Source organism: Monomorium pharaonis, chromosome 6 (genome assembly GCF_013373865.1).
Source record: "Monomorium pharaonis isolate MP-MQ-018 chromosome 6, ASM1337386v2, whole genome shotgun sequence".
Lineage (NCBI taxonomy): Eukaryota > Metazoa > Arthropoda > Insecta > Hymenoptera > Formicidae > Monomorium > Monomorium pharaonis.
In genome coordinates, this window is record NC_050472.1 from 5,094,143 (window position 1) to 5,980,923 (window position 886,781).

General features: G+C 36.2%; 47 protein-coding genes, 3 long non-coding RNA genes and 3 other non-coding genes across 94 annotated transcripts; 25 read left to right on the forward strand and 28 right to left on the reverse strand.

Moving 5' to 3' along the window:
* Positions 1 to 5,422: 5,422 nt before the first annotated feature.
* LOC105831653 (semaphorin-1A) lies at positions 5,423 to 264,171 on the forward strand. Of its 2 annotated transcripts, XM_012671923.3 has the most exons (15): positions 5,424 to 6,107; positions 53,028 to 53,208; positions 147,326 to 147,422; positions 148,789 to 148,840; positions 191,370 to 191,540; positions 241,837 to 241,924; positions 252,171 to 252,275; positions 253,320 to 253,408; positions 254,489 to 254,630; positions 257,282 to 257,630; positions 258,577 to 258,659; positions 258,791 to 258,889; positions 259,920 to 260,204; positions 262,707 to 262,850; positions 263,829 to 264,171. In XM_012671923.3, exons 2-15 carry the CDS (start codon positions 53,112 to 53,114, stop codon positions 264,143 to 264,145), a joined length of 2,118 nt encoding a protein of 705 aa, XP_012527377.1. In that variant the 5' UTR covers positions 5,424 to 6,107; positions 53,028 to 53,111; the 3' UTR covers positions 264,146 to 264,171. The 2 variants fall into 2 exon arrangements, with proteins under 2 accessions (XP_012527378.1, XP_012527377.1); XM_012671924.3 differs by lacking the exon at positions 262,707 to 262,850 and having other exon boundaries at positions 5,423 to 6,107.
* A 188-nt stretch (positions 264,172 to 264,359) lies between these two features.
* On the forward strand, positions 264,360 to 269,112 carry LOC114254470. The gene has a single exon (XM_028190947.2). The coding sequence runs from the start codon at positions 264,395 to 264,397 to the stop codon at positions 264,941 to 264,943; it is 549 nt and encodes a 182-aa protein (XP_028046748.1). The 5' UTR covers positions 264,360 to 264,394; the 3' UTR covers positions 264,944 to 269,112.
* Positions 269,113 to 273,777: 4,665 nt separating this feature from the next.
* On the reverse strand, positions 273,778 to 292,835 carry LOC105831652 (transcription factor E2F3). Of its 7 annotated transcripts, none has more exons than XM_036287838.1 (8): positions 291,373 to 292,835; positions 281,905 to 282,002; positions 281,631 to 281,788; positions 280,909 to 281,047; positions 280,609 to 280,822; positions 280,241 to 280,517; positions 279,718 to 280,078; positions 276,889 to 277,010 (listed from the first exon to the last, which is right to left on the reverse strand). In XM_036287838.1, the coding sequence occupies exons 2-8, from the start codon at positions 281,981 to 281,983 to the stop codon at positions 276,889 to 276,891; spliced, it is 1,350 nt and encodes a 449-aa protein (XP_036143731.1). In that variant the 5' UTR covers positions 281,984 to 282,002; positions 291,373 to 292,835. The 7 variants fall into 7 exon arrangements, with proteins under 7 accessions (XP_012527373.2, XP_036143730.1, XP_036143731.1 ...); XM_012671920.3 differs by lacking the exon at positions 291,373 to 292,835 and adding an exon at positions 289,578 to 291,350; XM_012671921.3 differs by lacking the exon at positions 291,373 to 292,835 and adding an exon at positions 289,248 to 289,565.
* Positions 292,836 to 292,965: 130 nt separating this feature from the next.
* Positions 292,966 to 296,194, reverse strand: LOC105829888 (protein archease-like). Its single transcript, XM_012668962.3, has 4 exons — positions 295,907 to 296,194; positions 295,643 to 295,667; positions 295,132 to 295,336; positions 292,966 to 294,563 (listed from the first exon to the last, which is right to left on the reverse strand). The coding sequence occupies exons 1-4, from the start codon at positions 295,956 to 295,958 to the stop codon at positions 294,387 to 294,389; spliced, it is 459 nt and encodes a 152-aa protein (XP_012524416.1). The 5' UTR covers positions 295,959 to 296,194; the 3' UTR covers positions 292,966 to 294,386.
* Positions 296,195 to 298,698: 2,504 nt separating this feature from the next.
* Positions 298,699 to 301,281, forward strand: LOC105829877 (PEST proteolytic signal-containing nuclear protein). Its single transcript, XM_012668952.2, has 3 exons — positions 298,699 to 298,851; positions 300,204 to 300,403; positions 300,638 to 301,281. Exons 1-3 carry the CDS (start codon positions 298,815 to 298,817, stop codon positions 300,881 to 300,883), a joined length of 483 nt encoding a protein of 160 aa, XP_012524406.1. The 5' UTR covers positions 298,699 to 298,814; the 3' UTR covers positions 300,884 to 301,281.
* Positions 301,282 to 301,320: 39 nt separating this feature from the next.
* On the reverse strand, positions 301,321 to 303,300 carry LOC105829897 (40S ribosomal protein S26). The gene is made up of 3 exons (XM_012668974.3): positions 303,176 to 303,300; positions 301,937 to 302,245; positions 301,321 to 301,403 (listed from the first exon to the last, which is right to left on the reverse strand). The coding sequence occupies exons 1-3, from the start codon at positions 303,176 to 303,178 to the stop codon at positions 301,371 to 301,373; spliced, it is 345 nt and encodes a 114-aa protein (XP_012524428.1). The 5' UTR covers positions 303,179 to 303,300; the 3' UTR covers positions 301,321 to 301,370.
* Positions 303,301 to 304,034: 734 nt separating this feature from the next.
* On the reverse strand, positions 304,035 to 311,240 carry LOC105829867 (zinc finger protein 160). Its single transcript, XM_036287836.1, has 8 exons — positions 310,219 to 311,240; positions 309,875 to 310,072; positions 307,229 to 309,193; positions 306,948 to 307,052; positions 306,717 to 306,878; positions 305,067 to 305,320; positions 304,673 to 304,753; positions 304,035 to 304,423 (listed from the first exon to the last, which is right to left on the reverse strand). Exons 2-8 carry the CDS (start codon positions 310,055 to 310,057, stop codon positions 304,126 to 304,128), a joined length of 3,048 nt encoding a protein of 1,015 aa, XP_036143729.1. The 5' UTR covers positions 310,058 to 310,072; positions 310,219 to 311,240; the 3' UTR covers positions 304,035 to 304,125.
* Positions 310,262 to 312,615, reverse strand: LOC114253753 (protein aveugle). Its single transcript, XM_036288416.1, has 3 exons — positions 312,562 to 312,615; positions 312,340 to 312,453; positions 310,262 to 310,456 (listed from the first exon to the last, which is right to left on the reverse strand). The coding sequence occupies exons 1-3, from the start codon at positions 312,613 to 312,615 to the stop codon at positions 310,262 to 310,264; spliced, it is 363 nt and encodes a 120-aa protein (XP_036144309.1).
* Positions 312,616 to 315,766: 3,151 nt separating this feature from the next.
* LOC105828319 (E3 SUMO-protein ligase RanBP2) lies at positions 315,767 to 331,029 on the forward strand. Its single transcript, XM_012666588.3, has 13 exons — positions 315,767 to 316,005; positions 317,383 to 317,608; positions 317,686 to 317,862; positions 317,932 to 318,244; positions 319,451 to 319,755; positions 319,832 to 319,929; positions 320,006 to 320,129; positions 320,706 to 327,026; positions 327,201 to 327,422; positions 327,569 to 327,925; positions 328,501 to 328,826; positions 329,386 to 329,511; positions 329,853 to 331,029. The coding sequence occupies exons 1-13, from the start codon at positions 315,934 to 315,936 to the stop codon at positions 329,925 to 329,927; spliced, it is 8,742 nt and encodes a 2,913-aa protein (XP_012522042.1). The 5' UTR covers positions 315,767 to 315,933; the 3' UTR covers positions 329,928 to 331,029.
* Positions 331,030 to 332,510: 1,481 nt separating this feature from the next.
* Positions 332,511 to 336,667, forward strand: LOC105828320 (3-ketoacyl-CoA thiolase, mitochondrial). The gene is made up of 8 exons (XM_012666589.3): positions 332,511 to 332,666; positions 333,715 to 333,881; positions 333,978 to 334,109; positions 334,591 to 334,855; positions 335,450 to 335,625; positions 335,730 to 335,930; positions 336,094 to 336,248; positions 336,329 to 336,667. The coding sequence occupies exons 1-8, from the start codon at positions 332,648 to 332,650 to the stop codon at positions 336,411 to 336,413; spliced, it is 1,200 nt and encodes a 399-aa protein (XP_012522043.1). The 5' UTR covers positions 332,511 to 332,647; the 3' UTR covers positions 336,414 to 336,667.
* On the reverse strand, positions 336,433 to 341,540 carry LOC105836824 (odorant receptor Or1). Its single transcript, XM_028190927.2, has 6 exons — positions 340,047 to 341,540; positions 338,824 to 339,359; positions 338,476 to 338,575; positions 338,306 to 338,413; positions 338,087 to 338,242; positions 336,433 to 337,819 (listed from the first exon to the last, which is right to left on the reverse strand). Exons 1-6 carry the CDS (start codon positions 340,302 to 340,304, stop codon positions 337,766 to 337,768), a joined length of 1,212 nt encoding a protein of 403 aa, XP_028046728.1. The 5' UTR covers positions 340,305 to 341,540; the 3' UTR covers positions 336,433 to 337,765.
* Trnag-ucc lies at positions 339,570 to 339,641 on the reverse strand. Its single transcript has one exon. It is a non-coding gene; the product is annotated as a tRNA-Gly (tRNA).
* A 149-nt stretch (positions 341,541 to 341,689) lies between the features above and the next one.
* LOC105836825 (dihydropyrimidine dehydrogenase [NADP(+)]) lies at positions 341,690 to 349,757 on the forward strand. The gene is made up of 16 exons (XM_012681118.3): positions 341,690 to 341,921; positions 342,547 to 342,657; positions 343,911 to 344,243; positions 344,538 to 344,846; positions 345,015 to 345,341; positions 345,592 to 345,802; positions 346,195 to 346,379; positions 346,724 to 346,939; positions 347,015 to 347,179; positions 347,411 to 347,563; positions 347,644 to 347,764; positions 348,008 to 348,270; positions 348,681 to 348,857; positions 348,922 to 349,146; positions 349,235 to 349,392; positions 349,490 to 349,757. Exons 1-16 carry the CDS (start codon positions 341,874 to 341,876, stop codon positions 349,560 to 349,562), a joined length of 3,075 nt encoding a protein of 1,024 aa, XP_012536572.1. The 5' UTR covers positions 341,690 to 341,873; the 3' UTR covers positions 349,563 to 349,757.
* Positions 349,758 to 350,616: 859 nt separating this feature from the next.
* On the reverse strand, positions 350,617 to 354,521 carry LOC114254462 (phospholipase A2-like). Its single transcript, XM_036287940.1, has 5 exons — positions 354,299 to 354,521; positions 352,939 to 353,232; positions 351,682 to 351,841; positions 351,219 to 351,371; positions 350,617 to 351,010 (listed from the first exon to the last, which is right to left on the reverse strand). The coding sequence occupies exons 2-5, from the start codon at positions 353,219 to 353,221 to the stop codon at positions 350,932 to 350,934; spliced, it is 675 nt and encodes a 224-aa protein (XP_036143833.1). The 5' UTR covers positions 353,222 to 353,232; positions 354,299 to 354,521; the 3' UTR covers positions 350,617 to 350,931.
* Positions 354,522 to 355,536: 1,015 nt separating this feature from the next.
* LOC118645938 (reticulocyte-binding protein PFD0110w-like) lies at positions 355,537 to 364,237 on the forward strand. Of its 4 annotated transcripts, none has more exons than XM_036287938.1 (3): positions 355,537 to 356,317; positions 358,222 to 362,779; positions 362,881 to 364,237. In XM_036287938.1, exons 2-3 carry the CDS (start codon positions 358,291 to 358,293, stop codon positions 362,883 to 362,885), a joined length of 4,494 nt encoding a protein of 1,497 aa, XP_036143831.1. In that variant the 5' UTR covers positions 355,537 to 356,317; positions 358,222 to 358,290; the 3' UTR covers positions 362,886 to 364,237. The 4 variants fall into 4 exon arrangements, with proteins under 4 accessions (XP_036143831.1, XP_036143832.1, XP_036143829.1 ...); XM_036287939.1 differs by having other exon boundaries at positions 358,222 to 360,747; positions 360,817 to 364,237; XM_036287936.1 differs by having other exon boundaries at positions 358,222 to 364,237.
* A 917-nt stretch (positions 364,238 to 365,154) lies between these two features.
* Positions 365,155 to 368,884, reverse strand: LOC118645939 (phospholipase A(2)-like). The gene is made up of 5 exons (XM_036287941.1): positions 368,672 to 368,884; positions 367,455 to 367,760; positions 366,208 to 366,358; positions 365,760 to 365,900; positions 365,155 to 365,551 (listed from the first exon to the last, which is right to left on the reverse strand). Exons 2-5 carry the CDS (start codon positions 367,747 to 367,749, stop codon positions 365,479 to 365,481), a joined length of 660 nt encoding a protein of 219 aa, XP_036143834.1. The 5' UTR covers positions 367,750 to 367,760; positions 368,672 to 368,884; the 3' UTR covers positions 365,155 to 365,478.
* Positions 368,885 to 370,853: 1,969 nt separating this feature from the next.
* LOC105839522 (phospholipase A2) lies at positions 370,854 to 375,923 on the reverse strand. Of its 2 annotated transcripts, none has more exons than XM_036288552.1 (5): positions 375,808 to 375,923; positions 374,602 to 374,907; positions 371,924 to 372,083; positions 371,470 to 371,610; positions 370,854 to 371,237 (listed from the first exon to the last, which is right to left on the reverse strand). In XM_036288552.1, exons 2-5 carry the CDS (start codon positions 374,894 to 374,896, stop codon positions 371,150 to 371,152), a joined length of 684 nt encoding a protein of 227 aa, XP_036144445.1. In that variant the 5' UTR covers positions 374,897 to 374,907; positions 375,808 to 375,923; the 3' UTR covers positions 370,854 to 371,149. The 2 variants fall into 2 exon arrangements, with proteins under 2 accessions (XP_036144445.1, XP_012541362.2); XM_012685908.3 differs by lacking the exon at positions 375,808 to 375,923 and adding an exon at positions 374,996 to 375,146.
* Positions 375,654 to 381,309, reverse strand: LOC105836826 (differentially expressed in FDCP 8 homolog). Of its 6 annotated transcripts, none has more exons than XM_012681126.3 (8): positions 380,282 to 380,423; positions 380,055 to 380,197; positions 379,299 to 379,590; positions 378,769 to 378,939; positions 378,535 to 378,588; positions 377,919 to 378,172; positions 377,340 to 377,575; positions 375,654 to 376,891 (listed from the first exon to the last, which is right to left on the reverse strand). In XM_012681126.3, exons 3-8 carry the CDS (start codon positions 379,561 to 379,563, stop codon positions 376,666 to 376,668), a joined length of 1,206 nt encoding a protein of 401 aa, XP_012536580.1. In that variant the 5' UTR covers positions 379,564 to 379,590; positions 380,055 to 380,197; positions 380,282 to 380,423; the 3' UTR covers positions 375,654 to 376,665. The 6 variants fall into 6 exon arrangements, with proteins under 6 accessions (XP_012536580.1, XP_012536574.1, XP_012536576.1 ...); XM_012681120.3 differs by lacking the exon at positions 380,055 to 380,197 and adding an exon at positions 380,972 to 381,309 and having other exon boundaries at positions 375,656 to 376,891; positions 380,282 to 380,491; XM_012681122.3 differs by lacking the exon at positions 380,055 to 380,197 and adding an exon at positions 380,972 to 381,309 and having other exon boundaries at positions 375,656 to 376,891; positions 377,919 to 378,160; positions 380,282 to 380,494.
* Positions 381,310 to 382,058: 749 nt separating this feature from the next.
* On the reverse strand, positions 382,059 to 388,895 carry LOC105836829 (protein FAM122A). Its single transcript, XM_012681130.3, has 5 exons — positions 388,753 to 388,895; positions 386,201 to 386,264; positions 385,529 to 385,914; positions 385,022 to 385,162; positions 382,059 to 384,838 (listed from the first exon to the last, which is right to left on the reverse strand). The coding sequence occupies exons 1-5, from the start codon at positions 388,860 to 388,862 to the stop codon at positions 384,610 to 384,612; spliced, it is 930 nt and encodes a 309-aa protein (XP_012536584.1). The 5' UTR covers positions 388,863 to 388,895; the 3' UTR covers positions 382,059 to 384,609.
* A 1,078-nt stretch (positions 388,896 to 389,973) lies between these two features.
* LOC105836828 lies at positions 389,974 to 394,384 on the forward strand. 3 transcript variants are annotated; one of them, XM_036288551.1, is made up of 6 exons: positions 389,974 to 390,068; positions 391,550 to 391,840; positions 392,277 to 392,385; positions 392,620 to 392,967; positions 393,172 to 393,490; positions 393,577 to 394,384. In XM_036288551.1, the coding sequence occupies exons 2-6, from the start codon at positions 391,572 to 391,574 to the stop codon at positions 394,098 to 394,100; spliced, it is 1,569 nt and encodes a 522-aa protein (XP_036144444.1). In that variant the 5' UTR covers positions 389,974 to 390,068; positions 391,550 to 391,571; the 3' UTR covers positions 394,101 to 394,384. The 3 variants fall into 3 exon arrangements, with proteins under 3 accessions (XP_036144444.1, XP_012536581.1, XP_012536582.1); XM_012681127.3 differs by lacking the exon at positions 389,974 to 390,068 and adding an exon at positions 390,219 to 390,991; XM_012681128.3 differs by lacking the exon at positions 389,974 to 390,068 and adding an exon at positions 390,999 to 391,468.
* A 3,314-nt stretch (positions 394,385 to 397,698) lies between these two features.
* Positions 397,699 to 402,473, forward strand: LOC105840970 (lysosome-associated membrane glycoprotein 1). Its single transcript, XM_012688060.3, has 5 exons — positions 397,699 to 397,889; positions 398,902 to 399,323; positions 400,131 to 400,353; positions 400,438 to 400,626; positions 400,729 to 402,473. Exons 1-5 carry the CDS (start codon positions 397,841 to 397,843, stop codon positions 400,866 to 400,868), a joined length of 1,023 nt encoding a protein of 340 aa, XP_012543514.1. The 5' UTR covers positions 397,699 to 397,840; the 3' UTR covers positions 400,869 to 402,473.
* Positions 401,474 to 403,510, reverse strand: LOC118646189. Its single transcript, XR_004963741.1, has 3 exons — positions 403,376 to 403,510; positions 403,237 to 403,306; positions 401,474 to 403,137 (listed from the first exon to the last, which is right to left on the reverse strand). It is a non-coding gene; the product is annotated as an uncharacterized LOC118646189 (long non-coding RNA).
* On the forward strand, positions 403,104 to 410,408 carry LOC105840969 (ADP-ribosylation factor-related protein 1). 2 transcript variants are annotated; one of them, XM_036288557.1, is made up of 6 exons: positions 403,104 to 403,296; positions 403,370 to 403,540; positions 403,923 to 404,004; positions 404,668 to 404,839; positions 405,116 to 405,238; positions 410,323 to 410,408. In XM_036288557.1, exons 1-5 carry the CDS (start codon positions 403,204 to 403,206, stop codon positions 405,213 to 405,215), a joined length of 618 nt encoding a protein of 205 aa, XP_036144450.1. In that variant the 5' UTR covers positions 403,104 to 403,203; the 3' UTR covers positions 405,216 to 405,238; positions 410,323 to 410,408. The 2 variants fall into 2 exon arrangements, with proteins under 2 accessions (XP_036144450.1, XP_036144451.1); XM_036288558.1 differs by lacking the exon at positions 410,323 to 410,408 and adding an exon at positions 406,163 to 407,105.
* Positions 405,627 to 420,535, forward strand: LOC105840301 (AP-1 complex subunit gamma-1). Of its 6 annotated transcripts, none has more exons than XM_012687193.3 (15): positions 405,627 to 405,823; positions 410,924 to 410,985; positions 411,306 to 411,498; positions 411,581 to 411,727; positions 412,225 to 412,540; positions 413,241 to 413,258; positions 414,115 to 414,525; positions 414,614 to 414,844; positions 414,926 to 415,147; positions 415,323 to 415,450; positions 415,555 to 415,804; positions 416,050 to 416,323; positions 416,399 to 416,559; positions 416,641 to 416,733; positions 417,179 to 420,535. In XM_012687193.3, the coding sequence occupies exons 1-15, from the start codon at positions 405,765 to 405,767 to the stop codon at positions 417,278 to 417,280; spliced, it is 2,667 nt and encodes an 888-aa protein (XP_012542647.1). In that variant the 5' UTR covers positions 405,627 to 405,764; the 3' UTR covers positions 417,281 to 420,535. The 6 variants fall into 6 exon arrangements, with proteins under 6 accessions (XP_012542647.1, XP_012542648.1, XP_012542649.1 ...); XM_012687194.3 differs by having other exon boundaries at positions 411,315 to 411,498; XM_028190951.2 differs by lacking the exon at positions 405,627 to 405,823 and adding an exon at positions 410,323 to 410,433 and having other exon boundaries at positions 411,315 to 411,498.
* A 218-nt stretch (positions 420,536 to 420,753) lies between these two features.
* Positions 420,754 to 423,703, reverse strand: LOC105840299 (COP9 signalosome complex subunit 5). Of its 2 annotated transcripts, XM_036288553.1 has the most exons (6): positions 423,363 to 423,703; positions 422,881 to 423,033; positions 422,573 to 422,807; positions 422,138 to 422,332; positions 421,417 to 421,765; positions 420,754 to 421,011 (listed from the first exon to the last, which is right to left on the reverse strand). In XM_036288553.1, the coding sequence occupies exons 2-6, from the start codon at positions 423,030 to 423,032 to the stop codon at positions 420,842 to 420,844; spliced, it is 1,101 nt and encodes a 366-aa protein (XP_036144446.1). In that variant the 5' UTR covers position 423,033; positions 423,363 to 423,703; the 3' UTR covers positions 420,754 to 420,841. The 2 variants fall into 2 exon arrangements, with proteins under 2 accessions (XP_036144446.1, XP_028046751.1); XM_028190950.2 differs by lacking the exons at positions 420,754 to 421,011; positions 423,363 to 423,703 and having other exon boundaries at positions 421,222 to 421,765; positions 422,881 to 423,032.
* An 866-nt stretch (positions 423,704 to 424,569) lies between these two features.
* LOC105840300 (23 kDa integral membrane protein) lies at positions 424,570 to 429,892 on the forward strand. 4 transcript variants are annotated; one of them, XM_012687189.3, is made up of 5 exons: positions 424,570 to 425,127; positions 427,311 to 427,499; positions 427,812 to 427,976; positions 428,264 to 428,476; positions 428,541 to 429,892. In XM_012687189.3, exons 2-5 carry the CDS (start codon positions 427,326 to 427,328, stop codon positions 428,712 to 428,714), a joined length of 726 nt encoding a protein of 241 aa, XP_012542643.2. In that variant the 5' UTR covers positions 424,570 to 425,127; positions 427,311 to 427,325; the 3' UTR covers positions 428,715 to 429,892. The 4 variants fall into 4 exon arrangements, with proteins under 4 accessions (XP_012542643.2, XP_012542642.2, XP_012542644.2 ...); XM_012687188.3 differs by having other exon boundaries at positions 424,573 to 425,271; XM_012687190.3 differs by lacking the exon at positions 424,570 to 425,127 and adding an exon at positions 425,279 to 425,704.
* A 1,291-nt stretch (positions 429,893 to 431,183) lies between these two features.
* LOC105840303 (23 kDa integral membrane protein) lies at positions 431,184 to 446,700 on the forward strand. Its single transcript, XM_012687206.3, has 5 exons — positions 431,184 to 431,400; positions 443,404 to 443,601; positions 444,061 to 444,237; positions 444,693 to 444,896; positions 445,447 to 446,700. Exons 1-5 carry the CDS (start codon positions 431,341 to 431,343, stop codon positions 445,519 to 445,521), a joined length of 714 nt encoding a protein of 237 aa, XP_012542660.1. The 5' UTR covers positions 431,184 to 431,340; the 3' UTR covers positions 445,522 to 446,700.
* Positions 446,701 to 448,023: 1,323 nt separating this feature from the next.
* LOC105840298 (CD151 antigen) lies at positions 448,024 to 456,327 on the forward strand. The gene is made up of 5 exons (XM_036288555.1): positions 448,024 to 448,309; positions 453,444 to 453,635; positions 454,096 to 454,269; positions 454,603 to 454,809; positions 455,464 to 456,327. The coding sequence occupies exons 1-5, from the start codon at positions 448,250 to 448,252 to the stop codon at positions 455,536 to 455,538; spliced, it is 708 nt and encodes a 235-aa protein (XP_036144448.1). The 5' UTR covers positions 448,024 to 448,249; the 3' UTR covers positions 455,539 to 456,327.
* A 461-nt stretch (positions 456,328 to 456,788) lies between these two features.
* LOC118646188 (CD63 antigen-like) lies at positions 456,789 to 464,728 on the forward strand. Its single transcript, XM_036288556.1, has 5 exons — positions 456,789 to 457,723; positions 461,190 to 461,375; positions 461,841 to 462,014; positions 462,357 to 462,569; positions 463,176 to 464,728. The coding sequence occupies exons 1-5, from the start codon at positions 457,664 to 457,666 to the stop codon at positions 463,248 to 463,250; spliced, it is 708 nt and encodes a 235-aa protein (XP_036144449.1). The 5' UTR covers positions 456,789 to 457,663; the 3' UTR covers positions 463,251 to 464,728.
* A 3,983-nt stretch (positions 464,729 to 468,711) lies between these two features.
* On the forward strand, positions 468,712 to 475,818 carry LOC105838287 (CD63 antigen). The gene is made up of 5 exons (XM_036288389.1): positions 468,712 to 470,002; positions 473,481 to 473,672; positions 474,131 to 474,298; positions 474,557 to 474,769; positions 475,374 to 475,818. Exons 1-5 carry the CDS (start codon positions 469,943 to 469,945, stop codon positions 475,446 to 475,448), a joined length of 708 nt encoding a protein of 235 aa, XP_036144282.1. The 5' UTR covers positions 468,712 to 469,942; the 3' UTR covers positions 475,449 to 475,818.
* A 72-nt stretch (positions 475,819 to 475,890) lies between these two features.
* On the forward strand, positions 475,891 to 480,078 carry LOC118646098. The gene is made up of 3 exons (XM_036288391.1): positions 475,891 to 477,428; positions 479,185 to 479,547; positions 479,667 to 480,078. Exons 1-3 carry the CDS (start codon positions 477,371 to 477,373, stop codon positions 479,969 to 479,971), a joined length of 726 nt encoding a protein of 241 aa, XP_036144284.1. The 5' UTR covers positions 475,891 to 477,370; the 3' UTR covers positions 479,972 to 480,078.
* Positions 480,079 to 481,030: 952 nt separating this feature from the next.
* Positions 481,031 to 484,399, reverse strand: LOC118646027 (vicilin-like seed storage protein At2g18540). 2 transcript variants are annotated; one of them, XM_036288256.1, is made up of 8 exons: positions 483,193 to 484,399; positions 482,886 to 483,050; positions 482,623 to 482,652; positions 482,283 to 482,483; positions 482,033 to 482,062; positions 481,691 to 481,930; positions 481,439 to 481,501; positions 481,031 to 481,355 (listed from the first exon to the last, which is right to left on the reverse strand). In XM_036288256.1, the coding sequence occupies exons 1-8, from the start codon at positions 483,323 to 483,325 to the stop codon at positions 481,291 to 481,293; spliced, it is 927 nt and encodes a 308-aa protein (XP_036144149.1). In that variant the 5' UTR covers positions 483,326 to 484,399; the 3' UTR covers positions 481,031 to 481,290. The 2 variants fall into 2 exon arrangements, with proteins under 2 accessions (XP_036144149.1, XP_036144148.1); XM_036288255.1 differs by having other exon boundaries at positions 482,283 to 482,522.
* A 142-nt stretch (positions 484,400 to 484,541) lies between these two features.
* LOC105834769 (zinc carboxypeptidase) lies at positions 484,542 to 488,221 on the reverse strand. 2 transcript variants are annotated; one of them, XM_036288254.1, is made up of 7 exons: positions 487,334 to 488,221; positions 486,712 to 486,860; positions 485,917 to 486,429; positions 485,749 to 485,836; positions 485,412 to 485,611; positions 485,078 to 485,162; positions 484,542 to 484,894 (listed from the first exon to the last, which is right to left on the reverse strand). In XM_036288254.1, the coding sequence occupies exons 2-7, from the start codon at positions 486,853 to 486,855 to the stop codon at positions 484,701 to 484,703; spliced, it is 1,224 nt and encodes a 407-aa protein (XP_036144147.1). In that variant the 5' UTR covers positions 486,856 to 486,860; positions 487,334 to 488,221; the 3' UTR covers positions 484,542 to 484,700. The 2 variants fall into 2 exon arrangements, with proteins under 2 accessions (XP_036144147.1, XP_028046670.1); XM_028190869.2 differs by having other exon boundaries at positions 486,712 to 488,221.
* Positions 488,222 to 488,294: 73 nt separating this feature from the next.
* On the forward strand, positions 488,295 to 492,161 carry LOC105834770 (CD63 antigen). The gene is made up of 5 exons (XM_012677473.3): positions 488,295 to 488,481; positions 489,462 to 489,692; positions 489,939 to 490,097; positions 490,163 to 490,381; positions 490,561 to 492,161. The coding sequence occupies exons 1-5, from the start codon at positions 488,401 to 488,403 to the stop codon at positions 490,666 to 490,668; spliced, it is 798 nt and encodes a 265-aa protein (XP_012532927.1). The 5' UTR covers positions 488,295 to 488,400; the 3' UTR covers positions 490,669 to 492,161.
* Positions 491,336 to 716,942, reverse strand: LOC105834768. 5 transcript variants are annotated; one of them, XM_036288250.1, is made up of 16 exons: positions 716,476 to 716,942; positions 711,326 to 711,780; positions 625,984 to 626,064; positions 624,643 to 624,865; positions 557,002 to 557,112; positions 517,088 to 517,221; positions 509,749 to 509,839; positions 503,925 to 504,173; positions 502,943 to 503,207; positions 502,300 to 502,756; positions 501,458 to 501,725; positions 500,602 to 500,971; positions 500,110 to 500,387; positions 497,886 to 498,128; positions 497,453 to 497,603; positions 491,336 to 494,943 (listed from the first exon to the last, which is right to left on the reverse strand). In XM_036288250.1, exons 2-16 carry the CDS (start codon positions 711,364 to 711,366, stop codon positions 494,663 to 494,665), a joined length of 3,243 nt encoding a protein of 1,080 aa, XP_036144143.1. In that variant the 5' UTR covers positions 711,367 to 711,780; positions 716,476 to 716,942; the 3' UTR covers positions 491,336 to 494,662. The 5 variants fall into 5 exon arrangements, with proteins under 5 accessions (XP_036144143.1, XP_012532922.1, XP_036144146.1 ...); XM_012677468.3 differs by having other exon boundaries at positions 500,107 to 500,387; positions 716,476 to 716,941; XM_036288252.1 differs by lacking the exon at positions 491,336 to 494,943 and adding an exon at positions 495,181 to 495,379 and having other exon boundaries at positions 500,107 to 500,387; positions 716,476 to 716,940.
* A 98-nt stretch (positions 716,943 to 717,040) lies between these two features.
* Positions 717,041 to 724,556, forward strand: LOC105834761. Its single transcript, XR_001138923.3, has 3 exons — positions 717,041 to 717,338; positions 722,157 to 722,365; positions 723,550 to 724,556. It is a non-coding gene; the product is annotated as an uncharacterized LOC105834761 (long non-coding RNA).
* A 40-nt stretch (positions 724,557 to 724,596) lies between these two features.
* Positions 724,597 to 724,669, reverse strand: Trnav-uac. Its single transcript has one exon. It is a non-coding gene; the product is annotated as a tRNA-Val (tRNA).
* An 823-nt stretch (positions 724,670 to 725,492) lies between these two features.
* On the forward strand, positions 725,493 to 725,564 carry Trnad-guc. Its single transcript has one exon. It is a non-coding gene; the product is annotated as a tRNA-Asp (tRNA).
* A 1,378-nt stretch (positions 725,565 to 726,942) lies between these two features.
* LOC105834760 (CD63 antigen) lies at positions 726,943 to 732,793 on the reverse strand. Its single transcript, XM_012677456.3, has 5 exons — positions 730,309 to 732,793; positions 729,263 to 729,451; positions 728,154 to 728,318; positions 727,442 to 727,669; positions 726,943 to 727,178 (listed from the first exon to the last, which is right to left on the reverse strand). The coding sequence occupies exons 1-5, from the start codon at positions 730,369 to 730,371 to the stop codon at positions 727,116 to 727,118; spliced, it is 708 nt and encodes a 235-aa protein (XP_012532910.2). The 5' UTR covers positions 730,372 to 732,793; the 3' UTR covers positions 726,943 to 727,115.
* A 148-nt stretch (positions 732,794 to 732,941) lies between these two features.
* Positions 732,942 to 740,116, reverse strand: LOC105834771 (superoxide dismutase [Cu-Zn], chloroplastic). 2 transcript variants are annotated; one of them, XM_012677474.3, is made up of 5 exons: positions 739,962 to 740,116; positions 736,357 to 736,435; positions 735,728 to 735,937; positions 735,237 to 735,487; positions 732,942 to 733,189 (listed from the first exon to the last, which is right to left on the reverse strand). In XM_012677474.3, exons 2-5 carry the CDS (start codon positions 736,420 to 736,422, stop codon positions 733,087 to 733,089), a joined length of 630 nt encoding a protein of 209 aa, XP_012532928.1. In that variant the 5' UTR covers positions 736,423 to 736,435; positions 739,962 to 740,116; the 3' UTR covers positions 732,942 to 733,086. The 2 variants fall into 2 exon arrangements, with proteins under 2 accessions (XP_012532928.1, XP_012532929.1); XM_012677475.3 differs by lacking the exon at positions 732,942 to 733,189 and adding an exon at positions 734,050 to 734,552 and having other exon boundaries at positions 739,962 to 740,115.
* A 9,752-nt stretch (positions 740,117 to 749,868) lies between these two features.
* Positions 749,869 to 756,049, forward strand: LOC105834904 (superoxide dismutase [Cu-Zn]). Its single transcript, XM_012677756.3, has 3 exons — positions 749,869 to 750,690; positions 753,684 to 753,908; positions 755,094 to 756,049. The coding sequence occupies exons 1-3, from the start codon at positions 750,517 to 750,519 to the stop codon at positions 755,346 to 755,348; spliced, it is 654 nt and encodes a 217-aa protein (XP_012533210.1). The 5' UTR covers positions 749,869 to 750,516; the 3' UTR covers positions 755,349 to 756,049.
* Positions 756,050 to 758,056: 2,007 nt separating this feature from the next.
* LOC105834912 (probable small nuclear ribonucleoprotein Sm D1) lies at positions 758,057 to 760,954 on the reverse strand. Its single transcript, XM_012677767.3, has 4 exons — positions 760,795 to 760,954; positions 760,516 to 760,592; positions 759,223 to 759,420; positions 758,057 to 758,654 (listed from the first exon to the last, which is right to left on the reverse strand). The coding sequence occupies exons 1-4, from the start codon at positions 760,806 to 760,808 to the stop codon at positions 758,572 to 758,574; spliced, it is 372 nt and encodes a 123-aa protein (XP_012533221.1). The 5' UTR covers positions 760,809 to 760,954; the 3' UTR covers positions 758,057 to 758,571.
* Positions 760,955 to 761,419: 465 nt separating this feature from the next.
* LOC105834852 (probable malonyl-CoA-acyl carrier protein transacylase, mitochondrial) lies at positions 761,420 to 764,506 on the reverse strand. The gene is made up of 2 exons (XM_012677650.3): positions 762,575 to 764,506; positions 761,420 to 762,249 (listed from the first exon to the last, which is right to left on the reverse strand). Exons 1-2 carry the CDS (start codon positions 763,429 to 763,431, stop codon positions 761,808 to 761,810), a joined length of 1,299 nt encoding a protein of 432 aa, XP_012533104.1. The 5' UTR covers positions 763,432 to 764,506; the 3' UTR covers positions 761,420 to 761,807.
* LOC105834867 (flightin) lies at positions 763,737 to 768,032 on the forward strand. Of its 2 annotated transcripts, none has more exons than XM_036288257.1 (3): positions 763,737 to 763,818; positions 766,785 to 767,036; positions 767,417 to 768,032. In XM_036288257.1, exons 2-3 carry the CDS (start codon positions 766,831 to 766,833, stop codon positions 767,658 to 767,660), a joined length of 450 nt encoding a protein of 149 aa, XP_036144150.1. In that variant the 5' UTR covers positions 763,737 to 763,818; positions 766,785 to 766,830; the 3' UTR covers positions 767,661 to 768,032. The 2 variants fall into 2 exon arrangements, with proteins under 2 accessions (XP_036144150.1, XP_012533138.1); XM_012677684.3 differs by lacking the exon at positions 763,737 to 763,818 and adding an exon at positions 764,608 to 766,003.
* A 511-nt stretch (positions 768,033 to 768,543) lies between these two features.
* On the reverse strand, positions 768,544 to 769,677 carry LOC105834903. The gene is made up of 2 exons (XM_012677742.3): positions 769,361 to 769,677; positions 768,544 to 769,204 (listed from the first exon to the last, which is right to left on the reverse strand). The coding sequence occupies exons 1-2, from the start codon at positions 769,394 to 769,396 to the stop codon at positions 768,803 to 768,805; spliced, it is 438 nt and encodes a 145-aa protein (XP_012533196.1). The 5' UTR covers positions 769,397 to 769,677; the 3' UTR covers positions 768,544 to 768,802.
* A 366-nt stretch (positions 769,678 to 770,043) lies between these two features.
* On the reverse strand, positions 770,044 to 781,149 carry LOC105834859. Of its 2 annotated transcripts, none has more exons than XM_012677665.1 (3): positions 781,047 to 781,149; positions 775,002 to 775,216; positions 770,044 to 771,935 (listed from the first exon to the last, which is right to left on the reverse strand). In XM_012677665.1, the coding sequence occupies exons 2-3, from the start codon at positions 775,180 to 775,182 to the stop codon at positions 771,211 to 771,213; spliced, it is 906 nt and encodes a 301-aa protein (XP_012533119.1). In that variant the 5' UTR covers positions 775,183 to 775,216; positions 781,047 to 781,149; the 3' UTR covers positions 770,044 to 771,210. The 2 variants fall into 2 exon arrangements, with proteins under 2 accessions (XP_012533119.1, XP_012533124.1); XM_012677670.3 differs by lacking the exon at positions 781,047 to 781,149 and adding an exon at positions 780,898 to 780,990.
* A 12,850-nt stretch (positions 781,150 to 793,999) lies between these two features.
* Positions 794,000 to 795,101, forward strand: LOC118646262. Its single transcript, XR_004963801.1, has 3 exons — positions 794,000 to 794,078; positions 794,549 to 794,742; positions 794,942 to 795,101. It is a non-coding gene; the product is annotated as an uncharacterized LOC118646262 (long non-coding RNA).
* A 13,135-nt stretch (positions 795,102 to 808,236) lies between these two features.
* On the reverse strand, positions 808,237 to 816,296 carry LOC118646124. 3 transcript variants are annotated; one of them, XR_004963711.1, is made up of 6 exons: positions 814,982 to 815,054; positions 813,544 to 813,772; positions 812,109 to 813,023; positions 811,805 to 812,043; positions 811,565 to 811,726; positions 808,237 to 811,051 (listed from the first exon to the last, which is right to left on the reverse strand). XR_004963711.1 is itself a non-coding variant. In XM_036288427.1 (4 exons), the coding sequence occupies exons 1-2, from the start codon at positions 815,679 to 815,681 to the stop codon at positions 813,744 to 813,746; spliced, it is 729 nt and encodes a 242-aa protein (XP_036144320.1). In that variant the 5' UTR covers positions 815,682 to 816,296; the 3' UTR covers positions 811,985 to 812,043; positions 812,109 to 813,023; positions 813,544 to 813,743. The 3 variants fall into 3 exon arrangements, 1 of the variants encoding a protein (XP_036144320.1); XR_004963710.1 differs by having other exon boundaries at positions 808,237 to 811,726; XM_036288427.1 differs by lacking the exons at positions 808,237 to 811,051; positions 811,565 to 811,726 and having other exon boundaries at positions 811,985 to 812,043; positions 814,982 to 816,296.
* A 22,263-nt stretch (positions 816,297 to 838,559) lies between these two features.
* LOC105841103 lies at positions 838,560 to 840,582 on the forward strand. The gene is made up of 3 exons (XM_012688222.1): positions 838,560 to 838,723; positions 838,785 to 840,188; positions 840,234 to 840,582. Exons 1-3 carry the CDS (start codon positions 838,560 to 838,562, stop codon positions 840,580 to 840,582), a joined length of 1,917 nt encoding a protein of 638 aa, XP_012543676.1.
* Positions 840,583 to 840,949: 367 nt separating this feature from the next.
* Positions 840,950 to 847,914, forward strand: LOC118644148 (nodal modulator 1-like). The gene is given in 19 exon segments (XM_036288417.1): positions 840,950 to 841,095; positions 841,576 to 841,719; positions 841,802 to 841,902; positions 842,302 to 842,453; positions 843,192 to 843,318; positions 843,321 to 843,354; positions 843,424 to 843,577; positions 843,672 to 843,743; positions 843,745 to 844,078; positions 844,162 to 844,438; positions 844,546 to 844,724; positions 844,940 to 845,411; positions 845,526 to 845,718; positions 845,778 to 845,923; positions 845,990 to 846,023; positions 846,025 to 846,117; positions 846,186 to 846,339; positions 846,342 to 846,547; positions 846,669 to 847,914. Coding segments are annotated over 19 exon segments (3,726 nt in total). The 3' UTR covers positions 847,377 to 847,914.
* On the reverse strand, positions 847,389 to 851,523 carry LOC118646118 (general odorant-binding protein 72-like). Its single transcript, XM_036288418.1, has 7 exons — positions 851,497 to 851,523; positions 849,494 to 849,667; positions 849,196 to 849,286; positions 848,641 to 848,729; positions 848,440 to 848,542; positions 848,179 to 848,243; positions 847,389 to 848,094 (listed from the first exon to the last, which is right to left on the reverse strand). The coding sequence occupies exons 1-7, from the start codon at positions 851,521 to 851,523 to the stop codon at positions 848,077 to 848,079; spliced, it is 567 nt and encodes a 188-aa protein (XP_036144311.1). The 3' UTR covers positions 847,389 to 848,076.
* A 3,213-nt stretch (positions 851,524 to 854,736) lies between these two features.
* On the reverse strand, positions 854,737 to 857,601 carry LOC118645948 (cytochrome P450 4C1-like). Of its 2 annotated transcripts, none has more exons than XM_036287995.1 (4): positions 856,253 to 857,601; positions 855,445 to 855,663; positions 855,047 to 855,156; positions 854,737 to 854,827 (listed from the first exon to the last, which is right to left on the reverse strand). In XM_036287995.1, the coding sequence occupies exons 2-4, from the start codon at positions 855,599 to 855,601 to the stop codon at positions 854,765 to 854,767; spliced, it is 330 nt and encodes a 109-aa protein (XP_036143888.1). In that variant the 5' UTR covers positions 855,602 to 855,663; positions 856,253 to 857,601; the 3' UTR covers positions 854,737 to 854,764. The 2 variants fall into 2 exon arrangements, with proteins under 2 accessions (XP_036143888.1, XP_036143887.1); XM_036287994.1 differs by having other exon boundaries at positions 855,445 to 855,697.
* Positions 857,602 to 858,187: 586 nt separating this feature from the next.
* LOC105840621 (uridine 5'-monophosphate synthase) lies at positions 858,188 to 874,798 on the reverse strand. 2 transcript variants are annotated; one of them, XM_036288477.1, is made up of 4 exons: positions 874,537 to 874,798; positions 860,017 to 860,162; positions 859,265 to 859,748; positions 858,188 to 859,165 (listed from the first exon to the last, which is right to left on the reverse strand). In XM_036288477.1, the coding sequence occupies exons 2-4, from the start codon at positions 860,155 to 860,157 to the stop codon at positions 858,363 to 858,365; spliced, it is 1,428 nt and encodes a 475-aa protein (XP_036144370.1). In that variant the 5' UTR covers positions 860,158 to 860,162; positions 874,537 to 874,798; the 3' UTR covers positions 858,188 to 858,362. The 2 variants fall into 2 exon arrangements, with proteins under 2 accessions (XP_036144370.1, XP_036144369.1); XM_036288476.1 differs by lacking the exon at positions 874,537 to 874,798 and having other exon boundaries at positions 860,017 to 860,622.
* Positions 874,799 to 886,781: the final 11,983 nt, after the last annotated feature.

An 886,781-nucleotide genomic window follows, 5' to 3' on the forward strand; every position in this document is an offset into this window, starting at 1 on the left:
TCAATTTTCTTTCATTTTTATTAAAGAAATGTCAATTTTAAAAGAAGAGTCTTCAAGTTCGTATTTCCGGAAAATAGGAATAATTTATAGTTTCCATAATTTTCGCACAGAGGTTTTCTAAATATTTAAAATGACTTGAAAATAAATCTGTCGGATGAAAGATGAGAGCAATTTTTAGTCATTCAGACAGCATATGTTTCTTTCCGTTACACATTTCAATCATTCAGACGTCATATGTCGCTTACCATTTTCGAAAATATCACGTATATCTACGCGTATAGATTGTCGCCAATGCGCTACTTTGTCTCGAAGGTCGATGCGTTTCTGCGACGAAGAAGAAGAAAACGTTGTGCCATGTATATAGGCTGGTTCACCATGCCGACCGGCACCTCCGCGACTCACCTGCGCTGAAACCTGATGCCGACGATAAAAATGAAAACAGGTTACACGGCAGCTCGCGCTCGAATGGCCACGCTGTACCTCCGAGGAACAGACCAAGTTGCTTCAAGGAAGAGGCCATCTTTTTCATTATCGTATGCGTCTCAAATCAACTGTGCTTCCTTTCGATCCAGTGAATTCATTCAAATATTCTCAAGTTGACTTTTCCTTAACCGAAATATCGAGGCACCAACAACCTTCGAGTTATGAATTATTGAATACGAACAAATCACATATCTGAAATAGTAATAAAATTAATAATAATTTCTTCAAAAATAATCTTGAACTTTTTACTTCCCTAACATACTTAAAACTTGTAATTATTGATTGAAAAATGATAAAAAAGTAATATCTTCTTATGAAATTTTAGATAAGAAAAAATTAGCTAAACCTTGATAAAATAATTTTATCTGCAGATAAAATATAATTTAATATAATTTGGAATATCTTTTATATATTGATTATAAAATCAAGCTTTAATTTTTTACGATTAATTGTTTTCTTTATTGAATAATTTTTCTTATCGTAATGAATCGAAATTTATCGTCGATAATTGGGTACAAACATTTGATTGTGTACGCTTTTGATTGATTTCCCTTTTGCTATTAACCTATAATCAATGTGCATAATAGCCTGATAATCGCATAAAATTGTGATTTATCGCAACATGATATTGAAGTAAGCGAGTAAGTTAAAGGCTATGCGAAAAATAACGTTAAAAAATTTGTTTTTTTATCCTCAAGGAGAAAAGATATTTAAATTCCTTGTAGAATTCAAAGAAAATAATTAACTCTCAGCAGACCAATCTGTTTTTCACTGTTTAATCAGACCAACTAAGTCATTAGTGAATGGTTGTTTTTTCAAAGGGATTTTGGGCTCAAAAAAATTCTGATGTATTATTTCAAGGGGATGTTAGCGATGTTAATTTTATCGATTTGATCTATGTATATAGTAATAAACATCAATTATATTTACAAACGATTTGTACATTAATAACCTACATGTGCACAAATTTTGAGACAAAATTTTCTTTTATACATTGAGAGAAGAAAGTTGTTAATTTGACTAAATTTTTCAATTTGATTAAATTTCTTCAATTCAACTATTTATATATTTCAGTCAAATATATAAATAGTTGAATTTAATCAAGTTGAAAAATTTAGCCAAATTAACAACTTTTATTAGTTAAATTAAAGTTTAAGTATTTTATATATTTAAGTTAAATGCATAAATACTTGAACTGAAGAAATTTAATCCAGTTGAAAAGTTTAGTCAAATTAATATTTTTTCTCAGTGTGCTAAAGCTTCTAGGACTATTTCTACAAAAAACCGTATTATTCTTTTTATATAATTCCGATGGAGAAGTTTGCCTGTGTTTAACACGCACAAAGTTCAATATTTTTGTGTGCAGCGAGGCCAGCGAGTGTTATCACGAGTCGACCGCAGAAGTCGATACCAAAACTGTAATTTTCTAATTGTTTTTACTTTTTGTATGAAATTGTTGACTCCACTTTCCGTTATATTTTAATTGTGGAAAAGGACAATTTTGTATAATCAACAAAAAGATTACTTTGCCTGAAGAATATCGCATTTTAATCAGTAAAACAGACCTGTCGCCAGCATTCCCTTATTTAGGAATTTGATTGTACTTTCTAAATTTCGTAGAATGAACATCATCTAAAAGAGAAAATTGAGTTCGTGCAATTTTTCGAATGTTTTGTTTCCCTTTAATAGGAGTGAAAATTCACTCTTACAGAATGAAAATTGAGCCTGTGCAAATTTTGAATGATTTTGAATGATTTTTCACTCCACGAGATTTGGCGAGTACAATATCTAACCCGAAACGTTTTTTACACACGTTTTTTCATTCAAATTTGAGATTGAAAGAAAAAAAAAATTAAAAATCTGAGCTAATTAAAAAAAACTCGTTAAAGATTCCAATTTAAAAAAAAAAAGAAGGAATGTAACGTCCAAGTTTGATTTTGTAAACTAGGGAAAGTAAAAGTAACCTGATGGATTATTATTTCTAGAAATTATTTTATTTTCAATTTTGTATATAAGATTAGCACTAATAGTTTCCATAGGCAGGAATAACCAGTTTAAAATTGTATTCCCTTTTTAAACGAGGTATTGATGCAGCAAAGTCACAAACAAGGTCGATATGCGACAGAATTGATCGAAGAATAACGTAACAAGGGACGAATTCGCCCATTATCACCACGCCCGTGCAGCGTCGCGCAGTCTGCAACGATACAGTCTCTCGCGCTTGCTCTTTGCCACATGCTGCTGTTCATTGTCCAGAGACTCGCTCCTCCCTCCCCCCCGTATATGTATATACCTCTCTACGTACATAGCGGCGCATGTTCCACGTACACAAATACGTGCGCGTGCGCGCGCGTACACGCGGCCGTCTATTACGGTCTGAAATAACTCGTGGCGAAAGAGAGCATGCACGCACATAACTATGTTATATCGTTTAACATGATACGCGCGCACGTTACACGCGTCACCGCTTTGTCTCGCAAACGCGCTTCCGTCGCGCGGAGAGCGGAATTATCGCCGCGAAAAAAAGTCCCTCGGGATCGCGCGAAAAATCTCGACCGAAAGGAAAAGCGAGCCCAGCGTCCCCCCCCCCCCCTCTCCCTCTCGCGCACAGAAAGTTTCTTTCTCGGCTTTTTACGGCCGATTATACGACCGATTAGCTCACTCGTCTTGGCGTTTTCGGTTTCGCCTTGCGGTCTGGCGTGGTATCGACTGCAATATAATGTAATGATATAATAACAGAGAGATAAACGCGGGCGAACGTTAACCGACCCCACGCCGGTAGAATCGGCCCTTAAATCGATTAAAGTAACCGCTCTGCGATTAAAGTAAAACCGCTCGCGGAGAGGGAGGGTCTCCTTTAGGCCAAACGACCCCCATACGGTCGGCGCGCGGTGGCTTCACCGGTACGCAAATGACGTGCATCGGGGAGGGAGGGCCAACACGTTCCTCTCGTCTCGAATTACAAATTAACGAGGGACTCCGCGGGACTCTCTCTCTCTCTCTCTCTCTTTTCTCTTGTAACTCTGTGTAACGCACGCCGCTGTGGTATTTCGCGAGCGTGTATATTAAACCCGCGGACACGCGGTGAGCGTAACACGGCCGCGTTGTCGTTGAGTTTTTAATGCGTTATCAAGGATTACGGTGCGCGCGTGCGCGTTATCAGGGCGCGGCGGTATTAAATGTTTGATTTATTCCGTCGAATTGTTTGAATTACGCGCGATAACGTATATGGGCATGGCCAATTACTCCTCGGCGCTATAAATGATCGGTCAATTTTAATTAATTACATTATTGTGTCCCATTCCCCTATTAATTGCATCTCGCCCTCTAAATATCCTCGCCTCTCCCGTGAAATTTCAAGAGGGAATTTACGTTTTAAATCAATTTCAGACTTTTTTTAAATTGAATTTTCCCTCTCGCTTTTATAGTTCGACACGTGAGCAGCAAGATTAGATTAAGTACGACGAAGAAGACAGTCAGAAATTTTGCTGTAATTGTATCGATCGAATTAGTCACCGATTGAATTAATCAAACTTCAGTCGGAGTCACACAAACTTAAACTTTATTAATTTTATTTAAATTAAAATATTGTCAATCGATTATATCGTTCAACACAAAAATTTCGTTATTTTTTTTTTTAGCAATACAAGAACAAAGGCTTTTTGGCTGAGTAAAATCCTGTTTACCAAAATGTTCTATCACGTTACAGTTTCCAAGAATTTGCAGTTAAAGTTAGAAAGAGGGCTTTTAATATATGATAACGTGTTAAAGAACTTTTATTGCAATTAAAATTAAATGTATTGTCAAAACTTTTAGTTCTCTTAAAAAGAATTTGTAGTTAGGTATAAATGTCAAAAAACACTAAAACAGCATTTTTCTGCAATTTTTATTGCAAATTTTTCACAATTATGACGTGATAGAACAATGCCAGTATTTTAATTGATTAATCAATTTTGTTGTGCGCAAATGTGGCTTTTACAAAGTTGTATTTAAATATGATCAATTGATTAATGAATTAAAAAAACTAATTTGATAAACGGGATCATATAATTATTTATTGTTACATAAAATTCTATCTACATTATCTAGATTATTAAAAAAAAAGACTTTATCTAGATTAGAAATTATTAGAATATATATCCCAAACAGTACACAACATCCAATAAACGTCCGATTTCTTTATTTTGTTCAAATGCCCATAGATGTATTATAAATGTTTTAAAAACATACATTATTGAACGTTCAAAATATATTCGTTTTTAGACATTTTAAAGATGTTTATTTTAGTTATTTAGTTAGTATATTAGTTAGTATATTTTGTGCAATTAATAAATTGCAAACAAATTAATTTCAATTTGCATTGAAAACAAACACTTTGCCTATCTTTTCTTTTTTAATTTTTTAAATGACCGAAATATATCTAATTTTGATAATTCGTCTTTAACATGTTCTGAATATTTAAGAATCTGATTTGGATGTTTCAAATATGGAACGTTCATTGTTAATACGTTTTTAAAACGTCTGTGTGTGCTGTTTGGGTTACATCTTTATCTTATCTCACTTCAGCCCTCAAAATACAACAGAAAACAAACAGAGCGTCGTTCTCATGCAATCTTATTTATCGAACAGTTCGTTTCCTCGACGTTTTCCCTGAGATGCCATTGTTTCAGAAAAATTATTACGTTCGAAAATCAGTCGTATGAACGTCGAGCTGTCAAAACTCGCCTCTCTCCCCCAAGCTAACGAACAGTCAACGGACGAGCGTCCGAACGTGGCGCGCGACGCGACGTAATAGGCGATAGAAGGAGTGGGGGGCGAGAGGGGAGGAGTACAGTGCCTCGACCGCGCGGCGGCGCAGGCGCAGCGCCGCCGCCGGCGGCGGCGCGCGGCGCGGGAGGGAGAAGAGGGGGAGAAGCGGCGAGGCGACCGAGCCGCCGCGCGGCGGTCAACGGCAGTCAACGGCAGTTGCGACTCGAGCGGCGAGTGGTGTGCGTTGTCGTTCCGTCCCGTACGTGTTTTTCCGCGGCCGGAGACTCCCGCTTGCGCGTTGTCAACGCTCCCGCGCGCGACTTCTCCTTTTCTTTTTCTTGGTTTCTTATATCGCGGCGGCGTGCACGACGCGCGCGCGCGCGCGCGCGAGAAAGAGGATTCACCGGTCGGCCGCGAGGATCAGGCTGCGTCTCGTCTTCGGAGGCGGTGTGCGACGACGGTCTGCCGGAACGTTGCCGGAGGAGAGTGACGCGTTCGCGTAAAAAGAAAGAAAAGGAGGCGGAGTGGTGTTCTTAGTGTGCTACACTTTATTGTGCCAAACATCGGAGTTTCTTCCGTGCCACCTCTCGCCCTCCAGTTTACGATTTCTCTCTCGGCGAGTTCTCCGTATATACGTGAATAGTTCGCACGGCGGAACCTTGGTGGACTTCACTCTGTGCGTCGAAGAGGGCCCTTCGCTGCACGCGGCTGCACGACGCCCGGCGAGCAAGAGCGTTTCTCTCTTTGGGGGACTTTCGTTGCGGCGAACGCGATCGGCTCGGCGGCGGCGGAGGAGGCGGAGGAGGCGGAGGAGGAGAAGGAGAAGAAGGTGAATACTCGGCGTAACACGGCGCGCCGTTCACCCGACTTGCTCGGTAAGTCCACTCTGTTCCCCATTGTCTCCGCGGGCAGGAATGCCTCGCGCCGATCTTCCCGCGGATCTTCTGCGGGGGTACCGGGGGGTGTCACGGCGACACACAACGCTCCGCTCATTCACCATCGCTCTACGCTCGCTCGCTCGTTCGCCCGTACGTCGCCGTGCGTTTCACGAGGCAAACGCGTCGCGTTTCCTTGCCGCCATATTTTAAACCGGCCATATTTGAAATCTGATGATAGCGAGTCCGGGCGACGCTGGCGCGATAAGGGAATTCGAAGTTTCGTCCTTTTTCGCTTTCGGCGTGAAAGGTGCCCGCCGAAAGCAGTCCGTTTCAAAGAGATCGGTCAGCTGAAAGGGTTTCTAACGGCGCGACAGGCGGGAAGCGGTGCAACGATGTGTAGAAAGTACAGACGCGACGAATTTAGAAGCGTCTGGGTTTTCCTCTTTTTTGGGGGGGGGGGGGAATTTTTTTTATTTAGCAACACTCGGCGCGCAATTTACGTTTCGCTCCCTCGCCACTGACTGCTCCGACTTTCGTATTTCGCGCGATCTTTTGTTCCGAATTGTATATCCGTTGTCGTACAGAGGTTGTTTATGTATATACAAAGCGAAGTAATATCATCATTTATTTAATATAAACTTTTTTAAAAAGTCAAAGTTATTATGAAATTTATATATTACGATGCGACAAATTTGGAGAAAATTGCTCAGTTTTGGAAACGAAACTCGATTTTTTGTTTGCTTCGTCAAATTATACAAAGTTTGTTTGTATAGAAAGCGAAGCGGTATCACGGTTATTTTATATGAATCTTCTTAGGAATTAAATTGAAGTCATAAAATTTATATATTTGATAAATTTGCAATTACTCAGGTTTTTTAAATAAAAATTAGCAATTTTTAAGTTATGTATTCGTCGAAAAGTTATACAAAGCTTGTTTGCATACGAAACGCAGTAGTATCGTCGTTGTTTAATATGGATATTTTTAGAAATTGAAGTTGGTACACTGAGAAAAAAATATTGTTGATTTGACAACATTTTCCAACTAAATTATAATTTTGTCAGTTCAAGAATTTATGCGTTTAACTTAAATACACAAATTTCAATTGAAATATTTATATAGTTAATTGAAATACATAAATATTTGAATAGACAAAATTTAATTAATTTTGAAAATTTAGTCAAATTAATAACATTTTTCTCAGTGTATTATTAAATTAAAGTCGGTAACATGAAAATTATATTATTGGAAACTGCTCGATTTTTTAAGCAAAACTCGGCACGCATATTTACATTCTACTCCCTATAGTTTTGCTCTGATTTTATATTTAACGCAATTTTTCAAATTGTGCGTATCCGTTGTCAAGTTACGCAGAACTTGTTTGTACACAAAGTGAAGTGATATCGTCATTGTTTAATATGAATCTTTTTACTTCGAATTGCTCTGTTTTTCAATCAAAATTCAGCACGCAATTTTTTACATTGTATTCCCTCGCTGGTAACTTTTCTCTGACTTTCATATTTAATGCAATTTTTCGTTTCAAAAATTGTATATCTGTTATCAATTATATGGAGCTTATTTATTATGTACAAAAAAACGAAGCGAAGTGATATTGTTTTATATAAACCTTTTTGCAAATTAAAGTTGGTATCATTAAATTTCAATATCATATAATGCGACAAAACATTATTGCGACAATTATTCGGTTTTTCAATCAAAGCAATTTACATTCTATTCCTCGGCTGTAGCTTGGTCCTACTTTTATATTTATTTAACGCAATTTTTTTGTTTTTAAGTGCGTATTGTTCAGTTATATAGAGCTTGTTCAAATAACGTGAAGTAATATTACTGTTATATGTGATATAAAACGTTATTTATTCATTTCTTGCACGCACAAATTGACTGATTTTAGCAATTTTTTAATTTGCTTTTATTTCAGTAATTATCGATGTTTTATTATTTTTATATTAGTTAATTATTATCTTATCGATTTTATTGACCGTACAAAACCGTGACGGATCTCATTTTAATGATACGCTCAATCTTTCCTTCATAAAAATATATGAAGCCCAACGATAGTTTTCGAGTTGTAAGTAAAAAAGTGATGCTAACCAGAAAGTTGCGATAATAAAATATGTATGTGTGTGTACAAGTTCCCTTGATATTTTTGCTAAAAAATTCTGCTACGTATTTCTCAGAGAATCTATCATTTAAGATAGTTCCGAGTTATGTCGGACCAAAAAAATGTGTATATCAACATTCATGACATATTGTGATGTATGACACGTAGTGATATATAAAGCTGAATTTTTTTTCTTTTTAAAAAAATTATTTTTCATCGCGTATATGAAACTTTAGATATAATTCAGGTCTATTCTTCTCGGTTACGGTTTCTGTTTTTTTTTCCTCTCTCCCAAATCCATAACATAAAGTGAAGGATTGGACAGTTAAATATAGAACGGATAAAACAATTCTGTATTTATATCAAAACCGGACTTGAACTTTGCGAAGCCTTGTTAAACTTTATTGATACATTTGTGTTGAATTTTTATATAATACTCGAGTATTAATTTACATAATTTGAATATTTTGGACTAATTCATATTCAATATTTCTTAGTGCTAGCATGATACAATTTATGGGTTGAATATTAATTAGTAATATAATAATAATGTAAATAATCGCGTCAGGCATAAATTTAAAAATAAATGAATACAATGTATTAATTTAACATATCATTAATGTTAATTTTATTGAAGAACTAGGTTCCCACAATTTACTTATGTCGCAATAATTTACACAATATTTATGTTTCCAACATGTTCATTAGTTCATTAATTAAATTAACATCAAAATTTTAGTGGAGCAACGCGAAAAATTTTTTTCGTTGGGTAAAAAATCTCGCCGCATGCAATTCTAATCTTCTAAAGTTAATCGCCGATTAAATTAATCGAAGTTTGATCACCCTAAGGGACCGAACGTGGGGTCCGTTGTCTCTCTGTCGCAATTAGGAATGCTGGTAGCGTTGAAAGCAACGTGCGACGCGCTGCATCACTCGACGCGGCAACGAACCACCCGTTTATCCTCGTTGTCGCGTTGTCCCTAGTTCCCTTTGTCATAAATAAATACACGCACGCAACAGCGATGCTCTCGATATCGCGCGCGCGTACTCCCACTTTTTTTTCAGTGTCATTTTTCGTTTTCCTTCTCTCTTCCTTTTTTTTTCGCCAACGCGGTCCATCGATTGCAATCGTTGTTCCGACAAGAGCAATTTGTCAAACAAAAGTTCGACCCGGGTGATGTAGGCTTTTACGAGCGACGCGAGTATATATACGATAAAAGTCGAGTCAGGTTGAAAGAAGTTGACGTTTAGCGAAGTTTTCGCGTCGATTCGATGCCCGGAGTAATGGTGATTTTAACGTGAGTGAATAAGTCCGTATCTTGCGAAATTTAAAGGAAGCACGAAAAAAGGAACTACAGGATTTGGCACGAAAATAATCGAGAAATTGAATAAAAAAATTAATTAGGAAAATTTAATTGTAGTTTTTCCGATGCAACATTTGCAAAAAATAAATTAAGAGAAGCGAAGACGTTTTTGCTTGCTATCAAAAACAATGATAGAATAATAATTGTTTGCTAATATAATTGTCATAATTTTTTTCAAATAAGAGATCTATAAATCTTGACATTTGAAATATTAATTATAATGTAAATATTATATATTCTGGATTAATTTATCATTAAACAAAGATAGATTAGTAAACAAGTTACACATAAATTAATTATATATAGTAAGTATGTGAAAAAATTAAGTTAAGTTATTATTTTAAAAAGTAAAAACGAAATTTAGCTTTATGAATATTTCTTTATTAATACATCTAATCAATATAACTTTTTATAATTGTCACATCTGTTTCAATGTTATATTTGGATTACGTTCTTCGATGAATTTGCTAACATGGTTAGCAAAAGATATTTATATCATTTCTTAGCAAGAGATATTTGTCTTAAATTAAATATTGAAGTTATTAAATTGAAAATATCAAGAATAATTTTATTATATATATATATATATATATATATATATATATATATATATAAAATTACAGCGTAAAGGAAAGAAAAATTTCGTACACTGAACAATGTTTCCCTTCTTTTTCGTCCCTTCCCTTTTTTTCATATCTGTAAATCTTGTTAATAACTTGTATGTAAAAAAAGTCTCGTGACTCGATATTTCTGTTAAAGAAGACACGATTCCAAATTTATTAAGTAGTCTCGCCACGTTCTGCTCATTTAAACATATCTTAGATACGACAGACGGAAGTATTCTTTATCGAGATCTCGATAACTGTAACAGACATCTAGACGCCACGTAGGATACGTAGGATTGTAATGAATGAAGACGTTCGGTTAACGAATACGGTGGGGGCGAGCGCGCTTGTTCCAATGGTTTATGAAGTTTTCTTGCGTCGCGAGAGCAGCCACGCCGTGACCACCAGCTTATCGTTCTCGAACACGCGTCGTTACGTTCGAGTCACGGGGGCCCCTCCGGCGGAAAGCTCGAAACCGGTTTCGAGCGTACAGAATCGTGTTGAGTAGCCGGTCGGCCGTATGCGCACTCGCGCATATGGACTCGCTATGACTTTCTAAATTTCCGTCGTGCGCATTAGGTCCTGCGATCAGCCGTCCGTTTGCATTCCCAGCCGGGGTGTCTGCCTGGAGGGAAAAACGTGGAAAACCTGAAGTTTACAGATTTTACCTGGAACTCTCTTTTTTTCTCTCTCTCTGGCGAAAAAACTCGGGCAGCTCTTGGGGGAAATTTTACCTGGACCCACCCTTTATCGAAGTTGCCTCTTCGAAAATCTCGATTCTATATTTTACTCTTTATCTGCGCTATGCCATAGTTTTGTTTGGGATTTTTTAATTTCTAGATATATTTTGTTTAGAATTTTAATTAATTTTTCGTATTTTGAAAATTATTCCTCATTTTTCCGTTAATTGTATATTTATGACAGTAAGTTATATTTATGACAGTAGAAATGTGAACGGAGATCTGAAAAATCAGACAATTCTCAGGAAATCTCTTTCCAAGTATGTTCGAGTAGACTTCCTGTTATCGTTCATTTCGATTTCTTGTGATATTGCGATGACTGTTGAGAAACGATTTTGATAAAATCACGATTAAATTTGTCGTAGCAAAAAAAAAACGTGAGTAAAAGAGAACCTCACTACTGTGACTCATATGCTCAAATCTCTTTCGTTTGATGGACAATATTTGAAACAATACTGTGCAGGTATAAATAAATGTTGGTATTTTTGTGTACATTTGGTTCGATACTCTTTTGGGAAAATAAAAAATTTAATAATTTTAACTTGTATGTTGATTTTTATATCTTCTAAAGCAATCGATCGAACTGTCGCAATCTACACGCAATTGATTATAATTACTCAGAGATAAAGTATTTATAAAGTTGTTAATTTTCTCATTTTGCATACTGCATCGAAGATCAATATTAAGTGATTTTTATGTGAGATATTATGAACGAAAATAAAAATGTCAAATTATTAATATTGGTTAAAGCGATTCCATCCAATAAAAAAACGGTAGAAGGCATTTCAGGAAATCGGTATCTTGTTTTTATTTGATGTACTTCTACAAATATCCAATAATACTATTTGTTTTACATAGATATTTATACGCTATATTTGTTATCTCAGAACTTTCCGATATCGAAAGATATCGGATCGAGTTTTGATGTATGGTACGTTTTTATTTTTAATGGAACATCATCGCAAACGACGGAGCATTTTCGCTATTTTAGCGAAGAGATAATCGAGGAGTAGGAGATTCGAGATAAAGATGAGCATTGATTTGCAGTATCCTCATTAGTGCGCGAGATGTCAGCTACAATAATTGGCTAATTAGGACCAGTATCCGTTTTTCAAGGTTTTGAATAAAGACCCACGGTGAAAGAAACAAAAATTAATTATACGCCACGCGCAGGAGTATTATCAACATTTTCATTGTTGTTCCGTCCAAAAGCCGAATTATATTCTTTCGTGCGTTCGCGTTACATCTGATACGCCCGATAAAATGAGTTGCAAGTTACCTTTCGACTGGCGTGGCGTACATAAGCTGCTTAATGGTACGGAGTATCGTTCGTATTTGTGCCCAAACTGTCTTCATGACATTTTGTTGAATTTGTAATGACGTTGCAGCGCGCGCAATGCCGCGAAATATCACAAGAAGACGTTTATTTGCTGCAGTGTACGCGCGTTTCTCAGAGATATTCAAATATAGTAGTGACGCGCTAGTAACGTCTTAGGCTGTGAATGTCAAAACTCTTATAGCGTTTTCTACTGGAAAAACTAGTGCAACACTGGTGCACACTGAGTGCAATTTTATTGTTCCACTGTGAAAATCAGTTCACATATATATTTTCAGTGTTTAATGTTCTACTGACAAAATTGGTGCAGAAAAATTGCACTGAGTGCAACTGTTGCTCCACCGTCCGCTCTTTCGAGACGGTAAAAGGTGCCAGTGCAAATTAAAATAGATGTTATATTCGTGCTTTAAGGTATTACATTAAAGTATATGTTTTCTTTTTATAATATTTTTAATCAGTATTTTTATTGAAGTCCCTTTTTGTATAGCGTGTAAGAAAATTTAGTTGGCTATTTTAGTAGTACCGTTCGAACTAAAGACAGTTGGGGTTATTAATTATGCTTTGTTAATATTAACCTTAAAACGCACTTTATTAATATTAATCTTTAAATTATTTTTATTTTTATATTATTGTAGACGTAATATATAAGAAAAATTTTTGTGCACAAAAAATTTGTACACATTTTACGATTGCTACATTATTGCAGATAATTTTACAATTTTTAAAACAATTTAGAATTATCAAAATCATGTAGTTTCTTTTTGTTTGCATAAAATTTTTTTTACATATCACTTTTACAAAAAAATATAAAAAATAAAGAAATACCCATAAAAGTGAGATGCAAGAAGTAAGTTATAAAAAAATTAAAAAAACAAAAAAAATGTTTTTAAAAATGAAAATATAAAATAATAAAACACAAAAAACACAAAAATGTGAAACGGGGATAAACTCTCGTTGCCTTTTCGTCGGTTATTCCTGGATTTGGAAAATAGAGATTACTTCTCTTTATTAAGTTAGATCCGCTATTTTAAATTCTATAATTTTTGTATTGAATTTGTTTTTAGCAAAACGAAGAAAAACTTTTTACCACCAAACTCAAAAATATTTCTATACCGTGAGCTTAAATGCAACGAGTTAATTACTCATACATAGAAGGGATATTGGTTGCACCCTTAAAATCGCACCATTGTTGATATTAAAAAATACGTGTCTATTATTTTTGTTTAGAAATATACCAGTTTCATTAAAATAGGCGAATCACACAAAGATAGGGTTATTTGTGAGTAATGTTTATTTATAAAATAATAATATTTATAATCTGTACATTTAGAAACATAAATAATCTAATCTAATTGTTAAATTAAAAAGAAAGAAAAGAAGTAGACACACACTATCAAATTTAACTTGCACGTCAAATTTATTATATTAGAGTTTCTAGGATTAATTACTAGTCTAATTTTTTTCACAATTGTGTAATTAATAGAATATTGTGGCAGATATATGTATTTTTATCCGGATAAGATTATTTATAATATAATCCAGGTATATATTGCAAAAAAATCTGCTCGATTTCGATGGTATATGAATTAATTATACAAATATGTATAAATATTTAATTCTCTGCTTTATGAATAACTTAACGAATAATTAAGACTGTATGCGTTTATCTTGGAAATACATTAAATTTTTGTTATCTTTAAATAGAAAAGTATGAGGACTCGCACCGACTAAATTTAAAACTGAATCGATTGAAGTAAAATTAGTAAAAACAAAAAGGCTCTTCTAACAAATGAAAGATGGCTGATGCAACGATGTGAATGAGTATCTTCTTGGTATTTTAAAGCGCAAAGGCAAGTTATCAGTGGGACAAGCGAGAACACTCTCTAAGCACGTAATTTCATTAAGGACTTTGTCAAAGAAATTTGTTATATGATAGACTGTCGTGTGAAACTTGTGAACTTAGTACCCTGCTTTTAATAAATCGAGTTTTCAATTAAGCAAATGCTAATATTTTGCGTTCGTGGTTATAATTTATTAGGAGGATTTTTATGACATTTTAGAAATTCTAACGTTTTAAAGATTATTACTAGTAAAGGTATTTATACAGGATGTCCCAAAACATGTGGGTCAACGCTCGTAAAAAGGTAGAAGGGATCGAGATGAACATAAAAGTCCTTCTTCGATCCCTTCTACCTTTCTACCGTTTGAAAGTTATAATGCAATTGAAACATAACTTTGCCAATTTTCGAAATATCTGAAATTTATTTGAATACTATATGTTATCTAGTTAAACTATTTACAACTGTTTATAATGTTTCATTTGTATGCGTGTATAGTGCTTAGTTTAAAAATTACACTGTTAACAATCAATTAGAAACAGTCGCAAACTCGAAAATTATCATTATAAGCAATTACGATGAATTCTAAATACAGCACGACACAAGTGGATTCGAGATAATTTGAAACTTGAGCGTATATTTCTGATCGATTATTAATATTATGATATGTTTTTAAACAATTCGACTGCACAAATAGAGCTGAAAAATTACAGCATGTAACAAAACGAAATATTAACATTTTTTCAATTGGAATTTGATACATTAAAAATTGGAAATGCCAAGTTGATAAAGATTCGTTAAAGTCCTGTCGTTAAACTCCTATTCGTTTTCTGTAAAAGAGAGGGGAAAATAAAAATGATACGCTTGATTGCGCTTATGGAAATGCGCGCGGTTCCGTGTGAGAGTATTTCTGCAATTTCGCCGCCGAAGGAGCGAAAGCATCCAAAATACTTACCGCGATAGTTACGTGGAATTTAGATGTTTCTCTCTCTCTCTCTCTCTCTCTCTCTCTCTCTCTGCCTCTCCCTTTTTCTCTTTCTTTCAACATGTACATTCTCTCTTTCTCCCTCTTGTCTTCTTTCTCGCGCATATTTTCGCAAGAGCATACGACAAGCCCGCGCGATATTATTTTCTGCGCGTGACCGATTACCGTCCTTCCTACGATTTCCGGCTAAGTACATTATTCAAAGCACAGCGTTATGTATCTCACTCGGCTCATTAATTCTTCATTAACACGAGTACGATACGCCTGCCACTCAGCGATTTGCGTTATAACTTTGTAATATCATGAGATCGTGCTGCTTTATGCGGTCGACAGCGTTATTCGAAATTGCGGTTGGTTAGCACGTAGCTCACTATATCGATAAATTGTTCCTCCTTTTAAAAGCATTCGATACTTTTTTACAATGTAGTTATTTTCTATTTATATATAGACGTACATAAATGTTTCATTTTTTACACAGCTGGATTTGACATTACTAAAGTAAAATAAAATTGTAATAATTAATAGAAAAATGCTTAAAATAAGCACATATCGAAAAATTGAAAAGATTTGTTTTGTATAAATGAAATGATATTTGTGTGTATGTGTGTGTGTATGTGTGTGAAAAAGGACATTGACGCTAGCTCGGATGTAGACTGGATATATGGATACCGATTTTATGTTTAAATGATGTTAAGAAACGAATGTGCACTGTGTTTTGCCGTAAAGAAAATCTAGAATGTCAAGAAAATAGGTCGGGATTGTCTCGTCTCTAACATTTACACCAGCAGCGTGCTGCAGGTCGGAGAGTAGTGTTGGCAGAATGCTACATTGCCTTGCAAATAGTCCGAATAACATTGCGGCACGCCATAAGTAAACGCATTCACACGATTATATGCAGGATCTGGCAAATAAAGGAAAAGCACGCGGTATTTAACTCGCTTCATTAATTGTTTTCCGCGTTTTATTGCGAGATATACATAAACAGATGTTTAATCTACTGATTATGCATTTTACGTGACATTATTAAAATTTGCAAGTTGGTAATTCGCTAATTACAATTCGTATTACGTATTCTTTAAAAATTTCTATGGTTTTTTGTTTTTTAATGTTTTTAAAATTGTTAGTTTATACACATAAGAATGCTTGATATTTTTTAAGTACAAAGTATCATTAAATTGTGTGGAATTAATATTTATGTTATTATTAGATGCTCAATTACTAGTAGTTAATAATTAGCTGCATTGGTCTAGATCTAGATTAATTCACGCGAAAATACAACACTACGTATAATTACATAATATTTTCGTTTAATTCTCGTTATGTGGAATTAGGCGTATATACATTGTACGTACATACATATGTAAAACAATACGTGAGAAACTAAAATAAGACTCATAATTAAATATTTAAAAATTATTATTATTTTATTTGTGAGTTAACCAAATTATTACATCGTAAACATACATTATATTGTTTGTTTCCTGTGTCATTATGTATTCATGACGGAAGAGGTAATAAAATATTTATTATAATATTATCTATGAAGAGGTCAATGTATTTTCGCACAGTAATATTTTAATTCCGTGTGTGTTTACGCTATTTCCTAATTTGTCTAATTTCGGATTTCGCTTGGCTTAATGCTTTTAGCATAAACACTAATGTGCTTATTTAGTCACAAAATATAAATACAGTTTTATAATACAGATAAGAGTACATAAAATTTACTTATTAATAGTTTTTAAGCATTAGTAAAGAATACATAATATTGTATATTTTAAAATTTTTTAAAATTACTTTTGTACGAAAAATTTATCTTTTTTTTTCTGATATCTGTTTGAATGTAGTTGTATGAGGTTTCTCTAAATTGCAAAGCTTTATTTTAAACAAAGTAATATTGAAAAAACGATTATTTCCATTATAATAAAAATTACTTTGCAAAATTGTGCAGTTTAGTTAGTTTTCAACTTTAACTAGTACAAATACAATCAATTTCCTCGCAGCATTTTAATAATTCGTGAAATTAAAAAGTTTGAAATTCCTTCCCAACGAAAAGGAGTAATATCGCTGTGAACAGCTGATTCTACACTCCGGCGTGTGCGATTCATGTAATTCCAGGTCGGTTGCGTTCGCGAAAGAGAAAGCGGTTCGTGTATGGTCGTCAATAAAAAATACGAACTCCGCATCGTTGAAACTTTTCCTCTTGTGAATTACAGTGCTACCTAGACAAAACAGTGAAGTTTTTCTTTTTTTTTTTTATTTTTTTTCATCAACACATCGTTGATGGAAAGAACGAAGAAAAGCAGACGACTCGGAACGGAGCCAATCGCGTATTTATAGCATGGTGAATAGAAACGCCGCATTGGTGCCATCCAAGCGCCACGTTTTATTTCTTGGTTTCCTTGCTTCTATTGAATTGATTGACAAACGAAAAACTCGTCATTTATTTACCCGTTAGGTGATTTGCATGATTCCATCGAATGATTGACAAATGATAAATTTGTCATTTATTTATGATTAGATAATAATTTTATTGTAAAAAGATTAAATTATAATGACAAGAGAGAATGTACATATATTTTGATGTTTATTTAATGGCAAATAAATATATACCAAAATTTACACTAATATTCTGAGCGAAATATTGTATATTTATCGCTTAAATTACAAATAAAATTGTGTTGTTATATAAAAATATATTTCTTTTTTTAACATTTTATAAAACTGAAATGCATATATTTTACTATTTAATATTATAAAAATTGATGATTATTAATAAGTATATTTTAATAATATATTATGCATTTAACTACGACATGACAAAATATGTTAAATATGTATGTAAAATTATACTATTCTGTTTCCTCTCGTACATAATTATAAAATTTATAAAATTTTGCGTTTGATACTGTAAGTAAAAAATAGAAGGAGATAAATATTTTTATCCTAATATTTTAATATTTAATTTTTTAATTTGCTAATGGAAATATGAATTAAATGTTTCATTCAAGTGACCCTTTTGAAAAACGGATTTGTTAAAGATAGACATTTATTTAAAGCGTCAGTTATTCATAAATGTCATGTCAATTTAATACATATGACTGACACCATTGTGTCTATTTAGTGCTAGAGTTATTGCTCTTATTTTTGGTTCGCCGTCCTTGATACGTAGTCATCTGCTTTATCATTTTGTCGATTTTTCATCGACGAGGTTATTGCTCACGTCACATTTCCACTTTCAAATATGGGATTTCGCATCACATTCTTTCGATGTCGATATCCGAACAAGACATCGATTTCTTTTATTTCATTTGACACTTTACACGGCGCTATCTTCGTTGATATCTGATTACAATTTTCGTGATCTATAATTCTTCCTCTCGTTCTTGAACGTTTTAATTAACTGTTATCACGAGAGAATGAATTAATTATTTAACGTATGGAATGATATTCGATACCTTCTCAAGTGTGAATACTTGTGTAAATTTTTTTCTTCTTACTCCAAAATACATGCTGTATCTTATTAGTAGGGAGATTGTTACGTTCTATCGTTTATCTTTCCTTAGAAGTCGTGTCTATATTTGATATTCAAAAGCGAATGCTATAAATTTTTTGCTTGCTCATCCTTGTATTCAATTATAATTCACGTTACGATGCTTCGGTGATAAAATTTTTATTTTTAAGTTTTCAGACGACTCAATTATATAAAAATCAAAGTCAAGTTTTCAAACGATTCGACCGTATAAAGATGAAAATTGCTCCAAATATCTGAAACTGAAAGTTCTCGAAAAATGTTTAAAGTTCTTAATGTCTTGAATAATGCGCGTTTATTCGATAAATTTTTAGTGATATTTTAGTGTAGAAATAATAAAGTAGAGTTAAAATTAATAGGAGGATTAAAATAGAAAGGGACGTAAGGCAGCGATTGATTGATTCCGGGGGATGAGGTAGTAATGACAATGCCATTGTTCGAGTCGTGCTCATATTTGATTAGAATTTCCATTACAGCATAGTTCGACTTTTTTTTTCCTTTCGCGACTCGCCTTCGACTGATCCTGCGAACGAATCGAATGAACGAACGAACGAACGAGTACGACTATTACCGACTCTGTCGTCGGTTGCCAGAACGAACGAGTGTGAAGGTAGAAGGGGAGGCCAGGGGAGGGTTATTACCTCTCAAGGAGTAAGAAACCGGCGTGGGCCAGGTACACTCCGGACGAGAAGTTCCGTGATGTAATTCAAAGAGTAAACTCTCATTTATTATCTAAGCCTGCTTGTGTTTCTTTCTTTCCTTTGGGTGATTTGAGGTCGATTTGTTTCTTAACGTTTTGCAAGTTTTTGAACAATAAACCTGTAACGGTTGACTTGAAGACCGTAGCCGAGACACATTTTATTATTTGATCAATTACATTCTGACTGACTTTAAAACCGGAATTTTAAGTTAAGATCAAATTATACAGATACGCGATGTAAAAAATTGTAGAGGTGCAGCAAGTGTGATAGCTTATCTCGATATTTTCGCTAAGAAGCGATAATCGCTTCTATATTTATTAGGAAGCCACGCTTAAAAAGACTTTCTGTAGCGCGTTCGTGACGTGCGATGTTAATCTTTCGAATGCGGCCTGAAATCTTTGAAGAGTTCAAAAGCGTCGTTGTTTTTTTTTTAAATCAGTTTTTGCTACCCGTATTGTTTAGCGTTATGGGATCTAATTTTGAAGGCTTAAAAGGCTATAAAAAGTTATAAAAGGCTATAAAGAAATTCAGGCTTTTATCGCTTCAGATAATTTAGTGTCCGCCTATGCGCTTGTATTAAGTCGTATAACTTATCCCGTACATATTTTTGGTTACCTTTTCTTACATGGGCGATTGCGCAACGTGTGTATGAAAATAATGCTACGAAATAATACTTTTGAGGCATGAATTTATTACGGGCCTGTGACCGAGCCGATTATCGGCAGCGTACAGGTTGCTCGTACGTAATTGCATGATATATAGATGTATATAGGCGAGTATGAAATTATGACGTACGCGGTGAACCGCATACCGCGTGCTTGAAAGCTATAACGAGATACGTGACGCGCTTACATTTACACGGGTATAGCCCGGCGCTCATTTCGCGACTTACGCACGCGAGGAATGCAATCCACGTGTAATGATAAAAACAATATTAAATACATGTGGCGTAACGCCTGGACAGATTTACGGCGCTGTGTTCCTTCCACCTGTGAATTTCGCCGAATTCGAAGTTGATTTTTCTTTGAAAACCGTCGAAAGGCTGATACGCGCGTTTTAAATCGCAATTTTTTTTTTTTTAAAAGGATTTTTCGTACACTGGATTTCGAAAATATAAGCAAATGAAAGAGAATTACAAACGAAGTTGTTTTTTTTTTTTTTTTTTTTGAATTTTTCAATCGCCAAGTTTCAAGGCACGGACAAATGAACGAACGAATTTGAAGCGGATTTCAATTGAATAGTTTACAATTTGAATATTACTTATAGCGAGTTTGACTGGACGCACCAGTGCGCACTGATGCACATTAAAACCGTTGTATACGAAACAGCGTAAAGTTACATGTTTGTAGGAAACCCTTCAATTTCGCGTAGAAATTTACGTGCGCGTTTCTATCAAATCACGCTTAACAACATATATATTACATGATGATCTATTGCAAAATCCGATTTAAAATGGTTGATAAATAATGAAAGCGGAAACTAAACTGAAACATGCATGATAATATTTTGAGTTGCGAGAGAACACCATGCTTTTCCGGCAGGTACGAGATACATGATGGTGGCATATCGCATCATGTATTTGTGTCCTCGCTGGCTTAAAATTAATACGTTGGCAGTGATTAATTTTAATTGTCGTCCATTAAAATAGATTATTGAATTTCTCCGCATTGTTTCAAGCGCATTCCTGTACAACCATTCACGAACTCGTCATTCGTGTAATGAAAATGCGTTTGATGAATATCCTTTGTATATAGAGCACTGCTTTGTACCATGTTATTTTTTATTGGTAATTAATTTTTTTACTCTTTCTCTTAGGAAATCAATTTAGTAATTACGTCGAGATCGTTTTTAAATAATTGACGATTAAAATTTAAATATTTTTTGTGCATTAAAGCAAATTTGCCTCTTTAAAAAGGGAAAACGAATGATAAAGTCACATTTTTCAATAAATTTCGAACAGTCTTGCCTTAACAGAAAGATTGTTTTACAAAGATTCATTTCAACATTAATTTAAAAAAAGTTTGTTACTTAATGATAATATTAAACTGGAACACCTGACGTTATTATTATCTTTAAATAACACGCAAAAGGTAGACATTTTTTTATTAATCAAATGAAAAATAAAAGCGATAAAGAGGATTAAGGTGTTGCGCAGCTCGGGTTTTGGACAAACTGAAATTTCGTGTACAGCCTGTCGTGGTTTAAATACCGCTATAATATACTGCGCGGGTATACCGAGAAGGATTTAAACGCGCGCAGAAAAGTCGTCGTCGACTTTCACGTTGCTTTATTATGCGTAATTGGCTACTGCATTCGTCCGTGGAGTTTCACGACATCGCGCACGACGTGAATGGAACTTGCGTAAAACTTTTACGCAAGCCACGGCTCCTGCACTGACTGAGTTATTCCGCTCTCGTATTTTCGGCTACGTACATGTATGTTTCTAGGCACTGATGTGAGAAGATATACATTTCCGGAATGCGCAAGCGGAATTCGTACAGTACGGATTATGTGCACAAAAGGATAATATGATTGTCCACTTGCATTTTGCGATTTATGTTTAACGACGTATGTATATGGGAAAAACGATTTTGTTAAAGTTTCTAAAAATTTAGTTGAATGTAGACCAGAAAATAATGTTGGATTATCAACATAATTGTGTTGCTCAAACTGACTGCTAGAATGTCAAAAACTTTTTGCATTACGGTTGAATATTCTTCACAATTATTTTAATGATTCAACCAAATTATTTTCAGTATTTACGCGTTTCAGTTAAGTCTAAGCATAAATACTTAAACTTAAAGAAATTTAATCAAGTTGGAAAATTTAGTTTAACCACAAAACAACCTCATTTTTTTTCTTAATGTATTTAACTAAATTTTTTAATATTTCAACAGAACCATGTAGCCTTTCAGGTCTCGAAATTTCAATTTTGTTTCTTCTTTGTGTAAAAACAAAGAGAATAAATAATTAAATGTAATTATTTCGAAGCAATAATTTTCATTCGTACAATGTTGAAAGAAGGGTTTTGTAGGAATACAGTAACGTTTATAGAAACGTTTAAATCGGGCATTGTCATAGCTATAATAGGGCTAAATATAAGTATCGGCTTGATATTCACCAGCCCTGGCGGGTGTAATCTACGCGCGCGCTTATAGCCACCGCGAGAATCGGCGTGAGAGGGAATAGAATATCTATACCTTAAGTACAAAACAACGGGCTTAACCAGGCGCTACCAGCTATGCACGGGCAGGCTCCGTCGAACGTTAAACTTTTCCTCCAACCACCTTGCGCAGCCGGCAGCAGCCTCTCTCGCATTCCAACAGGTGCGAAACGCGTCACTGCGCTTCGGCGGAAGGGAAGACGCGCTTTTATCACGTAGAATGCAGGCAGACGCGCCGTAGGTTGCCGACGACGAAAGCAGGAGGAGACGGGAATGTTTACGTAGCGTCTTCCTGTACGTGTACGCGCGTACATTTACATGTATACGCACGCGGGGAGGAGGTGGCCGAGGGGGGGGGGGAGGAAGAGGGATGAAAAGTAGTCCGCGGGGGTTGAGCGCGGAACGCCGCCGCGAAATCCCTTCCTTTGTATCCTCCGGCACGGAAAATTCGCTAATCCCTCGAGCTGTTGCTCGTAAACGAACTCTGCTGCTTGACTCGTTTCGACACCTTGCGCGCGCTGAAAGGACAGGAAATAATAACGGCGCGCGCGATGCATTTTTTCCGTGCGCACGTTATGCACTTTGTCCGCGTATGTGTACGAAAAAGAGAAAAGAAAAAAAAAACAGTTTACGTAACGACACACACGCGACGTGACGTAAAGTCCCTCGTCGTCGCGCGCCGAGACAGCCTCGAAAATTTTAACTCAGCGAAGTTATAACCTCTCGCGGCATCAACAATTGACTCTTTATACGCGCGATTGATTTTACTTTCGTTTACGACGCCGAGGTTTTTCGGACACCCCGTATATACATCGACGAGTGCAAGAGGGGCTGATCGTGACGCTCGAGCACGAACGTCGCCGCGCGTTCTCCAACGTAACGTGGCAAACGGCCGGTGATATATAAGAAGCTAGCCCGTGGCGTTTATGCCACGGACTGTACGCGAGCGAATGGTTAGCCTTGAAATCGGACTGTGCTCAGGACCGCGTCGATGCTTTCCACTGTCTCTCCCGTTCAGCCGAACCCCGCGCGCGGGTTGTTGTGTAACGTGGGCAGTCACGATGCGCTTTCGCCCTGCGCTTCTTTCTCTCCGTCCGTCGGCATGTATCCACATACGCGTAATACGAGATGTATATCGGTCCTTTCTCTCCCTTTCTATTTTCCCCGGGTATTCTAGATAACATTGACCTACGAGATGCGGCTCTATACCCACCATGTTATGTTTCGATGTTTCAGGAGCACGTGAAACACCAAGTATACCGTGAGTGACTTTTCTTGATAGACTTGCTCCTGTATAAATTTCAAAAGTCATTAAGATATTATCAATGTGCAAACAGAGAAAAAAAGTTATTATTAGTAATAGTATAGTTTTAATTTACGTAAAAGTAGGGATGGGATAAAATATAACAGAAAAATTAATATGCGGGATGTTTCAAAATTGCTGAGACCTTACTTCAGTGATACATTTTTTAAATTAATTTTTTTTATTAATTTATATAGAATCAATTCAATCTTACAATTAGTGAAATTGTCGAAGCAAATATTGAGAATAATATTTAAATTAAGAATGATTTTAATCGAGAAATGTATTATTATTCTCCACAATGCGCCGATTTTTTGAAAACAAATACACGTATAACGTTTTAATGTTTTCAGAGCGTTTTAATATTAATATCATCAACGCGAACCGATAAAGTATATATACGAGATATACAATTTCGGAGATGGCATTGATATTCTGGAAACAAATTCACATAACGTTTTAATGTTTCTGAAAGCATTTTAATGTTTTTTTATTAATATCAATAATCTAATAGATGATAAAGAATATATCGAGATATTCAGTTTTGGAGAGGGCATTGAGAAAATATTTTCAAAAGTCAAAGAATGCTAAATATTCAAATATATAAATGAAGGGGCTCATTTTCCATTCGGAAACCGAATACGCCTCACTTCCTATCGACGAGAAAAAAAATTAATGGCTGTTGACGTTGACGAGAAGGATCGATAGCACATCGAGAGTCTCGAAGGGGCTGACAGATGATGAGTTGGTGGAATGTATTTTCCCATTATGTCGTTATATATAGTATATTTAGTTTGTTTTTTCATGGAACAAGAATATCTGTATAAATGTAGGCGCAATACAATTAATTATTCGCATTAATTTTGTAATTTTAATAAGTTTTTATTATATAATTCTCAAGAAACTATAACAATTTAATCCTCTGCAATTTAATCTATTTTCTACCAGTGACTCGCTTGGTCCAATCGAATAGGTGGTTGTTTTTCAAAAATTTTGGGCTCTAAAAAATTTAAAAAAATTCTCGTACACTTTTTTAACATTAAAGAATATAATTATATAATTATATGACTCAACATTTTTTATACATTTCTTGTATGTGTCCGAATTTGAGGCAGCAAAATGCGTGTTTTGCAATAAAAAATTCTGGAGACGTTTTTTATCTGCTAACTTCAAACAATCTAACTTTCGAGAAAAAATAATACAATGTTGCCTGCTTCAAAAAGTATAATTATTTGGTGAACTAAAAATCGCTAATTTGATCTACAGAAAATGTAATTTCGCGCGGATATGAGTTAAAAGATTTGACGCATGATCGATTTTAATGATTTAGACAACTGTCCACTCACAAACAAGTTTGCACATGAGTTAAATCTTTATCGACACTTTTACCGTCATCTCGCTCATCTCCGATCTTCTCGCCGTCAGTTTTGTTGTCAGAAAGTTGCCGTAAAATAAATCTTGCGATCTCTCGTGTGAAGAGAACATAAGCTTCCTCTGCGGAGCGTTCTACCCCTCTTGAATATGAGTCTGTTCTGAATTTCTATGTCTATTATGATGAAAATAATAATTTTGCACTTACATTACATATCGAAGTAGAGGCTAAAAATAGTAAAAAGGCATGATCCACTTATACTTTGACAACAAAAAGCTGCACCCGTCCAACCAGATCAGTTGTGGCGAAACACTCGAACTTCAGCTGTCGCTGTACAAAGCGCAATTGACGAAATATGGCGTCACTTGACCAATAAGTCTTCTCACTATCGACAACTTTTTTTATAAAAGGAAATCGATTGTTTCCATTAATCGGCCGATAATTCAAAATTGTCTAGACTTTCAAATTCCCGCGGTTAGATTATGGAGTGTTAGATTAGAGTGTGTTAACATAACTCAATGATAAGATCATTGATCATACATTTCAGTGAAATACTCTGTGGAATATACTTCTGAAATATATTTCTGTAAAATATACCTTATTTAAAGAGATAACATCCAGTGTGCGTAAAAATAAATAATTTATTTACTAGAAATAAAATATTTAATTCGCCCTATTTAAATAAACCATTTATTAGAGAAAAATGATTAAAATTTTTTTATGGGAAATAGTGTATATTTTACTTCAAAAATTTTATTCCTAAGAAATAAACCAATTAATAAGACTAGAAATATATATTTCGTTTTCATAAATAAATTTTTTTATAACAAATAAATATCGAAGAAAACGTTATAAGAAATATTTGGTTCTCAATACTTCGACATTTTTCTCTCGGTGTACGCAAGACGTAAGAAAAAATGTTAGAAAATTATGACATTTTTGCCTTAAGACAAATTATCGAAAATCAGCTGATTATCGAAAGAAATTTGAATTGATAACAGATAAATAAATTTCTGAAAACAGCACGTAGTCTAACGTTACCTTTTCCGGAGCTAAATTACATTTTGGAATTTCACATCATGTATCCGTGGCTTTGCTAGCGCGCCTTGGATGTAGTCTGCAACCGATAATTTGCATCCGTCTGTTTAGACAAGATTGTCTATATGAACGTATAGTGCGCTGATCTCGGGGAAGTTTCCCTAAACGCGCCACGACGAAGTTACGTATATGCCGGTTATTACCCGGACACCTACTTTAACGTGTTTACGTCAGAGAGCTGCGTCTGAGCTTGCAATATACTTACATCAGCTTCTGTAACACGTGGCGCAACATGAATTTTCGTTAATATCGTTACTATTCGACGGATCGTTTATTATTTTATTTATTGGTAGCATTGCTACAGGATAAATAATGTTATTTTAGTGACACTTGCCATATGCATTTTGATACTTTTAATGTGAATTTAATATAAAATCAATATACCAATATAATGTGATGCCAATGTGATAACTAATATGAAATAGAAATGAAATAATACAGGAAAAGATGATTCTCTTTTTCGAAGTTTTCACATCGAAATAGTTATACATTATTACTCCTATTTCTTTTCGATCCATTGTGCAGTGCCGTCATATTTTTATAAATAACATTCCACGTATTAGATACAGTTATTTTACATAATTTGAGTTTAGACTCGATTGGACAGCTACAGCTTAATAGATATAAATATTATATTTTTAAAAACGTTTCTCACATCTCCGTAGATTTTTTATTGGAAGTATCATTAGACGGAATTATCAGTTGTCACATTTTATTTTCAATGTTTCTTTAAATTTGTTTTTGTATAAAAAATCTGTATGTCCATTATTTCTGTTCTTTTAAAGCTGAGTAGTTTTTTAAGTAAGAGGAAACTCACTTTTTCAATCACTTATAACTTAAAAAGTACTTACTAATTTTCGCCCTTTTTTTTAAGAAAAAAAAAAAACAGATTGATTCTTATTCATCAAAGAATCCGTAAAAGCCGACTTGATAACTCCGGAATAGAGATGTTCTTTCTGTACATATTATTAAGTTACTGGATTCTTTAAAGCCTATACCTCATGGAAAATTCATCTTTTCATCGCGTCCCTCTTTCAAGTTTCGCTACTTCGCTTTATTAACTTGAAATTTAAGACTGTCTTCACAGACCGCTTGCCTCTCGCTGGCGTTAGTTAAAAATTTAATTTTAATAAGGGCGCCGTTTTTTTCCCTCCGGTGCGCACTCTTCTTCCCGTGGCGAGTTGGCTCCGCGGTCGCGATTGTGCGCGAGATGAAAAACATCCGTGGGACAACAGGCGGATTAGACGAAGCGTGGAGATCAAGCGGTCGCGCGGGCGCGCGCGCGCGAGAGAGAGAGAGCGAGAGGCAATGGAGAATTGCAAGCGTGAACTCGCGGATGAAAGAAGACGAGACGGAGAGGGGGAGAACCGTTAGACGTACTTGCGGTCGCTATACGGTCGTTTCCGGTCTTTTAGCCGCGGGTCGCCGCTTCGAGAGATATGCTCCTCGCGCACCGACATGACTGCAGTGTGTATCCGCGGTAAACGATCCGACGCAACGATGTGTTGTGTGTCCGGTGATAGCCGGAGGTTTACTTGGATTATATTGAATTAATAATAGCTCGACAACTATATCAAAGATTACATATGGGGATAAGATGGATATCTGAAAAATTATATCTAGAATTTTGAACGAGTTCGAAAATACCTTTTATCATACGTTTTTCTGAAACGATAAGTACAATTGGTGGATAAGATAGAGATTAGAAATATTTAGAATTATTATTTTACTTTAATGCTCCTTTGATACGCAAAATAATAAGGAATTGATTGATGTAAGAGAGCACGATAATTTATATCTTTAAAAAGCACGTGTGAAAATGTTCTAAGATTATTTATTTTCTGAACAGAGTTAGTGCTCTATTTTGTTTGCAGCAAAGGATTAATAATTCCTATAAATGCATAAAACGCGTTACGTGACGAGCGACGATCGTGTAAATAATTGAAGTTATTATACCGAAAGCTTTTATACTTTTCACTAATCTACTTTATCTTAATATTTTTCTTGTTATTTCATTATTACATAATAGCATTAATACTTGCGTCACGGATACTTTTATGTCTGTATTCATAATATCGAAAGTATCAAGTAGTATTAAATGTGATTAATAATGTATTCATTTTGTATGCGAAATAATTGAAACATCGTTTTACATGCTAAAATGGGGATCGTAAGGGATTTCTTTTAAAATCTCTGTAAAAGCGTCTATTAAGTTATGCATTAAAGATGCGATCTTTTAATTAGTGTTAATCTTGATTAATTAAATTTTTCTTTTTCTACTTTCTCTCTCTCTCTCTCTCTCTCTCTTTCTCTCTCTCTTATAAATAAAATAAGATTTTAAAGAGATCGATTTTCTGCTAACTCTAAAACTGTTAAATCGTACAATCAGCTATCACACAACGCTAAAGTCTTCGCATTAAAAAAAGAAGTCTAAGATAAAGAATGAAACTTTTTGTATTAGAGTTTTGGTATTTGAGAAAATTAATTTTGAAAAAATGGAAACATGTGAAATGATGTAAAAAATATAAAATTCAGAATAAATTTAACATAATATAATATAAATGAGACGAAATCAAAATAGCATGAATTATACAGATTCATGTTATATCAATTTAGAAACGTCGACGTTCAATCAACATATTCGCGCATGTTATATACCTCATTTACGATTTTCAAAGTTGTTATCAGGTAAACGTAAAGGGCCAATTTCTTTTAAATAAACTCAAACCATTTCGATTGACTAAATTACGACGTAGCGGTCTGGAAGCTTTTAAGCTCGTAGTGAATGCGGTGCAGCACTGGCAACGCAAATAAGCCGCACTCGTTACAACCAGTTTACAACCTGATATAAACTCGCCGGTGTGAAGTGCATGAGTTCATAGACAAAATGATGAAAGTCAGCTATACATCATGGTGCCGTTAACTGAATGTCTCCCACGCATCCCGTTTAAGTCCCGTATTATTCTACATACGGTTGATTACATTTTTATTTCCGGAAATAAACGTCGACTTGAACTCGTATAAAACAGACGAACGAATCAATCCTTGTTTTAGATATGAAGTATCTAATTCGTGAAACTTTAGTATCTGGCCGTCTGTCTTTACCAGAGGCTGCTTTGATAATTCGCAAGTATATTTTTTTTTATGTGTAAAACTGGCATATTTCGTGGAAACTCACTAGTTATTGAGAGTTCTGGCTTTAGTTTGTACTTCAAATTAAAGTTTCTCATTAAAATATCACAAGTGTTATCTTGTTTAAAATTAACTTTGCGTAGAACTGGAACTTGCAATGAATTCCACTTAGGAAATGCGTGTATAAAATTAGATTAGAAAACTGGAGGTTAAATTAAACTGTGCACTCAAGGAAAGAGTAGTAAAATACTTCTTATAAAGATAATTTATCTTCGTTAATTATCTTTCTATCCAACATGCAATTTTGTGCAATTTGATAGTAAACCGTTTTCGTATACTTGGAATGAAAGAATGCTTTTATCCTCATCACATGAGATTATTTTTATAAAATGCATTGGATCTAAATAATGATAAATTTTTTACCTTTATATTTATTTAAATAAAAATTTCTGAAAATTTATAAGATTTTAAAAACTGTACCAATTATTTTGAAGTATAATTAATATTTTGTTATTGTCAAATATGTTGCCTAAATCTTTATTGTTATTTACTATTGTTGTTTATTTTATTGTTGTCCATTATAATCTAATCAAATTTAAATAATTTATTATAATTTATACACGTACAGACATATTTTTTTACTACACAGGAAAAAAAGTAATAAAGCCAATAACATATGTGATTGCGGGCTGCCAACTACATAAAATACAATAATATTTGATATTAATGCAAGTACAACGTTGATACTGCAACAGCATATAATATATTATTGTATTGAGTATATCTGTCGTTGGCAGCTCACAACAACATATCTTATTGAATATATTACTTTTTTTTTCAGTGTAGTTCTTGAACGTAGCTGAGAAAAGCGACTTCTATATTTACCAGATTAGATAGAGCATAGCTGTTTCAGATTATATATATGTTTCCTCTTCATAAACGCCCAAAAATTGTGGTATCAGGAGCTATAAGCTGGCAATCAGCTGTGATGTTATTTTTGTGCTTTATAACAGTAAAATTAGTCGGGAACATGTCCAGATAATGTCAGGCTATAAGAAACAATGATGGAGAATGTGGCAACATATTAGACAATGACAAAATAGACCAGTGAATATATTTCAAAATGGTTTTTAAATTTTCTTACGGTGTACTCTTGTGGGACAGACAACGTGTACATACATTGCACTAAATTTATTTACATGTGTATATCAATTACTTTACTATTATATTTTATTAAATCAAAACTTGGCTCATACGCATGCATTGCAATAACCACGGTATGAATTATTGATATATTAGAGTTAACTTAAGTTAATTTTATTTATATTGGTTATCGATTGCTTTTAGATATCGCCGTTTTCTTTTTGCTTACGAGTGGCATGAATAACGCATGAGTATCTAGACATGTTGCACTTACTCGGAAAATAGCCATGTAGATAGGTAAAAGCGTCCATGATTTTGTCATCGCGTTCTAGTCGATCGCTTTAGTGATTGTTAGGTCAACGATATTGGCTTTGATTTTGGCGGGCGTCCAACGCGTATGTCAGGTCTTTATCTTTTTGCAGATTGAAATATCTGCGGGGACTTTTCTCTCGATAACAATATCTAGATAAAGAAACTAGAGCGATGTATATTTATGCATATTTGTGTGATGTGTTTTCAGCGAAGTGGAGAATATTATAACGTGATACATAATTAAGTATTTGCTCGAGTACGTATCGTTCGAAGGGAAGAAAAAATTGTTTTATTTTATATGTGAAAAATTGGAAGGTAAATAAATGGAAAAGATTCTGGGTCTAATTCACGTAGGATTTCGCGTATAATGAGAATTGACACCGAAGATATATTTTTAAACACTTTCGAGGTTAAATTTCCACAGCGAAAATCTAGATTAGAGTAATATTGTTCTACGAATCCGGGGGATTAAATCTCAATAAATAATTAAATCTTTAAAATTAATTTTTCACGGATCACTGTTTTAACAAGCTGCTGTCATTCGATTATCAATTTTAAGTGAATGAGCTATACTGAGAAATCGTTACTGGACTGAAATAATAAGCATCAAAATTCAAATCGCATATCGTGGACTTTTCACTCCTGGTAATTCCGCTTCCTGCAAAGTGTACCCTGCATGCGGATACCAGCTGGCAATACTACCCTCTATTCCTTGCACACTCGTTCGATTCGCCCTAGAGTAAGCCCTCCATCCGCTCGTTTTCTTTCTCTCTCCCTTTTCGCTCTCCCCTTTTCACTTCTCCTTCTCTTTCCCCTCTCTTAGCATACGTTTTTTTCTCATTCCCTCGATTTAACGGCTGCATGCGTAACGCGCAAGTACGACCGCATATATGAAGCGCCGTGCACTGCGAGGCGGCTGATTACTGCGCGCGTGTGTTGCACCCTGTGTAAATGCACACATGTGTACGAGTCCTCTCTCACTCTTACCTTCAATGGAACCCTTTGAGGTCAAATGCGCGACCGTCTCTTATGCCTGGCACATTAGCCCCGCGTACTAATGGTTTCGAAATCGATGGTACATATTAATTATAATCACTTACGAAATTAATATTTTGTCGCCATTAGAAAATGTCACAAGTATTTCAAGCTCATTTATACATGTGGTATCAATATTTATAAATAAGTATTTGTAATACATTTTGTGGTCTTTAATTTTGTATCTTGATCATTGATATCTGTCGATATCTGTGGATATGTCATTGAAATGTTAAATGAATCATTTGATCTTAATCTCTAGTCTATTATTAATTGTTTGGATTGCTAATGATGTGGAACGAAACATAAAAAACTCTCGTAATATTTATGGGTAATCTATTCTCAGATCAAAAATAAATATGAACAATTTTGGCATAACGAATATTGAAGCTTTAGTAAAATTTTTAATTTATTAATATGTATTGAAGATTTTCAGAAGTATTAAATATCCTGTTTTTATATTCTTGTGAGAGATGATTTATTCTTACCGAAATTATCGTGAAAAGTTACCATTGTACTTTTTTTATATAATATTATATGTTTTTATAACTAAACTTTAAATTAGAAAAATTGAAGTTTTCTTAAAGTAAAAACTTATCTGAAATTAACAGAGACATGATATTTTATCTTTTTTTTTCTTTTTAAAAATTTGAAGAGAGAATATTTTCTTTTATTTTTAAGAAAGAATATTTTATTCTATTAATTATTAATTACAGAAATTATAAGAATAATAGGTATTTTAATTAAAGAAAGATTAATTTCTAAAATCATTTAAAAAATTTTGAATAAAATTAAATGACATTGTTTATTTGTTTAAAAGTAGATATTAAATCAATAAAAAAAGTTTATTAATATAGAAAAGAAAACGGAAACATTTTTCCAAAATATATTTACGTCTCTCATGTATGTGTGGAATTATCAATTTTATATTATCAAATTTTGGTCATGCGATCAAAGTACTAAGTCTGGGTGGATAAATTACTTAATATCGAATTAGTGGAGAATACCATCGCCGCTATTTAACAATGTACGATCAATTGTCATCTAATATTTAATACGCACGTGGTTAATAGATTTCAATTATAATGCGCGCTCGATTGTGCTATGATATTCGACGCACCAGCTATTAACAATAAAATAAGCTGAGGCAAGAGAAGATTATATTTTAACATAAAATTGTTAACATAAAATTTTATTGATTAATTTATTCTTAGTTTTTAATATAAATTTTTAACGAGTGTTTACGTAAAATTCAGTTAAAGCTTTTCTTATATACACTGAAAAAGTTTATTCTAGGAACCAAGGAGATACCTTAAAATAAAAGGAAAATTCTAAAGTTCCTGTTTAAATCGTAATATAATTAAATAGCTATTTTCAAATTTAGATTTTTTTATTTTTAAAATATCCTCTTGGTTCCTAGAATACAATATTTTCGATGTAATATGTATTTTTTTTACAATTTGTCATTTGAATTATTTATTTTATTCTTTATTTATTTCCTTTTAACTTGAAAGTGAGAAAGTGAATTTCTTATAAATATATTTTTCATTAACAACGAATGATACATAGCTATAGCTAATGCAATTTTATTAACTTTAAAGAGAGTTTGATTATATAATTACTTGTTGGGTTTAAAAGAGGAACAACGATCTTACATATTTGCGATAATTATAGAGTTAATTAAGATCGATTTGCCGATTTCCTCGGTGTATTGTAGTTCATACATCCACGCGAAACCAACCGTTCATACCGGAAGTTCTCTCTAATTCGAAACAATACATCGTCGGTAACGCGATTTATCCCCTCTTCCCCGAACATTCGATTTGTCTCATTGCAATCCCGAGCTACCGTGCACCCTCGAGCGTGCATCAGTTTAAATTCAGTTGGACGGGAAGGAGCGGGCGATGCGAGTCCGCGTGATTATCCTGCAGGCATGTAACCTACGTGCAGGATAACGCATCGCGGATCTCGACGCTAAGAGTCGCGGCAGGGGGGAAAGAAGAGAGGGAAGAGAGAGAGAAAGAGAGAGAGAGAGAGGGGGGGGGGAGAGACGTGTGCAAGGTAGTGCCGGTGATTCGTCCGACCGTATGAATATTCAGGGCTCACCTTCTCGGCGGCGATGAAAATTCGATTGCCCCGTAGCTACAGGGGCTCGACATGTAGCGCATTGCAACTCGCGACGTTGACGACGTCGACGTTGACGACGTCGACGACGACGACGACGACGACGACAACGACAACGACAACGACAACGACGACGACGATGATGACGATGAGCGTGCACCATGTACCTCAACGTCGTCTTCGCTTGGTGCTTCCGTTGCGCGCGACGCCTTGTATTACGCCGGTCGATCGATAGTGATCGCGAGCGTGAGGCACTTGGAAACCGACGATTCCCCATTCTGTACCGTGCACACGGACAATGATACGACAATGTTCCCCCGATGTATTGAATGATCGGACCTCGTGTTTAATACGACGTGGGTACAGAAGTTATGTCTTTGTCCGTGGCGCCGGTGTTTTCTGATAAAGTGATAGACGTGGAATGTCGTATATTTTTCCACAGTACACAATGAGGCAACGAGAATGTGAGAGAGAAACGTGAAATATTAGGGCAAAAAATAGAAGAAACGTAAAATATTATTTTGTTCCATTTATTACAAAGTTTAATTAAAACTGTTTTCTTTTTAATCTAAGAAGGAATAATTTTCCTTATAATATATTAATATATTTCTTCTTTACACAAATATTCCAATTCCACAACACGATTTTGAGAAATGTTAAATTAAAAATTAGAGAACACACACACATTTATATTGGAAAAAAATTAATTTGTTTAAAATTGAACATATTATTGGAATTTTTAATTCCTCCAAAAATGAAATTTATTATAAAGATTAGAATTAAGGGGATGCTAAACTGCCCGTCAAACTTGATCGGGGTCAATAATGTAGAGTCATTCCTGCATATCGTTAACAAGATTTCATATGTATGTTATAGATTCAGAAATTCTTTTCCAGAATTAAAGTACACGTATTAATATCACCATATGAACTGGATTTTATACCGAGAATAAAAATATTTTTCAGACTGCTTTTTTTTCTATATCTGCTCTTAATCTATCGAGATTTGCACACTGAAAAAAATGTAATATATCTAATAAGAAACAAGTACAATGTTGATACTGCAATAGCATATATTATTGTATTGAGTATTTCTGTATTGGCAGCCCGCAATTGCATGTGTTATTGGCTATATTACTTTTTTTTCTGTGCAATTATAAAAAGTTCATGAAACTAATCTTTTTTTCTAGACTGTTAATTATTGCTCGGAAGAAATTTACGACATACCGCTTTCTATCGTTCTAAGAATAATAATGCTTAGTTTGAATTGCACGATATTGTTCATATATGTTATCCCTAAAAGAATACGGTTTTATTTTGTACATATATACCGTAGATTTTGTATACTAAGCGAATATTGTCATCAAGTGACAGCTCTATCAAAAATGAAATTTTTTTTTGTTTTTGATATTAAATTGACCATCTATTTCCCTAGATTTTGGTGCGTACTTTAATTCTGTAAAAAAGTTTTGCGATTCTATAAAGCCAATTAAAAGATTAGTTTAATTAAAAAAATGTCGTTAAAACAGATGATTTTAGGATCCCCTTAATATCAACTAGAGAACATGTAAAATTATTATCGTTAAAATTAATTATTGTTGTGCAAAGAGCGATTTTAGGTTTTTGAGATACCTGTCCGTAGGACCAAGGGTTTTGCGGCGTAGAAAGTTACCCTTGGACGTGTGATTTATATGAAATCATATATTATAATTAGCCGCATAGTCGTGTTTACGCTGTAAATAGTCGTACACCGCACACCATAACGGCTGTATTACGCGACATGCGCAACTTATGCAACTCTGTAATGAACTCATCAAGTGCGGCTAAAAAAATTAATGCTAGAACGCCATTTTAGAAAGTTGTGTAATAATACAACGGAGGAAATTATCGGAGAGTAATTATTGCTCGGAAGAAATTTACGACATACCGCTTTCTATCGTTCTAAGAATAATAATGCTTTTTAGGTTACGCTTTATTTTACAATAAATATAGAAAAAGATAAATTATGTTGTGGAGGAAAACAGAAAAAAGAATAATTTCCAATCAATGCGACGACACAAATATTAGAATTGTTAGAAATGCTAAGCATAGATAATCAAACTTTCTTTAAATAAATAACTGCTTTAAATAAACAAAGTAAACCTGTGAAATATTGTGCGGGACAATATCTCGCATAATACTGAAGTAATAAAGACATTATTTCAAATTGAAATACGTATCGTCATTAGATCTTCCGTGAAGAGTATCATGAACTTATCCATGTCGTGTACCTTCTACTCTATTTGATTGCTTTATACGGAGAATCTGGTAAGTTGTTCTTAAGATTCATTAAGATATGAATAAAACAAGGTGCAAGAGTAACATAGCGTACACGCTTAATTATCGCACGTAATTACCACTGATGTAAGAAGGCTTAAGAAACGAAGTCTCGCGCAACGAACATGATTATCAGCATCGTTGTATGGTAAAGTAGACGCGAATTTGCATGCATCTTAATCTCAATGTACTTCTATAATAGTTTTATTGTGTCACGGCCGTTGATTGAATATCTGTGACATTATTTAGAAAAAGAAAAAATATCGTGACTCATTAAAGTCGTCGTCCATGGTGTATCATATGCAGTTTCGCCGTTTGTTGAAATAGTTTAGGGATTAGTTTATATTAAATTTATTTTTTAAGATATTTTGCACAGAATGTTATGTAGAATTTTAGCAAATTATAATCTTTCAGTATTTTTTTAACTAATAAAATAGATATTCAAAAAATGCTACACTTTTTGTAAAAATGTTTTTATAAAATGCAGGGCTCTTGGAAAAATAATTCTATAGAAGAGAAGGCAAACTTTAAATTCGAAAAATTGAATTATTCTTCTGATGTATTTATGAAAGAAAAATATAAAGTGGTTTTTCTTTGCATATGTTTCTGTAGACAAACTTCGACAGGCGACTGATCTCGAATGCACCTTATAAATTAATTGTAATTTATCATTGAGCAACAATGCAATAAAAGAAAACAGAAATAAGATATACTTTTTTACCCGAGTGAAAATTGTTTTAATAAAATAATATAAATCCAGCAATAGTTTTTAGTAATAAATTTTAGCTCATAGAGGTAAATTCTTCACTAGCTGGATTAAGCCATTTGGATTTGACATTTCATGAAGATTTCTAAAAGTATGACGACTTTGCGGTTGACGCTTGTGTATACGACTTTGTGCACATTTTTATGACAGAAACTTGAAATACGTATGTAACGCTGAAGTGTTACACGCGCATTTTTGCGTCTGTGTGCTTATCTATGGACACATTTTCTCTCCCTCTCTCTCTGTTTTTCTTTTTCTCCTTTCTCTCCGTATGTAACTAGCTTTATCCATTTATTTCATAGCAACGCCGATTGCAATTTTCTCGCCATTCCTTTATTGGATTGCGAGCTCTCAGTGAGGACGAGATATATCGATCTGTCGCCATCAGATGTATCTCGTCGCAATAAGATGAATTCTGTAGCGCAATGTACGGGGAGCGCGAGGCCGCGTGACGATGGCTCGAGGGAAAAGTGCAAAAGAGAGACTGAGGTCGCGAGACGATGAAGGGCCGAGACGCGAGAACCGGCGCGATCTCGATAGCTTTCTTCCATGGCGAAGAAATATACCGGTGGGATAGAATCGCATCTCGTGCTTTCGTGTAGAAACGCAGAAATTCGAGCCCGCCTCGCCAATGTGCTTCTATAGTGGTTCAATCGTATTATCGTTCGATCGACGCCATCACTATAGATACTGCTCGAGCTTGTCGCTCGGCGAATTGACTAACAGAGAACATGCTCCAATATCCGGAACGAATTTGATTGAAGTATGTCGTTAGATTCGATAATTTAAGAGACATCATCTCTCCCGCGCACGTCTCCCGTTTGAATCTCTTGAAGATCGGAGAAACCGAATATTTAAAATAACAATTGAAAGGCTCAACCGAGGTTCGACAGATTAAAGCTCAAGTAACAACAATGGACTTATGAATCAAGCTAGATTTTAATACTAATCTATATCAGATTATCCTTGATGTCAAAATGTTAAATAATTGAAATGGCAGATTCTTTTTATGTTTAAAACTTGTATGCGGTTTTAATAGCCGATTGAAATAATTTATTAATTTTTATGTGTAACTGGTATTTAGATTGTTTTACACTTTGACACTGAAGACAAGCCTGATGACAAATATACCTGCCATATTGATAATGTCGAAACGTGTATGCTGGAAACGATAGAGGAGAAAGTAGTATTAGAGCCATTCTATCTCCATTATTAAGTGATGAATTCTAGTAATAATGAAATTATTTATTTAATAGCGTATTGTTATATGGTGGCGTTAATGTGCCAATATACAATAGCCGATTTATAAAGCAATTTTACTTTCGAGCGTTTTAATTTTTTTTTTAAGATGCATTTTAAAATTTCATTATTCATACCTTTTTATTCTTTTTAAACTTGAGCGTATTATTACACGAATGTGTATATACTTGAATGTATTTTTTTGTTATTAAACTTTTTATTCGATTCTAAACCTTTTGAATTGTTTAAGATTAAACAGTAACATGGGATTTTACTAATGTTGTAACCCCTTAAGTGTACTGATGTCTCAACAGGTATAATACTATCTTTCAAAGTTTTCATATCAAAGTAGTTATTCGAGTTGATTGTAGTATTACTGCTAATCTAATACAGTTAACATGTATATTATGGATTTTCTGCACTGCAGTCTATATGCGGAAGTCTATACGCAGTCTATAAGCTTAATACATACATTGCACATATACTGCAATATTTTCTCTTTATTTCAAATAAATACATAATTTTGTGTAACATTGTATTTTTTTTTTTTTTTAATTAAAATCAAATTTTAAATATATTCTTGTGATGAACTATTACCATTTGTGTTCCTCTTCGATCCGTTAAGCAATATTGCCACGTTTTTATAAATAATATTTAACGTAATAAACATCATATAATTTTAAATGTAGAATCTATTAAATCACACTGATGAAGGCAATCGTTAAAAGTTATTGCATGAAATGTAAGTGGATGGCCATAATGTTACTTTTTCATTTGCTTATAAAATATAAAAGTTATATTATTTATTAAAAATTTGTATATCTCGTTTATTTGAAACTCATATCATGATAAAAATAATATTTATCGAAGGAAGTTAATTTTATAAATTCTATCCAAGGAATCATTTTTTAAATCTTGAAATATGCATAAATAGTATATATATTTTTTGTCCTTCGTCTATAGTAATGTCTTTTATTCAATTCTATTTACATGTCTTTTGCGAGAAAAGATACGATTATGGATTCCCAATACATGTCATTCTCACCATATGACCATTACTCTGTAATGTTAGATTTCTGCAAGTAACGCTAAAAGCACATTAGATAGATATTTCTACAAAATGTATCGGCACTATGTGTATCAGAACTTCCAAATTTGTGTAACATGTCATACTGATGTGACGTAAATGGATTATAGACGAATCGAGAGATATTGATGCTCATAAATCTTTTTAGCACTTGAACTTAGTATTTTCATAGCATATATGTGTACGAGCAGAATCCCACATTTCAATTATTATATCAGATACACAGAAGAAATGCTTTTTCTGAAATATTTAATTATTTTGCTATAAATACAGATATTTCAAAATTTTGTCGAATTATTAAATTAATTATGTAAGATGCTGTCAGAATGTTGAAATTGTTTGCGATATTGCTCAAATGTCTTACATAATTATTTTGCTGATCTAACAAAATGATTTTCAGTTTTGTACCTATAACTAAATTTTTAGATACTGCAAAACTATTCTTTTCGTGTATATATGCAAAAGAAAACATTTTATTTATTTTATTATTCGTAGTATATATTACTATGATGTATCTCATAATAATGTAATATGATTTGAAAATGTGTCATGAGATATCATCAATCTATTATGTTGGACAATTTATTTGTTTACTTTAATTGCAGATAATTCTATTAAAATAAATGAAAACTGTATAGATGTATTTTTTAATCACTCAAGAGACAGAGAAAGAGAGAGAGAGAGAGAGATGGGGGGAGGGAGGGAGAATGAGTAAATAATGTAAATTTCACATGTCGAAATTTGTCGTCAAGTATTTGTAAAATTTACGAGCATGTTTTACTGACAGTACACACTGCCAATTTCTATGCTAATGTTAATTGCGGTCGGGCAGCGGAAACGAAAAAGTATGGACCTCACGTACGAATAGTAATAGCGGCGGCAAAATGGAATCTGATATCTGCGAACGTATATTACCGGGTCGCAGGGCTACTCGAGAGAAATCTTTTTCACTCGCTTGTTTACTTTTGAACATCCCCCGAGCGTACATACAGGACAGTGTTCCCGGGCAGATCATCGGCTTGAGATTTGATGGGGGAACTCAATCCCGAGTATATAAACGTTCGCGAGATGATTATTACTTGGGGATTTCTAAAAATCGCTGGGAAGGAATTTATATTTTCACAGGAAATCTTAAACAATTTCATCGCGCGCGATTCGGTCGTTCAGGAGATAGGAGGAGAACACGTCGGTGTGTCTTTTTTTTTTGCGACATCTTGTACGTCCGAATGCGCGCCCTGTTTGTTAGCCGAGGGAATTTGCTGACGGTGCACCATCGCGGTCGCTATCAGAACGCACGCGTGCACGGACGCAATCTGCAAATGGTATCGCGCTACGCGCGCGCTCTCCCTCTCTCTCTCTCTCTCTCTCTCTCTCTCTCTCTCTCTCTCTCTCTCTCTCTCTCTCTCTCTCTCTCTCTCTCTCTCTCTCTCTCTCTTTTTCACTTTGTCTCTATTCGCGACGACAACGACGACGACGACGACGACGACGACTCCTTTTCCTCTTTTACTCGCGGCCGTTGTTTTACCAAGTTAACCAAGCGGATTTTATTAATCGCGCCGATTATACGCGCGAATCGGCATCGCGTGGCTTCTGCTGCCGCTACCGCAGTGCGCCCCGCGCGAAATACCCGGTGAAATCGCGCGCAAGCGAGCAACGCTCCCGCTTCGTATATACAGTCGGGATTCTTCCCCGAGGAAATTACTGGCGGTCCGCAAATGGACCTACGCCATATAGAGCTCGTTCCCTCCCTCCCTCTTTTTCCCTGACGCTCCTCGTGCTCTTTCTACAGTGTTCTCTCTTTCTCTCGCTATCTTCCTGTATCTCTCTCTCTCTCTCTCTCTCTCTCTCTCTCTCTCTCTCTCTCTCTCTCTCTCTCTCTCTCTCTCTCTCTCTCTCTCTCCGTGAACGCGCGCCGGGTATTCTTCGCGCGATGCTTCCGTGCCGATGAATCGAGCTAATCCCGCGGGGCGAAAAATCAAGAGCGTTACGTCTCTCTCACGAAGCGCTCACTTTCGCGAATTACTCGCGATATGAGGAACGTTTGTACGTCATTGATACCGAGGAAAAGCGCGTTCACACGTGGATGTTCGGTGTGACTCTCGCTGCCGAACGATTAATTCCCCACGTCTCGAATTTCAGAGATGGGGACATTTTTTTTTTATTTTTACCTCTCTCTCTTTTCTCTTTTTCTCTCATTCATTGTCGCGCGTGCTAAATTATCATTCGTCCATTATATTCGGCAATTTCCCCGGTGTGCAGTTCGCCCCGCACAAAATTTCGGTACTTCGGGGTTTTTTTCCCCGGCGCTCCAGCTGTGTCCGCTCATTTTTATTGCATGCCGCGATATCATCTGGCCATTTTAATGATATCACCTCTCATTTTCTTTGTCGTTTTGCAGTGGCTGAATAAGCTTTCGCATTACATTAAATAATATTTCGAAATAACTTTGTCAGCTGATTGTGACAAGATATTCGCGTGTAAATATGATATTATACGATTGGAAATAAGCGCAAAAGTGGAAAATTGTAATTTAGGTCTATTGTACATCGTCATCGAGGCTCTAAATGCTTTATTTTGAATTGCCGAAAAAGCTTGCTGATTACTCGTCACCTTTTCGTGTCCGATTTTTTTTCTGAGAATAATTAGCATCTAATTCACTTTTACTAAAAGTTTTTAGGTTCGAATCTGTAGTCAAAATCTTAAACATAAAGATAAAATTAAGATTGCCTGTTCGATCTGCAGCGGATCTTGATGCTAAATATAATTTTTTTATTAATTTAATATTTCATAGCTTATATAAATTAATTATTAAATTAATAGAAAAATCATCTTTTATCTTAATTTTATCTTTATGTTTAAAACATTTATCGGTCGAATAATTAATTTACCAAAATTTTAAAATTCAGAATGACGAATTAAAACAAGTTCTCTTAGATTTAATATTTTTATTTAATTAGGTGACAATTTTTTAAAATATAGTTTTCATGGTTAAAAGTTGGCTTTGGAAATGAACTCTGAAAGTACTCGCTTAATTCTTGCGGAGAATACATGCATTTTTCACTTTTACGAATATTTGACGAGATATGCACATATCACGTGGAGGGGTGAAACTCACAAGGGTGTTGAATTTTTTATGAAGGATCCTATTTTTCATTTTTAAAATGAGGGAAGAAGTCGCTTTATCTCTATTTTTGCGAAAGATCCTAATTTTAGAATTTTGATTGGAAGACGCGCATGTCCCACCGGGCGCGAAAGGGTTAAATAATATGCGGAGAATGACCGTGTGCTGATACGCTGTCGCTCGTTAATGACAAAACGTGTCGGTTTATCGAGCTAGAATTCGGTTTACGGGGATTATTGCACACACCCGCGAATCCCTATAAAGTCCAGGGCAACCGTGTAAAGCCCGAGCGCGCTTTTCTGCATAAAGGAGAAGGAAGAGGTGGAGGAGGATCGGCGCGCGCAACGTAAGACGGAGGAAACCTCTGCGCCTCGCGGATACAGACGGGCGTGTGCAGCTCCGTCGTATTTCGCTCCCGCTCTGTTCTAACTATATAAGCGTATAGCTTTGCTGCAATCCGAGCTGCAGCCCTTACTCGGTTCAAGTTGCAACGTCCGTTGTAACCTGCAGCTATGCAGCTATGGCGCCTCCATTGCGCGACCCTAACGACGAGCGAAAACGACGCGGGCTGTAAAACGCCCACGGACCCACACCGAGAGATTATTTGAACGGCGGTAACGACTCCGATTCGCGCGGCGAGATCGTCGGAAACGTCGGTTACAGGTGCCGAGGGAGTATCCGCCTGCAGCTGTGCGAGAAGTACTATATAATATACATATATATATATATATATATATATATATATATATATATATATATATATATATATATATACATACACATTTGGAGGCTGTAGGCGAAATTATCGCGAAAAGCGGTTCGCGATATTTACTGTTATAAAGGAGAGTATCTGGAAGCGATACCGCGCTCGGTTTACGATTTCATCCGGAAGCAAAAGCACAGCGCGCGCGCTCCCCCTCTCCCTCTCCTCCCCGCCGCGATAAGCAAACCCGATATCCATTGTAACGCGTTATTATAATCATAATTACACAGTTGCCCAGACTTTGACGTAAATGCACACATAATCGCGCGATCGCTCCGCGAGATTGATACACCGTACGCGCTCGGGTGACGCGCGGCGTGATGAAGCGATGCCATTTAAAGCGCGGAGTAATATCCTTAAAAGCGTTTAAAAACTAATTCGGAGACGGGAGAGGGCGCATCGCCTCGAACGAAACATTTTAATAAGCGTTATTTCTCTCAAGACTTTGTCCTCGGGAGAAAGAGAGAGAGAGAGAGAGAGAGGGAGGAAGAGACGATGATAACCGTTTCGCTTTGTACGCGTACCCGCGTGAAAGACGATCGCTTCGTAATCGCTGCGGCGAACGATTATGTTACACGTGTGTCGAGAGTCACTTATTTTGCGCGACGGCCATCCGCACCCTCTTAACGATCCGTCAACGAATCGTGTTTCTGGGTGTTAAAGTTTAATAGATGGGGGGGGAAAGTCTAGCTCTAGGATAGCGGATACACGTATACGTGATATTATTAATCGGCGTATGTGCTTGCGTAAGAGCCGAGACCGAGCTCTCCCCGAGCGGGTTAACACCACCCTCGCGAATACTTATCTAGCGAACCGCGATTTTCCCCACTCTCCGCCATACAGCGGCCGCGGCCGCCGCACACGGTCGTGATCACACGTATATACGTAATGGGAGTAATTCGCGTAGAGCGGCCGGGGCGAAATCTGAATATTCCCCGTGATTTGGACCATTTCACCTGGCCGTTTCCACGGAGAGGTCACCCGGGGGGCACCAAGACCATACCCCGGCCCGCGCGTTCTCTCTCTCTCTCTCTCTCTCTCTCTCTCTCTCTCTCTCTCTCTCCGCAGTTCTCTCGCGCACCGCTTCTGAATATTCATTCACTTGAGTGGAGTTGGCTCGGGCACCGCGGGTCGAGTTGCTTTAAATCGCCCGCCACGCTCACGGGCCACTCCTCCTCCTCCTCCTCCTCCTCCTCCTCCTCTTCGTCCTGTTCCCTTCAATTTCGCTCGCCTCGTTCCTGACTTCGCCACCTGACCAAGTTGCCATTGCACTTGGTGCCGCTAACGCGCGGGCGTTACGACGACGACGCTCCTCCGGCTGAACTCTGTAATCCTACGATTTACGAAGTACATCCTGGCGAGGCGGCGACTCGGAATTCGGGGGTTTTTTTTTTCCTTTTTCGTAAAAGTCATTTGCCGCACGTTTGCATAAATTTGAGCATGCACTTAAGCCCTCGCGAATATTAAATCGCTGATTTCCCGATATTCTTCCGCGGTTTGTCAGTTCTCGTTTCGGGAACTTTATATCAAATGTGGCGTTTCTGGGAAGAAGTCTTGAACGAACGATAAACTTTATGTTACTCGGGACTCCCATGAACCTCGGGATTTCGAAGTCCAGAAGATATCTGAAACGGAGAAATCAAACGTCTCCGGAGCGTAAACAATATTGCAGTGAAACGAGTAACTTAACAGTTCATGCGAAACCGGACGCGTCGAGATCGAGTTTAGAACCTAACGTCATAAAATTCTTTTCGCACAGCGGACGGGGTGAAATTATTTTCTTTTCTGTCTGGGATCGAGCACTTTTTATACAGGCTTGGGGTTATTTGTGCAATTTTACCGAAAAAGAAATTTATATCCCCATTTCCCGCTAACCTAATTAAGATACGGGATATATTGCGTTATTTACAAGAACTGTTGAGCGCTCTGGATTTGCCATTTTCTCAGAATAATTACGACTCATTTATTTCTCGAAATATTCTATTTGCACGCGGTCGTTACTGCGAGAGAACTCCGGTATGGAGGGGTTGCCCTGAGCTTCGCCGGTGCGCCGCACTTTGAACGAGATCGACGTTACTTATTAATCATTGCCTACCTGCCAGCTCAAAGACCACCGGTAGTCTCATTCATTCGCTCTGTCGCGGGATATCTTTTGCTCCCTTTTGGCGTCTTTCAACTGCTAGACTTATCTCCTCCTACACTACTCTTTTCTCTCTCTCTCTCTCTCTCTCTCTTTCTCTCTCTTTTTTCCACCTCTCTCTTTTTGTCGTTTTCCTGCTGTTTTTCGTTTTACAATCTGTACGTTCGAAAGGGATTTGGAATGGAAAGCAAAGCTAAATCGAGCGGTTACAAATGTTATTTCCGCCCTAGCTAAAATCAATGAAGAACAATTAAGAATAAAGCAAATATTTTTAAGTAAAAAATAAGAATTATCTGAAAACAAAAAGATTATTTTAATGTCGACTAGACTGGCCAAATTTTATTGATATTAAGTGGACAGCGTTTCGACCTTCGTTCTAAATCCTTTTCAAGTGTACAATTAGTAACGTCAATTCAACAAGAACAATGTAGAATCAAATGCAAATCCAAATGCTGAGCGCCGTATTATCACTAAAATATAATAAAAATGAGGTAAATGTGATTAAAACTATACGCAAACACCTTTGGGCTTACATATTTTTAAAATCATATTTCCTAATTACATATATGCATAGCACTTTTTATTTTTACTACTGTAGAAGCTAACGCCTCAACTTCGAGGAAAGTAACAGCTGTAATATCTTAACTCCATTTCAATAAATTTAGATAAAAGATAAAAGTATCTAGTCTATAAAACTTGATTTCTACGACTCGTTATCGTTGCATGATTGAACGCTATGATAGAAACGGAGAACTTGCAAGTGGGATGAGAACGTAATTTGAAAGGATAAGTGATAAGTTAACTGTGGCTTCCTTGCCATAGTCACGAAGCAAACGGACTGGATCGATACTCGGTTCGAACTTGTGCACACTGGAGCGTACAAAATGCACAATGGCTAAGGATATCGGTTGATATCGTCTTGACTTTGACGGTTGTAGAGACTGCAGTCAGCATCCACGGAATAGAGAAATTGGAATACGAAATAAGATTCACAAATACGTGAAATGTCTAAGAAAGTAGGCACTGATAACAAGAATGTTTTCTTTCGTAATTCAAAGTGAAACGTGACATAGGAGAATATTTGTTATATTATACCGAGAGAAATTTACTTTACATATTCTACTAACAAGATGTATTATCGTAAATAGATTATACAACTCTACCTTTCAATTAATTTCGAATCGGCTTTCGCTGAAATTTAACTTGAAGTTTAATCAGGATGAGTTCGTAAAGTATGAGTACGCTCTACTTAATTATTAAACAGAGTTATGTATTCTTCGATAAATTTGAGGTTATTCTCTTTTTAGCAAAAACTTTAGCGATGATAATTATTTCACGCAGCTTCGACGTTGACAAAATAAATACTATTAAATACTGTTAAATTTGTTAATTTTGTTTGAACCGAGTACGTTCATACATTAATGATAATTTTGACATTTTATAAGACTCTATCTATAAATTAAAGTAGAGAAATCCAATAAACGAGGAAGAGAGACACTATAAGTTACATAACTTCTCACAGTCGCCTGGGATTTGGCCAACAAGGCCATCGTTAAAACATCTTTACAAGAAACTTGTTTTTCTTGTGATGGAGACGGTTGAGCTTTAGATGATATCGTTTAGTAAAAGGTTTTTTCTGCCTTAAGTTATTTTAAATATATTATCATCTTAATATCCGCTTCTGTCTTTATATCTAAGTTCTTCGAACTTTAGAAGAATTTTTATTGACTGATATTTTCAGCTTTTTTAATACGTGGGATCTTTTTAAAAAGAGATAGCAAATAAAAAGAAAAAAGAAATATATATATATATATATAAACAAAATATGTAAGGAAAAATATATATATAATTGAAGTATAAGAGACAATACATGTATTCATTTAATTTTTGAAAGACTTTGAAAAGTCGTCATTTTTTATATGTAATACATGTTTTATTTATTTGTTTACATGTATAAAAAGACTTATCTAATTATCTGGGTATTTTAGAGAAAATCACATTCTATTGTATGCAGAAGTTACAGTTTAACTGCCATTTGCATCTAGTAGAATACCAAATACCAATAGAAATTTGGCATAATCTAATTGTATCTTGAAATCCTAGTCACGTGAGAATTAACTTTATGTAGATTATTATCTGCATTCGACAGCGTATGTTCAGGTCATTTTCTTCTGCTGGCAACTCCAATGTTTCCCTCGTCCTTTTAGCGTGGAATACGAGAATGAAAAGAAACTTTTCCACTTTTCCGAAGACTCATCCAAATCAGAAGTAGCAATTTCTTTGAACGTGAAAATTCACCGGAAGCGGAAAAATCGAGAGAACTAAAGACTAGGTAGTGACATAGATTTGGGTTACGAGATGAAAACAGATAAGAAGATGAAGATATGCCAAAATGAAATGGGAAAGAAAGTATACCGAGTAAAAATAAGCCGTTTTCGGAGAGTAGGACAAATTTTTTTCTTTTACTTACACAAAACAAAATATCTTCTTTATTATAATATAATAGAATGTTATTTCTTTTTGCAATTTTTTATATTTTATTGCTTAAATTTTAAATATTTTGCAAAGTACCTGAAACAGTAATAAATGTAATTTAATTATATCTTTTGCAAAAGTTTGAAACGTAAATATTTGAAATATTATAAATTTAAATGTATACGAGACTACACTAAAAAAAAAATTCTTTATAGTATCAATGTATATATGACGTTTATTGACTAAAATTCATTGATATAATAAACCTTTTGTTAATAGTATAAATATTACATTGAACCTTTTCATTAGCCACAAATAAATTTATAACGAATTATTTTTTATTACACTGAAAAAAAAAAGTAATTGGTTCAACAAAATTCAAATTTTTTATATAACAGGATTTTTTCAATACAAATTATTAAATAAAGCTTTTATAATATAAGAACCTAAGTAAAAATCGACTGTTAATATAAAATTTAAGAAAAGTTGGAAATTATAATCGTTTATTAAAATCTTTTATATTTGGATTGTGTGATGTATTTTTTTGCTGCAAAAATGTTTCCGCAAATTGAAGTCAAAAGTTATTTCCGTATTCGATGAGAAATGTCGTCGCTGCTCGCCGTCGAGCGCGGTGGTTTCGAGCACTCTGAGGGGAATAGACGATGACGAGTGTACGTACATACGTGCCTTTGTTGCATCAATAAACGAACGAATAAACAGACGGATAAACGTGCTGAAGCCCTTTAGGATTTCCGCTCGGATTTTCAGTTTAGGATTTTAGTTGGAAATCGGCGCGCATGCGGCGCTCTCTCACACAAGACGAAGGTGAGTGGCTTAGCGAAACGCGCTGTTTTTACTTTGATAGCTCGGGCTCGTTGAACGGAGAGCAATCGCGCCGGAACTATCTACACGGTCCGAGCAATCACGCTCGTACCACCATTTGTGCCAATGCCGTTGCTCTTGTTGGAGCCAGTGTACACGCACAAAGCGCATGGATAATTAGACCGTGCTCTCGCTGCAGCAACGGAGCAGCAATAGCGGCGGCAGTAGTAGCGGCAGCAGCGGCAGCAGTTTCAGAGTACTCACGTTCTCCCTTTCCTGCAGCGTGTTGGTCAAAGTTTTACTTGCGAGAGAGAGAGAGAGCGAGAGAGAGAGAGAGAGGGGGGGGGTGCTTCTCCTTGCCGTTTCTCTCCGTTTCGCGCGTCTCTCACTCGCATTTCAAGGTGTGTGCTTCCTGCCCACTTTTTCGAGTGTTGCCGTAAATCTTCGACGGTGCTTTTCGTTTATTTGCTTATTTAGTTTTTATTTTTCTCTTAAAAAAAAAACGAGAGAAAAATGAAACGAGTCGGTCAAATTTGACATCCCACATTCACGTGACATATTACGATGGATATTTAAAGCGTCCTCTCTGGCTTCCGTTTTTATTTGTCATTTCTGGTAATTAGCAGAAAAATGAAGGGGAAATTGCGATTAAGTTTGGAATGCATAATTACCCGTGGAATCGAGGTGAAATTATTCAGTAAATAAATGTTTGGCTGCACAGGTAGCTGTATTCTCATGTTTGTAGTACCTCACGATTGTTTACAATAATTATCTACCTACTAAAGTTCGATACGTTCGCTATACACTCCGAATATTTGGTATCAAATTATATTGTGGTCAAGGATGTAGTTCAAAATAACGATAGTAATGAGATAGCTCTACTCTAAACAATTTGCATATTTAGGAAAACGAAACTATGACAAATTAATAAAAATTATACGCATCTGCAAAAGAGGCGATTATATATTTAATTTACAATATATATATTAAGTACATCAAATGATCGAATGTTAAATTAATACGGTTGAAATTTGCTAGTTTCGTTTTATTTTATAAATAATCATCGAGAACATCTATAAATACGTTTTATAAAACAATAATATATTAATGAGTCTTTTACCAGTGGATACTTCAAATTTTGTCGGTTTTGTCGGTTGAATAACAGCGCGGAATTAAAGTTCGAATGATACCGAGGTATTCTTGCAAAATGTCGCGTGTCTAACAACGAAAGCTCCAAATATCATCTATCGCTGCTCCATTCATCAACCGGAATATTTGTATGACCTACAAATTAAGCAAATTTCATATTCCCAAAGCGCCGCTTCCCGCCGCTACCACGACATGGATATGATAATCTCGGGCTCCGAAATTAGAGTTGTAATCACGTGGCCGTCTTTCTGCACTTCCGCGTCCACGACCCGCCCGTATATGGGACGTTGAAAATTAGATGTCCTTTCCTCCCCGCATCGAGAGAGCGGCGAACAGCAATCGCAGGATCCGGCGATTGAGCGGCGGCGAGCTTTCCCGTTGTTTGTAAACGCCGCGCGCGGCCGGGCTCCCGTCTCTAATGTAAGAGAAAGTCTCTCTCTCTCTCTCTCTCTCTCTCTCATTTTCGTGATGCGCGGGAACACACTCGTGGAATCGGAAAGCAGAATCGTCGTCGTCGCTACCCTGCACGAGAGAGACAGAGAGAGAGAGAGAGAGAGAGAGAGAGAGAGACGCTGCAGGGAAGTGACTCTCGATCTGCAACTCGTCCCTCGTATCTCTCAAAAGTAGGGCGAGCCACGCCTAGCGAGGCGCGTGTTCTTGCTCTCTCGCAAACATCACGGCAAACACACGACGGGATCCACGGCGAAACATTCTTCTCTCGTCTCCGCTCTCGAACATGATTCACGATCTGATTTTATTAGATCGCGCGCGGGCGCGAGCTCGCGCGCCCTCGCGCGCATGCAGCTGCCGCGCCGCGAAACGATCATGAATTTATGATCGTCTACCAGATGTCGAGTAACAATGCGGCGCACAATGCCGCATTGGAATGCGCGATTGATCGCGGGAGATTAATTAATACTTCAGCGGCACGATGCAACTGTTATCGGGCCTCGCCGATTGACGTTGCCGCGCCGCGCCGCGCGCGCCGCTTTACAAATCCGCGCGAGCAAATTAGGGGGGTTTAACCGGCGTGGCGCGGCACGGCGGCTGCAGATATTAGAATCTTGTTTCCATTTGCTTTGCTGAACTTGCGGAGTCGAAGAAAAACGAGCGTCGCGCGTAGCACGGAATGATAATTTCGCTCCGGATATTTACAAGGGCTCCCCCCGGATGTACCGGGTGTTCAGAAGATTATTCACCGATGTAAATAAAGCTGTGTTAGTTAAAAGGAAGGGTAAGGGTATTGGCAGCTGCAGGAGCCAAAAAAAAACTATTGATTTAGTGGATTATTACTTTGGGAATTGAAAGAAGCAAGACTCATATTTCGTATTTATAGCTGGCTTATCGATTTTTCCAATTCAAATTGCGAAACTTATCGTCGGCCAAAAACCTCCCAGTTCCATTTTTCTACAAGATAAATATCTCAATGTTGTAAAAAAAAATAGAATTGGCAGGTTTTCAAATTTAGTTATATATGTGATAATTTGATATGAATAGATAAAAGAATTTAAGTTTTTATTAGTGCTGTGCAGCTATAAAGATATCCTCTACCTCGAACGGATTTGTCAGCAACTGTAGACAAATTAAAAAAGCATGATTCGTAGAAATCTTCGGCTACTTGAAATTATCTACACCCACACAGAAGTTCGATGATGTTTCTTACGAACACCTTATATATATATATATATGTGCGAATATACATATTCGATACTACGTTTAATCTTGAACGTATTCGAGATAGTAGACGGCAGTACACGGCCTCGGGACAAATAGAAACTCGAGCTGGCGACCTCTCTACATAATGCATAACATCGTCGTCTTCTTCATCGTAGTCGTTGCAGTCGGTGGTCGTCTCCCGTTCCTTCGTTAGCCTTTTATCCTCGCTCGTACTTTCCCTTACTTATTCCAAGTAGTAGCTTTCTTCTACAAGAAGATATGCATATATAAATTGTGTTCAAAAAGGGGAGCAAAAGACTTGCTTCTTATGCTCTCCTTTTCTTCGTCGTAAAGAATACACGCGTTCAATTTGGAGTATGTACGCGAAATGTCTTGCATATGCGATTCAATATTACGGAACTAATTTTTCCAGTGCTATATGCTCTTTGATTTTGAGAGAGCGACAATAATGTTGATTTACAATAATTGTGCAAAAGAAGATAAAACCTGCGACATTGTCGTCTGGAAAATAAAAATTCTATGGATTAAAATTCTAATTTTTGGAAGAAAATTACAATCAATAGTTAAGGTTCCATTTTTGAGAGAAAAAAATAAAATTGAGTTTTTTTTTAAATTGTTTATTTAATTTGTTTTAAATATTGGATCGTTAATTACTCATTGATTTTAATAATGATCTAAAACTTGTGTGTAAAATAAAAATAATTGTTTGAAATTCATTATTTCTTATAATCGTCTTACGGATTAAGGGAAGGACAAGAGGTTTGTTAGTTAAATTGGAGGTGAAATTTGTGAATTTATTTCGTGGCAAAGAACGGGGACACAGTTTTCCGTTTTAAAAAGGTTTTCATTATATTCAAGATGTAGAAAATTAATATATAATATAAAATTTATACAATTAATTATTAGAAAAATGTTACAAATGTCACAACATAGTAAATAATTTTAATTTTTACGCGAAAATTATTATTTTATAATAACATTTTCTTAGTCTATTTTAGATTCAGTTTGTAGATTAAATTTCTAACGGAAATTAAATCTATAATAATATTATAGATTACTTCGATCGCTTATGGAAATTTCGAAATTATGGTAAAACACGAAGCACTTGAAATTTATGGGTCTTTGATAACAAAAAATTGATACATTTTGAATAAATTTTATATTATTTTATATTATAATGTACATTTTATATACTTAATTAATTTTCTACATCTTTATAAATACATATAATAGTAAATTATACCAAAACGAAAAACTGTGTCCATTGAATTTTTTTCTCTGAAAAAAATTTGCAAATTTTGCCTTCAATTTGACCATACAAATCTCTTGCTCACCTTTGAGAAATGTTGAAATTATTTCGCTTATAAAGCAACGCGCGTGAAACTATAATAATACGTCTTTGTTACTGTAGTGTGAAGTTTATGAACTTTATAACATCACAGGTCACTGTTATATGATTGCAGAAAGGACGATCGGTGGCGGCGACGATGAGGTTTGAAAGTTACCGTTGATTCGTCGGACATCCTGCAGGGCCATTTGTTTCCAGGATGAGCGCGTCGCTGCGGATTTTGGCTCTGATCAGCTTAGTCGCGCAAAATGTGGCTTGGCCGCAGGATCCCATTCCTAGACTGCACCTCAAACATCGTGAGTAATATTTAAATATATTCGTCTATTCCAGCGTTCAAGTGCAAACAGCCAATTTATATTGCTATTTTCATTCAGAATTCCATTGATCGCTAAGTGATTTGTTTTAGAATTCTCTATTTTTGTTTCTTTATCTTTTTACAGAATAAGTAGATTTGCGTATTTAACATATTATTTATTTCTATTTTTTATACCGTCTGAATTCAAAACAAATTTCGAAAGTAAAGGAAATCATTTATTCTTTTCAACTACAGATTTAAGAAAAAGACGGTGAGAAATAATTTTTTAAAATACATATTTGAAGCATTCGAAGCTTTTATATCTCAATGTGCAAAAATATTGTTCTTGAATGATAGTCAGGTAATATATTTTGGCAGTTGGTTATCGTTTTGGTCTCAATATCTACCACAAGATAACCTCCGTTAAGTTATCACCTTCGCCACAGCAAATTGAATTGGGAACTATCGCAGAATTAAGTGCTATTTAGCTAATTTACCGCTCTATCTCCAATTTTAGCACCGAAACCGTTCGTTCGGGTTGAAAGATTAAGACGTTCGCTTAAGTTAACGTTTCCGGTTTGACAAAAATTATACCGAACGAAAAAATGTATTTATTATCTTATTAATTATTATATTTTCAGTTCCTAAAGACACATAACTTCGCAGAAACTATCGTAGAAATGAGAGAAACTTCTCAAGCACATATATTTTGATTACGTACTTTTTATTAGTTTACCCGGCAAAATGAAATAAGTACGGCGGTCGGCAAAACTAATTATCTAAATTTCAATATCCGCGCGTATCTTCGTGCTGTGCGGAACTCAATAATGATCCATTACTAAATTTGGCTCGACGCGATGCCGCACGGCGACCTTTTGCGAAACGGAATTTAATAAAATGTAGCCACACTTTCGCCACGCTATTTTATACATTTATCGAGTTACTAAATTGACGGTAGCCAGCCTTTCAGAATATACATAGGCGTTCAATTAAAATTAATCTAATTAATCAATCGAAGCGTCGATAGAGTCACACTTTATGCGCCAACCAACCGCGAATTTATCGCGCACCATTACCTATGGCAGGCGATCATTTTCCATTCCGACAGAAAAAAAAAGTGTAATAATGGTTCCATCGTCACGTTATAAAGCCAAAATTCACGAGCGTTGATCAAGATCGATTCCATTCGTCTTTTAAATTATATAAATTTAATGTTTCCTTCTCCCCTCATTTCGATAGCAGCTTTCAACGCAATTTAACGGTCGCTTATATTAATTATATATTTAATATTAATAATAGGTATTACATAAAGAGAAGTCGGTGACGTACGTTCCATTTCAGCACCGTTCGCCGTGGAATAATTGACTTTGAGTTCAGCACACGTCCACAGATTTCTGCGAATCCCGTGAATTTGTAATTGGCGGAGCTCTCTCCTTGTCTCTTTGCCCAATTTTTTAAAAAGGATAATTCTGAAACAACCACGAAAGGAAGCTTTTCGATCCAGGCTCGCGACGACCGCACGTTAGGAAGTCCGGAAATTTATTCAAAGCGGGCGCACGTTCTTTCCAAAGTCATTCTCGACTCGGTGGCCGAAAAAAATTGGTTAAAGTGAACTCGAAGAAGGATAACGTAGATAAGAACCCTATCCACTCGCTGGCCGTTTATCACTCGGGCAATCTCCAACGCGCTGGTTAACCCGCGGCTTAATTCCCATTCGTACGCGAAAGGAGAAAAAGAGAGCGAGACAGATAGATAGACAGAGAGAAAGAAAGAGAGAGAGAGAGAGAGAGAGAGAGAGGGGGGGGGGAGGAAGGTGGAGAAGAATCGTGAGAAACGGTAGCGACGGGAAATGGTTTGTCTCGTCTTCTGGAGATCGCGACGACGACACCCAGGGTTATTCTGCGACGACGAGGTCGCCCCCGTTTCGGGTGGCCGGCGCCGACTTTCATACGTGTGTCTCCTGCATTCACGCGCCGTCGACGACGCCGTTCCGCCCATTCAAAGGCACTTCCGCGCGATGTGAGCAACCCTAAAGCAACCGCACCTGTGGATTTGGTTGTCTCACGGCGCGAGACGTTACCCAAAACGGGGTAGAGAGCGGTTAGGCTAAACACAAACGCGCACATATGCGGTGTACGCTGGGTAGGCGAGCGTGAGGAGACGAGCGGCGGGAGGGAGGGGGGAGGAAACGCCTAAATGCAGGTTTCGGCACGTTTCTCGGTGCAGACGTGCAGGTGTGCGACGTGTTTAAAATATATCTCCGAACGTATCTCTGAATTTCGCTTCGCTAACCCGTCGCGCAAATTTCATTTTTAAAAGAAGCAACTGTATATTTTCAGTTGTATATCTCGATTGTTTGTCCTTTTTCTCGCTCTGTATTCCCCGTATTCGCGCTCGCTTTTCGACGGGAATCAGATCTGTCGCTTAAAAAATTTATTTCAACGAGCAAAAAAGAGAGGGGAGGAAAAAGGGAAACGTCACAAAGGTTGCCGTCGTACCTCGGGCCATAACCACGCGTCACTTTTTATCGCTGGCAAAAATGCAATCGATAATTTCCAGTCAAATCGTGGATGACGGCTTTTCGGAAGTTTACTCGAGCGGAAGGGCAGAGAGGGAGAGAGAGGATCACACGCCGCTGCGGCGACGAGACAGCGCGCAGCGCGCGCGCGGGGGTTAACGACCCGGGGTTCGAAATCCGCCGTGTCGGTGGTGGATCCGCCTCGGAGCTTTTGACGCGGATCAAATATTGGCGTGTGTCCTGTCGATCGGCTCGCCCACGCCGCGCCACGCCGCGGCACGGCGCCGCGCGGCCCGCTTTGGTAAATCCTATTGAGTATTCAATTACGGCAGGGCGGCGAGGAACGAGGGGGAGGGTACATACATACATACATAGATACGTACATACATACGTAGTCGGCCGGCCCTCGTTTGAAATGAAATTGAGCGCTCTCTTTCTCTCTCTCTCTCTCTCTCTCTTCCCCCTTCGCGTTTCACTCAAATATCCGGAAATATCCTTAGGAATATTTTTAGAGCATCTGCATGCACACAAAGCTGCGTCGGAGGCGAGATTCTGGAGCATCGGGACTGCTCGCGCGCAATTTGTTTGAAAGAAACATAGCTACCAGCAGCTAGCTTACGCGCCTGATGTGCGCAAATGCGTCGACAATGTTTGCAAAGAATGCGCGCGAAATGTAGTTGCACATCACTAGGGTATTATCCCTGATATCCTGATGCGCGATTGGGGACCATTTTTTTATACGCATTTCTTTCTTTCAAATTACTAGGAGCGTTGCAATTAGTTAAGTAACGTTTGCATACAATTTTTTAATTCTTTTTGAAACATGTTAATGTTACGAATAAAAATGATTTAATAATTCGTGTGTATTAAGCAACACGTTGGGGAAAATGGTTGAAACGGAAAATAATAATAGAAATATTTATTTAAAGGATTTGTCTATAAAGAATGCTATTTGAAATAAGTATTTTGTATAAATAAATGTAAAAAGCTAATAGCACCTAACAATTATACTTATGTATTAAGTAAGACTTTTATACTTTTTTCCTATTGTTTTATTTCCTAAGAGTACAAAGTGAAAAATAAACAATGAAAAATAAAGTAAACTTATTTTTATCCATAACATATCGAAATGTAAAATATCTTGCTTTAGTAAATTTATATATAAATATTAAATTTGCTCTTTTATATTTGCTGTGCGAAAACTTGTTTCAAATAGCGATAATTTTTATAGACACATCTTTTCAATAAATATTCCTATTAAATTTATTGCATTCCCCCCCCCCCCCCCGCTCACAGCGAGCGACGGGCGAATTGGGAAATCTAAGCTTGTAGAGAGCCAAACTCCATTTTTTTAATTTTAACGAGCTTATTTGTCCTATTACGGTACAATGCAATTAGAATTCGCGACCGTGTGTGCGTCAGTGCGTATCGTCTCTCCTACCGCGGTAAGAGTCGCGTCTAACGACGTTCGATCGGGGGATGTAAGTAATATCTCGACTCGAAGCGGGGTATGTAGGTTAACCATTTGCTACGAGAGACGGAAGCCATATACTCGACTGGCTCTCGCCCGAGAGTAAGCTCGTTAGGACTCGGAAGAACTTTGTTAAGCTCCGAGAAACATCGCGTCAACAACGGCAGTGTCTGCATTCGAGTTTCCGTGCATGTGTGTGCATTGCACGCTCGCTCCGAGCTGCGTCTCGAGCTTTGCGTGCCGCTAAGAAGGGGCCTTTCCTTTCGCCTTTCCATCCCCCGCCCCGATCGCCGAAGCTTGAATTATTCTTCTGGCGTTCGCGGCGCGGTTATAGCACGTAGGATATTCTCGGGCTTCGCCGGTCTGGAAGTTCGCTAAGTAGCGTAAATGTACCGTAAACGATAGCCCAATATAACGTATCCATGCCGTCGGCGATTTCCTCTCGACAGCTAATGCAATTCCATTTCTGAAAGTGTGGTAGCATAGTAAAATTTATTTTCACCGAATTGAGCTAAATCACCCGGTCAAATTAGCAGCGAAAATGTAAATTTTTATTGTCCGTTGTCGCCGGTTCTTTCTCTTTTTCGTTACCGCGTCGAATTCGTTTCGCGGACGTAATAAAGTTTTGAAATTTTTACTAAATCGATTTACGTTACATTTGAATATTTTATAAAAATATATTAAGTATTAATAATTATTAATTAATTTACTAAAATATTCCCTCTTTGTTGTGTAGCATTCTGCTGTTTTATTATTAAATGGTACGTTTTTATCGTGTGGAGAATTTTTTTTTTATACGATTAATTTATTATTTAAATTTTTTAATTCAATTCATAATTTATTATTATATCGTAATATTATTTCTGCTGCTACTATACATATGCAAACACTTTGGTATATCACTATTACTTCAATGAAAGATGTCGATGAGTTGCTGAAACGTGTTGAGAACACATGTAGTGCTATTCTAACGTCATATCTACCAACAGCGTCCTGTCAACTGTCGCGTTACTAACTCCGGGTTATATTTTTAAAGCACATACTCAGGAACATATGAGATTCATGTAGTACCGTAATAAAAATAGTCTTAAAGAAACGTTTTTTTAAAAAGGCGTCGTCTGCTTTTTTTTCTTTTTTTATTGTTTTTGTACTATAAATAGTAAAGTAAATAAAAATAACTAAGATGTTTACAAAGCATTTATAAAGCATTTATTACTTATTTATAAAACATTTTTTATGATAAATGTAAAAATAAATTATTTAATCTCGAACATTGATAAACCGCGAAATATCGTCGAATCAACAATCAATTGAGTTTATTGGAATATCAGAAACATAATTAAATCTGTTGTTTATATTTATTTGATTTAAGTGTTTGAAGTGTTTAAACGCACACATGTATTCTTAAAAAATGCCAAAATGCTTTGATTCCAGAATATTTTATACTTAAAATAAAAATTTTCATAATTCTGTTTATTTCTTTTTCTCGATTTCTTTTATAGACTGACATATTTCAGTCTAATATTATATGTCGAAATCTCTGACTTCTTTCCGCGCTCTCGACGAGCTCCTTTTATTTATACAACAAGTGCATTTTGTTCACAAGAAAACACGCTACATAGCGGTGGATATTTCTATCTATATATTCTATATTATAAGTGTTTTACTTTACAACACGGTTTTAGTGTTTTCTATTCTGTGTATATAATGCTTAAAAACATAAGTAAACGTATTATTATGTAATACGTATTAAACGTTTTATAATAAAACATTATGATGTTTTAATCTGATGTATAAAACAGTTATTCTGTTTTATTTTTTTATAGTTGAACCGATAAAACACTTTAATGTTTTGTTTTAAAACACTTTATAAAACACTTAGATTTGTAAGTGAAACGTGTCGCGTTGTTATCGCGCTCGATTGATAAAGAACGTAAGTATTTTGCTGCTCTTTTTACATCTCCGTTTTTTTGTCTTGATGGCGACGCTTAATTGACTCAGGATATCACCACCCTAGTCTAACCCTAACAAAAAACCAATAGCCGTCGTTAGGCAATTTTTATCGCGATGCGCGGATACGTCAAACTATTCGCGGCGGTTTCATGTTAAATCCACCAATAAAAAAATTGTTAAACGGGGGCTCGAGTGGAGATCACGAAGGTCGCCAACGAAAATTCGGCGATCATCATCGTCATTCGATTCATCACGCTATACACGGACGCGATTTCGAAGCCAATCAAAGCGACAAAGTTATACGAAACCACGGTGTGCGAATTATTTATACTCCCACTATTTCCACATAGCATTCTTGGATAGAAATAAAGACTTGATTTTTACGTAAAGTTTTAATCCTAACAGTCTTGAACTTTGATGAGATCGAAAACTACGTAGGTTTGTGGCGCCAGATTATATCATATGTAATTATGAAGTTGATTTAGGTCCGGAAGCGATATGGGGGAACTGCGTCTGTAACTAGGGAGTAACTTAATTCTGCATTAGAGGTGGAGTATTCCATTTAGTAGCTAAAGGCATATCTGGACGGTAGGAGATTTACATTCACGCAAATACCCTTACGTCGGAAATAAATGAGAACTCTCTGCTGCGAGATCAAACGTGAACTATTCTATTCTCGCGTTTTGATATGTATGCGAACTCGCCGTACATATATATATATATATATATATATATATATGTATTCGACAAATATCTGCGCAGCGGCACGTTCGCTGACCGTCTCAAAGAAAATATTTCTCTTTGCTTCGAAAGCTCTGTATACAAATTTTGTATCGTGCTCGAACAGCGAACAATAACTGGCTGAGATAAATATAAGGGATGGAAATTAGAGACCTTTTTTTTCTTTCTCTCTCTCTCTCTCTCTCTCTCTCTCTCTCCTTCGTCCCTTCTATTTTTCCCTTTTTTCTTTTTTTGTTACAGTTAGTTTCCGATATATCGTGATAACACATTTTAACCGCTAGAACAATTATTACAATTATAATGAGAAAAAAAAAATTATATTATGTACAATACATTATAAAATAAATTGGCAACATCTGCAGACAATTTGGCACACTAATTGGATTGTTCTTGAGCGAAAATTAAGATATTTTTTATATGAACTGAAAATAAAGGAATTTAAACTATAAAAACAAACAAGCAGATTATTTTTTTATTTTAAATTATTAATTAGTATTATGACGGATTTTATTTTAAAATAGCATGTGAATATAATATAAACTATAACTTCAAAATGTATCTCTTATTATATTTGAACAAATTATCTCTCTTGCAAACTTTTTATATGAATTTAATAATGTATTGTGATATGTATAAATATTATCATTTAATGTAAAATGGACTAGAAAGTATTGTAAAATAGATATTTAACGTGAATTATTCAGCAATTACTCTTGGAAAAATATTAGAATCGAATTATGTCCACGTTAATTTTTGCTAAAGCTACATTAACAGAAAGTTGATTGCAATAACTGTATGGAATTTATAAATGAATTATGTCCGTGCGATATTAATTTTTTCGCAAGTTTTTTTTCTGGTATCTGGTTGTGTTTGAATTTCTCGAACGTTGGTCAAGAATCCCGCGTGGGTACTGTAAAATTCTGAAAGTACTTAATTTAAAGTTTAATTTAATTAATAAACGTCGCGCGCGAATTAAACTGTTTGGTTGGAGTGTGCTTTCAAACTCTAGACAGCTAAGAAAATCTTGCCTTTGACTTCATTTCAAATGGACCTAACTTTAACGCGAACTTAATTTAGAGATTTAAATACCACGGCGAGGAACGTTGGGGATAAGAGAGAGAGATACGACAAATAATGGCATTCCATTAAATATTTCTAAAGAAGAAGTTGGTCCGCGCGTATTTATCGAAGAAAATCTTCGGTCAAAGCGAAGTGCAATAGTTCCTGACATACTTTGGCTGAAGAATGTTGTTTGGTAATTGATCCCCGAAACTAATGCCAGTTATCACACTTTACCATCAATAGGAATATACAACATATCTCTATCGTTTTCGGGAAATCTCGGAAGCGAAGAGAGGTCTTTATTCAAAGCATTCTTTAGTGTGCCTCTTTTTAATCAAATCGTGAAGATGCTAGAATAAATTGACTATGTTATAATTGGCTGTTTGAAAAATTCATATTTTCTTGGTTATGAAATGATTTATATACTTACACTGACAGAAAAGAATGCTTAATTCATTAAATTTTTATCTGAATAGCACTAATAACGTATTTTGTAGAAAATCAAAAATATTTATTTAAAACAAGTAATATTTTCTAATTTAGAAAATATTTCTTATTTGAAATAAATGTTATTTATTTTTTATAAAATATGTTATTAGTATTATTCAAATAAATATTTATTTGAATCAAGCATTCTTTTCTATCATTGTATTTTAAAAATAATGTATGTTTATAATACATTGTTTTTCATTGTTAATTTGTACGAAATGAGAAAATTTTATGAACCTTTTCTTAAAAATAATTATAATAACTTTCAAATACTTACATTAAAATATCTTATTAATATTATTATTAATATTAATGAAATAAGTAAATCGGAACGTCAACTTTTAGTGAGATATTTTTGAAACTATCCTAATTATTTTAAGAACAAATAATTCAATATATAATGATCTCACGACGTTAGGATTAAATGACATTAAAATCTATTCGATAGAAGCAACGTAAGAAGTTTCGTTACGATGTTAATTTTAAATCGGACCTAAGAAGGACGTAGGAAGTTCAATCTGTCACATTACTCAAAGTAGTGCGAAATAAAATAATATAAAAGCAGATGCTAGCGCGCTGCTAATTAAAGATTCGCCGATTTAACCGGAGCGAGTGAACTGATGGTCAATAGCTGTACGGTTTAGGATATTTTCCCGTGGCGGATAACCGTCGCTATGCTACCAGCATGAGGTTGTCGAGTGGATTCTCGTTCGTTCAGCCAATAGTCCTGCGGCTGACGAGCGATTTCAGAGCGGAGCGAGAGGTGTGCAGTAAAAGAAGGAAGAGAAGAATGCTTTCGAGGTGATTGATCGTCTCGCGAGGACGACGCCCCTTTCGTCCTCGCGACCAACGTTCATCCAACCGATCAGTGCAATCCCCCCCCCCCCTCCCCTCCTCCCGCACCTCGCCGCGCCGCATCGTATACCGCAGGGCCAGTCGCGTCGATTTGTGATCCGCACTCGCTGTACGGAACACCTGTGTAATGTCCGCTCGATTAGCGTGTCGGAAAAAGACGTCGAGACGTCGTCCAATGATAAGTCACATCTTTGGCTTCGAAATAATTAAATATTGATTGTATTCTCTATTTTTGCCTTCATTGAAATTAAATTTTTATTTAATTACGTTGTTTGTTGGATGAATTTTTTAACGGCTAAACTATTCACCTACTTTAACGTTGGATCCTATCGCCGCGTCACATTGCATTCGCTGTTTGGCACAGCGATTCTGTAACGCGATAAACCAGGTCGCCTAGTTGCGGATCCTGTGAAGACCGTAATTAATAACAGCTGGATATATTTAGTGCCGTCTGACATTCGCAGTTCGGCGGTCGATACCGCTAGGAAATTGTTCGCATAGTGATATAAGGCGAGGGAGGGGGGGGGGGTATATACATCGCGAGAGTATAAATTGAGCGGAGAAAGTATACCCGCATGCAGGAGGAAGTACGCTCTCCTGCATGCGCCACGACCGAAGGTGAAATTAACGATTTGATCATTTTTATCTCGCGTTAGGCAACGTGTTTACGCATTTTTTTTTTCAACGAATATATTTCCGTCATTTTCTTAAGGAAAATATCACTAACCGGTATATTCTGTACATTCATATTATTACATGTCCGGTAATTTCATGGGAAACTATATAATATTAAAATTATTGTCTACGTTAGTGAAAGGTTTACAATTTTCAATAAAGACATTTAATTTAGAAAATGGATTGGATAAAGAGTACGGTATTTTAACGTCTGATTTTACATGCATATATGTCATTTTTTATCTAAAAAATTATCAGAAAAATTGTGACAAAATTTTAATTGTTATCTAACTTTCGTGTAGAACGTTTACCACTGCGAACCTTAACGTTTTAGCTAGCGATGTTACGCAGCGTAACTTCCAAAGGATCTGAAATATAAAACTCAAACTTTTTTTTGACATATGCGTTATTTATGACCCGATGAAAGCAGATTTCAGTTTGCTGAAAAAATTACGATTTTTTGGGGAAGGAAAAACGAGTTTTACAAAAACTAAAAAAAAAAATTGATGAAAAAGAACCGTAAACGTGATATGTACACTTGGCTGCCGTTAGTTGTAACATGTTTATCAAAGTCATACAACTACGGGGACTGTCACGTACACGGTTACAGGTGCGTAATCCGTCGTTCGTTTCGCGAAGCCGTCGTCGCGAGAACAAGCAAAAACAGATACGTAACATTCAAGTTGTTGCGGTCGTTGCCGTTCGCGCAGGTATGAGCGAAGACGCACGCGAAGCAGGCAAAACTGTGTGTGCGCGTGTGTATGTAGATATCTCAAATAAACCGGAAAAACGATACATCGTAAGTTCAGTTAATACGTCGTTGACGGGTGTCGACTCGTTAATTTGTTGCATTAGTTTGTCGCAGCAGCGTTGCGCCAATAGCAAGTTTTCACAAGCGTATAAAACGAAAAGCTAACTATCGATAAGCATTTAAGCGGCGATAAATCCGCGACCCGACCGATATCGCATGGACATTTCATTCGGATGATACGGAGAGAGAGAGAGAGGGGGGGGGGAGGGGAGGGGTGAAGGGGACGGCGCAGAGATAGCCGCGAATGCTCGGAATATTTGCGTGTATGGTATATCCGCAGTTAATCCCGGGTGTCCTGAAACGAGATGGGGGTAACGTTGGTAATTACTCTGTTTTGTTCCCCTTTCCACCCACGTGCAATTTCGTCTCCGTGATAGAATTTACAAATGAGGAGATAAGTGACAATTAAACGAGCCATGTTCCAAAGCTACGGTGAGCCGACTTTTTACTTTTATAGATTTGTCAGTCAATTTAGAATAGATCTTCATTAATAATGCTTGTCGATCAATTACACATACATAAATCGTAAGGTATTAAAAGAAAAGGAAAGGTGCTTTTCCGAGAGAATAACTTTCCCAAAATTAAACAGCAAATTTTACACACTTAATATAGTTTAGTTTCAAAATCACAAACGGATAACGAATAATCTAAAATTAATCTGCAAATTTCGTATATTTGATCTTAGCTTCAAAAATACAAGTGAATGGAACAAATTTTATTTATTTAAACTCGAAGCGCGTATTTCCCTCGAATATATTTATAATACGCAAACTGCAAGAGATATCCAGATCCTTGCGTCAAAGTTGAGAACTGTGACATTTGACGGCTTGACTTCTTGACTTGATCAAAGAATCAAGAAGACGTAATAGATACGAGTTTTTTATGCGAGTTTCTCAACAAACGTACCCGAACATATTAATACTATATATTTTTAGTTATATTCAGATACCTAATTGGAGCCGCTTATTTTTCCCACTTTAGCAAATCCGCGCCTGTATCTGATATTGATAAAGGAATGAATCGCTGCGCGGGAGTGTGCGACGACGCTTGAACGTTTAATTCGTCCCTCCCTTCCCCCCCCGTCCTCGCTGTCACATAAACATCCGATATCGAAAAGAGACGAAGCCGGGTATAAACGCGGTAAAGCGCGCGCGCGCACGCAACATTGCCCTGGAGAAAAATGTGCAGGTATACATATGTGCGTGCGTGTGTGTGTATACGTCGTCGTCGTATAGAAAATTGCAGATGCTGCACGCCCTGGTACTTGCGAAACGACGGTATAGCCGCGGGACATCGCTTTCCCGAGATACACCAATATGAAATAAAAGAGATAAACGGGACAAACGCAGTACACCGACGGCGTACATGTACACGTATTTACACATATACGTACGCACGAATACGTGTACTCACACCTATGCGAAGCTTTAGATGGGAGAAGGGCTCTTTTCGAAATGCACGTCGATAACGAGCGATACACGCGCGCCGCGTACGAATTTTCCAGATTATACAGACGCCTTCGTGTGATATTAGGTTCGTTCCTCGCGAAAAAGAACGTCGGAGCGATGAAGGTGCGAGAGAGAAAGAGAGAGAGAGAGAGAGAGAGGAGAGATCACTGATTCAAATCTTCGTGCGTACTTGGTCTTGGTCCAGGAGCTGTCGAACGGGACGGGACGAGATGGACGGATCTCCGTCTCGTTCATTTTTCGCCGGTGCGAAATTGTCGCGCGCGAAAATTTCACGTCCCCTCGCGCCGTTGAATTTTAACTCGATCGCGCCCGGTGATCTACGGTTCCCTGGAAACCGACCGATAGTCGTTTCATGAGTTATGGCTCGCTGGACGCCGCACACTCGCTTCGCCGCGCGACTGATGCCGGCCGCGCGAACGAGCGCGTTGTGTGTCGCCCGTTACACGACAGCAGCGGCGCGCAACCCTCTCTCCCGCGCGCGCTCGTATATAACTTTTCATCCGTATTATTTAATTCTCCCCCGAACGAATAAAATCTCCGGTTTTATTATTCCGCGAAATTATTAAACTAATAATAATTGCGCGGCGCGGTAAACAAATTAATTAGAAAAATATTCCCCGTCGCGATAACAATGTAACTTTTGGGTAGAGTAACGTGGAATTTTCTTTTTTTTTTTTATGAGCGGAATAAAATGTGGAATTTAATTTCGGCCAAGGTATGAATTATTATTGACCTAATGTACGGTGTGTATATGTTCTTAATGGTTTGGACATTGCACGCCCGCGCATTATAGTGGTATAATAAAAAGTTTCGAAGTCGCGACGTGATTATTATCTTTTTCATTTATCGCGAGATGAATTGAACGGTGCGTTAAATGATTATGCAAAAATCTCGCCGGTATCAAAAGCTTGTCATCGCGCGATCATTAATTTCCATGTTTATCGGCATCCGTTAGCCCATAAATAAATGTTAACATGGACGGCTTTAAATTTAATAAAAGAGTCGGTGACAAAGGGATAGGTGGCTTGCGAACGATAGATAGCGGCAGCCGAAAATTGGAACACTGACGGCTAAAAATGTACGAAACTTGTGTACGTATGCTAAACGTTATAGAATTTTTAACAGCTGACAGATTTTATATATATATATATATATATATATATATATACACACGTACGTATGTGTGTAGCCAGCTTAACAAGAGAAAACGCATATATATTCCCGGAATGATTTCTAAACGGAGGGTATTCGACACGCATTTGTGCGTGCTCTCACAGCGACGCATCAGTACCGGATATGACAACGAGTATAATGGTGAGCGGCGATAAGTGGATATTAGGCTTTCTAGGACAGAACGCTTTTCAGTGTAATTTATGATTTTCGCAATTCACGAGATATAGCTGCTGCAAGTGACCATTTCAAACCAGATTTTAGAATACTGCCCGTAGCTCAGTAATTAACGCGAAAATTTATATGACAAATGCGCTACATGTTGAGTTTTCACGCGCATCTGAATTTTACGTTAAAGGAAAAAAATATTTTTAATTATTAATTTAAAATATTACATATGTATATCTCTGCATATAATATAAATATTAATTTCTATTAATTGCTTAATTAGTGAGTAACGATTAATATGGATGTTCTCTTATTTTACGTTTTTTTTTCAACGTTCGTACAATTAAATGTTAAAAATTAATTAGAATCAATGAGGAAGAATTTAAAGGGTCCTTTTAATAAATCTCTTTAATAAAAATGCAAGACAAGATCGAGATTTATAGTTTTTGGATTTTTATAAATAGAGATATATAATTCATTTACATGTTAATTCTGCATTCTTTCTTTCATTTTTTTTTTATTTTTCACAAACACGGCTTTATTTAAATTTTTCTTTATGTTAGCTTGAAAAATAATGCAACGTTTAGATATTATTTATGCAATACCTAATGTAAATATTACATGCTGTTACATGTGGCTTAAAGTACGAACATCGAAAAATAGCGAATCTGCATTCCAACTATTTTCGTTACTGTATGTACACTTGGGATTCAAGTTACCATTGCTGCTGTTTGTGATATTCCTGTGTTTTTTTTTCCAAAAGGGCGCTGTTTTGTGGCACACAATGGTTTTTGTCATAATTTTAAGCGGAAAATGAGGCAGATGAAGGATAAAAGAAAATAAAATCGCAGATTTTTCTAATATTGCACAAAAATTATATTTGCTCGTTTGTACAGCTAAAATTACAGCTTAAATATATGACGCGCTATAATCCAAAATTTAAATGAAAATATCATTACCTGATCTCGCTTTGTTCACAATTGTACGGTATGTTTATTAATACGCTTATCGATTTGCTATCGCAGCAATTTTCTATAAATATTATTGCGCGCTTGTCTCGCGCAAATATGAAAATATGAAATATTTTAATACGCGCATACGTAATACTCGTATAAATTCACTTTGCGGATAAAAATAAATTTGAAAGTAAAACATTACAATTTTCGTTCGCTTCATCTTACACCAGATTTTTTTCTTTAAACGTTAATTTTATTTCGTTAACGATCGTTAAAGTGCGCAGCGCGAGAAATAAATTCTGCGATGACCAGAAATTTTTTTTTTATAACTCGATTTTTTTGGTACATATTTCTCTCGTTTCTCCCCGCAATAACGACATGCTTATTTCTTGCGGCAAAATTTTCAGTTCGCTGCGGCAATTCGCATTTTGTAGGACGACTCGTTTGCATTTTCGGCGTGAAATCAACGCCGTGCAATATTAAAATTACTCAGGTTGGTTAGAAAAGGAGGTTGAGAATTCGAAGTGAAAAGCAGCCAGGTCGCTTGTGTTCGGCTCATATTCCGGCTCAGATGTACGTCCGCACAATCCTATGCAAAGAAGCGACACTTTTTTCGATAAGGCCTGCCACGTATACGTCTCGTATTCGTTTGCGTACGTGGGCTTTTAATCCGCTTATAAAATGAAATGTTATATTTTAAATAACACCACTGATACCTTTTTTACGCAATTGCGTATAAAATGACTTTTAATTTTATTTCATTGTCCCATTATTTATTAATTATTTAAAATATCCATTAAAACGATTTAGAGAGAGAATTGTATATGAATATTTTTAAATTACTCTAAATAATCAAATTCTATATAAATAATATATTTTTTGAAATAAGAACACTAGCTTACAGTCAAAAATTATTTTAAACCAGACAAAGGTATTTCTCATAGTTCATTAAAATGTTGAAAACGATGCCGAAATTTCACCAGCACGCATCAAGTTTTCAAGATAATTAAGGTTTCGGTATTCAAGAAAATTTTTTGCTAGTTTAAAATAATTAAGAGAAGTATTCTTTTTACTGCACTTTACTTTAAATTAGCGTAATTAATACTAGATTTACTTTTTCCGTTTGTCTAGACTCTAGATAGTTGATTATTCTGAAATGTCTGCCGTGTGAACTTAAAGGGGATAATCTCGGAAAGTTAATCACGAAAAGAAGTAATGTGTTACGTGTGATGCGTTCCGCGTTACACCTTTTATGATGATATCTGCCGCAGAAATCAGGTGGCTCAGGTAGCGTAAAAGAGCGCGCCGAGGCATTTTTGGAATAACGTTGCTCGCGGGGAACGGGCAAATGCGGGTTGCGTTTCTAATGAGCTTACTTACGTCTGGCTGTGTGTGCGCCGGGAGTCTCGGGCGTAGTCTCCGCTACGCGAGGAACGACACAACGAGCGTAATCGTGCACCATGACGAGCCAGCGAGTAACACCTTTGCTGGCGCTTCCTAGGGCAAGAGGTTGCCTCTCTCTCTTTCTCTCTCTCTCTCTCTCTCTCTCTCTCTCTCTCTCTCTCTCTCTCTCTCTCTTCCTTTCTCTCTCTTTCTCTCCTCCTCTTCCGCAAAGTAGTTCTCCGTATTACCCGTGCATCTACTTCCCGTTTTTCGCCCGACGTGGGATGGCAATTACGAGACTACAGCCGGGTAACGTACCGGCGCCCCGTGAGAGCGTCTCCTTTTAAAACTCGCGGGGGTGGGGGAAGGAAACACCCGCATCTTTAAACATCAGACTAATGCCGCTACACGTGTTTGCGTACGCGCGTGCGTGTATACGTGCCTTACTTATATTGCAGGTGCATGTATTGTCTGGTCGATCTTTCATACTGCCTTTGAAACAGACATTTCGGATATTGCGTTCTATACGGTGTTTTTAAGATAAAAATTTGTAATATTTTAACATTTTTATAAGCCTTTGTTTTGTTTTTTATCAAAGAACGGATGAAAAAAGCGCTATCGCGGAAAGTATTTTTCCAATATCCTTCGTCTTAGATTGAAATTTTTTTGCCCCCCCCCCCCAAAACATATTTTGCAGGGAATTACACTTTCGCTGGAGAAAAATATCGTTTATTATTATCTTTCTCTCTGTCAACTGACGTTAATTTATTTCGTGAGACGGAAAACCGTTTAACACGTCTTAACATGTTTATGCTAGAGTTGAGGTAATGCGTTCTACAATAACTTTGTAACTGCGATACATTACGGAGGCCAAGAATTGATATAAGTTCCCTCTGAGGTGGTTCAAGTTTTGATTGCTTGTAATGTAACTACATTGCATACATTGAAAGGACAGGCAGTCTGATTTGTTAAAATGTTCGCAGGCAGGGAGAAGGTGATCGTTATATAACTTTCGCAAAAAGAAAACACACGTATCTTGTTAATGCAAACATTTTCGGTACGCGAGAGTGAACAAGACCGTTAGATAAAACAAATACGTGGTACAAAAGCGAAATGTTGTGCTGGGGCAAAGAGCCCCGGCGTATGGATTGTATCGTGCACTTCACGCCATTTCTTAATCTTTTTTGTAAAGCTTGCTTTTAGCTTCTAGCACCAAGCAACTTAGTGCGGTCCGGTACACGTGTGTAACGCTTTTGTATCGCGAGGCATTTGAGAAGTTGGAATCATTTGTAACATAATACAGTGCAACGAATGGATAATGTTGCACGCGACCTTAAAGAAAAACTTTCCGTTTTGGAATTTACGATTTTGTTACTCTTATTTTCAAATTTACTTTCGCCGAGCACAAATGTGTAAACAAAAGTATGCGAGATATTCCATAAAATAATATCAGCGCGCGTAACGATTGATTATTATTTTATGTTTACATAACACACGCAATGTGAGCGCGGATGCACGCGCATTGTTTAATTCTTTGAACGGTATTGGCATGTTGTGATGATAAGATACATTTAGATAACATTTTACGATAGAAATATATATTTAAACGAATAAAATGTGAACCATGAAACTCACGCACGCGATATCACGGGAAGCATCGACATTACGTTCCCATTGCAAGTCCGTCTCGTAAATCGAGCATTATCGTTGAATTATCTCTGCAAAAATGTTCGGTACGCGCTACATTCGCTACAATATAAACACAGATTTCAAGAGCTAAACGGTATTTAATTGAATTTACTATTAGCAGTGCTCCTCGTGACGTTGCCACCGATTTATGCGCGTACGTATGTTAAACATAGTACGAGTATGCTTTTAACAAAAAAATAAATATATATATGTACATGCATATGTATAGAATAATGTTCAAAAAATACGTGTACAATTAATAAAATAAAAAAAATATATTTTATATACATATAATCTCAAGAATTCCTCTCTCCTGAAGCGTTTTGAGAGGTACATAACCAGGCCTTCGGTATTCTCATATTTCGCTGGCGTGCGAATGCGAGCGCGGAAAGTTTACGAGCCGGCGCGGCGGAGGCGTTCCGCCGTTTCGCGTCACTTTCGTCGGCACCGACTTTACGATCGTCGTATTTATAAGATCGTTGGTTTATACACGTGGAAACTTCTTACTTACGCAGCGTACGTACGTACGTACGTACGTACGTACATACGTACGTACGTACGTACGGCGCGTGAGAAGCAGCCCGAGACATTACGAGAGCAGCTCCATGATGTGGAGTGGAATGAAATGGAATAATAAGAGAAGAGGAAGAGGAAGAGGGGGGGGGGGTGGAGGAAGGCTAGGCGGGCGAAGGTGAGAAAGGAACGAGGAGCGAAAGAGAAGCGAAGGAGAAGACTATGAGGGAAGAGGGTAGGGAACTCGAGAACTCGTGCTGGCGTCGAAACGCGGCCGAGTATCGATTGTCCTATGCTCGACGTGTCGACGTTTTTCTCCTCTACTTCATCGTCTTTTGAGCCTTGGAGACGACGACGCCTCTTTCCACGTGACTGGTTTAATTTCGATCATTTCACTCTTCCGAGGTGGGCGCCCTTTCACCCCTCACCCCCTTTTTATCCTGGATTATAAGTCGCCCTTACTGTAATCATGCACAAAGCATTGCTTATCTGAATATCCCGCGGGATAAAAGTTCGTTTCGTAAGCGATCGCTTTTTTTGCTGTAATTTACGTCTATCGCGTATAGATAGAGCAAAGGTAACTGTTATCGTACAACAAACTTCCGTTCTTAAATCTTTTTTTTCACAGTTTTCTGAACAAATAGTATCTGAACTCTAATACTCTAAAATAAACCTTGCCCCCGCTATTTTTGGACTTTTACTCTTCAGGAGTTTCATTAACTTACTTTTTATTTACTTTCTTTCCTAAAATTTCACAATCAATTTAATTAATGGTTTTCGCACGTACTCTTGCTCGCGAAACGATTGAACGTAAATTGTTAGATCCACAGGTAAGAACCAATCACTCGGTGAACAGGCTGCATTCCAAAACCGATAAAATACAAGTGTTGCAGTATTTTAGTAAGCGATAAGATACCGTAACTTAAATACAGTGTCTTAGAAAAAAAAATAGAATAAAGGTGAGAAAAAGTGATGCAATAATCCGTTTGAATGGAACTAGTGACTGATTGTGAAATTTAAGGAAAGAGCTTACGATTAGATAAAGACAAAGGTAAATGGTTCGTGAAGTAGGTTTATTAGTTTGGGTACTATTTACCGAGAAAAACTGTTTGTAAAAGATTTTAAAATAAAAATGTGTTGAAACCGACTGTGTTTTCGATATTACATAGAACGCGTTGCATTACGAGTACTAGTCATTATTATTTGATGAAAATTCTATCCTCTTTATGATTGAAGATTTCTTTCAATTTTGAACAGTCAGTTCTCAACCGTCTTTTGTAATGAAACCTTCGCCTCGCACCACTCTGGCCTCTAATAAAAACTTAAGTCTTAAACTTAAGTTGTTTATGATGTTTCTTTTCATAAGAATATTACGCCGTGTTTGCACGTTATTGCACGTATAACATAATATGTGAACAAATAATCGTGGCGAAATATGGAAGATTTTTACAAGATCTAACGCATATTGCTTGTACAATTAAAAAAATTAAATATATGTACAATAATTTAAAGAAGCAAAGAGATATTATCTTTGATAGTGTAAGTCAGAAAAGAGGCCAAGTGTTCTACAATTTTCGAATATTTAGCAATTAAATCATTATTGATTTGCTCATCGAATGGCACGTGGTCTTTTGTTACAAATTTTATAATTGCGTCGAAACGGAAAATCATTATATTTTATATGCACAGTACAGTATATACATATAAGAGGGAAGAGAAGTAGGAAACGTTTTTACAGAAAGGATTTCCTTTTCGTAAAATGTGATATTAATCTTCCGTAGTCCGTGGATGCTTATTCGTAAGAAGTATTTCTTTCGAATGAAATAATATTGATATAACGCGAAACGATATATTATACATATCGTTAGAATACATACGAAATGTCGACGAAATGAACAAATGAACGGAACTCTCGAGAGTTCGCCTCCGCCGTGTTTTCTCTGCCGTGTTTCCCGTCGCGGACAAAATGGAAAGAGGTCTGAGGCGGGACAAAGTTAAATACGCTTGGGAATGTAATCTCACAGTAAAAGAGAACCGGCAGAGGAAACGGAATGTAAGAAGCTACCGCGGGAGCCCGCGAGGGGGGAAAGGGGGAAGGCTTTTTTTTTGCGATAATAGCGTAATAATCGAAATGAAGTATCAGAGGGATATTGTGCGGAATTTAATGAGGGAAAATCATTTTATACGGCGCGAAAGAACCTGCGGCGCGCGTAATCAAAAAGAGCTGCTCTCGCGCGCGCGCGAACGTACTATTGTTGTTTATGGTTTATGGAAATGTTAACGATAATTGCCGTTGTCGGGACGAGGACAAACGACGGGGGAGGCGGGGTAGGGGAGGGAAAAAATCAAACGACGAAAGCTAACAAACCGGCGGCGCGTCGCGACGCAACAGCAAACCGCCGAGAAAACCACCCTCTGGTCTCGTCTGGAATAAATTTGTCGACAGAGAGAGAGAGAGAGGGGGGGGGGGAGCGGGGGAAAAAAATGAGAAAAGTAAGGAGGGTGAAGTAGCAAACTCAACTTTTAATGCGAATCAACGGATCGCCCGCCACCGCGAACTCGGCGAACTTTCACGCGTGACCTATCCCGGAAATGAAACGCTCCGGCTAGAAACAATTTTTGATAAATCGCCTCGCCGCGAAACGGCCACTCGCGGCGTCAAGGCGGAGAAAAAACGTTTTCCGCTGCTGCTGCTGCTGCTGCTCCCTCTTTTTTTTTCTATCTCTCTCTCTCTCTCGCTCCTTCCCTCTGACCCCGCCTTTCCCATCTTCGTTCTTCCTCCGCGACTCCTAGGGATACGTATCCAACGATGCAGTTTTATATCACCGCGAGTACATATATGGCATGTATATTTTCGATTCATATATGTATTTCATATATATATAATATAAAGTACACATACATTTTTATACACACACATATATGTATATATATATGTATGTACTCACATACGTATGCGGTCCGGGCAGGCAGCTCGCTTTGCATACCGTCGACTCGTCCGCATTCATTTACACTAATGCACCACAATTTGCGTTGCATTTGTCGCGGTGCGCACTGTAACGCGGCACGACGAATGCGCGGTCTATCTTTTATCTCCGTATTACGGGCGCGCAGGTACGTACGCGCGTATAACGAAATGTCTTGGTAAATCGCGATGCGACTGACATGCATCTGCGCCGGAGGGGGGGGGGGGGACTAACTGCGGGAAACAAGTAAAACAGACGGGATACACAAGCTTTTCCGATCGGTTACGTAAAAATTACTTTCACCGGAGAAAATGCCGCGCGTCTCTTTCTCCGATTATTATTAACGTATATATCGGCAATTAATTAAATATTTTCTAATAATTGACTGTGAGCGAAGAGCCCGTTTGTCGCAGAAGCTTCCTCGATATCAGAGGCATTACGTACGTCAATTTATTCACGATTATCTGCATTATCATGTTTAAAAGATCATGAAAGCCGATGACGAATCGGTATTTCGTAATATACTCGTGTAAAGAATTTTAAAAGTTACATTTATAATATATTCTTGCCAATACATAAACACACTTGATTTCCATATCCGAGGTTTTTTCAAAAAAAAGAAAAAAAAATTCTTTTCATTTTGCGTTCAAATCAAAGTTACATCCCGCGTGCTTTTTTATTATGACGAAAAATCGTCTATCCGTCATTTGTGACACGATTTACGAGACGCGCTCCGTGTAACTCGCCGAGTGTTCTGCTCGTTCTGCTTGATAGTAGGCGAGCCACGGGCAAGCCGGAAATTGCTACAGCGGCGGAAGAAGAATCCGTCGAATCGAGGACGCGCTTGTTTTCCCCCGTCTACAACGCTAAACCGATCCTCAACGGCGGTGGTGCTGCGCGCGATTTAACTCGAGTTCGACTCGAGTCTATATCGCGCCCGACGCGTCGACATCGAAGGCTCAATCCGGTTTATCCGGTCGCGCTATGAGGCGATGAGATAAAATCAATCCGCGAAAAAAAGCCGCCGAGCAATTTCCGTTAACCCCTTAAGCTGCCCATTATCTACGCAGTTGATGACTATATAATTGCCAATATTGATATTATATTCGCCCGGTATGTAACTGCTCGGAAGTAATAATATCGGCTCGCCATCGCAGAGACGTAAAACCGATATCTAACAAAGCTGCGGCTGCTGCACCTGTTTGAACACATGAGAACATTTCTGCATTGATTATGTTAAATAATATACTGGTGCAATTATGAGAGAAAAGGCGCGAGTATAATATATCAATTTTCATAAACCTTTAAATTCAAACTGATTGTCACGATTATTCATGTATGTGTACGTGCATATGTGTTTTTGTAGAGATTAAAAATTAAAACGATATACATGTATGTATTTTTTAACATATTTTGTATCTATATGTTTTTAACGTGCGTTTAAACATTGAAGTAACTTAATAAACATAAAGTTATTACAATGTTAATGGCATAGCACAAAGGTAGAAGCAAATTGAATAACTGTACTATACATACGTTGTATTGATTTTAGGTTTGCGACAAGAACTCTATCATAGTTTATATTTTAATATTTTACACACAACGCCAAACATCATTAATCTTATGTAAATGTCGGTAAACGCTTCCGTCCAGAATGTTACTTTCTCGAAGATATGACCTCTTGCACAAGAAAATTCATTTTTCTTGCAAGCCTTTTTCCAGAGTAAATAAATCCATCATACATGTCTTACAACGGAAGAATTTGCTGGCTTTGATTTTTTTATATTAATCGCGTGAAATTTGCTGATTAAGAATTTACATTTACGTCTTATATTAAGCGTTGTAACATTTTTTACACGGCTTATATTCAAATAAAACATTATTGAATTATTAAACGATAATAAATACGCATTAATATTTGTTGCTGTTATCACGTAATTATACAAAAAAAAACAATAGCACCGAATTAAAATTTGTTAAATAAAAATATTGATACGAAAATAATATGTGTGATAAAGGAGAATATACGTATAATAAACGTGCAAAAATAAATAAAAACCTGTTGCTAGTTACGATTACCTTTACGATAAAATACTAATAAATTTTAAGTTTTAATTTACGAGATGTTTATACTTCTATTACGTTAAAAGAATTTAATAATTTTAGAGAACTAGATCTTAGCATTTCTGCAACATAAAAGGGCAGTAAACGTACAAAGTATCTTGATGATTTACCTTCAATTTATGTACATTTACGTACACACATAGAGATGATTTTACTTTTCGCGCGCATGTAAAAGAACGAACATCAGTAACTAGAATAATTTGAATCACTAGGCTGCTGATACAAATTACGGGTTAAATTGCAATTAATTAAAGTTACATTTTTCTCGACAATAATCTAATTATATATTATATATCCACGGCAAGGAAGAAACAAGAAACACGAATTAGCAAGCCGAAAGCCAAGTTTTAACGCACGCACATGCACACACCCTTCCTTCTCTTCATCTTTCTCTCTCTCTCTCTCTCTCTCTCTCTCTCTCTCTCTCTCTTTATCTTTTTTTCTTTTATCTCTGTCTCCGGCGGCATTAGAGGCGATACGGCGCGCGAAAGGACGGCGGAACGGCTCGAAGCGGCGCCGTATTAATTAACCGTGGGCGCGGGAGCTTCCTCACGTACGTCTAATTTGCTCCTCGGCGCGTTTCCTCCTATTGTACGTATCTCGCGCACTTACCTACGCGAGAGGCGCGTATATATGTACATATGTACGCGGGCGCGGCGAGTGCGAGGTGCAAAAGGCGCATCGCACGCGGGGAGGTGCATTGCTCTCTCGCGCGCGGTCCGCGCTTCTCTTCCGGTGTGGCCACCGGTCGGTCGGTCGGTCGCTCGTCGTTGTAAATCATCTAGCCCGGCGCAGCAGGTTGCACTTGCTGCTGCAACTTGTCCGCGGCTCCGAAGGCGCATATATATTCGTCGCGATGCGCAACGGACCGAGTTGTAAAGTCTCGTTCACGGTGTCCTTTAACGAGCGCGTTAGTTAAATATTTATAATTCGTACGAATTTATTATTTTTACACAAGTAGGAGATGTGCATCGTACGGTTCTGCTCGTACCTTAACTGTATTTTATTAATACCATAAATTTGGCATTAGAAAAGAAAGGAACCTTTGTTTCTTTACGCGTTTTTTTTTTAATTACGTAAATATTTTTAATTACATTTTTTAATTGCATAAATATTTATTAGAATATTTAATATTGACGATGAGATATTTAATGAAACTTTTTTCTGTTAACGGAGCTCTTTTCTGCCGCGAAAACTGTAACGTTCCAGATAAATGCGTTAATTAAAAAAGAAATGCAATTTTTTTGCCCGTCGCGTTGATTTCGTTCAATTTGTCAGGGCAGAATCATGCTATTTGATTCATATCAAGACATTTCTCGGCATTTCCGCCTCTGTCTCATCGTGCCGAGTCACGTTAATAATATTCACCTCGAGCACGAAATTCTTACAGTGTCGTGAATAGACATTAAAACCGCTCAAGGATCCTAGATAGCCTTAATACACCAGCTACGCGGCCGGGAAGACCAGGAAGTTTTGCCTCCTGACGTGGTATTCGTGTGCTCATTCATCAGAGACTCGTAACACCGGGGACGAGCGTGTAGGTGACGTCATTTTAGGCATTTAACAGTTTTCTCCCATGTCTCATGTAGCATGACACACGCGCGCGGCAGATGTAACCCCTTTCGATAACCTTGGGTATATTCCGCGTATTACCTGCTCCTCGCGGTAATTTTAAACTAATGCAATCTCTTTCGCAAAAGATGATTCGCGTGTCCGAGATCGTTATTACTAACACTATAAAAAGCTAAGTCCTATTTAGCGCTCTGACGACACAGCACAAATGGAAGAGTTATCACGATCAATGTCTAAAAATGTCCCTCAGTTTACGAGTCGGATCAAATCTTTTGACAATGACATTTCGGTGGCATGCGTCACAAGATGATGCCGATAGTAATGATCTGCTGCAAAAATAGCTAGTTGTCGCGATAATTAAGACCGATCTATTCCCGCTATAATTCACCACCACTACCACCGTCGCGCGTATATACGTGAGGTGGTTTTAATTATCTCGCGAGAAACACGAAACGTTCGAACGCACGTACTATTTCTGCCGCATTGCTTGATATTACGTGATATTTTGCACAGCACACAGACACCGTAGTTACGTTTCCATCAACCCCCGTACCTCTTCGCCTCGTAAAATACGATGTTTTCCGACGCTTCACGTTAATGAGTAAACTTTCCGAAATCTAATATATCATATTATGTGGTTCGCGGAGATAATGGACAATGTAGGCAATGTGTTTTTCTTCATCTTTGTCTCTCTCCCTCCCTTCTCTCCTCTCCCTTTTTTTTCGTAATAATTTAAATTTTAAATTTATGGTCACTTTCAACAATATTCCACCTATTGAAGTCTTTTCTCTAATATCTATATTTCTAATTTATTAGATTTATTATAAAGTACATTTTTCCTCTACGGATTCCGTGTTGATTTTAATAACAGATGTAGCAGCAATGAGCTTTGAAGATGAGATGAAGTTCAGATATTCAATTAAGTACCCGTATTATTTTTTTTTTCTTCACTTAATTTGATTTCTTAACTTTTGCAATTTCCTAGAAGTTTACCAGTTACGTTGCTGTTGCATTAATTTGCTGAACGATTAACTTTTCCATGCGGAATGAATATTCGTAATTGATCCGCATATGCACACATGCTCGCGTTAGCTCCAATGAGTTTTTATAAAAATCTATCATGAGATTTAAATTGTTACTGCACTTTACCATTCTCTTTATTAAACACAGTTGATATAAACGAAATCATAGTACACACAAAAAACTGTTTCAAAATTGTGTCACTGTAATTAAAGGAAACCTATGTAATGTTACGCATGCTGTATAGATTTTTAATTACTCAATATGGTTTTGGAAAACGCAGTCATATTTATTAAACATTGTTTTTTTTTTTGTTTTTGTTAAATATCTCCCGTATAACATACGGTTAATTGCCGATTTTATTAAAAATATTTTTACACAAAGATAATATGGGGTCGACTTCAAAATAAAACAGCATAAAGCGTGCAAAAAAAGAAAATCTCTTTTTCCTATATGTCAGCCAGCTTCCAAACAGGCAGTGGAAAATTGGCAAACGCGAATACACAACGTATATCATATTGAAATGAAATAAAAAGGATAATACGAGATAAAAAGGACTGTTAATAAAAAGGACACGGCGGGAAAGCTTACGTTTATTTCAGCATATTTTTGTGTATGGCAAATATAGTATTTTACCCGATAAAATATTCCTTCCGGTACCACGTTTTCATCAGAATGCTTTCGTTCTGCGTTAGTCACAGGGTATCCCCCTCTCTCTCTCTCTCTCTCTCTCGCGCGCGCGCGCGCGCGCGCGCGCGCAAAATCTCAAAACGGACGGAAGCATCTTTTCATCGCGGTGTTACGTCACGTGTGTTACGAGAACCTGACGACGGGGACTGATAGATGGTAATCTTCATTAATCGCACATCGCTCGCCTGCGCGCGCCTTAATTCCGCTGAAAAGCCGAAGGGAGTCATTGCCAACTGTTGGAGTAATTACTCCCGTTGCGGTCGCGCTAATCTATAGAATATTACGCGGTTAATGCGCAGCTCGCGGTTGTACGCAGCAAAATTGAATCCGATGCCAAAGCTCGAATTCGCAATCTCGGAGTCACCGATCGGTCCGCTCGTTCGCTCTCTCATTTGTCTCCTCCTGCCCCCTCCTCCCCCTTTCCCCATTTTCCACCGTGTCGCTTATCCCCTGGTATCGATCGCAAATACAAAGTCCCGTGATTCCGGTGCCGATGTATCTCGCGCTCGCGGCGTACCGCGAAGTTCCGCCCCCGAAGTGCGAAGTGGATTCGCGAGAGCGGGAGTGGATTGCCGCGAATACCGCGCGAAAGATCTTCCCCATTTTACTTTTTCTTTCTTTCTTTCTTTCTTTCTCCCTCTCTCCCTCCCTCCCTTGCGAACTTACGGTAGAGACAGGAGACGGCAGGCTCTACCGTCCGGGCCGGTGGCTGGCGCGGGGTTGCATAAATATTATGCAAATATCCGGCGGCGCGCGAGACCGTTACGTTCCTCCTTTCCTGCCGCCGCGTTCGCAAAGTGTCGTTGCTTATTTCCACCGAGATACGCGCGACTCGCGTGTCTCCCTTATCGCCCCGAGATAGCTTGGCACTTTGCATACGCAGCATAATTCAACTCGCCCCCGAACCTACTTCCCCCCTATAGCCCTCTCCGCCCCGTTCTTTTCTATCGCGCCCTATCACACTTTCCTCCTCCTCCTCCCCCTCCTCCTCTACTGATGCTCTATCGTTCCTTATGGCGACGGTGCTTCTTCTTAGCCCGCTCCTATCATCGCGCCAATCCCCCCTGCGACTTCTTCTCGCTTACGACGACCTTACGTCGTCGTTTCTGCGCAGTTCGATCCACGGTTGAACGCTCCCGGTGCTTCGGGACTTGGAAACGAGCCGAGAGCGAGGTAAGGCGTCCCTCACACCGGGCGAAGGGTACCGAGAGGAGAATTTTGCACCTTTGTACCGTATACGCGTATCTCGTACATACGCCACATATAATGCGACTGACGAATTAGATAGAATGTGGAACGTCCGTGGTGGGTTCGTTTCCCGTGACGGATGACGGTAATAAACAAAGATACACGCGAGCTGCACTTATGGCACTTTAAGAATTCAGCCTTTTGTGATACAACAAGGCGGCGCGTATACGCGAGTTTCCCCCCTCGTTCGCCGTAAACGGTTACTACCACTGTCGTAACCGTTCCTGCGTGGCAAATTTTTCCCACGCGGCGCACGAGAAAAATTGCGCGCACCGGGGTCGCCGATAGAATTATTTAACGTTATCAAATTTCGAAAAACGTTATCGGATATGTCTGTATTACCCAAGGAATTCTTTGTTTTGCAAGACTGTCCCAGGGGACAGTTGCATTTTTCCTCTCTTTTTCTTCGAAGCGTATGTTAGATAAGAGAAAGAAGCGACAGAAGAAATAAGCTATTTATCGTGGAAGTTAAATTTATTCCAAACTTTCGTAGCCATGATCAAAGAATAAAATCTTCGTCTCACGTGGTTTCCGTCTCATCGATTTATATTTTAATGTAACAGCAGAGCCATTTATTATTGCAGTTAAACTTTCCGTATTGTACAACAATAGTAAGTTGGTTTATTCGATCGATAAATATAAAGTTAAGATTTCCTATTACGGTCCGCAGCGAATCTGAATATAATTTTTCCATTAATTTAATATTTTGAGTCTATATTAACTGCACGCCGATAATTTTATCAGTCTTGAAACACAGTTATTAATTTTAATTATTAAATGTCGATTAAAATATCGATGCTTAAAAGCATCTTTAAGATTCCTTCTTTTCTGAAAAAACTGTAAATAAGTTAATATAAGCTAAGAATATTAAATTAATAGAAAAATTATATTTAGCACAGCAAGATTTGCTGCAGACCGAAATAAACAATCTTAACTTTACCTTTCTGTATCACATTTCGATAACTTGGGCAAATTACCAACTTTGAAATAAATTAAATTATCTTCTAACAATAATGATTGACATATTGATATTATGTTTGATGTAAAAGATTAAATATGCACAGGGTGGGATAACTTTTATCTAGTCCAATGTAATTTTGAACAATTTCGTTTTAAAATGATAAATAAAAGATTTATGGACCCTACATACTACATAATTAAATTATGCATGCTATAAGAAGTACTATCTTTATCTAACACTATCTTAACAAATTTTGTATTTTTTATTGCAAATATTATTATTTTTTATTATACTTTGTTATTATCTTTTACTTTAATTAGATTATAAAATTATAATTAGAAATTTCCCAGTAGTAACAGCATGATAAAAATGTGGGATTTTTTGTCGAGTTTAAATAGATTTAATTTAATTTTAATAAAGTTTATTCGAAATTGCAATTATATTTACTTCGAGATTGTTGTGACTCTGTGCTAATGAAATATCATTATCAAGTTTATGACATCGTTAAAAATTTAAAGAAAAGGTATCTTTTATATATCATAGTCTTCCGTAATGTCGATTTATAAAAATTGAAAAAAAATAGGGATTGTATTATGCGGGAGAATAATAGAAATTTTTGTGCACAAGACCTAAGTCGTGAAGAAAATTGGTTGACACGTATCTACATAGTTGCAGGCTGGTATCAGCCTCACAGAACGCTCGAGTGCTTTGCCGTCTTGTTGGTAACCACTTGGCTTCTTCTCTTGACGAGGTCTTTTCATTCCCGACGACTATCCTACAAAATTGGAGCGCCGGGAGGATAGCGATTTGCTGGCGCGACCGATCTTCTCTCAGAAATTTACGAGCATATGATAAGAGCGAACGTGCGATGATTCTTTCAAATGAGGAACGACGTAAATATTACATGCCGCCATGCTCTTTGGGAATCGTGGCAGTCGTTTACAATAACTAAATGAAAAATGAAAAAGCGAATGTAAAGCGTTAGTGATGCGTTCGTGCTACTTGGAGAGAAAAATGCATTAAGTTGATTGATCAAATTACACGTATAATTTCTACGACTTTATGATGATTATTAATGTAATTACTTTGGACGAAATTTGGGACGCATTGTTACATAATTTGATTAATTAACTCAACATTTGTTTGAATATACGTCATTATATTTCGATTATTCAACCAAGCAATTTTTTTTTCCATTTCAGTGAAATACAAAACCTTTCTTTTTCAATTTTATCATATGTGGAAATATTCTAAACAGAATGTAGAAAAACTAGAGATTATTATTACTTTGAATTTTAAAGTGAGATCCATACATTTAGAATTTTTTAAATTTATATAAAATCTCAAATATCCTACATTACGTATTTAAAATAGATTTACGTTGTAATTCGGTTTTATATTACGATGTATTTTTAATTTAAGAAAATAATAAGTTAGCATTATTTTTTAATATTATTTTTTTAACAGATATAATATTAAACAAAGTAAATATATTTTATTCAGGCTATATTTAATTAATACAAGAAATATTATCAAAACTTTGCAAATATTTTTTGTAAAAATGTAGTATAATGGCTTTCATTTTTAATTATTTCCATTTTATAAATTAGATTTTTACGCAAACTGTAAGTTGAAAGGGAAATATATGTTTTAAATAATTCGAGTGAAATTCTATAAAAGAGTATGAGACATCTGTTTAATTTCCTGCTCCGTTAATACAGTTGTTCGGTTTTATCAAGTTATTGTAAAAAATAACAAAGCTCTTGGGTAGATTATGAAACAGTCAAAGACAATAGATGGCGATCTAGTTGATTTTGCATCGTATATGATTGGTAAATATTAGCCCTGTGCGCGTTTAAATTTATAGGGTGCGACGAATTAGAGTGGGCTTCACCGTGTTGTTGATAATCATAACTTTACATTTCTACGTAGTTTGATAGGTTTTGTGTACCTACAACGTCGATACACACAAGCGAGGGAGGCAGGCAGGCAGGCAGAGCGTAAGTTCTTTACATATTTATCGCAGCGCGCAGGCTCTGTATATAAAACATAATTCAAGCGACAAGCAGCAAGTCGTGCTTTGCAGTCACAATTCTCTAATTAACATGAAGCGCGCGCAGTGTAAAGCGGGAAACTGTACTGCGTAAAAAGAAAAATTACATTACGTTCGGCCGGACGGGTATTGTTATTCCTGCGCTTTTTTAGTACGCCAGGTAAAAATGTGTAAAGAGAAACAACAAAGTGAACGAGCTAAAAGGTACACCCGCGCGCTTATGCGTTAGTAACGGCCTCGTAAAGCCCTCGAGTGGTGCGATGTTACGTTACCATTCATCCGGACACATCTTCGATTGCCGCTTTCGTTAAAGTTGTCTGCAAATGACAAAATTAAATTATCCCGACGGTTATTGAATTATTCCCTTCTCTATCGCGCCGGCCGTTTTAATGGCATTTTCGGTGAAATGACGATTAAACGTGAAATATTCGATTATTCGTACCACACACATAGAGATCGTTTTCAAAAGCCGGATATATTTCCAGGGCCACTTAGGGGCATCGTCATTGGCATCTTCAGTCTCTTGCGTTTTTGATTGGAATGCAATTTCCTTAATACCCGCCCGTAATAGAATTTGTCTTCTTCTTTGTGCCCGTCGCTCGTTTATATAAAAGAGAACGTGCATCGGAGTAACAGTGCGCTTACTGGAATTGGAAGCATCGAGATTGTAAGCGGCGGAAACCGCAATGTTGTCGAAGGAAATCCACGCCGTTATTACGCAACCATAACAGTGCCACGAATGAGATCGCGCTCCTTTACATGAAAGAGATTGTACACGTGCTGAGGGATAATCGGTTGCCTTAAATTGGCTGGTCGGCTGGCTGCAACGCGGAGCAGAGAACAAAGTAAATGAGATTCTAAACAGCAAAGATTAAAGCGAGAATGCTGAGAGCAACGTTGTTTGTCGCTGCGATTGTCAATGTTTAATTTGCGACGGGCTACCTAAGGGCTAGCGGGCAACAAAGACGATGGAATTTCCAAAGAAGAAAATTGATATCAACACATCACGGAAATGCACAAATGAAAATTTTAATTGTAGGACAATTTAGAATATTGTTTATTCACTTGGAAAGAAATCTGTGTACGGTGTAAAATTTTCTCTTAAAAGATCTAAATCCATTTATCGCACCTGTCCCGATGAGAATCACAGCAATTTATGTGTAAAACAGAGCATAAATAAGATGGACGGTCCATTAGTAAGAAAGAAATACTTTCTCTTTATTTTCCTTTAATTGCTTTTACGATGTATATATCATTATCTGCATTGTTATCTCTATTAATTTAATAAGGAGACTCTTATATGATTTTTAAATTCTTGTAATTTGAGTCGTAAAAATTATTAAACAGCAACATTGGTATTTGAAAATTAAAAGAATTGCTCTCTTTTCAAGAATTCATTCGGTGATGAGGTGAGATATGTGGAAAAGATAAAGTAAAAGTAAAAGAGGGGTAAGAGAAATAAGTGACTCGTGTTTTTGCAAAATTCTTTTTTCTGCTTTGTTTGAGAAGAATAATTATTATTTGAATGATCTATATATATTCTATATTCCGAGTTACAAGGATTTATAGGATCCCTGGAACTTGGAATGGAGTAGAACGAGGATTTTAAACAAAGGAGAGGAGAGACGGGTACTGTGAGATTATCAATGCTCGCTTAATTCGCAGCATCAGTCAAGGAGTCAAGTGGGTAAACAGGTGGAAGCGATGAAGCTACGTAATTAGAAATCAATATCAACATCATGGTACATTCGCGGATATACTCAAGTTTCAGGGAATTGTTGTTTAAGCATCGAGTAAAGCATTGGTGAAGCCACTCAACCCTGATAAAGTCCCAGCGCTCCGATAAAGATTAATCTAAGCGCAGCAATTTGTTCGTAAAACGCGTAAACAGGATAGATAGCAGTTTGGAAAGAAGGAAAACTTTCTCTAGGGGGAGATTATCATACATTTGCCTGCGTTATGTACAGAGTGCCTCAAAATTTTATGGCCAAAGCGTGCCAAATTGTTCTACAAGTATAATGTATTATAGGTAGATCTTAGAACGTGTAAACGCAGCTTTAAACGTAGTATAAGAAAGGAAGATAATTCGTTAATTTTTCTCTCCTAAAACACCAATTACTCCTGCGAATGCAAATTTTTCTTTCTTTTTTTTCTCTCTCAATTCGAGGAAAAGTCTTCTTTTAGTCTTCTCTTTTATTCTTACGTTGCTAGATTTTGCTTGCGGGAAATTACGCAAGAGAAATTATATCGAACAAGAGTCAATACGTGACAGTAACTGATTGGAAGGATCAACGCTCGATTCGCTGATATTAAACAAGATATCGGCACGAAATTCGTAGTATCGAATTCAATTTTCCAACGTTTGTCAAATTTGCACCGATAAGGAAAGTCGATATTTTTTAAATTGAAATATTAATTTTCGTTCTTGCTACAGCTGTATATTAACCCTTTAACGGCCAGTGGGACATATACGTCCCACCTACTTTAAAAAATCGTAACTTCTACAAAAATGAAATTATCGACATTATTCAGGTCTCGTTTTAAAGAGGAAGGATGAATCTATGTACGAAAAATTCGGAGAGTATGCAAGCCGCACCCCTTCAGCTGCACACCCTGTCAAAAAGCTCGAAAATTGCTGAAAAATAATAACCATTAATTATAGGCAAATTTACTTTTTTACTTCAATTTTATATATACATATGTTTTAGAGTAACGCGTCAAGAATATGTGCGAAAAATTTTCTTTAAAAAAAACCACCCCTAACTATAATAAAATACCAAAAACTATTCTTAGCAATGGTGATAGGCCTAAAAGTAGACTACGAAATAAAAAAACACAGAAAATTTTAATAATAAATCAGGGTACATTTTATTATCATCCCTCCTCTCGCCTATTACGAATCGCGGTGCTTTTTGTTATCGTGAGTCCCCTCTCACAATTGCTTTTATTTTTCAGTTTTTACCTCAGATTTATAATCGGCAACCTCAAAAACCCCCGTGTACCACGTTTGAAAACAGTTTGTTTATTTTTAACATTTCGAGTCGGCCATATTGGATCCGCTATTTTTAATTTTTCAATTTTGATTTCAGATTTGTAATCAGCGACCCCAAAAACTCCTTATACCAAAAAATCATCTAATTCGAATTGGCAGAAATAATTCGGCCGTTAAAGGGTTAAAGCATTATGGAATCTTCATCGTAATACGATTATTCGTCGTATTACTCGTGTTAAAACGTGAACAATTTAATCATTAAATTTCACGGCATCCCGTATATATATTGTTTGCAATATTGCAAAGCGTTTCTATCTGCATCAATATCACGCAAATTGGACGGTAATGCGGGGGCTGTAATGCGAATTATTGTATTTATCAGAAAATGTGGATGTACAGACAATGTATAACCTCGATTTTATCTATTTGGGTCTCTTCGAAACGATAATAGAACGGTGCGCGGCGAAAGTTTAATCCGATACACCGGTTAAATTAATCACTCGGGAGAAAGTTCGACGGGAAGGGCAGGCGACCAGAGAGGAATAAGATTTATCTGTATCGGTTGCGACCTGTGTATCGGCCTTCTAAATTGCTTCGACTTTCGATAAACTCTTTTCAAGCTGTGCGCGCGCGCGCGTATACACCTCGCGATAACTTTTCCGTGGATAAACCGTAAGACGCTATTTGAATACAGAAACGTTTCCCGTCTTGTGATTCTGAATGTAACTAGAAGTTTCGGCAATGCAATGTTCGCTCCTTCCAGTCTTTTGCACAACTACATTAGTTGGGTGGTGTAAGCTCTCTACTATGTAGCTTACATCCAACTTAATTGGCTGAACACGACTCTAAAGTTTAACCTGGGAAAACAAAGGTGAAGGCCGCTCGTATTTGATTGCGCCGATTTTTTTCATCGACAAGAAACTCGGTGATAATAGAAGATAATTACGCTTCTTCATCATCTAACATGAGCTTTATTGACAGTTGTTATTAACTCGAATTAAAGCATGAAAAGAATTTTTTTGTTATATTTTATTGCAAAATTTGCTGCAAATTTTGCTACGTTTGCTATGTGATAAGCTTGGATCAATTTGACAACTTGTTAAATATAATGAGTAACGATAGAAATTTTTTAAATATACCAAAGATGTTTCATAAACTTGTTAATAGAAATTATGTTATGTTACTATATAGCATTGTAAAATGTTCTAAAACAAAATTTTCTTTGTCCAATTAATTATTTTATGTTGCACATAAAATAATTATGAGGGTAGATTGAAAATGTGTTGTGTAATGTAAAGTTTATACAAGGTATTGTTTACGTGGTAGTTATTCTATTTAAAAGAACAAAGAACCTCTTTAACATAAAATTAAATTTAAATTAAAATTTAACTATATTGTCCAATAAAATCAAATATATTTTATATTTGTATCTGTATTTTTTTTCAGAATAAATTTTGTAAGAAACTTCCGTGCAGTATAAGATTTTTATATAATAGATTTGTAAATACAGGATGTTTTCTAGAACAATACTATTTTTTATCTTTATTCCTTATAGTTCGCTTTGAAATATTTTGGTGTATAAATACCAGTTTTATATAAAATCTTCTTGATCTTATTTGATACATGAAAAATATATAATTATCTTATTTTCTCGTAAATAAAAGATAAAACAGTTATATCTATTTAAAAATTCATAAGACTGCTATGTAAGACTGCTATGTATGCACATATTTTATAAGTTTCTTTTTCTATTCGTGCTTCAAAAGATAATAATTTTGTCAAATATTTTTGGAAATGTCAATTTAAATTAGTAAAGAGTAAAGCGATGTAAATTGTTGAATAACTAATAATTTTCATAATTATTACATCTGTTTTTTTTAAATGACGTACGATTAAAGAAATGTACAATTTTTAGTAGCTATTTTTTACTGAAGTTAAAACACAAATGTATTAATAAATATATATCGACTCTTTCATGATTATTTATTAAATGTTTTTTTGCAACAGTAAATTGCAACGTAGCTAAGAAAGAAGTAATTAAAAGCAGTCGTATTACTCGTAACAACTCGTTGGCAACTGAAAATGGTCGAAAGTCTAAAATGACCCTTTGCAGCACAGCGGTGGGCTACCCTGAGCGCGTAAAATTAGGAATCTCCGTAGGAAGCACGTAGGCTCATTGTCCCTCGGTTTAATAACACGGCTGGGAAAACGTGGAATGCACGAAACCCCATTGGGGAAGGTTTCCGTAAGGTAACATGGGTCTCAGAAAACTCGCGCGCGCGCGCGTGCAACACTGGGAGCGGGAAATGGTAGCGTCGTCGTCGCCCCGCTCCGTGCGCGTTCCACCGTGCATTCCGACGCGGCCGGCTCACGATTTCATGAATGGGATGCTACGGCCGTAAAAAGCCACCGGTGGGTCAACTCGTACCAGTTGACTCCGATAATTGCGAGCGCTCGAGCGGAGATCAGAGGGCAAAACGAGCCGACATTAGCCTGTTAGCCTATTAGTCCGAGTCAGCGCGCTCCTTGCACTCCGCCACACACGAGACACACCCGCGCTCGCAACTCGACACCACTTTCGATGCGACACCGCTTCCTCCCTCCCTCGTCCCCTCTTCATCTTCTCTTTTGTGCAATGTGGCATATCCCTTTCTTCCCCCCCTCCCTCCTCCTCCTCCTCCTCTTCTTCTTCGCCGTTCCCCCTTTCGGAAGGGAACTTTGTAAATTGATGCAATAATTTCTTGCCGTGTAATCGCGTGATTCCATATCTGATGTAACTTTTCCATGATTTTTCTCGTCAAGGCTCACTTTGCGGTCTTTTTCAGTCTTTCGTAATACGGAAATTATCGATAAATTTTTACTAAATAAAACAGAAATTGAATTTATTAGAGAAAATTATATTAAGATTGCGAATAGATAAGATTACCTATGTGTGTAACTGAATTAACATTTGGAGAACAAAAGAAAGCTCCTTTACACGAGCGCGAATCTTATATTTCTATATTATAGGAATCCGTTTTTCTTATCTGATTTATAAATTAATTTACGTATTTCATCAAACAAACAATTTGAATGCCGGCTTCCGTGCGCGCAACGATTTCCGTCGCGACGCGGGGGTTTCTGTCACATGAATAGCTCATAATTCGTAAAATGCGCCTCTAAATATGAAACATCTGAAAGGGAGGAACCTTACAAATTACGGACTTGGTCCGCTCTTACGTTGAATGCTTCATCAGTTTTCGGATGCCGGGCGGATTCGAGATTTTAGGACCTCGTAACCAACACCTGACTCTCTCTCCACGGAGACCCCCCTACTAAAGGTCTGAATATCCTTCTTACACACGTACACACATACACGCGTACGTATACACGCGGCTTACCATCCCGCTGCCGGCCATACCGTGCGCGCGCGTACGCTCATTCCGCTCTCGGCTCTCTCAGCCACTATTTCATTTTGTCCTCATGGTCCGTCTCATTTTCCCTGATATTCTCCGCGTCGTTGCCCTACACGAGCAGCGGCCCCGTGCATACGTGCTTCCCGCCGAGAGTAATCACCGGTCGGTATTGGTGCGACGACGGCGAACAAGGGGGAAGAGAAGAATGCGCGGCATCTATCGCGCGCGCTGGCATATCTCGGGATCTCGGAGTGTTACATACTTAACGTCATCCCACATGTCTCTCTCTCTCTCTCTCTCTCTCTCTCTCTCTCTCTTTTCTCTCTGTCCCTCCCTTTCCCTCTTTCTCTCTTTTTCTCTCTCTCTTCTCCCCCGACGTGTAATCGCTAATGTGCAGTAATCAGTCGGCCTCATCCCGCGACACACATTCACCCTCGTTGCTCTCTTGGTAGCTCGATGAGCAAGGGTGGACGGAAGGGGGGGGGGAGGTGAAGAAGGAACAGGGCAGAGTAAGGTAGAGGAGAAAGCAGTAATGAACAGATTCCGACTTCGTGACTTTAGTATTTGATCCACCGTTCATTGAACCTGAAGCAGCGCAGGATTTCACGAGGTAAATGCGAATCCTATTCTCGTATGCAGCCTCGAAGTAGACTTTGGTAATTATACTAAAGTTAGGCTCCGCGAGAAGAGCAAGATCGATTTTAGTATGACAGAGTAAAATGAATTCTGTATTCTTCCGCAGCTGTTTATCAGATTCGTTAAATGAACGATTCCTAATGTGTGATCTATGTTTTATTTTTTTTTTTTACGTCGAAGTTTTTCTTATAAGCAGTATGCAATTTCTAGCAATAAAAAGTATAACTTTGTTTAAATTTAAACTTTCTCCAAACATCAAATAATTGCACTGATAAATTGCACGGCGACTTTAATATATTAATTTTTATAAGAAGAAGTGCAAAACCCCATGTCGCGATAAAATTTAAATTTTGTAATAGCGCGATTATGATTTCCAATCGTAGATCTAGATTTATTGTTGACGATAAATATCTTCTTTATTACTCATGTAGGTAATGAGAGAGGATAGCCATCTAACTTTATTAATATTCGTTCAATAGCGGCTATGAATATTATCGTGATTCATAACGCTGTTAGTCATCTCTTTCATCCTCTGACTTAACAGCAGGGTTTTCGCTGAAAAATGTATTGGGAAAACATTCATAGAAAGCATGCATATAGCATACAGGTATATATTTCTTTACTCCCGCGTTTTCGGGATCAAATTTATTAACGGCTTTCATAATCTTTACGTAGGTATCTACCCATAATTTTCTGCTTTTTATGGTATTGCGTAGGTATTGCTAGAATAAATCTAACACTGGTAAAACACTTTACATCACTCGGTGATGTATATTACACACACACACACACACACACACACACACACAAGCGCGTGCGTATGTAAAATAGACGATCTTATAATTTTAATACGAACGATTAATAAATTATTAATTTATATCAACAATTAATGACGCATCATGTTTTGTCGAGCGGTTAGTACTTAAGCATTAAATGAAACAAATTAGAAAATACGCAACACACATTTTGAATTACTTAAAATCTTGAAAGCTTGAACCATTTCTCCAAATATTTAACATGAGAAAGTGAAGTTACATTTGAAAATCTAATGGCGGAATAGATTTCCATCTTTTTAAATGGAAGTGTCACTTGTGTTCATCTACATCTTGAAAATTCATACATGCTCATAGAGAGCACGATTCCCAATGTAAATAAGTAACAACAAATAAAAATGAGGGATCTCCTGTGATTTCGGACAACTTCTCGTGCATACTTCTTTATTCGAACCGAACAGTTGGAGGCGATCGCTCTGCCGGGGGATGATGTTTGCTTCTTCTTTCTGTCCGTTCGCAGTTCCGAAAACAATGTGTTATCGCGCTGCGATGAAATTCTTCGCCCGGACATCGTTCATCTTATCGGGGGGGGTGTGTACCCGACGACGTCTGGTGCCGGCGGTGTGATTTCCGACCCCGATTTCGCCCTTCGCGGATGGCACCGCGTCGCGTCTTTATAAGTTGCGGCGGGAAACGGGTCCGTCAGCGAATCTCCCGAAACTGCGTTATTGATCTACAGTCCCGGTTGTACCTTTGGTAGCGCAGATAAAGTGAGCTAACTGAACTTACCCGTGTTTCCATATATCCCGACCCGCCCCTCCCCGTCTCTCTCTCTTTCTCTCTCTGTCAGGATTATTAAATGGGGCTTTGGCAAGATCGGCCGAGTCGAACCGCCAATTTCGACCGGAACCACTTGCACCATCCCCTTTCCGCCCCGTTACCCTTTCCTCGTGAGTGGTTTCTATTGGACTTTGTTGGATCTTCGCGGAGAGAGGTATCTGCAATCCATCTGTGTGACGCGACACACGCACATGAACGACGTACGCAAATGAATGTGTGCATTGGATACTTGCCATACGAAGCGGTAACAAAACGCGCAATTTTTTTTATCTCTCCCTTTTTTTCGTCCACCAATTTTTCTTGTAATTGTAGTTTTTGTTAAGAAAAAAATATTTTTACCCCACGAAAATGTCTCTGTTATTAACAGCATCGGTGAAAATGGAACAACACGTATTGCATTTGTTTGCTCTCACATATTTACCGGTTATGTAAAAGAGTGTTGCAAAATATACATATACTCTAATTCCAACAGAAAATGAAGCTGACAAATGGCAGGTTTTGAATTGTCCTAATGGAGAGGAATAATTGAAACTGAAAATTGCCGCGCGCCGCGTGTCCCCGTGTCCGCAGCTTTTCACAGCCGCGGGACTAGTCGCAGCTGCGAAACTGTGCACAAATCTCAGGAAACGATATATACGTGGTGTCCGTATGCGCACGTGGAAAATCTGAAAAGATACGTGTTTACATATGCATGCATCCAACATCCAGTGCATTTGTATTTTCAACTCTTGCACCTTTATTTTCCCCGCCGCGCTATATCTAAAATAGATGCACACGCGGAGGGTTTCTATTTTAAAAAGCGCCGTTCTCCGCAAACAAACAGACAATTCTCCCCCCCCCCCCCCGGACAGAGCCGAACGCCGCGCGCGGTGAAAATGAAACGGAAATGCCGCGGAATTGCGTATAACGCCGCACGAAATGACGGGGGACGCGTGTCAAAAGACTGGGTAAGTGATTTAGCGATTTAATTGCCGTGCGCGCATCTCCGTGATTTCGCTGGGGGGGATCGCCTCGCTGACCGCCGTGGTGTACGCCATCGCGCTCACCGATAACCGCCATGCGCTCGCATTCGCTCACGTGAGAGATCGTAAGACGCGAGTCACAGGTGACTTTTCATTAGATCGTTTCGTTCTGCACCCGCCCCCGTCACCGCGACATCCCCCTCTCCCGCGGCCGCTTGGTTTTTCCACCTCCTTTGATCCCTTTCTTCCTTCCTCCCTTCTCGGAAGGGGTCCTCCGAGGTAGCGTCGTTCCGCTCCGTGCGGTCATTCGTTTCGCTCCGGGCTGCCAAACGAACCCTGTCAGTCCCACTGCTGCGGGTTTTTTTTTTCCTTTTACGAGCGAAACCGAGCGCGGGGGTACAAGTTCTCTGTACACGAGAGATTAAATTAGCTCTATGTCATTTTGCCGCGTGGCGCTTGAATTAGCATCTATTGAATAAAGCGAATAAACAAATCCTTGCCATAAATATTTTTGATCTCACGATTCGTCCTACGCGTGCATAAAATGTGAGAAAGTCAAAAATGTTTGAAAGTCGATGTAATTAATAGGTAATAGATTCTAAACTTGAAGTAGAGAGTGAATAATATATCGATATATTTGTTTATCGTGAATTGATTATAAAGAGGAAGTGAGCGGTTCTCTTATTTTTGGATTGCCAAAGGCTGTGAAGATATATACAGGAGAATGTGTTTAACCTACTTAGAGTTTAACTTATTTAGAGTTGCTGGGGAAAGCAATCACATAATTGAGTAATAGATTATTATTTTGAAAAATAGTGGACACGTATAATTTATATATTATTAATATTTTGTTCGCCATAAATTGATCGTAAATATAATGTAATCGACTCCCTTTGCTTATTTTCGGAAAATGAAACACATAGAAAAGTGTTTTGCTGAAGTTATTTGGGGAGAGAAGTCGAGACACAAAACAGTTAATTATCAAATCGTTCCGCTATAATAAGTCGAAAAGCTAAGGAATCGTGTCTCTTGTGTTAAAATTATGTATCCAAATACACTTTCACGTTTATTTCTAATAGATCGGTTAAAAAAAACGGGATAAGATTAATCTTTTGTTGATATAAGCAAACTTGGCGATCTGTATTAAATAATACAAATAAAGGGACATTTTTTATTTCTATAGATGTTAAATTAATTAAAGATGAATAATGATATTATTGATAAATATGCTGGCTAATGAAAAATATTATAGATATAGTTTATGCAACTCTTTTGGAAAATTTCTTTGAAATATCGTAAAATTTACTTTCTCTTTCTTTTTCTCTACAAATCAAATACGGATATTAATTTGCGGCAAAAATTTAGCTTATCAAAATGATTTCGTTTAATGAACAATCCATTTCGATTCTATCAAGAGAACCGCAGGCGAAAAAGAGTTGCGGGAACCTTGCGGTGCCGTCTGTGTACATTCAGGAGAAATTTAATTATGCGCTACCTTTGTAGAGAATTCATGAGTCTGGTGCAAACCGAACATCAATTTCGAAACAAAAAGTGATTTCGCAAATTGTCAAACTTCCGAACGAAAACTATCCGAGACGGCACTTCGCGCGCGATAAACCGAGAAGAGCCGCTCTTCTCCCATGCAGGCTTTCGGTTAACTCGGTCAGTAATGGGGCAGTCAACGCTCTGCTGAGTCTGTAAGGGAACTTTTTGAATAGGCAAAATACGGGGCAGCCCGTGATCGGCTCGATTGTACCGGCTTGTCGTTATACGTGCGAACAATTTCGAGAAAGAAGAAACGCCGGGCGAGCCGAGATTTATCCCGCCGTATCTCATCCAAGGCGTGACTTATCGAGCCGCGAGTTATATATATATATATATATATATATATATATATATATATATATATGTACATATATATCTTTCTCTCTTTCTCTCTCTCTCGATATGGCCGGATGTACCCGCCGCCGCTGCTGCCTCGTTTACAATTCATGAAATTTTCATTATGTCATCAATAATTATTATTGCTTCCGTCCGGTGCTGTCGTGCATCACTTTCAGAGATCTCTCCGTGCTACTTTTCCCGCGAGCAAAGTTTCAACGAAGTGCAAAAGTGAAGCAACTTGTTACTTACGTACGCCTGGCACTTGTGGCGGAGACAAAGTATCGGAATTTGCAAGGCTATTGCGCGTGGCCATTTATAAGGCAGGATGTCATCCGACGAACGGACAGGCAGAGACGGTTGCGCGTTATCGCGTTTCACCCGGCCATTTCTTTAATCTTCAGTTCCTCCCGTTTCAGCTTCCCGGCTTGTTGCGCGCCTCACTCGGTGAAAATTGTTACAAATTATTACGCCGTCAAAGCGGATTAAATGTCATTCAACCCCTCCCCCCTCGCGCGCGCGCAGGGTATTTATTTTTAATAGCCTAAGAATTTAATTGTTGCGACTCGCGTGTTGCGCGCGTGACGTGAATTTGAATGCGGACAACGGAGGTCTGGTGACGCTGATGATAAGTACCGAGAGGCGCCCTGAATTATTGTAACTGAAGATAAATTGCGTGTGCACTCACTGTTAATCATGGATTACCGTATAAGCGGATACAGCTAAGTTCCTTAGGATACATGATCCATTTTCAGGATTTATTGTACAGAATTGTTTGCGCTTACTATAAAACTGAATATATACATATACTCCATCTTTGTAGGTTAATTCGCGTACAATTTGTCGCGAGCATTTCATAATGTAATAATTCTAATTATCATATACATATTTTAACCATTGACTTCACTTATCCCCTTTAATTCGTCGTTCCCTCATTTCTACCGCCTCTAAAATTCCGATATCAGTATATTGCATAAAAATATTTCCGATTGTATATCTTTTATTTGCCCTGGTCTGTTATTTTTCAATACGATAACACCGTTAGTTAAGTTAAACTGTACACTAGTATCACCACGGACGCAATAAACCCGACCGAGGCGCATTCAGCCGCTAGACACAAATATACACCGGGTGATCCTGCGGATTTTCGCCTTTTGCACCATAAAGCCGTTTAAATTTATAGGCATTACCGCGTTTTAGCCCCGCGTTGTATAACTATATATGAGCGGCAAGGGGTTAAGGCGTTACAATGGGGGGCTGCTATTAAACTCCCCAGTCACGGTTTCGACCGAAATGTCGGGAGGCTGATGTTAAACGCGGCTAGAATAAAATTCCCCGGCGGTTGCCGCGAACCGTCCGTTTCCTATCCATTTCCTCCGCCTCTTTTTCCGCGCTTTTCCTTCGCGGTTTTCGTCGGAAGGGCCGCGCCTCTGTTTTTGGCTCCTTCGGGCTAATCGGCTCGGGCAACGGAAAAATTTGTAGCCACGTCGCACGGCTGCAATCGTTTAGTTACTTTTTTATATAGAAACTTGGTTGGCGTACAAAAACTAAATATCAACACGCGATATTGTGTAAATAACACACGGGCACGAATATCGACGAATTTCTGATATATTACGTGCACTAATTAATTTTTTTACTTACGTAATTATTATATTAACAAGCAAACGAGACAATATTTTATTAAAAATTATATTTATAAAGAAACGAGTTTGAAATATATTATGATTAGTTATTATGAACAAGTTTATTATTTAAAAATAATCAAAGTAATAATTAATTCTGAATTAATAAACAGATCTTCACTTATTATGTAGCATGTAATTATGTATATCGTTATCAGTATTAGTAGTCTAATGACATAATTACAAAGGGCCTTTTGTCTTGCACTTGATTCATAATTACAAAGTTTATATAGATAAAATTGGAAATTCAACATAAAACGAATGTTTTTAGATGTCGGGTTTAAGCTCCTTAAGAACTTTCACCTTCAAAGTACAAAGTACTAAATATACACAGGCAAATCTGATATTAAATGCGATTATATTTGTTGCAAGGCAAAACTCGCTATCTCATTAACTAAGTAAAAGTTGTTCTAACCCCCCTCTTTCGTGAAAATAATACGGTGTAAAAATGACGGAATTTCGTAGAAGCATAATGTATCGCGTGAGAATGTGGAAAGTCCATTTGCAAATAATAAGACGAGAGAAAAAGGGGACAGGTTATATATGAGCTCTGTTCTCCGCGTTCGAACGTGCAAAACTTAAAAAACCCAATTATCTTTTTTTTTAAGACAATTTTTGTTCTCTCATAATAAATTAAGCGCGGAGGTGTTGACGGGACTCCAAAACTCCGAAGTAATGAGAAGGAAAATAGAGCGGCCGCTCGTGCGGATTCTTGTCTACGGGCTCTCGTACGTTTCTTAACTGGGCCACGTGATTTTTCAGTTTCCATTGTTTTTCTCTCCCTCGCCTCTCATCCCTCCTTTTTCTCTTCCTCATTGTTATCGAGCGCGCGGTTTGGAAGGAGGGACGTTAATTCCTTGCAACTGCTTGACGGCGGAAAAGTTAGTAGTTAGTTCGGTTTTGGTTTAGCAACTTGCGCAAAAAAAAAGGCCCGCGCTTTCTCTCGGCACCTGCTGCTGCTGCTGCTGCTGCTCCGCAGAAATAAAAGAGCCGCGCGGGGAAAGAAGCCCCGACACGCTATTTGTTGTCGGGCAACTATCGAATTCAAATAGCAGCAACGAGAGCTTTGTTCGCTGCGTTTTCTCATCTATTAATCCTCATCCTTGCGCGTTTCTTCTTTTATCTTACAATTCGTTTATATTTCTCGCGTCACGATTTCATAGCATTTTGAAATGTACTTTTAAGTTAAACCTTTTTAAAATGTTGATTTTAAATATCAAGATCTTCAACTCATCTTTTACTAAAAGATTGAACAAGTTTTTGACTACAAATATTATTTGTGTCTTAATGTAATTTATTGTACAGGGATAATTACGCTTATCACTTCTAAGTAACGTTCGGTGTTTATTGTTGCGCTGAACAACCTTAAAGTACTTTAACAATTAAACTGTGAAGTGAAATACGGCACGATAAAAGGATTTGTTGCGAGGAAGTCCACGCGAAAACGGCTATTACCTGGCTGAGCGTGTTACGAGCTATAAATTAATTATAGCTCAGTATTCATAACTAGGTTCCGTGTTTGTAACAAAATATTGCTTAAAAGTTATTATTAAGAAGGAGGGAAATTATTTTAGAGGCACCTTTCGCAGCTTTTTACCTAAATAGTAAAATATATCTTATCACCTCTTTCATTTCCTTATTATAAAACAAAAATATCGGATTTGCACAGATTAATTTATAAATGCACCCACATGTATCGATATTAAAACTAAAACTCAATGAACACAGATTCTATTTATCTCGTCAAAAAAAAAAAACCAGTGTAAAATACAATTCAACTAGCGCACGTTTGTATACATAATTCGCCGTTCCATGAAACCGTCGCTAATCACTTCATTGTTCGTCGAATATCGCTTGCCGTACAAAATATCGTCCACCAGCGTCGCATGACGTGTAACGTGACTTTTTTTTCTGCACGACGCACGCATTTTATCGTTTCTGCCCAAGCGCGCGAAAAACGGAGGCGTTTGATGAAATTCAGCCCGGCAATCTGTAAATCGTGCGTGGGGGGCCGACGAAAAGGTGCCTTTTCTCTCTCTCTCTCTCTCTCTCTCCCCAGCGATAGTCGGCGACAAGGGTGGCGGAGGCGGAACGTGCAGCGCGCGTTCTCTTCGTCTTTATGTATGCGAGTAGGCGGTTTATAACATCGCTTTCGCGAGGCACGCGAGGGTACGATAAGCGTTTTCGTTCGATAAAAACAAACATTGTCGCGCAGGACCTGCCTCCGTCAGCAAAACGCGTCCTTACGAGATTCGCCTTACGGTATATCCCACGGATATACCACGTCACGCGGCGAACGAACGAACGAACGAACGAACGATCCGAGCGGCGCGGCAGCTCTTAACTGAATTCAAATGCAAAGCAGCAACGATGGATTCCGATAGAATCCGATCCTCCGTGACCGGGTCGCCGATTCCATTCCTTTAAGTAAGATATTTGTATTTTATCCGGGATATATTGCGCCCGGCGGATACGGCGGCCGCGACGCCGCTGTCTCTCTGGATTTAACTTTTCACCGACTGACAAACTGAAACGAAACACGACGACTTGATATTTTACCGCCGCGACGCTGTGGGATACGCCGCTGTCAGCTGGCGTTTATTACCGATGTGTAACGCGAGGTGAAGTGACGGGATCGTTTTCTTTCTTTTTTTATTTTTATTTTTATATATATATTTTTTTATTACATAAGTGCGCATGACATTTTGCCTATAGTTTGCGCTAGAAATGGCAGATGAAATAACAGAACGTAACAATAAATGAAACGCAAATGAAACAGTGATAAAACAAATCTTATCTCTTATCTGTATCGGATATTATTCTAATTTTCCATTTTATTTATAGACTTTTTCCTTTATGAGGATGGTATGAGTTAATACCAGTAATATCTCACAAATTAATAAATGTTAATAAATTTAAGTGAATTAATTTTTAGTAATCAAGTTTTTTTAAGAACTTGTTGATAATATTTTACCTTTTATTTAAATTGAAGTAAACTCTTCTTTGATTTTAATTTATAAATTATATTTAAAAAATGTTTGAAACGAAATCTGCAAAAAATTAATAGGAATGATAGAGCACTGCGACTAATTTTTACTAAAAGAAAATAGATTTTATATTGGCTGACAAATTCAAAGATAAAAAGAGGTTGGGAAACCAGTGTAATGTCTACATCAACGTCGTGTATATCTTTATGCAATTCTAGAAAAAGATATAACTGACATAAATATACACGCATAAGTATACACGGATATAGTTTTAGCAATATATTTATACGAGTATTCTTTTCACTGCGTTTTGCACATATCTAGTATTTACATTATGATTCGTCGTTGGATCCATTTTTGAAATTTGCGTAATTTTTTTTATATTTGCATTTAACATTTATTGTTTGTACTTTCTTTACACTTATACGGTACACTTATCATGCATATTCTTTTTTTTTTAGGTAACAAATATGAATGAAAATATCGATTTTATTTTTTTATTCTCCATTGTTGACAAGTACGTTATTCTGCAAAATCACAAATTTAAATATTTATATCCCAAAATATAATATTTAGTTTCAAAACGTACGATTCAGTAAATAATAGAAAATGACGAATTTTTTTGAAAGTTTTTGTTTTGATATTTTTTTCACAATTTAAGATAGAATATGTTAAATTTTTATATCAAAATTATATATTTAGTACCAAGAATAATTCCGCGTTAAGTATTTTAAGATGTAAAGTATTATTTACCCTTTTAATTTCTCTACATAAAATTTATTTTTCTTAAATAAATACTAGGGATGATTTTATAATAATTCCGAATAAAATCAATAGCCATAGAAATATAAGCGGCATATTGTATCGAAGCAACATTTTTTACGAATAAGCGATTTAAAGTATTTAATGGATTTAAATCTCACTTTTATTTTATGTCGAAAGCAAAAAGGGAGAAAATGTCCATTAAGGTTTTAAAATTCTCGGAATAATCTATCTCATTATGATTTGATCTGCCCGGGCCGTAAATGTATTAGTTAGAACAATGTTTCTTCCCAGAAGGGCATTCTGAGGGGGAAGAAAATGTACGTTCCCTTGTCTGTATTCGGAAAATCATGAGAGCTGAGCTTATCAGTTTTAAGCGGGCGATAATTGAATATCGGTTTTCGATATCTCATTATTTCGCTACTTAAATAACCGCGGCTATCTGAAAATTGTTTCTTTTTCTTTCTCGCGTTTTTTATGCGGATTTTAAGGACACGCGCGCGAACGTACGATACCGAATGTCAATTATACTGTTAGTAGCTATCGAATATTCGGATTTTATCAACAAATTTACCGGCCCGGCGGCGCGTTCGCATGCCTGAGCAATAATGGCTTTAGTTAACAACCTTTATAAGTGCCAGCTCGCCCTGAAACCGCTCTAATCATATAATACACGCTTACCACATGCATTACGTAGTGATATTCATTGCGATAAAAAGTAATGCGGCCCGTATATTTACAGTTTCTATTAAACTCACGACACAGTGAACTAAGTATACAGCTGAGAAGAAGTGGAGTTTGTTCTAGAAATTGTTACGCGAGTTACGGATCCGTACAACTCGCACGATACGATGCTGAATAATAATGCCGAGGGGAGAATTCTGTGCATGTGCGTTACGCGAAATCAACAATATTAACTAACGATAAAGTGGCAATTATCGGCGGATTTAAAAAAAATGAAAACTGCAATTCAAGCACGGTCTACTTCCGGTAACGAGAAGTTAATTTCACTGTTATTGATTAGAAACTAGGTTACTCTTCTGAGTTTATCCATGTGCTGTTCTGTCCTATTTATTCGCGTTTTCTATCGTTTTCACGTCTGCAAAACCGCTTTCTTACGATCTCTCGAATTGCCGCGTTTGGATTTGTCCTAACATTCGGGCGAGTTGAAAACTCCGAGGCGCAGGAAACAGCCCGCGATATTCGCGAACAAAGGAACTGCAGGATTTTTGGGCGGTTTTTTATGTTTAGTCTTTAATTAATTTTTCATGGGGAAATGTGCAATATCTCCTATAAAAATCCAGTAACACACTTTATGCACACGGCTCTCTGTTTTCAACGTGGTATGCCCGTATCGTACGAGCTTGAAATTTTTGCTTGAGATTTCTTATGTTATTGTTCTTACATAAACAAGGAAAATCTTAATCCCATAGGAAATTAGTACCGAGTATTGCGTAGCTAAGGAAGAAATGGGGTTTCGGGGGGAAAACTCGTCGATCTCAGTTGCAGTTGTCGAATAATGCATATCGGGGAAGGCGGTTCAAGATACGGAATATCCAAGGAAATCTGCATTCGTACGTGTATGATGTACTTTCGTTTTGTATTCCTCAGCGGGAAGATTCAAAATCGATTTTCAACGGAAACATCCGTGGTAATTTTTAGTTTCTGCCAATTAACAGTCGACTGCGAATATGCATTAAGATGAATAATGGAAGAAACGTGCTGCAGATTCTTTATTTACAACGGGGCAAATAAATTGATGAAGTTAAAAAAAAAAAGGGACAAGATTCAACATTTCGTATGCATATTAGAAACATCCGCTGCTGGGACACCCCGATATTTGAAGAGTGAAGGGGTATCAAATACCGCGAGGGTCTCGCGAGTGCATTACGGTTATTATTGCGCGGATTCCTAAAATAAACGATCCCTCGCGCGGCGTGCTCCCGGGGAAAATATTCGCGGAGGATAACCGGAGGAGAGACAGACGTCGTTATTCCGGCGCCATGACAGGAATGTCACGATTCCACCCTCCGCGCGCGCGCGCACGTACGTATGTCGTCGGGGGAGCGACGCGACGGATGGGACGGGAGCGATTACGCGAATTTCGAATGCGAGCCAGAAACGCGTCCCAGAACAGACTCCAATCAGACTGACGCGAATCGGGCTCCTCACTCCGGCTCCTCGCTCCTCTTTTCTTTCAATTTTAGCATACGCCCACCTAGTAGAGAGGCACCAGCAGCAGCAGCAGCAGCAGCTCGCTTTTCTCGCGTCTGGCCGTCTGCCAAGCTCCTTCCCTTCGTGTTCCACCATGGAGACGTTTCATTCGACGTTCCTGTGCACCGCTGCACTTTGCTTCAATGTTACCCGGTTTGCCTATGAATTCGAGTGCCACGGCCACCGCGTATTGGATATTGTTGCATTCAATCTAGAACGCCGACCTGACCTTTCTCTCTCTCTCTCTCTCTCTCTCTCTCTCTCTCTCTCTCTCTCCCCCCTCCCCTTCGCCCCTCTCCTCTCTTTCGCTCTCTTATTCATCCATGGTCCTGTGTATGTCTCACCTACCAAAGGTAGTAAAGTGGAGCCGTATTTAGATGAACATTAGGACGGCCGGACTCGGCGCGGACAGGATGGTTCGTAATTAATGTACATGCCACGATGTCAGGAAAGTGCATCTGGGTAAATAATGGCGAATAATATCAGCATTTATCCCCCCACCTCCGCTCTTAGAAAAGATAGATGTTGGTAATGATATATTAGATGCATTGTTAGAATTTACCCTAGCACTATTCAATTTGACTAGTGAATATTAATTGGCGACATAATAATATAATAGTTGAATTATGCACATTCTGTGGATGATCTATAAACTGTAAAATAACCGCGGTCCCGCGATTACTTTTAACATTAAATTTATCAAGTATCTAATTTACTTTAGCCCGTATATTGTCATTATCGATAAATTATTAATTCTTAAAAATTATAATATTATAAAAAAATATAATGTATCTAATAGAGCATATTTTCTCTTCTTAAATCAATTTCTTACAGTTTAAGAATTAATTTATTGTCTAAAAATAAAGTTGAATTTATGATAAACATTTCAAATATAAAACTATGGTAATACTTTGTAATTAAGATTAATAAAGGGTATCATTTAAAATTTATATTAAAAAAAATTTTCTTCAAATATAAAGACTAAATGAGATACAATTATTTATTTAACGTGTAACGTAAGATTTTTACTCTTTTTTATACATGTTACTATTTTAAGAATTAATTAAAACAAGATGTTTTACAAGAATAAATATATTGTACATAAAGGTTTAGTTTACATGTGTACGACTTTTTTGTGATTTTTATTCAGCGTATTCGCAAATACGCAAACGTAATCGTAAGTACTTGCACACGGTGCGTGTATATGTACACGCAATGCACACAAATTCACCTAGATATCGCGCTTGGAAGCGCCTGAAATGGCACAAGTCCTAACACGGCCAAGACAGCTATTATTACTGATGTAAGGCGAAGACAAATCGCCGATGCGAAAGCGAAATTACAGTTCCTGTTACAACTGCGATCAAAGTCCTGATTTGTGCCCGCACAACTATGCGCGTGTGAACATCGCGTACACACTTTTCACGTACTCGATACGGAATTCAACTTTGGACGTGGTTTACAAAATCAGTGCGTTCATGAGTTACAATAATAATAGATTATTTTCGGTTCATGATCAAAAGTACATGCAATTGCATGTTCCGTATTATACTTGTAAATCGCTGACGAGGTTTCTGCGTCTCGGTTATTGCTTCATGCTTGCAATCTAATCTTGAATAACGAATGTTTGATTAAGTAAGTTTTGTAATTAATTTCAGAGTACATTAATTATAATACTTTTTAAACGCCATTATTTATTTGTGTGGTTTGTTAATATTTGTGTGATAATTTATATAATTTAGTTTTTCCAGAAAGCGTTATTTTTTACAACAGTTTAATTTTGACAGTACATTTTAAATTAAAATGTTTTAAAATTTTTTGTACACGTTTTTAACGTAATATCTTTATATATTAATAACAATCATATGTTATGCAACATGTATAGTCTATTCTTAGTAAATTAAAATTAATTTTGTTTGCTTTAGAGTAATTAAATTTTAAACTTTTGCATTGTTTTTCATATTCAAATTATTTCTATTAAATGGACATTAATATTTGATTAAAAGCATGTGAAAATTATATTAAACTGAGAACACTTCTTCGCTCTAAAACGTATATAGTCGAACTTCCATATAATTTCCAATCAAATCTCTGTAGTTTGCCACCCCGCTTCTTACCCTCCTATTTCATATTTGCTACGTGATCGCGTAAGCAGGCAACGAAATAATTTGGAGAATCGAGTTTCTCTAGCTCATATTAAGTCACAAATTTATAATATTGCGTATATTTCTTCACTATTAGTCGACTATAGATATCATTACAGCTGAATAAATAATAAAAAAAAAAACGACACGCTATTCTCTCGCAGGTGTTAATCCTTTTAAAATAAATAAAAGCGGAAATTTTTTACTTTTAAATAAGACCAAATGAAAATGCGCCAATGAAACGTGAATAATTGAAAAATGAAACTTGAATATTTATAGCACGTCACTGTTCTGCGCTGGCGTACGAATCTGGATATTCTATTTGAAACTTCCTCTCTGCTATCAGAGATCTTTTTTCAGAATGGTAAATTTAGACTTATTCGCAGAATACAGCTTGAGGTATATTTACTTAGTAGAAACAATAAAAAAACCATTATTAATTTAGAAGTTTTTATATTCTGTAACAAAATAGGAAAACAAATTCCATACTTTTCTTTTTATATGATTTTATGTGTAATGGTGAATGGTCTTAGAAATGAAACGTAATTTATCAAGCATGAGATCAACAAGAACTGTGTATTTAATGACTCTGGTATTAGCTCAAGACCGCAGAGAATGTAAAGCAATCGTAGTTTAATTAAAATTCTTCACATTATGATTATGTGGTCTAATGAATTAATACGGTGAGAATACTGCGAAGCAGAATAACCCGGAATAACCTGTATTTACATCCGGATTTAGCATAAATAAAGATAAATTGTTAACGTGAAACACCGAATATTCTCGATCTAAAATAATGCCAGTATATCAATTACTGTTATAAAAATCCTGTACTTCTAATCGTCACAAGTCGTAATTCTTAAGTCGTAGAAATTATCGGAAAATGAAATACATAAGATAAACGTTTTTTAAAAAGCAATATAATCTCAATTTTTTTAAATTTGGGATTGAAGTTAAAATTTCAGATTCATTATTTAAGAATCTGTTGGTAAACAAAGTAATACTTTACTCAATTCAATACAGTCTCCGATATAGCTACGTCCGAAAAATCGATACATGTATAATCTGCATGGTCAACTTGGTATACAACAGAGTTCTCTGTTCGAATGTTTGAATTCTATAATAGTTTCGCATTCTGGTCAGTCAGTTAGAAGCTCAGAAGTTATGTTCGAGCTAGCTAATAACTTTTTCCTAACTGTGCTTAAAATTAGCTTTGCCTGCAGTAATCTTTGATTAATGACACTATTAATTAATGACACTATTTAGTATTGCATTGTCCATCTCATTTTATTAATAATACTATTTATTAATAACACCAATAACAATGTGTAATAATAACCAGTTCTACATAGTTTGCGATTAATAACAATATATGGTAAAATAATGATAGCTGATAAATAAACGCTAATAAATTCAAATCATATGAATAAATATGAGTAATAATAGTTAATAGCAATATTAATAGAATATCTAATTTAGGTTTGATAATTTATATTATATACTTCAGTCTCTCTATTTAGTTCTATTGACAAAAAAAAACCAAAGAATCTAGAACTTAAAGAAGGGGTATTTTAAAAGCTTTTACACTTATAACTAAGGTATATTTAACAATCCTGCGAAATATGTTTAATAATATTAAAAGCACCAAACATGCATTTAAAAAATTAATGTATATGTGTGTGATAAGAATATAAAATTATTTTACTATTCATTGTGAAATTAATTATGAAATGAAAATTTATTTAAAAAAATAGACTGGGCAGAGCAAGTATTAAACGTTATAAAATATGTTATGGGCTATCTTCCTTCTATATAGCCGTTTAATACTTCATTGTTTTCATAAAGATAACAATCACAAGAGCCGATAGACTGATGAAAAGATTGCCACTAAATTATTACCAGGATCCCCCGTTTCATTTCGCATCTTAAAAAGAAGCAGATATTTATTTAATGCGCAATAGCCGGCGAAGATTATCGGTTCGATCGCTTGTGCACGTCAAATCGCGTTTCGAGATGAATCCATTCAGGAGCGGATGGAGCCCTATTCGTACTTCCTCGCCGGTCGATCGGCGCTCGAAGTCGGGGCTCGGTGGATTTGCCGCTCTGATCAGCGGTGTCAAGCGCAGATCACAGAGAATCGCGGTATCGATCTCGAGGATATCGGAGGTCGTTACCGGTCAGCCCCTAGAGACTGGTGAAGCATAGATTTTGCCTCTGGCGGCCCCCGAAGGAGAGGCGGAATATGGATCATGCCACCGATCGCATTCCGGAAGCGAGTAGATGGATTCTGCCATTGGTCAGCGACGGCGAGGGATGTGTCCCGTAGTCGATCAACTTCTCGGGTCCAGCGGGCGGATTTTGTCTGCCGTTAACACCCGCAAGTTGCGGTAGGTAGTTCTCGTCCCTGATCAACTCCTCCTGGAAAGCAATAGTCGAATTCGCAACTGCAAAAGCGGTCAAGGAGCGGTGGGGATCGAAATTGTTGATCAATTTGGTCCGAAGCCAAATTTAATCAAGGTTTTGGTGTACATATTTGACTTCTACATTATATATATATATATATATATATATATATATATATATATATATATATATATATATAGACGACCGTTATTGGCTTTGATATATTTTAATATATACCACGTATCGCGATATTACAATTGTTTAGATCAAATGCATGCGTCGGTAATTTAAACGAATATTTTCTACATCTCTTTTCGAATTCTTCTCCGTAAGTGTTATTTGATTCAAACTTGTTAATTTTTATTATTAATTATCGTTAACGTATTAGAAAATACGCATTCGATTCTCATCGCGAGTTCTAGTTTGTATTTCGAAATGTCCCGATGTCAAAACACTTTGACGTTGACAGTTCCATTAGAAACACGAACAATTTCAGGATTTGGAACGCGCGGCGCAATTTGGTGTGATCGCACCGCAATTAATTTCGCGAATTTTGCCCATTAAGAGTGCTAACAAGCGCGAATTTTTGCTCGGGTGTGTAGTGCCGATTAAAGTGACGGACGATCGCCGGGACGTATCAATTATCGCGGGCTGTCGCGACGCCGTTTCGTAATCGACGCCGCATCGTGATTTCGGATCCCATACAATTACCGGCGCCGCAGATAAGCGAAAAATAATTTTCATGTTCTAATAAATCAAAGCGTAATTGGGATGTACTTTTCGTTAGTCAATTAATTATATCGAGTAAAACGCGATTGTGCTTATGCATCCGTTACGTGATTACCGGGAAACAATTATTGCTGATCTCGTTCGTTGAAACACGCGTACAATGTCGAGTGGAGTATTGAACAGATAGATTTTGAAGTTCCTAGGCGTAATTTGATTTTGAGAGCTTCTAGAGTCTAGAGTATTGAGACCCCCCGGCTAGATGTTCGAGAATCCTTCTATGTTCGAAAGATCATTAAATTATACGCATACTCGAATTGCTTGAGAAAGCGAAAACTCTTAAAAATCTTAACAAACTTCGCAGGCTTTGAATATCTAGGAAAATTTTGAAGTATTTTAAGAGGAGGTTCGTACGATTAAATTGGATGCGCGAAATTTGAGAATTTCTTTTCAGAGGAAGGTATAAATGGACACAGTTTTTCTTTTTAATGCTATTTACTATATTTAAAATGTGTATAAAAAATTGATTTTAATTAAGATTTATTAAAAATATAAAAATTTTTTTGCCATTAATGCTAAGGAAATAATCTACTATTTTCTTGTCTATACTTTTTTCAAGAAATTCTTTTCTACAGATTAAACCAAAAATAGACATTAGAAAAATATTATTACATAATAGTACGACATAAACGTTAAACGTTAATTTTGAAGACTGATATTACTCGTGTTACTATTATTTTGATTATAGAAACGTGACAAAATGCAAGGCACTCGAAATTTTCGTATGTGTCTTGATTAACAACGAAAACTTTTGTACTTTTAATAAATATAGAATGAAAAAGGATTGAAACGATAATTAACAATAAATAATAAAGGATTGAAACGTAAAATATTACAAAGAGGAAAAGATACATTTTCTAAGTGTTTCAAAATTTTCCAATATTTTCGAAGGGATTTAATGTGTCTCAAATTAATTTCTACATAGAAAAAAGATAATCTCAACTATATAAGCATTATTTTATATACATATTTTATATTCATGTATATAACAAGAATTGAAAGTAGTATTAGTTCGACCTTACTGACCAAATTTATTCAAAAATCAATAATCACAACGTTTCGATCCTCGATTTGGGTCTTTATCAAGTGTGACAAGAATATATAAAATTTTTAAAGAATGAAGAAATTTTATATGGCTTTATGAAGCAGTTTTCATCTTTATTCAAAAATAATTTTTGCGAGAAGAATATCAGACAGAGAGGAATAATATCTTTAATCTAAAAATAAAAATGTTTTAATACTTCTTTTATTCAAAATAGATCTTTTACTTATTATTGTGCTGTTTTTACATGACTATTGTAATATGGAAATAAAAATATATTACTTTGCTAAAATTTAGAATTATTAAACGCTTCAAAAGATTTTATATTCTCACTTGCATATCGAGCAATGATTGTTAAGTTGATACTAATTTTTTTTCCCCTGTGTTAAGTTCACGTGCTGGGCCTAAACGGAAAGTTCGCGACTGCTTCTGTCAAACGACATTGTGTGATACTTACGTGTAATAAGAATATACAGCCTTGGAGAAAGTAACCAAACTTCACCCGAATCGACGTGCGAAGTTTTTCGGTCGAGGAGGAGCGTGTTACGCGATATTTGCAAGTGCGCGGGGCGGCGGCGTTAGTCGGGCGTTACTTCTCGCGATCCGAAACATTAAACTTTACCTTAACAAATAAAAGAGCGAGAGCGAGCGAGCGAGAGCGCGTAACTTTTAAATCCCCTTAAAACGATCCAACTTTTGGATTCCGTCCTCGGCGCCGCGGAGTGCTCTCTCTCTCTCTCCGCGCCGCGCGAAGAACGCTCTCTCGCCGCTCTCGCTACCGCAAGAGTCGGCGTAGAAGAGAATCGCTTCGTAGGGCCATTGCCTCGGGGACTCTATCCTCCATGGCCGACCTTCCATCCCGAGAGAGGAAGGCAGGAGACCCTTGCCCACATTACATGTACGTGCGCGAACGAACGAGTAGCCGAGCTATGCAGCGCGCTCGGCGCGTCCGTGTGTGTGTATGTGCGTGGACACACGGTGAATAATAAATAGAGGAGCCAGCATGGGGGGGGCGCGCGCGATAAAGCTTCGCCACGCGTTATTACTATATTACACGTGAGGGGATTTCTCCCCGTACGTACGGCGCGAGTTTGTGTATGTATGTGTGTGCGCGCGCGCGCGCGAGGCCGTGAGACGACGGCGTGAGAGAGGTAGATCGCGTACATACATCTGTGCGCGTGTACACGCCCGTGCGAGAGCGAGAGCGAAAGCGTGGCGTCAATGTGGATCACGCGAGCTCGCGTGCGAGATCCACACTCTCTCTCTCTCTCTCTCTCTCTCTCTCTCTCGCTCTCCCGTCCCGGCCTCTGCGCGCCGCTCGCTTGTCTGTCCTTATCCGCCGTCCCTTATTTGTGGCCGTTTCCTTACGACGCCCTGGGCAGCGAACTCCGACGTACGCCTATCTACGCGCGTGCGAGAGAGAGAGAGAGAGAGAGGGACTAGCGAGGGGACTGCTCCGAATCTGGATCGGTTTACATTCGAACAAGCTCGCTAAGAGATGGCAAGAAGAGAGGAATTTATCGCGATCCCGAGGATTCTTCGGAAAAACTTTTTACATAGACTACACACACGCACACACGCACGCGCGCGCGTCACACGCTATTGCGGTAATTGGTGTTTGCTCGCGACTCGACGTTAATGTAAATATCTCATCATTCTCAAATCCAATTAAAACTATGGCTTCTGAGTTAATTACAGACGACGATGTGGGGCATATGGAACTGCAATAATTGATACTTGTAAACACGAGTGTTTTGCAAATAACATTTAATGAGGATAGCTCGAGAAGTGATCGCGAAGAGTGCCAATGCTGATAATTTTTTTGTCTTTGAAGTTTATGGGGAAAACGACTGCGATCGATGACGAACAGAATATATAAGTCATAATTGAGCACACGTTTCAAAAGAATTTTTTTTAAAAGAGATTTGAGGTTTACACATTCAATAGAGGATTATTTTTTACATGACATTCTCAACGTCAGTGCGATTCACTAGGTTATTGAAAGATATAAAACGATGCAGCAATCAATTTATAAATAATAAAATCTTTTTTTATTGTACGCGAATTCTAATTTTATACGGACGTTGCAAATTATTTTTATACTGTACTCTTCGCCATTGAAAATATCTATAATAGATTTGTATCAATTCTTTTTTACAACGCAAACAGAAGAAACAAATGAGTCCAAAACAAAAAAGGAAACAAAGCGTTTAACACAATGTTCATGTCGCTTAAAACGCATTCGAGCCCAACGCTACTTCCAGTTCAGCCTGTGCTAAGCTTAAAGGGAGAGATGGTCCTCCCTTCCCCTTCCTCCGGCCCTCCCCTGTTTCTTTCTCTTATACGCTCTCTCTTTCTCTCGGCTCCCACGCTATGTGTTACTCTTAATCTGGCGACTGTGGCATTTTAATTTCCACCTGACTCGGCCCGCATATATTATTTTCATAATTCAGGCCAACCTTCTCGCCGCAACGCGTCCACCAACGGTTTCGCTCCCTCGGCCACTTCAAGCGGACCGAGGCACCCTGGCGCCGCAGATGAGTGGCTTTTCCCGGCGGGGGAAGGGGGAAGGTTTATAGATTGTACGAGTTTCGCCTCTAAGTTAGAAGTCGTGGCTACTTTGCCGATGTGCTGGCGACATTTCTTTTTAGATTGCGTCTCTGCTGAGTTTTTTTTTTCTCTCTCCAGAACTTGCCCTACTTACAACAATGCGGGAACATAAAAGGGGAATGGAAGGATTTACCGGGGAAACGTTTCTCACTTCATCTCCACATGTGATATTCTCACTGATCCATCGAGTCATCAGAGAATTAACTTCGTCCCTTAGTTCAACGTGAATAATGCATTTTAAGAGGCGGAATATTTGTGAGATTTATGAAATATAAATGGAAGTTTTATTCCTAGATGAAATTATTTTAAGAAATAGTCTTGATCTCTCTTATTTTAATTGGTTCTAATCTCCAATTTGCAATCTTTAATCTTCAATGCGTATAGGCTGGCACGAGCTTAATGCATTTTGTCTATTCAAGTTCATTTTATGTCGCTCATTATCGCTAATACTTTTTTCCCTCCCAAAAAGAGCGAATCGCGCTATTAATAAAATATTACATCAAGATAATGAAATGAAATCCAATCTTTGATGAAACTTTAATCTACGTACTTATCGTATCCATGTAAAAAAAGAAATGTGAAAAAATCTACAACGATTTACCGTAATCGAATTAGTGGGAGTTTTATTGAACATTATTAAACTTAGATTTTTGGCTTTATCGTACAAATGACACATAATGAATATTTGATATGAAATTTTATGGCGATATACTATTACTATGTACGTAATATTTTAATAAAGTGACAAAAGTAATATGGAAGTTTTGTATCCCAAATTCCGTTACAAATACTATTTACATTCGTATTTATCTGTTTGCACTTTGTAGTATACACAAATACATGTGTCTCTAATATCACTAAATGTACTTGTTATTAAATGCAAGTTTTATTTGACTTTATTAAACTCAAATTCACTTTTATCGTATAGATGACACAAAATAAATCGATATGGAATTTTATTACGATACATTTACTATGGGCATTGTTTTAAATTACTAAAAATGAAATTAAAGCTTTCTCGAGGGGGGGAGGGAGCTTTGCACTTTGAATTCCGTTATAAATTCTATTTATATTCGTATTTTATCTATTGATGCTTGTAACACGCACACATGTGTCTCTTTATACGTTTTTTATATGCGAAATAATAATTGGTTGTAATATCTGTATGAGTAGAAATATTCATCCTAATTACGCCTGTGTACGCCGCATCGACCTAAACTAATCTCGCAAATCGCAGTGATAGGTACAGGTGTGTGTAAGTGTGTGCAGTCGCTGATCGATATGCCTACATAAATTTTGTCGGAGATTGCGCGAGTCGCATAAGTTCTATAGTAGGTACATCTGATTAGATGATACACGATATTGCAGATGGAACCGCTGATACTAACTCATTAACGGTTAATGCCTTGTCCTTGGAATGGAAATTTTACTATGTGTAATTCACGGTAACCTTTTGTTGAACTTTGAAGTATAAATAATAACATTCGCCCTATGCAATATTTTTTTTTTTTTTTACGTGTTTGGCGTCACAACGCTGCTTTCAATTTATAAAACATATTTCGGTGGTGCTAGGCAACGTGGCGAGTTATTAATGTAAAAACACCGTAATATTAATCCAGTGGTACGTGTATACTGTTTTTCAATTTTTTTTTATTATAATGAATGGTTTCAAAATTTTATGCTGGTCACGCTCTTATTAGACAGACTTGTACACGGAAGTTTTTCAATAAAGTAATCATATATTGTTGGAAAACTTTTATGTCGAATCAGAAGGAAATAAACGAACACTGTTACATTGTGTTTACTTTGTCTCCCGTAAGTAATTTTATGTGTAATGTGCGAGGTGATTATATAGGTATATTATATACCGTAATGTATTTTATTACATATTATAGTATTTATATTTTATACTTTATTATATATTATATATTTTTATTATATATTTTAGTTGTGTGTATCGCAAGGATATGTCTGAACGAATTGAAAAAAAAAAGTTAGACAGAGTTTGAAACTTTAAATTGATTTAAAAGTTTCTGTATGGCGTTGGCAATTTCGAGACATTCTATACGTATCATTTTAACAGGATATGTTATTTCAGTGGATTTCACTGCCTTAAGCTCTAAACCAACTGACTTCAGTATTAAACGGATCACGTTATATTATTCGTGCGCAAGTATCATATAACCAGTATAGGTTTTAAGGATGATTATGACAAGCAACCACTCAGAGTATCATAATGTAAATGGAATAAGAGTAAAATAAGGTTTCCCCATTTTCCCTGCTCTAATTCTACAAACTTAAACCAACTTAAAATTTCTACGGGCAACTATTCCAACCTTATCTTGCTCTTATATGATTTCTCGTGACAGATGTGAGATTCCACTTGTTGTAAGAATACGACGGCATGAATGCTTTAAAAAGATTTATAAACGCTTCTTTAACAAATAAATTTGAACATTACTAATGACACACTTTACTAATTATGTCAACGAAAGAATATGATACAAATGTAATTCTCAATTTATCGAATTCTAAATTGGAAGTGAAATATCTTCAATATCCAAATGAGATATCAAGCACATGAATATTTGTCGGTGCTCGAATAGCAAGAGATATAACCAATGAGAGATATTAACCTTTTTGTATTACATTTCTCCTCCAATAACTTGATTAGACGTCTTAAACGCGTTCTGTTACATACTTAAACTTGGCATTGTGACAAAGTGCCTGTTGGTCAATTAACGCGTTAATCGGTGCACCGGTGGTCGCATTGCGATACTGATATTGTGTTTCATTGATACACGCATGGAAATCCGCGCTCGAAATGCTTGCATAGTCGCTCGAACGTTGTGGTCATAACATATTACTCCGGTTAGCCCGTTCATTTACGGTCGAGTTCCTAAACGCATTTGGGGAATTACAGCTATTGCAAATAGACAGCCAATTAAAACGAGGCAGCGGGGGCTGCATTTGTTAAAAAGCTTATATACTTAATCGCAATTGTAGACCGGATATACGCGATATATATTATAAGTTATCGCGAAGCATTCGGATTCGAGTCGACACGCGGCGACAGGACATGACGTGGATCGCTGAGGGGAGGGGGTAGATCTCCAAGGTCATCGAAAATTGTTCATTCCGCGGCCAGCGCAGGGGTTTTGCCAAGGGGCGGCGAGCGTATGACACACGGGGGGTTGCAAATGGCACCCGCAGGTAAGCCGTGTAGGTATGACGTGTACGGCGACACGCGAATTAACAGTTTATAACGATCGATCGCGCCGCTCCGCACCCTGGATTATAACATGTCAGCGGTTTTTTAGCATTTCCCCTTTCTCCGTTTCTCTTTCTCTCTCCTTTTCTCTTTCCCTTTCTCTCTTTCCTTTTCCCTCGTTTATTTAGATATAGCATACCGCAAAGCGCAAGGTTATATTGTGCGGGGGAACGCTGCCGCGAAAAGTTGACGCCGTTTCGTCGAGCGATTTCTTTCCCGCGGAAGATTAAAACAATATGAAGGAATGCGATAAGTGCCACGTTGCAGCCGAGTTAATATCATGCAAGGAAAGTTTCACCGCGGTGTGTTTGTGAGCTTTGAGAAACGATCGCGAGTAAAGATACGTGCGTCCGAGGAAAATCACTTGAATCACGGAAAAAAAAAAGAACTATCGTTTTTCTCCAGCTTTTAAATTAACAACGGTGACTGCAGGATAGCGTGTTTTATTATACATGTATAATACGTTTCTCATCTTCGCGGTATCTCCTCTCCCTTCGTCCCTCACACATGTCAAGCCAGGTGTTTGTCTTTCGCACTTGGATGTACAAACTTGCATTGGCTTACCTTTAACACACGCACACGCTTTAACCGTGATCCATCCAAGGTTAAGGCGAGCCTTTCATTACGAAGTCGGTGGGAGTTATATCGCGTGTGCATTTCGTACAGGGGGTTACCTTGATCCGCAAAGACGTTTTATCCCCCGCGGCTGTACGCCGACGTGATAAATGGACCTACGATCGACACTTCGCGAGCGTGACCATTATCATATTCGGATCGTATATCTCGTGAATTTCACGGCAGGGACCTCATTTCCGCGACTACGGAAATTCTAATGCGGCCATATATATCCTTAATTTGATCCTGATATATTAGCGCGGCTATTTGTCACTTCTCCTGTAAATGAATTCGTCGGGTTCAGCGAACGTTGGAATACGAAAAATGGTTAAAGGGCACCTGCAACATTTACAACGCTCTATTTTCGCGGTCGTTTTACGGATCCGATGGAAATGCACATTCAAATATTATGGAACATATATTCTCCCAACTTACATTTATAAAAGAATTATATATTTATAACGTATAAATAACATATAAATTTCTATTAATTGTTTCTCTGGCTTTCTTGCTGTCGAAGCTAAAGATAAGCTTTTTTTTTTAAATACATTTTTGGACAGATTTATATGTATTCATCTCGTAAAAATATTATTTTTTGCTATTTGAGTGGAAACAAATATTGTTTTGTACTTGTATTCGGCGGGATCTCTTTAACTGCTATCAGGGTTGTTGACTCATTCCGACGGCGACTAATGCGGAGCTTATTAGGATGGAAAGGCTGGGTTTTGCTGATGGTTATAACGTAAGATTATGCGGCGAATGCAAAGCTGCGAATTTAACAAGCGTCCGAATGGTCCGAATAATAATTTTTTAAACGTACGTTTCGTTGCGTTAAATGTTTGTGCCGAACCTGGCTTTAGTTTTATTATCGCTTTAGAAATGAATATTTTCGTTTTGCTCAACGAAACGTTTTGCTTTTGACATTTTACGCTTTTATTAAAAATAGGACAACACACGTGCGCGCACGGAAGAAAAGGTTACACGTACAAATACTTTGCTCTAAATTCCAATTCAAATTTCTAATGTAAGTTTTTTTTTTTTACATGTGCCGTAGATGAAACTTTCGGTACATCTTTGCATATCCATATTTTATATTTAATGCTATGATAAACAAATTGCGTACATACGTGATACATTTGAGATAAATGAGTCTAATAAAACATATTACTGCATTTTTAATATTCGCCTTTTCTTCCTAAGCGTTTGAAAGATGCCTAAAGCAAATTTAACAATCACGAAATTTGATATAATTACTATAGGAACGTACGCAATGTGATTTTAAAACGATATTACATTGATTGTAATTGAGGAGACACTATCGCAGATAAGAGTCAAATCGAATTATACGGAATAGTAGGATCTTTACGGTGTATAAAACATTCTTTCTGGAAAATGAAACTTGATTCAACTCGAATTAAGCGCACATATTCCACTACGCTTGGCAATCACCCGCCATTTGTTCACGGTGATGTTGTGCGTCTTCACGGAGATCGGGACCCCGGGTTGTAAACGATGAGACAGAGAGAGATCGGCAAACACAAGACTGCGTACGGCAGAGTGTTGTATCATATTTGTTTGCGTTCCATATGCATTACGTATATATGCACACGTAGAAGAGTGAGAGCGCGCGGTGAGACATTGGGAAGCGTCAGCTGTCGGGGTAGTCTTCTCGGGATATTCCCACGAACGTTCGCGATTACGGGGCGGCTGATCGAATAGCGATCAATCCGTCAACCCCGGGCACGCTTCTCCGGCTATGACGGGGTATCGCGCCGGGATCTCACCGGGGCGATCGATGCTCACCGTACCGGGAGGGTAATCACGTGCATTTGTCACTTTCGAAAAATGCGCTCAATCCTTACCGATACGTCACTTCGTATGCTCTTCTTCCATCCGTACGTAGCTGCGTAATACCTGTCGCAATTTTCCCTCGCGCCAGATCTCTATTTTTCTTCGTTCCTCCCCCGCGGAAACGTTCATTTCCCCTCTCGTTAGTTTCGATCATCGGCATTCTTTCCATTGGAAGCTGATGCGAATGCGCGAAGGCCACGCGAGCAATCAGCAAGATGAAAAAGAAGAGAGAGAGAGAGAGAGAATGAAAAATAGCAGAATACTGAGCGTAATTATCGGGACTCAGCTCGATTCGTCGTTGTCGGGTAGACACGGATGGAGCACTTGCAAATAGCTTGCATTGAAAAAAAAAAAATCGCATTAGGGGAATCTTATTTCTTGATTGCGCCCGTAATTTATCGCGGGCCGTCACGGTCGGTGGGGGGGAGGGGGGGAGGCGGCGGCTGGTCGCGTCGTCGCTACGCCGCGCGTCAATACGATCCGGTCTTTCCAGGTCGCTCGAAATCGCTCGATACGTATCAACCAACGCGCTTTACTTCTTGTTGGAAAATAATGCAATTAGCGTTTACTCTCTCGTGCCCCGCGCGATCGACACCGCGCGATACGCGTGTTTTATACGCGGTGAAATCGCCACGATTCCGATTACGCGATTAAAAACTCGGATCTAATTATGGCTATTAGCGCAAACATTTATTACGTCCGCGCGACGGACTTTCTAATCGGCTGTGAAAATTTCACGTCGAAGCGTGCCGCATTTTATCAAAGTTTTACACAAAATTTCTTGCCGCCTTCCCACCCAAGATATACTTTGTCATTTTTTGTTGTTATTAACTACTTCCTTCCCATGTTCTGTTTATGAAACAGAATTTCTATTTTTCTTTTATGTATTTTTATTTTTTCAAAATACTTTTTTAAACCCTTCATTGAAAGCAATAAAAGATAAAGAAGATGGAAAAATAATAAATTAAGAATCTCTAGTTTGACATTTATTGGGATATAAAGAAAAACATGGGCAAATGGATATTTATTTTAACTATACACACACAAGGTGTTTGATTAGCGTCATTCCCGTCTCTACTTTAATGCTGTCATATGCAAGAATAACGAGTAAAATCGATGACTCAACAAATGACTTTCTTCTTGGTATTGTAGAAATAGGCAATATGCGCAATTGTATTTTTTTAAATATCGCATCGGTGCATTTTCTTCACACCGATCGATTCAGCCTAGGAAAGCATCGTCGTATTTACCGATTGTCATCGACAATTTTGCTAAATAACCTCCCCAATCAACTTGGAACGACATAAGTAGATCATTTGAAAGTGTCGGATCTAACAAGTGACATATGGGTCATTTGTGAAATGAGCGCACTTTAGTCATTTTATCTTTAACAAATCTTATCATGCATTTTCGCAACTAGGTTGAAAACTTTGTACGTGATGCACATCCGATATTACTTTACTGGAACGATACACAGAGATTCGTATTCACGTACCGTATTCCGTGTAAAATGTGCCGCCTGATTCCGAGTTTTATTTCTATAAAAATCGCGTATAATATTATCTGAGGTTAAAAAGCAAAAAAAATCACACTTACCGAATGCGGAATGTAAAATCGCGAGCTGCTTTGTGCCGTTTTGCTAATTTAATGAAAAGCGGACATCTAGATATTTCATCAGATTCTGAAAAAGTGACGAGAACGTAGTTGCGCCTTGAAACATTAAAATCCTTCGGGGTTTGCACGATACTTAATGCGAATTAAATTAAAAAAAATTTTTTTACACATATAACATTTTTTAATTCAGTTTCATTAGATATTGCTATGTTTTCTCGAACGTTTTGTGATTCAAAAAAGAAGGAAATAACATTTTACAGAAACTAATTTTTAAAAAGATTAATACGTTTTCAATACATTATGTCTAAAAGTAAATTACCTTAATGAGTTTTCGTATCAATTTTCAAGCTTGTCTGGCATACATTTTATATTTTGTATATAGATTTACAATGTCACTGATTTTTTAATTATTTAATATGCCGCTTTGTAAATATTAGACAGACGGAAAAGCGCTCTGCAAAGTTAATATTTATAAAAATGCATATCTATTTGGCTTTTTACAGAGAATCGAGAATTCTATATTTACCCGTCCGAATTGGTTGCGCGAAAGAACGAATATTAATGTATTACATATCGGTATCTACTATAATATTTGGTACTAGTAAAATTTTTGTATGTTTGTGCTTCATATGAACATACGGATATGTTAACGGCAAATATTTTCAGACAGAAATATTAGGCAACATTAAAATAGTATTTTGCTTTGAACTAAAAAATATATAAATATTATATATAATTAATTGAAATAGATATAATTGTAAAGTATGAAAAAATTGTAATTTACCTTATCTTTTTATTTCGTTCGGGTCTGGAAAACTCGAAAAAACGTACTTTATTTTCTTTACTATTTTATGTAAAAATTTTTTTCTCTTACATTTTTATGATTTCGCTTGTTAATGTAAAATCATTTTTCTGTGAAAATTTTTTATTTTTTATTATTTTGTACAGTTTTTTTTAGTAATATTGACCCAAACGATATGAATAGTAAAAAAATTCAAACGGAAGAGTAATACGACATACAAAATTGTTTAAACCGAAATAATAAATAATTCTGCTATTATATTAAATTTTATACTGTACAAGAAATAAATCCATGATGAAACCGTCCACTAAATTTCCTTGCATACATAGTATATATCTGCAGTATATAATTTATCTAATTTTTATAGTATTTACGTTTATCTTTAGATCAACACAACTTCATGTTTTAGCTTTCATATTCCCAAATGTTCGTGAAACTTATCAAAAGCGTTTTATTCAAATGGGAAAAATTTCAACTTATTACTTATCTACACTATATATCCCGCTATGTAAAAAATTGCCTTCATTCTTGCTGTTTCAAAGTGATGTATTTCCTTAAAATTTCTCCGCCGCGAAGACGTAGTACGTTATTAACGAAATCCTTGCGTGCGGGAATAGTGAACTGTCGGCGGCGCCCGACATGCCGACATCTTCTTTTCTGGTCTTCCGTAAATTTTATTAGGTTAATGGAAAAGGGACGGGAGGCGAGAGGAGAAAATATGCCATTTTTCTATTAAATTCTATTTTAAATGAAGCTACTGATTTGATTTCTTCGAGAGGGGAAACTCATTTCCAGCCGGAGAAACTTCAGCGCGCAAAAATAATAAATAATCTCCAATGCTCCGATATACTTCCTTTTTCTCTCTCTCTCTCTCTCTCTCTCTCTCTTTCTTCCCCTTTTTTTCCTCTCCTTTGCGCTCTCCTGTCGGTTTTATTAGATAAATTCCGTGGATTTAACGAAACCTTTTCGTGCAAAAATAATGAATTGTCGGGAGCGCTCGGCGTACCGACGTGTCCCTTCGTTCTTTTTCGTCGTCCGTGAATTTCAGAGCAGCGCGACGCGACGCGGTGCGAAAAATCACGTAGATGAGGCGGCGGGTCCGCTGCACCGCCTTCCTCTTTACAGGTGAGCCGTCGTCGCCACCGCCGCCGCCGCGAGAGCCGTTGCTGCGCGCCGTTCTCCGGGTGTCTTACTTTGCATTCCGCACGGTGCATCGCGCGCCACTGCCGTCGCGGTCGCGACGACGTGTACGTGTTTACACGTGCACGCAGCGTTGGGCGCTGGCTGCGTCGCGTACATATATATATATATATATATATATATATATATGTATATAATACGTGGAGAACACAGGGCGATTCGTGACTGCCGACGCTGCAGAAGCGCCCGGCCGTCTCTCTCCTTCCGTTTCTCGGACTTTTTTTTATATTTTGAACAACCCCGCCTCCCACACACCTTTTGTTCATCTCTTCCCCCTATCGGGGATGAGGGAGGGGGAGAGGGGTAGAGCTTTTCCACATATTCTCTTTCTCTCCGTACATTCGTGCGTGCCTTTTCCCTTCCGCGTGCCGCAACGCGCAGTGATATAAACCGACTATACGATTCCGCGCGGACATTATAGCGTTCGTATAAGGAAAGCCCGATGAGATGTCTCACGGACATAGGCGCGGAACCACAACACCGCGTGCGTAAACAACAATAGTTTCCGCACGGCAGCTACGCCGGCATGCGAACTATGTCAACCATCCTCGTGACGTAATCTGCGTATACGGCACGTGAGCCACCGTGCATGGATACTCCAAGGCTCTTCGTTTCGCGCATTCTTTTTCCGTTCTCCGTATTATAGCTTTTGATTTATAATCCTTACCCTCGGGGGCGCCGCTGCGACGGATTTATTTGTTTTCATGCCGCTTGTATTTCTCTCATCACGTTCCCTCTCGTAAATAATCCTCGGATCTTACGCATCAGAATTTTGATATTAGGACAAGTAATTTTTATCGTACGTAATTACGATATTAGAACTGGTTTATTCTTTGAAAATTTGACGTACATGATTAGAAAATTTTTTTAAGCGCAAAGAATTATTTTTAATGTAATTTTCACGTATCCTTACACACACTGAAAAAAATGTTGTTAATTTGATTAAATTTAATCAAATTAAATTGAATTGAAAAATTTACTTAAATTAACCATTTTTTTCCAGTATATATGTGTGTGTGTGTGTGTGGACACATTTCGTAATTTATAATTATTTTAAAAAGATGTAAATATCGCGACAAAGCGTACGCACGTAGGAAAATGTTAATTGCAAAAGTAATTGTGCAATATAATTCTAAATGATAACGTGGCAACGTTTCTCCGACGTATTCTTTCTTCGTACTAATAATTAGTAATGTTCTCAGCGAGTCTGTTTCAAAATGTTGAACGCAGTTTGTGATTTTTTTTGGTCATTACTTATTCTTTTACGACAAGAACATCGAGACACTTAAGGACCTTTGCGATATTATTTATTTTAACATTGCACTATTAGTGCGACTTCTCTCAAGTAACTTTTGCTTAAATAATACATCCGTAGTCCAGATTTTCCGCACGTTGCAACGGAAATTCGGTACATCGAGGCACTCTACTTGATTGAATGTTAATCAAAACCCGCTATTTCGAGATACTGATTTATAGTGCATGAGGTTCTTAATATGGTACCAAACTGGATGTCTGGGCGAAACAGTTTCTGTGTGCGCATAACGCGGCGGTTATAAATCATTGTTAACGCGTCACGCGAAGCGATAGCCGGGAAACCAAGGAGACACGCAGATGTGTAAATCTCGATGATACATCATTTGCCGCTTCGTCTTATTATTTAGCCTCGCATTTGCATAAGTTTCCAGTTTCGTATCGGAAACGTTTGCATCAGTTACGTCTCGTTACATTAATTACCGACAAAACTGTTATTACAAGCAAGTACGTTACAAGAGGGAAATACTAATAATGCTGCAGAAGTACATCAAAAACATAGCAAAACAAATTATCCATTTAATGAGGAAAGCTCTACGGCCAAACGACGAGCAATAGGAAGATGTTTTGTAAATTGACTAATTTAATTTCAGCTTAATCTTAAATAATTGAGTACAATGAGCGTTTTGATGACTTTATTAAATCTTTATCAGTCTTGCAATAACGGCGTAAATAAAAAAATTTATGTCACAAGATGTAAAATTAAAAATAAAACTTAAACAATCGTTGATCCTTGTACGTTGCATATATCCATTATTTTAATATAATTTATCCATTTTAATTTTGAATAAACAAATTACAAATCCCATGTGTCGAAGTGCAATTGATTATTCTTCCTTGAAAATAAAAGCGAAACAGAAGCGCTGTCATAAACACATAGTTATAGTTTTTCATTAATGATCAATCTTGTATTTGCTTTATTATTAATATTCATATCATTATCCCACGCTTAATGAATTAGTTGGGCGCCAAAATTGAAGAGTCCGAATATTCCATTCTTAGCCTTATTATTTGCAACCTGCATCTTATAGAGTTAGAAGCGAAAGGGGGAGAGGGGGAAGGAAGGAAGGAAGGAAACACGTCAGATGCTTAACATGACGTAAGTTGGGAGATAAAAGAGAAAACAGCGCGAACGTTTTGTCTACTTGTCACTTTGTTCGCTTTGTCTGCAAAAGTCGGATGCATTGTTATACAGCCGTTTATTCCATTTTCGCGTCGCCATTACGACGCTAATTTCGTCGTATCGCACGACGAATGCTATCGCGCGGCACGACGACGTGCCACAAAACGTCAGAATGTGACATGAGGACATCTGAAAGGTGTCGTGATATTTAAAACGTGTTTTGATTCCCAACACGCGACGCTCACAATTGTGGCATCCAAAATCGGGACATCTAAGTTGTCGTAAAGATGTCAATGGGACATCTCGCGCGTGTTCCGCTTTTGTGCTTGCACGTTGTCTGGGTCTCGGTTTAATTTTAGGGCTTGCTCTGTTTAAAACACAACGCGCAAAAGTTCGCGGAGGAATCCTCTCGAGCAATTTATAATCGATCTTTCCTTAGCGACAATATCGAGGGAGCTAATTATTCATCGTAACTTTGCAATTTTTCGACATTACATCCCTCTACAACTAAATCCCCAACTTGAAACCGTATTAAAGTTTGGTTAAAATTAATTAAAAAATAAGGCGCAATTTGCGGAGGACTCTTCTTCCTCCTCAGCCGCTTTCAACGCGGAAACTGCTGCCGCCGCGATGTTTTCGCTAGGAAAACTTTAATTCGAAATTAATCAGAGGGAGTTCGTCGCAAGAGTAAAGGCGGCGGGGAAAGGTGACACGTTTATTTCTATGATACACAAAATGATTATACCTCATACCCTACACGGAAAGAATTTTCTCTTAAAAATTACCCTGAAAATCGTGGTAATTGTAGGACAATGTAAACCTTGAAGAATTTTACTATACTTTTGACAAAATTTACTAGAATTTTAATAAAATTTGGCAAAATTTTGTAAATTCTACTATATTTCTAACAAAATTTACTGAAACTTTGCCAAATTTTATTAAAATTCTTCAAGGTTTACATTGTCTCACAATTACCACGATTTTCGGGTTAATTTTTAAGAGAAAATTCTCTCTCCGTGTATAGCACAAAACATTGGCGCAATTTTGGGAAGTAATATTAATGCAACATCCCCAATACTGGTCCAGTATTATAAAGTGAACGCTTCAACTTATTTAACCAATCTGTTTAAGTGGCAATATTAGTTTAATATCGATTCAACATTGAGTCAATATTAGATCATTTAATCTTTCATATTGGACATTAATTGCATTATAATTTGTAACCAATATTTTATGATATATTGGAAAAACATTGACGAATGTACTCCCAATGTATTGTGCTGTCAGAAATATTCATTCATTCTCAGGTTCTTTTTTCTTTTCAATTGTTTATAGTTCGAAAGTTGCACACGGATGTCTCGACATTATCGCTGGGAATAGTCCGGCTGCAAATTTCACTCTCTCAAATCTGTACTCTTATCTTGCACCACTTCTCCTTATTGCCTCAGAGACGATAGAAATTAGCGCGCAATCGCGCGGTTACGTAGCCGACAGACTGAAAGCGAGAGAGAACTAGAGAGAGGGAATTGAGAAAGAGAAAGAGAGAGAGAGGGAGAGAAAGCCAAACGTGAAAGTAATTAGTCGTGCCCATCACCAGTTTCCGGCCATTATATACGATCACGTGTCACGTTTCTCGCGAGCTCATTCTATGCGCGGATGAGCATATCGCGAAGCACAAAGAACGACTAGTATATATCGCCACGCAAGATCGATTATGCCGCCTACCGGACTGCCGTCGCGTCGTCGCGCCGGCTATATCGCAGGAGGAATAGCGAACGGGACGTTACATGGAGACTGACGGTGATATAATGGGGAAGAAAAGGAAGGGTAAAATAAGGGGTGGATAAGGGACTCTCTCGGGAGGTGAAAAAGAGAGTAGGGGGAGAAAAAGGGGGGTAGGCGAGAACGGACGCGAGATATACGGAAAGGAAAGAAGCGAAAGCGTGAAACGATAAAGATAGAGTGTGAAGTGGTGGCGCGGAGGGGTAAGAGGAGGAGGTGGTGGCAGGCGAAAAGGAAAAGGAGAGGGTTGCTCGAGGTTTCCGTCTTTCGCCCCGTCGGGTTAGGGTAGGTTAAGGGAGAGTGGCACCGGTTGGTACTCGGTGCGCGTCCGCGGCGCGAAGGGGGTTCACCTTGTAGTCGCGTGACCCGATGATTCACCGAACTTCCCCCTTCGTCTTCTTCGGTTCGCCATCGCCCTTTCGCCCCGGCGCGACGACGCGCTCCTCTTCCTCGTCGTCGTCGTCGTAGTCGTGTGTCCCTACCTACGCCGCCCTGCCCTTCCCTGCCGTTTCCCGCATCGACTCGCACGCGCTCACGATATCCCTGCGGGCCATTCACGATCGCTTTGCCTGCCGTCTCGTCTTTTCTCGTCACGTTTTTCGCTCAACTTCCATCGATTTCCCGCGTTCTTTCTTTCGTTCTTTCGCGCGCGCGCGCGCGCTCGGGGATACGTCGCCCTGTGAAACTGTCCTCCGGACGATGGGCCCCGAGGGATTTTATTGCAGCGCTTCTCCTTTCGAGAAATGTGAGCGCGATATGTGTCCACGTGCGCGTCATAGCGAGGAGAACGACACTTTTTATTTCAAGTTAGCTACTCTGTAATACAGAGACTCTCTCTCTCTCTCTCTCTCTCTGTCAAATTTTGCAAATAATTTCTTCTTAAATTTTGTAAAATATAAATTTTTATTTCAATATAAGTTTTAAATACGAAATTCGAAATACATATTTATAAATATTAATAAATTACAGGAAATATTAAATAAATTAGATTTTTAAGAAATAATGAAATTTTTATTTCATTTGAAATTGATTTACGGTCTACTGGAGTTAAAAATTAATAAAATTAATGTGTGTTCAAAGTTACACCGCAAGTGCTCATTATGAATTAAATTTTCGCATTAACGGGTGTAAATCACGATAAAATTTCCCGTTGAGAATTATTTGTAAGACCGCTATTATCGATTTTAGAAGAGGGTGGACTGAAGATGAATAATGATCTAAAAATCTGTTCCTAACAGCTGACGAAACTTTATCGTGACTCATAGTTTTCTATAATACTTCTTTTTTTTTTTCAAGAACGAATTTCTTCGTTGTATTAGAGGCAAATGAAGTTTAAAATCAGAGGCCCGTGTTTAGTTTTAACTACGGCTAAAGGAACGTATTATCAGCCTAATAAATCAAGCAACAAATGAAAACCTGAACAAATGAAGGGGTTTGGCCCCGTGGTAAATGTGCAGCGGGAATATGGGCCAACAAAGACGCTGGCTCTTTAATGCTGATGAAATACGAGGACAGCGTACACCCGGTCGTTATACCTGAACGTGTTCGTCGAGTATAACCGCAATCGATGACGATGCCACGGCCGGCTCCATCAGCATACCGGTGGCCACTCCGCCGATATATTGCCCCTCCAGGCTCAATGAATCACGTAAATGTTGTTCCGCCGAGCGTGGAAATATCCTATGATTATAGTCAGCGTTAAGCGGAGAACTATTTGATCGTTTCCGTAGTTTGTGTCTACGTACGTAACCGTAGCCGCGTTAGAGCTGGTCGCGCAAACTTGCCCTCGACTTTAAAGTTTACTAGCGGCCTGCCGCTAACGGCAATGGTCGACATGAGTAATTTTGTACGGCGTACAGTTTATCGCCGGGTGGTTTTCTTTCTTTCTTTCTTTCTTTTTTTGTTTTTAAGCTCTTTGTATCGCGCGCGCGCGCGCGGAAACTTCCTTCCCCTCCCCCGCGCGCACGCTAATGAGATGCAAATACGCGCGAGAAGCTTGTATGCCGCGCTTCATCCCTCCGTTTATAAAGAGTCGACAAATAGCGGATCGAAGTAAACTTAAGGGCGTAATAATGGAAATGGAAATCCCTAGGGCACCAGGAACACATGAATATTCCGCCGGCGATAGCGCGCCACGCGCATTTTCATTCACGCTAACCGGAGCGCATGAATAACCTAATGAAAAAAAGAGCTCTCGTTTCGTACGAGCATATTCGCGTTCATGAGGGATTATCGCATCGGATTCCGGGTTGCATAAATTATACCGTGCAACCCAAATGATTGCAATTGTTTCTGCGATCGACAAGATATGAATGGCATTAGCACAAATTACGACTCATCAAATTGATATTTTGTTGAAGAGATTAATTATCGAAAACCTTGTAAATCTGTGTATTAAATCAAATGCATACTAATTTTTTAACAGAATTTGTTCGAGGAAGAAAAATAATTTCTCACTAAACCAATGTGTGCGTATTTATTGCAAAAAGATTATATTAATATACTGTTCTAGAGAGAGAAAGAGACAGGGAGAGCAAAAATTAATTAAAATTTTAATTCTATATTGCAAGTTTAAACGTATAATTATTGATTTATAATATTACGTAAAATGAATTATCTTAAATCATATATATAGCTATAAAATTGAGATTAGTGTTAGCAGCTGGTAGCAGCAAAATGCACCTGTGAGAATTCAATTCGATTCAGTTAAAATTATAATCAAAACATTGAAGTTAACATTCATTAAGCTTGTCTTTCGCGGAAAGTTTCTCATTTATTAATGCTTTTGCAGCGCGTAGACTCCCCCCTCCTCCCACCCCCGTCCTCTCAAAAAAGTTCAATTGTGTCCTGTCGATTTCAATATTGTAAACCGCAATTTTGCAATATAATTGACACGTCGGTATAAAGTGTTACGGTGTTTCAAAAGCGACTCCGCAGATCGGAATGTTAATCCCGCGCTCGGACGCGACACACAGGCTCGCTTTAAATTAAACAACTTGCCGCAACGGGACGGGCACGAATTCCATCGAGTTACTTCTTGTTCTACGTTTTGCGCCCGAGAATCACGATTGTCCGCGCTATATCGCGGGGAGGAAATTAGTCATGCATACATCGGCCAATCGGGAACGATACGATCGAGAGTGAAATGAATTTCTACGACCTGTCTTTCGGGAGATATCACTCTGCCGGTCTCTCTCTCCCTCCCTCCCTTCCTTTTTGCATTCGGCCACCGGCTACCCCATAGGTAGCTTCGATTTTTTATTTCATGGAAAGCGTATCGCTCGCGCATTTAGATGGGAGCGATTATTACCGCGAAAATATAACGGTGAGTGCAACGAGTGTGTACACACATGCATACGTGCACGCGAGACACACCGCGAAAATATGCATAAATAATGCGGGGATATTCGCGCGCGGAGGTGTGTATACACTCGTTGTATATACTTGCACAGGTATTAACTCAACGCGTCATTTATGCCGGACGGAATTCAGTTGGCCGTTTATACAGTGGAATGCCGCATAGCCGCGGGTTAGTTATCCCCGCAGTATAAATAACAATCTGCCGGCGTATGAGCTATTAAGAGAGCTGGCCGAGGCTGTGAAACGCATTATTTTTATTCTTCGACGAATCGCCGTTGTCCGTCATATTTATTGGCCTCACCGAAAGCTAAACTTGTTGCCGTCGTGTTGACGTGTACCGTGCGGGACACAACGAAATAAAATAACGGAAAGCGAGATACAACGAAATAAAAAGAGAACGGAAGAGGGAAGAGAGAGAGAGAGGAGGTGACCACGGCGGTTTTTGAGATCGGAACTTTGCGAAGTTTTGTGGGAAAAAAAGATACATGTCTTTTCCGCGATAACAAAGTATCGTAGCGAATGTATTGTCAATTTTAATAAACCGCTGCTACGTTTTTCCAATCGTTATTCGAAACGTAATCGTTACTCGAATCTCGAAGCTCGAATGTGTGTAAAGCACCATGTTGCCGCGAAAAAACAAATTTACAAGTCGGATCTCCGAAAGCCCAGGCAACGCGGACCCGACGCGAAACCAATTTGTCTCGTCCTCCGCGTGTTAATTAGAAACCAGTTTCTGGCACACGCGTGCTGTCGTTTGCGTACTTTCAACGATGCAAATCTCGTAGCGCGGGCTGCACGGCACCGCCAACCAACGAAAGAGAGAGAGAGAGAGAGAGGGAAGCATATCGGCGTTCGCACAACATACACACGCATACACACGCGCTACGATATTCTCGCTACCTGGTATATTTCTTCTCCGCCAACTTATACGGGAAAAGTTCGGTTTGCAGATCAGCGAAATTGAAAGAGAAATAAAACAAACGCAGCGGCGCCGGGCGCCGCGCGCGTGCTCGCCCCGCCGCAGGATTGGAGATAGTTTTTGCAATACGTAGTTGAATACGGCATGTCACCGGCCGCACAATGCATCCGGCGGACAAAAGCTCGCGACAAAGCAGGGCGAGCGTCGATAAGAGGAAGCCGACGTGGGTGGTGACCTAAGGGGGGAGGAGGGGGTTTAGGGCGCCCGGGACTCCCGATTTCGGCTTGCAACGAGCGTAACCCATTTAAGCGCGATAACAGAGACCGTTGTCGTTTTCGTTACGATCGAGGCAAGAAGCCCCTGCCTCGTACTATCGCGAAGCTACTGTTCTCGGGTCAGGTTTATCCGCCGTTCGCATTTTTTCCTCCCCCGCCTCCCCCTTTCTCCAACTTCCGCGCTTCTTGTCGGCGAAAGTTGGAGCCGCAGCCGCGCATCGAAAACGGAAACCTGTGGGCGACTTCGAATTTCGAATGCTGCGTGACACCGGCGAAAGGATCTCCCGTCTGCGACAGTTGAATCGGAGTTTTTTTCCTGTGAAATCTAGCATTGTTTAATCATTAAATCAAATCAGTAATCGTTAAATCGATTCAATAGCGAAATATTAGAGAAAGATTTGATAATACTGGTATAGATCTTAAATTATTTCTCGGAAACTGAGAACATTGTACTTAATATTAATACTAATTAATATTAATATTAATAAAAATATGATCTGCTTAGAAAATTAAAGAAATGAAAATTTTTGTTCATTCGTTTTCCTACATCTGCTAAAACCGAGTTCTTTAAAAGCGAGGATAAAGTTTGCACGATTCTTCTTGCAAGTTGCATAGTTTAAATAATAATATATTATTGATAATATAAAATAATTTTATGTATTTGTAATTTCTTAAAACTGTTATATTTTTCTCTTTCGTATTTTTCTTATATTGCGGTAACTAAATTTGTCGTGGAGCATAAACCTGTACATTTCTGTGTTACTGAAAACAAATCGTAGATAAGTGACCTGTTCTCTTTTTATAATATAATTTTAAATAATTTTTTTAAATTATTTTCAGACTTAAATTGCTTTTATTTTTTTAAATGTTCAATTTAGTTTTTCTATTTTATCAATTTTGTTGTTTAATACATAGAAATGTATTTTATTATAAAATTGCCTTAGTTTATCAATTTATTTCATAGTAAACTTTTTTTTACGGGGCCAGATTTGAATTTTTCCATCATTGCTCATCACGCCCGTTTTGTGATCCAATTTCTCAGACCTTTATTTTTCGTCGTGTGCGGAAGTAATTATTACCAAAATGTTAAAAAGTATTACAAAAATTGGCTGCGCATAATCTGATAAGAGACTTCCTGGTTTACATTTATATTTTACTTTTAGCTCGTGTTTAAGAAATATTATTCAAAAACACAATGCCAGTATTGGTGGCCCTTCCCTCCATCGCGTTACTCGGTGTACCACACGAGTATATACTCGAGATAAGTGGATTCGTTATACTTTTTCGACGGGGAAAAATGGCTCGCCTAGAGAGCCATACCGACGAGTTGTGTGCACTAATATGGAAAACTATTGCGTCACCGCGTCGCGTCGCATCGCGTCGCGTCGGAGCGCGTGCTCGAAACGCGATGCGGAAAAATATATCCCGCGTGCGTGCGAGGTCCCGGGGCTCGGTGAGTAGCGGCGCGTAATTTCATAAAATGTCCTAAAGCGGACGTAAACAAGGCTGCATTTACTTAGGTATACGCGAGCATACGGGAGCATACGTTTTATGATGTCGGGTTTATTTAGCATTAACACGAATTTAACAAGTAGTCGCGAATGTATAATTCACAAACGTCACGCGAACGTAAAAATATGCGCGCGCGGAGAGATGAGAGAATATGGTGCGTTCTCGCGGTGAAGATTATTACGAGTGAAGGGAGCCTCGGTTTGCGGATGCAAAACACATTTTTGCATCACTGTGCATAATCATGGGCTTTCCGTCAAAAGTCGCCCCTCGGCACAGTTGAAATATCTCTGGAGGAGATTGTCGGGGGAGAAAGTTCGATTTTATCGCCGTCGCACTTATAAGCGACTAAAAAGTCTCCATATCCCGAAGAAGCGCTGAGAGATGTAACTTTTGAAAAGGTAACTTTACCTCGAGGAAAAAAATTACTGCAGCCTGAAGCCTTTATTCTTACAATAATAAATTGAATGTTACGACGGTTAGAGACAAATTAAAAATTTTAATTTTCCAAATTCTTATACAAAGGATATACATTTATTTTATTTATTTATTAGTATTCTTGGAAAGAGCTTGTCTCTCACAAATTTACTTTTACAGGTGCGAGAGTGTTATTGTCTTTTACTTTCTTACTTTTGCTTTTTCCCAGCCAGATATATAACACATAAAAATTCTTAATGGCACTTTGATACGTTCGACCGCAATCCATGCGCGAGCGATATACATATCTCCCTTGCGTTTTTGTGTCATACGGCGAGCGGTGGGGTAGAAGAGCGCACCACTTTGTCGAAGTTGCCGTTGCGCGGCAATCCTTTAACCACCGTCTCGCATTTCCTCGCGCGGGGGAGGTACGTTTTTACACCCTCCCGTTTTCCATCCCCCCTCGCCCCTCCCGCTTCGAGCGGTTTTAAGCGGTTTCCCGCGGCGAGAGCGGCGCTTTCTCATTTCTATGGTTCACTGCTGATGAAAGATAAGTCTCGATATTTCATGTTGAATCGAGGCGTTCCGCACACTCGTGTAGTTTATTTACCTCCGATATACGCGAGAAATCGACGACATCGATCGCCGGACCGATTTCTTCCCGAGAAATTCTTCAGCTATCTCCGAGACCAAATCGCTCCGTGTTCGTCTTTCTCGAAGACCATTATAGGTCATATTTCTATCTTCTCTCTCTCTCTCTCTCTTCTCAACCTGCTAAATTTTCAACCGCGATTTGATTATTTCAAGCATTGATTTAGGTGACCGGATAAATGTTTTACGTGAAACGTGATTGATGTCGGCGCCAAGAGTCGACAATGTCAGAGTCTCTTGTCAATATTTAACATCAATCGTATCACGTCGGCAGTAAATATCGCATCCCTTTATTGGAAACAAGACCGTGTGTGCGAAATAGCGAGAGGGAATTGCGTAATTGTCCATGGTTTCATTTTTAGAGGAACTATCTTCTCTTCCTTCATTTTCCATGTTAACGTCAATATTCGTAGGTGGAGTCCAAGTTATTCATAAACGTATAAAATCGCATAAATGCATACATAAACTGACATTTAAATTGACATTTTTATTGTCTTTACGATAAATGTACTTGAATTTAATACATTAGTATATTAGATTTTTTTAATTTTGAAATGCTTCTTGAAATATTTTTGCTTGTATTATGAATATTATTCCTTCAAATAAATGTTTAAATTTACTGAGTTAGGATTTAACAAATGCTAACTCGTAATGCACAATTCATGTAATTTCTGCTATACATTTTATTATTTAAAATACCTGCTTTTTCGATTCTTCAATACTACGAAGAGAGATTGCGTCAATCAGAATTAATTTATATTAAATATGGGAGAAAAATAAATTTTAGTCTCTCTTTTCAAAGAAACACCGGAAGAATTATCGCGAATATTTTAACTAAAATTTATTATATTTATTATTTGCAATTGCGATTCATAAATAACGAGCGATATATATTGCACCGGTGCGTGCAAAATTAATTACGTCAATTTAATGCAATCTTTTTTAAATTCATCCCAATAAAGATACAATATTTTTTATTTAAAACATATTATACATTATTACTTAAAAAATATATATAAAATCAGAATATTATTGCACATACATTCGAACAAAAGGTATTTAATTTTGAGATATTGAAATATTTTATTTCTATCTCTTCGAACAATTTTTCATGATCGCCACGTGAACGAGACTTGATTTTCTCCATGATCAGATTTACTATGCATTTAATTTAAAAAATACTGGAACGTTCAAAGCTGAAATCTTTAAATATTTCAGTGTTTCAAATCTAAATTATTTAAAACATACTAAAACACTTCGAGTGTTTAAAAAAAAAACGGAAATAAAAGTAAACCATTTTAATATCTTATTAAACCCTTCTTTTTTGAGGGTGTAACTTTGTTGTTCCCCTATAATCTTTAAAGTCGTAACTTTGACCGAACGTAAGTACAGCTGTGCAACACGGTAAATATCCGCGAGAGGTTTATAGAGCCTTTTAGCGATGCGTTAAACGCACGGTAAATCTGATCATGAAGAAAATCAGTCTCGTTTACGCGGGCGGTTATGAAAGATTGTTCGAGGAGACAGTCGTGCTTAGCGAGAGGCGCTTAAGATGAAATATGAAACTCCACTTCCGATGGGGAAACATACCGCCGCAGTCGCCGTCAACCCTCTTAAGTGGATAATACACGCTCGTCTCCCTTTCGCGGAGATTAAGACCGAATTTATTAACTGATTTCCCCCAATTACTCTTATTCACTTTTCATCGCGCGAACACGCGACACCTTCCGATCTCGTTCCTCGCGATGTAATTTCAATTCAATACTTTCCGCTTGATTCCGTTGAATTTTACGGCGACGATAAAACGGTGGAATTCCTTGAAGAGCTCCTCTGCGATTCATCACGTTTCGCGACCGGCAAATTGTATATCTCCGCTAGACAAATAACGTTTAACGTAACCCGTACGTGCGAGACTCGTTCTCTCGCGAGTTAATAGCGAGAGCGAGGTTGTAATATAATATAAGCACCGGTCCTCCCCATGTTCGCCGTATCGAATGGTACGTTACATCCTACTCACTCGCACTATTTCTGCAGTGTCGGCGAATACAACGGCTAATTAATCTGTCCTTTGCCCAGAGGTGCTCCCTTCTTCCTTTGTCTTCGCGAAGAATACGACCGTACATTTCGTTATCTCTGGATACATTACTGCCGGATGTGCCAAGTTACATAACGTGCTTCCGAAAGCAGCAGAACCCAACTCCGAGACTTAATCAGTATTTCATGTAGACAATGTAGACAATTATTCTTCTTATTATAATGTTTTCACATTTAGGCAGTGTAGTATTCGCAATCTGCTACACAGAAAAAAAAATTAGTATCAAATCGGCAATCATATGTGAGCAAGAATGTAAAATCCTTTTTAAAGAGTTTGATTATCTTAAATGTTAAAATGTATTTTTATTTTCAATATTATAGTAGCCATCTAACGAGCACAATATATAATTGTTTTAATAATAATAATAATAATATTTAAAAATTCTAATTCTTGAAGATATTGTTATTCCTTGTCCGATATTTTTTTTCCATTCGTGACAATTATTTTTGATAAAAATGGATATATTTTTTTCGATATACTATACAAAATTTCTTCACGTAAGCAAGTTATGTCTATTTAAGATTATCAAATGCTTTCAAGAGAATTATACATGCGAGACAATAATTGTATAGACTAATTTTTTTGGATGTTTTACTACCAACAAAAAGAAATAAAGATTTAACTGTCAAGGTAATTTTTTGCCCGAGTGTATTTAGCACGTTGGCAATTTCTTCAAATTAGAGAATACAAAAATCTCATTTTTACAGATTTATCGTTATTGGAACCAATGCTCTTAAATAAGCAGCACGTTTCCCGAATTCATAAATGTTATTTGTAATCTCCCGCTTCGCGCTTATATTCATATATTAAATTTTAAATCGTCAAGATATCACTATTACACTTAAATATTGTAGTTTATTTGAATCTCCGTCATAAATCTGCCAAGTATAGTCGTTACTCGCGTACTACAGTAACAGCGTCAATGAAAGTATTGAGTCGCTCCGATACTTCTCTCCAAGGTAATGGATAATGTGAGCGCTTACTCTCTTAATAATTCAGAAGATATCTTCACGGTGAAGGATGCACAGTGTGCTCACTTGAGATCTCAACGTTTCAATTGCCATTGTATGCCGTACGATACATTGATTTGAGATAGTATACTTGTACTTTTTAAACGACGCTCTATATCTCCATCTGCTTTTATCTGCTTTTATAATTCTATCCGCAGGATTCTACGAAATCTGACATTATTATTACGGTAATAAGTCGACGTGATAGTGTCAAAGCTGCTATGAATAACGTCACGGCGTGAGAATTCGTGAGAAATCAAATGATGTGACGACACTAACGATTATTCATTTCGAGCAATGGTTTTTACGTTGCGGTTTGATCTAATAATTGAAGCACGTTCAATTATTAGATGTGATTGAGCTATCGTCTGTGAATAATCAATGAGTGCTGGGACATTATTGCACACGCGATTCACGAGCCGCTTTTAACCGGAGGCTTTTGATTGACCGCGCTATAAATCCGCGCATGTAAAAATTGCTCGCACACTGCAGATCCAAGTGCGTGAAAGTTCCTCATGTGCGTGATTTGATTTTTCGCATAAAAATAACAGCAAAAACACGTTAGCTGCTCGTTTAAATATGTAGTTCATTTTTTAATGCAATACGATGTATTATTTTCACACGGAAAGCTAAATCATACACACGCGAAACGTTTTTTACGTACTCGGATTTAGAGTGCAATAAGAAATTACGAAACACGGAGTGTCCTGAAATTTTCAAAAACACCTGCAGTGTTACTTCACAAATTAGTGATTTTTTTTATTGCTTTTGTTCCAGTAATTTGTAGCGCATAACAAGAATATCTATCTGCATTGCATCAAAATAAAAATATTTAGCCCCATTTGCAGATTACACAATAAATAGATGATCTGCTTTCCTTACGCTCGTCAAAAATATACAATAACTTCGCTTTTCTACCTGAAGTACGCTTTTGATCGATTTCACAGCTGTCTCATTTTTTTTTTCGCCGGTCCAATTGTGCTCTTTTATTATAAGAGCCGGTAATAATGCCGAATGTTTAACGATGTGGAATTAATACGACTGGATCATCTGAAGATTGATATGGGGAACTAAATAATCTCGTTTAAAGAAGGCCGGACTCAATGGCTGCGTTCAGCAGGAAAAGCAGCTTTGCGATTATTATAAGATTGTCTTTAATATGATTGATTTATAGTTATATTATACATGTAAATTTGACAGGAATTAAAAACAAAAGCTGTTCCTTCAAACATACTTTAGGTTAGTTCAATTGCATACGTATTTTTTTTTTTATTACAACTGAATTATAACTTACATAAAATATTGATAAAAAATTGAATTCCGAAATTACCGTTTTGATAAATCTCCTTTCTTCTAGAAAAAATACGTTTCTCGATCGCGTTGTTTTCGATTTCGCAAATTTATAAATTCGAGTAATCTAGAAATTTCGTTGACGCACGTTCATCATTGTTTTACTTAGGGAAGTTTATTTATTTCCTCTATTGTTTCCCTTACGGAGGTGCTTATCTACTTACATAATATTTACGTAAAGATAGAAACTCGCGGAAGATTAAAGCCTCCCTCCTCCTCCCTGGTGCATAGCGCCGCGCCCCGTCGCCAGTCGGGCTGCCGATGTAAAATTTACCTTAAGAGTATTAGCGGTGGTAGCGAAGCTAAGACTTAGGCACCGGCGATGCTCCTCTCGTTGCCACATGGCGCGACTCGTCTCGCGCGATATTTAACCTCAGTAATATCGAGCGCGAGGGGGCTGTTTTATCCGACGCGCGCACGAAGCGCGCGAGAGAGAACGGGCGACGTGACATTTTGTCGGTGCCGCACGGCCGAATCGATCGTCACGCTTGCCTTTGTTTGACTTAATTACCACAGTGATAGATCGGTAGATAGGCACCGCACGTCCGACCGTCGCGCGCGTCGCCGACAATCGAGCTCCCAGCAGCCGAGGGTTGTTGGCTCGGGCTGAGATTCCGCCGGAGCAGACTTGACACGAACGTTCCGAACTATCGAGGCATGGACGGTGACGAGATTGATAGAACGATAAAAGTAAACATTTTCAGCGTGTACGCAAGAATGATTTATAACATTATGGTAGTATTTACATTGAGAATATTTTATAATACGTTCATATCCCGTTCGATATATCGGTTGAAATGTAATGATTATTATTTTAAAGCTAATACTTTTACATTTGCCAGTTTCGCTTTTAATATAAATATTGTATCTTTTTTTTTGACATTTTCATTTTGCACAAAACGAAATGGCAGATCTGTTACAGATTAACCTGCGAGCCGTTTTTCCAATGATAAAGAAAATGACATTTAATTAAAGAGAAAAAAAATCTCAATTATAATAATTAAAAATTAATAGATTTTTTTTTAAATGTAAATACAAGCTTAAAGTACGTTTCATTTTTTAAATGTTTTTCTTTTGCTAGAAATGACATTTATGTCTATACGTAAAGTGACTCAGAGCTAACGGATCACCTTTCACCTATGGATTCTTTAAAGAGTTTTTGAATCGATCTTCTTTAGCAAAACGTCGAGAGAGGTTATCATTTATCATGAGATTTTTAACTTTTAACATAAATATATAATCCTGGAAAAATATGAATCTTTTTAAAGGCTTTTAAAGTTTAAAAAATATTAAGATTTTATTATTTGTTTATGTATCTTGAGAACTTTATTTTTAATTATCGGTATTTTTATTTCGGAAAAGTTTTAATTAATTGAAAGGAGAGAACGAATCTGTGAAAAGAGAAAAATAAAACGGTAACTCTGAAACATTGTAAACAAAAATGGAACGTAAATAATCAAGAATATATCAACCAAGGTATGCATTATTTAAAAAAAAAAAAACATTATAAAATAGAGTTAATATTCGAGAGAAGGAGAAACGCCCATTTAACTTTTGCTTATGCGAAGAGGATGAGAAATCTTGAAAGTCGGAATTAAATTTTCAAATTAAAACATTAGTTTACAAGTTAAATAAGTTTTCCTTACTTTAGATAACATTGTGTTTTTTTCTTATTAAACTTTCTAAACTATAATATATAAATGTTTAATGTATTAAAAACTGAACGGGAAGTGGAATACATTTCGTGGAAAGTTATTCCGAGGTCATCCTTTGTGCGATATCAGAATATTTTACGTTTGCATGAATGCCATCTAAAGCTCCTCAATAACGGAACCGTATCGGTTCAATGTCGAATTATAACTACATACTAGGGAAATGGCAAGGAATTCGTTCACATTGTGACCGTTTTAGATCACACGGAATAAATTACATCCGCTATTCGATCAGCGTTGAGCTCTTTGCAGCGTTAAGAAAGTATCGATTGCGTAAAAATGTGCCAAGTAGAATAACCGTAGGATAGAGGTGGCGATGCTGCAGGTGGTGGTTGGTTCGCTGAGTAATGCCGGCCGCGCGTATAATAAGCCAATATAAATGCAAATGTCCGTGGGAGTAGGTATATATTTTGTATTTAGTGGCTTAAGTGAAATAACACGGCGAAATTATGTGGGGCTATATTATTAAAGTAAAATTACTGCGCAAATAAAGGCACGTCACCTACGTGCGAGACACGCTCGAATTGTGTATATACGTACGGTGTACGCAAAATTCGTGCATATGCATTCGAACTTGAATATGAATTACATTAAGCCTGATCTCGTTTCGCAAAATCTGTCCCTTCGTGTCGTCTTATCGTGCAGTCGTTTATCGCGGCCGCACGCTTGCATGGTCGATATTGTTCACGTCAAACGCGTGAAATATCTCGACGCGACATTTATCCATTCGGTGATTTGCTTGGGGAGGTAAAATGTTTCACTGCGATTAGAAAATTGTTCAATTTCTTTAAAAATATGTCCGCGCGTTTGTAACTTTTATACACAATATGCATTTATTTATTAAAATAATGTGTATTTGTTGAGTGCGAAATATATAATCTCGGCTGTGCTGTGCATAACGAAACGCAATTTTTGTCTCTTAAATTTGAGACGTCATCTTCATGGAAAGCGAGTAGCCGAGTAGGAAAGAGGAGAGGAAGAAAGAAACGGAGGAAGGAAACCTACGAAAGTACAAAGTAACCAAAGTAACTGTGAACCGGCGAAACTTTTCGTACAACATTAGAAGTAACGATGCACGTCGTAGGATCGTGTTCGCAGCACACCCGGGTCCCGTGTCTCTGACAATTGGAATCGACTCACTCTGTCCGTATCGCGCTTGTGCCTCCATTTGCACGCATGTCTCGATCTTTAACTATATAAAAACTAACTACAAAGTTAATTTTGTTTTTATCCAGAAAGTTGAGAATTGAAAAACTAATATTCGCGCTCTCAAGTTAGCTTGGTCAGACAGGGGCGCATTAAACAAAATTAATATTTCTTGCTTCCTATTTTTATATAACCTTGGATGAAGAATAATTCATGAACGCACCGCGATGCACAGACTCGTCTTAATTGGTACGTCGACAATGCGAGACCGTTGAAATATCGATAAAAATGTATTTTATTTTAGAAAAAAGAAACGATCCGGTATATTTTTTTTCCAGAGGATTCATCCTTTCGACTGTAAATTTCTACCGGTGACTGGCGACTCATTTATATTTGACCTAAATTGCAAATGCAGTAACAAGATTTCCTCTCCCGGGAAAAGATACGGGGGGTATATTGCGCGGTCCTCCGCAGTTGGCTTTGTTTAACGATCGATTACTGATTTTAATTACCGATTTAGAGCCGCTCGACAGGTGACGTCGTAAATCGGAGTCTTGCGAAATCGCGTGTTTCTGCTTTCAGTAGCTGGCGGATCCGCTGTCACGTGATGAAAATTAAACGAAATCGAAACGTAGCCCGATCGATCACCGGCCAAACATTGATAGAGGAAGCAGAGCTTGTCGATAAGCATCGACCAGCCAAGGAAATTGATTCGAGTCAATGCGGGCCGAGACTCGTAAGCCACGAGCCGATATCAATATACGTTTCGAAAACGACTCGACTCGTCGAGGAGTCAATTTCGTTTATCTATGCCACGGTCAGGTCTTCATGCTGTCTGTACACGATACACGGGGTGTCGCGGAACTACTGAGCGTTGACCATCGTTTGTTTCACCAACTGAAGGAGACATCGATAAATCCATAATTTTGTAAATAATCGTCAAAAAATTCCGTCGGAGATTATTTTCGGGAAAAGTCCAAATTTTCCGCGGATTTTATTTTTTTATCCTTCAAAATCATGGATTTTCGTGAAATTTCCTATCTGTACTCGGGAAAGCTTTTGGAGAATTTTAGTTTTAAATTTAAATTCTCTTTTTTTTTTTTACAAAGATATTTCTTTTGTTATTTTTTTTTCCTCGATAATGCAAAATCGGTCGGCAATAAATGGTATATACATCCATGTACATTCTTCTGTGACAACACGAATTTTTATTTTAAAAGTGCGACAATACTGCATTCCAAATTTCTGGTGAATGGCATCCCCCTGTCAACTTTCAGTGAAACTAGATCCACACATTTATGCCTTATTTTGTTTCTATTATTTTTTGTTCGAGTACTTTCTCAGTATTTATTACTCAAATGGCTTTTCTGAATAATTAAGAAGCTATATGTAAAAAGAATTAAAAAATATAATAAAATAAATTTACTTCAAACTTATTACATTGAAAAATTCTCTAATTTTACCAGGAATTTTGAATAAAATTCCTAGAGAATCCGGGAATTTTCCGGAAATTCTTTCACAAAATTTGAGTAAATACGTTATCTGATCATTTAGAAGCACATATTGGCTACTTTCGACGTCTTCAATGAAAAAAGGATCGAGTTTAAATTTGCACTGTTGAAGAATTTTAAGTTTTCGAGAGAACTTTGGATACACTATTGATTATTATAGAATTATAGATTATTCATTTTTGTGATCTAGATATGCTGCATGACTTATATGTAGCAAGATAATTTTCACATCTGTCGTCTCTCATATTCACAAAATAATTTTGATACACGTTCAGGAATCTTCACGTTTGATTTACAAGTAGTTGAAAGTATTTTCGGTAAATCCCGGGACACCTTGTATATTTTTTAGACGAGGATCGATCCCTATCTGCATCGGTCGCGTGCCGATGAGAGGCGGTGACGATGCTCGGGAATAAGAAATTACGTCGTAAGAGTCGGCGCGTGCCAAACTCACCCTCCGCTATAAACCATGATTACAATATGTGTACATACATCTATGCATATGTATGCAGTAGGCAAAGTGCAATCGCACAGCTAAGAACATGGCATCCATATGCATCGCCAGATCGTAAAGAACAATGCTGCCGAAATTAAGGCAACATATACCGACGCGGAGGGAAATAAGTTCGCCTTGCAAATGAGCTCAGAACGATTTCTTGGATTTTACTTGATAATAATAAGGGCTGAATGCTAGGTATAATTATATTATCTTATCATTAGAGCGTTGTATTCACGAGAGCAATTTTGGAAACCGAGGTACCCAGATGGCTTCATCAACCACAAATTCCGACGTAGATAAGCGATTAACGACGATCATTCGCACAGTGATTGTTTATTGATTTTAGCGAATTTGCGCTGAACCAGTTGTTAAGAAGAAAATTACGAAAAATTTAGCTCGTTATGCAATGACCTGCTATTTCGATAAACAATTATAGGGCAAATAATTTTCCAACGAGGGAATGGATCCAAATATACTTTTGATCGAATATTTTATTAGAGTTTTATTAGTATATATAAAAGTGGATCCAGATCAGCGATAATTTGTACGAATTATTGGAACGATATTTGCACGAATTATTGGAATTTTATTACTACGTAAAATATTTGATTTAATTCGTATTTTTTATTTAATTTGTAGTACTCATACGTCCCTAATAGATGAAATAATCAAATAGTTTCAGAAAACATTTTTTAATGAATAATCAAATAGTTCCAGAAAAAGTTTTTATATAAAATGCTAATAAGAAAACGAAATACATTTTGAATTAAACAGGTCTGCACAAAATAGCAGAGTTAATATGTATCTTTTATAATTTCCTTATTGTTTTAGGAATTAAAACAGCTTGACATATTTTAACTTCCGCAAATATTATCGGTTCGTTTATTGTCAGACGATATCTAAATTTACTTTACGAAGATACATCCCGACATCTAAACTTTTTGGACTTCTTTGCAAAGACAAAAAGTTTAAAGCACATTTCCAATACGTTTACACATCTACTAAATCCATTTCCGATAAATAATTTAACAGACTTATCACCACAAATTTTCTTCAGGAGTACAGAACTTTATGAGACGAAAATGTCTTAGATAATATAATAATGTAATAGAAAGTATCATATTTTATATCTTTACGCATATGTATATATGTATGTAACACAAATTGCACAAGAATGATATTTTTGATGAAAGAAATTCGAGAGAATTGACAGAATCCAATAAACGATAAAGAAATTATTGGTTGACTGATAGCTCTGAAATTTAATCACTTAATCCACTCGCTGCTCGTATATATGCGTGTATAAACGTTTTAGACATACCGCAGCTATATGAAAAATTGACTCATAAAACGCGTTCTATTGGAATTAACACAAATTGACCGCTAAAAACACAAAAAGTAACGCTTTAAAGCCTAACAAATATGAATGGAGAACGTATTCTCGTCACTGTAAAGATATCCCTGCGGATCGTTAAATATTAAAATATTGCAAAGTTTCTTAATATTCTGCGAGATTATCAATCCCAGGCATGTTCTAAAGAAGGCTAAAGATACTAGTAAATAAATTTTGTAAAAATCGTTGCGATATATTTCTACATTTCAGACAATAACATATATAATAAGCAGTAGTATATAGGATTTACTTTCAATTATAATATGAAAGAATGTAAAAAATGTATATTTAAAAAATTCTTTTTTATTAATATAAATAAAAAGTGTCAAAGAGAGTATGCACGTGTATAATAAAAGAAAAAGAACAAATATTAAATTAGTCTTTCTTTCATTAAATATATTTATACGTGAATATAATATTTAATTTTCATGTACCAATTATATCGGATAAAACCAATTTTTTGACGTACGTATGTTGGCAATATATCCAAGAACCGTCACGCGTGATACGAGTAAAGTAATTTTTCATTGAAAGATCACATTTTTCTGTTACATGCATATAAATCTTTCTCCCTCGAGAGCAAATAATAAATTTGATCTGAAGCGCGGCACGAAATACCATTAAAGGAATTTAAAATTTTTGCTATATCATTGAAGTCGCAGAAAGATTGGAACTCGGAGAATCTCTCTCTCTCTCTCTCTCTCTCTCTCTCTCTCTCTCTCTCTCTCTCTCTCTCTCTCTCTCTCTTTCTATCGCTCTTTCTCTTTGCTTACGGTTCGTGATTTTTTTATTACTATTGTAAAGCGAGACGCATTGTGTGTCGAGATATGCAAAAAAATAGCTATTCCTTCTACCGGTGACAGTCATATGCATTGCAAGTAGGATTATTCTTGAGCTCTTACAGGTCTCAACGACAGTCTGGTTCCGCTCTTACGAATATAGAGAGCAGATCAGTGTCGAACGAGAATGCTATCCGACCCGATTAACGTATCGGAAAACTCATCCGCGCGATCTCACGTATTCGATGATACGGACTTTAAGCCTTTGCTATGGCGACTCCGAATGCTATTTCAACTCCACCTCTTTCGTCTGTCTCAATCGTGACTACATACCGTTACGTTTCGCATTTCATGCATATCAAGCAAATTTTATTATGCTAATTTCTAACGTCTATTGCATTTTACAAAAGGATATATACATCTATTGTCGTGGATTAATTACAAAGTAACAATAAGAAATAATGATGAATCATGAATATGCAACTTATTGCTATGTACAATAAATTTCTGTTATATTACTTAATTTTTCCTTTCCAAAAATAAAATCTTATAACCGTGATGACTTTTATTAAGGAAAAATTCTTTTTTTTTTACAAATGTTTTTTTATTTTGCTCTTAGTGAGATGACAATTGCAATCGTACTAATACGATGAAAAAGAAAGTGCATAGTTGTTGAAAGGTCAAACGGAATTCGAATTCGCGCGCAATGTCGAAGCGGTCGGTAATGTGCGGGGCATTGCTGGGAGGGGCGCAACGACGGGCCCCGTTCCCAAAGAAGAACGGCGGAGGCGCTGATTATTATTGTCGTCCGCTCGCTGCCATTGTTGATGCGCGTGGCTCTCGACCATAGATATATAGATGGAGCATTATCTAACTGTTTAGGTCCCAAGATCAGCGGGACAATTATCCCCCCCCCCCTTCACGCATGCGCAATTGATTTCTTTCGGCGGATTGTTATCGTCTGATTGGCTGTTGAGAAATATGCAAAAATAATAGAAATCTTGTAGTCGCCAGTAATGTTAAACGATAATAATAAGTTCTTTCTTAGTCGACCAACTGGCTCGATTTTTATTCGTGACAATTTACATGAATTCCAACGTTTACATAAATTCCGACTCGGAATTAAGAGTAAATCGCAAATTTTGCTCCGAACACTCGCTGATATCTACTTTGGTATTTAATTTCTTTATATTATATCAACGTGTCTTAACGCTGTGAATCGATTTACTTGGTTGAATTGTATTTGTATATGTATACATCTTTGTTTTGTATGATGAAAGTTATACACTATAAATGTTTGAGGTGTTTTAACATTCATTCACAGTCAAACTTAAAAGTCCCTCTTCATTTATCCGGAACAATAGTAATCTATTCACCAAAATTTATGTATCTATAAATAGAAAGAGAACCGTGTAGAGAGGTCTCGTAAAGAATTTTTATTCCTGAAGAATCCTCCAAGTCGCATTGGTACACAAAAGATCAGAAGAACGCTCTCCCGCTCTTCCCTTTCTTATTTCTCTTTCCCCCTTGCTTTCGGTACATGCCGTAATGCGGTCGCATACGTAAGTGAAAAAACATAACGCGGAATATTCAGGGGAGGAGGCGCGCTTCGCCGACTGCGCTCGAAAGGGGCGGAGGGAGAGAGGGAGGGGAAGTTCGGATACGGTGGTCGTAGATAGAGGTGGCTGGAGGGAAGAAAGGGTCGTGAAACAGCGTGGAGTGCCGACCGTAGTCAGCAATGAGAAAGAGAGAGAGAGAGAGAGAGAGAGAGAGAGAGAGAGAGAGAGAGAGAGAGAAAGAAGGGAGAGAGAGCGAGATGCAGAAAGACAGGGGTGGAGAATCCGAGTGAAGAGCCGCCGCCGTCGTTGCCGCCACCACAAAGTAGGCGCGGCGCTTTTATATCGTCGACTAAAGGCTAAGAGAACGCTCTACCTTTCAGTCTTTTACACGTGCTTCCTGGATATCTTCTCCGCATACTTGCTACCACCCCTCGTGCCTAACCCTTCCCCTCTCTCCCCTCCCCTCCCCGTCCCGCTTATCGTAACAAGTTCTTCTGTCGACGAGATGCAGCCGATGCATCTCGTCATTATATCGCGTTTTTCCGCCGTGGATTCCACACGGAGAGGGTCTCCCCTCTCTCCGACTTTTATTCAGCTACCTTTTATCTACTCTACCGGATCATTTGATTAGTTTGGAGCAAAGGGATTAAAAAAAGACGCTGCAGTGGCTTTTCAGCTTTTAAGCGATCGAGAATCAAGCCTTTCTGAGAATAAATCTTGGAGATCCGAGTAGCGGGGAGCCTTAACTCTTTATTTGATTCCGAATGGAATGATTTTAATAGGCTTGTAATTTTGCGAAACGAGATATACCTGTCGCTGAAAACTAGAGCTTGCGACAGTGATGAGTTCGATGAGGGAAAAAAAAAGTCACTTTAAAATTAATCCAGGGAGCCACGGATGAAAGGTGGCTTGACAATTTTGGAATAATCCGCGTACTATTAGCGCACATGCACGCGAAGCTACGCACGTGCGAACAATGTGTACACGAATGGTTCATTCAATCGCCGTGAGAATTTAATAGGAAGATTGTAACATGATTCGCGATGTCCAACGTGTATTACGATTCAGATGGATGAATGATCAATTTACAGGAAAACACATGCGCAATTATTTCATATAAAATCCATACTCGCACGCTAAAAATATTATTTACCGTTAAATCCTATGTAGATTAGTTTTTATTAGTTATATTTTTTTACATTGAATTTTTGAGTAATTGCACCGATAATATTTTCATGTTACAAATAATTTTTCAACAGTATATTACAGAATTGTATTGAATATAATACTTTAATATGAAAGAATAATAATGAATAACAAATGTTCTAATCCGTATAATTAATTATTATTATATTTGGTGCATTTTTTAATATCATTACACTTTTGTAAAAAAGAATTATTTTTTTATTTCTTTATTCAAACAAGTAATTTTTGTTGTGATGTGATTTTACAAGAGTTTTTTTTAAAGCGTATATTGTTTTGCATTAAACAAAGGCAAGTTAAAACAAACGTTGAAATATCCAGGAAATAGATAATGCGGTTAGTCACTTTTCTTCTATAAGCGCTTATTACAATTGTAGATCGCACAATCTCATCCGGTTTCTGAAGTTATAAGAATATCATATTTTTCATGGTTACCTTTCTATTCCTTTGTGTTTACGCGGAGACTGAACGAAACGTCTCTTTTTGTTACAGGTGAGGTGATTGGCCAGCGTTTTCTGGGCAACGAGAGCCACGTGGAGCACTTCAAGCTCCTGGAACGTGCGACAACCTCCATCCTGATTGGTGCCAGGTAATTGTTACATGATTCGATTCTTCGTCGCGTCGTTCTCCCTTCGTGCAGCTCTCGTGGGGGTTTACATAAAGAGATAGTCATCGGCTAGACTCCGCTCCATTGGTGCCACGAGCCCCAAGTGGCCAACGCGTCGTCGGGCCGAGTCATTCATTCGATTACGCATCAGCAGCGGGTGACGCAGCATCACGCGTATTAGTAGCAAACGGGGATGCGGTTTACGCGCAACGCGCACTGTTCATTTGTATTCAAAAGCCACGAAGACAGCATGCGGCATACCGGGTGTATCAAGCCGCTCTTGGACTACGAATTCCTCGACCAATTCCTCTTTAATTAGAACTTGGCCTTAGTGAAGATCCCTAATGAGATATAATTTTTTTTCTTTTTTTTTTTTAAAACCTTTTGACTCTTTTAAAATTATTCATCTTGTTGAGTGAAGGTCAAAGTAAAATTCCGTTAGAGATTACGTGAAATTAAATGCGGAATACGATTGCATTACTTTTTTCCCATCTTTGACGTTTAATTTTCTTTATTTTCGGTTGTTTATAACCTGGATACTATCGGTCCCTCGACCTCACCGTTGAGAAAAGTCGGTTCCAAATTGGTCAAAGAACTTGTAGAGGAAAAGTGGGTTTGAGGTACCATCTTATTATCCGCAAGCGATTCAATCGATACGGAGCACAAAGGGAAAGAAAGTTCCCAGTCAAAAATTTGTTTCGTATTTCAAGAGCGACGACCGCTCTTCGTTTCGCTCATTCTAGCTGTAGGTGTGTTATTAAAACAAAAAAGAACGCTTTTGTACTACCTAATATTATTTTGTCAACGTACTCCAGTTACACCGTTAAAGTGGCGCGGGCTAGAGATCAATAGCGTATCTCTTTGCGGAATCCGATACAAATACATTGGCTAATGGAAATTTGATACTGATCAAAAAATAATTTAATTTTTTTCCCGATCGCGCCAACCTCTCTGCGCCAACAGTCAGCGCCAACGTTTCTGAGTCATAAAATCAATTACGTCCGAGATATATAGCCCGTGTCCTTTTTACGGCTGCAATTTTGTCTTTGCAGTTTTTCCGCTTGATTTATTTCTCGCGCCTCCGTCCTCCTTCCTCCCGCACGCGGCTCGGATTTACAAGTCGCCCGAAAACAGTTTTTATATATCTCGTCGAAAAGAAAGCCCACAATTTATCTTTTAAATATATATCGTGCCGTTTAGCGTGTCGTTTTTGCCGTTTTACTCATAATTGCCGATGCTTACTCGCGCTTCAATCCGAGTTGTCGACACGGAGAGAGACGCACGAAGCGCAGAGATTACAGCGGACGATTTATGGGCGGGATTTAAACGCTCTCGTTTCGTTTTGCAGGAACGCCATTTACAACATAAGTCTGCACGACCTAACGGAGATCGCCGACCAGGTGAGTACTAATATAACCGTTTCCAATATTCAGAACTCGGCAAAGGATGATTTAAATTTGAGGACCAATAGGATGATTTAAGTTACCCTTGCCTTTCCGCTCTCTCTTCCCTTCGGGCTACCATATTTCAAAAATCGTCAGAGCTTATAAATTGATGAGTTGCGAATAATTTACACGAGAGAAATTTTAAGAGAAAAAGAAACACCGAGAGAAAATTATTTTTGATATTTGTGATTATTGAATTTTAAAATAATTATAGTTGTGATGTAGCTGAAGCTAGCAGCCAAACGCCGAGCAGCCAGGGCCGAACGTCATATAGGCGTTTCCAGGGAACACCATTCAATCAAACGTAAAAAATTCCCTGGTGAGATTTTCATTCGCGATTGTTATTAATTGTTCAGTGGTTTTTTAAATTGTTAATTATGTTGGTCAAATAAATACAAGGAACGCTGTCTTCAAATTTCTACGAAAATATTTTTTGAAGTCTAGAACGACTTAATTAACCGTATATGAAAAATTTTTATGAAAATGCATTTTTGCAAAACATAGTTGATTACCAGAATAATACAAAAATTTTTTTTTGTAAACTACATTACCACTTTTTGCCGCACCCAGAGCCGACGACGAGGACGTAGCGGTTTCACGGCTCCAAATAAAAATCAATTTTTAAAATATTTATAACAATTAGAAAAATGCACGTCCTCCCGTGAATGATCAATCAGTCGATTGTACGTTACGGAAAGATATTTCCAGCCAAATTTGGAGGAAATCGTATTTTGCGTTTAGGCGTGAGGCACGGAAAACGATAAAAATTAGTTAAAGAAATTTATAACAATTGGTAAATTACAAGTCTTGTCGCAAATGATTGATTGTGTATTATAATGACTAAACTCTATGCAAATTTTTTAAAGTTTGTTAAAAATCTCATAACCAGAGAATTTTCAACGTTTTTTTGAATGGTGCCCGCTGGAAACGCTTATATGACGTTTGGTCCTGGTCGCTCGATGTTTGGCTGCTAACTTCAGCTACATATAGTTGTGAGCTACATTTTACAGTCATTACTGTTATAATGTCAGTTCTAATAATGTACAATGTGTTACACGGATAAAAAACAGTTTAAATTACTTTAATTTAAATATAGTTGACATCATAAATGGCACTCATTTCTTTTATCAGTGTAACACATTGCACACTAAAAAGCGGGGCTTGAAATAGCTACAGCAAATTCTGAGGAAAATAATGTCAATTAAATATTTGATTAATATAATAAGAAATAATTTTACTTTTCTAAATATCAGTAAGTACAATATTCAACCAATCGTTTGGTAATATTTATTAAATCTTTAGAAAAATAAAATTATTTTTTGCCAGCTTTTTTTAGTACTACTTATTATTGACGTTATAGCACAGTAACGACTATAAAAATGTGATTACTCTTAATGATTTTAATATTTGGTTATTAATGAAATTTATTAATAATAATAAAACTTCAGTGAAACAACTAAATCTCTTATTAATATAATTAAACATCTAATAAATATATTAATAGTAAACCAAACATATATAACCAAAATAATAGCAACCAATCGCTTATTAAACAATTAGCAAGCGGTTTATTAAATATTATTAAATATTTGATTGTATTAACTGAGTATTTAATTGAAGCTACTTTACCCCAAAAGCTATTAACTATCATCTACAAGCACGATTATTGTCACTGTGCTTTTTTGTTCAATGCAGTCACAAGTACAATTTTCCGTCGGTGCGAAATCCATTTTACGATTATCGCTCCAATTAGTTCTATTACGTATGCACATCTCAAGACAGAGAGGGGCCAGAAGTCACGAAAGCGATATTGATCTCGGTAGCTCGCGAAACTACGAGGAATTGGCACTCGGGAGAATCCGCAGAAAGTAGAAGGGGGTGGGGTGAGGTGAGTTAGCGCGAACGACGGTGAATCTTGGTGGCGGCTTTCCGAGGCGCGGCGTAACGTAGCGAGAAGAGATCGATCTGAGACAGAGCCCCTCTCGGGGGGCAATAACATCCCCCGCCTAGGAATAGAATCGTAAAAGTCACCGTGCTCCGGCTTGCCCTTAAGGCTCGCGGCCGCCGACCGTCGGCGATCGATTCCCGATTTGAAGGATTTAGCGGTAATGGAAGGCGGCGGAATGGAGGCCGTGAAACTTCGGCGATATCGCGATATTGGGTCGATGCAGTTTAGCTACTTTCGGGGGGGAAAAAGGACTGCGCTTCCGGTCAAATCACCGTCCCTTCGAATAATCTTTCTCTCGCGAGGGATAAACGGAATCGATTTGATCTCTCGCGGCGAGTAAACGGGATGATTTGTAGGACTTTGGAAATGTTTTAAGCTGCCCTTACAAATATATAAATACTTTATTTATTATTTGTTTATTATAACATTTATTTATATATTTGTAGATTATGTACATTACATTATATAATTAATATTACTCACCAGGCACAAGAATTTCTCGCTTGATTTTTTTGTCAGAGATCTTTTTTTTATAGCCAATACTATGATTTATTTACTAACTCCTGTATAGTTCGTAAAATAATTATATTATTATTTTTGTAACAAATTATTTGCAAATGAAAGAGAGAGAGAGAGAAAGGGAGAGAGAAAACGACTTTTACTTCCGGTATAAATTCTTTCTCTAGAAAACCCACGTAGATACACAGAATGTATATAATAGAAACGAAAACAGATTAATTGTCAATTTACGATAACGTAATATCGATAAATGAAATCAGATGAATTGTATGGTGATTTATGTGAGATACCTCGACGAAAATGTGAACGTTTCATATACAGCGTTGAATCTATACTCTTTTCATTCACATTCATTTACGCGTATTTTCAGCTTAGAAAACGCTGACGGTTTTGTTTACCACGAGTGGAAAAAAATTTGAATAAAGGATAATGATGTATCGGGCATTACACCGGCAAACCAATTTACCGTAAATTGAAAAGGGAACGTAAAATTCAACATTAAATTGTTATGAGGGAAATTTGCATGTCATAACAAGATATACTCGGAATATGTGACGTATTCTCGCGTCGGCATTGTCTACGTGCACAATATGTTAATGTATAATTAAAAATCAATTAGAGAAAATTAAAATTATTAAAATTATACTTAACTGCGCCAGTATCAAGAAAGGGGTTCTGTGAATGAATAAACGCGCGCTCTCCATCACGGTCGAGCGCTTCATCAGAATCGTAATTAATTAGAAGCTAATTAAATTGTGATTTTAATCACCGTTCGCTATTTGGAATCGTAATTTCCCCATAAGTTGCCCTAGAATCTTACCGTTTATTATTGAAACGCTTCAATATGGGATATGCGAGTTAAATTAACATCTATACCTTCGATTTGCATACACGCCGTTGCCACAGCCAATATTCAGAATTAATAATAAATGACGCGGACTATTTTAGCGCGATAAGTTGTTCGGTACCGTACAATATCGAAGCTGCAATTATTTCTTTTCACATGAAAACAGGAACGGCCCTTTCGTTGTACTTTTATATTGGGCTTCGGACAACATATGCAATATATGTTAATTATGTACCTCCTAAACAATTTATTTAATCGTTTGATCTCATTTTTATTCAGTCAGTTTTTCTTATCAGCACCTACTGGTTTTCTTTTATACATGAGACGTTTGCCATCGCAAGCATGTATAGTTTATGTTTTGATTTATTTATACGGATATATTAATATTTGATAAAATTTTTATAAATCTTTCATACTATAATAATTTCTTAAGGATGTACGTGTCACGTTTCAAAGTAATGTGTGTGTGTGTTTCGCAGCACCAAAGTTTAAAAATTTGATGGACTGTTCTATTATTACGTTTGAATATCTTCATGAAACTTGAGCATAATTTTCTTATTGATTTAAATCTCGATTCTATGTGAAATTGCATTTTGTAATACTGTTTGCAAATTTGAGTGACATTACGAATGAAATTTAATTTCTTACGTATACTGGCAAAACTTCGATAAATATTTGTGAATAAGTTTATTTGAATCTTACTCGGTTTAATTAAAAGTTGTTTACTTAATATTACCGCAAAATTATTTAAATCAAATTTTTTATTATTTTCTCTTTTTACAATTGGTAAAATAGGGTCCAAAAATTCGGATATTATCATCAAAATTTGTTTATCGTCGATTAGAGTAAAAACATAAATCTAAAAAAAAAACCCTACAGTTTTTAAATTTTTATAGCAATTGCGGTGCCAAAAAACATCCCTTAGACTTCGCATGTCCGAGAAATATAGTTCGTCTTTAGATGCTGAGTAATGAAAATTGAAATGAAGATAAATACCCGCGGCGGAGTAACAGTAAACTGCGGAGTTAAATAGTCAAGCGCGTTTGACGTGATTTTCAAAAGCGTGACGGGCGCCGGTACACCCTGGAAGACTGCCATTTCGATAAACAACAATTTCGCCGGAAACGCGCGCGGAACGTCATTCGCGCAAGAAAGACGTTGTTGACATCGTAATCCCTCCCATGAAAGTTTTCCGCGGGGGCTAATTGAGTCGGCTGCCGCCGCCGCGCTCCCGGGGCTTGCGGATGGCGTCGCGAGAGTTTCGTCGCTTGCCGTCGTCGAGTGCCGCCCCGCCAGCACGAACGAGTGTCATTTCCGTCTACACGATAAGACGAGATAATGGAGAGGGGATTCGACTTTCACAGAATTTGTGTAGCTCTCGCATTGACGAGACGAGACGCGATCGAGCGTCCCGCCGCGGAGATTACATCGCCGAACGAAAATCAATACAACGGGAGATTCGGCGGTTGATTTCCGCCGGTCCTTATCTCCACTGTTTGTCGTCGCGAAGATTGCTAGCCTTAAAACGTTAATCAAGCGCGGGATAATCGCGTAACGGGGATGAATTGAGAATTAATTCGTCCCGAACTGTATACTCTGTCGCGAACGAATTACGCTCGACGATATAGCGGGCGAGTGTGCATTGAGATAGATTTCGCGCGGCGACAGTTAATGCACACAGTGAGCGCGGTGAAATTTCGGCCGAGAAGAAAGACGGTAGCGCGGCTGTAGGCTAATTTACGTGTACCGGTAATTTATGCTCCGCGCCGCCGCCGCGATATAAGTCCCGGGTAATATCGCGCGCGCTAGAGAGAGAGAGAGAGAGAGAGGGGGGGGTGTATATGGTATAAAGAAACTTGGATCATTTCCGGAATAAAGGTTCGGCGCGTAAATTTATTCATGATTCATCTAACTTCGCCGTTCTACCTTTTTTCCGCCGCCCGCCGCGCCGTGACTGTGAAAGCCAGCAGCACCCCCGGCGCGCCCCGAGCGCGCGCCACCCCGGGACTCGGGCTAACAAATTTCAAACTAAACTAATACTTATCGGCTACGCCGATAGTGCATAATTTATGTCCGGTAGCCAGCGCGCTCCATCGCGCTCCTCTCGAATCGATATGACGTCTCGTTCGCGCGAGAGATGCGTCGATGATTTTTTTTTCTTTTTTTTTTTTTTTTTATACACCGCGCGCTGCCTGCCGAATGCGTGCCCTGAATTTTACAGTGGGAGAGGAAACAAGCGAAGAATTTTTTACAAGGATAGCCACACGCTGCGCGTAAAGGCGCGCACATCCCAATATGTATTGGGATCGATACTCAAACAAGAGAGAAAGAGAAAGAGAGAGAGAGGTGAAAATTGAAAAAGAATCGAGATGAACCGATAACGCAGGGCGCATTTTTCGTATTCTTTGCCGCTATTATTGTGGATGAAAATTTCGATGTATTAGTGCGAGCGATTTGAAGCGGAATTGCAACGGGTGCAATTGTGAGAGTCGGAAATAACCGAATATCTATTGAATCGCTCGGCTGTGAGAACGCGTGCACCAATGCCAGTAAAAATTGGAATAACACATCTAAGGAAAAATGCTATAAAAGAGCGCGCTCGTACCTGCGGAGATGTACCCGATGATTTTTCTTACGTTGTGTAGATAACTAAAAGCCGAAGGTTTACATTTTGTCAACGATTCGACTCGATGAGCTGCGGCACGAATGAAGAACCGGACATTTTCAAGTGTCACTTTATTGCCAAAGCTGAAAAGAACATTGTACCGACAGCTTTTTTCGTGATAACAATTCGTTGATAGAAATATATTTCAGCAGTATTATTCCGCAAATATATGCGGACGTATACTTATTTAATAAATTAAATACATATAACGTCCTTTATACATAACGTTACCTTTTATATTTACTTACAATCTGTTTCGCACCTTCTGAATTAAAAAAAAAAAAAAAAAAAATAGTAAAAATCGATTCTCTGCAAGCTGCGTAAATATTTAAAATTTTTTAAAATGATTCACGTGATTTAATCTACTTTTTTCCATTATTCCTCCGCCCCTTCACGTAATGTTAGTTCTTCAATACGTATATTTCTTATGCTTTATGCGAAGAAGCTGTCAGTTTATCGAGAAATAAATTTTTTACATGTACGCCGGCGCGATGCATGGATTCTTGAAATACCTACCTTGATTCAATAGTACACAAATATACCGGGGACAAAAATGAAAAGTATTCTAGCATTTAGAGCGAAAATATTTTGCGAAAGTTGCATACTTAGAACTTCATAAATCTGTTTTTTTTTCCCCGAAAGAAAATTCCACGGTATTGAAAATTCGGTGTTTCTGTTATCTTTTCTGACAGTTAAAAGCTCTTAAATATCATTTTTTTATTTAGTAGTGTAGAAAAATAAAAATAGAATAACATACAGTAAACACAAAGAGAACTGATGAAGATGTTATATGAAAATAATCTTATGTGATAAATAAAGGAGGACAGTTCGTGTAATAATAACACCCGGGCTACCCGTTATTTAACATATTTCTGTGAAAGCAGCAACAATAATGTTTCCGCCGACATTTTATTTCCCCGCAAAAATGAATCTTCCGTGTGATTCTCGTATTTATGCGTCACATTAAAAACATCCCGCGACAAAACAATAAACGCTTTGGAAATGCTCGCTATTTGCGCGATCTTTTTCAAGCACGTCGAAATTGATACCGTTGAGCTTGTTCTTGTATAATCGCGCGTGCAGTTTTTACCTTAAAAAAATGTTGAAAACATTTGGGAACTTTTTGTTAACATGGAAAACGTTCTTGACGCTTCGACAATTCAAAATACAAATGCATTCTGCTATTCGAATGCTTTTAACAGTCATTTTACAAAGATTTTATTTATAGTTAATTAATTAATCTCGTCCATTAGTAATATTTTTGTTGACAATATTAATGTTTGATAAAATACAGAATGTATGATTATTGAAAAGATTATTTAACAGGCAAAACGCGGCCATTCTGCTTAATATTCAATTTTGTAAATAATTCCATTATATTAAAAATAAAAATTATGATGTTTTTAAGCTTGAAAATATGAAAATTAATTAAAAGGATATATATTTTTCTACATAGTAATAAAATGTTTGTTGCGATAACATTAATAACATATCGATCTAATAATTTATGAGGATACGCTAGAGTCGAACTAAATTAATTTTTTTACCCGGGCAGTGTTTTTTTATTACCTGCGCACACGCTTAAAATAAACTGCATACGAAGCTTATGTATGCAATATGTGTACCAGCATTGTTCATATCCGGTTATTCGGGTATCCGAGGAAATAGCCGAGTATCGCGCGGTCATTCTCGCTATTACTACGCACAGTAAATTAATTTAGGTACGCGTTGATTATTTATATGAGCTTACCATGCCAACAATGTAACGTATCAACGTGAAATGACCTCAGGAACCACGGGGCGTGACGATATCAAATATATCGAAAATCGATTAAATCGAGCTTGTGACTTCGGTTACCCGAGTATGAACTTGAATAACGGGCACTCGCGGCATCTGAATACGGAAAATGCCCTGTTGACGCATAGTGACATTATTATGCATTTTTTTTTCTTCGTTACATTACATAAAATATATATCATTATATTATATACAAATTTGCGAGGGAAATTATAATTATGATAATATCTTTCAGCGTAATATTTAGATCATCTACACTTTTACAATAATCATTTGCATTAATTATTGTTCATTAATTGTCTACATAAATTGCATAAAATGGTTTTAACTATCATAAATACGTTTGCACTAAAATTGATTTCTAAATAATTATGATGATAAAATTCTTACAAAATTTATAATGAATAGTATAATAATGATTAAAATTTATGAATTAAATATTTCAAGCGCATTACAGATTTTTGCAATTTGAGAAATGATCCTTAATTTATTTTCTCTCCATTCGTTTAAATGAGACGCCTCTACCGCAAGAAGTAATCTGTCAAATTGGCTTTCCAATTTTGTCGCATTAGTGGTTTCGTAATTTAATAATTTGCGAAACACCATTAATGTTTTAAAATAAAAAGTCAAATTTTGACAGCTGAGCCACTCATGGGGCAAGCGTCCCAAAGCTTTCTGCTGGAAAATGATTATGATAAACAGATCTGAAACTATCGTTTTCGATTTTTACAAAATAACATTTCTTTCGTATTAACCTTCCCGAATTCATCATCGTGATGCCGTGTATTCCGAAGGTTAAACGTTTCTGTCATTAGCGCAAACTGTTTTTGGTATGTGCAGCCTAATGCAGCTCGCGCCACGTTGCAAAGTCGACCAACTGCAGTCTCTTTCCTTCTCTCTTTTTCTCTCTCTCTCTCTTTCTTTCTGTCTCCCACTGTTTCTGTCTCTTTATGTATCTCACGCCGCTTCTCTCGTAATCGACTAGAGTGAGTGAGAGAGAGTGAGAGAGGGGGGAGGAAGAGGGAGGCAGCGGCGCAGAGCAGATCCGAAGTGCCGAGAGTGAGAGGCGGCTCTGACCGGTCATTCACTCGGGGATGGTCGCGTAAAAACTTGCCGCTCTACCTTCTACACGCTTCTCGACCGTGTGTACTTTATGCCCGCACACGGGCATACCCCTACGTGCACATCCCACACTATACGTGGCGGCGGCGAGACGGACGAACGGGAAAGAGGCAGTAGGAAGAAAGTGGAGATAGACAGATGCGTAGCGGGGCCGGTTGTTCGCCCGTTTCGCTCCCCGGCATTTCGTGCGCGGCATTTCAGCCTGCGACAAATCGTCGTCCCGCTCGAATTGCAGTGTCGAACTGCAGGTCTGATCGGCAACTCGGTACCCAACGTACGCGCATTCAGCCGTTGCCGTCTGCCGGCTCTTGATGGCCGTTGATAAAAAAAAATGCGCCCGGTATACCGTAAGAAGAGGCCGGGATGCGCCTGCACATCTCCGCATGGGGTACACCGTTAGCCCATTAAGAGCCGTAATCACGGCACAAAGCATTTTAGAACTTAGGCCGTAATCGATTTTGCATTCTCCGAGAAATGTTCGACTTGTTACCGAGATCATCAGATAATAATTCTTATTGGCGCGCGTCTAAATAATCGCCCTCTTTCCAATTTTAAAAAGTGAATCGTTATTAGATCTCGCGTGAAGAAAAGATCGACAGTGTTGCTTGTTAACGGATTAGTTGTACTACTTTTTTTCTCTTTTGTGTAATTCTCGAATTACATAATGATTTTCATAATGATTCGTCAGTCGCAATGCTGATCTCAAAATCTTTCGTAACGGATTACTTTCATTCAGTAAAAGCGTGCAAATGCAAATAGGCATAATTGGTCGTAACTTGTTTTGTGATAAAAAAGACTCGTACGCACAATACAATCCATCTTTCCCTTGTTTTTTTTTAAACTTATACAAACAACATTTTCCATTCTTTCTTAATTAATTTTAAAATAAATGGAAACTTTTAGAAGTAAACATATATTCGAACGTATGCGCGCGCGCGCGCGCGTGTGTGTGTGTGTGTGTGTGTGTGTTTTATCTGAGTAAACAGAAAATAATTACAAGAGTACACTTTTGATAAATTAATTATAATTGTTACGTTTGCTCAATTATCTCTTAAAAGATTTTAATTACACAGAACATCAAGCCAATTACGTTTGTGAAAAAAAATTTAGTACTTTATAGACGAACTCGTATGTATTAACAAAATAATAATTTAAAGAAGGGTATATAATGAAACATTATTCTTGTATACAAATTACATTCTAATCTCATTATATCATTTGAAGAGTTGTGCAGGTACCGCGATGTTCGAAACGAACGAAACAAAGTGTATTAACATTTTGAGAAACGAACTTTCGAAAGTTTAAAAACTTCCTAACTCTTGCGATTTTCTGCGGGTGGTAGTTTTATAGGTAGGTTCCAGATTAACCGTGGTTCCTATATATCGGCCGTCGATTTTTCCTTTTATATACCAATTTTAGATCAATTTTTCTTCGTCAAAAAATTGGATGCGTCATCTCTTCTATAACTCTTTAATCTTTGATAAATTAGACAGTGTATTAATTCCAAATTTAATTTAAATTTCGATTAGAATAAAGGCTGTTTAGAATCGCCCGAGGCACAAGGTTTTATTACATGCTAACTTGAAAAATATAGTTTGCGCAAGATCCTCTACATCTTCGTTTATCTTCAAAGTCATTCGATATCCTCGTAAAATAAAATTGACTTGTTAACACGATCCGCCGCAGTTGAAGAAAGAAACCGCGATAGGCGAGACGCCCCCGTACATCGCGAAGAGGAAATCTCAAGTGACGTTTACATAAAGCAATTTTCACGTGATGTACAATTAAGAAGTTTGTCGGCCGCCGTCGGAATTGTGCGCGAGCCGCGCTAATTGTTCCTCCCCAGTGATATCGACGTTATTCAAATTAATCAAAGTAACTATCACGTTGACGGCGCAGTTGCGCTGCGACTATTAATTGGATGGCTTTTTGTTCGTTAGGTAACCGTCGTAATTTGCCAACGTTATTCGTATTGTCGCTCATTAAATTCGCCGGCCGCGTACACGCTGCGACTACTTGGGAATCGACCGGGCAAGAAATTCGTCTTCGCCGCACGCGGTATTTCTTTCTCGCTCTCTTTACGTGTCTATAAATTCTACGGTATGGTTGTGCTTCATGGTAAAAAGCTAGATAGCCCTCCATGAGGTCGGTGAAACGGTAACTCACTGTAAAATATTGACTTTCGAGAAATATAGTGAAGGCATCTTTATCACTGAAAGGCAGTCTTCCACACCAATCGAATGATATATATATATATATATATTTTTTTTTTTTTATTGAAATACGAAATGAATAATTAAAGATCAGACACACTTAAATATATAAGAAGCAAAAAAGTATACGTAGAAAACAATACGAATTTCAAAGAATGAACGTTTTACCAGGAAACTACTCACTAACTCAAAAGTAATAATCAATCAACGTGCTGATTGAACAGCGGACTATATTACCTTCTAATTTTTTTAGATTTTTTTTCAATGTTAAGTAGAAAAATATATCCCCCCTCCCCCCCAAAAAAAGCTGTAGATAAATGTGTGCATCAATCTCTGTAATTCCTGCGTCCCGAACAGAAAGAAAGCATCAAGAACTAATAATTACGTCTTTTAAATCAATCGCCACGACGCATTGCATCGCATCTTCCTTTTAACCGCAGAAACAGATTTGAGCGTACATAAAAAATTCGGACGGTCTTTAATTCTCCGCATGGGTCATATAACTTCCCGGGGGGTCACGTCATATTTCTAACAGGGGGGGAGGGGGAAGTTACACGAAGACCACATAAAAGACCGAGCACATTAGGGAGCTACAGTAAATTTCTGAGTGGGGGCCCACCCAAACTTCTTTTTTCCCCACAACTAATAGCGACGAGTGGGCACACGAGCTACAGAGGTAAATAAAACTCGGGAGAGTTCACCAAACGAAAAAAAAAAAACCGAACCGAGAAACTCCGAAATGTATCATGCGGAAACATTTGCTTGCCCTCAAAGGGTTTATCGTATTTGTCGATTAGAGTTGAAAACAAAATCACGCAGTCTCGGAGTAATCTTTCTTAATAAGAAGAAAGCGAGAGAAAGGGTGAGAGAGAGAGAACCCCCCTTCCCCCCATTGCCTTTAATACACTTTTTCCATTTGGCGTGAGAAGTTTTCCAATCCACTTCTTAAATAACTCAAATCGGTAACTTTATCCGAGACAAAACTTAATAGAAAAACGGCGAGTGGCCTTTGTACTAATCTTTGTACTAATCTGATGAAAAATACTCGAGTGGGAATAGATGGAATTACAATTTGCATTGAGGGTTGTTCGAGTCTGTCCCTCCCCCTCCCCCAAAAACGGGAGGAATTTTAACGGAATTAAAATGATCCGTTCCACCTGTGGAACGCTTGCTGCACCTAATGGCTGTTTCATAAAATTTAAAAGTTACAAGTTTCGCGACGGCGAGTTACCGTCACGTCGGTAACAAACTGTAAGTCGGAACGTTTCCCGTTTCATATAAAACCGTTTAAGTTTTTAAAAGTGCAAGGTCCACCTCGCGCACACTTCTGGGACACTTTTATTAGCACAACGACTAAATTAGTTTTGTAATCCGTAAGACACCGTAAGTTTGAGCTTGCGCTCGAGTCGCCTGAAGGATTTAACGGTTGACTCTCTACACGACACGGACAAACTGTTTAACAGCAGCAAACTTTTTCCATATATAATTATGCGTAAGCAATTTAAAATATATGCCAAGTTTTTAATTTTTATCCTGGAATATCTCCCGAATTAATCCTTAAATTAAAATTTTATTATGAATTTAATAAAATTTATGAAAGCGAACAATAAAAGCGACGAATAAAACAAAGTTTTGTCTTTTATTTGGCATTTTTGAAATTTATGAAAAGGTGCCTTTTTCTCGCATTATCAAAAGTACTTGTAATTTAAAAAACTGAATTATATTTTAACTTTCTTTTTAGAAAAAGGTATATTTCATAATAATCAAAGAGTATGTAAATGGTATAGCTTCAAAAGTTGGGGGCATGCTATAATAAAAAGTCTTGTTATATAACGAAGGCAGTAAATATTTAATGAGATACGTATAACGCGTCACGAATGTTCAATATTGTTAAAAATGCAACTAATGACATGATACGCATCCTGTCAACCTAAAGAGGGGAGATCCTATTGACATGTGTATCACGAGCACATTTCAAGGTTTTGTAACACGCACACGGAACACAGCCACATTGTTGGACGATTCGTAGCGAGGAACAATGTTAAATGTAATGTCGGTGCTGGAGTGCGTGTTTCGATTCGAAACACATCATCTTGCACGAGGCATAATTCAGCCACGCCTTTCTTCGTTCTTCGTATGCAACCGTATATAGCCTAGACAGCAATGGTTAGTGTATTCCGAGTTTGTATAAATCCCGCGGGAGATATTTCACTCAACCAGTGTGATTTCTTTCTGACAATGAGGTATACATCTTGAATGAAACGTAATGCATTGCTTCTTTGCTTATAACGTGTTTCAACAATAGAAATCTAAAATGTTCTTTCTTTTACTTTATTACTTCCTTAAAAATCTGTTTAGAATTTCTCTCTCTCTCTCTCTCTCTCTCTCTCTCTCTCTCTCTCTCTCTCTCTCTCTCTCTCTCTCTCCCTCCCTCCCTTTCTCTCTCTCTCTCTCCCCCCCCCCTCTCTCTCTCTTTCTCTCTCTCTCTCTCTCTCTCTTTCATAATTAATTTTAATAATTGTTTTAACTACAAGGGAAGTTTTATATAATATTTAAATAACTCTCTTTTTTAATACACGCCATTATGATTTATTTATAAATAAAGATTAAATATATTTTATAATTCTAAATTTTATTAATTGCAAAGCATCTTTTATAACAGCTGCAATGATGGCGGCTTCTACAATGAATGAAAATATGCTATAAATACGATTATAAAAATAATATAAATTATAGAGAATAATGCGGAAACAACAGGAATAACGTGGCAAAATTTTGTCCCGGCAGTCTATGTGTTTGGCGAATGCATAATTACATACAGTCAGTCACAAAAGTCTACATAAATTAGTAATTGCATATTAAAGCTTAAAATGATCACCCAACATATTGAGTGAAAATGTAATTGAAATACAAAGTGTTTAATAGAAATATTGATTTCGCGATTTAATTGGGAAATAAATTATTATCAACGGAGCACATTTCGATCGCATTTCCTCTGTATATGTATTATTACGAAGAGAAGAGCATTGTTGCGTGTAAATACATAAATTTATTTTTGCATTGCTCATGTGTATCAAATAAAGAGTATATAATAATATAAGTCAAATTTATAAATATTTAAAGTGTTAAAGAAAAAAACAATTAAAGCGCAATTAATTTGCAAATGAGTTACAAAAAATAATTTATTTTTGCTTTCCATTCCTAATATTTTTAACTTTCCATTTCTACTGACAAGTACGTATTACACGATACCGACTCGTAAATGTGATATAACAAGAAAGTAATGTTTCTAAATTACAGTCGCTACTAATCACTAGATAGATTCGATCTATAGCGGATTTCTATATCAGAAATCAAGGCACTTGCACCGTGCCTAATAATTACATAGAAATTCGAACATGGTACTTTCTTCTTTTGTTGGATCTATAGGAAGCGAGAGAGAAAGAATTGAAAGAGAAAAGTAGATCTAACAATAGTCGGAAACATCGCTGAAATGTAGAATTATCTTTGTTAGAAATTACAACGGGAGAAAAAGCAAGAAGGAGAAAGGGTGGCAGAGAAAGAGAGATTTACTGCAGCTCTGAGAAGACTGCGAATTTTTTTCTTTTTCCAAACTCATGGTCTATTCAATAGAGTAATTTCCGTTGTAGGGATCTCTTGAGTACTTTTGACTAATTTTTGGACATGATTAAAATTATTTCATATATGCACTTAATTTGCTAGAACTTCGTTACCGTGTAACGAATATTTCCCACCAGAGATAAAAATTAATGATTTTGAATCTTAAAAGACTTAGAAGCTTTTTGACTCATGTTTTTGAAATTCCTTGAATTCTTCGAAGAATTAGTGATTATTAATTTATGATGATTAATCTATTAAATAATAGATGAAAGAACTTATGGAAATTATTTTTTTATATTTTTAACATATTTTTTGTTTTAAGCATTAATATTTTAAATGCTACTAAGCTAATTTAGACAGTGATTTATCTTTATTAATCCCATAGAGTGCAACTCATATTTTTGTATGTTAATATTGCACTGGGTAAAAATTCACTCATATAATTAAGAATTTTTTAGCTTATAAATTTTTTCTACCTTATAAATTACAAAGATGTTAGAGTAACTAAACTAATGCTAAAAAAATTATAAAATATTATATTAATTTACCAAAATTTTAATAACATAAACATAAAAGCAGTACTAAATTTGCAGTACTAAATTAGCCTGAGTAAAAATTCATCCACGGTAACATTCTATAGGTTTAACAGAAATTTGCACTTGTTTGCATATTAAGATATCTGTACCCAATTTGGCTCTCTCTCATCCCCTATTTTCAAATAGTTACACAATGAATTTTACAGATAACGCTAATATATCGCTCAGGAAGTCGATGTATTTATGCTAGTTAACTGCTTAATATCTTTTTTCTACGGCTTGTAATCATACTTTATTCAAATTGTGTTCTTCTGAATTTAAAATTTCAGAAGTAAGTTTCTGCTTTGTGTAACTATCGTGTAATAATTATAAATACCCACAATTTATATTATTGTAATTCTTTATTTATGCTTTTCAACACTGTATTTATTTTAGGTTTTTATTAAAACATCTTGTTTATAATTAAAGAAAGCTCTTTGTATTGTGAAACCATTATGGCCAGGGACATTAGTAAAAACACAATATGTCTTATTAATATACAAGAAAGTTAAGCTTTTGTTTCTTTATTTAATTTCATTTTTTATTAGTAGTTCTTATTAGTAGTATTTGGTTTTATTCTTTATTAGTAACTTTTGTCTTTTTCTTGCTAGTTGAAGCTTTTTGATAAGTTAAAATAACACCTCTTATAGTAAATAAAAACAGTTTCACTATTTAATGAATAATTGTATGTGTAATTTTTTCCATAAGTATGTTAATAAATGCTTAATTAAACATATTGATTCTGTTATTTCTCATTTTTTCAAAAATATTTACGAAAAAAGGAAAATACATAGCTGGCCACATTGGGTATGTAATCAACATAGCCCAAATGCCATCTTTTTTGAAATCTTTACTATTTACATAAATAATTGAAAATGTTTTATATATTTTTTTAGTTTCAAAAATGTTTCCCATTTTAAATTTAACCCTTATTTTTCAATTTCGTATTCATAAAAAAATTACAAAAATCTTTAAAGCTTAGAAGGAGCACATTGGGTATCTTCTACTGTAAGGTACAGGTGCCTTACAATAGAAATTATATGAATAAATTCATATGCTTTAGAGAAAATTATGTAAAAGAAAGTCTCGTAAAAAGCCATTTATTTATTTTTTATTTTAGTGGACAAATAAAATTATTAAAGCACAATAATTACGCGAGAGACACACTTTTTCAATATTATAAAAAGAAACTTGACCGTACGTTAAGTGTAAACGTGATATTATTTCTACATCGTATACACGTGTACTTGTGTGTATTATTTTTAAATAAAGATATGAGGAAGTAAGAAATTTACATAATATTTAAAAAATGTAAAAGAAACTGAAGCGTTTATTTAATTTGTTTTCTTTGTTTAGGTAATTTAAATAAGAATATTAAATAAAAATAAAAATTTGATTTGCTCATTATTCTAACTTTGACAATTTTATGATATTCTTTGGAAAAAAAAAATTGGAACTTTTTAAAATGATAATTGTGAATAATTGCTTTCTTCGTCAGTAGAATTGATATTTTTTTGTATGTAATACAGAATGCGAGTCACATCTTCAAACTGAAAATTGTCCCTCGATGGGTTGTTAGGGGAACCGAAGGAGTAGAAAAATTTGTCGTGCGGCGTGTTGAAATGCATATAACTCACTTTTATACTAGCTTTAATTCCTCCCGGCGGGAATACGGTAACGCGTTTCTCATCTTTTCACCAGAGGAACTGCGACTTGAAAAATATAGCGGGATGATATTTTTCGCACGAGCTGATTTTTAAAGAATATTTCGTCGCAAAATGATGTAGATTCCACCTCGAAAGTCTTTCTTCTAAGACTAATTCGTAGTCTCACACACACACACACACACACAGTGTACATACATACAGTATATGTCTGTCTGTATAAATACATTTTAGCTACATTTTCAAGAAAGTATTCAGCCATAAATTGTGTTTTTCGTTAACTAATATTAATGAATATCACTTGCGTCTTTTTTAACATGATTGTGAAAAACCTGCTACTGCTGTTTAATTAACAGATTAATTCTTTTTGTTATTAATCTGGGATTATTATAGTCTTCTTATAAAAAAAAACAAACACAAATAGACCGTTTATACCATCTGATTTATTTATACTTAATTTTAGCACGATTACGAACGTAATCACATTGAAATGAGAAACTGTATACATCGGCAATTCCGGTGCTTATTGAAACATCCAGTATTTAAGAGAAAGTGCCGCATTAAATTCCAAGTGGGCTATCATAAAAAAAAAAAATGCCCCTTAGGATATAAACTTGCGCAACCACTTCTCAGATCGCGACCGACTTTCGACCAAGTTTCCACAGATTATAAATTGCACGATTCCCGTAGCCGGATCGGAAAAAAATTCAACAAGAAGCGGGCCAAAGTTGGACGCGTTTTCGTACAAATCGAACTTTCAGGAAACACTGTGGCCGACACCAGGTCGTAACATATACAACCGCGCCGGTTCGCCGCGGCGCCGGCTTCCGGTCTGAGATAAATCGCTCGCGAAGTTTCCATTTTCATAATCCAAGAGCGATTTGCGGGAGTTTCGCCTACACGTTCTGGAACGTAATTTACGCGGAAAAATCCAAATGATCGACCGTTAATTTCGTTCGCAGCTTCTTGCAACTCGTAGCAGAGTTAAATCACTCGGTAGGTGGTGCAAAAGTGAGCGAACTATATATTTTCTTCGCATTTATTCTTGGAAAGTACAGATAATTGAGAAAAATAAGAAAGTTGATGTCGAATCCTGCGGGGGTCAAAATCTTCTTGAAATATCATGAACGAGATGGAAACCTTGATTTTAATTTTAAAGTTTTGAGAATTGAAATTGAAGTCCTGCAAACTTTTACCACCCTTATAACACTTTCCTGGTTATAATAGTTGGCACTATTTATTCTAATCCCTTCTATTTAGTAGAGATTTTGAAGCACGCAGAAATTACTTTAACGAATTATTCTTGAGAGTTTTTTTATTAACGAAATACGGATATACATTAGTACACATAAATTAAATTTCCTCAATTTGAAGCCATTCATCTTCTCCTTTAGACACTTTATGGTCAAAATTCAGGGTACTAAAATCTGAAAAGTTACTTTGAAATAGTTATACCTCTAACGGGAAAGAGAACGAAAGAAAGAAAGTGGTAAAAGTGGTAAAAAAAGAACTTTGATTAGATTAATAAAGGCATTTAATCAAGTCAACGAAAATAATTACGGCTACAGAAATACATTTGCAAGTGGAACAGGATAAGTTGTTATCTGCATCAAAGTGAAACGTGATTTTTTTTTATTTATAGCAACCAACAACAAGAAATAATTACGTCCGTCTGTTCCGGGCATCTCATTTAGCGGAAACGTAATTACATACATTTTTCAGTGCCACTCAATATTTACGCCATATACCACCATATTTTTAAATGCATTTTTAATACATTTGATTTTGGATAAATTGCGAGGTTGACTATAGTTCACTCGGTCCCTTGTTATCCTCTTCGTCTCTTTCTGTCTCAAGTACGTCCTTGTGTCTGCATATCTACAAGAAAAATCTGCTGCGTCAACGAAAATTCTGTTACCATCAAATCCTTTTTCTGAATAAAGTTCGGAAAACTTTATTCAATTTGGTAGGTTCTGACATTTCTTGAAAATCTGTGTTAAGTCAATATCGTTGAATTAATTATAGGAACGTTATTCGTATCTTTTTGTGATTAATAGGTTTTATATAAAAAATTAATGAAAATCTTTCAAGCTTGATATCGACTCCAAAATTTAACAAAAGGTTTAAAAATATAATTTAAAAGTTTACTCTCTAAATCGGAATCGGTGTATTATTCATTGAAAGATAGCGCCTAGTCTGATTTCAGTGCTATACTTATAGCTACACACAAAAAAATGTTTTGCTGATATAAACAGATTTCTTGATGTCACAACTAAAATGTATCGCTAATTTTTGTATCGTGTAGAATTTTGGCTGTCGCGTATTTGACAATTCTGCTTTTATTAGCTGGATTGATTACATACAATGCATATACATATCATACATAGTATTTGCTAATTATTTATCTTTGTTAGTTAATTTTTACACACATATAATTTTTCTTTCAGTAGCAAGATCATTTTTTTGTATATCAATCAATGATATGTGCCTATCTTTTCGATTTCGATCAGTGTGTTAGCACTGAAAGAGAATTATAATATAATTATACCATTGCGAATCAGTACGGTCAGATTTTACTGATATAGATTTAGAAAGCAGGTTATTAAAAATTAGATCATAGCATTAGAAATCGAGTTAAGAATTAATAATTTAACATATTTAAAGAAATCAAAAGAAGAAACCGAGTGCGAAAACGAATACACGCATTTGTTACGGATAAAGTCATATTCGCGAATTTTTGTCGTTTAAATTGCTCTCATAAAATTATTTATAGTTAAATTATGAATAATATATTAACACTTTTTATTTATACTTAAGGATCCCATTAACCCAGCCGTTTGAGGCAACATAACTGCATTAGACGGTCGTGCGAGAAAATTTGATCTGGTTCCGAAAAGCTCACGGGGGGAAACTGATCGGGGAAGTTTAACGTTCCGGAAAAAGCGTAATATCTTAGCCGGAGCCGTCCTCCCCCGAAGCACTCCTCCGTGAGCACGACGCATCGCGAAGTATAATACAGTTCGGCGTAACGAAGCGAATAGAAAGCCCCTGTTGGCTTTCCTCTTTCTCGCGCGAATGAAAACATCAAGCCGAGAAACCGGGGAACCCTCGATATTTTCCGGCCAGCTATGGAGATACGGTCATTTGCTCGAATTCGAGTTGGCGGAGAGAGAGAGAGAGAGCGAAAGAGAGAGAGAGAGAGGAGAGAGACTCTCATACGCGATCGGTTCCATTTTGCCGAGTCGGGCGACGCCCCGGTCGACGCGGCGTCTTATACGTTTCGCCGTGATGCCCTTTCCCGCTTTCTCCCCCGGGAGACGCTCGACTCCGCTCGTTGCAGCTGATTGCGGTTCGACCTAACGGAAGCCCGATTCCGAGTTAATACCGTCGCGATAATGTCACGACCTCGGTCTCTCCTTCTGAAACGACAAGTAAGAAGAAACGGCCTGTCCTCGACGTACCCCTTCGTGCGTATATACGGTGTCCTCTTTTTTTTTTTACGGGCTTGTTTTTCACAGGAGCCGTTTGGCACCCGCCCCTCCCCCTTTGCCTTCTTTCGTCTCCCCATCTTAATCCGCCGCTACTTACTATCCGTCTCCTCTTTCCTTTTTTTTTTTATCGCTCTTCTTGAATACATCTTGAATATATCGATCTCGCCCTCGTAGGGAGATAATAGGATCGTTCTCGTCTTTCTTCATTTCTCCCCCTTTTTTTTCTCTCTGTTCGATACGCTGCATTAAAGTTTTTGTCTCTCTCTCTCTCTCTCCCTCTCTTTCTCTGTTTCTCGCTCACTCTTCTCTTGACTTCCTTTTCTCCCGTGACGTCTATTCATTCCTACGTCTCATTGGGACTCTATTCTGACCGAAAAGATCGATTCGCGAAGAAGGCAGGAGTTTTGCCTCTGACGAAATCGTTGGCAAAGGATCGTCGCGCCGCGTCGCCGCAGGATTGCCGCAGAAGGCAGAATACGGGATAATCTGGAGGGGTGCGAGAGGAGTCACATTTTCGACAGGGGTGAACGTTTTTGTGCGTAGAATATCAAATATATGACGTTGCCGAGCAAGTAAAAATGTATTTATGTACGTGGTAAGAAACAGCGTCGAACTTTTTTCCGAGAACAGAATCAAGAGGTCTTCAATCCTTAAAGTTTTACCGAAATTATATTGTGAATAAACAATGAAGAAAGTACTGACGATATTTTGAAACATCAAAATTTTTGCACACCTTTTTTTACATTTTACGATTTAGATTCAACAATTTATTTGAACGTTCATGGTATGACAATATGAATATTTTAACAAGCACCGGTATTGTGTCACGGAAACAGATTTTTTATTCTCCAAAAATGATACATGATATTATGAGTGGAATACTCTTACTGAAAAATTTTTAATATTTGATTGTAGTTGAGATATACGCTTTAAATATATATTTTTTTTAATAATTATGAATTTGAATCTTAAAACACAATATTTAAAGTATAAAAATTCTAAACTATTTATGTTATATATAAATTTTGAATTATACGTTTAGGTACGCATATATGTATATTATACATACACACTTTATTTTACTAAATAATAAAGTTAATGAATTGAGGTAATTGATTGTTTATTAATTATTTGTTTATAATGAAACATTAAACTATTAAATAAACAAGTATATTGTATTACTATTTGAACAATTATGAAAAATTTATGCGTCTAATATTATGAATAATTTTTTTATATAGAAATTATAGAAAAAACAGTTTTGATAAAAATGAGTTGTATTATATAATGAATAATATCAGATTGGACATCTTTCGTGTTAAAATTTATTTTACTTCTCTCGTATTTAAAGTGAAGTTTATTTAATAAAAAGTTTTTTCTGACAACTGACAACAATTGTGAAATTATAATAGTATTCCGATTTTATCTCTTTTCGTGTGTATATATAAATAAATATGTATTTGTCAGCAAGTTTATCACTTAAAATTGCAAACATATTTCTGTCAAAATATCACACAAAGAAAATTTCAATAAAACGTAAAATCGCACAACGTGTTAAGAATATATGCTACAGCTTATGATATTTTACTAATTATTTATTATTTAATTAAACTTATTTAATAGACTTTAGTATTAAGATAGTAAAATCAATATATAAATTTAACAGTACAATAAAGTACGTCTTTTATTTTAATCGATATTATTTAATATTATAGGAGTTCAATATCTAATCGAAATAAAAGTCAAGATTAATAAATTTGATGATACAATAAAAAATTATTTTTTAGATTCGAAAACTAAAGGGATATCGTAGTAACAAAAGTAATAACAATATAAATTTTGAAGCAATTATATAAATGTTTTGGAAAATAAACATCTTTCATTTAATTACATAGGATTGTAAATTTCTAATATAAACATATGCTCATAAATTAATTTACATGTATTGTTATAATACATGAATATAGTCGTATTTTAGTTATAGATATAATTGGTAATAATTGCTTGGCAGTTGTTTGGAACTGAACTCCAATTATAATTTACTGTTTGTGAAAAATTTATATTCTACAAATAGTTGAAGATACAATTATTTAATAATGTATTGCATATATTTATTAGCGTCACATATGTTTGATATACATATAATTCAGGGCTACAAAAGTTTATGTATTCCCATGAGATCGTCAAATGGATATGCATTTACGAATTATATAAATTATGTACTTACAGATACCTCAATGTTTGAACATAAATATTTGGCAGTCCAATGTAGAGCGTCATCTTTTAGTAATTAATTGGTACTTGTAATTAAAACTGTCCGTTCCGAATGGTCATCGTAATTTGCCGTTATCTGCTCAACTTATTAATCTATTTTAACTGCCGTCAAACGAGCTCGCGAATATTTATTGTTGCATTTGTATTATAATTGCTATCTGTTCGAAAATGTGTTCCCGGAAATAAGTCATTCGTCACGATTCATCCGCGTCCTATCATCGGTGATAACGCTGAACAAGGGTCGCTTATCACTATTAATCAAGTCTGAGATTTCGCAATTATCTTAACAATTCCGGACGCATCACTCTCGTAGTAAACACTGTCAGTATACGAACATCCAGTCCGAAATAATTTGTGCATTAATTTACCGTGTTAAAAATACATCACGTATATAACCTTGCGAAGAAAAGAGCACCTTCTGCAACAGTATTTCATGATTCTTTTGTAAAAATTAATATTTGTACATTGTATTATATTATAACATAACAGTATAAATGATGAATTTTCAATTTAGGATATAAGTATCGTTTTACATGATTGAAAAGGAGATTTTATAGCACCGTTGCATGTTCAACGACTTGAACGCATCCTAAGTCTATAGATAATTAAATTGTATCGTATTAAGTACTACATTAGCCTTTCGTGATGTAATGTTTAAAAAGGCGAATTTCGCGTACCGTCGACACTGCACTGGTGTGTGTCGACTTATTGTCATGGCGCACCGGTCGCGTGCCATCCATATATTTCCGCTTAACGCACCATCAAAAGGGGGAGTCCGGGGGCAAGTTTAATCTATTTATCGCGGCTGCCGGCTACCCCCTTTCTCCCTCGGTCTTTTCTTTTTCGTGTATAAGTGCACTCGGGGCTTTCTAGCAGCTACGAACTTCCTCTGACGTCCTCCCGCCCCCCTCCTTCATCGGGGCTCTGCCTTCAACAACTCTCCCTCTCTCACCCCCTTTCCTCCCCCCCATGTACATACACAGTCCTACACGCGTGTGCATCTCTTGTCTGCCTCGCATTACTTCATAGCGGCTTGTAACTATGGGCTTTCCTGCACCTTCGTGTGCTGCAGGCGGCACAATTAGTGCGCGCCATTAGTCAGCAGCAGCCTTTTCCTCCTATACACAAAATTGTGTCCCGGTAAAGGCGCCTCTGTGTCTACTCGAGAGAAGAGAAAGGGTGGATAATAGGTACGGGGAAATCCCTTCTCTTCGGGGGTATGTGATGCGCCAACGGTAGGACGAAGCGTGGCGTGCTCAAACAGATATTAACATGAAAGAGAGAGAGAGAGAGAGAGAGAGAGAGGGGGAGAAGCAAGAAAAAGTACTCCACTCCGTTACACGGTGACGCTCTAAAGTTGCGCTAAAGTGTCTTCTTTCGTGACCGTGGATCGTCTTTTGTCATGCAGACCTCGTGTGTGCCGCGCAAATCAACGGATCCATTGCACTATCGGTATCGGGTTGTCGGGGTGTGCTTAAAATTTAATTTTGCCGGAGTAGCGGCGTCGAATTCTTTGGTTGGACTTTGAAGAATTTTTGGAATGCTGGCCTCAATAAACGGGACCTTGTTAGGGTCAAATTAGAGCGTACGTGACCTATTAATATAGTCCAACTATAATGGAATTTCATTATTGCCAAATTGATTTTTGAAACTCGAAATATTTTTTGTCTCTTTCAAAATATATGAGCGTGGAAAGAATATGAGGAAATATGGGGAAAGAAAAATATTAATAAAATTCAAATTTTATTATTCTTCTTTGACATGTGTTTTTTTTTTAAATTTTAATTTACAAACAAGTTGATTAAATCTGGAAATATGTGTGCTAGAAATGCACATTATTAATCAAATTTTGTTTTATTTTATTTGAAGTTGAAAAAAAAGTTTGCACTTAATTTATTGGATAATCTATTTGAGAATATCTGAAAATATGTATGTAATTTTATTTCATTCTTTTATTACGTTATTAGAAATATTTTTAATTTTCTTTTTTTTTTATTACTTTCTAGTTCTTGTTTTTTTAAATTTTTTAATATTATAATTTTGTCATTTATAGTGAAACCATTTATATAAACATTTAAATTTGCAATTTGATTTAGGTATGCAATTATTCATACACCCTCGAGGCATTTTATGGTCGACGACCGTAACAAAACCGTCTCGATGTATCTTTTAAACGAAGTAAAAGAATCAATATTACTAAGAATACGAAACATCATAACGCAATAGTTCGTGTTATTGATTCTATATTTATAAAAAGAAAGTCAAAAATACACAACAAAACGTTTGTATAACGTTTTTGTTCGTACTGCAGAAAATACATTCAATTTCGAAATTGAAAAGTTGTACCATCGTTGTTTCCATATTCCGAGCTTGCATGCTTTTCGACACGTACTTTTGATTTCCTTATAAACAAAGTCTTGTACGAATAAAATTCCCCTTCATATTTTTGATGTTTTTTTTTTGCGCGTAGAATCTTCATCGGTCATGTCACTTATTTGACATAAAAGTTAATAAATACATTAAAAAAACGTTATTACTTTCAAAACTTAAATATTATTGAAAGTTATGATTGTATTTTTGCGAGATCAAATTGCCATATGAATGTATGTCTGTACACGTGTATGTATCCGCCGAACAGATATTCTATTTTCCACGGGTACGTAAGTGAAAAAAGTTTCGGGGCGGGGAGGGGGGATGTAGTGTCAACCAATGTCCGTGTACAAATATTACCCAATGACGCGCGCAAATACACGGCCGCTGTTCCCCTGAAAGCGCAAGATACGATAGAAAGCTTGTTTTCAAAGTGTATTTGAGGGACCTTTCCGCCGCGCGTTAACTCTATTGTGAGCGCTGCAAAAGCTCCTGCCTTTTCCCGGCTACGTAGAAAATAATGGCTGGTAAAGGCGCCACTATGTCTACTGTTAAGGGAAAGCCCGCGGTATGGGGATAATACGCACATGCACCTTTTTCAAGTCGGGACGACGGGAAGGCCGCGGTATATCTCTCACGTCGGGACGCCGGGAAAAAGAATTCGTACGATCGCACTGATATTATCTGAAAATATAGTCGACCACATATCTTTGGATTTTTTATATTTCGTCTTTTAAGTCGATCCTTTGACTTTTCCTTGCTTATATAAGAATGATAGTCGATTTTATTATTTTTCCTACGCGCTATATGTATTGCAGAATATAATATATTTTGTTGCTCTTCTTCGCTTAGGTTTTTAACTTATAATACGTATTATTTACTTATATCTACAATATTCAAATATTATATATTATTATTAGTAATTGTCGGAGGACTAGAAGCACACGGAATTGTATTAGTTTCGTTTAGTTTTGTTAAAGCTTTATGAACTCAAAGAAATCGCAAGTGTCACGCAAAGTTTTCTCACTTCAGTGAAAGAGGTGGAATTTACATTTCTAAACGCTATTGTGAAATGAAACTAATGATGCAATGCGAAATTGGAAATTAGAGATGAAAATGTATGCCAGCGAATTCTTGACAACATCGCTCTCCTGGGAGATTTGGCCCATTGTAACAGCGATCCGACTGCTGAATGAAGCTCGAAAATCAGCGCCGACAATAAAGAAACACGCGAGGTACGGGCGCGCGCGAGTGCGCGCGAGAGCCCTCGAGGCACTCGTTTTCGAGATACTGAAATTTCGAAAGATCCATCAGGCAGAAGAGTACTCCCTTTATGATCGCACATTGTGCAAGCCCCGCAAGACGACACCTGCGTCATTCATAAAGGCCGGATTACTCGACTATGCGCACGTCGTAAGAGTATTAACTTCACTCCGCGTATGCTGCACAGTTGTTTCAAAACTGCAGATGTAATCTTTCTCGGGCAACTTGGAGACAATATTTTTGCAGAAATTCGAAAAAGAAGATTATTTCCTATGTAATTTTTTTTTTTTTAGTATTTTAATATATATTTCTAAATAAAACGTCAAAAATTGAACTTTTTTTTTACACGGAAGGAACAATTTTGCTAAAGTACCTAACAATGGAATTAAATAGAGATATATTCTACATAATTATTTTAATGATTTAACAAAATTATTTTCAGATCTGCGTGTCCAGCTAAATTTTTAGATACTTTAACAAAATTGCTCTTTCCATGTATTAATGTAAATGTTTTCTTGAGATTAAAAGATACAATTTTATTTTTGTTTTGATACAAAAAATTGAGATTAGCAAATATTTTTTGTTCTTTAATTATTTAGAAACTTCAAAGCTAAAACAGTTATAAAATCGTATTACAGTAATTAACAATTTATAATTATAAAGAAATGAGAAGTGCAATTTTTCAATCAAAATAGATCTTGGTGCTTTTTTATTTATTGATTATTAAAGGTATTTTTTAGTTCTATAAATTGAACCGATATGGTTATTGGATTTAAAATGCGATTGTAATCCGAGACTAAGAATACATTCTAAATTAATTTTTGATCGTCAAATTTAATAACGATTGATGTTATAAGTATCTTAAAACCTATTAAAAGAACATTGCGAAAGATATTCTAATCGAGAATCCGATTCTGAACTACTAAAAGATCTACAGTGGTGATAAAATTCTATAGTTTATTCATATTAAAGGCAAATTGTTATCAAATTGACCAGCAAATCCGTGAAAATGAAGGCACGAATGCCTTTAAAATATTCTGAATATCGATTAACCCGGGGAGACTAAAAAGGCACCAACATGCCTGTTGGTATAATCTGACTGTGTATGCGTGTCAGTCAGTCAGTCAGTCAGGCAGTCATTCAGGCAGTACGAACAGTTACGCTCATTTTCCGGACGGATTTGCCGGATGTATGTACGTATGTGTGCTCGCAGTTTAAGCGTTCGTTAGGGAGACATCAAGCGGGAGTGCGAATACGAGCGTAGGAGAGAGAGTGGCACCCTCTTCGCGCGCACTCTCGTGCATCTCGTGTCAGCTCGCGAGGATGGAGCGTCGTCGCAACGCAATGCGAAATAACGAGTCTCAAGTGTCGCACTCCAACTCGCCGCGCCGCGCGTCTCTCGCTTTCGAAGTAGGAACGCTTTTAAAACACTGGTTTAAAACATCCGAAACACTTTCCCCGTGTGCTATTCATGTCGCGCGGGGTTGCCGCGTTTATTTTAAGTCCCCGTTGGGTCCTCGACGGGCACATAAGTGTTGCGTCGATTCGATTAACGTGGATGTAACGTGTTTTTACAGCTCCATCGTTAATTTTATAGCTGGGTTTTCAAACCTCTCGGAATCCGCCGAATTATGCAAAATAACATCAATTTAAGGTGACAGTCCCATTTATGAAACAAATTTGTGAAACAAACGTTTTTCAGACATACATGTATTAATAAAATTGTAAAAAAAATTTTCACATTTAATTTTTTTTTTTTTTTTTTGTAATTTATGTAATATAAGATTTGTCTTCATCACGGCTCATATTTAGGAAAAAAAGTGGAAGATTACCTTTAAATAACCTCTCTAATGAGCTTGTTAAATACCTTTTTAATAAATGCTTGAAATCATGATACTCTTAGATTATATTTAATACGTTATATAAACATAATATATGTATATTAAAACCGTACATTAATATACATTTAATTATGCCGAATTATAATTGGGACTTATGCATAAACATTTTTCCGAAATTCACAATCGATTTATTGGTTAAATTTATACGAATTAATAAAAAATATTTTTATTTTAAATAACCGATAATTAGGATAGACATCTCGTATGTTTCATTTTTTTATCATCGAATTTTTACAATAGTTTAAAGAAAAAATAATGTTTAATTTGCTGTTCTGCATCAATTAAAGCTACGCTACGTTTTAAGCCATGTGCCACATTTATTTCGAAACTTCTTCAAATGTTCAGGAGAAACAGAAAACAACAGCATCTAGCTTGTATAAGTGTAATTACTCCGGTTTTACTTGAATAAAAAGAAGAGAAATTTCAAATAAGAAATTGATTTTAAAAAGCTGTGGCAACTATTATTTACTAACACTTTAAAAATATCTTTGCAGTGTAATATACTGTGCAAAACATGGTACCACTGCACATAAGCCAACATTGCACCCAGCACATATGTACTTCGTGTCTTTCTATCTCGCTCTTTTTATTTTTTCCCTTTTGGAAATATGAGTTGAGACATACTCTGTATCTTGCCGAAAGATTTTTAGGGACTTATGAAAGAAAATGTCTTTCGAGAGGTTAATCTTATCGGAGTTTCCTTTCCTCACTAAAAGGTTACCGCCATTGCACACTTCGGGCGTGCATTAAAGAGTTTGATCTTTCATAAAATCCAAAATATCAGTTCAACAATGTTAAAGAAATGACGCATATAAAACGTTATAATAAAACATCTCAGCTTTTTCTTTTTATACTTATAGAACACAGTGAAACTTTTTTATTAGGTTTATAAAGTTCAAAAATATTTTATTAGTAACGTGAATTTTCGAAAATTTATTAAAACAGATATAATCGAGGAAAATACTTTTTTTCCGCGCATTCGAAAATACGTGATAAAATAAATACCCCACACGCGTGTCCCTTTGTCCACTAATACCCAATTTACAAAAGTTTATCGTGTACACGGCAAAAAATATTGTCTGTAATATTATTTGTTTCTGTCTTTTATTATATTGCGGAACCGTGAACTAAACAAAAAATTTATCAAAAATTATTATAGAAAGCTTTGGTAAATGGATAGGAAACCAAATTTCGGTTTAATAAACGGAACACTATGTGGCAACTCCAATATTTTGCTCCATCAGAATTTTGAGTATAAATATATATTTATACATATATATACACATATATAGATATATTTAGAAGAAATATTATTATTGTTAACTTAATAAATATATTGAGAAAATTTATTTTTATCAAACATTTCTACTAAGTAATAAACATACATGTAAAATATGAAATCGTCGTGGAAACGATTTGATAGATACTACTCTATAGGAACTGTCATAATAATGTTCGATTGTCATGTCGAGAAGGTCGACATTCGACATTGCTTCCATTTCGGTGTGAAGAATTTCGAAAGATTTCATTGCCGATATCCTACGATATCTTTTCATCCATATAATCATGAATTCTTACGAGAAGAAAGCTTCAAGGATAGAAAAACCGTAATGAGATCTTTAGTCTGAAAAGAAATCTGACTTTTTCCATTTAATAAGAATCAACGCACAACGTTGTCATGTTATTTATGTACTGCGCTAGAAAGTAAATGAATACATCTAGTTTTTAGCAATGCATTTTCTCGCACTATACACATAAACAGTTATATTTCTCAGAAAAGATACATAGCGTACAGAATTCTAGATTTTGTTTGCGCACTTGCCAGAGATAATGGAGGTGGGTCTAAGAAAAATATACGATCCTTTTTAATATCGAGGAACTAACGATTATGGAGTTATTTAATATTTAACGGTATAATAATAGACGACGATAATAATAAAATAATAATACCTATGAGAAATAATAATTAGGAGCTTTACGTTAAATTTAATTTTGATAAACAGGATTTTAATATTAAATTTTTTTAATTTGCCACGATATCTAACATTAAAAACTTAAAAAAATACTGGATACTATTGATTTATTAGAGTTTCATTAAACAATATTGATTTTAAATTTGGTATCATTTACAACAAAGCATTATAAGAGAAATCACATTAATAATTTAACAAAAATTATAAAGATTTATTAGACAAATCTCAAAGAAATATATTGTTAAAAATAGAGTCTACAATTTTCTCGAATATATTAAAGTTTTATATTTTAATTTAAAGTTTTATGATATTTAATAACTAATGACTAACTAGCGAAAATATAGCGTAGTTATATTTAGTGTATAAAACATGTAAATATAATTTTAAAAAGTTATAACAAAAAAATAAGTTGATTGTAAGAATAAAAAAGTAATTAAAATCTATTGTTTGTCCGTATTTCTTCGTTTTACGTAATTAACTTTAGAAGTAGCAGTATATGTAAAATGACAGTGAAGTATATGTATACTTTGCTTCCTTTTTTTATTCGTATAAATAGGTAATAAAATATTATTTGTAATAATAAATATTTATTGTATATAAATAACAACTTCTATAGACTATAGAGATTAGAAAGCTGGTTTCCACCGCTTTTTGAAAATAAATTTAATTTTACAACAAGAGAATAATAAACCATCTACAATATAATATTAATTACAAAAATTATGAAATGTTACATGCAATTTAATTACAAATGCATAAATGTATTATTTTGGTAAAAGACTGCCTGTTGTTTTGTTTGAAACTACAACAGGTATATTTCTTCTATTAAATAAAATTAATAATTAAAATTAAAAAATTTACCATATTTTAACATCTGACATATCTGTGTATGTCAAAGAGTATTCGTAATCGAAAAACTTTGTTTTTTTATTATGAAATATTTTGTTTTGTGAAAATAGTCAGAAAATGAAATTGGAGTTAATTTAATTTGCGTATTTATTGTCGTTATATGTTTTCAACTTTGGTACAGCTCTTTTGTAGAAGCGAAATAAATAACAATAATTATTAATTTCTCCGACTTTTTATTAATACTGGTGCGCGTATTCTCCGTTAGCCAAATCCAATTATGGATTTCTAGAAGAAAAACGCACGTTTACTCGGGAAATGTAGCGCAGCTCTACTTCGCGTAGCAGTCACGAATTCGATTCCTTTCGCGAAATTGAAAAATCGGTCTATTTTATCGGCCACTCGCGAGTAGAGATTAAATTAGAAAAAGGTAGTATCTTCTTCTGTTGGTGGAACATATCCACGTTCTGTTATTCGCTCGCACACTCAATTGCATATGTGCATACTCTGGCTTATGCTGTTCCTACCGTATACGATTTAGCGCATTACACTGTACCACAATGCGTGCTTGTTGTATCTTGTATCGTATTCACAAATGGTACATAGACTTTTATAAAAGCACACAGCACATGAAGAGCCTAAAAGAGAATCTTAGAAATAGAAAGACAAAAATCACACTCCTAATTCAAAGCTAAATCTTTTATTCTTTTTGTTAATCTATTAAATGTCGTATATTTTTGACTTTTTTTAAAAATATAACTGCATATTATAACATAATCTTAAATTAAATTTACATGGTGATTTTGATTTTTAATATCAATCATTATTTTATTCTAGAATCAATATATAAATAAATTTTATATAAAGTTGCATTTTGTTTTTAGAATTTTTGCAGAACAAAATATTTATTATCACATAACAATAAAGATTATCCAATATTTCAATATATAAAATAATCTTTCTTTGTAAAATTTAAATATTTAATTATTCACGTTGGTAATATTTGAATTTTATGCATTTTATTTTTGTAGGTTTACTAATTGGGACATTACGTTTTGTTTTATAGTACTATATGACTAATATACGCAACATTATTCGATATAATTCTGTAACTATTATTTGCAACACACATGTGAGAACATTATCTATACCGAGATTTACATATTGCAGCTTATTAATATACTGCTACTAGAAATAATACAAAAATTATTCATGATTAATAAAGTGCAGAATAATCCGCGCTTCATTAATATTGAAGTTTTCGACTCGAGTTACAATACGATATTCTGCTGCATATTTAGTTGCGATATAAATAATGTAGGTATAAGCATTGCTGCAGTATAATAGATTCCTGACACAATAGTCATCACACGTATGTCGTAATGCTATTATAGTTTTAATAATGTCTTGGAGTTATTTATGAGCGAAAGAAAGATTTATGAAAACATCTACATGTGCATGTTTATTTCAATTATATATTTAGACATATCTCAGTTACTTATAAAGTTAAAATCAATAGTAATATTAAAATATAATTAGCGCGTTGAATATCTTTTAAATATTAATATACTTCTAGATTAATTATGAAATTTAAGGGAGGTGTTCAATTTAAATTTAGTTTTATCAATGTAATTATTATTTCTCGTGTCTAAAATCGAACAAAAAGGTCGCTGAACTATTAACCAATTTATGCTGCACAGCTAAACTTTTTATATTATAGTAACCGTAAAAAAAGAACTTTCATCAGATGTCCCTTCTTTGTATGCTGAACGACGATATGTACAATCAGTTTTGACAAGTTTAAATGTTTCATATCGTTATTTTCGTGTGCCCAAGTTTGCTCCTTGAGTCTAGTCTTGCGAATTAGGAAAGTTTAATCGAAACTGTAGGGCGGAAACTTGTCGAACGCCGGAAAAACTTTCGCGGCAGGACGCGTGATGACCATAGCAAATTTAGCCGTCGGGTGGAAGGTTGTCACCCACCAGCTGACGTCTTCCGCTAGTTTGGAACATTGAAAAAAAAAGGCGAATTGTTTTTCGGCGCTCCTTGAGAAGAAAATCAATTCTCAAGAAGTGTCATCGTCGTCGCGCGAATGACCCGTTACAGCACAAGTGTAGTCATCACAAGAACACATCCGATAAAATTGGCAGGTTGACTTGCTTTGAGGTTTTACCGAAGAGAAAGAAATCATCTGCAGTAGCTATGATTTAAAAAACATTTCTGATAATTTTGTATGTAAGGATATCCCATATGTGAAAATGAAAACTGTGTTAAACATTTTAATTAAATTGATAAGGAATTTCGTTGATAAATCTGATAATATAATTGAAAATGAAATTAATCGTCCAGGAAAAACGAAACTGTGATGGAATTTTTCGTTTCCCGTAAATTATTTTTTATACAAATGCAACTATTTTTAAAACATTAAAGGAAGAATATTAGAAAAGTAAAAAGCAAAATTTATATGTTATTTAAATGATGAATGAAAACGGTAATTTTGCAAAGCGACAAAAACAGAGCAAATAAAAATAATTACATGAAAAGAACGATTTTGTCGCATTATCTGAAAATCTAGCTGAATACAGATCTTAATAGAATTTGTTGGACTATTAAAATAATTATAAGTGACGTTTAAACATGGTAAGTAATGCATATAAAAAATTTTAATATTTTAGCGATGAGATAGTTTGAGCATCCTACATAATTATTTTGATGGTCTAACAAAATTATTTTCAGGCGTATATTCAACTAAATATAGTCAAAATAACTTTAGCAAATTTATTCTTTCCACATTTATATATATAAGCTAACAGAAGCTAACACAAAGAAATACGGAAAAAAGATACTAATTACATGCTTGCGATTATACATTTTTTGTAAATGGAAGTTTTTCAGGCTTTTGCGTAACCGTTGTACAACGGTTAATAACAACATTGTAAAACAAAGCGCAAATAATTTGCAAGCAGTAACTACCCATGATATAAAGGATTTACATTATAAAGTGATCATAAAACTGTCTAATATTGTACTTTTATGAAAGCAATACGGAATACGATGATGCGATTTAATGAATTTTCTGCGTTATTTAATTGCGATAGAAGCGATTCTCTCAAAGCCGTTTTTATAATGAAATACTTCTTATAATGAATAATATTGTCTTTACTTATATAGGATTTTTAATTACGTTTTAAAACATATTCTTTGTTTAATATTTTTATATTTGTAATAACAATTTTTGTTACAATTTTGAAAAAAAAAAATTGAAATTGATGAAATGTAATACATATACTGACGAAAGTTTACTATAAAAGGGGGAAATATGAGTGACTGCATATCTGGTTAGGTACAAAAATAGAAAAGTACAGCGCGACTCTTTGTCTTGCGCGGAATATCTCGAAGGTGCGGCGGTACAATGGTAAGAAAAGACTAAGAGTGTTCTGTTTCAACCGCGTTATTAGATTAAATACCAACTCGTGCAATATATACTTGCTACTGTACGGCAAACGACAACCGCTCGCCGGTTAATCCGCGGGTTAAAGCAAAACCGTCTCCGCCGCCGGCATGGCGGAAAATTGAAAAGAGAGTCGGCTGACGCAGCTCGGCGTCCCAGTCCGCGAAATTACACTTGTCTGACTTCATTCTGGGCACACAATGGCAACGGAGAGGTAGCAATGGTATGCGGGTTAATGGACAACGTTTAAAAATCCGTTATTGAAATTACCATTTGCGCATGGCGGTTGTCGAGATCTCATGGACGGAGAGGATTAAATTAGAAAACAAATAATTCAACGTATAGGAGGATTCTAGTTAAACCGTAATTGTCTTTTTTTTTTTTTAATCTCGAGGTAATATTAGGTTTATTCAATTTTTAATAATTTACTGTCTAAGAAAAGGGAAAAAGGAGTGATGACAGGAGCAATTTTTGAACGAGGATTATTACTTTGAATTATTTTTTTATAAAATTTTTATTACAACAAATAATTCTTCGGCTGATAACAGAGATAAAAAAATAATCAAATTCCTTGAATATTATTCTAATCAAATTTGATTAATTCATTAATTTCTAAGATATTAAATAATTTTATAAGTTTGCATGTCACTTCTACAATTGTCGATTGATTTTTTTTAAATATTTGCTTAACTTACTGTCATTATCTTAAATTTTTTTTTATTTGAACGTATATTACAGAAACATGCATGTGGCAAACACACAAATGTATATAATGTGTGATAATTAAACTGGTAGTAGTTGCTATTTGAATTTTACATAAAATTTGCATCCTAATAACGGCCTCGACAAAGTTATAAATAAGATGCAATATGTCGGAAAATGGCGAGGGTGGTCAGCGGTGAGGACTCGCGAGCATTAGTGGTGTCTATAAATTCTAAACTTTGTAATGTAATTCAAACGCGACAAATGTAAGTTACTCCGACGTGCGGAATGATGTATTATCGGGCGTCACGTGCTATATAATTCATTGTTCGTTTCTTGTTATTCATTATTCAGCGCATTTGTCTACGCGTTTGTCCCGGATTATAATAACAACATTAGATCGATCGAGAACTGCCAGCTGAAGATATAAGTTAATTTGTGAGCGGTGTATAATCGATTTTTATAGCGTGTGTTAAGCCAACCCCCACATATTAAAATATTAGTTCTGATATGAGTTCCCATTTTAAAAAGATAAAGAGCTCTCTGTAGTTTAGAAAAAGAGTTCTGTTGATTAACGGTTTTGATTGCATTTTTGGGTAATTCTCGACGAGTTTTAGCAAAAAGTCTTACAAGTTAAAGTGATTGGATGACATGATAAGCAGATACATGTCATTTTTAACTGATTTTGAAATTTTGTTAATAGTGCATAATTCTTTAATTTTTTTATCTAAATTTTTTTATTTGTCAAGAACTCTTCGAAATAAGTAAAATAACAATAGAAACATCTCAGAACTTTTGTATCTTAAAATCGAATTTTGAACAATTTTTAATTTTTTTTTTTAATTAATCGAAATTTTTGTTTATGCTTTAGGAACTCTAGGTAATCGCAAAAGGTATTGAACCCATCAGAACTATTCGATTTGAAATTTCGATAAGAAGTTAGCATCCTATTTTTTTAATTTTAATTTCCGACTGTTAATCAACAGAACTCTTATTCTAAACTACAGAGAACTCTTTATCTCTTCAAAATGAAACAAGAACTCATATCAGAACTACCGAATTTTAATGTGTGAGGGCTAACTCAACGCACACATTTTTATAAGTGTTTCTATACTTTATTGAAAGAAGAAATCAATTACAAATCAGTGAGTTTGTAAGCACTCGACGGCTTCGGAGTGCCTTGTATATGGAAAATCGAATCAGCAATGTAATTATCAACAAATTCTATTATTCAACTTTCTTTAAATATTAAATATTAAATATAATATAAAATATGAATATCATAAATCAAGGGGAGAGAAATCTGCAGATTTTTGAATATTTTTATATTAAATCTTTTAAATTTGTTTGAATTTCTCTCTCTTCCTCTTTCTCTCTCCCTCTCTCTCTCTCTCTCTCTTTCTCTCCCTCGACATAAATATGATATATAATGCGAAAAGGGGAAAGAGGTGGAAATAAATTTTACACGAGCAAACATGTACTTTTGTTTTTGTACGACCGCATTCGGTCGTTATCAATGTGCCATTTTTATCCGAGTTAAAGGGGCAAAGCAACTTGTTGGCGTGCCGCGGAAAAGTTTTTACGAAATGCCCGCGACTAATGCCTATAGCCGAATTTATTCGTAGCTTTGGCCGCGTGAAACAGACTGCAGTTGGAAACACGTATATTCCACTTACTACAGAAGTACAAATGTTTCACGGCACCTCGCTATACCTCCCCGCCGCGATACCCTTGAATTACCCCCTATCTTGTTTCTTGGTATTTCGGCTAAGGTGGATATTTCAGTTTGCGCTTCGTTAAAAACTTTCGGGTTTACCTGACTGTAAACGTTTTTTGCACAACCCAAGATTCCGGCGAAGTATGAGAATACTCTGGAATATGAGAGTACTCTGGAATTTCGTTCGAGAAATAATGCAAGAATTGTAGACACATATCGATAAGCGATCCTTGTAAAGTGTAATTCTAAATTTATGTATTCTATAAACTTTAAGCATGTTAGATCGATCTCAAATAACCTTTAATATGCAATATCTCCAACATGCCGTATTTATTTAAAGTGACAGACGCGTACTAAAATTTCCAATGCAGTTCTATATATCTCCAGTACTTCCTTGGAATTTCTTATTTGATTGGAAAAATTAATTTAATATTAGAATAAATTTGCGAAGATGAAATCATATAACTAATAACGTGCATAAATGAAATGATATAATTAATAATGATATATTAATAAGGTGAGGATTCCAATCATGAGTCATCTAAGATTGAAATTCCATTAATTCCTGTACACTTAATAAATATTTAACTAATATTACAATTTTACAGGAAAATGATTTTATTTAATAAATTGAATTATAATTTTTGGAAAAATGTTTAAAAATATTTTATGTATAAATCCTAATTATAGATCGGCACAATTAAACGTACTTTTTTAAATATATGTTTAATGTAAAAAATACAAAGGTTGATATAAAGATTAATACAAAGATACTCTCCACTAAGAGTATCAGTGTAATTTCAAGAAAAATTAATAATATAGAGAGATTAAAAAGATTATTGAAAGTTAACTTTTTACTTTTCTTCTTAAATATCAGCAACGACCACGGGAAGATAGATTATATATTACAATAATTACAAAAAGATCAAGGCTGAAAAAAGTAAAGAAACTTTTTCTGTATAAACTTTCTTAATAACATGTCTTAATACATGTATTTATAAAACACATTTAATTTGACAAATTTGATCCATAATCGGGGATCGTCGCTACACTATCATAAATCTTCTTCTCGTGTCAACTTGAAAGAGTTCCGCGCATAACTTCGCTGCAAACGAGTGCACTACCCGTTGCCTCAAGACATCAATCCGCGAACAAAATAAGCCGCGGACGCTTCAGATGTGTTTCTCCCAAAGACAGTTAATAAAATCCCGAGACAGAATCGGGCACAACTGTAGATATGATATATACGCGTCAGATACTTTAATTCGTCGGATATCGCCTCATCGTACGTTTTAATTAAAACTTCCGCGGGCACGAAAAGAAACTTTGATCGATTGGCAAAAAGGCCGGGATTACTTAATTCCGTAGAAAAACGAATATAAAGGAGACTCGTCCTGTCGGGCGAATCCTTCCTTCCCGTTTACTCCCGGATAAGCACCACTTCCCGTACCGCTCTGGCGGCCTTCTTCTCCCCTTTCTCTCCTCTGTCCGTCGGAAAGTTACACTGACAGTCGGAATATCCGAATCAAGTCCGCGAACAAAGGGGTAACGAAAAAAAAAAAAAGAAAAAAGAAAAGAAGAGTCATGGGAAGTTCTCGCGGCGCCACATTGCGCCACGCCGCGCGCCGGCATGATGTCCGAAGTCGAATTTATTCGCGGGTTAAAGCGTAAAATCGGCCGCACCACCACCACTACCACCACCACCGGCGGCAGGCTCGAAACTGGCGGGAATCGTATTACTCGATGAATATGCAGTACGATTTTGCGGTCGAAAGTTTTCAGTCGGTTGTAACTTGCGCCGCGCTGTTTCTGCTTCCGCTCTCGTGCCCCGTACAGTCCTGGGGAACTGACGGCGACGGCGACGGCGACGGCGACGGCGACGGCGACGGCCGGGAGATTCGCAGTAGACGTATTCTAATTAGGACAAAAAGCGGAATACATCACGCGGCTGTTCCCTAAATCACATCCGCGTCTGAAATACCGTTCGGCTTCTTAATTGGTTCCTCTCTCTTTCTCTCTCTCTCTCTCTCTCTCTCTCTCTCTCTCTCTCTCTCTCTCTCTCTCTCTCTCTCTCTCTCTCTCTCTCTCTCTCTCTCTCTCTGGCTCCATGTCTACGCGCGGCAAGAAATCATGTAGGATCCAGAAATTAATTAAGAATCGCGTACGGCGGACGGCGATTAATTTATGTTGCGAATTAGTCGTCTCTTTAAAAAGCAACGGCGGTATTGGGCACTCAATTTATCTTGATATTTTAAGACGCGGTGGTATGAGAGAATAGCTAATTGATGGATTTTCGATACTTGCGTGGAGAGATTATTATGTACACGAAGAGTAATCAGACGGGTAATGTTTCTATTCGAAATCGCCATTCCTTTCGCAATTCTAAACTGACGGTTTTTCTCTTTTTTTAAGTTAATTACAGTCTGCAAAATGTCAATGCAACTGAATAACATTTTGTTTTAGAAAAAATGAAAATTGAAAACCTTTAAAGCGAATATACGAAATAAAAATATTTTTAAAACGACTGCTTTTTGGGTCGTGAAATATTTTCCACTTTTTTGTTTGCGTATTGATTACCGCTATTGCAACGAATTTGGTGATATGAATAATTTTGGATAACAAATTATTCAAGAGCTTAAAAAACGCGAATATATTATTAATATTTTGCAATTATTATTTTTCTTGGAAAGCTTCATATGAAGATATTTTTCTCCACAGTTTGTCACGAGCAAATATATCTTTCACGGCACTTCTTTAATTTTTCATTTATAAAAATTAATATTTTGGTAATAATAACTTTTTGTATTCGATCGTCAGTATGTTTTCATATTGTTATTCTCGATCTTTCAGAAGAAATGTGTCAATTTTATTTATATGTTTCGTTATATTTGGAATTTAGCTGGATAAGTGGAATTAGATTTTAGGATTTTATCGATTCAAATAACGACAAGCGCTCGAAGATAATTTGCCTTCCCGTGACATAATTCAATTTCTCTATCGTGCTAAATGTATCCTCGTTACCCAATTTCCCGATCGAGCTATCGCTTCGAATTACTATCTAATTTGTTATATTCGATATATACTCTATCGCCATCCATCAACTGAAAAAAAAAAAAAAAATCATGAAGAATCATGCGCAACGCGACGAAATTTAATCGTCGCGCAAAACGAAATATTCGAAAAACTAGAACGTACGTACTTTAAGCAACTCGCTCTCGCGAGAGAAAGGGACGTTCCACCGGAACGTCGTTCACCCTGGCTCCTAAATATTTCTACCGTGTGAAAAACCCACGTTCTCAAGGGCCCCCCTTAACAAACCTATCAATCGCGATAAGGAGAGTTCGGCGGCAAGTACGAGAGTTCTCTCGCCCCCGAAGAAAGACGGGGCGGAGGGAAGGGGAGAGATTCCTTCGCTCAAACACGCGCGCGCGTTTCGTTGAAGCGTGACCGGCCGAAATTATCGAGGAAACTGGAATTTCCCGGTCGGCCGTGAGACGTTGCAAAAGATATAACGTTAGCGCGCGCCGCGCCGGGGAGAAGGAGCCTGAATATAGCCTGTTCAAGGATTTCTGCCTAGCGGAGTATGCAGCTGCAGCTCCTGTCGTAACCTACCTACCTTCCCTTACCTATACCTGTCTCTCCTTCCTTACCTCCTCGCGGCGGCGGCCGCTCCTCACCTTCTTGTTGCTTCGTATACGCTCCGTGTCGCTCGACGTTGCCTCGGGGCCACGGAGGTGGTTGGCTTGAACAAGGAGACCGAGTCACGGCAAGCAACGTTGGACCTTCTTTCTTTTTTTTTTCCCCCCCCTCCCCTTCCAACCGAACGAATAATATAATGTCGTATAATTAGAGTTGCGGCGGGCTGACCTTTTCCCCGTCGCCGATTCTTTTTCTCGAAATAATTCAATGCTCTATTTCGTACTCGAGCTGTTTTCCATTCTCCCGCGCGTACCGTTACTTTCCTCTTCCGCTGGATAATCCGCGCGCATTATTTTCATTTTTCCTGTCGTTCTTTGTTTTTTGTGAGTCGCGCAAAAGGATTAATAATTATTTTTATTAATGACTCACTTGATCGATTAAATCCAACCCATTTGCCTTTACCGATCGATAAAAGCGCAATCAATCTGTGTACCGGAGACAAAAGGGGAAAAGTTTACGTTTCTGTCTTGCAGTGACAGTTTATGTAATTTTAATACAATTTTGATTGGGGCATTACGATTGTTTTCTATCAATAATTTATTAGTTGTTGTCAGTCTACCTTCTTATGTGTACCAGGTTTCAAAGCAATGCATATTGCGATATGCTAATACAATAATTAAATTTTAAATTAATTTGCCTCACTATCCAATTATATCGAATCCAATTAACGAAATTTTTTTCTTAAAATCAATCGTGCGCGGCGCATGAAATTAATCATTTATTAAACGAGTAATTGATATCCGGCTGTGTATGTAATAAAGCACCGAATATCCCGAATACTTTGAAAATTGTGCCTCGATTTCCTTTGAAATTCGCGCAATGTCGTCCGCGAGCATGCGCGAAAGCTTCATGCCGCCTGACATTCGTATTACAGTCCAACTGTGAAATCCAAAAATCCGATTAGCCCAAAGCTCTTTACCTCTTTCGAATATAATCGCGCTTTATGTATTTCATTATTTATTACTTCGGCGAGATTCATTTGTCGCTCGCGCGGTGGACGCGCAAGGGAAGAGGGAACTTTGGAAAACGACGCGTATTCGATTTTGGGAAACGTGCCTCCCTCTCCCCCGCCCCGAAACGGGTGGATTATATTGTTATTCATCGCCGTGTCTCGATGCATAAGGCTAATAACGCGGTATGTTACCCTGCCAGTCGGAATAATAATAATGCGCGCGCCAATGACAAAGGTAGACAAGCCCAGGTATGTACGTCGTCATTATTATATCGCGGGAGTGTGTTGTCATCGGATTAAGACTCTCAAAACCGCCTTGCACGGCGCGGTTACTCATTTATTCCGCCGGGATCGCGCGAGGGAATTCAGAAAGATTTAACGTCGCATTACATTTAATTCTCTAAAACGCGTACAGCCCCGCGCGTTATAAATTATCCTCTAAAGTCGACTTCGGCGTTAAGGCGACTTTACATTTTTCGCGGATCCGGCTCTAAATCTGCCGAACGAAGCGCGTAACTCGCGAAATTAATGCGATACGAGGGGACCGGGGGGGGGGGAGGGAGGGGGGAATTGTTATTATTAAAACGAGTCCCTTTCGCCTCGCGCGAAAGCGCGAGAGGTAGATTTAGGTTCAGCGACATCGTTCTCCGAATCGATAACCGTCTCCTCTTTCCTCCTGTTGAGAGCGAGGGGGGAATCGGGAGGTCCGTTAAGTCTCAATCTTCATGCAAGAGTATTAATCTTTGGCTGACCTCTAATCGGCTTTCGCTATACAAACTCGCGTAGGTACTTCGCGGGGCGTACGTGACGCGAAGTCGACCGGGAGTGGTAACCGCCAGGGGTAGTAAATGTTTGCACGATCTCCTGTTTCAGAGATTGCAATGGTCCAGCACCGAGGCGCACCGCGAGCTTTGCTACTTGAAGGGGCGCAGCGACGACGAGTGCCAGAACTACGTGCGGGTGTTCGGGAGACAGGGCCCCGATCGCTTCCTCGTTTGCGGCACGAACGCCTACAAGCCGCTCTGCAGACAATTCACGATCAAGGTAAGCTCATAAGTCCCAAAACACACACCGGGGTGATTCTTAATTGCGCGGCTGCGAGACTTCAAAGAGTAAATCGGGAAGAGTGATTTCAAGAGGGGGGGGGGGAAAACACGCGCACGGTTTTCCGTTTGGCTTTTATTTTTTTGCGCATATCGCAACGATTTTCTTCAAAAGCCCTTGAGTCTTGAAGAAAACATATTTTGTGAAAATCGAACGATGCGGTTAGTGATACGTAGCTTTATTTTGAATAACTTTTAATCTTGCAATCAAGTGCGTTGCAACAGCAATTACCACAAAACGCGAATAAAAAAGAAATCAACATTTATTTCATTTGAAGAGTAATAAAAAATATTGAAGTTACAAATTTATGAAGTTAGTAAATTTTTAACAAAACATTTTTTCTATTTTTTTTTTTTTTTTAAATAAAATATTATATTGTTATTCACAATTCGGTAAGCGCCATAGAGAAAAATGAATAGATCGATTTATGCGGTACGATGGATTATTATAAAATCGTATAAACTTAAAATACAGAAAAAAATGTATTTGTCAATTTTTTGAATTAATTTTCTTTAAAAATGGCGTTTTAAATAAAACAAATATTTATACTCTATTATTTGACGTTCAATTTTTCTTGATTCTATTACCAATAAAAAAAACTGTCGAATAATTTCAATATTATATAGAACATTTACTCCTTGTTGACAACGAAAACTGCTGCAAGCATTTTCCTTCGTTTGTCGCAAATTAAAAGGTAAAATAGTCTCTCTGGTGCAATATAAAGAAATTGTTTTATACTGAAATATTGACATGCAATTAATGATCCCTATACTTTTCGACGTCGACACTCTTTCGCCTGTCGAAGCGAGTCGAGAAAAATACGAAGCGTATAACGTATCGTGTAATATCAAGCGATATTGCGAACGAATCGGTTAATGTGTGAGAAGAACGAGCGATTGACTTCGACAGGTAATTTTCTCGGAGGGATTCGAAAACGTACCCTGGAATTTAACCGCGCAATTGGTAAACCACATTTAACCCTTCGTGTTTGTAGAATATATACGGGAATGAGACGCCCCAGGGTTACCGCAATGGCATCGTTATATCCGTAACGGTATTGCTAACATTTCCTGAAAGTTTCATGCAATTCCGGCACATGGCTTTCAAATTACATAACGCTTTCGTCGTGCATACGTGCCGGACCCGGAACCTTTATATCGAGTTGCAAAACATCGTAACGCGCGGCGGTAATAGTTATATTTCATGAAATGATACTTCACTTCGTTGATCAGTTCGAGAGACACATAGACATTGTGGGGTGTACAGTTAAGTAATGACAATTATACTGATTTTCATGGTTTAACGTATTACAAAGTACAAACAGAAAAGAGACGAAGAGAGAGAAAGAGAGAAACAGAGAACAAATATATATTTTTAGAGAAAATTAGATATTTTTTTATTATAAAAGAATAATGCATTATCAAAATGAGTTCTACTTGCTTAATAATGCAATATATCTTTTTTTTAATAATGTGTCACACAGATAAAGTGTAAAATCTTCAAAAGAAAGCGTATGCGTTGCGTTCTGTATTGTATATGTGTATTTATATTTAAAAGAAATTTATACATTAAGAGAAGGTTGAAATGTTATAATATAGTTGAAAAATTATCAAAAGCATAAAGGGGGAAAAACCGCGGAAAACGCGCGGAAACTCTCCACTTTAATAATTTTCTCCCTTGTTCTCAAGTAGCTCAATTATTCGCTCTGGCAGTAATTTATAAAGTCTCTCTGGAATTTCTTTTTATTCTAATCTTGCGCCCGTTCCCCACATCTTTGATTCATTAATAGCTTGAAATTGCTTTCCAGCAAAATATACAATTTTTGCCAACATCCCCTTTAACAATCTGCAATAATATTCAAATCTGGAAAACGTGCCGGCCATTTTAAAACACAGAAACGTTTTCTTTCGAAAATATTGTTTTATAACTTTTATTGTGTGCGCTGCAGCATCCTCTCTACTGGACAATAAAATTCTAGTAATACGTCTCTTTCTCCTTTTTTGTTTCTCTGTCTCTCTCCAACTTATATTTTTTTATTATTTTATATTAATATATATAGATGTATTATATATATATTAATATATATATATGTGTGTGTGTGTGTGTGTGTGTGTGTGTGTGTGCGTGCGTGCGTGCGTGCGTGCGTGCGTGCGTGCGTGCGTGCGTGCGTGCGTGCGTGCGTGCGTGCGTGCGTGCGTGCGTGCGTGCGTGCGTGCGTGCGTGCGTGCGTGCGTGCGTGCGTGCGTGCGTGCGTGCGTGCGTGCGTGCGTGCGTGCGTGCGTGCGTGCGTGCGTGCGTGCGTGCGTGCGTGCGTGCGTGCGTGTGTGTGTGTGTGTGTGTGTGTGTGTGTGTGTGTAATTACATAAGTTTCTTCAACCATTTTTTTCTTTTTAATTGAAGATACTTAAACTTTTAAAGAATACGTTGGACGTTTCTAATTTTAGTTGAAACAACAACTTGTTGAACAATTTTCATTGAATACAAAGTTAAAGATGATTCAGAAAACTACTTCTTTTTTTAGAGAGTAATGTAAAAATAGTTTCCTTTTATATACATCTTTTTTTATTTTTTGATAAATTATAAATAAACTTTTACAATTTCTCTTCCTTATGATGACTGCAATAAAAAATATTTTATTTCCAAAATAATCTCTTTCCCACTTTATATCTTTTTACGTTTTGTATTTTTTTCCTTTTTATTTGCTCATTTGCAAAAACGAAGGAGAAAAACAGAGAGAAAAAGAGACAGAGATTTTTTTTAAGTCAAGTCAAGAACTATTATACTTAAATCATCAAATAGTCTTTTTTAATTAATATTGTTTACAAAGTTTTTATATAAGTAATTAAGATTTAGAATCTTTTTGAATTTGAGTCTTTTTTACGGATTTATTTGACTTAGAAAGCAAAATAATTAATTAGTGATTGCGATCGAGGCGTGTAATCGAAAAAGAGAGCAAATGAGTGGAATCAGTGAATTTTATGGACGATGCTTTCGCCGCTGGACGCAAGAAAAGTTACGAATCGAATAAGTTCTCGATGTGGCGCACTTGTATGTAGTACATGTAGAGCGCGAACGCAGCAAGACGTCGCGGCGCCCGGCGTCTTAATAATGGCACGTCGTGGAAACGCGTCGTCATGGCGGCGACCAAGATGGGCAGTGGATAGTGTAAAAGGAAGGGAGAAAAAAAGGGAGAAGTGAGGGCGCGAGGTCGTGATTTATCTGCTCGTATATCTTTTTCCTCCTTTTCTCCTTTCCCTTTCTTATCCTCTCTTTCTCTCTTTCCCCTCTCTTTCTTCCGATCTCAAACAGATGACGGGATTGCTGCAGGTGCATGGAGAGACCCCGTAACTACCGTCAAGGTGACGAGATAAGGCCATATCTTTATGCATTTATCTGTGACTGAATCCGCGCGCTTAGTACAAACGAAATACAAGATGAATAAAAGATAACAAGTTATGTAGCATATTTATTGAATGAATATTTTAAAAAGCAGTACAGTTGTCAAGAGAATATTAATTATTGAATATAAAATTTTTAAGATTGTAATATTCATATTTTATGAATTATTCTTTTTATATGGAAAGGATAATTTTGCTGAAGTATCTGAAAATTTTGTTAGACATTTAAAATAATTTTGTAAGACGCTGAAACTAGTTAGTGGCTTTATTTTTTTGTAGCATTGCTTATTATACTTAAGCAATTACATCCTACATAATTATTTGGATAATCTAATAAAATGTCCAACAAAGTATTTTTAGACTTGTATCTAACTAAATTTTCAGATTCTTTGGCAAAAACGTTCTTTTCATATGCATACCGAAATAAAAGTTTTGTCGCTAAAATATTAAAAATATTCTATCTGGAAACATTGTTCTCACGAATACACGCTATATCCACACATATTTGTTCACGAAAAGAACGATTTTATTGATTTTGCTGAAAAATCTAAAAAATTTTTTTAATCGTTTAAAATTATTTTTAAATCTACGTCTGGCAAAATTTTTAGACTTCAGCAAAACCATTTTTCCATGCACGAAAAAATATCTGCAAAGAAAATTGTTGATAACGTTAAGCTTTGCTCTAAAAAACAAAGTCGCCGTGTACCAATGTGATCAAGACATGAAAAGTACTAATTCAAAATGTTGGAACTTGTATATAAAAATTATTTCTTCTTTTTAAGAATCTTTTTTCTCTTTCGTCGTTTGTATTTTATATGTATCTTTGACAATTTTCGTAGTCACCCAATTTAGATGAAAATAATCTTCTTATAAGTAAAACGAATCGATAATTAGGATCAGACGTTTACATCCGACGTTGGGTGTAAGTAACGGACGTGAAGATCGGTATCGAAGGTGCGCGAATCTATCGTGGGCGAATGGCAGTGACATACGCGGTATGAGATTCGAGTGTTGCCGAGATCTTCCGGGGTAATCAACCGGCGGGAACGTTTCCAAAGTTCCGTTGGGAGAAGACGTATCGACGAGTCTTCGTGGAAGTAACTAGCGTCTCCTTAGGACATCACGACACCTTATCATTCCGGGCTTCCCGAGCGAAAGGGGAAATTTATTTTCCGGATACCGTAATACCCCCCCTCGATCCGTGATGGAAAACTGATGCACCGCTCCTCCCCCCTCCCCCTTGTCACACTTCTCTCTGTCCCTCACGCGAAAAGGGGTCTAATTTTCGCGTCCACGCGAAAGCCGGCAATTTTTACTTCCGTATTATGCGCCATTAAAAACTCATCCGCTGCAACCGCGTGCGCGGCGGTAGCGAATAAATCATACGCAAAGTAGGTCTGCTTTTCGCCGGAAGTTTTCAGTAAACACGCAAGATTTACGTCACGAGAGAATTTTTCTAGAGGAAGGAAAAGAGGAGAGGGTGGGGGGGGGAGAGAGAGGAGAGAAAAAATCAAAAATTTCACCGAAATAAATTTCAACGCACGATTCGATGACGTGACGGCGCAAGAACGCGCTGTTTACAATTGCGACGATCAATACGATGCAAGATAAACGGAAAAAATAGCGGCGACACTCGCGGCAACGAAACTTGCTTTGCAGATGTGGAGGATTTTTGCCGTTCTACTTTTTCGCTGCTGCGACCGCCTACGCACGTACAGGTGTACTTTTCACTTAAAAAAAAATTTTTTTTGAATATAGAATTTATGGGAGATTCGCGCACGATGGAAATTTCAAATAAACGAACAAAGACTTTTTGAACTTTTAGATAAACAATTGCTGTTTATTCGCGTAGAATAAAACACGCGCCGCTTTATGCAGTGAAAGGATGTTCCACATATTTTTAAGTCGGGATCGGGCATTCTTCCTTAATCGTCACGAACTTTAAATATGTGATTTTATCACCCGTAATTCATTAAACTTACGGCAGATTGTATTGAAGATTGAGATTGCGTTACACGATTACGGAGATTGGCGCTTCTACTAACGAGGCTCGGTATGCTTTGTTTTCGTCGATCGAGTTATTATGTTTAAAGTTTAATGATAATTTTCAACTTTATCTCACGACATAAATCATCCAACAGCGACCGGGAACGTATAAACAGGAAGATTTTGATATTTAGGAGAAAAGTAACAAAAAACCGTTGAAACTTCCCAATAAATTATATAAAATATTAAAATTATCTTAATTTTTAAAATAATATCGCATGTACAGCTTTATATTCATATTTTGACAGAGATTGTGTACCGAATTTATCATTTTATGGTAATTTTATGATCGAAATTTATACCGTTCATATTATTAATTAAAAAATTTATTTTTTTTATAAATAAAATGTTACAAGGACATTTCACATCTTGATTGATATTTTTTGTATTTAATCCGTCTTTTTTTTCCAACGAATAACAAACACCATGTCATATATCAACGTATTACTGCTTGAAAATATACACTGACAGAAAAGGATGCTTGATTCAAATAAATATTTATTTGAATAGTACCATATTTTATAGAAGATTAATACTATTTATTTAAAACAAGTAATGCTTTCTATAATTTAGGAAATATTACTTGTTTCAAATTTTTATTACTTAAAATTCTAACAAATGACGATTTAACGCTAAATAATAATGAAAGATTCGCTTTTTACGAAAACGAAATTATTTTGTTCTCTTAACGTTTTCCCATTGCATTCAGCAAAAACATACTCATTTTTTTTGTATTACTCTATATTATTTTTGAGATGTATAATCAAAAACACTTTGCAAAATTAAATCGAGAATGTAGACTACAATTTGTTATGTGAAAAAATTTTACCATAATTAGTCGTAAAAAATTTTTTTTATAAACATTTGGAAGCTGAAAATTGTGTTTACGGGCATTAAAAGCCGAGATTAACAACGATTATGCATTCGCGTAAACAACTCGATAATGGAATATTTTAAAACGGAAAGTTACGCAAACCAGATTACACTGAAATATACGATACGATTTGGAAGTTTAATATTATGATGTCTTTAACAGTCTCGCAACACTTCCTGAGAAGGTATCTAATACACGGGAAGTAAAAGCAACGGCATGAACTACTAATTGAGCCGGGAACAAAGCGCGCTCTGGTTATGAAAGAAAGATTAAGCGCCACACATAAGAATGCGACCGTAACATCATTTTTTGCGGTTTTTCCACGATGTTAACCAAGAATTGATTTTTTTTATGGTAATCATTACGCACCCAGCCGCTCTAATCAACGGGTTAATAACGTAATAACGGTGGGGAAAAAAAAACAATTTGTTCTTTACAGTGTTGGCGGTTGGCGAAATGTTGACTTGTTGTATTTTAATCATAGCTGTACCAAAGCTATGTGAACCTGGAACCCGACTTTACAAAAACTAAAAATTAACAACACAACTCGTTTATACTTCGTTTGTACCCGTTTGTACCACCTTTTATTTTGTTAGTACCTCAAAGGATAAACAAATACAAAATGGTTAAAAAATAGCCAAAACCCCACTTTAAGATAATTTAATTTTATTTATGCCATTCGAAAGAGAATCGTTTGTACCCGTTTGTACCTCCATTGAAATCGTTTGTACCTCAAAGGGACCGGAAGTACAGGCTTTTCAAAATTCGCTCAAGAGGTAATTTTGACATTTTTGGAGATATCGAGAAACGACCAAGGCCATTCGAAAGAGAATCGTTTGTACCCGTTTGTACCTCCGTTGAAATCGTTTGTACCTCAAAGGAACCGGAAGTACAGGCATTTCAAAATTCGCTCAAGAGGTAATTTTGACATTTTCGAAGATATCGAGAAACGGCCAAGGCCATTCGAAAGAGAATCGTTTGTACCCGTTTGTACCTCCGTTGAAATCGTTTGTACCTCAAAGGAACCGGAAGTACAGGCATTTCAAAATTCGCTCAAGAGGTAATTTTGACATTTTCGAAGATATCGAGAAACGGCCAAGGCCATTCGAAAGAGAATCGTTTGTACCCGTTTGTACCTCCGTTGAAATCGTTTGTACCTCAAAGGAACCGGAAGTACAGGCATTTCAAAATTCGCTCAAGAGGTAATTTTGACATTTTCGAAGATATCGAGAAACGGCCAAGGCCATTCAAAAGAGAATCGTTTGTACCCGTTTGTACCTCCGTTGAAATCGTTTGTACCTCAAAGGAACCGGAAGTACAGGCATTTCAAAATTCGCTCAAGAGGTAATTTTGACATTTTCGAAGATATCGAGAAACGGCCAAGGCCATTCGAAAGAGAATCGTTTGTACCCGTTTGTACCTCCGTTGAAATCGTTTGTACCTCAAAGGAACCGGAAGTACAGGCACTTCAAAATTCGCTCAAAAGGTAATTTTGACATTTTCGAAGATATCGAGAAACGGCCAAGGCCATTCGAAAGAGAATCGTTTGTACCCGTTTGTACCTCCGTTGAAATCGTTTGTACCTCAAAGGAACCGGAAGTACAGGCATTTCAAAATTCGCTCAAAAGGTAATTTTGACATTTTCGAAGATATCGAGAAACGGCCAAGGCCATTCGAAAGAGAATCGTTTGTACCCGTTTGTACCTCCGTTGAAATCGTTTGTACCTCAAAAGAACCGGAAGTACAGGCATTTCAAAACTCGCTCAAGAGGTAATTTTGATATTTTCGAAGATATCGAGAAACGGCCAAGGCCATTCGAAAGAGAATCGTTTGTACCCGTTTGTACCACCTTTTATTTTGTTTGTATCTTAAACGATAAACAAATACAAATTGGTCAACAGATGGCCAGAATCACGTTTTAAGATATTTTAATTTAATTAATGCCATTTGATAGAGAATTGTTAGTACCCGTTTGTGTCGCTTTTATGAGACTTAATTTATTTTTTGACAGTATCAAAATTTTCAATATATTATATGATTAACATATTAATATATATATATATATATATATATATATATATATATATATATATATTGTTAGTACCCGTTTGTGTCGCTTTTATGAGACTTAATTTATTTTTTGACAGTATCAAAATATATATATTAATATGTTAATCATATAATATATTGAAAATTTTGATACTGTCAAAAAATAAATTAAGTCTCATAAAAGCGACACAAACGGGTACTAACAATTCTCTATCAAATGGCATAAATGAAATTAAATAATCTTAAATTGGGGTTCTGGCTATTTTTTAACCATTTTGTATTTGTTTATCCTTTGAGGTACAAACGATTTCAACGGAGGTACAAACGGGTACAAACGATTCTCTTTCGAATGGCCTTAGCCGTTTCTCGATATCTTCGAAAATGTCAAAATTACCTCTTGAGCGAATTTTGAAATGCCTGTACTTCCGGTTCTTTTGAGGTACAAACGATTTCAACGGAGGTACAAACGGGTACAAACGATTCTCTTTCGAATGGCCTTGGCCGTTTCTCGATATCTTCGAAAATGTCAAAATTACCTCTTGAGCAAATTTTGAAATGCCTGTACTTCCGGTTCCTTTGAGGTACAAACGATTTCAACGGAGGTACAAACGGGTACAAATGATTCTCTTTCGAATGGCCTTGGCCGTTTCTCGATATCTTCGAAAATGTCAAAATTACCTCTTGAGCGAATTTTGAAATGTCTGTACTTCCGGTTCTTTTGAGGTACAAACGATTTCAACGGAGGTACAAACGGGTACAAACGATTCTCTTTCGAATGGCCTTGGCCGTTTCTCGATATCTTCGAAAATGTCAAAATTACCTCTTGAGCGAATTTTGAAATGCCTGTACTTCCGGTTCCTTTGAGGTACAAACGATTTCAACGGAGGTACAAACGGGTACAAACGATTCTCTTTCGAATGGCCTTGGCAGTTTCTCGATATCTTCGAAAATGTCAAAATTACCTCTTGAGCGAATTTTGAAATGCCTGTACTTCCGGTTCCTTTAAGGTACAAACGATTTCAACGGAGGTACAAACGGGTACAAACGATTCTCTTTCGAATGGCCTTGGTCGTTTCTCGATATCTCCAAAAATGTCAAAATTACCTCTTGAGCGAATTTTGAAAAGCCTGTACTTCCGGTCCCTTTGAGGTTCAAACGATTTCAATGGAGGTACAAACGGGTACAAACGATTCTCTTTCGAATGGCATAAATAAAATTAAATTATCTTAAAGTGGGGTTTTGGCTATTTTTTAACCATTTTGTATTTGTTTATCCTTTGAGGTACTAACAAAATAAAAGGTGGTACAAACGGGTACAAACAAAGTATAAACGAGTTGTGTTGTTAATTTTTAGTTTTTGTAAAGTCGGGTTCCAGGTTCACATAGCTCTGTACCAAATATATTTTAGAAATAAAAGCACGCAGAGATTTTTCCATTAAAATTTAACCTCAAAGTAATGATAGTCGTGGGACATTATGGACTTCAAGGAATTTTACTATATTTTTAGTAAAATTTAGTTAAATTATTCTACCATTGAAATATTTTAAAAATGCATAAAATAGTTGATGAAATTTTGCTAAAATTTTATTACATTTTAGAAAATTTAGAAAATTCCCTCCGTATGAACAAGTGTTTTTTTTTACGATAAATGTTTGTTAAACAGTTCGTTACAATGTAAAGTGCGAGTAAAATTTGGAGAAACGACGGATTAAGCGCGAGTATATTTTTCTCATTCATCGAGATAACGAAACAAAATGCGGAGTGGAAATAAATTGATTGTTGTAGGTGAATGTATGATTCGATTAAATCGAGCACGCGCTTGAATTGTAATTTTAATATTCAAATATAGATATGTGTATCCAATAAATCACGTTACAATCGGCGGGACAGAGCGAGACCGGGGGAACGAGGCAGAACGATGTGAAAAATGACGAATAGAAATGAAATAAATTTTTGCCGTTTTGAAGAAGGTTCGGACTAGCGAGGATAGCGGAAGTTCATAGAGCAATGAGAGTAAATTGGCAATTATACAGCGGGATAATCTACTGTTTGTATATCCCATAGGGAAAGATTGTCACGTTAATGAACAATTTGCTGGCATAACGAACTTACCTCTCGCGCACGACATTGTAACAGCTTTTTTTTTTTGTAATCTTTATAAAGCAAGTTTGTACACATCCGCAGTGACGTGAATCTTTTATGCCGCGAAGCGCATATCGAATCGGCGCACTCTGTGCGCCCGATGGATAGCTCGATTTTTAGCTCGCAACGGATATACCCGCGCGCCGCGATTTCGAGCCTCGTGAGTTCGAACAAAGCTAATATCTCACGGTAATCGAATAAATTTCCAATTTCTAGCCGCCTCATTTCATGGCATTCCATTATGGAACGACAATGAGACTATATAGCGAAGTGATGTAATGAAAGATGGTTCCCAAAGTTCGTCGATATTTCAATATCAGCTGTCAACCCATAATTCATCGCAGCACACATTTTACGGACGTTTGAGAATGGAATTCAATATAAAAATATATCCCCAAGACCCATAAATGTCCTTTTTTATTTACGAAATTGTTTGTAAACAATTCCATTTATTCAATAAAATATCGGGAATTGAGATAATATAAATACATCTAATGCGCGCGAGAAGCTTAAAAAATATATAATTTACGTAAAATGCATAAAATAGTAATATAATGTTTGTACATATTCCCCATCACGAATGCGAGAATAAATAGTTGGAAAGGTCTTCTTGTAAACACGTAAAGTATCTCGCTGATTGAGTTAAGAGAAACATGTAAAAGTAAACTTGCGTATCACGTAACACCGTAAGCGTTCAATTTCGATGTCGCACGGAATTCTTTAGGCGTCAATCTGCCCCAAGAATAACCCAAACCGATATTCCCCCTCCCCCACCCCCCCCCCGTTTCCCCAGCGAGATCCGTGGGACTCGTGATAGAGTGGTGGGCGGAACGGATCTCAATTGTCGTTTTCCGCCTAATTCTCACGTCCAGACGAGAAAATTCGACCTGTGACTTCTATTCCAGTCACGCGGTCTGATATGGCATCCGAATGTGAGAGTCGTCTTTTTCGGTCCATCTTCTTCCTCTCCCGAGTCGCTACCTTCCGCCTCGTTCTCAACCCTCACGGTCACACCTTCTCCCCTTTCCCCCTCCTCCCTCCTTACCCTTACACCGCGTCCTCCCGTTCTAAAGCGCTCTCTCGGTACGCCTTTAATACTCTATTCCCAAAGCATCTATTTCCGTGGTCCTTTAGAATTTCTTTCGTTTCTCGCGCCACGTTCTCGCTACCGCTTGTCTTTGTGTTCCGCCGGAATTCATTCGTCCCACGCCATTCCGGACGAGACACGGCAGTTTAGTCTCCTCTTTCTCTCTCTCTCTCTCTTTATCTTTTCTCCTTTTTTTCTCTCTTGCAGTTTTTCCGCGTACTTTTTTCGCGTCACTCCGTTCGGGATTCTTCTCTACCTTCGATATCCTTCGAAAATATGCGCGCGGCACGCGGTGTAAAATTTGTCCAATGCACGAGAACAAAATAATTGGTATAGTTGTATAGCATGCAAAAATAAAGATACGGCTTCGAATTTTTTAACAAGACATGAAAGTTTCAGGTAATATTTAGCTTTGTGCGATACTGTTTCACTTTCATTTAATATATATGTAGGAAAATCGAGTTATTCGGGCTGTAAAATTTAATTTATTCATTGATATTTGGTTTGTGCATACGGAAAAGTTGATATAAGTTATAGATTTTCTCTACGGAGTAAATAGATTTATTAAATTCCGCGTGTTATTAATTTGAAACGCTAAGGCTCTCACATTTTCTCACGTCGAGAGAAATAATTTTTATTGTGCATATACCGAAAATTTGTTATGAGAAATGGAAATTTTTTACAAATTTACAAGTATATATTTTTTTTTATCTGAGCAGCAGACATATACCTAAACTTAATAATCTATAAACAACAAAAAATACAGACTATTTGTATTCAGTCAGAATATTTTTATCTCCCTATACACGTCGGATATATTTTACACTGTTTGACCGAATCGATATTTTTAGAAGAACGCTTCGTTATCCAAGCTTAATTCTATGCTGCCGCTCACGTAAAATTTTTGTTTGTATCGCATATAAATGGCTCATAAAAAATTGAATGATTATACAAGTTGATCCGCAAGTAGACGTTAAATTATTGCCGGTTCTTAATCTCCCTTAATTTTTTGATCAAAGATCTTTATCGAATTATGTACGGCTATTAATAAATGTTTGATTAATAATTGAAGGCAAAGTTTCTTTCGTCACTTGAACGTATCTCAAACACATGAATAAATAATCTTACCTTGTTACTTAATTTTATGCGCTATTAATTCTAAAACATTCGGTTCAATAAGAATCGGGATTAATTACATTGTTTCTTAATTAGAAAGCTACAATTAATAATGAGATCTTTGTTTATATTATTCCGTAGTTATTTTCATTGCGGAATTAAATTTTAGACTAGAGTTCTCCGTCTCCCTTTATTTTCCGCGATAATTGCAAATTATCCTGCAGTTAATGTGGTTAACAAATAACATTATTTGGCTGCTTAATTAGTGTTTCTTTATTTGCTGCTTTGTTTACATGTGAACAGACAAATTTATTATTAATCTGTAATAATTGAATTTACGTAGTAATGAATTATATAATTATTTACGAGCGGATTTCAATATTTAATCTCACATGGCTTTTTGCTCCGATTCGTTCTCCGTATTCATTCCTGATCTCCTCAAATCTTTTCTCTCAGCTGCTTCCACAAAATTCCGCCGAATTCCCCTTTGTAGAATAATTCCAGTTTGCATATATCTTCCTTCGCCCCTTTAATCTTACCTTGATTCGAGGATGATGACGCTCTTTCTCCCATTTGATGATTTGGCAAGCAGAAATATTATCATTATTAATACGTATCTTCTCAAGTAACACGAAGATACTTATTTTCCTCACGTTGCCCTCGTTATTTTACGAAGCACCGTGTGCCGAAGATAAATTTATTCCTTTGTCAGAAATCACAAAATTATATTATTATATACGCAAAAGTGTACAATAATATCCGCGCATAATAATACAATTATTATTATAACAATGCAATTTATATATCAGTTTATATTCATCCAATTCATATAACAAACAATGGGAAACAGTTCAATGTGTAATGCAAGAATGTAAGATAAATTCAGATTTCCCCTTTTCTTTTTTGCTTTACGATAGAATATTTTTATAAAAGATCGTTCGCCTTATCCTTCACGGAACACTTTTACCGTCAATTTTCTTAATAACAAGTACCCGTTTGAGTTTAAGTATCCTATCTTCCGCCTGCACATATATAACTGACCTATTTTCAGCCGAGCTGCTTTGATACTCGGTCCAGGGACAGTACCTTGTTCTGAAATTTAACATGCGCTTGCTAAATTATCCGCACGTTGATGCGCCACTTACATCCTACATTTCCTTGCGCCCTGGCCCTTTTTCATCTTCCCCCGGTGCCGTTCTCCACGGTGTCGTTGGTAGGCGAGTGCCCGCGCGGCGCGCCGGGCTCCGTACATCCGCGCGAAAAATCGGGCAAGTACTGTACTATCACATGTTATACCCGCTTCGTTCCACCCGCCGTTGCGCACGTACGGTACGATAAGCTGCCTCCTCGTCATCAAGAGCCGCGACATCGCATGTATTTTTATGCCGGCGATGCCCCGTAGATAAGCCCAGCCAACGAAAGTGTCCGACGAGAGATATTTTTCGCTCGATACTCGCGAATGGAATCGCTCCGCGGAAACTTTATATTTGCCCTCGTGCCCGTAGACGGTGTTTCAATACACCACGTATTTACGATACGCTAAATTACTTGGAATACCGGGAAATTTATTTAGCTTACTGCGGAGTACCGTTACAAACGTAAAATGGACTCTCATAAATAAATGCACGTGAAACGTCCAGTCGGACTGGCGCATCACGTTTTTGCGACACAAAAGCGCTTTCGATGCTTGCGGTATTGATTTTTCGGTGGCGAAAATTTAATAAAATGCCAAAATACGCCACACCTGCGCGGGAAAAATATTAAAAAATTAAACAGCCGCGAGTTGGTTTGGAAGTGTTATTTCCAAACGGCTAATTTGTTTATTTTGGATGGATTTCGGACGGAACAGTTCCAAGCGCGGAAAACTGTCTAATATTTAAAATTGTCACGCCAAAACAATGAATTTAATCCGAAGATTTACTTAAAAAATTAATTTTGATATTTTTTTTTTTTTTAATTTGTCATAAAAATATAAAAATACCTTTCTTCTGCATTATTGAATTTTTAACTTTTGCAGCGTAATGTCCCTTTGTTCTAATCACAATAAAATTGTAAGACTATCGCGTTGCAGAGGAAATCAAGCGCAACACGATAAAAAAAGGATCTTACGCAGGAATCGGTATTGGAACAAATAAACGTAGTTTATACGTATCTGTCAAAAGCTTGAAATGTACAGGTGGAAATATACGTTGGAAACAAAGTCACTTTTTTTTTGTAAAGTGTATTCATGTTGAAAACTCGCGCTATCACGTATCCAATTTCACGTCCCACAATTTAAATTTCAACCAACCGCTTTTGCCCTTTTTTAATACATATATATTTTCTGAAGTTTCCGAGGTTCTTTCTACAAATAGTGACTCTTTAGAAAAATAGAGCGTTATTAAGCTTCCTTTAAACAAAATTTCTTAGCTCTCGGTGTCGTTTTCAACCGCGGCAAACCTCGAAAGTGGTCGTTCGCGAAACGTTTTTGTTAACAAACGTGCTTCAAAATAGCACGTTTAGTAATGCTTAACTTTTCCAGTATCATTATTCTATAATTTACGGGGATAAAGGAACGCACGGTCCGTTCTAACGCTACATAATATCTGGATGAAACTAGTTTCTCTCTTTTTAAATTAAAAATCCACCACCGTTTTAGCCGAGCTGTATTCTCTAACGATGCTGGATGTTGTAAGACCTAATAGACAGTTTGCGCAGGGAATATTGATTGGAATCAAATTGTACGAGGACCGCGCGTTCAGCCTGAATTTCTGAACGAACAAGCACGGAGTGTATCGCCGTTTCATGCTGACTTGGCGTTTATCGGATTCCTTCCGACCAGATTTGCCTAATGATTCCATCCTTTCCATAAATGATCCTCAGAATTTTCCCGCAAACAATTTATGCGTAAGTGCATGCGTTACATCACGGAAACGCGTGCGCGATGCGAAGATTAATGCGATCCAATAATGGACGTTGCCGATAAATATAATATCATGAGATTTTGATGCCCCACAATTTCGATTGATACCCATAATAATAAATCTCATCGAATAACCATTTGGGACTTAATGGTTTTCCATTTTTCTGAACTGAAATTCGATGCTCGAGCATTTTCCTTTCCGGGTGCTTTTAAACTGCTTCCTGTTGTACTTTCTTTCTTTATCCTATTCAAAAGCCCCGGTGAATTTTGGCCGATATCTCATTCGACATAATAATTTTTCCAATACATAAGAGCGGAATGCCTGCATCGGAAAGTATTTCTTAAAATACTACAGTTTGGAGTTGAAGTTTTTCTCGATTTTACCATTAAAAACTACGTAACTCGAATAGTAAGAATTTTTAAGTTATAATACAAGCGTCTCTTCGTTTTCTAGAGATCTTGAAAAAAACGTAAGAAACACACACCGCCACACCGTTTTTCGAGAAACGAGAACGAGTGCTCTCTCGTGAAAACATTAGCATTCGCTATTTTCAGATTAGCCAAGAGACACACATCTTAAGAATTAAAATTTATTATTCTTTGACAAATATTTTCTATTTAAATACGAAAACTAACATGAGAAATCGTAATAATTCATTAGAGATGTTTAATACCATTAGTATTATTAATTATCACTTTAATTTGATATCACTATTCTATTATAGTTTAATTTAGAATTGTATTTTAAGACATGGAGTAATCAGAACGTGCAATTTAAAAAAATTAGAAAATATATAAATTATATATAAAATAATACAAGAAATAGTACATCAAATATTAAAATCCAACTTTGACTATTCTAGAACACTGTTCTATTTAATTGTGTTATTAATGTAACGTTTACTTTTATTTATAATTGTTTCTAATTGTTTATTTCGAGCGTCTTAGACATTCTTCTAAAATATAACGAAGAAGAAGCGATATTACAATAACAAATTAACGATGCAATTCTAATAATAGAACGATATTAAAAATATAATTAATTTAATAATAATTACAATTACTTCCGAAAATGTTCTCAGTTATGAATATCTAAAGAAAAGAATTTGTATTGATCTGTGTGTACTCACGGCAAATATATAGGGACGATGTAAAACGAGATCTGAATATACATCGGCCATTATTTCATGCGCTTTAGTGTCATTTCTGGAGCGACGAAGCTGTTCCTTTATTTAAACTTTCTCCTATCATGAATGCATTTGATGCAAATTTCAAGTCTCTCATGTACTTGCCATATTTTCTAACATGATCTTACACAATTTTTGGCACTCGGCCAAGATACACACACACATACATATAAGTGCATGTGATGCTTAGGTACATCGACCTATACGTTTCCAAAGTTTTACTTGAAGCACGAAAATATAACTACCTTTCACGAAAGCTGGTTAGATGTTGCACTTTTCAATCTGTTCGCTCTTTTCTTTCCTTGTTATGGTCTTTCGTATATAGTCTACGAAGCAAAAATATAATGGTCAAAATGTTATCGGAACTATTTCAGGTAGATACAGTTACATGTGATTATCCATGACAACATTAAATAATTTTCAAAAAGAAATTTCTTTTGTATTATGTGACACAAACATTTGCTTCGAATTAGTTTCAAAATTGAAAATCTTTAATGATTTATAATATAATTATATGCGATGCAAAGATTATTTTACTTTTAACGATCAAAATTTCTCTTTTCTTAAATAAGAGAAAATAATAGAAAATTTTCTAAATGTAATTATATACAAGATAAATTTAAAATAACTTATTATAAATGTAAAATGCTTGTCTTTAATGTTTTAAAAATTTGTTTTTAATGTATTGTTTATAGAATAAATGCAAGGAACATTATCTTGATAAATATATGAAGTTCTTAAAAAATTTTAATAACATGAAAATATAAATTTTAATTTAATTGTATAACAAATGAATTTTTTTATCGCTAATTGCTATAATATTAAAATTAATCTATCTTAGAAATATCTTTAGTATTTAAAGAGTATCATTAAATTTTAATATTAGAAAAAACATTTTTAAGATTATTAAAAGGTTTCAGTATAAATGTCCGGGTTTAAAAACGCGTTCGGACACTCAGATTTGCCTTACAGTTCATGGCATAAAAATATTTTAAATTTCCATGAACTTTAAAAAAGAGAGAGAGAGAGAGAGAATTTATAAAGATAATTTATATCTCATATTCATTTCAATATTATGCAATATGTACTAAAGTGCGCTCGCTGTCCGAAATGCATATACATACGATTTATCATAAAGTGTACTTACATTATATTTCCAGGCTTATTTTCAGACTGTTTTTAAAAACATATTTTTAAAATGGAAATTTTATGTGTGGCAAAGGTTGTTTTCGAATCAATCTTGCGCACGTACTCAACGTACGCACGCACGCAGTTGAGAAATAAATATTTCAATTAAAAAACTCGCTATTAACATAATTCCGATTTGTGTTTGTGAGATACCGGTACTCCTGAGAGAACTTCGTTGATCACATAAATAATTCGAGTATACCTTTCTCTCCTTGCCTGCATTACACAATGCGATATGGCAGATTGCAAATGCACTACCACCTTATTATTCAGGGTTTTAACATCTTCGCTCATTTCGCTCGTGAAACATCGTTGGAAACGCAAAACCACATTTTCCCCTTCCATTTAATTAGATTTGAGTTAATTCGCATTCTCTTTTCCGAACATACAAGTTAGAGGAGAGTGCATACATATAAATGCCTGTTTCCTGCGGTATTCCGTTCGTCTGTTTTACTATCTCGTGGGATCGGGCTAACAAATCTCGCCTCGTATTTTCGTCACGGTTTATTCAGACGTAGTAACATCGCTTTCCATATGTCAGCTGTTGTCGGTATACATGTTTCGAACATTTTGATTTTGACGTTTCTCGATGTTACGCATGTTTCACGTGTTGTTTCGATAAAAAAAAAAGGGGGTATTTACGATTTTCTGCTAGTGATACTAAATTTTGATAGCGAATATTTGTCCTGTCGATTTTTTTTAATTCCGAGTAAATTGAAACGTTCTCCCCGTATTATATTTGCATTTTAAACTATCGTGGGTATAAACATTTTGAAATCGCGCATCTTTTCTTGTCGATCACTTAATCCCAAGTTCGTTATAAATTTATTACATCATTAATTTATTACGTCATTAATAAAACTGGAAATTACCGACTTATTGTCGAAGTAACTTAATATCGATATTCTTCAAATTGATCTTGATTTATTGTTAACCCGTTAATTTTGTTAATAAAGTTAATCTGTTAATTTGCCTCTCTACATATTCGTGAACATAGTCGTAAGCTAAACACTCTGTATTTCTCTGCATAATCCGTCAACGCAAGATTATCTGTATTCCATTGTAGCAGTTACACTCTATAACCATTATATCCGTAACCAGCTTGTCGCATGTCGATCCTAACGCGGTATAAAGCAAGCGTAATCTCGCACGCTATACAATGCAACAGTGTTGCGGTTAGATAATTAAAAATTATCTAGCTAAAGATAAGACAAATTAGATCTAAATATATTGTAGATAAGATAAACATTTTGTTACATTTATTTACAGGAGAGCTTGTATCATTTTACTTCGATAATTTTAAGATAATATTCCTGTCGAGGTACAATTCGGGGTATAAAAACAATATATTATATTTTTATTTATAAATCTATTAAAACAAGAGTTCTCTCCAAATAATTCAAACTAACAAAAAATATTTGGAAGAAATATGTAACTCACATTATAATGATTGACAAATTTTCTTGTTTTCGAACTATTTATATAGTTTTTGGGTAATTTTTACATTGCTCCACTATTTCCGCAATTTGTGTAATCTGTTGTTATCGCTTCAAGGAATTCTTTTGTTAAAATAAATGATAATTTGGATGTTGAAGCTAAGAACAATGCTTATACTCGTTGTTCACATGAACTTAGATAATTTGAAAGAGATAATCCTTTCTTTTTTATGTAACATAAAGCTAATATATACTCTAGTCTAGATAAAGATAATAGAAAGGTGATAGAATTTCTTCTTCTTGATGATTATCTAGATAACTCTATATAGATAAAAGTAATATTTAACTTTTCATATATACTGATAAATAGGAAAAATGGTGGTGAAAACATACGTTTCCTTTCTATTATATATTTTTTTTTTTCAAATAATATAATATTTTCTTGTAAGTACCTTGTCAAATGTATTGACAGTGGAGAAGACCTGATCTTAATCATCTGGCAGCATAACGTCAATTATCCTGTATATAAGCGAGCATAATTAATAGGAGATGGCAAATGACAGGTGATTCGAGCTTCGGCCGCTCGGCAGTAATCGCGTAAACAGACGCGATGCACTCGGGATATAAATCGCAAATCATCGTCCTAACTTTATCGACCTATTGCTGCGCATCCTGCAATATCGCCACACTCGTTATGCGAACGTGTGATTTATGATGTTTGGAACAGTCATCGTGTCTTGTTCCAGCGAAAGATCAAGGATCAAGCAAACATTTAATTGTGAAATGGCGAAAACAAATATCTACGAATGCTGCAAATCATGCAGCGACTTCCACTCACGTTTTCGTATTTCTTAATTATTTTCTTGATGAAAAAAGACTGTAATGAAAAAAAAAAATTTTTTTTCGGATTGTCCGTGACTTTATTCCAACGTTGAAACGCGGTAGGCCGTCTTGATGAACCTTCCGTACTTTATCCGACGAAACTTTAAACTGCTACCCCATATTCGATAACGATAAATCAACGTTCATTCGCGTAGTCGTTAGAAATATCGATCCCATTACCGTCGCAAGCAGCTTTAGCCAAGCACATTCTCTTTTTCGTCCCTCGACTATTACCCTTTATCGTGCAACGAGATAATTCAAAGCGACTGCTGTAACTCGCTCCGGCGGAGTAATTAGTATAACGAGTAAAAGCCGGGAGTCCGCGCGCTGCTTCGTGCGACACGATCCGTGCTCTTTTAATAACTACTAATCCGCTAAAAAGTGAAACGAACGAAGAACAAACGAGTTACCTCTCGCGTAATCGGGACGAGAGCCTGCATCGCCGATTTATTCAGTGTTTAACGCGAATCTTTAGACACTCGGCGACACGCGGCTTTTGTTTCGTTAAAAAGGAATGAAACGCCGGCGTTATGCTTCCTTTGATTGCATTCAAATCCTTTGACCCCGCACCGAGGCAACGGTTGTTGTTGAACGAATATTTTACCGTTCAAACAAGAGAATATTGCGTGCACCAAAATTGAGACAACAAAGTCTTTTCCGTTCGTAATTCTATTTGTCTTGTAGTTGTTGACAAAAACTAAGGATAAAAGTAATCATGGATGAGGGAAATTCAAAGGAAAACAAAATCGTAGTAATGAATAGCGCCGAGCAGTAAACGTGCTAAGAAGAGGATATTTATACCGTTCTCATTTATTGATCTCCGCTCTAAGAATATTACGCAAGTTTTGGAACAATTTTGCTCGTTGCAGAGTATAATTGTCGCGAGTAGAAATTGAATCAAGTCGTCTCAAAATAAATCCAGTCTCTTCGAGGAGCGCAAAGAAATGGGCACGAAACGTCTGCTAAACTCTTCGCCACTCGCAGGTTAGAGTGGGGGGGGGGGGGGAGGCAGGAGGGCATCGATATACTGAGAAAATAATAATCGTAACCCTTTCTAAAAGGTCAAGTTTCCGTAATGTGTGACCTGGAGGTCGGGAGGCGAGCCGCCGTCACCTTAATATCGCGAACACCGGTGTGTCAAATTCGTCCGTGACTCGCGTTTAGTCGCGAATCGGGTCATATCGTGTCATATTTACGGATAGTCAGCGAATATAATGAGCCATGCCGAATCCCTCGCTTTCTGGCGCCATTACTCGAGGCGAGCAGCGCGTTCGTGGGAACCTACTTTAAGTAGAAATCACAGTTGATTGCTTATACGAGATGTCCCAGGCCCATCGTACCACCTTTTACTTGTTAGAATCGCTGTTGAGTTGGAATTGATATTTTCTTGAAAAAAAAAGGGGGGGGGGACATCGCGAAAGCGAACAGCAGTAAATTTTAAATTGTAAGTAACCAAAGGTAGACGATTTCTCAGAAGTTAAACTGAATCGCTATCCAGTTTTTCTTTAATTCTGAATAATTTATAAACAAAATCTATAATTCATGGATTGGTTACAAGAGTGTGCGATATGTTGAAAGTTGAAAATTCATGATATTGACATTTTCGTTAGAGAAATATTAGTTTTAAATTTATCGAGGAATTAAAAATTAACAAACACGTAGTGTGATTGCACTGCAGGATATAAAAAATTGCAATCAACAAAAACTATTGTCAAGTGAAAATTTCATTTGAAATTCGTTTCCAGACTTTAAAGGGTCCGCAGAGACAAAAGGTGCGATTGTTCAGGTGTAATTCCACATAAATTATGAGCATAATGCATGACAGGATATCACGGGACGTCGTGCCATCGATAATCGCTTAACATCATAACGTTGGACTCGACATGGTCTTTTTTATAATTTCGCTGTTTATTCGGCGGAGTCCGTCGACGCTTCCTGTGTAAAAGCGACCAGCAGCATGACGTATGTCAGTTATTTGAATGAAGTACGTGCCGCGTGACGAGTGACAGTAAGCCGCTCTGATATATCCGTCCCGCGCACCCTCCCGTTTTTCGTTTTGTGGAAATGAGAACTACATATACGAGTAAGATACTCGATCGCTCACAGCATTCAACATTTTCATTCCGCATTCCGCACCACTCGCTAACCGCTGGAATACGTGCCGCCGCGTCCTGCTGTGCAATATACGCGGCGACGCTATAATGTTGCAATGGTAACGTCCTTTAAAAGTACAAAGCTGTGACAAGAAGCCCGATACCCGAAGAGCTCGTCTTTTATTTGCGGATCCCTTGATAAATTTCGAATTAATCTTCTTTTGTAACGAAAATATCGAAGACCGGATTGTCTTACTTTATCGCAAACTCGCAATTTTTCAGCAATATCTTTGCAACTTAATCCTATTAGAAGCTGACGTATAGTCTACTTGAAACTAATAAAGGAAATAAGATGCACTAACATGTTCATGCCTTTGAAGTTGACTTCCCGGAAAGCTCTTTATTTTCAATCGTTCGCAAATTATCGATTTTTCTTAAGGAAAAATATTTATTCCAGTATTTATTAAGTAAACTTTGATTTCACTTTGTTATCCTAAAAAAGAATCTGTAATGTAATACGTTATTGATTTAAAATATTATTAAACATCAAGATTCGACCAAGAAATAACATTTTTCGATATTTTTTGTATTCTTATTCAGATGGTTTAATATCTAACTTATTGTATGATTCAATTCGTTACATTTAATGTTAATATTTTACATACTTTATCAAATTTCTTTAAATTTTAATTAAGGAACATTAAATTCATATCCAGTATCTTTAATGAATATTTTAAACGATAAAATTATTAGAAAAAAGTAATAAATAATTCAAGTAAATAATTCAATAAATTATCGTCTTTTACAGATATTAGTTTGTAGATAGAAATTGAATTTAAAGAGAGAGAGAAGAGAATTATGAATTTAACAAGCATTATATTATCTTTAAATCAGTTAATGAAATCATTCATTAAGCTTATAAAGCGTAGTCATCGAAAACAGATATTTTGCGAAATGTAATAAAAAGTAGTATTGTACAGTAACAATTACGAAAGAACAATATTATTTTTGTTAATTTATTATTATATTACATGATTACTTTTGTGCTTCAATTTACTTAAATTTGAGTCGAATTAAAATGTAAAGATTATTAAACATTTTTACAAAAGAGATAAAAGCTATAATTCCTTTATTTCTCTCTCTCTCTCTCTCTCTCTCTCTCTCTCTCTCTCTCTCTCTCTCTCGCTCTGATTGTTACTTGCTATTATTAAAATAAATATTTTTAATTTTACTTCTCTTTATTTAATGCAATAATCTACTTTTACTATATAGAGACATTTGTTTATTTTATAATATTTTACAATTCTGCAATGTGTGTGAGGGAGACCGATTATATTAATCTTGAAAATCACATGTGTTTATAAATGATAAATATTTAACCAACATATCAGAAAGATCGATACAAAAATGCAAGTTTAACATATCGATGATATTACTAATTTCTTTTGATTCTATCGTTAGTTGCGAGTTTAACGGCAATTGATTTAAAATTATTGCAAGAGAAAAAGAGAGTTCCGCATTAAATGCAGATGAATAGTCACGACTGAGTCACGTTAATATTACGCGTGGCAAAACGCGTGCTGAAAATAACATGAATCGGGAATTTGTCATAGAAAATGGATAATGAAAGAGTCAAGGTAGTTTGTGCAACGTACATACATGACAGCAGACAGCGTTGCATGCATAGAATGCGGCAACAAAACACGCCCTGTGTGCTATGGCGGCTCAACAAATCATATTGCAGCTCCGAAGTATGTGGAACTATAATATATGACACTATAAATGTAACAATTAAAAAACTGCGTCGCATATTTTCGTCCAGCGAGATGTGTGCGATCTCTGCATATTACATTAAAAAAAAGAATTTTTTTATTCTACATATGTATGATGCACGATGTACACCTACACTTACTAAATCAATATCTGAAAGGAGATATTGTAATTAACGTTAGAGTTAATTAACGACCGTGTTTTACAAATGAAGCAAAAGAATAAGGTTACTGTAATTTTGTTAACAGCTGTAATAATAACGAATGTGACGCGTCGTTTTGATCTGAATACCTCGTTTCTAGTTATAGTATCATCCTGAGTTTTCAATTCACGACACGTCTCTCTCATCCATTTGTATATTCCATATACACAATATACATACAGCGTCGTACGTTTATCTCTTATAAAAATATATATATATATAAATGCGAATACTGTACTATACGTTATTAACTTTAATGCCCTTAATCTACTGTGATTTGTTCAAAATTTTGATAATAATGTTACTATCAATATTTAAAAGAGCGACCGCAAAAACAGGCCTAAAATCGCCTGTTTCGTGGACATCGAAGTTTGAGTCGATTTTAATCTTAAGTCGCGGTAAATAATTGTACGTCATGGAACATCCTCTGAAAATTTCAGATTGAGCATACCTTTTATTACTGAGATATGAGGGGTTAAATTGGTCACTATACACCAATGAAGGGTATGTCATTTCATCCGTTCAACACAAAAAATCTCGAGGTTATTTCTCATATAAAAAAATGTTTCAGATAAGATTTGTTTATCTGTTAAAAGACTAATTTATCGTGACCTCAAATCGACGTTTAAAGGCCATCACACAATGCCAGGCAACAAGCAATAGGAACAGAAATGATGAAAGAAAAAAAAAGAGAAAGGATCTTCTCTCTTCTTCTCTTTCTTTATTTCCTGTTGCTATTGCCCGTTGCCCGGCATTGTGTGACGGCCTTAAGTCAGAATTATGTTGAACGTATAAAATGACGTAACCTTTATTCGTGAATAGTATCAACTTTAATCTTTTATATCTCAACAACAAAAGGTATGCTCAATTTGAAATTTTTAAGGGATGAATGTTTGATGATATACAATCATTTACTACCAAAATCGTATCAAAACTCGATATCCACGAAACGGGCGATTTTTGCCATTACCCTTTAATATTTCGTTATTGTATTAGCGCAAGGGCTTTGTTGTGTTTTACATAATAGTATGTTTATTTAAAAAGTACGTTGCGTATATAAATATTTAAAATAAAATACTAACCACATTTGGTACGGCATTAAATTCGTTTAAATTGAAAATATTTTAATAACACGTTAATATTTTCATGGTATTTTAATTCTATGTTTTCAAAGTAATCGATTGTGAAAATTTCTGTGTGTACCTAACGAATAAAAATAAATACTTACGTATGCAGTGTGAACTTTGAAGGCCACGCGCGCTTGGAATTAATTTATGCTCGCAGCCATTCGTTTCTCACATTCGGCGATTAGCCACATCCGTAACGTGGTGCAAGATAATGTTACGAATTTACGAAACAATCTGATCTTTGGTCTTGCACAACTACCATCGAAATTGTTGCGAAAGGTGCAATCCGCCGGACAATTGCCCGAGTAATTTCGCATATTTACAGCCCTGCGCACAAAAGGCATCCATTTGCGCAAATTACGCTTGTGCGCGTAAGTTGGGCACGTCCTACATACGTCTTGTACATGTTCCATATACACACATATATATATATATATATACATATATAGGTGCAAGCTGCATGCCGTTTACGCCAGAGATATGTGCGTGTCTGCAAGCTCCATTGAACCGCACGAACGTCTCGTCAAGCGCACGTAGGCACTCCATGAAGCTTTTTCACCGGATATACGACTAGATTATACAAAGTTCTACGGATGGTGCAATGGAGGGTGTATTCACGCAAACCGCCGTTTATTAATTTTCGACACCCGGGATATACCTACACGTGAAAGGGTTGAATCAAAGTCGAAAAATCATCAGAGATGCACAAGAGTATTTGAAAACTTTCAGTCGGATTAGCGGATTCGACTAAATATACAATATGAAGGTTTTGATTAAATCAGTCCAATTTCAGATTCCCTTTTTTATTTACAGATGCTACTTTTTCTAGTTAAGTAACATTAAATCGTAATAAATTCTCTCCTTTAAGTGATAAAATGATTTGACGATTCAAGTCGCGAGTTTGAAAACTTTAAATACTTTAAAGTTGAAAAATTCGTTAAAAAAAACACGAAGTTCTTATTCACAGGTAAATATTTAAAAAAAAATGTGAATAATTTTATAAGCACTATATGAAATGTTTGCATTATACTCGTTGATTGGATTAAAATTCATACGCAATGAAAATAAAGTGTGACGTGCGGCAAAACATATTGCACGAAAATTTAATATGAGGTGCTCGAAATAGAATGTTTCCGACAAGTAAAAAGAACATGCGATACATATTTAACAATGCCTTTTTGCAATTTAGTAGACTTTATTCCTGCAAAAAGTCTCCGTAACAAAGTATAACAAATTATAAAGAGCTTTTATTAAGCTCTGTTGTACTTTCATTAGTTAGACGGTGAATCTCATTTACGTGCGAGCGACATTTTTCGTCGGTTTAAGACACAATTGCACGTACACATCCGCGTCGAAGTATAATCACGAAACTTTTCTCATTAGCAATCATCATCATCATCATAAAACGGGCAACATTGTGAACAACGTTCGCTCGGAACAACTCGGGACAGCATCACGGTTTGCGCCGTCGTCTATCGAGCTCCGCTCCGGGTTTATTTTCGGCGATATTTTCTGAACTTCAACCGCGACACGTTATTAAATTAAACTTTATTAGATCTCTCTCTCCCCGCCACAAATTTTCGGTGAGCGAGCTTCAACAATTTCGTGACATTATCCCAAGTAAGACAAGTTAAAATTTGCATTTAATGAATAATCCAGCCAGGCGCGTCTTCCGACCGGTTCATTCGCCTGCGGACAGTTATTTTCGCCTACCGCGGGTTTTACTATCTATCTACCTACCTACCTACCTTACCTAAAGGTACATCTATCATTGTACGTATAGCGTGCGGGCGCGCGGGTTCCCAGGAACATGTACCGCTTTACATTACGGCATTGTGCGCCTCCGCGCGTGTACACATGTGTAAGGAGTAGCGCCCCGGCGAATGAACTAACGGTTAAATAAAGATTCGCCGAGGACAGTCGCTGGTTAATTGGAATAATTAATCGGCTCTCATTGTGCCCTCTTCTCCTCTCCCTCCCTCCCCCCCACTTCCCTCCTTTTGTCTTCCTCGCGCGCGTTGCGAGAATAGAGGTTTCGCGATACGTATACAGGAAGACCAGCCGCCCGATTCCCAATGGAATTCCGGCTGAATTCACCGTCTTGCCAGACGGTCGCTTCCGCCCCGAAGGAGGTCGTCCCTTCGTTCTTGAGAAACGTCTCGAGTGCTCGCGGTCTGATTCGATCAGGATGCCCGGAATATATTTAATAATACGTGCATCGACGTTTCTCCCTCTCTGAGAAAGGATTACAAGGGACTTTTCCGTCAATATTGATTAGATCGCGATGAGATCCTTTAAATTTAAAATACTCACCGATGACGGGGAGTGACGGCGACGACTAGCGCCGTTTCTTCTTCCTTCTTTATTTCCATTTTATTATATATAATTATTCTCTCCTCCGCGCGTCACGTCACTGAATTATTATTCAGCTGTTTATTATTTTATTGCCATTTTCCCCGCGTACTTCAATTCGTTTAATGTAACGTCCGATCATCGCGTTATTCTCAATTAGCTATCACAGCAGTCCGAAACCTTTCACGATTTTGCTTATCATAAATTCCATTTGCTCAATAATAATATGTATTATATGTATATAGATGCGTAAACGGCAGCGAAATTATGCTATTAGTTTGTGCGTGTGCATCCCAATGCAACGTAATCTCCGTTGTTGATCGAATCCGGTCGATTTTCTGAACATAGTTAATGACAAATAGCTCGTCACTAACCGCGCACTGTAGGATCTATATTATCAATACTGGTTAATACTATCTAAGTTTAATTGGACATGTTAAAATCACTTTGAAAACGGAAAAGGAAAATCAACCGCGCGTTTATCGAGTGGAGAATTTTTGAATTTGAAGCAAAGCATACTGCAGACTAAGGGATTCGTCTGGCTTTAAAATATTATTTTTTAAATTGTTCAAAATTAAGCTCATATGTCTGTCACTTTTTTAATTACTTTGGATGGCTTTCTCTTCATAAACAGAATTTTTTTCTACAGTCTACTTCAGTGACATATTGCGTTTTTTATTATTCAGTTTTGCCTATATATTTAATTTATTCTAAACAGTGACTGTCGTTACGTGTTTCGAAAATAATGTTGTTTTTTTTTTCCCTCCCCCCGTTACTATTTAAGCCCATGAGGGCATTCCGCGGCGCCTCGGGCTCCGCAGAGCATTGTTGCGGAACCATCGGTATGAAATATTAACTGCACAACACGTTAAAAAGTTGAAACGTAGCGGCGGACCAAATTTTTAAAATTGTAAAACATTTTTCCGTTTGCTGAATACTAGATGACGGCTTAGATCTTAATCCATTCCATTACAAAGAAAGCAGAATTTAAATCTTTATGAATCTTGCAATATTTCAAGAAGAATAACCCAATTTGACAAGTATTTTTTTTTAGGCTTATATTACATTTTTAATTCATTACATTTAAAACGATATAAATTATATAAATTTTAATATTTTTTAAATTAACATTTAAACCTTATCAAAAATTATCGTAAATTACAAAAGGAGTAATTTATTTAGTTTTGATTTACATTATTTGTTTCTTGCTTATAAAAAGTTGCTTATAAAAAAATTGAAAACTGATATAAAAGGACATACTTTTTTAATCACTCTTAAAACTTGTTGATACGCCACACAAATTATTCTCGATTATTTTATGTCCAGTCGATATAATTATTAATTATTACACACGCTGAGTCTGTTTGTTTGCTTCAAATGCATAAATAAATGCGGCCAACTAATTAATATAAAAATATCCCATTTTTGCGAAACCGTGGTAATAATACCGGGAGGTGGCTTAAGCGGATAAACCGGTGATTTATTTGCGCGATTTCATCGATACAATTTTGTTGAATATCTACCGCATGCACACTTAATTATGTATACTATCGATCCGCCGAATTGGTCGGCAGTAGTATCAATCCAAATATTAAATATTTATGAACTAGTTCGCTTGCGTGATCGCACATGCGTTATTCACCGCGGTATTCGTCGAAGAAACGATCGATATTTTCTACTAATTTTGGAAACGCGGTGTAACGTGCAATTTCTCATTGTCACCCGTTAATTGCGCGTAATCGCGATCGCGATATGAATTCGCGATCGATGCGCGAATCCGTCCAGTGTATCTTGTGTTCATTTACGTCGAAGCGATCGATCGAATTGTGTACGTAGGCTTTTACAAATATTGATCCATCGAGAGTGATATGTATATGAATTTGCATTCTATTTGTGATTCATATGTAAATGACATTTGGTATATCTATCGAAACAAGATAGCGTCAAATTGATTTTGTAGCCGAAAATAAAATCAGTTAAATAGAATTAAGGAGCTGCGCGATGGCATTCCTATTCGGGGCATATTTTAGAACGTACTGAAACTAATGTAAATTTTAGCGAAAACCTATCAGATATTGGCAGATATGAACTTTATACGTTGAATTATATAAAATGAAACGAGTCGAGTTAATAAATTGCGAATGTGTCATGCAACTGCAGTATGCAGATACAATATGTCTAGTTGAGCGTACGCAAGCAATTATCAGTTAAGCAAGAATGCAATATATTTTTTAATAGATTTTGAAAAAAGCTATTGTGTCAGGTTTTGAGTACTATGCATACATTGGATATTTCATATCCAATTATTTTAAATCCTTTCCAAAACGATTATTTGCCTCGCGCAAATTACATTTGCAGAATGTTATATAAAAAGGAACGTATATATTTTTTAATGTAACCCATATTAGATTAATTTGTTCATGTATCTGATAAGAAATATATATCATGTACTTACTTTCGTAAAGTAAGTCCTTAATTCCGTATCTTTCAAATTTTAAATACACTTGTCGGTTTTACGACAAATTTTTATTTTGCAGAATTGAGAAAGTTATTTTGTCGAAGTAATTACACAGTTTTTTTTTCTCTCTCAAAAAGTAACTAGTTACCGCTACGTGTTGCCAACTTTGAAGCGTAACACGTTACAGGTACAGTTAGAGAGTAACGTGTCATGATTTTTCAGTTATTTTTCCATTAACTTCTTGTAACTGTTTGTGTCTTGCTATTTCAAATACAAGTATGATATATTATTTTAAGAACTTAAAACCGAAATCTATTCATAATGTAATTTTTTAAACAGGTTAATATAAACACTTGGAATCGAAATACTGCGATGAACATTTTTCAGCTAAAAAGCTCGAAATAATTAACAGGTATTCTCGGAGAGATGACATATCGCATATCGCTTTAGTTTATCGAACGCAGTCTATATATTGACGAATTAGTTGTGAGATATAAAATGACCATTAAATTAGTAGTTACAAAAAATTTAATTAAGTTACAGTTAAAAAGTAACTCCAATTGTAACTTCGTTAGGTACAAGTAACGAGCTACCTCCCCAGCCCCGGCGTTTTGTTACTATGCGTACACCACCGTAGGTCATCCGAGGGTGACCTACAATCGGATAATTACGATTTATCCGTGTGAATAAGTCACGTTTATTTTGCGCGATTGTCGGATGCGCTTAATTATAACTATCGAACGCGTCGATCTGGCCGAATCGATGTATCGCTTTGAGAATTCAATGATGAGAAAATACTCATTCCCGCGGCGTTTTTCTCGTTAATATACAACCGCGGTGATTGTATTTTCTGAAAACGGACGGAAAAAAAAGGGAGAGAGAGAGAGAGAGAGAGAGAAGGAAAGGATGAATGGCGCGAAAATACTGCAGTACGCGGTGTGGCGGTGTGCGCGCGATCAATATTTATTAAGTTGGGAACAAATACGACTGTTTTTCATTGCGGCGAATTCGACGCGCGCGGCAATGCGGCCTGTATAATCACAATTTATTCGTGCGGTCTCTCCGGCCGATGCACGTGGCGTCCTAGTTACAATGCGTTTGATTTGGTCGCGCATACGTGATCAATTGACCGACGATGGAAACAAAATTCCGCATCGTACGAGCCGTACGGGTTTGCCACGGGTGTTTCAATGTTCGAGTGAGTGTCCCTTAGCGGGGGACCTCACGAGCAATTTTTATCCCGCCATACGATACGGTTCTCGATATAAGAGAATTCCCAAAATATACTCCAGAGCCCCAAAACAAACCGAGTAGAAACACATATCACGCTAAACGTATCGGACGTATATATACTTGTCCGAATCGAAATAATGGAAGAGATCGCGGTGTTGTATATTTTTTTTTTCCCCACACTTATTCCAAATCGCGTGAATCATTTTAAGGTACATTAATTTATAAAACATTTCCAGATCTACCGTCAATGAATGCGCGATCCGCGTATGACACGTGTCGAGATATTATATCGGGAAACAATATTCGCTTAAATTAACGCGCGGTATACAAACGCTATGAACGATCGTAGATACGCGTTAACGACAATTGATTTCGACAACAACGAGATTTACGTATCTAAATTATTTAGATTCGTAACGTTGAAGGTGTAACGGATTACGTGGTGGCGTGTCGGAGCTGGACGATGTCGCGTGTTATTACGCAAACTGCATGCCACGGCAATTACTCCCTTATGAATTGTTAAATAAATTTTATTTACTTATTTAAGAGTGTAACTGATTGTAACTGAGTATACAAGAAACATAAATGCATGCGCAACGTTTCTATTTTTTTGAGGATTATATAAGAATATGCTCGTTTAAACGCGGAAGACTCTGATTTTTTTATTATAAATTTGGCTTTTAGACAAACATCTGACGGAACGAAAATTTATTAGAATGAAAAGTTCTTAAGTATCCTGATCTTTATATTAAATCTATTTTATGTTTCTCTTAGTATTTATTTATTTATATCCATCTTAAAATGGAATATTCACTCTGTATATTCGGACTAAATGAAATAATATAAAACGATATTATCGCAGATTTAGATGATGGATATTTCTTGTTATATTTTCCGTGGCAGAGATGTCTTTTCAGAAATTGATCCTAATGAAATTCAGAGATGCGAAAATATTGCATACTCTGCGGTACGTACACACAAAAGTTAAAGATAAATTTGTGGAAGGACCGCGCCTCGTACAAAGTATATATAATTTATTATAGGTTTACAAATTTAATTTTCCTGCATCAGTCTGATCGAAATCACGACTTCGTTACTTGGAATAAATATTTAGATTACACAGCCCGTTCGGAACTTGCAGTTGCCTCTTGTGTAGGTTTTCTGACGAACTTGTGTAATAAATTTTTCTTTTGCGAAAAAACTTTTGTAAAAGCGGAGACCACGGTTTATTACAACTTTTTAATTTAACGTTATTTACAGTCATCTCGCAAATTAAAGATTTATTAAAGTTTGTTTTAGGTCAGCGCTGTGCAGAGCAACGGTTTATCATTTAACGATGTTTATTTGTTTACTGGGACTTTACTTTGAGTCATTTATATGTTAAAAATTCTCAATAATACCATTCGCAGTTTGTAATATCTGACAATTGAAAAGTTATAAATCTAGGACACTCCTACGCGACTCCGTCGAATCGTTTCGATTCTTTCAAGAGTTTCCGTTATTATTATCTCTCTTTTAACTTTTTTTTTTTTATTTATTGCGGTACATTATTAAATTTGTAATATCGAATTGTATTCAATTCGAATTATTTTTTCATCATTTCTATATCGTTATTGCTTCTACTTAATATGTAATATCGTTAATTAATAGAATCAAACCATTTAATTCAAGAAGTATATTCAATTTAATTCAAATTCAGTTTATTATTTACCAGGTGCATATGTTAACGTGAACACTGCTTACTTTAAAACTAAGTAATGGATAGATAACACGTATCTAAATAATTTCAACATGGAAGTTAAAAATAACAGAGTGTTTAACTTAAGGAATTGGTTTAAATCCTTTAACGTTTAACCGTGTTACTTATACAAACACATATATTTTCGAAACACACAGATTGAATAATTGGATACGCTTAAAATGAAATGGCAATCCGTTGGCAATGCGAAAGTAAAGTTCTATTAATCGCTTATGTTGGCGCATACTTTCACTTAATTATAAATGACGGAGATATGATATAGCTCCAGAACTGTAATAAGGACTGCCGGACCGGAGATAAACGTCAGTCTACACTGTCTACAGCGTATACCTGGAGAGTAATTTCTGCGGAATTTCTAATAGACGAGGGTCATGAGTCTAAATTATTAAATAGCTAATCACATTTAACGCAAACAATGCCACTGGCCGCATACACGTTTTTATCGCATTAAAGGGAATATGAGCTATTATCCCGCGCGCTTTAATAGATACTTTTCCGTCTTTTTCACCGCTTAGGAGAACGCAGCTCTCCTGTCGAAAACGAATAGGGCATTTTGAAAACCCTTCTATCTCGCGTGATATTTAGATCGTCCGGATCGGCGCTTCGTGATGTCTGAATACTCCCTTCTCCCTCTCGCCGATCGGCAAAACAACCTCCCCGTTTTCGCTTATCGTCACGCGGCCTGTGCGCGGCTCGATGACGATCGATACGTAAATTTCCGTAGGAATGACACAGGGCGGATGTAACGCCCGACTAGAGCAGGAGTTAGCACGGATAGAGCCGGGGGGTATAAACGCGCGAGGCAATAACACGCGCGTCCCTCCGCGCGCGCCAAGCTGCTCGCAGAAGGAGACGGCCGGAGAGATACGGAGGCGTGCAGCACGATGTTTTGGAGCGTAGCCAGGGTTGGAGCCGGCTATCACGAGCGTACCTCAACTAACGTACCTAGCCCGACCTAGCCTTTCTCTCCTCCTTCTCCTCCTTCTCCTCCTCGCCCTTCGTGGTCCGAGCGCGGAGGAGGAGTGCTCGCGTAAGGGTGTTTCGCCCTTCCGTTTCACCCTCCGACCGACACCTCACCGCGTTGCACCTAAGCTCACAGCCCGGCGGCCAAATGCTCTATCGTCCACAACCTACAAACCCATGCTAAATACTTTATCACGTAAGTACCCCTTGTTAATGTACCCCGGTTGATCTTTCGACTTTCTCATTGGCCACCGGCCACTCGTCCGCCGCTACGTGATCGCACATACGCGCGCAGAATTGCACACAGCCGCGGTTTCGTCTCTCTTCCCTTTTTTCCCCTTTTTTCCCCTTTTTTCCCCTTTTTTCCCCTTTTTATATAATCACCTCGGCAAGAAGCCAATTACTAAGTGCTATCGGATATCAGTAAAAGGCTCCACCGTTTTCCGTTACACGTGTCCGAGCGGCGCGGCTATGTACGCGTGAAGATGTGGATGTTTTATATTTATATGCACGCCGCATTAGAAGGGGTAACCGTGACAAAGTATTTACGATAATTCACCTGACACGAAACGTAAATCTCAGACAGAAGAGATTTTCAATGTCAGCTAGGAATACGCCTCGACACGGTTAAATTCGTGATGTATGAATTGCACTTATTTTGAATTATTTTCTAATTACTCCCTTTTTTTCTTCGCTTCTTCAAATTAATTTTAAGCTTATTAATTTAACTTTGTTATTTATTAGGCGCATTAATATGAACGTCGCTCACTTTAACATTTTAAACAATTCACTCATAGAAATAACCTGATTAGATACCGTTATTTTTTTATATTATTTTTGTGTGAAAAAAATTTTGTGTGTGTCACACGCAGTGTGAAGATTAAAAATAACAAAATTTTATTTAACTTAAGGAATTGAGATTTAATCCTTTTGAATCTTTAATATTTAACAGTGTGAAGAACTTTAGGAAAAAAAACACATGAAAAATTAATTTTTTGTTTAATTTTAAATGGAAAAAAAGTTTCGCTTGAATAGAATTTTAATTTTAAGACATGTAAGAAAATGGAAGTGCAATAAATGATGACTCTCCTCCTCACATTTCCGCGAGAGAAAAATTGTCTTGGCCAGACACTATAGTTAAAAGGACATTTATAGAGCCCCTCGCTTGAGAGATTTGGTTTTTATTATGGAAGAGAAATACGATTTATTACTTATCAAAGCGCACCGTTCTACTTCCTTGTGCGTAGGGAAGTTCGATTCTGCTTTTTATGACTCTATCATATACGTATATCGTCATAATATAAAAAAAATTTCTGAATACATATACTATAATTCTCATAATGTTAAAACTTGTAAAAAGTTTCTAGCAGAATTTAATGTAATTGAATATATTTGTTTTGATCTTGATAAGGCAATTATGTTATTAAATATGTTATCTTAAATATCTTTATAAACTGTTTGCAAGTTATTATTCTGGTAAAAAATGCACTGTGCACTGTACTCGTGCATAAAGGAAAGCGAAAAGATTGTTCAAACAGAAATGTTCTGACTTTCTGTGCGTTACACAGACAATTACTTTTTACAACGTACTACTCGTATATCCGCGTGCACATATTTAAACTTCCAGTTCTTTTATCTACTTACTAGTTTCTTTTTAAGCTTTTCTGTTATTCTAATCGAAATATATGTATGCAAGGTGCTCCACGGAACTGTGACAAATCTCGAAAACCGTAAAGATAAGGGAAAAGAGAGTTACAAAATAAAATGAAATAATATCGCGTATTCTGTCTTTTATATTATCATTGTGCATTTACATTGCAATTGCAAACAACGAATTTCTTAGTTGAGTCGATGCAGTTGTTCTATTCTGAAGAAAAATTTTCATATGTATAGAAATTAAAATATATTAGAAATTTAAATATAAAAATATGAGATTATGTGATATTTTTAAAATAAATAAAAATGACAATTCGATAATATTCCATTTATTTCGCATTTACGGTTGAAATGTCCAACAATAAAAAAAGGTACGATATACGATATTGTTGGCTTAGCTAAAATCAATGATTGCCATAATCCGCTTTAAACCATCGAACCACAGCTGATATTACATGAGCCTGGATTTTATTGCACAACTATATACAGGTGATAAGTGATACTTCAAATTTTAAAAAAAAGTGATACATGTGTTGGTTTTCGATTTGTCGTGTGAAGTGGGCAATTCGTCAAAATTGTTGGTCAAATACAAAACGTAAAATAACAATGTCTAAACAAAATTTCTCTCATACGTTCCGCTTGTATCATCTGCCAGCGCGTATTCATAACAATTTGGATGTTACAAACTAACAATCCTCAAAGGGATTGTTAGTTAGTTCATGAAGTAACAAAACAAACAAGTATCAAAACAGATAAATAAGAAGTAAATTAACATATTAATTTTGTAAACAAGAAAAAATCAACGGAAAGAATTATAATTATCTTGTTTTAAGTCAAGAAAAACAGTTTTTTACATAAAGTTTTTATAATTACATCTCTAATAACACTTTGAATAAATGCTGGAAATCCCGAATTGTTTTAAACATTATTATTATAAAGACTTGAAAAATATTTAAATATTTTAGACATACATTTTTTAATGACGATTGAAAAATAAAATAATTAAATAACGATAATAAAGAAACCTTATCTTTCATTTAAAGAATTGAGAAGGATAACTTGTCTTTCTAGGTGTGTGTATACCATCTAGAATGCTAAGACGTTCATTACGTAATAACTTCTTCTTCAGACGTAATGACAATTTCACGGTCGACGAGTCTCGCGTTAACGTCATCGTGCGAATATGTGCGCGATTAAAATTCACCGGCACGTCGCGCGTATTCGTCAATCCCATGTTGATCGTCGGAATAACGATATCGGAAGGAGGACGGAAGCGGCCCGCACGCTCTCTGACCACTATTGTGATGTACTGTCCGCCACAGATATATTGGCATTTGTGTCTTGTCGCATTCGCTTCACCTCACGGCGCACGGGCGACCGCTGCAGATGCGTGTAATTCGCGCCGAGATTACCCGCCGATCGTCCTCGCGTGCCGATATCTCACGATTCGGAATAATATCCTCCGAATCACGGCCGGCCGATCGCCGATATTCGATTTCTCGCTTCGCGGTGCAGTAACTTTTTTATTAATTCCGAATAGGATTTTTGCGCGGCTGAAAATTGAATGATTGCACCTGTTATAAGAGCCATTATAACGCGGAGACAAGTCTTTTATGCTCCCAATCAAGGGGATTGAATGCAAATAACGTAAAATTACACGGAAAATTTTTTTTTTTATTTAAACAAAGGCTCAACGGCCAGTAACTCAAACCAGGCGAAAAAATTAAGGGCGACGAGGTAAACTGATCTAGTCCAGTTTGGCTCATCGCCCTTAATTTTTACCTTAAATTACACTAAAAATGCATAATACATGGAATTACAAAAACGGCAAATTCTAATCGGGTCAATCGTTCAGTGTTTAAATTGTACAAAATTAATCTATTTCACCGTTGGTTCAGTTTGCGCTCGCAAACGCGCATTGATGAAAATCTAACCTGGTACACATTTAGCAAGTTGAAATGCCCGTCAGTGCAAAGATCAGGTCAGCGAATCGTGCGGAAGCTTTAATTGGTTTGTAGACAAAGGAAGGTAGATTTTTGTGTCGCCATTTTATGAACGTAGGAAAGGAGCGGAAAATCTGAATATGTAAAAAGAGGGGATTAAAATGCACATTGAGAATGATTTTATTTTATCACTGTAACCACTAAAATTTATAATCCCTTTGACTTATAACCCCCTTTATTTTCCACTAGTTATAATTATATCGTGCGAAAAAATTTTGCTACATTCTACATTATTATATGTATGTATTTTTTTTTATGTGAATAATTCTTTTTCTTATGTTCTTCCTCCTCGCTTTTATGACTTTTTCAATCATTCTCATTTCATGGTTTTCAATAGGAAGCGCCGTGAATAATCCAAGAAGAATAATAGAAATCGTTACATGAACGACTCGTGAGATTCATTCGTGGACGACCAAAATCCTTCCTTGATTACTGATGGCGAAGTCGTTGGTAACAACGTTTCGAAATATCTCCTGATTGAGTTGCCCCGTACCAGGAGAAATAAACGTAATTGCATCTCTTCGGGGAGGAGAACGGGGAAAATTATGATAAGTTGTGAGATGCCGCGTACTCGCATGAAAATTCGCGATGAACGATCGATGGTACACATTACGAGTTCCGAGGTACAGCAACTGTATCATTAACATTTATTCTGGAAAAGATGTTATGCACGGCGTGTGTACGCTTTCTCTCGAGTTTATTTGAGAAATCTTAGAGAAGTTCAATCACACACATATATTAAGGTAATTGTCGGATTTGTTTTTCTCGCTCGTGTGCCTCCGAGCAAAACGTTTCACGTAGAGAGAGAAATTGCTTATATATTCTCAATTTATTAAAAATGTAAGATAGAGAAAAAAATAAACGTTTGTCATTTAAAAAATTTTATTCGCGTGGGTAAGAAATTATTGTACATTTTGTTTGGGATATATTTATATTGCAATGTTGTTTCTGTCTGATTAAATTAGGATTGTTTCAAAAAAATCCATTCTCGACAATAGGAATTTATAATTTAAAGCAATCATTAAGTATGCTTTTTTTAATCAAGGATTTTATTGTGTAAAACATAAAAGTTATAAAATTGATTGTGTAAATTTAATTAACCTAAAACGTTTATTAATAATTTAAATTAAAAAACGTAACTATAAAACTGTAATTTTCAAAAAATTATTTACAATTTTAAATTGTTTAATATTTTTTCCTGTTCTTAACTTTTTGTTTTAATATTTTCATGGAATAGAAAGAAAATAATAATAAATATAAAGTAACATATTTATAAACTGAATACTTTTTTAAATTCACTTATTGGAAAATGATTAGTATTTCATTGAAATTGATGAAATTTTTAAAAAATATGCAATGTATAAAAGACACGATATATATTTTTTTATTAATGTTATCAAGACATCTGTTTATTTACGTAATTGTATATATTTTAGTATTTTTTTAACTATATGTTATTCAAAAATAGGATAATCCAATAAAGTTTTGAAGTCAACTGTAGCTTACTCGATAACATGGAACGCTGTATTTTAAACTTTATTTATTCAAAACTGCTACTTGGTAAGATAACTTATTCTGCATAGTATTCTTCTCATGCAAGTTATTCGAGAATATTATGGCGTTTTATCGACCAAAATATTGAATCCTAATGCCTGAACTAAAAGCATCTAACTAATATTGTATTAAAAATTCTAGCTTAAATTTAATTTAATTTCTTTTTAGTTAAATAACTGATTAGAAATTAATACAAAATTTAATAGAATAAAGTACTTAGAAATTGCTAATAAACATTGATGGATTTACGCTCCGGATGTGTTGCTAAGCCTCAATTAAAAAATCTTGAAGATTCTATATCCCAACGGAGACGATATTCGCGTGAAAGACGGATTCCCTATATCTTATCACCGAAGTTCCTACTTTTCGTTCAAATTTTGAGTGCCACATCGAAAGATAATGCCGATGGTCGACGTAAAGTCTCCACTACTCGTTCCATGAAGTAGGGAAGAAGTTGCAGCAGCGGCTACGCGATAGTAGTTGGAAAATAGTAGTTGGACGAGATTTAGCGATTTATGCTCCGACCACGCCTGCATTTCGTCTCTCCTATGAGAAGAAATTGCTAGACGCGAGTGAGGCGCGGACGGCGGAGAAGAAGAAAATCTGGTTCTCGTTCAAACGAAAACAGTCCCGGTATGTAGGAACGGTCACGGCGTGTATATATATATATATATACATATATATACATATATATATACGTTACGTATTTGTGGTGCACGCGGACCTTTGGCGTAAATCTCATGTCGGAAAAACTTCCTCACCATCGTCTATTCCCTCTCTCGTCCTTTCTCTCTCTGCCTCTCTGTCTCTCTTCGCTCTCGATCTCCCTTTTTTCCCCCTTATCCTCCCCTTGAACTCCCGCAACGTTCGACTCGTTCTATATCGCGGTCCATCCACCTATCTATCCCACCTCCCACGAGAAACACACTCTCGCGATTCCTATGCTCTCTTTTCTCGCTTTCGTCTGTCCGGCTTTTAGCTTTTAGTCAGCCATTTCAGTGGTGGTTCTCTCAGTGTACCGGTGTACGAAAAGAGCCGCGATCGGCCGACGGTTGCGTACCGCTCGTTACCGTCCGGGGTCCTTTTCCCTTTTCTTTAGCTCTCTAAGGAGTCAAGACCTACGGGGATCTAGAAGCGAATTTCTTCTTTGCCGTCACAATAATTATTCTCAACTATTTGGGGCCGATTTGAACATCCGTAACGTCGGGTACCGACGTATGATGTACTCGATATTTCAATTACTGCGAATATGAAGAATTACGTGCGATAAAGCAGGCAATTTCTGAAAAAATAATCTTCCCTTTTGGTATTTCTATCCCCCCCTTTTCCTTCTCTCCGCAAAGAAGTATTGACTCCTTGTCGAGAATCCACCAAAGAATCTGCAATTTATAGAAAGTACACTTAGCGGGGGGGAACATCCCCTCCCTATATTATGTCTGCAAATAGTTTTTTTCTTAATCTGTTGAATTATTTATTTCCCTTGGATACTTTTACTTAGATACTTCAACTTCTAATAACACCTCCTTTCCCGCCTCTCTCCCTCTCTCTTTCTCGGTGTAGATATCTCAGCCCCTTCTTGCCGTCTCTCTCCTTTTTCCAGCTTCGCGACACCATCCACGATTCCCTTCTATTTTCTTGCGCATTTCTGCTGATTCCTTTTCCCTCTTCACGAATTTATTTTTCTTGTGTTCCCAAAGTCTCTTTCAATCCGAGTTCTCTTTCTTGCTGCATTTTAGAGAAAGAGTCCTTTCTTTCCAGCCCGGATGAAACAATCGACTCGTATATTAACACATTATTAAACACTAAAAGTATTTCTTTTATATTTCAAGTTTGTGAATAACTTCCGGACAAAAGTTTTGTCAAGTAAAAAAAGGGAGGAGGGAAGATTTTTGTCGTTCGTTCGTATCTTCGAAGCTTGAACATTTTATTGCTTAAAAATACGAGAGCTTCATCGCTCATCCCTCAGCGTCATCAAACAAAAATCCATTTTGAGCTGGCCAAGAGAGTCCGCGAATAAATACAGAACATTGCGGGGAAATTTGTAACCGAGTACCACGTGTAAACATCACGGAAGCGTATGAAATATCGATTTCGCGGCGGCATTGTCGCTACATGATGGGTATTTGTGAAATTCGACTTGCTGTATGAAGCGCTGGGAAAACTCTCACTCCGCGACCGCCTTATAGATGCGCTTTGTAATGTTTGCCCGAGTTTTTCAGCGACCCGAGAGACAGAGTTAGCGAAATATCGAATGCAAGCTTTTTTTTTTTTTATATTAAATCTCGATTGTTACACGAATCAGAAAATACGAAATCTTTTTACGAGATGTTTGTAAACGTGTATATGCAGATGTGTCGTGTTCTTTCGTATTATTGACAAATGGAATGACAAAAGAGATTTGCGATTTTATAAAATTTTACTTTATACGAAGTTGACATTATGACTTTTTTACTAAGCAAATAAAAAAAAATTTTTTTTAGATAGAGAAACGTTACCGAAGCCAATGACTACACTGAGTAACCACATTTCATTTGTTAAAAATTATTCTGAAACTGTGTTTTAATTTTGTTTTTAATTTTATTTGGCATAGATTTTATTTCAATTTGTCTTACTGCTGGTCTTATTTATACTGCAGTATTTTATCTTTACAAATAAATGTATGATTACAATATTTCTATATTAATTGTACTCGGATTCTAAATACATAATAAAAATTACGATTGTGGTCCATTGTAGCAATCTTTATAATTATACATATATTAATAAGAACTATTTTATTTTCAATAATTTTTTAAGGTCGCTCTTGTTCGATTCATATATATTGTAGAAAAAAAAGAGAAAATAACAATGATAAATATGAAGAAGAAACATCAAAGAGATTAACAAGTCTATTCTGTTCTATTTGAATATCCACTTCTGCTATCGTATTGTTTGAGTCAATATGATCGAAAAGCTCTAAAAGATAAAAAAGTTCCACGAAAAAAGAGATTTTAAATTAACGCACGAAATCAATCTAAATTCAGAAAAAAACGTTTTACCTAAATTATTAAAATATTAAACTGGTAAGAAAATGAAATATATATGTTTTGGGTCAAACAGAACGCGAACAGAACAGCAGGGTTAGATGACTTACGAATAAAATTTCCGCACAGCGTAGTTACAGTGAAATCCATCATAGCTTCATGCCACAATACAACGTGAAACATCATTGTAGATACAAACAGATTAATAATGCTTACTCGGTCACAGCGGGAGCACCAAAGGACTCAGTACGTTGTCACTTTACCTGTTTAGATCCATGCTGCATTGTCATCGTTCTTTCCCGGCGTATAATTTGGCATCGCGTGACTGCAACGTCTCAATACCGACGGTACTTGATTCCACCATTATTAACAAGCTGCAATCTGACTGTATGCTTTATACGGTGACATTGTCACTTTGATCATCCTCGAGACAATGCCGAAACGCTGTCGGAGATCGTGCTGTAAAACCGGCTTTTCCCTCGTCACTACGAATTACGGAGAATTATAGCGACTATATCCTCTTCCTCTCTCCCCAGGAAACCCCGTAATCCTCAGCCGAATTGGCCCCCAACGTGGAGAAAAAAAATAATTAAAATTTTCATCGTGATACCAGCGCCGTGATAAATGGCGAACTAAAACTTCGTCGAGATTAAATAAAGACGCAAATAAAATTAATCTCCTCCCATGCATTGGCGCGGTATCCTCGTAGCATGTGGCGTGAAATTTTTATAAGATTAAAGTATTATTATTGTTTGTACTTAGAACTGTTGTGTACCTAATTATTAACGAAAGAATACTGAAACGAACAATATATACATGTATGGTCCTTCGATATCTGATATAACAATTGAGATGTTAAAAATCCTCCACCGTACGTTCGTTAAAATTCATACGGAAATGATCTTTTCTCGATAAGCTCAAAGCCCTTGCAATGCAGAAGAAAGGAAGCGACTAATAAATAACGAGCGTATAAGGATATAAAAGTTACAAACGTAATGTATTCTTTTATAAAAGAAAGCAATAATACGAGCTTTTATACTTTTCTTTTTTATGTATTCCGTACCACTGTTCTCCTCCTGTGAGTGAATACGTCACGTAACGTCGTTATGTACTCGTTGTTTAGCCCTTAATTCTCTTTCTTACGAGATTTTTTTTTTTGTCTCCTTCATCTCGCGTTCGTCTTACAGGAGATTGTACGCGCGCGCCTCTTGGGAAGCCGACCGCATTTTAGCACGCGCGGCGACGACGTTTCGGTGCGTTATTAATCGGGACAAATAACGTTACTCCGAAGTGTCGTTACTTTGATCGTCACGGGAACGATGCCGGAAGCAGAAGCGCGAGCGAGCGGTACGATGTACGCGAATTTTCCCACTTGATGCGAATTATGCCGCAAGTGTATACACGTACGGAGGTGAAGCGCAAAATTATCTCAGGCAGCACTCCGCAATTCTCGTTTCACGTCGGAATTTCGCTGTACTTGTACAAAAGCAAGCCCCGTATCCGTCAGCAGACGCGGGATGCAGTTGTTTGCCAGCTGTCTCAACGGCACATCGACTCATCCTCCGCTGATCTCATTGACTTACAAATTGTTCAATTAAGAACGACCTTTATAAACATCCGCGGGAGATGTATTTTAATAACGCGATTCAACAATTGCGTACCTACGACACGAGACTGAAAGTCTTTTTAGAAACTGAAGGACGGAACTGCGAATGGAAATTATTGGAGAGTAAAATGGTGGTATTCTACAGATAGAAAACGTCTTTGTACAGAAAATATTTTGCAAATACGAAGGTATGGATGGACATAGGGATTTATGTGTAGGTAAAATAAAATATACACAATTTATTTAGTCGCGTGGAAAAGAGAAAGAGAGAAAGAGAGAGAGAGAGAAAAGTGACTCGTGTAAAATATGCATAAAAACCAAGATTTTTCCATAATCATATTTGACAAACTCTCTTTGATAAGATTAAATTTCTGATTCTTTTTTTCAACAACAGAATTTCTGCTCTGTACAAAATCTATTTTCATGAAGCGCAACATGTCCGTAAATACATTGCAGATTGCAAATTAGAAGCTATTACTCTAGTTTAAAAAAGACAAAGAATATTGGTTTTCAGAGTTTTTTCTAACGCAATCCTCTTGAAAATATAATAGAAATTTCGTGTTTTTTTTTTCTATTTAAATTAATTATAGATATCAACGGAACTAATTGAGAAATTTTACTAGTATAACCTAAAAATCTTTGAAATAAATAGTTAATTGCTATTTTTAGTTACACGGGGTTAATTTGAAAAAATAAACGTAAAACTAAAATTACAAGCATTGCAGTTCAAATAATTTGGTTATTTAATCGTGGTTCCCAAAATGGGTCATAACTGTACCTTCTTTTTTCTTAAAGTAGTTGTCGTGTAACTTTCCAACAATTTTTAAAGAAAAATTGCCAGAATAGTCAATAAATTGTGCCATTTGTATCAACATTTGTAAAATAAACCGAAACAAAAATAGCGAAACGCCACAAAGCTAGATATCCCTTTGTTTACCTATTCGCTCGTCTATTTACACCTGTATCGATGTATTAAATGTACGGCACATAACTTCCACTGCGATTGCGATAATCCGAGCGGATGGAACGGTGAACGGTACATTGTCACGCAGGAACGCGCCGCATTGTGTCGCGATCGTTGGGAAACAATGTGTCGACGGGGAGGATGGCAGGGGAGAGTGACGGAGAGGAAGGAGGATTGAAAGGGGGAGGAGGCGAGGGACCGTGCAGTTTACACTCGCAGAAAGTTTTCGAACTTTGCGCAAATTATATCGCGACAGGCCGAATGTACGAAGATGAAACTCGCGGTCGTTCCCCGCGGTGTTTCGCAATTACAGCAATATCTCACGAAATTTACAACGGAAAATCTCACCGTGTAAACCAAGCGAGTAATTAATGAGTATGATTATATCGCGAGATTATATACGCGCGCGCCCCGCGAAAGTGTATATCTCTCTCGCGTATCGCGATCTAAGGGGTACACCTTTAATTTGTTCGGTTTCGCAATGGTCACCAGGCGGCCAGGAGCTGATATTGTTTAGCGTGAAACGGGATGTTAATTAAACAGTCGGCGCGCTGTATAAAACTTGAAAGAGGAAATTATAAAAACGTATCGAATAATTAATTGTATTACTTATTGTGAAATTCTTTTCTACGTTATATATTGAGTATGTTCATCGAAGGTGTCGCAGAGAGAAAAGATTATATGTTACGATCAGGTGTCATACTATACGTTACGTTGTAGTTAGTTGATAGTGAACAAAACCATGATTCAAGGAACGCAGATTTTTAAGGGCGCGGAGATTAAGCTGTAATTACATTTCATTTGAACGTTATGACTGCATCTACTTACAGGCTGTATTATAGCTCCATCGAGCGAGATTAGAGCATTATGTGCATGTCCATATGTGCAGAATAATCCTGTTACATTCAGTATTCCTACCTTCGGTAGTATTTGTACTCTGTATCACCAGAGCCACCCTGTAATTTAATCTAGATATCGGTGTATTGTAATCAATTGTTAGTGAATAATATTAAAACGGCTTATTATTATTAAATTATATAATAAAAGAGTTTATCATATATTTAGTAATTTTGTACTTTGTAATAAGAATCTAAAATTGAATTGGGATTAACGGTAAATGGATCCATTACTTTTCGGGGGGACTCTTACACAGAAAAGAAAAGTAATATAGCCAATAACATATGTGATTGCGGGCTGCCAACTACATAAAATACTCAATACAATAATATTTGCTATTAATGCAAATAAGTACAATGTTGATACTGCAATAGCATATATATTATTGTATCGAGTATATCTGTAATTGGCAGCCCGCAATAACATATCTTATTGAATATATTACTTTTTTTTCAGTGTAGGCAAACGACTTTTTTAAAAACAATTAAAGCAAATTTGTCTTAATATTCCATGCCCTTTTCTTTAAGTTACTAATGTATTTATATTAGACGTGTACATTTACATTAACGTCTTAATCGTCGTATATCAAATACGTGGAGAAGGATGGTGATGGGACATCTCATAATAAAGTTTTCGTACTTGCTACAAATCAGGCTGTTATCATATTTTAAGGTGTGAACACGCCTACGTCTTCGTTATTGTCTCCTGCGGCGCCTCGCAATTGTCTTGCCGCAAAATTTACGGCAATGTCTCAAATTATTCCGCCCGTAAAGTTTAATATTAAAACACCAAAAACAAATACATTGTTCGCGTATACAAAGCACTGTAATGTGAGTGTAAAAGATTTCGATAATACGTTTGCGAGATTACATTGAATCAAATATTTTATACATATATGTATATAAATTCTATTCTAAGAAATCAAAAGTAAATTAAGAAATTCTTTAAACAATTTTAAAAAATACATCTAAATAAATATATACAAGATATATTTATAAAAAATTGATTTGCTCTTTTTTTATATATTTCTAAAAAAAACTACAATATTTAGCTGATAAAGTAGATGGCACTTTTGGATAACGAATTGCCAAGTGCTTTAATAAAAGATACGAACAAATGTCAGTATTTTCAAAACTAAATCTTTCTATCAATGACTCCAAAAAATCGATATAAAGATTAGTAATGACATTTAATAAACGAAAAAATTCATATGGATTCAGAATAATTGTTATTGCACGATTCTCTCTGTTCATCTCTCGCGTCTTGTTACGAAACTGCTCGCCAGATGAGAATAGATGGAGCGGAGATACGTGGTGAAGGAGACCAAGAGAGAGAGAGAGAGAGAGAGAGAGAGAGAGAGAGAGAGAGAGAGAGAGAGGAAAGCCAGAGAGAAGAAAAGATTTAAGAAGAAAATGAACGGAAGAAATATAAAGGATCCTGGAAAGTACGTGAGACTCGACCGACGTCTCGAAATATCCCAGCTGCGGGGCCAGCGCGGTGCATCGAATAGCCGTTTGCGTCGAATGGCCCCCGCTGCGTTTCAATTTCTTTACATGCATTGTCGAGTGCATGCACGAGTTGCCGTGACACTGTTATTCGGGATATTACTGCGGCCGGCCGCGGCGGTCTCGCTCGCGCAACTTTTTTAATTGTCTTACGCTGCGCCAAGCGGATTTTCCGATATATATATTTTTTTTTCCCCCCCTTTCGACATCCGACGCGCGTAACACGTTCGTGAATGCGACTTACAATGAACAACAACTCGAAACGATTGTCATTACGGTTCAATGACGAGCATTCGTGTCGCGAAACAGAAACTGCTCTCTCTTTCTCTCTATCGGACAATTGCAAAATTTTCTCAACTTAATGTGCCTTTTTAAGTGAACGATATAATTCTGCAAATGCAATGCACTAGAATTATTTCTATCTTAGCTTTTTGAGGGAAATGAACAATTATTTTAAAGATGCAAAATAACAATAGAATCTCTTGAGTGATTTTCATAGATTGAAAAAATTTGTAGAACTAATTCTTATGTTTTTTTTTTATCTAACGCAAATGACAATGGACTCTAATGTTAATCAACTATATCTATTTTGTTGCTGCAATGCAATAGAATTACTCGAGACGTAAAGCATTGTTTGTTTTTATACACGGAGAAAATTTTATATCAAAAATTACGATAGTTGTCACGGACCATGAGAAGAAATTTCAGAGAATTATACCACAAGTAGTATAAATATATATATACTATGGCAATTTGATGAAATATACAAAATTTTTATAATTCCTTCCTTAGTTTACTCTTATTGTTGCCACAGTAATTTTTACTCTAAAATTTTCTCCGCGTAGAATTTATTATTAATTCTTACTAAACGAAGAACTAACAGAATTAATTATACACGAAACTCTCACAAGAATCATTAGATTTTCCTGATTTGTCTCTTGACGTACTAAATTTATCTTCGAAGTTATTTTATTATCCCACCAAGAGCAAAATATCTCGCAAATGTCGGGCTATACTTTTCCTATTAGATAAATATAATCCGTAGTTAGTTAATTAATTTTTTTTTTTAACTTCTTCCGACGATTAGAAACGCGACACTTTGTTTATTCTACCTATTCCAGACTCCGTAAAAGAAGAGATGAACGGGGAGGGGGACAAAAATAAAGGAATTTATAAAAAAGAGCAACGACGAGCAGATCTCCCGCTTGTCCTACTCGCTTTCCAATCTTCTATTGAGTCAGTTTATCGTACGACCAAATTCGCTCTAGATACGAGCCGTTTGTAAAAACCCGTGGGTCGCGAGCAAACTCAATCACGGCCGCGCGGCGCGGCGAGAGACAAGTACGAACGAACGACGAATACGGGATTTCGGGATTTTTTTTTTTTTTTTTTGGTATCGATACGTTAATAATTCTATTACTCCGCCCGCCGCTATTACTCCATCTCTCCTCGGAGTACAATAGTAGTTTCCCACGAATCGTTACGTAACTCGGATTTATTTGCGGGGTCGTGTAAGAACGTGACGCATATATCGTAACGTCACTTCGACACGTTTGTCACGGGCGGGGGGATGATATCCGAAATATGTATAGGGCGCGCGAGACGAGAGTGCGCGTATAGTAAAACGCAAATTGGTACATCAATCAAAGGGGGAGAGAAATATTATTACAGTCGCGGTAAATCACGGATACCTCGCTCGTCGATATTCTCGCACGCGAATGAATGCCGCGCGCGCGCGCGCGCGCGGCAAAAATCAATATTAAACACGCGTGAAAATAATGTTAACCGAGAGTGATATATTGTCCTATCCAGCCAGAAACCAACGAACGAGAGGACGAGTGTCAATCACGGCTACGCGGTAGTTAGGGCGTGTATTACGAGTATTCCGACCGGTTCGTTACGTTTGTTTAATTTTATCAACTAAAAATTCGTTTGTTTCTTTAAACCCGCGGCGCATTTCGTACCGAATTGATTTCTTCGCGAGTCCGCGCGCGCGATCGAGGTCGAATCTCCCCCGCTTTACGGTGACAATTAAGGAGCACCGGCGGAAAGTATTAAAAACGGCGAGTCGATGCGATCGCGCGGCCGTTGTTTGACATAAAGCGCCCAGGTCACGCTCGTAATTGAATCGGCATAATTATTTTATTATCGTATCAACTGTCGTTTCGACGGCAAACCGGTTTCGAAAGTTTGACCGGTGCGAGCCGAACGAATTACACTGCAGTATTTCGATTAGCCATTAACATGGTTAAAAAGACACGCGCGCGCGAGCGGTAATTACGATTGGAATTAGTTATTAAATTGCTAATATCTTCTGAAATATTATTATAATATTATCAAGCCGCGCTCTCTGCTTCCCGCGCTTATAGGCGCGCGCGCGCGCGCATACGCGTAACGCGCGCCCACGGACGTATAAATGCAAATGAACATTTTTCCATGGGAGGCTATGTTGCATAAGAAAAATCAATTTCCTGATAGGAAGTTTCGAGCTGTTCCTCGCGTCTCCGTCACGTTTCCGGGAAATAGCGTGGCTGACATTAAATTTCCCCCCTTTTTTTTTTCGCTCGTTGCGATACTCTTCATGTGCAGAGTGATTCATTTATCTTGACGACCTCAAATTACGTTTGAACTACTTTTTGTGTGGGGGGGGAGGGGGAGGGAAACGAGAAAAACTCGTTTCGAAAAAAACGTTTGCTTTTATATATTGCACACCCGCCACGATATGCAAACACGTCGTAATTCAGAACTTCTCGTTTATATTCCAGGATGGAGCGTACGTGAAGAAGAGCGATATGGATGGTCTCGGGCTTTGTCCTTACGATCCGACACACAATAGCACAGCGGTTTTCGCCGGTGAGTATCTTTCGCAGCAATTCAGAATAATAGTCATAGGTATGAAGCACCCCCCGCAAATTGATGTAAACGCGCCTCTCTTTATTTAACGGAAAATAAATTTTTTTTAAAACGGTTCTATCGACAAATAATATTTACTTTCGCGACAACTTTAGTATTCTGTTAGCCTTCTTTGGACTTTTATTATCGTCTTTTCGCCAAGAAAATGCAATAAATCAAGGGTGCTTTACACTTACGGCCGAGGCTTTATGTTCAACTTATCGCATAGACCTCTATGAGGTCCAATTGAATGGATTGATTGAATCGAGAAACCGCGTGGATCAATATTTTCTCAAATCTTAACTTTGAAGAATTTTATTTTCCTGAAACATCGGACGGACTCCGGGAAAATGAATTTCCGACGTGGTAAATCTCGACGAGCAGTGATTTTCTCTAAAATATTTATTTTGCTCTCGGAGGAATTTTAGATGATATTCCACAAAGAATGGTTTTTCCCGCCCATCGAGACGCGACGGGTAGCAGTGTTATCGAAATATTTGTAACGTGAAAACGTCCGCCTGCCCCATCCCGGCTGCGGAAAATATTTATCGAGAACATTTTTATTACATTTTGAAACATATGCCGCGCACCGGACACACACGCGCGCGCGCGCGCACACAGATTTGACGGGCGACGCGTGGCTTTGACGACGGTGAGTGCCACTTGAGAGATTCGACCGCTCTACAACGAGTGAAGTAGCTTGTGAGAACGAGAAGCTCGACGCGAATATCACGAGTCCTCGTGCATTCCGCACAGGGCCGATTGAGATACAGGCATGATTTGCGTCTCTTATCCGGAGCGTATGCTGGAGATAAATATGCGTGAACCATTATGACAGAGACTACTCTTAAAAATTATTCCCTCTCCTTCATCACCGCGCGATTTCGTATGCTTTTTGTAATATATAATTTGCAGAGTTGATTTTATTTCTCTACGTCAATACTTTACGTTGTTTTCTGTCGTTTTTATAACTCAATATTATTTCGTACTGTAAAGCATACTTTTAAATTTACATTATGTTTAACGTTCTCTCTTAGTAATTTTATTTTTATTTGAATTTTTCGAAAATTGTGCTAAGAAAAAAGTTATTATTAACAGTTGACTTTTCCCATAATTAATCTTTAATCAGTGATGCCGATGCAAAGATCCGAATCGTCCTTTTTCAAAGGAAAAAATATCTCGAGATCGAAGCACTAATTTCTTTATATTTAATGGATTTAGCCGTTTGCTTGCTCGAAATATTTCTATTTGTTTCTCTCAAAAAGTTTCTCTAGAAATTCTTTTATCTTGCTGTTAAACTTACTTTTAATATGTTTGCTATTTTTAGCATGAGAAGGGAGATTGGTTTCGTAAAAACCTCATGTGCTCCAGTTACGCATTATGCCCCAGTTAAGGGTTAAAGATGAATAAACTTCGCGCGTGTTAAAGAAACGACTAGCTGAAATTATTCAGAGATGTTCTACCTCAGATTAGTGCGAAATCTGTTTCTATTTCCATTGCGTCCATTAATTTCAATTTTATTTATTTATTCTCAAGCTAGACAATTTTGAATTGGCAAACAGTAGAGAGAAATATTTCACGCTACGTCACGTTATGACCACGTAAAGAATTTCATTATTTTTTTTTTTTTTTTTTTTGCATATTGTATTGTACATAAATGTAACGTATAAATATACATGTTACATATATAATAATTAATTTCTCTTGTAAACAATAAGACATACTTAATTCAATTATCTAGAAGACTTTTTTAATTGAATTGATGTTATTTTGTTAAGACGTTGAGTCGTTCAGATATAAAATAATAATCACTTTTAAGTTTAAAAATTTCATCTTAATATTTCTTATAGGACTTTACTTAAAATTGTGTTATAATAGAATTATATTAATTTTGTATGAAACAAAAAGTTGATTTTTAAAAATGAAAAGTACAATACATAAGTAATTTGCTCGTTAAATGATGACGTAGTTCATCAATATTAGAACATTAATATAGTGCTGTTAGAAGATATAAAAGTTCGATATAATTTGATATAAAAACGATATCCTGTGCGTTTGCCCGAGAAACTTTTTACCTATGTGACGTATAACGTGCACTTTCATACGTAGAACGTTATAATTTGCTGATTACGAGGCACGTGCGCACGTCGTATGTTCGCCAAAGTGCAACGGTAAATCAATACTCTGGCAGTGCAAACGATGCCTTGCTCAATGAAGTCGTTTTACAAACATGTTTGATATTTCTACGTGTAAATGGCATGTCTGTGGGACGCAGCATCCAAACTATAAAAGATTCTCTATACATGTGAGTTTTGATGGAATAATTGAGAAATTACGAAAAGAAATTAAACGTGCGAAAATGTCCTAAGTTTTTTTAATCTCCGTTTATATGCGAATTGTCTATTTAAAAATTTTGTGTAAAAACCTTTCTTAAAAAAATTAGAAAAATTTTAATATTAAAATTAATATATAATATAAAAATTAAAAGGCAATATTGTTGTTAATAGTGCACAATAGAAAAAGAGTATGTGTATGTACAATATATATTGTTACAATTTTTTTGATACAACAAAGATCTTCCATTATTTAAAAAATCCTGATTTTCTACTTCTTTTTCTATCTCGAATCTGTATAGTCTCTTATCGAGACCAATAATTCAATCGAATGTGTAGCGATACGTTTGACATCAATATAATCTTGTAATTTGGAAAATTGTAATAAAATCGATTATAATTTTCGATATCTGCGCTGCAAATTTTGTTTTATCAAAATTTTTTTCTATAATTTTTTTCTTATTATTCTTTATATCTTTATATGCATTCAACGACTGTGTTCGTAAAAGTATATTTACAATATCCAGTATAAGAAATAACAATTGCAATTACTCCATTAATTGTGGATTAATTCTCTAACTTTATTAGATATATTTAATTATTAATTATTACGTAATTATTTCGTAACTTATTTATATTTTTCGATTCCTAAATATGGATCGCTTTTCATATTTAATTGCATGTTGTATTAATGAGATCTACAAATAAATGGCCAGACAAAGTATGAAGTAAAATATAATGGAACGATATAAATGATTAAAGCGTAAACGTGTATGCATATATGTTGTAACTCATTTATTATCTGTTATTTCAAATATATTATAATAAGATTTTTAAAACTAAAACAATATTAAAACTAAAACAATATTGCACATTTTTTAAATTATAAAAATTATTAATTATTAATATGATATATTTTGTATATTTTAATTTTAAGTACATAAGTTTAGATTTTTATATATTTAAAAAGAGCTTGTATAAAATTCAGAATTTATATGCGATACAAAAGTTATTTTATTATCTTATTTTATTTTTAACTCTTTTTAATGTAAGTGTATCGCTTATTTTTAATTGTTGCTGTAAATTTATTAAAATTAAAAAAATTTTAAACTTTTGTTATATTTTGAATTTAACAAGTGAAATAATTTACAAAAATTGTATATATGACTTGTTTTATTTCGTTGCCTACAACAAAAAGAATCGAGGAACGTTTCAATAAAGTTTAACAAAGTTAAAAATTCATTGTTTGAAACTTTTTGTCAACAAAAAATACTTTTCAAAATGTGCTTCTTTATATTATTTTGAATGTACACATTAATTTTTCAATATTGTATTGAAGGGTTATTTTAATTTTCTAATTTTTTCACGTATTTTAATATTTCTTAGTTTTGTAAATTCACTCTCCACTTTAATGATAATACATTCTTGCAACGTAAAAGTAAACAATAGATTGGATGTTTTTTTTTTTTTTTAATGACTCTTACATGAATGAATCTTATGTGTTCCACTTTAATTTGAACATACGGACGATCTTTCCCGCATTCCTCAACAATTTTCGCGAATTTAGGTTACCTGCTCCAGAATCCAAAATACGATTCGTGAAACGGTTGGCGAGAAGTTTTCCTCTCAGAAGATATATATTCTCTCGCGGGAAATAGAGAATACGTTCTATCATCGTATCCGTTGATTTTGGGGGAAGGTGATCTGACGGAGTCTTGTCGTTTCGGAAGGTCTTCACTGAAAATTTCGTCTCTTAGCTTTACCAGTAAACTCTTTGTACTGACACTGCTTATATTGCTTCTACTTCGCGCAAGCTACCGTCCCTCCTTACGCTGTTGAGGAATTTCGTCATCTCGGGAAATCCTTTCAGGCGCTTTATTCCTCGACGGCGAAACCTCCAGCATTTATTTTCGTAAAACCAGATCAGCGTGAACATTCGCTGGCAATCGGTGTACGTTTTGCCCGTACAATCTTTATAATTATATAAATAGTATTGTGTACTCTTTAGTACGTTTAATCTATTCTTTCAATTTGGTCATTTTTGAGATATGTAATCCGTCTTTTTAAAAAGGATGGTTTGATTATTACGTTTAAATTATTTATAGTCTATTTCGTATTATAAATATTTAAAAACATAAAGAATTACTGTAACACACATAAATCGGAGAAACGGCAGATCGGACGCACGTCAGTTTTAAATATCTTTTTTTTTTTAACCGTTTTTCAATAAAAATATTGCCTTTTTTCGTGACAAAAGCCGTATTGCGTAGTTGGATTTCTCACGCGTGGCTTTTATTCGACAAAAAAAAAAGGGCAATTCTTCAATCAAAACTCGCGTCGTTGTTCCAAATCGCTCGGCGCTCGAAACCCCTTTTAATTCCCGCGTTATAATGCATATTACCCTGCGTTAGCGTACATTCGGAATTCCTGCTTTCAGCAGCGACCCTGCTAGGCTACCTGCCGAAACTTTCGTCAAGTTTTCGCGGCGAAACGACACGGCACCGCCGGCGTAATGCGCCGGCGACGCAACGGTGCATTAAATCACCCCCCTTAAGTATAGCGCGCGTATGCACGCACGCAGCTCCAGAGATCTCTCGACGACGTGTTACGTGTCCCGCCCGTGCGCAGGGGGATGCGAGCGCAGGGGCGGGGAGAGGGAGAGAGGTCGGGGGATGCATCGCGCGTACGTATAGCCCAAGCCTCTTTCCCGCAGGTATTACGCGCGTGGCGCACGATATTCGCGAGCCTCGGCGTTGCCACCGCAGGCTCTACCGTAGATTTGTAGCCTGCAACGGGGCACGTTCATCCCCCTAAGTCTAACGTCTGCCTCGCCCCCGTTATATATGACCATCCGGCCGCTATATACACTTATCGCGCGCATACGTTGGCCGGCCTCAAATCCCATCGTGCTTTTTGAACGTGAAATATGGGAGGCCCCCTCCCCCCTCCCCCCCCTCCCTGCCGTGCGAGGAGAGCCGCAGCGGCGGCGGCGAATCCTTCGAGGATCTCCCTTACGGGTACACGGGGAGGAAATGCAGTAGCACAACGGATGCTGGATATACCCCGTATACTGTGTATACTGTGCAGCGCATTACGTACTCCGTGCAGCAAACACACATAGCGATCGAAATCCATGGATTTTTCCGGGGTTTGCCGCGACCGATTGCGCGCGGGACACTGAGAAAAATTGTCCGCGTGCAGGATTACCTTCAAGATGACGAGCTCTCTTCCCTCGAACGGGGAGGCAAATTCTCTAGCAAATTGAAGGGTTTACTTTCAAGCGCGTCGTTGAATATTAAAGGAACAAATTTAAACCGATCCCTTTGGGGGCCAAGTATCATTTATTTTGAACTTTTATATGCGGAAATTTATTATGTAAACATTTGAAAAACGATCTCAATTATTTCCTCATTCTATGATAGAATTGTTCACTTTCAAAGTGAGAGCAGCATCCATATTGACGTATGCGCCTGGTAATGATAAATCAATTTGAATCTCAAATTTAATTATATCTCTTATTATTTAACGTAATAATGATACATTAGTGAATTTAACAGTTTGTGCACATATTTGTGTCTATTTTTGAAAACGAAATCTTTAAGATTGATATTTAATTATTTTATTTAACTATGGAATAAAAATGTAACATTTATTGAACTTTATTTTTTATAATCAAATTAAAACTACTAAAAACTGGATTTCTATTATACATATAAGTATATGCTATATTTTTTATTCTATCATTACTAAAAAGAATATTGTTTAATTCACTTAAGCATTACTAAGGCATTGTTATCGAAATATGCAAACTGCAAATTTCTTAAGTTTATTCTTTTTTTTTGTAATTAACGACAAAAATGTTTACCATAATCTGAATTTTGATCCTACAAAGAAGAAAACGATGAAAAATTGATTTATAATGGCTCATGCAAAATAAATAATATTTTAACGAAAATCAATATTTTACTAGCTTTAGGCAAATAACTTTTAAACGAGTAAATCCATCCAAATGAACTTTCGCATGAATGTTTATTAGAGTTTTATTAACAAATGTTCTTTTCCATGCACAATTTTGATGAGCAGTTCAAATACTCCGGATATATTTATTTACTTGTTATCTACGGTATACTTAGTAGGTAAAACGATAACAATATGCTAGCAGTTTGGCAGCGATATATTACAACAGATTGACATCAATTGCATCCGCATTACGTTGCCGGCGAGCCTGCAGACATGAACGCATATCGGTGGTGGAAATCGAGCAGATCTACCGAGTGCAATATTATGGCGGGGAGATTGACGATAGAAGTCGAGCAGATTTATTGTTGTATAAACATTTAAAGCAGAACAACGGTCTATTGCCCTTAGTCCGCACTCAGCAAATTTACTGCCGATTTCTCTCTACTGTCAATTTTTTTATTATGTTCAATTACTCCGTTTGATCTCCGAAATTCCACCGATATTATTCAATGTGAAAAATTTTGCATCAAATCTGTTGCTTCCGCTGTTGCTCTTGTAGTTTTACAAGATATACTCTCGAGGCTCGGCTGTGTAAGTTTGTGAAGGGACCGTAAACATCGCGTCTCAAAGTTCCTCCCGGCATAGAACGGCAAGGAGAAATTTATGATTTCGGAAACGACAGCCAGAATAAGAGAGAAAGAGGGAGAGAGTTAAATCCATACCTTTAGAGAAAGAAATGTGTTCAGAAAGTATGTGCAAAGTTATTCCAAACCACTCCACATTTGCAGAAAATAAGCCTCCCGGAGCGCGGAATCGGTATTACAACACCGCTTGAAAATTGCATGCGAATGTCAGTTCTAGAATGCTTGATCTTCTCGTTTATGCTAATACGGGGGTTCACAAGCTTGATAAAAATTAATTCTCATTTGCTTACATATGGTAACGTTCTCGTCCTGGGAATCGTGTCCTCTTTTGCATAGGACCGTTTGGAAATGCGCGATACGAAATGAGATTGAACTTGATTGTTATTTTATTTGGCAACAATTTTTACTTTACAATTGTTTATTTTCTCTTTTTCACAGGCGTGTTGTTATCTCTCTTGCCCATAACGTGCTTATTTTAACATTAGTGTAATCGTGGCGTAACAGTAAATAAGATATATTTGTACTGTAATTATTTGGAGGCAAATGTTTGCGAATTTACGTAATGAATTATCCTATTTGACTGATTCATTAGCAGCTGGTCCGATAAAAATAACAATCACTTGTTACACCATTATTTTTATTTCTTTTATACAAATTATAATTCGATGTATATATTTATTACGTTTGTTCACGTTGTGTGCATGTACTGCGTTTATTCTGGCTGATTCTGTATGTACAATGCTAATGAAAATGTACGTATATATCTTTGATGAAACTCAATTTTAACGGGTATTTCAAACACCTGTTCTACTATATTTGCACGTTTTATTAAATTTAAAGCGACAATTACAATTGAATTATTTTAATAAGAAAATCTTACCGATTTAATTTAAATTATAAAGTAATTCTTATGAAGATTTTTTTCTTCAAATTTTAGTTATAAATAAATCATACAGATATTATTGTGGATCTATAGCTATACGACCTCTCTCTAGACAGATTATTAATTATTTCCATTTTATTTCCCCTTTACAGACTTTTTAATCCATTTAAAATAAATTTTCTTTTTATCTGAAAACACTGATATTTGATATAAAAATTTAATCGCCTTCCTAAAACTTGAAAAAAATTAAAGTCCTCTTCTAGATTAAAGAATTTTAAAAAATTAAAACAACGCATTTAGATGCTAAAAGATTATTTCGTAGTTGTAATTTTAACTTCATTTAACAAATATTTTACGATGAAATCTCCTTTCACACGAACGTAATATTAATAGTACTGGAAGGGTTTCTAGCACTCTTTGATGATTATGCATGTCCTTCTAAAATGTATGTTCTTCTCCGGTTTTAACATTAATATTATCACGTTATCTTCTTCCCTCTATACCAACCCCTTTCGCTTAAGTTCCTTTACCTACTTTGTGTTTGCACGATACCACATCTATTATTTTCCCTACAGTTATTTTCTCTAAGTTGTGAATGTTATAAGAGGCAAATTTCAAGGAAGAAGCAAATACTAAGTACAGTATAAGTATGAGTTACATGACGATAAAATGAATGCAGCTAAAGGGAGTTTAATTTGACATTTATTTTTATTTATTCGTTCGATTCAAACGAAAGGAGAATAGGAATAGAACTTGAATGTGCGTCAGATTCTTTTTTCATTATTATAATATTTTATTTTAATAGTTTTATTTTCTTGCTTCTTATTTTCAATCATAAAAATTGACTAATTACGGAAATTGTTATAAGATAAAACTTGTTACGATACATTGTGCTTCGCTCTCGTAAATATTGTTAACATACACTATGCTTACCTTTTTATTCGATTACATTATAGCAATTATTAAAGTAATCTACAGGTTCGCGGAAAGGTATATACGATTTAATGCGACTTACACACGCCAGACTTTCATACATTACTTTAATCTTAAACGTTACGCTCATGCAAGATAGTTGTTTCTATTGAATGCACCTCGCATGATATTCGGATTTTAATCATTCTTCGTCATTATCCTCTATACCTTTTTGTATCCATTCTCATTAAGTGCAGTGCGCTCTCTCTTTTTCTCGCTAAACCTTTTTATTAAATGTCTCCTCTTCAATTTATTATCGCATTTTTGTATTTTATACTTGCCATTTATCTAATTAAAAAAATAAATAACAAATAAATGAGTGTAAAAAAAGCTAATAAAACGGCTAAATTTAAATGTCAACTTAATAAAATTTCAATAAAACCAATGTTTTAAGTATTATCAGAATAAAAATATATCAAACAACATACCAGATGACGCATATAAAAAATAATAAATAAATGTAAAAGGTAGTATAAAATATTTTTATTAAGATAATTTAAAATTTGCTCGGTTTATTAGCTTTTTACATTTATTTATTTGTTACTTTTTGTAAAAATTATGTGATACATATTTGTAAAAAAAATAACGAATGTTCATCTATAGAAATTGCTTAAAATTAATAATTAAACCGCGAATATATTTTGCATCAAAATAATGATAGAGACTACTGTATATAAACATTAATCGAAAAATGTTGTATTAAGAATTTGTCACAAAAAGAAAAAAATAGTTTTTCATTTAATATTCAAGATTTCAAAATGCTGTTGGACTTTATCAATGCAAGTCGTACAATGCAGTTCTAAGGATCAATTTTTTCAGCTCTGCCAGGTTCTTACGTCACTATTTTCTATCGAGAAATTACGGAAGAAAGAGTATTCGACGTGCAGAACAGAAATCGATGAAGAGCATTTCGATGTTGTATTAATTAAACTTATCGGCATGAAATTTGCAGACGGTGTTACCGTAACATTTTTTTTTTTTTTTTTTTAATTCATGCTAACGTGCATGCATTTATTTCCTAAATTAATACGGTAAAGAGTCGTGAATTCTGTAGAATATTATTAACGGAATTAAGCGCGGTATAATCACCCTTAATGAACCCAAGATACGGCATCGTTTAGAGGCTCTAAGGCTCCGTCGCGCCGGTCCTTCGAGGGCGCTTGGTAGCGTAAAGCGAAAGTTCGGTCACGACGTAGAACGTCATCCCCGGGTGCGTGCACACACTCGAGCCATCCTACGGATAGTACGCCGTCGACGTAAATTCAACGGGCAATTTCCGAGAGACGCGTTAGTAGGAGGAGGATAAATTAACACTGAGAGCCCGCTGTATTACCATCGACCTGATGGCGCCTCGTTTAGCTTGCAAATGTGGAAGGTGCGACTGACTGACGTGGAAACGTTTATGCATGTTTCAGAGGGACAGTTATATGCCGCGACGGTGGCTGACTTCTCCGGTGGCGAGCCGCTGATTCACAGAGAGAAAATCCGCACCGAACGCTCGGATCTCAATCAGCTGAATGGTGAGCATTCTGAAAATGGGAATACTGCGCGATAGTTTCGTAAATTTTGTACACGGAAAGAACGGTAAAAATTTATCTGACTATAGGTCTAAAAATAATTTTTTTTTATTGAACCATCAAAAAATTATGCAAGACACTTAATCATAATAAGTGATATTGCAAAAATTTTGGGCGTTCTTACAAGTTTGAGCGTTGTGCGTAATTATTTGATAGTCTGATATAAAACTATTTTCAAACCTACATGTAGTTAAATTTTTAAATACCTTAATAAAATTATTATTTCCGTGTAAGTTTATCCGTTTTGCGCGCAAACGATCTTACACAATATTCAATTCTAATAATTCGCAGAAAGTTCACTTTATTTTTTTTTTTTTTTTTTAATATTTAAATAATTTCTCAATGTGCATGCATTTACTTGCGTAAAGATTTTTTATACTGCAAAAGACTAATTTTGGATAAATGTAAAATTGGAAAATAACTCTGCGTAATCTGCATCTTAATATAGAAGCACGAGATAAAATGTATCGATTCAATTTTTTTGATAATTACAAAATTCTCGTTAATTCAATTTTTTTCTTCTGTTATCTAAAATTTTAATAGTTGCTAGCACAATAATAGTCGAAATACTAGAATAATGTGAAAATTATGATTCTTTAAAAAGTAAAAAAAATTTCCGTCACACGAATGTTCAAACTACCAAAGCAACAATTTGATTTTGAGCATCACTATGTAAATATATTGAAATACACATCAGTTAAATTTATTGAAATATGAATTTATAATACAAATTACAATGCATAATAATTATAAGAAATTATATTATAAATTATGTAAATTTGTGTACATTATCATATAAATTATGTAAATTTATAAGAAATATGAAGTTATTATTATCTGTAACATTTAGCTCGATCTTAACAAATGGAACAATTTTGTTTTTATTATTTACTTTTATTATTGAATAAATGATAAAAGAGAAAAATTGTACTGTAAAATACATATTACATACTATAGAATAAATTCGATGTAATCTCACTATTTCAGGTCCGAATTTTGTCAGCTCATTCGCTTATCAGGATTACGTATTCTTCTTTTATCGCGAAACAGCTGTGGAGTATATGAATTGCGGAAAGGTGAGAGATTGTGGCTTTTAATATTTCTCTTAATCCTGAATTTTATTACTGCATCAGTTAATGAAAAAATAAAAACAACTTAATATCATTTTTTAATAAAAAAAATATATTTTGATTATATCTGAAAATAAAATCTAAAAAGTATCAATTAATTTGCAATTTATAATTTTAAAATCTTATTACTTTAATAGTGTTTTTTTAAAGTCATTTATTGATGATTATTTAGCGATTGCTGGTGAAATAATTCTATATTTATATAATTAAGTAAAAAATTATAATATTGATGTTATGTTAGTTATTGTTAGCATTTAAAAGATGTCAAACAAGACATAAAAATGTCTTTTAGATGTGCGTATTGTTTCAAAAGTTAATCTCCGTTTTTCATTACGCTTTGTCTTTTTTCCAATTCTTAGAGAACTAGTATAAAAAGATAAGTAAAATTAAAACCTTGTACTATAAATGAATTTTTGCCACGTGCTAATTCAAAATTTAGTACAATTTTTGTTATTAAATCTTAATGTAGTTTAAAATAATTTTATAAGACTTCTTATATAAAAATAGTTTAATTATTTTACCTTGCAATCTATTAAATAATCTATAAAAATATTAATCTTAATTATATGAGTATTAATATGAGAAAAAATGAATGACATTTGAGAGTTACAGTTAATTTATATCAATAGACGTCAATAGAAATGGATTAATTTTAATTTCAGTTTAACTTTCTGTCTTTTTTAGTTCTTAGAATTAGAAAAAAAAGTTAAATAGCGATTAAAGTAAAACTGTAATTAACAGAAACGGACAATTAGAACGAAATATTGGAATTTTCGCTAAAAAATAATTTGTGCATACCACGCATATACAAGGCAATATTTTTTTTTTTTTTTAGTGCAATATGCACGTACCTCTTTATTTTTAATTTATCGGAATTAAACAAATTTCCACTTGTATGTCTCGTGTCGGGCTCTTTAAATGGAGAAGGGACCTCTCAAAATATCTGAATCCGTTCGTAAAAAAGACGTGGAAAAATATAAAACACACGGAGACCGGGTTGCTTTACGAGTTTCATTCACATTGCAGTCGGTCTACTCGCGGGTTGGCAGAGTCTGTCAGCACGATAAGGGCGGGCCACACGCATTTAGCGACAGATGGACGAGTTTCCTGAAAGCGAGACTCAACTGTTCGGTACCGGGAGAATACCCCTTCTATTTCAACGAAATACGTGAGTATGCATATGCGCGGTCCTTTCGCGGCTTCGATCGTGAGTACGCTCGAGTAGTTTCAAACGAGGGCTCTCGCCACGCTTCTAAAAGGTCCTCGTAAAAGAGCCTCTTCGATTCTGCGCCGCGTTAGTTCTCACTTAGTACATACACCGCGCGCGCTCCTCTCTCTCTACTTTTTAAGTTTTCTGCGATTTCCGCCCGATATACTTTGGCGTTCTACGATATACTATGAGAAGGAAAATGCAATTTTAAGGACTTTAAAAGTTACTTTTTAAAAGAGATAGGAAGAATGACTGCAGCGCTGGATTTAATGTTTTATGCTCCTGCTTTAATGCATAGTCCAATTTTGCAGTATATATTGCATCACATGTTGCAAATACATTGTATATTCCTTTAAATGTAATTATATATCTTTTTTACATAAATCGATATGTCTCATTATATCGTGCGCGTAAAAATATTAAAATACAGTCACAAAAAAATGAATATTCCACAAAATATATATTTCATATTTTCATATAAAAATATCTCAGAATAAAATATAAAATATCTCATAAACTATTGATTTTTTTCATGACTTTATCTCTTAATATGCAGAATAACCTTGCTTTTACATGCCAAATGCGGAAAGAGAGGGAGAGAATAAAATTACGTTAAAAAAATATTATCTTTTCCCATTTGTAAAAATATTGATGACGTTAATGTCTTACAAAAACACGTATTATAGAAGATTTATTGCATACATCATATTTTTCTCCTAAAAAAATCTTTATTTGAAACAATATTTTGAAAAATATGCTGTTGGTTTTGTTATGCTTCTCATTTCTTATCTTGTCAAATATAAAAATGGTACACAACATGGGTGTCCGTGTTCGCAAAATTAAAATTGCATGCCGTTGTCCACTTTTTTGCAATGTTGGCATACGTATTACATATAATATTTCTAATATTTACATTTACGTGGATTGAGTAGAGTTGCAACATTGCTTGCAAATACAAACATTATTGTTATTGCACATTATTTACCCGTTAATACAATAAAAATAATATCACGCTGCAGAGCAATAGTTGCGTTTCTAATATTTACACGCAGAGTTTTAACATAGGAGAAGAAAATTGTAATGCGTTGTTTGCAAGTATATATATAAATATATCTTAGAAGCATTATATAGAAAACATGAGGAATCCTATTTGCAATAATAAACATAAAATCGTATTATAAATAACATTATAATAAGCACACATTTACATATTTAATATATAAAAAATGTTTTTCTCTATTTTCGCGTGATACTTTTTGTTACATTTATCAGTTTTTGGATTTCTCATCCATTCCACACGTACAGCGCAATCGGATAAGTCACTCTAGCGATCTATCGTACAGCGAAATGGACTAATCTCGAGTGTGAAGCACAATAGCCGTGCACTATCGCGTTTAGGACCAGTAGGAATGGAGAATGAACGAGAGGAGTGCTCTATTCTCGTAGAATATTGTCGTCGCGAATATCGAATTGAAATCCCTATGTTGGCTTCGCGAAGTTGGCGCGCCTCCAGATGTCCGGGAGACGCCGCGAAATCACAGACTGCTCCGCTGATTATTCAAACTTTGTATCTAATCGCGAAACTCGGATAAGACTAATGACGGGATAGGTTTATTAATGTCGATGCATACTTGAACTCTCTCTTTATGAAATCAAAACAATAATAAAAAGGGCTCTAAGAATCAAACGCAATTATTTGTTATTTTATATAAGAAATTTTCTATTTCATATATAAGAAAGTTTTTGAAATTCATTTTTTATCAAATTACATGTTAAAAGTGCTTATTAATAAAAGTTCATAAGAAACAAAATTATTATAATTCATCAACTTAAATCTTTTAAACATAAAAATTGCTTATTCAATCTGCAGCAAATCCTGCTGCTGAAAATATTTCTTTTATTAATTTAATATTTCTAGTTCCTATAAATTGCGCACCAATTTTGTCAGTCTTGAAACACAGTTATTAGCTACAATATCCAGAAACATCTTTAAGATCCTCTCTTTAAAAAAAAAACAGTATATTTATTGTAAAAAATAATATCGTAGCCAAGATAAATCTATTAATTATCTCTCCAGAGTTGACGGCAGATTTATTGAGAACCTACGGCTAATTAGAAATCTTGAATTATTGTTATTAAAGAAACTTAGTATTCTCATTCTTTTTTACGTTATTAAGATCTCTTGAAAAAGAAATTAATTAGTGGCTTTTAACACAAATTAACTGTGTTACAGACGTTTTAACGTCAGCTCCGGAAGGTTAGTAGAATAATTATGAAAAAAAATGTACAAAAGAAAAAAGTGAATAATGTGAAATTAAACAATACCAGAATCGAATCGTCATCGTTCAGTACGTCAACAATTTCTTCAATCCGATATTCGTAGATCCAATTCCGGACGACCAGAAAACCATTGTAAAAAAATATTATAAAATTCACTTTGACTGAACCTTGCAAATCATTTCCCTGTGCATGCCGTTTTTTTTTTTTAACATCTCATATAATTTGTGAAATATTCTTTTGATCAGGTCACGTTAGAACACTTGCATCTATCAGCGCGAGGTAGAGGCACAAGACAAAAATTATTTTGAAAAATGTTTTGTCTTATTTAGAGTCGACGAGCGACGTCACGGATGGCCGATACGCGGGCAAATCCGCGCGATTGGTGTACGGGGTTTTTACGACCCCGGTGAACTCCATCGGTGGCTCGGCTATCTGCGCATTCTCCATGGACAGCATTCTCGAGGTCTTCCAGGGCGCTTTCAAAGAGCAAGAGACTATAAACAGCAACTGGCTGCGAGTACTTCCGGAAAAGGTGCCCGAGCCCAGGCCGGGTGCTTGCGTCAACGACTCCAGAACACTTCCGGACATTACGGTCAATTTCGTCAAAGCGCATCCCCTCATGGACGACGCGGTGCAATCCTACTTTTCGTTACCTGTGATAACTAAAACCAGTTTCAAGTAAGCAATCCAATTGACTAGTATTTTTTATTAATATATCTTTAATTCGTACTATTTAACCCAAAATATATTTATTTTCTTAGTGACATTGTATTTAATTATTTTTTACATTTGATGATTTTGTCTTTGATGTGAGATCTTTTTTCTCTGTAAAAATTTTTTTATTTTTAAATCACAAATGTTTGTAAAAAAAATTCAACTATGATCGAATAAAGCTATTCTTTAATTAATTGTGTTTTCATATATCAGTCTGTATTCTCTTATTTTTTCAATATTTTTTAGCTCTTATTGACTTAAAATAACTTAAATAATATGGTGATATAGATTTAAATTTGAATGGCGGATTAAATACGGATTTTTTTGTTAATATTTTTGAGAAATGTTGACAAAATTAATCAATATTTTCATGTATATTTTCAAATGTCAAACTTAAAAACATGTATTACATACATGCAAAATATGCAAGAATTCTTCTCGTTACACTGAAAAATAATTTACTAGATTGAAATAAATATTTTTTTAAATAATACCAAGCAGAAGTTTTGTAAAAAATAAATAATATTTATTTTAAATAAGATAATATTTTCTATAATTTAGAAAATGTATAATACATTTTTTAAATAATAATTTTTCTTCTAAATAATAACTTTTCTTTATATATTTTTTATCTCTTTCTAAATTATAGAAAATCTTATCTTATTTGAAATAAATATTATTTATTTTTTACAAAATTTCTGCTTCGTACTATTTGAAAAAATATTTATTTCAATCTAGTAAATTTTTTTAGTATAAATTTTGTTTCGAATTTTATTGAATTTTCTACTAAAGTTATTTCTTATTATTTCAAACTTTCACTTTTTGTTAGATAACATTAACGGCTTAATACTTTACAACGTACTTTACAACGTACAACTGGTATTAATACGTGGAACTTTAATGTTTATAGTTATAGATTTACCAAAGTTGCCGTAGATCCTCAAGTGAAGGCGCTGGATGGTAAAGCTTACGATATACTCTATATCGGCACAGGTATATAAGTATTCATTTATTTAATTATGTATAATTAATCAATTATTGTATTTATAAATAATGTGTATACATTTGTAATAGCGATAATTTATATTTCTGCGAGATTAACGAGATTTACTTGTTGCACGCAGATGACGGCCGCGTTTTGAAGGCGCTTAATACACGCGCCCCAGAGTCGTACGACAATGTCGGTCAAGTTATTGTCAGCGACGTCCAAGTGTTACGATTCGGTAAGTAAATTCACTGTGAATTTTGCAGTCGCGTTGTCGCGAGTTTAACGAAAAACAATATTTCTTTTAGTTTTACAGTTAATGAATGTAAATACTGTATTTTTATGTTGCTATAACTACATGTATGAAATTACACAATTATATATATTATTGAAAAATGGATAGAAATTAACGAACGAATTTTTATTAATATAAGTATTAGCGCAACATTTTACAAAATTTTCGACAGACATTTAGTATTTAAATCCTTTATAGAACAGAAAAGAAAGAGAGAGAGAGAGAGATAAAATTTGATGGATATAGCCAATTTGAAGAGATCAATTGCAATGCAATAACTGCTTTTTTTCTTTATATTTTCAGTGCGCTTGGTTTTCGTACAATCTTTTTCGTGTACGAAAATGTGGAGTATAATCGAACGAAAGAACGAGTTGGGATTGAATAAGAAATTCAATGCTTCTTTTAAAAGTTCTTAAGAAGCTTTACATGCCGTATTCTTCTCGTTATATATGTTTCGTTATTTCCGATAAAAATTTAAAGAGTTGTGCTTATAAATTATATTAAATGGCAAATGACACAACATCGTTTTCACAAGCTAATGTATAAGACGCAAAGTCTTTTTTTACGTTTAATAATAATATTCTCATTAAAGTAATTTTTTTTAATGTGTCATGCTTTACTCCTTATCGTATGCTTTGAATATCTTCTTTTTTTCTCGATCCATCTTATTATCTCTCTCCGTAACACATTATAAAATTATTTTTCTTTACTAAATAATAAAATAAAATTAAATAAATTAAAATTAATAATTATAAATACTTTTTAACTCAAAATTTAATTTTTTATTACGCAAATAGGTTATTTATTTCACTTTTTAGAATTGCATCTGGATTGTAAGTGTACGTAGATATATTTTTTGGCAAACAAATAGAGAAATAAAATAGAAATAAAAATTTATTTCCATGCAATTTAAGAGCGCGTAACACGAGTCACGTTCTTGATAATTTTGTATCTTGATAATTATTTGTTGCAGGCCAAGCGATTAAAGACCTTCTGGTGGTTCATTTGGCCGGCGAAGCGAGCAAACTGGTTGTGTTCGCAGACTCGGAGATCCGTGCGGTTCCCTTGCATCATTGCGATTCGCCTGCTGCGGCTACCTGCAGATCCTGTGTTGCCCTGCAGGATCCTCATTGCGCCTGGGACGCGACCGCGAACCTGTGCGTGGCGGTGCTAACAAAACTTCACGACAACGACGCCGACAAGACGCTGTTCCAGGATATCCCGACCGGTAGACACAGAAGTTGCGGACGCGAGCCAGGTACTTGCCTTTGACATATTGACTATATTATATGTTATCAGAACGCTCGTGTGGGTTGGAAAATACAATATTACGCCCGTAGATATAGTGTACCGCTATCCAACCGCTTCAATAATTTTATTTAATTATTTTGTGATCTTATCCTCTCTTCCTCGTTTTTTGTTTTACTTTCTTTTACTGCGACGAATGCAAGAAAAGTCGTGTAAACTAGTTCATGCAGTATGAATTTTCCGAACTTGAAATTTGAACGTTTTTCATTTATTTGTAATTATTTATAATTAATAATTATGAGTTATAATTATAAATCATATTCATAAATTATAAATTATTAATTGTTATTATTATATTGTTATTATAATTTATTATCATTATTCTATGTAGTTATTATTCATTATAAATAACTTTTTAACTCGAAATTTAATATATTATTTTATTATATATTATGTAAAAGTGTTTCTATTTCATTATTTAGCTTTCGTATCTGGATTTTGAGCATATATAAAAATATTTATTTTAGAAGGAAGATAAAAAATATATAAAGAAAAAAATAAAGTAAAAAATTAAAATATATTTTATATGCTTTTGTGAGCTATTTGAATATCGAGGAATCATTTACTGAAATTTGTTTTTGATTACTAGTTCAGAACAAGATCGTGTTTACACTCTAGCTCGCGTTCATTTCATATGTCGTGTATGAATTCAACATACGGATTTGAAAAAGTTGCAAAATTTTCCCGTGCAGCTCTTGACGCACCATCGTCTATTCAAACTTGTACTTTCAACGGGAACGATCAAGTTTGTTCCCCATCATCATCCAGTACAATCCTTCTTCCGTTATACGAAGGAAGAGAGAAAGATCGTAAGATTGTAAAATGAGAAATTGAAAATTTAAATAGAAAATCGAAAAAGGGGTCATCTTTTTGATTCGTACAGCTTTTTCAAAAGCTCCTGTATTAAGTGTATTTACATTAATTATACTTCCTCCACTTTGTTCTCTTGTCTTATGAACTTGAATATAAAACTCTTTTATTTTAAATGCGAAAAATGGAAGAGAGACAATTCAGCTGATAAACAAATCTAATATGTGACAATTGAAACGTGTGGTCGTTTTTTTGTGGACGCTTTTTTGTCAAATATGCTGCTAAAGAATGGGTGATGAAATATCAAGGGGTTCTTTTTTATAATTCTCAGTGAACGTCAAACTTCTTCAGATCTGACTTTTTACTCTTATGATTTTGCATGAAACTTGAAGTTTTATGAAAAATCAGAGAAATGAAATTAAAAAATTCTTTAGAGAATAACGCTTACCATTAAAAAAAGTAATGCATATGTATTAATATGTCTAAAATATATGGCTAAATTTTAATATAAAGAATTCTTGAAGAAGTTTAAATTTAGCGTCAGGTCTGAAACAGCTAATATTTTTCGCAAGTTCAACTATGCTAAGAATACTGCTCGCACGGCTAACACAGCTCACGATCAGCTATTTCATGGTATACACATGTATTCCTGCGTATACTGAAAACGTATATGTATATCTTCGCAGCGTTTTCGGGTTAAACACATTGGATATTCGCATCAGATATTAACGACGCTTAATGTATATCACGACTTACAGCTCTGTTCGAAACTGAAATTTTAAAATTGCAAATATCACGCATATGAGAAGTTAAAGCGTAAATTATTTAGCGAAAGGTAATATTAACCTGGAGTGCTCTATTCATATATTTTTTGCACTACTCTGAGTGAAAATTCACTTACAAAATTAAGAATTTTTTTACATTTTTTTCTATTTTATAGGTTGCAAGGTATTAGAAGAGCTGAACGAACACCATTTTAATGCATACAAAAGATCTTACTATATGTTATTTTGAGCTCAAAAATTTAATAACGAAAACTGTATTAAACTTTAATTACCACTTAAGTAAAAATTTACCTACAAAATTTAGAACTTTTCATTCTTTTAAGTATTTTTTACGTATTTTGTATCTAATAAGTTACCAGGTGTTAAAATAACTGAACTAACACTATTTCAATTATGAAAACAAAATTTTATCAAATATTATTTTACGCTATTAAAATTTTTACACCAAAAATTGTATTAAATTTAAATTAACACTTGGATGAAAATTTTGTATTGATTTGTGTAAAAGATCAACATAACTGATAATTTGTGGTATTAGATATTTAATAACTTCATGCTGATTTTGGTATTTTTCCGAACAAGTTAAAATTTGTTGAAGTTTAGAATTGAATTCAGCAAATCAAAAACTAAAAAAAATATTGTTTTTATTTGTCACTCCAGGGACCAAAAATTAATCCATTCTCTCTTGAATGTTTTATTTCAAAGTCACGATATACGAGAGTATGCTATCTAAATCCGAATTTAATATCGAATGCGAAGGCATACATTATATCTAGTATACGCTGCAATAATTATGCGAACTCATTTTGTACGTAATCATCTATCGTCTATCATCATATTGGTCAATGTTACTCCAGAGGTAACGAAGTCCGTCCAGCCGGCGGTGGCGTCCGAAATTGGGCGCGATGAGCACCCCGACGAACGAGAGAATGAAATCATCATCGAATTGGATCGGGAAAATCAGTACGGCCGTACACAGCCGAGGGCCAATGAGCCTCAAGGTAACCATCTGCGATATTGTCCATCGTCATATCACTGATATTATAGTTGCCTTCAGCGTTCGAGGTCGAAAATCCCTTTCACGTTTAATACAATCCCGCTTTAACTGATTCTCCTCTTGTGATATTTTGTTCTCCAAACCGGATTCATTTTTATGTTTGCAACTAATCTGTTTTATCAGCTAACATACAGAATGGTCCGATATTGATGGCTTAACTGAGAAATTAATGGTTCTATATGAAAAAAATAATAATGTAGAAATATTAATTTTTCTTTTTCTTATACAGAGCTTCGTTTTCAAGAGGAGATTAAATTTCCAAAAATGGAATGTTATAAATATCTCTACATCAATGTAATTTTATATCATCATTATCAATACCTTTTCTATTTTGCATAATTTTCATATTATTGATTAATTTGTGCTAATATAACTTTAAATGTTCATTCAACAATTATTTTGCATCATTATTTTAAATTCAACTATTTTCTCCGTTGGTAGCAACTCTAAAGATACGTCGGATACATTTATGTTGCAATATTAATAATTTTATGTAAAATGATATTACTAATTTATATGAACATTATGTATATGAATGTCCTTTTTGGATTTCTTAAAATAATTCTCTTAAAAGCGAAGCTTCTCATATAAAGAAATCTTATTCTACATTTTTTCATATAAAATCATCTTTTCCGATTATACGTTGTTCAAGGTGTTTAATTTTGCTGCCAATAACGAACCATTTTGTCGCGTTTGTTATATTTGTGCGGGTAAGGTGTCTGAAAAAAATCAATTGTATCTTTACTCTCTGTGCCTTTGTTTCTCTGCTATATGATTTATACTTTTTATTTACTCCTATTATTGCTTTAGTTTTTTCTTCCTCCCCATTCCGAAGACACCAGAGACAATACGCGCGAGCAGTTTTCGCAAGGGACAAATCCTAATATTCGATGTTGCTCAACTTGTTGCATTCTGATTGCAGGCGTGACCGTAACACCGGTAGTATACTCGGCCCAAACGTTGACGGGTGCGCTAATAGGAACCTGTTTCTGTTCCCTGGTGGCCGGTTTTGCCTTCGGTTTCTGGTTCTCCCAGAGGCTACGCGGCTCGTCGTATCCGGAGCCGTCTGAGCAACGGCAGCAGCTCAACCGGCTGACGGAGAGCTCGGAATCGCCCGGCTTCAACAATAAGTCCATAAACCTCGTGCTGAACGTGCCGCCCAAGAACCCGAACGGCAAGAACGCGAACTCGTCCGCGGAGAATAAGCCGGTCCAGAAGGTGAAGAAAACGTACATATGATACAGAAGGCGGCACAGGGCCGTTTGAGGCTTGCCGCAGGACCCCACGGGTTCCGGCGCATCTTCCACCTCCTCTTCCTCCGACCTCGCGGAATCGGACGAGCGTAACGACGAGGACGGCGACGACGACGAGGACGACGACGGGACGACGCCGACGAGCCTCACCACCGGTATCGCCACGGACCACACCAGCAACACGCATAAGCCGGATGACGATCGCTACGAGGATCACTACGAGAGGGTCGTTGAAATGAACCATGACGACGAGGTCTGCACGCTCGACTACTTGGACGGCTACGATACGCAGCAGCAGCAACGATGTGGTACCGCTCACCGGTACCATCAGTCCGAGTTCGTCGAGACGACGCTGATGAACGCCGAGATGCCGACGACGTGCGAGGACTCCGGCGGCAGCGACAGCGCGAACAGTCTCGACGGTCTCTGTGAGCGTCGTCCCGAGGACGACCATCCGTACGATGCACCGCGGCACGCGGCGTCGGCGGCGAGCAACCACGCGCGGGATCACTACATGGTGCCCACCCGGAGTCCACGCGAGTTCAACGAGAAGATCCTGTCGCTCTTCAACCCGCAGTTCCTGCCCAACTTCAACAACATGGTCACGTACATGGCCGCGCACAGTCCGCCGCCGCCGCGGTCTCAGTCCTTGGTGGCCCAGTACGGTGCCCGCGATAACGACGACTTCCTGCTCCGGGACAGGAACTGCCACGGTAAACGCGACAGCACGAACTCGATGTGCTTTCGGCGCGGACTGGCGGCCCATGAGGCGCCGCGGGAGTGACGATGCCTTCGCGCCTTCGCCCCGGCTTGATTATGACTTGATTACGAGTAACATCTAGCAACGTGACTTTTTTTTCGTGCTCCAAAGAAGTGACCGGAGAAACTGTACGCACCCTTTACGGCGTACGTCACGAAGACGTGAAACTGTCATGGATATGGTACTACGTACAGCGAAATCCCCTCCTCCCTCTTTTCCTGGTAGCTTCGTAACGTGGACATGTAACTGAAGGACGAAAAAAAAAAACACGCAATCGTGATCACATATAGCATAATATGTATTACATTGACGGCGAATAGACTCGTGATAAACGAGATCTACTTTTTTATGGTACTTTCAAGCTTTGCCAAGTATCGTCCGTCGCGCGATTCCATGCGAACCACTGTGGAATCACTTCTGTATAGGATTCAATTCAAAATCTTCTTTTTCTTCTTTATTCGTTTCGATGATGATAATAATAGGAGAAGTCGAATATAAGGGAAAGCGTATGCCGGCAACAACGACGATGACGACTGAGAGATTGAGAAACCGTAGTAATGTAATGTGATACCATTATGAGGACTGTGTTCGTAGCAGTGGCCTGTTAGGTGCTTAGACTGATGCAAGATTAAACGAAAAAAAAAAAACAAACACTTGTGTAGAGACATTTTAAGCATTCGCGCGAGAGACGAGGCGTGCCTTCCGTGTATTAATTGTTGGCAGATCTTGATCTATAACAGGAAACGGAGTGTTAATATGGCCGGTATAGATTCGGGCAAGTGCCTCATTTATGCGTTTTGTTTAAGATATCCAGTAGAACGGAGCAAAGTATAGAAAAAAAGGAAGAGAAAACAGGAAAGAGAGAGATCTATGTAAGACTAATTTGAATATCGTTGTGCACTTATTGCCGTGCTGTGAGTACTGGTAATGGCGAGAGGGATATACGGACGAGAGCGTGTTTATCAATAACTTAGCTCTCGCGGGCATATAGCGGCAACAGTATATAGTTTCTTCGAGGAGAATATGCATGTTAAAAAAATCTATAATAGTGCAAAAGTTATTGTTATATTGAAATGCGACAAAAAGAATATTGAAAGAAGAATAGAAGAAAGAAAATTAGAATAATTATTTACGATTAGGTCAGTAACTTACCGACAAATAGAAGATTCGTGCAACATTTTTCTTAGCAGACTTGGGCTAGCTGAGGAATTGACGAAGGAAGGATTCCCTTCATGAAACATCGTGAATTAAATGTAGTTTTTAATTTTTAGCGAAATTAATTAAATTATTTGAATTTTAAATTTATTATTATTATTTTTTTTTTTTAATATAAAAAATATTAATCACGATTTTATATTTTATGTTGATGCAATATTAATTGACTATGAGGACATTCATATAGAATGTCCGAGTATTGTTTGAGAAAAGTAGCACCAATCTTGTGTACAATACACTGCCATGTGTACAATTAATTTTTAGTTAACTGAACGTATTATTAGGCGTGTATAAATTTAATTCGTGTAACTTAAAAATTTTTTATTTTTTTACGTCTCGTTAACGCGGCAACGCGATCCTCGAAGAAACTTGTGGACGGAAGGAACCGGAATGTATGCAAGATTAGATAACGGCGTAAACTGGTTCTGCTAGCGTTACAATAACAATTACGATATGATTACACGTGCGCATTTACTTGACAGCTCAATCGCGGACAGAGTGCCTCTAACGATGAGCGTTTTGAAAAGTTTTTAGAATATCAAAGGCGGCCAAAAGTGTACTTTCAACACACGAAATTGTAAAACGGTCTGTGGGTGAACTACCATTTGGTCCATCTACATACCGATCATATTTTTTTCTTGAATAATAATTATTTAATATATTTAATATAAATATAATTTTATATTAATTTTGATTAATTTTTTTCTTGCAACAATTTATCTAAAGTAATGTATTAGTTTGAATAACATTTATTTAATTTCTTAATTATATTTAAAATACTACAATATAAAAATAATTAATACAATTTCGTGCGTGTTTGAAAAGTACTTTCCGCCCTTTTACGTGCTACTTTTTCATCGCTCGTTAACCAACACTGCCGCGTAAATTCTAACACGCCTCGAGCGAACAGTACAGTAAGACACCTTATCGATTTTCACCAATTGTCTCATTGTGAACGTTGGAGCGTTTTAAAACATCAGGGTAAAAACGAAACGTTGTTCAAGTGCTTTCGCGTTCGACGATAGGGCTCGATGTAGATAGCCGCATGTAATGAACGGTAACTGCGTGCTGTGTAAGCAAGAAGGGGAGGAAGTCGTGTAAATATATAGAACATGTTTTTTATCGTTGAGATCATTTTAAACGAGATCGAGGATTCATTCGTTATGCTACTCGTCACGCGGGCAGCAGTGATACATTGATATTATATATTGCATTTTCATTGCTGCGTATATACATATATATATATATACATACGTACATATATACAGACATATATAAATATGTGTGTGTATATATAAAACATATATATACTCAAGATATTAAAATTTTAAACCAGAAGCGTTGGAAACACGGAGAGATGTTAAGAACATTTTCTAATAATTATTAGTAAAATTCTATAAGAATTTATGATTTTTAATATATCTTTATAATTAAAATTATAAAATTATTTAATTATTAGTAAAATTAATTTACTATTTATTATTACCAAATATCAGTCAATTTTTTTTACAAAATTACTTAATAAGTAAATAAAACAATTTTTTATATTATATATAATATTTAATTTTTTACAAAAAATATTGTTAACAAGAATTTCTTTTGAGATTGTTTATATTCCGGTGGTTTATCGGTCTAACTTTTTAACATCTTGCATATACATATAAGTACATAATATACACACACACATACATACATACATACATACACACATGCACATATATTCATGTGCATTTATGAAACACACATATTCGTTTTTAATTCGCATAGACTATACGTGTTATAGTCTATTATTTGGAGAAAAAACGATATGTGTTAAATAAGAGAGGCAGCTAATTAGATTTATGCGCTGACTTTGTAAAAGTCTATCTTTCCTTAAATAAATTTTTGCCATGCCCCCGTTCATCGCGCGTTCGACCGATCTCGGCTGGCAAAGCCTTTTACAAAATGTAACGGTGTTTGTGTAATAGAAACATCCGAACTAGGTACCTTAACACACAAGATATATGACAGTAGAAAAGAATTGTTATACATTAATATTTCTAAATTTGAAAAAGGGAAGGACGTATAAATTTACATATGTATACAAATGTACTGTTAGAATAACATTTGCATATACAAACAATGTACATAAATAACGCTATGTTTAAAATTGATTTTATCGTGCTTTTAAAGCTAGCCCTGTGTCATAAGAGCGAAGAGAGAATGAATTTTCAATTAAAAATAGACTAGAAGCATTTAACAAGGCTTCTCGTACTTGCGTTAGCCATCTTTTTATAATATAAAGCGCGAGAAACTACAAGTAGACTCATATTATCATCAAGACATAATTTATAATGGAATTGAATACATCAATGACTTAACAGAAAAATATATGATCGAGTAATTAATAATTTAACATATTGTTTAACATGTTTGGTATCAGTATCACATATGACAAATCATAATTTACTTGATAATTTATAATTTTTATTTTCTATCATAATAAATAAAGTTTACCTCGTTATTATTAAATGAGATGTAAAAAATTATGCTGCGTAAGTAACACATATAATCTAAGATGTTAATTATATCGCGCTTTTGCAAGAAAAGTGACCTAAATTAGAAATAAAATTTTTGTAAAAAATGCGTTATTCATTAATTAATTAATTAATTATAATAGTAATAGACATAAGTTAATTTAGAGCTAATCATAAAGTGCTTGTTTTAAAATTCTCAAAAAATAATATTGATTTAATTATATTAGACCTAAAAACTAGACTGCCTCTACTTTAATTTGGGTCATTTTTATGTTAAAAAAATTTTTTTTTATTGAAATCTATATCACTTTTCTTGATTGAAGGCCGATATAATATTTACTACACACATCACACAATACAAAATTAGACATTTTGTGCGATATGACAAATTACAATTTATGTAATAAACTATAAGTTTTACTTCCCACTGAAACAAATAAAGTTTATCTCGTTATTATCAAATAATGTGTAGCGTGATCTGAAATTTAAATTATATTTAATTAGATTTAATTATATAATAAACTTAACTGATTATATAATTAAATATATATAAATAGATTTATTTTGAGCATTTATTGTTTTGAAGTCATGTAAGACTGAGTGCTTTGAAAAAATTTTTCCGAATTTAACGCGATAACGAACGTATTAATCACATTTCAGAATATTAAACCATAAGAATAAGAATAAAGATGTGGGATTTTCTTTTTATATCAGCACAGAGAAGTATGAATCTCGAGTAGAGCAGTATAGTCTGTGATTGTATTTCAATTGTCGATTTTGTTCCTCCTCCTATCATTTCTTAATTATGATTTGTTAAGCAGGTCATAAATACTCAATGCTTCACACGATTAAAGATTAATTCAACTAAAATTGTTGTGAAAAATTTTCAACACATACAACACGACTGCAAAAATTTTCAAAGCTTTATCTTCGATTAAAAAATATAGATTTTGAATAATTTGTAAAAAACTATGAATTGTTCATGTATACGAAGACACTTCACTTTAACAAAAGTATCATAATTTAAGGAATTTGGCTTCTGTTAGTGCACGGTATCAGTGCGAAAACTGAATGAATTATTGCAGCAACTGCTTCATGTAACTGCCAAGAAAAAAAAACGTGTTTCCGGAAGCAACGTGTTTGGACCAGCGGAAACCAAGTCGAGAGTCAATGTACAGAATTTTCATCAGCTAGAAGAGTTAGAACAAAAAGGCGACACACACACACACACACATATATACATCTAGCTTGCGCAAATGCGAGAGAGCGACGTTGTTGTTAGTGAATACGATATAAAATCGGGCGGCTTATAATTTTAGACTATTATTTGGTATATATATATATATATTTGCAATATATATATATAGGAGAGAGGAAGATGAACAATGCGACGAACATAACGATATGAGACACGAACGAAGACGATATAATTACGTGACGCGGTAGCCGTAGACTGTATCGCTCGCATTAATTAGATAATATAATCGCAACATCCCATTAAGGCCGGGACTGCCAACCGTTTAATAAATACTGACCTGGCAGTGAGCGGAGCTGCGAGGAGAAAGCCGATGATACGTGTAGATAATTAATTAATGTCTCTTTTTATTCATACCTGGAATAAAAATAAAAACGATTAAAACTTAAATTATTTTATTCTACATCACCGTTGCTCCTAACAGACCGGGAATCGTCACGTCTCAGAGCAATACACAAAGAGCGTATTAATCGAACGTACATTTCGCACTATCAAAATTTTGAAAAAGTAATTTTTTATCGGACTATTTTAATGAGTTCGTACACTAGAAATCCATAAATTTGACTTTCAATTTGATTTAAAGTTCAATTTTACTTAGGTGAAGAAAACTTTTTTACATGTAAAACTCATAAATTTTTTACTTATTTTTATTTGCTAAAACTACAAAACTTTATTGAATTCTTGTTTTGTAATGCTACATTTGCTGTTTTTTTTTTACATAGAAATTCAGACATAATAAAATTAACATGAAAAAATCTCAATATGCAGTTGAGTGTTCTTTGAACAAGATTAAATGCATTTTTTTATTAGCATGCGGCAGTTGCAAAGAGCACAACGAAAGAAAGTTCAAAAAATCCAAATACGATCATGTTAATCATAAAACGATTGCTACTGAACGCTGGATGGCAGTCCAGGCACACATCTTTGTTGTGCCAACGCGACGCGCGTCTCTTTTATGTATATAATATTGTATGCTAATTAATCCTCTTAGGTAAAATAGATGAAAGCGTGCTACATTAAGCGAAGGTGACATGTAACATTCACCTTTGTCGCTGATCGAAGTAACATTTATTTATCATCAATTAAAGAGACTATTTCGGATAAACGTTATTCAGTTTCAGGCAACATGCATGCGTTACCCTCTTGTTTTTCTTTATTTTTTTTATAAAAAGCATTGACGAATAATATTCTAACAGCATTAATATCATCTATCTTTAAATCGACTGTCTCATCTAATTAAGAAAAATCACGTAAGATCTAAAACTGCATAGCATAGTAATTTTTCGAGTCATTTTTCGATCTTTGTAACAACGAGTGTAAGCATTTCTAGAGAATTATATGATAGATATAATTCAACTTCCTTATTCTCTCTTTTTACAATTTTTTAATTCCAAATATTAAATATGTTATTACTAAAGTCTCTTGTATTAAAAATTTACGGATGAATATAAAATTACATTTTACTAGATACAATTTACTAGAGTTTAATACTCACGATTATTGCGCAATCCATACCCCAGCGAGATAATTATTTATGATTAACATTTATATTTCATATTGTATTTTATTTCTATTAACGTTTTACAATTTTTACGTGGGACAAGGAAACTAAAAAAGCACAATAAGATTTGTACTATCTGAGAGAAAAATCGAAACTTTTATATATATCAAATAGTAAAAATAGAAATATTATAATCATAAAAATGACAGAAAATGTACAGTAAAAAAAGTATTAATATATCCCATTTTCTCTTCTGAGAAATAATTTTACAAAAAAAAGAAAATATTATTGCAAAGTGGTTTTCTACCTAGAGAATATATTTTTTTCATTTGTATTATTGAATAAAGCACTTTTGGTAGCAACATCTTTTTATATAAAATTCTGTCATAAAAAGAAAATATCGTTTAATTTACTGTACATGACATTAAAAAGAAATCAGTGAAAATTGTCTTATAAATGTGTTTTAAATTTTTAATTGATTTCTTCAGTTTGATAAAAATTCGCAAAACAAACACTGATAAAAATTGTTTAATTTATTAATTTAAATTTATCACTTAACTTTTTTTAGAAGTTTCATCTATATTCTATATTATCGAATTACTTAAATTAGGAAATCTTGTTTTAAAATCGATATTCTATAAGCGTTTTTTAATTCCTTGTCGTAAAAATATATTTTAGATATTTAAATGTCACAGCAAACAATAATTACAGCAAATAATTATTTAATTTGAAAGATACGACGATAATGATTTTGAATATATGGTGATATTAGATAAGACAATATTCTGAAGTTGTTATCCCCCGAGAACCATTTCCTGAATCCTCCTTCTGATCAAATAATTTTTATCTGAAATGTTAATTGATGATATGTGAAAATATTGTCTGCGAATGTCTCAAAGATGAGGCACAAAAGCGAGTCATCCAACAATGGATAATTTTTATGGCCGATTGAAAAATTTTGTAGATATACATATAATTCCTCCTCACACACATACACACATCTTCCTAAAGCTAATAACGCGCTAATATAATTGTATGTAATTTCTACATATATAAATCGTCATAATTACACGGCACCACCATACAACGTATAGTATATCAAGTTTGTCACTGTACGCAAGATAATGACACATTTAACATTGTACCTATCCCCAAAAATGCGTGCGTAGTATGCAAATTAATGGCGTAACTTGCGTACTATGCATATCTAATACTCTAGTATACTTTGTACAATAATACTCGTCTTTTGGGAGAACGATTATGATTAAAGAAAGCTTCGTTTCAACGTAACTAAAGAGATCAAAGTTATTTTAACGATTACTCCGATATTTTTCATGGATGAGATCTTTATTACTTATTTTCCCTATCGTAGCATAATAAGGAAAGTCTATGCAATCTTTCCTTCCCACGTTTCCTTCCTTTTTTTACAGATTTGTATTTTCTAATGCGCCAATTGCGTGCGCGCGCGCGGACTTACTAGCGGATCGGAGTGAATTAAAAACTCCGCTTATTGTAAGTTACAAAAAAACTTGTACAATATCAATAATCAATAATAAATCAATAATAGAAGCTTTGTGGTCCAAAATCAAAATGAGTTGAAGTTGGAAATTATTCAATTGTACACTGAATACGAATTATAATTGTAATAAATTGACGTTTCAGCTTAAAGGAGAATAAGATTTCATCAAAAGCGAAACCCAAGAATAAAAACGAATTAATCTGGCTGGAAATAATTTATCACTACAAATAATTATAAAAATATTAAACATTTTTAATCTATACTTTTTTATACTACGCATTATAATACTTAAATTAATTAAATTAATTCAATCAATCATTCTTTTAATTTTTCTAATAAATCTAATCAATTTTTTGTTAAAACAAAAACTTAATGAGAAAATTTTCTTAGTTGGACACTTTCCATAAAATTTCTTTTATATTTATCAAGAACTTTTTTTTATATAATAAATCTTGTAACAGTCGATTCTATTGTTACGCTTAAAGCTTACACGCGTATTTAAGACATACTCGGATCTATCTAAATCTTGCTTTCCAATCCTAGAATTATAGTTTAGTTGTACTAAATAAATAATATAGAAAAGGGCAATGACATCATCTTGTGAGATATCTTGAAGGCATATCAAGTAATAAGGAGGCGGGCAGACTGGCTAACAGGAACAGGAACGATGGAAAGACTCATCTGACCACATTCTCATTCCTTTCACCAAAGATAAAGTCAGAAAGTTTGGAGAAAGAATATCTGGCCAGATGGATTTGTAAAGGAAATGAAATCACAAATTGAGTGCGATTATATCCGCATGGGGTGAACCAGTCAACGGGATTGTACATGGAATAATAATGCACATCTCAATACGATGTTACATAAGATTATATTTTGCAACTTTCTTCTCTGCGGTGTTCTTTTAGTGGGCTGGACCCATTAAAACGTGACAAAATGTTCGTTCGTGGTAATGATACATCGATATCTTCTTTTGTTCTTCTGTTTCTTTTTCAGCTTCCAAATTTCTCCTCTGATCGATCGATCAGTTTAATCGTGTTTGCCATCAATTTCGAACAGTCTCTCAAATATATACTGATCGAAAGAAGCGCGTATACGTAAAACGCGTTGTCACAAAATCTACACTACTCACGATGGCGAACTAATAAATCTTCCTTTCACGCGTTCACACACTCTTTTTTTCTCTTTCTCTCTCACATACTTTCATATTCAACACACGTATACTCCACTTTCCTATTCAACCTCTCGTCGTCTTTTCGTGACCATATAAAAAAAGCGCTCGATGTTGGTTAGTGTAAATGGAAAATGAAAACAGGATTAATACAATTCCTCCCGGCCATCGCGAACGGGAGCGCGGCAAACATTGTGCAAAGTAACAATCTGCAATTGCGATATTGATTAGGTCACATCATTAACCGTCTCCTCATTTCCATATGCACGTACTTTTTTTCGTAACATTTGTAACAACGCGAATAATATACCGATTTTATTGAGACATTTCGAAAAAAATCTAATCCAATAAAAAACTGTTGTATCCGAATTAATGTCTCCTTAATCTTAAAAAAGATAAAATCCCATGGAATTATCGCACCACAGATCATGAAAATATTACATACAATAAATTAAATTATTCATTACTGTTAATATATTTAACATTCAATTTTTAATTCGAGTTTTAATATGCATTTAATGCAACAAGCAATCTCGTTATCCTGCACAACGTCCCTTCGCTATAAATGTAAATACACACTACGCGTACATGTACATGTACGCATATATATGTGTATATATACATACATATTTAAATGAAATTATAAACTAATATTTTGTTTTATTTTTAATACGTTTCAATAATTAATGATAATAATAATAATAATAATAATAATAATAATAATAATAATAATATTAAAACTAATTCGTACTTTTACGATATAATTACATACATATAACGAAATGTTCGCAATGTCTATTCATTTGTTATATTCTTTACACGCTCATATATAAGTATACATATATATGTGCATGTGTGTGGGATGTATATAATGTATACATACGTATATTTATGATGCGAGCTTACATTTGTATAATTATTTCTTGTAAAGTATTTACAATTGCAGAAGGGTATGATCATTATTTTGTGTAGGCACTATGGCTTTGGACGTACACCAAGTTGTACATTAGGGTACATCCTTTGAGGGACTTGCAAATTTTTCCATTATATCCTTGAGATCTCGAGGAACAAGAAGAAGTGTCTCTAAATATGAAACCTCGCTCGATAAAACAATTCCAGCACTGCGTTTACTCGACAATATTCAAATGTTCACACCGGCAAGAAAATCTCTTTAAAAAAGAATCCCGTGATCAAGTCCAGAATATAGTGTCTTAAATCTCAGGATCTTAGACGATATGATTGTTGCGAATTGGGATTAAACGCGCATTTAAATATGACAATATAGTTTAAGATCTTTCACTCATTTTTCGCCACTCTGTATATATGTATGTTTTAACTTTATCTGACGTGCGTCCCCGTGACACTAATAAAAAGCTAATCAGCGTTTTTTACTTCTCCTATAAATCGGCTAGAAACACAATTTGTAAAACGACTACTTATCGTGTTTCACATTTCCCATCTATAAATAACGAGGAATAAAATAATGTTTTTAAAATGAAAAACGGACGTTTATTTATCTTGATTTGCCATTTCTCGACCGGTCAGAGTTACAAAAGTACTGCGAAATAAGATTACCATACTGTCGAACGATTCATTAACAAGGCAATATGTATCCATTAAAAAACATACATCGTCCGCGAGGGGGAGGATTCTACTGTTGCATATAATGTGGGAAATCATCCGAGTCCCAATAATATACGCACACAGTCGCATTTCGCACGCGCACGCAAAGTGATCCTCACATTCTCGTTTTTTCCATCTTTCTCTCACCGTCAAACAAAACTTCGTACCAGAAAGAATTCGATGACTTCAACCATCTCATTCATTCATTTTGCAATTGGACAACTACGAAGAGCAATTAGATCGTTGTCCGACACGAGTACAGTCTGTCCTCTCTCTGAATTCCCACATACACTTTTTCTTCTATCTCTTAGTTCAATTTACAATATTATTACAGATTGCACGAAAAAGCGCCTTCGCCTTTCAATCCTTCTCTTTTTCTTTCCTTACACACATACGCAGGCGCACACACATACAAATACACAAACACACTAATACACACAACGCGTACATTCTTTTATCTTTTCAACCCTCTCCTGCCTCTTTGTTTTTGCAATCCATTCCGCAAACGTGATCATCGCAAATCGTATATCAAGCCGGAAACACCTATTTTAAAAATATTGTGATATGTTTGTCCTGTGTCTCGCGGTTCTCAGTTATTTCGCATTCAGAGTTTCTGATCCACAATAAAAAATTAAAATACAACCACGAGATATTCCGAGATGAAACGTGCGTGCAAAAAAAAGGTTAAAATTTTCTGATGCAGGTAATATCAATAACATTCCTTATAATTTTATCTGTGACGAACAATAATAAATTGACAAGTATAATATTATTCTACAAAAAAATATAAGGCATTCTGCAATTTGCATAATCTGTCTTTGATTTCTGCAGTATAAAATTTATGAAATTGCACCTAAGCGTGCCTCAATTATCTCACGTTTATCATTCTTTTAACTCCCTTTGTACTTACTTTTGTAAGTACAAAAAGTGTGGAAAATACTCCAGATAGAAAATTGCGTGTTTGAGGAAACATGTATGAGAAACAATAAATAAAGAAAAAGATTTTTGCATGCTCGCGATTTCTCACGAAGATCGACGCGCGGAACGAAACTGCTAACCATCCACCACTGCGTAACGCGAAGGCGCATTGTAAAACTGACGAGACGATTCCGTTCATTTGAGGAGCAGCCCAAAACGACACGAATGCTCGTGCAATATAAGCGATATTCCTAGAATTTAAAATCGAAGAGATCCGAAAGACCCTCCTCGGTGCCTAACGAGAACGAGTAGTCGTTTTCGGAGAGAGGCGGCTCCAAAGTTAATAGTTCTCCAAAATCGAGAGTACTCAGATCTGCAACAAAAGTAAGAATAACGATAACGAATAGTAATGACAGTGGTAAAGTAAATGAATAACAAATGTGTTGTAATATCAAATGTAGCGTCATTTACGTTACAACGCTCGCAACAATTATTTAAGAATACACACACACACACACACACACACACACACACACACACACACACACACACACACACACACATTCTTAAATAATTGTTTGCGACAGTTGTAATGTAATGTAAATGATGCTGCATTTGATATTGCAACACATTTGTTATCGTTTATATACATAAAGATAATATATATACAAAGATTCTTCAATATTTAAGTAAATCATATATCATAGGATTCTTAATTATATTAAAAAATAAATGTCAACTAATGCAGAATATATATTTTAAATTTTCTTGTAACGCACAAGCACTTTATTTTGTTTAAAAAGTTTGCAGTTACAAAGCATTAAAGGGATAATTAATGCATATTGTTAGTTTCTAGAATTACATATTAAAGGCAGCTTGTCAAATATGCTTGTAAGCTTCTATTAAATAAGTTTCGAAAGTAACAATGCGGTTGTTTCCATAATATCATTTAGTTACGTAAGAAAATTGCTGTTTGTGGAATCTAAGTAAAGAAATGCTGCAAAATTCGGGTCGATCACATTGATTTCCAAATTATGTATACGTTTTCCTCCAAGAATTTTAAGAAACATTTATAACAAAAAGATTTTTTTATAGAAAATCACGCTTCCATACTTCACGTAACAATATTAATGTGGTAACATCATGTAAAACATAATCGTGGCCAATAGTTAGTATAAATGAATGACGTACCTTCGCACGACACGAGCTTTGCTGTTTGAAACCGTTACCTAACTAGAACTCTGCCTGTGATGTGATTTTGATAATTTTAACACACAAGTCACAGCCAGAGCTCCATCAGGGTACGGCCATCGTCCATTGGTGAAAAGGCAGTGAAGTATTCAAAAGAAAGGTATAAAATATTACTGAATTACATGGAAATATATAACTTCCACTACCTTTCTTTTGAATAACACTTGTCCACAAGTGATTATTAAATTGTAACATGCAACACACGTTCTTTTTAAGTAAAAAAAAAATGATGCAATAATATAACAATTGCACAGGATAATTATTTCGTAACATGTTTCGCAAAAACTTTTGACATGAAAAGATCCGTCGAATAAATCGGATTGTTTTTAGTAATATAAAAACAAAAAAAAAGTTTAAACATGTTTTATTTTAAAAAAAGAAATACAACTATACATATACACAGGATAAAGCATTAAACTAAATAAAGCATTAGAAATTTTGCGCAAGTAAGCTACAAGAATTAAATAAAAAGAGAATGTAAAATATGCAACAAAATATACAGTACAACGATGTATATTCATTAAAATATGAACAGAAGTATTTAAATACGAAATTATAAATACGAAGAACGAGAAATCACATTTTTCCTTGTACTATATGTTGCAATAAAATATATTAGAAATTCCCTTGTTACACAATTATCGTGCGTAATAAGAATATATATAATTTAAGCTATTTGTTCCAAATTTCTTTTGTAGATAAGTTATGACAGTTCATTAAAAACTACACCTATTTTTTAATCAATAAATTAAGAAGAGTTTTTGATATTTTATCAATTTGTATTATTAAAATTACATAGAATAATACGTATAATATTAATTTATTTGTATGCATAGTACAAAGAAAAATATTAAAAAAATAAATTTTTACTTTATTTTTGACATCATAATTTAATGTAATTGCAATAAGAAAATAGAATTCTTAATATCACAGATATTATAAGAGAATGTATTATCACATAATTGAATACTGATATCTCTTTCAACATTTAATTTTATAAGTACAAAAATCTTAAATAAAAAAGAATAAAATGTTATATTTACACAATACATTATTAGGTTTAACAAAAAAAAATTGATTAATGTATTCGATAACAAAAAAATGTTACAAAAAACAATTTCTAATTTTCTATTTTTCCAATACATTTGTTTTATATTTTAATTTGTTATAATTTAATCAGTCTTAGCATATTCAAACATGCACTTCAATTTACAGTTTAATAACATGATTCATAAAGTTACATAATCTGTGAGAATGTTCATCATTTTTTAAACTTTCGATTCCCATGTTGAATTCCCAGATATAAATTCTAAAATGGGACAAACAGCTGACCCCCAAAAAATTCTTTAGAGATAATAGCATATTAAAATTTTTTATATTAATATAGAATTTTTAAAACTATAATTATAATATCAAAACTTGTTCTTGTACTCTTCATTTATGAGGTAAACAGATTGCCCCGCTTAGGAATCGAAAAGTTAAAATATAAATTTACGAAAAGAATACATAATTTATAAAATTAAAAAGTAACAAACAGTTTCCTCGTGTAAACAATATAGAATACATAATACTCTGCAAATTACTCTGCAAATTACTTTGCAAAAATATGGACAAAGCAAACTGGGATATCTATAAATCTAATAAAAAACTTGAAAATTAAATGTTTTTTTCTAATTTTTTTCAAAATTAATTTTTATTTCCGCATTAGTATAAGATGGAAGAAAGCTTTTTAAAAAAGAGAGAGAAAGAGAAAGAGAGAGAGAGAGAGAGAGAGAGAAAGAGACAGAAAGCCAACTAAACTAATAAGCATTATTTCCTTCAAATCTTACCTGGGCTGATTTGGTCCTCTGTTTGGAGTTGGAATTTGCCACCGCCCATTGGTCCATAATCATCGGATTCGCATAAGAAGGCATCCTTCATGCTCGATAGACTGGTAACTGCAGTTATTATAGGAGTACTCAAACGAGTATTTATGAAACTCTCGTCAGCGGTAGGTACTGGATCGATTCGCACGTCGCTTTCTCGATTAACCAACAATTCAGGAGGCAAACAAGATATATCGGATTCTTTTGATTGAGGCACAGATTGCGTTGTCACGTACCCGGCATAGGGTAACGTTTTGACTGTAGGTTCATCAGGACACAGAAATACATCTATCTCTCCATGTTCCGACTTCATGTGCATTTGAAGCTAAAAAAATATCGATACAATTGAAATATAAAACGCTATAATATAATAGTAAATATCTTTCTTGAACGTCAGAGAATACAAGATAATACTTTTGTCTTATGAGAGAGAAATCTGAATGCAATAATATGTATAAAATAATAGCAAACTTTATTGATATTTTACCTTTTGTTGACCGTTGTTATCGATCGGATGTGGGACATGGAGGGAGGATTCCCTCGGGGCTTTCACAGCCATAATAACTTGGTCTTTGTACATTGAGACTGAACGTAAATCATGATACGTCACATAAGCGTATTGTCTGTCTGCGTTGGTAAATTCACGGAGGTTCTTAGCGGCACCGTGAATCAACTGATCCAGGGTATTCTCTTTAGCCTCCAAATCCGCGACCTCCCTTTTGAGATTGGCGATGTCATTCCGATTGTTCGGTAACTGACCGCCCCTGTAACAAGCAATTAAGGTCACGAGTGTAATCTCCCAATTATACCGATATAAACTGTAAGATATATGTAATATATTAGCAGATAACGTACTTCCACTGGATATTGTTTTTGCTTTTCTTCTCTAAGATACCGATGCCCTCTAAAACATTAGTGATGTCGTATATACGACGTTTTTGTACCTCCAGCTTCTCCGACGCTATATTCAAGTCCACCACGCCGTCCTGACTACTCTCGACCAAGTGAATGAACTTCTTCGTGAGTAAGCTCAAAGACGTGTCGTACCGTGTCCTCTCTACAGTTTTACCTGCAATGTAACAAACGATTCCCTTCTTGGATGACACACGGGGGGGAAAACAGGGAAAAGAGTCATAAAGTGAAAAAAACATTTACTTTTGGTAGGTGTGTGACCAGCTAGAGAATTCGAGCCGGATCTTCTACGTTTACCCCGGGGTGCTTTGAAGGCGGACTGGCTGGGACCAGTTGTCCCCACCTCCAAGTTCAGTCTTCTTTTTACCGCTTGAACTGATATCTGCCAAGATAGAGAACCAAGTCGCAACTTCGGTTAGTCAATATCAAGACATTTGGCTATTAAGTATAAAATAGAAACAACAATCTAATGTAAACTATGTTTTACATGTTATCAATGAATCATACAATAATCTATGAAACACTAGAGATTCAGATTTTATCGCAAATAATGAACATTACATTCCTTTTTTTACATTTTTCTTTTATTAATACTAAAATCATGTTACCACATATTTACAATCTTATAACTTTTTCTGTATCATGTTATTTTATTTATAATAATTTAAGTGCTTGCACATATGTAAACAATTTCCATATAATCTTGAAATGTATTGTGTCTAATCAATACTGTTGATTTAACTCTTTGAATACTTGTAACAAATGGATCTTGCATATACAAAATCTATCTGCCCGACACTTAATTTTTCCTTTATTACTTTGATTTACTGTTAAGGCTACATGTTTGCATGTCTGTAGCATTAAAAGGGTTAATGTCTTTGTGTATATCACTAATATACATTGAGATTACCATAAGATCCATAGAAATTTTACTTTGAGATCAATTTTTAACATCGTCATCTTACCTCAGCTCTTGGTGGTGGTTGCGCAGGTTTCCTCGTCATCTGATAACAAGGCGTCTGCCCATACTGGTGATCCTGCAGATGAGGGCTTGGCGTCTCCTCCGCCACTTTTGGAGGTTGGATCTCGTCTAGAGAACCGTCATCCAGGAACTCGGCCTTCACTGCAGAAAGACATCACCCACGTGAGTTAAGTTCGAGAGTGCGCTTAACGACAAGTGCGACAAAATAACGCATATGCGAGACTCAATGGATTATCATCTCCGCGGGAGCTACTCACACAGCTTCGTCTCCACCATGTCCGGGGTAACCGGCCTGGCCGGATCCTCCAGGATCACTTGTCTCCTCACCCGAGGCATCCTGGCGATACGGTCGTGCCTGAAACGATATCCGAAACACACACACATATACAATTGGAACCATACATTCCATCAACTGTCAAATCACGCACGCTAATTGCCTCCTAATTAAACGATCACGCGCAATTAAACAATTCACAAAGGTCCACGGTATAGGCTAGGGGTTAAGGAAGATTTGAGCGCGGGGCCGACACGCCGGCACGGCACGCACCCTCGACCGCGCCAAGTGCAACAGATTGACGCGACCGGGCCAGCATTCGGGCGACTCACGAAACCACGAGAAAGAGAGAGTGTACGTGTGGAAGTGAAACGCGCGCGAGCTAATCCCCCCGTGCGGCGAGGTGAGACCCCCGCCGATAACGAACACGGACCTGTCTTCGAGCACGCTCTGCATTTTCGGCCGTTAACCGCCGTTAACCGCTGCCGCCGCTGCTGCTGCTAGCCGCGCGCGCCCGTACCTCGTCGCGCGTAACACGTGCGGCGAGTGTCATTTTTAAATACCAAGGTTTTTGGGTGGGAACAGGGGAAGGAGGTGGGAGGGGAGGACGCGCCACCGTGTCGACGGCGGTGGCGGCGACGACGGATGGGCGACCTGCTATCCCCGCGCATCATCGGGCGCAGTAACGGAAATAATAGGAGGGCGACGCGAGCACCACGATATTAGCATCTCTCGTTCTCGTTCTGTCTCTCTCTCTCTCTCTCTCTCTTCGTTTCCCTCTCGCTCTCCCCACATCCCGCCCGGCTTTGGCGGAAGGCGCGATCGGATTGCGCGGCGGCGCCGCGCTTTAGGTCGGACGCGCACGAGATTCGCGAGCGAGCGAACGAAACGAAACCCACAATGAAATGAAAGTGGCCGGGGCGCGCGCGCGCACGCACGCGAAGTCTCGCGGAAGAAGTTGAAGAGAACTCGATTCCCGCCCGTCACGTTCCGAGGAGAAACGGCGAGAAAGAAAAAACCGGGTGACGCGAATTAAATTCGAAATACGCGTGAAACTTGAAAGGCGAAGGGAAGATTCCAATAAAATAGAACTGGAGAAGCTAATAGATCGAATGGAACTGAACTTGAAGAAAGCTTCTGCTTACTACGTGGATATCGAATTTCGCGAACGAAAGAAGAAAATAAAGGAATATATAGAAATATAATAAACAGTACAGACAAAGAGACGAAACGAAAGAAATTTAATTTCCCAATTGGGTCTAAGGTTTTAAAGAGAATATTGAAAGTGTTAAAAAAAAAGCAAATCTTTTATGTAAAATTTAATTATTTTATAAATAATTCTCAACAAAAAGGTTAAACTTGAAGAAATCGATCAATGTTTGTAAATATTAAATTTCGAGAATTTGAGAAAAGCTGAGACGAAAAAAATTTAACTAATGCATTATTGGCCGACTTACGTGTCCTTTGAAACTAAGCAACATTTGTTTTGAAAGTTCCCAAAAATGCCTTACGAGATATTTTATCATATCTTCTTTATATCATATCAAATGGAACACCTTGTATATAAGTGATCTAGACAATATTGAGCTTTTTTTACATACATTATTGTCTTTTGGGTTTCTGAATCAGATCCTTGATAAAAATAATCAGCATGTCTCACTTGGTAAAGATTACTCATGTAAGCAAGAGAATTGAACTTGAACAAATCTGACACATCAAATAAAATTTACAAATGAAAGAAAAAAATGGAACAAAAATAAAACAATATATAGAAAGGGGGAACAATTTTTTCTCTCAATAATCGGGCATCTAAAAGCATTTAAACAGATAACAAAATAATAAAATTACATATTCTAATCTATCTGCGGCAACGAAAATTATCGAATCGAAATTATGACATCAATTACAATTCTTTTTAAATATTTTCTCGGCATTCAAAACGCCCGTACTCAGCTGATCGCTCGTTGTTATCTTTTAAAAGGCACAAGAGCAATATTGTCCTATCATTACCAAAGTACTTTGTTGATAAGTCTCAGAATATCATTAATCATCGACACTTAATCAAGATCCTTTAAATTTTCGCCAAGTGTGCAATTATAGGCAGTTTTATCTCTTAAAAAAAAAAAAAAAATAAGAAATTCGTACGACATTTTTAGAAATTTACTATAGTAATGGTTACTGATAGACTCTCGGTATGTAATTTGGAGGCTAGACACGTTCCATGTGTAGAACTTTCCCCAGGTACTTAAGAATTGACCTCGTCGTTTGTGTCAACCGAGGCGTCCACACATGACCGCCGTATTCACATCCATCAGAAGCTATAAATAAGGAGATTACGTTCTCGAAAGTCATTTCTCGCACAAGTATACCTGTGCGTCGATATAAACAACGCTACGGTATGAACGGCGTCGCCGGTAGATCTCGCGATGTTTGCCCACGCAAGTTGGAACGTAACGCGATAAAAACAGCACGTGATTTTAATGTCAAGATTATTACCGGCTGCTTCACTTGGTGAATCAATACATGTATAATTCAGCATAAGTCTTAAGATATTCGTCTGTCCGCATCTGCACCGTGAAAAACGGACCGCGGCTCTTTAGGTATCAAGTACAAATGCATTTGTTTCTGTTCTACAACGATGATTCTCAAGTCACATTTCCAGCAAATTCAACCAGCATATTCGTAGAAAGTAAACAACTTTGTGTTAAATTTAACACATTTGTTCCAAATGGATCCATCCAAATTTTTGTTTAACGTCAAATAAATATGTATTAAAAAGCAACAACATATTACGTAAAAAATTAATACAAAAAATATAAAAATTGTAAATTGTGAAAGCGTATTTTATCGATAAAATTAATATTCAAAGCAACACGTGCATTTTATTCATTTGCCTTTGATGTCTTTATATGTTAAATTTATTGTTTTTTTACGTTATTTTTCTTTTTCCTAAATTGTGTTACTTTAATATTAAAAAATGTTAAACATGTCAATTTGACACAGTTAGAATATTCAAATATCACATTGTGTCAAATTAACATTCGGATATCTTGAAAATTCAATACAAAAATTTTAACAAAAATCGGTTCTAACACAAATATAAAATATTCTTTTCTATAGCAGTGCAATCAGTAAAGCTATTCACATTCTCCCTCATCAATAAATCGATTGTTACCGTTACAATCAAGTAAGAAGACAGAATTCAACGAATACAGAAACTGTAAGAAATATATGAGAATCAATGTATCGTACAAATAGTTCTTCGCTTTTATAAATAATTTTGGAAGAAATAAAAAATTTATCTCAAAAATAATTAGTCCGAAGGAAACATTTCTCATATTGAAAAAAAGTACATTATTCTGTGTGATGTCGTAATATATTTCATGATTTAATTCTTACATTTAACAGATCGTCAAAAAAAGATATTAAAAAGTTAAATCCAATAAAATAAGAAGCAAATTAAAAGTAATTATATTGCGAGATGACTTGAATCGAATGAGCTAACTTAAGGGCCTCACATAGCAAACGCTTGGTATGCGCCTGAGAACGGACCCACGGTGTGCTCGGCCTGGGGAATTTTAGAAAAAAAGAGCAAGCATTCCACAGAACGAGCCGATCGTTCCGGGTGCGATTTAAAAAGACGGCGACTCGCGTCTCAAAAAATATAACCCGTCCTGCGCTCACGATTTATTCGACTCCGATTACAGAAACATTTTTGTAACATTATAAAGCAATATTATAATTCTTTTGATCTATGTTTCTCTTTGAATAGATTAATTTCGCTTGTGACGACTTCCTTCGTTATTTACATAATTTTATTATACAACAGATAAAATCAGGACTGCTAGTTCGGAAAAGAAATATCTCATACGAGGTGTCTAAAAAAAGAAATATGTTATACGAGGTGTCTGTCCTCACCCTTTATATTTTAGAATGATTCATCAGAATTATGAAAAACCATGAAATACCGTGAGATTCGATTTCTACTCTATTATTCCTCTTCAATCTTTTTGAAAGAGCCTTTCAAAATCGAATACGTATTTCACATGGTTTTTCATAATTTGAAATCATTTCCGAAATATAGATGGTGGATACAGATTTCATAGACTCAAAAAATGATGGAAAAATTTGACATGTATTACATATGTGTGCGTGTGTGTGTGTGTGTGTGTGTGTCGTTTTATTTATAGTTTATTACATACGCGATTGACCAAGATTGATACCAACTAAAATAAAAAAAATATTTAACATAATTTAATTTACCAGAGCCTGATATATCGTCTCTCTCCTCATCTTTCCGGGCCTGCATATAACGTAAAATTTGATAATATAAAGATTATGTGAAAACACTTAAAAATTATGTACCCAATAAACATCATATGAGGGACGATTCAACATTAGTACTCTCCAAATACAAACACACGTAAATCGAGAAGAAAAAATTTAGAATTGATATTATAGCGTCAATAAGAGTCAAAGCGACTCCAGTTCGAGTCTTCCGCCAAATATACAATTCGGGATCTCCCGAGGCCAATGGCGTCAAGATTTGCGCCCGGAAGGTTGGGTGCAATGCACGACGCGGAGTCATTGATTGGTCGGCATCTCGAAGCCAAAGTATCGAGTATCATACGGCATGCCGGTGCTGCGCGCTCGATGCAGCGAAAAGTATTGCAACATCGATTGAAAAGGCAACCGCTTCCTCAACACGCGACATCATCGGGCTATTTTTGACACGACGTGGGATGGGGGGACATGATCGCGACTTTTTTTCTTTCTTCCCGCCCGATCAATTGATTACTCCCGGGGATGGCCCGCCGAGAACACAGGCAACCCTGGCGAGTTGGCAGAATCGCCGACAGTGCGCCGTCATCGACGTCAATCCCGGAAATGCGTTCACGCGCGTTGCGACGGAATCGCACGAGAAAAGTCGGATTCGACCACTCACTCCGGAGGTTTAGCTAATAGCCGCCGGCAAAGCGATTTTCACGACTTCGCTCCGTATGCTCGCAGCCGGGCGCGACGTGGGCACTAACGCCGGAACCGCAGCGCGTCGAAGACAGGAAACACCGCCGCCGCCACCGTCGTGCATGTGCGGCAGCGGCGACGGCGGCGGCGGCAGACGTCCGCGAGACGTGCGCTGTGCGAGGATGCAAACGAATGCGCAATGTGTCCGATCCGAGTGTGCACGAGGCTTCAGGCGGCGCGATACCAGATGTGACGAGGCGGGGACCCTCTCTCTCTTTCTTTCCCTTTCCGATCTCCCTATCCCTTATTTTGTTCTTCCGCTCGCAGAGGTCTTAGGTCGCGAGCTCTATTGACACCGAGCTAGTCCGCCTTTAGGATAACTTCGAACAGACCTTTGATTAATTTGACTACGAACTTATTAAGTAGCGAGCAGTAAACGTAACGAGTGTACCGTCTTGTGTTAACACAGAATTATTTTTTTGTTTACATGCGAAACAAAACTGGAGAATCAACGAAATTCAATAATCAAATAAGCAATTCTGCAGATTGAATCAAATTAAATTAACCGGAGTTCGGTCAAAGTTGCGATCACCTCTATCGTCGTAGATTACCTATAATCTCGATTCAACTTATTCTTTATCTGTTTCTAATTCTTGGAAATAGAAAGATAAAAAGTTAAATAAAATTAAATCGAGATTAAAGGTAATCTGTATTGGTAGAAGTATGTATTGGTACTAATCTTTATGTTCTTTAGATTTAAAGCGACACGTGGAATTTGAGACGAAAATTTCAAGTCAAGATTTTTGGAAACTTTGTTCAAACGAGTTTTTAGCAAGTAATTTTGATTTTATAATTAGAATTTTTTTTCGATTTACTCTGTTTAGTTTGAAGAAAGTGTCGAGAAATATGTATTTTTATTGCAGCTTAAGCCAAGGTCCACTTAGTGCTACAAACGCTTTTTTTATTGGTCAATTCGTTAAATTTTTTGTTCCAACTGGTCAATAAAATGCTTTGAAGCGTTTGTAGCGCCACGTGAACCGCAGCCCTAAGGCGTAGTCTACAATGAAGATTTAAGCCTTAAGCCATAAGAAATTGACCAATCACAGTCGATTTTTCTAAAAATACCCAATTGTGATTAGTCAATTTCTTACGGCTACACCTAAGGATTCAGAAGTCTGACAATTGAAGAGTGATCCACGTATATAAAAAAAAATGTAGCTTTACGGGCCAACTAAGGAAACTTTCGAAAGGTGAGACAGAAGGACAGCACGAGAAGCTCATTTAGCGTTTTTCTCGCTGCTCTTATCAAAAGACCTGACGAGTGCCACGGGTTCTGTCCGACGTAAGCGCGCAATCAGCTGTTAACATCGATCGAAGGCCACGCGTTGCCGCCGGCAGCGTTCTCGCGCCGTCGCCGTCGCGTCGATCGCTCGAATTCTCGATTTTCCCTCTCGAAACAAGCGAGACCCGGATGAAAAAGCCGGCTATCGCGCCGCGCGATTAAGCGACCAATGGGCGGGCGAGCGTAGGGTAAGCGACGCCTCCCTATTGGCGGAGCTGTCGGTTATCGCGCGCGACTCGATTACTTTTCGCACTCGCATTTCGCGAGAATCGAGATACGAGAGGCGCGGGCATTTGAGACGAGTCGTCGGGAGGGCAACGGGCGAGCGAGCCCTCGAGCCACCTTCGCTCGTTCGACGCGAACCACTCCACGGACCGGTCGTCGCTGCTCGTCTCCCTCTTCGCGCCACCCTTGCGTCAAACCGGCATTCGAGGAACTCGACTCCGGCGCCGGTGAATAACGAGAATCGAAGTCACGACCTCGCGCTCCCCGTACGCACGCACGCACGCATACACGTGCCGGCTCGACACGGTACCGGATCGGAAAGGAAGCGAGAGAGAGATAGAGAGAAAGAGAGAGAGAGAGAGAGACACTCACACACGCGGATATGCATACACGCGAGCGCGCACCGTCGCGGTGAACTCGTTTAAAGAGCCAAGACGACACCGTCTCGTCGGTGATCGTCTAGTAGGGAGGCGCGCCAGCGGCGCGATCGCACGTTGCTCCGAGAAACGACGCTCCCCGAGGACGACGCTACTCCGAAACGAGTCGAGGAAAGGCAAACGAATCGCGCGACTCCCGGGTGCCGAAATGCCTGTATACCGTATGAAGAAACACATCTCGTTCGGTTTCGCCGACGAGGACGACGACGACGACGATCGACGCGTCGATCCCGCGCGAGAAAGAGAGACGGAAGCGGCCGGTCGGCGGCGCGCGAAGAGGTAGCGCGCCCGTTCACTCTCTCGCCGCCGTTCCCGTCCCTCTTCCTCGCCACGCTCGCTCCCGCTTTTTCTACTTACTTGGCTGCTCGCGAACGTGTGCCGCGCTGTATTTTGAGACCGGAGACCCGTGCTCTCTCCGTCTCTCTATCTATCTCTCTCTCTCTCTCTCTCTTCCGGGAGAAGATTCAGCGAGCCAGCACGCGGCGCGCGGCGCGTGTCGCAGGACGGTCGGGCATCCCCGGGTGGACAGCCTCTCGTAGGCGAGCACCACGGAGAGGCTAGACCGTGCCGGACGGAACGAGGAGCTCGAGCTGACGACGTTTACGACGTCGAAGGAACGGCCGGCAGACGGACGGAGCACGGTTGCCCCGTCGGCCCTTCCTCGTCGGCCGTACCAGCGAGATGTACCTCGGATTTATCGGCCACTCGCCCTCTCCCTCGATCTGGTTGTGATCGTCACCGCCGTCGTCGTCGTCGTCGTCGTCGTCGTCGTCGTCGTCGTTGTTGTTGCGGCTTCACATACTCTATCGCCTCTGCGAACCTGTCCCTCTTTCTCTCCCGGAGTGCGTCTCTTTTTCTCGTTTTCTCTCTCTCTTTCTCTCGAGGCCGCCCGTTTCTACGAGTGTGCTGCTGCTGCTGCTGCTGCTAGAGTACGGTGTCCATTTTCTGCGCGATCCAATGCTGCCGCCGCCGCCGCCACCGCCACGATTACGCTACGCACAGGCGGTACGACGCAGGCATGCCAGGCAAGGCAAGGCAGGCAGCAGGTAGCCAAGGGCGAGCAGGCGGCTCCCCGCGGAACGGAAGGGCGTCCCAGGAAGACACGTCGGATCGAGATGGAACGTTTTCGGCCGTTTTTCACTGTCCAGAACACGGCGTGGCGGACCTCGGAGCGAGCCCCGCCTCGGCTCGACTCGGGCCGACCAGGAGGCCGGCGAGCAACGAGAGACGAACCTTCTCTCTCTATCTCTCTCTCTCTCTATCTATCTCTCTCTTTCTGTCTGTCTCTCGTTCAATCTCGCCCTCTTTCTTTCCTCTTTCTCTACGCGCGATGTCCTCGTTGCGTCGCGCGTAACGAGACCGGCTTGCGGGTGGACCCGGGCGATCGGCCGCTCGTTCCTGCCGCGACCGAATGCCAACGAGGAGATAGACGAGGGCACACGGGGCACCGTGGCGCGCTGGCACGACTGGCCGATTCGGGCAACGAGAAGCGGAGAGACCGACGGAGTGTGTGCCGCGTGCGCCGCGCGCCGGTGCTCCGCTCGACCCCGAGAGAGGGAACGCGGGCGAACGAAGGAAAGAGAGCGAAGAGAGGACGGAGTGCGCGCCAGCAGCAGACGGAGAACCAGCCGCCGCGTGTCCGTGCGTACGTACGTACGTACGTACGTTCGTTCGTTCGTTCGTCGCAAACGCTGCGGGAGGAGGAGGAGAAGGAGAGAGAGGACAGGTGGAGGAGGGAGAGGGCCTCTCTTTCTCTCTCTCGCGCGCGCGAGGTGGTGTACTCCGCGCCACCAGCTGGGTGTCGATGTATATACGGGAGAGACCGCGACGAGGGATCGGTACCGTCGCGGCGCCGCCGCCGCCGGCGCGTGTATGTGCGTCAGCGGAGAAGCGCGGACGCGCGACAGCGTGAGAGTGTGTCGGCCGCTCGGGCGCGACGCGCATGCGCCGCGTGCCGTTAAACGTGCGTACGAGCGCGCGCGCGAGCGAGAGAGAGAGAGAGAGAGAGATATGACACTTCCACGAGTGTGTATGCGTGAGCGAGTGACGGTGGCGGACAATGTTGTGCTCGCTGCATCTCCCGCGCACTGCCGGCCAGCTTCTTCCTTCGCGGGAGATCACGAATAGGGAACGGAAGGGGGGGGGGGGGGAGGGGATATGGAGGAGTGTGGAGGATAGTAAACAAAACTTGCGTGGCGCGGGAGGCGCGAGACGTGAAGGTTAAGCGGACCGGAAGTGTCGAGGGGAGAGTGTCGCGAGATAAACAAAAACAATAATTCAATAACAAAATAACAAGAGGACGTGTTATCGATGTCCTGCTCCTCGTCGAGTTAAGGAAATCGGTGGAAGATCCGACGGGTTTCGCAATCGATAGAAATCTCTCTCTCTCTCTCTCTCTCTCTTTCTCTCTCGCTCGCTCTTTCGCTTCGAATTAGCATTCGACAGGTGACACTTTAAAGTGACGCCAGGAGCAAACACTTACCGGAAACAGTGCGGCGCAGCGGCTCCCTCGGGGAATTCTCTCCTTTCGCCGCACTCCTCGCGCGACGGCGATTCAGGCGGACGCGGAAGGCACTTCACTTCTCTTTCTTTCTTTTTTCCCCTGTCCTCGGGGACGCGCGTTTCACGCGACGACGACGGCGGCGGCAACGCGTCGACCCGCGCCGCCTTTCATAAGTGCGCGCGCTCGCGACCGTACGGCGGCGGCACCCTCGCCGTCGTAGCGTGGCAGCGTCGTCGGTCGCCCGTGTCCGTGTCGTCGGCGGCGGTAGCGGCCGTGTCCGTGTGCGTGCGTGCGTGCCGCCGGCGTACCGGCCATCTGCCGGTCGCGCGCGACAGCTGAAATACGCGCGCCAAAACCGTCGCCGCGCGCGCGCGCGCGCCGCCTCCTCTCGCTCGCCGCGTCGCGACGTCGGCGCGCCGCGATTCCTATCAGCCGGCGTATGCCACTGTATGCCACCCTTCCCCGGAACTAGGTACCGCGACACTTGTCCATCGTGAGTCGTTCGTGCGGATTCCTCTCAAAAAATAAAAATAAATAAAAAGAATAAAATAACCACCGCTCCAACGTGCGAGCGACAAAAGCGTCGACAACAACGCGACGGTTAAACGCGCGACCGCGAGCGTGCCATCGCTGCCCGTCGAGATCGTCGGGCCGGCTGTCCGTCGCCCGAATCGAGCGTCCGCTTCGTCCGGTTTACTCCCGCCAAAACTCCACCGGCGGTCGTGCTCCGCGCACCGCCGTCCCTGGGCGACCCCGATAACGCGGCGCCCGCTACCGCGAGATGACCGCGCGCGCCGCCGTGGGTCACTTGCCCGCGTTTCCGTCGACGTCGCGGCACCGGTCAACCACTTCCCGCACTCGCGCGAGCATTCCCGCGTTCCCGGAGCGCACCATTACCATACCGGTCCGCCATGCTCTCGGGGGTGTTGGCGAACAAAGTGAGCCACTGCCGTCTCCTCTCTCTCTCTCCCCTTCTCGTTTCCCTTCTTCCTCCCCCTCCCTTCCCCCCGCGTGCGTCCTTCTCGTTATCCTTTTTCTTCCCTTTCTCTTTCGCGCTGTGAAACGCCGCCGACGGGATTCCAGGTCCCTTTAATCCGGGGGCCTTACCGGGCCAGCGGGTGCCGGAGGGGGAAAGAAGACGAAGGGGCAGCGGGCAGCGTTACGCGGGCGGCACTCGCGAATTATGCAATTTACGTGACGTATTAATTTGACAACGGCCGTGCGAGAGAGAGTGCGGTACGTGCCGTACACGCACACACATACGTGCGCACGCGTGCCTTTCGACGATCCCTGCCGGACACTGATGCCCCTACGTTTCTCGCCTGGTCTTGCCCGAAACTCGCCGCAGCGCGTACAACGCGATCGTCCCTTCCTTCGCGAATGGAGGGGCATTCGGTTGCAGGGATGTAGCGGGACGCGGAAAGCGGAGCGCAGGGCCCCTCCCGAGAATGTCGTGTCGCGTCACGTCGAAAAACGAGACGAGAAAATCGATGAGTAAGAGGGTAAAAGGGAGAAAGAGAGACGGGGGATAAAATTATCGCCGGCGAAGTTATACTCTTTATTTCGGTCAAATTATCTTCTCAAGGGATGAGGCTGCCTCGATCCTATTTTTATTTATTTATTTCGTACCACGAAAATACAACAATACAAACAAACGTATGCTGAATAATTCAGATGTAATAGAACACAATTCTATTAAGTCTTTTTTTACAGTTCTACATAAAAATTTTAGATATAAATTTTGCATAATTGAAATTAACACGGTGCTGATATACCTTTCTATCAAATTTAACAAAATCTACGGTCTAGCGTTTGAAATTTGAATTTGTTTTTTGTAACTTTGTGCACATTGCGATAAATATTAATCAGAGAGATACAATGCAAATGTTAGCATATACAAAACACATAAAAATCGACTGATTTAAATAAACTTTATTTTAATGATGTGCGTGGAATGTTGCGCGCGCAATCAATTTACATATGATGTTTTCTATATTTTTTTCTATATTTTTGCACGATTAGTGCGAGAGAAATATGTAACGGAACAAACGTTAAAGGAGAACAATAGTTTAAGAAGAACAGCTGTTTTAAAATAAAAAGGCCCTGCTGCACTAAGAGAAAAAATGATTGTAATTACCATAATTTAACTACATTTTATAGTCGTTTTCAAAATCACCTATATATCACATATTTATTTTAACCATGTAAATTATAGCTATTACAATTATTATTATTATGTAAATAGTAAACAAATATTTTAAAAATAGTAACATTCACTTTAGTTGTGATTGTATTTACTATGTAAAAATCTTTTCCAGCGTACTTGTTTCTTTACTATATTAATATTTAAAATTATCATCATTTTTATTGTAAAACTTTTTCACAGTTGATAGAATAATAAATCTAAAGTTATTATTGCCAACATTGAAACAGTAATAATTATAAAAATGTAGCGCCTAATCATAAATTACTTTACTATGCAATTATAGGTTAAATATCAAACATTTTTCTCTCAGTGACTACATTTGATCGTAATCTAACAGTGCTAAATAGCAAATAGAAAATATGTGTAACGAAAAAAACTGTCGCACGCGTTTCTCACTACAAACGACCGTCTAAGTAGGTCCTTTCCATTTTCATTGCACCTTCCCGGGGGTGTCCGAGTGATCTTGATACACGCCTGAGTCAAGTCGAGCCAAGAAGAAGGGAGGCCCGGTGCATTCTTCGTAACGTATTTATTTGAACCCTACAAGGCAAGTACAAAAGGATCCGCATCCTACGTAGGGGAGGCATACGGTTTCCCTTCTTGCCCTTCGACCGCCCCTCCCCCTACTTTTTCCTTCCCTCTGTTCGAGCCGAGTCATCCCCTTTCTTCCCTGCTGTTTTTTTTTCCCCCACCGTTCTTTCTCGGGAGAGAAAGTTACCAGAAAGTTATGCAGCAAAATATTCTTGAGGGCTACGCGGACGGTGCGATCGGTGTATGGGGGATTATATCATATATCGACTATCACGAAGACCTCGGGCTGATCCACCTCGAGGATCTGCATCGCCGAGTACGTGATGGCCTTCACCTCCGCGCCCTGCGTGTGCTTGCCGATCGTGAACTCCTCGCCGTACGCGGTTGCCTTGATCTTAAACCCTTGCCGGTCGAATTCGGTGATCTTGACCTTCTGCGTGACAGAGACGTGCCGAGATTTTCACCTTTTTCTAGCTTCGAACGCGGACGCGAAGGAGTCTCGCAATCTTTGATTCGATCAAAAGCATCATTTAATGCGACTATTGGACTTAATATTTTCAAATCGCACGTTTTTATACAGTAAAATGTCATAATTATAATTAATTACGTTTATGATATTGTATATACAGTATATCGTAATATATCTTATTTATAAATAAATCCATTATTTGAAAGACAACCCAAGTCAACCTTTGTCGAAATTGAGACATCAAGGAACTCAAAGAACAGATACAAAATTTCGTTCAAATATCTCAATCTCAATAAAAATTGTCTTATATTTTTAAATGACTAATTCAAATGTGAGAATCAAACATTACGTGATTTTTAACAAACAATGAAAAATCTCGTTATTTTACATAAAATATAAATCCTTGTACGAGTGACGTAATCAAATTTCCATAATTTCTCTCATAAATTTGGACATTATCGTTATTACTGTAATAATAAATTATCAGCATAGTATATCTATTTAAATGACTTCTACAACGAGGAAATTATACCTTGGCGACTATGTTGGGCTCGGCGCTGAACATGAAGAGCAATTCGTCAAGGAAGTGAAAAAGTAGACTCTCCAGATCGTCTCCGTCGGCCTCGATGTAGTGCACCTGCGTGGCCTGCACACGCTCGAGGTCCGTCATGTAGCCGAACATGGCCATCGCACACTGCTCGAATGCCTCCTCCATGGTGTCGCCCCATGCGTGCAATCTGGGACACAATTACTCGTAGTTCACATTGTCGATACCTCTTCGTCCCGCGAACAACGCTTTCTTAAACATATGTACAGTCTCGCAGCTTTCATGAGGTTGTTACTTTCGACAACTTGAAAGATTCAAAGCCTTGAGAGAAAACTCAAACCTTCGAGATACCCGCGAAACTATGAATCTTAGAAATTTACAAAAGATAACTATCCTAGTTTCCAGTCGAGACTGTGCTCGCGCGGGTTTTTTTTAGGTTAGGCGGCGAAGTAACCTCCAAAATAAGCCGGTCATTATAACCCAATGCAATACTCACTGCACGTCAGCAGTGTGATCCAGATCTGTAACAGAAAATGTGGATTCCCCCGTGAATGTCGTTGAGACCGAGAGATTCACGTTATATTTCGGAAACGTTGCGTCAGTCGTTTCGAAGCGACCACACGAGGTTAGGATCACGTCGCGCGAATCTTAAAACACGTGTCGAAGTGTACAACGACCGGCGCGGATATATTTGCGAGAAAAGAGTTTCGAACGAAAAACGTAATGTGATATCGAGAAAAAGCACGCGATCGATACTCACACTCATATTTGGCAGGCGGTATCTCAAGATTCCCGCCCGACAACTCGTCCATGATCTCCTTCCTCTTCTAATCCCTTCAAAAATAGATATTCTAACCGAATATGGAGAGTTACAGTGTGTCACGCTGATATGTGGATTCCCAGATGCAATTCCTAGTCTCTGCGAGAAAAGAAAGTTGTATCTTCTCGACAATGCGACAACATGCGTCGTCCAACTCCTCGGGCTTGGAAATGAAACTCGTCTATGGCCGCGCACAGCTGATTCACCCACGTAAACGAAGCGATCAGCTGATCCGCTGACGGGTTCAATCAACGGCAACGTAGTTCGCGTAGGTGAGTTCACGCCGGCCAGGTGACGCCACTTTACGAGTGAACTGCTGGCATCATTTCGAACTTGGTCGATATGATAAAGTAGTCACGTAATTTTTATCAATATACATGTATAATATATACAATAAATATATAAGTTCTTTTAAATTACAAACACAAGTATTATCTAAATAATTTAGGGTTTTTTAAGTTACAGTATTATCTAAATAATTTAGGGTTTTGATAGTATTACATTTAGGATAATAAAAATTTATGTCAATATTTAATTATTTGTGTTAATTATTTTATTTCCTAATTAATTTAATTTGTCCAAATAAGAGATTATCAAGTTTCTTTCCAACTACTTATTTTACTACTCGTACAATTTATAGAGAATATCATGCAAAAATGTTATTTTATTTATTTATGCTGGCTATTGTGTAGTATAAAAAATTATTGATATTATCGGAATGATTATCAAATCTTTTTAATTACTTTTCGAAAGTTTTCATAAAATTAACATAATATACATGATTTTATCAGGAAATTATTTAAATAATGTCAGCTAAATTCATATAAATGATTAATGAAAATTGCATCACAATAGATATTGATCTAAGTTAGAAATAAGAAATTAATTATAATTTAAAATTTCAATTTTATCATCATTATCCAGGTTTTTATCACGTTATGCATGCTACAGATAATTCTAGAAAAAAAATTAATTTTATAGAAATATATAATATTATTGCATCATATATAAATATGAATTCTTATTTATGAAACTTATATAATAAATTATTTGATTGTAAATATCATATATACATATATTTGATTATACATTTAATTATATTACTAGACACCAAGATACAATTTTGACTGTATTTGGCGTTTCTTTACATATTCATGTTATTTACATAAGCGTTTCAGTTTAATTTATTATTGAAAATTATTATATAATAAAATTATTATTAAATTATGAATTTAATTACATTAAAGGTCATAAATTATTAAGATACTTATGTTAGTAATTGAAAAATTTATACATATATTTATAGTCTATAATATTAAGTCTTTAACTTTCCTAACTCCTGGAGCCTTACAAATAGTAAATATAAATTAAAACAGAATTGATAATATGGATGTTTAGCAATATTTCAGTCTCTGCCATAAATATGGTATATCACCTAGTTAGAAATATTCCAGAAAATAAAAATTTGATTATACAAACTAAATTTCTATCTATCGTTATAAAAGGATTAAAATGAGAGATGTTATAGCTTTAAATAATCACATTAATAACTAATGAAACATTTTGAAAGTATTCATATTTTATTTGCTATACATATTAGTGATTCATTTTATGACACATATTTTTCATATTAAAATCTACAAATGTCCGTTTACCAGCCTCGCCGTTTACTCTGAGATGCCCATGTTAGTATCCATGTTTTATGCTCTCTCTTTTTCGTTTGCACCTGTTTGTGCCTAGGATGCGTCTTGCACATAACATACCACCTCTCATTCTTACATAGATAATAACAGTCCCTGCAACGTAATTGTAAGCGGCCCTTCATTTTTAGACCACATACTGAATTGTATGTAGGCAGTACAGGTCGCAGAAGAAAATGTGTGTTGTGACTCAACAAGTTGTTTGGAGAACTTAATTTCTCTTTGCTGCATATATAGTGGATTTTGTGAGACAATACATTCTGTGTAGTTGGAATCGTCAAAATTTTTGGAACAATGGAATTAATTGTTTGATACACTGATCTAAAAATTAGACCTGTATTCATTTTTGTACTCTCTCTGTAAGGAAAAAATTGATACATATTAATACTGTGACATGTGGAAATTTAAGGTTTACATTTTCTGAAAAAGAAATAAAACAATTTCAGCTGATGTCAATCTTCTTTAGAACAGATTAATTAGCACAAATCAGGTTAACAAATTTAACTCTCTACAGTAGAAAATAATAAATGATTTCTAAAAAGTTGCTCAAGTACTTTTTTAATAACGTTAACAATAATTTAAAATAGATTTTACTCAAAATATAGTTATATTTTTAATTGTATATTTATTCACATAAAAATTATATCATATGCTTTAGAAAATTGACATTATTGATAAAACTTACTATAAAATAGCAATGAGTTCACGTCAACTTATTCATTCAAAAATTACAGAATAAAATGTTAGAAAATGATAATATTGTACAACAATTATAACCATAAACTAGATGTATGTACACATATACATATAAAAAACATTTCTTAAGCTTTGTACACAATCCGAGAACTGATCCAAGTTGAATGCCAAATATAAAAATTACTAGAAAATTACGTCTGTAGTAACTTTCATATTTGGCAACTTGAACCATCAAGTTTGTGGCACCCTCCGATTGGACAAGTCCAATCCAAGATGGATCAAGTTGAGTTAAAAAGAACAGACCTTTCGGGTGGGATTTTGCGCATCTCATGATTGTTGGCAGCAATGATGGACGGATAATTATAAGTAACGATTTTTTTAGGTTACCTCGTATACTCCGCATAAACCAGCATAACTTGGCTCGAGCTCTACGTCCGCAAGATATTGACGAAATGTCCAGGAGAAATCCCGGGGACGATTATAGAAAAGGTTCTGTTCATTTTAACTATTATGCTGCCGTTGAATGTAGATAACGCTTGACTAAGCAAAGACACTTAAAAATGATTATTTCCGCGTAAAAACTATCGACAAAATTTGTACAATTTTATATAAAATATTAATCGCATACAATGCATTAATCATAACGACGATTGATCTTTAGCTTGTCACGTCTTGCAATACCTTCTTTGAGAGAAATCAACGTCATTAATTCTGATTACGCAGTTGTCTCTGATCCTCCATCACTAGCACATCGTGAAGAACGTGTCTGCACTAGAAGTGCGATTGACATCGTTCTTTATTTACGCGTTACATATACACACATAAGAAAACACCGTTGTGGCGTTATTTAAAACAAAATTTAAAATTAATTAATTGATATTTATATACATTTATCTTTCACAAATAGTTATGCGCAGATTTAGATTGTCACTATTAGAACTCTACGAAAAAAATCGTGCAATTTTATAAGCGCATTATTTCAAGTTAAGAGCAAAGCCTCTTTAAAATGACCTCAGGGAGATTGTACGTTTTGTTCACGATGTTACAGTTTAAAGATCGAATCTAAAACATGTACGTAACTTTTTTGTCAAAAAGTATATTAACATTTTTTGAATATATGTATATATTATGTAATCCTTAAATATTAATTTTACAAGAAAGACGAAATAATTTTTAAAGGGTTTCCTACAAAAATTAAATAAGTTTAAATTTTCAGGAAAGAAGAAAATTTCATTTTATAATTCATTCATGGTATAAATATAATTTTTCTATAGACATAAGAATAAAATTTTTAAATCAGTATTTTGAAGATCTTAAAGAAAAAAACATCTAGATGTTTGATTTTCTTTTATAGTGAAATTCATATATTTGCTATATATTTATCCTTTTTTTACATTATTTTTTTACAACATTAATAATGATAAAAGATGCAGAAGAAAATATTTAAAATCTAAAGTAATAATTTTTTCTTTTTTATTTACAAGATTTTTCGAATTGCTTTTGACAAAAATTTTTATATATGTAGTTATATTTATATTTTATACTTTTTATTTTATTCTATTTTATTATTATGAGACAAAAATTATTTATAGTATAAATTTAAAAAGAATAGACTTATTTAATTTTTATGGGTAGAAAACCCTTTAATTATAACATACATATATGATTTTATAGAATTAAGTAATTCTTACTTTATTTCATCACTTTGTACAGCTAACTTCTAATTGTTGGATTTGTAGGGCATAAAACTGCATTAAGCATAACCCGCTTAAAAGATTTCCGGTTAAAAAGTCAACTTTGTTTAACTTGATCTGAACTTTGCCAGTGTTTGACGTTGTCAGGGTCAAGTGTCTACAGAACCGAGGACAGGAGAGAGGATGACAGAGGTAGGGACCGCTCGCCACTTAGAGCCGAGGAACGTTACGACGTGGACGATTGCGATCAATCAGATGTGAAGAAACAGAAATTGGCGTTTGGCTTTGGAAAGAAGACTGGTAATGAGCAGAAGAAAGGAATTCAAATTAAATTAGGTTCTGTCTCCGTAAGTAAGATTTCCATGCAGGATTTGCGATTATATAACACTTTTCCTAAGCAGAAACGTGAAAAATCTGTTAAGTTTTAATACCAAAGATATTCACTTTTTACGTTTTCATTCTTAAAAAAAAGTTACATTGATTGCCGATTCTGATGTTACATCTCTTTTTGCAACTCGAAACTCTGGCTCTTTTGTAAAGTGCCACCTTTCCATAAAAAAAAAAACTTGCTTTTGTATCAGAAGTCAACTGTGAAAGCAGCACCAGTACAAAAACCAACAGTGGCTTCGGTGTTCAACGCGGATGACGACGATGACGAACCGGAAGAGATGCCGGCAGAGGCAAGGATGAGGATGCGAAATATCGGGCGTGAAACGCCGACGTCGGCCGGGCCAAATTCGTTTGGCAAGACAAAACAAGGATTCTGCGATTCAAAAAAGATATTCGAGAAAACGCTCAAAAAGGCAATGGAGGAGGCGAACAAATGATTTTGCATGTATAGACATAAGAGAATGTGTGTATACTGAAAAAATTACTTGTACATTAATTTTTAATCTAATAATTAGAAACTTTGTTCTTGCTGAAGACAATTGCAAGTATTTTTTATGAAATGTAAGTAACTCCTTGATCAGAATTCAAATTTAAAGTTTCGCTTCAAAACTAAAAGGAATATTAGCTACATATGCATATTATGTATAATAAATCTATAAATTATACTCCCACTCTGCGTTTGGCGATTCTGAGTTTTCCTATGTAATATCAAATATATATATATATATATAAAATAGATTAATATTTATAAATATACATAGTTCATTATGAACTCTATCAATTTGCGATAAAATATTGTCTTTCTTTCGAAATAATAAAAATAATATTGAATGAACTTTATTGTGTATGAATGAACTTAAATAAGACATCTCCACTGGTTTTATGAAATTTTATTTATATCGAAATTAACTTTACATAATAAAATTATTTTCTGTTTTGCTGGCCTTGGCGCAAATCCTGAAAACAAAAAGCATTATATATGTATATGTATGTGTACACGTCATATATATGTATGAATTTGGAATAATTGTATAAAAACATTACATCTATTTATATGAGCAAAATAATTTTGAGTGTAAATTTTATTGGAAATTATATTAAATATTACTCTACTGTAAACGCATATTTTATTATTAAAAAAGCATAACAAAGAAAACTTAAAAGATATAAAATTCAAATAACATTAAGGGGTTATGACAAGGTATCAAGCTTGTGCCAATAAGTTCTTGATTAATGTACTTAACATGAAATTAAAAAAAATCTTCATTATTAATATTCAAATCAATTTAAAACTTCCATGAAGCAATCGAGTTCTCAAATTCCAAGTCAAGAACATTGATTGAGTTGATATTTATTATATTACCATTAATATCCAAATTGTTTTAAATTTCTGTAAATAAATTCACTCCCAACTTGTATTCCAAGTTAAGAATCTTGATTGATGAATATATAATACATTTTCTTAATTAAGGTCTAATATAAACAATTACCCTTGGGAAATTGCGAACAGGAGGCGTTCTTATGCGACGATCTGCCTTGGACCTGTTCCGCACCACTTTGGAGTGAATGGCGCAGGAGACACAATAGTGAAGTTTGGCGTACAACTTAGGCAGCTGATACGACTGATAGAAACTGGCCTCCGTTATGTCCCTGACAGCGGCGGCCTCAACGATGTTGCGAATGACAAACTTCTTGATCGCCTTGTCCTTGGGAACACAGCGGGCGCAGTTGGTGCAGCGGACCGGATTGACATGGCCGCGACCGTGTTTTGCACGTCCACCATTCCTGCGTTTGCACGTCTGACAAACAAAAAACAAGTTAAAGGCCAAAGTAATATATCAAAAAGATGGGATATTGTAAGATACCATTAGTAGATTAACCACGTGAATTAATAAGCGCTATTTTCATTCACAGGTAATTATAAACTGAAACATGTTTAAATATGAAATAATAAATCCCAAACATCAAAAGTTAAAAGAATTAATCAGTTTTTAAAAATATTTTTTATACACAATATATTTAATAATTTTATAGCTTGCATTTCAGTTCGAGTCCTACAAGAGTTAATACATGGAAATATTGTATATAAAAATCACATAAGATAAACATATACTATGTATTTATGTACATAAAATCTGTTTTCATTCTTTATATTTTAGAAACAGTTCAAAATTATGAAAAACCGTGAAATATGTATTTGAACATGTCGAGGGGGCTACTTCACCTGAATTATCTTAAGAAAAGTAGCCACTCGAAATGATCAAACACGTATTTCTCAATTTTTCATAATCTTAAACAGTTTCCGAAATATAAGGAACAGACTTTACAGACACTGTGTATAAATCGAAGATCAGCATCACTACATGTGATGCACGTATGACATAGGTTAGGAATAGAATTCGTCCTCGTTCTTGCTCCGTTTATTTCTAAATCGGTAAATCATGAACGATCTTAATGTTCAGATTCACAATTTTTTAATTAAATTAAGATTCGACTCAACACATGTCGTTTTTACATCTTTGCAATGAGCAAATAAAGCGGCAGCCACATGGCCACTCCCGGGAGGAAGCGTAGTTTCAACGAAAAAGCGTCGATCTTTTCCGCGAAATTTACGTTTCTCCAAAACGTGCCTGCACTCTACCTCAACGATGGCAACAAAATTTCGCGAGCGTAAAACGCACGGTGCAAGAATGCGAGCGAAATTGCGGGCAATAAACAAACTATATTACCATTTTGTATCGAGAACTACGAGAAAGAGGTTCGAAACGGAAGCTGTGACACTACGCAAGCCTTGCGTCGCAAGGTAGAAGCGCGACTTCGCCCTTCTTCTCGACGTCACGTGTCCTAATCATCGCACTTCCGGTTCATGGTCACCCATGCTGCTGTGCGTTCAAAGACCGCCAAATATGAACAATAAATAAAAACAACCAGATTAACAACTAAAACGATTGCAGGTCATTTTGGTAATTTATAATTATTTTCGTTTTCGGTCAGTTATTTTAAAATTGTATCATTAGAATTATTTGTATATTTTCAAAATTTTTTATATTGCAAAAAAACGATTAGCTAAAGCTACGTTCAGAAAACACAACCGTTGAGTAACAGTTGCACAACAGTTGAGTAATTTGTTAATATAACTAGTCTAAATTTAGAGATTTAACAGTAAGAATCAATAATCACCGACTGCTCACTGATCACTTGTTTTCTGAACGTAGCTTTAGCTAATCATTTTTTTGCAATATACCATTGGCGTTGTAACAAAAAAATTTGCTAACGACTTGTAATTTGAAGACAAAGTTTCAAAACTCTAAGAGCATTTTATTTACATGATGTCGTGCATTTACGCACACGCGCGCGCGCGCGCGCCACACACACATACACTCACACACACACATATATATGCATAAAGTTAATATCCTTGTTATATTAATTTGTAATTTAAGATTTCAAACACAATTATTATGCGTTACTAAAAACTTAAGAGCGTAAAGGCCGTAAGGTATTGTCTTAAAATTATTCTACTAATCATAAGATAAATTATCTTCCTCTCATTGTCTAAATGTAAAATAAGAAAGGATCTCTACGAAAGATGTTACAATGGATATTTTTATTTCTTATATTAGCAAATACATATAATATTAAATATATAAGAACATATTATTATTTATAGTATAAGACATTAGTCAGTTTTGTCAGTTTTGTCATTTTTTAAATCTAAATCTACTTTAATATTTCTAACCCTTTTTACAGGTTTTTCTTTGTTAAAGTGTCGCACTCGGTGTCGTACCATGTCGCCCTTTTGTGTAAAACTCATGAAGCACACATCACACTTATAAGGACGTATTCCATAATGAATACGTTGATGAATAGTCAAATGAGCCTTTCTCATAAATCTTTTCTTACAAATATTGCATCCATACTTGCGTTCTTCCATCGGCAAGTGCGTCAAAATGTGCACAGCTAAACTTCGCTTATAACTATTAACATAACAAAAAAAAAGATTATGTACTGTTTTACCCACATTCTTCTCATAGATATTCAATAATATTCAATAGTATACAAGTATTCAATATTCGATTCTTAAATTTGAGAACGTTTTAAATATTGTTTTAAGATGTCATCAACCAATCATAGAGCTGTATTAGCATCTTAAGACATTGCTCAAGACGTCTTGAAATAAGATTTGATTATGAATATCGGTTATAGAATAGTTTTAATAATTTTACCTATAAGATTTTCCACAATGTTCGCACACAAACAATCCTTTCACATGATGTTGTAGATGTGCCCATCTGGCTGTATAACTCCTAAAAAGATTTAACAGAATTAAGATTTAAAAAATTACAAATAAAAGAAAATATAAATATAGAATTTTCTTTTACAATTTATTCCTAAAATTGTGCTGCAATAATACTACTTAAAATTTGTACTGTAGCTTTAAAGAATTAAATTTTAATTTTGGTAAAATTCTTTAAGTACTACGTTGTCTTTTACAATAAATTTTATTATAAAATTCAATAAAATTTTACTAAAATTATAGCAAAATTCTTCAAGATCTATCTGTGCACTCATAAAAGTAGACAACAAAAATTCGTATGATTAAAGCAAATGCTGCTTTACCGGAAGTACCGCTGACATTTCGAACACTTGTATGGCTTTTCTCCAGTATGAATTCTTTCGTGATCTGTCAGTGATATATACGATTTGAGCGTTTTGCCGCAATATCTGCAAATATAATCTTTATTCAAGTTTGGTTTACTGGGTAGCTTGTAACCATGTTTTTCATGTAGATGTTTCGTTAAATCCACTCTTCTTTCAAAAACTTCTTTACAATGATTACAATCATGCCCGGAGTGAGTTCTACCATGCATTTTCTGAAAATTATAATTATATTAAAAATTTCTTCTGAAAAGCATCTGTCAAATATCGTACTTTGTAATAAGCAAAAAGTAAAAGCAAAAATTAAAATTTTTCAAATTTTATATTATATGCAGAATATATTCTAAATACATCAGCCTTTAAGGGGATGCTAAACTGCTTGTAAAACTTGATCGAGGTCGATACTGTAGAAACATTTGTTCACATTATTAACAAAATTTTGTACGTATTTCTTTTATATATTTGGAAATTCTTTTCCAGAGTTGAAGTTTATGTACTAATATCAGTTTATGAATTGAATTTCATACCAAAAACTAAAAAAAATTTTTCAGATTGCTCTTTTTAGACACAAAATTTTCTGGCTAAACAATCTTTTTTATTAGAACACCTACGATCAATCTGAAAGTGTAGCATTGTTCCTAAATGTTCACTCGTATTGGGCCTAGGCTTGATTTATGCGTACAAGGTCTAAAATTTTTACATTAGGCACATTTTGTTACAAGTCGACTCTAGAAGCAGACAGTTTTAAAATTTTTTGTCGTTTTTCCTACAAAATTGTTACGACCCATCTTTGTTATCGTCTATACTTTAATCCTCGAGAAGGATTTTTAATTCTGTAAATGCAATTAAAAGATTAATGAGCCAGAAAATTATCGGTAAAACAGGACAACTTTAGCATCTAAAGCTGTCCTGTTTTATCGATTATTTTGCTTATTTTCAATTCACTAATCTTTTAATTGTATTTACAGAATTAAAAATTCTTTTCCACAATTAAAGTACAGACGATAACATAATACGCACATAAGAATTTTATATAAAAAACGAAAAAAAATTTTAATATAATTTACAAATTAAAATTTTTTTTCGTTTTTTTTATATAAAATTCTTATGTGCGTATTATATTACCGTCTGTACTTTAATTGTGGAAAAGGATTTTTAATTTTAATAATTCTGTAAATACAATTTAAAAATTAGTGAATTAAAAATAATCAAAGTAATTGGTAAAACAGGACAGCTTTAGCATCCCCTTAAACAGAAAAAATAATGCAATGTGAATTCAAAACTTCCCATATAAAAATAAATAGATTAAAATATTAAAAATAATAAAAGAGAGATAGTTTTTAGAAGTTTAACATAATACTATAACAAAATTAATATTTACATTACTTTTCTAAAGAACTTGAAACAAACACTATGTGATTTGCGATAGCTCCAACAAGTTATAAGTTACCTTAAGTTACCTTAAGTTTAATACTAAATAATTAATTTCAAAATATGCAATTTTCTTTCCTCTCTCTCAAGCAAATTTGTATTATAATATGTATTGAGTTCGTCACTTTTTTGCAGTAAAGCGATATATTTATTGCTTTTCAATCTTCAGAGCAAACTTACCAAACTTTGCGAATGCAAGAAAGAACGTCCGCAAATAGTACACAAATAAGGCTTAATGTTTTGATGAACGGTCCTCTGATGTTTTTGTAATCGAGCGTTGTCCCTAAACGGTTGCTTACACGTATCACATCGATACTTATTCCAACATTCCGGATCATGCACCTACAAGCAAATTTATGAAATCCATTAACCATTAATATTTCAAATACTTAATATATGATATATACATACATTTCTATGCTTTTCATATAATTGTTTATCGACAAATACTTCGGGACATGAAACGCATCTATACACAGTCACATCCGGATCATTGAGCATCTCCTTTTTGTGTCTCTGAAAATATACATAAAAATACATAATAAACTATTTTTTAACTGAAGCACTGTATACGCTTTATTTTTATCTTCTTTTCTTTTTCTTGGAGAAAAAAATATAAAACTGTAAAGAAATTCAACTAAAAAAATAGACGTAACGTATTTTTTTTATTATACAATTGTTAATAAAGTTACCCTTAAGTGACATGTCAATTTGAATTGTGTCGGTAATACCATATTGCAATATTTGCAAGATCTTTTTTCCATTTCAGAGCACTGATCTTCCTTGTGAGCCTCCCAAGTCCAGCACTGTGTGAAGAATTTTCCACACTTACCACATGCATATTTTACACGTGAATTTTTGAACATTTTGTGCTCTTCACGTTTATGAGAAAACATATCGTAGATGGACGAGAATTTTATAGAGCATATGCTACAAGTAGTAACTCTTTTCTCATGTATCCTGTTATGAGCGTTGAAATATCGCTCGTTCCCAAAGTGGAATTTGCAAGTCTCGCAAAACAATTTTGTTTGCTCAACGGTTTTAGTTGTTTTGACTTGATCCAAAATTTTCCTATATTGCTCTATGAGTCTATCTGTTTCTGAATCAGAATCATCAATATTTTCCATTTCATCTGAATCAGAGCTGTCATCGCTTTGTTCCATTAAAACATCCATTTCATTGCTTACACTGTCATCTCCTATTTCAATATCATCGTTATCCATTGTCAAATCGATAAATGCTATTTTGTCATTTTTTGTAACAATTCTCTTGCAATTATTTTTATTAACAGTCTTCTGCTTTGTTTGCTGATTATTCTGGATATTCCTATTCGTTGTCTTCTCTTTATTATTTCGTTTATTATCTTGTATGTTGTCACATTCATTTACATTTGGTTTCTGACCATATGTAGATCGACAATTATTACATACTATAATATTACCATTATGTTTCGACGACTTGTGCGCTACCAATTCGCTAGATTTGTCAAAGCAACCATCACACAGACTACATTTCCACTTTAAAAAGTAAGATTGCTCCGTGTGCCTGTCAAACTGTGTTCCTAAAGTTTTAAAATGAAAGTCGCACAGATCACATCCAATCGGGCCGACAACAGAAGATATTTCAGGTGGTTCGTCTACTACTTTTGTATAAACACGTACAGGTTTTCTCTGAACCAATTGTGTTTGTTGATGCTTGTTCAACTCTGTTGCAGGTATTTTAGGTGCTTCACGAAATACCATATCTTTTTTTGTAGGAACAGCATTTTTCTGACTTTGATCTAATTGTACTTGCAGAGGTTTGCCCACCTTTACTGTAGATATTTTAGATTTGTCGCAGAACGCTGCAATATCTTTTTTTGTAGGAACAGCATTTTTCTGACTTTGATCTAATTGTACTTGCAGAGGTTTGCCCACCTTTACTGTAGATATTTTAGATTTGTCGCAGAACGCTGCGGCATCTTTATTTGTAGAAACAGTCTCTTTTTGCCTTTGATCTAATTGTACTTGCAGATGTTTGCCCACCTTTACTGTAGATATTTTAGATTTGTCGCAGAACGTTGCAACATTTTTATTTGTAGAAACAGTCTCTTCCTGCCTTTGATCTAATTGCACTTGCAGATGTTTGCCCACCTTTACTGTAGATATTTTAGATTTGTCGCAGGACGCTGCAACATCTTTATTTGTAGAAACAGTCTCTTCCTTCCTTTGATCTAATTGCACTTGCAGATGTTTGACCACCTTTACTGTAGATATTTTAGATTTGTCGCAGGACGCTGCGACATCTTTATTTGTAGAAACAGTCTCTTCCTTCCTTTGATCTAATTGCACTTGCAGATGTTTGACCACCTTTACTGTAGATATTTTAGATTTGTCGCAGAACGCTGGGATATCTTTATTTGTAGAAACAGTCTCTTCCTGCCTTTGATCTAATTGCATTCGTAGGTGTTTGTCTACCTCTGTCTCAGATATTTTAGGAGTTTCGCAAAACACTGCAACATCTTTATCTGTAAAGACAGCATTTTTCTGCTTTTGATCTAATTGCATTCGTAGATGTTTATCCACCTCTACTGCAGTGAGAATCAATTTGCAACTAATATTTAAAGAATCCAAGCAACGTCTACATACACTGGAGGGTAAATTGTCATTTGGAAAAACCTAAAGACACATAAAAAAAATATTATCAAAGTACTTATTAAAATTTTGTAAAAAATTCCCTGAGAATACTTAAAATTTCCAAGAATTTTATTGAAAGATAAAACTAAAAAAATTTACCTTGAAGTAAATACATTTTATTACATGTTTTAATGTTTCTTAATCACACAATCAAAAAAGTCATTTCAGTTTTGAATATTAAGTTTGTAAAAGTACTAAAAAGAAATAATTAGCCTGTTCTTTTTCATTGTACTACTATACTAGTGCAATAAGTTAGAATGAGACATAAGTTAGAATAGGCTTGATATAAACTATAACATATAACTATTCACAATGCAATTGTCAACATTTTGCATTATCAAGAAAAGATGACCAAAGAAACATCATACACAATTCTTTCAGAAATATATTTAAAGTTTCAAAATTTTCCTTGAAAAAATCAACAAAATTCTATGAAAATTTATAATTTTAAAAGTAAAAAATAAATTTGCTAAAAATTATAGATTATAAATAATAAATGCTCTTTTATTACATATAATTAATGTAAAAGAGTTAAAAAGATTAAATTTGCACAAATGTAGAATTCTTAGAATTAGAAAAAAATAAAAAATAAGTTAGAGCAAATTAATCTACGTTGACGCAAACGTCGATTTAAAGATGTAAAGTATCCAGTTTTTAACTTACAATAATTGGTAAACACCTGCTGATTTTTTCGAGAATATAGTTATCTCTGTCTTCAAATATTGGAATACAGTTCAAAGACTTTTCTCCACACAAACGACATATTTCAAACTTCTCCTTAGAGATAATCGCAACCTTAATTACTTTTGTATTCATTATGTCTCTAGAGTTGGTCGACAAATCCATTATTTATAAAACATACTGTATAAAAATAAAAACAATGTTAGATTATTCTTACAAGTTATACATGTTATAAAAAACAATAAAAATTGTATTCTAAAACATTTTTTGATAAATGTATATTAAAGGTTATATATATATATATATATGTACACATACATACATACCATAAATAATACATTAAAGATATAACTGTATAATAATGAGATTTTAGTCAAGATTCATCATCATATTATTCATCATATTATTTCGTCGCTCAATATCCTTAAGCTCTAACATGTCTGTTTTTAGATGCAATTTCAATATTTCCCGCCAAATGTCTGTTCTATGTTGTTCGTTATCAATACCAATCCGCCTCAAGCTATTTTCATTTATTCTTAGCAATGTCTTTCCTGTAATGTCGTGCTAAAAGAAAAACACAAAAGGGAACTAGCTCTTAAATCAATCGAAAAACGGGAGGACATATCAAAATTTACCAACTTTGATATGTCACAGTTTCTTCATGTGGTTGACCTTGTTCTAAGTTCTACTTATTTTAAATTTGATGACCATTATTACGAGCAGGTTTTCGACAGCCCCATGGGATCTCCCCTGTCACCATTACTTACCAACTTAGTAATGGATGACTTAGAAACACATTGCTTGCAATCGTTAACGTTTGACATTCCTAGTTTTTTCCGATACGTTGATGACATTTTCACCATCTTACCAAAAGATAAAGTCAACCATGTTCTTTCCATTTTTAATGATTATCATGAACGACTCAAATTAACGCATGAAACTGAATCTAACGGCATGATCTCTTTTCTCGACGCAACAATAATTAGGGATAACCACAAATTAATAACAGATTGGTATCGCAAACCAACATTTTCAGGGAGGTATATCAACTATTTTTCCAATTATCCACTAAGCTACAAAATCAACACAATCAATAATTTAACAGACCATGCTTTGTTACTCTCCGATGAAAGGTTTCATAAAGCAAACATTGCAACAATAAAAAACATACTCATCAACAATTCCTTCCCCATAGACATAATTAATAAACACATTAATATACAGGTCAATTTTTTAAAAAACCTGAACAGTAATCCACATACAAACGAAAACAGTAGATTCGATATTAAAAAATGCTTCGTTTTACCTTTCATTTCTGGAATCAGCAACAATTTAAAACACTAAATAAACAAAATAGAATTAAACACAGTGCTCACAATCCCCAAAAAACTAAACTCAGTAATAAAAAGAAGGAAAGATAGCCTGGAACACATGCAAAAGACCAACATTGTTTACCGCATTGATTGTAATAATTGCAATGCAATGTATATTGGTCAAACTAGCAACACTTAAAAACGTGCATAAATGAACACAGAAAAAATATTTAAAAACCCGAATCATTTCATTCTGTGGTTAGCAAATATAAAGTCAATAACAATCACGACTTCGATTGGCTTAATCCGCACGTACTACACACGAATAAACATCCTGTCAAAAGATCGATAGCCGAAATGTTCTACATCAAAAAATTTACAAGCAGCATAAATTTACAAAAAGACACAAATAATCTGAGTCCCCTATACAATAATAATGTCATTGACTCGGCTTGACATGCGTTTACTTCGCATTGTTATTCTCATACTCCGACCGTCAGTTGTGCTCTAACCGTCCACGAAGAACAATATCTTCTTATTCTTGACTACATGTTATTTTATTTCGTGACTTGATTTTATAAACCTTTACACATTGACAACAGCAATATTTAATACTTATTAAGTTTTTCTTTTTATTGCGTTCGTGACTCTCGTGCATTGTAATTTTTATCGACAGTGTAATTACGGGCATCAAGATCATTCCTATTTAATAAGGGTTCAAAACAAGGACCGAAACGTCATAGTTTACTTCAATAAAAATTAGCAAGTTTGGTTGACTACATCCATATCATCTTTATTTACAAAACGTAATTATTTTATATTAAGGCCTGGTTCCAAAATATCCTCTCTGAAGAAAATTTTAGTGAAAAACCTTATAGTAACCATGTTTATAGTAATATAAATTAGTTTTTCAATAAAATTTTCTTTAAAGAGAAAGTTTTGACACATAATCTAAATACATATTCTGGTCAATAAAACTATGCTTACATTACTATAAAGTGTAAATTCTTAGAGAAAATTATACAATTATTCATATTCTAAATGAAATTAATATCGTGAGTGGTCGCAAGAAACAAAATCAGAAGTGGAATGTATAAAAGACATACATGTAATAGGTGGCAAGAGATAACTTACGTGCAGGAATGCCTCGTAGTATAGCTGATAGTAGTCGCTACAGTGACGTCTCAGCCACTTCTGTACGTCTAACACGTTCCACAGGTATACTGGACGCGGTCGAGTTGTCTTGCTCTGAAAAAATGCAAGGATGACAACAATGGCAATTTTATATATATATATATATATGAGGAAAGAAATCAGATTTCGTCTAAACGCGCGAAAACTTGAGCGTTTTCTTACTTTCGTTCTGGTGGGATTAATAGTGGTGGGATTAGGAACCTCCTCTACCATCATACTCCTGATCTCCACAGATCCCCAACGACCCTTCGGTAACGATACGTGAAAGCTAAGTTATATTGAAGCGTATCGTGGCAACAAATAGTATCATAACAAACACAATGCACACTGCACGATACGTAACTCACAATTGTCTCCTGTGATCCGTGGAAAAAGATGGTATGAGAGAAAGTTCAAGACAGTTCAAGAAAATATTACACACTCTGGCAGAGTGACCCTGCGACTCTCTTTGACTCTTCGAGTGGCACTCGATTGTCTACATCGCCAATTGGCTAATTCAAGATGGAAGCCCTTTCTCGAATTTCAGTGGGAAAACTCAAAGCGCCAACCGCTTACCGACTGTTACGGGAAGAAACAGAAGAAATAACGAATGGTGCGACGAGGGCTGCGTTCCGTTTCAATGCATGATGCGCATAATGCATTGTTCATCCTTGTTTAACGTTTGACAAACAACAAAGATAAACGATGCATCATGCGTATCATGCGTGAAACGGAACGCACCTAAGTTCTCTTTCGAGAACTCCGGTTATCTTAACCAACCGATTATTTCATCGAAATTGACCAATCGCATTTGTTAATTTTGCTTAAAAGTACGGTTAGTCAATTCCATGGAATCGATCGGTTAAAGATAATATCGGAGAGATGGTGAAACCGGTCCTAAAGGTGCCTTTTCATGCTGATGTTTGACGCTCATTTTCAGCCGTCAGCGTCAAGCGTCAGTGGCAAAAATGGGCACAAGTCTAGATTTGAAATCTATTTTAAAATATTATATTTAAAACGAGATATAGGCCTGTATTCAGAACGCGCTAACAAAAATGTTAGTGCGTTGTTATCCAATAGAAAAATCTGTTTCTTATAATACAGATTCTTCTATTGGATAACAACGCGCTAAGGGTGCAGTCCCATTAAGCACGGATCGGAATGACGGAACGGATTCTGCTAGAGATTTCTAGTGAATTCTTGACCCGGCTGTTCCGTCCGATCGGAACGTGTATATTTTCTCAATTCCGGACGGATCGGGCGAGTGTTTCTGACCGCACAAGTTTTAAAACATCATTGTATTGGAAAAACATCATTAGTAGACCTATTCTGTAACTCTTAACAACAGTTCGGTATCGTTTTATATTGTTATAACGATACAAATACGATACAATACGATACGTATCGTTATATTGTTATGTTGAATACAGCTTTCGCACTCTCTCGAACACCGATACAGCATGTTAAGTTGACAAATTCTTCGCCGTTTGCAGTTTTTTAAACATAATTAATAAGATTGTTTTTTCATTCATCGTTTTATGTGTTTCAAAATATATTTTCATACAAGCTCCAGTAAGCTGATGTTCGGCAATATCCAGATATAAATGTAAAATTATCCAAACAATACGACTTCGCCAAAAATATGTAGTTGAAATCATAAACTTTGGGTCCAAAGAGCACGCACTCCCACGTTAAAATTAAACCTGTCTAATAATACAAAGTATTGTTTACGTTTCTTACAATTTCTTATCTCATGTTCCGTTCACGCATGTTCCGTTCCGTAAAAAATTTCTCTACCCGTCCCATATAGCAAAAACGGAACGGAATCTGGTTATAAAATATATTTTATTCTTACAATTCAGTATTTTAGAGTACTCACATTAATGTTATTGGCAAGATAATTAAACAAATTATGTATGTGATCGCTTCAGTCGCATCAAAATAACAAAATATCGGTGAATTATGCATATTAACCTGCGACCGATGTGACATTCCGTTCCGTTTTGGCTACATGGGACTGGTAGAGCAAACTTTTACGGAACGGAACTGGAACGGATCGCTCAATTCCAGTGAGAAATCCGATCCGTCATTCCGATCCGTGCTTAATGGGACTGCACCCTAACATTTTTGTTAGCGCGTTCTGAATACGGACCAAAGAGTGCAATCCATTTGATGCTACAAAACGCTTCAAAACTTTCTCTGATTGGCCAATTTGTAAAATTTTTTGTTCTGATTGGTCACTTAAATGCGTGTAACCGCTTAAATAGCCTGTTCTTTTTCGCTGCACTGTTGCACTGGTGCAATAAGTTAGAGTGAGAAAAAATATTTTTGTCTTATTCTAATCTGTTGCACCAGTGCAGCACTGCAACGAAAAAGAATAAGGCAAAAGTATTTGTAGTTAAGTGAATCACACCCAAATATACATATCTCATATTAGAAAGAGAGAGAAAGAGAGAGCAAAGTTCTAAAAGTGCAAAAAGTGCAAGCAACACGATATAGAAGGCCTAGTTTAAAAATATTTAGTTTTAATTATTCAAATAACTCAAATTTTTTGATTAGATATTTAGTCTAAAAAAATATTCAAAATAAAATCCAAGATATAAGAAAATTTTATTTAACTTATTTCTATCGATATTATATTATAAAATTAAATAATTAAAATTATCTAGATGATTGTAAAACAGTTTTAATTACATTTCAAAAGTCTTTATTTCATGTAACCGGAGTTTAAGTAACACAATAGAAAAATTTTTTAATATAAAAACAATTAACATATAAAACATTCTTTTATTGGACCTATTGGACAATTTTATATTAAGTATAATATATAAGCTCTTTTAAGTTTTAAAGTGATTTAAATTTAAGAAATCATTGAATTGTTAACTAGAATTTAATAATTAAGTTATCTTAAGAAATTACTAGAATTATATTGATGAAATAAATTTCTATATATTTTTAAGAATTTTTATTTTAAAAAATATCTGATTTAGTAAATTTTAAATATAAGAAATCTTTAACAAATATTTTTAGTTTTATAAGTTTTAGGAAGTTTTTTTGAAAAATTATAAAATAAAAAATCTTGAAACATTTCACAGAATTAAACAATATAAAATATAAACAATTCTGAAAAAGACGTAAATTTTTCTTAGTACATTACAGTGTTCCAATTTGTAAAGTCTGAAACATTTTCTGAATGGTTACGATATCATATAAAAATTAAAAAAATTCTTAAATTTTATATAGCAATTCTAAAAAATTATTAAAAAATTAAAGCCGCGCGCTAATTGGTTCGTTCTCAGTGATTTCTCGACGACATATTTTCGCATGTTGCCAATCCTGAATGACGCGCCCGTGGGGAAAGTTGGCGTTAACGATCGCCACCGTTGGCGGCGTTGGATTCGACGATGCCGTTTGAACGAAGATACGTGCGTTGTTACGGATTCGCGTGATGAGCCGCTGCAAAGTGCGTGAATAACGAAGTAATCTGGTGCTGATCGACGTGATACAAAACGTAAACGAGATTGTGGGCCGGTCGATTCTGTCCGAGCCGGCAGTATGTTCCGCACGAAGAAGGACGTGGACCGCCACGTGCAGAACATCTTCTGCAAGCTGCGGAACGAGAACGAGGTGAGGTTACGTGTCCCGTTCCGTCTCTCTCTCGCTCCCTCGCGCCTCCCCCGAATACTCGTGGATTTCTAACCGGATGAGTCTTTTCGCCAGTCGTTTTCTATTCGTGACCGCGTACAACGTTGACACCGACACCTAGATCGCTTGACCATCCGCGATGTGCCAGACGGAAATCTTGAATCGTCGTCGCCAGTCGAGAGCCGCGCACGCGAGCGCGGCAATGTGTCTGTCGGCGATGGCGAATTTTCGCGGGAAACCGTCCCTGCGGTACATAACGACGGCGGTCGATCGGCCGTCCCGGCGTAGATCCGTCTGCCACGAATTTCGCGAAGCTCCGGATTTCTATTGTTCAGTTTGGCCGACGGCAGCCGTTGCGCGCGTGTTTACTTGCGAGTGTGCGATTGTCGATCGCACACTTGCCCTTGACAGTTACGACACGTTTGTTTGACGATTGACACTTTTGGGCTGAATTTTCATTCCGATGAAAAAAAATTGTTTAAAATCTCGAATGCTTTCTATTCAGAGTACAATAAATAAATTTGGTGTAAAACTTCTTTTCTCTTGTTTTTATTAATATATTTTATAAGCTGGAAGAATATAAAAATATTATATTTACCTCTATTTGTATTAACCTGCACTATTACTAAATATATTATGTAACAAAATATTTTTCTATATATGCATTTCTCTTAATCTCTAGTATTTTAAAATTATTTTATGTTTAAAACGATTGACATTTACTTATAAAGAAAAATAAAAACATCAAAGAATTATACAAGATTTATGGATTGATAAAGTAGAAGAACCTTTATTCCTTCAGCATTACAATAGCCAAGGAGATTTAGTTTATAATCTTTTCTAGTATATTTATCTCTCCATTTATCTATTCTATTTTAACTGGTCCATCACATAGTCATATTTAATATAACGTAATATATTGTACCCCTATAACTACAAGAGTTCTATATACATATACTAATAATCTTTATTCTCTTCAACAACACAATAGCCAAGAAGAGAATCCGATATATAATACAACTTGATCTTATCTAAATTTTTCTTATTACTATCTTTTAATCTTTACTCTGTTTATATTTTTCTTAGAATAGAATAGAATCTATTTTTTTAGCATTACAGTATCTAAGAAGGGGACCTAGATATTTTTCAATTTGCCTAACACACTTATCCCATCATCCATTCATTCATCTATTCTTCTAAAGGATTGATAAAGTTTTAATTACCAGTATTGTTAATTTTATCTCTTGTATAATATAATATAATATAATCTGAATCTATTTGATATAAAAACTTCTGTTTTATACTAAGGTTTGGATTATGAAATCTAAAACTTTTTTTGTGTCCAATTCTTTTTTGCAGAAAAACCTTCGTTGTTATAATGTTGCCAAACTGTATTATCAAGTAGGTGATTATGAATCCACAAAAAGATATGTATCTAATTACTTAGAAGTACGAGATAATTCCGCCAGTGCACATAAATTGTTGGGTCAAGCGTATGAAGCCCTCAGTCAGAAGGAAGCAGCTTTTAATGAGTACAAAGTTTCCCTTGAACTTGAAGGCAGGCAAGATGATTTGGTATTAAAAGGTAAGAAGTCCTGATGTTTTATATTTGAACACTTACATTGGTTGTAACACATTCAAATTTTTTAAATCTTTTTTTAGTATGCGAATTATTGGTTGACATGGACATAGGAATGGACGTCAATAAACTCAAGTATTGGGTGGACAGAGGTGACAAACTATTTCCACATCACCCAGTAATTTTTCAATTGAAAGAGAAGCTGTTGACCATAGAGAAACCGCACAACAGCAGCGAAGATCTTGAGGCGCTAATCGCATGTAAATAATTATTATTTTAATAATAGAACGATTAGAAAACGCTAGAATTAACATATTAAAATTTTCCAGCTGAATTGGCTGCAAGACCGACTGACGTGCAACTTCGCATTAAATTGCTAAATTATTACATGTCGGAACGCAAATTGAATAAAGCTTATGATCATGCTGTAAGTGTAGAAGCCACTGTTTGTCACAGGGACAGCATTGCATGGTATCAGCTGCTGTATGATTTACTAACAAAGTGTAAAGAGACTAAATCCAATGATTGGTCCTTTTGGTTTTACTATATATCTGTATCAGATAAGAATGCAGGACTGTGTCTCAAAGAACAGGGCTGTGAGACAAAGAAAAGCATTCCAGAGGCAGCTCAGGCAGTATTTAAGTAAGTAAATGTGTTAAATGATCTCTATAAACTAAATTGTATTTTTTAAACTTGACAATTGCATGGAATGGTAAATAAAGCTAAAATTCTTTGCATTTATTTATTAGAAATGTGTAAGCACTATTCGAATATGGATTTAATCTTATGTGATTTTTGTTAAATTTTTATTGCGAAAAAAATATAACTTAAAATTTTTAAGTTTTCTATAATAATTAAATTAATATTATTTGTAGCTTTCTAATATTTTTTATTAATAATTGATATAAGAATAACAGTAATTGGAACAAGTATATGAAAAATTGTAACTACTTAAGGGAGTTCCGCTACTAAATCAAAATGAACAGATTTTCATGAAACTTTGTAGAGAAGTTCAAGTTGTGATATAAATTGACAAAATTTTAGAAAACTGAATTAGCTAGTTATTTAGATATTAAATATTTTATTAACATGGGCTCTTATGAGAATAGATAAATTTTCAGGATTTTTCAGTTTTTATTGTTGTATTAAACATAGAAGTAATGAACAGATGTTAGTGAAACTTTACAATAATACATCTTAACTGTCCAGAAAAATATTGTTAAATTTTTGGAACTATGCACTTGCTTGTTTGAGTGAAATAATTGATAAGATAAAAAAAGTTTACAATAATTGAAATAATACAACACGTAGATATAGTAAATGTGTGCTAATGATATAACATGAATTTCAAATTGTTGTATTTAGTTATTTAAGTATGGTATACTAGTGAAGAATGTTTATTCTCAATTTTTAAAAGATTATTTCAGTAATGAAGGTAGTACTTTATAACCGAATTTTTTCTTATATTTACCATTATTAATTTTAGACCATATGCATCAAAAAAAAGAAGGCAACAAAATGGTCATTTGAATATTTTTCTTTACTTGAACTCCTATGCCACTTGTTGTGCCAGGCCTGAGCAGAGAAACTCCCTTAATTAGTATTAATACAGTATTTAATAATTTTGTTAATGATTATAATAATTTTTATATTATGTTATACATATTTTTATTATACATATATATATAATATATTTTTATATTATATAATGTCAAATTTGACGTAAAAATACTTTCTCTAATATCTAAACTGTGCTTTATACATTTACAAATAAAATAAATGCGTTTGTTCGTTTCAATTGCATTTACTTTTATAATATATTCACAAAGCGCGGATATTATGTTCCAGTTTTGATCAAAACTTGAATGAGATGAAGTCAAAGAATTTTTCTAAGCAACACACCTTTACTGAGCATCTGCTTATGCACATGTGGGGCCAATTGCACTTTCACCTAGCGTGCTTGTTGTTACGCAAAACGAAACGTGAACAGGGCAGTTGGAATGAAGCGGGTAGGCTGTGCTCACCTTTATTATTGACCGCGTTGCATGTGGCTCCATTGGAAAATCGTATTCGCATACAATTGGAGGATGACGGATTTAAGAATCAATTCAATGTATGGACGACGGAAGCGGCATATCGGTGTTGCCAAGCTGGTATGCAAAATTGTTTGTTCTTGCAAACATTGTTATCATAAATATTTTCTTAATTTGATTTTTTATTTTATTATAGGTTACATTCTTCAAAATTATGCCAGGGATGATACAAAAAAGTTGATGGACAGAATTGATAAATTTTGTACAGAACATTGGAGAGAACGTATTTATCAGGTAGAAATTTAGTTTTGTACAAATTCTAATTATCAAACAGTGTCTGAATGTACATTTAATGTGTTTTGTTTTTCAGAGAATTTTTGTAACCAGGTCACATCTTGATCACATGCGAACTTCATTTTTTTGCCATTTTCATTCAGCTCCTGACTCGCCTCTGCGTATGTGTACCGCGAATCAACTAAGAACTTACAGCCAAAGTATGTTTAGTATTTTTTTTTTTGCTTTTAGATTATTAAACATTACATTTTTTAAATAACTAACAGTTTTTATTTTAAGCTTATTTGTTACATAATGTTTGTATATTCAATCTTTGATTAATATTATTTGTTGTCTTTTGTTATATTTACTCTTAAATATAATTTTAAAATATCATGAATTGCATCACTGTCGCATATTTTGAAAAATTCAGAGTTAACATTATCATTAAAATTTTTAAATATAATTTTAAAAGGTATAAATTTTTCTGTTTTTATAATAAATTTAAGACTAAAATTTTTTATGTGTATTAAAGAAATTTTTTTAATTTAAATGATTCTGTAAATTTATAGAGAAAATTTAAAATAAAACTATATTTAGACAAAAAGTATTTTAAAAATATATTTTTTAATTTTATTTATTAGCAGTATGAAGAATAACTAGTAACAAAAGAATAACATTTGAAACTAATTGAAATGATTTTTCTAACTATAACAAACAGAAAATTGTTATACCGTAGAAAGTAATAATATAAAAAAAGACAAATATTATAAAGGCATTTTTAATTTTGTTTGCAGTCGCACAAGAGGTATGGCCTGCTTCGTTACACCACCAAATTTGGCTTGGGATGGAGAATCGGCCTCAGCAGAAAGACGCTCCATATCCAGATCATACTTCGCGCGTGTTTCCAGCATTACAATTTTCGATATTCAACACGAGTCAGGCAGCACCCGATAGTCTGTGTCTTATCGATATCGATGCGTTTATTAACGCGGCGATACTTTGTACATCTGCCGTTCTGGAGGAGCAACAACTTGGTAGCTTCATGAATCCAGAGAAGCTACCGACCCTGCCTGCCGATCTTACTGCGACGCTATCCACTAGTAATGAGGAAAAGTGGTGGTCGGCGGCGTACAAGATGTACTCGAAACGCGAGGATATAGACGGTAATATCGGCGAGCTACGACAAGAATTGCAACAGGGTTTGGAGGTCATTCGCTGCATCGGCAATCATGGCATGCATCCAGTATTGTTGGTGCATCTAGCGCGCATGTTCCATTATCGCGCGAAGACCATGAAAGAGAAAGATGAGGCAAACGGATACATCCCTAGATGGGAGGCGCGTTCAGAGTTGTACTGGACCGCCGCTCTACCGCTATTGGAGAGACTGCAGAACAATCAGACATTACGCATGTCTCCCTCGAAGTTATTTACTTATAAGGGTAAGGACATGAACAATTTCGAATTGACGAACGCCCTCGAGGAAGGCAAGCTGCTATTGGCTCAACGGCTTGTGCACGACAAACAGTACGAACAGGCGATCGACGCGCTGGAGGCACTCAAATGCCCAGAAGCGGCGTTCCAGCTAGCGCAGATCTACAAGATTTTTGCGGATGAGATAGTGAATTCCACACCGCGCGAAAGCCTGACGTCGGAGATGCGCTCGCAGCACATCATAATGCTGTCGAAGGCGAAGAGCAGTTATTATCTTACGCTCGACCGTCTCCGTAGTCCGGGCACGAATCCCAAACACCCACTGAATGCTGTGCTCGGCACTCATATCACCGACATCGAGAACGAGTTGAAGAGGATAGATCCGGATCTAGGCAGAGGCGACTTAAGTAGAAATGATATCGATTGCATATCCGACGAGAGTTATTCGCCTACTCATAGCGCCGTAGATCAAGCGGTCACGAATCCGACGTTGCCGATGCTCTCAACACTAACTACGAACATGCTGAGCACGCCCCAGAGAAATACCCATCGCACACCAAAACACGCTAGTACGCCATGCAGACTGCAAGATTACCTAAATCTGTCGAAGAATCGCGTGGAGGCACGCCCGAGCCCGGAGCGTCTCGACGCTCAGATACGTCAGATCATGCAGTCTCGGGACAATGAGGTGCAGGAGCTGATGGAACAGATGAAGAACATGATGCTACAAATGAAAACGTTGACCGAGAAGGTCGATAATTTGACGAAGGAAGTGGTCGACTCACGCAAAGAAAATCAAAAGCAACAGCAGCAGCAACGTATACAGCAGCAACAGAATGTGAATCCCACTCCTGTCGATCCCGAAGATTACTACGTTCTTGACGATGACGAGTATGTTGATCTGAACTATCAGAATCAATCGGCGTCTTCTATTTCCGGTAACATATTTCAATCGCAGGCCGCCCGGCCGCCTTATCCGTCGCTGATTTATCCCCCTGGCACACTCCAGTATTATCCTCAGGGTGGATTACCGTTTCCCGATCCGAATTCGCTGTATCCACACCCAGTCTACCCAATGCCGATATTGTATCCGAATCAGAAGGTACCGGACAATCCATTGCAGCAGAGTCTCTTTGCGTCGACGCTTTCTTCGCAGCTACCCGACCTCATGCCGCCGACTGCCGCGACGAATCCGTCGTTACAGATATCGCTCAAGCCAAAAATTGAAACACCGTCACAAACGGCCAAACCTGAAGTAGTGGCATCGACGGCGATGACCACAGCGACAATAACTGTCATCAAAGATGCGCCAGTAAACAAAGCACCTCCCGTGAACGTGGTCATTACCACGTCCGACACGCTACCAACCACAGTACCGTCCACCCAACCGACTCTGAGCGTCACCATACCGCCGCAGTACCGATCGGGAAGCGGAGGAACAGCTTCCACCTTTTCTGCTACAACAACGACAACAACAAAATCAACGTCATCTTCCAACGTACCACATTGCTATCAAATTCCTATGCCCTCGCAAGCCACTATACCGACTACCGTCAATCTACCGCTGACATCCACTTATATAACCCCGGCTAACGTCAACGTGCCGATATATGGCAATTTAACATCATCTATTGTGACTCATACAACCACCAGTGGTAGTTTTCTTCAGGATAGCATTAGTAAGATACACGACAAGCCTAATAACAGTACTAAATCTATCTTTGAGTCCTCGGCTGAATCGCTGAACGCGTCGACAGAGATATGCGAGCAGGAACACGATCCGATACCGAACTTTGTGCCGCTTATACCGCTGCCTGCGAAGGTAAAGGTTACCACCGGTGAGGAGGAGGAAGACACGTTGTACTGTGGCCGGGCGAAACTGTTCCGCTTCGTCGACAAGGAATGGAAGGAGCGCGGCGTTGGTGATGTAAAGCTACTGCGCAACAAAGAGGGCAAGGTGCGCTTGTTGATGCGTCGCGATCAAATCCTGAAGATTTGCGCGAACCATCTGTTACGACCCGACATGGAGTTGAGTCCCATGGTAAACAACAACAAAGCCTGGTTCTGGGTCGCCAACGACTTTGCCGACGAGGAGGTGAAGTTAGAGAAGTTCTGCATCAGATTCAAAACTTCAGATGAGGCAATGGCGTTCAAGGAAGCCTTTGATCAGGCAAGACTCAGTTTGTCCGCGATATCTCCGGGAAAGCCACCCAAGAGTGCTGAAAAAGCTTCCATTACTTTCAGTAACAAAGACTTGTCCAAGACCCAAAAATCACAGTCGACGCAACAAACCAAGATAAGTTCATCAGTGGAAGTGTTCTCGGACAAGTCGAAATTTGGCACGACAACACTAGGCGGATTCTCCTTCAATTCTGAACCCATTATTCAAGAGGTCAAGGACACGGAAGTGGATGAATCCAAGAAGATCGAAGAACCGCCGAAAATCAGCCCATTCAGCAAATTTTCATTTACCAAGTCGACCGGTACGCTCGAGACGAAGACTACAATGAGTGCCGTCTCAACGCCGTCCGCGAGCTTCGTTTTCGGAATCTCCACTCCGTCAATGAAAAACTCACAGTCGTCCGTTCTGACGAACACAACCGCGAATGCATCGCCGATATTTGCCTCGCCCACAACAACAACCGGCCAGAATTCCACGACATTAAGAAGACCTCGTTTGCCGCCACCCGGTGCCCTCAAGCAAGGATCGTCCAACGATGAAACGCGACCGCCGACTGAAAACGAGCAAACGTTGTTTATCGGGATGACAAGTCTTCAATGTCAGGGTGTCAACGGTGCCAGCGCCATGCAGTGGAAGAATAAGGGCACGGGAGCGATGATGCTGCTGTTAAACGTAAAATCCGGAAAGATTCGCTTATTACTAACGGACGATAGCACTTCCAAGGTTTACAGTCATGCAGTTCCGCTGGACATGGCGTTTACACATAAGAGTGGAACTACTGTCGTCAATTGGACCGTACCGGCGGACGCTAAAGAACCCGGTAAGACCTGGTCGTTACACGCCGCGACCTTTAGCGCGCCGGAATTGGCATCCCAGTTTTATAACATCGTGTCAAGCTGTCAGCAGAAGTTGGCCAAAGGCACCAATCCGAGCGAAGTGGCAAAGGAGCTCGAGAAGAAGACTCTGATGAACGAGAGCAAGGCCCAAAGCGTAGCGGAGACAAAGACATTGTCGGAACTGTTTAAACCTCCGACCGGTTCCTGGGAGTGCAGCGACTGTTATACTAGAAACAACGCTACGGACACGAAATGCGTAGCCTGTCAAGCTCCGTCACCTTTAATGGCGAGCAACAAGAGCAGCTCTGTGATTGCTAGTAATAAGCCGTCCGTTGAGTCCAGTAGCAAACCACCGTTGTCGGAACTGTTCAAATCGCCCGCTGGCTCCTGGACCTGCACGGCGTGTTACATCGTCAACAGCGGAACGAACGTCTACTGCGTTGCCTGCGACAATCCCAAGGATCCGTCGCAGCCGCCCAAGCCGCAGCAAGCCAATATTTTCCAGTTAAACACATCCCCTTCCAGCGCAATGCCTATGACCACGTTCTCCTTTGGCATTCCCAAGGATACCGTTTCGAAAGAATCGACCACGTTTAAATTCAGGATGCCGCAGACGGAGGATAAGAGCGCTTTGTCCAAACTGGAAGAAACTACAGACAGCAAAGGTTTTGTGTTCGGTATGCCAGTGAAGAGCAGTATTACGTTGAACACGAATGACTCGCCATTTACCTTTGGCTCGCCCGCAAAATCCTTTGACTTCAACTTTACAGCCAAGTCGCCGGCTAAATCGCCTGGTGGCGGCGGCGAGACCAGCGAGGACGAGGTAGTGGAGAGCGAGGACGTCCACTTCTCGCCGATTGTGCCGTTACCGGATAAGATCGAAGTGAAAACCGGCGAGGAGGACGAAGAAATACTGTATAGTCATCGTGCGAAGCTCTTTAGATTCGATACTACGGTGAAGGAGTGGAAGGAACGCGGATTGGGCGACATTAAGCTGTTGCGTCATAGGGAGACCAGTAAGTTACGGCTGATCATGCGTCGGGATCACGTGTTAAAGCTGTGTCTGAATCACATAGTATCCAATGATCTGGAGTTTACACCGAAGGACGAGAAATCATGGTTGTGGTCTACCGCAGATTACAGCGAAGGTGAGATTGAGTACATGCAGTTCGCCTGCCGCTTCAAGACGGCCGAGATTGCTGCGGACTTTATGAGAGCAATCGATAATGCCAGAAAAAACGTTAAATCCGCAACGAAAACTCCGACGAAGACGATCACCTCGCCAGTCAAAGAGATCGAAATCGTCTACGAAACGAAGGTCACTCCGGAGGAGAAGGCAGCCGCCTTAAAGTTGCAACTACCGGAGAACTTCTACGCTTACAAGCAAAAGGAGGATTGTCCCGGCTGTAGAGGGTGTAGAGAACCGAGTATAGTACTGTATCCAGACGTCGGCGGGCAAGACTCATCGAAATCGAAGTCGAAATTGGTATCGGAAGAGAAGAAGGTGACAGCGCAATCAAAGATCTCGAGCATTGTGGACGCGAGTTTGTCAAGCGGTCGTGAGAGTACCAGCGAGAATACTATCCAAAGCGTGACGCAATCCGCGCAATCTGTGAAGAACGGATTCTCCTTCGCGATAGCCACATCGTTCAAATCCCCGACTACCGCTACCAGCTTCGACAGCTCGGCGATGAGTTTCGGTACCGGCGATATGAAACTTTTCAACGACAAGAAGACCACAACTTTCTCGTTCGGCATGAATCCCCAATTTGGCACCAATGAAACAGCGGTGACGAACGCCTCGCTCGACAATCTCAAGATCTGCAGTCCTAATGCTCAAATGACGCAGACAACCGCGGCCGGCACAACCGGACAACCGATATTCGGCCAGGCCACGTCGACGACATCTGTATTCAAAACGCCTAGTTTTACCTTCGACACTGATAAGAACATTTTTGGCGGCTCTTCGAAAGGAGCGTCAATCTTCAGCGGCGAGAGCACCGGTGACAGTACCGTTTCCTCTTCCACCGCTGCGAAGACGACCACCGCTGTCGCCACAGCAGCGAATTCCGTTTCGAAGACGTCGACCGCAGTTACTACGTCCAACTCAGTGTTTGGCTCTAACGCTACACCCTTCTCTAAAATGACGTTTGGTAACAGCATTTCGCCATTTGGTAGCTCCATGAACTTTGGAATGACATCGAACATCTTCGGCGGGACGACAACAACAACATCGACGACGACAGCGAATATCTTCGGCGGGGTAACCACAACCGCGACGACGACGAATATTTTCAGTGGCGCAACGACGACGGCGAATATCTTCGGTGCAGCAACGACAACATCCAACATCTTCAATAGAACGACAGCACCGACGACGACGAATATTTTCGACGAAACGACGACACCTACGACGACGAGTATTTTCGGCGGGACGACAGCGTCCACGACAACAAGCATCTTCGGTGGGACGCCGACCGCGACGAACATTTTCGGTGCGGCAACTACGAATGTTTTCAGTGTGACAACACCAACTGTTTTTGGCGCGAAACCAGATAATAATCAGAAGACGGCCGATGACGGGCCCACATTCTTCTCAGTGAATAATGATATGTCGTTCTCGATACTCGCTGCGGCGACAGTTCAACCGGAGGCCTTCAAAAGTGGTATGTCACGAAGAAAAACTATTGTTCAAGCAAATCAGATAGTATCTACAACTATCCTAGAAATAACTGGCTTTCTGTTTTGTTAGAAGTGTCGACTATTCGACACTGTTTCTTCTGTGGGATTGCATAAAGTTTTTTCCGTATCTTTATTTTTGGATTTTATACTTCTTTTAGATCCCAACTTTTCATTCGCTGGTGCTGGCTCAACAGTGTTCGGCTCAAAATCCGCTACATCACATAACAGCACGGTAAATAAATCACGTGAAGAAAAAGAAGATAATGAGGAGGACGACGGCGAGGTGAATAACGAGCAGGAGCACGATCCTCATTTTGAACCTATTATACCTTTACCGGATGCCATTGAAGTCCGAACTGGCGAAGAGGATGAAGAGAAAGGTAGCTTTCGATATCTTCGCTTACTATTTTTAATTGGAATCTTTCAGTGCGAGAAATCTTATTTGAAGAATTCTGTATTTGTTGATGTAGATAATATTAAATTTATTAAATTAATATTTTCTAAGCTCTTGACTATTTGTTTACAGTGTTCTGTCATCGAGCCAAGTTGTACAGATACGACAACGCCACGAAGGAGTGGAAAGAGCGTGGCGTCGGTGAGATGAAGATCCTGCATCACGTGGGCCATGGCAGCTATCGGCTGCTGCTGCGCCGCGAGCAGGTGCACAAAGTCGTCTGCAACTTCCTGATCACCCCCGACGTGGAGTTCCATCCGCTCTCTACATCGAACCAGGCTTGGATGTGGGCCGGCATGAACTACGCCGAGCAGGAACCGTGCGCCGAACAGCTGGCGGTTAAATTCAAATCGCCCGACTTGGCCCACCAGTTCAAGGCGCACATCGATAACATTCAGCAAGAATTACGCGAGAAGAGAACTACCGAAGGTAGTGGTTAACTTTTACGTGATTATCAGGTTGTAAATGCGTCTATAGTCGCTGATTCTACTCGTTACTGCTTTATTTGCACAATGTTATTTTCTTTTTGTGATAGATGCGGAAAATCGATTAATTAATATTCGTTGTGTTTGGATTTAAATTAGGATATAATAAGAGATATTTATCATACTTATTTAATAAAACGGGATAGAACTATGAGAATGTGTATGTTTCGAAATTAAACTATGTTGTTGATTTTATGGATTTTATAACACTGATTGATTTTGTATCATAGAATTGTCACTCGTGCTAAACAATTGCAATCATTTATTTTATGTGAAATTCTGTAATCTGTACGTTATATATAATCACAATAAACTATGCATTTTGCAGATGTCTTTTAAATTATATTCGAAGAAATAGAATAAATATTATTATTTATATCTCACGACATTTGCTTATTAGTATTCCTGTAAACATGATTGTATGCTTTTCGACGAGATATATATGTATACGCACCATAATTAAATCCACATGTATACTCGAGTTTATGCACATAGTTTCATCAGTTTACATCCGAATAGGTGAAAGATGTATCGGCGAAGCAGAGGACAGTGAGGAACATGATCGAGGCGTGGATGAAGAAGAGGAGGAAGAAGAAGACGAAGAAGAGGAGGAAGAGGAAGAGGAGGAAGACGAGGAAGTTGATCAAGAGATGCTTACTGTAGTCGAAAAACGTGCTACTGTATTCGCGAAATGGCCTAATGACACAAAGTGGGAGAGTGTAGGCTTAGGGAACCTGGCAATCCACTACGATTCTGAGATCTACGCGGAAAGAATCGTCCTAAAGCTTGACGACTCGGAGGAGTATGCGAGCAACACTATCATCAGTATGGATACAGTCATGCGGGTAATTATTACATTCATACAAATGAGATTTACTGTGAATTCCTTTTTTTCTATTAATGTTATTAACACAAATAAAACACTTATCGGAAAAAAACTGGAAAAATTTTCAGGAAATTTATTTCTTCTCTTAGGTCATATATATGAAATATAGAGAGGGAGGGGGATTTTATGGCACTTTATTAGTACTCAGGAAAATAACTTAAATTCTATTTCTTCTTTTCTGAAAATTGTTTTATAGACCTGTTATATTTTCTAATTTTAAGAATTAGAGAAGGGTAGAGAGTAAGTTAAACCGACATTAAAGTTAATCAACATAGATTTAAATGGGCCTGATTATTTTTTCTTGATAATGCAAAATCGATTAATAATATAAACGTGAGATACACATTTATATACCTTTTGTTGTGACTCATTTTTAATTAAAAAATTAGTAACAATAGATAATACATTGTTGAATTGGTGTTGTGTATTTCATATGTATATATTTTTCATGTGTATATGTGTTTTTCATATGTATTTTATGTGTATATGTTTTACTCATTATCCTTGTATCGTCACAGGTGGAAGGCAAGGAGTGTATTTGGAGTGGAATTGATTATGCCTTGGATCCTCCAACGAGAAGAGTTTTGAGAGCAGTCTTCTCGTCGGTGCAAGCAGCTCAAGAAATGCATACATTTTTCGAAGATGTAAGTAAAGTTTGATCAAGAAGTTGGATTAGAGATTGTCGTTTGTTTGCTAAAACGACAATAATTGATATTTTTTAATTATTTGCAAAAAAGAAATAAGAATTTAATGTACTTTGTAAAAATTTAAATGATACCTTTATTTCTCAATCAGTTGTTACATCAAAGTCATTAAAAAATAATATTTCAAAATTGTAATAATTTAAAATATATTTGAATTAGAACATTTTATTTTTTTAATTATGCCGTTGTATAGCAAATCAGCGATATTATATAATTATATACTCTTATAATTAGATATTCTAGATAATTAAGAACATATAAGATAAGAAGTTTCTTCGTAGGGAGTGGATAGTGCGAAGCAAGCCGGTGTCGTCGAGTATGAAGAAGCGGAATTAAAATCCTTAGCTAATAAGTAGCTGCTAATTGGCTGTTATTATACATAATTCATTACTTTCCTACGTTAGCGTAAATGTTAAACGGGTTGTTTCTTGTCGCTCTTCTCAAGTTGTAAAAAATAAGTAAGGCAAATCGTATCACTAAATTATTTTTACGTACTGCGTCTTTTTTTCATTTCCTTTTTTTTTAGAATCAAGACGCGCGAAGTTTGACAAGTACAATTGTCTGTGCATGCACGCGAACACAAAGTGCGAGTTTCGTAGTAATAATTTATGTGCTGCGAGAAATACTTATAGCAAAGTCCATTGGGCGCACTAGTGCACATTAAAATCATATACAAATTGACGTAAGAATACGTGTTTAATGTAAATATATAAATGAGTTAAATTGCAAAATCTTCAATATATTTTATTGCTCTTTGTTAAAGTACATTTTATTATTTTAGAGATATTTACATTTTCATTTTTAAATTTTGATTAGATCAGTGTATAGCAGTTTTAATATTCACCAGTGAGAACTTCACTAGTGCAGTCCAATAGAATTCGCTGTTATTTATAATAACTGCAGAAAATCTAAAAAAAAAAAATAGAAAATCAAATATTACGATGTTTAATTTTTTCTTTTTATACTAGTCTATGTATAAGAATGTTTTTTTTTCTTTTTTTTTTAATAAATACGATATGTGCCAAAAAATCGAAAATTACTTTCTACTTTATTATGAAAGCACTATCTCTATTTAGACCTCCAATTCTTTTCAAAACACACTTATCAGTAATCATTTTTCTATATACCTTTAAACGGCACTTGCAGAAATCTCGATAAGAATCGTGCGTTATATTCGCATAAATAAGATAATAGCACAAATACAATAATGTTCGTGCTGATAATCAATTACGATTGTTAGGTTGGAAGAGATGAAGATTGAAATTTGATTAGATTGCAAAGAGTTGTTGCATCGAAATTAACAGTTATTGTAAATACTATGTGATCTCGTGGTTACACTTAATAAGGTATAATTGTAATCCTCGAACTGAAATAGAAATTGTATGAGGAAATATGTATAGATCACACATTGTGTAACACGTGTAATGTAAATTATTAAATTAAACATTTAATCAAAAATTTTTTTAGAAATTTTTTTTTTTTCCCCAGGTAAGTAATATTTTTCTCTACATTATGTTAATTCTATAACTAAAGCTAACCACACATATATTAATAGAATGGATTTATTATAAGACTCAATTACAAATCAAATCTCTATTATAAACAAATTAAAAATTTACAATTATAATAAAAACTGCAAATGTAATGAAATTTTCCTATAATGAAATATACATTCCGACAATACTTATACAATCTAATCAAATTTCTAATATTATAAGTCGATACAAGTCGCTCAAATATGAGATATTTTTGCACTCTTACTATTCAAAGAAAAAAAATCTTTAAGAGATTATCGAAAGCGAATGACTAAGCATAACAGAAAAACATGACCTTTAAAACTCTAATATTAAACTATCGTCACGAATGTAATACGTCAGTAATAGATTAAAAATAATTACGAAAATACCTTTGCTTAAATAATCAACAAAGTAGCAGAATTATCGTTATGAATAGGCAAAATAACAATATCTCATACAAAAGAAAAAAGCAATTAATATCAGTTTTCGAAAAAAAATTTAATATAAAAATTGCGTTTATCAAATTTATTTATTAAACATATTGTATAAAGATAATATCTCTTACAAAGAAATAAATAATTTACATTGGTTTTCGAGAAGAATAATTTTTAATGTAAAACATTAAAGCTTAATAGTCATTGAAAAATTAATAACTTTTAACTATGTAAACTTACTTAATTTTAAATGAGTTAATTTTTAGTTGTTTTTAATACCCATAAACTTCTTTTCTAAATTAAACATTTATAAATAAATGTTTGTCTTTTTCTTTTATATGTATGTAAAAAATCAATTCTTACATAGAAAATAATTTCTTTGTTACTTCATATAAACTTAATTTACGAAGAAAACATTTATTTAGTGATACATATTATAACTCTTTTGACTAATCTAACTTTAAGAAATTATGATATTTTAATTTAATATAAATAATGCTTTCCAAAATTAATTTTTAATATAACTTAATCTTAATGTAACTTTTAACTGAACTAGTTTTTTGTTCATATAACTTTAATGTAAATAAATTAATTTTATAAGTCATTAACTTAATTAAAGACTATATTAGCTTACTCAAACCTGAAAAGAATTACATTTTTTTTTAATTAAAGACCACGACGCGACTTATCGAACACGCTGTATAAAGCTCTGCAAAATTTGTAATACCTGATAGGAAGTAAAAACAGATCAAAACTGATACAGTGTGCTTTTCAACAAGACGCAGTGTAACACAGTGTCCACTAGTTTGAGTGAGACACACTGATATGTTCCTTCTTATACTAATGGACACTGTGTTACGTGTCTTGCTGGAAAGCACACACAATCTCGCACAACGAAGATACCGCGTGATACGAGAAACAGATCAAATGTTTCCCGCGATCCACCGGCTTCTCCCCTCTTCCAACGCCATGATGCAGCAGAAACATTTCGATAAACATGGGCTGCTCGTTATCCACGTCAATCCACGTCGGGACGGACTTTGAGCCTCGGGCGGGTATATCATCGGGTCCTTATTACATTCCGATTATTGCAGTTCTAAAAGTGACTTGAAGCAATTCACCACGATGTCGGCTATAAAGAAAGGTACGCCTACGATTTTTATCCCCTCTGATCCTCAATGATTGTGAGATGCATTGTGATGCACCGAAGATTGCGATTCAAGACTCTTAAAAAAAAATCTCACACTTGTCATTGTTTTTTCATGTTAAAAGTAAATTCGATTAAAATCCCAATTAATTTAATCAGCGATTAGCTGTCAAATAGTATTCACTTGTAATAAAATATTAAACGGAAATGTTGATTTCTTGTTTTTTAATATCTATAGAAGAATAGGTCGATAAAAGTTATAATTTTTCTTTAAGTAATTCTGTCAATTAAGTCATCGATTAACATGACATTTGATTGGAATTGTCCATTTTTATTAATATAAATTATAACTTTAATTTACTTTTTTATATTTTCTAATTCCAAGAATTAAAAAAATAGAAAAAATAATTTGAAAAAATTTGTTTTAAAATAGCATTAATTTAGTTCTTCTAATATGCAATCTATAAAATAAACACAACAATATTAAAAAATTTAATATTATATTGATGTAATATATTAATGTAAGAATAAAAATTGATTCTTATTCTTACACAGTGATTCCATAACACATGTTATACATAATGATTATACATGTATTAAATAAAAATATATAATTGATGTAATGTTATTGAATAAAATGCAAGATTTTGGGAATGATAAAAAATTTTTATACATGGATTGTGTATGTGTAGGCTTGAACTCTTTTACAAGTCCATCACTCTTATAGTCACATAACGTCGTGACATAATGTTTACTGTTAGTTTAGTGAGTACTGATAAAATATAATTATAAAGTAAAACAAGTAATGTTTTAAGGAGAAAAACAGTGTATAATTTGTCCTTGCATCGTAAGCTTTTCATGAATATTTCTAGATCATCATGTATAAATTATGATAATTTAATGGCAGTCTTAAAAATAATTTTTATTTAAAATAAGATCTATATAATACATTAATAAAATATAAAATCAATAGATAAAATCAAGATATAAGAAAGAATGTTAGAAAGTAAAATAAATGACTAATTTGAAATGTTCTTTGAAACAGGTGTTTTCATTGTCGCAGCAAAGCGCACCCCATTTGGCACAATGGGAGGTATGTTTGTGAACAAAAGTGCAACTGATTTGTCAGTCGTTGCATCGACTGCCGCGATCCAGGCAGCAGGTTTAAAACCAGAGAAGATTGACAGCGTTGTATTTGGACATGTTATGGCAGTAAGTGTTACTATTTATATTTACAATTTTACAATTGCGAGCACCTTACCATGATCTTATGGTTGAATCAACATACCTTTAATTTTTGTTTTGTAGAACTCATCCTCCGATGGTGGTTTCTTGGCGAGACATACTTTGTTAAAATCAGGAATTCCGCAACAAAAACCAGCATTTAGTGTAAATAGATTATGTGGTTCTGGCTTCCAAGCGATTGTCAATGGGGCTCAGGTTGGTATATAATAATATAGTAGTATATATAATAATTTTATAGTAGTATAATAATTCTATAGTTTTCTAAAAATATTATTTAATTTATAAAAACTAAAGAATAACTAAGGAATAATATTATTCCAACAGCAGAGAGAGAGAGAGAGAGAGAGAGAGAGAGAGAGAGAGAGAGAGAGAGAGAGAGAGAGAGAGAGAGAGAGAGAGAATGTTACTAGTGAAAATATTAGGTATTTAATTAAAATTGAAAATGTTATTTAATTTAAATTGTAAACTTTAAAAATAACTAAAAGGAATATTAATTTTAATGGAAAGAACAGTATTTTTAATGCAATGTATGGAATTTAAGAATGATACATAATTCATCCAAATAAATAAAATAGATGTTGTGGTTATATGTATAATAAATCTTAATATATAATAAATATCAATACAAAAATTAAAGTTATTAGTATCAATAACACAGCATATCTTTCTATTTCAGGAGATTTTATTAGGAGATTCAAATATTGTCTTGACGGGTGGTGCAGAAAATATGAGCCAAGCTCCTTTTGTTGTGAGAAACGTTCGTTACGGCACTGCCTTGGGCCAAAAATATGAATTCGAAGACTCGCTCTGGCTTGGATTACTCGATACCTACTGCAATTTACCCATGGGTCTGACTGCGGAAAAACTTGGCGCGCAATACAACTTGAAAAGGGAGGAAGTTGACAAATTTGCCTTGAGCAGTCAGCAACGTTGGAAAGCTGGTAAATATCGACATAATGTCTTATTTAATATATAGTTTTATCTATTAGCTTTTAATGAGATTAATTAATGAGATTTTATATATATTTCTTTTATAGATTTGGAAATTCTTTTCTAGAATTAAAGTACACATATTAATATCAATCTGTGAATTGGATTTTATATCAAGAACAAAAAAATTTTTTATATATTCTACTTATCGACTTCTTCCGAATCCGCACTCACACATACACGAAATTTTTGTAGACATTTTTCTCTTATACCAAAAGCTTCTTAGCTGTTCTGAAAGCACATTATTATTCTTTCCTATAGTAACAATCCTGCATAACAGTTATTTTGTACGTAAAGAGTCTTTAAAACTTAGTGTTATGGATGAAATTTAAGTTACGAGACGACTGCACAAAAGTATAATTTTTTCTTGTTTTTTAAAGAAAATTGTATTTAGCAGAGTTTGTTATTGTCTATACTTTAATTCTGGAGGATTTACAATTCTATGAAATCAATTAAGAGCCAAATGAAAAAGAAAATAATTAGTGTTTAATCGGTAAACCAGACGACTCTAGCATCCCCTTAAGTATCTATTTAAAATATTACAGCCAATGACGCGGGTCATTTTAAGGAAGAAATAGCGCCTGTGCAAGTGAAAATTAAGAAACAGGATACAGCTGTTAGCGTGGACGAGCATCCACGTCCACAAACGACGATGGAGAGCCTAACCAAACTGAAACCAGTTTTCAAGAAAGACGGATTGGTCACAGCTGGCTCTGCATCGGTATTGTTGTTTTTCTTAATTTCGTAGACAAAACTTTTATATCAATGTTTCTATCAGTTCTTCCAGATTTAATTACAAATTCGACTTTATTTCTTATTTCTCAGGGTATCTGTGATGGAGCAAGCGCTGTTATTTTAGCCAGCGAGGAAGCTGTGAAGGCAGAAGGCTTAAAACCATTGGCACGTTTGGTGGGATACAGTGTTGTCGGCGTAGATCCGAGTATTATGGGAATTGGCCCTGCACCAGCGATCAAAGAATTGCTTAAAGTCACGGGCAAGACACTCGACGACATGGAAATTGTCGAGGTGGGATTTCAATTTATGCAACAAAAATCTTGTCAAGTGGGACTTTTAATACAAAGATTTGAAAATTAATTGATATGAGAATGTTAATTAAAAATTTACTGCATAATTTAGGTAATTTGAATTTACTCGCGCCACATGTTAAAGTGTGTATGATTTCCGATAGATCAACGAAGCGTTTGGAGCTCAGACTTTGGCGTGTGCAAAGGATCTTAATTTAGACCTGAATAAACTGAACGTAAATGGCGGTGCTATTGCTGTAGGACATCCATTAGCTGCTTCTGGTAGCAGGATCACTGCTCACTTAGTGCACGAACTTAGGTAATAATGCATCTTGTAACGCCTTGGGTGTATTTTTATCAATCTCTTATCATTCTTATCTGCATGTTTTTTTTTTGCAGGAGGCGAAAGGCCGGGAAATTCGCCATCGGTTCCGCTTGCATTGGCGGTGGTCAGGGTATCGCTGTGATGGTAGAAGTGCTGTAATCAATTGTAAAGATCGCACTTTTTTTAAATTAATGATATTGTAATATAGAAACAACGCAATGCAAAGTGATATATATATACAATTTATCAGTGTCAAACAATTGTTAATGCCTTTACTTATCCTATGATGTGTGAGAAGCAAAATTATAAATATTTTTATACAGAAAATTTTATATAATTTACTTTTGTACATGTAGCATTAAAGATGTCGCATTGTTGAATAAAATTATAATTGTAAACGTTTGATAAAAATATACAAGCCATTTAAATAACGTCATAATTATTCAACTTTGCTATTTTTATATTAAAAATTATTCTTCCAGGGACGAAAAATTCTTGCAAAAAATTATCTACAAATTATGTAGGTATGTATCTTTTATTTTCTTTTTGCAAGAAACATTAACATTAATATAGGAGTATTATATATATATGTGTGTGTGTGTGTGTGTGTGTGTCTATGACGCACTCGATTCGGTGCCCTGTTCACATGATGCGAAAAAATGACTGAAAATGCGTAATAGAATTCAAAAAAAATTTTTTAAGTTGCAAATTTTATAAGCAAAATATTTAATAATACGTAAATAATGATTGCTTATGCATTATAAAGAACTATATATTTTGCAAATAAATAAATTATTGTAATTATAAAATTTTGTAATTTATCATTTTTTTAAATGCTATTGCACTTATTCATGACGCACCATGTGAACAGGACACACAAAAATCTGCGATCGCATGTGGCCGCCTCGAGCAAAAACCAGCGAGAATCGAAGCAGTAACATTGTAACAGTCGTAGTCGCTGTAGTCTATAGAGCTTGTATTAATGGAGGGGCCATTGCTATATGCCGGAGTCCGCGCGGAGAGAATCGACGAGAAGCTCTTTGTCGATTCTCCCCGCGCGCGTCGCGATGCACCAAGGCCCTTCCAATAATACAAGCTCTATGCCGTAGTGATCGACTTGTGTTACTAAATGGAAAGGGCCCATAAAAGTGTCAAGTAACTGAGAATACTGAGATCAGTCATCACTGGTCATCACTCATCATTACTCATCAGTTGGTTGTAGCCAGGTAAGCCAGTGCACTGCACCGTGAAATTTTTTCCGCAGATAGATAAACGAATCGCGAACACATCCTCGGAAAGGATGGCTTGAAACTTGCTAATCTATTGATCTTAAACATAAAACTGTTAATTTTAGAATAAAGGCAAAAGCAAAAAAGTATTTTTATATAAAAGCTTTATATACTTTTATACATGTAAGAAGACACATTGTTAAACTAAAATGTTTATAATTAATTCGTTCTTTGAGTTTTGAAGAAAATATATATAGCTACGAAATTTTATGTGTCGATGAATTAAGCAGCTGAACCTTGAAGTACCGTAAAAATCGAATAAGACATTCGCATTATCTAAAATATACATTATTATTATTAGTTTTAAATATTTTAAAGATTTTGTCTTTAGTTTCAGAATTATCAGTACAAATTTAGATAACAATTATATATGTAAGATCAATTCGAAATAAAAAATATGCAAATTATATCAATCTCAGCATATGTATTATAGCTTTTGATTTATATTGAAAATTAAACGGTACAAAAATTCGGTAAGAAGGATAGTATAAAAATCTACGTTTTTGAATTTTATTTTAACAAAACATATATAAATTTACGAACCTGTACGAAAGTGTTTAAAGACAGTGTCATAATCCTACCGGCGCTCAAAGTGAGTGGACGATGAGCCCTCGTCATAACGATTTGAAGGCCACGTTTGAATCTTTCAGTGTTGGAGAACCAGTTGCTCGAATATGCAGCCGTGACTAAACGCATACTCTAAAAATTGCAGGCGTGTTTCTTACGTACAATTATATACAAAAATATTAATTAAATACTTACATGCAGATGCAATTCATTACCATGCCAGCAGAAGATAAATATCTGATACGTCATGCAGCACATATATGTCAGCATGCCGATTAGCACCGCCGGGATGTAAACTTTCATCTGCGGTGCAACCGATCGCGTGAGAATTTGCGAGCAAGCTGGTCGAGACAATATGGATTTACCTGCGACACATTGAAGGCGATCAGGCAAATAATCACGCAATTCGAGAGAAATTGGAAGAAGATGACGGTGCCAAAGATGTCCTGGATCTCATTGGTAAAACTGCATAAATTAATAATTAATTGCAAACAAGACTAAAACGTAAATGGATAATTAATTTCTCTCTCTCTCTCTCTCTCTCTCTCTCTCTCGCTTTATTTTTTTTCATAGATTTTTATATTTGATCAAAAACTTATAAGCTGTCTCAATAAAATTTAAATTTATGAAATTTTTTAAATGTTAGGAAGAAAATAATTTCCTTCAAATTGTAAATAGTTTTAGTCTGTAATTTTTTAAACATCTTAACTTACTCAAATATCAATTTATTATGCACAGCGCATCGCTTGAGCAGCTGATAGGACAAGACTCTGCCTTCAATCGCGAGCGACTTGCCCTTGTCATTATTCCGCATCCTGCGGACGTTTCCCTCATTGTCAATTGAGGTGATGTTGCGCTCTAAGATCGCCAGCTGCGAACAGGCGACCGTGATCAGGCCCGTCATCAGCGTGTCCATCGCAACGTTGTGACAGCAAGCGATTATGATAGCGATACCCTGATGTGCCGCGGTGATCTCAAAGGCCGGCGTCGCCGTCGTATTGTAGGGGTACCATCCTTCCATGGGCAGCCTGCGTGAACGACCGGCGATCAAATCGCTGATCGGGGTGAAACCCCAACAGAATACCGCAATCCCGCCGAAACTCTGATAAATCGCGTGGTGAAAGATTGCCTTCCACGTGTATCTTACTAGTATATCTTCGTGCTTCTTGTCGTAACGACTGAACATTGGGCTGTTGGCCGCGTCCAAAAGCGTCTGAATCCGCGTTTGACAACGAAGAAGAGTGATCACCTATAAATATTGATATTTTTATTTTTCTTTGATCTTTTGTAAGCTTTAAATCGGTCGAAAAAATCAGTTTAGTCGAGTTATCAAAAAGAAAATTTATATAGACAAAATATAAAAGAAAAAGAAATTATTCAAGTCTAGCGAAAGGATTTTATTCTATTAAAAAAAATCCAGCTGATAAGATATTATGACGAGAGAAAAAAAATTCAACTGTGCGATGGCCGGGAATCGAACCCGGATCAACTGCTTGGAAGGCAACTATGCTAACCATTACACCACCATCGCACTCGTTACCGTCTTGCATTTAATACTAGATCTGCGAGAATCTATACTTAAAATCAATAGGCAAAATATATTTTGTGTTATTTGAAATAAAAAAACGAAAAGATATAAGAAGACATTTTAAATTACACATAAAATATAATATAATTTATGTAATTATTTATAATTATTTTGTAATTAACAAAATTAATAAACGGATATAACAACTCATAAATTAGCCTTTAATCAATAAGAATTGTGAGTCTTCACTCTTCATGTTAATTGGAAAAATGTTTCTTCAAATGTTTCATCAAGTCAATTGATAAGAAGTCGTAAATTAACCGTTAATCAAGGAGACATATACTTATGATTCTCCATACTCATTGAAAAAATGTTTCTTCAAATAGAATCTAAGAGAATTGCAATTACCTTTGAAGCGTGGGTGGAATTCGTCATCAATAAGGTCGCAACCGCGGCAAGTTTCGTCATATCACCCCAGTGTACAAGGACATTCGCTATTTCGGTGGCGAGCAAGATACCCAGGACGAAGGTGAAACTAAGAGCGGTATAAAGCAGATAGATTAACCGGGACTTGCCCGTGGCTGGTGGCCACGTGCCCAAGAAGTAGATGATTGTTAGACTCAACTTCAGATGAAAATTCGGTGTAATAGTTCTTTGTCTCTTCATTTTCTTCGATTGGAGAACCGAATGTTCACAAATACCTCGAGTTTAATTCGACGAAGATATTCTATGAAGATAGAATCACCTGATTCTTTTCGCATTTTTCTCACGCGCACACAATTTTTCACTATTACTTTGGTCCAATTTAATATATATGTAATTAGTCTTGGATTTTAAATAATCTAATTAAAACTTGATAGAAATTCTTTAAATAAAATATCTTGCGTCTGAATTGCAAATTTGTGTAATTTACAAATTAATTAAAAGGAGATGCAGATAAAGCGCGCTTTGTACTTTTGAAGCGTTAACATTGTTTTACATTAGAAAGACGCGAGGATCACCTGTGAAGCTAGGAATGTTGCTTAACGATTCACAGAGATACAATATGCCATAACATCTGAACTTCCTTCTGGTACGGTTTAAATCGTTCAAATTAAGGTGCTTTCGCAACGTAGGACAGACTCCTGTAATTCAAGAGAAATTCCGCGGGTTCTCCTGAGACAGAAATTACAACAATTATGTAACGCTGGCTTGTAATCAATCGAGTCGCTCCGTTTCCATCATATGTGCGTGTTATTTCCGAGTCGCGTGGCTTATCAGACTAGATATTACGTTTAATTACGAAAGCGAATCGTATAATCTATGTAGAAATTATTTATTATGTCGGACGATTGACTATTCCCTTTGTGTATAATTCTACAGATCGACGTACAACTGACGAGCAACATTTGCTCGTGATAATTCATTGTGATAGTAAACAGTGTTACTCAGCTTTATATATAATATATTAAATTCTCGAGAAACTGGAAAAAATTCTGGCAAGCATTTTATCATAAGAATCGTGATACTTGTAACAATTGAAAGTATATGAAGCTTATTGATTAATCTGCTAAGTGTTTGACAATTCAATTTAATACTTACTCTCAAACTATTTATACTGTAAATTTATTTATCTATCTTGAAAATTTTATTTATTTTACATTCATATTTTAGATTTATTTATTTAACATTTTTCTATTGCAAAGGTACAAAATTATTATTAATCGTTATCTTTACAACTAAGCGCGAATGCAACAATATTTACGCATGGACGCGCTTGGATTTCCCGCGTAAAATCAGTTTTATCTTACCACTTTTAGATCTGTAATAAATGTAATAAAAATAAGATAAGAATTTATTATTAAGATACGAGACGAGCTGCTGCTCGACAACGTGATAGCGCGGACACAGCTAAGCGCTTATCTGTATATTTTCTGTAGATACTTTTACTGATTTATTTACTTGACTCATTAGCTGTGCGTGTCGACGGTGCTACGTCATCTATCGAGTCATGTGACGATAAAGCGACTCCAGACTCACAATCAGTAGAAACTGAAATGTTGAAGTGAACTGTCGCGCGATTTCCCAAGATTCCGCCATCTGTCTGGCAGGTAAACTCGGGGCGAGTTGCTTCAGTTACCTGTCACTCTCTTTTTATTCTCGTAATTCAGCTTCTTATACCGGTTTTACCAATCCATTACACAAGTGCTCTGGTGCATTAGCTCTACGTGTGTTACTTTATACGTGCTCTGAAAAATGGCATCGTTGGCATCGATATTGAGCAAGGACGTACCTGATATCGAAGTAAGTTTAAACGTGATTATTGGCGTGTGACAGCAGTGAAAGAAAATGTTTTTAACTTTCTAAATATTTTTCCAGAGATAACGGAGAAATATTTGCAAATAAATATGATACTCATTTGACGAGATTCAGATGAGATTGGCTTTTCTTGGAATTCTTGTATGAAAAAATATGTCTTCTTCTTAAGACAAATTATTTAATTTTGATTTTTTTTGTAACTGTGTTTTTGATATTTATTTTATATTTGGATTTGTAATCTTTTTATATTTTAATATAATATAATATATTTAAATATAACTTTTTATTTTATGTAACTTTCTTTAAACTTTGATTAAAATTTTTATATTACATTTTGTAGCATTTTGTAGCTTTTTTTTTATTTTCTCCATTTTTCTATCTTAAACTTATCAAGCTCATATTAAGATTCATATAATTTTTTACAAGTTTAAGCAAAATTAATATTGAAGTCTTATAGATATTGCATTTTTTTAATCTCCAAGATATAAATGCCTTTCAAAAGTGTTTTATTAATCTTTTTTAATTATTATCTTACAGCGACAAGAAATGATAACTTGTTGCTATGATAATTTACTTTTCTGATTGATTAATGATACATTATGTATTTTAGAATATACTGAAAATCAATCCAAAGATCAAAACTCATACAAATTTCATGCCATCGGCGCGCACCAAACAGAACAAGCAGCATTGGAAAAGAAATATCCATGAGAAATGTGACGTAAGTTGTTTAGATTAAATTAATAAGTCAAGTTTTTAATTGTTGAATGTTTAAAACAATTAGCGGAAATTATTTTTAAAAATTTGTTTTAAATAAAACGGCAATTTACATATTTGAATACGCATATATCTCACTTAAAAAATGTTTTACTTATGTAAACAATTCTTGATGTTACAGTCCAAATATGTCGCTAATTTTTTGTATCTGCTAGAATTTTAATTGTCATGTATAGAATTTAAATTCTGCTTCTGTGAGTTAAAATGACTAAGTGTGATACATATTATATATATCACAGTATTTGCTAATCATTTATCTACACTGAGAAAAAATTATTAATTTGACTAATCTTGTAACTGAATTAGATTTATTTAATTCAAATATACATATAATATACTTCACTCAAATATACAAATATTTGAATTAAAGTTCAGTTAAATACATAAATAGCTCAACTGAAGAAATAAAATTTAGTTGAAAAATTTTGTCGAGTTAACATTTTTTTCTCAGTGTATCTCAGCAAATTTTTATACACATAATTTTTGTTGAAGTTGCAAGATTATTTTTTTGAGTGCTACAAATCTGCATTAATATTTTTTTACATACGCTGCAAATTATACACAATATAGGATTTTAACAAATTATAAATTTTTTATTTTTTTGTAGCTGTGTGTCGTCTTGTATTTATTATATCTGGATTTGTATTATATATACCTATATACTTATTAATTAAATTTAAAAAATTTAGATAAAAGATTACAGAAAAGATTAATAGTAATTAGTAATGAATCAACATTTATTATCTCATGTATAAGCAAGAAAATATTTTTTTTTAAATTTTGATAGGTAAATAGATATAACTTACGTATATAAAGAAATTTTATATTGATAAAAAAAATATTTTTATTTAATAATAATTTTTATTGAGGGGAAATATTTAATTGAGGGAAATATATAAATATTGAGGGGAAACAAATATCTGAGATATAGAATATACCAATAAGAAATACCAATATCTTCAAACTAAGAATTAGAACTTTGTAATAGTGTTATTATTAAAACAATTATTTGTGCTTATTAAATAATTATTGAAATAAACATAATATTTTGTTGAAATTAATGATTATCAAATTCTTTAAAGATTATATATTTTTTACTTATGTATTGTTGATCTTATTCTATCTTGAATCTGGCAAGAGTGTTTATTACTTTATTACGAAAACTGTCTCTTAATTTTTTTAAATCTTTTTTTTTAGAGTTGCGTGTCTCTAACGAAGAACTTTGATGACATTAAGCACACCACCTTAAGCGAGCGCGGAGCTCTGAGAGAAGCAGCACGTTGTTTAAAATGTGTCGATGCACCTTGCCAAAAGTCTTGTCCTACGCAATTAGACATCAAATCTTTCATCACCTCCATCTCCAACAAGAATTATTATGGCGCAGCTAAGGCGATTCTATCGGACAATCCTCTAGGTCTCACCTGTGGCATGGTTTGTCCAACCAGCGACCTTTGCGTAGGTGGATGTAATCTTTATGCAACCGAGGAAGGGCCTATTAACATTGGCGGACTTCAACACTTTGCAGTGGATGTAGGCAATATTAATTAATAATATTTAATTTATTATTATAAAATGCAAAATACATAATTTATTATAACAACCTTTATAAAATGTTTATACAATGTAATAAAAATATATAAAGCGTATATATTTTGTATAAAATTTCTTAACTGAAAATGATTATATTATGTTGCTAAAATATTTTATTTAATGTCTTTTTCACTTTTTGAAATAATAAGATACCCTATATATTTAAGTACAATTTAGTTTTAATAAGGACATAATTTTTTATTTATGAATTAATGTTTTAATTAATTCTTTCAGATTTTCAAGCAGATGAATATTCCTCAGACCAGAATACCTAATCAAACGGTGCCTCACGCAGACACGAAAATCGCTCTGCTCGGTTGTGGACCAGCATCTCTCTCGTGTGCGACATTTCTCGCTCGTCTCGGTTACGATGATATCACAATTTTCGAGAAAGAAAAGTACGTCGGTGGATTAAGCTCTTCCGAAATACCACAGTACAGACTTCCGTACGACGTTGTCAGTTTTGAAGTGGATCTCGTCAAGGATTTAGGAGTGAAGATCGAATTAGGAAGATCTCTATCCGTAGATGATTTGACAATACAGGTGAAATTAACTAAAAAAAATGTGTTTAATTAAATTTATTAAAAGTAAAAACTTGCTGTATTTTTTTATACTTCGCCATTACTCTTTAATTGAATTTTAAAAGATACTATTCTATAAAAGTTTGCAATTAATTTTAACACATTATACATAAATTTGTAAATGTTTCAGGGTCTTCAAGATGCTGGTTATAAAGCGATCTTCTTAGGTATTGGACTGCCCGAGCCAAAGAGTATACCGATCTTCGAAAACCTCACGCCGGAAATGGGCTTTTTTACCTCGAAGAGTTTTCTGCCCGTTGTAGCAAAGGGCAGCAAACCGGGGATGTGCGCTTGCAAGAGTAACCAGGAACTTCCATCTCTTCGGGGCAACGTGATCGTTCTCGGGGCGGGAGACACCGCTTTCGATTGTGCCACTTCCGCTCTGCGATGCGGTGCTAGAAAAGTCTTCGTTGTCTTCCGGAAAGGTTTTACCAATGTGCGGGCTGTTCCAGAAGAGGTAATCGTCCACCTTGTTTGTAAAATGTATCTCCTTTCTATTTAAATTTCAATCTCTATAATTTGTAAATCATCAAAAGGATAAATATTTTATAATAAAAGATTACATTAAAATTTTTTAAAATAATAAATTAATATTAACAAGAACTCTTAAAAATTTTTATTAAAAATTTTTTTAATTTTTAAGCTTTATAGATATATATTCAATTAGATTAAAAAGTCAAAATTTGATATTCTAAAATTGTTTTTAGATGGATCTCGCGAAAGAAGAAAAATGCGAGTTTATACCTTTCCAATCACCGAAACGAGTCATTCTTCGTAATGAGAGAATCGCCGCGGTCGAATTTTGTAGGACTGAGCAGAATGAGAATGGCGAATGGATTGAAGATGAAGAGCAGAAAATCATTTTGAAGGCGGATTTCGTGATTTCGGCTTTCGGTTCAGAACTACACAACTCTAGTGGTAAATAATACTGTTATTTTACACATAACACGTGTACACAAAGTTATAAATTATATATTACAATACTGCAGCATTGTACATTAAAACATTTTAATAAATACACAAGTAAATGGAAACAAGTGAAATAAAAATCCAGATGACAAAATTACTTAGGAAATAAAAAGAAAATTAGTTTCTTTCGTGGAGGTCTCTAAGAAGTTTTTTAAATTGTCAAAGTAATATGTTATTATATACAATATATAATATGTTATTATATACAATTTTATTAGTATAAAAAAGTTTAAATTATTAAATAAAAAATTTTAATAAAAGAATACGATTAAAATAGAAATTAAAATAAAGGATAATTAATAAAAATTAGTAGAAATATAAAAGTTTGTCTATGAAAATAGTAAAGCGTGCCATGACACCGATTAAGATGAACAAGTGGAATCTGCCGGAAGTGGACGAGACTACGTTAATGACTTCGGTATCAGGTGTGTTTTGCGGAGGCGACCTTGCAGGTGTAGCCCAGACAACCGTGGAATCCGTGAATGATGGAAAAATAGCTGCGTGGTATATTCATAAATATATACAGGTGTGTATATTAATATAGCTAGTATGTCTTTATTTGCCAAGAAAATAATTCATTTTTTACAGAATATCATGAAAATCTTGCATTTTATTAAGATAAAATATTATATTTAAATATAATATAAAATATATTATTATATTATTAATATAATAATAAAGCAGCAATATAATTTAATAAATATAATACAAACAAGTTTGTTTTTATTTTTATTTATAAATTTATAAGTAAATTTATATGTAGAACACGCAGAATAAGATTTTATTTATGTGTATAAATTTATATATTTCTTTAATGGTCAAAATAATTTTTGTCATGGATTTTTTCATACTTTAAATTCTTGTCTGTAGGAATTTTACGGTTTGACGGTGCCGGAAACCCCGCAACTACCAAAGTTTCACACCGCCATCGACGACATTGATCTCAGCGTTGAGATATGTGGAATGAAATTCGAAAATCCTTTTGGTCTCGCTTCCGCACCACCTTGCACCTCCAGCGCAATGATCCGGCGAGCTTTCGAGGCCGGCTGGGCCTTTGCTATCACGAAAACCTTCTCCTTGGACAAAGTATTTTTTATGGACTAATCGTCACGTCACGAATGATGTAACGTTTCATTTTTAAATGCTCAATATTTCCATCAGGATCTCGTCACCAATGTATCGCCACGCATCATCAAAGGCACCACGTCTCGTCATCATTACGGACCTGAACAGGGTAGCTTTCTGAACATTGAGTTAATATCCGAGAAAACTGCGGATTATTGGTGCGGCAGCATCACTGAATTGAAACGAGACTTTCCCACAAAGGTATATATACTTTTTACTCGAATCATGTAATAGAGTTTACATGATAATAATAACATTAAAATAATTATATATTAATAAAGTTTATAATGTATATCATAGTTTTTATATTAATAGAATCTAAAAATAATTACATATTACGATTTACATGAATAATTAAGTAAAATGATTATACATTAATTGTTGGCAATCAATCTTTTATTTGCTAAATTTTATTGCATCTTTTTCACGCAGATTGTCATTGCAAGCATTATGTGCACTTATAACAGGGCTGATTGGACAGAACTAGCGAAAAAAGCGGAAGCAGCTGGTTCTGATGGCTTGGAATTAAATCTATCTTGTCCGCATGGTATGGGCGAGTCTGGAATGGGCTTGGCCTGTGGACAGGTTTATTCTTCTTTTATTGTCTTTTTTTTTCTTTACAACTCAAAATACGAGATTGATAAAAAAATTATAATTGATTTTAGGATCCTGAATTGGTTAGAAACATCTCTAGATGGGTTCGCGAAGCCGTCAAAATACCGTTTTTCATAAAACTGACACCCAATATCACTGACATTCTTTCCATTGCCAAGGCAGCTTACGAAGGTAATTGGAATCACATGCAAAATAATCGTATAAATCACAGTGCTAAATATTATATATTAATTTTTATTTAAATATTTTTTTTAATTAAAATAATACCAAGATATTTAAAATAACTTCTGACACACTTCTTAAATTCTTATAATTTAAATTTTTATAAAAGACTTGTATGTTACAATTAATACAAAAAATTTAAAGGAATATAATATTTACGTATTTAATTAACAATCAGTGCTTGTAACGTAGGCAAGGCTGATGGCGTTACCGCCATTAACACAGTATCAGGATTAATGGGATTGAACGCTGATGCGATTCCATGGCCGGCAGTCGGCCTCAACAAATCCACGACATATGGCGGGATGTCTGGAAACGCCACCAGGCCTCAAGCTTTAAGAGCTATTTCAACAATCTCAAAGCACCTGCAAGGATTTCCGATACTCGGTACCGGCGGCGTTGACTCTGCCGATGTCGCGTTGCAGTTCTTACATTGCGGTGCATCAGTTGTCCAAGTATTGAATTTTCTCGAATCTTTAACTCTTAATCATCTATTCTTTTTACACTGTCCTCCACCTTTTTGTTGTCTCACATTCCTCATGTAGATCATTATTTTATTGCAATTTTTAGATTGGATTAGATAACTTGGCAAGTTTTATAGAAAAGCATATACCTTTAGATAAGATTAATATTTAATTGTTTAAGTAAGATACCGTTAAAAAAAGATAGAAACAGATAACTTTTCTATAATAGCTTAATATTTAATTGAAGTATATGATAACTTTACCACATAAATATAAATAAAATTTAAAAAAAATTTTAATTTTACATTTTAATTTCTACCATTTTTTATTATTAGTCTTCTCAAATAGGAATATATTTATTATATAATATTAATAAAAAACTAATTGAATATTTTTTATAGATCTGTAGCGCCATTCAGAATCAAGACTTCACACTGATAGACGACTACGTGACTGGCTTGAAAGCGTTATTATATCTGAAGAGCTTGGCGCAGGTGAAGGATTGGGATGGTCAGAGTCCACCGACATTTAAACATCAAAAGGGCAAACCTGTTTCCTTGCAACACGCCCTTGGCAAAGTAAGAATTACCAATTAATATCATAGCAACATAAGTACACAGGCAATTAAAGACACTTCTACAGAACGTACCGTATTTCGGGGAGTACCAAAGACTGCGCGAGCAGACAATAGCCGAGCTAAAACTGGATTCAAATCCTTTGGACGAAGTTGTCAAAGTGATGCGACCGGCTCCAGGACCAGTCGCACCGATACCTACTGTTAAGGACGTGATCGGTAAAGCGCTACTTCATATCGGTAACTACAAGGAATTGGATAACAAGAAGCAAGTGGTCGCCCTGATCGACGACGTACGTTAAATGGCACTTCAATCGCTTGACTTATTTATTTATTATTGCGAAATGCATTCTTTTGCTTCTACCTGCCATCTGTTTCCAGGATATGTGTATAAATTGCGGCAAGTGCTACATGGCTTGCGCGGATTCTGGATATCAGGCAATCGCTTTCGATCCTGACACTCATATTCCAACAGTGACAGATGATTGCACTGGATGTACGCTCTGCTTATCCGTTTGTCCGATTATCGACTGCATCACGTAAGTTACACGTATAAAGTGTCTAATCTATTCTATCTTGAGTGTGTATTTCAATCTTTTTTTTTTTATTTATCTCAATTATTAATTTTATTTCTAGTATGGTTCCAAAAACAATTCCACATGTGATTAAAAGAGGTATGCCACCAAAGAATGTAATCGAAATTTGTTAATGACAGTCCAAAACCGTTTATATGATAGCGATTTATGATACGATCATTTTGTGTACAAACAATTGATTATTAGATGTTCATCAATAAGAGGAAATTAAAGAAAAAAATATATATACATATAATGAAATAAATAATAATAAAACATTATTATGTGTAATTTTGAAGGATTAATAAAAGACTTTTTTTGACCAAAAGCCAAATAATTTCAAAAAGTTAAATTTTCAAGAAACAAAAAATGTCTCAATTTCAAACTGTTCATTGTATAAATATCATGATAATTTCTCTCTGGATATATAATATTATAGATATAAACACAAAATTGTAAGTTTTAATTAACATATTTTGAGGACATATTTTGATTTCCATTAAAAGAAACCTTTGTTTTGTTCTTGCAGTACTTTTGTACTTATTTATCCTATAATATTTTTCATTTAACTTTTTTTATAACATTAATAATAACAAAATTGATTAAAAATTTATGTAAAGTCTTTAAAGCAATATTTTTTTCTTATTTATAAAATTTTATAAATTGTTCTTAACAAAAGCAATCTTGGTAATTATTTAGATTAAGGGACATCGCGCCGATGACCTTGATCTTGACATATGTTGTCAACGACATGACCCTGAGTAACTTTTTCTTATAACAGATAACTTAATCGGCGATCACTGTTTGTTAAAGAGTTATTAACAAAAGAAGTTTGAAAAATATTCATGTAAAATCATTAAAAATTCATGTAAAAAAAACAACATACATACACATGCACACGCGCACGCACGCATGCACGCACACACACACACACACACACACGGGAGGGGGGGTCAAAAAGAAACGCGTGGGCGAGGGAGAAACTCTGGCCTTCCCCTTGCACCCCCGCCCCGTAATTTTTCCTTACTCTAACCCATTAATTTTACGTCATTAGGCGTAGCATTATTAACACTAAACATTTTACTTAAAGAAATAGAATGTGGGGAGAGAGAGGAAAAAGAGGGAGGAAAAGAAAGAGAGAGAGAGAGAGAGAGAGAGAGAGAGAGAGAGAGAGAGAGAAATAGAGAGTTTATTGGAGTCTATTTTATTTATATTGCATAAACAATACATTAAAATATATTAACATAAAGTTTTAGTACATTACACTAATAGCCTCTCAAAAGAATATATTTAGTTATTTTCTTATCTACTTAGTTTAAGAATTATTATGTGTATGTTTTAAATTTTGAATATCCATTCTAAATAAAATTGTAAAACAATATCAAAAATTAAAGAAAGTTATGTCAAAAATTATGAGAGAGTTAAAGATTCTTAAAAGACTTACACCTAAAATTAGTTCTTAAGATATTAAAATTAAAAATTTTCAGTTTGAAAAAATATTTATTAAAAGAAAAATTCAGGACTGTTAATCCATTGGTATCTCTTGCAGTGACCTTTACATTCAGTACGGTCTTCTTCAAGGCTGAAATTTGTGCGTTTTAATAAAGTTTTTAGCTGGAATTTTTGTTTATATTTGGAGTATGTCAAAATAATTGACAAATGTCATATTAAGATTCTTTTCATATATAAATAGCAATATAAATTTAAACTTATTAGATTTTTTTACTATTCAAGATTTAATAAAATAAATAAATAATTAAATGTAATTATTTATTTTTAATGTGTCTTACTTGCAATCTTCCGTTGGGCATATACAATGGAAACACTGCAGTTTCAGTATATTGAAGTACATAATTGCGATCGTCTGGGCAATCGTACTAGAGTGCTGTTCTCGTGCTGATCTCAAACACATATGGAAAGGGATGTCGCAAGCACAAGCAGACCTGTTTTCAGAAAATTAGAACAATATTTAGTAAATAAGAATTAATTTATCATAAATTATCAATATAAGTTATGCAAATCACAAATAATTGTATTACTTTGAATAAGGATAATATATAATTTGACAATAAAGCTTGTACTAAATTTATATTTTGCATCTATTACGTGAGATATTTATGTATGACAGGAGTAATACAGACATTGTAAAATTTCTTGTAGACGTTACAATAAGAAAAGATAAACGAGAGAAGTACGAATGTTATGTAACAAATGCTAAAGGTAATGCTCATATTATCGCACTCGTTCAATTACCTTGTGAAAATACCATTATTGATGATATTGACCTCCGTTTCGCCAGCTAAGAGCTTGGTTTGACAATTATGGTGCTCTCTGCAACAAGCATCTGATTCTTTGAAGAAATCGCGATCGTTTTCATCACGCGCAAAATCTCCGCCACCACACCACCATGTCCCTAATGCATATTATATCATTGATGACACAAAAGAAAATTGACAGTAAAAAAAGACTCAATTATTATAAAGTGCCCAATTATTATAAAAATCCCAATAAATAAATAAAGTGTGACTAAATTTTTCTTCTATTAAGTATAATGTGCACTTCATTACATAAATATGTCTGTTATTTCAATTAGCTATTAAACAGAACAAAACTGTAAAATAATACTAATAATAAGTCACTAATAATTTAAAAATATATGCAATTAAGTAAAAAAAAATTTTGTTTTCTGTAATCGATACTTTAATTTACAATTCCCAGAAGACACGTATGGATTCTAAAATGCAAAGGCGAAAACAATGAAAAATTCAAGTTAATGCGGTCATAAAAACGCATGATGGATTTTCTGCAAAAAAAAGATTAATTAAAAAAAGATACAGAAATTTATTAATGGCATTAAAATATCTATTTGAGGATGTGAGTATTTTATAATTCGCAAATTGCAAGCAATTAAATGTCATTTGATTTTTTCATCGTTGTTATAAACTTATTATCACAAAAAAGTACAGTTGAAATTAAAAATTGTGCGAAATTTAAATCGTATATAAAATGATCTTCATAGGCAATTCCTTAACTCAAAAATAGATTTTGTAATTAAGTACGTAAAAAATTGTTTCATCACTTTTTTCTTCTGTCTTCTTTTTTTGCGTAAACTAATTTCTTTCTTAAAAATATAAAAACAAGCATTACAAAATTTTTTTTAATTATTAATAAAAAATATTGACAAAATAAATACTGAAACAAATCCTGCAATGTCGAAGCATTTAAAATATTCTATATATTTTTCAGTAAACAGTTAATAAAATTATTTCTTTTTTATACTAAATAAAGAGGAATATTTTTCTAAGATATTTTTTGTCATTTGCATTATTTGTTCTGTAAGTTCTTTGACTTTTTCCGCGAAGGCCAACGCAATTTTGTAATCTAAGAACTTCGTATTCCTTATATTCAAGTTATTTTATTATTGACTGAATTTCAAAATTAAAGGAGTCTGAGGCCAATCAAATCAAGAAGAAAGACAGGAAGTTTTTTGATTTCAAATAATCGAGTTACCTGGCGCCGTAAAGTGAACGCGTTCCTCAAACATATTTAAGATTTTGCTAACAGATCCTTTGACGTCTTTAGATTGCGAATCATCATTGGAACTCTCGATGATTTTGTTCCAATTCTTTAAAGACACATTTAATTCTTTCAGATTGGCTTCGATAAATGATATACGAGTTTTATTGGAACCAGCTTCGATATTTCCATCACATTCGGATTGGGTTGCATTATTTTCGCCGAATTGAATAGCGATGCTAAAGATGAAAAGCACAGAAAGGCATACACGCGACATTGTTTATTCACCTAGAATAAATAGTGACAAAACATTACTAATCATAGAGAAAAATTCAAGATGAAAAAGATAAATTTAATAGCGTTTTCGATTTCCTGACTCGACCCAACTCCGAGTCAATGGTTTGTTCTTTTCCACTGCAAGAAAAGTGATAAGCTGTGCAAGAAATGAAGATAAAAGGAACAGATTGACCCGGAGTCGGGTCGAATCAACAAATCGAAAACGCTATAAGAATGAGATAAGCAACTTAATAGTTGCGATAATTTTAATTTTTAAATACTGAGACGAAGAGACGATAGATTATTGTTCACATAATCGCAAATGGGAATATTTCTGGAAATGAAAATATTTCAGAAAAATTCCTTTAATTCTAACACAGCTTTTTCAATTTCTGATTTTTTTTCTGAAATACAAAATATATACAAAATATAAAATTATTAAACTAAGATGTGAATTAAGATGCTTTAAATATAATTTAGGTGCGAATCTGGCTCATTCCAAATTATCATTTTATCTATAAATGCATATAATTTACCATAAATATTTTAAAACGCATTTGCTGACAAAATTGAGTTAAATAGACTTGTGTCGTTAGTATTCAACATGTTTTATTTAATATGTAAATCTAAATTATCTCTGACAACTAGAAAAAAATTATGTTTCTTTCATACATAATACAAGTGTCTATTTGCTTATCACAATGTAATGTTTTGTATTTAAATAAGTTTATAATTCATAACAAATAATTATTTATTTTAATATTTCTTGATATTTCTTATTTTTATTTTAATTTTTTAACGTATTAACATAGACTGAAACCTACAAATTATTCTAAAAATTAATAACAAATTCAGAATAAAAATATAATAATTCTACAAAAAACATTTTTTTTATAAAAACTAATAATTAAATAGATAACAAAAAAAAGAAATGAAATTTATTCAAATTTTCATGGTACAAACATAATAAACAGCAGATCAATAGATTAGCAAGTTTCAAGCCATCCTTTCCGAGGATGTGTTCGCGACTCGTTTATCTATCTGTGGAAAATTTTCACGGTGCAGTGCATTGACTTACCTTCTACAACCGACTAATGAATGATGACGAGTGATGACTAGTGATGACCAGTGATAACTGATCTCAGTTACTTGACACTTTCGCTTAAATGGGTGTGTTACATCCTAACTATTTGTCCAAATTTATGGACGTTTTTTTTCTCCCACTAACAAGTAAAATCACTTAAAAGCGCCAGGCATGATGCGCACAACGACGTCAGACGACACCCTTGAATAGTGTTGCTGATCGGGCCGGGTTTCTTGCGCATGCGTAGTATTACCCCGGATCCTCATGCAGACAATGAACTTGAATTGGAAAAGTAAACTGCTCGCGAGAACTAACTACTTCTAAAGCTGGATCCTCATGCAGACACCGGCGCTTTGACACCGAGCGCTAATTGGTGAAAAACGGTTGATGGTGGTAAATATTACCGCCATCACCCGTTTTTCACCAATTAGCGCTCGGTGTCAAAGCGCCGGTGTCTGCATGAGGATCCAGCCTTAGAAGTAGTTAGTTCTCGCGAGCAGTTTACTTTTCTAATTCAAGTTCCATTTCTATTCCAAAATCTAACTCCAAGTTCTAATTCAAATCTTAAATAATTAATTTAATTGTTAGTTTACTTAGCCTTTATATTCTTATTTAACCTTAAGTGTAATTTAAATGTATAAACCAATAATTTAATCTAATAACTAATAATTTAAAATAATACATTGTTCCGATCTTGGTGGCAGACTAGAGGCATTTTTCAAACAATCATAGAAACCGAAGTCGCAAGTGCAAGAAAATCTGTTTTCAGAAAATTAGAATATATTCAGTAGTAAAGAAAAATTAATTTATTAAAAATTATCAATGCAAATCACAAATAATTTTATTACTTTGAATAAGGATAATATATAATTTGATAATAAAACTTGTACTAAATTTATATTTTGCATCTGTTAGGTGAAAAATTTATGCATGATAGGAATAATACAGGTATTGCAGAATTTCTTGCAGACGTTACAATAAGAAAAGAGAAATAAACGAGAAAAATACGAAAGTTATGTAACAAATGCTAAGAGTAATGCTCATATTATCACACTCGTTCAATTATCTTGTAAAAATACCATTGTTGATGAATCATCGTTGAGCTCCGTTTCGCCAGCTAAGGGCCGATTTCACCAACTCCGGTTACCTTAACCAGCCGGTTATTCTATTGGAATTGATTAATCGCATTTGTTAATTTCGCTTAATGACAAATACGATTGGTCAATTCCAATGAAATAATCGGTTGGTTAAGGTAACCGAAGATAGTTGAAACCGGCCCTAAGAGATGAGCCATAGCACGGCCTACTGTCTCGAGCATTGGCTGCCGGTGACGCGGAGCAGAAGGAGAAGCGCGCTGTTGCCTGTGCTTCGTCGCTCCCACGTCTCGCCGCACCAAATGCGCGCCGATGGCTGCTCAAAGACTACACAACTTGCTATCTTAGCAGTAGAATTCTCAGCAGTAGAATCAATGTTAATAAACTAAGATCGGTTTCTCCAAATGTAGATAAATTTTATTTTTTGGTTAATTTACTTGCTATCTCATTGTAGTTTTAAAAATTAGAAAACGATAGATAAAGGTCAAGGTTGAACCGAGAAAGTTGATCTATCTTGGTAGAAAGGTAGACCTAAGCCTAATACCTAATGACCTAGTTATTGAGTATAAAAGGAAGGCGAGAAAAAATGAGGCGGGCCAGTGGACCACAGAATGTACTAATTGCGGACCGATATTTTGTAAACTGAACAATAACCGTATGAGTCACATAATAGAAAAATGTAATTAAAAAATTCTTTGTAAAAGCAAAAGAAAATATACTGTTCTTTTAACTCGTAAACTTGTAACTCGACGTGTTTGTGAGTGACCTGTGTTCCAAAAAGTTCCGGTAGCGTGCCCGCAAAAAAAAATAGTGGTTCTACAACCTCAGGATGATAACAATCGTTATTAAATCTTGGCAGGGAGAGAGAAAGACCTGCGCAGAAACACATATTAAAGTGCGTTACACTTTTGGATGTATTGTAAGCGGAGAACTACCTTAAGTAATATTGTAACAATATGTATCAAACATTATGTAATCATAACGTTTAATATAACATTTAAAAAACATATTAATAAATATTTTTTAAATATTTTAATAATATTAAAACAGCAATATTATTAAGATTACTTAATAATAGTGCAAATATTATAAAAATATTAATTTTAAAAATATTTATAAAATATTATGTTACAATTAAAAATATTTTATAAGGCTTTAATGATAAAAATCAACTAATAGTGAAACGGGCAAATGAGCCAATATTGAATGTTGTATTAAATGTATTATATCGATAAATCTAACAAATAAACATTTTGATCTGTAATCAAACCATTATAAATATTAAAATACGAACATAAAACGCAGATAAATAAGATACAATTGAAGTCGGGAAAGAATTGACATGTAACAATTTTCTTTCAATAATAGTTAAAACAAACTGTGTAATTAGGGGAGATCCATAAATAAGAACGTCCCGTAACGAATGTCAAAGTTCAAAAAACGGGTGCCGAGAACGGTGAAATTAGTTAGTTACGCATTCCATCCTTTGTGGAAATGGACTGTAAATATGACCGGTTTCTTAGTATTATGTGTTTGGTGTAATAAATTGTTAAACAAGATAGAAAAACAGTAAATTAATTTAATACTTACTTAATTATGCTGTGCTAAAAGCGCGGTGCTCAATAGGTGGAAAGAAAACCAACGATTTAAATAAAAAGAAACAAACATGATCCTTGGTGTCAAAAACATGAATGAGTGTGTTGTGGGAAAATAAGTAAGAGCAAGAAGATAAAAAATGAGATGGGAGAGGATAAAGTAGAGAATAAAGTAGGGAAGAGAGAGATAAGGCAATTAAGTATCTTTTTGATCGTGCATGTCAAACACGCGGCCCGTCAAGTTTTAAAAAATTTTTTGAAAAAAATATTAATTAATTATTTTAAAGTAAATTTTATTTTTATTTGTATGCAGTTTAGTTTAATGCACTTGCAGTATGCAGTTTAAATTTTGCATTTCAATAATGTTTAATTTAATGATTGAAAAAGAGAGAAAATATAGGATTAAATTAAATCAAACGTACATAAATCTCATTTATGTGCATTTACAATTGGGCAAACAAAAAACTGCTTTTTATTTCTTTGACACTCTTTGTCATACTCTCAAGAAAATCTAAAATTTTCGCTATTCCTTTTGATACGGTCATGGAATGCAAATGGAATGTAGACGATTCGAGATTGTCATCTGAAACGATCAAGACTAAACGCGACAACAACGCTAAAGAAAGGAAAACAGAATTTCCAAAGTTGTGCGCCGCTTCAGGGAATTTCTTTCCCAGCAAACACAGAACATTGCGGCAATATTATAACATTGTAGCAATATTACAGCAGTATTACAAAATTGCCGCAATGTTGCTGCTATGTTCTGTATTTGCTGGGTTGCAAGCAGGTGATTTGCACAATCGACAATTTTTATATGAGTGCGCAATCATTATTCAACTTCTAACATATTGATTGAATCTTTAGTAGAATCAATGTGCATATATATCTTCTTTAAAAAGAATCCTTTTTTATTTAATAATTAGCTTTATTAATATATTATTAATTGTATAATTAACACATATTACGCAGCAGAATTAATTTACGTTTTAAATATATGTAAAAAGTTTCCTACAAAAATCAAACAAATTCATAAAATTAAATTTCCAGGAAACAAAAAACTTATCTATAAACCGTTATACATATATTTTTTTTTAACTATTTTAATCATCTTATTTACTTAGTAATTATTAATTATTACTTGCAATTAGTTGTAAATATCTTTGTAAATAATTGTCACTTTTTGTGTAATTACATATATGTATTATTATATAACTTATTTCTGTTTCAGAGAGAAACCTTCGCAGTTATTGTAAAATAATAATCAAAATTTTGTTCCGTCCTACAAGGAAAAATCGCAATGCAGGCAGGTAATGCCGCAGAGAGACTAAGGACAACAGAGGATTTTCGAGAAACTAAGATCGATAAACCAGAGATAAAGGAATTTTCTCCAATAAGAACCAAACTAGTAGATATGCTACAAAAATCGACAATTATTAATACCGTCTCTGAGTACAATGTTAACTCAAGTAACGTAATAATTCCAGAATTAAAAACATATTCACAAGAAAAAGCTAATAATTTCACAGTTGAGAATCAAAATGCTCATTTAGATTTAGAGTTAGTAGAACATATCGATACATCGTTATATCACGAAACTATAAGAAAAGATGTTAGTCGAACAAAAAGTAATTTAGGATCTAAAAATCAGTCAATAGATAATCTACATATTGAAAAAAATTCCAAAGTAATAATTAAAAGAAGGTTAAGTTCCGAAAGTTTACTTCAAAATGTATTGCCGGCCAAAATACAAAAGAAAAATGAAATTAACACGTCACCAGATAAAGTAGCGGATAGTATTATCGAATCATCTGACTCTATCACAATAGATCTGAAGCAAAGAATTTGGAAGGATGTTACAAAATGTTTGATAAAAAAAAAGACTTTCTCGGATGTGACTCATAGTAAAGTTCAACCTACTGCAAATATTAATTGTCAGTGTGCCATTTGCGCCAAATTTGCGCCTCTCCATGCATTAACGACATCAAACTGTGTAACATACAGTCAAGCAACAATTTCTTCTCAATTAACATCTTCTAAATCAAGATCTCAAGCAGCACCTCGTCTATCAATATCTTCTCAACTAGGATCTCAATCAGCATCTCAACTATCAGTATCTGTTCAATCGTCTCAATTAGCTCATCCATTAGTATTTTCTCAATTAACATCTGCTCAATCAACAACTCCGTCAGTACCTCCTCAATTAGTATTCTCTCAATCAACACCTCGTCCATCAACGTTCTCTCAATCAACACTTATTCAATCAGCACCTCGTCCATCAATATCTCTTCAATCAGCACCTCGTTTATCAATATTTTCTCAATTAGCACAGCAAGCTCGTCATCCATCAGTATCTCTTCACACTCAAACACATCCTCAATTAGCATCTCAATCAGTATCCCAACAGTTGCTATCATATAATACTGCTGATAATCAAATAAACTCATCTCAAGCAAATGTACCAATTACACCAGTTGAGATTAAAGCTTCAAATATTAACAAGCACAATAATACAATAATACAAAATACAATAAAAAATATCTGCACCTACGTTGGATTTTGCCGTGATTTTATTCGATGTAGGCTTTTAAGAACACATATTTCTATGGTTATCATACAAAAAATGTCCACGTACGTGATGCAAATAAAGCAAGATTTGCAAAAATTGCAAGCATTGCTGCGCATGAATATTCAGGACGTTATAACTTACGTTAATCAATATATGCTATTCGATCCAATGTTAACGTACACAGAACTGTACAACTATGTTTATCTTATAGGATCTTGTAGAGCTTACGCCACACAAATCTTACAGCAGAGCGCAAGATCTAACGCATCAGATAATTCGAACATTACGCTATCAACAAATATGTCAAATATTGGTACTCAACAAGTTCCCATGAGTATAAGTAACATTTCATCATCAAATACTAACATGCATTCATATGGACCAGTAAATCAAGAGAATATAAACATGCCTCCTTTACAAACACGTAATAAAACGTTTATTTCAACAAACATTACACAAACAAACCAAGTTATTTATAATTTTAATCTGTCGAATTTTACAAACATTCAAAAAATTATATTACATAATCAAATACAATCGTATTTTCTAATAGCAAAACAAATAACACGTTTCCTTAACATACAGGAATGTGAACGTATTCATTATGAGAAAATAACACTATTTATTTTGTATCAGCGTTTACAGAATTACATACAGAACTTGATAAAAGAATCACAGACCACCGAAAAATATCATAAGAAAAATTCACAAAATAAATCACAAAGCAAGTCGGTATTAGAAGAAAACGTGATAAAAATATTGATAGACAATTCAACGCAGACTCAGTCCAATCGAGATAATAATAATAGTGTAATACATAATAGTAATTTAGAAAAGCAATCTTTAAAGCAAAATATTGATTCAGATATTTCCAAGAATTTAAAACTTACGGCGTCAAAGAATAATTTAAAGGCACAAACTGAAGAATCACTTCTTACGACCGATTTCTCAATAATCGAGAAACCACTTCCAAAAAACATACAATTACAAGAGCCGAGTAATAATGTACTAAAGGAGAAGTTAAAGCAAAAATTACAAAAAAGTTTATTGATCGAAAAACAGCCTAAAACTATAGAAACATTGTCGCCAAGCCATTTGAAGACATCAGAAAAGAATGTACTCATAGAAGCCGAGTATTCAAACACAGAAGCGCAAGATAACGCAAGAATTAACGAGTCTCAAAAAGCGGTGAGTTCATATAATAAACAATACCCAAATTTACTCTCCCTTCTTACACAAAATTTATTAAATTTACAGAATGCATTAACTGAAAAAACGAAAGATCAAGCAGAAATTGCGACGAATAATGCAAACGAGAGATCTAATAATATGGAAACAGAAAACGAACATAAAACTTCTAATGTTGCAGATAGTAATGCAGAAAACAATGCACCATTACGATTCTCATGTAAAGATCAAAATGATGAAGCGTATAATAATAGTAATAAAATATCTAATAAAAATTTACAAAATAAAATGCGTAATAATGTCAAAGAAAGCATTGGAATATTAAATTCCACAGAGATACAGTCTGATCCATTAACCTTATCGCATAGTCCAGAGCCGTCTTCATTAAACAGCATATTAGAATCAGCATCTTCAAGAAAGAAATATAAATATACAGAAATAACGCAAGCTACACACGAAAATCGTGCCAAAACAATATCGAAGTTATTCTTAACACAGCAAGAAGATCCTACGAACGAATGGAGTGATAATTCTAGCGATGGAACGTCTGAAAGCTCCTGGAAATTGTATATCGACGAAAGTCCGGAAAAATCACAAAAGGAAGAACAGTATGATGAAGTCTCGTTTTCTGAAGAAGATAACTTAAATGCGTCACAAGCTTCAGCATCGCGATTACTTAATGCAAAATACAAATCAACAGAAATAACACAAATACATATCGCACATGAGGAGCATATCGAAACAATGTCAGAACTTTGCTTAAATGCACAACAAGAAGATCCTACGAACAAATCTTCCGCTGGAATGTCTAAAAACTCTTGGAAATATATCGACAAAAATCCGGAGAAATCGCAAAAGCACGAATGCGACAAGGTCTCGTCTTCTAAAGAAGATAATAACTTAAATACATCGCAAGTTTCACCATCGCGATTATTCAATGTGATTACAAAACACGAATCTACGAAAGAAACGCAAGTACATGTCACACACGAGGAGCATGCCGAAACAACATCAGAATTTTGTTTAAATGCGCAACAAGAAGATTTTTCAAATGATCGAGATAATGATTCTACCGATAAAATGTCTGAAAGTCCTGAGAAAGTATATGTTGATGAAAGTATAAAAAATACAGAAGTAATATTATCTTTTCCAAAAAATATTTCTGAGGCAAATTTAGCCGATGTAAGTCAAGAATTTGATGCACAAGATGCAGAAGAAGAAAATAATACGCAATCGCTATTAAATATGGAAGAAATTTACCTTTCAGAAATGTTATTAAAATTTGAAGTTCCGGAAGAGGCATTGAGTATGGAAGAGAGCACAATGCAATCGATGTATCTTCCCGAAAATAGTGATAATATAAGAGAGCTTTTTGAGGACATGGAAGAGGAGAAACTGATAATAGACATTCACAATAATATTAATGCGATTAATGAACACGGGAAGAAGGAAGAGATGATAACAGACACTCACAGTGATATTAATATGACTAAGGAACATATGGATGAGATCAAAATGATAACAGATACTCACAATGATATTAACATAACTAATGAACATTTCCAACATGTATCTGAGCAGAAATATGATAGAAAATTTCAAAGGCCTGCATGTAATTCCGTTCAAGAAGATAATCCCGTCGACGTAAATAAAAATAAAGAAATTTTCGCTGAAAATAATGTGCTTAATACTGATATTGTCGAGTGTATTTCCACAGAAAACAAGGATAACTCCGAAGTCATGGAAATCATGCCAAGTATCTTGAATGTTAGAAGTATATCACCATCATTATTCGAAAAGTTAGATAATATGAATTCATTTTCTCAAAACGACTTGAAAATGTTAAATAAAAATGATAGAAAATTGATTAATATAAATAACGATCTAGAAATTTCAGATATGGATGACAAGCCATGTTTACGTTGTAAACGTAAGAGTACGGTATGTTGCCAGGCTTGCTTGGAAGCTCATTATTGCTCGAAACGTTGCTCATCTTTGCATTGGAATGCGGAACATTACAAAAAATGCAAAGGTTTGATTACCTGTATCGATCTAGTTTAAAAACACATATTATCTAACAAACTATGCGAAAATACTATTTACGTATATTATAAATTATCTGTGTCTTTGCAGGGTAGCATCTTAAAATTCTCATCAGAGTCTTGCCAATATTTCAAACTTTTCTCAGAACTAAAGCATTTCTTAATTTATCAATATTATATTGTTGATAATAAGATTTAATACATATAAACAGTTGATTCTATATTGGAATTTTGCTATAAGTACTTATATGTAGGATGATTTGCGCTACTGTTTATATTTTGTGTATATTTCAATCTGTTAATAATACAAGGGAAAAAGCACAAAAATGGTAAATATAATGATATTTAAACTTCTTAAAACGTCATTTTCTTTTATAACTATAAAAACATTTGTAATACATAATTACAAGTGTGCAATATAATGTCTAACGTGCAATCATTCAACTTTATACCAATTTGAATCAAACTTATATAAATATACACAAGAGATTTTTTTTTAGAATATACTTTCAAAATTATGACACTTTTGTAGGACATCATATTATTTGAAGATTTTTATTATCATTTTATTAAAATTTTTGTAAAATTTTTAATTAAACGTTTGTTTCATTATCATAAATATTAATAAATTTGAGAAAAATTGAAAATTTTATAAAATATATAAATTATATAAAATTCTCTGAAACTATGTTGTTTCACGACTATTATGATTTTGAGGCTATAAAATTATAATAGAAAATTCTCTTTATGTATATATGTTAGGTGTTCTATTACTGATAATACAATCGAGAAGAAGATAACTTTATACAAAAAAAAGTTTAAAAAGAAGAAAAAATGTTTTTGTATGATGCGTCATTTTTTACAATAATCGAATTTAAAAAGTATATTTTAACATATAAAATCATCTTTTTCCTGATTGTATTAGTTACAATACATAAACATTTATTTAATATGTGCGATTTTATTATTTCAAGAAAAATAATGATGTAAAAAATTAAATTTTTTTAATTTTTTCCCTTACATAATTATTTAAGGGAAAATTTTCTTACACAGTTAAGACATTCCTTGTTTGAACTTTGTTTCAATTATCTGATATAGGTATAAGCAATAATAATTTATACATATTATAAAGTATTAACTTAGTTATATTAAAGATTTAAATATGTAAGTAGTTTATATTAAGTTAGTTAGCTATACGTATTGCCTATTGCTTCATTATATATGTATATATAAAGATATATTAATTAAAATGTTATGCATTTAAATTTTGGATATTTCCATACTAGATTTTATAACACTATTCGTGATTAAAAAAAGATTTGTTATAATATTTTGTGAAGTGATAGTATTAGATATATCTGCGTAATTAAATTTATTATTTAAGAGAATATATCACAAAACAACAAATGTTTGTATTTATATAAAGAAGAAATTAAAATTTGTGTTAATTGTGTTTATTATTACTAAAATCTACCTTTATGACATAAAAATATTTAAAATTTATTTATGTATGTGTATTAAAGAGAATCTCAATAAAAAATATTAGAATCTTAAAAATGACTTATTAAAGTTCTTGTTTTATAAAGATTAATAAAAAAAATTAAACAATTTTTAAAAGATTAATAAAAAGTATCTAATAAGATATGTAACAGCGTGATATGTAAATGCGTGTACGCGCGTGTGTATGTGTGTACCTGCTATCAAAATAAATTATTTGGTACAAATATTGCACACAAATCCAAATATTTAAATCTCACAAAGCTATTTAAAACTGTCACAAATGTCTTTTTACACGAAGTTGCACGTATTTAATGCATATTTTTTAATATTATATTTTCGGAATTTTATAATATTTCTGCAATATTATTAGAACATTTTGACGTAATATTAATATTGCATGTTTCTGAAACGTCTCTGCAATATTATATTGCAATTCGTAATATTGTTGTTTCTCATTTTCTACTATGCTTTTAATATATTTTGGATTTTAATAGGTAAATTTTGAGAATATATACATACATATATATATACATATATATATATATATACATGTGTGTGTATATATATATATATATATATTCAAGAAAAAAAATTGTTACAATTGCGTAAATTCCCAATTTTTTATCCGAATTTTGGATGCAAAAAAATTATAAAGTAACGTTGCAGCAATGTTGCTGAAAGCTTCTGTGCTGTATATAAGGTTTCTGCACTGTTTTTGTAATCTTTCAGTGCTGTATGAGTTGGTTATCTGGGTATCTTAAACTAAGCGTTATTAACACTAAACATTTTACTTAAAGAAATAGAATGTGGGGAGAGAGGGGAGAAAGAAGGAGGAAGAGACAGAGAGAGAGAGAGAAATAGAGAGTTTATTGGAGTCAAAATCTATTTTATTTATATTGTATAAACAATACATATATTAACATAAAGTTTTAGTACATCACGCACACTAATAGCTCCTCAAAAGAATATATTTAGTTATTTTCTTATCTACTTAGTTTAAAAGTTATTATGTGTATTTTTTAAATTTTGAATATCCATTCTAAATAAAATTGTAAAACAATATCAAAGATTAAAAAAAGTTATGTCAAAAATTATGAGAAAGTTGAAGATTCTTAAAAGATCTTAAAAGACTTACACTAGGATTAGTTCTTATATTTTAAAATTAAAAATTTTTAGTTTGGAGAAATATTTATGTAAATATAGGACTGTCAATCCATTGGTATTTCTTGCAATGACCTTTACATTCAGTAGGGTCTCCAAGTCTGAAATTTGTGCGTTTTAATAAAGTTTTTAGCTGGAATTTTTGTTTATATTTGGTGTATGTCAAAATAATTGACAAATGTTATATTAAGATTCTTTTCATATATAAATAGCAATATAAATTTAAACTTATTAGATTTTTTAACTATTCAAGATTTAATAAAATAAATAAATAATTAAATGTAATTATTTATTTTTAATGTGTCTTACTCGCAATCTTCCGTTGGTTGTATACAATGGAAACACTGCAGTTTCAACCTACTGAAGTATATAATTCCGATCATCCGAGCAATCGGTCCACGGGCTTCTCTCAAACACATATAGAAAGTGATGTCGCAAACACAACCAGACCTGTTTTCAGAAAATTAGAACAATATTCAGTAAAGAATTAATTAATTAAAAATTATCAATATAACTCATGCAAATCACAAATAATTTTATTACTTTGCATAAGGATAACATATAATTTGATAATGAAGCTTGTACTAAATTTATATTTTGCATCTGTTACGTAAGAAATTTATGTATGACAGGAGTAATACAGACATTGTAGAATTTCTTGCAGACATTACAATAAGAAAAGATTAACGAGAAAAGTACGAATGTTATGTAACAAATGCTAAAGGTAATGCTTATATTATCGCACTCGTTCAATTACCTTGTGAAAATACCATTATTGATGATATTGACCTCCGTTTCGCCAGCTAAGAGATTGCTTTGGCAATTATGGTGCGCTCTGCAACAAGCTTCTGCATCTTTGAAGAAATCGTTCTCATCACGCGCAAAATTTCTGTCACACCGCCGTGTTCCTAATACATATTATATCATTGATGACACAAAAGAAAAGTAACAGTAAAAAAAAGACTCAATTATTATAAAGTGCCCAATTATTATAAAAATCCCAATAAATAAATAAAATGTGACTAAATCCTTCTTCTATTAAGTATAATGTGCACTTTATTACGTAAATATGTATGTTATTTGAATTAGCTATTAAACAGAACAAAACTGTAAAATAATACTAATAATAAGTCACTAATAATTTAAAAATATATGTAATTAGTTAAAAAAAATTTTTTGTTTTCTGTAATCGATATTTTAATTTACAGTTCCCAGAAGACACGTATGGATTCTAAAATGCAAAGGCGAAAACAATGAAAAATTCAAGTTAATGCGGTCATAAAAACGCATGATGGATTTTCTGCAAAAAAAAGATTAATTAAAAAAAGATACTGACAGAAATTTATTAATGGCATTAAAATATCTATTTGAGGATGTGAGTATTTTATAATTCGCAAATTGCAAGCAATTAAATGTCATTCAATTTTTTCATTGTTGTTATAAACTTATTTTCACAAAAAAGTACAGTTGAAATTAATTGTGCGGAATTTAAATCGTATATAAAATGATCTTCATAGGCAATTCCTTGACTCAAAAATATATTTTGTAATTACGTAAAAAATTGTTTCATTACTTTTTTCTTCTGTCTTTTTTTTGTGTAAACTCATTTCTTTCTTAAAAATATAAAAACAAGCATTACAAATTTTTTTTTAATTATTAATAAAAAATATTGACAAAATAAATACTGAAACAAATCCTGCAATGTCAAAGTATTTAAAATATTTTATATATTTTTCAGTAAACAGTTAATAAAATTATTTTTTATACTAAATAAAGAAGACTATTTTTCTAAGATATTTCTTGTCATTTGCATTATTTGTTCTGTAAGTTCTTTGACTTTCTCCGCGAAGGCCAACGGAATTTTGTAATCTAAGAACTTTGTATTTCCTTATATCCAAGTTATTTTATTACTAACGAAATTAAATTTCAAAATTAAAAGAGTCTAAGGCCAATCAAATCAGGAAGAAAGACAGGAAGTTTTTCGATTTCAAATGATCGAGTTACCTGACATTAAGCAAATGAAGTCCTCAAACATATTAAAGATTTTGTTAACATTTTCTTTGACGTCGTCCTTAGTTTGCGAATCATCATTGGAGATCCCAAAGATTTTGTTCCAATTCTTTAAAAACACACTTAATTCATTCAGTCTGGCTTCAAAATCTGATACACGAGTTTTATCGGAACCAGATTTGATATTTGCATCACATTCGGGTTGGTTGGTATTATTTTCGCAATCGCCGAATTGAATGGCGATGGCAGGAATAAAAAACACAGAAAGGCAAACGAATACACGCGACATTGTTTATTCACCTAAAATAAATAACGACAAAACAGTACTAATCATAGAGAAAAATTCAAGACGAGAAAGATAAATTTAAGAATGAGATAAGCAACTTAGTTGCCATAATTTTAATTTTTAAATACTGAGACAAAGAGACGATAGATTATTGTTTACACAATCGCAGATGAGAATATTTCTTGAAATGAAAATATTTCAGAAAAATTTCCTTAATTCTAACACAGCTTTTTCAATTTTTTTTCTAAAATACAAAATATATAACTATATACAAAATATAAAACTATTAAACTAAAATGTGAATTAAGATGCTTCAAGTATAATTTAGGTGCGAATCTGGCTCATTCCAAATTATCATTTTATCTATAAATGCATATAATTTACCATAAATATTTTAAAACGCATTTGCTGACAAAATTGAGTTGAGTATATAGACTTGTATTGTTAGTATTCAACATGTTTTATTTAATATGTAAATCTAAATTATTTCTGACAACTAGAAAAAAATTGTTTCTTTCATACATAATACAAGCGTTTAGTTGCTTATCACAATTATAATGTTTTGAATTTAAATAAGTTTATAATCCATAACAAATAATTATTTATTTTAATATTTCTTGATATTTCTTATTTTTATTTTAATTTTTAACGTATTAACATAAACTGAAACCTACAAATTATTCTAAAAATTAATAGCAAATTTAGAATAAAAATATAATAATTCTACAAAAAATATTTTTTTATAAAAACTAATAATTAAATAGATAACATGATAAAATTTATTTAAATTTTTATGGTACAAACATAATAAACAGTAGATCAATAGATTAGCAAGTTTCAAGCCATCCTTTCCGAGGATGTGTTTGCGACTCGTTTATCTATCTGTGGAAAAATTTCACGGTGCGCGCGCAGTGCACTGACTTACCTGGCTACAACCGACTGATGAGTGATGACGAGTGATGACTGATCTCAGTTACTTGACACTTTCGCTTAAATGGGTGTGTCACGTCCTAACTATTTGACCAAATTTATGGACGTTTTTTTCTCCCATTAACAAGTAAAATTTTAACTTAAAAGCGCCAGGCATGACGCGTACAACGACGCCAGACTCCACCCTTGAACAGTGTTAAATGCTGATCGGTCCGGGTTTCTTGCGCATGCGTAGTATTATTCTCTTTTTGTTAAAGTTATTTTATTTATAACATATTTATATAAATATATATATATATATACATATATATATATACACACGCGCGCGCGCACGTGTTTACATATCTTATTTGATACTTTTTATTAATTTTTTAAAAATTATTTAATTATTTTTATTAATTTTTATAAAACAAGAACGTTAATAGGTCATTTTTAAGATTCAAATATTTTTTATTGAGATTCTCTTTAATATACATACATAAATAAATTTTAAATATTTTTATGTCATAAAGGTAGATTTTAATAATAATAAACACAATTAACACAAATTTTAATTTCTTTTTTATATAATAATACAAACATTTTTTGTTTTGTGATATATTCTCTTAAATAATAAATGTAATTACACAGATATATCTAATATTATCACTTCACAAAATATTATAACAAATCTTTTTTTAATCACGAATAGTGTTATAAAATCTAGTATGGAAATATCCAAAATTTAAATGCATAACATTTTAATTAATATATCTTTATATATACATATATAATAAAGCAATAGGCAATACGTATAGCTAACTAACTTAATATAAATTACTTATTTAAATCTTTAATATAACTAAATTAATACTTTATAATATGTATAAATTATTATTGCTTATACCTAATGTGTGTACATGTTACCAAAATAAATATACAATCCTCAAATTTTTGCTTGCTTCTAAATATGACTCTATATCATTGTATAAATATAATGAAAATTTCTCTCTGGATATATAATAGATATAAACACAAAATTGTAAGTTTTAATTAACATATTTTGAGGACATTTTTTGGGTTTCATTAAAAGAAAAAAATAAAAGACCTTTGTTTTGTTCTTGCAGCACGTTTGTACTTATTTATTCTATAATATTTTTCATGTTTTGTTCTTGCAGCACGTTTGTACTTATTTATTCTATAATATTTTTCATTTAACTTTTTTTATAACATTAATAATAATAAAATTAATGAAAAATTTATGTAAAGTCTCTAAAACAATTTTTTAATTTCTTATTTATAAAATTTTATAAATTGTTTTTAACAAAAGCAATCTTTTATATTTCCTTTTGTATAAATATGATAATTCTTCTTCGTATGTACAATAAGTATAAAAACAAATTTTTTGAATCTATATTTCGAGATTCCATAAAAAAAATAAATTTTCTAAACTTGTTTGATTCTCGCGAAAAGTTTATATTTATATTTCCCGTTTTCTGTTTGATTCTTGCCAAAACAAAATCGTTTACAGTGTGCCGGCACTCATAAAAAATGATTGCATCATAACAAATTAAAAAAAAAATGGATTTGTTTAGTTTTTGAAAGAAACCCTTCAAATATATTGATAATTTTATAATTACTCAGTAGCCAAATGTCTTGATGTTGCAGTTATGTTATCAACAATCGTGCAGTAACTAATTTAGACAAACTCGGAACAAGGTAAGACAGCATTATGTCTGTTAGGTTGAACTCATATAAATTCTATTTTTAATAATGGCAAATTGATAGCAACATGTTAGTATTAATATGTTATCAATCATTTGTTGTTGCCATGTTGCTGTTATATTGCAAACAATATAATGTATCGTTATTGCTCACCGTTTCCTTTCTTAAATGTCCTCAATTAATTGTATAGTGTTGATTGCATAGATTGATAAGTAATCATGTTGCTGAATTCGTAATGTGTTTTATTTCGATGTCAACAAATGTATAGCAAATCTATAACAACACATGCAATGCATTAGTTTGCTTAAAATGCTACATTACACTTGATTATCTGGGTATCTTAAACTAAACGTAGCATTATTAACATTAAACATTTTACTTAAAGAAATAGAATATAGGGAGAGAGGGGAGGAAGAAAGAGAGAGAGAGAGAGAGAGAGAGAGAGAGAGAGAGAGAAATAGAAAGTTTATTGGAGTCAAGATCTATTTTATTTATATTGTATAAACAATATATATAATAACATAAAGTTTTAGTACATTACACTAATAGCCTCTCAAAAGAATATATTTAGTTATTTTCTTATCTTAGTTTAAGAATTATTATGTGTATTTTTTAAATTTTAAATATCCATTCTAAAAATAAAATTGTAAAACAATATCAAAGATTAAAGAAAGTTATGCCAAAAATTATGAGAGAGTTGAAGATTCTTAAAAGATCTTAAAAGACTTACACCTAAGATTAGTTCTTAAGATATTAAAATTAAAAATTTTTAGTTTTGAAAAATATTTATAAATTTAGGACTGTCAACCCATTTGTACTTCTTGCAATGACCTTTACATTCAGTATCGTCTTCAAGCCTGAAATTTGTGCGTTTTAATAAAGTTTATTTTAAACGGAATTTTTGTTTATATTTGGAATATGTCAAAATAATTGATAAATGTTATATTAAGATTCTTTCATATATAAATAGCAATATAAATTTAAACTTATTAGACTTTTTAGCTATTCAAAATTTAATAGAATAAATAAATAATTAAATAACTAAATAAATATTAATAAATGTAATTATTTATTTTTAATGTGTCTTACCCGCAATCTTCCGTTGGACATATACATTGGAAACACTGCTGTCCCAATATATTGAAGTACATTGTTCCGATCTTGGTAGCAATTAGATTAGAGGCGTTTTTCAAACAATTATAGAAACCGAAATCGCAAGTACAAGCAGACCTGTTTTTAGAAAATTAGAACAATATTCAGTAATAACGAAGAATTAATTTATCAAAAATTATCAATATAAGTCATGCAAATCACAAATAATTTTATTACTTTGAATAAGGATAATATATAATTTGATAATAAAACTTGTACTAAATTTATATTTTGCATCTGTTACATGAGAAATTTATGTACGATAGAAGTAATACAGGCATTGCAGAATTTCTTGCAGACGTTACAGTAAGAAAAGATAAACGAGAGAAGTACGAATGTTATGTAACAAGTGCTAAGAGTAATGCCCGTATTATCGCACTCGTTCAGTTACCTTGTGAAAATACCATTGTTGATGATATTGACCTCCGTTTCGCCGGCTAAGAGATCGTTCTTGCAATTATCGTGCGCTCTGCAACAGGCATCTGTGTCTTTGAAGAAACCGAGATCGTCTTCATCACGCGCAATATCTCCGTCACCACACCATCGTGTTCCTAATGCATATTATATCATTGATGACACAAAAGAAAAATGACAGTAAAAAAAGGCCCAATTATTATAAAAAGCTCAATAAATAAAGTGTGACTAAATCCTTCTTCTATTATTAGTATAATGTGCACTTTATTGCGTAAATATAGCTGTTATTTAAATTATCTATTAAACAAAACAAAACTGTAAAATAATACTAATAATAAGTCATCACTAATAACTTAAAAATATATGCAATTAATTTAAAAAAATTAATTTTGTTTTCTGTAAGTGATATTTTAATTTACAATTCTCAAAAGACACGTATGGATTCTAGAATGCAAAGGCTAAAACAATAAAAAATTCAAGTTAATGCGGTCATAAAGACGCATAACGGATTTTCTGCAAAAAAAAAGATTATTAAAAAAAGATACTGACAGAAATTTATTAATGGCATTAAAACATCTATTATCTTCGTTTTCTATAAATCCAAGATATTTAGTTTGCATTCAACTTAAAAACTTCATGCATTGCGGAAAATTACCACTGCAATTACATTTGCCTTATTAAATTTACGGTAGTATCTGACTGTGCACACAAGCGCAAGAGGAAAAAACTTCCTACAGTAACGTCCTCGAACGCATCAGCAGTTAATTGTTCTATCGAACGTTATTTTGTTATGGAATTTTCCGACTCGGCGATAATTTGATGTGATGACGATTGCAATTTGCATAACATTTGCAATAATAAAGAGCATATTTTTGAAATGTTTCTTTTACGGTTAATATTGAAGATATAATATTGACTGATATAACTCTATCTAATAAATAACTTTCATCTAAAAATTGTTTAAAACAATATTATTTTTTTCATAAAACTTTATTTCAGTTTTTCCATTTTTTGCACTTTATAACTTTTCGATTCTCAGCAGAAAATCGCATTTTATAAGAGAATGAATCACTTGAGTTTTTCCACAAAATTATTACGTTATTAAAATAAAACATTTGGCACTATTATGGATATATGATCTAAATAATGTTTTTTTTAATATTAAAAATGTGTTTTAATTGAATAAACTAGATTCATAAGTTATCACCCACACACACACACACACACACACACACACACACACACACAAAATAATGTAACAAAATAACTATGAAAAAATTAGATTAAACTTGATTTCATCAAATTTCAAGTTATAAAGAAATAATTTGAAGTCTTGTAGAAAACAAATAGCGACAGATATATATTCTAAATATATCAATGCAAAAGTTAAATGATTCAACAATTTCTATAAAAACTTACATAATAAAGTTAAGAGATATGCTTTTGAGGGAAACGCATTTTGCTACCTTATTATATATAGTTAGAGAAGTAATTTATTATTTTAATCTATCTAGATAGATATATCACATTGATACATCTCTTAAACTAAGAAACATAGCAGATGCATTAAACGAGAAGAATTTGAAATAGGAAAAAACCGGTTTTATATAAGAGAGTACTAGCCAGATTAGAATTTAAATACCTGCAAGTTGTTCTTAATATTAAAATACCGAAAAATTCTTCAAATTTCATGCAATCACTCTGTATGTTTTTAAGATTATAAAGATTTAAAAGTGTAAAAAAAATAAATTAAATTTTTACTCTCTAAATTAAAAACTCTCGTTAAAGGAATAAAATTTTAAGTCAAGAAGCATTCATTTAAACTCTAGTTTCTTTTTATTGCATTGGCAATACGAAAATATTCTGCAAAATAACAAAAACACTTGTGAAAATAGTACGTTCAAATAATTCAAGATAACATTATGTATGATAATATGATTATTAATTAACATCAATTCATCAATTCTTTAAAAAATTTAATCGACCAGATAAAATATTCATGTAGATTTTGAAGATGTCAGTATTTTTTATAATTCGCAAAATGCAAAAACTTATATCTCATTCAATTTTTTCATCGTTGTTATAAACTTATTATCACAAAAAAGTACATTAAAATTAATTGTGCGGAATTTAAATCGTATATAAAATGATCTTAACAGTCAATTCCTTAACTCAAAAATAGATTCTGTAATTAAGTACGTAAAAAAATGTTTCATCACTTTTTTCTTCTGTCTTTTTTTTGTGTAAACTAATTTCTTTCTTAAAAATATAAAAACAAGCATTACCAATTTTTTCTTAACTATTGATAAAAAATATTGACAAAATAAATACTGAAATAAATCCTGCAATATCAAAGTATTAAAATATTCTATATATTTTTCAGTAAACAGTTAATAAAATTATTTCTTTTTTATACTAAATAAAGAGAAATATTTTTCTAAGGTATTTCTTGTCATTTGCATTATTTGTTCTGTAAGTTCTTTGACTTTCTCCGCGAGGGCCAACGCAATTTTGTAATCTAAGAAATCTTTGTATTTCCTTATATCCAAGTTATTTTATTACTGACTGAATTAAATTTCAAAATTAAAGGAGTCTGAGGCCAATCAAATCAGGAAGAAAGACAGGAAATTTTTTGATTTCAAATGATCGAGTTACCTGGCGCTATTAAGTGAACATGTTCCTTAAACATATTTAAGATTTTGCTAACAGATCCTTTGTCGTCTTTAGGTTGCGAATCATTATTGGATCTCCCGATGATTTTGTTCCACTTCTTTAACGACGCACTTAACTCCTTCAGACTGCCTTCGATAACTGATATATGAGTTTTATCGGAACCAGATTTGATATTTCCATCACATTCGGGTTGGGTGGTATTATTTTCGCAATCGCCGAATTGAATGGCGATGGTAAGAACGAAAAGCACAGAAAGGCAAACGAATACACGCGACATTGTTTATTCACCTAAAATAAATAACGACAAAACAGTACTAATCATAGAAAAAAATTCAAGACGAGAAAGATAAATTTAAGAATGAGATAAACAACTTAACTTCCATTAATAATTTTGATTTTTAAGTACTAAGACAAAAAGACGATAGATTATTGTTCACATAATCGCAGATGGGAATATTTCTTGAAATAAAAATATTTCAGAAAAATTCTCTTAATTTTAACACTTTTTCAATTTTTGAAATTTTTTTCTGAAATACAACATATATACAAAATATAAAATTATTGAACTAAGATATGAATTAAGATGCTTTAATTACAATTTAGGTTCAAATCTAGCTCATATTCCAAATCATCATTTTATCTATAAATGCATATAATTTACTATATTTTAAAACGCATTTACTGACAAAATTGAGTTAAATAGACTTGTGTCGTTAGTATTCAACATGTTTTATTTAATATGTAAATCTAAATTATCTCTGACAACTAGAAAAAAATTATGTTTCTTTCATATATAATACAAGCGTCTAGTTGCTTATCACAATTGTAATGTTTTGTATTTAAATAAGTTTATAATCCATAACAAATAATTATTTATTTTAATATTTCTTGATATTTCTTATTTTTATTTTAATTTTTAACGTATTAACATAAACTAAAACCTACAAATTATTATAAAAATTAATAACAAATTCTAAAATTCAGAATAAAAATATAATAAATCTATAAAAACAATTTTTTGTAAAAATTAATAATTAAAAAGATAACACAATGAAATTTATTCAAATTGGTACAAACATAATAAATAGCAGATCAATAGATTAGCAAGTTTCAAGCAATCCTTTCCGAGGATGTGTTCGCGACTCGTTTATCTGCGGAAAAATTTCACGGTGCGATGCATTGGCTTACCTGGCTACAACCGACTGATGACGTGAACTGATCTCAGTTACTTGACACTTTCGCTTAAATAATACCGCTGGTACCTTATTCTACCAGAGCGCAAGCGGAAACGCAGAATCGAACAGCTCAATATAAACAGAATGATACAAAGTTGATCATTTAACATTTGTGCAAGTGTTAACATTGTAGACCCAAGGAAAATTCCGTCAGGAACATATTCACAACTAAGTAGAAAGAGATAAAAATTCATAACTGACATTCATCGAATGACAAGTGACAAAAATATGAGTAAATAACTGCAATGTGCATTAATAAGCAATTTTCGCTTGCCTTCCTTTTGTGTTTATCCATTATAGTTCTGTAACTTCTACATGGACTGGTGCGCGTTATATGCTTGTAGAACGCGACAGATGATTTATTGTTAATAAAACGTTTTTCCAAAACATAAAAATGTCTAACATCACAATTAATTGCTAACTCGTAGCATTTAATGAATAATGAGTATATTGCTTATGCGATATTACGTTTGTGGTACTTTACATAACAAGTTTACACAATTAGTTGAAAAAATGTGATATATATCACCTGTACAATTTCATTGATTAGACTGCACGTTAAAAGAATCACCCAATTGAATTGTGGATTCCCAATTTAAAAAACGCTGTACAACCTTTAACGTACGATGATATCAAGAGACATGGTACAATGTCTCGCGCGAAGTACACGCGCAACGCGAGACCGTCTATAAAAATTACAACCCGCATTCGATTAGATCCGCTTAAAAAAATAACAGGTACAAAGTATAGATAGTTACACAATTGTACGAATAATATTTTATCACACACGCGTTTGCACTACCACTCTCATTTAAGAGTCCTTCGCGGTGTCGTCCGTATCACAGTTCTCGTCATCCTGCGCAGTTTGTCCTTCTAGAGCACGACGTTTTTGTAGACGTGCACACCGAGGACAACAATGATTACGCTTGGCCCAACAAACACGGTGATGTACCGCCGAGCATTGGTGGCAGATAACCGAGCTCGCGTCCCATGGATAGATTACTTCGTCATTGCCGCATATCTCGCACAGGTGTCCCCTAAAAAATGGTAAATTAATTTTCTTTGGACTTATTTTTGATGAATCGGAATTTTTTTTCAATTCAAACTATGTATATATCTATCTATATAATATACTTAATCTATGAAAAATAAATATACTATGATATTGATAAAAACGTAGATAGTTAAAATAAGTTATTCCGCGAAAATTTATAAATATAACATATAAAATCTTAGATATAAGAATTAAATCATAAATCTGGAAAATATACAGTTATTAATTTTCATTCTAATTGGAATTACTGAGAAACTCGAGATGCTCAGTAGCGTTACATTAATTAAAATGTATAAGGAATTATATATATATAATTGCACATAGATTAAGTTAAAAAACAACGGTAATGAAAAAGATCCTAACATTCGAATTCGACATAAGAAGTGAGTTATTTAAGGAATATCAAGGAAACGCATATTTTAAATATTCACCTTGCCTTGCAGAGCTCACATTGCTGTGTGATGTGCGCGTGCATGGTGTCATACGCGGCGCGAAGCTCATCCAGGAGAATGCCGCTCTGAAGATCAATTAGATCCTTAATGGAATAATTACCTGAATTCTCAATCATGTGTGTGCGTAATCCAATCTTCCATGGTAAACCTTGAGTGCAGGCCTCTACGCACAGAACTAAGTACCTCTTCATCATCTGCATTTCCTCCCGCATTCGCTAAAATTTAATATATTGTGTATCTCAGCGTTTATTCGAATATTACTATTAATTAGTTAAATGCGCATGTTAAAATTATCACAATTGATAAAAAAAGTTGACATTTTCATAATTAAATTTTGACATTTTAATCGATCAATTTTTACTTAATATTGATAATTAATTTTTGTATTTATCATAAAAAACGTTATTTAAATCTCTCTAAATTTTATTTTTATAAAAAAGAGTATATTTATAATATACAATTTATATATAATAATTTTTAAATTGATTTTATTAATTTAATCATTTTATTAATTTTATCATTTAATATGTATATATAAATTATACACATAGAGCTCACTTTTACAAGTGATAAATCCGGAACCAGGGTGAAGAGTTTCGGGTTTAATTCTTCCAGTGGTAATACGGAACGATCTTCCAGAAGCATCAAAAGCTGTGCTGCGGCGCGAGACACCAAACGTGGCTCCATGTCCCAATTTCTGATCACTCTCGCGGGAATGACCATGGCTGTATTCCAGTGACATCTCTGACAGTAATACAGACCACTGTAGTCACAAAGTCGGGGCTCCACCCATGCCGATTCTAAAAGCATTACTATCTTAATTATCAGAGTGTATATAATAAAAAATGTGATAATAAGAAATATTGTGATTTAATAAAGACATTTGTGAGAAACAAATACACATTCAACGCATTAATAAAAAAATAGAATAACACAACTCATAATTCCATACACATAACATTTTGTGGAAGACAAAAATTCAAAATATTTTTTCTTCCTCCTAAAAAATATTTAAACTATTTCCTAAGAAGTATCCTAATTTTTAAAATAAAAAGCAGTTAGATATGATGAGGTTCAAATAAATAAAAATTGCAGGATATAAGAAATTCCTATGGAGATAACAATGTGTATGACGTGACACTTCATTGCTATTAATATATTACGTATTAAATACCTGTATTCTTAAAGGTACTGCCAAAGCAAGATAGCGATAATCCTTTTGAGAAAGCTTGCAAGAGGACAATACACTCTTATTATTACACTTATCATTATCTTATGGAATATTTTAGTTGCAGTTGTTGAGAAACGGAATAATAAGCCAAGCAATCACGAGTAAATAAAGACCACTTTATCTACTCTCGTTCACAATTAATAAGACAACCTTTAATCTAATCTGTCAAATACTTACTGAATGTTATTCGCACTTTACATTCAGCGCAACGGTAACCCTGCTTCGAGAGGCCTTGCTCTGGACAAATATCCTTCGTATGCGTATATCCACCGGCCTCGCTGACGACCACATGCACACACACGCGACACACGTTGTTCAGACACTTCCAATGGCAACTAAACTTGCAATCTAAAAAGATAAAATTTATAAAAGTTATGTAACAGCAATAATCGAGTATGGACGATAAATGACGAGAAATTAGGCTAATTCGGACGATATTCCTTGATCAGTTCGGAGCTGAATTGTTTAACATTTAGTTTGGATTCAAAAAGTACATTAAGCCTTTTGCTCTAAACTCTACATTGTAATTTTTTTTTTCTAATAAAAAGTGTTTCTAATTTAAATCTTAATTCTTAACTTTTAAGCGAGTTGATCAAATCTCAACTGTAAAATTTAAAGTTTAAAGTAAATTAACATCACATCCACACAAAAAAAACTTAAAATAAAAAACTAAATAAAGGCCTGCTACATCTATTGTAGATCGTTACCATTGCACATGTACCACGATTGCAGCATCGTCCAAATTGCACCGCTGCAATGGTCACAATAAACTGGACTGGACGTGGTGATATAGTATTTCTGCGGTACAAAATGATGACCGAGAATTACGCGCGTCTCGAAGAGGTTCTCGTCCGAGGTTTCACGCAACTCCTGCACACGCAAACGCAACTCGATCAGCCGTCGAACGAGCCATTTACGCTCGTCCGAACACTCGGCACTCTCCAGCACCATCAGCTTACACTTGCGTACCATCTCTTGAAGATCCTCTTGAGAAGCATCCTAGATAAAACGGATTTACATTAAGTCCTCTTAGCATTTATCTGTAGTGAGATAACGCTATGTAATTACGATCGAACAAATTTGATTAACTCTCACACAGAAAAAAAATTAGTATCCAATTAAAAATCATTGTCTCCTACATGTATAAGCAACGATATAACATCTTCTATAAAGAGTTTGATAATTTAACAAAATATTGTATTTTTATTTCAATATTATAATCATCTAAAGAGGATATAATTGTTTTGATAATAGTAATAATTGTAATTTTTAGCTTAAAGATATTTTTTAATCAATATTTTTTCCTCTCTTTTTCTTCAACTTATATTGAAAATTGTTACTAAAAAAAGATAAATATGTTTTCTTTAAAACTATACAAAAAATTTCTTCTCTCAGAGAACGTATTATGTATTACATATTCTTGAAAAAAATTCAATAATTGTAAACAAACATAACTTGCTTACACTTTAAGAAATTTGATATAGTTTCTGATCCTAAAAGAATATTATTTTATCCTTCTATATATAAATACTAATTTTTCTTCTGTGTAGTCCTCCAGTGGATGACTTCGTTCTAATAAGTTGTCCATCCTCTTACGTCAATCAATCTATCAATTGGAGCAAAATTCATAGGATATAAGAAACATTAAAATAAAATTTGATAAGAAATATTACTTTAAATTATCTTGTACCTTAGACAGAGATAGCATAGTCTCCACTGATTTCAAGCTGAATGGTACAGTCCCCTTGCTGTCAGAGCTGTCATCCGCTTCACCCGTCATGTAGTCGGAGGAGGACGATGGTGTCGACGTTCCCGTGCCAAAACTGTTCGCGCGTATCCTCGACTCGTAATGCGAGTCATTTTCCCCAACGATTGGAGGATTGCTCTTTATATCTACCATCTTCTACACAAAACACATACATCAATAGAGAAATAGATAGACATGTGTGTCATATTTTCTTACAAAAATAAAGCCTTCCACGATATCGCAATGTTTATTTGGTCAAACGATAAGCAGCGTTCAGTGATAAATTTAACTTGCCCTCTATCCCTGAACCCAAAGTTTCGACCAGTCGCCCCACACAAGAAAGAATTGAATCACCGTCAAAGAAAATTGACAAACATTTCAACAGTGATGCTTAGGTAAATTTAAAAATTTAAGTCCTAAAAATTGAAATCGCAAAAAAAGACTATAATTTATTTATTTCAAAACATCGCTCATCAAAAGAGCACTTTGAGAACGAAGCCAGAAGATGGGAAGATCGAAAAATCGCATAAACAAATCGCGTCCGAACGTCTATGCGACGTTTTCTATATAAAACATTGCTATTTAACTCCGGAATGTATAATGTGAAGAAAAAAAAGCGAAGAAAGTACGTACCGCCTTTGTTCGCACTTTTCAAGCGAAGTTGCATAAGCCAAATTTACGTGATGCTTCTAATTGTTTATTACGTTAGATGAACAGTAAATCAAATTAGCGACGGGTGGACGTAAATAAAAGCCCTTCTATCATCTGGGCGGACAGTTTAGGTTATATATGCGACACGATGTTTTCCTAGCCTCTCCTCTACAGACCTCGCCCGTGCGAATTAATGCAAATGCGTTCTGAAATCAGCTGATCCGTGCGCGAAGCCCGCAGGGCTTGACAGTTCGCCTGACAGAAAGCGCGTGCGCGCGAGAAAATGAGAGTGAGAGTGAGAGAGTGAGAGAGTGAGAGAGTGAGAGAGAGAGAGAGAGAGACGCAGATATATATTTTTTTTGTCCAAAAGCTCGCGTTATTCTTGCAGCAAAATCGGACCTCGAGCGATCGTTAATCCGATTAAAGTAAAACTTTAACTGAAGAATTCCGGCGAATCGAATTTTATTTAAAAAAAAATCGTATTTCTTTTTCTACAAAAAGAAATCTTCCTATAAAAAACATGCAACGAAAGATCTTGCTTGTGACTGACAAGTATTACAACTTTTCGCTTACGCATTATTACAGAAAGCGATGAAAACATAAAACTCATCCACTTCTGAGGAAAAATGATACAGATGATCTGAAACATTTTATGCATGGACAAAATAATGTAAATAATTTTTTTAATTCTACCGATTCTCTTGCCACGCTGATACAAACGTTCAGAGAACAGAAATTTAACAATCGTTAATATAATTGATTGTATATCATATAATAAGCAAGAATATAAAATCTTTCGTATTTGATAATCTTAAATTTTAGCGAAACATTTTATTTTTTATCTGAGGAGCACATTTGCCTATTTTATTATAAAAATATTAAAAAATTCTAACTTTCTAGATTTGAAGACATATTATTATTTCCGATATTTTTTCTTCTAAACTCATAAAAGTTGTTACTAAATAAAGCTGAATATATTTTTCTTCATAAAATTATACAAAATTTCTGCATGTAATCAAATTATGCTTTATATTTATATATTATATATAAAAAATTATCAAATTCTTCATAAATTATATATTCTTGTTTATATGTGATACAATGATTGTTGGTTCGATATTAATTTCTTTTCTGTATGTTCCTGTCAGAATTATGCAAAAAGCACGCTTTTCATTCTTCTTTTACGCACAAAATTTTATAATGAAGATATTCAAGTGGCATACTCGTAAGTCCGATATATGTGAACGGGGGAGAAGAAAGGAAACTTTTGTTTTTTATACGCCTAGCGTGACATCAGTCTTAGACGTAGGAAGCATACACACGGAAAAATCCATTTTCTTGCTAGAGATTTGCTATATATCCGATTATACGCTAAAATCTACTTTACGAAGGTCAGCATATATGTATAAGAAATACAGCACTTCACATTCACATTTTTTTTACGAATCGTAGATTTTCTATTAAAAATACGCAACCTACGCACAGTGATCTATTCGCGATATTCGCGTCTTACGCAAGGTGAAAAATATAATGCTAGAAAAGATGCCAAGATCTTCGAAAGTCGATTAGAATGGTTTGTATGGACGATTTTTATTGTCCACGCGCACGTGTTGGATGCATAATAAAAATCGTTCATCGGCACGTCGCGTAAAAATGAAATGTGACATAATCTATCATCAGTTTATTAACAGGCGAGCGGAAGTTTGAAAGATACATGCTAAAACGCATACAAGATTTAAACAATCCTTTCTGCGTATATTACTAATAATATTTTCTGGCACAGTCAGATTCTCGTAGCATCGTCAATTGAATTTACTCTCTTTCTCTCTCTTCTGAAACATGATACTTTATTTAAATATATATAAATAACGTGTCTTTCTACTCATATATATTTATACAAAACATTTATATTCCAAAAGTGACGCTCGATCGAGATCGTGCGCAGAATCTTCTCGGAATGCTGCACTTGTTCCAAAAATCATTACACGTTTCACGTGTAGTTTTCATAGAAAGATGCATTTCGTCAGAAGCGCGGAAAGACGAGCTCGAACGATTTTGCACATTTGGTTTCACCGAAAATAAGAGAAGAAAGAACAATGGGCGTATTAAATGTAATATGAGCTTTAACTTAATATTTATGCTTTGGTTTAGATAAAGGGAAGATCCTATGAAGTGTCTACGTAATATTATTCACAAAGCGCTAGAGAGAGAAATAGAGCTATTTGTACGATATTATTCAAAGAAATCTAGGACAGACGAGTCTATATATTATTATTATTATTATTATTACTATTATTATTATTATTATTATTATTATTATTATTATTTACGTAAGACAAGATCGTTATCTCATGTGAGTTATAGCAGCATTGCTACATATATATGTACATACATTACTAAATATTCGATATACACTGGTACTCGAGTTTCACCCGTAAATACATTTTTTGGCAAACTGACAGTGTTCAAAAATGCTCGAAAAAACACGCAATGCTTGCGAATTTTCCTTTTCATAGAGAAAATCAAAAGTATCTTTAATCTTCAAGAAGATATGCGGCATATCCTCATCGTAAGTCTCTAAAAATGACTCGGAGATTTGCTTGAAAGATTCGAATACTTTTTTTTTACAAACCTGCTCTCTTTTCGAATATTTATTACTTCTATGTTATGATCTTGTCACCTTAAACATACTTTTCTAAATGAAAACTTCGGAATCTTCCATTAGTATTTAACACTGATTGTTACACCAAGAATACGAGCCTGAAGATTCAAATTACGTGCAAATATCTCGCTGAGATGAAAACTCAAGTCCCATCGCAATATCGGTGAAAATGATAATAATAAAAAAGAGATTAGAGATGATTAAATTGTGTCTATACAATATTACGGGGCCGATTAAACGCGAAACACAATCTTGATCATCATACAACAAATAATTTCGATTATAAATTATGCATTTTAGCAGTCACTGGATAGGGAATTATCCAATGCCAAAAAAATCACGTATTAAAAATAGATAACAAGAGCCAAAGGTCGTCGAATAGGATGGATAAAACAAATAAAGCGGAGAACAGAGGCATTATATCGTGTATACATTAATCGATACATATAGAATTATTGTATAAAGCTACTTAAAAAAAAAAGAAAACAGAAAGTAAATCATGCCAATGTCTCGGAGAGCATAAATACTTTACTCCGGAATAAATCTAACGAAACGATACGATTACCAGGAAAAGGGAGGGGAGGGGAGGAGGAGAGAAGAGGGGATTGTAAAGCGTCTTTCTTTCGCCGATATGTTTGGTTAGCATAATTAAGGGAAGAGAACACTGTTGGCGCTACGTTTACTTATACATCGAAGAGGAGAAAGACACACATTTAGAAATGCGCATCTTATAAACTTTATATCGCACACTTGCACTAAAGTTCCAAGTAATTTATGTCAACATAACTGTCTTTTTTTTTTGTCAACAATCGACAAGACCGACGAGAAAGATATGCTTGCGATTTTTGGATTTGGTGTGAGACACACAAATACCTTCTGCCTCACATTCAATGTGCCGAGAAGATTCAAATGACACGTCCAATCTTCAAGCTTTTGCGTGTCCGATAATCTCTCACGTTCATCTGTGATTGTCTTGACTGATCTGATCGGTGCGGATTTGATCCATCGATTTGCTTTGATTGCTCATGTCTGATAGGGAATCGCTGTCACTATTCGGACCCACACGAACTGGTGATGGACTGTCCACTGGCCGAAAAGAGAAACTAGGCGAATCCGCGCTTGATAACGATTCGGGCGTGCCCACGGAACTGATAGTGCCTGGGAGTGGGCTGGACAATGCATCCAATCTGTAGAAAAATTATTTAGTTAAAGAATTTATAAAAACATATATAAAAACAATTATATTATAGACATACACATATATTATCATTTTTTTAAACTTAAAATTATTATTTTTATCAGTTGTAATTTAGTTGTATAAATCTAGTTTAAAATATACGGAGGAATGTTATAAAAAAAATATACACAACCTGGATGCGACTGAGGCCAGTAGACCAAAAGTGCGTTTTGCAGGCGGTTGCAAGTTGTCCATCCCAGCCTCGTCTAGTTCAAATTTTCTTTTGACTGGCCCCAAACTGCTTGGCCTTATTGCGATAGGACTCAAACTGCGTCTATTTCAAGAAACATTGAAAGAAAATTACATAAACACAAAAAAAATATAATATTGATATAATAAATTTAATTTCTTTTCAAAATACACAATTATTAAGTTCTTTTCAAAATTCATAATTATTAAGTATGTACACATACTTTTTCAATAATAATTTTAATATGTTAGATCGGATAGAAATAACAAGAAAAAAATTGTACAAAAAATTGTAAAATTGTATGGTGATATATGTTAGCTACAAAAGATGGATGAATGTGTGTAATTAAAGTAAAATTGTGCATTAAGTCCTTTCTTGATTTATAAGTTGAAGTATATCCAGTAACAACTTTTACAAAGAAATAAATTTTGCGTTCCAAACAAATTTTACCTTGTGGCAAACGCCTTTCTCGTAGGACTAGGAGACAAATTGTTCTTCCAGATGTGAATACCAGGAGAGTAGCACTGTCTTTGATTAAAACCGGATCGCGTGGGAGAGGGTGAGGAACACAGCGATGAGCCGGTGATAGACAAATTCAGACTTAGGGGATCCAATAGCCTCTTCGGTCGTTCCATTTTGTTAAGCTGCGTGGGAGACTCTGAATCTTTGAATGACAGTCCTTCCGCTTCTAAGGTGAGGTCTTCCCATGACTGCGATATCTGCATGGCACTATGAATTTCTTTCTCGTGTGCCGCTTCTCGGCCGGCAACATCTACACATTCCTCTTGTCTCAACTGACTCACGCGTGGCGTCAATCTAGGAACATTACCAGGGCTCTAAAAGTTAAAAAAAAAAGACAGGTTAGAGATAAATCAGTCAAATCATCTGAGTAACATGGCAAAATAAATTATTACTAATTATATTTTTTTAAATCAATTGCAATATAGATTTAATTCTTTAATTAAATTTATTTATTATTTAAAATATAAAATAAAAAACAAATGTTACACTTTTGGATTTTGTTATTATTGATAACAAGAAAAGATTGGATAAATTTTAATTAATTTAAACTGAGCTGAACAATATGTAATAAAAAGAGAAAAAAGAGTAACATGATCTTACACTGGTACTAAAACGTCGTAGACGAGTTGTATTAGCAAAAATGTTAAAGGTGGATGCAGCATCCCTGTAAATGACAAAATAAAAAAATGTTTAGAGACAGCTAAGTTTTCACAGTTGTAAACTTATTAAAAAACATTTTTAATAAATTTATTGTCTATATCCGAGGTTCTGTCATGAAAGGAGTCAGAATTTAATACATAAATTCATAAATTCACAACAAATATACTACGTGAATAATTTATTTGCAGTATAATTTAAGAAACTTATTAAAATTACTTATAAAGTTAAAGTTAAAGTTACTGGCTATAAATTTGTATTATTCTGCACTATTAATTTAAAATGCCGACGTTTAGCTACCCACTTGTTTCCTAAAAATTTTTTTAAATTTAATTTTTCTAATGTAAAACAATTAAAAATTACGCTCAAGAATTACTTATACATTTTAATAATGTAATTTCTCTTATAATTCTGCTTGTAAAAATCCTCCAAATAAAATAAAAATTATTGCTTATATAATTTCAATAGAATAGCTTCTAATTTCTATAAAATTTAATAAAGCCTTTTAGGAGATTAGTAATAAATGATGAGTTAGACGAAACAAAAGATAAAGTTTTAAAAGAATTTTGGATTAAAAAGAAAAGATTACGAAAAGAAAAGAAAAAGGAAATAGGTTTAGAATAGCAGATTTAGAAAATGAAAAAATTAAAGATAAGGGCAATATGATGTTAATAAATACAAAGCCTAAACGAATTAAATTAAATTAAATTAAGTAAATGTAATGTTATAGTAGATGATAGTTTATAGAATATGAGATAATATTGAATATAGACAGACATTGGGTTAATTAGGATAGTAGATAGCTAAACAGATAGATAGATGAAAGAATAAGTGGATAGAAAAAATTTGTAAACTAAGACTCCTTCTTGGCAATGTAATACTGAAGCGAATAAAGATTATATAATAAAGCCTTTCAGAAAAATTCTAATATGTATTGTGCGCATACACACACACACACACACACACATATACAAACACATATATGGTTTTGGCCAAAAATATTAGACATCTATATTTTTTTCATTTGTTTGAAATTTCTCTATTAATTCTTATTAGATAATTATCCTTTGTTAAAAAAATTTTTTGAATTTCTATATAATGCTGATGACTAATAGCATACAAGTAAAATTCAAAGATATAAAAAAAATTCTTTGAAAATTTCAAGTTTTCTTGGTATTAAACATCTTTGTAAGTCGATAATTATTAGCACTCTATATCTAAAATTTATTAACTACAATGAAGAACATACTAACACATTATTTTTTCACATAGTCTACTTGCTTTTCAATGTACTTATTTCAGCGTGTTAAAAGATTATTTATGCTCTTAGAAAAGTTTTTTGTGTGGTCAGTTACACGTGCGCTAAATCGTTCATTATTATTGATCTGAAGGAAATATGTTACTACCAAATAAAACAGTTATCAAAATTTCAGTAAAATATTAGTGTTACGTATAATATACATTTTACATTTATATAGATAATATTAAATCTTGTCAAAATTTGCAGAAAATGTATTTTTTAAGTATAATATTTTTCATACTCTCATAGTTGTGCAAAATTTTATCAAAGCTGTCAATTATTTCTATCAAAATTTATATTCTTAGACATTTTGTTTTCATTTGACATTTCCATATTTAATATTTCTTGACATAGTGATAATTTTAATAATTTTTTGCAAACAAATTAAAATATGTACTTATGTAGAAATTTATACTATCACATATTTGCACCTCTTCAAATTTTTTACTTACAGCAAATGTCTCATGGCACACCCTAGTCCAAATTTTGAGAATACAAACGATTATTGACTCATGACCTTTTTTTAAATATATAAATATACATGTACATGTATAATCTTCCACTCAAGACAATTTTGATCTTTATTTAATGTATTTTCATGCTGCTATAGTAGCTATCTTGGGATACTCTCAATAGTTTACCATTACCTGTCGAGACGCAGGGTGATCAATTAAAATCCAATATATTCTGGGTAAATATTTCAACTTACATCTTTGACACGGACGACAAACATATAACTCTTATGGCACAATCATCACAATCTTTGTATAACAGACATAAATTCTAATATTTAGTAATATATTTATCTATAATAATAATTTATCTATAGAAAGAGAAATATATATGTTAATATATGTGATAGTCTCTCCTGAATGTTAAACAAAACATGTAAAAGGACACGATCTCTCAAAACACATGTACTTGGCACCTCGTGCAACACCGCTACCTCCGCGAGATTTCTAGTCGTCGGAGCGGGCAGTACTTCAATTATCCGCTCCTAGGAACTACAAAATCAACTACCCCAGGAGTAAAAAATCATCGCTAAGACCGCGGAGACCTAGTCTCGCCGGATCTCGATACGAACCCCGATTGATTTGTCCTTCGACGACGGCTAGTTTGTACGGTTTTGTGTTGCGTGGCTAGCGTGTACAAAGAGAGAAAGAACGAGGAGAGAGAGGATCCGTTGCGGACGTACCTCGACGACGACGTCGACGGCGTGGTGACGGACATGGTCGCGCTGATCTCGTTAATCATCGGCGCGCTGCTGGATCGCTTCAGGCTAACAATCGGACAATCAACGTCCATGATTGTCGAGGCGGCGCGCAGCGACAGTCCCAGGTGTCCGAGAACGTGGTCGTGCGGCGTGGTCCGCGGCGACGGTGGCGCGGAGATGGCACATAGGAAGAGGAGATCGTCCCGAGTGGAGCGTTCAAGGATTACCCGAGGACGTCGTCGTCCCCGTCGTTGTCGTCGAGCCCCGGATTCGGCGTCGCGCGGAGGGTTTCCGCGCGGGTCTCACGATCCCGGACGCGTACGTCGTCTCCGCCGCCGGCTGCCGACGTGACCGACACGAGCATCGGGGTGCCCACCACCCCGCCAACGAAACGAAGGAAGCCACGCGCGCGTCCTCCGATTAACGAAGGCACCCGCACCCCCTGGACAAGGGAATGCTCGGCGAAGGAATGACGGAGCGAGAGAGAACTGGGAGGGACCGGGAGCTCCTGGAGGTGGAATCGAGCCGAATGAGGCGTAAGATTCCTCACGGAGCCTCGACGCTGGCGATGCTGCAGTCGATATCATAGGCTGGTGGACGCTATTGTGTTTGTGCAGGGCGCGTGCGGCGATGCGACGTTATCGACCACTCTCCTTTGGCCCCCGTACGCAGAATGCGACAGAATGCGATGCGGCAGGCGAGAGTGCGGAGAGTGCCGAGTGTGCCGTCCATTCGATCCCGTAGACATCGAAAAGCGGAATCGGAATTGGTGATGACCAATTGGAATCGTGCCTGAGCTCGACGCGTTCCGATTTCCGATAGCTGAGTTCTCCCCGTGGTACTTTTACCGAAAATGGAACCTATGAACGGAACTGCCGTTCTAACCTCAAACTATCTTGTAATTTAGAAAATTTCTTCATTATCTTCTATTATGATGAGAAATATATCCAGATTTTAGTTTTTTACGATTTTTTCTGTCAGAATTGTTACTAATAACAGATAATAATGAAAAAATTTTCTAAATTAAAAGACGGTTTTGAGGTTATAGTACCATTCCTTAATAGCATAAGCTTACATGACTCCGATTAGCCGGTCTTCGCCATTCCACTTTTCCAATTCCGTTTTCCCATGTCCACAAGACGGCATTGATGAATCAAATCCAGTGAACGGCACTTCCAAGTTCGCTATTTAAATTTTCAGAAATATCCAATAATTCTTAATGGCCTGTACAGCAAATATATTGCACGCAACTGAATAAAAAACAGCTTTCTAACAAAACACTCGCCTAGATAGTGGAGGTAAATTGCGAAACGATTTTTCTCGTTGTCTAAACATAATATATATTTATACAGTAACAACAAGGTTTAATATTTTTTTAATTAAGTTAACGGCTCATAAAATTATATTAATTAAATTAAAAGTATTGGATCAAGATTAAATTAAATTAAAAGTTAATTCTGAAAAGCATTGTTTATGTATTAAATTAGAATGTAATTTTTTAAATTACTTTTTTAGATTACTCGAAATAACAATTACAACAGGGTTCATCAAACAAATTTAATATTTTATTTGTAAGTTAAATTGATTTAAATAACAAAGGACTGCTTTTTATATAAGCATGCGTATTTTTTTACAATTTTTTAATATAAATTTTTAAGTTAGAAAAAAGATATATATGACAATTTAAATTACAAAGTTTGTTCGAAAAATAACCAGTTGAAATTAAAACCTGACGTTTAAAATTAATAGAGTTAATTTTATTTTAACTTTAATTTTTTTTTTATTGCTTTCTTAAAGCATTAATCTCATCGAAATCTCGAACAAACACCTTGCACCTTCCCTAAAACAGACTGCATTTGGTTTCCGCTGCAACTTCAGTTCGTAGGTAAGATTGCCGCGTGTCTTCGAATCTTTGCTGCAATATTGCTGCGAATATCCCGTCTTTCCGTAACCGTCTACACGGAACATTACGTGTTTTGCGATCGGCAAGACATTGTCGCGATAACGGCAATTTCGTAAGATCGCATCGCGCGTTCCGAAAGCTTCTCCCAGTCCGCGATCGCACGCGATCGTCCGACGACCCGAAGGATCGAACAAAAAAAAAATCGCGTCGCGCGCGACGTTTGCCCGAGAGACGACCGGACCTACGTTCGGCACGTCCCGGGGACGTCCTTCATCCTGGACATTGCGTCCTCGAAAATATGGCAATGTGATCGTTGCGGTATGTATCATCCGGATCCCCCGCGTTCGACGAATCGTCGTCCGTTATTTACGAGTCGCGCGATCACGGCGATCCGCGTCGTCGCGACGGATCCGCCGGAAAGACCCGGTCGACTGCTGTTCGCCCGGGATCTCGCGCGCCCGCCGAAAGATCTCGGTCTGTCTGTGTTCACGGTTCCCGACGTGGCTTCTGCCACGCCAACGCGGTGGCCGCGATATAACCTCGCTCCTGACTCGCGGCCGCGCCGCGACTCCCGGTGAACGATGCCTACGTTCGCACCGAGCTTGTTGTGCGTCGTCGATAAGTCGAGCCTCGGTCGTCGATCGAGGGTCGTCAATGACGATGACGATGACGCCGCTTTCGCCCGCGCCTCACGCCCGTCGTGCTAAATCTTTTGATCACGACCTTCGAGTTAGGCTCTTTAAAAAGAAATCGTTTTCTCTCGGAGCAGACGGATTACGTGCCGCGATGACGATGGTAAAGGTTCTGCCCACGCCAGCAGAAGAAAAATTCTTAGTTTCAAGGATCAACCTGTTAATTTCCTTCTTTGATTGTTAGATTGTTAGCTGCCGTTTTTACCATGGACATGAGCGTTGGGGATATCGACGACGTGTCCTTCCGCCTGGGGGAGATGTTTGACAGCTACGAGGAGCTGGAACAGAAGCTAGATAGAGTCTCAAGGCATAGCCTGGTGCATTACTGGAGGCGAGACAGCCGAACAGTAAGCGGGGCTCATATGAAGACTGCGCGGCCCATCAGTGAGCGATTGAAGTATTATTCTGTCAAGTATGCATGTATCTATGGTGGCCAGAAGTTTCTCCCACGTGGCGCTGGCAGGAGACAATCTCAGTGAGTTATCATTTGATCCTTCAAACAATGTGCATTAATGACATATTAGTATTAATATTTGTTCAGTTTCAACACTATATTTCTTACATATCACTTGCATTGGGTTAAGTAATATAATGTACATAAATTATACTTTAATTGGTAACAATTTTGTGTTATTTTTTTCAAGAATTAAAGCTACCACTTGAGTTTTATTTAAAAATATGGATGTTTTTCATCAAGTTACATAGGAGGACAGTGTAACATGAATCATTTTATTTATCCTTGTTTGTCAATGTTAAACAAGGATGAATGAAATGATTCACTGTGTCCTGTGATGCTTACTAGAAAACGCCCTATGTTAATATTAACTTATTTCGATTTAACATAATGTATTTCTACATTATTACATAATTTGTTATGATATGATTTATTATTAATACTGTATGTTATACAGGTCCATACGAACAAATTGTCCTGCTCACATTATGGTCAGAGCATCTAAAGATGGTACCAAGCTGGAAGTGACTAGTGTCAATAATGAACATAATCACGAAATTTCAGAGGTGCAGTTTAGCAGTTTGCTTTATCATGTTATATACAAAATGTTCCATTACGACTAATAGAATTAAGAGAGAACTGCAAGTAATTCTCTCTTAATTCTATTAGTTGTAAGAACATAGAATAACTCTTTCTATTTCGTTTTTAAGTCAAAAGCTTTAATAATCTTACGATTTTTAATATTTAATTTATAATGGATAATATATAATGGATTTTTAAAATAACATTTTGTGAAATAGGATCTATTTAAGAAACTTCCTCAAGAGAGAAAACTTTGCGGTGAAATTAAAGAAGAAGTTCAAGATCTCATGCAACTACATATTGATCGTAAGAGATTGAAAGAGTACGTGCGATTACGCACCAATAAGGTACTTCGGTCCAAAGACCTGTTCAATATAGCAGCAGCTAATAAGCAGAAAAAAGAAATCTCAATAGAACGAGCATATCACTTATTTGAAAAGATTCGTAATATCGAAAAGATGCAGTCAAGAGGTGATAATAAAAAAATGTATTCCGAGTCAGAGGACGAGATGGCACAGACCATAAAAAGAATGAAGAAGGAGCAGGATTCTACCTGGAATCAAGATGTAAGATTTATATTTCTTTTTCACTCAATATTAGTATTAAAGAACATTAGAAACGAAAAAGCAAGGACTTATTCTTGAGTACAAAAATTTTTTCCATTATCTTTAATGATAAAAATTTTCACTTTTTACATTTTTGTCTTAAAAAAAAAATGACTACTCAAACATGAATGTTTCTTTATAAATAGAAGAATTTTGTTACCTTAGGGATTGTCGACGGAGTTGGAAGCGAGCGAGGGAAACGACGGCGAAGACTCTTACAGTGGTCAACTGACGCAGGAGGAGGTAGTCGACGAGATTGACACGAATGAGGGCGAATTGTTGACAGCGAACAATGAGGGCGACATAATAGCGGCCGACGGAGAAATAGTAGGCGAGCTGGTAATGGAAAACGGTGATCCGTCGGTGATAGTCGAATCTATCGTTAACGCAGACGGTTCCGTTTTCGTCGACGATCGAGAATTCAACTACTGTAACAATCACTTGTCGCATACAGTAGATGACAGCCAATCGCCGCAGCCACGTGGTAACTTAATTTTTATGCTAATTGATAGTTTTATATATTGTAGATTGAAGATCGTTGCACATTAAAGGAAACTTTACACACTTTAGTTCTAGACATAGAACCTATTACTTCCACCACTACTATCGAAAATATCACGAAAGAAACGTCTGCTTCGTCCAATGATAAAATCGATCCTTTGGCGCTTCATCAATCACCGAAGTCATCTGGTAGCTTCCAAGGGACAGATTCAAGAATTTGGATCATGAAGGAGGGCACTTCCATGGAAACGGATAGCGGGCCCGAAAGTGAAACGAACGTGACGACCAAGCCAGTCTCAACGATGAAAACACCGGACGCGGAAACACCCGAGGCTGTACTTTCAGACGAGACGAGTCATCAACTGCTTCAAGAACAGTTAGCAGTACTTCGCGCCGAGAAAGGGAAGCTGTATCACGAGACAGAAATGCTGAAACTGAAGAAGGACAAGCTGAAACTGCAGATCAATTGCTACTCAAACGAAATAAAGAAGCAGGAGATGGAAAGAGAAAAGTTGAGGCTGGAGATCAAGTTGCTTCAGTCCAAAGTCATGGAAGACACTAACGATGTTTCTCATTACATCTTTGTGCCCTGAACTCTCTGATTGTTATAAAGTGACTGTAAATAATGTCTTAGATTGTTCAACTAAACTCGTTTTCATGTGACTACTGGAAATCAGTTGTACATAATCTATACAGATATATATTAGTTGATTATTGAAATGGATCTGTTATAAACTTGTGTTGGAAGCAGAAAAGAAGTTTGTTTATAATTTTGAGAGAGAGAGAGAGAGAGAGAGAGAGAATTTTTCATTGATTGTAAAGCATGTGATAATGTAAAATTTTATAGAAATACTAATTTTATTTTATTTTATTACAATATTATGATATTACATTTTCTTTGACAACACTGAAACATTTTATTGAATTTTTAATTTCGCTGTCTTTTAAAAGAAACTTTTATGTACATTTTTATTGTGCACTAACTAATGGAATCAATCATTTAAAAAAAAACAGCGTAAGTACATTTTTTCAAAATTAAGATAATAAGACAACAAGAATTTAGAATCATAAGAGAGAGATAGATATATAATTATCTTCAAATATCTTGATATTGACGAAAATTAATGTTTTTCAAAAAACTTTCAATTTTTTGCAGTTTTTTTGATCTGCCAACATTCTTCTATCATATTAGTTATTTAAAGTTTAAAGTAATTTAAACTTTAAAGATTTTGGTTATAATTTTTTTTTTTTTAATTAAAATGGATGTAATTTTTATGGATTTTAATTTCGTAAACTTTAATTGCAAAATAGGGTAGGCATTGTAATCAACGAAGAAGTAAGAAATTGAAATAGCCAATGAATAAATAAGTGAAATTTTACTATTACCAGGTATGTAAATATAAAACCGAAATTTTTGTATAGAAAATACATGTTTATTGTATGAAAATTATAAAAAAGATTTTATTCGAAGTATTGCCCATCGCTAGCTATACATTTTTCCCATCTCTCTGACAATTTGTGGATGCCATGCCAAAAAAACTGTTCCTCTTTTGAGGCAAACCAGTCATCGAGCCATTTTCGTACATTTTCGTAAGATGTGAAGCGCTGCTCGGCAAGTGCGTGTCCCATCGATGCAAATAAGTAATAATTGGATGGAGCCAAGTCTGGTGAGTAAGCCGCATGCGAAAGTATTTCCCAACCAAACGCCTCAATCGTTTCCTTGACCGGATATTTTGCTGTGTGTGATGGTGCATTATCATGAAGCAAAATCACTTTGTGTTGTCTTTTTTGATATTCTGGTCGTTTTTCATACAAAGCTTGATTCAAATCGACCATTTGTTGTCGGTAGCGTTCAGTATTAACGACTTCGCCAGGTTTTAGCAGCTCATAATAGATCACACCCTTCTGATCCCACCAAACGCAGAGCATTGTCTTCGATGGCCTTGCAGTCGATGTCGGTGGTTTGCCTGGAGTTACCCATGATCTTTTACGCTTAAGATTCTCAAAATATATCCACTTTTCATCACCAGTCACAATTCGATGGAGAAATGACTTTCTTTTGTTCCTGGCGAGCAGCATTTCGCAAGTGGTTTTTCGGTTTTCCTGCTGTCTTTCATTCAGTTTATGTGGAACCCATTTTTCCATCTTCTGGATCTTTCCCATGGCTTTCAAACGTATGGAAACGGCTTCTCGTGTCACATTTAATTGATCCGCGAGTTGTTGTTGCGTTTGAGCGTCATCCTCATCCAACAATGCTTGCAATTCGCTGTCTTCAAACTTTTTCGGTGGTCTTCCACGTTCTTCGTTTCTCACGTCAAAATCGCCACTTTTGAATTTTTTAAACCACTCAAAACACTGTGATTTACCAAGAGCATGCTCACCGTAAGCTTCGACAAGCATTCGATGCGATTCTGCAGCAGTTTTCTTCAAATGGTAACAGAAAATCAATGCTGTCCGCAAATTGTAGTTTCCAGGCACAAAATTCGACATGTTCAACGCTATTAAAAACTATGCTGTTGTATGAAACTTGTATTGTTGTGAGTTGAAAATCTTTATCAGCTGTCAAAACAAGAAAATGACGCCAATGACGCGGTTTAACGGTAACTACTGTCGGGGCCTTCTTTCCGACCCTGGTGAAAATGTAAAATCGGAGCGTAAGTCGAATGTAATGTGTTAACGCTTCTTTCACATTTCATTATTTCAATTTACGCTTCGTAGAAGGTTTGTTAACGCTTCTATTACTCTCCCTTTACATTCGACTTACGCTCTTACTCTCCCTTTACATTCAACTTACGCTCCGATTTTACATTTTCACCAGGGGATGGGCGAAATCCCGACGGTCCCCACGGAGAACGGCTGGTTGATGAGGGTATCCAGAAAACACGAATGTAGGAACGTGAAATGTGCAATACTTTTTATTCGCTCAACGACCAACTGAGTACAAGCGTCCGTTAAGTCCGTTTTAGGCTAGGTTCGGAGAAACGTTATGTCACGTTATTAGCGCTAAAAGTATCATTCTATTTTTGTTACTCAGTGAATGTCAAAGAAAGATAGAGCACTCTGACAGCGCCAAAAGCGTGCTCTTCCGAACCTAACCTTACTCGAGGGTCGGCTACGCCAATGACCCCACAGCTCTACCCCCGTGCGGGGCAGCCACACGCTCATGCTCGCAATCGTTTCCTAGTTCTCTTTTGTGGCTAGTCCCTACATTGACAGCTAGTACCATCTATGGGCAAATTCCGGTTTCATATTTACAGACTACATATACGAAAAGATAATCTAAAACTAAAAATATTGATTTATATTTTTTAAATAATAAATATTTAATACAAAAGTTATTTCTTTTAATACCTATATATTTTAGTTTGCTTATAATAATAATCTTTTGTTATAGATATATTCATTAAAATAAAATATATTTTCCTTTTTTATTTAATATAATTATAATAAAAATATTTTCATGTAAAAACTGATATTTTAATCAGATCTCTATGAAAATTGGATCTATAAATATATCGGATCTATAAAAATATTAATTAATTTGTAATTTATTATTTTGAAATTTTATTCTAATATTTTTCTTAAATCTTTTATTTACGTATATTAGTAATATCTTTAATTTAAACTAATTCGGCAAGTATCTTTAAAAAAAATCTTAAAAAATTGTAAAGAACTTACCCTGGTGAGGGGAGGGAGGAGAGGTAATATAATTTTATAATAAATTTTTTACACTTTTTAAATAATATACTTACATCATTATTAAATTTGATAATTCGAACTAATTTGAGATATTATTTCAAGTTTTGGTTTACTATTATATTTTACGACATTAATAAGATAATTAAACGACATTAATAAGAATCAAGATGTAATTTTTCGAAAAATGCTACTTGTATTATTCATATATCGGTCTAATTATTAGCTTATTATATACTAATAAATTATTAATTTAGTGAAACTGTGTGTGTGTGCTTTTTTGGTACTTCCAAGTTTGCGCTGTAAACGGTAAATAATTAATCATTTCAATCATTTCAATTATAACGAATAAATTATTCCGCGTGATTATGGGGCTCGGGAATCTCCGATAATCTCCATTTGTCGAGGTCTCGTCATCTCTCTCGCGGATTGAATATACCGCGTCTATTGCTCCTCTCCCTCCCGCTCCTGTCGGAGATATCGCGATTGAAACAGATGGCGGGAGTGCGCTCGGCCTTCCTCGATTCTCTGTGGCTCTGTGGTTGATGTGGTTCTCTCATTTTCCTGGACTGCACCGATCGACTTGCACGAACGTATTCGTAGTGTTACGATACGACTTCCTCGAACGTTCGACGTCATGCTGAGACCCGTGCTACTGCTGTGCTGGGCCGCGACTATTGTGTCAGGTAGGATCCGCGACGCTGGCTTTCAGGCAGCTGGCCTCGCCAGGAACGTATTACCACGACGTCGGCGAGACGTCCTATCATCGTCATCGTCATCGTCGCCGTCGTCGTTGGTGACTCGATGTTGATTTCGTCACTGTCGCGATGACGAGAGGAAAGGGGAAGGGTAGACGAAAAGAAAGCTCTCGCGACCCCCAGAGTCGCGCTCGCTGCCGCGATTCGGAAATCAATTGCGCATTCCGATATTCCGAATCGGCCGGAAGCGCCATGATGAGGCGGGGATCGTTGGCATCTTTCGTAAACTGTTGAGAATCTTTTGTCACGACGGTCGTGACTCTTAATGCCCGTAGAGTCACGAGTTTTGATCAACGAGCGACTCGATGACGCGGACGATCGTTATTTTCAAAACGAAACGGTCGGTCGGCGTACGCGCGAGATATAACGTCCGCGCGTCGCGTCATTCCGCGAGTAAGAGGATACCAGAGACCGTGTACTATGTTATGCGATAAGGATTATCGCATGTTTAAGGGGGGAGGGAAAAAGTCCGCGTCGTGGACCTCGGAATCTATCACGACGACGCCGCTACTAAATCCATCTCGCCGCGCGAATTCGAAAGTAATTTCGAAAGTATCGTACGATGAATAATTGCCGCCAGATTTATCTTTATTTTTCTTTTGTTGAACTTTGCCCTCCTTTGTTCAGCGAGTCTTTTCTTTCGCGCGGTTTGTGGCGGAAACCGGATAGGTGACATGAATAATACAAATGTATACAAAGATGCTTCACAGATGTTTTAATGGTATATATTCAAAATTATATCAGACACCTGCATATTTTCTAACCTAAAGGATTGGGTCTCTGCTTTAAAAGTGTAAGATATAATGGATTATTTTTACATAGAAATTTCATCTTTTCTTAAGACTTTTTGCCTAGAAGACCCATGCAAAACACTCTAAGAGCCTCGGAAGTGAATCACTCTGAATAAATGGATTTAATCATGTATGTGTAATTTTAACAGCTGGTGGCCAGAAGAGTAACATCAGTAATCAAACTGTGCCTGCCAACCCCGTCGACTACAATGCAGCTACAATTTCTTCAACAGCTTTGCCTGAATTAAACACTAAAGAAACGAAGTTAAGCTTGATATCTGACAATATCTCGAACAAGGATGATGCCACGGAACCATCTTCAAATCATCCTTTATCAACTATATCTTCGAACGATCAACCCCCACCGACTAAGACTACAATTCCAATTACAAGTACTACAACGCTTGCACCTACGTCCACAACATCTGCACCTATGTCTACTACACCAGTGCCAACACCGCTTCCTCCACCAGATACCGGAAAATGGTCATTGAAGGAAAATAATACATTATGCGTTATTGTTCAAATGGCTGTGCAACTCAATGTTTCCTATATCAAAGCTGATAATACGGTAAGTACAGGGGAAACAGTTTACATTATTATATCCGAATATCGTATAAAAATTTTATTACAATTTGGCATAAATATTATAAAGTTTTTTCAATTTAAATTATGTGAAATTTTAACTTGTTAATAGTGGCAATAAATAGGCTTTAGACTCTAGAGCATCAGTAAATTAAGTAGTGCACAACTGTTTTTTCAAAAAATATTAATTTTGAAGTTTTTTTTTGTAAAAAACTTTCAAAGTTAATTGCAACATTACAAAAACGTTGCAAAATGTTGCAACACTATGACAATGGTAAAATATTCTGACAATATTTCAGTTGCCACTACGTTAACATATTTTGGCATATGTAACTCCTAGAAACATGTCCTTGAATAATTTATAAGTCCCTGAAATAATTTTGATGGTCAAAATCCAAAACATATCTTATGTTTTCATCTTTAAACTCAATTTTAGACTTTGCCTCTTTAAGGAATTATTTCATTAATTATTAATTTTTTACGAAAAGTAAAACTCAGTTGTATTCATCTGGTAACAGTAACGCGTTTGTTCACAAATGAAGCATAGAGAATATTTTTTTAGAATATTTTTGAAATCTTACTGTACGCAAAACATTACTGATGTAATATTGTAAAAAAATCTTTGCAATATTGTTTTGTATAGGTCTTTTGCAAGCCTTAGTACGGTTATTGTCTTGTTTATTTTCTTACTGACTTCTTTGGAAATCTTTGCAGTCTATTATCATAATTACATTCATATGTGTTAAAATTCAGCTGCACCCAAATCATATTATCAATTTTGTTTTATTTGTAGACGAGTCACAAAGCACTGGATGTACCAGCATCAAATAACGATACCAGTGCAATAGGAAAGTGTGGCAAGACTGAGCAGAACATGACGTTGTCGTGGAAATCACAGAACAACACCTGGAATAATTTTACGATCCACTTTGTGAAGAATGAGACGGAGAAATATTATTCTCTTCATCACTTTGAAATCTCCCTGGCAGCCGCGGAATTCCCGAATGCTAAGTCAAGTATGTGTTTATCTCGCCTACAAATTAAATTGCACTTCGATCTTGAATTTTTCCTTTAGGAGAAAAATTTTTATTCCCCTTTAGATAAGACGGTGACTCTGGTACATGTGGCACCGTCTTTCAAGACTGGATTGAGTAACTCGTACAGATGTATAAAGGAACAGCATTTGGACTTGACCCAGGAGGGTAAAAATGTGACCGTAGGGCTTCTGAAAGTATCCCATTTGCAGTTCCAAGCTTTCCGTGGTGATAACTCGACTATTTTCGGTCTAGGTGCGTATCCGACTACTTTATCTTATCGCTTTGTAATATGATATACTTTTTATACATCGGTATATTATGCCTACAAAACTACCCTTTTATCTTTTGTTATAGCCAAGGACTGTTCATTTGACACGCCCGACATTGTTCCCATAACTGTGGGTTGTGCACTGGCAGGCTTGGTAGTAATCGTATTGATCGCATACCTCGTTGGCCGCAGACGAACTCAGGTCCGCGGTTATCTTAGCATGTAAGCCAAATTTCCGCGTGAGGTTTCCTCTCCTCTCCTTTTTCCTTCTCCTATTTTTTTTTAATCGTTAAACTGATATATATATTTTTTTTAATGCGATTCTCCGTTTTAACGGACTCGATCTTATTGAGAGTCTATGTAGCTGTACTTTGTGTTCTATAGCCATGAAGGCTGTGACACATGTTAAGAAGGAAAACAAAAATATAGTTTATACGTTTGTAAAGTTATCGCGTCCGGAATATATTAGAAAAAGAAAAAATGATATACGTATTGCAAGGCGATTTAAAGCGATACATGGGTGATAATTTCGAAGCAGCGTGCTCCATTTTATAAGGGCAAATACTCTCTAATAAATATAAATTTAACATAGTTAAATCGCGAGATCTGCATCGATATATGTACGTTCTACTTTAAACTGGCAACGAGAAACTTTTTTTTTCCCCCCACAAACGCTGCAGCACGGAATGAAAGATCAAGGAAAAAAATTCCGCTATATATATATGTAGAGTGTATTAAAGTTACACGTCAGATATCCGTGCGTTGAATTCACAGCCTCTTTTAACGGAATACGTTAATAACGCGAAGTTTTCCTTATCCATTTTTCTTTTGTTTTTTTTTTAAGGAATAATTTTCCCAACTTTGATTAATGCGATACAATACTTTATACATACATACTTAATACATACGTCGATATATGTTTCCGTTACATTCGTATTCGAATTCTTTTTATTAAACTGCACTGTGAAGTAATAGCAGTTGTTTATGTAGCCCTAGGTATGCGTGTATGAGTGTATCAGAAATAGTATGAAGGAGCACGAGCTTCACTCGTTAACGTTAAGAGTTGACTTTGGCTAAGCATTAAACTAAACACTACGAATTAGACACTACAAATAGTGCAATTTTTTAGATGTAAAAATGAATTATTATCTTACATCAAATGGAATAAAGTAACACGTAACATCAAAACGATAGCTCAATTAAATATAATGCGCAAAATTTTGGAAAAATTTTGTTCCCCCAACGTTTGTCCCATTTAATATAAACTATAAAGTCTCGTGAAAGAAAATATATACTACCACTTTGTAGAGTGAAGCACTAACGATTTCCAATGCAGGAATCTGTTTCACGCATTTACGCCAATCTTTTTGGCAACGATTATACGTTTTTTCCTTCGATTAAAGATGTGAAAAGCGAAAAATTTGACTCCATTAACTTTAATAATAAAAAATTTTATTTTACATCTTTACCATAAAAAAAAATATTACGTGATCTCTACCCTGTTCGAAGGTCTCGAAATGATATTTTATCTAACGTAAGGTAGTGTGCGAGGGTAAACTTGGTGTTTGTGTTTAAAAGAAAGCAAATGGGATTTCGGAATTTAACAGGAGTGTGTGCACCGTGCTGCTTCATAAGTACTATATTACGACAAGACTGAACGACGAGTAGTGAGATGAGAAAGTGGAGGGCATAAAGTAAATTAAAAAAGAACAAAGTAATTGAATATAGCGCTGTACATAAAAAAGTAGTAATACTACTTTTGGATTACGAATATGTATTGCAGCTAGGAGCAAGATCTACATTATCAACAATAAAATAAAATAAATAATTTCAAGGATATCTGGCGTTTTTCATTTGAGCCACATTTTTCAAATTTCCCAGTCCTTGATTTCCTTTTAATAAGTTATAAATTATAGTTATTGGATTGCCTAATTTATGAAAATATAGATTCAATTAAATTATGAAAATAATAGACTAAATAGATGATACTTTGAATAATAGGGTATGTATACAATGTTGCCAGGATTTTCTAAATTTGAGTTTTGTTATATTTTAGCATTTTGTGAGAAGGAAAGAAAGTTCATAGAAATTTTTAGGAGAGAATATAAAAGTCCGCAATATTTGTTAGGAATTATATTTATCTATAATATATTAATTTTTTATTACATTTATTATAAGTATGATCTAACAATACTGATGTAACGAGATCTACGTGATCAGTCGCTTCCGCAATTAAATACGAAATATCAGTACAGTGTTATGTCACTATGCAAGTGACACATGTAAACACGAGGTCTTTTAAATTTTTTCAACGATTTATCTTCGCTCTTTTTTTCACGTTGAAGAGGAAAAAAAGAGAAAAGATAATCTGTACCGAAAGTTTAGAGAATAGAACAGATCTGTATGGTCGTGTATTACTTCTCGCTGCTTCGTACGCAGATACAGCAGCGACTCCAGATTAGCCAATATGGCATGAGCGTGACAAGTCAGCGGGCCTAAAATGTAAACAATATGACATGTAAATCGTATCAGCGAACACGTAACAGACGGGTAACGGAGACATGTACACGTTGCTGCACGGTCTGTATAAGTACCTGGTGCAAAAGGACGAGTACTTCATATTGATCCTGGGCCTCGACAATGCGGGGAAAACGGTAAGGTGACCTAGAGCAGTTTGCGAGGTTATGGACGCGCGAGAAACTACAATCGCCAATTGTTTGTTTATAGACTTACCTGGAGGCGGCAAAAACGAAGTTCACGAAGAATTACAAGGGTATGAATCCAAGCAAGATTACAACCACCGTGGGTTTGAACATCGGCAAGATCGACATCGCCGGGGTGTCCTTTAACTTCTGGGATCTTGGCGGCCAGGAGGAGCTTCAATCCTTGTGGGACAAAGTAATTGATACGTGGCTCAAGAAAATTAATACTCGCGTATTGTTGTCCCGTGGCTACTGTCTCACGTATTTTTCCTTCTTTATATTTCTTTCCTCATATTTCTTGGTCTTTTACTTGTGGAGTTATATAATGTTTCTCGTTCTATTAACAAACGGCATGTAAGAGACAATTAAGGCAATTCTACAATTGCATAAACATAGTTGTAAACATAAGATTGTAAGAAATCAACTAATCACAGTCGATTATTCTTTGATTACTAAAGAAATAATTATTTGTGATTGGTCAGTTTTTTGCAATTTTACATTTACCACTACGTTTATGCAATTGTAGAATGGCCTTTAGATGGTTTTGTTTACACACACATATTGTTTCGTATTTACAGTATTATGCGGAATCTCACGCTGTGATTTACATCGTCGATTCGTCCGACCGTGATAGAATACCAGATTCCAAAGAAACTTTTGGTAAGACATACTCTCCAATGATATTTGACATTGTTAAATCAAATAAGCTGTACAATTAGTTAATCCTGAAGCGTTACTTATATTTTTTTTATTCTAAGTTAAAATTTATCAACATAATTAAAACTTTTTTACACTTCAGAGTTTTTGTTATACTTTTTTCCACTTTGTAGATTGTAATGTTAGAATAGCTGAATTAATACTATTTTAGTGTGAAACAAAATCTTATTTTAATTATCAAAATTTTAATAACAAAAACTGTACCAAACTCAAATTAGCACTTGGATGAAAATTTATCCACAGTAGTACTCTAAGGTTAATCAAACTTGTTATATGCAAATGTAAATAAAGAAAGATAATGATGCAAGCTAAGTAAGAAGATTGAAACCGTAAAAATATATTTACTCTCAAATAGATGAATAAAGAATAATAAAGATATAATTATTATTTAAATTAAAAATGTACACAATAAAAGAACAAATTTGCAATTGCAAATAAAATAACATTATGAAAAACATTAATATTTCAATGTATTTTTCAATAAAATTATTCCACTTTTATTTTTTATCTCATTAAAATTAAAAATTTTTATTTTTGGCACATTAATGAGGCACACATTGCGCGAATGATAAAAATAGATATATCGGACATTCCTTTTATTTTTAGATAAGGTGATATCATCTGAACATCTAACTGGTGTACCATTATTGGTGTTGGCAAATAAACAGGACGTACCTGACTGTATGGGTGTCAGAGAAGTGAAACCAATATTCAATCAAAGTGCACACTTAATCGGCAGAAGGGATTGCATGGTAATGCCTGTTTCAGCCCTTAATGGGTAAGCAAAACTGACTCTTTGCTTCGCTGATTTATATTATGTACAAAAGTTTAAAAAAATTGTTTTCTTGATAAAAAAATGACACAAATCAAAAATTAACATTTAATAATATAAAAAAGTCGATCTTAAAGGTCAATATGTTTTTATGGAAAAATACATTTGTAACTTATTAGAAAAGTGTTACAATTCTGATAAGAGATGAAAGTTATACTAAAATTTTGCAATGTTCAAATTTTGTGTTTATTACATAAAATAACGATTTATAATTTGAAAAAGAGATGGAGTGGACGAGGGCATACACTGGCTAGTGGATTGCGTCAAGAGAAACAGTGATATACGGCCGCCTCGCAATCAGGATGACAATTCCTTATCTTAACTGTGACACATTCCTACTTTTTGGTAAATAATAATAATTATATATATATATATATATATATATATATATATATATATATACATACAATACTGCGATATATATTAACACACTGTACATATATGTATTCATATCGCATGTGTGTACAGTGTTTCTATGAATAAAGAATCTTTTTTTTAATCAAATGCACATTACTTATCTCCCTTTAGATATGTAAACAAAAGACTACGTGTTAAAATTTGCAATAGATGGACATGTAAGTCCATTAAGTATTTCAATGCACTGTTGTAAAAAAAAGATTGATACTATCAGATCTTGTTAGGATCTGGATTTGTGTGAGTGCGAACGCCTGATATCAAAGTAGTCACCGAGAGATAAGAGATAAATGCCCACACCTTGTCTCAGTATTCTATTATGTTAGTGATAAAGAGCGTACAAGACTGATCGCGCAACCTGTTACCCCGTTTGATATATAGACCGTGATTTTTGTGCGGTGCCAACGTCTTTTTTTGGCGCAGCCAAAGCCTTCCTTGTTTGACATTATCGCACACAATGTGGCCTTACTACGACGCCGACGAGTGGAGCGTTTTGCCGCCGGAACTTAATAGGAGGTGATTTATTCAGTTTGTAAAGTAGCAGATGGGGGCGTTTATCGCTCCCAAGTGCGTCATACGGCTGTATCTTTTTTTCGAAGGTTAATTAGTATTCTACGGAGCAGCACGAGAGATCGGACCAGCTAGCTTACAGCTTGTACATTTTGAAGCGCCAAATGTGGCTGTGCCAAATTTCGAAGTTTTACTTCCCTCATACAATGATTGATCGCGTGCAACTGGTAGCCATGTTTAGCGCTTAGAAATATGAAAACTACTGTATATACAAACACCGCTATAAATCTGTCATTCTTTATCAGGTTGCTAATTAAGCTAATACCCTGTGCCATCTCATTGCAGCATGTCCTACGCGCTTGAACCTGTGAGAAAGCAATAGTCAGTCGTGCAATGACACTTGTCTCGAGCGAAACTTGTGGCTTTCGATGACTCAAACAACAAATGCATTATCTTATCGCGTGACAGACGGAAGTAAAAATCTTTCTTGATTTCGGGAGTATCGGCGGTAATTTTGATGAGTCGAAATCACGAGATCTCCACAACTGAAAATTAAGGATGTCTTACGTCTCAAAAGTTTGACTGTTAAAAAAAAATTTTTTTTTTCTTATGTATAAAAATATTTTTTACAATCTCAACTTGTTCCTGGACGAGAAAAGAGATAAGCAATTGTTTGTTTAGCATTCATAAATTATATGATGCATCACTGTCATCACTTCGTGTTAGTTCTGTTTCTATATTAAAATATCTTTAAGAAATTATTTCTTTGTAAAAGATTACTACAATTTAAAAAGGAATTATCATCTTCAAATTGTTTAATTAATTAAAATTTGAAAGAAATAAAAAGTAGACGTTTTTTTATGACTAACAAAAACGAACCTATACTTTTAATAAAAGTAAAAAAAAGATAAATCTTTTGATTAAATTTTTTAATTTCACAAATTGTATAATAGAACAGGTGTCATTTTTATCATATATAATTTAATACGTGACTTATATAGAAATTCAGAGGAGTGGAATAATAAGAAAAAAGCAGATTCGGCGTGGAGAAGGAAATTTTCCAAAGAATTTAATTGTAAATTCGAAAAAATTAAATTTAAATATTTGATGAAGATTTGATCTTTACTTATAACTTAATGTCCAATTTTTTCGTTTCACGACTCTTTTGTAATCAAATAAAAATTTGAAGATGTTAATTCTTTTTTAAGGATATATATGTGTCACATAGCATTATCAAATGTATAAAAAATTTCATATAGTGTTCTATTATTAAATGTAAAATTCATAATTCTCTTATTGAATTAGATTATTTCATTTTTAGTTTCTTCTTGATTCTTAAGTAAAATAGTTTTTTGTAATACTTATTTGTAAATTTGAAAGTAGCATTACGAATTAAATCAAAGTTTTTGCATATATTGATATAATTTTAATAAATATTCGTGCAAAAAATTAAATTTATGAATTGCCAATTGCAAAAGTTAGAAACCAATCATCCCAAGTTAATCTTTTAATAATTTTAATTAAAAAATTATTTAATTATTCATATAAAGTATTATATTTTATATACATTATAATTTGTAGGAAATGAACAAAGACAACAAAATAATACAATCAATTTTATGATAAATTTAAGTTTTTCAATTGATCATATTTGCATATTTTTTTATCTATTCGGTCAAACTAATCGGAGATGATCTTAAACCTATAAAGTTTGCAATTTTTTTAGTTTTAATGACTTTTAGCTGTTGTTATAATCAATACATCTTTAATCTCGCTCTCAGAATTATCTCTCTTAGTATAGGAGGATCAACCTTATTGAGAGCCTGGAGAAGATCTTAATCGCTCTCGTGGCATTCGAATCTCGCGCTTGCGGTGCGCAGTGCTGCCACGTTCACGCCGTTCCTCCACTCGCAGCGACTGTCGCGCGGATTTTTCGTCATCCTCGCGCGAGGTCGAGTGTGCGTGAGGTTAGGATTCGTCGCTGGCTACTTGACGCGATCGTGAGTGTCTTCGTTCCAAGAAAAGTTCCCCGTAACGCGACGTCGCTGACAACGTCGACGACGGCCATCTTTGAGTCTTCCCATCAGGACAGGCGAAATTCCGCGCGATCTGTCGTCGACGAGGCTGACAGGCTAGAGAGAGGGGAAAAGGCAAGGGAGACAGTGAGAGAGAGTGAGAGAGTGAAAGGGCGAGTGGGAAAGAAAAAGAGCGAAAGAGAAGGAGCACGTCGTTAGACGGCTCTCGGCATCGCGCGCGGGCGGACAGCGAGCCAGGGTGTCAGCGCGCGTGTGGTCCGTGTGGTTGACGACCGTGTGGGTAGATTTGGCGCAAGCGGGGCTATATTCATGGGGCTCGCGGCCGCCGCGTATTAGCGAGCGGTCTCCGCCTTCACGGGACTCTACGGTGCCGCTACCACGGTACGTAGGTAGTAGCCGAAATCGTCGCTGTACCGTCGTCTCCTGGAGCAGGCCTCTTTCCGCAAAGATTGAGAGACCACACGGGGATAGACTGACGACGACCAGGTTGGCGTTTCGGGGGGACACCTCGGGTACGTTCACCGCGACGACGGTAGGAGCGTGAGGGCGCACGGCTCGCGGCGACGACTTCGCGGCAGTCGCTGGAACTCTCTCTATCTCCCTCATCACCTCCGGCTACCCCGGTCGTCGTCTCGTCACCCGCTGTGATGTAAACACGCGCGCGGAGCGCGACAAAGCGCGCGTTTGCTCGCGTTTCGAGGCACAACTCCTCGACGTGAGAATCTCTATTCTTGACCCGTGTGTAAATCCGTCCATGTCCTCGTGCGACGACGTACACGTCACGCAGGAAGTCGTTGGCTTCCGTCGCGAGACAGAGTGGCTGGAGATCCCCGTCCGCGACGACGTTCACGGCGGACTTCCGCTCGCTCGCTCGCCGTTTGACAGGTGCGAGCTAACCCCCCCCCTCCCCCCTCGCTCGGGGGGATTCTACCTCGCGGCCTCGCTTTTTTTTTCTTTTATCTTTTTATAGTCAGCCGTGTCTCGCAACACCTCACCGTGGCCGAGATTCTAGCGAGCGCGCGAGCGGGTGACATCACGTCACACGCTCATTCGCTCGTTAAATCACCGTCGTACTCCGCGCGCGATGCACTCTGAGGCCGGTACGTTTCCCCCGCCTGCCTGCCCGCCGCGATTAGCACCTGATGTGTGACCGCGTGGTCCTCGTGCAAAACGCCTCACGAATATGTCCTATTTCAAAAAGGCGCTCCGGAGCTCCGCTCCCTTGCGTTTCTATCGTCCGTCAGATTGTGCTCACATTTAATTGAGTGTACGTACACACAATTGCGCGCTGATCGTGGTACACAGCTGTCGGTCATTGGGGACCTCATGAGCTCTCAATTGAGGTAACACCCCTGGTGGTGTTAACGTCTTTCTTCTTCTGATGTCCACTGTATCAATGTAGATTAAGCTTTAATCTCGAATCAACTTGCTCCTCGTCACTTTCATTAATTCTTAAAATTAGAAGACGATAAAGAACACGTTGAGCGAGATTAAAGTTAATCAGCGTTGGCAGAAATGGACTACAGATTAAGTTTTTTCTTTCAGAATGATTGTACGATTATAACGTGTTTTCGTAGGGAATTCGATTTTATAAGATTTATCAGTGTTTCATCTCTATTCTTTTAATCATAATTAAAGATAATTACAATCGTGCATTTATATGTTAATTTTATGAAGTATTTGATTATATCTTGATAGGAATGTATCTTTATATATCTTTCAAGTAATCAAGAATTTCAAATAAGGGATATTTTGTAAAGGTGGTGTGCAAAGTGAATTGTCTAGAGTTGCAAAGTTTCTTTATGAAATGGGACAGAGAGCGTTAAGCCTGTTTGGACCAGTGCAACCTAATTTTGTCTTTTTTTAATTCTTAGAACTAGAAAAAAGATGGAAAGTAAGTTAAACCAAGTTTAAAGTTGAGCTGCATTGGCACAAATAGGACTTTAAACATGTAGAAGACTGAAATATGAAACCTAAATAACATTCTCAAGTTACAACACCAGAGACCAACCTATTGAAATATACACTAGCGTTTAAAGTATTTGCCCACTCCAATTATCGGATTATATATTTTCATTTATATATCTAAATTCCATTCTAATATTTATTTTCACTAATGTAGATTTATCTCGGTCAATTTAATTTAATTTACCTTTGATCTCTTTCTAGTTCTAAAAATTGGAAAAGGATAAAGAGTAAATTAAACCAAGATTAATCTACATTGGTAGAAATAGAGACATTTCTTCTACATTCTTTATATGTATGAATATAAAGTTTTGAACAATTAAGATTATTATTGGGCATGTAGAACATTAGAAAGAAAATTTCTATTATTTGATTGAGAAAGTGGGTCAACACTTTGAAGCGACGGTGTACACCGTTTTGATTTAGATTGACATAATCTATTAACATTGTATAGTAAACTAACATGTCCTATAATATTGTTGTCGTCCTGTGTGTCCACTATAGGAGGATAGCAGAGTTCGTGTTTTGTACTCGTCCGGACTTGATTTTCGTTGTGAAGTTTGTGGCGTAGGTTCAGAAGTCAAGTCGAAGAACAATGAATGCCTCAGAACATGGGTAATGCATAAACATACAGTCTCGCTCGTATATATGTACTTAGGATAATTTTGTTCTCGCACGGGCAGGTGTAAGACAATGAGAAAAGAACCGTTTGTGTTATTTTCGCCTCATTGACATTGTTATAAACATTGAAGGATTTGCAATAAGATGTTTCACATCCTCATTTCCATCAATGTAGATTAACTTTAATTTCAATTTAACTTACTTTCTATTCTTTCCTAGTTTAAAAAAATTAAAGTTAATCTATGTTGATAGGAACAAACTTTAATTTATTCTTTTTATTGATTACGAAATATTTGTCTATTAATACAATTGCTAATTGTAATTTACTGCAAAGATGTGGCTTTTATTCTCATATTTTATATTGCGAGGGATATGAAATTGCACTAGGAGTTAGCCGATCTAATACAAGTGTCATTGCACGATAAGTAGATTCGGCAGATAGGAGTGCTTAGATCATAAACTGCATGGGTGTGTACTTTTTCAGGTTTAACCCAGCCTTTAACATGGCCTCCATAAAGCAGGCTTTCAATGAGGCTGTGGAGAGAGGTAGGTGTACTGTTAATTTGATTGACTCACAATGGCTATAATAGCTAATCATTGGAACATCTGATTCTGTATGTTTGCTATCTCTTGATAGCAGATTCTTTCACACGTTGAAAATCGACTAGATTGTTTTGCCAAATTAGAAGTTTTATTCTTGCATTTTATTTATACGATGGAATTAATTTATAGTAATGGGATTCAGTCCATATCTTTTTCAAAATTTATGTGTTACATAAATTATTTATAAAGTTATTTGCATGCGGAATCAGCGGTTGCCAAAGATAGTGCAAATTTATACTGATAACTTTTTCACACTTTGAAAGTCTCGACAGTTAGGATGCCTGCGCCAACACGGCTGAGGGATCTGATTAGACAAATACGAGCCGCACGAACGGCAGCGGAAGAGAGGACGGTCGTGAACAAGGAGTGCGCGTACATTCGCTCAACATTTAGGGAAGAGGATAGCGTGTGGAGATGTCGTAACATCGCCAAGCTACTGTATATTCATATGCTGGGGTTTGTATCAAAGTGTCAATTATTTATTCGATATTATCGAGAGGATAAGTTTACAAGAAAAATATGTTAATGTTAATTTCAGATATCCAGCGCATTTTGGTCAATTGGAGTGTCTGAAGCTTATTGCTTCGCCTAGATTTACCGACAAACGAATCGGTTACTTGGGGGCCATGCTGTTGCTAGACGAGCGGCAGGACGTACATCTCCTAATTACGAATTGTTTAAAGAAGTAATTATTGCTCTATTTTGAATACCAATATTTTGAATACTCTAGTGTTTATTTCTATCAATATAGATTAACTTTAATTTTGGTTTAACTTATTAATCTTTTTCTAGTTATAAAAATTTGAAAAGAAAAAAAATAAGTCAAATTAAGATTAATTCAAAGTTAATACAAGAAATAAGAAAAGTATCATTTTTTAATTAAGGTTCTCGGTGCCTAATAATTTTTGAATTTATAATTTCCAATTAAATTGCGCGCCGTATATTCGTCTTGAAACAAATATTTACATGGAATCAGAATAATTAATTCACAAATTAAATCAATGAGCAATTTAATGCTTAACAAGCATCTATAAGATTTTCCTTCCCTGAAAATGTGTAAAGAAATTATTATGAAAAATAACACTTTAGCTAGTATCAATCTACATTGATAGAATTTGGCATAAAAGTTTTTAGCAAAGAGGTTTAACGTTTCTCTTCTGTTTTTGTTTTTGTTTTGTACAGTGACTTGAACAGTCCTACGCAGTTTGTCATTGGTCTGGCTTTGTGCACCCTCGGCGCAATTGCGTCACCGGAAATGGCGAGGGACCTGGCATCTGAGGTGGAGAGACTGATGAAGTCGCCAAATGCGTACATTCGGAAGAAAGCGGCGCTCTGCGCCTTTCGGATTATTAGACGTGTGCCGGAACTGATGGAGATGTTTCTGCCAGCCACCCGCAGCCTGATCACTGAGAAAAATCACGGTGTTCTTATTACCGGCGTCACACTTATCACAGAAATGTGCGAAAACAGCGTCGACACTCTGAATCACTTTAAAAAGGTATTATTTAAGAGATATACTTGTTCAATACATTAGCGACGTACATTAGCCTTAGAACAGGTTTCCATGCGACGCGGCTTGATGTCGTAAATCTACCCGTCCAAGTCATAGTATTGCATTACATAACCGATCGACTGTTGTATGACCTATCTCTGGTAGTATGGCCGTTGTCAACTTAGAGGTAGTAGAGAGAAACCCGCTAAAAGGAGTACCTAGTGTGTGGTAGTGGAATTATTTATTAGGAAACTTGTGTTTGCTAGGTAATCATGGTCCGTTAGCAATAGTGACGGAAAAGAATGTGGTCTTAATTTCTATACTTGTACAGACACGAAATAGTTCATCAGAAGAATATAGTTGAAATATTTAATAATGGCGTCACGTAATACGTCATAGACTATTTTTTTTGTAAATCTATAAGTATTAGGAGGAAGAAAAGTGTTTCCTTGCATTTTATATTAATACAATACAACGTTAAAATTTCAAACGCGTTTCTTTATTTACATTTGTAATATGCTTGCCTTAAATAGATTCTGAATAACTTTATTGATATAAACATGTGCGAGTTTCTCTTCTATCTTTCTTAAAAAATCTATAATAAAGCAATCATGCAATATCTTTTATGAATTTTAGCAGAATGTTTATAACATCTTCGCATTTATCACGTGAACATACGTAATAGCATTGGTTTTATCTTTCTTAGGAATGCGGCCATCGTGAGGTAATATTCCATATAAGGTTTTGTATCTTTGCATGTTTATTACTCACGGACTTCATTCTTTTCTTTGCCCGAAATAGACATTGGAAACAGATAAAATGTGAAATCAATATTATCTACTTTACTAGTCTTTTTAATAATTGAAAATATTAGGTATCATTTGTATTATATTTATACATACAAATTTTTTCACGTACATGAATTTTTTTGATAGAAGTAGTTTATATGTTTAGAGATGTTACTGTAGTAATAACAATGTAATAATTATAATTAGCATGGAAGTTCTTTACTATAATTGCATGAATTTATTTCAGCTTTGAAGAATTATAAAATGTATATAAAATTACATAAAAAATATTATTTGGGCTAAGATTCTGCTATGGTCTTTCAGCCTTTTTTCGATTTTAATTGTATTATACATTTCGCGGTCTTATCTCAATTATTGTTTTTATCTCAGCTTGTTTATAGGAATCAAATTATTTATTTTTTAAAATTGTACTTTTAATTAAATAGCTTGTTAATAAATAATTAAAAGGCTTTAATATTAATATTTAATGATATAATTTGTATCGGAGAAAATTGCTCTTATTAGTTGAAATTAGGCTCTTTCAGATATTATTTTAAGATATGTGATAAATGGATAGATAGATAAATAGATAGAGATAGATAGATGTGATAGATTTGTTTGTATTTTGTCATGTTATATGAAAAATGTATATATGTTACCCCACAATGACTCGTTCTTGTTTGTCAATATTGTTTCTTGTACAATCGTTGTTAATAGTCGAATTAAGCTGAAAGTTTACAACAAATCTTTGAAATTAAATGAAAAGATAAATGGAAAGGAATCTCATTACAGATCGTGCCAAATCTCGTAAGAATTTTAAAGAACCTGATCCTAGCTGGATACTCGCCCGAGCACGATGTATCTGGGGTGTCGGATCCATTTCTTCAAGTGAAGATACTGCGCCTTTTGCGTATTCTGGGACGCAACGACGTCGATGCGTCCGAAGCCATGAATGACATTCTTGCTCAAGTTGCTACCAACACGGAAACCAGCAAAAACGTCGGTAATACGATACTCTATGAGACAGTTCTATCGATCATGGACATCAAGTCGGAGAGTGGGCTTCGGGTTTTGGCGGTCAACATACTGGGCAGATTTTTATTGAATAACGACAAGAATATCAGATACGTGGCCTTGAACACATTATTGAAGACGGTTTACGTGGACACAAGCGCGGTGCAGAGGCATCGATCGACAATTCTAGTAAAATATTCATTTGCAAACTTCTCTTTTTTAAGATAAGAACAAAGTTATTCATTGCGATTGATATTCTCCCGGGCGTGTATTTCAGGAATGTTTGAAGGACCCAGACGTATCGATTAGGAGGCGCGCGATGGAGCTGAGTTTTGCGCTCGTGAATTCTAACAATATCAGAAACATGATGAAGGAGTTGCTCTTATTCTTGGAACGTGCCGATCCAGAATTCAAGGCTCAATGTAGCAGCAATATTGTGATGTCTGCGGAAAGATTTGCTCCGAACAAACGCTGGCACCTTGAGACACTCTTCAAAGTGCTCGTCGCGGTATGTATATTTATGGGATTACATAATGCGAGATGTACGGGCGCGAGAGTTAACAACATTCAATTTTTTTTTAATTTTTAGGCTGGTAATTATGTGCGAGATGATGTGGTGGCGTGTACGATACAATTAATTTCGGAAACGCAGCCACAGCAGGGTTATGCCGTTAGCGCGTTGTGGCATGCGTTAGAAAAAGACACGTCTGACAAGCAACCTTTGGCACAGGTTGCTACGTGGTGTATTGGTGAATATGGTGATCTTTTATTGTATGGTCCATCGTCAGAAGATGCCGAGACTCCAGTCAATGTAAGTTCAATAACTGTAATAACTATGATCTTTACATAGAGAGTTTGAAAAAAGAGAAAGACATGTTTGAACAATTTTTTTTTCTATGTTGATCATTTTTCTCGAACACTGCTTGTCATATTTTTCCTAAGTATATGTAATGAATGTGATTTAATTTCTCAATTTTTTTTATCAGTTAACAGAGGACGAAATTATCGATGTGTATCAAAGGTTACTCTGGAATCCGCAAAACACTGTGGTTACGAAGCAGTACACTTTATTGTCTCTTACCAAATTAAGCACAAGGTTCCAGAAAGGTCACGAGTTAGTATCGCTTTCAAACATCTATAACTGCCTATATAATATTTATATAAGAGATCTCTATCGCATGTAATCTCCACGTTCACGTAATGTGTTCTGTTTTACAGGAAAATTCGTCAGATTATAGATACGTTTGGTAGCAATTTGCATATCGAATTACAGCAGAGAGGTATCGAGTTCTCGCAGTTGTTCCGAAAATACGATCATCTGCGACCCGCGCTGCTCGAGAGAATGCCGCCGATGGAAACTGCGCGACCGCAGGCCAACGGTATCATAGGCATGGTAAACGGCGAACCAGAACCGGAGGATGAGAAGTCTTCGTCGATTTTGGAACAAACTACGACTACATCCGATTCAGTAAGCGCATACTACTTAATATATTTTTTTTAGTTATAAATTAATAATTTTTACAAGAAATGAGAAGTGTCAGTTTCAGTCGAAGCAGATTGAATTGTAATTAACTATAATTCATTTTTATGTAAATTATAAATGTATTATAAGCTAAGATTAATATGAAAAATGCCTAATGATGTTAAGATAAAAAATTATATAGCTACAAAAAATTTTCAGTACTCACTTTTTTCTTTTTTCTTTTTTTGTAGAGTGCACTTTTAGATTTACTTGGAACTACGGATGTAGGCGTAACGATGCCAGCGGCAACGACAAACAAAAATTCTTCACCGAGCTCGACCGCGACAACGCATAACAATGACCTGTTGGATCTGCTCGGAAGTTTAGATTTAAATACGCCTGCGCCTGTTACTCCTACGCTACCACTTCAACCGCAACCGTCGTCTGCACCGACGATGTTCAGCCCCACCAGCAATAGTAACTTCTTAGTAGATGGATTACTTAGTACCCCATCAGTGCAAAACGGTATGTCACAGGATATTAAAAAAATATATCATGAATTTATTAGTTTATAAATCATTATGATCATTATTGTTACAGAATTACCAAGCATGGTGGTATTGGACAAATCAGGGCTCAAAATAACATTTAAATTAGAAAGACCGCCCGATATTCCTGATCTGTTAATCATAAATATGTTGGCTCAAAATTCTGGAAGCACCATTTTAACTGATTTTTTGTTTCAAGCAGCAGTTCCTAGGGTTAGATACAATATAACATACATTTGCATTTATTTGTCATATGTTAAAGTAACGTATTTATCGTACATTTTCCGTTTACAGACATTCCAACTACAAATGCTATCGCCGTCGAGTACTGTCATTCCGCCAGCTGGTCAAGTAACTCAAGTGTTGAGAGTGACAAATATGAATAGAGTTAGTTTTAATATGTTTTCTCTACACACAGAAAATTTATGTTATAAATTACTTGAATTAAGTAAATATTACTTGTTTCATGAAATTATATTTCTGTAAATATCTATCACAATTTTATGATAAGCATTAAATTTATTCAGAATACAATTATTTAAAATTTCAGTAATGTAATACTTTTATGTAGTATCAATTTTATCTTTAATAATACATTTTTCTAAAACTGTGACGAGTACATTCTAAGATTATTATCAGAGAGAGGGACAGAGATAATATTTTTTAAAGATTCTTGTTAAAAACAATCTTTGACATTTACTTAAAAGAAAAAAAATTGCGTAATTCGATTGAATAATCGCTTTTCTTAGTACAATAAAATTGATTTTTCTGTGTGTACACAAAACTATTGTTTAAACTTTTTGTCTCTAATCGATGATTTCTTGTTCCCCAGTCGTCATTAAGGATGAGATTGCGTATATCATATACGGGCCCGACTGGATCAGTTTTGGAACAGACGGAAGTCAATAACTTTCCCGTTTCAACGTTACAGTGACAAGATATAATACAAAATACATTTGTACATATGCCTGCCTAAAAATAATTAATCGAATCTTGAAAGTGAGGACTGAGGAAGGAAAAGATGGAGAAATACGAGCAATTTCGTCTCTTCGTCATGAACAGTGAAACATTCAACTTGGCAAATATATCTAACAGACGTTTGTATTAATTAAGCAATTAAATCCTTGTATGCGCGGCACCGATAAGGCATGACCTAAAACTTTATAAGGGAGATTTTCTAGGTATGTCAAAAGATATAACAATTTAATTTCGCGCGCGATTTGTTCGGTATAGTCTAAGAAAACTTTTATTCGCAATGAAAAGTGAAGGTATATTAATTCTCTTCGGCGCGTGTATCAAGGCTGTCGCGGGTAATGTGATATTAACATCGCGGTCATTCAAAAATTATGTTTTTACGTTTTATTATTGTCTATCGTTCTCGCGTAGCTCGGTTATGATAAGAGAGAAAGAGTGCAAGTGCTTCGTTCTTGTGCCGCACGCGTATTGTATGTGTTACAAGGAAAAGAAGAGAGAAGAGAGATGTAAATATTTTTTCTAACCGAAACACGCGGAGAGAATTAGGGAGACACCGTACTCTCCGATTCGATTGCATTCCCGCTGTTTTACGGCTACTAATTTAGCGCGTAATTTGAAACGTAGGCTAAAAGATATAGAGAAAACGAAGAGATATAAGGAAACAAGAATGAGAGAGAGAGAGAGAGAGAGAGAGAGAGAGAGAGAGAGAGAGAGAGAAAGAGAGAGAGAAGACAACAGAAACACAGACGCATCACACGCTACTCGAGAACAACAGAACATGAGAAAACCAGAGGAGAGATCGGAGGAAAGTTTCCGTCACCGAAAGTGCTCTGTCGCTGCCCCAAAAAAGTCTATCTACGAGAAGACGCTTAACTCTCATTGTAACAAAAAAAATATATGATCTTTTTCTACCGCTGTATTTGTAAGATATCGCGAACGACTCGTGAATGTTCGTCTTGTAAATATTAGATAATCACAGTGTGACGTACAGAGGCGAGGAAATCTTTACGCGGAGAAATAGGAGAAAAAGAAACACGCGAGATGGAATTCTTTATATGTGTACATGATAGACTTGTTGATTCAATAACGCGATAATATTCATATTTCCGTCTTCGAGAGAGAAAAATATCTTTTTGGGGGGAGGGGGGAAGATGTACACACAGACACAAACATATGCACATACACACACATAACGCCTACAATGCATGGAATGTGTTACGTAGCGCGAGTACACACAGTTTCAAATTCGTATTCAGAATACAGAGTAACATTGGAGGGCTGAATTCTGATTGTCATATTGCGCGTATGTATGCATGTTGAATCTCGCATGTGCGAAAAGTTTATTATTAGAAGAAATATCTGAAGTTTTGTTAGCGGTTTAATTAGATTTTTCCGTTACGTCTGAATGATATTAATTTGTGCAAAACATCAATGATATTTCGCTATATTGTATGATTTTATTAAATTGAAGAGCGTCTCATATAAACTAGTCCAAAAAATTAAATTTTCAAGAAACAAAAAGCTTATCTTAAATGTTCATGTTGTATGAATATAACTTTTAAAAGAAAAAATTTTTTGAACTTGTTTGAGTCTCGCAGAAATTTTATATTAATTTTATATATATTTTTGCTAATTTGTTCTATTTTATTTTTTTCGTATAACATTAAAATAAGGAAGGAAATATTTGAAATGTTATTTAAAGCAACAATTTTTACAATAAACTAGTTTTATTCTTGTAAAATAACATGTGTTAAATTCATATTCCTATTTTCTATTTGATTTTTGTCAGAATAAATTGTTCACAATGTGATTTTTGTAAAAATGGACTTAATTTTTATGTATAACTCTTCAATTGATTTTAATGCAAATTACGATGTAAAGCGAAATTATAATAGTATCTTATAGCTGTGAATTTGTTTTATGAAAGTAAAAATGCAAAATTCGATGTTTCATAATTGATTTTGGGTGCTTTCACATAGCTAAAATGCTGTATAGAATTGTCGTAGTTGGAAACAGGTGGAAAGCATTGAATCGTACATTGTGTTACACAGTATCACTTGTACGTTATTGAAAAGTACTCAGTAGCTATGTCGAAATGTGTCGTGTTGTGTCGTAATAGGAAAACATACAACAACACTGTGTTACACTGTCAACTGCCGGAAAGCACCCTTTATATCTACGAACGTAGTTTAATATCGATTCAGTTCTACATCATTATTTTTACAAAAGTCGCAATATAAGAAAGGATAACTGTATATGTATATGTTGACAGTAGTCTACTTTCTAAGTTGCAGTAAACACTAACATAAAATTAATAGTAAAATAACGATGTACATGGTTTTGCTATCTAATTTTGGGATTCTAATTTTACTATTTACTATTCAATTTGAATTATTTACAGTGTCAGAAATATTATCTTTGTACATATATGTCAAATAATGAGAGAATGAAATGTACGGGAAAAAACTCATTCATTTAACGATTTTATACTTTGTTGAATTTTTCTATCTGTCGATGACGAGTAACAAATGTAAACCCTATAATAGGTATACAAGTTAGAAAGAAATAATACACCGAGAGCAATAGAATATCGGCAAAATTATATTTCTAGATATATCTATTTTCTATCTAAACTCTTTTCTATGAATTAAGTTATAAAACACGCCGTTGTACTTAATTATTTAATTCGCTCGAAGGTGGCGAAGGTGATCATAGCGTGATGCGATGTAGATGTAAATGTATGTACATACCATATATAGAATTCAAGAGCCGTTGTTCTGGCAGTTCTTTCAGTCGTACGTTTCCTTCTCTGATTTCTAACCGGGATATTTTACGTATAACTTCTTGATTATAAGTTTATGATTGATTGAGTATATAATTGTATGCATTTTAGCTCCGTCCCTTATATGTGTTGTGCAAGATATGAGTGCGCGCGCGCGCGAGGTATAGGAAATATATATAAAATAGAACAGGTAGGTGTGCGTTTTCTGAGTGGCCTTGTCCTTAAAGTCTGTGACACAGTGCGTCAGCCCTTCAGTGGGGGGAGAGGGGGAGTATTGCTCTGCCTACTTGTTCTGAATATTACATATTAGTTTTATAAACATGCTTATAAATATATAAATACATACACGAGGATATTGATTAATGATAAGAATGCTGTATATATACTTTCTAGCGAATCAAGGTGTGAAAATAAAATGTATTTTTATTCCAATCGACGTTTTTAAAAAATCCGCCTTTCATGTATTCTCGGAACATCTTCGTGAAGTCGTGAAGGAGTCACTGAATGCTAATATATATTATTTTTTTCGGTTGTAACAATTAATATTATTTTGTGTAATTTTAAACTTAGTATTAAACCAATTTTTCAAACGGAAGCGATTTTAATAAGTCGAGAAATTCTGAATGTGTCGCAAAATAAGTCCAAAGAACTTAACTTTAACCAAGGATACATATTCTTTATTACAAATGCACATTTCATAGCAGACTTATTATCGCACACATTATGCTGGAATTTTATTTATTTTCGCTGAGGATCACAAGACGCTTCACTGCCGACATGATTGAACAGACGATCCTTAATAATTTGCGCCATTAAACCGTGAATAACTTCGATAGTGGTCTTAGAACTGTCTCTGGTCACCTTTATTAGCTTTTCCACTGTACTGCGATCGTGGGAATCCGTGCCGCCTAAAAAATCCGCCATTTATGTATTCTCGGAACGTCTTCGTGAAGTCGTGAAGGAGCCACTGAATGCTAATATATATTATTTTTCTCGATTGTAACAATTAATATTATTTTGTATAATTTTAAACTTGGTATTAAACCAATTTTTCGAACGGAAGCGATTTTAATAAGTCGAGAAATTCTGAATGTGTCGCAAAATTAAGTCCAAAGAACTTAACTTTAACCGAGGATACATATTCTTTATTACAAATACACATTTCATAGCAGACTTATTATTACACACGTTATGTTTGAATCTTATTTATTTTTGCTGAGGATCACAAGACGCTTTACTGCCTACATGATTGAACAGACGGTCCTTAATAATTTGCGCCATTAAACCGTGAATAACTTCGATAGTGGTCTTACAACTGTCTCTGGTCGCCTTTATTAGCTTTTCCACTGTACTGCGATCGTGGGGATCCGTGCCGCCTAAGACGAATCCTCTGCCTAATGCCGATTCCGAGTGTTCCAGTTTATCTGACAGGTCGAATATCTGGCCAGTAGTGTAATCTGCGTTCGTTAATAGACTGGAAGAACTCAACGTGTTCACCCAGTATTTATTCCATAAGGAGTCAAGTAACCGTCTATCTAAAGCGGATTTGAAGTAAGACACCTCTAAGGAGTAATATTGCTTGCAATGAACACCAAAATCCTCGATCTTGTTCAGTGGTATCGTCTGATATTCTGATGGCTCTTCGTTAGCAGGTTTATATCCCTGAAAAAAGTGATGAAATGATTTCATTTCTTGCAGAAGAGAACATCAGAGTTGAAAAGAAAATCAGTATCATTAAATAATTTTGAAACTAGTAAACTAATAATCTTAAGAAGGATCTTTAATTAGTAAAAAAGTAGAGGAGAGTTACGAGATTTTTCACTTATGTATATCTTTTAATATAAAAAGCTTTTGACAATAAAAACGATAATTCATTATTTAGAAATGTTTTCTTTATAACACCGATAAATTCTAATTATTTAAACATAGTAACAGTAGTAATAGTAAGATTACTAACGTTTTCACTAGTATAATGTTATATTTAAGAAGAATTTTATAATTCATAATATGAATTATAAAATTCATGAAATATACCTTGGGATAAGTTCTGAATGCACCGAGACAAACTTTGCCAGCGGAAATGGTTCTCACGGGATCGATGACAATCGCAACAAATGGTTCTTGGAAATTTTGATTGAGCATCTGAGTGGATACATCAATACCAGACAACCAACAGCCATATCCAGGGTGACTGTGATACCATCCAATCGCATTCTCTAATCTACCAACCTAAATAATAAATTATTAGAAGCTTATATTGTATATTTGTGATTTAATGTTGTATATTGGCTGCGTTCATCAGAAACAGCAACTTTATAACTATTGTAAAATTCTTTAATATGATAAGTTTACAGATTTAAGTCCAGCAGAAAGGTAAGAATCAATTACACTAGAGACAATAATTGTAAAGTTGCTTTTATTGATGCAGCCATTTTATTGTATATTTATATTCAAAATATATGTATGTACTTGTTTAGCTGCTTCTATATACGCTGTCATGTATTCGTAAGCTTGTGCCTGAGCGTTTACTCTAGTTTCAGTTCCTTCGACTGGCAACGCAAAGGAATCCATTACAATCATAGTATTCGCGGCAACTTTACCTAGCAGAAGACCCATCACTTCCAGTGTTCCACCGGAACGTGCGTGCATGACCATTTTTAATAGAGCTAATGCAGATATTTTTATGTCCTTAAAAAAGTGGGGACTACAAGAGAAAGTATTTGATTAAAGTTTATGCTTTCAGTTTTCTCAAGTGTATAGATCAGTAGTATCTTTACTCTTTCTCCCATGGTTTGGCAGTTAATATGTCTTGCTGTTCCTTCCTGTCATATCTGTAAATCTCGTCCATGGTGCTAATAGTTTCGATACAGTTTGACATTTCCCATGTCTTCTGGGCAATACTACTCTGATCAGAGGAGGGGCCAGCCATTCTGTCAAGAGAATAATTAATAATAATAATTTTTAATAACAATAATAGAAAGGTTTGATAGCCCGTGTTCCATTTTAACACCATATATTTAGTGCAACAAATGTGAACTACATTACAAATTATGTTAACTGCTTAAGTTTAGAAATACAAAAAAGAGATCGTCACATATCATAATATTTGGTTTGTTAAAATCTTCTGTAGTTCATTGAAATCATAGCCAGTATGTTTTTCTGGTAAATACAATTTTTTTTTTCAAATCTAGGAGGTTAAGCGCAGAGATCATCCAAGTGCAAACCAACGATAGATTCGCTGTAGAGTGAGTGTACTTACTGGACTGATTAATTGTATATCTCTTGATCTCAATTACAGTCGATCACTTAGACATAACTTAGACAAATAGTGATTATTACTTCGCTATGCTTTGTCTCAGCCTATCTTCAATCTGCATTCCAGAGATGGTTAGTCAGGTTAGTCTCTCCCTCTTCTTCTCCCATCTTTTTCTTTTTCTCTCTCTCTCTCACCCATATAAATACATAATAGCACAAACGATATCTCGAAGTATGCAGTATCAGTCGATACTGCACTGCGATATGATCCTATCAGACACGATGTACGAAATTAAATATATATTGTCAATTTTCAATGTTTACTATTTATATAAAATTATCTAGAGAAAAATATATAGCTTTATTTTATTATAGTCTAGATTGTTGAAATGTATGTTATCACCTTGATCTTAGATAAAAGAAGTGGTATCAAATTATCTAAATAATGTGAATAATAACAAAAATAAAATGTTGCATGGTTTTAGTAGTTTCAACCTTCATTTATTATAACAGAAAAATTTTTTAAAGTGATAATAGGTTCACTGTCGCAGGACTGAAAATCTATAATATTCTCACACAGCAAAATATATCTGAAATATAATCAGATATCATTATACCTATAATTTTAAATCAATTTTAAGATATCTTATTCATAGAATCTGTAGGATATCATTACTATCACGTTTTGTCTGTAAAAGGATATCTCTGCAATATTTGCATATGATATGGCAGGTATTGATATCAAACTTTTTTATTCTATTTTAGTTTGCTCCATATTTATATTTTTAGAAATATCCTTCAAAACTAATAAGATAATTTATACAACGATAAATTTCAGACTACCGTAAATATAACATATTTAGACACCTAGATATCTAAATATATGTTAATATAACAATAGATATCTTTATTTATGTACATTATATATATTTTTTTGTTACAATATGATTTAAAAAATAAAATTTTCTAGTTTGAATGTTTGAATATAAATCAACCAAATTTTATAACATAAATTTCATTGATTGATTGTAGAAGAATAAAAATAATATTAGCTCTTTATTCATTGCATTGAACTCACATTAGAATTCTTTTTTTTTTCTTTGCTGACCAATGATAATTTTTGACTTGTAGCAAGTAATGGCTATACGAATTTTGAAATTTTTTAAAATTCTTCAATAATCTCCAATAAAAACTTATAGAATTAAAAAAAATTACGGTATCTTTTTCAGATCATTTTTATAAATTCAAAATATGAAAAATTCTTAACAGTATAAAGGAAAATTTTTTATATACGCTAGATCTGAAAATTAGCGTGCACTTTGGAATCAATCGAAAATAAACGAAAGGTAAGAAAAACATTTTCGCACAGTATTCCTCAGCAGGGACATTTGTTTGCAAATACTCTCGATAGTATTTCCTTCAAATGGAGACGGATGTCCTTACGATAACGTTCGACGGATCGTGGGAGGCACGCGCACGGCTAGCTCAACCTTCCCGCTTTTCCGGAAACGGCGGACGTAACCGCTTCCGGAAAAGCGGACCGGTTGATTGGCCGCGCACGGCGCTTCTTGACGCGCGCAGCACGCGGTACCGTCGCGCGTGTGAATGTGAACAAGGGGCCCATTTAGCGTCCGGTCACCGTGGCGACGACGGTGTGGCACGCTGTGTACGACGTGTAACGCTCGACGGTTCGGCCCGCTCGACTCGAGCGAAAGAGAAAGAGAAAGAGAGAGAAGGAGAGAGTACCGCGGCCAACGGTATAGCGTGAGGTGCGCGACTCGCATCGCGTGCGATCCGAATAGTGTTGCGCTATTAATAAGCGTGTTTGCACGTATCGTTGTTACACGTACGACATGGGACACGCGTTCGTCTGTTTCCGCTACTGCCTGGTTGCCGGCGCGATCCTCCTTGGCGTAAGTTTCGTGAGCCCACGGATTGTTGCTTTTTTTCCTCTCCTTTGTTGTCTCTTTGTTCTCTTCCGTGTACTTCGAGCACTTTCCTCCGCGCTCGCGATGCTTCACGAGTGACACAGAGCCAAAGCGTCGTCTCGCCGACCAAGAGCCGCCGAGATCTGTGGAGGCTGCGTCGCGTCTTCGATCGAGATCTAGCGGCATGCTATTATTGTTGTGATCAGTCGCGCAGCTGTTGCCATTCGGAGATCGCGCGTGCTGCGCGTCTGCCTGCCTGCTTGCCTACCTGGTGGGGCTCCGCTCGAGGGAGTGGAGTGCCAATCCATTTCGCAATTACGTGCAATGGCGTGGCGAGGGGGGGTTGTGCGTATGAGCGCGTGTTTGTGTTCCGGCGAAACAAAATGTGATTATCGTGGCGAATTAGAGGGAGTTGGCTGTGAGAAAGGATTAAATTTTCGATTATCAGAGAGAGAGAGAGAGAGAGAGAGAGAGAGAGAGAGAGAGAGAGAGAGAGAGAGAGAGAGAGAGAAAGAGAGAGAGAGAGATTTATTTCGAAAGCGACGCAGCTTCTATCGTTTAAAATCAGTACACGCTGATTACATTGTTTATAATAATAACCTGTTGAATTGAGCGAACGTTTAAGTGTATTCTTACGAAACCGCTTACGAAACAAACGATTTTCTAAGGAATTAATGCTTATCGGAGTCGCTATTATAAAACTGATCCAGAGTTTTATCAAAGATTATAAAATAGATTTGGTTGCGATTAAATTTATCGAGGGATAGATATTAGTATTTTTACAACATTATGTCAGACTATAAATTTTTCGAACACTTTTTGCTTTAAAATATTGCCGATATTATATATCGATATCGTTTTGTTCGTCGTTATTCAGTTGTCTAAAATAAATAATAAAACGAAATAAGAGCGCGTATTAAATATAACGATGATCTTACAGTTGACAACTATGTATATTGATTAACGAAAGACGAGACTTCAACGAGAGTTGAAGGCGAACACACTAATTGCGGAGCAACCTTAATTAACGCTTTGTTGCGATTAAAAGTATGCGAGTAAAAATATTGCTGATTATTTTCGTAATTATAATGATTAGTTTCTTCTAAACATTTTTTTAATTTACACCTCATTTGAATTCTTTTGATTCTAATGATTCTAATGAGAGATGTTTACCTGAAATATACACTTCAAGATTAAGATCCATCTTGCGATAAGATAAGAGTTGAAAGATGAAAAATTATTGTACTGCATTTTCTCTCGATTCAAGAAAAATATCACTATGATAGCCGTGATGCGAAAGTTTGTTTCAAACGAACTGTATAAGCGGCTCGCCCATTTATAGATAAGATCTTGTCTTTCTGATAACTCGTTATGACGATCTGATGAAAACTCATGTTTCACTTCATCACGAGTTCGAAGTAGTTCGAGGAAGAGAGCGACGCAAACAATTTTTGAAACGTCGATCTTATAAGCAAATTGGAATGTATATTTATTATGAAGCAAAATATTTTCACGAGTCATTATCATTCTAACGAAATATCGTGAAATGACAAATATATAATAAATAACAGAAAACAATCGTTAATTATTCAGACAACACACCTAATATTTGTAATAAATAATAAATATTAATTACTATTTATTTTTTAAATTTATATATAAATTATATACAAAATTTTTAAATATATATAAATGTTTTATACACAATGGGGAGGAAAAATCTTAAGATCTTTATTCAACATGTTATTAAAATATAACTGAATATTTTATACAGATTTTTATAATATTTTTATGATAATTTCATGATTATCTGTTTAATCTAAAATCACAAAAATATTTATGAAATATCTTAATAAAATATTCGTTTATAAAATATATTCAAGTAATTATAAATACTTTGTATAATTTTTATAACAAATATTGTGTGTTGTTTGAATATAGAATCTGTACAGAAATGAAAATGTGGCGCAAAAATTGCAAGATACATAAATTCGCCGAGGATATGAAAAAGTCGTTTTCCACAGATTTCCGGCGCGGTTATGAGCGTGTTCGCCGGTTTCTTCATCTATCAGCTGCATGAATACGCGCCGCTTACACCCAACTACGTGTGCGGGTCATCCGCAACTTTGCTGGCGATGGGCGTTATCACATGCGGGATCGGCTGGTTTGCCTGGCAATTCCTGGACTTTTCCAACAGAGGACAAGTGATTATTGTAAGCCGTTATCTTGAATAATTGAAGATACGGGAAAAAACGATTTTGCCGAAATCAGATCTGAAAAATAATTAACCGTTCAACCAATAAAAATTATACTAATTATATTAGAGTTGTGTTGACTACTAGAATGTCGAATTTTGATACGACAATACTGTCATGTTTGTGCATCCTAGATATGTATTTTGATAATCTAACGTAAAATTATTTTCTGTGTCTAGCTAAAATGTTAAATATTGCAATAAAATTATTTTTTCTGTAGGGAAATTAGGAATTGTTCATAACTAATATGAATTGTTTGTTTGTACACAGTTTGCTGTAGCACTGGCGATCTTGGTGCTCATTGAAACTAGTGTTGGGATTTGGTCCCTGGTACGACATGAGCAGATAGACACTCTGTCACCCGAGCGACACAAAGAGATCTTTGCCCTTGCAATCGGGGATGATAAGCCCATCTGGGATCACATGCAGTCCACGGTAAGAATCGCATGACCTCTCTTGCATATTTGGACACTGTTTTATGTTGCTGCTAATACAATATTCGATAGTTAATTTTGTTTCGTGATAAGCGTTACATTTCTACAAACATTAAAATGAACTCAGATAACCAAATAAATTTAATTATACTTATAATAAAATAGAAATGGTATATATAATTGATATTTCTAGGAATTTAATAAATACATAAAGTTAAGAATGAAACAAACTTAAAATGAAACAAACTTAAATCGAACTAATGTTGATTCGATTAAATATAATTTTAGTTACAATGCTGTGGAATAGATGGGCCTTCCGATTATCGTGGTGTGAACGCGATTCCTTGGTCCTGCTGCAATAAAAAGATGAATCACGAGAACGACACCGGGGGTGTTTGCAACGTTATCAGCAAACGCGGATGTCAGCACGTCGTATTAAATCGGACGAGATCGATTCTCCTTCACGTTTTTCTGCTCGCTCTAGGCTCCGTGCTGCTGCAGGTGCGTGTTCTCGCTTTCTGAATTTCGTAGTCAACTAACTGACACTCGTGTCAATTGTTTTCAGATTTCCTTCATAGCGTGCACGACTTGTTACGTCAGGATCTATAAAGACAAAATGGAAAGGAGGACATCGGAGGTAGTGACGCGCATGTCTATGCAAGATGTAAAAGAAATGGATACTAGAAACAAGCTTTTGATGCGTCAATCAAAACATTTGCACAATTCTGGCGATCCCTAGCAAATGCTGGATATCACGAAGGATAGAGATGCATGTTACTCAAGGACGTTGCGCCATTGTGATATGCGAAATACATTTCGTGTGGTAACAATATCAACGGTGTACAGATACCCTAATGATATGGATATCGTTCCTGCTATACGGGGTATTCCAGACCGATCGAGAAATACTTCGGCAAATACTTCTGCTGATTTTTCTTCGTGTTCTGGTCACTTGAACTGCTTAGTAAATAAATCTCAATATTTTTGATTAATATTTTGAAAAAGAAACATTTTAATTTACAATGACATTTTTTTTTTAAAGATATCTCATTGTCTTTCTCAATTAGATTTAAGACTGAAGAATGTTAAATTCGTTTAGAAGAGAATTCTGTCTTTAAGATATTTTTTAATCTTGCTTGAATATCCTGTATAAAGAAAAAAAAACGACAATATTCTGAAAGATGCCTGAACAGTTTGCATCTTATTCTTACTGCCATTTCACAAATAAATAGGTGAATTTTTACTAGATTCTATGACGACATTTCTGTCTTAATGCAGTTTTAGTTCCTAGCAACGCCAAGAGTTATGATTTAGTTAAAAAAATACCGCTTTTTATTATTTTAGCAAACATGGTATCAAAATGTTTGCATTTTTGAGGCTTTTATAGACAATTTAGTTTTTGTACTTAACATATTTTTTAGTATAGTAGTCATAAATAGGCAATCAATGCACAGTGCAATGCTTCAATCAATCAGCGACACAACTAACAAAGTATGGAATAACATGGGCATCCAATATGAATGTGTCTTTTATATTTTGCATTATTCAGAAATGTTTGGATGAATAGTATAGATTTTAAGTATAGATTTGAACGATTAGTATGAACTTAGATTTTAAGAATTTTAACAGAATTACTTGTTCTTAATTGGACGAGTCAAAGTAAGCAATGAAATCAACATAATCGTTAATTGTGAATGCAGTTTTTTTCTACATATATATATATATCGTTTTTTAATTTATATTTTGTTTTTGCTGATTTTCCATTCGTATTTTGTTCGTTCGCAATATTATATATCTTTTATGATCTAGAAATCACAAGATATTGAAAATGAAAACTATTTTTTACAAGAAGCGTGATTGTGTGTCTGGTTTTTGTGGCAGCTTTTATAAAAGAAAAGTATGTTTAAATTTGTGTTATTATCTGTGCTATTATTATTGCCCGTTAATACCCATTCCTTTTTTAATACGAGTGTGATTATAAAAATACTGATAAGAACTCTTAGAACATGATAACGTACCAATCTATAAAGCAATGATGTTGAGTGTATACATATACACACTCACAATTTTAAAAAAAGATTGAACATTATTGTGTTATAGAACATAATTTTTCGATATTTGTAAAGATAATATTCTCAATATATTTGAACGAATTCAAAGATATAATTGATCTAAAATAAATATCTCATTCCTTTCATCTCATCATGCAGGCGTGAAAACCCTAAACACATCTCTCAATTACATCTTTGAAGTGACATCAGCGGCGCGTCATTCAATTGAATTTCAATCACGTCTTACATTTGGATAATCCAAATTATCTGGCTTTAGTCATTTGTAAGAGTGTTATTCCTGTCTATTCTTACGTTTTTTTCCTGTTTTTTAATCTTTCAGACAGCGAGTGTTTCAGATTTAGCGCTAAATAACGCTTCTACAAAATTAATCAGAATTTACTTATACTTGTTTAAACCAATTCTTGATAATCAAATTATGTATACTTTAGATATAATGATATATATACTTTTGAAAGAGATAAGATTAACACAAATTAGATTGACTGTACAGCGTTACTCAAAATTTGTTGAAATATTTAATTGTCAATTAAATATTTCAGTTTAACTTTTAAATCGTTGCTGAATCCAACACATATTTATTAATAAACATTAATAAATAGTATTAGTTATTTTGTTATAGTTTATTATATAATTAGTTATCTTAATTATGTGACGATATATCAAGTTATTTATAAATTTATAATTACATAACTAAACATTTTTTATGGTTCTGTCAATTTATATCCACTTCTATCTAAATTAACTTTAATCTACGTTTAACTTGCTTTTTATTTTTTATAATTCTAATAATTACAAAACGATGAAAAGCAGCAAGTAAGCTATAAATTGTGAGAAAAGTCAATCTACATTGATAGAAATGGACATTAGTTGATCATCAATATTGAACCAGTAATCTTCAACTGTAAAGGCAAAAACGTTGTCATTTTGAGAAGGGCCTGTTTTCTGAACTGAGAAATGACATTGCTGCGGCGTATTTCGCAGAATAAAAAAGTCTTCGCCGTTCGCCGAACGCTCGCTTCTCCATATCTGGGCGCGATCCGAAGCTCGTCGCGCTCTACCACGAATCGCCGTTCCTCGGCCAACTTCGGGCGATTTCGCGCGCCGCCGTCAAACTGGCGCCGCGCGGAGCGTCGCTTGAATGGAATTTCAGTTAGAATCGGACAGTTGAGCTCGTAGTTACGTAGCCGCGCGTCGTCACGTGTGTCGTGTCCGTTCCGTCCCTGAGTCCTCGTCGTCGTTTACAGCGCGAAGTTCCCTCCGCTACGTCGAGCACAAGACAACCGATCGATCAAAATGGGGTGCGGAATGGGAATCATCAAGTACCTGCTCTTCATATTTAATTTCATCTTCGTGGTAAGTGTGTGTACGCGACACGCCACCGCGTACGCGTGATAAACATGCGCCATAGCGTCTGCCGTGTTGTTCTCGTGTCGTCTCTCTGTTTCTCTCTTTCTCCCGCGCAATAAAACGCGCTTCCGTAACCGGCTCTTCGTTCAAAACTTTTGATCCGCAGTTCGTGATTATTCGGCCAAGTGGGACCTCGGGTGTCCCAAGATACGCTCGTTTTCTTTTTCACCACCCAGAATTAAAGTCACCAAAAGCAGCAAGGCGTCAATTGTCGTCTTAATGACGCGTTATTTAACGTTAGGAACGTCACTAAAGCGATCGTTAGGACGATCATCCGGCTTATTTTTTTCCCTTTCGCTCTGGAAGGAAAGTGAAAGAAGGACGAACCGTCCGGAGGCGCGAGAGGCCGTCCTTTAACCCTGGGACGTGGGAAAGGAACGAACCGACCTCCGACGACCTCCCCCCTTCGGCCGGCCGTCCGTCACGACGTGAAGTCGCGGACGATCGTTCTCTCGAGCGCGCTCTCGAGCCCACGTTCACGCGGCTCCGAAGATTCACGACGGTTTCTCAACGGGGGAACTCGAAAACGTTTTCCACCGCGGGGACGCTCGGAACCGGTCCTCGCGCGGCGTCCTCGTTCCTCGGCTCTCCTCCACCCATCGGCCTCGCTGTGTTTCCGCCAGGAAGGGATCGCCGCTCGATATAAGATTCCTTTTTTGTTTGTTTGTTTGTTTCCCTCTTCCTTTACAGAGAGCTCCAAGTTTCGCGGGGGCAATTACGCGCATCTTCGCGCGTTTGTTCTACTATACCTCTTCGTCGCTGTGTTATTATAATATTCGCCGCGCGTCGCGGTGCTCGTCGGAGCTTGGAGCATGGTGTCGGAAATATCGCGCGTGTTTATACATAGCGGGCTCTTCGTCCGCCGGCTCGATTCCACGAATCTGCCGGAGGTGTTGGCGGATTACTCAACCGCGTGCGCGCGCGCGTTTTCGTCCTTGAAACTGGCAGACTGCATCTTGCGTCGTTCGTGCTCTCGCGTGCGTGACCGTTACAATTTTTCCCCTGCAACATTCCTTATCGTTCTTTATCGAGATGTAGCGTAATGTTTTTGGTTTTTTTTCTTTCTCTCTCTCTCTTTTTTTTTAACGTTTCCTCCTTCGTTTCTGGAGCAGGTACGATCGCGCGAAAACAACGGCAAGGCCGCGCTCCGAAATTCCGGATATGTCTCCAAATTGCGTTTCGTGAACAATTAGATTAAAGATTAGAGAAAAAATTCTCGGACAGTTTCATGCAAAATTTTGAGGCGTTGCACGTTTGCAAATATTGTAACCACATGGAGAAATAGTCTTGAATTTTGTCGAATAAAAGTTGCGTAAGTGTAATTCGTAATTTTTTTAATTTAATTGGATCGTAGCGTGCTCGTTGATTGTATAAAAGTTAATTGGTTAGATATAAGACCCCACAATTCTGCTTGATTCTACTGATGATTACAAGCATAATTTAGACAAATTATTATAATTATAGTAATACAAAAGAACATGCAATGTCTGACGTTTTTATCAAAGCGTTTTATAAGAGTGTGTAACACAGCTCCTAATTTTTTAAATTTAATTAAATCAGCGTGTTTAATTAAATTATAATTAAATATCATAATTAAATAAAAATCATATTTAAATCATAATTAAATATATATTATTAACTAACGTAAATATAAAAGTTGATATTTACGTTAAATAAATATTGTCCTCTACTGACGATTTTTCTCATTTTCTAATTTTGCCTTAAACTGGAACATGTAAAAAAAATAAATAACCGTTTTATAATTATAAAATATAATTGTGCAGTCGTATTCCTAAATTCTATACTAGAATTTTTTCGTACTTTTTGGAGCCTAAAATTCTTTGAAATATACAACTGTTTATCAATTAGACTGAAGCAGTAAAATATACGACAGTCTACGGAAGGTTAATTGAATCATATGTGCTTATTAACTATATAAGAGTTAATTTGTTAGATAATAGAAACACACGATGCTTGCGTGATTTCCAGCTCTGCCGTTAAATTGATTCTGATGATTATTATAAGCGTACGAAAGAACCTACATAAGAAAGATTGTCTTAAATTTATTGGTCTTGCAAAAGCTCTACAAGACTGTTGCACACAGATTTTAGTTTCTTAAATTTAATTAATTTATAATTTATACGTATAAAAAGGTTGATTCGCGCTAAACACAAGAAGAGCTCACGATTTCCAACTCCATTATTGAAGATATTTTGACTCTACAATACGAGCTAAAAGTTATTGAAAAAAACTGAAGGTTTCTTAGGTTTATTTCTTTTTTTCGAATTAACAAAAAAATTTTGATTGAGAATATTCGAATTTTGGCCATGAATTAGTTGTAAAAAAACAATGAAAAATTTTGCTGAATGGAATGTGAAAATAATGACTTGGTATCGAAAATGATTCTATTTTGCATTTTTAAATAACTTTTAAACGAGTAAGTGGATTCGAATAAACTTTTGTATAAATATTATGTATAAAGTTTTATTAATATTATGAAAAAATATGATTTAATTTGTAATACTACTTTCTTACCAAATTCTTAAATAAGTCCTGTAAAATGCGAGCTTATATAAGAATCAAGAGCAAATAAAAATTAATTAACTTTTAAACTAATACGACAATTATACTCAAATTTTACACAGATAATCGTAATAATAACGTGGTAATATTTAATATCTTCTCTAATAGCAGCATTTCTAACGATCTTTTCATTTGGCGGTATCCCAATGCTCAGGCACGTGAAATGCGCTTTATAAACATATATCACATTGAGAATGAGAAAACGCATGTCGGGTTAATGTTTAATACGTGTGGACATATGCATTATCGTCCATAAATTCAGAAACGCTTGCGATATTTTTATTCCGAACTGCTGCCAACCGAAGGTTGTTGCATCACGAAAAGTTAAGCATTTCGATAAAAAAAGAAAATAGAAAAGAGAAGTAAAAATGCATTTTAAAGAGGAAAAAATGGAACTGTAAATTTTTCACTTTTATTTTTACATTTTATTTCTATATTTTAATACTTAAATAACATTAAAAATTGATATATAATTGATATAAATATCTTTTTTAGTATTTTTGCTTTACTTTCGAGCGTGTAGTTTGACGAAACATCAATCATCGAACAAATATTAGCGAAAAAGTATTTTAAAGTATCTAGACTTTTCAAGCTTTAAAAAATATTGTTTTTAATTGACGCGTTAATCTTTTCTCAGATATCGAATTTCTTGTTTAGCAACTCATTTCTACGAAATATTTTTTAACTTTGAAATTATCAAAAAGTTTCACAAAAGAAGAAAGTAATTGTTGTAGCGCTCTCGAGTCGCATAAATTTTACCGAAACCTTTTAAAGATTTCTCTTTATCTTAATCTTTCGTAAGATACGAGATCGCAAGTGTTCCCAAACTTATGAACGACAATGTATGTATATGTATGTATAAAAATACATACGACTGACTCACAGCTGATAATGAATAAAAACCAAGGTTGACAATTCTGCAAGTGCCATAACGTGTCACGCGTTTCCTCGCGCATTACCTGCTTCGTCGTTCTTCGATCGCCTTCGAATAATCGAACTTGTGTTTGATAATGCTTGACCCCGAGAGCGGCAACGAGATACTATTATCTCGTCGGTAAACCGAGTAATTACGATAAAGCAACCGCGATATATCGGGGGCGGAAAAGAAAAAACAGATTGTATTAGCGGCACCTTTGGACTCGAGGAGAAATCGTTGGTCGAAGTGTGTGGGCGCAATTAGACGTATATCTTACATTTGTTCATTAACGATCGTTAATCAACGCGATGGCGATTTACCTACTGGAAAAAGTCGTCTAATCCTGTCCGCGTCTCTCGCTTATCCGGCTTATCGCGTCGCACGCAGGATCGCTTATCCTTTTATCTTTCATTTCCTTGACTTTTTTAAAAGTCCGCGCGATAGGTCGAGACGGTTCATCGGCACAACAGAACGCGGAGATAAAATTTCGTTTGGCAACAAGCACGGTAAACAAAGTGAAAACAGAGAGGGAGATTCGTTGGAGTATTAAGTTTAGAAAAAAAAAGTACGCGACAATCATGAGTCACTCAACTTATCTTTCTAATTATCGTGACTCTTTACAACCGCGTGTAACACGTTGAAAATCTTGAAAACTCACGTATACAGCCAAATCTATAATTCCACGTTGTACTATTCAATTTAATGCGCTCTACCTACTCGCAAGCGTTATATTAATCTTTCCATGACATCCTGCATAGCTCCTCGCGAGAAACACACTCTTTAGTCCAGGAAAACGATCGTATTATTTTTTTAAACGAGTGATTATTTTAATTAACCGATGACACAATACGCAGTGGAAATTTTCTTTAAACTGCACATTTCTGCGAAGAGACGATTGTCACTTCTTCCCCCTCTTCTTCCCTTTGCTATCTCCCGGTTTGCTTATTATGGTTGGCCACAATGGTCGTTTCTTGCAACCTCCAAGGTCTCCCCTCGTCTTCCCTCGTAGTCATATAGTCATCATCCCACATTGAATTTCGCCAAACGCCCGCAAAACTCGTCCTCCCGGCGGACAAAGGATCATTGCGTAAGAGGACCATCGCGATAGTTCCTCCCCTCGACCGCAAGTCGATAACATAATGGCAGAATTGGCGAGCCGGTGCTAAAGCCGTATGCGTCATCGCGTAGAATGCGTTTCGACATCCTTCCGGAGGATAGATCCTGAAGGGAATAATTCGCGAACGACCGAATGCGTCGCTGAAAAATTCCCCGATGAGAAATTTCTATTCTCGGTACCATTATCCACTTTTCAGTTTCCAGAAGAAATGTAATCTTATCAGAAAATCAATATAATACACATATCGAAGAAAAATACTCCACTGCTAGATATAGTATCTTAAAAGCCCGGCTATTTGGCTTCACACATTCAGCGAGTTTTTTTTTTCAACAATTTTAATAACTAAAATATATTCAATTTATTTGTAATAATTCGCTGAATTCACTTTGTATACTTAGTATACGTATATGATTAGATTAAATTACATTGCATTTAAATTTATTTCACTCATTTGTATTCATGTCATTAAGTACTAATTTGAATTTTAAGTAAGAGTTTTTATAATAATAATACAGAAAAAAATGTGCTACATCATCTGATTGAATAATAAAAGTATTTCGCAACAATTCGTAACATTTACATGCCGATGTAGTTTTGCTTGCTGTTCGTTCCGTATGTAATTTTATCATCTCGTTTTGTATTATTTACGGGCCTTATGTCTGTGATCTGCCGATCGTGTTTGTGGTAGAAGTAAACCGGATATCTATGTACAAGGTGGTTAAAATTAGCAGGCACGCAACAGATAATCTTGCTCGACTGTGCAACGCGCATACAATGACGGGCAAGCTTTAGCGCGGCGACAGACCGAAGAAGAGCGTTTTTCTTTTTATCGCGAGATATTCCTTTATCGCTAGAAAACAAGGAGAGAAAAAAAGGGGGATGGTGTAAGAAATTTTCTGCAAATTAGCGAAAATTATTCAGAACACGTGCCAAGGTCAATTTATCATCAATAATAAAACAAAAAGTTATGTCGATAATGTAACAAATCACGGAATCTTCTGTCGAGATAAATTCGATATTTTATAAGTTTCTTGTAGTGGTATTTAATTGTAGTTGAATTGTTTTTATTATCCTATGTACGAAATAAATTTAAATTTATTCTATATAATATTATAATATTATATACGAATTAAATTCGTAATATTATATTACAAAATAAATTTGTCTTTTCGAGAATTTTTAATTTCGTTGAAACTACAACACTTTTCGCTTCTCTCCCTTTGATATTTAAGCGAATTAAAGCTCTTCCGATTTCCTCAATCAATTTGGGTCATGTTCTCGTTTTCTGCGTCTTATTTTCTAAGGAGTTACGATCCAGTAACAGTAAATTCATTTATGGTACTCATCCTCTCCCTTTCCGCTTGTGAATCTGTCACGAAAAGGTCAGATTATACAAGGTTGCGAGAGTGAAAGATGGTCATCGGTTTTTATGGACATCCTTGAGGGAGCTATCTTGCCTATATCTCCCTATATTGCGTTCTAACTCGTTTTCACGAATTAATTTTCGGTAGCGCACGATTTATTTCCTTCGTAAAACGTCAACGTGAATCGAACGTTCGTTTAGTCTCGGTTAATTACAGTCATTAAAAAGAAATGGCTGTATTAACGGAACGAGTAACATGTCGTTATATGTACAATTTGTAATGCATACTATTCTAAACGTTCCATTGACAATTTGTCTCGGGATAGAATATTCAACGTCTTGCAAATTGATCAAGCCTCGGATAAACCGATTCATCATCATTTATGCCATCGCTTCATGAATATTTATCGTGCCGTTTTGCACGTCTGAATGACGGATCCTCACTTAAATCATTTTTATCACGTAACAAGAACGTAAATTTGGCTTATTCTCGCTTTCATTCTAAAGACTCCAGACACAAAAATTAAAATTTCTTTTGTTTTTTGTATAAAATTCTTACGTGCGCTTTACGTTACCGTCTGTGCTTTGATTGTGGAGAAGAATTTTAATTCTGTAAATACAACTAAAAGATTAATGAATTGGAAGTAATCAAAATAATCGGCAAAACAGGACAGGTTCAGCATCCCTTTAATAATAAAAATGCGTGTACATAACAATACTCAATTGTGCGAACAACTCGAGATAACGTTCGTTAAAAAAAAGGAAAGGCGACGATGTTACACGCTCGTTGGAGTGCTTGTTTCATCCTGGACAAGTGTGTCGTTTTTTTATGTGTTTCTTTATCAAAAACCGCAATAACCAAGATTTCTATTATCGTTATCTATTTTCCCGATTAGTTGCGCAACTATGTGTAGGGATGACTGTATGCTGGGTGTGTTCAAGAAAGTTGAGGCAAGAGATTACTTTAAACAATTAAAAAGTTTTTTCCCGGGAATATTTTATTTCGAAATTTAACAATAGGTCGTTGTTTACTATCGGGAGAGACGAGAAGCTTTAAACTTCGCGGACAAGTAACAAATTTTATTTTGCAATTAATTTGCAACGGGATTTCTTGGTGTAGGAAAAATAATTCATTCGAGAGATGATTTATACTGAATATTAAAATATGTTAATAAACGCCGCGGATATAATTTACGTTAGAAAATTTTATGCAATTCTAATTTTTGTATAATACAATTAAACTGACATTTAAAGTCAATTTTTTTTTTCGAGAATATCCGTTCACATAATTCATTCTTTTGCAATAGATGTTTAGTGTGTACGTTACGTGTGTACGATTAGTTTTATATCAATGTTTGTCGCTCTCGATTGCCAAGATTTGCGATATTCAATTGCAGTGAAATATTATTTAATCAGTTCTTTATCGAACGTGATTATATCATTCCAAGAAATCATATAAGTTCCAGATCTGTCGGGATTTAAGGCCGAAGTATCACGATTCTCATTTGCATGCTGGTTCTTTCTTATCGAGATATCAGTTTTTACAAATTAATTCATATTAGATTCTGAATATAATTTAATCTCTTTTTAGAGATTAATCGGTTAATCAGAAAGTACACTATTCTTTTAATTAAAGAACTTTAATTTCCTTTCAATATCTTTCTGATGCGTCAGTTATTGCTTCAAGAAATTGAAATTTACTTTACGTAACAATTCAAAGTAATGTATTAGTAATACGATTCGTAAACATATTCGTTAGGCAATGAGTTAACTAAGTTACTTTGTTTAATGAGTAGTGCGTAATGGTAACAAGTTACTTGTGATTATTCCAACGCTTTTAACGTTATGAAAAATTATTGCGTCACCAAATTGTTATTATAAAAAGATAAAGGTAACGATGACTCATTGCAACGCGCTATTTCCCATACCAGCTGTATGTTATTTTTATTATCATGCACACGGAAAAATGTTTTTCCTCTGGTGTAATTCTCATTTTTAATACCAGAATCAGAGGCAGATTTTTTTTCATTTTACTAGAATGAGATGATTTCGCTAATGATCGAACCGGCGATGATAACGCGAGTTTCCTGTTGCTTTGTCTCCAAACCGCATGTCACATGCGTCACTTCTGCAGACAATCGCATACATTCGCAATACAAGTTTTCTGTGTGTCGCACTTATTTCGCAACATCGCATCGCTCGTTGCATTATTCATTTAGCAGCGCCTACAATTTTCGTCCTCCGGCCGGCCGCTTTCCGTTGTCGTTCGCCGGCAATGCTGTTCGACACGGGCATTCCCTGGTGTCTCATTTTCCATAATTATCGTGTCACGCCTTGCACGTGTCACGTGTGCGCTATCTTCGCGATTGCGTCCCACGGCGCGCAAATTTTCCGCGTGTTGCTGCTCCGAGTCTCACGCGTTCGGCAATAAGTCGCGGTGAAACGCGTGAATTCGCACGGTACTTTATTGTTACGCGGCTCTCTGTGCATTCTTTCGATTGCGCAAAAAAAAAGAAATCTATACGTATAAAAAAATTCTTTTTACGCGAAACGTAATTGCGCGTCACAAATAAATTTTAAGCTTTGGAAATTGCTTTAAAAAAAACGTCGCTGATTATCAAAGGCTTATTGCGAGGATTTATTTCGCGCGAAACTTGATATATCATCATTGTCCTAAATATAAATTTACCGATTTGTTATCACAGAGTTGTTATAATTAATTGTTATTCACGTTCGTTATCCGAAATTATCGGCGACGCTACAGAGAATTGATACGCACTTCTGATACTATTAATCGCAAATATATTAATTTTATCGATGATTTAAGAATACGCGAATTATCTTGATTGCATCACGTTTTAAACATGTTCAAGTTTAATATTAACCGAAAGAAAATTTTATTTCCGTACGCGTTCGATTCTAGTCTCTTTGCGCTGTGCATCATCCCTCCTCTTGTCAATATCACGAATATTTTTACCACTGCGCTATCAGTATCCTCCTATTTGTCTTGCGAATTCACTCGCGCTTTCGCGCACATATGCAACAGAGTGAATCATTTTCGATTTCCTCTAAATGCGAGCAAATATTTCACTTGGACCTTGGCTTATCTGCACCGTGTTGGCGATCGATACTTATCTTATCGATTGGTGTATAGTAAGCGCATGAAATTCGAATTGCGTCTCGGTTCTTCTTGAAGCCTCGAATATTTTCATTGCGTACGTGTTCAGCGATAAAAAAAGGGCCGAGAGAAGTCTGACCGAAAATGTAATTTCTATCTGGAAAAAGGTTTTGTGCTAAAGTAATTAAAAGTTTACCCGAATACAGATCTGAAAATGATTTTGTTAGACTATAAAAATAATTACGTACACAGAAAAAAGTAGTCTCAAATCTACAATTAATGTGTCATATATAAAGAAGAATTTAAAATCTTTTTTATATTTGTTAATCTTGAACAGAGACATAACTTGCTTACATGGAAAATTTTATATTTTTAATTTCATAAAATGTATTCTCATTATTTAATAATAATTTTTATTGAATTAAGAGATAAAAATATTGGATAAAAAATAACATCCTTAAACAATTAATGTTTTAGAATCTTTTGATATTATTCTTATCAAAACAGTCTTATGTATATTGGTGCTCTTTAGATGACTATTATATTATTGAAATAAAGTATAATTTTCCTGAAGTTTAAAATTATCAAACTCTTTAATAACGGTTTTACATTCTTTATATCTTCTCAAAAAATGTTTTGCTGATATGGACAGATTTCTTAATGTCACGATTAAAATGTATCGCTACTTTTGTATCTACTAGAATTTTGGCTGTCATGTAATAGAATTTCTGCTTCTGTCAGTTAGATTGATTAAGTGCAATACATATACATATCACAGTATTTACTAATTATTTATCTACCGCTAATTTTTACACACATATTACTTTTGTTGAAGTTGCAAAATTATTGCGTGAATTATTGTTAAATTGATACTAATTATATTTTCTGTGCAAGACGCAAACTGAGATTGCTGGAATAAAATTATCAAAATTATTTACCGGATTATTTATTATATGCTTGAACATCCTACTAATAATCATTTTAATCTACAAAATTTATATTCAAATCTAAATTTTGCTACATTTTTAAACACTTTAACAAAAATTGCGCGATAAAAAAATTCCACATGAACGTCAAACTCAGTTTCTCTCGAGATTTTTGCTAATCAAGATTAGATGCTTCTACGGAAGATGTTCGTGCAGGCGAACCGTCTGCCATCAAGCAGCTGTAATGTCGAGGAGGAAGTCGGAGTACTTACTTGGAGTTCCGAGGACGTTGCTATGGATGCGATGATGTCATCTCTGCGGACACACGTGCACACGTATACGTACGCACTCGGATTGTCACTCACACTGACGCAACGTAATTTTGATACTACCTCGTGAGTGAAAGAAAATCTCGCACTGAGAAAAAACTTTTTGTTGCTAAAACGAAAGGAGGGATAGCTAAAAGAAAACAGTTACCATTGCAAATTATTTGTTATTTTAAGAAACATATTGTCTGAGATACAAATCACATTTGTTCACTTACGAGTTCAATGGCTATAACTGCAAATCAAACGTAACAAATTATCTGTTCTCACAACAGAGTTATTTGCTGTCCCACATCAATCAAATCATTTACTACAGTAACTTCTGTCTTGTTAATTTAACAAAAAATATTTCTCAGTGCGAGCTCTTACTGATGGGGGGGGGGGGGGGGTCTCTCAGCCACAGCACGTGATCAGCGATGGAAACAGTGAGGCTCGAATATAAATAAAACTCGGAGAGGGAAAGAAAGAGAGACCGAAAGCGATCGATCATCAGCTGGTTAATTATCATTGTCGTTTTATTTTATTGTTCGCCGATTTTTCGGCGAAATAAGATTCTTGTTATTAAAACAGGGTTTTTTTTAAATTTTGCTGCTCCTTTATTCCTTTGCTCTATTGCTCGCTACTCGATACGCAGAAGGGTGTCTTACGATGGTGTTCTCGTTCTGAAACTAGGGCGGAAATTATTAAAAGCCGAATCGATCGAACGAACGCACTCGGACTTGTCCTCTTTCCGCATTTTACTTACATAGTACAAATGCATTAGTCCACTTGCGGCGATCTCAGAGATCGACCGTAACACGTGGCGTAGCGACATATGTACATAAAAATAACGCGTGCGCGCGCGCGCGCACGTACGATGTGTTTCAAGGACGATTTCCAGCTATCTAGGAGCGGATCGTTCGACGTATTATACACATACCGGTGGTTGTACGCGCCTCGCATTTCTGATCTATTTTTATCCTAAAAAATGTATTAGGCAACAATTGTTGGATACCGTTATCTGGCGGTCACAACTCGTAATCGAACAATTGTTCGTTGTTAAATATGGCCAATATCGCATTGAACTAAATAAAAAATTGTTTTGTCAGATGCACAGAAATGTTCAAGCATTGTTGCATATTTTAAAGCAAAGATACCTAGACTGAATAAGGCTGATTTAATTGAGTTTATTTTATTTTTTAAAACTTTAATAAGATCTTTAAAATTCTACAAAATTTATATATTGTTTTATACAGAATTTCAAAAACTCAATTTTTTTTAACAATTAAAAACTATTATACAAACTATTAGAGTTTTTCAAAAGTAAAATAAATTAAGTGGGCTTCTTATTCAGTTCAGATATTTCACCAATTGTGAGTAATTTGTTTTAAAATTTTTGTTATATTGCACAATGATATCTATAATAATTCAAGATATTTTAAATGCTTATCTTAACGTAAGAAAATCGCAAAATAATCAGCTTTCTTTAGTACAAAGATGTACACACGTGACAAAATTTATATGAAAAGAATGAAATAAATTATATAAAATTGTTAATTATATTGATAAAATAACAATATTAGATGTATGATGATACATGTACAAATATGTTTTGTTGCAGCTATGCGGTCTGGCCATCCTTGTTGTCGGCGTTTTAGTGCAAGTAGGAAACAAACATTATTCTAAAGAGCTGGATGATATTACGAGTAATCTTACGGTACCGTCAATCACGCTGATCGTCATCGGCAGTATCATCTTTATCATCGCTTTCCTGGGATGCTGCGGTGCGATTCGCGAGAGTCACTGTATGGTAGTCACGGTAAGCCCTCTAGCGAAATTTCATCCCTTGTTATGCAAGTCGAGAGAAAGTTTGAGTCGCGATCTTGACTTGTATTCGCGTACATTAAATGTTTTTTAGATACAATCTTGAAAATAATGCAAGTTTATTACATGTTCGAAACACTGTGAATTATAATACGTTGCATTTATCAAATCGAAGATAAGTAAAAAGTGAAAAGTTTAAATTTGTTGTATTTATTTCTAGTTTAAATTCCTAGTTTTATTTGTCGCGTTCATTTGCCTATTGCTTCAAGAATGTAGCGTGAAGTTATTTTCTACTAGATTGATAGCATTTTCTAGACGATTGTAATACACGTGTCGTTTATTCGATTGGGATTATTATGATTGTTGTATGGATTAAATAGTAACGATTGTTCGACACGCGACAGCTTTGTCTGCCTGAAAAGGATTAAGATTCATGATAATTGATTCTGCGCAGTTTGCATGTTTGCTCTTGACGATCCTGATCATACAAGTGGCCATCGCAATCTACGTGTTCGTTGCAGCGGGAAATGTCGGCGAAATCAATTTTGAAAAAGAATACCGAAAAAATGTCTTTGATCGCTACAATGACGGTCAGGAGCAGAAAGATCTTGTAAATACTATACAGGAAGGGGTAAGTCTTTTAGAACATATTTAATGTACAATTTAAATCTTGTACAGTAAAACACACGCACTGGCAAATGCCAAATCACTTGAACAAACTCAGTTTTCACTCTTTTAGAATGATATATAATATTTCATTTTACTGTACTAGTGCGCATTAGTGCGCACTCGTTTAGTGTTTCGTATTCTGTTGGCTTGTATTCAGAATGGGAAAAACTAAACTACACTAAACAAGGACACTAGTGCGCACTGGTGCATCCAACCGAATTTGCCATATGTTTTTATGTGCAACATACCTGCACTGTCACACGATTCCGGAATGCTACGAATGATTTATATCCGAAATAACTGAATATAAAGTAATTCACAATATACCATCTAAGTATCTTCGAGAGGCATTCATAAATTTATAAGTAGATATTTATAAATGAATGAGATATTCTAATGTGAAATGTACTTTTACAGTTGCAGTGCTGTGGTGTTAATAGTCCCAACGATTTCGAAGCTATCCTACATACTCATATCCCAGGAAGTTGCTGCGGTAAGAGGGAGGATAGTTGCACCATAATTGATTCTTATAAAACAGGTTGCGTATCGGCGCTGAAAGATTTCTTCAAGTATGGTCTTACTGTGTTGGGTGGCATCGCCATTGGTATTGCTGCTGCAGAGGTAAGAGAAAGAGAGAGAGAGAGAGAGAGAGAAACGCAAACTTAATAAAAAAAGTCTAATAAAATTGTAAAATTATCGCATTTGATAAGTGTAAGAAACGCAGTGAAATAATAACTGCACATTTATCCCAGCTCAAAAAAAATTCTCTCAATTCTGATATTAGGATTATAATCTATTTAAAATGAACATCTGAAATATTACTGTATGAAAAAAATTCCATCAAAATGCTAATTCTGATTTAGTATAGTGTCTGTTAAATTTTTGATAGCTTAAAATAACTTTAAAGCAGTGTTAATCTAGTTATTCTAATACCTTGCAATTTAACATGTAAAAGTAGACGTGAAAAGTAAAAAATTCTTAATTATGTTGGTGAATCTCTCTCTTTATTCAGAGTAATGTTAATGTAGGAAAAATATGAATACCATTTCAAGATTAAACATCCAAGTTTCTAAACATTATATTAAAGATATGTTTTGTTCTCCAAGTTATTATTTCCATATATATAAATATCTTGCAGTGATTACATATATTATTTTTTTATTTTTCTCAGCTGATTGGCATCGTCTTTGCATTATGCTTGGCGAATTCCATAAAGAATGCCGAACGCAGAGGTTACAGTGTATAAAAGTGGAGGACTGCGAAGGACGCCGCTTCGCGCGGGAGGCTTTCAATACGCAACAACAATCTTACCGTCATCTTACTATCGTCAACGTCTAATTCGTCTATAAGATGTGATAAAACACTTGCACTTTACAGCAAGATAAATTAATTTTTTCTATTTTTAAGAAAAAGGAGACGGAGTCTTTTCTTTCGTTTTCTTTGCGTCATTGGTTTTTTGCAGTCGTGACTAAAGTTAAAAAGTAATAACGTTTTTCCGTTGAAATGACGCATTTTTGTTTCCCTATTACAAAAATTTAATACAGAGTTTGGCACACGATCTGGCAATGAGTGTTACCGTAACTATTGCCGAGTCACAAACTTTTTTTTTACTTTTGAAAATACTTTTTCTATATACATATATACACACACACACACACATATATAGGTATATGTATGTATATGCGTATATATATATACACACATGTATATATTTTTTGATACGGCACCGCTTTAACTCATGTTTATACTTGTTCTAGATAAAAGTTCAAAAATATAAAAAAAGAATTCGACAATTGTTTAATGTGCATACGTAGGATCGTTTCATACGATAGTTCATGAACAAACACACATCACAAATTAAAGTACCTTCGCGAGGGTGGAGATGAAAAGCAAACGCGTGATAGTATTTTACAAAGTTAATATTATATTATAAAAATATTTTTTCATACGATGAGCTACACAATTGTACCTGCGGAGATATTGCCGCTGTTAAAAAAACATGGAATCCTCGTATGTGTCTTTATATAAAAATTCACTTTGTTTGTACAGCACAGTATAGAAATTGTCTACAAATATACACATACATATAATATTTTATTTTGTAATAAAAATACTTTATCTAAAAAATTTTGCTGTTTGCGCACGATAGTGAACTGATGCGCGTTTGTGAAATCTTTCTGTTTTCAACACGATAAAGCGTACAAAAAGGTTGAGCATGGCTCAAGAAAGTATATAATCGATAAAAATCTTAAAATGCAAATTTATTCTTTGTTTAATGTGCGAAATTATCATTATTGTTGCTGCTGCTGCTGATGTTGCTGCTGCTGTTGCTGCTGTTGTTACTGCGAAACGAAATTATATATGTCCAGTATTCATGAAACATTTTGTATTCATAAAATAAACATAGAAACAAACGAGAATTTTATCCAATATGAATCTTTATTTATATCTTTGCTCATATAGCAAGGTTCAGCAAGAATTTCTTGACTTCGGTAATTTCAGTCAAATAACTAAAAATCTCGCCTGTCCTTGCGCGCGCCGAATGAACCGATGCGCGTTTATAAAATATTTTTCTTTTAAATACGATAAAGCATACTGAACACAGTTCTAAAGAGTACATGATAATTAAAAAATGTTTGCTCGTCATTTAAGATGAATGTGATTTTTAGGAGAAAGGGAAAACTACTATTGTTGTTGCTGCTACTGTTGTAGACTTTTGCTGCAAGACATCAATAATTAATTCTTTGAATAAAAAGTATCAAGAAGCAACATTTTATAGAATAAATCAAACTTTTTTGAAGATTTATATAAATAATTACGCTGATTAAAATGACAAAGATGTAACAAATTTGGAATATCCATAATTGGAAACGCAATATCGAAATTTCTTGATCATTATCTTTAGTATCGATAACTTATTAATATTGTATGCTGTCTGGAAAGACAGGATTCTATTTATTTAAACTAACGTTAAAACAGCATTGATTAAAAAAAATTGTATTAGTTTTAACTCTTTACATTAGCGAAAATTAAAATATTCTATATCGATCTGCTTTAGTGTTTAATAATAATTTTGGGTAAATTTTTTCTATTTCTAGCTCATATCAATACCATTACGCACGCCATAATTTTGTCGATCTTGAAGCATAGTAATTACATAAATATGTAATTTCACAATTTAAATTGATGAGTAATTTAATAATATTGATGCTTATTTTGTTATAGTTTATTATATAATTAGTTATTTTATGTAACAATATAATATAAATTATTTATAAATTTATAATTACATAGCTAAACATTTTAAATGGCTCTGTTAATTTCTATCAAATTAACTGTAGTCCACATTTAATTTGCTTTTTATTTCTTATAATTCTAAGAATTAGAAAACGATAAAGAGTATGTAAGCTATAAGTTGTAATTAAAGTCAATTTAATAAGTTGTAATTAAAGTCAATTTACGTTGATAGAAATGGACATCAGTTATTTCTCAATGTTGAACCAGTAATCTTCAACTGGGCAAAACGTAAGGACAAAAATGTTAATGTCGTTATTTTGAGGAACGCCTGTTTTCCGAACTAAAAAATGATGTTGCGGCGATGTATTTTGCAATATATAAAAGTCTCTTCGTTATTTCGCGTGCGTTCGTCAATCGCTCGCTTCTTCATCTGTAGATCTGGGCGCGATTTGAAACGTGGCGCTCTACCTCATTCCTCGGCAAACTTCGGGCGATTTCGCGCTACGTCGTTTGGCCTCCCGTCGTTCCGGCGTAGTCTGGCGTCGCGCGGAGTCGGCGGAGCGTCTTTTAAATAGAATTTCAGTTAAAATCAGTTAGAATTGGACCGGACTTACAGTTTCGTAGTCGTTCGTTGTCGTGTACGTCGTGTTCGTCCCGTTTTCGAGTGCTCGTCATTGCTTCCAGCGCAAGTTTCTTCCGCTACGTAGTTCAAGTAATAAGACAATCGATTGATTAAAATGGCGTGCCAAAAAAGGATCATCAAGTTCCTGCACTACACATTTATTTTCGTTTTCGTGGTAAGTGCATGTGCCACCGGCATCGGTGGGCCAGAAAACCTATGAAAGTTGGTAAAATTAAAGAAAAATACTTCAATTACGATAAAACTTGGTACTTAGAGATTTTTGAGGTCGCTGAATTTGAGTTCGAATTCAGAATTAAAAAATTAAAAACCGTAGATTTAAAATGGTGGAAAAATTGTTAAAAATGCTCGGATTGTGATATGCAAAATGCAAACAAAAAAATGAATGAATTTTTAGAATATAACAACTGCAATTACAACAATCTATGAAAAGTGTAGTTTTTAAAATATATTTTGTGGATGTTGCAATGCAATTTGACTTTTTTAACATGAAAATTCTCGCCATTTATTATTCGGAATGTTTGATTAAAGTAAGTCTCCTCGCTTCTCACGGGGGTACTTTTTTACTGTGAGGGTGCGGTCCCATCGAGCGGATTATGCGGGAGCGGAATGAGCGGATCACCAATCACAGGACCGTTTTGACGGAATCTTTAAAAGAGTTCTATCAGAATGATCCCGCGATTGGTGATCCGCTCGTTCCGCTTCCGCATAATCCGCTTCATGGGATCGCACCCTGACTCGCCATCTCTCACGAATTTTTTGGTCTGTTCTTTTTCGCTGCACTGCTACATTGGTGCAATAAGTTAGAGTAAGAAAAAATATTTTTGTGTTACTCTAACCTGTTGCACCAGTGCAACAGTGCAGCGAAAAAGAACAAGCCATTTAAGTTTATAAAACAATGAAACGTAACCATTTAAATCTTTTAAAGAGAGTCTTTTTTTCCCATTAGATTTTTCATGTTCTGCTAAAAATTGTGTTTTCTCGTCGTCATCACGTAATCAAAAATACGTACTAATAATTCAAACGTTTCAGAAAGACCTGGCAAAATTTTTATTTTTTTTATTGTTGCTGTGTTGCTTCGACATCAGAAATATACAACAAATCTCTCACATCCTGCAAAAGTGATAACTCTTTGCTTTTCTTAATGTTAAAAATAAGGAAAAATGTATATGCGTGATACATTATCTTAACTTTTACGAAAAATTCGCGCTAAATATAAGAAATGACGATAGAATATCCTTACGACGATATCAGTGTCAATGTCACGACTCGGTTTGCGTCACCGTCATTGCGTCGCCACCGCCACCCACACAACCCCTATTTCAGGGCGGCAGCCCAGCGGCCGTCTTCACCACCACCACCGATATCTCAGGTGCGTCAGGTGGGGATTTCCACACCGGGTACATAAGCTGCCTGTTGACCGGAACAGGTAACCAGTCTGAACCAGTCCATGTCCAGACTCCGGTCTAGACGTCTAGACACTCCGGCTCCTGTTCTCTCTTGAGGCTGACGAGGAAGAGTTAGCGTCCTCTTCTCCCGCTGACATATTCGATGTCTTTCTCATGGAATCGAAGGCGTACTTTCATTCCTCCGGGAATTCTCGGCATCCTTTTCTTCTGGAGACAAGAGTGTTTCTCTCTCCGTCGAGCATCCTCGGCTTCTTGGAGGAGAGGGTGTATCGTTCCTCCGTCTAGCGTGCTCGACATTCTTACACCGAGGGGGTGTCGTCGGAGGTTCTCGATGAAGGCTACCGGGGGACAGGACATACCTCGTCTCCATCGGATATACCCGATTCAGATCTGCTTGTACGGACGGGGATGGTTGTTAGGACGGACGTTCTCCCTCTCACGACCGTGACGCGTCGATCGCGATTCTTACCCGTTCGTTTGTTATGGTTTAATTCTCCGTCGAGGAATTTCCGTACCGTTTTACACCTGTCTAGATTCCGTCCTTCCTGACTGATTATAATCGAAAATAATTATTTTTGTTTACAACAAAACTCCGGCTTACCGGCGCGTTTTGTTCTTTTAAGCTTACGCGAGCGGTATCGATTTACACTGACAGAAAAAAATGCTTAACTCAAATAAATATTTATTCGAATAGTACCGAATAGTAACATATTTTATAGAAAATCAATAATATTTATTTAAAACAAGTAATATTTTCTATAATTTAGAAAATATTTCTTATTTGAAATAAATATTATTGATTTTCTATAAAATATGCTATTGGTACTATTTGAATGAATATTTATTTAAATTAAGCATTCTTTTCTGTCTGTTTTTAATTAATAGCGAGCGAGATTATTATATGAAAATATCCCGAGTAGCGTTGCACTTAGGATCGTTTATGTCGTTACTTTTTTTAGCTTTTTTTAAAAACTGGCATTTAAATGCAATATTTTATTCAAGAATATCCGTACACATTCGTTCATTTCAAATAAATATTCAGTGCGTACAGTATTTAATAGATTAGTTTTATATCATGTTTATCGCTCTCGATTGAGTTCGCAAACAAAGTTCGTAGTATTCAATTGCAGTGAAATATTATATAACCAGTTCTTTTTGAAACGCGATTATATTTTTCCAAGAAAAGATCAAAAGTTACAGATCTGTCACAACAGAATTCAAGGCCAAAGTATCACGATTAACTCATTCGCATGCTGGTTCTTTAATTCTCACCAAAGTGTCACTTTTCGCCAATTAAACCATTACGCATATTAGATGTTTAACAGAAAACGCAATTTTTATCTGGAAAAAAATGGTTTTGTGATAAAATATCTAAGTTTACCCGAATACAGATCTGAAAACAATTTTGTTAGATTATAAAAATAATTACGTATACAGAAAAATAGTAGTCTCAAATCTACTAATTATCTAATTAATATATATAATAAAGAAAAATCTAAAATTTTTTAAATAGAATTTATTAATCTTTAACAGAGACAGAACTTGTTTACATGGAAAATTTTATTTTTATTATTTAATAATAATTTTTATTGAGTTGAGAGATAAAAATATTAAATAAAAAAATGACATCTTTAAACAATGTTTTAAAATCTTTTAGTACTATTATTAAAAGAACGGTCTCATGTATATTGGTACCCTTTAGATGACTACTATATTATTGAAATAAAAATATAATTTTTTTTAAATTAAAGATTGTTAAACTTTTTAATAAAGATTTAATATTCTTTTAGCAGCATATGCACAGACATATGTCGTACATGTGTGCATTAAGGTTACAGTCGGTAATCCATCTTCTATGGTAAAAAATTGGGACAGCCAATTCATCCTGTACATAATAAACAATGATTGTTAAATTGATGTTAATTATTTTCTGTGTAAGATGCAAGCTGCGATTGCTACAATAAAATTTATCAAAATTATTTACAGCATTGTTTATCATGCTTGAACATCCTCTTGATAATCATTTTGATGATCTACAAAATTACATTCAAATCTATATTTTGCTACATTTTTAAACACTTTAGCGAAAATTGCGTGATCAAAAAATTCCACGTGGAACTCAGTTTTTCTTGAAATTTTTGCTAATCATTACTTGCTTTTGCGGAAGATGTTTGTGCCGGCGAAGCGTCGCGCGTCGCCGTCGTCCCAGTAGTAATTTCGAGAAGAAAGTCGAAGTTTCAAGGATGTTATTATGGATGCTATGATGTCATCTCGGTGAAAACACGTGCGCAGGATTGTCATTCACACTGGCATAACATAATTCGACACTATCTGAGAGCCCGAAAGCGAACAACAATATGCAAACAATTGGCAATCGATCATCAGGTGATTATCATTGTTGTTTTATTTAATCATTCGCTTATTTTTTTGTTAAGATTCTTTTTATTAAAAACAGTTTTCCTTTTGCTGCTTTTCCATTCCTCTGCTCTATCGCTCGCTATTCACAAGATACACAGCAGAATGTCTTACGACAAAGTCGTTCTGAAACTAGGGTTGAAATTATTTATTACAGGTCAAATCGATTTAAACGAACGGATACGGACTGTCTGGTTTCCGAATGTTGTTTACATAGTACAAATGCATTAGTCCAGTTGCGGCAATCTCAAAAATCGACTGTAACACGTGTCGTAGCGACATATAGTACGTTCGGCAAAGTAAAACTGAGACATCGGAGTGCTCTCTTACCTCACTCTATCTTTGTTTAATTTTAGTAAATAACAAAGACAGAATGTGTTAGCAGAGCTTTCAGACGCCTCAGATTTGCTTTGCCGAACGTACCCATAATATATACATATAAATAACGCGCGTCTGCTATATTTCAAGACTATTTCCAGATGCCTGGGACCGGATCGTGTGACGTACGTTATACATGGTTGCATACCGATGGTTGCACACATGCCGCATTTCTGATCTATTTTTATCCTCGAAATATATTAGACAAAAATTGTTGCATATAATTATTTGACGGTTTGTAACAATTTGTAATCGGACAATTGTTTGTTTAAATGTGGCCAGAATCCAATTCAACTAAACTGAAAATTGTTTTCTCAGATGTACAGAAACATTCTAGCACTGTTGCATGTATATTTTGAAGCAAAGGTACCCAGAGTGACTAAGGCTGACTTAATTTATTTCACTTTTGTATTCTATATCTATACATTTGTATTCTATATCTATACATTTTATATAGAATTTAAAATCTCTATTTCTTTTAACTATTTAATAAAGCCTATTATATACAAACTTTTAAATAGAGAGTTTTTAAACAGTAAAATATATTAAGTGATTTCTTATTCAGTCTAGGTATTTCAGTAATTGCGATTAATCTTTTTTAACATTTCTGTTATATTGCACAATAACATCTGTAATAACTTAAGTCACTAGTGAATTTTGTCGGTGATAATAGAGAGAAGGGGGAGGGGAGGGTTTAATAAAATTTTTCAGACATTGAACATCAGACAGTTTAAATACAGTGAATCTTATGCATAAGAATTTGATATATGCAGGCACCCGCGTTAATCGACTTACATTATTTTACTTAAATTTTTAAACGGATCTAGTAAGACTAGGTTTTTTAATTTAGAACGGGGAGGGTTTAATCCCAAACTCTCCTCCCCTAGAATCCATTAGTGATTTACGTTATTTTTAATGTTTATTTTAACGTAAGGAAATTGCAATGTAATAAGTTTTATTCAGTATAGAAATGTTTACACACGACGGCAACAATATGAAGAGAATAAAATTATATAAAATTATTATAAGGATAAAATAACAATATTAGATATATGTATGATAATGCAAATACAAAATGCTTTGTTGCAGCTATACGGTCTGGCCATCTTTATTACCGCCGTTTCGTCGGAAACAGAAAACGATTATTATTTCAAAAACCTGAATGAAAGTAGGTTTTCGTCCTCGTCAATTACGACGATCGTCTTCAGTATCATCATCCTCGTCGTTGCTTGCATAGGAATCTACGGCGCGTATCGCGAGAGTTATCGTATGCTAATGACGGTAAGTCTTCTATCAAAATTTCATCCCTCGTTATGCAAGTTGAAGGAAAGTTTGACTTTCAATCTTAAATTGTAATCGTGTCTTCTAACTAATGTTTCTTAAATACAATCCTAATAATAAGTCAAGTTTATTATAAGTTCGAAATACCGTTGGAAATTACAATATGTTGCATTTATTAAATCAAGGATAACTAAAAAGTGAAGGTTGAAATTTATTAAATTTATTTCTAGCTTAAATTCCAGTTTTAATTGTGGCGTTTATTTGTTTATTACTTCAAAAGTGTAGCGTCAGATTATTTTCTACTGGATATTTTCTAGACAATTATAATGCACATGTGGTCCATTTGAATACGATTATTACGATTGCACTGATTAAATGGCACGATTATTTGACACGCGGCACCTTTGTCCGCCTGAAAAGGATTAAAAGTCATGGCAATTGATTCGTTTTTTCCGCGTAGTTTGTAGGTTTGCTCATAGCGCTCGTGGTCTTACACATGTTCATCACGATCTGCGTGTTAGTTGCAACGGGATATATTGACAATGTTGATTTAGAACAGGAATACCGAACACACTTTGATCATTACAACGACAGTCAAGAGCAAAAGGATTACGTGAATGCCGTTCAAAAAGGAGTAAGACTTTTAGAATGTATTTAATATACAATTGAAATCTCGTATAGTAAAACGCAGGCACTGGCAAATCATTTGGTCAAACTCAAAATTTTCGCTCTTTTAAAATAATATATTATAATATTTTACCGTACGAGATTTAGAAACTATGTTTTTATATGCAACATATCTGCACTGTCACACGACTCTGGAATGCTACGAATGATTTATATCCGAAATGACTGAATATAAAGTAATTCACAATATACCATCTAAATATCTTTGAGAAGCATTCATAAATTTATAAGTAGATATTTATAAATGGATAATACTCTAATGTGAAATGTTCTTTTACAGTTGCATTGCTGTGGTGTTGATAACTCCAATGATTTCCAAAAGATCCTAGGTATTGCTATTCCAGAAAGTTGCTGCGGTAAAGAGGAAAAGTCCACTTGTAGTGAAGACGAATCTTATAAAAGAGGTTGCGTATTAGCGCTGAAAAAGATCTTGGATGCTGTTTTTACGACGATGGGTGGCATCGCTATCGGTATTGTTGTTATAGAGGTGAGAGAGAGAGAGAGAGAGAGAGAGAGAGAGAGAGAGAGAGAGAGAGAGAGAGAGAGAGAGAGAGAGAGAAACTCCAAAATTAATAAAAAAGTTAAATGAAATTGTAAAATTGTCGCATCTGCTTAGTAATAAAATAATTGAACATTTATTGTAGCTTAAAAAAAGTTTTATTCCCCATTCTGATATTGATTATTTAATTCATGCAAAATAAACATGTGGAATATTTCTGTGTGAAAAAATTTCATTCAAATGCTAATTTAAAGTTAATATAGTTTCTGTTATTACGCTTTTGATAGCTTAAAATAACTTCAAAACAGCATTAGTCTGATTATTTTAATACTTTACAATCTAATATTAATTTAAAAGTAGACGTAAAAAGTAAAAAAACATTTTTAATTATGTTGGTGAATATTTATCACAGTATAAGTCATTTCATTCCAGATCAAAGGTGCCGACACAGAGTGAACTTGCTGTATCTACTTATACTGTGATATTTATCTAGAATAATGTTAATGTAGCAAAAATGAAAGCATTTAAGATTAAATATCCAAGTTTCTAATATTATATCAAAGATATGTTTGATTCTCGAGTTGTTATTTCCGTGTGAAAATCTTGCAGTAATTACATATGTTCTTTTTTAATTTTTTTCAGGTGATTGGCGTCGCCTTTGCATTATGGCTAGCAAATTCCATAAAGAATCCCGAAGGCAGAAATAATAGCGTATAAAAGTGGAGGACTGCGAAGGATGCCGCTTCGCGCGGGAGGCTTTCAATATGCAACAACAATCTTACGATCATCTTACTATCGTCAATGTCTAATTCGCTTATAAGGGAAAGAAGGCAGAGTCTCCTTTTTCATTTTCTTTTCCAGTTTTTTTGTGTTACTAGTTTTTTGCAGTCGTGATTAAAAATAAAAATAATGTTTTTCCGTTGAAAGTTATTTTTCTATTACAAGAATTTAATACAGAGTATGGCGCACGACCCGATAATGAGTGTTACCATAACTATTGCCGGCTCTCAGACTTTCTTTTTCTTTTGTGAAAATAACTTTTCTATATGGTTTTTTATATATATATATATACATATATATACACATACATATATACACATATATATATTTTTAAATGCCGCTTTTATTCATGTTTATACATGTTCTAGATAATAGTTCAAAAATAAAAAAAAGTCTTTGCCAATTGTTTAATACGCACATACAGGATTGTTTCATATGATAGTTAGTCCATAAACAAACACATATCACAAATTGAAGTACCTTCGCGAGAGTGAAGATGCAAAATGGAGAGTGGAAAGCAAATGAGTGATAATATTTTATAAAGTTAATATTATATTATAAAAATATTTTTTCATACAATGAGCCACACAATTGTACCTGCGGAGATGTTGACGCTGTTAAAAAACATGGAATCCTTGTATGTGTCTTTATATAAAAATTTACTTTGTTTGTACAGTACAGTATATATAGAAATTGTTTACAAATATATATACATATAATATTTTATCTTGTAAAATACTTTATTTAAAAAATTCCGCCCTGTTCGCGAGCGACAGCGAACTGATGTGCGTTTATAAAGTCTTTATGTTTTGAATACGATAAAGCGTACAGAAAGGCTAAGCACGGTTTAAGAGAATACATAAACGATAAAAAAGGCGATTTAATTCTTTGTATAATGTACGAAATTACCATTATTGTTGCTGTTGCTGCTGATGCTGCTGCTATCGCTGCTGTTGTTACTGCGAGACAAAATTATATATGTCCAGTATTTATGAAATAAAATTGTATTGTATTCATAAAATAAAAAGATAGAAACAAACGAGAATATTATTTAACATGAATTTTTATTTATACCTTTGCTTATACAGCAAAATCCATAAGAATTTATTTTTGAAAGCACGCGTTTATGTACTTGGTCTATCTTTTTTCCGTTTCAAGGTTGACGCATAGTTGGCGCATTTATTTCATATCATTCTTTTTGTAGAAAAAACAATAAGACGAACAATAGAATAATAAGACAATACCCGGTATAATAGTTTTTTTTTTAGAGGCGCACACACAGACAGACACATTTAACGCCTTTTTTTACCTTTTTTAAAAAAAATAATTTTGTCAAATTAACTTTAGTCTACATCTAATTTGCTTTTTATTTCTTATAGTTATAAGAATTAAAAAACGATAAGAGTAAGTAAAAGCTATAAATTAAAGTCAATTAACGTTGATAGAAATAGGCATCAGTTATTTCTCAATGTTGAACCAGTTAATCATCAATGTTGAACCAGTAATCTTCAACTGAACAAAACGTAAGAGCAAAAATGTTAATGTCGTTATTTTGAAGAACGCGTATTTTTCAAACTGAAAAATGATGTTGCTGCGATGTATTTTGCAATATATAAAAGTCTCTTTGTTATTCCGCGTGCGTTCCCTAATCGCTCGCTTCTCCATCTTTATATCTGGGACTCAATTCTGTACTGCCTACCGATAACTATCGATGTCGTTGAGTGTCTTTGCGCACGTATTTTAATATATGAAAAAATATGCGCAAGCGGTCCAGGGCGCGATTTGAAACGTGGCGCTCTACCTCACTCCTCGGTCAACTTCGGGCGATTTCGCGCTACGTCGTTTGGCCGCCCGCCGTTCTGGCGTAGTCTGACGTCGCGCGGAGCGTCGCTTAAATGGAATTTTAGTTAAAATCAGTTAGAATTGGACATTCGGACTTATAGTTTCGCGGTCGTCCGTTTTCACGTGTACGTCGTGTTCGTCCCGTTCCTGAGTGCTCGTCATTGCTTCCAGCGCAAGTTTCTTCCGCTACGTCAAGTAATAAGACAATTGATTGATTAAAATGGCGTGCCAAATCAGGGTCATCAAGATCCTGCACTACACATTTATTGTCATTTTCGTGGTAAGTGCATGTGCCACCGGCACCGGTGGGCTAGAAAACCTACGAAAGTGGCTAAAATTAAAGAAAAATACTCCAATTACTTAAAACTTGGTACTTAGAGGTTTTTGAAGTCGCTGATTCGAATTCGAATTCAGAATTAAAAAATTAAAAACAGATTTAAAATGGAGAAAAAATTGTTAAAAATGCTCAGATTGTAAACAAAATGCAAACAAAAAAAGTATGAATTTTTTAAATATAACAACTGCAATTACAACAATCTATAAAAATTGTTTTTAAAATATATTTTATGGATGTTGCAATGCAATTTGACTTTTTTAACATGAAAGTTTTCGCCATTTATTATTCGGGATGTTTGATTAAAGTGAGTCTCCTCGCCATCTCTCACAAATTTTTAAGTTCATAAAATAATGAGACGTAATCATTTAATATGTTTAAAGAGAGTTTTTCTTTCGCATTAGATTTTTTATGTTCTCCTAAAAATTGTGTTTTTTTCCTCGCCATCCGGTAATACCACGTTCATCATTAAAAAATTCAAACGTTTCAGAAAGAACTGGCAAATTTATGTTATTAATTTTTCTATTATTGCTGTGTTACTTCGACATCAGAAATATACAACAAATCTCTCACATCCTGAAAAAGTGATAACTCTTTGCTTTTCTTAATGTTAAAAATAAGGAAAAATGTATATACGTAATACATTACCTTAATTTTTACGAAAAATTCGCGCTAAATATAAGAGAGGACGATAGGATGTCCTCACAGCAATAGCAGTGTCAAGGTCACGACTCGGTTCGCGTCACCGCCATTGCGTCGCCACCGCCACCCACACAACCCCTATTTCAGCGCGGCAGCCCAGCAGCCGTTTTCACCACCACCACCACCACCGACATCCTCAGGTGCGTCAGATGGGGATCTCCACACGGGATATGTAAGCCGGCTGTTGACCGGAACAGGTAACCAGTCCATGTCCAGCTCCGGTCTAGACGTCCAGACACTTCGGCTCCTGTTGACGAGGAAGAGTTAGCATCCTCTTCTTCCGCTGACGTATTCGGCGTCTTTTTCACGGAATCAAAGGCGTTTCGCCGGTAATTCTCGGCATCCTTTTCTTCTAGAGGCAAAAGTGTTTCTCTCTCCGTCGAGCGCCCTCGGCTTCTTGTTCTCTTGGAGGAGAGGGGAGTGTACCCTTCCTCCATCTCGCGTGCTCGACATTCTTACGCCGAGAGAGTGTTTTCGATGAAGACTTCGGCCACCGGGGAACGGGGCATATTTCGTCTCCATCGGGTATACTCGATTCAGATCCTGCTTGTACGGACTGGGATGGTTGTTAGGATGGGCGTTCTCCCTTTTACGACCGTGAAGCGTCAATCGCGATTCTTACCCGTTCGTTTGCCACGGTTTAATTCTCCGTCGAGGAAAATATCCTGAGTCGCGTTGCACTCAGGATCGCTTATGTCGTTATTTTTTTTAGTTTTTTTAAAAATTAGCATTTAAATTCAATTATTTTTTTCAAGAATATCCGTACACATTTGTATATTTAAATCTATATTTCGCTACATTTTCAAACACTTTAGCAAAAATTGCGTGATCAAAAAATTTCATGTGAAACTCCGTTTTTCTTGAGATTTTTGCTAATCATTACTTGCTTCTGCGAAAGATGTTTGTGCCGGCGAAGCGTCGCGCGTCGCCATCGAACGGTCGTAATTTCGAGAAGAAAGTCGAAGTTTCAAGGATGTTATTATGGATGCTATGATGTCATCTCGGTAAACACACGTGCGCACTAAGATTGTCATTCATACTGGCATAACATAATTTGATACTATCTCGTGAATGAAAGAAAAACTAGAGCTCTTAACTACTATAGAACGCGATCAGCGAGGAACTGGAAACAGCGAGGCTCGAATATAAAACTCAGAGAGAGTCCGAAAGCGAACAACAATATGCAAACAATTGTCAATTGATCATCAGGTGATTATCATTGTTGTTTTATTTAATTATTTGTTTATTTTTTGTTAAGATTCTTTTTATTAAAACAGTTTTCCTTTTGCTTCTTTTTCATTTCTCTGCTTTATCGCTCACTAATCACACAATACACAGAAGAACGTCTTACGACAGTCGTTCTGAAACTAGGGTTGAAATTATTCATTAAGTACAAATCGATTCGACGAACGCATTCGGACTGTCTGGTTTCCGCAATTTGTTTACGTAGTACAAATGCATTAGTCCAGATGCGGCAATCTCAAAAATCGATTGTAACACGTGTCGTAGCGACATATACTGCGTTCGGCAAAGTAAAACTGAGACGTCGGAGTGCTCTCTTACCTCATTCTATCTTTGTTTAATTTTAGTAAATAACAAAGACAGAATGTGTCAGCAGAGCCTTTAGATGTCTCAGATTTGGCTTGCGCACCTATATCATATACATAGGAATAATGCGCGTCCGCTATATTTTAACGATTATTTCCAAATGTCTGCGACCGGATCTTACGACGTACATTATATATGCCTGTGGTTGTACACATGCCGCATTTCTGATCTATTTTTATTCTCAAAATATATTAAGCAATAATTGTTGAATATAATTATTTGGCGGTTTGTAACAATTTGTAATCGGACAATTGTTTAAATATGGCCAGAATCGGATTGAACTAAATTGAAAATTGTTTCGTCAAATGTACAGAAATATTCTAGCACTGCATATTTTGAAGCAAAGATACCCAGAGTGACTAAGGTTGAGTTAATTTATTTCACTTTTGTAAAGCTCAAAAAAATTTTTTTAATTTTGTAAAATCTATATATTCTACATTTACATTTTATGTAGAATTTAAAATCTCTATTTTTTTTTAACTGTTCAATAAAGCCTGTTATATACAAAGTTTTAAATAGAGTTTTTAAGCAATAAAATATATTAAGTTAAGGGTTTATAATTAAGGGTTTCTTATTCAGTCCAGGTATTTCTAATTACAATTAATCTTTTTTAACTTTCTATTATATCGCGCACAATAACATATGTAATAACTTAAGTCACTAGTGGATTCTGACGTTGATAATAAGGTGAAGGGGGAGGAGACGGTTTAATAAAATTTTTCGGACATTGGACATCAGACAGTTTGATTACAGTAAATCTTATTGATAAGAATTTGATTTATGCAAGCGCCCGCGTTAATCAACCTGCATCATTTTACTTAAATTTTTTAACGGATCCAGTAAGACTAGGTTTTTTAATTTAGAAAGGGGAGGGTTTAATCCCAAACCCTTCCCCTCTACAATCCGCCAGTGACTTACGTTATTTTTAATGTTTATTTTAACGTAAAGAAATTGCAATGTAATAAGCTTTGTTCAGTATAGAAACGTTCACACATGACGGGAACAATATGAAGGGAATAAAATTATATAAAATTATTATAAGGATAAAATAACAATATTAGATATATGTATGATGATGCAAATACAAAATGCCTTGTTGCAGCTATACGGTCTGGCCATCTTTTTTTCTGCCGTTTCGTCGGATACAAATACCAATTATGTCGAAAACCTGGGTGGAAGTACGTCATCCTCGTCAACTATGACGGTCATCGTCAGTATCGTTATCATCGTCGTTGCTTGCCTAGGATTCTACGGCGCGTATCGCGAGAATTATAATATCCTAATGACGGTAAGCCCTATAGTAAAATTTTATCTTTCGTTATGCAAGTCGAAGGAAAGTTTGACTTTCAATCTTGAATTTTATTCGCGTCTTTTAACTAATGTTTCATAAATAAATACCTAATAATAAGTCAAGTTTATTATAAGTTCGAAATACCGTTTGGAAATTACAATATGTTGCATTTATTAAGTAAAGAATAATTAAAAAGTGAGGGTTGGAATTTGTTATATTTATATCTAGCTTAAATTCCAGTTTTATTTGTGGCGTTTATTTGTTTATTGCTTCAAAAATGTCGGGTCAGGTTATTTTCTACTACCTGGATATTTTCTAGACAATTATAATGCACATGTGATCCAGTTAAATACGATTTTTACGATTGCACTGATTAAATGGCACGATTATTTGACACGCGGCAGCTTTGTCCGCCTGAAAAGGGTTAAAAGTCATGGCAATTGATTCGTTTTTTCCGCGTAGTTTGTAGGTTTGCTCATAGCGCTCGTGATCTTACACATGTTCATCACGATCTGCGTGTTTGTTGCATCGGGATACATTGACGATGTCGATTTTAAAACGAAGTACCGAGCACACTTTATTCACTACAACGACAGTCAACAGCAAAGAAATTATGTGAATGTTATTCAAAAAGGGGTAAGACATTTAGAATATATTTAATATACAATTTGAATCTTGTATAGTGAAACAAAGGCATTGGCAAATCATTCAGTTTATTGCAATTTTCGCTCTTTTAAAATAATATATTATAATATTTTACTCTACAAGATTTAGAAACTATGTTTTTATGTGCAAAATACCTGCACTGTTACACGACTCTGGAATGCTACAAATGATTTATATCCGAAATGACTGAATGTAAAGTAATTCACAATATACCATCAAAATATCTTTGAGAGGCATTCAAAAATTTATAAGTAAATATTTATAAATGTTTGGGGGGGGGGGGATACTTTAATGTGAAATGTGCTCTTACAGTTGCAGTGCTGTGGTGTTGATAATTCCGACGATTTCCAAAAGATCCTAGGTATTGATATCCCAGGAAGTTGTTGCGGTAAAGGGTTTGCGACAAAGTTTACTTGCAGTAAAGACGAATCTTATGAAAGAGGTTGCGTATTAGCGCTGAAAAAGATCATACAGACTGTTTTTACGACAATGGGTGGCATTGCTATCGGTATTGTTGTTATAGAGGTAAGAGAGAAAGAGAGAGAGAGAGAAACTACAAACTTAATAAAAAAGTTAAATAAAATTGTGAAATTTTCGCATCTGTATAGCAATAAAATAATTGAACATTTATTCCAGCTCAAAAAAAGTTTTATTCTCAATTCTGATATGGATTATAATTCATACAAAAAAACATGTGGAATATTTCTGTGTGAAAAAATTTCATTCAAATGCTAATTTAAAGTTAACCTAATTTTTTTAATTACATTTTTGATAGCTTAAAATAACTTTAAAACAGGATTAGTCTGGTTATTTTATTACTTTGCAATCTAATATATAAAAGAAGACGTAAAAAAGTAAAAAAAGTTTTTTAATTATGTTGATGAATTTTTATCACAGTATAAGTCGTTTCACTTTAAAGGTGCCGACACAGAGTAAACTTACTGTATCTACTTATACTGTGATATTTATCTAGAATAATGTTAATGTAGCAAAAATATGAAAGCATTTTAAGATTAAATATTTAAGTTTCTAAATATTATATCAAAGATATGTTTGATTCTCGAATTGTTATTTCCGTGTTAAAATCTTGTAGTAATTACATGTGTTCTTTTTTCTTTTTTATTTTTTCAGATGATTGGCGTCGCCTTTGCATTATGGTTGGCGATTTCTATAAAAAATTCCGAACACACAAATGATAGCGTATAAAAGTGGAGAACTGCGCATAGAACGCCGCTTCGCGAGGCAGGCTTTTATATGCAATAACAATCTTACAGTCATCTTACTATAGTCAACGTCTAATTCGCCTATAAGATGTGATAGAACGCTTGCATTTTACAGCAAGATAAATTAATTTTTTCAATTTTTAAGGAAAAAAAGACACAGTCTCTTTTTTCATTTTCTTTTTCAGTTTTTTTGTGTTACTAGTTTTTTTTCAGTCGTGATTAAAGGTAAAAGTAATGTATTTCCGTTAAAAGTTATTTTTCTATTACAAGAATTTAATACAGAGTTTGGTGTACGACTCGGTAATGCGTGTTATCATAACTATTGCCGGGTCTCAGACTTTCTTTTTCATCTGTGATAATGTTTTTATATGATTATATAAATACATATATATATATATATATATATATATATACATATATATTTCTTTTTTAATGCCGCTTTAATTCATGTTTGTACTTGTTCTAGATAATAGTTCAAAAATAAAAAGTCTTCGACAATTGTTTAATACGCATATATAGAATTGTTTCATATGATAGTTAGTCCATGAACAAACATACATCACAAATTAAAGTACCTTTGCGAGGATGGAGATGTAAAATGGAGGGTGAAAAGCAAATGAGTAATAGTATTTTACAAAGTTAATATTATATTTTAAAAACATTTTTTTATATGATGAATTGTTTACACAATTGTACCTGCGGAGACATTGCTGCTGTTATAAAACATGGAATCTTGTATGTGTCTTTACATAAAAATTTACTTTGTAGAGTACAGTATAGAAATTGTTTACAAAATATCTATACATATAATATTTTATCTTGTAAAATAGTTTATCTAAAAAATTCCGCTCTGTTCGCGAGCGAATTGATGTGCGTTTATGAAATATTTCTGCTTTGAATACGATAAAGCGTGCAGAAAGGCTAAGCACGGTTCATGAGAATTCATAAACGATAAAAATAAAAAAATGCAATTTTACCCAGATAGCAAAATGTCTCCAAAATTTCTGCAGAATTGATAAACGCTATTGAGAATATTGGTAAATTATTATAAGTATATCCGCAAAATAAAGAAATTTTAGATCAATTATTATTATTAGATCAATAATTGTTCGAGATATGTCCGCTTATAGAGTCAATAATTATTCATTGATAATTCAGATTTTAAGTTCCATTTATTGATCAATAACTAAGAATTAGTATGGCGTTTTACTTTTCTTAAGGTTTATTTAATTAAAAATTGATGAATTATGTTGTTCTCTACGTCATGGAGTGAACGTGGAATTGCCGTTTCTCCACGATTTGCTATCTGGGTTATTTTTTCTATAATGTACGATATTACCATTATTGTTGCTGTTGCTGCTGCTATCGCTGCTGTTGTTACTGCGAGACAAAATTATATATGTCCAGTATTTATGAAATAAAATTGTATTGTATTCATAAAATAAAAGAGATAGAAACAAACGAGAATATTATTTAACATGAATCTTTGTTCATACCTTTGTTTATCTGCATACGTACGTATGTACATATAAAAAGAAATTCATACATATGAACACATTATTAGCAATGTTATTCTCTATTTTGTTGTTTTATTCTTCCTTATTTCGTCTCTTTCTCTCTCTCGCTCTCTCTCTCTCTCTCTCATAATAATTTTTTATTGCAAAAATATATGTACTATCTAAATAAGATGCTTAATACTACAAAATGCGTGATATTCAAGCAAAATTATCTTTTAAAAAAAAGGTAAAAAAAGGCGCCAAGTATCTGTGTGCGCCTCTAAGAAAAAAACTATTATATTAAATAATTATATTAGAGAAATTATCTTATTATTCTATTGTTCGTCTTATTGTTTTTTCTACAAAAAAGAATGATATGAAGTAAATGCGCCAACTATGCGTCAACATTGAAACGGAAAAAAGATAGACCAAGTACATAAACGCGTGCTTTCAAAAATAAATTTAAGATCAATACAATTAGCTAATTATATTTAAAAAAAGCCATTAAATAATTAAATGATTATAATCAACCAATAGGATTATAGAAAAGCAAAAACTTGGCGTGCCCGGCTTGCATTTTTTCTATATTTTCAAGACTTTATATTATTGATATTAATAAATATATTCACAAGAAAGCGATTAATGTGGCTTGGGTTTTGTTTTATTATCTATCAGTTTTTGCTTGATTATCAGTTATTATTGATAACATTTCCATTTGTTAAATAACTTTTAGATAGACTTTATAAGATTTTTTTAAGTCTTTTTACCAAATATATTTGGCTAATTAATCTCATTGGATTTTTAAATGTGTTTATGGTTTTGATGGGTTATCATTTTTATTATTTTATTTGTACAAATAATTTCAAACATTTTTTAATAGATTGTATAAGATTTTTCTAAGTCTTTTTTCAAATATATTATACTTGTCTAATTGTATTGATCTTGTCCCATTTTCGAATGCGTTTATGTACTTGACATATTTTCTTTGTAAAATTATTGATGGGTTATCATTTTTTCATTATTTTATTTGTACAAATAATTTCTATATTTTTATTGTACCATTAATGGTTTATTGCGATTTAACGATCCGGGCACGCCAAGTTTTTGCTTCACTATAATCCCGTTAGTTGATTTTAATCATTCAATTATTTGAATGTCAAACCCGTTTATTATTAAATATTTTAATAAAAAATTATAATAAATAAATTTTGTATAAATATTATTATAATTAGCGCATTTATTTTATATCATTATTTGCGTAGAGAAGACAATAAGACAATTTACCTAATATAATAGTTTTTTTCTTAGGGGCGCACATACACACACTTGGCGCCTTCTTTTTACCTTTTTTTAAAAAAAGTAATTTTGTTGGGATATCACGCATTTTGTAGTATTAAGCATTTTATTTAAAGTATATATATTTTTGCAATAAAAAATTATTATATATGACTTAAATTGATTTACATTACACAATTCTTTATATTATATTATTTTTTATATTATTTTATTTTATATTAGATTATACTACCGTGTCTCTTGATTTCTGCAATAGGCTGACAATTGCAGAAAGTATCGAATTTTTACAATCCACAAAGTGTTGTAAAAAATAATTTCTGCAATAGGCTGACAATTGCAGAAAATATCGAATTTTTACAATACACAGAGTGTTGCAGAAAATATCGAATTTTTACAATACACAGAGTGTTGTAAAAAATAATTTCTACAATAGGCTGACAATTGCAGAAAATATCGAATTTTTACAATACACAGAGTGTTGCAGAAAATATCGAATTTTTACAATACACAGAGGATTGTAAAAAATAATTTCTGCAATAGGCTGACAATTGCAGAAAATATCGAATTTTTACAATACACAGAGCGTTGTAAAAATTAATTTCTGCAATAGGCTGACAATTGCAGAAAATATTGAATTTTTACAATACACAGAGCGTTGTAAAAATTAATTTCTGCAATAGGCTGACAATTGCAGAAAATATCGAATTTTTACAATACACAGAGTGTTGCAGAAAATATCGAATTTTTACAATACACAGAGTGTTGCAGAAAATATCGAATTTTTACAATACACAGAGTGTTGTAAAAATTAATTTCTGCAATAGGCTGACAATTGCATAAAATATCGAATTTTTACAATACACAGAGTGTTGCAGAAAATATCAAATTTTTACAATACACAGAGGATTATAAAAAATAATTTTTGCATTAGGCTGACAATTGCAGAAAATATCAAATTTTTACAATACACAGAGCGTTGTAAAAATTAATTTCTGCAATAGGCTGACAATTGCAGAAAATATTGAATTTTTACAATACACAGAGCGTTGTAAAAATTAATTTCTGCAATAGGCTGACAATTGCAGAAAATATCGAATTTTTACAATACACAGAGTGTTGCAGAAAATATCGAATTTTTACAATACACAGAGTGTTGCAGAAAATATCGAATTTTTACAATACACAGAGTGTTGTAAAAATTAATTTCTGCAATAGGCTGACAATTGCAGAAAATATCGAATTTTTACAATACACAGAGTGTTGCAGAAAATATCAAATTTTTACAATACACAGAGGATTATAAAAAATAATTTCTGCATTAGGCTGACAATTGCAGAAAATATCGAATTTTTACAATACACAGAGCGTTGTAAAAATTAATTTCTGCAATAGGCTGACAATTGCAGAAAATATTGAATTTTTACAATACACAGAGCGTTGTAAAAATTAATTTCTGCAATAGGCTGACAATTGCAGAAAATATCGAATTTTTACAATACACAGAGTGTTGTAAAAATTAATTTCTGCAATAGGCTGACAATTGCAGAAAATATCGAATTTTTACAATACACAGAGTGTTGCAGAAAATATCAAATTTTTACAATACACAGAGAATTGTAAAAAATAATTTCTGCATTAGGCTGACAATTGCAGAAAATATCGAATTTTCACAATACATAGAGTGTTGCAGAAAATATCGAATTTTTACAATACACAGAGTGTTGTAAAAATTAATTTCTGCAATAGGCTGACAATTGCAGAAAATATCGAATTTTTACAATACACAGAGTGTTGTAAAAATTAATTTCTGCAATAGGCTGACAATTGCAGAAAATATCGAATTTTTACAATACACAGAGTGTTGCAGAAAATATCAAATTTTTACAATACACAGAGAATTGTAAAAAATAATTTCTGCATTAGGCTGACAATTGCAGAAAATATCGAATTTTTACAATACATAGAGTGTTGCAGAAAATATCGAATTTTTACAATACACAGAGTGTTGTAAAAATTAATTTCTGCAATAGGCTGACAATTGCAGAAAATATCGAATTTTTACAATACACAGAGTGTTGCAGAAAATATCAAATTTTTACAATACACAGAGAATTGTAAAAAATAATTTCTGCATTAGGCTGACAATTGCAGAAAATATCGAATTTTTACAATACATAGAGTGTTGCAGAAAATATCGAATTTTTACAATACACAGAGTGTTGTAAAAATTAATTTCTGCAATAGGCTGACAATTGCAGAAAATATCGAATTTTTACAATACACAGAGTGTTGCAGAAAATATCAAATTTTTACAATACACAGAGAATTGTAAAAAATAATTTCTGCATTAGGCTGACAATTGCAGAAAATATCGAATTTTTACAATACATAGAGTGTTGCAGAAAATATCGAATTTTTACAATACACAGAGTGTTGTAAAAATTAATTTCTGCAATAGGCTGACAATTGCAGAAAATATCGAATTTTTACAATACACAGAGTGTTGCAGAAAATATCGAATTTTTACAATACACAGAGTGTTCAGAATACAAAAATTATATTATATAATATTCAGAAGAAAACATTACTTACACAAAGAAAAAGAAAGAGGTATAACATACACACATACATATATATGACAAAAATAAAACATGACACAAAGTACTGACTTATCTCAAAAAACTTATTTTCTTTAAAAAATAAAATTTTATGTAATATACTTATCTGATGCTATAACACACGGTACGTTAACCAATTTCCAAATTCGGCACAGCCGTATTTTCCTTTGCAATATAATACACGTACAGAAACACAAATAATTCGCTATTAACCTCGCGCACGTCATTAACTACGAACTGTCATATCATCGCCGTGAAACTCGTAGCGGATTCGACCGTCAATCATTTACGTGGAAAAGCGATGACAAAACGTGCACTTCTCGGATCTACACGACTTTTCTTATAAGAGATTATTATTATTAATCGTACGATTTATAGACATTTTACTTAATATTTATTTATTTTTTACTCTCGCAAAGCGAATAACAGCGATTTATCATCATATCAATATACTTATAGTATACATCAACACTTTATAAGAGACCTGTCACAGGTAAATCTTAATGCCCTCTAGTGTTAAATTCATGTACAGGACATCAACGACGATGACGTGTCTTAAATGAAAAATTTAAAATTCGGTATTTGCGTCAAAATATCTCCACTCGTAGGGCACGTAGAGTAAAAATAAAAAGTTTTCTTATAGAAATCAAACCCAAACTTTCGATTGAGCTTAGTTAGAACTCGATCGATTTAGTCGTTATTGAGATCTGGTAATCTCAGGTGCTCGCAAGTCGCGTACTCGCGTATAATACACGGGGCGGTCTCGCGCTACGCGTTCACTTGGCGCGAGACACTACCGTGTCTCTTGATATATAAAAGTCTCTTCGTTATTCCGCGTGCGTTCGCTAATCGCTCGCTTCTCCATCTTTATATCTGGGGCTCAATTCTATAACCTACCGGCAACTATCGATGTCGTTGAGTGTCTTTGCGCACGTATTTTGATATATGAAAAAATATGCGCGAGCGGTCCAGGACGCGATTTGAAACGTTGCGCTCTACCTCATTCCTCGGCCAACTTCGGGTGATTTCGCGCTACGTCGTTTGGCCGCCCGCCGGTCCGGCATAGTCTGGCGTCGCGCGAAGCGTCGCTTAAATAGAACTTCAGTTAAAATCAGTTAGAATTGGACATTTGGACCTACAGTTTCGTTGTCGTTCGTTTTCACGTGTACATCGTGTTTGTCCCGTTCCTGAGTGCTCGTCATTGCTTCCACCGCAAGTTTCTTCCGCTACGTTAAGTATAATAATAAGACAACCGATTGATCAAAATGGCGTGTCAGATCAGGATCATCAAGTTCCTGCACTACACATTTATTGTCATTTTCGTGGTAAGTATATGTGCCACTGGCACCGGTGAGCCAGAAAACCTACGAAAGTGGCCAAAATTAAAAAAAAATACTCTAATTACGATAAAACTTTGTACTTTAGGTTTTTAAGGTCGCTGAATTTGAGTTCAAATTCAGAATAAAAAAATTAAAAACAATAGATTTAAAATGGTGGAAAAATTGTTAAAAATGCTCGGATTGTGATATGCAAAATGCAAACAAAAAAATGTCTAAATTTTTAGAATATAACAACTGCAATTGCAACAATCCATAAAAATTGTAATTTTTAAAATATATTTCGTGGATATTGCAATGCAATTTGGCTTCTTGTATTTTCTTTTTTAACATAAAAGTTCTCGCCATTTATTATTCAGGATGTTTGATTAAAATGAGTCTCCTCGCTTCTTACGGGGGTGCTTTTTTACTGTGACTCGCCATCTCTCACGAATATTTAAGTCCATAAAATAAGGAAACGTAATTATTTAATATCTTTTAAAGAGAGTCTTTTTTCGCATTAGATATTTCATGTTCCCCTAAAAATTGTGTTTTCTCGTCGCTATTTGGTAATACCACATGCATCATTTAAAAATTCAAACGTTTCAGAAAGACCTGGCAAATTTATGTTATAATTTTTATTATTATTGCTGTGTTGCTTCGACATCAGAAATATACAACAAATCTTTCACATCCTGCAAAAGTGATAACTCTTTGCTTTTCTTAATGTTAAAAATGAGGAAAAATGTATACGTAATACATTATTTTAATTTTTATGAAAAATTCGCGCTAAATATAAGAGAGGACGATAGGATGTCCTCACAGCAATAGCAGTGTCAAGGTCACGATTCGGTTCGCGTCACCGCCATTGCGTCGCCACCGCCACCCACACAACCTCTATTTCAACGCGGCAGCCCAGCAGCCATGTCCATCACCATCACCACCACCGACATCTTCTCAGGTGCATCTGGTGGGGATTTCCACACCGGGTATGTAAGCCGGCTGTTGACAAGTAACCAGTCCATGTCCAGACTTTGGTCTAGACGTTTAGACACTCCGGCTCCTGTTCTCTCCTGCTGACGAGGAAGATTTAGAGTCCTCTTCCCCCGCTGACGTATTCGGCGTCTTCCTTATGGAATCGAAGGCATCCTTTCGTTTCGCCGGAAATTCTCGGCATCCTTTTCTTCTGGAGACAAGAGTGTTTCTCTCTCCGTCGAGCATCCTCGGCTTCTTGTCCTCTTGAAGGAAAGGGTGTATTCTCCCTCCGTCTAGCGTGCTCGACATTCTTACGCCAAGGGGGTATCGTCGGGTGTTCTCGATGAAGGCTTCGGCCATCGAGGGGCATACCTCGTCTCCATCCGGTATACCCTTATTCAGATCTGCTTGTATGGACGGGGATGGTTGTTAGGATGGGCGTTCTCCCTCTCACGACCGTGACGCGTTGATCGCGATTCTTACCCGTTCGTTTGCCACGGTTTAATTCTCCGTCGAGGAAAATATCCCGAGTCGCGTTGTACTCAGGATCGCTAATGCCGTCATATTTTTTAGTTTCTCTAAAAAAACTGGCATTTAAATTTAATTATTTTTTTCAAGAATATCCGTACACATTCGTATATTTAAATCTATATTTTGCTACCTTTTCAAACACTTTAGCAAAAATTGTGTGGTCAAAAAATTTTACGTGGAACTCAGTTTTTCTTGAGATTTTTTGCTAATCATTACTTGCTTCTGCGGAAGATGTTTGTGCCGGCGAAGCGTCGCGCGTCGCCATCGATCAGTCGTAATTTCGAGAAGAAAGTCGAAGTTTCAAGGACGTTGCTATGGATGCTATGATGTCATCTCGGTGACACGTGCACTAGGATCATTCATCCTGGCATAACATAATTCGATACTATCTCGTGGATGAAAGAAAAACTCGGGCTCTTAACTAGAACACGATCAGCGAAGAACTGGAAACAGCGAGGATCGAATATAAAACCCAAAGGGAGCCCGAAAGCGAACAACAATATGCAAACAATTGACAATCGATCATCAGGTGATTATCATTGTTGTTTTATTTAATCATTCGCTTAGTTTTTGTTAAGATTCTTTTTATTAAAATATTTTTCTTTTTGCTGCTTTTTTATTCCTCTGCTCTATCGCTCGCTATTCACAAGATACACAGGAGAATGTCTAACGACAAAGTCGTTCTGAAAGTAGGATTGAAATTATTTATTGCAGGTCAAATCGATTCGACGACGCATTTTGTTTACGTAGTACAAATGCATTAGTCTAGTTGCGGCAATCTCAGAAATCGATTGTAACACGTGTCGTAGCGACATATACTGCGTTTGGCAAAGTAAAACTGAGACGGCGAAGTGCTCTCTTACCTCATTCTATCTTTGTTTAGTAAATAACAAAGACAGAATGCGTTAGTAGAGCCTTCAGACGCCTCAGATTTTCTTGGCCGAATGCACCCACAATAATTTACGTAGAAATAACGCGCGGTCACTATATTTCAACGACAATTTCCAGATGTCTGGGACCGGATCGTACAACGTACATTATATGTATATGCCGGTGGTTGTACACATGCCGCATTTTTGATCTATTTTTATCCTCAAAATATATTAAGCAGTAATTGTTGAATATAATTATTTGGCGATTTGTAACAATTTGTAATCGGACAATTGTTTAAATGTGGCCAGAATCGGATTGAACTAAAATTGTTTTGTCAAATGTACAGAAATATTCTAGCACTGCACATTTTGAAGCAAAGATACCCAGAGTGACTAAGTTAATTTATTTCACTTTTGTAAAGCTCTAAAAAAATTTTTTTAGTTTGTAAAATCTATATATTCTACATCTATACATTTTATGTAGAATTTAAAATCTCTATTCTTTTTAACTATTTAATAAAGCCTATTATATACAAAGTTTTAAATAGAGTTTTTAAACAGTAAAATATTAAGTGGGTTTCTTATTCAGTCCAGGTATTTCACTAATTGCGATTAATCTTTTTTAACATTTCTGTTATATCGTGCACAGTAATATATGTAATAACTTAAGTCTCTAGTGGATTTTGATAATAGGGTGAAAGGGGAGGGGAGGATTTAATAAAATTTTTCGAACATCGGACATTGGACAGTTTGAACATAGTGAATCTTATACATAAGAATTTAATCTATGTAAACGCCCGTGTTAATCGACCTGCAACATTTTACTTAAATTTTTTAACCGATTCAGTAAGACTAGGTTTTTTAATTTAGAAAGGGGAGGGTTTAATCCCAAACCCTTCCTCCTTAGAATCCGCTAGAGACTTACGTTATTTTTAATGTTTATTTTAACGCAAAGAAATTGCAATGTAATAAGCTTTGTTCAGTATGGAAACGTTCACATATGACGGAAACCATATGAAAAGAATAAAATTATATAAAATTGTTATAACAATAAAATAAAAATATTAGATATATGTATGATGATGCAAATACAAAATGCCTTGTTGCAGCTATACGGTCTGGCCATCTGTTTTTCCGTCCTTTCGTTGAGCAAAGAAGACGATTATGTCGAAAACCTGGATGAAAGTACGTCCTCGCCAATTTACGCCATTATGACGATCATCGTCGGTATCATTATCATCGTCATTGCTTGCATGGGATTCTGCGGCGCGTATCGCGAGAATTATCGTATGCTAATGACGGTAAGCCTTCTAGCAAAATTTCATCCTTCGTTATGCAAGTCGACGGAAAGTTTGACTTTCGATCTTGAATTGTATTTGTGTCTTCTAACTAATGTTTCATAAACACAATCCTAAAAATAAGTCAAGTTCACTATAAGTTCGAAATACCGTTTGGAAATTACAATATGTTGCATTTATTAAATCAAGGATAACTAAAAAGTGAAGGTTGAAATTTGTTATATTTATTTCTAGCTTAAATTTCAGTTTAATTTGTGGCGTTTATTACTTCAAAAATGTAGTGTCAAGTTATTTTCTACCACCTGGATATATTCTAGACAATTATAATGCACATGTGGTCCATTTAAATACGATTATTACGATTGCACTGATTAAATGGCACGATTATTTGACACGCGCCAGCTTTGTCCGCCTGAAAAGAATTAAAAAGTTATGGCAATTGATTTGTTTCTTCCGCGTAGTTTGTAGATTTGCTCACAACGTTCGTGATCTTATACATGTTTATCACGATCTGCGTGTTTGCTCAAACGGGATATATTGACGATGTTAAAACGAAATACCGAGCACACTTTGTTCACTACAACGACAGTCAACAGCAAAGGATTTATGTGAATGCCGTTCAAAAAGGGGTAAGACTTTTAGAATATATTTAATATACAATTTATATTATAATATTTTACTTTACAAGATTTTGAAACTATGTTTTTTTGTGCAACATACCTGCACTGTCACACGACTCTGGAATGCTACGAATGATTTATATCTGAAATGACAGAATATAAAGTAATTCACAATATACCATCTAAATATCTTTGAGAAGCATTCATAAATTTATAAGTAGATATTTATAAATGGATGATACTTTAATGTGAAATGTACTTTTACAGTTGCAGTGCTGTGGTGTTGATTATTCTGACGATTTCCAAAACATCCTAGATATTGATATCCCAGGAAGTTGCTGCGGTAAAGAGTCTGAAGAAAATTCTACTTGCAGTAAAGATGAATCTTATGAAAGAGGTTGCGTATTAGCGTTGAAAAAGATCATGCAGATTTTTTTTACGAAGGAGCGTGGCATCACTATCGGTATTGTTGTTATAGAGGTAAGAGAGAGAGAGAGAGAAAGAGAAATTCCAAACTTAATAAAAAAGTTAAATAAAATTGTAAAATTGTCGCATTTGTATAGTAATAAAATAATTGAACATTTATTGTAGTTTAAAAAAAGTTTTATTGCCCATTCTGATATGGATTATATAATTCATGCAAAATAAACATGTATAATATTTCTGTGTAAAAAAAATTCATTCAAATGCTAATTTAAAGTTAATATATTTTCTGTTATTACGTTTTTGATAGCTTGAAATAACTTCAAAACAGTATTAGTCTGGTTATTTTAATACTTTACAATCTAATATATAAAAGTAGACGTAAAAAGTAAAAAAGATTTCTTAATTATTTTGGTGAATATTTATCACAGTATAAGTCATTTCATTCCAGATCAAAGGTGCCAACACAGAGTGAACTTGCTGTATCTACTTATACTGTGATATTTATCTAGAATAATGTTAATGTAGCAAAAATGAAAGCATTTAAGATTAAATATCCAAGTTTCTAATATTATATCAAAGATATGTTTGATTCTCGAGTTGTTATTTCCGTGTGAAAATCTTGCAGTAATTACATATGTTCTTTCTTAATTTTTTTCAGGTGATTGGCATCGTTTTTGCATCATGGTTGGCGAATTTCATAAAAAATCCCGAACACAAAAATGATAGCGTATAAAAGTGGAGAACTGCGCATAGAACGCCGCTTTGCGCTGCAGGCTTTCAATATGAAATAATAATCTTACAGTCATCTTACTATCGTCAACGTCTGATTCGTCTATAAGATGTTATAGAATGCTTGCACTTTACAGCAAGACAAATTAATTTTTTCATTCTTTAAGAAAAAGAACACAGAGTCTCTTTTTTCGTTTTTTTTTCCAGTTTTTTGTGTTTCTAGTTTCTTTTTAGTCGTGATTAAAGATAAAAGTAATGTTTTTCCGTTGAAAGTTATTTTTCTATTACAAGAATTTAATACAGAATTTGGCGTACGACCCGGTAATGCGTATTACCATAACTATTACGGGATCTCAGACTTTCTTTTTTATCTGTAAAAATAACTTTTTTATCTGGTTATATATATATATATATATATATATATATATATATATATATATACACACATACATACATATACATATATAAATTTTTTTTTAATGTTACTTTAATTTATGTTTATACCTGTAATAAGTGTTACGCGGTAATGAGTGTTACCATAACTATTGACGGGTCTCAAATTTTCTTTTTTATCTGTGAAAATAACTTCTTTATATGGTTATATATGTACATTCATGTATATATTTTTTTAATGCCGCTTTAATTCATGTTTATACCTGTTATACTTGTTCTAGATAATAGTTCAAAAATAAAAAAATTCTTCGACAATTGTTTAATACGCATATATAGAATTGTTTCATATGATAGTTAGTCCATGAACAAACATACATCACAAATTAAAGTACCTTTGCGAGGATGGAGATGTAAAATGGAGGGTGAAAAGCAAATGAGTAATAGTATTTTACAAAGTTAATATTATATTTTAAAAACATTTTTTTATATGATGAATTGTTTACACAATTGTACCTGCGGAGACATTGCCGCTGTTATAAAACATGGAATTCTCGTATGTGTCTTTATATAAAAATTTACTTTGTTTGTACAGTACAGTATAGAAATTGTCTACAAATATATATACATATAATATTTTATCTTGTAAAATACTTTATCTAAAAAATTCCACCCTATTCTCGAGCAAAAATAACTTATTATAGCTGCAAGAAAGATCATTAAAATTATGCTATCTTTACGCTTTGCTAAACATGTTTTTTCGTTTGAAAATTTTATCCGACTTTTATCTTGCTAATGGAGATCATTATGAATCACTACTAATTGTAAGTCTGTTAAAATATGTACGTCAGCAAGATTTTAATTTTATCACTTCTGTGTATAATTGGATATTGGAACACAGTTTGTCTTTAATAAACATATAATTATAATATAATATACATATTAATTACAATATATATACTATTGTGTAAACAAAATTTTTTTTAAAGATAACTTTATTTTTATTTCTTATTTATTATTCATAAACTTTGTTTTTAATTCAAATGTAAATTTTATTTTAAATAATTTGAAAGTATGAGAATTTAGAAGTAGATTATTTAATTACAGAGAACCTAATTTGATGAGATACAATCAAGTTCAGATATAAAATGTATGTATGTATGTACTAAAGAAACAAATTAATTCTAAACTTTTTTATGTTTTTCTTTTTCTTTCCAAGTCATTAAGAATTATAAATTAAAATTATCTTCTTGATCTGCTCTCCCTCTACAACTTGTTGATCAAAAGATCATGCACGGGCTAAAAAGAGACACACTAAAAGAGAATGTATAAAAGGATACTTTGATTTTATATGTGGCATTAAGAGTGCGTTTTGAGGAAACATTTCAAAAATAATTTTGCTAGTATAAAAACTTTAGCATAAAAGGTCGATTGTTTTGCATTACGTTTGATTCATCTTCGTCGTACATTAGTTAAAATTATTTTGTTGTTTGATGTAGTTTTGTGCTACTTTGCAGAAAAATCTTTCTATGAGAAATGTTTGCAATATTCTTTACTTTTATGTTTGTAACAGCATATGCGGCAAATGAAATACGTAAGTTAATAATAATAAGTATTTGTTACACGTTTATATTTCGATTTTAATTTATTTAATAAAGAGTGAAAGAAATACGTTTGTTTTAAAATTGTATCATTTTATATTGTGTAAACAGATCTTAACGCGATAATTAAGTAGTTTAACAATTTGGCAAATCTTAACAATAAAAATTAATAAACAACTAATAACTCATTTTGTTAAAGATAAGTTTAACGTTAATTGCAGTATATATAATATAAGAATATAGGTTAGATTATTTACTTTTTTTTACATAAATCTAAATATTATATATTTTACTTTTTCTGTAAAATTTTCAGGTTTGAAATAAAGTTTCACAATCTTATACTTTTTATAAATCTCGACAGAAATGTATAGTATACACCGAAAAAATGTATACACCGATTGTATTTTCGAGAATTACACTTTGCAAATTATTTAACACATATCTTTAACTTATTATTTATTAATTAAAAAATATTTGTTTTTATAAAAATATTTTTTTAAACTTGGAATTTATATTTTTAAACAAATGTTTGTAGACAATGACGTAGACTACGTTTTATTTTGTTTTTGCAACAATTGTATCAATATATTAGAATTTAATGTAGTCAGTGCAGTTTAGTGTTTGATCTATAAATAATAAAACGGGAATAAAAAGATGTCTCAGATAACATATGTTTTATAGAGCAGTATTTATTATTTTTTACTAATTAATTTTTAATCTTCGCAAAATTAAAAAACAGTGTGTTTAAATAAAATTTAATATTTTAAAATTGCATTTTTTTACGTATTTGTAGAAAATAAGTCTTAGAGGAAGTTTTATGAAATCTTATTTTACTTATGTTTTATAACAATTAAGAATATTTGCTAATAATTTGTCTTTTAACCCATTGCGGTTACTAGGAGTTTAATAAATCTCACGCTAAGTTTATATTTATGTATCTTTAAACATAAAAAGAAACAAATTTATTTACTTTATTTTGCTTTCTATAAATTATCTCTTTAAGTTTACATTTTTGGTTATAATATATTATTTTAAACTTAATAGAAAACATTTTTTCAATGTTTTCATCGCTGTGCTCTTTGACTTCCTGAACGATATATTAGCGAACTGTGAAATTCATTGTGTAATTATTTGAAAATAGAAGGTGAGCCAAATTTTTTTGGGGTACATGGCTATATTGGGTACAGGTACCTCATTTATTTTAGTTAGATTTTATACACAAATAATTTTTGTTAAAGTTGCAAGATTTTTTCTTTGAGTGTCTTTTTCTCTTCTATTAAAATATAGTAAATATTATTTGTTACATTTTATATAAAATACTTAAAATAACATTTTAATAATACAAAATTGTAATTTTGCAGCAATAAAAAATATTTTTGCTTAGAAGTTTGTGTTTAAGTAATAACTATTATACATGTAAAATCACTACTTTAATTAATTTAGTAGTACTTTTTTGTTATTTAGCGAAAAATTGACACAAAAATTAGAAGAAAATTATACAGAAGCTACGTAACTTTGTTTAGTACATTGAAATATAATTATTAACAAATACTTCAAATAATTCAAATAGTTATATACGTTACATTATTATTTAATTTCATTTTTCATTATTTGAAATATTTGAATTGATATTGGTACTATACAAAAGTAAGTAAAATAAGTTTGCTTTCCGCTTTTTTACTGTTATCTACCTTATTAAATATTTAATCCAAACTACAAGCTAAACTAAATAATTTGAACTTTTTCTAGCTTCCTACATCCACATATGTGGTCGAAAAGATTCCAACTACAGTCAATGCTTTGCAGACAACACTAATAGTGTGAAGAGTTATATTTGCACAGGAATACCGGAATTAAATCTTCCTCCGCAAGAACCAATAATTATTGACAAAATTGATGTTTTTGACACGGATAATCTGAAATTGTCTGTCAAAAACTCAAAAATAAAAGGATTTTGTAATTTCGATGTAACTTCTCTAAATGTATCTTCTGACAGGCTTCATTTCGAGATTGGTGGCATAATAAAAAATCTTTCTATGGACTCCGTTTATAACTTTGACATACGTTTACTGGTGTCACTTGCTAATGAAGGACTAATTCACTTTACTTCAGGTATCATAAAATAGTCAATCTTATATCAAACACAAGTTTATTAAAAATATTTACTTTAACATAAAAATTTATAATTAGTTTCTTTCATAAAAATTATTAATTTATGTTTTCTTTCGTAGATAACGTATACGGAAAGATAAGTGTAGATGCGAAAGAAGTAATGAAGAACGGTAAAAAACAATTATATCTATCAAAAGTAAATTCTATTCTCAACATAAAAAAATTTAATTATGAGTTTGATGAAAGCGAGAAAAACTTAAATCAACTACACGAAGTTTTTACCAAAATCATAAACGATAATTCACAGGAAATAATTAATATAATTACGCCAAAATTAGAAGAGACGCTCTCTAAACTTTTTATTTTTGTTTTTAACACTATTGTCTACAACAGATTTGAACAATTGTTTCCCGATGAAGCATAAAACGTCTCAGATATTCATATTTTGTTCTTATATTTGGAATGATTCATTTTTAGATACTGTATGGATCATTTCATTTACTACGGAGTATTTAAAAATATATATAAACCTAACACAATCTTATATTTAAGCTCCGACTATGAATACAAGATATTGAAATTCTTCATCATCAAGTCGTTTTATGCATCCCATAGTGCAATCCGATTTAATTAAAGAAAAATTAAAATATGTTATCTGTAATATATTTTCATTATATTATTTTATATCTTATAATGCGTTCTGATTTAACTAAAAAAGAATTAAAATATATTAGCTATAATATATTTTAATTATATTAATTAATAACAATATTATAAAAAAAGCAAAATGTTTTATTTAGGTTAGATAAAAGAAATATCGTTTAATCATTATATAGATTAATAGCACAGATTATTATTTAATTATAAATTACTATCGTAATAGATTAGTGTAAAATAATATGAAATAGAAATGTTATTTTTATCTTTGTATTACTTTGAACGTTATACTTATTACAATAAAAATTTAAAATTATGTTATCTGATACGTAATAGTTGCAAAACACATATTTAAGAATTGGTATATTTAATTCTTGTCAACATATATTAGTAAAATTATAATGTCATATTTTGTAATCATAAAATTTTATACTTGAAATTACACATGTCTGTGAAATTAAACAATGTCTCTTACTTAACAATATTTAAAAATTAGGATCGATAAAATAAGAATTGATGTTCAATGTAAAGATAAAAGAATTTATATTACTCTTGGCGCCTAATAATATAATAAGCATTAGTATTATTAAAAAACTAGCTTTTTCGCTCGCGCTTCGCGCTGGCTCAAAAGCTCTTACTTCACGCAAACATATATATAAGTACCGCGTCTGTTTCAAAACAAACATAATGTGCTGAAAACTATTACAGACATTTTTTTCGAAACGCAAACATGAGTAAAAGTAAGAAGAAAACAATTTATGGACGGAAGAAAGGTCGCTAACCAAAACTACGTTTGGAATAGCAGAAAATCTAGTCAGCTTTGATTGCGATAACAACGTACATTTAAGAAATGTGATCAGAAGTGATAATATATTCTCTACTAGACTTTAATTTACATTTCAATATTTGCATTTGTGTTTCATCAAGCAAATTAAATTTACATATATATCTATATATTATAAGAGAGAAGAAAAAGATTCTTTAAATTAGTTATTTTCAAATATTTTTCTCAAAGGAGGCACGCTAAATCATTTCTGGGTATGTCATCTCTATTTCACTATATCTTGATTTTGCACGTCTCGATGTTCAAGGAGTACCATTCGGTTCAGGACATCGGTAGTTTCTTCGTCGTTCGAAGGATTCTTCTCTTACTATTTCAGAAAAAAATATAATGCTTTTATAGAAATAGTTTAGATATCCAAATGTAACACATGTTGATCGTGACGCAACTTACCTCTTCCTATCTCTTCTTCCTCCTCGATATCTTCTTCGCCGGTATGGTCGATATGGTTAAAAACTGAATTATAAAATTAAGTAATTTTATTATTATTTTATTTTTACATACTAATTATTTTAAAGAAATTTATTTATTATTATATTATTTAGAAGCAAAATTTTGTATATTTGATATAGTTTAGATTGTTATATCTATATGATGCGCTTACATTACGCTATTGTTATGATTATACATGAATGTTATATTTACGATCTGGCATTCCATGAATTCTTCTATGTTCTTCTGCTCTACGTTGAGCAGCTCTTAAACGAGCTTGATAAGAACGTGGTTGATAGCCTTCTTCTTCGATTTGTCTTCTTCTTCTTTCTGGACTCGGAACATATTCGGCAAAGAGTGCTTCTCTTGCGGGTGATACTGGAGAGGGTTGTACAAATTCTCTTGGAGGTGGTTCTGGAGAAGGTTGTACAAATTCTCTTGGAGATAAATCGCCTGAAGAAAGTTGTACAAATTCTCTTGGAGTAAAATATTATAGGAAATGTAATGAAGTAAAATAATCTAAATGTAACACATGTCAATCATGACGCAACTTACGTCTTTCTATGTCTTCTTCCTCGATATCAACTTCGCCGATATGGTCAATATGGTTAAAAATTGAAGAACAAAATTAAATAATTTTATTATTATTTTATTTGACATACTGATTATTTTAAACAGAAATTTATTTATTATTTTATTATTTGGAAGCAAAATTTGGTATATTTGATATAGTTTAGATTGTTATATTTATATGATGCGCTTACATTACGCTATTGTTATGATTATACATGAATGTTATATTTACGATCTGGCATTCCATGAATTCTTCTACGTTCTTCTGCTCTACGTTGAGCAGCTCTTAAACGAGCTTGATAAGAACGTGGTTGATAGCCTTCTTCTTCGACTTGTCTTCTTCTTCTTTCTGGACTAGGAACATATTCGGCAAAGAGTGCTTCTCTTGCGGGTGATACTGGAGAAGGTTGTACAAATTCTCTTGGAAGTGGTTCTGGAGAAGAATGTACAAATTCTCTTGAAGGTAAATCACCTGGAGAAAGTTGTACAAATTCTCTTGGAGTGAAATATTAGAGAAAATGTAATGGAGTAAAAATCTAAATGTAACACATGTCAATCATGATGCAACTTACGTCTTCCTATGTCTTCTTCCTCGATATCAACTTCGCCGATATGGTCAATATGGTTAAAAATTGAAAAACAAAATTAAATAATTTTATTATTATTTTGACATTATTATTTTATTTGACTGATTACTTTAAACAGAAATTTATTTATTATAATATTATTTGGAAACAAAATTTTGTATATTTTGATATAGTTTAGATTGTTATATCTATATATGATGCGCTTGCATTGCGCCATTGTTATGATTATACATGAATGTTATATTTACAATCTGGCATTCTACGAATTCTTCTACGTTCTTCTGCTCTACGTTGAGCAGCTCTTAAACGAGCTTGATAAGAACGTGGTTGATAGCCTTCTTCTTCGACTTGTCTTCTTCTTCTTTCTGGACTCGGAACATATTCGACAAAGAATTCTTCTCTTGGAGGTGATACTGGAGGAGGTTGTACAAATTCTCTTAGAGGGTGTATATTTTATAAATTTTGTATATTTTGATATACTTTAGATTATTATATTTATGTGTGATGCACTTACATTACGCTATTATTATGATTATACGTGAATGTTATATTTACCATCTAACATTCTTCGACGTTCTTCTCCTCTACGTTGAGCAGCTCTTAAACGAGCTCGATAAGAACGTGCTTCATATACTTGTATTCTTTCTGGACTATGAACATATCTGGCATGTCTTATATTATTATACATAATTATTAATGTTACAGAACAAACATCTACTTTGTAATTTTGAAAATATTGGGCCAAAAAATTATGTAAATTTTTAAGATAATATCAAAATTGTCGCATGACGTTAGCCAATTAAGAATCGATCGTCATGTTTTTCTTATCATCCTTCACAATACTCATAAAGATACAAATTTTGTTCTTCAGCGGTTCAGCTATCGACCACATCCACCATATCGATGAATTTAATTATCAAAGAAGAATTCCATATTTTAGAATTCCAAAATATGAAATTTTCGGAAAAAAATGTCGAAAAATATTGCTCTTGTTTGGAGAAATGGGCCATAACTTTTTTTACTTGCTTTGTAGATCAATTCTGACACCGGTATTCGAAAGAGGAGATTTCAACCTATTGAAAATTCTATGTCAAGTTTTTCTTCTACGACGTCTATGTAAAAAGTTTGAGCGTTAAACGTGAAGAAAAAATAGTGGACATTTGGGCCGAAATGGGTTAAAATTTAATTAAAAATATTTTTGTTTTTCGAAGTTTCTAGTTTTACAATAATATGTCCAATGGTATAGTAACGATTTAACAGAAAAAATCCCTTTAATTTATCTGTTCAGAATTGGCGATATTCAATCCAAGAAGTACTTTAATTTAAAAATATTTATTATAAAGAAAAAAATCATACGTCGTTGAACTTGCTAAATTTAAATTGTGTTTGCTAGAATGACAGGCAGTTAGTCAAAATGTAGTCGAAAGAAAATCCATAGACCAAGCAAGATAGACAGGATGCTGTTATCTTCTTTTCCAAAGATAACGTTGATCTCCAATGAACTAATTCAAACTAAACATAGAAGTTGATCTAAAAGCAACCTTAGCTGACCAGATATCGATTTTCTCATCTTTACGTTTCACATTTTTATCTTAATCCTATTATTGTTGAAAATATTTATGCTGTAATTTATGCTTTTATATTTAAAATATTTTTATATTCTTTCATATCAGCTCCAGCTGGTATAGAAAGACTTCCTTGACTCAGATAATTTATTTATTATTATAATTTATTATCCTATTTTTATTTTTTATTCTTGTTAACTATTTATATTTAAATATTAATTCATATAAATAAAAAATATCAGGAATCAATATTCTAAAAAATAAATCAAAGTCTTTCAAGAATACATGCAAATAATTACGCTGGTAATAATAAAAACATAAAAAATTCGATTCATTATATATAATTAAAAACGTAATATTGTAGTTTATTTGTCATTATCTACAAATAATATCGATAGATTACATGGAAAAATAATATTGCTATATGGTCAATAAAAATGTATGAGCAATAACAATACATGAAGAGTAAATTTTCATTTTTTTTAAATTTTGGCATATTTAATTTAAAATCTTTTCAGTTATATAATATAATAAAGTCATAAGAGATTTTAGAGTCTCCTCTCCAGTTGGAACAATCTCTTCAGGCGGTAGCAAGTAGCCGTAACGCGATGTATCGCGCAATTTGTAGACAAACGCGATGGGCTTGTTCAGAATACGTGTGACATAATCTATACTAGTACCGTCTGCTATACCTATAAATAATTTTACATTTGTTATAATATTATGATATTTTTTAAATAGAGCAATTATATATCTAACTAACAAAATAAAATAATAACCATTTTAGTTTTCTGTACATACATGAACAAGAAATACATAAAAATGATTTTAAACGAGATAAATTATTCCAGATAATTATGCATCTACTTGCTGACCTGTCAAATTGCTAACAGTTCCAACCTGATAATGGGTACCGTGTTGCCATTTAAGTACGTTGGCTGCTTCTGTAGCGATACGCATCTAGAATGACAAATATTACATTGATTCCCATTATTTAATCACATTGAATGTGCAAATAATATATGTTACCGTATCAATAGCAAACAGAGCCTGAAGAATGTATTTTATGCAAAAAAGTATAATCTATATAAAGCCATAAAAACAATCAAATATTGATTCAAATTTTATTTGATGTGAAATATATTATTTCTTTTTATCTTAAGTATTTTTCAAAAACAAGATTCTTTTTTATCATTGCAATTTTTTTACCAGCCAATCATAATTGGGAACAGTATGTTCTAGCGTATAGGCGTAAGGGATCATCAATTTTTGTCCATAACTTTGGAACGAAACGTATGTGTCAATGCGCCGTTTGGACATAAATATAGATATACTTTCTATTTCTCTTTCCGAGAATGGCTTACTTCCAGGATAATTTTCAGCGCAAGGATTTTTAATAGTATTAGAATCTGCAAATATCAAATTATTACAATATTACTATACAAATGGATCTCATAATGTCATAAGTTCCTCGCTCTAAAAATCTGAAGATTTAATAACGTTTTTCTACTTGTTACATTCTTTTATTCGCCCAATATATACTTACTATTCCATAAATAACCCCAGTTCCTATTAAGATCCGATCCATTGCAGATCGCACTAGACGGTTGAAGTGTTTTACTCCATAATCTGTCCTGAAAATCGTTAAAGAAAGCTCACATACGTAATATTAATTTATAAAATTGCAAATAATGCTGTGTAAAATAAATCTTACGTCAGTAAATGTATACTCATATCCATCAGGATTGAGTACTGGAAAGATATACCAATTATGACTCTCAGCTACACGTCTCACAAGCATATCATTGCTTGTCAATAATGCTTGCAAGATGTACATGACAGTCGCCGGCGAAATCCATTCCCTGCCGTGCATGCCACCCTCGATGAAAACTGTAGGCTTTTCTTCACCATTCTTTATGTGTACGCCTCCAATAATATAATTTTTATATGTACAACATATCGGAATGTATTCCACGTTATCATGCTCTCTAGCCAAGTGAATCATGTGTAAGTTGATTTTGTTGAATCTGTGATAGTCTTTAAAATTAAAGCTTTTCGATGGATGCTGGGGGATCGTTTTGTCGACTAGTTCCTGGATATTTTCAATTTTGACTGTATAAGAAAATTTGAAAATGCTTAAAATTTCGGTGAATTCCGTCAGTTTGTGAGGGGGTACCATAATGTCCACTTCTTGGTTTATGAAACTTGGTTCTTGCCAATAATTAAACTGTAAATAAGGTAAAGTTGTGCGATTTTCTTTAAAATATAATCTTAAGCCTATTGACAAAATTTCATATTTCTTAAAGCTTTTTTATTTTAAGTTTTTTTTTTATAAATCAAATATCTGTCCATAAAATTGATTTTATTTATTTTATAGAAACATAAAATGCATAATAATTTCTATTTTGAGCAAAATTTATTAGTGTGAAATTCACTTTCGTGTTGGAAGAGAAATTGCAAATTTTTATTATCTTTTTGTTTTTATCTAATTTTATTTAATCTCACTTACTGATCCATCATGTTTCAACAAATGAAGAATGCTCAGTTGTGCTTGTGATGCCGGGACAAGGCTGAAGAGTTTGTAATTTTCATATGTCACCTTAGCAACAGCTAGACCCGTGATTATAATAAACAATGCTATTATTCTCCACATGATAACTATATACGAATAAATTTCTCTGAATTAGTAAATTGTGAATATATTTCTACATTACATAAGTGCATTACATTATTCTTATTATAAGATAACTTTATTATTAATAATTGTTATTTGTTACATGTTCATATACATATAACTCTTGCGCGTCAGAATTTTAATTTTTTAGACATCGATTTACTGGTTACAAAACAATAATTTCCTGTTTGTCAGTTATTGTTTCAATTTTTTATGTATGTACATATGTATACAATATTTGAATCGTATAATTCTGATAATGTATAGGAACATGTAACAGTTTTGCATATACATAATATATTAAAAACACATTAATAAGAATTTTAAGGGTGAAGATATATGCTTAATATTATAAGTGTTATGTGTATATTACAAGACGATATCAAAATATACTCAAATTATGAAATACTTTTTACAAATATTTATAATCTAAAATAAGAATCATGCGTGATCAAACCTGCTTAATTCAATGCGTTTTGCTAGGAATGACTGAAGCCTGACAGTCAAAATCTAGTCAAATGAGAATTGATAGAACAAGCAAGAAAGGCAGGATGCTGTTATCTTCTTCTCCGAAGACAACGTTGATCTCCAACGAACCGAGTCAAACTGAACGTACAAGCTGTCCTAAAAACTGACTTAGCCAGGAAAGACATCAGTTTGACACAGATTAGGTCCAAATAAAATTTATTAGATATAAAGATGAGAGTCTAATACAATCTACAATGCATTTTTATAAATTAAACTAAACAGATCTTATATAAATTTTAAAAGAATGTATAATTATCATATTTTTGTTCAATATCTGTTTATTTTGTATATGTTTATGTATATATTGTGTTTATCAAATATGTGTTTATCAAAACCATATATTTATAACACAAATACACAAAGACACAAATACTCAATTTCACATCTCTGTATAAAAGTTGCACTTGTTTTTAAACTAATAGCATGAACATTCTAAAAATAAAATATATAATAATTTATCTTAGATTCATCGATATATTATGCTTATTATAAATTAAGCTTTTAATTAATTTACAAGATAGATGAAGTATAACATCGTTGATTGTTATTGAGTTTTATTCACAAAGAATACGAGAATTTATACTTTTTCTGTCTATACTTCTAATTTTTGTAAAAATTTGGTAACCATGTATAGTATATAGAAATCTTACGTAAAATCCTATATGTATTTTAACTTAGTTTTTTCAAAAGTGGTCGACTATTCCCTTTTTGTGTTTAATTTGCACTGCCACGCGATGAAATTCTTATCCGATATTGTTTTAAACTCGTATTTCGCGCCTTTGCCGGCAAACAATGCGTATAAAAGATGAGCCGGAACGTTTCTCGAAATTTATGAATCATCCAACGGTGTTATCGCCTATAATCATAAAGGTGATCGATATCGCCACATATTACGAGCTACAGACCTCGCTTTGACAGGCAGTTTGCTTCTACGCACGCGTTGCGCATTGCTTACCTTTTCGTTTTGTGACCGATGATTAGGATCGGTTGAGCAAAATGGGCCTGCTTAACAGCTTTTCGGTCAACAGACGTACTTTCGAGAAATTTTATTTTTACACATTTAACGTTTATATCGCAGTAAGTATGCAAGCTCTGCGTGAAAAGTGACAACATAATATTAATTCGTCGCATTTTCGACAATGATAATTTGTTACGTGAATAGCTGGACATATTTTAAAAAATTCATAACTTATAATTTTAAAATAAAATTGTGACTTTATCTTAATTACATTGTAATTTTATCTTTATTTCAATTTCATAAACTCATGTAGTATATTTTGTGTGTGTGTGTGTGTAAGAAAGTTAGAAAAAAAAACTTTTATTTGTTATTTATTAATTTTATTATTCATTTATAATTTTGTTATATATAATATAAAATTTTAAAAAATTGAAATTATATATATATATATATATATATATATATATATATATATATAATTTATTATTCTCAAATCATTATGTACACTTATATATTTTTGAACTTACGTATAAAGCTGCAAATTAATTCGACGCCTCAAAATTAAATCGGTGAATAGCAATTCAAAATTGCAGGAATACTGTATTTAATCGTACTTGTGATTACAATATACTTGTGATTGTCTTCAAATTTTTGATACAAGAGACATATTTTGGACTATAATTTTCTTGGAACGAATTCATGGACTTATAACATTTCTACAACAATAATTTCAATCTTGTTTTTTGATTTATTACTTGAAACCTAAAATCAAAAGTGAAGATCAAAATGTTGCATTTATTTAAATTAACAATAATAAATAAAAAAACTTGATCAAAATTGTCGTTGTTGCTTTAATTTTTATATGTTAATATTAAAGTTAAAGCAATATGCCATAAAAATTCATATGATTATTCATTCTTCAGAGAAGGAAAATATAATCAGAAAACATTATAGAACATAATTATCATTGTCCGGCAGAGAGAAATATTTTTTAATTTTAAATTAATTAAAGATACATTGCAAAAATTGTGAGCTAATAGCGATAAGAATACTTAAGATATAAGCTCATAATGCAAACATATAAAACATCTCGTTGCAGGTATGTGGATTGTCCACAGTAGCCTGGTCCAGAGCAGCAACCTTCCAGATCGAAAGTGTGAACAGAATCACGGCCTGGAAAGACGACGCTACTATTTCGTTGGAAGTTCTTATGATTGTCGGTACCTCTCTCTTTCTTATCGCTTTCTTCGGAGGCGGATTCAGCTTATTGTATTTCGACAACGCGAAGTTCAGGAATTGGTGGTCCTATACTTTCTGCACGACTGCTACAGTAAGTTTTTCCATAAACGTTATCTTCCTACTCAGAACTTACAAAGCTTAGTAATCTCGCTTTTATCGTGCGAAAACAGAGAGCAAACCTATATCTGATAAATATTTCTTATCATCGATATTTTTTTTAATTATCGTGCGTATTCGCGCGGGATTTAAACGGCACAATTATTCGGACAGTTGGACAGTTTTGATTTAACACTGAAAAAGATCGAGTTGATGCGCTAATGTTGTTGCTTCTGTATAGTTTGCAGTTTTATTCTTGGTTGTGATAATTGCACAAGCAACCGCTGCGATCTACATGCTCGTAAAGGTACCAACAGCTAAAGATGATTTTATAGAAGCCTTCAAAAATTACTATCAGCGAGAGGGGGACAAGCATTTTATAGATGACACTCAGGCCGGAGTAAGAATTTTAAGAATAATATATTTTTCTGAATGAAAATATTTACATAAAATAACTTTTTGCAGTTATTTTGCTGCGGTATTAATTCTTACCGTGATTACGCGGAGATTCTTCGTAGTCCAATCCCAGGCAGTTGCTGCGATTCGTGGAGAATTGATTCGTGCACTGAAGATGATGTAAAATATAGACGCGGCTGTGTACATTTGTTAAGTGTTTATGGATATACATTGGCATTCAGCATCTACGCAATAAGCACTTTCACGCTGATTGTCACAGTAGTTGAGGTAAATAGATGCTGTAAAATACGAAGAAATTACATAAAAGTTGAAAAAATATATATATTCATTTAATTGGAAGAAATACGAGATAATAATTATGATTTTATGCCAGCTTTCAGAAATGTTTTCATGCTAAAATTTTTCGCTGAAAAAATTTCGTGTGTATATTTTTTCGTTCTTTTCAGTTCGTTGGCTTCATTATCGCACTGTACCTGGTATATTCTATAAGAAAAAGGAATGCAATGGAGACGCAAACAAAGAAGTATCAACAGCCACACGTCACTCCTCGCTGAAATAATTCTAATAAAATATTTGCAGTTCGCTTTGATATTTTAACTCTTTTGGGAGGAATTTTAACGCACTTGATTCAAGATCTACAAACAAATATTGATTTTATTTTTAAATAATATTAAAATGTTTTGTTTGTACTATGTTCCTAACTTTCTCTTTTTATACATATTTATACATTTGAATATCGTATCATCAATATACATATATTTTAATATATGTATATAATTGTCCTTTGATTCAAGTTCACACCTGTTTTCGATAAAAATATGAAAATACAAAAACCAAAAAAATCTGTAATTATTTAATACATAAAATTGTTTCGTACATCAATAAAACTAATTTTTCTCTTTAAGAAAGAGAAAACAAATAATATCTTAAAGGTTGATTGTTTTACCTTATAAACTATGGCAACTATGCGATCATATGTCTACTCTAATCTAATGGGTTTACATTTAGATACATAATGGATGTGTATATGTCTATAATATATTTTATATATTGTTTAATTATTTATTTCATCGTTTTTCTTTTTTCGATGCAATATGCACTCATATACGATTATTAATACTGTTGTTGCTGCTGCTTCTGCTATTACTGCAAAACTCTCTAGCTCTGCATAATAAGTAAATAAATGTAGTTAAAGGTAATCAATTATAAGAGAATTTTTCGTTTTACGTTCATATATATTGTCGTTATTTATTAAGTTCAAGAAAGGATAACTTACATTTGTGTTGAGCTATAATACATACTATGTACATCGTCGTTCAGCAAGTCTCATTTCACGAGATTATCGTTTGACTTCTACTGCGAGACCGGGAATAATGGAGGCATCGCTGCTCCCAATGTAGAACTTACAAACATCTTAAAGCTATATCATTAGTCTATTATTTTTAGGCTGCAGGACAAAAGTTGTTTCTTCGAGAAGAGAGTTTTACATCTTTACTATCAGTTTTGCATTTTAAGTAAAATAAATAGTCAAATAAATTACGGCCTCTCTATGGTTGAAATTAGTATACATAGCAACGGAAAATCTTTTAAGATTATCACTAATTGGTATTAATTAACTCTGCACGGCATGCCGATAAAACTGGAAAAGTTCTTTTTACACAACTGTTAATAATATTTTTTCACTGTATGTTAGATCTGTATCATTATTTAATAATAATAGTAATGTGTATAAAATTAATCGTCATTTTATTTATTAAAATGTTACCTTACATATGATCGTGATAATATAAAATATCATTCACATATCACAAAATCATAATTTATATATTCCTAAAATCCTTCTCAAATGTTCAGAAAATGTTTTTCGAGAAAAGTTTACGTTATATTTAAAAAAACTGCGAGATTATTTGGATCTTTGTAGCTTGAACAAATTTTTCAAATTGTTCAGAATATTTTTGTAAGATCAATCAATGTGCCTGCTTTATAATAAGAAATAATACAGTATATTGAGATAAACTTGACCAAGCTCCAGTTTGTAAAAAAAAAATCATAGTCTCACTTGCTTGACTAGAACAGCAGCAATGCGAGAAAATGCAGGGCAACTTTTAACGTCCGTGCAGCCTCTCCATCTCGAATATTGAATCTCGTCACATGTGGGTATACATCTACGTGTAAAATATCTCGATCCCTATCGACTCGTTACTTTATGTTTACGTACGCTAATGATATTACGCCTATAAATCCGATCATAAATCACGTTATTCAGAAATTCGCTCGTCCCGGAGCGACGGATTTCGTACAAATTATGCCAAAGTAACTCCTTGAATTCGTTCACGCAACAAAGTAATCGTTAGTGTTTTTACGCACAAAAAATCGCTCGCTCTCTCTCTCTCTCTCTCTCTCTCTCTCTCTCTCTTCATCACAAACCTACTATATTACAAAGTTCGGAAGCAAAATGTACAGGCTCGTTCTTATCTCTAGGGACAGAAGAAAATAGTTCATCACGCATGGACCGAATCAGTTTTAACGATATTCGTGGCTCTTAATGCTCGTTGATAACAAGATCAAAGGGGGCAAGGAAAGTGGATAAGGGTAGGAATATAAAATATCGGGTCATAGAAAATCGACGAGTACTTTTTAATCTACGTTCTCTAAGCTCACTTTGGAAGGTGATCGCGCCGTTATGCGTTTCGAAGTCATTTTATAATTATATTCCGTGGAGAATGTGTTTGAAATGCGTTCTCGAGAAATTATGTTTCTTTTAATCAAACACAAGATCTTTGATAGAGTTATTTGATGGAATTCGTAATTTTTAATTTATGTTTTTAAAAGTTTTAAGTAAATTAAAAATAAACTTACATTTTTAATAAATTTACATTATCTTTAGAAGTGAAATATAATCATTCCTTAATTACTTTACAGTTAAATGTTAATACATAAATATATATAAATTTAATATTTTCATAAGAGAATGCTGCTAATTTCCAAAGATTTATCAGAGATCTTGCTTTTTGTGCAATTGCGATATACAATATCCAAAATATTCGTAAAAAGGTTACAAGATGAGTCTACATCTATGTCGCCATTGTGCGTTCACTCCGGTACGAGAGCCTTCCAATCGTAGCGATCCGTGTCCGTCGTACACGCTACTTTAATGTCACAGGTCGACTACAGTTTACATATTCTTATCGCTAATTCTTTGATTAATATTTATCCACACATACCCATTAGTAGATCCTTTTGTTTTGCGCACCAAAGTACAGTTCGGAAAGTTCAAGTCAAGATTCATGTCGTTTTACATTAAAGAAAGCTATCGGGTTTTTGTTTAACCTGACATAGGCTGACATTAGTTGAAAACAAGCTAAGATCGAATCTAGATGGAAGTTGTATCCAGCTCGTGCTAACGATCCTACTTGACCAGCTTTCGCTTTCGTTTACTTTCAACTGTACGACAGTGCGTTATTTATATCTTGAATAAGAGGAAGCTCGCAGAGAAAGAGACAAAAGACAGCCTATTGTCTCAAAGTATAAATCTATTTCCGACGCGCGACACTTTAACTTCCCCAATTGTTGGGAATAAAACGTCAGGACTCCGTAAAATTCCAAAACTCGAACCGCAGCGTCGAGGACATTGTAGGGTAATGTACAAATCATTCTTTCGTCGTAAAGGATGGCGAGCGACATTGATCTAACGTAATTTCTCACATGATTACAAAACAATCTTTGACAAAAAACGTCCATTAGTACAGCGTTGTTTGCGAATAATTGTTTATCTTTTATTGCGTAATAGATAGAATCACACGTTCAGGTAGTTTGCCATTTTGATGCGCTATCATTGGCATGATTAGGAAGTATATGATTTGACGATGATGTTGCGTTTAAGTAAATTCGCGGAACTCTTCCTAGTAGACACCACTAATAAAACTTGTATACACATCTATAAAAAAAAATTATGTTATACCTGTACATACATCATAATCGCAGCATATAAAAAAAGCAAACCTTCACAAACATATTTTTAAAAGGCAAATAATTACTGATTAATTTATTAAGAAAAGCTTCTTAATTCTTCACACAACTGCTAAAAATCATTTACTAAAATCAATATGAGAATAGAGCAAACTAAATAAATACATTGATAAATTTACAAAGGCTGCGTTCAGCTTTGCAACTGTTGTAAAATTCTTTTATATAATTGGTTTATGCATTTAGATCCGACAGGAGCTAAGGGCAAGAACCAAACGTATTAAAAAATTTTACAGTTGTAAAGCTGCTTTTTCTTACTGAACGCAACCAAAGTTAATCCTTTTTCAATAAAAAAAAAAAAGCAATTTAAAATTATGATTTTATTTAAAATTATATATTTTACATTTAAAAATTATATTAAATCTATATATTAAAAAAAAAAAAAGATTAAAACAATTAGATTTCGTGAGTTATTCAATAGAATCAAGACATTGCGTTTCATTAGCAAGGAAGAGCTCGCGTTTAAACAAAAAATTCTACATGTTTTATAAAATCGATCCGTCGCCGCCGTCGCTGTTGTCCCTAAAGCGGCGAAAGCTTCATGATGTCACTGTTGAGATCGACAGATGATGGTGCGTCATCGTCTAGATCGAAAGGGCTGTTGTCCGAGTCTCCGAGCGAGGAAGAAGGCTCCTTCGTCGTCGCCGCGACGAACTCGTCGAGGAAGTCGAACGAGGCCACTGCCTCGCGCTCCTTGTCCCCGTAGCGCACAAAGAAGTCATCGCCGCGGCCGATGATCGACGGCCGGGCAGAGCCCCACGTGGACGGCAACCGGAGGACGCGATGTGCCTGGGCCGCCGACGCTGAAGAAACCAAGGGCACACAGCAGCGGGTCAACAGATGCTGCTCTCAGACTTCACTCGATCGACTCGATTTTGACTCGCTCTTTCTCTCTCTCTTTCTCTCTCTCTCTTTCTCTCTTCTCTCTATACCGGCTCTAGCAGACACAGAGTAGCTCGGCTTAGCACTCTCTTTCATCGTATTCTCCCTCTCTCTCACCCTCTCTCCCTATTCCTCTTTCGTTCTTTCCTTTCTTTCCCTTTCCTCTCTCATGCTCCTCTATCCGTATCGTTCTCTCCGTCTTCCACTACTATCGCTCCACCGCACCGGTTATACCTCTCTTTTTTTTTCTTTTTTTGTAGAATTTAGGCATTTGGCGGGTGCACGACCGAGTGGATGATGCATGATGCACGTCGGACAAATCGTGCGTGCGATAATTTCATTAAATGTATTCGTTTTCTGCGACAGATCATAGACAAGCAAAAGTTATGTTGATATTTTGGCTCACTCCTAAAAACTTTTGATCTTAATTTAAAGCTTTATTGTAGTAGATCTTATACAAGCTAATTTTTTGATAAATAATTAACAATAATCTAATAGTATATACTAATCTAAAATAGAAATTTTGATAAAAACCTTATATCTAATTTATATTTAACAGAATTATTTGTCAAACACGTTGCACGCCATTTATCCGATGTACTTATGTGACATGATTATGATTTATTCGAGAATAACGATAAATTAATCAGAATTGTACAAATACATGATAATAAAAGATGTTACTTCTATGAAGCAAGAAACAGAAATTTATTCAAGTTACGCAATCCTATGTGAAATTAATAATGATTGATAGTATAGCGAGATTATAGATCCAACATAGATAGACATATAATGAAACAAAGTAGTCGAGAAGGAGGATGAAGATGTTGAAACGGTCTTGCACGTGCCAACAAGGTTTAGAGATTATCAATTCGCTCGCAGTACTACGAGAGAGAAAAGTGACTATATTATTCTCAATTTATACCCTGACGCAATTCCACTTGACGAGCCGTGTTTTATTTTATTTTATTTGACATATACATAATGTTCGTATTTGCAGTTTCATAAATTGCACATTCGCTCGCGCATCTTTCTTTTTTTTTAAATACTAAATTTGCACATTAACTTGCACTCTTGTCTAAAAGTCTTTGGATGTTTTGAATTGCGTCATGCCTTTGCAGACATTTGATTATTCATATACATATATAAAACTAGATATAATGCATCTAAGAAATTGCACTACGTTTAATTACACAGCGTAATCTCCCTCTTTGATTATATACATGTTTTGATTATATAATTTATATTCATTTATCATTTAATGTACCTTTTTGTATCTTGTCCCAAGACTTTCGGACGGCAATATGTGTCAAGTAGGCCACGCGAGTATACGCGTGAACGAGACGGAGAGATGGAATTGCGTGAAGGCGCTACACCAGGAGCGATCACTGCCGGTTAATAATTCTGTTAGTATAAACCAATGGTCAGTCCAGGACGTGGTTCAGGACGAAATAGGTTCCCCGGCGCGGCAATGCATTCCTTCCAATTGGTCAAGTCGTTTATAGAAACTGATCGTCACTAAGCCGAACTACGTAGCTTTTCTTGTGACAATCAAAGCACACCGCGTAGGCGCTACCATCTGAACAGAAAATATGGAAAAGGCTATGTACAGCGAAAAGGCTGCTGAGCACCAACGATAGCGACGCCGAATTGTACTGTGTTAATTGCGAGTGTCTAAAGTAATTATGAGAGTAGACAAAACACAGCCGCACGATCGAGTGTGACAAGACGTGTAAACGTGTGACGTCGACTTTGAATGTGTGTGGTGAAAAAGGTGTTGCCGTTTTAAGCTTATGAGAGCAAGCGCTATTCGCATACCACCTGCAAAATTACCTAAAGCATTCCATAAGCTTGTTTTCTCCAATATTGGAAGACTATACGCCTAAAAAGCGTTTAAACTGTTATCTAATTTGCTCCTTCTTGATATTTACTAATGCAATAATTTTACACGTGAAATGTGTAACAAGATTGATTTTAAATATAATTTGAGATTTAATTTAACGAAGATATTTAATACTTAAATTCATTAATAAAATAAAATAAAATTTTAATAACAAATTCTGTATAATCTAAAACTAATGTAGCAACATTTTATTCTAACTATCAAAATAAATAAAATAAATTTAGATGTTCTGCATACAACGTATAGATTTCCGATATTGGATTTTTGTTAATAAAGTTGTAGCTTCAACCGTTTTGCGTTTTCACGCTGGTTGATTAGTAGTTTTATTTTTAAACAAAAAAGCATAATGAGAGTATTAAACAATGATTGTTAAAGATAAAAAGTGTTAGCTAAGAATTAGGCGCCAAGACTGACAGAGATTGTAGAATCACATTTAAATTACGCGTTTTGCGCAAAAGTGGTGAGTAGTGATACGCGAAAACGGCATGGCGAGAGTGTCTACGGAGTAGATATCCGAAGACAAATACCTTTCTTTTGCCGTCGGTACCGGTGTAATCTGTGTAAGTGACGGTAATCAGGTGGTTCATCCCCCGAGTCGCTGCCTGCCGAACCGCTGCTCGATGTCGCTGAGGAACTTTCGCTGCTAGCTAACATCACGTCTAAAAGATTGGCTCTGGCCTAAATAAACATATAAAAATTAGTGATTATTTTTTTACCTGAAAATTATTACATATATTAAAAATATATAATAAAGTAAAGCAAGTTACGTAATAAGTATCTTTAATTTGTGGTAGCTTTTACTGAAGAATTATTATATCTTATGCAAATAATTTCTAACAATCAATTTTTGCTCGAAAAATTAATAAAACCATTAAAGTATGGTCTATTTGCGCGAGCATTATTCTATTACTTATATACTACTTAAACATTTTTATAATTTAGTTTTGGTAGGCAATTCACCTTGGGGTCGGTGAAGTCAATATCACGTTCAACGTGAACCCATCCTGTCGGGCAACAGCAAGCGAGATCCAATTTCTCCAGCTGCGAGTCGTTGTTAACAATGTTATGAGCGACGGTAGTATCCTCGCCCTTTCGAATCATGCGGTTTAATTCGTCTATAACGTCCTTGGATGTGGCCCGCTCATGGAAGCTTAATGTTCGATCCCTACCCTCCACAAGAAGCGTCGCTCGTGCCGGACTGACCTGTATGAACATCATAATTGTTATTATAACAAAGTAAGCTAAGAATTAGATTACACATTTTATTTATAAATACAAAATTAATCTCTCTCTGTAGTATTAATAGAGTTTATTAATATGTTAATTAATATGTTAACTAATTATATATTATTTTATAATAGTACTAACTATGCCACTAACTATCCCACGCGTTGCTGTGGCTCTCTATTCTTATGCTACATTTTTTTCAAATTTTCTTTGCTTTCGTTGTTTAACTTTCAAGAGCTTTGCTTTACTGTTGCTCTTTTTATTTTATTTTTTAATAAGCATTTATCTATCTTTAATAACTAATCTCTAATATTCATTTATTCACGTATTTCTAACTTACTTTATTTATTTATTGCCTTTGGCACTGTGTTCAATTAATTTGTTTCTATTTATTGTTTTGTATTTTTATTATAATGTAATATAAATCTTATTTTATTAAAACTTAGAAATAATTTTCAATTAAAAAAACCGAATTTTTTTAAAATACCCATTTTTTTAAATTAAGCATTTTGAATTAGAGCGTATGTATTTAATTTATTATTGATTAATTTTATGAATCAATATTTTGTTATTTTTTTTTAAACTGCCATAGATTTAGAAATCCATTCAAAAGACTGTTTTAAATAAGTTCCTTTTTTTCAATAAAATAACAGCCATCTTCATTTTTCTTATTACCTTAATTTAAACACAATAGAAACATTCTTCGCCTCTCCCGGTCTCTCCCGATCTCTCCCCGTCTCTCCCCGTCTCTCCCCGTCTCTCCCGGTCTCTCCCTGTCTCTCCCCGTCTATCCCGGTCTCTCCCCGTCTTTACCCGTCTCTCCCGGTCTCTACCCATCTCTCCCGGTCTCTCCCCGTTTTTCTCCGTCTCTCCCAGTATCTTCCGATCTCTCCTCGTCTCTCCCGGTCTCTCCCCGTCTCTCCCGGTCTCTTTCGGCTTCTCCCGGTCTCTCCCCGTCACTCCCGGTCTCTCCCCGTCTCTCCCGGTCTCTCCCCGTCTCTCCCGGTCTCTCTCGGTCTCTCCCCGTCTCTCCCCGTCTCTCCCCGTCTCTACTCGTCTCTACCCGTCTCCCCCCGTCTCTCCCCGTCTCTCCCGATCTCTCCCGGTCAATATAATTATTTCGAAATTACTTAATTTAAAATGATTTAATTTAAAATAATTAATATCAAATCTATAATTATTTCAAAATTAGTGTTCAATTTTACCTTTTTTAATATCCTGTATTTGTCTTTTAATATAAACATTTTTCTCAAATTTTTTATTATTTAAATTTACCATTCAAGCATTTATCTATCTTTAATAAATCTAATATTCATTTATTCACATACTTCTAACTTACTTCATTTATTTATTGCCTTTAGCACTGTATTCAATTAATTTGTTTCCCGGTATATCCAAAATCAAATTCTATAAGAACATTCCTATTTTCGAATGCAACATTGTGTCAAAATTTCAAATCCTGCCATTGATTCTAAATTGTCATATACACGCTAAAAGAAACATTTTCAAATTAAAGGCTTGCATTTATGAAACGACCAGTAATAAATCTAATATTCATTTATTCGCGTACTTCTAACTAAATTCAATACAACGTTGTGTCAAAATTACAAAAAAATATTGTTTAAAATTAAATTATGGCCATCATTTTTGAAACACACAGTATTTCCAAAAGCAGACTCCATAAGAACACTTCCGGTTACGAATGCAACATAGTGTCAAAATTTCAAAGCAATCGGTGAAAAATTTACGGAGATCTTAAATGAGGAACAAACATTTACATTTTTATTTATATAGATTATATATTATACTACATATATTCAATATTAAGCAAAGTAAATTCACGAATTTGTCTTTTAAATGGGCTAGAAAATTATTGAAGAAAAAGAAAGGAAATTTCACGGATATTACCTTTTTCTTCGTGCAAATTTGAGTAATATTCGGAAGCAAAACTTACAACCGTACTAGGCGTAGAGGAAGTCGCGGCCTCTTCGTCCTCCTCAGGAACAGCTCCTAATTCCGACGGAGCTACTGTTGTATACGTGATTCCGCCGTTACACGACACGGCACTTACGATCCTTTCTTCGGGTGCCAACGGTGGTACTTGTATTTGATCGAGCAACTCGTCGTTGCTGCTTATTTCTATTGCGTTTTCGGTACTGCATTCTTGAGCGGGCGATCCTTCTATCTCTGGTATTTTCATCTCTCCCGTAAAATCATTTTTACTATAGCCCACTTCTGTAAGTGGAGCAATTTAAAATACATTTTTTAATATACCTTTTTTATTATTTCAACTCCTATTTATATTTATATTAAAAAAAATTTTTTTACTGTCTCTTAGTTGCTTTTTTGTTTACTTTCTGTATTATAATTACATCAACGATAATTTGAATGCAAAATAGCATGGGATATTCCCTGTTTAATTAGCAAATACGATTAATTGGTTAATCACCTTCGGTCGAGTGAGACACGTTCTGCGGTTCTACGGGATTGTTCGGTGACTCCGTGAGGTACATTTGTTGCTCGGCGATGAAAGACAGGACGCTCTGAAGCGCTTGTTCCCTGTCTGGTGGTGGTCTACCGCTCCTGGACGACGTGCTCGCTAGACTTTTGGTACTTTCAAACTTTACTAGCCGGTAAAAGTCCCTGGTGAAATCCGTCCCAATTGACGGAGTGTCGGGATCATCACTGCAGCCGGAAAGCGCCGCTGATGAACGCTTACTCGAGTTTTCTAGGGCACCCTCCTCGCTGCTCCAGGATGCGCCGGGACTTGAGGCATATGGCCAGGGTCCGTTCGCTCTTGCGTCCATTAAAAGCGCAACCTGGGAAATAAAAAATTATAATTAATTTAAAAAATTAATTAATGAATACTGACATTGATTTTGTCAAATAAAATTAACTTTATAATTATAAAGTGTGTGTGCTAATTCAAACTGAGTCAAGTACATATTATGTGTTTTAAAGTTTAAAATTTTTAATAAAACTTTAAAAGAGAAAAAAAAGTGAAAAATAAGCAAATAATTATTAAAATATCTGAACAAATATCTTTGATATAGAATAATTATAAGTCACAAGGATGAACGGAAGATCTCTATTCTTTAAGTATTAAGCTCTTTTGTAAATTTAAAAGTATTTAAGGTTTTAATATGCATTTATTTATGAATTAATACATTCAATTAGTAAATTAATAAAAACCAAAATTAATCAGCCTGCAACAGACTAGACTTTTCGCAATGACATTCTTATTAAGCTAACTAAATGAACGCGGTAGACGTCGATCGATATCGTGTAACGCTCGACGAGCGTACCAGCTCTCCTCCAGTCCTGTCAGCGAGATAGCTCGCGCCATTCCATAGACACTCGTTCGCGTCCTCCTCCAATTCCAGGAGATTATGCTCCTTGATTGCCGGCAGGGCGGGCGTGTTTGTAGTAGCTGGCTGCTCCTTCCACAATGCGGATTCATTTTGAACGAGATCCTCCGTGGACAGAGAGAAACTCCAATCCTCCAGCTCCGCCCTGTCGTACTCCAATTCAAGCAGATCCCTGTGCTGCTGCGCGCTTCTACTGTCATCGAGCCTGAAACCCATGCGGTGATCAATTCCATATCTTTACGTTTCGATTTTATCAGTAATCTAGATAGCTCTAGCGAGCGTACGGTTTTCTCTTCCGGCTGCATCGGTTTCGTAAAAAAAAAATGTGCAATTGGAAAACCGTAATTGTATAAATACATACAACTTTATCACATTTTTTTACAATGCGTAACATATTTGAAATATAAATGCATAATGTTTGACAAGACGAACGCAGGATGGATCGGCTCTGGATAATCTGACAAATATTATTCATCCTTCTAACTCTTAAAAATCACACCCTTTTATCTTATTTTTTAAATTTATATTAACTAGACATTACAGACGCACGCTTCGCGCGCGACATTTAACTTTTTATTTTTTACTTTTTGAAAATAAACTACAACGATAATTGTATAGATAACTATCTATACAAATTTGACAGCTGTCAAAATTCAATTGCAATGACAGTTATTCGTTGGATTTGTTTATTGCAGTTGTTCATTTTTTGTTTAATCCAACCTTCATAATCTAGTAATTATACACCCTTTAAGACATATATACATATACGGTGAACATACCTGAGCCATTGTTGCACGTACTCAGCGTCCCAGCCTTCTTCCTCCACCAGCAGGAGAGAGGACGAGGCCATGGGGCTAGGCAGCTTGTACGGCGTAAAATTGGTGGTGGTGGTGAGTTTGAGACAGAGGTGGCTGTCGGAGAAGCTGCGCATCACGTGTTGATAGGGCAACAGATCCTTAGTCGGGGGATAACTGTGGCGCGGATTAATGCCAACGGTGAGATTCAGAGGTAGAAAGAGGACGTCCGGGTCGCCGGTGTCGAGAGCGACGAGACGCGCGTCCGGCGAAACGTCGGCCTCGGTCTCGTCGGTCGCCTCCTTCAGATCTTCAAGGCCGCGCGCGGACGGCTCCTGACGCGTACCCTCGCCCTGGACGTCGCTCGACATGGTCGAGTAGCCCTCGTCGCGATTACCGCTCTCCGGGCTCTCGCTGCCCTCTTCCTCCGATGGTTTTTGCGCTGCAAACGATTTGGTCGAGCAGTCCCGAGAAGAGCGGGCGTTTCGTAGTTTTGTTTTATTACTCTATATCGCATCATTGAGATGTAATAATATCATCAAATGATAGAATAAAATATTTTAAGAATAAAAAAAAAAATTTTTTTTAGATTTCTAACTTAATTTCACAATGAAAGATGAGTTAGTACCAAGAGGTCTGTTACGTCGGCACTTAGTGGCTGCCATCACGGGTATCTGCAAGTTGAGGGAACGCGGCCTCGAGAGGGGGACCCAAGAGGGATCCAGACCCAAGGCGGTGACTAGGGCAGCTGGACCACCTTCGAGGATTCCTTGGATAAGTTCGGTTGGGCTTCCAGGACTGGCAGCCTGCGCCAAGAGTCCCGACAGCGTTCGATTTTGAGCTTCAAGCTCTCGTATACGTCTCTGCAACGCACCTATTTCTTCCCTGAGACCCTGAGAACAATCCGTTGGTCATCAGTACTCTTGTTCTCGACATACCTCGCGATACATCGTTCGAGGAAAGCGCGTTAGCGGGTGAGAAGAAGCGTGTTAGCAAATTAGCTTTTCAAAAAGTACTTTCAAATAGAGTATTTTTAATATTTATTAATATCGGATAAAAAATGCTTTTTAAAAAATAATAGACCTTTTAGATTTATACAAACTGTATATTACGTACATAATCTAAATTAAATTTTACTCTTTTTCTGAATTATTTAAATCTTAGAACAAATACATCAGTGAAAAAAAGATATTTTTAGATTCTATTCTTAAAAAATTTTGAAAAGATTCTTGCATACGCGGACATCATAATTACTCTTCTAATTCTAAGCGCGACAGATTCTGAACATTATTAAATAGTGTTAAAGATCCATGATTACAAATTTCATTCATTATTCCTTAAATAATGTCTTAATAAATCCTAATAAAAACGATAAAATTTTACAACTAAGGTTTAGGCAAAATGTAAAATTAAAGAAAATGTCAGAATCTTATTTATTTGTATCACAGATAAGACCATACATTTTTAACTTCTATTTCAAATAAAAAAGCCATATGAAAGTTTGCACGCAAAGCTCTGCATACGCATGACGGCTTCTTCGTAGCGAGTACTGTCTATTCGGAGGGGCAGAGATAAAGGTGCAGGGTGGTAACGAGAGCATAGCGATGAACCTTTTGCGATAGGAGAGCGCGGACCACCTGGTTGGCGACGTCGTCCAGGCACCGCTCGTACTGCCGACGCTGCGCGTCGGCGTCCCGCGCCAGGGCCGCGTGCTCCGTCTCGAGGGTCGCCAAGCGTGCGACCAGGGCGGCGTGCACTTCACCGGCGCATGCCGCCTCCAGGCCGCGCAGCTGACCACGCATCGACTCGTTCTCCAGCTGCAGCTTCGATATCTGCGCCTGGTACTGGTGCACGCGCGTCTGCAAACAGACGAGGTAAACATTATTCCTGGCACGGTCCCTAAAGCTACGTGACGCCACGTGGAGACGGGACGCAAGGGACACAGAGAGGACTGTTAACGATACGAACAACAATGCGCGACATGACAATGCGATGATAAGCGCAGCGTAATCCGAAATTTGTCGGAAATTATCGTCGCCGGGTCTGAAAATTAACATCTCCAATTACGACATCCTGCAACGATGCGGAATAATTATTGTTGCTGGCACTTTATTGAAGTGCAATATATTATAATAATAACGATCATTATAACTAATTCATGTTGCATATAATTATTATTAACTACAATATCTGTAATCCATAATGTCTCCATAATGATAATCTCTCTCTTTCTCTCTCCTTCTTTACAGTTTTTGAAATATAAAACAATCAATTAAGTAAAAAACATCACGTTAAAATCTGGAAAGATTTAAAAGATAATAACACCACAATTTCTAATTTCTAATTTGTAAAAAAAGAGAGAAAGAAAGAGAGAAAAAGGGGGAGAGAGAGAGGGAGAGAGACTAATTAGAATGATACACATTATGAATTTATTATTCGATATATTCTACTATTTTCATCTTCTCTTTTTTAAAGAATGTCTCAATTGCATAATAAAGTAAAAGGTAACTTTAATTAAAATCTAGCACTTTACATAAACCGTCTGATAAAATTAATCCAAGACAAATTATTGCTCAGCGAACACTTTCGCATTCGGCGGTTTTAATCCTATTTAAAGCACACACGTTCGCGATCATAATCTCGTTCTTAACTCGGTGTGAAAGTAAAGAAAAAAAAAATTGCAGGCCAATGAAGGCTCTGTAAATATAGCACGCGCTAGAGCTCAATTCTCGACGGTCGTTAAAATTAAGCGCTAATGGATTGTTTCGATCCTATCAAGCCGGAGTGACTCACGTCGCTCCTCGCGACTACTGGGCGTTAAACATCGTGCGCTCGCGTTTTAACTCGGTCACCGTAAAAAGAAAATCGACCGGTCGGATTTAAATATCCCAGGCCGCGCGGCACAACACACGGATATTTCCGCAATTTCCTCGACGGGCGGTCCTATTACAGAACGGAACCGCTCTCTTAAATTATCCGTTCTTAAAATACCAGGACAACATCCGCGCGACGGTCTTCTTACTCCTGTTCTCAAATTGGGAGTAATTACGCCGTGGCACACTCGTGACGATTGCCATTTGCCTCTTAAGTATCCACTCGCGGGACTGCACGTGGAAAGCATTCCGGTGATTTCACACGAATAGTTGTTATTATTATTATGTAAACGTTCAAAGTGGAAATCCAGAAACCTATTTTTCTTTTTATTTAAATCTTCAAAAATTATATTTAACGTTCATCAGAAGTTCTGTAAATAAGTGAGGAGAGATTTGTAGTTCAAATTGAAATTTGTGGAAAATACAATAAAACAGATATAGTTCCTTTTATTTATGGTTTACTATTATACTTGTAATTAAAGACAATTAATTTGTAAAACAAAACTTTTTTTTTTAATCTACTAAGTTTAAAAAAGAAGAGTGTTATTGTAAAATAGTAACCACATAAAGCTCTAATTTTTTACATAAAAATTATGTTGTTTTGTAATAACATCGATGATATAAATCCAACATTAAATTTAGTCTATACGGTAAATGTTTCTGAGAAAAATTAGAATCAGAAAATGGCAGATTAACTGATGGATCGTCACTTTACAAATTTTTGCGTTTTAATTTCCTGTTTGAAATTATGAAATCGTTTTTACACGTACACTAGAATGTCTTTTAAATTCTCATTTTCGAGTTTTCAATATGCCGCTGTTGCTTTTTAAAATAAAAGAAGACTTCTAACGTCTGACTTTCAGTACCATCGGGGCAATTCAGTTCGCAAGGTTGAGGTCTTTAAAAACTTTAACCCGCCAGTGCCTCCTTACTTTAGTTCTCAAACGGAAGTAATTACGTGGCGGTGAAGTTCGTGACCAGCTCGCCTCTCTCTTATTACTGTTTGCCTCGAATCAGGACTCGGTCTTTTAAACGGCCGAACGCCGTTGAGTTCAACGAGAAAACGAGTCGGAAACGTTTCGGCGAACGATCAAGCGCATTGTTTTCCGGCGACGCCGGCAACGTTGACGTCGACGAACGTCTCTCTCTCTCTCTCTCTCTCTCTCTCTCTCTCTCTTTCTTTTTCTCTCTCTTTCTCGCGGTAGGCCACAATAATAATAACCAGTCGTTATTAGTAGAAAGGCGTTTAACGTTGAATTAGTGCCGCGGAGAACTCTGTCGGGGACAGGGGTGCTAATAGAGGGTGCGTGTGTCTGATTTATAACAGTCGACCCCCGCTATAACACACCCCCGCGTCGCAACGAGCGAGGAAACCAACGATTTTCTGTCGTGCCTCGGCCTGAGGGAGAGTAAAAATGCAGACCGTCCGCCTTCTGCGAATTCTCGTCGACACGCGTTATTTCTCGACGACGCCGAGATCTCGAAGTACCACATATACTTTTTTTTTGCTCAGAGAAACAGCTGAAAAGTCCAGACGTTTCAATCCAGGGAGATTACCTTTCCGTTATAAATTTAGTTAACAATAAAAATCGAATGTTTTCCTAATATTAAATTATACCTATAATTTTTATGCCGTTATACTTTAACACTTTTTAAAGGTACCAAGTGGTCATTGTTGACTATCATTTTTATTTTTACAATTTTTATATTTTAATCTTATTTCTTATGTATATTGAGTCAAGGATAGAGTCTTGACTCTTCTGGCATTTCTCTCGTTATAATTGTAGATACTGTAGCAAATTATATATTGAAAAACCAACATCTGTTACATAAAAAAATATATATAATGAGAAATTTTCCAATGTTTTTTACAATATTTTTGTTCCTCTCTAAGACTCGTACGTTACAATCGCATGCAATCTTTTTACTTCGGACTCATTTTGCCGGAACAAACTAGCATTGCAAATAATTTAAATGGCATCAGCTCTTCTTTTTACAGGCAGCTCTTTTGACGTCACTTTTCCAACAATGTAATATATAATTCACCATAGTATCTGCCAGTATGTTAATATACTGTAAAGTAATCACTCTACAACAAGAATGACGTTATCTCTTCAAAAAAGCCGATACTTTTTCATTTATTTAACAAATAATAGGATCCGAAATTTTCGTCCATTATTTTCTCCCGAAATATTCGGTTTTCCATCACTCTTCATTTTTATACAGCGAGATTCGTTCTCGCTTAGCTCTTTTAATGGGTAAAAAAAAATGTAATCTCCATTAAACGGTGGAATATTCTAAACTCGTCAGCCGTTGCGCTGCGCACTTCTCCGAGCTTCTCAACTTTTCTCTCCGGTCGGGAATTAGTTTCGCAATCCCTACGGGAACGTCTCCCTCGCCGGATGCCGTCTCGTCACTCGATCCGACTCGGCGAAACATTTTTTTTCCTCCTCGCATTATCGTCACCGATCCGTGCAGCGTGCAGTGCGATAGAAGTACATTCGTGCGTTCAGACGTAACATTATACAGTACGCTTCCCGTAGAGATTGCGCGGCTTGTCATTGACAGGCGGTGGCGGGTCGACATCGAACCCGGGGATCGAGTGACGATCGATATTAAACGTTATTTCACGTGGGGGACGGCGATATAGCCTCTCTTTCTCGTCCATTCCCTCCGCAGCGCGTTGCTGCCGCTACCGCGAGGGGGAAGGGAGGAAAGGGCGGGGGCGGAGAGAAGACACCCCCCCGGTATACGGTACGACTCTTTTAGGGGCAAACCGCCCGTGAACGAGATAGCAGCAGCGCACGTGCTGTAAGGATCGGCAGTAAACGTCCGCGTTTACTGTTCCCTCCCTTTATTACCTGAGTCCCTCCGTTCCGCCCCTCCCGCCGGCATACGAGTTTTACGCCGAAAATCATCGCCCGCGAGAGCTTTACGAGAGTCACGAATTGCGGAAACGAGGAGGCGAGGAGAAGCGCGCGCGCAGGAACGGCAAGGGCTTTTATCGGCGCTATTCTTTTGGATAGGATGGCGCGGCATCAATTTCGAAATCGCTTCGCGATTCGCGCGATGGTCATATTAATTCTAAAGTTTGGCGAACCCAAGGGGAGTTTTAACGCAAATTACGTCACTGCGCAGAGACGATGTGCGGGCAAAGGAATTGAAAACACACGCACAATCGATATTCCGACGTGTCTGTTTTCCACGAGGTACAACAAAATAGTAATAGTCGGACTAGACTAACAACAAGAAAGAGAAAAATACACACATACATATATTTTTTAAGGAGATCGCAAAAACGTTTAATTAATTATATTTAACAAAATACATATACGCTTATAACATTTTAATTATTAACACTTTTTATTTGATTCTTTGTGTTGTATCATATAATTTTATTATACCCTCAAAAAAAAAAAAAAAATTAAATTCATGCACGGTAATAAGATAAAAACATGTAAATTTTTCCGCGAAAGGGGAAAGTGGAATCGTAAAGTCTCGCCAAAGTTGAATCGAATTAAATCGCCCGACCCCGATGACGAGCGGTGTGCGAGAAGCAACGAGACAAAGCTACCGTGAATCCGGCACGCTACTTGACGTTTAATAATGGGAACCGAGCAAAATTCGGGTTTGTAACAGTACCCGGGACAATCCGGGCCGAGTGCTCGCGCGCGCGCGGTGAAATACAATAAGGGCACGTCGCCGTGAAGGAGAATACCGGTATTATTGGATAAGGGGAAACCTTTTACCGGGACTGTCATCGTACCGCGGCTTCCACGCAAACCATATATACTTCACAACGCGGGATTCCCCAACAATAAGTGCGCGTTTGTCGTCTGCGATCGCGTATCAACGTCGATTATCTCGTACGCGTGTCATCGCCTGCGTGCAGCACCACGTCACGTTTGATTGACAAAGATGGGGACAAATCTTGGAGATAAATTACGCTGGGGCGCCGCGAATATTTCCTATTCTGTATTTTGACATACTGAATTTCCATAAAAATAAAAAATCTGAAGTCCGTTTGTTAGATCGTTGCACATTTATTTATGGTCGATTTCCATCAATGGATTAACTTTAATTTAACTTTTCCTTGTCGTCTTCTTATTTTAAAAATAAAACAAGATAAAAAGCAAGTTAAATCAAAATTAAGTTAATTTAAGTTAATAAATGGAAATAAATATTAATTTCACAAATTGAATGTTACGATAAATGTATGATAAACGTTAAAATAAGATACTAAATAATTTGTACGAAGCATTTTTTCCGTTGTTACTTCACGCTTGATTCCATAAGAATTTTTAAAATCATAATTAAAAATTGTTACAAATGTGAATGTTGGATTCTCAATATTTTCATCTCTATTTCGTGGAAATATAATGTACCCCATAAAGTGAATAAATTTACATGTTTGAATGTGCGATTTAACGCTTTGCTGTTATTTTTTTTGTAGTGTAAGTTTACGAAGAAAATATTTATACAAAATTATTTAGATAAAATCGAAGGTAAAGCGTAGCAAGTTACTTAACAATCCGTGAGGATCGAAGATAGTTTTACGTACCTCGTAGGACAGTGTGAGCGCCGTTTTCTCCTGCTTCAGCTGTTCGGCTCGGTGCTTCTGTTGCAGCAGACTCCGCGACGACTCCTCCATCCTGCAACAACAAACCAGAACCGTCAGCGTGTGGAGGCTCGCGGATTTTAATCCCACGTTGAAAAGATCCTAATTGAATGAGCCATTGAGACCATTCTCGTAGCTTCCTCGGTAGCTTTCTATTGTGCTGCCGGGAAATTTATTTCGCTCCCTGCGGTCGACCTCGCCTTGGCCCTGAAGAGCCTCGCCTTCGACGAAAGGGACTCTACTCTCGCGAGAGATAAACTCGCAAAGAAGATCTCTCTCTTTTTTTTTTTAACTAACCACTCTATATTTGTCTCGCGCTCGTTCTACATAAGAATCTTTGAATTTAAAACTATAAATCGCTACACGTTTAACAGATTCGCTAGATTATCATCTTTTGTTCAACGTTCCTGCTCTTGCTGATCATGCTTGCATATCCTTCATAAATATTTTAATGCAACAAAATTATTTTTAGATTTGTGTCAAACAAAATTTTTAAGTACTTTAATAAAAAAAAAATCGTTTTTTCCGTATATATGCGATGACATTGAGCCTGCAATATTTTCATTCGAATAAAATATCAAAATCGCGAATACCTCTATCTACGGCGCTTGGCCCTTCAAAGTTTCACAATTATCTCCGAACTTTTCACTGACACCCTCTTAGCGATTCCAAACTCGAGAATTAAGTATCCCTGAATGCATTTCATATTCTTCAGACGGCGCCTTTTCATTTCCTCGAGGTGTCAAGCTGCCTGCTTCTTTTCTCGCATTACTCACGAAGGGGCAAAATCAAAAGATCGGGATTTTTTGTTTGGCAAACTTCCTCATGCGCGAACCGCTCCGCGTTGCGCGGGGTTAATGATCTGATTAGGGATGCGAGGGCGCGGCTGAGATATGAAGCCGATTTAAGCTTTTCGAGGGAGGCTTTCGAGCGAGAGGTTACCGCAGCGCCTGGCAACACCCTCCGTCTTCCCATCGGCGGCCCCCCCAACAGGACAGATATCGTTGCTTATGTCCTTGGCGAAGTAACTTTCGAGCCGGTTATGAGTTTCAATTCGATTGTACTCCGTTGACATTTAATGAAGGTAAATTCGTGAATCGCAGAAAAATCGCGATCGTCTCTCGTTAATTCGACAACTTAAATATATGATAAAGAATTTAGTACACATTTTACAGGGAAAATCTTTAATGCATATATTCCAAAAAATGTTTGTACTTTGACTGAAATTTATGAAATAGAAATTGCCATTATATTTTAGAATTTTTAAGACAATAATCTCGACTCGAAGAAACAAATAGAATATTATATTTAAAGTTTTTATGCATTTAGTTATTCTTAAAAATGCAGTTCAAAAGTACTTTTACGAATGAAAAGCACGAATGGTCTAAAGACATTAACTATCATTAGTTACAGGTTACTTTAATAACAAACAAATATTGATATCGTTGAATTAATTGCGTTAAATATACCGAGATCATCGTGTGCAAATCTTCCCGAAGGGAACTTGTTTCGTTTGCCGTTTTACATTTTTAGTTAGGCGAAGAGGTACGAAAGACCGTGCGAGGAGCGCGATCGATCGTCGAAGTAACACTCGCAATTGCTGCACCCTTAAAACAGGCTGTATAGCTCCCCCAAGCATAGCGCTCCCTCACCCTCACCTCTCCGCTTTTCTACTTCTCTCTGTTTTCGCTCGAAACACATGGCACGAGCAAGCCGGTCCTCATGATTTACAACTGTTGCTCGGCAAATTCGATTACGATGATTCTGGGGTACTGTGCAGCCTCGAATCGCAGGCGGAAAAACGCTCGTCAATTCAAGAACGTCTAGAAAAAGCGGATCAGTTTCTCTTTTTTCTTAAAAGATATACTTTTAAAAGATTAACGAAGTATTTATTTTATTACGTATTCGATCATTTGCGTTTCCGTTATTTTTATATTTTTATCCCTCAGAAATTTTTCGAACCCCGTCGCGTGTCCCTTTAATCACTCCTCCATTCAATCTAATTTTTAATTTTTCTTTTTCTTTAATTTTAGGTTTGTTTTACATTAATTTTATCCTGTGAAAATTTCGAGCCCACTTATTTCCGTTTCGAGGGAAACGACTTTACACGAAATTTACATTTTCCATTTCCGAGGAGAAATCTGCGACATTGGGGCGGCGGTTTCCGGTCCATTATAATTACTATTTACACGTGTCGGTGGTCGCGTGAGTGGCAGCGGCACGCACGTCCCGGCGCACGCACGCGTGAGCCCCGCAAACTCACGGGAGAGTCGGCAGAATAAACAGGTATCCGCGTTCAATCGCGCGCGGCGTTAAGCGATGCGCCCTTTGTGCGCCGGGACGTTCAATTATCATATGGAAATTGTTACACGCCCGTAACGGTTTTACACACGCGCAATACGTATGTCGCGTCTGCCGGGAGGGGGGGGGGGGAGGGGGGACACGCCGATTTCGCGTTCGTTAACGCGTCGAAACTTCACCGGTCACGAATCAACACGTCCGCTGCACACGCGGGATACGCCCCGAAAAGCTATACATCCCATAACACACGGCGTCATCGAAATGTCGCCGGTGAGGCGGATGCGAAGTTCGGCGGCACGATTGTACGAAGATTAACTTCCGGCGCTTCGAAAACGCGCGCGGCTTTTGCTCTTCATATCCGCGAAATAACGCGCGCCGAATACAATCGACCGCGTCGTTCCTCGCGTGACTGCACGGGGGGAAAAAAAAGGGATTAGTCGGAGCAGCAAGAATCTGCACACATGACAGTTAAATTGCATATAGCTAATATTTAGCCACCACACACAGATTTTTGCTGCTGTAATTAACAACTAATCCCTTTTTCTCTTCGTGTACATTTCTTTACGTAGAAAAAAACTAGTATCAATTTAACAATTGTTATTTCGTATATAAGCAAGAATATGGAATTTTTTTATAAAGTTTGATAATCTTAAATTTCAGTAAAATATTGTATTCTTATTTCAATATTATAAAAGTTATCTAAATTTTGATAATAGTATTAAAAAATTCTATTTCTCAATTCAAAGATATTTTTTTCCTTTCCACTTAAATGACAATTATTTGTAACTAAAAATAAATATATTTCTCTCAATAAGACTAAAAATCTGTTGAAGCGATAGTTTTGATTATCGCTTTAATAATTCTTCTGATCAATACCGGCTCGATATTTAATTAATCACTTTCACTTTCGGCGAAAACGCATAATTTATTCGGCACACAATTTCGCTGATTACCTTATTATTCGTTCCGGCAAATTGATCGGGGGGAAATGCACCGGGCGAATAAATGCATTTTCAAATCGCCTCTGCCCGCGGAAAAATCCGAGAAAATTCGAGAAACGAAGGACCGACCGACGCATACGTAGGCGCGCCACGCGAACCGCTTCCCTTTACTTTCTCCATTCCCTTCCTCCTTCGCGTGTTACGTACAGCTATTTAGGTTGCATTGTTCCTACGTGCGGTTAATAGGATTCCCTCTTGCAGCGGACGCGCCACCGAAAGAGAGCGAGGAGGGAAACGCACGGGAAATTCAATTTCGTGTCCGACCGCGTAAAAATAATGCCGCCGCCGCTCTCACTCTCGGCGGGCCGCTCGTAAAAAGCCGCTGCCGGGGCTACGAGGGCCGCATTTTTAATTCTCCGCCGCGATCGCGACTAGATTCCACGAGGGAACGCGCGCGCACACGCACCGTGGGAACAAAAGATCACGTTTAATTGAGCGGTCGGAGTGCGCCGCGTTTCGAGAATGCCGGGACCCCGGAATTTTAAGTACCGTCCGGCCGTCGTGGTCCTCTAAGCCCCCGCGCGCTCTTATCGAGAAGTGCTTTCGGCGAACTACCGTTCGAGAAAACACTTTGGGTCCTGATTTACGTCCGCGATAGGAGAAAGAGGCAAAAAAAATTCATGCCTCCGGAGCTTGCCGATCCGACAATACGCCGCGCGTTTATCACGCGCGTTTATAATTTTTTTTACCAAGAATATCGTTCCCTGTGATTATACTAAAGCCTTTTCTCGTAATTCATAATTCTTCGGTGTATTTGTTTCAAGTAAATATCTGTAGCATCTGTATTCGGAATTTATATGAAAGTACATTCAATCAAACATAAAATTCAATCTCTTTAAAGTTGCAACGTCTATTTTTATCAAAAAAGAAGTTCCGAGATCACTTCGAAGAATATGTGAGGAGCTTTATTGATTTTTCTCCAATCGTTAATTATCTCTCAATGTCCCAAAATATTAATTAAAATTCTACTCTGTTCTAATAAATTATATATTAATATTAAATATTACAGTATTTCGACATTCTATATATTTCGACGTTTAAGAACAACGTTAAGCCTTAAGTGCGGGATAATCGGAGGCTTCTGTGGGAAATCAAGGCCCAGGGAAATTTAACGTTCACCGATATTAAATCGGACGCGAGGAGTGACGTAAGAGACACAAAAGGGAAGCTAGTGGATCGTCCCTGTCGCAGCGTGCAACACGTGATTATTCATTCACCGGCGGTAACGGCGGAGAACCGTCACGCCGACGTATCCGGCTGGTTATAATGCATCATGCCACGTTGCGCGCTGTAAAACAGGGATATCAATTTACCGTACACGCATCGTTCATGCGTGTTGCGTGGTGCGCCGTACGATAGGTGGACGGGCTATTTTTTCCTCCAGGGGGGAGAGAGAGAGAGAGGGAGAGAGAACCGAGTGTACAGAACGAATAAGAGTCCATCGTAGATCACGCGAAGATCCCGAAATTCCGTCAAGGTAATCCTACATTTATTCCGCTCACTAATCTCACGTTTAATCCCGAAATTATTACGTACATCCACACATCCATAAGCATGGAGTTTTACATTCGGTTGCCGGAATGTTTTCCTCAAACGCGCGCGGGGACTCTTAAAATTCTTTGGAGAAGGGCCAAAGCTTTCTCGGTTACCTCGAAATTGTCAGGAATACTAACTGTTCATGGGAATGTAACGTTCGAGATACGCGGCTACATAGTAAAATATAGCCGTACGTATTTATACAATGTATTAATAATTTATATCTACGTACTGGAACACTGCCAGGCTCGCATGCAAATGATTGAGGGAAACTGTCAAGCATTCCGAAGGCAATATCCCTTCTGAAATGTTGCCGCGAGATCGTTCGTCCGTGCGCAAATCCGAGTGACTACAGTTGTTTTGCAATATATTCTACGTTGAAACGCGATTCCTATCGCCGGCCGGTCGAAGCTGATAAGCCCGTTCGTCGTCGGTTCGCCAGTTTAATTTCTACGGCGTGTTATTGATCCCCCGGGAAAAAAGATTTCTCTCTCTCTCTCTCTCTCTTTCTTTTTTGTTCGTTCGATGGTACCGAGTCAAAGGGCCGCGATTGAAAGGCCTTCCTATCGTGTACTTGGGCGAAACGAATCGTTGGTTTTGACAGAAATGCACACGAGGGCCTTCCTTCGTGACCAATGCGCCCGCCAGTCTATCGAATTATTCGGCAAATAATCCGCGTGTGTATATATACGGTCTCGACGATAAAGAAATCCATTTATATCCGCTAACAGCGTTTCTCCGAAAGGATCCGGCGAAATTGGTTCGGATACTCCAATCGCATTAGATTAATAAAAATATTTGTTTCGACGGACATCTCTCTCTGATTAAAGCTACGTTTAAGATGAGATTTTAATCCTTTTACGGCAAATCAACGAAACACGCATATAATAAAATTCAATGCAATCGATTCGGGAAAATTAATTTGTAATCCGTTACTCCTCGCGGTCCATAAAAACCTCTAGTTTCTCGTATTTGACATTCTAAAATTGAAAACCTTAATTTAAAGTACTAAAATAATGAAACAACTGTTGGCGAAGAAAGAACAAGAAATGTTTCCCAACGTTTGCGAAACGTTCTCCGAAATCTATAAGGGAAGCATATTTCTATCATCGTTAACAGTTTTTTTCGGCGCCAAGAAATATTTCTTGTTCGAGAATCTCGTTAATAGGACGCTATCGAGAGTCCTTTTTCATTCCGGACGCGCGCGGTGATATCGCGACGCGATGTTTCGATATTCGGAATAATAAATTCGGAGCGGGGAAAGGTGACAAAGGCGCAGAATGGTTGGCTATTTAGATCGGGTGGGATCGCATCGCGGCGCGTTACGAGCCAATATCGATGATTTACCATTCGATCCGCCGAGGTTATTGCGTGGGATACGCGCGCGGTCTCATTATTTATACGTTACGCGCACACGCGCGCGCACGCACACCGGTATACATTTATATTTATGTATCGCGCGCGGGCGCGGCGGCCCGCACGCAGGAAATAAAGTACCGTCTGCGCGGTTGCAAATAAAATAGGCGATTCTCTCGCGGAGCGGAGAGAGCGCGCGCCGCGGGAAAAAGAGAACGGGAGGAAAATCGATCTCGCGTGCTACACGAGACCGCCTCGAATTATTGGCGGAAACTTCGTAAGCCGATTTGGAGTCACGATTCCCTCTCGCTTTCTGCTTGCGTTACTCTTGGGTTAAAAAGAATCGGGGGGGGGGGGGGAACTTCCGAAAAAGTTATTCGGACGCGCTTATCTTTTTGAGAAAGTTCCCATTAAAACTTCCGCCTTTCAATGTTATTATTGTGTCCCCCGCGCGGAAAGGACGGTTTTGCTAAAATATCTAGAAGTTTAGTTACATATATCTCTTTTTGAAAACAGTTTTGTTGGATCGAATTAATTACATAGGACGCTCAAGCTGGTCATTAGAGTGTCATCATAGTTTTGCATAATTATTTATTATACTTCAACAATATATAAAACTTTATACCGTACACATATAATTTTTAAACGAGAGCCATGAGTTATACGCACGCAAACACGCTCCAAATTTCGGTCAATTAGTCAAATCAGATTTGCCAGATTTGGGGATTTTCCCCCAAATTTAGTTTTCGTTATTATCACAGGAGAAAAGAGGAAAAAAATATAAAGATCTATAATATTTTTCTCTAAAAAAATTTTAAAAAATTCTGACAAATTTGGAGCACATCTAACAAACACAAGCGGCTCATATAAGTTCTAGGAAAAATTATTTATCATTATAGTTAATAATTTCCCTTGATTGAGGCATAGCAAGAAATGCGCAAAATGCGTAGGAAGAGGGACGAGCCGCGGAAGATTTACTTCGAGGGAAATCAGAGGGAAGCGAGATTCTCGAACTTTGGTTTAAACGATGTTCAACGCCTCTGTATTCTCTCTCTTTCGAGTACGGCTGAAACTGTGAGATCTCTCACCTGGCCAGCTCTCTCTGAAGATGATGGACTCTCGAGCGCGCTCTTTCAGCCTCGGCCGTAGCCTCGCGTACCCGAGCTTCAGCCTCCATTCGCTGTCGGCGTTCTCGTTCCACATCTCGTTGCGTGGCCTCCCTCTGCAACAATCCGAACGTTGACGTTTATTAATGATACAGATGAAAAAAAAAAAAGAATCAAGGAAAAGGTAGGAACGAGCGAGAAAGGGGATGGTAATTAACGCGACGGTGGCGATGCAAAATTCAGGCGTCGCGTGCGCGCCCTCGGAAAAATCGGCGTCGTTGCGACAGTCGTGAATAATGAATCGGCAATAATGACGCTCGATACGAGCAATCGCGCGCATCGCGCGGAAAGGTATCGCCGGCGCGAGTGTGATTAATTAATGGCGGATTTAATAAAGTGTTCGCAGCAGTCGCAGCAGAGCGAATACACCAGTTGCCGTGTTATTCGCTGCTCGTTTCGCCGGAAGGGAGGGAGGGACATTAATTGACTTGTAATTAATCAGCGCGTATTCGTCATAATTTATTCGCGGTAACGTGCGACGAGCGGCACGATTAATAAATCACCGTCAAATCGTCCGCGCGCGGATTCATTTACCCGATTGGGAGACACGAACGAAACTGTGGTCGGTGGACAATCGGATCTTTTTTTTTTTTCCGGAAACGCGAGAACGCAATTTCGGTAATTAATAACATTTTGCTGCAAGACAAACATTCTAATATCAAATAAAGAGAGGAATCATTTTTCAAAGTTAAATGTGACTTCACGTGGATAACAAAGTATCGCAGCTGTTATTCCAAGACATTGAAATAACGAATGTTTAAAAAAAAAAACAATGTGCATTGCTTAGAATAGTAAATTGATTCATGGTTCGTAAAATACTTCGAGAAATTATTTGAGCAATTTCGAACTGTGGTATTTGAGCGACTAATCAGGAAAGCCGCTGAAAAATAACGAACAATCGTTAAATCGAATAAATTATTCAGATAGGAACGGTGATCTCTCTCTCTCTCTCTCTCTCTGCGTGCAATTCTTTCCAGGATAACGCCCAACTCTGGTCCGTAGTAAATCTGAACTCGGCGAAATTTACCGGCGGTAGCGTCTGATCCTCGCCGGGCGGCGAATCCCGGGCGGTCGCAGTGCGAGTCGGGGGAGGGGGGGGGGGGAAGGGAAAAGTGCGCGAGACGACGACCGAAAAAGCTCGTCGATCTCCGGATCGTCGCGTCGCGGGGCGGCAGTAGGTAGGTAGGTATAGGAATTATTCATGAATTTAAATCGAAGCGCCGCACACGCCACATTGATTGCGCTCTTCCGGGGATCGCGGGACCCCGGGCCGTCGCCGACGCTTCTCTCCGCTTGCTGCTCTCCAAGTGCCATCAATAATTGTGCCGGACCAATGTGCCGAAAGCAGTATTTCACGCGATTTAACCCGCCGGTAACCGCGGCTATCTCGGGACCGGCCGTAAATTGTCGTTTGTCCCGGCCGGGAAGCCCGGGGAAGGACCAAGTTTCGGACGTGGCGGGGGATAATAATGCTCTTAGATTTGCAACGGTGGCGATTGGCTTTTGAAAAAGGACGGACGACTAGATTTATGTAGATTCTTGGACAAGTCATCTTATTAGGGGACAATTGTGTAAATTTTTTGAAAGGCAGAGAGAAAGAAAACAGGTGATGAATATAAAAATTAAAGTGGACACAACACAAGTTCAACGTGACAAAAATAAAGAGAAATACTCTGAAATAAGATTAAAAAATAATTTTAGCTACCTGAGAAATAGATTAAAGTAATGAAACTTTACAATAATTTCATAATAATCTCTAATAAAATTTTGTTTCTTAAAACGACTTTCTCTTTCTCTTCGAATAGATAATTTTCTCACATTAGATTATAAAAATTTATATGATAAAATTATGAGGCTGGAGTAAAAGTTAAAGAGTTAATATAATTTTAACCTAATTAATTTTGAATAAGACATTTTTTAACTTTGACCAGTTACTTTTAAAACACATGAAGTTTAACTTATTAACATTTTTCAAGTTAAAAATTGATTTATGCAAAAAAATAATTATAAAGTCTCCCATATAAAAAAAACAGCATTTCTTTGTTATTTTATATAACATTCAACATTTAATTTATAAATAAAATTAATTTATTTGATAATCCATATTATAATCGGTTTATGTTAATATTGATCTATTAACTTTAAAAATGATAAGTGTCTAATGCTCTTTATAATTAACTTTTAATTTATAGCTTAAGTTAATTTAATCTTAATGTAATTTTTAACTTTCAACATAATTAAAATAATTTAATTTAAGAAATAATTGTCTTACTCAACTTTGACGAAAAGATTACATTAATATCAATAGCACGGTGCAATATCCAATCTAACGTGTCATTTATGGTGCGCCACAATGTTTATGACGCTGTCCAACACCCATAATGTTAGACCTTCGCAGGGAGGTCGCCGATTTTTCTCGGCTCGCCACATTTACAATCGAATTCGTAAAAATTCCGCCAACGTCGACGGATATCGTCGCGATCAAGCGGAAGCACGGCGAAGAAAGGACTCGGGCGAATTCGAGGACGTGTGGGGTTCAAAGGGGAGATATCGGGGAATACAATCTGGTAAAAGCCGGGCTGACCGCCACTCGCGCGCAGAGGGTTTAAGGAATGGCCGGAGCGGATTTATGGCAGCCTTAAATCCTAACGAACGCTCTTTTCCACCTCCCCTCCGCCCCCCACTCCCCCTTTCGACAGGAATCTCCCCGCGACTTGCTTTCCATCGAGAATGTCGTATTTGCGAGGTTTACTTGGGGCGCGATTTCGGTCGTCCCGAAAAATCCGCGAAGATTTTACAGCTTGAATCGTGAAGAGGAGAGGCACCTTTTCTATCGAATTCCGTGAAAAGTTCGTGATTTTACGACAAGTGTACTTTCCATTATTCGAAATCAAGGAAGCGAAAACGAGGACGTTTTCGCACTTGTGCGAAAAACGACGGAAGATAATTGAAAATTTTGTTCTATCAAGACAACACATTAAATATAAAAACTGTAATTGAAATAAACTTGATAACAAAGGGATTCACAGGCATCTTTTTCCGTGTTACATCTAGTTAAACTTATTCGATCCGATTACTGTGTATTTTATCTTAAAATTAATTCAGAGATCTCGTAATACGATCTCTCATCGCCTCCGCGTGTACCGACGACACCGTGGGGCGCAACGAGAGCTCTCGGCCTCGACACCGAAAATACCGAATCAGAGAAAACTGATACGATCCTCAAAGACACCCCACGGAGAGAAGCGCCGGATAATCCCCCTGCAGCGAGGACGCGCACGCACGTGCGCGGCGCAGCATCATTCGGGGCACGTGCAGCGGGGTAGAGGCGCGCGAGAAGAGGCCTCCTGCCTAATCAACGCGCTGGCGGGAGCTGCGGCCCATCATCGAGACCGGCAAATAATTAATGAGGCGGCGACATCCGGAGGTGGAAGAGGAGGAGGAGGCGGCGAATCATCGGTCGCTCCTTAATAATTCATCGCGAGCGAGATCGTCGGCCCGCGACGCGTCTCGATCGAGAGGTGGCGAGCACCACGTGGTGCGAGAGAAAGACGACGACCAGGGGGGGGGGGCTGCGCTTCTCCATTCGCATCTCCTCCGCCGGATTGATAGCTGGGTCACGTGCCTGCGATCCCCGATACTTTCCCCCCCTCTCTCTTTCTCTCTCTCTCGCTCTTTCTCTCTCGCGCGGACGACGACGGTGGAGGAGTTGCGCGATAAATCTTTCAGGCCGGCTCTCTTTCGCACCTCCGAGAGAATCGTGCGGTGGTGCTCGCGACAAGTTACGAGGAAGTAACAGGAGGGCGGAATAACTCGCTACAATAACACAGACATGCCTCTCGATCTCGTTCGCGCGCGGGGGTGAGCCGCGGTTAGTCAATTAGTCGCCTGCTCCACGGCGGTTTTTTCCTCTGTTTAGTCTGGGCATTTAAAAATCCGCCAACCGCGTTAGGTACCGCGCGAGTCTTGCTATTGATTTTGTCACGCCGCGGGTAAATGGGGCCGCAGATAATGGCTGAATAATTTCTGTCGTGACCGGCGCGAGGCACCTCGTGTATCAGTTATACAAAATTTTGCTTTGACCAACCGCCGCGCGCGCCCGTGCGCGATAAGCGGCGGCTTTTCTTTTTTTATCAAACGAGGGAAGGGGAAAAAAAAGAGGTAAAACCCCAGAAATAGCGGTGTCGTTCGCGGCACAGTGTTTTCCTTCGTGAAGTACGAAATTCAGAATAAAAAAGGGATCGCGTGCTCGCGGGCATCGGGTTCCTGTGTATACGAAATAATAATACAAAACTGAAACGCGATATATGTAGGCACCGTAGGGGCGACTTGGGGGCGCGTAGCTTCGTCGATAACTGGCGCGTTTCGAGCGCGGTGCCACCGGTCGTCACGTGGAGCTGGCAGTTATCAATGCACGGCAGCTGTTATGTGCCGTCAATGCATCACATCGCGCCATATAATACGCTGCGCACTCGTTGCACGTCAATGAAACGCCTGGAAAAGTTTATTCGCTCGCGATACGTTTGATATACGTACGGATATTTGCGTCCGGAGTCGCAAGTTGATATTGAAGGCATACGTGAAAGCTTGTTTCTACAATAGTTCACAGTTTCGTAATAGAGACGTGTGATTCAAGGTTTTTTTTTTTTAATGTCGAGTCGAAGCAAATCGAGTTTCATTTCCCTGTTCGAATCCAAATCCATCTGAATCGACGAAGTTTTTACTCGAATCGAATCGTCGGAACACAACCTTTCATTAATAATTGTTAGGTTGAATTTTAAGGCGTAGCTAATAAAAAAGATTGCTACATTGAAAGAAGTATATCTATATTTAATTTAAATATGTAAAATACATGAATTTTAATTCAAGTATTTATATATTTAATTGAAAGACATACATATTTGAATTGAAGAAATTTAATCAAGTTAAGAATTTTGTCAAATTGACAATTTTTTTTCTCAATGCATGTAAGAAAAATAATATTGGTTATATAATGTGAACCGTATTCGAACTTATTATATTTGAAATTTTTTAATAATTTGGATTTGAATTGAATCTTATTTGATCGCGGATTTTTTAAATACTATACTTAAAGTTAATTAAAAGAATACTGAAGTTTTTCGGCAATTAAATGCTTACGAGATTTTCAGCTATAAAAATTTAACGTATTTGATTCTAAAAATCTCTTGAATCCTTCACTTTTTAGCGTTTTTATATTTGTTCCTTTATATCTATTTGTTACTTTTATAGGATGAAGAAATTTCACGTGTTATTATTTGATGCTTGATAATAATTTGTTCGCTTTTGTGGCGAAATTGCTGCCAAGTGTACAAAGCGCGGATTTGCGCCTGCCGATCGACGAAGGATCGCAAAGGTCACGAACGCGGGCGAAAGTGCGCGCGAGTGCGTGAATGCTTCATTCATCGGCAGCAACGAAAGAACCCAGTGAATGGCAGTCTCTCACGAGCGCAGATATCTACGGGCAGATACCTGCGAGCGTTTTTAATGGCCCGTGAATTTTCTCGTTTCGCATTTTTTTTTTTGCTTTTTCCCTCACCCACGTGTTTATCACAGTACCGTTCATTCAGTCTACGGCGCCGTATCGTTTTCCTATTTTCAAACGGCTATTATTCATTCATGCATATTATTAGACCCATTGTACGGTTATCTTATTAAAATAGAATTGTTTATCTTTGTATTAAATATCGATAATAATTAGGATTATACTTCTGTAATAATTACATCACACATATGGGTGCCATAATTATCATTTAATATAAACTTTTAAAAGAATCATGTTTGCTTCGTGTATTACTTAGGAATTTTTATAAAGTTGTTTAAAATTATCTTACTTTAATTCAATTTTCAAAAATAAACAATTAACAGAGAAAGAGAGAGAGAGAGAGAGAAGTGCTACAATTAATTTAATATAAATTCTATGTCAAATTGTGTTATCTATATAAATATATGTATTTTAGAAAATCTTGACATGAAATATTCTTAAAAGATAAAATTCGCTATTTTTCTTATAATGTATACACTTTCCATTTTATGAAAACAAATGGTTCCAATGTTACGTCGACAGTAAAAATCACTAAGGAAATACTTCTCATGCAAGGTTCGATATACTTCTAAAAATATCCGTGCGCCTCTCCAACAAACGAATACCGGTTTTCCCTCGTGGATTGCATTCGCGGTGCACGCACCGTCGACGAGACACTCACTTCAAAAGCCACGTACGCGTGTCAACCCTCGACAAACGATGAACTCACCCTGCTCTGCTTAGTGAGATTGGCGCCCATCGGCTGGCGATTCCGCGTCGTAGCGCCGACGGCGACGTTGCGACCGGGCACGCCGTCGGCCGCGGGACATCCCCTCGGTCCTGAGGGTGCCGAGGGGTCCACCCCCCTCGCGCCCGTTTCCAAACTCGGGTGCACTCGCGCGGCCACCCTGCTGCTGCTGCTGCTGCTGCTGCTCGCCGGGCCCTCCACCGGTCCCTTTATTATAAGTTGCGACGAGCCACCCCTGCACGACAGTCCACCGACGACACCACCACCACCGCCACCACCACCACCACCACCGCTGCTACTACCACTACTATCACCAACGACGGCACTACCACTAGAATCGGCGACACCACTCACGCTGCACGTACTACGACTGTAACTGCTGTTAGTGTTACGATTATTGCCGTCGCAGCTGCTCTCCCGACCGGCACGACTACCATCGACTACGACGACCGCACCACCACCCTCCCACCTCGTCTCCCTCGCCACCCCCGCGTCTTCCACTCCGGTCGACTCTGGCACCTCGGACGACAGCGCGAACCGCTTTAACAGTCTACCCCTTGGAGCGATGTTGTTGCAGCTGTTAGCAAATCGTCGCGCAGCTGTCTTTTAATTATATTTTGTCCCGAACTCACGGCAGGCGAACGGAGCTCCCGCAATGACGCTCTCCTGATTGAAAAATATTTCCTTTTCGCGTGTCTCCTTATTAGGCTCTCTTGGCTTGCTAACTAACTTTGCTCCACAAGAATCGACCAGTACCATCGAGTTTGCAACCAAGCTTGTTCATTCAGCCAAGTCGCTACGTTTCTCTCAAGCCTGCGAGGATCGCGTTTACATCTAGGTCTCTCTCTCTCTCTCACACACAGCAGTCCTTAGAAGATACGTACAAAAGATATATCACGAATTTTCGAGGTAGAGGATTCCGCGGGCCCGCATCCCCCCGCAGGACTAAGGCAACGCTTCCCGTCGATCGAGCAAAGAATTAAGGACGAGAGAGATAGAGAGAGACGTTAGGACCACCCGCCACGCGGACACCGTTCGGTCATCTCCGCGAGTCGAGGAACATGTCCCTGTCTCCCAGGACGATCTGTCGCCTTCGTCCTCCTCGTCCTCGTCAACTTCCACCGCTTCGCACCTCGCCGCCGGACATGTCATCCGCACGCTCGGCCTTCGTCATCCGAATCGCGCGTCGCCGACTCGCATTCTCGTGTTCTCGCCGTCGAGTGTGCCGAGCGACAGCAATCGGTCCACGTCGTTATCGTCGTCGTCGTCGTCGTCGTCGTCGTTATTGTCGTTGTCTTCGAGAGGAGCACGAAGAACCACGTCGCGTCGTGACGCTTTCCGACCGACTGACGAACCCGCCGTCGTCGTCGATTAACCGGCCGGCAGTGGCGGCAGCGGCGGCGTCGGTGGATGGTGGTGGTAATCCGCCTTCCTCCCTTCATCCCCTTCGTCGGCTCTGACTCACTACTTGCAACCCCTCGCGCATGTGCACGATACGCGCTCGCTTACACGAGGACTTCCGGCTGCACGTTTGCGCGCTGATTCGCGTCCTCGTCGTCGTCGTGCCGAGACGGACGTGTCTGGCTTGCGAAATTCTCGCGTTAGGGATGACAAAGGCGCAAGATGCGCATCAAACAAGAGTCGAGAAACGAGATTTTTTTTTTTTTTCGTGAATTGCAAATCAAGGATTTTAGAAAATAATCGCGCGTGCGTGTCGCATTTTCGTTCGCTTTTTTTTTTTGGTTTGCTTCTTTCCGAGAAAAGCGCAAAAGTACGCAAGAAAGTACGATTTCGATAAAATATCTAAAATCTTAGCTAAATACAGATCGCAAAATAATTTTGTTAAATGGCCAAGATAATTATGTACACTGAGAAAAAAATGTACAATATTTGCAGCTGTAATTGCATAGTGAAATAATTATAGTCAGGAATATCATTTTTATAATACTTATTATAATATTGATAATAATAACTATGCTTATAGTGGATGCTTATAGTGATTGTTTCATGGTATAATTTGTTATATAAAAGTTTCCATTTTTGTTGTGTGGTAATGATACCATAAGTTGTACAGACCAATATTATGATTATAAGAACTTTAATATAATTTAAACTTGATTACTATAGATACCATTTCTTTCTCTCGATGCCCAAATGTAATGAAGAATGCTGCAAAAAGTTTAGCAACCCGTTTGAACGTCCTATATAATTATTATGACAGAGCAAAATTATTTTTAGATTTACACACTTTAAACAAGCTTTTTAAAAATGTACATTAAAACTATTTAAAAGCAAATATTATACGATTAGCCAAGTATTTGATTAGACATTAAACACAAACTTATTTTATACATAAAATCTTCTGAAGTGCATACAATAAATGTTTAATGCAATAAAAACGTGGCCGTATCCGGGTTGCATGATACTTAAAATTGTATGAAAAGAAAATGATTTAAACTTTTGTTGCATGTTTTTGGATATTTGAATTATTACAACACATACTTTTTACGTTAATCTAGCAAAATTCTTTTCAGACCTATATTTAACAAATTTCTAAATATTTCAGTAAAATCAATCTTTCCATGTAATATTGTACATCTAATTATATATTAGTATTACAGCATAAAAAACTTTTATTATATAGTAATAAAAATAATATTAGTATAATTATTAGTAAAATATTTTCAATCCAATTTTGTGTATGTATGTGTGTGTGTGTAGCTGTAAACATCGCTAATTTAAAATTGCAGTAGCGTTTGTCGCTCAGGCATTCCGTCCAAACAAATCCGGCATTTGCATAACGTTCCCTTCCACTCTTGTCTTTCATTTTTTTCGCGGAAGTCCCCTCAATTATTCGGCTCGCCGAGACACATCGTATTCGGAGCGATCGCTCAAAACGGAATGTCATGCAAATTCCGAGCTTCTACCAAATTGCCCCGGCGGGCATCAACATTCAGACGACATACCGTAGGTCTCGACTGCTGGGACGACCCTGTATCGATAATACCGCGAGTGAGCTCGCGGGGGTGCGCCTTTCATCCCGCGCGCCTACGGTGAGTCGATGGCAGAGCTTTCCAATAAACGGGAGAGATCTCGGGCTTTGTGACTGCCAGAAGACAGATAAGGTATGCCGACGGTAGAAACAGGAGGGTCTCCTCGATAAGGACCTGCCTACGTCCCCAGGATCTCTCTCTCCGTCTCTCGACCGCGCATATTAAATTGTTCGCCTCACAATGTCGACCCGGTGTGCCATCGCCGGTCCCCTTTTATCGACGACGACGACTTTTCGACGATATTGGCAACCTGTTAATACACTTTACCGAGTGATTCGCGGAAAGTCGGAACGAACGAGAATGTCAAGTCACGATAGCGAGTCACGATTGCTATTAGCACGGACGTTTTATATCAATACCGGGGAGGGAATTGAACGATCAATGTTGCTCTGGTTTAAAAGCCAGGGAGGGTGACGTTATGTATTTAAGTAAACTGTGGGACTTTCACTTTTTCCTCCCCATCTTCGAACTCTACAAAGTCACGGAGAGATTTTTCTCTTATAAAGAATTAATATTCTATAGATATATATATTTTTTAATATTGCCTACAAAAAATTAAATATTTCGCATTCGGAATGTTTAATTTTTGGTAGATTTATCAATTTTGTTGAAGAAAAGATTTCTTCAACAAAATAGATAAATCTAAAGTCTGTATAATGTGAAACTGTAAGTCCAACGTTATTACTATTTTTCTAGCAGAAATAAATACTTAATGCTTCTTTGCATAAAGACAGAAAAGTTGCATAAAAGCACGAAAAATCGATAGCGCTATTCCACTGACGACCAACCCTTTCGTTGTCGTGGGGCAATCGTCGTTTCCCTAATTAATTAAATCGCACCCCCGTGTGTTGTTCCATACGAGGTACGGTTACGACCGGGGCCCAAAGCAGGCATCGGTTTAAGTTTGGTTGGCTCAATAATTACGACGAGACCGGTAGCATATAATTACAACACAACGGATATGTTAATATAGATTACGCCAGCGTAATTATTTGGCGTACGATCCGACCTTTGACACTTCAATTTGATTATTTTAATATTTCGCGAAAATGTACAGAATAAAGATTATAGCAGTTATATGTATTATGTACATCACAAGAGTGAAATAATTTATTAACAATTGATAAATTACTCTCTAAATTTCCTAGAGTAAAACATTACTCTAAAAGAGTGAAAATCGAACATATCTAAGTTCGAGTAATTTGTTACCCTAATTAGAGTGAAAATGCACTCTATAAGAGTAAATTTTTACTCTAATTAGAGTGACAAATCACTCGAACTTAGATATGTTCGATTTTCACTCTTTTAGAGTAATGTTTCACTCTAGGAAATTTAGAAAGTAATAAATTCTATTAAATTTTAGTAAGAACAAAAAATGGTTATTATACAAGATTTAAATTGCGCTTCGTAATGTTTTTCGTAATTCCTGCAGAAATTAGCTACTGGACCACGAAAGCTGTGATTAGACAATCGAGATCGCGAGGACAACACGGGTCAACGAGAAATTAGCGCGATTTCAGCCAGCCTCCAATTACGACTTCGTAATCTCGTTTACCTCCTACCTACGCTCGCTAATGAATTCATAATTTCGATTGGCCCGTAATATCCCTTACGCTAATTCGCTTTATGGCGTTTTAAAAGTGATTAGAGTCGGCGCACCTAAACGCGAAACGATGAGATGAGGTAGGGGGAAGGGGAGGAAGAAAGCTTCTCTCGGAAATTTTGTACGCTGCAGAAATTCGACATCAGGAAATTCCTTTAAGCTGATTTTACCGCAAACTCCACGACCGTCGAACCGGCCCACCCCCTCCGTGCCTTCACCCCCGCGTGAGTCGACCCCGCGCGGTGATTTATCCGCGGCGAGATCCGCCTTCGAGGACCGTACTTTAATTTTTAACGTAATGCGAAAAATATTCGACCGCCGTCGCGACGCTTTGAAAGAAAAAAAAATATTCATAGGCCGCATTAAATGCGAGGGCCCGGGATACATAAATATGAGGGATTATTTCTCTAACGTGCGCGGAAGTGGTGCGATACACAAAGGGGGTTTGCGTTAATACTGTAACGTGGTGATCGATGCTATTCTCTCGTTGAATGGATCGCTCGCTCGAAAAATAATTTCACCCCCAACAGTTTTGCGCGTGCAAACTCACAATTGTATTGTTTGATTTTGAAAGAAATAAATTTTTTTATATTCTATATATTTGGAAATATTCCTGTTATTTTTGTAAAAGCTGCGTCACCTGGTTTCTATGCAGTTTCAACGAATGACAGGGCAACAAAGGTTTTCATTTAATTCCCTGCAGTTATTTCATTTTAAGGTTTTAAATTATATTCTTTTTGCAGATTAATCTTCGTATCTTTTCAGCAAAGTGTATCTTTACACGTTGCAATTTATAGTTCAGTATAATAAATCTCAGGTTTGACGATCCAGAGATACCTTCATCGAAAATTGGGAAACTAATGTTGGAAAGGTTTCCAGCTCGTGTTAAAGGAGCAGAGCGTTTCCGTCCGTGTTTCCTTCGCCTCGATTACCTTCCCTGTTGCGCATGTAGTTGCGTGTTTGGACTGCGCTATTTTCGTGATGCTCTCGAAAGGATGTCCATAGGGGTGGATTTCGCCATCCCCTATTAACCGCCCCTTCCTTTTTAAACACATACATACACGTACACACATTCATATACGACAACCACGTCATCCTTGTACATAGGTAGCAGACTACATATGTATATACATGGTGTTCCAAAATTCGCTCCATGAATTATTTCAAATAATATACATGTTTAACACTACATTTTTATAAATAATATAACATTTTTCGAACATATTTAAAGTCGCTGACAATAATTTTAATTTATAATACTTACTAACATATTGAATCTTACTCGGTTGTAGCTATCAGCTAATATTTCTTGTATGTTTTATATACATTTTAAAGTTTATTGTATTATGAAAATTATTCGGCGCACAATTTAATGCATATAAAATCATAACGAGAAATCTCAGCACTAAGATCCAACTGCGGCTGAATAAGGTCAATCTTTAATTAATTGTGTAATTCATTATCCATGATTATTATTTATTTACTCTTTATCGGGGACTTTTTTTGATATTCATTATAAAGTATTTCTATAAATCTCCAATTAAAGATTCGTACAAACGAAAATTCTCATGCAGGTCTTCAAGTAAGAGAACGTACCGTTAGACAAACCTACCAATTTCATTTTGTAGGAGTCTTTTATTTTCAGTCATTTGCAAATAAGGTACTGTCGGTGCTTTGATATTCTAATGGGGGCGCAATCGATGCGCGGACAACGGTGATCGATCATTAATTAAGTCGGAATAACTAACGCCGGGACACCCCGTAGACGTACACGGATGTGTGCCTTCACGGCAATTAGCATGCATCCAACAGAGCTTAGGGATCGCCGGGGGTGTCCGAATAATCCTGCGTGATCTACGCGCGTTTCCGATACCCATATGCAGCGTGCTTATGGTACCGCCTCTGCCGCAAACCCCCTATAATACAGACCCCCCGTCCCTGTGTACAAGCAGCGGGCACTCGCATTACAGCGCTCGCGGGAGAGAAAAGCGGACGGGCCCTTTGAATAATTTGCCTCTCCCGCGGGAAGGCGGTGGGAACTGAACACGAGTTGGTTTTGTTTCCCGAAAAAATCAACTATCATCTGCATCGATCACAACCATCGGTTTAATCACCACTGTTGAACAGAGGATTTGTTGTCGGTTCGGGAAATCGCGACGCGCCGACGAAGAAACGCAACGTGAAGCTACGATAATTTCTAATGAAATGGAATTCGCGAGGCAAACCCTATAGCGTTTAATTAGAAAGTTATTACAGAGATTATACTGAACAAAATATATTATATCTGCATAGTAATAACAAAATTAAAAACCTGACGTAAAATGTTGCAAACGTTGGAAACATTATATAATATTTTAAATAAATAATATATATACTTTTTTATTTTTTATTCCATTCTTTCGTTTTAAAGAACTGTGCCTAAGTATTAAATTTCTTAATTAATTATTGGTATAGTTATAAAAAATCACATAACAGTTTAAAAGATTTGTCAACAATTCCTCGTTAAATTCGTTCATAAATTTGACTTCCCACAGAGAAATGTTCTTGATTTATCTTGAAATTTTTAATCATCTCCCAACGACTCGTTTGCATTAAATTTAATCTTCGAGAGAAGCGCAGATTCCAGATTTACCTAAAGAAATGGACGCTCAGCAATATCATTTCTGTCTGGCAAAGCCGCACGAGGCTTGCAAGCACTCGCGACGATACGCGGGTTTTCGTGTCAAATATCAAGCGCGTCGCGGTACGTATCGCGATGTCAAAGCGAGACGTCGTGCTTTCACGTTTCGTAACGAAACACGACGGTGCAAAGATACGGAGGCTGACAGGAGAGGCACGACAGGATGGCAGGAGGCGAAGATGGTGGTGGTGATGGTGGAGGGTGAGGAGGAAGAGGAAAAAGAGAAAAAGAGACGAAGACGGAATCTTGATTTAATATTCCGCATGAAGGACTCTTCGTCGAGAGCTTTTACACGCTCGACGCGAGCTTTTCAGCGTCTACCAGAATATGAACAAGAAACGGCACGTGATGATAACGCTGAAGAACTTTACGTTGCATTTCCCGCATTGTATTTGGAGGGAACGCGAGGGAAAAAAAAGGGCGGGTAGTTGACAAACTTGTGAGCGACCCGACTACTTTGGTTATTTTTTATGTTTCATACTCACTTGGATATCATTTTCATTATTAATAATAATTTTGCTTTTTAATCAGACAAATGAGTTCAAAGCTATTCCACGTTTTAGAAATTGCTGACATTCATCAACTGTTACGCGGAGCGTTCCGAGTTCCTTAGATTCCTCCCCAATGATTCTTTTGTCAGATGCAAACAATGCGAATCAGACCATTCTTCCCTTTCACTCCCTTTTTTTTCTTCGCAAATAATAATGTTCACGTCAGCTCCCCCTGCCCACCCCAACAGGTAAAGCATAATTGCGACCTCGGGTCCCGTTAAGATTTTATCGGGTCGGTCGACACCTGCTGTAGAAGAGTAATGGTCAATCGTGAATAACGGGCTCCGTGTCCGTACGGATTGGGTCAGTGAGGGCAGCGCGGCGAGAGCCCTTTCGTCCTTTGTCCCGAGAAACTCCCCGTGACTAATTCCGCCGGGCGGAAACGGCGCGCATTTTTGCGCGCGTGCGTTCTCCCATTAATTAAGGGGACCGGGAGGCACCACACGCGGAGAGAGTGCGCCCTCCGATAAAAACCTTTCCGCCGCACCAACATAAAATCCCCCGGGGAGGGTGACGACGACTAGGACGACGGCGACGTGGGCGACGGGATGCGGCACGGAGATAGTCGGAATATCGTGGTGCGAGTGTCACGAGGCTCGAAATCTCCAGGTATATACACGCGCGTCATTATGACAATCCGGACATTGGGGAAGGGAGGAAGGGGCATGTAGGCAAAAGCGCGATGGGCAGTTATCCTCCGGAATTCCGCGATTCGATGGCATATCTGGATTACCTAAATTATAATTAACGCTACTTACACTCAACTCCCTTGGGCCCCTATAGCGATATGAACGTGGGAAGTGTGCAATGTGCATCTCGTAATTATGTTATTATAGTACGGCCACTACGGTTCGATTTAATCTTGTGTTTCTACGAAATTAAAGATACATTGTATAAGATACATTAGATCCGTTTCTAAAAATATATACATATCACGTACTTCTTTAACCATTAAAATCCAATCCAATAGATAAAATTTTACTTGACATGTTTACGGTAAAAGAGAAGATAAATTAATGTATTTAAAATAATTAATTTATATAAAAGAGAATTTCGAATATTTTTCTCTTTTTCTTTGTTTGGACATATTTTATTGATAGTGAGTGATGCCGGTGACGCTTTCATTAAATTCTAAAGCATTAAAAACAAATTATGCCACAGAAAATATGTGTATTAAGTAAAGGAGAATATTATTTTTATCTCTCTGAAAATATTTAATAATTTAGAAATTCCCCTGACTTTGTTCCCCTTACGGCTCTTCTAAAGAGCACACGCGGCGTTCGGATCAGGGGAGAGGGCAAGAAATTATCGCGCAAATGGTCATTTAATTATGCAAGATGGTCCATGGTCGAAACGGCTTGGTCATGAATCAGAGTGCAAAGTTGTGTACTGATCAGTCCGTCTGTCGTGAACCGCGAAATACATTGAACTAAACTCGCTTGCCCTAACTCGCCTCGGTCATTAGTCATTGCTTAGGTCTCCAGTTTCGGGCGATCAGAATGGGTTACTGGGGTACGATTTACAGCCTCACGGGAGTTTTGTTTGCCGCGCGCTACTATGACTCGAGCGCGTAACTCAACCGCTCGGATTTAATCCTAGTCTCTCGTTAACCGCGAAGGGACGGCTAAAAGCCGTCGGGTGTTTCTTTTCGCATTCACCCGGGTATCAAATAATTGCTTCGCGTAATTTAGTCTAAGATTGCAATTGCAACAATTTTTGTCACTTAATACGCAGAATATCAGTTTTGCTACGCGAATTTCCTACATCGAAAGTCATTCGGAAAACCGTCGGTGGTTCCATATTTTCGATCATCTGTCGCTTGGAGACCATTGTCGCTAAAGGGAAGACTGGTCCAGCGCGCGCTACATCCCTCCTCGAGGATCTCACTGACGCACTCCGTGCGGCTCCCACGCCCGGCGATCTGCACGTGAGGTTCGGGCAAATTGCGTGCGCGCTCCACCGCGCCGATTCTGTAACGGACAGGCGCGTTACTCGTGCGTGCGGACGGGGCCTCCCGGGTAATGAACGCATGACGATCCGCGGCTAATCGTCGCCCGGAGGAGTCGCCGAGACGTGAACCGCTCGCGTATCGCCCGGTCGACCTCTCCGCTCGATGCGCATCGACGTCCTTTGATCTGGGCGACGGGCCAATAACGATTCGCCCTTGCCACGCCGCTACCGTGATTAATAGATCGCCGCTCTCGGGCTTCGAGCGTAAGGACGGCACGGCACGGACTGCAACAGCAATGAGCTGCAAGTGCAAGTGCATGGGAGACGTTGTTAATGCGAAACAGAAAGGTAATAGAACCGATTGCTGGACTGTTGACCTTCTCTCTACGCGGTTTATCGGTTTTCACGGTCGATACATTCGGGTTGATAAAAATCAATGGTTACGGTGAGCGTATTTCACGCTTAGAGATGTTCGTTGCGAGGTTTAAAATTTACATACAATGTATTGTAGAAAGTTAAAGAGGAAAGATCGAGGTAAACTTTTGTTAAGAAGAAATTTAGATATTCTGAAATAATTCGTAAATGATTCTGCTGTTTAAATTAATGATAATTTTCCGTCTATAGTTTTGACAATGAGCCGGTGCATCTGTTAACATAAATTTATTTTCTACAATTCAAGGGAGAGCGTGTAGTGAAACTGAAATCATTCGTGCAGTAAGATCGTAATGAATACACGGAAAAAAAGAATATTCTTGTTTTGACAATATCTCCAGTTTTCAAAACGGAAATCTTGAAATGAGATTATATCGCGTTAAATCAAAAAGATTTGTTTGAATGAAGATTTATTTCAAAATTTTATATAGTTTAACCAAGAAAATAATATTCTTGCTATTTAAGAATAATTTTCTTGAATGAGAAAGAAAAATATTGAATAGAAAATACTACATGTTTAAATCGAAGATTATAATTTTCTTAGAATAAAATTATCAAAACAATTCTATCATATATTTAAAATAATACCATAATATCTTGAAATTCAAGATTTTCAAATTCTTCTAAGAAGATTATATATTGTTGCTTGTATATGAAACGAGGATTCGCGTTACTTTGAATACATAAGTTTCAATTTGAGAGTAATTTTTTTTCCGTGTAGACATAATTAATTGCGTGTATATCGAGCCAATGCGAGCTCGATAAATATGGTGGTAGGCAACGTTAAACGCTTAAGCCGCGCCGATGAAAAATTTATGAAACACCCTTCATGTTTTTCATAAAAGACGCGAGTCGTGCGGAATAAAATTCGCGCAGCTGGCGCGTTTCTCGCGGTATTCGAAAGTAGAATGGCGAGGGATGTCGGCGCCGCTATCTCTCCCCCCCCCCCTTCCACCCTCCTTCCCTTCCCCCTCTCTCAATCCCCTTGTCGTCTCTCCACCGTTATGAGCTGACGACCGCGCTTCGTAACGAGGAATTATAGCTGGAACCGACACCGGAGTCTGTACAGAATCCAACGAGCATGAATTTCACCCGATTATCGGATACGCGTGGCCCATGCTAAATACCAGTTCGGACGCTGCAAGTGAAATAGTAGAAATCCATTAAAGGGCTCTGTACGGACACTCTGCCGGGCACTACCGGGTAGTACGTTATTTCCCGAACCATCGACGTCCAGCGGCGTGTTAATTAAAGAACGAAATCTCGAATTAATTATTACCGATTAAATGCGCAGACGTTCCTACATTAAATTGATACATTTAAATATATTTTACGGTGAAACGGAAAGAACTGTAAACTTTAACGAAACTGTAAATCGTGCCGTATGATACTCTCTTCTCTTCCCGTGTATTAGGTTTATTAAGCATTTTCGGGGTAAATAAATGTTAGTTAAGTTCCCTTAGCATTCCCTTTCAACGGCGTGTAAAATATCGCCGCGAATTTCCGCGCGACTAAAATAATATACGCCTGGGTTATTGTAAAAAGAGCCACGGAGAGGAGCGAGGGAGATATCGTTTTCCTCCGTGCCGCAATTTATGAAACACAGTGTGTGCACAGCGGCGGAGCCTACAACGCTTCCGTCCCCCGCGCTCGATTCAACCCTTTCCACAAAATACCGCGGCCACTGTGTTTTTCCACCCTTCCGATCGTATTCTATCTCGCGGCCGCAACCGCGGTGTCGTTCCGCGCGCAGGCATCCGTATACACAAATACGCACGTGTGCGTGTCGCCGCAATAAATATGCGTGAGCGATAGGAGATTAATCGCGCACCGTAAACAGAGATTACCTTCCAACGCGAATTAGCCTTGGCGAGTGATTCGGAAGGATAGCCCGGCGGGAACAATGAAACCGTACGCGACACAAAGCCGGGGATTTAAAAACAAAAAATTTAACTGTTTGCTTTTTTAAACGCCATTTCTCTCTCTCTTAAAAAAAAAAAAAAAATACACAGTACTCTAAAAGTTATAAGAGAATTGCTCGAAAAATTCTGTGAAAGTGTAGCAAAACTTTTCTTTGCAGACAACAAATTAAGTTAAAAGTAACTAACCTAAATTGAAGTCCGAAACCTTTTAACCTAAATTAAAAGTAACTTTTTCTTTATATTAACCCGTCCATAACCAATCTTATTTTTATTTGCTCCATAAACAACCTGAGTTTTTCCTTCTAGTTCAAATTTTTTTACTGCATTCTAAGCTTTTAAAAAATCTAGAAAAATTCAATTATTTTTCAATACATCTGCTACATTACCAAGTTATTTAATTCAAATGTAAAAACCTTTTAATAAAAATTAAACTTAAATGATGTAAAATTTTAGAAAATTGCACTTGTGCTAAACAAGACTTATTAGATTATTGCCTATGGAGGGTTAATTTATGACAAAAGCAAACTAAAAAAAATTAAATGTAAACAAGAGTTATATTATATTATAAATATTTAACTAGCTCTAGTTACATATACAGTTTGTATTTTAAAAAATCTATGGGCTATTTTATATCTATTTTTCCACCCCGAGTAAAATTCTTCGCAGTCATCCCCCTTTGAATCACGGCGGTTTCGTTCGCGATTGTTTTTTATGGCACTAATGATCGATGTCATCGAGCGTGTCTCCACGTACCACCAGGTTGTTTGCGACGCCGTGTCGCGACGCGACACGGCGCGACGCGTCGCGTCGTGGCGCCGTAAGATCCGGGAGGGTAGAATTTTCCTCTCCGTCTCTTTCACTCCTCGGCCCTTCGCGCTCCCTTCGCCGCCGGTCCTCGCCTACCCTCTATCATTCATCCCTGACGCCTTCGAATTTACTTCGGCCACCCCCGAGGGTTCTCTCTCTATCTCTATCTCTCTCTCTCTCTTTCTTTCTCTCGTTTCGGCGTATTGATGTATCGTCGCGCTCGGATTCGCATTACACCTCGGAAAACGCGTTGATCAATGTTCCGCGACCGTCGTGAAAGAGTGGATGCATGCGAAAGGTATAGTTTCTGGATCGTATCGGGTTGCGATTCGGGACGGATTATTGATTGTCGAGTCGGCTCCGGGATTTCGGGATGGAATCGTAACCGCGTCTTGTAACTCGATATTATATTCCGTTAAGGAAATATGTGTTAGTTAACCGATATGAAAACTAACATACAAATAGAATGTTAGAAATAAAAAATAGAAATCGATAAAAATGTAACTTTCTTATTAAGTCCTTTAAAATATAATCTCTAATCAATTAAAACTACACATTCTTATAATTAATATTACTAAAAAGATATTTAATTTGATGAGTCACGACGCTGTTTTTTAAAACGCATGCAAAGGTTTGCATTTGACGTTGCCATGTTATTAAAAAGTATATTTTATGAAAGAAAATGTTCTCATTTTTTAAAAGTATTTCTTCCAAAACAAAATTCTGCTGTAATTTTTACTGAAACATTTCATCAAAGTAATTCAGCAAAATCTCTCATAACAATGTTCTCATTTCTAAAAATAATTATTTTACTTAATCATTAAGTTACATAAAATTTCATTATTTCTTGTTCATTGTTCAGCTTTTCAATTGCGACACCAAATTGATCTCACTAAATCAAATAAATATTGATCTACCTATTGCAATTATTGTCCTAACATCAACGTAATTCACGAGAGAAATTAAAATGTAAACAGCGCAAGACGCCGTGAAATCCGTATACGTGAGTACTCGATTAGAATGCAAATCGAGAGAAACGTCAGAGAAAGCGAGAGAGAGAGAAAGAAAGAGACAGATTGCCCTTGTATGCGTTTTGATAGCGTTACGCGATAAGGAGGTCCTTTGTTGTCCCGACGGTTGTTTCGTTACCGCGAGGGTGCGGATCTCGCCGATGAATCGATGCTAACGGCGCGTGTGATGCGAATCTGCATAACTAATCGCCGGCCTTTGCGGCAAGCGGCGTTTTTCGAGCCCCGAGTAAAGTCGTTAGGTTCCCTTTGAGACGCAAATTCGAGACCGGGAACAGAACCGATGGCGGCGCGTCGCCGCAAAGACGCGGCGAGAGAGATACTCACCGACCGAACCGCCGCACTTAGAGCGTCGTTTGCACTTTTGTCCGCGAGACACGGTGCTGAGGTGTTGCTGAAAGTAACCGCAAAACGCGCGAGTCGCAACCGCGCGGGATAAAGTCACGGGAATTTCAAAGTGCGACAACCACTTCCGGCAGGTACACGACTTTACGATGTCGCGAGATCTGCTTGCGACACTGTAGCGAAAGACGAGGGGATAACTTTCCTTCTTTATTACGACGTTAAAATATACTGTTATAATAACAAAAAACATTACGAGATACAATAATAATTAACAATAAGACATCACCGAATTCCCTGTACTGGTCTCAAGAAAATTTCTAGTACCGTTCCATTTTAATTAATTATTAGAGAAATCATATTTCTAGAGCAAATATTCATCTTTTTTATATTTTGCACGTTATTTTTTATTATTGTAGACTAATAAATATTTTGTGGCTCAGCCGTTTCATCCGGAACGTCGATCCTCTTTCTTTTTTCATCTACGTGACTGTCAGAAATTACGCGAGGGCCGTCATGAGGATTAGACACGTTTCTTGCGGCAACGGCCCGAGGTTTTGCAGAGCGCTCAAACGCCAAACTGAAAAGAAACCCCCTCGCTAACGCTCGCTCTCTCTCTTTCTAATCCTGCGAAAGTCATCTCGATCGTGCGCTCCCGCGTACGTTTCCGAGCCGCGGATGTCGGCCGCAGGAATATATTCTCACATGATAAAAACAGAGGCAATTTGCCAAAACGTCGGCTTGATGGCCGCTCGACAGACAGGCCCACGACGCGAGGGTTACGTTGCTCTCGGTACTTGAAGGTTTAGGGGTTTTCAGAGGAGGGCGGAGATACAGGGCGAAGGAAGGTCGACGACGGCGCCAACGAGGAGGCGACGTAACGTTAACGTAGGGACGACGGATATAGAACCGCCCTCTCCTTTCGAAAGGACCAGGAAGGGTCCAGGGATAGGGAGGATGGATCTCGTAGGAGGAAAGTGGGATGTAAATTGCTCGCACGTACATTAGTCATCATCACTCGCAGCCCTTACCTCAACTTTGTTCGAGGAAAGTGCCGGCCCACTCTCTCTCTCTCTCCCTCCTCCTTCCTCACTCTCCTTAACCTTTTCCTCATCTGCCTCGTATGCCGTCATCGTCGACGTGTCGTCTACTCAACTCGCTTCTCCCTTCGGTCCTCCATCGATCTCCTCTCCCCCGTTCTCTTTTGTACTTGCACTTTCGTGACACTTTCGCCCGGCCGCATTCAACCGCGGTGGCTTTTTCACGAGATTTCTTAGTATCCATTTCGTTCTAAGTATAGAACTCTGTTCACTTGTCGGACCTACTTCAAGACGTCGCACGCGAGTTCGAGGAACGTTTAATTTGTGCTGCTGCTGCTGATTTCTATGTACGTACGCTGACTTTGCGCAAGTTTAATTATCCTAACTCTCTGAAATTTTTCTGGAAATTCGCCAAGTCAAATCTTGTCACGTTTACGGTATCGGCTTTTACGCGTATTATATGCCACCGACAAACTCTCTCTCTCTCTCTCTCTCTCTCCCTTTCTCTTTCTTGACAAACCGTAACGGCGTTAATTTATTCGGCGTCTACAATCTACGTTACGTGGCTTTTCTCCTCGGGAACGGAATTTCCCTTCTGTCTCGCCGTCATCCTCGCCTTGTGCGCCGGTGGGTAAACGACGCTTGTCTAACTTCTATAGAAATACATTTCACCGTGGAGGGAATTGCTAACAAGTTGCGCGCCGGCTTCCCACTGAAGTTTCGTTTCGCTCTCCCCGATCGTCTTCGGAACACGCGGCGTTTTCCTCTGATCCGAGAAGAAGCCATATCGCTTCGGCTCCTCGGAATATTAATTTACGAAGTTCGCGGTAGGTTGGGAAAAACGCAGAACCAACAACCACGGGGAAATAACGAAAAGTGACCTAAAAACAAAACACCGTCGTTTTTTTCACCCTTTCTATCTCCACACTTGTGTGTATGCGTCCTCGTGAAACATTTATTCTTGTAAAAAAAAAAAATACATCCGCACAGGAGCAACTGGAAAAAAATGTCGAACGATACTGAAAAAATATTTTCGACGTACTGCGTTCTCTCTTTTTTTTTTTTTAACATTCAATTTCTCGTTGGGAGGTATTTTAATACCTTCATCAGTGTTTTTCATCCGCGCCGCGTAATTAATTCTTCAATATAATTTTAAAGCCAAGCCAATTCGCGAGGGCGCCGGCAATTATTCACCGGATCACCGATTGATCTCGGCGGGGGACTGACATTAATAATTACCGCGAGTAAATGCGCGGTCGGGTTTTCAGGTGCAAACACACAATGTTAATTAAGCGCTCGCGGCGGCGCGGCGGCGTCGCTCTAGCGCTTGACGCAAAAATCTCTTCATTATAACTTTCACCGGAGATTTCGGAGCGACGAAGGAGCGATGAAGTAGCTGCTCCCAGGAAGAGCCAGCGGAATCACTTTCTTCCTTTGGGACCTTCCTGGATATTCTGCCGTCCTGGCGAGTAAAGCGGTACTCCGTAGTAGTTTCGAAAGCAATTACGATTTCCAGAAGGCGGACAGCGTAATTGAATATTACGCGAGCGGAAACCGCTTTCCTTCTCTTCGGTAAGAGAAGAAGTGCGCGCGCGCGCGCGCGAGAGAGAGAGAGAGAGAGAGAGAGAGAGACGAACAGAGGCTCTATAAACTCGACTATAAATTTTAAAAGTTTTTCGTAGAAGATGCGGGCAAATCGGCGCCTACGATATCCCTCTCCCCCTCTCCCTTGAGGTCTCTTATTAAAAGTATTTTACCGAAAGTGCGGTAGAGCCGCCGTAACGATTTGCATTCTCTGAAAGAGAATTATACGCGACTTCGAATTATGCAAAGTGCATAATACTTAAACTTCTTGTTATTCGCGGGTTTTTTATTAATACGCTGTCCATCTCGCAAATTATTCCGTTTTTTTATACACGACGTGGCAGTACGTTAACTTTAACGTTAAATCTTGTCAGAAGACAGTGCCAACTTTATTTTTATAATGATTATAAGATTAATATAAATGTATTATTATATGAATATTTAGAACACACATACACAAATGTATATTTAATTTATCACACAATGTACAATACAATATTTTTCTTCTTTAATTTTTCAAACAATGGATTAACATTCAGGTCTTCCTATTTAATTAAAAAGTTCTATACCGTTTATACACCTTGCTAGCATCTGTTTCTCTCTTTCGTACATTCTTGTCATTCCGTATTGTCACTTTCTTGGACACTAATAAAGATTCAGACACTTTTAAGGGTTGTATACAGAGAGAAAGAGAGAGAGAGAGAGAGAGAGAGAGAGAGAGAGAAATTTTTGGCATCGAGAGACCGTTTCCGCAAAGAGACGAGGGCGAAAGTTCCGCGAGAGTTATCGTAGCACAAAATTTTAATCCCACCCTCGTCCTTCCCTTAAGTTTCCCTTTACGGTCGAAGTGCTTTCCCGCCACGGGAAAAGGGAGGCGGATAAGAAGTTGCAAAACGGGAAACAAAGAATATTAGCGCGATTAAGCGGGAGTCCTGCGGCGTACGCGGCCGGGGCTGTCCTTTCGTTTATTCCGGTCCAAAATGGGGCTGCGACGACCTTCCCGTCGAGCTCCATTCGGAGGAAGTAACGACCCGGAGAAAGCGTTTGTCGGAGCTTTTTCGGCTGTTTCGGCCCCCTCGCATCGATGGAAATTCCCGAGTAATTTCAATGGGCGAGGCCGTCATCGTCAGAGAGAAGGAAAAAAATAACGAAGGCGCATCCTGCAGACGTCGAATTAAAAACACGGGGCAGGCTCGATTTCTTTGAGAATCCGCCGGTGGAAATACTTCTGAAGATTTCACTTTGTTTTCATTAGAGATTTCCGCGCTCGAGAATCTGTCACGGATCAAAAGAGTTCGTGACGTCAATACGACGTTTTTTTCACGCAGAGCGTTTCCAGTTGTTCGCACTTCGTTTTAAACACAGATTCTTTGACTAGAACCTTTAAGTAGATTGCCATCTCAAAAGAAAGAGACACCGATAATTAGAAGTTCAGGAATTTTCATAAAGAATCAGACAAAGGTACACAAAAGGTAATCGACGTCAGATACTTATTTTAAATATATCTACACATAAAGAATCTCTTTATTTAAATTGAATTCGATTGTTACATTTTAAAATAAAATTAATCAAAACAGAGAGAATCATAAAGCAACAATTTTATCAAAAAACATATTTTATCAATCTATTAAAACAATCTATTTTTTCATATCTATTAAAATTCAAGTTATATGTGTTATATGTTACATTATCGCACAATAAACAATTTAATTAAAAATGTTGTACAATTTTTCCAATCTATTAAAATTAAAATTATATTGTATATATGTATTATATGTATATCATATATGTATTATATCTTATATGTATTATCGCACAATAAACAAATTTATTAAAGTTATTTAAGAATTATTAAAAAACTCTAGTGTTTCCCTGATCGTACCATCTTCGTATAACGCCGCCGTCATTCTCGTTATCTCGCGGCAACTTCCTCACCCAGCGATCTCCAATGATCCGACAAAGTTCTTCCGACAGGCTGCTGGCAGGCTTACGCTCAAGTAAGATACTTAATCGATAATCGTGCCTGCACTCTCGCGAGGGAAGAGGCTTTCCCGTGGAAAGCTCCGTCTCCGGCTGAGCGGGGGTGGCCTCCCGCGGGAATGAATGACTGATGAGGATCCGCGTCCCTCCCTTCTCTTTGCAGGAAGCGGGATTCCGGCCGCGCGGCAATTCTAAGATTCACTTTACGGCGACGTCCGAGATAAATTGCGGCCGCATGGAAATATCAACGATACGTCAACGCCGTGGAAAGCGGCGCGCACCCCGGTTATTATTGTCCGCTCGCGTCATTATGCAGTCGGATAATTGACGGCTGTCATGGCAACATCCGAATGTGCCACGGAATTATTCCTGTAACTTTCCGGGAAAAAAGTGCGGGAGATTGCCGTGAAAATAAGAATTTTTTTTTTTTAACGACCGTGAACTCTCTGGCGGAGATTTAAAGCAGTATTTTTTAACAAAAAATAAAAAGAAATGTATTTTATTACTTGTACTTTTTATTTATGTAAAATATGAAAAGTAAATGCAAACGTGGAGCACGTAAAAATCTTTATTCAATAATTTTCACATAACTCTTACCTCTTTCCCTACAAAACAATATTAAAAATAAAGTTTCAGTACACTGAGAAAAAAATACTGTTGATTTGACAAAATTTTACAATTGTTTTGTCAGTTCAAAAATTTATGCATTTAACTTAAATGCACAAATTTCAATTCACGTATTCATATTCGTATATTCAGTTATAACTGAAATATATAAATACATGAATAGATCCAATTTATTTGCAAAATTTAGTCAAATTATCTTTTTTTTCTCAGTATACATTTTATATTATTTCAAAAAATATACTTGAAATATATCATATAAAAAAAGGCACTACACTCTCCGAGGCAACCGAGCGGAATAAGAGCAATACGTTCGCGCAAATCTAACTCCCATTCCCGTGCGGTACTTCCCCCTTTATTCGGCAAAAAGTCACATCATCTAGATGGAGGCTATACCGAGATGTGATACGCGTTTAGATCTTCGCGGATACCGGCCGCCCTATTGTGCGCCCTCTCGACAAACGCGTTCTCGCGTTTCGCTTTATCGAGACAGCGTTTCGCGGCTTTTAAACGCGAGCCTCGTTTTTGCCAACGCCGAAGGCTACGGGTTAATATCGACGTGTCCTACCACCCATCCCCAATGAGCTTCCTCTTCGATGGGCGGAAAAGCCCGGTGGCGTCGCGACGGCGCCACGCGCATTGACAATCTCTTCGCGCGCGACTCTCTCTCTCTCTCTTACGGCCGTCCGATACATTTTCGTGCTGTTATTGTTACGACTGTCGATTCGCGTCGCCATTGCCGCCCACAAATTTGCCATTATTCGCTATAGGATCTCTTTTCACCACTCCAACGCGCCGTACAGTTTTTCCGAGCTTTGCGCGTTCGACAACTATTACCGATACTGAAGCGAAACGACGCCAATATGGGGCCAATATCAATCTAATAGATACTGCGAATAATGCATAAAAAATTGAAGAATCCAAGCACAGCGCGAGCGTAGGATCATTGCATCAGCTAAGGAACAAATAAGATATTCACGATATATACTGTAAATTATAGCATGTATATTAAAAAAAAAAAATCACTAAATAACTGCATGTTTATTCTTTCTAAAAATATCATGTTACTTTTGAAAAATAAGGGAAAAAATGGTTTTAATTAAAACAGCGAAAACATGCAAACAATACCGATCGATAACCGGCGTGCAAGTTTTCATTAAAAAAAAAAAAAAAGAATAAATACATGAAAAAATATTTAAAAAATAGCTTTTTAACAACAATAATAATAAATTTTTTAAAAGTATTATATTTTACATAAAAATAGTTGTTTACTGGAGATTGTTGACTGGTGCAGTGAACCTAATTTAATTTGTAAAATTACTCGTTGTTAACGAAATGTATAATCATTTTATTACATTAAATTGATTTGTCGTTTAAATTTATAATTGCGTGTCTGAAGGAACAATTAATATCGAGTACGCATATTACATTTATTTATATTACAATTATGTTGTAATAATGTTAATTAATATTTCATTCACGTTAAAATGAAAGTGAAATAAATTAAAATAAAGAGTTGTGTTACACTAAAGTTATATTTTTCAGATTTACCGTCCGCATAATCTCTTGCACGTCGCGCGGAACTTGAAAAAGAGAAGGAGAGAGAGAGAGAGAGAGAGAGAGAAAGAGAGGCGGAATTTTTAGTATAATATTCTTCTTCGAACTCTATCGAGCGCGCATCGAGTAAAAGCGTTTTTCGCGGCAGATTTCACGCTTCCCTGAATTTTTGGCCGTTCCCGTCTTGCCGGCGTTCTAACTTTCTTCCTTGTTCTCTTTTTTTTTCCGGCAATCGCCGGCGCGGCGCCGCATTTATGGACGCGTAGACGAGTCTCTTCGTCGAGCAGTCGCCAAAGTAGAAACGAACTTCTCGATACACGTTTTAATGGACTAAAAACGTTCGCTACCCATGTTTATCCTACCGCCGTCTCTCGGCACTCCGTCGCTCGCTTGATGGAACGGCTCTCTTTAAATCTCCGCCTCCCCACCCTCCCCTCTCTCGAAACGCAAATACAGGTCCTTCTTAAGGGCGGCGGCGAAAAAAAACCTCTCGTTATTAAAACACCCGACGGGTGTTTTCCGTAGCCGACGTAATGACGTACGTGAGCTTCGGCGATCGCCGGTGGACCGGTGAAAACGAAACGCAAAGAAAACGTCGCTTCTCAGCGATTTCACGCGGGGTGAAATGGACGATGACGACGACGACGACGACGACGACGGAGCGGCAGTTCGTTTGTCGGAGAGACCGCGCCATTCAATTAAGTTTATCTCCGGCTCTTACGCGGAGGGTCGTCGGCGCCCGCAGACCCTGCAAGACCCGCCACGTACGTCGGGGACCCTCCCCGTCGGGGCTCCACGCCGTAACCACGTGGAGCAGGATACGGCCCCTCGACGCCGTCGGGCGATACCCCGTCGCCAGGCGTAACGGCGTGTCGTAATAACGCGCCTTATTTCTCACAGCCTCCGCAGTTATCCCGACGACCTCTCCTCTCTCTCTCTCCTCGCGACCGTAACGAGAGACGTAAGGCCGGGGATTAATTAGGTTTATATCTGGCCGCGACGCAGCCGGCCCCGTCTGAGAATCGCGGACGACCCTCGGGGAATTAATTTCCCGTTTATTAACCCCCAGCATTACCAACGAGTGTGTCTAAAGCGGGAAGGTATAAGCCGAGGGTGCCGCGCTAACTCGTTGAAAATTTCGTTATCTCATTACGCGGAGGATAAGAATGCGAAGGAGAGCGCCGCGATGCGTTTCTGTAAAAAAACGCGCGCGCGACTCGAAAAATTTCCACGCCCCAGTACACTTTTCCCTCCCCTTCGCGCTACGGGAAGGAAGAGGGGCAGGGGGAGATTATGAGCGAGGGCGGGTGATTTAAAATTCGATTAAAGTAAGTAACTTGCTACAGTTGTCTATTGCTCTAGCTTTATTTTCTCCCGCGTATCCGGCGGCGGGATTCCTCCCCCCCCTCCCCTCGCGCTCCAAGATTAAATAAATGCCTCGAACCGCGGAAGTTCGGGAAACACGTAACTTCCCACCGGCACGCCCGCGTGTACGCGCGAGGAGGCACTTCCACTCGGGGATGGAAGATACTTCTCGCCTTGGGAAGAGAACGACGTTTTGTGCCTTCGGTTTTCGCTCTCCATTCTTCACGCGAAGTTAAAGAAGTTGGGATATTTTCTTTTTTTTTTTTTTTTTTTATAGCAAACTAGACTTTAGCGTCCGATGGCCTCGGGCAGCCCGCGCGGCACGAGGGAGAGGGTGAATATCGTTGAGAAAGATGGGAGGAGATAAAAGCGCCGGAAGGGCGGAAGAGAAATTTACTTCACTCTGTAAAATTCACTGACCGAGAGAAATCGCAGTAACGCGGGATGATATATTGAGAAGTACGTGAGTAAGTAAAGGCAGCTAATAAGGCAAAAAAAATGTTTTGCTGAATAATAGACAGGTTCTCTGACGTCACAAACAAAATGTATCGCTAATACGCGCGTAAAGAATTTGTAAATGCTGCCTCTGTCAGTTAAATTAATTAAGTGCGAAGCAAATACACATACCTCAGTAATTGCCAATCATTTATCCACTTCGTCTAATTTTTACGCACATAATAATTTTTGTCGCAGTTGCAGGATCATTTCTTTGAATACAGAATACACAATGAACATTTCCTGTGACGCACAATAATAATTTTTCCTAAAATAAAAATAAAGTAAACGAGAATCGAGGAAAAAGGTGTCCATGGGTCGCTTAAACGGTCACAATCTATCTACAGGTTATCTCTCCGTTGAACGAGAATTCTCTTTCCAACGCGTTCTCTATCGTTCGAGAGTTCATCTCGTCAGGGTATCGTCCCGTAAAAGGACCGTCGAGGGCCGAATTTCCAGCGTGATCGTAAAGTCGCGCTTTAAAAGCGATCCCGGCCCTCTCTCGGATAACGCCACGCTCGTTCGCCGGCACGACCCACTTCGGCGCGATGTTTACGTCGCGGATTTTCGCCGGGTCGGTGCCGCGATAGTGATTTCGCACTTAAAGAAGCGCGTTCGCTTTTAGATACACATTTTACGCCTCGGAGCGCGATTCGGGGTCTCGGCCGCGAGTTATCTCGAGCGTGCAGGAAGCTAATTTGAAAAATTTCTCCTGCCGAAACGACGCTGGAGCGCCGTCGGTGGAGTTACAGCGTCTCGTATGTCAGAAACATAACATCTTCCGGAAATGTAAATTGTGAGACCAAATGCATAATTTCGCCGTAAAACTTAGTAGTGCAGTAAAACGATAAAGCGTTGCGTTGATTAAAATTTACACCAAATAGGTTAAAACTAAATTACAGTAGTAAAATTCAAGTTTCACAGAGATACAAAAATGAAACAATCATTTTTATTTTCCAATCATCCTCTATTTCAATACATTTTTTTTGAATGATAAATTAATTTTTCTGTACTACTAAAAAAATGTTCTGAATTTTTGTCCTTTAAATTATTTAATATTGCGGAGATCACTTTTCCATCACCGATAAATTTTTTCCACGTAAATGAAACTTTTTATTTTAAAAATAAAAGATAATCTCTGAATAATTACTTTTATTTACCATAGTTAAATTATTTTGCAAAAATTTGGAATATTTTTCAATGGTAAAAAAAAATTAATTTATTGTTCTAAAAAAATTTACGAAAACAAAGAATAGATTAACAAATAAAAATAAATCGATTATCTTTAAAACACTTTTGATCTCTTTATGTTATGTTATGTATACAACAAAGAAAAATCAGCGGGCAATCACAATACATATGTAATTTTGTTTGAGAGAGATACAAGCCATTGTGATTGTACAATCGGAATATTTTTCGCGTGTGAAAGGATGTAAATCTATAAAACCTAATTAATCAAGAAATGTTCTTTTGTAAATTTGCCAAAATTTCGTTGCATCGTTGCACTCAAATGCATCGGGGCTTAAAATTGAGTCAACTCTGTCGAAATTTCGTTATATCGAGTTGTCATATAGTGGTAGACAACAACGAGAATTCGATAAAATTACACTGCAATGGAAACTTTGTTCCACCGATATCCACTACATCAAAGTTTGACAGAGAGGGGGGGAAAAAAGATAACTTTAGCAATGCGTATGTCGTTTCAATCAATATCAGTTCCAATGATGTCGAGAAAAGTTTCAACTTCAGCAATTTCAAACAATTCGTTTTCAATTTTAGCAATTGCGATAAAGTCAAATTCAATTACAACAATCTTGAAAAACACCATTTTTATTTGAACAGAATTTCCTCCTATATTACTGTTAAAAATTCCAAAATATTTAATACCGAAAAACGAAGAAGAAGAAGAAGAGAAAATCGTTAATACCGACATAGAGCTTCTAAAATAAAACTCTTTTACTTTTTTTGTAAAGTAAATGTTGCACTTTATTAATATTGATAAAAACATGATCTTTGATAATTAATTATTACAAAATTCGAAACGACGTTACAAAAATCAATGTATCATCTGATAAAAGATATACAGTCTAATTTGTATTTATCTTTCTAAAATTTTATTTTTAGTTTTTGTTTTAGAAATACAATTCAAAAACAAAGTAGTATGTCGGTATCTTTCTTTACACGTCTGCTACAGAGTTTCTATTTCGTGCAATTATTTGTTATTTCAGTAAGTTACTATTGATATCGAAGACGTTCGAAACTATAACGCAACTGCACCGTCAATTTTAATCTCAAACATCTTTCGTATAATACAAACTCGACAGTTTTAACAGACTTGAACAATGGTCGCCGCGATATCTCGTGCAGTCGTGCTTATTCTCGAATTGTTTGTTAATACACCGAGACGTAGATCCGGATCCGGTCGGGAGCAACCCTGTCCAAACAAGGGTGTCGTAACGGAAACGTAATATTCTTGTTTGACCCTCGCCGGGTGGGTTTCTGGCACCGGACGTTCGCTCGCCCGGCGCCAGATACCGTGCAAGTGGAAGAGCCGACGCATAAGTCGGCCGGGACAACGGTCAGCTCTTAAAACTCACCCTCCTTGGCTTTCCTTCCATCCCCCCTCTCCCCCCCGGGTTCAAGTTAATAGAACGCACCACCGCAAACGGCGGGAGAGTTTCGGGAATCGTTTCCGATTGCAGGACTCGATGCTCGACCGAGCATATCGATATTTAAGGATATCGGGCAGCTGGCAGAGTCCGCCTAGCCGCGAATAAATCCAAAGTTACGGCGACTTTCTCGGAGGGGGTAAAACGGTTAACGCGATCATTCGATTCGCGTAATTCATTCGGCGAAACTGCGAATAAGGATAATTGAGTTTACGTGACTTCTCGTCGTGTCCGAAAAGAAAAACAATTAGCGACAACTTACATCGTTAGATGTAATAAAACTCTACTTTATTCGTCAGACTCGTTAACAACAATTGTCATTGTAATAATTTATCAGTCATGTACTTTCCACTTGAAGTCGCGTTTCTCGTTTCCCTTTGCCCCCCCAACCGTAAACCGAAAGGCCGCAATATAATCGGACAAGATGACGCGACGCAATTCCGGGGAATAAAACTTGGAATGCATTCGTATGTAAAATAACTGTTAAGCCTCCTTCTGAACCTTCTTCTTCTTCTTCCGCGGAACAACGGGAAGAAAGGTGAAGGGGGAGTGAGAGGGGGGGGGGAGAGAACAGTCACGCAGCGTGAGTTGCAAGGCAGCGGGGCTTTCAGGTCCGGAATAAAAGGTCCTTGGTTATTGCCTGCTTATTGCGCTGTTTTGCATGCCGCGGCGTCTACGAATCGCATTTCTTACGTGAAGTGCACAGCGCGCGCGTGTTTCTCTCCGCGTCCCGTCGCCGCCGCCGTCGACAACGACGACGTCGACGACAACGTCGAGACAGGATCGTTTACAGGCATTCCTCTCATTGCTCCCGAATCCGCGAATCCTCGCGGCTTTTTCGCGTTATTTGTATACGACCTTCTCAATGTAAGAGCATTTGAAATTCTGAAATTCCGAACGCGGAGAAGAGGAAGGATTTCAAAGGCGCGCCCGAAGCGAGCTTTGTTAGAGGCGCGAAGAAACAGCAGCCGCGGAAGATCGTTGATCGTTGAAAAATCGTTGAAAAATTCTCCGCGCGAACGTTACAATTTGCATTCCCGTGTAACGGTTATCGCATTCATTATGATAATTGCACGTCATAATTATCGATGGAAATTAATCGCACGCGAAAATCCCTGCGCCTATCGCAGGCGAGTGAATTCCGCATTTATACGAGAAATGAGTTCGAGTGTATAGCTGAAGTCTACGATCCTTTAAATGAAGCTGATGCCCCCACCAGTTTGACGCTAATGCAGTAATATCCATTACATCGGGTGCAACGTTTGCTCGTTAATTGGCGCAATTTGCAATTACCACTCGGGGAGAGGAAGCGTGTAAACGGGCGCCGGTGTGCTCGCCGATCGCGTCGAAAGAGGAAACCGGCGATTAGGCCCCGCGCGACGAAGTAGATGGCTGTTGCGAAGATAAGCGTAAACTCCTAAGTCTCCCGTTATGATAGCGAAACGCGCGAGGCGCGCGCCTCATTAATTCACCTAATGGCGCAGCTAACTAATACTGATTAGAGAGTCTCTGTGCGGTTCGCGTGGACGTTTTCGTTATTTATGCAGCGGAGGTGATTACGCGCGCGAGAAGGCCGCGGCGTACATCAACTCCTTGTAACTCTCAACTTAATAATCGCGAAAAATCGCTTCCAAGTTCCCCGGAGGTAAAGTGTTCCGGCTAACGACGGAAGAAAAATATTAGAAAGTAATTCGAAGAAGGAACGAACTTTTTCATCACTAATATATCCTGCACGGAGGGAAGTTTCTCATGAAATGTTCAATAAGTGTAAAATATGTATTATAATTATACATTTTTATTAGACTGCATAATGTAATGAAATTTTAATGGTTTTAAAATATAACGAACAGTTTGCGATTCTTTATTTTAAGTAGAATAGACAACGATAAACATAATCACTCGTAACATCCGGAAGTCTTTGAATTTTGTTTGTAAGATAAGCATGTTTTTCAAAAAATGAACATTAAATACATAGTCATATAAAATCCAATTTCACATTATTATATAAGACAATTTTGTGAAATTGTAAACATTTTCCCATAGAGTATATTTTGCAATGCCGCATGATAATTTTTTAATAAGCATTTTATGAAACGTCTTTTACTTTAAAAATTCCTATTGTTACTTGTATATAATATTTGATAAATTGTCAAGCTTATCACTATATAGTAGTAAAATTTGCAACAAAAAGTTTCGCGCGCGTTACAATTTTATTCAGATAACGTATTATATAAAGTAACTTTTGGATTGATATCATCATGTGATAGTTGCTAATAAAATTATATATAATTCAATTTTCATTTTCGTAAATAATTACAACCGATATCATGTAAAATCATCTTTCCCACGGAGACGCATATATTCGTCGGTAGTTTCAACCCGCGTAAAGGCGATTCTACAATTGCGCAAACGCAATTGTAAACACAAGGTTGTAAAAAATCAATCAATCACAGTCGATTTCTTCGATCACTAAAGAAATAATTATTTTCGATTCGTCAGTTTTTTTACAATTTTACGTTTACAGCTACGTTTACGCAATTGTAGGCCTTAATATTTTCCTTAAATCCTCTTTAGGAGTTTTACGGAAATGCAAAAAAGTGCGTCGCGCAATGCAGCTTTATGCGAGTAATGTACGAACAAAAAGTACTTCGAAAGGAATCATTTCGAGGATGATAAGACGAGCGGCTGATGTTCCTGTAGGACGATTATTACTATGAACAAAGAAAGCTCTCGGTTTATAAAGGCAATGTGCCCGAGCGATATCACGTCGTTGCGTTTTTCCTTCTCCCCGCGGAATTCGCGCGTGCACTTCCTCGCCCGACGTCGCCGTTGTCGTCGTTTAAAATCGCTTTCACGCGCCACTAATCCACCCTAGCCACGGGGCCCTCCGCCTCGTTGTTCGGAACGGGCGCCCGACGCGCGGCTCCGCCGTTTTATCTCGCTCGTGAATAATGAAAAACGGTCGTGCCGCAGAAGTAATTCCGTCCGGTTTCGGACGGAGAGAACGACGCTTATTAAGTCGCAATAAGTGCGGCCGTAACGACGACGGCCTCCCCGGGGAGGACTAATTCCTGCTTTTTGTCGCGGCAGAACGCGCGAATCATCGCCCTTCGGGCGAGCCATCGCGATGACGTCGTCAGCGAACGTTGCCCAGGAGAGTCGGCAAAAAATTTTGCATACTCCGCCGAAAATCTTGAAATCGCTAAAGAGCACTTTTGGACGGATAAATACAGGTTCTACGTAATAATTTGCGATATGCAGTAAATGCGAAGTAAATCGATTGGAGGGCCATTTTAAGAAAGTGGCAAGAATCTTAGAAATTGAAAAGATAAAGCGTTTTTCGTATAAGACTAGGGTATACGATAATACAGAAAAGAATACAAATTTGTAAGACATCCGAATGAATCTGATAAAACAATGTAATATACTTGTCTTTAATATCCTGAATGCTTGTCCTTATTGATTACAAAATAAATACAAAAATGTCTTAACAAATATAATTATATTCTCAAAATATGAATTATAATATATTTTGTAACAAATTAATTTTTTAACAAGATATTTTAAAACAAATGATTGTGCTCATATAATAAATATAAAAGTGGACATTTGAAAAGAGGATTCATTATCGAGTCTCAATTACGGGGGATCAAACGAACTAAAACATCAGGCATTACTTTTGGAGGAGTTTCTGAAACACATATGAAGGGACGAGCGGACGTTTGAACGCGCGATTTTCTTAAACCGAGACCGACCTCGCGTACGGTCATTGTTCGCCGCCGATCGATAACGCCTCCCCGGCAAAGTCCGCGGGTTGCAAGAAAAGCGTGGCTGTCTGTCCCGCGTGTCGCGACGCGCGGTGAAATTCTATCGGCTCGCCGAAGAATGGACGCCGGGATTGCGTCTACACGGAATAATTCACTCTTGGTATCATATCCTGGATGTGCGAGGTTGGTGTGCCGTTGCCAGCCAAACGGAGAGTTCCCCGACGACGACGGAGGAGAGATTTTAAACTTTCCTATCCTCACGCGCGAGAACAGCGATATGGCGAAGTTCCTACGGTCTAGACGAATCCTCGCCTGGGCGTGAGGATAATCCGATACGGCTTGCCGGGAATGTAATTTACTCAAGGGAGAGAGGGGGAGAAAGGGGGCCACGCCACCGTCGAACCCCGAAGAACCTCTTTATCCCCCTCCTCCCCTCCCCGTCGCCCATCCGCCAATTCCGCCTCCTCTGGTGTCCTGCCGTCTCTCACGCGGACACATTTTCCGGACTGCAGTATTAGATTCACCTCCCGGGAGTTTTGTAAATACAATATCTTGTTCGCGGCAAAATGGCAAATGATCCAATAATTCCCCAGACGTATATCGAATAAGATTCCCGTAATAAATCACATTGTTACTCCACCGCGTAAGAGATTGTTCGCCACGTTTGAGCGTAAAGCGTTTTTCGCGATTTTCAACACAGATATATCTGCCCCATACCAATTTTTTTGCAAGAAACTTGCACCTATCATTCGAATGATTTAGATAGAGAAATTGTAACTCGCCTTTCCTCACGTGTTTCAATGTTATCGCGCGAGGACGTAATTGATTTTCAATTTCGTTAACATTAAGTCACTTTGATTTTTCTATCCATTGAAAATTAAACTTTTTGATCTACATACCTGTCGAAATATAACAATCTCTCTTCCTCTCCTACCCACACGAGCCATAATTATTCTCTACGCGTAATAAATCTCGTTAATAACGACGTGAAGTAATTATATATCTTCGGTAAATATGATCTAACCGACGCGCGTAGCGCGATCCGCGGGATTAATGAGATCGGCAGAGCTATCCGGAGCTCCGTCTAAATTACACGCTTGGAAAAACGCCAGGATAAATGAAGTCAACGAGGAGACGACGGCCGCGCGCGATAAGCAGCGAGCGAGTCGGCTGCGTTCGATCTTGCGCGATCAGCAGGCCGGTTTCCCCAATTTCCCCGGATCTCGCCGCGCGTTTAATTTCAAGTAGAAATTACGTAGATTTAGCCCGACATGTGCGCGCGCGCGCGCGCGGTTGCAATTTATCGCAGCTTACATACCGCGTGGCGCCGACAACGCGTTCGTGACTGGAAAAGTATCAAGTGGATTTGTGGAAATGCGGTGGAACGTCCAGCCCGGGATTACTTATACATTTGTCCCGGTGAATAATTAGCCGTTGTGTCCCGAGGACGGAAAAAAAGGGGGAGGAGACGTATATCCCGTTCTCTCTCTCTCGCGCGCGCGACATAATTAATTTTGTCCGCCCACCTCCGACCGCGGTCTTACCGCGGTTTCCCACAGTTCTAATCGCGCGCGGAACTGCGCGAAACGTCTCTCGTTTAATAAAAAGTAGCCGAAGACTATCGCGTCAACGCTGTTATTCGCGTCGAGAAATTTCGACACGTAATCACACAATTCGGCGCAATTAAGTTACGCAATTACGTAATTAAAAATGTTAAATTATTTAAGATGGAAAAAAAAATTCCGTCACCCGCAATCAGCGCCAACGCGACAATAAGTTCGCGCTTCGTTGTTGTACGTTGTCGAGATAAAATTACGTGTCGTGTAATTTAAATGAAATTCATTGCGGAGGATCATCATATTCCGCGGTGCTCGTAATTATGATAAAAAGCCGCGCGCAAATTGTGAAACCGATCAAAAAGCGGCGGGATATAGATTTATTATTAAGTTATACGTAAATCCCATATGAAATACCAATCAGCCTGCCGCTCGCAGAGCCCAGCTCGCGGTCTCGCACCCCGCTGAGCGCGAGACAAAGGAACGTGCACAATGGAGGAAAAGAGGCGTTCGTGATCCCGCAACGATCGCGGGGATGATTCGAGGAAAATCGACGGGCGGGGCAGTCCTTCAACTTCGACTTACGATAAATAATTCGGATTCCTTCGCGCGGCAGTCCGTACGCGAGAAACGCGTAAATCACACGAGGGGGAGGGAGAGGGGATTGTTGCACGGGGACGAGCCGCGCGACCGAGGGTTTCTCTCCACCACCCTTCGTTCGTCCGTGCTTGTTTTTGTCGTGATATTTTATATAGGCTTGCAAAAGGGCACGTCAGAAGCACGCGACGTCCCCCATCATCCGCATCCTATTCCGGAAGGTCCGTCTTAGTAAGAGACGCCCGATGAGACGCGGGCTGAATTTCTCTCTTTCTCATCGCGCCGACTCGGCAACGAGAAGTGGATTAAAATGCAGCACGGGCAAGTTCGGAATATTACGTCGTCGGTCTCTTACACGCGCGCGCGCACGATCTTTTCATCTCTCGATGGAAAACGTCGGGGTAATCGCGGAATACTCTCTGTGCCGGAAATTGCGCGGCGGGAAATGAAGTGCGGTATAAGTATGTTATATCCCGCGGTTACGTGTGCAATAACGAAATACGCGCGTAACGTAAAAAACGTCGTATACGAGAGCGGCAGGCCTTTCCGCGGGCTCGACGTTGCTGCAACGCGAATACGTAAATTCTATTGTAACGCGACAGCTTGTCACATTTTGTGTTAATATATCCTTAGTAATTATTTCCTGCTCTGAGAGAAAAGAGTTTTTTATATCAGAGTCGCGTTTGAATGTTTATTATCAACCTTATTATTTGCGATTATATGTAACAATTCTTTTTACAACGTCGTGACGAATAAACTTTTATGCTGAATAAATAGGTATAAATTAAATATTTTTGAAAAACGAGTACCTATATAAAATCACAAGCATAATAAGAAAATATAAGTTAATTAAATTAATGTTGCAGCTTATATAATACATGGTATAACCTGACGGGGTTGATGATTATCTTTAAAATGCCTCGGATAATCGAACCGGAACGATGCAAATAGTAATTTCGCGTTATCGGTAATACCGATCAGCAACAACGCGTCGAGCGATCCAACAGGTATCGCGAGATCACCGAAGATAACCGGAGAAATCGGTCCGGTGGCGTTAGGCGCCTCGCTAAAAGTGACATAACTGCGAATAAATTGCACGACAGGAGAGAAACGTGATTACGTTAGAGGGGCAGAGACGCGCTCTCGCCCACGCTATCCTCGCGAGGAAGGGGGGGGGGGACAACCCCGGGAGGGTGTGCCCTGCACTCTACGGGGTCTGGTTTACGAGGGTCGTCGTTATCTGATACGGCAAAACGGCGCCGAATGCCACCGTAGCCAGCCGCGCGAATCTCCAGGTCCGGAGCGAAACCACCGCCATCATGGACCGCCACCACCACTTAGACCACGTTCTCGCGATTGCAGTTTCGTTCCGGGCAGAGCGGGCGAAGTTAACGAATCGGCGACTTCGTGCAGGACGGAGATCATATAGTTTTCAGGGTGGTTCGACCGACCGAATAGGACGCAAGCGCCCGGGAGAGTTCGATCGAGTTGGCCGACTCGGTTTCCAGGCCGATAATATATTTTACCACTCTCTAATTTCCATTGGATGGAACGGAAGAGGCAGTGGTACACGGAATAAAAATTTCAGTCGCAGAGGTGCGACGAGTCCTTTTTCCCCAGTAAAAATTTTCAATAGTTAATCACACGAGCTACGTTTATAACATTGCAATATTTAATTTTAAATTAATCGTACGACCAACGTCATAATTCTAAATCTGCTCGATTCTTTGTTAATGTTCATGGTTACTTCGAAATTCTTACAAGTGTATTTATCAATCATAGGTTTTCATCATTTGTAACTTATGGTATTGAAAAAGTAATTTGTATTCTTCGAAATAAAAAGACTCTGATAAGTATAACAAAGTAGAAGTCAAGCGTTGTCCCAAATCTCGCCGATTTCCGGCTTTTGCTAAGAGGGATTTGTCGTTTTTCTGTTGCTCTTACCTTGTTGATCTGCCGCTGCAATTTTGTGATCGTCGCTCGATCCCGCTGAGCCGCGATACGTTCCGCCAACAACGCTTGCTCCAGTTCTTGCACTCGCTCCTCCAGGCTCTCCTGCAACAACAACGGCAAATAAAATGTTAGCAATGAGATAATAAAGAATTACCGCAGACAAGTTTTCTTATAATGATATACACATGTAAAAAAAAAAGAAAAATTAGAATTAGAACAGAAAAACTAACTGAATATTAAGTAATATTTTTCGTGACAATTTTACAGCTTCTTCAGACAGCATCGTTATTAAATCTGACGATCAAATTAATTTGAGACATTATTTCCAGCCTTAATTTACGATTGCGTTTCAAGCTCGACGAATCGTATCGGTACACAGTCTATAAAACTGAAAAATATATTCAATAATTTATATAAAAAATTATTAACAGCCCAGAGATCTACGTCGACCGAGAGAAATGACACTTTCTCTTATTTCTCACATTAGAATTGCTTGAATATGCGAGAAAAGCACGACGGCGGCGTTGTACGTAACTCGCATAGCGATCGAAAACGCCGTTACACCGATTTCCAATTAACTTCTCGCCGAGCGACGCAATTCCGAAGTCCATCCGTAACTTTCGGCGGGATATCCCCGACGTAATTCCCGTTACCTGAGTTTTAAGCTGCCTTAACAGGGGCTTAAACTTCAAGGAGAGAGAGATCACACTCTCCTCCGTATATACTTGGAGATTACGCGCCGATGCACGTCGGAGAGTCGGATCCCCAAAGCGAGAAACCTTGTCGGTCCGGTCGATTCTTGTCTGCTTGCGGCTCGCCAAGAAAGATATTGATGCTCCCAAGTAACCTTGAAGTGGCCGCAAAAATAAGTCAAACGGCAAATTTTGAATGTTAAATTTAACGTTGCCTTTTCAAACCAGAATTTTACACCAATTTGAAACCACACGAGAGGCTTCAAATTTTAATTTAAAACTAAATTAACGATTCTCAAATGTAAAATTACTGATTTAATCAATTATCAATAATTAATTATTAATACACACCAATATTAGTTTTATTTGAGCTCTAATATTAATCTTTCAAAAAATTATTTTACAGCTACATTAATATAACAGATCGTTTAGCTTTGATTAACGAGACATTACGACATTTATTCGTTAGAATTGGAGGTCGTCCAACAAGCAGAGAAAGAGAGAGGAAGAATCAACCTTTTCAGCAATATATACACGCGAGAATCTTGGAGACGCCGCCGCCGCCGCCGCCGCAGCAGCCAGCAGCCATGCTGCCGAATTGATTTACATCCTTCGTAAGACATTTCTGATTATCAGCGACGGTTATTGGGGCGCCGTGTCGCGCCAGGTCGGGAATGGTAATGAGCGGGACCCCCGTTTGGTCTAAGGGGGCTGTTGGCCGCGATTTGACCATAAGTATTGGGCGCGATCTATTAGATTCGAGGCGATGCCGACGCGGCGTCGGTAACCCTCCCCCTCCGCCTCCCTCCCTGTCCCCGATTCCTCCTCGTACACGCGGGCGCATTCGTATGCCGGGGCACGTAGCCGCAATTCACCCTTCCCGAACCCTCGGCCACCGCCGCCGACAACGCGCGGCCTTTGTTTGCCGTGAAACGGCTCTTGTCCCGCACGCGGCGACTGCGGGCGACGCTCACTTTTAAATCCGTGCCACCGTCGCGAAAGAGAAACGAATATTTTTCTCGGCCGGAAAAAAAACAGCTAGATTTGGATTTCGCGCCCAAAGGACCTCCGTGCACACAGTCGTACAAAAAGTTGTTTTTGTTCGTCTCTGGCAGTTTATGTGACGCTGGTCGCGAAGTCACAATAAGCAAAATTCCTTTAGAAACCAGTTTAGTCAAGTGAGCCTGGAAAGTTGGGTTTTGAAATTATGAGATCCATCGCAAGACAATATTCCATATGGGCGTGTTCTTTAAAATGTCTAATTTTGTTTTCAATAAAAGTAGATGCAAAAAAATCCTTCGACGAATAAATTTTGGAACGCCACAAGCTGTAGGATATTTCCTCTGGTATCCCCTCAAATTTTCCTAAAATTTGTCGCGCGACGAGACAAACAAATTTGGACAGAGGGTAAACAATATCACAAAAAAAAAAACGTGTGCAATGCACCCCTGCGGGTTACGCACTTTTTCGCATTTAAAAACTCCGTGATTGATGATCAAAGGGAAAGAAAGAATCGCGAAATGGATTGCACCCCGCTCCCGGGAATACATCACGCCTCCCCCCCCCCCCCCCGAATAATTACGAAGCGCTGCGTGGCGGAGGAGCGTAAGGCCTTTCGTGACGCGCAGTCGTTCTCTCGCCGGAGGAAAAAAACAACAAATACGGCGGGTCGCCACAGATCGGTATGCGAGATCGCTCTCCACGTGAAAACCCGGATATTTGGCTGCTTTGTTCCGCGCTGCGCCGACGTTACGGCGGTGATAAGGGAATATATATATATATATACGAAACCGCGTCTCGATATTCGATAAGACATTTTGAATATGTAGCAGCGGCTAGTGGGATTGAGCGCAGGGTTCCGAATGAGAGATCGCGATACACGGGGAACTGTATCGATTGCGCGAGCGATTAAAATTCCACTCCCGTGCAACGTCGCGTCGACTTTATTACTGTCGCTGCGTTTTACCCTAACATTCTTCAAGGATTTACGGCGCGATCCGCCCCCCCCCCCACCCCCGCGCAAAGAGCGCAATCGATATCCGATAACTTTTGAATCGCACGCGAGAGACCGTGGCGCCGCGAGAAAAATAATCCACGGACGATAAATCATCCGCGTAAGACGCGACGGCGTCCCTCCCTTTTTTTTTTTTTATCAACGTTTTATTAACGTTCTTATTAGCGTTAACGTCCTGTCGCGCTAAGGAAACACCACTTGCACCCTGTGCACTTTCAGTGAGTTGCAGAATGGCTCGTAAAACCCATCTGTCGACGGAACGAACGATCGCCTTAGCCTCAGTGATCAATTAAACCGGTATCTTTCGCGCTTACATAAAGTTGGCGCGGAGCAAACGCGTAAGTCGCAGAAGTTCGCTCTTGCGTTCGTATCGAGAGTAAAAAAAAAATCAGATAAGCAAAAGGAATAAAAACGAGTCGCGAACGAATTACCGAGGAATCGCTCAATCGACTATCGAAAGCACATTTATGCGAATTATAAATTTTACACTCGCCTGTACAGCGAAACGTATACGTTGAACGTCCGATACCTTGTAACGTAATATTATCAAATAAATATCTGATATCATGTATCTTTTATCGCGTCATTATTCGGCCATTCGGCAAAATGATTTAATTATATCGTATCAGTATTTGGAGATCTCTAACCGAGACTGAAATAAATAATCAGTGAATTATAATCGGTATCACGTGTCGCAGCGAATAATATTCATTCGCCCGCTTCATTCCGTATAATCCGATTACGAAATTATTTATTTCGCGGAATTATTACGGCCGGGTACGAATATCAGTGAATCAAGACCGCGAGATGTCAGGGGGCCTCTCGCGTGTCGCCGCAAATATTCCTCGGCCATTTAGTAAAACGCTCTTATCTCTCCTCTCTCTCTCTCTCTCTCTCTCTCTCTCTCTCTCTATCTCTGTCTGTCTGTCTGTCTCCCTCGCCTGCAATTATTACGAGCGGAGCCGACCGGAGTGGTCCGCAGCTAAGCCAGTTCTGCCCCCGCGCCGGGGACCCGAACGGAGGGTGAAGAGGGACGCGACAGCGGGTATACATGTCCGAGGATCCGTAGAATTAGCGCGGGGACTTCCGGGACGTCATTTAAAGTGCGGGACCGGCGCGCGCGCGCGCGCGCCGCGATGAGCCCACTCTATATGCAGAGATTCCGTTAAATTGCAAACGCCCGCCCCCTCGGTAACCCCCGTCGGAAGGGTGGCCCCCGATGGGCTAAGGGTTAAGGTATTGCCCTGCCGGCGACGTGTAATCAGACCCGACAGACTCCAGAACGTCATCAGCAGCGAGCAGGGAGGTCTGCGACCTCCTTTCCCAGATCCACGTCCCGTCCCGTCCGCGTTAATTTCGACGATTAACTGCGGCTCGACTTTAACTGCTCGGGAGGAAGAGTACCAAGACGTTCGATCGTAAGTCGTAGTTATTCTCTCACGTCGGGCCCGAGTCGGTCGTGAGGCGAGATTGAAACGCGATTAAACGAAAAGAATTGGAAATAAAATTCTCAAATAAATCGTAGAACAAATCGTTGTAATCATTTATGCGAGAAGACTTATTTTCTAATTAAGAGAATTTAAATACAGTCGAGAGATTCCTCGGGGCAGCTGTGTTGTAATACGAAGGGGTTGCGGAATCGATGCGCGCGAATTTCGCAAAAGGCGATCCCGCGTCTCCTTTCCGTGCTGAATTATGGCCGTGATTTCCGGCGAGATGGACCTTCCGGCCTGGCAGAAGTCCAGCACCCCGCGAGAGAAGACGCGCGGATAAATCAAGCGCGCGGTTTTTCCCCGGGCCGCTACCAAGGCGTTAGTTTATTGCCATGTAAATCATCGGCGTCGCGGCGGCGACGACCGGCGTCGATAGGAAAACACACCGCCGTTGCCGTTTCTATAGGCCGTGACAAAGTAGCGGGCCTCGAAACGTGTACGTAACCACACGGGGATTCGCCAGAAATAATATTGATACTGAAGGTTACCGCGTATTTTGAGAGAGTTTGTCGTTACTTTCGCGCGAATATTATCTTGGAGCCCTGCCAGTATTCTCCCCTCCCTCCCTCTCTCCGCCAGCATACTGCCAAATTTATTGCAATTCGTCGCAAATGTAATCGTGATGTGCCTTCTGAATAAGATTCTTGAGAGATATTCGCGAAACGTGATGAAAAATCTAATCGATTGAAACATTTTTTTACACAACACAAAAGAAAGATTTTGGTTGAAGTACAGACCTAAAAATACTTACGTTGAATAATAACAAATTGGACATTTGTAAGTTGGTTGTCCAAGAATGTTTTCGCAGCAATACTATCCTACATAAAATTATTTTTAGATACTGCAATAAACCTGCTTTCCCCTCGAATGTACTCTGGTTACATCGATTTATTACATTTGTACACTGAGAGAAAAAAATGGTGTTAATTTAACTAAATTTTTCAACTAGATTAAATTTCTTCATTTCAAGTATTTATGCAATTAACTTAAATACATAAAAAAATTGAACTTCAATTTAATTATTTATATATTTGACTGAAATACACAAACAGTTGAATTGAAGAAATTTAATCAAGTAGAAAAATTTAGTCAAATTAACAACTTTTCTTTCTCAGTGTACATTATAATTTATACTATAAAATCTTAACTAAAAAAACCTGTCACGTCATTGCGAGTATTCTCCACGCGTTATGACTCAAGCGTTATATCTCGTCCTGCAGTTCGTAATTCATTGAGAGACCCGTCGCTCCTCCTCGCAACTTCTGTAACAATCTATAGCAGACGATGTATCGACTGCACGCTTTACCGGTCGCTTCGGAGGGCGCGTTATATCGCGTTTTACTGCCGTGGCGTGCGGATGGTATGTACTCCGCGGAGAAGTAATAGTGACGGAATTTATAGGCGAAAGTCTTCTGACATTTTCCCCTCCGTGCGGTATAAGCTTTATCGACACGTTATTATCTTTACTTACTCGCGCGCGCGCGCGCGCGCGGGTCTAGATTCCATTTCAGATATTTACAGATCTGTGTCTCGTCCATCGCTTTCGCCGTCCGGCGTCGTCCGCTTTTAATGATCGCACTGCCCGATTGTGCCTACCGTTCGTATTGTTATCGAACGACAATAGCGCGCGAGAACGAAATGCCGATCGAAGGATCGCTTCGTTTGGAATTAATTCAGGTCGCGCGGAAAATAAATTGGCCGTTTAGCAGCGGGAAACACTCGGGGCTCCTTTTCCTAAATGTTGAGTGCTTCGCGTTTCTCCACGTTGATAAAAACCTGTAGGCCGTCTATCTACATACTTCGTGTCACCTATGTATACTTTTCTCTTAATAGTAATATAGATTCCATTTTTCAAAAATATAATATAGATCTGAAATCCTTTTAAATGTAGACAGAAGCAGTATTTCTTTGTGATAAGAGGCTGCATAAGCGATTTGGAGCTTCTTATAACTTATCGTGATACGTCAGGTTTAAATTTTTGCTAACGCAAAAAATTCCTTCGGGATTCCCGTCGTCGGCTTATGGCGCCACTTTCCGAGCCCTCCGCGCTCAAAATTCGCATTGCGCCCATTTCTTTTCCCCGAGTCCTTTCTGCGCGCAGGGTTTCGCTTTACAAAGAAGTTGCGGGAGTGTTGCCAAAGCGCGCCCGAGAGAATTGATTCCCTCGGAAGATGAGTCTGAAAGGGGTGGCGAGGGACGCCGGAGGTGCCAGGAAGAGCTGAAGATTAGGACATCGGGGGAGGGGAGGACAACGAGGGCCGGAGACTTTCTTCCCCTCGATACGCTTTTACCTCCGTCGCGAACGGAGACATTTTAATTTACGGTCTCCCGTCGATATCGCGCCACCGCCGATCCATTTCAACGCGGCGAGAACCGACGGTCCTCCTCGCCTTCAGAATTCATATTGTCATGCTCAAAGAAACGGCGAGAATAACGAAGGTTTTCCTTAAGGAGAGAAATAAGAGAGAAACGGTCCGCGCGAGATCTCTCCTTCAGTTCGATGCACCGCGAGTGGTTTCCTGCCAACTATTGTATAATCGCGACTTGGTTGATTCATCGTGCCCTGTAAAATGCAATTGAGATCGTGCGCTCTTAGGGAAAAACTATAGAATACTATCGAATACATTGAAGAGGAAAAATGGATATTTCTAAGGGAAGATAAATTATCGGCACGTGGTTTATATAATTTTAGACAAACGAGAAATGTTTGCGTAGGCAAAAATAAACTAATTATAAATTTATTCGAAAATATGATATTTTAATAAAAGACTGTACTTTTGTAAAATATTTTTTCCATAATCGGTTCGTTCTTTAAATTATATTAATTGTTCTTTAAATTATATTAATAATATAATATTACATATTTATTACGTATTAATTTACATGATCCATATTATTATTTTCACTAATATATTATTATATGAAATATCAATTTGTTTTATAATATGTTACATGATAACATTTATATTATATTACATTTGCTTAATCGCGAAATTTCCACGTGCACCTGCACGTCGAGATAAAATTTTAGAGAGAAAAAAACCGGTTAACACGAAACGTAAATTCTGTTCTTTTCGAACGGACCGGGATGGTGAACGGGAGCGAACAGTTAACGCCGGAGGCGATGTTTTATCGAGAACATCGATCTTTCGTCCCCCTCGAGATATCTCGCCGTGTCCTGCTCGATTATCCTGGCAGTCGATGCACGCCGCGTAAAAAGGGAATCGGAGGAATTGAACGTTCGCGATTAACACAACGGTGACGAACGAAATTCGAAGGACGGTGCACCTTTAAGGTGCAAGCCCGCCGCGGTGTCGGAGGACGAAGAACAATGGGGGCTGGATGAAGGGGTGCGAGGTCGGCTCATAGATGGCGGAGGGAATGGGTGCTCAGGCTTCCCCCGTGGACGAGAGAAAGGGTGGCTTCGAGAGAGCTCGAAGGGTGGATAATAGAAACGGAGGGCTCGCTCTGTCGTCGAAGAACAAAGCCGTACAGGTGCTATCGGTAAAAGATCATAAAAAAGGTAAAAAAAAAGGTGGTAGAAGAAGGCTGACGATCGACACGCGATATCGATCACTCGATCCGTGGATCGTCGAGGTCTTTATCAATCGCGAAAGGATTTTTTTCTATTTTTTTTTTTTAAGTTTTGAGAGATATTGTATTAATACAAAGTGTAATGAAATTTAATTACAATGCAAAATCAAAAATAAGTAAATTACAATAAAAAAATAACCGTTAGCTTGTATAACGCAACAATAATTGCAAATAATATTCAAGAGAAGTGTTAATTATGTATGGAACAAGTAAATCTCGTTTCCAGAGATTGATTATTTTTGTGCGCATCAATCGGATGTAATATAATCCGGCGATGATGCGGAACAAATCGCCAACAGGATATTCTCCTCCAACCGGGGTGGAGAAGATGATAATTTAACTACACCCCTATAATCTGTGTAGACGGCTTCGAGGAATCCTATGAAGCTGCGAAATGCGAGAGATCGCAGATGAACGAGGAGATCGGAAACGGTGGCACGCCCAGTATTTGAAATAAGAAATACCCTCGAATGTTCGGAAGCCTGGGGAAAAACAGGAAAGGAGGATCAGTCGAACGAATAAGAAATGAGTGCGCACTCCTCGATTGACCGATATATTTACCTAAAGCAGGGCAGGCAAGATTTTTCTTCCGAGGATTCCGTGATTATTGCTGGAAAGCGGAAAAGAGCTGGGAAACGAAAATCCCACGAGCTTATCTCTAATTTACAAATTAAAAACAAAGCATTTTATTCGCTCTCATTAGCTCAATTGTTTTTGGGAAAATCATAGAGATATTAAATTACATTAAAATCGTATAGATTTACTACAAACAGCTATACAAAATTACGTTTATATCTCTTTTTAATGAAAAGATAAGTTATTGTTATGATTATCAAATTTGCAAAAATAATTGGTGATTAATGATGATAATTTTGATTGCTATGAGCTAAATCGCGATAAAATAAAATCTAAAAATTAATGAACGGATGATTGGTTGCACTCAAACTTTTCGTTAATTTTTTGCTTATTTAAAAATAATTACCTACCTGGCGGCATCTCACTAGTCCACGCGGGATATGTGTTTTCGCACATGATTGCATTCAGAATCTGGCAAGCTGCATTATCGTTCACGAGAACGAAGTTCTTAATCCTATTTAAGCAGATATACCTGTATACATCGTGTGTCGCGCCAGATAAGTCGGTCTCGCATATGCAGATTAGATGTAAAAAAAAAAGTATACACGCACACACAGTTTCGAGCAACAATACTTTATTATAGACATGCAAACGCAGAAAGGATATTAAAATGCAAATAACTAGAAAGATTTAATAAGCGTGTCTGCATTTTGTAATAAGTTACAATCTTTTGATGTCAATCAAATCACTCTCGCGATATCAAAGCATATATTTGCAATACCGTGTATCATGATTATTCCTCGCAAAAGGGGGAGATGTGTAATCAGAGTAAAAGACATCTCGCTCAATATCTCTAAATAACATACGGTAAATCGTTTTAATAATTACAATATGCCCGATAAATAGTAGAAGGAAAATTACGACGCGGTCGATTCAGATTGCAATTTCGCTTTGCCGTTTGATAATGAGTCCACGTTCAATCGTCGCGCAGACATCTTTAAACAAATCACACCGCGCGATGTATATCTGCGAAAAGAGTATAAGCGAAATAATCACGCAACGCGGAAGATTGCGGTTTTATTTAAATCTCATTCGCGGCGGCGTTTTCCCCGTGACTCGTAATATAACAGAGAAAGAGAGAGAGAGAGAGATATATATTCGTCCGACGAGAATTAATCCCGAGGAAAAAAAAAATTAGATATTCGCGCCGTACTTCCTGCGCGAGTAGTGTGGGTGTGCGTATGTACGTACGTGTGTTCCTTTCGCGACGTCGCCTCGTCGCGGATGATAAAGCGGTTTCTCTCAGAGAGTCAGGATAGAACGAGCGTGTGTATATCCACCGCAATCGATCTCGCGACGAGATTCTCACATGCGGAATTCTTCCCTGGCATTCGGATCGTATTCCAGATAGGTCAATGGCATTGATTGCAATATCGCGTATCCGCCTCGGGTGTTGCATCGCGTGGGACGATCGTGTGAGGTTCGACTGCGCGAAACTGCATAGCGACAACTGAGACTTTCGGATAAGAATGCAGATTTAACGTAACGGCGGAAATTAAGTGATGAAGTTAGAATGGTTAACATTTTAATTATGCTCGTAAATAATTCCGTACTAATAGTGTTAATACTCACCCACGTCATATATATTTATATAATCATTACAATCATTAATTTTATTCGGACTATCTAATTTATTCGCGAACAGTTATAACTATCTCATTAAAATATTCATGAATCGTCTTAAGCAATGGATTCATTGTATGCAATTAAACGCAATACTTCCGTCTGTTTTTTTTTTGTTCGAATGAGGATAAATTTAGAATGAAAAATTATATTCTTTGACTATCGTGAAAATACTTAATTTACACGATGGAACAACTTCAATCCGACGGCGTTTATTCACGATTAGATCGGCGTCGTCGTGTTCGGTCGCCACGTGCAGCAAACGCTCGCAGAGAGAGAGAGGCGTGAATTGAATTCGCAAATTGCATCTCGCGTAAATTGCCGGGACCGTCTTTAATCCCTCTATATGTCCCTCTCTTTCTCTCGCAACACGCCCCCGGGCCTCGATCCTAATAGTCGTAAAGGGTAATTCGTGGATGTCCATCTATAGCACGGGCACGTCGACGCACGGGAATCTGTTACGGTACATTAACTTTAAACATCATCTATTCGGCGAAATCACGACCGGACACCGTAACACGGCGCTCTCCCGGCTCTAATCGATAGACGCTAAAGGATCACGACGCGATTTACCGCGGCTCCCTTGAGCTCCGGCGAGCTTTAAATAATTTGTTGACAGCGCCGTTGAATTACTTGTTTATCGTAACACACAGAGAATTCCTAAGATAAATCTATTAATAAAACGTAGATTTCTCAAATAGTTTATCGTGTAAGATGTCGAAATCGGAAATTTAATAAAATACAAAAGAGACTTCATTCTAATTGACTTAATCATCTTTCTTTTTAATAATTTAGCTTTTCTATTAAAGTAACATATATAAAATTTTAGATTTGTGCCTTTCACAAATCAAAATAATTTTTTTCCCTTATTATATAAATATTCTCATAGATAAAGAATTCTTTAAGAAATAATCTTTAACTCTAGTCACCGGAGTTCTGCAATGGCGGCGAAACTTGATACGCATACCACTTGATTGAATCTCATGCCCTTTTAGGTCTTAAGAGGAACGTTCGGAGGTATCCTCAGGACGAGGACGAGAAGCGTGTCACACGAATTTTTTCCGGCCCATTAAAAGGGAGCGCCCGCTTTGAATTCGAGTATCTCAAGTAATTACCAAAGATAATTCGATGAGGGTCTAAAGCCACCGTGAAAAGGCCAGCAACGAAGTGGCAGCCAACGTCGAGATGACGTCGAGAGGATAGGTCGAAGGTCGTCTTGAAAGGAGTTTGGTGTAAGGAACACGTTGGAATAAAGAGAACAAGAGATTGGGGAGGGAGCAAAAGTGGCATTCGATGGCGAATGACATGAATGGAAACCCGCAAAAGAGGCCTCCTTTCTTCCGGGGGACAATGATTCCAAACGTAGTCATCGAAAACTTTGTACAATAAAAAAAATCATTATCAAACTGTATACTTGTATTCGAGAGATATAAATTTTTCCTTAATTTATACGTATAATTTTTTAATTTTCTTAAGTTTTTTACTTGCTAAAATTACGTTATCCCTCCTCATGCCTTTGGCAATTTTTTTTTTTAATAAGAAATATTTTTAATAAAAAATATTTCTTTACAATAGAATGAAGGCAATATATAGAATGAAGGCAGGACAAAATAATTCTAGTCATTGCAGCCAAGTCCTTTGTCTTTCGAGGAACAAAGAGACGACGCGCGGGCGGTATCAACGGCGCGCTCTCACTGGAAAGTTTACTTTGATTAAAACTGTTTTAATAACACATCGAGATGCCTCGCACCGTTCAAATAGTTCCGCGGTGGCGTCCAGAATTATCATAAAATAATACAGAATAACTACGGCGTCAGAGACGGCGCCGCGCCGCTTCATTTTTCAATATCTGCATTTTCACGATTCTCGCGTTTCAATTGGAATTTAATGACCGGGCAGAGCGATGAAAAAAAATACTTGTGTGGAATTTTTCAATTTGTGTCATCGATATTCGTTGCTTTCGCTGCGGTACCGTGAAAAAACTATTTTCTTTCTTTTTATCCGAAAAAATGTATGCCACGTAATATTAAAATGCAAATTTGAAAAATGTTACTTAGCATAGCATCCATTATTACTAGTGAAATTTTAAAAAATACGTACTTGCAAACTGTAAGATATTTATTGGTTTCGTATAAATTTTATTTAAAACATTAAATGTAAAATTAATTAAAAAAATTAATATCAAAGCAAGAGTTGGAAAATTACGTACGTTTTCTATTAAATTAAAAAGTGATATAATATCAATGAAAATAATTTTTCCAAAAAAAATCTAAAGGTTATCGCGAAGCGGATTTATCCATATGATCGCCTATGAATACCTTCAAACATCTTTTCTAGCTTGCTGCAAAAAGACCGAATACAACACGTGCATGTCCCACCTCGTTGAAACGACCATCAGTCACGTGCCTCGAGATTGCCGTTCGCTGTATGAGCGAACCTCCGGCTTTTGCCTCCATTCAAAAAACTCCCCCCCGGTTGCTGCCTCGTTCGCGAATTGCATCTTCCGCAGATTAGTACCCGCGACATCGCTTTCACGTGGGAGTCGAGAGAGATTGCAGACGACGCCTCCCGTCGCCGAGTCGATCCTGTAGCTCATAAATTAATCCGCAAAGCGTAGAGAGCCCGACATTCTCCACCGTTCCGCCATCCCGTGATACTAATCGATTACACCGAGCAGCGCGTAATTAAATTACATCGCAATTATTTTGGCATAATCAATGTTGCACAAGGCGGTATTAATAATTAGAAATCTAAACATCAACGACCGCAGCTAATTAACGATCGCATCCCCAATTGCGTTAATTATTTCTCGTGGTAATTATCATGTCAATTATCGTGCAAATTATTTAACAGTTATTAAGACAAGAACGTCCCCCCCAATTTCATTTCCCCAGTAGGCAAATATCGATTTCAAATTCGTTTACACTGGAAATTTCAAATGAAACGAACGGTTCTCTCAAAATAAATTTTACATGACAAATGCATTTGGAAAATGAGCGTCGCAAATTTTTTTCCCCCGGCTGAAAAAAATTATCACCTCTGAAAAGATTTCTTTGAAAATAACAAGGGAGCTCTCTCTGGTTTTATTACGAATCCCTTCGAGCTCCTGCTTCCTTTTTTTTATACTCTCGACGAGCAATCTCTACAGCTTCTTAATCTCTCTCTCTCTCTCTCTCTCTCTTTCTCTCTTCACTTCGTTCTCGCGTTTCGACCGCAATAATATCACCGTCGCAACGAGCGATCGCGCTCTTCGTGGTGGTCCGCTCGTTAAGAATCGCGTTATTCGGCGACAGCCCGGCACAGGTACGGATCTTCAAGAAAGATTGAGACGAGGAGAAAAAAAGGAAAGAGAAGAAGGAAGGGAAGGGGAGAGAGGAGGAAGTCATTCCGCGCGATTTTCCCCTCGTCACGTCACGGACTGATACACGTCGCGCGCGATAATCGCGATGTGGGATTACGACGACGGCGGGGCCTCACGATTTCTTCGCGACAGAATTATGCGAAACGACGTGCGAATCGCAAAGAGGTGAAAAATGATGTCTCGAAACCGTATTTTAGCTTTAACATGTGTACGCGTGCGTATGTACGCGAGAATTATTATATTATTAAAGCTGGGAGAAAACGCCCAAAAACAAGCGTCGCTAAAGAGAAAATAATGCAGTACAAATTTGGTGTGTGTAAATTAACAAAAATCAGAGAAGACTCTTTTATATATTGGCTACAGATTTCAGTGATTGCTCTGACCTCTTCTGAATGATTCCGGTTTGTTTGATACGTCAGATTTAAGCTACAAATAAAAGAAGAAAAACATTCTCGTTGCCAAGAAAAGCGATTACTCAACTTTAATAGTTTTCTTCTTTCAAGTAAGAATTATCTTTACAAAGAATATTTTCTCTTTCTTCTATAATTTATTTATTATAAAATAAACTTTTATGTGTGCATATATAACAGTTTATATTTAAATTAAATAAATATTACTCATTTCAAATATTTCATAAGTTCATATCCGCAAATCCATCATAAGTTCATCATAAGCATCAAGTTTATTCAAAATATTTTTTAAAGCCTAATTTAATACTTTTGTTTCTTATTATTCTAATTTTTCCTTACTATTATTTTATAATATTTCTCAATTCTTTTTTTTTTAAGTATATGATAACGAATTTTTCTAAAATTTGCAGTAAGTAGACAATATTTCAAGGAAGTTCAATCAAGAAAGCATTTTTTATCAAATACCGTTATTAGAAGAAGAAAGTAAACTAAGCGATCGCTTTTCTTGGCTGTAAAATTGGTATTTTTGTTTATGTATTAAAACGATATTATACTCGTTTAAAATAGGTGATCGCACGATAAATCACATAGAACAGGCATCGTTTCGACACGACCCTGACAGAAGGTTTTATGGACCTGTCACGGTCCACAACGCGTTCCCGGCACCGTATGCACTCTCGTTAAAAAGAGCGGCAAGTACGGCACATATCAAAACGCCACTTGCGCTTCTGTTTACGATATTCTCTTTCTCTTTCTCTTTCTTTCTCTCTCTCCCTCTCTATTTCCTGTTCGCTTTTATGCAGCTCACGAAACGAGAAGTGGTTTGCGCCTTTTGAATTTTTTTGCCTCGCCGAAACTTCTCGCGATTTTTCTCCACAGGGAGTCTCGCCCTGCGTTTCTCCATTTTCACATTACGCACGGTGATCATTTTATTATAATTATCCGTCCCGTCACCAAAAGGCCAGTCACTCCCTTAAATGCGTGAATTCTTAGGCCACGAATTTTTAAATCATACTTATAACTGATATAAATTAAGATTTATTTTCTATTTAGCTTTTGTCGATTCGATTGTCTATATTCATAAATTTCAATTTATATAATTTATTGATGAAAGGATTTATTTCTAGCGAAAGTATTTCTAACAATTTCTGGGCATTTCATTTTTATACTGATCAGCGTAGAATTAATAACTTGAAATAGTTAATAGAAAATTAAAGTGGAAATCGAACGAAACTCATCAAATAAATCGATATTATTAAGAGAAGATGAGAGAAGTCATATCTCTCGTCAAATATAAAAAATTCTCTCATTTGTTAACTCGTTACACATTGCTATCTCCTTCAATATCTTGTTTTTAAGAGAGGGTTTTGTTTGAAAACATTCCCGAATTAAGACGCGAGAATGCCGACAAAACACCCCACACATCCCAACAGCCATTTGTCGCCACGGTTACGGAAACAAAATAATTAGGGGGAGTCTACCGAAGAAGGTAACCCTTTCCACCTGTTTCCCGTCGCTCCCGTGAAAAGGGCCAAAAGGGAAGAGGGACGACGATTTGGGGATACCCGGCGGCACATCATGCACAGTCGCCGTAATCGCGTAAGCAAAGCGCCGCTCGGGACGGCAACTCCGTTTAAAGCGTTGTTCCCAATTATGCTCGTGTTAATCGTCGTCGTTGCGCGGAGCGGCCTCGCTGATTTTATTAGCTCGCGCGAATCGGGAGCGCGAAACGGGGCCTCGAAGTCGTTACGAAGTCGTTTCGCGAGAAGGGTCGCGTCTATCCGTCGGCCTATCCGTCGGCGCGGACACGCAATCTAATTTTTGGAGAAAGAGAGAGAGACGACAGCTGCGTCGGTGCTCGCGCGCGCGTGTGTCACGTCATAGCTCGTTTATCGTTCTGCTAAAAGGACTCGAAAGATAGTAATCACGTCGGCTGATAGCCTTCCCTAACGAGATTTCGACGTCTCTCTTGGCTAACTGTAATGACAATTTCAGCTCCAAAGCTAATCCTTTCGGTTCCATATCACGTTTACCATTTGTTGAAATATGATAAATCTGTCTCTCTAACACGAAATAGAAACAAAGGGAATATCCAGATAAAATTGTGAAAATAATTCTCGACTTTCATTAAATTCTTTAAATTATTAATTAAATTATTTGACGTTGCCTGTCTCCCCATCGGGAAATCCTGATTTTGCGACGTACAGGCATACAACAAGAGAGAAGCGGGAGGTTTACGAGACCGCGGAGGTAACACGGTGACGTTTTTACGGGCAAATCTTGGAAGCGGGTTTCCGTGTCCCGTGACTCGGGCTGCCAGTACAGGACGCAACAATCCGACAAAATATCTCGCGAAATAGACCACAATCGCCGGCGCGTTTCACGAAATTCCTCTCGCCGGACGCAGGACGGTCCGTTATTATCGTTCGTAAAGTTGACCGCGACGGGGCCGCGTGCGACCACCTGCAGCGGAAAAAAACCGACTAATAGCATTAACCGCTTCTACTACCACGCCGGTAGACGCCGACTCGTAAATTCACCGTTGGTTCGAAAACCACGCGCGATGTTTTGCGCCGTTTATCCGCCGCGCTCCCTTCCCCCGCGCGGAAACCATAACGATAATTGGATTTTTCCCGAGGGTAATTTATGCGATCGAGATAAAACAAAATGTATTCGAATCTTTCCTCGGCTAAAGGACACAATTGTAATCCTTTCAATTAAAACTTGTTCGAGTACTGTTCCTCTGTTTGCTCTTCATCGCCTACACCGAGAGGGAAAAAATAATTGCAAGTAATCACAATATCATTATAATTTGTAGTCATTTTTGGACTCAATCGTATTCTTATAGCCGTCCCAATATTTATAATATAAATTATAATTAAAATGGAGTTTTTTATTATAGTAAGTGTACTATAAAATCATTTCATTGATGTAATAAAACAATGTAAAATCATACGTAAATATATAAAAATTTCAATATAAAATACGTAGTATTATGTTCAGCTAAAAATAACATTTCATTATTTCGATATATTTTCAGTAAAAAAATATTTCAAATTGAGTTTTTGTTCCTAAAAATAACTTAACATTGCTTAATTTATCATTCTGAAGAATGTATTATAAAACAAAGGGTGATTATGTCGGGAAAAAATAATAATTGTTCCATTCTATCACCCTTTTCACATTCTTGGGCCCGTAACTTTTGGACCTTATTGCTACCTAGCTATAACTTGCTGTCGATTCGCTGTTATTTCGCGATACAACGTGAACCGGCGGAAGCGAAATTATCCAGCGCCACCGTGGTGCTACTTTTGCTGCCCGGGGACGAACACCAGATTTGCCAGCGGTCGCGCGGGTTAACGGCGATTCGGCGTTCTGGCTTATGTTAAACAGACAACGCGCGGGCCCGGGATAATGGCCCCCCGCGTCCGTGAAAGTGCTCGGCTGCGAAAGGGTCGTCGATGCCTCTTCAAGGTGGCGGGTGTAAAATGAATTACCGGCGCCGTTGAGCCGTGAAAGCGCGCGCGAGAGATAGAGAGAGAGAGAGAGAGAGAGAGACACACAACAGAGGAGAGGGCGGATAAGTAGATAACGCGATTAATGCGCGCACGGGCACCATCGGGATCCATCCCCGCTGCTCTACGACGCGGCGCCACACGATCATCCTTGACGCGTCAGCCGCCGCGAGTGGGATCATCGTCATCGTCATCGAGGAGTTGCTCTCGCGCGTTGCACGGAAAATATTTTCAGACTCCCCGTTAAAAACGCGTTCTCTCGCGCGCGCGGTAAACGGAACACGGAACTTGCCGCGGCACTAATATACCTCTCGGCTCTCGTGGATTGCGCAAGGGAAATTTATTTTTGTTGTTACGTATGTAATCTAACACGCCGCGGCGGGAGGCCGTGCGGTTGCGTCTCTTTAATGGCTATTATAGTGGTGTTAAGGAAACGCGCGCGCGCGCGCGCGCGAGAGAACGAGCGCCGTAAATAATCAGACGTAGCTTGCCGAGCCGTCGAATTACATTTGCATCTGTAAGGGCGCGATTCGCGCGAGAAGGCAAAGCCCTTCCTCTTCCTACCTCCCTTTCTCCCCTCCCCCTCCCCCCCGGAGCATCATGCGTCTGTCTGGCTGGCTGAGCTGGTTGGTTTCGGACGCGGGAAGGAGGATTTATGCGATCGTTCGTTAGCAATGATATAGTGGCGTATCGTGTTGCGCGGAACGCGCGAATCTTAGCCGGAAATGCGTGTCTGTAAGCGAAAAGACGAATAAAAGCGACGCTCGAGTCGTAAAAGAGAGAGAGAGAGAGAGAGAGAGAGAGAGAGAAAGAGAGACCCGAGCACGGTCCTTTAACTCGCGGGCATCGCTCGTGTCAGGAAACATGTTCGCTTTAAATTGAAACATGGTAGCCATGTAATAAATATCTGTGATACATCGAAGTGCATTCATGCATTTCGCAGATTGGATATCATTTAAATCACATCGGACGACACGAGAAAAGAAATGGAGAAATTCGATGATCACGTTGAAACAAGTTAAATTCGAGGGAATCAATATATTAGCCCCTAATCAATAGTGAAGTAAATTAAAACAAAGAGCTTTTATCGCTGGCCTGTTATTATGGGGGATAAATTTAAAGCTCGAAACCTATAATTTCACCTTCGCCACAGATTATACGTAATTCCCTGAAGCGGGGTGAAATTTTTTTTTTAATCGAGGCGACCGGTAATGAATTTCTAGCGAGATAATTCCTCCTCCCGAGGAGGAGGAAGGCTTTAATTCGCCCGAAGCGAAATGACAGATATAAGACGCATCGAGAAATTAGCGCGATTACGCACGAGGGTACTTCCCGCTAAATGACGATGTGAGGCCGGCGGTGCAGAGTGGCGGCCGGCGATAACGAGTCGAATCGCGGCCGCGATGGTATCGCCGCCCCGCAATCAGGCTCGATTAATTGCAACGACATGATAACCGCGAACACAATAAGCCCGCAGCACTCCGCGGGAGGTGGATTCTCGACGCACGTTGCACACGTGCGTCGCGCGGGCAGGTGGCAGGGCACCGGCACCTCACGCACGCTGCGTTATTTATTGCCGGCGATAAGTGCACGCGCGCACTGATTACTATTAATTTTTTTAATTAAGGGATATAAGTGGAAAAATAAATTTTAATTTTCGCTAGCGAGCATCTACATCAAACGCGTATACAGGTTCAGTTCCTGTTGCTATTCTTCTTGCTCTAAAATTAATCCTGGAGTGCTAAGTTCATCCACGTGTTAAGTTCGTTTTAGTAGAATTTTTATTATACAAATTTTAATAGCTTGAAATAATATTTAATACGATTTTTTTATATATAAAAGTATTTTCAGGTCAATTTTTAATATATTGCAATCTACAAAAAAAAAGATAAAAAATTTTTAAAAAGTGTAAAAGAATTGTTAATTATGTGAATAATATAAATTTTCCCACACGCAGTGTTACCGTAATAAAAATATAAATGACATTCCAGAGTTAATTTACATCTCTCTTTTGTTTATAGTGCTATCATTTATTAAAAATGTGTATAGGTATGTACAATGCACGTGCGTGTGTTCGAAGTGCGTTAAACTGGGGTACGTGAGTTCGCTAAGCTCAAATGACTGTGCAAATCAGTCGCCCCTGCGGGATACCGTCGATTGTATGTACGTACATACGATCGATCGGCAGTCGCGGTATTGATCGCTTCGAAACTTCATCCGTTTAATTCATGTAAGATTATCGATGCAACCACGCATCTACAACTTGATACGAACAATAAACGAAAACGAGATTTGAAGATCGATGTTGCGATAAACTGCAAGATCTGTGTTACGATGTATTAATAAAAAATGCATGCGTGTTACATACAATCAATTTCGTATAAGTTCAAATTATTTATTAAACATATATATAATGTTAATTTATAATAAATTATTAGATCTGTAGATTGTATAATTATATTTATATTAGTATACCAATAAGTATACTAAATTATTGACTTATACTTCCTTAAAAAAATTAGTATCATAAGCCATATAATTCAAATATATTTTCTTAGAGATGGCCAGAATGATTATTGCTAGGTAGATATAAATGATTATTGCTATCTCGCGATTACGCGCAGATACGTTACATAAATCTTCAGCGAAATGAAATTTCGCAGAACACGCACGATTCATCGCCGGTGTCATTTGGTGCAGATCGTACGGTTCCAATTGTCCTAATCTATTATCCGGCAGGACTAGGATACCATTGCGAATCGTTTAATCAGATTAATTTGTCGACAACAACAGGCAAGGCAGCCTGGCATCACTCTCAATTACCTTCTAACTCGTTCCTCAATTCGTTATCGTTTCCTATCTTGATCTCCTAAATTAATCTCTTCCTTCGAAAATAAACAAGAAAATAAAGATAAAAGGATATTCCTTGAAATATAAAACTTCGATTGATAATCGAGAATTTTTAGAAGTTTTGGGCGCATTATCTTTAAACCCGAAGCAGAGGATTTCTCGAGAGTTTGCTGGTTAGTTGCACACCTTAAAGTCCTACCTTTACACTTTCCCGCGGTCTCGATCTTCTTTTTCGATCGGAGAAACGCGATGTACAGCGATGCCTTGCGATAGCTTGCGTGTCGGTCGATGCACCTCCGAGGATTACGCGCGCCAAGTCGAATGTCGATGCACGGCGTGGTAGACAAAGGGATTGATTACACGGCGATGTTAGGCTAGTAAGGGCAGCGACCTTGCGCCGGCAGCTTATCGATGCGATTTTAGCCGTTGATGCGGGGCGTACAAAGGGGCAAACCTCGGATGGAAAATGAAAGCCCGCCGCGCAAGGAGAATTTCAATTATCGGTTAACAGATGGATTCGGCTTGCCGCTGCGGCCTCGCTGCAGCAGCATCGCGATGATGAATCCCTCCGCGAATCCCGGCCGACCCGACCGGGACTCGCCCACTGTTTTTCGTTCTTATCGTGTCCGACGGCGATGCACGCGCGAATTTACGACGCTAAGTGAAAATATTGAATTTCCACGAATGTTTTCTATAACGATTGAATTTTATTTGCGTGCGATATTTATCGTGCGCGATTCCATAAAATAATGTTTCTCTTGCGCACAATGGAGCATCGTATACACGGAGAAAAAGCTTTTTGTTGCTAAAACAAAAGGAGGGATAGTTAAAAGAAAACAGTTACCATTGCAAATTATTTGTTATTTTAAGAAATATATTGTCTGAGATACAAATCACGTTTGTTCACTTACGAGTTCAATGGTTACAACAGCAAATCAAACGTAACAAATTATTTGTTCTTACAACAGAGTTATTTGCTGTCCCACATCAACAAATCATTTGCTACGGTAGCCTCTGTCTTGTTGATTTAACAAAAATATTTCTCTCAGTGTTATAAACAAAAAGAATTATATTTTTTGAATTCTTTATGCATATAAAGATAAAATTTGTTAATATTATTATTATTATTAAAAACTATGATTTCGATAAACTTAATGTGTCAAAGAGAAGTCGCTGTTAATTTCGAAATAAAATATAAAATAATTTTTATATATAATTAAGCCTCTACAGTCTCGATAAAATTTTTCAAAAAGAAATTCAGGCTCAAGTGGCTGTATTAATTTCGATGCAACGGAAAATACGTGACACCCCCTGGCCAGAGGGCGACATTAGATAGTACTTTTCGGCTATTTGACGTAAGGATTTGCGCGGATGGACCTCTCGAGCCTTCTCGCGGCCACGTCTGTTTTTCTTGCGTGTTTATCTTGCAACTTACGGTACGGCTTGAAAATTGGTAAAGCCCGTAATCCCGTGGGGTTAGTAAAGCCTATGTTTATAAAGTATCCGAGACTCGCTTTTGCTCTAGACAAAGAACCTCGCTTTAAGTCCCTCTCGATCGAGCTTGTCTGCGAAGCAAATTTCTCCCTCCCCCTCCTATCCTCCCCCTCCCCGTACGTTTCCTCCACCTTTGTGCGCGACGTTATTTTTCGCATCGGCTGATACGCGCGACCAAGGCAGTCGATTTCAAGTCGAATTGCATTTATTATACCTGGATCTTTAGATCTGCGGAATATCAAATGGTCCGCTTAAAATTTCCTGCCATGACAAGAAACGTTCGCTTCCGTTTTCTCTTTTCAGAGTATTGCACTTTCCTTCCATTGCATGTGCTTTATCCATATAATTAAAAAAATTTTTTATTTTATCAAATAAATATTAAGTCTGTTGCAAGATTTATATTTATTAAAAAGATTATGTTATACTATTTTATACATCTTATACACGAGATAGTGAGGTATTTTATGATATATTATAGGTTTTGGGAATCCAAGCGCATAAGATAAAATCAAGATATAAATGCCCTTTCTGTGGGACGATTTACAAATAACGCGGACATACCGGGGCGTGCATTCGAATCGATAGCTATTTACGTTCTTAAGAGTACGGGGTATCGTACGGAACGGTGTAAGCGACCACCTCGGCCACCGGCTCGGGAATCTCACGAGCCGATGACCCGTGCTCGCTACCAAGCGCGATGAATCACGGCCGCCGCGATAGAATTGTTCGTTGATAATCGAGTGTGGCCACACGAGAGACGGTAAATCATACGTTCGCTTTCGCGCGAGAGCACGAGGGCCACTCGTTATCGGTCCATTCGCGCGAGCGTCGTTCGCTTCCCTACGTGCGAGTGCAAAAATTAAACGTTCCGTCGTAATGTATAGTCTGCCACGAATTAAAAGTTATGGATTTTGATTCCTCAATCCAGATTCTTTTTTTTAGAATTTCAGCTGAATTAGCTTAATTTAACTAATCAGTCAGTAAAAATCTAAATTTTGTAATTTTTCAGTTTCTTTGTACACTGTAAAACATTTTTTGTAAAATTACAACTATAATAGTGGGTAATTTTGAGACCAACTATAATAGTTGTAAATTTTCTTGTGTATGTAATTTTGTATAATAAATTTTGTCAATAATTTCTTAATTTGTTTTTTTACACTTGTGTATACACTGTAAATAAATTTATGATAAATTAAATTTTTTTTACTTGTACACTGCAAAATTATAGACAGAAGTAAATTTACAACTATTATAGTTGGTCTCAAAATTACTCACTATTATAATTGTAATTTTACAAAAATTTTTTACAGTGTAGAGTTTGAGAATTGTAAGCTTTTTCTTCTCGCACAGACTATTCCGATTAGCGACTAAATTAATTACTTCATTCTTCAATCCTAAATTTCATAGAGCTTGGGTATCTTCGATGTGTTATTAAAATACATAGTCATTGTCTACTTTTAAATAATTAAAGTAAAAGAATAAACGTATGTTTCTTATTTTATCACGTACTCTTATTTTAATGAAACTCAATAGTTGTTAGCTCTTGAAAACTTGCAATAATCATTTCCGCGTTCTGTTCGAGAAGGTAAAAAAGCAGCTCGCGTATTTTATATATATATATATATATATATATATATATATATATATATAAACCATTTCGGAAACGAGTGTTTCGCCGTACCATCCCTGCTTTTCCTCGAAGCTTCCACGAGAAAGCATGTTCCGCCATGCGATCTACACGTGTCCGTCTCGTTGCTCCCTTTTTGTCCTTGAGGGCCGATCGAACGTGAAATTACGCGATGGTCTTCCACCACGTGGAAGAGATAAAGAGAGGAGGGTAGAGTCGAGATGGAGAGAAACCGGAGAAATGAGAAGAGACGGAGGCGGAGAGGACCGGGCGGAGCATAGCGGCCGACGACGATAATGTCCGGCCGTGAGCGTTATTCCGGCGGGTGGATGTGTTCTTATCCTGCGCCAGGACGACTATTTGTTCCACGCAACGCGCGTAAATTACTGACAATCGAGCCGCGGGTGGAGAAAGCGATGGTAGCTGACGAGCCCGCCGTGGACCCGTTTATTTTCCACGTGTAAAACAACAATGAACCGAACATCTTTCTAAAGTGAATAAATTATTTATTCTTCCGTGCATAATTTGCGCGCTGTGTAAAGCTGTGCAAACTTAATATCCTGTGAATATCGTTTTTATCAGTATTTTATCATATATTAAGAAACTCATTATCGATACAAAAAAAAAGGTATTCGCTTTATGTTTTAGCTTATACGTGAGGCAGCAAACTTCGTTTAAACGTCACGCGGAGGTAATTTCATATAGTTTACGTAGAATGCGAATCTTTTTAAGCTCGACCCTGCCCCAAGCCTAACAAGAACATTCTCTCTATTATCTCTACACCTCTCGAATGGTTCGGTCAATCTCTATGCATCCAATGTTCTTTTTTTTTTTACTCGTTCTTCCGTCCCCTTCCCTCAAGCTTTGCCCTTTTCCTATTTTCCTTTTTTCTTTTCCTCTCTTCCTCCGCCTTCGTTCTCTTCTTTCTTCCTTAATTGCAGCGCTCCAAATTTCCTTCTCTTCCCTCTTCTCTCTTTTCTTTTTTCTTTCGCTCTCTTCCACTCCGAGGTTCACATTAGCGAGACAGGATTTCTTCGAGCGAGAACTTCCCCGGGAACTTGGTCCGCCGTTGACCTCGGTGCACACCGTCCCTCGGCGCACAGTCCTCGATGATCTCTTCATCCCAACGTAACCGGCGTCCCGCTTCGTAATTGCCGACAGTCCTCGCTCGCTCTAACCAGCTCGCGGCGATCCCGAATATCTCGGCTCAGCGAGAAGAGGCGAAACTCGGACCTGGCCTAACGAGTGGATAATAGTCCATTGAGTATTACGATCGGTTATTAGGAGATTACCGGAGGGGGAATAGCTTCTCAGACGGCTCGAGCGGCTCTTATCGTGCAAGTTTCGAATACTTCGGCGTTTAAACGATTCTTCTCCCGCGAACCGTAAGAACGCAAATTCAGATCGACGGCTTCATCACTAGTCGTCTACACGTTGGTGTTTACCTATGTTAACAGATTGCAGCGCTGACCTGACCCCTCGTGCTCTCGTGGGAATAATCCTCGTAACCTGTTCGACTGCTCTGATCATCAAGATGCAGAGCACAAAATTTACGGTATTGGATACTCGAGATTCGCGCATTTGCATCTTAAGAACTGTGTCCCCCTCTCTCCCTGTCGCGAGTTTATCGGAATATTTCACGGGCGAGTCGAGCACAAGTCCGCACGAGTGCACGGCGGGAGAAGACGTTCCGCGAACTCCTCGTGAATATGCATCACGCAACGCGCGATGAAGAGGCTCCTCTTTCCTTCTCTCTCTCCCCCCTACCTCTCGTGCATTAGTCCCGACCTCTCAGTCCTCTCGACTCGATCGGTCAAGTCGAGAGTATACGTCGCGGTTTGTAATTGGCAAAGCGAGAACGCGCGCGCGCGCACGCAACTGCGCCGTGCAAATTGACGTCGCCGACGAGCCGCGAAGCTCCCCCGGAGGCTGTTTGCGCACCATGCCGCTTTTTCTCGCCGCTCAATTGATTCGAGTGCCGGCGTATTTTGACGCGGGGCCGCCAATACACTCACGGAGACTCCAGGTATTCAGGACGTGTGCGCGCGCGCGACAGCGAGCAACGCAAATTAAGGAGAGAATGTAGCTCGCGAGATAAGCAGCGCTGAGAGGCAACGTCGTCCCTCGTATATACGTCGTTGCACCTTGATAAAGTCCCATCGTTTGCATACCGCGGTCAAGATCGACGTCGGTTATTTATATACAGTTCTGAATAAAGAAACGCTCCTCTCTTGCCTCCGGGGCATAATTTAACGAGTCGAGACCTTTGTCTCCAAAATTGGAATAATCTTTTTTTAGAATACTGAAATCGAGCTGTCTGCTTTACACTGGTGCTTCGCCACTTAATCGAGAATTGCCATTAAAAATATTCCAACGAGAGAAATCGAAAGTGTGTTTTAAGGGCTGAAAGAGGGGCGATGCGACCCGCTCCTTCGATTTCCGAACGAATCTTTCTTCAAAGGTTTCCTCGGACGCGCCCAATCTTAACAACCGTCACATCCCGAGGCGGGTACGCTTTTTGCGATCAGTCAGTCAATCAGTGGTCAATTGGCCACGGTGTAATTTGCTATCGATTGACCGGAACGGCTTGTAGAGATTCCGCAGATGAAATCTTCTGATATGTGAAAATTGAATCGACATATTATATTTGAGAAAGCGCGCGAATTTATTTATGTAATATGTGTGCACGATAAAAATTCTATTGGACATATATATTTTTTGTAATATTATTTCTTTATTACAGCACCTGAATTTCGATGATGAAAAGGGTATATTTATATCGTCTATTTATAGTATTTTTTTTTTAAATTAATTATATCCTTCTTTTTATAATATAATAAATCGTATAATTGCAACTCTTTTTGGGCAAACAAAGACTGAAGAGTTGCCCGTTAAATCGTTCCGGACGAGATTTTAAAATATATACTTGCGCCACATAAAACCAAGTGCACTTTAAGTTTTATTATATCTTACGGCAGTCTCGAGTTGTCTCAAGAGCTAACTCAAGCGCGCACTGTTTTGCACCGACATCTTGCATTATCCATCACAAAGTACCGGAGAGAATTTTTTTGCCCGGAGAAGAAAAAAGTTACGGCTCTTCTCGGCAAGTTCTCGCCTCTCGTCGTTTTACGGTAACAACGAAAGGCACGGGCTTTGCTGAATTCTACCCGGTAATATCTTCGGGAGATCAGGCCCGCGATGTAGACATTAGGATAATTGCCCCGCGCTGAAATCGTTCGTTCTCATCGCGAAATTGGTGTGTCGCCAGCTCGTTTTCGAGATTTATCGGACAAGCGCGAGGCACTCGTGGGGAGGGTAGACGTTGGACACGCAATCGGGAAAAGGTAGAAAAAGCTGCGGACGAGGCGTTTTCGCGGCATTTCGCGTAATGTCCTTCTTGCTTGAGCTGATTTCGTTCGATAGTTCGGGAACTACTCGACATCAGTCCCTACATCGACGAGGTCGAGGAAATTTCATCAGGAACGGGAAATTCCTCTACTGCGATTTTTGCATTTAATATTTTTCAAAAATATTCTCTATTTACTTTGAAGAAAACGCCAAATCGTTATTTCCTATGGAACTTATTATAAATTATAATATAAGAGAGACAATAATATACAATTTCGGGCAAACAATATAAAACAAACAAAAAATATAAACAAAAAGTAACAGTTTTCCATTATAATATAATAAAGATTAATCTATCATAAATTAGATTTAGTTATAATTATTTGAATTAATATTTTAAGTACATTGGCTGCAATTTTTTGTAAAAGAAATTGTTCTACATATCAAAATCACTGTAATTTAAATCACGTCAAGTAGAGTGTAATCACTTATCACTGTATCGTTTTTAAAAAATGAATATTATTTATAAATATTTATCAAACCTGTGTACCTTTTGTTTTAACGTAGCCACAAATTAATAAAGGTAACATTTATTGCGTTCATCAAATAATAACCGTGTAAACAATGCAATCACCGATAATTAAATTGCAGCCAATTGTCGAAAGGATAGTATTATTTGCATTCGCATCGTGTTTAACCGAAAAATTCTACGGTATGAATAACACACGGTGTGGCCGCCCCCCCTCTGGCAAATAAATAAATTAGAAAGTAAATACGCGATAGCGAATGCTCAGGCCAGACGGTATTATGCGCGAAATCTAAAATTCCACATTTATGACGGACGTTATCGTTCGTCCGGCGGCGAGCGGAATGCGAGCGGGTCGCGGGTGCAGCAAGGGGAAGCGAACACGTGCGGCCCTCCCTCTCTCTCCTCCTCTCGCCGCGCAGGTCTCGGGATTTAGCGAAACCAAGTTAATTTCGGAGGCGCAAGGCTTGCGATCGCCTGCCATTCGGGGCCCCGTTTCACATTCAAATCTCGGGGCTGGACCGCGGCGTCGGAGCGCTTCCGCCCCGTCTCTGAATTACGATTCTCTTTCCGCTGTCTATCCCTCCCCACCCCCTCCCTTCGCGCCGCCACCTACCCTTCACCACGTCCTGCGACCGTCCTTACATAAACGGTCCCCGTGGAAATGATTGCTCCCACGTGAGATGTCTGGCTCATTAGGCATTCCTTCAGTCTGCGGTTATATCCGCGCGTGTACCTATACCCGCGCACGCAGAGATGAGGAGCAGATATCTATAGGCGGATGGACGGATAGTGCCGAACACGGGGGGTTCTCGCACCCTGGGCGTCATACCTGGCGACCGAGCTACTTACACGTTCGACTATGGTGAGCAGCCAGTTGTGACATCCCGCGAATATAAATGCGACGTTTCATAATTCAAACTTGCCCTCCCCGATTTGACACGAGGAGAACGTTCCTTTTTATTTTTTTATTGAGATTTTAATACACGCGTTATTTGCGTGAGAATTATCAGGCGCGTATGTCACGAGGCGGATCGAGGTAGGAGAAATGAAAAATTATTCCATAACAGCAAGTGCATTCGATTCTACTTACTTCGAACGTCTCTCCGCGACATGTCATTACACGCTTAATGTATACCTCGTTACTATAAAACTACTATCGTCACGATTCTTCGTCCGCAATACCGAGTGTACTCTCCTCCTCCTCCTCCTCCTCGCGATTGGTCGTAGGGTTAAAAAGGCCAGTCGGCCTTGCGCGGTTCGGCGGGGACTCCTCTCCGCGAAGTATCGCACGCGTGTCCCGGGATTAAATGTCGTTAGCACCGGAGACCGGAGAGGATCCAGGGACCGTGAAGCGAGAGGGAGGAGGGGGGAGGGGGCAGAGAAGAAGAGGACATCCACACGGGAGGACCTTGCAAGGTCCGGCGGCAGAGACCTTGGCTTTGGCGGCGCCTATAACGCGATTAATGACTCCAGGCCCGTGACTCGTCCGTGGAGAATCTCGCGCGGAGAGATGATGCGTGCACGCACGCACACACGCGTGTATGTACGCACCGTGCACTTGCACCGTATTATATTTACCCAGACGAAGCGTATACCGCCTGGCGCGATATATCGCGCTTAATTGTTTTTCCCGTAAATGGTCGCGGCGTTAAATAGCTCGAGGTTATTCCGCGGGGGTTATACGACGGGGCGATACGCACAAGATACGAGAATTATCCGTATATCGTGCGAGAGGAGATCCTGAAACGGCCGTGTGGATCCGCGATCCTTGGGACCAAGATTTATGCCCGTTCTTGCCAGCGGAACGGCGCCATCGATAATCCCCTAATCGCTTTGCAGCTGCAACGTTAAGGAGATGCTATCCCCCCCCCCTCCTGAATATCTCGTAATCAAACGAGAAACAAAGAATTTAATTTAATTCCAAACACTCAATCTCCAATCAGCGTTGATTAATTAATATAAATGTAAGTTCTAGCCGGTAAATTACTTTGTAATTCATACCACAAAAAATATAATTTGAAAAATTATTTTGAAATGGAATACGTTGTTTCCTAATGTCTACTGTTAAATTTATTAATTTACTGTTAATTTATTAAATGTAATATACATCGCGAAAAGAAGATATGTTAAAGTAGCTATGTAAGAACTTTCAGCAAATATATATCCGTAATAACGGATAACCAGTTTTCTACTAAGTTAAATAGTTAAGTTTTATAGCTGCATAAAATTAGTGATTATAACTAATCATATTTGTTTTAATAGCAAATCTATTAATAGCAAAACAACTTCTGCAAAAATCAATCTGATACATGAATTAAAATTTTTAACAAAACTAGATAAGATAGCGCATACTTTTGCTGTAATGAATTAGGTTGATTATTTTTTTTTGTAGCTAAGAATTTGTTCAACGAGCGCACTGGTAATTGTTTTTAAACATAACATCTTTGTTGAACAATCATCCTTAGTTATACATAGACTGATCGCGCAGTAATAGCTTTACTGAATCATTCAATCTATTTTGATTGTGTCACTAAAATAATCAAACAGCTAACATATTGCGGCAAAGTTTTATTTGAAAATTTTACGTGAACAATCAAAATGTAAACACTGCCGTTCGAGCAGAATCGCGACGAGTTTACAGCACATTGCAAAAAGTTTTAATGTTTTGTTGCACCCTGTTCCAATCTCTCGATTATCGGAAAAGCATATGCATCTCGCAACTTTAGCCAACAAAACCACCCAAGGCAAGTTACCAACTTCGATTTTTATAAACGAATATTTGTCCACGGTAAAAGAGTCAATATCCGAAGAATCCTTTATCGTGAAATAACAAGGACGGTTAAAGAAAGAGAAAGAGATAAAATTACTAACAAATACAAATTATTTAATAATTTATAAATTCGCGAGATAAGATGCTAAATATAAGAATACGTAACTTATAACGGTTTCTTAATTGTTAGAAAGAGTAATCCATTTTACATACAATAAAATTGGATTTCAGAAAGAATTCTCTTCTCGTTGATGCAATCGTCGTTGCATTTTCCCAAGAGAGTTACCCCTTTCCTTTCAGTGTACTGTAATTGCCAACTAAATGGAATATCCCGGCAAGAAATCCCGACACGGTAATCCGCAAAAAGCGATTCGTGAATTAACAACTCGGATGAGCCGTGCTTTCTTCTGCCTTGAAGAGAAAATGGATTTTCTAGGAAATCGCTAAGTCCACTTTCATCAGCGAGGATCAAGAGAATGATCCATTTCGGAGCGGGGTCTACGATTAGCGGGGATATCGATTCAGACATGCGTTTGAACGATAAGTTACATACACTAAGACTTCATTAAGCGCAGAATAATTGACAAAAAGAAACGGAAATGAAATATCAGATGTCCCATAATCGTGATGTAATATCCTACATATTTAGGAAATCGAATAAAATTGTCAAAAAGCGTCAAAAGAAAATGCCCGCGTAACAGTAAAACTACAAGTGATCAAATTGACTAATTATAGACATTTGTTACTGATGACTGGTTTCCATTGATATGTATATTAGCTATCGTTGTATACGTCAACATTTCAGAGATCGGATCGCACGTCGCTCGAATATCGTCAGCTGACACGAGAGACAACACACGTTTTGCGTACGTAACAGCACGCTGTATACAAAACAAACATCAAGACTTCAAAAGGCCATTTGCCGATTTAAAATAATCAACACGCGTTTTCAACAAAATTTATACCGAATATTCTGTTCTTTGCTCTCCAAATTAATTTCGATGATAGGCCATTGATTATTTAACATTTAAGAATAAAGTGCCTTATAGCAATATTCTTTTCTATATTTTGAGAGATATCTAAAATTACATAATGATTCTCTTTTCAACTTTACAAAACGTACGTGTTAGGATAAGCAAAATTAATTTCTATACAAAGGATTTTATTACGTGTACGAAAAAAAAAACGAATAAAAAATATATACCTTCCATGAATATAATTTTCATTCGCCAAAGCAACGTTGGAGGATCTCTTTTGTACGGCGAGTAAATTCGTTACTTGTTTGAAAATGTTCACCCGAACAATTCTCTGCGAAGGCAGAGTTATCGAAAATCGCAGGCATATCTCTCGAGAAAGTCCCGAAAGAGATGAGAGAGAAAAAGTTTTGTGCTGGTTACATTGAATCGCGGTGAGACGATTATTCGGCTTTATGTTAACGGAGTCGGTCGTTCGTTTTTTCCGCAAATACGCCTTCAATTATACGCGAATCCGGACTTGGGTGGGGATTGCCAGGTCGCTCGTTTGCATAATTCGACGAAAATTCGACGGACTTATTCGCGAACGTGACAACGCCGCCGCTGGACACCGCGGTCGCATTGCCGGCTGTGCAAGCAGCCGGAAGATCTCAGGTGCGCTTTCAGAGCGATATGCATTCCGCCGTTAAAATATACGACGAACGTGTCCGATCCGTTACGCGCATTTTTTATCTTCCCTTCGTTCTTTCATTCGGTATTCGCCGGTGAAATTCAACCTATCCTTTTTGATTTTCACGCAGCAATCTGGCGTGAAATGACTTATAAGAATTATGTCGAGATACTTTTTTTAAAAATTCAGGAATATCTAGATTATTCTGGATCTTAAGTTATAGTAAAAAAAAAAAAAGCAATCGGCTCACAATAAATACAATAATTCTAGAAGACCATTAAAAGTTGATTTTTCAACATCGGATTATTTCTATAATTCTGAATAATTCACAAAAATCAATGGAATTCAAGACGAGATGCTTTTCTGTTACCCTTTTCACTTGCTTTAATTTACATTAATCTAAGTTGAGAAGAAGCCGTCGTTCTCGCAACGCGCCAGATTGCTTTCGAGTGTTATTTACGTTAATCGCCTCTCTAAGAGGCGGTCTCGATGTTTTCCGGGTCTCCCTTCTGACGAAGAATCCTATTGCTGCTTCCTCGCCAATATTAACCCGTTCTATCGGCAACCGCGTACTTGTACCGGCGCCCAATTTATGGCTATCAGAGAAATTTCTCATCGGCTTAGCGCGGAATATCCTTAGACGTGCCGGTTATATATTTAGCACAAAATGGGGGGGGGGGGGGGAGAGCGATGCAGGATATCATCAGCGGATTTATCGATAGATCGCACGGGTCTGATCGTCGAAGATCGACACAAGATGACGGACGTCGACGCTTAACGTATCGGCGTTTACGTTTATCAGCTTTCTGCGTGCCGGTTATTTATGCGAACAGCTAATGGAAAGAGATTGGCCTTACACTGTAAACGATGTAGCACAATGAAATATTTCTTTGACGAATTCAGATAAAAGTCGCGTTGCCTTATAATTAGAAATAATTAATTCGAAATATTCGCTTTGAAATTATATACATATAAATATTTCGGAATCTAGAAGTGCAACAAATTTGATTTATGTTTATTAACATTTTGTTAATGATTTTTTTTAAGAGATAAAATACCTCCAATTTCGGATTTTACGTGATTTGTAATTTAATATCTAAAAAGAATAATTAATTACATTAATATGCATAGTTTATGCAACAGGTATGTGTTTTTAAAAGATTTTAGTATCACGTTAATTTTTTTACGTTAATAAATCCTTCAGAAACAACCGTCGCTAATGAACAAATTGAGAAGATCGCGGGTCTCATTTATCCCGTAATTGAACTCCTTACTTTCCCGCGAGCAAGCAAATAAAGGACATCTCACGTGATCGAGGGGAATTATCTCGCCGCACGAAACAGGAAACATCGTCGTTTATCGCGCTGCGAAGCGTAGCTTCTCTCCAACAACGCCGTGGAGTCGTTCCCTTTCGAGCGGCAGGAAACGGAATCATTGGCAGAGAACAAAAGTTCCTCGGCCTAAGGACGGCGTAGAAATAATGGGCGGCATTTAACGACGCGCGTCCTAATGGCCGGAGTTAAATCTCGGCGGCTGCTCGATGAAAGATCGCTCGAGATTTGCGGGAATACGGGCGAATCGCCGTAGCTTGTCGCGAGTTAATAATCGCCGGGGAACCGACACGGGTCAATCCCGAGGGAGAAAAGTGGTTCTCAAAGCCATCCTGGAGAAGGATATAAGGAATCACAGAAAAAACCTCGGAGAGGCAAACTGCAAACAAGGAGAAACGTTCAGGATAGATTTACTTTTGTAATAAATCTTAAATAAATTCTGAACTCAAAAATTAAAACAAAGTTTAAAATTTGTTTAATTACAAATCCTAGAAAGATCTGTTATTTTTCGTAGATTATTATAGGATAAACTCGGATAAGATGGCCATAGTTTTTTAAAATACAAAAAACAATTATATTTTTATTATTTTTTAATAGCGTTTGGTATATTACTTTACTGAAGTTTGAAATATGTAAAACTATCGACATTTAAGAGAAAATACTTAATAAAAATTTTTTATTATTAAAATATTGAAACATGAACATTGGTCATCTTTCACAACTTTCACAGGGAAAAGATGGCCATAGTATTATAGAACAGTTGGCTATACATTTTTTATGTACTTAACATTTACAAAATAATAAAAAAACTTATAATTTTACATATTTAGTTTTATTGACACATATTATCACATATTTGATTTTATTTTTAAATATTTTTAACATTAAATGTTCACACAAGTTTAAGATCAATTTAACTCATTGTCACTACTAAAAAAAAAAAACATATATAATATATCAAATTTAAAATATTAGGTGCACAACTTAATTCTTGTCCTTTTTTATAAAATATATGCATAAATACTTATCCCGAAAAGTCATATCTTGTCCAAATTGTGAGAGAAATATAATCATAGTATTTATTTAAAAAATAGAAAAGAAAATAAAAAATATAATTACATATTACAATTTACATACCTTCGTTGCGACAGCACAACTGTAATTTATTCGACATTGTTGCAATTTTTAATGAACACATATGAAAAACTTTGCAGGCAGTCAAAAGTAAAAACGTGATATGACACAATATCGTTATTTCGAATAGTATACGCACATAAACTACAGTAAATATCGATTATCTTTGAAAATACATTGTTTAGCAATTATTGGAGAAATTATAGCCATTGGCCATCTTTTCCGTATGACCATCATACCCTAACTTATCTTATTCGATTTCTTTAATCACACACAAAATTGCAAATCTCTTTGAAACTGATGATGCACATTTAATATGTAAAATATTTAATTTTCATATTATCATGTAAGTTAAGATAAGAAAATAAAATGCCCGTGGTAATTTTTTGCAATAACAAGCGATGATTGATGCAGTCGTGTTTCCAATTGTGGCGAAGTGGTCGATCACGCGTGGTCGGCCACGGATCAGATCTTTCGGAGACGAATGTGCCGATTAGTTGAGGGTGAAACCGAGATTCCCTTTGTCAAACGCCTCTGTCTGATGACCTCGCAATGTCAATCGCACGATCATTAGTTGATCGATTGCACCACGTGATCTTAATCAAAGGCTTTGGCGCTTGGATAGACAGAATATCAAGCAGGATAAACTAAAATCTACCATCATCATTATGACGTCATATTCTTATCTGCGTGCATTAATTGTAAATAGGCTGTCTTCTTAATTATTATGAAATTTGTTTAAATATAATTATATTACCTAAAAATAATTCTAGAGACATACAATCTTTTTAACTTAACTATTTTTTCGCATTAAAAAAAAATATATACGTTTAAACGACATAAATCTACTGTATATCCATAAAAGTATCTACAGATGAAAGTCCTATCGTTATCCTTTTATTCCATTTAAAGACTGCGGATATATAGAGAACGTTTCATTCCTTTTTCCTATAATCCATCATAGACGCAGCATCCAGTGGATATTGAGAAAGATAAGGATTCCGACTTCAATCGCGAGTAGATCGAGACGATATCGGAGGTATCGGAGGCTGAGAGCCTGTCTCGTTCGAAAGTGGTAATTACACAGAACCGGCTTCAATTAAAGCTCAAATCCCGACGCCATTACGTGTACAATGGATCGTCTCGATTTCTGTCGAGCGATTCTGAAGTGCCTGTTCAAAAGGGATTGCAGCTCGCACGCTACGCCGTGTTGTCCGTCAAGCGATGAAATAAAATATAAGGTGCAGTTTACACATTAGTTTAACACTCGTTGATCGCTGGTCGAATTTTTCTTTCCGTTAAAAAAAAAAAGGAAATTACTAATTTTACAAAAACAAATGCAATACGTTTGGAAATTTTTAATTCACACGGAGGCTTGAATATAAATTAATGATATCAAAATATTAATTTTTAAAAAATGACCCGGAGTAATCTTTTCTTCGCCAGTATGAGAATAAAACGACTCAAATAATCAGTTTGATTTCGACCTAACTGGCCAGTTGTTGTGTGTAACGTAAAAGAAATGTAACAAATCTGCACTTGAAAAGGTATAAAAACCTCTATGGTCGAAACGTAGTGCTATAATTTGAATTAAATCTAGCCAGTTAAGTCGAAATCAAACTGATGATTTGAGTCATATTAATTTTTGTTTAATTAAAAAATTTTATCGAATAAAACTAAATTCAAGTGAATTGCATGAATGTAATGCATTCTCTGTTTAATTACGATGACGCGATTATAACCGGGAAAAAGATCGTCGCGGCGTCGCGCTCGTCTCGAAGAAATCGAGCGCGGGGAGGAGAAGAGAGGGGGAGGAATAAAACGGGGTGCCCGGCGGGCATAATTAAACTTGTCGCTAAAAAAATGAGCAGCCACAAAGGCGCCGTAAATAGAAGGAGAGGATTTTTGAGAGGAGGTGAGCCGCGAGAGTACGAGAGTCATGCGAGTGGTAATTAACATTCTGCCGACAGAGAGAAAAGGAGCGGAAAGAAGGAAGATCCCGACTCTCTCGAAATGAAAGGGAGAGAAGAGACCGAACGAAGAAGGAAGATGCTTTTCTCCCCCCCCTGTCTCGTCCTCCCTTCTTTCCCTCAGTCTATATTCGCTTCCCCCTTCCTCTCCGTTTGCTCTCCTTCCAGCGCGAGGACGCGATTCCCTCGGTATCGGTGAGGATAAAGTGGACGATCGAAACGCTGCCGGCCGAGCAGCGGGACCGACCTCCTCCGCCGATAGGATCTAAATTAAACAGCTAATTAATTGCTCGGTCGAGCACGTTGCGATACAGCCGCACCACGGCGATTAATTGCCCCGCTCCCGAATCAGCCGCCGTCGCCGCGATCTGCGCTCCCTTCCCCCCCCCCCTCTCCGCCGCGTATGCGAATTATTACGTCATTAATATGTACGCAGGCAATCCCAGGAGGAAGTGCTTTACCAGCGGATTATACAGTTAATTTTGAGTGAAAAATGTCACGATACTCTGCTGATTCTCTGATTAATAAAATATCAGCGCCCCTATGGTATAGATATTTACAACAGCACCGATTCGCTTATTAATTAATTAATCGTTAATATAATTTACGCAAGTGTAATTTCAATCTCGTGAGACTGTAATGGAATTAAAGATCTTTTACGTTGGGTTGAGACTTCGATAGGGCGTACGATTGAAAATTATTATCAGTCGAGACAGAGGATGCCGAAAGTCGTACGAAAAAAAAAAGCTTACGACGGGACCGCCCGCTGCTTAATTGACGGTGTTTTCGGCTGAAGTCGAGATCCTAAAAGTCATACGAGTAAAAGAAACAGAACGCGGGATTTGTCTGAGGACTTTCTTCGTGACGCTTTCTTTCAATGTTAATGAATGTCTTCAAAATTTTACGAGTTATTAAATTACAAATTATTACACGTAATTTTTATACGTTTCATTGAGTCAAACGCTATACTTATAAGATATGCATATCCGATACAGTTTTTTATTTTATTACTATCATTCAACGTTAATTTTTTTTTTTACTCACGCTATTATATATTCGTTTCTGTTTATGTCGATTATTATTTGAATCATTTTCTTCTTATTGAAAAAGAAACGAGCATCCTAAAACGGAATACATGTTTGATATATATCCCATTTTATTATTTACCGTATCTATTTTCCCTTTCCCCCTTTCGGCGTGCTTTTGCGAGTCTCTGACATAATCGCAAACAGATTAACTTTCTCCTCCGCAGATGGCAGGCAGGGAGAAAGCTCTCTCTCAGGAGGAGCACGTGGCGGAATCGCTTTTGCGCTGAGCCTGAGTGAAAGAATAAAGCTCGGTCCCCGGAGTGAAAAGGATAACCGACCCATCTCGTGAGCAAAGGACTTAACGAAATCCTCTCATCCTCACCGTCATTCCGACGAGCTTCCCGTAAAACGGCGTATTATAACCGCGTAACGAGGACCTCTTGGGATCCTGATCGCGTACGAGCTTAATCGCGAGAAGCACCTACCCGCAGGATAACGCGGCGGCCCTTTCGAGCGAAATTCGAGCACCGTTCGCGTTCGCGTACTACTCTTCTTTCTCTCGTTGACACGGAGAGGATTCTTAGAGTTAGAGATAAAAGTGGAGCTAAGATAATTGGAAACCACCGTATATAGTAAAATAGAATCAAACTGTGATACGATATTATTTAAACTTTTACTTACTTTTGTATTAAATGCTAATATATATTTTAAAAAATAAAAAAGAAATTTAGCTTTAAAGATTTCTTCTTTGTTTTTCTTGATGTCAATGACTCTCTCTCTCTCTCTCTCTCTCTCTCTCTTATTATGTAAAAAAATATATAAGTAACATCAAATATAATATAGTTATATAATAAGATTATTATATCATAAAGTAAGTTTTTATGTACGGTCTAAAAAATTTCGTAAAATATATTAAACACGAAATAAAAATGTATAAACAAAGGAAGATGTAAATCAAACGATTTACAAGAAGGAAATTTAGAAAGGTTTCGTTATAATTGTTAGATTTTACAAATTATTGGATCAAGCCACGATTTACCTCAAAAATATATTTGGATGTGACGTTGCTAATAATGAAATCTCACTCGATCTTGTTGCCGGGGTTTGGCGGAATATCAAGAGGCAATCACGCGATTTTTTACGATTCGATAAATCATGACGTAAAAGAAGGCAAGGATGTGATCCCGCGTGGTACTCCGGTCATTATTTACGCATCCTGCCAGGAGCAGGACGAAGGGCCGGGTAGCCATTATACTCCTAAACCCCTGTAATGTTACCGGTCTCGATGCGGTCTCGGAGAAAAGTATCTTTACCACCCTTTTCCGCATCGTGGAAAACTCCGCTCGTTGCCCGTGGCAGGATCGAATTTGATGAACTGATTTTCTATGCGCGACTACCTTTGAGACAATCCAATTACATAATGTTATAAACACATTTTTAATGTGTACGTGCGTTCACATATTAATCTTAACGACTAAATGTTTTTAATACATAAAAAATATTAAAAAAAGAACTTGTTGAATTTTTTACATTTTTTACATCCTTCTTATTCTTTCCTGTACATTCTCTTCTCAAATGGTTAAACAGTTTTAATAAATTAAAAGCTCCATGTTCGTTGCCTTTTATAGAAAAATCACTTTAATTCGTGAAAATATAAAGTAAAAATAAAACTCTATCTAGAGACATGAGACATTTTTGACATTTTTTACGCTAAAAATATTTTTAAACATTATCAACATCTTCTACTTCCAATCCTACCTTTAATCACTACTTTCTTAACTCCTTTAACCATTTCATTTAATACCCTTTTAATTACTGTCAATTTTTTAAATTACTGTCCTTTTATGTTCTTTCTTATGATAACGCGAATCACAGGAATTCATCGTGTGCGGTCGTTGTCGATTTCGCAATTGCACGTGACGTCATAAAACACCCGGTATCTCAACGGTTGTTGTCGCGTGAGAAGAGGCTGCTTACTTCAATATTACGAGCGAAGCTCAAGAGGTCGACGCTCATTTCCGTCTCTTCTGCGTGCATTCGCGTTAATCGCGTGTCGTACCAACCAGACGAGTCACTTTTCCGCATCGATAAATTCTCGCGAGGGCTTTACCGGAGGCGTAAGATCGGAGGAGAAGCCGAGGAGTGCGCGACTCGGGCGCAAACGAAGCGCGACGACGTCGTTTCTCGCGATTTGCGGAGTACCTAGGGGAGAAAAATGCCACCCCTTCGCGGGAGTTTCCCCTCTAATTGCCCTCGCTGCTGCGCCTCCGACGCGAAAGTTCAACAGCTACGAAGAAAAGCTAACAGATAAAAGACCGATAATAAAATCCGTTTACGTGAAAGAGACAGGATCTCCCACATATTCGCGGCGGCGGCGGCGATGCGATGTCACGATCGCGAGCGTGCCCCCCCCCGGGCTCGCGGAATTTTGCAACATGCACATACGGACGATACATCATGCGGCCGTCACCGGTGTGTCATTAAGGATCCCCGTGAAAAAAAAAACCCCATCGTAATCCGCTCGCATCACGTCGCGTCGCGACGGCCGACGAGCGCAGCTGGTTTTTGGTGTACCGACATCCGGGCACCAGGTGCTGGTGTGTCGCCGACGGAATAACCAGTTTAAATTGGCCGAGTGAAATACTGCAAGGTACACACGAGAACGGCACGCGAGAGAGACAAAGAGAGTGAGAGGAGAGGAAGGGAGTAGAATAGATACGAGACGAAAGAGATGAGGGCGGAATGGTGTAGATGCGGGACTGTCCGGTGAAGGGTGAGCTACCCCCGAATGGGATTCGCTGGGTCCGATCCATCGGAACCTATATCGGTGGATATAATGCCCTTTGTGCGCCGCGGCCGATCTCGTTAGTTACCCAGTGCCGTGAAGCGACACGTTTTCCTGCTATTTCGCTGCCAGCTCTCATTAACGCTGGAAATAAAAGTGACAAAACGAGGAAGCTATTGCCGAAACTTTTTCGCCGTTCTCGCTCGAAAGAGAAAGGGAGAGCGACAATGAGCGGCGCAATCAGCGTAATTAAATGACGGTCGCAGGTTCGTCAAAGGTGCCAGACGAAATTGATGTCGACCTGTGAAAATCGTAGGGCAAAGTTTAACACGTAAGGCTGATTGCATCGGGAAAAAGGACGGTATTTGGAGCTTGTGAAATGTTGAATTAGGAAAGTAAACTTTGTGATCCGAGTTTGAAATCGAATCTCTGCAAGTGCCTTTAAATATCTGCAAGCTTTCGGTGCTACTCCTTTTCGATGGATATGTTGTTAAATAAATTATAAATTACAATCATAATATATGCATTTGTTAGAAATGTGGTACTATTTCAACGTGAATTAAAATCTGAATCAAATCAAATCATCTTTGTGTAATTTAACATTACACAAAGATTCAATTCTCAGGTAAGAATTGATTTAATTCAGATTTGAATCTCTATGATTCAAACAATTCGAAAAGTTCGACTAAGAATCACATATATTTTTAAAATAATTATATCACAATCTATAAATATTTTTCATTTTTATACACATACACAAAAAAAATTTTTTATTAGCTATATATTAAAATACATTTAACAATAATTATGTTAATTAAAAGTTGTGTTTTAATAAATCAACTTGATTTAATTCAATTCGGATTCAAACAAAGAAATAAAAAATTCTATTTGATTTGATTCGACGTTGATTAAAAAAATCTTGATTCGCAAATCTCTAGTAAAAAGAGAGAGGAGAGATGACTTAAAATATACTTCCTTTCTCTCAAAAGTTGTGGTACTTATTCTTATCGAGTTACTTAAATTTAATCACGTAGTTGATAACGGTAAAGGGAAAATATTGAATCATGAGTAAGTTATGCAAATAGGCTGCTAATAATGTATCAAATCCACGAGCAAACAATGAAATAATTAATTCTCTAGCTCCCTAAGGGACTACAAAGGGAAACCTCCCAAATCCTTCGAAAGGGCGAGGCTGAGGGTTAAAACAAACATGGTTCGATAACCACGGAGGGAGTATTATCAGTTTGTATGTAAAACTGGATAAATTATGAGAATGAGTTGTTGTCTGCAGACATACAAAGTATCTTGCTAATTAATGGTACAACGTGAAGAGCAATAACTCCTTACCGCAGGATAAATTAATCTGCAGAAGCAATTTTGTGAAAATGGATTAAAACTCTTCGGCAAAGATAAGACCTTCGTCACAAATTATCGTAAGAAACATTTGTACGAAAAATATTTCTAAAGTTGGAGGAAATTAATCTTTCTTAACGTCAAAAAAATGCCTGCTAATTTCAGGATTAATAAAAGTAATCTATAACAATATAATATGATCGTAATAAGAAGATGGTGCTATTATAAATAAGGAAAAGCAGAAATAAAACGAATAAAAGGGAATACGAAAACGAATGTTGAACGAAGAAATCTTATGCTTTAAGATACGTTACAGCATATTCTGAGAGAACTCACATACAGACACGCGCATTCAGGAGCAAAAGGATCTTGCGTAAAGTTTCGCGACTGTGTCTCGTCAGCCACGGGCGACAGGTACTTCAGTATTATGGAGTACACATCTGTCTTATCGAGGAGGGCGGCTGGGCGAATAAGTGTTACCCATTAAGAAAAGGTCAGTCGGCGAGTATCTGGAACTTTACGGCATCGTAAAATCCTTTAATGATCGCCCAGGAGGATCGACATTACGCGCGTATCGCGAGCAGGAGAAAATGAAAGAGGGACAGAGAAAGAGAGAGATAGAGAAAGAGAGATGCTGGAAACTGCTAGCAATCTTCGCAGTCTTCGAAATGTCGCTTTAACGTTTCCCTAACAGCCCTTTCCGTGAGTTCACGTACCGGCCCTCCTCCGAGAAGATATTGCCACCCAGACACTGCAGTGTAAGCTTCGCTGTGTATTTCGAAACGATCGGCCACACAGGCGTTGGCCAGGTGTATTGATTTAGTACTGTACGGGGGAGGTGGGGGGAGAAAGCGAGGTGCGATTATAGGTATTAAAAATTGAGAACGGAGATATCAAATTAAGTTACAGCACTTTGCAGAGTCGTTTCACGGTTTAATCAATAATGTTAAGCAAAAGTACACTGAGAGAAAAAAATAGTTGCATTAACCATAATTTATGGTTATTTTTGACCGTAACAATATTTTTATAGTTAAATTAACAATATAAATTATAGTTAACTTAACATTATATTATTGTTACAATAGCTACAGCATTCGTTCATACAACCATATGGTTAAACGTGCCATAATTGTGATTTATGTATGGTAGAATATTTGTATGGTAGAATATGTATGGTAGAAATTATTATAATTTATAGTAAACTTTTTAGTTTATAGTAAAATTTTTACCCTGTTTAGCACAACTATACATATATGATTATTTACACTAACATTATAGCAATAACTATAAAAATAATATTTGCAACTATAATTATTTTACTATGCAATTATAGTTGCAAATACTAGACACTTTCCTCTCGGTGTATGTACATCTCCGCGTATCAGAAATTATCATCGACAGAAATGTGATACTAATGACTTTTCAGCCAAAAGAACATGATCTAAATATGCACTCTACTCTACTCTCTCTCTCTCTCTTGTACCCATTTAATTTTCATTCTTTTCATTGCTGATAGTGGAGTATCGTATTCATGACTTTGACGGTCCAGTGCGAGAATTTTATAGCGGTCGAAAAATATTCGGGTACGATTCATCGCGGTACGATATATCGCGGCTCGTCCTCCCTCTTTGCGAGAAAGTTACTTTCGTTACTCCGACGAAATGAACGTTTCAATGTATACGAGATCGTTTGAGCCGTCGCGCACGATCACGGAATCCGCTCGTTTGCGAAGGGTGAGCACTATGTTTGTCAGGCACCGCTCCGTCTTGCTGTCAGTGCTCCGTGGCTCGCTACGGCGACGATCCTTCATTCCGCCCGTTCCGAGATTCGACAGGGTGACTTTTAGGAATAATAAAGAGTACATCGAGCCGATAGCTGACAAATGGCGCGCGCGGCGGCATCGAATCATCGGCATGGATCGGCAAATTTGCCCGGCGGTTTCGTTTAATTCGCTTTCGATGAATTAAATGAATAGATGCATGAGGAGGAAGTAGAGCGGGCAAAACCCGATGCCGGGCATAACTTCGACGAATTCACGCGTGTATCGAAGACCAGCATTCCTCGACCTCTTTCTGGCAACGAGGCAATTTTTGTATAGCAAATAATTCGTAGAAATAAATATAACAAGTGTTCCACCATTATTAATTAATAAATAATTAATTAATTAATATCAAAGTATTAAAAAATTCTCGCGGTGCAGATGAATAATTTTCTGCACTTCCTGCGCAGAAGGATTACGTTAACAATACTTAGGCCGATTTCAATCGTTCGTAAAAATCGACTGAAAAGTTTACCGAAGTTATCATGTCGGGAGTTCGCGCGTCCATCAGAGCGGTCATTAATCTCTCGACTGTTTCAATTGAACTGATTATCGTACGACACGCCAGCGGCGCATTTTCGTGCCGAGATTAACAGGACGAGCGTTGCCTAATCGAAGAATAATTCGTGATTAATCTCCTAGACGCGATTAATCTTCCGTAATGGTCTAACTCGCTTGCTAATCGACGATGCAAATCTGCCTCGCGGGTCGAAACTAAATTAGGACCAAATTAGCGTTCAAATAGTTACCTTCACAATTAAAAAATTTAAATTCTTTTACATCCTATACATTAAATTAATAAAAAATTACTTAATTAGTATATTTAATAACATTTTTTTCTAGAAGCAGCTTGCAAAACTGCCAATTTTTGCGAATCAAAATGGAAATTCCAAATTTAATTACCTTGTTTATAATGCAAAATGAGAATTATTAATCGTGCACGTCGCGGATATCGAAAGCAAGCAGTTCCCTCAACTGGACACGCCGTCGGCTAGCGTTCCTTCTAATTAATGCGTGCCATCTGCGCGCGCCATTATGATAAAGAATTGCGGCCGCGAATTAAAACGCTGCTGCAGATTGTTCGACACCCCCCGCTGGGGACGACCGCGTAGCTAATTTCGCGCGGGGTAGTTTTTTGTTTTAATATTTCACTTTCCGCGGTATATCGACGTGCGTGCCATCTGCCGCGGCGGACTGCCAATCGTCGCCAGGAAATTCATTAGGAAAATACCCGCCGCGGTGGTGGCGTTATGGCGCACGCGGTTTCGAGGGGTGCGGAGGAGCTAGACGTCGCGTCGGGGAACGAGCGACGAGGAAGGGAGTGGGGGGGGGAGGATTGGTAACAACACACAAAACCGAGTCGGACCGACCGTTGTGGAGGCTGTACAATCGAGAGCGAAATCGATAACTCATCCGCCGGTACCGCGCACCACCTGCTCCATCCCCCCGGTGTGTCAATCACGGCGCGGCGTTATCGGCGATGCCGAGTGTGCAAACTGTCGGCGATCGACGACGCGAATTTATCGCGCCACACCGCCGTGCGGGGTGGCCCATCACGTCGTACACGTGTCCGAATAAAGACCCGATTTAGACGGAATGATTGTTGTTAATGTCATATCGATTGCAGTAACGACGACGTTGCAATATCCTAACCGTTATTGTCGAATAAATCGCAAACCCCCTGGTGTACAAATACGTTGCGAGACCAAGCTGGCGATAATTATTGCATTTCGAATTGACGCATTATATTTTACTTTCTATACGATTTTGCAAGTATAAAATATGATATATAATATATTCACGAAAAGAATTTGCTGAGGTATGTAAACGGACACGGATCTGAAAACAATTTTGTTGGACTATCGAGATAATTGTGCGAAATGTTCGAGCATGATCAACAATGCTGCAAAAAGTATTTTGACATCCTAGCAGCCATTTCGAACGTTTTAGATAATTGTTTTTATTTTTAGAATTTTGTATCAAATTAAACTTTTAGATACTTTAGCAAAATTATTCCTTTCGTGTTTTTTAAAATATATGTATGATTGTATCTCATAGTTGTGATCCTATTCTCTTTTTAAAAGAGTGCAATTTAAAATTTTATATAATAATGCATTATATTATTACAGAATTGTCATTTATATACCTAGTACGTTTCAACTGTGGAGTGCCATATAATATACATTTTTTTCTGATAATGCCGATAGGTACAAGTCCGTCGAGTACCGTCTATGTGCTTGAAACGAGATCAGTAGTAACGGAAATCGATAGTTCAGTCTAGACTGCACACTGCACTTTGCTTATCGAAATTTGCAACGGTAGAGAGCTGCAGCGCGGAATTTCCTGATTGTTGCTTCATTAGAAATGTAAATTATTGTTGACATACTGTAAACTGCAGGATTAATGTAAACATCACGGAAATATTGAATCGATCGAATTTTTAAATAAAACGCATTCTGCATACAAATGTATTGTATATCATGAATAAAATATACGGTCAACCACGCAAAACAAATTATTATTATTAGATAATAAAATAAGAATTTTCTTTCAAAATTCGGCGCTGCAATTTTTACAGCAGAAAATTGTTATTTCTGCGTTAATTTAACAGTACTTTACTTACATATTTCAGCATGTGTACAACGCATGGCATTACATACCTGAAATGTAAAAAAAAGTGCGTTAGTATTAACAATAATTAAAATCAAAATCAAATCAATATACAATTAGATAAAAATTATTTTAAAAAACTATGCAAATTAACATTTCAATGATAAATATTGCAATCGGCTCATAATATTAATATCATTGCATTAATGAGAAACAAGTCGTCCAAAAATTAATTTAATATAAGAAAAAAATCTACGTTTCTCTCTAACATTTTTCTTCTACGATTAATGTAAACTTTCGAAATCGAGCGTTGAGTTATTAGAACAATTCAGAGAATATGTTCAAGATTTCAGAAAGAATCTCGGGGACTCCCGACGGACAAACGGCCACGCCGTTGAAAGCCTTCGGAAAAAAAGAAGATACTGTCTGACAAATCGTACTATATCCCGATACTACGTCGGGGAAGAGCACCGTCGAAACCGACGGGAGTGTACGGCGCGCCCATAATGGAATCGTAGAGATTACAACGTCGAGAGCGCGGATTTCCCTCCGAAGAGGGCTCCACTCCCGGGGAGGTGCCCCTTTTTGTCGGTCGTAATCTCGGCTCGTGAACGCGAGCCCTTGGATATTTCATAATTTTCCGTCTGCGCTCGCGTAACCCCCCAGCACACAGAGCAAGAAGGCACTCTTCTTCTTGTTCCGCAAGCCGGGCTTCAAAAAGCCGAAGTCTATTGAGGATCCAGGAAATCCAATAAATTTCTAGGCTCCTCTAAGAGCCGGATTATCGGGTGTTCCGAGTGTTACGGATGACGGGTTTTATATAACCCCTCTATATGCGTCGAGATCGTCGCCTTGTAAGTCAATTTTTAAACTCCTTACACCTCGAATATTTTCCTGATTTTGAATTCCTGAAATTTCACCGTGTTATCTGGATGTTCGAGACGTCTAGAAATCACGACATTCGACCTTACGAGTTCAACTGATTACATACTTCATGTAAACAATTCTACGAAGAGTTCAATGAAGCGAGACCCAACTTAACACCCGACTGACCTTTTAAAAGGAAACTGCCCCAGCTTTTTCTTGTTTAAATCCTTAGAAAAATGAGATGGACCGCTACTGCGCTGTCTGCTCCCCGGCGACTCGGAGGGAAACGTCTGAATTCAGCAGAATCTACCGAGTGGAAACTGTGCTCTAATCGCGCGAGGAGATGAGAAGACCGAAATGCACTATTAGCACGACGCATCACGTGGCAGTCTTATCCTGGGACGAAATCTTCTACCCTTTTCCAGCCACCCTCTCTCCCTTCCCCTCCTCCTCGTTCTCCTCCTCTTCCCCGTACCAACGTTCCTCGCCGTGACGTCGGGCGTGCGGCATTGTTCGACCTTGTCGTCGGCGATGATGGCGAGCCTTATCTCAGTGGTCGCGCGTGACTGGGTCCCCGACGGAAGACACCGGGAATAGCTACGGTCGAAAGTCCAGAGAGGGTGACGAGGCTGACAGGAATAAGGACGAGGGAGAGGAGGAGAAGGAGGAGGAGAGAGCGACGGCGACGTCCCGATAATGTTTCCTCTCTCGCTTCTCGCGACGCACAAAACGCCTCGACGACAGGCGGCGACGCGTTTCGAAACGCCGCACAGCACACGATGCATCGGCGCTGCGATTGCACTTTCCGCAATATTCCCCGCAACATCCCTTTCTCCGCCCATCTCCGCCTTTTACCCCTCGCGGGTAACCGATACATTCTGACGTTCCTTCAACTGTAACGCGAGCATGATGAAATATCGTATTTCGCAGCATTGGAAGATCGCCATTTTTGCGGGAAATTTAATGCGAGGAAATTTAATTATCGCCGATGCCGTGCATTCGAGTGAGTTAAAAGCGATGAGCTTAAAACCGTTTTAGTGACAAATAAAGTTCTTAACTGATGGAATTTCCCGCAAGAGAGAAATATGCAATCTTTTTACAAGTATTATGTGAAATTGTTTTTACATCTTCGTACAGTTTTTTGTATAAATAACAAACAAATTAATCAAAATAATTTTAAACATATACTATTTGACAAGCTTACTATTATTTTTAAAGTCATAAAAATGTAAAGATAAATCTACAATAAACTGTGTCTATTTAATTAATTCTTTCTCCAAATAATTTCAAAATTAAGCTGTTTATGCAAAATATATTTATAAATAATATATTTAAACATAATTAACATTCCAAGATATTAAAATATGTTAAAATAATGTATTTTATAACTTTCTAATATATTAATTAAATAAAACATAGTTAATACACTTATATTTTTTACTTTTCTTTTTCAAGAATTAAGTTATTCAAATCAAGGGCACTAGTTTCGCAGAAATTAAAGGAAATAATGCTAGTAATGCATGCAATGCAGTGTAACAATGCACACGTAGAATTACCGTCGCCAGCAGTTCAAGCGATTTTCCGCTGCGCTCGCCGTTAATTGCGCCTCCGCCGAGCGTCGCGACGCCTACCAATGTCGTTGGTCACCCAAGTAGCCAATTAAAATCTCTTTGGCGTCTTTTTCAGAAGCACGACACGAGGGGGGACGGGCTAATGAATTCTGGCAGAGGGTGTCGGGCCGTAAATCCCTCGGTTTGCAGCGCGTATACGACGAGACATCGAGGATAACTCGAGCGGATAGAAGAGCATGGAAGGAGGGGAGGGCGAGAATGACGAGACGGGGACGAGAAAGTCGAGGCACCGCCGGATTCCTAGTGCACGATGTATCCGACGGGTGACGGGGATCGATGCTTCCTGTCTGCTCTAGAGCCCCGGCCTCTTTACGAGATATGCGCTACTGCTGCAGCTTGAGCGAAACGAAATTTTTAAAAGCGTCGATCGAAGATCAAAGGCGATCGCGTAATGCCGACATTTGATTGCTCGTCATCGTGACGAACGGGTGACAGGTACAAAGGGATCGGCGCAATCCCACGGTGATTGGCTTCTATCCACTGATGATTGAATCAATGGAAATATAAAAATTTTCGAAAGGAAACTTCGGGCAAATCGCCAAATTTGTCGGGCACAATTAATGAAAATACGTGTTTAATATAATAATTCGAGACCGTTTGGACAATTGAAAGATAATTATTTCCAGTCAATTTGTTATTAGTCGTTTCATTAAATATTTCATCAAATTGAAAATGTATATTTTTCTTATCAAATCTGTTAGTAAAAACTGTGTTTATGAAGGGAATTCAATCTATAAATTTCTCTCTTATTAAATGACTTATGAAATGCACTAAACTTTTTTACTTTTATATCCGTAGAGCTTAACCGAAATCGAATATTTAATCGTATAAAGCACACGAAAATAATCTAGGATTAATTCAGAGAAGGCAATTTCGATTGTCTCCTTTCAATTCAATCAGCTCTGAAACGGGCATTAAATCCAACAAGCTTAAACAACTGCGAGAGGAATATTCCATCTTCGACGCGACAGGAGGAAGGATCGATGTCTCCCTCTCAGAAAAGGGAGATCCACGCCTAACGTGGATCGCCCCGGCCGCGTATTAACTTGAACCTTACCTCGTCAATACGAGCCTCCTCCGTCGCGGGAACAACGAGAATTGGAAATGGGGTGTTAAAGGAGAAGGGGAGGACACGGGACGAGGGTGGATTTATGGAAATTCGGCGACCCGGTCAAAAGGGCGCCGTGGCTCGTCCGTATAGGAAAGGTTTTTCTACCCCTTCTGCTCCCCTCCCACCTCTCCCCGCCCACCGTCGCCCCCTTCGGTAAAAAACATCGATAGCACCGAGAGAGCTGATACCAACGCGATCTTTGATCTCGCGCTGGAGCAGGGTGTGGGTCGTCACCGCGCGAACAGATCGGAACTATTGTTCTCCGTCGAGTACACACCTCGCTCGAGATAATCTCCATTCAGTTTTAAGCGAGACAACGAAAGAGAGGGAGAAGAGAGAGAGAGAGAGAGATCAAAGGCGCGTTTGTTTTCGACAAGAACGAGTTATCGCGGCAAGACCTGTTTAGAACGTGATGGACCCCGCGCCGTGGAAGTGGAACTCACGTCGTGGTTAGCAGTCGAGAGATAACGGATGATCGTGATAAAGCAAGAGGCCGGTAATTAAGATCGCTCCCCGAGGCGTGTACTTGTCGATAATTTACTCGTTAATCGGTACCGGCAGTTTTTGCAGCCACCGACGCCATAGTCCGCCGAACGCTTCGTTTATCTTTCGACTAGTAATTTTCCCGAAGCTTGATTGTTATATACTTTCGATTAAACAGGGTACACACTTTACACACAATATTACTACCTTGATGAACGTTACATCAAGCGTAATTTTGCCTGCCGACGAGACAGGAAGAAAAGGAGGGGGGATTTTTCGTGCAACAAATGTGGTTTTATCATTAATACGTAATAGAAATCGGCGGCTTCGCGATATTAGATTGCGATAACAATGGCGGGCTCGTCCATCACCGAGAAATACTGAAAAGCCTGTACGTGTCCCCATAAATGTTTATTAACAATAATTACGGTACGCCCTCTCGTCCTGCTTAACGTCCTGAAGGATTGCTGGACGGCCCGGTAGTAACCAGCGGATATCTGCTGCTTTTTACACGTCACCGGGGAGACGCCTAACGAGGAAATATCGTCAGGCAGATGTGGACGATTCAGCGGGACCTGCAGGACATATTTCGTCCTGTCGCTTCCGTCTGTTCCGCGTGTGCCGTTATGTCATTCTACGTGTTTCAATTACGCCAACGCAAAATTTTATATATATATATATATCGCGCTTTTGTTTAGTTAGCGTTACCATGTGACATCGGATTCGGCGACATTATTGCATTAACATGCTATACGTTACAATATTTGGAGAAGTAAATGAGTTATGAAAGGTACTCGTATACATGTCATTATAGGCATCACGGTATTTTAAACAGGTCGGTTTTGATCCCTCGGCGTGGCCGTGACGTCAATTTATATTTAACTCACTCGTCGTTTAACATTTACGCCCGAACGAACGATTTTGTATTCATATTATTAGCGCTAACGAGGTTAATCTCCTGCGCAACATCGACAGCCTGGAACCAAACGATCGGCATACCTTTACGCCGTGGCTAATCGGAGATAATGATTGTATTATAACGCGTGCTCGTTTGTTTCGCAAACCGACCGAAACCGAGCGCTCGAGATCGCGCTGATCGATTGCGAATTGCGATCGGCACGCGGCAGCTCGAGAAACCGCGTTGAAAATAGGTGCTAAGTGCGACCTGCAACAGGTTCCCGACTTCCTGCAGTCCACGCGGGGTGTCGCAAAACTAATGGCAACATTGCCTTCGTACGCGAATTTTTTTCGATTAATCTCGATTCGATCGGCTTCTCCCCCCCCCCCTCCACCTAACGGCGTTATTAAGATACGAATTCCAATACTGACTAAAGTTACTAACAGCGAAGAGATCTTTTACATCTCTTCGAGTGTTTGCACTTTACTTTAGTAAAATTTAAAGATGAGAGTGTATAACTCGATCAATAAAATATTTAATGTCGGGAAGCGTCGATTAAAAGTTTGTAAAGACGTCTCATTCGCTCTTGGACACTTTGCGCATAATACGAAGCGCTTGAAAAACGGGTTTTTCATCGTCTGTGTGAAGTTAGCACCGCATCTTTCAAAATTGTAAGTTTTATCAAGAGTACTATTTGCACCCCAAAGAGTACTAGAGTTCCTGATAGGTATTAGCAAGAGTACCGCCGAAATATTTAGAGAAATTGCAATTTGAAAATATGAGGTGCTAACTTCCCGTGGCACCGCAACATGAAAAATATATTGTTTTAAAGATCCTATCTTAAAGTACTCGAAAAGTACTACAGTTCCTGATACATTTTAACAATAGTACCAACCGCCAAATATTATAAAAAAATTATTGAAATTTGGAGATGGCACCGCAAAATGAAAAAAATATTGTTTTAATGATCCCATCTTAAAGTACTCAAAAAGTACTAGAGTTCCTGATACATTTTAACAATAGTACCAACCGCCAAATGTTTTTAAAAAATTATTGAAATTTGGGGATGGCACCGCAAAATTAAAAAATCATTCTTTTAATGATCCTATCTTAAAGTACTCGAAAAGTACTAGAGTTCCTAATATATTTTAATAATAGTACCAACTAATAAATACTGAAAAAAAAAAATTTTTTAAGATTACAGCCTATCTTTTATAAAAGTGGCCGTAACTCCTTTGCCTTTAATTTCACAGCTTTGTGCCTTAATAACTTTCGAAAGTACTCGCTGGGGTGCCAAAAGTACTCCAATCAAAACCCGGAAATTGTAAAAAAATTTTATCTCTTTAAGGGACTGACTGTATCTAAAAGTGGCCGTAACTTTTTTGCGTCAAGTTTCACAGCTTTGTGCCTTAATAACTTTTGAAAGTACTCGCTGGGGTGCCAAAAGTACTCCAATCAAAACCCGGAAATTGTAAAAAAATTTCACCTCTCTGGAGGACTGACTGTATCTAAAAGTGACCGTAACTCCTTTGCGTCAAGTTTCACAGCTTTGTGCCTTAATGACTTTCGAAAGTACTCGCTGGGGTGCCAAAAGTACTCCAATCAAAACCCGGAAATTGTAAAAAAATTTTATCTCTCTAAGGGACGGACTGTATCTAAAAGTGGCCGTAACTCCTTTGCGTCAAGTTTCACAGCTTTGTGCCTTAATAACTTTTGAAAGTACTCGCTGGGGTGCCAAAAGTACTCCAATCAAAACCCGGAAATTGTAAAAAAATTTCACCTCTCTGGAGGACTGACTGTATCTAAAAGTGACCGTAACTCCTTTGCGTCAAGTTTCACAGCTTTGTGCCTTAATGACTTTCGAAAGTACTCGCTCGGGTGCCAAAAGTACTCGCTGGGGTGCCAAAAGTACTCCAATCAAAACCCGGAAATTGTAAAAAAATTTTATCTCTCTAAGGGACTGACTGTATCTAAAAGTGGCCGTAACTCCTTTGCGTCAAGTTTCACAGCTTTGTGCCTTAATAACTTTCGAAAGTACTCGCTGGGGTGCCAAAAGTACTCCAATCAAAACCCGGAAATTGTAAAAAAATTTTATCTCTTTAAGGGACTGACTGTATCTAAAAGTGGCCGTAACTTTTTTGCGTCAAGTTTCACAGCTTTGTGCCTTAATAACTTTTGAAAGTACTCGCTGGGGTGCCAAAAGTACTCCAATTAAAACCCGGAAATTGTAAAAAAATTTTATCTCTTTAAGGGACTGACTGTATCTAAAAGTGGCTGTAACTTTTTTGCGTCAAGTTTCACAGCTTTGTGCCTTAATAACTTTTGAAAGTACTCGCTGGGGTGCCAAAAGTACTCCAATCAAAACCCGGAAATTGTAAAAAAATTTCACCTCTCTGGAGGACTGACTGTATCTAAAAGTGACCGTAACTCCTTTGCGTCAAGTTTCACAGCTTTGTGCCTTAATAACTTTTGAAAGTACTCGCTGGGGTGCCAAAAGTACTCTAATCAAAACCCGGAAATTGTAAAAAAATTTCACCTCTCTGGAGAACTGACTGTATCTAAAAGTGACCGTAACTCCTTTGCGTCAAGTTTCACAGCTTTGTGCCTTAATGACTTTCGAAAGTACTCGCTGGGGTGCCAAAAGTACTCCAATCAAAACTTGGAAATTGTAAAAAAATTTATATATATATACATAAATACAAGTTTTTGGAAAAAATAGATTGATATATAACGTACAATTTGCCGGCCTTTTAAAGGTTGAGGTACAAAGCTATAAAATCAAAAACAAAAAAGTTACGGTCACTTTTAATTATGTTAAGTCCTCAAAAGAGAAACAATTTTTTCACAATTTCCGGGTTCTGACTAAAGTACTTTTGGCACCCCAGCGAGTACTTTTGAAAGTTATTAAGGCACAAAACTGTGAAACTTGACGCAAAGGAGTTACGGCCACTTTTAGATACAGTCAGTCCTCCAGAGAGGTGAAATTTTTTTACAATTTCCGGGTTTTGATTGGAGTACTTTTGGCACCCCAGCGAGTACTTTCGAAAGTTATTAAGGCACAAAGCTGTGAAACTTGACGCAAAGGAGTTACGGTCACTTTTAGATACAGTTAGTCCTCCAGAGAGGTGAAATTTTTTTACAATTTCCGGGTTTTGATTGAAGTACTTTTGGCACCCCAGCGAGTACTTTCGAAAGTTATTAAGGCACAAAGCTGTGAAATTAAAGGCAAAGGAGTTACGGCCACTTTTATGAAAGATAGGCTGTAATCTTAAAAAAATTTTTTTTTCAGTATTTATTAGTTGGTACTATTATTAAAATATATCAGGAACTCTAGTACTTTTCGAGTACTTTAAGATAGGATCATTAAAAGAATGATTTTTTAATTTTGCGGTGCCATCCCCAAATTTCAATAATTTTTTAAAAACATTTGGCGGTTGGTACTATTGTTAAAATGTATCAGGAACTCTAGTACTTTTTGAGTACTTTAAGATGGGATCATTAAAACAATATTTTTTTCATTTTGCGGTGCCATCTCCAAATTTCACCAATTTTTTTATAATATTTGGCGGTTGGTACTATTGTTAAAATGTATCAGGAACTGTAGTACTTTTCGAGTACTTTAAGATAGGATCTTTAAAACAATATATTTTTCATGTTGCGGTGCCACGGGAAGTTAGCACCTCATATTTTCAAATTGCAATTTCTCTAAATATTTCGGCGGTACTCTTGCTAATACCTATCAGGAACTCTAGTACTCTTTGGGGTGCAAATAGTACTCTTGATAAAACTTACAATTTTGAAAGATGCGGTGCTAACTTCACACAGGCTTTTTCATCGACCGTGAAAAGGAAAGACTCACGTCACTTTCTTGCAGCCCTCGTCTCGCCATTTGAGGAGAGCGACACTTCCGATTTGGCGAGGCTCCCGCCGCGTCTCGCGTTCCTCCAAGAAAATACTCGCGATCGGCTGAATGAGCGCCAGAAAAGGCAACTAATTACCCGGATTAGGTGGACTTTACGTCACTCTTGGATATTTACTTGCCATGTGAAATTTTAATGATTATTTCACGACGGGAAAATCAGAGTAGTAAAAAGAGTAATAAAAAATGTAATAAAGTAGCAAAAGAATAAGCACTGTAAGTTATGAAAAGAATATAAATGATTCGCGTGAATTAATTTTAAATTCAACTTTTACAATATTTTATTGAAACTTGAATTTAAGATTAATTCACGTGAATCACGTATACATGTATCAGCTCCACAATATTGCCTGGCTCATGAAATATCAATGAGCAGTACTCCGGGATAGCTGGATTTATCGTACACAGAGAAGCTTCCTGCAAAACGGCATGCCGGGCTCTTTATTTTTACCGCCAAGATTACGCTAAGCATTCGTTTCCGTAATTATGCAGTTTGCGGTTTGGGGTCGACGACTAACAATACGACCGCAAGAGTAATCCTGCAATTATCGTGTAATACCGCTGATAGATTGCGTCACGAGCGACCGGCGCCGCTCTCCATGAATCTCACGCTCGGAAATTTTCAGCGACACGCGATACAGCGCGCGCGCGCGCGCGCGCGTTGTTGCGCGGTAATAACGGCTTCGCAGTTTCACGGACGGGAATTTTTGGCAAACAGTCGGAAACAGCCTCGTTTGCATCGATTATGTGCAGTAACGCCGGAGATCCGAGGGAGAGAGCAGAGGGGGCACGAGCGGGGCTTCAATTCGGGTTTACGATCCTGCTAATATCGGCAAGGGGTCCGAAACCTCAAAGGGCCGAGTAATTACGTCTGTTGCTGCCAAACTGTATACCGGCCGTTATATTCGAGTGGACGCCAAAGTGCTCGAAACGCATTCCCGTCCCGTAATTGCAAAAAGGGCGGCCAGAAATTTGCCCGGGAAAACACGTATCTTTGGTTTTCCAGTACGTTCGGCCGTTACGAGGGTTTTATTAATAAACTCGAAACCCTTCCTCCCGCTGCGAAAGAGCCAAGATAATGAATGAAAATTGAACAATTAGAAAAACAAAGATCTCGGTCTATCGTTGTGTCAAGCTAATCAATTAAAGAGTTTCAATGTTGAAAAATTCAGTTTGTTAAGGAAAATGTGCGCGAAAGAAACTGGCACGTGTAAAAATATATATCCCTATTTCGTTTGTGAATCTCGCCATTCCGCTGGCCCGGCCGTCCATTTAATAAGCGGGATAACTCTCCCGGCTGTTTGACTAATATCCCCATTAATGGATAATGAAAATTTCTAGTTTGCGCGCGTATACTCACGTTAACCGCGTGCATTAACATTCGCCGAACGGAGCGAAACGCCGCTCGCACGTTTCCACGCCAGCTAAGCCAGGTCTCGCGTAGTCGTACTCGTATATATATATATATATATATATATATATATATATATATGTGTATATATAATATATATATGAGCTATTATTAGCCGACCACCTGTGCGACCCGAGGCAGTTGCTCTCTCACAATCGGCTACATACGTCTTGGGTCTCTCCAGGGTCGTATCGATCCCGAGATGGCACCCGGCGCTACCTCCGCGATCGGCTATCTACACGATACATACCGGTTTCCAGGAAACGAGACGGGCCAATTAACAGCCGCCGTTCGCACGTACGTGTTTGCCACTCCTGTCGCGAAATGGATCGGAAATGATGACTGGATGTGTACAGAGAGCGTAGCAGGATGTTATTAATATCCTAAGGGAATATGAATGTTCCTCAATGCGTGAAATATATTTAGCGCGACTCCGCGGAAAATCAGAGACGAGGAAGATAACGTGTAGATAACGTAAAATAAGATTTCTCGTTTCCACGGAAACGCGTTGATCGTCGGAGTACACGTTAAAAAAATAAAAGAGAGAATAAACCTACAAGAGAGTTTACTTTACATTTTATAAGATCTTAACGCGGAATAAACGAAAGATATTTTTTAGTTTTCTCACGACAGGGATATTATTTATGAGACTCGCGGCGATAATAACAAAACGATTACACCTTTCCGGTGTTAGCTAATCCGACATCCTACCTCCGTGTAGAAAGCCTTCGTCCTTTCATCCCGATTAATTTCCAAAACTTTCATTCGAGCGGCTGCTTTTCACGGGATATTAGCCCAGATCACAAGCCGCTGCACTAAGTATGATAAATGGCACTTCGTCGGTCGGACATCCACGCACCCCTGAGGCCACGAATTTCATCAATAATCGCCGCATCCGGGCTTCCAGTCGCTAAGACTCTTTGTACCGTTTGATAATTATGGGATGCGACTCGAGAAAAAAAATCGGGAAAAAAGATTTTTTTTTAACCCTGCGCATTTTTAATTGGTACGCAATTCTTTACTCGATTATTTCTTGCGCAGCAGCCCGCTGTTGACGCATATGTAACGAACAGATCAGAAAACGGGATAGCAAATTAACGTCACTCACTCATTTGTATTTTTGCTGTTGAAATACCTGTATTATCTGTTTCACTGCACCTGTTTTACTTGCTGCGTACAATTTTCTCCTTAATATAAGTATATACGATAAGTTGTTAATGTTCACGACGAATAATACCGATGTCTATTCCACGCGGAATAATTAGACGCGTTAAGCAGCTGTTTTCTAAATAACAACGCCACCGGATGTACCGAGATTTGGGGGAGGCGGGTTTGCGCGCGTTCAAATTCCCCGGTGTAACGACGGATATGCAACCGCGGCAACGCAATTCCGCCCGTAAAATCCGGCGCGCGTAACGCCGTTATTTCGGCCGGACCGAAATAATTGGAGGTAATTCTCCGCGCCGTTGTTTTTAATCGATCGCCCGACCGTACGCGCCGATTACATCCGGCGCGCGTATACGCGATTTAATTGTGAAATCCTCGCGATATCGCGACGTCTGTACGTGACGCCCTGTTTACCGAATCTGATAATAATAACAACAACAACAACAACAACTGTTGTATTCGCCGATGTCATTAACCGGGAAAATAGAAATAATCGGGCTGAATCGGTTAATGCGCGCGTTTCGGCCGTGAAAACAGATCTGATTAAAAAAAGAGACGCTTCGGCTCCCGTGGATCACGAAAACAAATTATATTGCATTCAATGCGGTACGCGCGAATTGTTTGCAATACAATAATATCACAAAGGACCCACCCTCGTGACGTTGAAGTGTTTTGCGGTATTGCGCGAGGCCGGGGTCTCGTGAAAATTTATGCGCGCTATATGTGCAACGGGCTATTTTTAGCCCGGCCGTTATGTTGTACAATAGATAATTAAGATTCGTTCCTCGGGACCATATATTTTCCACGCTTTCGTAAACGGTCTGATTATCTCGTATATACGGTTCCGCTCGTTACTCCGTACGGTGATCCTTAATCGCGATCGAAATCCGACTCGCCTTCTTCGACTCGCACCGCGATTGTGACGTCATAATTAATTAAGTCACAATCTGTAATAAAGTGCGTGGTTGGGGAGATGACATAAGCCGATTACCGGCTAGGCAAGGTCACCTGGTCTAACTCTGACATTTTCTCACGCTTTGTTTAAGCGACGGTAAAACCGATAAAATTATTCAACGACAACGAAAAACGTGTTAACTTTGCATTAAATTTCTCTCTCACTCGAATGGAATTGAAGAGTGAAAGAACGTAGTAATTTCGCCACGCTTATGAGAAAGCTAAAATAAAAGTAGGAAAAGTAATTTCGCTCTTTTAAGAACCAAAAAACAAACACAGCGGAGAAAATATATACCCCGATAATAATCGTGATCGCAAATTCTTCCATTTTTTTCCAAGACAAATTTGTTTCCTCTAAACTTGGCGTTGTAACATTACGTTAATTACAGCTCGCGCTCTAAGAGCTGGTTGCCTGGTAGCTTGTCGGACGTCGTTAACTCTTTTCTCCATCTAGTAGTCGCGCTCGCTACGCGGCGATACGAAATGCGCCGACTGAATCGCTAATTAGCCAGGGCTATCGAGTCGCCGGCTATATGAGTCGAGTCGCGTCGAACATTAACGAACGTTAAACGTGCGAACGTTTGAAAGTAAACGGCGCGAAGTATCCACGCGGAAATTATCATCCCGCGAGGAGACGAGTTTTCGGATCCGATTCGACGCGGAACACTTTGATGTCCTCGGCGTTTACGAGTCGCGGATCCTGCAGGTGGTTAAAGGGTTATAAAGGTAAGGCATAACTATGCGTTACGACTCTGGGCATAGCAACGACGCGACCGGCGTGTCCGTGCGGCGCGCACGACTGCCACGTAAATGTCCGTCTTAAAGTTGATATTTCAGCACGTCCTTGAGTAGTTGGACGACACCTCTCGTCTCTACCTCGCGCGCAGCTTGTCTTGAGATCTACAATCTATTGTACGCGTCGGAGCAGAAGCGCGCGACGTATAAAATAAACCGAATGAAATACATGCGGGCTTTTAATGCGCTCTTCTCCGTTGCTAATATGTCGCTTTGTTCCCGATCTTGCTGTATGCGTTTAGTTATTAATAGCAACGCTCCTCACCTTGAAATTAACATATATCGTTGATGACACGTTACTCTATTCAACACCTTAAACGCAGTTTTATATACGTGCATTAATCCTTCGCTTGAACAGAAATTATTTTCATAAATCATACACGGAGAGCATTTTCTCTTAAAAATTACCCTGAAAATCGTGGTAATTATGAGACAACGTGTAAACCGTGAAAAATTTTACTATACTTTTAGCAAAATTTACTAAAAGTTTATTAAAATTTTAGTAAATTTTGTTAAAGGAATTCCAATGAAATATTTATTCTACTAATGAAAAATTTATTAAAATTGGTCAAATTATTTTATTATCATGATGTTTTATTTATTGTAATAAAGAATTATATTAATAAATTTATGTATGGCTAATGAAAAGGTTTAATGTAATATTTATACTATTTATACTATTTATACTATTTATACTATTATATTTATACTATACTAACAAAAAGTTTATTATATCAATGAATTTTAGTCAATAAACGTCATACATTGATACCATGAAGAATATTTTTTTCAGTGTATATTAAAATTCTTCAAGATTTACATTGTCTCACATTTACCACGATTTTCAGGGTAATTTTTAAGAGAAAATTCTCTCCGTGTAAATTTCTATTTTTAGATCTTACAGTCAAGAACGAATGAATTCTTGATAAGATTACATAAAATTTTACAATAAAATTCTTAATTTTATTAAGATTTATTAACTCCATTAACTTAAAATTAACAAAGAGTCATCATCGAAAATCCAATTCGTCTCAAAGAGCTCCGAAGTCGCACGCGGCACTTACTCGCAGCATTTTCGAACTATTGGATTTATCGTTAAATCCGAGGGTGTCGTGTCAGTTTCGCCTTTGATGTTATCGCTCGATACCGACGGTGACGCCAGAAAATCGTCGCGCTCGATTATGCTGCCCGCCCGCCGTCAAGAAGAGCAACGTCTCGCGCCACCACATCCGGCTAATTAGGGGTTTATAATTAGTCGCGAATAAACTCTCGACAATCATGCACGTGCCTCGTGCACTAATTAACGAGGACAATGGCCTTAGTCGGGCGAACACGAAAAAGCGCGGCGCGTACACTTTCTATCGTATTTTAATTAATCGAAGAGCCTCGCGCTAATTGGAAAGTGAGCCGATAAAGTTTCGCTTCTCCATCGTGAAGCCTACCCTATCCTGCCTATTCGTTTGATAATTTCTATAATAATTAATTCATTTCGTCTTTCGTGTGGAACGTGACGGAAGAAGCGATACGGATTTACCGGATCTCCAAAAATTTTCCGTGCTTTCTCGCGTTTACATATACAAAGATTAAACTCTCTTCCCGACCGTGAAATATCTGCGTGATCTTTGATACGTCTATTACGGAGAATAACAAATTTTTCAAAATGTTGCCAACTAGGGTGAGAAAATAGCCCCTTCCTAAATAAATTATCGAGACAGCACTGGCTAAGAAAGAAAGCTAATAAATTATAGTTTTCCATAAAGCTTTGAAGAAAAGTCGCTTCTAAATTTGTCAAAATATCTATAAATGCAGCAAAGTTTATGAAACATCTTGGATAATTAATTAGAGGTATGCGGATAATATATTACCTCGCGATGTTAGAGGCGATGTATCCATTCATCACAACGTAATGACAGTGATATATCTTCAGTGCTTAGTAAAAGGATCGTGAGATTTTCTTATCCAATAACGCAAGTTTCCCAGTGTAGAATCTATTTGGAAACGTCCCACCAATCGCATCGCAAAAATAACATGTGCACCATTACTCGCCATCAAATAATCAATTCATTCGAATTATAGTGAAAAGCCTCATTTTATTTTCGTCTAATTCTAGCCCGATTTACGCTTAATTAACTTTACTGCAAGAAATTGCGCAAAGTGTTTCTCTAACTCATGCTGGGATCTTTTAAATGACAACTTAAACCATTAATTATGCAGAAATTCACACACACGCGGCACGTAATGTAACGGGTTCGGACGATTTGAGATTAGAGATTTCCAATTGCATTCGCGCGGTGTAATTGCGTAAGTCCGCGATTCCTGCGGGGAGATATTAATGATGCATTACACGGCCGAGCGTGTTTCCGTCCTGTGAAGACGTCACGCGCGCGTATTCAATATTATGAGTAATGCGCCACATGATTGGTGATATTTATGGCCCGCGGAAATGAGGTGAAACCGCTACCAGATGTGCGTCGACCCAAAAACGCATGATAATTTATGAATTCCAGCAATTACAATCGAAATCGTATAAATACAACATAAAGCGAATCGCGTGTGTTTTCGCTGATTCTTCTAATTGCCGATCTGATTTCTGACATCCAATGCCAATACCAGCTTTTTGCACCGAGAACAATATCTGGTGAGATTAACCAGAATTCTGGTGGATAATCGTGTAACCAGAATTCCGGTTGATCTCAACAGAGATATTTTTCTCAGTGTGAAAAGGTAGTTTTATCTCTTGTTGCATATTAAACGTTAAACTTTATAGAGGCGAGTGCAATATTGGCGGATTCGAAATCATCGACGGGTGTTAATTCAACGCAACATAAAATCCCGAGTGTCGAAGGATCTAACGCATCTCTTTCAGTGCGTCATGCGCGATAAAGCGGCGGCTGGCGTCGTATTTTTTTTTGCAACGATAATCGCGGCATGACGAAACAATGGCATCGCGACGCGATAAAGCCGGCGGCGCCACGCGTGCATTCGCGTGAACACGCGTGCTCCAGTTGCAGCGACGCAGCTGCAATTTCCACGAACGTCTCGTATATACCGCTAAGTTCGCCAATAGCGGGGAGTTATCTCTAAAAAGATTGAATAACAAAACAAAATCATAAGCTTCAACTTGTTATTAAATGCCATTTAAATGTGTCACTCATTGAAGCACAGAAAGTTTTTAATCGCCAAACGGAATGGCTGTATTACATCTTAAGCGTTATAACCACAATGTTAACCTGTTTACATTTGAAAAGAAAAACGCGTTTGGTAATAATAATAATAATAATAATCAAGCTTCGATGAAATAATTCCAATTAAATGTTAAATTAATTAATATACCAATTACATTAATAATTAGTCATGCGAATCGATTACTGAATGGTTACTAAGTATCATTAAATATTTGATTATACATTAACTAAACATTTAATTGAAATTATTCCAAAGCTTAGTAACTATAATCATCTAGGCTCGATTGTTACCAAACTCTTTTCTTCAGTGTACGAATATGTGGTTTTCCTATATCTTTTTCTGATCTTTTATTGGACCAAAGTCTCGTCCTTAATCTGAATTTTGTATCTTATTTTTGCACGATGCCCAAAAATCCTTCTAACCTAATAATAATTACGATAATTAAACCGATTATATTCAAGTAAAATTTCAGTTAAAAAATTTTCTCGCCCCCCCTCTGTCTTCGGTTTCTTTCGGGAGAGAAAAAAAAATCGGACGAGAGGGAGCACGAGTCTCGGATTTTCTGCGTGGTCTCGGCGTACGGCTGTTGCGGCCCTGCGGCGAAGTAGTCACGGACGGTGCTCGTCAGCCGAAATTCCGGCCTTTATTCGGCACGCTCGTCGGCTCGAAACGAGCCGGCTCTCTCTCTCTCTCTTTCTCTCTCTCCGCGTATCGGCGACGCCTACACCACTATTGTCGCTGTCGTTCAAAGCGCGTCCGCGGCGGCGGATACAATATGGGACTGTCCGTCACGACGCGGACGGAAAACCGCGTGTTTTCAGGAGGGAGGTAACGTACGCGTGTCCCAACGCGTATCTTCCGCGGTGGTGGCGTGTCCCTCTCTCGTTTCACGGGACGCCGCGTCGAGTCGATCCGGCCTGCCAATCCCGCCATCGTTCGCCACCGAATACGGGCGCCTAGGCGGCTTTTTCCCGTCGATCTCGCGCATACATTGTGCCGAGGTAATATACGAGAGGGAGGCGGGAGAAATGTTGCTTTTTCTTTTTTTTTTTTTTCGTTTATCCGTCTTATCCGACGTGGCGCTTGTCATGCGTGTCATATCGGCGAGACTTGTCGTCGACAAATCTCTCCCGGAGTCGCGGGAGATTCTCGAGTGCCTTGTATACACAACGAAGGGAGAGAAGCGTGTACAGACAGAAAAAAATTAGTATCAATTCAGCATTCGTTATCCTCGTGTATAAGCAAGAATGTAAAATCATCTCTGAAGAGTTTGATAATTTTAAATTTTAGTAAATTATAATATTATACTTTTATTTTAATATTATAATAGTCGTCTGAAAAGCTCGATATAATTGTTTTAATAGTCGGTATCAAAACATTCTAATTCTTGATATAATAATACTGTTACTTTTTTCTTCTCCGCTCATGAAAATTTTTTTAATAGACATGAATATATTTTTCTCGAAGAAAGTATGCAAAATTCTTGCATGTGCAAGTTATGTCACATGAAATTGAAAAAAAAGATTTTATATTTTTACTTAGAAAACGTGATTTTTAATGATATACTTGTAACTTGTCAAGTGCTGAAATAAATACACTGATCTTTCATCAGTGATTATACACTAATTCCGAGGTAAAAAGTGAAAACTAAAAGACATTGAATACTCACTAATTACCACAGCTATAACTATACCATCGCAAATCAGTGATAATACACACTGATTGCAGTTTAGAAAGTGAGACAATGACAAGTAGATTCAAGACTAATTTTTTTCTCCGTATACGAAGAAATGATGGATCGAGTTTAAACGTCAGAAGGCTGTAAAATGGATTCCCAGTGTCAAAGCAAGCGACTCGCTAATCCGTCTCTCCGTAATCAAATTAATACTTCAAGGAGTTTCAAATGGAATTTCAATTTGAAACTTTGCTCTCGCAAGGAGATTCTCGACGCTCGCGGAATTAATGTACACAGAAGACACGCGGAATCGTTTCCCGTCGCTCTCCACGTGGCAAAGGCCGGAGGGGGAAGACGAGGGTTATTTTTACGGCGGAATGACTTCTCCGAGCGAGTCGGCGGCAAACGCGCGCGGAATGGCTGTCCACCGCGGTGAGACGGCGGAGCTAGCGTGGCTCCTCTAATTCATGTTAATTTCAAGACGGAAACTTTTTGCATCGCTTAATTCAATTAGTTCCGCTGTTTGAATGCGGCAATTAGCATATTAACCCGCTACTACGCGGACCTCCCGCGTATATACGCTACGCCGCGCACGGGCGAAGTCGTGGCTTTTCGACTCTTCCACCCCTTCACCGGGGTGTCCCGCTCATTAACCGCACTGGTAGAAAAATATGTTGCATTTGTAACTATAATTGCATAGTAAAATAATTATAGTTAGGAATATCATTTTTATAGTAATTATTACTATCATACTGGTAATAATAACTATATATTTATGGTAATCATAATTAGTTTATGCAACTTATGATATGGTTGCTATAACCAAAATGGAGATTTTTACACAGTTAGTTGTACCATAAAATGATCATTATAAGCATTTACCATAAATATATAGTTATTATTACCAATGTTATAGTAATAATTACTATAAAAATGATATTCCTAACTATAATTATTTTACTATGCAATTATAGTTACAAATGCAACATATTTTTCTATCAGTGCGAGTGCCGTTTCGAGCAGCTGCTCTACTATGATGCAAATCGAATGTTAATATTTTTCCCCGCGACGAAAATATTATCGTCGGTGAAAGTGGCACGGGGCGCCGTAAATCCGCGTATTCGAAATCTAATTTTGAAAACCGCCGTTGCCGACGCCGCAGCTCGCGTAAATCTGCATAATCGAGTTGTCCGATTTCGAGGGCGGACGCCACTTTTAATCCAATTAATCTTTCTTCGCCGTCAAGAAGGTCAATGTGCCGATTCCCCCGTGCAGACGGTGAAAGCGAAATTAATCGCCGACGGGACTGGCGCGAGTTGGTCGCAGGAGCTTTCGTAGTTGCATCTTGAATTTTTAACGCGTCGCTCTCCTTATTTACCACGAAACCGCTCGAGTTTTTTTCCCGGGGAATTCAGTTACGGGATAATTCAACGAAATCGATCCTCGAAGAGTCCGAAAGAGAGCTCTCGCGACGAGAGGATCGACGTAGCCTTTCCCCGAAGGGAAAAGTTGCCAGAGTGGCCGAAACTCCGCCGTAGTGCTCGTCGCCGAAAAACGCGGAACGGACACAATAATTGATCGCCCCTGCAACTTCTCTTTCAGCGAGAGCTCTCGTTCAAGGCCGCCGGTATTGTCGGCGCGGACCTTCCACGGGCTGTCTGAATGAATAACGCGCGCGCTTTTGTGCGCCTGTCGGAAAACGTTAACGCCGGCGGCCGCCCCGTTAATAAGTCGTACAAAATAAAATTGACGTACCCGGCGCGACGTTTAAAGCGATAATTAATGCGCCGGGCGCGCAGAAATGAGAACGCAGATAATACGCGGAGCAATCTCGGCGCATTAATCGGACGTCGGCTATACCTCGAGGTAACGCGATATTTAACAAAGATTATGCGAGTCCATCGAATTTCATGCAGACGTTTTCACCGACTGGCCTCCGAAACGTAACTCAATGGGATTCTGTTCCAATTAGAGTTACTATTGAAATGAAATAAATGTAGAAGAAAAAGCAAGAGTTAAACTTGACACACGAATACTTGACAAAAACATTATTATATTGCGTTATAATTGTCTTAAATGTGCATGTCAGTTTAAGCAACTCTACGGAGTGGCGCTCTTCCGAAAAAGGATTCGCGATAAAAGCTGCTATATGTCACTGACCTGCGGTGGGTTATCCCGAAAAGATCATTAATCTAAGGAATTTTCCCGAAGCCTATCTCCTACGTTATCGCGAGGCGTGTAAGATACCTTGTAAGATTGATGCAATGTGTAGAAACAAAACAAATCGTAGGGACCCTTTCCAGTAAATACAACGAGACCACGCCAAATTTTACGTCAATGCAAAATACGTTATACCGTCGGGGGTAGTATTATTGAACATTTAATTTAAATCAATCTCAATCAGTCTGGTGTTTGATAATTTTTGCGCGAGGTAACATTTCCAGACGAAAACTTCGTCGGGGGGATAATCAAAATGGAGCAAATTAAATCGCGAATAAAATTGTTATGTTTCCCAACTTTTTAGAGATGCGCTCGTTTCAAACGCAAATTGCATTTCGCGGCGATTGAATCGGAACGGAGAGTTCTATATGCAATAACGGTAAGTTAACTCTGCGTGAAGCTTGTTTAGCGTAACCGCAAATAAAATTTATTTCCTGGATTCAAAACCGTTTAAATGTGCAAAAATTATTTTTCACCAATTCGTCCGTCATGCACGATGGAAAAACATTCGATAAAGTAAGAAACAAAGCTCCGCCGCTCTTTACCGTATGCCGTTCGACAAAAAAGTTCCATCGATCACCACGAACTCGGCGACGCGAAGAAATCCTCGTAGCTTAAGCATTCTCGTCGTCGTAGTCGAGCGAAAGAAAGGAAAGGCCTCGATTAAACGCATGCAAATGCGATTGCACGTGACGACGAAAGAGTTTAATATCTGTCGTGCTTTATAAAGTCACCGTGCGCGCGTGAGAGGAGGGCCAAATGAATTTCATTAACTCGTTAGGTCTACCGTCCTCGTCGCCGTCGTCGTTGTCGACGTTACGCAGCACGCGAAACATCGTTAATTTCGAAGTAATCGCCGTATTGGCGCGTGCAGCGAATATCCTGTCTCTCTCGTCGTCGTTAGGGCGTAAAAGAGAAAGAGAGAGAGGGGGAAGAGCATCCAATTTACTATGGAGATCCTACGTCACCCCCGCCTGTCGAGGAAATCAATTACGTCGAATGAATACAACATGAAGGGCGTAAAGGGTTAGCCGCGAGTCCGCGACTGGTGACCGGAACGTTGAACGACACGTGATCGAACGTGGACGCACGAGAAGGAAAATTCAAGAGAGAGAGAGAGAGAGAGAGAGAGAGAGAGAGAGAGAGAGAGTGAGTTGACGCAAAGAGCCGGACAGATTTGATTTGTCAGGACACAGAAATCGCCGCCGACAAATCTCGTTAAGGCGTCGACCCGACGCTCGTGATTAGGGCTTAAAAGTTTCTGCCCCATGCTTACCGACGAGCCTTCGATCACTCGATACAGGCGAGAAGCCCCATAAAGATGACGAGCGCGACTTACGAGAGCGTCGGTGGAAGGTATCAAGATAAATAGCAATTTAAACGATACAAAGAATGATTTTACAAAAACAGTTATTTATTACTCTCTAAAGTACAATCGATGGAAAACCGAAATCAGTGAAAATATACCGATCGTTCACTGATATCGAAGTCGAAAATCACTAAAAGGCAGCGAATGCTCACTAATTATCGCAGTTTATCACTACAAAGTGTTGATACACCGATTGTAATGTAGAGAGTAGATTTTGTCACACAACTTTCACAAGACTCTCTCCTTTGTCAAAATATTAAAGAAACGATGAAGCAAGGAAAAACGTGTGGTGTTAAATGTGTTAAATCAATCGAACCTTGGCGGGATCGGACTTCTCCTGCTGTTCGTTGAAGGTCTGCGAGGCTCTGGACATGGTGTTTCTTCGGGGTATCGTCGTGCCATCTTGCGAGGGGCGCATGAATTCGATTCTGCCACCCTCGACAACGATGTTGGGGGCTGGTGGAAAATTCTCCGTGTTACCGACCGTGTCGCAGTAACCTAAAAGGCCGGCCTTCTCCCCGTACAGGGGGTGGATTTGCCTGCAACAGAGGGTAAAAACCCGCTGGAAAACGTTCAACGACAATAGATGGTGCCTTATGCCAGAATATCAACGAGCTTCTAAGCTCCTATTATTACTGCGTAATTTTTTAATGTAAAACAAATGTTATTATTAGATTAAAAATTTCGATTGTATAATTTGACAATTTTATCCTTTTTAAAAGATTTGATTATTATAAGTCTATATTTTCAACATTCAATATTATCACTTAAAATAATATCATTTTCATAATATATACTATAAAAATATATTATTCTCGGCTATGACAAATTCGATAGTTGTCTCTCAATTTCATTCGTATGAACAGGAATACTTCATATCATTCGTTATTTAATTCATTATAAAATTTCGCAATTAATTTGCGCGAGATGGCTGCGGATCGACATGCACGTACCTAGCGTTGCGCAAGCGGAAAAGAGTGACTTAAAGTGACCTATGACAACGGCAATTCTCTTTGCAGCGTGGCAAACGTGAGGGCTCGAGCGCGGAGACGCGGGTGACCGATATCGCGCGGACAGATGCATTTGCGTATCAATGTCAATAATCTTGCCGGGGAACGGCGTCGCACGACCGCCGATAGAATTACAGAGAGCAGGAACCGTTCCACTTTCGACGATTATTATTCCCGAGCCTTAAATCCATCTAGTCTCAAGTCTCCTTGCGCGACGCGTATGCAAATGCGTGTATGCAAATGTCCGTCTCTCTGTCTCTGACTTTCTCTCATTCTGTCCTCCTCTCTGTACCACTTTCGAGGCGGCAAAAATGTTCAGGATCAATAGTGACGTGAACGTCTACCCGGGTTTTTATAATAAAAGCAAAACTTTGAACTTTGAGAGAAGGAGAACGCTCGCTCATCGTATCGGATTAAAACTGATACTTTTAACGGGTACGAGTACAAATGTAAAAAGAAAAAGTTACTTTTTTGTGTAACGATACAGCGATTAAAGCGAGAGTGAGAGAATTATTGAAAGTAATATAATCAAAATTAACTTGAAATTTCAAAGAAAATCGATAATAGCAAGACTAGGTTCAACAACATTTGTATCTTATACAATCAGCGTATCGCGCATAATTGTACTGAAGTATTCATGAATTTACCTGGGGGACGGTATAGGGCGAGGTTTGTCGAGCGCCAGATCCGAGCTGAGGGGCGAATCGGGTCCGCGGCCGCTGGAAGCCCTAAAACATGAACGGAATTATTGTTAGTTAAATCAGCATTCAGCAACCAATGACGGTAATAATAGATCGATGTAGCTGTTTTATGCCCACCATCAGAGTTCAACGTCCTCTGAACTCTCTACATTGTAATCAGTGTATTTTCACTGATTTGGTATAATTGTGACAATCAGTAGGTATCCACTGACTTTTAGTGATTTTTACTTCAGGATTAGTGTATAATCACTGAAAGATCAGTGTATTTATTTCACTGATTGACTAGTTATAAATAATATACCACTGAGATCGGTATATTGTGTGATTTCAGTGATTTGCCACTAATTGTAATTTAGAAAGAAGATTCGTCGATTCATATTGGTCCAATGATTTCATAACGGAAGAAGATCTTTAAGATCTCGCTATTTCGATAAATGCAATCCTGTGATTTATGAAAATTGAATGCAATTCTCGAATACCAGTAATCCTCAAGGCAGTTAAATATATCTTATTTATTACGGAAATAAATAAAATAATTCAACCACAATAACAGGATGCTTCGGCGACGAGTGCATTTGGGATGCATTTTACGACATGCGTTTTCATTCCTAATGCACAAATCACGAGTGTGAAGATAATATAAATAATTGCTTCGCGATTTATCAATCAAAGCTCCCGGGGCTCTCTCTCTCTCTCTCACCTCGGGGAGAAACGCCATTCATATTCTTCGCACACTTTCCATTTCGTCTTACAACGTAATCACGGCTGCTCGATTGAAACCGAACGAGCCTCGATTTAACATTCGCGCGTGGCTGCTGATGAACGATTAGAGAGAGGTCCGTTAGGCACGCGCGCATAAATCCCGCAACAAACGAGGGGAGACTTCGGAGAGATGCGCTTTCGCGCGCGCGCGCATCCCGGAGATTCTCTCGCGGCGAGATGAAAAGTACGAGGAGCGCATTGCATTGCGCAAGAGTGCCGTGATTTCCATTTGTAACCCCTCGCCCTCCCGCGCCTGTGCACTTCGCGCGGCTTCAATATTCATATTTCATTCCCGCCCGCGTCCACGTCCGCCGTTGAGTATCGACCGTTTGATTCTGGACGCGAGTTAACAACAAGTCGGCCGCAATAATTCATAACCGCAGTGTTTGATGGAATAATAATAATAATAATTTGACAGAGGATATAACGAGCGTTGACCGCGCGGTGACAATGGAATGGAATTAGTTGGGGGGGGGGGGGGGGGCACAGAATTAGGGGTCTGCGATTCCGCGGAAAATGTACAGCAGCCGCGTGAGAATATCAGCAAAGAAGCGATTAAAAGATACGAGAGGTCGACGGCAGCGAAACTCTCACAAGCGCAAGTTCCGCGTGATATAAAGTTGCCAGCCGATTCTTTAACTTGCGCGTTATCTTCAATATTGAATAAAATTATTAATACATGGGAAAAAAATGCAATATATCCAATAAGATATGTAGTTGCGGGCTGCCAATTACAGATACCCAATACAATAATATATGCGATTGCAGTATCAACATTGTACCTGCATTAACAGTAAATATTATTGTATTGAGTGTTTTATGTAGTTGGCAGCCCGCAATTGCATATTATGTTATTGGCTATATTAGTTTTTTTTCTGTGTATAAATTATTAATAAGCGTTTTCGAATTATTCGGATTTTAAAGAATCGTATATTCTTCTGTATATTTTAAGAGTAACTTCATCGTGTTTTTCGCAGAGCGGGAGGTCAATCAAGGAACGATAACTCTGGATTGTGCGCGACGCGGAGCGTCGCCGTCGCCGCGCAGCCTCGCCGCTCACGCGGATCCGCTCGGCGACGGTGTTTTTGCTCGTTTCCGCTCGCAAATCCTCTCTCAGACCGTCGCCCGTTTGGAGCCGCTCTTGGCAACCGCTCAGACGTCCGCGATGAAATATTCTAGCACGGGTGACTTTGATCTTTCATGGCGTGCGCGCTCGAACGGCGGAGATGCGCGCGGGCGAGCGCGGGCGTGTGTGCGTGCGTGAATGCGTGAATGTATTGCTCTGAGAACCAGGAAGTCTCAGTGGCCGTGTATGCGTGCGAGACACCGTTTCGCGACACTCGGTGTCGAATGTCGAACGACTTTCGAACGACGTCGTTTCTAACGTCGAGTACATTTCAATAGACAAACATATACATTTTAGGTTTAGCTCGAAACGAAGATAGAGGGAGGAAACTTCTGGAGGAGATCGGCAGATCTTTTCGCAATCTCTGGCGTAAATTATACCTGGCGCAAATCTTGAACATACGGCGCGGCACGGCAACGTCTCGTTCGGAATACGGTACATCCGAAAGGGACGCACCTTGCAGCTTAAGCGAGAGACGAAGGAGAGAATTAAGGGATTCTCTTGAACCGGACACCCGATATGCACCACGCGTCGTTCCGCGCAGGACACACGCATAACCCGACGGAGTCGCGCGACAGCTGCGTCCGTATGGAGAGAGAGGCGCAACGAAATCTCGCGCTGACCCCCTTCTTCTTCCTTCGCATTCTCGCGCGCGGTATGGAGGGTGGGTGAATCACCCTCGCTGAAATTCTAAAATCGCCCCGTTTCCGAAAAGTCTATTACGGAGCACTTGGAGTCACGCGCCGCGGTATTTCTGCGTCCAGCCACCGCTCAGACCCTCCGTGGACCGCGGCGCGCGCTCCTCCCCGATGATCCCGGTGTTACGCTCCCGGCAAGCCAACGGCTCGCGCGTTGATTTACCGATTTGTTGATGTTCGACGAAAGCTCCTCTCTCGAGCCCCAAACGAAAGAGCGGCTCGTGGAAGTCCGGCGATTAATTTTCCCGCCCGTCGCCTCGGGCGAGAGAAGACGCGATGGTTTTTCAGTATCTAAATCACCCGACTGTCGCTTCGCACGATACTTTTTACACCTCGCTTTTTAGGGTCCCACGGGATTTGCAGCCATCCGTCTCGCTAACAAATTTTTTCCTACGATATATATTTTTATGATTTGTGCCTGCAAGATTTCAATTGCATTTCAACGTGCGCTTCAAATGTAACGAAGAAGCAACGTGATGCAGTGGCCGGGCCAGTGAGGAAGAATTGCTTGTTTTTACGCGGACGTCGTATCGCGTCAATCGCGTGATGAATTGCGGGGAGTGAACCGCCGAGCTTTTCAAATCTCCTCCGCAAATGTTACCCGGCCTTCCTTGCCGCGCGGTAAAAGCCGCGCGAGTGCAACTGAAAGGCAGCGGTCCCGCGCGAAAGCAGCGTGTGCAGCGGCACTTAGCCGCGCCGTTTATCCTCTTTTTCAAGCGGCGTCATTCTCGCTCTCGTATAACTTCGCTCAATTGCTAGATCGTTAAGTTGTAACCGTGAGAGGAGCAGAAATATTAAAAAAAAAGAGGAGAAGAGATAGCCCTCTCGCGAAACTGCGAAGGATCGAGGCAATCTCGGAAATTTGCGCGTTGTAAATTGAAACGGAATCCAACGTTTCGTCAACGTCGTCGTCGTCGTCGTCGTCGTCGAGAGACGCTCTCTTGCTCGAGAAACCTAATTTGTCGATCGGGAGTCGGTTTTACGTGCGTGTCGTAAAAATTGCGACGTAACGTCTTCCGACGTCGGAGGACGCGAGTTATTTCGCGCTTACCGCGCCTGTCATTCTCAGCCGGAGTAAAAACGACGGAGTGGAAGCGGACTCTTTTGAAAGAGAGCCGGGGGGGGGGGGGGGAGGGAGAAAAATAAAATCACCACTCCGGCAAAAATGCCGGAGTAGCGCGCGCAACGGCGATATCTCGCGTGGTCGTTGCAAAAAGTTAATGCGACAATTTAAGAGCGGCCGTAATTCTAAGTTAGCCGCTTATACGTTGCTCGTTCAGCTCGTATGTTGCAGCCTAGACCAAATTACAAATTAAAATCCTCTTAACCGGACCTAATTTAATAAGAAAACGTCAACGTTCAATTAATCCTTAAGTAGAAGTTAAGTGGAGAAAGAGAGAGAGAGAGAGAGAGAGAGAGAGTTTTGATTAAAATATTTCCCAAGTGAAAACTCCCTCCTTGAATTTGAGATAACAAAATATATTATATTTTAATGAAAACAAGATAATTTCACCGGTCTAACGACTTGTGAGCGTTAATTACTTTCAGAAGACGTAGTAAGAAGTACTTTATTGCGAATCGGTTTTAGGAGTGCAAGGGTCAATCGTAAATTTCCCCCGAGCGAGAGGGCTCCGGTGACAAGGTAAGAGCGCGATTTATCCGAGGAATCGTAGCGCGCTGCTCCTTCTTCCTGTTCGCGCTCCCGCATAACGTAATCCGCGATAGGCCGAGTTGCAGCAGCAGTCTGCAACCGGTAACGGTACACCCACCGCCGTGCGAATATTCCTCGAATGAAGCCGGTGTCGGGTGTGCACGTGCATTAGCGGGTGTCGGGATCCCTTCGTCTTCGCAATGTAACATTATATTCCTTCTCTGAGAGAGAGAGGGGGGGGGGAGGGGAGGAGCACGCCATGTCGGCTCGCAATATGTCGCTGCGGTTCGCCCGTGTGCAGCTCGCTAACGAGAACGCCGGGAAGGACACGCAATTATTTCCAGCACTAGAGTTACGTTATCGTGTGTGATATCTTCGCGCAAAAACGCGAGAAAATATTTCAATGAGTCGAGATAGAGAACGCAATTAAGACTATTTATCCGCATTACACCTTGATAATCTCTTCTTGTAAAATACATATATTTTACAGAGTAACGTTATCTGAACTATCTAAACGTAGGTTCTATATACCAATTAATACTGTTTATATAAGATTCCAAGCTATTTATTATAGCGATAAGACTGTCAGCAACATGATAGACATCAAATTTCATTAAGATTTAAAATCTAAAAAACAAACTATAATATCGCAATTAAATAATTATAATGCACGTAAAAAAATTATTACAAAATACCAATCTAAAAATATTAATTGAAATAATTTAATTCTTACTTTAAATTTTCACTTAATAATATTAAATATTACACATAATGTTATATTACGTATAAACAACATTTTTAAAAATGCCATTAATCTCTTTACATCAATTTAAATTAAATGTAATAACCAATAATCTACCTACAATTCTTAATCTAAAAATTAAATAATTAAATTTAATATTTATATGCATGTGTAAATATTTTTAATAATTACATCAAATTCGCAACATCGCAAAAGCAATACTTTCTAGATCAGTATCAAAACCGTTCATTAAGGAATTCTGTAACAATCATTGCGGGCATTATTACATTTTATAAAACTCAAAAAAAAAATCACACATTAATAAACGTTCATGTGAAGAAAACCGCAGCGATTCATTACGCAAACGCTCACGGCAGCAACTGTCACGGGCATCGACGCAATTTGCCATCCCTCGTGTAAAACCTCGGGAATTATTAAATTCCCGTGCTTGGGAATCGGATTTTGTCCTCACTGTCCATTTGTGCGCGTTTACTTATGAACGAGCCGTAAGCCGGAATGTCGAATGGCCGTCGAACGGGGTTTCGCGCGCATCCATGCAGGGGCGTGCATCCAAATCCCATAGAATTCCCGTGAGACGTGCCGCCTTAACGGTCTCGAAATATTTCAGAGAAGGCCACCCCCTCGACGACGATGCGCGATCTCATCCGGCTGGTCGCGAAAAAATGAAATGATCGGCTTATACGAGAACGCGAAACCTTTGACTCCCGACGCAGGTACGACGTGAAAGCATATGTTCCCCCTTTTTTGCAGATTAATCCTCGAGTGTGCTTTTACTTCGCGAATATATCGCGTGCAGATTTGTATTAAGATATCGACTCTGTATTTTGTAAAACATCGTATTTTTTAATATCATTCTAATTTTTATTAAAAAAAAAAAAATTATAAAGTTCGCAGAAGCGAAATTATCAAACAAATTTTAATTCCGATTTTGTACAATATTTATTACTACATTTAGTTTCGATAGTTTTGATTATCTTTTACAAAACATAGAGAACAAATATACCTTATCGTTAAGTATTAATACTTGTAATTTACTGGCCTTGTGATAAAAGTAAAAAAAAAAAAAATGTAAACGCGTTGTATCGATCGAACCTCGTGCCGCTATCGTTTATTATTTATTATCAAATTTCCGCTCGACTTTAAACAGAGAGAACATTGAACTGCTCGGCGAGCTCGACGAACGATCTTTAGCGGGCGCTTCCATTCCGTTTATTAAAATTCACATTTTCCCTCTCAGCGGGTGTGACATTCGCGGTTTCACCAACCGGTGCGCAGGCTGAGTACGGGAGATAGGGGAGGGATGCCGCCCTTTAATGCACATTTCGTGCGAATCCGCGAATTCCGAGGGTGGAAGCGCTTTTGCGAGCGGAGCGTGGATCGCGCGATAAAACGCGGAACGTTAAAAAACGCCCTACGGCTTTCTACTACAAAGGGAACGGGCACCATCCGCCCCTCTCTCGCGGATTCCTTCCCTCTCGTGTATCTATCTATATCGCAGCTGCCTTTTTCAACGCTGCCTCATCTCCCCGATTGGATCGACAGGCGCGGCGAGATGCACACCTGCGATCGCGCACTTCACGAAAATGCTCGAATTATGGAAATTATAACGCGCCAAGTTATACAGATGGGCCTCGGGAGCTTTTGTTTCGGAAAACGGAGCATCTCTGAGAGAGATTGGTGGAAAGCTCTTAAATCCAACGGAGAGCCGAGTGTTTTTAACTTCCATTCCGATTGAGATAATATACAGATTCTGTCAGACTCGAGCAATTTCTCATTTAGCTCGAATTTAATAAATGCGCAATCAGCAGTCGCACTTGAAAGATCGGGTCGTAAAATGCACTCAATTGCAGAAAACTAGTTTAGCCGTAAGAAAATAACTACATCCAAACGTAATAATCAATATATTGATTTATAAATATTCTAAAAGCGTTGCATCCATTTGTACAATTAAATTCTATTTTTAATTAATTAATACTTTCTATCTAATTCAATATCGATTATTTCACTATTAAATTGATATAAATCTTGCTTCACTTAATCTTATTAATTTCATTCAAAATAATAATAGTTGAGTCTCTCTCTCTCTCTTTTACACGCATGCACGCGGGCACTTGATTGCATACCACGAGTTTATAGTAAACAGTTCATAATAGCTCCTCCCCCCCCCCTCGTCTTCTCACGAGAAAATACATCGCGCCGATAATTCGAGGGAGGCAACGAGAACGAGGCGAAAGAGGAGCGGCGGAGCCGCGTAAACAGGCGCAGAATGCACCTGCACACAGCTCGGCCACTATTTCTGGTTGGCGTACGATGGCACCCGCTCACTCCGGACACTTCACGCGCCGCTGAAACGACGTTATATTTACCGCTTCCTCGTGCCCGAGCTCGGAACGTCTCTGTCTTCTCTCCGGCTGCTACTCCTCGTTCTGGGTCAAAAGTCTCGCCGACTGACGACGGGATGGAGGAAACCGAGGGGAACGAGCCATCCGCACCGCCGCCGCCGCCGTGAGAACGAATTTCTCCTGCGGTGGGAACCAGCGGACAGAGTGCAGGTGCATAATTATCGATTCTCGCGATTAACTCGATCTACATCTACGGTAAATGTAGATGAAAAGATTTACATTTGAAATGCAAACGAATTTAATCATCCTCGAGCGGATGTTCTTCAACAAATTAAAGAAAGTTTGTGACGAGAAATATGAATATACATAAAATAAGAAACCTGTTGCAATTGTAATAGAAGAAAATGCATCTCAAGTAACAAACAATTAAAATAAACAAATAAAAAATATTAATTAAACTTCTAAAGCTTGTGAAAATATTTAAAATACAAGCTTCTTATAGTCCGTTTTTTTTTTTCTAAATCATTTAATGATGATGTAATGACAAATAGTTAAAGTACAGGAAATCTTCTATGTAATGATAATAATAGTAATGTATAAAATTTTTAAGAGTTTAAAATTTCCTCCCTAATAACCAAGAATAATGTCTTTAATGTACGCACGTGAGGCGCTTATTTCAACAGCACTTATCTCAACTCGCGCTGCGCTCAAAGTCCCGTGTATCTCCTGCCCCATCGCAAGCCGGACAACCGGGTCGACAAATAGGACTCGAATAAGCGAAGGCCACGAGGACACGTCAGTCTCCGGTCTCTTAACGACCCTCGGCGAGAGAAGAGGTGAAAAAAGGCATGGCGCGGCGACGAGACGCGCAATATCGTCGAAGGGGAAGCGAGAAACGTTTGGGAAAAACACTCTGTGCCCGATCTTCGAAGCGATAACCACTTCCGGCCGGATGTGTCGCTCACCGAGTGCCGAATACCTTTTCGCCCGGTGCACACGGGGTGGAAACGCGAAACGAAGGGGCGGACGAGTCGTCACACTCGTCCGTTCACACTCCTCTCCGTTCGTCTCTCGTGACTTTCAAGTTTTACGTTGATGAAACGCGATCGATCGATGAATCGACGATTTCAAGAGGCGCTCCCAATGATGACGAGACGAATCGAGAGATACTCTCTTTCTCTCGAGGGTGGGATATTTGAATAAAATATTGAAACTGCAACGTGGATTCTCTTGGCACTTCTTGCCGTGCTAATTTCAAGCTTTCGAGACTCGAGATCGGGAAACACGATCCTCGATCCAAGACGCTCCAAGCTATTATGTAATATTGAAAATTATTAACTTGAAATTATTATTATTCTTATACATTTAGCACTTGGATGTTTTCTTAGTCTTTTATTATTTTCACGTGTACCTTATTATCCTGCGCGTTTCAATTAATGTTCATCAGCCTCTACCTAGCCCACGCCTAGAGAATACGTGACGTCCCGGACAGCGCGAGTTAATTCGCATCGTCGTCGCCTTCCGCGTCGTTGTAATGCGAAAACTACGCAATTGGCTTTGCCATGAATGAACTATGAGAGGGGTCAAGCGCGCAGGCCCTCGTAGATGTTACCCGTTAGAGCGACAAGCAGCGACGCGCGACGGCTTCGAGTGTCCATGCATCAGCGAATGATTACCGGGCGTGATTGTCGGCGCACTCGCTAACTTAGCAACAAGCGACGACGACGACGACGACGGCTTCGGCCGGCGAATATAAGCGCGCCCGGCATTATGCAGCGTTGCCGATTATGCAAATGGATGCAGTTAAAGCGAATTAACTGGGTAAATATTAAATTATACGAGAAATGCGGGTCCAATGCGAAAAATACTGACGTTTCTCTCCTCTCCATTTCGTTCCGGGCGTCGCCGTCGGCGTGTCTTCTAAGGAACACCGCGCTACCGCACCCCGCGCCGCCGTGCGAGAAAGCGCGCGCGTTCCTCCGCGTTCCGGAAAATCTATTTCGGATCCGGTGCACGCATCGCGGGCCACGTAATTACCAACTGAATCATATAGTCGAGCCGCTCGCTATAACTCTAGGCGAGGCCGATAGGCAACACAACTCGGCCGGAGTGAGGCCCCGTGAGTCACTGCGCCGTTGACAGAGTCCGCCTCGCGAGCGGCTTCTATCCAGGTCGGTTATAAATTCGTTCTCCTCCCGCGGTTGGACCCGGGGGGATGGAATTTTCTCTCTCTCTCTCTTTCTCTCTTTTCCCCTTCGTTTTCGCCTTGAGATCTAACGAAACCGCGTGCCAGATTAAACCGAGTGCAGCGACGAATCCCGCCATGTTACGTTGGAAAGAAGAGGAACGTAGGGCAGAAGAGAACGAACCCGGCGATTGGATTAATCGCCTTCTTCAACCGGTAATTAACTACGACCCTCGCAATTAAGCGTGGAGGTGCAACACATGACCGTAATTGCCACGTGCGTCGCTTTGGATGAACTTGTCACGCGCGACGCTCGAAGGAACGACTCGACGAGCGATATAAATGCCGTGTATTGCAAATTCCACAACTAGCTCCTTAATTTCACGGTTTCCTTTTGTTAACAGTTCCACAAAAAAATTTTTTTTAGTTTTGAATTTCGATGCATCCTCTGGTTTCACGATTATACGATCTTTTTTTTTTTTCCTTGAGATATATTTGTTGCCGCGTTATTTTATTCCGTAAAATCTCGAGCGCTCCTCCCGCGTATCGCAATGAAATAAGTAATTGCAAACGCGTGTTGTTTACGAGGTAGGCGTGTCAGCAAGCAGCGGATATTCATAGGCATCCCCGCGACCGATTGTGGCGCAAGATTTATGCGCGGCGGGTACTCATCGTCGGCAATGAAAATCAGATTTGTAACCGCGAGAGCTTCCGGCTGACAGCCACGAGGTCCGAGCGAGCAACCGCTGCAACACGTGGAGACCGTTGCGTCGTCGTCGCGGTCGTCCGATAACGCTAAGTCGGCGACCTCATCGCGCAGCGTACGTATTGCTATCCGGAAAGCTGCATAATGTATGAAGTGATATTATCGCGACCCTCGCACACGCCGGCGTGTGCACGTGGCACTACATATGCGACAGCCTCTCTCTCCTCTCTTTCTCCTCTCTCTCTCTCTCTCTCTCTCCTCTCTCTCTCTCTCTCTCTCTCTCTCTCTCTCTCTCTCTCTCTCTCTCCTCTCCTCTCTCTCTCTCTTCTCTCTCTCTCTCTCTCTCTCTCTCTCCAAAGATACACTCTTTCCAGAATAAAATCAATCAATCAATCAATCCTGGTCTCTACCGGTCTCTCCCCGTCTCTCCCGGTCTCTCCCGGTCTCTCCCAGTTTCTTCCCGTCTCTCCCGGTCTCTCCTTGTCTCTCCCCGTTTCTTCCCGTCTCTACCCGTCTATCCCCGTCTCTCCCGGTCTCTCGCCGCCTCTCCCGGTCTCTCCCCGTCTCTCCCCGTCTCTCCCGGTCTCTCCCGATCTCTCCTCGTCTCTCCCCGTCTCTACATGTCTCTACCCATCTCTCCCGATCTCTACCCGTCTCTCCCGGTCTCTCCCAGTCTCTCCTGGTCTCTAGAAGTAATTAGTAATGAAAAACAAGACAGGAAGGGACTATCGCAATAAAATTCGTTAGAACTAAAAGTGCGCAAAAAAGCGTGTGTTACGAGGGCGTAAAATTGTACAATACCTTGTCAGCAAAAATTAGAAATTGTGAAAAAATTGATGTATTTATTTAAACAGATGTTAAAAAAGCACGTATGTAAATCTATGTAAAACATAATAGCTGAGAAAACTAAATAAACTTCAATCAATCAATGTCTCGCAGAATTGTTTTTTTGCCAGGGATAATTGTAACTGTCGAATCCTCGAAGCACCTTCTGATACGAAATCAGGTGGTACTTTTGCATCATCGTGTCTCTTCCGTTTGATGGCATAAGATAAAACTCGAGCGCAACGAGACTTACTTTACGTAATCTCGTTGCACCGTGTCACAATAACCTCGACTTCGATTCTGATCGAGAAACGATCAGTGTCCTATGCAAAAAAATAACTGCGAATTAGTCATTTAAGATTAATCATACAAATAAAACTGGGAGGAAAATTTACTTTAAACAAAGCACAATTCTTTTTCTATCATAAAAAATTTAATATACGCTATCACTATCCAAATAAATACTTTCTTTATTGCTAATTCGTAATTTACAACAAAACTCATAACCATTTAGTCTGCTTAAATTCTTAAATTAAAAAAAAAAAGATTAATATCAAGGGATTCCGTTTATAGAATCATTTCACGAAACTTATGTCCAGGGAGCGACCTCAAGACCGCGCCACTCCTTTATTTTCCGGATGGCAATAAATTCACCGATAAAGGGTTCATAAGACGCCTTGCGAAAGCCGTCCGGTTCGCGGGACACTCGCTCGCTCGTTCGTACGTGCAAAATAGGAAAAAAAAAAAAACAAAGAGATTGGGCGCGAATCGCGCGTGGGTGGTCGTCGCAATTCCGATTTTCACGCATACCATTGAATTTCCCGAGATGCGCGAGAACGGCGCCCCGTCCACGTTTCCCCATCCCCCGGGGAAAAGTGTTCGACGAGCCCGCTGGAACAACAACGACGGCTGGCCGCCCATGCCGGGGGGCGAATTTATCGAGAACAATTTTCCACGCTCGCTCTCCAATCGCGCTTACGCTCTCGTCGTAACATACGCAGATACGAGAGAGAGAGAGAGAGAGAGAGTCAGAGAGAAAGAGAGAGGGCTCGGACGCATATACGGATGCGTGAGAGAGCCGCGTGGGTTACCTCCCACGCGTGCACCGAGCGAACTGCTGCTCCGTTTGAATATTTATCCTGTGTTCGAGGCGAGTCGCGCCGACGACGTGCGGTAACGACGATCGAAAGAGATCCGGGAAAAAGGCCTCTACGTGCCTCGAAAACTGGTCAATGTTCGCCGCCAGTGCGATTCGATAAGCCTTTTAAGCGCGGCTGAAAAAGCGCCCACCCGAGTGCCCTTGGTGTTGCTTGTCCGTGCACATATCGTGTGTGGTCCACTGTGGTGACACTTCGGATGATCACGCGCACTAGTTTCAGTGTACGTAACGGCCGCCGGACGTGTTCTCAATGGTTACGGGGCCATTGGTACCGCGGTCAGCTATGCTCACGGTTTAGAATAGACTGCGACTATTCCGGGTACAACAAAGAGAAGAACTGTGATATGCCCTAACGAACGTATTTTTCGCTCAGCTGAAATAATGGCTCTCGTACGTGAAGGTCCGGCTCCTCTATAAGTTGATCAGCGGATATATTTTTACACAAAGCATGGATTTATATATTTTTAGAAATGGCGGAACTTTATTGTATCGCGTTATCGTTTTACTATCACGTTATTGCTAACAGAAGGGAAGGACGAATTTAGTTCAGAGCGTCGTTAATGCCCGCTGACGATGGTACATTAAGGGCTGAATACAGCTTGATTAATTGAATTTTCTCTCTCTATATTATAGATTATGCTCTGTCTATACAGAGAGAATCGCCTAATTCGAGTCTGGGTAGATAGCCTGTGCTTGAACATGGCCGCCGGATTATCCAATGAGTTCCAGGCGTATATATCTCATTATCCCTATTAAGTGTCGTGTATGTATGTCGTAACACAATAGTATAACCAACAATAATATCGTCGCGTTACCAGAGTATTATTGGAACACCGGAAACGCAAAGCAACCCGGCGAAATGAAAATATTACATCGCGGCAATACAGTTTGTATAACGCAAATCCGAGCATCGTGTGCGCAATGTGAACAGATTCAGTTACACATTACATTAACCGAAACCTCCAGCGTCCCTCGTCTTTCTTCACTTTATCGCACAATTGCTTGCTCTTCGTTTCCAATCCGCGATTGGAAGTCGTGTATCAAATTAATCGGACATTTCGTTTCTGATTACTTCTGTATTGCTTGCACTGTATATTCTGTAATCCACTTTTGTACTCTGCATCCTCGTTACATCTCTCGTAATTCATTTTTTATCATTTCCATTATCCATACGGGATTTAATAGTCTTAATCTACCAGAGTAGATCTCCAGTGACTCATCCATCTAGCTTGGAAACATCGCGATGTCAGGTTCCCTCGTAGGGTAATTCGAGGATCGACAGGTACCATTCTAGGACTAAGAACTCACTCTCTCTCTCTCTCTCTATCTATCTATCTCCCTTGTTCTCCTCTCGATGGACGATCGCGCGGATATGCGCATACCTGATCGCCCTAAGGTACCTGAGGTACAAGCGGCAGTAACCTGCCGCGCGTCAAGCAGCTGCGCCACGCAATCGGCTGGCGCACTTGAGGCGGGATCGTTACTCGTCATTACAGAGTTACACGCTCGAATGGCCGACGTTACAAATTACAGAGACGGCCAACCTACTCCTTCTCCATTTCGTCCCGATTCTCTCTCCCTCTCTCTCTCTCTCTCTCTTTTCTCTCTCGTCAACTGCCTAACTGCCGTTTGTGGATAAGCGACGACGACCACCGACTGTCTCTTCTACGTTCCTGGTGGAATCGCGGGAGCATTGTTATCAGGATTATCCACATCCGCGGCGACTTGCCAAATTAACCAGAACGCCACTCTCGTGACGCTCGACGGCCCCTCGAGCTCGCTCGTTTCGCGCTGCGAGGATAATCCCCCGCCGCGTTGTAAGGGACTGTAATACGTCGGATTGACGTTCCGCGTTGCGATACACTGTTCCACTGAAGCTCTTTGTGGAACGTAGAATGGCGGTAATTGCGATAACGATGCAGCAAATATAACATGCGACATTACGCGGTTGTTTCTTAATGCGTCTGTGACGTGTATTAATTTAATATGTTCGACATTATTGATTATGGGTTTATTGACAAAAGCTACCACAGTGCAACAATTATATTTACCAAAAGCAAATGCATTCGACCTTTGGCTTTGCCAATACATTTGCAAAAACTGCAAAAAAAAACAGAAAAATAATTTTATCGAAAAAAAATATTGTTAAAAAATATTTGAAAGTTTTTTTAACATTACGTACACAGAAGGAAACAATTTGATCAAAGATATCGGAAATTTCTGAAAAAAAAGAATAAAATGCAAAAAGACTCTCTTATGCATCCAAGGATTAAGTTAGTTGTTTATTGATCAATGGGACTATATCTTAACTTTAATTGCAATGCGACCTCGTCGCTTACCATGAGATTACTTAGGCAAAACTTTGCGTGCCATTAACGCCCGATAACGATCTCTCTACAGGACTCTACAAACCCCGATTACATGTATCTCGCTACAATTCTCCAGGGTATATATTAAACTGCTTTATATCATAGGTGTAATGTAGATTATGGCTAAAGTAATGACATACGGTAAATAATACGATTACTTCTTGTGATAACATATTACATTAACTAAAGTGATTTTCTAGTTCTTTTACGTCTGTTTATATCAATGGAACATTATTAAGTTAGGTACATTATACTTTTACTTAATTTTAATTTAATATTTAATTGTATGTTTAAAGAAAAATGTATATGCATATAATTTTAAATATAAAAAATTTGCGAAAAATTGCTTTTCCTCTCCTGTCTTTTTATATCCAAAATTTTATCAAAAACTTTATTAAAATTGTCTTTCGATCCTTTTAATACACTGTCATTTAATTTTTACTCTCTTCCTAAAATTATCATTTTTAATACGCAATAAATATGCTGATTTCGCCGAATACTATTCGAGTATAATAATTACTCATCCTACGACAAGATGCACAAGATGCAGTTTGCACTCTTGTGCTTTAATACCAAACAAATTCCGAGCCTGCGATTATTTCCGAGAAAGATCCTGAGACGGGAATGCGAGATAGAAGACGACAAGATAAAGGAAATGAGAGAAAGAGATAATAGATCAGATGCACACACACGCGCGCGCACTCTCTCTCTCTCTCTCTCTCTCTCTCTCTCTCTCTCTCTCTCTCTCTCTCTCTCTCTCTCTCTCTCTCTCTGTGTGTGTCAAACATAGGACGTAGTTTCCACGGGAATGCTTTCGCGTAACTTCATTCGACGAGCGACGTCCCGACGGATTCGCTGCTCGCACCGCCACCACCGCAAGCTTACCGGTCCGTGTCTAATTAGTAATTACGATTCATGAGAGCGGCGAGCTCCGTTAATCCCGCGCCGCTCCTTGCCGGTGCTCGCCCGAAATATCGCGAAGGCAATCCTGTACGCGCGAAACGAGCTATTAACGGGCGACAGGATTAATTCGCAGGATTAATAATACGAATAATCGCGCTCGTCGCCGATCATTTCTCGGCTTTAACGAACGGGCACGGAAGACGATCTTGTTCCCCAGGGGGAAATTACTTCGATCTGGTTTACCCCGCTCGTTTAATCCTGCTTTGTAATATTAAAAAGGAAGAGCTTTTAATTTCCACCAAATAATAATGAGGAATAATTTTTTATATGTTTCCCGGATAACTAAAGCGCAATTATAAATTCCATGTTTAAGCAAGAGGGATTTAATATCCCGTGATATGTAAATGTATTTATTGCACGACTAGTGTACTATGCAAATAAAAAGCTGGTATGTTGGTTTTGCATATGTTTGCTCTCTGTTACGGCAGTGGTTTCCAAACAATGGGGATGTTCCCCTTTGTAGGGGTGAATAAACGAAACTGTGATAGGGGAAGCTGCTTGTTTCTCACGGGAAAAGAGAAATACTAAAATCATCAAAATCCTTCGCTTTCGTGTTATAAGCGACGTGATGTATTTACATCAAAGTTTAATGAAATAATAAAAAATAATTTGTCTATATAAATTATAAAGAGAAAAAGAAAACTCGTTTAGTAATATTTTTACAAAATAAAATTTGCAAAAAATGTGTTAATTAAAAAAGCGTGAAATTCTTTAAACTGAGCCCTTTATAAAACGGATTTACGGACAATCGAGATGTCCAGCAACTTGTAGTCGAGCGACGAATATGCCGCAATGTATTTTAACGCTTTCTAATGCAGTATAATGGCTCACGTTGTAAAATAAACACAGTAAATTTATACAACAGCCACATACCACCCACTAAACTATTCCTTGAGACTTGACTAAGAGATTTCAGTGTTGCAACTAACACTTGTCTACACACAAATCTTTAGTCTTGCTTTATTATCTCGCGATCCGTCGTAACTTACTAACTTACTTCATACAACAACGCTCTTAATGGACACAACATATAGCGTTCTTTGTTGTTTTTTTTTTTACAAATTTATTTCTATCTTGCGCTTTCAAATAAATAATAGTAAATACATAGAGCTCTAAGCAATAATTGTTACATTAGGTAACAATAGTTACATTACAACATAATAGAATTAAAGAAAAAGACTGGCACGTCAGGTCTATCGATAATTATATCTCGATAAAAATCGAGAAAAGTAAATTTACATAGCGAGATAATCTCTTAATTTGTAATTTCAAAAAAACCATTATTACAACTAATTGACTGAGGCAGAAGGTTCAAAGCCAAAGGTCGAGGGCTCAGAAAAGAGAGAGAGAGAGAGAGAGAGAGAGAGAGAGAGAGAGAGCCTATGATATGGTGGAGATCGATTTCCTCCGCACACGACATTCCCTTGGCGTGCCTCTTGACAATCCTGATCAAAGGGCCACCACACCACCACACACATCTCGACGGTCCATATGCGACATATGCAGGCCGCGAACGCGAATTCGATCTCTCGATGGGCCGCAGCTGCGGCTGTCTTCAAAGCACAGAGCCGCGCCATAAAATTGTAATACGGTCGATTAACGCGCCGGTCTCGACGAGGAAAACATCAGACACGGTCGATCGCGCGAAAATCCGACGACCGTATGGAAAGAACGTTTCCATTAACAAGCAATTAAGAGTTTCATTACGATTTTAAATTTCATTTGATCGTTGGTTCCACTCTGTCGTGCACCGTGCTTAATCTTCCGCTTTGCAAAAAGTTATTCCGGGTTTAAAAGGATTTATCAATCATTTTAAATTACATAATACAATAAATTAATATTAATATAATAAATAATATAATTAAATATTTGCATCTAGCTAAAAGAATTTACATATTAGCAGCGTAAAATAAAGGTACGAATAAAGTCAATATCTCTTAAAAATATGAGCGTGATGTGAAATGAACGAATTAATTTTAATACGATATGGAAATTAATTGCATTAATTTATATAATTACAAAAGTCTAAAAATTAATCTGTTTAAAAGGTGCTGTAAGATCCGGGCAGTACTATCGTAGGAGCGATAGGCAAACATCCGGAAATGCGTCTGGATATTGCATATGGAAATCAGTTTGAGATGCGGCTCAGCCGGTAGAAGCACTTTTCTCTTACAGACGAGCGGAGCAGCAGCTTTACGACACGACTTCCCGACTGATACGCGACGAAAATCTCCCTGGAACGGACGCGGTCGTAAATTAAGGCAAACGACAGACGATCACATAGTGGAAAGCTGCTTTCGATAAAAGTATTTATTTTAATTAAGGTCGGCCGTGCCCCTCCCTGTCGCCGATGCTTTCAGGCGTGTCGATCTAGGTCCAGCGTTGTTATCACACGTTATGTCAGTGCCTTGCGCAACGTACTTAGCTCGTGAAATACTATCGTCCCTCGTGTGTCTCGAGAATTAATGGCGCGCGCGCTCAACTGGCGCGCAGAACTGGCGCCGCGTTAAGACGACGCCGCGCGATAGGAGAGAGAGTACGAGAAGTACCCAGTATCGGCAATTTGATCGAGCGAGATTGAGCACGCCGGTTTTTTTTACGACGCGGTACCCCTAGATAATTTTTATCCCGGTCGATTCCGCGCGCGAAAGCATCGTAAACCCGGAGGAGGCCAGGCACACACTATAAACGCGCGTAGCCGCGGCGCCGCGGCTCCCAAGTGCAACCCATCAAATTTCATGTGCAATATTTAAGGAACGTGTCATCGGGCCGACTGGAGATCAACCGCGGGACAATCCGCGGACGATCGATAAAACGATAAAACGACGAGACTCGTTATTTTCCGGAGTGCAAAGTTAGACGTGTGTAAATCACCTACGGAATAAAGCGGCACTCTCGTAGATGCGTTTTGGTCCATTATTGAAAATCAATTTAGCAAGTTTCGAACGTGGGGGGGGGGGGTCGTAATTTCTACGTCGTTATCGCTGAAAAATTCGTATTGGGCAATGCGACATCCAAATTGTACACGGAGAGAATTTCTCTCTTAAAATTTACTCTCAAAATCTGATAATTGAGGGATAACGTATGGTATACTTTTTAGTAAAATTTACTATACTTTTGGTAAATTGTACTAAAAGCATAGTAAATTTCACTATACTTTTAGTAAATTTTATCAAAAAGTATAGTAAAATTCCTCGAGGTCACAATTATCAGATTTTGAGGGTAAATTTTGAGAGAAAATTCTCTCCGTGTAATGTTAGAAAACAATATATGAATCAGCTTTAATTATATATTGTAAAAAATCCATACTTAATTATATATTTTTCTCTTGCTTCCTCCTGGCCTGCCTGTTATAATTATCGATAATCTTGGCAAAAAGCGCACGTATGCACGCATGTATGCGCTTCATTCACGCTCGCTTGCACGAGTTCGTCTCTTCTTTCTCTTAGCACCTCTTTACCTCACCTCACCTTTCCCCCCCCTCCCCTCCCCTCCTCTTTCCTCCTCTTCAACAGCTACCAGCATCGGCGGTTATTAGCGATGCGCGCGTGCAACGAACGATGCGCATCTGCCCGCAAGCTGGCGGCCGGCTGGCGTTAAGCGGAAAAGCAGGACGAGGATTTATGTCGTGTTCGCGGTCGGCGACGCCGATATAAACGACATCGCGCGTTTGCTAAACAGCTGCGGATTCCGGACGGTGTGGTCCGATCCTCTCCTCCTCGAGGTAACGCGGGGTCGATTTACGCGTCGCCGCGAAATTGCGTCGGCTCGCAGAAGTCGCGAACCACGGTAGCTACATGGCAGCTCGACGACGACGCCGCGCGGTGGCTGAGAAAAAGCGTTAATCGCGCCCGCGAGACGGCGGCGTGTAGCGCGCGCAAAAACGACGAACGGTCGTTCTCGTAATATGCAGAATTTGTGGCGACCGGGCAAGAAAGTAATAACTCCGATGCGGTTTCCGTGCACGAACCGCGCGACTCCATCGTATACCGGATTTCAAATGACTCGAAAGCGAATAAGCTCTCTTTAGCTAAACGCGGCTTTCTCTCGCTCGTCAGCGCGAGATCGATATGCACAAGTGTTGGTACGAAAAACAATTAAATTGTCCGTGCATAAAGAGAACGATTTCATTGAAAACATTTTATTTTTATCGACGGGAAAAAGATTGTTTCATTGAATCAAAATTATTGCAGTTATTTAATAAATAATCAAACAATCGTATTCGTAAAATAATCGTAAAAGATTTCTTTAGATTTAATAAAATTTATTAAAAACAAAGAAATATATGCTTTAGAACGAAATTATTTGTTTAAAGAAACAAAATACGATTATTTGATTTATTAACTGTAGTAATTTTGATTCAGTGAAACAATCTTTTTTCAGTCGATAAAAATAAAGCGTTTTCAATGAAATTGTTCTCCCTGTGTACGGACAACTAAATTGTTTCGTACCAACTTTAAAATATTTATAATAAAACTTTTTTGAAATTTCTTTAACAACAAATAACAGTTTAAAAATCACTTTTGTTCAATTATTCCAAAGCATGTATTTCTTTGCTTTAATAAATTTTATTAAATCTAAAGAAACCTTTCCTTCTACATTATTAAAAAGATTTCATAAAAATTTTACTACAAATCTTTTCGTTGAAATGCACTAAGTTTAACGTATACTAAAAATAAATTATTTATCAAAGAAAACGATTGATGTGCACCAAGAGGTAGACAATCCTGAGCTCTGCGTCTGTCCACGTCTGACTCTTCTACCTGAATTGGTTTTCAACGAAAATGTCATCTGCGATAACGATCAACAACGACGAAACAAGATGTCACATCGTTCGACCATTGTCCAGTCTGATATCAGCCAGGCACTGGTCATTATTTATTACCGGTCGCATTACAATGACGTTACGCGTTTGCGGCGCGATATTATCCCGCGATAAGGTCGATAGAAAGTGTATGGCGCCTATTATTCGCGCTGATCACTTGTTATTGATCACGGGCCTTGTGAACCGGGCGGAGGAGGCGCGGCAAGACTATCATAAAGCGAATAATGGGGACTTTCCTTCACGGCTGGGAAAATCCCAACTTCTGAGAGAAGTTCTGCCAATTTTCTAACGCGACAATGGGGCGTCGTCGACACAGGTATCGTCGACCCGGCGGAAGAACAATGAGATACCTCATCGTTGTATTGCTCCTTCTCGTTTTCGAACTTAATTCGCGCTGCCTTTGTTCAACTGCGACCGGCTAGAAACATCTTCGTGTCGTATTTAAGAATTCCAACGTTTCGCCCCGTTACATTTTTGTCGCGCGTGACAAATTTTTCAGGCATGCTTTCATCGGCCGCAAGATAAAGAAGTTGTCTAGAATCTTTTATTCCGCGGCTAATCAATACGCTTAAAAAATTTTCCGCACGACAGATGCAATAGCATCCTTATTTTTTTGAGAACGACGCCCGCTGAATTTCAAACGACTCAATCGCACTAGAACAGTATTTGCCAGGAAAAAATCTATTTTCCAGAGTCACATTCGCGAGAATTACCGTACCTAACGATGCGGCATTTACTCTCAATGGGGTTCATCGATTTCTATTTCGACATAATAATGTTGTCGGCATTATCATAGAATAAACGTGCGCTGTTTCCCCCTCTGCTTTTACGTCTATTCTCAATTGACGCGCATTGCGATCTATTTAGCGATAAAATGATCGAGAGCATCGTAAATCAGCCTTTATCGAGCCGATTCAAGTTCGAATTCAATAGCGATCTTAAACGGCACACGGATCATTAAACAATAACACAGTGCTCGATCACGCGTCAAGCAATAGTCCGAGCTTTCGCACTCGACGTGTCACTTTATGAGCCGTAGACACCGAATTGACGTGTAGTAAACAAAACACAATCAAACCGTCAACCAATTTCACGCCAAGCAACATTGCATCCGGGTAAAACGGGGTTATATGTAGATACAAAATGATCCATGAAATTTTAATATATTATCTAACAATTTGAGATTACTATTCGATAAAATTATCACGGCAAAATAATTTTCGAATAAATAATTAACAAGTAAATAAATAAATAAAAACAAAAAAGGGACAGAGTTTCTCATCGTTATTAATTGATTACCAATATTGGAACTGTGTGTAATCGCTGAAAACAAAATCATATCCGTATTTTTATTCTAACGAAATAAAGTTCACCGGAAGTAAAATTATTTGTATGATTTTAGGCAGTAAAGATGAAATATCGATCGTCGAGGCCTGCAGTTTGCGAAACGAATTATGTGATATTGTTAAAATCAATGTTAACGATCGGTATCGGCGATCATTTAGCTTTAACCAACCTCGAGCAAGGAGTCGACAGAAAAGAGGAGCTCCCCGATATCGGCACTCCTTTCGATGCGAGCGTGGAGAAAGGAGACCGAAACTCGTTTCGGGAGTGCCCTTAGGGCCTCATCCGGAATAATTGACCGGAGAAGGAAGACTCCCCTTCCTCTCCACGCTCTCCGTCTTCCCTTTCCTCCCCCCCCTCCTCCCTGCCACCTTCGTCATCAATGGATAATTTGCTCTTTACTCCTCCGCCTGTACGGCTTATCCGCATCCATTTTGATGCAAAGCCCTTACCGCACGGTCCGATATCGCGCTCGATCACTTCGACGACAGAAAAGAAAGACGATGACAGACAGGCTACCATGATCATACATTTACGAGCGACTGTGAGGAGAGGAAGCGCCGTATCGGTCGAGCTATTCTCTCTTATCTATACGCGAAGTCCAATGAAATTTGAAGGGTTCTGCGTGACAGTCATCCAACTTTTCAACAACTTGAATAAATTATTATTTTCTTCGACAGAACATAATTTTCCAGTTTAATTTAATTTAACTTCTCGCGCGCGCATTTACGAATTAATTTATTATTGGTTCGCGTGACGGCTTGCAATATCATTCAATCGAAAATTTCGTTATTTCTGCTTCTTTCGACAGAATATAATTTTCCAGTTTAAATTAATTTAACTTCTCGCATATTTATGAATTAATCCATTGGTTTCGCGTGACGGCTTGCAATATCACTCATTCGAAAATCTCGTCGTTATTTCTGCTTCTTTCTAATTCGCTGATTAAAATTTGTTTTGAAATTTTACGACTCACGATAAAGACGCAACGTGCGAAAAGAAATACGAACAGAGATTTCCCTTTTATATGGCGAAATATCGCACATTTTTATTTAAATTAAATTACGTTTATCCCTCTCTCCCCTTTCGAACTTTATGTTAACCGTAGATATCTCGGCGGATCATCCTCGCTATTTCAACGGAGAAGAAGGGCACTCGGTTTTTAGGGTGCGGCCCGCTATTCCGGAAAAGAGCATTCCGTTGTCCCCCTCCGGTACCATTTGGCCAAAATGGTCGTTGGAATGAGATTATCCAGTAATGGTGCGGGTGCCAAAGAAAGCTACGTATATGGAGTGGATCTCAAATCTGGGGCTTATCATATCCAAGCAGCTAAGTTGAAAACGAAGAGAAGTTCGGGGCCCAAATGCTTTTATCATTTAGTATTCTTTACATATATTATATGTGTAAAACAATTTTTTTTTTAAATTATTCACATAAAAAATATATATATGATTATAGTCTTAGAAACGTAGTAGCAGATTAGAACAAGTTTTTCATTAAAAAACATATCCTTATGTAAACGAGACTGCTACAGCATATTTTTTTACAAAAATGAGAAATTGTTTTTCTGGAAATAAACCGTTGGACTTTTTAAATAAATCAATATTTGATATTCTGTTTTATATTTTCTATCTACGATTTTATGTTTGGTTAACTCACGTGAAAAATTCCAAGTAATCTTTTTTGAAAAAATAAATAATACGTTTTTCTTGAGTGTACTTTGAACTTATAGGATTTTTTGCATCAACGACGATTCTTATTCTCATTAATTTTTTTATGGTAAAATGTATAGTTACTTCTTAAAATTAATTTTTTCGTAGCTTTAGAATGGACAATCTTTTAACACAAAACAATAGCGATAGTTGCCAGAAGTGTTTCAATAAGTATTAATCACGTAAAATCAAATTTTTGGCCAAGTTATAATATCAGTAAATACGCGACCGCGCAGGCAATCATTTTGCAGGCAGCATGTGCTATATTAACAAGATCGCTAATTTCGTTCAAATTTACAAAAGCGATTTATTTCGATTATCTCAATTCCAGACGATCGAGACGACGGTCGATACCGAGTCGATATCCTGACGATGGCGGTCGTCCCCGAGATTGCAAATTGATCGTAAAATGTTCACACGCGTTCGGCAAACTATAAAAACAAACTATAAAAACAACAGTAAAGCGAGCAATCAAACAAGCAGTCGTGGAATCGCAATGTGCGTACGAATTCGCATTCGACGCGAATCAATTCGACAGTGTCGCGCGACACTAAAACGAACAACGCGAGGTATCTCGATCTGCATTCGGGTTCCTTCGGGGCTTTTGTAAGTGAGATTTTACGACGGCGCCTTTTCACGAGATCGAGTGAATAAGCGGCGTGAATTTATAGTTTCAATACATTTATAAATGCACTGAATGCGCGATTGTTGGCACGAAACATGCCGTAATGGAATCGATTTCTTCTTGTTATCCTCTAAAGAGAGAAAGAGATTTCTACTTGAAATGCAAATATCTGAATCTTACCTCGGAATTTTAATTCGAAACGAAATACAAAGATATTCGAGGTTGAATGCTAAAGTAAGATTTCTGGAATATTAAGACGCGATTATATACAGAGAATTTCAAGATAATTGTAAAATATTGGAAAAATCATACCTGGCGGAGAGAAAGCAACAAAATGTTAAAAAAATCTTTATAAGCGGTTTATATATGGCGCATCATAACGCCGCAAAGGGCTTTAAAATTCTGAAGGCAGTTAAGCAACTTTCTCAGTTCGATCTTATCTTCTACTATTATATACCGATGCGCATACTGATTCGTGCACTTTCGTTCGATAATCGATAAGCAGTGCTGATTGCTGGCCACGAGTAAAGGAACAATTATCCTTTTCGACGCACTCCACAAAATTATAATTTCCAAAACCATAAAACCGGCACACTTTCGCAAAGGTGAGCGTGGCAACGCACAGGTGAGACACGCGATTATCAAGAACGCACGATATAGTCGCAAGTGGCTAATTTAGGTACACAAACACATGAGGTACGGCATCGCGATTATTAAAGAGGGGCGGAGGAACAATATGTAATTTGTACAATTACGATTTCAAGCTGCGAAACAATGAGAGACATCTGTTATTACTATCGCCAGAGAGCTAAATAAAACAAAAATAAAATAACGGAAATGGATAAAAAAATAAATAAAAGGCCCAATATTCCCATTAATACTTTTAAAGCCTTTTAAAAGCAAGTAGAAAGAGGAACAGTTGGGACAAAATTTTATATGCGCCAGCTTTGAATGAAACACGATTAATCAAAGTAATCCAAGTTGCTAAAGGGCTTTGTCGAGTCGAGTGATGCTGAATGGAATGGAGAGAATGGACAGAGCTTAAAAGTTCGCAAATTTAGAAAAAGTGCAGATTAAACATAAGACATATAGTAAGAGCTATACAATAAATGAAAATATGTAATTCAATAGTTAATAATATTTTTTCGATAGTTTGATTTCAATTATTCAAAAAAAATTTCAAAAAAAAAACTACTTAATATAAGTAAAATAAGCTTCATAAAGCAAGAAATGACTAATTACCGCACAGTGCTCGAAATTGTTCAAGCAAACTCTACGTTTTAATTCTGATCGTCTTAAGACTCGAAGGCGGGACGATGTGTCGTGTCTTCAATCGACGATCGGCATTAATTAACGATGATTTCGTGATGGTCAACACTTTCCTCTATGAGCTGCGCACATGTGTGCATTTTATTATTTATAAAATGCCGGGGCAAGACAAGTCTGATAGGCAATCAAAGGCGAGACGCGCGTGCAGCATTCCACGGCTGAGTCATCGCAATCGTACAAATCGTTCTGAAGATACTCGGATCGTGAAGCACGATCCACCATATTCAGTCCAACAGATGTACGTAAAGATATAGATTCGCGATGTGTTGGATATAATTTTAAATATACTAAGAACCAATACACGGTAATATTTAAAATCTCGTAAAATATCCCGACAATTTATTCCTGCGAATCCTTCAATCTCTAATAATTCAAATTATCAACTGTTTCCTAAGTCTCGTAAAATAAAAAATCACACGGAAATTGCACAAGTTTAATTTTTACCCTTTTGGAGTAACGTATCACTCTACGAGATTTGGAGAATGGATTAAGGAAAACTTCTTACATTTTTATTCTAAAACAAAATTTTAAATCAACAGACTATTCTCATGGCATTCTATAATTTGGAGCGTCTGTGTGTAACATCCACTGCGTCTATTTCCGTTGATCGATTGAACATTCACTCTCTCTCTGACTCGCCTTTAAAGTACTCTTCCGCCGATACGTCATCATAATGTCAGACATTCCTTCATTGTTTACGCGAGTGAACGTTAAGAAGTATCCGGCACCGTTTGATGCACGACGCATTGTGTACCATGATTCAGGATAGTAACGGGCAATAAGTCAGTTGGCATACTGTAGACATATTTTGAATAATCACACGATACTTGCTGCGGAACGTTTGCGGAGTAGTCATTATAAGAAAATTTAAAAAGTAAAAATATTTAAAGCCTAATTATTGTCACGACTTAAAGCGCTGAACTAAACAAACTTATAATTGGTAATAGCAATTTGTAAATTAATATAAAATGCATGTAAAGACTTAGAAAAATCTTGTATATTTTGTAAAATTAAACTGACAATTTATAATTCCCTTTAAGATTGAATTTTTTCAACTCACAGCACATAACACACACGCAAAACACACGCAAGATGTTAATTTTTTTTCTAATCTTACATTTTCTCCACGTAATGCCATGTGATGGGATTATTAAATTCTTGTGATATCAATTTTAATAACAGCATGAAATGGCAGAAGGGTGAGTTTTATTGTGCGTCCACGACCCCGGATGAAAGGAATTGTCACCCTAATTCGAGCAAGAGGACCCTCCGTGAACTAGAATATGTGCTCGGCGACGCGGCATTGTGACCATTGTTAGTTTTGTTACGGCACTATTGTGAAACCGGTCATCCTCAGCGCTACTTTGCTTTATTTCAAGAAGCTCTTCAAGACTCTTCTTGCCGTTACAATAGAACCGTCTCTATTAGACGACGACTTTCTTCGACAAAAATTTTACGTATTTATGTAATATTAAAATATTAATATTTTCCTACTATTGCTTAAAAAAAGCTACAATATCGGCATCAAAATTCACAAAAATCAAATTCGAGTATTTTTAATCCTAGAACGCTCATATTTTTTACAATTAATACTAATCTAAATAAAAATTTGCCTACATAATTATGAATTTTTTTACATTCTAAATATTTTCTTTTAGATTGTATTTCTACTTCATAAGTTCGTAAGGTGACAGAATAACCAAATTAAAACTATTTTAATGTAAAAACGTGTTTAATACGTGTCATTAAATATTATTTTAAATTATTAAATAATTTTAATAACGGAAACTATACTAAAATTGTTAGCACCTGGGTGAAAATTTATCCCCAGCACTCCGGAATTAATACACGTAGCTCTGATTAGCTATTCAGAAGCCGCTTTTATTCGCGTATATTCTACGATGCGCTATATGGAAAATGAAATTCTGCACTTTGGCGCGGCTAAAATTTACATGCCCGACCTTCTTGGCACGCGAAACTAAATTTTACGCAGCTGCGTGACATCTTGATTCGAGACGCGTCGTCTCGACTGTCGTGTCTCCTTATTTATCGCGAAGTGATCCGAGTATCCCGTCGAAAACACCCCAAATTCCCGGATTAATTTACGCATAAATGCAACCGCGACGAAGCATCCATACCTCGCGCCGCCAATAAACATTTATGCGTGCGATAGACATAATTAAACCTGGCAATGTGTCCGATTCCCCGAAAATGCATCTCTGTTTTTCATCGCCTCGTCTTGCAATTTCCCCTTTAACTTTTCCAGCTATACGTATGTTCAACATGATACGTGTTTACACTATTCCATACTGGAAGTATTTGCCAGAGCAAGTACAAATATTTAAATTCTGTTTATTAAAATTGTAATAAATTTAAAATAATATGTAATCACATTTTTTTACATTAACATAATTTTAATCCGATTATTCCATCACCTTACAACTTGTTACGTAGAAATACAACATTAAAAAAAATCTTTTTAATATTAAAAAATTATTAATTACGTAAACGAATTTTTGTAAAGTATTATAATATATTAAAAAATAATATTTTTCTTATGTTCTTATAGTCTCTCTCTCTCTCTATATCATCCTTCTCATAATTCTCTTCTATTTCGTATGCAACTTTCTTCGCAGAAATTACATCGAACGAATAAAAGTGCTGCAAACTGTACGAGTCCCAATTCTCCCCTTACGTACTTTGATTACAGTTCGACGCGACGTTCACTTCCTGAGTTTCGTCAAGTTTAATGGCCGGCGTAATTAGCGGCGAAGCCGAGAGGAGAGCGACAGCTTTGAGCACCGGGCATGTCTTCCGCGAAAGCGCAACGAGTGCATTTCGCGATTGCGTGAGCGCATCGCGGCCCGTTGCACCTGTCGGCTATGCCACGGGCGCGTGGGCTGCTGCCATACGGTGGACGGTGGTTATTTCGGGAGATCGCAGAGGCCCGCGTCGGTCGCAGGCGCAGCGGGCGAAACAGCCAAGCAGCGTCACACTGTCTGTAAGGCGCACACGTGCCACGACGCTAATGGCTCATTCAGGACGCGAGCGAGCAAATTGAAATCAAAGCGGCGGCGGCGGCGGACTTGGGCTAATTCGACGACCGTCGCGGAATTCGCGCGATTTTCCGCCCGACGGCGACGCGGCGCTTGCAAAGTTACGCGCGTCTCCCCGGCGCGCTGCTTTAGGAACGCTGTTACGCGGTCGATGCCACTCGATGCCCGCGGCTTTTGATTATCGGCATGCGCGACGGTTATTCTTGGGTTATGCATCTCGGATCTCGTAAACATCGCCTTCTCTCTCGCCCGTGGTTCTCTTATCTCTCTTAGATACGTGATATTCGCATGACACTTTCTTATACCAAAAGCGTATCTCTTTGGTATCGGCGTAAAAAGGTTCGCGGGAAGATTAAGAGATGAGCTCCTCACACGAAATATGATACTCCCCGGCGTAACAATGTCGCCGTAATAAGATAGATAGCGAAATATACGAGGAAGTTAAATTGGATATTGATTTTAGATTAGCTTATCGGATTTCAGGGAGTTTCCGAAGAACATAAAATCACGATACAAGTATCCCCCTCGCCCGGCTAATGAGAGTAAAAACTTTTCGTAACGCGTCCCGTCTTGTTAGAAATTAATCGGGGTTTATAAATACGTTCGCCCCTCGTTAAAGAATAGCCATCGGCGATGGAGTCTCGCGCAACCACCGCGAATCGAACCGTCGTCCACCCTCTCCGATAGATTCGCCTCCGCGGAATAGAGGGGAGGGGGGGGATCCACAGAAGACACGCGATGCATCTATATATCCTGGCGCGGGGGATACGTACGGGAACGTGACGTGACACCGGATCCGCCTCCGGTTGCTTGCCCGGTCCGAGGCAATTCAGCCGGCATCGCTCGGTTATTATCCCCCGAGTAACTTCTCTCGGGTGTGTTCCTCCCTTTCCTAGCCGCGGCGGCGTTTCCTCTTCCCTCTCCCCGTCTCGACAGGCGGACAAATCGTCTCTCTATCTTTCTCTCTCTCTCTGTCGGAAATTCTCCCACGATTGCACACGGGAATAATGCGACGAGAGAACCGAGCGCACACGACGAGAGCGGCGTCTCCGCCGTTCGCGAGCCTCGACCACGTCGATGATTGCTGGTCCGGAGGGCTCGAAGTGCAACTATCGAGAGGACCGAGACGTATCCTGTTTGTCAAGTAACTATACGTCGTATCGAAGGGCGAAGCGTAAGGTACACAACGCGGAAGATAGGCGACCCTCGAGCACTCGACTGAAAAATAGGAAGAAGGGGATATGTAATTTTAAATCGAACCTTTTATCGACCTGTTCGAGCTGAGGTGAGAAGAAAAGAAGAATTTCTCTTAGAATTTAGTGAGACAACATAACCTTCGAAGAATTTTATTAAAATTGTAGTGAAATTCTTCGAGGGCCATGCAGAGAAAACTTCATCTAAGAATTTACTCTCAAAATCACGGACTAGTATAAAATTCTTCGAAGATCATGTTAGTCCACCTTTGATTTTCAGAGTAAATTCCAAGGCAAAATTCTCTCTGTAAATAAATCGTTGAGATTTAAAGTTTTGATAGTATTAAAAATAATTATTGTCTACAAATATGGATAATTTGCATCACATTTCTTACTCCTAAAAAAAGTGTATAGAACAAACGTGTGACTCGACTATTGTTTCCTTTCTACACCCTTTAATGATTTTACTTGCGATTCGTCGTGGCTATGGAAGCCTCGACGCGGACGACGAGCTACTGCTCGCGCGAGTTCCCTCGTCCGAATATTGCCATCGTAATTCTAGCAAATCGCGTCCGATTTCCTAAATCACGCGATTTTCATGGGCAAGCCGATCTCTCACGATCTCCGGATTCTCACGCGGGCGATATTAATCTGACGATTTATAGAGGACGACGGCACCGAAAGGGAACAAAATTCACGATCTCCCCCTCCCCCGCCTCCTTTCTGCCGCGCCGTATGTCTCCTAATAAAGTTTCGTCCCACTTTATTGCGAGGTTATTGAATATGTCGTCCATTCCTCATTGTGATTTATACTTCCTGCCTCTACCTGACGCCGCTCACCGCGGGCCGGCGATCCTCTCCAACGACTGTCGTGTAAATAATTATGACGGTATAAAAGTTTCCGGGCGACCGTCAACGTCCCGCTAAGCCGCGTATCTGTACGGTAGGGGAAAAAAGCCGATGACGAAACTCGGCATGGACTTTCTTTTTCAAAGGGACATAAAAAGAAAAAGGAATGAGCCTTAGACGCTTTTGTTACTCCGCTGCGTCTAAAAGCTGCATGTAAAGGGCAATAAGAGTCTTGTTCTCATTTTTACGTTCCACTTTAGATATTGTATCTCGCTTCCACTTTTCCCCTATGAAACGAATCTTGTAAAAAAATACAGATGTATATAATGTGTAAATGTTATGTAAATGCCGCGGTGTATTGAGGCTCGTGGGTCCGTGGCTTTGCTAAGCCGAAATGCGGATCAGTCATCCCGGCGGTAACTCAAACGGTAGCTTAATGCGCTAGGTACATCTCTTAGGAGGAGGATAAACCGATAGTTGAAAATGAATTATGAGAAAGCCATAACCCCGCTGGTATCGCGACATGATTTATGGAGAAGAGAATCTAAATTTCCCGTGATTTCTGTCCAACTACGGACACTTCGTCTTCATCCTAGAATTCCTGGGTAAATTTGGATTTTGACGAAGTAATCGGCAGAATCTATCTTATATATTTCAGAAAAATTTATGTTCTTCCTTTTGCGATATTTTTGCTCTCGTAATTAATTTTCGAGATTCATGAAAAGTCTATTTGTATGAAAGAATTAATTGTAATATAGTGAGATTATTTATATTTCTCGCACGCGCGGACAATAAGTGAGATTTCGAAACAAACTTTTCCCATCGCAAACATCACTTTTTCCTTGTTAGATACGCTCCTTATCCGAAAGAATCATGATGTAGTGTGCATTTTTTAAAATTATTTCTCAATAATACAAACACAATAGCCGAGCCAATTTATACTTAATAGTCAATGACTTTAGCGTTTGCTAAATTAGCTTTCTAACGTTAACGGGTTACGAAAAACAGACGATAAAACGGAATTGTTCGCGGTGAACCTTATTGCGAATCGTATTAATTAAACGAACGCCGTTCGGGATACTTTTATATTGAGAAAAGAGAGAGTCGATTATTCAAAAGGCGACGACATGAATATGCACCACGTTTCTCAACCACGCATCTCGCGTGCTTAATAACCTTGAATTTTTAAGTGCGAAGGAAAGTACATGCATTATGCATTCTTTTTTAGCGCATAGGGGACTAAATTCGCAGCTTGAATATTCTTTTCACGCTGTTTCTCGCAATGACGCTTGCTGCGCGCGCTAAATCATAAACATTCTTTTTTTTTTAATTCTCAAACAATCGAACATCTTTGCAAATGTGCGAATATACAATTCTTAAATATAATCGAAGAGAAGCAAGGATTTATTAGAAGCCTGTGTTATTTCTTTTCTTTTGAATCTTGCTGCCGCATCCGCGAAGCGGATGTATTTTCTGCATTACATATACCGCCCGATTAATTAGCCTGCTCGTGAAGCGTTCGCTTCAACGATTGTTATCGCACTTCTTTCGTTACCATTGTTCTGTCTCGTCGGATTTAAGTTGAAACGCCGCGCCCTCCTCCCCTCTAGATGCGGATAGGGGAATCCGGGCTCCGTGCGATGCCTGCTGGATACTGGAATTACGACTACCGGTTTTCCTTTGGAAGTGAGCACCGGAGAGAGACTCGAGGCACCCGCCGCGGTATTTCTTCCACGAAACTTATTACGAAACATTCGCGGAAAATCTTGACCCGTTACGTTCGGGCGGACGTTCACCCTTCCGCTCTACCGAGACTCGCTTGCGGATTACGCTCGCGTATAAATAATTTATTTGTGTCGCTATTACATACACCACAAATTACTGTCCGCGACGAAAGTACAAGGCGATTCGCGTAATCGACGTTATGCGATCGCGCTGTGTGGAAAAAAAAACCCCCCGTGCGGCTTATGCAACTTGAACCTTTCCTACGCGAAAAGACGTTACGCGACATTTCTACGCGAAGGAACGTTGATTCGATCTTATAAGAGGGAACTTGATTTTAAACTTGTATTTAAATACAAGTGAGATAGAAGTGTATATTGTTGCCTGCGTGAGTTTTTCGTACAAGAAAAACACGTACATTCGAAAGGTATAGAAGCAATCAGGCACAGAATTTTTACGTCTTAAGATTACTTGTCAGGGTGGCAAACGGGTCTGATTAAAGATGATTAATCTCGATGGTAATCTGCAGATTACTTCGGAACGTCGAGTCGTCCGTTTTATTCCCGTCTAAACTTTCGCTTTCACGTCGCGAAGTATCACTTCTTACATTATGCAAATTTTCACGGATAAACGAACCATATCTTACACTTACATGGTAACAGAAAGAGCAATGAATAATAAGACAAGTACTGCAAAGGCGACATCAAGAATTTAAAATTATTGGAAGCATAGAAAATAAGAAATAAAATTTCAACATTAACTCAATCAAATAAATCATCAATTTGCATTTTAATTAATGATTCTTGTTCTCATTAGTACATTAACGTTAACAGTTAAAAAAAATAGTAGCAGTATATAAAATGCAGCAGGATAATCTGTAAATATCTGATTCACGCTAAAAAATTTAATAATAATAATTAAATTTCGGCGAAGTAATTTCAATTAAATGCTCGATTAATACATTTGCTCGATCAAATATTTAGTAATTCTATTAATAATAATCAATCGATTACTAAATGATTATACCAAACGAAATATTTGATTACATAAACGGAACATTAAATGAAAAACTATTTCATCAAGGCACTCGACAACTACTCAGATTTGATTATTATTACCATGCAACTTTTTTCGTAGGTGCGAAGCTCTCTCGTTTCTAAAACCTTCCGATCGTAGCCGACGGTTTCGAACGTCGATTTTCTATCGCGTTGCGGTCGCGTGCGATAATTGGGACGGTCGCGATACCGGGGGCACAGTTTTTACGGTATTTTATCGGCCGGGTGAATTTACGGTTCGGGACTAGGCCGGGACTAGGCGTTCCCGGGAGGATACAACGGCAGAGCCATGCTATCTCAATCCCTCATCTACGGCGAGCCGAGAGAGCCCCAGCCGGGCGGGCGCGCCGCGCGAGATATCTCCCTCGTTGTCTACAACTTTTCGACCTGTCCCTCTTTTAGTAAAACTGGTTCCGGACTTTGTTCCCTAATAGGATTAGCGGGATTAGCATCTGATCTTGCATCGCCAACGTGTACACCTCTCTCTTTCTCGCCGCGAGATACGCATAAACGTGCGTGTGTCTCTGCTCGTTAATGCAATACGCGCCGATTCGAACGCCGGATTAATTCGAGGAGAGCGATTTGTTCCGCACTCACGTATGAGTGAGACACCCCCGCGAATCCTATCCCTCTTCAATCATCCGACCGGATATCGTTACGCAAGCGGGTTTATCAGAAAAAATTCCCCCGCGACCGTCCGACACGCGTGTCTCAGGGATATTCGTTACCGGGGACTTTTCTAGGAAAAATGTTTATTACGAAAGGAACATCTCTCTTCGAGATTAAGATTCTTATTTCTCTTATCTTGCTCGGTAAAAATTAATTTGAGTCCTTTCTATGTGCCATAATATTTCATATCTCTCGATGATTAAATTCCACCGAATAAAGTTCTATATTGGAACAAAACTTCGTTCAAATTTCTTAAAATAATTCCTTGAGATAATTTTACCCCGCGTTTTCTCTCCCTCTTATGTGTGCGTACTCGTACATTTCTTAATTCTCTTCCCTTATTTATCTTCGTACTTTTAACGCTTAATTTTCCCAGAAACTCTTATGATCCGTCTCAATCCGGAATTTCTTTCACCCAAGCAAAAATGCTTACTCTTTCCTCGCGTTGTGAACATCTAATGACGCGACACGTTTATCACGTGATCAAAGGTGAGCAAGTGGAATACGATACGAACACGATTATCGTCCCTCTTTTCTGTAAGCAGATGAAACGGGAGACGCAACGAGAGTAGCTGACACGGGGGAATCAACGGTCGTTTTCGACGAGGCGTAAAGAAATTCGAATAAATTCGTCCGATACAATCGCATCTTCCTGCCCGACTTTCTGGCGGCTTTGTATACGCTGACCGCGGCGACTCTCTCTATTATCGTATTTTTTCCGCTCCGGGAAAGACTACGAGGAGGAATTCACTATATATACTCTTTGCGACAAAGCGCGGGATAAAGATCGCTGGGATCTATACCCTAGATCACGTCGCCTCCGTAATTCTCTTGATTATGCAAGTCAGGGACTTTTATCAAGAAAAATCAAAATAGTAACTCTCAAAATAGTAAAAAAGATATTATATTTGATGAATCATTAAGTCTGTTCTCATTTACATATGCTACTCCAAGACAACAAATATGTATTGTAACATTTATATCATCGTAAAAAGCAATATGATGACAACAACACTTTTAATTTTCACTCATTACGTAAATATAATTTAATATATGATTAATTTAAAATAATTATCTTTTGTTGGATCAATATCCATTTGAGGGTTTTACTATTTTCCAGAGTTTTCGATGATAAAATTCTCAAGTACATATACCTAAACCTAAGATCCGAGGTAGCAGAAGATAGAGAGATCAACGGTGATGGTTGAGATAAAATCCTCAAGCCATTTCGTCAGATCTGGTTTCGTGACTCGTTTTTGTAAAGAAATTTCCGTCTTTGTGTCATAACGCAAGTGTCCACCTCTCCTCACGGATTTCAGAAATACTTCTGTTCCGATAAATTACGTTCGCTCCTCTTACGTTGTCCCATTATTCGCATAAATTGAGTGATAAATGCATGACGGATCACCTACATGACGCAAGACGAATTAAGGACACAATTTTTCCGCATATTAGTCGTTTCCGTCGATGAAAGTAGCGAACGACACCGTGGTTAGAGGCACGCCTATCTCTTCCACCCTTGACTTGTCCTTTATTTTAAGATGAAAAAAACTTAAGGAACTTTTTCTTTTCACTTTAAAGATACCATCATTAAAAAAGTTAAGTTAAGTTATACGATATAAACTGAGTTATATTGCTCGAGTACAGTTAATTTTATTAAATTGTATTTTATTACCATAGTTTATTAAAGATTTATTATTAAATTTTATTTTATATCAATTTTGAAGAGAGAATCTTTTACACGGTATCAAAACAATATTATAACCCATTGTAATTATATGTAAAACTATACGTCTACATATCGATGTTAACGTATCAAGTTATATATACATTTTACAATTAATTTCTCTAATAAAAAAAGAATAATATTAAATTAAATAAAAAGCGTTGACCTTTTAAACGTTAAAATCATGAGACACCCCGCGTATCAGGTGATGCAGCGAGTATTACGCGATTACATGTGCAGCACTGCAGGCAATCTTGCTCGACGATCGGTCATAAATGATATTTGCATTAACAGCGGCGAACGTTGCATCTGAGGAAGATCCGCTGACACTCTTGGTTAAATCTTCGCGAGGACACTACAAATCCCTTCTCATCGTTTAGAACGTACTCGCTAGATTTATCATACGCCATTTAAGCGACTCGTTGCTCATTCTTACCGAATGCATCTCTTCCTACGGAGCGCATCTCGCGATATGGTACAGGTATGTTCACCGCGGAAACCGATTCGTCATTGATTTATTGCAATATGGAAATATGCAAATGTCTGAATTATGACGCGAATTTCTTTTTACAAGTCTGATATACAGAAGTAAATAGCACTGCTCCGAGATTGAATTGATTGGCAAATACTTTCGCAATAAATTGAACGCGATAGGACGAAGGTAAACATTCGCGGGATAAAAATTAAATTGAACGTAATATTGATATGATCGTCGATATAGGAATCTTTTTCTCGGGCGAGAAAATGAAAGCGGACGATCCCTGACATCTCTACGTTAAGGAGGCAATAAAAGTACGAATAACGTTGCACCTACATAAAACAACTTTCGAAATGACTGCGTGCGTACCTTTTCCCCCGCGTATCTCACGAAAAACCTCCGAGCTGCTGCGCACACCGTGCTATTCATCGGGCAATAAAACGCGCTCGTGTGTTAAAGCGTGTCTCACCAACCAGCGCGATGCTTTATGCGCCCGTTACGACAATGGACGATATTATCTCCCGATATCGAACGCGGGTTGGGAGACCGAGAAGGAGAGAGAAATCTGAGGAGAGGAGGGAATCGGTGGATTTCGTAAGAGGGTACACCCCGCGTGAAGTATGGCCTTACGAGAGGTTTGCGAGGTGAGGCGGACACGGGGAATCTCCCCTCGGGTGCCACAGCCACGTCAGGCACATGGCACGCGTGTGGTCCTCAGCGAGTGCTGACCCCGGCTTTGAACCACGTCTGAACGCGGAGAGAAAGAGAGAGAGAGAGAGATAGAGAGAGGAGGCCGGTATATAAGGATTCTGATGTATGACCGAGCGCGAGCGTTACTCCTACTACTTCGGATGCATACTCCGGTTGCATCCGCGATGCACCCTTTACGTCGCTGTTTCTTTACGAACGCGCGCGGCCCCGGGATCCCGAAAATATTTACGTCTTCGCCGGAGACGGGCGGAGGGCGAATGAGAAACGGCCGTCGTCCATCGACGTCCGCGCGCGCGCGGGACACGAAAAAATTTATAAGAGACGCTCGTAAGATTTACAAACGGGATCTCACCGGTCGTAAAATGTGATCCGGAAAAATACAGTTTGTCTAACGGGGCGGGAAAGGGTGGAGGGGGGACGGAATTAAAGCGGAAGTAGTGCCGAGGCCCCTTCCCCCCCCCTCGAAACGCTTCGAGTTGGATCTCCGTGAAGCTTTTTTATCCTTCTTTCTGGGAAAATGTTGAGCGGATACACATTACAGCCTCGCTCGTAACAAAGAGAACAATGAAATAATGATAGCTTCCTGCTATCGCGTGCTCAATTTTAGCTATAATTTTATAGGTTAAAAAGGTCTGCTTTAAACGGCGCGGCAATTCTAAGCTCTCTTTCTACCCCGATATTTACACTAAATTTGAATTTAATCCTTCAAGATAAATCGCGCTCTTACCAAGTAAGCAAAAATGGAGCAAAAATCTACTTGTACCAATATTTAACGATAATTTTTATTTAATACCTCGAAATGGTTATCGAAGTTTTCTTACCAAATCCGTACCGATATTTTATTCCAGTTCGGAACAAAAGAAAAACAATTTTTTTCAACGAGGAACACCACACGCTAACGGAGGTCCCGGTGCAGCAGCGTTCGCTGCGGCGCGCGCTGACCTACCCGGCTAGCTATGCGCTCTCCGTGTGTGTTTTCGCTTTCGCTCGCTCGCAATCAGCGGCCAGCTATCGCGTATCCGACGATATGACATTCGAGAAAGCGCTTCTGAATCACGTTCGCGTGGCGCAAACAATTCGAGGAAGCGTCGGCAGCACGCCCGTGTACCGCGGGATCGTCCTATCGGCAGCCGCGGTCTCTCCCGCGCGAAATCCAGCAGGTAGTGCATACACACATGCACACGTGCCTCGGTTTCCTTGACCATGGTTCTCGGTGGCTCCGCCGCGAACCAACAGGATCTTGGTCCCCTCTCTCGCTATCTCTCTCTCTCTCTCTCCCTGCAGACTCGTTTCCTGATCGTCGAGATAGTGTTACGCCATCGTAACACGGCCGGTTGATATCTGATGGCTCGTCGCGGTGCCCTGTGGCGAATTTTTATCCGGCGCGGCTTTCGTGGCTGCTGCTATTTCTTAAACCCCGCCAGTTTCCGACTGGCGCTTCGCCGCTGATGCTAATTTGACAAGCCTTGCTCGGTTGTAGAAATAACTTATGATCCTATCCGAGTTTGATAAATGAGATCACTGATGCTGAGGATTGATGCTGTGTATATAAATATAGCGATAAAGAAGATTAGCGACGTCCGCTTGCTGATTGAACCTGATACACAGGATATACTCTTTAATCTTCGAGATAACTTTCATAGCTGAGAAGATATTTTGTATGTGGTTCCAATGTAGTCAACAGTATTTTCGACTGATTCCCATTCCGTAACATATTGATCAATAAAAATCTACTTGCATGTGAGTAGAATACGAGATTTTGTTATTTTATCGCGTCGCAAAAATTCACTTGTCAACTGTAGCCGTTACTCTCTAAATCGTAATCAGTGAATATTCACTGTCTATCGGTAATTTTCACTTCAGACTTAGTGTATAGTCACTGAAAGATCAGTGTATTTATTTCACTGATTGATAATCAGTAAATAATTATAAGTATATCACTCAAGTTAGTGTATTTCCATTGATTTTGTTGAGTTTTCACCGATTGTGATTTAGAGAGTATAAATAAAAAACATAAGAAATACAGAAATAAAATCCCATAAGAGAGAATTAATAATTCTCTAAGTTTGTGGAAAGATTAGATTTTTAGTAGAAATGTTAAAAGGCCTTTCTTCAAATGTTCACGCTCGCGAGAGTTTCCGAAATTACGAAAGTTCTATCATTACTCGCGACGCTCGGTGTCGCGCGCCAGTTGACAATTAACTCGCGAGACACATAACGGAGACGTGTCCCGAATCGGAGAAATTCCCAGATGTATCAAAAGTTGCGGCGCGTAAAATGACAGGCGTCATCCTGAGTTAGTGCACATCGGTGTTAACCGCGCTAACCGAGAGAGGCAATGGTGATTACGTGTCGCGAGGACAACCCCGCGCGTTTTCAACTCGGGGGAGAAGAGTATCGGCATCGAAACGCCGCGCCGATCCCGCTCGGTCGCGTTACAGTCACGATAGGAATCTGCGAAACCGTTGCATTCTGCCTAATCGCTAAATCCTAGCGACGCGGCGCTCGGTTTACGTCACGAAGGCAATCGTGGCAACGATACGAACTCGGGGATTCATGTCAGAGGCCGAACTACCGTTGTCTCCCGCAGCACTCTCGTGAAAACGAGCGTAGGGCGGCGCGTAGATTGAGATGTTTAACATAAATCGCGCACGAAACGGAATATCGGAGGAGGAAACGTGAATTTTCCCTATCGCCATCGTCGCTATTCTTCTAAAGAGTGCAGGAATTTTTATGTTACCTGCTTAAAGAAAAAGTTTTATTTCATAATTGACACACGGTAAAATTTTTAGAAATTCGCGTTAGATGTCAAAATAGAGTCCTTTTAATTTCATGTACTAATTATTACATTTTTTTTATATTTCAATTTCAATGTCTTTTATATATCCGTTCATTCCTGCTTCTTGAAATATTTTCTTATTTACTTGGTACACAAAATTCAACTTTTAATCCTGATACAAATTATTGATTATCTAAAGTAAGCTTCGCAAGCAGATCGAAGAATAAAATTAAAAGATATAGTTGCAAAAAGATTTAATTACGGAGAATTCGTCAATTTTTCACCTGAAACCATCTGCTGTAGTTTACATTGTCAACAAGACAACCTCGAACGTATCAGCTACCAAGGTGGCAGTGCGTCACCGTGCGCAAGTAGCCAGTTGCATTTTAAAAATATTATGCAAAAATCCTTAATGCCGCATTCGCTGGGATTAATTAATCCTTAATTATCACTTCATTATTTCTCCGTCTGTTATCCTCTCGCCACAGAGAGAGAGAGAGAGAGAGGGAGATGGGGATTAAGAGACGTATAATCGTCCGTTCGGAGGCTCTCGGCTCCGTTCGTTAGCTGCATTAAAACTACAGAGTCGCGCGCGACCGCGCGTCGTAATCCCGAAGTACCGTTCGTTTCGCGGACGGATCCGCGAATAATTTAGCCGTCGTTGCTGGCTAGGCTTTGCAAATGTGTGTTACAGCTAGATTATATCGCGCGACGCAACCGCCACGCCGCGAACAACACGTAGTTAATATGCATGCGCGGCTTAATTTGCATTAGCCCGGCGCATCCAGAGTTGCATTATGCGCGCGGAAACGACGCCCGAAGACTTGTTCGCGGGGGACGGGGGAGAGGGCGGAATAAGAGGGAAGATCTCGTTCCGCGAATTCCAAAAGGACTATCGCGCGCGACTTGCGCCGAAACTGTTTCCCCGCGTGTTTGCTTCCTGCAGGCTGATTTATGCAGGCGATGTTTCCCCGCGCGCGTAATTAGGACCAAGTTATGCAATTTAAATATAGCGTAGAAATATGACGTCCCGGTAGGCCAGGTAAAACGCGCGTGATATATCCCAACAACGAGAAACGAAATAAACAAGAGAATCGAGCGGAAAATTATTTTCAGGTGACAGTTTAGCGTTTTACGCTGAGAAAAGTGATCCGTTCAAAAGGTAACAAACGGATATATTACCGATCTCTTTATCGAAAACAAAAAAAAAACCGATAAAGGCCAAGATAACCGATTAAAAGTATTCGATCAAAAAGTTCCGATCGGATATTTTCCAATTGAAACTTTCTGTTTGAATGTTTTTCATCGCAAAAATGTACGAACGATAATGTTATAGAGCCTCTAATTAAGGCGCCTGTTACAGTTATATGAACTATCGTTAATTAGCGAGCGACGTCGTTCGACTGCAGTCTCGGGTTTGTCACTACCCGCTGCATCGATTTATCTCGACGAGTACCCAGACACATCACCGCGGACTGATTCAATTATATACTTTCGTGCATTAATCTCACTCCCCTTCGCCGAAACAGCACGGGTGAAGAAGAATAGTTAGCGCGTGTAATGGGAACCACCTATTAGGCCGGGCCTCATTCAGGTGCGTCGTAAACGTGCCGCGGGAAGAAGAGATAGAGAGATAATATAAAGTGTAGAGAAACGAATGAGAGAGAGAGAGAGAGAAAGTGAATCCTAATGAACGTAGGTAAACAGGGGCGGACAAGTTTATCTCGAGAGTCACTGCTGGCGCGCCGCAAAGGAAAATTAGCGCGCTAATGTTATCTCTGCGAAAAGCAATTAAGCCCGACGGGAATAATACACGTCGCGTCTGTAAAGCCCGTCGCGAAAATTGAATACTTATTATCGTTCGCGACCGCGGAAAATTCGTATTCCGCCGAACAGACGATCGAACCCCCGGCGCACGCTCTTTTCCCTCGCTCTCCACCGTTCCGTTCGCCGCCGTTTCGCTCCGGGGGGGCTTGTTCGCCGAAGGCGAGACCGCAGGTTTAATGAAAAATGCACAATTTCGAGAGCGCTCCGGATCCACACAAAGGGCAATTGCGAGTGCCACGTAGACCTGGAAGTCATTACCGAAGATGAGAACTCGGATGAATTAACAGAACGCGGCCGTTCGCTTTAATGCACGTCGTTTCGCTGGCGTCGCGGGCACGCGGGAAAGTCGCTCCTGAATATTTTCCGATTGTATTGCGGAAAACGAACGACGTAATCGTGACATCCGGAAAACCAGTTCTCATTAACGGCGGCCAAAAAGAATCGGAGGGGAGGGAGGGTAGAAAAGGGGGGAGAAATATGTAATCCTCGCGCAAGTGAGACGAGACGATCTTCATAACGACATTTTGTTGTTCTCGCGTTCCCGGCGCTGCATCCGGATGTTCGAATGTATCACCCTACGTGCGCGTACGGAAGTAAAGGGAGGATACGTCGCGGAGAAATGAAGTTTTATCGCGGCGCGCGGGTACACCGTTCACACATAGCAACAACACGGGTCGCGAGGAAGAGAAAGGGAAGAGAGGATATCCGCATGGGGATGCGTGTCTCTCGAGGGAACGGGATCCGAGGGGGTGGGGGAGTGAGAAGAAGACGTGAGACGTGAAACGTGAGGGATCGTTCCGCCGCGCTCCGATTCTGCATTTACGACGTCGTAAAAAAATTCGCCACGGTCGATTATTTTTACGATAAGACGCGCCCCGCCGCAATCGCGAGAGGACGAACCGCCTCGTTGCTCTCGATCCTTCGCTCGCTCGATATTCCCTCTCCCCCCCCCCCCTATAGAGCCGCTAATGAACCCGTACGACCGCTCATTAGACACCGGCGTTTATAATAAGCGTCGATTTAATCGACGCTAGGCGCACGTACCAGCTGCGTCGTACGTACATATACACGTGTCTCTTTATAAATGCAAAAAAAAAAAATTATGCAAATGCCAATTTTTATAAACCCGTAACGAGCGCGTCGCTTGATCTGTCGGTGGCGATTTTACGGTGACCACTCGAGCGAATTAACACTCGCGTAATGCGAAATTTCAATTAATTGTCTAATTAACAAGAGCGTTTTCCAACGCTTTTTGTAAGGAAATTGAAATTTTATTTTATTAATGTCGAAAGAAATGACGTCGAAAAAGTAATATAATTAAAATATTTTTTTTTTTTTAATGCATCCATCACGAAATAATTTCATTCTTAAATTATTTTTTAATCACTGCTAATTTTGAATGAACGATAAATCTATAGAAGAATTTGAGACTTCCTTAGTAGTCGGTATCTTAAACGGTCGCTCAGAGACTACTGGCTTATCAGTAAATCCACTGTTCTGTAAGCGATAAAGTCTCATATCTGCGATAAAGTCAAATTCGCGTCAGAATCGAGACACCATTAGATTTCTATCTAATAGTGTCATGACTAAAATACTGACGATAAAAGTCAGATGGGAAAAATTAGCAAACGATATGCAGCGATATGCCGTGAACTGTAAGTACCTCATTAGAGCACGTCGATAGCGACTAAGATAAAAAAATCTTATCTCAGGCAAAGAATAGGTATTCGAGAGATATCGCGCACTTGAAGCCGGCCGTTATACGTATAAGTATAATTGCATCTCCAAATGCAATCGCGTTTGCTATCGCGACGGAGAATCTTCGGCCGTTGGGCCGAATTCTCTTTGCTGGTTGAATGTAACTGCTTCCAACCGCGTGAGAATCAAGTTTGTACCTCTAACAGTTATAAATCCAGGTTCAATTTACATTTTTCTAATTTACTTTATTTTCAATATAACCGCCGTTGCGGATAATAAAAACCAGCGCGAGAAGATTTGCGGCTTAATTCTGTAATCAACGCTGACTCAACGGGATTATGATTTTATCTTCATCTGTGATAACGTAGCAACTAATTTAAGCCTCGTCGGATAAATCGTCAGATTTCCGCAATAGAAACTTTACACCGTAAGTTTTATACCGCGAGTTTTTATAACGTGGCAACGTAAATCTTAATATAATGAAACGGGATATGAGAATTATAAAAAAAAAAGAACAGGAAAAAGAAACGCCTCGTTTCTTTTGTGCGTAAAGAACTGTGAGCGCGATACGCATTTCAATTTCACGCAAGAGCCGCAGAATTAGGGTCGTTAAGCTTCAGAGGTTGATTAATTCGTCCAACGTGGCTAATCCCGCGCGATTAGGATATCAGCTCGACCGGTCCGAGCAGTTTGAATAGACAGGAACTACGGTTGTGCACAAGGACGAGCTTCGTACTTCCTGATAAAATGCTAATTCACTTCGTCGACAACGCCGGGCCAAAGACCGAGAGAAGCAAGCGAGAGCTTCGGGAAGAGGAGTCGCCTGGTGGGTCGATAATACGGCGCCAAATCGCGGAAACCGGGTCAGATCTTTGTCAGTATCGATCCGCTTGAATTTCTCTCTCTCTCTCTCTCTATCTCGCTGCGGCATATAAAATCTTAACTACCCGCGAAGAAAACTGAAGAGGAGCAGCAAAGAGACGGGCGGTTTAATGAATCGCGTAGCTTGTGGCACGTAGCTCCTTTTGCCCGGACTCGTCATATTTTACATCGACGCGCCTAGCGTCAACGCCAATAATCGATATCCCCCGCGGAAGCAATTAATGTCACGCGGAAAAAAAAGTGACTGTATCACCGTCGGAAATGATCACCATTCTCTTTGTATAACTCAATCGTGCCATCGCGACATTGCAAACTTATAAATATATTGAATATAAATTCCTCGCAGCCATAATCTTGATAAAGTCTAAATATTTAAATATATATTATGAAATTTTGTATATATATAACAGATTTTCTTCGAAATTCATATTACATTTTTTATTATCTTCTTTTTTATTGAAAATTGAAAATTAAAATCTTAAGAAAACCTCAATAATTTTTGAGTCATAAACAGCCAAAAATAGCAATAATTATGCAATATTTGAAAGTTTTGTGAACTGTACATCTCTTTAATATATCCTACATTTAGATTTTTTATTTACATATATCAAATATAATGTTTATAAATCCATTACTCTCTCTCTTTAAATTAAAACAAAAAATAATTTGTACAATCCTTTTAGATTCCTTTATTAGTCACGCGCAATATTCAGGAAAATGAGGTTAATTACAATTGCGGCACTCTCGAAATAAAAACTAATTAAGATTAAATCTCTCGCGAATGTGATTACCAGCAAACACGATGCGATGGGACATTACAAATCTCAATTAAAGAAAAATTCTTGTTCTTTAAATATCGCAAATAAGATAATCATCTAAAAAATTCTAATTTCTCCCATCGCTTCAAATAGTCTTACTTTAATTGATCACACAAAACGTTTACTTTAATAAATATTTGCTTTAACATGCATATGATCATAAAAGATCACAGGTAATCATAGAATCATAAAAGATAGTCCGCTAAATAATACATGTACTAGAGAATTCACACTTCGAAAGTATTGCAATGATACAATCAAAGTACTCGAGCATCATCATACGAATAATAGCATTATAGCCTTGGCATATGAAGCCAAATAACACGCTGAATAAAAACAAACCCCAAGGCTGCGCGCTAGTCAACTATTGATGCGATAAAAATTTTTAACAGTTTATAAATATTTATAACATTTACTGAGAGAAAAAAAGATAATATTTTCGCTAAATATTTAAATGTGTATTTTGTTTACTATTTTCAAATTAAAGAAATGTAGAAATAAATATAATTAACGTAAAATAATTGTTGTACCAATAATATGTAAATGTATATTTGTGAATTACAAATTAAATGTTTATCAAATTATACGATTATAGATTTCTGTGACTTCAAATTTTTCATAATGCATGTATAACTTTGCAATCTAATTAAAAAATGATAAGAAAATTCAACTTAAATCAGCGAGAAATTTATAATACAAGAAATTTATACAAATCTGAAAAATATTAAAGAAAAATTGTTATATGTATAAATTTGTTATCGCAAAATATTTAACATATTAAAATAACATGTCAAACAATTCTATCTTATTTATGAAATTAATTTCGCGCGTGACAAGAAATCATTATTTTCATGTAAAATTTCTCAAAATAGTTACATCGAGTATTTGTGCGTAACAGTTAAATATCTTGTCAATAGCATTCATCAGTAAAATTTCCAATCTGTCGATATCAATTAAATACTAACAATTACATTGGTGATTTTATATGAAGTAAATTATCCAGAGTATATATCCGTATGTGTAAAATATATACACGCACATATATGAGAAACAAACAAAAGAACAAAATTAACCGAGAAAATTAAAATTAATGTCTCTTGACTTGAATATCAATAACAGATCGATATGTATTTCAAACGTATTTGAATGTATTTACAGGATTAGACGTCTGTGCATTACAAATGATCAATTATGATTGTTTAAGACTAAAAAATTGTTACTTCCTCATATTTTCATATCAAAACCTTCGATTATAATTAATGGCTAACAATAACCATTATATACGCCATTAAAATCAAAGATCTTGTTTATATAATAGAAATCTTTTTTTATTCGTTTGTCATGGAAAATTTCATCCCGTCGTTATTCAATACGCGGTATAAGATATATATATACACGCAGTTAATATCTTTGCATACAGTTCACGAAGTCGCTCCAAGATTGAATCGGAGAATTACTGCTTATTCGCGTGTGATTACGCAGGCAATGAGGGACACGCACACACGCACGCACGAGAGCGCTGCACACGTGCGACATGAAGAAATCCAGTCGTCGTGCCCACGCACTAGACGACGAAAAGAAAAAAAAAAAAAAAAACGTCGTTAGTATCGCCGCCCGAGATGTGGAACTAAATGAAGACTTTAATGCAGCTCCCAATGATTAATGTCATTCCGTTCCACTAGCATAAATTGCGCCGCCTTTATCGGCGATAGATTACCCCGAGAAACTTTTTTTTACGTTACACCAATATTTCACATTTTACGAATAACGCAACGTTATCCTTATTTATTATCCTATTATAAGAGTTTGTATATTTCAGCGCAGTAAGTACGCACTTTAAGCTCATTTATAGTCGTTGTAATTCAACTGCCGTCAGGAGAATGTAATAAACAAAGAGACGGAAGTAACAGAAAGGAGTCTTCCTTTTCGCCCCTTTTTATTATTATTATTATTATTATTATTAAAATCGAGGTAAAGCTGAATGATTTATTCATCGCACGGATACGATCGGGAACGACGGATGCAATCTCCTCGGGAACGCCAGTCCGGCGGGCCGCGCGTCAGGAAATTCTGCAGCGGGAGAGGAAGGAGAGGGGCTCTCCTCCTCGCGTGTCGGAAAACGTCGGGATGGAAATAACGTCGGCGAGCCGAAAGAGACTCTCCTCGCCGGCTCTAACCGCGAACTCTCGAGCTGCGCCCGAGAGAGCATCGCTCCGGAGTGAATCCTACCTCCTACAACCATTGCCGTTTAAAAATAATCATACCAATTCCCGCTCTTCGGTGACACGAGCGCGACGCTCTACTGATAACATAACATAACGGCGTTTATGAGCCTCGAAATAATCCTCCATGGTGAAAATCATTCGGAATTGTTGCGCGTAATTCATTTTTGTTTCGAAATGTGGATTGAAATGAAGAGCGATCGTGTTTGAAAAATAAAAACAGCTGTTTTTTATTTTGCCGTTCTAGAACCGGAAGCATTTAAACTTTATTACATATTTTAAGTAACACATGAGGGTAAATTATCCTGGAATTCTGTCGTTAGGCCTCGCCGAGCAGTGACGCGTTGCAATTAGCTTTGTGCAATCGAAATTGTCGAGGAAGTAGGCCTCGTAATAAAACTCGGTGGCGTTTATACGCTCGCCGTTTACACTGGCACGCACGACGACGACGAGTTCAAAGGAGGAGCCTGAAGACGCAACGCGAACGGAAGAAACGGGTCGATATAAAACCGACGAAGCAAAATGATGGATAAGTCTTTGAAAAATACGGAAATCTTCTCTCTCTCTATCTCTCTCCAATTCAACGGTTTTTTCCAATTATTATGAGATAAATCAAGAATGCACTTTTTTTCCAGAGATACGTCTCTATTGTCGATGAATCGCGTATCTCATTAATTTGTAAACTACTGCATTTTTGTCGTATTTTTACTAATACAATTAATGTAAAAGCTTCCGACATAAAATCATCTAAAATAATGATTTAAAATGATTGTTAATCTGTACTTGTGCTCTATTAAAAATACATACAAGATGTCACTGTTGATATTAGATATCATATGTAAAATGCAGTATATTATAAATTAGAAACTATCTTAGCTTGTTTTTCACGGTAAATCTTGTAATTCAGTCAATTATTTTTTCGTTATTTTTATAGAATAATTTGATTTAAAAAATGTGACGATGATGAGAGTGCGATTTGTCGGGAAAAATATTTTTCAAAAAGAAAAAGCCAAGAGATGATTACTCCGCGATAAGCGAAGGTAAACGAAGGATTTGTTCGCGGTGAGTTTTCTCGGAGAGCGAGTTCCCGTCGGATCCATAATCAATGACTCGGATCATTCCTCCGCGAGCGTAGATCCAAATGATCCAATTTTATCCTCCATTGCACATTCAATGCCGCGCTGCGCCTTTTGTTTCCGAGCCTAACTCAAGAGCTTCGTGACTTGCAAAACAAAAATTCAGTCTTACGTCAGGGACATGAGAAATTTCGCACGTAGTCAAGGAATTTGTCAAAGGCACAATATATCCCAGTAGTTGAAAACATAGACTTGAAAGGTTACGTGATGGATAATTGCCTAACCGGAATCGTTCGAAATTATACTTCGGACAACTCTAAACGTCGCGTTACAAAAAAGCAACGGAAAAACAACGGCCGACAAAGGCAAAAAAAAAAAATTTTAACTCGCGCGACTGTAACTGCACTCTTTTACGCCCGCAACGTAAATCTAACTTCGCAGGTTCACTTCCTTAGGTTTGTCAAGTTTAGAGGCACGAGGGTTGGGAGGGGAAGGGCTGAGGGAACGAAGAAGAATGAAGGGTAAGGTGCGGCGACCTATCGCAGGCTGCTGCCAGCCGGTTACACGCCGGTGAGTATCGGCAGCAATCGCGGCAGTGAGTGACTCATCCGTTCGGTAACTATTCTCTGCTCTCTTCGTGGACTCCGACGATCTCCTCGAGGCCCCCTCTATTCCGTTCATTCCGCTCGGTTCCACTCGGCTCGCCGCCACGCTCTCTCTATCATTCAACGTTCGCGCGACTCGAATCGTCTTTTTTAACTCTTATCGGGCCTTTCCTGAGGCACCTCTATCCTTCCAAATAAAAGAAAGACGGAGAGAGAAGAAGAAAGGGTAGATTTATCTCGCCCGTAGAGTGAAATATGGAATGTTTGAAGTTTCATTTGCCTACAAACTTATTTCGATAGAAATCCATCTTTGTTAGACTGAAGAAAGATGTTGATAAATTTTACATTTCATGGAGATGCACACGAGTAGGGAATAATTATATACTTGGTCTAATGTTCGTATCAATTGTTATCATAATTGATGCTATGTTTTCAACAATATAAAATTATATAATAAAATGGCAATTTCTTGATTGTTATATATGTATATTGACAATATAACCTTATCATAGTCATACAAATAATTAAATTGCACAAAATGTTAAAAATTCGCTTACTCTAATAAAGTCATTAATTATATTAATTTTGTTAATATAATTAAAAAATATAAATAAAAATTTGTTTGCATATTAATAGTTTTTCGATTTAGAGAAAATTTTAATTCCGAGTATGCTCTGTGTTTTGCTACTAAAGAGAGGGTTTGCTACCCCGTTTTCCTACAGTTTATTGATCCACGGATAGCCTCCCAAGCTGGACTACGGTGAAAAACAAAAGATAGTTTTTCTCGGCCCTAGTACGCTTTGTAATCAGAGAAAATCGGACCTTACGACTGCCGCAATGTCGAGATACCGTCCAGTAATTAGTTAATTGCGATTAGAGCCAAACAAGAAATAGGATGCTTTCTCGCTCGTATTTCGCACATAGGAATTGCATCGAGCTTAATGCTAAGTAAAGCGGAATATCTCATTATCAAGCACGTAAAACATTTGAGCAATAATAAAAGGTAATGAGAAATGAGAAAATCTAATCGCAATTTATACTAAAAGTATAGTAAATTTTATTAAAAAGTATAGTAAAATTCTTTGAGATCACACGTTATCTCACAATTATCAGGTTTTGAACGTAAATATTAAGAGAAAATTCTCTCCGTGTAAAATAGCTTTTTAGCATTCGTTCGCTTTAAACAAAGATGTACTTAAGATAAGATGACCGAATTACGAGGAAAATTAATGCTTGAAATATTTCATCCGTCACATTATATCAATATTAATTATCAAGTATGGATCCGTGCGTAAAACGCGAGATTGAAAACGAATGCAATCATTAAATTGCATACGCGAATGTGAGATCGCATTTTACGCACGAGTATATCATTTCGTGTAATACGAAAGAAGATTATTATTAGCCGCGCCGGGCGGCGACATAAACATAGTAAATAATTGGGTTTTTGTTCAGACAGATCCTTTTTACTTTTATATACGCTTACGTACAGGTCGAGATTTATTGATATGTAAAACCGTTTGATACAGAGCGGCAAAATGCTATTAAGTCCGCGATTAAATTTGCACAGAGGAGGCTCACCGGTGCAATTAAGTAATCGGATTATCTTCTGTACGCTAACTTTGCAAGCAAATAATACGCGCGTCAGATTGCAGTATGATGTAATATGCGAGCGGGCAGATAAGATAATTATTCGTACGGAGCTTGAATACAGCAGCCTCTCTCGATTCGGTTTCAGCGATTTCAACGAGTTTCGTATTTCGGGATTTCTCTCCGATAGCGTAGGGGGGAAAAAAAAATTATTTCAGCCAGAATTATCACTGCTCTGTTCCCGCTGTTCTTCGCATTCGAACGTTTGTTGACGATCAATCGACAAGAGTTCAAGATCTTAAAGTCAAAGATCGCGCCTTGTCGATTCGACTAAAGCAGCTCACACATTATCATCCTATGAATTATTCCTACCACAAAAATACAGCGGCGTTCTCGTACGCTCGGGGAGAGAAATTTTAGTACTCCGCACACCTCAATTAAGGCACTTCGGCGTCTTTTACATAAAAGCCATTTAATTAAAGACCGCAATTTCAACATGGGTAACAGAACTACCACGGGATTCGATCTACGGGAGAGCTTCGGCTTCGAGTTTACCAAGGGGAAGATCAGAATTTAGCGTCGCTGGGTTTGGACAAAGCTCCCGCAAGCACAAGCCCGTAAACCCACAGCATACACATAGGGAGAATAAACGACGATCGCGTTTGTTAAAAGGCCTGTCGGCAATTTCCGTCCCGACTTTTCCGGGAACGCCGATATAGACACAGGTGCTCGCACGTTTGGCGCGAAGGAAAACAAATTGTAATTAACAATGCGATCGTAAGAAGTCCGAAGGGCCCCCCGAAGACGAGCCGTCCGCCTCCTCCTTTCTTCGGCCTCTCTCTCTCTCTCTCTCTTTCTTTCTCTTCTGCATCTATTCCGGGTCTACTAGGAAAAGCGCCTGTCTCCCGCAGCCGCGAACGCGAAGATGTATAAATACTTGAGAGAGCGACTTCTCTCGCGCAGCCTCTTTCTCTCTCGCCGCCCTTTTTTCTTCACGAGTACCACCCGGTGGCGCAAAAAATCACGCCCGAGCCCTCGTGTATAACGAACCATCCGGTCCTAAAGCAGCAACCGTATTAGACTCGCTTGCGGTCTTCAAATTTTTATCAATGCCAAATCAACATCACGTATTTTGATATTTTATCGCAGCAAAACGCTGAGAGTTTCTGATATCGTAATACGCTTAATTACATTTACAAATTGTATGTAGAATTTTATATTTATCAATTAAAATCTCAAAATCTTGCCGCGAACGAATGCTTCAGTCAGGTCTATTATCCCGTTCGCACACGAGGCAACGAGAAAACATGTTTCGCGTCATCGACGCGACGATTAAAGAGGCGATACTTCCGTGCTACCCGTTACGCGTTACGCTTCCGACGCTCGCCGCTAATTGCCAATACGAAAACGCAGAGCGCGGAACGCAGAGGAGAGAAAACGCAACGGGGAAGGGGCGGCCCAAGCTCGTCGCCGTTTACTCGGAAGTCGCGCTCCATTTTCTGACACCAGTTCGCTGGTGAGTCAGACGTGCATACCGCCGCTTTCCGAATCGACAACAGAATGCGCGCGAGTGCGCGGCCCAGCACTGCCGGCCGATTAACCGAAAGGCGCGTGTGAAGCAATTAGTCCCGATCCATTCGTAATGCGGCGTGCCGCTCGCGTGCTACTGCTTTTCGAGACCCGTCGTCTCGACCCATTAACGCCGATCCGTGCGCCCCGGCATGCATTGCTTACTTGTGCGTGACGCGAAATGAATATTCGTAAATATAGAAATGACAGGGGAAAAAAATGTACGGTCTCGTAATTGGGTGCTGTCAGATGACAGCTTGAGATAAGTACGTTCGTCATAAGTTGATGAACGTTAATGAGCAGGCAATTGAAAGTAAACTAACGAGAGATCTACATGTAATACCTGTTATTAAAATAATTGATGCTAACGTTCATAAACAACAAATCGACGTCAATAACATTCGCACAAAGAATACAAAGTTTGATTTGTCACTCACGTATGTGCAACGTGTAAGTCCTGATGGTGGACACAAAACAGGAGTACAAGAACATCCATTACAATAGCTCACCTAAAAAAAAAATAGATATATGTTAAAATAATGTATAACTTATATAGATTGAAAATTGATTATATTATTAATTACGTTTTATGTTCAAAGTACAAAAAGAGGCAAAACACATATTTATCTTAAATTACATTAAGCATTGTTAATTATATTTAAGGTAAATAAACTCAATAAACATTTTATATTATTACTATATTATTTCTATATTATATTATTACTATAAAACGCTTTTTTAAATAAAATGTTTATTTCTTATATATATATAAAAAAATTGGTTTAGAAACTCTTACATTTTTGCTATCAAAAGAAAACGGATATATAACCACTTATGAGCAGGGCAATCAAGCTGAAAAGAATACAAGAGCTAAGCACTTGTATTTTGGTATACATCCTTTACTATCCCTCTACACTTATGTATCACGAAATAACCACTAAGCCTTTTATGGTCCCTCTAAAATGAGTAATCATTTTACGTAGGTTGTAATAATCGCTGTGCTATACTCACAATATTGATAAATTGAATCAACTCACGATGGTTTCGTTAATATTAACATTTAAAAAATCGCAGCATAATACTAATATAACATAAAGACAAATAAAACAACAATCATGAGAGCAAATTACTCTCACTTCTTTTATTTTTTTTTTTTTACTACTACGATATAAATCCACGCGTAGCGTAAACATCCTATATTATATTACCTTCTTTAATTAGAATTATAAGATTATAAATTAATTCACTTTTATAAATTATAACTCCACTTATATCTGATAATACAATATAACAAAGCATTCCATAGAATAGCTGAGTGTTGCAAAATGATTTTATTGGCCGGACGAGAGCTCTCGTGATCGCGGATGCAAACGAGTTAGACGCGGAACCAATTTGACAGAGTACGAAATATTTCACGCGCGGTTATCTCGGCGTTCGTGAAACTACAGGAAGAGCCTTGTCGAGCGGAGAATGCATTGACCTTGGACGCGTGCAGAATTGACGCGAGGCAATTTCATAAGAAGCAAAGGTGAAAGAGAGTGGACCCGTCGAAGGTCTGCACGGCCCACACACGACGGACGGACAAGCCGGAGCGGTAATGTAGTTCAATTAGTGTTAACTGGACCCGCAATGATTTAGGCAGAGAGCGCGTCTGCTCGTTTCTCGCCAGTGAAACGCCACGTAATTCACGGCAACAATTCGCGCTTTATTACGGCAAATTAACCGGCAAAAAGATAGCAGTGATTTCCAACAAATAATGCATCACCACGTGTATCATAAACAAAGTCGAATGATAAAAGAAAAAAAAATATATGTGTACTTTCATACATTGAAATTGTTTATGCACGAAACATTAAATTAAGAGAGAAAATATATTTTTACGTCGACGAAATTGCAAATTCCAAAAAGGCTTTCTATTATTTAAGTCACATCGAGGTAAAACGCGAATGCTCCTATTTCTAGTAATTGAAAACAATATTGTCAGCAGGAATTTTCTGCATTTTCGCAAGTTTCATTGTATAACATCTGTTCAAAACTGCAACGTGCAATTTCGAGCACGTGTCACGAAACGAGTGTAACTGCAAAATGCGAATAAGTGCGCACCTGTCCCGAATAAACTCCGAATAAGCGTTACGGAGATACTTGCGTATTAACGTATGCGGCCGCAAAGGGGCCGCGATGATGATGAGATGCTTATCCGCACGGCGGCGATGAAACACACTGTTATCAGCAGCTCGGAAACTCGCATTATAAAATCGTGTATATACGCGTGTCCGCTATCGTCTTTCTCACGCGCGAGAAGCAAAACTTTGCCGGAATTCGTCCACCTGTTGCGAATATTCGTAATTGAGATGCGATTCTCCACGCAATTGTCCGACTAAATTGCTTTTCGCGTTACGAAGAACAATGTATTTTTCGCTCGGGTGTTTTAAGATCACCCTTTGAACTACCTTTGTAACATTTACAAGCTTTCACCGAGTAACTAAAGCCATGCTCTTGCTTTCGTATGCTTACATTTTATAACTCTGAATAAAACTGTAATATCTGTAATAATGTAACTTGAATATACCTATCATTTATTTATATTTAAAAAAAATAAAAAATTGTATTGCGGCAAAAATCAAATTAATGCCTAAATTTAGAAAACAATGTTTCTATTTTATTTGCCCATTACATCATTTTTTTTCCACTTAAAGAGATTGAAGTTTGCAGCTTATTGAATTGTTGCCATTAGTAAAGAGAAACGCCAAAATAAGATTTTCGAAAGAGGATTAAAAAGTCCCATCGGATGGATTATTTTGTAGCTTCTGAGTAAAAGTTTCAAGGCGGCGCGTAATAATAACTTTCTCTATAATTTCTAAATCACATCAGGAAAGCGACGACACACTTCGACCGAGTGCACAATCGATGAAAATCGCGTATATCACGTATTTGATAACCGGGAAATTTGTGCGCTTTAATTTAAACCTTGAGAAAATGCAGCGGCGGCCAATTATCTCGCGCGTATTTTTTATCGCGACTATTTACCCGGTCGAAGATATATTTAGCTGCGTGCTCGCGAGCTATGAATCATCCCATCAGCAATGACATTTTCTTGCAATGAATTTTACGTAATATCCGTTAATTATCTCAGACGTTGCCTATTGCCTGACCTAATTAATCTTGCTCTATCCTGGCCTAAGCGGCGGAGAAAGGAGACAGGTTATATATCGCACGAACTTCAGAGAGCAATTATCGACGTTATGCGCGACTCCAGCGATGTATTAATAAATAGTTGTCTCGTATTAAATCGCACTTAGCAGTTTGTTCCCACGGCAACTGACAATCAATAAATTTCAACGTTGCATTGCTACTTCTGTTCTGTTATAATCGGACACGGGATTTTCATTATAACGAAGATTTCAGTGCAATACGGAATAATGTTTTCCAATCGCCGGAAAATATCAAAGTTCCTTTGGGGATGTTTCGACATTCCGTTTAAAATCATAGTTTAGCGGATATCATTTTTACCGTCACTATTAACAAAATATGCTCTGTTAAACCAATATCAATAAAAAGCAGAAAATAATGATAAACTCGTATTACTTGAGTGAGAACGTTAACAATTTCATTAATAATTGAAAATATCCCAACAGACTAATTGCGTACAAAGTATCACAAATTTGTATTCAAAAATAAGAGAGGTGTCATGTTCTTCGATCGAGGCAGTTCCTAGTTCGTAACAATGACGTTTATGTAAACTTTTACGATCCTCAGTTCACGTGAATATATTTGTCGATCTTGAAACATAATCCTTACAAAGTTTCACACGAAAATTATAACCAGGCGCCATGAACTGCCTCGACCTGGCACTTCTCTTATTTCTTGTATAAATTATACAATTCGCTCCAAAATTTAACTCATTCACGTCCAGAAAGTTTTGGTCTTGACTGTATCAAGCATGCTACTTTATTGTTACGGTTGTAACGATTATCGCAGGCGTGCAATTAAAATAATTATGCGCACACGACTGTGACGATCCGCGATACCTTTCGTCATTCTTCCATCGCGTGGCCACGCGATGTACACGCGTGTTAAAAATTCAGACGCCGTGCAGACGCTGCGCACGCAGGTGTTTCACGCTGCCGCGTGGAAAAAAGCAGTGCGTTGACTCCGGTATGATGTAAAGAACGCGTCCCGGTTCGTTCTTACCCGGACGGAGTTTCTGCTTTCAATAGGACTTGCCGATCGATTCACATTTACTCGACTTCCTTTTGCACTCCTTTCGTGTCCTGCAGTGGCGTAACGAATATAAATCTTTCCGTCTACTCTAATATACCTTTTCGTCTCTCGGTTTGTTAAAATAACTGCGGATATGCCGCAATAAATTCCAATTTAAATACCAAAATTTAAATTTTCCTTTCTGAAAGAACACACGAAATATTTTTTAATACCCAAAAATCTGAATCAGCTTAATCTTTTTTGACAGCGGCAAAGAGTAAAGCTGAAGTAAATCGAATTACTTGTAACGTTTAAATTATTCTTATTCGCACATACCGTTAATATGTGTAATTACCATTGATATATTAATGTATTTATAAAGAATTAATTATTACGGAGTGATTTTTTTTCTCTCTCTCTCTCTATTTTCACTCGGCATTCTCTGACTGCAGAGCATTGCGTGTGCATGCCCCGGATCCGCCGGTGCACCGGCGAAGGTCAAAGAATGCACACGGCGGGCTGCTTAATACGAGGTCCGATTGAAATGCGACTCGTGCAGGAGACGAGGACGCCAACCAGTCTGCGCGCTCGCAACAACCCGGTGTGTTCGGTTTCTCTCTTCCTCGTCTACCTCTTCGGCGGCAGCATCCCCCTCGTCTCACCTCGCTCGTTTCACCTCGCCCACCTCACCGTCGTCCCGGTACTCGCGTTCAACATCTGTCGCCACGGCCAACCAGGAAACCGCGAGAACGTCATTGTGCGGATGCTGACAAAGCTGCCCGGGCATTCGACATTTTCGCGATTAGAAAACATTCGCGCCACCGCAAGGGGATTAAGTAGAAATTTTTTTATTGCGATATAACTTTTTTTTCCTCAACGGAACGATGCACGACGGTTTGATGTTTATTTGCAATTTAATTGCAAAGTCAAAATAATCACTTGAATATTTGATTAAAATTTTCCGGATTTATTTTTACAAATACGTACATTCGCGGTAAGTTTACGAAATGCGCATCTTATTGTTAGTAGAGCACCAGGCATTTTGTAATTCCCCACCTGCTCTGCAGCTATCTTCACCCTCTCGTGGCCAATTTGCCGAAAGATGTTAACGTTAAATGCTAAACAGCGACATAAATCATCGACTTTCCGCTTCCTTGGGAACGCACTCTCAAAAAGTGAAACGGGCAAAACGATCGATCATCGGCAAAATTATGCCGGCACACACGATTCGCGTAGTGCATCGTACAGCCGCGCTTGGGCAATAGTGATTTATGTAACCTTAATATCGCGCGCGCCACCGCCGGGGCGCCCATTTATCCGGATCGCGAATATTGTTTCAGAAAATTCTGATATCAGATATAGGCGTAGGATTAATGGCGACTGTTTTGAAAGAACATCGGATTACAAATGCCGACGCCACGGCGTTCTGACGGGGATGGCAGGGAGGGAAAGAGGGAGAGAGAGAGAGAGAGCAGCACAAAAGGTCGCCCACCCCTTCTATCAGCGGCGGCATTGCGAACTTTATCGAAAATCTTAATCAATCGTCCATAAATTGACGAGCGGTTCCAGCTGGCAGGAGGAGAATCGACCACCGTGTACGCGACTGTCATTGATCCATCGCTTTCGATTCCTCCGACAACGGAGCCGATGGCGGCTGGCTTCGCTCAATCGATTCCCGCGTCTCGCGCGGATGCTCATTTTTCATCGCGGGACGCCGTCATCGCGGGAACCGATTCGCGCGAAATAAATGAGGCTATCGCGTCACGAAACAATAACGGTGAACAGGTGCAATGCTTGTCTGAAATCCATTCTTTATTCCTGTCAGCTTCCTTTCTTATGGAAAAGCGTAGCATTCGTCGTAAAACGCCGTCACACAATTCGCTGAATTTTTACCAACACTGAAGAAAAGGGTTGCTAATTCTATTAAATTTTTCAATAATTAAATTTCCTCAATCCAATTAATTTTATATTTCAGTTAAATATATAAATACTTAAATTAAAGTTGAACTATTTTAAATATTTGAGGTAAATGCACAAAATGTTTAAATTGATGAAATTCAATCAAGTTGAAAAATTTAGTCAAATTAACACTTTTTTCTCAGTTGTATATTTTTACATTCTCTTACGATAAATTATATACCTACATGCGGAGATATATGTAATCAATAAAAGCCAAAGGCAACGTGCCGTAAAAAAATTTGAACAAGATTCATCAACAATTGAACGACATACATGGCGAGTAAACGCCAAAAAATTGAATGATCGGCTTTGCAAAGCGACAAGCCTCACGCGCGGACTGAAAAATTCATCGATAGTTAAAGCGGAAGCAATGCGCCGCGAGTGTATTTTGAAAAATTTCACGTATGTGCGACGATGCCATCATCCGATGTTGATTTCCAGCGGATGTTCCAACGGCAAGAACGACACTGCATTTCAATTCCGCTCAGAGTGCAATCGACGAGATTGCCGATACCGATCGCTGCGCTTCGCCAATTTGCTCGTCGATCTCGTTACCCCGCGCACGACCGTGCAGTTGTTTCAAGTCAGACACAATACACGCGGCCCATTATTTACCGGGTTGCCATTGGCGGAAAAACTGTTCGTCCAATTTCGGAAAAGAAAAATTAACTCGCGGCACGATCCGAAAAAAAAAATTACTAACTCGAGAATATAAAGTAATTCTTCAATTGTTGACGATTTTATTTAAAAATATTTTACCCTTTAAATGTATTCTTAATTTTATTGCAACAAATGTTACAAAAAAAAACGCTTTACAAAATTAGAAAAGTTCTCGTTATTACTTCACTTTTAGTTTCACTTTCGTCCTTAAAAGGCAAAGCCCATATTTAAAGAGAACGTATTATTTAGCTAAATTGTATTTAGATAAATTGAGCTGAATTGTTATGTGCTACGCACACTGAATTATCTTTCCGCAATCATTTTTTCTTACGTAATGAGGAAACATCGAGATGCTTTTCGATTCGTTACCCACGAAACGTTACGCAATGTCGAGACACACTTCTCTCATTTCCTATTTTATAACTGTGATTGGCGTATCATCGGAAAATCCAATAAAACCCAGAAACGTGATTGGAAAGTCAACCGAACTTTCTGTCCCTTCGAGAAAGATAGAATGCGTTCAAATACTGGTATATCGCGTTTCATTGTGCACATTGTGGTCTGATGACGGATGTTCCTCGATGTATCGTCGGTAAATTGCATCGATTTCCGGTCGCGAAAATTCGTCACCGCCGAATTTTTTGTGTGAAATTTTTTGGGCGCTTGTTAAACAAACTTTTTGTCAAATTTACACAAGACCCTTTTGTTTTGCCTACGTTGGTGGATACAATAGAAGCTCTCTCTCTCTCTCTCTCTCTCTCTCTCTCGATATACTTTCATCCTATAAAAGTTTATTCAATTTGGCAGTATTTTTTTTTATAAAATACCTGTTGTTTTCTCTAAAAACGCAAAATGCCACAAAATGTCACAAAAAGGCGCAAATGTCGCTTTATATATGCGAAATTACTTAACTTTCTAAGCGTAATCAATTTTGCAAGCGTAATCAAGTTCTCGGAAACCTAATTTTCAATTTTGTCTCTTTCCCAATTTTCCTAATTATAATTAATGTAACAATTACCAGATGGATGTCAGTTAACAAATTTTTCCCACGATATTACGAGAACGAGAAAAATAATTGCCGTGACAATCGTACCGTAACGATAATAATTATTTGGATTGCGCAATGAGAGAGCGCCCGCGAATGATATTTATTATTAGCCCACGTGCGGAATCGCCTTCTGAATGTGCAATCGGCGAGATTGCCGGGTTCGATCGACGCCTCCGAGCTTAAGGCCAATTTGCGCAGTGCGCCGATGAATCATCCAATGTGAACGCACCGAGCGTGCGAGAGCTTTCATTTTGCCTCACTCCGGAATAAACCGTATAACATAATTGTCGTATATAAAAATCATTTCTATGTAAAGTCTCTCTCTCTCTCTCCTGCACAAAAAGCGCCTCTAAAAATCAATAAAGACCTATTCAAGCGTGAAGGGAAAACTTCCTTCGTCGGTCACTCAGAACGAAACACTCGCGTCGTTTCGTTCTGGATGACTCATCCCAGATGACCATCCAATGGTCACGAACGGAACTAGAAAATCACTAGCCGTGTATCCTTTTTTTGTAAAAACGCTGTTTACGCGTTCGCCTTTCCTCCACCTTGCATGACTCATTCGCCAATAATCGTTACGAACAAACCGTGCAAATTCGCATTTAGTCGCGCACGATCGGGACTCTCTCCACTTCTTTCTTTCTTTCGCCTTTCAATCTCCTCAGTTTAGCTGCGATCATCCGTCTGCGATCGTACCGCGCTTTTTCTACCTTAAAACCATTTCAGTACCGCGCGCGGAGCTTAACGGAGCTTTACAGAAAAAGCCGGATTTGCATACGTGCAACTAGTCGAGCTAAGTTTATCGTCGAAGGCGCTCGTTGAATTACCGGCGCGCGCCGAAGGTGCATTAATCGAATAAGGTAAACCTTGATTAATCGCCAGAATTATCGAACCCGTGCAAGCGCTTCCGCGCTCTTTTTCTCGCTATTTAATCAGGAGCAATTGATCGACGCTTCTGATTATAAAAAAAAATATGCCTGATAATCCGCGTTAATGAATCGTGAATACATATAATAAGTGTTGAAAATCTACATTTGCATTCTCTATGAAAGTCCTTTCATAAATCAAGACTCTTCTGGGAGTCTAACTACTGACGTCTTTCTATCGATCAATTCAGATGATATTAATAAGATATGACAGCAATGAATATGAGAGTAACCTTCAAGTATTTTCTTTCCGATTATTATGACGTCAAAACTGGAGGGTCAGAGCTTTTTTATTATAACTTAAGTCCTATATTATTAGTAATATGAAAGTTTAAAATGTAATATAACCCTATCTAATTCCATATAATTATGATAATAAATTCATAAATGTGTTGATAATTATTATATAAATAAAATTAAACAATTGTAGAAGAGTTAAATAATTCAATAATTATTTTATTACGTTAATTAACCAATATATCACGGGTCAAAATTGCAATTTGATTTTATGCCATAAATTTGCAACAAACCAAAGAATAAAAAAATTAATTTTTTTTTAATATGGAAAACTTTATAATAAAGACTTATATAATAAACTGAGTATAATAAAATAAAATCTAGTATAAAAAATCGTAGTTAAAAATTAGAAAAAAATTTCTTGACTACTTTGATTTGGTTAATTTGAGTTTCTGACAAAAAACAAAACCGAGTGTGTCAACGGTGCATTGTGCACGACACGACACGAGCGATAAAATATAATACGAACCGTTCGCACGAAATCAAAGGTTGGCGCGACACGAGAATGTTAAGTGGACTCTTGTCTGAACTGTTATCACTATATTTTTTTTTATAGATTATTCGTACACGCTTCGTCTCTTGTCCACTCGCTTTTAAGTATACGAATGCATTAAAAGTGGCCGTACGATCGTACACACACAGTTTAGTCATCGATTTCATTGTATCGTGAACGACGACGCGTGGGAATGACGGAAGTGGTCTCCGGGGTAGTGTAAATTATGTAATGTTACGTCGTGTAAACGTCAGCCGTTCAAATCACCGTAGGTTCGGGGAGGCCAAGGGATTCACGAGAGTGTGCGCGCTTATCTTCGCCGCGATGTTTATTTTACTCTTTCTAAGTGAATGAACGTCGGTTTCTAAATGTGCTTGAGCTATTCTAATGCAACATCTCGATGAATCTAAAAAAATCTAATTCAATTCTCTGAGATGCCAGATGCCAGCAGGAATGATTTACGATTGTTATAATTAATCACAATATCGAGTTGCGCAATCCGTCTAACTAAATGATATTGCACTATTACATGCAAGATTGTATTAACGCGATAATACAATTGCATTACACAAGCGTCCTAAGACTAACTTTATATAAATTGAATAGAAGCACGAAAGAGAAAGAAACGATACTCTTCTTTTTCAATAGAGATTAACATCTTATTATCGATAAATAATTTTTGTAAACAGTTTTTCATTACAACATCAACGCCAAGTACATTAATTTAATTAAATAATGTCACACAAAAACAAGACTTCATCATCAGTTTACCAAGTGCATTAGCGTAATTAATTAAAAAATGTACAAGTCTTGGAGAACCTTGCGTTACTAGAAGAACCGTCGAGTATTTTAGGTGAAAATTTTATTACAACATCAATGCAGTCTCGCAAGCGCAATTCTTGTCGCTATGCAGCTGCGCCACCGCGCCCATATTTTCAGTGGTTTGCGTCACATTAGTCCGTGCCTTCGTTGTCAGAGTCAAGAGCCTTAGAGATGGCTCTAATTGTAACCGTAAAGCCAAACGCAGAGAAGAAATTGCCCGCCCGCCAATTATTCTTCACTCGACGATACTTTTACGAGCGTAGCGGAGTTGTTTCAAAAGAGAAACGGGACGTCGCACTAAGAGAAGGCGCATTTGACAATGCATAATGAGAGAGACATTAAGAACGTTAAAATCAAACTAACCGCTTGTCTTACGGGTCCTCAGAAAATTTGTATAGAATTTGAATACAGCTTGCGGTTTAGCCACGATATCAATTGCACGCTACGGACAATATTCTGGAAGGAAGATATTATGTAATATCATTAATAACGTAATTTTATAATTTTAAAATAAAATTGAAGTCGTATTTATAAAAAAATAAGAAAGGTATGATGTAAAGTTATTCATTCTGCCATATTATTACGCATTAGCGGCCGTATGTCCATAATTCTCAGTGATAAAATAATTAATACTCGCAAAGCCAAGGATAATTAAATTCTTCCATAATTAAATTTCATTTTGTTATACAATTCCAGAAATAGTTTCCCTTTTTTGCCATACATTTCATACAATCAAAATTCCAATAAAAAAAATTTTATACGTATTTATTATATTATTTATATATAGCGTTAACTAACGTATATGTAACAGTGATTTACTGTTGGTAGAATCACACTGCTCACTAAAGCTTTATGTAGCCGGATGCGTTTTCTCTCTTCGTGTGCATTTTGCGCACGTAAGTGAGACCGTCGTCTCTTGATTTCGCGGACAATGCACTGACCTGATTGGGCGACTATTAATTGATGGTGCTTTAATTAATATGCACCAAGAGACACGTGCGATTCTCTTGCCCGCGCAAGAGAGAAACTCGCGCAAACGCAATTTCCGATTCCATTCACGGACTCGGATTGTCACAAGGTAAATGTATACACGCATATGCATATGATCTCAGTCGCGCGGTAATACATGGTACCCTGAGCGTCGTCATGCTTTTTTATAGAGGTGCACTTCGATAATACGCGCCTCATCCAAGGTCTCTTGCCCCTTCGCGATTGTGAAGATGTGAAATCAAGCGTGAATATTCGTAATTAGAACCGAATTGATAAGAGGTAAATGAATTATATGATTATAATTAATTGAAGATTCACATTGGATTAAATTCAATAGGGGTAAAGTATATGCTTGTTTGTATATATCATGGAAATTGTCAGCATTGTGGTTGAAATTTCTCTCGTTAATTACTGCAAGCTTGGCAGATGCGGCGGATTGAACGAATAAATGTATGATTTGCGTTTCATAATTGTATTAAATGATAAAATCACAGAATAACTTAATACAATCCTCAATTGTATAAGCTCATTTTTATGATAACCAAAATATTGTATAATAACAACGAGATTGTTTATCTTTAGAAAGATTAAAAAATATTAAATAAAAAAATGTTCGATTTTATATTATTAAAGTCATATATTTTGAAAACTATATCTAAACTTAATCTTTAACTTAAGTAACGTTATTTTTACTTAACTCTACTCTTTCTAACGTGATATAAATCAATGATTTCCCAATTGCATTTCGCGAGATCAATTTATTTGCATTTTGGAATGGTTATTTTAGCATAATAAGAGTTTTTACTCAAATTTTGTAAAAGATTTTTCTCCAGAATCCTCAAATAATTTTTCAAGAATTTTATTTAAAATCCAGGTAAAAGATAGCAAAAATTTTTAATATAGCTCTGAAATTAATTTATTTCATTATACTTTCTAATCGTACAATCAATTTGAGTTTTAAATATTAAATTTAAAAAAGTACTAAAAAGAAATAATATAAAATAAATGACATATATCTCGTGCTACACAAAAGTTCACTATAAGTACAAAATTTGAAAGATGATTAAATGCACAATACTAATTTAGAATTATGATATTCTCACCTTCTCTCTCTCTCTCTCTCTCTCTCTCTCTCTCTCTCTCTCTCTCTCTCTCTCTCTCCTCTCTCTCTTGCCACAATTTGTTTAAATAAACGCAATCACAAGAAAATGTACGAGAATGTATATGCAATATTTATTGCTAATCAATTTTTGCATTATCAAAAAAAATTATCGAACAATTTTATAAAAAAAAAGATAAAATTTAAATTAAAAAATAGTCCCTTGAAAATTTCCATGGGTACAAATAACATTCCAAATAAAAACCCATGATTACTTCAAGAATGAAAAATTGGTTCCCTGAAAATTCCAGGTTTTCCCAGTTTATTTTTTTTCCAATAACACCCTGATGACGCAAGTCAAAAATTTGCCTTGGCGTTTGCAAATGCATTGGCGGAAGTAATTGCTCTGCAAAATGCATTGGTATCGTCCACCAACCTACCGTTTCATGAGGCGAGGTTTAGAAATGACATTGAATTTCCAGTGACTATGTCGTAAAAGTAGGACGAATATCACCTGAGGCAACCCTTGAAATTTTCAACTTATGCAAAGCGCGAAATGTCAGCTAGTATTATTCAGTATTTTTTGGCAGCTCGACTACTCTGCAAAGAGAACATCCCGTTACCGTGAATATTTCACCTGCTGCAGTGCGTGTTTATCAAATATTTACACATCTTTATGTCAGAATTGCTACGTCGATGTTGGTAAATGTACGACCGATCTGCGAATATTATTTATGCAATTTAAATAAGCATATAATAAATTGAAAATTACGATCAAACAACCTGTCTGAGAAAAATTTCACAGAAGAGACATATAAAACAGTTTTATTTCGAGAAAGATGTAAAAAATTGAAGCTTTACCGTTAAAAGAAAAAATATTACAAAATAAATTTTACACACACACACACACATATAACTTGAGAAATATATTTAAATTTCTCTCTGTGAAAAGATCTTAATTAAGCAACAGAGCATTCAATTAAAATAATAATGCAGCTGCACACGCACATAGCAAGAGCTAACAAATCATGTCACGTCTAATTCATCTACAAGTTATCAAGATCAAATTAAATCCTATCCTTTAAAAGAGATTTATCCTTAGGGCTACACATTCTGCAACGTCAAGGGAGGTCAACGTACGCGTAAAGGATTACCGTAATTAACGGCAAACGATAGATCATTGCCCGGACTGACCATTACAGTGCGCACTTCGTGCGAGCAATTAGGCAGCCAATGAAATAATGCATCATCGGGCGAGCCAGTGTGATCACGGGCGCGTATTGTTGTTGCCGCTCGAGAGGTCGACTATCGAACGGCGAGTACGACGGAAAGATCGCGCAAAGAGCGCGCGCGCGCCGGGCAAGAAACGAACAAAGGATCCTCTGTGTTGCATCCCGAGCATTCCCCGGCTTCCCTCGAGGCCTTCACGTAAACCGAATCGCCTCTCTGGCGCGTCTCGACTAAAAAAAACCAACGAGAAGCGAGAGATATGATAATTTTATCCCGTGTAAAAAGATTTGGAAGAATAATGAACGTGAATGTTGAAATCCTACTTTATTCGACCGGCCCCGCGTCCATAAATCGGAGCGTCTTATCCGCACGTGTACCTCGGATATTTCTATTTTTAGAACATTATATGTACAAAATGTATCATTTTGCACGAAGACACTGGAAACGCGTGAGGGGAAAAGAACGCCCCCTCCCCCCCCCCGTCTCTCTCGATAGGAAGTAAGAAAATTTTGGAAGGTGCAATATAAATACCGTGCGATTATCTAACTACCTAGCACAACCGTTCACTCGGATATTTACGATGTTGTTACTTGCGTATAATCAGACAGCGGGCGACTGAAATCGTGCGAATGTTGGATATTATTATTAGACTTTAACGTTACATGCGCCGCACAAAGTTTTCTCGCGGGAGGGATACTACGTGTGTACTACGTTAATTTTACAAATGCAGCGTTGGCAGCGTGGAGAGAAGAGTCCGCGGGAACATAAATAATCGTAACATATCGGCCATTTAAATTGTGATAAACCAGCCATTACGCTACGTGCAAATAGTTCAGCGTGAAATACGGCGGGAGTGACAGGCGAATGCGCGAGTCTTACATTAAATCCTGCCTCGTAATACTTGAATTATTTTATTATATGCTGTACGCGCGCTTGTGCACCGCTGGCAAAACCCGCGCCCGCACGCATCCACATTTCGGTCTTCATTATCATTAATTTACGACATAGGAGTGCATTACAACACCTAGAAATATCGCGATAAGAATGTAGATTATGGTAGACGTGATATCCCATTGCGCTTACGTAATGTTTACAAAGTGTCGTCTTTCGTGACCTAAAATATAATTTTTTCGCGCGTACGGCGAGTAATTAATTAAGACAGATTAAGAGGATAAGTGTCTGATTATAATACGTGTATATCATATTTTATATGATTTCTATATAAAGATTTACATTGCGTATTTGACTACCTCAGCATTATGTTTCTAAAAATCGATCATTCATCCGTCTCATCATATTTGAATTCGACTAGTATTGAAAATGAATTTGCTTTCCCTCTTAAATGAAGAATGTAATCAGCAGCAAATTAATAATCAACATTCAAAGAGAGTTTAAGCTTCATTACAGAGATGTCTACATTACTACTGTACAATCCTGTTCTGTAATTCACCTCACTTCGCCAAAAAATAATTCATTTCGTTAGGGAGGGGAATGAGATGAATCAACCAGATTGGATGGCTAATTAATTCTCCGTGCAGAGAATTCAAATTCAAACTTAATTCCGACCTGCAGCTCGACGAAAGACTTCGACACAGAAACCCTCCATCTCTCTCCCTGCGAAATTCCACTTTGAAGAGCAAACCTTAAGCTCCGGTAAGAGCCGCTTTGTGGTAGTAGGTCAGTAATGCCGAGGGCGAGCAGCTGTACTATATTCGCGGGTGGTACAACGGGTGGGGCACCCCGAGAGTTAGACCAATCAATAAACCTCCACCCGGCGACATTCAGACTCGGTCACGGGTGGTCCCGCAGACGTGCGCGTGCTCTGGAAAATTCCAAGCCACAAACCGCGCGCATCATTTTTCTTCATCAAAAGATTGCATAAAGATTCCAGATGAATTTTTCTAAGGAATAAAATTCGAGCCATTTTTTGCGTTCTTCTTAGGAAATGTACAGGTATTCGAATCTTTCCTTTGTATATTTTCTCGTATTAATCAAAAGTTCTCTCTTAATTCTGAGAATTAGAAATATTCTATTTATTTTTACAGACAATGAATACATAATAATATTCTTTTATATTATTTATTGTACTTTTAAGGTATAGTTATATTTATATTTTGTAAATTATTTTTAAGTAGTTAAAAATTACAAAGAGCTTTTGAATAAATTTTTTCTCTTCAAACATAACAATAGAACGCGACATCCTTTTATATATGTCTCCGCAGCATCCGCAAAACTAATTAGTCCAGGACACCAAATATACTTTATTTCTTTATATTTTACTTTATAAAGAAAACCTCGATTAGTGTTACAAAAAATATTATTACATTATTAAATTAATTTTGAATACAAACATAAGAAACTAGATTTCTCTTTATTTTTGCTCTTCAGAGTACATCAAAATTAATTGCGAATAAATTTTATCTTATTAAGAATCTTTTTTGTTTCAATGCCGCCCTTTTTACAAATGTATTAATATTTATGTATAAATACATATAAATATGCTCAATTTTTATAAATTATACATATTTTAATTAAATATTTTGAATTATTTAATTAATGCTTTAAATATGTTTAATAATATTCTCGTGCACATTTCTTTTAATAAAAAAAGATCTTGTCGTGATATATAAATATCTTTATTACACATGAAAATTTTTTTACGATATGTATTATGTATATTTCCTAACTTCAATTTACCTTCCGGAATTTGTTTAACTACTACCTCAGACTCGAATAATTAAAGCGGCCTCTCTCGTAGGTATAGCATATATTCTTTTTGCGAAACCCTCTTCCGCTCTTGTGTTTACACAGAATCTCATAAAAGAGATACGGGCTCTCGTTTCATTAGAAGTCAAACTCGCTTCGCCGCTTTTAAGCATTAATCGACCACTATAAACTTGCATCGGGCTTTATGCACACTGCATACAATTTTCTAAATAATATAGTCACGGATAGGATAGTTATTTGTTTTCTCATCCGAGAGAAACGTGTAACTTATTAGACTAATTAAATTATCTCTAAACGCATGGCTAACGCATTCGATAGAAATTATACAAATGCGGTGGTTTCATACACGTTCACATATATAACAGTGTAATAATTATCACGTAACTATATTACAACTTTTGCAGAAATGCAAATAGTAGTTAAACAAAATTAATTCAAATTTTAAATGTCTCGCAAGTGCAAATAGAAATTTTTACACTTTAATATTTAATAACATTTCCTTCAAACATCCGTGTGTCAATTTTTCACGACTCAAGGATGTTACGTAGAAAATAACGGCCCGCTTAGAAAACTCGACGAAGGTACGAGGCCATGAAAGAAAATCATTTATTTATACGATGTACAGAACCAAGAAGAAGTTGCGTACTTTCTTTCGACTTTAATTTTCTAGCAAATTAGGACTTGCCCCGCTATATTTTAATCAAATATTTCATAATAAAATTCTAATAACATAAAAATTAATCTACTAAAATAAAATATAAATATAATTGAATTGTAGACTTCATCGTACAAGACAGATTCTAATTCTAACAACATTTCTATTCGCTATAATCAAGAGGGGGCAGAGGGCGTATACATTTCCATTTTAAGAGCCAAATGACTATTTAAAAACTTTCGTTGTCACGTCTAAATATGAACGCGACATTTCTTACTTCTTAATGCGAGGCAAATTTAAAGAACGCTCTAAATTATTCACGGCTCGACTTCCCTGCCTCGGATTGCGGGGAAGACTGTGTATCGGTTACGTCGTATCTGCAAATGAGAGAAAGTGCGCGATTGCCTGGACACCCTGTACGAGCGGCAGCAGCTCGACAGGTACAAGAGTGTTTATACAGCGCGCCGAGGCGAGAACACAGTTTGCACGCTCGTCGCGTACGGCAGACGGGAGTTCGGCGACCTCGCGCCCGCTCCTTTTCGTCCGTTCGGAAAATGGCAAATACGAGGACGACAAACTATTTCGCTTCCCTCCGCCGGCGAGGGGAAGCTCGGCTCTTCGAATCAATCCGCACTCCTTCCGAGGATCACCCCCAAAAAGAAGACCATTGACGCGCGACAATGGCGATCCCGACAAAAGAGTCCAATCCCCATTTACGATATTACACGCTCGCACGCGAATAATACACGAGCGGATTTGAGTAGCGAACGAAAGTCGAATTTACGCGAGCGAATTTTCACGAGGGGGGAGGGCCGAGGATTCACCGATTTGAAGTACCTGATTTATATCGATACGTTCTGTGATATATGGTAACAATGGTAATGGCAACGCCAATTTCAAGAGCTCGGAAATGAGATCATAATTTTTAGGACGTCGGCACACAGCGACGGACATAATAGCATTGAATTTTAATGTAAATGGTCGGAGTGACGGCGGACTCTCAAAATTACTGAAGATTAAAATCCTGGAAATGAGATTTTAATTTTTAGACCAGAGATATAATGTGTATAATGTAATTTTAATACAAATTTGTATCGTGTAATGCATTTCAATTTCAGCTTATAAATCTTCTACACGCGCTCACGCACACAGTGCGACATAATTAAACTAATTACAGGCATAATTATGGATTTTAATATAGATGATCAAATAAATATGTTAAAGATCAAATAAACATGTTAAAGAACATGTCAAATAAATAATATTCAATCCCGCTTTAATTTGCTTTACACACATTTGCTGAAAACAATATTATACCCAAATGTAATTCTTATGTAATGCCCTCTCGATATTTGTAAGTGAACATTACGTATGTATTTTCTGTTTAATAATTAAACTGGAAATCTACAAACGCTCGGTATTTTGCCATTCGGCGCGTGCGGGGAAGATTGAAGATAGAAAATTTTATACATCACGTATATATATTCTCCAAGATAGAAAATTTTATATGGCATACAATTTTCTACTTGCACGAGCAAACTCTCCGGAAATCAATAACATAGTAACCATATCTCATAGAACAAAATTGGCGAGGAGGGTGCTTTTTCTTAGACACTCCGATCGAGGGGGCATTAACGTGGTCGGCCAAACGGAAAAATATCACGATGCTTTACATGATAAAAATTGCAGGTCAAGTAACTGCTTCTCTCCCTCTGTCCCTTGCACCTGATGTTGCGCGTCATCCTGGAAGAAAGGGCGGCGATTTTCATCTCGCGATACACACAACGCGCGCACCAGCACTGTGCGTAATAAAAGAGAACGGTTAACGGTTTTTGAGCTCGTCAAACTGTCAACGACGATGAGGGACTGGTTGACAGATAGCCGGGGCATTTAAAGGTAGATATAGAATCTAGGAAGTGCCAAATCTAGGACGAGAGTCCATTTTCCTTTGGACGCTTCTAAAAACTGCCAATTAAATGTCTCGATCGGACTGGGGGATTTACGAAAGTACACAGCGCAATATTACACGACGGAATCGAATACGCAAGCAAACATATCGATCTCGTTGCCGAAACCGGCGCGATTGGGATTTGCGACCTCTCGTTTTATCCGAAGCGATTCGTAGATTAATTAATTATAAAATGAATTAATTACGTAACGGCAGACGGGACTGAATTGCATTGACCCTCGTTACTCTGTACACGATCGGTTACACGTCGCGTGGTGCTGTCATTTTAATTGTGGAAAATTATCAAGAAGAGGTTTCGAGAAAATATAAAATTTTCCTGAAACACAGCAAACGATATTATTAAATAAAAAATATAAACGAGAAAAGAAAAAGATCGGAAAAGTTTTGCACTTTTTTTATTATTTTCAATGCTGCTATTTGCAATGTCTGTAATTTTATTACCGAATAACACAGGATATAATGCTATTATTTGATAAAAAATAGAATATGCATATTAATTCTTAACGGTTTCCTATATTCACAAAAAATTTATTAAACAGACTGATTATAGTATGTAAATATTAAAGAACTCGACTCATTAATCACGATATTGCCAGTGGTTATTATATCGTTCCTTTTAAAATTGTTGTGTAAAATTGAAAAAAATAAATAGGAAGGAATCTTTTTCCGTCATGCAAAATGCCAAGATTATTTTTATCAAACGAAACTTGTTTGCCTCTTCTGAAAAGGTCCGACATAGATTATTCGCCCAGCGAATCGTGACAATTTCCTTTTATCATTGCATCACATTTTCATTTTTATTTCGCTTCTTTAATTTTCTAAAGAAGATGGAATCCTCCTGATTAGTCTTTAAAAAGACTTTGCACGAGATTCAAAAAATCAATATATAAAGAGATCGCTTATAAAAATTCAGAGCCTTTGTTTCAACATTTTACTTATTTACATAATCTCTTTACTTGTTTTCTATTTTTTCTAATTCTACAAATTAGAAATAAAAAGTTGAATCGAGATTAAGGTTAATCTACATCGGTGCAAGCGGAGATCCTATTTTTCTTGCCTGACAAATTTTCAGTTATGTTCAACTCGTAATATACAAAATCCGTTCGAATTGCTATTTGAAAGTCGCGAAAATCCGACGGGGATTACAAGCGCGCCGAGGAATATCCCGGAGATAACAATCTCGGGAAAGTTCCCTCTTTCTCTACGGAGAGGGAAAGCACGTCGCCGGTCGATTATTTTTTTTTTTCTCCCCCCTTGTGTGAAACAGTTATTGTACCGCGATGAGGTACGGGTCAATGCGGCATAATAACCTCGTAATAAATCCCTTTGAGCATTAAGCGTGCATTTAATGCCAGCGCACGTACACCCCGCTGTACACGAGATTTATCGCGCCATTCATAAAGTATCGGCCTATAACCCTCCCCTCACGATGAGGATATGTTACGTGGCGGTTAATAGTGATGTACCAAGCCAGCGTTCGGAAAGTTTATACGCGGCGCCGAGCGGCGTTTAAAGGGTTCGGAATTAGTGCGCCGGGCTCCGCGTAATATCCGGGATTCGTATAACCGGATCAAACGTAAAGTATGGCGCGCAAATGTACGGCGGCGATTACGGCGGGTAATATCGCGAAAGTAGACTGCCGCGCTCGCATCACTCGGGCAATGTTGCGAAGAGAAAACTGGACATACGTGTGCTAATTTTGAATTTTTAGGCTCGCGGGATATTTAATTGGTCATAATCGAGGTGCAAGAAACCAGATTTCTTCTTGGCAAGCTGATCAGATTCAATTGCGGCAAGAGAGAGTTTTTATTTTGCATTCAAATTGTTAAAAACTGAAATATGTGCAAAAAAAAATTAATAGTTACAGTTTACATATTAAGGGTTTTGATAAATACTTGTACGACATGTACAGAAATAATTATCATTTTTTTAATTTTATCATTTTCATTAATGATAATTTTTTTATATTTCTCTATGAATCCTTTTTCAATCTATTTTTTCACAAACTTTTACTTTTAATATTGACGCTGACGGTCGATATAAAAAAAGGGGGGGGGGGACATTTACAAGTATAAACTACTAGAAGCACAAAGTTCTCCCAGGATCAAAATAAACTTGGAAGAGCTCAATAAGCAGAAATCGATATCCTGCCGCTCTATAGTTTCACGTTCAATTTTCATCGGTAGACTACTCTTAAAATGCAGGGGAGACCGCTCTCAGAGGTGATCGTCACCGGCACTCGGAAGTGGTTTTGGTATCCGACCACTTCCGGCAGAATGGGCTTTAAAACACCACTCGAGTTCGATGGGGGACAACCTGAGAACCAGACGTATCTTTGAGCGGAAATACGAGTCGTCGTTTTACGACGACACATTGTGGCCCCACGTAATCCTAAACGACACGAAACTTTAAACAACGCTGCGATGTAACAGCGCTGTTCTCACCAAATAACAAGCGAGAGGAAGTCACGGAGGAAAGTAAAAAAAAAGTGAAAGCTAATGAAATAATCGTAAATTAATCATACGCTTGTATCGCACCGTTTCCTAGTTATATACGAAAAACGTATCCTAAAAGTGTAACCCTTAATTTCACGAGAGCTCGCTCGTTTGTAAACTCTTGCGTAACTTGATACTTTTTAACAGATCGTTCTGTCCTGCATGATACATTTTTCCTCTGTTTCTCCAATTTTCTCTTTTAAAAAAACATATCGTACTTATTATCGTTCTGTTACGATGAGTGCACGCGTATATATCATGTTCGCGTCCAATTACAGAACCTAAAAGACCCCTTTAAAAAAAAACAGAAAGGATTGAGACCCTAAAAAAAAATTATTCGCAAAAACAACTTCGGGGCATTTATTGTGCAAACAATCGTCTCGTACGAGGTACTTTATATTACAAAAAATGAGCGAATCGACTCGTGAGCGCGTCATGTTTTCTCGCATCGCGAAGCAGAGAGAACAGATCGGTGATATATTGTATATGTGATTACGCAAGTCGCGACGATCACACATTGTATCAAGCTGTAGACGATCCGCCGACCTAAGTTGTCGCTTTGTTTCCCCACGTTCGGCTCAATTTTCCAGCGCAACATGTAATTTCGCGGTACCCTCGGGCGAGGGTTTTGTACAGCGTTGTGTGGAGAGAGAGCGAGAGAGAGAGAGCACAGTGTTTCTCAAAACATTTCTCGTCAAATATTTTCAATTCCTTTATCTCCTCTTCGCTGCTAACATTAACAAACATTCTCGGCTATGCATAATCCAATGTTTCACTTCATTTGAATTCAATTAAAATATAAACAATTTTATATCACGCACTGAGGAGAAAAAATTGTTAATTTGACTAAGTTTTTCAACTTGATTAAATTTCTTCAATTGAATTATTTATGTATTTCAGTCAAATATATAAATAGTTAAGTTAAAGTTCAAGTATTTTGTGTGTTTAAGTTAAATGCATAAATACTTGAACTGAAGAAATTTAATCCCATTAAAAAACTCAGTCAAATTAACAACATTTTTTTCCTCAGTATGAATAACAACAAAAGCATATTTTGGTAAGAAGAAAACCAAGAAGTACAAAAAATAAATCTAATTTCAGCGGGGAAAGGCCTGTTTCTTCTCATTTTCGATTCAGAAAGGGAAGAAAGAACGTGTATATTAAACTAAAATGTGTGGAATTAGAATTGCATAAATCTTGTTTTGTTCTCGCGTACTCCAGTTCGAGAGACACTGCTGCAGAGGGTTCGAACGAGTCATTTAAGGGTTGTTAGTTCCGCCGCGGGGAAAACACGAACAGTGTGGAAACGAGAGAGAGCATGCAGATGCAGCCAGGCGTACACATACTGTTTCTCCCATGCGTTTCTCGGAGAATATCCGCCGGTTTGCTCGCGCCAGAAAGAAACTAACGTCCGCGCGCGTCCGCTGGATACTTTTGCGAGACATGCAATTACTCCGGGAGAACGAAAGAAAACATGTTTATGAACTTACGCAGGAAAACGGAAGAGATGCCCGTTGACCTGGAAGGTTCCCGGAAAAATACGTAGGAACGCGCGACAAATTTCCGCACGAATCAGCCAGGGAATTATTCATTATTCAGCGGTGATTCATCGTAGATCGAGTTAACTAATTAATTACCGCCGTCCATTTTATAAAATCTCAACAAGAGCATTTATTATACTCTACTACTTTAATATCAAATAATATGACGGAATAACAAGCGGAACGCTGTAAAATGCATGTACGAAAGTTGTTACGGTTTACTCAAGTTTAATAAACTTTCGCACGCAAAGTCATTAATGAAATCGGGAGATCATTTTCAAGACAAAACTCTTTAAATACATGTTGAATATTAATACATCCCGCATAAATCGCGCATAATCACGTTCTCCAATTCCGTACGAATTGCCCTTCTCGTTATCAAGATATTCAAATACGCGGGGGAAAATTTAAATACTTATCGCGCACGTTCTATATACGCTCGCATGCGAAACGCGGCGTGTGGTCGGCCGAAGTCGTCCGACACAGAAAATTTGCATTCCCGTGTCGCGCGACAGCGACGATTGTGTGTCCCCGCCGCCTTTAGACGCGGATGAACTTACGTCTGTGATCTTTTCACCTTTTCCTCGCGGCTGGCACGAATCGCGGAACTGCATCGTGCCAGCCGCGGCCCGAATCGAAAGGTCAATGAGAACGGACGGCTTTTGTCTCGTCAACAGAACGCCCGTGAATCGCGAGCGAAATTGCCCGCAAAATTTTGCACGAGTTGTTTGTTCCGATAACCGAATGTCTTCATATCTCACGTCCAAATGTGTACTATATTTCCTGACATATGTTTATAATTATTCCAATTTTAAAAAATCGCTATTTTCTTCACCGAAAAAAAAAATGTTAATTTGACTAAATTTTAAATTAAATTTTGTTCATTCGTGTACTTATATATTTCAATTAACTATATAAATACTTGAATTGAAATTTATGTATTTAAGTTAAATGTATAAATTCTTGAACTAACAAAATTTTAATTCAGTGGGAAAATTTTGTCAAACAATTTTTTTTTCTCAGTGTTTAGATATAAAACTTTCACAGTCCGCGAGAAAATTGTTAACATCATTTTTTCCGACTTTTATTTTGTAAATTGCTCTATAAAAGGCTTTCAATCAAATATTGAACATGTGTATTTGCAATTTATCAAACATAGGTATACAAATAACTATTTCGCAAAAAAAAAAATTATATAAAGTATAGAACTTCGATATAATTACACGAAGATACGAGCAAACGATTCTTTTCCAGCCAAACACTTGTATCATTTCTCCCAAGAATTCCATTTATGTCCCTGCATTGGATATTCGAAACGCGAAAGGTGTGTGCCACATTTTCATGAATGAAACGGGCGTAATCGATTGCGACATTTCTTCTTGCGGCCTGAATGGCGAGAGTTTAAGAATGAGCAGCACGTCTCTCGAGGCCTTCCTTTTCTTTCCTTCTCGCTTCGCCATCTCCACCGCCGTGTCGCAATCGTCGATCTGCTCGAAACAAGTCATTACCTTTTTTTTTTTTTTTCAATGCGTGTGGAGAGTCCCGATCTTTCATCTGACCAACGTGACGCGAAGGAACACTCGAATTTACCCGCGTCGTTGAATCGGACGCTAATTTTGTATGGACCGCAAAGGTAGATGATTAAGGTTCTTATACGGAGTTAAATATACGGTTTCGTGCCTATATTTAACTATTTCACCATGCTATTTCTAGTACTTAATGCCTAATGCCTCGTCTGTTCCAACGTGCGTCCTCATTTGTGCTGTCAAAGGAAGGTAATTAACTCCCTAGTTTTTAATCCTCAAGCCACCAGCCCTCTTGTGTTATAATTCAAGGACAAAATTAAAAATTTTGCAAAGACCCTCGAAGGAATTAATTACATAATTCAGAAATTATTTTGAGGAATAATTAATTTCTCGCAAAAAAGAAAGAACGAGAAACCAAATGTATATATTACATCTCGCAGCGGTTCGCCGGTAAAAACGACGAAAATCGATTGATCGCGGCGAAAAACGGGTGACGCAGGAAGTAGAGATTGACTCTGGCGTGGACAACGACGCTCGATAAAAAATTACTTATTGCCTATTAAAGAACACTCTGCCGGAGAGTCGAGGCGCCTTTGTCGCGTCCCGCAACGGGTCTAATGGACGCCCTTGTACGATGACGGTGGCACCGAATGCATTTAGAAAGGTCGTTAAGAACTTTTTATAGGAGCACGTACACGCCCGTGTACGCCACCCGGTATCTCCGAGGGGGTGAGAGGGTAACGGGATCTCCGCCATGCACCCTCGAGCGCTCGAGAACCCCTCGAAGCCCGTTATACACGGTGGTACACGGTTCAAACGTATCGTCCCCGTTAATCTCCGCGTGTCTTCGTGAGAGCGCGGAGAGATGCGTTCTGGGCGAGAAGAACAATTCGCGCCTTCGTAAAAGAGAGGCGAAAAAACCGTGACAATTTTCGTGCAATTTTTGGGCGCGCGCAAAAAAAAGGGGGGGAGGGAAACGGTTTTACAACAATGCGAAAAATTGTCAGTGACAATTTGCAATAGAGACGTCGCGCGTTACGCATTTACGCGGCGTACGAAGCGAATGATTCATCATCGTTACCCTCGTCACACGCGACGAGCAGCGGTAAAGGGTTATTCACTCGTATAACAATTCGCATCGCGGCAATTTGTAACGACACTACGTGCGGAACGTTTTGAATTCTCCGTATTTTCCCTCGAAGAATTTCCCACGCGGAAAATGACGCGGGGGAGGAAAGGGGATTAATCGTCTATTAACCGCTACCGAATTGACTCGTGCTAAACAAATAATTTATAGGGGATAGAGAGTGGCTCCCGCGCCACGAGCTCGTAAATCTACCGGCATGCTCACGGATTCATGGTTCAATCAAAAAGTTCTAAACGGACCGTCGCTCGTGTATTCATTAGCCGCCGGTATAATCGGCCCCATAAATCCCGTCGACGGAACACGCGGTACGTAAACGCGAGGAAGAGGAGGACCGGCAGAAACCCGTCGAAGGTGGTGTGCACATCCCGCGCAACGCCGGGTATTTATAGTCGTCATCGTGCCGTTCGCTCAATTTGCTGCTCGCGTCCTCCAATTAGCGGATTAGTCGGCGCATAACGCCCACGCGAGTCGTCAATTCCAACCTCGGCGGTGTCGCTTCGTTTAATCCCGACGAAGCCGCGAATTCGGGACAATGTCTCTTTCTCTCTCTCTCTCATCTCTATATTTTTTAGAAAAAAAAAAAAATTCCCAAACGCCCTAAACCGTGCGAAACGCGACCGTGAGAACGTCTCCGAGAGAAACGAAACAAAAATTCTGTGTCGTGATAAAATTTATAAATCCCCAATGCGCGCGCGAAACTACGCGACCGTAAGAATGCCTCCGAGAGAATAAAACAGAAATGTTGCCGTAATAAAATTTATAAGCGCGTAAAATAAAATAATTGCGTAAATAAAATGAATTTTTTATTATTCATGTCAAATAAATTTTTGCTTATCTACAAATATTTCGGAAAAATTAACTGTGCTTGTGAACCTAAAAAAAAACTCGCGGTGATAATTGTTTCAACATATGTTTAATTATACGAGAATACGAGAAATATATTTCACGTAAAAAATATATATATGCATTGAGAAAAAAATGTTGTTAATTTGACTAAATTTTTCAACTTGATTTAATTTTTTCAGTTCAAGTATTTATGCGTTTAACTTAAATACATAAAATACTTAAACTTTAATTTAACTATTTATATATTTGACTAAAATAATTGAAGAAATTTAGTTGACAAATTTAGTCAAATTAACAACTATTTTTCTCAGTGTATATATTCTCGTCGAAACGGCCATCTAAAGGGGAATATATGAAGATAAGCGTTCGAAAGATCAATTTTCCTTCGTACTTGCGCGACGTGACATTCACTTTAACATGCTGTTCTGCAGGCGCAAAGCGTTTATGCCGCCAAATTCGTTTACTATGCCGTCATCACTAACATACTACACGTCTCTAGAAGCTTCCGACGAGAAAGAGCGACGGATCGACCTGGTGCGCGCGGGACTCGTCGAGACGACGACTCGCTCTCGCCCGATGCACCTCGCTCTCTCGCGTGATTTACATTTTCCGCAACCTATATACCCCCGTTCTCTGTCGTACGCCAAAAACTATTCTCGTAGTCGGTCAACTCTGCGATTTTCGTCGTCCTTGTGCCCCCGTCGCTTCGTTTTCATTTAAGAAACTAATTGAGAGGCCCGCTGCCAGATAATCCCAAAATCCGAAAAATTCGATATCAAGATACGCATAAATGCCAAATGTAATACAAAAAAATATTTAAATAAAACGCGATAATTCAATGTTGCATAATATAAATAAAATATCATTAATCACTTTTTTGTGAATTAAAAAAAAACAGTTTTTTAATTGATTCAATATTGTTAAGAATGCAATTACAGAATCTTGTTGATTTAAGTGTATTAATTGCCAACTTGATTGATACATCGTTTACCGTAGCTAGAGACATATTTAAAAGATTCATTAACAAAATTAATGTAAAGATTGATTTTTGCAAAGTCATCATATTTTCTTTTCTCCTTATTCTACTATTTTTCAGAACAAAACGATAATGAGTGTTTGGCGTTGAATCTCTCTCTGCTCTTAGCTCAGAGCTGCAATTATCACACAAACAATTACCGGCGATTCGAGTGTGAATCCGAAAAAAGATATTAGATATCTCATAAATTTCATATGAGACCTTTGATCATCCGGTAATCAATTACGCGAGGTTAATGCGCTCGCATTTCGCAAATGATTCTAAAGCGTACGCTTACACGTCGTTCATTCTCGCAAGCGTAATTACTAATTTCGCATCGCTCTAGAGAACGTAAATCAATGAGTTGATTCAGAATTGGTAGAAATTTAATTATAAAATCGCATTGATATAAGTATATTAATTGCCGACTTGATTAATGCGTCGCTTGTCATAGCCAATCTGCTATTTACCTTAATTGAAATTATTTATAGCACAGCTCCAATTGAAACTAGAATAACTAGATGAATTACGCGAACCTTAATAATTCATGCGTCAATCAAGAATGAAAAAATGGTTACAAAAAACGTTCGACTCTAAAATATAATATTTTTATATATGAATTTGAATTTGTTCTTTAATATGTACTATTTTTTCACATTAATAAGTATAAAAATTATATAATTAATTAATATATATAACTAATCAATAAAATAAAGATGCACTTAAAAAAAATGTCACTGCACCCGTTTCCAGTATCAGAAAGTGCATTAATTCTACTGGTCCTGTCTATGCCCTTCAAAAATGCTAATACGCTATCTTTGGGAATAATTTCTAAGAATAATTAATAAAAATTATTATTTTAAGCAAAAGCTACATTGTGCGTTCAAGAAAATATATTAAAAAGTGCAAAATATAAAAGTGCAAGAAATAGTTCTAATGTTTATCATATGAATTTTCGTGAATATCAAACTCTTGATTAAAAGTATAATATTTTTTAATTATTTTTAAGTTTATTGGCTTTTTTCAACTCATGTTCCCGACCAGTGCACTGAAAAAAGCGAATGTTCGAAATAAACAAAATCCTGGTGCGTCAATTATTCGTGCAGGACGCCGAAAATTTTTAACAGGTCCTACAGTTCAGTCAACACACCACGACGCGCCTGATAAACCGTGATGTGTGCGTAGCTCGAACACAAAAACGCAGCTCGTAACATGCGTAGCGAGATTTTCACGAGCGATGGTCCGAACGAACGCCGACTCGTTGTATAAACACGTGTCAAACTGTGAACGAACATGGAACGCAGTTATAAAGGGAGAGCGAAAGAAGAGTAAAGCTTGTCAGTCCTTTGCAATCCAGGAGAATTTCGAAACATCAATCGGTATTAAATTTTCTGGTTTTAATTTAATGTTATCGGAATTGCAGTCAGTGCCTGCAGCATTTCATAAAGAATCGAAAAATACTCGCAAAGCCATATTCAATTACACATTATTTCAAACAGAGTAAAAAAAAAAATCAAACTTCGGTAAATTTAATGCACTCGGCACTATCACGAAAAATTTATCTTATTTGATCTGACGTTTGGCCAAATTTTTTTTCTATATATTATAAATAGATAAGGATTAGTTTTATGTATCTGCAGCATCAGTATATCCTTTGGCACGATTGATTTTGATCGGTTTGAATCTCATGCTAAATCTTTGCAGAAGTATCGAAGTACGTGTCTCATAAACCGCTCAATCAAATATATCTCGACACAAAACCGCGAACGGGTTAAACCGTTCGAAAACGCGCAATTTTCCACTTCGTTTGATGCCCATTCGAGCATCGGTCGACCCGCGTCTGAACCAGTCTCGATTTATCTCGCGTGTGTGACTACTCCGGTAAAATCTTAAGTGCTAATGGCTCCCTCGAGCATCCGACAAACGTAATTTCATTAGCACTCGGGACTTTCTATGCTTCGGCTTCTATTTTCCACGCACACCCTGCGGTTCGACGGTAGAAAGCCTATTTGTTGAAAATGTACTGTTTAACTCTCCGTTAATCGACAGCAAACCAATGTAATTTGAAGTGCCGATTTTTCATCTGTGCAACTTTGCTTATCGTAAATAAAATTTGCACAGAAATTTCACCAAATTTACGTAAAATGTTAGAGCTGCACTTTTTTACAAAAAAAAAATATATATATAACAATACAAAAAATGATAAGAAGTTCAATTTTAAATAAACGAAGAAATAATTTCGGCTCTTTTATTAAATTAAAGAAAAAAATAAGAATTTATTTATTAATATTAAAAAAGTGAAATATTATATGGGCTGTGTTTTTTTAAGATATACCATTAAGAAAGAAATTACTCTAAATTCATAAAAAATAACGTTAAACAATGAAAAACATTTCTATAAAAATCAATATTAATAATAATAAGTACTCGATAATAAAACATGTATATATAGAGTTTCTCTTACATGTTCTCATCATATAATCTTTGAACTTTTAGGCGCAGAGAGAAAGAGGGAGAAAGAGAGAGAGTCGTGTAAACTGTTTCCCTTCAGACATCTCAAATTAATCGCATCAATTACTTGAGAAACTGCTTATGCCACGCTAATACGCTTCGACGTCGAGCGCTGTCGCGATAAATTTGAAGACGCATTCCTCCGGCGATCCTCTTTATGCGAAATATACGAAAGGGACGAGATCATAAGAGCGCGTTGCTACATTCTAGCGACGGAGCAGTTAAGCGGTTATGCTCCCGCGAAGAAAAGATCGGTCGCGGTGATACCTCTAAAATTAGCTCGCCGCTGCCGCCGCGTAACTTCCTCTCTCTCTTTCTCTCCCCCTACCCCCTCTTTCTCTCTCTCTCTCTCACCCTTTCAGTGCGCGAATGTCGTGCGCGTAAATTCCTGCGTGCCGACGTGGACTCGCAACCGCGCGCAAATTAATTGCCGCCGAGCTTCAGAAAAGTTGCCTCGAAAAGAGCGCACTTCGTGTAACTAATCCCGCTCGGCGCCATAAATTTCCGGCTACCCGCTGTTTCCCTCCCCCTCCTCTCCCTTCCGCGTGTTTCCACTCTATCTACTCGGCGAAGATGGTGGCTCGATAATGACTTTATGTATATATATATATATATATATATATATGTATGTTGGCAGCAGTGTTTACGCAAGAACGGTGAGATCGCGAAGAATCAGAAACGGAGGTGTCTCACTAAGCGAAATTTCACAGCGCTGCTGGCGTAATGAAAAGTGCAGCATTATTTTCCCACATCTTCCCTAAATCATTTAGTCATTGTAAATCTATTCTCTAAATTGCTATCAGTGTATTATCACTGATTTATAAATGATATACTTACACTGAGGAAAAAAATGATAATTTGAGTGAATTTTCTAACTGAATTAAATTTTGTCAATTCAAGTATTTATATATTTCAATTAACTATATAGTACTTGAATTGAAATTTGTGCATTTAAGTTAAATACATAAATTCTTGAACTGACAAAATTTTAATTTAGTTGGAAAATTTCATCAAATCAACAATATTTTTTTCTCAGTGTAAAGTTATAATCAGTGATTTTCATGCACTTTTGAATTAGGGTACAATCATTGAAAGATCAGTGTATTCATTTCACTGATTGACAAGTTAAAAGTATACAACTAAAAATCACTGTATTTTCATCGAGTTCGCTGATTTTTCACCAATTGTAGTTTAGAGAGTGAGACAAATTGTTTTCAAAAAAATAAAACTTAATTCCATCGTGCATGCACTTCCATTGTTCTCCGGTTATAATATAATTGCAGATCGTGTTCTCAGTTTCTGTTACGAGTGGATTTCCCGTAGAAATGGATTTACATTTGAATATCGAACATCACGAAGAGGAGCATCGGGAATGCCCCGCGTAACGGCGGGAAACTCGAAATGCATCCGCAGGTATTACTTGCGTCTCCCGCGGTGATTTGCCGCGACGTTTAACAAGCGCCGTGATGTATCTGCTCCGGGTTATCAATTTAGCAGCCGCGATACTATAGAAAGTGTATCGCGTGCCTGTGGAGAACGAGAAGAGATAGAGGATCTTAATCGCGCGACGTGAAACAATTTATACTCGACGTCGCTGAATTTTCGGTGCCGTCGCGTTACCGCGCGACGCCTTCGGCATGTTTATCACTTTCTTTTTTCCCTTCCCTCCCTCGACTCCATCGACATCTCGCGCACAGAATAGAACTCGAAGTGGGCTTTAATTAAAGGCCCCGGGCCCCGCGGGCAGGTGTCACGATAATTCCTACGGAATTGGTCGCGACCGCTCATTATGCAAAGCTGCGCGACGCGACGCGCGGCCGTGCGTAATCACACGCGTCGCACGGAATTATTTATCCGACTGTCAATAATGTGCTGCCGACGCGTGTTCCGCCGCGGTGACACGAACCGTTAGGCATAATTTATCGCGTGGATCAGGACGCCGTGCATTAAGGACGCGCGGGGATCGCGCGGGGCCTCGCGGCTCTCCTCTTTTTAAGACGCCAATTGACGCATTAATCTCGCGCGAGGGGGGGAGGGGGGGAAGAGCCTCCCCGCGGCGCGTTGCGCTTCGCGGAAATGCAACGTGTCAATGGCGACGTTGACGCGGCGCTGTCGATACACGGCGTACGCGACGGCCGTTTGATTCGCCTGTCGTGGCAATGTCGACGGCCAATTATCCGCGCGTCATAGTTACGTGTCCCGAATTGTTTCGACAGCGGCTAACGTAAGTATTATAAGCTAATCAATTATCCTCCGTTTAAACGCCAAAAGGCGTTAGCGTCTTCGTGCGATGTATTTTTAGTCACGCGTGATATTGGCAAGGCGAAGATAATAAAAAAGAGATAACGCCATATGGTGCCAATTACAATGCATGGAAGAATCGTGAATTAAAATATAACGTTATGAAAAAAAAAAAAAAAAAAAAATCTTAATAAATCAAACGGAGAAAATTTATTTTCGCCTTCACCGTGCGTCAAAATATATTCCTAATAAAATCTTATAATAGGTACGTTGCGTTTCGACTCGCCGCGAAAGAGACGGAGGATAATGGTCGCGGAACGCGCGTTAAAAATAATTTCGGGCCTTCGGCCCTTTAAAAATAAGCGAACGAGGTATACGCGATCGAGAGTCGTCGCGACGTTGTGAAATACGATCGTGGTCTCTGAGTGTCACTCGTTATATCGCGACGCAAAAAGAGAGGAACGCGCGCGAGACTCGAGCGATGACCCAGAGAGTTAACCCGAAGTTAACCGAGGGCAATTTCAGAAGTGGCCCAGGGTTAGCCCTTGTCTCCGGGAAATAAATAAATCATCGTAAGTGGAAGCGAGGACCATCCACGCACGCATGGGACTAATGCAATTTTCCAACCATCATAACTTTAATGCGGATCGCTCACTCGTTCCGGCTAACTTCCGCCGGAAGCGAGCGAAAAGAGTCGTAAAAATTTGAAGTATTATAGCTTATGACGAGAGGTAACCAGGTCGAATCCCTACGAAAGTTTCAACCGTTCGCTTTACGAAAGAGATTTGCGCGCGCGAACGCTTTTCTAAAAAGTTAATCTGTTGATTTTCAACTTCTCTGCGTTTGCTATCTTGCGCTAATTAAAAATTAAAGAAAAATTTTGAAAAGGGATTAAAATATCAAATTATTGTACGAATAAAAAGTTTGCCCGTGACATAAAATATATGCTCGGCAATGTAGAAACGGGATCATGTTCACTTACCTTTTCGATGGCTTCCAGCGCCGCTTCAGCATTCCCAGCATGAATTAAACCGACGAAGACGAGGCCTAATGAGCGCCAGCAGGGCCTCCTCGCAGCTCGCTACGATATCAGGCACCACCACTAGCACCACAATCGACCACTACCGTCGTATCACACAACCACCGGGCAAACCTCGCCGATCTTCCCGAGGGATCTCTTTCTGCCGGCCGCGCACGAGTCACACCATGATCCCCGCCTAACGAGAGAATCCCTTTTTTCGCGCGCGGTCCTTAAAAGTCTCCCTCCCTCACGTCGCGTCCGGATCAATTTCCCGATGATCGATTAGATGGATATCGCCCGCGTTTTAACCCCTTCTCGCGGAATTACCTTCAGTCACGGCACGGTGGTTCGCGTCCTACGGTTTTCGAGTAGCTTCTTGTCATCTTCGTCACTGCGCGCCCTTACTGACCGGCAACCTTCAATCAAAAAAATGGCATCGATGCTTAGAATCATTTAAGGAAATATAAGCGTGACAGTGAATATTTGAAATGTAACAGTTGCATATAGAGCATTTATAAAAAAGATCACGTGGCGATTAATTGTTTAACTTTCAACAAATTTTCGAATCATTTAAAATATTGTAACTGTCTCAAAAGCTATGCATTTAATAATTATATTATTAAATTAAAATTAAAAATTAAATTTTTTAATTAAATAGGAAAGAAGATATTTCTAAAAATATAGATTTGTTTAAAAAATATCTCACAGTATTATTAATAAATAAAAATTAAAGCATTTGTATAAAAAAGTGACATGAGCAGTCATGGGTTATAATTACATTTTATATTATTCTTATTAGTGTAGGCTTTCTTTCGCACATAAAGTATACACGTATAATAAATCTAATGATTAAATTCTCAAAGAAAAATTATCAATATGCGATTACCCTGAAATGTAAGTAAACCACAGTAAATATTGTTGCAGCTGATAAAATCGATATCGCGCAGCGCTTGTGAGCGAGGAATAATATTGTTTCTCGCAAAAGATAAATTCCGATGCTTTACGACGCATTGCAGCTCCGATGGAGGTTCAATAACGAGTAACAATCGTTTTCCACGTGCAACCGTTAAATATACAATTTGTATCAAACGTTACGATTCGCTTTTTTTTTCCTTTCGCGTTAGAGTGCATGCAATTTTGCGATGCGAGCACGTTAGCACACGAAACATGGTCGCGAAGATTCTATTTGCCATTCACAAAGGACCCCATACATAAATAATGAAGCAACGTCGCTCGACAAATATTTATCTCGCTTCCGGGCTCCGTGGAATAATTTATTATCCATCGAGATGGAGAGAGAGAGAGAGAGAGAGAGAGAGAGAGAGAGAGAGAGAGAGAGAGGAAGCTCCCAGCGTCACGTTGCCGTTGTCGCGAAGGAAAATTTGATCGATACCTCAAAGCGCCCTTGCTCCAAATCCGGAAGCCTTTAAATACCGATAACCGATATGTGGAAGCCCTCATCTGAATATCGAGAATCGCTTTTACGACCGTCGCTTTAATTGACCGGGCCGGGAATCGAGCCGCGCCGTACGGAGATCAAAATTGCTAAAAGATCGAACAATAAATCACAGACCCCCTAATTAAAACGATAATTAATCGACAGCGTTCCAAGGAGACGCGCACCTTTTGTCGGCCGGCGAGAGGAAAATTGATCTCTCGCTCACAAAAAACCGCGGGCGACGCCTATCTCGCCGCCGGACGGAAAAGTAACGGCATTCTTCTTTTCTTATCGAGACTGCTTATTAGTCCCCCCATTAATTTATTTACCTTACGAATCGTAAGAAGTGCTATTACTGCACGCACCGTGTTTCACGACAGAAATAGGCACTATTAGCAAAGGCAACCGCATGTAATTAACTTAATAGCGCGCTCGATAGAATTTAATTCAAATTTTTTAATTAAGTTTCCGATACTTATACGTACACAAAAAAAAACATTTATTTTACCAAGAAAAGCAATTACTCAATTTACTTTTTTTCCTTCTAATAATAAGTAATGATTATCTTCAATAAAAAATGTTTTTTTATAGTCATCTTAAAATATACTTATCACACAAATTTTATAAGAACTCATTATCATATGCTTAAAAAAAGAATTTATACTTCTTGAAAAATATTATAAAATTGTATTGAAAAAAAGTCAAAGTAATAAGTATATCGAATTTTTATTTCTACTTAACATCCTTAATTGAAGTGATAAATTACTAGAATTTATAATATATTTTGAATAAATTTTTTACTTGTGATGAACTTGGGATAGATTTGCGTATACATAAACTCATAAATTATTTAAAATAAGTGATACTTATTTAATTCAAGTACACATATTTCTGTGTGTACAGAAGTTAATTTTAAATCTCACTTGTCTCAAGTAGATGATGAGTGTATTTTGAAATTATTTATCTAGGAAATATTCTTTACAAAGATAATCGTTTTTTAAAAGAAGAAAACTGAAAAATGAAAAACTGCTTTTCTCAGAATTAGCATGAGAATAAATTTTTCTACGTGTAATTTCTTATTGGAAAATTTAGATCTTCATAAACACGTGTTAAATTTCCATAGCGCTAGATACGCGAGTTCGTAACATCTCAAGAATCTAAAATATTAAGTACAAATCAAAATTTTGTTGTACACAATGAAAGTGTTAACGGGAATGATTGCACGTTTCGCGGGCACGCGAGAACAATGCAAATGTCGATTGTCGATTCCGGGATGGGAAATAACGTTTAGGCCGGCATTAGCGAGTGACCTTGATTTGCTTTCTGAGATTATTGGTTTGCGAGCAATTGCGATCAATGCGGCAGAGCGGTCCAATTGCCGCAAAATTGCATAACCCCGTGCTCTCAAAGGCCATTTCGAACTTAACCGCAACCGTACGCGGTGAAGGGCAGGGGGGAGAGGAAGGAGAAATGACAAATCGACATTTTATTTGCTGCGCGTGATTATTTCAAATCACGTCGACAATGAGCGTGATACGCAAACGCAAATAATACGATCGCAAATAACAATTTTGCCGGGTGGACAAATACTAAAAGAGGGGTATATCGCGGAATATTAATGGGCATCTCGGAAAATTTGTATAATTTAAATCATATCGCGTTTTAGGGAAAATGCAAACGCGCATCGTAAATATTTATATTCAATCGGAAAACAAATTACATTTCGAAAATCAATATCAATACCCGCGAAAGATATACATTCTCTCTCTGTCGAACCATAAAAAAATGTATCTTGTGTATCAAAGTCCTGCGCGTAAACAAAACGGATCACATGGTTCTACGAGGAATTTACTTTCTAACTCGGCGAATTGACTTATCACCAATTATTATTGCGTGCCGATTAAGTAGAAGCGGGTTTCCGTTTAATGACGTTGCTCCACGACATCCGAGGATTATTTTTAGAGGGAGCTCGCGGTCCGTTAATGAAAAACACACCGTGGAAGGATTACCGTTAATTAAATTCACCGGAGACTCCTTACACGCGGAAATTCGCTCCGCTGGTTTGGCGTTAATTTATTAATTGCAATAAAAACGTTGAATTTATTTTAATGTATAATAACACGTGATACGTCAAACGTCTCTCTCGTAATCACGTTTGTTAAACGTCTCGTATATCGATTACTGAATGTCGACAAAAACCGTTGGCTTTGTCTAGTTATCCGGCCACCGGAAGATACGTCAAATTTAGCTAAATCAATTCAAAATGGCCACCAAATTGACCAACCGAATATTCGCCGACCATGCAACATGCAATATTCCGCTCACACCGAAACAGACGGGAGATTCGATGTGTTCGTTGTAACGAAAATATTTCATAAATAAATAGAGAAGCATCCCTAAACGATCAGAAGTGGATTTTAATACCTGATAATGTTCCATCGCCATAAAAGCTATTTATCAGCAGCAACGTTATTAAGTTTATTTATCAATTTAATTTACGATATTATTAATTTAATTTAAAATTGTGTTTTGAGATAGAAAATAATTTTCAAGATTATCATCAAATTTTTATAAAAAATTTATAAATATTAATCTGTGTTCAGTCTTAAAGAATTGAATTTTTATTAAATATCATTTTTGTTTCCACTACAGTTAGAGATGGCTCAGATTTGAGCCAGCACAATCTTTTATGTATTAATTACTTATTATTTTATCAAATATTAATCTTACTATTTTTTATCCAAATAATATCAAATTATACATTTTATTAAATGTATAAGCGCGTTGTCATAACTCTTGTTATTAGCTACATCTTAATTTTTATTTCAAGAGCCCTTACTTGTTTTAGAAAATGTATATGAATTAATGCAGAAATATTGTCGGGCTAAAATCGAGTTTCGATCGTTTCGGATCGCTTTTCGTTTTATTTGCGTTATCGCTCCAAGCTCATTTATTATTGAAAGTATTTCGCTCGCTGCACCTCGCTACTCGAAAAATTTGGGGCAACTCGCCGGAATGGTCCAATTGCGCGCGATACGAGATACCCACCGCGACATGTTTAACGGCAATCCCGTTACGTGTGTTTTTATTAAACTCGCAAGCGCGACGACGTTCAAGAGGGTACAACGTATGCACCGAGCGCACCACACTCCGCAGAAAAACACGTCACGATGCAACGCAGCAGCTATCTCGCATCCCGCATCCCGACCCCACGTCGATTTCTCACCCCGGCCTATCTAATCGGCGAGACGTCAATCACCCAATTAGCGAAAATCGCACTCGCGCCGTAAAACTGCCCCCGCTTATCGGCCGACAGACAGCCGCTCCGCGCGAAGTTGGCCGCGCGAAAAACCGCCGGTTGGAAATTTTCAAACGCGGCGATCGCGCGCGGTTCCCCGAGGAGCCGAAGCCGGCTGCTCCGGCCGGCCTTTCCCAGGATCAGGGGGACGATCAATAATCGCGCGCGCGCGAACAGTTCGAAACTGGAGCACCGACGAGACGACGGTATAACACTACGGAGGCAACTTCCTCCCCCTCGCGATGTCGCACGGAAGGATCCGCACGATTAGGCAGCTTTGGGATCACGTGACGCCTTTACTTCCGAAACGCACGGTCGCACGTACTTACGACAACGGCTCTCCGGAGCGGAGAGGATATCGATCGGTTTACTCACCTCATTTTCCGCCGGTTCCGGGTCCAAGGGCAGCTTCCGGCGCAACTCCGCCACCTTCACGAGACGAGGGGGACGCGCGGCGCGATCGACGATCCTGCTGTTGCTGTCGATGCTGCTGTCGTCGGCACGGCCGTCTTCCTACGCATCCTCGGCGCCGCGGAAGCGAGGCACGGGTGCGTGCGTCTCTACGTGTGTGCGTGCGTGCGCGCGAAGGAGACCCGTTTTCTCGAAATTCGACCCGGTGACCGCGATTCCGGCGCGAACGGGCGGCCGGACGGACGGACGGACAGACAGGCGCGAGAGTGGCTCCCGCCGATGCCACGACGACGACGACGACGACGACGGATGCACGAGGGGACGCGTGCCCGCGAGAACGAGACGTACTGGCGAGGAGAAGAGACGACGACGGTCGCGCCGCGCACCACGCAACGACAATGCGACGACACTACGAACCGATCGCGCGCCGAACTCGGACTGAGCGCACTCCGAACGAGGGACAGAGACGACACGCGCGCTCCTCCCCCCACCACCCGCGGCTCCTTACTGTGCGCGCGCTCGCGCGCCGCTGGCTTATCCCCACCACCGGGCTTCCCCCTCCACTCCGCCCTGTTTCGCTGCGAGCCTCGCAGGTGCGGTGAGGAACCACCGCGACCGAACGAGTTCCGAGAAATACGTGCTCGGAGTAATTCCGTGTATCGGTGAAGGGGGGTGAGGGGTCACGGCGCTTTTTGTTGATGTTTTGAAACTGTATTGTCTCGCTCGGTGTTTGATCTGGCTTGGCACAAATACGAAAGGTATATCCGAATATTCGGCACAAAATGATTTACGAGGTTTTCGGTGACGAAACGCGGAAGGAGATACATGTGAGTATTTGATAAACGAGAGAGAGAGAGAGAGAGAGAGATTTTCTCAAGCGTGGAAGACTTGCAAAGCAATTAAAATTAAAGGCTTTATGACGTCCCCCCAAAATCTATATCTAAAATAAATATCAATCCCTCCTATCTTTTCCCTTCTTTTCGAGGTCTTTTTTACGCTCACGTATCTCGAGACATAGAAAGCAAAACTGCACAAAAAGATAATCGCTCTCATTCCATCTCTTTGGGAACAAGGATCACCTTATTCGCAAAAAAGTTTACAAGTCTCTGTGTAACAAACGAACTCGATTGCCCAAGTAGAATGAATCATACAGAAAAATACTGTAAACACAATTATCTCTTTGGAGCGGATTTCTCCTAATTTCTAACCTTGAAATTTCAAGAGTCGACAAGGTGACTTCCACGTAAAAGAAACGTTCCCTCTCGTAAGGCTAATATCTCACTTGTCGTACGACGAATCCTTCAAGCGTGTGCTAATTGGCCGCGAGATAAAGCATCCCCGGAGGAACTTTTCTATTCCGTATTCGATCGAAGCGATCGAAAAAAAACCGTCGCACGCGAAAACGCAATGTCGACAGCCTAGACGAGTTTTTCTCACTCGTGCATCGTGCTTCGTGTCAGCCAATCGGAGCGCTCGTTCCAAATCGCCGGGGCCAAAGTTTTCATGGAGCGTCGCGCAGTTCGCGCACGTTGATCAAACGCACAATCCTTACGAAAAAAAAAACTATAAGAATACGAAAAAATTACTGAAGTTCTTTAATAGTATACCAGTAATTTTTTCATATTCTAGGTTTTTTTCGTGAGGGAAGGATAGCTCTTTTCTTCAGTCTCGCATCACGCGGCTAGACACGAGGTATTTATAGCTCTAGAAACATCCAGGGAGCGAGACTTCATAATATTAAAACTTCAACGCGCGCATTTTTTTCCCCCCGATACGCCACCGGGTTAAAAACGCGCGGCTTCGACTCCGAGACGCTGACGCCAAATGCGATGTTACAACGTTCCTTCTTTTTCTTTTTCTTTCTCCCCGAGCGTTGTGAAGTTGCCTCGTCGGCGGGGTTATCTTATCGCGAGCGATCTTCGCTAATGCATTCATCGTGCCATCCTAACCTAACCATCGTAACGACAACAGGAGAAAACGAACCCCCGGGAGACCGTGGAGGGGACCATAGATTAAGTCCGCGAAATTGTAAGCTTCTAATCGATTAGCGACTCGAGGGAAATACTTGATCGCTCGTGGAATTTTCATTTCGAGCGCAACCACGTCATTCCGGCTGATCGTATCGCATTATGAAATTTTGCCAATAGCGGAATTATGCTTCGTTATGCGACGCACGCGGAATGCAGTTTGGCGTGCGTACGTCCTCTCATTTGCCATTGATATATGTATATATTCGTATAATCTCGCTATTTATGAAAATTTCATTAAGGTGCAGCTCCCCCGTCGCGCTATGTCACAATTGTATAATATCGCTGAAAGCGTCGGGTGGATAAGATAAGATAGCAAACGTATGCCCCGTGTTTGCATAACAATAAAAACTATCTGGTCAAAGCTCTTTGCGAAACTCTGCGTAAGATTTGCCACCGAATTAGTCATATCTCTTGTTAAAGTGCGATGCACAAGAGATATTTTTCTTTTATTATTAGCTCTTAAAGGAGATTTAAAAATCCAGATTTTTTGCGTTTTTAAAAAATTAACATTTAAAAAATTGTAATAATAAACATCTCTCTCTCTCTCTCTCTCTCTCTCTCTCTCCCTTTTGATCCTTATGTTCCCTTAAATTATCGACATTATATCATTGACTCCTAGCAAGGTAGTATCTAGTTGAAAAATTAAAAATTAAGTAATAAAATCAAAAAGTTAGTACCTTTTAAATTAGTCTAGTTAATTTTAAATGAGTTAACTTCAACTAATTATTTTTAAAACACATAAACTCTAATTTGTTAACTTTTTCACAAAAACTTACGTATACATAAAAGAATGTAAAAGAATGATTATATGTATAAAAAAACAATATTTCTTTGTTATCTCATATAAACTTAATTTATAAACAAAATATTAAATTTATTTGAGCATCTATATTTTTTGTTAGAGTAATCTAATTTTTAAAAATTTACGATATTTTATAATTTAACATAAATAATTCTTTTCAAATTTAACCCTAACGTTTAGTTGAACATTAGTTTTTGATTTATGCAACTTTTGATGCAATTAAATTTTATGACCCATAAACTTCAATTTTAAATTACGTAGTTAAAAAAAAATATGTATTAGCTTACCAAAATCCCGATTGCCGCTAACAAATTATGTAAATTTATATCATGGCATTAAACCGATTACGAGAATTTCGGTGAGACTGAAACTACAGGTATATAATTACAAAAGGCTTCTTCTCTTTTAAATTCTTACTCCGTGTCAATTTGTCGGGCACACCGGTAGCCGTTTGTCACGGTGGCGCAAAATTAATTTGAATGCGACACATACGCTACGTTGTAAAGGCGGCGTACGTGTCGGCTCTCCGGACATTTAACATCTGTCCACCCTATGCATATGCACGTGTGCTTACGCACCTATGCAAATCCACGTGTTTATCTCTTCGCGGTACCCATTCGAAACGCGGGGCGGCGAAACCGCGGGCGACTATCGGGGCTAACGTATTCAACGTATGCAACTTGTAGCAGTAATTAGGTAAAAATGTAGAACACTTCCGTGTGCAATAATAATCAAGCTTTGGTGAGGTAACTTCGGTTAAATGTTTCAAATGCTTAATTATTATTTGGTACTTGTACGCAAAGAGAAAGATTTCTTTAAATTTAATAAACCGTTTTGTTCGAACATTCGAACAAGCATTATTTCTTTGTTTCTAATAAATTTTATCTAAAGAGATGTGTTAAAAATTTATTAAAACCAAAGAAATATATGCTTCGAAATAGTTGAACAAAATTGTTTATTGAATCTAAAGAAATCTTTCTCTCTGCGTATAATAACAGATTGATTATTATTAATATAATTAGTTGAGTGTATATTATGTGTATACCAGTTAAGTGTACAATTAGTAAACTATTATTACTTATACACTGACAAGAAAAATGTTAATTTGATTAAATTTTTCCAGTTTAAATATTTATATATTTAAGTATTTTAACCGAAAAAAAAATCAAATTGAAAAATTTATACAAATTAACAACTTTCTTCTCGGTGTACTTGTCGCGTTTTGCCACACCGATTCTACACGATTATTCGTCTTCCGAACGTGCATGTTTTCGAATCCAAATCAGATCTAATCGCAAGGTTAAATCTCCGCGTGCCATCTAAATTCATAATGACGCCAAAACGTCGTGTCTAGCCGCCGCCGTGGCTAATCGCGCGGACGACGCAGCGTGCCGATTGTCTCAATTTGCATTCTCGGGACCTGAGTTGAAGCACAGCTGAATCAGTGCTCAACGTGGATGCATCGATTTTTCCCTCGTTGCGCCAGGCACGGTTTCCCCACGTTTTGGACGCGTTATACATACACGCGTCTGCCACCGACGCCGGCACTTGCCAGCACGTCCCCTCCTTCTCTCATTCGGACTCTCGATTTCGCGTGCTTCGTCAAGCGGAAGAGTTAAAACGGGCGTTTCGTTCTTTCGAAAACGCTGGCAACAAAAGGAACCGTTCTCGCGTTCTCGTTTCTGATGCAGTAGGGCTCGCCGGAAACGAGATAATTGAAAAGGGAGAATTTTTATCACTTCTCATTGGTACTTCCAATTAAATGGCAACAATTGGTTTGTGAAGAGTTAAACAGAAAGAAGAGTAGGTTTTTTTTTATTGAATGCCCTCTCTTTTGAAACGCGAATAGTTAACGTGAAATTTACGAATTCATTTTTTTTTCGTTGGATTCTTACACTGAGAAAAAAATATTGTTGATTTGACAAAATTTTCCAACTAAATAAAAATTTTGTCAGTTCAAGAATTTATACATTTAACTTAAATGCGCAAACTTTAACTCAACTATTTATATAGTTAATTGAAATATATAAATACTTAATAGACAAAATTTAATTTAGTTGGAAAATTTAGTCAAACTAATATTTTTTTCTCAGTGTATGCAAAGTCGATTTGAAATAAATTCAACGCGTAAATAATGCGTATAACTTTTTGCAAAGAGATTTATGAAATTTAATTGTCTCTCTTAAAGTAGGGTAAGAATTTAATGCAAATTTTATCAACCTTCATAAACTTATTAAGAAATTAATTTTGTAAATTTTATTACTAATCTCAGAATTATTCGTCTACTACACGGAGATAATTTTCTCTTAAAAATTACTCTGAAAATCGTGAGACAACGTAAACCTTGAAGAATTTTAGTATAATTTTAATAAAATTTACTAAAATGTACTAAAATTTTAATAAAATTTGACAAAGTTTTAATAAATTTTGTTAGAAGTATAGTAAAATTTACAAAATTTTGCCAAATTTTATTAAAATTTTAATAAATTTTTCTAAAAGTATAGTAAAATTTTTCAAGGTTTACGTTGTCTTAGAATTACCACGATGTCCAGAGTGATTTTTAAGAGAAAATTCTCTCCGTGTATAATACAACGATTAAAATTTTTTACCGCGGTCACAATATGAAAAGTCCTGGGAAAAAGAGCGTGGTTATTTTTCATCGGGAACGGGGATAGGATCAAAGAATTCGGGGTCAAGTTCAGCCCGTATGAATGATGGGCCGAAAGGAGCCGCAGGTGAACGTCGCCGATAGCCGGCGACGTTAACGACTGCAGCAGGACTGGTTTATCAAGATTTCACGGTTCTTCGTACAGGTAGTCCCTCCAGGACATACGCGAGCAGTAAGGGTGGAAAAAATCGACGAGATCGAGTGCTCGGTTGTGGAGCCTACCGTTGAAACTGATCGCTCTACGCGGGAGGTATGCCACTCCGCTTGCGTCTTATTCATGAACGATCATCTACTTCTGAACGCCGCTGCTTCTCTAATAGCCCACCTGTAGACTCGAAGTGATACCATAAAACCGTAAGTACACAAATCATAACTGTGAATTCCGAAGTACATCGCGCATTGTTTTTTAAAACACTAAGGGCGGCACACTCCAATTTCATATTCCGATGTTATATTTAAGAAGATTTTACATTTGATCTTTTAAGTAAGCTTTTTAAAATTCCTTGGTTAATGCTCCACTTTCTATTTAGCATTTCAAAATTATGCTTAAGTAATATTAAATACAAGATCTATTAAATACTATTCTTATATATTATATATTATTTTAATTAAATTTAAAACTAATAGTTTTTTTAAAGAGATACCCTATAACTAAGGGGATAAGAATGAGATGTATAAAATATTGGGTTTAAGTGTAAAAAATTAATACGTTTCTCTACATAATAAATTAAAATAAAATTTAATATTTTAATATCAATATTATCAATTTGCTCGAGTTCTAAGAAAAATTTAAGACTTATTCCTGTTTTTATATTTTATAAATATAGTTTTGATAGCTTTTTATTTCTTTGATTTTTAATATTGTGTTAGCTATGCTTTTAAGGCCACTTTGGTAACCTAGAATTTTCAAGCACTTAAAGAATGACCTTGCCTTCGCAGGAAGATATCTCGATAACTTACTTGAAAAACTCGTTGGAAAAGTAAAATATTTAAAATATCCGTCGAAAGTTTTAAACTTCTACACTTGTCAAAGACTTTCATTAAAGTGTCAGATAATGAAACTTTCAAATTAAACACAGAGAAATCTCTCGCTATTGCAAATAGATTTTATAGAAATTGAAGTAAATATCAATAATTCTCTTTGTCGTTTCTTAAATTTTTCAAATTTTTATTAAATACATAGGATTCGAATTTAAAAAAAAAGCAGGGTTGACATATTTTTATATATTTTTTCTTAATAGCATAAATAATATAATTATATATGATATAAAATAAAATTTCGTTAAAATGACGATACTTGAATATCTTTGACAACTTTAGGAAAATGCTTTAATATTGCAAGTCCACTCAGAAAGTCAGATTTAGATGGGAATTGAATGGGTAACTCTGACGTGTACGTCACGCATCTTGAGATCGATCGATCATGATTGCACAGTATGGCGTAACGAAAGGGTCAGGCGATGGCATTGTAGGGCGCGACAGGAAACCGAAATTGATATTCTGTCTTCTCATTTGTTTTGTTGCGATCCTTGTCATAGGTATTCAAGTTCCAGAAGAGGAAAGAGGGAGAGAGCATTGAGCAGAGTTTCTTTCGAGTTCTTCATTCACTGTCTCGCTGAACCAGTACCATCTGTGCCTCCACCTGTGCCCAACCAACTGTTTCTTTGCCAGCGCAACCAGAGTAAATCCGGTTTCAATCTCTTTCAGCATTTTATCTCGCGACGACAAGGTAAGGTAGCGAGTAAGGTAATATCGATACATGTTTAAAGGCCCACATACCGTTCGCTTTCCGTTCTTCCATACAAATTAAATTTTGTACTTTGATATCAAAACAATCGCAGATCCGAGTACGAGAGTCGCTCATATCTATTGATAAGAAAACGGTTGAGAAACGGTTACACAAGGATTTCTAGATCTGCGTGTACAAATATTCCGTAATGCACAACTACTTTAAAATTACTTTTTTAAAGAAAAGATCTAAATTTACAATAAAGTAGTTTTTAACCTTTTGTAAAAAAAAAATTTTACAAGTGTTTATGACGAACTTTTCTCGCAAATATAAAGGTAAATTTGATGTAATGCGAAAGGTAAATGAAGTTTAATTAATTATAAAATAACAATTAAATGACGCACCCTTTTTTGCATGCATGAGTTAATATAATTCCATGCGAATTAAATAAGCATAATAACTCTTTTAGCTCTTTGTTAGATAATATCCATTATTGCAATATTGCGTCACGATATTATGCAAGGTTTGAAACCTTCCTGTGAAACCTTTATTTAAAACAACAGAATATAAAAATAAAAAAATTTACTTGTAATTTTAGAAACACGTTACATTGATATTTTTTTTTATTTTAATAATAAAGTATCCTTGGCATATAATATACTAAGTAAACATCATTAAGAACACATATATTATGCACAAAGTATAGATTTTAGAAAGGACTTATATATATATATATATATATATATACAAAAAACAAAAAACAAAAAACCGACTCAGTCATTTTTAGCTCTTATATGCTATCCATTCCATCAAATTTCAAAAATAAAAATATTAAAATGGAGAATAAAATTATAAGTGGTTCCGGCCGGGATCGAACTGGCGACCTTCTGCGTGTAAAGCAGACGTGATAACCGCTACACCACGGAACCTCGATGACTTTCATCGATCGTAGCGTCCATGACTATAAGTCCACTTTTAATATGCAATTTTTATTCTTAATTAATCATGCTATTAAATATGAAATTTATTAATTTATTTAATTAAATAAAATGTGATTACTTCTATACGAGTTACAAATAACAAAATTATTTCTTTTATTAATATACATGTTATTTGTACTCGATCGATAAATTTACGTGGGTTTGTTTCGCGTTGTACAGATGGCAACTGTAATCTACATGTATACGTCAAATATGGATTATTAAATTTTACATGATTTTAGTTTTATATTTTTTTCTCTGTTTATTTTTTGTGAGTTTGGATATTGAATTTAATTTATGTATGACAATAAAAATGTAAAATAGAAGGGGATGATGTTTTTAATATATCTTTTATTTATTTTATTGTATGTTTTTATATAAACTGTCAAAAAGATCATTTTTGTTGCATTTTTCACATAGCAAAAAAAAGCAATTAAATTTTATAATCTAAATTGCAGAATTTTTCTATTTCTTTCATAAAATTTTATGATTATCTTTTAAACAATTATTTTTTTTTAATTAAATTAAATAAATATTATTGTAAATATGATCATAACAATGAAGTTGGTATTAAGAATTTCAACTTTATCGGTAATAATAATATGAAAATATGTTAAACGCATTTAAATACAATAAATATATAATTATAAATGCATGACATTCATAAATAATTGTTACATTAAATTTATATTTATTATATTTTACTGTCAAATACGCATTAAAATATGATAAGTTTCTTATGTAGCAAGAAAAACACTAAAGAAATCACCAGTCCTCGGTAGTATAGTGGTTAGTATCCCCGCCTGTCACGCGGGAGACCGGGGTTCGATTCCCCGCCGGGGAGTTTTTTTTTAATTTTTTTTTCCTTTGTTATAATTACGTAATAGTTACCTTTGATTTTTATCTGTATAATAATCACATTTAATAACTTATACTTTTTATATAAGCTACTTTTTTTAGAGAAAACATTTATCACCAAGATATTTAATATTTATAAAAAATTTTGAAGTTACATGTAATATTTTAAAATAATTTATCGTTAAAAGTGATTAATTTTGAATTAATTTTATTTCCTAACTTTATTTTTTATTAATTCAAAATGATTAGTTTTAATTTTAGAGATGGATTTGATGTTAAATGGTATGCGGTGAAATTGAAACACTTTATGATTATTTTTAGTACTTTAATATTTTTAATTTAGAATCCTTCTTTATTATATATAAAAAAATTATTCTGTATATTTTGTAAAGGATGTATATAATTTAAATACGCGATAGTATATCTGATATTTTATTCTTGCGGAAGATTACCATCATATCTTATAGAAAATAGAACGCGTTATACATCTAATAGACAAAGAAGAATGAATATGTTAAATTGTCGATAGCTATCATTGAAAACTATTATTATAGGAAGATGACAATTTACAGTTGTATTAAAAATAACATATTTGTAGGAATAAATATAATTAGTACATAAAAACATACTCTTGTACAATCTACATTTGCACTAAACACACATTTATACAATCATTAACACACAAATAAATTCCTTAATTGAAACAAAGTATGTATAATAATACATACAATAATACAATATTAACACTATATGTGTATGATATGTTATAAATATCGTCACAGCACACAAATTATATCCATAATTATATGCATAATTATTTCTTGATAATTAAGATATATTTTTATATAATTACATTTATAGTCAAAACATTCTCAGGAACGTGATTTTTCAAATAATACGATCTTTTTAAGATGTATAAAAATAAAATTTAATTGCATAAATTGCAAATCTGATAGAGTCTGAAAAATACACAAGTCAGAGATGTTTACAATTAAATCTATTACACATTTTACTTATAAAATATCGGAATTTTGATTTGTATAATTAGAATTTTGTATGTACTTACTTTTTGTTAATATAAACCTAATCAATTTTCTCATAATTATATGTACATTTAAAGACATTAATATTTTTTAATAATACTTTTATCTGTTACTAGAAACGTCTCTTTTAAATCATTATTATGCAAGTTTTTACATAAAATAAAAGTAGAACCATAACATAATTAAAAAATATAAAATGTATAGATACAAGTAATTATCAAAGTTTAAATTTGTTTGTTATTGTGCTGAGGCAAAAATATATAAACCTTGTGGAAAATCAACGCGCGATATTAAATAAATAAGGTTAATTACTAATTAATGGGATTTGCCTCTCTCGTTTGTTAATCAAATATAAATCTTTTAATTGGATAAATATAAATCTTTTAGCTTCGTGAGTATTAAGCCGATGAAAATTTTATTCTATTTTTATCGCAAAACAGTGAATTTTGAAGCTTAGTCTGACGCAGCATAAAATTAAATTAATACACTTCGTTTCATTTATTACTTTCCTTTTTTATGGCCATGGCAAGGCAACAAGCAAGGACAATACCGGCAATCTAAAAAAAAAAAAAGAAAATACATTTGTTTAAATTCAAGTATTGCTATGGTAACTTGATGATTAAATTTAAATTTTAAAATATTATTATAGTATTTATATTTGATGAAGAATTGTATAATTTTTAAATTAAAATCCTTTTTGTATTTATTTAGCTTCTTTTATTTAAAACCTGTTTTGCAAATATTGCAATAAAATGTCAACATCGTAACTATGTGACGTATATAATTAAAATATCTTGTGTAAATTGAAATTTTTACTTGCCTCCACAAAAGCTATTCCGATTCCAACACCAATCAAAACTGTAGCACCATTCTGAACTCGCATTTCCAGCTTACTAAAGCATCCTTCCTGATATGCATTATATGTTTGACATATCGTTTGTGTATCATTGCAACAGGAAATTGGAAATGAACCTTGTAATCCTGCTCGATTTGTAACACTATATCCATTGATCCAATCTCTAGGACCATCCACACCGCAGCATTGTAACTGTCGTATAAAGAATTGAAAAATTATCAATATAATAACCAAATTTAATGAATCCTTAAATTAATTTATTTAGTTAAAAATATTACGATTTATTGTTTAATTTAAATTATTTAATAAATCATTACTTCTCTTTTGTCATTTTGTTTGGCGTCAATGCAGGATAAAAATATTTTATTACGCGATTTGATTATATAAATGTATATTTTGTAACAAAACTTACTTTTGCCAAAGTAGGCTGAAGTATTTTAAGGTACGAAACTGTGTTAATATGACAGTCGAAGTTAGAATAGTCAATTCAATGCACTTGCAATGCTAAAATGACTTTAATTGCTTATTTGCACGCGATGATTATTTCAAGTGACCTAACCCACCACCATTAGGAATCATTGTTTTCTTTATAGCACGGAAGCCATGCTACTTCATCACCTTACTTTTGGATCGACAAATCTATTAGCACATTGCGCTCTAGATTCGGTATACTGACCTTTCTCTGTACGTTATCCCAGGCTTGCTTGTCCATATCCGTATAGTTTTTCATTGATTCCTTTAGGGTATCCTTCATCGCAATGCTAAAATCATTTTTAAACACTGCCGCCGCTATGCCCACCGCGAGTTCGATCACGAAGATTATTAACAGCGCGGCCGCAAACTAAATTATTTTTACAATTAAAATATTAATACAACTAATAACAAATTTATTTAAGTTAATTAGAATGTATAATTATTTATAGAGGAATCTCGTCAATACTGGAATAAACATTTTTTAAGCGAAAACTCTTATTTCTCTGAAATTTTTTATTTTTTTTATTTGTGGCTATTTATATACATAGCTTTTTATATAAACTATATAAAGTTTTCTAGGAATGAGAGGCTTCTAGCAAATCTCATACATTAAGTTGTAAAAATTTTACAAGTTTTTCAAGTTAAAGGAAAAGAAAATAAAAATGTAGTCTACTATGCTAATTTTGGGGTTCAACTTCTCCTCTTTACTTTTGATTAGGTTACGAAAAATATTAATTATATCGCAAAAGATGAAACATTACAAAAACTGCTATACTGTCTGAAGACATTTATGTTTTCAAAGTTTTATTTTTAACTTTTTAACTGAATTTAAGAAATACTAATAATCAAAAATATGGTATCCCAGTATTGGTAACTTTTCTCTTATTTTTCTATCGCAAAAATCTATTGAGAACGCAATAAAAATAAAAATGTTTAAAATCACATAATACAATTTCATGTAGTTAAATATACTTGAAATCCGACATTCTTCAAAAATTTCCGAACTTAATTTAATTAAAGGCTCTTCAGAAACTTTCTATTTGAAATAAACTCAAGTATATAAAATAATCAACAAGAATCTATTTAATAAAACTAATATAATAATTTTAGAATTTACTCTTGAAATTGAAAAAGACAAACTTTGATAGATATAGATAATTTATATTTCTATTAAAAATATTATCAAACACTTTTTATTATTTCTGTTAATTTTCTATTCTAAATCATTCTAATAATTTTTATTAATTATTTGACACAGCAAATTTTTTTGCTCTAAAGTTGTTTAATTATTTCAGTGATTTTTTTACTTACCGCAATTAACATGTTGTAATTCTCCTTTATTGCTCCGTAACATCCTAGAAAAGCTATAATGAAAACAATAACTCCTGCAACTATAAGCACTATAGGCGGTGCTATTATCCTGCCTTCCATGAAGTGATTGTATTCGCCGACATCTGCTAAAACTAACGCGCCAGCCGCAATAATTCCTATGCCAGATATCTGGAAAAATCGATTTTAATCAATTGCATCTATTTTTTCACTTTTATAACTGTTTTTCACACTTTCTTGTTTTTCAAGAGTAAAAATAAAAAAATACAAGTACATAAAAATTTCTATACGTATTTATGAAAACAATTTTTTAAAGAAATATTCCATAACAATAATTTCTATTAACATATTCGGTGCCGATTTTGGTGCTTTCCGTTCAACCGACAGAGAGTGCTCAACGCAATGACATTTTTATTTCACTCTCCATTTAGATCATCATTGGGGGGTTCAGCCAATGCATGTAAACATTTTTTTATATTATATAAATTACCAAATTTATTTTATAAGTTTGATACTGTCGGTTCCCAGAAATTCATGCGAACTAAACGAAAAGTACAATGGCCTAGTTTACATCGTGCATTTGATACGCGTATTAAATAGTAAATAACTAGTGAATGTGTTTAATCATTAGCTGATTAGCTTAAATTTACTACTTGATATGCATATCAAATGCATGATGTAAGCTAGGCCAATGTCAGTCCCTGGGGATTGACGCCGCACCAAACGTGTTAATCAATATTTATAAAAGAAAAAGTTATATTAAGTCGAATTTTCAAGAATTAAATTATAATTTTAAAAAACATATTACAAATAACTGAATCTTTTTACGTGTCGTATAAGTACCCGAAAATATCTCGAATGCACTTAGAAAAACCAATAGAAACCAAGTATGTTTGCAAAATCTTAAAAAAAAATTGTAACTAAAAATCGGAAAAACATACATTTTTTACTTGAATCAATTCAAAGAGAAATTTATTACTAAAATTATTCCCGACAAAATCATTTCGTCATCAATTCACTCCACTCACCGCGAAGATTAAGTTGAAGACAAAAAGTATGTATTTGACGAGGCTCATCCCGCAGGACTCCATGATTCTCCGTATCTACTTGTCGTTAAAACTGTGCTTAAATTTTATTACTTTAATCTTATTGTTATTACACTTTGAATCGATAATTCGCGGGGGGACTTTAAAAAGTCAGACGCATAGTCTGATTGGCTTGCGTCCCGTGCGGCGGTCGTACGGTCAATGGGAGCGATCTAGGTAGTGCCCCTTCGTTCGAGCCTACAGGGAAGGTTTCGATCGAAATCCTCGGGCTCGAAGTCGCCGAGCACGAAAACAGGCGGGAGCAGGGGTTTCCAGGTCGTAGTCCTGCCGCATTACAGATTCGTTATTGGTTGGCGGTTCCGGGCAACCATGGTTACTCGTTCTTCACCGTTAATTCAGGCAAACCCCTAAAGGTTGTAGGAAAGACATAAAAGATATAATCAGTATTTGCGATTGTATTCCCCCGTCGAAGCCACGGTGAAGACTCCCGTTGAATTTGCTAAACCTCTTTAGTACGTAACCACCCCCGAATCATAGATCTGAAAACAGTTCGGTCATTCGTTTTTTTGTCCGCTAGAATTCTAGAAATTAATCTGCGAGAAGTTTCTCCGGTGGACTTGACTTATGGCAGTCAGATGAACTTTGCGTGTTGGCAAAGCGTTAACTGTTGGCCGTCGAATCTCCATATTTGTGTGTGTACCTAAATTGATTAGATATTATACTGATAAATTTCCTTAGACGTAGGTATGCTAAATCATAAATTTGTCTCCCGAGATTTTAGATTAATAGAAATCGCGTGTTTCTATAAGTTACAGTTTAGCAGCATTTTTTAACATTGAGGCTTTAATTAATATTTCGTTATATTGCTTAATCAAAGGCAGTTATTACTTGAGACACATCTAATAATAACATGGCTCCTATTATTGATTTATTATTAATTTATTAACAAATAATTTATAGTTGTCATTTATTATTTAATGTTTCCTCTTTTATCTCATTTGCTCTCATAAATTTTGCTAGATTATTTCTCACACGAATAATGATACATATTATTTAACAAATTTACAAAATGGCAGACTACTGTTCCAATGTACATTTCAATTATCCAATTTTAAAATGCATTACTTCGCGCTGCATTTTCTCGACGAACAAACGCAATCCGCCACAATTTTATCGAGGATCAGAACAAACCGCGCGTGAGCATCGCGTTAAACGATTTGCCCCTGGCAGTTCAATAATATCACATTATTTACATTTGTCCGGTAGAAAGCACAAAGTGGGTCACAGGCGACTTTGCGAGCGCGCCGACGGGTTTTTGTTTTCGCGATTCGATCCGACCGATAGGCATCTGCGTAGTACGTTTCTTCAGTATCAACTCTAGCAAAGTTTGAACGGCTCGCTCCTCGCATAAGTACAAGTTAGAATTCGCGTAAATTCGCCATTTTGTGCCATGAACTATGGACAAATTTGCGGGTTAATGAGAATACCGTAAATACATTCGTTATCGCGCTCATTCCTCAGGTAGCTGATGCATCTGCACGTAATGTGCACATGCATAATGATAACACGTCACGATTTAAAGTTCAGTGCTGCACGCTGGAACTTTTCCATTCTGCTCGTTGTACTTTTCATTTGTTCAATGTTTACGCAGTGAAATCAATAGTGTACGTTTATAGTATTAATAGTATAATAAATAGATGAATAATTTAATATTAAATTATTTTGTGTGATTAGGTTTGAGACAGATTGTGATAATAACAAGATGATTTTTACATCAAGATTTGTTTATTTTAACAAACATAGCTTTATTGTACAAGCACTTACAGTAAAGAGACATCAGTCGAAAAAGTCGTACGCAGAAAAAAGTTTGAGATACAATCGATTTACGTGTCAGCACTTAAAAAAATCGAGAAGCGCAGTTGTAAACAAAGATACAGGTAGTCTAGATTTGTTCTGCAAAAGTGCGCGTTACAAATCGAAGAAATCAAAATATCTTTAAGCACTATATTAAGAATACAAATAATAAAATTGACTATCCCATAACAACATTTATAAGTTAATTAATCATATTGTATATGTTTTTTAATTAATTAATTAAGTAGCAATTACAATTGCAAATTGTTCTTCACAATGTATTTTACGCACATATAGAAGCGGTTCATGCAAATAACTTTTCGTTCAGACTTATTAATTATCTCTAAGGCTCGCTTTCATCAATATAAGTTAATTTTAAACTCAGTTTAACTAATTTTCTATTTTTTCTAATTATATTTTAAAAGTAAAACTAGAAAAAGATAGAAATTAGACCGTGATTAGTATTAATCTACATCAGCAGAAGCGGACCTAAGTAATATATAATAGTAATATACGCAATATATTATATTATGTAAGTATGAACATTTTCGTTGTTCATTCGTTTAAGTTAAAACAATCAAGAAGGACTTGATCTTTCGATGTTCACAAGCACATTATTAATATCTACAATTAAAGTCGAAGTACTCATCGAGATCGTTTATCGTAATGAGATTTATCGTAAAATCGGCCGATAACTCGCGTCAAAACAACGATCGCTACTCTGCAACGTGTTTCGATAGCGCTGCTTAAAATTTCGTTACTTATTTTGTTTTATTCGATTGCTGATATTGTGGATATAATCGATGATTGCAACCGTCGCCATTCGTCACCTCGAGACGCAGATGCAAACGTAATTTACTTATCTTTGAACAAGACGTGAAATTACTTAGAGATCCCGCGGAATTGTTAGAACTTGAGATGTTGATAACTGACGATGAAGAAGAATATCACGAGGGTCGATACGCTCGGCGTAATAAATGAGCCGGAGTTCCACCTGGCGTACGCCGACCTAGAAGCAGCAACATTAAAGAAATCGATAATTGTATTCTTAATTAAGTTGCGCAACAATATACGACGTTATTATTTCTGGAAATCGGAAAAATTCATAAAGCAACGCAATTCTGCGCCGCAAGCAGCGTGCATCGCCTATCATGAATCTAATTACGTGTAAAATGCACGCTGAGACCAAAGATTTGTATCTACATTTAAATGAAAGGCACTCTACATTTCAACGCATAAATTTGAATTGGAAATTAAATATGAATCACATTGCGGATTGTTTTGCGGTAGTTGCAGGCAGAACAAATATTGCAAACATTTTTGAAAACATTAATGTTTTTCTATTGGTTACTCAGACAACAAATATATCAGCGACAACACATAAAAAAAAAATAAAACGTTAAAAACGTCGATGTGGTTAAAACTTTGTGCCATAAGGAGCGTAATGCGTAAAAGTTTATCAAAAAGTTTTTGTATAAAAAATTTATGTTTTGTTTTGAGTAATATAATTTTATAATGTAGATTCCACTTTTTTTACCATATCTGGAAATATGTTAATAACTGGAAATACGTTTTGCGACTGCTATAAGGCGCGAAATTTATGATATTTACACGGCCCTCTTGATATTACTTTTGAATAATCGTTATGGAAAACGGTGATATTAACTTTCCGGACTTTATTTGTATTTCACAGAGGAAGCTCGTAAATTCTCGAAGTATTATCACGGCGCCACTTTATTAGCGTGGAAACACAGTTACCGAGAAAAACTCAGATTAACCGGCTTCTCTTAACTGTGAAAGTGCATAATGCACCCGTATCGTTTAGATCTGAATGCGTGCGTGATCGTGAAATAATTTATAGAGACTGCATCCTCCATACATTGCGCTTATGGCATTTATATTTTCTAAAATATTATTTATATTTTTCTTACGTGGTACAACACAAAAAAAGCGATTGGATAAAATAAATGTGAGAAGGGATATTTTGGGGAAACACAGAGGAACATAACATTTGTTCACGTATCACCAACAATTTACATACAAAAGATAGACACACTACGGAATCAACAGTCGAAGAAAAAAAAAATTACATTACGTTTACATTTATAGTGCACGTGTCGTTCCTATTTCTATATTTCTACGTTCTATTTCCCAGTTTATTACGAACGGCAAAATACTTTTACAAATCACATAAAATATATACGACGAAGCATTTTATAGAGGAAGAGTCGTATAGAAAGTGATTTCAACGATATCGGGTTAAATCCTAATCAGGGCGAATTTCTAATCAAATCTATGGATACTCGTATCGATCCTTTTTGTTTCTCCTCCGTCGACCGTTGACATTTTCCTTCGAAGTACCTCAGAGTTTTCTGTAATGTGCAGAATACAATAAGGTGCGGCCGTTTAATTTTGCTTTCGATAATATTCGAGGAAAAATGCAAGCATTACCGATATTACATAAATAATATTAATATTACATTTATAATAATGTAATAATATAATAAAGATATTACTTACATAATAATGTTAATACTATGAGATAAGCGATACTATAAATGGCATTAGAAGTACATTAAACAACAGCATATTGTGTAATAAATACGGTAAGTCGGCTATTGCCCGTAAGTGCGTTCATCTGCACGAGTGGGCAATAGCCGATCCGCACATGTTGCATACAATAGTTTTTGTTACTTGTGCGTCGAAGTGTGGCTCTTGACTGCGAATTGACAGGTGAGAAAAGAACCATTTCCGGTGCACAGATAGCAAAAATATAATTTTCATTCTTACCTACAGTGATTTTATCTAACATCCATTATATTTACACAACAAAGTTGGAACATATAATTATTTAGCAACAAGTAAGCGGTAAGCAAGTAAAAGTAAAGAATCTGAATTTCATATCTTTTCATTCAAAAATTTAAAAACTGTTGCATCACGAACGATAGACGCTATACGATGGAAATTTTTACATTCTGTGTGAAAGTGACTTGAAATTGGATGGCAAGGCGCAAATAAAAATGAGAGAAACTTATATCCATGAAGTGGTAACCTACTCGATGCCAATGACACCACAGGCCCAACGATCGCCAGCATTTCCGGTTGTCAAAGAGAGAGAGCTATTGCCTTTGCCGAGATCGTCCTCATCGGAGTGTACGACTATGGCCCGTCCGAGGATGCTGTTCGATCCTTTCAACGAGATGATATTGTCAGTAATATTTATTACCGCTTCTCCTGCAGAATTAGCCTCGATGTTTCCTAGATCGCCGACATGTCTGACGGTGTCTTGCGGTGCGCCGTGAGTGACCTAACGAGTTAACAGTATATAGTCAAAGTAGTCGAAGAAGTGATACCAAATGTGTAGTCAGAAATAGACAATTATAAATTAAAGAAGCCAAAGAACGTTTAATGTATTTTATCATAAAAACAAAAGATAGAATTTTCAATCAAAAGTGAAAGTGATTTTCTAGAAAGATGTAGCAATTATAATTATTAATTTTTATGCATGGCAATTAAAAAGGAAAATTGGTTGGCTGTGGGAGCTCACGTTCTCAGGATTGAAATGCGCTCCCGCCGACGCGCAACCCATGCTCAAATCTCCCTTCTCGTGTACGTGGAAACCATGTAACCCCTCCGTAAGTCCATAGATCTTGCCGGTGATAGTAACGGGTCCATCAGAAGGGGTCTGGACGAGCTTCAAATTACCCGTGACATTTCTCGAGGAAAATGACGTTAGACGAACGACTGCCACCAATTCCTAATTGCGCCAATTCAATATAATCAATGTAATTATTAATAATAGTAGCTTATAAAGTGCTTTCGAAAAATAGAAAAAAAAATCTTTATCCCATTGAGGCGAAATTTTTTAAAGCAACAAAATATTCTTCTTTTAGAATACTTTTTATTTATAGGTCAGATTTTTGTAGATAAATTTTTTTTATTAAGAGCGCACTATATATGTTCTCCCATTGGTTTGTCCATTGTAATACAATCTCTCAACATGAATGTCACATAATGACTGCTGTCCAATTTGGAACTATGTCATATTACCAATTACAATCAACGCTCGTCACGGTAATAATTCGTCATACATTATAATGCAAAATCGATTGATGGTTTATTTATTGTTGTGGAGGTGGATTAATACATGCAACATATTCGGATTACTATACGTACCTCTTCCGCATGTGTAGCTGTAACAGCAATTATAGCTGCCACTAGTAACGCAACCATTCGACTCATCGTGAATATTGGGCTGTAAGAATAACAGAAAACTGACGACGCATCAAAATTGCACAATGTATACATATAATAATATCTTCTTATGTATACGTATAATATCTTCTATGTTTATACGTTTTATCATTATAGCTATTTTTAAAAAGCAATTATGCAATTACTGCTAGATATTACGATAAAACTGTAAATTTTCTTAGCGGAAAAATATTGTCTTGTTTTTAATACAAAAATAGCATCAGAGGTATGAAAAAATATTTGCTTTTGAAAATACAATTGCAACATTTCATATACTTTCTTTATAATAATAATAATAATTTTTATAATAATTATAATTATATAGTATTAAAATAATATAATAAATATAATTTTAATTAAAAATGGTACTGTTTTGTTAAAGCAAATATGAGTAATTCCAAGTTCGTAAGAGAAAACGTAGGCGCAAACAGTCTCAAAAATTGTGCTCGTGTAATCGAACAATTGATTATGAAATACCCATTAAGAACAGATTGGTAATTTCCGATTGTGGATTGGGATCTATTTGCGCGTGCCTCACGTACGCGCGCAAGTGTAATTTAATCGATCTAAAGGTGGTCGGTCAGATGAACCGATTAAATATTAATATTAACGACAGTAGCCTCGCACGTAAGGGACTATAATCGATAATCCGTGCGGCGCGGTTTTTGAAGCACGGCCGTCGCGCGTTTCGAAAAAGCGGACCGCTTATATACATAATTCCTACAAAAGGTGACATGCGCGCGGATGAAAAAAAAAAAAAAAAACGAGCGCGTCAACCAGGTGAAGGTGAAGTCACTTTCACGTCACCTCGCAGTATCGAGAGATATTACGATCCGTCAGTCACATCAAAAACTAGCGAGCTATTTATTTTCCTCTATTACACGTGTGTCAGAGATGTGTACACGCGCACACATATGTACAATCTATTTCTTATTATTAGTCCAAGCTGTTAGATGACCTTCGCGATATGTACGAATTACGCTCTAACGGCACACCTGAGTTTCTTACGGTGACAAAATTATATAATTTTATTTTCAAACGGTAGATACGATGAAGTTAAATATACAGTTAAATATTTCTGATTCGCGCTCTACGTGGGCATTAGTATCGCCGTGAGCTTTGTAAAATATACTGGCGATTGAACGTAACGTCGTTGAATATTAACTCGAGATACTAATTCATTATAGAATTTATTGTTTTCACGCGACTTGCGTAAGCGGCTTACGCAAAATGCAAGATCCACAAAATCACGTAAATTTATGTAAAGCTATAAGATGACATTATTACATGGCTGATGTAGGGTCATCGGATATTCCAGGTTCTTTATCTATATCCATATACATATTTAATTTCAGTCCATATACCTTTATGTTAGCGGAATTTATCTTTTCTTTTTTTTCTTATTTCGGTTATTTACAAGAAAAATGCAACTTTCCTTAGAACGTCATAAAATTCTCTTGGCTCTTGTTTCGAAGTTGTTATCGATTTGCACGTTTCTTCCTATCCAATTTTGTAGAATACGAGCACGAGATTTTATTGAAGATTTTCTTGTCAATTTCGATATGATTGGCGTCAAGAGCACTTTTCTCATCGTCATTATTTCGCTCGCATTTTATAAAATACAAACACTCGAGGTATCAATTTTATCGTCTCTCTGTTACGTACTTAAACTTTCTTATTATCTCATCTTTATCTTCCTTCGCTTCGACAAGTGTACATTTATTGGAAAGCTTGTGAATATTATTAGCATAAGACGCCTTGCCTCTCGAGAGCATTTCACAAAAGAGAATAGATTTCCCATTAGTTTCGACATGTACTACTCTTTTTAATTCCTTTCTTATCGTTTCGAAACCATTGCTACGATTATTGTGACATCACGAAGAGTTCATTATTTGTTTCATATATAGTATAAAATTTTATCATAAGAAATATGATTATTTCAATTCGCCGCGGCGGGTTTGCGGAATGCGTGCGTGCGAAAGCCGGTTGGAAAGTTCACGGTCCAAGAAACAACAACTCGGCGCGAGTGCGCGAGCCAATTCAGCAGTACGTGTCGCGCGGAATTTTCCCGTGACGGGCCAGATATCGCGTGAGGTGGACAAAAGTACCCGTGAACTCCGGGGGAAACGCGGCGCGAGGAGCATCCGTGGAAATATCGATCGAACGGCGAAAGGTGTTCGTTCACACAACACCTGCGCGACTTCATCGATCAGTATTATTCATGCGTTTTAACGTAAGCACCGCGCGAATTGATGGAGCGCGCGCTTCGTGGATACATACGTACACACACATATGGACGACAACGTATTTCCATTTCCGTCCGTCGCGGGACCGGCTCTACACGTCACGTACATTCCGTGTCCATCGACTACTTCTACATCGTGTTAGATTAATCAGGACTTATAGCGAACGTCTTGTTACATTCCCACATTTCTGAGAAATTATATACGCTTGAAGCGCTTTACGGCGCAATTTCAAGGCGGAACTTAAACAATACACACATTCTAAGAGTAGGGGGCTTAAACTTTAAATTTAAAAAATACAGAAGGCTTGAGAATAAAATATTAGCCCGTGACTTGAGAGAATGTAAAGTATGGAAACTTACGTTCAAAAATTAGAAAGTGTAATGATTCATGATTAAACCTAATTTTTGTAATATTTTATAATATTTTATATTATTAGTGTAAAGAGACAATAACGAAATCTACAGAATATTTAGAGGAGAGATGCACAAAAAATATATTGATATATACTTTTTTCTATGATTGATCACAAATTTCAATTTTGTCTAAAAACATGCAGTTATTTAGAGGCTAATTAAAAGCTTATCAAAATTTAATTTGAGCCGTTATTTCTCTCGAGCATTAAACCCCAATGAACCGCGCCATTGACCACGTAATTACTGAATTTAACATTAGCGTATCTATATCGCGTGCATAAATATCGACGTTATGGATTAACGTGTTATGCTCGCGAACTATTTCTGTCAAATATGTATGCGCGCCGGCTTTGCACCGCAGTTTTGCATTCCCGACAAGTACGGACTATATTTAGTATCTTCGATTCTTTGTAACAAGTACAGATGGAATCATATCATTTCTGAAAAGAATCCTCCAGCAATATTAAAACTATTTATACGCCCATATTCCATCTGTGAGGTGCACTGTGTGTAATAAAAATATCGATCCGCCTTATCGACCTGACTTTTGCCTTTAAAAATTGACCATTTATCCCAATTGAATATCAAATCGAATGATTTCCGGCAGCAAGCGGAAAAATGTTTAAAAGCTCACGGGCTCATTCGCGAGATAAATTCTAGGGGACGGGACGAAGCCAATAGAAAGTCCGCGATTTATCGAAACCGAAGGGATCTTGACGTGACGACGATTCGTTTCACGTTCGCGCGACAAATCGAATTGCGCAACGGATTGTGCATCTGTCGCGAGCCACGTTTCGTGGCTAGCGATAACGCGATCGGGCAGAGCCGGGAGAGGAACATGCACGCCGAAAAGTGAAAGGAAACCTACCGGGCGAGCGGGCACTATTTTTACCGGGCACACCGAATAACCGAATGACTGACTGACTGGCTGACTGCGGATGCTGGGCCCATGTTCCTCTTATATCGGCGCGGGACTCCCCCGTGCAAATCCCCCACCCACACGGCAGGCAAATCAGTCACGAACAAGTATCTTGTAAATGATCATGCACCGACGACACCGGCGACCGGATGGCCGTCGAAGATAACGGAAAGATTCTGGACCCCTCCGGCCGGTGCCGGCTTCTTTCGAATGGTTCAGCCAATCAAGTGCAACTGCACACAGCTGACAATATTACAAAGCGTAATGTGGTGATTTCGCGGCAACATAATTATCAGACGCAGATGAGGAGTAGTGAGAACGTTGTAATGAGCTATTCTAAAAAAAGAATGACCGATAAATGTACGTCTGGCATTTGTGGCACAATGCCTGATAAAGATCACATCTATCAAAAGCAAACATGTCATGAAATATCGATCACTGTACAATATAAAATATTTTCGAGGTGATTATCGGAGGAAAGTTTTGTATAGGAAAGTTCCTTCATGGCAGGGACGACAAATGTGTCCGCTTTAATTAATAATCGCGCGAATCCACGGCGTAGAATCACACGTGTTTATCGACTTGGGTGTTAGCAGCTTAGGTTTTGATTAGAGCTGACTGTTACAAGGAAGCCAGCAGCGCGTCGCACAACATACGTGCCATTTAGTTTAATAGGATAATAGTGACAAGCATGTTAGATATTCACGAACGGAGCTCTCCGATCCGTTCAAGTAACAATCTACAGTAAGTATGTCATCGGCGAACGTACATCGAAACTTGCCGTCGTCGTTATGCGAAATTAGCATTATTAGCGATGCATTAACACTCGCGAAGAAATCGTCGAACTTTATATCTGCCGTTTTCATACGTGAAAGTATCTCGAGCACGGCATTGAATGGACATTTCATTCACCGCGCGAGGTAAATATGAATCGACACAGCATGTTTCAGAATTGGATTTTATTTTACTGTTCCACTACTAAACACTATTTACTACGTGTGTACTACTTAATATTTCTAATAAATACATTTAGTTTAAAATACTTAAAATTTAATTTCTTTTAAGGCAGCATTTTAGTTTAGATCGCAAAAAATGCTCTATAATATTTTTAGGAATTTTTGTGAGAAAACTATTACATCTATTCCTCTACACTTTTATTCATTTACTTGTATGTATTTAATGAATGTCTACAAATTTTAGTACGTCTAAATGTTAATTTTTGTAATGTTACGTAAATTAAAAAAAAATATTTTTATCAATTTTGTTAAAAAATCGATAATTATCGTTTAAAAGCGTGCATTTTAATAATTTACGTATTCGCAATATTTTTCATTAATCCTAGTTCAAGAAATAAATATAGGTATTTATATTTTACATGCACGTGAAAGTTGAAGTCAAGCTTTAGTAGTTTCTAGAAATCGTGTCAGCTGCAGCAGTTTTAGAGAAATCATCTAACTTAATAAATAAGAAGTCAATCAAATATGTTTAATTTTAAATTTACATAACATGAAAACTATTAACACGCTTAGCCATATCAAAATTTCTAAATATTTGCTAAATATATGTAAACCGTAGAAAAGTGTATGCAGCTGTTTTTTTTAATAGGTAAACTTTTTTTGCTTTAGACTTTAAATTTCCAATCAGGATTGCATCAAGATCGCAATGACTTTTCATTAATATTATATTTGAAATGTATTGTCAATGGAATGTATTGATATTATATTGTCTTAAATATTAATGTTTTTGTTTCTTTCAAGAAGACAAAAAGAATAGCATTCTACTTTTCGAGCAGTAGCTGCAACACTATTTTGATAATAAATCATAAAATAATTAAAACATAATCATTTTACGGACAAAAAAAAAGTTTCTGGAATCTTAAACGACAAAGAAAGAAGGATAAGAAGGCTTTTTTATTTCAGTTTGGTAGCAAAGTTCTTTGCCGTTCTCCTTTGTGTGTTATCGCATTTAAAGTTTTTCTTATCTTAACCATTGAATATGGTTAATGCATATGATTCATATCCTTGTGTCACGGTCGTTCGACTAATGCTCCACTTTAACTAATTAAAACGCAAAGTAGTAAAACGCGTATACGCATATCCCTCCGACCACAGCCGCGTTTATCATCAATGTTAGGTTGAGGTGAACTCAAAGGCAACACGTAAGCGATAGCTTAGAGTAACGTTCGTTATCGCGTAATTATCGTGTTCAAAATGAACGTGTGACAACGCTCACGGGATTATTATCAGAAATAATTCGCTGTTGCGTCTCTCTTCTTCCTTCGAACAGAAGCCTATTTTATAACTGACACAACTCCTATCTTCGCCGTCACGATTAATCGCGCGATATAATGGTGTTGTGATATAATCAAGCCGCTTCGAAAATTGTTTATCTTTTTACATTATTATTTTTCAAAACTTACCCCGTTCTGCGAATTACGTCTTACGAATTTTTCGACGTAAAACGTCAAGCGGGATTTATAAAGGAAATTTCTTGCCGCGTAAAATTTTATATACCTTTTTTTCATATTTTTCTACTGTTTTATAAACTGTTACTTACATATTGCTGTTATTTTTGTAATAAAAAACATAAGCATTAAACTTTTTAATAGAGTCAATTGGAATTAAAATTTTTTTTTAAGTTTATTATTACTATTGTATTACAAAATTGTTGTATTAAATTTTAATAAAATAACGGAATTTTTAGGGGAAAATACCGTAAAAGTGTTGAAAAAATTCTGACAGCATCTGTTATCTTTTTAGTACCTTGTCTATATGTCAAATAGCTCTTATCATAGTTTTTAAAAGTTGCTAAATACGAAACAGCCACATTTTTGTATCGCCTTTTGAGAAAAATACCGCGTTATTGAAGTTCGATCGATCGATCGAAGAGAACTATCATAGCTCCGAAGAGCGCCAGTTTTTATTACCGTCGTATCGGCAAAAATCCGTGCGATCGAGGTATATTTTTAAGTGAATCGAACGAGATTGATGGACGTTTATAGCTCATCTCAACAAAGTGGGGATAATGGTGCTTCGGATTGAAGTCTCTTTTGTGTGCCTGGATTCTCTTTATAAAGGAAACCGGATATTGCATTTGCAGAGCTCTGATTGGCAGTGCGGCTACGCAGCAACGTTTCGCACAATTGGAACTTTGTAATTATTATTTCCTGCCGAATGTGTATATAGACGGAAAATTTAATTAGTGGCGCTTCCGCAACTATAAAAATCGGGAAACGTCGTTTGCTCTGTTCTAGATTTCATATCAAATCAAGCTGTGAGGGAATAAAAATATCGATGTTTCATTTATGTACATAGTAAAAGAATTACTATTTTACTTGTAATTGTAAGTTTTAATAAAAGCGTGTAAACACGAAACAAACACACAATTAGGAATATCTTTTGAATTTGATTTTATATTTAAAGAATGTTTTATCTGCTATTTATTTAAGGATTTTCATTAAATTATTCTTATCATTACAATTTAATCACGGTTGTTTTTTGTATTCAGTGTTAATTTTATTATTTAACTTATTAAATTTCTGTAATTGTTTTTTGTATTCAGTGTTAATTTGATTATTTAACTTATTAAATTTCTGTAATTGTTTTTAAATTAAATATTTTTGTAATCTGATTTTTAAAAAAAGTTGATTTTCATAATACGATAATTGCGTTCAGTAACTTTTGCTTGGCGTAAATCACACCTATCGGTTTTACATGTCTTGTAAGAAATCTTCGAGGCATTTGCTCCGATACTCGCTCAATTATAGGGAACTTATCCTCGAGGTATTATGATTGATGTAATATAATACCTGCGAAATTGATCAGAAATTGCACGCGCATATTCATCGTTGAACGCAATCGTTTAACAATTACAACCAGTTTGATCTCGAAAATAACGTGGAACGAGCGCAAAGATATTCACTCTAGCCGACGTGATACATTGGAAAAATAAAAAGACACGCGACTTCGTAAAACGTCGACGTCGACGTCGAATGTTAATGTGGCTGTCGCTCACAGAAACGGCGCTAGACACGCGGCAGATCAAAAAAATAAGAAGAACACGAAAAGCCCTCTCGACGCGAAAATTATGATATGATTTTTATTCCGCGGCACACACACACACACACACACACACACACACACACACACACACACACACACACACACACCGCGGAGAAGAAAATTCTCTGCCGAGAAATTTTCGACGTCAGTTAACAACTATAACAAAATTATATTCTAATTTTTAGAATCCTTCAGATTTTTAATAAAATACACGTAAATAAAAACGCGTTAAAAATATGTTAACGAAGAAATCGTAATATGATTTATTAAATCGCTCCGGTAATTTCTTGCACAAATTATTTCAAATCATTTTGATCGTGAAAAAAATATAAATTACTGAAAATGCAGGAATAAAAGTAAATATTATGTTTATATTATTGCAACAGAAAGGATAATTATGAAGTTCTGCAAATCGTTGTAAACTATTTCCAGGAAAAGTTGTTCAGAGGGAGGGAGAGGTACGTCTTGAAAAATATTAAATCAGGTGTATGTAACTTTCCATTAAAATTACAATGCACGAAGCCTTTTTATCGCTGGAACAATCGCGTTACAACGTGCATTATAACGTGCACGATGCCGCTTAACAATGAGTGTTTCACATAATAAATAAGTCACCGAGATAATCGCTGTGCTTCTGCACATGCGCCTGACATTACGTTCCCTAACGTGAGACCTTACCTCTAGTGCGAATCCAATATTCGCGGTAAATAGAGATAATTGAAATATTGAAAATGATAAACATGTATAACGTGGAAAAATATGTAGAAAAATATAACAATAAAAAATGGCAATAAAACTATGATAAGATTTAACATACGTTAAAATATTATTTGAAAATAAAAAGCAGCTCAAATTATGTATAGAAAAGTATCAATTAATAGATTATATAAAATGCGGATGTATTTGATAATTGTGTTGTAATTGATACGTGATTGCAAATATAAAAAATAAAGCAAAAAGGAAGGTAATTCCATATTTCATTCCGTTTTCCTTGTTTACATTCTTTCTTTATATCCTTCATAAATTTATTTTTAGATTTTATAAGGAAGTCTACAGGCAGGCGGCCTGTGTTGTTATTACAATTTTTAATTAAATTCGAAGGATATGTTAAGGACAATGCGATTAATGTTTAATTTGATTCCAATATCAAAGTAGCACATTTATAAAAAAGTACACTTGTAAATATGTATGTAACGATTACATCATATACCAATGTTTACTACTCGTTCTCAAGGTACTTGATATCTTCGCAAACATGCGCAAAAAGTACAAATAAACGTAAGCCAAAATTAACAGATGCCTCTTACCTGCCGAGCAGGTAATCGAGCTAACAATTGTTGCGGAAAATTTCAAGTGTGCGCAAAATAATTATGCGCTTTAATTATACAGGTCATTACTGAAAACAGGATAAGTCTATCTTTTTGCGAATGAGTCATGTTTGCGAATAATTTATTTATCTAAAAAAAAATATGTTCGAGGAATACTTTGCATATCTCTTACATTCACTTATTATAATTTTTTAGAAATCCTCAAAGTAAAAAATAATCCCCAAAGTAAAAAATGAAGAAAATATCATCAAAAAGGTAATGTTATGATTGCAATTTACTCGACGTTCATTTTTTTTTCGCGTATATGTGTTTGCATGTCGCGAATTAGAATTAAATTTAGAAAAATAGAAGGATCAGTTGAGCCGACAAATATGTTAGAAAAAAAATAAACGTCGAGTAAATTGCAATCATAGTATTACCTTTTTGAACATATTTGTCTAATCAACTGATCCTTCTATTTTTCTAAATTTAATTCTAATTCACGACATGCAAACACGTATACAATCTACAATCGTTCCGATCTTTCTTAACGTAAATCATTCGACGAATTTGAAGAGAGCATTTTTTTTCTCCTTACCTTGTGAAGACTGTCTCCACGTGACCAGGGCTCGTCTACCGCGAACAGTTGCAAAGGCGGCACTGCTTTTCCTCCGATATATCGCTTCACTACGTGACGCACGTTATCGACGCACACTCGCGTGGATCATGCGTCTGAACGCGTCGAGCATTGACTGCGTCTTACAACGAGGAAACTCGAAGAATCAAGCCCGAAAGAACGTGGGCCGCGAGAAAGGACTGAATGAGAGAGAAGAGAGCCGACTCTCTCGTCACCGGCGCCGTTATCGCGATTAAGCGACTTTAATGTCGGTTCCTTTTCAGAGATGGGCCGCTCTCGCGTGTATCCGATCGGTCGTCGACCCCCTCTCGGGAATCCCCTCTCAGGTCCCTCCGTGGATTCTCTCTCGGATTCTCTTCTCTCCGGCAACCGGTGCGACTCCCGTGCCGCACACTCGCGAGAAAATACTCCGCGGAAATCTTCCAGTCGCGGCGAACTGCCTGGAAAAACAACGGGCAATAACTAGACAGGTGTAAACGTTATCGTCTTTTGATGACAAACAAAAGCGAAATATTCCCGGCGCTTTTCCGCCCGTGATAATATTCAAGGCTCGCAAATCTTATCTACCGTTTAGCACGCGAAAAAAAATGCAAAAAAAAGGAAGGTGCCAAGTCACGTGGGTTTAAAGGTCAAGCAAAAAGTTGCATTACACGCTCTACAAATTGTTGTCAGGTTATTCTTTTCCAGTAAAATAAATCTGAAAAATCTATTTATCCGTCATGCAGTTTAAGACACAGCGAGTGTTCGAAATTTGTAGTTATTTTCGCAATTATTTTTTTAACATAGAAGCGTACAATGTGCGAAGTGGTACGCGCAAAATGTAAAGTATGCAAAAAAAGACGCACCGGTCGACTGCGATAAATGATTGATTAACAAGCTAAACGGCGCGGGGAAAAAAAGTGTAGCAACGTTGACGGTAGCACCGGTTAGAGGAAACTGAAACCTATGGAAGGCAACCACGACATTCGCCTTTCCTTGACGACCACGGAGACCGCGTTCGTACGTACCTAACGTACGTACGTGTCGTCTTATCTCCCCTCTTCTACAACATTAGTCATTATAGCACCAAGGCTTCGCAGGCCTGATTTTATAGACGGACTACGCTCCGATCGAATCGCTCTACGACGCGCTACGTCTAGATTTTTCCCACGCTCAGGAAAACAAATATTATAAAGTAATTTTACTCCAATTGCACGAATGAGCCTCGCAAGACGATATCATTTCGGATAATAATGACGACAATGGTTCCTTCCCCCGCCTTTCGATAAAGAGATTCAGTTCGGTGTTCCTGAGAGCGATCCTTTAAAACATTTTTCAAAGATACCTAGTCTCTTTCTTTCTGTATATTACGTAAAAACAATTCATGTAAAAAAATTCAGACTTTGCCCTTAGAGTTAAATCTGACTGACAGATTTAAACAACGACAATAATTAAAGCATCGGCCAACGGCGAACGGGATGATTGGCAAGGTCCTCTTGCGCAACGATCCCCCGCCGATCTCATCTCGAAAACAAACCGCACTGCTCCGAATCACTCCTTTCCCCATCTCTTCCCATTGACACACTCCGCACTGTTTGCGGCGGTGCGCTGCAAAGGTAGTGGCATTGGCGTAGACGCCGACGTTCGCGGGTTACGACGCACCTTCACGGTTCGCCGCCTTGACCCTGCGGATCTCTTCTCTACCGCTGAGAGCGGATGGGATTACCTTGGCCGTTTTGAGGTGCGAGCCTCCGACATTGTTGTCAATCCTCGAAACGCGCATCGAACGCCACGGAATATCTTTGAAGGTAAACTTCGGCAGCCACAATGACGCTACGGTGATTTAAACGGAGATAAACATCTCCGTTGTAGAAAGTCCCTCTGCAGAAAATAAAAGAGCTTGTATATTATTATCATCGCTGAGCTCAACGTTGGTAGAAAAATCACCATTTGTGTCAATCGTGACGCAATTATGAGTAATTGTGTTAATTTCTATTCGTTAGAGAAAAATCTGCGTAAACAACATCTCGGAATCTGCAGATATGGAATTTATATATCTCGAGATTTATCGACAAGGATACGAGAGGCTCTGGTTGTCATTTTTAATTGTTCAATTTTTAGCTATTAATTAAAAAAAATAATTTTAAAGTGTCGAAAAAGACTTTGCAAAATTTGTTTACGCTATCTTCAAGCAGGGTTTACGATACACACATTATTATAATGATCGCCGTCATTAATAATCGCGTCACGAAGGTCGACTGCAATCGTCGCCGCGTATCAGAGGAAACGTATACAGAAAAACTCGGTTTTACATTTCATGAAAATGTAATAAAAATGTAAAACAAGTCCCATTAGCATTATACCCCTCCGCTTAAATGTCGAACGTCGCCTTCCCTCAAGGGCAAATTGCCCCGACGAATTAACGGCGCGACATTCGCAATTCGCGCTCTGTCCATTATACAGTGAATACGGCTCAGATTTATTCGCGACCCAAATCCAGCCGGATGACACGCTCGAAATCATTCGTCGGAATTGTCATCTCCCGCGGGGGCCTACTTTGAGGACACCTGGCCATTTCTATCCAGCCGTGCTTGACCTACACTCGGATGTGCCGGGTCTCGCCGGGTTTTTTTTCTTCTCCTCCTCCTCGCTCCGTCTCCCGTTGTCTTCCAAGGAATTTTATCGTCGCGCATAATCGTATATCATATCGTTTTAACGCGATTAAAGATCCGCGACCCGGCGACGACCGTCGCGTTATGGCATCCTCGGAATTGAAGAAGCGCTCCTCGGCGGCGGGGATCGTTAGCAGTCGCCGTGAATACGCGGTTCCGCGGCCGCGGCGGCGGCGGCGACAGTTCGATTCTCGTTCGTGCATGCAAATGCGGATGATTGCGACTACTATGTAAGTAAAACTCGCATACCGCGCTTGGAATATACTCGGGAGAAGACGTGTAAGCTCTCTCTCTCTCCCTCACGCGCGCGCGTCTGATTTGTATGAATAATTCACTGAGGCCGTCTGACAAAAATTTAATAAAGCGCGAATATCAACGGTAACGGGAAAGAATCGATTAACATTCACGGCGGTAACGAATTCTCATGAGGCTCATTAGCTCTTCTTTTAATATATTCTAATTCTACCGTTAGCTTAGAATTTTGCCGGTGACGAATTTTATTTACAACTTCCATCGGTAGCGTGGGATTCGAATAAACCCCGTCATTTTTCTTTTTTTCACGTCGATCGCAAGATGTGGCATATAGTTCTACATTTTAATTACATTCCTCGCGCAAAGTTAAAAATATATCTCGGCACAGATAAAGGCCTAACCAATTAATCATCACACCGACCGCCCTCTTTCTCCTCTCAATTTACATTTATTTCGAAAACAAATCACTCCCCGTGCCTTCAGGCGGAACCGGATGCGATCAAGATTAAACGTAAATTGGACAGCGATAAAAGCCGGGGCCAGCGATCGCGCAGACGGCGTGGTTAATTAATTCATCCGTTCCATTACTTTCTGCAATTCCATTCCCATCCCGAAAATCACTCGGATCGATTACCGCCCTCCGCGGGGATACGACGGAGAATCAGGCTCGCGCAGTGGCCGCGCTGCCGTTCCGGTTGGGCAACCGCCGCACGTTAAGTTGCTCGTCTCCGGCTTTTTCGCAGTTTTTCCCCCGAGGCGCTCGTCTCGGAGTTACTTAGATGACTGTGCCCAGATTAGCCCGCGGTGTCAGCGCGGCGTATGAGCGATCCGTCATTCAGCCCCGCGGCGAGAGACGCCCGCGGGGCACACGTCTCTCGCTTTCACTCGGCTGGTCTGGCGCGCGGGCCACGTGCATTCGAGTGCTGCAGCATGCGGCGGCCGGGATGCATCGCGATGCGCCGCACAAACCGAATGTGTCCGAGAGGAGGAAAAAAAGGAGGGAACGCGCGTGGCGTTTTCGCGTTACACGCAATATCGCCGATCGCGGGCCGCGTCTCGTGAAATCGGTATCGCTCGTCCGCGATCGGAGACCCCCTGGTCTGCTAATGGCGCTTTCCCCCCCTCGGGCTTGGCACCCAGGTACAACCTGCCTTGTCCTCGTCGTGACTCGCCGATGACGCAACGCATAAATACACGCCACGGGGAATCGAATCGGTGGCCTCTAGTTTTCTGCTGCTGATGCTGCTGCTGCTGCTGCTGCTGCCACTTCTTCTTCGTCTCTTCTTCTGCTCCGAGGAGAGCAGTCTTCGAAGAGCGGCGGTCCCGGAGGCAGCTCCTTGATCGGTACGGCTCCGGAGATCGTTATCGTGAGAAGTGGATGAATCTCGGTCTGGCAGATCTCGTGGCGATCGGGTCGGGAAGGAGGAGGTAGCAGACAGGGCGAGGAGAAGGAGGAAGGAGAAACACAGATCTCGGAGACGCGGTCTCAGGTCCTGCCGTCAGACTCGCTTTACCCTCCGCTTGACTTGGAGGACTCCTCGCGAGGACCAAAAATCGCTGCTCAATCCTTCCGACACACCCCCTTAAGCTCGCGAGATGTGGCGGCTGTCGATACTGATCGGTATGATCGCGATCGCGAGGGCCGGGCCGTACGCGGACAGGCCGACGGCGGACTCGGTGAACGACAGGACGCTGTTCATCAGGAGTCTGCCGGGTTATCCTGGGACCAGGAGCGATCTCTACGAGGTCTACATGGAACCGTATTATTTCGTACGTACTTTTATATCTACATACGTTTCTATCAATGACAATGACTGAAAAACCTAATTTTTTCACACACTGAGAGAAAAATGTGCGAAATATTGAGAACCAAATATCTTTTATGACATTTTCTTCGATATTTATTATTAAAAAATTTATTTGCGAAAACAAAATATATATTTCTATGAAATACAATTTCATTTTTCTTATCGATTGGTTTATTTCCTACAAACAAAATATTTTGAGTAAAGTAAATATCATGTCGCATAAAAAAATTTTAAATATTTTTCTCTAATAAATACGGCAAATTAAATGTTTTATTTCCAGCAATAAATTATTTATTTTTACGCACATTGAATATTATCTCTTTAAGTAAGGTATATTTTACAGAAATATATTTTAAAGGTATATTTTACAGAATATTTCACAGAAATATACATTTCATTTTTACATAAATTTCAAATCAATTTTTTTATGACAAATAAATATTGAAGAAAATGTTACAAGAAATATTTGGTTCTAAAAACTTCGACATTTTTCTCTCAGTGCATATCTTCTTTATTGTACATGTAATTTTATTTAATTTGCAATGTAATTTATTTTTTTATACAAAATGTTTGTAAAGACAGATCTCCCTTTATCTCTGTCCGTCGACCTTTTAAGAATAGTCCTTCGAAATGGTGAAACACATTTCGCAGTTTTTAATAATTTTGAACCGTTTCTTCTGAAATATAAAGGATAGAGACGAACTTTTTAGATATATAATTATTGACAAGATTGAAATTTAATATTGATTATTTAATATTATTTTGTTAATCACCAAATTGTTGCAATTGTATACTCTTTAAATTACAAAGTGTATTTTCATTGATTTGTAGTGGTATACTTATAACTGTGATAATTAATGAGATTCCACTGACTTTTAATGATTTTTTCCGTAGGAAAAAATTACTGCACAAAAATATGCAATTTTTTGTGCAGTAATTTTTGCACAATTTTTTCCTACGGGTTACTTCAGAATTAATATATAATCACTGAAAGATTAGTGTATATATTAAACTGATTAACAAGTTATAAGTTTACCACTGAAATCAGTGTTTTCACTTACTTTACTCATTTTTCACTGATTATAATTAGAGAATAATATAATTTAATTTATATTAATATTGGATTAAAAAATATTAATTACTAATATTAATATTATTGTAAAAGAAATATTTTTGATTTCTACTTTTGAAATTTTAAATATTTAATCTTTATGGCTTCAGATTTAAAGAAGAATTTTAATATTTAATCAGTTAATTGCCAATTATCAATCGGTTATCTTTTTTACTTTGTGTATTCAGTTATTTTGATTCTCACATGGGTCTTATCGTGACCTGAGACAGATTACGTAATCGCCTTGGACTTGCGAAAAATAATCACTCTCTCAGTGAATATCCTTTCACTTTCCTCCAAACTTTACTTCTCATACGTCGCCATTCGTCAATCTTTAATTTCCTTTGATTAAACCCAGCCTGTAATTTCGCTGTTCGACATGCGATTACTATTGAATCCCAATGCCTGCAATCGGTATCGTTATATTTATAGCCTTACGCGAAAATAACAGCCGTTACAAACACTTCCGTCAAACGTTATTGAAGCAGCGATCATCTGTCATTCGACATTACTTACAAGACGGTGACACGACAATCTTGTAGAATGTAGTAATTTATTACACGTGTGGGAATACACGGACGCACGAAGGAAAACGAGTTACTTTAACTTATTTTTATTAATATGCGAACATATCCTACGGCGAAAATTTAATATCTCGATAAATCCAATGACTTGTTTACTATATTGTATAATATATATTTACAAACGCTTGTAAAAATTTTAGATAATTCTCCTATTTTCCACAAAGGAATTATATTAATATTTAATACGTAAAAAGAAAAATGTAAATATTGTAACGCGTTGTAAGTTTACTCGATTTCATTTAGCGCGCATGCGACACGCTCCGTCCCCAGGATCGCTCTCATTCTTCGTGTGCGCCTCGTGTAAACATTTCGACGCGCGCGTGACTTCTTCATTCTCGACGACGACGAACGTGGCGATACAAATTCATCGATGCCGCCCGTCGACAGGTCGGCGCGTCTCTCCATCATTAGTCATTAACCGCAGTCGGTCCGCCTTTAATACGCGGAAATTTGCATAATTAGCCATTAAGTTATTTAAACATCGCGAAGGACGCCGACTGATGTACGCGCGTCGTTACGCCGACGAGGACGCTTTCACTGCGAGCGGCGCGGTCGTCGGTCGGTCGGTCGCTTCTCGATCGCTCGTCGCCTATTGCCCCGTGCAATTCTAACGAAGCGGCGATTCACCGTCGGCCGACCTTGCGCGTAGTTTCTAGCCGCTTCATCGTCGCCGTAGATTATACCCCCTGGTCGCATTGGTAATTGCGGATTTTATCCGTGAACCACAACCTCGCTTTAAACAAAAAAAAAAAAAAGAAGGAAAATAGATAAGACCCGACATCCGCAGACGGGGTGAACCAAGGTGAGCGCGAGTGTGGCGCAGCTCTCTGCGATGCGATTCAGTGGGCAGATCAAATTAGATAGGAAGCACACCGTGTTCCCGAGTGCGCTACATAGTGTATCACTCGTATGCGATACGCGGACGCGTCATTATCAATTTCCGGTCTTCGTCGTTCTCCCGCGAGACTCCGCTCGCGCGGCAGCATTTATGGATTAATCGAGCTATAATCGAGCTGTAACAAATTGCTTCCGTAGATCCTCGGTCGCGTAGATTTTCGTTCTGCTCAATGTCGCCCGGCCCGTTTATCCCGGAACGAAAAACTTGGGCAGATATATTCACAAATTTTTTAAATATATTTCAATACGTCGAAACGCCTCGTCTATGTATTTTTGTCGAATAAAATGTCGTTATTTTGATTGAGCTGTTCTGCAGATAAGCATTCTGAAATAATGGTGACTTTTTTTTTCGTTAATTTACAGGCAATTGGTCTGAAGGCCGTGGTAGAGATGAAAGCTCTCGATGAGAATGGCTCGCCGGTGGACGGGCCGCGAGGGATGCTGACGTTGGAGCAGCATCCCGAGGGGGTCAGGGTCACGGGCACGATCACGGGGTTGAATTCGGGCTTGCACGGGTTCCACGTGCACGAGAAAGGGGATCTGAGGAAAGGCTGCAATTCGGCCGGCTCGCATTTCAATCCGTACATGGTAATGCAATTCTAAATTATGCGCATCGCAATCAGTTTACAGGACATGGACAAGTAATTTTTCTTTCGTCATGTACAAGTAGGACGCAGATTTCATCTTATGTCACAATGTCATTTCTACATCTCTTCCATGTCAATTGTTTTACGAAAATTATGAATTTATAAATATTGTACAGAGAGGGAGAGAGAGAAAGAGATTTACAATGATAGCACGATTGGTAAAAAAATCATAAATCCGATTTTTACCGTTTCAAATTTCATTCAATGGAATAAACTGGCAAAAAATATAAAAATGACTATATGTAACATAAAAAATATGTTTTATATGAAAAATTTTTATTTTACTTTAATTAGTAAATTATTCTAATTATTACAATTTAAAAAATAAAATTAGTCAGAACTAATAATAATAAAACCTTATAATAATAGTTTTTTTTTATTCTAATTAATTTGTGAGGTATATTTTTTTACAAAAATTTTGTAAATATAAATATTACTAAATTTTACATTAATTTTTAAATTAAAATGAGGAAAATGTATAATAACAAATCTAAAAACTTCTAATTTTATTGATTTATAATATTTCTATTACGGATTTTATTTTAGATAAAGTTTAAATCACTTTCAATTGACAACACTCTCTCACATTGTTTTTTATTTTATCGTTATTGATAGAAAAGATCTGTTTTTACAGGTTTTTTGAAATGCCAATTTTAACTATTGGATTTTATCAAAAAATATGGAGTTTTACTTTTTAAAATAAACAGTAAAATTTTACGAGAGAAATTCTCAGGATGAGATCATGAAAAATTCACTCGAACTGTTTTTCTTCAGTCGTCATTTTCACAAAAATTCAAGTCAATAGAACAGCATTTGCATGTAAAAATAAACGTTTCGATGTAGCGAGTGGTTGACTTTTCTCTAAGAAAATTAACAGGAGAGAAGTCTGAAGGAAACTGACTTGAAAATCGAAAAAGTTAAATTTTCAGATTTAATTTCACGTTCCGAGAGAAAAAAAAACCTGGATCATCGTTGCCGCATCGAACATTCCGAATGCAAATGCGATATGACTAGCGAAAATTGATAGCCTCGCACCTCGCGGATTAAGCCGTCGCGATCTCCCTCGCGATAACGTACTCCCTCCTCCATTCTTCGTTACGGTAAACGAGGAGTGATTACGTTTCAGGTGAATCACGGCGCACCGAGCGATCCGTTACGTCACGTCGGCGATCTCGGCAATATTGAGGTCGGGCAGGACGGAGTGGCGCGTATCGACGGCATGGACCACTATCTGAGCCTGGTGGGCGTCCGGGGTGCGATCGGCAGGGCCCTGGTGATTCACGCGAAGCCCGACGACCTCGGCCGTGGCGGCACCGAGGAAAGCCTGAAGACCGGATCGGCGGGCGAGCGCGTCGCCTGCGGTGTCATCGGGTTCTTGTAAAGGGATTTTTGGCGAACGGCGAATTCGGCTACTGCATGCACTAAATACGCACTGTAAGCTGCCGTGCTCAGCTCGCGTGAGAAGATGCTGCGTAGCAACGCAGGATCTTGGGTACGATGCAGACTTTGATGAATGAGACAATAAATATACTTTCTGAGAAACCGAAATTATCGTTTCTATTGGAACTCAATCGGAATGTCACTCTATATCTCAGTTTTGTATATTTTTAAATGCACTATTTCAAATACTAATATTTTAATAATTTTTAAATTAATCGCTTGATAATATATTTTAATAACTACATTTCGAATCTTGGCAGTTTCTGTTAATATATTATATGTACGTAATTTAAAATTATGAATATTTATTACATAATGTTTATTCATTTGTTATTAATAAAAATAGCATAAGGAGCTGTTTTTAAACTGGATATACGTGAAATAAAATATAATCATCATGAATGTTATTCGAGTAACGCGATTGTTATAATATAATTAATTTTATTCAGTTAAAGTAATTATTTGTAATATATTTCGAGGTTTATATAGCTAAATTTGTATAACAGCCTGCAGATTGTGCGCGCTAGTGCATCCATCCAAATTCGCTAAAAGAGAGCGTACCGCAACTTCGTTCACTACTAATTTAATTGCGCCCATTTGTATCGATCAATAAATCACGAATGTAATCGAGCACCTATCAAATGCGTTTTACGCTTTTATTTAATCCTTTATTCTACAGAAATATAAATAGAATGTAAAAAATCCAAGAGAAAGATGAGCAATAATTAATTTTCTTCCTTTTCACTTCGTAATTCATATATATAATGTTAAAATAATAATAATAAAATAAAATACTATGTTATTGTTATTTACATATTAAATAATAATCTTATTACACAATAGTATTTTATATGCGTATAAAAGATATTCTAGATGTTTTATATAAATTACGATCGAAATTTTTTGCTGCAACAAAATTTGAACCATGAAAAATAAAACTATTTTCTATGTATTCAATACACAGTCAATCAGAAATTTAATTTTAATATAAAAAATTCAACTCGGGAATTGAACCGAACTTGTCATAACAAAACTTTATTGTAATAGCTTTCGTCGTCGATACATTTTCCGCTGAAGTAAATACGACAATACATAATATATAACCAGACAAAATACACGATTGTACCTTAAAAAAAGAACAATCAATGACTCTCGATAAGTAAACTGCAAAGTCTCCGAATCCTCCAAGTATCTTATGCAGTTTATTTCTACACGCGCACACAATATTATTATACAATTAAAACTTAAGCGTTCGTATAAAAAGAAAAAGAAAGGATAAAATTGCAAAATGTCAAATATTCTACATCGTTCGCTTTTCTTCCACAAATACGATGAGTCCCGAGTGGTCCGAGATAGCAAGAACTCCGGAGATGGACTCCAGAGTAGTAAAAGTCGCTGAAACTGCGAAGTGGCGAATCTGTTAGCTCGTTCTTGTCGACGATGCTCCCGAGCGCTTCAGCGACCCAAGGGGCTTCGACGGAGATCCGCACATCTTCCCCATCGCTGACGGTCCTACGGGCTCGCCCATCTCCTCGAGGGCCTGCAGTACCTTGGTCACCACTTCCGGCGGCGAGGTCCTTCTCGCACCCGGCGCGTCCGGTCGATGCTGGAGGTCGTCCTGGCGCGGTTGCCTTGGCAGCCTGAACGTTTGCGGCTGGAAATGCACTGCGAGGACGTTGAACCGCCATTTAAGCACTTCATGTCTCGTCGTAAAGTTACCCCGGGTCTGCAATATCGATCGTTCCCGCCCCGGTTTATGCCGCCAAGAACCGAGAGCGAGCCAAGACAATAAAGTCTACGATGACTTTTTATTTGTTGGCAAGATTAATCGTCCGCGATTTCTCGTTCGCTATTACGATACCGATATTTTGCAAGCTATGACATATCTTAGTAATATCTTCGAATTAATTTTATCTTTGTAGCAATCAATTGCTACAATTTCCTTATTTTTCAAATTCTCACATTGTTGTATGTTTTAGTATAATAAAACTAATGGAATTGATCAATCAAACAGTTTATTTTAAGGTAATTTCAATAATATAATTCAAACTTTAAAACTTTTATATGAGTTGGCGAACGCCCAAATAACTTTTTCTGCATAAATTGACCAACATTTTATAGTCTTGTAGAAATTTAATAGTAACGTTTTCTTTCAAATTATGATCAAGCTAAATTACGTAAAAGTTTGATCACTTTGCATTTTGACTGTTCTCGTTAGATAGTTAATTAGTTCTTTTCTGATCAATTAAACCAATTTAACAAAAAATGTACTTTTTGCAATACCGTGGAAGTGACTATTGTTACATTACCAGGAACATCGAGGATGTCGTAATCCGAAATGTCATCCAAATCATCCGCATCAATACTACGGCCGCATCTAATGACGAACTGTACGCAATCGATGATCAGCCTTTTTAATGACCTCCACATAATCATGCGCAAACATTTTGAAACAGAACCGTCGTAACGACCTACGAGTTACATTGTCACGAGTCGTCGTGGCTTCGTGTCACGTAAATATTGACAGAAGGGGTTGGAATACCCAAGTGTGTACGTTGAAGTTCGTTAACGTGAGTATAACAAAAGCAAACTTAGTAGCTGCTCGATACGTAATGGCATTTAAATTTAATAACTGATAGAACATTGATTGCTTTTATCGATATTTTTTTATTCAGGAAGTTATTATATTTAAATTACAGAGACACTCTTATTGCTCTATTTGTAATTATAATTTATTTTTGTAATTGTAACTCTTTTGGGAAAAATTAATACTGTGAAATTCAAACTAATAGATTCCATGAAAAAATATATTACATTAAATGATTCGTATTGCAATGAAAATCATACATCTAATTATACATGCGATTATGTTTGAAATCAATTTTACAAATTTAATCTTTCTGCATTTGTTTGAACATATCAAATGAAATATCGAATATAAAATTACATACATATCGGAATGCCTGTATCGTCAGTGTATGCTACAATTAAATCTGTTAAAAATGTTTTTGTACATTATTTTTGTACACACATTGAATCTTAGAGCTACACCGAAAGAACAGCTTCATATAGATACGTTCTTATAAAATTAGCAGAATGACCACTTCCACAAAGATAGAAAAATTTGCATGTGTGAGAGTATGTCAAAAATATGTTGAATTTCACTATCGCCTGCCTCTTCCTCTACCTCGACCACCCCTGCCACCTCTTCCTCCCCTAGCGCCACGTCCTCTGCCTCGAGCAGCACCTACAAACAAACAACATAATTAAAGAATCAACATAATAACAAAAAAAAAAGTTATTAAATGCGACTTTTTTCTTATGCTAACTTTTTGCAAATGCAAAAAGATAATACAAGAAAGTATTTTTTGTCAGCTAATATTAAAAATATTAAAAATCGAATTAATATTTATTAATCCTTTTAGTGCTGAATATTTGTAACAAATGCATTGCACATATATGGTATATTGTTTGTTTCATTAATAGTTTTATTTATTATTAAAAGGTTTGAGATGTATATATTGCTTCATATAAAAGAAGGCAACTCGTATTGAGGGGGTTCTAAGTTCAATTTTCGAAGGTACACTTCACATAATTTAATTCTGATTTTCGAATTATTTAAATAAATTTAATATTGTCTGGACATTTCTCTATTATAAAAAAAAAGCAAACGTATAAATACCATATGCTCATAGTTTGTATTGTATTTAGCAAACACATATAAACTTGTCCTCACAATATAACAATTTGTTGAATGTATTTATACGTTCAAAGCAATGAAAAATTTCTTAACATGTATTATACATATTGTATACCTCTCGCAGCTTCCTTCTTCTTAGCCTTAGCCTTTGGTGTATCGTCTATCAATAATGTTTCTAAAGGAAGCGAATCAGGCAATATGTAATATCGGATGTTGTTGCCTCGTAAACTGAGAGTTTCTAATTGTATGGGTTCGCGATTTTTTATTGTCATCTTCACTGTTTTCAGATGTGTGTTCATTGCAACGTCGACGCCTGTAACAAAATAATTTATAATTAATTCTATAGCTATAATAATGTACTTTTGTTTTATTAACTCATAGCCATTTGAGCACTTTTTATTCTATAACAACTATCTGATGTTTTATTCAAATTTAGAGATAAAAATAAAAATAATGTAAAATAATGGATTCAATGTAAAAACCAGAATTTAACAAAATCTGAAACTTAGTCAAAATTTCTAATTTTATTTTATTTGAAATTTGTATATGTTAGCTGAATGAGACAAATGTTCACACTGAGAAAAAAGTTGAAATATTAACAAACAAATGTAACTTTTGTAACAACTTTTCTCTAATTATTAATTATAAAAAAATTGTAATAATATTTCTAAAATGTCTCATTTTTTAATTAATTTGCTAAAAAAAAATATTAAAACACTAAGAATAAAATTTTTAATAAAAATAAAATATTTAAATATTTATTTTAATAAAAAATAAATACATGTCTACAAATAAATTTTTTATTCCTTTTCTCAGTATAACATAAACACATAAAGTTCCAAACTCTGATTGTAAACCTGACGATTCAAGTTTTATCTCACCAAAGATTATTTTTTAATTTTGACATTTTCATACATTCAAATTTAGTGATAATTCTATTTTTGAATCAAATACAAATTCTTATAAACTTTCAAAAATCAAGTTTCATGACCAGTGGGATTTTTTAAAACTTAGTCTGTTTTATTAACTTTTAAATTTTAGAATCTTTTTTCTTCCAAAATAAAACTAGGGATAGTTTTAGATTTAGATCAAAAATAACAAAACAAAGTTTTTGACAAGTTACTGTAAACTTCATACTTTTGAGCTGTTCTTTTCAACTTCATGCACAGTTTATTTTTCTTTTTGACATAAAAAAACAAAAGAACAGTTAAAAAACATTTCTTATATAAAAAGTTCTTGAAAAGTTATCGAAGAATTAAATATTAATTCTTAATTACAAAAAGTAATTTGCTATTGTGACGTATGATTGGCTTCAAATACGATTTTATACAGCAAAACAAATCTTGATTCTTAACCTGACGCCAAATCACAATAATAAAACACCAGTTTGAACAACGCTTTAACGTACCTGTAATTGTGCCTGTGACCTGAGTGCCATTTTTTAGTTCTATTGTCACCGTCTCGTGACTGAGTTTCATCAAAAATCTGCAAAAGTAATAAAATATTAAGCCTTCGAGAAATATCAAAGTATTGCGAGAAAAGCGCGCTCAAAGTATAGGTTAGGTTGCACGCGTGAAAGAATCGCAACTCTCGCAAAAAATTAACAGATAATATATATTAGCGTAAAAAATTTAACTCGTTTGCAACACCTCCGTTTACTGAATAATCTCTCACGTGTTTTACATACCTTACTAGCTTCATAATGCCGCTAGATTAATTGTTCTACAACGGACGATTTACCGAACCGGTGAATAAGACCAGTTGGAGCCATTGAAACCATTTGCAGCACGCTCACAACAGTGGCAGCACTCTCTTCGTTCTTCGACCTGCTTCGACCGATCGATGTGATGAAACGACTATCTGCTGTCTCCTTCTCTTTTAAGCTATCTCCTTTTCTCTCAATCAAGAAAGACGAAGACAGCAGATAGTCGCTTCATCGATTCGATCGCTCGAAGCAAGCTGAAAAGTGAGGATCAGTGCTGATCGCTGACCAGCCATCCCCTCCACGTGCTACCGGCGATATCATGGATTGCCATGCGTCGTTGTTTGCGTAAAAATTCGGAGTCAAGAAATGTGGAGATAATTTGTTGCCATTGCTTAAAATCTTCCAGAATTTCTACACTTGAACGACGGAGGGGAGAGAGAGAGAGAAAAAAAATATTCAAATGCTGAGTGCAAAAACAGCAATGCGAAAAAATGTTAATCACATCCTCACGTCAAGCAAACATTTAATTTACAATTGATAAATGAAATATATATTTCTTCATTCGCGAATAAAAATGTTGCTTTGGTCAAACTTAATTTCAGAAAAATTTAATTTTAATCCTCTTTATTTCCACATGTCACAATTTGAATAAAAAGTTAATCAACAAATTATGTATACAAAACAATGTATATTCCCAAACTTTCTTCTGGTTTAACAAAATATAATGGATAACTCTACAGTGCGGTCTTGTATTAACTTTAAGATCTCGACATTCAAACTGTAATTAAGTTACAAGTATATAATAACACTGTCGAATTCATATGTAATAAATAAGCACACATATGTACATTTTATATCTAATATAATTTTGATTATCTTTATTTTTACATGCCACAATTTGGAAAAATAAAGTTAATCTACAAGTATATGTACAAAATAACATCAAATATTCATATTCTTAGATTTTCTCTTGGTATTATCAAAAAGATAAAAGATTACACGGCTATACAGTGTTCGTGCGCTTTTGCATTAATTAGCTTTAAGATCGTCGACATTCTTCCTCCCGAGCCTACGTCGAAGGTGCGCGGAAAAGCGGTTTCCGCGGGTCTGTTATACAGCATTTGTATGGTCTGCTCCCACTTGACGGGCGACACAATTTGTTTTAGTAAATATCTCCTAATTAGCGCCGGGTTACCGTACGGATGCGCCTTGAAATTGGAATAAACTTGACACCTAAAATCGTTAAATTCCAATGTGTGGAGCATCTTGCCGAAGGACTTGAGCGCTGGTTCCATTAATTTAGTGTGGAATGCACCTGACACTGGCAGCCTCGTCAGCTTGGAAAGCCCATACTTCTTCGCATTCTGTTCTAGGTACTCAAGAGCCTGAATATTCCCAGCTAGGATCTTCGACTGAGTGTACAAATATATTGCCACCCTACAACAATTTTTTTTTCATAATATCTGACGTATTATTACACCTCTCTATCAAGGGTTTATAAATTAAATCAGTAATTCAATTTGACTGCACAAAATATATATAATAAAATATATTGAAAAAAAAGTTGTTGATCAAATTTTTTAATGTAATGTACTTTTTCACAATGTTTTAAGTATTTTTATGCATTTAAATTAAATAATATAAATGTGCTTAAACTGAAGAAGTGTAATCAAGTTGAAAAATTTAGTTAACAAACAAATTTAGTTAACTTTCTATTCTTTTAGTTTAGAGTATAATTATGAGTGCATGAAACGATTCTTACTGACAGACTGGCATCTCTACACCACAATCTTGTGCCCACTTCTGAGCGTCTTTGCAAGCCTCAGATATTGCAGCCTGTGGAGTGCAATGGACCGATAGCATTCCCTGAGGAAATTTGTCAGAGGCGTACTGCATCGCGGCACCTCTCACAGAGACTAGTCTGATGCCATCCTCAAAGGACAGGGCACCTGAGAAGATCAGGGCGGTCAGTTCCCCTACGCTATAGCCCGCGGCTGCTTTACATGTTTCAAATACCCTAGGCCTTTCCTCACGGAGCTGCTCCAGTGCAGCCAGCGAACTCACCACTGTGGCTGGCTGATTGTAACGGGTCTGGTCCAGTGTCTCCTGTGGCCCATTCAAACAAAGCTTCAGCAGATTGTAGTCCAAAATCTCGTTGGCCATCTCAAACAGTTCTCTCGCCTGAGGAAAACGTAGGTATTTCTGCACTCTGCCAACTTTAATGGTGCCCTGTCCTGGAAACAGCACGATACAGGTATCCAATGGATCGATCTTCGGCTTGACGATTTCATCTTCAACGGAGGTCGGGGCACCAGCCGGGTATGGGCTGGTCGCCCAATCCGTGTTCTTGGCGTCGCTATAGGTGGCAGCCTCCTTCAGTAGACGAGAAACGTTTTCTTCGCCCGAAGGAAGCTCGACATCGCTCGCGACAGGCGAGTCCTGCGATTCAGTCGCACTGTTCAATGTGCCGTCGTCTCTTTTGTCGCTGTCGCTTTTGTCTCTCACAGCGGCAGAGTCGGAGAGTTTATTTATTCCCTGCCTCGGGAACAACAAGCGAGTCAGATGAGATGCCGTCTTGCCGGATACAGCACGCCGTAGCCGTAGCATCGTCAACAGCATTGCGATTAACGACGTTGATTCAAAGATACTCAATACGAGATGTGCTCCATTCACACAGTTGTTCTAGTTTATATTTGTTGTGATTTATTGCTAATTCTGAACGGTTTTTTTTTCTTAATTCGTGTCAATGCTTAGACACGCCGGTAAAGTGTAAACGTCTTTGGCTAAAGCAGGCTAAAGTTTTGTCGTTACAATGCAAACACGTGTGTCACAGTCGGCTGGATGCTAAACTGCTCATCACTTGATCGAGGTCGATAATGTAGAGACATTTGTTCACATTATTAACAAAATTTTGTAATTTCACGATATCGTAGTGATTTACAACGGTCGTTTGAAAATTTCAAGAATTTGTTATAGTAAATTTGTTATGTTATTCTTAAAACAAAGGTAATGTCTATATTTTATTATAATAATTACAATCTAATATATAGTTTAGAAATATGCAATGTGCATTTATCTTCAGGAAGATATACAGCACAATCTCCTCTTCCAGTTTAGTGATTTCCTTTTTCAGGCCATAATTCTATAAAAAAAATATTAGGTTAAGTGAGAGAGGTTAAAGAATAGCGAAGCGCGCTAGAGTACACGTTTCTCGTGTACGTTACGTCTCGTGAAACGTCGCGTCTCCCGAGAGCTTCGAAAAATATCAGAAAGTATCAGGATTACATATTGAGCGAGAAAGTTGTTCGGTATTGCCACGCTGCCACGTGCGCCGACTAATACAGTCAAGAGTGGGGCAGAGTTCGACGCGCTTATTGGTTGAGGGCGTGGCTGCTAATGTGGAGTTGCGGGGGAAAGGGGGAGAAGGAATGGCGGCTATCCCTTCCCCATTCAGATCACGCCTCCGCGCAGTCCGCGCGCCATCCGGCGCCTCTCAGTGAACCTCTTCGCTTAACGTGTTTCTCGGATAACTTCAACGATTTTTCGACGATCTCAGAAGACGCGCCTAACCTTGTTACCTCTTGATGGCTCCTGCTATATCATGTTCCTCGGATAACTTTGACGATATTTCGAAGTTGTCGGAGACACCTATCTCCACTCTCTCTATCTCTTATCTCAAATATATAATATAAATAAGCGATTAAAATTATCCGTTATCCTTAAATTACGACTTAATTAATAAATAATTAAATAATTATTTATTTAACTTAAAATTTGTATTTAAAAAATTATCTGAATCGCATATGATATGTATCAAAAATTAACATTAAATAAGTTTTTTATCTTCTGTGATAACATCTGTTCACGATAATTGTAACATAATTATATGTAATAATATCAATAAGTTTTTCCTAATTATACATATACATATTTTCTTGGATCTTTAAAATAAGAAAAAATGTTATTTTATAAGTTTGTTGTCTTTAATATTCTGTTGTTTTTGATTGGAGCAAGAACTGGTTTTGATCTTTTATTAAAATAAGTAAATAGACTATTACAAATCAACCATTTCTTTATGTTAGAATGAAAATCATTAATATATCATTGATAATGAATAAATCAATTTTCTCTAAGTATCTTAATAATCGGAACAAAAAATAGTTCAGTATTATTTTAACCAAGAGATCAAAAGCATATTTTTTCAAGTAATATTATGAATCATCATTTTAACAAACGAGCAAATAATATTCCAATATTTTAACAAAAAATTAAAATTATTTTTTACATTTAATTTCAAATTAATTAAATCAGGTATGCGTGATCCATGCATATTTTATCTAATATACACCTCAAATTCATACACGTCTAATTGTTCCATTTTGTTATAATTCGCATAAGTTATAGTAAGTAAACCAGGGTAGCGTGTCAATGTTGTTGCCGAATAATTATACTGTATCATTCCATGCGTACAGATCTTTAATTGGGCAACAGTAATTCGTTTAAAAATAACCATACAGTTGATCAATAAATTCTAAACAATTAACTCTTCTTACATATGTTCAAGGTTTCATGAAGTGACACAAAATCAGCAAACCGAACGAAGCGACGAAATTTTGCATATGCCAAGTAATTAATTAGTTCACCAAGCAATTAAGACACGTTTTGTAATATAAATTTTATTTCAACCGAGATATGTATTTTATAATATTAATTTTATTTTATTATAAACACTTTTTATCACATTAATATCACAATTTTAATTAAACTCAAAATCTCTCGATTCCGACAATTATTAGCGTCCTCATTCCCCAGCCAAAGATGTCATCTTTGTTTTTCAATGTCAATAAATATGTCCATTAAATGGCGCGAGGACAAACGTTGAGGCGCGCAGTTAATTGCGGGATAATCACCGGCGCACGGTTTGACAAGAGATGAGAGAGAAAAAGAGAGAGAGAAAGAGAGAGGTCGTCGCAGCGCTAATGATTGTCGCCGATTGCGTGCCAAATTGTCCCCTCCTCGCAATGGCAGGGGCGCGCACCTTCAAAGAGACGAACGGGGTGCGGAAGATGTTGCTAAAATAAAAGCGAAACAAGGCAAGGTTCACGGGGAGTGGTGGCGAGGCGAGACCGCGACGTGCAGAAGGGTCGGAACATTTTTTTCGCAGTACGCGCGAGTGTGAAATCAAGAGCAGGTTGGTACCGCATCGCGCCCTCAGGGAGGATTCTCCCCGGCCGCGTCGTCGAAAAAGATACAGTGTACGATAATCCTCGCAGTGAAATCGCTTCTCGCTTCGTTTGTGCCTTTGTGGGAGCGTCTGTGCAAAATTGAACAATTCTTCCGAATTTTATATTTTCCGTTTTGAACACGGTATACTTTTTATCTTTGCGCCATTGATCTTTGTCATTTATAAGAATAATTACTATAAAGGAGGAAAAAAAGCATGGTGTCGTCGGAAGGTGCAAAAACGACATGTTATAAATATTTGCAAATGTTCACCAAATTATTTTACGTTATCCAGTTTATCGATCAAGTGAGCAATTAAATGCTAATGAATATCTAATTGGGAGAATATTTTACATGTGTGAATCCAGTGCGTTAGCCAAGACGTTTGAACGCAGTTTGAAGAGTGTGGCATTTAGCTTCGCTACAAATACCGATTGATACCTCAACCAAACGGTTTATTGTGTCTCGAGGTTACTCGTTTCTTCACACCGTGGATATATTCGTGATCGTCTAAATAAATCAGAAAATTAAATTAACGTCGATCAGACATTCACGTTTTCAATAAGCATATATTTAAAAAAAATGATAAAGATTTGAGATGAAAAATAAACTGATATCATCAAGAAATAGATTAATGAAGGAACAATTTTAATTATTTTTAAATATTAATTTAACTGGGTTGCGATAATGTATAAAGATGACACAATTATTTTATTTATTTATATTTAACACTTGCATTCTTCCAATAGGTAATTATTTATAGGCTCAGTAACAAAGTGAATATATAAGACTACAATGTCTTGGATGGAGGAGGAAGCTGCACCATGGGACAGTGAGGAGCCCGCACCGGAAGCGAGCGCCGAGGGTGCGGAAGGTGCTCCCGCACAACCAGCTGCCACTGAGAGACCAGTCCTGAAATTGGAAAAGTTAGAGCCACCTCATTACAACCATCACTGGGTTCGACCACTGTTCCTCAATTACGCGTATCTTTACGATTATAGGTACGCGTTTTAACTGCGTTACCAATGCAATTAAACACATAAATTTTAATACATATGACATATATGAGTTAACAAAATGGTAAAATTAGATCAGAAACATTGCAATTTTCCTTTCGCTAAAAGAATTCTTTGCCTGCTAAAACGGTCATAAAGTATGGCTGAAATCGAGTTTAGTTTAAACATTTTGCTTGTTTTAAATATTACAAAAGAAGAGAAAAATTTTTTAATTATTTTTACATATTTTAATAATTGTAAAATTACAGTATAAAATACTAGATACACGCAATGACGATCGAAGATTTATAAATTGAAGATTGAAATTGTAACTGAAACTGTCTGTCAGTATATTTTCTCTCGAGTTAATCCTTTTTATCTAACAGAAAGAACTATTACGACGATGTGATCGATTATCTCGATTCGAGGCAGAAGGGCATATTTCGCGAACCGCCCAGGGCTCAGGAATGGGCAGAAAGAACTATGAGGACTTACGATCAGAAGAATGTGGATAAAAGTTTCAAACGATCGGCCGACATGAAATACATCACTAATATGAGGCTCACATCCAGATATTACAGCTATCATACTCGTGCCTACTACAGTATGAAGTACCAGAAGATCTTCTGAATTCGTCAGTCAAGGTCAGAACCGTTAAAAGACAAACGTCAAAGACAAATGAAATTTCATATATCCGCTCACATATACAGTATACAGTCTCTTATGTATAGGATCTTTATTAATATTTATTCTTTCAAGGTCTTTTTAATCTAATCATCTTTATTGTGTTATCTTTTTGCCATTCGACAATTTTTATTAGATATTTTTATAAGCTAATAAATAGCATGTAATTATGATTGACGATACTGACAAAATTAATATTACATTACATTCTGCCTATTGCAGCTAAAATAACATATTATATATTTGTACATTTATTTGACACGTGTATCGTTAGAAATTGGCATTGTAAAATATATCTTTATTTATAAACATCAAAAACTTTTTAAATCGAAGGATCACATATATTATCATACATATATGTATATTTTTAAAAATAATTTTTAATGAATTTAAAAAATTTAATAATTGATCAAGTAATTTAATATTTTAATAATTTAATACTTAAAAAGATAATTTTATATATTGAGAAGGTTTTCTATATAGAGAAGAAGTAAGATTTATTTAATTTTATTTGATATTTAATATTTATTATAAATACAAATAAATTATTTTTATTTTATTGCAATAACAATCTGCTTGCACAGAATGTTATTTTAAAAAATTGAGAAAAATATCTCGTGGATAAATAAATAAACTATTAATAATTATATTTCGATGAAAGAAAAGACTTTGATAAAGTATAATTATTGAAAATATTTTTACATTTTTAGATATGCTTCTTTGTCATAATTAATGAAATATTCTAGCTCTTCAAAAAGTAAATATATCAAGGTTATTCTTTAATTAATATGGAGTAAATTTTTATCTACCTCTTTAAAAATACATATATTTTGTAAAAGAAAAACGATTAAAAATAAAGGATTATTTTCAGGAAATAATCTTCAAAAATATAAATAGATAATAAAAGCATATTCTTCTCTATTTAAAATGATCCAAATTTGAATAAACTTTGAATTTAAGTATTAATTATACAGATATTTAGTTCTTAAAATAAAATGACAAAAGGTCTCCAAATTTTAAGAATTTCTGGTTAAAGTAAGATTAATAGATTTTGCATACAGCATCAGATAGAAAAGTATTTTCAATATTTAAAATGAAACGCTTTTCTTTCTCTTCAAAAACCTTCGCTTCATCGGCCGCATCGCGAGAGTCTCCAGTGGATCACCGATCTCGCCGGTATCAATTAGTGAGTTGATCCTGCGCTGTCTTCCTGTCTGATTGGCGGATTGGACGGCTTCCGGCTCGTCCATCAGCATCTTGGGTAATTTTATCAGGAAGGTTTTGGGCTTCGGCTTCTCCGAAGGCTCGATATTCGCGATCTTGCGTATTCTGTCAGGTCTCTGCGCCAGCGACTTCGTCTGCGTCTGATCGTCGTCATCCTGGTTGTCGAACTTGGTTGCGTGTCGTTGAAACACGATGTCGGCGGCCTCTAGAGTGGTCTTGGCCTTCTCTATCTCGGCGTTGAGATCAATCACGTCAAAGATGCGATCCTGCAAGTAACCAAGTGTTCCAGATACAGTAAAAACGTTTGCAAAACAGACGACATGAAGATTTTGTTTGTTCGATATGTTTTGTCGATCATTTTTTTTTTTTTACTTTAATTTGATTTAATTTTTATTATTGAGTTCTTTTGTTCAATTCTCCACCTGCATATCTTGCCGCTTGCGTCTCAATTCCGCCATATCCTCATCGAACGCGGCGGCCGCACGTTCCTTGAAACGTCGTTGAGTGATCACGAAATCGTTCTCGTAAGGATCTTCCTGAATAGGTCGACCACGTCCGTCGGACAAAAAGTCCAGTTCGTCGTAGGAATCCTCGCGATTTCCTGACAGGTTACGAGAACCTGAAATGTTAGTAGAATTGTTAAGATAATTATATTATTGTTAAGATATTAATATTAATTTTATTTCTTATTTGTGTAATGCAACTCTATGAATTGAAAATAAAATAATATATTCATAATCACAATAATTTAAATTTAATTGTATTATATAGCAATTTTCAAAAAAAAATTTTAATGTTTTAACAAAAAATTTTAATTAATTTAATCTAAAACATTAATGTCTGCAAGAATTTTGCAAATATTATATTTATAGATATTCATAGATATAAATTGAATATAAAATTTATCGATATTTACAGCATTACAAAATAGATTCTTACCTGCAGATTTTCAATACAGTGCAGAATCTTGCATGCGGATAATGAAAGGGAAAACATCAAAATAAAATACCAAATAAATAAAAAGTATATAATAAAAAAAAGAGATAGAAAAAATGTGGGAAAATATGTAGTATATGTACACGTGTTACTTGACTTATTCTCAGAATAAAGTTTTTAAACGAGATTTATTCATAAATAAGAAAGAGAAATATACATTTCTGGAGTAAAACCGAAGGTTTGTCCCTGAATAGCAAAAAATAATTTTCAGAAAAAACGATTTGACAAAATGCAGTTTTACGTATCTTTATAATATTACGCTGATAATAACAATTAGTTTCGTACGAGAATAATTTTACATATTAAAACAAGTATTTGTTAGGAACAATTAACATTTAAACTCCTTTGGATCGCATTTAAGGAGCAAAAAAAGCGAAAAATTATGCGAAAAACATCGTTCGAAAATACGTTAAATTTTGAGCAGGACACGTTTTATAATGTTAATCAAATTTTTATCAAATTTTGCGACATTTAATGTACAAGAAATAATTTAAATATGTATATAAAACATTTATGTAAGAGGAGAAACAATGTATACAGAATAAAAACCTAATATAATTGGTTGAATGCATATTGAAAACTATTATTGTACCTGTGATTATCATTTTTATACTAAAAATAAGGGATTAAACGTATTTTCGAGTGACACGTCTCGCATTAATACATTAAATACATTTATAATTATAGAATTACGTTAACAAATGTAATTCGCATGAAATCGTGAGCGTAAGCGTCGATATTAAGTATTATTGATAAAATTTATTAACAATTTGTCATCAATAAAATTTATCGACAATTCACCGTCAATAAAGCATCGTCGTATTAAAGTCCATGGAATCGTCATACGCGTTTATTTCGCAAACAGATCAGCGACGATATAATATCAATATAGTTGCACGATCGCCGCACAAAATGGCGTATACACGGAAAATGTTCTATGCTCGTATGTTCAAATACAACAATGTCTTACAGCGGATCGATTTACAATCATTATGTTACTCTGTAATCGAGATTCATTTGTTTGGCCGATGACTAAATATATATTTTTAATAATTTTAAGAAAACCAAAAGAATTTCGTTCGACTTAATTATTTCGAAGAAGAATTTAAAGTAATATTTAAACGTTATCTTTCAAGATAAAATCGACGCATTTAATGACTAGAGGTTGCTTCAAATCTTCTTCGAAAAAAAAATCTTCCTCATAGTTTTCGGCGTATCGGTATTCAACAACTGTAGAACACCGTCGTGAGGATTACGGCGGACCGCGAGAGATTCTCTAGAAGCTGACGTGCTTCTCCGCTCGTTCGGCGACGCGCACCTTCTTGCTGACGGCCGACTGCTGCACGACGTCGACGTCGGACGCTACGGCAGCGGCGGCGTTCTCGTTGACGAGCGCCCTAAGGGCCGCCGCCCTACGTTCTCTCTTAGCTTGCCTCTCGGCAAGTTCCTCCATCTCCGACTCGATGTCCTGGAGGCGTGCCTTCGTCTGCTTGGCCCGGCTGGCGGCCGCGCTGGTCTGCGCTAAGTCGTCGGCCTCGTCGAGCATCTTGGACCATCTGGTGAACGCCGGCTTGCTCTCGTCCTCGCGCTCGACCTCGTCGAAGAGCCTCGAGCGCCTCTTGAAGCTGCTGTCGGCGTCCTCGATCGCTGTTCTGCCGCTCCTCTTGGCGGTCATCGTGCTCTCCAGGAGATCGGTGACGTTCCTTCTGGCCTGGCCCTGGACGACGTTCGCGGCCTCGAGCTCGTCCTCGAGGCCTACCGCTGCCACCCGGGCACGAAATCGACGTGTCGTCGCCAGCATCTCGTTCTCGAACTCGTCACCCAGCTTGCGACGCCCCGGTATGCGCTGCCCGCGGCTGTCGTAGACGGTGTCCTCATCGTCGAAAGCTAGCAGGGGGTCGGTGAAGGGCGGTGGTTGGGAGGCGCGGATACGAGGGTCGAGGTCGAGGTCAGGGTCACGGCCGAGGGAGCCAGTGCGGGGACCGGAAAGATCACGCGTGCCTGCAAAAACCGACATCAAAAAAGTGTGCGTTGATTTGATGCGAACTAGGACGGGAGATGATTACGTGATGATGGTGAGCGTGTCGTCGAGGAACGACGCTGAACGATCGAAGTTGCACCAACGATTTTGGATGAAAGAGGAAAGCTGGACAGATGGATGAATTTACTTTTAATAGGAAGGATGTGTGAATTGATAGGAAAGAAAAATGGAGACTCTCGCAAAACTCGCAGTTCAATAATTAATTCGGCGATTAAATTATTTAAGAATATTCTTAATTTTGATTTTTTATCGTTACTTAATATATCTCTATATACCGTGGAATGTTATAAAAATCAAATTATTTTAATTACACATAAATTATAACCAGTGGCGCAGAGGGAAAATTCAAACAAGACAAAATTTTGTTTAAAACATCTTTATTCAAAATATCATGTTTCACATTATGCGCTAATAGATATCGAGGTACGTTTAAATTGTATTATAATCTTCTTAAGCAAAATTAGGGACTCCCGTCTTTAACACTGGTTATAATTTAATTAATCTATAAATCTCTGACAAAAATATAAATTGACGTTAAGTGCAACTGCAACACAAGTCATAATAAAATGCAATCATAATAAAAATTGATAAAATTTGTACACTGTTGTTACAAATTATAATTATTTAGATTTACAATTATCTAAATTACATTATTAAAATTTTGAAGAAAAGAAAATACGTTCTATTATCGATCGTGACGTAATATAAAATAATCTATTTAATTATCTATTTAATTTTATAAAATAAAATCGAAATTATAAAAATTACATTACAAGTACCATTTAAAAAAATCACGGATCGGTTTCATTTCGTGCTCCGTTACTTACAACGACTCGGGTGAGCTTTACACCGCGGATTGCACATATTTTTAGTGCAGTTTGATCAAAAATAAATTCGGATGCGCATTACATTAACAGCCTGGCACATCTACAAAATACCATCAATGTGCCCGGCTATGTGCTAATAAACTAGCAGTTGCACCTAACGCTCAAACACAACGCTCATCCTCATCCTCCGCGTTTCGCGCTGCGACGCCAAGAACACGAATAAGTATACAGCAGAAACCGGTAATACGCATTTTTAATAAGTTTACATTCAACTATCTCTATATCCAGATTATGTACATACTTCATTGTCTCTCAATATCGCGAAAGTTTCACAAAAAAAATTTTTCCTCCTTGATACATTTGTGATTAAGCGGAAAAGGGGATATATTCTTAATGATATGACTTTTTAAGATTACAACAATCATTTCGTTAAAGAAAGATTTAAATTAAAAAAAGTTAAATTTTCTCGGACATATTCATTTCTGCACTAAGAGAAAAAATGCTTAGAATTGCCATAATATATATTATCATAAAATATAATTCATAAATTTTTTGATGCCAACCTTATATTTATATATTTACTTAATCATATTACAGGTATTAGTTATTATTGCTATGTAAACAGTAACAGAATATTTAAAAAACATATATTCACTATAATTGTAATTGCATTTACTACATAAAAATGTTTATTTTATTTTTACCACCAATATTTTGATATTTCTTTATATTTAAAATTATTATAATTTAATGAAATCTTTTTATTATTGGTCTATAAACATAATACTATTATTACTAACATTATAGCAGTAAAATCTATGAAAATGGAGCTTTTAATTAATTATTATTTTAATAATCATTTCACCATGCAATTGTAGTAGTCAAAAATATTACACTTTTCTCTCAGTGTGCAGACGCTTTGCTATTTTAATCTACCCCCGTCACGATCAAACTTATCAATGCCACTAATTCTCATATTTTCTTTTATCTTTCCCTATCCTTCTATTTTTATGTGACCGCGCATAAATTTACTGGTCACCAACCGGGCAATAATCACCTCGCCGATGTCATCTGTGTCGAGGCGCGCGGGTGTAAATGTCCTGGGGGAGGAAGGGGGTTCATAAAGGCGAGATTTCGCGCCGGACGGGATGGATTCTCGAGAGGAAGCCGGCGCGTGGCGATCCTCGTCGATGATCGTCGCAGCAAGCGCACAACATACGTACGGTAATCACAGCAAGGCTGTCCGCGCAAAGTCAAACGTGTGCTTAGGAAACCAAACGTTTATTCATAGCAATTAAGATACATCAAAGTAGGAGCGACATATAATCCAGAGACTAACTACACAGACGTGGCAGGCAAGACAGTAAAAGATCGATGCACGCAAAAAGGATGACATGAAAATTCGATCAAACCGTTAGAATGTGAGGGCCTCGTTCTCGCTGCGTACCAGGACCGCGAGCTTCAAACAATGTCAAGAGAGAGAGAGAGAGCCGGCAAGACAACCGTCGACTCTACTCGCACGTTGAATATCTCATCTCGCTGCGTTTCTTCCTCGTACAATTTTTTTTTTTTTAATAAATCTAATCACAAGTTTCTTCACACGAGTGTCTAGTATTGATTAACTGTCAAGCGATACTCGATCTACTTTAGATCCGTTATTAAAATTATTTCCGGTATTCTGGTTGATAATAATAAATAATGTACGTTATACACGTCACGTTGGAACTCTAGGCAAATCCTATAATCTAAAGTATTTTATTGTATACTATTTCTCTATGCGTATGTACATTTTTCTGTATCACTTCTCTTCGTTAACGTAGATCTCATTTAACAAATCCTGGTCAACGATCTTTCCGTTCACATCCTAATCTCGAGCTCCGCATCGCGAACCTCGTGGTCACGTAATTGAGGATCGAGGATCGCGATGCCGAATCGAATAAGTAATCAACTAAACAGCGCCTCACCTGGAGGCAAACCGATCATGCGAGTCGTGGAGGTTGGCGTGAAGGGACGAGGGGGAGAGGAGAAAGGGGTGGTAAGGGGGGGGGGGTTGGACAAGAGAGTTTCTCTCAAGTATTTTTTTCATTTGCACAACGAATCTATTCAGCGAGCCCCGTCGACAATCTCTCGAGGAGGGTCTGGGAAGTCTTTTTACAACACTCCGTCAAATCCACTTTGGAAAACGACTGAACAGGTTACCGAAGTCGTTACGGCGCGCCGCAATCTCGTCGGCTAGGGAGTTTCTCGGTTCCGGGAACAACGGCCGCCCGCTGTACTTCCGGTCTAGGTGGTCGACCATGGGCTTGTAATAGGACTCGCCCTTGTCGTAGTTGCTGCCGTAGATGAAGGTGCGCGGCCTGCTAAGGATTGGCCTCGACATCTCGGGACTCGGGGTTGTTGCCTCTCCCTGTTATCTGCAAATCAGACACATTCTGCACTGCGATCCTCCGCGAGGGTCACTGGAGATTGAGATTTTTTTTACGGGAAAATTACGCGTTTTCTGTAAAAGGTACTCTGATTTTATAAATCTTGATGAATGTCTAACTCGTACAAGCCTTTTTAAAGCTGATCAGCGCGCGAGGAACAATGTTTAAAATATAAAAAAAGAAATATATAAAAATATGTTTATATGAATTGCAATTATTACATTAATATATTATAAAAATTATAATTAGCATCAAGATCTAATTGTTGACCATATAAGGCCATTTCATATAAAAAGATCTCCAAAAAATTAATCTTGATTATTATTTATTGATTAAACTACCAAATTAACGGTACATAACTGTGTAAAATTATAAACTGGTTGAGCTAATAAATTATAATATAAGTTGAATCATAATAAAGTAATAAATAATAATAAATACAAATATTCCCCCTACACACAAAAATATCCATTCTAATTTTACATTAGAACTGTTAAATAATTTCTATTTATGTGTAATACATATATAGAGAAAAGTCATCACTACCCATTTAATTTATATATTGCAATAAGAAAAACTTTTCTAAATTAAGCATTCAGCTTTAGTAGTTAGAATCAGTTATCATAAACTATTATCAATTGTATTAAGTAAAACAGACATTGATATCGCGACGGTATTGTTATTAATACAAAACTGGGCGCTCTAATTCGGCACATGAGTAAACGTTCTGGTTATGTGCCACCCACGTGTGAAAGCTAATAATGCTGAAAACCATTTCGCCAAACGCGCGTGCGACGCACGGTGATCCCCGCGGCCTCTCTCCGTCTTCCACGTGGCTTCCAAAAGCGTACTTTACCGCGCTAGTAAGTAGCAAAAGTCCAACAAAATTTCTCTCTCTCTCTCTCTTTCTCGGTTGTGATTTGGTTCGTCATCGTCGGCAAACTGGAGCGAGCGGCTGTACGCCAGTCGAAAATAACCCGCGTCTAATTTGGTGCCCGTGAACTGAACTGGCACGGCGCGCACGAGGCCCGCCCGGGCCGTAATCTCTTTGAACACGAGGCGTGAATCCACGAGCGCCCACTCTCCCTTTCTTCAGGGCCGATTTCTGCGTCTGTGTATGTGCTCGTGGTAATCGCGGACACGGCTTAATTATCGCGTTTTCGGCCGCTAGAAGAAGCTAAATCATCAGCGTAATACCGTTCGCAATAGATTCTTTTTATCATAAACTTTTCGTCGATGTGTATCGCCGTTGAATCAGCAAATTTTAGAATTTGATCTTATACACGTAATACATATTTGTGCAAAATAGATTTACTGTTAAAATTGTTTTATTAGAATTTTTATCATTTCTGCAAATTTAGAATTTTTCCCCTTTTAATTTTTATTTATGGACCTACAACGCATAAGCGATGTGTGACAAATAGCGACGTGCGAGAGTTCGGATAAAAATAAATTTCAGTATCAATTAAGATTTTCGTAAATTATTATTTACGTAAATTATTCGTAGACACGACAGTAACGTCGGCGTTTATTGAGTAATGATTCAAATCTTCATCTTGTCGCTTTCAATAACATCGTTGTGTCGCAAATTATTCTCTCAGCCTCGAGTTGAAGATTAATGTCTGTCAACCCGCCTACCTACATCTTTTGTTTCGAAATTATTTTTAAATCGAGAGGCTGTGACCGAGGCAGAAGTAATAGGTACGTTATCGTGTATGTAGGCTAATGAGCATTGTATGTCGACCTATTTAGATTTTAATGGACTATTAAATTATCGAGAATATTTTCCTTTATAGATTTTTCAATACTTTTTTATTTTATATCAAATAATAAATTTGGTTTAAAGAAATTTGTTAAGTGTATTATTTTTATGCATTTTACTAATTCAAAAAAATATATATGTATAATAAAAATTTTTTTAATAATTATTAAATTTAGGAATATTTTAGATTTTCAAAGTTAGAATGAATAAGGATTTTTAAAGTTAATATTTATTAATTTATGCACAATACTAAAATTATTACAAGATAATTATTCACAAGAATTTTCTCTTCTCTCCTGACGTTTTCTTTTACATTAAACGGTTTAGAAAAACAAATTTTTGAGGTTTCAAAAAATTAATTATGCAAAAGATTTTATCAGAGATTAAATTGCAAATTTTTAGATAAAATTTAAATGCCAATTTAATTTTATAAATCAGTTAATAACGAGTAAAATTAGCGAATACATTATTTTTATTTTTTATATTATTTTTTAAACAGATCACAAACATAAAATTCTGAATTATAACTTTGAAAAAGCCTTTGAAAAATGATAAACATATAGATGTGATAAATACTAGATTTAAAAAATTTGCAAATTTTTGAACTTTATAAATACGTAATATAGTCAGAACTGACAAGTAAAGTTATAAGTTTATAGACTACAATTCATTTAACTTTTAACTCAATTTTCAAAAACAACAATTATTTCATCGTCAGTTCCGAATTTTGGCATTTCGTGACGATTTTCGACGCTTCACTTCAACATCTCTACATCGCAATGACACAACAGCGTGTCAAGCGATGATGGAATTGTTTTGACAGTTACTCCTTCTTGGAAACCGACGATCCGTTCGTCCGATACAATAACGTGATGCATTTTTTTTTCCTGTCCCGGCCACACACGGATCATCGACGCAAATATACGCGATGGAAAAGTCGTTCGAAATAAGGGGTCGCGCTGAAATCGCGCGCGGCGCGTTGGAAATAAATTCGCAGCTCGGAATAAACAGCGGCGAAATGACGTTTACTGCATCCTTCCCGGTGGAGTATACGCGTTCTCGTAGAATCGCACGTGCCAAAACGCGACAAATGATAGCCGGCTTCTTTCGATTACGTTGTCCCCTCGACTTAATTGGCATGTATGCGTCTGGCGCGCATCCGTTTGGAAAGTAGTCTATGATTTAGAGCGAATCGGCTCATTACTCAATGCTTCGTTGACGTATTCTTCACATCCTTAATGTGCGCGACGCTATATAGCTGTTGCTCGTACGTTTCAATTCATTCAAATAAGTCACGTAAGTTGGCGTACGCGAAAAGCGTTCCTTACGTGCCCAAATTAAATCAACATGTTAAGTTTATTTTGTCCCATTCATTGAACAATACACATTTAATTATTTGCAAATTTTATAATTTTCTCTAGAAGTATTAATAAATATTTCTTGTTAATATTATTACTTATAAAAATATATCAGGTACATTAATAATCCAAATTTTTATTCAATTTTAGAAATTTAGAATTTATTCATTTTATTCATCGTAATAAAACCTTTTATTTTAAAATTACCTTGAATTTTTTGTTCACATTTAATAAAAGATTGGCACAATGTAATTTAAAATTAAATATTTTAATAATAATGAAAAACACATATAATAATTTAATTAAAAATATCAATTAATAATTAAACTTTTAAATTTAAAGTAAAAAAAGTTAAATCGGCAATGTGTGTGAAAAATGAATCAGCGACAAGCTAGACGTACACATCATGCCGTATACAAACGTAGTAATGAGTTACGGCGGATATAATGCCAACTGTTTTAGATTCTGACTCAGCACATCTCCGCTAGATCCACGTTTCGAATTATTTAACGAATTCCGTCGGAACGGTGGACTTAAATAAATCCCGCAATTGCGTCGCGCTCCCGTGTCAATTCGCACTCAGTATGTCCATGTACATCGAGGAGTCTCTGGCAGGAAATGAAATTTTAGCATATGAATGAAAGCCTAATAATCTCATAAAGAACCTCTTAATAGAATATCTTCTCTACGGGCGGCGTATCAATCTTTATTTGGTAGCGACAAATTTTTTTTTTTTTATAAAGGCATAATTTTGACGCGTTATCTAATTTTTATTTAATTATGTTGTCGATAATTTTTATAACATTTATTTTTAATTATTTTCCTTAAAAAAGCAGCAAATTAATTAGTAATTAACGCAATATTGTCTCTTATATCACTAGAATGTAGTATTTGTGAGTAAGGCAACGACACTAACATGAATATATCGTCTGTGAAAATATTTTATTTGTTAACATTATTTGTTAATTGTCTGCAAAGTTAAGTAGCAAACAAATTTATGATTTTAGAAACGTCGTTAACATTGAACGATTGTTAGTAGATGATTAGTTCATCGATCTTTTACGATGTCCCAAATTGTCGTTAATTTTCCGTTCCAATTTAACGTAGACTCGTATAAATTTACGCTTATTTTCTACACACGGGAGCATGCAATAATAAGAAACTGAACGTTTAGCCAGCGAGAATGGTGCTCTCGCAGTGTCAGATCGCGTTCGTTCTCCATCGTTGCGTAAGGCCGCCAAATTTAGCTGGTGGACGGCACTTAAAAACGGCGATATCGATTACAAAATAATCCCGGCCGCGCACAATCGACACCATAATTTCAAGACACAAACACAGAGTAATGCAAATGCAATTAATTGCAAACGCAATATTAATTTTTCATTTAATCACAAATTTTATATTATTAAGATTAATAATAATAAATTAATACACACGTGTTTCGTATTAATTTATATCAATTTGGAGCAATTTTGATTAAAAAGATTAATTACACTTTCCGTTGCATCACGCAAAACAATTATATAAAATTATAAAATGCAATTAAAAAACGATGTAATTAGGTTAGCAAATGTAATATTGCATTTTACATCAATAATTGGTTTATTTTTTATATACAAAAATACAATTTGTGTGTAATTTAACTTTACAGGTAATTAACAAATCATGCGTAAATAAATTTCCACAGACAAAGTTATAAAAGTCAGTATTAATTGCCTTGTAGGTATCCAATAATAATATTGCGTTAATTAATAATTAATTGGCGTGCTTTTGGCGAAAATTTTTTTATCATTAGAATTTAAATTAAAAGATTGATAATTCATCGTTAGGTTCAAATTAAATAGTGTTCAATAATTGTGCATTTATAAAAATGTTGCCTTATTAATTAAAAATTAATTTCAGATCGTAATTTTTAAAATAACAATTCCATTGCAGAAGCAAATATATTTTAACGTTTAGAAGAGATAGATATAACATTAATGACGTGCGCAGAAATAATTGAAAATGGCATAATTAATTCATGAGTGTCATGTATGCGCTGTTAGAGAAGAGCACTTTTACGTGAATAAACAAGCGCGGTTTAATTGCGCGGAGCAATCGCATGATTATGATTTTGTAATCTCGATTATGACAAATGATGTCTCTCAGCACTGCTTTAGCGATGCCAACACCGATTAGGCTAACGCGAATGGCGTACGACGTTAATTTCATTCACAACGCAAATGATGGATCGTCACGTTGCATCACGATTGAATATACATATATAAAATTTATCAGAGCACCTTCTTGCAAAATTTTGTCCCAAACATTTCCAAACTTTTTTTAAAACACGCAAAAATATAATGTAGGAAAAATATTCTTTGAAAAAATCACACAAAAAAAAACAATTTTTAAAAGGGTAAGTGCAAAATTCTTTATCGCGTTATTTATTTTTTAGGTCCAAGAACTTTGATTTGAGTTGAAACATCAGAATTTACAATATAAAACTTCTCGCATATAAAAATCAAAATACGTGATAAAATCTTATTGTTACAAAAAAAAATGATTACAATAAGAAACAATCCAAGAAACAGGATTCCCGCGGAGCACGCGCACTATCGGTGATCTACAACATCATTTCGCGATCGATTGCGATCAATCTCTTAGTCGCGAGAAAGACGCGATTGAAAACGCGGCCCGAAAATCGGATTGCCCTTACCTAAAAACGTTTGTTACGTGACGTTATCCCCCCAGGATGCTGTTTCCTCGGAAGTAGCCGCGCGACTCCCACGGTCGTCGCGACGCCCGAATTATTTCCCACTCTTCGCTCTATCCCTACTTATCTACTACCTCCCGGTGATTCTACGGCGACCGGACCGACGCATAGAGGTTCCAACTTTTTCAAGAACTGACTGAAACCTCCGCCCCTTTATTATCTATTATAGTCAAAATAAGCATAAATTTTTTGGCAACAGCAATACCAACGAATAATTTGCAAATTTAGCTGATATCTTATGAGGACCCGACTGGTTGACATACAATTTTTGCTTTTAACGAGACTATACGACATAAAATATCTATAGATTGCCGAAAGAGAAGGATGCAAAAGGAATTGCTAAGGGGATATCATGATAAGAAGGAAAAGAAAAGCGCCTCCATTAAACACTACTGAAGAGAAACATCGGAACCAAGCTAGGTCTCATGGATAATGTTTTGTAGAGTAACACTGAAAGTCTACGTGATGATTATTCGACGGCAGTTGCAGAATAAATTTTCAATAGCACAAATTTAATCTAGCTACATTACATTATGTGCAATGTAACAATAACGCGATATTTATGTGTTGCAGAATAAACCAGTCCGCAACGAGTGGCAGTAAAAAATGGAAAGCCGCAAAACAAGAGTAAAACCACTAAAAAGCCAAAGGCAGAAAAAGGCAAACGAGATTTGCACAAAAAGATTGGCAGTAAAAAGCGAAGATAAATTCAGATGTCTGTAACGATATTTCTAATAATAAATAAAATTTTATGTTTATAAGTTTTGAATGTAGTAAATTTTTTAGATAAAAGTATTAAATGTAGTAAATTTTCTAGATAAAATATTATAATAAAATTTAAAATAACAAAAGATCATGCTTTTGCATTTAATCTTGTATATAATATAAGATAAAAAATGATATAAAAATTACTATTTTTATTGTTTCGATTTTTATTGCTTAAAAAAAGACTCATTTTTGAATTCTGTAAAAACTGTTAAAGATTTAGTAACACAATTAATAATTTTTTTAACGCTTCAAAAAGAACTTGTTTATTATATAAAAGTAATACTGTAAAAATCCATAGTTTCTTAAACTTGCAATAAAAATTAAATAATTTTGTATAACATTTTTTTATTTCGTTTTCTTAGGACTGGCACACCGACTCCAGGATTAAATATTTATGATTTTCTATTAAATACATATATATATATATGTATACATATATATATCTTTTATATGAGAATCAAAATTCTTAAATATTTTTAATCTAAATGAGCTAAAAATTTTTTGCAACTATTATAACCGTTAATGTATTAATTCTTGGCCATCGCAAAAAACCAAAGCTTTTTCTTTGTATAAATGAAGATTATACTTTGTCACATTCGTTTAAAGCTCATAACAAATATGGCATTTGATTTGTCCTAAACTTCGCTTTTCAACAAAGCCTGCCACATATTCAGCTGTGTGCGCAAATAACCTTCTACGCCAAACGTTTGTTATATTATTTATGTATTTAAAAAGAGTATATATATATATATATATATATATTTTATAGGCTGCAATCTAATCATGCATATATTATGTATAGTAATCGGTTATTTGTCACTGGATAGCTTTCAGATTTTTCTTTTGAAATTTAATTCAAGTTTTTTATAAAAGTGCTGTTTTATTGTATTTATTTTATACAGTAGTTTTATTATAAGAAAATAATCGCATTTGTATAATTATAAAATAATTTATAAAAATTTAATTTTAAAAAGGACTTGATTTTTATATTTTTTCTGAAAAACTAATTTTATAAATGTTTGATATTAAAAAAATGGAGAGCGATCTCTTTATTATCTTCAATGAAAGGAGTGAGAAGCCCCTTTTAGGCTCTAACACTCCTCTCAGTTTCACTTTCATGTAGAAGTTTAGATAAATAATCAGCTTCACCATATGATCAGTATATGTACTAGTATATTACTAGTACGAGTCAAGAGCTCTCGATGCTTGTATATATAATACAGAATAGATAAAAGAGTACTTGTGAGAAACATATAAAGTGAATTTCAAAAGAATCGTAACTGTCCATCTAGTGGTCAATAAGCGATTTACTAGACAACGATGTCGTGTAGCAGAAGTTGATATGGAGAATTTATACAGTAATTTTGTTATTAAAAATTAAATAATCGCGTTTGATTAATATAATTATAAAATATTTTATAAAAATTTAATTGGTAATTGTTTAGTTTAAGGGTTCTCAAAAATCGATAAAATTATGCTCATTCGACGCGTTTTTGCACGAAATGAAAGAATCTGGCAAAAAAAGCGTCGGCCCGCCTCAATAAGCGAAATATTAATCGTAAAGTTGACTACTCACACAGGTTTGGATACCTGTCATACCCAGGTTGCCCCCCCCCGCGCGCGCGCGCGTGTGTGTGTGTGTGTGTATGTGTGTGTGTGCAAAGCATTCTCTGCACCACAAGGGTTTGCAACATTGCAACCTGGGTATGACAGGTATCCTAACCTGGTGAGTAGCAGTCAACTTTAACGATTAATATTTCACTTATTGAGGCAGACCGATGCTTTTTTTTGCCAGATTCTTTCATTTCGTGCAAAAACGCGTTGAATGAGCATAATTTTATCGATTTTTGAGAACAGGCCTCTTAAACTGAATCATTTAATTTTAAAAAAGTATTTTATTTATATATATTATTTTTAACTAATTTTATAAATGTTTAATATAAAAAAAATGGAGAGCGTTCTCATTCTCTTCAACGAAAGAGTGAGAAGCCTCTCACAGGCTCTAACACCCCTCTCAGTTTCACTCTCATGTAGAAGTTTAGATACCCACAGACCTGTCACTGAACAGTATGTATACTAGTATATTTCTAGTACGAGTCAAGAGATCTCAATGCTTGTATATATAGTAAAGAATAGATGAAACAGTACTTGTGAGAAATATATTAAAGTGAATTTCAAAAGAATCCTAACTGGCCATCTAGTGGTCAATAAACGATTTACTAGACAACGATGTTGCGCGACGAAAGTTGATCATACGGTAGGGCCCCAGAATGCTAATGCTATTTCCTCGGAAGTATGGGAAGTAGCGTTGCGACTCCCCCACACTCCCACGGTCATCGCGACGCCCGAATTATTTCCCACTCTTCGCTCTATCCCTACTTATCAACTACCTCCCGGTGATTCTGCGGCGACCGGACCGACGCATAGAGGTTCCAACTTTTTCAAGAACTGACTGAAACCTCCGCCCCTTTATTATCTATTATAGTCAAAATAAGCATAAATTTTTTGGCAACAGCAATACCAACAAATAATTTGCAAATTTAGCTAATATCTTATGAGGACCCGACTGGTTCTCGATCAAAAATTTTTCATGTAAAAGTATGTAAAAATCTGTAGAATTATGTATCAAAAATGTCCATGCAAAATTTTACATTTGTATATTTTTATTTAATTTTACATATTTTTATGTAATTTTATATAATTTTGATATAATTTTATAGATTTATACATACTCTTGCATAAAAAAATTTTTGTCGGAAAAAAAATTGCTTATTTACAATTATATATAATTACATATAATTATACATAATTATATTTAATTATATATAATTACATATAAATAATTCTTTCTCAATAAAAAATGTTTCATGTAAAAGTATGTATAAATTTATAGAATTATATCAGAATTATATAAAAGTATATAAAATTATGTAAAATTATATAAAAATATACAATATAAAATTTTGCATGGACATTTTTGATACATAATTCTACAGATTTTTATATATTTTTACATGAAAAATTTTTGATCGGATTGACATACAATTTTTGCTTTTAACGAGACTATACGACATAAAATATCTATAGATTGCCGAAAGAGAAGGATGCAAAAGGAATTGCTAAAGGGATATCAGAATAAGAAGGAAAAGAAAAGCGCCTTCATTAAACACTACTGAAGAGAAACGTCGGAACCAAGGTCTCATGGATAATGTTTTGTAAAGTAGCACTGAAATTCTACGTGATGATTATTCAACGGCAGTTGCAAAGTAAATTTTCAATAGCACAAATTTAATCTAGCTACATTACATTATGTGCAATGTAACAATATTTATGTATTGCAGGATAAACCAGTTTGCAACGAGTGGCAGTTCCAAAAAATGGAAAGCCGCAAGAGTAAAACCGCTAAAAAGCCAAAGGCAGAAAAAGGCAAACGAAATTTGCACAAGAAGATTGACGGTAGAAAGCGAAAATAAATTCAGATGTTTTTAAGAATACTTCTAGTAATAAATAAAATGTTATGTTTATAAGTTTTGAAGTATTGAATGTAGTAAATTTTTTAGATAAAAGGCTATAATAAAATTTAAAATAACAGAAGATCATGTTTTTGTATATAATCTTGTATATATAAGATAAAAAATAAAATAAAAGTTACTATTTCAATTATTTCGACTTTTATTGCTTAAAAAAAAAACCATTTTTGAATTCTGTAAAAACTATTAAATATTTGGCAACAATTAGTAATTTTCTTAATGTTTCAAAAAGAACTTGTTTATTATATAAAAGTAATAGTGTAAAAATTTATAGTTTCTTAAACTTATAATAAATAATACAGTAATTTTGTGTAACAATTTTTTTAATCCGTTTTCATAGGACAGGGACACCGACGAGATACTCCAGGATTAAATATTTATGATTTTCCATTAAATCCATCTTTTATACGAGAATCAAAATTCTTAAATATTTTTAATCTAAATAAAAATTAAAAATTTTTTGCAGTTATTATAATCGTTAATGTGTCAATTTTTGGATATCGCAAAAAACCAAAACTTTCTTTGCATAAACGAAGATTATACTTTGTAACATTCGTTTAAAACCTCATAACAAGAGCACTTGATTTGTTTTAAACTTTGCTTTTCAACAAACCTGCAACATATTCAGCTGTGTGCGCAGATAATCTACGCCAAACGCTTGCATATATTATTTATGTATTTAAAAGAAATATATTTTATAGGCTGCGATCCAATCGCGCATATATTAATTATAACATGTATAGTATGCATAGTAATCGGTTATTTGCCACTGGATAGTTTTCAGGATTTTCTTTTGAAATTTAATTCAACAAAAACATTTTTTATAAAAGTGCTGTTTTATTGTATTTATTTTATACAGTAGTTTTATTATAAGAAAATAATCGCATTTGTATAATTATAAAATAATTTATAAAAATTAAATTTAGAAAGACTTGATTTTTATATTTTTTCTGAAAAACTAATTTTATAAATGTTTGATATTAAAAAAATGGAGAGCGATCTTTTTATTATCTTCAATGAAAGAGTGAGAAGCCCCTTTTGAGCTCTAACACATCTCTCAGTTTCACTCTCATGTAGAAGTTTAGATAATCAATTTGCTCCACCTCTATGATCAGTATATGTACTAGTATATTACTAGTACAAATCAAGAGTCTCGATACTTATATATATAGCAAAGAATAGATAAAACAGTACTTGTGAGAAATATATTAAAGTGAATTTCAAAAGAACCGTAACTGTCCATCTAGTGGTTAATAAGCGATTTACTAGACAACTATGTTGCCCGGCGGAAGTTGATCCTACGGCAGGGGCATGGTGGAAGAACATAAGGGCTGGTATTCATTGTCGAATCTTATTTAAAGATCGTCTCAAGCAATGTCTGAAGATGCTAATACGACTCTATGATTGGCTGATGGCATCTTGAGACAGTACTTAAGATGATCTTAAATGTAAGATCCGACTATGAAATGAATAACGACCAAGGTGTGCTCTTGCGCATAACAAATGAAAAATTGATGCTGATTGATGCCAGATACCGCCATCTTATCGCGGCAATTTGAATTTGGCGTACGTATCATCATGTTTTATTAGTTGTACTCTTGTGCTTCTATTGAGTTATTTTTATGCTTACAATAACACAATAATTTATATTTTTTAATAATAGTTGATTTTTTATTTATGTATGTTACACTATATCAAATGGACTATATCTAATGCACCAAAATAGACAGAACAGATGCGTATTAGAAAAATGTAATATATATATTATTTTCATTGTGCATGAATAAGCTCAGTGAGCATTATTGAGAGAAGAAATTCTTTAAGAGGACTTTTTTAAGACCTCATTAATTTTTCTTGAAAATGATATCAATAAGTTATCTTTCTGCAAGATATCTTTTAAAAGAGCTCTTTATGATATCGATGATATAGATGTCTCTAAAAAGTTTTTAAAAAAGAGGTCTTAAAGAGAACTTTTAAAAGATCTTATTAGATTTTCTTAAAAATGATATCAGTAAGTTATCTCTTGCAAGATGTTTCTTAAAAAACATAACCTGGATCGGTGAGACATTCTAAAAGAGTACTTGATTACCAATTTTATTTTCACAATTAAACGAGAATGTATTTGATTGTATACATACCGTTTTTCACGTACACATTTTCTTTTCCACAAACTGCCACCCATTTCGATAATAATTCTTTATTCCTTGGGAATCGAAAAAATTGAATATTTTTAGTTTTTTCCGTGAGTAATTTTTACAAGATTTAATTGAGCACGTACTCATTACGATATTTATATTATTCACAAAATTACAAGCATAAATACGCCCCTTGATTATTGTCATATAACCTTTAAGGCCCACAATTTTAAAGCGCACACACTTTTGCATAACACATAACATATATACATAATAAGCAAATTGTATATGTTCTTCCACCATGGTCGTGATACCCGAATTATTTCCCACTCTTTGCTCTATCCCTACTTATCTACTACCACCCGATGATTCTATGACGCCTGGACCGACGCATAGGGGTTCCAACTTTTTCAAGAACTGACTGAAACCTCCATTCCTTTATTATCTATTATAGTTAAAATAAGCATAAATTTTTTAGCAACAGCAACACCAACGAATAATTTGCTAATTTAGCTGATATCTTATGAGGTCCCGACTTGGCTGACATAAAATTTTTGCTTTTAACGAGACTATACAACATAAAATATCTATAGATTGCCGAAAAAGGAGAATGCAAAAGAAATTGCTAAGGGGATATCAGGATAAGAAGGAAAAGAAAAGCGCCTCCATTAAACACTACTGAAGAGAAACGTCAGAATCAAGATCTTATGGATAATGTTTTGTAGAGTAGCACTGAAATTCTGCGTGATGATTATTCGACGGAAGTTGCAGAGTAAATTTTCAATAGCACAAATTTAATCTAGCTACATTACATTATGTGCAATGTAACAATAACGTGATATTTATGTGTTGCAGGATAAACCAGTCCGCAATGAGTAGCAGTAAAAAGTGGAAAGCCGCATTAAAAAACAAAAGTAAAATCGCTAAAAAGCCAAAGGCAGAAAAAGACAAAGGAGATTTGCACTAGAAGATTGGCGGTAGAAAACGAAGATGAATTCAGATGTCTGTAACGGTATTTCTAGTAATAAATATAATTTTATGATTATAAGTTTTAAATGTAGTAAATTTTCTAGATAAAAATATTAAATGTAGTAAATTTTCTAGATAAAATATTATAATAAAATTTAAAATAACAAAAGATCATGCTTTTGCATTTAATCTTGTATATAATATAAGATAAAAAATGATATAAAAATTACTATTTTTATTGTTTCGATTTTTATTGCTTAAAAAAAGACTCATTTTTGAATTCTGTAAAAACTGTTAAAGATTTAGTAACACAATTAATAATTTTCTTAACGCTTCAAAAAGAACTTGTTTATTATATAAAAGTAATACTGTAAAAATCCATAGTTTCTTAAACTTGCAATAAAAATTAAATAATTTTGTATAACATTTTTTTATTCCGTTTTCTTAGGACACACCGACTCCAGAATTAAATATTTATGATTTTCTATTAAATCCATATATATATACATATATATATCTTTTATACGAGAATCAAAATTCTTAAATATTTTTAATCTAAATGAACTAAAAAATTTGTGCAACTATTATAACCGTTAATGTATCAAGTCTTGGACATCGCAAAAAACCAAAGCTTTTTCTTTGTATAAACGAAGATTATACTTTGTCACATTCGTTTAAAGCTCATAACAAGTATGGCACTTGATTGTTCTTTTATTTATTTTATATAGTAATTTTATTATAAGAAAATAATCGCGTTTGGTTGGTATAATTATAAAATAATTTATAAAAATTCAATTTTAAAAAGTACTTGATAATTTTTATATTTTTCTGAAAAACTAACTTTATAAATGTTTGATGTAAAAAAAATGGAGAGCGATCTTTATTCTCTTCAATGAAAGAGTGAGAAGCCTTTTCGGGCTCTAACACTTCTCTCAGTTTCACTCTCATGTAGAAAGAAGAGCCGACATACTGATAATAGTATGTGTACTAGTATATTACTCGTACAAGTAAAAAAATCTCGATGCTTGTATATATAGTAAAGAATAGATAAAACAGTACTTGTGAGAAATATATTAAAGTGAATTTTAAAAGAATCATAACTGGCCATCTAGTGGTCAATAAGCTATTTACTTGACAACGATGTTGTGCGGCAGAAGTTGATCACACGGTAGGGGCATGATGAAAGAACGGTGTGCTCTTGCGCATAACCAATGAAAAATTGATGCCAGATACCGCCATCTTATCGCGGCAATTTGAATTTGGTGTACGTATTATTGTTCTTTAGTTGTACTCTTGTGCTTCTATTGAGTTATTTTTATGTTTACAATAACACAATAATTTATATTTTTTAATAATAGTTAATTTCTTATTTATGTATGTTACACTATATTAAATGGACTATATATGTTGCATCAAAATAGACAGAGCAGATGCGTTTTAGAAAAATGTAATATATTATTTTCATTGTGCATGAATAAGAGTACTTGATTATCGATTTTATTTTCACAATTAAACGAAAATGTATTTGATTGTATACATACCGTTTTTCACGTTCACATTTTCTTTTCCACAAACTGCCACCCATTTCGATAATAATTCTTTATTCTTTGGGAATCGAAAAAATTGAATATTTTTAGTTTTTTCCGTGAGTAATTTTTACAAGATTTAATTGAGCACGTACTCATTACGATATTTATATTATTCACACAATTACAAGTATAAACACGCCCCTTGATTATTGTCATATAACCTTTAGGGCCCACACCTTTAAGGCGCATACACTTTTGCATAACGTATGTACATAATAAGCAAATTGTATATGTTCTTTCACCATGGTCGCGACGCCCGAATTATTTCCCACTCTTTGCTCTATCCCTACTTAACTATTACCACCCGATGATTCTACGGCGACCGGACCGACGCATAAGGGTTCCAACTTTTTTCAAGAACTGACTGAAACTTCCGCTCGTTTATTATCTATTATAGTCAAAATAAGCATAAATTTTTTGGCAATAGCAATACTACCAAGGAATAATTTGCAAGTTTAGCTGATGTCTTATAAAGACCCGACTTGGTTGACATAAAATTTTTGCTTTTAACGAGACTATACAAAATAAAATATATATAGATTGCCGAAAGAGAAGGATGCAAAAGAAATTGCTAAGGGGATATCAGGATAAGAAGGAAAAGAAAAGCGCCTCCATTAAACACTACTGAAGAGAAACGTCGAAACCAAGGTCTCATGGATAATGTTTTGTAGAGTAGCACTGAAATTCTACGTGATGATTATTCGACGGGAGTTGCAGAGTAAATTTCAATAGCACAAATTTAATCTAGCTACATTACATTATGTAATGTTGTGCGGCGGAAGTTGATCACGCTGTAGGGGCATGGTGCAAGAACATAAGGTGTGCTCTTGCGCATAACAAATGAAAAATTTATGCCTGATACCGCCATCTTATCGCGGCAATTTGAATTTGGCGTACGTATCATTGTTTTATTAGTTGTAATCTTGTGCTTTTATTGAGTTATTTTTATGCTTACAATAACACAATAATTTATATTTTTCAATAATAGTTAATTTTTTATTTATGTATGTTACACTATATCAAATGAACTATTATTTGTTGCACCAAAATAGACAAAACAGATGCGTTTTAGAAAAATCCAATATATATATTATTTTCACTGTGCATGAATAAGAGTACTTGATTACCAATTTTATTTTCACAATTAAACGAGAATGTATTTGATTATATACATACCGTTTTTCACGTACACATTTTCTTTTCCATAAGCTGCCATCCATTTCGATAATAATCCCAGACAACACGCTTGTCAGAATGAAAACTTTGAGAGAACTTTTTTAAGAAAACATTTAGATATCTTGGAAATGATGTCAAAATGGTAACATTTACCAGAGACGTCTACTAAGAGAGGTCTTTAAGATATCTCATTAAAGAGTCTTACTTAAGTTTCTTGAAAATGTTATCTTTATAACATCAGCTAAATGATATCAGCTTGATGTCTCATAAAAGATATCACAATGCTGTCCGATTTTTGAGCCGTCCATGCGCGTTGTAGTTGACTCATAAATTAGATAACATTATAATATCTTGAATGAGAAATCCATTTGATATTATTTAAAAATTATCATAAAGATAATGTTTTCAAAAATAACGGTTTGCCTACAATTACTGTGCACAACAAATGCACAAAATCTAAATTTATCATGTACTAAACAAAAACAGAATAATAAAAACCATCTAATTAACCATTTGAACGCTTCAAACTATTAATGCTAAAAATAGATCACAATTTCCATCAATTAAATTATTAAGGCTATGGAAAAAGATAAATTTAACAATATGAAATTAATAAGTAAATAAATTAATGCTATTTATTTCTAATGTTTTACAAAATTTAATTGCTTTTATAAAAAATAATATAATTGCGTCAGTTTATACCCAGTGAACAATATGTTGTCAAAAAGATCTCTAAATGATATCTTGTTTCTGAAAATGATAACATAAAGAGACTTCTAAAAGATAACATAATGATGTCAGAATGTTAACCAATGCGCCGTTTTTTGAGAACAGAAAGATATCATAAAACTGATATCTAAAAGATTTTTTAAATCGGATATCTAAAAAATTTCTTAAATTGGATATCTAAAAAAATTCTTAAATCGGATATCTAATAGATTTCTTAAATCAGATATTTTTAAACTGCAACTAAAGATAAAAAAATAAAATAAAAATTCATTTTTTAAAAATTATTTTTAATAATAAAAGTAACATACTAAATTTAGAACAAATTTTTATTGATTAATTAAATTTAAATTAAATTATTTTATTCTTACTTGCCGCTGGTAGGTTTGAACCCGGAACCTTAGGATGATGAACCTTGTACTATATCTGCTACGCCAATTTGACTTATCGATATGGGTACTTGTTATTGTCTTATACATATAATACTAATATGGTATAAACTAACGCAATTATATTATTTTTTATAAAAGCAATTAAATTTTGCAAAACATTAGAAATAAATAGCATTAATTTATTTACTTATTAATTTCATATTGTTAAATTTATCTTTTTCCATAGCCTTAATAATTTGATGGAAATTGCGATCTATTTTTAGCATTAATAGTTTGAAGCGTTCAAATGGTTAATTAGATGGTTTTTATTATTCTGTTTTTGTTTAGTACATGATAAATTTAGATTTTGTGCATTTTTTGTGCACAGTAATTGTAGGCAAACCGTTATTTTTGAAAACATTATCTTTATGATAATTTTTAAATAATATCAAATGGATTTCTCATTTAAGATATTATAATGTTATCTAATTTATGAGTCAACTACAACGCGCATGGACGGCTCAAAAATCGGACAGCATTGTGATATCTTTTATGAGATACCAAGCTGATATCATTTAACTGATGTTATAAGGATAACATTTTCAAGAAACTTAAGTAAGACTCTTCAATGAGATATCTTAAAGACCTCTCTCAGTAGACGTCTCTGGTAAATGTTACCATTTTGACATCATTTCCAAGATATCTAAATGTTTTCTTAAAAAAGTTCTCTTAAAGTTTTCATTCTGACAAGCGTGTTGTCTGGGTAACATCCCAGTGAGCATTATTGAGAGGAGGAATTCTTTAAGAGGACTTTTTTAAGACCTTATTAATTTTTCTTGAAAATGATATCAATAAGTTATCTTTCTGCAAGATATCTTTTAAAAGAGCTCTTTATGATATCGATTTATAGATGTCTCTAAAGTCTTTAAAAAAGAGGTCTTAAAGAAAACTTTTAAAAGATCTCATTAATTTTTCTTAAAAATGATATCAGTAAGTTATCTCTTGCAAGATGTTTCTTAAAAAACATAACCTGGATCTGTGAGACATCCTAAAAAGTAATAATACTTTTAATTGTGGAAGTTTCGTAGATATTTTGTGGAAGTTTTGTGAAAGTTTTTAGGAATTGGCAAGGAGAGAAGAGAGGAATAATTAAAAACGATAAAAGGTAAGACACTGAGGGCCTGTTGTTTCAACTTATTAAAAGTAAACATATATGCATTTGTTTTTATCTTTTTTCTCAATTAATAAATTATAGATAATGTACTTCTCAAATAAAGTTTTCCAATAAATTGGAACAATTAGCCCTAAAATATATATCAAAACTTATTAAAAGCTATATTAAAAATTACAAAAGTTAATAACTTATAATAACGTTTATAGGTTATAGGTTATAATTGTTGTAAAGTATAAATATAATATATTTTTATTTTAATTTATAATTAATATTTTAATATATTTTCCCCAAAGATGTCATTACGTAAGGACTTTATATAAAATAAAAAATATATTTTGTACATTATTTATAAACATATTATTATTTTGATTGTGAATTATCTTATTTTCTATCCTAATTATCTATTACATTAATTTATTATTAATTTTATTATAATTTGTATAGTTTTTATACCAGTACATTCCCAAATATGTAATAAGACTAATCAACAAGAAGAAAGAATTAGAAAGAAAGAATTTCATAACAAAATGTGTTGTAGTAAGTATATTATTTATATTTTAATACATGTCATATATGTTTTCAGATGATACTTATACATATATAAGAGGCAATAATTATTATTACCTTGAATATTTTTTAAACTATGAATGGACAAAAATTTATCTAAAATATTACAACATTATATGTTACAGAAATTGCTATCTTATGATATCGTTTTTCTTTCTAAATGGTGAATCTTGAAGAATTTAAAGCACTTTTATTTTTTACAGTCGCAGTATATAGTTATTGCCTCTTTCTATAATATTGTTTGTTTTATCTGTTCTGGGTCTGCTCGGAGCAAATCCAAGTAGACCAACGCACTCTAATAGGTTGATTCCGATGACGCCAACCTATTAGAGTACGTTGGTCTGATTGGATTTGCTCCGAGTAGACCCAGAACAGACAAAACAGTATTTATATAAGCTTTAATACGGAGTATATACATATATTGTTATTTTTCTAAATAGAAGCTTGCCAGAATGACATTAAGAAAATAATGCAAATGTTAATTACAATCCAACAACTGTTGCTGAGTGAACATCCTTCTTCCATACAAGAGAATACTACAAATTTGAATCTGCCAATTGCAACACCTTGAGCGCTAGAAGAATTTAATAAATTAATATAATAAACACAAGATCGTGTATCTTTGCTCCAATATGTAAGTAAATCTTAGGTGCTATATTATGCACGTATTCAATTTTTGATTCGTATACATCTGAAACAAAAAATTCTCGATGAATTTGTCATGAATCTTCCATACACACTCTTCATAAATAATAAATGAATCACGAATATTCGCGCATAGTGTACAGCCACTCTTAGCAATTACAAAAATATATGTAATACTTTTTTTATAGAAAAAAATAATTTCCACTTTGGAAGGGAAGAATGCAGAACAACATGTACGAAATGCATTAAAATGCACTTTGACTGACACTTTGGCTTATCAAACGTCATGGACAGGACAAAAAAATACTATCCAAACAAGAGGCATGAAATTTGTTGACATCATTATAGGTATTTTTGTTATGTGTTTTATTACTTTTAAGGGCCACTTGCACCAAACTCTGTTGATTAACTTAATCGTTGATTATTCCATTGAAATTGACCAATCGCATTTGTTAATTTTGCTTAACAACAAATTTAATTGGTCAATTCCAATGGAATAATCAACGATTAGATTAATCACAGTTTGGTGCAAGTGGCTCTAAATATGTCAGACTTGTACATAACATGACAAGTCAGTGACTTTTTAAAACATTATTAAAAAGCTAAGTGCCATTTGCCAGCAGCACATATGTCATGTTATGTTTAAGTTTGTGTGCAAATCTTTAGTAATAATTTAATTATATAATACATTTTTGACAGAAATAGTGTAAAATGTAGAGTACATATCAAGGAGAATGTATAATTACATTACTGGTAATTGATGTGGTACTTGCAGTGCTACAAAATAAATTCCACATCAATTAGCCCTTAGTACATGTTTCACATTATGACTGCATTCTGATATTCACTGATAGTACTGGAAAATTATAGTTTTTAATTTTATATCACGTATAACATTTTACTATCAGCGAATATCAAAACAGCCTGGATGTTTCTATGGAAAATAATAAATTTATTGATTCTACCTTGATATATGCTTTACATTAGTTTTTCATTGAGTATTTCTGTCAAAAATATATAATTGAATAATTATATACATACATGCATATAAAATTAAATATATTACTATATGACTATAATTTTAATTTTTATTACAAAATTAATCTAATTTTTCATAAATAATCATCAGTGGAAACAATACTTCTTCTTCGCATTTGGTTCAAAATGTCATCAAAAGCTGGCTACAGCATGCTGGCGATCGAATAACTCAAGAAAGAAAACGTCATGAATCACGAAGAAATATGTAACCGTTCGCGCCATATCACAGAAGTATTATAAGTCGCGCATAATAATAATATGCGAATAATACTAAATTATCTTAGAGTATAAATTGACAACTATAAAATGCTTTTCTCTCTTTAGTTTCTCATTCAATATTATCTACATAATATAAATTACTCAGTTCAACTTTGGGAGGAAAAAACTGCAGAATGTGTACGAAAGGGAAAAAAAACAGAAGTAATAACGGAATAGATATTTTTTTATTATATTATATTTGATATTAAAAATTTACAAATAGTATTATATTATTATTTGTTTATAATTTAATAGCGTTATTAATTTATTAAAAAATAATAACGCTACTAGATAGCATTTTTTAGCCTGTTCATGACATTTGATAAGCCAAAGTATCAGTTGAAGTGCATTTTAATGCATTTCGTACACATTCTGCATTTTTTCCTCCCAAAGTTAAACTGGGCAGCAATCATGTAACTTTTTCCTTAAGGCGGAAACGTGAAAAGTGAAAAGTTTCATGTAACTATCTCTTTCTATTGGTGTTGAATAGAAAGAGATGGTAACTTGAAACTTTTCATTTTTCACATTTTCGCCCTAGGGGAAAAATTACATGATTGATACCCTGATTAATATAATAATTTAGATTATGCAGATAATTTTAAATAAAAAACTAAAGAGGAGGGAGGAAGCATTTTATAGTCGTCAATTTATACTCTAAGCTAAATGATTTAGTATTATTTATTTAGTGTTACTTTTTTGTTTATTTTCAATCTTTTATAAACTTTTTATTTTTAAGACTACATAGACTTGCGACCAAATATACATATGAGAAACACGAGATGAGAAAAAATCATTCAAATGTGTGATAAGAATATAGTTTGTTATATATAATTATATAGTTTATTGTATATAATAATTTTTATATAAACATGTACGCGTTATTTTATAATTAAAAAAATAAAGTTTATATATATAATAATTTATAAATTTATTATTAATAACATTGTAATATAATTAAAAAGGAAAAAATAGTACAATTCTCAATATTAACCTTTTTTAGACAATTTTAAGAAGTCAAATTATAGTATTCTTTTAGATGTCATTTATATGACGTCTTTTAGATGTCATTTATATGCGGTCTTTTTTCTCTCTAAAATCGACGCATTAGAGGACTTATTGTCATCAGTATGTTATCTTCAAGATGGCGTTGTTAGATGTCCAACTCTCAAACCTGAGTACTTAAAGAACTCTTTTTTATAACATTTTGCTCACTGGGATATTGGTATTATATTGTATAAGACAATAACAAGTACCCATATCGATAAGTCAAATTGGCGTAGCAGATAGAGTACAAGGTTCGTCATCCTAAGGTTCCGGGTTCAAATCTACCAGCGGCAAATAAGAATAAAATAAAATAATTTAATTTAAATTTAATTAATCAATAAAAATTTGTCCTAAATTTAGTATGTTACTGTTGATAAAAATAATTTAAAAAAAATAAATTTTTATTTTATTTTTTTATCTTTAGTTGCAGTTTAAAAATATCCGATTTAAGAAATCTTTTAGATATCTGATTTGAGAAATTTTTTAGATATCCGATTTAAGAAATCTTTTAGATATCAGTTTTATGATATCTTTCTGTTCTCAAAAAACGGCGCATTGGTTAACATTCTGACATCATTATGTTATCTTTTAGAAGTCTCTTTATGTTATCATTTTCAGAAACAAGATACCTTTTAGAGATCTTTTTGACAACATATTGTTCACTGGGTAATGAGGACCTAATTTGGTTGACATAAAATAATTTTAAATGTAGAAAAAACGCGGGCCAAGGGGCCATAAAAGTTATGGCCCAGATTATTAAAAAATCGTCTTTCTAGTGCTGGATAATTATGACAATTCTGGCGACAAATCTCGGCAGTTCTCGTATATCTCTGTGCTTTGATATCGTTTTTAAACAGAGTTCTAACGTTTAAAATTGTGCACATAATTTTAAATGCGCGAAATCAGCACGACACTCGAACATATGTGTCGTGCTGGGTTGTTATGACAATTCTAGCGACAATTCTTGATAGTTCTTGTATTATTTTTATGGTTTGATTATTCCCATACAGCACAGAAAGATTGTAGCAACATTGTGGCAACATTTCAACGGAAGATTGCAATATTGCATAAACGTTGTGAAATGTTGCTGCAAGGCTGCTGCAAGATTGCAACAATGGTAAAATGTCCGCTTTTAGAAATATTGTTACGTAATATTGTAGCAATATTGCAGTAAAATATGTATGCAATATTATTCAGAAAAAGATTATTTAAAATAATTTATCTGATTTTAAATAACTATTTTGAATTTAACAAATACAGAGTGATTAGTGAAACTTCAACCAAAAGATAAACTTTGCAAGTTTTGTCTTTTATCTTATATAAGTACATTACAAGATGAGAGAGACAAAACTTGCAAAATTTATCTTTTGGTTAACGTAATCACTCTGTTGTTAAATTCAAAATATAGTTATTTAAAACTGAATGAATTGATCGGATGATCGTTTGGTTGATGTCACTATAATCACTCTGTATTTGTCAAATTAAAAAATACAGTTATTTAAAATAATTTTGAATAACCTTGTACTCTGTTATACACAAATCTACATAATAATAGTTTTACACAAATTAAAACTACTCCAGAATGCATGTATCTCTATAGATGAAAAATTTTAAATAATATAGAACGATTACTTTTACATTATTTTTGAAAAGTTACTGTAATATATTTATTCAAACTGTATTGAATATTAATTTTATCTATTTTCACTATTTTAATAATATTTTAAAATGTTGCTGCATCATTGCTGAAGTAATATTGTAAAATAATGTCTTTGCAATATCTTTGAAACATTACATCGCAATATGCAATGTTGCAACGTTGCAGCAATGTTGCTGCAAGTTTTTGTGCTGTATAGGTTAGTTTTATGGTTTGATATTTTCTCCATCGTCCCATTGAGTTTCTAATATTTTGAAAAGTATCAAAGATGATGAAATTTGATATTTTTAAATATAAATTTAAAACAGCATTGTTATATTTATTATTTTGTTAAAAAAGTTTACAAATATATATATATATATTCTAAAGAATAAAACATTTGATTCACATACACTATGCACTTACTCATTGCTCACATCATCGTATACTTATTTTATATTTTAAAAATTATTTTGAATTTTGAATTTTTATTCTTTTTTAAATAGTTGAATGTTCTCCGCATGATCATCAGAATGCTTTTTAGTTTGACGAAATTTTTATTAATTAATTTTCCTCATCCAGGACATTCCTTTTTTTGCACGCTAAATATTTATAATTAAAAATTAAATAAAATAAGAATACATTTTTTAAATTCTGAAATAGTATGCATAATTAAAATATAAACAATGTAATAATGTAATAATATTTTAACATATAATAATGCAATATTGTTTATTCGTACATATGTAATAAAAAAGTGTAGTGTAGTAAAGAACAAATAGTCCATTTGTAAACACTGCCCGACAATGATTTATTTTTAGGCATCCCTCGCGAGGCAAGAAAGGCGTTGACTTTTATCTACTTAGCAACTATTTATGATCAATAATTAGATTAATAAATGTGTTCGTTAGTCGCTGTCGGTTGATGGCACTTTCTACGTTCGCCTTATTCCGCGAGGGGTGCTGAAGAACGAATTATTGTCGGGTGGTGTACATACATGAATACATTATTATGTTATACTCATACATTGCACGTATGTACACACAGGTTGCATTATATATTGTATTCTCATTATACATACTATTTTAGAATTTATAAAATGTGTATTTTAATTTTCTTTAATTATCTCTTAGAGACATTTTCAACCTTCAAAAAAAAGGGTAAATAATGTTCTGGTCATGTGGAAAATATTCATCTATTTAAAGATATCGATTAAATTAGAATATCTAAACTTCAGCTTTTCTAATCTTTCTAAGGTAAAAGATTAATGATTCAATAGAAAACATTTATAACATTCAATTTTCAAAACATTGTTCTCATCTCTTAAATTTCGGTCTTATGACTTTGGGACGATGTCTCGAATCTTTAATTTCGGAATTTGGACTTCGGGACAATGCCTCAAGTCTTAAATTTCGAGATTTTGACTTTTCGGCACAATGCATGTCTTTCAGAATTTCCAATAAATTCCAACATGAATTTGGCGACACGCAGAAAACCCCGATATTTGATTCAAAATATTAATGCATTGCCGAAACGTTAGCAAAATGTTTAGACATCTTTAGATTTATGAAAAAATATTAAATAAGAGCAAAAGATATAATAAAACAAGGAAAATACAATAGTTAAAAACCTTAAATACAAAAAAATTAAATAATAAAATTAGTATATTTCCTTAACTGACTAAATTTTCTAAGATATCTTTTTACAAATGTCTTATAAATATTTTATAAATATAAATTTTGAAATTTTTGAACGTAAGAAAAATAAAAATTGAGTAAAAGTTATAATTTTGGAGACTGTAAGCCGAAGAGAATCTGATGTATATATCCGGCCCGTACAAAAAATTTGTACGTCACGCTTACAGTCGTCATATTTTTACGAGCAATCTTAAACAATTTTTTCGAAAATTATGAAGCATCAGCGGAATTCGCGTTGCAAAAGCAGATTTTCGCGCAATGCATGCAGCATGCAATAAATTCCGTAACGCGCGGCAGCTGTTGTACGTGCAAATGCAAGGGCAGGTCCAGGCGCATAAATCCGCACATTTTCACGATCTCGTCGCATGCATCCCCTTCTCTCTCTCTCTCTCTCTCTCTCTCTCTCTCTCTCTCTCTCTCTCTCTCTCTCTCTCTCTCTTTCTCTGATTTACTTTTTTTTCCCCTATTTTTCGCTTACTCTTGATTCTTAGTCTTGCCTATGACTTGTCCTCCTTTGCGTTATACAGGGTGTCTGGTATTTTTTCGACGATCTTTTGCAGCGACTCGATGAGCGGCTCGAAGTGTCTCTTCGCCGCGATATTCTCCTCGATCCTACCGGTCTTCAAAGCGCGATGTTTCTTACGAATCGATTCGCTCGTTTTCTCAATTTCCTTCGCGATTTTTTCGCGCTCACGCGTATCGTTGTCCCCAATCATGTTGACAGAGAGCGTCGATCGCTTCATCCCCAACAAAGTATCGATGACGACTAATCGCTCCGCAGCATCGCGAATTCGTTAAATCCTCTTCTATATCTTTTTTTATGGGATTTTTATGAGCAGGTCGAGCGCATGAAACTAGACAGAAAAGTCCTTACCGTTTTTCCATTTTCGCAATAGTTAACAAGTTAGTGACTTGTAAAATTTTCTGTATTAGCCCGGCCTACGGGCAAATGCAAGCGCGCTGAGCGCCCGGCCGCGGCGGCCGCCCCTCCCTAGCGCTTGAACCTTGAGATTGTTAGGCACGTGGGGGGAGTAGTTACAACAAGCAACAATGACTACGCACAAGCGATGCGTAACGCTAAATTCTCCCTTTGAATTATGATAGTTCCTTACCTTTTTTAATGAAAATAAAATTTTCTAACAACAAAAAGTATGTGTGTACGTGTACATGCATGTGTACAAAAAATATCAGTTCTAATGCTTAAAGAAGTGATTACTAAATTTATTTTTTTAATAAATAACGATTATTTTTATTAAAAAATATTTTTTTGATAATAGTCTTAAACGTCGTAAACGGTCATTATAAATTTTAAAAGAAGCTGTTATCATATGCTCGAAACAAAATTTATGCTTCTTGAAAAAACATTAGAAAATTTTATCGATTAAAATGGAAATGACAAGCAAATAAAATGTTTGTTTCAACTTTATATTCTTAATTAAAAATTAAATAACTAGGATATTTATATTTTTAATAAAATTAATCCTTGTACATACATACGTGAGCTAAAGAATAATCACTTTGTGACAGGAAAATGATTATGCTTTAGTTCCGCGATTTTATATCACTATTACTATTTACGCTGATTACTATACACGTACACGTAAAAAAATATGATTCTAGTTAAAAAAAATTAATTATTCACTTTTAATTTTATTTATTTTTTATAATTATTTTATCTTTAATGACTGAAAAGAGTATTCTGTTGATAATAAACACCACACTTTACATAAAACAAATAATGTTTAACATTTTTGCGTATGTACACACACATACACACACACACACACAAATTACACACAAATTACAAACCAATTCTTGAATTAAGGAATAATCATTTTTCTGTCACAAAGTGATTATTCTTTAGATCGTGTATGTATATATCCCCCTCTCCACACACACACACACACACACACACACACACACACACACACACACACACACACACACACACACACACACACACACACACACACACACACACACATATTACATACTAAAATTTTCTTAAATTAAATAAATATTGTTTATAAGTTTTCAAACATTTAATAAATTCGTATATTCGTAAATTTACACGGAGAAAATTTTATAGTAAAATTATGTATAATTTTATTATTTATGATAGTAACCACAAACTGTCAAAAGAAATTTCAGAGGATTATATCATATAAGTAGTGTAAGTATTGTCGTAATTTGATGAAAAATATAATAAAAATTTTCATAATTCCTTCTTGACCCGCGTTTACTATTTACCATAGTAATTTTTACCATAAAGTTTTTTCCGTGTATTATAAATCTATCACAAGGATTAATTTTATTAAAAATATAAATATCCCAGTTATTTAATTTTTAATTAAAAATATAAAGTTGAAACAAACATTTTATTTGCTTGTCATTTCCGTTTTAATCGATAAAATTTTCTAATGTTTTTTCAAGAAGCATAAATTTTGTTTCGAGCATATGATAACAGCTTCTTTTAAAATTTATAATGACAGTTTACGACGTTTAAGACTATCATAAAAAAAATATTTTTTATTAAAAATAATCATTATTTATTAAAAAATAAATTTAGTAATCACTTCTTTAAGCATTAGATCTGATATTTTTTGTACACATGTATGTACACGTACACACGTACACACGTACACACTTTTAACTGTCTGCAAAGTTTTTCATGTGTTTATAAAATTTTCGACACCGTTGAATATATAATTTTATATTAAAATTTTCGACCCCGTCGAATGTATAATTTCATCATGTTTTTACTTTTGACTCTGTAAATTTTTTTATGTGTTTATTAAAAACTGTTTATTAAAAACAATGTTATATAAATTAAAAACGTTAAAAACAACGTTAAATAAATTACATTTAATTTGTTACAATTAATATTAAACACATTGAATTTTGATAGTTGTCAAATTTCTATAGATGGTTATCTATCTATATAATCATCGTTGCAATTTATTTTTAAAAAGTAAAAAACAAAAAGTCAAATAGCGCGCGCGAAGCGCGCGTCTGTGGTGTCTAGTCATTTTAAAATCATTTTAAAATTGTAATAATCTTTCACTATTATATTGTCAACTATACCGTTACATTGTCAACTATACATTTTTTTACTTCATATCCAAATTCTTTATTTTAGTAAAGGATTTGGATAGATATATCTCTTGTACAATAAACCGGTGCAATCTTATCCCAATAAACATAGTTTATTGTAGATAAAAAGATGCTTCGGTCACTTTCCTGTATAGTTGACAATTACAGTGATGGTATAACACGTGTTATAGTCTTCGTTCTAACTGAAACTAAACACGATTGATCTAAAATTCAAACGAGTAGTGACCTTTTAGCTACATTGCGACGTATGATTTTAGGTTTAATGATGACGTAATTTTGTATTAATAAAAAATATTGATTTTAAGACTTAAACAGCAGTACTGAGAAATCGCACATATTACTCCGGGGAAATTGTCGGACACAGAAAACGTTCTGTATTAAAACTGATGAGAGCTGTATCGCGTGAGGTTAGAGGACTGAATTGGGAACGCGTCGTCTGGACAAATCCTTTAAAATATCTTAATATATATTCACTCTATACGTTTATTTGTTAAGAATTTTCACGCTTCGAAATATATATACATAATTGTATATATATATATATCGGACAGATTTCTATACATAGTTTACAATTTTGTTTTTATTTATACATTCCTTGTACGAATAACTTTGGCAGAGAAATATTTACGTGTCAAATTACGTTTTCCATTATGTGAAAAATTTGTAATAACAATTTACAAATGCATGCATATTGCAACTGTAAATACAGTAGTTAAACATTATTGTTTGTAGTATATATTTTTATTTATGTACTTTTGATTTAAATAATTAACTAAAATATTTATTTTTATCATACTTTATTATTTGTTTAATGTTTTGCTTTAAATTCTTTGCTTGTTCCTTTAATTTTTGCCTATCCCCCTTTCCTTCGAAAATGTAGAAAATTGTCTAATAATTATTTTATAAATATTTTATAAAAAATTTATTATACAATTTCTCTTACATTTCCTCCTGATGGAAGAGAGCACCACCTTCCTGCGGTTTCCATCGAGCAAAGATGTGGATTAAAATTTTTTATATAAAAAATGTCTATAAAAACACAACACAGCTTTTTTGTACATTTCATGCATATTTTGTCTTATTTTTAAAAATTTAAGAGCTACTACTTTTAGAAATAAAATTGATATTTATAAGCCTCGATCCACGTCTCTGGCAAAGAGTGGATTTCTTATTGCTTATTGTTTGTTATGTCCTATTGTTACTTATTTTCCACGGTGTTAATTGATTCTTTTTTGCTTACTTTGTAATATTGTTGAATATATTTTATGATCTAATCTAATTATAATCGTTTTGATAATGTAGTTTAAACAAACTATGACTTTCTAATTTAATATAAATATAAATAACGTTTTGCACATTATTTTAACACGTTATTAAGTTGATTTAACCTAACTTTCAACTAAGTCAGTTTTTCGTTTATTTCGCAATTTTTAATTTAAGAAAATTAATTTTATATGCTATTAGCTTTAACTTGATTTAGTTAAAAAAATATATTAACTTATCCAACATTAATTTTGTGAAGTTATCGAAGTTTGTAAAATTACCGAAGAAATAAAGATTTTTTTAATCTTCGCACGTTACTTAATTAAATAATTAAATAATTAATTTAATTAACCAAAAGATATATTTAACATTTTATTTGTAAATTTAATTTACATGGAATAACAAAGAAATATTGATTAAATTTTACATATTTATTTTTACAATTATGCGCCGATCATAATAATCGCGAGAGCCGGCGGCGCCTGCGCGATAAACATTTTCTGAAAAAGCATTAGACGCTGGCGGTCGCCTCGGAGCTCGAAGTGAGAAAACGTTAGATGGGGGAAGAGGCAGAGTAGAGGAGAAAGGGACGAACTCAGTCGCGAACGTAGCCGAGTGCGCGTGCCTCACGGATAGGGGGAGTGCGATATGTGCGTGAGCGTGCCCGGACAGCCCGGACTTGAAATCGCATCACAGCTCGCGATTGACCGCGCATCAACCATCGCACCCTCGCGCAGATCGGGCACGGAAAGATCGCGTGGTTCCGACGCGGCCGCCTCAGCTCGACTCCAAATCAGAGTTGAAAAACCGTTTCTTATCCGTGCGTGCTGCGCTGATCCTTCGAGCCAAATGAGTGAGGACAGTAATCAAAACTCACCACAAACGAATGACAGTTTGAATATCGTAATATTCGACCGATTCCAAACGGTTAACGAACAGTGATGATCAAACTATTAGTGACGCTAGAAAATAGACAAGTGAACATTTCCGTATTCCAAATTCGTGGAGCTGTGACGTTCGACGCATTAACAGGCACGTGCGTGTTTCGGGCGCCATAAGTGAGTGATTCGCGGCCGACGGGCACAGCAGATGCCGTCTGCCACCATGGACACCACGCTCGCCACGCAGCAGGCGCGATTTTATACAGTCCGCGTAGAGCAACTTCAAAAATCCGGTAAGGACAACCTCACAGCACCAGCAATTCCACAGTCAAACCTTTCCTTCCTCCCCCACTATGCTGAATCGCCTCTCCAAAACAGGAGTTTTAGCTAGCGTTTATACATTATTATATTTAATAATATAAAGTCATTATTAATAATACTTTATTTAAAATGTCAATACTTTATAACAAATTTATTCTGGAGTGCACTTCGTAATTATATTTTTACATGCGCGACATTAATTTTGAATAATATTCTTCAATTAATATTTAATTCGAAAAATTCTATTTAATTTATAAAAATTATTATTGTCCAGAGACCGTGACAGGTAGAAAGACGAGATCAGTCACAAAGTGGCGTTGATTCTTATTGATATCGCGTAGAACCGGATTTAGTATAACATCGATGCGCCATTTAAACGCGAGGGAAATATATAAATCACTTCACGAAACTTCGCACCAGTTTCTAAAATGAGAAGTTCTCAAGGCGGTGAGTCGAGCCGATCACGGTCAACTGCGTGTAGCGTGCAACGACACGAGGCCACCACCCCCATTAGATAGTCATTAACGATTCCCTGTTTAATAGACCCTTACGTAATTATATTACTCATGCGCACCGTCATGCACTGTCTCTCCTGGATCATTTATTTTGTTTTTTTCTTAGAGTTCTTCGCGGTCTCCGCATTTCCTCCCGAGGCAGATACGCACACAAATGTAAATATATAAATGCATATACACTCCTCTAAGTCCATCTCGCATCTTTTTGTGTCTACCAATTTTCTCGAGTTTTTATTTTATCAAATCAATTCTGCATAATCGGAGATTTGATAAATTATTATTCATTAGTAGTTTTTTAAATTTTAACATAATTTTTTTACTTTAATAATATGTTTCTGTATTTTATGTATCATTGTAATATTAAGAAAAAAGTTTGTAAAATTAAAATCACGACTTCAGCTTGTAAGAAATTTTAAATTTATCATAGTCTTTCTAATTAAAAGAATTATTCCATACTGAACAACAAATCTGTAAAAACGAAGTATAAATAACTTACATATTTTTTCAAATATTAAGTACTTTGTAGCATTAAATGGGGGTATACTATAGATACTTATTGATAAAATGTAAGCTACCCCTGCCCAACTTATTGTTAGTATAAAATTAATTGAGACAATCGATACTTGTCTCGATTATGCTCTCTTGAACCATTTCACGCGAGAATAACTCAGTATCTTTCTCAATGGTTGCGTTCGGCGGAGAATGTAGCGGTGGCGCATTTTAGTTTTGCATCTGCAGTTGTTCATGGATCTCCTTGCAACTGTTCTTCAGAGACTTGCACAGATTGCCTTCAACAAATACCGTAGTGACAGCTAGCGCTTTCGTGGCATCCTCAAGATTGTGAAAAAACATCAGGTTAACTCTGTAAAGCAGAAGGTACATGAGGAGATGTTAAGTAAATGGCAGTACGGTCAAAACAGGAGATAATGGTTCTTAAAACACAAAACTCACAATTTACTAGCGTCTTCCGGCGACTTAAAGTAAAGCTTCTTCGATTGGGTAAGTTTTTTCTCGTCCAGCAACTGCAAACAAATCGTCATGTAAATCATACGCTTATAATCTCGTAATATTATCATCGGATAATGATCGAAATTTTGTTTGTATGCGCGACGGAATGTGAAACAAGGTCAGCACGTGCACGATCGCTCAGATTAGGCCTTGCGCTTTCTGCAAATTCGAATCTACCTTGAAAATCGCGTAGCGCGCCGGCATCAGCATGATCGTTGCAACTCGACTCTCGCGACGATCGATTTTATACAGTTTTTTCCGGTTGAGTTCATGAATTTTCAGATCCACGCCGGAATCAGCCGGAATCTAATTGCATTTCCGGAGGATTTTTGAGAGCTTATGTGTCAGATCTTCTGCAGATATGCGACACGTGTAACTATAGACCTTCTCTTGTTAACTCTTACACTGGTTTTACTGTACTAACTAATGATCTAGATAGGTGTATGTGTATGTGTCATATATATGTAGATGGGTCGCGATAGCGTACCGTGAAGTACTAAATAATTGAAGAACACGCACTTAATTAAATATAGATAAAGTTATATTTTTGATGTATTTAAAATAATACATTAATAACAAATATAACACAGAGTTTAAACATAAGCTAGTGTTATAACTTTGACTTAGGATGTTTTATCTTATTTTCTTATTTTCGAATTGTTTTTGTTGGAATTTTTGGATAACAAATGGTTCTCTTTCTCGCCCGCGCCACACGTCCTTTGAACACATAAAAAATTTCATTAGCACTTGCTTCTTTAAAGCAGGAAATTATTTTACACTATAATAAAGGATTCAGTTGTTACAAGTTTAATTAAACGAAATCCACATGTAAAATTCATATGATTTCTCGATATTAGCATGGCTAAACATCATTACAATATATATTATATAATAAAAGATTTAGTTGTTACAAGTTTAATTCAGCGAAATCTATATGTAAAATTCTTATGATTTCTCGATCCATATTAGCATGGCTAAACATCATTATATTATATTTAATATAAAACATTTTTCATCTTTCGAAATGGCCTTTCTACCTTTCTCACCATCTTACTGGGTTTTATTTAATTTATTCTTTGATTTGTTTATCATCTTTTAGAAAATCACATTATAATTTAATTATAATGTTTAAAATTTTAAGTACTAAAATTGTAAAATTTGTGTCAACGAGATTTTGTTTCCCCTGTATTAATTTTTTTTTCTGTTTTTAGATAAATTTTTACTTACAACCATTTCCTTATTAATTCGGTTCTTTATATTTTATCTTTATATTTTACGGATTCTAAATTCAGAAACGCTTTTGCGCCACCAACAGTTATAAATAGCACAAAAACAGATCCCATAAAATGTTTATTTTTATTTTTATCTAGAAACTTTTTTATCTGCAAAATAAAATTAGCTAATTTACTAAATATATTAAAAAATAATTTTTAATATATTAATATATAGGTTGCGGTCGATAATGCCACCTCCCATGATGAAGAGTTAGGACAGCCATTAAGAAATACTTTGGATGCGTTCCACTTAACACTCACGATACTTGCAAACATTATTTGTCTTTGTTTAATATTCAATAAGCAGTAAAGATTAAATGATTCCAATGGCGTTGCGAGTGTTAAGTGAAACGCACTTCCTGTATATTAAGCAATAACATTCTGCTGTGGCCTACTATAAATTTTAATTATATACATCCCACAAACCAATCTTCTGTCAGATATCTTTCAGAAACCTTTTTGAAAGATGTTGTGCTGTATGGGATATTATAGTTTTATCTTAATTAATGAATTACATATACTTACCACAATCGTTTCATACGGTTGGTATAGTTCAAAAAAGTTTTTGAAGTTTAGAATAGTGCTATCCAAAAAAAATCCTTTTGCATAAATTATTCGTTCTCTTTGAGCCTTTATGCATTCCTCATTATTTTCTGGAAACGGGTGTTTTGGTGATCAACGTATCTTCTTCCTGTTCTCATCAGAAATCTCTATGAGATCACTTTTAATTATATACATCCCACAAACCAATCTTCTGTCAGATATCTTTCAAAAATCTTTTTGAAAGATGTTGTGCTGTATGGGATATCATAGTTTTATCTTAATTAATGAATTATATATACTTACCACAATCTTTTCATACGGTTGATACAGTTCGAAAAAGTTTTTGAAGTTTAAAATAGTGCTATTCAAAGAAAATCCTTTTGCATAAATTATTCGTTCTCTCTGAGCCTCTGAGCATTTCTCATTATTTTCTGAAAACGGATGTTTTGGTGATCAACGTATCTTCTTCCTGTCCCCAAAAATCTCCACGAGATCACTAGTCTTCAAAGTTTTCAGAATGATATCAATATTTTTGGTGAGAGCAGCTAACAATTTAAAATCTAACATGACTCTCACTGGAATCCAGCCGTCGTTCAGTTTTGTTTCGTCAGTGAGAAATTTATCTCATATCTCAATCATATTATATTTAATTACATTAATATAAGGGTATCCCACAATAATTCTGGATAGAATACAAGCCTGTTTACGCGGGAGTCCAAATTTAAAGACTTTTTCTATTTTTAACTCTGCAAAGTTATTCATGTAATAATTACCGGTTCCAATATTAATTTTATTTAGATATTCTCTATCTATTTCAACGTAACTTCCCCTCAACGAGAAGATCATTCCCGAAAATACTATATTATTTTCAATAGTTTCACCCATCAAAGCCCCGTCCTTTGCTGCTCCATCTGCAATTCCATTTCTTAAAATATTTTTATGTGCCGGGCACCACGTGAATCTAACCCCAGTGAGAAATGATACATCGAATCGACATCGAATCGATATCGATTCGACATCGAAATTTTACGTCGATTTATATATCAAATTTGATATTCAGATGATCACAGTTTCGATGATTTATCGATATCGAATCGACATCGATTCGATATCAATTCAACAAACTATTTTTTGGGCCACTTATTCAACCAACTCCGATTAAGTTTAATGGTTGATTAACGATTTGTTAACATAACAAAATAATTCAAAGTAACCAACTGTTTCAACAAAATTAGATTAGATTAGAACGATTACATTGTTAGAAATACAAGTTAGTAACACTGAATTATTTTATTACGTTGGGAAGCCTTTAATCAACAATTAAAGTTAATCAGAATTGGTCGAAGTTACCCTAAATTTCACCAACTACGATTAAATTGACGGTTAAAGTTAACAGGATGTAGATACAAGTATAACGATTTTTTATCTTTTAATACTTTATTAACTTGAACTGTTAGTTCAACCATAATTGGTAAAACCGTGATTGATTCTTATACAAATAATAATAAACTAACAAAAAAGGTTTTTAATATATTTTTAATTAATTTTATTTATTTTTATACATATTTATTATTCTCTTTGGTTGCATTTTTTGCCACGAATAGTCCCATCCGTTTGTGTGCGCCATGGAGCATTGGCCAACCATAACTTTGCAACATTGTCAGCCGTGACCATTTCTTCTGGTTCAAAATATAATAGTAGTGCACCTAAACATGAAATAGATACATATCCTTGTGACAAAAACTATTTCAAAGTACTTAAGATTATTTAAGACATTAGTTAACTTTAACTTTCTTTAAAAATGTAAAAATTGTTTTCATAATTAATAAAATGAGATTTATATATATATATAGTTAATTTTCTTTGCATGTATTTTAAGTTTTAAGACAAAAAATCTTACTGCTCATGGAAATCTAACAAATAAATAGAATTTTATTCAGTATAAAAAATTTGAGGATATAAATTAGTCCCTAACATAAAAAAAAATATAAAAGTTTAAAAATTAAAATAGGGCAAATTATTTTGTCTTAAACAAAATGCATTAAATTGTATTAATACTAAGTGTAAAAGAACCAGAATAACAATCATAATTATTTTTGTTTTTACTATCTTCTACTTATAATAACGAAGTTTAATAAATTGAAAAATGAGATGTTACACAAATGTTACGTTTTAAGTAAAAAGAAATACCTAGAAATCTCTTAAATATTTTTGCTCACCTAGAATAAGCTCCCACGTCTTCAATATTTCAAATTTTTTTTCCCCTTAGCTCCTTGAAAGCTGTATTTGTTTGCTACATCTTTACAAATAACATTTCGTAATATCTTCCTGACTGAATTATCTAGACTATTTTTGTCTACAAATCTTCCAAAATACATACTCTACAAAAGAAAATAGAAAATAAACACACAATTTTTTCAGTCATTATTCTTAGCAAGAACACACAATGAAAAACTTACTGCCGCTGATAAATTTGCATCGTTGGATAAAAATGTTTCTAAAGCCTGTAGTTCTTGTTCAGATTTAATTGGAAGCGAGGGGAATCCTGTGGGTCTTTTAATAGTTTTCTCATCCGGAAGTATGTATCTATGTAGTTTTTCTTGATTTAGTAAACAAAAATCTAATTTACTATTCAATTCTTTTAATTCTTTTTTTATTTCATTATGATACGTTTTGATGAGACATACAAGAGAAATATCTGCAAATTAAAACAAAAATTAATTTATCTAAAATATATTTATAATTTTTTTTTTACTTTCTTACCTGCATCCTTATTTTGAAAAAAACTGCCTTCAGACTTTTCAGATTGATACATATAGTCGTCATTAGAATGAGACTTATTTTGAGATGAACTGCTTTCAGACTTCTCAGATTGATACAAATAATGTCATTAGAATGAGATTAAAAGAACTTCTGCCTACAGCAGAAGAGGATAGATGTGACAAAGAACTATTTCTCTTCAACTCTTCACTTGGTGAGTTATAAACAAAATCCTTTTCAGATGAGCTGGGCGAAAGAATTTTGATATCTGTAGAGGATGGACAGTATTCAAAAACAATTTGCTTCTCTGGAATCGTTGATGTAATATTATTCTTTTTCAAAATTTTGATTTTCAAAATTCTCAATTTTATCCAAATCAAAATCGTCTACATTTTGATGTTCAAGTGTCTTTTCATCTTGATACAGGGTTAGTTTATCTTTACAAGATTTTTGGAGTTTTTTATTCGACAATAATTGACGAAGTTTTTCAGAGAGCGTAGTATTTTCAGCTTTTTCTTCCTGTATTTTTTTCTTCATGTTAAAGATACGTTTGGTCACTTGATTTTTCGTTTTCAGAGATTTTGTTAATATTTATCTTCTTAAGAGGTTGTTTCTCTAGTTCGAGAGTCTGCTGCCGCACTAATTCGTGCGGGGATCTTCATGGCATAACAAAAGAAACAGGAGGAGGTGCTGGTATTGTTTTCTTTAATTTTTGAAGATTCTTGTTCGATGAACGAGTCTTTCCCTTTTTGACTCTAGAATTTTGCAATCCAGAGTCTGATTCATTTTCAGATTCAGAGTCTAAACGTTGTATCTTTCTTTTTGTTCTGTGTCCTCTTCCTAATTTACGATGATCTGTTTCATAATTGGAATCTTCTACGTATCCCTTACATGAAGCAGCAGCCTTATCATATAAATCTGTAATAAATATCAATTATAAATAGTAATGTGAAATAATTTATAAATAACAAGTCGCGCATACATATCATTTAAAACAAGCTAAAAAGTTTCTTTAGTTCTTTCTAGAAGTTATTAGATTACAGACACAAATTAAAATGTAACCTACAGAAGAAAACTTTAACGCTTTATTGCTTTATCAATATAGTTTAGAAACAGTACTATTAAATTACCATAAAAACTAAAAACAGAGAAAAACAAAATAAGAAAGTGATTAGACAACAATTGCTAGGATAATTGCTGATACTACAATACAATAAAAAAATATGCTATAATATATACATATAATAAACTAAAAAATAATTTTATAAAAATAATATTTTTTAAATATTCCTATAAAATGTTATATAACATAGAAAATATAATTTTCAAAATAACATCAATTTTAAGATCAAATTTTTTGTTAGAACAATTCATTTAAATATATTACACAAAATTATTTACATCCCCTTTTCAATTTCTTCATAAAAAAGCTATTTACCATAAAATCTCTTAATTAAAACAATTTCTTCTCCCCAATTTGGATCAGGCGATTTCTCCTTTCTGACTAAATTTCCCGCATCTACAGATGTGGGTGGCCATTTAATCCGTACTTTCATGTTTTTATCTAATTCAGTTGTAAACTATCGGGTAAGACCAACAGCATAATATACATCATCATCAGAAGTTAGTCTCTTCCCTTCATGTGTTAAAAATTTTAATACTACAAACTGAAAAAAAAGAGCAAGATTAAATCCAAAAAAACATAAAGCTAAAACTATGAAAACATTAATTGTTGTCATCAAGAAAACTAGAAATTTTACAAATATCTTAAGAGAAACTGTTTTCATTAATTATTTTAACTAAAAATTAAAGCATGTGAACAGCATACAGTATACACTAGGCATGTTTCATATATTCTAAATTAACACACACACACACACACACACACACACACACACACACACACACACACACACACACACACACACACACACACATGCACAAAAGAAAAAATAAAATAAAATAAAACACTTCAATGGCACTTGAATCAATAATCGAATTAAAAAAATAAGAATTTTAATAGCAATATATTAATGCTTACCAAATAAATAACATTAAAAGAAAATAAAAAAGTTAATATAGAAAAGGCATAGTGTGAAGCAATGGAAAACATAAAAAAGATTCTCCATCAGGTATAAGCCAACATTTAGTAACAACTTGGGTAAGAAGGAAAATACGCCTTTCTTCACTCAAATTCGATACTCGTATAATACCCAATTCTGATGAGGGCAGAGGATATTGATAAACATCGTCCATTTTTGTAAAAGTGTATCCAACAAAAAAGACTTCATTATGTCTTTCTATAATGTTATGGAGAACAGTAACATCATCATTAACAGTTTTAAAACATAAATCTTTTAAGTTGCACTTAAAAGTTGTATCATTTACCACAATTCTTTGAAATTGCAGACCATCTATTATTTCATTAGCTATAAATTTCCTCCGAATCAAATGCACCTTATTTTCATGATTTTCACAGATAATATCAACATGTCTTTTCTCTAAATCACGATATGCAGCTTGTTTGAGCGGTTTATATCCAGATTGCAGAGATGTTTTAATTGAAAATAACTTATTCTCAAAGGAATAAGCGCTAAAAGTATCAAGTGCGCCATGTTCTTTACATTCATTAGACAGATGACACATGCTATGAACGTTATACACTACAAATTTTTTTCCAAATACATCTGCAGAATGTTTAATAAAAGTTCTTAACAATTGGTTTGCATAGTCACAAAGATTTTTCACAAGCATTGGACTTCTTAAAATGTAAATGCCAGAATGCAGAAGTAAAAAAAGTTTATAAATATTTTCATCAAAGTTTTCACGAAAAATTAAAACACCATCATACAACAAGAGACGTCTATATTCCGTACCTTTCATGTAAGAAAAGTGTTCAAAAGGTTTTGGAAGTCTATTAAAATCTGATGGACATAAGTCCCTTAGCATTTCCAGCTCACGAGAAATAGCTGCAACAGTATTATGGTGCAACTTCCAAGGTCCATTCCATTTTCGAAGGGCTAAGAGAAATCTCTTAAAAACTCCTAAATCAATAAGATGTAGTCCATCCAGACGAAATTGAGATACCAATTGAGCTTCAATGTTAAGCAATGGAGAATGACCCTGATGGTGATATGGTTGCTCCTGGTTACGAAATGATTCATCAGTTCTTAAAGGCTTATCAAGCTCTACATATGTCACGCGATTGTCAATCCACTCTCCTACAATCTCACACTTTTTACAAGCGCAATACCCTCCATGCTCAATACATTTTACTTTTGCACGAGCTGGAGCATCCAAAATATAATGTCTAATAGAAAATTTATAAGCAATATTATTGATTGTATAACCATTTTGAAGTAAATGACTAACTTCTCTCACAAAAGGCTCAAGAAAATCTTCAACACTAGGATCGACTTTTTCTTTAAATATTGCAATGATAAAAGGTTCTTTCTGTATAACAGAGTACTTGCGCAAGTTATCTAAAAATATTAATGGCTTTTCATTATAATGAAGAGAAATGTGCCAAATAACTTTCGCTAAGTTATCAGTTTCCGTTAACTCATTAAAAACCATCGTAAAATATTATTAATGACTTTGTTATACTGTATATAATACGTAGTATTGTTTCTTAAATTATAATTTGTGCGCGAAAGTATGAGCGCGTATGAGAAGGGGCAAGAAATTTGAATGAACTAGAGGGGGAATGGCAATAATCACTTTTAACAAACTATTTTTTATTATAAACGTACAAAATTGACAGGACAAACTTATGCCGCAAGATTAATTTACGTGAGAAGCGGTGCGGTCACGAAGGGCGATGCGATCGCGATAGATTCTTACGGCAGAATGAACGAAACGACGCGAAAAAGAGACAAAAGAAATCGAGGTGGCATTGAAGAGAGCTCGGAGCATCTCTCCGTTGCTAAGTAACTCAAAACCGTGCTAATAACATTTTCTTATTAGGCAATCCTGTACGATTCCCGGACTTTCCTAAAACAAAAACCTATGTGAGGTCACGGCCACCGTCGAGTTAAGCCCCGTGCACATTAATTCCGATCCCAAACAAGTTTCTTAAAACAGTTAAATTTTAAATTACAGCAGCCACAAAACAGAAAATGAACAACGTATATTAAAAACGACTACGAAATAAAATCGACGATTTCGATAAAAGTATTTATAACGAAACAAAGCGCTGGTGTATTAAACTGGATAAAAAAATTGATAGAAAGTCGATCGCGCAGGCTGAAATGAGACAGCAATATATCTGCAGTAGCAGGCCGAAACAGTGATAAAGTCGCGCGAAAAGTCACTTTGACAATTTTTTAAACAAATTAGGCGGTCTTATGCCGCCTTAATCATTAAATATTATTGTTGTACGGACTCTTGAAATCGTCTGTGAATTTTTTGAAGCCATCCCGACCCCGCCGGAAAAAGAGGCTACGGTTTAAACGATAAAGTCGCGCGAAAAGTCACTTTGACAATTTTTTAAACAAATTAGGCGGTCTTATGCCGCCTTAATCATTACATATTATTGTTGTACAGACTCTTGAAATCGTCTGTGAATTTTTTGAAGCCATCCCGACCCCGCCGGAAAAAGAGGCTACGGTTTAAACGATAAAGTCGCGCGAAAAGTCACTTTGACAATTTTTTAAACAAATTAGACGGTCTTGTGCCGCCTTAATAATTGCACATTATTATTGTAGACACCCTAAAATGCGTGCGTGTATATTTTAAATTATCTACGATTCTATTTTACTTTATTCGTTGTCGTGGTTTAGCCCTGCCATGCCCCCAATGCTATGTCGTCCCTGGTTTGAGCGCGACGGGTGGCTATCGAAGGTGGCTAGATTCAGCGTCGTTACTTTTTAGACATATGATTAATCCTATAAAACCTGTTTTACTTTTTGTTTCTAGTATAGGTTGATTATTTATTTTTATTGATTTAATATATTTAATAAATTTTTCTACATTTATCTTTACATTCTCAAAATTTTCCACACAAATTGCTCGTTGTGTAATTTTTTTTGTTAAAATGTTTCTTGAATTTAATAAATCAAAAATGTCATTTATTGTTTGACAAAATTCTACCGTCGCTGTTGCACCTTGGAATTATGGAAGCTTTAAATCTTCTTCACAATATTTTAGAGCGATAGCAACGCTAGAGCTAAAGACCTGAACAGCGAGTTTTACTTTCATCTTCTCATTTTTAAAATCAATATGTCTACGTCTAATTTTGGTTGCCAGATGAAGTCTTTCCTCTTCTTGTTTTTGTACGAGCAAAGTTAAATAATTCCAATTAATCATTTTTCCGTTAATATCTGTAAAGCATCCTTTTGCAACTAATATATTCCTCACTAACTTAACCATGTGGCAAGCATCTAGCAATACAGTGATAGGTTCTTGGGTAACAGGATGTTCAAAGTAAGTTTTTAATTTATCTGGAGTTGAGATTTTGGCTCCCAGCTCTTGAACCATCGAAATATTTGTAGAGGCACCATCAAAAGTTATATTATAAATTAAAATTCTATGATTATGTGCAACATGTAATATATCACTTAATATATGACTTTTTTCTTTGCCTGTTAATGTGTGAATAAGATAATAAACAATAACGATTTTGAAATACATATTGATGCCTACTAGCATAAAAACAAAAACATTTGTTGCTTCAGTACTATTTTCACAGTCATTAGAATTGTTTCCAACATCAACAAATCCGTGCCACTGTTTTCCATCAAATTCTATATGTTTCTTAATTGCCATTTTATCACAAGTTAGCGAGAAATATAATTTTTTATCAGCAGCTTGAGCTTTTTGACATAGTTGTGAAACATACTCCAACGCAGAAATTGAAATTCCTGGCTCATTATTAACAGAACTTAACCATTTTTTTATTGTGCTTTGATGAGGTAAAATATTCATGTTTTCCTTACATATTCATATGCCGCAGGAGAATAAAAATGTAAAGTACAAGCAAACTTTTTCAATTCTATAGGAAATGACTTTTGCTTTTTGAGTAAAAGTTTATTAATAAATTCTTGGATTACTGGCGAACACATTTTCTGGGGAAATAAATAAAAAATACATTTACATTTTTATAATTTTTTATGTATATACAGGGTGTTTGGTAAAGATTTATGCAATCTTTATAAGCAGGTAGAGCGCATTAAGCTGAATATAAAATCCTCATCGTTTTTCCATTTCCACAATAGTTAACGAGTTATAGACTTGTAAAATTTTCTGTATTAGTCCGGCCTACCGGCAAATGCAAGCACGCCGAGCGCCCGACCGCGGCGGCCGCCCCTCCGTAGCGCTTGAACCCTGAGATTGCTAGGCGCGCGGAGGGAGTTGTTACAACAAGCGGCAATGGCTACGCCCAATGTGTACGTGTACATACATGTGTACAAAAAAATATCAGTTCTAATGCTTAAAGAAGCAATTACTAAATTTATTTTTTTTTAATAAATAATGATTATTTTTAATAAAAAATTTTTTTTGGTGATAGTCTTAAATGTCGTAAACTGTCATAAATTTTAAAAGAAGCTATTATCATGTGCTCAAAAACAAATTTATCCTTCTTTAAACAACATTAGAAAATTTTATCGATTAAAATGGAAATAACAACCAAATAAAATGTTTGTTTCAACTTTATATTCTTAATTTGTTTCAACTTTATATTCTTAATTAAAAATTAAATAACGAGGATATTTATATTTTTAATAAAATTAATCCTTGTGATAGACTTATAATACACGGAAAAAACTTTATGGTAAAAATTACTCTGGTAAGTAATAAACGCGTGACAAGGAGAAATTATGAAAATTTTTATTACGTTTTTCATCAAATTACGATAATATTTACATTACTTATATGATATAATTCTCTGAAATTTCTTCTTACAGTTCGTGGTTACTATCATAAATAATAAATCATACATAATTTTACTATAAAATTTTCTCCGTGTAGATTTACGAATATATGAATTTATTAAATGTTTGAAAACTTATAAACAATATTTATTTAATTCAAGAAAATTTAGTATGTAATGTGTGTGTATTTGGTGTGCGTGTGCGTGTGTTTGTGTGTGTGCGTGTGCGTGTGTGTGTGTGTGTGTGTGTGTGGTATATGTACGTACATACGCGAGAAAAGAATAATCACTTTGTGACAGGAAAATGAATAATCATTCCTTAGTTCGCGATTTTATATCACTATTATTATTCATGCTGATTACTATACAATACACGCACACGTAGAAAAATATGATTCTAGTTTTAAGAAAATCAATTATTCATTTTTAATTTTATTCTTTTTTAATAATTATCTTATTTTTAATGGTTGAAAAGAATATTATATTGATAATAAACACCTCACTTTACACAAAACAAATAATGTTTAACATTTTTGTGTATGTATCACACACACACACACACACCAAATACACACACATTACATACTAAAATTTTCTTGAATAAAATAAATATTGTTTATAAGTTTTCAAACATTTAATAAATTCATATATTTGTAAATCTACACGGAGAAAATTTTATAGTAAAATTATGTATGATTTATTATTTATGATAGTAACCACGAACTGTAAGAAGAAATTTTAGAGAATTATATCATATAAGTAGTGTAAATATTATCGTAATTTAATGAAGAACATAATAAAAATTTTCATAATTCCTCCTTAGCACGCGTTTACTACTTACCATAGTAATTTTTACCACAAGGTTTTTTCCGTGTATTATAAGTCTATCACAAGAATTTAATTTGAGTAATTAAACTTTCACTTGCACTAGCCAAAATTATATCGTCAACATAGAGAAGCAAATAAACAATCTCTCTATCGCAATTTTTGAAATAAAGGCAATAATCGTTCTGAGATCTTTTAAATCCTAAATCTAATAAAAATTGATTAATTCGGTCATTCCAACATTTTGACGACTGTTTCAAACCATACAGGGATTTTCTTAATTTATAAACTTTGTTATGTTTATGTATTACCCCTTCTGGTGAGTATATATAGATTTCATCCTTTAAATATCCATTTAAGAATGCAGTCTTTACATCCATTTGTATGAACTTAAATGAAAGTTGATTTCCTACTGCTAATAATGTACAAATAGTGGACATTTTTGTAACTGGTGAATATATTTCGTCATATTTAAAGTTATCTTTTTGAGCGAAACCCCGCACTACCAATCTTGCCTTGTATTTATCTGCTTATCTTCTAAAGATTTATACGTAAATAGCCACTTCGTATCTAAAATTTGACTCTTATTTGGTTTCTGTACTAATTCCCAAGTTTCATTTTTATTTATTGCTTCTATTTCCTTTTCTACTGCATTCATCCAGAACCTCTTATTTTCCCTATTTTCTAGCTCTCTAAAATGTCGCGGTACATCTTCAATATATGAAATAGCATCAAATGTCAATCAAAATATACATCTCATAGTCATTGTATCTTAAAGGTTGTTTGATAATTCTTTCACTTCTTCTTATACTATCATTTTCGTTTTTATCCTTATCTTTTACATTACATCTAATCTTATCATTACTTTCTAAATTATCATCTTTAACAATTTCCTCATTCCCAAAATTATTCTGTTTCACAGTTTCATCATTTTCATTATCATCTAACTCTTGTATATATTTCTTCTTATAGTAAAATGTATTCTCATCAAATTTTACATCCCTTGATATAATTATTTTATTTTTATTCACATCCCATAATCTATAACCATTAGGCGCGTAACCTACCATAATACATTTTTCCGCTTTCACATCAAACTTATCCCTCAATTGTTTTGGTATTAGACTAAACGTTACTGTTCCAAAAATCCTAATATTTTCAATATTTGGCTTCTTACCTAACCATATTTCTGCTGGTGCATCTTAATTTAGAAATTTTTGTGTTAAACATAGACTGGGTCATTTTAATATATTCTTTAAAACAATTGATTACTTCATCTTTGGATTTTATTAAGTATACCACTGTAAAGCTTGAAAAATCGTCAATAAATGTTACAAAGTATCTACTTCCACAAAATGATATGGGTTTAATCGGACCACAAACATCCGAATGTATTATTTCCAGAATTCTTTTAGCTTTAGTTCTCCGCCCGAAACGCGACCTTACCATTTTTCCATTTATACAAGCTTCACAAAATTTCATTTTATTTACTTCTATATTTTCATTTAAACCATTTACCATTTTATGTTTTATTAACTTTTCCAAATTTGAATATCCTAGATGACCGAGTTTTTTGTGCCATAATTTTTCGTCATTACTTTCTTTTTCTATATTTAAACTTTCATGCTTGACAACTTCAAAATTTAATTCATAAAGATTATTTCTCTTACCTATAGCTACTATTTCTTTGTTCTTATCAACTAGTTTTACTTTATTATTTTCAAATACTACCGCAATATTAGATAATTCTAATCTTTTGACTGATAACAAATTTTTTCGTAAGTTTGGTACATAAAATACATTCTTTATATTATATTTTGTCGTTTTATTATTGACTTTACTCAAGACCTTAATATTTCCTATGCCAATAGCTTCCATATAATTATAATTTCCACTCTTAGCAACAGCTATTCTAATAGGTTCTTTCAATATTAAGAGACTATCAAAATAAATTTTACTATTTACTAAATGATCAGTGCAACCTGAATCGACATAGAACGTTAAAATTGATTCTTTCTTTGGATCTACGTGTGAATCTTGGGTCATAAAGCAGATGCTGTCCTCTTCCTCCTGTGAAGGTGTTGAGTCTGTATAATCTGCATAGTTATTTCTTGATCCTTTGTAGCTTCCTCTGCCTCTGCCTGCGAAATTTCCTTTGTGACCAAAACCTCGACGATAATTTCTGGATGTTCCACGATTTCCTCAAAAATTGTCTCGACCTCTTGTATTTGGTTTAGTTAAATTTAAATCTCGAACGTCTTCTTGCTCCGGATTTCTCCATGGCTTCCTGCAGTCTTTTTTGAAATGACCATATCCTCCACAACGATAACATGTACTCGTCCTTGAATTGAATGCAGTAGGTTGCTGTTTCATCTTCTTGCTATCTCCAAGACTTAGTTTCTTCTTTTCTTCTTCAGCACGTAGTCTGCTCTTTACTGTATTCAGCGTCAGCCCAGGAGTACTTTCCAACACAGCAATTATTGTTTCATATGATTTCGGCAAACTCATGAATAGATTGCATATGACATCTTCATCCCTTAACTCTGCTCCTGCTTCCTTTAGTTGTCTGATTGTCTTGTCAAATTCCGATATGAAGTCATCATAACTATCTTCTTCTTCGTACTTTATTGATAGTAATTTTTTTTCTTAAAAACATTTGGCCCGCCAAACCTTTTTTCTCGAACGCTTCTTCCAGACATTTCCACATTTCGTACGCTGTTTCTTTATTTTTTAATAATTCTAGTTGTCCATCCGTTACATACTGTACTATCCCAGATAGAACACAGAAGTCACAATAATGTCATTTGTCACTTAATTCATCATGATGATGTCATAAGAGTACCTTTTATGTACTTATAAGTGACAAATAAAATCACAATGACATTGTGATTTTGTGTTCTACCTGAGTATTAGGGATCTTACTTTTATATCCTTCGTTTTAAATGCTTGTTTCTTCGCTTCAGTGTCATATATCGTTTCACTAAAAACGTGATTTACAACTTCAAATACATCTTTTTCCTTTAATACTAATGTCATCCTAAATTTCCAGCTCGAAAAATTCGTTCCATCGAACAGGTCGATATTTATTTTATATTGTGCCACGTTTCTTTCTCTAACCTCACTTTTAAGGCTTCTCGTTGTATCCGTCTAGATTTCTTTTTATCGTCGATCACCTGGGCCCATAACCTGTTAGTTTTATTGGTCTTTAATCCCGAAATCAAACGTCAGATTTATTTAATAAAGTAGTTTTATTAAAGAGGATCGTTACAAGATGCTTCGTTGTAATAATATTTTTGATAGATAGTTTTTTTAAGAGAGGAAGAGAGGAAGAACATCGAACATAGTATTACATAGAAAGGCAACCAATCATCAGTCAACATAAATTGCAGACCAACGACATCTATCATCCATTTACTCTTGGATTACTAATTTCAACAGGTTCTTCCACTCGCGCGTCAAATTATCGTACGTATTGTTTAATATCCGACAAAGTGTCCTGGGAGAAGTATTTCTTTGCGCGTTTTGCCGGACTCAGTGATATCGAGTTAGGGGCTTGCAAGGAGGCATCGCTGAACATCGAGCTGGACGAGCTGGTCGACGACAGGATAGATGATCGGCCAGACAAATTCAGTGTGTACAGCTGGTAATCACTGTTTATAGAATCGGGCGACGAATTGACCTTGTCAGATATGTCGACCGAGCTGTCCTCACACTTCTGCCTGGGCACGATTATCACGGGCTCACAATTTACCGCGGTCAACTCCTTGCTCACGGGCCCCCTTGTGTTCTTATCCACGTGCAACAGATAGTTGAATTTCAAGTACATATCAATCTCCCGCTTCACCTGCAATAATAATTTTCTCCTGTTTTTCCACATATTTTTACCATTACATAACAAAACATTTTTTCTACAAACAAGTCTATTTCGTAAATCTGGATTATTGATGCTATATAAATAATTTTTTAACAAGCAGCGTCATATTATGAACGATTTTATTCCGATCAGAATCAAACAAAGAAAAAACGGAAAATATTTAAACAATAAATATTAAGTTTCCAATTAATTAACAATAATTAATGTACAATAAAGTGCAATAGGTTGTTGTAACAACTCCCTCCGCGCGCCTAGCAATCTCAAGGTTCAAGCGCTAGGGAGGGGCGGCCGCCGCGATCGGGCGCTCGGTGTGCTTGCATTTGCCGGTAGGCCGGGCTAATACAGAAAATTTTACAAGTCTATAACTCGTTAACTATTGTGAAAATAGAAAAACGATGAGGATTTTATGTTCAGTTTAATGCGCTCTACCTGCTTATAAAGATTGCATAAATCTTTACCAAACACCCTGTATATATATATAAGCAATAAGACCGGCAGGTCTGCTCCACCTTCGTCCTCTGGCACGTGTCACAACGACGCACGTACTCCGCCATGTCCCGATACATGCGTGGCCAGTGATACTACAAGGCAATTCGCTGGTACGTCTTCTCGACCCCCAAATATCCGGCGTGAGGAGGATCGTGGTTCTCGCGGATTACTTCCCGTCGCGCCTCTCTCGGTACCACCCTTTTCCATTGGTTCCGGTCGCCGACAACCCTCGCGATGCCACGCGTCTTTCTTACGTAAAGCTCGTTGCCCTCCAATTTCCAGTCAGGGTACCGCCGCGGATTTCTCATTATTTCTTTTGCCCGCCCGACATACCATTGGTCGTTCGTCGCGATCACGGCGCAGAGTTCCTTGCCCCCTTCGTACATTTGCGAGAGAGCGTCGGGTACGTGATGCATGGCCCCCTTCCGATATTCAATTACGTAATCGTATTCTAGGAGCTCTAATGCCCATCTCGCTAGTTGGCCCGTAGGGTTTCTTAAATTGTGTAGCCATAGGCTGTTGTGGTCCGTTATTATCGTGAAACGGTAGTAACGGACAGCTAATGCTTTGACTGTTGCATGACGCGCATGCATTGCCAAATTCTTTGACTTGCCGCGGTTAAGATCTAATAAACGTACATTAGAACAACCACAAGTAATTAGAAAAGAATCATCATATGGTAACCACTTGACTTGTTTTAAATTGTAGTCAAGACCACCACTGTATACAGACCGGCAATAATTTTTTCTTTTAGCCCAATCCCAAATACAAACTCGACTACCCCAACTACTATTTTCGTCAGCAATTGCTAACAAATCTCCCTCTTGATTAAAGTTTATGTATTTTATTTCTCTTTCAGGAGGCATGTTATTCCTAATTGGATCATAAAGACCATACATAATCTTGAGCCGCTCCACTGCATACAAAAAAAACCATACAATCTTTTATGAAATAACAAATTACTACCTATTTCGCGATTTATTAATTCTGGTACAATATGCCAGTTATAGCCCTCGAGGTAGGGCCTTAATTTTTGAATTGCCCAAATAACCGCAAAACACTCCTGTTCCGTTGTGGAGTATTTCTTCTCCGCCTCCGATAACGAGCGACTCCCGTACGCAATGACGTGTTCGGCCACCCCGATCCCCTGCGATAGCACCGCGCCTAAGCCTACCGAACTAGCATCTGTCGCTTGTTCGCGTGTTTAATCTCTTTTAATTTGTTATCGATCAATTAAGGGCGTTGGGTCCTTAATATCTTACTCCGAACGGTCCCGCGCGAGCGTAGCTACGTCGGCGCCAGCGGGAGCGTTCGCCAGTTTCTTTTTAGAGGGGTAATTACTTCGTCCCGTTAATTAAGCGATTTACGCGATTGCCACCAAATGCCCAGTTTTGAGGCGCCACAGGGGAAGCTGGCTAGGGGGAGGATTACTCCCCTTTTTGTGTCTTAGCGATATCTAGCGCGGTTCATCGAGAATTACCGCTTTTAATTAGCGCGTGCGTGCCGATCGAGTGGCCCGCACGCTCGCAGTGCGTGATCGCTCGGGCCCGGCACCGTAAGCGCGTGAACTTGCCGGCGTACGCGTTGTCCTGGCAACGCATCGTTGCAGGGCGCGATCCTCGCCTGGATCGTGACAGCCGGCTCGAAAATCTCGGCCGGACGTAACAGTGCAAACTCCATTAGAATGTTGTGATTTAGCCTCGGTAGATAGATTTTTCCGCTACCCTATGTGATCTACGTGTTTAATCTCGCTATCCGTCTCGCTGGCGGTCTCCTCCGCGTTCGACTTAGCACTCTTAATGTCTGTATACTTGGAAAGCCGCCTGGAAAGGCAAAACAATATCTAGCGCGGTTCATCGAGAATTACCGCTTTTAATTAGCGCGTGCGTGCCAATCGGGTGGCCCGCACGCTCGCAGCGCGTGATCGCTCGGGCCCGGCACCGTAAGCGCGTGAACTTGCCGGCGTACGCGTTGTCCCGACAACGCGTCGTTGCAGGGCGCGATTCTCGCTTGGATCGTGACGGCCGGCTCGAAAATCTCGGCCGGACGTAACAGTCCAAACTCCATTAGAATGTTGTGATTCAGCCCCGGTAGATAGATTTTTCCGCCACCCTATGTGACCTGCGTGTTCAATCTCGCTATCCGTCTCGCTGGCGGTCTCTTCCGCGTTCGACTTAGCACTCTTAATATCTGTATACTTGGAAGGGAGGAAGAACATCGAACATAGTATTACATAGGAAAGCAACCAATCATCAGTCAACATAAATTGCAGACCAACGACATCTATCATCCATTTACTCTTGGATTACTAATTTCAACAGGTTCTTCCACTCGCGCGTCAAATTATCGTACGTATTGTTTAATATCCGACAAAGTGTCCTGGGAGAAGTATTTCTTTGCGCGTTTTGCCGGACTCAGTGATATCGAGTTAGGGGCTTGCAAGGAGGCATCGCTGAACATCGAGCTGGACGAGCTGGTCGACGACAGGATAGATGATCGGCCAGACAAATTCAGTGTGTACAGCTGGTAATCACTGTTTATAGAATCGGGCGACGAATTGACCTTGTCAGATATGTCGACCGAGCTGTCCTCACACTTCTGCCTGGGCACGATTATCACGGGCTCACAATTTACCGCGGTCAACTCCTTGCTCACGGGCCCCCTTGTGTTCTTATCCACGTGCAACAGATAGTTGAATTTCAAGTACATATCAATCTCCCGCTTCACCTGCAATAATAATTTTCTCCTGTTTTTCCACATATTTTTACCATTACATAACAAAACATTTTTTCTACAAACAAGTCTATTTCGTAAATCTGGATTATTGATGCTATATAAATAATTTTTTAACAAGCAGCGTCATATTATGAACGATTTTATTCCGATCAGAATCAAACAAAGAAAAAACGGAAAATATTTAAACAATAAATATTAAGTTTCCAATTAATTAACAATAATTAATGTACAATAAAGTGCAATAGGTTGTTGTAACAACTCCCTCCGCGCGCCTAGCAATCTCAAGGTTCAAGCGCTAGGGAGGGGCGGCCGCCGCGATCGGGCGCTCGGTGTGCTTGCATTTGCCGGTAGGCCGGGCTAATACAGAAAATTTTACAAGTCTATAACTCGTTAACTATTGTGAAAATAGAAAAACGATGAGGATTTTATGTTCAGCTTAATGCGCTCTACCTGCTTATAAAGATTGCATAAATCTTTACCAAACACCCTGTATATATATATAAGCAATAAGACCGGCAGGTCTGCTCCACCTTCGTCCTCTGGCACGTGTCACAACGACGCACGTACTCCGCCATGTCCCGATACATGCGTGGCCAGTGATACTACAAGGCAATTCGCTGGTACGTCTTCTCGACCCCCAAATATCCGGCGTGAGGAGGATCGTGGTTCTCGCGGATTACTTCCCGTCGCGCCTCTCTCGGTACCACCCTTTTCCATTGGTTCCGGTCGCCGACAACCCTCGCGATGCCACGCGTCTTTCTTACGTAAAGCTCGTTGCCCTCCAATTTCCAGTCAGGGTACCGCCGCGGATTTCTCATTATTTCTTCTGCCCGCCCGACATACCATTGGTCGTTCGTCGCGATCACGGCGCAGAGTTCCTTGCCCCCTTCGTACATTTGCGAGAGGGCGTCGGGTACGTGATGCATGGCCCCCTTCCGATATTCAATTACGTAATCGTATTCTAGGAGCTCTAATGCCCATCTCGCTAGTTGGCCCGTAGGGTTTCTTAAATTGTGTAGCCATAGGCTGTTGTGGTCCGTTATTATCGTGAAACGGTAGTAACGGACAGCTAATGCTTTGACTGTTGCATGACGCGCATGCATTGCCAAATTCTTTGACTTGCCGCGGTTAAGATCTAATAAACGTACATTAGAACAACCACAAGTAATTAGAAAAGAATCATCATATGGTAACCACTTGACTTGTTTTAAATTGTAGTCAAGACCACCACTGTATACAGACCGGCAATAATTTTTTCTTTTAGCCCAATCCCAAATACAAACTCGACTACCCCAACTACTATTTTCGTCAGCAATTGCTAACAAATCTCCCTCTTGATTAAAGTTTATGTATTTTATTTCTCTTTCAGGAGGCATGTTATTCCTAATTGGATCATAAAGACCATACATAATCTTGAGCCGCTCCACTGCATACAAAAAAAACCATACAATCTTTTATGAAATAACAAATTACTACCTATTTCGCGATTTATTAATTCTGGTACAATATGCCAGTTATAGCCCTCGAGGTAGGGCCTTAATTTTTGAATTGCCCAAATAACCGCAAAACACTCCTGTTCCGTTGTGGAGTATTTCTTCTCCGCCTCCGATAACGAGCGACTCCCGTACGCAATGATGTGTTCGGCCACCCCGATCCCCTGCGATAGCACCGCGCCTAAGCCTACCGAACTAGCATCTGTCGCTTGTTCGCGTGTTTAATCTCTTTTAATTTGTTATCGATCAATTAAGAGCGTTGGGCCCTTAATATCTTACTCCGAACGGTCCCGCGCGAGCGTAGCTACGTCGGCGCCAGCGGGAGCGTTCGCCAGTTTCTTTTTAGAGGGGTAATTACTTCGTCCCGTTAATTAAGCGATTTACGCGATTGCCACCAAATGCCCAGTTTTGAGGCGCCACAGGGGAAGCTGGCTAGGGGGAGGATTACTCCCCTTTTTGTGTCTTAGCGATATCTAGCGCGGTTCATCGAGAATTACCGCTTTTAATTAGCGCGTGCGTGCCGATCGAGTGGCCCGCACGCTCGCAGTGCGTGATCGCTCGGGCCCGGCACCGTAAGCGCGTGAACTTGCCGGCGTACGCGTTGTCCTGGCAACGCATCGTTGCAGGGCGCGATCCTCGCCTGGATCGTGACAGCCGGCTCGAAAATCTCGGCCGGACGTAACAGTGCAAACTCCATTAGAATGTTGTGATTTAGCCCCGGTAGATAGATTTTTCCGCTACCCTATGTGATCTACGTGTTTAATCTCGCTATCCGTCTCGCTGGCGGTCTCCTCCGCGTTCGACTTAGCACTCTTAATGTCTGTATACTTGGAAAGGCGCCTGGAAAGGCAAAACAATATCTAGCGCGGTTCATCGAGAATTACCGCTTTTAATTAGCGCGTGCGTGCCAATCGGGTGGCCCGCACGCTCGCAGCGCGTGATCGCTCGGGCCCGGCACCGTAAGCGCGTGAACTTGCCGGCGTACGCGTTGTCCCGGCAACGCGTCGTTGCAGGGCGCGATTCTCGCTTGGATCGTGACGGCCGGCTCGAAAATCTCGGCCGGACGTAACAGTCCAAACTCCATTAGAATGTTGTGATTCAGCCCCGGTAGATAGATTTTTCCGCCACCCTATGTGACCTGCGTGTTCAATCTCGCTATCCGTCTCGCTGGCGGTCTCTTCCGCGTTCGACTTAGCACTCTTAATGTCTGTATACTTGGAAGGGAGGAAGAACATCGAACATAGTATTACATAGGAAAGCAACCAATCATCAGTCAACATAAATTGCAGACCAACGACATCTATCATCCATTTACTCTTGGATTACTAATTTCAACAGGTTCTTCCACTCGCGCGTCAAATTATCGTACGTATTGTTTAATATCCGACAAAGTGTCCTGGGAGAAGTATTTCTTTGCGCGTTTTGCCGGACTCAGTGATATCGAGTTAGGGGCTTGCAAGGAGGCATCGCTGAACATCGAGCTGGACGAGCTGGTCGACGACAGGATAGATGATCGGCCAGACAAATTCAGTGTGTACAGCTGGTAATCACTGTTTATAGAATCGGGCGACGAATTGACCTTGTCAGATATGTCGACCGAGCTGTCCTCACACTTCTGCCTGGGCACGATTATCACGGGCTCACAATTTACCGCGGTCAACTCCTTGCTCACGGGTCCCCTTGTGTTCTTATCCACGTGCAACAGATAGTTGAATTTCAAGTACATATCAATCTCCCGCTTCACCTGCAATAATAATTTTCTCCTGTTTTTCCACATATTTTTACCATTACATAACAAAACATTTTTTCTACAAACAAGTCTATTTCGTAAATCTGGATTATTGATGCTATATAAATAATTTTTTAACAAGCAGCGTCATATTATGAACGATTTTATTCCGATCAGAATCAAACAAAGAAAAAACGGAAAATATTTAAACAATAAATATTAAGTTTCCAATTAATTAACAATAATTAATGTACAATAAAGTGCAATAGGTTGCTCACCTGCACGGTCTCGTGATCACTTCCATTCTCTCTACCATATCTTTGATAATTTCATAAATACAGCACTTTAAAAATGACGATGGGTGGTAACCACCCTGTGATGGGCAAGGAGAAGTGATTTTAATAATGAGTGGTATTTCCAATAACACTTTATTGCTTAATGTAACTATCTTAAAATAGTAAATGCGATTAGACTGAATTTATTCTATCGGTACTTGGGAACTATACGCACCCTTTCTGTACGACGGTCCCAACGATTCTGCCCGAAAAACAAAAACGCCTCACGCACGGACAGGTTCGTTTGCTACGTTTTCTCCCCTCTCTTAGCCCACACACACACACAAAGCAATCGACGAGTAAGCGTGGAGGAAGACGCTCGGTCAACATTCTCGCTACGTTTTCTCCCCTCTCTTAGCCCACACACACACACACACACACAAAGCAATCGACGAGTAGGCGTGGAGGAAGACGCTCGTTCCACATTCTCGCATTTTCTCGACCTTTCTGCCTTTTCATATTGCGTCACCGGCGTCTCGGTAGCCTGAACGGCCCCGGGTTCCCCCTACGAGGCCCCCGTGCACGCTATCGACCTTCACAACCGAGTTTTTCAACCCACGAGGTCGTTGATTACAATGTGGCTTGACGGCCACGAGCCCATGTGACTCGTGCCAAGAGACACCGGATAGCTTACATGTCAATCATCAAGTAAAGAGAATGGGTACATTGTCCCTCCTCCACGCCTTCACAATATATTGTTACAGACATAGGAAATGTATAGGAAATATGTTCACAATCCGAACGTTCTCCCGTAACACACCCAGTGTGACCTCGATGTTAGAAAAAAGAAGTGTGACCTTGAAGGGTTAATAATGTATTATAATAACTGAACGGTTCAGTGCTGTAAAGATTAGGTCCATGGTTAGTAAAAACATTGGAGAATATGGTATTCAATGGCGCGATAACAAGTTTACCGAAATATGAGGAATCCACCGACACCATTGGTATCCCAATTACAAGGGCAGATATTACAACCCACTTTATGAATGTGATTCAGCATCATTTATGTGTTAACATTAAGATATCAACTTCCGCCGCTTCCGTCGTGCGTGACATCATTATTATCTAGTAAATCGCTTATTAACCACTAGATGGACAGTTACGATTCTTTTGAAATTCGCTTTAATATGTTTCTCAAGTACTGTTTTATCTATTCTTTACTATATATACAGGCATCAAAAGGTTTGGACTCGTACAAGTAATATGCTAGTACGCATACATAAAAATCGTAACGCTATCCCCAGTGAGAAACGATAATGAATTCGACATCAATTCGACGTCGAATCGACATCGAAATGATGATTTCGACGTCGAATCGATGTCGATTCGATGTACTATTTCCCACTGGGTCCCGTGAATCGTGGGAGTGAAAATAAAAAGGGTGTTAGAGCCCAAAAGTGGCTTCTCACTCTTTTTTGAAGAGAATAAAAATCGCTCTCCATTTGTTTTATATCAAACATTTATAAAATTAGTTTTTCAGAAAAAATATAAAAATTAAGTACTTTTTTAAAGTAAATTTTTATAAATTATTTTATGATTATACCAACCAAACGCGATTATTTTCTTATAATGAAATTATACTGTATAAAATAAATAAAACAGCACTTTTAAAAACCTGATATTGAATTGAATTTTAAAAAAACCTGAAAACTATCTAGTAGCAAACAGAGATGGGTAGCAGCAAATACTTTTGTCTTCAAATTACACATTCAATTACATATTACTTTTATAATTTGTAATTGAAATCCATTTAATTATCCATTATGTTCAGCATTTGTAATTAAGTTCCATTTAATTACTCATTATTTTGAGCATTTGTAATGGATGTCCAAAGTAATTAAATTACACTATTGTAATGTAATTACATTTGTGTGATTTAATTACATTTGCGTGATTTAATTACATTTGTGTAATTTAATTATATTTGTGTAATTTAATTACATTTGTGTAATTTAATTACATCTGTGTAATTTAATTACATTTTAATTTTTATTCAAATTGAGTTAACGACAAAGAGAACGTGAGAGTGTACATACTGTACATACTGCAAAAATAATATATTGTGTATCTAGCGGAGAAAGCGACATTTTTTAGACGATCGTGAAGTTTGCCTTCTGCTTGGGCGGCAATCATACGAGTCTGAAAGAAAAGCTTTCTCCCATGCATAAGATATTTTTCATAAGTTATGAACTTATGTTAACTCAATTCGAATAAAAATTAAAATGTAATTAAATTACACATACAGACGTAATTAAATTACACAAATGTAATTAAATTACACAAATGTAATTAAATTATACAAATGTAATTAAATTACACAAATGTAATTAAATTACACAAATGTATAAATAAATTACACAAATGTAATTACATTACAATAGTGTAATTTAATTACTTTGAACATCCATTACAAATGTTCAAACAAATTAGTAATTCAATGGTGTTTAATTACAAATGTTCAAAGTAATGTGTAATTAAATCACATTTAATTATTCATTGTTTTGAGCATTTGTAATTTGGTAATAGTCAATTACAAATTCGCCCATCTCTGGTAGCAAATAAGCGATTACTTATATATAATATATGCGTGATTGGATCGCAACCATGATGTAAATATTCGCAGTTTATAATATATATGTATATACTTTTTTTAATACATAAGTAACGTAACGAGCGTTTGGCGTATGTAGGTTATTTGTGCACACAGCTGAATGTTATTTTAAATTTTATTATAACCCTTTCATCTAGAAAATTTACTACATTTAAAACTTATAAACATAACATTTTATTTATTATTAGAAATATCGTTACAGACATCTAAGAGGAGGGTAGAAACGACGCGGGCAAAACAAACAAGGAAAGGCGAAAGACGGTAGGCCGATAAAATAAACGTAGATTAACCGTACGTTGCGTTTACATATGTCGAAAATTTTTCAAGCGGGTACAGTCCACGGATATCACGATAGAAAAATGAATTTTTCGATTAGAACGCGTTGTTTGATGCAAATCATGGAATTTTATCATGTCGATTCTCTTAAGTTTTTCTAATGTCGACTATAGAAATAGTTTAATAAATAAAGGGAATTTACCCAATACAAAAATTTTTGTATAAAAACGTATATAAATAAATATATAATTATATACAAAATATGTCTATGTATGTTTATAGTAATTTTTTTTTCTTTTTTGAAAAATTTTTATTTGGTATAAAAAAATAACAGTTATTTTGAAAGATAAAAACTAATATACTGACTAAGGATAATAATCTAAATTGAGTAAAATTTTATTCAAGTAATAGATAATAAAGAAATTGTAATTTGTTATTTATATGTATGTGTAATTGAAGAAGAAACTTTTCTTTAAATAAGAATATTTTTTGTGTTATAAATTATTACTTAAATAATTTTATTGTTAATTAATTATGTAAATTATGTACAAATATTGTGTTTATTAAATGCATCAAATAATATAGCAATTTAAAATATTAATAAAATTATTAAATATTTTGTATATTAATTATATATTTTCTTTATAATTTGGAGAATATTATGCATCAAGAGTTCTTACACCAAGTATCTGCAGCGCGTGACAAGCTTGAGATGATTGAATTTTAATAATAACTGATTTGATCAAATCCTATCTCACTATATAATGTAAATTAATATTTTAAAACTAACGAAAGTTTCGGTTTTGCTTATCGAATAATGAAAGTCGGTCAATATTATATTTTTCTGCAGAAAGATATATTTGGTTCAATAAAATTTAATTGAATTAAATAGAATATTAGTTATTACAATGAAATATTCCAATAATTCCAATAGAAACATTTAGATCTAACAACGATTAAAGTTTGATTATTTTAAATTTATTATTATTTATTATTATTTTTCGTCGTTAATGTTGAATTAAAGTAGATCTCTTAAAATAAAAGAATGGCGAGCGCACACTTTTCAAAACAGGTAGCATTGCTACCGGCTACAGCACAGCGGCGATTCATCCTCCGCTTCTCTCCTCTTTCCTTCCTTCCCCCCCCCTCTCTCTCTCTCTCTCTCTCTCTCTCTCTCTCTCTCTCTCTCTCTTTCTCTCTCTCTTTGACCCTTCCATCCCCATCACCCCCATTGTTCGCGACACTCCACGTCGAAGTACAACAGTGCAATCACGTGACACTCCCGCGATTTTTACGGGATGCTCGCAGCTAAGTTCACATAAAGCATCAGTCGAGTAAGTGGGTGCGTAGAGTGAGGACGTACTGTGTGACGAAGTTAAGTAAAGGTGACGCGAAAGCAGGATATTCCACAATCAGCCCTTATCAGGGCTAAAAAGGAAGCGGAGAGAGTCCGAAATAGAGAAGAGAAGAAGATCAAAGAAAAAGTGATCAAAGTATGCAAGGCAGTGGCTAAAGTGCCGGAAAGTGAGGTTAACGCTTTGTGCATGGAACATGCTAGAGTCTTAACTGCGCAAACGCCTCGCAACAAAGGGCCCGCAGAAAATTCGAGAGGAATAAAAATAAAAAAAGGCTCAAGTAAAAAGGCGAATAATAAAGTGCAAATAGAAGTAGAAGAAGATAACGAAGGTGAATGGGAATATTCCTACACCAAAGAGTGCCTAGAGAAAATAATTGGTATTAACTCAACGCAGACTGATAGTGAGAAAGGAGACAAAAGTGAGTGTGTACAGTATATGGACATAACGTTGGAAGACACCGACAATATGCCGAAGAATAAGAATAAAGTTGCAAAACGAAAGAGACAAGATAAAAAGGACGGAAAGGAAAAGCAGGAGGATAGAAAGCAAAGAAAGACAACAGAGATGAAAGATGTAAGTGAGGAAGACGTGCCCAATACATCATCGGAATCTGAACCCAGAGAAGAAGCCCAAGCACAGACGTCGATGGACACATCAGGATCAACCACAACATACTATACAGACGACGAGCCGAAGAAGGAAACTGTGTACTGCAAGAACGGGAAAATTGTATTCAGCTATGGAGGACACGACGATCACCCCACTTCAAAGGAAGAAAAAAAATTCAAGGCAGGCCACAAAAGAGAATGTATTATTACGGTGAGACTAAGACAAGAATACATGGAGAAAAGAGGTAAGACTAACAGTTTCCGCATTTTAAATGCCCTGGCCAAAGAGGACATAAAACCAGACGGATTTGTAAAAACGGGATTCAGGACAGCGGATTTACATATAACAGGCATTGATAGGGCCAACAGAATAATCCGAAAATTAGAAAAAATTAAAGAAATAGAATTTAGTTTACTCGAAAGAAACACGGCCATTAAAGGAGTCATCATAGACTGGGGTGATAAAGTAGAGGACTTAGCATTAGCTGTAGACCAAAGAGATGACATTATAAAATTAGAAAGATTAGTATCAAGAAGATACAATAATATTACTAAAAAAATGGAAAGTGTCATAACTAGTAACATTGTAGTAACCTTCAGAGGCAATATGATGCCTCACGCGCTATCTCTCTACGGAGATATTGTTAAGATTAGGCTAAGACCATATATATTGGATGTCAAACAATGCTTTAAATGTTATAGGTTTGGGCATGTCCAACTGAACTGTAGGGAAAAAGAAAGATCATGCATTATATGTGGCGACCCATTCCATGGCACATGTGATAAGGTTCCTAAGTGTAAAAACTGTGGCGAGGAACATAAAGCGAATAGCAAAAAGTGCAGAGAATTTACTCATCAAAGAAACATACTGAGACATGCGGCGGAAAGAAACATCTCAATTTCAGAGGCCAAGTTAGAAATGGGACAAAGAGCAACAAAATACAGAGACATGCTAGTAGCAAATAAAACATACCCGAAGGAAAGAGAAGTCCCTAGAAAAAGAGAAGACAACAGAGAAACAAGATCAGAGAAACAACCACCGCGTAAATTACAAGAAGAAACAAGACAGGAAAGCACATCACAAAGAAAGAAACACACAGAAAAGGAACCAGATATGTGGATAGAAGAAAATAACAATAAATCAGAGGAAAATTATTGGATACCAATCAGAGAGCGACAATCTACAAAAGAGAGAACAAATAAAAACACCCAAGAAAATACCAGTAAAGAAACTAGAGATATACCAGACACAGAGGAAAGAAATCAAGAAACAATAAGAAAAAATATAAAAAAAATGATTCAAAGAAATAAACAAAATGATTACTACATGCAAGCGTTAAAGGATATTATTGATGTCATCCAGTCAGAAATCACAAGAGCACTAAGAGAAAGAGATAATAAAGATACAAGAGAAGAAATAAGATACAATAAAGAGCAATGGAAATAATTCTTTGGAATGCCAGAGGAATAAAAGGAGAAAGAAACGAACTAGTAAATAGAATAAATGGAATAGATGCTGTATGCATCACGGAAACAAAACTCAGAAAGAGCGACAATCTATACATTCACGGTTACAACATTGAGAGAACGGAAAGAGAAAATCAACAAAGTACAGGAGCAGGAGGAACAGCCATTATGATAAAACAGAAAGTCATATATGAAAAGATTAAAATTAAACAGGTGCCAAGCCAATGTGAAATTACCGCAATAAAAATTAGACTAACAGCCCCCAAAAAGGATCTGATGCTAGTGGTCATATACCGAAAACCAGGAATTCAAATGAAAAAGCGAGAATGGACAAACTTTATGTCGCAATTCAGCAAACAAACAGGAGTAATAATAGCTGGGGATTTTAATGCCCATAACACAATGTGGAACTGTAATAATACAGACATCAACGGAAAAATTCTTGCTGAAGCAACATGGAATGCAGATCTGGCTGTAAACACAGACACCAGTAGCTACACGGGCACGTATAATAAGTCAAAATCTAATATAGATTTAGTAATCACCTCACATGATATGATCGACAAATTAGAATACAAACAGGAAGACGACACCTGGAGCTTAGACCACCACCCTATTAGGATCAAATTGTATATATCAGCCGGGCAATACATCAAGAAATCTAACAGAGTAACGAGAAAAAACATGAATTGGAAGGAGTACAAAAGGAATATGATGAAATGGTATACGGATAAGTCATCAAGCTGGAAAAGCAAGAATCCCATGGATATGTATAATTCCATCGTAGAGGCAATGATCAATGCATGCAAGATAAAGGATACAAAAAATAAAAAAAAAACAATCAAATAAAGAAAAAAGTAACGAAAAAGACACAAGCAGGGAAAACCATCAGTCAAGGCAACCAAAGCAGAGAGAAAAAGAAAGCCAGCCAAAAACCACGGTGGGACGAAGAGTGTAAAGAAAGTATAGAACTAAGAAAACAAGCTCTAAAACAGTTTTACAAGACACAAAGCAGGCCAGACTTTATCGAATTCCAAAGGGCTAAAGCTCAAACTAAAAAAATAATTAACCAAAAAAAGAGAGCAGCAACCTATGGTTTTATTGAGGGTATCAACAAGAATATGAGCATGTCATATGTGTGGAACAAGCTAAGAATACTTAGGAACCCCAGCAGGACAATTGAATGGAATAAATGGCAAAACAAAAATAGAGATCAAACAATACAAGGAAAAATTCAAGAATATGCGCCTAGTTGGGCGGCGGTAGAAAAAATTGAAAAAATAACTACACACGAAGATAATGAACTAAACAAAGCAATATCAATAGAAGAAGTAAGAAGAGCAATTAGAAAAGGAAAAGGGAAATCAGCTCCAGGACTGGACCACGTGGAATACAATATGCTAAAGGAACTACCAGAAGAAATAGTCACCATTATAACAGACATTTACAACAAAATATTCCAAGGAGAAATGAGAATTCCAGAAGAATGGAACAACTTCCAAGTTGTGTTTATAGATAAACGAGATAAAGAAGATGTAAGACCCATATCTTTATTCTCGTGCATGCGAAAGACATACGAAAGAATAATAGCTGAACGTCTGAATTGGTGGGCGGAAGAAATGGAAATTTACGACACACAACAGTCAGGATTTAGGCGAGGAAAATCGTGCTTAAATAATCTTGTGAAACTATCAGCTCATATTAAGTCGAACATGATTAAGAACAAAAGTACTATGGTTTATAGATATCACAGCAGCATACGATAACGTGCAGTATAAAGCTATGATCGACAAATTAAGAGAAGAGAAGTGTCCCAGTAAAATAGTTAATACCATAAATGATTTATTGTATGAAAGATATGCTGAATTCATAACGGATAAAGGATCAATGATAAAAAGAAGAATCAATATAGGACTTCCGCAAGGAGCGGTGCTAAGCCCAATGCTGTATAATATATATACCAACAAGATCCTCAATACTATTCCTAAGGAAGTAAAACAAGTACAGTGCAGACGACATAGCAATATACACTAGTGAAAAATACATTTCGACGAGAACTACCTTGATTGAAAGTGCCTTAGAAGACATCCATGAAGAACTAGTCAATATTGGACTAAAGATAAATCCTCACAAGACCAAGATAATGGAATTCAACAAGCAAAGAATTGTAGACAGAGCTATAAGAATACGATTCATGAACGAACAAATCAAATTAGTATCGGAGGCCAAATTCTTAGGAATATGGATGGACACAAAACTTAGCTTCAAAAAACAATGTGAAACAGTCAGGGACAAAGCAAGAAAAGCAAATAATGTCCTCAAATATGCCAACAAGGTGTCAAGAGGCATGGAAGTGAACACGGCCCTCCTGTTGTACAAAAGCTTGGTAAGATCCGCAATGGAATATGGAATCTTTGTATTCCTACCTACTAACAAAGAAGATGTAACCAGTATAGTAGAAAAGGCCCAATACATGGGCATTAGAACAGCCATGGGTTATAGAAACAGTACACCTACAAATGTGTTACTAGCCGAATCTAAAATAATGTCTATACAAAACAGAGCCAAATTCCTGGCGAGAAACCATATTTCAAGAATAATAGAACAGAATCGAATCAACAATAATGAAGAGCTACAGGTGATCAACGAATTATACAAGGAAGAAGTAAATATCAATAACCAAACGCCATGGCGTAAAAAAAGTATTATCGCAGAAACGTGGGAACACTCTCAGAAAGATAGTGAAAGCATGAACACAAACATCAAGAGTAAGCTATTTAAAGGAAACTACTGGGTGATGACGAAGGAGTTACAATTAGAAACGGAAATCGGGAAGCAGTACAGTACCAAGAATAAAATTACAGGGATGAAAATCATTCAAGAAATTCAAGATAAATATGATCTTGGCCAAGACACAATTAGAATATACACTGATGGATCTAAGGAGAAAGATAAACCGTCAGTAGGAAGTGCATTCATAGTGGAAAATAAAGAGACAGGATACTATATGAGCCTCAACAAAGCCGCCACAGTATTCACAGCGGAAGCATGTGCAATCGCAAAAGCTATGGAATGGGCGTTCCGCCAGAAAATAAATCATAATATCTTAATACTTACGGACAGCCTAAGCACAATTAAAGCATTAGAAAATAATACTGTTTCTACAAGCCACAATGCATACATAATTGAGATAAGAGAATGGTACTACAAAATTGTAAAGAAACTAGAAGTTAAAATGGTCATCGCATGGATTCCCGCACACAAAGGAATATGGGGCAACGAAGAAGCCGACAAACTCGCAAAAGAAGCTAATCAAGAAGCCCATTCAAGTGAACTAAAGATTACAAGCAGAGACCTAAGGAATAAATACAAAGAAGAAATAATACAAGAAAACAATAAAGAATTAGAGGAGTTAGCCAAAATAAAAGGAAAATTCTATTTTGAAAACTTCTATAGAAAAAAGGAAAGAAGTCCATGGTTTGAGGGCACGAACTTACCAAGAAGGGCAATGGTACTGTTCAATAGATTGAGAGCTAACCACTACAACCTAAATTCAAGCTTGGCGCGCAAAGGGTATATAGATTCCGATAGATGTCAGTGTGGAAGCGAAAAAGAAGACGTCGACCATTTTATATTCCATTGTAACTCCTATGATGAAGCAAGAATGAACCTAAACCTAACGGAAGAACTCAATAAAATTGGTGCAAGTAAGCCGGATAGTGTATGGAACTGGCTAAGAAAAGAGGAATTAAGCACACTCAAAGTAATATATCAGTTTGTCCGCCTAACAGGAAGAATAATATAACAGGAGCCGGGAAAAGTCCGACAGAGATAAGAGACATACGTGCCATATATCTATAATAGATCTGGCACATTAAACCTCAAAAAAAAAAAAAAAAAAAAAAAAAAAAAAAAAAAAACAAAGCACCGCCGCGTCACGCCATCATTAACGTTCGCAAAGTCGTTTGCAAAAGATTGTCGTTCTCGTCGTCCTCCAGCCGTGAGTCCGTCGGCGTGCGCGAGCGGGTGTCAAGATTCGCGAAATCCAGGTGACGAAGATGTCCACGGCGACCGTGAGTACCGACCGACCGATCAACGACGACGAGGTGCGGAAGTAGTGTATGTGTACCGTTCGCCGAAAAATGACGCTCATCGGCCGGACATCGGTGAGGATGGTGCTGTTAACGTCGTTGCTGCTGATTTCCGTGATGCTGATAATGCTGGCGCGTGCCGGGACCGTCGCGACCTTGAAGTACGGCGGAGTGGAACCCCTTCCGGCATCCAAGGAGGAACGGCCGCATGCGGATAGTGGATACAGGTGAGTCTCCCCCTTCCCTTTCATAAATTTGAATATCCCCTTTTTCACATTTCCTCCGAAAAAAGGGGAGGAATTTTAAAATGCAACAAGATCTAATCCCCACAAAACTTATGTCATTATATGCAGTGTACTAGTATATATATTACTAGTACGAGTCAAAAGCTCTCAAATCTCAGTGCTTGAATATATATAGTAAAAAATAGATAAAACAATACTTGTAAGAAATATATTAAAGTGAATTTCAAAAAAATTCTAACCGTCCAACCATAGTGGTCAATAAGCAATTTGCTAGACAACGATGTCGCGCAGCGGAAGTTGCTATGGAGAATTTATACAGTAATTTTATTATAAAAAATTAAATAATCGCGTTTAGTTGATATAATTATAAAATAATTTATAAAAATTAATTTTAAAAAGTATTTGATTTTTATATTTCTCTGAAAAATTAATTTTATAAATGTTTGATATAGAAAAAAAATGAGGGCGCGATATTTTATTCTCTTCAAGAAAGAGTGAGAAGCCACTTTTGGGCGTCGCGGGCACCATCGCACAGGACATCCTGGGTTGCGGCGGCTTCGTGAAGAGCCACGCCGACATCGACTTCACCAAGGTGCACGTGAGGCTGTGAGTATTCTAGAGTTGTGAGGTGTTACGTGGCCAGCTGTAGATAGCCGAACATTCAGATTTTATGAGATAAACTTGTCAGGTACACGAAAACCGGCAGTCTGAAAGATCAGACCGAGTGCGCGCTCAATACCGGCAATACCGGCTACTACTTCCTACCCCTATACGACAAAGGCGAATCATGTTGAAGGTGAACTAAAAAGATGCATTATCATTGCCATTAATTAAATAATCGTAGGACTGCGTTCCGTTTCACACATGATGCGATAACGCATTGTTTATCCTCGTTTAATATTTGACAAACAACAAGGATGAATGATGCATCATGCGTATCATGCGTGAAATGGAACGCACCCTAGGTCTCATTTAGTACACATTGATATGCTTATTTTATACTTTATTTAATAAATATAATAAGTATAAAGTTTATTAAATATATAATAAACATTCTTTCAAGTTTTTATTATTCAAGTAAAATTTTAATAACAAAATACTCGATAATATATGTTATCTTTTATTGATGTACAAAATTTGTAAAATTATTAGGTTCTGTTAATTAGCATTTAGAGAACACTATAAAAGATTTGATAAAAATTTTTAATCAGGTAGATCCTCCCAGAGGCTGGAGCATTGAACCCACAGAGGTAATATTGAATGTAGATGGTGTTACGGATGACTGCAGTCAGGGAAAAGATATTAACTTTATATTCAAAGTATTTGGTATTACAGGACGTGTGAGTTAAATTTTTTTGTGACAAGTACATGAAATTCCAAAAATATACTAAAAAATATTACATTTTAATATTAAGGGGATACGGGAGTGACAGAGTTACCGACATTTTTTTGAGGAACTTGGATTTTCGAATTGGAGTAACAGAATGCAAAATCTTTTTACAGAATTTAAGTACGCACAAAAATGAAGAGGGCGACGTACGATTTGTTCTGATAAATAAAAAAAAATTGTTATTTATTAGTCACCTAACGACAATATTTGCTTTATACAAAAAATCTATAGTTTATATGTATAAAATAATCACGTCGCCCCCTAGAAAAAACTCTCAGGAATAATATCGTGCAATTAGAAATAAGATTAGAATCCTAGAAAAAAAGATTCGCATTCCGCAAATTGGGAAATGAAAAAACGAAAATTTGGGTTATGTACACGTAAAAAGTCGATAAGTAGAGCAATATAAGAAAAATTTTTTTCGTTTTCCAATTTATAGATTAATATTAATATGTGTACTTTAATTCTGGAAAAGGATTTCTAAATCTATACAAGAAATACATATGAAATCTCATTAATGATGTGCACGAATGACTCTACATTATTGACCTCGATCAAATTTCAAAAGCACTCCTGGATCCCCTTAATTTAATAGTAATTTAATAGTAATTTTATAAATTTAATTTCATAATTAACCTGTATAACTTTAACGCAAAAATTATTTAATTACGTACATTATTATTTTCAGGTGATTAGTTTAGGTACCAATTCTGGTCCTAAAGGAGTTACTATCTCTTTATACATGGACAGCAATAAACAAATTTCCATTAAATCGACATTAACCACGGAAAATGGGATACTTTACTTTACTCCCATTCTGGAAAGTACATCCTTGTTGCGCAGCACTCCAAGTAAGTGTGATATTATTGAGAAATTTATTGTAAGATAGAAAAGAGACAATGATTAATTATTTTTTTTAGGTGGATAATAAGAGAAAATAAAATTGAGGTAACTGTACAAGAAGGAAACACGGAATTAGTATATGGCAGTTCGGTAGTATCAAGATATGATATTAGCGGCAAAGTTACCAGCGAGAATGAACCAGTGGCTGGCGTATCCTTCATTCTTTTCGGCGTAAGTTTTATTTTAAAATTAGTTTGATATCTAAATTTTAGAGTATTATTTATTAAAATTATATTTAGAATGAATGATTTCGTATATCTTTCAGAATGGTATTGTGGAGAAATGCGAAACTACCTCTGTGAATAAGAAATTTGAATCCAAGGAATATCTTTGTCATCGTAATCTCGGATAACGCCGGTAAATTTACATTCCCCAGTCTGTCACCTGGCGATTATAAGCTTGTACCTCACTATGCCGGCGTCCAGACTATGTTCGACGTTCAACCGCCGGAACTGTCTTTCAAAGTTAGCCATGGTAGCATGATCCTTCCTCAAGACTTTAAAGTAACTGGTTTTACGGTCGGTGGCTTGGTACGTAGCTCTGCGAGTGGAAATCCTTTGCCAGGAGCGAAGATATTTTTGTCACAGAAGCAAGTTGCAGTCACGGATAAGAACGGGAAATACATACTAGAGAACATGAAAGCCGGCCAATATACACTCAGAGTGGGATCTAGTATGTAAGATTTTACAAAATTATAATAAATTAAACTATTTATTAAATCTTTTTGGAATTATTTATAAAATTATTTGTTTCAGCGAATTTGCAATTTACTGAGAAGACAGTTAAAATATCCTCTACATCGCCTGAACTTCCGGTACTGATACCTTCGTCGTACAAAGTTTCGGGTAAGGTAACTCTGTCGGCAAAGGGAACGCTCCATTTCCGTCGAATATCTATTCAGAACACGGCCGCTACGTTCTACAAGGAGCTTGACATCAACGACAAAACGGGAAAATATTCTATATATCTTGCACCAGATAAATATCAATTGAGTGTAATTGTAAGCACCGAAGAGAAGGCTAAGGGTTTACAGTAAGTATATAATGAGTGCAAAAATAAATTGGAATATATATAAACTTTTATGGAATTATATGTATGAAAATGTTACATGTTAAAGGGGGGCTTTGTTATATTTCTAGATTTTATCCGTTGCAACAAACGATTGACGTGACATCTCAACCAATCACCAATGTCAACTTTCTGCAATTAAAAGCCACGTTAACGGGAACGGTACACTGTTTGCCTGGAACAGATTGCAGCCAGACCTCTGTTACTTTAAAAATACTCGACGGAGTCACGATAAAGACAGTACAAAGGTGTGCCGATATAAATGTTGATCGACGTTAATTGAATCTTTTCAATGTTGTAACTTTGGCTGCAATAACAAATATGGTTTCGTGAAATAAAAATAATCTTATAAATTTTCAATAAGCTTGACAATTTGATTTCAAGTTAATGAGTGCTTTGTACCTATTTGTTATTGCAGTGATGTCTGTTTAATTTGTTATGATACTACTGTTCCTGTCTGTGAAGTCGTTTTCCATTTCTTAGACGGACAATACGAGTTCACGGACGTGCTGCCCGGTCACTATGAGATCTTCATCGACAACGATGTGTTTTGCTGGGAGAATTCCAGTTACAGGATCTCCATAACGTCAGAACGCGCCGAGGTACCACCGTTCAAGCAAACTGGCTTCTCCATCACATCGTCCTTCATATCGTCTCACGACGCGATCGTGGAGTACTTCGAGCCTAACAACACAAAATTAATAACTCTACCTTTAAACAAAGGCAGCATGAGGCACTGTGTGCCTAAAGCTGGAGCGTACACTTTTATTCCGATAGGTTGCCATGTATATGAAAATTCCTCTTACACTTGGGACACGAGCAATCTCTCCCCGATTTTATTGCACTCCACCGAACATACTCACAAAGGCAGTATTATAAGCTTAACCGTACAAAATGATCTTAAAGTAAAGATTGAAGATGCGAGTGATAGTGTCACGTAAGTTGTATATCTTGAAAAAAACTTTTATATTATATGAGTAATATGTTCTTAATTTCTTTGGGACATATAAAACGCATATGCATCTTTCTTTATTAATATATTTTTTGATAGGATTGGTCCACTGAAATCTGTAAAAAAAGATAGCATGTACAAATACGAGTTCGAGTTTAAAGCAAAAACGGATAATATGTATACTATCACTCTGTTGTCGGATATTCTGCTCTTCAATCCGCCGTCTCTGAAAGTCTTCGGCGTAAATGATTGTCATAACGACATCGCAAGTTTTGCCGGTGATTTAGGAAAGGTAAATAATTAATGTATTAAATATACAGAATTCATAGCTAAAGCGAGACTACTATTCAGATTATAGCTGGACAGTTTTCTCCGCCATTAGAAGGCGTAATTGTAAAGATAATTGGGAAAGATCAAGAGTCTCCAATTCACACGTTAGTTACACAAAAAGACGGGACTTACAGTGTTGGACCTTTAGATGGAAAAATTGAATATAGGTAAGTAATAATTGTTTTTGATTATAATAATTAATCGGCATAACATTAATTGTCTGCTATTATTAGTGTTATAGCTGAGAAGGAAGGTTTTGTAATCAGTGTGTGGACCTGATGCTAAAGGAGTGTTCTTGGCACATAAATTGGTCGAAATTATCGTACAAGTTTTCGATCATGCTAACGGTTCTTCGTTGCAGGTAACTTGAAAATTAAAAGTGTAACAGAAAAGAAAAAGAAGGAACTCTAACGTTATATTATTTTGCAGGGTGTGCTCCTTTCTTTGTCTGGCGGACAAAGTTATCGCAAGAACAGCATAACTGGCGAAGACGAAAAATTCATATTTAATTCGCTATCACCCGGCGAATATTATCTACGACCTATGATGAAGGAATACCGCTTTGATCCACCGTCGAAGATGATTAGCTCATGGAGGGAGCGACCGTCAGTGTAAATTTGTTTGGTAACAGAGTTGCTTACAGTGCTTACGGTTCCGTCACGTCTTTAAACGGAGAACCGGAAGTTGGCTTGTTGGTCGAGGTTCAGGGCCAAGGAAACTGTTCCAGTCTTCAAGAAGAAACCACCACCGAGGAGAACGGTAACTTTAGGATTCGCGGACTCCAGCCTACGGTAAGTTTATATTAATAATTCAGTAATATGTTATTTATATTAATAATATAATTTTTGCAAAAAAAAATACAGAATGATCTCAAGATAACAAGCATTATATGATAATTTATTAATTTTACAGTGTACCTACATCTTCCGTCTGAAATCGAACGTGGAGAGCAACGCTCACATACAGCGCACGAGTTCCAGTTCTCAGCTGGTGCAGCCAGTGGAGGACATCCACGGCCTACGGCTAATTGCCTTCCATTTGATCTCGCGCACAGACCTTTCGGTGCACGTCATGTCCGCCCAACCGGAACACTATCGCACGATCAAGGTGAAGGTGTGCCGAGAGGACTCTCCCGACTCGCCGGTACACGTTTCTAAATTGGATGGGCAGCAAATTACCGGTAAGAACGCCGGTAACTACAATGCCGGTTTTTTGGTGCATTTTCCGCCGTTACAAGCCGATAGGAAGTACTTTGTCCAATTGGAGTCCTCGTTATCGCCAGCTGTGCACAAATACCGCACAGTTCCGGTTTATTTCGAGGCAAACTCATCGTTTAAATACGTCAAACTGGCATTTAACGCCGAACGGAAAGTCGATCAAGGCGAGATGAATCAGACATCGGTGATCGCGCTCCCGTTCATCATGCTGGTCGCGGTGGCGTTCCTCAATCGCGAGAAGCTGTGGGTCTGGTTGAATGTACTACTGGAAAGACGTTCTAAGCCCGTGCCGAGTTCCAAAGCGCCCGTCCAGGCCATTCCCATCGATCCCAGAGCGGATGATATCATAGTCGAGCAAATAATGAACATTAACAAAAGGAAGACAAAGCCGCGAAAGGCATAGGTCGCATTGTTAGCATTATCATCATTATTTATACAATGAGGCTTATTATTTGTGATGATGTCGAGAGATTGTCGAGAATGTAAAGATCTTACATCATTCATTGTTTTATACGTCTGATTGTCTATAATTTGTCCGCAATATTTGTCACGACAGTCGTGTATGTCAAGGAAATAAAGTGAAATAAAAGACTGTTTTGATACACGGCAAGTGTGTCAATTCTTTGTAGATTTATTATTATTTATACGTACTGATAATATTAATGGGAAAATTGCGGGTGTTTAATCAGAGATGTATATAACGTACATGATCACGTTTTGTATGTATATCGCAAGAAACTTTATCATTGTAATAATTTAACGTAAGCTGCAGTTATACGTAAAGTATCATTATGCATTTTGTAACACGTAGTGCTACAGAGGCACACCGACTGCATTCGCTAAATCATAAAGCGTTAAGTTATATAAAGTAAGATGTATATATACAAAAATTGTTGTATTTATGGAATTGTTACAATAAATGTTTTTACTTGAAAATAATACATCCAATTTTTATTTTTTGGGTGTATTTTATTTTATTTAATATAAATTATAGCGTTGGAATATGTATGTGTGAGAAACAGGATGAATTGAGGAGGATTTTTATTTTGTCAAATTTACAATTAATATTTTAGAATCTTACTCATGCATATAATACTTTATATTTAGATAACGAAATACGCCTAAAATGAAATGCAGTAAGACATAATTTGCCGCATAATAAAACATAATTTTAAGATCGAGTACATTTTTTAATCATTACTCACCACAGGATTTGCGAGGTACATGCATTTGTTGAAGTTGAAAGTTTTGTTACACTTGTCGCTACCCCCTGAAGAAATCACAAATAATCATATAACATGAAAAATTAATTTTAATCAATGTAATGAAGATTATTATTTATAATGCAACTTTATTAATGGACGGAATAAGTCATTTTCAAATGATAATTGCATTTTTATTTATTTTTTTTGTATTTTTATAATTAGATAATGCAATGTAATTTAACTCAACAAACGAATACTTGCCTACTTCTTTACATTCATCGATCATTTGTACTCCAATGTGCCTGTATGATGGTGGCATTAGTTTGGCCAAAATCTTATAGTTTATTTTGCCATTTTTCTTCATCTAATCAAAAAAGATTAAAGTTTCAGCGATTCGATTTTATAATCATTATTATGTAAAAGTTTGTTTATATGTAAAAAAAATATCTTAGGTGATTTTACCACACCCCCTGATTCCATCACACATTTGAAATAACACGCTAATTTTGTATCATCCGCAAATTCGCCAAGTTCTGCTGCTTCTAGCATCGCTGCGATTAAAATCGCCAACATTAGATAATTTAATAATGATAAATAAGAATGAAAAGATAGTGCAAATTATTTTTGGGAAATTTATATATCAAAACAATTGAGATGGAGCAGGAGAGGGAGAGAGAGGAGCGAGAGGAGAGAGAAGAGAGAGGAGAGAGATCAGAGAGAGGAGAGAGAGAGAGAAGAGAGAGAGAGGAGAGAGGGAAGAGAGAGAGAGGAGACTAGAGTCTAAGAGAGAGAGAGCTCTGTCTTCTCTCTCTCTCTCCAAGGGTCTATCTCGCCTCAGAATCGAGATCTTCTCTCAGTCTCTATATTCTCTCTTCTCTCTCTCTCTCTCTCTCTCTCTCTCTCTCTCTCTCTCTTCTCTCTCTCTCTCTCTCTCTCTCTCTCATTTATTACTAAGATTAGATTAAGTAAAATTGAATAATTCGCTGTCAATTCAATACAATAAGTTTGAGAACGTACGTAGAGGCACACCAGTTTCTGCTAAACATTTTTTGCGAAAACTAGCTCCCAATTTCCTTAACTCATCGTGAACAGTAGTCGAATTTATATCCTACAAAATTATTGGTGATCACAGATTTCGCAGATTTAAACTATATATGTTTCCAAATTACAAAATTTGTAGGAAATATTTTACACTATAATAATTATAATATTATAATAGGGACGAAGCCTGTTATGATCATCTGCTCCCTTCCGTTTTAATTCTTTAAGACACCCTTCTATTAATTATAAATTATTCCCTCACACTCATACAAACTTGAGGCTCCCGTGTGCGAATCTCAAGTTCCCGACATGTCACAACTCTGAGGAATCCTTGTGTGATCCTCAGATATCCCGTCACCATACCACGACCCTGAGGAACCCTTGTTAGTCTAGTAGAATTAGCTTCAAAAAGGGCCGTTTTGGGAAAAAATTGGTGACTCAGGTTTGACTGCGCATAAAGCACAATTAATGTGCGTAGATTAAGATAGGCACGTTTGCCACTCGCAAAAAGCTGGGGGTTATTGCAAAATTACGGGTTGAAGTGAGGAAAAAGTAGTTTTTTGCTTGCGCCTCGTAAACTAAAAACGGAACCGAAAAAAGTTTCAAATAAAAGTTGTAGGTATTAAGTAGATCTACAATAATAAATTTGGTTCATTAAGATCGGTCAATTAGTTTGGTTGTAAAGTTGAAAAAACCATGAAAAATGGCCATTTCTTTAATTGTTTATAACTTTCTTTTTTAATTTAAATGTTTGTTAATTGCACTAAATTATGCCAAAAAATATAAAACGTACACATTTCTTGCAATAAAAGTAATAAGAAAATTAAATTATATTAACTTAGAGCATATGCACACGCCGCATAGGTAAATAAATTATTTATACATATTTAACGCGTCAAATAAATAATGCAAAAAAGGAGAAAATTAATTAGAACGTTTATTTGAGGAGATATAAGAAAATGGTTTAGCTCATTAGTCTTGTCTCGTCAAGATAGCCCAGTTTAAAAAAAAAAATCATCTTTCTAGGACGCTTAGTTCCCGAGATATAGACGATTGAAGTAATTTGAACGCGCCAGATCCATTTTGTACGCGGGCGCTTGGCCACGCGCTAGCGGACGACGTGCACGCGCGCGCGCCGCCGGCCGCCGCTCTCGAGTGATACTGCTTTTGTTAACACGTTTACAGTAGTCAATCTTCATGAATCGCTTTGAACTTTTGAGAAAGGTTACTTTAACTATTTAGTAAGACGCTGTCAAAATTTCAGCTCTTAATATTCATAACTATAGCAACAGCGATTTTTCAAAAAAAAAAAAATTATCTCGGCTTCTAAGCAAGCTAGAACAATGTTTTTTTTTTAAATTTAAGGAAAAATCGCACCTTTCAAATGCATTTTATCCCATGTTGATAGCGTTAATATTTTAAAAGTTATATAATTGTTAATAAGGCTTATTTTTTACACGTTTATTTGAGGCACTTAATTGCATTGCACACATCTCGCAATACCGATATATAATAGTGCAAATTTTTAAGAAGAGAAAAAACTTTGGTTCAGGTTTGTGCATGGTCTCAAAAATGTAGAAATTAAATTTTAGTGGGGCGCGTTTTGGATAAACAATTGAGATTACTCGAAAAGTTGTTAATATTTTTTGATGAAATTTAGTACACTTAGTACATTTAGTACCTTTACAATTTAGTACATTTAGTACCTTTTTTATCGTCATAAAAGCTATATTTTTCTAAAATTTCAAATGTTTGAGTTAATTTTTAAGAAAGTTATAAACAATTAAAGAAATGGCCATTTTTTATGGTTTTTTCAACTTTACAACCAAACTAATTGACCGATCTTAATGAACCAAATTTATTATTGTAGATCTACTTAATACCTACAACTTTTATTTGAAACTTTTTTCGGTTCCGTTTTTAGTTTACGAGGCGCAAGCAAAAAACTACTTTTTCCTCACTTCAACCCGTAATTTTGCAATAACCCCCAGCTTTTTGCGAGTGGCAAACGTACCTATCTTAATCTACGCACATTAATTGTGCTTTACGCGCAGTCAAACTTGAGTCACCAATTTTTTCCCAAAAAATTGCTAATTCTACTGGACTATGTGTGATCCTCAGATATCCCGACACCATGCCACAATCTCGAGAAACCCCCGTGTAATCCTCGAAACGTCCCCGCTCCTCCTGTTTCTCTTACTTATTCCTAGATCAGTTCTCTAAAACCCGAAGATGTTCCACCCCCACTCTCCCCTACGTTATTCTTTATCCTCTTACAATTTCAAGCATCTCTGTTTTCTCCATGTAACCATTTAATAAACCCTTTGTCTATTTCTTTGCTCCGCGTTTACCGTTAATACTGTAGAATTAAAAAACAAAAATCTCTTTGTTTTCCTTTCTCTGCCCACTATATACTTATTTAATATTCGTACAACTATATACATACTCACTATGGGTCTTAAATTTAATTATACCGTTATTACAAATTGTCAAACCATGACTTCAGCGCTTATTTGTATTTTTATTTTTATTTGTTATTAGAATAAATACTTTTGTTAATTTGATGTGAAACTTTATCATTTATTTTACTTAATAACAATCTCGCCTATCTCGAACAAAGACTGCACCTGGTCCGATCCCGAGTTAAAGCGATTCAATTCGTTGACTCGAAACTTGGACCGACCGACGTACGACTCAAAACGGGTTATAGCGGGCCTATCGGCACGTTGACCTATATTTTCAAGTCATAAAAAGTACGTTCGACCCGAGGCACCTACCCTCTCTTAAACTGTGTGCCTACGGGATTTCTACACGTTTTGTTACGTTCTTCCCTGCCTTACCTGTTCTCCCTGAAATATCCTTCCTACCTAATAAAGAGTAAAATCCTATAAGGCTGGACGTAACACCTATAATTGGTTAAGATTACATTATTTTTGGAGCTCTATGAAAAAGGATATTTCAGACTTAATTCGAAAATGTAAGCAATGTCAAATTAAGAAGCTAACCAGAATTAAAACTAAACAGCCCATGATAATTACAGACACCCCCGGAACAGCTTTCGATAAAGTTTCGCTTGATATAATATTATATGGGACCATTACCAGTCACCATAAAGGGAAATCAATACATTTTAACAATGCAAGATTTATTAACGAAATATTCCGTAGCCGTACCATTAAATGACGCCACGTCGGTATCTGTTGCTGACGCATTTGCAAATAATTTCATATGCATTTACGGTGCTCCGAAAGCCATATTCACAGATCAAGGAGCAAATTTTTTATCTTTTCTTATGCGATCCTTGACTAAGAAATTCAATATTCAACATTTTAAAACAACTGCCTATTATTCTCAGTCAAATGGTTCTTTATAACGATCGCATCACGTACTAACCCAGTGAGAAATAGTACATCGAATCGACATCGAATCGACATCGAAATGATGATTTCGGTGTCGATTCGACGTCGAATTGATGTCGAATTCATTACCGTTTCTCGCTGGGAACTGAATATCTTAAAACGCAAATTGACAAAGAAGATAACTGGGACGACTATGTCAACATGGCTATGTTTTCTTATAATACTAGTGTACATGAAGGTACAAAATTTTCATCATACGAACTTATATTCGACAAACTAGCTCGTTTACACTCTAGCCACCCTCTTTATGAATTCAATAATGAAAATACGTATCACGAATATATCATGGAACTCGCGAATATACTACACGAAACGCGTGAAGAGGCTAGACAAAATTTAATTTCCGCTAAAAAAAGAAGCAAACGATACTATGACAGACACATAAATCCTCGACATTTTGAGGAAGGCACGGAAATATTTCTATTGAAAGAACTAAGTAAAGAAAAATTCTCTGATCAATATGTGGGACCTTACAAAGTAATTGAAAATATCCCACCCTGCAACGTAAAAATTCTAATTGGCAAAAAACCACGCGTTGTGCATATCAATAAATTAAAGGTAGCACACGTGGATCCAGGATGAGCGCCTAATCATTATTTCTGTTAAAAAATATTTAATTTCCTTAACCCAAACTACCAAATAAACAAAAATCACATTCAATGATTTCTTCTCATAGTAATGCCCAACGTAGTAACAAATTTTATATATACATATACAAGGTTGAGTTAACATGTTCCTATTACTTTGTAAAGATAAATTCTAAACTTTGTAATCATTACTCATTGGTAATTATTACTCATTGGTAATAAAGTATTGACGTTATTAACGTTTATTATCGTTACTATATAAGCTTAGAAAGTAACGATTTGTTACCGTTTTCGTTATTTTTTGTAATACTAAAATAAGATATTATATAGATATACATATCTCTCTATAATATTTTACTTTGGTATTACAAAGAACTTACAATAACCATTAGATTTTAAAGTTATGTTATTTATTAATGTAGACAGTAGAAATGTAATAACAAATATTAAAACTTAAAATTCTAAGGTATATAAAACAAACCATATCTTTATACTAAATTCAACCTTTGAATAATTTTTTTTCTTTTTACATTAATTTTACTTTATTATTATTGTCTTTAGACAAATTTAGAGTGTAATTCACTAACGTACAAATTTTATAAACAATTTTTATAAAATGTTATTTTCAAACATTAATAACTTTATTACTAATACATTTTGTATTCACCTTCAATACTAGAGAAGAAGATGGTATATGGTCACCCATTTACATTTTACACAAAAACTATTAATAATTAATATTTAAAATTAAAATTTAATAGCTATACTTATTAAAGCGTTGTTTATTAGATTTTAGATTAAAATTTTAAATATTTCCTATATAACATATTATTTACAAGAATGTAACAACACTGCATAATGGGTCAAAAGGCAAAAGAGATGGTAATATGACTACCACAAAAATAAATGTAAAAAAATTGCTTTTGTCAAAAAGTTATAATATTTTGTGACAAAATTATATATTTATATAAAATAAATTGTTAGGTTAAAAAAAAACTGTAACATAACTGTAAAGAGAAATAAAGGTACTCACTAAAATATAGGATTTTTAGGTTTATACGTAATCTCTTCCTTCTATTGTGATAATAATTTATACATGTCATTACTATTGGTATTGGTTAACAGTAGAATGACAATAGATATATTAAGGAATTTTTTCAACATAGAGACGATCGAAAGTGACCATATTACGAGCACGTTTAAATAGTTATATTAACAAAATCCTATGTCATTGTTTAACTTTGTATAATTCAAAATGTGTACAGCCAAATAAAAAATTAAATAACAAAAAAACATTAAAGTGTACGTACATACATTATTAATTATTATACTTGAGCGCTAAACAAGCGTGCAAATTAAATATAAAAATATTATAATAACAAACTAATTATTATAAAAAAGAATTGTTACGTAAAAAATAACAATGACTGTATTACAAATAACGTGTTATTTTCAATTTTGTTTATTATTATAAAGAGTATACTTCTTTAATTATATTAATATTACGTTACCTTCACTGGTAAGAAGACCCGTGCCTAATCAAGGATGAAATATATCATAAACTATACCTTTATCGATGTATTTTGTACTGCTTAGCATTATCTAGTAAATTATAAAAAGCATTAAGTTCAATACTGTAACTTAATCTTAATAATAATAATTAATCTCTTTAAAATATCTTAACATTATACTACATTTAAATTATTGTTTTCTACTAATTAAAAAAATTTTCTTGTAACATGTAAATAATCGAAAAATTCCTTTTTAGTTTACACACAGAAATAATAGATATTTAATTTACTCTTTTTAATATTTTATTACCTCCAAGTCATCAGGATGTCGAATGGATATAATAAAAAAAGAGGAAACCCATAGTTTAAAAATAGGATAATATTGATTAGGAAGAGTAAGTAAAGCTTTCCAGAATTTCTCTGAAAATTTGTGCAAGTATATCAAATTACAAATATTGAGAATAAATAAAAATTGAATTTGATTTTACATAGAATTTTAATACATGTGTTTTGAATCAATTTTTTGCACTCGGATTAGATTAAAAATAAATCATAATAATTTAAAAAAAAATGTAAAAAGTTATTGAACAATCTTCTCTCTTTCTTATGTAATAATAAAAAATATTATATACAGATAAACATTAATATTTACATAATTTGAAGAATTAGTTTATTTATAAGAATGTGTTAAAAGTTATTTTAACTTACCTCGTGAACGCAGCAGTAAAAGTATGTTACCAATAATTGGATAACCTGATGGTCCTGGTATTTTATGGAATATTTGTCCATTTAGTCCATTGTGCACGTAACAATGACACACCAAATATACCACAGGAATAAATAATAATAATATAATAATAAACATTCTTGTAGTAATAATTGTTCTATTCGGGTTCAATTTCCTGTAGTCTCGTGTGCTTTTTCAATCTTTGGAAATTGCACGTAAAAGCATTTTATATCTCTTTACGATAAATAAAATAAATATGATATAATCTTATTATTATCATGATAAGATTGATAGATTTATGTAAACACATTTCATAATACTGTCCAACTCATTAAAGACCTGAACTACATAATTCTTATATATTTTTCTCGTTGAAAAAAGTATCGTAAATAAAATTGCCCGTTTTTAAATTTAAACTTAAAAATGCCAATAATATAGAAGTTATTGTCCTAATGAACTTATTAAGTTTATCTAAACGTTTGGCAAATAATTACTTGTGTTTTAAAACACAACACGTATCAAAATACGTTACTTAAGAAAATATATAAATATATAATAAATATATTCTCTTTGTTTCTAAAGTAAAAAGTGAATCACTAAAAATTATATACAAAAAAAATCTAAATGTCTTTTTTCTCAATTAAAAGAATTGTTAATTTGTTAATTTCATAAAGCAGTTAACATTATCTAAAATGTTTTTGAAGTATTTATTAATTGCGTGTTATGTAATCGCATTTTGTTAATTTATAATCAATTTGGATAAATATTCTGAATAAATATGTTCCTTACTATACAAAGTTTTGTGATACACTGATGCTTTCTCAAATGCGTTCGCTTATATTCTGAAATATCCGTTTACTTGTTTTTTTTTTGCAATTTTGTTGATAACTTTTATGCACATTGGACCTATCAGTTTGTGGGATATTGAGACACCTGCCTGTTTTCCTCTTTCGGTCAGACATGTTTTCTCTGCCATCGCGAAGTCCGTTTATCACACTGACATATGAATGTAGCCTATCCGTGCGCAGCAGCGATTGTCTGTTAATTTCAATGTTCATGGCAATTCTGTCAGTGTAATTACATCGATGATCGATAGTGGGGATTCCAAGGCCACACCGTCATTTAAATTAAAAACTCATGATAATGTTTTTCTTGATTTACTACTTGAACTTTTTTTTACGATGAATGATAATAAATACAAGTCTTAATTAAGTCTTAAGATACAAGTTTCAAATTCATATATTAAGAATTCTTGAATTTTATATCAGCTACGGTTGATATTTATAACTAATCTTATTTCAAGACCGAACTGAACCCTTTTGTACTCCGGTTTTCCCAGAAAAAATGCGCTTTATATGGAAACGATTTTTGGAGATGTTAATTGATTTCAAATCAAAATTAAAATTTAAAAAGGTAAATTTAGGATGACGGTTAAATTCTAAAATACTAAAATATCGATAAATTTCTAATATGAGCGCGGATTAAGGTTTCTTTGTGATTACTAATTACAAATCAAAGGCAAGAAATATAACTGAAAATAGCGTATTTAAAACAATAAAAGTATTACAAAAGTCTGAAAGACAATGGTGCTTGCGCATACTTTGAATACATATATAAAATATTACAATATTTCTTACAATCCAGTTTTAATCTTTTTTCATTTTTTTCACAATTAAATAAAATTTTAACTAAATAATCAATTCAATAAAATTTTGACATAATTAACATGTGATTATTTTTTAGTACCAAAAAGATGGATTTTTTACAGTTCAAAAATGTAAATGTTTTAAATAGTTATATTCAATTTAAGAATATAACTATATTATAATATAAAACATATTAAAACATAGATAATCTAAAAAGTTATACGTATTTGTTGCACATTTTTTAACAAATATAATGTGTTGAAATGTTTTATTAAACACCAATAAATTTCGAATAATATGTTTTTACTTATTATTTTAATTTAACTTTGAATATTTTACCTAAATTGCTTATTGAAATAATAGAAGCAGCCACCAATATTATATAGTAATGCGATCATGCACGAACAATAATCGGAATAATCGGATGACGGCTGTGATTGGTTGGGACTGTTGGGAGTGGCGCGCATTTTGAATGTAATACTTTGTTATAATGAATAATCAATTTTCGTAAAAAGATATTTATTTATGATTTTTGAAAATAACAAATTTTTAAATCAAATTAAGGTAATAAATGAAATATTTAATAAAATTAAAAAAAATAAAATTATATAAATATATCATTAATAAAAATAATATATGAGTACAGATTCAAAATATAAATTTCTAATATGAGTACATATTTTAAATCTAAATAAAAGAATTTGTATTGCTAATCAAAATCTCAAACTTTTTAACAAGAAGTTGCAAAAAAATATGTTCGCAAATCTGTTTATTTAGTGCACTGTAATAAAAATATTGTGTTTGTACTTTTACAAGAAACAGATAATAAACTTTAAAAAAGTCTAAGAATTCTCTATATAATTATTATATCATGATATTATTTGTTAGCAAAAGACAAAGGATAAGAATATAAATTATTAAGTGGCTTCCACGCCACCCATGAGGTGCCACTATTAGCGCGTTAAGGTTTTTTTTACGTGGACCTTCGCCAGTAGCCCTATTATACCACATTTAATTTATTTATATTGTTATAACACATCTATTTTTTAGAGATGTGAGGTCCAACAAACCAGACCAGTTTTTTATTACTGCTTATTTAATGCATCTGATAATATAATATTAATGATATAAATACTAGCTAATTAATATACATTACTTAATATACACTACAAAGTTTAAAAGCATACAATAAAATTTTATCATAATATACAATGTATTATATTTTTATTTTAATAAAAAAGTATTTATAAAAACTAATTGATTATGTTTATTCGTTCCTCGTACGCGTTCCATAGTTGTCTTTTATATTCTAAAATGGCCTTTAAATAACCATGAGGCGATTCCGTGATACCTCTACCGACGACTGCCAAATCGGCACCAGCATTGATAACCGATCGCGGATCGTTGTATTGCTGATCTAGATTGTCACCGCTCTTAGACAGTTTGACACCAGGCGTTAACTGAACTAGTCTGGGTTGCGCTGTGAGATTAGATTGACACACGAGACCTACCACCAGATCAGAAGCTTCCTCCGCCATCAAGACCGCGCTCTTCAGATAATCACCGGTAGTCAGTGCACCTTTGCTCGACATCTCGGCGACAAGGAAAATGCCGCGCGGCTCGGTGATGTTCTCCCGACTTTTTTTAAGCGCGTTGATAACAGATGCGCCCGATACCGGATGCACCGTGATCAAATCGGCCCATTCGGCAATCTTGTACAGGCCATGCCTGTACTGTAATGATACCGTATTGCCGATATCGCCAAATTTACGATCTTCCATCAACAGAAATTTGTGCTGCGTTGCTAATTCTTTAAGCCGAAGAACGAAGCTCTCACTGAAATCCTCTACGACATCCACATGAGTCTTTAGAACTGCGATATGAGGCCCTGCTATGTTTGCCAATTCCAAAATTGCGTCCGTTTTCTTTAAATCGGCCGCCAAGCAGAGATTAGTTTGTTTCGATTCCATTAGCTCAAGCAGCTCAAAGGCCAATGGATTCGTCGTTAGCTTGGCGCGTTTACCATATGGCAGTTTCAATCTACCATCTGGCACAGCTACAAGTAAAAGCAATAGATAATAATGACTAAACTGTAAAGTCATAAATTAGAATGCATTATACTTTGCGTGTACAAGTTATAAAATAGATAATTTACCTTGAACGGAAATGCTTGGTGCCCGATTCGTTGCCAAATAATTACTAACGTCTTCGACTATTTCAGACGTAACCTTTCCAGCCTCGAGAAGATACTTCATGAATTGCGTTATCACAAAGAGACTCTTAACTTTGATCCCATGATTTTCGAGATTCTTTCTACCACCTTGTTCTCTATCGATAATCACATAGGCCTCCCTCACATTCAGGTTTTCCTTCTTCAAGGCATCGACAGTCTCTAAAATGCTGCTACCACTTGTAATAATATCCTCGATGATTATGCAGTATTCGCCAGGTGAAAAGATACCCTCTATTAATTTCTTGGTACCATATGACTTTGCTTCTTTTCTCTTCATTAACATGGGAATCTCTTCCTGCGCTGATATTAAGGTGGTTAATGGTAGTGCTGTATATGGCACACCACAGATTCGGGACACTTTGGTAGGGTTGTCTACCAATGTCCATAAAGCTTTTGACAACTTCAGCTATACAATAAAAATATGAATTAATATTATACACATCTCATAAGAGCAACTTCCACTAAATTTTAATTAAATTAATTCAATTAACAAAGTTGCTTACAGCAAAATTTTTAATCATATAATATAATGTCACTATTTTAATGTTTTTTTTATGCATCAGAAAGTTAATATTTTCTATCTAACTTAAAAAAGTAGTAATAATAAGTTAATCATCAATTAAGTTAATTACAATTTAATCAAGATCCTAAATTCATCAAATGCTTATACTCACCATTAATTTCGGATAAGAAATTATTATACGCAAGTCAAAATATATCGGTGTAGTTAAGCCGATTTTTGTCTTAAATTCTCCGAATTTTATGGCACGAATATCATATAGTTCTACTGCCAATTCCTTTAAGAGCGTTTCCATCTTGACTGTAATCATAACGGCTTATTAAAAAATTTTTCGTGCACAGTGTTAAACATTTGATTGCAAAACAAGTAACTTCAGAATGTAATATTCGACAAGCAAAAATTTTAATTTTTAATTTAATACAACTAGACACCACAGACGCGTGCTTCACGCGCGCTATGACTTATTTTTTACCTTTAAAAAATATATTACAACAATAACCATCTATATAAATTTGACAGCTCAAAATACAATCGCAATGACAGTTATTCTTGCAACACGAAGTAAGCGCAGCGTTATTGAAAAAAATAATAAAATGCGTACATTAATTTTTAGAAAATAGAAAACTGATTCTTACATAAACTCTATAAGAATCACTTATTTTTAGTTTTATGATTAAAACAAGTAATATACGAAAAGGTTTAAATAAAAATTATCAATATTTATAAAAATTATTAAAACGATGTCTAAAGATTAATGTTTTTAATTTGTTTCCATTTTAATATTACATGATATGAATATAATTATAATTCGAATATAAAGAAATTAATAGTGTAAATATAAATTAATCTATGGTTTTATTTACTTTAAGTAAACAAGAGAAATTAAAAAAATAAAATAAAATTTATAAAAAAAACATGTAATCTAAAAAAATTTGTATAAGTATACGCGTGTATATTTAATTTTTAGTTTTATTAAAAAATGTCACGAGAGATATTTGAAAAAAATCATAAATAGAAATATAGTAAAAAATGTTAAAAGAAATATATGAAAAGAGGAACATATCCTGAAAAGAAAAAATATTTGAAACTTCTGTTTTCTCGTCTGTCCCACTAAAACAATCATATGCTAATAACTTTGCAATTATTAAAAATTGTGTGAAAACTGATAATATTTCAAACGACATCTTACAATCAGTGTATTAGTGCATCTCGTGCTCCTATTAAAAATGATGAATTTCTATGCCAGATTTTGGAATCTTCAACAGAGATATTTATAAACTATCTTAGGTTTTGGGCAATTAGCCATCATATCGCTGTAACTGCTGTTAACGATTTATTAAAAATTTAAAAATTACATCTAAAGTTAGATTCATTGACATCAGATGCACGTAATATACTAAACAGTAAAGATGACAGTAACAAAATAACCAATCTGTCTCCTGGAAAGTACTATCACTTTGCATTAGAATCTAAGTTATTATTAAAATTAATTCAGAATAACTATAAAGAAGATAAAGTAAACATATCAATAAATATTGATGGATTTTTTGTAATGAAAAGTAGCGGAAACCCATTTTGGCCAATTTTGGTAAAAATTGATGATTTGAAACAACTTAGACCATTTCCAATTGCTGTTTATCATGGGGAAAGTAATCCTAATAGTAGACTACTAGTATTAATAATAATGGTTTTTTTTTAAGATTTTTTGAGGAAATAACACACGTGATGGCACGTGATTCGCAAGTGTTCGCAAGCAATTGTAAGAAGGTAGATATTCGATTCTCGTCTCTCGTTGTGACCACCGATCTGTAAGGACGCACGAATCCTTCTCATCTAACTTCTGCTACGCCTTTGATCTCATCTATACACTAGTCTTTTTTGAAGTGGATCGGCTATCTTTACTTTTTGAATCATCAATTCTGTCTTATAACCAGAGATGGGTAGCAGCAAATACTTTTGTCTTCAAATTACACATTCAATTACATATTACTTTTATAATTTGTAATTGAAATCCATTTAATTATCCATTATTTTCAGCATTTGTAATTAAGTTCCATTTAATTACTCATTATTTTGAGCATTTGTAATGGATGTCCAAAGTAATTAAATTACACTATTGTAATGTAATTACATTTGTGTGATTTAATTACATTTGCGTGATTTAATTACATTTGTGTAATTTAATTATATTTGTGTAATTTAATTACATTTGTGTAATTTAATTACATCTGTGTAATTTAATTACATTTTAATTTTTATTCAAATTGAGTTAACGACAAAGAGAACGTGAGAGTGTACATACTGTACATACTGCAAAAATAATATATTGTGTATCTAGCGGAGAAAGCGACATTTTTTAGACGATCGTGAAGTTTGCCTTCTGCTTGGGCGGCAATCATACGAGTCTGAAAGAAAAGCTTTCTCCCATGCATAAGATATTTTTCATAAGTTATGAACTTATGTTAACTCAATTCGAATAAAAATTAAAATGTAATTAAATTACACATACAGACGTAATTAAATTACACAAATGTAATTAAATTACACAAATGTAATTAAATTATACAAATGTAATTAAATTACACAAATGTAATTAAATTACACAAATGTATAAATAAATTACACAAATGTAATTACATTACAATAGTGTAATTTAATTACTTTGAACATCCATTACAAATGTTCAAACAAATTAGTAATTCAATGGTGTTTAATTACAAATGTTCAAAGTAATGTGTAATTAAATCACATTTAATTATTCATTGTTTTGAGCATTTGTAATTTGGTAATAGTCAATTACAAATTCGCCCATCTCTGTAAGTATGGTAATTATTTTGTTCATTTTCAGAAATTTATGAATCAGCTTTGAAGGCTGAAAAAGAAGCTGTCGCTTCATCAGAGTTACAACTTGGAATGAGAGTAGAAAAAAAATTAGACATAACAAATTTGAGAGTTACGTTGATTATCCTGGACCTCTAAAATTAATTGTGAAACACAATGAACTTGATAAAGCTAATATCGCAGGTTAATGCATTTATTGCATTTTACAATTATTGGTATTTTCATATTTATCATATAATGGAGCATCGCTGAGGTGAACATTGTCATTGTTTACCCGTGCCACTGAACGATATTTCTGTCAGAATCTCTGTAAAGTGTTTTCGAACCGAAATAAAAGGCATTCATTTTCTTGATTAGAAAGATGGCGGAGTGAGAGAGTTTGAAGTTAAGAGGCTCCGGAAGAAAAAAGTGGTGAGTGGTGGAGGAGAGGAAAGTGAGAGGTTGGAGTGATAAATTCGGAAAGAGGAGAGTGGAGAGTGTCAGGGCAATTGGAGGGAACGTAAAGGAGGATGGAGCGTTTAGAACAGCATATCTTCGCTGTACCGAAAAAGATTTTGAACGTTGTGTCATGGAATGGTTTAGATGCAAATGTACGCAAATAAAAACAAGAAAATGAAAGAGAAATAAAGCTTCCTAATCATCTTTCAGTGTAAGACTTTGTTTATAAAATATTTTAATTATAATAAAAAAATTTACCAAATCATATGTATACATGAACAGGGTAGATCAAGATCGAACTCTCCGAAAATAACTAATATATAATTAAAAAATATCAAGAAGAAAGAATTAAAATAAATATTGAAATGAATATATAAATAAAGAGAAAGGGTAAAGAATTAAATGATGAAATGTAACAAGATCAAAAACATTAATATTTAAACAATTCCTAATAATAATTTGATTGTAAAGAAAAAATAGATCAAATGTAAAACAGAAAACAGAGACCAATTCATATGCTCTGAAAATATTGCGATTTTTACTACATATGTTATTTTTTCAGCTACTTCACAATCGCAAGCAAAAGAGGATTTTAAAGATCTTTTGCACTCATCCGATTTAAATTACAAACAATGCAATACCATTTATTCAGAAAACGAGCGTAGTAATTCGACACAATTTGCTAAAAACAATGTAAAGGAAACTACATATAAACTATCTGCGCAATACGGGGGGGTATAAGCATAAGCAAATGGAAAATAGATCATAATTTTTATAATAGGCATGTATGTATGTATCATATCAGTAATTAATAATTTTGTATGGTTGCCGACGATACTTCATTAAAAAAATTCGCTACAAAAGCTTTGACAAATCTAAAATATAAGATAAACATTGTTATTGCAAATCTAAATGAATTAAATGATGAACGAAACGTATGTACAAAGTATAAAAACCAACCAGACGAAAAAAATGAAGAGGAACAAAATCCGTTTATCTCTATGTTTCTTATAAAAAACGACGGAGAGTTACGAACATTAGAGAGATTCTTAATGAACAAAGAAAATCACGCAAAGTTGGGAAGATATTTAGATAAATTTTAAGCACTATAAAATATACTTCTTATTAGTGAAACGGAATAATTAGTTTATGAATGTTAATAAACTGCTGATAAATTTAATGTAATTTTTATTATTTGAGATGAAAAAAACTTTTTTGTGAAATATTTTTGCATGTTGAATCCGAATCAGTTATTTGCTTTTCTTTACCATTTTCCAAGTATTTTGACATTTAAAGTTGATTATGATAAAGCATAAACTAATATAAATAAAAGCATATATGTGGCAAGTTACCGTAAGCAATTAGAGACTTGTACGATTTTGCTGAGACACACTTGGACATCTAGAAAAGGGTTAACTAGAAAAAAGTTCCAAAATGTTTGCAATCATCTCTGAACATTTTTCGTTCATTGATTCCTTCCTACTCGAAACAAAGTATCACATCAACAGGAAATCTAATAAAGAATCTAAAAGATCGGCCGACTTCTCGTAAAATTAGTTTTACTTCCGTGCCAAAGGACTCCTTATGCTGCGAGGTAAGAAGAAAGAAGATGAACGATGACAGGAAATCTCGTGCGTAAAATAAAAAAAAAAAGGCAAATTTATAAGACTACTATTAGGACACTTTCAATCGTGTCAAGTTTTACAATGCCTAAAAGAAAGAATCGTATCGTACATAATTTAGCTTAATTATTACAGTATTTTTGTTGTATATAAATGCTTTTTTGAAAAATATATAGATAATTTAATATAAATTTTGTACACATAATAATACATTTTATCTATAATTAGAAATTTTATTGGACAAAAATTATAGTAATTAAAAATACATGTTTAAGTACGCATTGACTTACAGTTCTCATAAAATATAGATTAGACAAAAAGGAATAAAATTTTTGCATAAAATTATTAATTTGCAGATATTCAATTATTGTTAAACTAAAATTGTAGAAAATCAAATATTTTATATAATTTTAAAGTTTTTATTAAAAATTGCATTTGCAAATTTGTAACAAAAATCAACCAATATTTTAGAAATACAATGAAAAAAATTAATATATTTTAATTCCGTTAGTTCCATCGATACTTGAACATTATTATACATCAATAAACTGTATATTAATATTCTTATTTATTTTTTATTACAGCATCTAAATTTTAAGCAATGTGCGTTGGGGCGCAAATTTTTATAACTGTTAGATCTTTTATTATTTTTATCTTTCCTAATTATAGATAAAATGTGTACAAAGTTTTTAATAAATCATCCACTTTCCGAACTATACTTTCCGAAGAAAGTTTAGATAAAAATAACTTTCTTCTTAGCCTTTAAAACAATATAACATATAATTATGATTACTTAAATAAGTGGAGCGAAGCATGGCTCGATTTACATTTAATTGATTGTAAGCGACCATTGATTCAATTATTGTTGCCACCAATTTGTGGGGGAGGAAAGATAATTTATTACTGTAACCAATTTGTTTAATTGGTGCTGTCACCAGTTTGGGGAATGATAAATTATCGCTGTAACCAATTATTATAACTAACACAAAAGAAAAAAAAAATATATATATACAAAAAAAAGGGGGTGGTTTACATTCGTCAGCAAGTCATGGGTGCTTAATTAAGTAACAAAAAGATAATTTCGTACCGAAAATTACCGAAGAAAAATTTGAATTGTGGTGAGATTACATGCGTTTCTGCTCTGCAGTCTGCGTCTAAATACGCGTGATGCGATAATTTATTGCGAAGCATTCGTACGAAGAGAGCTTCGTCGACCAGCTGAATAGATTCTTTAGCCCTTTTACACGCGCGAGCGAATTGCCATACGGGAATATTATGCCCGTCGTATTTGGGGACTAATTCGAGCACATCGCGAATATATGATTTCGAGTAAGCGTGTACGCTTGAGAATCCCGATGCGTCATGAGCGGGTTGCGCAGGGGAATACACGGCAGTAGACGGCGTTGGGAAATTTGGAGGGGCGGTTCTACCGGCTGTATCGCTAGGCGTCGATGCGGCAAACGCGGCGGCTTGGTTAATGGATAACGCGCTTGTGATGGCTTGCATCATGGTTTCGAGAAGTTCATTCCGGCGAGTCAATTCTTTTTCTTTCGCGGCTATTTCTTTAGCGCGCTTCTCGAGATTAAGTTGCTCGTCGGCCTTTGCGTCGGAGGCTCCGGCGTATTCAAAACTATGATCCGATTCGTCGTCCATTTTATTTACGTTGCTCATTTTTGCTATTAAATATTTATAAATTTTATAAGATCTAATCGTGGCTAATTAAGCGTCGGGCTTTTATTTAGCCGGTTTCTAAATACGTAAAAATTTTTAAGGAAATAGATTATCGTTAATTAAATCGCGTATTTTACTTTACTCAAAATATATTATTTTAAATAGTATCGTCAGGCAATATTACACGTAAATCGTGTCGATGCACTCATCATGAGATACCATTCAGAAAGTAAAAGAAAAATACTTCGTATACGCGAGAAAAAAAAAATTTTTTATTAGCTTGCTCCATTCTTTTCTAATTTAATTTGCGCGCGGCGTCGGTATGCAAGCCGAAACTGAAGGACGCGAGGCGAGGCGAAATCACCAGGTCGGCTGGTCCCTGATCGAGTCCGGCGTGGATGACGATGGGCTGGTCGAGCTCCTCGAAGTCGATGTTCTTTCGCTCTAAATGCGCCACGAAGGACGGGAACAAGTGGTTACAACGAGGGCACTCAGATGCGCGACGGTTTAGATCAAGCGGCTCGTCGCAAAAATCACACAAATATTTGCAGTCGAGAGAACTGATCTTTAATATATGCCGGATCGAAAATTGCGGCTTTAAATTAGCGCGACTGACGCATCTCACGCATATGTTCAAACCCGGATCCCCGTTATGGTAATTAACAAGGGTAGAACAATATGCAAGAGAGGCCCGATGTCCGAAAATCACGGCGGGAGGCGACACATGCGCCCTTGATGACGATTCTATCGTCGGCGGCGTGACTCTGCACATAGCAGGTCGTGACTGCAAAAAGAGAGAAAAAGCCTTAGATGTGTGCGCGTACACAAAAAAAAAAATATAATTTCCCTAACAAATAAGAAGGCTTCTTCCTTAGATAATTTTACGCCCTTACGGATTGGTGAATAATTTTGATTTATAAGAGAAATTTTACACGTATTTGATTTATCCCGTAGTTAATTGAAACTTTATTTTTCAGGTCGATCGCTTGATTTTATCCCACCGCTGTCACCAATTTGTTACGTCCGGCGGGGCCAAGGATCGAATTGTTTGGTTTTATCTATTTAGTTTACTATGATTATTTCTTATTCTCAACTCCGCCGAGCGGAAACAGAGAGAGACTAAGGTGCGAGACAGCGGATTGCGGAGTTAGAGAGTGAGAGAATTAATAGATTTGGTTCGGTTTAGTTCAATTTTATTTAAATCTCAAGATTATTCTGCTGGGGAGGCGGATCCCTGGGGCTGATGCCTCCAGGCGCACCACGACCGATCGGGAGTAGTCGAATGACTCTTCCGTTTCCGACTGGTCGGGGGTGCCGGCACGCGGGACTAGTTCGCACGCCCCTGGTACGTCCGGGGGCGCGGAAGACTCGCACGACGACCCTGCCGCGGTCTCTCGGGGAGCAGGCCCGCTGCTCCTCGTGTCCCTCTTCAACAGCTCAACAAGCCGCCTTAATCGCGCCCGTCGTCCGCCCCTGCGGGATCTTCCCATCTGCGGGGAAGAATGCCATTTCTTTGATTCTCTCAATTTATTTTATGTTTTCTATTTGGAAGTAAATTTCGCGATGGTTAACTCGTTAGTGAGAATTTAATTTCGCGTGTATGCTAGCGGGTGGCACGACCGACAGGTGCTTCGCGCGACGAATTCTAGCGCTGGGTTTACTAGGAAGCGTGGACAGAGTGCGGATCGAAGGACATATACCTCACACCATGAATTTGGGTGGAGGCGCCTAGTAAAGTAGCGGCGCCGTACTCGGCGTCCGCTCCGGTGCTGTCGGTTTGTCGGAACGCGAACGCGCGCCGACTATCCCGCGCCCACGCTAAGGTCTTTCGACTTTTGCAGGGCCGGTTGACGGGGAAAGGTGTACACTTTACAGCGCGCACCTTCCCGCACCGTTGACTGGAAATAAGGAAATGTGTAAACACAAAGCAGTAAATAACAAAAATAAATTTATCAAATCATATATATACAATATGAACAGGGTAAATCAAGGTCGAACTCTCCGAAAATAACTTATATATAACTAGAAAATATCCAGAAGAAAGAATATTGAAATGAATATATGAATAAAGAGATAGGCAAAGCATTAAATGACGATTCGAAATGTAACAAGATCAAAAATAAGATCAAAAAATTTATATCTAAATAATTCCTGTTAAATAATTTGATTGTAAAGAAAAAATATATCACACGCAAAACAGAAAACAGAGACCAATTCATATGCTCTGTGTAAGATTGAGAATTTATTAATAAAAATATTCAAACAATTAAAAATGGTAAATACTGTTAAGTTAAAAGTTTAAGCAAAGATAATGAATTAACAAAAGCTTTTAAGCAACTTATTAACAAAAGAAAAGGTCAAAATGCAAGCAAACAAATTAAGGGCCCCCGCACAGACTTTTACAAAACGCATAACATAAATGCATAAGAAATTCGATTGGTTGAAACAGTCCTAGGGCATTATCAAAGTTTAGTTCGTGTTTTGCTATCAAGAAGCATAAATCGCTACATTTTTTAGTCCTTATTCGGTAGTTACCGAAAAGATAATAATTACAAAGTAATGGTTTTTTACAAAGATTTATTGAGGAAATGAAAATTTTGCAAGAGAAAGGTTTGCATTACAATAACAAAATTCTAAAAGTAAATATTAATAAAATTTTGTGCAATGCTCCTGCAAAAGCCTTTATATTGTGTGTAAAATATTTTAACTCTTATCAAAGCTGTACGAAATGTTGGGCCAAAGGAACATTGATAAACAACAGAATGACTTTTCCAGAAAAAAAATTAAAAATTAAGAACAGATGAATTTTATTCTGGAACTGATATAGATTATCGCAAAGAGAAATCTGTTTTATGTGATTTAAAAACTGGTCTTGTTACAAAAGTTCTCCTTGATTATGTGCATTTGGTATTATTGGGCACCATAAAACGCTTGTTAAGTTTTGGGGTTAAAGAAAACCAAGAAGTTCGTTTAACAAAAACAGCTATTGTTACTATTAATAAAAAATTGAAATTAATATACAAATCAACTCCGCGTGAGTTTGCAAGAAAGCCTAGACCAATAATAAAATACAAAAGATAGAAAGCCGTTGAATTTCGGATTTTTATGACATATTATGAACTATGGCTCATAAAACTATTTTTAAGAAGACAATATTTTCTCCATTTTCTCTTATTGCACTGTGCAATTTGGATATTAGGATAAACGAGAACTAATAAAAAAATATATTAATTATGCAAACAAATTATGAACATACTTCACAAGCCAGTTTGGTGATTTATATGGACACAAATTTGTTATTCACAATTTCCAGAATATTGTTCATTTAACATCAGATGTCAAGAAATTTGATTCTTTGGATGCATTTAGTTGTTTTCTGTTTGAAAATTGCATGCATACCCAATCAGCAAAAAAATGTTTTTTTAACGTTTTTTTTTTATTGCAAAATACATTTAAAAACCGTTTAAAAAATGTTTAAAAAATATTTTTAAAAACGTTTAATCAACGGGATAGATCCTTTTTTATTCATTAAAAAAAATGTTTTTTTAATGTTAAAACAATATTATTTTAACATTTAAAAAACATTTTAAAAATGTTTAAAAAATATCTTTCAAAACGTTTAATCAATGAGATAGATCCTTTTTTATTCATTAAAAAAAACGGTTTTTTATGTTAAAATAATATTACTTTAACATTTAAAAAACATTTTTTAAATGTTAAAGTAATATTATTTTAACATAAAAAAAAACGTTTGTTATTAAAAATAAAAAAAAGTATTTTAGTCTTAAAAAATTCAAAATTTTTATATTCCGAACTTTATATTCCAAAACCGCTTGAGTGTAAAATCTGAAAAAAATATTAATCAGACTTAACTAGTTTTTGTATTGTATTTGCTAAATACTCATTTGTTTGTATAAACAATTTTTTTTAATTTCAATTTATGAATACAAAAGCAACAACCGGTAGTGTCTCACGTTGCGAGTGTTGCGACCATCAGCGTGCAATACATGTGCGAGAATATCGACCGAAATATCGATCGACACATGAATCGATATGCGCCAATGCGCGCGACACACACTGCGCCTGTGCTAATTAATAAGTTTTGTCAAATCTGTATTGCGTATATATCGATATTAGCATATGTAATACATATATAATATAAATATATATAATAAACAAATGTAAAAAAATGTGTTTTACATAAACGTTTTAACATTGTTTTATCAAATATTTATTTTTTGTAATTATTAATTTAATACATTTATTTAATATTTAATATTTATTTTACAATAAAAATTTAATTTTTTACATAAACATTTCAATATTTTGTAAATAACATTTTTCCCCATTTTACAATATTTAATAGTTACATTTATAAACATACATATTATATTTAATATTTTAAAATATTGTTTTAAAAATGTTATTTACATTAATTAAAAATTATAATTTTAAAAAACATTTTTTAATATTTGTTTCATATTTGTTTTATATTAAATTCACATTGGTTTTACATTAAATTTTTTTACATTTATTAATAATTTATAAATTTATATAATAAAATTAAAACAATTGTCCAAATTTATGTATTTAATATTTATCACATAAATCAAAATTAACTTCAGTACATATATCGATTATATTCATAGGAAATATCATATGTATAGCGTTGTAATGTAATAAATATTAACTTAATTAATATAAACAAGTGTTTTTTATATTTACGTTTTTAATTAGTTGTAAGTGTAAAATAAATATAAATTACATCTAAAATAAACATCAAATAAACGTAAAAAAATATTTGCTACATGTATGTTGTAAATGACTAATAAATATGAAATAAATGTAAAATAAATATAAAATAAACACGTTAAAAACGTTTATTTAACAAATGGATTTTAAATGTAAAATAGATTTTTTAACGTGTAATAAATGTTTTTTTGGCAATGAAAATGTACAAATGTAAAATCAATGAAAAAAAAACGTTTAAAAGATATTTAATAAACGTTGTCTGCTGATTCGGTAGCGTTAAAATGATGTTAAAAACATCCAATAAACCATTATCACAATTAATAAAGAGTTAATGAATTTGATAAATATGCTTGTCATACGACAGAACAAGAAATTTATCTGAAACAAGATGGTTTTTGTATGATAAACAATAAATTGATAGAACACTTTGCAGCAATTACTCATAAACATTTTCGACTAAAAAATAAAGAACCAAATTGCAAGTATTTGTTAAAAAATATACAATTTGGCATATTCGTTGTCTTTTACATTTTAAATTGTTCTTTTTTTGTTTTTCTTTGTTTTTCCAGCTTCAGGATAACGAACAAGTCGAGATGGGACAACTAACTTTGATACAATATATCACAGAAACGATAATTAATTTTGGAGTGCAGCTGCCTAGACTTTTCATCGTAATATATACTATTGGTTATTTTATTACTATATTTAAGTAATTCTATTTTAAATCTGTATTAAAACTACATATTAAAGACTGAAGAGTATGTGAATTAAAGATTAAGAAAAAATTAGAATAAATTATAGGTTTAACTGGATTAAAACAAATTAAATTTTAATTTAAAGAAAAAGTAAACTAAACTTTAATATATTAAATTAATATTATCTGATTTATTACATTTCCATGTTCAATTTGCATTCTTAATTTTTAGAATTTTTAGAATAATAAAACGACACCTATCTTCACAAACATCTGTCTTAAACCTCAGGGTTTTTTTTTAAGAATCCCTACGATTTATATTATAAATTATTAAAATGTTACATAATTAGTTTTATAAAATTTTAAAAAATGTAAGAATTGAGGATAACTTTATATTTAATAAATTTATATTCGAAATCAAATTAAAGCAACATCTTATTTCCAAATCCAATCGAAGATTTCAGAAATAAAAACAGTACGGAATTTTGTTCAAACAGAATATTCATATAACTTTAGATAAAAATTAGTCGCTTCAGGATGCATATCAAAAGGCAGAGACGAGTCTATCCAATGGAAAAATATTCTTTGTAAGCGTCTAAACTTTTTATTAAATTAAATTTATTTACAATTCGCTTTGGTATAAGCATTTATTTTGAGATAGAAAAAGGTCGGCTTTCGAAAATTGATAAAATCATAATAAATAACTTTACAACAAAAATTAATAGAATTACAAAAACATCTTACGTATTGCGACAAATTAATTATTAAATGCTTTTGGAGGACGGGGGAGAAGGAAAGAAGAGCGAGATATAGGAGGACATTGGTTTTTACGAATCTCTCACTGTCTGCATTCCACGAAATGCAAGGGTACGTTCCGTTTCACGCATGATACGCATGATGCATCGTTCATCCTTGTTGTTTGTCAAACGTTAAATAAGGATGAACAATGCATTATGCGCATCATGCGTTGAAACGGAACGCAGCCCAGGGGCTCGATTCTTGAATTCATTTGCAAGAAAACGTATGCGAAAATACCCGCTCTAACAGAAAAGTTGCAAGTTTATTGGTTAAAAGTCATACGATAGCCAATAAATTTCCAACTTTTCTGTAAGAACAGAATTTGCGAATACGTTTCTCTTGCGAATAAATTCAAGAATCGAGCCCCAGGCAACAACCTCGCAAATGCATCGTCCGCAAGCGGAGCGACGAATGAAATCATAGGAAAGAGCGCAGCGGTGTTTGGATCCACGGAAAAAAAAAGAAATCAACGGTCTATTGTTGATGTAAGTATATGCGCGGATTTCATTCTATCATGATTTTTTTGCGTATTGCGATTATATTTCGACTTTGGTTGCTCACAAAATTCTGCGTAATTAAATTTCCTGCAATCTTCTCTTTTTAATTAAAGAGAAAGAGATAACCGTGAACAGAGCACACATTATTACATGTATATTATTTATTACAGTTTATACATTATTAAAAAATATATATACACATAGTATTTCTAATTAATTTTTGAAACAATTATAATATGTATATGTGTAATTTATTGTAATAATATTAGTATCTAATGTAAAGATACATGGTAAATAAATAATTAAGTAAAAGAGTATAAAATATTAACAAGTATCATTACTAATTAATATAATTACTAAAAAGAATTAAAGATAAAGATGTTACGGTAATAGAATTATTCATTCAAAAATTTTCTTAACAAAAGTGATAATAGCTTTGAAAAGCTATTAATTCTCCTTCAAAAAATTAATGATGTAATTACTAAACAATTAAAAGACTACAAAGTTAAATAATAAGAGTAAATAATACCACGAAATTGCATTTAAAAATGAGGATGCTAATTTACGCGACAATGAATTTATCCTGTAAACATAATTCATCATAAATCTCATCAAGATCAATATAAATGTTCATTGAGATTTTTCGTAATCAACAAATTCAACAATATATATATATATATATATATATATATATATATTGTTATGATATTATTTCGATTAAACTAAAAGGAATGTATATACATGTATAAGAGCCATTATGAATAGAAGAGTAATGTGAATCATGCTCAAACACATAATAATCGAACGAAAAGTTTTACGTGTATCAATCTTAGTTTTGCATTATTAACAGTCATTATTATTCTATCATTCTTAGCATGATGACATACGACATTTTGAATATTGTGGATCTCGTTCTGGATATGTAATTATAAATTCATGAAAAAAAATTAATATCGCGGTAACTCAATTGACTTTAGCTTTCTAGTAAAATGTATTGAAGGGTAATTGAAGTGTTGAAATAAGTTTAATCGAGGAAATGGCGCTTTTGCCAAGTTCAGAGTAGCGAATGCTTACAGGCTCGAGAGGCACATTCGCGGAATTGCATCTCGCATAATCCGCAAACGCGGACGAAAGATGCATCGACACTCGGTGCGTCATCGCACGACTTATCGCTCGCTGCTCATTAATCCAATATGCCTTTTAGTTGAGAGACAGTATTAGTCATCCAAATAGAAGATGATATAGTTAACCGATCTACTTCACAGAATTAAATCAAAAGTCAAAAAAGGCAAAACGGAAAGAATTTAGTAAGAGGGATTCGTACGTTCGTATAGATCGGCAGTCATAATGCGAATATCTACCTTCTTACAATTGCTTGCGAATCACGTGTTGCCGGTGTCGCCTTCTTCTTCTTCTTCTTCTTCTTCTTCTTCTTCTTCTTCTTCTTCTTCTTCTTCTTCTTCTTCTTTACACAAATGGCTTTCTGTCTCTCACTCACATTTACTCACATTCACTACGTGTTACTCACGACTCGGCTCGACAGAGAGTGGCCAGTGGTGCGGACGGAGCACGCAGACACGGCAACGGCCCGCTCCAAACATTCTGGAAGGGGTCGTATTGTTATTCTCATCTCGTTCATTCCTATTATTGTCTCGCTCGCTCTCCAGGCTCTCTTGTGGCCATCTCGCTCGCTCTCATTACTTTCTCACTCACTTTCATATAGCCGTCGCTTCGTGTCATTCATGCGATTCCCGTCTGTGCGCACTCCATGGGATGTGGCGTATGCGCAGTGCGCACTGCGCATACGCCACATCCCATGGAGTGCGCACAGACGGGAATCGCATGAATGACACGAAGCGACGGCTATATGAAAGTGAGTGAGAAAGTAATGAGAGCGAGCGAGATGGCCACAAGAGAGCCTGGAGAGCGAGCGAGACAATAATAGGAATGAACGAGATGAGAATAACAATACAAAGAGGGGATGGGAGGGGGGGAAAGGCTCGAGCTCCTGGCAGTCCTGGCTTCTGTAATCATTTCGCTCTCTCTCATTACTTTCTCGCTCATTCTCATATAAAAATTGTCACGTTATCATTCCCTCGCTCTTATACCTTTCCGTTCACTCATATAACTATATTTAAAGACCAACGATTATAGTATAATTTTTTAAATTATATATTGCTCTTTATCATATATAAATTATATATTATATATGTATAATTATATATTTATTTAATTATGTGTTAAAAAAATTACTTAACTCACTGAAAAGGATCTTGCGTGTCTTTCTACATTAGGCGGAAGACACTGTCGCACATTTTTATATTTATATTTTATACACAATATTACAATATATTTTTAATTAAAAAATGCAATTTATATAAAGTCTTATATAATTTTTTAACAAATAATTACAAATTTAATATAAATTTATTACTCACTATTATTACTCATTATTATTAAGGTCGGTATTGCTTTTTAGTTTTTTAATCTATCCATCCTATGCTGTTCCCAATCCTATGCATCTGATTCAAAATAAACTTATTGTTTTAAGTAAATAAATAATGACTAATATTAATTATTTATTTTAAAAATTATTTAATTTTGCACTTTAAATATTCTTAAAATAAAAAATTATTTTATATATTTACGTTGAGTTAATAGTTAATTTTATATTATTTTGATACTAATGTATATAATTTTTTTGAAATTAATTCTCTTAAATTAACAAGTCACAAATTTTACTAATGTATAACAAAGTAAAATTATAATAATAATAAGATTTATTGTTCCCTTGCGGGGTACAACGAACTCCCGCTTCGTTTATATCAAAATCTTACAACTTATCTCTACTTAGCTCTACAGTTTAATCAGCCTACACGCATCTCCGCTTCCAAATCACACTCACTTCTTTGAGAGAGAGAGAGAGAGACCATTCATTCTTCCACTCTTCCATTCATCCGTGGACCTCCGTTTCCGCTGCACCAAATCTTCCACTTTTCTTTCGTTCTCTCACTCATTTCCCGAAACTTTCTCACTCTCTTCATCCACTCTCTCCCATTCATACTCATCGTCATCTTTCCCCTCTCTCCCCTTCCCCCCGACTCTCCCCTCCCCTTCTCCTCCCTCAAGTTGTCCAGCTTTTCCATCCACCATTCTCTCTCTCCCTTTTCTCCTAGAATGCTATCCACTACTTTTTGCCAGCTTCCTCCTACTCCCCAGTCTACACACTCTTCCCACATATGCTCCCATGACTCCTCCCCCCATTCACACAACCTGCATCTCCTCCCTTCCTCTTCCTCCCAATACCTCCCTCCTCTCATACTACCTCCTAGCCTATATCTTGCCACCCTTTGCCATCTTTTCTCCTCCCAGCCCCTTTTTAAGTACTCTGGTATCCCCTCTCCCTTCACTCTTCCGTACCATTTGTTATATCTCGAGTCTCTAATTCTTAGCCATCTTTCTCTTCTCTGCTTCTCTTTTTCCCTCTTTATCAACTCCTCAGCTCTTAATAACCCGTCTCCTCTCAGTCTCTCTACCTCCTCTATTCTCCACCCTCTCTCCTCAAAGAATTTTTGTTTCTCCTCCTCCCACCCTGACTTTCCTTTCCCTTCTCTCGCTCTTCTCTTAATTTCTTCCCAACATTTCCTAGCCAATTCTCCTCCACCTCCTTCTTCTAACTTCTTTTCGTATCCCCACGCTCTCAGTCCTGCCTTTCCTTCTAAATTATCCCTAACAAAGTAAAATTATTATATTTACATTATGTTCATTATACAGGGCGTTTGGTAAAGATTTATGCAATTTTTATTCTTAGCAGGTAGAGCGCATTAAGCTGAACATAAAATCCTCATCGTTTTTCCATTTTCGCAATAGTTAATGAGTTATAGACTTGTAAAATTTTCTGTATTAGCCCGGCAAATGCAAGCACCCCGAGCGCCCAACCGCGGCGGCCGCCTCTCCCTAGCGCTTGAACCTTGAGATTGCTAGGCGCGCGGGGGGAGTTGTTACAAGCGGCAATGGCTACGCACAATGTGTACGTGTACATACATGTGTACAAAAAAATATCAGTTCTAATGCTTAAAGAAGTAATTACTAAATTTATTTTTTTTAATAAATAATGATTATTTTTAATAAAAAATATTTTTTTGATGATAATCTTAAACGTCGTAAACTGTCATTACAAATTTTAAAAGAAGCTATTACCATGTGCTAAAAAAAAATTTATACTTTTTAGAACAACATTAGAAAATTTTATCGATTAAAATGGAAATAACAACCAAATAAAATGTTTGTTTCAACTTTATATTCTTAATTAAAAATTAAATAACGAGGATATTTATATTTTTAATAAAATTAATCCTTGTGATAGACTTATAATACACGGAAAAAACTTTATGGTAAAAATTACTATGGTAAGTAGTAAACGCGTGACAAGGAGGAATTATGAAAATTTTTATTATGTTTTTCATCAAATTACGATAATATTTACACTACTTATATGATATAACTCTCTGAAATTTCTTCTTACAGTTCGTGGTTATTATCATAAATAATAAATCATACATAATTTTATTATCAAATTTTCTCCGTGTAGATTTACAAATATATGAATTTATTAAATGTTTGAAAACTTATAAACAATATTTATTTAATTCAAGAAAATTTTAGTATGTAATGTGTGTGTGTGTGTGTGTGTGTGTGTGTGTGTGTGTGTACATACACGAAAATGTTAAACATTATTTGTTTTGTGTAAAGTGAGGTGTTTATTATCAATAGAATATTCTTTTCAACCATTAAAAATAAGATAATTATTAAAAAAGAATAAAATTAAAAATGAATAATTGATTTTCTTAAATCTAGAATCATATTTTTCTACGTGTGCGTGTATGTATTGTATAGTAATCAGCATGAATAATAATAGTGACATAAAATCGCGAACTAAGGAATGATTATTCATTTTCCTGTCACAAAGTGATTATTCTTTTCTCGCGTATGTACGTACATACACCACACACACACACACACACACACACACACACACACACACACACACACACACACACACACACCCATACACACACACACATTACATACTGAATTTTCTTAAATTAAATAAATATTGTTTATAAGTTTTCAAACATTTAATAAATTCATATACTCGTAAATCTACACGGAGAAAATTTTATAGTAAATTATATATGATTTATTATTTATGATAGTAACCACGAACTGTAAGAAGAAATTTCAGAGAATTATATCATATAAGTAATGTAAATATTATCGTAATGTGATGAAAAACATAATAAAAATTTTCATAATTTCTCCTTGTCACGCGTTTATTACTTACCATAATAATTTTTACCATAAAGTTTTTTCCGTGTATTATAAGTCTATCACAAGGATTAATTTTATTAAAAATATAAATATCCTCGTTTATGATAGTTTACGACATTTAAGACTATCATCAAAAAAATATTTTTTATTAAAAATAATCATTATTTATTAAAAAAAATAAATTTAGTAATTGTTTTTTTAAGCATTAAAACTGATATTTTTTTGTACACATGTATGTACACGTACACATTGTGTGTAGCCATTGCCGCTTGTTGTAACAATTCCCCCCGCGCGCCAAGCAATCTCTAGGTTCAAGCGCTAGGGAGGAGCGGCCGCCCGCGCCGCGGTCGGGCGCTCGGCGTGCTTGCATTTGCCGGTAGGCCGGGCTAATACAGAAAATTTTACAAGTTTATAACTCGTTAACTATTGCGAAAATGGAAAAACGATGAGGATTTTATGTTCAGCTTAATGCGTTCTGCTTATAAAAATTGCATAAATTTTTACCAAACACCCTGTATATTTGTTTCATTACATTCATTATAAATATATATTCATTATACATATATGTATGTAGGGGCGAAACGATTGAACTATGTTCTTGTATCTTTTGTTCGATCACGTAGATACTTGGCCTGCGTTCGAAAATAGCTTTAGCTCGTGTTGGGAAAAAAGGTTAAGTTGGTCGTATTGAGAATTCCCAACGCTGTGTTCGTTTTCTCCCAGCTGGAAGTCGTTAGACTGCGTTCCGTTTCAACGCATGATGCGCATAATGCATTGTTCATCTTTGTTTAACGTTTGACAATCAACAAGGATGAACGATGCATCATGCGTATCATGCGTGAAACGAAACGTACCCCAAGAAGATCGATCGAATAGGTTTGCATTTAGTGCAAATGACAACAAAATATCTTAACAAGCGATAACGTACGCACGTGTTTTATATAACTTATACCTACGATTGTTGAAATTTAGCAAATTTAAGGTAATCCTTTTCCTTTGTTTAATAACACTTAAATGTAAAATAGAGTAAATGTAAAATAACATTATTAATAAATAAAAAGCAAGAAATAAGAGGAACATTAAAATTCTCTTAATAACTTTTATTGTTATGTCCCAATAAATATCAGCAATAAAATGTTTAAAAACGTTTTCAAAAACGTTAAAAATAATGGGATAAGCACTCTTTTTTGGTTAAAAAAACATTTATTTTAACATTAAAATTAATGTTTTCAAATGTTATAAAGACGTTTTTTAAAGATTTAAAGAAAATGTTTTTTAAATGTTATAAAAACATTTTTTTAAGATTTAAAGAAAATATTCTTTAAACGTTAAAGAAACGTTTTATTAAAATTATTTTTTATTAAATGTTTTATTAAAAAATAAAAAGATCTAATTATTTCTACGGTAATTTTGTAAGAGGAAGAAGCTTACTTTACAACATGTTTTAGCCAACCCAGAGGAGTCGTACCTGTTAAAGCATGTTTAATATAGTTTAATATCTCTATACCTGAAAAAATGGTCACCCCCCATCCAAGTGTCAACCCTCACCGATGTCGCTTGACTTCGAAGACCGTACGCATCCTAACGCTTCGTGATGAACCATGAACACTTCTTGTTTATTCATACATATTTGTTATAGATTATTGCAATAGATGTCGTCAAAAGGATAAAACATGTATAGTTAACTTATATTTTTATAAATAAATATAAAGTTTTACAGTTTTTTTACTCATTTTTGCATATGCGCTCAAAATAGCATGTTAAATGACTTATTAAAAAGTCTATTTTTGCTTTGTTCGTAAAAAATAAAAAAAATTTTTATAATGTTATTTTTTATAATTTTTTAGTATTATTAATATGCCACATTGTCTCGATAAGTGTACTCTAAATTCTTTATTTTCTGTTTTAATTTACGTTTCTTAAAGATTTAATTTACGCTTTTGTCATTTCTTTATTACATTATAATTCACTTTCCCTTTACACTTGATTTACGCTCCATTAATTGTAAAGATAAAAGATATGTTGAAATATTATTTGGATGTAATAGAATATGGTAAGATATTAATAAAAAAAATATATATATATATATCTTATATGAAATAAATAATTAATAAAAAATATTAAAAAATCGTTTTCAAAGTTATACTAAAATTATTTTATAAATTAAATGAATAATTAATAAAAAATACATATTGAAAAAGTATCATACAAACGTTACACAAATGTTTACTGAAACATTTTTTTCAAATAAAAAACAAAATATTAAATAAACATTAAATAAACATTTTTTTCCGAAATAAGTTTAGAAAATGAATATTTAATGAAGAAAAATATTTAAAAAATATTTTTAAAACATTGTCTGCTGATTAGGATGATGCATCGTTCATCATTGTTGTTTACTCAATTACTCATTATTATTAAGGTCGGTATTACTTTTTAGTTTTTTAATCTATCCATCCTATGCTGTTCCCAATCCTATGCATCTGATTCAAAATAAACTTATTGTTTTAAGTAAATAAATAATGACTAATATTAATTATTTATTCCAAACATTATTTAATTTTGCACTTTAAATAATCTTAAAATAAAAAATTATTTTATATATTTACGTTGAGTTAATGGTTAATTTTATATTATTTTGATACTAATGTATATAATCTTTTTGAAATTAATTCTTTTAAATTAACAAGTCACAAATTTTACTAATGTATAACAAAGCAAAATTATTATATTTACATTATATTCATTATATATTTGTTCCATTATATTCATTATAAATATATATTCATTATTATATGTACGTAGGGGCGAAACGGTTAAGCTATGTTCTTGTATCTTTTGTTCGATCACGTAGATACTTGGCCTGCGTTCGAAAATAGCTTTAGCTCGTGTTGGGAAAAAAGATTAAGTTGGTCATATTGAGAATTCCCAACGCTGTGTTCGTTTTCTCCCAGCTGGAAGTCGTTGGACTGCGTTCCGTTTCAACGCATGATGCGCATAATGCATTGTTCATCTTTGTTTAACGTTTGACAAACAACAAGGATGAACGATGCATCATGCGTATCATGCGTGAAACGGAACGTACCCCAAGGAGATCGATCGAATAGATGCATTTAGTGCAAATGACAAAATATCTTAACAAGCGATAACGTACGCACGTGTTTTATATAACTTATACCTACAACTTTTGAAATTTAGCAAATTCAAGGTAATCTTTTTCCTTCGTTTAATAACACTTAAATGTAAAATAGAGTAAACGTAAAATAACATTATTAATAAATAAAAAGCAAGAAATAAGAGGAACATTAAAATTCTCTTAATATCTTTTATTGTTATGTCCCAATCAGCAATAAAATGGTTAAAAACGTTTTCAAAAACGTTAAAAATAATGGAATAAACACCCTTTTTTTGATTAAAATAACATTTATTTTAACATTAAAATTAATGTTTTTTAAATGTTATAAAGACATTTTTTAGAGATTAAAAAAAAATGTTTTTTAAACGTTAAAGAAACGTTTTATTAAAATTATTTTTTATTAAATGTTTTATTAAAAAATAAAAAGATCTAATTATTTCTACGGTAATTTTGTAAGAGGAAGAAGCCTACTTTACAACATGTTTTAGCCAACCCAGAGGAGTCGTACCTGTTAAAGCATGTTTAATATAGTTTAATATCTCTATACCTGAAAAAATAGTCACCCCCCATCCAAGTGTCAACCCTCACCAATGTCGCTTGACTTCGAAGACCGTACGCATCCTAACGCTTCGTGATGATCCATGAACACTTCTTCTTTATTCATAGATATTTGTTATAGATTATTGCAATAGATCTTTACTGAAATAATCTTCTCAAATGGAAGACTAATAAAAGATAAATATTTATAAAATATTAAATAAACGTTTAAAAAATCGTTTGTTGAAATTACGTTGTCAAGTAAATAATTAATAAAAAATAAATGTTTGTAACATATTAAAAAAATGTTTAAAAAAATATTTAGTAAAATCATTTTCTCAAATAAATAAATAATGGCAAATAGGTATTAAACAATATTTAAAAAATGTCTAGAAAATGTTTATTGCAATCATTTTTTTAAATTAATAATTAATAAAAAATGTATATTTTACAAATGTTTAAAAAACGTTTAAAAAATGTTTACTGAAATTATGTTTTTGAGTAACTAATTAATAAAAAATAAATATTTATAATATGTTAAAGAAACGTTTAAAAAAATATTTAGGAAAATCATTTTTTTGAATAAATAATTAATAAAAAGTAAATATTGAAAAAATATTATATGAACGTTACACAAATGTTTACTAAAACAATCTTCTCAAATAAAAAACTAATAAAAAGTAAATATTTACAAAATATTAAATAAACGTTTAAAAAACGTTTACTAAAATTGTGTTGTCAAGTAAATAATTAATAAAAAATAATGTTTATAAAATATTAAAGAAATTAAAAAAAAAATATTTAGTGAAATCATTTTCTCAAATAAATAAATAATGGCAAATAGATATTAAAAAAATATTAAAAACCGTTAAAAAAATGTTTATTGAAGTCATTTTTTCAAATTAATAATTAATAAAAAACATATATTTAAAAAATATTTAAAAAAGATTTAAAAAATGTTTTTTAGAAATTATTATTTTTAATAAATATTTTTTTTATGAAAACAAAATATTAAATAAACATTAATAAACATTTTTTTCCAAAATAAGTTTAAAAAATCAATATTTAATGAAGAAAAGTATTTAAAAAATATTTTTAAAACTTTGTCTGCTGATTGGGATGTGGTTGTGACATAAAATTTAACAAATTAATTGAAATAAAATATTTTTTTAATTCAAATTTATAAATTATTATTTTTCGTAAATTAACTAATCAATATAAGAAATTACTGAATATATAAATAATTATTTATGGCAAAAATATATATGGCGCCAAATTATTCTCTAACAGTAGTACCACATCGTACAAATTTTGTTTTAACAATAAATAAATAAAAAACGAGAAATATTAATAAGTAGGGATAAACTTCCGAAAAGATGAAACTTCCGATCACGCTGAAATTTTAACCAAAGCTTACCCTTGATTAGAAAAGAAAGTCCTTAAAAGAATTTTCGCCGACAAAGCTTTGTTTGCTCTTTATCACTTCCTAAAGTTGCAAATATTTTTACTGCATATCTCTGAAAATATTGTTTTTAGAAAAAAAAGTTTCAAACAAAAAATGAAGCTCATGAAAAGCTCTACAAAAAAGGTTGTATACATTTTTTACGTAAACCTATTATTTTGGCTATCATGAAAAAAAAAGCTTTGTTTCCCTCAACATTTTAAAAGCTTTCATTATGTATCTCAGAAAAAATTAGCGTAAAAAAATTGAAATAGTACAAAAGAATAATAATAATAATTTAAAAAAAAAGAATGACACAATGTTAATGTCTTATTAAAATACCAAATCTAAAAAGAATCTTTTACTTACAAAAATACGTTAAGCAAGAAAAGAAACTTCAGCTATGAATAAGAAGGAAACTCAGTTATCATAGAGACAGCAAGACAAAAACAAAAATGTTTGATAGAAGACAATGTAAGTAAATCAAAATTAGTTTCTACGTTGCATGTGCAGCATGAGATAAGTTATAATTTAATAGATGTAAGTTCAAGTTTTAAAATGTCTCTATAGAGAAAGATTATCTGATGCTGCAAAGGAAAATATTGATTCTAATATTCAACGCAAAGATTTTTCAATGAAAGTTCAGGATATGAAGAAAGTATCATAAAAAAGTAATGCATCTAAAAATACAAGTGCAAGATCGATAAGTTTAGAAATGCCAAGTACATCAAAGGATAATTGTATCATATCTAAATATGATACATTTGGTGAAGAATTATTTTCAATGCACAATGTATCTTCATTAGAATTATGTAAAATGAGTCCGATTACTTCTCATGTAACAACATTGAGAGGGTTCCGTTTGCCTACGTTCCCGATTGCCTACTGTTTCGTTTGCACACAAATTATGCAGAAATTTCCCGATTGCCACATTCCCGATTGCCCACGTCCCGATTGCCTACTGCTTCGTTTGCACACACAAAAATAATCAAGGTACAAAATACACATTACACACGTTATATTATTACGCTTATACACATTGCACACGTGACGCTATTGCACACGTGCACATTGCACACGTTATATTATTACGCTCATACATATTGCACACGTGACGCTATTGCACACGTGCACATTGCGCACGTGATATAATGACGCGCAAACACATTGCACACGTGACGCTATTGCACAACCATGTGGAACAGTACGAAGCGTGGACGCACATTACACACACGGGGGGGTGCAAGGGGGGGCTTCGCCCTCCCTCCTGCACCCACCCCGTCGGTAGGGGTGCATGGAAAGTCGCAAACCCATGTGGTAATTGTCATGTGTGCAATGTGTATGTGTGCAATAACGTCACGTGTGCAATGTGTAAGCGCGTAATTATATCACGTGTGCAATGTGCACTTGTGCAATAGTGTCACGTGTGCAATGTGTATGAACGTAATAATATAACGTATGCAATGTACACGTGTGCAATAGCGTCACGTGTGCAATGTGTATGTGTGCAATAACGTCACGTGTGCAATGTGTAAGCGCGTAATTATATCACGTGTGCAATGTGCACTTGTGCAATATCGTCACGTGTGCAATGTGTATAAGCGTAATAATATAACGTGTGCAATGTGCACGTGTGCAATAGCGTCACGTGTGCAATGTGTATGAGCGTAATAATATAACGTGTGCAATGTGCACGTGTGCAATAGCGTCACGTTTGCAATGTGTATGAGCTTAATAATATAATGTGTGCAATGTGCACGTGTGTAATAGCGTCACGTGTGCAATGTGTACTTTGTACCTTGATTATTTTTGTGTGTGCAAACGAAGCAGTAGGCAATCGGCAACGTAGGCAAACGGGACCCCCCCCCCAACAACATTTACTTCTACACCCCGTTCATCCCGTTTATCAGGTAAAAAAAAGACTGCTTCTTTATTTTTTTTAAATTGTTGCACATTAAGTTCTAATTTTCTTACAGGTAGTGCATTAGCAGGTGTGTTTGACGTAGTCTTTGATACAAAAGCTTTTGAAAAAAAGATGTATACGTTAAATCAAGAAATTAGTAGTAAATTGGACGTAGTGATTATGAATCAATGCAGATTAAATCGCTACCTTCTTCTAAATGATAGAAGAATAGTAAGGCCAATAGATCTTTCAGCACTACTATTGACAACAGAGGAAGACTTAGAAAAGTTTGAAAAATACTTATCGAAAGATGATAACGCAGGAGCAACTGTAAATATTTTTATTTTTATTATACATTTATTTTTTTTTATTTCTTTGCAATTGAAATATTTTTGCAGATTTGTTACATGAGTCAAGTAATTGGACCTAAAGATAATACTAAAGAAGCAACATATAAAGTGCTGAACAAACTTATTTCAAATACATTGGCGTCCGAATTTAATTTGAAAGGTGGTACAAATTTGTTCAAAAAATGTTTTGAAAAGCTGGCGCTGTACGAAGTTGTTCAAGATAAACCTATTTATTTATTGCAACATTAAAAATTATTAAAAATAAGAGAAATAATATCAATATAAATACATAAATATAATAATAAGTAAAAATAAATTATGTATATAAATAAAATATAAATGTAAATAATATATAAATAAATAATAATAATAAATAGTATATACATATATCCGCAAATAAAATACACTAAAAATAAATAAAATATATTCTTTAGTCACATCTTTAAATACTTATCTCTATTGACTTATTAAATGTTTCTATAATTTGATGCAAGTTTTTTTATATAGAAATAAGATAAAATAAAAACTATTTTTGTATTTTTATAGGTGCCACTCTAGATAAAAGGCCAGAAACAGAAATTCCAGAAATTGCTGCGGCAACTTTGTTATGGCTAAAGCAAGCCTCTTGGCGTCGCCAAGATGACGGCAGTATGGGAAGAAGGACAAAGAAATAAGATTTCACCGAATTTAAAATATTTAGAAAAATAGATCCCGTTGACAATTTTTCAGCGAAGTTTGTTTGCTTATATAGCATTTATGTCTAAAATGTTTTTTGAAATGTTTCTTTTTAAATGTCTCTGTGGCAAAAATGTCTATTATCGAATCTAACATGAATTTAATTAAAATGTTTTTTCTTCTAATTTTATTTTATCGTGAAAGCAAAATTGATTAATTTTGTTTCGAATATG

Bases quoted from the DNA above. Each gene is read 5' to 3' on its own strand.
- LOC105829867 (XM_036287836.1), bottom strand. From the start codon at position 310,057: ATGGATTTGTCGACCAACTCTAGAGACATAATGAATACAAAAGTAATT. The intron at 307,053-307,228 runs GTAACTTTATTA...GTATATTTTCAG, and splicing joins AATTGACATGTCACTTAAGG to AGACACAAAAAGGAGATGCT. The intron at 304,754-305,066 runs GTAAAGCAGCAT...AAATCTTTTTAG, and splicing joins AAATGTCAGCGGTACTTCCG to GAGTTATACAGCCAGATGGG.
- LOC118646098 (XM_036288391.1), top strand. From the start codon at position 477,371: ATGTTTGCAATATTCTTTACTTTTATGTTTGTAACAGCATATGCGGCA. The intron at 477,429-479,184 runs GTAAGTTAATAA...AACTTTTTCTAG, and splicing joins ATATGCGGCAAATGAAATAC to CTTCCTACATCCACATATGT. The intron at 479,548-479,666 runs GTATCATAAAAT...TTTCTTTCGTAG, and splicing joins ACTAATTCACTTTACTTCAG to ATAACGTATACGGAAAGATA.
- LOC105829877 (XM_012668952.2), top strand. From the start codon at position 298,815: ATGTCCAGGAGAAATCCCGGGGACGATTATAGAAAAG. The intron at 298,852-300,203 runs GTTCTGTTCATT...TGACGTTGTCAG, and splicing joins CGGGGACGATTATAGAAAAG to GGTCAAGTGTCTACAGAACC. The intron at 300,404-300,637 runs GTAAGTAAGATT...CTTTTGTATCAG, and splicing joins TTAAATTAGGTTCTGTCTCC to AAGTCAACTGTGAAAGCAGC.
- LOC105836828 (XM_036288551.1), top strand. From the start codon at position 391,572: ATGGACATGAGCGTTGGGGATATCGACGACGTGTCCTTCCGCCTGGGG. The intron at 392,386-392,619 runs GTGCAGTTTAGC...TTTGTGAAATAG, and splicing joins ATAATCACGAAATTTCAGAG to GATCTATTTAAGAAACTTCC. The intron at 393,491-393,576 runs GTAACTTAATTT...TACACACTTTAG, and splicing joins CCAATCGCCGCAGCCACGTG to TTCTAGACATAGAACCTATT.
- LOC105834904 (XM_012677756.3), top strand. From the start codon at position 750,517: ATGTGGCGGCTGTCGATACTGATCGGTATGATCGCGATCGCGAGGGCC. The intron at 750,691-753,683 runs GTACGTACTTTT...GTTAATTTACAG, and splicing joins ACATGGAACCGTATTATTTC to GCAATTGGTCTGAAGGCCGT. The intron at 753,909-755,093 runs GTAATGCAATTC...ATTACGTTTCAG, and splicing joins CGCATTTCAATCCGTACATG to GTGAATCACGGCGCACCGAG.
- LOC114253753 (XM_036288416.1), bottom strand. From the start codon at position 312,615: ATGATGGTAGAGGAGGTTCCTAATCCCACCACTATTAATCCCACCAGA. The intron at 312,454-312,561 runs GTAAGAAAACGC...GCATTTTTTCAG, and splicing joins TTAATCCCACCAGAACGAAA to AGCAAGACAACTCGACCGCG. The intron at 310,457-312,339 runs GTAAGTTATCTC...TTTTTCTTTTAG, and splicing joins ACTACGAGGCATTCCTGCAC to CACGACATTACAGGAAAGAC.
- LOC105828320 (XM_012666589.3), top strand. The intron at 334,110-334,590 runs GTTGGTATATAA...TTTCTATTTCAG, and splicing joins CGATTGTCAATGGGGCTCAG to GAGATTTTATTAGGAGATTC. The intron at 335,626-335,729 runs GTATTGTTGTTT...CTTATTTCTCAG, and splicing joins TCACAGCTGGCTCTGCATCG to GGTATCTGTGATGGAGCAAG.
- LOC105834859 (XM_012677665.1), bottom strand. From the start codon at position 775,182: ATGTCGAGGCCAATCCTTAGCAGGCCGCGCACCTTCATCTACGGCAGC. The intron at 771,936-775,001 runs GTAACCTGTTCA...CGGTTTTTGCAG, and splicing joins GGCGCGCCGTAACGACTTCG to GCACGCGTGATCTTTCCGGT.
- LOC105840970 (XM_012688060.3), top strand. From the start codon at position 397,841: ATGCTGAGACCCGTGCTACTGCTGTGCTGGGCCGCGACTATTGTGTCA. The intron at 399,324-400,130 runs GTAAGTACAGGG...TTTTATTTGTAG, and splicing joins ATATCAAAGCTGATAATACG to ACGAGTCACAAAGCACTGGA. The intron at 400,627-400,728 runs GTGCGTATCCGA...CTTTTGTTATAG, and splicing joins CTCGACTATTTTCGGTCTAG to CCAAGGACTGTTCATTTGAC.
- LOC105834768 (XM_012677468.3), bottom strand. From the start codon at position 711,366: ATGCTGGGAATGCTGAAGCGGCGCTGGAAGCCATCGAAAAG. The intron at 557,113-624,642 runs GTTCGATTGATT...TTGTTGTTGCAG, and splicing joins AGAAGTCCGATCCCGCCAAG to GAGAGCCTGGAGGAGCGAGT. The intron at 502,757-502,942 runs GTACTAACTCAT...AATCGTTTGCAG, and splicing joins CCGACGTAACAGACCTCTTG to CGCAAAAACCATCGGAGGAA.
- LOC118646118 (XM_036288418.1), bottom strand. From the start codon at position 851,523: ATGGAGAAAACAGAGATGCTTGAAATT. The intron at 849,668-851,496 runs GTAAGAGGATAA...CTTTATGCGCAG, and splicing joins AAACAGAGATGCTTGAAATT to TCAAACCTGAGTCACCAATT. The intron at 849,287-849,493 runs GTTTGTATGAGT...ATAATTTTGTAG, and splicing joins TTCGCACACGGGAGCCTCAA to GATATAAATTCGACTACTGT.
- LOC118645948 (XM_036287995.1), bottom strand. From the start codon at position 855,601: ATGTTTATTATTATATTATTATTATTTATTCCTGTGGTATATTTGGTG. The intron at 855,157-855,444 runs GTAAGTTAAAAT...ACAAATTTTCAG, and splicing joins TTTACTGCTGCGTTCACGAG to AGAAATTCTGGAAAGCTTTA. The intron at 854,828-855,046 runs GTAATAAAATAT...ATAATTTACTAG, and splicing joins GACATCCTGATGACTTGGAG to ATAATGCTAAGCAGTACAAA.
- LOC105840621 (XM_036288476.1), bottom strand. From the start codon at position 860,172: ATGATTACAGTCAAGATGGAAACGCTCTTAAAGGAATTGGCAGTAGAA. The intron at 859,749-860,016 runs GTGAGTATAAGC...TTTATTGTATAG, and splicing joins TTTCTTATCCGAAATTAATG to CTGAAGTTGTCAAAAGCTTT. The intron at 859,166-859,264 runs GTAAATTATCTA...TTTTACTTGTAG, and splicing joins ACCAAGCATTTCCGTTCAAG to CTGTGCCAGATGGTAGATTG.
- LOC105840301 (XM_012687193.3), top strand. From the start codon at position 405,765: ATGTGGCCTTACTACGACGCCGACGAGTGGAGCGTTTTGCCGCCGGAA. The intron at 414,526-414,613 runs GTAAAATATTCA...CGTGTATTTCAG, and splicing joins GGCATCGATCGACAATTCTA to GAATGTTTGAAGGACCCAGA. The intron at 415,805-416,049 runs GTAAGCGCATAC...CTTTTTTTGTAG, and splicing joins CTACGACTACATCCGATTCA to AGTGCACTTTTAGATTTACT.
- LOC105834771 (XM_012677474.3), bottom strand. From the start codon at position 736,422: ATGAGTCGAATGGTTGCGTTACTAGTGGCAGCTATAATTGCTGTTACA. The intron at 735,488-735,727 runs GTGAGCTCCCAC...TTAACTCGTTAG, and splicing joins CGCATTTCAATCCTGAGAAC to GTCACTCACGGCGCACCGCA. The intron at 733,190-735,236 runs GTAGGTTACCAC...TGCTGCTTCTAG, and splicing joins TGTGGTGTCATTGGCATCGA to GTCGGCGTACGCCAGGTGGA.
- LOC105836824 (XM_028190927.2), bottom strand. From the start codon at position 340,304: ATGAAGAGACAAAGAACTATTACACCGAATTTTCATCTGAAGTTGAGT. The intron at 339,360-340,046 runs GTAATTGCAATT...CAATATTTATAG, and splicing joins ATTCCACCCACGCTTCAAAG to GTGATCACTCTTCTTCGTTG. The intron at 338,243-338,305 runs GTAAGTATTTAA...TGCAATTTTTAG, and splicing joins GTAATGAATTGCATCTGCAT to AGTATGCGTTTAGTCACGGC.
- LOC105834912 (XM_012677767.3), bottom strand. The intron at 759,421-760,515 runs GTACGTTAAAGC...ATTTTGTTACAG, and splicing joins GGTCACAGGCACAATTACAG to GCGTCGACGTTGCAATGAAC. The intron at 758,655-759,222 runs GTATACAATATG...GTTTGTTTGTAG, and splicing joins GAAGAAGGAAGCTGCGAGAG to GTGCTGCTCGAGGCAGAGGA.
- LOC105836825 (XM_012681118.3), top strand. From the start codon at position 341,874: ATGGCATCGTTGGCATCGATATTGAGCAAGGACGTACCTGATATCGAA. The intron at 347,180-347,410 runs GTATATATACTT...TTTTTCACGCAG, and splicing joins AACGAGACTTTCCCACAAAG to ATTGTCATTGCAAGCATTAT. The intron at 347,564-347,643 runs GTTTATTCTTCT...AATTGATTTTAG, and splicing joins TGGGCTTGGCCTGTGGACAG to GATCCTGAATTGGTTAGAAA.
- LOC105829888 (XM_012668962.3), bottom strand. From the start codon at position 295,958: ATGGACGAGTTGTCGGGCGGGAATCTTGAGATACCGCCTGCCAAATAT. The intron at 295,337-295,642 runs GTGAGTATTGCA...ATTGTGTCCCAG, and splicing joins GATCACACTGCTGACGTGCA to ATTGCACGCATGGGGCGACA. The intron at 294,564-295,131 runs GTATAATTTCCT...TCTGTCACGCAG, and splicing joins AGCCCAACATAGTCGCCAAG to AAGGTCAAGATCACCGAATT.
- LOC118645938 (XM_036287936.1), top strand. From the start codon at position 358,291: ATGCAGGCAGGTAATGCCGCAGAGAGACTAAGGACAACAGAGGATTTT.
- LOC114254462 (XM_036287940.1), bottom strand. From the start codon at position 353,221: ATGTCGCGTGTATGCCTTTCTGTGCTTTTCATCTTTAGCATCGCTATT. The intron at 351,842-352,938 runs GTAACTCGATTA...AATATGCATTAG, and splicing joins CGTTCACTTTACGGCGCCAG to GGACATGGTGGTGTGGTGGC. The intron at 351,372-351,681 runs GTAATTGAACGA...TTCTGAAAACAG, and splicing joins AATAATGGTATTTTCACAAG to GTCTGCTTGTGCTTGCGACA.
- LOC105838287 (XM_036288389.1), top strand. From the start codon at position 469,943: ATGGCGTGTCAGATCAGGATCATCAAGTTCCTGCACTACACATTTATT. The intron at 474,299-474,556 runs GTAAGACTTTTA...GTACTTTTACAG, and splicing joins TGAATGCCGTTCAAAAAGGG to TTGCAGTGCTGTGGTGTTGA. The intron at 474,770-475,373 runs GTAAGAGAGAGA...AATTTTTTTCAG, and splicing joins TCGGTATTGTTGTTATAGAG to GTGATTGGCATCGTTTTTGC.
- LOC105840299 (XM_036288553.1), bottom strand. From the start codon at position 423,032: ATGGCTGGCCCCTCCTCTGATCAGAGTAGTATTGCCCAGAAGACATGG. The intron at 422,808-422,880 runs GTAAAGATACTA...TTTCTCTTGTAG, and splicing joins GCCAAACCATGGGAGAAAGA to TCCCCACTTTTTTAAGGACA. The intron at 421,012-421,416 runs GTAAGACCACTA...CGGATTTTTTAG, and splicing joins AAAGGCGACCAGAGACAGTT to GCGGCACGGATTCCCACGAT.
- LOC114254470 (XM_028190947.2), top strand. From the start codon at position 264,395: ATGAACCATGACGACGAGGTCTGCACGCTCGACTACTTGGACGGCTAC.
- LOC105840300 (XM_012687188.3), top strand. From the start codon at position 425,212: ATGGGACACGCGTTCGTCTGTTTCCGCTACTGCCTGGTTGCCGGCGCG. The intron at 427,977-428,263 runs GTAAGAATCGCA...ATATAATTTTAG, and splicing joins GGGATCACATGCAGTCCACG to TTACAATGCTGTGGAATAGA. The intron at 428,477-428,540 runs GTGCGTGTTCTC...AATTGTTTTCAG, and splicing joins TAGGCTCCGTGCTGCTGCAG to ATTTCCTTCATAGCGTGCAC.
- LOC105840303 (XM_012687206.3), top strand. From the start codon at position 431,341: ATGGGGTGCGGAATGGGAATCATCAAGTACCTGCTCTTCATATTTAAT. The intron at 443,602-444,060 runs GTAAGCCCTCTA...GATTCTGCGCAG, and splicing joins GTCACTGTATGGTAGTCACG to TTTGCATGTTTGCTCTTGAC. The intron at 444,897-445,446 runs GTAAGAGAAAGA...TATTTTTCTCAG, and splicing joins TTGGTATTGCTGCTGCAGAG to CTGATTGGCATCGTCTTTGC.
- LOC105836826 (XM_012681120.3), bottom strand. From the start codon at position 380,491: ATGGTAGATATAAAGAGCAATCCTCCAATCGTTGGGGAAAATGACTCG. The intron at 378,940-379,298 runs GTAACGATCTAC...TTATCTTTTTAG, and splicing joins ATCGTGGTACATGTGCAATG to ATTGCAAGTTTAGTTGCCAT. The intron at 377,576-377,918 runs GTGAGCTCTATG...ATTAAATTTTAG, and splicing joins CGGATTTATCACTTGTAAAA to CGAATGCGGGAGGAAATGCA.
- LOC105828319 (XM_012666588.3), top strand. From the start codon at position 315,934: ATGTTCCGCACGAAGAAGGACGTGGACCGCCACGTGCAGAACATCTTC. The intron at 317,609-317,685 runs GTAAGAAGTCCT...ATCTTTTTTTAG, and splicing joins AGATGATTTGGTATTAAAAG to TATGCGAATTATTGGTTGAC. The intron at 327,027-327,200 runs GTATGTCACGAA...TACTTCTTTTAG, and splicing joins ACCGGAGGCCTTCAAAAGTG to ATCCCAACTTTTCATTCGCT.
- LOC105829897 (XM_012668974.3), bottom strand. The intron at 301,404-301,936 runs GTAATTGTTTAT...TTTTGTTTTCAG, and splicing joins CTGTTCGCAATTTCCCAAGG to GATTTGCGCCAAGGCCAGCA.
- LOC118646027 (XM_036288255.1), bottom strand. From the start codon at position 483,325: ATGTATAATAATATAAGACATGCCAGATATGTTCATAGTCCAGAAAGA. The intron at 483,051-483,192 runs GTAAATATAACA...AACCTCCTCCAG, and splicing joins ACGTCGAAGAATGTTAGATG to TATCACCTCCAAGAGAAGAA. The intron at 481,931-482,032 runs GTAAGTTGCGTC...AACTTTCTTCAG, and splicing joins GGAAGAAGACATAGAAAGAC to GCGATTTATCTCCAAGAGAA.
- LOC105834903 (XM_012677742.3), bottom strand. From the start codon at position 769,396: ATGGCGGAATTGAGACGCAAGCGGCAAGATATGCAG. The intron at 769,205-769,360 runs GTGGAGAATTGA...GGTTACTTGCAG, and splicing joins GCAAGCGGCAAGATATGCAG to GATCGCATCTTTGACGTGAT.
- LOC105834769 (XM_036288254.1), bottom strand. From the start codon at position 486,855: ATGTGGAGAATAATAGCATTGTTTATTATAATCACGGGTCTAGCTGTT. The intron at 485,837-485,916 runs GTAAGATTTATT...AACGATTTTCAG, and splicing joins ATGAGTATACATTTACTGAC to GACAGATTATGGAGTAAAAC. The intron at 485,612-485,748 runs GTAAGTATATAT...TGATATTTGCAG, and splicing joins CTGGGGTTATTTATGGAATA to ATTCTAATACTATTAAAAAT.
- LOC105840298 (XM_036288555.1), top strand. From the start codon at position 448,250: ATGGCGTGCCAAAAAAGGATCATCAAGTTCCTGCACTACACATTTATT. The intron at 453,636-454,095 runs GTAAGTCTTCTA...TTTTCCGCGTAG, and splicing joins GTTATCGTATGCTAATGACG to TTTGTAGGTTTGCTCATAGC. The intron at 454,270-454,602 runs GTAAGACTTTTA...GTTCTTTTACAG, and splicing joins TGAATGCCGTTCAAAAAGGA to TTGCATTGCTGTGGTGTTGA.
- LOC105840969 (XM_036288557.1), top strand. From the start codon at position 403,204: ATGTACACGTTGCTGCACGGTCTGTATAAGTACCTGGTGCAAAAGGAC. The intron at 403,541-403,922 runs GTAATTGATACG...TCGTATTTACAG, and splicing joins TTCAATCCTTGTGGGACAAA to TATTATGCGGAATCTCACGC. The intron at 404,005-404,667 runs GTAAGACATACT...TTTTATTTTTAG, and splicing joins AGATTCCAAAGAAACTTTTG to ATAAGGTGATATCATCTGAA.
- LOC118646124 (XM_036288427.1), bottom strand. From the start codon at position 815,681: ATGGTTTTTAATGAGTTAACGGAAACTGATAACTTAGCGAAAGTTATT. The intron at 813,773-814,981 runs GTACGGAATATA...CTTTTTTTTCAG, and splicing joins ACACTTTTCTTACATGAAAG to TTTGTAGTATTAAAATTTTT.
- LOC118645939 (XM_036287941.1), bottom strand. From the start codon at position 367,749: ATGTCGCGTGTATTCGTTTGCCTTTCTGTGTTTTTTATTCCTGCCATC. The intron at 365,901-366,207 runs GTAATTGAACGA...TTCTGAAAACAG, and splicing joins AATAATGGTATTTTCACAAG to GTCTGGTTGTGTTTGCGACA. The intron at 365,552-365,759 runs GTAAGACACATT...CACAAATTTCAG, and splicing joins CAACCAACGGAAGATTGCGA to ACTTGGAGACCCTACTGAAT.
- LOC105839522 (XM_036288552.1), bottom strand. From the start codon at position 374,896: ATGTCGCGTGTATTCGTTTGCCTTTCTGTGCTTTTCGTTCTTACCATC. The intron at 372,084-374,601 runs GTAACTCGATCA...AATATGCATTAG, and splicing joins TGTTCACTTAATAGCGCCAG to GAACACGATGGTGTGGTGAC. The intron at 371,611-371,923 runs GTAACTGAACGA...TTCTAAAAACAG, and splicing joins AACAATGGTATTTTCACAAG to GTCTGCTTGTACTTGCGATT.
- LOC105831653 (XM_012671923.3), top strand. From the start codon at position 53,112: ATGAGCGCGTCGCTGCGGATTTTGGCTCTGATCAGCTTAGTCGCGCAA. The intron at 252,276-253,319 runs GTGAGCATTCTG...TCACTATTTCAG, and splicing joins GGATCTCAATCAGCTGAATG to GTCCGAATTTTGTCAGCTCA. The intron at 253,409-254,488 runs GTGAGAGATTGT...TTCACATTGCAG, and splicing joins AGTATATGAATTGCGGAAAG to TCGGTCTACTCGCGGGTTGG.
- LOC105834852 (XM_012677650.3), bottom strand. From the start codon at position 763,431: ATGCTGTTGACGATGCTACGGCTACGGCGTGCTGTATCCGGCAAGACG. The intron at 762,250-762,574 runs GTAAGAATCGTT...AAATTGTTGTAG, and splicing joins GTAGAGATGCCAGTCTGTCA to GGTGGCAATATATTTGTACA.
- LOC105836829 (XM_012681130.3), bottom strand. From the start codon at position 388,862: ATGGACGTTGATTGTCCGATTGTTAGCCTGAAGCGATCCAGCAGCGCG. The intron at 385,915-386,200 runs GTAAGATCATGT...TTTAACTTTTAG, and splicing joins TACGACGTTTTAGTACCAGT to AGCCCTGGTAATGTTCCTAG. The intron at 384,839-385,021 runs GTTGTGTATATT...ATTTTTCTACAG, and splicing joins CTGGCCTCAGTCGCATCCAG to ATTGGATGCATTGTCCAGCC.
- LOC105834867 (XM_036288257.1), top strand. From the start codon at position 766,831: ATGTCTTGGATGGAGGAGGAAGCTGCACCATGGGACAGTGAGGAGCCC. The intron at 767,037-767,416 runs GTACGCGTTTTA...TTTATCTAACAG, and splicing joins GCGTATCTTTACGATTATAG to AAAGAACTATTACGACGATG.
- LOC105831652 (XM_036287837.1), bottom strand. From the start codon at position 282,031: ATGTGTGTGTGTTTCGGATATCGTTTCAGGCACGACCGTATCGCCAGG. The intron at 281,789-281,904 runs GTGAGTAGCTCC...GTCTTTCTGCAG, and splicing joins CATGGTGGAGACGAAGCTGT to TGAAGGCCGAGTTCCTGGAT. The intron at 280,079-280,240 runs GTAAAATATCAA...ATATTTTTTTAG, and splicing joins ATAACAACGGTCAACAAAAG to CTTCAAATGCACATGAAGTC.
- LOC105834760 (XM_012677456.3), bottom strand. From the start codon at position 730,371: ATGGAGTCCTGCGGGATGAGCCTCGTCAAATACATACTTTTTGTCTTC. The intron at 727,670-728,153 runs GTCAGTATACCG...TTTATACGACAG, and splicing joins GGGATAACGTACAGAGAAAG to TTACAATGCTGCGGTGTGGA. The intron at 727,179-727,441 runs GCAAGTAAAAAT...TTTTTTTTTTAG, and splicing joins TCGGAATAGCTTTTGTGGAG to ATTGCCGGTATTGTCCTTGC.
- LOC118646188 (XM_036288556.1), top strand. From the start codon at position 457,664: ATGGCGTGCCAAATCAGGGTCATCAAGATCCTGCACTACACATTTATT. The intron at 457,724-461,189 runs GTAAGTGCATGT...GCCTTGTTGCAG, and splicing joins CATTTATTGTCATTTTCGTG to CTATACGGTCTGGCCATCTT. The intron at 462,015-462,356 runs GTAAGACATTTA...GTGCTCTTACAG, and splicing joins TGAATGTTATTCAAAAAGGG to TTGCAGTGCTGTGGTGTTGA.
- LOC105841103 (XM_012688222.1), top strand. From the start codon at position 838,560: ATGATCGACAAATTAAGAGAAGAGAAGTGTCCCAGTAAAATAGTTAAT. The intron at 838,724-838,784 runs GTATAATATATA...AAACAAGTACAG, and splicing joins GCGGTGCTAAGCCCAATGCT to TGCAGACGACATAGCAATAT. The intron at 840,189-840,233 runs GTTAGCCAAAAT...AAACTTCTATAG, and splicing joins AACAATAAAGAATTAGAGGA to AAAAAAGGAAAGAAGTCCAT.
- LOC105834770 (XM_012677473.3), top strand. From the start codon at position 488,401: ATGGGCCTGCTTAACAGCTTTTCGGTCAACAGACGTACTTTCGAGAAA. The intron at 488,482-489,461 runs GTAAGTATGCAA...ATCTCGTTGCAG, and splicing joins CATTTAACGTTTATATCGCA to GTATGTGGATTGTCCACAGT. The intron at 490,098-490,162 runs GTAAGAATTTTA...AACTTTTTGCAG, and splicing joins TAGATGACACTCAGGCCGGA to TTATTTTGCTGCGGTATTAA.